Raw genomic sequence first — 1,153,433 nt, 5'->3', positions numbered from 1 at the left:
GTGGAGGGCAAGAAGCACAACCAGAGACTGCCCTCTTACATTCCCTCAGCTCACACTCCACACTGAAATTCTGTCCCTTCCAGCCCAAAGCAAGTGTGCTTTGAATTAAAGATTGACATGGAGGGTGTGGAGAGTAACTGAGATGAGGTTATTGGCAGGTCAGTTGAGCAGGGCTATGTAACTGAAACAGTTCCTGCACCTTCCTCTCCTGCCTCCCTGATCCCCGCTTCCTTCTCTTTATTGTTGCAGAGTTTTAATAGAAAGAAATGATTATCTGAAAAGAACCTGACCTTCCTCTGTTTATTCTGGCTGCTGCAGGCACTTGGGAGACAGAAGCCAAGAGCATAATCATTTACTCAGTACAGGTCCTGTGCTTTGTCCAGAGTCTTGTTCAGTGCTCAAAGTGTTAAGCAACGTAGATGGGACTATGCTTCTGGTAGGAATATACAAACTGGGACCTTGATAGGAGACGGGGAAAGTCAGAAGGCTGGAGTTTATTTCTTTTCTATTGCTTCTCCTGTGTCCTCTCCTTTTCTAGAGAGGTATAGACCCCAGCCATGGGCTGAAAGTTTGTGTTTCACTTGAAAGTGTGACCCCTCCCCCCAGTGTAATAGTATTTGGAGGTTGAGTTTGGGAATATAATGGGATTGAAGTCCTTATAAGAAGGGGAAGAGAGACCAAAATTCTATCTCAGTCTTTCTCGCTTCTTCCCATCCATACTTTATCTATGTCATCTATGTCTGTATCTGTATCGATATCATCTAGCTATATGTACGCACATTTATCTCAAAATCTATATCTATATATCTCTGTCATGTCTCTCTCCATTGTTTTAGCAAGTAGTGGAAAGGCGGCTGTTTCCAAGTCAGGAAGAGTCTTCATGTGAAACCTTATCCTACTGAACCTCGATCTTGGGCAATCAAGCTTCCAGAACTGTGAGAAAATTGCCCACCATGTTATGGAGTGAACTGAGACAGCCTGTAACTGGTTCTGCCAAGCTGCTGGCAAGCTTGTGTGCTTTCATCACTGTCGTCTCCCCGACAGAGTTGGAGGGTGGTCAGCCCGAATGGGAAGGTTTCTGGCATGTGTGACCGCAGCTAGACTTGGCCTCTTCCACTGTCCCTCTGCTCTCACTCCTCCCAGAACCACTCTCCCCGGATGCATTTGAGCGTTCTTTACCTGGTGACCAGTCCTCTGGCCTTGCAAGTTCAGCAGGATCCTGCAGGATCCACTCATCCCAGGAGAAATGTGGACATCCCAGACACACCTGGCTGTGTGACTCGTGAATGTTCACCTGTTGCCTGGTGGACTCTTCCCTAAGAAGGCAACACTTTCACCTGCAGACAGCCTAAGAAGGCTGGCCTCCCTGAGGCAGAGTCATGACCTCCCCATCCCATGGTCGGAGATGATCATGTGGTTCTCCCAAGCCATCAACTCTGATCCAAAGTGACAGGGTGTTTCTATCAAAAAAAGAGCTTTCAGAGATCCATTTTCAGCCATCCTCACTGGCATTAAGGAGCAGGGGGCTCTGTACTCATGATTCTAGAAGCAAAATCATAGAAGACCTGCCAGGTAAATTTAAAGTCATGACCAGTCCTGTAGATTATTGTCAAGAAATTAACAACTGTTACAAATTGATGAAATGTGCCTGAAAGAGGAAAGAATACAAAAGATCTAACAAGTGAGGTTTAAACTTGTATTTTAGTCCTGAAGTCTCTCCTTTAAAACATGGCTAAATTCCATTTCTTCTCTTATCTCCTCCTACCCTTGGCCCCACCCGTGATCATACCCTGGAAAGTCAATCCCCTGTAATACTATGCCTGTGCCTTCCTGCCACTGGGCACCTTCAGTCTTGTCCCTCTCACCGCCAGTGCCATAACTATAGCGCTCTTCAGCACTGGGATCCATCTTCTATCCTTCGATGTCCTTTTGCTCCTTTTCCAGCTATACCCCAATAGTCACAATAACTCCTTGTGCACACTTTTAGTGTTTTCTCTCTCTCTCTCTCTCTTTTCCTTCCATTGTAGTCATGGAAAACCCCTTATTTTGGCAAAATGCAGCTGCCAGTCACTCATCAACTGCCACACTGGGGTCTGGCAGGAGACAAATGGGTAACCACGAAGGCAAGTCTCACTGAAGTCTGTGACCACCATATGAGAACCTCAAAGCACACTGCATTTTCCCTCTTGTAGGCAGCTAAATCCACCATCTCTCTGTGCAAGTCACCAGGACCCCTCCCCACTCTGCTCTTGGTGCACTGTGTTGCCCCTACAACGCTGAGACACAGCGTTCACAGACTTGCATCCAACAGCTCCTACAGCAATTGCTTCAGCCCCTTCTGCTAACCCGTCAGCACCTGCACACATGGGCAGCTCAGAACCTGTGGTTATGCCCATTCTTTTTGCACCCTTCTCAAGTTTTTCTACCGAGAATGAGTGGTCCTTCTATAGAAAATAGAGACTCCGTTTTCTGGGTTCCCAACTCCACTGCCTTTCAAATAGGTCTGGCCAAGGGAAGACATAGACAAAGAGATTAGCAACCAGGGGATGGGGAGATACCAGGTTTGTTGAGGCCTTTCCTGTCTCCTGCGTGTTCCTGCTCTCTCACCCAGATTGCTCAGGTCTCTAATGGTAGATTATTGCCCCCCTGCCCAGGGAATAGCTCTGTTCTCTGTCCTCCTATCTGGAGGTGATGTTAGCATCTTACTGCTTCTCACCATCCCGGTCGCCTACTTCTCTTCTCATTTCTGGTTTTCTCAGAGTCACTTCTTGTCTTCTCTGTGTCAATAATTTCCTGCGTCTGTGATACAAGGTACTCTGAGATGTCCAAAACAACATGGGAAGCACTATTAGTACTACAGGTTTCAGACATGTAAAGATTTTCTAAGAGGATGGGTCCTATGTTGTATGCTTTACTCATACAAGGAAAATTAAAGCAAGCAAACAAGAACATGTCTAGGAAACTTCCAGATGACAGTTTGTGACATTGATTTTTGCCATGGTTTTACAGGTACACACTTATCTTTAAGCATATTAAATAGTGTGCCTTAAATATCTGCAGCCTTTGCTTGCCTATTACATCTTCCAAAAGTGGTTTAAAAATGCCTACTGTGGTAGATATGTAAAGTAGTCTCTCTTTCCTTAGTTAAATACTGAATGATTCAGTTCTTGGAAACAGAACTGAAGTTTATCTTCTATTCTCTGTCGTAAATGTCTTATTAAGGTATCTGATTAAGTTCATGATAATCTGAAGGCATTCTGGAAAAGGATTCTGTCTAAATCAGTTAAAGATGTGCAGAGCTATGATGTAAATCCTCTTTCCCCTGGCCTGTTCTGAATATTATTGGGATAAGACATTTACTTTGATCAGTGAAAAATAGCTGATATTATTTTGATGATAATCAGAACACATCCATCTGGAATCAAGTGGGCCCTCTCATTATTCTGTCTTACAAAATCCACTCAAGGGTCTATGTTTTACCTCTCCAGCTTGGGCTCTGTTTGTCTAAAGATCTTAATTCCCAGGAAAAGTGGCTTGTCCCAGGGGACAAAATGCCGCTGAATTTAAGTAAAAAATGGATGCAGATCGACACCTGGATGGTTAGAGCTCCTCTGGTCACTAAACTAAAGGCAAAGGTTTCACTACAGTGGATTCATGATTGTTCCTCGTTATGAAGAGGATGTCAGATGGTTGGACAATGCCAGAAAGTCACTGGGACAGGCCTTAGAACTTACAGTCAACAGTTCAACAATGAATGCAAAACTATAGCAACTTGATAATGACTTGTTAAAGAATCAGTGAATCATAAAGTATGCATCATCTTCACTGCCAGAAAAATCTGGGAATGTTGATTCAGGACAGGGTCTGTTGAAAAAGAGATCACAATCATGAGCAGCCTTGACACCAGGTACAGATACTGGAATACAAGGGCTAGTGCACATCTTTGTTAGGTACAAAATAACCAAAAGAGATTGTTTCCTTTGTCTTCTTTTATATTTCTGTTTGAGCAGATGCTAACTTTATAGCCTAGGTCCCTAACCCAGAAAAAGCCTTACTGGGTCTTGAAAGGGATGCGGTGACTGACAGGATTTTGGTGTCTTCCCTATTAGGGGGAAGGTGACAGCTTATTTGTGATAACAGAATATGCTCCGCCTTTTATGAGAGATCAATGGTATGTGATAGAAACTGATAGAAATGTGAGAAAAGCTGCTAAGCAGAAAAAGGGAGAGACTCTTCTGGTTTCAAGGCTGTTTGGCCTTGATCCCCTTTGTTGAGCCTCCCTGTCTGATAAGGATATCTTTGGCACCATTTGAAATTCTACCTGCAACTGGACCACCGCGTTGTGAGAAAGTCCAAACCAGCTACAAGGAGAATCATGCTGGAGGGAAACCAAGGGGTTCAGCAACAAGGTGAACCCAGGGAGACAACATCAGTCAAGCTCCCAGAGCACACCCATTGCGCTTAGACAACCACGAGTGACCGTTCTTGACACTGCACCTAGTGAGCTGCAGCACTAACCGCTGCTCATGGCATCTGGTTCTGCTTAATTAAACAAGGAACAGACTAGACAGCAGGATTTAGCCGCACAACATGGGTCACATCAACAGCAAGAGACCCCTGGAGTAGCCCTTCACACACTGTTCCAGCATGACTGAGCCCTTCTGGTGATGTGGCTACTGGGAGTGCCTGGAAAAGGACAGAAGGGCAGGAAGCTAGAGCTGCCACTGCTCCGTGAGTCCTGTCTCCCAGCTGAGGACTGTCTGTACTTCCAGCTGAGCTGACAACCTATCCCACTGGTGCTCTGTGATGCTGCTTCTCCCCTTCGCCCCTCCAGCCCAGGGTCAGGGGTCACATTCGTCACTGCGCAGCCTTTTCCCTCAAAGGAAACTAACTTCCCAATGTTAAATTCTGTGTATGTGGGAAAAAGAATCTCAATTGCCTCTGACAGGCCCAGGCATGGGCAGACATTTGTTAGGAATGTGTTGAAGAAAGAGCTGAATTCCTTATGCAAAGTCTCAAGACCCAAGACAGAGAAAATTAGCTTCCTTGGTCTCTGCAGAAAGTGACTGAGGCCTCTCTCCCAGATCCTACCCACTCCTCCCTTTGTGACATTAATGCAAGTTTTTCTTGTCACTGAATTTTGAGGACTGCTGCAGCTATTTGGGATTGTTATTTCTTTTTTTTCCCTCTGGGTTCTTGAAGTCAAGGACAGGAAGAATAAACCATAGGGACAAGGAGGAGCAGAAGGAAGGAAAGTTTATTAGGTGAAAAAAAATAAAACCAAGGCAAAGGCTCCCAGCAACACCAAAAGGAATCCCGTGGTTGTGGTTTTCTATCCTCTGGGCCATGAAGAAATTCATTCAGGATTTCTACAAACCTGTCAGTTACTGGTGACCTTGTGCTAACGAGTCTGTGCCTCAAGCTGCTTCTAGTTTCTCTCTTATTTTTGAGCAGTGGAAGCCATTTATTCCAGGCATGATGATCTGCAATACAGGCTTCAGTTACCTGGGCCCTTTGACCCTGAGTGCCTGCCCGGGTTACATCTTAGTTGCCCCAATCTCTATCAATGTTTACCGCAGAATCTCCTGAACACAGCTCTAAGCCTATTGCTCTGGCAGAATGAAAGTCACCAGCTTGTTTTATTTTTGTTTTCAGTTTTATTATTTGAAAGAATCACAGAGAGAGAGAGGACAGAGAGATTTTCTAGCTACTGGTTTATTCCCCAATTAGCCACAACAGTCAGGGCTGGACGGCTAAAACAGAGAATCTGAATTCAATCCTTGACACCCAGGCACGTAAGCAAGGATCTGGGTCAGAGCAGAGTAACTGGGACTTGAACTGGCACTCTGATAGAGGATGCCACCGTTGTACTCAGCAGCTTAACCAATGGCATGGCAACAATGGCCCTCCATCCCACTTCCAGATTATTTCTGCATAAATAGCTGATGAGGGGTCACCACACACGATTTGGTGCCTATGATAAAAGTTGTGTCAAAAATACTTGTGCCATGTTTTGATAGATGTCTGGGACTAGTAGCAGGCCAGACTAATGCCATTCCATGGCTCCTTGCCAACACGTACCAACTGCAGCTCCTCCCCAGGAGATGAACAGGACAGGACTGCAAGCCCCTTGTAACACATGTTTGGCAACAGACAGTGAGATTTGGGCGTCAATAAAAGCAAGTTACAAAGGGCTCCGTTAAGATTGCCCTTGTCTTCACAATCACGACATTTGCTCTATGGAGACACAGCGTTAACGACACACACATGCCCCCAAGCTGGGAGAACGCAGCAGCTTGGTCTCTCTCTCCAGAGTTTCTCTTTCTTCTGACTTACATAAAATCTCATTTCTTCTACTATTGCCGTTGTGTCCAGTGCCACAAATTGTCAATGACACAGGAACATGAAGCTAGACTCATCATCTCACCAGTTTTCCTGCAACACGGTCCCCCGGGATGGTTACTGAGTCACCACTGGGACAAATAAAAGCAAGCAGGATCTTCACTTCAGAATGTCCCAGAACCTTTATTACACTGATGCATTTCCAAGAGGGGCTGGAGAGTATGCCCCAAGTGTATTTGCCCACAAGCACTCTTTTTCTAGGGTAGGTCTGCTAAGACACACTTTAGGGACCCAAGAGCTACAGCACCAATTCATTACTATAATAATTTAATCACCATAAATATTTAACTCATAATTCTTATCTCAAGCACTGGTACAGTTAGTGACTATATCCACATCTGACCTTCATTTATGTGATCATAATTATTAATGATTTATCTTAAATAATTAACTGGAACCCACCTTTTCATTCACATTCATTAAATCTCAGTCCTGAACAAGACGTCCTGATCCTGAACACATGGAATGAGCATTCAGGTGGGATTCAAGCAGCCTGAAGCTGGTCCTGGCTTAATGATACATAAGGAAAAAAGGAAGTTATTTCCTTAACACCTTAGTGGAAATTCCCCATCCTCATCTAGAATGATTCTGCTGGCTTTTCTTGCTTTATGCCCATAGACATGTGTTGCTCAACCACTCTGGGTACTGTTTCAATAGTCCTTGTCCTAATGTGCTCAAAACCAGGGACAAATATTCCACCCATCTCAGCCTGCTGAGTTAGGGACTGGGGTACTTCAGTCTCTGGAGTTTCTATGCTCGATGTTTTCTACATAGCTATGCTCACACACATACATGGCAACATGTGTGTTAGGAGGGCACTTCACAAAGATCATGAAAAAGGAATTTAAAAATCAGGTTATTTGGGGGCCAAAAATTTGAAATTCATGTATTTTTTTTCACAATAGGCATTTTCCGTGACTTTTCGAGGAGGGCCCTTTGTGTGTTGCAAGAGCTTGACTGAATTCAAAAGAGCAGATGAGCAGGAGGAGCTTAGGAAAGGAAGGAGTCTCTTGTCTCAAGGAAGGTTGTGGGGTCAGCAGCTCGAGGGACCTTTCCTCTGCAAGAGAATTTCATGTGTAATGAGACACAGGTCTTCAAACGTCAAGTGTCAGTCAACAGCTCCAAGGCCGACTGTCAGTTGGATCTAGTTGGTGCAGAGCTCAGACTAGCAAAGAGGTGGAAGCGTTTCCTTCTCCAAATGCTGCCTAGTGTCCTTGAGAAATCAGATGCAGCTGGTTCTATCTGAGCTATGCTTCCTCCAAGGATTAGGCACAAGTGGCTAGGAATTCAACACAAACCACACTTGGCATTTCCAATTTGGACTTCTTTCCCGGCTTCCCTGTATATGGCACCATCTGCCTTAATGGCACTGAGCAGAGGCATCAAGTCCCAGACCCTGTCAGATGGGTGATCGTGACAGTGAAGGACTCTGCTCCAGGGTGCTGTGGTGCTGAACGAGGGCGTGTGATGGAGTCAGTGTATAAAATGTGCCATCCACTTGGATATTTTCAACTTGTAAATGAGCTTATTGGGATGTGATAACCCCGATGCAAGTCCTGAACATGTGTGTTCATTCTCTCCATATGGTCAGTAGCTCAGCTCATCTTTTTATATGAGAGAAATGAAGCTCTCAGACAAAGCAACTCAACCTATAATATCCTGAGTCTTGGAATCTTTCTTAATCACATAGCAGATACAACAAATCATAAGAGTCAATTATATATACTTGTACTCGTTTAAACATTATAAATGATGTCAGCAAAAATATTTAATATAAATATGTAGATAAAACAGCTTCAAGCAGAGTTGTCCAAACATCCCCAGGCTCAGACTCTACACCCATATATAGCAGATTTTCAAGTGATGACATAACATTAAAATTATAGTAGAATGACATTTTTGACCATTGGTTTGACAAAAGTATAAAACAAAGTTTTACAAAACTATGTGTACAGGTATTGTGTGTAATACCACTAAGAGTCTTCTTGCCTTTTCCTTGTTAAACTTTCTGTTTGGTGAACCTTCCAACCCCTCTGCACTAGAATGTAAATTTAAAAGATGTTATCTCAAAAACTAAAAAGAAAGGCAGAGGAAAGGGGAGGGGAGAGGGACAAGGGAAAAAGCAAGAAAAGGAGTTTCACTGTATTCTTAGAGTTGTATCTATGGATGATATTGAATCTGTTGAATACCAATTAGAAATTTAAATATGAAAGTAAAAAGAAAAATGTAAGAAGTAACGGGCCCAGCGCAATAGCCTAATGGCTAAAGTTCTTGCCTTGAATGTGTCAGGATCCCATATGTGCACCAGTTCTAATCCTGGCAGCCCTGCTTCCCACCCAGCTCCCTACTTGGGAAAGCAGTCATGGATGGCCCAAAGCCTTGGGACCCTGCACCCGTGTGGGAGACCCGGAAGAGGCTCCAAGCTGCTGGCTTTGTATCAACAGCTTCGGCTGTTGCGGCTGCTTGGGGAGTGAATCATGGGATAGAAGATCTTCCTCTCCGACTCTCCTCCTCTCTGTATATCTACCTTTCCAATAAACATAAATACATTAAAAAAAAGAGGCAGGGAGGAATATCCAAAACAATTCTTCAGATCAAGAAACGTTTTACCCTAAATTGGAAACAGGTAATTGGTCTTACAAGGGCTTTAGAACCCGAAAACAATTCTAAGCCAAAGTCTTTAATAATGTGCCATTAATCAAAGCCAAGAAACACAGTCTAAGTGTAGTTGCAAGGTCACACAAGCCAAAAATTAGCACAGACAAGTCAAGGATGGTCGTGGAGGTAAGACTGGCCCTGCGCAGCTTCCCAAGTGACACTAAGATGCCCCTTTTCAAGCACTGGGCTCCAGTGTTCCCGTCTGTGGAATCATTGAAGAGTTGGTCCAGGACAGACGTGGCAGATTCATAGTCAGCGTTCCTGCCCATGTGCTCTTGTTGCAAAGGCACAACAAGCCATTTCATCAAACCACTCCCATCTACCAAGCCCAGATGAGGCCTGGGGACCTCTCCAAGAAACTACACCAAAGATGGCCAGGGTGGGCCTGAATCAACAACACCAAAGATTCTTCCAGTGCCAGCATGCATTTTAACTCCATGAAAAACAGACTTCTTTCTGTGAAAGAATTTGGGCCATTGCATTTTCCTCTCAACTGTATTGGTACCTCCCCTTCAGGAAGCCTTGTCAACAATTATTTAAGGTTGCTCTCCTTAATGTCCTTCACGTGAGCCATTAGTCCCAAGGTCTCTGCACCTGAACGCCACCTTAAACCTGAAGATGGTAATGCTGTGGCAGATCTTCCTGATAAAAATGCATCATGAAGACAAACCCATAGTTTTTCCTGGGGATGGACTGACTGAATCCCGACTGCTTTTACAACCAAATGCAGATTTAATTGGACTTCCTTGGAGACCACCTCCTCTGTAGTATCCTGAGAAAGTTCTTGCCTGCATCCACAACTTTTGGTGCTAATTATCCTCTGGAGGAAAGAATAAAGAGACCCCCAACCAGGGGCTGCCTCCATAATCTAGGTCAACTCTCTGGAGTTGGTCTTTTCTTATTCCAATTTCCTCAAGCTCATTATCAGGAGGAACCTTTGAACTCTTGATTATCTGGGCACAGTGAAGAGAGCACTTGGATTTTAAAGAAACTTTTCAGAGCCCTCTTCTCAGTGGCAAAGAGATAAACCATGGTGAAACAAACCAGAGTGAGTGATTGAGGCAATGACAGATGCTTAGGAAAAAACAACCGTCTATAGCCTTGTGACATTTGCTGCGCTATTGTGTAATTGTCTCTCTCTTTCTTTTCTAGTTGTTTGAAGTAGCAGCTGTGTGTGTGACAAGTTTGGCCAGACTCGGAAGAGATGTTTCATCTCTGGCACATGTAGTTACAGCCCAGGCAGTTTGACTGGGATTAGAAACCCCGATTCAGCTTCACACACATGCCCCAAGTTTTCATGCTGGCTACCCTCTCCAGATGCCTCTGCCTTGCTATGTTTAGTGCTGCTAGAACGAAAAAGCTTAGGCTGAGTAACTGATCAAGAAAGACTTATTTAGTTCACAGTTTTGGAAACTCTGTCACGTGGCATCACACAGCAGGAGTCCGTGCTAGAGCAGCAAGCAGTGCGTGCAAAGCAGGGAGACACCGGTCACATGGCAAGAAGAAAACTGAGAGACCAAATTTGTTTTTGCAGCAGCTCACTCTCATAGTAACACATTCTGTCCTGAGGCCTACATCGCTGTGACATGGGCACTAATCCTTCTCAGTGCACTGCCTCCAATGACCTAATCGCACCCACCGGACTCTCAAAGGTCCTTCCTGCTTCTCAGTTTACATGGGGACCAAGTTGCCAGCTCGCAAGCCTCTGGTGAAAGAACTGCATGCAAATCAAAGCAGGTTCTCATTAAGCACGGATGTAGGTCACTCGGCAGCTGGCTTCCAGGGGGGTGCACTACTTTGAAAGCTCGCCTTGGCACTTTTCCTGTGACTCTGAGGGTTTGAGGGTGAACATCAAGAAGCTGTGGGCACTGACAACAGTGATATGAAAGGAGTCTTTGGTTATTATTTCTGCCAATGAAATCTGATAACTGCAACCTTCTGGCCTCTTCTGGTTCTGGAAAGCAAAGGATGAACAGACCGGGAAAGCACGAAACAGTCTTCATTAGATGGCTTTGTTAGGTAAAAGTGTGGGTAGAGGACTTGCTATGATTTCTCCATATTTCTCCCCAGCACACAGCATGATGGGGTGTAAACTGTATGTCCATTATCAGCTCATCTGTCAAATCCACTGCCCACCTGTAGAGCCTCTGAGTTCATCTCATTACCCACCTGGCTGCAAACTTCAGCAGCTGCTCCATTCCCCCCAAACAATGCACTGGTACTGAAGCGCTAGCAAGCAATGTGGATGTTAACTGTCAATTGCGAACGCAGAAAATTTACATAGCCCATCCTCAGCAAAATTTAAAAAAATTGTATAGGGAGAATCGCTATGACACACCTCCCTTTTCTAATTCCCACCTTCCTAGACTCCCTAGGAGATGTTTTCTCTCCTGTAACTCTCACTATACTCAAGTGTTCTTTAATCTTTTGTTTCTTCAAGGTGCCAGATCCCTTGAATATATCTTGCCTCCATCATCCACAGCAATTAACTTCCTCCCAAATTCTTGACCTTTGCAGAAGAACATTCTGTTTCAATTCTTAAGGATTCAACCCAAGAGACAGGCGTTCTGACACCACTGTACCGTGGTTGTCTTGTCGTTGGTGTCACCACTATCATCGTTACAACAGAGGCAACAAGAGAATACGGCAGGAGAAGCAAGTTCAAACACCACGTCTGATCACTCATTTACCAGACAAACTCTCACTGGGAGTCCTGATCAACGTCAGACACTGTGCTGGGCACCAGGAGAGGATAAACAGGACACATTTACAAGGCTCCTGGCGCCTGGAAACAGGTGCACACACTGACAACAAACACAGACTTCAAGAACAATCCAGAAACATTTGTGTTGTAGAAAAGAGAAGAAACCGCCCTAGGCATGTGGCTAGGAAGGCCCACAGGGACAGAGTATTGAGACTTAGATACGAAGGGTGAACTCTTTCTTTGGCAAAACTTTTTCCTTAGTCCTGTCCTCGTTTTGCTGTCGATGGAATCAGCCCAAGGAATGTTCAGAAAAAGAGAACATCATGACTGTGTGGGCAGAGAACCGGATATGTCCCAGGAAGAGTAGGATTGAACAAGCACGAGGAAAACAGCTCCCAGAGAGCCTGGAGAGGCCTGCAGAGCCCTGGCTGCGTGGGCTTCACGACCCAGCCGTGTCTGCCAGCATTCAGTCTGGAAATCCGAGAATTATTCAGAATAGTTGCTTGCACCCATACTGGAGGCACTTGGACGTGGACATCTGGAAGAGGGAAATAGAAAGAGAAGAGAAATGGTCAACAAAGCACCAGTGAGGTGGACAAGGAATAACTTACAGAGAAAAGCAAACTTGCCAATATCCCAAGGTCCGAGTTGGAAACATGAAGGGCTTAGAAGAGGTGTTTTTTTGGGGGGTCGGGGGGAGGACTGCTGTCTCTGAAGAGTAGGAGCATTTGCACAAATGCTGCCTGTGGAATCACAACCACACACTTTGATTGTGTGTATGATTTGGAAGGTGAGTTGGGCACATTTTATTTTTTCAGTCTGCGTATTCTGTGTTTGGTTATTGCTAACAGTTTCCAAGCATGCCTTTTCTTCATAGACAGCTGAAAGCATCGTACGTTGCCCTTGGGTATTTACCCTTCTCTCTGAAATTACACATTCCAGTCCATTCTGATTCCCCATCAGAGCTTTGGGGACTGGGGAATTGGAGGCAAGACACATTTTACAGTGGATTGGGACAGCCATGTGCTACCCACTAGGTGGTAATTAGGGAGCAGATTCCTTCTCTGAGCCAGAATGTTCTCACACACAGAAAGACGTGGAAATCCCACCTTGCATTATTGTCAAGGGTGTAACTTACGTATTAAAATCAGAAAGCTTTTACATAAAGTGTTTAATCCGTAGAAAGTGCTCAGTAAAGGTCGTTCCACCTTTCCCTTTCCTCTGTTGTACAAGGCTAACACTGACACCACTTAAAGGTTTGTTGTTGCCCTGTTGGCATAATTTGATGCTACTTCTCTTTGCTGTGTATCATTGATAGTGCAGCCATCGCTAAGTGTCTAAGCAGGATGAATCAGCTCTTTCGTTCATCACTCTTCCATACTACTGCAACATTATAATTAACTGTAAACAGGCACTGTGATAATATATGGCGATAACAGTACCTGACTCAAAGGCTTCACAAGAACTTAGCGAGTTCATGCATCGAGTTCAGCCTGGCATGTGCTCAGCAGTCAAGAAGTGCAAGGGCCTCAGGTGCCTTCCCTAGGGTGCAGCTGGGGGAACCTGGCGTAACACTCAACTTCAAAGCTCCCTTTCTTCTCACACCATGAGTTAGATTATGGGATAGAGGCAAAGCACCTCCGTCACCTTCCTTGGTCCACCAGTGCACATCTCTAAGAGATCATGGAGTGAACTTTGTTCTGTTCCTTGCTTGTATCTGGATCCTCATCAACAGTTCCCAGAAGCTTACATGTCTTCATGTATGAATCCCAGAAATGTTAACTGGACGGACAGATCCATTATTATACCTTTATGGGATCTTCCAACATATTTGCAATTATTTTTTCTAAATGCAATGTCTTGTTTCAACAGGAAAAATGTGATACCCAATATTTTTGAATGGTAAGTATAAAATCTTGTACTGCGGCAGCTATGATGACTAGGGAACAGTGCAGGGCCTAAACAAATGCCAAACCTGCAGTCTGGGATGGGGAGAGAGTTGGGAATGACACTGCACAAACCTGGGACCATGAAAAAAACACCAAGTTCTTAGTAAAAAACACAGTTAGAAAACAAATTTAACAACCAATACTGGGAATGTTGCAAACTTGTTTCCATCCAGGACTCTATGGAATATTAAAATCCTTCACTTTGGATGAATTTGGAAACCAAACTACACAATATAAATAGTTCATAAATCCCAACCCAGCAGATTAATATAAAAATTGATCCCTAGTTTGTCGTATTCCTGCAGCCCTTCACAGGAGCCAAAATAAAGTGCTTAGAAGCACAGTTCTACTCCCATAACACAGGAGTTTCCCATAAGACAGAAAATTAGCTCTCACTGAAGATGAATTAATAATAAATTCATATAAAATATATGAGGAAGTGACTCAGCACAAGGGAACTTTAATGATCATAGTTATTGGGAAAAAACAAGACTTCCACGTATTAAGACAACAAAAGAGTCCAAATGGGAGTTAGAAATAAGAATGTTTTAAAAGTATTAAATAAATAAACAGGAGAATAGTTACCATAATGAGAGAACAATATATCATCAGAGAATACCAGATTTTTGGAGGGCAATAAAAAAGCTGAATGCTAGACATTCAAAACTGAATTCCTGAAATTAAAAATTTAATGGATGAATCAGACTAGAAGCAGCTAAAGAAATGACTAGTGAAGTGGAACCAGGAAGATAATTTTGCAGATTAGAACACAGGGAAATGAGAGATAGAGCTTGAAGGATGAGTGAGGAAAGCTGGAAGAGAAAATCCTTCATCCAAATATCTGGGTTTTTATTATAAGTTGAGAATGTTACTGGGATGTGATATTCAAAGATGTGACTGTGAACTTTCCTGAGTGATTCAGACAGAAATCCTCAGAAAATGAGTCTTGAATAAGAAGGGTTGGATAATCTTCTTGGGATAAAATAACTAATAAGGGACAGAGATTCGGGGTCAAATAGGCTTTCCTGAATGCCGAGCTCTGTTTTAACAAGCACCTCCACACTGCAGACACAGCCTTTGGATTCTCATTGAAGACCCCAGTCATGACTAGTTCATGTAATCCTTGGAATGACAACAGCCCTCCAAGTCAACTGCCCAAACTTAGTTATAATCACAAGAGAACAGCTTAAAAGTAGCAAGTTAGGGAAAATTACTTCTGTTATACCTTTTTATAGGGAAACAGTAAATATTGGTGTATCATAATTTCCAGTAAGTCTGGAATAAAGATATCTGCTTGACCCCAGAACTCCTTTCTTCGCAAATACTAAGAAATGCTAATTCTCAGAGGGATGTCCCAGAACTAGGCAATTTGCTAGCATACTTCCACTGTGAAGCATTTGCTATTCACACAGGTGGTCCTCTCCATCTTTGGACATGGTTATTGACATACTATTCTTCTCTTTCGTTCTCTCTCTCTCTCTCTCTCTAGGAACTAGGTCATCTCCTGCGTATTGGTGCTAACTCTGCTGCGGTAACAAGTGACAGCTAAGTTTCGATGGTTAAGAGGAGCACTTGTTTCTTATCCGTGTGTATTTCCACCACAGCTCAGCTATACCCCCATGCTTTGATCCACATGTCAGAGCGATTGTTGAAGAACTCAGTCTCCAAGTTGAGGACAACCAGTGTGTGGATGGAGGAACCATACATAGTCCTTCAGGTGGTCGTTTTTACTGTCACATTTTGCTGTCACAGAAAGTCACACAGCTCAGCTGATTATCAGACATGATCCTTCCAAGAACATGGCAGCTACTGTCTGCAAACTACCCAGTAACCAGTCACACGGTCACGTTTCTGTCAAAGCATCCCACAGGCCTGTCCTCCTAAGTTTCTTCAATTCCCAGTCTTTTTTCTAGTCTTCTATGGAATGCTTTTGAGTTTTCTCACATCTCCCTTCCCTGACTCTCTTCTAATTACACCGATAATAAGGACGGCTACTTACAGGCCAGTTGACAACACCATCTCTGGGCGATGTTTATTGGTTTTTTGTTTTTGTTTTTGTTTTATTTTTTAAAGTTTTGCTTATTTTCATTGGAAAGTCAGATACACATAGAGGAGGAGAGACAGAGAGGAAGGTATTCTATCCAGTGATTCACTTCCCAAGTGACCACAGTGGCCGGTGCTGCGCCGATCTGAAGCCAGGAGCCAGGAACCTCCTCCAGGTCTCCCATGTGAGTGCAGAGTCCCAAAGCTTTGGGCCATCCTCCACTGCTTTCCCAGGCCACAAGCAGGGAGCAGGATGGGAAGTGGAGCTGCCAGAATTAGAACCGGCATCCATATGGGATCCTGGCTTGTTCAGGGCGAGGACTTTAGCTGCTAGGCCATGCCACCAGTCCCGGAGACATTTATTACATGTTGTACAGATCGCTGGTGAAGAAATAGGTGCCTTAGAAGATGACTGAAATTTGGCTCTTCACTGTTAAGGCATGCATTGCCTCCCTATGCAGCTCTGTTTCCAGATATACAAGAAGCTGCAGATGGGTCCCAACGTGTTGGCCTAGCAGCTAATGTCCTCACCTTGCACGTGCCAGGATCCCATATGGGCACTGCTTCTAATCCCAGCATCTCCACTTCCCATCCAGCTCCCTGTTTGTGGCCTGGGAAACAGCTGAGGATGGCCCAAAGCCTTGGGATCCTGCACCCGCATGGGAGACCCAGAAGTGGCTCCTGGCTCCTGGCTCCTGGCTTTGATGGGTGTAGCTCCAGTCATTGCGGTTGCTTGGGAGTGAATCAATGGGCGAAAGATCTTCCTCAATGTCTCTTCTCCTCTCTGTTATCTGCCTTTCAATAAAAATAAAATGAATCTTCAAAAAAAAAAGCTTCAGATGAATTGACACTGTTCTCCTTTTAAGAACATACGCAGTGGGACGTTAATGTCGAACAGTGAGATCAAAATCCTGAGATTCAGCGTTCAAATGAAGAGTTAGAATGTGTTGGCACATCTTTCTGAAGTGCAGTGTCTTCCGGGCCCCTGGAGGCTCAGTTATGCGTAACCACTTGCTCAGCCTGGGTGCAAGAATGAACCAACTAATGTGTGGGCATGATCTGGGACATAGGTGGAAACTGCTTTACTTCCCATGTCAATTCTGACTTTCTTAAGTGACCACAATTAGTGCAATGCTGGGAGGGATCCTGAGGAATCTGTAAGCAGCAGTGGCATAATCAACAAACTGTCAGATAAAAGGAAGGAAGAACAAAGTGATGTGCTGTGTCCTAAGAACTCACCATTTCTGTCTAAGGGACAGCCACCCGTGTGATTCAGGGGGAAAACACTGAGCTAGTATTTCAGTTTAATAAGAAGGAAAGAGAACACCAGTGTTATCTTAGCATTTACCAGTAAGCACATACCTCATTTTGCTTGCTCTGTACAACACCACACAAATGAGTATGGTGTTTCCATCAATGCCAGCTGGCTCGTCCTGACATTCATAGATAATAAGTGGTCAAAGCAATGCATTCTCGGGGCTGATAAACTAAGGCGTGCCACCTTCTACAGTCCTTATAGCTCAGCTTCCTCACTTGCTACTAGTTGTTTGTCCATGACAGGGTCCGATCCCAGGTAGCCAGGACCTTCTCTGTTTATTTGTCCTCCATTTTGCTGGCTGAAGACTCATCTCAGATCACAAATGCCTCCTGGGTAGGAATGCCTGCGACGCTCTGTGCTACACCAGATCCTGTCCCCTAAAGGTGGCAGGTTTGTAGCACGACTTTACATAAAGACTTTTGGCAACCTACAGCAGGAGGCAGAAAGGAATGCGGTTCTGTCATGCGACAAATATAGACTTGCTGTCCTTAAAACTCTAACAAGAAACTAACCCTCAAGGGAGACGCCATGCAATAAATAATTTTTGCCATAACACATTTCTTTCTTTTGCATAAACTTAACACCCGCTCTCTGTGCAATATGCAATCTTCCTGCTAAATCTTCATAGTCAGAAATAACTCTGGTAAGATGTGATGGAAGACAAGTGGCGGAAGGCAAGGGAGACACGACACACTGGAGAATTTGACTTCAGTGCTGCCTTTTTCTGCAACAGACATAGTATCTTTGCATTTCCCATGATGAACACAACGAAAAGGATGGCCACAGCAGGACAGACAGCTCATCTTTCATCATGGGATCTCCAAAGCATGACATGAGCTGTATGATTGGATGCTAACTTTGCCCTGCCCTCTGGGGCCAGGATATCAGAGCACCAGCTTCCCTCCCCTTCCCACAGAAAGGGCCACAGGACCACCTGTCTCACTGTGAACATGAAGAATAACCCAGACACCAGCCTCTGTTGAGAGCCACTCCCCCTCCAAGTGGAAGGATCCTGCGAATGTCTAGCAAAACTCAGATACTTGTTTAGTTCATCTCTGGCTTTGTAGCTAAGTTCACATTGCTTTGAAACTTTTACTGGGAAAACACAAATACATATTGAGTCCTTCCTTCTGGGGTGCAGCTCGCTAAGATGTTTCAAAATCTACCTAAGTGTTTTTCCTGTGTTTTTATATTCCTCCAAACAGGGCCTCCTAGCACCTAGGAAAGTCATAGTTTTGTGTCTATACTGTGAGTTTACTTTGTTAGACATGACTTGCACACTTATCCAGGGAGAAAGTGCATTATTGCTGGAGAATAGGTACCCTGATTTGGTAAGGGCATCTACCCAGCACTGCTTCGGTAGTATCCTTGGCATTCTAGTGATATTACTGTTTTCCCCATTTCCTGTCGTTCTGCTTAGAGCGTCCGTTACAGAAACTCATGCCTCTACATCTCCAAACTTCTATGTAAGGTCGATATATCCACCTCTGGAATCAGACAACAGGAAGTGTCTCAGGGGATGGGCACACAACTGAAATGAGAGTAATGAAATTGCATGCATTGACTTGATCAGAAGTTTTCAGGTTTCAAGTGACAGAATCTCTAATCCAAACATGTTTAAGAAGAAAGCAAAACCTTTAGGTATATGAAAACTGAGAGAAAATAGTAGCTTGAATCCAGAAGTGGTTAAATCGAAGACTACAAATGATAATCAGGTGCAGGCCTCCCTCCAGCGATTCATGACTTTCCTCCAGCCCCACCTTGAGATTCCTCCATTTCTTTGGGTAGGCATCATTGTCAAATAGCCTCTCTCGAGATGTTGCAAGGGCCCCACCAAAAGTCCAAGGCTTAGTAGGGCCCATCATATCAGCAACCTGGAGGAAGCAGTTCCCTTTCTTCCCAATTGGCCTGCTTGTGTCAAGGGCATATTAGTCCCCTGAAAAGTTTAGGCTGTTTTCAGTCAGAGGAGACAAACTAAAACAGAAGTTTCTTTATTTTTTTTTCCTTTCAGAAACAAACAGAAGGAGAGAACTCCCATGTGCTGGCTAACTCTTCATACACCTGCAGTGGCTGGACCAGGTCACAGCCAAGAAGGAAATGCAATCTCAGTCTCCCACATGGATGGCAGGAACCCCATGTCATGGCTGCCTCTAGGGCTCAGCACCCTCAGGAAGCAAGAATCAGGAGCAGCAAACAGGCATTGAAGCCTGGCCCTCTCATCCTGCGTGTGGACATCTCAACCGCCAAGCCAAACACCATCCCAAGGCTCCCTTTCTGGTGGGCTGCTGACTTGGATCTCTGACAAACAACCAAGAGAACGGAGGTAAAGCTACCAGAAACACACACAAGGGAATAAATGCAACTGAATTTGAAGGATGATAAGCAAGTTATAGTTCAATCCCAACTCATTTCTCTTATCTCTCATAACAACATCATTGGTTACCTGATATGGTATGGGGTGTATGTGTATGTGGCAGGAAGATTCTGTCAGATACTGCACCTGTGTGGTATGGTATGGCACATATCTCTAGGGACTTGTCAGATAGACCTGAGGTTTAAACATTTTCTGGAACTTCACTTTCAAGCTGAGGATAGCATTATACTGCTTCCCACTATAATGTTAGTCATGCTCAAAGGTTAGAACACTTTCATAGAAACTTCTTCCACTATTGCAGTGACCCAGGAAAAGTATAAAGTCTTGAATAACAGCACTAATCATTGGGCTTCTGCTGCAGTTATGACCCAGACCCCCACTTTTATCATTCAACCCTTATATAGGTCATATGTTTTGGACATAGTTTGCTTGCTAGATTGATTTGTACATGCCCCTAAAACTTGTTTCCCCTAGAAATTGAAGCTCTGTACATTAAACTTCCAACCACAGCTAGAGGGATGTTGTGTGTTGAGATTTTTGCAGGATAATCATAGTCTGACAGAGATGAAAGTCATCAAGCCCCAAACTCAGTTCCTGAACAGTTCCAGTAATGCCAGCTCCAGATCAGCATGTCCATCATTAACAACACACAGTCTCTTCTCTCCGATCTGCTCTGGTGAAGACAATCTCTGTTCTGGAGCAGAGTATCAGTATCTACTTCCCCGCTCAAAAAATGCAGAAGCCAGCCTTAACCTCTTGCTTTTCCTTACTCCCATATCCAGTCAACCAGTGAGTCTACTTTCTTAGACCATCTATTTCCTTCTTTGTCCGTTGTTGGCATGTTGATCCAAAATACCAGTATGTTTTTTAAAAAGATTCATTTTATTTGTTTGAAAGGCAAAGTCACAGACAGAGAAGGGATAAAGAGATCTTTCATCCTCTGGTTCACTCCCCCAATGGCTGTGACAGGTTTAACCCAGGCTGAAGCCAGAAGTCAAGAATTTCATCTAGGTCTCCCTCCTCTCAAGGATTGCAGGGGTCAAAGTATTTGCACAACCTCCTGTTATCTTTCCCAGGTGCATTAACAGGGAGCTGGATCAGAATCCATGCAGCCAGAAATCTAACTGATGTTCGAATATGGGAGACTAGCGCTGCCAGCTGCAACTTAGCTCGCTGTGCCACGACACCAACCCTGCTACCAGCATCTTCCATCCATCACTATAGGTCTCTCAGTTTCTATTCTTGCTTCAGTCCATTACGCCACGTGGTAGTCAGAGTGACCTCTTCACAACACCTGTTGAACTGTGACTTTAAATTACTTCGTTTTATCTTGGCCACCATTCATCCTCTACCTTGAACTAAATACAACTTCCATAGGTCAGTTTTTCCTGTTGATTTTCATAGAGGATGCCATGGTCTATTTGACAGACTGGGTAATTGTCACAGAATAGAAGCATATTTGTCTCACAGGCTCACATTTTGTGAGGACCTATTTGCTGCATGACATGGCCCAGGCATCACGTGGTGAGCAAAGATGCCAAACCTGCTCTATTACCAGGAACCCACTCTTGTGATCACTGAATTCATTGTCACCATGGTGGCACTAATCCACTAACAAGGGCTCCACTGTGCTGCCCTAATCACCTCTTCAGAGCTATACCACCTAACTTGGAGGTTTGAGTGTAAGTTTCTAACACAAGTCATTTGGTAGAACTTGTTCAAACCAAAGCACATTTCTATTTAATATTCATAATAGTCATCACAATGGGAATGGATGGATTGTGTTGTTTATTTCATATCTGTAACAGTAACATTCTACTGCTATACTGCTCACCTGTGCTCGCTGTTGGTCACAGCTGCAAACATGGTAGTTGTAAGAGGCAGTCTCAGCATTTATTAACCCATCAGAGGATGTTCCACTGGCTTTTGTACCATGTACATGGAGTCATTATCACTCAGTTTTAAACTCTTCCGAATACAGGAAGGAGGGACCAAAATTCTACTGACTTGACTTTTCATCCTCTATAAATCTAAACCTACCAATCCAGTAAATTTCGGGATGAATGGCTATACAGCATAACTCACCGAAGGGTTCCTTGAAACAGCAGGTTCTCTGAGGATATTTAAAATTGGATTTGATTTACAAAAATTTAATTCGCACATAACTATTCAGGAACATATTGATTGCTCTAAGTGAGGTACACTGGGACATAACTACCTTTAATCTTTTATAACAAAGGCAGCAATTAAAGTTGCTTTTGCTAAGCAATTTTTAAAATTGAGGGTTCGATCTCTGTGCTGAATTCCCCTCACCCAGAAGGCTTCTTCTCTCCCCACATGTTCCCCTCCCCTAATTAAACGAGGTAACTCTTTGGGATTCTTTGGAGAAAGCAGTTTCTGATAGAATCACACTTTCATCTTGTGGACACTGGAAAGGCTGAACTAGAGCTAAATTTCACTTGCCTTCCTCTTTGTTAGCACAATCCCTTCTTATTTTCTCTTCTTGAAAGCATTGTTAGAGAAGGATCGACTTGTCGGTTATTAAACAATGGTCAATTATCATGAGATTAGCTGGACCCATATTCCCCAACCGCAGTGTCGTTTTCATCTACCCAAACCGTTTGCCCTTTGTGTGTGTGTGTGTTTGCTTTATTTAGCTTGTGGTATTGACTGTCTAATAAGCAATTCTGATAATAGTTTGCTGCATCTGAATACTGAATTTCTTTATAGGCTAACCCCATAAGTCATTTCTCAACTGGTTCTGATCAATACAGCTTGACTCAGCTTAATGGTAAGGAAACTAATCATCACACCAATTAGAAGTTTTGGAACACCTGCTCCTAAAGGCTCACATTGATGGTGACCAAGCAAATGGATCTGGCTTTATAGTGGAGACAGGGCCTGAATTTCACCGAAGTTCTAACGCTATTGTTGCCTTTTGAGTTTTGACTTGATGAGTCTGGAGGCTGGAAGTGTGAGGGAAAAGAGCATAATGGCACATTAAGATGTGATTGCCAGTCCCAGTAGTAAGTAGGTGATGTTGAACTTTCATGAGTCTTTGTAACTGTATCATAAAATAAATTAATTAAAAATAAAAGATACAATCAAGATGGTGGAATAGGGTAAGAACACATTTAGCCAGATGGAAATTTAGCCAGTGTGAAGAACAGAGCACACATTCCAGAAAATAGGAGAGGACAGAAAAACGAGAGGTACCTGGAGACTGACAGACACAGGAGAGCAGTGGACACAACGGTGTGGTGTTGCAGTGACTGATACTCCAGTGGAATGCAGCAAACGGCAATCTGAACCCCACCAGCAGCAGGTGGAAAGGGACTTTCAGTGAGAGGTCTGGAGGGTAACCCAGACAAAGAACTGCCTGTCCTGCTGTACTGTTGGTCTGTTAGATTTGACCAGGAGCAGAGACAAAGAGGCAGATCCCAGATGGGCAATGTGGGAACAGGGTAGATTTCACAACCCAGTCTGCTCTATAGAGATGTATCGGCAGCCATTATGTTTAAGGAGGCAAGGGCTATGGACATCACTGTGCATGCACTGAGCTGGGAGTGATCTCATTTCTGGCTCAGCGGACTGCAAAACATGGCATTCTACAGGTTACACCTAAGATGGCTCCAGGTAGCACTCAGACCTGACAGCCAGCAGCTTAAGAACTCTAGTATTGGCATATCAGGTGCCATTTAGTACAGTGTAGAAACCTTTAAGACTGAAGGAATGACAGTGAACTGTGCATGCATTGAGCTCGGCTAGAACTCACTGAGCCCAGTGCATTGCACTGTAAGAAACAGGAAAATAATATTGGCTATGACATCATACGGGTCAAAATAGGTCCAGGTGGTACCCAGAAATAACAGCTAACAAGTTGCAGCAAGATTAGCACCACCAGAAACCTAACTAGATAGGACACCTCGTGTCTCCTTAATTCTGTGACCTGCTCCAAATGTAGGTGGGAGAAAGGTTGTACAGATAATGCTGCAGCCTCAGCATGGTATCACAGGAGGTGGAGAGTGGTGAGCCAGGGGCTGAGGCTACAGAGTCCTTGACAGAAATCTGACATAAGAACCCAGACTGGAACTCGCTGGAGGTTGTAGTACAAGTGACTGCAAACAAAGAACCATGTACTACCTGCAATAAGTAAAATCACATTGTAGACCTGTGGGTGACACAGCTTAGAAACCTACTCCAAGCATAAGACTCTGCTAACCAGAAGTACAATGATGAAGAGCAAACAAGAGACAGAGGCACAATGAATATTACCGAAAACTCCCCTGCAAAGGAACAAAACCCCTTGCCAAACTCAAAATTCACTGAGGAAAACATTGAGAAAATAGGTAATACAGAATTCAAAACATATGTTATAAAACTTCTTATCAACAATGAGAAGCACATAAAGCAGGCATTCACGGAATTTGAGGAATATGTCATACTGAAAATTAATCAAATGAAAGCTGATATATCAGAAAATAAGAATACAGTGGAGCAAATTAAAAGTACAATAGAGAGTCTCCAAAATAAAATGAAATGAAAGAGACAGAAGAAAATATCTCAAAATTAGAAGACATTTCCTGTCACCAGCATAAAACAAACAAAAACCTAGAAGCAGAGCTGGATCAGGCCAAAAAAGTATTCAAGAATTAAAAGATGCTATTAAAAGGCCAAATGTAAGAGTTATGAAAGTCCCAGAAGATGCAGAATGAGAAGCTGGGTTTACAAATGTATTCAATGAAATAACAAGGAAAAATTTCCCTAATCTAGAGAAAGAATTGGGAAACAGCATCCAGGAGGGACACAAAACTCCCAACAGGCTTGATCAAAACCAGTTTTCACCACAACACATGATCATCAAGCTCTCCTCAATCGAGGTGGAGAAAAAAATCAACTGACATATAAAGGAATGCCAATTAAACTCACAGGAGATCTCTCACAGGAAACTCTACAGGCAAGAAGAGAATGGAGTGACATATTCCAGACTCTAAAAGCAAAAATTGTCTGCCCAGGATAATGTATCCAGCAAATCTTGACTTTGTCTTTGAAAATAAAATAAAATTCTTCCACAATAAAGAAATTTTAAAAGAATATACCTCTTCCAAACCTGCCCTACAAATGATACTTCAAGATGTTCTCTTCACAGAGAAAAGGAATAGCACCCAACAAAACCAAAGGCAAATGTGAAGAACATTCTAGTAAAATAACAACAGAAGACTAAATCAATGAACAACCCATTGCTAAAACGACAGGACCAAATAACCACCCATTCATATTAATCCTGAATGTAAATGGCTTAAACTCATCAATCAAACATCATAGATTATTAGACTGGATTAAAACACAAAATGCATCTGTTTGTTGCCTATAAGAAACACATTTCATTAACAAAGATCAGCGGAAGCCATATCTCATGGATTTTGATTTTTTTTGTTAGTTTCATCTCTTCAAAATACTTTCTTTTGATTAAATCATTCAATGATTGATAGATCATACAGTAGCATCATTTTCTTCAAAAAGGCTCTTGATTTTCTTTTTCATTTCTTCAGTGGCACATTAGTCATTCAGTAGCATGTTATTTAACTTCATGGTGTTGTTAATTTCTTTTTTTTTTCTCCCTGTTGTTGATTACGTTTTGTGACTTTTAATTTAAGGGGATGTATAGTAACTGGGTAAAGGAGACTATAATATCCAGATGTGAGGATATAATAGAGTATGCATCTCTACTTCCAGACAAAAACGGACTCCCAATGAAACTGTACTATATCTTGATGATAGAATGCTGGACTCTCTGCCATTGTCCATGTGCTCAATGATGGACATATGACTGTGTATGAAGAACTGTAATACAGCAGTGATATCGGGGAACTTAGGAGGAAGGGATTTGGGGCGGTGGTAAGGGAAATGCCAGGAGCCTATTGAACTGTATCATAAAATGATAATAATAAAAATAAGTAAAATTAAAAAAACAAAAGATGTGGTATACATATTCAATGAAATATTATTCAGCCATGGAGCGAATGAAATCCTTAATAACAAATATGCAGCAAACTATGTGGAATGAGGGATGTTGTTACATGAAATAAAGCAGGCACATAAAGACACATTTGTGGAAGCCATAAAAGTTGGCCTCATAAAAACGGAGACTTGAAAGTGATTATTAGCGCTTAGGAAAGATAAGAAGGAGTGGGAATAGATGGAGGTTGCATAACGGTTATCAAAATAAAATTAGAAGGAAGACCTTCTCATTTGTTCAGCATAGTAATGTAACTACAGTATACAATGAAATACATATTTTATAAAAATACTAAAAATGGTGTGTGCACAGGCCATAAACACAAAGTATGAATAATGAAAAAATGGCAAAGCTAGCACCCTGATTGAATCAATACATACTGTGCATGTGTGTGAATTATCACACATTATCCCATAGATGTATGCAATTATATTTCATCTTAGAATACAATTTAAAAATAAATGAATTGAGTAGATATGACGACTCAAACATTTGAGTTTTCAGGCAAAGACTTAAAAATATTACCGTAGGATTTGGTCCTGTGGCAAACTGGCTGAACTGCTGCTTGCAATGCTAGCACCACATATCAGAATTCCAAAATATGTTCCAGCTGTGCCGCTGCTGCTCCAGTTCCTGCTTAAGGTGAAAGAAAGCAGTAGAAAATGGCTAAAGTAGTTGGAACTCTGCTACCCGCATGGAAGACGTGAATGGAATGAATCAGTGGATGAAAGTGCTTTTTATTTGTCTCTCTCCATCTCTCTCAATGGAACTCTGCCTTTCCAGTAAATTAGTGAACCTTAAAAAATAAATTTAAAATATAGACAAGGATTTAAACGAAATAATAGAAACAGTAATTCATTATAGAAGAAAAAAGGGAATCTTGGGAGCAAATTATATTGCTAAAAGTGAATTGAGAAATTCTGGAACTGGAAATTATGGCAATCGCTTGAGATTTACTGAATAAAACTGTACTAAAGATGGCAGAAGAAAGAATTATTTATCTTGAAATAAATCAACAGAATTTATTCAAACTGAAGAATATGGGGAGGAAAAGCTTGACCAAAAGGGAGCGAGCTTCAGTGGTATCAGGGATCAAATTGAGGGTCTTGCTGGCACCAGTTGATGAAGTCCCTGCAGAAGAGGACACAGAGAACATGGCAAGAAAACTATGTCAAAATGATTATTAGAATATTCAAAATTAGAATATTTCAAAATATGAAAATATTGGCATATTGGTCTCAATATCTCTGAAAACTTGAAACAAAGTAAATGCAAGAAATCTCAGAATAAGGACAGGATAGCTGTATGGATCTTAAAGAGATTAAATAGGCAATAAGGGGGTTATTTTAAACACATTTTTATCAGTAAGCTCAAAATAAAAATAAGCAAATTAATTTAAAAATTAGAGCATGTTTCGTGACATCATCAACAACTGTGATATCACAAGCCCCATGAGCTTTTTAAATCAAGTTCTCACAAACAAGCAGTATGCTCTTACTATTTGTGATAGTTCAAAAGTAATTCTGATATTATAACCAAATATTGTGATACCAGAATATTACTGCTTCAAAAAACCACCGTTGTCATAGCTGATAGATACCATTGGATGTCATCCTCCATTATAAGGCTTTAAACATTGTGTTGATATCCAATTACAAGATCCTAAGAACTCTTGTAATGTTGACATTTCTAGTGATTTCCTTAAGTACCATAGCAAAATCATACTCAGTTGTGGTGTCAAAAGTTGCTATTGTGCTGTCATGATCAACTGTGATGTCATTGCTATTGTGATGTCATAAGCAATTGCAATGTCACAAATTGTAATTGTGCTGTCATAATAATTGTGATGTCATATGTAGCTGTATGATATCATAATCATGTCATAAATTGCCATTGTGCTGCAATGATCAATTGTAATATTAAAATTTTTATTGTGATGTCATAATCAATGGTGACATATGAAATAGGCATTGTGATGTCATCAATCTCCAATGTGTTATCATAAATTTCCATTTTGACATAATAAATTTTGATATCATAAAAAGCTTAGATGAAATAGACAAATTCCTCAAAAAGCATAACTCAACAAAAGTTACAAAATATCTTCAGAAATTAAAGATTTTATTACAATTTGCCAAATGATCTTGATACAGAAATAAATTTATATGATTCAGAGGTCTGTTTTCTGGATTTACTATAAATCTGTAGTCTACACTTAGGTACAAATCAGTCACTACAGTAGACATAAACATCTGGATCCACTGAGTTTCAGAAGATTAATCACACTAGAAATTTTTAACAGGGAAAGGGAATTCTGCTCAACAAACTGGGGTGGAATTTCAACACTTGTCTCAGCAGACATAAAATTAACTTAAGATGGATCATGAGCCTTATGCTGTAGTCAAGACTATCAATCTTCTTTAACAAGAAGAATATTTTCAAATTCTAGGTAGGCTAAGATGTGCTAGAAATTGCACACAAAACCACTTACCCTAAACAAAAACTGAAAATTTGTAGATCATCAAAATTAAAGAATTGTAGTCTCAAAAAACCTCATTGTCTTCTTTCTCTGCCTTTCTCCATTCCTCTCTCTGTTTCTCTCAATAAATAACTAAATTTTCAAATTCTGTTAATGAAGTAGAAACAAATTGTACGTTTGGAGTAATTAATCCTAGCACATATATTCTATAAATGATCCTTATCTACAATACATAAAATAATCCCTACAAACCAATCATGTGAAGGAAGCAATGTCATAGAGATGGGCCTGAGAGTTGTCTATATAGGTCTTCACCAAAGAATATATATGAATGGAAATGATACTATAAAAAGTTTCACCTCCCTAGACATAGAAAGCTTGAGTAGCATCCACAGTGAGACATCACTACATGTTTACTAGCATGGCTGAAGTTTAAAGATGACAACCAAATGCCGGATTGAATATGGAACAGCTGGAGTCTTCATATACTGACGTGGGGATGTTTCTCACAAAGTTGAACCTACATCCATTTTTTGAGTTCGTGATCCCACACCTAGGTATTCACTTAGTGTAAATGAGTGCATGTATCCAAACAGAGATTTGTTGAAAGATGTTTCTCTTAGCTTAACTGAATAACCGAATCTGGAAACAACTCACATATGTACCAACAGAAGAATGCAAAAGCACACACTATATTACTCCCATGAAATGCTAATTACAAACACAAGCTCTGAAGTACTGATATACACAGAAACATGAATGAATCTTGAAGACATAAGACATTGGCATGTACACTGAGGGATTTCTTTATGTGAAATTTAGAAAAAATGAAGTGGTGGTGATTGAGATCGAATCCTAGGTGGTCTCTAAGGCAGTGGGAATTCAAAGAGAAAGGTTGGGCCCAGCATGATGACCTAACGGCAGAAGTCCTCACCTTGAAAGTGCCAGGATCCCATATGGGCACTGCTTCTAATCCCAGCATCCCCACTTCCCATCCAGCTCCCTGCTTGTGGCCTGGGAAAGCAGTTGAGGATGGCGCAAGGCCTTGGGATCCTGCACCCACAAGGGAGACCCAGAGGAAGCTCCGTGCTCCTGGCTTTGGATAGGCACAGCTCCAGCCTTTGCAGTCACTTGGGGAGTGAATCATTGGACAAAGATTTTCCTTCCTCTCTGTCTCTCCTCCTCTCTGTGTATCTGATTTTGCAATAGAAATAAATAAATTGAAAGAAAGAAAGAAAGAAAGAAAGAAAGAAAGAAAGAAAGAAAGAAAGAAAGAAAGAAAGAAAGAAAGAAAGGTATGTTATGACAGAGTTTCCTAGAATGGCAGTATTTTCCTAGAATGGCAGTAAGTACACATTTGTCAAGATTCATTTAGAGTGTTTATGTGTATACAAATTTTACTTCAGTTGGGATCATCTAGTTGGTCCATAACTCTATCAAATGAGTGTAAGTGAACAAGCTGTTTATAAACTGTAAGAATTATTATTATAATCTTCAAATAATGAGGACAAAGTATATTTGTTATTAGTCACCTACACGAGCATAACAAGGCACCACAAAACTAAGGAGTTTAAACAATAAAATCCATTCCCACATTTTCTGTGTATCAGGAACTTGGGAGAGATTTTGCTGGGCAGCTCTGGAGTTGCAGCCATCCAATTCCATTGCCACTTGTGTTCATTGGCCTGACTCCAATCCTCACTGGTTACTGGCAGAGGCATCAGCTCTTCACCCAGCCTGCCAAGTGTCCACAGGACATGGTGGCCTGCAACCCCTCCAACAAGGGACCCAGAGCAGCAGACGACCAAAATGGAATCAGCAGTGTCTTTTACAGCCTAGTCTTGGAAGCAGTGTGCATCATTTCTGTAGATGGAGGAGAGTGCTTCAAGGATAAATACCAGGAGGTCACCAAGGGCCATTTTGGAGAGTGGCCACCATGCTAACCCTCAATCTTTGCTCCACAGCTCACTGCAGGTGTGACTGAATAAGCTACTTTTTCTCTTTCAGTGCAGTTTCTGAATCTATGAAATATGAAAGAATACTTCCAAATACCTTAAAAGATTGAATTGATAATTTCAGAGAGTTCTAAAAAGGAAACCTGTATTACTTGAAGTTTTTATTAATGTTATGTTACACCGCAAGTAAATTTGTATGTCTAGGAGCACTTTCTTGTCCAGATATCCTGCTGACATATTCTCTTAATGACAGTACAACCAGAACACCACTTTAAAAATACTGTGTGATTCCTTTAATATAAAATTATTTTTCTTTTAAATTTTATTTAGGTAAAATTAATAATGTTCATGTACTTCAAATATATAGTTTTAAGAATGCAATGATATTGCCACTGTACCCTTTCTCCCAGCACCCTATCCTCTCTTCTCCCTCCTTTTTTATTTTTCTTTTACCTTTAGAACTTTTGTCATCCAGAAACAACAAAATAACAAATGTTGGTGAGGATATGTAGAAAAAGGAACCCTAAGGCACTGTCGGGGAGCACAAGCTGATAAAACAGTTATGCAAGAGTATGAAGATTTATTTTAAACCTGAAAGGAGATCAACCTTTGGCTCAGCCTAAAAGCAATGAGACCAGCACATGAAAATGTCATCTGTACCCCCATATGTTTAGCAGCTCAATTCACAATAACCAAGACATAGAAGTAACCCATGTGTCCATCAACTAGTGACTAAATAATGGAATACTACTCAGCCATAAAAAGAATGAAATCCTGTCTTTTGCAACAAAATGGTTGCTACTGGGAACCATTATGCTTACTGAAATAAATTAGTCCTGAATACACAAATGTTTTCTGTGATTTATGCTAACTAAGAGAGCACAAAAAAGAAATGTAGTGTGAAGGAGTGACATTGACATTTTGAGATTTGATTATCGCTGAAAGTCCTTGTCCTTACTCCTAACCAACAGTGGTTTCTCTGTTTTCTCCTTGTTGACTTTCTTGTTTAGTGGAGGGTAAGCTGTGTATTTTTTTTTTAAGATTTTTTTTTTATTGCAAAGTCAGATATACAGAAAATAGGAGAGACAGAGAGGAAGATCTTCCATGTGATGATTCACTCCCCAAGTGATCTCAACGGATGGAGTTGCGCCTATCCAAAGCCAGGAGCCAGAAACTTAAGCCAAGTCTCCCATGCGGGTGCAGGCTCCCAAGGCTTTGGGCTGTTCTCCACTGCTTTCCCTGGACAAGCAGAGAGCTGGATGGGAAGTGGGGATGCTGGGATTAGAAGCAGTGCCCATATGGGATCCCTTCATGTGCAAGGTGAGGACTTCCGTCGCTAGGTTGCCACACTGTGTTTTTAAGTAAATTGAAAATGTATGATTGCAGGTCACCTTTCCAGAATGACACATCCTTCTGGTTTAGAAACCTGAAGCTGGCACAATATCATCAAACCACTTCCAGTAGCTTCTGTCATTGACTTACTTTGCTCCTTGGATTAGTGTCTTTTGCCTTCTTCTCCTTTACTAGGGTGTGAGCTGTCTTACAGGAGTCCAATACTACGTATTCTTGGAATTTCTCACAGCTGCAGTTTGGAGATCATATTGTTATTCAAATAACCAATGCTCAGTGGTAACTGGTAAGGCAACTTACAAAGCAAAACAGCCAGAGGAAGGCAATTGTCTTAAAACCATCAATCATTTTCCTGTTGGTAGTGTAAAACAGGCTGTCACCAACCCAAAGTCATACAACAAACACCATTTAATATTGGGAATAGGCTGTTCTCAGCTGGACCTGGATAAAAGATGCGTGTTCTAGTGAGAATCAGCTGGCTTGGCTCCTGGGAGCCACCCCGGCTCATTCTGGTACCCGAGGATGAGAGGAAGTAACAAACGTGTGGAACTCTTACCGGTTAATCGTAGCAGTGTAAGTTGGCAAATAGAATCATGCACCGCATTTGAAGCCTTTTTTATAATTCTATTACTATTATTATCATTATTATGATACAGCTCCGTAGGCTCCTGACATTTCCCTTATCCCCTCCTCAATTCCCTCCCCCTTACCTACTTCCTCTGTATCATTACTAACATATAGTTCTTCATACACAGTCATATGTCCATCATTGCGGGCATGGACAATGGCAGAGTCCAGCATCCTATTTTCAAGGTATAGTAAACAGTTTCATTGTAATTCCCATCTTTGTCTGGAAGCAGAAATGCATACTACATTGTATCCTCACATCTGGATGTTAGTCTGCATTTCACAGCTACTGTACATCCCCTCAAATGAAAAGTCATAATATAAAATCAACACTAGAAAGAAAAACACAAATTTACAATGCCATGAAGTTGAATGACATGTTACTAGATATGACAGTCTCCATTACACAGCTACTATACATCCCCTTAAAGGAAAAGCCACAAAACAAAATCAACATCAGGGAGAAGAAAGAAATTAACAACATCAAGAAATTAAATAACATGCTATTAAGTGACTAATGTGTAGCTGAAGAAATGAAAATCAAGAACCTTCTTGAAGAAAATGATGCTTCTGTATGATCTATGAGTCATTGAATGATTTAATCAGAAGAAAGTGTTTTGGAGAGATGAAACTAACAGAAAACAACAAAACCCATGCAATTTAGTTTCCACTGATTTTTGTTGGTGAAATGTGTCTCTTCTAGACAATAAATAGATGGGTTTTGTTTTTAATCCTGTCTTCTAATCTATGATGTTTGACTGAGCTTAAGCCATTTACATTCAGTTTAATGTGTATGGATGGTACTTTGGTCCTGTCATTTTAGAAATGGGTTGTTCATTGGTTTAGTCTTCTGTTGTCATTTTATTGGGATGTTCTTCACATTTGCCTTTGGTTTTGTTGGGTGCTATTCCTTTTCTCTGTGAAGAGAACATCCTGCAGTATCATTTGTAGGGCAGGTTTGAAAGAGGCAAATTCTTTTAACATCTCTCTATTGTGGGAGAATTTTATTTCATTTTCAAAGACGAAAGAAAGATTTGCTGGATATGTTATCCTGGGCCGAAAATTTTTTTCTTTTAGAATCTGGAATATGTCACTCTATTCTCTTCTTGACTGTAGAGTTTCCTGTGAGAGATCTCCTGTGAGCTTAATTGGCATTCCTTTATATGTCAGTTGACTTTTTTCACGTGCACATTTAAGGATCTTTTCCTTATGTTCAATTGAAGAAAGCTTGATAATCATGTGTCTTGGTGAAGATTGGTTTTGATCAAGCCTCTTGGGAGTTCTGTGCCCCTCCTGGATGTTGTTTCCCAGTTCTGTCTCCAGATTAGGGAAATTTTCCTTTATTATTTCATTAAATGCATTTGCAAACTCAGCTTCTCTTTCTGCACCTTCTGGGACTCCCATAACTCTTAGATTTGGCCTCTTAATAGTGTCTTTCAATTCTTGAATACTTTTTTTGGCCTGATCCAGCTCTGCTTCCAGCTTTTTGTTTGCTTCCCCCTGATGACAGGAACTATCTTCCAATTCTGAGATTCGTTCTTCTGCTTGCTTCATTCTGTTTTGGAGACTCTCCACTGTACTTTTAATTTGCTCTACTGTGTTCTTGATTTCTGATATATCAGCCTTGATTTGCTTTATTGCTTCCTTGAATTTGTTGAACTCTTGCATGTGCTTCTCATCGTTGATCAGAAGCTTTAAAATGAGGTTTATGAATTCTGTGCATCCCATTTTCGATGTCTTCCTCAGTCAACTCTGAGGTTGGCACAGGGTTTTGCTCCCTTGCAGGGGAGTTTTCGGTAATATTCATTGTGCCTTTGCTCTTCTTTATCTCTGGTCATTGTACTTCTGGTTAGCAGAGTCTTCTCCTTGGGGCAGGTTTCTAAGCTGTGTCACCCACAGGTCTACAGTTCGATTTTACTTATTGCAGTTGGTACACAAGTTTTGCTTGCAGTCACTTGTGCCACAACCTCCAGCGAGTTCCAGTCTGGGTTCTTATGTCAGATTTCTGTCATGGCTTCTCCACAGCCCCAGCTCTTGGTCCACTACTCTCCACCTTCTGTGATACTGTGTTGAGGCTGTACCGTTGTCTCTGCAACCTTTCTCCCACTTCCGGTTGGAGCAGGTCCCAGGATTAGAGAGACACCAGGTGTCCTATCTAGTTAGGTTGTTGGTGGTGCTGATCTTGTCAGAACCTGTTGGACGTTAGGTCTGGGTGCCACACGGACCTATTTTGACCAGTACGATGCCACATTCAGTATTAGTTTCCTGCGGGACCAGTGCAATCCACTGAACTCAGTGAGTTCTCACGAGCTCAGCACATGCGCAGTTCACTGTTGTTCCCTACAGACCTATAACTTTTGCACAGTGTGCAAAATGAACCTAATGTACCTCTACTAGAATTGTTGATCTGCTGGCCATCAGGTCTGAGGGCTACCCGGACCTGTCTTGGTGGAATCTGTAGAATGCCACATTGATGCAGTTCAGTGAGTCAGAAATGAGTTCACTCCCAGCTCAGCAAATGCTCAGTCCTTTCCCTTGCCTTTGCTTCCTTACGCAAAATAGCACCCAATTCGTCTCTAGGGGGCTGAGTGGGCTGTGAAATCCACCCTGTTCTCGCACTGCCCATCTGGGATCTGCTGCTCTGTCTCTGCTCCTGGTCAAATCAAACGGACCAGCAGGATGAACAGTTCTTTGTCTGGGTTCATCTCCCAAGCTCCCAGTGAAAGTCCGTTCCCACCTTGTTGCTCTTGGAGTTCCGGCTGCTGGTGGAGTTCAGATTGCTGTTTGCTGAAAGCCGCTGGATTATCAATCACTGCAACACCACACTGTTGTGTCCGCTGCTTTTCTGTGTCTGTCAGTCTCCAGGTACCCCTCTGCTGTTGTTCTCTCCTCTCCTATTTCATGGAATGTGTCTTCCTGCTTCATCCTGATTAAATGTTTTCTTGTTTCATGAATGTTAGCATCTCGTTGATCAGTGTAGGTCACATGATGAAGTCCAAAGTTAAGGAAAATACCTACTCTTCTACCTGTGGTAGGAATTTTAATGAATGCAGAAAAGAGCATGAGTAAAGAAACAAAACATAAGGTCAAAAAGTCTAAGTTATCAAGATATCAGAATGACTTAAAAATCAAGTGTTGCTGAGACAATTTTCCTTTGACTATTTCAGTATCTGAGTATTATTTTACTTGAAAACAAGTAACTAATCAAGAAATGAGTTAATCTAAAAATCTGCAGAAAGTAGTGTGACAGAGGATTTTAATGATGCCGCCTTGCCTTCCTCTATTTACTCCTTGTTATCCCTGTCACAGTCTTTGAGCCCATCTCCTCCAAAGTAGGGATAATAAAACTTACAAGTTACTGTGAAGAATCAACATGAATTAATACATACATCATTACTCAGCAGTAAGAGGTGCTCGATTTTTGTTTCCCCCATCTATTCTGATGGAATGGCAGAGAGGGTAGACAGAGCTTGATTTTCCAGCAGGTTTGAAAGTTCCGAACTCATCTGGGAAGGACAGCTTTCCTTACTGAAAAAAACAATGAGAAGAAAGAAATCAATGTCACATCCACCCTTCTGTTGCTCCTAGAGAAAGAAGTGGTCCACTGTCGATTATTCCCCTGCTGTGTTTTCTTCCTGTTTCCATTTGATGGAAGATAGATAGATAGATAGATAGAGAAAGATGTAAAATATACAGAGAGTGATTAACTGAGCAATTGCTTATACTAAATGTACTGACACCCTGTCCTGCTCTGAAGAGCAGTCAGACCACAAGCCATCCCATAGACCATTCTTACAGGAGACAAGAGGGACAGAACAAGACTTGACTCAACATCCTTAGGAAGCATGATTCAAAAGAGCCTCTGGTAGGAGATAATGTGGAGTGAACGTAGAAGCATGAGCAAAAGGCAAAGGAGCTGGGAAGCAGGAAGTAAAGAAAGGAAGGAAGTGAGGGAGGAAAGAATGGGAAAAGAAGGAAAACAAAACTCACCACCCCGAGAAAAATCCACTAAGGGCTTTCAGATTGCTGACTTGGGAAAATTAAAATTAATATTAACTTTATGAAACTATGTTGTCTGTAATGTTTTTATGAATGAAACAATGGGAGTGATGGTCCATGGAACAAACAAGCTGTTTCTCTTTTCCTGTGTCCTTCTTATACTTACACCCCATGTGAAGGTGTCTTGTCCATTTGGGTCTTATTTGTATGTACACCTTAACTCCTTAAGGTGAACCCCAGAAGACAGAGGTTGACTGTTTATCTCTGAAAGGATCTGACACAATTACAGTTTCAATGATTGTTGACAGCTAAGTGAATAAGTGGGTGGGTGGTCCCCAAATGGAGAGGGTTGTCCTTTAAGAAGAGGAAAAGGCACCTAGGATGAGTAGGGAAAGCTGGGATTCATCTCTGCTGGAAGTCAGTGTGCGTGCTGAAGTGGACAGAGGGGGATGTATTGTGTGAGAAGACCACCATTGAAGTATGCTTTCTCAAATGCCACAAGCTTCTCCAAGCCCCTCTGGGTGTAATGCTGACACCTCAGTCCTTTCTTTTATTTAACCTACCGCCACCTGAAATCATGCAATTAAGCAGTCGTACATAGTGGCTGTGAGAACAGGATTGCTTTCCGGGAACAAATTCTGACCCTCCCATTTTCTAGTTGTGTAACCTTGGGCAAGTCATTTAAAGCACCTAAAGCAGAGTTTGCTCCTCTGAAAAATGGAAATAGGGAAGGCTGTCTCATAACCTTTGTGGAAATCTAAATGAAAAATAAATTGACTTAAAGTGATCAGAGCAGTCATGGCCATTAGTACTTTATAAAGTTTGACTATTATTAGGTTGATAGAGGGACAGAGAGATGATAGACAATTTGTGTGATTACTAATCAAGGTATAGCTACATTGTGATATTTCAAATAAAGGGTGGGAACACTTGTTCCTATTATGGATGTAGTAGCCTAGCTCATGTCTGGAAGGAGAAAGTAGAAAATATCTGTAAGTTAAAAGGGTGAATGTTGAAGATGTGGTTAGAAAAGTAGGCAGGAGCCAGATCGCCTGGAATCTTGTATGCTGTGTGAAGCCTGGAATTTTTTCCTGGAAGGCAAGCCCCAGTACCTACAAGGGAATGAAAGGCTTTGGCTGGCAGCAGCACACAGGCTGGCCTGAGGCAATGGGCCAGGGGACTTGAGATAAGCCACCCAGATGAATGAATTATCCAGGCTCTAACGGATGAGGATCTGGACTGAAGAAAAGACACCCAGAAGGAAACGGTTTGATTGTCCCTGATTCGATGCAGCTTATGTGACATTTCTTTACTGGGAGAGCAGGAGTGGATTTACAACATGCATGATACAGAGGAGAGTTCTCCCTTCCTTCACAACACCCTTCCCAGAACCTCCACCTCTGGACACACACACTTAAATTCCAATGGCCAATAGTTAACTGATCTCCTACTCACACACTTTCTTAAGAATGGAGAATCCTTTTAAGATAAATCAATTCTGCTTACTTATTTTTATAAATGGAGAAGATCCCAAGCTGTAACTACTCCATATATATGAGGACATGAAGAATCAAAAACATAAGATGGCTTGCCCAGTGTTGCAAAGCATCTAGAGTTGGTCTGAGTTACACTCTACTGTGATTCCATAATCACATAATTTCTTCAGCTTGTCAGAAATGCACTGTGTGAGACTAGCTTATCAACATCCAGCGAGTTTGTTAGCTGTATTCACAAACTGCAATATCACCTAATCCAAGTTTAGACAGATTAATTCCAGTGATATGAAAAGCAAGGACTCAGCCACTTCCTTTGCTTGTATTGCTTCATTTTATGATCATTATTTTTAATCATTTTTACAGAGAGGTAAAAAAAAATCTTGTAAGTCATGTAATTAGGACGCAAGTCTGCTAAACCATTAAACAAATTGTGTTTAGCGGTTATTACTTCAACATTTGTTGTTTAGTCAAGTATTCTAGTAGACATAAGATGGGTGTGATTCAATACCCAGCTCCATCTTCACCCCAAATCTTGGCTCACCCATGCAATTTGTGTGAGAAAACACCACAGAGTGAACCCTTCTGCCGCTTTCTCTTTGTCATCCCAATTTTTCTGAGGAATAATTTTCCTTTATTCTAACTATATTTTTAGTGATTTATTTTCATTCCCTGTAGCCTGTCAAGTTTCAAGTCCATTTAACCCAACGGATATTTAATAGAGTTGTAACTACATAAAAGCAACATCCTAGAATATAGGGAAATGTCAGAAGTAATAAAGAAGAACCCTTGCCTAAAAAGAACGGACAGTTTTATGCTAGATGGTGAGAGGATTACATAGGGGCACGAGACTGGGAGGATGGAAATAAGAGGCAGTGACATTTAGCCAAGGTCTTGGTTGTGCCAAATGCAGCCAGATGCTGTTGACTGGTACTTTTAATGCAACATCATGTCCAAGCTTCCCATGAGCCTCTTCAGGTGGAACACTGAAGAGTTCTAAGGGCCAGAGAGTGACTGGTCTGTAAGTCAGCTTCCACTGCTAGTGTTAGGGGATTGTAGAAAAAGGATTATATCCTTAAACCTGGATCTTATTCATGACATTACCACCCAATGACAGGAAATCAATCAGATGGGGACAAACAGGGAACCACATTTCTTATTGAGAATTTTTATCTCCCTTAACTATTTGTCATCACCCTGTTGAAAAATCTGAACTATGTGAAAACTGGAGCAAAATTTAGAGATCCTTGGATATGATTATCTCCAGGACAGTGAGAATGACAACTCCAAACAATAACCAATTAATTTTTTCCTTTAATTTATGAAATCAGACTTTTGAGCCTAAAGAGATAATTATTTTTGTATGTTGCTGTCGTCCATGAAATTAATCCCAGACCTGCTGATTTGCTTCCCATCCCCCCGCTGTAGATATGGCTTGAGTTGTTGGCATAAGGATGTCCTTGCCAACATTCGGATGGCTATAAAGTGGAAAGATGGCAATGATTCAAGAGGAGGAAAATTATGGAAGAAAATAGTGAAAATAGAGTTGCATTTTCAGATCAAACAAAGAATTCAGAATGAGATACAGATGGGTAGGAAAAATGGTCATAAGGAGGCAGACAAAAGCTAGAAGCAGACAGGGTGACCAGCTATTGAGGCAGGAAATGACAGAGCACCTAGAGTACTGAAAACAGCCAAGAGTAGTAAGACAAATGTGCAAGAAGTGGTTATTTTTGTACACATTACTTCATTTAGTATTTGCAACTTCATTTCTAGAGTAGGTTTTCTAAACCATGGTGCAGAGATGAGAAACAAAGAACAACCAACAACTTGTCAAACATCTATAACTAGAACCCTGGTCTTTTGTTTCTAGTAAATTGATTATTGACTTGTCTAGTCGATGAAGGGTGGCTCTTACCAACTCAGATGCGCTTTTTTGAAATTTCTAGAGTTATTCAGTTGTCAAACTAGGAGATTGCTACTGGCTTCTTGGCACAATGCACAGGACAATTCAAAATCTTTAACTTTTAGAGAGTAGAAAAATAAATGAGGTCTGGCAATGGAGAGAAAAAGCCAGGAGATAAAAGCAAGACCGAGCGAATGTGAGTTTCCTAGAAACCCAATGAAAAGTGTATTTCAATATGAGGGGGTGATCCATTTGTTCAGACAATGTGGCCGCAGACTCCAGTTTCACCATCATCCTCCAGGGAAGTGGGTCACTAGACTTCCAAGACAGATTTGGACTCCTAGAGGCACAGGACCCCTGAAGGTGTTGTGAAAACTAGTGAGTTAACATGAAATCTCCTTGTAAACTGCTTTAAGAATGGAAGAGATACCCATTCGGGAAATTTGCTTGTCTAGACTTCTGTTTCTTCAGAATTTTTTTTTTTCAAACTGAAACCACAAAGGAAGATTCCCAATGAAAACAACGGGAAAAAATTTTGGTATGTGCATCAGAACCAATCTGATGAAGAAAGAGTGGGGGGATTTTTTTTTCAAGTTGACCAAGGTTTCCTTGGCAAAACTTTTCTATAATTTTTAAAAATAAATTCACTAAATGCACCGTTTTTTCTGCTATCAGAGCAAGACTGGTTGGTCTATAATTGTTCCACTCCAGTGTAAGGGAGAACTTGAAGGTGTTTCCTCAAAGGATATATGGAAGCTGTTGCAAAGGGAAATTAAAGAAATATGTGCTGGGTAGGCAGCCAAAAATATACAGGAAGGTGATGTCGTGCTCATAACATCTGAGATCCTAAATTAGCATCCTCAGGTTTTAAAAATGAAAAACATTTACATCCTACTTCATGCACCAGGCGCCAAAGACTTCACACACACCCATGCATCTACACCTTATGACACCACGAGGCAGGTGCCACTGTAACCCCCATTTTGAAGAGGATCAAACTAGACTATGAATCTTGTAGGGGTCACAGAGCCACTAAAGAGTAAGACAATATAACAAAGGGTCTGCCTGTAATTGCGCTCTAATTGTCTTTTTAAAGTCACGAGACGGATCTAGGTAGAGAGACGAGAGGACGTCACTTCGCAGGACGACTGGCCACTGTTGGAGCTAGGCCATGCTTTCAGTTTCTCTGACTTGTCAGTCACATCAGTCTTTCTTCTGGAAAATGCACAATGTGGGAGACGTTGGTGGTAGATGAAGACATCTGTCATGCTAGCTGGACTTTATCTACTCATCTCTACTGGCAACTTCAGATCAGTGCTCCAACAAAGCTCATTTGATGCTTCTCTTCTTACACTATCCCTCAGCCCTGAGCTGCTGCCCACGTGGGTGACACTGTGAATGGCTGGATTTTCTCAGCTTGGCTTTGCTCTTTTCCATAGGCTCACAAGAAGCACGTGTCTTTGCCTCCAGCATTTCTACAATGTTAGAATCCCTCACCTATAGCTTCTGAGGCTATCCTGGGAAATCAGTCACAAAAGCAGGCAGGCAGATAAGTATGTCTTCCCCTGTGACCCATACAGGCTACTGAAGAATTAAGAGGGCCAAATTAAATCAGAACTTGGACAGTCAAGTTATGTTTTTTATACAGGAACACTCTTTTAAGATCATAGAAATCTACACAAAAAATATTGGGAATCATATCTCAGCCAACGATTTCAGAACAGTAGGCAATACATAACACTTGCCTGGATAAGCTTTGTCTGCCTCTGTTAACTCCAACCCTATTTTTGGCAGCTCCCCATCTAGTTAATGCCACCTCTCAACAAGGCCCGACACTGCATCCTGTCTGAGGAATTAACCCCCTTTCCTTTCTCAGCTCACTCACCCCTCCTATTCAGTGCAAGAAAACTCCCTGGTGATTTCTGCAATGAGAAAAAAAATCTCATTTCTGATAAACTGTACTTCATTTTAAAAGCAGAAAGCAATGTATTGCAGTGATAATATTAATGAGAAAATACACCAGGAGTGGAAATGCGCTTGCATCTTTGAGACTGCAAGCATGTTTTGTTAATTGATCTTGGAACTGGCATTTTTCACTTATTCTGGAATTTTTAAAAGTCAATTTTCTGTTTTTATGTTACAATTGAACAAAGAGCATCAGTAGGTGCCCCTGTTCGATCTAAACAAAAAGCAAATCTTTTCCCTCCCATCGACATTTATCATATACCTTTGTGTGGGTGACGGATGCATGAAAGGCAGTAGATCGATGCAGGAATGGTGGGTGACAGGTGTAGACATTTGTGTATGAGAAGGCTTCAAATGTTCATGGAAATTCTGCATTTTCCATAAAATTTCTGACCCCCTCTCATATATTGAGGTTAAGATTTCCACAGACATTAAAAGCTTATGCAGACTTGCAGTAAGTATTATTAAAGTATCGCTACACCAAAGTGCTTTGTTAACATTTATTGAATCTTTACTATTTGCCAAGCACTGTGCCTGCATCTTTACAGGCCTCTTAATGACAACAGGAAACTCATACAGATAAAGAAGCTTTGGCTCAAGCACGTTGAAACTTGTCCAGAATTACAAAGCAAGTAATTGGCAATGCCAGAGTCCTAGCTTACTCTCTATCTTGCTCCACTCAGGCACAGCCCTTTGCCCTGAAGTTGCTCCTTTTTCCAACTGATGCGAGTGCTAACACGACGAGTCAGAGGCTGGATGAAAAACAAAAGTCAAAGTTTATTTGACTAACCCAATGAAGATTTCCACTCAGAAACAGTTGTCTGAGCTGATGGTTACACAAACCTGCATTTGACCAAACAGTTCATACTTTTTTTCCAGGGTGAGTATGTGCATCAAATCTGGTTTAAACAATACAGATTCGTATGTGATTATCCACCACCTTGAAAATAACAAAATTTGTTGGAAAATAAATTATTGGAAAATGAGTAATATTTGGCAATAGGCAACAGATTTCATTATTAAGACAGTTCATGGTGTTCCGTCACTGATTCCCATATGACATATGATCTACATGCGCAGAGAAATAAGCAGAGGGTGGCTCATTACCCTTCCTAGCATGGCATTGGATGAAAAGTTCAGCCCTTTGTAAACCGTAGTATGCTAGGACTTTTATCCACGGTTTCACTCTCCAGATGGCTGTAACAGCCAGCGCTGGGCCAGGCTGAAGCCAGGAGCTACATATGGGTCTTTCACATGGCTTGCAAGGCCTAACTGCTTGGGTCATCTGCTGCTGCTTTTCTCCAGCCATTAGCAGGGAGCTGGATGTGAAGTGGAGTAGCAAGAACACAAACCACTGCTTGTGTGGGATATTTTACCCACTACACACAATGCTAGCCCTGGCATGGACAGCTTCACTGACCTAAACATTGACAGTCACCACTGAAATCCTCGTGAGTTATCAATTTCAGTGAAAGATGATGGTTCTTACCTAGTGTATAATCAGAGCTCTTTGTTTAGTGGGAAAAATAGCTTGAAATTCAAACTCAATAATTATAGCCACATCGCTGTTGTGTTACTTATAATTCGGGGGATCTTGGGTAAGCCAGAGCCGTACAGAAATTAGCTCTTCTTTCTGTGTACTAAAGGACTTAATTAGAAGCTCCTTAAGATCCTTTCATTATTGATTCTGAGCACTGGATCAGATCTTGCGTGCTCACTGATTGCACTTGTCTGTCTGCCTCCTGGATCACATTAGGGCTCCAGGGTCAGCAACAATCCTACCCTTACTTTGGCCTTAACTTCAAAGCTAGACTGATCACTTACACTCATTGAGTTCTGTCTCCTGACTCCATTTCTGAACTGAAGGAAATGCAACTCTGCCTTGGGATTGGTAATCTGGCATTTTGAGCAGCCACTAAATGTGCCAGAGGACACAAACTCAAAAAGGCAGGACAGTGAGCATCATGGGGGGATATATTTTGACTGAATGTGAAGAGACAGGGAAGACTAAAAAATAAATTTTCCAAAGAATCAAGATGGCAGAATAGGGTAAGGACATGTTTAAACAGACAGAGAAACATTAGCCAGTGTGAAGCACAGAGGACACATTCCAGGAAATAGGAGAGGACAGAACAAGAGCAGAGGGGTACCTGCAGACTGATAGACACAGGCAAGCAGAGAAACAAAGGTATGGTGTTGCAGTGACTGATACCAAGCTACATCCAGCAAACGGCGGAAACTCCACCAGCAACAAGGTGGGAACGGACATTAACCAGGAGCTCTGAGGCTGAACCAAGACAAAGAACTGCCTGTCCTGCTGGTGGTTAGATTTGACTGGGAGCAGAGACAGAGCAGCAAGTCCCAGATGGGCGGTGCAGGAACAGGGTGGATTTTGCAACCCAACCTGCCTCCTAGAGCTGTATCAGGCACCATTTCATTTAAGGAAGCAAGGGCTATGGGGCAGGATTGTGTGTGTACTTAGCTGGGAGTGATCTAACATCTGGCTCAGCAAACTTCAGCAACATAGCATCCTATAGGTTCCACCAAAGACAGGATCGGGTAGCCCTCAGACCTGACAGCCAGCAGATCAAGAACTTTATATGTGGCACATCAGGTGCCATTTCTTACAGTGTGGCAGGGGTTTTAAGACTGCAATGACAACAGTGAGCTGTGCATGTGCTGAACTAGGAGTGAACTCACTAGGCTCAGGGCATTGCAATGGTCCCACAGGAAAATAATACTGACTATGGCATCATACAGGTCAAAATAGGTCCAGGTGGCACCCAGACCTGTCGTGCAACAGGTTCCGGCAAGATCAGCACCACCAACATAGGGGAACTAGGTGGAGGGGTTGTTAAGGGGATAAGGGAAATCCCAGGAGCCTATAGAACTGTATTAAAATGATAATAATTATAATAAATAAAAAAGTTTTAAAAACTAGTCACTGCAGATAGAACAGTGAAGACAAAATAAAAGTTCCCTTCTTTCTGGAATTTCCATTACAGAGGAACCATGCCAATGACTGTAACAGTTTGAGGAGAAATACAGCAAGGGAGTAGAGCAGGTCAGACTTGCTCATTCAATGAGTATTCGTGGACACTGATTACTCAGAGTACTGACAAGGAAATGAAATTTATCTGGACTTCATTGGATTCAGGAACTGGGAGGGAGAATAAGGGCTGCTATAGAGACTTGCGCCAGTTCATGCAAAGACAAATGATGAAGTAATCACTTCTACTGAGGGTAAAAAAATGGCATAAGAAGGCCTTTGAGAAAAAAGAGGTGCTGAGGCTTGGTCTTGACTTCATGCCCTGAGCATACAAGGAGCAGGTTTGTGATTCTGGTTGAAAGATTTTCTAATCCAGAACTTAGATTTGCAAAGTGTGGTCTGCACCCTGACCAGTTACATCAACAGCATCTGGGAACTTCCTCACAATTAAGACTCGCAAGCTGGCGCTTGGGCCCTTAGAATCAGAGTCTTCATTTTAATAGGATGCCCAGATAACCCCTATGTAAATTAAAGTTTGAGAAGCACTTTTCTTAACCAGTTGCTTTCAAACCCTCTAGCAGATTCAAATCAGCTGGGGAGACATTGGATGCCCAGGCCACACTTCTCCCAATTACAGCGGAACCTCTGAGGAGGTGCCAGACATAATTAATTTTGAAGCTCCAAGGGTGAAACCTGGTGCTTATCAAATTCCTTCTCACCTCTGATCTTCGTGTTATTATCCTTGGTAAACACACAACTGTCACACAATGGGACTAATTTGTGAAATAAGAAATTTTCACCCTAACTTTACAGATATGGTTACCTTGGTCATAAAACTCCCGGAAAGCTTAATCAGAGAAAGGACAACTTGTAACTGGTGAGGGAGGGAGGATGCGAACATTTTCACCGAATGTGAAATGGATTTCCCTGCCTGGTGACAGGCTGGCAGTTCCGGCCTCCCGCAGATGGCTGGGCTGTTGCAGACACAGTGCCGCATATCTGACACTTACGTGTCAGGCTTGGCATTCTTTCCTGAGCCAGAGCAGATTTGGGAGGAGGACAGCGGGTCTTAGAGGAAAGGAGAGCACGTTGTCCCAAGTTCTCATCGACAACAGGCTCTGTTCTTGAGGAGCAGCCAAAACACTTATTTCTCACTAAAATTGAGTCATGCTAAAAAAGCAGTAAGTGGAGCCAAGCATCAAACTTTTCCCAGGAACTTTCTTCCCAGACCTGCCATTTGCCTATATTTATCTTTTGAGCTTGATCACACACCAAGTTTTTTTCCCCCATCTCTAAGTCTTAGGAAGGAACCACAGTGAAAAGCATGAAGGCGGAGGTGGAGGAAGACCCTAGGACATCGGGAACTTAGATGTGGGCCTTGCCAATGGCATCCATTGCTGTTATGTAGATTAAAGCTACATTAATCTCTGAATCTCACCTCTTAAGGCATTATGAAAACATAATTTTCCTCTTCAATTTGTATCCTCTGTTCACTTTCCTTCACTTTTATCAAGATCGTGGACCAGAAAGCTCCTGATTTTTGCCAAGAATATGATAAGTGGATATGATGGGAAAAAAAGCCAGATAGGATATTCTGCATAGACTTGTTCAATCTATTACCATCCCACTCTAGCTCCTGGCTCTAAGGATTTCAGTGTCATGAGTCTATCTATGCCTTTATCCTAATGGCTCACGAAAGTTGTGTGTGTGTGTGTGTGTGTGGTCTGAATTTAAGTTCCTAATCCAAGTTGTCCAATCCTTGCACATTCAAGATGTCCTAGACACTGCGATGTGCTTGTTATACGTGTGTGGGCACACACACTTGCACATTCACACTCAACAGGCCTTGGGCATTCTCTCTCATGTCCCTCCAGACAAAGCTAGCACTACTCATTATTCAGTCACTCCTCAAAACCAGGTCTTTATTATGGGCCTGCCTCTTTCTGCTTGCAGTGAATTGGCTGACCGCTCCTACACACAGCACCAAGATACCTCACTTCTGAGCATATTGCCCAACATGATGCTGCCCCAGACCTGGCCCTCTGTCATCAAAAGCACAATCCCAGCCCATTTGCACTGCCCTGGGTTTGAGACCCTGTGCTCTACCCTTCTCATGGGTGCAATGATGTGTCTAGAATGAAAGTTTGATGATGCCACTCTTTTCTTTGAGACATTCCCATGACTTTCCATGTTCAGGATCAAATGCAAGTTTTTTAGCCTGCCTTCAAGAAAGATCTTTTAGGGGTTGCCTCACTGTGAAGCACCAACCCTCCTGAGCCCCTCCCACACTAATGCTCACAGCACCATGAGCTCTGGTTCTCAAACACTCCATACCCTTCCTTACCTCTCCCACTGTGGATATGCATCTTCCGTTCTGTCTTCTCCTGGATTATTTCTCCCATCTTTCCGGAACCATGGTAAACTGCTCCCTTTAGGAACCACACAGAAGGTAGTTTGACTTCCTCTGCTAGCTGTTTTCATGGTCCTGTGTGTTTTCTCTGCAAGAGGACTTAGCAGAAACCCACTATTTATTGTCTGAGGTCTGGACTGCATGGTAGGTGCCACGACCCTATCTTCCTGATCATAAATCTGCTCACAGCACTGAAGCAGACACTCATCTAACATGTGTGAAATGCTGACCACCAAACACCCAGTGAGACCAGTGGCTACTCAATACTTGTATTTTGTATTAATAGGAGGTAGAGGAAAGGGAGAGAGAGAGAGAGAGAGAGAGAGAGAGAGAGAGAGAGAGAGAGAGAGAGAGAGATTGAGTTTGGTTCACACTCTAAGTGTTATCTTCAGTGGGGTGTCCCTGGGGTTATAGGGATTCATCTGTTTGAGCCACCATTTACTGCATCCCAGAGTGTGACTTATCCAGAAGCTGGGGTTGCTAACAGACCTGCAATTTGAATCCAGTCACTCAGATCTGATATGTGTGCATCCCAAGCAAGTTCTTAACCACTGCACAAAATGACCACTCCCTGCTCACCTTAACTATTCCAAAATCCTACTGCAGATGACTTAGCTGAAACTCTGATCAACTTTTAACTAAATCCTTATTAAAACACCATCACAAAATGTTTTCTTGTTTCCAGTGTGTTTCACTTCTTCTTGAAGAAACATCCCTGTGCCTCTGCAGCACCTTCTAAAATGCAGGTTCTGTTGTTTTTCTTCCTCCTTTCAAATCCTTCTCTATATGTCATTGTCCTCAGGACACAATTGAATCACATCAACAAAGCATGCAAATGTTTTTCAACCTACTCTCCATCAGGTTTTCTCCTGAGCACCATTGTTCATAAGTTTCCACCTTCTTTATACCTAATGTTAAAATGATTTTGAACTCTCATCCACTCCCATACGTAGGGCCTCTCTTTTGCTAAGAGAATGGATTAAATTACTATATTGGATACATACTTCAAAACTGTATGTTATGGTAAGGAGCAATGAATTTGGTGGGCTTCTGATGAAGTGGCAGATATCAAGGAGTAAAAGGAAAGCAGGATTTACAATGTACTACCATTTATGTATTTAAAATGTGTACACTCAGCATGATACATAGTTGCACTAGGATGCAAAGATAATTAGGAAGCTTCAATTCAAAAACACTTGTGGAAAATGAAATTTAGCATTCAGTTTATTTTGAGGCAAAGTAATTTTGAAATCCATGGATGAGAGAGGTCTTCAAAAATTCACACAAAAAAGTAGTTTTTGGAAAAACATGGATTTTGGAAAAAGTATCTCAAAACTACCCAAGCAAAGAAACATATTTTAAAAATTTTGTTGTGCCTGGATCTCATCAATCTCACCTTAAGATGAGTGACTTTAACAGCAGGAGGAGCACGGAGACTTCAGAACAAGAGGGAATCCAAGATAAATATGAATGGGGTCTTGAACTGCCTTCTGTCATAATTTTAGGAATAGCTGCAAGCATAAGGGATTTCCATCTCTTCCCTACTTGGGGTAAGAAGCTTCGCACCTCTAGGAGTTTGCTGAGCACAGTCCTCTTCTTCTCCTTCCATACCAGGCACAGTCCCAGATTGTCGAGCTCGAATCTGGCAAAGAAAATGAATTAAATGTAAAATCTTGCAAGACTCTATTAACAGACACGGCATAGATCCTAAAGAGAAAGAAAGCCCACAATCCTAGAAGAGTCAAGGTTTTAAACTTCAGTGACTATCTTCTTGTTAACCTGGCACTCTCCTTGGTGCTGAAAAGTGACTACTTCTGCTGAGACCTTCCTGCCTGCTCCTATTTTGTGACTGTTCTTAACCACTAGGACTTACTAAAGGCAGAGGCTGCCTACCTGTCACGACTTAGCATGAAATTGGTAGTCAATTTAATTTTGGTACAAGAACTTTATTGAGCAAATATGCTAATGCTTCTCTCTCTGTCTTGTTGTGTAAGTCTTTTCATCTGAGTCAAGTCTTGTATAATAGGCCTATACCAATGTAGTAAAATATCTTGTGCTTTTGTGTTTCCTATATTTTCTTTTCTTGTGTAACTTCTGTAACTTGTATATGAAGTAATGTAACAAGGTCATATACGTATGTTTTCCCTATACTGGAATACCTGTCGCTGTCTTGCAGCGATGGACTTGGTGCACGGAGCCGATAATAACACGCTTGGACTACTGACTGATGATCAATAGCCAAAATTTATTAGGGGCAACAGACTTTATATGCTGAGGGTCATACAGGATTAGGGTAGAGATACTTAGTTCATCAACAGAACCATCAACTGTTTCTATGCCTTAGTTTGGAAGTCCTTTTGCCTTGTATATTACTTCCCACTCAACTGTTCTTATAAAAATGATATCTCATCAGGTATACAAAAGGTAGCCATACAGTTGTTCTCATGCAAAGGATATCCAATCAGTCACACACAAGACATCCATTCAGTTGTTTATCATACAAATATTGTCCCATCAACTGTAATCCTGTGCTTGTTGACTACTGTCGCTGACCTACGGTCACAATGTCCTCCTACAAATACCTGTGTATCTTGGAAAAGCAGAAGTCAGGAATTCCCAAAGGTGAAAGGAAAAAAAAAACTAGGATGAATGGTACACATTCTGTCTCTCTGTAGTTTTATCTAAGACTTTCCATCTAAAGTAATTTTCTTTTTTCTAACCTGAAGTAAATCTCCCCAAGCACTTCCATTGCACTCTATTTTGCAAGTTTCCACAAAATACCAAGATGAGCATGGAAAAGCAACCTTAAGGATAATTTTCTTGGAAAACAAAAGAGGATCCACCTAATTCAAGGCATGCTACATGAGCAAAATACTCTGGTAGAAGCATTCACATCAAATAAGAGAGCACAGTATATACATAGTATATGAGTTTTCATGAGAACAATAAAAAAGGAATTTAATCCACACTGAATTATCACATTATAGGTCTGTGCTAGTCTGCATTAAATCCATATGGTATCTTCAAAATTTTGTGTGATGTGTTACCATTTCACAGGTGAGAAAGTTGAGGTTCAGTGGATTCAGTATGTTTCCCACACTAAAATAGACCTACTAAATAGAATAAGGATTTGATTGTCAAGTCCCTGAGATGCTATCTATGATATTTAAATGATTTTTATGTATTACAGACTGATTACCATGGCAGTACATTGAATGTTATATGCCAGCCCTCACTCAATCCTACTAATGTCACTAGAATGTAGACATTGTTCACATGACACTCTCAAAGTGTCTGAGCAGCAAACTATAAAGTCTGAATTTGCATAATCAGTGAGTAGTGCTGTTTGGATTTAAAAAATACAGGTTTCATTCTTGCTCTTTTTTAATCTTTATTTTTCATGATACAGATGCATAGGTTCAGGGATTTCCTCTCTACTCTCCCATTTCCCGTCCCACCTCCTGTTTCCCCCCTGTTATCACAATAGAATAGTCCTTGCTCTTAACATTCCTCAGTACCTGCATAACCAACCTGAAAGGAAATGATTCAGGCTTTCTCCCACATGTTCAAAATGTCTTGATTCTTGTGCCATGGATTAGGTTCCAGGACTGACTGCGCTCCATGGCTGACATTTTCGGTTACATATTGGTGTTTTGCCATAAGAGTCTCTGTGCCTTTTGGCACTCCCATATCTTTCATGCTTCAGAATTAAAGTAGGGACACAATTGAAGCTTGTAGTTTAAACTCTTTTCCTATAAACAGGCCTGCAGGTGGGCATAAGAGAAACCAGTAGAAAAAACTGGGGACCCCAATTTGCACAGATGTGGACAATGAAGGCAGGGGGTGTCAAATTGCAACATCTTATTGATGCAACCTTCAAGCTTCAATTAACAGTGTCCAAAAAGCACCTGGTAATCTCTTAGATAAGTTCTTACATTATGGGAATTTGGAAGGCTGTGTGAGGAATGTGGCCAGTAGAGTGGATACCGTAAGAACTATCACTATGTTCTAAAATCTGTAGTGTGATACACATGAAATCTGTTCACCTCACATAAATAAGCTATTTTTAAAATGAAAAATGACTCCTCAGAGCATCATTTCTGTGGGAGCAATTATTACCCATGAAAATGGCATGACTGAGCTAACATCTAGATGAGACTTGAATAACTTATTTATGTGGCTGAGGCTTGATCCAAGACTTCCTGTATCCTTTCCCTAATCTCCTTTAGGGACACCTTTAGGATTATCCAGGGATGACTTGAAATGAATGCAAAGAAAATAGTTTTCTGATTGATGTGAATGACCTCCTGTTTTCCCCATAGTTCATCTATGAGACTTAAAATATAATGAGATACACAACTGGTATTGACAGCATCGTGATGTAAAAGATCATTCTATCTCATTAAACATTCTTTGTAAATATGACATTTAATGAATATGCAAATTCCATTGAATAATCTTATTATTAGAAATTAAAGTTGTGCCCATAGTTCACTACTTTAATGTGGTACCACTTCAATATTTTTATATATGCATATATCTGTCAGAGTATCTTCTAATTTACCTGGAAGATTATTCCAGAAGTTGGAAAGGTAGGTAAAAAGATCATGAAGCTGATCAAAACTCATATTGATGAAATTTTGAAAAATATTTTTTCAATGTATATGATCTTTGAAAGTTTTCAATTAATTTGCATGTGGGTTGCTATTAAATTGCCCTTGTGCCATTAATTATTTTGTGTGTGCCTGGGTTCATTTAGGACATTGGGTTAACCTTATTTACATTACTAAATACAGTTCTACTAAGGTGAGTTCATGACCAAAATGCTGCATTGTTCTTTAAATTTTTGTGATGCTTTGTCCAAACATTTGTGAGATAGATCTACCTTCTCAGCCCTGAGCCAGATACTATTTCAGACACACTCTAAGCACCCTTTTCTAGGCTGAAATGGATCTATTCGTACTCCTGTGCAACAAATGTTCCTCTAGCTCTGAATTTATGTCAGTACATTGTGAATCTTGGATTTTCCTTGAAAATGCCTTGTGACCACCCTCCATACACCGTTTTCAATGACTGTCAGTATGGAGAATTAGCTGACATAGAGGGATTGCCTTGGCTCTGGTAATAAACACTTATATGTGCATCCTCTCCTCCACCTCCAACACATGCACACATATGCACACTTCCATACATGTCTGTAGAAAAAAAATGTCAGATGATATTTCTGGGGAGAAATGGTATCCACTCAGATGGAATGATATCTAAACTTGAGATGTGGATGAAAAGGGAAGAGAGATACCAAGTATGTGCAGTTTCCCAGGCCCAGAGCTTCAAGACGGAATTCTTTTGTAAAGAATTTCTAACAGAGCCTTGGAGCTGTGGCAGGTGGAGCTGAAAGAGATACCAGCTGGCCGAAGCTGACAAGCAAGAAGGCTGCACGCAGCAAGCTGTGGGCGGATGCTGCTTTTATGGCATTTTCTTCAAGTGGTTTTGCTTTCTGTTCTAAGATTTTGTTTTTCTTCAATCCAAATCAGAATTTGTTTTTTCCATTATTACTGAGGCTATATGTCATATGTTTGTTTATTCCTTTTTAGCTTAAGCCTAAAAGATTCTTGCCTACTGCAAACATGGGGGAGTGTTTGTGTATACCTGGGAATGGTCTTGAAAAGCGTGTGTTTTCCCAAGGCTGGGTGAGAGATGAACCATGTGTCAGTTGCAGAGCACAAGGAGGAGAACTAGGCTGCCCAGCAGGCCTGCGTGTGATGGAGAGATACAGAATCGCGTGGGACTTTGCTATGTTTGCTTCTCTCATTACTAATGATCAAGGACTGGGAGTCTGCAAACGGGGTTCAAGTCTGCGCACAACCACAGACTGTGGCCAACTTCCGTCACTTTTACAGATTCTCGTCTCCTCATCCATCATACTCTGTAAGAGACACCAACAACTTCACTTTTATTCCCATCCTGGCACTATGAGGTAACCATTCTAAAACATCCTCTATAGCTACCATACTTCTATTCTCATCCTGATAGGAATCCCCTTGAGTTCTGCTTCCTGGCTCAGGGTCTTGAGCTTTCTTTACCCTGCCCTGGGTGATGCTCTGCCCAGACCCCGGCTCTCACCATGTTCTTGAGTCTTCCAGGCAGTTATACCAGTTCTTTGCAGCTGGGGTGTTGGCACCTCCGTGGCAGCATGTAGCTATGTCAGGAGCAGAAGTGAAGGCTGCACTCCAGAAATTTGTTGCATATCTCTCAATTTTTTTGGTTCCTTTCCTTCATGCTTAACATATTCCTTGTTAGAGGATTTTGGAGCAATCCATTGTGGTTGGGTGGGGTTCTAAATAGAGCTGGAGTTCTTCACAGGCACAGAGCTCTGAAAACAGAACAGCAGTGCTCTGAGATGGTTGAACAAACACTCAGTCCCATTCCAGCAGCTTCTATGTGCAGCATTTTTCTGACTGACCCTCAGGTAGAAGCTCCTTCTCAAAGTAATTCAGAAGGGAAGGGGAAGCCAGGCGTCTGACAGGTGAGAAGGGGAGAAGTCACCGAGCCTCCTGACAGTCTCCGAAAGTGCAAATTTTCCACTTGCCCATGGAGTGAACAGAGAGAAACAGGAAACTGCTTGGCCTTACAGTGCAGAGACCTGAAGACTGAGCTAGCAGAGTCCAGCCCGTGGAGTAGACGGGATGCAAGCCAAGGCACCTTCTCAGGAGCTTTGATTCAGCTCAGTTTATGCAATTGAGATTGTTTGGCAAAGATCTATCCCTCTATCTATCTATCTATCTATCTATCTATCTATCTATCTATCTAAGATTCAGGGAATTACAGAGAGAGGGAGAGACTGAGGGCTCTATCTGCTGGTTCTTTTCCCAGATGTCGTCAATGGCCAACACTGGGCCAGAAAAAAGCCAGGAGCCAGAATTTTCTTCCGAATCTCCCACACGAGTGTCAGAGGTCCAAGTATTTGAGCCATCTTCCACCACTTTTGCCAGGCAATCAGCAGGAAGTGGAGTGGCCCGAACATTAACTGGTGCCTATATGGGATACCACCATTGCAGGTGGCAGTGCTGCGTATATGCCACAGTGCCGAAGGCTTGTGTTTCTGTTTCATTTTCTCTGACTCCTGTTTGCCATTTTTCTATTTATCGCAAACACCAAGGACATCTGGGTGTTACTTATTATCTCCTTGATACCCCCTGTGAAAGGGCTGACTTAAAACCTTTGGAGATGATTAGCAACAATTACTGGAGTTTTCAAGTTGGGCAGTTTGGCACTGCTTCCAGCATTACCAGGACGGAAGGGATACGTGCTTTGAAAGCCTCAGGCCCGACAGGACCTTCACCGGTGCTGTGCAGTACTTTCTGCTGTTACTGTACAAATCACCATACACAATAATGACTGCAGCTTGGTACTGAATTCTTCCTTGGAGTTTTGTAGCTGATTCCGACCTGAGCAAGCCCCCACTGAGACGTGCACAAGCTTATACCAGGAAGAAGATCTTTCAGGACCAATTAAGACCTATACCAAGACAAGCAAAGCTGAAGTTTCTGGGTGTTTTAGTCAACAGTAGGACAATTTTTTTTTTACTCCATTGCTACTGTGTTTCTCAGCAAAGACTCTAAACCAGAAGTTAAAATTGGAAAAACTGCAAGATTATATGTGGACGACAGAGGCACTGGTGTTTGAGTTAGACTTTAAAATGGAAATGCTGAGGATGAGTTGTTTGGCTGCCCCACCTCCTTGGCATCAGTCATTCCTTCAGACTGAAACAAGGGTATCTCAAAAGGCTCCTGGGTAGAGGGAATCAGTGTTGTCTGCATGGTGAAGCTGCTGCTTGGGACAACCTCATTCCATATCCAAGTGCCTGGGTTCATGTCCAGGCTGGCTTCCCATCCAGCTTTTTGCTAGTACACTTCTGGCAGGTACAGAGGATGGTAGAAATGGTTGGATCTCTGCCACCCATGTAAGAAACCTTTGTTGAGTTCTGGGTGTCTGTTCAAACCAGCTATTGCAGGTACTTGGGTGGTAACCAGCAAGCGAAATTCTCTCCCCAACCCTAACAACCTCTGTTCTATGATTTTCAAATAAACACGAATGTAAAGAAATAATTTTAAAAAGGTTTATTTACTTCTACTGGAAAGGCAGGACAGATTTACAGAGAGAAGGGCAGACAGAGAAAAAGATCTTCCATCCTCTGTGCTGGGCCCCAGCAATGATCTTATACGTTTATGTTAAGTATAGTCAGGCTCAGAAAGGCAAATATAGCATCAAATATAACACAGAAGTGAAAAAAATACTCAATTTGAATACAAACCAGTGATTGCTAGAAGCTGGGGAGATTGAGAGAGAGAGTGTTGGGAAGTCAAGGCAGAGGAAGTTTGGATAACACTCACCAAGTAAGATATAAAGAAGAATTTCCTGGTTCTTTTTGTTGTGGCCACTTGCAATATCAGCATTTCTGTAGGAATACTTTCAAATATCAGCTGTTCCTTTTCTGATCCACAGTCCTGCTAATAAGCATGGCAAGGAAGTGGATAATGCATTAAGTGCTTGGGCCCTTGTACCCACATGGAAGACGGAAGACTCTACTGTAGTTCTTGGCTGTTGTGGACATTTGGCTGACTGAACCAGCAGATAGAAGATTGTCTAGCTCTGCCCTCGCTCTGTGTGTGTGTGTGTGTGTGTGTGCCCCTTCCCTCTGCTTTTCAAATAATTTTTAAAACTCTTTAAAATGAGGGAATACATTCCTAGTGTTACATAACCATAGCCTAGTGTGCATTAACAGCAAACAAAAAAGGGAGCTCTAAATCTCCAATTATAAAATAATGTCAAAAAAAGGATATGTGGATTACCATGATTTCATCAGCATACATTGTGTATATATATATATATATATATATATATTAAAATGGTCCATTATATTCCTTAAATGTACAGAATCATTGTTAATAAAATTCTGAATTTAACAGCATAAGTTTGCTATAGTGTAAAATATCTTTGAGATCTATGTGATTTCTTCATAATATTCATTTCCATGTGCTTTCTTTAGACTCCTCAGGATCTCAGCCAAGATTTGCATTTTAGAGGCACCAAACGGTTGCTCCACCCACTAATTAGTGAGTCACAAAATGCACAAGGCCTTCCCTGATGTAAGGTTAATGTCAACTTCTCAGGATCCGTCAGAAAACAACGTGATAACAGTGATGCAAATCTAATGGATTTGCTGATATTTAAAGGTTCTAATATGGAAGACAAGTCAAATTATTAATGATAAATGTCATATTTATTATCAAAGCAAGAAAGAACAGCAAGGTAGAGCAGGGGGATGAGCAGACATATGCTAGCTGTTAAAAGCAGAGCAGAGCAAGGGTTGAAATCTAGAACTAGTCTTAGACAGCCAAGGCAATGAGTTTCAGAGGCAGGCTGCACAGGTGTGCAAAGGGGACAGATATACACCTGTGCTCCACATTCTAAAAGTGGAGCCAATGGAAAATAAAGGTTTCTGAGTCACAGGAATTAATAAGGGCTAAATAATCTAACACAGGAAGAGCTGAAACCGGAGAGAGCAGATGTGAGTGACTCGCCGAAAATGACTCCAGGTCAAGGAAACACTGCATGACTATTCTCAAAACTGTATGTAGAAACTATTGTTGGAGCAACTTGAAAATGCCCTCAAGTCCCCAGGAGAGCCACATCAAATGAGTACCAGACTCCAGAGGAGTAAACCAAGGAGTTTGTAGTATTGACTAAGCTCAGAGGAAGACAGCATAGAAAAGCGTGCTCTGAAGATGTAAAGCAAAATAACCTGCGGACGAGGACCCAGGGAAGATATGGTTACTGCAGGGGAACTGTAAACCAATGAAAGATCACGTCAAAGCTTGACCTAGGTGTGGGATGTGGTGCCAATGGAGGAACCACTCCTGGCAGCAAGCAATTTCCAGTTGACAAGGACACACATGGCCAGGGGTTGAAGAATGCATGCCTAGGGTGCCCAGTTTTTCTCAGCTTCATCTGTTTTGCCATGCTTTTCTCTCAAGATATAATAAATATAAATGTTTGGAAACTAAATTCCCTCAACAACAATATACAAATGAGAAGAAAATGAAAACAGAGCTCAGTCAAAGGAGTACAAAATGGAAGGAAGACACCAAGAAGCAAATTAAAATGATAGAAATCCAGCTAAATGCTTCTGCTATGAATTTAGAAACAAGTAGGAAGTGAACCACCAGAGGCATAAGCTGTGACCACAGAGAAACACATGATGGACAGCACACTGAGAGGCTCCTAAAGTCCAGGCAGTTTCCTAGGCCCAGACACTTGCAAAGCTGTGCAGCAGCAACACTCCGGGGCTGAGGCCACAGCCAAGACTGGTGACCTCCTGGGTCTTGTGGGTCCTTACCCACATCCGCAGTTTAGGACTCTGCTAAGGATGCTTCTCCAGTCACATCACAGGCCAAAGCAAGCTCACTGCTTGGAGGCCAAGGCAGCAGCTGCTGCGGACTGTAACTGAGATACTGACCAGACCTCGCATTCATTGTGGAGGGCTCTGGGGTCACCGAGAACTCACAGGGAGCATGGCCATTAAGAGCATCTGAAAACAGCATGGGGAAGAGGAGAGTCTCAGATGGCGGCCTGCAAAAGGAAGATTACAACTCGGGGTCACCGTTACAGTAGCTCAACTTCACAAGCAAAAGGAAATACTTCACTTTCCACTTTGTAACAGGGGAGTCAGTGAGCATGGCCTCAAAATTAACCTCCCACATAAGAGTTCTTCCCTCGCAGCTGAGGAATCTGGACAGCTGGCTTTGACTAGCTGGCACCCAGAAGCCAATTTTTCCTTACCTTTTATAGGCTGTCCCTTGTATTTGGCTCAAGTGTTTGATGACAGTGACTGTGTGGTCTGTGTTAGGGATTGATCCCTGTGAACACTGTTTTTCCAAAGGTGATAAGGTTAGGGTTTAAGGTCTTCTAAAGTGATCATGATGTTGGGAAGGAGGAGATTGGCACTGTGATAGTGCTAATCTATGATTTAGCCTCTTTAAATGAAAAGCCACATATAAGAAGAGAGTTGAGTTTCAGTTAATCCGCAACTCTGCAAGGCTCTGTACCCATGCCAACCCAGCAGGCCACAGCCAGTGGTACTTATGCCCACGTCTCTTCCTTGAGGGATGTGTGGGTGACCGACTAATCTCAATGAAGAAGCTCTCAGTGTTTTTAGTGGACACTTTGCTAGGCATACTTGGAGGTCTAGACAGAAATGACGTTTTTAGTCATTTAGAGTGTAGGGAATCTCTTTTTAGGTTCTTCTGTGACAAAGGCCTAATCACTACTAGCAGTTTCAGAAAGAATAGAGGATGATTTGGGGGGACCCTTAAGGAAGGGATGATGCAACTCAGGACTTTCGCTCCAACAAGGCAGAGTGTCATCCTATTGGAACCTGGAGAAAAGTGTGAACCTGAACCCCCAGTTTATGGTGAGAGCTTTGCATGCTCTGCTCAAATATCCACTTCCAACAACTCAGTGTCTTTCCCTGAGGGAGGAAGAACTGTGATTTTAACGAGGGAGATAGGTAGAGGCCCTAGGCATACTGCTCTTCTGTGAGTTGCTGCCAGGGTGAGCATTGCCCCTGTGGTTTGAGAAGGGGTATGAGGAAAACCAGGTGTGTTCACACAACTGCTGTCCATTCCCCAATCCTGCCTTTTTTGTAAGGAAATTGATATCACTTCTTAAATTTCTCAGTTTGCAAAGAGCTGTAACTGGCAGGATGTTATGAATCATGCTGCCTCAGACAGACCCCAGTGCAATGCAGTGTCAGGGAATATATTAGAAACCATAACGGATGTTTTGAATGTTATAGGTTGTGTATAAACTAAAATTGAAATGTCAATGAGGTGGTCACAGAAGGTGGCTGGGAACTCGCATTTACTTTTAACATATTGGTTACTCATTACTATGTCAATTAATTCCATGGTGATGTAAATTTTTGCTGATGGTATGTTGGAGCTTTTAATTGATCGGGATGATAGTCTGCTGGCTCTGTCTTCAGACCAGAGAGGGTATACCTAAGAAGCCGTTGAACTTGACTGGACAATAAGATGCTGGACTCTATGTTTGGTATATGCTTGCAATGGGGGAATCTCAACTGAACTTGAACTGTGGTTATGCAACAAGGTGGAGGAATCCACCATGGTGGGAGGGTTTGGGGTGGGGTGGGGAGAATCCCAGTACCTATGAAACTGTGTCACATAATACAATGTAATTAATGAATTTAAAATAAAATTAAAAAAAAAAAAAGAAACCATAACGGGACCAGAGGGGAGTAAACTCCGTGGAAGCATCTGATGCCGCGGTGCCACCTGCTTCCGTGCCAAGACACCGCTGTTCTAACACCTCAGACAATTTCATCAGACAAATTGGAAGGCTTCATCTATATATACAGGAATATTCTGCCACAATTCGTCTGTGAAGGAGTTTCTGTTTTGCATACTTAGTTGAGAGCCAGAGCAACATACAGGGAAATAGCTGAAGATAATCAGAAGGACAGAGAGATCATTCTAGTCTTCTAATTCAATCCCTAAATATAGCAGCCAGGGCTTGGCCAGGCCTGAACAGAAGGACACGAAACTTAGGTTTCCTACAATACACATTTTGTGGATAAGGAAATCTATGTTGAAAAGTCAAACAGCATGTCCAAGGTTACAAGAACAACAAGTAACAGATTTAAGATTGAATCCTTGTACAGTCAGGCAAGGGCTTGTACCTCCAACCATCGTACTCGAGAACTCTTCCTAGTATGGATTTTAACACTTGATGGAGGACAGGATAAGAGCTACACTCTAGCCTTCAAAGGAACTCCTGCAGAACTCCAGCACTGATAGGGTGTCCGTGGCAGAAATGAAACACAGCAAGGAAACCTCATGTTGTCAAGGACAGGAGGAGACAGGAGTCTGCACGCATTGTAGCTGAGATTTAAAGAACTCTGTTCATTAATGTATGGGGATTTGTTTTATGAAAATAGTTATGCCAAGGCACAAAGATATGTGTACAAAGTGGTTCTCAGAAATTTTATTTGTAACAGTCAAGCTATAGGTTAAATACCTTCAATAAGAATCCTTAGATTCAGATAGATTCCCACTTAAGGAATCTGACACACTGCATCACCATGGCTTACAATGATAGAGATCTCTCTGCGTATTGACTTGTAAATATGTTAACTCACAGTGGCAAAGTACATGACACTGGGTATAAAAGCAGCCCATTTCTCTGGAAAAAAAAATACAGTGTGTGAGTACAAGTGTATGGGAATAGCCAAGAGGAACATGGACATTAAATATCATCAGAGGTAATGAATTTTGTGGAGGGAGGCAGGGCCTTGAACCAAGGGAACAAGGCCTCGGCACATGGCCTTGAACCATTCTCAGCTCCTGTCTGTGGGTGAACCCCTGTAGCTTCCATTTGTACCTGATGACATTGACAAGGATGAAATGAGATGATGAATGTCAGTTCTCATTCCAGACTGTTTACACCGAACCCTCGGGGGCATGACAGTGAGTCTCACACGCATGTGGGTACTCTCCCAGCTTCCTACAACAGGCAAGTAGTGACTTCCAGTCTCAGTGGCTTAAAGCCACAACCACTTTATCACATTTCACAGATCCAGTGGCCCCCAAATTTGGCCAGGGTTTGATTGATCTTTTTCTCTGGGATATCACCTGGGTGGATGTGCTGACAGGAGCACCTAGAACCATTTCCCTCGTATGTCTGGCACCTTGGAGGGCCCAAGTGAGAGCTTAACGAGAATAAAAATATGTGTGCTCCTCAGGTGGCAATTCCAGTGTAATTGCCTTCCAGTGAATGCCTTCCCCCTGGAGCAAGTGTGAAAGAAAGAAAGAAAGAGTGAAGGAGAGAAAGAGTGAAGGAGAGAAAGAAAGAAAGAAAGAAAGAAAGAAAGAAAGAAAGAAAGAAAGAAAGAAAGAAAGAAAGAAAGAAAGAAAGAAAGAAAGAAAGAAAGAAAGAAAGAAAGAAAGAAAGATAGATCCCTCATGGAAACTGCCAGGTCCTTTATGATTAATCCATGAGAGTCACACAGCAATAGATCAACCATGCTCCATTGTGTGAAATAGATATAAACACTTCAAGATTCAAGAGAAGTGACATAAACCCCTAGGTCAAGAAAAGCATCCAAGTGTTATGGTGGACATGCAAGTAGAGGCAAAGATGTTGTTGTGGTCACCTTTACATAATCTGCTACATATCCTATATCTGTACGTTGCAGTATTCTGCTGGTGTAAAATAAGTAAATCTCTACAGACCAAGCTATAAACACATTTTATAAGCAGACAAATAGAGACACGGAGACATGTGTAAAGTATGTGTACATTCTGTATCAGAACTGCCTTGGCTGGGAGGCAGGCCCATTGCAGGTGAAGACCGAAATGTTTGTGCAGGAAAACAACAGGGAGAGGTGGGGGATGCTGCTTGTTGTGTGTACGGCACAGGTTTGCCCTTTACAATAAGATGATGTATTTCATCTTGCTTCTCCTGTTGCTATGGTATCTGTCCCTTTATTTATAACTGTGTGTCTGCTTAGTTGCATCCATCTGCTTCAGAGGCTTTTATGTTCCAAGAAAGAACTGGAGCAGGAGAGGGGGCTCGGCAGGGTCGGGGATGGAGATGGAAGTCTTTGCTTGCTCATTCTCTTCCGCTGCATCTGCAGCTCCCCACACCCTTCAGACAGAGCTGTCGTACCTGCACCCAGTAACTCCTCATTGGTCAGGTAGGGAAGAACTGAGGTCTGCTTACAGTTCTGCGTAACTTTGCTGCCTGTGGTGGGATGTTGGGCAAGAAATACTTGGTGTTTCTGAGATTCCCTCCCTCCTTATTGCTTGCTTTCGTAAAACAAAGGTGAACCTGAACTTAAAAGGCCCCCACTCATCTGCCACCCTCTGCCATTGTTTCAGTGTTTAGAGACCTCTAGGTTCTCCCCCACCTCCCCAAGCCCTTACCCACCTGTGCCAACCACCCTCTTCTCTGCACCACTTTCCCTGAGGCTGTTGAGACAGGGGTTCATAGAGTGTTCTACTCTAGATCTCCAAATTTTCTATAATGCTTATTTACTGATTATATACTTTAAAAGTGTTCTGCCATGTCTCAAAGCTCTTTATCAGTTACAACTTCCATTTAATACCCAGCTAAAATAACCCCCCAGGCCATCATCATTCACTTGATTTTCTGAGTCTGCATGACTATGGCTTATCGGATATAATCTGGCCTTCACTTTCCTACTCCATTTCTAGATGAAATATTAAAGATGAGAGAACTAGAGTATCTTATCTGAGGTCAAGTACCAGGTAATAGTGTGACTGCGATGGGATGGGGGCCTTCCTAGACCACCCTTTAGTTAAACACTGGGGCAGTCCCAACATATCTGTAGGAAAAACTATAGCTGATACTGTCGAAGACGCATCTGTATCCCTAGGCATTTGTTTTCCCACTGGTTACTTCTGGTTCAAAGGGCTTGCAACTCTCAGCTTGGAAAACTGGGCAACCCTCTACACATGGGCTTCTATGCAAAGGAGAGGAGGAACTGAGGTTCAATCAATTCCAGTGGGAGGTGGTGGATATAGTGCTACTTCCTAGGACATGCTTGAGGCATGGTCAGCCATGTGTCACAGAAGTCCCCGTGGAGTACCTGTCAGTTGCCTGCAGTGGTAACTAGCTCATAGCAGTTTTGTGAGTGGGCTTTTTCCTTTCTCTCACTCTTCTTGGTCATGTGTGCTTCCCAGGATTAGCTTCCAAATAAACCATGAGGTATTTTTGCTTGCTTGTGTTTTGTTTATTCCATATCCTTGTGTCAAGCTCTGCTTCCGAGTGAGCTCAACCACAGACAAAACTGTGGGGCTACATGGATCTAGATGCCATGTCCTGATCCTAATCTTAACTCAGTTTCCTTTGATTGCTTGGAGGAGTGGAAGTGTTTCAGAGAGAGACTGAGAAGCTGTGTGGTAGCTTCTGTGACAGTGTTCGCTGCACAGCATTCCCAAGTGTGACAATCCCCTCCTGTCTCTTGGAAAACATCTCACTCTACACATGGTCTGGCCAACAGGCTCAGAGTTTCTGCCTTTTTGTGCCTTATACAGTTCTGACCACCCAAGAACTCACATGTGTCTGCTAAATTGGAGGCTACCCTTAGGATGAGACAAAAGCCTGCAAGTTGAGAAACCAAATCTGTGAGTCTCAAGGAGGCCCATACCACGGGAGAGATCTCCCAACACGTCTAGGGAGCATTGCCAATCTGCGGCTTTCTAGGTGTGTGCCATGGGATTAGATTCCTGAAGTACCTTGCCTCCTCCATCTGCTTCTGTACCAGGAAGTGAAACCCTGTGCAACAGAAGGACCAATGGCTCTGTCTTGAAACACAGCTGGGACAGGGCAAGGACAGGACTGAGGGACAAGAACTGCACTGGCCCCATCTCCGCTCCCACTCTTCCTTGTCTGTGAATGTCCCTGCTTTGCCAGGTCTGCTCATGAATGGTCTTCCTTTATACACATGATCAGAATGGTGCCCTGAGCCTTTCCTACGCCAAAGACTCTCAGGAACATTGTCAGAACAATGCACAAGGGTGAGACATTGTCAGATTTACAAAAACAGATTCATTTCAAACTCCACTTAATGCAAAAGAAAAGACAAAATGGGAAGTCACTTACTTTACTGGTATGTAAGGTAAGAATTACTTTACATACAACAAGAATTGGCAACAGGAATTACTGTCAGCACCAGGATGGTTCTTGTTTTTATTACTGTAGACTCCTTTTTTACTAGAGCTATGGCATAAATTTGAGGTTCAAAGAATATGAGGTTAATTCTCACCTCTGCTAATAAGTGAATTGCTGTACATGTTGGGAAATTCATTCAGGTTCTCCAAAGAGAAGATGCTGTTTATAAAAATTCAATTGTATTGATGACTAATTCACCTGGATGATGGGAGTATTATTTATACTAACAACAGATTTTAGAACTGGAGCCAGTGCTGTGGCATAGTGAGTTAAGCCTTTGTCTGCAGTGCCAACATCCCAGCTTTTCCACGTCAGATCCAACCCCCTGCCAGGGCAGCTGGGAAAGCATCAAAAGACAGTCAAAGTCCTTGGGCCCCTCTATCCATGTGAAGAACCCAGAAGAGTCCCCAGGCTCCTGGCTTCAGACTGACATAACTGTGGCTAATGCGCCTCCTGGGGAGTGCACCAGCACATGGAAGATCTCTCTGTCTCTTCTCTCTCTGTAAATCTGCCTTTCATTTAAAACTAAATAAACATTAAGATAATTTTAGAAGTACTTTTATAGTATTCCCTTCTGTGATTTTCCTCTTACACTCATTATGAAATCCCTGCTTGTCTAGAGAGTTTCATTCCCTAATGACTGAAAGTATATCTGGCTTCCAAACATCAGTCTGAAAGAATAACCGTAACACAGACAAATACTTGAGGAATGAATAGGTTTATTAGTACATCCATAAATGAACCAATTAACCTATAAAACCGAATCGTACAAGAGTAGATTTACCGAGCTTCTCTGCCTGCAGGGATGCCACATGCCTGAAACAGGAAGAGTTTAAATCAAAAACCCAGAAAGAGGAACATTCCAATCCCAAGGTTAGCTGCAAGACAAATGGTGGAGCAAACTCTGGGTGATGGAGAAAAGGAGTGAGGGAAAGAGGGGAACATTGTTGGAAAAAGAAGTCCAGGGGACTGAGGGCCAAGGTCACCCAGAAAAAGAGTCTAGAGGTGGGAACTGGGTTTGGGTCAAGCCATGTGGAAGAATCAAAGGTCCGATGAATGCCCAAGTCAATGATGACGGTCCATGCTCTGTTCTCCTCACCTGATAGCCAGTGTTGAGTAGCCATGAGGAACGAGCTGATGTCTCAAGTCCTTTTTGGAAATGTCAAAGTGAAAGCAACAAGCAAATATAGGAAATAGACTCTCTGATTCTGTAAAGTTGAGACATAGTGAGACTACCCTCATGGTCTTGGCCTCCTTATTTGCTGGACGGCCATGAGGCTGTTCAGGCAAAGCTCAGTCCAGTCTTTGTCGGCAGTGTCCAGCACCTTCAGTGCCTGCTCTAGCCTGGGCTGTCTCAGCTGTGCGCCAGTGAAAGGCCTCAGTCTGGTCCTCAGAAGAGTTTTCAGTCTAGTGTGGCACTAAACACGGTGCTCATAAAATAACCTGAAGGTGGTAGGTACAAAAACCATCAGAGGAGTCAGAGTTTCCCAAATGCACCCTCTGATTTGCTTCTCTGTGCTTTGACATAGAAACTCTACATACTGAGCCCTCACTCCTTCATCAGCAGACAATCCTACTTCTCCTTAGCATTTGGATGTCAGGGCCACCTCCTGGGGTCTCCACTAGCACTGTGTAGCCCTCTCACAATGGGGGTCGCAAATTATGTAGCTGTGACCTCAGCCCGCTTTAGAATAGCAGTTCCTTGATCAGTAACCAGAGGCCACAGTGGCCAAGATCCAACCATCATGAGCATATGGCGAGTGAATCCTCTCTCTCTCTCTCAATAGATAACTAATTTAAAAACAAAACTACAAGGTCAATAAAATTTACACTTTTTAACCCTTATCCCACCAATCACAAAATATCCAGATTTACTTTAATGATTGTCACTAAAATGAATTTCAACTTTCTAAATACACAATTACGTGATAACCTTTAACATATTTATGATCCTCACTTCTGTCATCCTTCCCCTTGAGTATCACTGGACACCTGTCACTCTGTCACCAACTCACAGATGTCCTCAATTCTCAGAGTTGATTTGCATAGATTCCCTTTTCCAACACAAGTTTATTTGGTGTCTGCTGCACGCTGCCTGTTGGGGCGGTCCAGCACCACACTGCCTCTGCTCTCATTGAGCTTGTCAGTCAACAAAGCAGGAAAGCGGCAAGCAGGTGGCAAAAGAATCACCCCCTGGCTCTAACCATAGGCAGTCGGCCTGGACTGAGAGATCAGCAGAACAATGTGTGCAAGTTCACAAAAGCCATCCAGAATCTGCGCTGCTATGACTCCTTGCTATCATTACAACTGTTCTTACCAAGACTCAAAAAGGGTCCAGCCATCAGTGTAGGAAAACAGGTGATGGGTGTGTGATTGGAACTTCAGTTGAACCTGCAAGGTCTATCTTTAAAAAAAAAAAGTGGGGGAAGGATTTATTTTATTTTATCAGAAAGGCAGATTTCTAGAGAGAAGCAGAGAGAGAGAGAGAAAGGCTTTCTATCTGCTGGCTCACTTCCCAAATGGCTGCAACAGCAGGAGCTGAGCTGATCTGAAGCCAGGAGCCACCTCTGGGTTTCCCACACTCATCTCCAAAGGACCTGGGTTATCCTTTATTGCTTTTCTGGGCCATAAGCAGGGAGCTGGATGGGAAACAGAGCCGGGACATGAATCAGCACCCTTACAGGATCCTGGCGCTTACAAGGAGAGGATTAACTAATTGAGCTGTCACTCTGGGCCCTGCAAGGTCTTTCTTAAACCTGTGTTTTTAACCTCTTGATTGGCTTGGAACCACCGGGTCAAGAAATCCCAAGGATTCATGAAAGCTAGACTAAAAGCTGTGCAATAGAGAAAAGCATATAATCAAAGGCTATCCAAGGATATTCACTATGGCAAGGGATTAAGTGTAAGAGGAAGGGAGGGTAGAGAATGGAACACAGTTCTGTGCTCCTCAGCCTGGACTTGGGGATCCTCAGACTGTGAACAGAGGCAGAACTTTTCTGGGCAGACACAGCCATATGGGCGCTGAGCCATCCTAATTGCCTAGAAGGGCTCTTTTCTTTCTACCTTCTGCTTCGTGGTCCCAAGACCTCTCTTAGTTAGCAATTTTCCTCTTTTTAATTTTTCCCCAATTTTTTATTAACCAGACCTGACAGGCACAAGGATGTAACCATCACTTGTTTTCATAATCACTTGATGAGCACATAATGAGAATCACTTATCAGATAAATATGCTGTAATTAGCCTGGAACCACAATGCCATCTGTTTTGTTTTGTTTTGTTTTGTTTTTTTAATGCTCAAATGCAGCACAAGCTGGTGGCTGGAGCTCTCCGGATGACATGCAGAGGTATTGAGGAAGACACCTGAGAGGGATCCCAGTGAGGTGCTGAGGACAAGAGGCTGCAGAGCTTGGGGCCTCTTCTAGTGGGGCTGTAGCTGGGTAACTAGCATGATGCAGCCACTGCTTAAGCGTCTGGATTCCTCCCAGGGAAAGGTAGGCAGTACACATCTGTTGCTTTCCTTAATCACTTTGCTAATTCCTCCTCAAAGGAAGCAAGTCCATAGAAAACACTGTATCTTGTTCATAACAGGCACCTGATGAACACTTTCAGGACTGACCTGCCTGGAGTTCCCTCTGAAGCCTACGTTACCCTATAGGAATACTGGACCATGTATCTGAGCTCTGAGAGTCCTTCCAAGGACCTTGGATGGACGTGAGCCCAGGAGAGGGCAAAATGTAGTTTCGTCAAATTTGGCTTTGAACAACTAAGTCTACAATTGAATTGCTAGAGTCCTTGGCATCACTGGGCAAAACTGCAAAGCCAACGAAGTTAATCTTGTGAAGCACCCACTGCTCTGTTCTTAATTCCCTCTCCCATTTTTTTTTTAAATCCCAAAGCAGGCAAGATAGCAATGGTCACAATTACTCATCTCTGTTAAGGCTGGTATTTGATTGCAGTAATAAAAATCCAGCCAGGAAGACACAGACAAATGAGGTACAAAGGAGATATGACCCACTGCAATCAGAAGAGCAAAGCTAAGGCAGCATGATTTTACCACTTGGACTCAGTAGACTAATAAAGAGCTAACATTTGTGAGACTGAGGAGAAACAGGAACTTTTGTACATCACTGGAGGCAGTGTAAGCTAGGAAAACAATAGAATGCTGTCCGATAACGCATAAAGCAAGCATTCTGTTCTCTCCTGAAACTCTAATACTGACAGTACCCTGAAGAGACACTGCAGGTGTGCCCGAGCTGTTGCGCCTAGGTTAGTCAAGCCAACACAGTTTATGACACATCACAAAGAGCTAAGGGAAGCAAAAGAGAGGGAAGGAGAGATGAAGAAATGGGAGGAGATGGAAGAATATGAAAAGCCTTCATAGGCATCAATGAGAATTGTATACATTGTGAAACTGTAAACTGTGACACTTGCCATGAAAAGTAATGGACCACACACACATTTGTCAATTAAGATATGCATTGTTTCTGGAGCATACATATACAATCAGCCGTGTCTGATTAAGTGTGCTTGATTGTTAGATCTGGGTTAGCTGCAGAGGAGACCAGCAGTGGAATGGAGGGTCTGCCACGCTATCTGCTTTATATTTCGCTTTCAACTGTATCTAAAGCAAGTATCTGGGTAGAGGGTTTATCATTGTCAGTACTTTTGTATAGTGTCATTTCTTAAAGCATTAATGAAACAAGGCAGATGCTTGCATGAGGGCTGTCAGAACCTGTGTGGCAGATCAGGTAAAACCTTTGTCCCCACTTGGCAAACAGGAGGACTCCAGACTCCGCAGGGAGCAAGGCTGGTCCCTTCTCCTGGTTCACCAACTCTCGTTGCCTTGGGTTTCCTCTTTAAAGTTTAAAATGTAACCAGTGTCTCCACACTAAACTTCAACTCTTTCTGATCTTAATGGAGCAAAGATTGGCTTTTGAAGATCCTATCTTGTGTATTTTTATGTTCTAGGAGGTCTGGATTCTCAGCCTGGACCGCAAAAAAGTTACATGACAAAATGGGGTCACAACAGAGATACTCTGTAGTAATTAAAAAAAAAAAAACAAAAGGACAAGTGGAAAGTTATCAATCAAGTGTCTGCCTCTTTCACCTAGTCTTGCTTTCTATGAAGTTGAACCTCTGACACTATGGAGGATTGGGCCAGGGATTCCCAAATGCTTCCTGAGTATCTGCCTAGCTTAATTCCTTGTGTTTGAACACTGAACTTCCTTAGAGATGATATTCTCAGGACAACTGATCTCATCTTTCAGAACAGCTGATCTGCATTAATATGAGTAACAGTGACTATTGGTCTAGTCCTTCTTTCTTGCCAGATATGCATTATACATTATACCTATGATCCCATTTAATCTCCACAACCCTACAGAAGACATGTAAGCTAATTCTTATTTTATGGATACAAAGAGGTAAAGAATGTGCCCAAGGGCACTCCACTGACAAGTGGCAGAGCAGAAACTCAGTACCATCACAGGGCCTGTGCATGTGCACTGAGGGTCACACCCAGGCACATATGCCCCGTATTGAACCCTGCTTGTTCTTATCGCCCACATTGTGACACAGACACTGCTTCTGCCCCTCACCACTCCAACCTCCACTTTCCCACTCTCTGCCCCCATAGGCACTCAATTCATATATTAAATTTGTCAACAGCTATAAGACCCCTTTCGTTCACAAACTGATTCTCCCCTAATCTTTCCTGCTAGAGTAAATAGCACCTGCGTCCATCCAGACGTCAAGACCAACACTTAGAAGGTGTCCTCAAGCTCTGTTTTCCAATCTCATTCAGCTCATCAGCAGGTCGCAAAGTTCCCAAGTGCAACTGAGGCTGTGGGTCTGCTGGCCAGCCCACTGACACGTCCCAATCCATGTTGCCATTGCCTCTTCTTCAGATGATACCAGTGCCTTCTGCTGGCCTTCCTGCTTCCATTTCTGCCTAAAGTGAGCTTCCTCAAGATGAGTGCTCCCATTCAAATATCAACTTCAAGACCAAGTCTTCCTGACCACACCATACAATAAAGCTTCTTATGCCCAGCTGTCTCTCCTCCAACTTCTCTTTGACACCCTCCATAGTAGCCTTACATGTCTGAGTTTCCTGGGCTGATTGTTTCACATATTTGTTGTCTTCTTTTACTAGGAGACAAGCTCTGTAAAGTACAAGGACATGGGATTCACTCTGCAGTGCAGAATCTGTGCTGAATAAATGCTACGAGGAGGGGAACAGGTCAGCCATGGTCTAAGCCATCCTAACTCCAAAGTCCTCACCAGGTCCCCCACTACACCAAGTCTTCTGACAAACCCTGCATGCCCTGTGTCATCTGATTCCAGTTGCTGGAAAGGCAGCATCAGAGAAACAGCTTGTGAACTTGTAAGTACAAGCCCAAAAGACTGCCCTTCCTCTCACCCCATCTGATAAACTCCCGAGCACTTAAGCCTGCTGTTCACCTGGCTGCAAAGTCCTGCCTGCAATTCTTATGCAGCAACAATTTTGCATATGGGTCCCACAAAAGTCATTACAGCATGAAGAGACACCACCCATGCAATGCTCTCTGTTAAATGAGTGTGTTAATTCTTTCTGAAAATGTGATAGCTTATGAAGGTTGCTGAAGTCCCAGGATTCAGTCTGCTACTCAGTAGCCATTCAGAGCATAGCCATGCAGGAAAATGAGTCCAGTAAATATTTGTTTGATAATGAGCTAATGAGCACTCATTGGTGAGGTTTATGAGCTTGTGTTGGACTCTTTGCGAATCGTATGAAAGTTGCCCCAGTGTTGGGCATGGTTCAAGTTATGAAGAAGAGATATACTTAATTATCATTTATTAGAGAAAAAAACACATTTGCCTCCAAACCAAACTGACTCTCATTATTCTCATTATCAAAGAAGAGACTGTGTTTATCAGGTAGCTTAGTGACCGTGATCATGACACACATCACTCCATCACACATCTCTGCATTTGATCATGTCGTTCCTTCTACTCAGCACCCATTTTCTCATCTCTGCACATAGGTTAGCTGTCTCCTCTTCCTCACTTCTTCCGTGTGACTTACAGTCACCACACAGAACCTGGGGGCAGCCCTCTTGCTGTGTAGAGGAAAGACCAAGGCAAGCTCTGAGACCTGCAGTCCGATGTCCACAAGCAGCTGCATCCGTGCAGCAATAGGCAAGTTCAGATGTCTAGCACTGCCAGAAAAGTAACGCTCATGCCAATATAAGCCACTTTGTTCAACTTCTCTTATTTGCAGTCTGATGGAATCCCAATTGACACAAGGCAGGGTGAGGCTTGACCAACTTCACAGGGTGTCTACTTCTTGACTCCCTTGTAGAGTGCACAGTCATTAAGCTGAACTCCTAAAGGGTGGCAGGGTGTCAACATTCTCCCAGAACTCCTCCCTGCTCTGATAAGCAGTGAGTGAAGTCAGAGCCATCTCAGACCCTGGGTCTCTGTGACCCTAGTACCACCTGGCTCAGCGCTTGCTGCTGAGCCCCATGGGAATCCCCCTACACCTCCCCCCCCACCCAGTGTGTTGTTGGACTCCTTCCACAAAGGTCCAGAAACCCTGACAACTCAGCTGAATCCTAAGTCTCATTCCTAACACTGTCTCCAATCTGTTTCAAGTAACCTCCCCTTGGGCTTTAACTCTCTCTTTGCAAAGGTCCTGGAATGACATCATCCTGACCACTATTTGTCTATGGTTTGTGAGACACTGGAGTTTACCAAGATGTGCTTTGCTTGATTTGTAACTTATTACGCATGACCAGCCTTAGCTTTTTGTTGGCATGATTGTTTCACAAATTGCAGGCTCCCACTTTAAATTAACGCTGATTACGACTCTCCCCAGGTGCATTATCTTACATCTATCTACATTAAATCTCACCTCATTTGCTTCCACAATCACAGCCCCCCCTTTTTTAGCTTTTCAGTACTCGTTGTTGTTTTGGAATTTGGTGGGATCTGAAATGTAATCAATTTGTTTTTCTTTATAAAGCAGAAATGATTGAAGGATAAATGTCCCTACTGTGTATAAAAGAACAGTAATTATTACCTACTGGCTTGAGATCTGAGCTGAGCTTCTCCTCCCTCCACCCCCATGCCCAAAGTCAGCTGAAGTTGAGAATTTGGTGTCTGTTGTGTCTGTGAAGGGCTGGGAGAAGGCATAGTGAGGCTGTGTGAGTGTTAGGGAATGTAGATAAGGCAATAAGAATGTGTGCAGCTGAGTGGGTCATTAAGGCTGACTCTAGTGCTCAGCCTGCTGAAGGTCTTCTGACAGATGTCACAAAGCACACCTCACTGACTTCTGCCCATCCCTGCCTACTGATCTCTTCTGGGAGAGAAAAGAAGTGCTCTATGCTTCCGATTGAGCTGGAGCCTGGCAAACTCGCAGCCAGAAAAGCTGGGCAGAGAAGCAGATGTTGAAATAGGACAGTTCTGAAAGTGGTGACAGGACCAACAGGTTCACAACCCCTCTAGATCTATTCACATGTCTCTCCCCTGGAATTCCTTTCTCCAATCATCCAGTCATGTTCCAACCAGTTAAACCATTCAGGACTGTATGTGTCCTTTCCTCAAAATATGCCCACTTACACAAAAAAAGGTAATGATTGAACCTACTTGAAGTTCTGTGTGCTGAGATGTTCCTTCAGCACTTCTTAGCTACACTTGAGTGGAGCTGGAGAGTAGAAACAGACCAGTGTCGCCACACTAACTAGCCAAGCTGGTCCACTCAGAACCAAGACAGGTGTCCCCCATCCTCTGCAGTGATTACAAGGAGCCTTGTTAGATTCCACATATGTAAGAAGAGTAGACAACAGAGGGGCACCTGTTTGTGCAACTTGCATAACCCCTCGAAGTCCCAAGTCAATGCTTATTAGGATTTTGCAATATGCAAAGAGCCACATTTCAACAGTGTTTAATTCTCTCTTTTAGAAGCACATTTTTGATGCAGAAATCTCTGCATTTGCTCTGTAACCCTCTATTGAGTTTTCCAGGTTCTTCACACAGTGTTCTTATCTAGCCTGAATGGACTTGACATCATATGACTTCATGGCAGAGTAACTTTTAGTACTGTGGGGACCTGTTGCACACACCCTTCTTTCTTTTGTCTTCATTAAGAACTATCAGAGCAGAGCCAGAACTTGGGCTGGGGGTCTGCCTGGCAAGGCTAGATCATAGTACTTGCCAGTGAGTGTCAGAACATGGGACAGTTCATGTTAGGCTGAGCCATGACATTAACAAGCATTCAAGAAAACCAGGTCTGAGGGCAGATTCTATGGGGGATATGTGGGCCCACCCCTGTGGAACTTCAGTTTCCACTGGTTTGCTTAAGAGCTGGGGTGGTGATGGGCTGAGCTATGTGTGACCTTGGAACCCACTGGCACTCATGGGTGCTGGGGTTGGGAATAGGCTGAGCTGGTCCAGGCTACAGCACCCATAGGTGCACCCAGGAATAGGGTTTGGAGCAGGCCAGGCTGTAACACCCACCAGCTCATACAAAGTCTGGGACACAGTGGACAGACTATGCCAGGTAAGGGCCTAGTATCTGCCATCACATGTGAGATCTGGGTCTGGGAGTGGGCCTAGTGAGGGAACTTAAGAAACACCCCTGGTGGGCCATAGCTCCCACTGATGAGCATGTGACAGACTTGAGTGTGGATCAGCCTGGGCAAGGTAGCTCCACCTGTCAGCAAGAATGTGGGTTGGTTCTGGAGGGGGAAGTGTTGAGCAGGGCTGGGCCGACCTTACCTTACTGGTATATGCAGGACCCAGGCTACAGTGTGGGCCATACCTAGTTAGCCTATCACGCCTACAATCTTACATGAGCCAGTGATGGGAGCAGATTGGGCATGGCTAGGCTACAGCATCCACCAGTAGGAGTCGGGACTGGGGGTGGATTGGAACAGGTCAGACTGCAGCATCAGATGGCAAAGACCAAAACAATGGATGGGCTATGCCAAGCTGGGGCATAGCAACCACTAGCAAGCACAAGATCTGTGGCTGAGAACAGGCCTGGTTGGGGCGCTATGGGCCACCCTGGCTGGGCTGCAGTTCCCACTGGCGAGCAGATAAACCAGAATGGGACAGCAATCAAGGCTGGACATTATTACAATGTCCCTCAGCATGGGTATGGACTAGGTCTGGGGTTACCAGACTGGGCTAGACTCCAGCACCTACTGATGTTCATGAGAGCCAGGGAGGGTGTAGGACAGTCTGGAATATGACTCGGTACCCACTGAACCACACAATAGCCGTGTATGAGCATGGACCAGGTGTGGCTGGTCTGTTGCATCCAACAGTAAGAATTTGAATGTGTATTAGCTGGTTGGGCAAGGACACTGTGCCTGCCAGGACAGGAAGCAGATTAAACCAGTCTGGGTGAAAGATACATCGGTGTGCACAAGATCTTACGCTGGAAGGAGACCTGATAAAAGAACCTGGCGGAAGTCCTCTGTCATGATGCAGCCCCTCAGAGGAGCACAAGAACCAAGGCTGAGAACAGACCAGGCCAGACCAGGTTGCAGTTCCTGCCAACATACATGTGGGTCAGGTCTGGGGCAGGCCAGGCTGTGCCAATTCATAACACCAAATTGCAGGTGAGAACCATGATGGGATACAGCACAAACCAGGTTGGGCCGCAACAGCAGCCAGTTCACAGTAGGGCCAGAACTGGGGTAGGCTATGCTAAAATAGGCTGCAGCACCCACCAGCATCAGCAGGAGCTAGAGGCAGACTCGGCTGGGCCAGGTTACAGTACTTGTCGGCAAATGCCAAGGTGAGGGAGGCCATGCCAGACTGGGCTGTAGCACCCATCAGCACACGTGAGACCCAAGGTGTGGGATGGGGAGAGTATGATCCTGGTGGGGAGGTTATGGAGTTTGCTCCCCTGTTGGGCCACTGCTCCCACTGGTGGGCATGAGAACTGGGACTAGAGGCTGACCATGCTGGAGAGGGCTATAACACCTATTGGCCTGCATTTGAACTGGGTTAGGGAATGAGCCAGGCTGAGTTAAATAACTGTAGTAACTGGTGCATGCATAGGCCAGATTAAAAGCAGGCTGCTTGAGCTTTGCAACAGTATTAGCTGGCAAGTACTGGGACTGGCAACAAATCCTGTGAAGCAAGACTGTAGAACCACCGGGAGAGTGAAAGATCTGGGACTGGCAGTGGGTACAGTAAGGAAACTACGGCCACCTCTCTGATGGACTGTAACTCTCCACTGGTGAGAATGAGAATCAGGGCTGGAGGGCAGGTCTGGCTGGACAAGCAACGGAAGCTGCCAGCATGAGTGTGAGCTGGATAGTGGGGTCTTTTGGATTAAGCTAGGTTTCAGTGTTCATTGATGTGTACGAGAACTGAATGAAATGTTGGACAGTCTGGACCAGTCTGCTGCACATACTGGCAAGCACAGGAATCAGGCTTGGTGGTGGGCCTAATGGGGGTTATTGGTGATCGTCCAAAAAGGCTGAAGCTTCTGCTGGTGTAGGTGAAGGGGGATGTAGTGGGATGGGTTGGTTTGCATATCAGATGGGGCTGGAGACAGAACTGACCCAGCAGTTGCAACTACCAGTGTGTACGAAGGCTGATGTAGGTAACAGACAGAGCCAGATCCCGTACTGGCAAGCATACACAAGAGTCAGGTCTGAGATGAGGATTTTTTGGAGATCCTCCCAACTGAACCACTGGACTCAGAACTCTAACTATAGGGAGAATCAAAGGATCTGTAATTTGACTGTGGAGTGTATGTGTCAGAACTCTGCCCCCTCAGTGGCTTAGAGCAGTGGACGGCAGACAAAGATGCACACGGATGATATTGTAGTCTATTGGAGCCTACAGATGATGCCATAACAGAGGAAGGAGGGCAGAATAAATTGGCCAAATACCCCAGCCAATCACTGACAGCAAATATCTGGGTGAATGGAGACTCTAAGGTGGACTATGTCACCCAACAGACTTTAGCAGGATTTCCTCATCCTTGGATCAGCAAGACTGACAGCATTTCAGAACTATCAGAACCACTTGAGCAGAACTCTCGGAGGATGCTCCACATTGGGGACCCTAGGATGACACTGCGTGACTATTTCCCATACCCGGGTACAGAGGCGGTTGGGAGGCTGGGTGTGGTTTCTCCCCTTGCTTCCCCGCTTTCCCCAGATGTAAGAGGAATAAAACAAAAATTTGGAATCAATTGTCTTACCCACTTTCCCTTAATCCTCAACCCTTCCTACACTAATCAACTATGTAAACATAAGAGTTTTATAAAAAAGAACTCACAGATTCCCATGACATCTGATGTATCATTGGAGTTATGTTTCAAAATCTGGTATGTGCTGCCATCAAAACTACCCGTGAAGTATTGTGTCCACCTTTTATTTGTAGGAAGCGAAGTGTGATAAGTTGCCCTTCAGTGTGAGGACCACATTGCAACATGTCCAGATAACCAGCTCCATGCAAGTTCACCAGGGTGACGCACACCAACATCTCTGCCTAAGTTCACTTCCCACGTTTTGGTAGTATTGGAGCTCAAAAAGTCTGGCATGCTGAGCACTGTGAACTGAAGGGGCGTCCAAGGCAAAGAATCTCTGACCTTCACCTCTCCTCCTTCCATTTTCCCTTTTCTCTCCAATGGAAATCACAGAAGCTAGAACTCTACCCCCCACACACACACTGCCAGCCATAAAATCCAAAAAGGTCCCTCTCTCATCTGCCTCCCTATGAAAATATGACAAAAGATTTTCACTACAATAAAAGTCCTAACCCTTACCCAGAGGGGAAAAATGCCAGAGAGGCCAGGAAAAACATGAAGAGGCCTTTTATTATCATTAGATTCTCCCTTTCTGTCTAATCATGTTTGTCCACAACAACTTTCATCAGATTTGGCATTAAACTACACAATTTTCCATAATAAAAATATTAGGCTTTTCTCTTGCTAATCTGTCTTCTGTTGTAGTGCCTCATTAGGCCAGGCTACAGCACTCACTGGCAAATGCCAAGGCAAGGCGGAGCATGCTAGTCCAGGCTGCAGCACCCAACCATCACATGTGAGACCCGGTGGAGGGAGGGGACAAAGCCAGTAAAGGGGTTGTGTGGAACTCTGCTGCTGCACCACCGCTTGCACTGGAGAGTGTGAGTTGGGATATGGGCAGAAAAACCGGGCAGGGGTACAACATCTGTTGGACTCATGTGAGCCAGATCACAGAAAAGCCAGGCTGGATTGACTATTCCTACTGGTGCAAGCCTAAGTTAGAGTATGTGTGGGTTGGTTGGGCTTTGCCACAGCATCAGCTGGCAGATGTTGGCATTGGGAGCTAATTCTGTCAAACTGCAAAATCACCTGGAGAATACAAGATCCAGGAATGGGAGTGGACAGCATATCCAGGTGCACACGAAGGATATGACAATGCACTAGAATCTGCAGAAGACACTTAGTACCTCAGCAGAGGACAGAACAAATTGATTAACTACTTTAACAAAGTGTTGGCAGTGAAAATCTTGGGCAAATGGAAACTCTAAGGTGAACTTTGTCAGCCAGTGGACTCTGGAGAGATTTCATCATGCTTGGATTGGCAAGATTGGCAGCAATTTAGAACTGTTGAACTATCGAAACCACTTGAGCAGTGCCTTCGGAGCATGCCCCACATTGGGGACCCTGGGATGGTTGGGAGGCTGGGTGTGGCTTCTCCCTTTATCTCTCCACTTCCCCTAGAAACAGGAAGGAAAAAAGAGAATGTGGAAACAATGGTCTTACCCATTTTCCTGTAGCCCTTGACCCATTGTGCCCTAATCAACAATGTAAAGATCATCAAAATATAATAATAATAATAATAATAATAATAAATTCGAAAGATTATCCTTTCATTCCTACAGCAATTATGTGAATTTGGGTGAACATACAGCATTGTCTAACATACACATGTATTCACATATTTATGTGTCTCTGAAATCCTGTGGTTTTGTTCAGCCACATGCTTCAAACAACGCAAAGGGAATTAGGTGGGTAGAAAAAGAGAAGACGATTGTCCAAGCACATTTCATTTTGACTTACTCGCAGTTGCACTAACACCTGAGTGTTCAAGATTGTGGAGTCCATGAAGTCAGGACCCACCGACTGAACTCCAGAGATTATGTAGAACTGAACGAACCAAGTAAGCACATAAACTACAGTTAGTCCACTTATTGGAATCATCTGAAGCTACTGTTCAAGTGTAACAAAACACTTTAAGGCAAGAAAAAAGTGAAAAATCAAGGAGGACATAGGTATTACCAGGGTGTTCAGAGGGAATTCTGTGAAGAAGACAGGAAGTCCAGAAGGGGGCATTTTGTACAGCAGTTAAGACAATCCTTGCAATGGCTGCATCTAGTACCAGCATGCCTGGTTGGAATCCTGGTTCTGCTTCTAGTCTGTCTTCCTCCTGGTGAACAAACAACAGGCAATGCTGATAGCTCAAGTACTGGGCCGCCCACAGGGAATCTCAGAGCAGTTCCAGGCTCCTGGCTTGAGCTCTTTCCAGCAATTGTAGATAATTAAGAAGTGATCCAGCCCATGGAAGATCTCTCTCTCTCTCTCTCTCTCTCTCTCTCTCTCTCTCTCTCTCTCTCTCTCCATATATATAGATATAGATATAGATATATGTTTCTATATATCTATATCTATATCTATATGTCTATATAGATATAGATATACACATATATCTTCCCTTTTACCCAATAAAATTTCAAAAGTCAAATAAACAAAACTGGGTAAGAATCCCAGAAGCCATACAGAAAGAAAAAACAGAAAGAGATCACAGAAGAATAATCGTTTGTGTGTAAGAAGAGAGTACCTGGCAAAGTCAGCAGACAGATGATAGATCAAGGAATACATTTATGGCTCTCATGATAGATAAAGGTTAATATGGAAAGCAGTCTTACAGATTCATAAGAAAAATGCCAACAGCTCAAAAAAAATAAAAAGGATAGAAGTGGTTAATTCATGGTAGAGATTATACAAAAAGCCAACAGACATAACGGTTCCTAGATAGAAAATTGATCTATTTCAATAAAAAGCCTTCTCTTCTGCACATTGGAGAACAATTTCATGCCAAATGGAATGGAAATAAAGTGGGCGCAGAAGCAAGAGTCGCAAGTACAAGCTCTGTGTGAGTTGTGCTCAGTGGAGCAAAACCAAGCTCCCAAGTGAAGGTAACTGAGAGACTTCCAGTCATGCAGAACTTGCTGGAAGAATTAGGAAGGCACAGAAAAGCCCTGCTACTCACTTCATGTGGATAAGGGAGCACTAATTTATTATACAGGCACTTGGTCCAGTGTGGAAACCACCTCTGCCACATAATGACCTTGGCAAGCGGTGTAGACTGAATTAGATTCCTCCAAAACAGACACTGAAGCCTCTAGCTCCCAGCACTTCACAGTCACCTGATGTGAAACCAAAACCACTAGAGGTGTGACTGGTTCAATTAGTATGAGGGACTATGGGGATCCAAGTTTAGGTTTAGGTCCAAGATGACTCGTGTCTTTATTAGAAATGGAGAAGAAACACAGATTCCCAGGGAAGAGACGGCCCAGGGACAGCCCAAGCAGGGTTGGAATAGCCCATAACTTCCCATGACTGCTGGCAAACACTAGAACTCCGAAGAGGCAAGGAAGATTCTGCCTCTCAGATTTCAGACTTCCTGGCAGACTATTTTTTTTTAACTGCCTTGTTTGTGGTATTTCTCCAACTTCCCTATGGAGCATACACAGCAAGTCACCTGAATGAGGCTCAACTTCCTCATCAGCCGACACCAAGATTACTCCAAACTACACAGGGCCCAGAGATTGTACAGTAAACATTGATTGAATTGAGGGGATCTTCTTGATGGCCTGCATTTCAGGGCTGTGGGAATACTCTGTACTTGGTAACCCCCCCCCTTGATGTACTACTCCTATAGCAGGTGGTCCATCCCTACCTGCTTTAGCAACAGAGAGATTCTACCCTGGGTCAAGGATCACACTCCGTTTCCAACACACAGTGCATATGACTGTGTGACATGTCACATTCTTCTCTCCATGAGTCTTGGTGAAATGGCATTTGAAGTTTTATTTTCTCAAATAGAAATTTCTGTGTGTTTATGTTTTTTCTTTCAACATTTAGGAAAAAAGTAATGCTATTTCACTCAAGTTCTCAAAACCTTTTAATATGCATCTGCCAACAGATAACCATGGCTTCAAATAACTTCACAATACCAAACCATCTTCTTTTTAATCACTTCAATTTCCCCTCTGTAATAAATCTCCATTCCCTTTATTTATTCTAAATTCACTCAGGTAGGTACACTTTCCCACCCTATCTGCTTAAATCAGAGTTGTGCTGTTAACCTGTTTTAATGAGATCCATTCTTAGGAATTTTAATTGGCACGTAAAACCACAATCTTTAAAATTTCATTTATTTTATTATTCTTGCTTCCAGCTAGGACCATAGAAAACATTATCTGCCTATCCAGGTGAACAAATTGATTTTGAGAGAAACCTTTCACCAAGAGCACATAGAAATATCAAGTGCAAAGACTTTCCAAGAGAATTTTTCAAAATTAAATCAACTTGATGGTCTGGCTAATGTGATTTGAACAGAGAAGGTAAAGGGGAAATGATGTGGATGTGGGCCTGGTGTCATCTGCCACACTTGGAAGCATCATCAGTCACAGCTGGTGAGGGAAAGCTGGAATTCTGGTCTCATCTTCGCATTCCTGAACATTGGTCTAGGTGACAGTGAATGCTCATAAACATGTGGAGAAGGAATGAGAAAGTGAATAATTGATGAGTGTATTAGCACCTCCAAGCTGTGGTGTGAGAGAAAACAGACACATAGGTCTTTGAGGCAGTCACCAGGACTGTTAGCAAGACTGACCTAAACCTTTGTTCCTTAGAGACTCTCAGGTGAGGTGGGGAGGAAAAAACATGATGAAACTAATGTCAGAACCCTGGGTTGGAACCATATCCATTAGGAGTCTTTGGAGAAAGCACTTCTCTTAGAGCCTCAGTGGCTTCTCCAATAAACCAAGAAGGTGCAGCCCTATGATCTTCAAGTGAACTCCAAGCAATCTGACCAAACAGTTGGCTACACTGTCAACTGGTGATGAGTGGTGTCCTTCCCTGTCCACAGGCAGAGAGACAAATTTGTCCATCCTTGCCCGAGGCAATCTGAGGTTTAGCAATGACAAGTTCCACATCTTGGGAAACCACCAGCTCCTAAATCCCTTCATGCTGAAGGCATGGAGAGCAAGCAATCCCCTTAAAAAAGTCTGAGAAGTTTGGAAACAGTGATGAAATACTGCAGCGCCTGACTCTGTGCAATGGGGAATGACACTGGTTGGTTCTGAACTCAGCAAAGAACACCTTGGTGCTACTCCTGGGTTGAAGGAATTTGCCAAAATGTGGTGTTAGGTACTACAAAAAGCCTGAAGTTGGAGTCAAATTGCCCCAAGGCCAGGATTAAAAATGTCCTGGTATGGTCACAAATAGACTGGCAAAACCCTTCCATGAACATAAAGAATTAATTTGACAGAGCATCTGTCTGGGAAGCTGATATGTGTGGGTCAAATACATGCATGAGAAATGTTTATCAAACTGCAAAAAAGGCTCAAGAAACAATAGTGCTAGCATATTTTGACTAGATCAAGAGGTATAGTTTCAGGTTTGTCTGACACACTATTGACTTTAGAAAATATGAAGTCAACTACGTAGGTCAACCAGAAAACAGCAGAAGCCTGATGACAAGAGACTTTCACCCCCAAGAGTAAAACTTTAAATCCAAACGAGAAACAAAGTCCAGTTAATGAAAAAGTTGAAGGTTATTTCCTCCAGCTGTCAACTTGGCTTATCTGGGAACTAGGAGCAGATAGACCTTGCAATATAGGTACGTGCATTTCTGAGACACATATCTGACAATCTTCTCACTATGTATTTACATAGCCAATAAACACACAGAAATCAATTATACTCTAGCCTGCAAAGGCTTGGTGATGTTATCTTAGAATCACAGAGTAAAATCTGAATAGGCCCATAGCCCACCAGGACAGATTTGTGCTATCTGTCACCTTCCCTGCTGCCTTAGCCACAGGACATTGTTTATCTGCCCAGTAAACAATTGTGAGCATCAGAATCCTTCTCAAAACTCCACTGAGAGAGTGTTCTCACTTTCAGTATGAGCAATTAGACCCTTGGATGTAAGGTTTAAGAAAGTAATTGTCCTTCATTCCCAAATGTTGCCTGATCTTAATAAACAAATTTAATTTAATTTTGCCTAATTGTAATCAATATGCTCCAACTTCCCACTGCCTTCACCACTCACCACAATTCAAAGCAAGAAACTATAGTCACACTAAATAAATTTTGCTTTAACAACTGATCATTAGTTCATGATCTTGCTGTACCATAATTGGCTCTGTGATCATCCTTTCCAAACTCTACTGCTGTAAAACCACAACATATAGTTTGTAAACTACTTTCCACAAATGAGTTGTTGAGTTGTCATAACAAAGTGCCCCAAACTGAATGTCTGAACCATCAGAAATGCTTTTTTTTTTAAAGATTTATTTATTTTTATTACAAAGTCAGATATACAGAGAGGAGGAGAGACAGAGAGGAAGATCTTCCATCCGATGATTCACTCCCCAAGTGAGCGCAACGGCCGGTGCTTCGCCGATCTGAAGCCAGGAACCAGGAACTTCTTCCGCATCTCCCACGCAGGTGCAGGGTCCCAAAGCTTTGGGCCGACCTTGAATGCTTTCCCAGGCCACAAGCAGGGAGCTGGATGGGAAGTGGAGCTGCCGGGATTAGAACCGGCGCCCATATGGGATCCCGGGACGGTCAAGGTGAAGACTTTTAGCCGCTAGGCCACGCCGCCGGGCCCCAGAAATACTTTTGATTGCAGTTCTGTAGACCAGAAGTTTGAGATCTAGGTTGGCTTCCTTGGAAGTCTCTTGTAGTTGATGGGTGACCACAATTTCCCTCTGTCTTTGCATGGCTTTTCTTCTGTAAATCCTTGTCCAGATGCCTGATTTTTTTTTAAGAAGCATCTCATTTGTATTGAATTAGGGCTCACCTGAATAACCTTACTCTGGCCTAATTACTGCTCTAAAGACTTTATCTTCAGATAGGGTGGTCTTCTGGGGCTGCAGAGGTTGGCACCCCAACGTACTCAATGGGAGAAGTGGAAACAGTTCTACTCAGAAGAGGCTCTTCCACACTTAAGTTTATTCTCTGGATTTGCGGACTGTGAGTACACCTCATACAACTTCCGGCTCTCAGCATCCTGCCTTTGGTCTGTTAGTGTTTTCTGTGATAGGATCTAAAAATATGAAGAAACTGTAAAGTTCATGGAAAATGGAATTAAATATAGAAACAACAAATACAGATTTTGTTTCTCAGCAAAATCTCCCTAAAGTTCAAGACATTTTGCAGGCAAAGACACTAGCCATTCAGTCCATTCATAAATAACTGAAGGAATCTAACCGTGTCACCACTGTTTCTTTACAATATTAGTTGAAGACACACAAGTGCCTTGTAAAGATTATTGGAGATGAAGAAACAAACAGAAGACAGAAGGATCCAAATCAGAGCTGTTTCTCTTGGAAATGTTAGCAAAACTGACTTTGATTAGGAGGACAAATGGAAGCATTGCCATGATGAAGGGCACTTGATGAAGGTTTTTAAAATTATTATTATTTTTTTCTGTTTAAATCTGAGTAATTATCTCAAAACTCCCTCCTAATAAGTAGTTACTATTTTTTTGTTCCCCAGAAATTTAGCGAGGAAAAGGCCCTGGGTACCTTGCAAAACTGCTAGCATGATCATTGATTTTAACTGGCGTATTCTTGTTTTTACTCAATCACTACCACCCTTGGAAGTCACTGTTTGATTGTGTTGTTTTCAGGATTGCACTGGCAGAGCAAAGGTCATCTCCTGTAACAATCCTTTGAAAAATGCTTAGGATATGTTTAAAAGGTTTATTTATTCACTGCATAGAAGAATTAGAGAGAGAGACAGAGACAGAGAGACAGAGAGAGAGAGAAAGAGAGAGATCGTTCATCTGCTGCTTCACTCCCCAAATGACCACAATGGCCAGGGATGATTGGGCTGAAGCCAGGAGCCAGGGACTTTGTCCAGGTCTCCCACATGGGTGTAGGGGCCCAAACACTTGGATCATCTTTCATTGACGTTCCAAGTGCATTAGCAGTGTAGAAACCTGGACTCTAAACACCCATCTGGGATGCTAGCAATGCAGGCTGCAGCCTAATTTGCTATACCACGACCCTGCTCTGCATCTTAAACAATCCGTGCATTTTATTTTTTTCAACATTTTAAGCATTCTATTATTATTATTATTATTATCATTTTATGATACAGTTCCATAGGCTCCTGACATTTCCCTTATCCCCTCCCCAATTCCCTCCCCCCTACCTACTTCCTCTATATCATTACTAACATATAGTTCTTCATACACAGTCATATGTCCATCATTGCGGGCATGGACAATGGCAGAGAGTCCAGCATCCTATTGTCAAGATATAGTAAACAGTTTCATTGTAAGTCCATCTTTGTCTGGAAGCAGAAATGCATACTGCATTGTATCCTCACATCTGGATGTTAGTCTGCATTTCACAGCTACTGTACATCCCCTCAAATGAAAAGTCATAATACAAAATCAACACTAGAAAGAAAAACACAAATTTACAATGCCATGAAGTTGAATGACATGTTACTAGATATGACAGTCTCCATTACACAGCTACTATACATCCCCTTAAATGAAAAGCCACAAAACAAAATCAACATCAGGGAGAAGAAAGAAATTAACAACACCATGAAGTTAAATTACATGCTATTAAGTGACTAATGTGTAGCTGCAGAAATGAAAATCAAGAACCTTCTTGAAGAAAATGATGCTTCTATATGACATAGGAGTCACTGAAGAATTTAATGAGAAGAAAGTGTTTTTGAAGAGATGAAACTAACAGAAAACAACAAAACCCATGCAATTTAGTTTCCACTGATTTTTGTTGGTGAAATGTGTCTCTTCTAGACAATAAATAGATGGGTTTTGTTTTTTAATCCTGTCTTCTAATCTATGACGTTTGACTGAGCTTAAGCCATTTACATTCATACATATTTACATAATATGTATGGATGGTACTTTGGTCCTGTCATTTTAGGAATGAGTTGCTCATTGATTTAGTCTTCTGTTGTCATTTTACTGGAATGTTCTTCACATTTGCCTTTGGTTTTGTTGGGTGCTATTCCTCTTCTCTGTCAAGAGAACATCTTGAAGTATCATTTGTAGAGCAGGTTTGGAAGAGGCAAATTCTTTTAATTTCTCTCTACTGTGGGAGAATTTTATTTCATTTTCAAAGACGAAAGAAAGATTTGCTGGATATGCTATCCTGGGCCGAAAATTTTTTTCTTTTAGAATCTGGAATATGTCATTCCATTCTCTTCTTGCCTGTAGAGTTTCCTGTGAGAGATCTCCTGTGAGCTTAATTGGCATTCCTTTATATGTCAATTGATTTTTTTTCACGTGCACATTTAAGGATCTTTTGCTATGTTCAATTGAAGAAAGCTTGATAATCATGTGTCTTGGTGAAGATTGGTTTTGATCAAGCCTCTTGGGAGTTCTGTGCCCCTCCTGGATGTTGTTTCCCAGTTCTGTCTCCAGATTAGGGAAATTTTCCTTTATTATTTCATTAAATACATTTGCAAACTCAGCTTCTCTTTCTGCACCTTCTGGGACTCCCATAACTCTTAGATTTGGCCTCTTAATAGTGTCTTTCAATTCTTGAATACTTTTTTTGGCCTGATCCAGCTCTGCTTCCAGCTTTTTGTTTGCTTCCCCCTGATGACAGGAACTATCTTCCAATTCTGAGATTCTTTCTTCTGCTTGCTTCATTCTGTTTTGGAGACTCTCCATTGTACTTTTAATTTGCTCTAGTGTGTTCTTGATTTCTGATATATCAGCCTTGATTTGCTTTATTGCTTCCTTGAATTCTTTGAACTCTTGCATGAGCTTCTCATTGTTGATCAGAAGCTTTAAAATGAAGTTTATGAATTCTGTGCATCCCATTTTCTAGATGTCTTCCTCAGTTAACTCTGAGGTTGGCACAGGGTTTTGCTCCTTTGCAGGGGAGTTTTCGGTAATATTTATTGTGACTTTGTCTCTTCTTTTACTCTTGATTATTGTACTTCTGGTTAGCAGAGTCTTCTCCTTGGGGCAGGTTTCTAAGCTGTGTCACCCACAGGTCTACAGTTCGATTTTACTTATTGCAGTTGGTACACAACTTTTGCTTGCTGCCACTTGTGCCACAACCTCTAGCAACTTCTAGGCTGGATTCTTATGTCAGATTTCATCCGTGGTCTCCACAGCCCCAGCTCCTGGCTCACTACTCTCCACCTCTTGTGATACCGTGTTGAGGCTGTACCGTTGTCTCTGCAACCTTTCTCCGACTTCCGGTTGGAGCAGGTCCCAGGATTAGAGAGACACCAGGTGTCCTATATAGTTAGGTTGTTGGTGGTGCTGATCTTGTCGGAACCTGTTGGACGTTAGGTCTGGTTACCACATGAATCTATTTTGACCAGTACGATTCCACAGTCAGTATTATTAGCCTGGTTCTGGTGGAGTTCTGGCTGCTGGTGGAGTTCAGACTGCCGTTAGCTGAATGCTGCTGGAGTATCAGTCACTGCAACACCACACCATTGTGTCTGCTGCTTTCCTGTGTCTGTCAGTCTCCAGGTATCTCTCTGCTGTTGTTCTGTCCTTTTCTGTTTCCTAGAATATGTCCTCTCTGCTTCATCCTGATCAAATGTTTCTCCATCCGTTTAAATGTGTTCTTGCCCTATTCTGCCATCTTGATTCTCCCAATCCATGCATTTTAAACAAGTGTTTCATTGTTTTGGGTGGTTGGGTCATGATGGTTGTAATAGAGATCAAAAGTGGGACAGCCAGAACTTGAACCAGGTCCCAGATGGAACGCTGGCCCCACAGGACTGACTTCATGCTTAGGACCTTGATTCCACTTGTTTAATTTAAAAATGTTGCTCTTATCTACAGCTGATTTAGGTGAAACTAACAAGCAGAAAGTGTGTTGCACTTTTTCCATCAGAATTGTGTAACCTGAATCACTTCAAATGTTTATGATACTGGCTGTGTTTCTGCTGTTCATTGTTGGTCCTCTTAAACTGGGGCACAAGCCAGGTAACTTCTTGCACACAACTTGAGTGAGAGTCAATGTCAACCTGGTCCACATTACAATGAGTTAACCGTCTTCAGCTCATTCCTTTGGAAGAATTGTTCTCACATATCTGGTGAGAACAGTGATTTCAGCAGTGATTTCAGTGTTCTTCTACTGCGTCTTCACCATAAATCTCATGTTTAGACTTGTTCCAGTTTTAGCACATTTCTTGTCTCACTAACAGACCCACTGTTTAAATCGATGTCTTCTCCTAAGTGGCTCAAACTAGATCTTGTTCAGACATGCAGAGTGAGTTTGTTTTGCTACCTTTCCTTTATTCCCCCTCCAATAAACCAGTCTAAGATGCAGTGTCTGGGGACAACACACATGACCAACAATTGAGCTGCGTTTCCTTGCAAAAACTCGATCTCAGTAATTTGTCACTTTGTGCTTTGCTTCCTTCCCTCATGTTCTGCTCCCTGATGCATTAGCCACATACTTTTATGCCTGTCTGGGGCACTGCTGACCTTGAAAGAATGTCCCTCTCAGGACTAAAATAACCACAGCTCATCTAGAAATATTCCATTGCAAACTAGTCAACCAAGAATCAGTTCACCCATATTGCCTTCTGCAGGGCTCTTACATTCAGGCAGCCACTCACCTTCCCTAATTGCACCAGCTCTAGGCAATGGAGAGTGTGGGCAGCTCCTGCACCACAGAACCTGCTGAGTTTATTCAAACTACACTATCCCAAGTCTGTTTGCTCTTCCTCACATGTCTCTTCCCACAGAAACCACAACAAAACCCTTTTGCCCTCATTCTTCCTTCTACCTATTGATGATTCTTGGTGCTTTTCTGTGTGGTTCTCCATGACACAGCATGTCTCCTCCCCTTAGCAACCAAGAGTAACAATCTCTTCAATGACATTCATTGTCTGATATATTGTTCTCACTATATCTGAGTAACAATAGCATCTACATTTTAAAACACCTACTTCTTGCTGTCCTGGTATTTTATCCACTAGGGAACATGAGATCACTGGCTATGCTTTAGGTTCCATATTTCTAGGAAAACTGGGCTAGGTTATTACCCAAAGGGCAAGACATGTAGCTTCCATGAAGACCTACTAAGTACCATGCAGTATATTCAGTTCATCACTTGTTTAATTTAATTTGAGATGATGTGAAATAGTCTATAAATTAAAGCAACCATTGAATAGGTGTAGTTATAGTATCTTTTTCCAATAAAAATGAACAAGTCATATGAAACTCAGATTCCTTTCCTTGTCTCACTTGTTCATTATTATGTATTCAACAGACACTCACTAGTCAGTTAGAGCTTATTCTTATCTACTGTTTCCTTAATCTATAATGAATCTATCATGTTTAAAAATTTATTTATTTATTTGAAAGTCAGAGGTACAGAAAGAGAGGAAGAGGCTAGAGTTTCCATCCACTGGTTCATTCATCAATTGGCCAGACAGTAACCAGGAGTTTCTTCCATGTCTCTCATGTTTGGGGGCCCATGGGCTGCTTTTTCAGGTGCATTAGCAATGGAGCAGCCAAGATCCAAACTAGTGCCCATCTGGGATATTGTCTTAATATGCTGCACCACAATCCTGCTTCAAAATCTATGTGTCTTAGAGAAGAATAGTGTTGCTGCTGGTGATGGTATTTTACTGCAAAGAAATGCATTGAATGTAATCTCCTACAAATGCAGTCTGGGGACACACAGGGCTCATGGGGAATTATTTAACTATTGTATTGGGCTCAGGTTGTATGAATTGCCCTACAAGAAATTGTCACATCCTAAACCTACAGCCTTCTTGGGAGGTTGTGTCATGTTCCATGAAGCTCTGGTCCAGGTAATACACCTCCAGATGTCACGCAGGTGATGTTGATGAGATGTTGTGACTTAGTCCTCTTGAATTTGTCCCTTATCTCATTAAACAACCCGAGCTTCTTGCACAACTGGAGTTGTGAGTTTCTTCGCACAGGGTTCTTTGAGCTTGTCTTCCTGAAAATGCTTGTTAGTAATGTGCCTCGAGATTCTTCCAAGAAAACCAGTTTCTTGGGACAAGGTGTTATTATTTAGTTGATGAGAAACAAATATCCATCTAATAACCATAATTATATTGTCAAAACTGCTTAAAATATCCACCCTGTGGAACCACAGTGATGTCAGGGAGCTCTGTGACTAGTGAATTGGAACATTATCATGAAATTAAAAAAGAAAACTTGTATTACTAAGTAATTCATCAGAATGATTTGATATTTCAATGATAACCACAGAGCAATTTTAGAAACATGTAATTATTTTTTCAGTTGTTACTTCAAGATGCAGTCCTTAGTAGCTGTGTAGTTAACTGTGATGTGTAAAGTGGAAGAATAATGAATAAAAAGTCACTAAAAGATCAAAATCTAGGTGGAAATCCAGCTTGGGTTTTTTCGATCCTCTCATGCTTCTGAAAACGGACTCCAGGCAGTGGTAGGCATGCTGCCGTCACTCCAGTCCAGGCATGTAGAGATTCATGACACTTAACAAGCGAACACCGACATGCTGGTGATCTTGCTGGCATTTGATGTTCTTGTTGGTTTTGTGACTTTGCACTTGCTGCTTCTGTGGTGAGGATCCCAATTTTTCCTCCGTGAAAGGCACAACTACGACTTAAAGGATAGTATCCTCTGGAAAGCTTTTTCTGACTTCCCTAAGTAGATTTAAAGTTTTTACATGGCATACCCTGACCCATGGACATGCTCCCATTTCAGACCTGCCACACTGAATAAAAACTGTCTGTTCCTTTGCTGTTTATTAAGTACCTTGCAGGCAGAGATTGTCTACTCGCCTGCCTGACAACCATTAACAGCATTGCTTAGGGCCTGGCACGGATCCAGCACTATGCTAGGTACTGCAGATGCAGTGAAAGATTAGCTACACCTGGCGCCTGCCCACAGAGCTACAGAACTGCTGACTTTACTTGATAATGAAGTCCTACACTAACACAAAGTCTTCTACTGAATGTTTCAAGAAGCAAGGAGCACAGGAAGATGAAACAGGAAGGTAGAGGTGAGGAGAGAAGGAGCAAGAGCTTGGCAAGCTATTCGCAGGAACATCAGTAAAATATGAACTTCAGCTCCGTATTCTGAAGAATGATGGTCATGTAGACAATGGTTTTGACTCCACTTTTTTAAGATGACACAATTAGGGCCACTTCCTGGGAAACAGAGGGGAAACGGGGCTTTGTCTGAAGAAGGATGGTCATGTAGACCATAATTTTTTTAGGTGACACAGTTAGGATCATTGCCTGGGAAACAGAGGGAAAGAGGAATCACTATCATTCAGCAGAAAGAAGCTGAGGAGTAACCTGTTTGAATCACAGTAAGTGACCGAAGATTGCAGCTCACTTCCTAAAAATAGTATATTCTCAAAGAAAGGAAACTATGGAGGAAAGAAAAGAATTGTCTACCTAGAATGAGGCCATTCTTGCAAAACTACCCAGGGTGACTAGAATAACTCAGCTCCACTACGGTGAACAAAAGTGGTTCTCTGTCCATGGACCTGGGGTCAGGGAACTGTGATCTTCCACAGAAATTTGCTATCTCCTGTTACAGACCTAGTCCTGTATCCACTGAGCTGTGTTAGAGAGATGTCTTTTGTGAGAATGTGCCTTCACAGGAGAATCCTTGTAGGTAATTTGATGGAGTAAGTGAATACCAACCTAGAGCACTCAGCTGCATTGGATGGGTGAATGATAGAAGGATGGATGCTTATACACAAAACAGACATCTATTGACATTGAGAGAAAGCTTTGAAGACGTATCTCAACCAATTTCTGAGCAGAATACTCTGATATCTAGAGAAAAAATTATTCCTCCATTGTGCTTCTTTTACCTCACTTTCATTATAACTAGTACTATATTTTTCATGTAAAATAATAAAAATTACAGTTCTGAAAAAGTATAGGATGTATTTTTCCTTGTTACTTTCCCCCAGGATTCATACAAAGTAATAAATCCCACAGTTATTCTCAGAATATCTCAGAAAATGGAGTACAAGGCTCTACAGCCCCCCGGGTTATGAACTGGACAGAGAACTTGACTTTGAGTGCTACTTTCCCATTTTCCTAGTGTTAGCCGGTAAACTCAGGCAAATTAAGCTATGAAGAGTAGCATATAAAAGTGGGAGAGAGAATCTAATTTGACCAAAATCGCAGGAGGCCAGGCCCTAGTGGACATGACAGCACTGAGAGCAGAGTGAAGATCACTTGAAATTCCAGGGTTTGTGCACAGCACGCCCCAGGAGACTACATGTTCAGACCTTTGGAGACTGGCTGTCAATTCCATAAGGTCTCTTCCTTCCTGACAGTGAACCTGCTACATTATGATGCTGACAGTGTGTAATGATGGCAGTCATTGCTATTTGTTTTTTTTTTAATTATTTATTATTTAACTTCAGTAATTACATTGTATTATGTGACACAGTTACATAGATACTTGGGTTCTCCCCACCCCTCCCCAAACCCTCCCACCATGGTGGATTCCTCCACCTTGTTGCATAACCACAGCTCAAGTTCAGTTGAGATTTCCCCATTGCAAGCGTATACCAAACATAGAGTCCAGCATCTTATTGTCCAGTCAAGTTCAACGGCTTCTTAGGTATACCCTCTCTGGTCTGATGACAGAGCCAGCAGAGTATCATCCCAGTCAATTGAAAGCTCCAACATACCATCAGCAAAAATTTACATCATTATGGAATTAATTGACATAGTAATGAGTAACCAATATGTTAAAAGTAAATACTTACCTGGCAGGGGAGATACCATGATCAAGTCATTGCTATTTGTAACATTGCTTTTAGTGCCCTCCGCAACCTTGGGACGGAAGCCTTACCTTAGCTTTTCATGTCAGAAAGCCAACTCTAAGAATATTTACATAACTTGGAGGTCAGATAGTTTGGAACTGATTTAAAAAAACAGCATTCTTGAGTCATGAGATAAACATGACAATATAAATTCAATTCAAATACAACTATCCATCTGGAACATCAACATGTAACATAAATCCTACAGGGGACACAACTTAATAAAACTACAACGGGAAAACAACTTCAGGTTCTAGTCTGCTTCTTGGTCAACCAGTAGTGAAGAGAATCCAACTGGCAAGGGCATCTATGTGTTCTCAGGCAGCCTTGCTGAATTTTCTCTATTAAGATATTGTCAATATCGAACCATGGCCGGGCTGAAACATCCAACAACAAGAACCAGAATGGGGTGAATGCCAGCCAGGAAAAGCCACTGTTCCTGCTAGGACAGGAGGCAAACTGAGTAGGGTTGGCTCAAGGACCCCCTGGTATGCGCAAAATCTGGCATTGGGAGGGGTCCTGATGGAGGAGCCTGGGCAACTCCTCTGACAGGACACAGTCCCTGCAGGTAAGCGCAAGAAGCATGATAGGAAACAGCCCAGAATAGGCCATGGAAAGTCTCCCACTGGCACACATTCAGCGTGGGTCAGGAGCAGACCAGGCTGAATCAGTTCCTGTCATCCACTGGCAAACCCGATCACCAGAACAGAGTGTGGGTTGAGCCGGGTTTGGTCGCGACAAAACAAGTACACATTATGGAATGCCAGGGCGTGGTTGCCTGTACTGGATTTGACTGCAGCACCCAACCAGCACAAGTGAGATCCAGCAAGGGAGGGGCAGAACTGGCAGGGGGATTAAGGGGTTGGTCCCCTCGCTGGACAGCTACTCCCACAGCATGGGCTGGGATAGACAGACCAGACTAAGCAAGGCTACAACACCTGTGCGCTGCATGTGGACTAGATCAGGGAAAAGCCAGGCTGGGCTGATTATTCCTGTGTGTGCAAGCATAAATTAGAGTGGGTGAGGGATGTTTGGGCATAGCCGCAGCATCAGCTGGCAGAAGCTGGCATTGGGGACTAATTCTGTCAAGTCAAATCACAGAACCACCTAAAGAGTGCATAAACCGGGACTGAGGGACCTGTGGGGGAAAAAGTAGGTTCCCCCTTCCTGGGTCACTATTCCCATGGGAGGGCATGAAAACTAGGACGGGGGCTGGGATGGCTAGATAAAGAGGCACTCAACAACATCTGTGAGGGCTGGATGGTTGAGTTGGTTAGATGGAACTAAGCTTTAATACCCAGTGACAAGTACAAGAGCCAAATGGGATGGGGAACAGACTGGTCTACTGCTACACATACTGGCAAACCAGGCTAGGGGGCGGGCCTGGTGGGAGTTATTGTGGGTCGCCCCGACTAGGCTGCAGCTCCCACTGGTTGATGTAAGGGCCGAGTATGTGCTGGGCAGAACCAGACTGGACTGCAACACCCATTGGTTCCAGTGCAACTCGGGACTGAAAACAGAACCAACCCAGCAATTGAAACCACCAGCTGATTGGGGTGATGGAGTGTGCCAGGCCCTCTGCTTGCTAGAACATACAAGAATCTGGTCTGGGAATACCTCAAAGTTTCTTTGGAGATCTCCCCAATCAAACTCCTGGACTCAGAACTCTAACCAAGAAAAGACAGAAGACAGAACAGGTCAATCATTCATCTCAGCTATATGTTGGCAGCGAAATACTGGGCAAACGGAGACTTTATGATGGACCATATCAATCAGTGGACGACCTCATCGAGCGAAACTGGCAGCGATTCATAACTGGAGAACTATTAAAACCACTTGAGCAAATATCTCAGAGCATGCCCCATATCCGGGACTTGGGGTGGGTCGGAAAACGGGTGGAGCTTCTCCCTCAATATCCCCCTTTACCTCAGATACATGATGGAAACAATATGGACATAATAGTATTACCCACTTTCCTATACCCCCTGAATCTTTTTTTTTTTATTTTAACCGTAATTAACTATGTAAAGATTGTCAACAACCATACAATAAAATAGATTAAAAGAAAAAAAATAAAGTTAAAAAATTGAAAAAATAAAATAATTAAATCTTAAAAAAAAAAGATATTGTCAATATGGACAGTGTGACTGACAACCCTAGAATCTTAGGTGTCTAATGGTATTCTGACTGACTAAAAGTATTGAGACTAAATATCATCCAAGGTCTGTGTATGGGGCATGCTGCCTCTTAAGTCCAGGCCCTCACCCATAGTTGCTACGACAGATCTCAGGTTATGGGAACCATGGAACGGAGCATGGTAGTGTTAAGTAAACCCACCGTCCAGACACCTATTTGTTGATCAAGACACTTTTAGTTGTTGTCTTTTGAAGTAAGGTGCTTTAAGTCTCAAATGCCTGCACTTACCACTGGCTGGGGCTGAAACCCAAGCCAAGAACTCCATCCAGGAACTCAATGCATTTGGTTAGCAGAAAACTGGTAACCTGGGTCATCAATGTTGCTTCTAGTGTCTGTTTTAGCAAGAAACAGGAATTGGGACTCAAAATTAGGGCTTTGATATCCCAAACTCTGATATGGGAGATAGGCATCTTAACTATTGTCTTAGCTGCTAGGCTCAAAGCCTGCCTCTACAGTTAGATATATATTACAATAAGTTACATTTTCTCAAATTCTCTGATGGCAGTTCATTCACAACAGTGATCCTCATCTTTCCTGTCTCAACTTTAGCATGTACATATGGCTCTGTTGTGGGCTCAACTATGACCCCAAAATTCAGTAGTTGGAAACCTAACCTCTAAAACGGTCACTATCTGAAAATAAGGTCTTCGAAGAGGTAATAAGGTGAAATGCAGTCATGTGGTACACACTAATCTACTGATGTCCTTATATACTGACATCCTGTCAAAAGAGGAAACTGGACACAGACACAAACTTAGGAAAGCTCATGTGCTGACACAGTAATAGCATGAGGCTCAGAGTAGAGGAGGCTCGGAAGTAACCAAAGAAAGCTACAGCTCTGCCTTCAAGCTGTGGCCTCTAGGTGAGGAAACCAATTTCTATCGTCTAAGCTACCCAGTATATATACTTTGTTACAGATGCTGTGGGAGCTCTTAATGAATGCTGACATTACTCGTATAGAATAAGTAATTCTACAATCAACTTCATTGGAAAACCTGTGATACTAGATTTTCATTAATGACTGAAGAATGTATATCAATGTTCCTGTTCATCTTTCCTATTAGCCTATCAGCAACAGCAGTGCAATTGTTCTATTGGTCAATATTGTGTGTAACACACACACCCACACACGTACAAAGGGAGAGAGGGACAGACAGAGACAGAGAGCTTACCAAACTCTTGGTTCAATCAAGTTTGGCTCAGTGGATGAAAGTCTAGAATGAAACTCCTGAGAATAATTCATTTTCCCATGGTCACCTTTCTCAGAACCACAAAGGCCAAGGAGAGCTCCCACGTACACTCTCAGTGCAGCTTCTGTTTGTCTGTGACTGATTTGTTAGTGGATATCAATCCCACTAAGGATGGATGAGCTCTGTGTAAATTTTGAGGATGGGATTCCTTCTCAGTTTAATAAGGAGCTGACCTGAGATGAGCCTTTGTGTGTTGTAGCATCTGCCCAAGTCTCCTCTCTCTGCAGAACTTTCCCGGGTTGTCTCTCCTTGTCTATGTGCTTTGTGACTGTAATTGCCATGATCTTTAGCGGCTGGACCCATAAGGTGGAAACTTCCTTCTCTTCAGAGATGGTTCTGTACCCTCTGGCTTCTAACAATAGTATTTAAGAGAGTGTCTAGGAAAACAAAATTATGCTTCACCCCCGGTTCCATTTTATTTTTGTAACAAATAATAATTTATCTTGAGAGTTTCAAGAGTATTAAAAAGAACGTACATTATTTTTTAAAACTGACATGCAGAGAGACAGCAAGGGAGTCAGGGACAAAAGACAAAGAGATCCTTCAGCTAGTTCACTATCAAAACGCTACTGATGGCCAAGGCTCAGAAGGGCCATAATCAAGAGCCATAAACTCAATCCTGGTTCCCGTGTGAGCAGCAGAAATCCAACTACGTGGACCATCACTGCTGCACTCACTGAGGCTCTGCTCTTACAGGAAGCCAGAACTAGGACCCAGAGTCAGGACTTAAATACTCTGATATAGGATACAGTGGTTTAACCAACATCTTAATGTCCAGGCCAAACACACATTTTGGTATACGCTTGCAATGGGGAAATCTCAACTGAACTTGAGCTGTGGTTATGCAACAAGGTGGAGGAATCCACCATGGTGGGAGGGTTTGGGGAGGGGTGGGGAGAACCCAAGTATCTATGTAACTGTGTCACATAATACAATGTAAAAAAAAAAAATTTTTCAAAATTATATTTGATATTGAATTCTACTATATCACCTTTTACCAAATCTCATATATTATTGATAACTTCTTTTGTTATGTTTGAGTCACAGAAATGCTAACATCAATTTTATATTTCTCTGTTCTATCATATGCATATGCATAGTACCACATGATTTTAAATATTGTAGTGTTTGGAGTATATTTGCATTTTCAGTAACTAACATTTACCCTTTTAACATTAAAAACATTCGTAATAGTTCTTTGATTTCTAAAATCATCTCATCAATCTTTTGACATGTTAGAGTTAAAATTAGACATTTATTGCTACTTTATAGCATTCTCATGTAAGAAATGTAATAAATGACATTTGTCTTCTTCTTGTGTATTAGTTGGTAAAATTTCATAATCTTCCCAGACTTATGAAATTCTTATCCAAAATATTTTATTTTTTGTAATATAAAAATAATATACAATTATTTTACATATAAATATATAAAGGTATGTAATAACTGAGATTATTACCATGAATTTATTTCCTGCTCTCCCATCCCCAAAGTATGATATATTGATGGAAATTTTCATATGTAAAAAAAAATAAATAAATAAAAATAAAAATAAACACACATTTTAATATGCCATTTGACTCTCTGCAATGCAAAAAATAAGTAAATAAATAAACCTTAAAAATCCTGTTTTGGTGAAGTCCATTCCACAGGCTTTTTCACAGGTGTGACCCACCCCTGCCTTTCTGCATGCCAGATTCATCAGCCCTGTTCCCCCACAGCTCCAACGCCCTAAACAATCCCAAACAACAGTGCACACTGTCTCCTCTCTGCAACTTCCTGTTCCTCTCAGTCAATCTTGCTCATCTTCTCAGGCACCCACGAGAAGTTTCCGTGCTTCTCTGAAGTGTCTTCATCATGATCCTGTGATAGAGTTTGACTTGATCTTTGTTTTGTCTGCTTAAGCACAGAGATGAAAGTGCTTCCAAAACTGTTCCACTGGCCTAGCACGGCATCATTCATAGGATGGGCCCTCCACACGTGGTTCATACATAAAGCAAAGAGATCTGGAGCTGTTGAACAGGCAAACTCCACTTTACATGATTTGAATCATGCTGTTCCTCTTGTTGTTAAGTTTGCTGGGATCCCTGAAGGCTCCTAACCCATGTTTCATCTTTTAAGAGATGACGTTCATGGAGTTCCTTTCTTGAGATATCAGCCCGGCTAACTTAATGAAAAGTCAGTTTCACTGGGTTTCCTCCTCTTACAGAAGCTTTGCACTTGGCATTTGTGAGCCAAATGTTTCGACAGTGTTGGGATATAATTGAGATGTACAGCTAAGATGGAATTTACAGTATTGGCACATGCATATGTAAGGTCCTAGCTAGAACCATCAGTCACGTCTGAATACTTGTCAACAAGGTAAAAAAGCCAGATATTTTATTTTTTAATTTTGAAATTCCCTTTGAAAAAGAACAACAACAAAATTCTCCATCTAGAAAATATGTTTTCCTGTAATAGGTGTCACCTCCAACTACAACTGCCAACATAACGAAGTGCTCCGGGTGCCCTCTGCAACTCTTGCTGCTCATACCTGCGTTGGACTCAAACAGTGGAACCAGGGAAAATAAAACAGGGAGATGAAATTTCTTATGGATCCAAGAATAACAAAATAATGACATCAGAACACAATTTATCCTGTGGATAAATGTGATAAATCACAATTCCATAGCTGAGCTACTAAGGAGGTGACCCGTTGCATGACTGTTCTCCAGCTCTTATTCTGACATTCTACTCTTCTCTCAATGACAGCAGCTTTTAAAAATGCAGTATAGCTGTGGAGAAGAAATATGGCTTAAAATTAGAAATTGCTTTGGTTTGGAGGCTTAAATACTTAAACTACGGTTTTATCATCTGCTAATCTTGGTCACTAATAGTACTTGTCTCTTAGAATTGCCATGGGAACTAAAACAAATTAATTTGCAGGAAACATTAACCCATATTATTTCCTGTAGCAAGCACATTGCTATTGTTACCTGCAAGCATCAAATATGGAATATGAATATAAAAGAGTGAGCAATGATGCTACATTACAGTTCGCAGGAATAACCTAACTAGTTGCTAACCAAAAATATGTATTTTCTGGGTGAAGCCTAGAAAAATGAAGGCTTATGAGCCTGTGTTTGACTCTCTACAAAATGTTCTACATTTTGGTTTTTTGAGCCTCTTTCTATCTATATACTCAGTTTTTAACATGGGTTTCATAAAACTATCCTCATGTGGCTTATGTGAAAATTAAAATTAATAATATATCAGAAACAGTACATTAGAAAGTACTAGGCTGAGAGCCCAGAACACATTCAGTGAGAGATAATTCTGGAGCTTAGCATCAACCTCTTTGTTTTTCGCAGTAGGAGGAGCTCTGTCCTAGAAAAGGAATCCTGAGTTTGAATCCTAACTCTTTTCCGAATAGGGATACAATATTGAATCTTTTGGAGGTCTCAAGTCCTCCTCAAAGTAAATAAATAAATAAATAAATAAATAAATAAATAAATAAATAAGGTCAAGTGTCTTATTTACCTTTTTGTTGCATAGTTGCTTCCAAAGGCAGTGGATTAAACCAGCTGATAGGTTTAGTGTATGTTCTGTGGGTCAGCAGTTTGGGCTGAGTTGGGTGTCTGGTGTGATCCAGGTTTAGTATGTGTTCTGCGGGTCAGCAGTTTTGACTGGACTGAATTGGGTGTCTGGTGTGACCCAGGTTTAGTGTATGTTCCACAGGTTAGCAGTTTGACTGGGCTGAGTTGGGTGTCTGGTGTGATCCAGGTTTAGTGTGTGTTCCACGGGTTAGCAGTTTGACTGGGCTGAGTTGGGTGTCTGGTGTGATCCAGGTTTAGTGTGTGTTCTGCGGGTCAGCAGTTTTGATTGGGCTGAGTTGGGTGTCTGGTGTGATCCGGCTCCTCGTTTCTTGCCAGTCGCGGTATCCCTACTCTACTGCTGTGCCTGCTGTCCTCCAGAATGCATTGCTGGGCTGCTTCGTGCAGCAGTGAGAGAAGTTCAAGTAAGCAAAAAGCAGCACACATGACCCCTAAGGATTAGACTTGGAGTGGATGATTACATTATGTTGGCCAAAACTAAGCCACCAGACCACCAAACTCCCACATTATAATAACAGACTAAGTTTTTATTATTATTTTTAATCATCTTACTTAGTTGATTAGGGTACAAAGGGTCAAGGGCTACAGGGTGAAAGTGGGTAATACCATTGTTTCCATACTAATATCATCATTTTTTCCTGTATTTGGGGTCAGGGGAGAAACAAAGGGAGACGCCCACCCAGCCTTCCAACCATCCCAGGGTCCCCAATGTGAGGCACACTCCAAGGGTCCTGCTCAAGCAATTTCGCTAGTTCAACAGTTCTGAATTGCTGCCAATCTCGCCATTCCAATTGCAATGAAACCTCTTCAGAATCCACTGGCTGACATAGTCTCTTCATGGCTGGGGTTCTGAGATGAGCAGTTCAGTTGGCGGGATCTCCAAAGAAACGTCATCTGAGGTGATTCCAGGCCTGATTCTTGTGTGAATTTGCCAGTACCGTGTCTGGCACTGTCCATCGCCCCAGTCAGCTTATGCACATGCTGGTCATTGCAATTGCATTGTCATTGTATTGCATTGCAGTTCTGCTTCCAACCCTATCTTCATTGGAAGACTTACAAACTCATATTGTAAAGTAAGAGTATGAAAATAGGAAAACCATTGATCAGAGTCTAACCATTAATTCATGAATGAAACATGTTCTTTGTTCAATTCCCTTACATTTCTGTCTTAGTTCAAGCTCTTAATATCCTTTATGTGGGTACAAACAATAACAATATATGTGGTCTCCCAGGCCCATTAAAATTTACTCTTATACCTATTGTTATTTTATAATACAAACTCAATTATTATACAGTCTTATGCCATAATGTTTGATGACTTAAATATGTATCCCATGTTCCTTCCAGTGATGTTCAAAGTCCTTGATTGTTCATTTCAAAGATGAACACAGATCTCAGGCCAGATGAATTAGAGTTGAACTCTTTCCCTTGAAATGTTCAGAATTTGGTTCATATATATCCTCAAGATGTACGTCTCTGGATTCAGTTATTCTAGAGCTTTCCTTGCTTGGTTAGTAAACCATTTAGGGGGTTCTATAAGCCCATTTTTTTCATCTTTTACATTTGTGATCATAAGGGTCCCAAGCAGCACTCTAATCATTTTATTCGATTCTCAATGCCTTTGTTCAGTTCAGATGTGCTGCCTTCTTCCCCGCTCAGTCTTCCACAACAGGGTCCAGATAGCTTCGCTTCCAAGACGACGTCCTGTCTGCTTGTGCTCAGCTGAAGCCTAGCTCCACCTGCCAGATGCTGAGGATGAGGACACTCTAGCTCTTGGGCAGTACTTCCTCCTCCTCGCCTAGAGGTAAAGATGTAGCTTTGTCTTTCTCTTTAGTCAAGTATCATTACTTTATATATCCTATTGTAAGCTCCCACAGAAAGTAGGGCCAACTGAAGAACTCCACTCAGGTCGTTTGTTCTTGATCATGAGGGAAGAAATATACCAGTGATGCAAAGGAGGAAAGTGAGACATGTGATGCATGGATGAGTGCTTCTGTGTGCCCGGCTGGATCTGTGCTGGGCCCTTGAGCAAGGCACAGCCTTCCTGCTGCAATTACATTTTTGACGTTCGTTGGGAGAAACACTTAGCCATGTGTATCGATTGTCTGTTCTCTGTATGTTTCTTCCATCAGCTATAGCCCCAGAGAGATCCCAAAATCACAAATGGAAAAAACATTGTGCAAACATTGAGGTGACAGGCCATCAGCTTGAAGCGAGCAGGTGCTAACAGCAAACTTCTACTGCCATCAAACCAGAGGCCAAAGAATGCAATTTTAGGCATGAGAAATGCTTTTCAGTACACCTCTTGCAATATTTTTATGTCCTTGAGCTGCATTAAGTCCAATCTGTCACTGAACCTACAGGACCATAGTCAGTTACAAACTCAAACACAGTCTTCCCACACAAACTGACTCGAGTCCCTGCTGTAATTGATATTATCTTCATTCCACTCCGCAATTCATTCTAAATACACTCTCAAACTCACTACTTCTATTGCGTGGTGGGTGACTAAGATTCTTGCCTACCTAAATTTCATGAATTGATAATACCCACTTCATATGGTCACTTTCATCCCGTGGCTGGTTGCTCAGTCTCTATTGGGTCATAGAAGCCCACCAGGAAGCTCTTTCCCAAATTGCAAATTATTGTCTGACACATAAGGAATGAACTTACTCAAGAACCTTAGTGATGTAAGCTGTAGTTCTTCAGTGTAGGTTTCCAAGAGACTTCAAACGTAAATGCCCTGAGATCTCTGAGTACCAATAGGTCTGGATCACATAGCCTGGCAGGGAAGCTGACTCATGATCCTAGAAGTGCTACTCTACTTGAAAATGAGCATCTCTGAGCCATGTAACAAATGAGGGGGTACGATTTTCCTAATACTACCACCCAGACACAATAAGACCTCCATGTACTGTGTTTCCTTCTTAGGGACAGGTTTTACAAGATGAAAATATTCATTTAACCTTGGACAATATGTGCTGGAGTATCTCAGACCATTTAGCCAATGAAAATGTCACTGCTGTGGCAGATCCCTGACACTTCGTAGATTTATTTTCCACTCTCTGGCAATTATGTATCTTATCAAGGGGTTCAGATGAATGGCTAATTTCAGTTCACACTGTATTGCTACTTCAATACAATGAGTCTGTATAGTTTTCTAAGGCTTGCCAGGATGATAGAAATAAAAGTGAGTGCATTATGACAAGCTGCTGCTCCTTCTATTTATTGATAAGGTATGAAATTGTATATTCCAGGCCCAGGACAATAGCTCAATTGGCTAATCCTCTACCTCCAAGCACAGGCATCCCATGGGACACTGTTTCGTGTCCCAGCTACTCCATTTCTATCTAGCTTCCTGCTTGTGTTTTGGGAATACAGCAGAGGATGACCCAAAGATTTGGACCCCTGAACCCAGGTGAGAGACCCAGAAGAAGCTCCTGGTTCCTAGCTTCAGATTGGCTCAACTCTGGCCATTGCAGCCATTTGGGGAGTGAACCAGTGGATAGAAGATCTTTGTTTCTCCTTCTCTCCATAAATTTGCCTTTCTTATAATAATAACTAAATGTTCAAAAAGGAAAATGCATATGATAGGCTAATAGTAGTCACATACTGAGTGCCAGGACTTCCTATTCCAGTAAACATTTCATATCTACAAAGTAGATTCTATTGAAGCTACCCATAAGTAACATTACTATTTCTTGACACAGACGTCATTTGCTATTTGTTCTTTTTAACTTACAACAATCTTACTGGCAAATGAAATGGCTGGGTATTTCATGAGAAAAACCATCCCTGAATATGTTGTGTCTTGATAGTGATATGAACATCGCATTTTAACCAGGATGTGATATTGCTTCCTGCATGGAAATGAGTCATGATTTCATGAGCTTCTCCTGGTATAGTTTCCTCTTCTGGCAGGGAGACCTTTGTGATGCTCATCTAACCACTGTTGTCTTTTGGCTCTCATTATGCAGATCAGGGAATGAGTGGAGAGTTTTGCCCATTACCATATTGATTACACAGAGACTAGATAGATAATCAAATTAGTGTTCTTACAGACTTACCAAATCTTTATGAAATCGACTTGGAACAGGATTCTTCCATCACTTGGTCTCTATGAGCCCAAAATTTAATTGAGGAAGGAGTTATGATGACATTTCAGGTCTCCTGACCGAAGTGTTAGCACATACTCACAGTCCTTAAGAAACTGATGTTCATGTTTTTCCTCAATGTTTAATTACAAGAGTGTTTGGGAAAAGGTCAGGGGAATATTGATTGTACATGCTAGTGATGACTTTTGCAAGTAGGTGTCCACTGCCAAATCTACAGCATGGATTACCTCTGGATATTGGTTCTACATGTTAGTAGTGACATTTGCAAATAGGTGACCACTACTGAACCTACGGTATTGCTTACATCTGGATATTGATTCTACATGTTAGTGATGACATTTGTATGTAGGTGACCACTACTGAATCTATGGTATGGTTTACATCTGGGAGCTTGGTGATGGGTTATGGTTGTTTCATTGGGTTTTCTAGGTTACATTCATTGGCTGCCACTCTCTCTGGGAACAGGGACTACCCTCATAGGTGACAGCTGCCCCATGTCCCAGCGAGTCATGGCCAAGTCATTGGACTCTGCTCTCTGTCCATGACGGTGACTATGACTACAAGACCTCTGATATTTAAGGGCTGCCCTCGGAGTCCTCTTCCATCCCACTGACACTGGAGAGGTTAATCCTATAATGGCATTGCCCATGCTGAATCTTCAAGCTTAAAGACAGACACCACTGAGATACTCAACAGAACCCGTGCCCTACTCCACAGGGTTTTTATGACTTCAGAAATGAAAGTCATGCCCTGAGGGGCTCTCCTACGGAATATCATCATGTGCTGGGTCCTCTAACAGAACAAATCTTCTAACATTACCACTCTGTGCCATTATGATGTCTCCCTTGGTGTTATTCACCCTTTTACTATAACCCGTTGTGGTGTCCAAACGCCACAGAGCCACCCCAGAAGTGTATCAAGACTAACTTCAGGTATTTTTGTCAGGGTGCTACACACTGATTCACCAAAGATTACTCCTATTCTAGCAACTTCTTACTGTTCAACCTTAAATTCTGCCTCCTCCAAGCCAATTCTGCTTCCTTGGCAAAGAGTTCTGCAAATTTGGTACATTTGGTTATATCCCCAGTTTTCTCAGATGTGTTATTTCCTCCTAGCCTAACACTATACTGAATTCCTCTAGTTATTAATCTGTGAATAATGAAGTGAGGCAGATGGATATTGAAGAGTTTGTGCATCATTCTACAAGGCAATAGCCTCAAGTGTAACATTTGCAAGGTCTCTACACAAAGAGAGATGAATTTCTTTCAACACAGAGAAAGGATGATTCTATCAGCCCAGAGCACTCATGGAAATGCAGAAGTTGGAGGTTCTAGGGATTATTTGCCACATTTAGGTACCAGGGTACTAAAATTGGTATAAGAGAACCTTTTGGGTCTGTGAATGGAACTGTCATCCTTTCAATTAAATCCTGACTCTGACTTTAAGTACAATATCCCCTTCAGTTACAAGATACACAAGTGTCTTTCAAAGGAAAGCATAATTCTCTCAGTTTTCAAGGTGAGCCTTGGGTTGAGAAGTATCTGAGCTTATCATGTCTATTCTTGAAGTCTACTAATGCAGCTAAGAGAGGCAGTTAAACCCTGGCCCTGGAAATGCTCACATAATTCAAAATCTCACCTTTCACCTATGCCTGGTTCTGGAATGTTAAGGACTATGGTATGACTGCATCCAGAAGTTGGTGCCATGTCATCCACCGCCCACATAGGCATTTGTATCCCCCTTTCACCAGCAACTTATATAGTTCCAGATTCCCGTCTTGGGCTATCAAGGACCACTTCAGTGTCAGCTATTTTAGCTTCAGTTTCCCTTCCAAAGCAGAGCCTGAGACAAGGAACAGTCAACAGACCATTTAATTGAAGGAGAATCACAAGGTGAAGGATGAAGGACCAGTGAAAGGAAAGGAGAAAAAGAATTGGAGAAGTGCTGGTGTGCCTTCTGTAGACACACAGGGCTCCATTGCCCAGACACTGCTGCAGTGTCTCTAGAATGCCTCTCAGAGTTGTTCACCCTGGAACTCTCCAGACGCATTTCATGAGAATTGCTCCAGGGAACAGTGATGTTTCTACATGTACAGGTTGCTTATAGGGGCTTCCTGAGTGGAAATTCACCAGACTTAGGTGAAGAACAAAGATGCACAAAGTAAGCTTGGTAGAGGATGACCAGTCAGAACCTTGCAAGCCTGCATTACACTGTTCACTCCACCAAAACTGTGACCACGTGGTGGACTGGAACCTGGGCATGAGGGAGTCCAGTACATTGAATACAACAAATAATCTTGGACTGATTCAAATCATTTGAACCAAATGTTTCCTTTCAGTCCAAGAAATCTGATTTATACTGCACCATGTTGATACAAAACAAAATCCAGGTGTTGAGTGAAAATGTCTTTCAATCAACTTTGTGAGAACAGATTTCTGAGAACATCTGGGCACTTGATGACATTTATATTCTGTTTGCTCTCTTATTCACATACTCACATACAGACTGAGCAGTGAAGGAGAGGAAAACATAGTTCCTCCAAGCAATATCAAGGAAAGTGGAAACATAGTCCCACCTTCTTGAGTTTCACTTCCCATGATTCCCGCTCCACCTGCCACTCTTGGGCCATGAATAGGGGAAGCCCGTTCCTGCAGAGCCTGTGATGTAGGGCCAGAGGGGAGATGCATGTGTCCATGGGATTTTGTACAAGTCATTGCCTTAAGGACTTTGGAATCTCTCACTTTACAGCTTAGAGAGATTCTGTGATAAGTGGCAGATGACTTAATTTACTTCCGGAGGATAGTGATTTTTTTGGCTGTAAGAAAATAGTCTTGCAGGTGGAAATAGAAGGAGCTTTTCCTTCCAATCCCTGTCTCCTGACAGCCCCTGTCAGAGCCATGACCCTCTTTCCACGAGGAGCTTCAAGCACTCCGGATCCTGGCAGCTAACTGAATTTCTAAGGAATTGTGCTTCTGTCATGGGCAAACCTGATTAAGTACAAGTTGCCCATTCTGGAGAAATCCTTCCTCTTTTAGAACTGAGATTTGTTGTTTGTTCGTAGGGATGCATGTGTAAGTAGGTGGGTGAGATCATTCTTTTTTTCTCACATGGCAACATAAACAGAAACACTGATGATTCAAGAATCCTGTGCAGGTCTGATCACCACTTGCAACTGTGCAGAAACCTCAATGAATCTGTATTGAGTAATTGATGTCCCTATAGAATGAAGTGGAGTCAGGTAATTCCAGCAAGGTGCCCTGAACTGTGTGGGATGACTGTATTCTGATGGGCTTTGAGAACACATACTGGAGTCTACCCATATGAGGAAGAGGGAGTGAGGTTGCCCAGAGCAAATGGGCTTGCTTGGAAAAGAACCGTTTGGAAACAGAGAAGCACGTTCAGGCAGGCCCCCATCAGGAAAGAAGAGAGACATGGTCTTGAAGAAGCACACGATTATTCTAAGTGTCTCCCAGAGCTGCTACAACAGGCAGGCCAACTTCTGATTCGTGTAGAGAGTCATGAGAGGCTTGTCCTACTGGGGAGAGTAAGGACTCTGACAATGGGATGTGAAGTGATTTTCTGATCTAACACCTCTGAATTGGAATTCCTCTTTATTATTTTCCATCCTCCAGTTGCATGGCTAACATGTCTTGAGATGGTGAGCTAAAGGAAGGAGAATCCTCCCTGCACCTCAAGAGGCGCTGGTCCCAGAACTGCGGTGACCAAGGGAGTCACCTTCAGTGAAAGTTACAGTGAGTGAGCAGTGTCCACCCTGGCAGCTCATCAGAAACCTACAGTGGGGAAGCATCCAGTACCCCCACATGCACAAAGGCAGTAAGGACCTAAGCAGCAAGGGTTACAGCCAACATAGTTGTTGCACGTCATGAGTTTTCTTCTAAATATTTAGGCATCCAACTCAACTCATTGTCAAATTGCCCCCCTGAAACAGAAAGTCAAAGTCCCTCCATAACTCTCTAGAGTGTATTGCTTGCCATCCCATAGTTGATCTAGGAATAGTTAATGAAACCCTTATCTTCTTAAACTTAAGTGATGCTGTTTGCCCTTTTCATCTCCCTTTACTTCATGTCATAGAGAAATTGGATCTGAGACGAGCTTTTAATTAAAACTCTCATAATAATATACAAAATCCAAAAGATAAGGAAATTAAATTTTAAATATGGATTTTCTTTCTCTCCCTTCAACCCATATTTCCTGTGTTCTGTCTGCATAAAGTTGGCAAGCTATGCCAGAAGATGGGTACTGCTAGGGAGAAGAGGGAGGACAAAGAAGCCAAGGCGAGTTAAGCTCTTAGCAGAGAGAATGCAAGAATCTCCAAGGGAGAGAGACTCCCCTGACAAGTACAGAATTTGTTTTCCATTCCTCTCATTTCTGACAGACATTGGACATTGTTTGATGATGAAACAGAACCTTCTCTTACGTGATAGAAGTGAGACTGCAGCTGCAGAAGAAACAGTGAAAGAAACCATAAAATGTCTGACTTTTACCAGTGAGGTTTATTACTTTGGCTCCAAAAAAAAAAAAAAAGAAAAGAAAAAGAAAGAAAGAAAGAAAGAAAGAAAGAAAGAAAGGAAGGAAGGAAGGAAGGAAGGAAGGAAGGAAGGAAGAAAGAAAGAAAGAAAGAAAGAAAGAAAGAAAGAAAGAAAGAAAGAAAGAAAGAAAGAAAGGAAGAAAAATTGCACTATGTTAATTTCAGAGGAAATTCAAATATATCATCAAATTGTTGATGAATTAAATACAGTCTCCATTCAAACAGATAATTATCAATGAGTAAAAATTTCCTAGTTTGCAGCCATAGCTGACTTATGTTATCATACTAGATATTGTAGAATCAGGGCACACAAACGTAGTGTTGACACTTTCAGATATGGCTTAAACCAATTATACTAGTCAAGTATAAGGTCACAAGACCTTAAAGGCCACGGTGGCAAATAAAGTTCTGGAATGAAACTCATCTGGAATGTCAGGTAGCTTAACTAATATCTTCGAGAGAGAGAGAGAGAGACGGGGAGGGGGGCAAAAATGGGCGCAAAACAGGTAACATACCACTGCTTATTCTTGTGCATTGAGAAGGGTGCAACTGTTGGCTGCATGTTTGTTTAAACTCAGCCTCATTCTGAAAATAATGTGAGGAAGTCCTTATACATAGCACAGCATGAAAAAATAAAAAAATTATAAAACTTTGGAAAAGAGAAAATAAGCTGTAATAATAAGATGAAAACAAAAATTTAAAAACAGGAAAGTGTGCTGTGAAGTTCTGTCTGATTGTTTGATTTGGACCACAAACTTATTTCTTAGCAGAATGCATTGGCTTTTCTGAAGGTTGAGGCATATAGACCAGCTCCAAAATTAGCATTTGGAGTCATTCCATGTAGTGGACAAAACTAAAGAAAAACTTTATTCTGTGAGTAGAGATCCATTCTTGAGAGCAAATCCATGTGCTATTTTCAAAGAAATCTTTAATGAAAATATCTATTTTGTTGACCTTAGAGGTTGTGAAACACATTTCAAAGTTGGTTTGCTGTATTGTACGTGGTATATTTATTTACCAGTCCAACAATGATGTGTTGAGCAAACCTTGCCTGCTGAGCACCACGTGAGATGCTTGGAATAAAGGAACAAATAGAAACAAGGAATCCATGAAAGCCTCCAGACTTAGCAGGGGTACATGCTGTTCATAGTCGCACTTGCAGCACAGTGTGGACCACACCACAATCGAGGGCAGGGATGGCAAGGAAAGGCCGGCCCAAGGAGGCAGAAATACACATTTTCATTTGTCTTCTGTGGGTTTCTTTCACTTGCTCACTCATTCACCAAGACAAAGACTTACAGAGTCGCATCTCTCTGAAACTGACATGTCTCCTCCACACTCATGGCTCCATAGATGTTTTGCTTCATTATTCCCATTACATCTGATACTCAGTCATAAGTGGAGAATTTTAGAGTCTTAAATTTACATTCTTTTTTAAAAAATATTTATTTATTTATTTTTTGTTGGAAAGGCAGATTTACGGAGCGGGGACACAAAGACGTCGTATGTTCGCTGGTTCACTCCCCAAATGGCCACAAAGGCTGGAGCTGAGCCAATCTGAAGCCAGGAGCCAGGAGATTCTTCCTGGTCTCTCATGCAGGCGCAGGGTCCCAAAGCTTTGGGCCATCTTTGACTGCTTCCTAGGCCAGCTAGATGGGAAGTGGAACAGCTTGGACACAAACCTGCACCCATATGGGATCCTGGCACTTGCAAGGTGAGGATTTAGTCATTAAGCCATTGCACCAGGCCCTTGCATTTACATTCTAAGGATGGCTTCTATGAGATCATTTTTACCTCAAAAAAACTAGCTCTTCTCCTACATAGAATCACAATATTGCCAGAAGTACCATAACTGGGAAAAATCCTAGATCCTCAGATCAGGGAGAGGGTCTCACTCAGCTCTTGGATAAACATTTTTCAGCTGTGTGACCTTTAGCAAGTCAGTCACCTTCTTTGAGTCTTATCACTTCAACTGGATAACAGGAATCAAATCACGGCTGCCTCACAGAACAAGAGTTAAAGGAAATAATGAATGAAAAGCACTAATTGCTTAGAGAATACATATATTTTGATGCCAATACCTCTTTGGGCCAGGAAGTGTCTCAGAGAAATGTGCATGAGATTATGTGCTCAGTTTTTCAGCAAACGTCCAGTTATAATTGTTCCAAAAAGAGGAAAAAGGCAAAGAAGAAGAAATACACAATCCTGCCCAGTGGAGGCAGCATCTTAGGACCTTCATGGTCATTGCATCTTAGGACCTATTTCCCAACTCCTACATGAAAATTGATTCCCTATAAAAGACACTAATATTTTCTTCCAAACCGAATGACCTGATACATTCAAAGCCTTGAGTCATAGCCAGTCTCTAACATGGGTCTCCTATAAACACATCCCAGAATTGATTCTGGGCTTGTATCATGTAACTCACTGAATATGGAGGACATGATTTGGTGTAGCCTCCCAGGCAGGGTATTCAGATATCTCTCATTTCCCTTTTACATGTTGGAATGGCCACATTGAAAGGAAATGTGTTTGGTTATCATTTTTTCCCTTGGATCGTCACCTCCTAGAGCATGCACACAGTTAATAAATTCACAGAAATCATTGCTTCTGGAATTACTTCCTCTTTAATCCCACAGACATTATGATTGTTTTAGAACAACTTCTATTGTGGCAGAATTACCTTTACCCAACATCGAAGGTGCTCAACACTTTCACTAGGTGGAAAAGCTAAGTAACACCCCAGGCAGGGTGAGATTTACAGGCGCATCCCTGGGGCACAACCTGGCCTGGAAGAGCCTCGGTACAGAGTACTATGTACTGAATTTTCACTGGAAAATGCTAGCTGCTCAGGGTTTCAGGATGTTTTTGGTAGCTTGTGTTATTGCTGTTTTTGTGTTTCTCAGGGGAACTCCCTTTGTTTCGCTTTAGAATGTTCCATTTAATGTTCTTAAATGGCAGCCTTGTAGAACAGTGTACATGAGTCTGCACTTAGAAGTGGGAGCAAGACTTCCGCATGTTCACAGTGGGTATCCTCGTTTTAGAAGGAAAATGTAAGAGTGAAGCGAAGGTTAAAAAAAGGCATGATGGGGGAAAGCAGTGAGAGGAAAGGAAAGGACAAGGAAAGAAAGAGGGAGAGGGGAAAAGAGAAACGAAGATCAAGGGGGAAATTAAGCCCTGAGTTTACGCCTCTGGCCACCCTGAATTTAGCTGCTTGTGACTCTTCCAGTTTCCCAGGTCTGACTGGCAGCCAGCGTCTTCAGTACTACATGTATCATTGTAGACAACAGTAACAAAAAGAACCATTTGGCAGTGCTGTTGTCAACCTCAAGGCTGCCTCCATGTAGGCACAAGCAAGCCTGTGCTATCTGACCTAGAATTGTGGAAGCAGTTCCAAACAGTAGTGTATTATGTAAAACCAGGGCAAAAAAGTCCCCTGCTGTATTAGTATCAGACCTGGCAAGGCACTGGTTGGTACCCACGTCTATGCCTTGGCACCTATTGCTTTCCTGTTATCCTCAGAGTAGCCGTTCCCTCGGGGCTCCAGAGCAGGGAGCAGCGACCAGAGCAGCCACAACAAGGTCTAACCTGACAACATGAGACGTGAACCTATTGTCGTAAGCTGTTAGAAGTTGGGAGTTGTTAGTTTGTACAGAATTACTCTAATACCAGTGCCAGTCATTTACAGGGAACCTTGGTGATAGGTTCAGACATGCAAAAGCCAGGATGCCACTGGAAGTGGCAGATTAACACTCTCCAAATGCACTACAACTGATGTCCTGCTCAGAGTGCCTGGCCTAATCTCATGTGGTCTCTGCCAGCACATTCTGGTTCAAAGAGTCTTTTTACCTCTTAAATAGGCTCACCCAGCCTGCCCTTGGTCTCTGCTCATTCTACCCCAGGGACTCCATTCTTAGCTCTAGACCTGTACAGAACACAGGAGGGGAATTACAACTTGACTGTAGGCTCCCACATATCATGGAGGACTCATGTGAACACTGTGCTAGAAGACCCCATTGAACTTTAACCGAGCTTCCACTCGCACTGAGCTCTGACCTTAAAGCATGTCCCAGCACAACCTTTGCTTCCAAAAGTTCAATGCAGTCAAGCCACAAAATGTGCATTGTCTCAACTCACTTGATTATCACTCACACCACCACCACCTCCATTTCCCTGTAGCTCTCTCTCTAGTCCCCATTTTCATTTCCCATGGATCCTTTTGATTCTCAATCCATTCTTCCTTTAAAGGTTCAGTCCCTTTACATTTAATTATCCTTTTTTATTATTATATATATTTTTTATTAATTATTTTGCATTATGTGACAGTTTCATAGGCTCTGGGAATCCCCCCACCCCTCCCCCTCCCCTCCCCCCTGGTAGATTCCTCCACCTTGATGCAGCATTACAGTTCAAATTCAATCAAGACTCTTTCCTTGCAAACATATACCAAGCATGGAGTCCAGCTACTTATTGTCCAGATGGGTTGAACAGTTTCTTGGGGAGACCATTTCTGGTCCGAAGTTAGAGCTGGTCGAATATCATCCCAGTCAATTAAGAGTCCCAATATAACATCAACAGAAATTTGCAATATTATGGAATTGACATGGTTTTGAGTAACCAATATGTAAAAAAAAAAAAAAAAAAAAAAAGCAAGTCCTAACCACAACCTATGATTAGCTCATTCACATTTCAATTTTAGTTTATATACAGGACCGGCTGCTATATACCTTAAAATGGCTATAAGGTACCATTCAGCTGTCTCGTGTCTATTTCATTTTAGTATTTAGCCATTTGTTGTGTTGAAGTATAATTTTGCTGGTCTTGGAAGATTTGGGGATAATCTAGACTGGCTTGTAACTCTAACAAGATATTTGTCAACATTTAAGGTGCAGAACATTTTTTTTGGGGGGGGTGTGCAGGAAAATCCTCAACACCATGGTGAGGAGTAACTAATTTTTGTGTCCCACCTAGCGAGGCATGAGCCAATCCACGCCAGCTCTTTCCTGTCAGATTTGTTCTTGAACTCAATTTCTAAGAAGTCTTTCTCTCCAGCAGCAGAAGTCCAAATAAAATTGGTTCGCCACCTTTAGCCCTTGCACTTCTCTTTGGCATCAGAAAACCCTTTTGGGAACGCTGTCAAATAGGATAGCCCATCTCTAGGAACCCCACATTAGGAAGGTTCCATTTTTCTCCAAATTTTCTGCTTCCCACCAAATCTCAATGTACCTGACGTATGTTGCCCATCACCAAGTAGCTGCTGCCTCCGTGCTCACCCCTCCTTTCCGGCTTTGCAAACAGTGAACTCTCCTAGAGTCCTGGCTCCCTTTCTCCGCTTGCAACCCCTTCAGATGCACAGCATTGCTTCAAATGGGCTTCCCATGGAGTGGGTGTAGATATTCCAAGCAGACCTAACAACCAAAGAAAAATCTGGAAAGCAAGGGAGTGAGGGAAGCAAGCAAACATGAAATTATTAATGTATTTTAAAGGAAACAGGTAGGAAACGTGGCTGCTGAGCTGAGCCAGGTTGGAGCCATAGGAATCAGTAAGCAGGGGATGGTCAGGCTGTATTAGAGAAAACTTCACCTTATTTACTTCTCACCACAGTTTGCACAATTCATGCCCAATTATTCCTGAACTCATTAACAAATATCTAAATGCTAATATTTACTGAAGGGTGACTCTATGCTTCTTCTTCTTCTACAACGAGCTTGATAAATATGCCCCAGTTTATCTTCAAAAGGAGCCTAGGGGAGACAGACTGTGCTTATCCTCATTCTGCTGGGGACAAAGTTAATGCTCAACTTCCCTGGATAATTCACATGGGGCTCATGGGGCTGCCAAGTGAGAAAGTGGCAAAGCTGGGCTCTGACCTGAAGGGCTGATTTTAGGCACCCACAGTTCTAACCTCTCAGGACCAGTGCTCCCTAAGTGCCCTGATAAAAGTGGCCTGAGGGGTTCATTAACCATACAGATTATCAGAAGTATCAGCCAGGCCTGCAGGCTGCCTTGCTTGTTTCTTTCTTTCTTTCTCTCTTTCTTTCTTTCTTTCTTTCTTTCCTTCTTTCTTTCTTTCATTCTTCCCTTCTTTCCTAGAATGTTAGTTAAGGCAAGAGCCCCAGGTGGTTCCTATCTTCAGGGAAGTTTGAAAAGCATCAGGAAATAATGAACACTGAACCTAGATAAGAAATGACAGTGCCGAAGAGGACTGGGGAGATGTACAATTGCTAGCAGGAATGGGCGGGAGCAGAGGAGGAACCTCCCTCCCCCCAGAGATGGTGCCTGCCTCCAAGACTCCTCCAAGAGATAGGAGACTGGTGAGTCCTACAAAAGGTGACCAAGAGCCACCCATCCCCCTGCAGTCATCACTGCAGATGCCCAGAACATCAGAGAGGCAGGTGCAGTAAGTGCGGGGCTATCACTCAGTGCAGGGAGCGCCCTGAGACCTTCCCTGGTAAGAGAACCTTGGCAGAATCAGTTCTGTTGAGAATGGACTCCTGTCTTTCCAGGCTTAATGAAGCTCACTGCCCGTGACTGTCCTCTACCTCTTCTTCTCTCCAGCCTGGTATATTCATTGGACATTAACTTCAGGTCTCCTGAAATTGCTGGGGCTTAATCAACAACCTGGCTCTCTGATCTGCTTTCTTCTTTATTCCTATTCATGCCCCACAGGCTCATGCCTCTGAATTCTATATCCATGTCTGCTCATTCATGTCCGTTCCTGTCCTCTAGCCTTGCCAACAGATACTGAAGAATCTGTAAGGATGATGGCTCCGACACAGCCCTCTGGTTTCTCCCCTTGGTGTGTACACCCTGAGCTCTGCCCACCTCACCAGTGGCCCAGACAGGGATCGTCCAGTTCCATAAAGACTGAGAATCTATTGGAAGCCAAATAATTCCATACTTTCTCTAAAGGTCTATTGTACCAACTATTTGCCATGAACATGAATGAAGGTAATTGATATATGCTTTGCCTAAATCAAGACTTTTTTCATTTTAACAAATGAAGCCATTTGAGGAGAGCGTTAAAGTACATTCTTATCTGGAAAAGGAGTAGGCAGGTGGCAGAGATTGCACAGGTATAACAAGCTCTCTGAAAGTGTTAAGATACTGGTTCCAGGCCCTCACTCTCTCACAGGAAGTCCTATGCTTGATTCACAGGCAAACTCTTTACCTTGACCTCCTATGTCCACCGGTCTAGGCTCACAGTGTACTCTGCTTAGTAATTCCATGTTCATCCTCTCTCACCAAGCAATCGCCTGTAACTCTTCGCTGAACCAGAGCTCACTGAAGGCAAGAATTGGATCTTGCAACTGTCTTGTCTGGCCCATAACACATGCCATTTTGAGATTTCTAATAGCATGTGTTGAATGAATAAATGAACAGAAACATGCTTGGGTAGAAGCTCTGTCCCATTCCTGCTAGAACAGGAGTCAACAGGCTTGTAGGTGTGACAGACTAAATAGTAAACATTTTAGGACTTGTGAGTCCTGTGGTGTCTGTTATAACTACACAACTCTCAATATGCAAGTTTCCTTGGATACACTTACTCATACATGGAAGGATGTGATTGGGTTCCAGCAACATTGGGATATGGAGTTGAATTTGATTCAAAGATAATATTTTGCCAACCTCTTGGTATAAAGAATGATTATTAATTAGACAAGCTATCAAGTTTGATTATTTGTGTTTCGTATTTTATAGTATCAACCAGTTACTTTGCTGAACTATCTATATTAGCATTAGTATTTTGTATTTATACATATATAGTGTGTGTATACATACATACACACATATACATGCATATTGTTTATGTATGCTTATATATTATATTTAATCCTTTTTCAATGGAGACAAGGGTCATCTACTTTACACTTCTTAATTCAACTTCAGACAATCCTATCTAGAAGACAGCGGTTTCCTTTTGTGGCTAACCATTCCAGAAACTTGAATTTTCTTTAAAGACCTGGACTTGACCAATTCTTGAAGTTCTTAACTTTCCTTAGCTTTGATCAGGAAGCATCTCTAACCCAGAGTTTCAGCTCAGAGAAATTAAATTTCCTTTGACTCCTTAGCTGGAGTCCAATTCAATGACTCTTACTGTGAAAGGAAAGACCAGGGACATATAATCAAGAGAGATACAGAGAGCAAAGAAAAAAGCAATGACAGGGTGCCTAGCACATAGCAGTCTCCTTGCCGACCTTCCATTATCTCCTCCTGCTCATCCTCATTGTCAGTTGGGAGAACAGTCTCCTGCAGAGGAGATGTGCTGATGGGAGAAGAGCGATGGCTGTTAGTCAAGATCTCCTGGCTTCCCTGGGAGAGTGAGAAGAAATGTAATGAGCTCACAGATCACACTTTCTTGTCTAACTGTTTCCAGCAGATTGACTTCTCACGCTGGAAGGTTCCATAGGCAGGCAGCACAGGACAAAGAGTCACCTCTGTGTCTCAGTGCAAACGGCGCCAGGCACAATCCCACATCCTCCTCTGCCACCTGACACTTCATACATGTTTTCGTGGAGTCCATTTGTCTATGGCAGCATTTCCCAGGTCTGAAGCGGTGCAGATCTGCACCAACATGCTCTGCAGCGTTTGCACAAGTTCAACGTAAAATGAGAGAAAGAGTGAGAGCCTTTTCCTTGTGTTGCCCATAAATGTCTCCCTGCTTTTCTGATTCTTGTCCTTCAGAGCACTTGTCCAAATCCAGTTGTTTGCCTAGAAGCTTGTTGGTTCCATACAGGGGGCATGGCAGGACCCAGTAATCTTCGTGGTCATTATTCTGTACAAGTGGATTCCAGCTGACTATCAGCTATCCAAGGCCATGCAGAGCATCCACCCCTTGTCTGCCAAATGGCCATAATGTTTGGGGGATTAAATAAACGAATGAAGAAAATTGTTCACCACACTTTAGTTAACTTGAACAATTAACTATCCTTCCCATGTCAGATGTCAAGACAGTATTTAAAATGATGGTGGTAGGACCGGCATGGTAGCCTAGAGGCTGAACTCCTCGCCTTGCACACGCTGAGATCCCATATGGGTGCCGGTTCTAATCCTGGTGGCCCTGTTTCCCATGCAACTCTGTACTTGTGGCCTCGGAAAGCAGTCAAAGATGGCCCAAAGCCTTGTGACCCTGCACCCACGTAGGAGACCTGGAAGAAGCTTCTGGTCCTGGCTTTGGAGTTGGAGCAGCTCTGGCCGTGGCAGCCACTTAGAGAGTGAATCAATAAACAAAAGATCTTCCTCTCTGTCTCTCCTCCTCACTGTATATCTGACTTTCCAATGAAAATTAATAATAAACCTTTTTAAAAAATGATGGTGGTGAGAGGTAGAAAGGTCTTTTCCTATTAACAAGTTACTGAACAGAAATTGTAGAAATGGTAAGCCATGTCACTCCCAAAATTATTTTGAAACATTGAAAGTTCACCAAACTGTGCTGCGGTCTAATCCGGCATGGTGCGTCCATTCCGAATCGATATTTGTGCCAAGGGATTACAACTGTGACCCGACCAGAACTCAGCCCCCTTCCAGTTCCTGCGCCCCTTAGTGGTAGGTTCCACGCAGCCAAGGCCTCCCCCACGCTCGCCAACCAAGCCTGTTGCCAGCCAGTGTTAAGTATGCCAGAGGTTGCTCTGGGTCAGCCCAGCGCGACCCATAGACTGTCATGCCTCCTGCATAGACTCCACCGGCCCTTCTAAACCGTCCAATGGGGTCAGAGTTTCCAGGGGATTGGTCCACGCATGCCTCACACATTCTAGCCCCGAGTATGGTTCTCAAATGCCAGTCAATGTCATAGTCCTGCCTTCTGTGACCCCTCTGCTGATCCCTCATCCTATCAAGTAATGGGGTAACCTGCTAGACAAGCCCGGAATTTTGCCTTTTGAGTGAACTGATGTTGGCAATCGGCACTATAAAGTGACTACAGGTTCTTCAGAAGAAGATTAAATGCCATTGAAAATCTTAAGGACTAACACATTCTCAGATTACTGTGGGTTCAGCATGGAGCGACACATGCAGCATATCAAAGAAACCAAATTCCAGAATTTCCTGGCCGGGCGGTCAGCAGGCACAGCCTGGCGCCAAATGGCGCCCGAGAGCCTCTCACCCCATGCACGCACGTACGTGGCCATATATGAGATATACGTGGGTATGGACGAGCCGTGGCTGGGCTGAAACTCTCAACAGCAGGAACCAGAATGGATTGAAGAGCGGTGCTGGCCGAGGGACCTGCTGGTATGCGTGAAGCCCGACACCAGGAAGGAGTCGGAGGGAGGAATCTGAACAGTTCCTCTGACAGGACACTGACCCTACAAATAAACGCAGGAAGCATGGAGGTAAACAACCCAGAAGAGGCTTTGGAATGTGACCCACTGGCATACACTTGGCTCGGGTTGGGGGCAGACCAGGCTGAGTCAGTTCACGTCATCCACTGGCAAGCCCAAGCGCTGGAACTGTGTGGGGGCCTGGTAGGGTTTGGTTGCGATAAAAAAAAAAATTTTTTTAAAAAAAGTACAAAACACAAAATGCCAAGGTGAAATGGCCTGTGCCAGTAGGGAGTGCAACACTCGACCAGCACACCTCCCACTGGTTTAGGTGAGGGACAAGAGTGTGATGGGCAGAGCCGGGAAGAGCTGCGATACTCATTGGTTCCAATGGAGGTCGGGGCTCAGAATAGAACCAACCCAGGGGTTAAAACCACCAGCTGATCGGAGTGATGGATGGTGGCAGGCACGGTGCTTACTAGTAGTACATGCAGGAGCCTGGACTGGGAATTGCCTCAAAGTTTCTTAGGGGATTCCCCTGAACAAAATGGAGGCATCAAAGCATTAACCAAGAAAAGATGGAAAATGGAGTAGATCAATCAACCACCTCAGCTATATGCTTCCAGCGGAAAACTGGACAAGGGGAAACTCTAAGATAGACTATGTCAATCAATGGACTCTGCACCAGCCTCATCATACCTGGACTGTTGCTGATGATATGTTGGAGCTTCTAATTGATCGAGGTGACGCCCTGCTGGCTCTGCCTTCAAACCTGAGAGGGCCTCCCTAAGAGGCCATTGAACTTGAACTGGACAAGTGGGATGCTGGACTCTGTATGGTGTGAGCTTTTAATTAGGGAATCTCAACGGAACTTGAGCTGTGGTTATGCATCAAGGTGAAGGAATTCACCATGGGGGAAGGGTTTGGGGTGAAGGGGGGGGAATCCCAGTACCTATGAAATTATGTCATGTAATACAATGTAATTAATGAATAAATGAATATTAAAAAAAAAAGAAAAAAAGAAAGTTCACCAGATCTGAAACTCAGGGAGCCTCTTTCCTATGAAATGCTACTGTCATTAGTACTAAGTTATAATTCATGTGCTGAAAGTTCTGCACTTTAAAGAGTACAAATTACTGGCATTTTGTATACTCATAGGATGGTACTACCAGTGCCACTTCCTAATTCTACAGCATTTCCACCGCTCCAATTAATACACAATGCCTTTTTATTCCAAGTCCTAATCTATCCTTCTCTGTTTTCCTGATATGCACTAATCTATTTTTTGTCTTTATAGAGATTTTCATCTTTTGGGTACTTTATACAAGTGTTATCATACGCTTACGTGTTTTGCTTCTTTCTTCCTTTTTATTGAACTGTTTGATTTACATAAAATGTCACATATTTCACAATACAGATTACAGACACAGAGCTACTCCCCAGCCTACCCATTCTCTCGCCCATATTCCTCACTCATCTTCCTCCTTCTTCATTCATTGTTGTTAGTTTTTCAACTTTTAAAATGATATGATTTCAGTTGGTTTCACATTCACAGGCTTAACACACCATTATGTATGGAATTCAACGACAGTATATCGGGAAAAAATATAATTAGCTCCTCCATACTGTACCATGTACCAAAGTTTCATTCTTCTCTATGACTGAATAATATTCCATCACATGGAGTCACCACATTTTGTTTATCCATTCATCAATTGGGCTGTTTCCACCATTTGAAATATAATGAATAATAGTCATGTTAAACTCTATGTAGAAATTTTTGTTTGAAGATTTTTTCATTCTTTTTTTTAAAGATTTATTTATTTTTATTACAAAGTCAGATATACAGAGAGGAGGAGAGACAGAGAGGAAGATCTTCCATCCGATGATTCACTCCCCAAGTGAGCCGCAATGGCCGGTGCTGCGCCAATCCAAAGCCGGGAGCCAGGAATTTCCTCCAGGTCTCCCACGCGGGTGCAGGGTCCCAAGGCTTTGGGCCATCCTCGACTGCTTTCTCAGGTCACAAGCAGGGAGCTGGAAGGGAAGTGGAGCTGCCGGGATTAGAACCGGTGCCCATATGGGATCCTGGCGTGTTTAAGGCAAGGACTTTAGCTGCTAGGCCACGCCGCTGGGCCCGATTTTTTTCACACTTTTGAATAAAATTTCAATGTCAAATGAAATGTTCTGTTTCATTAGTTCAATTGTCTAACTTGTTTCCAAAGCAGATGAATGATTTCACTTCCTTTACATTTATTAGATTCCAATTTCTTTACATCCTCATCAACACTTAATTTTGCCAATGACTTCCTTCCAAGTAGGTGTGAACTCTCACTGTGGTTTCGATTCACTTTCCCCCAATGACTAACAGTATTAAAGAATCTTTCCATAGGCTTTTTCACCATTAGCGTATCTTCTTTGCAGAAAAGTCTGTTGAAGTCCTTCATTAATTTTTCATTTGAGTTATTTGTCTTTTTTTTGAAATGTAAAAATTCTTTCTGTATTCAGAGTCCTAGTGACTCATTGGATATATATTCTGAAATATTTTCATCCTTTTTGTGTGCTCTTTTTCTTGACAGTGTCCCCTTAGTGTATGAGTGTTTAATTTTTATGAATTCCAATTAAATTTCAAGTTTTCTAATGGTACTTTTGGTGCTATATCTAAGAAAATATAGGTTTATGCAAGATCACAAATATTTATGTCTATATTTACTAAAAGTGTTATAGCTTTAGCTTTCAAATTCAGATTTTTTTATTCGTTTTCAATACATGATCCATTTTTTAGTTCATTTTTGTTCATTTGGTGTCAACTCAGAGTCAAAATTAATTCTTGTACAAATTATAATATAACAGCATCACACTTCTGCAAGACTGTTTTCCATTATTTTATTTTCATGAAATTCTTGTCAAACATCAGTTGATTTTGAACATCTGAGCTTATTTCTGCAATCTGTGCTAATTCACTGATGACTGTATTTTTCTTTTGCTGATGCCACAAAATATTAAATACCAAAGGTTTAGAATAACATTTGAGGTCATAACACAATATGGTTGTTGCTGTTATGAGGACCTTGCATTTCCTTGTGATGTTTAGGATCACCTCATCAATTTCTGCCTGAGGCTTTGCAGCAAGTCTAGGCAGAGATGATGATTTGGGCCATGACTTGCAGCAGTGTGTGAGGGAGCCAAGCAGGATCCTGAATTTTTTTTTTTAAAGATTTATTTATTTTATTACAAAGTCAGATATACAGAGAGGAGGAGAGACAGAGAGGAAGATCTTCCGTCCGATGATTCACTCCCCAAGTGAGCTGCAATGGGCCGGTGCTGTGCCGATCCGATGCCGGGAACCAGGAACCTCTTCCGGGTCTCCCACGCGGGTGCAGGGTCCCAATGCATTGGACCATCCTCAACTGCTTTCCCAGGCCACAAGCAGGGAGCTGGATGGGAAGTGGAGCTGCCGGGATTAGAACCGGCGCCCATATGGGATCCCGGGGCTTTCAAGGCGAGGACTTTAGCCACTAAGCCATGCTCCCAGGCCCAAGGACCCTGAATTTTTTCAAAGCCAGTTCTTTCTCTAGAATAACTGAAGAAGAATGAATGGATAGGCTCCCACAGTAACAATGTGTAGCTAATTGTAGAATGTTTGGACCCTAACTTTCCAGGTCATCCAAGCATTGTGGAGAAACAGTAGTGTTTGTTAAAGAGCTGAGCTAGTATGGATATACAGAGCACACTGTGGTTGCCTATCTTCATCCTCCTGTTCTCATTTACCATGAATGCTATGAGGACAGGAGCTGTATCAGGTGTCATCTGCACTGCTCCTGGACCACTAATACAGCCTGATACCTATTTGCTCCAAGTATTCACTGATCCACAAGGGTGAAACACTGTTCCTGATAATATTCTCCAAATCTCTAGTGCATTCTCAGTATTTAATTCTCATCTGTTACTACAGTCAGTCTCAGTCTGCCTCCCCAACCCACCACCCCAAAACAAAACAGTGAATCCGTCTTCCCCTCAATAGCAGACCTCATTTATCCACCATACGCCTCCAGCTCCCAGTTTTCTCCTGTCCTTAGCCATGGTAAGGAGAAGCCAAACCTATTTTCTAGCTTCTCCATCAGTGTCTGCTTGAACCAGCCACAGCCCATTCCCCTGCCACATTAGGGAATTGCAATCAATTGTTGTTATGGGGTAGCCTTGAGTGAAGGGGTCATGAGATAAAGATGAGTGATGAGTACAGGAGGAACAAAAGAGAGCTAATGAGAGCTGTTTTTCTCAGCAGAGAAAAAGTGCATTGTGGAATCTGAAAAACAAAAACAAAAGTGGAGGAATCCCAAGCACATAGAAAATGCCCTGCAATTCACAGATGTGCATTAACCAAACCATTTGGTCTATGCAGTATGTTAGAAAATGTACAAATGTGGACTCAGTCTTGCCCTCAAGGAACATTCCACAGTTAAAATATCAACACAAGTCACCTCTAGATTCTATTGCAGTCCATGCTGCAGAGCGAAAATTCAGAAGCTTTTAGAGCAGAAATGGCAGTCATTGGGTTCTTGCTACTTCAATAACTGCTTCCAGTTCAAAGCTACACTCTCCTAAGTTCTCACAATTCTAAGGAGAATGCAAGGTGGTTATAGGACTTGGAAGGGGTAAATTCACAGAACACCAGTATCCAAAGATGTTTAATCATCAGCCAGATCAAGGGTATAAACTGATGGAACCAACTGTAGGGAGCCGTTTGTCAACCTCAGAGAATATACACAAGCTATTCATAGCCACCCACTGGTAGGCATCCTCTTCAGAAAAGTGCTCCTATGAAGTATAGAGACATATATATACAAGTTTATAGCCACAGATTGTATAAAGCCATGCTCACTGGAAGCTCCATAATTCCCCTTCATTGAGGAGTTTATAAATGGTTTGTGGTCTTGTGATGAAGTAAAATGATATGTAGATGATAAAATGGATGCACTGATATGTAAGTGGACTCATAGCTATGCCTCAAAATGTGACATTGAAAGAAAAGAAAAAACCAGTTACAAAAAGATATAAAAGAAACTGGACTTTAGCCATCTGTGAGGCTGCCATAACAAAATATTCGAAATCAAAATGTATCTATTCACAATTCTGAAATCTGGAAATCTGAGACCATGGTGGAAGGTTTAGCAAGTGCCTTCATTCTGGTTTTCAGTAGGCCATTTCTCACCCTGTGATTCATGACCTCTTCCCACACCGGTTCTCAGAAAGAGAGAAGTAGGGATGAGATCCTTGGGTGTCTCTTGTAAGGACATTCATCCCCTCTGTGATTCCCCACTACCAAGACCTGGTTACCTTCCTCAGGCTCTGTCTCCAATTTCAGGTCTTCAACACCTGAATTTAGGGAGACATAACCATTCAGTATGTAACAACCAGCAATTCCAAGTCTCCAAGTGGGCAGCTGAGACCAAGTGGAACTCAGGCACAGAGAAGGTGTAAACCTTGCCTAGAGCCACCCAGCCAGTTAGACTAGAGCAAGCCTGCTTGGTCTCAGCCCTATGCTTTCTCTGCCACACTGTTTGGTCTTCAGCAGCCCGGCAGTATCATACTTACCAAGAATTTGTGTTATTACCACTATTATGATTTCCTTCCACAGTGCTGCCCTCCAGTCTTGCCCCTCCCCACCCTGTTGCCTAGCATTCAACCAGAGTTTCTCTAACTATGCTTCTCTTCTTTTGTCCCTGAGAAATCAATTTTCTTGACCTCATATGTACGTTCATGTATTAAGCTATTTTCTATTACCATAACAAAATAGCTGAGCTGGATATCTTTATAAACAAAAGAGAAAAGTGAAAGAGGCCAAAGGGTGAGGGTCAGGCTTTTTCTTTTTATTATTTCTATTGATGTTATGGTCCCACAGGCGCAGGAATTCTCCCTGTCAAACCCAACTTCCCCTCCGCTCACTGTTTTCCCCCATAAAATTGCAATAGTCTAATTGCAGCAGTCATAAGTCCAAAATTTCGCTATTTAAATGTATTATGACATTGTCTATACAGACAATGGTAAAAAGTTTAGTATTCTATTGTGAAGGTATATTTAACAGTTTCATTGGGAGTCCTCCTTATATTTAGGAATACAGATGCATGCTGTAATGTATCTTCATTTGCCAGTATGCTACTATCCATTACACAGTTCATTTATGATATTGTATGTAGACATATGTTTACATATGTTTATTGCAATTTGTAATTTGCATGAAGGTTGCCTTATATCATAAAAATATATACTATTCTTAAATATTAAATATTTAAGATCTACATCGTAAAACTGTAAAACCTACTATACCCTCAATAAGCTATGTTAACCGGTAATGGGGAGGGAGTGCAGGGAAATTAAGACCATAAAAAGAGTGAGAGAAAAAAAGTACAATATAGCCTATCAAGGTCAAATCTGGTAATTCATAGACAACAGACTCAAAGCGGCACTAAACAACAATAAAACTACTATACCAATGCATGAGGGGGGAATCGGATGCGATCCTGACAACCTCTTAACAGGAGGTCATGTGCGTGGAGCAGGGGGGCACTCCAGAGTGGAGCAGGTGGTAAGGAGGAAGCTTGGATCCCAACCACGAAGACTCCCAGACCTTCACCACAAACTACTAATACGAGCAACAAGGACTAGATCCCAACTGCCAAGGAGGCCACAGGGAATTGGATGCCCTCAGAGGCTGAGTACTCTGAGGTCACCCACCTCCAACCGGAGCTTCCGCAGGGGATGGAAGAAGTCCAAACACTACCGTGCAGAAACCAACGTCATCGGAAAGACAACCAGAAGCCCTGAGCGGTCCGCAGACACAGAAGAACAATAAATGTCCTTCGGGACCAGGGAGGAGAGCTTTCTCTGGTTCGAGCCTGGCTCCACCTCTGGACCCCCGCCCTCCCTCGCAGTGACCATCGGGATCACTTCGAAAACCCCTCACAGCAAACAAACAATCATATAAACTAAAAAAAAAAAACCCTAAAATAAATAGACAAACAACAGAAAGTAGAGCTTGAAATCTGACAGGAAAGAGCTGGCGTGGATTGGCTCATGCCTTGCTGGGTGGGACACAAAGATTAGTTACTCCTCACCATGGTGTTGAGGATTTTCCTGCACAACCCCCCCCCCCAAAAAAATGTTCTGCACCTTAAATGTTGACAAATATCTTGTTAGAGTTACAACCCAGTCTAGATTATCCCAAAATCTGCCAAGATCAACAAAATTATACTTCAACACAACAAATGGCTAAATACTAAAATGAAATAGACACGAGACAGCTGAATGGTACCCTATAGCCTTTTCAAGGTATATAGCAGCCGGTCCGGTCCTGTGTATAAACTAAAATTGAGATGTCAATGAGCTAATCATAGGTTGTGGTTAGGACTTGTTTTTTGGTTTTTTTGGTTTTTTTTTTGTTGTTGTTGTTTTGTTTGTTTGTTTTTTTAACATACTGGTTACTCAAAACCATGTCAATTCCATAATATTGCAAATTGCTGTTGATGTTATATTGGGACTCTTAATTGACTGTGATGATATTATACCAGCTCTGACTTCGGACCAGAAATGGTCTCCCCAAGAAACTGTTCAACCCATCTGGACAATAAGTAGCTGGACTCCATGCTTGGTATATGTTTGCAAGGAAAGAATCTTGATTGAATTTGAACTGTAATGCTGCATCAAGGTGGAGGAATCTACCAGGGGGGAGGGGAGGGGGAGGGGTGGGGGGATTCCCAGAGCCTATGAAACTGTCACATAATGCTAAATATTAATAAAAATATAAAAAATTTAAAAAAATATATATATATATACTATTTGTCTTTTGGGATTGGCTTATTTCATTGAGCCTGATGGTCGCTCAACGGAAACCTTCCCTTTTTTTTTTTTTTTGCAAATGTTTAAATTTAGTTCCTTTTAAAGGATGAGAAATATTCCATTGAGTAGATGTACCAATGTTTCTACATCCATTTCTCTTTCAACAGGCACCTATGCTGTTTCTATGCCTTCAATATTGTACATTGTGCTGCTGTAAATACAGGATTATAGATTTTGCTTCACTTGGATATATTCCCAGCAATGGGAAAACTGGTTCATACAGTGCATCCATTTTCAGTTGTCTGAGCACTCTCCATACTGACTTCCATAGTGGCTTCACTAGCCTACATACCCCCCAGCAGTAAAGTAGGATACCTTTCTCCACTCATCCTCGCCAGCAGTTGTTGTTAGTAGAGTTCTGAATGTAGGCCAACATCTCTGGAGTCAGGCGGAAACTTCATGTGTATGACTTGCATTTTCCTGATACCTAGGAAGCCTGAGCATAGTTTTTTTGTGTGTTGACTAGCCATTTAAATGTGTTATTCTGAAAAAAAAAAGTCTGTTCATTGCCTTCACAGGTTGTTTGCACTGCCGGCCTTGAGTTTATGAAGCTCTTTGCAAATCCTGGTAATAGGCCCTGTCTGTTACGTAGTGTGCAAAGATTTTGTCCCATTCCATTGGTTGATTATCCACTTTGTTGACTGTTTCCTTTACTGTACAGCAGTTTCTTCACTTGATGTAATCCCATTGGTTTATTTTAGCTTTGATTTCAATGCTTTTGATGACTATGTAAGAAGTTGTTACCAGTGCCTATATCTTGTAGAGTGCTTTCTATGTTTTCCTCTAATAGTTTGATTGTTCCTGGATGCAAATTAAGGTCCTTGATCCATTTAGAGCTACTTTTTGTAAAAGGTATCAGGTGGGGGTTTTATTTTTTACTTTCATCCAACACTATCCAATTGTCCCAACAGCCTTTGATGGAGAGAACAACCTTCTCCCTGTGTTAGTTTCCATTTACTTGCCAAAGGTTGGTTGATTAAACATATGTTGGCTCACTTCCAAGGTTTCTAATCTGCTCCATTGGTCTTCTCTGTTGCTGTACCAATGCCATACTGTTTAGATTACATATTTCTAACTAGCAGTCTTGGTATACTGTTGGCACACAGTGGGTCTTCAACAGGCAATGTTGGATTAAATTAGTGCAGGTATAAGCAGCTCTAGGCACAGGGACTATCACAGTATTATGCTTTGGAAGAAGTTTTGCCATCAAGGATTCATGAGTTGGATGCCTCTTCCCCAGAGCAGCAACGTCGAAAGTGGTTCAACATTTTAGTTGTGGGTCTGGTGGGAGGTCCTTTGGGCAACTGGAGTACTGCCTTCGGAAGGGATTAAGATAGTTCTCATGGGACCTAGACTTAGTACTGGTGAAAGAAAATCCTTGAGGGTAAGGATACGTTTAAACAGATGGAGACATATTAGCCAGTATGAAGAAGAGAACGCACATTTCAGGAAATAGGAGAGGAGGGGACAACAGCAGAGGAGCACCTGCAGACTAACAGACACAGGAAAGCAGAGAAAACAACCGTGTACTGTTGCAGGAACTGATACCCAACTGCGTTCAGTAAACAGCGATCTGAACTCCAACAGCAGCAGGAAATCCACCAGCAAAAAGGTGGGAAAGGATGTTTGCCGGGAGCTCCAGAGGTGAACCCAGACTAAGAACTGCCTGTCCTGCTGGTCTGTTTGATTTGACCAGGAGCAGAGACAGAGCAGCAAGTCCCAGACAGGCAGTACAGGACATGGCAGATTTCACAACATAGTCGGCTTCCTAGAGCCATATTGGGCATCATTTTGTTTAAGGAGGCAAGTGCTATGGGGCAGTACTGTGAATGCACAGAGCTGGGAAGAACTCATTTCTGAATCAGTGAAGTGCAAAAACGTGGCATCCTATAAGTTCCATTCAAGACATGTCCGGGTAGCCCTCAGACCTGACAGCCAGCAGATCAAGAACTCCAGTAGTAACATGTCAGGTGTCATTTCTTACAGTGTGGCAGGGGTTTTAACACTGCAGGGACAAGAATGCATGCACAGTGAGCAGTGCATGTACTGAGCTCAGGGAGAACTCACTGAACTCAGTGAATTGCACTAGTCGCACAGGAAAATAATACTGACTATGGCTTTGTACAGGTCAAAATAGGTCTGTGTAGCCCTCAGGTTCTGGCAAGATCAGTATCAGCAACAACTTAGCTATATAGGACACCTGGTGTCTCCGTAATTCTGGGACCTACTCCAGCTTGAAGTGGGAGAAAGACTGTCCAGACAACGGTGCAGCCTCAGCACAGTATCACAGGAGGTGGAGATTGGTGAGCCAGGATTTGGGGCTGTGGAGAGCATGAAAGAAATCTTACATAAAAACCCAGACCTGGAACTCACTGGAGGAAGTGGCACAAGTGACTGCAAACACGAAGCCATTATCAACTACAATAAGTAAAATTGAACTGTAGACCTGTGGATGACACAGCTTAGAAACCTGCTCCAAGCATAAGACTCTGCTAACCAGAAGTACAATGATGAAGAGCAAACAAGAGACAGAGGCACAATGAATATTACTGAAGACTCCCCTACAAAGGAGCAAAGCCCTTTGCCAACTTCAGAGTTAACTGAGGAGGACATTGAGAAAATGGGAGATATAGATTTCAAAACACTTGAAAACATTGAGAAACAACGAGAAACACATAAAGCAGGCATTCAAGGAATTCAAGGAATATATCACACCTGAAATGAATCAAATGAAAGCTGATATATCAGAAATGAAAAATACAGTGGAGCAATTTAGAAGTATCTCAAAATTAGAAGATACTTCCTATCACCAGAGTAAAAAAAAAAAAAAAGCTGGAAGCAGAGCTGAATCAGGACAAAAAGAAGATTCAAGTATTGAAAGGCACTATTAAAAGGCCAAATATAACAGTTATGGGAGACTCAGAAGGTGCAGAAAGAGAAGCTGGGTGTACAAATGTATTTAATGAAATAATAAGGGAAAATACCCCTAATCTAGAGAAAGAATTAGGAAACAACATCCAGGAGGTGCAGAACTCCCAAAAGACTTGACCAAAAGCAATCTTCACCAAGACACGTAATAATCAAGCTCTCTTCAATTGAACATAAGGAAAAAAATCCTTAAATGTGCACTTGAAAAAATCAACTGACATATAAAGGAATGTGAACTAAACTCACAGGAGACCTCTCACAGGAAACTCTACAGGCCAGAAGAGAATGGAGCAACATATTCCAGATTCTAATAGCAAAAAACTGTTGGCCAGGATAACATACCCAGCAAAACTTTTCTTTGTCTGGGCCCAGCGGCGTGGCCTAGTGGCTAAAGTCTTCACCTTGAATGTGTGCACTAGGATCCTATACAGGTGCCGGTTCTAATCCCGGCAGCTCCACTTCCCATCCAGCTCCCTACTTGTGGCCTGGGAAAGCAGTTGAGGACGGCCCTATACCTTGGGATCCTGCACCCACATGGGAGACCTGGAGGAAATTCCTGGCTCCTGGCTTTGGATCGGCAAAGCACTGACCGTTCAGGTCACTTGGGGAGTGAATCATAGGACGGGAGATCTTCCTCTCTGTCTCTCCTCCTCTCTGTATATCTGACCTTGCAATAAAAATAAATAATTTTTTTAAGAAAACCTTTCCTTTGTCTTTGAAAACAAAATAAAACTCTTCTACAGTCAAGAAAATACCTCTTGCAAATCTGCCCTACAAATGATGCTTTTCTTGATAGAGAAAAGGAATAGCACTCACCAAAACCAAAGACAAAAGGGAATATCATCCCAGTCAAATAACAACAGAAGACTAAATCAATGAGCAATCCATTGCTAAAATGACAGGAACAAATTACCACCCATACACATTAACCCTGAATGTAAAAGGCTTAAACTTATCAATCAAACATCATAGAATAGTAGACTGGATTTAAAAACAAAGCCTATGTATTTGTTGCCTATAGGAAACATATCTCACCAACGAAGATCAGCGGAAACTATATCTCATGGATTTTTTTTTGTTAGTTTCATCTCTTCAAAACACTTTCTTCTCATTAAATTCTTCAATGACTCATAGATCACGCAGTAGCATCATTTTCTTCAAAAAAGTTCCTGATTTTCTTTTTCATTCATTCAGCAATGCATTAGTCATTCAGGAGCATGTTATTTTACTTCATGGTGTTGCTAATTTCTTCTTTTTTTCTTCCTGTTTTTGATTTTGTTTTGTGGCTTTTCATTTAAGGGGATGTATAGTAACGGTGCAATGGAGACTATCATAGCTAGCAACATGTTATTTAACTTCATGGCATTTTAAATTTCTATTTGTCTTCCTGTTGTTGAGTTTGCATTGTGGCTTTTCATTTAAGGGGATGTACAGTAACTGTGTAATGGAGATTATTATAGCCAGATGTGAGGACACAATGCAGTATGCATCTCTACTTCCAGACAAAGATGGACTCCTAATGAAACTGTTTACTGTATCTTGACAAAAGGATGCTGGACTCTCTGCCATTGTCCATGCCTGCAATGATGGACATATGACTGTGTATGAAGAGCTATACCATAGTAATGATGAATATCCGTAACTATTCTGAAGAATAAAAATAAAGCTGGCCAACACAGTAGTTAAGCAGCTAAAGTTCTCACCTTGCACATACCGGGGTCCATATGGGCGCCAGTTCTAATCCGAGCAACCCTCTTCCAATCCTGCTCTCCCTGCTTGTGGCCTGGGAGGCAGCTGAAGGTGAGCCAAAGCCTTGGGACTCTGTACCTGTGTGGGAGACCCGGAAGAGCCTGCTGGCTCCTGGCTTCAATCAGCTCAGCTCCAGCTGTTGCAGCCACTTCAGGAGTGAATCAGCAGATGGAAGATCTTATTCTCTGTCTCTCTGTATTTCTTCCTCTCTGTATATTTGCCTTTCTAATAAAAATAAGTAAATCTTTTTTTTAAAAGAATAAAAGTAAAGCTGGAGAAATCATGATTGCAGACCTTAAGACATACTCCAGGGCAATGGTAACCATGAATTGATAATTGAAGTTTTGTGGTGAGTAGTTGTAGAACATTTACTACATGAAAAACACTTTTGTAAGTGTTTGTGGACACAAATTCATTTAATAATGCAATTTTACAAATAAGGAAAATTGGGTAAAGGCATTTAGGTAAATTTCCCAAAATCCCACAGTAAGGAGATATAGAGTCAGAATCTAAACTCAGACAATTCGGTTCCAGAGTCCACCAATCACATAGTATCTCCTAGCATGTAAGACTATACAGACAAATTAACATGGAAATAGCTGCGAAACCCAATATTTGGGAATTGGAGACATTAGAAGGGGAAAACGTTCAAAGAAGGATGCCTGGAAGGTGAACTGAGCCATGAGACTGCTTCCAATCAGTCAGTTGAATGGGACAGCTGTTCTCCAGACAACTGGTGCAGGGTGCAGGGTGTCCAGTGCTCGGTAACATGTTTGTTGACGCAGGACCAGGAAGACTTAGGGAAGGAGGCAGAAACCCAGCAAGCGAATGATCTACTTCAAACACTTTCCCTTTTTTATATGGCAGTGCAACAGCTCAGTGGTTCCCAGTCCAGGCTTCAGACCCACAAACTACAGGTCCAATCTGAGCTCCAGAGCTTGTTAGTTGTGTGAACTGGCTTTTTGTTGAGTTCCATTTCTTATCCATAAAATGAAAATAGGGTTGGAGTGAGAAGTAAATGAATTGATACATGTAAAGTGCTTAGGAAAGTACTTAGGACATAGTGTCCTCTACTTTTTCTTCTTCGTCCTGATCCTCCTCCTCTTCCTTCAATTCCATCATAATCAACATCATCCTCATCTAGTTCATTTATTTGTTTCACATACTTTGTATTCCAGAGCCACATTGGTGAAAGATGAAGCTATGAGGGGTAAGTTTTGAACTTCATGGTTTGATCTAGTCTTACCAGAATGTGAACTCAAGGCTAGTGAAGAGAAAACTACGCTTCTAGCCTGTCACTTGAAATAATGCAAAATGTCCTCACATGTCCTGTTCTGATGACAGCAAGCAAGGTCACAGCTGAAAGACAAGGACTTCTATTAACAAGCAGCACAAAGGAGCAGGGCCTATTAACATTCGACTTTGCAGAATGAGAGACAAGGGCACCAAGTCGATCTCAGAGCAGATGCCACTGCGGAGGACCCATGGAGGACCATGGAAGCAGAGGGCTCCTCTCCAGAGACTTCCAGAAGCCTCTGGAATCTACAGAAAGCACCCCAGTAGTAATGGCTACAGAATCACAATCACTGCTGTTTTGGACATCTTTCGACAGTCTCACTCACAATTCCAGGTAGTTTGACATCCAATGGACACCCTTATCCATTCGTTTATTTTCACCTCTACCCTCGCAGAGAAACAGAACCTGGTCTCACTTCTCCCTAAATCATTGATTTGTAGATTGAAGATCACAAAATGACTTGCTTTAGAGTTAGGTCTAGAGTCAGTTGAAACTCCCCACCTCTCAGACCAAAGATCCTTTTATTATAGCTATGTATCTCCTCCTCTGATCCTGAAGTTTAGATTCATTGAATCTCAACAGGACACAGGCCAATGAAGCAAGCTGGCACTGGTCCAACTGCTGCAGCCTGAACCCCTTCACTAGGAGCCCTATGAGGAAGGATGGCGTCTATAATCTGCCCATGGGAAGCAGCCTAGGGCAGAGCCCAGACTTGAAATTTGATGGGTTGATAACATTTCAAAAGATATTTTACTTATCTTTTGATATTTTATTTACTCATTAATTTCAAAGACAGAGTAATAGACAGAGATAGAAATATCCCAACTCTTCTCTCACTCTGCCAAAAAATGCCTACAACATTCAATACTGGAATAGGTAAAACCAATAGCCAAAGATTCTACCAAGGTTTCACATATGAATGACAAGCACCTACAATCTTGGTCCTTCAACCTCTGCCTGCCGGGCACAGAAGTTAGAGGTTGGATTTGAATCAGAGACAGGACTCAAACCAAGGACTCTAATATGAAATCCAGGCAACCAAGTTGTGGCTTAACCTGCTGTGACACAACATTCAACTACAAAAAAACCAATGTGAAGTCAAATATAGAACTTCTGCCTTTATGTTTTTGCAAAGTGAGAGCATAAGAAGCAACTAAGCAAAACCTCTGCCATGAAATAACACAAACAGAGGAGTTCTCAGAATTTTTCTCATACTTCCCCTAAAGTAGGAAACACTGAATGTGAGATGAAGGACAGCCCCTGCAAGATAAGCAAGATGAGGCTATAAAGACACGCAACACGTTCAGGGCTGCTTGGAAGGACTGTGTAAGACGTATCCTACACACAGCCCCTGTCCCCAACAGTGTCAGCCATGCTTTTCACAAGTTCTGTCCTGATTTTGCCCTTGCATTCTCATTTTCCCCACAGAGGAGAAGAAAATGTTTAGGTCATAAATGGGAAAATTGCATGGAATATGGCTTTCCCCTTTAGCATTTCAATTCTGTAATCCATGGGGCTCCTGGAGAATGTGGATGCCATCTGGACCAGAAATGGCAACTTGCGTTTTGACAATCCTGAGGGAATCTGCTCCATGTTCTCAAGGGCCTCGTTCTAAGCAGAGCCCTTCCTGGGTCCCTTCTTGGCTGTAGTCTGCTCTGCAATCGTTGCATCAAAAAGCCTGTTTTGTCATGTTCGTCATTAATGGAAGTCCATGTTGTATTCCTGTTCTCTCCTTTCCTCTTCCCACATGCCATGCAGGACACCCCACAGCACTTACTGCTCACATTTCCTTAGAATCCTCCTGGTTGTCAACATCTCTTAAGCTTTCCTTGTTGTTAATGACTACTGTTCTTTCGAAGAGTACATGTTAGGTATTTTTTTAAGGACTTATTTTATTTTTTATTGGAAAGTCTGCTATACAGAGAGGAAGAGAGACAGAAAGGAAGATCTGTCTGCTGATTCACTCCCCAAGTGGCTGCCATGGCTGGAGCTGGACTAATCTGAAGTTAGGAGCCAGGAGCTTCCCCCTGGTCTCCCATGCAGGTGCAGGGTCCCAAGGCTTTGGGCCATCCTTGACTGCTTTCCCAGGCCACAGGCAGGGAGCTGGATGGGAAGGGGGCCGCCAGGATTTACCAGCACCCATATGGGATCCTGGTGCATGCAAGACAAGAATTTTAGCTGCTAGATTACTGTGCCAACCCCGATGTGTAAGATATTTTTACAGAAAGTCCATTAACTGGTGTTTGTTTTTTAGGCTTTCATTCACAATTAAGCTAAAGTCTTGAGTATGATAGAGCAAGCTTATGGAGGCACAGTGTTGATGAGGTTTAGAGATAGGTAGAGCCAGCAGGACCTCGCATGCTGACATCTCCCTACCCCAATCACCTTTCTCTATTGTTTTGGGTGGCAGGTCAGTGTGTGTGGCCCACATGTATGGAGAGCAGGGTGCCATGCTCAGCTTCATTGATAGCTGAACATTTACATAAATTATTTAGAATTCTGTACTGAACATTAATCCATTTCCCCCCACTTATGCATCTACTCTATAATTTATTTACATCATCATGGATCCATAAATACTTAACACTGTAGTTTATAAACCAGTAGTATTTTATTATTTTGCTCAAATTGTTTCAACTTTGGCCACTAGCAACTCTTTCAGTTGGCTTCTGTGTGGCTTTCATGGAGTCTCACCATTGTGAGATTTTCTTTCTGATTCCCCAGCATGCCGAGTGTTTCTTCCCAGTCTCCTGTCAGCTGGGAACTCTGATTCCTTTTTCTTGAAGAATAGAATTTGTAGCGAAGACGTGGGTGCTGAGGATTCTTGTTGCCATCAGGGTGTTAGTGATTCTCAGCCCTCTCAACTGACAAAACAAGGAAATATACATGTGTGTGGGTATTAGTTCCTGTATGCACACATTTCTTTAAATATTTCTAGCGTAGCCATCTGTATCTATATAAAGATGAATTCAAGCCCATAATTGATGTGTCTAATTAATTACACCATTGTTCTAGCCTCCTCTCCTTACCAATTTATAAATTCCCACCCTAACACTAAGCGACCTGTCTTGCACCATCCCCCGTTCCTTTGCCTCACATAAATTCCCAAATTCATGGGAGTGAAATGTGCTCCCTAGAAAACAACGGTATGCATTAGAACACAGTTCCTTCCTACAGTTTGCTTTGTATTTAGTCTGATAGACTCCACTCATTTCTCAAACTGTTAGGTCAACACCTTTTCCCCTGCTGCCTTCAGTTAGTTAGCTCATGTGTCTGTAATTCAGCTAAACTGCTTTTAGAGCTCTCCAACATTCCCAAATAATGTAATTTGCCTATCTTAAATTATTTTTGTGCTGTAAACTTTTGTGAGTTTTGACAAATGTATCATGTCATGGACTCATCATTCCAATAGACTATGAAATTTTAATTCCACTACTAAAAGTTCCCTGTGCTTTGCCTAATTTTCACCTGTCCCTCCCTTCTAAAGCCCTTAGCGATCACTAATCACTTAGTTTTCCCTACAGATTTTCTTTTCCCACAAATGCCATATGGTGGAGCCAAGCAGAAAATGGCCCTTACAGACTGGCTTCTTTCACATAGCAATCTATGTTTAAAGTTCTTCCACGACTGTCTAGACCACCATATATATTTTTTCTTTTTACTACTAAAAAACATTCCATTGTATAGCTCTAACAGATTCTGCTTACTCAACTGCACATCAAATGCCTTGATTGATTCTCCACTTTGGGCAACTATGAGGAAAACTGCCATAAGCTTTACCATGCACACGTCTCTGGACACATGGCTCTTGAGCTCCAAGGCCTGTGTCTGCTGCTGGCCTTTCTGCTAGCAGAGTCCTGAGACACTGCGAGACATCACATGGTACGTAGGAGGCTGGAAAAGCATGTATGTGTCTTCTCAGGTTTGTTTCTTTCTATATAAAGCCACCTGGATACAACCATAGAAGCTCCATCATGATGATCCTAACTGCCGCCTAAAGCTCCACCTCCAAATAAAATCAGATTATATTTTCTCCTGCAATGGAATTGGGATGAAGCTCCATCCAGAGTTTCAGAGGGGAAAAACCATGTTTAAACCACAGCAGCTATGTTCTCTGTAAGTTTCACTATCTTGTACATAACAACATGACTTACTAAGGCCAGTGATCACAATAACCCATTACAGGGCAATGTGGGATGCCTTTCCCCATAATGCAATGGAATCTTAAGCAGAAGAAGTAACTGAGGGGACTGTGTTCTTCATTGTGCACATCATACTGGGCTGTCCAGCTACACACTGCCAGCATGCGCAAGAACTACTGTTTCCACCAATGCACCACAGCTTTTATGTCTGTCCACCTCATTTTGAAAGAGAAGGCAGTGGATACCCTGATCTTTTAGTGATTGTCAAGGTTCTATTGTTTATATGAAATCACTGCCTCATCAGGATGCCTGGCTGGAGGGTTGGAGCTTATTCTCTTTATTTGAACGTACCCTGTCTCTATATGGATGGATTCAGGAAATGAGGTACATGCTCTGGATTAGATTTGAAAGTTATTATGTCCTTACTTCTAGCGGAAAAAAAATCAAATATGGGTAGTGAATATTCCATAGTGGTTGCTGAACTGGACATTGCAAAATTAAGATGCCCTCAGGAAGGTGTTATCTGATTTACAGGCAAACATGAAAGAGAACAGAGTCAGAAAATGTAGAACCTTGGAGGATTAGAGCAGTTGATTGTGGACTCCACATGGCAGAAAATGAAATTTAAAAAAATTTTGTATCTAAATAAGCAAATTTTAAAAATGCAAACCAACAATTGGATGAAATACGTACAACAAATATAAGTTTAACAACATGGCCTTTCCATTGAACTCAGCCTCCATTGCACCACAGAGTCAAGAGGAAAGCACAAGAAAGTGAGAAAGCAAAAGAAATAACATAGTTTCGAAAAGCTGACCAGGAAAGTTTTTTGGGTATGATTATTGGCACACATGGACTGGAGTCAAAGGGATCTCACATTCACTAAGGTTTGGGGAAAACTGTGTTAACTAAGAAGCCACCCAAATCCAGGCTAAAAATGTCCTTGACAACTTGCAACATATAGCAGCCGTCTGTCACCCAACCTTCCATTGCAGGCTCCAAAAAATGCACACGTCTGAAGAGTTCTTCCCCAAGACCTGCTTTAGATGTGGCCATGGATGATTGTAGGCAAGCAGAGGTTCCCAGAGGCTGGAGCCACCAAGGAAAAAGACCTGGCATTTCTACACTACGGTAAACAGAGTCCAGAGATCTCTCCTACAACACACGCACCCCAGCTTGGACAGGAGCGCTCCCCTGCAAGATCCACGTAGTGTGATGGTTCAGCAAGTGTTGCAGTCCCTCCTTCCTTCCTTCTCTCCTGTTGTGGCAGGGAGACGTTACTGTGGAAGTTCTAAGTTTGCTGCACCTTTGTATGTTTGGAGAAAGACATAGTATGTGATTTTGCTTGGCAAATCCCCAACCCCTAAGTTATCCCAAGTCATCTTATACTCCGTTTCTCTCTTTTGTCTTGTAGGTTGGGGGCGATCATCGAAGATGTCCTTGAGGAGGGTGCCCTGGAGATGGCAGGACCCGTTAATCTGGGTCCCTGAATGACCAGGTGGTGAAAAGCTCTTCGATGACTCGGGCTTCTTGGTGATAGGAAAAAGAATGAAACATTTGATGAGTTGGGACACTAAAGCTATGGAGCTTTTTTATTATTATTATTACTGGTGGAGTTAATTATCCTGATTAATGCATTGAGTGACTACCTGAACCCATTACAGCAACTCGGAAGAAACAGACCTGAGCCAAGTCTCTCACTCCTACTCTACTAAGTTTTCTGCTCTTAGAATATATCTCATGCTGCATCTCAGATGGCAGGTCATCCCCCAAGGCCTGCCTTTATGCACTGGAATAATGACACAGACCTGTTGTTTTTCAGCCCACCAAATCTCGTCTAGGTCAGCAAGCATGATGGAGGCATCGTCTGCTGACCCACTTTCTCTCCCTCTGCTGCGTGGAAAGATTTTATGAAGGGCTGTAACTACACAGTCACCCTCCCCCTTTATGAGCTCAGACAACATTTCCCCCTTTTATTACAGTTACTGTCCTCGCTTGCCAAGGCGCTTTTATGACTGTGGGAACGACCGCCTCACTCCTGAGAACCTCGGGAGTATCCCTCAGTGCTTCATATAACTTGTCACAATATTTTTAACAGCAATTCTTCTTGTGTTTTTCTGTGAGAGGCTCTCGCCGGCGTCTCCCCTGGCGACACTGCGAGGGACTGGAGGACTCTGACAACTAGAAGCATCCCTCTTCCAGTAGCAGAGGCGGCTTCCCAGGGCCTGGCCCACAGCTGGCTTCTCCAACCCTTTCAACTCAAGATCTCCTGGTGAACGGAAAAGAGTTTGAAAATGTGTGCTTTTCTTTGCATTTGGAAGAGAAAAGAAACAAATTATCCCAAGCAGGCTTCAAGTTTCACAGGAGCAAGAATGAATCAATGTACAGCTCTATACACAGGTTACCTGCAACACTAACGCTAATAGCAAGCATTTCTACCTGGTACAACAGTTTGGGGGAGGAATCATTATAATTTGCCATATAGACTTAGGATTCAGGTTTTATTGGCCCACCTGGGAAAACTCTGCTGTCCCCACTATAACCCTCATTTTATTTAGATTCCTTTATCTTTCCTTTGTGCCATCAGAATATCCAAAGCCCATCGTCCTTGTGAGATTTATCTGTTTTGAGAACAAAGCAGCCATTCATCTGTGAATCCCGGATACTTCACCCAGTGCCCGGCACACAGCAATCAATCAATATTCATTAATGCAACATTGATTGTGCACCTGCTATGTACCAGGACCTGTTCTGGGTACAGCTGACACGAGCGTAAAGGATTCACACAAAGCACCCTGACGTGGACAGGTACTATTCCTGGGCAGAGATAGGCAGGAACATATTTAAATTGTTTTGAAAAAAAAGAAGATGCTCAAGACAATGTCCATAGAGACACTAACATGGTAACCACCAGAAGGGAATAGCAGTGGCGGTGACAAGGCACAATTTGTTGGAAGACCAGCCACTAAATGCAGAGGGAGAAGGAAGCAAGACAGACCTGAATGAGGGGGAAAAAGTTCAAGTCCTTGGTGCATTAGCTTTAGCAAGGAAAAGCTCACCATATCAACATACAGCGCAAAGACCAGCAGCAGAGGCCAGACTGGCAGCTCAGGTTGGGCCAGGGTGGGGACCATGGATTCATTCTGGGGATATTATGAAGTCATGGGTTGCAGCGTAAGAAGCAGGGGAGCAGCAGGATTTGTTTCTTCAATCTGGAATGATCCCTTGAGGCTGCTGAGCAGGAGTAGGTGCCAGTGCTCAACTACCTGCAGTGACACCAGGGAGACTGTGTGCTCTAGCAAGGGCCAAAACTTTGGATGAGAACACAGTGGTGGGGCTGTGATAACACTTCTAGGTGGAGCTAACCATAGCAGTTTCCCACTGAGATGAAGGTAATCCAGCCCTGAAAAACATACAGCACTCGCAAAGCAGCTACTGCACAGCCAGAACTTTGTGGTACTTTATCCCTACCTTTACACAGCTCTTAGGGACACTAGGAGGCTGCAATTAATACCTCCATTACAACCCTTGGGAAACTCCCTGTCCATGGAGGATTTGGGCAAAGTCTCAGAATGAGGAATGGGAGATAAGGTTAACTCCAATATCCATGCTACTTCTCTAAAACCAAGCCACAGTCACTCCCATCATTCTCAGTGAACAAGAAACTGCCAGGGGGGTTATATCTTTGCAAAAGTGTTAGAACTGCAAACACTAGGCATACCCTCCCTTCCCTGCACACTTCTTTGCAGCAAGTACTGAATCCTGAAAATGACAAATGCCACTTCATTTCCAATGTTGACAATTCAAGGCACAGATAAAAAACTGACCCTCAGAGAGATAATATACTTGCCCAAGGTCACCTTCAAGCAACCTTGCACAAAGCAGACATGTCGGAATACTTGCAATTCCACTAGGTGTTAGAGCCATGTTTGCAAAGCCAACTCTGTAGACTCCACCATCATAATTTTTTTTGTTTCAAGTGGTACAGCAGTAGAATCTGTGCTGTTATTCAGTGTTGCCGGTGCTCTTTCAGAAGTTACATGAATTGCTACACTGTTTGGACTGTCCAGCTCAACCCTGGACAACCCAAGGCACCCATTGAGGAGGAGGCAGGGCTCATAGGGATGCCTGTCCGCTGGGATTCCTGCTTGTTGGGCAGCCTTGTTTTTCAGAAGCAAAGCAAAAGCACAGCCCAGGGTTCACCTGTGTGAGTCACCTTCAATAAGCATATCAAAGCTCGTGGAAACATCCCAGGCAGATCTTTGCAACAGGAGAAGCTGTTGAAAAGGAGACACAGCAGAAGCTCCCCAGAACCATAGTGAAAACATTGCCAATAAAAGTGATGAACCACTTTTGCAAGTGACCCAAGACTGCAACTTTTTTTCTTCTTCGCCTGGAACGGCATCCCCTTCATCTGTCTTACATTGTAATCAGATACAACCTTGATGGAGTGAAAGCAGAGGTCACACTGAACAAACCAGCACTTTACGTGCTCAGAAAAGGGCTCCTTTGTAATAGAGAAATTATAGCGTTTCCACGGAGGGACTTTTTCTTAAAAGGACAGGCTGCTTTGTTCAAAGGGTGCTGATGTCAGCGCTCCAAGGAGATGGCCCTTTCAGACTGTCACATTGCTGAAATTTGTGGAGCTCCTTTTGTTTGTGGAACTCTGTGTATATGACAGGGAAGGTTTCCAAACAGACATGGCAAGCCAGTGCCAGACAATCTTCAGAATGTGTGCAAACATGAGGCAAAATGTACAGTGGGTCCCACTTTCCATTTTGCTTGGGTTCAAACATCACATGAATGCTCTGTGAAATAGTGCCCATTAAGAGTTTCTGGGTCCTGACTTCCTGTCCAGAACCATAGTGATTCTTTTGGGAAGAGAATTGACAGTTTCAAGCAATCCTATTGTTGGTTCCAGTCCAAGACTTGTGCTCTCAAGGAGAGCAGCAGTAACAACAATAGCAAAAGCAAACTCTTCAGTTGAAGACATGAGCAGGAGGAAAGCAACTTAGACCAAGACCTGTGGTGCTTTGCAATCATCTGGAGGAAGGTCACAATTTGTGAAATTAGATTGCAAAGCTGGGTGTGAAAGTATGAGATGTGTTTGAGCTAAAAAAGCTAGATTTTGTGTCAATCGAAATGCCAAGCCTGTCACATCTCAACATGTACTGTTATCAAAAATTAAGCAAAGTGTTTCATTTTCCTGGTGTCAAATTTAACACTTAACAGTATTTTTGGCTTTGTAATTACTGTTTTCATTCCGTTAGGCCTTCTGTGAGTAGGAATGTTTTGTCTACAATTCTAATAATCACTTATACTTTTCAGGAGCAGATGTGTTGCTTCATTAAACCTGATTGTTTATAGCTAATAATAAATGTTTTTACCAAACCTACCAAGCCTCATAATTCATGCTTCAAAAGTATTTGTTTTTTACTCCTTTAGTATGTTATGAATGAAATCAATATTGTTATTTTTCACAAAGCAGCTATGGTTGTATCTGGATACAACAGCACTTCTAATCTCTCCCACGTGTTAAAAGAAAGAATTCCACTGATATTTCAGAATTCCATTCACAATGTCAGGTGCTTAACAGTCCAAGTCTGCACAAGAAGGGGCTGTACTCCCCCACACATCATGAAGCCATTGTATTACTTTCTAAAAAGAGGGCCAAATCCTGACTCCTAGGAAATGATGAATGCCTCATGCGTGAGCTGGATACAGTAAGGAGGAAAGAACCACTTGTGTAGGCAGCAAATGGGATTGGCTTTAGGTAGGCTGAGAGACACTTAGCTGTAACCAAGATAGAGGACACCCCATACTGTATCCTTCATGCTATCCAGCCAGAATGCATGCCCAATAACCTCTCATTGTGTTAAGCTACTGAGATCTCAGAGTTTCTGCTTCCCTAGAGCCACTCCCTCAGCCAAGCTGCACCCACACACCGGCCTGGGCACCATGAACACGAGGGAGGACAGAGATACAGCTGTGGTCCTAGTGGCATCTCACTCCTGCCTCATCACCCTGAATGTTGTGACAGCCTAGACAACCTTCCAAAGCCTACATGGGCATTTGCAAATGGAATGTCACTGGCGGGTTTATAGCAAGTTGTTCATAGAGCTCTGGGGCTAGGAAAGGCAGCTCCAGCCCTAAAGGTGGGAGAGCATTTTGATGCAAATATTCCAAGAAGTGTTTGTCTCTGGCAGACAGGCCCTCTGTAGTTGAGATAATAAACACTTGAAGCAGCCTGGTCCTGTCCGAAGGCCATTAATCAGGAGCCTGGTTTAATGGAGACAGCATGGCAGGTCAGCAGGCTGTGGACCAGGGCAGCTTGCAACATGCTACCAGGACACTTGCTCTGAAGCAGAAGATAACTCCATTGCCATGGAGGAAACAATTTTTCTGGAGGGCACTCTGTTCATTTGTTCCCTTATGAACACTAACGGTAGGACACTAGGCACAAGACCACTTTCTACCTTAAACCAGCTGTGTGTTTTGGGAGGCTTCTCTGGGGCACCTTTCCATCCTTCGCACATAGGCAAAGGGAACAGAGAAACTTGCATGCTTCATGCTGCAATAGCTGAATCTATTTTTCAAGGAAACTCTTATGCGGGATTCCAACATAAAAAATGTAAAAGTAGAAATGTACAGGCTGCAGCCATCTGATCAACCCCAGGCAGCCCCACAGCCTTCCTGGCTTTGCAGGATTTGTTGTGAAAACGACAGGCATAGCCCTTCTCTCAGCCCCTGAACTCTGACGGTCTGTGACTCTGACCACGTCTTTACTAAGCGCCATCCAAACCTGTAGGTGGGGCCTTGGATGCAGTTGTTTTCTTCCAAAGGACTAGAAGGAGAGTCTATATCACTCCCTTTCCCCACTGCAGGGAAGAGGAGATAACACTGCAATCATTCTCCAAATTAGCCAAGCAGTTGTAAATCATCTACTAGGTGAAAGAATCAGAGGTGTGAGAGAGATGAAGTCTCCCTCCTCACCTGTAGGAGGGTCCACAGACAGGTGTCCTAACCGTGATGGGGTCCCTCCTCTATGCCCCCTTCTTGCCTTCCCCCCAGCTCTATTTGCGCTGTGTTGTGTCAGCTGCAAGGTCTGCCTGAGTCTTCACCTTGCTCTGGACCCTGGCTCTGCTCTGTGTGGGGTGGTACCACCCCGTACTCCCACGATAAGCAGGTCACCTCTGAGGTCCAGGCCCTTCATGAGCAGGAGGAGACTTGTCCTGGGTACTAGGTAAGCTGGCTATTCTGTACCTTTTTCCAGGCAAAGCTTACATTCCAGAACCCCAAACTCTGTTCTGTCCTGAGCTGTCCCAGCTGCTGAAGTCTGGCCCCATCCTTCCTATTCAGTCGGGTCTACCCAAAGTCTCCAGGACATCGATCCTTCTCAGTCTCTACCTCTGGTATAAAACATTGGCGATGACAGATTCCTCTGAGTTAATCTATCTCACCTACCAGTTAGCTCCTACAGGATCTCCTGTAGGAAAGAAGAGATAAAAATAGAAAAAAGCTACTCAAAAGTATACTGGAGTCTGTGAGATGCGAAACTGATATTTACTGGAGGAAAAACAAAGAGGGTGAGTTGGTGGGTGAATAAAACGGCAATAACAATTGCCAACATGCTGACACCTGTTCTGTGCCCAGCCCTGTCCCAGATGCATGTATTTGTAATCAGACACTCGGATCTGCACTGTGAGATTTTCTCTCCCAGGATGGCATACTGGAATCTAGTGGAGGCCAGTCAGGGATGCAAGATCAGTTGTGTAACCTTGTATGATTTAGGGCACAGACAAATCACATCATTTTGTTAAGCTTCATTTCTGTTACTAGTACAATGGGAATCACAGGTGTATGTATCTCATAGGATTTCTGAGAGGGTTAAAGGAAATTTTTCACATGGTGCCTATTACAGCACAGGTCATACTCAGTAAAGTGACTGTTTCTTCATAAACACATTCAATACTGGAGTGTCATAGAAATGAACAAAGCTCAGTGGCAAAAGTGAAATAGGATTTCTGTAAAATGCTTCATGTTTTCTCAAGCCATTGGATCCAAGTTCATCCATTTATTAAACAAATAGTTTATGAGCACCAACTATGTGTCGCAAACTGCCCCAGTCACTAGGAATACAGAAATGAACAAGATAGACAAACCCTTTCTCACATGGTGCTCACATTCTAATAAGATAAACGGACAGTAAACAAATAAATAAGTTGTGTTCAGTGTGCTGAAATATAGCAGGGATGGTTTTAAGTCTACATTTGTCAGTGCACATGAGTACACACACACACACACACACACACACACACACAAGCCCATGCACTCACATCCACATTTACACATACAATCTCTCACCTTTTCCATGATCTTTTCTCAACTCAGCCAGAATCCTTCATTGCCCCTATGGGGGTTTAGTGTACCTAAAGCGGAATGCTGAGAGGGACACCACATCAAGCTGGTGATTCCCAGAGTTGTTGCTGCAGTGAGAAGAGGATAGAGGATGTCAGGGAAACAAGGTCCTCAGTAGAGCAGGAGCGGAAGTGGAATACTCTCTGTGCAGTCAGGGACAAAGAGGTCAAGGTGGGGAGAATTATCTACAGTGGAGGTATACCTGGGTCTTAGAGGAGTTCTCTTCCAGCCCAATTGCCTGGAGCCTTAGCTTTAAGATGGGTTCCTGCAACACAGGCCTGCTCCACCATGCTCACTCTGCAATGGAGCCACAGGGCAAGAGGGAAACAGGTGAATACATAGCCTTGAGACACTGTTCAGCCCTTTGATTGTTAGAAGACACATGAGTTTCCATACATGCTTTTCAGGAGCTAATCACTGAGAGGGAAACGGGCAATAGGCAAGCTAGGACAGGAAGCTGGAAAAGGAGTCCACGGAGAGCTGGGATATCATGGCAAAAGTAAAACAGCATAAAACTTGCAGCAGGTACCACCATGACTTCCAGACATGTCTGGTGGTACCTCAGAGAACCTTAGCACACCACTGGCGACCCAGTATTGAACCGAGCTCCAACAACATGATGAAGACATCAGATTGCCTTCTCCCAATGCAAAGGAACACATAAGCTTACCTGAGCATCTGGACAATACTTTGAGAACAGATCAAAAAGAGAGAGAGAGAGAAGAGAAGAGAGCAAGAAAGTGGGACAAAGTACTTATGATAGAGTTTGGGCTGAGAGTGGATGAAGCATTTTCCTCCAGAGAGTCTGAATTTACTTGAAATAGACATTTTATACTTTTTAGCTAGAAAGTGCCTCTATCCCACCATCCATTACTGTCTCCAATGACTGTAGCATTAGGGCTCTCAGGCTGGAAGACATCGCCAACAGAGAAAAAATTCAGCAATCATTTTTGCATATTTGAGATGTCGATTGTGATTTTCAATACGTCTACATTAACAATAGCAAGATGTTGGAAGAGAGAATGTTGCAGAAGGAAGGTAGACATCAGCTAGTGTGATCAGGGCAGGTCTGATCGAGATGGTGACATTTAAGCTGGATCTAAAAGGTGAGCAGGAGCCAGGCACACTGAGGATCTAGAAAAATTAGATTCCAGGCAAAAAAAAAGGAACAATGGAATATGGCCATGGGGTGAGACAAAGCTTGTGGCACAACACAGCATTAAAGATGCAAGAACGAGGCAGTGCATTTAAGTCCTTGTAAGCCACTGTAATGAGTTTAGAGGCTCTCTAATTACAATGGAAAGGTACTGATGGGTCTTAGTGGGACAGTGATAGGGTCCAACTAACACACTTTTGAAGAAGCTCTTTGATGATATGCGGACAGTACTGCAGAGAATGAGAGGGGAGCCAAGCTGGGATGTGATAGGTGGACCCCATGAAGAAGATCATGGTGACTCTGAGAAGCAGCTTATGGGGTGGGCAGAAGCACAGATGCCTTTGCAAAATCTTTACAGGGAGGAGTCACTATAGGTTGGCTGATGGGTTGAATGTGGGCACGAGAAAGTGTGAGCAATTCTTTTGTGGCTTAAGCAGCTGCTGTCACTGAAAATGATACATGCAGATTTTGGAGCTCTCGAAACATGACTGCAAACTGCAACCTATTCCCAATAAAGAGATGAATTCCAAGTCCTCTCCCCTTGACTCTTGTCACTCTCTGGGCTAACAGAGTACAGCGGAAGTGACTGATTTCCAAGGCAATTTCATAGCAGAATAGAGAGTCACCTACTTTTGCCCTGGAGCACACATTCCTGGAATCCCCCTGTCCCAGTTGACACCATCCTGGTGCCCATGGACTCAAAATAAATCACACAAAAATTTTGTTTCTGTGAAAGAACCACATATGATGCACATGAATTATGAAGGTCACGGTGAAGAATCCTTGTTTCCAGACACAGTGGTGGCTCAGTCAAGACTGAATTGGTCCAAAGTCTCTTTCACCCACACATCTTGTATGTCTGGAAAGCTCAAACTACTGGGGTTAGAACAACTAGAACCCTTGGAGCAGCTGTAACTTTGTGTTTCCAGCAAGACTGCTCCAGGGTCATCAGGCATACAGCTAAGTCCCCAAAGAGTAAACCAGGTATAAGTTTCAGTGCCTTTTCTAACCTGGCCTTGGAAATTGCAAGCAAGCCACTAAAACTATCACATTGCCAAAGGCAGAACTTAGTACTCTTGTGCTGTGGTAGAAAAAAAAATCACCATCGACTGGTTGATTTATACATCACAGAAATTTATTGCTCACAGATCTTGAAGCTGGGAGGCTTGATCTCAAGCCAGTGGCAGAGTGGATGTCCAACGAGGGCGTGTCTTATTTCCAGCTTGGCGCCTCTTACTAGGCCCTCATGTAGAGCAAGAGGAGAATGACTAAGGAGGCCTAGTTCGGTGCCCCACGGCCTTTGACAAGGCACTACTCTCATCTGCCAGGGACAAGCCTGTATGGCTTGCTTGATTCCTAAAGGCCCCACCTCTGAATGGTGTATGCTGAAAAGTAAGTTTCAAAGGGAATTTTGGATGGGCCACAAATGGTCCATCCATAACAGGCAGCAAATTAGTCTTCCTCTTAATGGAACATGCGTAAGAACCCAACTATGGTCAGATTAGATTAACTTAACACCACCAGGATACACAGGCCATAGTGGATACTATTCAACAATCCTGCTGTGTCTAGCTTCAAGCTCTGCCCATCAAGCCCCCTTGCTCCAGCTGAGCCCCTCCGGAGCAGCTGGCTAGCAGTTACTGAGCTCCATCAAATCCACATGAAGGAAAAGCTGAGACCTGCTCCATTCTCCAGCCACAACATTACAATAAATGATAAATAAAATGGCGGTGATTTTTAAGGTTAATTCTGGATCTCAGAATTGCTTGTTCCATAGCAATAGAGCCTCGTAGCTCTGAGGAGAAAGTGGCTTTCTAAGATGGAATGGTTTGGAAGACAAAATCAGGAGAGCTCCCTCACAAACCTGCTAGGTTTGAAGTGAAGCTGGAGGTGGGTTCAAAGTGAGGCTGCGCAGGAGCCAGGGGCAGTATCAGCCAGCTGGATTCCGGGAGAGCAGTGACTGGCACACTCAGCAGGCAGGCTTGCATCCGGCTCACACATTCATTCCATCCTTCCAGATGTGGGCTGGGAGAGGCCTTTTACCTCCCTTTGTTCATTTAGAGGAGTTGGCGTGAACCAGCTCTGCCAGGACAAAGGCAGTCCACACACCTTGTTCCTCCAGGAGCCAAGAGCAGCATAGACTGAGGCCGACCGTGTGGCTGGGAGGGCTTTGGTCCAGTGTGTCACAGAGTCAGAGAAACTGCTCTTTATGCTAAAATGGTCTAGGGAAACACCACGAAAATGACAATGTCCTGAAACAAACTGAAACTTCAAAAATTTGCAGCAACTAGGTCTCAGGCTAATTTTCGACTTGTGACTCAGAATATATAGGGGAAAAAATCCACTTCCCTTCCGTTTTACTGCTGAGCCATACTCACATCCCTCCCTTCCCATCAGGACTTCTTTTTCAGCTATAATTTACAAAAGTGAAAAGAATCAGGACCCCATACCCCTCCCAGAGACTTTGTTTAGGAATAAGGAGGAATGAGGGCCCTGCTGTGTCCTCCTTCTGTGTCTGTCTGCTCACAGGCCAGACAGAAAGGAAAGGAACATTACACACGGAGAAAGGCTCCGAATGCAAAGCAGAAAACAGGTGTCAGCCCAAGCCGAGGGCTAGTGGCTTCTTTCCAATTCAGGCCTCTGATGGAGAGTAAAAATCGGAGGGGGCTGCTTTGGGAAAATTTGACCTGGAGCTCGGGAACCGCACACCACTCAAACCAGCCCCAATCTGCCAACACCCCGTTACAGGATTTCTTTTGTGAAAAAAAAGAAAAGACAATGGAGTCATAATTGTGGTTTTCTTCTGGTAAAGAAAGCATATTAAACGTGTGACCAGAATTAGGGTGAAAGGGAGAGGAGGCAGGAGGCCTGAAGTGGGAGGCACATGCTAATCACATTTTCTGTTGACTCTCCCCAGTTCCAGATCTCCCTCCTCCCTGCTCGGAGCGGCTGCAGGCTTTCACAGAGGCTCAGCAGCAGTCCTCTGGAGCCCAGCTCGGTGCTCACAGAGCTTTGTCCCAGCCTCACGGTCAGGCGCACCACTGATCCTTTCTTCCACAGGAGAGAAAGGTGGTGATTGCAGGCAGCGAGTGTGGACAGCACAGCGGGCCGGCCTGGAGCCCAGGGAGGCTCTGGCTAAAGCTGGGCAGACCAGATCTGACCCTCGGAGACAGCTGCTCGCAAATGAGCTCAGCCCCTGTGTGGTGCCTGTCGCCCAGCAGCAACCCACTGTCAGGGGGGTTTTGAAGTCGGACAAATTTATCTCCAAGCAGCCTGGAATGCAGGAGGAAAAGGTACAAAGGGGGGCGTGACAAAGCACAAATCAGAGGGCTGCTCCTGCTGCTTTGGGCAAAGGGAGGGTGGGGAGAACCAGCGACAGAAGCAACCCTAGGCTCTAAAAGACAGAGTCAGGAGCGTGCCCTTCCTGCAGTCATGATCCGGAAGTGCCGGGTGGAGGGGCCTTGAAGTTGCCTTGTGCAATCCTCTTGTCACCCAGGGCTGCCAGCTACCCTGCTGAGTCTCCGCCTGGCCCCTTCAGGAAGGGGACCACTGTCCCTAAGGTACACACCCCATAATGCCCAAGGTCTGGGCGCACTTAGCTGTCCTCTGCTGCCCTTCAGCCAGATCAAGGCAGTGTCTACACCTGGCTTCCTCCCCTCTGCTGTGTTCTCAGAGGCCTACATCTTGCTGCCCCATGCAGGGTTGTGAAGTGTGGCCCACGGGTGGCAGAGGACATGACCTCCACCTGCCTGGCTCAGCTGGCGTCTCATTGTGCCACTGCAGCCCAGCGTCTGCCTGCCCATCTGTAGCAGTGGGACAAGCAGGGGTCCTGGGCTGCCCTTCTTTCCAGGCCTGGGATTCCCACACTTTGGTGCTACCACCAGACACCAGATACATTGGACTCTTCTGGTGCCTGATTTGGCATGAAAGGCAAATCAGAATTATTATTCTAGAAGAACTCAGACCAAATTAAATCATGTTGTACTGAAAACAGGAAGCCATTCCCCAGAAACCGAAAGTGAGGAGCTCTGGGGACAGAGAGAGGCAGAGTTCTATAGCTTGCTGTTGCTGCCGGAACATGTGATCACAAGCTTAGGGACCTAAAACCACATGACTTGGTTATCTTACAAATCTGAAGTGGCTCTCCCACGGCCAATGTGAAGGTATCCGCAGGGCTGTATTGCTTCTGGAAGCTCTCAGAGCTCTGCCTTCTCCTTCAGACCCCGCAGACCCTCAGCTTCCAAGACTACAGTTCGCATGTCCTAATTTCTCTCTGTATCTGACCATCGTGCTTGGGTCATTGCCTCAGAGGATGTTTGTGAGTCCATGAGGCTCACCTAGACAATGTAAGAGAGCTGTTTTTGAAGGCAGATGTACAGAAAGAAGGTAAGACAGAAACAAATCTCTCATCTGCTGGTTTATTCCCCAAATGGTTACAATGGTCAGAGCTGGGCCATTCCAAAGCCAAATGCCAGGAACTTCATCTGGGTCTCCCACATGAATGCAGGTGTCCAATCACTTGGCCCATTCTCCACTCCTTTAGCAGGGAGCAGGAAAGGAATTTGGAGCATCTAGGACATGAACTGGCACCTGTATGGTATGTAGGTGTCATAACCGATGGCTTAGACAGTTACGTGATGGCTCTGGGTCCCAAGGCTGGGTTTTTTTGTTGCTGTTGTTTGTTTTCTGCTTTTTGCTTTTTGCTGTTTGTTTGTTTTTAAAGATTTTATTTTTATTGGAAAGTCAGACACACAGAGAGGAGAAGAGACAGAGGAGTGACCACAATAGCCAGAGCCAAAGCCAGGAGATTCTTCTGGGTCTCCCACCCACATGGGTGCAAGGTCCTAAGGCCTTGGGCCATCCTCAACTGCTTTCCCAGGCCACAAGCAAAGAGCTACAAGTGAAGTGGGGCCACTGGGATTAGAACCGACTTCCACATGGGATCCCAGCGCATGCAAGGCGATGACTTTAGCTGCCAGGCTACTGCACTGGGCCCCATTTTTTTGTTTTGTTTTGTTTTTAAGAACAGCTGACTATCTGACTAAAAATCTACCTGCAATTTTAATTTTCCTTGCCCTGTAACAATAAAAATTAAGACATGGGGATCTTTAAGACTCTATAACATAATATATCCACAGATTTCAGAAATCAAGACATGGACATTCTAAAGATCATATTATTCCAACATGTCTTGGGAATCCCAGCTTAGCTCTGCAATGGATCAGTGCAGAAACGGTTAATGTTCTGTGTTAAGTGGCTGGGCCATGGTGACCAGTATTTAGTCAAACGTTAGTCGTATATTCCTGTGAAGGTGCTTTGGGAATGATTTATATTTGTGTTTGTGGGCTCTGAGTAAAAGAGCAGGTTTTCCATGTATACTCTTGGAACACAAACCTGACCCTTCCCTACCCCAAGAATGGGAGAGTTCCGCAGTATGTGCTGCCAGGCTGCCTGTGGACCTGGACCACAGCTCTTTGTGGTATTCAGCCTCCCGGCCTCCCAGGTCAGTTGGTAGATCTCCAGGACTCTACAATTGCATGAACCAGTTAATATGAAGAAATCAAGGAGTCAGTGCATGAACTCAACTAGTTCATCATCCACCTTCAACTACCAGTATCCCAATGGACACTGGTTCCTGTCCCAGCTGTTCCACTTCCCATCCAGTTTCCCGCTAATGGTCTGGGAAAGCAATGGAGAATGGCCCAAAGCCTTGGGACCCGGCATTCACGTGGAAAACTGGAGAAAGCTCCTGGCTCCTGGCTTTCCATTGGCTCAACTCCGACCGTTGGAGTCATCTGGGGAGTGTACCAGTGGGTGGAAGATCTTTCTCTCTGTCTCTCCTTCTATCTGTAAATATGCCTTTCCAATGGAAATAAATAAATCTTTTAAAAAAGAAAAAGGAATAGCTGACTTGAGACAAAGCCACTCAGACCAGACCAGTTGGTACGAGTTAGCCACCAGAACTGTTGTTTCAAAAAAACAAAAACAAAAATAAAAACAAGAATCACGAAGAACTTGCAGGTTCTTTGTGACAGATGAAGGAACAGTGTGCTGGTGAAATGGAATCTGGCTCTCTGGCCCTAGAGTCCATGACTTTGCTCTGATCTTTCTTCCCTGGAGAATTATTGGAAGGGCAAGAAAGATTAAAATGTTGTCTTAAAGCATTGGAATATAGTAGACATGAACAAATTACCACGAATGGTGGGAAGCTTGACTGGTACAAATATGTACTGCAAAAACAATAAAAAGACAATGGATGAAAGTTCACAGCTCCTAGATGCCTTATTACCATAAATGATGCTTGCCAAGAGAACTAACTCAGGTTTTCCTCCATTCAGATTCTTCCCTGCTACATTGGGCCAAAGCGCCTTTCCCCATAGCAACATGAACTGGCTGACATGGAACTGAAAACTGCCTTCGCTTTTCACCAACTACGAGGATATGAGAATCAACGATCCAGTAATCCAATGGCCTGGTGCCAATTTCCTTTAAAATAATTGCTGATAAAATCAAAGAAAACCTCAGAAAATCTGAAAACAGATTTTGGAAGAAGTCAGTGGTACAATGGGCCGATAGCCAACATGATTTCAGTCCTTGGGATCAGACTTTGTATTGAATGGAGGGGGGTAACCTTGGGTCGCTGGTTTTGGGTAAAAGCCAGGGAGAGTCAGGGCTCCTATCACTCAAGTTTCTTGGACTCAGAGTTGAGCACTAATTTCCTTTTTTTTTTTTTTTTTTTTTTAAAGATTTTATTATTATTGGAAAGCCGGATATACAGAGAGGAGTAGAGACAGAGAGGAAGATCTTCCATCCGATGTTTCACTCCCCAAGTGAGCCGCAACGGGCGGGTACGCGCCAATCCGATGCTGGGACCAGGAACCTCTTCCGGGTCTCCCACGCGGCTGCAGGGTCCCAATGCATTGGGCCGTCCTCGACTGCTTTCCCAGGCCACAAGCAGGGAGCTGGATGGGAAGTGGAGCTGCCGGGATTAGAACCGGCGCCCATATGGGATCCCAGGGCTTTCAAGGCGAGGACTTTTAGCTGCTAGGCCACGCCGCCGGGCCCGAGCACTAATTTCTAAAGCAACTTACCTGTCCCCACCTCATTAAAGATTTGGGTTCAAGGGTAATATTACTTGAAATTAGAACAATGTCACTGACTGTACCATTCACACACACTTGCCATCACTCTGTCTCACGTCCTAGGAAGAGAGCATAATTTTTCTCATATATCAGGCAGAATTTGATTCTTAATGAGGTTCATAGCGATAGTAAGGGACTGAGATATGATTGAAACGTAGGTTTTCTCAAGGGACTTGACCATTGCATGAGAGCATACTGACTCTTAATTTGTTCAAAATGGTGATAGTCATATTATGTAATTGAGGCTTAAATCCCATCCTGAATAAACCTGTTTATACTTGTACATACATTAGTTTAATTATATTACTGCCACAGTCCACTTTATAAATGCTGCACAGAAAAAGCTAAATCAATTAAAATAGCCAGCAACTGAAACAGATGTGCAGCTACAAACCAAGTGCAAACAAAATTTTTAAACATCTTTTTTTCATATGCAAGAAATATCTCCATTAATTTGTTCACTCAACAAACCTTTAGTGAGTTGATGCCACTACACACCATAATGATCTTGGAAACACAGTAAAAGAATGTGACAGTGACTGTTTTGACAAACAGTGAGAGGTAACAGCCAAGGAAATCTCACATGAAGATACCCCTCCTCTTCTTAGACAATGCCTCTCCAGACCCCCAAGCAGCTGTAATACTTTTCTGCTGTGTCTACTCAGTCCTCACTGTGCTGGAACTGCTGCCTTGTGAGCATGTACATGCCCATTGCAAGCATCATTACTGGCTTCTCTACTCAAGCCACTCACCTGTCAGCTGTACTTCCTGCCCCTGAGGGGTCCTGTCACAGCAGGGTCACAGCCCTGTTGCATACCTGGGCCCTTGGAAACCCAGTGCTTGTCTGCACAATCCCTGCTAAGGCCAGGAGGGTCCCTTTCTTCTGCAGCCCTTCAGGCTCTTCTTACAGAAACTAACATGAAAGTCAATTTATTCCTCATCTCTTCACATACACACTGCTGTAGTTCGAATGTTCCTCCAGAACTCATGTGGAACTTTTAAAAAGATTTATTTAGTTGTTTGTTTATAAAGGCATCATTAGAGAGAGAGAGAGACAGAGAGTTAGAGAGATGTCTCTTTCATCCACTGGCTGACCTCCCAAACGGCTGTAATAGCCAGGGCTGGGCCAGGAAAAAGTCAGGAGCCACGAGCTGCATCACACTCTCCCACATTGACACAGAGGCACAAGCACTTGTCCCATCCACTGGTGCTTTCTTGAAAGCATTAGCAGAGAGCTGGGTCTGAATTGGAGCAGTCAGAACTCAGACCAGGCTTACACAAACCAGCACCCATGTGGGATCCTGAATCTGCGGGTGGTGCCTTAACCTGCTGTGCCACAGCATCAAGTCTCATGGCAAACTTTAACTACCACTGGAATGGTATTAAGAGATAGGACCTTCCAAAGGCCTGTGTGATAAGGCCTGATCCCCAAGGTGGGAGTGTTAGGAGGTCCTTAGGTCATTAGGAGTGTATCCACAGATGATAGTTTCCATCAACATTATTGACCTTTTCAGTACTTCTAAGAGGGTTTATGGAAAAGTTAGCTAGAGTTTGAGCTTGGCCCAACATTCCGCTTACTGGATCATCACATTGGTCCTCCCTCTGCACGCATCCTACCCTTGCTGTCTGCCACCCTCATGAGAGACCAAGCCAATGAAATCGCTCAGTCTTGGACTTGAACCTCCTCAACTGTAACCTAAATAAACCACTTCTTTTTAATAATAGTTGCCTTGAGGATTTTGTTGTGGCAATAAAAAGTTGACAAAATATCATCTGATACCCTCACTCATTTATCCATTCACTTGACTAATTCACTTGCTCTGTGCTTGTACTGTGCAAGGCTTTGCAGCACAGCAGCAAGTAATATCCCCAGGCTTTGCCCCCTCTGAAGAAGCCCACTGTTTGGAAATTGCTGAACTCACCTCTTTTAGTTGCCTACCAGGGACAGGAAATTGGGTGTTCTAGAATTTTCCATCACCACAGTTGCTTTCATCAACCTCTCACTTCCTCTGGCCACTTCTGCTTTTACACAAAGCAGTCCTTGGAGTCCTCAGAGCATGGGACAGCAGTCTGGTGGTTCACTGAATGTGTTGTAAACAGTGTCCAGAGAAAAAGGGCTGTGGACAAGAGTTGGTGCCAGAGGTTCCTGCGTAGATAAACAACACATTGGCAGGGTATCTTGGGTGAGGCAGATAGTCTTGGACACCTGTCACCAGAATGCCAGCCAAAGGCTGTGGTAGAAGTGTCAAGCAGCCCAGCCTGGTTTAGGAAGGTCCTATGAAGGGCAGGACCAAGCTGGCCCTGGCTCCCATTCAGTACACAAGGCCCATCTCGGCCTTAGGCTCACTCCTGGAACAGGGAGAACACAGAGAGCAGTTTGCTGTATCAAGGACAATGTTGAACATGGGAACAAATTACTCCTGAAGAAATCCAAATTTGGGCCTCCATGTAATGGACAGTGGAAAGAAAAGTCTACTGATTCCTTCCAAAAAGATAGGCTCTGGTATTATCGAAGACTGAAAAGCCAGACAGGAAGTAAAGTGATGACTGGGCCCGAGGAAGAGGAATCAGACCGAGGCAGTGTCCACCAGAAAAAATGTTGAAAGGCACCCATGTCCATCCTGGGAGTACAGGGCAGTGCTAAGAGCTAATAGTCACCAGCACACATGAGGGCATGGCCAAGGATCACCTGTGTGTTGAATGTCCATGAAGCAGGCCGGGGCCAGCCTTCCCCTTCTCCACTCATACTTTGTCTCTCGTCTGAGGAGTCACATGTTCAGTGTATGGACTGTCCAGTCACAAGTTCCAACTCAGTCAAGGAAATTTTCTCCAACAGTCCCAGGCCCAGGAATGACACAACACTGCCTTCCCTCAGGACAGTCAGGGAGGTAATGAAGGAGGCTCTGCGGGGGATTCCGGAGCCCCCTACACCTTGACCATAGCCTGAAGAACGGTTTGAAGACCCCAGTGGAATGTGTCCTTGGTCTCCAGGTAAGTGTGACTGGAAGAAACCTGTATTGGGCTTTTTCAGAACTTAGGGCTCAGGCTACCCTGGTCTACCATTGTCTCTTGTCACAGGAAGGTGAAGCACAGAAAGCTCAAGAAAGTCACACAAGATCGAGAATCTAAGAAGAGGCAGCCTGGTTCCCCAAAGCTTTAGCCTCTGGGACCTGCCTTGCATCTCAAGGCTCAAGGTTTCAGAGTAAGAGAGAGAGAGAGAAAGAGAGAAAGAGAGAGAGAGAGAGGAGAGAGGAGAGGATAGGTACATATTAAGGCTCAACCATGGTGTAGCGAGTGTCAGATTTTCTTTCTTGCAAAGGTTGAATAATATTAAGTACCACAGTTGGTTTATCCATTTACTCACCAATGGGACATTTCCATTATTTTACCTCTTGCCTATCGTGAATAGTGCCACCATGAATAGGGACATATAAGATTTGTTGGAATCCCTGCTTCCCATTTTCAGTTCTTTTCAGTATATATCCAGAACTGGGATTTCAGAATCATAAGTTACTCACCTGCACCTTTTATTCCAGGTTAGCAGGAACAGGAAGATAGTGTATTGGGTTAAATGCAGTCCCTCCACAGGGCTGTGAGGCCGAGTCAAGGGCACTCCTATTCTCATCAGTGAAGGCTCCTCTCCAACCAACACTAAGTCCCTCACCCCTTAGGATGGACTGCTATAGAGATATTATGTTTAGTGCTTATGTGGCCTTAATAATATAGAAAAATGCTTGTATTCACATGAAGTACAGAAAGCAATAGAAACTGTGAGCACTCGGTGTGTATTTGAGGCCTGACAGCCACAGGAATGTCCTCTGTGCATCCTGCTTTCAAGGACAATAGCTCACTGATTGGACTGATACGATTCCAGATTACTAACGCACTGTGTTCTAAAGGTCAGAACGTGAGAGTGACCCTATTTCTTCTCTCCCTTCCTTGGTCAATGTGATTCTTCCTCGTGCTTCCTTCTTGTAATCAAACCAGTAATAAGAGACTCTCTTTTCTTGCCTTTCATATCTTCATCAAGGAGCGACATGATTGGCAACCTTGTTGGATATATAATGGTAAAATAGGGTCCCTTAGACAACACTTGATACCATTTGGACTTGCCTAACTTACCAAAACCCTGTACTTGGAGTTTGGAGCCAAGGTTAGCTAATAAAAGGTTACATTAACTCTCACCTTCCTTTTGTGTGTGTGTGTGGGTCTATTTCCCTTGTAGGTCTTGCTGCAGAGTGGTCTCTATGTTCAGGATTAAGATTGGCATGTGCTTCATTTTTTGAGGTCATTGAGTAACACTGCAAGATCAGCTTTATATCGTGACTCACCACACCCAGTATGTGGCAGGCATGGAGAACACATTGGAGAACAAAGAAGCAAAGATTGCTAGACTCCTAGCATAAGAAGAAGTCACTTTGTGACAAAGTTGTAAGTATGTGGCATGCTAGACAGTGAAACTGATTAGAAGGCATGGATAAAAATCAAACAGGGGAGGGGTAGGAGTGCAATTTTAATGAAATTGATCAGGAATGTCTTCACCCAGAGACAACATTTAAGCAAAGATGTGAAAGAGGTGAGTGTAGTCCAACTGGGTTTTCAACAAAGGAACCCTGAAGACAAATGAAAGGACAGGGTGGACAGTCAGATCTGGGTCAGCAAGGGTGGTAGGTTTTGGCAATTTGGGCTAAAGCCTTGACTCAAATGGGAACTCAAGAAAGCAAGTCTTGAATCTGAAATAACATCCCCTGGCTGTGCAGTTGAGAACACACTCAAGGGCACAAAGGCAAAAGAGCAGGGTGTTTGGAAGCCCCACGGCAATTCATGAAGAATGCTGAGGGGAGTGAGGCATTCGCAGGTCTAGATTGGTTTTGAAGGCAAAGGCAACATGGTTTTGGAATGGTTGGGTGTGGAGTGGGAGAGACTGTGCAACAGACAAAAGGACTCATTGAATCGAAGCAGGAGAAAAGCACAGGAGGCAATGCCTTTTGCCTGCGTTTGGAGGGTAGTACCATTACAGCTCATCAGAACGTTGTTTCAAAATTGGGATCTGGTTCTGCCCATACTAATGACATGAAAATGATAAAATTATTGAAGCTTCCATTTCATCATCTGTGTAATGGGATTAATAGTATTATCTTACACGTGTATTGCACAAATTAGCAGTCATTTGGAAAGGCACCTTGCATGGTGCTTGACACATAGGAGAGGCCTGGATTGTCTCAGCTGTGTGAGTGCTTGGATAAAAGAATGAGGGCATACATGAATGAATGGAAATGCCTGAGAATATGATAATTGAGTGGGAAAGCCAGAATTATGTGCACTGTGTTCACACGTTCATTTTTGCCATTGTGCATTTAAAATACATGTAATTTTTAGGAGGCTATTTTTTTCCAGATTAGCTATGACTCCACACAAAAATACAGTTTGAGTGGCAGATGTTAAGCCTGGGAATACAGGGTAACAGTTGGTGAGCTTTTTGTCCTACCTTGGGCAATTGGCCATGAAGACAAGGCAGCAGTTGTTTGATTTCTTAACCAATGTTCTGGACAGAAAAGGCAGGTTGTTGGACTAAGCGGTTTAGGTTCTTCATTTCATTGGCTTCCAGGGGAGTTTGCAGCTGGCTCAGTTTGCTACCAAATAATGAGGCAGATTAAATGTTCTATTCAAACACAAAGGTTGATTCCTTAAGGACCAGAATCCTGTCTTTTTTTTTTTCAGTGCCCTGCATGGCAGCACACCTGTGTAGGTACTACGGGTTCTTAACAAATAAGCAGGTGGAATTTCACTCATCCAGCAAGCATTATCAGAGAACAATGGCTGGAGTTTAAAATCACTGCTTCACCTTGAAGCAGTGGAGGCACTAATGCTCTTGCTGATGGTAAACAGGTGTCACACTCTATCGGAGATCTGTTTATGATTGTACATCCGCACGGCTGTGCTCTTGACCTTATCTCGGGATGAAGACTCTGAGAGTCAAATAATTTGCTCAAAGTCCCTCCAATTTCATGATTCAAACTTGGAATTTTAACCTATGTTTCTCTAATGATTTTCATCTGGTCAAGAAAAGCCCCACTTTGTCTTGAATAACTATTTTCTTGGCACCCAGGTGAATATGACATGATTAAGCTCAAATTCCTTAATTTCCAGCAATTCTAGGTTTACTGCAGTTGGGTTAGCTTCCTGGTTTATCTGACTGTAGGGCACCAGGGACTGTTCCATGCACTGTACAGAAGCAGGGGAGCGGCTTCTACTCCCCTCTCTGGCTGTACTGTTGCCCAAGTCAATGTGAGTCCAAGTCGGCCTGAGCTCTGCTGGCATTTTGCCCTCCTGGATGGATAAAACAATGGCAAAGGTGGTGATGGCTCATTAGACTTCATATCCTTTTTAAAAAACATATTTATTTATGTTTTATTGCAAAGTTAGATATACAGAGAGGAGGAGAGACACAGAAGAGGATCTTCCGTCCGATGATTCACTCCCCAAGTGACTGCTACAGCCAATGCTGCGCCAATCCAAAGCCAGGATCCAGGAAACTCTTCCAGGTCTCCCACATGGATGCAGGGTCCCAAGGCTTTGGGCCATCCTTGACTGCTTTCCCAGGCCACAAGCAGGGAGCTGGATGGGAAGCGGGACTGCCAGGATTAGAACTGGTGCCCATACGGGATCCTTGCGCATTCAAGGCGAGGACTTTAGCTGTTAGGCCACCATGCCAGGCCCTTGACTTCATATTCTTTTTCCAATCAGAAACACAGATGACAAGTTTTCATGTCATGTGTTGGGGAGAGATCAGGATGGAAAAATAGTTAGATGACAGGAAGGAAGGAGAAAAGGAATGCAGAGGAGAAGAAAGGAACGGAGAGGGGTCACTCTGAGTTACTTCTGGGTATTTTCTGCTCAATTTAAAACAATGTCCTGGGGGGGCAGATTGGTATGTAACGCTCTTTTCAGAACGTTGTTTTAAATTCCTGTCTAAGCTTTCTTCTACTACGCACCTTGGGAGGCAGCAGATACTGGTTCAAATATTTGGGGCCCTGTCACCCACATGGGATACTCAGACTGAGTTCCCACCTGCTGGTTTCAGCCAAGTTCAGTCTTAGCCATTGCAAGAACTTGGGGGAATGAACCAAGAAATGGGAGGTTCTCTCTCTTCTCTGCTGCCTCCCTGGCACCCCACTCCATTTCAAGTAAATGAGTAAATCAATAAATTAAACTTAAAAACATAAAGCCCAGAAAGCCTTAGCTGCAAAGAATAAAGCTAACACATTGAAATCTCGGAGACGAGTTGGTGCAAGAAGACACTGTGGGGCACGTGGGACACACTCCTGCAATGAGCAGAACTGTATTCTAAAAACGCTGCCTATTTTAAGAACTTTTTTGCAGCCACATTCTGTAAAGGGAAAAAAGAGGGATGAGATGCATTATGGGAAAAGCACTTTGTATAGAATAATAATGTTGATATCCTTTCAATAGATATTTAAATACAATCTGTTCCTTTGCTTAATTAATTACAGATTCCAGAGAACGGATTCTTAGCAGACTTTGTTCTATTAACCATTCTGTCTAAGGCAATGTAGATGATTTTAGACTGTTGCAGAAATCTCTGCTGCATATAGAGGCTGATTGCATGCATATTAAAACAAGCATGGTCTGTATTTTTTTCTTTCCCCCAAATTTCATTCTCCTGGATGTGCAGTCAATTGTTTTGTGTCTGCACCTGTTAACAGTTTCATTTCAGGGTCAAATCACACAGTGGAAGAACATAGTTTACAAGCAAAATAAGAAATAGCACATCCACAGAGTTAAAAAAAATTACACCCAGGATAAGCTTATTTTTAAAATCTGCTTTCCATGAACTTTTGAAATGTTTTTCCCACATATATAGCACATGCGTATATGTGTATATGCAGAGCTGTTAGAAGCAGGAAGAGCTTAGCAACAAGGTTGTTTCCTCCTTGTGAAGACCAACCAAGTCAGGCAGGGAGCCGAGGCTGCGCAATGCTACTGGGTTGTAAAAGAAAGGGCTTGAATTCTTCCTCATTTCTCTTCCTGTCCTTCTTCAATGAGTCTCCTGTGACCCTAAGGACTCAATGGATCCCCTTCTAGTCTGCCTCTCTCCTTGCCCCTGATGTTAAGCGGATTGCATCATTTCTCCCTGAGGAGGAAATGAGCTGATATCACAAAGCCACATCCATTCCTTCTTGTCCTTCATTGCCCAGCACTGGGCACTCAGTGGATCAGTCAACAGATGGCTGCATTGCATTCTGAGCATAGCAGAGGTAGAGGTCAAAGTGCAGTGGTTTTCCTTACTACTCATAAGAATTTTCTTTATGAGAATAACAACAACAACAAAAAAAGATCGCATAAATTTCAACTTTACTCAAATGGATATTGTTGCCTCCCCCCCTTTTAAAAATGTGATTGGCTCCTTAAATCTGATATGTAACAAACTATTAAGAAATTGACATGCTTTTTTACAGGAATGGCTACTGAAGCCCTGAAACTTGATGCTTCTCCTGAGGGTAACAGAGCGCCTCTAATTTATAGGCCTTCCCCCCTCCACCCCTTAAAGATCCTCTAGTTAGTTGCTAAATGCTGAAACCAGTTACTTATAGTTCGCTTTCCTTTTTTACAACTACAGCTCAGAACAAACTTAAGTCGCTCACACTAAACCATACTTTAAAATCTTGGAAAGACTCCCCAGGAGTTCATGGTGACACAGCAACGGTTCACTGATGGCTTCTGGCCTCCAGGAAAGCATAACTCAGTGGGACTGCGGAAGACCAGCAGGTGGCTGTCCCAACATGAGGACGCTCCATGCTCTGGGAGTCCTGAGAAGGGGTGTTGCATACAGCAGGGACCTGCTGTCAGCATGAGTTGTTGAGGGATGGGAGGTGGGAAGGTAATGTTATGGTGCAGCAGGCTAACCTGCAGCTTAGAAGGACTGCAGCCAGGGTCAGAGTCTTTGTTTGAGTCCTATTTCTTTGTTTCCAACCCAGTTGGAGAGGCAGGGGAAGATGCCCCAGATGTTGGGCACCCCTACCGCTCATGTGGGAACTCAGCTGAAGTTCCAGGCACCTGGCTTTGGCCTGGACTCGTCTTGGATGTTGTGAGCATATCTGGGGAGTGAACCAGTGGATGGAAGATCTTCAACTCTTTTTGCCTGTCCCCTTTCTTTGACACTCTCTGCCTTTCAAAGAAATATATAAACTGATCTCTTTTTTTTCCCTTGAGGATGAGTTCTCTGAAAGTCATATATGGAATACAAAAGAAATGCTCTTGCAAAAATTTAAAAGTGAAAAATAAAGGAAACAATGAGGTGAGTTTGAGGGATGGAGGATGGGAAGCAGGTATGACTATCTTCTTAGAATTGTGTCTGTGAAATACATGAAATCTTTTCTGTTTGTATTAACAGATAGTTTAAAAATGAAATGTTAACAAGAGAGATGACTTGTCAAGTTTGAAAGAGAAGAAAGCAGGGGAAGGGATGGTGAGTAGGAGGGGACAGGAAGCATGAGCTTTCAGAATGTGGAGTGGAGTGAGGGGAGGCGTCCAAAGGACCCGGGAAGACAAGATGTGAATAGGCACAGCGACCATTCTCAGAAGGGAGAAATTCTGCCATTTAGTTTGATGCCTCATCCACTTAGAAGCTGAATAACCTTTGACCTCAATTTCTTTATCCATTATATAGGAGAGATGATTCCCTTTGGTATTGTACAGAAAGCTAATTCCAAGAACCCCCTCTTCCGCAGCCCCCAACCCACTGCTAAGAATCCTGACATATTGGCCTCTCCACATCTGAATGGCTTCCTTATCAGAAATCTGTCCTGATTTGAGTTTCAGAAAGTGTGACTTCTTCAGGAAAAGCACTGTCCTAATTCAGAGATTGTTCAGACTTCACTTGCAGCTGTGAGGCGGCTCACTCACGCTGCAATCCTACAATGACCCTTCTCCCCTTCTCCCTTGACTCCCATCTCATGTTGTCAGGATCTGTCAATTTAGTACCTCCCCAGATCTGTGCACCACGAGAGATAAAGAAAGAATAACAAAGGGGGAGGGTTGGAAGAAAGCAGGAAGAAAGAGAGGTGCACGCAATCTCGGCTCCTTATAAAAGCTGAACTTTCACAAGCTAAGAGCAGGAAATCAAAGACTAAGGACGCCCAAGATGCTGCCTCTCTGGGTCAGTTCAGATCCCAGTGACTGGGGCAACCAAGAATCTTCCTGACAGAGGTGAACGCCAATCAAGTGCAGGAGTGGACTGATGGGTACCAGGTACCTGGAAGGGCAGCAGGAAGGAAGTGCTCGCATGGGGTAGGCCTCCCAGACAGCCAAGCCTTCAGGACTGCTCTAGGAGCCCCATAACTAGACATATCACACACAGCATCTCTTGTCTCCTGTAAAATGGGGGGATGACTGGAATCTCCTGTATGAAGAGAATAAAAGAGAGAATTCATGAAAATAGACTTCTTTTGGAATGAGTGGGAATGGTGATGGATCTGGATTTGACTGAACAGTGTGTGGGAAGGGCCCAGACTTTGGGGTTAGATCAGCCAGGTTTTCAAGCCTGTTGTACAAGTCTCGGTCTGGGGGAGGCAACTGTTTGCTTTGGAAGATGCTTAGCATAAGGAGCAGATGAGGAAGTTGAGGGCAGATCAGCACTTACCACATGCGGCTCTCTGCTTGGGGACTTAGATGAGTCACTGTATGCAAGATGGACTAATATCATGATATTCTTCGTTACAATCTTTCACATTATTTTTGTAATTGACCCAGCGAGGAGCCCAGGTCTTGGAGAGGAAAAATGGCTGACCGAAGGACACAGCTGGAGAGCTACAGAGAAGGTGTAGGAACCAGAGCTGAAAGATGCAGGTCCCTTTGCTTCTGCCAATGGCTGGGGCTGCCCCCTCCGCTGCTCCGCCAGTGGCCGGGGCTGACCCCTCCGCCGATGATCCGCCAATGACCGAGCTGACCCCTCCGATGATCCGCCAGTGGCCGGGGCTGACCCCACCGATGATCCGCCAATGACCGAGCTGACCCCTCCGCCGCTCCGCCAGTGGCCGGGGCTGACCCCTCCGCCCCTCTGCTTGCCTCTTCAGAGAGGCCTTCCCTGATAGCCCTGCCTAAGAAGTCACCTGGGTCACTGCCGACACTGCTCTCTGCCCTTGAGAGAATTTAATGCTCTCTGCAAGTCTACATCCTTTCACTCATGTAATAAAAATAGGGAATGACTTTATTGAAGAGAGATCTTATCCCGGTATTCTGAAAATTTGTTTTTATCATTTCAGGTTAGATAGCACATCAATTATATACGGTTATTACTCAGCAATTGACATACATTATTTCATTCCACAATAATATTCTGAAGATAGCATTCACATTTTCCTTTTAAATCTTTATTTACTTAATATTTCCATTTTATGTGAAAGGAAAGGAGAGAGAACGAGCAAGCACAAATTATCTTACATTTGTTGCCTCACTCCCCTAGCAAGGGCTAGGACAGGCCCAGAACTTCATTCAGGGCTCCCATGCAAAAGAACATTTTCATTTTATAGACAATGGACTTGATATCCACAAAAAGTACTTTATCAAGGTCATAGAGCAAGGAGATCATGGCATGTCCGTTTCCTTCTCTGGATTCTAGGCTCCATGCAGGCAAGGACTGTGTTCCAAAGTCTGTTCAGGAAAGAACATGTGACATACCCTCAGTAACACTGCGTCAATGCGGAGCTGCCTGCTCCGAGGGAAGGACACCAGCACATGATGATAGCATTGCTGTATCTCTGACCGCACTGACTTACTGAGGGCCTTGCTCATGTCCAGACCCTAACTTGGGTAACAGGGAGCAGTGTTTGTGTGGTGTGTGACCACAAGTGCTCATGTGTGTGTCTCCATGTGCGAATGCCTGAGTGCACACAGATATGTATGGTTGGACCTGGGTGCTGAGCTCCTGGATGAGGCTGTGCAAGGTCTGTTGGATCTTAGCTCAGCACAAGTTCTGATTGGATGCCAGAACCTGAAACTCTATTGCATGTGCTCCCCCAGGCAGAGGAGACAGACCTACGAGGAACTGATCTTCTATCATAAAGGATGAATAATCTGGGGAGAAAAAATTGATGTGAAGCAGGTTAGTAGGGCCAGGAGAATGTTGGATTTTAATGTTCCTAGCAAGAAGAGCACCCATTCAATTCATTCACAACACAGACCCCCAAACAGAGATCCCTGTGGCTGAATCGATATGAGTAGGAAGAGGTAAGAGCATCAAGGTCAACTCCCACACAGCCTCATTGGCTGAATAAAAGGCTTGCTGGACCAGCCTTGGAGACCCTTGATGGGTTTGAAGTAAGGAAGAAACAGGCATATTGCCTCTCTAAAGGCCAGTCTGGTGCAGCGTGGGTAACGCTCCAAAAATGAGACCAGAGGGCACAAAACCAGTGGAGAGCCTGTGGATAAGAGGGAGAGGGGGTCCACGAGGAGGAATCTGAACATGTTCAGGGAAGCCACTGTCATGGTGATCTGAGTCACTGTGGCGACAAGGGGAGCAGTGGCCAGCTCTCTGGAATGATAAAGAAGCAATTCATTAGGAGAGAACCCTGAAGGAGAACAGGATGTGGGAGGAGGAGGAGTGGCTGCTGGGGGAAGAAGACCGCATAGGAATATGAAAAACTACTCCGTGAAAGGCAAAGAAACAAATACAAAACAATCAGGGACTGTTTGTTTTAAGGGCTCTTGGACTAATCCGAAGCAAGCGTTACAAGAGCAAGCTTGACATCTTGTAGAAACTGTTCAATGACTACAACAGCCACTCTCCACAAATGTTCCTAATGCCCGGCTAATTTTGGAGGCCTATTTTGAAGCAATTTCTCCGGTACATCTGCTTGGGCTTCACTTGAAGTAAAGTGTCCTTGTGTCATTAGAGCTTACCAGCTTCCTCGGCGGCTGTGGCTTTAGTTTCTGGAGCATAACCTTTCTACTAGAAGTCTGGAAATGACTCAGCAGTGTGGGAGTACTTTCTGTAGCTGTTTCTTCCTTTATCTGCTGTATGTGGCTTGTTGGATGGGACGAGAAACATAATCTTACTCCAACAAGGACATGAACTGAGAGTGGCAATTGTCATTTACCAAGCTCCTACTATGTGCACACAACTTATAAAGTCACATCATCTCATTTTTTCCATGTATTTACAGTAGGAGAAGCAGTCTTGGAAAATGAACTCTCTGGCTCACGGCTAGTACACATCTTGGAACGAATATGTGGGACTCCAAAGCCTTTGTATTTGCTTCTACGCAAGGCTTGTAATTGGAGTACCCCCACCCCCAGGGGTCATGTGCTGGAAGCTTGGTCTCTAGTGTGGCGATGTTAAGTCATGGCATTTAAGTAAGGGCATTTAAGAGATACGGCCTAGTGGAGAATGACTAGTCAGGTCACTGGGGGTGGGTGTCCTTAGAGGGGATTGGCATATTTCTCATGGGATGCTGGTTAGTTCCTGTGAAAGACATGTTCTAGAAGAGCAAGACCAACTCCTCTTCACTTTCTGGCTTTAGGTCTGTATGCATTCTCCTTGTTCCATGTGCTCCACTCAGACACTGGGCCCTCGGAGGGAACTTCAGCTCTGATCCAGCATCCTGGGATGGCAGCAGCAGATGGCCCAAGTGCTCACTCAGGCCTTTGTGCTCATGTGGGAAACCTGGGTGGAGATCTGGGCTCCTGGATTCTGCCTGCCCCAAACCTAGCCATTAAAGCCATTTAGGGAGTCAGTGGGTGGAAAATTCTCTCTCTCTCTCTCTCTCTCTCTCTCTCTCTCTCTCTCTCTCTCTCTCTCACACACACACACACACACACACACTTTCTGTCTTTCTCTTTCTCCAGGTAACTCTGCATTTCAAATAAACAAATAATTTTAAAACAAGGAAGAGGAAAGGTATAAGGAAACTATTTCCTTTTCTGAGAAACTGTAATGTGCACACAGGAGTATCTTACATGAGCATCATCATGCTCAACTCCAAAATGAGAGAATGGAGGTTCAGAGAATGGTGCAGTAAATTGAGGAGGTCACACACACACACACACATTGGTAAAAGATAACCAAGACTCTCATCTCCAGCCCGTACATTCTGTAGTCCATGATAAAAAAAAAAAAAAAAAAAAAACTATTGACAGGGCTTTGTTTGTTATGTGATTTAAAAAATCAAATCATTCTCAGGCCACAGAATGTTAAACAGTGGATCTGAGTGACTTGTATAAATGAACGGTTTCTGAATTTTGCTGACTCAAGCACTTTCTAACTCCTTTCTGGACAAACACAGTTCTTATTTGATCACAGGATCACAGACCAGTACCAACCACTCTCTAATTAGATCTGGCAAATTTGGTTTACTGAACCAACAATATCTATTTATAAAGACATAGCTACTTAAGAAATCTTCATAAAATGCTCACCAGGTGCATAGCTCTGCTCTAAACACTTCACAATATTAGTTTTACTATTTTATTCTCACAATAACCTTTTAGGTAGTTGCTACTGTGGCCCTTTTAGAATCAAGGGAGTTGAAGCACCGAGATCTTGAGGACATTTCTGTCGGATGGTGCAGCCCTACTGGATCTTCACCCACTCTGGGCCCATCCAGGACCATGCTTTGTGCTAGGTAGGCTCCATATGGACCCTGAGCTCATGGCTGCCTTAGAGTAACCCTGGAGGGCTTTAGTGCCTTCATTTCACTTTAGGGAAAGAGCGGCCTGAAGAGGCTCAGGGGTAGGTCTTCCTGTAGAATCTGGCACGGATCTGTTGTGTACATCCAAACATTCTTTGTACATCAGTTAACAGTAAGTATAGCTAGGAAAGTGGGAGAGAATTGACTTTTGGCTTAAGGCTTCACGGAAGCTGCTGGGATGTCCTCACATGCTGACTGTCACCTGAGGCTTGCCTGGGTGCAACAAACATCCCACCTCTCCCCCATCAGCAAGGAGCAAGTAAGGCGGGGGCACCACTTACCAGCTCCTATACACCAAGGAACAAGTGAGGCGGGGGCACCACTTACCAGCTCGTATACACCAAGGAGCAAGTGAGGCGGGGGCACCACTTACCAGCTCGTATACACCAAGGAACAAGTGAGGCGGGGGCACCACTTACCAGCTCGTATACACCAAGGAGCAAGTGAGGCGGGGGCACCACTTACCAGCTCGTATACACCAAGCTGGGGAGAAAGGGCTTTGACATCCACGACAAGGCTTGTGTCGCCTTCTAGAGAAAGAATCTAGAGATCAAGGGCTCAGAGGACAAGTGACGGTGCTAAAGATTCAGTGATGTTTCCAAGCACGCTGCCCCAGTCTTACGCCCGTTCCTTTCCCACAGCTGTTTTAGCTAAGCTTATCACTTCAGGTCTAACTCAAACAAAACAAAGTACAAGCTGGAGTTTTTCTGAGATTGGTACATGATCACTTTTGCAGCAAACTTTGAAAGCTCCATCACCCTCTCGGCAGCTGTCCAAACACCACGGGTAACTTGACACTGCTGGAAATATTTTGTTTCTGGTTATTTTGTCAAACTAAGATATGGACAGCTTTACTGTAGAAGAGGCCGCTAATGTGGATGGACTATCTCTGCGTGCATTTCCCTCCAGGCGACCTGACAAGAAAGAGTGAGTTAGGAGATGAGCATGGATATTTTTACTACAGCGGCAATAATGTTTTACATTTCAGCAGCACTTTCCAAATCACAGCTTCTTACAAAGCACTAGAGGTGGTGATAACTTGATGCATTATCGAAATCCACCAGGCACTTCTGCAGTCCGACAGCTCACCTAACCTTTCAGATCAGGAGGGGCAGGATGCCGGGCAGCTGCTCTATCAGGGAAGACAATGGAACACGTTTCTAGGATGGTTGTATCTAAGAGCTCACAAGCACTTTTCCCCCCAGGGTTTTGGCTGAAGTCTTTATTGTTCTCATCACATCTCAATACAACAGGAAGAGAACAGCTGCTGTTAGCTACCCTCCACAAGCTCAGAAAATAGGGGTAAAGAAAGATTGAAACTTGGGAAAAGATGAGCAGGTCAGGCGAGGAGACACCTGGGGGCTCCTGACCCACCTTGTGCCTGGCTTGTCTGCAGCACCTGAAGGCTGCAGGGCAGGCTGCTGTGCAGGCGAGTCTGGCTCTTTAGTGTTATTGTCTTCTACGTCAAGGCCTGCCACTGAGAAAGCTTTCCTTCCCACTCTGGATCGTTCTTCCCTTTCCTTTTGTTGCCCTTTGCCTTCTTCTGCTGTATTTCAATTTTCACTCTCTTCCACCTAAGATCATATTAAACTGTTCCCCTTTTGGGGGTGGAGCTACAGACCTCGGTGGGGGGTCCCGGTGGAGACCCTCTCAAAACCAAGGCATTCTCAACCCTAACACGGACTTTCTGGGACAACGCGCTTCCGCACTTGGCCACTAGGGGGTGCGTACGCAAAGCCTATGGCTTTTAGCTGCTGCAACAGAACCAGGATGGCTCCCTTCTCTGGTGAAGGAAGTCTCCAAGGGAAACTGGGTTTTCTTTCTGTCAAACAGTGACACTGATGGGATACCTGAACCGAGCGTCAAAGAGTAGATGTCTTCAGCTATGTGAAGGGCTGGGCTGGAGGGACTGATCCCGCCCACCCATGGAAGGGTTGGAGAGAGAGCGAGAGCGAACGAGCGAGAGAGACAGAGAGAGAGAGAGAGAACACATGCATATGCTCAGTTCTACTGACTTTGGATCACTTAAACTTTCAGACAATAGTTGCCTCATCTCTAAACGCTGGTTGCTTGTCAGCTGCCTACCATTGCTTTTAGCTACATTTCCTCGCACTGAGTGCGTGGGTCTATGGAGATTGTTGGAATATGAGGCACAGCCATGGACAGACGGATTAGTCCTCAGTGAAGCACAGGCTCTGTGAAGGCTCCCCGCTCTGACGAGCTTCTCTGTCTTCCCCACTCATGCTCCAGGTCTTGAGCTAAATTGGGGATAAGACTGAACAGTCTTGGTGTCTTTCTCCTGACATGTCGAGGACTGATTTCGAGGTGAGGGTGTGCCATCTTTTGGTGTCTGGCTCACATGACACAAACTCATTTGTCTGAGGACCTGAGGAGCGGTGCTGGCGAGGGGGGCTGCGGTTCAGATGCAGCTCCCCGGGGAACGGTGAGTGCCTGCTGCCATCTGACCGTCGGACAAAGCTTTGGGGTGGAGGTGGTGAACCGGTTCTGAGGACAGTCCCAAGGCAAGGGAGCCCACAGTAGACCAGGGTCTGACGTACTAAGAATGAACAGGAGCACACACAAGGTGGCTGTAGCAGGGCAGAGTCATTGTTTCAGCAAGCCCTCTGTTCCTCCCAGCTGCCCCGTGGAGCAGCTGACCTCCTCTGCCCGCAGCTGAGGCACCCTTTGCAAGCAGCAGAGCCCAGGGCTACACCCAGGGCCCTCGAGTCTGGGCACATTCAGGTTTGTTTTTCCCCTCTCTTGGCATACCTGGGTAGGGCTCACCTTTCTGCAAAAAGGAGCAAGCAGCAAGCAGCTTACAGTCCTGGACAGATACAGAAAGTCCCCGTGGGTGTTCTCCCTGTGCTCTGGGTCCCCTGTGGGAACATCGAGCTGCTGTGGGGCTGCCAGACTTCCTGCAGTCGGTGCACAAGGGCCAGCTAGGAAAGAGACCGTCCTTCCCTGGAGGCAGGTGGGGATTCAGAGGGCGCACACTGACGGTCAGCTGCAGCTGCTGGCGCTGTGCTGTGCTGGCTGACGATGATGCTGGGCGAGGCAGCTGTGGCGAGGGATCTCTTGAACCTGGGTCAGGGAGGCAAGTTGATAATTCAACCAGAGGAAAAAGGGGAACTGTGGGTTTCTCAGTGCAGCTTAGGAAGACAAGAATCACACAGGAGGCTCAGTGTGTCATGGCCTGCAGTGGCCTTGGAGACCTGGGGCCTGGGAGCCAGGGACAGAGGTGAGCACCTGCAGCCACAGGTGGGAAAGTCACCGTCTTTCTCAAGATCAGAATGCTTTTCTCATTTGCAGAAGGACCCGAGGGTTCGCTCCTGCAGGAAAATGCCTCACAAAGACCAGAGGGCCTGGAGGTGGCCCACAGCCTCGGCTCAGCCAGCTTGGGGGGTGGGATTGCTTCCTGAGCCCCGCCTCCCTGGAGGATCTGCACTGGGCACTCCAGGCACCGGCACCTGCTGTCTCAGAAGGTGCTGTGAGGAGGAGGGACTGGAGCAGAAGATGCAGTGCCTTCACTGTCAGCTTCCTGGTGCACAGCCCTCCTCTCCAGCTGCTGGCGGGACTTCGCTGCCAACTACTCCAAGGAGGGGACGCAGCACAGCTCTCTGGGAAGGCAGCATCAGGAAGGAGGGGAGACAGGCCTTTTCTAGAGACAAGTGGGCCTGGGTGTCCTTCCTGACCGCAGTGGGACCCCAGGTGAGCCATGGAAGAGCTCTGAGCTTTGGTGTCCAGGTTTGTAACTGTGATAAATAAGCCTTCCCTGTGGGGGTGCTGAAAGGACAGTGGCCAAGACACAGCAGGGCACCTGGTGCTTAGGAAGCAGGTAATAAACACGGGTTCTCCGCAGGTCAGGACTGTCACTGGACAGAAGGCCTGGATCAGAGGCTGCTCGTGGGTGGAGCGGCAGCCCAGCAGCTGCAGGCCCCGCCTCCCCACCTTCCCTCCCTGGACAAGCTGCTCTTAAGGGACATGCCCCAAGGTAAGTCCTGTGAACCGAGACCTAAGGCAGGAGTGTGCTCCTGCGCCCAACTGTCAATGCAGAAGAGCTTTCCCCTTGAAGCCCTGGGGCCCCGGGGGTGCTGGCAGGTGCAGGGGCTTACAAACTCAGACAGAGGTCGAATTAAGCAGGAGCATAGATGCTCATTCGCAGCCGCGCCAGCCTGAGTCCGCAGCCTGGGGTGGAAGAGGCGCGCTAGTCGCTGTCCTTCATTCTGTCCTGGGGGCTCAGTGCCCCGCGGCCTGCAGTGTGTCCAGCAGGTCCAGCAGTGAGGCTGCTGTCTGCCATGTGTTCCCCAGAGCTACAGCTGGCAGGAAGCTGAGCTTCCGACGACCCAGAGGGCAACCAGGCCAGGAAGACAATTCCAAAACAAACAAGAACTCAGCAATTGAGTTTGGGGTGCTTCCTGAGGAACTAAATGGCTCATAACACTCGAGATGTTATAAAGAAGTGGATGAGGAAACTGAGGCACGAAGTCACGAAGCCTGCCCAAACTTAGGAAGACTCTCAGGGAGGCTCTGAGGAGGAGGTGGCCGCTCACCCGGGCCAGGGTGGAGCAGGGAACAGTGTGGGGAGCGTTTGGGAGGGGGGTGGGTCACTGCGGATGGGGTTGGAGCAGCCACCTGCCCCTACATAAAACAATCTAGCTCAGCCCCCACACTCAGCGAGGATCCAAACTCCGGGTCAGTGCCAGGAGGCACAGGCAAGGACCTTGACTCTCTGGGGGATACTTAGTCCCCACGCCCCAGGGGAAGCATCTGGGCACGCGGGCGAAGGGGACAGAGGACATCGCTGTCCTGGCACGGCGGCTCACTCATCCAGGACCTGGCACGGCTGGTTTATGACCCCCGAGAAAGACACCTCCCACCCCCCACCAGCAAGTCAGGGATGGCAAAGACGCCCTGAAGGGCGCGCGCTTTTATGTAACCGACCTCGCGCCCGGGGTCTCGGGAGGCCGGTCACGCGGGGGAAGGAAGGCGCCCGCCTGGTTTCCTGACCAGTGTTGAGGGCGCAGCAACGCCGCCCAGGTTAGGCGCGTCGGGGAGCTAGGTACGGGGGAGCGCGGGCGAGCCTGGGGGCTGCCCCGCCGGCTCGAGCCCCCTGTCCCGTGGCTGGGTGACCTTGGGCGAGCCTGCCGCCCTCTCCGGGCCCGGGTCCCGGCCCGTGGGCTCCTCAGCCTCGCCGTCCCGGCGCCCGGGGGCTCCAAGGCGCCCCCCGGGGCTGCCCGAGGGGAGCGGGCGCGCGCCGGCCGCCCACGGGAGGCCCCACGAGGCGGCGCGCGCCGCGGCGGTTGGCTGAGCGCGCAGGCGCGGCGCGGGGCCGGGGCGGGGCGAGTCGGCGGGCGCGGGGCTCAGAGTGCGCGGCGCGGCGCGCGGGGCTCGGTCGCAGCCGGAGGCAGCTGGCGGGGCTCGGGCCGCACCGCTGGAGGGGCTGCGAGCGCGCCGCCGGGGCCAGCCTGAGGCCCCTCCTGAGCGCCCCGGCCCCCGCCCGGACGCAGCGGCCGCCAGCGTCGGGCACCCGGCGGCCACCGGGGACCGGGGCTGAGCGGCCGGTTCCCGCCCCTGTGGCGCCGCCGCCGCCGCTGCTGCCCGGCCGCCCGCCCGGCTTGGCCACCGCCGGCGCGGCGTCTGGCCCCGGGGTCCGGGCTGCTGGGGCCGCGGGCGGCATTGGGGGTTGCGCGGCGGCCGCCGCCCGCGCTTCTCGGGTTCGCACCCCGGGTCCCGGACGGCCGGCCAGCATGGAGGAGAAGTACCTGCCGGAGCTGATGGCGGAGAAGGACTCCCTGGACCCCTCCTTCACGCACGCTCTGCGGCTGGTGAACCAAGGTGAGGCGCCGGCCGTTAACTGCCGGCCGGCGGCTGTTGGGGGGCCGCAGCGGGGTCGGGGAGGAGACCCTTCTGCCCGGGGGTGGTGGTGCGGTGGGCACCTGAGGGGACGCGGGACGCCTGGCGGGAGACAGTTGTGAATGGGGTGCGGGATATCTGGAGAACGAGGAGAAGGCGGAGGCCCCCGGACGAGTCTTTTAAATCTTTGGGGTCTTGGGGATCCCCAGGGGGTAACTTGTGAGTTGGGACGGAGAACAATGAAGTATGGGGACAGCAAAGGGGGACCCGGTGACCTGAAATGTTTGGTTAACCTGAATGAGGAACCAGAGAGAAAGCTGTAGGGGAAATGAAAGAACTTGAGGGGACCCGGTGTTTGGAGTGTTGGTGAAGTTTGGGAAGCTCGGAGGAGGCGCGGGGTAGTGGAGAGTAGGGGAAGGGGACGCAGGGTCCCGGGGGTCCAGGTCTCTCGCCCCGTGGGCCTCGCTTGTTCCGTGGGCTTCGCTTGTTCCGTGTCCGGGCAGGCTGCCCTCCGGGGCAGGGGGACTTTGGGACTCCTTGGTAATCTGACGGGCTGGCCGCTGGGGCAGTCACGGAGGGAGAGGGCCCTCACTGCCTCGCCCGTCCTCGCCCTGGAAGCGCCAGGTGGGTGACCCTTATTGGTGGCTGGCAGGATTGAGAACATTGGCGAAGGAGTCTGTGCGCCCCTGCCTTTTGGCGCTGGTCCAGCCGGCCGCCAAGGGCGTGCATGGTCCCGCCAGTGCGGGAGGGGGGAGGAAGGGACGGGGCTGTGGAGGGGGCACACCCAGGACCACGATCCTCTGGCTGCCCTGCCTGAAGAAGCTGCTGGGATGGACGGTAAGTGGAGCCCGCCTTCCTGGGAGCGGCCCTCTCCCTCTGCTGTGTCTGCAACTACAGACAGGGGTTTGGGGCCACTGTCCCCCCCCCCATCCCCGCCTTTCTCAATCCCCTGGGAAAAGGCAGAAAGGTACTGGGTCAGCTCGGTTACCCCGCGCGTGAATGACTATGTGCCTGAGGCTCTAGCCGGTTCAACCCGGGCTGCTGCTCTTGGTGCTGGCCGTGGCTCTGTTATTGTTGAAAGTGAGAGATGAGGCAGACATATTCTGTTGGTGTGTAGGTGCGTGTTTAAGACAGGGCTGGTGGCTAGGTTTGCCAGTGGCATGCAGTTCCGGGGGCTCTGTATGCAGTGGACTGGGGAGAGTGCACTGTGTGTGGCGGAGGGACACTCTTCGTCTCCAAGATGTTGAACCCGGAATGGCTTTGCACAGCTCTGCATTTTAATTGCAAGCTTTTATTATTATTGTTGTTGTTGTTGTTGTTGTTGTTATTTCTTTAATAAAAATCGGTTTGTGAAAAAGCATGGGCATGCATTTCTAAGTTGTAAGTTCAAGTGCCATGTTCACATCAGTGTGCAGTTGGGCTTGTGCCCTTGCTGGATGGTTTGCATGTCTTTTGTTGCCTGCTAGGCTGGCATCTCTGAAGGAAATCGTGCCTACAGCGGCTGAGCCCGTGGCGTTGGTCTCATTGTGGGCCGTGCAGGAAGTGCACTTTCCTAATGAAGAAGCGGAATCCGAGTGTTGTACCGAATCAAGGGAACAGTTTAAGAGTTTAATGAGATACCACTTTTTTTTTGAGCTATCACTTTTAAAAGTTAACTTTATTTGTGCTGTGTTTCTGCAGCGTTGTGTTGCTAAAGCTCTCAAGTGTTTCTGCTTCCAGGTTTGCTAATGTTACTAACTTCCAGTACCTTAAACAAAGGTTCTGGGGAGATGTTAGCAGCTGGAGGATTTTGGATGTTAAGCTTGATTTCCTTGCTTTTCATCAAGGAGTCCTGTGGGAACACTGCTCACCTGTGAGGGCTGAGGTGCTGCTAGCGGTGTCCCTTAACCTGCTACTTCAGAAGGTTTTTCCTTTAGTTCACAGACCGACAGCTAGCATGTAAACCCTCGGCATTGAAAATACCAGTTATGCTGTTATGTAACTTCAGAATTACAGCTGGCTTTCTGAAACAACATGCATTAAGTTCAATTTGAAATTAGGAAACTTTGATTTTAAATCTAATAACTAGCTTAGTGCATTTTTATTCTTACTTTGCTGTGTTTTTGACTGTAAGAAAGCTTTGTTTTCTAGAGATTATTGTGAGTGCCAGTACTGTGATTGATATTCCGGGTTTGAATTGTACAGTGTTGATGGGCCAACAGTGCAAGCCTTTACTTTACTGTGGCGTGACATGTATTAGAGACATTGTCTGAATAACATTTCTGAGTGCTCACAGTACCTTGTGTTTGAGTAGTGGTCACTCCAGTCCTGGAGCACACCCGCTCTAGTTCCCTCCACCTGATACCTGAGTCCAGTCCTGTCCGTCCTTCCTTCCTTCCCTCTCTCTCTCCCTCTCTCTCTCTGCCTCTCTTCCTGTTGCTCTCTCGGTTCTTTCTTCCTTCCTTGTTTTGCTGGGGGGAACGCAGAGCCTCAGTTCTGTAAGCTTGCTGGCATGTCTTCTGTCTCCAAGGCCGCTTGTCACTCTTACATTTTCCACAAAAGATGGGAAGAAGCACTTGGCACACACTAACCCGAAGCCATGCAAAAACAGAATAATTAGTATAATGCTTTCCAGTTGACTTAAATGTAAAGGAAAGCAGTATGCATCTTTTATAAAGACTTATCTGGGTTATTAACAAAAGTCCTGTATTTGGGAAATGCTCCTGGCCGACTTATTTTACAAGATTTTAATGCTTATCCTAAGAGGCACTTTCAAATTAAAGCTCTCCTGTGACCAATATGTTAATCAACACATTACAGTAATAAAGCAGTTTATAAATGCGGTGTGGTTTTTTTAAACATTGTTTAACGTTGAGTTGTTTTTTTCTTTCTGCTGACCTGTGAGCGCCTGAAGGGAGAGGACGTGGCGGGCTCCGGTCTTCTGTATACGTTGGTTTATACACTTTCCCCAGACTTCTGTTTCAGGAAGGTTTCCCAGACTTAGGCTTCATTCGTTGCTATTTTCTGGGGATAACTGTGGTTCTGTTCCCCACCCCTCACACTGAATTTCTTTAACAAAAGTAGTGGGTCTTGTTCAGCTGCTGTTAAAATAGAGTAAAAAACAACACACCTTTGATGCTCTTCCCTAAGAGCAGCTGCCCCTCCCTGCACCGCCTGCTGTCTCTCCTGCAAGGTTAATGAGAAGAGAGTGGTGTGGCTTTTTTTTTTTTTTTTAAAAATCATGTTCGCTGGTGAGGGATGTGCTGACTCTTCTAGAAAACATCTTTAGAAATGTTTTAGGAATTATAATTTAATCCATTGCTCCCATATTGGCTTGGATTTCAACTCAAGTCAGATAATCATTAAATAAAATTATGTAACACTTTTCTTTAAATTATCTGATAATGATGTATGGACTTGTGGCCGGTGCACTGCCAGGTTGTGTTTAGTCATTAGTTACAAGAGGAGGTGGAGCAGAGGGTGTAAGACTCAAAGTGGCCTGTGTCAGGTTGATGAAGCTCTGTGTTATTTCAGGAAAAGTATTGTTTATATTGCATCAGTTTCTCAAGTGTTAAGATTGTCAGTGCTGGTTAGGACGTGTGCGGGGCTGCGAGGTGTGGAGGGAGGCTGCTCTTCACTTGTGCGCAGTGACTTAGGATTTGCTTCTGGAGGACTGCTTCAGGAACTGTAAGGTCAGAGCAGCGTGAAGACTGCAGAACTGTGTTTTGGTGTGCTGCTGTATCCCATGGAGTCTGCGCACTTGTTGAGCTTTTAATGCTTTCCTTTAGATGATCAGTTTTTAAATTTTGTTTTTTTCTTCTTCTTAGAGATAAGCTTTTGATCTAGTGTGTTTTGCTACACAGTGATGTAGTTTCCATGTCAGCAAGCACGTGTGCTGAGCGTCCGTGGTGCCGGCCAGGCCCAGGGGAGAGGGCCAGGCCGTGGGTGTTCCTGAGAAGTCCCTGCTTGCCTCCAGGTGGAGGATGAGTTTGAAACGTAAAAATGTCTTCTTCCGGACAAACATCATGTTAGATGACCCCTCTGGAGTGTGCTGACCGATGACGGGTCAGTATATGGGCTTCTTCCCGGTGTTCCTGTATGGGGTCCCGCTTTTTCTGGGGAGCAGGGAGAGAGGGAAGTTTTGAACCTTGTCTTTTCTGTCGTAGACATCAAGACTAGCAGCTGAGGTGACTTGCCCAAGATGACACATATAAACACATCACAGCTGAGGTTCAAAATGTGTTCTGTGTCTGTTCTTTGAAACAAGCCATTCTGACCCCTGAGTGTCTAAATGGTTCAACTACCAGTGACTCTCTTTGGTGATAGTCAGCTAATGACCAAAGGAGAATGAAAACTGCCCTGTCCTGTGTAGTTAGTTCTTCTGCAGCCTCTGCTGGCTGGGAAGATCAACGACGGAGCATCCATCTTATACTTCACTTTTCTGGTTGAACATACCTGCTCTTACTACGTCCCTTTCTCCAGAGAGTATGGAATGCCCACTTGCTAGCTTCCCGTAGCCCTCTGTACCTGACTGTGCTGGCGTGAACCCATTCACATCATTATCTGGACTGTCGGCTTCCTTGAGATGTTGGGAGTTCCTTAGGAGGCAAGAGCTTGGCTCCCATCTCTCTCTTTAGCTCTGAGTGAGTAGTCCTTGCAAACTCTTTTTTTGATGTTTTAATGATCATAAAAGTAGATGACTTACGAAGATGATGTGGAGTTGATGCTTTGCTGCGTGCCACGTTGGAGCACCTGCAGTGTTGGGGCAGGCCGCTAGGAGCTCAGCCAGTCCCCGTGGAGTGCAGCTTCCCGGCGGTCTTCCAATGTGGTAGCGCAGTAGGGGTTTCACTAGGTGAGAGAATAAGCCGCTGTTGTCACGTGTACTTTGAAACAGCTGTTTACTTTTTCTTGACGAATTCGTTGAGCCAATACATACTAATATAATTAGCCCTTTTGCCCTGTACTTCTAGTGATCTGTCTTATGACAGATAGAACCAGAATTTTGGAGGCCCTTTTCATATGCCAAATGAATTGGCACCTGAAGGAGTTAAGCTGCAGACAGCTGCCAGGGCGGGCCAGAGCCACAGTGGCAGTTGTTACTGCAAATTGAATGCCAGCCACAGCCTTGCTGTCACTGGACCCCTTTGCCTGGAATCACCACCCGCACTCATGTGTGAGTGGCTCACATTTCTTCACCAACTTGGGTTGGCAGGGCAGTCGTCAGCCTTTGGGAAATGATTTTGACGAACTCCCGCCTGTGACTGCCAGGAGCTTTCTGTGCATTCTCTTCCAGCACCACAGCATCTTGGCAAGGTAGAGTGTTTTGTCCCTGCTGGAGTTCTTTGATTGTTTTCAAATGTGGAGTCTAAGACTCAGGAATGTCAAGGGGACATGCGCAGTCGGATCCACAGCCTGTGTGGTCAGGCCGCAGTGCTCTCAGGGAGACTGGAACACAGGAGCTAGGAGGTGCAACCTCGTCGTTCCTAAAGAAAAGTTTCATCATAATAGACGTTTCATTATAATTAATCAGCAGTTTCATTGCACATGACGTGTTTTTAAAATGGGTTTCTGAAAACATGTCTTATCAAAACCAAAGCAAGCTCTTGTTTTTCCTGTGCTCTTTTTAAATCCTCAGGAGGCAAAGAAGTTGAGGTTAACATTGGGAAAACATTATTGATAATAACTGAAATTGTTAGTGATCTGTCTCAGAGAAATCTCTTAAAAGACACACAACCTCTTATGTAAATATTTTGTTTGTCAAACAATTGATATATTAGGATTTATATTCACAATTAATATTTAGAAAGTCTCCATTTAAAATAGGCACAAAGAGGAAAAGGTGTATGAAGAACACATAAAAATGTTTTTCATAGCTTATAGTTTAGGCTATCCGGAAGGTGGGATATGTTGAAATTACACTTGCATTGGAATTATAATGGAAATACTATTATGAAAAACTTTTTGTAGGTAACATACTTCTGTATATTGTTTGCTTTAATTCTTCTAACAGTGAGAAGAATTCCATGTTACATTATTTTACAGCTGAGCACACACATGAGGGAGGTCGGAGTGTGTGTCCAAGGTCACACAGGTGGCACAGTGAGCCGGGTGCAGAGGCTCCTCTGCCGTGGACCCACACATGCGCACAGAGCCCTTCATGGTGCTTGGCTCTCCTGTGGGAATTGTGATCATGTAGCTGTTGAGATGAACTGCCTGTCCCAGGTGGGGTCTGCTGAGCAGCAGACACAGCATGCCATTCAGAGTGGCAGAATGATACAGGGACCTGCTGCCCATGCCACTGTGCAGGATCTGGTGTGAACCATTTAGTGAGGAACGAGAAATAGTGTTATTTAACAAGGGACAAGCTATACAGCAAGAACTGCGTGATTGTGGGAGTGGCGGCTTCTAGTGAGTACAGCTGATGTGCAGACCCCAGCTTCCCTGTCTGTGCGCTCGGGGACCTCAGGAAGTATTGGCAAGGTTGCTGTTCGGGACATGAGTTGTGTGTAACACATGAAGGTGATGAAGAAGTGTTGTGTCTTTTTCACAGAATGACCTGAGGTAGCTGTGCACACATTGGCCTCACATTTTAAACTTCAAAATAGTGATTGTGTGAGCCCAGCACAGTAGGCTAGTGGCTAAAGTGTTCACCTTGCATGCACCAGGATCCCTTGTGGCTGCCGGTTCTAAGCCTGGCTGCTCCACTTTCCTTCCAGCTCCCTGCCTGTGGCCTGGGAAAACAGTAGAGGGTGGTCCTGCACCTGTGTGGGATACCTGGAAGACGCTCCTGGCTCCTGCCTTCGATTCAGCTCAGCCCCGGTCCTTGTAGTTGCTTGGGGGAGTAAACCAGCGGATGGAAGATCTCTGTCTCCTCTCCTCTCTGTAAATCTGACTTTTCAGTAAAAATAAGTAAATCTTTTTTTTTAAATGCTAAACTGCAATACTAATTCATTTAAAAAATAGTGATTGAGCACGTAACTCAGTCACACCTTAGGGTGATTTTACGTGATTAGGGTTAGTTTTCTGATTCTAGAAATGTTGGAAAAATTCGTTCTGTAGGAAATTTCTTTCACCAATACTGTCTACAAAGTTAGCAGCAGCTCTGATTTGTAGTATGCTATTGAAGATACAGCACCTGATGCTCAAATTAATCAAGGAAACTTCCATAAATGATTTTATTACTGCGTGTCTGAAAATGAGGCTGGACAGTCAGCAGCCTCTACAAGCACAAGCTATCTTAGTCGAAATTGGTAAGCTGTACATTTTCATAATTTTTCACTTATCTGTAATTTTTCTCCAATCAATCCCTGTTGCTATTTTAAGAATTTAAAATGTTCCGCATAAATTATTGGCGTTTACCCTCGGTAAGATGAAGAGCATAAATATGTGAAAGTAGTTTTTTGATCTGTTTTGTACAGATCCTATCTTTGAGGTCACTGTTGCTTTTGGCTTCGGTGAAGCCGTTACAGTGGTAAGAGGAAGGGTAGTTTTCATTGTCAGTATTTTCTCCCTTGTTATTTATGTCTCTTGTGCTCTGCTTTGCTACCACTAGGTGGAGCTCCGCATAGCCAGGTTACTCTTACTGGGTTCCATCCATTCCGCCCTGAAATTAGTCCTGATCTCTTTGCTTGCGTTACTTTTGGTTTTCATACATTGTCACTAATTTTTTTAATGTTTATAATACATTATAGACATATTTTGTGGCAGGCATTTTCAGAAAGCTGTAATTTGTCAGTGTAAGTTACGGAGCCACCATTTCCCCAGGGCCTCACGTGGGCCAGCACAGTGGCTGGCTTCCTTGGCACACATTCCTTCATCTGTGACTGCCACGTGGAGCTCTCCTGTGCTGCTGATTAGAGCAGTGGAGATGAACAGGACAAGGGACTTGTTCAAGGTCATGTAGCTGACTGACAGCACTGTGATCTAACGTAAAAATACTCCTAATGCACTGGTCAGGAAACAGTTTTTTCACATTTGAGGCTGCTTGCTGGTTGTGGGAAATTGTTTTCCTCTTAGTTAAATCTGTGTTAGACTAGATTAAGTCACGCTTTGATTTGTATAAGGAAACAGATATAGTAAACAAAGATTTGTCTGCTGGTGTGATTTCTGCTTGCCCGTCTTTGCTGTCAGCTGACGTGGCTTGAGCAGAACCAGGTGCAAAAGGAGAACATGTTTGCATGAAGCCATGGTTGCATTTTTAAGTGGTTTTTAGCAGGTCTAATAATGGATCAAGGGGCCACAGGACTACACAAATTTTATTTGTTTATTCAACTAATATTTGTTGAACAGGTAAATTGAATTGTGAATTTTTTAAAAAAGATTGATTTATTTATATTGGAAAGTCAGGTTTTACAGAGAGAAGGAGATACCGAGAGAAAGATCTTGCATCCCCTGGTTCACTGCCCAGGCTTCCACAATGGCCGGAGCTGAGCCAACCCAAGGCCAGGAGCTGCTGCCGTCCTGCCGGCGTGGTCAGCATCATGTAGTGCGGACAGCATCAGCAGCATCCTGTGTTAGCTGTGAAATCATAATGTAGTAGAGGAGATAAACATAAACACAGAACATTTTCAAGAGTCTGAAGTGCCGTGGCAGAAGAATGAGAGGATTTTGGAGTCGGATGACGTGGCATCTAACTTTGCAGTGTCCGGACACAAAGGATCTGTCAGCTTCCGGAACAGGACGAGGCGCCGCCGAGTTAATGTTTGTTGCCTCCTCTCAGTTATTGGTTGAGTCCTTGTTTGTTTGCATAACATCTTCCTGGTCTACCTTGTCAGAACGTATTATAGTTATTTGTCTGCTTCCCCACCCCTTCCTTCCGTTTGAAATCCTTTGTTTCTTCTTGGCATTGCCATTTTTATTCAGAAATCATTTTAAACGTACAGAAGATTTGATGGAGTAGTGCTAAGAACCCTGTGTACTCCTCACATTTACCAACTGAAATTTGCCACAGATGGTTTCTCATCTATAATTACTGTCATGATTCTTTTGAGAATATGTACATGTACTGTGCCCTTTATATTCCTAAATAGTCTTCTTTTTTTAGAGAGAGAATCTACTAGCTTTCTTTCACTGGTTCACTCCTCAAACACCTGTGACTGCTGGGCACAGCTGGTACCGATGCCAGTCTCCCGCAGGCTGCCAGGAGCTCCCGCACTCGGCCATCACTTCTGCCTCCTGGGTGTGTGAGCAGGAAGCTGCAGTCAGGAGTCAGAGGTAGTACTGGAGCTCAGTCTCCCTGGTGGGCGGCAGGGACCCTAGGTTCACAAAAGCCCCTGAGTGCTGGAGCTCAGTCCCCCTGGTGGGCGGCAGGGACCCTAGGTTCACAAAAGCCCCTGAGTGCTGGAGCTCAGGCCCCCGTGGGCGGCAGGGACCCTAGGTTCACAAAAGCCCCTGAGTGCTGGAGCTCAGGCCCCCGTGGGCGGCAGGGACCCTAGGTTCACAGCAGCCCCTGAGTGCTGGAGCTCAGGCCCCCGTGGGCGGCAGGGACCCTAGGTTCACAGCAGCCCCTGAGTGCTGGAGCTCAGGCCCCCGTGGGCGGCAGGGACCCTAGGTTCACAGCAGCCCCTGAGTGCTGGAGCTCAGGCCCCCGTGGGCGGCAGGGAGGCCAGGTTCACAGCAGCCCCTGAGTGCTGGAGCTCAGGCCCCCGTGGGCGGCAGGGAGGCCAGGTTCACAGCAGCCCGAGTGCCTTGCTGTGTGTTTCTTTCTATGCCTTGAGTACAGTGGTCACAGTTGAGAAGTTTCACAGCGATGCAGTCCGCGTGCTCATTTGCCTTGCTGAGATCCGGCTGTGATTAGTTGTCAGGTGCCTTTCATGTTTCAGCCTGAGCAGTTCTGTGATCTCCTTTGCCGTCCTGCTACGTGTTTTGGGAAGCTGCACAGGCGAGTTGTTCTGTAGAATGTCTCTCAGCCCAGGTCTGCTGTTCCTTAGAGTTCCTTCATGCACACGGAGCGGAAGGACCGTCAGGGTTGGTCCATCCTTAGTTCTCACTAAGGGGTACGTGGTCTCAGTGTGACGTCATCCCATCGTGGTCAGTGATGTGAGTTTGAGCACTTGACCAACGCGGTATCAGTTCTCTTTACGTACTGTGCAGTTACTGTTTTTCTTTTGTAATTCTACTTTTGTGGACAGATACTTTTAGACTAAATATTTGCTTGTCATTAAACTCTCCCTTACAAATTTTAGTATCTATTAATATTTTACACATTATTTAACAAATATTTGATATTATTAAATATAGTTAAGATCATTCATGTTTAATATTTCTATTACTCTAATGGTTGTAAAATGATAATTTATAACTCACTTATTCAAGTTACACTTACTGATTGGCCTTCTATTGAAAGGGAACATTTTTACTTTTCCTCCTCCCACTCTCTCTCCCCTATGTTTTCTAAATTCATGGATTGGTCCTTAATTCAATGGATTATTGTTCTTTAATGTTACTATATAAATTGATTCTTAACTTGCCCCAAATATGGTCATTAGCCCCTTGCCCCGAATCCGGGGTCTTTTTCACAAGATTATCCCATACTTTTTTTTTTGAGTACCGTAAGTTATCCTTTTCTATCTGGAGTTGAGCAATTGTGGATCCAAAACATTTAGGGGAAAAGTGCACCTGTACTGAATGTGTGCAGATTCTCACTGTTCTCCACATGCTGTAGCAGCTGGTCCTCTGCAGCGGCCTGTGGAGGCCTTACCAGGAGTCTGAGCAGTTCCAGTTGTAGGGAGGATGTGCACAGAATTACACCACTGTCCCCTCTTGCACAAGGCGCACGCATCTGTATAGATATGTAGATAGAGCGTTACCGGAAGAAGGGTGTAGAGTCTGCCTCCCAGCTACACTGAGGGAGAGACAACGTTTTTATTCTCCTAAACTTTGAGGCAGCCTTCTGTTCCACGTCCATCCTGTGCTTGTCTGCCCTCACTGCTAGAACGTGACATTTCTCTTGGGTGCTCTGCTTCTTTTTACGTGGATGCCATTTAGCCCAGATGGGCTCGTGGTGTGACTGCCTTTGCCCTTTCCCAGATGGCTGGGAGAAGGTACCACTTGCAGGCGTGTGCCTGTTGGCTTCGTGGGTACCTGGGGCAGCCATCATTTTCAGTCAAGACAGTAAATATTCTCTGGTCTCTTGTGTAAATGAAAGAATGTGTTTGTTTTCTGATAGATATTTATACAAACAGACTTGCACTGGCCTTGCTGGCGTTGGAGACACTCTCAGTGTGGGGTTTTGGTGTGGCCTTTGACCCAGCTGTACCCATGCCGCTCACAGCTCGTGCAGTGACACTGTTTGGGTAGAAGAGCTGATGACTGTGAGGCATTTACATCACGTGACATTTACTTCTTCTGCTTGGATATTAGCTTTTTTGTGATTTGTCAGTTTGTTGTTGCTCTTATTTGTGAGTCTTTTAAAAACAATCTCTTATCGTGTACAATATATAAAATAATAGAAGAAAGAATTTCAGAAACTCAGTGTTTTTCTTGTACTAAAATACTGACCTGTTTCTTAATGAGCTCTCGGAGGCAGTGCCGTTTGCGCAGGCAGTAGTGTAAAGGCCCTGGGGTTGGGCAGCTGAGAGCTGAGCCGCAGGCCCGCTCGTCAGGGTGACAGACCAGAAGGCTTCAGAACGGATTTGTTTTCACTATTTTTGCTGTGCCTTATTCAGAGAAGCTTTTTGTTTGCAGCAGTCTTGTGGAGTGAGCCCCGGCTCTCAGTGGGTGATGTCCACTGCCTGCCATCGAGGTAGTACTTGACAGAGAAAGCTGGCAAACGTTAGCCATTGTTATGGGGTGCAGCCAGTGATAGCACCCATTGACAGTGGGCAAATGAAATTTGGCTGTGACCCCCAACCTCTGTCCTGAAGGTGGGTCCTACACAATGGAATAGTAACTGCATCCTCAACCACTTCCCCCACATCCTAAATGAGCCAGGATATTGCAAGTCCAATTAGTCTAGGTGTGTTTAGCTACAAGCCCAGTTCCTGTTCCTGCCCATCCTAATGAGCATTAATCAACTCTTTAGCCCACAACACTTGGGTATTCGCTCCTGCCCACCTGTGACTCACCTATCAACTGAGAGGGGACTGCATTGTGTTGTGTGTAACCACTCCCCTCACAAGCCCCTTTAAAAGGCCCGTGAAGCAGGGGCTCTCACTCTCTTTCTGGCCAGGTGCTTCTGTTACTCTGGCACCTCGACTCTTGGCTGACCCAGGACAGGTAATCCCCTGAGCATGGTCCCTGTGTGCTACTTAGATGGGACAATGGTTATAATGATGTTGTTTCTGGTCTGTGTACTATCTGGAGTTCCAGGAGGGGTGAGGCCTAGCAGTAGTAGAATGTGGGCGGAGAAGCCAGGGAAGGGTGGGTGTCTGCAGGTTTGTAACTGTGTCCTGGTTCTTTGTGAGTGTGTCCAGGTTATTTGTTGCATGACTCTTAGGATAACATATATTGTTGGGGAGCTGGGACATAGATCTTTAGCTTAATGGATGGACTTAAGGATGATGACCATTTGTTTCTTCTGGGATTATGATTGGTTGGATTATGATTAGGTGGATTGTTGTATGGACTTGTAAGTTGCTATTGTGCTCTGTTGTCTTCAAGCTTGATTAATAAAGACTCCTTAATAAACCTTAGACATGTCTGGTGTGATCTCGCTCGTACCCTGCAACACCATCACAGTGAACATCAAGAGCTCAGAGTCAAATCCAGTCCGCTCAGAGTCTCAGTGGTTCAGGCAGGCTTCTCATTATTGATTGCTTTCTTTAAAAGTTGCAGATATTCAGAAGTCAGTTTGAAGCATGATGAGCAGTTGGTCTGTTGGTCTCCGGGGCGTCTGTTGGAAGCAGCGGGACAGTTCGCTTGCTCTGGAGAAAGAGTGCAGGTTCTGTTTGTGGACAGCGTGGCTGTGTGGCCGCTCCGGTGCAAGTGCAAGGCAGTGGGCAGGTTTCCTTCCCGCGCGTGGATATACCTTGGGGCCTTAAGGGCCTCACAGGATTGTGATTTGTTGGCCTAGATGTCACCATCTTTTGTATTGCTGTCATTTAATATGAAAGGCAGTAAAGGAATTACCTGTGTGTGTGTGTGTTTCAGATTAATGGAAGGGAGTGTGTTCTGTTTTTGACAATGGCCATCACTGAGTATGCCATCAGTCATGACCAAGTGGTGAGCCACAGCTCCCTGCCTGTGAGTTAGCAAACAGGGGACTAGAAAAAAAAGTAAAGTATAATTATGTGTCTATTTGTAGATCATACTCATGCAGATTTTTATATAGACTGTTGGCCCTGGATGGGAACATCAGCTTGTAATATTCTCCACAAATGTCTCTTTCTTCATCTAGGAGATGTGCCAGGGCCTGCATGTTTGGGGAATGGAGAGAGAGTCCTCGCTTTCTCCCACGTTCTCTAGGCTGGCAGGAACATGCTCCAGGCTCAGAGAGACATTTAGCCTGTTCCAGGAAGTCACTATTTAAACATCTGGAGGAGGGGGGAACCTGTAGCTGAAGACTGGTAGAGCTTGAATTTCTCCAGTCTTTCCCACTAGCCCTGCAAAGTGGTCAGTTCATACTTCTTTTATTCAGTAAGAATTGTGTGCTTAGTGTGAGCCAAGTGCTGGGACAAGTAGCCAAGTGCTACTTCCTCCCTGCCTTGAGAGTTGTGAGCTCAGTGGGGAAGGGTCCTTTAGCTTGCAGGGCAGTGAGTGCTGCAGTAAAGCTAAGTGCCTGGGGTAAGGTGATGCTGCATAGGAGCAGAGCATGACCCAGGGGGCTGGGGAGTGGGGGGGGGGCTCGGGGTGACTTCCGATGTTGTAGTAGAAACACCTTGGGCATAGCATGTGACATAACTGTGACGTGGATAATGAGTAAGTTAATGTTTTCGATCCTGTTTGCTTAGGGTTAATGTGGCCTCTGGAGACCTTAGACCCTTTGTCTCCCAAGTAGCATGCTGTGGAGAAGTTGCTCTTCCCCATCTCTGGGCTGCACTTCAGCAGTGCCTCATAAAATCTTTGATTCTTCTGAAAATTTGGATGTGCTGGATTTGAATTTGCCCCCTAAATACTTTCTTTTTTTAAATAATGAGTTTATTTTATTTTTGATATTTGCGTAGTTGAGAAGGATGTACACCCAGGTAGACCGCTGATTAGGGTTGGAAGGGTTAAGGAATGGGGACAAGTGGGTAAGACACTTGATTTCCCAACTTTTTTTCTCTGTATTTGGGGGAAGTGAAGAGGGAAGGGTAGAGGGCTGCTCCCAACAACCGACCCCATCAGTCCCTGGGGGTGAGGCGCGGCCGCTCCCCGTCATCCCAGGCTCTCTGATGTGGAGCCTGGTCCAAGGATGCTCTGTAAGTGGCTTCAGTAGTTATGCTATTGATTTCATTGCCCCAAGGTTGAGGAAATCCTAAGACAAACTGTAGTACACTGGCATGCATTGGAGCCAGGATGGAGTGTTTTTCCTTTCCAGGCTAGGCTGTCACACCTACTAGTTTGCATGAATGCCATTGGTGGGGCAAGCTGGGCAGGGTTAGGCTGCAGCACCAGAGAGAGTTGGGACTAGGGGTGAGGTGGGCCTGTCCTGGTTGCAGCATCTGATGGTAAAGACCAAATGGGGAATAAGCTACACCAGAGTGGGTCAGAGCAAGCACTGGCATGTGTAAGATCTGTGGCATGGAGCTGGTTTGGTCGGGGAGCTAAAGGGATGCCTGTACTGGGCTGTGGTTCCCACTGGTGAGTGCAAGAGCAGGATAGGGGCAACAAACTGGGCGGGACATGGCTACAGCATCCCTCAGCGTGGCTGTGGACTGGGTGTGGGGTGTGCCACCATGGGTTAGGCTCTAGCATTTTCTGGTGCTCATAAGAACAGAGTGAGTGTAGGACAGGCTGAGCTGTGTCTTGGCACATGGTGGACCTTATGAGAGCCAGGTCTTGGGGGAAAGGGGGTTGGGGTATGGAGGGACAGGTGGGGCTGGGCTGTAGCACCCAGTGGTAAGAGCTGGAATGGGTGTGGGCCAGGCAGGCACAGCCGCTGTACTTGCCGGTGAATGCTAGAACATGAGGTGAGCCAAGTCTGGCTGGGCAGAGCACCCACCAGTGTGTGTAAGATCTGTGACTGGAAGGTGGCCTGATAGAGGAGCTTGGGGAACTCCTGTGTCAGGACACAGTGCCTGCTGGTGAGAACCAAGAACCAAGACTGGGAGCAGCCCAGACCAGGCCAACTTACAGTACTCACTGGCATGTGTGTGGGCCAGGTCTATAGGTGGGCCAGACTGGACCAGTTCATAACACCTACTGGCAGATGTGAGAATCAGGACAGGTGCAGGACAGGCTGAGTTGGGCTGTAACACCAGCCAGTTCAAATGAGAGCCAAGGCTGGGGGCTGCCTGGGCCGGACTAGGCTGCAACCACCTCCTAGATGAACTGAAACCTCCACAGATTTGTTTGCCAGAGAGTTCAGTGGCTCCAGGTGGCTTGTTTTCATCAGTGTTTCAAACTACACATGTTTCAAACTGGTTTTGAGTTGCTTTACAATTTCCTTGTGGATTTTGAATTTAAATGACATACTTTATGGTTTCCGGTCACTAACAGCCTGTAGATGGTAACTGCTTTGTTTGCGGATGTTTCTGGTTAGTGTAGCTGCAATAGCTGATAATGATTGTACCTTCATGTTCTTGAAAATAAATTCTAGCTCCTCACCAGGGCCTGTGTCAGGTGCAAAAGATCCCTGTGCAGAGGTAACATTAAAGGAAGGGATTATATTTTGTACTATGAAAGGACTTTGGCCAGAGACTTGCATAGGAACCATAATGGATTCTGCTCCCCTCCTCACCTCCTTCCCTAAGGGCTAGGGTAAGAGGCCCTTCTCCTAGGCTACCTTGATCCTTTTTTTTTTTTTAAGTAGGTAAGAAACTAATCCAAAATGGGTGGAGCTCTCTCTCATGTATCACAACAGGCTTGTGATTAAAAAAAGTTTCTACAGAAAATCTGAAAAGCTTGAATTTGCAGACGCTGCCACTTTAATCTCTTGCCTCCTCTCACAGAATTCTCCATGTCTCTGGTGCGCTAGCCTTGTTTGGTGTCCCAGACCAGACTGGCAGAGAAGGGCGTGGTCTTTGTGCCTGTAGGGAAGGACTTTGAAAAAACAAAAGTAGGATCCTTGTTATATTCTGAAGACTTAAGTATGTCACTGGTTCTGTTGTTGCTTTGCATGGTAAAGTGTCAGTTTCTGGTCCATGGTTCCCTAGTTTATTTAGTTCGCTATTACTAAATAATGTTGCCATCGGTTTGAAAAATATCACTAGTAAAGTTTCCTTAGTACTGTTATTTGCATTATCTACATGAAGAGAGAAAATATGGTCTCAAATGGTAGCACATAAAGAAAATCAGTGAAGCCTCTCATCTTGTGTTGTTCTAACAAAGGATCAGAGACAGATGCTCACACAACACAAGGGTGTTGATTTTTAATTATGACTAAGATGCGTTTGACTCAGTTGACTCTGATAAGCTCTATGACATGGAACAAACTGGAACTTGATTTGGGAATTTGTATCACTAGATGTTTATAGTAGCCTGAAACATGCTGGGTACACTCACCCCGAAAAATGTCGCTATCCTGATCCCCATGATTTGTGAATGTTATTTTATGTGGAAGAGGAAATTTGCAGATAGTATGAAGTTAGGCGCCTTGAGATGGATAGATAATCCTGGACTATGAGTGGGTCCAGCGTTACCTCTCTTCTGTGCAGAAGCCAGTCTACAGCAGGCTAGGTGGCAGCAAAACAGATTCAGATCTGGTGGCTGTAAGCCATGGGGTGCTTTCCAAGGAAAGGGTTCTCCTTTGGAGCTTTAAAAGGAGTGCTGGGCCCGGCAGCGTGGCCTAGCGGCTAAAGTCCTCGCCTTGAACGCCCCGGGATCCCATATGGGCGCCGATTCTAATCCCGGCAGCTCCACTTCCCATCCAGCTCCCTGCTTGTGGCCTGGGAAAGCAGTCGAGGACGGCCCAATGCATTGGAACACTGCACCCGCGTGGGGGACCTGGAAGAGGTTCCTGGTTCCTGGCATCGGATTGGCGTGCACCAGCCCGTTGCGGCTCACTTGGGGAGTGAATCATCGGACGGAAGATCTTTCTCTCTGTCTCTCCTCCTCTCTGTATATCTGACTTTGTAATAGAAATAAATCTTAAAAATAAATAAATAAATAAATAAAAAATAAAAGGAGTGCTGCCTTACACAGCCAGGATAGATTTTTGATTCTGAGATCATGTATCTGTGTTGCTTTGTTAAATCACCAAGGGATAATCTATTACATTGCTGATAAGAAACTCGTGCAGTGTCCTTAAATCCTTTGAATCATTTAATGCTAACAGTTGGGTACTTTGGTACCCTACTTTGTGTAGTGGATAGCCCAGGTAAGATTCCCTTCGGGGTGGCCTCACAGGTCGACGTGGGCAGAGAGACTCCGTGCAGCCCCTCTTGTAAAAGCTGTAATCACGTCCTCATCCCACTTGTGTTACCGTCACCTGACAGGGAAGAGCTTGCACAACCTGTGAAGTACCAGTGCTGAGGCGTTTATACGGTGGAAGCTTCCGCACCCATTCTTCATTATGTTTTTAAATCATTTTTTCGCTTTTTTAACAGACTAAATATAGTTCAGATACAATTCTAGGAATGTAGAGTATTCCATCACTTCTCCTTCCTTCCTTCTCTGTTTTTTTTTTTTTTTTCAGTTTTTGAGATGATGTTTTAATTTACATTAAGTCAGGGGCTTAATGATCAACAAAAATAAAGCTTAAGTAAAAAAGTAAAAGATGCTGGTTTGGCAGGAATACAGGCAAGAGCTATAAACAATGACAGAATGGGAAGATGACCTTTTCATAAATATATATGTAGAAATATATATATAGAAAAAAGTATATATATAGAAAATTCTAGAGCAGTCACAGATCATCAAAATTACGGTGGTATAACTTAATGCTTTTAGGTTGACAATGATATGAACAAAGTTTTAATGAAACTACGTTCAGCAGTGCTGATGCATACAGGCATTCATTTATCCATTTATTTTCATTTTAGCTCCTATTATAAGAGGGATCATGTTGTGATGTCTTTTTGTGTCTGGCTTGTTTTAACGTGTCCTCCAGTTGTGTGCATCGTGTTGCAAATAGAATTTCAATTTCTAAAAGCTGAATAGTTTTCTAATGTGTGTATGTGTCGCCTGTTCTTTTTCCATTCCTCTAACGGCAGACCCCTTAGTTGATTACATGTTTTGGCTGTAGTGAACAGTGCTGCAGAAATGCAGTGGTAGGGTGCGTATGTGTGGGTGTGTACTCACTAGTGGGATTGCTACGTCATGGCGTAACTGCCTCCGTCTCTCTCCATAGCGTCTAGCATACTGACCACTCTAGTTTACATTCCCACTAGGAGTGTGTATGTGTTTCCCTATCTAAGCCACCTCCCCCACGTTCCTTACTCTCTGTCTTGGATTTTAACCGCTGTGACGGGGTGAGGTAGTGTCTCATTGTGGTTTTGATTTTCCTTTCCCTGATGGCTAGTGGTGTTGAGCATTTTTTCATAAATGTATTGGTCCTTTATATTTCTGTTGGGAACTCTTGAGGCCCTTTGACTAACTGGATTGTTCTGTTGTTGCCCTTTAAGCGGCTGACACCATCTGGATAGTCAGCCTCTGGAATGAAGCTAGATCCCCAACACTTTCTTTCCCATGCGCTTGGGTGTTTCTTCTCTCTGTTGATCAGTTTCGATGCCAGGTGCCTTTGGGTGTTTCTTCTCTCTGTTGATCAGTTTCGATGCCACATGCGTTTTGGTGTTTCTTCTCTCTGCTGATCAGTTCTGATGCCACGCAGATGCTTCTGACTTGAGTGGTTTTCCTGTGGCTGCTGTTTTGTTTTGTTTTCTGATTTTGCTTTTGTGCCTGTCTTGGGGAAGTCTCCTTGACTGAGGAAGTTATTCAGTATGCTAATGTCTTGGAGTTTTTCTTCTGCATTTTCTTTCAGCAGCTTCAATTGCATGTCTTAAATTTAGATCTTTAATCCATTTTGCCCACATGTTCTTTAAAAGCAAAACCACTATTGTCCTGGCTTTATTCTGATCCAGAAACCAGTAAAAAGATGATAAAAACTATAGGTCAATATGTAGATCTGAATATATATGCCAAATAGTTTTTACAAAATACCAACAAACTAAATCCAGTAGTGTATAAAGGATTATACGGATGGGATCCACACATGGGATTTATCCCAGGACTGATGTTTAGGATCCAACAGCATCTCTGAAGGATTAAGACTAGGTAATCATTTTAATGGATACGGGAAGAGCTTATGGCATGTCGTGACACCCTTTCGTGATGGAAACATTGCGTTAACTGGGAATAACAGAGAAATTGTAAAGCAGGTAAAGCTAAGTAAACAGTAGAGCTGCATCTTCCTTTATTGTGGTGGAGCAGGAACAAGGCAGAAATGTCTTCTCCTTTACTTGCATTCATCATTGTCTTGCAGGTGCCAGTAGGAATGCTGGGTGGGCAAAGTAAAAGGCGCCCAGAGGGAAAGGGACTACATTTCCAGAAGGCATGGCAATTTTGCTTGCCAAAAAACTCTCAAGATTTCTGTTAAAACAAATAAATTTAGGGTATGTTCCTTCCCTTTCCCTTTTGTATGGATTTTTTTAAAGATTTATTTTATTTTTATTGCAAAGTCAGATATACAGAGAGGAGGAGAGATAGAGAGGAAGATCTTTCATCTAATGATTCACTCGCTAAGTGAGCGCAATGGCCAGTGGTGTGCCGATCCGGAGCCAGGAACCAGGAGCCAGGAACCTCCTCCAGGTCTCCCATGTGGATGCAGGATCCCAAAGCATTGGGCCGTCCTCGACTGCTTTCCCGGCCACAAGCAGGGAGCTGGATGGGAAGTGGGGCTGCCGGGATTAGAACCAGTGCCCATATGGGATCCCGGCGCGTTCAAGGTGAGGACTTTAGCCGCCAGGCCATGGCGCTGGGCCCTTGTATGGATTTTTTAAGATGTATTTATTTGAAAGTCAGAGTCTCATAAAGGAGGGGAGAAATACAGAGACCTTCCATCTCCGATGGACACAGCAGCCTGAGCTGGACTAGACAGTAACCAGGAACCTGGAACCGCAGCTGCATGTCCCATGTGGGTGACAGGGGCCGTAAGTTTTTAGGCCAATTTCTGTTCTGGCCAGGGAGCAGAATCAGAATTGGAGCCACCAGTACTTGAAATGGCACCTGTATGGGATGCCAACTTTGCAGGTGGTTGCTTGACGTACTGTGTCACAACATTGGCCCAGAATGGAATTTTACAAGTAGATTGTATCTTCTAGTAATGACTGGCTTGTACTTTACCAGATTGTAAGTTTCATGAGACCAAGGTTTTTATCTTTTTTAGACTGATATAATTGGCACCTGCACAAAATTAAAACTTCAGGTATATTGGCTAAAAGAAAAAAGGCCCACACTGAGGTCCATCTTTACATGGTTGAATGAGTGTTTATTATAGAAAAATGGATAATATAAAAAGGAAAAAAACCCCTCATTTTCTGTAAACCAACCAGTTCGAGGTAAATATTAGCAATAATTTTAGACAATTGTACTTCATGTTCTATGTAACATTTTATAAATAAACAGTTTTAATATTGTCATCAGCTTCTAGGACAGTCAGAAAGCTGAGTACTGTTTTCCTGTGGCCGTGTTGTGCTCTGGCACGGGTGTTATTGTGTGTTAGCCGAGTTCTGATGAGCACGTTCTGATTTGTTCTGTCTTCTTACCTGGTCTCCACTCTCACACCTCTAGCCGTCTGTGCTTCCTTCCCAGGATGCTCGTCTCTTCCTGGCAGTGTTGGCATTTACCAAGGGGCAATACAGCGTGTAAGTCCGAGCAGAACCCTCCTCTGCACGTCGGATTGTTTAACTAGATTCCTCAGGTTGCTGTGCGTTGCCTGTCTGCCTCTCCAGGGTCATTTCTGCCAGTTGCTTCTGTGTGTTGGTTTTATTTTAGACTCAGGTACCCTTTTCCATCTGCTGTCTGTCTCTTTTCTAGTCCAGGATTACCTCTGGTTCCTCACCCAGAGGAAACTCAGGATTCCACCCTGGGTGCTTTTGTCCTCAACTCTTAGAGTGCTTTGCATATGTAACAGCATTTGTCATCCTGGGTTGTTGTTTTATTCTTGTCTGATCTGAAACGGATCAGATCCTGGGAGGCAGTGGCAGTCTGTGCTGGCTGAAAGAATTTCCTAGAGGGCCTTGCGCAGTAGCCTAGTGGTTAAAGTCCTTGCCTTTCATGACCCAGGATCCCAAAGGGATGCAGTTCTAATCCCGGCGGCCCCACTTCCCATCCAGCTTCCTGTGTGTGGCCTGGGAAAGCAGTCAAGGATGGCGCAAAGCCTTGGGCCCTGCACTCGCCTGGGAGAATCGGAAGAAGTTCCTGGCTCCTTCAGATCAGCTTAGCTCTGGCAAATGTGACCACTTGGGGCGTGAACAGTGGACAGAAGATCTTTCTCTGTGTCTTCCTCTCTTTGTAAATCTTTCTAATAAAAAAAAAGAATTATCTTTAAGAGAAAATGCTTTAAAAAGTTTCCTATAAATTCAATGGCTAGGTCAGAATTTGTCAACATTTTGAATATTCTTTCCTGCATTGTCAGTCTGATTTACAGATGAGTTGCACCAGTTAACCATTCGGCATTGTGTATGTGAATTATTAGATGTTGCTTTCTGAATTGTATTTTGCATTTGGAGTAGGTTCTGTTGTCACTGCTTAGGTCATGTTTGTTTGGAAGATGTTAAGTAGAAAACTTTTTTTTGTTTTGTTTTGTTTTGTTTTGTTTTGTTTTGTTTTGGTGGGCTTCTGTCATCTTTTATGAAGAGCATAATGTACCAAGCTAGAGAGCTGGAGTTTGGTTTTCAATTGTCATCCAATTGTGTGGTTGCCTTTCACAGGTAGCTTGTTCCTTGGGCGGAGAGCTTGTGTGGCAATCAGCAAACCAATAAAAATAGTAGTACATCCACCTCTGGAGATAGTACTTCCCAGAATTTGGAGAAAGTTCTCTAAGAAACACCTGTTTCTTTGTCTTCTTTGGGTTTGGTGAAGTTGTATTAAGAAGCGATTGGTAGTATTGAATGTTACATTGCTGTGTAAGCTTGAGCTGCTGGTGGGGCTGGTGAAGTCCGGATGACGAAGCTCCCTGGATGGAGAGCCAGGTGGCTAGCAGTGATTTCTGCAGTCTTTGCATTTGACTCTGGTAAGCAAAGTTACATCTGCATGTGCAGTCAAATTAGGAATATTCCCTAGTGCTAGCCTGAGAGACAGGAAATGGGTAGCTTTCCTTTTTTAACTCCTCTTTCCCCTTTTTTAACTCTTAAAAGTAGATTAGAGGGAGGGTAAAAAGATAGACTTTGGTTTGCCAGACTGATTTCTCTAAGAAAGCTTGTGTCGTTGGCTAAAACAATTCTTTTATCTGTTATTCGCTCCCCCCATGTGCCTGCCATCTTTTTTCCTAATCTTTGTCTGCGGTGTTGGATGTGTGTGAGTTGCAGTGGGTGGGCTGTGGCCTGAGAGCCTTGCTGTGTGAGCTGTGACTTCACTGTTTGAACAAGTGATCTGATAGACTAGCTGGCAAGTGGTCTCAGAGTGGCTGGGGATCTGGGCACGTTAACTCATTTCTGCAGCAGCATTTTCTGCATCTGTAAAGTAGGATAACACTTCCCAGCTAATAACAGTGTTGGGAAATGCAAGTGCACGTCATGGGTGGCAAATGAAGATTTTGTATAGAGTGTAATTAAATTAGTGACTGACGTATAATTGGTGCCCTGCAAATGTTAATTATTTTTTATAAGCTCCTCTCCTGTGAGCGTCGAGGAACGAGTTCTTGATGTTGATAGTGGGTGGTGCTTTGCCTCTGCTCCTGCTGGTGCTCTTGTCCTGGGAGTGAGACCATGTTTCCCATCCCTCACCCCAGCAGCATTGCTAATCCTGGTCTCTTTACTCCCTCTTCTCACTCTCTTGCTGTATCTGCTTCCTACGAAGAAGATCGATTTTTGCCTGCTGTTTCATGAAGTGTTACACTGTTAGTTGAATGCTCTTTATACCTGACCCACGTTTAAAAATGGCATGTGGTGTTCGTGCATGCTTCTTTCACATTACATATATGGTCCAGTGACCGAACCTATCTGATAATATCTTCTTCTCCAATCAGCAATTCTTAGAGTTGGCATTGCTCTACAGCACTGACCCCCATGGTGAATTGCGGCAGAAGACACACAGAGGTACCGTTAGTGTGCTACCATTGTTTGCAGCTGCCTGCACTGGCTTGCAGTTTCTGCCAGATTCTGATGTGGCCAGATGCGATTTTGGTGGTTGTGGGTAGAGTGGAGGGCACTTGTGCACTTTAGAATCTTTGAGCTAATTCATCTTCAGAACAACGCAGTGTAAAGCATATAACTTGAAGTGGTTATCTGAATTGACACCACTCTTACTTGTCATTTGGGCATGCTCCATGCTGTGATGAATCAAGTCGGGGTGCTTGGTTTCTTGCTGCGCTTTAGCTGTCACTCTAGAGTGGCACTTGGAGACCTTCGAGTGTCTGATGTTTGAGTTAGGATGTGACCTGCTGATCTCTTTTCCAGGATGGCAGAACACTGTTGTTCAGCCTGTACAGGACATTTTTAGATTGATTGTAGAGCATGCATGTACAGTTTATTTTGATACAGGATGATCTTTAATGCCCACTGTTTCTCCAAGACAGAATTGCATAGTGATTAACAAAGAGGCCTCTGGAATCAGACCACTTATATTTAAATCTGTGTCATTACATATGCTTATTAGCTGTGTGATGTAAGCCTCACTCTCTTAATATATTCAGTTGGGTAAAATGTGGAGTACAGTAAAAATAACCACTTCACAGAGTTGTTGAAAAGATGAAGTATGCTAATGCATGCAAAGCATCCATTATCTGATAGGTCAGGACATTGATTGAATGTTAGCTGTTACTGTTACGACTATTTTACAGTTTTGTTTTGCGAAGTACTAGGCTACCTGTTAGGGATGTGATGGTGAAGAATAGTGTGACATTAGAAATTGCAGTCTATCTGGATATTTGCGGTGAAACTATGAGCGGTGTGGTAAATGCTGCATACTGGCATGCACACTATCTCAATTATCCTCAGTTCAGTGCCCTTCAGAGCACTCCTGCCTGTGTGTCCTCTGCTCCATTTATTGTCTCTCTTCCTGCTGGAATACACACTCCGTGTAAGCAGTGCCCTGTCTGCTCGCGGGTGGCAGGGCACCTTAATGCGTGACATGGTGTTTCCCACCAGGTGTCAGTGAATGCCGCCAGTGGCATGGGAGCACAAGGAGAAGACAGTGAGTAAGGAAAGGTGAAGCCGATGCTTTCCAAGTTTGGTTCCAGTGGAAGACAGGGATGGAAACAGAACCAACCCAGCAATTGCATCCACCAGCCGATCAGGGCAATGGACTGTGCTGGGCCCTGTGCTAGCTAGTACATACAAGAATCTGGTCTGGGAACACCTCAGACAAAGTTTCTTTGGGGATCCCCCCAATCGAGCTTCCGGACTCAGAACCCTAACCATCAAAAGACAGAGGACAGAACAAGTCAGTCAACCACCTCAGCTATATGTTGGCAGTGAAAAAATGGGCAAACGAGACTCTCTGATGGACTATGTCAATCAGTGGATTCTCCAGTGACCTCATCATGCTTGGAGTGGTGAGAGTGGCAGCAATTCAGAACTGTTGAACTATCAAAACCACTTGAGCAAGACCCTTGGAGCATGCCCCACATCTGGGACCTGGGGTGGGAGACTGGGTGGGGCTTCTCCCTTAAAATCCCCTTTTACATCAGATATATTAAGGAAACAATACGGAACTAATTGTCTTGCCCATCTTTCTGTATCACTTGAACCTTTTTACCCTAATTATGTCAAGATTGTCAAAAAAATAAATTTTTAAAAAAAGGATGAGTGGGTTTTCCAGCAGTGTACAGGGTGAAGCAGGCATTCCACCTTGGAAAGCAGGCATTGGGAGATACATCAGTTTTCTTAAATCGGAATCACGAATGTGGGAATGAGCCTACCACATACTTTACAAGGAAATTATACAAATCCTCTTTGTTTAATGAGTTTGCTCTGCTTACTATGGGTATAGTGCTTTTAATATTTCAAATTGGTAGCAAAGTCTCTGATAGGAACTTAATGTTCTGGAAGCATCAGGTTCTCAGTGATTTAGTCAAGCACAAGTCGTGAGGGTAAGACCATCATAGCAGTGCTTGGCGTGTGTCAAGCACAGTGCTTTTCCAAAGCATCGCATTGCTGCTTTTACTTGAGGACTTTGGTGTGCAGTGTTGATTGACATCTCTAGTTTCTTTATTATTATTATTCATTATTATCATTTTATGAGACAGTTCCATAGGCCCTGGGATTTCCCTTACCCCCTCCCCAAATCCCTCCCCCTCAGTGAATTCCCCTATATCATTACTATAGTATAGCTCTTCATACAGAGTCATATGTCCATCATTGTGGGCACGGACAATGGCAGGGAGTCCAGCATCCTATTGTCAAGATATACTAAACAGTTTCATTGGGAGTCCATCTTTGTCTGGAAGTAGAGATGCATACTACATTGTATCCTCACATCTGGATATGATAGTCTCCATTACACAGTTACTATACATCCTCTTAAATGAAAAGCCACAATACAAAATCAACAACAGGAAGAAAAATAGAAATTTACAATGCCATGAAGTTAAATAACATGTTGCCAGATACGACAATCTCCATTACGTAGTTACTATACATCCCCTTGAATAAAAAGCCGCAACAAATAAATAAATAAACAAACAAACAAACAGAAAAAAGAAAAAAGAAGAAATTAACAACACCATGAAGTGAAATAATGTGCTACTGGATGACTGATGTGTCGCTGAAGAAGTGAAAAAGAACAAAGAACCTTCTTGAAGAAAATGATGCTACTGCATGATCTATGAGTCATTGAAGAATTTAATCAGAAGAAAGTGTTTTAAAGAGATGAAACTAACAAAAAAAATCTATGAGATATAGTTTCTGCTGATCTTTGTTGATGAAATCTGTCTCTTGTACGTAAGAAATAGATGGGTTTTGTTTTTTAATCCAGTCTTCTCATCTATGTTTTATTGGTTAGTTCAAGCCATTTACATTTAGATTTAATACAAATAGGTGGTAATTTGGTCCTGTCATTTTAGGAATGGGTTGTTCATTGATTTAGTCTTCTGTTGTTATTTTACTGAGATGTTCTTCGCATTTGCCTTTGGTTTTGTTAGGTGCTGTTCCTTTTCTCTGTCAAGAGAACATCTTGAAGTATCATTTGTTGGGCAGGTTTGGAAGAGGTATATTCTTTTAACTTTTCTTGACTGTGGAAGAATTTTATTTCATTTTCAAAGACAAAAGTTTTGTTGGGTACGTTATCCTGGGCCGACAATTTTTTCTTTTAGAATCTGGAATATGTCACTCCATTCTCTTCTGGCCTGTAGAGTTTCCTGTGAGAGGTCTCTTGTGAGTTTAATTGGCATTCCTCTATATGTCGATTGATTTTTTTCATGTGTACATTTAAGGAATTTTTTCCTTATGTTCGATTGAAGAAAGCTTGATTATTATGTGTCTTGGTGAAGATTGCTTTTTAGTCAAGCCTGTTTGGAGTTCTGTGCCCCTCCTGGATGTTTTTTCCCAATTCTTTCTCCAGATTAGGGAAACTTTCCCTTATTATTTCATTAAATAAATTTGTAAAACTAGTTTCTCTTTCTGCACCTTCTGGGACTCCCATAACTCTTACATTTGGCCTCTTAATAGTGTCTTTCAATTCTTAAATACTTTTTTGTCCTGCTCCAGCTCTGCTTCCAGATTTCTGTTTGTTTCCCCCTGATGACAGGAAATATCTTCCAATTTTGAGATTCTTCCGCCTCTTTCATTCTGTTTTGGAGACTCTCCACTGTACTTTTAATTTGCTCTACTGTATTCTTCATTTCTGATATATCAATTTTCATTTGATTCATTTCCAGTGTGACATATTCCTTGAATTCCTTGAATGCCTGCTTTATGTTCTTCCTGTTGATAAGAAGTTTTGTAACAGGTGTTTTGAATTCTGTCTCTCCCATTTTCTCAATGTCTTCCTCAGTGAATTCTGAAGTTGGCAAAGGATTTTGCTCCTTTGCAGGGGACTCTTCAGTAACATTCATGGTGCCTTTGTCTCTTCTTTTGCTCTTGGTCATTGTACTTCTAGTTAGCAGAGTCTTCTTCTTGGGGCAGGTTTCTAAGCTGTGTCACCCACAGGTCTACAGTTCAATTTTACTTATTGCAGTTGGTACACGGCTCTTTGTTTGCAGTCACTTCTGCCCCTCCCTCCAGCGGGTTGCAGGTCTGGGTTCTTATGTTAGATTTCCACCATGGTCTCTCTAGCTCCAGCTCCTGGTTCATTAGTCTCCAGCTCCTGTGATACTGTGCTGAGGCTGCACTGTTGTTTGGACAACCTTTCTTCCACTTCCGGTTGGAGCAGGTCCCACGATTAAGGAGACTTCAGGTGTCCTGAACAGCTAGGTAGTTGTTGGTGTTGATCTTTCCAGAAGCTGTTGGCTGTTAGGTCTGAGGTCCACATGGACCTATTTTGACCTGTACAATGTCTTCAATAGTTGGTATTATTTTCTTGTGGAACCAGTGCAATGCAGTGATAGTGATTATTTTTTGCTGAGCTCAGTGCATGTGCAGCTCACTGTTGGACCCTGCAGTCTTAAAATTTTTGTCACCCTGTAAGAAATGGCACCTGATGTGCCACTATTAGAGTTCTTGATCTGCTGGGCATCAAATCTTGGAACTACCCTGACCTGTCTTGGGTGGAACCTGTCACATGCTACGTTGTTGTAGTTCATTGAGCCAGAAATGAGGTCACTTCCAGCTCAGTGCATGCACAGTCCTGTCTCACATAGCCTTTGTCTCCTTAAAATGGCGCCTAATTTAGCTCTGGAGGCAGACTGAGCTGTGAAATCCACCCTGTTTCTGCACTGCCCGTCTGGGACCTGCCTATCTGGGACCTGCCACTCTGTCTCTGCTCCTGGTCAAAGCAAATAGACCAGTAGGACATGCAGTTCTTTTGGTTTACCTCCAGAGCTCCTGGATAACGTCCCTTCCCACTTTGTTGCTGGTGGAGTTCAAATTGCTGTTCACTGAATGCCACTGGGATATCAGTCATTGCAAACCACACTATTGTTTTCGCTGCTTTCCTGTGTCTGTTGGTCTCCAGGTACCCCTCCGCTGTTGTTCTGTCCTCTCCTATTTGCTAGAATGTGCGCTCTCTGCTTCACACTGGCTAATGTTTCTCTTTCTGTTTAAACGTGTCCTTACCCTATTCCGCCATCTTGATTCTCAACATCTGTAGTTTCTTAGGAAGTTCCACAGAAAGTTCTTATTATGAAAAAACTGTGGATTTCAAAGCATTTTTGCACCATTTTCCATGAACATTTTGAAGAACTTTGTTCCAAGTCATGGAACCTTGATAGACAATAGTAGGTTCCAGCATAGTAAAGAGTTCTGGATGGAGATTTGTTTTAAGAAGTCAGAGAATGAGAGAGAAAGTTCAATCTACCTTGTCTATGCTAATTGATAGGAATATGGGCATTGCTTTAAAAGCTAGTCAAGGAATTTTTACAGTTTTTTAATGTTAGGGTTGAAGACTAGTTTTAATAGTATTGGATGTAATCATACAGCAGTGTTACAAAACAACAGTTTTTATTTCAGTTGGAATGTATCTCACTGTTTTCTGAAATTGTGTGCATGTACATACATGCACATGTCTATCTGTATATAAAGTGTTATGTCATTCTGTAAAAAGTTGATACTTAGGGAATTTTATACATCTATATGTATATATACATAGAGACAGAGAAAGATAGGTAGATATTTGATTTTATCCTATGTACTGACTGAGATTCATCCTTTTTAAGCTTAAGGGACGAATATTACCTTACTGATCTTAGAAAACTGAAGGGGAAGTGCAACTTGTTTCTAGTTGTTTTTACCCACTTATTAAATAAGAAGCTTTGCTAAGTTTGCAGGGTGGGTTTCAGGAGGATTTGTTTCATTTTTGTTTGGAAGTTGCAGAGAGGAGTGATGAGAGCCAGGTCTGCCATGTGCTAGTTAACTCCCCAAATGGTCAAAGTGACTAGAGCTGTGCTGGGCCAATCAAGAGCCAGGAGCTTCATCCAGACTTGAGGCAACCTCTGGTCTTCTAGGCCACAAGCAGGGAGGGGGATCAGAGGTGGAGCAGCTGGACATGAATTGGTGTCCGTGTAGGATGTTGACACATGGGTGGAACTATGCCATAGTGCCAGCCACTTTCTTTTTTAATGGTCATTTATTTTAAAGGCAGAGTTACACACACACACACACACACACACACACACACACACAGATGAGGGAAGGGAGAAATTGATCTACTGTTTGCTCTCCAAAAGGCCAGAATGGCCAGGCCAAAGCCATAGACATTTGAGTGTCCCTCATGGGTGGCAGGGACCCAAACATTGAGCTCTCCTCTACTGCTTTCGCAGGGATGTTAGCAGACAGCTAGATTTGAAGTAGAGCTGTGGGGACAGCAACTCGTGTGCACACATGGGATGTTTCTGTTGCAGAAGGAAACTTAACCTACTGGGCCACATTAACAGGCTGAATCTTGTTTGTTTCAGCTATCAGTCTCTTATCATGAAAGCTCCGTCAACCTGGTAGATTTCTAAATTTGGAGACCCAGTCAAAATTCAGTTTATTAGAGAAAACACATTAAAAGACTGAATTTATGGTTTAATTTGTGTTTGGATTCAGCATCTAGAAATTGGAGAAAGTTAATGACAGCAGTCCTCAGCTTGGTTCTATACCTCCTTTTGAGAAACTACATGATCCTTGGGGCTGATGCTGTGGCATAATGGATAAAGCTGCCCTACAGATACACCATTTGGGCACCAGTCTTTGTCCCAGCTGCTCTGCTACTTATGCACCAGCTCCATTTGCCCATCTTCAAAATGGAGGTGATGGATCTTCTAACCTGTTTACCCGTAGAACTGTAGGATCAGATAAAATGGGAAAATGCAAGACTTTAACTTGTAAAATATAATACACAAAATATTGTAATTTTAGTGCAACTGTAATTACTGAAATACAGGTTTAAAACATAATATTGTATAATAACAGAATTTCTTTACCAAGTGTTGCTAGACTTTTCCAATGATACTTTGCAGGTAGGGAGATTTCATTAGTGTTTCTTTTCCCTATCAACTTGATTTTTTTCTTTAGTTTCTTAAAAATTGACATAAAAGGAAATAATCTCATGTATTTAACCATGGTATATGGTTTCATGTAAATTCTTGAATTTGCGTGTAGTTATTGCTAACATTATTTCCTTTATTATTTTATTGCCTGTAGGGTCCATTTCAGTTATTTAGTGTCTCTCTCTCCTCTCTCTCTCTCTCTCTCTCTTTCATGCACACATGCACACTCTGCCTGCTGACTGACTCTCCACAATGGCTAGGCTTAGGAACTCTATCCTGGTCTCCCTTGCAGATGGCAAGGGACTCGGTTGAACTGTCACTTGCTGTCTCCTAAGTACACTCACTAGACTGGATCCGAAGTGGGAGGGTGTGGGGCTTGATCCCAGACACTCTGCCATGGCTGTGGGCGTTCCAAGCAGCAGCTTGTGTAGGCTGGGTCACAGCACATGCTTCAGCCCTCGTCTCTTATTTCTGAGACTGGCAGTTTGTTCGCACTTCCTGCTCCTCTCCCCTCTCATGCGTCTGCCTCGACGAAGGGAAAGATTGAGGATTTATCATATTAGAATTTTATGTGCGCATGGTATTGAATCTGTTAAAACTAAAAAAAGTACTAAAAATAAAATATTAAAAGGGTAGATCTGTTAAAATTTTTTTTTCACTATTGATATCTCTTTTCCTGTTTTTTGTTTTCATTGATTTTCACTCTGCATAATGAACTTTCTTGATAGGGGATTATTTTGTTCTTTTAAGATTTTAAGGTGGCTGTAGACTGTTGATTTGCAACTTTTTTCATACATGGTTACCTTGAAAATTTTGTGAAGAATGGAATTAAATTTTTGCTTTGGTGGAAAAAATTTTTGAATCCATGTATCTTTTTCCCTAATGTGCATTTCACAGGAGCTGTTGAAGGCCCTTCATATGCTTGGATTTCAGAATTACTTTGCACCAAAATAAACTTTCAGTTCCATTTTCTGTGACGTTGCTGATGAACCCTTATATAAGTACTAAAGGCTCAAGTTTTCACTGACTTAGCTGCATCTGCCTTGTTTTCATTCTTAAATTCAAAGTATTAAAATTTTTTTTCTTGAAACTTTCTCTTTGATTCAGTTGGATTTATATATTTATGGTCCTTTAAAAAATATTTTATTGAGAGGCAGAGAGACACAAAGGGAGAAGCACAGACACACAGAGAGAAAACAAAGAAGAGAGAAAGAGATTTTGTGTCTCTCTGTAGGTTTGTGTTAGGCCTGCTGGGCAACTGTCGCTGGGCAAAGGAGCCTGCTCTGTGGGAAAACCCAGGCTGCATTGAATACTCTGTCTCTACATCTAGCTCAGAAAAAGCTACTGTAATAGGTATAGATGTGTGTTTCTGTATTTTTCTTGGTTAGAGTCTAGGTATCTGTATTCTTTGTGTTGCTGGAAATATAAATTCAACTTAGTTTGTTTCTTGTCTGTCTTTGTTAATTTTGTAATGCTGTCCAAGAGCTGTGGTGTTGTTTATCAGTATGGGTAGTATTCTCAGCCTTCTTTCTCCAAATAGTTTGAAAGACTCTTGGCGTCTGCAAGTGTGTCTGCTTCGCTGTTACCTTTGTTTAGAGATGATAGATTGAAGCAGTGTTTAAAATTATACTTTATATCCTTGTGTGGTCACTCAGTTTTCGCACTATTGTTACGTGGTTAGAGTGTACAATTCTTTAGGTTTCTGACAAAAACAGAAACCTCCTCCATCCAAGCATAAGTTTTAAGGATGAAGAAAGTGAACTGGAATTAATGTATTCAGTTGGACAAGCTTTATTCCATTTATGCAAAGCTAGTAAAGATAATAACTTCTTTGGGTATGTGTGTTAGTTTCGTTTCTAGAAGAGCCCCAAGGTGGATGGGGAAGTGTGTTTTGGGGACCCTGGGAGACTGAAGTTGCATCAGTGGGTTAATACAGTGGTTCTCGGTGTGGTCCGTGAACTCCTGAGGCTCTTGAAAGTCACAAGATCCACAGCTGTGCTGCAAAGTAAAAGCATTTTGTTCGTGTAGGATACCATTTTTTCCTCTCTCTCTTTGTTAATGCTTTTACTGATCATCCCAGAACTTTGGTAGCTGAAACACTTGGTCAGGACAGTTGCACCAAACCATACTGGCATTCCATGCCAGGTGCGTACAGGAAAAAAGTTTCAGTTAAGCATGTCCTAGATGGAACGGTAGAAATTAATGATGATGTTGATTGTTAGTCTTTGCATTTTAAACAATTACGCTTTGTAACCAAAAGAGAAATGCATACACAGTATTTTTGGGTATTATGATGATAGATACTTGTCTTAAGCAGTGTATCCAATAGAGTGCTAATTGTTTGCCCAAATCTAGAGATTCCTGTGACACAGTAATGTGAGATAGGTATACAAATGTGTCCAACACTAATCATTTTGTGTACCGGCTCACCACAATCTACCTGGGACACAAAATTATTAGCGATGTAACAGTTGGCTCCACTTTGGTTTTGTTGCATTTGAATTTTGCGTATCTTGAGTTAAACTGTGTTTTACATCTACTTAATGACCACAATCCAAATACTTGTGTATCTGTGGAACTAATCTGCTTAGCAAAAGTTTATGTCTGGACTCAAGAATCATGAAAGAAGTCAGAAAGAGTCAAGAAGCAAATAAGGAAGACTGAGGTCTGTGTTCCACTTGAAGTTAAGTTTTTGAAAGGTTTATTTACTTTTTACTTGAAAGGCCATGCTACACATGGAAAAGGAGGGAGAGATAAGGAGTACAAAGGGCTTAACTTTGTCTTCTGCGAAGGAGTTAATGTTGTGTTTCCTTTTCCATCCCTGCTGTGCTGGCTAGGGCCTCCTGATACACAGCACAGAAGATCTGGCAAACACAAGCGTTTTGTTTTTTTGTTTTTTTTTTCCATGTTCCTGACCACAGGAACCATTGATTGCGGTATTTTCTGTAACTTTCTTCTTCCACTTGATAAAGTTTATTTTTATCATTACTCTTCTGTGTTTTAAATCATAATAGATGTTTAGTGTTTTAATAAAGCTTTCGTTTGTTGGCATGGCCACATGGCTGCATTTTTCGTCTCTTATATAATACATTCCATTGGAGGATTTTCAATTGTGAAGCCAGTGTGTGTTCCTGGGATGATTCATGCTTGCAGTCCTATGGGATCCTATTAGATATTGCTAGATTTTAATTATTAATACTTTGTTACATATTTTGTCTAAGGAGTCCTGAGAAGCCATTGTCAGGTTTGGGTTATTGGATCATTAAAGTGAGTTGGAATACATTCACTCTTTCTCACCATCCTGGATCAGCCTGTGAAGGATCAGTGTTCTTCTGCTTCCAAACTTAGTGGGAATCACTGTGAAGCCACTGCAGCCTCAAATGCTGCTGGAGAAATTTCAACTATGAATAAAATGCGTAGGGCAAATAGAGGGCCATGAACGCCTTTCTCGTCTTCTCAGGGGGGCCTTGGTCATGTGTATCTTGTAAGGGATGATATGACTCAGCTGAGTGACAAGATTTATTGGTGCAAGACTGTTGCTAGTTCTTTCAATGAATGTAGGGCCTGTGATGATGCCACTCTTGTTTCTAGCATTATTATGTGTTTATCCATTTTTCCTTTTTTAAAGATTATTTGCTAGAGAAGTAGATACATACACAGAATCTTCCATTTGCTAGTTCATTCCTCAGATGCTCCCAGAACCCAGGGTTGGGTTGTCAAATTTTAGTTTTGTAGTGAGATGTAATCAAGGCTTATTACTTTAGTGAACTTTTCAAAGAGCTGGCTTCTTATTTTCTTGAATTTCATCAATTATTTGATTGTGGTTTCATTGATAGCTTGCTCCTCTGTTTACTTGTGTTTGGTTTGCTCTTCATGTGGCTGCTTTGTTCATTGGGAAGCCTACAGAGAGCTTTCCTTCAGTGCAGAATCCTGGACTTCTGCCTCCTTTCTTCCAGGAGCAGATGGGTATGTTTGCCTGGCATCTGTGCAGTGTGTGGGCAAGGGTTGGTTTTTACCTTTGTCTTCTTGATGGCCACCACTGAAACCTGCAGGTAGTGGTATGTGGCTCTGCTTCTAACCCTTTGGCTGGAGTCAGGGCAGGTGGAGGAGGGTGTTGATTGTAGAAACTGTTTTTCCTACCCCATTGGATGATCGGTTTTGTTTTGTATAAGAGGCTTCTTGGGCTCAAACAAGGTTTTTATTTTTGGAACCACCCACCTGTGCTAGAAAGGACCTCACCTAATTCTACTGACCCTCTTCTTACCAGAGCACCGTGTGCAGGATAGTTGATGAGAAAGGTGTTTTCTAAGGCATCTTGTCTCACTGTATTTACTTATTTATTTAGAAGGTAAGTGATCTCCCAGGTTCCCATCCACAGCAGGACTGAGCCATTCCAAAGTTTGGATCCCAGCCATTTATCTGGGGACTGCCACTTGGGTGGAGGGACTTATTTGAACCGTCGTTGCTGCCTTCTGGAGTCCGCATTGGCAGGACACAGGAATTGGCCTTCTAAGTTTGCTTAAACTTTGGTTCTTTCACTTTTTCCTGTGGTTACCACTTCTGTGCTCTGCTGAAGGTGAAGCAGTTCCTGGATCCTAACCCTGTGTGAGGCTAGGTTATCACTCTTCGTGATTTGGTTTTATGTCTGCCTAGTTTTATGATCTCAGCTCTCTGATTAGCTAAAAGCAAATACAGATTATCTGAGGTTTGTGGTGGTTGTTAGTGGAAAAGGACCATTCTCTTGCAGCTTTATATACGTACATATAAGATATGTATATATTACATATAAGATTTTATTATATATATTATATATGTCTTCACTTCTACATAGCATATAATATGTAAGATTTATTTATTTATTTTATTGGAAAGGCAGATTTACAGAAAGATTTACAGAGGAAGAAAGATCTTCCATCTGGTGATTCACTTCCCAGATGACCACAATGGTCAGAGCTGAGCTAATCTGTAGCCAGCAGCCAGGAGCCAGGAGCTTCTTCCAGCTTTCCCATGTGAGGGCCGGATCTCAAGGCATTAGGCCATCCTTCTCTGCTTTCCCTGGGCGTAAGTAGTGAGGTGGATGGGAAGTGGAGCAGCTAGGATATGAACGAGGTACACATGTGGGTCCTGGCACTTGCAAGGGGAGGATTAACCAAATTGAGCCATTGTGCTGAACCTGCTTTCTAGAGTTTTAACTTTTTATTTTACTTGGGAAGTCAGAGTTACAGAGAGAGAGATGCCCCACTTCTGGTTCACTCTATAAATTGCCTCATGGTCAGAGATGGGCCTAGCTGTAGCCACAAGCTTCTTCTAGGTCTCCCATGCAGGTGCAGAGGCCCAAGGACTTGCAACATCTTCCACTATTTTCCCAGGTCATAAATAGGGAACTGGAGAAGGAAGTGGAGCAGCTGGGACACAAACCAATGCTCATTTGGGATGCCAGCACCAGCAGGCAGAAGATTATTCTGTTATACAACTGCACTGGCCCCAGAGCTTTCTCTAGTCTTAGCAGAAGTTGGAGCTCAGCCTGTCAGCTTCTAAATGCACTGGGACCTTGAGGAATAAGTGAACTACAAGTAGAAGACGTCTGTGATGCCAAGACCTCAGTTGGTGCATTGTCTGTTCAGAAAGGTGAGATAGATGATATTAACTGTTTGATGAATTTGTGGCAATAAAGAGCAGTTTTGTACTGTCTTAGATTCTTTGATTTCACACTTTAGTTATCCTCTGTAAATGTATCATTGTTATTTAATAGTGTTTATTTTCCCAGTATCATTAATGCCAGGGTCTTTTTAAAAAAAATTATTTTATTTGAAAAGCAAATTTTTGCAGAGAGCAGATTTTTCCATCTGCTGGTTCACTCCCCAAATGACCATAGTGGCCGGAGCTGCTTCCCAGACTCTTCCTCCCTCTTTCTAACTCTGACATTTTTAAGAGTTTAGTGAACTCAGGAAATTTTTCAGAAACTCTATATATACAGGTATGAAAATAAAGATTTATTTGCTTATTTATTTGAAAGGCAGTATTACAGAGAGGGAAAAGTGGTGGGTGAGGAAGAGACAGAGACAGAGAGCATCCATTTGCAGGTTCAGTCTTCAATAAAGTGCTGTAGCTGCCAGGGCAGGGCCAGACCACAGCTGAAAAGCTGAAACTCTGAGGCGGCAGGGTCCCAGGCCCTTGGACCATCTTCCGCCACTTTCCCCAGCAGCTTGATTTAGCAGGAAGTAGGGTAGCGCTGATGCCTGTAAGTGTTGCCCGTTGCCTTAGTGTTCTGTGCTATGATGCTGGCCCCTAGAAGTACTTTGTTGAATAAGTACTAGTATTCAATAAGAATTAGATATCCGATAGGCTGAACCTGAGGGAGGCTCATTAATACCAAGGTAGGTGCCTACTTGATGCTTTGTTGTTGTTTATGTGTTTAACCTAAGTTAAAAAGGATTGAAACATTAATGTTAACCTGCAGCTCTTGGTTAGAGGGTTCTCGTGTGAGTGTGTGTGGTGTGTGGCAGTCATCTGCAGGGCTGCTTTGGGTGGTTGTCGATGGCTCAGCGTCCTGGCTGCCAGGGTGCTGGTCCTCTGTGGCAGCTTGGTGGTTTATTGGTCAGGGAGCTGAATCATGATCTGCCTGGAGCTTGTCGGGGCCCAGGGATCACCCGAGGGTGAGCGCTTGGAGCTGACGAGCTTTTTGTGAAGTTCTTTAGCAAGCCCCAGAGTGCTGCTTTTGCCACATGATGTGATGATAAAGTAGGAAGCAGTCCTGTCTGTTCACACTAAATCACCACGGAGTGACTGTAACGTCTTTTTCTTTATGCTGCCCTCGGCTCTGCAATGAAGCTGTATTGAAGAGGAAGTAAATTAGATGCTGTCTCTCCTTGGGCGGAGCGTGGGGGAAGTTGCTGCTATCTGTCACTTGACTGGTGATGTGCACAGACAAGGGTTGGCGTTTTCGGAGGCATGCTGGCCTTCAGGACACAGTGCAGTGGGCTTGTTCGGCATTCACACTTTACTGCCAGGCTTAGCTGAGAGTGCCTTCGGTGGCTCAGAAAGGCAGCTGTGCCGTCAGGACTGGGGACTGGGAGTATGGGGGAAGGACCCGACACCAGGGCTGCCCCTGGGCCTGGTGCCGAGACGGCAGTGTGGCCTCTTGCCTTGCAGCCTGCCTCTTGCAAATCTTTTTCTCTTGTATAAGCTTCATGTTAATGCCTGCAGGGTTTGTGAATGCTCGTTTTCAGTGTGAATTTAACCTTGTTATGTTTAGCATAGCATCTCACGTGATCCCTGCCCAATAGAAAGCAGTATCTGAAATGTCTTCTCTGACAAGAAGTAGGTATCACAAACACAGTTGGTATTGGGTCAAATAAAGGGCTAAATCAAAATAAATTGATAATATGCATGAATAACATTTATTAATGGACCCATTAGTGTGCTTGGTAGAACCTATTCATGCATTGAAGTTTTTCAGTAATCTTGGAAAGGAAAATAGTGTTTTCTCCTCTTTTACAAGTGTGGAAGGTGTTACAAATGAATTAGTTACTTATCTCAGTATATAAAACTAAAAATTGGATATTTGATATACTCCATCTGACTTCTCAAAAATGTATTGCTTGTTAATAATCGGATCACGGTCAGAGGACTTGCCTGTGGTGATAGGACACAGTGCCCTTAGTTCCCAGGCTAAGTAGATGATTCCAAGCTCCCCTGTCTTGTAAACCGGCAGTGATTTGCTGTCTCTGGCTTGTTATGCCACTGCTGTTTACAAATGATACACGGCTTTGCAAAAGGAATGAAGGAGTTTCAGGGTGTTCACAGGCTCAGAAATGAAAGATACCGAGTTATGTTGTAGCTGGATTGCATCGAAGCTTTGTCTTGTCTGGGGATGAGAGAACGTGTACTTGTGAAGGAACACGCCAGCAGCAGTTGCCTGAGAGGTTCTTCTGCCCTGTTGTTGATCCCAAGCGGCCAGAGTGATGCTTGGTTAACCAGAAGTGAACCTGTCCCATACTACTTGGTGTTGAAAGCGTCCAACAGATCTCAACTCACATGTTCCCCCTTGACCTTTGAAATGGTTGGATGGAGCCATTCTCTTGATATCGTTCAGCCTTTGCTCTAATTGTCTTCTTAATATTTGTCTTCGCTGCCCTGCTATTGAGCTGTTTGGTCACAGAATTGTATCTTTCTTTCTGGAGGAATTCTGATGTCAGTTGGTTCGTAGGTTGTTAAAGGTGTACAATATCTAGATGAATAAAAATGACTTTCAAATAATGTTTAAAATTTAGTTGTTTTCCTTTTTTAAAAAATATCATTAAATATGCCTTGAACTGGACACAGTAGCCTAATGGCTAAAGTCCTCTCCTTGCATGTGCTGAAATCCCATATGAGCGCCAGTTCGTATCCCGGCAGTCCCGCTTCCCATCCAGCTCCCTGCTTGTGGCCTGGGAAAGCAGTTGAGGATGGCCCAAAGCCTTGGGACCCTGCCCCCAGGTGGGTCACCCGGAAGAGGCTGCTGGCTCCTGACTGATAGGCGCCACTCCAGCTGTTGCGGTCACTTGGGGGATGAATCAACGGACAGAAGATTCTCCTCTATGTTTCTTCTCCTGTCTGTATATCTGACTTTCCATTAAAATAAAATCTTTTTTTTTTAATATGCCTTGGTTAATCATTCCCTTTTTAAAATACACTGAGTGTATTGTGTGCTCTGAGCTACAAAGGATATAGAGGTATGGAAGCCGTGGCTGTGTCCTCAGGTTCATAGACGGATTGCCATCTCTCCATGGTCGAGCTGGGTAGTGTCTTTTTTTTTTTTTTTTTTTTGGAAAGGCAGATGTACAGAGAGGAGGAGAGACAGAGAGGAAGATCTTCCATCTGATGATTCATTCCCCAAGTGGCCACAACGGCCAGTGCGCGCCGATCTGAAGCCAGGAGCCAGGAACTTCCTCCAGGTCTCCCACATGGATGCAGGGTCCCAAGGCTTCGGGCCATCCTTGACTGCTTTCCCAGGCCACAAGCAGGGAGCTGGATGGGAAGTGGAGCTGCCGGGATTAGAACTGGCGTCCATATGGGATCCCGGGGCTTTCAAGGCGAGGACCTTAACCACTACTCTATCACGCTGGGCCCAGGAATTTTTTTTTTTAAGATTTATTTCTTTTTATTGGAAAGGAAGTTTTAGAAACAAGGAAATACAGAGAGAAAGATCTTTGCTGATTCACTCCCCAAGTGGCCGCAATGGCTGGAGCTGAGACCATCCGCCACAAGTAGGGAGCTGGATGGGAGGTGGGGCTACCAGGAAATGAACCAGCATCTATATGGGATCCCAGCGCATTCAAGGTAAGGACTTCAGCCGTTAGGCTACCGCGCTGGGCCCAGGAAAACTTTTTTTTTATAAGATTTTTTTATTTGAAAGGTAGAGTTACAGAGAGGAGAGAGAGATCTTCCATCCCCTGACTCACTCCCCAATGGCCAGAACTGCCAGAGCTGGGAAGGATCGAAGCCTGGAGTTAGCAGCTTCTTCCAGGTTTCCCATGTGGATATCCGGGCCCAAGGACTTGGGTCATCCTCTACTGCTTTCCCAGACCTTAGACAGGTAGCCGAATGGGAAATGGAGCAGCCAGTACTGGCGGCTTCAGCATGCCAGCCACAGAGTAGGTGGAGCGTTGGTGCCAGTGCTGCATCTCACAAGGCCCTGGGGGTCCCCCTTGAAGGTGCCCCGAGTCAGGATGTCCGCCTGGCTGTGGGGCCCACTCCATTAGAGAGAAGCCGCAGAGACCCCTGGGCCAGACCCACAACTCTGCTCCTCAGGGTAGAGGGGGCTGGGAGCGAGGAGCGTCCAGATGTTCGGGGGTGGGGAGGCCGCAGGCTGAGGGCCCCACTCCCTGCTTCGCCATGGGCATGGAGCTCTGTGCGACCCTGACAACATCCCGCGGGGCCCTAAGGCCTGCCTCGGGGGCAGAAGCCGGTAGAGTCCCAGGGTGTCCCACTCGGACCCACTCCCAGCTGCAGCAGGCACTGTTCCCGCCTGGCCCCCGGTAGTGTCATTTTGAAGACCATGCATTATTGTACCTGTGATTAGACCCGTCCCATAGTGATTTTGCTCACTGTGCATACTTCTAGGATCGGTGTGCTTGTGCTACTTCTCTACCTCATAACCACAGGCAAGTGGGTAGTTGTTACAGTGGACAGGAATCTGATTGTGCAAATAAAAGAGCTGAGCTCTGCAAATGAAAGAAAACAGGAGAATTGCAGATGGGAAGGTAGGCGTTTTTAGTGACCCCACCCTTTGGTGTTAGGTTTGTACCTGAAAGGTTAAAATGGCTGATAACTGTTATCCACTGGCTGGTGTGTTGGCTTTTGGTTGATTGATTGCTGATTTAGTTCTTTGTCGCACTCCTGCAATCTAAATATTATTATAGATATTTTACTGATAAAAGAGTGCCAGAGATTAATTTGGCAAAAGTCCTGCAGCAGCTGGATAATGGAACTTTCACTGAAATGCACTCAGCTTTGTTAAATCCGGCTTTCTACTGATCTGCCTTGATGCTGTTAAAACTCCTCATAGCTGTGGCTGTATTTGGGCGCATATGTATTCTTTATCTGCACAAATGCAAATTGTAACTGTTTTTTGGAATATTCTTATTTTTTTTAAGTATAACATTTGTACGTCAGGCACAGGATACAGCCAGCAGGTATTTTCCCGATTGTGGGACACTTTGTGCACATCTCAGTTTCTTTCATTATCTTTTATGTTATTAATTTTTAGCCTAAAACTGGTGAAAATATTCTAAATCATTTAGCTCATGTACTTTCTCTTCCTGGATTTTTAAACTTTGCTAGGAGAGAATATATTTGCTCTTTTATTTAATCAGAGATGTTTTCTATTAAGTGGCTGTGTATAAACAGTCCCATTTCCCTTTTTTGGTCCATCTCTGTGTTCACCTTCCTACCCCCTTCTATTGCCATGAAATTGAAACAAAACTATTGTCATATTTGCAATTAAATTTATTATGGAGTTGAAACAATATAATGGCTATAATTTCAGAATGTTTAATAAAAAATAGCTCTCATATTTATGCGTAGTAAATTGAAGAAAATATTTCACTAATCTTGGAACATCCCTGTAGCTACCTACCATCTGTCATAGCGAGCCCTAGAAACAGGGAGGAAGAAACAAAGGGATTTCAAGGAGAGATCGGTTTAGTACAACAGCTCGTGCGAGGCTCCGTGCAGTTAGTTGGGAGGTGTTGCCAACACGGCTTCTGCTGCTTACTTGATTGTTTGGTGTTGTTTCACTAGAAGGACTGGATCAACAGTGCAGCATTTAGCAGTGTGGACTATCCTCTGCTTCTTGTTGTCTCTTAAAGTCCTTTGAGTTCAAAGAAGAGAAATCAAGTTTGGCCCAGCAAATAAAATGTGAATTTATCAGCAACATTTCAGGAGTTCACAGAACTCGTTGAAATAACTTTTTGAAATGGACAGGAGCAAAATCTGCCTGGGAGAGGAATGTCTGAAAGGAATGTGAGGTCACCTTATTGCCAGAAGACAAGTTCCCAGCCGAAGGCTTTTTATGAGCTGAGGTTGGAAAAAGTTAGGAGCTAACGAATTATTCTCCAGAAGAAAGTAAAATGAAGACCAAAAACTTTTAGTTATAATTAAAGTTACTTAACTAGATCATGAAAAGAAAACCAAAAGTGAATTCAAACATTATGGTTGCTTAAACTTATTTAATGTATTCATTCAGTATTCCACATGCAATATTCAGCATGTTATGATTTAATCAGGACTAAGTTTTAAACCATGTATGGTAGATGCTACCAAGTAGCACAGGACAGATGCTTCTGAAAGATAAGCATGTGATATAAATGTATATATAATAAAATGACCAAGTTATAATAATATAAGTGCATCTAATATTGTGATTAACTAGGAATTAGTGAAAGCTTATTTGAAGTATATTGTTCTTGAATTAAATATTCCCAATGAAGAATGTGGTAATTATAGTGAAAATCATGGACCTTTAATCAGATGCAGAGTCACACCCTCTTGGCGATTGTCTATCTCCCTCAGAGACTTAGATGTTGTATTTTACTTTTCAACCTTTTTTTAAAAAATATTTTGTTTTTCTTCTGCTTGAAAGGGAGGCCAGGGCAGGTGAAAGCCCTCTCCCATGCACTGGCCTACTCTTTGTATGCCTGCAGCAGCTAGGGCGGGAACACCATCCCTGTGCCCTGCACTGGGGGCAGGGGCCAGTTGCTTCACAAGTACCACCATCTGCTGCCTCCCAGGGGTACTAGCTTGAAGAAATGCTGGTTACCATCTCCCCGAGTCCTAAAACTCTTATCTAGCACAGCTTATGAATGAGCAGACCTTAGTTTATAAAAAAAAATCCAAAAAAAAAAAAAAAGAAACCCAAGCAAAACAAAACATTCTGGCTGAATTCTGGTTTTGTTTTGTTTGTTTTAGCATTTTCTTCTTTGGAATGTGTGTCCCGGGGCCTTTGTGCACCTGCTCTTTGTGACCACGGACATTCCTACAAGCACAGTGCTTTGCTGTCTAGAATTGTCAGAGTACCTGTCATGACAGTTTCTTGTTGTAGGCAGAGATTTTGCTTTTAGCATGTTGTTTCTTCGAGCTGTAAAAATTACTTTGTGAAGAAACAGGTGTAGCTATTGAAAAAGAAGCTTAAGTTTCAAAAAACATTTTAGAGCTCTGTGTGTATTTCAAGGAAATATTAGTGAATTAAACATTCTGGAGTATAAATAATATTTTGAGGGAAAGAAATGTAGTCATCCATTTTACTTAGCCTTCAGTAAGATTTGTATTTATTTTACCACTGTCTAAAGATGTAGTGGTCAATTCTTTTTCCTGTGTTTCAGAATGATTAGAACGTAGAGGTTTTTTGTTCTTCTTTTGTAAATATGTTTGTCTTTAATGTCTTCAATCTCAGAGTAGTTTGTTCTTGTAAAGTGAAGTTGCTGGTCCAAGAGGGCGTTTGTACCACCCAGCAAGGTAGCCTAGTGGCTATAGTCTTCTCCTTGCCCAGGATCCCCCTCCCCCATATGGTTGCTGGTTCCTGTCCTGGCAGCCCCACTTCGCATCCAGCTCCCTACCTGTGGCCTGTGAAAGCAGTCGAGGACGGCCCAAAGCCATGGGACCCTGTACCCGTGTGGGAGACCCAGAAGAAGCTTCTGGCTCCTCGCTTTGGATCAACAGCTCTGGCTGTTGCAGCCCCTTGGGACGTGACCCAGTGGATAGACGATCTGTCTCTCCTTGCCTCTGTAAAGTCTAACTTTCCAATAAAAATAAAATAAGCCTCTCCACCCCACCTTTTTTAAGAGGGCATTTGTAGTGAGTCACTTTGTACCATCTTTAGCCTTTGGGTTTACATTTTTTTGTTTTCATTGTTTGATTTTTTTCAATGAAATTATACTTGCACTTTTTTTATACCGTCCTGTTTGTGTGTGTTATTCAATCTTTCATTTTGCTTGATTCTTCTCAGATGAGCGGTTTCAGAAGCCTATGGACGGTCTCAAAACTACTTAATATATGAAGACTTACTGTGGAATGTTTATTGAATCCATGAACTTTCCCAGGTCATCTCCACTAAGTCTGCAGTTCGAGCTTCATCATCAGTGTGTCCCTCCTTTTGCCATTGGCTTTAATTGTTGTTGTTCCACATCTGGGGAACTGTTATGGACTTGTCTACAAGCTTTTGTCCATGTTATTCTCTCTGCATAGGATGCTCCCTCCAAGTTTCCAAGCCACATTTTAGGTTCAGTTAAAATATCATGCATTCTAAAATTCCCATAGAGATTTTCCATGTTTGTTGCCTTCCCTAAAGCTTGTGGTGTTTCATTTGTTCTTTGCTGGGGCTTTTGTCCTTTGCACTGTGTCACGTGTAGCTCTCTACAAAGTGCGTATGTTTTTGAGATTGGAGGAAACATCATATTATACGGTAGTGAGATTACCACTTATTGAACCCAGAGCTTCCTGTCTCCAAAGTTTGTGTTTTCTTTAGAAAAACCTACTTATTATTATTGTGTTAGGGAGCATTACTGCCCTGCTTTAAGTACTCTGCTGAGTTTCATTGAATGAAACAATAGCTGAAATTCATGACAACCTTTTCTAGAGATTATATGTGTTTTTCACCTCATTATTCTTAGCATCACAATGACATGAAACTAAAAATTCACTTGTTGAGGGGGACTAGCCACAGTCCAAGTGCTCAGTAGCCACGAGTGTCTGCTCATAGCTTCTGTATTGGATTATAGAGTCATAACATATTTCATGACAATTTTTTTTTCTGAAGGTAATTTATTTGAAAGTTAATGGGAATTAGATGGGAGAGTAGAGAGGGACAAAACTCGATCTCTCATTGGCTGGTTCATTTCCCTAAATGGCTGAAATGACGGGGTCCAGGACAGGTTGAGATAGGTGGTAAGGAGTCTTTCAGGGTCCTCCCACCTGGGCTCAGGGCCATCCCCAGTTACTGCCTTGGGCTCATTACCAGTCACCTGCATCAGGGGGTTCGCAGCTGCAGCAGGAACTGGTGCCCATGTGGGTTGTCAGCATTGTACCATACCCCACCCCCAGCCTTACAGATTAGATTTTTTTTGTTTGTTTTTTGTTTGTTTTTCTTTTTTTGCACAGTGCTAATATAAATGGAGCTTTACTTTCTATATTAGTATCCATATTCCTTTATTTAGGAAAAATAGTCTATGCCAAGATGTAAGAGAAATGACATTTAATCTTGATTTTTTAAAATGAATAATGAAAAAAAAAGAATACCGTGCCAAGAATTTACTGGCTGGCTTCATTCAAATTGACTGGGTTGTAGATCCAGCTGAGGTTTGCATACCTGTAAGATGTCAGCCTGATATACTTGAAAGAATAGGAATAGCAGAGTGGGTAGGCAGTATGATGTTTCTATGCTAGATTATTTCAGAAGCACAGTTTTCTGTAGAATTGTTGTACACACAGTTCTGTTAAGTACTTCAGGGAAACTTTGTTGTTGAGCCTACCAACTCAGAGGTCTGAGCTTAGGAGCTCTCGACGAGCGTATCGGGCAGACGGGAGGCCTAGTTATCTGGCACAAGTGACCACGCACAGGGAGAGCCGCTAGAGTTTGTTGTGTGTGTGCCATGGAGCCTTGTCCTTGGCACTCAAATGTGCAGCACTCTACAGATGGGTATCCTTGTCTCCTGTTAAGATTCAAGGTGACCCAGATCCCACTGACTCTATTGTTTTAAGCAAAGGTTTATTTTGTTTTTATTTGAAAGGCAGAATTACAGACAGGGAGGGAGGGAGGGAATATCTTTCATCCTTTGGTTTACTCCCCGAATGGCTGTGATGGCCAGAGCTCCAGTCTGAAGTCAGGAGGCAGAAACTTTGTCCAGGTTTCCACATGGGTTCCAGGGACTTGGGGCACCCTCCTCTGCTTTCCCATGGCATGAACAGTGGTATGATTTGGAAGTGGAGCAGCCTCGACATGAACTAGCACCCAAAGGGGATGCTGGCACTGCAGGCAGAGCCTTAGTCTACTACACCGTGGTGCCAGTCCCCCCTCTGAGTCTGTTAAGTACTATTTTTTTTTACTCATGTTTTTATTACTTCATCTCACTAAATTGAGGTTCTGTTTTCATGTTATCAATTTATACCTTTATTGCAGGTATAAAAAAGCTCTAGCTGTCTCGAGGCTATGAATCAATGTTATTCTGGAAGTGCCATAAGCAAAAAAGAGATGACAAAACATCTCAATTAAACATTCATTTAAGGCTATTTTTGCATTTTTCCAGGCAGCTTAATTTTGCATTCATATTATGTGATGTTTTAGCTTATTTGTTCTCAAACTTGAGATTGTAGAATTTACAGGACTTGGCTAGCTGTAGCATTTGTATGTAATACCTGTAATACAGTTTCTTTGTCAGAGACATAATTAACAATATGATTTGTACATCTACTAGCTTCTGGTATTCACAACACAGTTTGTAAACTTAATTAGTTTTTGGAGCAGCAAATGTTTTGAAGATGATAAACACTTTCCCTCTGAATAATGTGTTGAATGGTTATATATTCATAGAAATTGACTCTATGTTACGCAAATTAGAATGCTGATAGGTATGCTTCTCGAGGTGAACATCACCTGCAATTGCATCTTCTCAGTTTATATTGTCTTCCTATGCTTTTTGCAGGGGAAATCAGAAATTTAGCTAAGGTAATTTAGCCTGCAGGAATATTCATTATGACTCCATTGTACAGAGAGCATCTATGCTAATGTCATTACATGGTTGCCATTTTCCCAAACTTGGATGGTGATTATTATGATGTATGAGTATGCTGTGGGTGGAGTAGGTAACATATGAGCATGCAGTGTAGGGCTATTTCAGCTTCCCCTGCTGTCAGCTCTCCAAGAGTTAGTGGTTGAGACTAGGGATGATATCAGGAAAGCTCTCTGAGCAGCTTAGAGAAATGTTGCACAATACATTGTGTTAGAAAGGTTGTCTGAGCTTTTATTTGGGCCATAAAATGTTTACCATTTTGCTTTCTCGGTTGTGTTGAGCTAGATAAATCAAATTAGGACTTTCAGAGCCATCAGAGTAATGACTCCCAACCCCAAGAGTGGGTGGCTGGTGTCACACATGCCTGGGTTGCCCTCAGTTACTAGGCAAAAAGATACTAGAGCTCAGAGTGCCCAGGTGTCACGATCCTGTCGTCCTGTGCCCCAGGTGGGTGTCTTCCTCGTGCCTGTGTAATGCCCTCATCCTCCTGGACCCTGATCACCCACTCTGAAGACTAGCACCCCGCCTAGCCTGTTGATTTTCAGCACTTCCCAGCATACTTTTAGAAATTTACTAAGGCAGCCATCTGTCGAAACAGTCAGGGAAATGGGAAATTAAATGAATGTTCTAGTAGAGAGAATTTAGTTGAAAGAGACAGGTGATACATGACTGAAAAAGCTAATGGGGAAAAAGATAGTGGCAGAAATACAACACAGCACTGCAACAAGCTACAACTTTTCATGCTCCAGGATGGCTCGTGAAGAAGGGACTGCGGAAGCTCGGCTCAAGACTCATGTATGCCTCGGGACACAGACCTAGGAGCCTTCCTGCTGGTGGATCTGGTTGGGGGAGAGGTGAGGTACATAGTGTGGCAGGGGAGTCACCTTGGAGGGACACTTCTCCATGGCCTTTAATTGATGTGGGAACATAGTCCACATTGTCAGTAGTTGTACAGATCCGTGCTGAAATCCTGCATGCTCTCAGAAGCCGTGGCTGTTAAAAGTCATGCAAGTTGATGTTTCATCAGTAACTGAGTTAGATTTTATCATGATTAAGTCTGCATTTACAGGATGTCATATTTTGTTAGGTTTTATGCTTGTTTGGCCGTTTTTAGGTCACTTAGAAGAACAGTGGGCATGAAGGAAATATACTTTTAGATATATGTTTTTTGCTAACATTAATTTGCACTTAAACCATTTTTATTGTGCTGGCACACTTTTATGGGTTTTATTCATGTCTCTTTTCTAATCTTTCATTTAATAGCTTGAATTACTAATTTCCTTTTAAATTTTTATTTCTTGAGAGACAGAGAGAGAGACAGACAGATGAAGTTTCTATTCCCCAAGCACTCATAACAGCTGGGACCAGCTTGGCCAGCCTGGCTCAACCCAGGAGTGGACACTTAGTGTGGCCAAGCCACCGCCAGTGGGGCACTATGATCAAGAAGCTGAGATTGGAGCACAAATCCAGATGCCCAGCTCAGAGTAGGTTGTTGTTGTTGTTGTTGTTTTTAGGATTTGTTTCTTTTTATTGGTAAGTCAGATGTACACAGAGAAGGAGACAGAGAGGAAGGTCTTCCATCTGCTGGTTCACCACCCAAATGGCTGCAATGGCCAGAGCTGAGCGGATGAGTAGCCAGGAGTTTCTTCCGGGTCTCCCACATGGGTGCAGAGACCCAAGGCTTTGGACCATCCTCTACTGCTTTCCCAGGCCACAAGCAGGGAGCTGCGAGTGAAGTGGAGCAGCCAGGACACGAACTAGGGCCCATATGGGACCCTGATGCATGCAAGATGAGGAGTTTGGCCACTAGGCTACTGTGCAAGCCCAATCTTAAATGTCACTAAGTGGAAATGTTCTCTGGGGTCTAGTTGCAGTCCTTGATCATGCTATTTATAACTCTTTTTGTAAAAATGGCCATTTTTGAATGTTACAGTATTACAGGAATATCATCTAATGCTTTAAGCTGCCTTCTCCCCAATGTACTTTCACTATTTGCTGTATAAATAGAGATTGTAAGCTGATTTTAAAATGTATTGCCATGGAATGGTAAATTCGACTTTGATTTTATTTTTAGTTTCTCACTTATATTATTCTACATCTAACCAACAGAAAATATTCATTTGTAAATCTTATTAGATATGAAAGTAATAGAGAGTAAAATGCTTGTATTATATGGTTCTTATAGAATATCATTAGTACAGTCATATTTCTATCTCAAAGTGTGAAAATGCCAGCGGGATAAATGAGAAAGACATTGAATCTTCACACAAAGGAAATGGGTTTTGTAATGAGTGCAGTGTGAACAGAACTAATCTCTTTCTTGGATCATTACTTCACCTAATCATAAAACCTTTTTTAATTCAAATCCTTGCAGGGTTCTAATTGGTGACCTCTGGAGCCTGATAATTGTTTAAGATAGCTGGTCTTTTGCAGTATACTTAATGATGTTTGCAATTAAAAGTGAGAAATGTGATTTAACCCTTAGGTATATTAAAAAGTTGGTTTTCCTCCTTTCAGTCTTTGTAAATATTTTTGTCTCCTCTTTCAGATAGAAACTGACTTAATTCATTGTTCATGTGTATTAATGTAGGGCACTGCTTATCTTTTTCTCTGATTTATTTGTTAAATTTGTTCGGTTATAATAATCCCTAGTCATTGGGAATAGCTAAGGGTTTGTAGTCTTTAGAAAGGCATAGATTCTCCTTTGTTGCTCAGTACTGCATCCATCTTTTTGCCTGTCCTTCAGATGATATAAGTAGAAACTAATCCAGTCTTTTCAACAGATTTCACTGTTTATTTCAGTTCTTTCCTTAGTATCAGAGGTAAATGCCTCAGTAGAAAAGAAGTGTACTAGTATTCACCATTAAGACCAGTAAAATTGTAGGTGAGCCAGACATTTGTCATGTTTACCATATTGTGTTACAGCACCGTTACCTCATTCACTGTGGTGTTTTCTGGTGTGTACTTCAGCTAGTCGGAAATCAGTTTACACTTGTGCACATGTGTTAAATGTTTTTCTCTTTGTACCTGTAATATTTAGCAATGAATAGGAACATCAGTGCTGTCATTGGCTATCTAGAGAAGTCCTTATAGTTCTGTGAGGCAAAATTGAATCTGGTTGGCTAATTTGTTGCATCACAGGTTTCCCTTTGTGTTTTTATCCTGATTTTTGCCAAATTGTGGTATTTTGGGGAAGAAGCAAATCCTTTGAGAGACTATGACCTCTGGTGTTAAGCTGGGTTTACTAGCTTTAAGGGAAAACAGAGATTGTGAGTAACTTCTTAATATTCTGGGAACTTATGAGGGTTAAATTTATGTAAGACCTCCAATATAGTGATGACAGTACAGTAATTATTCAACTCATTACTTTACTTTTACTAATTTTAGTAAGTTCCAATCTCTCATTTCTACTCTTTGATCTTTATTATTTTAAAAATTGTGGTTAAACTTCTGCATTCATTCAAATTATTAGTTTAGCACCAAAATTGAGTAACCTCATCTCTGAAGATCTTTTTGACCTTCTTATTTAAAGTATACATTTATATCTTACTAAGATAGCGAATGACCATGACTTATTTTTTTTCTCTGCTGCTGTGCCTTTTGTTTGGTAAATAATTGCCTGTAGTTAAAGAAGAAATAAAATAACAGATCAAAATGGCAAACACTGCATGTGTTGGTGAGAAGTGAAAAAATGGAACTCTTAAGACAATCATTATGGAAAATAGTATAAAGTTTCCTGAAAATAGTAAAATAGAATTATCTACCCTTTGACCCTGTAATCATATCACTAAATGTATATACAAAAGATACATCAGCAAATCAGAGAATACTTATGCTTTCATGTTTATTGTAGTGCAGTGCACAATACAGTCAGGATTTTGAATGAACCTAAATGATAAACAGGTAGATAACAATATGACAAAGAATGTTATATACTCCGGGGGATATTACCCAGTATATACTCAGGGGGATATTACCCAGTATATACTCAGGGGGATATTACCAAGCCGTAAGTAAAGTCCTGTCATTGGTGACAGTGTAGATAAATTTGGGGGAAATTATGTTAAGTGAAATAAACTACATACAAAAAGAAAAACAACATGATTTCACTTATTATTGAGGTCTAAGAAGCTTGAATAGTGATACTAAAGGTTGGATAGGTTGAAGATGGGGAGAAGATGTTAACTGGTAGAAAGTTACACGTAGTTAGGAATTAACTCTGGTGTTTTGTAGCACAGTAGGACAAGGGTACTCGGAAGAGGTTTGCATATGTTCTGTGCACAGAGAAATGGTAAAGATACAAGGTAATGGTGTGTGGATTATCTCCATTTGATCATACAGTTGTATGCATACCTTAAAAGATTATTTTCCAATGCACAATTGTGAGTCAAATAAAATATATCTTTAAAACGTTTGACAGAATCTAAATGGTGTTTGAAATTATTTATTCTCATTTGATTCTCTTGAATCATTCTTGTCTATCATAATCTTTTTAAAATCTGTTCTGTGATGATGTATGAGTTGTTAAAAGATAAACTTAGCAGATGGTGTCACAGGATGAAATTCAGATTGCTCAGGAACAAGTGCTCAGATTCCCTAGGCATCAAGAAAATGCAAATCAAAACTGCAGTGAGATGCCACCTCACCCCAGTTAGAGTGGCTATCAACCTTAGCGCATCCACAGACAGGAAGATTTTTCCCAGTGGCTGGGGTCTGAGTCCAGCGGTATATTTTGAGCGGCCCCCCGAAACCTCATTTGGATGACCTCAGACTTGATTCTTGTGTGAGCCAGCCAATGCGGATTTTAGGTTCATTCTGTGTCTACAATGGTCAGCACACATACTGGTGAATGCAGGTACCTGGTCAGTTCTTCCCCAGTCCCATATCAACATGAGTCAGTGGGTGATATGGCCCAGCCCAGCCCAGCCCAGCCCAAACCACCACAAACCCAGTCCTCACACATACCAGCTGGTGCTGTTGCCTAGCCTGGCCTGTCCCATACCTATTCTGTCTCTCCTGTGTACCACAGGGGCTGGCGCACACCAGACTCAGTCTACATACATATCAGTGGGGTGCCACAGACTTGCCCAGCCTGGTCTGCCCACAGCCCTGACTTTCACACTCACCAGTGGGAGCTCCAGCCTAGCAGGGGAGTCCCCAGAATTCCCCTGGCAGCCCTTTTCCCAGCACCAGATCTTGTGTGTGCTTGCAGGTGCTTTGATCCAGCATGACATGGCCCACCCACAGCCTCAGCTCTTGCTGGCAGGTGTTGCAGCCTGGCACAGCCCTGTTTCTTAATGGGAGTGTTTGTTATTGATTTTCTTGAGTTTGCTTAGATATTCTGGATATTGATCTTTTATCTGCTGCCATTTTTTCAAATATTTTCCCCTATTTTGTTGGTTTCCACTCTGCTTTGATGTTTCCTTTTCTGTGTGAGCATAATTCCATTTTTCTGTTTTTGCTTTTATTGCCTGTGCTTTTGGGGATCTACCCATGAAGTGTTTGCTTAAGTCAGTGTTCCGCAAAATTGCCCCTATGTTTTCTTTTAGTAGTTTAATGGTTTCAGGTCTTAAGTAGAATACTTGATAATTTTGAGTTGATTTTTGTACAGTGTGGGACTGTGGTTCTTGTTTCAAACTTTTGCATATGGAAATTCATTTTTTCACATAGAACTTTTTGAAGAGGCTATCCTTTCTTCAGGGAATGATTTTTAACTCAGTTGTGAGAGAGTATTTGGTTGAGGAGGCATAGGTTGGTTTCTGGGGTTTCTATTCTATTTAATTTTTCTGCATGATCTGTTTTTATACCAGTACCAGGCAGTTTAGATTAAAACAGCCTTGTAATATGCCTTGAAACTGGTATTGTGATACATCCAACTCTTTTTTGTCGTTTTTACATTATTTTTTTCTGAGAAAGAGAGTGAGGTAAGAGGGGAGATATATCTTTCACCCTCTCACTCACTGCAAAGATGGCCTTAATGGACTTGGCTGGTTCAGGCGAGTCAAGGGCCAGGGGATCATCCAAGTCTCCCATATGGTGCAGAGGCTCAAAACACTTGAAATATCTTTCTTTGAATGTTGATTGGGATTTTATTGATTATGTGCATTGCCTTGGGTAGTATGGACTTTTTTTTTGTATATTTTATTTGAAAGGCAGATTTACAGAGAGAAAAGACAGTCATATAGATGGAGAATGAATAGGGACATGTGTTAGTTATCTTACACTATTTTATGCCTCTGTGTGTGCGCGCTCTGACTAAGCAGTGTAGCTGACAGAGCCTGAGGAGCTTCTTCATTTTGTTGGAAATCTTACTTGTATGTGGTTTCATTGTATCATTGCTATATACCAGCTTATTTCACTAGCGCTTTTTTGCTAGACGTTTAGAAGGTTTCTGGTGTTTTGCTGTGAAAGACAAGGCTATAGTAGATAACCGTATTTACTATTTCATATTGATTCTGATATAACTGTAGGGTAAATTCCTAGAAATGAAGTTGCCAAGACAAGAAAATACTAGTATTAGGTGTGTGTGTGATACATGTCAGACATGAAGCAGATTCAGTCACATCACCAGTATTTTTATATTGGAAATTTTGCTTATATTTAATGATTGATTGGCTTTTTCTTAGAGGATTAGTAGATTTTTATATATTGGATAGGTTACAAAAAGGAAGATACCACTGCTTAGCTTTGCGTATTGGACCAAGCCTACCACTGCATATGGGACCACGGTTGAAAGAAAAGTAGGGCTAACAAAAAAATAGATACTGGGAACAGATTTTATTGATATATATATATATAAAAATCATATATAATCGTACATATATAATGATTTTATATATGCCCTTGTTTTGAAAACAGCATTTTAATCCCCAACAGTATCTAAAACATTGATCACATGCTTGCTGATTATTTCTGAGCAGGGAGATGGAATTGGTATGTTAAACAGTGTGATACCAAATGTAATCTGGGGATTAGTTGAAGTCAAATCCCCTTTGCATTTGACTTTCAAAATCTGATGTGGATTTCTTCTGTTGGCTGGTCTTCTGTAGTTAAGAACGGGGTCACAGACGTCCTGGTGGATGTCGGATATCTTCCTTCTATCAGTGATCAGAGGAGACAGGAAGGGCTGGAAGCGGACATGTCCAGTGAGGCACAGGAAGAAGTATTAAACATTTATCTCAAGAATTCTTGTTTTTTTTCCTTAGATCATTTTGTATGATCTCCCATTTTTGTGTATTGTATTCTATTTTATGAAAACATCAAGCAATTTTTGATCACCAATCCTCAGTCTAGAAGGAAAGAAAAAATTATTCATTGAACTTTTATTCAGTTTAAGTGTTTTAGCTAGTTTGCATTTCAAATTGGAAAGAGATCAAGGCCGTGAGATAAATAAAGCATCTGTCATATAAAGCAGGTTGGTTTGGTCATAGTGAGAGGGCTCGGGCTTTTTGTGTCACTGTGTGGTGCTTTATAAAAGTGTGACATGTGAAAACCTGCGTGTGTTTACTGTAAAGGCTGGAGGACTTCATCTGGGTCTCATGTGGGCCACAGGGGTCCAATGCCTGGGCATCTTTTGATGCTTTACTGTGCCCTTGACAGGAAGCTGGATGAGAAGTTGAGCAGACAAACAGAAAGCAGTGCCCATGTGGGAGGCTGGCCTCATAGGAGCAACTTTACCTGCTGATCCACAATGCTGACCTCAGCCTACTGTTGTTAGTGTTTAAATCAACCTTAACCAGTGAAATATTAGGCCAGTCTGACTGAAGGCTGACTTAAATGCTCGTACTTCTAAGTAATTGTGTTTGTGTTGAAAGTGTTACCAAATTAGGGTTGTCCGGTGGACTGTGTATTTCTGGAAAGGAAGTTCGTTATTTTATATAGATTTTTTTATGTTCCCTTGAAATATCTCTGTTTTAAACTTTAAGGTAAAGTAATAATTGTTTTTTTTAACTTTTTAATCTTTTGTATGTGGGTTTATGTGTTACTTTAAAATGTTAAATGTCACTGGTGCAAGGAGAAGTCTTTGAAATTCTGATTTTGTGAAAATAGAATGTTACGTTTATGTGAGCTTTCTGGTAATAAAATATTTTGTAGAGCACCAGAGTGCAGGCAGCTAAGCTATTATGATATACATGTACATATACTGCAGATGAAATACACACTTTTTAGAAGTGTCACTTTTTAATTTTGTTACTCTTCCACCCACACTGAAGGTATTCCCAGTTACAGTATTTGTAAGTAAATGTGGGATTTACCAAATTATAGTTGAAGCTGTGAATTCTGATGTTAATGTCCTTTAAATTGTAACAGTTTCTTACTGATCATGTACAATCATTTAATAGACAATAGTTTGGAATAAGTTGTGGGAACAGCATCATTTGAAGGGCAGAAGTTCTCTAAGGGTATTGTAATAAAACAAAATATGATCTGAGCAACTATGGTGGCGTGCTGTGTTTACAGAAAGATGTGGGGCTTAGGATCCCACCTCGGCCATTCTGTTAGTGAAGTGATTTTTCTAAGCCTCCTCTCCTTTTTGACAAAAATGTATTTATTCTGAAAGGAAGGGATGCAGAGGGAATTAGAGACAGGTCTTCCATCTATGGTTCATTCCCTAAACAGCCATGTCAGCTGTCTCTGGGCCAGGCTGAAGCTAAGCTTCATCCAGGGCTTCTGTGTGGGTAGAGATGTGGCACATTTTTTAAATTTTCTGAGTGGCAGTAGAGTTGTGTGTAAAATGCGTTATTGATTACGAGGGTGAGAGTGATTGAGTGTTGCTATCCCTTGAGGAAACTGACAGCTCACAGGATAAAAATGTTGGCATTCAGTTCGTTTAGGTCATGTGCAAGGGTGTCTGATTTGGTTGGGAAAGTAGGATGATGGAAGAGAACCTAGGGTTTTCATGCTGTATTGGAGTAAAGTTTTGCTTGTTTGAACCTTAGCTGCTGCGTTTTTCTTCATTACTTACTCTGAGCAATGAAGGCTTCACAGGACAGTTCCTTTTCCCTTTCTTTACCCGTTTCCTTCTTTTTTGTCAGAGCAACAGAGAGGGAGACAGTCAGACAGATACCTTGCCCCCACTGTTTCTTCTCCAAATGTCCACAACAGTCACATCTGGCTGGGCTAAAGCCAGGAACTCCGCCATTGTCCTCCACATGACCAACAGGGCCAATCTCCACTGTCTTCCTAGGAAGCTGGATTGGAAGTGAAACAGCCAGGACTGGAACTGGCAGGGCACTGCAGAGGGGCAGTGTTGGGCTCCCAGCAGGGGATGCTGGGATCACAGGTGGCAGGTTAACTTGCTGTTCCAGGATACTGGTCCATTACTCCCCTCTCTAGGATAGACAGTTGAGAGTTGACTTAACAGACTGACACATGTCCATGTGTGTACGTATAGATATGGATATATAGGTATAGTAGATACATTGCTCCATTTCCAAAGCATCATTGATAAAACAGGAAGTGTGTCATTAGTTAAAAATGTATAGTCATTTAATAATCCGTGTTTCTGTGTTCGATTTCTTGTCACTTAGAGCTAAGCAGAAATGCCTGCCTTTATGATTCTGGGTCACCTACCTCATGACTGTGTTTTTGCCTCCACAGAAATAGAAAAGTTTCAAAAGGGAGAAGGCAAAGATGAAGAAAAGTACATTGATGTGGTGATTAATAAGAACATGAAGCTGGGACAGAAAGTATTAATTCCTGTGAAACAGTTCCCCAAGGTAAGCCGCTGAGGTCTGTGCTGCCAGGGTCCTGCCCTCAGTGCTCGGGGAGCAGGCTTTGGCCTTTATTCTGTTAGATATTCTCAAGAGATGCCTTCCCCTTGCTTGTCTTCTATTCACATTGCAATTTTGGTCAATTGACATTTATGCAGTGTATTTAGTGATTTTTTTTTCTGTAAGTTAGATTAAGTTCTAGGCTCCCAAAAAACACACTTCTGAATTTTGATAGCAGGTGTGACTTGATACCTATCTGAATTTTTTCTACTTCATTTGTCACACAAAATTGGATAGCTGAAAATTAAGACTGATTATTCGTGTAAAGTATTTAGCATAGTCCTTGGCACATCCATTCAATAGTATCAATTTTGTTTGTATTGGAATCTTTTCATGTTTTCTGCTTTTGATTGTCTCTATAAATGGTTCCTGTGTGCTGGTGCCTGTGTCACTATGTATTTTCATTGATGAATAATACCCTTTACCTGAATGTATCACATTTACCTAGGCAGTTTTCAGTTACTGAAAATTAAATCATTGTAAATCTTACTGTCTAAGTCACTTTGTGGCCTTATGTTTTCATTATTTTTGGATAAATTCTTAGTACTGAAATTGCTTGGTATTTAGCTTCACAGACATTATCATACCTTTTTTTCCCCCAATCTAGTACGCCTGGTAAATTTTCTAGCAACAAATGTGTGCAAGTTGTAGTTGATTTTATATATGAGTCAGCATTCGGTCTTGTAATTCCGTTTAATTTAGAATGTGAGATGGAGGGTGAAGTTCATTTCCTACCCACCCCATATGAATTTTCCTGTCTTTGTATATTGCTTCTTGAAAGCTATTTTTTCCTACTACTTGTTTTGGCATCTTTGGTACAAATTGCATGACCATGTAAATGAGTATATTTCTGAACTTCCTGTTCTGTTCCATTTTCCTTTTTGCTTCCTATGCCAGAACCACAACAGCTAGATCACTAGAACATTTTTTGGTAAGATATTAAGTAATGTAGCAACTTCTACAGAAAGGTGTTAGAATTGCGACTAGAGTTGCATTCTATCACTTCAGTAATTCTGGAGGATTCCTTCAGAAGCAGGACTGTGCTATCTCATGCATGTGTCTCTCTTCAATGAATCTAACTTGTGTCAGCAACATATTCACTTCTCAGGGTAAAGTTCTGTTTCTTTTGTGTAACTGGTTCTTATGTATTTTGTTTATTTTGACACTCCTGCAAATGGAGTGTTTAACTTTTATTTCTAATGTAAAGTTTTATATACTAACTTTGTTTTCTGACAAACTCATTTATTATTTCTTGTTATTTAATTATTTCATTTTTTAAAAGGTTTATTTTTACTGGAAAGGCAGATTCACAGAGAAGGGGAGACAGAAAGATCTTGTATCTGCTGAATCACTCCCCAAATGGCCACAACAGCTGGAACTGAGTCAATCTGAAGCCAGGAGCTTCGTCTGGGTTTCCCATGTGGGTGCAGGGTCCTAAGGCTTTGGGCCATCCTCAACTGTTTTCCCAGGCCACATGCAGGAAACTGGATGCAAAGTGGAGCAGTCTGGTCATGAACTGGTGCACACATTGAATCCCACTGCATCTGAGATGAGGATTTAGCCACTAGGCTATTGCACTGGACCCAATTCATTAGTTTGAGAAAGGGGATGTATCTTAGGCTTTGTTATATAGAGAATAATCTTACTGTCTGCAACTTTTTTTTTTAACTTTTTCTTAAGCCTTTTACGTACTTTGCTGACAATTTTATATTTGCTGTTATCTCCAGTTTAATACTAAATACAAGGATATAAGTAGCAAGAGTTGGACTCATTCCCTAGTTCCTAGTCAAGGAGGAAAAAAGTATTTTTCTCTTAAAAACATTGAGCATGGGAGGGAAGATACCTTCTATCTTAATTTCAGTTCCAGCGGGCATATGCCCTGAAGAGGAGTTGCTGGATTCTACATTAGCACTTTATATCCAAAGTGCCTTCAATGAAAGTGATATAACCAGCGTTGCAGTTTGCATTGCTGCAGCCCAGCATCAGAGATGAGCCGATTAGTACCAAATACATGTTTATTTCCCACACCTTTGGGGCTGGAAAATACAGAATTAAGAGGCCAGTGTTTAGTGTCTGCTAAGGGCTTTGCTTGCTGAGGTCACATGGGAGAATGAGGAAAGACCTGAAGAAGCTCAGTAGGTTCCCTGCAGACCTTCTAGAAGGCACTAATCCAGCAGGAACACAAAGCCCTCGGGAGAGAACTCTTCCCAGAGGCCACATGCTTAATGCCACCTTAATGGGAATTCAAAATGAACTTGAATTTTCTAGTAGACACAAAGCCACAGCAGCTGGCCAATGCGAATTTGAATCTAGCTGATGTCAGGAGAGTCTGACAGTAGTTCTCACTCAGGGTGACATTTATTTAGCGTTAGTCTGTAGCAGTGTCTAAATCCAGGAATATGTCAAAAAGTAGAAAGACCAGTGTTAATTACAGAAGTTTAGGGAAATTTATTCATAATGAGCATAGTGTTAAACATACAGGCACTCTCTGTTCAGTCCTCTTCATTCATTTTGATAGCCTTTTTTCAATTAAGTTTTTTCTTTCGTTTTTTTACATCATGATTATCATTTTATGATACAGTTCAATAGGCCCTGGGATTTCCCTTCCCCTCTGCCCAAGTTTCCTCTCCCACCACTAAGTTCTACTATATTATTACTATAGTACGTCATACACAGTCATATGTCCATCATTGTGGCCATAAACAATGGCAGAGACTCGATCACCCTTTTGTTAAGAAATAAGCAGTTTTATTGGGAGTCGATCTTTGATCTGGAAGGTAGAGATGCATACTGCATTGTATTCTTACGTTTGGATATGACAGTCTCCATTACACAGTTACTAGACATCCTCTTAAATGAAAAGCCACATTACAACATCAAGAACAGGAAGGAAAGAACAAATTGAAAAAGCCATGTGGTTAGATAACATGCTGCTGAGTGACTAATGTGTCGCTGAAGAAATAAAAAAGGAAATCAAGAACCTTCTTGAAGAAACAATGCTACTGTATGACCTATGAGTCAGTGAAGAATTTAGTAAGAGTTTTGAGAGATGAAACTTAAAAAGAAAATCAAAATCCAACAGATATACTTTCTGCTGATCTTTGTTGATGAGATATGTCTCCTGTAGGCAACAAATACACGGGTTTTGTTTTTTCAATCCACTCTACTAATTTATAACATTTGATTGATGAGTTTAAGCCATTTACATTCAGATTTAATACAAATAGGTGGTAATTTGATCCTGTCATCTTAGCAATGGGTTGTTCATTGGTTTAGTCTTCTGTTGTTATTTTACTGAGATGTTCTTCGCATTTGCCTTTGATTTTGGTGAGTGCTATTCTTCTTCTCTGTCAAGAGAACATTTTGAAGTATCATTTGTTGGGCAGATTTGGAAGAGGTATATTCTTTTAACTTTTCTTGACTGTGGAAGAATTTTATTTCATTTTCAAAGACAAAAGAAAGCTTTGCTGGATACGTTATCCTGGGCCGACAATTTTTTCTTTTAGAATCTGGAATATGTCACTCCAGTCTCTTCTGGCCTGTAGAGTTTCCTGTGAGAGATCTCCTGTGAGTTTAATTGCCATTCCTCTATATGTCAGTTGATTTTTTTCATGTGTACATTTAAGGAATTTTTTCCTTATGTTCAATTGAAGAGAGCTTGATTATTATGTGTCTTGGTGAAGATTGCTTTTTAGTCAAGCCTGTTTGGAGTTCTGTGCCCCTCCTGGATGTTGTTTCATAATTCTCCAGATTAAGGAAATTCTCTTTTAATATTTCATTAAATACCTTTTTAAACACAACTTCTCTTTCTGCACCTTCTGGGACTCCCATAACTCTTATATCTGTCCTTTCAATAGTGTCTTTCAATTCTTGAATACTTTTTTTTGCCTGATCCAGCTCTGCTTCCAGCTTTTTGTTTGTTTCCCCTTGGTGACAAGAAATATCTTCCAATTCTGAGATTCTTTCTTCTGATTCCTTCTTTCTATTTTGGAGACTCTTCTCTGTACTTCTGACTTGCTCCATTGTATTCTTCATTTTTGATATATCAACTTCCATTTGATTCATTTCCAATGTGACATATTCTTTAAATTCATTGAACTCCTGCATTACTTGCTTCTCTTTGTAAGTATTGGCAGAGTAGGGTGAGGACATGTTTAAACAGAGAGAGAAACATTAGCCAGCGTGGAGCAGAGAGAGTACATCCAGGACATAGGAGAGGACAGAACGTTAGCACAAGGTCACCTCTAGACTGACAGACACGGGAAAGCAGTAGATGCAGCAATGTGGTATTGCAGTGACCAGTACCCCAGTGGCATTCAGTGAACGGCAATCTGAACTTCACCAACAGTCAGAACTGCACCATCTACCAGCTGGGAAGGGACATTACCCAGGAGCTCCGGAGGTGAACCCAGACAAAGAACTGCCAGTCCTACTGGTCTGTTTGATTTGACCAAGAGCAGAGACAGAGCGGCAGGTCCCAGATGGGCAGTGCGGGAACAGGGTGGATTTCACAGCGCATTCCACCCCCAAAGAGCCAGTCGGGCACCATTTTGTGTAGGGAGACAAAGTCTATGGAACTGGACTGTGCATGCACTGAGCTGGGAGTGAACTCACATCTTGCTCAGTGAACTGCAACAATGTGGCATCTTACAGGTTCCACCCAAAATAGATGGCTAGCAGATCAAGAACTCTAATAGTGGCACATCAAGTGCCATTTTGTACAGTGTAGCAAACAGAAACTTTAAGAATGCAGGGGTCAATATTGAGCTGCGCATGTATTGAGCTCATTGCATTGCACTGGTCCCACAGGAAAATAATAGCAACTCCTCATTGTATGGGTTCAAAATAGGTTCATGTGTCTCACAGATGTAACAGCCAACAGTTTCTGGAAAGATCAACATCACCAACAACCTAGCTATATATGATTCCCAGTGTCTCCCTAATCCTGGAAACTGCTCAAACTGGAAGTGGGGAAACGGTTGTACAGACAGCAGTACAGCCTCAGCATGATATCTCAGGAGGAGGAGAGTGGTAAACCAGGAGCTGGGGCTATAGAGACCATGGTGAAAGTTTAATAAAATAATCCAGACCTGGAACTGACTGGATGGAGTGGCACAAGGGACTGTAAATAAAGAGCTGTGTACCAACCACAAGGTTTCTAAGCTGTGGTACAGCTTAGAAACCTGCCCCGAGGAAAAGACTGTTAAGCAAGTACAATGACCAAGAGCCAAAAAGAGAGACAAAAGCACCATGAATATTACTGAAGAGTCCTCTGCAAAGTAACAATGGCACTGCCAACGTCAGAGTTAACTGAGGAATACATGGAGAAAATTGGGAACATAGAATTCAACATATTTGTTATAAAAATGTGTTTCTCTTTAAAAAGTGTTACAATTATTAAAAGAGAAACACATCTCTCAACTATTGATTCACCTTTCAAACACCTACAGTAACCTTGGCTAAGTCAGATTGAAACTGGGAGCTGTTAATCAATCCCATGTGGATGGCAGGGACCTAAAAATTGAGTCATGACCTGTTACCTAATAGGGTATCCTTTGGAAGGAAGCTGAAGTTAGCAGCAGAGTCTGGAGTGGAGAAATTGAGGGTGCGTCTTGAATCCAGGCACTTGAGCTTCAGCATTGACTCCTAGAATCTGGACTGAAAGGAAGCTAGAGCCAGAGGCAAGATTAACTGAGGTACTTCAGTTGTTGGAGGCCGTTTCTGCTGGGCTAAATGTGCAGTGTGACAACCTCATCTCTTCTGTAGGAATTGAAGGGAAGAATACGTTAGCTCTTGGGATCCAAGACACACAGCCCATGTACCCTGTGACTGGGAAAGTCAGTTAATATCTATTAAAATGATTTTTTAAAATATTTTAGAGGGATTACATGCTTTTTTCCCACTTTTTTAAAAAGAGATTTATTTTGTTGGAAAAACAGATTTTGCAGAAAGTAGAGACAGAAAGATCTTCCATTCAGTTTTCACTAACATAATGGCCTCAATGGCCTAAGCTGAGCCTCTCTGAATCCAGGAGCCAGGAGCTTCTTCCTGGTCTCCCATATGGAGCAGGATCCTAAACACTTAGGCCCCAGGGAACTGTATGGGAAGTGGAACATCCTGGATCTGAACTTGGGCCCATATGGGTTGCCACTCTTGGAGGTGGATTAGCCAGTTGAGCCATTGTACTGGCCCTTCTGTTACTCTTTTTTTGGGGGGTGTGGTGTGACTAAGACCGTATGTCATTATATTGTTATTTTTTAATGTAAGCATGCTTTAAAAAGAAAATCTAAAACATTATCTTATATATCTAATAGACAAAAGTAACAGAAATTTTTTCCAACATGCTCTATTTTCATGTAGAAACTAGGAAAATTCTATGAACAAATAGGAGTGAAAATTGCATAAGATGAATATCAAAGCTGTTGTCATTTAGACAAAAATATGTAATTTTTAAAAATTACCTTTGATCTCATCTCTTGCAGTAGCTTTAATCCTGCATGCCAATTACATTTTTATTTTATTATTTATTTGTTTTGGATATGATAGTCTCCATTACACAGCTACTATACATCCCCTTAAAAATGAAAAGCCACAATATAAAATCAACAACAGGAAGAAAAATAAAAATTTACAATGCCAAGAAGTTAAGTGACATCTTTTCTTTCTGTTGTTGATTTTGTTTTATGGCTTTTCATGTAAGTAGATATACAGTAACAGTGTAATGGGGACTATCTCTTATTCTTCTTAAAAATGCTTAATTATGGAGTCAGACAACCTTATTTGAACTTCAATTTGTTAGGTGGAATCTGCAAACACCCAGGTGTATATTAAGAGTGTCTAGAAGAATTCATTCTTTTTTTTAATTAATTTATTTTTTTCTTAATTACATTGTATTATGTGACACAGTTTTATAGGTACTGGGATTCCTCCCACCCCTCCCCTAACCCTCACCCCTTGGTGGATTCCTCCACCTTGTTGTATAACCACAGTTCAAGTTCAGTTGAGATTCTTTCATTGCAAGCATATACCAAGCATAGAGTCCAGCATCTTATTGTCGAGATAAATTCACAACTTGTTGGGGAGACCTCTGATCTGAAGGTAGAGCCAGCAGAGTATCATCCCGATCAATTAAAAGCCCTAACATAACATCAGCAACAATTTATAACGTTATGGAATTGATTGACATAGTATTGACTAACCAATATGTTACAGAAAAATGCAAGTTCTTAACCACATCCTGTGACTACTTCATTGATATTTCTTTTTTAGTTTATATACTACAGGGTTCTATACTTCTTAAAATGGCTATAGATTACTGTTCAGCTATCTTGTGTCTATTTTCGTTATAATATTTAGCATTTTATAGCGTTGAAGCATAATTTTGCTGAACCTGGCTTTTTTTGGGTAGTCTAGACTGGCCTATAACTCTAACAAGAGATATGTCAACAGTTTAGTTGCAGAACAGTTTTAGGAGGGGTGTGCAGAGAAATCTTCGATACCCTAGTGAGGAGTAACTGATATTTCACATCTTCCTCACACCTTCTAGGGTGATGCTCTCCCGCCCCATTACGGAATAACATAGGGTATTAAAAGTATATTAGGTTGTTGGGAGGGGTTCGGGCCTTGGGTTTGGGGGCAAGTGCCGCTCCTCACAGTGTGGCGGCTGTGGGGGGTGCCCCTGCTGGGTCGGACCCAATGCTGGGGGCTCATGCCAAAGACACTGCTGCAAGACAGTGAACTAGTCCTTGGCCTCCCCCAGGACCCAAGAGAGCTCTTTCCTCAGGGTAAGTGCACCATGAGGGAACTTGGGAACTGGGTTAAAATTCCTAGCTCCGCCCAGCTGCTAATATCTTGTGGCTGGGTGAGTTTGGGAGGGGTTCGGGCCTTGGGTTTGGGGGCAAGTGCCGCTCCTCACAGTGTGGCGGCTGTGGGGGGTGCCCCTGCCGGATCAGACCCAATGCTGGGAGCTCACGCCAAAGACACTGCCTCAAGGCAGTGAACGAGTCCTTGGCCTCACCCAGGGCAGCCAGTGCACCATGTGGTGCCAGGCTTTGCCTGCTGGCCGCCCAGTGGCCTGCTCTGGGATTTTTTTAAGATATATTTGCTGCCTGGGGACACCCATGACTAAGTCCAATTTTAGTGTAGGTGAGTAGTGAATCTTGGGTGATTCCCAGTGACAGGGTCATGGAAGTTTTAGGCATGTGTGGGGACTGAGACCTGGTGGTTTGGAGGGAAGTACCCAGGAGACAATTACGGTTAGTCAGATACACCAACCCAATTCGAAATACAGAAATGGCCTGTTTGCCTAGAACATCACTGATCGTCACATACCAGCGCACACCAATACTATGGATGGGGGCCTCTTTGTAGTGATGGGTACCATTACCCAACTGTTTGGTGGAGTGGTGGAGTGGTCACATCTGGCAGGGTAAAGACTGTGTCCAGCATGCGAGAGAACTTGGTCTGGGGGTAGACTCTATGGGGTTGTGTGGGCCCAACCCTGTGGAAATACAAGTTCCCCTAGTTGGACACCCTAACAGGGTTGAGGCTCCAACCAAGGGGCGCGTGTGCTGGAATGGGGGCTGCGTTCTGTGTAGGAAACAGTTGCAGTCACCCGAGGCACTAGTGTGGGCTGGGATTGGATGCACCAGGCCAGTTCAGACCCCAACACCATCTGGTGTCATGGAGAACCAGGGTAGATGTGGGACTGACTAGGCTGGGTCTCAACCCCCTACTGAGCCATGTGTGAGCTGTATATGGGTATGGACGAACCATGGCTGGGCTGAAACATCCAACAACAAGAACCAGAATGGGGTGAAAACCAGCCAGGAAAAGCCACTGTTCCTGCTAGGACAGGAGGTGAACTGAGTAGGGTTGGTTCAAGGATCCCCTGGTTCTGATGGAGGAACCTGGGCAACTCCTCTGGCAGGACACAGTCCCTGCAGGTAAGCGCAAGAAGCATGATAGGAAACAGCCCAGAATATGCCATGGAAAGTTTCCCACTGGCACACATTCAGCATGGGTCAGGGGCAGACCAGGCTGAATCAGTTCATGTCATCCACTGGCAAATCCGAACACCAGAACAGAGTGTGGGTTGAGCCGGGTTTGGTTGCGACAAAACAAGTACACATTATGGAATGCCAGGGTGAGGTTGCCTGTACTGGATTTGACTGCAGCACCCAACCAGCACACGTGAGATCCAGGGAGGGAGGGACAAAGCTGGCAGGGGGATTAAGGGGCTGATCCCCTTCCGGACAGCTACTCCCACTGGAGAGCATGGGCTGGGATGAGGACAGACCAGACTAAGCAAGGCTGCAACACCTGTGCACTGCATGTGGACTAGATCAGGGAAAAGCCAGGCTGGGCTGATTATTCCTGTGTGTGCAAGCATAAATTAGAGTGGGTGGGGGATGTTTGGGCTTGGCCGCAGCATCAGCTGGCAGAAGCTGGCGCTGGGGACTAATTCTGTCAAGTCAAACCACAGAACCACCTAAAGAGTGCATCAACCGGGACTGAGAGAGACCTGGGAGGGAAAAAGTGGGTTCCCCCTTCCTGGGTCACTAGCCCCGTGGGAGGGCATGAAAACTAGGATGGGGGCTGGAGTGGCTAGACAGAGAGGCACTCAACAACATCCGTGAGGGCTGGATGGTTGAGTGGGTTAGATGGAACTAAGCTTTAATACCCAGTGACAAGTACAAGAGCCAAATGGGATGGGGGACAGACTGGTCTACTGCTACACATACTGGCAAACCAGGGTAGGGGGCGGGCCTGATGGGGGTTATTGTGGGTCGCCCCGACTAGGCTGCAGCTCCCACTGGTTGATGTAAGGGCCGAGTATGTGCTGGGCAGAACCAGACTGGACTGCAGCACCCGTTGGTTCCAGTGCAACTCTGGACTGAAAACAGAACCAACCCAGCAATTGCAACCACCAGCTGATCGGCGTGATGGACTGTGCCGGGCCCTGTGTTTGCTAGAACATACAAGAATCTGGTCTGGGAATGCCTCAAAGTTTCTTTGGAGATCTCCCCAATCGAACTGCTGGACTCAGAACTCTAACCAAGAAAAGACAGAAGACAGAACAGGTCAATCATTCATCTCAGCTATATGTTGGCAGTGAAATATGGGGCAAACGGAGACTTTATGATGGACCATATCAGTCAGTGGACGACCTCATCGAGTGAAACTGGCAGCGATTCATAACTGGAGAACTATTAAAACCACTTGAGCAAATATCTCAGAGCATGCCCCACATCCGGGACTTGGGGTGGGCGGGAAATCGGGTGGGGCTTCTCCCTCAATATCCCCCTTTACCTCAGATACATGATGGAAACAATATGGACATAATAGTATTACCCACTTCGCTATATCCCCTGAACCTTTTTCTTTTAACCGCAATTAACTATGTAAAGAGTGTCAACAACTATACAATAAAAAAATTTTAAAAAAAAAGTATATTAGGTTTTACAATTCTATGATGTAGATCATAAGCAGTATGACTGACATTGATTGTTGGTTCGTTGGTTACGTCACAATATCTTATTGTATGTGAGATAGGCTGTTTGAGGTTGAGATCATATTACATTTTACAGGTACTGTTTTTCATATTGACATCATTTCATCTTAAATTAAGGCAAACATGTGGTATTTAACCTTTTGGGATTGGCTCATTTCCCTTAGCATTATGGTTTCCAGTTGGACCCATTTGGCCACAAAGAACTGCATTTTGGTTTTTTTGTTTTTGGTTTTTTTTTTTTTTCTTTTTTTGATAGCTGAGTAGTATTCCATGGAGTAGATGAACCACAGCTTTCTTATCCAGTCTTCTGCTGATGGGCATTTCGGTTACTTCAATGTTTTTGCAATTACTGATTGTGCTGCTATGAACATAGGGGTGCATGTTGGCTTCTCATAAAACAAGTGTTTTGGATATATTCCTAGGAGTGCTATTGCTGGATCATATGGTATGCAGATTTTGAGTTGTTTGAGTGTTCTCCATACTGATTTCTGTAGAGGCTATACCCACCTGCAGCCCCACCAGCAGTGGAGTAAGGTTCCCTCTTCCCTGCATCCTCACCAGCAAGTGTTGTTGGTGTTTCTTTGTATGTGGGCCAATCTTACTGGCGTCAGGTGGTACCCCATTGATGTTTTAATTTGGATTTCCCTTATTGCCAGGGAACTTGAGCATTTTTTCATGTATTTGTTTGCCATTTGGGTTTGTTCCTTTGTGAAGTGTCTGCCCATTTCCCGTGCCCATTTCTTGAGTGGCTTGTTTGCTTTGGTATTTTGGTTGTTTTGGAGTTCTTTGTATATTCTGGAGATTAGCCCTCTATCACCTATGTAGTGCGCAAAGATTTTCTCCCATTCTGTGGGTTGCTTTTTATTTTGTTGTTTCCCTTGCTGTGTAGAAGCTTCTTAGTTTGATGAGGTCCCACTTGTTTATTTTAGTCTTGATTGCTATTGCCTTTGGTGTCCTTTTTAGGAAGTCGGGACCTACCCCTAGATATTGCAGGGTATTTCCAACATTTTCTTCCAAAAGTTTGAAGGTTTCTGGATGTAGGTTTAGATCTTTTATCCATTTAGATTTGATCTTAGTGTGTGGTGAGAGATGTGGGTCTTTTTGTTTCTGCAGACTATCAACCAGTTGTCCCAACAGCATTTATTGAAGAGACCTTCCCATTTGCCTGGATTGCCATTTGTCTTTTTGTCGAAGATTATTTGGCTGTATCTGTGTGGGTTCCTTTCTGTTGTTTCTATTCTTCTCCATTGATCTTCCTCTCTATCTTTGTGCCAGTACCAGGCAGTTTTGATAACCACTGCCCTATAGTATGTCCAGAGGTCCGAAACTATGATCCCCCCTTTTAACTTCCTATTCTTCAGGATGGTTCGAGCTATTCATGGTTTTTTGTGTTTCCAGATGAACCTTCGAATCATTGTTTCCAGTTCCATGAAGAATGTTTTTGGCAATTTGATTGGGATTGCGTTGAATGTATATATTGCTTTTGGTAGTATAGACATTTTAATGATATTGATCGTACCTATCCAGGAGCATGGGATGTTACTCCATCTTTTGAGGTCTTGTTCAATTTCTTTCTTAAGTAGTTTGTAGTTTTCTTCAAAAAGGTCTGCTACATTTTTGGTTAGATTTATTCCTAGATACTTCTTACTTTTCTCTGTTATTATGAATGGTATCTTGCTGGTTAGATCTTTTTCCATCTTAGGGCTGTTTGCATACATTATGACTGTTGGTCTTTGTTCATTAATTTTGTACCCTGCCACTCTACCAAACTTTCGTACAAGTTCTAGCAGTCTCTGTATTGAGTCTCTTGGGTCTTCTATGTAAAGAATCATGTCATCTGCAGATAGTGAAAGCTTGACTTCTTCATTTCCCATTTGGATTCCTTTGATTTCTTTGTCTTGTCTTATGGTGGCCTCAGCAAGTACCTCTAGGACTATGTTGAATAGCAGTGGAGAGAGCTGACATCCTTGTCTTGTTCCAGATCTCAGTGGGAAGGGTTCCAGTTTTTCTCCATTCAGTATGATGCTGGCGTTGGGTTTTTCATATATGGCTTTAATTATGTTGTGGATTTTTCCATCTATGCCTACCTTAGTTAGGGTTTTTAGCAGGAAGTGGTGTTAGATTTTGTCGAAAGCTTTTTCTGCATCTATTGATACTATCATGTGATTCTTGTTCTTCAGTTTTTGGATGTGGTGTATCACATTGATGGATTTCTGAATGTTGAACCATCTCTGCATTCCCGGGATGAATCCTACTTGATCCGGGTGAATGATCTGTCTGATGGTTTTTTGAATTCTATTGGCTAGGATTTTGTTGAGAATCTTAGCGTTGATGTTCATCAGAGAGATAGTCTCTAGTTTTCCTTCTCTGTTGGTTCTCTATCCGGTTTTGGGATTAAGGTGGTGTTGGCTTCATAGAATGAGTTTGGAAGGGTTGCTTCCTTTTCTATTGTTTTGAAGAGTTTGTAGAGGATTGTTATGTTTGTAGAGGATTAGTTCTGTTCAGAATGTTTTGTAGAATTCTGTAGTGAAACCGTCTGGGCCTGGGCTTTTCTTTGTTGGGAGATCTTAAATCACTGATTCAATCTCTGCTTCAGTTATGGGTTTGTTCAGGTCTTCTGTTGCCTCTGGGCTGTTTTGGCAGGTGGTGGGAGTCTAAGAACTTTTCCATTTCTTGGTGGTCTTCTGATTTGTTGGAGTACAGTGCTTTGTGGTAATTTCTGATTATGTTCTTAATGGTTGCAGTGTCTGTTGTTATGTTGCCTTTTTCATCCTTGATGCTGTTAATTCTCGCTTTCTTTTGTTTTATCTTTGTCAGTCGGGCCAGCGGGGTGTCTATTTTGTTTATCTTCTCAAAAAACCAACTTTTTGATTCATTGATTTTGTATATAGTTTTTTTTATTTCTATCTGATTAATTTCCTCCCTTGTTTTGATGATTTCTTGTGTCCTATTGCATGTGGGGCCCTTCTGCTGCTGTTTTTCCAATTCCTGGAGATCCGTGCTTAATTCCTGTATTTGGCGCCAATAATTCATTCTTATTTCTTGATGTTTTTGCTATGATTTTTCTCAGTCCAATAGTTTTAGCATTTGGTCATATATAGATTCTGTAAGACGCTCTTGATGTCATTGCAGTCAGGTGGAATGGCCTAGTACAAATACTTTCAACATGAAGGACTGAAATAATTCAGTTTTTATTATTATTATTATGAATAGCTGAATTACATATTTGCTTTTTGTTTGAAGACTTGTTAGAGAATAGATTAAGTGTGTTACTGAGAAAAAAGGTATAAAATGTTTTTAGTGCTTTTGCAATATATTACTGGCTTATGTATCTTGGTTTGGACTCCCTTAAAATGATCAGTTGATCAGTTGGGAGTTGGATGACTGCACTGGTATTGGAGGTAGGAAAAATGAGTAGATTTTTGTCCCTTGCATGGGTCTCTTAATTTTAAATGTTTGAATTCCAAAATTTGTGTGTTTCAATAACATGGAGGATGCACCTTTTGGAGATGGTTAGGATTCGCTGAGGTCAGAAGGGCGGGGTCCTGACGATGCATCCCGTTAGTCGACAGCGTGGTGCTCTTTGAGATGTCACAAAGCAGCAAGGCGGTACTCCCCGGATTCCTGTCCATGCTCTTGGGAAGCTCTATTCTTTATAAATTGTTGATTTTAGGTAGTTTTGTTGTAGTAACTAAACATTAAGACACCTGTCTTCAGATAATCAGTCTATTTGAGAAAGAATGGCAGAATCTCATACCATCGACCAAAATATGAACCTGTAACAAAACTAGAAGCTGTTGTTGGATAGTTCTGTGAGACAGGGAGCACACAGCAGAAACTTTGTTATAGGCTCATGTGAACTCAGGGTTAGCTGGAGTCTGGCTTCTCTTTTGTGCAGCTGTTTTTACTGGCACTGTGTGTGTCACCCTTGTTTTTACCGAGTGTCATACCAGATCCCTGCTAGACACTCCTACTTGGATTCCCAGAAACCCCTTTTGGTTTGATGTAAATAACTAAAATCTGTGCTGCCACTTCCTAGCTCTCCTGAGGTGGTTCTTGTGTTCCATATCTCAGTAAATGGCAATCAACACAGTGTGTTGAAGAGCCACTGCCAGCACTTGGGGCATTGGTTTTGTCCACTTTCCTCCTCGTTAAATTCTTCCTTCATCCTTCAAAAGCTGTTGATTTACTTCCTCATTGTTATCTGTTTTTTCTCTTTGCATTCCATCATCACACCTAAATCAAAACCATTATCATTCCTCATTCTGTCTATTATAGTAGGGTTTTATTCATATCATGTTTTTACTTGTAGAATTCAGTTTTCCAGTTAAATTTTCATATTTGTAGATGAAGTGTTACAGTCTGAGATTTTCTCGATTTATAATTTCAAACTCATTTATATGTGGTACATGATTATTCTTTTGTAATACTAACCCCTCAAAAACAGGTGTTGAACCATTGTAGAAAAAATGTGATGCTGATTATAAGGTTGTGTATTAGTTGTATGTGTTTGTACACGTGTGTGTTTATTATTTGACTGATATCCTATCCGGAAAAGTTAGTTGCATTAGTTGCTGAAGCTTCTAGTGCTGGAGGGCTGTGTCCTTTGCTGTTCACATTTGAGGACGTCCTTGTTGTGAGATTCCTGCAAAAGCAGGGCGGCACTCCGCTGCAGCATCCACGCAGAGGCCAGCCTAGGCTCAGTTCCTCCTTCCAGAGGCAGCTGATTCTGGTTCTGATTGTCTGCATGTACGTTTTACATTTTACTCGTCTTTTGCCTTCTACACTGGAATAAAAAGCTCTTAAGTACAGGGAGCTTGGCATTCTTTGTTTACTGACCACCACATAGAATGTGTTTACCAGCACCAGTGTCTTTTTTTTTTTTTTTAAGATTTGTTTGTTTTTATTGGAAAGTCAGATGTACAGAGAGGAGGAAAGAGAGAGGAAGATCTTCCGTGCACTGATTCACTCCCCAAGCGGCTACAACAGCCAGAGCTAAGCCAGTCCAGAGCCAGGAGCTTCTTCTGGGTCTGCCATGTGGGTGCAGGGTCCCAAGGCTTTGGGCCATCCTGTGCTGCTTTCCCAGGCCACCAGCAGGGAACTGGATGGAAAGCGGGGCAGACAGGACACAAACCAGTTCCCATATGGGATCCTGGTGTTTGCAAGGTGAGGACTTCAGCCACTAGGCTACTGCTCCAGGTCCAGTATTGAGCACGATCAGTTTTCTTTTCCTTCCTGTTGTAGATTTTGTTTAGGAGGTATAATGAAGGACTGGACTGAGATCTGCAGATTTCAGCAGTGGCTGCTTCTCCCTCCTGCTACTCCTTTGGGGAGTGGTTCTAATACTCCCCGTGTCCTGGCCTGCATTGTAAGCACCTGGGGGTTAGAGAGTGGCCTTGCAGAACAAGCCTTTAAAAAGATTTCCAACCCCCCTAATCAGGGCTTCCTGAGTAGTCTGCTCTAGACAAACAAATGTTTGAGTTTGTGCTCTCCCTGCTGATGCTTCTTCCTAGATGTGGGATTAGGCTTTAATTAGCTTTTGTTTTATTTTATGTATTTAAGAAGGGGGATAATGTTCTCTGCAGTTTTTTGCCTCCGAGCTGAGTGGGTAATTTTTGGAGCATAGTAACTTTGAGAAACAAATGCAGAATGGCTCAAATTAAAAGCAGAAATGGATGAGGCTTAAAGGAGATAGCAAGGGCTTATGTGTGGATCCCTTACAGCAGTGTCAGCAAATTTGGATTTAGATCCTAAATGTAGTTGAACAATAGTATTTGAATTAGATGTGGAATTAAAGCCAACTTTGTGGGTTTCTGGTTTTGTTTTTTTTTGTTTGTTTGTTTGTTTTTTTTGGTAAACCTTCTTTGCAATGGCATTATGTAGATATGCATACAGGGAAAGGATACTGGTTACACAGTGATGTCCTTGAGAGGAGAAGGTGACCAAGACAGATATGTTGGGACTTCAGGACCTTTGGATACGTGAAGACATGAGTAGAAACGTTTAAGACATAGTTAATGAATTCATTGAATACTTATTAAGAGTCGCTGTGCTTCACAGGTGCTAGAAATGAGGCAGTGAGCACATGAGGTCCCATCTCTGCTGTCTGGAGAGATGGTCAGTGTGCAGGGTGCTGTCACTGGACCGGGGGACTCCAGAAACCCAGTGTCGAAGCTGTAGCCAGGAATCAGTAAAACATCTTTATGCTAGTGTTGCATTTGGTGAGCTCTCAATTAAGGGAAACCTCTTAATGGGGGAGACCTTGTGTGTTCTTGAAGTTTAGTTGTTTATGACATGACAAGTTAACTGTAATTGTTCCCAAAGGAACAGCACTTGTCACAAATATAGTTTAGCTCAATTAAGGCTAGTTCAGAAACGCACTTACCTTTACAATGAAGAATATAATTGCAGATTATACATTATATCATAAAACTCAAATATTCCCTGCTCTGTGTAGGTTTGCTATTTTATAATCTCTTCAGAATTTTCCCATTTAAAGTTGTAAAACTTAATGTGCTTTTTAGAGTTTTGGCATCTAGAGTGGAGTCATTGGTCTAAGAAATAATAATATTGGCCTAAGAAATAAGTTATTAATCTATATCTATTCATTAGAAGATAAGTGAGTTTACTTAGGTAAATGAATTATTTATAAAAATGAATACTAGTTGTATATTTTGAAGATATGGTCATTAATGTATAAACTGGACTTAAAGTAAAGACTGTATTTGAAAACATTACTGCAAAAGCATGGAAGTGGACTTTTAGACTAGGGAGTTCCAAATGACATCTTCAAGGTCAAGCAGAAAAAGACCTTACTCTCCTGGAAGCAAATGTAGAAATACTGCTGGTTACAGGACGGCATGGTGTCAGGGAATCTTACACCCTGAGCTTGGTTTTTGTTTTTTGTTTTTGTTTTAATGTGTACTTTGTTTAAAATGTAGATTTACAAAGAAGGTGGAGAGAGGGGCCTGGCTCCATGGCTCAGTGGCTGAATCTTCAGCCCGCACTCACCGGAATCGGGTACGAGCGCCAGACTGTGTCCCGCTGCTCCGCTTCCCATGCAGCTCCATGCTTGTGGACCTGGACAGCAGTAGAGGATGGCCCAGAGCCTGTGGACACTGCAATCATGTGGGAGGCCTGGAAGAAGCTCCTGGATGCTGCTTTGGATTGGCTCAGCTCTGGCTTGTGAGGCCAGATGGCGAGTGAACCAGCAGATTAAAGATCTTTCTCCTTCTTTCTGTAAATCTGCCTTTATGATAAAAATAAATAAATCTGATGAGAGATGTTCTCTCCACTGGGTCACTCTTCAGATGACCCCAATGCTAGGCTGGGCCAGGCTGAAGTCAGGATCCTGGAGCCCAGAGCTTCATTTTTTCTCCCATGTGGATATAGGGTCCTAAACAGGCCATGTTCCACTGCTTTCCCAGATGCATCGGCTGGGAGCTGGATCTGAAGTGGAACAGACAGGGCTTGAACCAGCTCTGAAATAGGAAAACAGTGTTTCAGGCAGTGTATTTGACATGTTATACCTCAGTACTGCAATACGTCAATGCCGGCCCCCTTGGCTTTTTTTTTTTTTTTTTGTAAGGGAAGGCTTCTCTATTAGGAAGTTTGATCTATTGGGGTATGAGGGTTTTTTGTTTGCTTGTTTTCTTGAGAGAACCAGTCACCCTTATCTTTTATGAAGCAAAGTATAGGGATGTGAGGAATCTGTCATTGGCCTTTTAAGAGTCTGTTTCCTGGAACGTAAAGGAACAAGTGAATTTCTTAATCATCTCTGATTTTTCAGGAGCATAGGGCTCAGAAAAAAAAAGTAAATTTTGTCACAGAATTTAGCACTTTATGTGATGTTTTAATTGCAATGATAGCTGTGAAGTCGTACAAGGCACATTCTGGTAAATACAGTGCAATTGAGGGCTGGAAGGACTGACGTACCACCGTGATCAATGTTGTGAAGAGCTGGCGTGCCAGAGCTGCTTCTGTAAAAGTGCATGTCTTGTGTGATCCCAGCAGGTTCTGTGAGACAATGGCAAGTCAGAGAACTGTGTTCCAAAATAGCCTCTTTGAATCCCTGTTAACTCGGCTTTGTCTTGTTAGACATGCTGACTACTGCTTGCTTATTGGACTGTCCTAGTCTTTTTGTTTGTTTTTAACTACATTTATGAATATTATGGTATGAATAAAAGAATTGAACTTGTAGTCTGAAAGTCTAAGAAACAGAAAGTTGCCAGGTCTGTGTCTGTTGTGATTGACAATGCTTCTTAGCAGCTGACACTCAGCGTTTTAGACAGAATACTTCTTCATTGTGCAGGGCACAACTCCTGCTGTGTAACACACTGGGCCTTTGCCCACTAAATCCCAGTAGTGTCCTTCCTCATTGTGACAACCAAACAAACTTGTTAACGATTTCGAAACACCCCTGGAGAGGTGATGCAATCTGCATTTTGTGAACCTGACCAAGCAGCCACGTATGTTGTGTGTCAGCTCTGAGGATGTGCTGTATCTACACAGTTCGATCTCAACATCAGATATGACCAGTATCTTTTCAGTGTGGTGGCTTCCTTGACAGTTCTGTGGATTTAGCTGGGTCATTTCCAGTGAAACGTGGCTATTATTCACATAAATAATATATATTTATATATAAGCACTTACACATATGCATATATAATAATATATATAACACATGTATATAATATATATGTGTGTATACAATATATACATATATACACACAGAGTAGCTAAATTCAGTAATTTATAACTTGATAATTTGACACCAAGTATACAAAATATACTGGGTGTTCTGTTGGATGATTTTTTTTTCTTACACATTTTCTGATTTAATTTTGTAGCTTTGACAGGCATATGGCAGGGTAGTGAAGATGCCAGTTGAGGGACTTGCATATATCTAAAGGAAGTATGTACATTCAAGTCCTGGCACTACTATTGATTTCAAGTTCTCAGAAATACAACCAGCAAGGTAGGTGGATGGCATTCAAGTGGATGGCCTTCCTGGTGGTTTGTGTTGGCTTTAACTCAGCCCTGACTGTCGTGCACATCTGGGGAGTGAACAAGAACATAGAATATCAGTTAATCAATGTCTGTATTTCTCTCTCCCTCTCTCTTCCTACTTACCTAATCCTCTGCCTTCCACTCTCTCACTCTCTGCTTTTGAAATAAAATGAAGATGAAATAATTCATCAAAAATATCAGTATAGCTATCATTCCTGTAATAGCTGAAAAACCTGAGACTCATGCAAGTTAATTTAGCCAGGAGGCTGTGTGTGGTAGAGCAGAGCTCAGAAGAACAAAGAGAGAGGTGCAAGTATGAAACCGCACCATTCTGTGGGCTTCAGTGTCTTTTTTATAAAATTACACATTAGCGTTGGATTATGTCTCCAGACGCAATTTTCATCACCTGGGATGTATTTGGACATCTAGTATACAGTATAAATGTGGAAGGAGTACAGAAATTTACTCAAACTTTGACACCCACTAAAATGATTACAAGTGAAGGTGAAAGTGTGCAGATGAGCCATTATAAGCAGATGGTGTCAGGAAAATTTCACTTGCAACAGAGCAAATGGATAGATGCTAGAGACTCAGGAATAGGGAAAGCCTTCAGGGTGAAGAATTTAAGTGGAAGCGTGGTGATTAGTATGGGAACATCGGGAGAAGATTTACGAATTGTGGATATTAATGCTGTGAAGGTAGATTTATGGAGTAGAACTGAAAGGAGGGCCTTGGCTGAAGCTTACACATGAAATTTTTAGACCGTTGAGGTGTCTGTCCATGACACCCCAAGGAGAGACTCAAGATTCCCTGCAGAGATGAATAAGGCAGATTTCAGGCTTTAAAATACATACCTGCGATTGAGGACTGCAGTGAGAGGCACATTGATTAGGTGGGAATTATTTTGATTAAATTTAAGCTTGCATGCTTGGCAGTGTACAAGTTGTTAGTGAACTTTTGTTGATAACAATGCAATACATGTGGGAACTAACTTTATATAGAGACAATGCTTATTCTTAGCTCTGATTGTTCAAGTGCGAAATACGTGGCTCTGCCAGTTGGCTTCTGGTGAGGGTGGTAGTGGTGGAGTTCAGAATGTTGTCAGAGAAAAGATGACATGTTGAGCCAGGAGGCAGGTGGTTGCATCCTCTCTTGAGATCTACCTTTCAAATAGATGCCCTGTGACAGGAGTACTTCCCACTAGGCTCACTCCCGAGACACCATATTTAAGTTTCTACTGTCTTAGTCACATAAACATAGGACTTCACAGTTTAATTATTGGAATGGATTTGGGAGCCAAACCATAGCAGTGAGATTCCAAGCATTCTGGCAGCTGGACTGGTACCTCTTCTTAGAAGACTGTGGAATTTTTCTCCAGGAAAGTGCCTAGCCTCAGAGAAAAGAAGTGCAGGTTCTGGTACTTGAGTAGCTGTTAATGGATAACCTGTGCTGCCGTGTTGACAGTAAAGCCTATCAATTTCCGGTAATGGTCATAACAGTTGGAGCTGAGCCAATCCTAAGCCAAGAGCCAGGAGCTTCTTCTGAGTCTTCCATGTGGCTGTAGGGTCCCAAGGCTTTGTGGAACTTTTCGGGGCCACAAGCAGGAAGTTAGATGGGAGGAGAGCAGCTGGGGCACAGCCTGGCGCCCAGATGGGGTCCTGGCACCCTCAAGGTGAGGATTGAGCCATTTGTCCATTACACCAGGCCTGGAAAAGCAAATTTTAAATGGATCAAGCTCACCTAAAGGCCTTCTCTTCAGTTGATTTACTTTTGCATTGCTTGTTAAAAAATAAACTGTATGAATGCAGGGTATATAAATTGTCCACATTCCCATAGCTACTTACCTTGGTAAAGATAAATGGATTTTGTTGTTATGCTCTGTCAGTTAATGGTTGCTTAGAAACGCATCTAGGCTAGTCCCTGCTTTGGTCGCAGAAGCAACTGAAAATGCTGAGATGGTAGAAGAACTCAGGTGTTCCATAATGGTCTTACACATATCATGTTACCATTTTTTCTCACCTCCAGTCTGATGCAAGCATTGTTCAGAGGTGATCTTTAATGTGTGCTGAATAGTCAGGATTATCATCTAAAAATTCTGGGAAAATAGCCATGTTGAAATGATCGGTATAGAGTGTATTTTAAAAAAATGCAACTTTTAAACTCCAGTGTGTATGACTTGTGAAAAACATCGCGAGTGAGTTGTACATTAACACATGTTGTACATGTCACAAACTTAACTATTTGTCATTAACTCTGTGTAGCATACTCTAGTGTTTCAGGTTGTTCAATGATAAAGTACTTTTAGATATGAATGTTACAAATATGTTTGGTTGATTTGTTTTTTTCTAGTTCAACTTTGTGGGGAAACTTTTGGGTCCACGTGGCAATTCTCTGAAACGTTTACAAGAGGAAACTTTGACAAAGATGTCCATCCTTGGAAAAGGTTCCATGAGAGACAAAACAAAGGTAATATTTGCTATAGACAACAGCTACTTTATATTTTATACATTTAAAACATCTGTTAATAGGCAATTTATAAAAGCTAACTAGACCCTCAAGTGGAATTAAATGAAAATGTATGTAAGGATATAATTGTAATACTATTTAGAAAATTGAGTCACTCTGATGAATTTCACTATATATAGTCTCATCTGTAACAATTGTATTCATAAATAAAACACACTGCTTATATTTTTTATTCTAGAAGAAATAAATCACGATTTAACAAGTTAAAAATTATTGAGTATTTTATCGTTTTGTTACATATGCTAATTATGAAAATTTTCACATGTGTCATGTTATTCTCATTGTTCAAAGATTTACTACTGAAAATTAAATCTACCTTCAGTAATCAGTTTTCATGAAATGTTGATTCAAAGTGGTTTTAGATATGGAGGTTAAGACAGAATGAGTCTTCCTCAAAAACAATTTCATCTACATAATAATGTTTATAATACAAATAGCCACCATTTGTTTCTTGTGCACCACAGATAAATGAGGTCTATGAGATATTTTGCACATGTAATTCCGTGTCATCCTGGGAAAAGGAAATAAATTTCACATGTAAGAAAAATTGAGATTTAGAGAACATTTAGTATATTATCTGGGTTAATCAAGAAAATTAGAATCTCACACACAAACTTATTTTGGATAGAAACACAAAGTGAATTTTAGCTACGCAGTTGAAATGATTCTAATGCATAACCAGGTTGTTTATCTCTGACAGTGTCCTGTTATTTCAGATGGTGGTATCTGAATTCCTTGGCTCATTTGGTTCACTCCCAAATTCCTACATTAGCTAAGGATAGGCCAGGTTAGAGACAGGAGTTCTGTCTGGGTCTCCCATGTGGATGGCAGGAACTCTGGTTCATCATCTGCTGCCTGCAAGGCAAGTTAACAGGTTGGTGGATTGGAAGTTGAATAGCCAAACTGGCACTCCCAAATGGGATGTAAGTGTGTTAAGTGACAGCCTAACCTGCTATGCTACAATACCTTCCCCCTTAAAATCTGAAAATTTTTAAACTTTGGTGTGATGGCACAAATGTGAATTACACACTTGACCTTATGGGGCAGTCTCAATCAAAATGCAGGCATGCTGAAAATATATTAAATTACATTCGGGCTGTATCTATAAAGTACATATAAAATAAACATGAATCTCATCTTTGAAGTTGGGCTTTTCCCGAAGACATGCCATTAAGCATATGCAGATATATTAAAATGTGGATACTCTGAAATCCAAAATATTTCTGTTAACAAACATTTTGGATAAGCAATATTCAACCTGTAATTCTCAGACTGTGTTAGTATTTATTCTTCCAGATCTTTCTTGGGTAGACTAGAATCTAGTGTCACACACTAGCAGTAATAGAAATTTGGTGTGCCAGCGACCTTCTTTAGATTCTGTTTTTTCTCTTTTCTGCAACTCTGAAACAAATGGGAATGTCAGAAGTGCATCAGAGGGAAAGACGAGGATGCCTGGTTTCAAGGAACTGTCTGCCGTTCCAGCAGCACAAGGAAAAGTCTGAGCTTAGGTTTCTGCCAACATTTGTATGCCCAGAGTGATTTGAATGTAACCTAAATGTTGCCAGTGCCCCCGTCAGGTTTTCTTTGTTACCCTGCCATTATCCTAACATGTACATCAGAAAGGGTTTGAGTATTCAACCCTCTGCTTGTCTGTGGGTGAGTCTGTCACTTTGTTCTTTCAACTCTTGGTTACAGTACAAAACAGCCCCTTTCAGGCCAGCCCCGTACTTTGTGCTTTGCTGTTGCTTCTGCCACCTGGAAGCGTCTCGCTGAAGGTGACAAGTCATGAATCAAGGATCGACTTTGCTCCTTCAGCGGGTGTTACCAATGACTGTGTTGCAGTCGTTTCGTCATTGCAAGATCTTGAATACTGGTTTCATTTATCCTTTTTATTACTCTTGATTTTCATCAATTCTAGTTAATATGTATATTTTCAGTGTTTCTCATTAGTTTTAGAATCATTCTAGAGGGATCTCACTCTTAGATTCTGCACCTAAGCGTGTTTACTCTTTGATGTGAATTCAGTTCATTTCCTTGTAGCTGCTACATTGATGGAATTAATGATATAAAGACTAATGTGTGTGTCAGCTGGACAGAGAGCACTACAATCATGAAAATGTTGTGATCTACATAGCTAGCCTTAGCTGGAATGGTTGGAGCATGGAAGTGAGGAGGAGTTGAAGGAACAGGCAGCAGTGGGTAGGTGATTGGCATAGGGGCTGCTCCTTGTAGACAGTGTAGAGTGTCAGGCTTGTCCCAGTGGTGGTGGAAAGCCAATTGGGTGTTAGTAAATCCCTTGAAGTGGAAGGAACAGATTTCGCATTTATCTCCTTCTTTAGGGTGGTATTTGCCATTTAAGAAAACAGGTAAGTTTTGTGTAGTTTTAGTCTTTTTGTCTCTTTTAATGACAGTTTTTTAAATATGATTTTTGTTTCTCCAGGAAGAAGAGTTGAGAAAAAGTGGAGAAGCAAAGTACTTCCATCTCAATGATGATCTCCATGTGCTCATTGAAGTGTTTGCGCCACCAGCAGAAGCTTATGCACGGATGGGACATGCTTTGGAAGAAATAAAGAAGTTCCTCATTCCTGTTAGTACAGTACTGAACTCTAGCTCACTCAACCTTCAGAGTATTTCCTTTGAGTTAGTCCTTGATAGTTCTTGTTAATAACTGCAAGGTTCATGGATCTTTATTTGTTTAGAAGTCTCATGTGTGAAGTTGCAAGTAGACAGCACAGGTCTGTGTGAATACTGTCATGTTGCTCCTTTTGTGGATGTGAGGAAAGGCAGTTTTGGAAAGTTGAACACTTTCATGTGACACTGAAAATGCTTCACAAATTCATTGTTCTCTAACATTAACCCATCATTTCCTTCTACATGCCCGGCCCTATGCTTGGTGTTGGCCATGCAAATGTGAAAAAAAATTAATACCCAGCCTCAAGAAATAAAAAAATGTGTGGGAAAAGAGAAGTATCAGCAGGTGATTTTGTACAAGCATGATAAATACAATGAACAGAACCATAATGATCATGGGTTTTGGAGGGCACTATTCAAACTGTAGGGTACTCCTGCCAGGTTCATTATATTTTAACAGTTGATATCTGTTTTAATGCATTTAAACACTTTTTAAAATGTGCTTATTTGTTTATGTGAAAGGCAGAGTTAGAGCAAGAGAAAGATTTTCCATCTATCTGCTTTCCCCAAATAGGCATGGTGGTCAGGGGACTGACAGCAGAACCTAGAGCTTCCTCTCCAGCTCTCCCCTGGGAATGGTAGGATTCGTAGCATGTAGACTTTGTTTTGCTGCTTTCCTAAGTATGTTAACAAGGAGCTGGATTGCAAGTGGTGCAGCTGGGACCTGAACCAGTTCTCCTGTGGTGTGTTGGCATTGCAGGAGCAGCTTAGGTTGCTGTGTCACAACACTGTGTCACAATGTTGTGCCCTACCTACATTAAGCTAGGAATGTGATAATTGAAGGAGTATAGAGCTCTGTTTCTTATTACCAAAATCTGTTTTAATGTTTTGTGCGACTTAACACTTTGGCTCTGTGGTCAGTTTATTCTCTAGAAGTTAACGTGTCTGCCAAGTAGCTGTAGGTAGAACAGTGTTTTCAGTGATCCTAGGCTTGGCTGATTGACTTCCATGCAGAGCACATATATTGTGGTCAGATTGTCTCTCAGGAAGAAAATATAGGAAAAGGATATTTTCTGTCACATTTGTCTTAAAAGCTAGGATGTGGGCAAAACCCACAGAGGGAATGTGGGCTCCCTTGCTGGGCAGCCACTCCCACTGGAGAGCGTGGGTGGGGATGGGGGCAGACCAGAACAGGCAAGGATACAACACCTGTGGGCCTCATGTGAGCTACAGTAGGGAAAAGCCAGGTTGGGCTGACTGTTCCAACTAGTGCAAGCAAAAATTAGAGTGGGTGAGGGTTGGGCTTTGCCCCAGCATCAGCTAGCAGAGACTGGCACTGGGGGATATATCTGTCAAGTTAAGCTCCAGAACCACCTGGAGAGAGCATAATCAGGGAGTGGGAGTGGCCTAGTAGGGTTATCACTCCCATTGGATAGCATGAAAACCAGGACTGGGGCAGGGGTGGCTAGACAGAACGACACCTGTCACTATGTGTGTGGGCTGGATAGTAGGATTGGTTGGGTTGAACTAGGCTTCAGTGCCCATTGACATGTACAAGAGCTAAATGGGATGTGGGATATACTGAATTAGTCTGTGGTACATAGTGGTAAGCATGAGAGCCAGGGTAGGGGGCAGGCATGGTGGGGGTTATGGGGAGTCGCCCCAACTAGGCTGCAGCTCCCACTGGTTTGCGTGATGGCCAAGTATAAAGTGGACAGGATCAAGCTGGACTGCAACAGCCTTACTGGTTTGTGTGGAAGACAGGGCTAGAAACAGAACTGACCTAGCAATTGTGACAACCAACATGTGCATAAGATGATTGGGGTGACAGAGGGTGCCGGACCCTGTACTGGCAAGCACACAAAAGTATCAGGTCTGGATCACCTCAGACGAAGTTTCCTTGGAGATCCCTCCAACTGAACTGCTGATCTCAGACTGTGTCAGCCAGTGGATTCTGAATGGATTTCATCGTGCTTGGAATGGCGAGATTGGCAGCAATTCAGAACCGTTGAACTATCAAAACTGCTTCAGCAGGACCCTTGGAGTATGCCCCACATTGGGGACCTGGGATTGGTGGGAGGCTGGGTGGGGCTTCTCCCTTTATTTCTCCCCTGACCCCAGATAATAGTGTGGAAGCAATGGTCTTACCCACTTTCCTGTGGCCCTTGACCCTTTGTACCCTAATCAACTATGTAAGATTATCAAAAATAAGTAAATAACATGCAGTATGCAAAAAGCAAATCTGGGATGTGGGATTGCATTAGCAACTGAAATGGTTAATGTTTTCTTCATTTTTCAGAAGCAAATATAACAAGACATTTATTTACTTTAAAAATAGTGCCTACTGTATGATAGGTGCATATGAACAATTGTAAAACATGGTTTCTGCCCTAATTTTATTAGTTTGAATCAAACAGTGCTGAGCTAATCAAACATGAGAATTTCTGTTTTCCAAACGTGACTGTACCTGGTACCTTGTGTTCCATGACCTTGAAATGTTAGCAGTGGTTCCGCCAAAAGGTGTGTGTAATCTGATTTTCCTCACTGTCAGTCGGTGCTGCCCAAAAGAAGCCTGTTCCATCCTGTCACAAAGATTCTCTGCTGCTTTGTTCTAAATTTTATGTAATATTATTTCATCTAAATCTATAATCAGTTTGAGGTGTGTGTATGTGTATGGTCTGGATATTCATATGTACAATCTGGATTATAAACTACACATGATTTAGAGTTTTCTCTTATGGAAAAATTATATGTGCATGTGTATTGAGATTTATCAAACGCTTTTGTTGCCTACAGAGTGTTTTTTCTTTTTTATGATGTGAATGGTGTCTGCGGTAGTTGATTTCAGAGGTAGAGCCTTTGTATAGGTTGCGGGGTATTTTTATTTATTTGTGGCAAGATGTGTCACATGTGTAATCACAAGGGCTTCAGCAGGTGGAACGGTGTCCCTGTGGATCTTTTATATTGACCCATGCGTTTATTGTTTCTGGGGCCTTGTGTTGCTTCCCCGCGACAGGCCCTTGGGTGGCAGTTCTTTTCTTCCTCAAGCACTTTCCTTATGCTTTTTCGTTAACCAGATGTAGCAGCAGATGGTTTTTGTTTTTCTGGAGAGTTCTATGTCTTACTTGTATTTTAAAGGGTAGGTTATAACATTGTTAGTTGACAATTTGGGTGTTTTGGACGTTTTGAATATGCGTTCTTGCTGCTGCTTGGTCTCTGTTGTTTTAATGAAGAGTGAGTCATTACTTGCAGTGTTGCTTCCTGAGCGTCCCCTGCTTGCACTGTCGCTGTGTCTGGGTTGGATTTTCAGGTTTGTCTTGCGTATGTTCATGCAGCCTGTTGACTAAACGCCATTGATCTGTGTGTTTATGTTTTCCTGTAAGTGTGACAAGCTTTCAGCCATGGTTTCTTTGTGTTTTTCTGCCTTCTTCTCCCTTTCTCCCATCTCCATAGACAACATTGTGTGGGTGTTAACTCAAATGCTGTTGTCCCACAGATCTCCCAGGCGCATTTTTCTTCATCTTTTTCTTTTGCTTAATATTCCTCACATTGAGCCATTGAAGTTGACTTATCATCCGCTCTACTGTTTGTTCTGTCCTGTCAGCTCTGTTGTCTGTCTCCTCTAGTCAGTTTGTCATTGCAGTTACACATGTTTCATTCTCTTTTTTCCCCAAGTCCAACATCTGTACCTTTTCTAAGATAGTTTCTTATTATTGTGTTTCCTCTTGAGTATGGATTATAATTTCCTGTTTCCTTTGTGTTGCTTAATTTTTGGTTGGAAATTATATGATAGGTAACATGTAGAGGGAAACCTGGATTCCTATTTATTTTTCTTGACACAGGGCATTGTTACTTCTTTTTATCTTCTGTTTCTATTGGTTTGGTTGTACTAAATCGCTGACTTTTTCCTTCTGCTTTTACTTTTCAATGTGACCTGTTTGTGTTTTCTCTAGTACTGGAGCGTGGTGCGCCGTGCTCTGTGTGTAGGCTGGGGAGTGCTTCCGGACTCCCCCTTCACTGGGATTTCTCATGTCTCCTCTATATGTGAGCATACTCCTGCTGAGACAAGGGTGTAGGCAGAGATGTCTCCATCTTTGCTATGCATATATATATATATATATAGCCTGGCATTTGGGCAGAAATGGGTGGGCAACTCATCCAGGGCTTGTATGCTCTCATTTCCGGCATGGCTGGGAGATTTCTGATGTCATTTGTCCCATTCAAGAACTGCAATACCAGGCTTGTTGATTGACTTATCATTCCTGTTCCTTTGCTACCCAAATGGCTACAGTCATTTACGTTGCTCCTGGGTGTAGGGTTTTCCACATATCATTCCTAGTTAAGTGAGTCTCCTAGAGAAAATTGGGAACTGTCACTTTCCCAGCCAGTGACACTAATGTTCCAGCTTATGCCAGGGAGAGATGGGCTGACATCTCATGCAAAATACTCAAATCCCACTTTTCTTGCCTGAGACTTAGCAATTTTTCATTAATAGGTGCGTTCTCAGGTTAGTATGTGCTGTAAGTCAGTTTCCAGCTTCCTTAAATGATTGCTTTGAATTACTTTATCAAATTTTATTATTGTTTTTTTGTGGGATGACACTATGTGTTTCTCACATGTAACCAAATGTCTTATCCTCTTTGTGTTTACTTTTTAAAGCCTCTTTGATTTGGGGATCCTTATCTGATAATATGTGAAGCTTCATTTTATTTTTTAATGTCTGCATAAAGCTTTATTATATGCATATACTATAAGTTTTTAAAACATTTATTTTCATTTGAAACATAGTGATGGGGGTGGGGCAAGGAGAGAGATCTTCTATTGACTGATTCACTTCTGAAATTTTCACAGTACTTGTGGTTGGGCCAGGTAGTATCCAGAAGTCTGAAAGTCCATCCTGGTCTCTCCTGAGATGTCAGTGGCTCACAGGCATTTGTGCCATTGTCTGGTCCCTCCAGGACACGTTAGCAGGAAGCTGGAGTGAGAGTGAAGGAGCCAGGGCTCTGCCCTGCACTCTGGCATGGGGTGCTCGCCTCCCAGTCAGTCCTGAGCTGCTGGGCACAGCATCTAATCCTGCCTTATGTCTATTGCAGTGCAAGCACATATCCCAGGATACTCAGACACAAATTTTGAAATATTTTGGTAAACATATATGAAGAGTAAATTCCTGGGAGAGAACTGTGAATTGTAGTACGTTACTTTTAATAATTTAAATACATTTCCCATTCTCCATTCCAGCATATGAATAGATTTTAAGCTCATGGGACAGAAAAATTCTGCTATATAGATTCAATTAGAATGATAATTACCTTCCTAATCTTAATAACTAATGTTATTGATATTAATGTTGTAATAGAATAACTTTTCAGATGAGACATTAAATGATCATTTAAAATATAACGTTGTAAAAATAAAATACCATGTTTATTTCTTTTTCCCTACTGCTTTAAAACAGTATTTCTGGTGCTGGTGTTTTACATGGCAGTAAAGACACCAGTCCAGGCACCTGCATCGTATACAGGAATGCTTTGGGGTTATGGCTCCATTCCCGACTCCAGCGTTCTTGCTCATGCACACCCTGGGAAGCAGCAGGTAGCAGCTCCATTGTTAAATCCTGTGACCGGGCCCGGCACCATGGCCTAGCAGCTAAAGTCCTCACGTTGAATGCGCCAGGATCCCATATGGGCACTGGTTCTAATCCTGGCAGCTCCACTTCCCATCCAGCTCCCTGCTTGTGGCCTGGGAAAGCGGTCGAGGACGGCCCAAAGCCTTGGGACCCTGCACCCATGTTGTAGACCCGGAAGAGGTTCCAGGTTCCTGGCTTCGGATTGGCACAGCACTGGCCATTGCACTCACTTGGGGAGTGAATCATTGGAGGTCTTCCTCTCTATCTCTCCTCTCTGTATATCTGACTTTGTAATAAAAATAAATAAATCTTTAAAAAAAAATCCTATGACCCATGTGAGTTCCACATCGAGGGCTCCACTTACCCCAGTCTGTGGCAAAGCATCTGAGGAGCGAACTAGTGGATGTCGGATTTATGTCACATTTTATTCAGAATTTGTTTTAGAAATTGTTTACTAATCTTCATACATTTAAGAAAAATTTTATGGAGGCTGAAATAACAATAGATGTAAACGACGCTGAAGGTACACTTCAGAGTAAGGAATCTGTCTTGGATACAGGGCACTGCTCCTAGACTCTCCTTCTGACCCGCAGTGATGGGATGAGTCAGCATGTCTCTTCTCTTCCTCCTGTGTGCTTCGGGGGATTCTTCCTTTCTAACTCATCGCGGTCACCTTGCGTTCTTCTTTCAGAATGCTGTCTACTAAAAGTTGCAAGTCATTTTTACTCTGTTTTTGAAAAATAAGGACGGCATGATGTGTATCTTATCAGTTTACTAAATTTCTTTCACATTTCTAATTTTCAGCAACTCATAGAGGAGGTTCTCTGAATTTTGCATCTGTAGTCAGATATGCTTCTATTTCTGCCATCTGAAAACCTGCCCTTATAATCCTTCCTCTTGTCTTCTTTATAGCCATACAGCTGAAGGAAGACACCTGCCTTTTGCTCTGTCGGTGACTGAGTTCCGTTCACTCCTAATTCAGTTGTTCGACAGAATGTGGCTTTGGAGAGAGAATTCAGTCTCGTGTTAAGGTTTTGGGGAGTTATCTGTCTCCTTTTAAAAAAGTATTTTAAGGCAGAAAAACCAGTCCCCCATCTTCTGCATCATTCTCCTGGCTGCCTGTGGTCAGGATAGAGCCAGGGATTAGTCTTTGTGTGTCTCCATTGTGGGTGAAAATGACTCAACTGTTGGCCCTATTACCTACTGCATGCAGAGCACATAGCAGTAGGAAGCTGGGACTCCACCCCAGCATTCATATGGGGTGCTACTGGGGACTTGCCTTGAACTTCCCGCTCTTGGTAATGGGGTGCTACTGGGGGCTTGCATTGAACTTAAAGCTCTTGGTATTGGGGTGCTACTGGGGACTTGCCTTGAACTTCCAGCTCCTGGTAATGAGGTGCTACTGGGGACTTGCCTTGAACTTCCAGCTCCTGGTACTGGGGTGCTACTGGGGACTTGCCTTGAACTTCCAGCTCCTGGTACTGGGGTGCTACTGGGGACTTGCATTGAACTTCCAGCTCCTGGTAATGGGGTGCTACTGGGGACTTGCATGGAACTTCCAGCTCCTGGTAATGTTCCACTGACAGCCCTGTATCGTTTGAGGTGTATGGAGAATGAACCAACAGTTGGGAGTTTTCTTTGTCTTTCTGTCCGTATCTGTTAAATATATAACTAAGATAACATTTGGTAGAATTCATGAGTAAAATCATATGGGTGTGAGACTTTTGAGGAAGGATGGGACAGGAAAATGTTGAGTACTAATTTAGTCTTTGTTTAGCAAAGGAAAAGCTTTGTCCTCACACAATATTTATGACCACCAAATATTATGGTGTGGTGTTATGTTATGTTATGTTATGTTATGTTATGTTATGTTATTATTTCAACCTGCCAATTTTCAAACTCTGTAGACACCAAGTGGGTATTCTGCAGTGTTGCAATTCTGACACTCAGGGTTTGGAATTGTCATCAGCTTTCAACAGGTTAAGGCTGCTCCATTGAGATGCCGTTCTAAAGTCCCAGGTTTCCTGTACTTTTGGCCAGCTAGACCTCACAATCCGAGTGCCTTAGCCCCCTCTTACAGTTTATTAAGTTATTATAATGACTCGCATAACACAAGAAAAGCATTTACTTGCTGGTTTCGTTGGCTATTAAGATGTAGAGGAATTACCAAATGAAGAGCTACGTAGATAAGATCTTGAACAGTCCTGAGCATGGAGTTTATATACCTGCAAAACTGGAGTGCACTTCCCCACTGGCCTGTCGATACGCTCACCAACTCGAAAACTCTCCGGGTCTTTCAGAGTTTGTGTGGAGACCTCATTGTGTATGATTATTGATGAAATCATTGGCCCATGGTTACTAAGGCATTTTCCAACCCTTTCCCTCCTCAGTGGTTTTAGGCAATTTGGGGCTGAAAGTTCCAGTGCTACAATGAAAACTCAGGCACCCAGTCCTTCCAAAGTCATGTCATTAGTATATATGCCAGTTGGATGAAATGCTATGACTATGAATCTCAGAAGCTTCTGTCCCTCTGCCAGTCTTGAAACTCTGAGAGTTCTGCAGCAGAAACCAATTCTGTGTTTCCTGATATGTCACACTTACTACTGTCTGTTGAGCTTTGGTAGATACTATGTTTTCAGGAATTGATCCATGTCATCTAATTGTATCTATTTTGATGGCATGTAGTTGTTCATAATATTTCCCATATGCATTTTTTAAATCTCTCAATTCCAAATGATACTCCATTTTATTTCTGATTTAAATAATCTTGAATCTTGTTTTTTTTTTCCTCGTCAGTCTAGCTAAAGGACTATCGATTTTGTTACTTTTCTAAAGAGCACTTTTTAACATTTTTCTTTTTTTGTTCTTTGTATCTATTTCTACTTTGATTTTATCTTTTGTTCTTTTGGTATTTAGCCTTTCTCCTTTTCCATTTTTGTCTCTGAATTTATCATTTGTTTTTTAAAAGTAGGCATGAAAAATTATAACTTTTTTTTCTGACCATTGCCTTCGATTTATCCCATACGTATTTAGGTGTGTTGTTTCTGTGTTTTCCTTCATCCCAGGGTAATTTCAAATTTTTGTTGTGGTTTCAGTTTTGATATAATGGTTTTTGTGTGTGTGTGATTTCACTGTTAAATATATTTGAATGCCCAACTATATAAATTAATTTCTTATTCATTCTGCTGTAATCAGAAGAAACACTTGGTGTGACTTCAGTTAATAAGTCTTGGGTAATGAGTTAGAGTATCCTATAAATAAAGTATTTGACTTTATTTATTCCATGTCTTTGCTGATGTTTAGTAAATGTTGGGAGGAAATTATATTAATAAATTTGTGAATTTTAGCTTAGTATTTTAACCATTCTTGAGTATTCAGTAGTAGACCTGCTTTACAGTGTTATAAAACAGAACATTTTCAGTTTAGTACACTTAGAGCTTGTTTTGTGAACTCCACTATTTACTTATCCTGGAGAGAATCAATTTTGTTTATTTTATAGATTCAGTTGCCTCAAAAATTGTTTTTTGCCATAGGTACTTTGACATTTTAACATGTAGCAGATTGTGCTGTCCCGTCCCTGTGCAGGACTATAATGACGAGATCCGGCAAGCACAGCTGCAGGAGCTGACATACCTGAACGGTGCTTCTGAAAATGCAGATGTTCCTGTGGCTCGAGGGAAGCCTGCCCTGCGCACACGAGGTGTTCCAGCCCCTGCAGTCACCAGGTAGGTGTTATTTGTTGAGTTGCTGTGTTTGTTTGTTTGTTATGGTAGAGTACTAAAACAGTAAGTTTAGTGTTTCTCTAGGCTGAACTCTAACCTTTACCACTTACTAGTTTATAACTCTTGACAAGTTATTATTCGCTGTAACATGGGTTCTTTAAAATGTGGCTTGTTTTTATGTAAAAAGCTTTTGGAGAAGCAGGTTGAGGTAAGCCTTGGCCCTGTTCTACCTTTGAGCACAACTGGCCAGGTCACGACACCATCACTGCTACGCGCAGTGTTGTGCACCCAGGGCGGATCTAGATGGCTGTTAGTGACGTTACTGTAAACATGCTGTGATATGTGACAGTTCCTTCACTGTTCAGGAAGCGGAGCTTTACTGTGTCCCTGGATTGATGATTACTTTTAACAGATAAGTGATTTAAGTAAATTGTTTATCTGATGTGAATATCCACGTTTAAATCTGACATGAGTGTCTCAGAATTATTTGAGAATTATTTCTTAAATATTTATTTTAATTTTTCTCCCCACAGAAGTTAGTGTGTAAAATTAATGCAAGTTTTTCAACTAAACTGGTGTCTGTAGTGTTTTTATATAGACTTTTATATGAATTAACTTATAATAGCATTCTTCTATATCTCCAAGTTAATTTGGAGAAATGAAAAACACTTTCTCAGTTGGATGTTGCTGATCTCATCAATGGCAGAGAAGTTGCACTTGATACTGAGTGTGGTACAGGTGGGCTTTCTATAGTTGAAGCAAAACAGCCAACAGTAGATTGTTCTGATGATTTTGCATGATAATGAATATAGATTCTCAACATATGATGGTCTCTTTGATTTTTCCTCTTAAATGTATTCAAAATTATTAGAAATTGCTTTTATTATTTTCCTATATCTATAGTCACAAGTTACCACAAATTTGCTGACAGAATAAGTATAGTTTTTTGTTTGTTTGTATATGTGTGTGTTTGTGGTTATGGAGGCCAAATGCCCAGAATCGGTCATTTAGGTCCAAGTCAAGCTGTTGCTTTGAGGGGTGCCCTGCCGGTAGGCTTTAGGTCACAACCTTGCCACTCTTCCTTTCTGTTTCTCCTAATGCTGACATTACTTAGTTTGTGGCCACAGACTTGTAACACCTCCTTCGGTCTTGACACTGCATCATTCTCATATTCCATCTCTAATCACTGTCTGTTGCAATCTTCAGTACCTGGAGCTCCCTGGACCTGGTAGCTTCCAATCATCATTTTAACTAGAAATTTAGCCTGGGTTTCTTTGGTGTTAACGTATTTATTCTTGCTGACCTAACTGCCTAAGGGACTAGCTTCCTTTTGGTACAAACCTAATGCTTGTTTGCTTGAATTCTTATAGCACCATTTTTTTATTCCTTGTTTCAGAAATATGGAAAATGATTATTGTAAAATATAGTTAATTGTGAATTAAGGAATATTAGCAATGTGATCAATATGACTCATTTGATTCGCTTGTTTGCAGGGGAAGGGGAGGAGTCACAGCCCGGCCAGTTGGAGTTGGTGTCCCACGAGGAACACCAACTGCCAGAGGAGTCCTGTCCACTCGGGGGCCAGTAAGTCGAGGAAGAGGTCTTCTCACTCCCCGAGCAAGAGGTGTTCCGCCAAGTGGGTACAGGCCCCCCCCACCGCCACCCACCCAGGAGACCTACGCAGAGTATGTAAGTGAAGATGTCTCACTGCAGTTGTTTTGTTCATACTGCCTCAATGCCGGCATAAATTGATGTTGGAACTAGTCCCTCCTTCTGTTTTAGTCCTTGAATATTCTTCAGTAAGCACGTATTAAATGCCAAGTACTTGATCCAGAAAGTGAAAAAGAAGTCATGGCCTCTTTTGTTGAATAGCTTAAAGGTATGAAAGAGGAATTGTTGCAGAGAGATAGACGGTTAGGGTCATGGAGATGTATCTTCAAGCTCTTAGCAGAGTTTACCTCTGCTTGACTGTGTTGCTCCTGAATAGATCAGTTATTTAAAACTAATCACCTAATGACACCATGGTGATTTTACCTTTAATGTGCTTGCTTTTCGGATGTGCAGCTAATCATCTTTAGTAGTAATTCTCGGTTTTTCTTTTAATACCAGTATTATATAGTGATTCTTTAGTGGTAATTCTTTTCAGTGAAGAAAGCAAATGTTTCCTGTTTTTAATTAATGCAGGTTAATGTTTGATTCACCATTGAGTAATTATTTAATATGGTTCAATATGGACTTAACATAAAGTTATCCAGTTATTAAAATTGGGAGAGAGGGATTCTTTAAGAGCAAATGTTCCTTAGATTATATAAAGAAAATAAGGTACAGTAGATAAATGATTCCTGTTTTAGGTAATTGAAAGTAAGGTTATTGTCAATGAATGGAAATCAATGACAGAAATAAAATGCAAGAATCAGTAGGTTTTCATATTTTATTTTACAATTTCTTGCTAAGTGCATTTGTTAAACTCAAATCTTTACATTGGACACCCTGAGTTTGTAAAGAATGTCTGAGGTTGCTATGTCCTTTCAGGGCTTTAAGCCTTTGGCCATAGCCTGCTTGGCCTAGATCAACTTCTCATGTTTCGTTTGACACTGTCCTGTTGTCCTTAGAAACTTGGATTAGCGATTGCCTTGGAAATTCCGAAAGTGCCAGCTGACCTGGCACAATTACTCAGATCCCGTGCTCTTCTCCCGCCTAGCCTGTGACCTCCTGGAAGGGCAGGAAAAGGGAGGGTTTATTCCTTTTCTCTGAAAGAGTGCCTCCTGGGAGCACAGCGGCGTTTCATTCTGTAATTAGCAGTTCCACCATTTTGCCACTCGGTGTTTTCATTCCTTACAATTGGATGTGTTCCTATTTTCTGGTTCTTCTAAAAAACTCGTAGTAATAATCATACCTTGAGCTTTTCCACAAATGCTGAGTCTTCTGAAAGTAACCAGGACTGAAGGAAAGAAAACATGTCGAATCCTTTTTAGGTAGACCTGAAAGTCTGCTTATTTCCTCCTGCATTTGCCGTGGTCTGTCTGGTGCTTGGTTTAATGTAGATGTGCCGTGGGTAGTAGACCTGCTGTTTGCTTGTTTGCTTCTCCGTTTGCCTTGGTCTGTCTTGTGCTGGGTTTAACCTAGCTGTGGCGTGGGTAATATGCTGGGATTGTCCAGAGAAGTGATGTGTGAAATGTGGATGCTAGACTTAACTTTACAGTAAAAGTGGTAGGATTTAGGCAAGATATGTAGCTTTTTTTTTCTGGCTTCATAGCACACATGTTTCAGGCAAGAGTTATTGTCTGCTTTGAATATATTGTGTATTTTCTTTTTTAGTAGAGATTGGGTTAACCAAATAAATACTTGCCTTCTCTGACTCAGAACATATAGAGTAGAACGAAATTAATGAATAAAAATTGAAATTTCTTGAAATATTAAAGGTCAAGAGATAGAAAGCAAACTCAAATGCGACTCAAAGCACTCTGTTTTTCTCCTTGTTGCTCTGATTTTTTTAAATAATATTGAATATAAAGTATTAATAAAATAGACTAGAATGGTACTCTGTTGAACAATGCTTTCCACCCACTAATGTTGAAAATAACCCAATGGCATTGTGGAAGAATATTTGGCTTCCTCCCAGAACTGACGGAAGTTGGCCATCTCCAAGTGAGGAAGGAGCGTGGTCAGAGCCACACCCCCGCCCCGTCATTCCTGCCGCTGCAGCTGCAGTATTTCATGCAGGGTCAGTACTCAGTCTTCCACATGCTAGTGTTGCCTTCACATGATAGACAGTCATATTTGCCATCGTTGCTTTAATTTGACTGGAATGTGGCTTCACAATTTTCATCAACTTCATAAAATACCAACTCTTAACATACACAAAGCTTGGGGGAAAAAAAAGAAAAAAAAAACATACACAAAGCAATTGCGTTCTTTTCAGTTATTCTTCACATGGTAAAGTGAGACTTAAAAAGAAATATTTCTTCAAGTTGAGTTGCTTTATTATTTAGTATCTTTTTGTAAGTATTTGTTATTCCTGGGCATATCTTTAAGTAGTCCAGAGGAAGGATTTTCATCATTTAACATAGCATTTTGTAAGCCCTGTTGATACAATATAAGAAAAGTTCTGGTAACTCCATGTTGTTTATAAGTAGATAAAATCCCTTGCCTCACTGGCTGTAGGATGCCATCAGCAGCACCTCCTGCCACATATGTTGTTTTGGCCTCATCTTCCCCTGGGAGTGGGACAAGTAGGAAGTAGTTTTTATTCAAGGTTTTTTCTGTGCACAAGCACATGAGTTCTTTTTTAAAAATGTTTTCACGGGCTGGGCACCGTGGCCTAGCAGCTCAAGTCCTCGCCTTGAACGCACTGGGATCTCATATGGGCACTGGTTCTAATCCCGGCAGCTCCACTTCCCATCCAGCTTCCTGCTTGTGGCCTGGGAAAGCAGTCGAGGACGGCCCAAAGCTTTGGGACCCTGCACCCATGTTGTAGACCCGGAAGAGGTTCCAGGTTCCCGGCTTCGGATTGGCGCAGCACCAGCCGTTGCGCTCACTTGGGGAGTGAATCATCGGACGGAAGATCTTCCTCTCTGTCTCTCCTCCTCTCTGTATATCTGCCATTGTAATAAAAAAATAAATCTTTTAAAAAATGTTTTCTAAATATTGTTTTAGATGTTCAGAATAAATGTATGCCCCTGTAACTCTTACAGCCTGAGCTAAATTTACTAGCACCATGGTCTCCTCCTGCTGAAGCTTACAGTTTCATGTTAATTACTAATGAAAGGAAATTCCTGTTTCTTCTGCTCGGTTACTATTCTCATTACTTCATTTTTGCACATTATGTATGTATGTTTTCCCATATTTAACAATTTCTTCCTCAGTTTTGATCCTGTGTGGAATTAGCGTAGGCTCCCAACCCCCAGGTGAAGGGCCTCATCTCACAAAACTAGCCCATATTGCAGATGCTAATCACAGCCAGTGTTCCTGTCGTATGCAAACTGGGAGATTTCTGTTTGCTTGTTTTATCTACAAGGATGAGCTCAGAACATTTAGAAGGAAGGGACACTTGAGGCTGTCTGGGGGAACCCTGGGGCCTCCATACCCTCCCCAGGAATTCCCCTCTGGGTACCTGTGTTCTCTTGGATTCTAAGGTGCAGTTATTTGCAAACTATGTAATACACCAACACAAAGGGTTTCGTTCTTCCCCGGGTTCCTAGTATCTCATTCTTTCATTGTGTTCTTTTTTTATAATTGGTTGCTAAGTCTTTCCCTTCTCTCTATGACTATTTGAGCTGAAGCCTGTGTGTTGCAATGAGTGTAGTTATGATGCAGTTCTGAGCCCAGCGCATTAACTCACAGGTGCTTTGTTGATATCTGATTCAGTCTTACATTGAAAGTATGAAAAGTTGGAGCTTGTATCAGCTGTTGAGTATTGAGAAGGAGCAGTGACTGTGTGACCAACAGGAAAACGCACTGTCCATAAATTCTTGATGAGCTTCTTGAGCCCTCGAGTACTAAGTGATATTTTGGTCATTATGTTCTTCAGAGGCGTGGGCACAGAGGTGACCAAGCTCCCTGATCATAAACTGTTTCCTGAAGACACCCACACCTCCTGCTCTGTTTTGAAAAGCTCTTTTAATGTTACATTTGCCATTGTTTACCTTTGTTGTCTTCACATATCTTAAATGTGTTCTGCTACAGTCCATTCTCCAACATAAAGAAAGAGAATTTATAAAATTTTTATTTATTTATTTAAAGAGAGATTTACAGAGAGAAGAGACAGAAAGAGTTAAGTTCACTGCTTCACTCCCCATATGACCAAACAGCCATAGCTGAGAAGATCTGAAACCCAGAGCGGGGAGTTTGTTTCTGAGTCCCTATGTGGGTGTAGGGGCCCACGGGCTTGGGCCATCTTCCAGGCATTCGCAGGTCGTAAGCCATCGATAAGCTGAATCAGAAGTGGAGCATCTGGTACTTGAACTGGCACTCATGTGGGATACCAGTACTGCGGGGCAGAAGGATGGCCCGTTAAGCCTCCATGCTGGCCCAGGGAAGATTTTTAGAATTATGGAAAATATGGTCTTTTTATGATAAAGTTGAGTCTCCTCTGCATGTGTGACAGCTTTCCTACCAGTCCTGACTAGTTCCCTCACCATCTTGCCCTTCCCCACATGTCATTTCACACTTCATCCTCCCAGCCAGCGCTCCCTACACATGCAGGAGAATTTACGGCTGTTTCATTCCATGTGCTCGTGGTTCTTTTTTAATGAACTTCCTTACCTAGAGTCAGCTCTTTTAACCATATTTGTCAGTGCAAAACCTTTTTGGTCCTAAAAGAACATAATTACTTTTAAAAAATGAAGCTATAATCAGTAAGGTCTTAATTGGCTTTGGTTTTGATTCTAGAACATAGATTGCCAGAGATAGCAAAAATAAACCAAAAGGCTGAATGGTGATTTCAAAACTACTTTCCTTGTGCAAGGAGAAACAAGCAGACAGAATGAAAAAAAAATAGCTAGTTAATACCAAATTATTTGTGTGAGAGAGTATGTGTAAGCTTAAGGAGTTAGTGAGAATTGAGTTCAGCTGGGCTGTTGGAGAAATGTGGCGGTTATCTCTAGTCCTGCTTTCTCAGGTCACGCTTGGTGAAGTGAAACTTTGATAGAAGTGACTCCTTTCTGTGTTTTAGCCTTGTTTGATTTGAGCTGCTGCAGGAACTCGGTCCAAATGCGTGGCATGCTATAATCTTTATGTAGCTTTAGTCTGTTCTGTTTGCATGTGTCACTACCTCCGTGTTTGCTTTGCTTCGTCCTCAGGAGATTGTGGGTGCGTTGGGGTTCGCTGATTCACCCAGAGACTCGCTGGGTCTGACATTTTGGGAAGATTCAACAAATGTGAAGAAGATGGATAACTTGCTCTTTATTTATTTCAGATAATTCCTGTTGTTATATATTGTGTTGTATATACTTTTCAGCATATTTGCTCAAATAAAATTGAACATATTAAGCCAGTTTTAGCATGCATAACATGAATCATTTAATGAACTAATAAATATGAAAGACAAGGTAATCTCTTAAAGAATATTATTCTCTGTGGCAAAATACTTGGTTTTTAATCCCCTGTTAAAGCAAAATTCGTATGATGATGGGATTTCTGAAAAAAAATGCTGATTGAACCTTTACATAAACTTGCCATAAAACATCCAAATCTGAAACCTGCAACTGTAATAAGGTTACTTATCAGTTGGGAAAATCTAAGATAATCTGCAAAAGGAAAACTTGAGAAAGGGAGGACCTTTTTTGTTTCTTTGTTTGTCTGTCTTCCTATTGGGCCTGCGTTGGCTGTAGGTAATAGGGGTGTGATAATGCCAAGCAAGGAAAAGTTTTAGGATTGGACAGTCCATGAAGGAATCCACTTGTAGTTTCAGGACTACTTGCAATCAGTAATCCAGGAAATTTATACTTAAACTGGTTATAGTGGCTGTGATAATCAGAGTGTGAAAGTGTCTACTATTGATTCCTTCCTTGATTGATTTGAAAGGCAGAGAGAGAAAAAGAGGCGCACCTTCCAGCTGCTGGTTCACTCGTGGCCAGGGCTATGCCAAGGAGAAGCCAGGAGCCTGCGCATCTATTGAGATGAGGATCGGGTTTTAATTCCTCATTGCAACCAGAAGAGAATGGAGAGACATATTACAGATCCTAAAAGCAAAATAGTGTCAGTCCAGAATAACATACCCCTCACAACTCTGATTGTATTTAAAAATGAAATAAAAAATGTCCAAAGTAAGGAAAAACTGAAAGACATTGCCTGTGACAGACCTGCCCTCCAAATGTTGCTTAAAGATGTGCTATAAAAAGGAAGAAAAAAATAATACCCGCCACTCAAATTCAGAGGCAAATGTGGAAACCATGCTTGTAAATTGACAACAGAAGACTAAATCAAACAATAAGAAAGCCAGTGCTAAAATGACAGAACCAAATTATTGCCTGTGGGTATTAACCTTTCATGTAAGCTGCTTAAACTCATCATCAGTTAAAGCCACAGATTAACAGACTGGGTCAGAACACAAGACCCATCCATCTGTTGCCTACAGAAGACACATCTCACCAATTAAAATATTCAGAAACTGAGAGCAAGTGGATGAAAAAGGATATTGTAGGCTAACAGGAAGGAAAAACAACCTGGTGTAGCTGTTCTGATATTAGAAAATAGAGACTTCAATGTGAAAAGTGTTAAGAGAAATGAAAGCAGAAAACACATATTAATCAAGAGATGCATTCACCGAGAAATCACAGGGTATGCACATGCACCAAGTGCCAGGGCAGCCAGGCGTGTGGCACGAGTGTTACTACATGTAGAGGGAGAGGCAGACTGCAGTGCTCAGGAAGGAGCCGACAGAGCTCACCCGGACCACAGAGCAAACGGGCTTAACTGACCTATAGAACTCTCCTCCCGACAGACACAGAACGCATTTTTTTTTCATAAGAACCTGGAACTTTCTCTAAGACTGATCACATTAAATGCCAAAACAAGCCTCTTCAATTAAAAAAATGAAATCATAGAATGTATCTTTTCAGATCATCTTGGAGTCATACTGGAATCAAACAAATCCTTGTACCACAGGAAAAAAAAATGGGTATATTTGGAGACTGAACAGCATGCTGTTAAGTGAACAGTTAGTTATAGAAGAAATCAAAGAGGAAGTAGAATTACTTGAATGAATACATAAGCACAATATATCAAAACTCGTGGGACACAGACAGCACAGTTCTAAACACAGAGTTTATTGCAATTAGTACCTGAGTCAAGAAATTAGAAATTAACCAGGTAAATGAGCTAACTGTACATCTGAAGGAGCAAAAAAAAAATAGCAAAGTAACCTCAAGATTAGCAGAAAGACATAATAAAAATATGAAAGGAAATAAACCAAATAGATACCAGAATTATAGTGTATAAAATCAACGAATCAAAGAGTTGGTTCTTTGATAAAATCAACAAAACATATTCCTCACTAGCCCAACTGATTTAAGGAAAAGAAAGAAGATGCAAATCAATAGAATTAGAGATGAAAAGGAAATATAAAGATGGATAGATCAGACAAGTGTAGAATAATCTGGGATTACTGCAAGTAACTGTACAAACAAATCAGAAGACCTAGAAGAAATGGAAAATTCCTGGACAATTTAACAAGCTGAGTCATGAGATAATTAAAATATAATTAGTCTTATAACCAGGATAGAGATTGAGTCAGTAAATAAATTCCTCCCAACCAAGAAAAGCCCTGGAGCATATGGCTTCACTGCTAAATTCTATCAAACCTTTCAGCAACAAATGAACTCTGCTCCACAAACTACTTGAAATAATAGAAAGGGAGGTAGTCCTGCCAAAGTCTTTCTAAGAACCTAACATCACCTTAATACCAAAGCCATGGAGAGACATAACAGAAAAATAGGACACAAACCATTATCCCTGATGAACATAGATGCATAAATCCTCAACAAAATACTTGCTGATTGGGACAGTGGATTGTACTGGACCCCGTACTTCAAAGTACACACAAGCATCTGGTCTGGGTTCACCTCAGACAAAGTTTCTTTAGGGATCCCCTCAATCGAACTACCAAACTTGGATCCCTAAGCATGAAAAGACAGAGGACATAACAAATGAATCAACTACCCCAGCCATATGTTGGCAGTGGAAAACAGGGCAAACGGAGCCTCTAAGATCGACTATGTCAACCAGTGGATTCTGCAGCAATTTCTTCATGCTTGAAATGGCGAGACTGGCAGCAATTCATAACCGTTGAATTATCAAAACCACTTGAGCAAGACCCTTGGAGCATGCCCCACATCAGGGACCTGGGATGGGTGGGAGACTGGGTGGGGCTTCTCCCTTTATCTTCCCCTTTACCCCACATATAGAAAAAAAAGGTGTGGAAATAATAGTCTTACCCGCTTTCCTGTAGCCCTTGAACCTTTGTGCCCTAATCAGCGATGTAAAGATCGTCAAAAACATAAGAAAAAAATGGGAAAAATTGTCAACAGAATCCAACAGTGCAGTAGTTTATTCACCTGGACCAACTTGGATTCATCCGTGGCATACAGGGATGGTTTAACTTTTGCAAATCAATAAATGTGATATGGCGCATCAGCAAAATGAAATGGAAAAAAAAAACAGTTGTCTCAGTAGAAGCAAAGGAGAGTTTTGATAAAATTCAACACACTTCATGCTAAAAACCTTAAGGAAGATAAGCATAGAAGGAATATTTTGCATCACAATCAAAGCAATATGTGAAAAACTCAAAGTCAACAGCAGACTGAACAGGGAAAGACTGGAAGTTTTCCCACTAGGATCTGGAACTAGACACAGATGTCCATGTTCACCACTGGACTTCACCATAGTACCAGAAGTCCTTGCTAGAGCTATTAGGCAACAAGAACAAGTGAAAGGAATTGTGATAAACAAGGAGTTAGGATTATTCCTGTTTGTGGGTGACCTGTCTACACATGAGAGAACCCAAAGACTCAATAAAAAGGCTATTGGAACTCATAAGAGAATTTGGCAGGGTAGCAGGATGTAAAATCAATGAATGTAAATGTATGGTCTAGCATGCACAAATAACTCCATGGCTGAGAAAAAACAATCCCCTTTAAAGAACCTTCAATAGCTTGGAATAAACCTAACAGAAGATGTGGAAAATCTCTATGATGACAATTTTATCATCTTTCTGGATCAGTAGTATAAATATCAACAAAATGTCCATATTCCCAAAAGTAATACAGAAATTCAATGTGATCCCAATCAAACTCCTAACAACATTTTTCTTAGAGGTGAAAAACTTATACAAAACTCATTGGAAACAGAAGAGATGATGAATAGACAAAGCTATCTGGAAGAATTTAAAAAAACAATAAAATAATATTTGGAGGAATCTCAAATGCAGACCTCAAGACATACTACAAGGCAGTGGTAAGAAAAACAATCATGTGCTGACACAGAAACAAAGAAGGGCAGTAGAACTGAATAGAAATGCCAGACATGAGTCCACGAATATATAGCCAAGTATTCTCCGAAGAGTAGCAGTGAAGATGCTACAAACAGAATGAGAGAAAATCTTTACACACTACACAACAGATAGGAGTGCGATACCCAGGATTTACAAAGAGCCTCAGAAAGTCAGCATCAACTAAGTCAACATCAGGCGAAGGAAATGAGCAAATTTAAATGGATAATAGACACATGAAAAAAATGCTCAGGCTTTCTAGCTACTTAGGGAAATGCAAATAAAAATCACATTGAGGTTCCACTTAACTTCAGTGAGATTATTCTGCATTTGTAAATCTACTCACAACAGCTGCTGATGTGTATGTAGGTTAAAAGATACCTTACTCCACTGTTGGTGGGAATGTAGGCTAGTGCTGCCACTATGGAAGTCAGTATGGAGAGTTCTAAGACAACTGAAAATTGGTCTACCATATGACCATGTATCCCATCCTGGAAATATATCCAAAGTAGTGAAATCTGCATATGAGAAAGCAACCTGCAACCCTATATTTATAGCGTGATCACAAGAGTGAAGATACAGAAACAATCCAGCTGCTCATCAGAAAAGTGGTGTTAGGGAAATTGGAATACTGATCAGCCATTAAAATATAATAGAATTCTGCCATTTGCAATGAGTTGGTCCCAACTGAACCTTTTGACTTCTTAGTGTCATTGTAAGCTTTGAGACTGAGCTACTGTGCATTCTTATGAGTTCATCAGAATATAAAAATTCTTTTCTTTAGCACTGAATTTGTTTTGATTATCTCATAGTAAGATGTTCATTGAACACAATGTACAATTGTTCTACATGTGGCGTGATACTACCTCTTTGCAAGAGGGAGAAGAAAAGCCATGCCATCAATGGACCTTCAAGCCCTTGCTTTGCTGTGGTTGCTTTCAAGTTAGGAACACAGTGAAGGCACTCCAGGATAAAGCAGCATAGCAATGTCCACGTGACGGCAATACCCGTGTATTTTTGTTTCTAGACCTTGAAGGAGATAGTATGTGGTTAGGTATATGTTTGGGATATTCCGTAGGGTATTGGATCTGTGTTACAGTGTCACATCCAGCCCTCAGCAAGCCTCCCCTTCTGGAATTAGTTTTCATGGTCATTGTGTTTCAGCTACGGAGAGGTAACCAAATGACCCAAATTTTCTAACATCAGCTCTAAAATGTTTATTCCCCAAATTCGCTCTTCATAATGTCATGGGCTAGAATACATGAGGGAAGAATACCAGAATGAGAGCTGGAGTTGGGTATAAACTGATACCCATATCAAGTGCATCTTATTGACTGAGGAAGAGCCTGAGCTGCCTTGACCATTCTTTGCAAAACCATTAGGGTATAGTCTTAAGGCCCATAAAGAAATTACTGCTTTAATTTATTAAATTTGGAAGAGTAATGATGTAAGTATTAGGAAACAATTAAAAATTATTATCTAGGATACACCTTTCTCTCTCTGTTTTAAAGATTTGTTTCTTTTTTATTTAAAAGTCAGATTCGCAGAAAGAATGACCTAGAGACATCTAGACATTGTGACCTAGGAGCACAATGTGTAGAGCTGGGCCTATCCAAGGCTGGACGTTTGGAGTGTCCTCTAGCTTTCCCACATGGATATAGGGTCTGAAGGCTTTGGGTTGTCTTCTGCTGTTCCCCAGGTCATAAGCAGGGAGCTTGATTGGAAGTGGAGCAGCCAGGACTAGAACCACTGCCCAAATGGGATGCCAGCACCACAAGTTGGGGGATTAGCTGTTGAGCAGCACGCTATCCCACACCTGACTTTCTTAATTTTCCTGTTCCAGTTATCATAGAAAATCAGTATCTTTTTCAGTTTCCAGAGGAAAAAGACGTAGCTGATAGATATTAGATATTTGCTGTATGAAAATTGTTAGTGTTTATGGTACTTGTATTAGCTCAGTCAATCCTGACATCAACCCTGTGAAATGAATATTACCGTCTCGAGGACTTAGAGTGGTATTTCCCAAGTTGCACTTCCAGTAAGTAGTAAAACCATGTGGCTTTATTTCCTGGTGAGAATTTTTTTTCTATGCCTTTGATTTCACCAAAAATACCTGTTGTCATTTAGAATAGCAGTGCACATCTTTTGAATACCGCCATGATTTAGACGCCTTCCAAAGCCAAGCAGCTGACGAGGGAAGATTGGGATTGGGAGCTCAGCAGTCTTGCCTGAAAGCCAAGTGTGGTACCATGTCCATTTCACCTACATTCAAATTGTGTATTTGGTGCTGGAAAAACTGACAAATGAGAGAGAAAAATTGTTTAATCTTTTCAGGATTAAGTTGCTATTCATAATTTAGAGCCAGTGTTACATAATTATGGAGTAATTGGCCTTAACCAGTGCTTACACAAATATTGTAGACTCTCCTCAGAAAACATCTGACAGTGATTACTGTTCAAAGAGTCAGAGAGACTGTTCTGCATAGGAGCAGGTATCTTACCTTTCTTGTAGATGCATGCTTGCTGCCTGTTGTATGGCTTCATAACTCATTGTTTATGTGAGGTGAACATTGTGGCATTCTCTCTGGAACATGACAGTAGGGCATCCCTTTAAGGTGAAGACTCTTCTGAAACTTTAGTAAGATGGAAAAAAACAAATGTATTTTTAAATGTGCTTACAATTTTTAAGTTTAGAATTTTGTTTGAAGACTGAACTCATAATGCTTCTAATCCTATTCAGAAAACTAACACTTACCTAAAGCTCCATAGGGCTACTTTGGGGAGTTGTAACACGAAGATTTTACTAGTGGAAGATTTTCCCAATGTAATGAATACCAGTGAAATCTTTGACAGATGAATAATTTCTTTTTTTTTTCAACCTAGAATCTTTTGTTTTATTTATTTATTTTCTTTTTTTATTATATTTTTGACAATCTTCACATAGTTACTTAGGGTAAAAAGGTTCAAGGGCTATAGCAAAGTGGGCAAGACCACTATTTCCATATTGTTTCCTTCATGTTCAAAGGGGGCTATCAAGAGAGAAGGCCCACCCAGCTTCCCACCCACCCCAGGTCCTGGATGCAGGGCATGCTCCGAGGTTCTTGCTCAAGTGGCCTTGATGGTTCACCAGTTACAAATCGCTGCCAGTCTTGCCACTCCAAGCACGATGAGGTCTTTGCAGAATCCACTGATTGACATAGTCCATCATAGAGTCTCTGTTTTCCCAGCATTTCGCTGCCAATATATAGCTGAGATGGTTGATTGACCTGTTCTGTCTTCTGTCTTTTCTTGGTTAGGGTTCTGAGTCCACCATTTCGATTGGAGAGATCTCCAAAGAAACTTTGTCTGAGGTGTTCTCAGACCAGATTCTTGTATGTTCTAGCAAGTACAGGGCCCGGCACAGTCCCTCGCCCCAATCAGCTGGTGGTTGCAGTTGCTGGGTTGGTTCTGTTTTCAGTGCCAACAGTTGAATAATTTCTAAACTGCTTCTATTTCTTGTTTCCCACATAAGAAATTGATTAAAACAGAATACAGTTTTTGAACAAATTGTTTGTGAAAAATACATTGTAAATATGAACTGAAAAGCCTGCAGAGATAAGAGATAAAAGCCTGCAGAAATAAAAGTTCTGCAATATTTATATTTATTTTTATATTCATTTTTTATATTCATTTTCCTAGAAGGGAGGACAAGAGCAGAATGAAGCTTACTTGAACTGCTCTGGAGCCTCACAGCCAGGATTTTGCATAAATCACTTGAAAGATTGACTTATTTTAGAAACACAATACTTCCAGTTGTAATTCCAGATTTTAAATACATTAGTATGGATATCCCCACCATCATTTGTTTCAACTCCACAACAAAAAGCAAACCTCATCGATTATTTTTTTCTGCTTTTCTTGATTCTTGATTGGGATGAATTCCTATAATAAAAGAACATTAAAAAGTTTATTAACATATTCCTTTCATGTACTCTAATGCATGAAAGATGCCCAAGAAGTGAGTAAATATGAAAAAGGAGACTAACTTCAGTGTACAAAGCATCTTCAACATAGAACAATAGTACATTTTCTAGAAAAATGTCAGGACAGAGAAAAAGGAAGACTACTGTGGGAGGATGTGTGGCTGGATTCCCCTGTGTCGTCTCAGTGTGCCGAGGGTCAGAAGTTGCCTTTGAGGGCCAACTTGGGGATGAGGGGGTCAGTGTTTCCCATGCTGTATTATTCTAGTCTTCATTGCTTGAACTGAAAACCAGAGAGGAGTCTCTTTGGTAAAAACAGGTGTTTGTTTGTTTCGTTTTGTTTTGTTTTCCATTTCACAGTTTGAAAATTGTGGTTCATCGTTGAAGTGCCTTGTAGTCTGGCATTTGTGAATTTTGGTCATGGTGAGCATGAGGCATGGTCACACAATGGCCCACAAATTGGAGAAAGAGAACCTAGCCTGAACTCTGAACTCAAACTGAAAAAAGTCATTTCATTTGCTTGAAAGGAAGAATTACAGAGAGGGGAGCAAGAGAGATCTTTCATTTGCCAGTTTACTGCCCAAATGGCTGTATGTCCAGAGCTGGACCAGCCTGAAGCAAGGATCTTGGAGCTTTCTTCTGCTCTTCCACGGAAACTAGTTAATGTAGTACCTGACAAATAGTTACATATATGACTTTTATTATTGGTGACTTAGAAATGTAATTATGCTGTTTCTAGTGTGACTGTGTCTTTCAAAAAAGACTCTTAATTTGTCTCACATATTAAGAAATGAAGGCCAAATTCGCAGTACGGTTCATATTCACTGGAAATTCTAAAGTTTAAAAGTCCGTTTCCGGCGTTGATTAGGATGAGCATGATGACACTTGAGCACTGCTGTGGGATTGTAAACTAGTGCAGTATTTGGCACTACTGTTAGAGCTGAGCAGTTTTTGTTTCACAATTTATTTTTATTCAGGGAGGAGAAACACAGAACTTGCATCCTTTGGTTCACTCCAGAGCTGAGCCTATCTGAAGCCAGGAACAGAAGTTTCTTTTGGGTCTTTTCTTTCAGCTCCCTTCAGGGGCCGAAGGACTTGAGCCATTCTGTACTACACTGCTTTCCCAGGCCATAAGTAGAGAGCTAGATTAGAAGTGGAGCAGCTATGTACAAACTGGAGCCCAGATGGCATGCTGGCTTGATAGCCTGGAGGATTCTAGCCCATAGATGGGTCCAACGTTGTGCGGCAAATTAAGTTGCTGACTGGGTCCTTAATGAGTGGGTTTAGCATTGTTCTTTTTTTGTTTGGTTTGGTTTTTTTTTTAGATTTATTCATTTTTATTGGAAAGCCCGATATACAGAGAGGAGGAGAGACAGAGAGGAAGATCTTCCATCCTATGATTCACTCCCCAAGTGAGCTGCAACAGCTGGTGCTGCGCCAATCCGAATCCGGGAACCAGGAACCTCTTCCAGGTCTCCCACACGGGTGTAGGGTCCCAATGCATTGGGCCGTCCTCGACTGCTTTCCCAGGCCACAAGCACGGAGCTGGATGGGAAGTGGAGCTGCCGGGATTAGAACCAGCGCCCATGTGGGATCCCGGGGCATTCAAGGCGAGGACTTTAGCCACTAGGCTACGCCACTGGGCCCACGTTCAGCATTGTTGTTCAGCAGATTACACTGCTGTTTGCAGTGCTGGGCATCCCATGATGAAGCAGTGCTACCAGTCCAGCTCTCAGGTCACACACCTTGGAAAGCAGCAGACGAGAACACAGGTCCTTGCGATGCAGAGCTGAGTGGCAGTAGTCGTGCCTCCAAAGCAGTCGGCAGTCAGCCACCAGATTGACTTCCAGTCCCAGAGTGTGCCTGGTGTGCCTGGCCCAGCCGGGGCCACTGTGGGCACGTGAGGCAGTGAGCCTTTGGACTAGAGCCTGCTTCTTTCTCTTGCCTTAGCTCTGCTTCTGTCAGATCAATGAGATTTTTAAAACCAGAGACATAAAGACATCTGGAGTCTTTCTTCTGGCCAGTCTTCATCCAAACAGGAATCATTCTTCCTGCCGAAGCACAACTAAAAAGGAGTGTGTCTGTAAACGTATTGCTGTCTTCCATCCAGCGAGGACTTATTTATTGAATGTTTTATTTATCCATTCTGTGCCAGGCTCTGGGACCTCAGTAGTTAATAAGGCGTAAGAAGCTGCTGTTCTCGTAGAGATTGCGTTGTTAATGGCAGACGTGGACATAAACAAATATTGAGTATTAATGAGAAAGAGTTCTCAAGTCTTCCTGCCTAGAACAGTTATAAAAGATGAAATGCAAATGACAAATACCCCAGCAAAAAACAATCTTTGAAGAAGGAAAAGGTAAAGAAGTTTAACAAAAAAAAAGCTCATAGACCAAAAGCTTAGAGAAAACAAAGCCAGAAAGATAAGTTTTGAATCTGATTCTTCTCTTGGGAGTTGCTTGTTCACCAGGGAATTCTGAAAATCTGAATCATACAATCACAAAGATGATTTGTGTGACTTTCCTCAACTGTGCCAGTTGTAGTTCGTCATTGTCTTAGGATCAGTGCACAGGAAGGTGGTGTTCATGTCCTGCGGACACTTGAGGGAGTTGAGAATGGCTGCCTCAGATTGCTGCTGGTTCCTTCCTGGAAAGCTCCATTGAGTCTAAAAAGAAATTCCAATTAAAAAAAAGTTAAAAAATGAAGTATAAGGTTTACTAGTTTGGGTGAAGGAACTGATACATTCCAAACAGGGTGTACCTAAGAGAAAGATCCTGATAATCTCTCAGTTACCTCAGTTCTTTGTTGGATGAACGTTAATTTGGAGTTGCTAATATGCTACCCTATATTGAAATCAAGTGTAAATACTCTCTGAAAAAAATATCAGCTGTCTAACAGATTTTCTTATGTAATTATAAATATTCAGACATAATAGAAAATAACAAAAAGCAAAACATAGTAGATTTGTCTATCAAATGCATCTTAAACTGTGCTTCTTATAATCAGTTATAAAATAGGATTGGTGATTTAAACAGAGAACTGGAAAATAAAAAAAAATAAACATTCTGGAACTAAGGGATAGAAAAAGTGAAAAAAAACGAAATAGATAAACATAATAGCATATTAGACACAGCTTGACAAATAGTCTGCTGGAAGTTAGCTCAGTGACCCACAAAGACTAAAGACAGAGTGCCCAGGAAAGTAACACGGCCAGCTCATGCTCCAGAAGTTCTGAAGATCCAACAGGATCTGACCCCTGTATTTCTGGCTCAACCCATTTTATTCCTGCTGTACTCCATTGCTGCTACGGCAGCAAAATATCTTAAACTGCATATATATAAAATACGAATTTGTCCTGGGCCCAGCAGGATGGCTCAATTGGCCAGTTCTTCCCTTTCAAGTGCTGAGATACCATATGGCACCAGTTCATGTCCTGGCTGCTCTAATTCCCATGTGCCTTACTTCTTGTGGCCTGGGAAAGCAGTGGAGGATGGCCCAAAGCCTTGGGATCCCACACCCGCGTGGGAGATTTGGAAGAAGCTCCTGGCTCCTGGCTTCAGATTGGCTAAGCTCTGGCTGTTGTGGCCATTTCAAGAGTGAACCATTTGCCTGGATTGTCGATGGTTCACTCTTGAAATGGCCGCAACAGCCAGAGCTTAGCCAATCTGAAGCCAGGAGCCAGGAGCTTCTTCTGGTGTCTCTAGACGCTGGGGGGGGGGGGGGGGGGGAGGGGCGGGGAGACAAGCTCTGTGCATGCCCCTGGGGGGCCAACTCCCGAAGCCTCCAACCCACCACTGTCCCCACCCAACTCACTCAAACCTCAGGTTCTTCCAGAAACAAAAAAATAGTTCCACATCTCTCACCATACACTAAGATCAGATCTAAATGGATAACAGATCTAAACCTACATCCAGAAACCTTCAAACTTTTGGAAGAAAATGTTGGAAACACACTGGAACACTTAAGGGTAGGCCCTCACTTCCTAAAAAAGACTCCAAATGCAGTAGAAATCGAGACCAAAATAAACAGTTGGGACCTCATGAAACTAAGAAGCTTCTGTACAGCTAGAGAAACAATCAACAAAGTAAAAAGGCAACCCACAGAATGGGAGAAGATCTTCGCACACGACATAGGTGATAGAGGGCTGATCTCCAGAATATACAAAGAGCTACAAAACAACCAAAATGTCAAAACAAACAAGCCACTCAAGAAATGGGCACGGGAAATGGACAAACACTTCACAAAGGAACAAACCCAAATGGCAAATAAACATATGAAAAAATGCTCAAGTTCCCTGGCAATAAGGGAAATCCAAATTAAAACATCAATGAGGTACCACCTAACGCCAGTAAGACTGGCCCACATGAATAAAAGCACCAACAACACTTGTTGGCGAGGTTGCGGGGAAAAGGGATCCCTACTCCACTGCTGGTGGGGCTGCAGGCTGGTACAGCCTCTATGGAAATCAGTATGGAGAATATTCAAACAACTCAAAATCAACATACCGTATGATCCAGCAATAGCACTCCTAGGAATATATCCAGAACACTTGTTTTATGAGAAACCAACATGCACTCCTATGCTCATAGCAGCACAATCAGTAATTGCAAAAACATGGAAGCAGCCAAAATGCCCATCAGCAGAGGATTGGATAAGAAAGCTATGGTTCATCTACTCCATGGAATACTACTCAGCTATTAAAAAAAACAAAATGCAGTTCTTTGTGGCTAAATGGGCCAAACTGGAAACCATAATGCTAAGGGAAATGAGCCAATCCCAAAAGGTTAAATACCACATGTTTGCCTTAATTTAAGATGATATGATGTTATGTATAACATGCTATGTTATGAATGTTATATGTTGTGTATAAACTAAATTGAAGTATAGGTGAGGTGGTCACAGAAGGTGGCTGGGAACTCGCATTTACTTTTAACATACTGGTTACTCATTACTATGTCAATTAATTCCATAATGATGTAAATTTTTGCTGATGGTATGTTGGAGCTTTCAATTCACTGGGATGATACTCTGCTGGCTCTGTCTTCAGACCAGAGAGGGTATACCTAAGAAGCCGTTGAACTTGACTGGACAATAAGATGCTGGACTCTATGTTTGGTATATGCTTGCAATGGGGGAATCTCAACTGAACTTGAGCTGTGGTTATGCAACAGGGTGGAGGAATCCACCATGGTGGGAGGGTTTGGGGAGAATCCAAGTACCTATGAAACTGTGTCACATAATACAATGTAATTAATGAAGTTAAATAATAAATAATTTAAAAAAAAAAAAAGAGTGAACCAGCAGACCAAAGTCTTTGTTTCTCTCCTTCTCTCTGTAAATCTGCCTTTCAAATAAATAGATCTTTTAAAAAATGTCCTGTCTCTGATGACTGTTTAGTTCAAACTTAGGGCACCAGCTTGAGTTTCTTCACTTGATTTTTGATTTCAGAAATGGCACCTCCTTCTGTGTGCGTGGCAGAAGGGCAAACAGGATGCACAGGAGGGAAGGCCGAGCAGTTCTCGGAATCTTTTCTTTCATGAGAACAATGCCTCGGCTAATCACCTCTCAGAGGCTCCCAGCCTCTTGATCCGATACATGGTGATAGAAGCTCCTGTGTCAATTTTGGAAGGTTACCAGCCTTCAGACTGTAGCACCCTTCTATTTAATAACTGTTGTCCTTGCTATTTATTCTACCTGAAAGGCTCTCCATGAGCCCCTGGGAAGTATACATGGTTAGTTCTCTTGTCTGTAAGGGTTCCCTTGAACACCCTGTCTGGACACCCACATTATCTTACTTGTGATATGTTTTAGGATGAGTTTTCTCTGCTTTCCTGCTAGCATGGACCAGGGTTAACAGTTTACTGTAGCCCCCAGCTGCATCCCCAGGATCATGCCTAGCACTGTGGTAGCCATTTAACAAAAGTTCACTTCTCAGTGTCATCAGTGAAAAGCGTTTAAAAAAATCTTTATTATGATGCCAAGTTAATAGGGAATCAGTAAAATTGAGTTATTCCCGTGTCTTCCTGTCTTTGTAGAATGTTTGATTTAATTTCTTTTTAAATTAAATTTATTTATTTTATGATACAGTTCCACAGGCTCTGGGCTTTCCCTTCCCTCTTCCCTAAATCCTGCCCCACACACAGTGATTTCCCCTGTATAATTACAATAGTATAGTCTAATTTTCAATTTACAGTTTGCTTTTCCTTCTCTTGATTGTAGAATTTATGGCTTTACTTCCTGATATTCTGTTTTCATTTTAGTGTTCATTAATGAATTTGAGCAAGTATAATTCTTCTTCACTTTGATATTTGCCCATTTCTTCACAGGGTTTTTTGTTTTGCTGGCCTTGAGTTTCTGAAACTCCTTGTAAGTCCTGGATATTAATCCCCTATTGGTTGTGTTAGTGTGCAAAGATTTTCTCCCATTCCTTTTGTTGCTTCCTCACTTTGCTGATCCTTTCCTTTGCTGTACAGAAGCTTTTTAGTTTGATGTCGTCCCATTTGTTTATTTTGGTTTTGCCTGCCTGTGCTTTTGGTGACTTTTCTAAGAATTCTACCCACATTTCTATGTCTTGGAAAGTGCTCCCTGTGTTTTCCTCTAATAGTTTGATGGTTTCTGGCAGCAGATTGAGGTCCTTGATCCATTTAGAGCTGATTTTTATATAGGGTGACAGGTGGGGGTCTTGCTTCTTAGCTCTGCAGGCTGCTATGCAATTGTCCCACAGCGTTTGTTGAAGAGACCAGACTTCTCCCCTTTGTTATTTTCAGTTCTCTTGTCAAAGATTAGTTGGCTGTACGTATGTGGGCTCCCTTCTGGAGTTTATTCTGTTCCATTGATCTTCTCTATTTCTGCACTAGGACCAGGCTGCTTGATTTTCACTCTTTAGGATAGCTTTGGCTATTTAGGTCTGTTGTGTTTCCAGATGCACTTTTGTATTATCTTTTCTATTTCTGAGAATATTGTTGGGATTTTGATTGGTATCATATTGAATCTATACATTACTTTTGGTAATATGAACATTTTGATGATGTTGATCCTGCCAATCAAGAAACATGGTAGGTTACTCCATCTTTTAATGTATTCTTCTATTTTTTTTATGTTCTGTAATTTTCATCACAGACATGTTCCATATCCTTGGTTAAATTAATTCCAAGGTATCTGAGATTCTGTTTTACAGAGGACTTCTACTTACAGTTTCTTTCTCAGCCGTGAAGTTATTTGTGTATACTAGTGCCATCGATTTGTGTTCATTAATTTTGTATCCTACTGCATTGCCAAATCCGCTTATGAGTTCCGATAGTCTCTTGATTGGTTCTTTTGGTTCTCCTATTTAAAAGAATCATGTTATTTGTAACCTGGGATTATGTTAATTTCTCAATTCCAGTTTTAATTCTTTAATTAATTTTTCTTGCCTGATAGCTCTGTCAATGACTTCTGCTTTTGCTAAACTATCCCTGTATGCCAGAAACAAATCCCACCTGATCAGGGTGAATGATCTGCTTGGTGCGTTGTTGGATCCTATTGGCTAGTATTTTGCTGAGGATCTTTGTGTCTGTGTTCATCAGTGTATTGGTCTGTAGTTCTCTTTTTCTGTTAAGTCTCTATCTGGTTTAGGTATTAAAGTGATATTGGCTTAATAGCATTTGGAAGAATTTCTTTGCTTTCTGTTGTTTTGAATAGCTTGTGGAGGATTTGGGTAAGTTCTTATTGATACATTTGGTAGAATTCTGCAGTGAAGACATCTGGTCCAGGGCTTCTCTTGGTTGGAAGGGATTTAATTATTGATTCAATCTCAGGCCATGTTACAGATTTCTCTATATTATTAATTGCCTCATGACTTAGGTTTCCGTAGATTGTATGTGTCCAAAAACCTTTATATTTATTCTAGGTCTTCTAATCTGTTGGTATATATTTGCTTGTAATTGTTCCTAATAATTCTATGTATGTCCCACGTGTCTGTTGTTACATTTCCTTTCTCATCTCTGATCCTATGGATTCGTATCTTCTCCCTTAGTATTATTATTATTAGTTGGACTAATGGGGAATCAATCAAAGAGTCAGCTCTTTGATTCATTGATCTTATGTATTATTCTTTTGGTCTCTATTTGATTTATTTCCTCCCTTATTTTTGGTTATTTCTTTTTTCCTGCTAATCTTGAGATTGCTTAATTGTTTTTCTAGCTCCTTCATATGTATGGTTAACTCATTTATTGGTGCTTTTCTAATTTCTTAACATAATCACTGATAGAGATGAACTTTCTTTGTAACATGTCCCATAAATTTTCATGTATTGTGTTGATACCTTCATTCCTTTCAAGCATTTTTTTAAATTTCCCCTTTGATTTTTTTCTATAACCCATTGTTCATTTAGTAGTATATTATTCAGTTTCCAGATCTTTGCATGTCTTCTGTGGGCATTTTGAGCTATTGGTCTCAAGTTTCACTCCATAATGGTCTGAGAAGATACATGGTATAATTTCATTTTTTTTTCCTGAGGCTTGTTTTGTATCCTATAAGATGGTCAATCCTAGGGAAAATTTAAAGAGCAAAGTTTTAAAAGCTAAAATAAAAATGAATTTCTGAAGCTAGCATTTGTTTTTATCAAATCAATGTACTCACAGTAATAATAAATTGGACCTTCTAACACTGACATATATGAATTTTTTTTACATTTTAAAATGATCAGTTATCACTGGAAAAGTAAATGTTATTAGCATAACTGTCTCCTTTGAAAAGAACTGAAAACTAAAGCAGTGTTTTTAAAATCACTTTTGTGTAAAGTTTTCTGTTTAGAATGCCTCAGGTTTAAATGTTAGGCTTGGTTTTCTTTGTAACAAACTTAGAAGTGATTGGGTCATGATATTTCTTTTTCCCTCAAAAATTTCTTTGCAAAGCAAGATTTCTCTGACATTTGGCCATATGTCTGTTTGGGTTTTAATGGCCGAGAATGACCACGAAGAATCTGTACTGGTGTTAGAACCTGTTTGGCCTTGAAGCCTGCTTGGCTTCCACCAAGTGTCCTGGCCATCGCCCTCAATGCATTGCCATTTATAAGCTAAAAGTCAAGACGTATAGCTTGGTGACTGAACAAATATTTTTACTGAGGCAAGAAAGTATGCTTGGTTATATTTGTTCTTTTAGTCTTCTTCCAACTTTTAGAAATAGAATAGTTACAGAGGATTTGTTTTTTTTGGCCGAGGCAGAGAATATAAGACTTACATTTACTGTTTGGTAGAGACTAATGCAGGTGATTTTTTTCTATAAAAAATAACAGTATTTTAATATGTGCTATGGCTAATTGTACAATAGAGCCTTGCTTTTGCATTCATCTAAGTGAAAAACTTGAATTTCCTGACATTTGATTGCTAATTATTTGCTTTCTTGATTCATATATCAAACATTACAGCATGGCTGTTCAGTGCCAGACAGTGTGAACATAAGGAAACTAATGCTAGCCCTCGCCCTGAAAGCCCTGCAGACTAGTGAGGCGGGAAGGAGGCGAAGAGCAGTTGTGCATTGTGTGCCGTGTATATGGAGGCAAGTGATAAATGAGCCTTGAGTGTTCTCATGGGCAAGGAGTGGTGGCAGAGGAAGCAGTGCATGCGGAGCAATGCCCACCTGCAGCTGTGTGGCCCTTGCAGGTACCACAGCACAGTAAGGCAGCGCTGGAAGCACCGGCCTGCAGTGCTTACGAGGTGCAACTGGTTGCTCTGTAATTGAGGAATGGAAAGTCAACACAGGAAAGCACCAAGTATGGGGTTGCATTTTAACCAGATAGTGCGGAGAAATGTTTGAATGAAGAGGTATTAGAACTAGGGAGACATATGAAGATAACAGCAGACTCACCAATTTGGAAAAATCAGCAGGATTCTCATGAAACCCTGCATGGACCTGAGATTTCCGTTGGGAATGTAAGAAAAGGGTAGACGTGTGGGAAATTTAGAAGAGTAAGGAAAAAAAAATGTCAGTATGTTGGCTATTTGGACCAGTGTGTGATCGTAAAATAAAAAAGTACGTGTTGTTTCCAGATGGAAGTGTCTCCCCAGTTGTGGCATACTGATCACTTTTGACCACTGTATTAGATGACAGTGCAATTGCCTGTCTTTAAAATGACCCTACTCACAGTGCAGGATCTTTTTACAGTAAATGCCATAAAGAGGATCAAACATGTTTGTGGTGCACATTGACAGTTTGATGAAGCTGTTGTAAGTGTCCAAGGAAAGAAAGTCAGCAGGTTGTTTAAAGTTAAGTTAGTAATGCCTTTATCCTCACTTCTGCTCACACAGGTAATGGCTAGAGGTTCTGCAGGTTCACAGATCAGCTAAGAAAAACTCAGGACAGGTAAAAGGACAAGTAGAAGAAAGTTGACTGCTTTTCATGTGGAGCCATTCTGTCTAATAATCTAAGAAGACACTGTTATTACTCTGCGTGGTACAAAAGAATAAATAAGACATACCCCATGTTCAAAGCCAGTAGGGAAGGAAAGAGTGAGTCACAAACAGTACTAGAACCCAGAGAAGTATGTGTTAGGGCTGCTGTTATAGCACAGGTGTGATGGACTGTTCTTGTGGGACTGGGAAGTTGGAACTGAAGGTGCTTGTTTGAGATTCATCTTAAAAATTCTCTAGAGAGAAGGGGGCAGGCACAAAGACTTACAGAAACACACATGAACTAAAAGTACTTGAAGCCCAAGACACATAGCAGAAAATGAGGCTGATGTGTAGCCTGGGGCCATGTTGTCAGGGGGTGTTTATAAAAGAAAATAGGGAAATGTGATAAATTACACAGAGATTCTGGGTGTAATGAAAATTGTCACGTCATCGGAGCAGTGCCAGCAATGAAGTGTGGTAAATTTCCCTTCTGACAAATTATAAGCTTAAATGCATGGTGGTTTCTAATCTTTGACATCCCCTGTTGTGTTATATCTTACTCCATGCAATTATACATTAAATTGTGTCAAATAAAGTATTGTATTTTCAGAAATTCCTACCTCAGCCTCAAAAAAAAATGTCATGAGTGATTTTATAATGCAAAATTGCATAAATATGAAAGAAATAGCCAAACTGGAAGATGAAAACATTCGATAGGCAAAGAGAGAATTTCCAAACCCTCAGATCATGCCATCCTCAGAAAGCTCTGGTGTAGCCCAGAGGCTGCTGTCCAGCCCCACTACCTTCTGCTAATCCTCATGTTAGTTGCTCGATGAGCCCTTGCTTGTCCATTCCTCTGCTGCTGTCAGCCAGTGAGCCCTTCACCTACCTTGCCGTCAAAATAGTAGATGATCAACAACACTTTCCTCTCTGATACATAGACACTTACCTGCTCTCATATTCATTTTTTCTTCCTTTTTCCCGTGTAGCACTGAGTCTTTGTACTTCCCTATATTTTTTTAGAAACTTGTTATAGTAAAAAAGAAAGCAAAATATTCACCCTATGGCCAAGTCTAACTGGCCCAAATAATCATGAAAGAAATATCATGAGAATGGCAAATTTAGTTTTTTAAAATGTGAATGTAAAATTATTGAAGTTAGGGTCAGTGTCGTGGCATGGCAAATTGAGGTGATATCTGTGACACAAGCATCCATGTGGGCACCTGTTCAAGTCCTACTTGCTCCATTTTCAGTTCAGCTCCCTGCCGATGCACCTGAGAAATCAGTGGAAAGTGGCCCAAGCGCACCCACGTGGCGGACCTGGAACAAGATCCCTCTCGCCAGCTGGCCCAGCCCTGACTGTGGCAGCCATTTGGGGAATGCACCAGTGGACAGAAGATTCTCTCTCACTCACTTAATCTTGGTCTCTTCCTTTCTCTGTATCTTTGCTTAATTAAAGTAGATTTTCAAACACATTGATGTTACCACTTAATTGATCTAAACTATTTTAAATTTTAAAGCAATTGCTAGCACTCAAGTATCTGGTAGCATCATTGATCAGGAAATTAATGACATAATTGTACTATTGAAGCAGTGCAGTGCTTACTGTTTTAGTTCCTTTTATAGTTATACAATCTTGATTCTTCAAATAAGCATAGAAACATGTCTTCACATAACACCAGGTTGTGTTCCTGCTAATAGGTGTGAAAGGAAACATGTTCCTTACATTTTGCCAAAATGTATGCACGATTCTGTGACCCAGTTGCAGGTCTCCCCTTCTGCATACACCTTTCTGTTCCAGGCTCACACACCTCAGTTCATGAGTTCTGAAACATAAAGTGGCCACTGCTTGCCGTGTGAGCATCTCATATCAGAGTCGAGTTTTAAGTCCTGGCTGTTCAACTGTCTACTGATGTACCTGGAAATGCAGTAATAGATGGGCCAAGTAATTGAGTCCCTGTCGCCCATAGAGGAGACTGCAATGGAAGTCCTGATCTAGTCATGGCTGCTGCAGCTAGTTGGGAAGCGAACCATCAAATGGAAGATAGATAGATAGACAGATAGACAGACAGACAGACAGACAGATAGACAGATAGATAGATAGATAGTCAGTCTCCCCCTTTGCCATTCTCTTCTATCAATCTTTCAAATAAATAAATATTTTAAAATAAGATACATAGTGAATTATGGCCCTAAAAATCCATAGCAATTTTAACTTCATGCTTCTTGATTAAGCTACAGGTTTCTCAGTTTCCTTGTGTGTTTTCCATGAACACCTAGCCAGTGTATCCAGAGTAGGCTGTTTGCCTCTCTAAATGAGAAAGGTCCTTATATTTCTATAACACTACTCTTCTGTACCTGATGTTGATTCTGTACAATTTTAGTGTTGTGATTTTTGCTTTTCTCTACTTTGAAATACACATCTAGCACTGACACTTGTGGGAAGTGTCCTTCCCCCTTCCCCTGTGCCTGCTGGACACAGCATTTATTGTACTAAACCTTATTGTCTCTTTGGTTGTCCTTTGTCGCTGCACACACGAGGTGATCATGCACATGTGTCTTAATACTGTTGTTGCGTTATGTTAATATTTGTTTGACAATATTAAGAGCGTTTCTGTGTGGATATTTGTCTCAGCGTACCAAATGCATTGAGGTCTTACATGTATCAGAAGCTTTTCAGAACAAAGTGATGCGCCTTTGGGCTTAATTGTGTCCTACCTGAGTGCAGGACCAACTCTTGCTTAGCTTTCAGTGTTCTGCTTGTGCTGAACTCCTGGTGTGTCAGAGTTCATGGAGTGCGAACACACCCTGTGCTTCAGTGTTGCCTTCTAGACTCTTAGGAACATTTCAGTGCCTTTCAAAGCCAAAATGGACATTTCTTTCCCCGCTTTGACTTTGAAGCTTTCTTATTAACGTATCGTTTGCCCAGTTTTTCTCTGCCATTTAAGTCAGCTGAAATCTTAGGCAATTGCCTATTTTTTTTTTCCAGATATACCCAGGGCAAAGGCTTTTCACACTGTATACCATCCAAGTCAAGTCAAATAGAGTTTTCAGGGAATGGGTCTCGGAAGAGCTCCACCTTGCTCTGTCCCTCCTGGTAGCTTCCAGGCTCCTGGTGATTCTTGCTTAGTCTTAAAGGCTTCTCCAAAGTGAGGGCAGGAGGGTAAACAGGCTGTTAAAACTGCACGATACTTCCTCAAAAAAATCAGCGCTTCCTGCCGTGTTTCTGAATCCTTTGATTAATTTCCAGGATTCTGAAAAATGATTGTGAAAATCTCCTTCCAGTTTCCTTGTAGACATGTAGAGAATGTTTATAAATTCTCACTCTGCTATTTCTATTGAAGTCACACATGTCTTTTTTTTTTTTACACTAAAGACTACCTGAATTAATGAAAATTCACTTAGAGCAGGATGCTTCTTTGTAGAAACTTCTCTGATGTTTTTGTGCACCTCCTATTTTAGGACTATGATGATGGATATGGCACTGCCTATGATGAACAGAGTTACGATTCCTATGATAACAGCTATAGCACCCCAGCCCAAAGGTAAGACTTGTTCTTCACTACCAAACCCACGGCAGGCACTGCCCTTTCCTACTTGTGTCCTCTCTGGATGAAGAAATGAGGGTCTCAGTAGCTAATAAGATTCATTTTGCTTCCCCTGTTGTGTTTTCGTTGTTGTTTCCTTTGATTATAAAAGCTCTTGTCTGTAAAACAACTAGCATATGACCTCACTGAAGTTTACTGTACTGGTAAAACACTCAGGCATGGGAATCAAAATGAAATTTTTTCTTTAAACATTTGGCCTATGTGTTCAGTAAATTGCTAGAAGTAACTACAGTCTCAAAAGCTGTGATTATTTTTCTTTTGGTTTTTTTTTTTTTGTTTTTTTAAGATTTTTTATTTGTTTTATTACAAAGCCAGATATATACAGAGGAGGAGAGACAGAGAGGAAGATCTTCCGTCCGATGATCAACTCCGCAAGTGAGCCGCAATGGCCGGTGCGCACGGATCTGAAGCCAGGAACCAGGAACCTCTTCCGGGTCTCCCACGCGGGTGCAGGGTCCCAATGCACTGGGCCGTCCTCGACTGCTTTCCCAGGCCACAGGCAGGGAGCTGGATGGGAAGTGGAGCTGCTGGGACTAGAACCGGCACCCATATGGGATCCAGGTGCGCTCAAGGCAAGGACTCTAGCCGCTAGGCCATGGTGCTGGGCCCTGTGATTATTTTTCAATCCTAAGTGGAAAAATTACATCAGAAGTGAATATACCTTAGCTGGAGAAGAAATGTCAGACTTTCTAATTATTATTATTTTTTAACCTCATACAGTTTTTCAGTTTCTTGGCAGCAGCACTCCTGTTTTCTAATAACTTCGAATTCCACCTGTAAATAATGGATTCTGGTTCATCTGAATAAACATTCACTTAGAAACAACGTCATATGAGGCAAACACAGCTTTATGGTCACCTCTTTGGTAATGGACACTAATAGTCACTGGTAGATTAAAGCAATATGTATTCTGTTCAGAATCTTTTCCTCAAGGTATTGATACCAGAAACCTTTTGTTCTGTGTTTTAAATCTAAGTGGAATGCAAAGATAGACATACAAAAATACTGGCTTAGTGTGATTATAAAGTGCAAATATAGATTATTAAAACAGGGATTTACTTTTGAACTCAGTGCCTGTAAAGCTTTGAGCTCAGTCTCTGGCTTGTTAACTCTGCTAATGATTTTGTCCTTTTTACTCCTGCCAATTTCTTGTGTAAATTGTGACAATGAAGTAGTGTTCAAATTTTGACTCTGAATTGCCCTTTTGTAGTGGGAGCCTTGGTCATCATGTTTATATCTTTGATTTTTATTGGGAGTAGCACACTCCTGCTATTTATTGAGTCTGGTGACTGGTATAGCAGTGAATGCTTGGTTAGACTGTCCATATGGTTTTACTTAAGTGCCACACGTACTTTGTGAAGTATGTAGTGCTACTCCCTTTGTGTAGATAAAGAAAAAGAACATGAAATGCCTAGCCTAATTGGAAAGATGAAATTCCAATGCAGATGCCATAACTAAAAGATTAATGTTCATATTTAACAAAAAATTATGTTTCTAGATTTTGTTTGACAGCAAAAATGTACACAGATATCTTAAGTTTACACTAAATAACCCGGTAAAGCATGCCTTACACTCCACATCATTGCCAAACATGTGCTGTGTTTTGGCATCTGCCCCCTTGAATGTCATCATCCTGGAGTCTGGGCCATGTGGGGAAGAGCAGTCTCTCAGGCAGGCACCAGGGCTCTTGGAGAGGAGCCTGAATAGCCAGGATGCCTGGCCTTGCCTGGGAACACCAGGGGGAGGTGGTCACTCAGCTGGCGTGACTGCCAAGTGCTAATTCTTAACTTTGGTGCTTTTTCTACAGTCTCACTGCATTATTCTGTTAGTTTTGTCCTCATATCAGTTATAATAATATTCAGTGTTGAACCTTAAGATGCATTTTTTATTTGATGGTGACACTGCTATTTACAGTTTGATTTGTTTTGTGGAGAAGGGAAGGGACCTAATATTTATTGAGTACCTACTGTATAGTCAAATGCTGCTTAATCATTAGCTTAATCATTAACACTCTGAGTTATCCCACATACTTACTTATCACACATCAGGGAAAACAGAATATTTGGGCTTTTGAGACTGGCTGATTTCACTAAATGTAATAGTTTCCAGTTGTACCCATTTACTTGAACAAGACAGATTCCACTCCTTTTAATGGCTCAGTAGTATTCCATGGTGAATATATACCATATTTTCATTATCTAGTCATCAGTTAAGGAGCATTTAGGTTGATTCCCTATCTTATCTTACTGTGATTTTTTGCCTGCTATATATAAGCATGGAAGTAGAAGTAACTTCTCATATGCTGATTTCATTTTTTTGGATAATTTCCCACAATTAGAATGACTAGGTCATTTGGTAGATGCCTTTTTTACATATTATACCATTTTATATAATTGAAGAAGAATATAAATCCATCATTTTTGGATCTCCTTTTAACTTTGTGAGATTGAGGATATGACTTTTTCACTGCTGCTGTTCTTTTCCGTTGCACAGTTGTATAGGTGCAGGACTCCTCGCCTTTCCCCGCTCTCTTCTGCCTCCCCATTCTTTCCACTCATGATTTTCTCCCATATTATTTCAATGATACAACCTTTCAGCTAGTCACGATTCTGACAATCTAAGTATAACATGACATTGTAGTTACAGGCAATGAAAGAAAGCTAGTATCAAATTTTCAAGGAATATGTAACAGTTTCCCTGGAAATCCTTCTGTTTGATCAGGAGTTGAGATGCATACTACAGGGCTACTTCACTTCCCAGTTTGCCAGGCCCTATTATACAGTTCATTTGTGAGAATGCATATATATCCTTATTTACCTGTATATCCAATTTTTTTTTTGTATTTTGCATCATGTTTGCCTAAAATGAAAGAAAACATACAGTATTTGTTCGTTTGAGACTGGCTTATTTCACTGAGTATAATGGTCTCCAGTTGAGACCATTTTGTTGTGAATAATAGAATTATGTTCTTTTTAGTGGCTGTAGAACATTCCATGCAATAGATGTACAACAGTTCCTTACGCATTCCTCTTTGGATGGGCATCTGCGTTGTCTCTGTGTCATTGCTGCTGTGGCTCATGCTGCTATATAATAGGGATGCAGGTTGCTTTCTCAATTGCAGATTTCATTTGATTTGGATACATTCCCAGAAGTGGGATAGCTGGGTCATACGGTAGATTCAGTAATTTGAGCACTCCCCACACTGATTTTCACAGAAGCTCTTTATAAATCCTGTATATCAGTCCCCTGTATGTTGTACAGGATCTTTTAAAAAAAAATACCTGAGAAATCTCCATACTGTCTTCCATAAGGGTGGTGCTAGTTTACGTTGCCACCAGCAGTGAGTTAGATGACTCTTATCCTCACATCCTTCTCAGCATTTATGTTTTTGAATTTGGGACTTTGACATGAGAACTCAGATGGCTTTGCAGGACAGGAGGATATGATGGGCAGAAGCTCCATATTCTGGTCCCAAATCACCGAGTGACGGGCCACTGCAGAGTCACCTGTGAAGCACTGATGTGTTTAGACTTGAATTTAGGGACATTTAAGCACATTCTAAGTCGCAAGTTCTTTGAATGTCAGGAAAGACTGAATTTTTAAAAAGCAAACAAACAAGCAAGCAAACAAGTACCTCCTGCAGCACAGCCAGCCTGCCGTCTTTGAGGTGATATTTATGGTGATGCAGCATGTCTTAACTGAAGGAACAGAGAGAAGTTCACAAGTCAGAAAGAAGCCACTGTTTTTAGCTACTCTGTTTAATTAATAAAGTATGCAATAAACATGTGTTACTATTTAGTTATTTTTTAAATTTTGAATTTTATGATATAATTCCATAGGATCTGGGTTTTCCCTATGCCCTTTTCCAAATTCCCACCATCCCCTGACTGATTTTCCCCATATTATTACAAGTATATTATATACTATAAATATTATATATATTATAACAAGTATTATATATATACTTTTCAAGTATATATGTATATATATATATACTTATTATATATGTATATAACAAGTATAGTCCTTCATGTGTTACTTTTAATGAAAAAACAAAAACACTGCTTCTCCAGAATTAGGAAACCTGCCCGAGATGACCTCACCTCCAGACAGGAGCCCAGCTTTGAGACTGGAACCTCTGACCGTGAGATCTCACCTGTCCCGTGTGCTGTACTCAGGCCTCCAGAGTAAGCTCTACCAAAACTCAAATGAAGCAGGTGTACTCATATGATGAAGTAGAGGAAAAGCATGGTTTTATACACTTTGTTAGTTTGCTAGGGCTGCTATAACAAAATACTGCAATCCAAGTAGCTTGAGGCAACAGTTGCTTTTCTCATATGGAGGCTGGTGGTCCAGCATCAGTATGTCAGTGGGTTATGACCCATGTGCTGCTCACTTCCCTGGTTCACATATCACTGCCTTCACACAGTCTTTGCTGTCTCAATCAGAATTGATGGGAACCCATCCTAAGAGCTTCATTTCAGCTTAACTCCCTTATCTACACACTCCACCTTGGCCTCCAGGCATTGTCTTTTGAACTCTGCTTCATCACCTTTCTACTCATTTTTTCTTGTTCTTCCTTTCAGTTACTGGAGCTCATTCCTGTTTCTGTTTCCCATGTCCAAAATTCAAACATTCATACTTTGTGATGCTTTCAAATTTCTTTTTTTTAAAAAAAAAAAAAGATTTTATTATTATTGGAAAGCCGGATATACAGAGAGGAGGAGAGACAGAGAGGAAGATCTTCCATCCGATGTTTCACTCCCCAAGTGAACCGCAATGGACCGGTGCGCGCCGATCCAAAGCCGGGAACCAGGAACCTCTTCCGGGTCTCCCACGCGGGTGCAGTGTCCCAGTGCATTGGGCCGTCCTCGACTGCTTTCCCAGGCCACAAGCAGGGAGCTGGATGGGAAGTGGAGCTCCCGGGATTAGAACCGGCGCCCATATGGGATCCCGGGGCGTTCAAGGTGAGGACTTGAGCTGCTAGGCCACGCCACCTGGCCCGATGCTTTCAAATTTCTTAGGAATTAGATGTGAGGGTGATCTGGCTGCAACATCTGTCACCCCATTGATCACCAGGGTTGATTCAGCTGATCTGGCTGGCTAGGCGGGTGTCCCCTTCCTCCCTCACCACTCCGTGTGCATCCCTCCTGAGGCTGCACACTCGGTCGGAGAGGACGACCATCCCGGCTAGAGGAGGACCGGTCTTGGGTCAAGGGTATACTAGTAGATGCGCTCCCCTGCTAGAACCTCCAAACAAGTACTAAAAAAATCTTAGGAATTTTCCTTCAACCTTATGTAAAGCTTATTAAACTTGGACTACCTTAGTCAAACACTGAATTTGTGCTACATAGGCATTGGGTAAGCTAATACTAGAGAAATTAAGAACTTGTTTTTTCTAGTTTTATATTAGATCCTTCTGCAAATGGCAGAGACTACTACTGCTGTCACGGAGCATGTATTTGGCAGTTTTCGCCAGTAGATAATTCCATGTGACATTATGTCTGCAGTCTACGATGTCTTGTTGATGCTTCAAGTTCCGTAAACTTAATTTCTTTCTTGAAGAATCATCTCTGGTAAAGGATGCTCTTGGCACAGAATCCTTTACTTGGCCTCTCTAATGGGTCAGGTTGTTCTGAAAATATTTATTTCTCCTGGTTTTCTTTCTTCTTTACAAATGTGGCTATGGAAAACTATGAATTCTGTTTTTGAAAAACAGCATTATGTTACATTATTCTGGCTGTCTCTGTGACAAACACCATATGTAATAGTCTCCAGGTTAAGGATATGTTCTTGCAGCAGTAAATGAGAAAATCCATACAAGGAGAAAGAAAATGGGGTTCTCACATTCATTCTTGCAGAATTTTATGTTAATGTCTTACTCTAGCTGTGATAATGTAGTATCCAGACTAACAGCTTTACGTTCAAAACAGTTTGTTGTTGTTGTTTTCTGATAGAAATATATATTTTTTAAAGATTTATTTTTATTATAAAGTCAGATATACAGAGAGGAGGAGAGACAGAGAGGAAGATCTTCCGTCCGATGATTCACTCCCCAAGTGAGCCGCAACGGGCCAATGCGCGCTGATCTGATGCCGGGAACCAGGAACCTCTTCCGGGTCTCCCACACGGGTGCAGTGTCCCAGTGCATTGGGCCGTCCTCGACTGCTTTCCCAGGCCACAAGCAGGGAGCTGGATGGGAAGTGGAGCTGCCGGGATTAGAACCGGCGCCCATATGGGATCCCGGGGCGTTCAAGGCGAGGACTTTAGCTGCTAGGCCATGGTGCCGGGCCCAGAAATATATTGTTTAAACACTTGGAGAGTCTTTAGGAGTCTGACAGACCTGTGATCCAGCTCCCCCTTTCTATTTTCTATGTGATGTGGAACCAGTTATTTAATCTCTGTAAATTTTAGCTTGTGTAATGATTGGTTTCTGATTTGGAGGGTCAATCTGAAGGCTGAAGGCGAATGCAAGCATGTGGCTGAGTGAGTGAGAGTGTGGTTGAGTGAGAGGAGAGCGCCGGTGGTTGGTTCCTGTTGCTGGAATGGAGGAACAGAAGCTCCAGTCTGAGCTCTCCTCCCAAATCCTAAAGGGCACGTCTTTTCAAAGGTCATTGGTGCCTCGTGGTTATTGCGTAAGTTCCAGCTCCTGCCCTTGCTCTACAGCTCTCTTCACTCTGGGATGACTACAAAGAGCCGGGACTTATAAATCTAGAAGGACTATGTGAATAAGTGTAAAGACAACTTACAAAAGGCTTCTCCCCGTGTGAATGGTCCGTAGTAACATCACAGTCAACTGGGAGTCTGTGCCCCCTTGGAAACAAACCCCAGGACTCGGCAGCAGTGTCTTGACTGGCTGTCCCTTGGCTATTACTTCCCTGAAAGAGTTCCTTTGAGTAAAGGCTTTGAAAAAACTTCCTAAGTCCTTAACATTTTCCCTTTTGTCAGTGGACACGTTTCTCTCAAGAGGTTCTGTAAATTAGCTGTCTTTTCTCCCAATTTTCAAGTGCTTTGTAATAAAAATTATAGCACAAATGAGAATCCCTGCAGAGTGAAAGAAAATTCTGTGTGTTTTAACTCTGGTTCCCTATTGATTCTTAAAATGACCTTGATAATGCTAATATTATACTATAAAGCAAAGCATTGTTTATCTAACTTCACACATTTAATGAGTAACATGATGTCAACACGATTGTTAAGAGAAATAGAAAGTATTCTTTGCATTATTAGGATTATTCTGATACCTATTGACTCAAACATAGCCCCATTGCTTCCGTGGCTGCTCCTCTTGCTCCCAGCCAGCAGCGGATAGAGACGGAGCAGGTGATAAGTGTCCTCACCTCCTGGCTCCTGCTTCCCGTGCACAGGTGATTTGAACTTTGATGATTCTCAAAATTTTTGTTGACTCCTGGAAACCCCTTGTAAGTGTCCCATTTCATTGAAGCTAGGCAGGAGCTGTTTATCAGCAATGTACTGTAGATAATGGCAGGGTATGGAAACAGTCCACCAGGGAGGCACTGCGGTGTGTGGCGTTAGCACTCAGTGCTTGTGCCCGGCTGCTCCTGGCAGTGCGCAGAGAAGAGAGGCGCCTGCAAACAGCTGCTGAAAGTGGGTGTGTTGGAGAGGCGAGCCGAGGGCTGCGGGAGAGGACGTCTAGCTCGGATCCCGAACCCAGTCCGCCATGTGCCCATGGCTCATGGCGGGCTGGGCCCGGACATGCCTGGGTGCGGCCTGCTTCCTTCTGGGGTGAGTACGCCGAGGGGGGAGGCCTCCGTGACTGGGCATGTCCGGGACCCACCCAACACCCTCATTGGGTGGTGGGTGAACGGGATTGGGGAGGGGCGCAACCTCGGGCCTGCAGGATTTAACTTCCGGCTGCCAGAGGCGAGCCGAGGGCTGCGGGAGAGGACGTCTAGCTCGGATCCCGAACCCAGTCCGCCATGTGCCCATGGCTCATGGCGGGCTGGGCCCGGGCGGCCAGTGCGCCATTTGGCGCCAGGCTGTGCCTACTGGCCGCCCGGCTGGGGAGCTCTGGGGTATTGGACATCTGAATCGCTGCTGAGATAGCTCTAGAGTGACCCCACTGTTTCTGGGATCTGAGTCAATCCTAAAGATTCCCAATGCCAGTAACTCTTCCTTTGAAGAACTTCCAATCCCTTAATAATGCTGAGCTTTGAACACCTATCAAGTAAAAGATAAGCTCCGGCTTGTGTAGCAGGCTGGCACCTAATGGTCCTCGGAGCAACCACGTGCAGGTGCGTGATTTACAGCTAGGAACGGTCCCAATCTGGGAAGCCACAGCTGGGATGAGGTTCCCACCAAGGGGTGTATGTGCTGGAATGGGGGCTGCGTTCTATCTAGGAAACAGTTGCAGTCACCCGAGGCACTAGTGTGGGCTGGGATTGGATGCACCAGGCCGGTTCAGATCCCAGCACCATCTGGTGTTATGGAGAAACAGGGTAGATGTGGGACTGACTAGGCTGGGTCTCAATCCCCTTCTGAGCCATGTGTGAGCTGTATGTGGGTATGGACGAGCCATGGCTGGGCTGAAACATCCAACAACAAGAGTCAGAATGGGGTGAAAGCCAGCCAGGAAAAGCCACTGTTCCTGCTAGGACAGGAGGTGAACTGAGTAGGGTTGGCTCAAGAACCCCCTGGCAAGCGCAAAATCTGGCATTGGGAGGGGTTCTGATGGAGGAGCCTGGGCAACTCCTCTGGCAGGACACAGTCCCTGCAGGTAAGCGCGAGAAGCATGATTGGAAACAGCCCAGAATAGGCCATGGAAAGTTTCCCACTGGCATGCATTCGGCATGGGTCAGGAGCAGGCCAGGCTGAATCAGTTCATGTCATCCTCTGGCAAATCCGATCACCAGAACAGAGTGTGGAATGGGCCGGGTTTGGTTGCGACAAAACCAGTACACATTCTGGAACGCCAGGGCGTGGTTGCCTGTACTGGATATGAATGCAACACCCATCCAGCACACGTGAGATCCAGGAAGGGAGGGGCAGAGCTGGCGGGGGGGTTAAGGGGCTGGTCCCCTCGCTGGACAACCACTCCCACTGGAGAGTGTTGGCTGGGATAGAGACAGACACGACTAAGCAAGGCTACAACACCTGCGCGCTGCATGTGGACAAGATCAGGGCCACAGCATCAGCTGGCAGAAGCTGGTACTGGGGACTAATTCTGTCGAGTCAAATCACAGGACCACCTAAAGAGTGCATAAACCGGGACAGAGAGACCTGGGAGGGAAAAAGTGGGTTCCCCCTTCTTGGGTCACTATTCCCGTGGGAGGGCATGAAAACTAGGACGGGGGCTGGGATGGCTAGACAGAGGCACTCAACAACATCTGTGAGGGCTGGATGGTTGAGTCGATTAGATAGAACTAAGCTTTAATACCCATTGACAAGTACCAGAGCCAAATGGGATGGGGGACAGACTGGTCTTCTGCTACACAAATTGGCAAACCAGGGTAGGGGGCAGGCTTGGTGGGGGTTATTGTGGGTCGCCCCGACTAGGCTGCAGCTCCCACTGGTTGATGTAAGGGCCGAACCAGACTGGACTGCAACACCCATTGGTTCCAGTGCAACTCGGGACTGAAAACAGAACCAACACAGCAATTGCAACCACCAGCTGATCAGGGTGATGGACTGTGCCGGGCCCTGTGCTTGCTAGAACATACAAGAATCTGGTCTGGGAATACCTCAAAGTATCTTTGGAGATCTCCCCACTTGAACTGCTGGACTCAGAATTCTAACCAAGAAAAGACAGAAGACAGAATAGGACAATCATTCATCTCAGCTACATGTTGGCAGCGAAATATGGGACAAATGGAGACTTCATGATGGACCATATCAATCAGTGGACCACCTCATCGAGCGAAACTGGCAGTGACTCATAACTGGAGAACTATTAACTCCACTTGAGCACATATCTCAGAGCATGCCCCACATATGGGACTTGGGGTGGGCGGGAAACAGGGTGGGGCTTCTCCCTCAATACCCCCTTTTACCTCAGATACATGATGGAAACAATATGGACATAATAGCATTGCCCACCTCCCTATCCCCCTGAACCTTTTTTTTTTTTTTTTTTTCCTTCTCTTTCTTGATTTTCCTTCAACTATAGTTAACTATGTAAAGATTGTCAACAACAATACAATAAAATGGATTATATATAAAAAAAAAAAAAAAAAAAAAAAAAGTGGGTGTGTTGGTTACTGACCCAAGTTAAGGTCACAATTTCTCCGTACATTTGCATCTTTGCCCCTTATTTTGAACATCTTCCAGATGTGTTTCATGTTTTGGGGAATTTTCTTTGAAAATCTTACATATATCATCTCTTTAATAAGTAAGAATAGTATAAAGTGAGTAATATGTGACTCTTAAGATTAAATGAGTTGGGGCCCGGTACCATGGCCTAGCAGCTCAAGTCCTCGCCTTGAACGCCCCGGGATCCCATATGGGCGCCGGTTCTAATCCCGGCAGCTCCACTTCCCATCCAGCTCCCTGCTTGTGGCCTGGGAAAGCAGTCGAGGACGGCCCAATGCATTGGGACACTGCACCCATGTGGGAGACCTTGGAAGAGGTTCCTGGTTCCCGGCTTTGGATTGGCGTGCATCAGCCCGTTGCGGCTCACTTGGGGAGTGAATCATCGGACGAAAGATCTTCCTCTCTGTCTCTCCTCCTCTGTGTATATCTGACTTTGTAATAAAATAAATAAATCTTTAATTTAAGATGATATGATGTTATGTATAACATGCTATGTTATGAATGTTATATGTTGTGTATAAACTAAAATTGAAATGTAAGTGAGGTGGTCACTGAAGGTGGCTAGGAACTCGCAATTACTTTTAACATATTGGTTACTCATTGCTATGTCAATTAATTCCATAATGATGTAAATTTTTGCTGATGGTATGTTGGAGCTTTCAATTGACTGGGATGATACTCTGCTGGCTCTGTCTTCAGACCAGAGAGGGTATACCTAAGAAGCCATTGAACTTGACTGGACAATAAGATGCTGCACTCTATGTTTGGTATATGCTTGCAATGGGGGAATCTCAACTGAACTTGAGCTGTGGTTATGCAACAGGGTGGAGGAATCCACCATGGTGGGAGGGTTTGGGAAAGGGTGGGGAGAACCCAAGTACCTATGTAAGTGTGTCACATAATACAATGTAATTAATGAATTACAAGTAATAAATAATAAAAAAGATTAAATAATGTGATATTGCAAAAGACCATGACAGTAAGTAAATGTATTCAAACCAGGTTTGAAGCCTGACTCCAGTACTGTTTTAGCTGTGAGTTTGGCAGGTTTAATTAACTTTTTTCTGTGAGATGATAATACTAATATTTGATTTGAGTAGTAACATTTCAGTTAATTTCCGGAAGAAGACTAGAGTGGGGACCATACATGCTCTAAATGTTTCACAGCTTGATGACAATAGTCACTTTTTTTTGGATTTTTTTTTATTCATTTTATTATTATTTTATACTACAGTTTCATATTCCCTTATCCCCTCCCCAGTTCCCTCCCATCCAGTTCCTCTATATCATTACTAACATATAGTTCTTCATACTCAGTTATATGTCCATCATTGTGGGCCTGGACAATGGCAGAGAGTCCAGAATCCTATTGTCAAGAAATAGGAAACAGTTTCATTGTAAGTCCATCTTTGTGTGGAAGCAGAAATGCATACCACACTACATCCTCACATCTGAATGTTAGTCTCCATTTCATAGCTACTGTGAATCCCCTTAAATGAAAAGTCATGTTTTAAAATCAACAATAGAAAGAAAAGAGGAAATTTACAATGCCATGAAGTTAAATGACATGTTACTAGATATGATAGTCTCCATTACATAACTACTGTACATCCCCTTAAATGAAAAGTCGTGATACAAAATCAACAAATAAAAATTTACAATGCCTGAAGTTAAATGACATGTTACTAGATATAACAGTCTCCATTACACAGCTACTATACATCCCCTTAAATGAAGAGCCACAAAACAAAATCAACAACAGGAAGAAAAAAGAAATTAACCACACCAAGAAGTTAAATAACATGCTATTAAATGACTAATGTGTAGCTGAAGAAATGAAAATCAAGAACCTTCTTGAAGAAAATGATGCTATCTTATGATATACGAGTCATTGAATGATTTAATCAGAAGGAAGTGTTTTGAAGAGATGAAACTAACAGAGAATAACAAAACCCATGTGATACAGTTTCCGCTAATCTTTGTTGAAGTGTGTCTCTGATAGACAATAAATAGATGGGTTTTGTTTTATAATCCAGTCTACTACTCTATGATGTTTGATTAAGCTTAAGCCATTTACATTCAGAGTTTAATGTACATGGGTGTGACATTGGTCCTGTCATTTTACAAGTGGGTTGTTCATTGGTTTAGTCTTCTGTTGTCAATTTACTGGGATGTTCTTCCCGTTTGCCTTTGGTTTTGGTAGGTGCTATTCCTCTTCTCTGCCAAGAGAACATCTTAAAGTATCATTTGTAGGGCAGGTTTGGAAGAGGCAAATTATTTTAGCTTTTCTTTACTATGGAAGAATTTTATTTCATTTTCAAAGACGAAAGAAAGCTTTGCTGGATATGTTATCCTGGGCCGAAAATTTTTTTCTTTTAGAATCTGGAATATGTCATTCCATTCTCTTCTTGCCTGTAGAGTTTCCTGTGAGAGATCTCCTCTGAGCTTAATTGGCATTCCTTTATATGTTAATTGATTTTTTCACGTGCACATTTAAGGATCTTTTCCTTATGTTCAATTAAAGAGAGCTTGATGATCATGTGTCTTGGTGAAGATTGGTTTTGATCAAGCCTGTTGGGAGTTCTGTGCCCCTCCTGGACCTTGTTTCCCAATTCTTTCTCCAGATTAGGGAAATTTTCCTTTATTATTTCATTAAATACATTTGCAAACTCAGCTTCTCTTTCTGCACCTTCTGGGACTCCCATAACTCTTAGATTTGGCCTCTTAATAGTGTCTTTCACTTCTTGAATACTTTTTTTTGCCTGATCCAGCTCTGCTTCCAGCTATTTGTTTGCTTCCCCCTGGTGACAAGAAATACCTTCCAATTCTGAGATTCTTTCTTCTGCTTGCTTCATTCTATTTTGGAGACTCTCCACTGTAGTTTTAATTTGCTCTACTGTGTTCTTAATTTCTGATATATCAGCCTTGAATTTGCTTTATTGCTTCCTTAAATTCTTTGAACTCTTGCATGAGCTTCTCATTGTTGATCAGAATCTTTGAAATGAGTCTTATGGATTCTGTGTGCCCCATTTTCTCAATGTCTTCCTCAGTGAACTCTGAGGTTGGCATAGGGTTTTGCTCCTTTGCAGGGGAGTTTTTGGTAATATTCATTGTGACTTTGTCTCTTCTTTTGCTCTTGATTATTGTACTTCTGGTTAGCAGAGTCTTCTCCTTTTGGCAGGTTTCTAAGCTGTGTCACCCACAGGTCTACAATGCGATCTTGCTTATTGCGGTTAATACACAACTTCTCTTGCAGCCACTTGTGCCACAACCTCCAGCAAGTTCCAGGTCTGGGTTCTTATGTTAGATTTCCACTGTGGTCTCCACAGCCCCAGCTCTTGGTTCACTACTCACCACCTCCTGTGATACCGTGCTGAGGCTGCACCGTTGTCTCTGCAACCTTTCTCCCACTTTCGGTTGGAGCAGGTCCCAGCATTAGAGAGATACCAGGTGTCCTATATAATTAGGTTGGTGGTGGTGCTGATCTTGTCAGAACCTGTTGGACATTAGATCTGGGTGCCACACGGACCTATTTTGACCCGTACGATTTCACAGTCAGTATTATTTTCCTGCGGGACCAGTGCAGTCTCGGACCTCAGCAAGTTCTTGCGAGATCAGCACATGCACAGTTCACTGTTGTCCCCTGCAGTCCCAAAGCTATTGCCACAGTGTCCAAAATGGCGCCTGCCATACAACCACTAAGGTTCTTGATTTGCTGGCCGTCAGATCCAAGGGCTACCCAGACCTGCCCTGAGTGGAACCCGTAGAATGCCATGTCGTTGCAGTTCACTGAGTCAGAAATAAGTTCACCCCCAGCTCAGAGCATGCTCAGTCCTCTCCCTCGCCCTTTCCTCCTTACGCAAAATGGCGCCCAATTCAGCTCTAGGGGGCTGACTGGGCTGTGAAATCCACTCTGCTCTCACACTGCCAGTCTGAGATCTGCTGCTCTGTCTCTGCTCCTGGTCAAATCAAACGGACCAGCAGAACGGCCATTTCTTTGTCTGGGTTTACCACCCGAGCTCCCAGTGAAAGTCCCTTCCCACCTGGTTGCTGGTGGAGTTCTGGCTGCTGTGGAGTTCAGATCGCCTTGCTGGAGTATAAGTCTGCAACACCACACCGTTGTGTCCACTGCTTTCCTGTGTCTGTCAGTCTCCAGGTACCCCTCTACTGTTGTTCTGTCCTTTCCTGTTTCCTGAAATATGTCCTCTCTGCTTCATCCTGGTTAAATGTTTTTCCGTCTGTATAAACGTGTCCTTACCCTATTCTGCCATCTTGATTCTCAAAAATAGTCACTTTTATTATTTTATTTTTATGTATGAGAAAATTGATTTAAAGAGATTATGAAATTTGTTTCAGTTTATAGAGAGTAAGTGCTGGCCTTTGAACCCAGGCATTCATTCACTATGCTGTACTAACTCCCAGGTAACCGCTACTACTGTGAGTTTAGTTAGCACATCAGGAAGGTGCTTTTTGACAAAGACTGGTCAGTAATATTTCAACAATCAGCATGAAATGCCTGCTGTTTGGATGCCCAACTTGTGAAATAAAAGTTAGTAAAGGGTGAATTATGGCTGTGAATGTCAGTGTTTGAGTTTCTTAGGATTTGTCCATTTACTGGATTTACCTTTAAGCTGAAATAATTCAGAAAATATTGATTTGTGTTTTCTTTGATACTTATTATGAAGGGATATGTTCCTTTGGGAAGATAATTTACAATGTCCATCAAGACCCTTAACAATTTTTTGTAGCCTATATCCAACATTTGAAAAAGGCTTTAGAGCTCTTTAAAGAGTAAGCACTTTCTGACAGTTCAAGAGAAAAAGGAGGGTAAATGATGAATCTAATTTTCACTTAACCTAGTTTTCAATTAAATTTTCACTTAAAGTGGATAATAAGGTTTGGTTGGAGTTTGGATTGTATAGTATTCAGGGCCCAAAAATTTTGACAGTTAAATATTGATATGGGAGTATTTTATATTTGAATAACTATGCAAATAGTAGATATATTCATCATTTTACAGTTATAAAATGCTTTTTGTTACATTTTACCCAAAACTTTTTTGAAAAATTGTATTTTTTTAAAAAAATGTTCCTTATTCTTATTTGAAAGACAGATTTAGACAGAAAAGAAGAAATACAAAGGGAAAGATCTTCCAGCCACTAACTAGTTCACTCCCCAAATGGCCCAATGGCAAGAATGGAGCTAACCGAAGCCAGGAGTTAAGAGTTTCTTCCACATCTCCCATGTGGACAAAGGTGCCCAAGGACTTGAACCATCCCCTGCTGCTTTCCCAGGCCATGAACAGGGAGCTGTATTGAAGTGAAAATCTGTGACACACGTACCCCTATGGGATGCCTGCACTGGTAGGCAGAGGCTAGCTTGCTGAGCCACCAGGTTGGCCTTGTGTCTTTATTTTTTTTTTAATTCTTTTTTTTTAGTGCCTTCATGTATCTGTGCCTAATGTTTTTACATGGCATCTCCTAGGAATAGGAAGAGGTTGATCATTCTCATAGATAGAAGGGGAAATGATAAACAGCTGAGGAGAGAGACTATGATATAGCACCCAAACTTTATTTTTTAAGATTTATTTTTATTAGAAAGGCAGATTTTACAGAGTTGTAGAGAGAGGGGCGCGGCAGGAGGGAGAGAGTGGTTTTCCAGTCACTGGTTCACTGCCCTAATGGTCATAATGACAGAGTTAAGCTGACCCAAAGCCTGCAGCTTATGGCTTCCTCTGGATCTTCCATTTGAGTGCAGGAGCTAAAGGACTTGAATCCTGCTCTGTTCCTTCCTAAGCCTTAAACAGGGAGCAGGATCAGAAGTGGAGCAGCCAAGACGAGAACCAGTGCCCATTTGGGATGCTGCTACCACAGGGGGAAGCTTAGCTTACTCCACCGTGACACTGGTCCCAGCACCCAACTTCTTGTTTTTTAATTTTATTTTCTATTTTATTGCTGTATCTTTAAAGATTTTTATTTATGTATTTGAGTTTAAGAGGGAGAAAGAAGATGTGGAGGTGTATTCTGTCTATTAATTCACCCCCCAAATGATCACAGCTGTGCCAGACTGGAGCCAGGAAGCCAAGAGCCAAAAGCCAGAAGCTCTGTCTGGGTCTCCCAAGTTGGTAGCATGGGCCATCTTCTGCTTTCCCAGGCACATTAGCAGAGAGCTGGATCAAAAGTAGGGCAAATAGGCCTGGAGCCGGCATCTCATGTAGTTTAATGTGTTGTAGCATTGCAGGCATTTGGTCCTGCCCAGTGAATATACTGTGATGGTCGTGGACATTGTCAGTTTTCATTATCACAGGATAGACTACTTCCAGATCAACTCAGGTCCAACCATTCACTGTGCAATGAGACAGCAGCCAAACTTGGAGCAAGAGGCAGTCGTAAAAGAACGATTGTAGCTGGTTGGTTGTTACACTGAGGTTCTTTTCAGTGTTCTATAAAGAACTAAAAAAAGACATCTAATTTGGGAAGCAGAAATTTAATTATCAAAGCATTACGTTCCTGTGTCTGCCACTTAGAAGAGCTATTCTACATGTTATGTATCCTTTATTCACAGTGTTTGAGATCATAGCTGTTTCAAATTTCAATATTTTTCTGATTTGAGAATATTTGCATAGAAGCTTTACTAGTTGAGCACCTTTTATTTAAAATGATTGCAAGTCAAATTATTGGAGCATCGTATTTGTACTAAAAAGTTTCGTATTTCAGATTTTCAAATTTGGGATACTCAGCCTGTACCACAGGGAGATAAATTACTGTTTTTTACATATTAGAAGTAATTATTTAATGCAGTTGCAACCTGTGCAAGTGGGTTAGTGAAAAATATTGTATATAATCTTAGATGTTGCAAAATTTTAAAGACAATGAATGTAAAAAATAATATATTGACATATGATAGAGCTTCTAAAGTTTGTTGGAAAAATGAATTAAAAGATATTGCACATTTTCCAAGAACTTTTTAAAATCCCCTTGTATAGCAAGATGACCTTGTAGACAAATAAAACATATGTATCAGTGGAGATATTAGTAGAATAATATCTCAAGGCTGAATCAAAAATTGGTTAATGAAAGAAAAACTATTTTCCATATCTTATCTGAATCACAACTCACCTTTGTCTTAATTGTGTGACCATAAACAAGCAAGTTATTTAACCTCTGCTGCTAGGTCTGACCTGTAATATGGCAAAGTAACAGGGACCACTTTGTGGGGAAGCTCAACCAGTCAGTTACCTTGTGTTGTTATCATTAGCTGCCATCAAAGTTCTGTGATCTGTTATCTCGAACCTGGCAGCTGAATGTCGTAGGTTTGGAATTCTGGAAAGACAGCAGTGTGTACACAGTACGCACAGTCCGCTGCCAGTGCCCTGGGCATCTCCCGGGCAGTGAGTGGCGCATGGATTGTTTGAAGTTTACAGTCAAGGAAGATTGGATTGCAGAGGAACCAACAGCATGTGTGGCAATTTAAAAAACAAGTGTGTGGCGTTTAGCTCATTGTCTGACCTCATCTCAAGTCATCCTCTCAGACTCTAACTTTATGTCAAATTGTTCTATACCTCTAATTTATAGTTTGTTCGTATGCACAGTGAAGTCTAAAGCGAAACTTGTAAGAGTAAATTTAATGGCATGCATATATTTATAGTTCATCAGTTTTCTCTTCACTTAGACTTTATTAAGATAGTTTTTAGGATTTTATAAAAGGATACGAACATAACAATTTGGTTTTTTGTGTGTTTGGTATATTTTAACCCTTCAGTTATATATTATTTAGCCACAGTTCCTTGGATCAATAGATTATCGAACAACTTTGTCTCTTTTTTCCTAAGGTAAAGAGAAAGTAAGTACCGAGTCAATCATTTGTTGCAACAAAGGACATTGTGGTTGTCTCTGTCCGCTAGTAGTTACTTACTAGACAGTTGGTGATTTTTTTGTTTGGTACTTCAATGGCAGAAGTCATTTGTACTCAACTTTACATAATGCCAAGTACAGAACTGGTCAAAAAAGTGATCCTTGTGTTTTTTTTCAGTTAAATTGGTAACATCTAAACCAATGCCTATTGTAGGCTTCTATATTAAAATAGAATAATAAATCTGAAGCCATTGAACATGTACTGTGAAAATGGACAACTCCTCTGAACTGTGCTTGTGTGCCTGCGTGTCTTGTGCAGCCCTTTAATACCTGTATGGGATGCCAAGCAGATAACCTGTTTTCAGTCTAATGCTTGATGTTACCCAGGTGTCTTCTCTCTGGCTTATTTTGGTAAGCAGCCAAGATGGAGAGTTGTCTCTAACTACGAAGTACTGTATAAATGACATTATTTATAATATATTATATTATATAATAATTATATGTTACATACAATTATTATTTATATTATAATGAATTATATAATATGCATTATATAGTAATATATTGTGTATTATATGGCATATGTATAAGCCACTTTGCACAGTACTTTCATACATCATTGCTGAGTAAATATTTCCCTCACAAATGAAATTGTTGGTGTTTTTTGAATGTACTGTGGCAAACAACTTCTGAGTACCTACTGTCTGCCAGAACCATGCTAGAAGCTTTAGATGTTTCAGTGAACAAAACAGGATGAATGTTCCTACCCTGTAGAGGCTCACTTCTGACGTGACATTGGAAGATGTGTTAGGCATGTTCAGCTTCATTTAGGAGATAATTTAGGGCTTGAAAGCAGCATCAGAGTTTACCTATTTCGGTAACTATGGAGGCAGCACTTTACTATCTGATGGGAATGTATCTCATGGTCACAGTATCATTGGCTTCCCATCCCAGGTCCTCTGTGGAATGTCCAGGCGAGAAAGAAGGAAAAATGCATGGTAAATGGGCAGGATGCTGCATATTGAATCTTATAACGTATGAGTCTTTTTCTTTCAGATTTTTTCCCTTTCCTGTGAGATATAATGTGCATACTGCAAAGAACGTGAATTTACACATATCTGAACTAGTTCAGTGTACTGTTAACCTGTGGTACACCTGCGTAACCAGGAGGAAAATATTGCCGGCATCCCTGATGGGTATCTGGCTTTTTTAAACATTGGTTAAGAAATATCTTAATTCCAGTTATCTCATTCCCATGGTTTTCATTAAAAGAAAATGTACCCATATATATGTTATTGTTTTGAAAATACAATAATTGGTAGTTGAATTAGGTGGTAATAAAGCAGGGAGTTGGAGTGACTTGAGGTGAGCAGTTTCTCTGCTTAGCTGCTTCCCTTGATGCCAGATCAGATTGGTTATGCTCAGGTGGTTTTTTCCTCATCTTTGCTTGTGATAGTTCAAACTTTCTTTTTTTTTTTTTTTTAGATACCCTTACTATGTCCTCAGATCTTCAGAAGCCCTTCCTCTGAGTTGCAATAGACTGATTTTTCAACATCATAAGTATTCTTTTCCACAGTTGCACTTGTCTTATTTCCACATTGTATTCAGTGTGTTGTATCTCAAAGATACTCTTGTTTACTGATGCTTCCCAAGGCCTGGGACATAGTAGTACATAATAGTTCTCCTGTTAGTAGCTGATAAATAGATGTTGAAAAAGGTACCGTTTGAAATTCCTAAATGCCTATTAAGATCATTTCACAAAGATCAAAGAGTTATGTCTTCTTAATTGGCAGGATGGTGTTATTTTTTTAACCTAAATTTACAAAATATAGATAATAATTGACTTCTAAGTTTATCTTTAAGGCAAAATATAATCTATTTAGAGTACCTAGAGTAACAGGTTGCTCATGATAGGCATGTAATAAATGGTGCTTAATATTACTGTTGTATGAAAAGTTTATGTGTCTTTGTGTTGCAGATGGCTCGTAATAGCTATAGTAGGGCCTCTTCTGAATTAAGCTTGCCAAGATCTGCGAGTTTATTGCATGTAATGTGTCTTTCTGAGTTGCCTTACACTGAAGGTGGTGCTTGAAATCTCTGTGGAGAGCAGAGTGTGCAAAAAAAAGTCTTGTATTTCTTGCGAGATCAACTTGAAACATCAAAACAGGACTGTGACAGGTCTTCTGGAAGATGCCAGTCTGACAGGTTGTTCAGGCATCATTTCTGGGAAGCTTTGAAAGTAGAGAGAGAGAATCATTTTTCTCAGCTGATTAAGGCACTTCAGCCTCAAGGCACGTATGACATCTCAAGGTTGACTTCTTCCTTTTGATTCAGCAAAGTACCATAAAGTTCCTGCACTTTGTGGTGGAGGTAAAATGTAAAGACACTGAACTATGGAGAGGGGCAGCTCTTCTGTGGAATGCATATCTCTCGCTGATTATCTGAAAAATGTGTGTTGACATTTAGAACCTTTTTTATTTGACAAGATGATCATTATGTCTGAAATGAAATTTTGCAAACTCAATTAAAACTATAAGATTATCTATGTAACTGTGTCACATAATACAATGTAATTAATGAAGTTAAATAATAAATAATTAAAAAAAAAGAGTAATAGTCACTGGGCCAGCATTATGGCCTAACGTATTACACTACCGTTCATATTCCATGTGAGTACTGGCTTGTATCCCACTGCTCTGCTTCTGGTCCAGCTCCTCACTGGTGCATTTGGGAAGCAGCAGTTGGACCCCTGCCACCCTTGTGGGGAACCAGGATGAGTTCCTGAGTGTTAGCTGAGCCTGGGCCAGCTGTAGCTATTGTGGCCATTTGGGAAGTGAACCAGAGGATGGGTGTGCTTTCTGTCTTTCCTTCTCTCTCTGTAACATTAATCTTCAATAATCTTAATCAAAAATTGATGTCATTTTCTTTTTGTACTAAGTGGCAGATCAGTGAAATAATTTTGTGTGTGTGTGAACTCATTTGGTTTTTGCTTATTAATGATGATCCTGCCATATAAGGCTTGATCTCATTCCAGTTTCCTTAGGACCTGTTCTACTTGTCACTAGACAACTCTTTCCAATAGTCTTGGTGACTCTCTAAACCCAGTATATTCTCCCATCCAAGTGCTAACCAGGCCCGACCCTGCTTAGCTTACGAGATCAGACGAGATCGGGTGTGTTCAGGGTGGTATGGCCGTTGATAACCCAGTATATCCTAAACTGAATTCATCACCTGTTCTCCCCCAAAAGGTGAGATGAGAAGTTCTAAATATTTCAGTGGCTCTAAGAAAAAAATTAAATTGTTGTTTGATGAGAAAGGGTGAAATTTGATAAAAATATCTTTTTTACTGTAGTTGGTGTCTGGCAGAACAGGTCACAGTACAAACAATTTGGACAGTACAGTTGGCATTGTACCTTTTCTGGGCAGTGCAGTTGGCACCATGCCTTGTCTGGGCAGTGCAGTTGGCACCATGCCTTGTCTTGGCAGTACAGTTGGCATGCCTTGTTGCCTTGTCTGGGCAGTGTGTTTGGCACCGTGCCTTGTCTGGACAGTGCAGTTGGCATGCCTTGTTGCCTTGTCTGGGCAGTGTGTTTGGCACCGTGCCTTGTCTGGGCAATGCACTTGGCACCATGCCTTGTTTGGGCAGTGTGGTTGGCACTGTGCCTTGTCTGGGCAGTGTGTTTGGCACCATGCCTTGTTTGGGCAGTGTGGTTGGCACCATGCCTTGTCTGGGCAGTGCAGTTGGCACCATGCCTTGTCTGGGCAGTGCAGTTGGCACCATGCCTTGTTTGGGCAGTGTGGTTGGCACCGTGCCTTGTCTGCTGCTGGGCACGCTAGACTACAGCAGTGCTTCACTCTGTCCGTCTCAGTTTGTGCAGGAATAAAACCAAGTGGTTTTTAAAACAGTGAGAAGACTAAGAAATAGCTAATGGTGCTTAGATTGTAGAATTTTGAGAGCTGTAATATGATTGCCATAGTAAAATTCAGATTTTAATAGCATCAATTTTGCAAAATAAGGTTACTGTTAAATATTTAAATATAACCAGATTCATTGCTTTTTAAATTACTAATTTATTAGTAAAAGAGTAAAGATGCTGGTTTTTTTTATCATTTTACATTTCTATGTTGTTCCTTAATAATGAGTGATTACTTTCTAGTTTTAATTTTCAAGAAGACTGTTCCTATGAGACTGTGGTATCAGATTCATAGTGTCATTATGAGGGAAGTACAGAGCACTCCCGCATCCCTAGCCCTGTTGTGAGATGCAGTTTATGTTAACTGTTAATGCAGAATGTTTTATCTCTAATTTACATTTAATATTCTTGCCAAATTGTATTCCTTACCTTAAAAATTGTGGTAAAATAATTTTGTAGATTTGTGTTTATTTTTCCTCCCCTAACAGCATTGATGGATGTTCTGGAAATGGAAATCTTTCTAACAGTCAGGTTTATAATAGCCACTGGAAGATTTGTACTTTAGAAAAGCAGGCTTTCGGGCCCGGCGGCGTGGCCTAGCAGCTAAAGTCCTCGCCTTAAAAGCCCTGGGATCCCATGTGGGCGCCGGTTCTCATCCCGGCAGCTCCACTTCCCATCCAGCTCCCTGCTTGTGGCCTGGGAAAGCAGTCGAGGACGGCCCAATGCATTGGGACCCTGCACCCATGTGGGAGACCCAGAAGAGGTTCCAGGTTCCCGGCATCGGATCGGCACAGCACCGGCCATTGCGGCTCACTTGGGGAGTGAATCATCGGACGGAAGATCTTCCTCTCTGTCTCCTCCTCTGTATATCCGGCTTTCCAATAATAATAAAAAAAAATCTTAAAAAAAAAAAGAAAAGAAAAGCAGGTTTTCAGTATTTGTTAGCTCATAGGATTACGGAGCCTTTTTCATGGAGAGGTAGAGATCCACTGATTAAACCCTAGGCTTAAACTATAGATTTGAAATGACCTTTTCAATTTGAATTTATTTAAACATTCAATTATTTGCAAATGTGTGTGATTTTTAACTTCTACAAAAAAGGACATTTCAACCCTAAGTTTCCTTTTCTGGTTCCTTACATTCATGGTGCACTAGTAAATAGTGCATACCAGTTAAGGAACTAAAGCTGTTCCCAGGCTGAAACTGTTCCTGTGATTTGAGGAGAATCTGTACGTTAGCATTACTCTGTCTATGAAATCCCATTTTTTTCTGAGTTTTTCTTCCTGTCTTCCCATAACTCCAAAGCAGTTTTGTTTTGGTGTTGAGTGGTGGGGCACGCCTGCCTGAGCCGTCAGCTGCTGCCTCCCAGGTCTCCAGTGATGGGAAGCTAGAATTGGAAACGAGTTGGGAATTGAACCCAGGCAATCTGATTGGGAACATGACCATCCTAGCTGGAGCTGTAACCATGCAGTTCAATGCCTGCAGCAGGACAGTGGCTTTGAAGCACATTGTCATGGAAGGAACTCCGTCTCTGCAGCCGGGGAATTGGAGTGGGTCTCCTGCATCGCTGCTCAGGCACAGAGAAGGCTCTCCAGGTCTAAACAAACAAGCAAAAGCATTCTGTAGGTAAATGTTGGCAAAGCCTGCCTGCAGTCTCCTAAATGTGTTGTAGGGTGAGTATTTTTGCAGTTTTAGATTTTATGATCTCTGGTATACTCTAGTGAGTGCACAGAGCTTTTTAGCGTAGCGTATATGGCTTATATCTTAATGTTTCGCATGCACAAATAAACCTTTTGAATGCTTATTAATTTAAAATAGTAAGTTGTTGCTTGTTAACTTGATCTGCTTTTATGAAAAAAAATCACTATTTCTAAAAGAAATGCTAAGATTTTTAGCATATGGGTGTTGACAGCTTCTTCAGCAGTCTAACGTGATGTATTGTTTCAGTTGCAGTAGTTGAAAGAGGAAAGTGATCTTTTCAAACCGTTGTAGCTAGCCTCCTTTGGGTACCAGACACAGCTGCTAGTTTTTTAAGTTTGTTGCAGTGTGGGCAGTAAAATATCAGTAGCATTTCATGCACTGTTATGTTGAAATAGCTTTGTCTGTCTTGATACTGCATGCACTTCATGACATCATGCTTGTATTCACCGGAAAAGTACTGGCTGGCCAGCTCATGCAGGCTTTTGGATGCTGTGACTCTTCATTGTATGGTATCAAAAAGAATCATCATCGTGATCATCACTGAGCTCAGCTAAGAGGGCTTTTGGCTGAGATGTATTACATACCCAAATCTGAATAGCCATTATTTATGACTTGTGTTCTTTCAAGTGAAAAATGATCCATCAAAAGAATATCAAGGAAGACCCACAAGGTGAAGAAGGGCCAAGCACTCTCAGTGAGGTCACCGTTATTTGTGTTTGTATGCACAGTTGTTGCGAGAACAGCAGTTCAACTCACACAGAATAGAAGAAGATTCTCTACAAAGTAGTTGAGAGTTAATGAAATCATTTTACTACTTCACAGGACTATTCTTTACACAAGTCGCTTTGTTTTTAACTGGTATAGCTTGGTGCTAACACTAATTGTTCATAGAGAAACACCAGATTTTAACACAGCACATGTGGTGTAAATGTTACCACAGTGAAAATGACAAGTAACATCCTAATATTTAGTAGTGTGGAAATATTTTTACTTTGGTAAACCTTTGGGAATTCACAGGCCATACTTCTAGGCCAGTTTGGATGTGAATGTTTTGAAATCCAACAGCAACTGCGACATAAAGAATCCAAAGTATTGTAAACCTTGTGCATCTTTGTAAACAGATGAGTCGCTGTCACATGGTCAGCTCCTTCAGAGCAAAAATGTCAACCCCTGCCTATCCTCATGCACATGTTAGGTCACCACACACAACCAAACTGGCCCTCTTTAGTTTGGAACTCCCAAGAAGGACATAAGATTAATATTCTTGTGTTCAGTTCATTTCGTGAAGGGTGGGAAATAGGGATGAAACAAGGTTACTGGGTCACATTTCCCGATGGGCTGACAACAGCTCCAGGAGCAACTCCTGTTCTCAGAAGTCAAGGAAAGGCTGAAACAGCCGCAGTCAGGTAGCACAGCCTTGGTAGGCCTGTAGGCAGGCCGCTTCTCACGGTCTCTGCTCAGGATCTGCCTGAGGAAGTATCAAATTTATGAAAGGACTGTTGGTGAAATAGACTTTTATTCAAAGTAGATTAGAATGACTGTAGCCATAGACTTCAAGTCAGTGCTGGGCTGGGCTGGAGCCAGGAGCCAGGGCTTCATCCTGGTCTGCCCTGCAGCTGTCAGGAACCTATGTACTTGAGTCATTTTTCCACAGCTTTGCTACAGATATTTGCAGCGAGCTGGATTGGAACTACAGCTACTGTAGCTTGATCCATTGTACCACCATGTCAGGCCCTGTCTATAAAGTTCTTGATGCTCAGTATACCGATTCGAACTCCTAAATAGAATGGAAACTCTAGGGCAGTCAGTAGCAGTTGCCTGGGTTGAGCCCTTTACTTTTTCCTACCAAATAAGAAGCATTTCATAAATGCTAGCTACAATACTAACATTTGTCACAATGATTACAGTTCACATTTTAAAGAACTAGGATAATATTCAGAGAAATCAGTTGTTTAGTATTAATGCAAATAGTACAAACTGAAGAATTTGGCCTCTGAAGGGACTCACTGTTTTTCTTCTCCCTCCAAAAAAAGTTATAAACAAGATTTAATGTTAGACAATGCATGAACAAACTTTTCAGTGCTCATATTTACATTGGTGTTTCATTTATCTTTTTTTCTTTTTGGAATGCTACCAAATGTTAGGGTTGGGTATTATAGAGGAATATGAATATGATGTGATTCGTTCATTTTATGGTGCCTTTTTTTCTTACATGTAGAAGTAAGTAATGTCTTTTTCCAATAGGAATTTTGACAACTTAAGATTGTCTAAATGTATTGAGGACTAAAGAGAACCTTCAAAGAGAGAGAAAGATGAAATCATGCGGGTGTATCTGTTGCAGACGATCCCTCCTTAAATTCTGTGAGGCTGAAAATAAGTTTGAAAAGACATCCTGATAAAGAAGTAAATGGAATCAGAAGTTATGAAAACAAAAATGCCAAATCCCCGTGCAGGAAGAGGCTGTTAGCGCAGCTTATGGCAGGTAGAGCCCCGGGTCAGCTGAGAAGCAGGAGCACCAAGGGGCTTCGGGTGATCCCATGACACATGATCTGGTCCTCCCTGACTCAGCTGTGCTCAGCAGTGGAGAGCAGGGTGTTCAGTCCCACAGTCAAGCTGCCACACACAGGGCCAACCTCAGGGAGTATAGTCCTCTCGGGTACCAGGAGTCCCCAGATATAGGGTCTGTTCTCTCTCTTTTCTTTCCCATTACTGTCATAAGAAAGCTGTTGTAAACAAGGTGTGACATTCATAGACAACTCAATTCTTGAAAAGAAGAATTAACACACATCTGTAATATACAAAGCATGTAGGAAGCTTCAGACACACTGAGTGACCAGAATTCATCAAATAGAAGATGAAGTAATTAAATATTCAAGTGAGTAAGAAGACCAGACATCCATAAAGGCCAAACCAATTCAATTACTGAGGAGTTAATAGATGGCTAAGTAGGCTGTGATGAAGAGCCAAGTGACAGGCAAGCTGGAGAGAGGGATCTCCAGAAAGGGAATGCAGTGTGCGGAGAGAGGGAAGGGGGCAGGCATTGTGCTGCTGCAGTGGTCCAAGCTGTCATCACTCCCCTTCTGCATGCTTGCTGATGTGTCTGGGGAAGCAGTGGACAATGACACAGGTGCCTGAGTCCCTGCCACCCGTTTAAAAGACCTTGAGTATGATTCCAGGCTCCTGACTCCTGCTCGGCCCATCTCCAGCCAGGAGAGGTTAAGAGGTTGAAGAACTGCCCCATAAGTCTCTGCCTTGGGAATAATAAGTACTTTTAAAGGGGCCAGGAGAGGAAAGAATATTTTTTTTCTTAAAAAAGAAGAAACCATGAAGACATATGGGTTGTAATTCACATTGAAAGGGATGCTGTACTTTCTACCATTGTCTATACCTACGATGTCATGATACACTTTAAATAGCTGAATGATGGACTTGTAACTTACTGAAAGACTGTAGTGATCATATGGGAGAAAACAGTGGGCAGAGGAAAGGTTAAATAGGGAGAGTGGAAGGAGAAATCCCTGTGCCTGTGGAACCATATCATGAAAGAAATAATATACAAGATAAGTTGGTTCTGCAAGAAAAAAATGAGTAAACATAGTTGCACAGATTTCTTGTCAAAAGGATAAACTTGTGGCTCCTGCACTTCAGGCAGAGCTGCCATGGTGTGGGGAATTCAGCTGTACAGGAGGCAGACATGCCTTCCAGCTTTGGTCCTTACCTGAGCATCCTTGGATAGTTCAGTCACTTTTGAGAGCTTTGTCTTCTATAAAAGGAAATATCTTCTTCATGTGGAATTGTTACAAAATGTTAGATGAGATTATATGTAAATTATGTATATATAGTTTCAATTAATGATAGTGATTACAGACATATTTTGTATGTATTAAGCTAATTAGTAATTCCTCTTCTGAAATTCATACAATAGTCAAACCACATTTTCGTTCTTGCTGCTTGAAGCCCCTCAGCTGGATTTATCTACAGTTGCTTCCCAAGGGGAAAGTTCATGTTCAGCACAGTAGCTTGTGAGTCATAAATGTTCTGGATACTTGCTGAATGTATGACTACAGCCTGAACTTAGTCTTCATTTTATTTAAGTCTGTTCAGCGTGTATTTTAGTTCTTAACCTTTAGAAGTGGAGTGAAATGAGGGAGTACCTCTTGTTCATGTGTATTCACTACTAGCTCTTTGACTTTTCTAAATTGCCTAGACACATTGGTGCTCTCTCTCTCCCCGCCGCCCCGCCACCGTATGTATGTTTATATATATATAACAGTTTATTCAGTCAGTGTTTTAATGTGTATATGAGGTATTTGTGTGTGTGTGTATAAGCCATTCAGAATAGGGAGTAGAAACACATCAATCAATAAAATCTTTATTGCTGCCTCTTTTATACAGCTAACATTTGAATGAGAAGAAGTTAACTGTGAGCATATATTTAAAAGGTGAGAAGTTCTATAGAAAACACTAGAAGGTAAAGTCCGTCAGGCCTGCGGGGTAGAGAACTGCAGTTCTCATCTCCAAGGATCACCTTGATATGACATCATTTGAGCAGACTGAAAAAAGTTATCCATGGGGATGTTTATAGGTAAGGGGTTTTTTTAAGATTATTTTATTTTATTGGAAAGTCAGATATACAGAGAGGAGGAGAGACAGGAAGACCTTTTGCCATTCGATTCACTCCCCAAGCGGCCATGAGGCCAGAGCTGTGCTGATCCAAAGCCAGGAGCCTCTTTCAAGTCTCCCATCTGGGTGCAGGGTCCCAAGGCTTTGGGCCATCCTCAACTGCTTTTCCAAACCACAATCAGGGGGCTAGATGGGAAGTGGGGCCACCGGGACATGAACCAGCACCAATGTGGGATCCCGGTATATGCAAGGAGAGGACTTTAGCCACTAGGCTACCATACCGGGCCCTTGGTGAGCGTGTTTTAGGCAGATGTTATAGTTGGTGAAAAAGAATAATTCCCATTTTTTTTGTCTTAAGAAAACAAGAGGGCCCGGCGTGATAGCATAGTGGTTAAGGTCCTTGCCTTGAACGCCCGGGGATCCCATATGGGTACCAGTTCTAATCCCTGCAGCTCTACTTCCCATCCAGCTCCTGCTTGTAGCCTGGGAAGGCAGTTGAGGACGACCCAAAGCCTTGGGACCCTGCACCAATGTGGGAGACCCAAAAGAGCTTCTGGCTCCTGGCTTCGGATTGGCTCAGCTCCAGCCATAGTGCTCACTTGGGGAGTGAACCATTGGACAAAAGTTCTTCCTCTCTGTCTCTCCTCCTCTCTGTATATCCGTCTTTACAATAAAAATAAATGAATATTAAAAAAAGAGAAAAGATAAAATTACTGTCATCTGACATGTGGGAAGACAGCAGATTTAGGGACAAAATGAGAGGGTCCATTGGTGTTCTTCGATTTGACGTGACTACTACAAGTTGAAATGTGGAACACTTATTACACAGATGTAGAAATGGTCCTGTGTAGAAGGTACAGATTTGCAAGAATTGTTTTAATTATGTTTCAGGTGAAAAGGTGAGATAAATTTGTACGCCAAGGGATCTGATAAAGTTTTGAACTATAGACTGTTTCTGTTTCAGGAGGAAAGGTGAGTGGTTGCCTGACCGGTATTCAGTGAGATAGGAAGAGTATCAGGAAGCATGCTGGAAGCAGAGAAAGTCAAGGACGAGGCAGTGGTCCGGGGCCGTGAGCACTGAGCACTGATTCTTGAATTTAGTGAGGGCTGAAGAGTTCAAGGACTGCGTGTGAGGATTGCACTGGACTGGACTCAAAACTGAAAGGAAATCTTAGTCAAAATGAAACTTATCATGTGAACTTTTTGTTCAATGGCAAGATGGTAGAGTGTGGCATTGGTTGCTGTTGAAAGGAGGTAAGAGCGGCGGCCAGGATTGATTGACAGACCTCTGGTCTGATTGATCATCTGCCCATATGCGGAAGTCACCATGACTCAGGACGTTGAAGCAATGGGGAGATTCCCAGCCAGGTGTTTGTTCTGACTGCTGAAGCCTGAAGGTCTGGAAATGCAGTGATGTGTGTGTCTTGGTAAGGGTGGGGTTAGCGAAGAGAACAGCCCCCTTCTAACCCCAGCACTCCCTTAGCTGAAATCATGAAAAAATTGAAGGGAACTGTGGGAAAGATTTGCCACTAGAGTGCATCAAGTTTCTGTTGAGCAAAAGATGACTTTGAAGAAGAGTTTTAGAATATACAGAGGTTTGTGCTGGAATGGGCGCTGAATGTCAGTGCACAGCGAGTCAGAGTTGGACAGGGGCATGTTGAGGCATGAAGAGTGAGCTTGGGGTGCCAGTCCGTGGCTCAACTGGCTAATCCTGTCTGCAAGCATGGCATCCCATATGGGTGCCTGTTTGTATCCAGGCTGCTCCATCGTTCACTGCTTATCAACTGGGAAAATAGCATGGCTCAAGTCCTCGGGCCCCTGCGCCCCCAAGGCAGACCTGGACGAAACGACTGGCTCCTGGCTTCAGTTTAGCTCAGCTCTGGCCATTGAGGCCAGTTGGGGAGTGAACCAGCAGGTGAAATATCTTTCGCTCTGTATCTCCTTGTCTCTATAAATCTGCCTTTACTAAATAAATACATAAATAAATAAAGGGTCCCTTGGTGATCTGAGGCCAGGGAGCAAGTCTCGGTGTCTTTGGGAGAGGCCCACTCTGCAGCTGTCACAGGAATCCAGGCATCTCCAGCACAGTGTAGTTCTTGCTTACTTTTAATATTTTAATTTTATCTATAAATGAAGAGATTTTCATGTTTTCTCCCTATTTTTAGTTTATCCTTGGGAAATAGGACATGTCTTCAGTTAATAGACATTTGAGGTGCGTAAAATGAAGTGCTGCAAAAGCAATTCCGATGGAACTGACAGCGTGAGAACGGGGCTCAGCTGCTCGCAGCGCCTCGGCTTGGTGACAATCTTGCAATAAATAGTCAGGAACTGGGGGAAATGATAGCGAATGTCAGTTGAAAGTTTTCACTTGTCAAAACTGAGATTGTCTTGTCACCACACCGTCGCTGAACCAGGTGGTGTGGCTCTTATCCCTCTGCTCGTTGGAAAGCATGCTTTGCCTCCATTTCTCCTTCTCTATCCTTAACTGCATTAGAGTGCATCGCAGACAAGTTCCCAGCCCGCACTGATGTTCATTTAATCAGGAAGGATTGTTTTGGTCGGAAAGCAGTTGTTAGGGTCTTCTGCATATTAGTCTGTACTTGTCCTCTCTGGTTTCAGATTAAGCAATTGAGAACCATCTCAAAGGAATTTTATCTGTGTAACAGAGTTGAAATTGCAAGAACCTCAAGATTTTGTTGGTCTGAAGAGTCATTATGTTAGTGACATGTGACCTTTGAAAGAAGACTGAGGTTCATTTAATGTAGCAGAGTATTAAGGAAACATTAGTCAGTTGAACAAGATGAGATGTTTGGACTCCTTTGAGGCTGGATTCCAAGAATGAGCCAGAAGGGAACCCGGCCAGCTTGTCAAGCAGCCCTTGGTTGGGCAGGGGAACAAGCGGAGCCAACTAGAGATTGATTCTGTGGACGCTGCATTACAGCAGCGGCCCTGGTCTAGAAGATGGCTCAGCCATCGATACTAATGTGTTGGGCTTTTTTATCAGATTTGAGTCTGATGTTCCTTCTCAGTACAAGGAAACCGTTGTACTTTAGTGACATTTTCATCCTTAAAGCTACAGAGGTTAAGTATTAAACCTTAGGGTATGTTCCTAGGATTTTTTTATCTTATTTTTATGCTCTGTTTATCATTTTTTGAATTTGTATATTATGATTTGAGAGAAAATTGACCAGTGTGAGAAGTGGGGAAGGGCAGGGATGGGTGAGATGCCCACAAGAGGCCTCGGTCAGTTGCAGGTCACCGTACTTGTGAGGCCCCGAGCTTCACTGAACCCTGGCTGCTGTTTCAGGAGATGGTGTGTGGGTGCTCCTCAGGGACAAACCAGAGAGATTCTAGAAGAGCAGCAGTACATAGGAGATAAAGTGGCAGGTGGCCTACCATGTGTAGCAAAACACACCTTTGGCATACCCACTCAGAATGCAGCAATAGTAGCATCCTGAGGTGTGAGTGTAGGTGCCACCACGTCCAGGCAGGAGATGCAGCCTGTCTAAGCTTTAGTGCCTTACCTGCAAAAGTGTGACAATGCTTTTGAACTAAGTGAGGTCATGTGCATGAGACCCTGCTGGCATGGCAGATCCTCTAAGAATCCGGTTGTAAGTTTAAAGACCATTAAAAAAAAAACACTATAGCTCTGTGTGCCACTGAAAAGATGGCACATTGCCGTGTGGTATGATAGGTCAGCTGTAGAAGCCACTGTTTTATTCCTAGGCAGCATTTAATGGGGCCAGTGGGGCTCACACAGCACATTCCAGAGAGTTCTCTTTATGATCACTATGTTATACTGTGTTTCATTAACTTGTGGGGATAGGATTAAACAGGGTAACGAAGTGAAGCTGTTTTCTGCATAGAGAGGACGCAGCCTGTATGAGCAGCACTGTGGCCCAGGTATCTTATCAGTGCTTAGTAGCTCTAGCTCATAGCACTAACTGCAGACATCCAGATTTGTCCCCGTTTTCTGCCTCCATCCTTTGCATATACTGCTTCTCCTGCAGAGAAGGCCCTTGCTGCCACTGCCTCAGCCCGTCCCTCCTCATCCTTTTAACCACCTTCATCCTCATGGTCTTCTAGAACACTCCGCAGGCTTGACATGCTCCAGGTAGCCACTTGTGACATGCCTGACACACCAGAGCAGCAGAGCTGCCCCTTCTCCATATATCTGTGTACAAACAGGGTCTTTTAAGGAAGGAGGATGAGAAATAATGAAAACACACCTAACCCTGGGCAATTGCCAGCATCGTCTGTAGAAGTGGCAGGTGAAGGACGATGGGACATGGCTGGAGCAGGGGAGAAAAGGCCACCTCTGATAGCAGATGTGAAGATTCACCCCCAAACATGCAATACCAAAGGAACACGGCTCCATCGCTGTGGTTCTTCTCAGAGGAGCTGCATACTGTGCTGTAGACATTGTAGTCGATGGTTGGTCTCTGGGGTCAAGTACCGAGAAAGGAAACGGGCGAGAGCCGGGCGTGGGTGTAACCAGCACTGGTGGCCTTTGCAGTCACATGCGTCCCGCTCTCCTGTTGACAGTGAGATGTCAGGCAGACGTCACAGCTTTTCTCCTGCGCAGTGTCCCTGTCACACACTGGGGATGCTCAGCTGCTGGGTAACTCCCAGTGTCATCTCAGCAGCGAGCATGTGGTGGCCAGCTGCAACTTGGATCATACACCTCGGGTTGTCACTTCCTAAGCTGTAACTTCCAGATGAGCTGGATCATTTTCCATTCTGATTGGAACCATCTTTCCTGACTATATGGAGTTGGAATGGTGGGGATATTAGTTTCCACAACAGTCCAAAATAGCAACTTCAGAATGATTGTTTCCCTACAAAGTAAGTAGAGTATGAAAGAGGAAAGATGGAAAGGGTGTGTACGAGTTCCTCTTCAGATACTCGGGATGCTATGGTTTAATCATTTCGAGTTTTTCACGGGTCTGAGTAAATCAAAACAAAAAGTTGCCCCTCCAGACGTTGCGTATGTGTATGCTGTCTGCTGTCTGCACAGTGGCAGTACTGACAGGCTCATTTCTGCCTTGACCTCTTCTGTAGCAGGATGTTGGAACATAGATGTGCCAGTGCTTTGCAGAGCTCCTCGGTCCTCTTTGAGCACCGATGGTCCAGCAGCCCTGCTGCAGCACTCCGTCCCGGGACTGGAACTATGTGGCTGTTGTGCTGCGCTTCCTGCTGGCAGTGCAATAGTGCTGCATCTCTGCCCAGTTTCAACGCAAAGTGCTCACAGTTCGTTCACATAGCATTCACTTCTCTGGTAGGAAAAGAGTTCAAGCAGAATTGAAGTCTCTGTGGTTCACTGTCCATCTGTTGAGAAGAAGTGGGGAGACTGTTTGCTCCTCCTCCACGCCCGCAGTGCCCTGGCCAGCTCTGCCCCAGCTGCTGGCCTGCAGTTCTAGCACTGTGCACAGCCACTCAGCCTGCTTCTCTGCACATGCTCAGTCCACCCAGAACAAGTTCTGTCTTCTATTCTTATTTGCGGTTTAGAAGCTTACCATGTATTCCTTAAATTGTCCTGTTTGAGATTCGGATATACTTTTGTATCAAAATTGGAGAAAAAGAGAGGGCCTTGATAATCCTGGAGTATAGGCTTCTGTGTTAGGGCTCTGTCATCTTAGTGGGAATTCATTTGTTTTGAGCCCTGCTGTTTCCTAGTTGTCTGTTTAAGAATGCTTTCAAACTCACAGATCGTTTTGTCCTGTGTCTCCTTTTGTTCGCTGCAGTGGTGCTGGTTACTATGATTACGGACATGGGCTCAGTGAGGAGAGCTACGATTCCTACGGTGAGTGACTGGTCAGAGCAACCTAATGTGGAAATGCAACATGGCCGCAGGAAGCCCCGACAGATCTACCTGGAGGAAAAATGCATCAAGACACTCTGCCTAAGAAATAGAAGCTTTGTTTCAGTTCATTTGTGTGTATCTTGCTATTTCCAGAGGTTCCTTACTTCATAAATTTAGTATTTAGAGAGAACTGAAGATTTGCAGAAAATGAAATGGGTTCAGATGCTGAGTTAGATTTTCTGTTGGGTTGCCTGCCGTGTGCTGCTGCCCACATTCATGGACAGGGTGCCAGGCTGCTGATGCGTGATAGCATGGGTCTTTGTGGAAGGTCCTCACCTCTTGACAGGAAAAGGAAGTGAAGCCATTGAGACAGTGTCTCTAAAATGGTTCTACTTCTTTATTCATTTATTCATTCTCAAACCCAAATTCTCGAGAACAATCACAGGGGAGTCATTCCGTAAAGATTACAGAAGCACTGAGGCGGGGAAGAGATGCTGGGCTGTGTCGGGCTTCAGGGAGACCAGCCGACCCACACAACGCAGCGCAGCTGCTGAAGATGCTGAAGAGCCCATGTCTAGAGTCTGAGTAGGAGGAAGATGGCAGACTTGATTAAAAGAATTGGTGACCTTAGAATGTGACCCTTTAGTGAGTCATCGAGGCCATGGGCAAATCGGGAGAGCAGTTGGTACTTTTGCCGGCATTGTCTAAATGCACAGAAAGCTGCTCTGCGTGTGGCTTGTGAAGTACATTGTTGTATCACCTGCCTGAAGCCATGATGCCTGCCTCTTGAGTGTTTTTTTCTTTTCATTTTTTCCTTCTTTTGGTTATCTGTAACAGCGCTTAAGAGAAACTCACTAGTTTGCTGAATGCTGTCTACTAAAATTGATGCAAGTTAACTGGAGGGAGTGACATTGATTGCATGTTTATATCAAAGAAAGAGGTCATTTTAAGCATTTTTCCTTCACAGCTTTTTAAATTGGTCTCTGTGGACACATGGCTTTTAAATGGCTCTGTGTGCAGCAGGGATGTTAACTGTTTGCTGTCAGAGAGCTGTAGGCACCTCACTGGAAGTCCCGCAGTGCAGCAGTAATCTAGAGGGAAGGTCTGCCGATGTCGTTGTGTAGTGTGGGTTTAGAAACGCTGAGGGAAATTGTACATGGTGTGGTTTGGGTCATTTCCTGACTCGAGAGTGTAACTGAGATGTGATCTTTCACACAGTACACGTTTTCAGAAGGGCCTGAGGGGAGGGGGAACATCTCTCCCAATCTTCAGATTCCTCATATTGTTCTTAGTCCTTTTATCCTCACAAAGTTTTATCTGTGTTTTTTGGTTTTGCTTTTAGGAGTAATCTGGGTGATCTTGTTTCCCTTCTTGTAATGTTTACCAAAAGGCAGTGCAATTGATTGAGTGGACTTCTGAGCTTGTTAGGCTAACCAAAAGAAAGTTCTTGCAAAGTTGATTACTATTTAAGGAACAAAATCACTTTTCCTCTGTTGGTAGGGTTCTTTAGTGAGGCAGTCACTTTCCATTGTGTTTGTAATTTTTTTTGATAATTCCTTGTTGTCTCGCCTCCCCCCAGAGCATCAGGGATGCATATATATAGTTAAGTACATTTGCCATCGGTTGAGCGTTGTTAGAGTCTAACATATGAAGCTGACGGCATCCCTGGCAGTCATGTAATTATGATTCCTCTTGCTGGTTTCAGGGCAAGACGAATGGACTAACTCAAGGCACAAGGCACCTTCGGCGAGGACGACGAAGGGCGTCTACAGAGACCAGCCATACGGCAGATACTGATTGTACTGTCTGATGTTGTGAAATAGCCAATCTCCACCAGTCCTGTATACTGTTCAAAGTAATTTTTTCTATGAACAATCCCTTTTTAAATAAATCAAAATGCTTAAAAATCTGAATGGATGGAATTTAAAACTACTTTGTTGAAACACCAACCTGGGCAGAAAAAAAAAACAGACATGTAAAAATTTGTTATTTCTACTCTGTATATGAAAAAATAGGTCATCAAAAGGAAAAAAAATAACTTTGATTAATTAGTGTTAAACAAAAAATAGGTTTACTAAATATGTTAATCCATTCTTTTAATATAAGCCTCACCTTTTATTTTAAGGGTTTCCATAGAATTTAGTTATTTTATCTTTCAGCAATATGCTATTTTTTTTCTCTTGCCAACATGCGTAAAAAGGGAAACCAATTACAAGTGCAAATAATGTTGTATTCTTTTGTAACTCAAGTCTTGAAATGTTCTGTAGTGTTGAGCAAAGTCCTCTCTTGCTTGATACTAAATAAACTTTTGAAAGAAATTTCGTGTGTGTGAGCTAACAATTTCATGTTTTTTTCTTATTTAAAAAGGCTTTCATAAATAGTTGTAAACAGGGAAAGAATTCATTTAACAATGCTTGTCATAACAGGGTCACACTAAACATTGTACAACTTACTTTAAAAACGGTATAAAAATAAATGTACCATTATATACTTACCGTAGATTTAAATGCTGTATAAAGAGTCCAGATGTTATCTAGCTGCTTGAGTGGCACGTTAAAACGATGCAAAACCAAATCTTGTTTAAAAACTGGTTTTAAAATAACTACTGGATTTTCTGAAAAAAATGTGATCAGTATTCATCTTGTTGAGCATTTTTTCACTAGTGCAACTTTGGATTTTTTATGAGAATTTTGGTACCTTAATGAACACCTCGCTCCATGCTGGAAGCAATGAGCACAAAGCTTTTAAAGGCATTCTGACTTGACTAATTGAGGTCGCACTCGCCAAGGCTGAGGATGTGTAACCCTTAAACGGTCTTCATTTCCAAAGGTAAATAAATCAAATAAGATTTTAATCTCAATTAATTTCTCTTAATATAACTAATAAAGACAGGGAGATTACAACCTAGCAAATGTCATTATCCATTTTAGAAAAGTTTTAAGATCACCTAAATTCTCATTTTAAAAAGTTTAATTTGTTTTAGTAGTCTAAAAAGCCTTAGTTTAGTCAGTTTAATTGGGGCCAATTATTCCCTATTAAACAAATGTAAAACCTCATAACTAGTTATTTGTAATACATTATGTTTGGTTAGTATTTGAGGACACTTCTTAAAACTGACAAATATTTAATAAAGTTTTTTTAATCGTTTTACTTACGTTTTAAGTGTAGATGATATAAAATGTTTAATTTTTCTTCTTGAAATGTTTCCTTCTGTTTTGAGTAAAATGATCTTTTCTTTTGTTAGGAGATAGCAGCCGTCTGGGGATGGCAGAGGAGTGGTGGTGCACCTGCAGAGGACGCAGGTGAGGCCCCATGTGCCTGGGCTGCCCGCAGCGGGAAGGAGGAACTTGTTCTGGGAGTGTCTCAAGTCACGTGCCAAGTCTCCGAGGCTGGGTCCCAGGCACCAGTCCTAGCAGTTTGGGCAGAGTAACTCCTCAGGTAAAGGTTTATATCCCCCCAGTATTTAAATATGTGAATTACCTTCTTAAGTAAAAATAGTTAGCATGAAATAGTCTTCTAAATTATTGAAAATAAAAAGTAGTTTCCCCAGAAGAACAGTAAACTTCCTTCGGGAGTAGGGAGAGGAGCTTTCTCTGGTCCTTGCCTGCTTCCAACTTTGGGTCCCCACCCCCCCTCTCGTAATAACCATCAGGAGCGCTCCAGAAACCCCTCAAAACAAACAAACAAAACGAGAATAGATAGAGAACAACAAGGAAAGCTTAGAAACAGACAGGAAACGGTCAGCGGGGATGCACTTATACCTCACTGGGTGGGACACAAAGATTAGTTACTCCTCACTGGGGTATGGAAGATTTCTCTGCACACCCCTCCTAAACATGCTCACCTAAACTGTTGACATATATCCTGTTAGAATTATAGAGTTAGACCACCTGAAAAACAGCCAGGTTCAGCGAAAACGTGCTTCAATGCTATAAACTGCTAAATACTAAAATTAAAATAGGCATGAGACAGCTGAATAGCAATCTAAGCCATTTTAAGGTGTATAGAACACGGTTGAATATAAACCAAAATTGAAATGTCTATGAAGAAGTCACAGGTTGTGGTTGAGAACCTGCATTTTCCTACTAACATATTAGTTAATCAATACCATGTCAATTAATGCCATAATGTTGTAAATGGTTGGAAATATTTTGTTGGGGCTTTTAATTGATTGGGATGATACTCTGCCGGCTCTACCTTTGGACCAGAGATGGTCTCACCAAGAAACCGTTGAACTTACCAGGACAATAAGATGCTGGACTTTATGCTTGGTAAATACCTCCAATGAAAGAATGCCAACTGAATTTGAACTATGGAAATGCAACAAGGTGGAGCAATCCATCGTGGGGGGAGGGTTTTGGGAGGGGCGGGGGAAATCCCAGTGCATAAAAAAATGTATCATATAATGCAATGTAATTAGTTTTTAAAAAAAGGAAATGCAATAAAAATATATGTTAAAAAAAAGTAGTTTTCCAAACTTAATATTTTCGTATGAACATGCCCACACATCCACACATACATTGCCAAAATTACACAGATATGCACAAAGTTTTCAATTCTAATTATCTCAGTCTAGTGGAGGCATGTATTTTTTCTGGGGGGGGGGGTCTTGATTCTGTGAGGCAAACTACCACTGCTAGTAAATATATAATGTATTTTGTAAAATTATTTAATAAAATTTCTAAAAATCTAGGGATCTGTGAAAAAAAGATATTAATCTTTTTGGGTATCTTTGCCTTGCTCTACCCCAGCAAAGCCACAGTTTTGGCCAGTGAACTGGGACACACTGCTACCAGGCGCACAGCACAAGGAGGTGTGCAGTAAACGGGCAGACCCCGGTGGGCGGTGCAGGGCCAGGAGGTCAGCCTCAAGCTGCATCTCTGCCTTCTGTGTCGCTGCGTTTGCCTTTCTCCTCAGCTGCAAGACTTCAGATACTTAAGGCAACGACCCCCAAGCCTTAGCGGGTATGTGGTACATAGGTCCAGTGAGAGCTGCTGAGGAAGAGCAAGTGCAGGAATGGAGCTGGAATGTAAACACTAGCAGGGAGCGCTCCTTGGTGGTGGCTGGTCTCTGACTGTTGCAGCGGAGGTATGTGCTTCTGTAACAGCTATTTCAGCAGGAAATGTAAATCTGGGAAACAGAAAACGGCCCATTATTTCGTAGGCAGTCTGTGTGCTTGATTCAAACTCTAAAGCTTCCATAAAAGAATGCCCTGCCTCCAGATACCATAGGAAACTGTTAAGATAGTTTATCCTTAAGCCTACATACACACCTGCCAGCACTGTTTTCATGTACATGACATTACACTGTTTCCTCTTTGGTTCAGTCTAGAGTCTATCTTAGAGTTTACTTTCTCTTATTTGTAATGTAAGCCCACGTTTTGATTAGCTGAGTAATACTTGTCTGAATGAGCCGTAACAAACAACTGTGTTTCTAATGTGTTTTTCCTTCTTAAATACAGTGATAAGAAAAAGGGCTTAGATTCAGTTTTTGCACATGTATGCATACATGTATGTGTGCAATAAATTTCTAAAGTAGATTTTCCAGGTTATTATAACTTACTTCTCAGACAAGTCATGTTGTGTCTTAATATGCTTTGGGAAAAGAAGCAAACTCTGTAGCTATATGAATGCATTCCTCTATGTAACAGTTGAGACCTGTAGCCACACACATTTGAGTGTTACCTGCTCCAAAGTGGCATCTGCATAGTCTCCTTTGTGGGGCACGGGGTAGACATGTGCCTGGCTGGGTGCTGTGGGAGCTTGCACAGAGATACAGGGCATGTGGTTCTTGCACAGACACCACAGGACTTATCTCAGTCTTTACCAGGAAAAGCCAAGTCCCAATTCTTACTCTAACTTATACTGGTCCCTTCTCACTAGCAGCACCTGTGTATATGAGCAGGTGTGTTTCAGGGGCTGGCCTGTTGCAAGCCGAGTCAGTGCCCAGCGCTGCAGGTATCCCAGAGGAAGGCAAATCAGCCTTTATTTTGAGAGGCCCTTGCTTCCCCAAGGAAACAGACAAAACCCGGTAGTATTTCCTCCACAGTGCCTTTGCCCATTTTTCCTCTTCTCTGCTTATCCGTATCTTGCCAGTTCATGAGGTCTTCCCCACATTCTTCAGACAGGAGGGTCCCTCTCTTCTGAGCCTGAAGGTACTGGCTCAGAGCCCTGTGTTAGCACTTACCTAATCTCAACCTGATGCTGACATGTGGTTGTCCTATGGAGTTACGAATGAGGCTTCTGTATTTGTTAACCTTTCAAGCACTGCTCACAAGCGATTCAGAAAATATTCATTGGTTATTTAAATGTCTGTTGAGTTACTATGTTTGAGGATTGGCTTGTCTAAGTATTAGGCCATAACATTGTTTGCATCTAATTGATGCTAACTTTATGCAGAGGACAGTGGTGCTAGCTCTTCCTGACGCTCTGTCCCAATGAAAGGCTGAGTGAAGGCAGAGTTGCCGTTGGGCAAGTGTGATGGACTTGATCTGTGGGTTCTGGGAGGAGATGCGACCTGGAAGGACTCGTGAAATCCAACATCTTACAAGCAGGCCAGGGGAAGAGAAGTGTTAGGTATAGCAGACTGACAAGGTGGGGCATAGTGCTGAGCAAGTCGTGAAAGAACATTGTGTGTCGGGGAAATCAGACAAGAGAAGACAAACAGAGGGAGACGCATCAGGCCGGAAGCAGCTGACTCTAGGGAGCCGTGCTCCGTGTGCTGGGTTTCCCAGAGCTCCCCTAGGAGGAGGCACAGGCAACCAGAGGCATGAAAGGAAGAGGACCAGGCCTGCCTCTCTTCTTGGAGCGGGTTTATGTATGAGGAACTTCAATATGTATTAGAAGCTTCATGAAAAGCAAGGCATTGCCATTCTGAAACCCGGGCCATAAAGGCCACCACGCATAGTGTTGTTATTATGCTAATTATAGTCAATCCTTTATCCTGCCTTTGTGAAACACAAGTAAATATACTATATCTTTAATTTTCATCATTCTGTTTTGCATCATTTTCCATAAAATTATTTCCAGAAGTTTTCTACTTGCCTGATTGCTCTACCTAGATCCTACCATTCCCAACAGCATCCTAAAATTATTATTAGTTTGCAGATGCGTGTAAATGGCTTTTATTTCTCTCTTTCAGGAGTGTGCCCTCTGCCTGTGGACTTCTCAAAGCTGTCGCCTCACCTGCGTGCCTAGTCAGACATGAAGCTGCTTGGCAACTTGGAAATCATCTTCGTTTTTTTCCTGACAATTTGTGTTCTGTGAAATGTTTTCTAAAATGTTATGCTTTTCAATTTGGAAATCCTATTTCTGAAAAAAAAATAACTATACTTTGCTGTCTGCTAATAACAGAAAGAGAATGATTTGTGTAATTGTTAATAAAAGTTACCCACCAGTGCCCATCAGAGGTCTTCCACTCCACAAGGGAAAAAATGTCTTTTTGTATCAGCACAAAGAAGTGTCTCACAGGTGAGAGGCAGGTATAGATGCGACTCGCTGCAAAAAGTCAAGATGCCACACAGATTCCAGATGTGTCTCCTAAGAGGGCAGTTATAAAGGCTTCTCCAGGAAGCTCAGTGGCACTGCAGAGTGGAAGTCTGAGTTTCCACGCCTCTGACACTTGTTACCGCACAGAAGGCTCATAACCCCAGTGGCGAATACTGTTCTGTTGGCTCCCTTTTTATCATTTACTGGTACACTGTGGTGTTAATTCAGCCTTCCTGAGTGAGGAAGGTGTGTTTTGTTACTTTGGCCACTCACACATGGTCCACCTGCCCTTCAAATTTCAACAATGGTTTTACCCATTGTTGAATGTTACCTTTCTTTAAAAATACATTTCCCCAATGCAATGACTTTTTACAGTGCACCATGTATAAAACAGTGTTTTCCACAGAGGAACTGAGTAGTGTAACTTTTGCATATCCTCTTACGGTGCATGTTAAAAACAGAATTCTCTATTCTTGCAGTACATGTCTGTAGCTTTGCAAAATACACATACCTCCATTCCAGAAACACATGGACCTCAACCTGCATGTTCAAGAGAAAACATCTCTAAGCAGAGAGCCGTGAACAGTCAGTGCAGTGTGGGCTTAGGAAAGTTGCATGTGGTCACGTCAGGGACAGCTCAGTGAACATTCTAGTTTGGAATTAATTGAACAGAAACTTGAGAACAAAGCAAACCATGGCAAAATGAAGCAGCTTGAGCTCTGTTCACATGTTTTCCACCTATGGATAAAGCAAACTTACAAGCAAAATCCCATCCAATCTTGTTTCTGTCCCACTTTCCTTGATCTCCTTCTTACTCTTAATATATTTTTAAAGATTTATTTATTTTTATTGGACAGTCAGATATACAGAGAGGAAGATCTGTATATATGAGGAAGACAAATGAAGGGAGATGCATCAGGCCGGAAGCAGCTGACTCTAGGGAGCCGTGCTCCGTGTGCTGGGTTTCCCAGAGCTCCCCTAGGAGGAGGCACAGGCAGCCAGAGGCATGAAAGGAAGAGGACCAGGCCTGCCTCTCTTCTTGGAGCGGGTTTATGTATGAGGAACTTCAATATGTATTAGAAGCTTCATGAAAAGCAAGGCATTGCAGGTTCAAGAAAGAATGACGGGAGAGGTCAGGACCCTCAAGGAGTTCTGGAGGGCTGTGAGCGGACGTGAGAGTGTAGGAGAGCAGAGTTGGGATGTCAGTGATCCAGCGAGAGCACTGCTCACAGGGCTGACCTCAGCATCAGTGACACACAAAACGCGGGGTGTGGCTTAGTCGGAAGCCAGTGCAGTGCGCACGCGCCCAACCGGTGGCTAGAGCAGGAGCCAGTGCAGTGTGCACATCCCAGGCTTGCAGATCTCCCCCTGTCCCCGGGACCTGTCCTGACACCACCCAGCCTCCAGGCTGTTCTGCTGCCATAACTAAGTCCCAGCCATTTGTTGGGACATATCCAACCTGGGCACAGACCCTGGGTTCATCCTGCAGCACCAGCTGGGCGTGCCGATTGCTCAGCTTATCACCCACACCCTCTCACTTTGGCTCTTTCCTACCACCATGAAAATGCCCACAGAGCTGTGTCAGCCTGGCATTGCCATCCATTGCCTTCTGCAGGATGTTTCTGGTCATGATAGAGTGATTTTCAGCTGAAACGTGTACATTTGGGGTATTACAAGATTCTGGATTTTAATAATCTGCTTAAGCAGGCTTTAGTGAGAGGAGAGTGCAGCCTGCAACAGTCAGCTGCGGATACAACTAGTTCATGTTTCCCATTGCTCTTTGTTGACAAAGGCTGAAAGAAGGAGAGCCAGGGGTTCAACTCTCCTGAGGTCTCTGCTTATAAGCCCCTGACAACTGGCGTGATGTTAGTGCTGGACAAAATCCTGACCTCCAAGGAAGAGACCAGATGTCCCCACCCACTTCAAGGAGGTGTCACTGCCACCAAGGGGAACATCCTGACTGTGCCACGCCCAAATCGTTCCTCAAGGGCCAAGGGGAGCTGCCTGAAGCTCGTTCCTCAAGGACCTCCTGTTTCCCGCTTCACGTTTCTTCTTCCACAGCCCACCTCACTGGTGGGCCTCCTCTGACCCTGAGTTCCCCACACTTACAGAATGTGGTATGCAGAGTGTTTAGCCCCTGCAGAGCCACCAGGGAACACTGCCCCCAAATGCTGGGCACTGTGCTTTCAATCAAGGCCTTAGTGCTCTCGGCTGTCATGAGGGTGCCACCTAGCTTATCTGCAGCAGTGTTGGGGCCATTCCTCCATTATCCACAGACCTTCGCTCACATATACCAATATCCTGACCAGTCAGCTGGTCACGTCCTTGCTTTTCCCTCGTGAATGCATTTTCTCATTTACTGCAGAGAGGCTAAAATTATGACAGATCTTTATGTTCTGCTTTCCCTGCTAATTATAAATTCCAACTTCAGTTCTTTTATTTCTTACATCTTGTTGGAAGATTGGAAGCAGGAGAGGAACCATACTGCACCCACGATACTTGGCTTACTAGATTCCGGCTGCCAGCTATCCTCATTGGTCTACAGTCCTGCCTTCTACAGAGCACCAGGACATGAACATGTCAGTGAAGTTCTTTGCCATTTTATCACAGGAATGGTGTGTTCTCTAGTTTCTGATCATGTGTACTCACTTCCGTCCTAGCCCTCATCACAGGGGCTCTAACCCCCTCGTTTCTCTCAGCATTGCCCTTACCACCACCGAAGCCCTCTTTGCAGCCTCTCCCTCCTGGTCCCATGCCAGAACCGGCCTCCGAGCGCCTTCTAGGGCAACAGACCTCAGAACTGTGCCAACCTCTGCCCACTGTCTGGTTCCAGAGTCACTTTATGTTGTTAGACATTTGTTACAGCAGCCCCTCACTCCCTGGGTACTAATCTCTGTCGTCATCCATTTGAGCTGCTCTAACAAGACCCCTCAGACTAATTTATAAACAAGTGCATTGCTCACTGGAAAGTCCACCAGTGAAGGCACCAGCAGATTCCGTATCTAGTAACGTCACGTTCTCTGCTCCCAAGGTGGTGCCTTGTTTGTGCCTCCACAGGATAGTAATGGACAAAAAGGCCGGAGCCTTCAGGGAGTGACCAGGTGCCGTGACATCCACACCCCTCAGTGCTGTCACTCTCTAGGGTGTTGGGTTTCTTCAGAGGAATGTTGGAGGGAGGCAGTGTCCGGATGCAGCAGCCTTGCACAATGCAGACTGCTGTATGTGCGTTCCCAGCCTCAGCACACAGAGCCTGACCCATTGCGAGTGCTCCTTATCACGAGGACACAGGGTTGGGTACACATAACTCTGAGGGGAGGTGTGCCCCAGGGGTTGTTAGGCAATAGGTGGTAACCAAGCAACAAAAGCCTTCACGTGTGGCCAATGTTGGCCCATCCCAGAGAACCCTGCTGCCCATTCACATCTTCCCTGAAGTCAACAGCTCTTCGCAGAGAGGGTGGAAATAACCCTTGGAGTGTTTGACTCCAAAGACTCTGATGGCTACAATTTTATAAATAATAGCGTATGATACTGTTGGTGTATGCATATTGGTGCTTCAAGCCATCTTTTTAAGGCACTGCTGTCAAGGCAGTTGTGAAAATTACAGCTGCTACCACATCAAAAGGGCTTCTACTTGCTGATATTCTGAGAAACCTACCCTCCAGAGTGTGGACAGGGCATGCCCCATATCTGAGGATGTCTGCAGATGATGGTGGCCAGGGCAAGATCAGACACATTCAGATGAGGGAAGCAAAAAGCAGCAAAGCCTGGGCCCTGCCCAGGAGCGCTGGGCCAGTGGGTCCTGCACCAGGCCACGCTGGGGCATAATGGATATGGGGCTACAACAGAACCCAGGAGTGAGTTCATGGTGAACAGCAGCAAAGCCTGGGCCCTGCCCAGGAGTGCTGGGCCAGTGGGTCCTGCCCCAGGCCATGCTGGGGCATAAGGGATACGGGGTGACAACAGAACCCGGGAGTGGAAGGCATGTGCTGTGTGCATCAGTCTCTAGGCCACCCTGGCGATTGGGGTGAGCTCTTCTTCCTGCCCATTTTACCCCCAACAACCAGCTCAACTGGCTACCAAGGATGTATTTCCCCTCAGATGTATTGTTACACTGGCTGTTTGAAGTCAAATTGCATATTGTCATGAAATGACAGTATGGGATGAGCCTGTCTCCTTGCTTCTGTGTGGCTAGGGACCCACCTCCTTTGGCCCACACGGTGGTATGGCTCATGTCCATTCTGGCTCCCTAATTCCACACCAGCATCCAGGCTCTGATAAAGCAGCTGCTTTGCTTTCCACGACACATGCACCAGGCACAGCCCCACTCTCCATGTCGTCTAGTTGCTCCCTGGCCCACTGGGGCACTTCTAGGAACTGCTGCCGGCACTGGCATTGGGAATGTGGAGCACCGAGGAATCAAATGAGCTAACAAGGTGATAGGCCCCCAACTCCAGACCACTCAGCCGAAGCTACTGCAGGTAAGGGGCAGGAGGGAAAGAGGTGGCGCTGGGCCCCACACAGTCGGCAACTACACAGGTGGCATGGCATTCCGTGCTGGTGAGAGAGGAGGACTTAGAGGAGAAACTGTCCCCTGAGCAATAATCTAAGGCAGCCCTGCCACCTCCCCTGCCTGTCCCAGCACCACAGCCTCTGGCTGAGGCCCCTTCTATGCTCTGCTCTTTCCTTGGCCATGTCCAGTACTTCTGTGGCTGAGGACCCTCAGGGTGCTGAGGTGCCCCTCCCTGCTCATTCTGACCTTGCACTCTTGGGAAGCACCAGAGATAATTCAGTCTCTGAGCTGGCTCTTTATCCACCATCTTAGGTCTTCCAGCACCTGTGCATGACAAGAGGCCTCCCAGCAGGGGCTTGCTCGGAGCAGCTAGTGTTTGGGGTGGCTGCCATGCTTGGCGATGGGGACACGGAGACGCAGACCAGCCACCACCCACACCGTCCCACTCTGAGCTAGTGGCCTTGGTGGCCAGGTTCCCTATGGCCCCTCAAGCTGCAGGCAAGTAGGAAGAATGAAAGGGGGAAAGAGGGACACAGGCTGAGTGTGACACCACGGTGACTCCTGTGTTTAGAGGCAGCTCCAGGCTGGGGAGCCTCTTTGTAATAGGCATTACAGAAACAGTGGGGGCCAGAGCAGGTGCCTCATCCTCCTCCTGCTCCTCCAGAAGGGAAGCTGGGCTGTGTCCCTCATCCAGGTGCCCACCTCTCTTGTGGGCCATTCTCACTGCGTAAGTGTTGTCAGCTTGGTTTGATCAGGCTGACAGTAAGCACACCCAAAATGGTTAGAGGAGAGATCTCAGCTGGAAACAGTCATACCACCATGACACGAAGAGCCCCTGATCAAGATCCCTGTGGATGACAGGGGGTTCGGTTGACCATTCCCTACATGACCTCCCCCTCCATAGGCACCCCACAATGCTGTGAACCCAAACCCCGTCCCATGCCAGCTCTTGCCCTTCCCTTGAAAGCTAACATTGCCAACCCTAGATAGGGAACTTGGACCCATGAGGGCGTGAGCACCCTGAGGGAGGGAGGTGGGCAGACCAACTGACCTGCAAGCTGGCCCATCACCAAGACCTGCAGAGCAATCCTCTGCCCCATGAACTCAGTTACTGTCCTGGCCACCAGAGGCATCCCCAGGGAGATTCACTGTGATGGCAAATCCAGGCTCTGGGATTAGACAAACCCAGGCACAAACCCAGCCTCACTTCATCTAATCACATTGACTTTGGCACTATGGTCACCGTGTGGCCCTTTGTATGGTCACCCACAGGGCTGAGTGTGAACAGCAGAGAATTGATGGGGGGGTATTTCCAGAAATAACAGTGAACCTGACAAATAGAAGGGCTCTGGCACTGGTTCACTGCTACCATCATCATCATCGTCATTATCACCATCATTTTCTCTTATGGAGCTGTGGTGAAAAAAAGAGCTGAGGGGATCTTTAGGGGAGCCATAGCTTGCTTAGGACCCCCCTATATCTTTTACTGAAGTAGGACAGGCTTCCCAACACCAGTTCTTGCTGGCTTGCAGCAAAGGGGAATTATTAATGCTAGCAGGCAGAAACGTCCAGAGAATAATAAATCTAGCTTGCTTGTTGGCGCTTTCTTCACGGGGGAGGTGCCATTCCAGAACGGCCATCCTCTCAGGACCTCAAAATGACAGAGTGAACTGACCGCTAGGACTCCAAGACCATCCTTACTGGACATATTTGAGTCAGATGCCAGTCCTCTAACCAATTACTATAGGCAGAGACTTTTACCTCAGCCAGGACTCTCTATTCCACTCCTGCTGGACAGCCATGGTTTCATATCAGACCTCCAGCCAATCACTGAAGTGGGAGAATGGAGCCCCACCCCACCACCCCAACTGCCACCATGTCATCAATCCAGTGCTTGTTCCTAGCTCTGGGGCAAAGTCTGATGTGAGGGAGTGTGTGTGTGCGCAGGAGACAGAAGTGGAACCCAGACACCACTCTGGAGTTACAAAGAGCGCTTGGTTGAGGCCACAGGCTTCTGAGCAAGCAGGGTTAGAACTGGCCTGGAGGTCGGTTGCTTAGACAGAGGAGAGCAATGCAGGTGGAAGTCACAGATAAGCACCACTGCCCTTACTTTACATCACGGCGTACCTCAAAAATGCATGCAGCCCATGAAATGTCTACAAATTTGGAATTTCTGGGCTGGGGTTGCTGGGTTTCACAATCACAGTATAGAAAGCCCAATTCAATTTGGATTGCTGGTAGGCAATGGGTAAGTCCTTAAGAATGTGTACAGCCTCAGCAATATTTGCTACACATTTACAGAGGAGAAATATTCACTCAGATGTCACCAGCTGTGCCACATTTCAGCGGACAGCTCTGCAACCCAGGCTGCCCCTGGGTTTGGCTCAGAGAGAGAGAGCTGACACTGGCCCCCTGAGGATCAGGGAAGTGCTCCCACTGCAGGGAGTCATGTGGTGCCTGGGCGCTTGCAGGCTGGGAAGGTCCGTAAGCCAGGATTCCTCCTTCTAGTGGTCCTGGTGAGCTGGGCCCTGGGATGCCGTTGGAATGCCTTGTGACAGGGGCAGGAAAGGGAAGGCTCCAGTGCATGCGCTGGGGAGGAAGAGGAGGAAGGATGGGCAGGTGGTGAGAGGGAACCTCTGTGAGTGATGATCCTCCAGGCGCTGCTCCCTTAATGGAGCTACTTCCAGGAAACAGTGCAGGTAGGAATGAGAGCCCACATGGCAAGGAGTTGCTGGCCAGTCAGCAAACTGGATCACCAGGATACACAAGGTCCTACCTGCTGCCGCAGGTCTCCCTCAGGAAGGATCAACCCATGTTATTGTCACTGGATAGGGCCACTCTTCACCTGAAGATAGTTCCAGCAGGGAGTCTGTCTCTGCTTGCTCACTCGCTGATGGGGAGATGAGCACCTGCCCAGGGCAGTGCAGTTCTAAGGGGAGATCAGCAGAAGGTGTGGGCGTGTTCAAGCTGGGGTGACACAGGGGCTGGGAAGGGGACCCTGAGGAGAGGGCTCACCTGATGCTGTCTTCCTCGGCTGACCACTGGCAGCTACAGTGCAGGGACTGTGCCTCATCCACACCTATTCTTTCAGCCACTGGTACAGTGTTTGACACACAGGACATGCTCACTGCACCTTGTGAATGGAAATTAGGAGACAAGAGGTGGGCATAGGAGAAAATTAGTGCTTCTGTATGTTAACCTAGAACTTGTTTCTGCCCATTGGCTTTGCTCTGTACCACGGGCCCTGGACAGCAGCCCCAACCTCTTTTTCGAGGGTGACCGTCATTCCCCCACTACTGCTGAGTTTGCTCAGGGCCCAGTATGCGCAGGCCCTTGTCCCTCCAGCAGTGGTTCCTGGCTCCTGACACCAGAGGTGACCTGGGAACTCTTACAGAGAAGGTGAAGAACTATAGGCTGAAAGTCTAAAGTCTTTTCCAATCCCCCTAGAAAGCAACTTGGAGGCAGACTGAGACCTCCTGACTCTGGACTTAGGTCATAGAACCTCAAGGTAAGCCTCTAACTGGCACTTTCCCTTCTTCGTATTTCAGCTGGGAAAGTAGTGCAGCTTGTTCTTGGGTCCAATCTGGGTTTGGCCCAGAAGGTTCCAATCCAGTAGGTCTGGCAAGGGTCAGGCAATCTGTAGTTAGGTTGGCAATGAAGCCTGCAGTGAAGACAGCAGTTAGGAGCTAGCGGTGGTTCCAGCTCGTGTCAGAGCACACCCGGGAAAGCAGCAGGTGGGGGTGAGGGTGCTTGGGCCCCTGCCAACCACAGGAAGATGTTGGCTGCGTTTCTGGCTCCTGTCTTCAGCTGCATTACCCAAATGGGAAGACACTTGGGAAGTGAACAAGTGGATAGAAATGAACTTTCTTCCTCTATTTCCAATCAGATAAAACACTCCACTAGGTCCTAACGGAATGCGCGCACCAGTGGCTGAGGGTCTGCCACGTGGAGGCTGGAACAGTGGGCAGTCCTTGTCTTCCACGAGAAGGAAGTTACATGACAGAGAAGGATGGTAAGCAAGTCAGTGACTTTTTTAAAAAAAATTATTTATTCATTTATTTGAAAGGCAGGGTTACTGAAAGAGAGGGAGAGACAGAGGTAGTTATAGAGTGTCCATTCATCAGTTTACTTTCCAAAAAGCTATGGCAGCCTGGTCTGGGCTGTGGGCCAGCTTGAGGCCAGGAGCCAAGAGTTTCACCCAGGCATCCCACACGGGTGCAGGGACTCAAGTACTTGGGCCACCTTCCACTGATTTTGTAGATGCATTAGAAGGAAGCTGAAATGGAACTAGAGCCACTCAGACTCAAACAGGGTCTATCTAGGATGCTGGGGTCAAAAGTGGCAGCTCAGCCTGCTATACCATAATGTTGGCCACGCTGACACTAGTTCCTGCTTCTCACAGGCATGGACTCACCTCTGTCTTTCTGGCAATCTTAACAGAGCCACCTACTTAGCTACCTGGCTAGAAACCCAGACAGAGAGGGAGAGAGGGAGAGAGGGAGAGAGGGAGAGAAGGAGAGAGAGAGAGAGAGAGACAGACAGAGAGAGAGAGAGAGAGAGAGAGAGAAATAGATCTTCCGTCTGCTGGTGTACTCTCAAAATAGTCAAAATGGCCAGGGCTGGGCCAGGCTGAACCCACAAGCCAGGAATGCTATATGAATCTCCCTTGGGAGTTTTGGGGGCCCAAGTACTTAAGGCATTGTTCACTGCCTTCCTAGGTACATTATTAGGGAACTGAATCTGGAGTAGACTATCTAGGACTTGAACATGCACTCACAATGGATGATAGCATGGCAGGAGGTGGCTTAATCTGTTTAATATCATAATACAGGTGTCAGAACTTTTGTAATTTCAATAAGCCCCTTCCAATAATGTAAAAATGTATATTGCATCAAAAATCTGAAAGGTGGTATAAGTAGGTCCTGACCCTGAAGTGACACCGTAGCAGCTATTATGGTGAATCGTGACCATGAGCCTGGCCTGGACACAGTCTGGTATTCCCTCATCCAATGTCATTCCTGGAAGCTTTGTCTGAGAGTGGTACTGGCTCTCAAGGCCCTGTGAGGAATGCAAAGCCGGAAGGTACAGAGACCTGGCCCAACACCGCAGGCTCCTGAGTGGCAGAGCCAAAACCCTGCCACAGGCCCTTGGCTCCACCTCCAGAGGGCGCTCTCTGAGGCGACTACTCCATCTGTTTGGTTTTCTGCTTGGGAGTCCTCAGCAGGTGGCTTCTACACTTGAGGTGGACTTGACCTTTGTACGTGCAGCCCATGCAGGGCAAGAAGAGAGCCCCAGAATGTAGCAGAGGGTACGGTATGTGGGACAGGCCCCTGGAAAGAGTGCTGCCGGCAGCCTCACCCCTGCTTCCCCTGAGCTTTCCTCAGGCAGGTGGAGCTGCGGGTCTGCCTCTGAGTGACCCCGTGGGACATGGCTGCAGGAAGCCTGTAAGCAGAACCAGGAGGAAGGGGGTGCCACTATCCATGCATGAGAACCCGTTCCTCTCTGCGAGCTCCAAATGGCCTAAGCGACAGGCAGCTGGCCACTGAGGCAGCACCACTGCCCACACTGGGTGTGACCTGACGCTCCTGCCCCACACCTTCAGAGGATGGCTGCAGGGCTGTGAACCCCCTACTGCGATGGCAGGTGGCAGGGAGAGCTGCAGCTGACACCCTGGGACAGGAGGGCTGTGTGGAAGGCCCAGGAGCAGTGGCTGCCACCAGAAGGAGCAGAGCCATTGTGCGCCTGATGGCTGACCTGAGCTTGTTTATTCTTTGGTCTGAGAGGAACCTGAGAATTCACATTTCCTTTTAGATTTTTTTTAAAAAAGATTTATTTTGATTGGAAAATCAGATTTGCAGAGAGGAGAGACAAAGAGGAAGATCTTCAGTCCATTGGTTTACTCACCAAATGGATACAGGGCAAGAGCTGAGCAAGTCTGAAGCCAGGAGTCAGGAGCTTTTTCTGGGTCTCTCAAATGGAAACAAAGTCCCAAGGCTTTGAGCCATCCTCTACTGCTTCCCTGGGTCACAAGCAGGAGCTGTATGGGAAGTGGAGCAGTTAGGACATGAATCGGTGCCCATATGGGATCCCGGGATGTGTGCGGTGAGGATTTAACCACTGAGTTATCACGCAGGAGCTGAGAAGTTACGTTTCTATAGAGCTCCAGTGTGCTTCTGCTGGTGGTCCAGAGTCAGCCCTCTGGGATCCCCTGGGAACAGGGGAGGGAATGTGAGACAGGGTGCAGGTCTGCCAGTCTCTGCACTCAGCAAGGGGCTTACATTTTGTAGTTACAGTGGGTGAGCCTCTGTGAGTAAGAGAGGGGCCAGGGCTGACACAACCTTGTATAACTGTTAACAAAGAGGAGTGTGACCTGGCTGCAGTCTCCCTGCTCCGAGCCCTGAGCCCTGAGCTCATGTTCCCTGCCCTGTAGGATCAGGCCGGACTACACCGTGGACAGCAGCTCTTCAGGCTCTCGAACATGGCTCACCAACAGACTGGATGGCAAATCCATCTCCTGCCACGATGCCGGGGCTGGTATCTGTAAAAAGAGCTTAAAGAGTGAAAAAGAAGAAGTCAGTGGGAATTTGATCCTTGAGGGTCTTCCCGTGGCTGAGTATGCAGGTCTCCTAAGGAAGTCCACTGCTCTCTAACACAGCAGCCGGCCAGGAACCAAGAAGTCCACCCCTCAGTGCTGTTCGCACTCGAGACCGGACCCGAAGGATGGCTTCCGGCTCTCCCGGAAGAAGCTGCTCGCCGCAGCTGGACACTCGGGCGCCCTGCATGGTGGTGGAGCTGGCGCTTTGTTTGAACTTGGGTTTGGACCTTGGACCTGCATCCCACACTGCCTTGTGGTGGCAGGAGGCCCACGTGAGTCCCCAGACGCTTCCAGGCCCAGGCCCTGTCTCGGGGAGAGGCGGGAGTCGCAGGGGAAGCTCGCACTTACCGGTAAGCAGCCTTGGCTCCTCTCACAGCGCTGAGGATTTTTTTGGCAGAAGATTTACTAAAATAACACGTTGGGATTATTGTAATAATCATTATTATTTTTTTCCCTGCAGAAACATGGATTGTGATAGTTGTAGTTATCGTGGTTTATGACTGTTGGTTTTCAACCGTAAGCCCACTTAGAATTACCCGCAAATGGCCCACTTAGGTTGGCGCTGTGGCGTGGGAGGGGTCTCGCCGTGCAGCCTGGGCAGCTCACGTCGCACTGGTGGGCTGCCTGGACAGGGGGCAGCCTGGCTCCTTACGCTTATTTGTACGTGAAGGGAGAGCAAAGGGGGGACGTTCCTGTGAGGGCATGAACTGCATCCTGGAAGTGCAGGCCCAGCGGGGAAGGGGCAGGTGCGGCGGACCTGTCTGCGCTCTGCACAAACCTTCCTGCCGTGTAGATTGTTGGTTCTGTCTCAGATAAAATGTGTGAACGGCTGATGGTAGCCCAGGGACCAGCTAAGAGCTGCTCCTGAAGTAGCTCCCTCAATCTCAGTTATTTGTGGGGCTGCTACAACCTGTACCGCCTGTGAGGAAGTCAGGCCCTGAGTTGGCCTGCTCTGTCCCCAGCCCCTGTGGGTTTGCCCTGCCGGGGGTCTGCCCCAGTGCCACTCAGCGGGGGCCCAGCTGTATGCTCTGAGCCTAGCAGCAGGTCGGACTTGCCTCCCGGTGCAGCCCAGGCTGCTGTCCCAGTCTGCCACTTCTGCTGCTGCCGGGTTATGAAGACACATGGGCTGATTAGGCTGCGCCCGGGGCCCCGATTAATCATCGCCTGAAACCTTTCAGAAAACACTGTGCGTTTAAGGAGAGAGGACTTGGTGTCACAGGGCGCTGTTTTGATTAGAAAACAGGGAAGCCTGTTGAATCGACCCAGGAGTTGGAGTCCAGCTCTGTCAGAAGTGGCCAGGGCCCAGTGACAGCAGGACCAGCGTGTAATGAAGAAGGATGACTGGGCCTGCGGCAGTATGCTGGGCTGGGGGAGCTGCCAGGGCCTGGCAGTTCAGAGCTGGTGGCTGCCTAGTTTCTTCTACTCGTGGTCTGGCATGAGGGAGCAGACACTGGGTCGTGGGCACCAGGCAGAGGCCCTGGTTTCCTCTCAGAAGGCAGCCGTCCATCGCCCGCAGCCAGCAGGCCCGGATGTGGCTGTGGTGGTCGGTCACCAGTGGTTTGTTTTTGAAAGGAAAGGACTTCGGCTCCATGACTGGTCAGCAGATTTATCCGCTGAGTGGATTTAGCCTTTCCCAAAGTCTGCAGCAGAGAATCCCTCGGACCCTTTGCATAGGTGTACCACCTGCGTGGGTGCCCTACGCCTGCCCCTGCTTCTCTAGGGATTTTGAGTGCTTGCTTCTCACCTCTTGGCTCATTCGCTCTTTGGAGTGTCTTAGGAGGCAGGTTATATCATGAAACCAAAGTTCAGCTCAGAGACAGAATGCGTTAAATGCTGCTTAGCTGACTCCTGCAGGAGGCTCCACAAAGCTGTGGGGGCAGCAGTGCCAGGGTGAGTGGCACCAGGGTGAGACAGTCGGGGAGACCTGTACGCACAGCCTTCTTTGGCCCTCAGAGTAAGCCTGCATGAACAGATGAAGTGAAATGACCTCTCGGGGTCATGTTTTTTTTTATTTAAATTATTTTTAATTTATTAATTACATTGTATTATGTGACACAGTTTCATAGGTACTTGGGTTCTCCCCACCCCTCCCCAAACCCTCCCACCATGGTGGATTCCTCCACCTTGTTGCATAACCACAGCTCAAGTTCAGTTGAGATTCCCCCATTGCAAGCATACACCAAACATAGAGTCCAGCATCTTATTGTCCAGTCAAGTTCAATGGCTTCTTAGGTATACCCTCTCTGGTCTGAAGACAGAGCCAGCAGAGTATCATCCCAGTCAATTGAAAGCTCCAACATACCATCAGCAAAAATTTACATCATTATGGAATTAATTGACATAGTAATGAGTAACCAGTATGTTAAAAGTAAATGCGAGTTCCTAGCCACCTTCTGTGACCACCTCACTTACATTTCAATTTTAGTTTATACACAACATATAACATACATAACATAACATGTTATACATAACATCATATCATCTTAAATTAAGGCAAACATGTGGTATTTAACCTTTTGTGATTGGCTCATTTTCCTTAGCATTATGGTTTCCAGTTTGGCCCATTTGGCCACAAAGAACTGCATTTTGTTTTTTTTAATAGCTGAGTAGTATTCCATGGAGTAGATGAACCATAGCTTTCTTATCCAATCCTCTGTTGATGGGCATTTTGGTTGCTTCCATGTTTTTGCAATTACTGATTGTGCTGCTATGAGCATAGGAGTGCATGTTGGTTTCTCATAAAACAAGTGTTCTGGATATATTTCTAGGAGTGCTATTGCTGGATCATACGGTATGTTGATTTTGAGTTGTTTGAATGTTCTCCATACTGATTTCCATAGAGGCTGTACCAGCCTGCAGCCCCACCAGAACAAGGGTGTGGCCACTTCCGGAGGTCTTCACTGCCATGGCTCCTCCTTGGAGGCCACACTTCTCTTTTGTTCTCCACACAAATCTGCATGTGGAATTCCCATATCTGCTGACTAGTAGATCCGTGGATGCAGGGTTCCTGGAGGTCTCATCTGAGACCCATTCATGGGAGAGGCCATGCCATGGGTAAGGGTTGGAATGATCTAAAGTGCCCAGCTCAGATCCTGACTCAAGGCAGGTATAGCACCGGTGCAAGCCTTGTTAATGTGATTATTAATGTGTGCCTTGTGCCAGTCCTGCGGCTTCCTTCATGTCCTTGGGTCCCCATCACCTTATCTGGAAACTGCATGATGTTGTATAATTTACACATCCTTATAGTTCTGGTCCTATCTGTGATGGCAAAGAGCAAACATGGCAGGCAGGAATGGCAAATGAGTAATTGCAATCACATCGTTTAAAAATCATTATAGAACCATGGGATCTGATGGTAGCATTCGGGACATGATCTTCATGCAGTGTGACAAATTAGGCCCAGATCTAAAATTGGCAAAGCCCCCCAAATAGCTTAACACTTTCAGAGCAGTGGTTTGATAAACAATGATTTGCCCCCGCTCCCCCACTCCCCTGTAAAAGGCCGTTCAGAGCTTGTGTCTGTGAATGAAATTTTATTGGCCATATGGCCGTGTCCATTTTCCTATCTAGTCTCCATTTTTATGCTGTAGGTCAGTGGTTGGGCCAGAGGCCGTGTGGCATGAAAAATCTTAAATAGTTTCTGTTTTCAAGTGTCTATATATCGTAAAATACAGCCTTGAGTCTTCCTTATCTGAAATGTTTAGAACCAGAAGTGTTTTCAATTCTGACTTTTTTTCACACTTTGGACAATTGCTTATGTATGTAATGAGATGTCATGGGGATGGGACCCAGGTCTAAAAACAGAATTCACTTTTCTTTTCAGAATTCACCTTTTTACAGCTAGCCTGAAGGTACTTTTGTAGGATTTGTCATGAGCTTGAGTTTTGACTGCAACCTGTCATATGCTGTCAGGTGTGTGGTTTTCCATCTGTGAAGTTGTATCAATGCTAAAAAAAAAAATTCAGATTTTGGAGACTACCTTTAAAATTTTTAATTTGGAGGTTAGGGATGTTCAATTTATGTAACTGGAACACAGAGTTAGATAAGTGTATGTCCTACAGGCAGTTGTGTCTTCTTGGCTTGGCCTGAACCATGTCTTCAGAGGTTCCTCCTCTCAGACATCACAACCCACATGCTTGTGGTTCCCTGGCCACCAACTGCTAGGTTGCTTTGACCTTTGGTGTGCTGTCTGCCTGTCCATTGCTCCATTATTTCCCCTACTTCCTCTTCTGTTATGCTGTATTTCATTTTTCATTTTTGCACAAATCACGAGTCTCTCCAAAGAGTATCTTGTGGTTGCCCACCCATCTATGCTGGAAATTTGCTTTGGCATTGAAGTGGCCTCCATGGAGCCCCTTCTTATGTCAGCCTCATATTCATTTTCGTTGAGGTGTCTGTCCTTTGGGCAAGGAGTGGGCAGAGGGGAAGTCCATCTACTTCCGGTTGTCAGGAGATGGCAGGAAAAGACACCTCATCTGAAGCAGCCAAGCACATCTGTGGCCTTATTTGTTTCGATTTTCTCTTGTTTAGTTCTAGCTTGATTTTTTTTTCAATGCACTTCTCCAATTTCAGTTTCAACATTTGTTGTAACATACAAGACATAAATAAGTAATGGGAGAGAGAGTCGATATTCATTTGGGTTTAGAGGAGAGTTTTGCCTTTTGTTTTTTTAGTGATAAGAGTGAAAATGGTGGAAAGGAACAACAACAACAAGAAGAACAAAACCAGGAGAGGGATTTGGGTTTGAGCGTGAGGAGGAATTACTGGTCGTGCATGTGAGGATTCTCAGTGTCAGTGCATTGCTCATGCTGGGAAAGCAAGATTGGGGGCTTGGTTTCTATTTATAGCTTTTAGGTTGAAACAAATGCAAGGGCTAGCTTTGCAAGTTAGAGTGGCCTAACACTGGCATTTTCAAGGGATTCAAACTGACATCATGAATTCATGTGATGACTTCATTAATGTCTGTTCTCTGTGATGACCTGAAAATGCCATGGGGACAGGCATCATGTCTGTCTTTTGTTGGCTGAAACTAACAAAATGGCTGTTGGGTTGAAACGCCTTGCCAACTGTGTCCCGGAGAGAAGGAAAAATGATCCACAAAGGAGGAGTCACAGGTTGCAGGGGCTGACCCCATAGCGGGAGCAGCACCCCAGAATGAACGTGGTGTTAGCTTGAGATAAAGAGCATGCAAGGCAGAAGGCAAGGGGCACTTGGTTGGTGCCAGCAGCTTGGAGAGACCCCCACTGGGGATTTTTGCAGGCATTGCAGGGCAGCCCACCAGGAGCTCTGAGATTGTTGCACTAAGGACTGTACCTTGATACCTCTGTTAAGGACCAGTTGTTACATATGGGCTGACCAGAAAAGAGTGTGACGTTGAATAAGATTGTATTCCTAAACAAGGCAGTTCCTGAGGAGGGCAAACAGGTGGAGGAGTGAGACCCTTCAGGATGCTGGTGTGCATCCCGGCATCTACAAGAGGTGTGAGGAGAGGGTGAAAGTCATGTAGAATGGTTGAAGGAGAAACACCCGCAGGCCGCTGCATGAGTGGTGTGGGAGGAAGGAGTCTGGGCTCCAGCTAATGCCAGAAGCACCTGATCCTCCTTAGAGAAATAAAGCCTGGAGGCTGTTGGTAGCCAACTGGGAGAGCCAAAATCCCAGGGCTGAGCCCTATTCTGAGGAGGAAGAAATGGAGCCCCAGTAGTTCCCTAAGTGGGGAAAGAACTGGAGAAATCCTCCTTTTATGTGTTTACCTCATACAAGGTATGCATCCTAGGACACATAACAAGCTCATGATTTAATATATATTTTTCATTATGAGTTTCTGAAGCTCTTTGTAAATCCTGGATGTTAGTCCTCTATCGGTTGTGTAGTATGCACACTCCTTTGGTTACTTCTTCGTTTTTTGATCGTCTCCTTTGCTGTGCAGAAGCTTTGTGCTTTTGGTGATTTTTCTAAGAAGTCTGCACTAATGCCTGTATCTTGGAGAGTGCTTCCCATGTTTTCCTCTGATAGTTTGATGGTTTCTGGGTGCAGCTCTACGTCCTTGATTCATTTAGATCTGATTTTTGTGTAAGGTGACAGGTGGGGATCTTGCTTCTTACCTCTGCAGGCTGCTGTCCAGTTGTCCCAACAGCATTTTTTGAAGAGACCAGACTTTTCCCCCTGGGTTATTTCAGTTCCTCCCCTCTTTGATCCATGACCATTTCTCAGTGTCACGTGAACAGGCAGCTTGGGGTGGTGTCATAAAGGCCCGCGTCACTGTGTCCTTCCCCCTTTCCTAGCCACTTGCTCGAACTCATCATCACAAGGGCCTCCCCTCTGACCTTGCCTTTCTCCTGCAGCTTTCTCAGTCATGTATTCCTTCTTAGTGACATATTTCCCACACTCTCTCAAAAATAAGAATGCACCAGGCAATTGGATTCTGAGGTCACTGTCAAAATTTTGGGGTGAAGCCCATTCTGTTTGCCAGCCTGAAGGCCAGGGTCATTTCAGGAAAGCCCTGAGGGCTAAAGAAAAGAGTAAGTGAATGCTGTTGGGCAATTGTTTAGTGTAAGTTTGGTTAACCTTAACTATACATTCTGTAATCACTAGAACGTTTTTTCTTCTTCCCGGAAGCCTCTTTCTGGATTTGTGCCCTTGGGAGACTCTGGATCAGATACTCTTGGCTTGCTCTTGTCTAATCATGCGTTCATTATACCCACCCCCCTGCACTTCTTACAGACTGCTGAGTTCATAAATCCTGGTGGACATGTATTTTCTCTCAGGAGATGTGATGTGACTGTCTTGTGGCTTCCAGTGTTACCCCGGAGAAGTCAGGACTCTGTGGTCAGTCCTTCGGAGCTCACTGCCTGCTGGCTCAGGAGGCGTTGAGGCTCTTACCTTTGCCGTGGGGTTCCGTGGGCTCATCCTGCTCTGCCTTCCTGTGATGAGTCCTGACCTCTTGCCGTTCGGCGCGTTTCTGGAAGTCGTCTTCACACTGTCACTGTTCCGGACATTTGAACTGATAAGTTTTCACATCTGTGCCCATGTTTTTAATCTTATTTTCAAATTCCAGCTTGGCCTCTTTGTGCTGTGTCCTAATTTCCTTAGTTACTTTCCTGTTCATGTATTGTCTTCGTTTGTAACCAGCCTACTGCTGAACTCACTGAGCTTTAGAATTCAGTGGTTTTGTATTTTTGTCTAGGGATGCACTACATTGTAAGTCAGCTTGTTTATGCTTGTCTTCTATTCCTCCTTCATGTTCACCATTTCCTTTTTTCTTTTAAGTAACAAATGCACTGCTTTTAGATTAAATGTAATTAATTGTGTGTGCTTCTAATCCCATCTTCATAGTGACTTGATTTTTTCAGTATTTTGAGCTTTAAAAAATATTGTCAGCTCACATGCCTTTGATATTATCTTCAGAAATTCTTCATGCACCAAAATGAGATTGTTCCAGCAGAAGTGTTTCTCATTTGACTTCAAAATGAATTCTAAAGTAGCAGCCCATTATGGACTGGATATCGATTCTCAAGCTGGAGCTGTGGATCCCGGTGTGGCTGCATTTGGAGATGCAGCCTGTGGACAGCTCATTAAAATTAACTGAAAATTAAAGTCATTAGGACAGGACCTTGATCCAGTAGAGGTGGTGTTCTTATGAATAGAAGGACCTCCCTCCCTCTCTCCATCTTCCCGTGCACGCCCAAAGGAAGACCATGGGAGGGCACAGTGAAAAGTTAGCTAAATGCAAATAGAGTCCTAACCAGAAACCCGCCCTGCCAGGACCATGATCTTGAAAACCCACTCATAGAACTGTGAGAAAGCAACCTCATGTTGTGCAGCCTCATGGTCTGTGGGTTAGCTAGGACAGCCTGAGAAGATGGGCACATCATCTTTTGAACACCGAGAGGAATCATAGTTTGGGCTGCAGGTGGGTGACAGCCATGAACTCAGGGGAACACCGTTACTCCACTCAGTGCTGCCTTGGAGGACAGATTGTCCTACTGCTTTGGCAGGGTCTTTTCTCTCCTTCATACTTATGGGGTGGCTCATTTAGGATCTTCTCTCATGTTCCCCACACCTGTGTCTGCTCTTCCTCGTGTATGGCCACCAGCAATTAACTAGTGTGCCGCAAGTGTCCCGCGTGTTAGCTGACTTCAGCCCTGTTCACGTTTAGCTTCCCTTTTCACTTTCACTGTCAACTTCTGAGTATTTTTCTCATTTCCCCCCAAGCTGGCCATCTATTACAGACATGCATGTGTAGTTCCTAGCATTTGCAGTGATTTCAGGGTGTTCAGCCTAAGATAGAGCCTCTCTGTGCTCCAGGCTACGTCTAGGCAATCCCTGTTACAGCCTCAGGAAGCCCAGGGCCAGGCACTGGGGAGCTGACAGGTCTGGCATTCTGTGGGGAGGATGAGTGTGGCAAATGGGTATAGGTATCCTCAACAAATACCTTTTGGCACTTTCCTTCCATCCTACCCTGACTCTGGGTTTGGCCATGAGGCTTGCTGTGACAAATGGAATGTTAGTAATCATGTTGCAAACATAGGCTTTGGATGTGCTTAAGTATCTGGACTTTTTCTCCTGGGCTGCAGTGACCATGCTGTCAGGGATCTTAGCTGATGAAGGAGACCACGTTTGGCTGCTGTGGGGAAGGAGATGCCACGTGGAGAGTCAAGCTCCTTGGAAAAACTGAGGTTCCCTATGCAGATTCATGGCCTGGTATAGGCTTAACTGGACAAGTCACCACCTTACTAGCCCACCAATAGCAGCAGGACCAAGTGTCAGATACGGATCTGTGTGCCTGGCAGGGTGTCCTGAGGAGGACTCATGAGCACTGAGCAGGAGTGGACTGAGGCTGTCTCAGAGTACTGCATTCTGGGGTATTTTCCATGCAGTGCAAATATGTCAGGCAATCAGAATTGGCCTGTGTCTTATGTCTCCTGGCTGGGTACGCACATGTAGGGGAAGTCAATGACAGAATGTAGTAGAGGACCACTCCCTGGTCTTCTCATTTCCCATCCTTCTGTGTTATGGAGACTTCACCCTCACTCATGGGAGCCTGAGTAATTTTTCCTCCTCTTGGACATGAAATCATAGGCTAGTGTTTCTGTATCTACTTGGACCCATTGCACACCTGTTTGGATCTGGCCTTGTCCTAGGATTCTCAGAACATAAGAACAGAAATGAAAAGTATTGCCTCTTCCCCTTTGAAACTGAGACTCCTGGTGAACACGCCTCCTGTGCAGGCATCCAGATGAGTGGGGTCCAGTGATATCTCTGAGGTTCCTGTTTCCTCCCTTGGGGTTGAACCAGCAGGCAGGTGCATGAGTTGCCCAACAGATGCTCAACCCTCTTCCTCCATCTGCCAGGCTATGAGCTAGAGTCTTTAACAGGTTGTGAAGGGGACAGTCAGGGCCACATTCAGTGGGCATCCAATTGTGTAGAACTTTCCTAGAAGGTGTCTTGCAACTGAGACTTGGGTGAGATGTAAGTCACCCTCAGGCTGCCAGGATGGTGGAAGGAGTTTGGCAACTGCAAGAAGAAAGGATGGCCTACATAGGGCTGTTTAATTAGTAGCTAGAGTAGGTCAGGTCAGAGGAGCAGGCAGGGTTTGTTCAAGTCTTGGAAAAGAGTTGGGACTTTCTTGGTAGTAAAGAGAAAGCAGTGAGGGATGACCTGGTTTGTGTGGCTGTCCTGCAGTTGGCTGTGTGAAAGCAGCAGTGGGAGTGGGACTAGGGGTTCAGTGGAAGACAGGACAACCTCAGATGAGGGGCCTTGTCCCTGCTACAGCAGCTCCCAGAATTGGGTCATGAGTTCACCCCTGAATCAATCTACCCAGGCTGGGAAGTGGAACCTTAGCCTAAGCAAGCAATGTGCCAAGGGGTTTACAATGGGAATTGGGATGTCATGTAGAGTAGGTGTATGGGTAAATAGGTCTGGGAGGGGGCATCACCCTCAGGTGGGTAGATACACTGGAGCTTGTGGGAGATGCAAGATGCCAAGCCTGTCTGACTTGTGTATGACTGTGACCTTGGGTGGAGAATGGGGAGGTCACAGGAACACTTCCTGGGCAGCATCACCCTCAGACTGGCCACTGTCTCTGTGAACTCTGCCCAGTGCCTGCAAGATCTCCCTTCCAGTTAGCTAACCTCAAGCACATGACACAGTACTATTAAATGGAGTCCCAAGGCTGTTTCCTTGATTTCCAGGATGTCAGTCTTGTTACTTCAAGTAAGTGCCCTTCAACCCAAATTTTCCCATTTCCATTTGCCCCAGCTCTTGGCAGCCACTTTCCTTTCTGTGAGTTTGACTTTTGTAGGTCCAGCATAAACTGAGATTGTTTTGTATTTGTCTCTCTGTATCCATTTATTAACACAACACCCAGCCTCATCACTGTCATCTACTATGGTAGGGTCTCTCTCTCTCTCTCTCTGTCTCTCTCTCTCTCTCTCTCTCTCTCTCTCTCTCTCTCTCTCTCTGTAAAGACTGAGTATTATTCCTGTGAATCATACCAGTTTCTTTCCCTGTTTTTCCGTTGATGGATATTTAGGCTTTCTTCCAAAACTTGACTGTTGGAAATTATGCTTCAGTGGCCAAACATATATAAAGAACCTATACAACTCAGTATCAGAAATATGTAACCTGTTGTTAAAATGATTGGTGACCTGATATTTGTGTTGTCAAGCCCATTTTATAGAAAAGCAGAGCTCAGAATGGTTATCTTTTCCTGAGCTAAGCAGCAAACTAAGTATGATGATGACCATTCTTCATACTTAAAGCAGGTATGCCCATATCTGCCATGCTTTGCTGGTACCATTGCTTGGAACAACTGTCCCACCTGAGCTGCTGCCCTGTGAAATGCCCTTTCTTCTGCAAGGAGGAAACAAGTAAAAATTCGTTTTCTCCAGATGTGGCGTCTTCATGCCCCTGCTCCCTTCTCGGACTGCACTGCAGTCTGTGCCTCGTACCCTGGATTTCCTCGTTTGGACAGCCAGACTCTCACTGCTTCAGTACCACTTGCATCTCCAGCATCAGGTGTGCCTGGCTTGTCTTCGATACTCCCTGCCTTGGTTCTATTCTTTCTAGAAGAGGACAGGATCTGCAAGCCGGCATCCAGGTGCTGGGGTGTTCATTACTCAGGAAGTGCAGCCACTCCCAGGTGCTCTCCTGGGATGTCTGCATCCGTGTTTGTTTCCGTAGCTGTCTTCGTTTGTGGTAACCATGTGTGCATACTCAGTGACCCATTGCAGTTCATCACAGACAACCCTTCTCTGCATGAGAAGTTCTCTCTGGAGAGCACCTTCTTACCCATCCACCTTCTTACAGTTGTTTGACCAGCTGTCTTGTGTGGAAATCTCTGTGTCCATTGCCAGCACCAGCCCCTTCTTATACCTGCCTGGACTCTCACCCCTCCCACTGGCCACTCCCATGTACAAATGCTCTCCTCACCCTGCCTGGGCTCCCACTCTGCTGCCCTTCCAAGTCCACTAGCCTTCTGAGCAGTGAGGAAAGAGAGGGGGTATCCCAAATGATCTCTTTATTCCTCTCTCTTCCCCCTGGGCCCAGCCACTTTTGCTGAGTGTTAGGCTGTGTCTAGACCTCATCACAGTACTGTTACTGATGACTCCTGTGCAGGTATGCAGAAGGTACCCAATCAATGCTTGCTGTGTGAGTGCAGGAAAGGCAGTGCAAGAAAGCACATAGGCAGAAAGGAGTTACTCAGCAATAACCAGGGCAAAGCCCAGGAATAAATAAGGAGAAGGTTGGGGAGAGGCAGTGTCCCAGCCAGCACAGAGAGCTCCGAGTTCGGTGGATAACAGGCCTGCTGGGTCTGGAACAGGCAGAGTTGAAAGCCCTGGCTTTTTGAAGCAGCGCTCTGGCCATCCCCCCTTCACCTCCTACCCCAAGGATGCTCCATGAGGCAGGAGAAGGAAGGGAGCATGGAAGGCCATGCAGTGGCCCAGACCACAGTGGTGTCCTGCGTGCATGTGTACAAGGAGCTGGGCTGCCCTCCACAGCATCACTGCAGTCGCAACCTTTTGGCCCTGATTGTCAGCCCTGTAGTTGCTTCTGCAGCCTCCCTCAGATATGGTATTTCTGATGTTCTCATGTATAAATGCATAAAAAAGACCCTTTTCATACTTCACTTGTCAATCTCAGCTTCATTTTCAATTCCCTTCGTCAGTGTCCAAATTTCCTCCTTGATGGATTTCTTGATTCCATCCTTGTGGACTGGCTTCTGAAGGGGAACAGTGTGGGTAGAGATCTCTCTTTGTGTCTATTCTCTGTCTCTCTCTCTCTGTGTGTATGTGTGTTCTCTTTCCTCTTTTTACATCCTGTAAGCTCCAGACATGTGGCCAGTTGTGCCTAGGGTTGTATCAGATGCTATTCTCAGGCATCACACAGTGTCCTCTCTACTTTAGTAGGTCGGGTTGTGGAACCTGTAAAAGATGGTCCTGGGATGGGAGCTGATGGTCAGCCAGCCTGTGCTAGGGACTCCCATGGCCTCTAGAATAATGTCCATTTTCCCACCACTGAGAAGTGTTCATGCTTTCCTCGTTAGTGAAATGGCCCTCACTGACTTTGCTGCTGTCCCTTTTAGCCATCTGAAGTAGCAGTAGTGTTTTACACTGCTCTTGTTCTTGTAGAGAGGAAGCTAAAGCTGCGGTGTCACTTCCAATCTTCAAAAGTGCAGCTGGGAGGTCCGGGACCCCTGCTGCTTCATGAGATCCCTGCTGCCGGCTGCACTGTGCTGGGGAGCAGGATACCCTGGGTTTCAGAGTTATAAGAATCACTTCGGATTACAGAGTCTTTGTCACCATGAGTTGGAAGGGGCAAACACATTGGTTTTTTGCAAGCAGCTCTGCTGTTTGTTAGCTTGTGTGACATAGGCAGAAACATTCTGCTTGAGTCACAACTTTCTCATCTGTAATTTGGGACTAGTGCTCCTTCCTCATTAGCTGTTCTCTCTGGTCAGGGCATTCTCTGCCAAGTGTCCTTGCAGCTCCTTCTGCATCTCACCTGCTGCAAAGCTGCCTGGTCTGATAGTGCACCTGCACTGTAGCGCTGTGGATCCCTGCCCTCCACAGCCCCACTCTGCTTCTGATGTTGTAACTTGCCCCTGGTGTGTGAATTTGTTGTGCTCATCAAGCATTGTCAGCTCTGTTGGGCAGTTTTTCCTTTTTTTTTTTAAATTTTTTTGCTCCAGCAATGTGATGTGGGCACCTAGGCAATGCCTGCACATGCTGAAGAATTATAACAATTACAGTTAACATCATCTGGATGCCCTTAGTACTATTCTCACTGTGCAACATGCCTGTGGATAGGCAGTGCTTCTCACCAATCCCTCTCTCCACCTGCTTCGCCTTGGAATCTGACTCCAGCTTCTCATCTTTGATCCCACTAGACTTGTCCTGAAGTGTATGTTTAAGCCTGGTGCCTCCTGTGTCTGAAACTGTCACTGTTTTGCAAGGTGACTCCCTGCCTCTTGGTGTCTGTCTCCTCGCCCTGGGATTAGATCTGTGTTGTGAACAGCAGCATGCACTGAGGCTGTAGAGGTTCAGTTAACAGGTGTGTGATGAAGGAAAGAGATGTAGGCCCATCACAGCAGCACCAAGAAGATTCAGGGCCCCGAGGAAGGGATCAGGGAAGCAAGTAAAAGGATGGGGGTCAGGGACCCTCTGAATGAAGTTCTGGGTAGACCCTGGGTAGTCTCTCTTCAGCCACATGCAGTGGCAGTGAGCTGCACCAGCATCCTCTTTGAGCCAGCAGTGGAGCCTCTTAGAGCCCACATGCCATACCAGGACTCTTAAGGGATGAGTATCTTCTAGACAAGGCAAATATGGAGTAGATACTAAGGTAAATTTACAGTATGTTTCATTACTGGCATTAATGGAGCATTACTTTATGCCAGACTGCTCTGCTTTTTTTAAAAAAAATTATTTATATCCATGTGAGTGTTGGCTATTAGTGACTATAATGCGACTGGAGTTATAACTGATAGCCACAGGGCAGATATTGTTTAATCCTGGCCACATTGGAGTTGTGAGCATCAAACTGTCTTTTTCCATATCTCTCCCTAGTTTCTTTCATGATACCCTTTTCCTCAATCTCTCCTTTTGTTGTATGGTAGCTGTGGGAACCCATCCTTTTGAGGAAAGAGAAGGATTTCAGGTCAAAATTTCCAGTAGAAGTCTCATGTCACCTCACTGGCTTGGGTTGGTCTTGTGACCAGCTCGTGCTGGGGGGATGGTGAGTACAGTACTTGGTTTAGGCTGAGTCACATGCAGGTCACTGTCAGAAGCACACAGGCTGAGGTTGGAGGCAGAGAGGGCAGTGCCGACCCTCCGGGGGAGTTGGAAGCCGATTAGTCAGGGGCGTCTGTAGTGAGGAAGGCAGCAGACAGCGCTTAGTGCATCCCCGGAGTGACCTTCCTATCAAGAGCTGCCTTTTGAAGAAGAGAATCCTGAGGCCGAGAGTTCAGTTTTTGCTTCCTCTTGCTCTCTACCCTCACTTTGAAATGAAATAATGGGTATATCTGGCCCAGTATGTCAAGGAAAAGTGCTCATGTAAGTCTTAGAGTCTAAAGGCTCCAGTGCTCGAGGGCTGGGGTGGTTGGAAGTCCCATCCCAGGGCAGGAGTCAGGGAGAGGAGGAGAGACCTGCCTGTGCACTCTTCCGTTCTTTCAGGGACTTGAGCTAGCTGAGCGATGCCATTGGTGAGGGCAGAAGTCCATTTACTGACTCCATTGCTAATCTGTTGTGGAAATGGCCTCACAGGCACACTCAGAATAGTGTTTTCCCAGCTATCTTTATGTCCCTTAGCTTTAATTGATGCCCACGTTCAGCCACCATGTGGAAATGCTTGTGGGCTTGGGGTAGAGATATTCAGATCTCTAGAACTCAAAGCAGCAGATAATTGTTGGGTACAGCTTCAGCTGAAGGAAAGGGGGGAGCCTTTCTGCTATCCCTGGGAAACTGATCAATAGCACGGTGCACCCCAGTGTGTGAGGAAATCTGTGTCCGCCTTATGTGATATGGCAAAAGCAAGCAAACAAACAAACAAAACGAACAAACAGGCACTTAGATTAAACTCTTGCTCACACCCAGCTGTGCAAACATGGATGCGCCATTACTGTCTCTGTAGTTCACTGTCAGCAAAATGAGCTGGCAGTAGCCAAGCTCTCAGAGATGTTTCAAGTGCTTCGTCCATGGTTGATTTTCAATAAATTATTGGGGTGATGATATTGCCATTAATAATGGTGATCATTAATATTCCTTGTTCTTAGTGAGCACCTTGCAGTTAATAGGTGTCCAGTAAATTATTCTGCTGGAGTTCATTTCCTTTTGATACTCAGAAACACAGGAATGTCCTGACTACACACAAAGTCTCACTCAATTAACTCTGTGTTTTGAAGTGTCAATAAGGACAGGGGAAAGGCATTTCTTTGCTCCATGTTTTTATGATCTCATCATCTGCGATGGTTTTTAGATGGAGGAATGTGATTGTCAATTAAGACTCTGAAAAAGACTTCCTTTTATTAAAGCACACACACACAGTGTAAGCACCATATTTCATGCAGAATCGGAGCTACTGCTGGCTGCTTGGAATTTACCGCCTCGTGTCCCAGCAGAGAGAATTTGCAGCTGGATTAATGCCTCTTTCTCTGGTAGTAAATCAGTTTTATACATTTGGTCATATTTTCACCCCACTGACAGGAGCAATGGCTGCTATTTTGTCGGCACTGTGGGAAAGCCAGGGATAAGTACTAACATACTCAGAGGCGGCTCCATGAGTAACAGAGAATTGGAGCTTCCTGGGGAGGTGTGTTTTAGAGAGCTCAGTGTTGGTCGTGTAGAGGGTGAGAAGACTCCTCCATGGAGCACACTTGCCTTCTCCATTGGACTCGATTCCTTGCTTTGACCTCTGGGTCCTGCTGCCATGTGCTTCCCTAGTTTGGGCAGCTGCGGCTTCCTGTATGGGCCTCGTAGGTTGTGTTCGCTGGAGTACCCAGTGCGCTTTGCACAAGATTCTGGTTGGCTCTGCTCTCAGCTCCTAGCTTGTACTTTGTTCTCTGTCACTATCTCTTCAGATGTCTGCCTCCTGTCTAGGGCTGGTGGAGGAGCAAGACTTGGTGTGCCTGGCACCATGCTGGCAGCTTTCACAAAAGGCAAGTCCTGGAGGTCTCAGGGAGATGCTGAAGCTCCTGGCACCATTTGCTTGTTCAATGGCCTCGTGGTTCTTTGTTGTGCTCTTTCTGTGTGCTGGACACGGTCTTCAATGATGAGACAGAAGCCGACCAGACAGGCTCTCCAGTGTTGCCAAGTTGGCACTCTAGGGAAGTAAGGTAAACAACGGATAAGCTAACAAGCTTGGGAAATACAGCCATTAGTATTATCTAGACATTTGAAACAGGCTGCTGGAACAGCAAGGCAGAGAGTGTCACACAGAGACAGCTCCTGTCTGCTGGATCTCTCCTCAAATACCCACAATAATTGGGTCTTGGCCAAGCTGAACCCAGAAGTCAGGAACTCCATCTGTATCTCCAGTGTGGGCAACATGGACACCAGTACTTGAGCCTTCTGTCGTGTGCATTAGCAAGAAGCTGGAATCAGAATCAGAGGCAGAAATAGAAGCTAGGCACTCCAACATGGGATGCAGGTGTCCTTACTGCTATGCCAAATTCCTATACAACAGAATGTCTGAGTGATGGAGGAAGGAAAGATAAAAGTGTGGTTCCTTTAAGAACCTGCAAGGAGGAAAATCAGAGGTAGGAACAGGTGACCCAGGAGTCCCATGACATTGAGGTAGGCAGGTGAAACTACATGGGGCGGGGTGAGAGGCACCAGGAGCTCGGATGACTATGATTGCAAGTTTGGATTTGTTTTTAAGTGCAAGAGGGTAGCTTTTTTTCTTTTTTATAAATTATCTTAAAATAATCTTAGGTCTTCAGAAGGTTGTAAAGGCATTGCTGAGTTCCTGCCAGTACTTCCCTACCTTTCTATCATGTCAGCATCTTGCATGAACATGAACTGTCTATCAAAGCTGAAAACCAGCACCCTTCAGTGAGCTACTGACTTGATTCAATTTTGCTAGTTTGTGCAATATCATCCCTTTACTGTCCTAGTCATCCTGTCTGCTTGTGGGGGTCCTCCAACCCTTGACAGCTTCTCCTTCCTGACTGGAGGTTTTTTGAAGAGTGGTGAGCAGGCATTTTATAGGCTGTTCCTTGGGTTGGATTTATTGCCTGCTTCCTCATGGTCCACCTGAGGCTGTGGGTTTGGGGCCAAGAAGACCGCCGAGGCATACATATTGCTCTTCTTATTGTGTCACATCAGCGAGTAAGACCTGGTACCGGCAGTGCTGGCTTTGGTGCCTTTGACGAATGGAAACTACCAGGCCTGTTCCCCAGAATGTTCTTTTCCACCCTCCCCTGACTTGCTTCCGTATTTCATTGACAGAAATTCAGCTTCTTGGAGGATACAGGCTGAAAGTCCACCCTCAAGGTTTCAATAGGATCAGCATTCCTTGGAAGACTCCATACTGTGCAATCCTGGGTAACCCGATCTACTTCTCTGTCTCTGAGTCAGTTGTCTCTCTGTTTGCCTCTGTATGTCTGTGGCCCCTCTTCTTTTAGGTGTTCCAGTAACATTGGATTACAGGCCCCAGTTGCGCTCGTGTAACGTCAACTTTCTAACAAGATCACATTCACAGGAGTTAAAATGTCAACACCTCCAATTTGTGTTAGCAATGGTCATGTTGGCTGTATTGCAGAGCAGGCTCTGTTGTAGAGAGTGCAATCAGAGTGAGGCTAAGAGGCTGTCATTCTCATCCAGGTGAGGAACACTGCGGGTCTGGATAGGGTTGGATACAGGCAATGGAGAGCAGGGGCTCCTGTCAGGATATGTGCTGGAGCCAATAAGATTTGCTGGGGTGGATGTTGTAGGCCAGGGGAGAATCCCAGATGACCCCAGATGTTGGTCCTAAGCTATGATGGTGGGCTGTCACTTACTGGAATGGAGAGCAGTAGGATCCCAGACCTTATGGTGCCCCAAGTCACAGTAAGGTATCGCGTGGCATGTAAAGTGAAGCCCTACATACAGGAGTCTCCCAGCAGTGCAGTGACTGACTCAGAGTGGGGCTCAGCTCTCCTGTCCTCAGTAAAGGTTCTTCTTGTCAAGATGACAGGAAGACTTCTCTGGTTTGGTTCACTTTGATGCTGAATGAATTTCTTTGGGAGAACTAAAGGCACAGACTTCCCAACCAGCTCCAATGAAAGTTCTTAATCTCATTTTGCAGCCCTTGACACTGTGGTTACGCCTGCTGGCCTTAGTAGTGACCGCACTGCCCAGTGTGTGGAGTTTTCTTTTCTCCTTCACCTTGTGAGTTCTGTGTGGGGGCTGGGACTGCTTGTGTTGAGCACTCAGTGCCTTAATGGCTTTGCATTGATCTGTGCTATCGACCTCTTGGTTTCAAATAACTGAGATGGTTTCCAATGGATCCAGATAATTAAGACTTCTCAAATGGCAACTAATAATTTGCATTGCAGTGTGGCCATTCTCCAGGGGCTCGGGGGTCCATGCTGGGGAGAATTGAAAGGAAAATCTTGTCCTGGTGGTCATCTGATCCTTGCTAATGGAGCCTTAGAAAAATCACTTCACCCTCCTGACCTGTCTTAATGACATTATCAAGTGAGCTTAGGGAGTTATTTGTACGTACTGGGAAACAGTTGGGACTGGCTTACAGCGTTAGGGGCTTCAATGTGCTTCGCAAGTTGATCTCCTGTTCTCCCTCCCTCTGTTACTCCACAGGACTGGGCTTCTCAGCGCCCAGTGTTCTACCATGGGAAGTGGTTCTACTCCCAGCCCCTCCCTCCTCAAATCCATCTTTCTCATCATGACAGTATGATCTCCCTGCACTGTACCTGCAGTGTATGAGACTTTAGTCCAAGTTCCTGTGGGAAAGGGCTCCTCATTTTCATACCCATACAGGTTTTATCCTCAGCCCTTAGACCTGTGTGGGTAAGTGCGTGTGAACTCTAGGTCTGGTCAGGATCAGGGAGTGAATTTCTAAGGCCATTGGTATGTCAATGGCTTAGCCATGAATGGAGTCCTAAAATACAAGGTGTGTGGCTGGGCTTACTTTCTGGGTTCTGGTCATCTGCCTGTGAGAAGGACTTGCATGGGAAAGCTGCCTGTCTAGGAGGGAGACTCAGAACCAACCATCAGCCTGGAGTCCAGCCCAATCAGGTCCAGTGTAGATTTGCTACCCTTCTGCCCACCCATTGAGCTGTAGAGGATGACAGCTCACACGAAGTGGGGTAAGCCACTAGGTTTGGGCTGGCTTGTTCTGCAGCACAGATGAGAAGCAACAGTGGCCATAACTTCTACAACACACAGTGGTTATTTATCTGCTAAGGCTAACATCTCCTTTTACATGCTTGCATTACATGAATAGTGATAGCAAGTGTTTGAGCATTCACTGACAGGCACCGTTCTGACACTTCTGATTTTTTTCACTGATGGTCTTAATCCTTGTTTACAAGTAGGGAAACTGAGGCTCAGAGTTTGTTCCAAAGCACATGGCCACTGAGGAAAGCACCCTTCCTTTCATATGGTTCTTCCTTCCACCATAGACAGTAAGGCTGCCCCATCCACAGGAGGAGACTTGTCAAAGTTGACCATGGGAAGAACTGTGGATTTGAACCAATTCCTGTGATTCCCAAACATTGCCAAGATAGGGGTGGTTCACTGCTCATCCAGCACAGGATGAGGGTGAGAAAAGACTAAGTGGAACAGGTGCTGAATGTGGGGACAGTGAGCACTGGGGTTGTGCTGAGTACAGACAGAGGACTCAGAAGGGCCTGAGTATGGGCTTGTGGTAAGCAGTTTGGTTCCATTCTGTGGATGGAGAAGAGCTCAGCTCCAAATGTGCAGAGCACAGGCATGAGCACACCCACCTTGTCAGCTCATTCTCCCTGGAATCTATCTGAGCCAGAAGCCCTGGCTCCTGCTGACCTGACTTGCTGGCCTTGCCTGGGCTCTTGTGGCCACTGAAACCCATCCTTGCTGATGAAGTTCCCCCCACCCATAACTCACCAGCCCTGCCTGTATCTTATTTGTAAGCATGAGCCAGTGCCCAACACCTGTCACAGTAGTAATCAGGAGCCTCTGAATGATGCGGGGATAAACATGGTCCCTGTGGCCATCCGTGTAATCCTGACCCTGACTCAGGAAGGAGAGTTTACTTTGTCCTCAATTCACAAAGAAGGAAACTGAGTTACAGGGACTAGTAACTGCCCAGTTCGCGTAGGTAGTCATTAGGGAGGCCAGGATTTGTACCCATGGAGTCTGACCACTCTGACAAGGATGCCAACCACAGTCATGGTTGTTAAATACGAAGACTCCACTCCGTTCTCTGCCTGCTTCATTTTCCTACCAATACCACCAGGTTTCTGCTCGCCTACAGGAAGCTTTTTCTGATTTAGGAAAAGGTGTCCTTTCTGTGAGGCGGGTGCATCCCCACTCCCACTCTGCACACCTGAGTGGGAGGCTGGATGATGGTGTGTGAAGTGAGCTCAGCTTTGGCTTATAGACCCTCCCTCCTCCACCAGCTAAACCCTCCCACTCTGGGTTTGCATTTGGGAATACCTGTGCAGGCTCCAACCGAGAGTTCCTCTTGGCTTCCGATATTATCAGAGTCCTGACTAGCCCCTTTGCTGACTCAAACAGCAGCCTTGTGAGGATAAGAAAATAGTGCCCATTCTTCAAGATTACTCATTGCTATCTTTTGAGGAAATGTCCCAAACTGGATATGACAAATGTGGCAGTGCCTACGGCTGTGAAGTTGTACATGGAGGCTATGATCTTGGCAGGCCACAGCATTTTGAAATAGTGATGTTATGATCGCTAAACTGGGATAATAGTTCTAATAGAAACTAGTTGAAAATTGCTGATGGTAATAATATTATCATTGTTGTTATCAGACTTTAATCCCAACACAAATGATTCTGTACTGCAGACTCATTTAGTATGTAGAGAAGAGCTCTGCTTTTCCAGTAGGGTTTCAAGCTAACTTTCTAATTGTCTGGTGTGGTCACAAAGCAATCACTGTTATATCCATTTTACAGACTAGAAAATTGACTTATGTATTATTCAGTAGCTTGAATAAAACAAGACAGTCAAGAAAATCAAGAACAACATCTCCCTCCCTCTGTATTTCCATCAAACTCCTCTGTCCCTAGGAAGCAGCTGTGATGGTGGGTATGAGAAGTAGGGTGATGTGCAAGGTGTGTGTGTATGTGTGTATAATGGGTTTGTAGCATTTCTGTGTGTGTAGTGAAAGTGTGTGGTGTATGGCATGTCATGTACATCTGGTACCCAGTGTATGATGTGGTCTGTGTTTTGTCATACTGCTGTGCAGTGTGGTGTAGAGCCTGTGTACAGTCTTTATGCAATGTAGTATGTGATGTGTGGCATTTGGGTGGTGCATATGTATAATGTGTGGTGTGTAAAATGTACGTGTATGCATTGTGTGTGGTGTGGTATGGGGTATATGATGTGTAGCACGTGTGTGTGTATAGTGTAATGTGTATGGTGTGAACTATGTGTACATTGTAGAGTGTGTGTGATATGTGTGGTGTGTAGTGTGTGTGGAGGACTGCAGATCTTCTTCAGCAGTGTGTGTCTGTCGGGGAGTCTTGCTCACTTGCCTTGTGTCATGGATCTGGATTGATCACTTTAATTTGCTTTGGTTTCTTATGCCCAGAAACTGTGTTTTCCTTTGTTCTGCCTCAGGTTGAGCCTGCCTGTAGGGTGTAGAAACGTAGTTTTGTATTCCATCCTGTAAAGTTTTCTTCTCTGGTGACCAGCATTAAGCAAGAAAGTGATTTCCTCTGTACTTAAGAGACAGCAAACTGCTGTCATTTGTGTGGGGGAACTCACCAACTTGTGTATGAAGCTGTGGCTACCAGAGCTAGGACTAGTGGGACACAGCAGGGTGAGCTTAGGCATCCAGGGCAGTGTGGTCTCTGTGGTCTCTGCAGCAACTCACCACACTCCCATCTGTCTCAGTGTGCACTTCCTGCCCCAGGGAGATCTTCCAGCAGTGCTCTCTGAGAGGGCAACACCAGACCTGTGTGGAGACCACTTTGCTTGACGTCAGTCCCAGCCATGCACCTGCTGAGTCCCCTGTGAATTGCCCATGCACAGGCAGCGACCACAGCTCTGTTCTTCCTCACAGAGGCTGCTTGCTCATCAACCCACTTCCTGCGGAAAAGGCGGCATGGACCTGGTGCACTGTCATTCAAACATAGCGATGCTCATATTATATGTGGAGGACACAGAGAGGAGCAAAGGAAGGAGAAAAAGTCAAGGATATGAGATGATATAAGCTTTGAGAGACGGACTCTAGGATTCTAGTCTTTTTCCTGCTCCTTCCTGTAGACGTGATGGGTCCTCCTTGCCTCTCTGGGCCGTTGCCTTGCCTGCCATATTCACCAGCGCTTGGCACCCCAAACTCTGGAGGTTCATCTTGAGCCCTCATTCACCGACCCTCTGATTCATCAACAGGTGTCACTCTTTCCTTTTCCTTATGTCCATTTTCCTGCTTGGGTTACAACTTGTGTGGCTTCCCACAGGGTCCTAAAACCCATCTCAAGATAGCAGTTCCCAATATTCTGCACAGAGTTCCAAGGCCTTTGTTGCTCATAGAGCAGGATCCAGATTTTTTCCCTGATCTACCCTGCCCTGGGCAGTGTGTTGCGGCTCTTGGCTGTATAAACCACAGAATGCATTCTGCTACCATAGCAAAAGAAGTTATGCAAGGATGGCGTCCCTGGTGGACAAGGAATCAGCCTGAGGCTCCTGGGCAGCTCCCATAGCAAGGCCACCCTCTCAGGCTGAACTCATTGGCACCTGCTTCCATATCTCTCATCGCAGGGTGTGGAATTGGGGATTCTGGCATCATGGACTGCTTTCTGCTTTGAGGGGATGGGGAGGCCAGTTCCTGGTTTTCGATTATGGTAGATACAGGCTGGGACAGGTGTTCTACAAGTGTTGAGATATCAGGGTACCCCCATGCCAACTGCCTGCCCTCTGCCCAGCCATTCCACAGCCACTTCCCACCTTGTGGTATTTTCTTCTTTTACCTACTCACCTCCCATGATTCCTTCAGCTGTTCTCAGTGGCCTCTTTCCCCGGCACATGCTCCCTTTCCACAGGTGGGCCACTTCCCTCTTGCCTGCTGCCTTCTGCTTTTGCAGCACATTGCATGGCCTGGGCCACTTCTGATGTCAGCTGAGTCCTGAGTGGAGAGATGATTGAGTGTGGACATGCCTGCCGCCAACGGGGGCCAACAGTGGTACAGATCCGTTGCCTGTCTCTTATCTTGGAATCTGATCCCTGCAGAGCAGCCACCTGGAGAAGTGCCAGTGAGGTCAGCTCCCTTGGGGATGGCCCCCCAGCTGTGAGGGGGAGCCGTGGGCAGAACCAGCCTCCCACCCATGGGTTGTATTCCTGTCCACTGCTCTGAGGTTCCAGCCTCCCAGCCCTGACATCAGAAGCAACCTCACAACCTCACCTTTCTCCTGTGAGTGTCCATCTGTCTCTTCTTTTCTAGAGTCAATTCCAATTACAATTTGTACATCCAAATTCTGGTCTTGTGTTGGGGAAGCTGAGGCTAAGTCTGCCCCATTCTTGGGTTGTGATTCTAAACATTTGAACTGAGTGCAGATTGTTTTTTCCCCACAAGCCTTTGAACCCCTTGGTCTCCCTGTACCATTAAATCCTGAACCCATTTCCTGGCTCACAACATGGAAAGTTGATGAACGGATGAATACATTACTGGGTTGTGATGGCTCAATCAATGTCCATCATCTCACTTCTGCAAAGCATTTACAAGTGAAAGGCATGATACCTGTTTAGTATCAGTGTGGTCTGGCTAGATGTTACACCTGACCCTCATTTAGCTACCTAAGGATGACTGTCATTCAGCCATATGAAGCCCATAGGTACACCCTGTCCTAGAGATGCAGTCAGTGTTGGAGGTGAGGGGAGAGGTGGAGGCACACAGATGGGCCTGAGTGGTGACTGGATGGAATTACTGGATGCTGCATGTCCTACCCCATCCCAGAAAAAACAAAACTCAGGTCTGGACTTCAATCCCTTCCTGAGTAGGACTCCAAGAGGAACCTCTGGTGAATTTCCTTCAGCTATGTGCAGGGCAAGTCAGCCTGCAGGTGCTCTGTCCTGCCATCCCACTCCCCCAAACCCTCAAGTCTCCGCTCTCCAGCCTGCCACCGTAGACCTCACTGTAATCCTTAGTTCCTCTTTTTTTTTAAGATTTATTTATTTTTATTGAAAAGGTGGATATACAGAGAGGAGGAGAGACAGAGAGGAAGATCTCCATTGATTCACTCCCCAAGTGGCCGCAATGGCTGGAGGTGAGCCAATCCAAAGCCAGGAGCCAGGAGCTTCTTCCAGGTCTCCCACGCGGGTGCAGGGTCCTAAGGCTTTGGGCCATCCTTGGCTGCTTTCCCAGGCCGCAATCTGGGAACTGGATGGGAAGTGGGGCTGCCGGGATTAGAACTGGCACCCATTTGGGATCCCGGTGTGTTCAAGGCAAAGACTTTAACCGCTACGCTATCGTTCTGGGCTCTCTTCAGTTCCTCTTCTGGGTCCTGTGGTGTAGATTTCCCCAGTCGAGATAAGGTCCCCTTTGACTGAGATCCACCACATAGCATCATGGGGCTGGTCCAGAGCCAGCTCTTCCTCAGGGTTGGAGGGACATGTGCAAGAATGCCTAGGATGCTGATGAGTTCAGAACCCATTACTGTCCTGTGATTCTCCTGTTCTGAACAAAGAGTTTTCTCAGGGAATGAGTTTTCCCAGAAAAGAATTTAAAACCATGGCCTAAAAGCTCTTATCAAAAACCACACCTAAAAACAGAAGCCATGCCTGTAACTCTTTGGCCTGGGGGCAAAGAAAACATGAGACAGGCCAAGGAAAGTTGTGTAGGTCTTGGAGGAGGGGCGTGCAGGAGAGCAGAGTTGTCCTGGGGAGGGGAAGGTTTGCTATCCATCAGCCTTTTTCTTGAGCAGCTGGATTCTGTCCTTTATTTTTTAAAAAATATGTATTTATTTGAAAAGTAGAATTAAGGAGAGACAGATATATATATTTTTAAAGATTTATTATTATTGGAAAGCCGGATATTCAGAGAGGAGGAGAGACAGAGAGGAAGATCTTCCGTCCGATGATTCCGACTCCCCAAGTGAGCCGCAACGGGCCGGTGCACGCCGATCCAATGCCGGAAACCAGGAACCTCTTCCAGGTCTCCCACACGCGGGTGCAGGGTCCCAAAGCTTTGGGCTGTCCTCAATTGCTTTCCCAGGCCACAAGCAGGGAGCTGGATGGGAAGTGGAGCTCCCGGGATTAGAACCGGCGCCCATATGGGATCCCGGGGCATTCAAGGCGAGGACTTTAGCCGCTAGGCCATGGTGCCTGGCCCATATCTCCCATCTTTTAATTCACCCCCAAAATGCCTGCAATGCCCAGATTTGGGTTAGTGCAAAGCCAGGAAGTAGGAGCGTCTGGGACTCGTGCATGGGTATAGGTGCCCAAATGTTTTGGCCATCCCCCACTGCTTTCCTTGGCACATTAGCAGACAGGTGGATGGGAAGTGGAGCATCTGGAACTCAGGGCTTGAATTGGTGCCCATATGGGGTGGTGGTGCCACTTTACAAGCAGTGCTGAGTCCTGCCCTCTACTTCCTTAAAGCAGGGACATTACGCAGTTCTAGCAAGTCTGTGTACTGAGCACTTGGCAAGTTATAGTATATGTGCTAGACCTTTATCCCCTTGTTTTAACAGTAGGCCTAGGAAATCTTGCTCTGCACAATAGTCTGGATGATACATAAAACAAAGTTGGTAAAGCTGTAGGCGTGTGCCTGACCTGTCAGGAGAGCTCAGCTGAGATGAACCTCAGGCTCGCTTGATGCAGTTGGTATAATTCTTCCATAGCCTAGGGTAGCATCTCAAGTTTCGTTGCTTGTTTTAACTCGGTAGGCAGTCAGGACAGAGTGCAGATGGACCCTGGGTATTCTTGACTCTGGAGTGCCAGGTCTTGGCTTCTCATTCTGTGCTTGACTGTCCTTCAGGTTATATACCTCTTAGCTCTTTCCTATCTCCATAAATCAGTGTTTAGGATCAGGAGCATGACATGCGGGATTTGGACTCAGGAGACCAGAGTATGGTCTACACTGCCTGAAGTGAATCCTGGACCAGTGACTCCCTGTCTGGCCCTGCTGCCTGCGCTTGGCACTGGCAGCAGCACATGCCCTCATCTAAGATTGCCTGTGGTGAGATGGTGCAGGCAGGCGTGCACAGACACGACAGTTGGCCATTTGTGTCTGCTCCAGACTCGTCTGCGCAGTAAAGTACCCCATCTCATGGGGGTGCCTCTGCAGGGGAAGTGCCCTAACCCCCTTCACTCCTCACTCAAAACTGGGCTCTCCAGAGAAGATGAGCACTTGCGATGAACTCTGTTGTCTGTTTCTAATGTCCCTAAAGAGCTTCAGTCTCTGGGAGAAGATGCAGTGGACACACAGCCTGGCATTGCACATGCTGTGCCCTCTGCCTGATGCTGCCTTCTTTTTTGATCACACATGTGCCGTACCAGCCTTCCAGTGTCCAGCCTGACCATTCTGTCCTGTTCTCTGAGCCCTGCACTGGCTCGTGTTCCACTGACTCCTTCCAGTGGCCAGATAGGAGCTTTTCCTTCCTGTCTGTGGAGGACTGTGAACTTAGCCCGGGTGTGCCCTCAGCTTCCAGCTCCATTAGACTGGCTGATATCTTCACCTGTGTGTTCTTGGGCTCCACCTCAGCACAGGTGATGCAGTGAACCAAGGAGGCACGCCCACTTTCCTCTGCTCTTGGTAACACCCAGGACCAGCCCTGGAGGCTCCAAAATGCAAATCAAATGCATCTGCCTTGAATTAAGCTTGTATTCTGGCCTAGTAGGGGCAAAGCTGTTTCTTAGGCAATAAATATTAATAAGGAAAATAAACCAATCCTTTAGGTTCCTTCTCCTTGACTGCCACCCCAGGGTTATAAATTATGTACTGCCTAAGTCTGTTTTGACAGTTGTGATGAAGTGGTCTTCAGTCTCGAGGAGCCTGGCTCCAGGAAGATTGCAGCAGCATGCATTTTTTGATATAATCACCACCTGCCCAACCCCTCTTTCTTCCTAAAGGGAGATTTGACAGGACTATCTCTTGCTACGCTGAGGCCTGCTTGTTACCTTTTTGCCAGACACTATGAGTTTTTGTTTCTTTAAGTTTCAAACTCATCACAGAAAACAGATAATAACGGGGTTGGGGAGGCAGAAGCCTGCCTTCAGGGATGGCCATGGTGGGGAGAAGTCCTCACCTCCTGGCCTTCCCATCCCGCTCCTCGTTCTCTGGGATCCAGGCCATCTGAGCAGTTCTCCATAGCAGAGTCCCACCCACCCAGGAGGTCTGCATGAAGCCCCTGCTGCTTCTCCCCACTCCCAGCTGTTCCGTGGTCCCCATCTGTGGCTGCACTGCCATAATTTTCCTTCTCCTTTCCTACTTTCTGCCTGACTGATATCCAGTTACCCTCGTTCTGTCTCCTGGTAGCTGTCACTGCCCATTCCCCTCTCCCGGTGCCTGTGACACCGTGGCTCCTCTTTCACTCAGGCCATCATTGACTTTCCTGGGGAAATTATTTGCAGCAGTGTGGTACACAATTACCAGGTGTCCCTTCAAGAGTTTCTCACGTGTCTTGTGCTGTCTCCAGATCACTAAAGGAAGAGTCCCGCACTGCAGTAGCCTCCCCGACACCCTCAGTGGACAGTCACAGGTATAATGGTCCTAACCACCTCCATCGAGGTATCTTCCACCTGCTCCTGACTTTCTTATACAAGGAGGCACACAGTATGCTCTCCTGTGTCTAGCTCGTTCCATTCTCACCACTATCACCGTGAACAAATCCAAATCTAGTAAGTAGGTCTTTTCCTTACTAAAAAGTGTTTCACAGAAAAATAAGTGCCGAGGGTGTGTTTGTGTGTGCATCTGTCTTCCATCTATCTAACTGCCATCTGGCATCTATCTCACTTGATTTACCCACAAATTCTCTTGATGGATGTTTAGTCATGTCCAGCTTTGGGTTGTTACGAGTAAAGCTCTGAAACAATCTCATTTCTATCTTTTTGTAGATATTAAGTCTTCATTTTTCTTGGGGATAAAGCTAAAGCCAGCCGTGCAGTTTCCAGTTTGTGGGGGCTCTGACTTTATCTGACATTACCAGATGGATGCTGAGCTGACTTGTAGTCCTAGGAGAGTCCTAGGAGAGTCTCTATCACTCCGTGCTGTCAGTGTTGCGGGTGGTCCCATGAGGCTTGTGGGGTTCCCTTCAGGTCCATTTTTAGGTTGATATGCCAGTCTTGTATTTGCAGGAGTTGTTTCTGTGTTCTTTGTATGAGTCCTTTTTCAGATCCATGTGTCCCACATATATTTTCCCAGGCCATAACTTGCTTTATCACTTCATTAATGACATCTTTTAACGAGCATCTCAGAGTTTTAATGCAGTCCAATTTGCCAGTCTTCACTTTTACGGCCAGTGCTTTCAGTGGCATGTTGAAAGGAATCTCTCCTGCCCGGAGGTCATAGTGATGTGCTCCTGTGTTGTCTTCCAGAAGCAACATTGCTTTACCTTTCACATTCAGGTCTGTGAACCATATCAAATTAATTTTTATGTACTCTGTGGAGTTCACCTTGACTTCTGAAGTAGACCCTTCCTTGGTGTCCCAGTGCCTTCTCCTAAATTACCCCAATGTTTGCTGCCTCTGTTGTCTGTTCTGAAGCTGGATGCAGCTGTGGGACTATGCCACCTGCAACCATTGTCTGGTTCCCTGACCTGCAAGTCAAGAGTCCTCTGCAGGACTTAGAATGCCTTTTGCTGTCAGATGGCGATTTGCCTTCCTGACTTCATATTCTGTTAATTTTCACAGGAATATCATAATCTTATTACCTTGTTGTGGGTTGAAATGTGCCTACTCTTCTACCCAAAAGTTATGTTGAAATCCTGCCTCATAATCATAAAGAGGTAGCCAAGTGAACGGCCATTAGGGTGACCCCAGTCCAATAAGAATCCCAAGACACACCCATGAGATGATCATGTGAAGACAGAGATAGGGCTCTTGGTGCTACATATGACAGCTGAGGGTCTCTGGGGACTGTCAGGAAGCCAGCGGAAGTGAGGGAGGACAGGTAAGCCTATCCTCCCTCCCAGCCCTGAAAGAGAGCCAACCCTGCTGGCACCTTGACTTTGGACTTCTAACTTCTGCGCTGATGAGACAACACATACATTTTTGTTATTACAATATGGTACCTTGGCAGGGCAGTCCTATAAACCAGTGTGCCCAGGAACATGCCTCCATATGTCTGTACTTTTCTCTGTTCACTATACCCTGCTCCCCCCAACTTCTAGTAGCCTATTCAGCAAGTGTCCATCCATCTTTTTTAGTAAACACCTCCTGCCCTGCCCACACTGACGTCTGCTAGCCCACACTCTTCCTTGTGGTTTCTAACCAGGAGTTTGCATGTGTCTGTTGTAGCCAGAATCTGCTTGATCATCATTCTGTCCTGAACACCTGTCCCCACTTCCCTCTGTGTGTCTTCTGTTACTGTGGAGCTGGGAAAGTCAAGATCTATCTCTCCTGGACTCCCCCGTGGGTGAAGGGCGAATGCCATATGAGTTCTATCAGACACAGAGTGAAATTCAAGATGGAAATGAGTGGGTGATCTATTTGTCTTTTGCAGGTCACAAACATGTGAGTGTGTGGAACCTGCCAGACTCAGCTGCACAGTGTCTGGCCTCCAGCTTGCAGAGAATTTGCACTGCTATAAAAAAAGCAGGTAGCTTGTAAACAACAGGACTTTATTTCTCATGGTGCCATGGCCTGGGCAGTCCCTGCCTGCTGAGGGCCTGCTCTCAGGTTCCTGAGTCCTCACCTGGTGGGAAGAAAAAGGCAGCTTTCTGGATCTCTTTTTACAGGGCACTGACCGCTTCATGAAGACTCCACTCGTGACCTGATTGCTTCCCAAAGGGCTGTCTCTGAATGTCCTTACGCTGACATTAGAACTCAGCATGCAGGCTCTGGTGGAATGTGAGCGCTCGCTCCGTCCGTAGCAAATGGAATTCCAGTGAAAGGACTGAGCTCAGGGTCTGTGCCACTGAACCACAGTCAGCCAGAAGCGTGATCATCTAGCCAAACTTCAGTCCTCCTTTCACATGGTTTCTGTAAAGTAACTCTCTGTAACATCAGCGTGAGTCTGCTGTCAGATACTTAATACCGAGTAGCAGACCGCTCAAAGACAGTGACTTTCAGTGATGACTTTTCTCTTTTCTGCTGGTTCCAAGATTAGTATATTACCGGAGTGATTGAAGTCGGATGGCAGCTGATGCTGTATTCAGCTGGGCCGGCTATCCTAGATGGCTGTGAGTTGTATCCGGTACCTTGATTGACATGATCAGAACCTTGGAGGCTGGCCATGTGTCTCTCCCCGTGCATCTTTTTCACTTAGCTAACTTGGGCTTCCTCACATTATGGCACATCAAACTGCTTACATAAACCCTTGTTTCCTTAAGAGTGAGTGTTCTAAGAGGTGAAGGAAGAAGTTGCATTATTTCTTCCAACCTTTCCTCAGAAATGTAGTGCCACTTCCTCCGCATTCTATTTGTGAAAGTCACCAAATCGGCCTGGAGTAGAAGGGTGCACATCATGAAAGACAAAGTGTACTGGGAGGAATGACTCCTTAGCACCCACTGGGAGACTGGCTAAGATGGCTGCTCTGTGTATCCTTCTTAACTGTGAGCAGATTATCTTTTGCTCCCTAAAGGCTCTGATAGGAGTCAGGAAATGATATTAATTAGACAAGTACTTCATTATGCTATCTATTTCCTCCCATAAATGTGTGCCCAGTCCTCTCTTATCGAGGTTTTAAAAAGCCTAGAGGTTTGCCCCAAACACCTCCTCTGAATAACGTAACCTCAACAAGTAGATATACCTCACAAAGAATTATACAACACACTGCACTAATTAATTAATGGCTTGTTGGGAGTGTCAGGACTGATCAGCATGTATGTTAAAAAACATAAAATAGGAGCTGGTGTTGTGGCATGGTGGGTAAAGCTGCCATCTACAATGTTAGCATTCCATGTTGGCACCTGCTTGTGTCCCAGCTGTTCCACTTCCAATCTAGCTCCCTGATAATGTCCTGAGAAAAGCAGCAGATGATAGTTCAAGTATTTGTACCACTGATTCATATAGGAGACCTATACGTATCTCCCAGCTTTTTTCCTGGCTCAGCCCTGCCTATTGGGGCAATTTGGAGAGTAAACCAGTAGATGGAGGATCTCAATAAAAATAAAAAACAAACCAGAAACTGGACATCTTCTAGTTATTATGCAGGACCTTCAGGTTGAGGAGAAGCAGAACAGGTTGCCTCACTTTAATCTCATGGCAGCATTAGCGTTTTTCTCATATGCAGCACTGCTGATCAGAAACAACCATCCAATGGAACTAAGGCATTTTGCACACATTTCATAGAAGGCTAACTGAAGGCTCTGAGAGGAAGACTGGTTTTCCAAGGAAAGCAGCTCTTCTGTGGGTGAGCTGAGGCTCAGATCTACCCAGTGTAATCTGAACTCTGCTTTTTTTAACTGTAGAAGAGCAGGTGTGCCATGCATGAAAATGTTCATGTTTCCTTGTCACCTCAGACGTCACCAGTGAGTCAAGGGTGTCTGTTTTCTGAGACGAGATGTTGGCTCAGTATCCTTTCATGTCAGTAGTCCATCAGCCACTTGCTAACAGTCACCTCTTTTTACCATCCTCCTGAGATTTATCTGAAGACTGGACAAGGCCTTGACGGTATTGTGGACTCTGTTGTTGACAATAGAATTCTTTAGTTTAAAGATTTAAAAATATGATGGATATTCTGTGTTTGCTCACTTCTAAGATGCACACCCCTTCCATCCCCATTCCTCCTCCACCACATTTAGCATTTCTGCCATTGGAGTGGGTATCTTACTGTCAGAGTGGCAATTTATTTCAGCTCTCTTGGCTTGATGGCACATTGTTCGGTTGACAGCATGTTAGAGCTGAAGAAGTACCAATCCATTTGTTAATAAAAGCTTTGGTCATGTAACTGTGTGGCCAGTCTGTGTGAGGCTGGGCCCTGGGCAGTTACCACATATTAGTGTTTCAGGATAAGCTCTCCAATGTTGTAATGGATTGACACTTGGGGTCTGATAAGTTTTGTTTGTGTTGCAGGATGCTTAACAGGATGCCTGGTCTATGAATATTAGATGCCAGGAGAAGGCCCACCTGCCTTTTGTAATCACATTGTCTCTGGGCATTGCCAATGTCTTTAGGGGGACAGAAATGAGGCTTGGGTGAACCACTGCTCTGGAAGTTAGCTCCCTGGGCCATGATCATCTGTCTTCTGTCTCATATCACTCATCATGAACAGAGCTTGAATTGAATCACAGCATTAGGTATTGCTTATCTGCTGGACATAGGATTATGCCTTTGGATACCCTAACTCCCTGAATAGGATTTGGGGGAACTGTGGTATATAAAAATGGTTTATGGCATGGCCTCCAGCATGACCTGCGGGAGTTCCACTTGTTACTGCTTGCTGTGTGCTACATGGGTAAGGTAAGGACCCACTCTGTGCCTCAGTTTCTGCTTGGATAATATGCAGATTTGTTAAAATTAAACAGCTAAAATATTCTAAATATTTAGGATGATGCAAGTCATCTAGAAGGTACTTACAAAACATAGCTATAATTCTGAAGAATTCAAGCATTATTGGCCATTCTTCAGGTGAGGAATTGTCCAAGACCAGTACACAGCCAGCTGAGTGGCAGAGCAGAGAGCTGACACTGTTATGCCTGCTGGTAAAATTCAAAGGAGCAAGCGGCTCTCCCTGGGCAGGGCTCTGGTGGGGCACGGATGCTGGGTGTTGTGCCATTCGCAGGCAGCTGCCTTCTGCAGCTTGTTCCCACGGCCTTAGTCAGGGTCGCTGGAGGTCACGGGTTAGAACACCTGCAGCGGCTGTGCGAAGCAAGGTAATGGGAAAATACCACGGACTGTGACAAAAGTAAATGAGAAGCACACAGAGAAGAAGGTGGAAGCTAACAGCTGGAAACCAATATAGAAGACACACACCAGAGCGGAGCTGGGGCTGAGTGGGTGACTAAGGTCAGATGGCTTAGCACGAGCTTCTTTGTGCACTTGTTTGGGATTGTTCTGCTGGAGCTTGTTGGCTGTCTGGGTTTGTTCACACTGGCTGTGGCTTCCTTGCCCATGTGTGCTGTCTTGTGCAGCCGGGGGATCCAGCACCCCTTTGGCCTCCGTGGAGATGATGCGGGGCTGGTGGTGGAGGCAGTTTCAGCAGGGACCCTTCCTGGTTGCCTCTGAGACACCGTGTGCAGTGTGTGCCACATAATGCTTGATTGTTGCTGGTTGGCTGGGGACAAAGGAAGGGTTTTGCTCTTTCTGGACATCCTTCGATTGCAGATTTCACTTCAAAGTGGCAGAAAGATGAAGGAGGTTGAGACACTTGAGCCTGGGGGAGTTTGGTTAGTGGGCAGGGGCTTGGATCATGTGCAGACTCTACTGCCCTTTCTGTAACAGCTCACGCAGGCAGCTCAGGTCTCTCCTGAGCTCCTTCATTCTTCTAATCAAGTTTCTGACCCTCACTTTATGCTGACCACCTGCTGAAATGCTTGGCGCCATTTCCCGTTTCGAATGAACCACTTCCTTTGGTTCTTGAGCCATTAGCCTTCTCTTCAGGAAGCTTACTCTGCTCTGGGCACAACTAGTTTTTGGGGATTCCTGGAGATTCAGTGATTTTCCCTAACTTCAAGGAGTGCCTAGATTAGTCCCAAGACAAACTGGATAGTAGTTATTTCATCTGACTGTTGCTGAGATGGACCCGAAGTGTGGCACAGCGTCTTGGTGATCTTTTTTGGCTTGGGTATATTCTTTCTGCAAGAGGATGGTAAGGTTTAGGCATGTAGCTTCTGTATTTTTCATGTGTCTTACTACTAGTTTACAACATCTATGGCTTATAGGATTATAACTTGATCACATGGTTCTAGCTTCCCTAGTAGCACCTCATTTTTAAAAAACTGGGAGAGAAAGTGAATCATCCAGTGCTTGGTATAGTCCATGATGAGGGATGAAATTGATCATATATTCAGATCAGTTCAAGAGGTTTTGGGGATATCAGCCTCATCTAAGCTGGAGTTGGCATTTGAATGGGCCCAAGATGTCTGTGAGGTAGCTACTGATGCGTAACAAAATTTCCCAAACTTAACATCTTAATTCACTAATTGTCATTCGTGGGGGTAGAGGTCAGCTCTGCTTTGCTTTGGTCTCAGCTTGACTCTTTGACCGCATATGTAAGCAGTTATGGCTTTTGCGGACAGCTCTGCTATTCATGTATCTTCTGTCTAATAGCTGGGCTACGTTGGCCTTTGCTTCGACATGGCTCTCCTTTCCACACATTCTTTTTCCACCTGTAGGGCTGGCCTTTTGGCATCTGCCTCATAACTGGCAAGTTGCCTTTCTTGCCTTCGGTTGAACAAGACAAATCAGAAGACCAGCCCAGATTTAAGAAGTGGGAAGAAAACTATACCTCTCTGCAGGAGCAGCTGAAGTTATGAAGTAAGCGGTTTAAACATAGGGAGATTGGGATGCTTGGTGGCATTACTGCAGTCACTTGAGCACCGGACAAGTATGAAATGTGTCACTTGGGGAGTCTTATTTCTGACAGATGAATCTGGACAGAACCCTAGCTAGAGGCTGAGAGCACCATGCTTAGAGCCCATCTTTGTAAGAAGAATCCAGTGAAGACCTGCATTGCTTGGGCCTAATTGAAATAGGCTGGGTTGTAAGACACGGTTCTAAAGTTAGAGTTCATATAGAATTGAAAGCAAATACAGGAGTATATGCAAGCCACTTACCAAATGCAGCCTGCTCTGCAGAGCTGTAGCAGTTTGTGGTGTAGACCTCTACATCATGCGTGGTGGGCTGAGTGGTTTGGAAATTGACCTCCCTGCCCATGGTGGAGATGAGGTTCCTGGTGATGGTCCAAGTCCTTGGTCCCCTGCACCCATGTGGGAAACCCAGAAGAGCCTCCTGGCTCCCAGCTTCAGACCAACCCAGCTCTGGCTGCAGCCATTTGGGGAGCGAATCAGCAGATGGAAGATCTCTCTCCATCTCATTTTGTCTCTGCCTCTCTCTCTGTAACTGAATTTCTGAGTAAAATATCTAAATAAATAAAAAGTCCAAACTTCTATCAACTTTCGACATAACCTCGAGCCAGGTATCTGATTTAAATATGCTGCTCACTCTGTTTTAGTGCCTCTTTCCTCATTTGTGAAGGTGAACTCAAACTTTGAAATTCTCTACGGATGTTGCCTACTCTCTTCCTTTACCATCCTGCACCCTCATTGGAGACCTGGGGAAAAACCTCCTGGCTCCTGGAATCGAAACGACTCAGCTCTGGCCATTGAGGCAATGAACCAGTGGATGGAATATCTTTTTCTCTGTCTTTCCTTCTCTATGAAAATCTGTCTTTCAAAGAAAAATAAATCAGTGTTTTAAAACAGCTTGCACATAGTACAATCCTCATCCCTTCTTTTCAACTTACTAGCTGTGTGACTTTAGGAAGCAATCCTTGTTGTATAGAATAGAAAGTTAACTGGTGGTATAAATGAGGCAGTGGTTTATTTTCTCTCATTAAAATAACTACAGGAAACAATCCTGAGCTGTGCCACCAGATCCATGGTAACAAAAAGATAAGGTTATCATCACTCTTGGCCAGTTATTTCTGCTCTCGAGGCTGCCTTGTGTTCCAAGAAATTGCCAAAGGCTCTAATGATCACACCCACATTCCAAGAACGAAAAATAGAGAGCATGAGAGAAAAAGTATGCTTCTCTGAGCCATATTATCTACCTTTAAAGAGCTCTTTCCAGGGATCAGCGTGGCAGAGCACTAGGACACTGCTTGGGACACCCACATCCCACATCAGAGTGCCTGGGTTTAAGACCGACCTCCACTTCCAGCTTCAGCAGCATGCTCATGGACCACCTGGTGGGCATCAGGTAATGGCCCAAGAAGCTTGGTGCCTGCCACCATTTGTGAGACTGGAATTTTGTGCCCAGTGTGTGAGCCAGCCTCAGCTGTTGTGAAGTTAACAGAGAGGTAATCAGTCTCTATCTCTGTGTCTGTCTCTTTAACTCTCACTCTTTACAGAAGTAGGTAAATAAAAAGTTCTCCCAAGAAGTCTTGAGTTAACAGCTTCTCCATTCTCACACTCATGCTTGTCAGCAAAAGAGATGGAAAATGCACAATCATTGAACGCATCATCATGACCTGTAAGTCTATATAGCATTCCTGTTATTAAGGAAGAAAGGAAAGTGGATGTTGAGTAGGAACCTGGGATTATTACATAAACACTGCATTATTTCATACAAGTTAACTCAAGTCTCTGGGCACCACCTACCCCATTTATACAAAGGGAATAAGCGTTTTCAAAGGTAATTGTGAGAATTTTTTGAGAACAAGCATGCAGAGTATGAGTGTGTTCCACAAATCTGATGTTCAACACTTGGTAACAGTTCTTATGACAAGTTTTAGTGAAAACGTTCTATCTGCTATTTCTCCCACTTGACTGTCTTAGAAGGTTTGAGCCTTAATAATTAGTCACCTTTCTTTTCCTGATGCTAAGCAAAGTACCAGGAACACAAGAGATATTCAACAAATACTGCTTCAGTAAGGCCAAATGTTAAGCAAAATATTGGAAATATGCAAAAAGCAAAGGTTTGTTAAATGCTCACTTTCAGACACAGGTGTAGGTCTGCAAAACTATGTCTCTGTATTTGGCCAGAGACTTTGCAGAGAGCAAGCTTGAGCAAATGATTTAAGTACAGTCAGCTGTCAAATGGCCACTCAAGGTATGAAGGCTGGATGTGCAGCCATGGTAATGTACTGTCATCTGGTACACAGGGTCATGAGAAAATCGTCAGAATGATGAGGGAAAAGACGCGTGGAGAACAGGAGTAGGGGTAATGGCCATTGTGGTGTGCCTACATTTCTCCCCTTAGAGCTCACCCCCACCTCTGTCATCCTTCCTTTTAAAGTAGGTAGACTTAGTTTTCTCTGCTAACAGAGAAGATCTACAATAGCCAATGAGAGGGGAAGACTTTGGTAGTCTCTCCGTGATGATGAAAGAGCTCAGCTCAATAAGCATGGCTCCTTTCTGGCTGCCTCCTGGCACTAACATCTCCCAAATCCCAGGCACAGGGCTAGCTCACAAGACATGCATTTACTTTACAAATTACTGTTAGAAATAGGTGCTATTTTCTTTAATTTAGTGATGAGAACACTAAATCGCAGAGAATTATATGATATATTGTTGAGGATCACTTCATGGAATCAGAAAAGTAACCAGATTAAAGAAAAAAAATTGATATAAAATAGACCCTATAATCTGGAAGTTCAAGAATAGTACTGACTTCATGTAAAGCTATATTCATATCATGCCAAGACTATCTTTTTCTATTTCTCAACACATTTCAGCTTGGCTTGAAGTCATTGTCATATGGCTCCATCTCCACAGTGGCAAGATGGCCATGGTACCTCCAAATTTATGGTGTCTGTAGAGCATCAAATTCCACAGAAGGTTAAGGCCTCTTTCATGACTTATAAAGTCATGGGGAAAAGCTTGATGGACCAGGTTTGAATCCTGTGCATAACCCTGAACTAATCAGTATGACCAGAGAATGAGTGCAACAGACCCCTAGGAGCACCTCAGTGAATTGAATTCCCTATTGACCATGCAGTTGGCAGAGTTAGCGTGCCACTGGAATGTGGTTACTCCACATTCCCGATTAATACAAATCAGGATGCAAGTGAGATTACACCATGCATGTCTAAGGTTTGATTAAGGAATCTTTATTAACCAAGCTTGGTGATAATAGAACATACTAAAATAGCAGATCACAGCAGTTTACAGAGACCATGCTCAGGGATTACCTGTCCTGAATCAGCCAAGAGTCAAGGTGCCAGAGTAACGGGGACACCTGACCAGAAAGAGAGAGTGAGCCCCCCACTTCATGGGCCTTTTGAAGGGGCTTGTGAGGGGAGTGGTTACATGACAATGCAATACCATCCCTTCTCAGTTGATAGGTGAGTCACAGATGGGCAGGAGCAACTACCTAAGTCTTGTGAGTTAAGGAGTCAATTGGTGCTCATTGGGATGGGCAGGAACAGGAACTGGGTTTGTAGCTAAAAAGACTAGTTGGACTCATCTGCATGCAACATCCCAGCTGAATTAGGATGTGGGGGGAAGACTATACAAGGAGAGGTGAAGGAGCAATCACCGGCTGCAGAGTCTTTTACTTTGGTTTACCTTTCTCCACCATTCAGATTCTTTTTAGTGCAACATTCTGGTTTCAGAGAAACTAAAGACAAAAAAGCTACATTATCTTTGACTGAAGTTGCACTTTGAGGATGCGTGCTTCTGCTGGACACTGTGCTACCTTATCACAAGGGACAGCTTTACCCTCTGTTGGCCTGCTGCTAGATACTGTATGATCTCCACTGGTGGCCCCAGGACTTTCTTTTTTTTTTTTTAATTTATTTTATTGTATTGTTGTTGACAATGTTTACATAGTTAATTACGGTTAAAATAAAAAAAAAAGGTTCAGGGGGTATAGGGAAGTGGGTAATACTATTATGTCCATATTGTTTCCATTATGTATCTGAGGTAAAGGGGGATATTGAGGGAGAAGCTCCACCCGGTTTCCCACCCACCCCAAGTCCCGGATGTGGGGCATGCTCTGAGATATTTGCTCAAGTGGTTTTAATAGTTCTCCAGTTATGAATCGCTGCCAGTTTCTCTTGATGAGGTTGTCCACTGATTGATATGGTCCATCATAAAGTTTCCGTTCGCCCGATATTTCACTGCCAACAACATACAGCTGAGATGAATGATTGACCTGTTCTGTCTTCTGTCTTTTCTTGGTTAGAGTTCTGAGTCCAGCAGTTCGATTGGGGAGATCTCCAAAGAAACTTTGAGGCATTCCCAGACCAGATTCTTGTATGTTCTAGCAAGCACAGGGCCCGGCACAGTCCATCACGCCGATCAGCTGGTGGTTGCAATTGCTGGGTTGGTTCTGTTTTCAGTCCCGAGTTGCACTGGAACCAATGGGTGTTGCAGTCCAGTCTGGTTCTGCCTAGCACATACTCGGCCCTTACATCAACCAGTGGGAGCTGCAGCCTAGTCGGGGCGACCCACAATAACCCCCATCAGGCCCACCCCCTAGCCTGGTTTGCCAGTAACGATTGTTGCTCAGTTTGGATGGTTGTCTTAGGAGTAGATGTTTTTATGAAGGTATATACATTTTCTTGTGTGACAAATAATCCCATAATATAGCAACTTTAATTAAGAAATATTTTAGTCGGCAGTAATTATGTAGGTCAACACCTGGCCGAGCTCAGCTGGGCAGTTTTTCTAGTCTTGTTTCAGTTTATGGAGTCGTGCATCATGAGATGAGCTTGACATCACTTCGGTGTTGTGGCTTTTTACTGGTGATTTTTGTATTAGAAACATAGATTAGCACAATGTTTTCTTGTTGACCAGCTTGGAAAAGTCAGCTTGTCGTTCTGTTTTTTTCATAGACCTACAGCTAGCATTTGTTTTAACATAAAAGGTCAATGATTGCAAATTAGTTAGGAAGGAGGGAGAGTCTACATAGTGGAATGATGGGAAATGCATTTTATAATGCGTTAAAGTTTAATGGCTCAACATTTTTACTGAAAAGCCCTGTCTTCTCTGATGCTGTCCTTGGCTCTTAAATCAAGCTACTATTTTTATGCATAAGGTATTATTCCTTTGGAGTTGATGTTATTAAATGCCAAATCTGCATGGAGACTCTTGGAACACACAAGGCACAGAATGGATCCTTGTGACTCCATATATGGCTTAGGGGTGCTGGGGTGAACAAACTCTCTCCATCCTGGATGACGCTCGTAGTCCCCACTGAAGACAACCCTTTCTTGAAATCTTCAGCATTGAGTCCTCAGGATGAACAAGATCTGGGCAGTTGCTGCAGGGACGAGGATACCAAAGTGGGAGGAGAGGCTTTGGGACTTGGCAGTCATTTAGAGCAATTCTGCAAAAAGTGAATACAACTGAAATGCGACCTTTGCAGTAGAAGTCAGCTTTTTCAGTAAGTGCTTGTTTCCAAACAGGAACCAGAAATTGGTCTGGACTTGGTTGTGCTTCTTAAGGGCCTTGTGTGGGAACCTGGGTTATGGACAGTCTGAGTAGAAGTCCCAGCAGACATAGAATGAAATACTAAAGAAGACTCGTGTTTCTGGAGCACTCAGTGACTCCACATGATTGTCTTGCACACTTGCGATGTGGGTTCCCTCTCTCTTTGAAATGCTTTGTCCTTCAAAGGAACTGTGCTATCATCTTTGCATTGCTGGACCTAGTTGGTGACCCATTAGCTTTTACAAAGTTGGCTGAGACATTGCATGTGAACATGTAAGGTGGCTGTCATGGCTGCTTTCCATTTTCCCAGTGAGGAAAGATAAATGTCGAGACACCATTGATGTGGTCCAGGCGGCTCCACTGGTAAAGACTGGAACCAGATCTGAGCCCAGGGACCTCAGGAACCTTCCCACTGCCCCATCTGGGTTTTCAGGCGCATGTAAAGGAAGTACAGGTGTGTGACTCAAGGCCTGCTTAGATCTTCTCTGGATGTACAAAGATGTATTAAATGTCTAATGTGTACCCTTGGGTCCTCTGGGCAGTGGGGACCCAGGACTGAACAAGTCCTTGTCTGCCTTTCTGGAGCTGCCCTCTTTGGATGTAAGCAGTTCTCAGCGCAGTGAAGGAGGAGCAGCGGGGCGAGAGTGCTGAGCACTGGACTGGATTTCAGGAGGACGCCATTGTGCACGTGGCATCGGAACTGGCAAGGCTTTCGCCATCCTGCCCAGGATTGGTGGGGTCTGAAGGTTGTCCAACCTTGGGGTCTATCCTTAAGAAAAAATACAAGATTGCAAACAGGAAGTTAGCGAAAACAAGAACATTTATTTGGAAGAAGAAAAGAAGTGAATCGTATGCGGATACTTAAAAATATTTATGAAAGCTGATATGAAAGAGATTCATTGTGGCACAAAATTTTTGAAATTCGTGAAATTTTTTTTCCTAGTAAGAGTTTTCTGGAACTTTTTTTTTAATTATTTATTATTTAACTTCATTAATTACATTGTATTATGTGACACAGTTACATAGATACTTGGGTTCTCCCCCCGCTCCCCAAACCCTCACACCATGGTGGATTCCTCCACCTTGTTGCATAACCACAGCTCAAGTTCAGTTGAGATTCGTTTTCTGGAACTTTTGAAGGTGTGCCTCTACTGTACGCATGGATTTTAAATATTTATTTTTTGTTTTTTATTGGAAAGGTGGATATACAGAGAGGAGGAGAGACAGAAAGGAAGAGCTTCCATCACTGATTCACTCCCCAAGTGGCTGCAATGGCCAGAGCTACGCTGATCTGAAACCAGGAGCCAGATCCTTTTCTGGGTCCCCAAAAGGATGCAGGGTCCCAAGGCTTTGGGCTGTCCTTGACTGCTTTCCCAGGCCACAGGCAGGGAGCTGGATGGGAAGCGGGGCCGCCGGGATTAGTACCAGCACCCATATGGGATCGTGATGCATGCAAAGTAAGGTTTCAGTAAAAGTTTTCAATTCTGCCATGCTAAGGGACTTGCTAGGCTACCATGCCAGGCGCAGATTTTAAGTATTTTTTATACTAAAATACACATCTTTTAATTTTTTTAAAATTTTTTAGAAAAATTTATTTTATTTTTATTGGAAAGGTGGATATACACAGAGGAGGAGAGACAGAGAAAGATCTTCCTTCTGATGATTCACTCCCCAAGTCACCACAACGGCTCGAGCTGAGCTGATCCAAAGCCAGGAGCCAGGAGCTCTTCCGGGTCTCCCGTGTGGATGCAGGGTCCCAAGGCTTTGGGCTGTCCTTGACTGCCCTGCCAGGCCACAAGCAGGGAGCTGGATGGGAAGCAGGGCTGTTGGGATTAGAACCAGTGCCCATATGGGATCCTGGTGTGTGCAAGGCGAGGATTTTAACCACTACACTATCGCGCCGGGCCCCACATCTTTTAATTTCATATCCACAAAATAGTAATGTTTATTTCAACGGCAGAGAGAGAAAGGAGAGAGAAGGAAAGAGCAAGACAGTAAGAGAGAGAGAGAGAGAGAGAGAGAGAGAAACAGAGAGAGAAAGAGAGAAAGAGAAAGGGAGAGAGAATAACCATGAGCCATGGCTGGGCCTGGTAGAAGCCAGGAGCCTATAATTTCTTTTCTTTTTTGTAAAGATTTATTTATTTTTATTGCAAAGTCAGAGATATACAGAGAGGAGGAAAGACAGAGAGGAAGATCTTCCATCCGATGATTCACTCCCCAAGTGACCGCAATGGCTTGTGCTGTGCTGATCTGAAGCCAGGAGCCAGGAATTTCCTCCAGGTCTCCCATGCGGATGCGGGGTACCAAGGCTTTGGGCCATATTTGACTGCCCTCCCAGGCCAAAGCAGGGAGCTGAATGGGAAGTGGGGCCACCAGGACTAGGACCAGTGCCCATATGGGATCCTGGGGCGTGTTCAAGGTGAGGACTTCAGCTGCTAGGCCACCATACCGGGCCCAGAAGCCTAGAATTTCATCTGGATGGCAGGGACCCAAGAGCTTGAGCCATTGTCATCCTCTCATCCGCTAGAATGTAAGTTGACAGGAAGCTGGATGTGAGGTGGAGTGTCGCAGAGTATGCAGCACTTGTAGCCGTCACTGACATGTATGACTCAGGCTACCCAAGTGGTAGCTTAACTTCTCCCATTGTCCGTGAACTTTTTGAGGCACTCTTGCAAAGGTTGAAAATCTGTGCAACCTGAAAAACCTAAAAAATTCTGGAAAAGTATTCTAATTCTGGAATTGACCTGCAAGCACACCTCTGTGGAATGTTTCCCCTAAGATTTTGAATACAGAGTCTTTTTAAAAGTTATAAGAACAGAGTTCATGTATTTCATAGTTATAGTCCTACGAAGGTAATCATGCTTTTTCCCATTGTCCCTCCCTGCTGCAGTCCTACCTCTTCACGTGACATTAATTTTATGAATTTGTATGAGAGAACAAGCTTATTTAACTTCTCTCCTAGCGTGGTGGATTTGAAAGCTTTTACAGAAACCTCAGAGAAGTTATTTTCAATGTCCCAGCTATTGTTGCTTATGTCATGGAAATATTTAGGATTGTTATTGTGTTTGGGAAAACACTATCAAGTGCATTTCATACATGAGCTCTACAATTTCAGGGCATTTGAGGTTTTCTTATGGAGGGACTAAATAGTAAATCATCTTTGAGTGACTGACATCTGACAACTTGTCAATCATGTCTTTTGAGTTCTTTTTTCGCTAGAATCCTGGCTCTCTTCCCTGTTACCAGATGCTCTACTTTGCACAGGTGGGCATATCTGACCATCCGAGAGCCTCTGTGATCTCACAAGGATGCCCACTCTGCCTGTTGATGCTTTACCACATTTGGTGTGCTCTGAACATTGTTTCTGGTATAATTTGCTTCTGCAAGTCAGGAAAATTTCTGCTGTTTTTCCCCCCATGTTTTAATTTCATTTCCATTAATTTTTAATTGCATTTCCTCTCATCTCTTTAATATATAAATTTAAACATGTTAAAAGGAATTACTGTTCATAAACATCCAATTCAGGAGCCTGAAATTTATTATTTGTTTTATGGAAACACTTCAGAATGCATTTTCAAATTATAGCTTAAATGATGCATTGAAGCATTATCAGACTTTTGAATACATTCTTTGTAGACTTTGCTTCTGTTATGTTTCTATTTTCTCAAAAGCCTGAGATGCAAATGGTGAAGTGTTGATTGGCTCTTTAATCGTCAGTGCATTTCAGTCAGCCTTTAAATCTTGAAGGTCCGAATTAGTGTGTGTCTGTGAAATGACACATTTACAACCCAAGCTTGAAAAGAAAGCCTTTCTTGTGGCATTATACTGAAGTTGCCAGCAATTCCTGTGCTGTGGGGACTTTTGTACTTCAGCGGAACTGAGGGGACAGTAGGTCTACTTCACATATTGGCATGCAGTTATTTAAAATGTTGTTGGAGGATATGCAGAGTCCCTTTTTTCTCTATAGTGGTAGTGGTTTTCGTAGCATGGGCCAGGAATGACAGGCAAGGGCAGGTACCGAAGTCCACATGTAATTTCACATAGAAGGAAGTCGTACAGAGATAGTTGTCCATGGGCAAAACAACAACAACAACGAAGTGGCATTTCTCAGGATTTTCTGTTAGGCCAGTAGACACACTGTTGATCACAGATCAGTGTCTGTTTCATCCAACCCAGTCTACAGTAATGAAGCAGTGCCTGTATCTGGCTCATTTGCTGTGGCTACACTGCTTAATGTACAAGGTTGCAGCACACACATCAGCTCATCTTTGGACAGGCCAACATCATCCCAGCATTTTGGTCATTAACTTTTTTAAAGCAGCTGTTTCAGAAGCACTTTTTCTGCCCCCGGCATGTTGGATTCTTTGTTTATAATACAATGATCATGATGTGGAAAGAGATTTGTCGTGGAATGTTTAGGTGAAAATATTGTGCATTCTAACGGTCCATCACAAGTAATGGCAGAACATCTGCGAGTGAATGCTGTGAAGAGAAGTTGCTGTTGACACGTGAGCTGTTTCTGCTCAGGGCACAAAAAGTGTTTCATGTTGGTCTTGCTTTCATCTGCCTTTTCGGTTTGGGGACGGCCTGGTCCTCACAATCTTTGTTATGTCTTCAGTTGGCATCATGATTTTTACATTTTTGTCTGTTTTGTTCTCTAAAATTTTGGCCATCTGAGTTTTAGTTTCTATTGTGATTCAGTAACAAGTCTTTTTGATATCTTAGAGAGTACTCATTTAGTCCTCTGTGGCTTCTATTAAGATATTTCTTTGTACCAATTGGGATTTTGATATGATCCATAATTCTGAAAATATATGCAGTTCATCTGCAATTAAGGCACACAGCACAGAAAATGTAGATGCTTTTTAAAACTGATACTGGCTTTTAGTGTGCTGCTTAACTATATACTCTGATTATTCCTTTAAAAAAACTGTAGTTTATATATTTGGCCTGCAGAATTTCAGGGAGAGACACAGAAAAAGAGGTCTTCATGTGCTGATTACCTCTCTGATGAAGTCAGGAACAGGGGCTCTTGCCATATCTTCCATTCGGGTGCCAGGGGCCCAAGTACTTGGCCCATCTTCTGCTTTCCTACTCACATTAGCAGAGAGCTGGATGAGCCCAATTTCCCTTTTTGGAAAGGTAATTTATCTGAGAAAGTAACAGGACAGACAAGGCAGTGTCTTCATGAGCACAGTGAAAAATGATTCAGAAGTAAATTCATGGTCTTCAGTGTTTACCTCAGCAAATAAGGAAGAATAAGAATATTAAAAATTTATCATCAAAAACGGAATTAGGAGTGAGTATTATGACCTAGTGGGTTAAGCTGCTGCTTGGATAGCTGCATTGAAAATTAGAATGCGTAAGTTCTGCTGTACTGCTCCTGATGCACCCCCCACGAGTGCGTGCTTGGAGGCAGTGTATGGGGCCCACATGCTTGGGTTATCTGGATGGATGGCTGGCCTCCTCGTGTTGGCATGGCCTGTCCCGATGGCTGCAGGCACTTGAGGAGTGACCAACAGTGGCAGGAGCATCTCTTGCCCTCTTGGGTTCTTTCTCTGTTGCCCTGTCTTCCAAATAAATTTATCTGTCTATCTATCTATATTATGAATATGTAACTATATTTACATATGTTATAAATATATATACTATAAACATATAAATGCTTACTTGTATACTATAAAATATCTATTAAATAAGTGTATTTAAAGCAAAGTTAGAAAGGACTAACAACAACAGCAACTGTGACAAAAGCCAGAGGAAAGCAGAAGACAAACACTAATAAACATAGAAGCAGAAATTAATGAGCTGGCAAAGAGGAAAATTCATCAAAAATTGGAAAATTATATGACAAAAATATTTCAGAGAAAAATCGTGGTGATATTAAGTGAAAATTGCAACATATTAAATATTTATTTGAAAGGTAGAGTTACAGAGAGAGGGAGGGAGAGAGGTTCTGTCTTCCATCTGTGTTTTTTTTCAAATGTGAGGAACAACTTGGACTGGGCCGGACTGAAGCCAGGAGCCAGGAACTTCATCTGCATCTCCTAGGTGAGGAAAGGGGCCCAAGAGCTTGTGCCATCTTCCGCTGGATTGAAAGTGGAGCAGCTGGCCCATGTGGCATGCCAGCTTTGCAGGCAGAGCTTAGCCCAGTGTGTCACAATGCATACCCAACACCAGGTCAAAAGGGGTAGATGTAGCAACTGGATGAGGAGAAATTTGAGTGGTAGTTGAATATGTCACCAATTTTTGTGTTAATACACTGCAAAACCTGGTAAATATGCTCCTTTGCCAGAGAAACACACACATTCTTTTTTTTTTTTTTTTAGATTTATTTTTATTACAAAGTCAGATATACAGAGAGGAGAGACAGAGAGGAAGATCTTCCGTCCGATGTTTCACTCCCCAAGTGAGCCACAACGGGCTGATGCGCGCCAATCCAAAGCCGGGAACCAGGAACCTCTTCCAGGTCTCCCACATGGGTGCAGTGTCCCAATGCATTGGGCCGTCCTCGACTGCTTTCCCAGACCACAAGCAGGGAGCTGGATGGGAAGTGGAGCTGCCGGGATTAGAACCGGCGCCCATGTGGGATCCCGGGGCTTTCAAGGTGAGGACTTTAGCAGCTAGGCCACGCTGGGCCCCAAAACACACATTCTTGAAATTGATATGGAAAAGAAGAAACCCAAACCAGCAAAATTATGTGGAAGACATAAGGAAAGTTGTTGGAAGAGAAGCTGTTCCACAGGTTTAAAAATGTAGGAGGTCTCATAGGGGACTTTTTAAAAAATTGAAAAATCATCTGGTTGCAGTGCTATTCAGACATCTCCAGGGCGTTGGTAAGGAAGAAAGACTTCCAAATCTGTTTTTATCATGAAAACAGCATTGGCTCCAAAGCATTAAAAAAATTGCACAGAAATGAAACTATGGAAAACATCATTTATGGTGACAATATAAAATGCCAAATAAAATATTAACAAACAAGTCAATATTGTATTAAGGAAAGCTTAGCATGAGTATGTGACATTTATTTGAATAATTCAGGAGTGTTCCCTTATAATGCAATATGTCTAAATCATTGTGTTTATATATCCAAGGAAAGCAATCTTATGATAATCTTCATAGATACTGAAGAGGCATCAGGCACAACTGAATATCCATTTTTGATTAAAAAATGCTCAATAAAATATGAATTCACAAACATTTTACTAACTTGGTAAATGTCTCTTTTTCCCCAAAGCGGTTTCGGCATTTGTAAGGGAAATGCTGGGAGCCGTCCCACTAGTTCCTGCAGAAAGACGCGGACGCACACACGTCACTGCTGCAGTTTTCCACCGCGTTAAATGTGCTGTTTAGAAAGAGAGAAGACATGCAAAACTGTTGAAAGAGGTGAAATCATTAGGAGTTAAAAGTGGTAGGCAATCTACTTGAATAAAAATACAATTCTGGGGCCTGGCCGGGTGGCCTAGTGTAGCAGTTAAAGTCCTCGCCTTGCACACACCAGGATCCCATATGGGCACTGGTTCTAATCCCGGCAGCTCCACTTCCCATCCAGCTCCCTGCTTGTGGCCTGGCAGGGCAGTCGAGGGCAGCCCAAAGCCTTGGGACCCTGCATCCACATGGGAGATTTGGAGGAGCTCCTGGCTCCTGGCTTTGGATCAGCTCAGCTCGAGCTGTTGTGGTGACTTGGGGAGTGAATCATCAGAAGGAAGATCTTTCTCTGTCTCTCCTCCTCTGTGTATATCCACCTTTCCACCATGGGACAGAAGACCTTCCTCTCTGTTTCTACTCCTCTCTGTATATCCACCTTTCCAATGAAAATAAATAAATCTTTAAAAAAAATACAATTCAACAGATTGATTTAAAATAAATAAATTAGTTGCACGGGCACACACCTACATGCTGCATGGAGTGGATGATTCCCTCATGATATATGATGGAAGAAAATAACCAATGAACCATGGTCTTCTAGTGGCCCATTGCTTGGCTCGCAGCACACCCCCTGTGCTACTGTATTTCAGACTATGTCTTTATGATGAGGATCCCAGATTCCCCACAGACAACTCCGTCCTCCCTGGTTGCAGCTCTGAACATGAATGGAAGGAGAAATTCCAGATCTAGAAGAGCCGGGAGTCCCATTTGGCAGAGGAATTGTGGAAGAAGAGGTAGAAAGAAATCTCCATCTGCGGGGCTCTGAAGCGAGGTGGGGCCGCGTGGGTGGGGAGATCCGCAGGCACCTGTAGAGCTGTCCAGGTGACACTTGATGAGGCACCGAAAGAGAACAGAGGATTTAAAAATATTTGAGCAGCGAAAGCGGCCAGATGTGTGACGATAGTTTGTGTGATAGGAAGCTGAGGTCTAATTAGTACTGTGTCTTTGATAGTTGTCCAAACAGTATTGTTTATCTTTTCACTTATTTTGACAAATAAGAAAAAGACTGGTGCTGACATTTTGATAATCATAGCATGTTTCTGAATGGCTATAACTGCTCTTTCTTCACTGTTGCACTGATTGTGCTGCACCCTGAACTCTGGAGAGCATCCTCATTCTTGTTCATAAGGTGTCTCCTGTTTTAAGTCATGGACAGAATAAAAATGTTGCTAGACAGAAAAGTCAAGAGTGTGCTTTTAGGTTCAATCCGGCATGCTGTATCTGCAACGAAGCCTGGAGCAAGAGAATTTCCATGGGTCGCCCCAGGTCATGACCTGCTCAGTTTCATCGGTACCTTAATGACAGTTGTTCATGAGAATGTAACAGAAGGTTACTTTGGGAAATAACAAAAAGTAATGGTAGATGCATCCTTGTGTTTGCATCAGAGTTTACACTTTACATTTTTTTTTTTAATGACTTCTTGTAAGCAATCGCCAAATCATCAATGCCTGAGTTTGTTTTCGCTAAATGAACTGGTCAAGATGGGAACTACAAATTAGAGGAACATAGGTGGAGATAATTCTTTAAAAAGCCTTATTTAAACCAGTGCGTCAAGAGAAATGTTCATTCAGCAAAACAGTCTTTCGAAAAATCAAATGATAATAAATTTTCAAGGTCCTTATATCCCAATCTTCTACATTTTCGAGCAGACTTTGACAATCAGGTGCAGGCTAGCATTGTAGTTTATCACCACTGAACTCTGCCACCTGGCTTAATTTCCTATTCAGTTTGGCTTCGTAATAATATCTGCCTAATGGAATCCCATCTCTAAAATTTCTAGTCATCCCTTCATTGCACAACGGATGAAGGTAATCGTGTTTTCAAGAGATGCAAGGATTACAGTGACATAAAAAGGTTCATTATGTCTCTGTCAGGAATATTAAACATCTGTGACCTGGGAGAAGGAATGGGCAGAGATTGAGTCTGACGACTGAGCGGGAACTGGGTAATAAAAACAGTTAGGGCATTGATGGGGGAAGATTCTGTGCGGTTTAGTACCATTGACCTTTCAAAGCCAACTGTCTCTCTTTGCATCATCTCTTTGATTGCCAAGTCTCCTGAGAGATGAAAAGGATAATTTAAGAGAATGGAGGAAAATTTACACAATTTGTTTGGCTGAGGAGAAAGCTGCTGCTTCACTTCATTACCTGGGGGAAGGACGTCTGGTTCCCTAAGCATGGAACCACTGAAGAGTTGGCATTTATGGCAAGAGTCTATGAAAGCAGCAGCTATGTCAACCACCTCTGTGACTGTTAGCCCCCTCCCGCACACTCGCTACATAATATTGCAGACCAAGCTGCAGGGGCAGAAGAAAGCTGAGCTTCTGACTTCGCAAGGGGCCGCAGCCAGACCTCCTCTCTCACTGGCTGGTTGCCACTATGACCCTGCAATAAGTTTCTTAACCTCTTGGAGCCACATTTTCTTTCTAGAAGAAGCAAACAGTATCATAAGTTGTGAGATCAAATGGATTGGTAAACAAAGCACCCAGCACAGCCCTCAGGGCACTGGCAATTTACTCAGCTTGATCTTTGGGAAACACTCTTTCGGTGTGAGGATATTGGCTCACTTGCCATTTCCCCCATCTGCACAGCCCTGACTCTGTGCTAAGTACAGCAGTGGGTGCTGTGGATTCCAGGATCGTTGGAATACGTATTACTTAGGTTGTTAGGTTCAAGTTAAGTTAATCAAAGAGAGGAGTTAGTGGGGTTAAGTTCCTAACTTTGGTCTGTAGATGGAAGCTAATTTTGCTCTATATTTTTGCATAATTATAGCTAAAACACCATTTAATTTAATTTTGATGTTTATCTTTAGAAATATTTTTGGATTGCATACACAGGTTCATAAAGGTTATAAAATATAAACATGAAATAAAAAAATGGTGATTTACAATTTTTCCTGTAAATGCCATTGCCTAAAGATAACTGATATTATCTTTGGGGTGTTTCACTTTCCAGAAATTTCTAAGACTTTTTCTGTGTTAATATATTCATAAGTATGCAACAGAAGTTTGTATGTGTATTTATTGGAAAATATAAAATTCTGGAAACAAAAATGGAATCACATGTTACTAATTTGCCACATTTTTGCTGAATAGTATATAAAGAATTTCTGCATAATATTTTTAATTCTTGTACTCTAAGCAATCTAAAACAAATAATTTTCTAATACATTCTTGTGTACTTAGACAATGAATCCCTTAGGATTAATTCTAGTAGAATTCATGGACCAGTTTTTAAATATTTTTGCATCTTTAGGAACTCTGTGCTTCAGCTTTAACATTCGCTATTAGTTTTCTTTCATTTTATTTGAAAATAATGAGAGATGAGAGAGATATTCTTCATCCACTGGTGTGTTCTCCAAGGCTGAGCCCGGCCAAAATTAGGAGCCTAGAACTCAATCTGTCTTTCACATGGCTGGAAATAAATGAATTACCCTTTTTTAAAGGACTTATTATTTTTTTTTTTATTTGAAAGGCAGAGTGACAGGGAGAAGGACAAGCAGACAGCTCTTCCATCTGCTAGTTTACTCCCCAGATGGCTGTAGTGGTCGGACCTGAGCTGATCCAATGCCAGGAGCTAGTCATCAGGAGCTTCTGCCTCTCCCACGTGGGTGCAGGGGCCCAGGGACTTCACCCGTCCTCCACTGCTTTCCCAGGCCATAAAGTTAGTGGGTTGGAAGTGGAGCAGGAGCGACATGAGTTGGCACATACGTGGGATGCAGGCATCGCAGGAGGATGCTTAGGCTGGCATGCCATGGTGCTGGTCCCAGTGATCCAGGTATTTAAACTGTCTCCTCCTGTCTCCCAGCATGCACTTGGGTAGGATGCTGAGTTGGAAGTGTAGCTGAAACTCAGGCATTTCAAGGAGCATTGAAACTACCAAATATCCACCTCTTAGCCATCATTTTGTTATCCTTTAATTTTTGAAGATATTTAATTTTATTAATTACTATATAGTTAGATTGAATATTATTCACCATTTCTGTTAGCTTAGCCAATTCTAAAAGTAGTAGTTTGAAATCAATATTTCAGTTTTAAAATAAGAAAATTCATGGCACAGATGTTAGCATGAGTTAGAGTTATATGACTGATATGTGCCAGGAATGGAATCACAATCCAGTCTCTCTTGTTTTGGAATTTATAATTTTCCTCTACAAATTATTTTCATTTTCTACCCAGGAGACCAGTTCTCAAAACCATGGTGAGTTCCAGAGCGTATTTACATTCTGAAACTCATAGAAGATCTATGTAATTAACATATTTTCTCCTTTATTTAATTTAGCAGGCATCTCCTATCTCTTGAGTCCTGGATAAACTGAGCATGGATTCATTTTAAAAATATATTTATTTATTTACAAGACAGTGTAGTGCAATGGCAGGTGATCCAGGGTGAGATCTTCATCAGTCGACTCACTTCCTAAATGACCACAACTTATAGGGTGGGACCAAGAGAGAGCCACAAGCCTGGAAATACATCTATCGAACGTGTGACAAGGGTCCAGGTATATGGGCCCTCATCTGCTGCTCCGACAGTGCATATTAGCAGGAAACTACATTAGAACAGGCAGAACTTGATTCCAGGACTCAGACATGGAATTGGGGTGTCCCACATGGTGGCCTAACCTGCACCACAAGGCCCAGTCCCCAACTGAATGACTTTGTGCTGCTTTTTTTTCATGCTTTGTTGTGTCCTCTGGGTTCTTCAACAGGCCACCCAGGAAGTGTTGGTGAGAACTGAGTGTGAACCAGGGACCTATGATTTGTAGCTTTATTGTAAGTTTCACTTACATTGAATGATCTTGAATGTAGTTTTGTCTCTTGCAGAAAATAAAAAGAAAATGCTGTTGCAGGTGACATGAGCCCACATACTTGGGCCAAGCCATGACTTTGTTTAACTTTAATACCCTCCTTAAAGACCATGTTTCAAAATAGTCACAGTGGTGGATAGTCTCAACATACAAGTGTTGGATGAACATAATCCAGTGTATAACAATAACTTAATAGCACTGTGACCTTGGAAATGCGTTTAACTTCTTTGAATTCTGGCTTCCTTTGTGAATTGCTGTGTGGGAAAATGCATAGGAAGGCATTTTTGTGAAGTTATAACTAAAACATTTAAACAAGATGTGAAATGTTCATTCAAAGGGCAAACATAGTATATGTTTAGCATATTGGCACCGATATCTTAGAAATGAAAAGTAATGAATAAAGCTGGAGGGCTTGTACTTGACCAATTCACCTGTTAGTTTTTGCCCTATTGGCTACTTAAGAGTATGTTTAATTTCCACAACTCTGTGAATTTATAAATTTGCATGTAGGAGTTTATGTTCAAGTTCTTGTGTGTGCGTTCAATTCCCTCTGGGTTACTGCTTTCCTGGGTTGTTTGTTTCCACCTTGTTTCTTTAAGCCTGTGTCTCTTATAGGTGCCATGGGTTTGGATGATGTCTTTGAATATGTTGCTGGCTTTTGAATGAAGTGTTTTATTTCTTTACTTTTGATGTCATTGCCATCAAATTAGAATCTGGGCCTGCGATTTGAAATATATTTTATAGTGTTTTGAGTCCCTTTTGACATTTTTTGTCCATCTCTCTTTCATGTTAAATAAATACTACATGGCATGTAATTTTATTCCTGTTATTCCTTATTTTACTATATCTTCTGAGTTAGTTTTCTTCGTGGTTCCTCTGAGGGTTATAATGAAGATTTTATAGCCATCTAGCTCAGATCAACAACTTAGTCTCAGTAGTGTGTAAAAGGTTTACTTCCGTATGGGCCCATACTCTTTTTCCCTTTTGTGCCATTATTTTAATAAATGTGTCTACTATAAACTCTTCAATATGGTTTTATAATTATCATTTATATAACTATATAACTATAAGTATTAAGAATTGTGTGCTTGTATCTGGTCAATCAGGAGAAAAGAGAATCACCAACATGCCTAGGTATATACTCTCCTCTGGATTTGTTTCTGGAAACACTTTGGCCAGTGCCTTTTATTCCTGTATATTTCCGAGTTCCTGTCTAGTGTCCTTCTTTTTCAACCCAAAGTACTCTTTTAGTGCTGTTGTGCCAGGGAAGATTTCTTTGTTTTGTTAACCTGACATGTCTTCATAGTTCCGAAAGGAAAATTTTGCTGGATATAAAGCTGCTGATTGACAATGCTTTGCATTCGGCAATTTGAATATGTCGTTCCATTGATATCTGCCAGTGGTCTCCATGGTTTCTCAGCAGGGACGATCTGGTCTCCTTGAGAATCCAGCTTCAGGATTCTCTCGTTGCACTTTATTTGTGCTCGTTTCACCGTGGTGTATGTTGGTATGTACCCCTGCATTTATTTTAATTGGAGTTCATTGGAATTCCTGAATGTGTAACTTGATGTTCTTCAACACATTTTAGGAATATTCATTCAGTCACGATTTCTTGCCTATTCTTTCTGCTGCCTTTCCCCCTTACCTTACCATCATGCTTTTGCTGATATCTTGACAGTGCTCTTCCTATGATCTGTTCATTTTTGACTTATTTTCTTTCAAATTAGATGATATCAGCTTACTTATCTCTGAATTTGTAGATGCTTCTCTCCACTCAATTTTACAGTTAAGCTGTGTGATCTAAGATGTCCATTCATCGTGCTTTTCATCCCCAAGCTTTCTATTTGGTTTTGTTATTATAAATCCTGTCTCTTAGTTGATCTTTTCTATTTGATCAGACACTCGTAGTCCTTGGGTTATTGGGTTATGTTTATAAATAGCTGATTTAAAGTCTTTGTCAAGGAAGTCAGTCCAATTTCGGTGTTTTCTCAGTAACAGCTTCGATTGCCTGCCTGCTTTCCCCTGGGTAAGCCATCTTTTTTTTTTTCTTTGCAAGTGTTACAGTGTGTACTGTGAAAAGTTGTATGCTTTTATGGTAGTGTATGAATTTGTAGTTGTTTATTCTGTTGTTATTATTTATTTATGAAGTGGACAAATTCTCTTGTCTGATTTCCTTTTCACGTGACATTGTTGAAATCCAGGCCCATTTAGCTTCGTGGTTAGCTGAGGCCTGGTTAGGTTCTCTCAGTTCCTTGGTCGCACAAGCCTCTCTTCCTCTATTGAGCAGCACTTGATGTGCATGTGTTGTGGAACACCTTCAGTGCTGCATCAGTGGAACTGTGCATCAGCCTCTATTTCCAAGGTCATCCAGAAGTTAGAAATGAGGGCCCTTTCATGTATTTTTTGCTTGGGTACCCATAGATATGCATATAGTTTTCTCCATGCCCAGAAACCTGTTGAATTGCCTCAGATCTCTGCAAAAAATGCCTTATTGCCCATATTTTCTTTTCAGATCTTGTGGCTAGCCTCTAACGCTTACCCCTATCTGCTCTACAAAAACCAGTAACCAGTGTCACTGCCATAGGCTACCAGAATATTAAACAACTACCCCAAAGTGTTTAGACTTTTGTCACCATGTAGACACCAAGTTAGGCCAAGTAAGGAACAGCCATGTGAGTGGGGTTTTTTCAGGGGATTGCTGGATGGTTCAAACAGATTAATGTTGGAATTGGACTTATTAAGGAATCCCAACCCCTGATCTCTCTGGGTGTCCTAGGTTCTTGCTTTCATAGCTACTGAGGTTGTAAGGCAGCTGATTTCCACAGCTTCTGTGGGATTGTAAACACTGGGATGGAAACAGGCATAGTAAAACATTGCAAAGTTCCCTGTTCTTACAAAAATGAAGGCAAAAATTCAGTTTTTATCAAATAAATGCTTCTTGAATTAGTACAAACTTTTTGTTAATTTAGTGAATTCTGAAAACCGGCCATTTAACCTTTAAAATTTTATCATTTTTAAGGTAGGTAGAATATGAATTTTCTGTTAGAGGTGTTTAGAAATAGGGATATCCTATCAAAGCATAGGGTATACTTTTAGATGCCAGTTAACAAAAAACAAGCCCCAGACAGCATATATTCTTCATAGAGTGCTCTGAGAAGATGTTAAAGTGCTTTTGGGGTTAGCAAAAATAACACTGTGATTCCTTCTTTCCACGTATTTCTGTGTCATCCAATCTCATATATAATTCAGGGCATCATCATTGGCAAAGCTCAGTCAGCTATACGTGTTAAATCTCACCATCAGAGCTGCTTGTTGATATTTTGATTTTTCATTTTGTAGGATACGTGTTCTCTTCATTTTATAGCACAATAATAAAATGATGTTATACATTGAAAAGTGCCATATTTTTAATTTGAAATATTGTATCTTAGATTGTAATCATGTTTTCCACTGGCTTATATGCTTGCTTGAGGGGATTTTCAAAAACTTCATGGAAAGGGCATATTTTGAGCAAGTTGTGAATGGATTTCAAATTTTTTGTCTCATGGTAAACTTAATACAGTTTTCCATGAACTTTTGAAGTTCTCTCTTTTTATAAGCAGTAGTGACAATTTCTACACAGGGTCTAAGTTTGGTAATACTCCTTCTCCCAGCCACGTGACTTTGGTGAAACTTCACCCTCCAGGTGATTGCTTGATTTGATTGAGCTTTTTAGGCCGTGGCAGAGCTTCCTTGGACTTCTCCCAGCTGAAAATGAATGAGTTACAAGACCAAATGTAAGGCCAGACTACGCCAGGCACTGGCCTAAACTCAATGGCATGTATGAGAACTGGGTCTGGGAGTGGATCAAGTGGAGGTTCTTGGGAGACTCCCTTGGCGAGTCATAGCTCCCGCTGGTGAACATGTGGTCCAGACCTGGGGGTCGGACAAGCTGGGCAAAGTAGCTCCAACAGCTGGCTAATGTGTCAATTGGTAATGGAACAGGGTGGACTGGGCAAGACTGAGCAAACCTTAGCCCACAAGCGAAGCTAGAGACCAAGATGGAGCACAGGTCATGCTGAGCTAGGCTCTTGCACCTACTGGTCTGCATGAGCCAGGAACACTAAGCCACAGTGTCTAAGGCAGAGGTCGGGACAGGTGAGGGGCTGAGCCAAGCTGGGTCAGAGCAACCACTGGCAGGCGCATGATCTACGGCTGGCAACAGGCTCAGTTGGGGAGCTAAGGGGACACTCTAGCTGGATTGAGGCTCCCACCAAGGGGCGTTTGACCTGGAATGGGGGCTGCGTTCTGATCAGGAAATGGTCGTAGCCTCCCTTGGCACAAGTGTGGACTGTGATTGGATGCACCGAGCCGGGTCAGACTCCAACACCGTCTGGTGTCTTGGAGGACCAGGGTAGATGTGGGATGGACCAGGCAAGGTCTCAACCCCTACTGAGCCATGTGTGAGCTATATGTGGGTATGGACGAGCCATGGCTTGGCTGAAACATCCAACAGCAAGGACCAGTCTGGGTTGAAGGCCAGTCAGGAAAAGCCACTGTTCCTGCTAGGACCGGAGGTGAACTGAGTAGGGCTGGCTCATGGACCCACTGGTATGCGCAAAATCTTGCATTGGGAGAGGTTCTGGTGGAGGAGCCTGGGCAACTCCTCTGGCAGGATACAGACTCGGCAGGTAAGTGCAAGAAACATGATAGGAAACAGCCTAGGACAGGGCATGGAAAGTTACCCACTGGCATACATTTGGCATGGGTCGGGGGTAGATCAGGCTGAATCAGTTCATGTCATCCACTGGCAAATCCAAGCACCAGAACAGTGTGGGTTGAGCCGGGTTCGGTCGCAACAAAAACTAGTGCACAATATGGAATGCCAAGGTGAGGTTGCCTGTAACGGGTGTGACTGCAGCACCCAACCAAGAAGGGAACCAAGAAGGGACGGACAGAGCCGGCAGGGGAATAAGTGGTGGTTCCCTTGCTGGACAGCTACTTCCTCTGGAGAGCGTGAGCTGGGATGGGGATAGACCAGACTGGGCAGGGCTACAGCACCTGTGCACCGCATGTGAACCAGATCAGGGAAAAGCCAGGCTGGGAGGATTATCCCTACTGGTGCAAACAAAATTAGAGTGGATGAGGGTTGTTTGGGCTTAGCCACAGCATCAACTTGGCAACTTGGCTGGCACTGGGGTCTAATTCTGTCAAGTTAAACCACAGAACTACCTGGAGAATGCATAATCCGGGAGTGGGAGAGGCCTGGGAGGGAAATAGTGGGCTCCTCCCTCTTGGGTTACCACTTCCACAGGAGGGCACAAAAACTAGGACAGGGGCTGGGGTGGCTAGACAGATACCCAACAGCATCTGTGTGGGCTTCGTAGTGGAGCTGGTTAGATGGAACATTGACATGTACGAGAGCCGAATGGGGTGTGGGACAGACTGGACTACTTGTACACATACTGGCAAACCAGGGTAGGGGGCAGGCCTGGTGGAGGTTATTGTGGGTCACTCCAACTAGGCTGCAGCTCCCACTGGTTTATGCGAGGGCCAAGTATGTGCTGGGCAGAACCAGGCTGGACTACAACACCCATTAGTTCCAGTTGAAGTCGGGGCTGAAAACAGAACCAACCCAGCAATCGCAGCCACCAGCTGACTGGGGCAATGGACTGTGCCGGGCCCTGTGCTTGCTTGTACATACAAGAATCTGGTCTGAGAACACCTCAAACAAAGTTTCTTTGGAGATCTCCCCAATCGAAATGCTGGACTCAGAACCCTAACCAAGAAAAGACAGAAGACAGAACAGGTCAATCAACCACCTCAGCTATATGTTGGCAGCAAAATGCTGGGAAAACAGAGACTCTCTGTGGATTCTTCAAAGACCTCATCGTGCTTGGAGTGGCAAGATTGGCAGTGATTCATAATTGGTGAACCATCAAAACCACTTGAGCAAGAACCTCGGAGCATGCTCTGCATCCGGGACCTGGGGAGGGTGGGAAATTGGGTGGGCCTTCTCCCTAATACCCCCCTTTAAACATGAAGGAAACAATATGGAAATAATAGTCTTACCCACTTCCCTATAGCCCTTGAACCTTTTTTTACCCTAATTAACTATGTAAAGATTGTCAAAAATATAATAAAAAAAAATAAAAAAACACCAAATTAAAAACAACAACAAAAAAGAAAATGGATGAGTTGTTGTGTTTTCTTTTTAGTCAAGGGTTGTAAACATGTTTGCCTGGGGCTGAAAGTGACTGATTTGCCTGCCATATGAAGAAGGCCAGACTCCAAAGTGGTAGATCAAAGCCAGTTTTCCAAGAGAAGCAGAGATGAACATATTTGAACAGGAAGATGGACCGCTTTAATTTTCATCCGAGCTCTCATGTAGAGTTATGACTGAGGCCAGTTTTGTGTTATAATGTGCTGGTTGCATGATCAGTGGCTTTCCTGTATTACACATTTCGTAACTAGTTAGTATCACCTCTGAGCAAAATCCCTTTCCTAGAACTGGTTATAATCTGAAGTACATGGTAAATACTGTGCTTGGTTCTGGCTCTCTTTCTAATTCCATCCCTCTGGCTCTTATGGTATTAGAGTGCTTGCCAGGGAGTCAGGCCGACTTGGGGATGCAAACTGGTTGTCGTGGAAAGTGGATGAGAGACATCTGAGAGTCAGCGCATGAATGTGTGCTCCAAGTCACTTCAGTCTGAGAGATTTTCAGACCGTCTATGTGATGTTCTAACTTTGTGCCATCAAGAGCAGCTTCCTCCATGCAATATGGGAATTATGACCCTTCAGTCTGTGAATCACTTTGACAATAACAGAAAATTTGCTTTATGAGCTTTTCAAATAAATTTGTATTTTAAGTACTTTTTAATTTGTCTTCCTCATTAAAAATAGTCTCTTAATAAATTATTTATAAGCAGCTTTAAGCAATTTTTATTTGAAAAACAAACCAGTAGACAAAACAAAAAACGTTTACCCTCATAATCTTTCTCGGATGATTGTAGCTTGAGGAAGCAGGAGTCACAGGATGTTTTGTCTTGGACATGTATGATACCATTTCCATTTTGCACAGACAGCAGAAGGACTGAATAGTGAGTGGAAACATCCCTTGATCTGTAACTTCGTTGTTGTAAGAGGAGTTGCAGGTCGTCATTCTGAAAGTGGTCTGTGGATTGCAGGGTTTTTATTGCCTTCCCAGAAAAAAGGAAACACACTTCTACATCCCTTTCACCTCCTCCTTCTGTGGCTAATACCCGCAGTGTTACAGGCAGATCGTGATGAAAGGGAAGCTACGTTGCTGGGTCCATACTGTATGCCAGCTATTTTACATTCCCCCTTTCCAGTCAGCTGGCTCCCAGCAACCCCAGAGATGCTCCATGAGCTGCCTAAGGTGCCTGACTCCTGATCGTTCCTCTTCTGTGCCTCTGATGGCAAAGTTAGCAGTGGGGAACATCTACAGAGCTAAGATTTTTTTTTTCAGAGCTGGGATTGAAAAATTAATTCATAGCTGTGAGATAATTTGTTAATAATTTATTGTTGTCCATAAAATATCAGAAAGCCATTTATTCTTTTCAAAGAAGAAAATGTAATGTGAAGTGGTATGGAAAAGGGGTTTGCTGGATTTTTAAGTTGGAAATGTGACATCAGAGCAGTGTGAAGACAAGTGCATCTTCTGTATTAGAAAACATGAGTGATGATTAGAACCATTACTGACCTCTCCCTGCCTTAGCTCTGTTATGAAGAAGAAAATGTTATTTTTAAAAAATATTTTATTTGAAAGGTTGAGTTAAAGAGAGAGATCTTCCATATGTTGTTTCACTCCACAAATGGCCACAATGGTAGACCTGGACCAGGCTGAATCCAGGAGCCTACAGCTCCATCTGGGTGTTCCATCTGAATGACAGGGACCCAAGCACTTGGGTTCTCTTTTTCTGTTTTACTCAAGTGCATTAGCAGAGAGTTCGATTGGAAATGGAACGACTGGGACTCAAACCGGCACTCATAGGGGCTGCTGACATTTCAGGCGGTGGCTAATTCTGCTGTGCCACAATGTTGCCCCCACCTCCCCTGTCAGTAAAAGGTTTTGATATTGAAACTTTCTCAAGTTGAGGTGTGGGACTTAAAAGCATGGCAAACATAAGGTGTTTAGATCAGCATATGACATACGTTAAAGGTCCAATATATTCTAGCTACTATTTTTTTTTTAAAGATTTTTATTGTTATTGGAAAGCCGGATATACAGAGAGGAGGAGAGACAGAGAGGAAGATCTTCCATCCGACGTTTCACTCCCCAAGTGAGCCAGAATGGCCGGTGCTGCGCCGATCCGATGCTGGGAACCAGGAACCTCTTCCGGGTCTCCCACGTGGGTGCAGGGTCCCAAAGCTTTGGGCCGTCCTCGACTGCCTTCCCAGGCCACAAGCAGGGAGCTGGATGGGAAGTGGAGCTGCCGGGATTAGAACTGGCGCTCATATGGGATCCTGGGGCGTTCAAGGTGAGGACTTTAGCCGCTAGGCCATGGTGCCGGGCCCTCTAGCTACTATTTTTAATGTTGTATACATATTGGCTAAATATTTTGCTTTATAAAATCGTATGGTAATTGGGTAAATATTTGTTTTATCACTACATATACCCCTGTGGAAATTGACAATCTTTAATCTATATGCTTTAATAAGGGAACAACTGCTGTGAATCTACTCTTCCAGCTCTAATGTTCCTGTGCTACCATCCATGGAAGCTACTGTAGGACTGGGTAGGACCTGGTCTGAAAGCCTTTGTGGAAGAGACTGGGATACACCTGAGGGCTTTAGAACAGTGGCATGGGAGGCAGGTTTCAGCAGGGCCATGCCAGTGCCATGTGGGGACGGACCGTGCACCAAGACCAGAAGCTGGGAGACATGCAGCACTGTTTCCGAGTGTGTTGTGGCTAGTTTAGGACTGAGACTGACACAGGCATCCTGCAATGTGTGCCGCTTGCAGGAGGACCGACTCACGTTTTACATCTTGGAAGGGCAATAGCCCCATCACTGTTTACTAACCAATCACCATCTAGACGAAAGCTCATAGTGTGGCTTGCTCTCCGTGCTTCGGTTGAAAGGATACAGTTTTCCTATCTCTCCCTCCCTGGTTCTGGAGCGTTCCTAATGTAACAATGGACAATTTGAACTGATTCCTGGCTATAGATGTAGGCCATGGGCATAAAACAATGCCTGGGTCAGAAGGCTATGGCAATTTCAAGCTCACATGGACAGAGACTCCTGTGGTAGGAAGGTTAAACTCTATAATAAGTAAAATAAAAGCAGTAATCGCTACAATATTTACCTGAGGATAACCAGGAGATTGCTATTGCCTGTCATTCACTGAACTCCCACTATTGATGCTGTGCTTGACTTCTGTTACCTTTAACCCTTATATGCACCTGGTTGGCCTAGTTAAATCAGGCTTGTATACCACTTCCTCCAGGAAGCCCAGTTTTATTCTGAAGCCTCTGCTGTCCAGGCTTTTACTGCACACTCTGATTGCATTTAGCACTGCACCCAGGGCATGTGCGAATGTGTGCCAGTTGTTTTCTCCCTTATAGAATACATGTTGATGCAGACTGCATACTTGAGCCACCCTTTCTGCAGGTGCTTTGGCTCTCTTCAAGACACACCTCTCTTCCACCATTCTTCCAAGGTAGAGATGCCAGAAGTACAAAGGGAGTAAGCCACTATGAAGGAACAGGTAGTATTTATATTTTTAGCCAAGAGTGATTTCAAATCTTTAATCTCAGTGATGAAAATTAAGGGAATAGAAACATGTAAGATTGGGGATACTGGGGTCAAGCTTTCATTTGCATTTGAGTTGCCAGTTGGCAGTGTGGATTGTTGGAAGGTAGGGTAGAGGGTGGAGAGTGATGGGCTGTGGGTCCAGAAAGTTGGTTTGGCAGGTCTTACTTCTGCTACCTTCACCGAGTGCCTGTGACCTAAGTGGGACTCCCTGGAGGGTCGGCTGACTGTGTTTCTTTTCACCACAACATGCATTTGTTACTAAGCTCTTTGAAATCTCCTGTGTGATATTGTGGTATTTCAACTCAGAACTTTGTGAAATGTGGGGCTAGAATAAGAAAGGAATGTTTTGGATTTGATTTCCTCCCTTCTCCTGGCCTTTTCAGCTTTTGTTCTATCCCTGAAGGCCCCCTTGGAGTTGGCAGAAAGTTTAGGTTCTTGGTGGGACTTAGGTTCAGGCCCTTTATGCATTCTGTTTTTAATAGACAGGCATGGTTGAGTTTTTGTAAATGAAAAAATCAATAAAACTTTGATATGAAGAGACTGCTTTTCATATTTCTCCCTGTGCCTTTCCTTTTTTTTAAAGTCAGGAGTAAAAGTCACTCAATAAAAAAAATAATGTCCACAGATGAAATACGTTTCACTGATGTTTTCTGATCTGTTCAATGCATACCAGGTGCTTTCAGGGCCCTTGTGTCCTGCTGGCACCGGGGCAGGCATACAGAAGCTGAATTTGTGCATCTGTTGGCATTTTGGTGGACTCTGATGATTTTTAAGGTATCTGTTGGGAGTCAAAGTTTTTGTGGTTTATTGCATTTAGAAACAGAGCTCATCAGGTAAAAGGTGCCTCCCACCTGCAGGACATGCACAGTCTCCTAATCTTGGTGTTTGCCCATTATCACTAGCACACAGTGCCAACCCTGATGGGTGATTCATTATCCACTTCTGGTGACCTTTGGTAGGTAGCCATTGTCTGCAAGGCAAAGCCCCACACTGTTCAGCCTGCCCTTCCCAGTCTAGTACAAGTGGACACCAAGCACAGATTCTTGCTCTGAGCTGACAGATGGAGGTGGGAGATGCAGCACAGCTGCTCCCTGATGTGTTGACTGTGGAAGGGTTTGACTGCTCGTGTGACTGTGGGTCTCAAAGCCTGCCTGAGGATCAGAGTCTCCACTATACAGTTTTTCTGGGCAAACTCATCTCTGAGATCTCTTTTGATTGTTTTGTTGGTATTGAATGCTTTTTTGCAATTGAAAATTTCAAACTTAACTCTCAGCAATAGTCATTTGTTATCTACTATGTGCCAAGAAATTCCAACACTTTCTCTTGATTTTCATATAATAATAAAACCAACTGGTGCTAATGGAGGGGAAGCAGTGACCCACAGGCAGATAGCTGAGAAATAGCGGACCCATGGCCGGGTGAGGGCTGTGCTGATGTTTCCCTGGTGTCCACTTTGCTCTGCCTGGTGTCCACTATTCTGAGTGTTACTGAGCTGATGTGACTTAAGCAACTAGGAGGCTGAAAGGCTCATTGCCATAATTGGATGACAGTTGATGCTAATATTCACTGAAAAAGACTAGAATATTGGTCATTTTTTGGAAGAGTCATACAAATAAATATGCTAGGACAGCTTGGCATAGTGGAAATATATTGTACTGGCCACAAGGATAGAGATTTTATTCAGTGTGCTCAGTATGTGTTGAATAGATGCTTTTAAAGCTGAGATTTGGAAGCCTTGAGTGTCACTTATATTTCCCTTATAACTTACTATGATTATATATTGTCATCTTACCCAAGTGGAATTAATTTCTAGGATCATAGTTTTCTCATTAGTAAAATGAGGTCGTTAGACAGCAGATAACTCTTTCTCATTGCTAAATTCTAGCATGCAACGGGAGAATACTGTATTAGAAAAGGTTACAAATATTGAATCTGAAAGACTGGAAGGTAAGGCTTGTTTATCTAGAATAGCCTCTTTGAGGAGGCTAAGGAGTAAGGCACTGTCAGTTAGCCCAAAGCAAAGCTTATCTGACTCCCAGCTAACAGGAAGGACACTTGCATCTTCTCCGCTGCTAGGCTTTTATTCTGTCAATTATACATTGCTCTCTTTCTGCTGACTTCTTTCCTGCAGTCTATTAGTGTGTTTAAGTCTTTGCACCTTTAAATCAGATCGTTTCAACTGATGCTTCGTCTTGTTCCCTCCCTCCTCTTATCTGTTATTCTCAGCTCTTCCTTTCTGTGCCTAGTGTTCACTCTGAAACCCACATGTGTTCAGACCTGAACCTTTCATGACACAGAACAGGATCAGTCAGAATTGTCCCTGTCGGGAATCTCAGTGAAACCTTTCTGGAAGTCTGCTTGGTAAGGACTGCTGTGTCTGCAAGGTGCCTCTTTTCTGACCCCTGTCTCTCCTGGGGCATCTCCTTCCACTTCCTGAGGCTTCCAGACTGTACTTTCCATTCTTTCTCTTCTCATCTCAGTTGATAAGAGTAATTGTTATCCATTAATTCTTTTTTTTAAGTCTTTTTTCTATGCACTTTTTTATTAGACACATCTACTAATACAAACTGAGAGATCTTACTGTCAGGTCTTAGTGCGATAGCATGGCAGTCACTTTCTTGACTTGCGTACTAAGCTTTTTTTTAAAAATTAATTTTATTCATTAATTACATTGTGTTGTAATTTCGTAGGAACTGGGATTCTCCCCACACCTCCCCACACCCTCCCCACATGGTGGGTTCCTCCACCTTGTTGCTTAACCATAGTTCAAGTTCAGTTGAGATTCCCTCTTTGCAAGCATATGCCAAGCATAGAGTCCAACATCTTATTGTCCAGTCAAGTCCAACTACTTATTGGGGAGACCCTCTCTGGTCTGATGGCAGAGCCAGCAGAGTATCATCCCGATCAAGTAAAAGCACTAACATACCATCAGCAACAATTGACATCATTATGGAATTAATTGACATAGTATTGAGCAGCCAACATTTTAAAAGTAAATGCGATTTCTTAACCACATTCTGTGACCACCCCATTCACATTTCAATTTTAGTTTATATACGACATATGACATAACATCCATAACATAACATGTTATGCACAACATCATATCATCTTAAATTAAGGCAAATATGTGGTATCTAACCTTTTGGGATTGGCTCATTTCCCTTAGCATTATGGTTTCCAATTTGGCCCGTTTGGCCACAAAGAACTGCATTTTGTTTTTTTAATAGCTGAGTAGTATTCCATGGAGTAGATGAACCATAGCTTTCTTATCCAATCGTCTGCTGATGGGCATTTTGGCTGCTTCCATGTTTTTGCAATTACTGATTGTGCTGCTATGGACATAGGAGTGCATGTTGGTTTCTCATAAAACAGGCGTTTTGGATATATTCCTAGGAGTGCTATTGCTGGATCATACGGTATGTTGATTTTGAGTTCTTTGAATATTCTCCATACTGATTTCCATAGAGGCTGTACCAATCTGCAGCCCTACCTGACCAACAGTCTGTTAAACTCTGTACAAACTCCATGTGAATGTCACAACCATCTAATTATGATATTTTTCTTTTACTTTTCTGTTCTTTTGACTCTGTGGTTACCCGTCCACCAAGGTTTACTCTTAGCTAGTTAGGTCTTTGCCCAGAAAATGCAGGACTGACCTGAGCTGACTATTGCTGGCTTCTCTTAGACTAACACTTGTGATTCCAAGTGTGACATACCAGATCCTCCTCTCTGCTTGGGCAGCACCCTATTGGTTCCCTCTCCCTGTGTGCATGAGGCTTCCTTGCCATTTGTACCCCACAGGTTGTAGGAGCCTTCTCTGCTGTTGCTTGATATTATCCCAAATAGCAAGCACAGTATCTGGTATGCTCAATATTACTGCTTAAAAGAGAATTATATCTGTATTGTAACCGGATATAATATTTGTCACTGACTTTGCCTATTCAAGTTGGAAATAAATAATCCACTAGCTTATAAAACTCAACTTCGCCTACTCTGCAATTTAGCATTTGATACTCCTAGGTATACAGTGAAGAGAAGCTCTTGTACAAGTGTAGTAGGCGATAGGTTCAAGAATGTTAGCAAAGGTATTTTCCCCTTTTATAGTACCATATGATTATCAGCCACTCAAATGACCACTGAAAGAGAATAGATGAGGACATGTTGGTATGGTCACAGAATAGAATATATATACAGCAGTGAAAATCAAAGGATCATTACCCTATTAGACAATGCAAATAAACCTAAAATCAGTATTTGCTTAAAAAAAAGACTTAGAAAAATGATCTGTAGTATGATTGCTTTATGTAAAATTAAGATAAATCCAAAACTAAGTAATATTTATGCAAAAGTCTAAAAACCACAAAATTTGAAGTCATGATGATCTTGGGAAGTGGAGAAAGGTAAGTTAGATGAGGAGAGTTTGATTAGGCTGATATATGTTTGTGTTCATGGTTTTGTGTTATAGTAGATCTATTGATACTCTGACATGATTAAAATGGAATGACTGGAGCAACAGCACACAGCGACAGTTGGCGCTCATGCTTCTTGAACCAAGATTATCATTAATCTACTTTTGCAAGGTTACTGTTCATAAAATAAATAACACAAAAATGAAATTGTGACTTTATCTGCTTTCCTTTATGATGTTGTACTCAGATTTTGAGATGCCCAGAAAATCATCAGGAGTCTGAAGTTGATGGAAATGCATAAAGGTAGTTTATTCAGGTCAGCCTGGGCCCCCAGCCCTCACCCCATTCCAGCAGGATTGGGGGAGCAGCAGCAGCCAAGGAGAAGAAGCACCAAGGTTGGACAGCACAGGGCTTTTTTACATTTTAGGCCAATTCCACACAATTCCACGGTCATGATTGATCAGTCTGTTAACTTTTATAAAGAGCAAGTTGGCAGGCTTCTATTGGTGGGTTTGAAGCAAGCGACTTTCAAATAGTACAAACTAGTGGGCTATATAGGGTAGTGAGCAAGTCTTATCTAAAAAGCAGACTAGGGGCTCTTTCCTGAGGAGTGCTCTGCCTCCGTGACCTGCCAGGTGTCACTTAGACTGCCAGGCCTGGAGTTCACACAGCCTCCCAGCCAAGCAAGTAAGGCAGAATCACAAAAGCAGAAAACACAGAGGTTCCTCAATGCCACCTAACAGTGAGGTGAATCATCTAATCACCTCCCACTTTATATAATCATAGTGCTCCAATTTATAGAGAGACATGAAAAGTTATAGTAATATATGAAATATTTAATAAATAAAATATTTTAGCTAACCCATGTATCTATCCCTCTTTGCAGTTTACACCCAGACAACTGATTTGAAGCTTTTTAATAAACTACTTGAAGGCAGGGCCACTTGGCTTCCCACCACGTAAAGCAGAAAGTATATGGAGCATCTTCTAAAGGGAGACAAATGTTGTTAGCCCCAGAGGAAAATGGTTTAAAACTCCTACCTTATATTGGTACTTATATTTAGGGAAATAACAGTTTGAAAAGATAAAAAGAAGTTTGTTTGTTTGTTTGTTTGTTTGTTTATAAAGGCCCTCTGTAGAAAGGTTGAGTTGCCCTGATCCTTTTCACTGCCCTTTTACAAAAGGACAAAAAACAATTGAATCAATACTAGGTTAAGGTGATACTAATTAGTATATGATTAAACGTAAGATTTTATAAAGAATCTATGATATATGCCTTTATAAACTCTTCTCATTTATAAGCTTTCTTTTTTATTTTGTATCTTGATATTTTAAGTAATGTTAGTTTAGGTTTAGTGAGAATTGATTTTGAATAGAGGTAAACCACCTGTCACTGTGTGACTGCTTGTGCCGCCAACCCTGGGCTCCTGGTCTCAGCTGGGTGACTATAAGTTTGAATGAGTAATGGTTTACCGAAAATGTTTTCTTTGAAGTAAAATAATAATAATGCTTTTTAAAATTGTTTTTGTAATCATTCTTTTAACCATGAAGTAAAAATGAAACAATTGGATGTCGTGTATAAGCTTATGATGATTTCTGTCTAAGTAAAGAAGGCAGCTTTTTTTGAGTTGTCCATTATGAACTCATCATAGTGGTCCATGTCTCTTGTCTTCTCGCCAATTCACACATCCTTTCTGAGCTCTGAAGTCAGCCGGAGCTGGTCTCCGGCACACCACACCTTTGGACTCTGGACTGTGTTTTGCCTTTGTAGTGAATATGAATGTTTCTGTTACACAAATTATTGAAAATATGTAAATCTGTTCAAAAAGCACTTAAAACACTTGCCAAATGATGGATTCTTAACCATTTCTTAACATGATGTTACAGATAATATTGTTAATCTCACACAGATATGACAATTGAGGATCAAAGCCTGTTTTCTTATAGTGAGTTAAGGGTAGATCTGGGAAGTAGCATCCATTGTTGCTAGCCCTGTGGTTCTCTGCTCCAGCTACAAGTTTTACCCATAGGTCACTTGGATGGGTGACGATCTGCCTAGGTGGTGTAAATGCACAAGGACTCCTGCAAGCCAGTATGTTCCCCATTAATCCTCTAGTGAGCCTGATCATCCACAGACGTGGCTAGCATCCCACGTAAGATGGTGTCAGGCCTCGGTGGCGGTCTGTCAGTGTGGAATCTTTCCTACCTGAGCTCAAACATGGCAGCAGCCAGAAGCAGCAGTTACTGAGGCTGTAGGAGGAAGAGAGTGCATCTCACAGATGCACATTCTAGCATTTTGGAGAATAGAAGTGAACTCCTGACCTTTAGGGTGTGCTCTGGTTGATTTAAACAGCTGCTTTCTTCATAAACCTTCCATGCTTCAGTCAGGTGAACTTCCTAGGATCAGGAAATGCTAAGGATTGATGGTGTTTTCAAAATAAGCCATGCCTGCCTTCCTTTCTTCCGAGGCAGGTGTTGAGCGGCTACCACGTGCTGGAATGTTGTTTCTGTGATGGAATCATAAACACAGTGTGTGGAATACATAGTGTCTGTCTCAAGAAGGTCTCAGACTGGAGTGAATTGAGAAGAAACACTTCTGCTGTGTTGGCTTGCCGAGAGCACCAGGGCTGACCAAACAGCTTGGGTGTGATTTCCAAGCAGGTCTCTATCCATGTGTTCACATAGTTGTGAATTTCAGCAAAATCCACAAAATCCTTTTGTTTTAGAATATTTTTGAAGTAGTTTCCCAAATTGTATGGTTTGGCTCTGTGAACCACACCTTCTACTGCTGTGACATTTTTCCCGATTATGTTTTTCCTTCAGCATTACTGAATCTGTATTTGCTTATGCCCTCAGTGTTGGTAGCTGGTGACTTACCACAGACTGTCACACGAGGCAGGAAGCCTAGGGCTAGTGGAGGAGACAAGATGAGATGTTTGCTCAGTGTGTTCCCATCTTGAGCGTCACCACCGACACTTCAGTGTTTTCAGTGCTCTAAGAAGTTAAAGTGGGACATTCTTGCTAAAATCTACATATTTGGACTCATTTAACCCATATTCAGGATTGCGTTTTTCCCCTTTTGATATCAAACCTATTCCCGTGAGCTAGTGTTCTGAAGAACGCCTGGCAAGGAGCCCTGAGCTAGGCCGTGCGTCTGTGCTGGCTCAGCAGCAGCGGGGGCTGTTGGTGGGAGCAGATCGCAGCTTCGGCATCAGTTGTGCAGTAACTGCTGTTGAGATCCTCTGTGGGTTAGGTTTTGAACTGGATACTAAGGATTCAGTGGGGAACAGAAACAACTGTGCTTTCAAAGGGCCATAGAAGACAGAGTGGTGTCAGGGAAAAGAAAACAGCAGAGAGATCCAGGAAGACTTCTTAAAATGGGGGTGGGAAGAGGTGTCATGGAAGAACTGTGATCTGACAAACATCTGGGGATTAAGTAGCTGACAGATTGCCCTGAAGGGCAGCAGGAGAGCTCCAGGCATTGGTGTATACATCCACCCTGGGGACTGAATTCAAGGCACGGGCGAGGAAGCAAGGATGTGGGTTGAGAACCATTGCCATGGTGGAGCCTCCTCCCAGCATCATCATAAAGTGTGGAATCATTCCCTTCTGGCTGCTGGATAGTCTCTCCATGCTCCTGCCCTGAAGGCCTTTCAGAACTTCAGAGATGTGTTGTTGCCATGCCAACAGTGTTGGGTTCATGAGGTGAGGACCAGATGTGCTCCTCAGAAAGCCTGGGTGCCTGCTCTGCTCTTTACACCTGACCCTAAGGAAAGACCTCCCCTTGGTTAACTGCCTGCGTTCCACCGGAGGAGTGCAGTGTTTCTTTCCATGTAGTTTTCCTTTACTTAAAAATGTGATCTTATATTTTAAAAAAGGGAATCCTGGGATGCTCATCTGGAAGCAGTGCTTCCTGTGGCAAAGCATAGCTTGCACAGTCCTTGGCACAGAGAAGATACTCATTACATACTTATTTTTTGAGGGATACAGTGTGGAGAAGAGCTGGGGACAGTATGAGGTGGCTCAGGTAGGGGGAGTTGAGAAGACAGGACACACTTGGATCCTTTATAGCATCACGTGCCGTGTTCAGGAGCCAGGGTTTACCACCATGGGGCTAAACTTCTGCAGCTGCTCCTCTGTCTGACTCAAAGAAGGCACTTGCTGGTGAATCGTTATGGGCCCATCTGGACTCTGGCCAGACATTGCAGCTCTCATTGCAGTCTGCTGCTGTGGCTCCACCCTCCGCACCATTGGTAGCTTCCTCATTCCTATCCTTCCAGGCTGCTGAGCAGATGACATCACACAGTCACTCCTGGAAGAAGTGAACCAACGGGATCACTGATGTTTAGCACTTGAAGAACCAAGCCCATGCTGTACTTCCCGGTCCCTTCATCCACCCAGGATATACTGAAGAAGCATTCATGCTTTAATGCAGTGCCACTCTCCCTGATGCTCAGGGCTGACAGGAGTCTGCCTCTGGCAGTGAAGAAATGAAGTGCAAAGCCATGCAAAGGCCAGCACACAGTGGCAGATTTTGGATTACCAAGCTCCTCTTCCACAGTTGGGGTGAGGGCAGAGATGGGAGTGGAACTCAAGTGTCCTTTGCCTGAGCACAGACCTGCAAAACCTGTGGGCAAACCTGCTCTGCTGACTCCGAGTCCTGGCATGGTTAAACCTGTGGGCAAACCTGCTCTGCTGACTCCGAGTCCTGGCTGGCATGGTTAAACGCATCATACGGGGAGACGTCCCACAACCTGGGCTGCTCTGCCTTGAATAATGTCTAATTATCTATTTCCATGGTGACTCTGAGAGATAATATGTCCCCCAGCCCCGTAAAACACTGTGAGGACTCTAGGAAGCTTGTTGAAGGGAGAGCAAAACAAAACCACACAATTACTGCATTCGAGTAAATAAGCAGAGGCGAAATTGGCTACTGAGGCATATTATCTTCCACTAATTATCATTTTAAATGATGAAAAACTCAGAATGAATGGAACTTTCCCCACCCCTGAGCCACACAGAGCACCGCCTTCCCCAGCTCCAGGAGCCAGGGGCCCAATTATTCGCACTTAACAGTGCAGTTCCATCTCCTTGGCATAAACTCCATTTTTGCTGTAAATGCGGGCTGCGCTTCTCACTGAAAGTGCAGTTGTTAAAAATAAAATCCTTGCTTTCTCTGCCTTCTCTTCCCACTCCCAGGCATGAGGAATGACTATAATTAAGAACAGCCCAATTAGTGGCCATAGCTCAGATGGCTTCAATCCCCAAATTTGGAAGGGGTGACCCCTCTTTGCCTCAAATCGGATGCTAATCCCAGAGGATTTATTCGGTTATTCACTTTGGGCTTAATAAAACTTTATTTGTCACATGTCCTGTGAGGCATTTCCAAAGAGAATTTCCATTGAGCCTGCCAGGTGCCCTCCTCAAGGGGCTCGCAGCTGCTGTTTGCATGGAGGGAGAGCCTAGCTTGTTTTTGTCACGTCAGTGGTTTGGGTGTCTCCTTTGCTGACCATAGCCTTGGCAAGCGAGGGTCGTGGTGGAGGTGGCTTTCCTGGGATGCAGCCAATGTAATGCCTGTGTCCAGGTTGCTCACGGTCAGTAGGGAGAGGTGAATCCACAAACAGCTGCAGAGACAGGAGCAAGCAGTGCAGTAAATGCAGTCAGAGCTGGTTGCTCTTTTGAAGATTACTTATTTATTTTACAAGAAGATGTATTATTTGGTGGGTCTTTGGGTGACCTCTTAGAGCTGCCCACCGTGGCTCTGTGCCACAGCCATGGCTGATGTGAAAGATGGAAAGGAGACCAGCTGCTGTCCTGACCTCCCACTCGGGAGCACAGGCTCCATGCCAGGGGCTTGGAATGTTCTCTCTCCGGAAGTGGCGCACAGTGGCCATGTGGGTCGGGAACGTGGAGTGCGATATGTGTGCTCTCTGCAGGGTACAGGTGGCAGTGGTCTGGGGAGGAGACCATCATTCCTTTCACAACTGCTGCAGGTCCCTGTGGGTAAAGCAGAACAAACTGCTGCCCTCTGCGCCAGCCAGACTGGGTGGCCCAGAGAATTGGCAAGTGAGAGTGGCAGAGGCACTTTTTTGTTAAAAGTATTTATTCGGTTTTCATTGAAAAGGCAGATTTACAGGGAGAAGGACAGAGAGAAAGAATGATATTCCATCCTCTGGTTTGCTCCCCCTGTGACTGCAATGGCTAGAGCTGAATGGATCTGAAGCCAGGAGTATCTTCCAGGTCTCCCACACATGTGCAGGGTCCCAAGGCTTTGGGCCATCCTTCCTAGGCCACAAGCAGGTTGCTGAATGGGAAGCGGAGCAGCTGAGACATGAACAGGTGCCCATATGTAGTCCTGGTGCATGCAAGATGAGAATTTGGCTACTAGGCTGCTGCGCTGGGCCCCAGAGGCACTCTTAGTGCATTGTTTGGAGACCTGATGCAGATCAAGTGCCCAAAATGCTGTAGCACTCCCGGGGTTAACTTTTCAATTAGAGGACAATGTATATTTAACAGTTTCATTTTTAAATGTATCTTGACAATACAGTGCTGGACCTTCTACATGCAATGTCAGGAAACACTTAACTAGCAGGATGACAGATTTGTGCCTGTTTTAGAAGGACTATACTGTTATAATATAGGGGAAATAAGTTGGGGGGAGGGAGAAGAGGAGGGGAAAGGCATATACCTGAGCCTATAGACTTGTATTGTAAATTTTTTAAATGAAAAAAGTTCCAGATTATCTGGGTTAAAAAAAAACAATAACAAATAGGAGATAATGGATGATGGGCCTATAGGACTCATTCAGGGGAAGTGGGTTGGTATTGTTAGTTTTATCTTCAGGAATTATTGACAATTAAGAATATAATTTAAAGCTGGTCTTTCTTATCTATGTTGTGTGTTATTCACATTATTTGAAAGTGCTATTATAAGAGAGAACTCCAGTTGAATGACGTTGGTAACTTATTGTTGACATTCAAGAGTCAGTGGTAGCAGTTCCATTCAGTGGAGAACATTTTACATGCATTTGCTTGATCTGTTATCAAAAAGAAAATGCATTGCAACAAATAAGGTGCACTTTAAAATTAAAGATATATATATATATATATATATATATATATATATATATATATATATATATAGTTTTGAAAGGCAGAGTTATTTAGAAAGAGAATGAGTCTTCCAAGAGCTGGATCATTCTTCAAGTGGCAACGACATCTGAGGCTGGGCCCAGTTGTTAACCTGGATCTGGGAGCATCTTCTGGGTCTCCCATGTGGAGTCCAGCCGGATTAGAATTGGAACAGCCAGGACCAGTGCATTGGATTAAGTGGCTAATCCTCCACCTCCTACCGGGGCACCAGTTTATGTCCCACCTGCTCCATTTCCCATTCAGCTCCCTGCTTGTGGCCTGAGAAAGCAGCAGAGATGACCCAGAGCCTTAGGACCCTACACCCTTTGGGGAAATCCAAAAGAAGCTGGTGGTTCTTGGCTTCGTATCAGCTTAGCTCCTGCCATTGCGTCTATTGGGAGAGTGAATCAGCGGATGAAAAGTCTTTCTCCTTGTCTATGTAAATCTACCTAATAAAAATAAGTAATAAATCTTAAAGAAAAAGTGGGGCAGCTAGGACTCGAACTGGCACCCATAAGAGATACCAGTGCTTTATGCCACAATGCCAGCTGCAGTGTTTCTTTGGGAAGTTAGAGAGAAGCAGTCACATTCACGCACTCATATCATAGACCTTCCGAGCACTGGTCCACTCCCTAGATGGTTGCAGTGGTCAGTGCTGGGCATGTCCGATGTCAGGAACCAGGAGTTTCATGTAGAATGCAGCTTTGCTATGTCACAAAACCAACCCAGGGCTGGATAGTTTCTGTAGAGCAGACATGGTGTATGTGGAGTTGGATAGAATGCTATACATTACTCATACTTTCCTAAATCCACCTCTGGAAAGTTATGTTTGGCTTTGAACAGAGAAAGTAAGAATTTGCTGTTCTTGGCCACATGGCATTGGCAATGGGCAAAGGATTTCTGAGCTTTTTCTTGCTTCTTGGCTGTGCTGCTGGTTTCCCAGGTGTAACGCACGCTCATGTTTCCTCCACCAGTAACCCCCTCCTTTGTCTGTGTGTCCTGAGTTCTCAGCCATGTTCTGAAGCCCATTGCATTTGGTCTTTGAGGGATATGGACAAAGCCCTGCCTCCAATACTGGCCTTGCCAGTGACTAGCCGTGAGCAAATTTCTCGCTCTCTGTGAGCTCAGTTTTACTCACATGTAGGGAAGTGGTGACGGTGACCCCTGCTTCAAAGAGCCACGCGACAATCAGTGAGCAACGCTGGAGACTCACCAGGGCTGACCTGTGGGTGCTGCTCCGCAGTATTTTCCCCCTCTTTTATGTGGAATGAAATTGCAGTAGATTAGATTGACGAATCATACAAGGAGTGTTGGTAATGTCAATAAGATGATGTAAACAGTTTCCTGTGATCCAAGGTCCAAGTCCCAGAGCTTTCCTGAAGATGCTGAGGTCCAGGAGAACACAGAAGATCTCTCTGCCCCCAACCGGAAGCAGACATGTCCAGTCCCATGACTTGTTTTGGTGTGAACTGTCATCAGCCTGAGGAAAGGGGACCCTTGTCTTTCAGACGAGTGCAGTGCCTGCCTTTTATTGAACAAAAATATAGATGACTGAATGGAATCATTAAATTGATATGAAGGGGCTTACAAAACAGAATAGTAAATTGGCATGATTTTCAATTTTATTTTTTCCATAAATTTTTAGAAGCCCCATCATGCACAGCACTTTAGCACTTTCCATGGAAACTAAAGAATGCAACCAATGAAGGATTACTATCTGGTTTAATTAGTATATAGTATAGGGATGGCTTACATTACATGATATGGGCACTTTGTAATTTGGAGATGGGTGCAAATTATTTGGAGTCAGGTTAGTGTTTGCCATAGACTTACCACTTAGTCTCTATGTGGTCTTTGGTGAGCCCAGTGTTGGTAACACCAAAAGGCTGGACGAGGATCAGCCTGACACCCAGTTCTGTCTGTGTGAGTCAGCATGAACATCTGGTGTCACCAGCGTTACTTCTGCTTCCTTCTGTCAGCTCACCACCTGCAGATGGGTCGCTTAGGTAAAACTGGACATGATCTTCATGGAGGGGCTGTGCGTGGGTTGAGATTTGGGGAAGGAGTAACAGTTAACCAAAACTATCAAGGGAGAGGAAACCACAGTTCAGAGAGCCTTGCTCATTCACTGAGCTGATGAAATGGAACAGACGATCCTGGGGCTGAGAGACTAGGTTGACGGTACAAGGGCAGCTGGGAACAACAAGTCAGGTGCAGCACTACAGTCTCGATTAAGACTAGGGACAAATACGCTTAGCTGAGGAGGTCCTGCTCTGTTTGTGTCCATCTGTGTCCTCCTCACTGGGGAATGATGGTGGGGAAGATGCGGTCCCTGTTTGGAGTACACAGTCCTGTTGGGGACAGGCAGACAAGGAAGAGATGATTTCAGGGTGACATGATAAATGAGAAAGAGAATGAGAAAGAGAAGCGTAACAAGCCAGCAGAATTCTCACCACTGCATTGTGACATGGCTACAGCCACAATCACTGTTTCAGGTTTCAAGACAGCCAGCTTTTCTCTACTTCCAAGCTTGGGCTCCTTCTACTGCACAAGGTATGGCCGACAAATGTTGCCAGCAGTGGCTGTCATCCAGGCTCTGCTTCTGCTATGAAGTGTCTTGCTTCCAGGCCGTGGGGATACCCCAGGGTGCTCTAGGTGTGGGGTGGCAGAGTGTCTCTCTGTATGCCCTGCAGTGAGTGGCCAGGCCTTGGTACCTTCTTGCCTCTGTTTCCTTTTGTCCCTGATACACTGCCAGGCAGTTGCTTAGCAACATCTCTAGCCAGACTGCGTCCCAGCATAAATTGCTGTTATGCACGGAGAGGTTTCTCCCTCCTCTCTTTGCTGTGTTTTAAGCAAAGAGACATCCTAAAATAGGACATTTCTTTTCGATTCCTTTTTTTTTGACAGACAACTTCTGTGTAAATGTTGAAATCTGTGTTGTCTGTCAAGAGCAGTCAATTTGAAAATTGTGCAGATGAGAATGTATATTTAGAAACGGGTGACAAAAAGAGGAAGACATTGAGATGTCAATTATCCTAGTGAGTTAATACAAAAGCTAGGAATTTAAATCAAGTGGTTTAGGGAAGTGAGAAGCCAAAGAGACAGGCTCAGTGCAGATCTTTGCATTTCAGACACCACAGGGCTCCATTTGGTTTGACACCATTTGTTGCTGAGGATGTCTACAGTGTCAGCCTAACCCTGATGCTCACTCTGGAACACTGCAGGAAAAAGTGCTGGGCTCATAAGAAAATAGCCTGCGCTCGAGCCCAGCCCACTGGATGTTCCTATTTAGACCCTTGTAGATCACCATGTTAAGATGTGGACAAGTCAGTCAGATTATTTCTCAAATGCCCACAGTACCTGGAGGCAGGCTAGGCTGAAGATGGGAGGCAGGAGCTCAGGCCATCCACCAGGGCTCAGCCTCCTGAAGCCCTGCCTTCTCCTGAGGGCTTGCATCAGCAGGAAAGTGGAATGGAGAGCAGAGCTGAGATTCACGCCCAGCCACTGTTATATGCAATGAGAATGTCCCAGATAGCATTCTAACTTTACCAAGACCAAATGTTCACACTTTAATTTTTAAGGTTATTATTTGAGATAAATAATGCTCTCTCATCTTCTGAGTCACTTTCCAAATACCTGTACCAAGACAGGGCTCAGGTTTTTCACTGCCAACATATGGCTGGGGTAGTTGATTGATTTGTTCTTTACTCCGTTGTGATGCCAGGTATCCTCTGCAGGCTCCAATAGACTGCCATGTGCTCCATGTGCAGCTGGTTATGCTCTCCACTGCTCCATCTGAGCCTCTGAGGAGGCTCGGCTCTGGCACTTGCACACTATGGCAGACCATGGGTTCTGAGTCTGGCAGTTCGATTCTAGCCACTGAGTTTTACCCATCCATCCTTTCTGCTCTGTGTCCCACTGCCGCTGTCCACTTAAGGTCTTGATGGAGGCTGTTCATTGTCCCCCAGCTGCTTGATTCCACCTCAACATGTCCCCATGTCTGGCCATCCCTCCTCCATCCTCCTCTGAATGCAAAGCTGGCCGCTTTTTAAAACCCTTCGTCCAGGCCCTTGCCATAATAAGCTATTCAAAGTCTGTAACACTCTTGTCTTTCTTTTTAAAATTTTTAATTGTATTATTTATTATTTAATTTATGGTACAATTGTGTAGGGTCTGGGATTTTCCTACCTCTTCCCCAAATTCCCAACACCTGACAGATTTCCTCATTTTATTACAATAGTATAGTCTTTCGCAAACAGTCATATGTCCATCATCTGCTATTTATGTGTGTCCTGACATGGCTGTTTCAGACAATGTCAGACAGTCCAGCATCCTATGGTCAAGATACATCCAACAGTTTCACTTGGAGTCCATATTTGATTTAGAAGTAGAGATGTATCTTCACATCTAGATATGTTAGTCTCCATTATGTGATCACTATACTTTCCCTCAAACAAAAGCCATGAAACAAATTAAACAACAGGAATGAAGTTAGAAGAAAAAAAATTACAGCACCATGGAGTTAAACAATGTACTACTGAACTACTGAATAAGCAACGTATTGACAAAGATGAAAAGAAAACAAAAGCTTCTTGGGTAAAATGATGCTGCTGTGTGATGTATGAATCAGTGAAGAATTTGAGAAGAAAAACTATTTGAAAGAAATGAAAATAAAAACAAAAACATCCAAACACATGGTTTACATCAAAAATAGTATGGAAGGGGTTATTTATCTTAAAGTTTGCATGAAGGCTGCCTTAGATCAGAGAAAACATGTTATTTTTCCTTTTGGGATTGACTTATTTCACCAAGCATAATGGTTCTCCAGTTGGGATCATCTAGTTGAAAATGATATGATTTCATTCTTTGTGATGGTTGACTAGTATTCCATGGAGTAAATTTACCACAATTTCTTTAACCCCTCCTCTTTGGATGGGCATCTGGGTTGTTTCTGTGTCTTTGCTATTGTAGAATGTGCTGCTATAATTATAGAATTACAGCTCTCCGTCTTACATGCAGTTTTCATTTCCTTTGCATATATTCATAGGAGTAGGATAGCTGGATCATAATGGCAGGTCTATTTTCAGTTCTCTAAGCACCTCCATACTGATTTCCATAGAGGTTGTACCTGTCTACACTCCTGTCATCAGTGAAGGAGGGTACCTTTCTCCGTATAACCATGCCAGCAGGTGTTAGTAGAGTTCTGAATGTAGGCTAGCCTCACTGGATTTGGGTGGAACCTCAATGTGATTTTCATTTGTATCTCTCTGATGGCTAGGGAGCCTGAGCATTTTTTCATATGTCTGTTAGCCATTTGCATTTGTTCTTTTGAAAAATGTCTATTCATTTCTTTCACCCATTTCTTCATAGGTTTTTCTTTTCTTTCTTTCTTCCTTTTTAATTGTTCCTGGGTTTCTGAAGCTCTTTGTAAATCCTGGATATTATTCCTCTATCACTTGTGTAGTGTGTAGATTTTCTCTCATTCTATTGGTTGCTTCTTTACTTTGTTAATTGTTTCCTTTGCTGAACAGAAGCTTTTTAGTTTGATGTAGTCCCATTTGTTTATTTTGTCTTTGACGGCCTGTGCTTTTGGAATCTTTTCCAAGAAGTCTTTCCCCATTCCTATATCTTGGAGAGTGCTTCATGTCTTTCTTGATTGTCCTATTATTATTTTTTCTTTTTTTTAATTTATAAAAACATTTAACCAGCCACTGTAACACACCAATCCTTGTACTTGGCCCTGGAATACAATGATGCATGAATCCAGACATGGTTTCTGACTTCTTGGAGCTTATAGTCAAGGATAAAGACACAAATTATAATTTCACCTCATCAGAGCAAGCAAAAAAGGACAAGTTATTAGTGCAATGAGAGTGATAGATGTGGAGTTGGCTTCCTATGTTTTTCACATAGTCAAGGGATGGAGAAATTTCCCCTGAGGAAGCCACGCCTTAACTGACTGCTGACACATAAAGCAGTGGGAGGAAGGAAGGGAGAGAAGGGTCTGGGCCATGATCAGTGTGATGTGGAGGCAGCAGTGTACTCCTTAGAGCCAGGTGGAGGTGAGGGAGGCCACAGAGAACTGATGAGAGTTGGGGAGAGGCAGCAAGGGGCCAGCCATATCGTATCCTGGTGGTGGGGGTGGGGGAAGTCCTGGATCTCAAATGAAAGGGAAGCTGTTAAAGGATTCCATATGGCAAGTAGACCATCAGATTTGTTTTTAGATTTCTCTTGGGCTTCACTGTGGAAAAGGGCTTGGGCAAATTCCAGCTTGACCTTTGGAAACCTTATTAGAAGGCTCCAAGGTCAGGAAATGAGGCCAGCTCAACGTGGAGTTATGGTGTTGAAGTGGAAACAGCAGCACATGGTGACAGGTGGGCAGTGAGGGGAGATGAATCAGGTTTCTAGTCAAGATACACAGTGATTGACTATGGAGAAGGTGAGGGAGGCACAGCTGCAGGGTTGAGGAACCAATGCATTTGCTGTGAGCTTGTCTCTGTTTCTGCCCTTTCCTCCCAGTTCTGTGTTTTTCAGTTCTTACAACAGTTTGAGTGGTGAAACCTCAGGCCCTCTTGCTTCCAGTCTTCCTACCTTCTGCTCTTCCTGGAAAACTTTTGGTAGTGTGGTTCTCCCCATGTACCCTTGCTCTGGAAAGCTTGCCTGGTTACTCTCTCTTTCCTCTGCCTAGAACACCATGAACGCACTTGGCTCTGGTGCATGCTTCTCAGGGAGTTTCATTGTCCTCTCCCTCCAGCCCCAGGCTGACTGTGAAGTCACTTCTCAGGGATGAGTGTACCATGTGTAAATGAGTGGACAGAGCTTCCTAAGGGTCAGTTTGCCATCACCATACCAACCTGAACCCCACCTACAAACAGAAGCAAAATGATATTATCCTGCTTACAAATACCAATGGCTATGAATGTCAATGTGTGGCACAATAATGGACATGAAGTGTTTCATAAACTCAGAGCACTGGTGATTTGTATGATGTTGCATGAAACACAAAGAGCTCAGAACAGTTTTGATTGTCATTGCTGGAAATGCAGTTAATGGACATTTGAGAGAGACTCCCTTTTATCAATTTAATGTCTTGCTCAAGTTCCTAATGCAAATCATGAAACAAAAGCAGAGAAAGGCTCATAGTCATGATATTTGGAGTAAAGCTTCCCAAATAGTTTTCTATGCATTAAGACTAGTAATAAAATTTTTCTGAGTGTAGCAAAACACTCAGGGTAATGGTGCCAAATTACATGTGTTGGGAAGATTCTTTTTTTAAACAAAATTGATGATTTTTAAATGTCTGTATTAGCAAAATAGTAATTTCTTCATTTTCATTATTCAGTTGCTAGTATTACATAGAAAATCTGAAATACACAAATGTTTTGTCTATATTTTTAAGATTTTCTTCATTTTTGAGATTTTTTTAACCCATCAATTTTTGGTAAGTCCTAAAGAAACTCTAAGGGAAATAAATTGATCTGGAAGTGTTGGTCTATTTGCTGTGAAGTCTGTGGAACCTGGGAGTTGAGAGGGAAACTGTGATTTCTTAGACTTTAGCTAGAACACACTCTCTAAGTTACCAAGTTCCACATCCTTGTAAAAGATTCTTCCATGGCTTCAAAGATATCCCTGAAACAGGTGATCCACTTTGACCAAATCCCCACCAGGTTCTGAAAGGGCCACACCGTCGGAACTGCCCATGAACTGAGCCTGATGCCATCTGCAGTGCCTTCCACACACTGATCTCAGTAGCTGTGGGAGCTCAGCGGACACTTTAGGCTTTGTAGGAATTACTCCAATATTGGAACTCATTCATAATGTAGGAATGACTTGGGGCTCATATCTTCTCCATGTAGGTAACATCTTCCATCACAGTCTGTTTCCAAGTGAGGATTCTCTGTGAGGAGGCCCTGCGCTCTCCCCAGCACTCCCACGTCACAATGCTGCATTTCCTGTTGAAAGTCTTTTCCATCTGTTTCAGGTACCTTGTCTGATTTTGGCCTCATTGTCTATTCCTGTTGTCTGAGGTTCTGAAGCATTATTTATTCACTCACTTCACTGAGTCCTGAGCTTTGGACTGAATGAGTTCAATTCCTCTGAGATTTTTGAAATTAATATTTCTATGGGGGTAGTTAATGGAGGGTTTTCAGGGGACCTCAGATAAAATCAGGGCCAGAGCAGCATTGGGGTGCTGAAACTTGAAGGAATGAGCTCCGCCAGACTTTGTGGGGAGCCTTGGAGATCTTGAGGCAAGCAGCTTCCACAGCCCCCCAGCAGTCGGCTGCTGAAGGATTGCTCCAGGGGTGTAGATGTTTCAGCTCTCCGATTGCCCGTATGAGAAGGGGAGGCTTTTGAGAAATTTCAGGTGTGAGTCCTTCAGAGAGAAGCATCTCAGAAAGCTGGGATTGGGGCAAACAGGGATGGGCAGAGCACTACGATCCCCTCCTGTAGCTCAGGTTCCTACTCATCTGTGTGCCCTCCTCACCAGCTCAGTGCTGAGCCAAGGAGCCAGGTCTGCGTGTGCCTCCGGCTGCCTCTGGTCCAGCTTAGCCAGGCACTACAGTGTTTGCAGCATTCTTGGATTTGCTGATAGCTTTCCCTAAACACATTGTTAGTAAGCCTGAACTGGACTCATGTCAAATGCAGTCTGACCAGAGGAGTATGTTGGATGATAATCACACCCTTCTAATCTCCTTCCATTGGTAGAATCGTGTGTGTGTGCGCGCGAGTGCGTGCACACGTATTTATTTGTAAGGGAATTTTTGGTTGCCTTCTGTTCACCCCAAGGGTGAGAGAGGGATCACCTGACCTAAACAACATATGATGGTCGCACCCAAGAGCATGGCACAGGACACAAGAGATTGACACCAGGTTGTCACAGAGTGTACTCACAGCCTGAGGGTGGAGGACGGATGCAATGCAGTTTTCACTGGGGAAATCCTATTTGTGGGAAATAGGCTGTGTAGGACCAGGAGGACTGGGTGATGCTTGGTTCCCAGGGGAGGAGATGACTGGCTTCATTGAGTAGTTCCACAGCTGGCAGGCAGGTGAGACCTGCAACGCTGAAGACTGGATGAGGTAAAGCACACCTGGCCTGGAAAGGAAGCTTGTACCCTCCCTGGGTGGGAGTGATTCCAGGCAAGCAGGAAACTTCCAAGGCCTATGGGGCCCTGTGAGGCTCAGGGCATGAAGTCAGCACGGCCTGACATTTTCAGCCTTACAGTACAGGGGAGCAGCCATGTTTTGAATTTCTTATGGACTAAAATATCTGAGTTTCTTACCACCTACGGTGTGGCTGAACACCCACCCCCTGGTCCCCTGGAGAGACCACTGGGGTGCTCACTGAATCCTATATGGAACATGAGGCGGTAGCTAAGGGACTGGCAGAGAGGATGGAGAAGATGCAAGTGCCAGTGTCCCACTGGAATGAGCACAGCTGCCAGCCATTTCACTCCCTGCCTCCTCTTGTGGTCATTCAAGGAGGCCTGGGGCTTGCCTTTTCCATGGACTCAGAAAGAGAACAGGAAGCCCTCAAAGGCATCTAGGCCAAGGAGCCACTGCTCAGTCATTTGTGTACAAAAGTCCATTTATATCCATAAAACAGTCCTGTAAGCACAATGCAAATTTCATTACTGGTACATGAAGCTGACTGGAATGCCTGGGTGAGTCCTTAAGGAGAACACTGTTATTATGCCTGATTTGTGATTTCACATCCATGGAGGGCAGTGGAAGGGAGCCAGATTGGTTTCCTCAAAATTAGCATGATGAGAAAAAAAATTTTAGGAAGAGAACAAAACCAAAAAACCAAAAAGAAAAATACCTCACAAAACATCATTGTCTTGTGTGTGTTTGTAATATAGAATATAATATGTTTAGAAAATCTCCATCAGCAGGAGACATGAATGTGAAGTGAAATAAATTCTGCTGTACTCCAGGAGGGCGCATCCCCAGCCTGGCTAACAAGCTCTGCTGGGCAGACATGTCAGGGAACAGTGAAATGCTGACACGGAGGGAAACACGGGAGCAAACAGTGGGCTGCTTTTGCTTTTCTTACCAGTGTGGTTCTCCAAGGCTTGTTGGTTTGCTCTAAGTATCCCCTTGAAATCTCCTTAGGAAACTGTTTTGTGATGAGAAATTGACCTGTCTTTTGATCTTTAGAACCCAGAAGACCTAGTTTATTTTGTTAAAGGAAGTGATTGGACCTAAAGAGGAAGGTAAAATGCTTTGAGAATGATGAGCCTAACTTTGGGGTTGCAGCCAACATAAGGGAACTGTGAGCCCTGAAAACAATAGCTTTTGATGGAACCTATTGGAGTTAGACCCTGACTCTGTTTCCTGTGATGCTTGTGCTGTTGCACATCTTGGTTCCCTCCTGAGAGTCCCAGGCCTTCCAATTTGTAGCAGTCAATGGGATTTTGAATCTTAACCAGAAAAGGGATGAGAATATGCAAATGGAGAACCTGCTACGGAGGTCACTTGTCATTTCCATCTCTAGGTCTCAGCTCTCCCCAGGAGTCAGATGAGGTTTTTTGTCTAAGCCAGTCAGCACATCATGTGTACTGATGCCCCTGTAGCTTTGGCTCTCTGTTGTGAATTGGGCTCTCTGTCTTTATCTTAAAGAGTAACTAGGTCTGATTGTGGAGTCTGTACTTAAGGTAAGCTTATTTAAGAGTTTGGTTCTGGAATGTATTTTGTTGGCTGTAATCTGATAAGTGGGCCATTCAGGCTTGCAGTGCTGACAACATGTTCTGCCATTGTCTCCTAACTTTCTCCACCTAGCCTTCCTTCCACTTGTTAACACACTGAGCCATTCTCCCTTTAGCTGCTCCTCCCTTTGGCTGGGATTCCCTCTCTCCCCATGGAGAGGTGAGTGGCAACTGCTTTCATTACTCAGCGTGCAGCTCAGATCACAACCTTGACCCTTTTCTTTGTTCACTCCCATCTCCAGGTACTCTCTCTCCTCCTCCCTCTCTCTCTCTTTTAAAAAGATTTGTTTTTATATGAAAGGTGGAATTACAGAGAGAGGAGAGACAAAGATCTTCCAGCCACTCATTTACTCCCCAGATGACAGCATCAGCTATAGCTGAGCCAGTCCAAAGCCAGAAACCAGGAGATCCTTTTTGGTCTTCCATGTGAGTGCCAGGACTTTGGGTCTTGGGCCATTCTCCACTGCCTTCCCAGGCCATTAGGAAAGAGCTGGATTGGAAGTGGAGCAGCTGGGGCTTGAACTGGTGCCCAAATAGGCTGGTGCTACAATAGGCAAAGGCTTAACTTGATATGTCACAGCTCTGGCCCCAACTTCCAGGTACTCTTTACTGACCTCATTTTCCCCTGTAACACTCATCACTCCGTGAAATAACTCACTTGCTAATGACCCATCCTGTTCTGCGAGAATGTGTGCTCTGTAAGAGTCAGGGTCTTGTTCTTGGGGTCGTGGGCTAGCTCGGATGAGGGCAGAACCTCTCACAGGTCTTAATAAGCGTACAGAACTTTTGTATTTCTCCTGCTAGTCACAAAGGCTGTTTTTGCTGTTACCTCTCTCTCTTCGCTGTCTTCCACATCCTCTCTCCCACCTCAGTGAGAAGGATGCTGCTTGGATCTAGAACATTTTCAGACCCCCAAGGTGGCACCAGAAAGTGTTAATGATGTAGACTGTTCACCCATAGGAACAACACATCCCTTGAAAACATTTTCTTTTCCTGCTGTATTATCACTGCATTTTGATAAAAAAAAGTTCCAGACCAGAATGTTTTAGTCATGAACTATTTGTTCTGCTACATTTCCTTCCTTGAGGGGTTTATTAACTTAAAATGGAAACTCTTCCTTTGTGACAAGTATTTAAATGCAGACTACAGTGTATAGGCAGTCATGACCTGATGCTATCTCATCTCTCCATCCTTGGGCTCCTTAGTGAGGGACTCCCCTGAGCTCTGCTCCTGGACTTAACGCTTGAGGCAGGTTGGTGACAAATGAGAAAGGCACGAAAAGAAAAGGAATGGCAGGGAGTTTTCAAGCTTTAAACCTAGACAAGCCAGCAAATAATAAAGGCAGAGCCGCTGCAGTGTGGACTAGCACTCAGCAGGTGCTGAAGTGTCATCTGCGCTCCCTCACACCCTCCATTACACACAGACCAACTCCACAGTTACTTGCGTTTCTTCTTCTCACGGGACCCCCAGAAAGTCCCAGGCCTTTTGTGCCTTGGAATAAGGAGCCACCAAGATTCAGGGGGTGCAGGTGGACTGGCTGCGTGGACTGGAGCTGTGGCTTGGATCTGCACCCCTTGCAGCAGTGAGATGGGCATGTGCTTGCAGTATCTGCTGGGTGCGTGTGTGCCCATATTTGTGCAAAGCTGTGTCAAGGAGGGACTGAGGGTTGGAGCTGCAAGGTCCAGATGCCATCATGGAGCTCTCCAGCTGGGTGCACCTGCGCACATCCCTCATCTTTTTCGGGAGCACCCCTTTGGGCTGTAAAATGAAGCAGTCAGAAGTGTGGGAGCTTGAGAGCCTTTCTGTTTTCCTATTTGGTGTCTGTCTGACTCTGGCCACATTATTCTCTAGTGTCATTGTGGGATCTAATGATCGGTATTACTTTAAAGGGCAAAAGAATTTAAGATAAACTGTGACTGGTTGTTGTAAGATTCTCCCCAGATTAGGGGCTACACTTTGCTGGGACTCATGAATTATTTTTAAAATGAAAATGAGAAAGAAAGTAATGTCAGAAGCCTTGAGTGCTCTCCTTGGCTCAGTCACCATCAGCTGATAATATCCCACAACTTCTGTTTCCTCATCTGGGAGATGTTTATTAATGGTATCAATATCATCTACCCAGGGCTGTAAATTGAATAATGAGCATGTGGGTGTTAGACACAGTATATTGATAACATTGCATAAGGAAATATGCAGGAAGAGCCTGATATTGGGGGAAGATCCTCTGCTTTCCCGAATTACCATGGTAGGGATCTTTCGGATTCTGTCCAGGAACAGTGGGGATCTCTTTGCTTGGGGGATTGGCAAGATTAAGCTGGACAGCGGCAGCTCAGCCTGGATCTCATTTTTTCCCATCAGAGAGCAGTTTTCTTGCAGAGAAAATGAGACTGAGTAAACTTGTAGGATTGTGTCCCTGTGTGGGGCAGGAAGCTCCTCAGGCCGCCGTGGATGGGAACCAGGGCATAGGCTGGTCTCCTTCTGCAGTTCATTTGGTCATACGGTTAGCCATGTCCATTGATTAAAATTTCATGTAAAAAGAAAGGAAAGGTTATAATTTGCCCTCCGTGTGCCTTGTTACTCACTTGACCTCTGTTGACAAAAAGGAGAGTATCTCATTGCTCCTCTGCCCTGAGACCCCCCGACCCCAATTCCCACTCTACTAAGCCTAGAGTTGTTCCTCACTGTCTGACTTTGAGAAAGACTTTCCTTTTCCTTGCTGGTGATCTTCAGGGGGAGCAGATGATGTGGCCTCATCAGTCACTTACCCTGGAGTTTCATACCTTCCCTGACACACACTCCTTCTGGAGCTAACCTACATTCCAACACTACCATTTATTAAGCTCATTGCCTCCAGGCTCATGGCACTGGCCTCGTTCAGGGGAAGATGAATACCTTGCTCACAGTGATGCGCTTCCTTTGTACAAAGTCTCACCTTTGTCTGTTACTTAGAATGATCCCCAGTAATGCAGCTTTTGTTGGACTATCTTTGAGGCATGATTGAATCTCAGATTCACAAGCAGCTAGAATTCGAGTAACAGAGCAGTGATTGTCTCTGGATGGACATGGTGTCCATGAAGGCACTGGGCACTAAAGGATACCTTGCGTGGCATGAACAGAACCACAGACAAGCTACCCACCTAGTAGAGACACACATCAGTTAGACTGTGCCCCCTGTTATTAAATCAAGCCTTTCAGACTTAGGCATGTCAATCACATTACAGAGTCAGGTCTGGTGGTTATTGGGGAGTAAGAGTCTGAATGTGGGTTCTAGTACTATCCCAGGGATCATCAAGCTGCTCTGAGAGCTGGGACCTGCACTGAATTCGAGACAGTGACAGAACTAAATTCCATCAGTTCTTCCTGCCCCTCAGAAGCATTTGCTTTATGGTGGATCATTCTGTCTTCCTTGAATATAGCTCAATTGCAAGAAGCTTGGTTATGCTGTAGTTAACAACCTTCTCCCATCCCTGGTACATGGACACAGGTCACCAGGGAAAGGCTGAGCTTGCTATAGTCATCCAAGAGAAGGCTGATGGAGCAGCCACCACCTCAGGTATTATTTAAGGTGTCAGAAGGAGAAGGTGGGATGATTATGCCCAGGCGCTTGAGCCTTATGACTGTGACACTTTTCACATTCCATGGTCCTAAACTAGTCACGTGAGCACAGCTGACTTCATCGTGCTTGGAAACAGCCTTCCCGGGTTGGATCTGCAACCCAAGAACCAGGGTTATTTGATAGAGTTGATGATTTTGCCCTCACTCACTCTTTTTCTCTGTTCATTAAAATGTGAAAACGATCCGAGCATGTGTTTTAACGTATTCAACTTAAAGAGAAGCGAAGTTTTACCAAATGAGGGGAAAGAGCTTTTACAATCAGTCAGCGAGTCAGTGGCACATTGTTGCTACAATCCAGAGTCTTCTGGAAAGTAGTTTTACTCCATTGGAAAACAATGTCATGTAGACACACTGCTTTGTTGTATCCATTTGGGTTTCTGAATCAATAAAGTTGTCAGTAATTTTAGCACACATGGCTAGGGGGTGGTGATACTATGGCTGACTATTAGCAAGGGGACCATTTGATCTAACAACCTCCAGGGCTTGTAGAATGGAAGAAAGAGTGGCTTTCTCTGAAGGGATAGGCATCTGCTTCTCAGGATGCTGCTGAAATAGCCAGTCTCAGAACCACACAGACTGGCTGCTTGCTGACGGCCTACCTAGCACAGGGATGGGCACTTAAACTGGAAATGAAAGCAGATAACTGAATTTAGCAACAGTGTTGCTGACATTGACAGTCTTTTTAGTGCCTTGTGCTGTGCCGGTTATATTTTATCTACTCTTTTAATCTTTGTGGCAATTTAGGTAGGTTTTGGTTACCATCATTCTGAGTTGCCAATATTGATCGTTGCAAAGGTCAAATAACTAGCTTAGATGACAATACTAGTTAACATAAAGAATGGACTTTATCCTTATCGCCATTGGCAATATCACCACAAGGCTCTTGGATCCTTGAAGCTGGCATGAAAATGAATAGTAGTTAAATAACTGTTTTAAGTCATCTTCTGCGTTGGCTGTGTGTAGACTCTGCAAGTGGATGGATCTTGTCTGTCTTTTTATCCATCGCTCCTAACACTGTGCTGGAAATCTTACAGAAGTATTGCATAAGCAACTATTTATTTCTGTACATGTGGAGGACTGGGTCCCAGGCGAGAATGTGAATTTGATATTCTTGGCTTAATTACTTTGTTTCAGAAACTGGATTTGACCATTACTGTCTCTTTTCATCTATGGTCTTCACTATCTCCTCATAGATTATATTTGTATGCTAAATGTTTTAATTTGAATACTTTAAAAATTTTAATACCTCTCTGTCTTCTTTACCTCTCTTGCTCTCTGTTCCTTTCTATCCCTGCTTACTCTCACTTTTACCATTTATCTGTTTTAATGATCAAGGTATAGAAAGACCAGCTCCTCAGATTACATTCATAGAGTGGCACCTTGCTGAGTCGTTTAATTCTGAAATGAAAACATACACCTCAGCTGCAAACCAGGATGCATGCTTTGATGTGCTATCTTGCGATCTCATTTAGCATATCTGCTTATTAGTGCACTGAAATATCCTTTAAGTATTTCATTCATCCAGTTTTCATTTTGTAATTTAACTGTGGAATACAATAATTGGGCTTACTCCTTTCAAGCCTTATTGAAAATGTATGTAGCCCCATAATAGACTTTTTGCTTTGGAATGTCCAATGACTTAACAACTGAGCACACATGCCATTGATTAGTTAAATTGTCAAATGTGTGTTGATTATCTGTTGTGTGTCAGACATTGTGCTGGTGATAATAATACAATGAGAAAGAAATGATATGTTCCTGAAAAATAGTCCTTGGTAAGAGAGGAAGAGAAGTCAACAGAAAATCACCGAGTTCAGGTAAAAGGATGAATGACCAGTGTGCCAGGGAACACTGGGAGCATCCTGTATTGGCTGTGATGGATGAATTTGGGAGGACTCTCAGTTTCTCCCTCTGTACTCACACTCTCGGTCAAGTATCTTCCCAGAAGGATCTGTTCATTTTTGCTAGCAGCAAACAGCAAAGCTGACTGATGTCATTTCTGTATTTATCATATATAAGAGTGTCATGTCCTTCTTACTCCTTGAAGCAGTATGCAAGGAAACAGTTTCTGCCAGGAGCCACAAAAGCCTGGAAGCAAACCCTCCCATGATTAGCCCTGAGACTAGAACCCATGCAGGGCCAGCACTTTGACTGCAGTTGTGCAGAAATCCAGGTAAGTCCTGACCGATAGAAATTCTGCATTGGTTCAAGCTGCTGCTTGTAATATGTAGCCATACATGATAATACACTGTTTAGTGGAATATCCTGGAATGAGTGATGGCTGCATTGTGGCACAGAGAAGGGTAGGAGTTAACAGCGTTTTCAGGATGTGAAGGAGTGTGTGGGGAGGCAGGAGCAGATCCGGGTGAAGGTTTGGCAAGCAAAGCTTCAGGATGTCGGGAAGTGTGTTGAGCTGACCACGTGAGTGCTGTCTTTGACACAATAAGGCTTTCATATGTCCTGATTTCATGAAATTGACTTAAGCCCTGTAGTGCTGGAGTTTACACTTTGAGGCAAAGGAGGCCCTGTTAGCACTCACTTGTACTAATGTAAAAAAGTTAAAATGCTCTGTCTTCAGACAATCCTCCTCATTCCCATGAAATAATTTACAATGTTAAGAGTTTCTACAGGCGCACTAAGCTGCACACACCTGCATTTCACACGGTCACGGTGAAGGGGCGCCTCAAGTAGTGTGGAGTGCTCTCATATCCTGAGCCTATTTCAAGTTAGGAATGTGTGCATCATGTACATTTGCAAACGGGCTCCCCTAGGTGTCGGGCAGGGACCCCTTCCCAGGGATCCCTTGCCAGGGCCCTGCCTGTAAAGTGTTCACCCACACTTGGCACCCTGCATGCCTGCCACCTTGGAGGGCTAGTCATTTTCCTCCTGTGCAAAGGCTTTCCCTCAGCTTTGTGTGATCTGAGCCTCACTGTGTTCTCAACACCGCTCATTATCACTTCCTCCCTGATACCCTTGACCTTCTGTTGCTCTTGATTTAGTTCCCTGTAGCCTACAAAGACAGCTATAGAATTTGGGTCTTGCAGATTTCCCTTTGATTTTCCCTCTAGATTCTTGCTTATCTCACTGGTGGCTCTTGCATGAGTAGCAAGTTCTCATTGGTTCAGTTTCCCTTGCCTTCCCCTCTGGTCTGTTCCCTGGCACACAGAGGCCTGGTGGTGACTTTTGTTCTCTGTTGCTTCTAAAATTCACTATTTGCTGTTTATCTGGGTCACACCAACCCTGATGCAGGTGCTATGGTTAACCAGGCCCACTCCAGTTGCACAGCACCTGTGGTTGTCCTTGGCTCCCGCTTCAGTCTCATTCTCCTTTCCTGATTGGCTTCTCTCTCTCCTTTGTCTGTCTTTGCTTTTCTTTTCTCCATTCTGTGTCCTCTCAAATGTCACTGTTCCTTCTTAGAGTCTGTCTTTGACCCATGTGGGTCCTGACCTCTTCTTTTCTGAGTTTAGCTTCCATTTCAAACAGGTGGCCACCTGACGGGTTTCTAACCCTAACCTCTGTGCCACCCCTGCTGCAACCTCATCTCTCTCAACATGCCCCGAGTATAGCAAGTTCTATTTCTAACAAGTTGGTGTCTCCCAGACACTGGGTGCCGGGGCTCTCTCTGTTTTTGTTTTTTGCCATAACATGGGCTCTCTACCCCTCCAGCCATCCTAGCATTGCTCATTCCCTCTCATCCTTCTGGAGACTCAGATCCAGAACAGATCCCTTCTAGAAGCCTTCCTGGGCCTCTGGTGTGTGTGCAAGATAACCTTCCCTTTCCTACTCATGTTTCTACTTGGTAGTGTTTTCTGTTTGTGACTGCTTCTTGTTGTCTGCTTGTCTGGAAGCTTCTGGAAGACACAATCCTTTCTTGATTTCACCCTTATTTATCTGGAGACTACTAAACCATGTCTGGTATCCATCTGTTCCTCCATCCATCCATTCATCTGGTAATGAAGTGATCTCTTTGTTTGAGAGTCCCCTAGACATTGACAATGTGTGGTGAGTAAGGGATCCTGCTTTCACAGAGCTCACCAAGTACAAGTGACCACATCCTGGAAGCTGTGCTTGCTGTGACCAGTCATGGGACTTTGGAGAAGGATCACCTGGTTCAGATACAGTGGTCAGGGAAGGTTTCCTAAAACCAAGAAGTGGTAGAGGGAGAGAAATGATGTCTCTGAGGCCTTTAGGGTGGAGGAGGGGCTGACAGTTCCAGGGAGAAGGAACAGCTGTGCAGAAACTGAAGGTGGACACGATGAAAGTGGCTGAAAGTTGTGATGATGTTAGAAGTAGGGTCTGCGGAGAGGGAAGGCAGGGGAGGCTGTTTCAGCTCTTCCAGTGCCATAGTGAGCAAATGGAGAGGGTCAGAGTGCAGCCAAGAAAGTTCTTCTGCGCTGTGCCAGTGAGAGAAAATGGGCACAGGAGCTTATGATTAAAGCTCGTGGATCTTCACAGAGGTGCTCATCAGTGGACAAGGGGCAAAGAAAGACCTTGCATTCAGGCTTCTGATTATCCTTTTGGGTTAGGATTCTGGATGAGTGAGCACTGTTCTTCCTAGATGTTTGTAATTTGTAGATGGCTGTCTCATTTGGACTAAAGTCAGCTGAGTTTTCTTCCTTCAGAAAAAATAAATAACTAACTTGCAGTTCATTTAAGGTTTTAAAAATTTCATTTGAAAGTTGGGGGTGTGGAGAGAGAGAGAGAGAAAGAGAGAGAGAGAGAGAGAGAGAGAGAGAGAGAGAGAGAGAGAGAAAACCCCTACCCCTGTTGTGTATTCCCCCAAATGCCTGAGCACCTGGAAGTCAAAGTCAATCCAGGCCTCCCTCATATATGGCAGAGACACAACCTCTAGAACCATCTGGAATCTGGAATGCACAGCAGAATGGGGCTCAGCAGAATGGGGCTCAGAACTCAGGCTCTCCAGTATGAGATGCAAGTGTCCATGTGGTGTCTGGACATTGTGGGGAATGCTCATTTTCCAGATCCTCCACTCCACCCTAGGTCCCTGCCGCTTATGGAGGGTGGGGCAGAGTTTGAATTCATAATTTTGCTGCCATACTTCATGCATTTGTGATGTAATTCTGCATTGGTTTGGGGTGACCATGTTGATGGCATGTTTTTGCTAGCTGGAAGTGACAAAGGGAACAGATGGCCTTTCTTCGCTTTTCTCGGTTTGCCTTAATCAGAAGCAATCAAGGTGATGGGCTGCTGCTGAGGTCTGCTGGCCATGGCACTGTCTCAGCTGGGGAACCCGTGTGCTTGAAAGCAGCCTGCATCCTAGCTGGCCCAGATGCAGCTTCCCAAGGCTGGTAATAAAGGCTGACTCAGCAGGGTGAGGCAGAAGTAAATGTGTTCATTTCTGGAAGCATGGAAAAGAACCGAGAGAAATGATATTTATGTTAGAGGTTAGTATTCCCTGTGATTTCTTTCAAAAGTTCCAATAAAGTCTTTTTTTGTGCGACTGAGGATGCAATTCCAGATGATTTCTCCAGCCACCTGTGGCTTTGTGAGTTGGTACCCAACACAGTGGCCTGTGCAGGTGGGCGGCACTGGCAGGTGGATCATGACTTCTCTCCCTCTCTGAGAAGAGGATACTTTGTAGCTGTCCTCCGCTCACTTCTCTGACATGACCTCTCTTATTCTCCTTGCTTCCTGATGAGTGATGGGCTCTCAGCCTCCCCGGAGGCCTCTGCACTTTCTCTTCTTTCTCCCTGGAGTCCTGTTCTACTGGCTCTTTGTATGGAGCCTCCTGCTGCCTCTTGCATCACACCTGCTCTTCCTGCCTGAGATGTGGCTTCCCTTCTCACACCACTGCTCAGCTCAGCCATCATCTGGTTTTCAAGTCAGAAGACTTGTGTCTTCTCTTTTTCTGTGTTCTTGTTTAATGAGTTACTCCCAGGCTGAAGGTACATTTACTAAAGGCAGGGACTTGACTTCCTGTGGCTGTTTTAAGTCTGGAAACTTAATCCATAGCAGTGCTTTTGATTATCACTGTCAAGTGAGGGCAACTCAAAAGATCCCCCATATGGTGAATGGATAAGCTGAGTGAGAGCTTAGTATTATTCAACCTTTAAAAACGAGTGAGTTCCTTCTGCATGTTACAGTGAAGACACACTTCAGAAGGATGATGCTAACTCAAACAAGCAAGATGGAAAATGCTGCTTATTATAGGATTACATCTAAATGAAACTTTCAGAATAGACAATTCCAGAGACATAAAGCAGATTAGTGGTATCCCAAGCATGGAGGTATAAGAGGAAAGACTGCTAACAGGTACAGTATTTAATTTTTAATTTTCTGGAAATGATCTGGAATTAGGGCCATTGATTGTACATGCAATAAAAGCCATTGCATTTTATACTTTAACAAGGTGAGAATGGCAGATTTTGTGCTATGTGGCTATGGCCTTGTGAGTGGACCGAGCATTATTTTTGAGCCATTTCTGGCAAGAGTCGGGAGTGCAATCCTGATCTTGACCACAGCTGTTTTTGAATCAGTGAGAGTGTGGCTATGCCCTCTGTATTGCCTGATTCAATTTATTCTTCCTGTTTCTGGGAGAGTTTTGTTGTCTCCTTCCTGTCTTTTGGCTTTCATCCAGTCTTCCACCCTCTGCTATGGGGATCTTGACTAAGCAAGTGTGTTATCTCCCATGTAAAATTTCCTCTAAAACACTCTTCCTGGCTCCTCAGTGTGTCTTCCTCCCTCCCTGCTTCCTCACTTCTTTCCTAGATGCTGTTTTATTTATTTGAGAAGTAGAGCTAGAGAGAGTGGAGCGTGCGTGTGCGCACACACGCACACACACACACACACCACCCTAAGGAGGTCATTATCCATCTGTTCTCTTTTCTTCCTTCCCCCCTTCTTGCTTTTGCTTCCTTCCTTCCATCCACCCATCCATCCATCGTGTATTTCTCTAGCTATATTGTCACACTACACACACACACGGACTTTTTTTGACCACATAGCAATGTGATGGGTAGATGACTTTCTAGTACCTCAGAGTTTTCTTATTATTCAGCCATTTTTACGCTATTCAAGGGTGTGAATACTCCAACCTGTAGCCTGTATATGGGCCACATAATCATTTAACCTGGCTTCAACAAGGCAGCCATGAATAGGACAGAAAATTTGATGAGTTTATGGCAGGGTAATGTTTAAATTGATGTCTTGTAAATGAGGCTATACATATCTAATGTACCCCAGAGTGCAATGTACCTTGTTGTGTAGTTGTGAAGATTAAACCGGGTAGTTCTCTGCAACACTCAATTCAGTGTTGGAAAGAAGTCTTTATACATTGCCTTGCACTCTCATTATTTATGTGGGTGGGTGGCTGGTGCTATTGAGGGGTACACTCACTTGATGGGGAGCATAAGGAGAAAAAGGGAGGCTTCCACAGTAGGGGTGGGGAGACAGATGGGTTCTGTAATGGTTGGTGAGGGGTCCTACCTGTAAGAGGAAGACATCACCCTGACTGTAGGGGCAAACTGTGCCAGAGGGTGAGGGGACTATTGCATTAGTACTGGTGGCACTAAGATACTCATGCTGCCCCATGGACAGATTGAAGCTAGGACATGCAGGCACACGAGGCAAGGGGAGCCTGCCAGAGGTTCCTGGCTTGTTAGTCACAGAGTTCAGTGGTGCCTGATGGTAGTAGAAACTTACAGGAATGTTATGAGCTGTGATTTGGGTGTGCTGGATTGGCAGTGCCAGGGAGATACCCAGGAGAAGGTTTTGGAGGGGTAGTCAACATTTAGAGGCTTACCTTTCAGGATGGTATCAACATTTACGCAGTTCTTCCAGTGTGCATGTCAGAAGGCTGAGGCCCCCACATGGTTTGGAGACTGACTGACCAGCCTTCGAGGTAGTGAGACCATGAGGAAGCTTCCAGACTGGCGTCTCAGACGTCTTGATGGGACCCACATGGTCTTCTCGTGAGGTCTTCTCGTCTGACTGCTGTGTCTTTGCTCTCAGGCCATTGCTTGTGTGCCTTTCTCCTGAGAGAGGAGGTCCTGGCTGAGTGCTGCGGCAGAGACTGATCCATGACCTAGCCTGAAAGGTGGGTTGGAAGGTGGGCTGAGGGAATATTTCATAACCATAGCACAGTATAGAATGTCACAGTCACCAGCAAGGCTCCAGGCTGGTATGCAGGAGGGAGAGTTGATGTCTCAGAGTCTGGAAGGACAGAGCCAGCTGCGGGGAATGGGAAGCAGCAGTGTCTTTGTAGAACAAAGTGGTCACGAGCCACCTGCCGCCTGGGAGAAGCTGGAAGCAGTCCATCAGGACTCATTTTATGCATGTAGGACCTCAGTGAACCTGGCCAGCCCAGAATCCAAACCTCAGAGTTCAGCCGTTGGCAGGGAAGTGTTTATTAAACATGTTTTGTGGAATAGAAATCTGAGTGAGCAAAATGAATAGTAGGAATGGAATGAAAAAAAAAGTTTTTGTGTTGGTTGGTGTCTTTTTTGAGCCTCAAACTGAGCGGCAGTGCATCTGAGCTGTGGACATGTGGGCGTTGTGCTCCGTTGCTGCCTCTTCTCTTTTCAAAGCACGGAGCTGCTGCAGATCCCACCCTGCAGGGAGCAAGGGTAGGACTAGGGACCACCATTCTACGGCTTGTCACAGCAGTGAGGTCTGACGTCACAGGGCTGCTTTTCACAGCTGGCCTTCCACAGAGCACCCATTATTCTTGCCACTTGCAACTTAGTTCACGTGTACTTGGTATGATGAGTAGCTAGTTCTAAGTTACCAGCTAGTAATTAAGGACTTTAAACTTCCAGTGGGTTAAGGTGGCTCAGGTGTCAGTTTTTTACCATGTTCCTGTGTCGTTAAGATATGGCAAGAAGGAAGATCTTTCATAACTTCTGCATCTTTCTGATTAGTGGGAAGGACAAGGGGGACTCAGATGGTTCCTGCAGAGGCGGGGCCCGGCTGGGGTTTTGTTAACGAGGTAGGCAGCAGAAGGCCATTTAAGTCACAGTGATTCCACTTTTCTGGGCTTAGGTGGGAAGTAGTTCCCTCATCTTTTGTTGAGAAGATGAAAATAGATTTTTTAAATGAGACTTTGGTGCCTGCCTCACTAACTACTTGACACAGAAGACCAGGGACTGGGCCAGAAGGAGAGTGTGTAATTTGGGTGCATCAAAAGGAGAGGGAAGTTGGATTCAGAGAACAGAGCAGAAGTAACAGTGGGGCTCAGCCACAATGTAAGTCTGAGTTGTGATAAAAGCAGACAAAGCCCTTTCATTGCCCAAGGTGAAGGACTTAGTCCAGTACCATGACTTCCAGCACACCCTCTCCTACCTCAGGCTTCCAGCAAGTCGAAGGTGGCCAGTTATGCATTGAAGGCTTAGCCCAGTGAGCTCAGATCCTGTATGGAACCCACAGTGTTGACTGATTGAGGAAGGAATCACCATCAAGACAGGCCAGTGGCTGGCCCTGCCCATGTGCTGGGACAGGTGTCAGTTACAAAAGTAAATGGGAACCTGGCCATTGTAAAGACTCCTTTTGTTGCCACTGGAAGAACTCCAGCCACAGAAGCGAAGCAGAAGGGAGCCTTGAAGTTTTGATAGACACAAGTTGTGGGCTCCATTCAGGTGTTTGATCTGTCTGCAGTGTCTTGTCCTCCAGTCTCTTGACTCTGCCCACTTTGAAATGCAGGAAGGGATGGCCATCCATAGCTTCAAGGTGAGTTGATTGTGTGGTCAGGGTGACTCTTGCCCAGTGGCTTAGGAAAAGTCCCTAAGAGTGTTCTGATTGGTTGGATTATGTTCCATCAGACGGTGCCCTCTTAGCTAAAGGCCACATGTATGCTTCTGAGGTCAGAGGAATACAGTCCACACAAACCATGTGGACAGAGCAGTATTCCACTGGATGTGTCAGGGCGATTCTTCCTAAGGGGAGGTGCTGCCACGTTAGAAACATGATTTCATTTTAACGTGCAACATGATTTTGAGTTTAACCAGGTTAATCTGGCTTGGCAGGTATCCATGCAGCAGTGCACTGATGCTATAAGACTCTCGGAATTGGAGATCTCAACTCCGTGGGATGTTCCTGTGATTGTGAGCATCTCTGCTAGCCTTTCAGGCTGACACTGCGGACAGATTAGACGAAAGCCTCTCAGCTTTCATTTTTTTCATTTTCTTCAGACAGCAGAGGAGGCACCAGAGGTGAATGGTGAGAGAGGGACAGGAGTGTGGTCCTGGGTGCAGCATCAGAGTGACTGTTTCTATGTGAATAAATAGAAGCAGGAGGAAGAAGCTGAGATCAGTGCAGCCCTATTTGTGCAATGGATTTAAAGGTAAAAAGAGAAGTGCTGCTTATTGATCTTCTATTGAATACTTACTGCTGCTATGTTTTGTTTGGCTCACCCCTAACAGATGATCATGAACATGAGATGATATAGTAACTCGGCAGTGTTTCTTGGCGCATTGCCAAGTCTGTTTGGGATGCTGTAAAATATCCCATACCGGCTGGCTTATAAGCATCAGATTTTATTCCTTGCAGCTGTGGAGGCAGGGTGCCTCAGCTCAGGTGCCAGAAGACCCAGGGTCTTAGGAGGGCCTGCCTGCCTTCTGCTTCAGACAGCGACTTCATGCTGTGACCTCATACGTGCAAGGGGAGAACTCTGACTTCTTCAGTGCCTTCCAGGGGCGGCAGTGTCATTCATGAGGTCTCCACTTCTGTACTTAGTCGTCTGTCAAGGACTCCACCTCCTGCCACCAGCTGATGCCAAGTTTCAATGTATAAAACTTGAGAGAACATGCCAGTATCACACATGCTAAGTGTTGGAGGCAACTCTAGTTTTGTTCTTCGTGGTGTTTTCTGGGGAGAGGGGCGATCATTGCTAACGGTCTTGGCGTCTCTCCTTCCAGCCTGGTCAGCTTGGAACGAGCAGCTGCACATCTTCACTTCTCTTTCACTGTCTTTTGGGAAGAGATGTTGGGGACTGAGGGGGGCTGTGTGACTTCAGAATGGAAATTTTGTAGGAACAGGGTAGGAAATGAAGGAGGAGGATGGATGCGTTGTTCTAATTCTCCAATATCAAAATTTGTGCTTGCGTTGCAGGGGCACAGGCACTTCAAAAGTTTTTGGAAGAATTAAGTGAAAAGAAAATTATTTCATTGGAAATCCACACATAGATTTTTCATAATCCTCATTTTCCATAAACGTTTTGATGGCCTTTTGTAGCCACGTTGTTGATACTCAACATTTTTATTGTTTGTTTTTTAAGAAATCAAGGTGCATCTGTTGACTGCCATCTCTTTAAATGATTTTAGAAATTTCTTAAATTGTTCTGAAGTTGGGTGACAAATGGAAGAACTATTTATTCAATAACATATATTTCAAGCTTTAATTTTTTTCATTTTCTTCCAAATTTTATTTATTTGAGAGGAAGAGAAGCTATGAGGGAGAGATCAAATAACTAGATGAGAGAGAGGGAGAGAGGGAGAATGAATATGAATGGATGGTCGAATCTGCTGGTTTACTCCTCAAATACTTGTGCTGGAAACTCAGTGCAGGTCTCTCCATGGGTCTCAGCGTCCCACGTCTTTGAGCTACAAGCACCTGCTGCCTCCTCGGGCCTGTGTCAGCAAGAAGTTGTAACTGCAGTGGGGAACTCAGGCTCTGATGGGGGATGCTGGCATCTTGACCATCAAGTCAAATGCCAGGTCCTGCAGCTTTTATTGAAGTGCAATGCTCTAGAGTGGCCTTTTAATCTTACTGAAAGCAGCCACGTCTGTGGACCAGGTGTGTTGCTGTGATCTGTTCTCTAGAATATCTGTCCAAATTTTACCACCTTCACCCACACAAACCATTGCAAGTACTTTTAACTCCAGATCAGGCCAGAGCTCATTTAAAGGTGCTCCAGGTAAGCTGTCTGCTGGATTCATCTGATACATTCCACTGGGTTTCTACTTCTGTCCCACGATTCACCACCTCACAGTGGTCAGGATAAGACAGAGGACAGGGCTTGATTTTTTTCCCTTGATTCAGCATTTTCCCCTCAGCCTCCATTACACTTCTTTTTCTTCTTCCTCTTCAGATCCAAAAGTCACTGGCATTCTGCTCTTTAGCCCACACCCTGTGGTGTCTTCTCTGCTGTCAGCGCCACACTTAATCCAAAATTTTCTTCACTACGTGCAAGGTGGTCTTTTTCTGTTACGAAGACCTGGAGTGATTATGCCAACCTTGGACGTGATAGAGCCTGCCCATTCAGGTGGGGCCTGTGCTGACAGTGTGTTTCTCTCCATGTGAGTCTTATTATATGCCAACAGGTCGCTGAGCATCTGTCTGGTGGCCAGCAGGCCTCTGCAGGCCTCCAATGCCTGTGGTGTCAACAGCATCAGTCTGGGATTGGGGCAGTAGAGGGAAAGCGCATGGGCAGCCAGTGCCCAGCAGCTCCTGACAATCGTAGGTGCTCTCCCTGAACACTGTATCTTCACATAATTTGGCTTTATAATAAAAGTGGCAATTGCTATTATTCTTAATTATTTGAATCTGAGTAGTACACAAAGGCCTGATAATGGTATCTTGGGACACTTCCTTTGGTATCACTTGTGGGTTTGAGGGTCCTTATGTAAATGCAAATTCCTGTCCCTGGTGTTTTCCCTAGAGGTTAAGATTCCTGTTTGCCATATTGGAGTACCTGGTGTCGTGTCCCAGCTCTGCTTGCAGTTACGATGTATGTTGGGAGGCAGATCATGATCGTCAGTGGTTGGGTCCTTGCTACATGTGTGGGATACCTGGACTGAGCTGCTAACTCTTCTTGCTGTTTAGGGCTTTGGGAGACTGGGGTGCATGGGAACTTTATGTCCCTCTGTCCGTCTTTTGTCTCCCTGCCTCTCAAATAATAAAACGTGGACTCTTGCATATCTTTCTAGACCTAGCCAGAATTTTTTGAGGGTAAAAGGAATATAGATCTCAGGAGTTTACATTTCTTTTTTTTTTTAAAGATTTATTTATTTTTATTGCCAAGTCAGATCTACAGAGAGAAGCAAAGACAGAGAGGAAGATCTTCTGTCCGATGATTCACTCCCCAAGTGAGCCGCAATGACCGGTGCTGTGCCAATCCGATGCCGGGAACCAGGAACCTCTTCCGGGTCTCCCACGTGGGTGCAGTGTCCCAGATCTTTGGGCTATCCTCGACTGCTTTCCCAGGCCACAAGCAGGGAGCTGGATGGGAAGTGGAGCTGCCGGGATTAGAACTGGTACCCATATGGGATCCCGGCACATTCAAGGTGAGGACTTTAGCTGCTAGGCTATGGTGCCGGGCCCAGGAGTTTACATTTCTGACAATCGACTAATTTTAGACAAGCTAGAGCTTGAAAACTGCTGTTGTTTTCTTATTTAATTCCCTTCTGAGTTACACAAAGAATAACATTTGTTTTCTTTTAAAGGTGAGGACCTTGGCTTTTGGAAAAGTAAATTAATAGCTCACTGCTCACGGCCATGCAACTACTAAGTGGCGGAATCATGACATCTGCCTGTTTCCCCAAAGCATTTGCCCTAATCTTCTCCACTGTGAGCTCTTCTGCATCCATAACACTGTGTAAAATGCAGAGGCTCAGAAGTATAAACACAGCTTCTGAACTGACACACTGGTTATAATTGGTGGGGTTAGAGGCATAGACAGGAAGAGAGCAAAGACTTTGAGAGAGGTAGGTGTGTGAGAGAGAACGTTCGTTTGGGACATGAGTGCAGCACCGTGGGGAAGACTTCAGTAGGGTCATCATGCTGGGCACAGCAGCCACAGCAATGCAGTCTTGTGGTAGGGGAAGGAGACAACGGTCGACTCTCAACACAGCGTGGGCACATGGGAAGTGGGAACCAAACAAAGTAAGGGTCAGGGCTGGAAATTTTTTTTTCTTAAGATTTACTTATTTCACTTGGAAAAGCAGAGTTACAGAGAGGGAAAGGCAGTGAGATCTTCTCTCCACTGATTCACTCTTCAGATGGCTTTAACAGCCAGAGCTGGTCCAGTCCAATGCTGGAAGCTAGGGCCTTCTTCCAGGTCTCCCATGTGGGTACAGGTTCTCTAGGACTTGGACCATGATTGACTGATTTCCAAGGCCATAAGCAGGGAGCTGAATTGAAGTGGAACAGCTGGGACATAAACCAGCACCTTTATGGGGCGCTAGCACCACAGGTAGAAGATTAGCCTACACTAACGATCTGGCCCTAGGGATGGAAGATATTTCACACAAGAGTGAAGCTGATACTGGTGAAATCCACCTATCAGGTTAATCACTGAAGACATGCTCAGTAGACCAGATGTCCCTGGGGGGCCATGGAAGATAGGGAATTTTGCCTGGCATGAAAGGTGATCATATAGGGAACCTAGCCTGGCATCAAAGGTGATCAGATACTCAAGAGTGGAGGTTTTTGCTACAATAGCTTATCCAGGTCTCTTGCTAAAGTTGGCTTTTAGAAGGAGGTTCACAGATGGGCCTAGGAAAGGCTTCCAGAAATTTGATTGAAGTTTGGCCAAGTTCACAAATAGGGACATACACCTGCAGTCTCTGGAATTTATAAGAAGGAAGGGAAAAAAAAGAAAAGGTTATCTGGGCTAAACTGGAGAACATTTCAGGTGGATAAAATTCTAGGCAGTGAGGGACATTTGACATCAACCCTCCAGAGCAAGTCAGCTTGGTAGAGGAGAGGAGAAGTGGGGAAGAATATTCCAGATGGGAGTTGGGGAATTATCAGCAAATCTTAAAGCCTTTCAGCCTGGCCACATCGGTCACACAGCTGGCAGACTGTAGTGATTTGAGCCTGGCTTATTAAGCACATTTGAAAATTGGGTGAATTGCTTGATTTGGTAAAAAATTACATGGTACATTTAATCTGGCCTCCTTTAAGGAAAAAATGCCATTAAACACCAATTAATTAGCTGCCCCTGCAGCCTGACTGGGTGAAAATTATATCCTTGGCAAAGTACAAAACATTTTTAAGGTCAAATATGGAGAATAAAAATACTACTGAATGCCCTCCGGTAATAGACTTGTGAAAGCTCGCCTCATTCTCATTCATTGAAAAGATTCATCCCGATTGCAGTGAATCGGAACCAGATGGGTCTTCAGTGGAGTAGAATCTCCAGCCCCAAGGTCTTTATGCTAAAGGAGAGAGGAGTAAAAGAAACAGAAAGACACATGCACATTCAATAATACACTCGTTTATCAGCCTGCTGGTTGTAATGAAGGTATGCATGCTGCTTGCTCTGTTAACACAGATCTCTTATATCACAGTATATCCTAGCAGTCTGATCTCTGACTAAACCCAGGACAGAGAAGAAAAAATCCAAAAGAGACAAAATGCACATAGTTACCATTTACTGTATTTTTAAAAAACTTCTAACTGATGTGTAATAGTCACACAGAAATTAAAACCACCCTACAACCTGCCCCACCAGATTAAGAAAACATTGTAATTAATAATGGGACTGGAAGCGCCCCTAATGCTCTCGTCCTCTCATCATTCACTCTCCTTGCCTTGCAGATAATTGCTGTCCTGTATCCTCTGTGGGAATAGGGGGTTTCCATACTCCATATTACATGTGAATGACATTCTTCTTGCCATCTGTTACTGAGACCCATCCAATGCTGCCGTTTGGGGTTATAATTTCCCATTACTACTGTTATCAAGTATTCACTGGACGGACATGTACATAGTAGACCTACTGGATATTCAGGGAAGTTTTCATTTGGAATTATGGATAACGCTGTTATGAACATGCCTGTGATGAATGCCTGTTGACTTATGGGGGGTCCATCTAGGCAATTCCTGTGGTTGATTGCATATGTTTCATTATAGAATGGATTATATGATTTCTCTCCTCTATGTCTCTCTTTCACACACAGACACACACAGACACACACACACACACACACACACACACACACACAGAAGTATACAAAGGGGATTCTCCAACAAGTTCATGAAAATGTGTATTGTCCAAAAGAATACATGGTTGTCGGGTGTTTTTTTTTTGCACTGAAGTTTTAAATTCCATTTATTCACAACTTTTTGAAGTATCCATGTACATGTGTGTGTGGAAGAGCATCATGATACATGTATAATTACATGCACATAATATACACATTTATAGTGTATGTCTTTGTACAAATGTATAAAGTCTGTCTACTGTTCTACATTATTAGCTCTTGGAGTGCATAGTCTGGTTTAGTTCATACTAGGGACAGGAGAGCGTACATATCAACACCGAAGAATGCCTCCATTCAGTGGAATGAGTACAGGGCTACAGTGTTGGATTTCGTTATTTGGGCTGTTGGGGCCTGAATTTCCTCATGCGCAATTGGAAATATGTGTTGATTCAAGGCTGCTGACCAAGAGAAGTTCTCTTTCCTCTGAATGAAGTGATATATTAGTCTCACCTCTTATCTTTATGCAGTGTGAGAAGTGGTCAATTTTTGTTTTTTTATCCAAGTTATCACTAAAGGTTCTGTCTACTTAATCTAGCTTAGGATTCTGATGTGATATCCCCTAACAGAGAAAATGTACTAATTACAATTAGCAAGCCTAGCTAAGATTAGACAGCTAACAAATTGTTAGTGGAAAAAGGGTTTTCCATCTTATCTGGTCATTATTATCGCCATGTCTTTTACTTACTCCCTCACAAAATTTCTTGTTGGGCATGTGCATGTATTTCACTTCATTTTTGAATGTTGACTAAATATATTCTTCTATCTGCTTAATAAACCCTAACAAAAATGATGGAAACTAGAAAATACAGTTGGAACACCACATCTCATTTTAGAAAAGCAAGATCATTTCACATAATTTGTTTCTGAGTTTGATTTCCTTGCCTTTCGAATCCTTACCTATAAAATGAGTGTTTTGGGCAACATTATTTCCATCTCTAACTTTATACCCTAAGTTTTGGAATTCTTTAAAATGAATGGAGGATGTGGTGGATGACAGAAGAGGGGGCTGATGCTCCTGTTTCTCCTCACTTGTCACCATTTCCTGGTCCTCTCTGTAAGGTGTCGTGCTTCCACCCTTGAAAGGTAGAGCACATTGTCCCACACCACTCCTGCTAGGCAGGGCCTTGGGACCTGCCTCACCTTTGGAGATGTGGGTGGAAGTGAGGGAGCACCAGTTCCAAGCTGTGTGTTCAGATTTTCTCTTCCTGTGTGTTCATGTCTTGGCATGAGAAGAAGCGGCTCTTGGGCCTGCTACCTCGTCAGCCCTGGATCGCTGAGTGAACACATGCGTGGCAGGACATCTCCAGTCTCTGTTAAAAACCAGAACCTGGAAAAGTTGAGCTTCTTGTTACACTGCTGCACAGTGTCTTTCCTGCAGAGAAATTGTCTTGTCAACAAAAGAAACAATGGTTCAACATATTCCTACTTTCCTAAGGTGAAACAAGAGAGTGTGGTAAAAATAACATAGAATAAAAATGTCACAGGTGAGGATAAGCATTGCTAACACCTTTCATGCAACTTCCTGTGTGGCTCTATACTTATTTCCATTATTCTTTATTTTTTTTTTTTTGAGATTTATTCATTTTATTACAGCCAGATATACAGAGAGGAGGAGAGACAGAGAGGAAGATCTTCCATCCAATGATTCACTCCCCAAGTGAGCTGCAATGGGCCAGTGCTGCGCCAATCCGATGCTGGGAACCAGGAACCTCTTCCGGGTCTCCCATGCGGGTGCAGGGTCCCAATGCATTGGGCCATCCTCAACTGCTTTCCCAGGCCACAGGCAGGGAGCTGGATGGGAAGTGGAGCTGCCGGGACTAGAACCGGTGCCTGTATGGGATCCCGGGGCTTTCAAGGCGAGGACTTTAGCTGCTAGGCCATGGTGCCGGGACCTCCATTATTCTTTATAATAGCCTTAGAGGGAAGTGTCATCATGGCAATTTTATGAAAGACAAAACTGGTGCTCACATAAGTCAAGAGTCCAACCCAAGTTTATGCAATTAACCAGTGGAGGATATAAGGTATCATTAGAAGCTACCTCGTAACCATTCTGTTCTGTTCCCTTTGGAAATAGAGTTCAGGAGGGTCTGTTGTTCTCTTATTTTATTTTGTGATACAGTTCCATTGTGTGCAAGGTCATCCACAGTTGCCAGAATTCAGACTGTGATAGATGGGTTTAGATTCAGATGCGTAGATCACAAAGCTTGCAATTTTCTAGTGTTCTCTGTGTGGCTATGTGCTCCTCTCAATTTCCCAGCCATGCCTATTTTTTGTTGGAGCTAGATTATGGCTGTCGAGATATAGACAGATGTGATATAAACAGCTTGGAAGCTTTGCCCTTAAAGCATCCTGCAGGACTCTGTGGCCTTCCCCATTCCTCTCTGATCTCCTTGGAAGTCATGTGCTACAGGTGGTGCAAGTGGAAGATGAAGAAGATCTGTGATCCTGAGGTGCCACTCAGGAAAGTAAAGCCATGAGCTACCCAACTCTCACAGGGCAGTGGAATGGATAAGAGACATTTTATCACATTAACCTACCGATCACAAGATTTCCATTGCCATCCAGGGTTGATGCCAAAAGGATTTTGGCATCTTTTGATAACAATTAAAAATAAGCAAAAGCTAAAATTACATTCCTAGGACTCTGCTGTCTCCTTCTGCACATCACTTCAGTCTGTGCTGTATTAGTTTATCTGATACTCTCTGGAATAGAGAATATGTATATCAAGTGAAAACTAAAAATTTAAGATACATGGATAAATGAAAAAAAGGAAGAGTGATGGGAAAGTATTTGTGAAGACACTTTGGGTTGTGGAAGCAGATGAGGAAGAGTGCTTGTTTCCTTGCTGCGGTAAAGAGAACCTGGTGCCTTGTCCCCTCATTTCCCTGACGGTGACATCCACATAGGAGCTGTTGGCTTGAACAGCGGATGTCCACGCCTTGATGTACTTCATGTCAGAGACTCAGAAGAAGAAATTCATTTATTTTAGGGTCCCTGGCCCTACTTTATCTAATGAGGGGTGCCTGTTGAGAATTCTGCCCTTCAAGGCTTTGATTTCAAACATTGCTTTCATTCAGGACCTATGTTGGGAGAGCTCTACTGAATAAATTGCATTTGAAATGGGCCTACTGTTGCTTTTAAATCCTTTTTTTTTCACTCCCCTTTCATTCAGGAGAGATAAACTCTAAAGTGTTTATTATTAATTCCTCATATCCCTTGTTAATTGGAAATTAATTAAAAGAACTCTAAGGAGAACATTTCTGTTGTCCACTGGGAGGAAAAATAGGACTCAATATTTAAGCAAGTTTGGCAGAGACTGAGGCTGTGTGACCCACAGGTGTTCTGGCCTTGGCCAAAAGTATTTCTTTTATAATTTCCTTTACAAGTCCTTTCCTTAAAGGAATTTTGTAAATTCCTTTACAAAATCAGAGACCATATAAACAGCAAATTCTCCTTTGCAGAACTGAAGGAAGAGTATATTGGTTTCTAGATGAATATGAATGACATGAATAAGAGTAGATTCTCTGAGATCTTGCTTACAGATATGTGATGATGAGACTGTGTAGTTATATGTATAGTCTAACAGTCTTTTCCTCCTTCAGATCTTGTGATTACATGATTGTAAATGACGTGCTGAACAAACCTAGGAGATAGCGGCTTGCCAGTCTCAGTTTGTGGATGCAATTGAGGTGTGATTTCTGCTCTCACTGAATTCTTCAATTTTATTTTCTGTCCACCTTGCTCACTTCTCAATTGCATTCTGTCTTTTTGTTTTGATATGGTCTATATATTTGGGCCAAAGTATCTGTCAATGAGCAGGGAGGAAGTGCTATGTTAACAAGGTGAGTAGAAGCTGCTGTGGCCTGCATGACTAGGAAATTCTGCTGGGGGGGATTGACCTTCTGTCTCCATTAACCTTGGCCTGGAGGGTTGATTGGGATGTGCTGCCTGTTTAGGCCAGTGTGCCACTATGTTTTCCTCACTCTGTCAGGGTGGCTGAACGCGACTTGCCAGATCAGAGCACTGGTCAGTGTCTATTAGGAAGGCGATCAACTGTCTTTGTGAATCAGGAAAACTCACAGATCTGGGTGCATGCCCTGCTCCCTGGGACTGTGGGAGCCCTGTGTGCTGTAATGCCAGGAATTCTGTCACTGTGCTAAAGAATATGGTTTGTGGCTGAGCCTTTGGGCTATCACTGCGTCTAGTTTCAGAAGCACATGGCTTCCTAAGTACTAGTGTGGGTCATCATGGAGGGTTCCACACTCAACATTCTCAACAAAAACTATTTCCATTACTTTTCAAACTTTTTAAATGGATAATTTAGCTGGACCAAGTGGAATTTATCCTTAATGTGCAGGGAAAATTCAATGAGTGCAAGTCAATAAATGTGACATATAACATTAACAAAGTGAAAAGTGAATTTTATATGATGATTTCAATATAGAGGAAGACCAGACATTTAATAAAATATATCATTCTTTCATGATAAAAACTTAAGAAAATTGGGCAAATGGAACATTCTTCAACACAAGAATGTATATGAAAGACACACGGCTGATATAACATTGAATGGGAAAAAGCTGGAAGGATTTCCACTAAGACCTGGAATCAGAAAAAGATGCCCACTCAGGCCATTAGTATTTAATATAGTTCTGGAAGCTTTATCCAATAAGAAAAATAAATTAGAGAAATACAAGTGAGAAAAGTAGAAAATATATTATTCCTGTTTGATGATTATATGATTGTATGCATAAGGGAGCCAAAGAACTCCACCAAGATTGTTGGAACTTGCAAAAATTTGGCAAAGTTTCAGGATATTAGACATTCAGAATCAGTACACCAACATTCATACCTTTAGCATATAGAAACAATTCCATGGCCGAGAAAGAACCTGTGAGATCAATCCTAGTCACAATAGCTGCAAAAATGGTTTAATATCTTAGGGTGAATTTAAGCAAGTTTTCAAATTTGTCTGTAATGAAAATCACAAAACATTAAAAAGTAGAATACACCCCAAAATAGATACATCTCCAATTTTCATGGGTTTGAAGAATTAATATCTTCAAAATATCCATGCTACTCGAAGAATCAAGGTGGCAGAATGTGGTAAGGACATGTTTAAACAGACAAAGAAAAATTAGCCAGTGTGAAGCACAGAGGGCACATTCCAGGAAATAGGAGAGGACAGAATAGCAGAGGAGTACCTGGAGACTGACAGACACAGGAAAGCAGTGAAAACGATGATGTGGTGTTGTGGTGACTGATACCCCAGCGGCATTCAGCAAATGGTGATCTGAACTCCACTGGCAGCCAGAAATACACCAGCAACTATCTGGAAAGGGACTTTCACTGGGAACTCGGGTAGTGAACCCAGACAAAGAACTGCCTGTGCTGCGGGTTGGTTTGATTTGACCAGGAGCAGAGACAGAGCAGCAGATCCCAGTTGAGCAGTGTGGGAGAGGTTGCATTTTACAACCCAGTCAACCTCCTCTGGCCATATTGGGCACCATTTGGTTTAAGGAGGCAAGGGCTATGGACAGGATTGTGCACGCACTAAGCTGGGAGTGAACTGATTTCTGGCTCAGTGAACTGCAATAATGTGGCATCCTACAGGTTCCACCCAAGATAGGTACTGCTAGCCCTCAAACCTGATGACCAGCAGATCAAGAAGTCTAATAGTGACACATCAGGTGCCATTTCTTACAGTGTGGCAAAAAAAAAAAAAAAAAAAAAAAATTAAGTCTGTAGGGGACAACAGTGAGCTGCGCATGTGCTGAGATCACCAAGAACTTGCTGAGTTCAGTGCATTGCACCGGCCCAACAGGAAAATAATACTGACTGTGGCATTGTATGGGTTCAGAATAGGTCTATATGGACCCTCAGATTCTGGCAAGATCAGCCCCACCAAAAGCCTAGCTATATAGGACACCTGGTGTCTCCCTAATCCTAGAACCTAGTCTAACCAGAAGTGGGAGAAAGGTTGTAAAGACAACAGTGCAGCCTCAGCATAGTATCATAGGAGGTGAAGACTGGTGGTGAGCCAGAAGCTAGAGCTTTGGAGACCATGGTGGAAATCTAACATAAGAACCCAGACCTGGAATTCGCTGGAGGGAGTGGCACAAGTGATTGCAAACAAAGAGCCATGTACCAACTGCAAAAAGTAAAATCCAACTGTTGACCTGTGGGTGACACAGCTTAGAAACCTGCACCCAAGAAGATTCTGCTAACCAGAAGTAAAATGACCAAGAGCAAAAGAAGAGACAGAGCCACAGTGCATGTTACTGAAGACTCCCCTGCAAAGGAGCAAAGCCCTTTGTCAAATTCAGAGCTGACTAAAGAAGATATCGAGAAAATGGGGGATACAGAATTCAATTGAACATAAGAAAGAGATCCTTAAATGTGTACGTGAAAAATACCAACATATAGAAGGAATGCCAAATACACTCACAGGAATCTTTACAGGAAAGAAGAGAATGGAGCGACATATTCCAGATTCTAAAAGAAAATCTTGTTGGCCTAGGATAACGTACCCAGCAAAATGCTCCTTTGTCTTTGAAAATGAAATAAAATTCTTCCACAGTCAAAAAAGTTAAAAGAATATGCCTCTTCCAAACCTGCCCTACAAATGATACTTAAAGATGTTCTCTTCACAGAGAAAAGGAATAGCACCAACCAAAACAAAAGGCAAAAGTGAAGATCATCCCAGTCAAACATCATAGATTAGTCGACTGGATTAAAAAACAAAACCCATTATTTGTTGCCTACAGGAGACACACTTCACCAGGAAAGATCAGCAGAAACTATATCTTTTGGATTTTGATTTTTGGGGTAGTTTTACCTCTTCAAAACACTTTCTTCTCATTAAATTCTTCAATGACTCGTAATTCATACAGTGCATCATTTTCTTCAAGAAGATTCTTGATTTTCATTTCTTTAATGACACATTAGTCATTCAGTATCATATTATTTAACTTCATGGTTTTGTCAATTTCTTTTGTTTTTTTTCCTGTTGTTGATTTTGTTTTGTACCTTTTCATTCAAGGGATGTACAGTAGCTGTGTAATGGAGACTATCATATCCAGATGTGAAGATGAAATGCAGTATGCATCTCTACTTCCAGATCAGAGATGGACTCCCAATGAAACTGTTAACTATATCTTGACAATAGGATGCTGGACTCTCTGCCATTGTCCATGCCTGCAATGATGGACATATGACTGTGTATGAAGAACTATACTATAATAATGATATAGAGGAACTCCTTGACAGGGAAGGGAATTAAGGAGGGGAATGAGGGAAATCCTAGGGCCTATGGAACTGTATCATAAAATGATAATAATAAGTGCAGTTAAAAATAATCCATGCTACCCATAGCAATTACATATTCAATGCAATTCCAATCAGAATATCACAGATCTTCTCAGACCTGGAAAAAATGCTCATGAAATGCATATGGGATCCCAATATACTGAAATTACGTTATATATACACTATGGAATGCTGCATAACCCAAAAAGAATGCAGTCCTGCTTTCTGCAACAAAATTCAGGTGGAGATGATTATCTTTAGTGAAATAAGCCTGTCCTGAAAGGACAAATATGACATGATTTCTGTGATTTGGGATAACTTATAACATACATGGCACAAAAATTGTAGTGTTTGAGTGAATTTGGCATTTTGAGATTGGATTATTTTATCAGTACTTCCCTATACTCTTGAAGAAAATGTTTTGTACTACTTATTGAATTCTTTTGGTTGGAGGGTTAAACTTGTATATATAAAGTAACTTTAAATTCTGTTGTTTTAAGTATTGAAGGAAAATTAAGATGTATGAGTGGGGTAGGAGTTAGGGAATCATGGAAGGTAGGGTGAGAAAAACTATTATGTTTTTAAAACTGCATATGTGAAATCTATTTCTTATATCCAAGAGGAAGCAGAGTTGTCTTGTTGGAATTGTTTATGGAATGTCATAAAATCCATTCTGTTTATATTGATAAAAATATTCATTTGTTTGAAAGGCAAAGTGACAGAGAGGGAGTAAGGGGAGAGATATCTTCTACCTACTGGTTACCATTCCAAGTGCTCCCTACAGCCAGAACTGGGCCAAGAGTCTTCCTCTGCATCCAGTTCTTCTACTCGGGAAGCAGGAACACAAGTTCTTGAGTCATTGTCTGCAGCTCCTGGCTGCAGTAGTAGGGAACTGGATCAATCATGGAAGCAGGTCTTGACTTCTGACTCTCTAATATGAGTTGTACGCATCCCCACATCCCCTGGTGTGTGGCATGTTATTCCTCTTTATTTTTTTAACACAACTGAAAGAATTTGGTTATTTGTTGGGCAAGAGGGTGGAAAAATTGGCTTTTCATCAAAACCCCACTCAACACAGAGAGATTGTTATCCTTTCCGTATTGTTGCTATCTGTGGCACCATCCTCTTAGTAAGATGATGCTCCTAGAGGGCACCCTAGTGCAGTTATTAATAAGGTTGGGCCTTCGGGCCAGCAACTGATGCTGTTTGCTTAGTGTTAGGCTTACAAAGAAAGCATTTTCATCTTTAACCACACCCTTTTGAGATTCTTAAACATGACTTTTGAGATACGTGGTTGTAGCTACTTGATTGGTGAAAGAAAAATGATGGAAATATAACAAGAGTAAACCTGGGATTGCAAAAGTATTTGCTGTACAGATTTCAGGCTATGAGTTGGCAATCGTGTGCTTTGTATCTTAAATGGGGGTAATACCACCAAAAAAGATCGCTGAATTCTGCCGCCAGATCTCAAGTTCAGTTCATCATCATTTGCATTTCATTCCCCAGGCATGACAGGGGTTCTGTGCTCAAGAATTTACAGCTTTTCGACTGTTCTGCAGGCAGGAGACGTCACACAACACGCAGATCCTGATGCCCAAGCTATACTAGGAAGCAGAGCAGTTGTAGGGTGTTAGGAACAGAAGAATCCTCGAGCAGCATTACTCTCCTTTGTCTCCTCTATTTCACAGTGCCCTAGTTACTGCATCAGTGGCTTGAATCACTGTATCACAATATGTTATTTGATTGTTTTCTTCTTTCTCATGAGTTCTCCTACTAGAATGTGATTTTATGAGGCCATGGACATCTGGTTTTTATCTGTTTGTGGCTATGTCCTCAGCATCACCCCACAAACTCTGCCTAATAACCATTTGTAGAATAAATAAGTGCAAGAAAATTGAAGTTGTAAAAGTGAACACAATTTATTTAACATTTCTACAAATCACAGAGGCAGGAAATTGTCTTCCAGGCACAACTGAGGTACTGTGTATGTGCAGTTCCTCATGGAGGGAGTTGCTTTTCCTGTCTTCCCAAAAGTGTGACAGCCAAAGTACAGGAATAGTTAAGAATAATAGAAACACAAGATCTTTGCAGAAAGCATACTGCTGACCTTCCAAATGGCCAGTTGCAGCTGGGTCTCTTGACATTTGCATGACATTTACTTATTTTTAAATTTTTATTTACTTATTTGTTTGAGAGGCGGAGAGATAACACCCATCTTTCGCCATCTTCTGATCACTTCTCCAATGCACACAATGGCTGGACTGAGTCAAGTTGAAACCAAGAGCCAGAAACTCAATTCAGGGATTGTCACTTTTTAGATACAAAGGAGTGCAAAGAAGTCAAAGGGGAATGATGTACTCATCTATGCTGAGTATTAGCTTAAGGAAGATGGAAAGAGAGGCATTTCCTGTGTAACATCTTTGTACTCAATACCATTGCACAGAATCAGCACTATTATCTCTGTTACTGAACAGTCAGAGGGCAAAGATATCTTGTTCAAAAAATAAATGTGTTCTGAAATTGAGATTTGTTTATTGCAAATGGCATTCTTTATCATATACCCTTATTCTCATGCTTTCTTATCAAAAGAATTGGTCCCTATTATAGAATGCTCAGAAAAATTTGTTTTGGTTGAAGTGTTTCCGAAAGAAAAACAATTGAAAAGCAGAAAACTGATTTTGGGAACCCATTTTAATCATCTTTATATTTCCCCTGTGGTCTGCATCTGGTAAATCACTGGAACCCTGCCTGGCCCCTGCCCCAGGTCTTTAACCCTTAAGTGGAGATCTTCGGCAGGAGACAAGCACCACCTTGTGATGCTTTCTTCACTCCTCCAGCAGCAGAGGTTGTCTGCCAGGCTGCAGAAAGGTTTCCAGGGGGGACTGAAGTTGAATTGATTCCTGATGGTCAGTGAGTTCAGTGTCTGCTTAAAGGGAGACCATGGGGTTGAAATTCAGATGGGTATGGGCGTGAATCCAAGCTCAGTCCTGCCTTAGTTGTGGCTGCTAGAGGCATCAGGTCCTCAATGCAACTTTCAGTGTTTCCTCTGCAAAATGGTAGAAACACCTTTGCAGTACAATGTTTCAAAGTTTCATTACATATAAGTGAACTTTGCTGCTAGTTCCTTCTCCTGAGACTATGCTCATTGGACACCTGTCCTTGAAATTTCCCCAGGATTTTACTGTCTGGGGGATACAGACTAATAGTGCTGAAGTTCCTGTTGTGTTCTGAGTAGGGAGACTGCCAAGTGTATGTGGAAAGGAGCACAAATGGAGGATCTGGAGAGCAGAGGCTTTTCTCTGCTGCCTCATAACATGGAGTATGTTCGGACATAGGATATTTGAAAGAAAAGTCAGCTAGTAGTCACCACTTGTTCATTTTCTAAGAGTAAGCTTTTTCCCCCTATGCAAATAGATGAGAAAGATGGACCCCTTTTGGGTGGATAGACAGAAAATAGGATTTATCAAGTCTTTTTAATTGGCAACCATGGCATAACCCAGATAATATAATCAGTGGAGAGAGTTTACAGAGATAAGAACAAAAAAAAATAGTCGGGGAGGAACAGCTCATGTCTCAATTACATTTTCTTGGAGGGTAATTACAAAATAGGCAATTATTTACTTGACTGTAAGCTTTCAATTTAAGATGTAAAATTGTATTATTTTTGCTAAATAGATAATTTAGAGTCACCGAAAGATTACCTAAGACACAAAGAATTGTTAAGCAGAATATGTAGCAAGGAAAACTTCAAAGGTGAGGGTGAAAAGAAATATTAATTTTTTACAAAAAATTTTAGAAATTATTTATAATTTCATTTGCAAACAATCACTGTACTGAATGTGAAGCAAACATCATCTTTCCTTAAATTGGATCTAAAAAATATGGCAAGATAGTTTTGGGGTTTAATGAAAGTTAATTTTCCTTTGTTTTTAGATAATGCATGGGGATTATAATGAAGTTTTTCTATTCTACTTTCACTTTCGCCTTGTTCTTGGAAATAAGAGCAGCACATTTCCATGACTGTTGATGGGAAATTTGCCTTTTTCACTAACTTGGACCGTTTTCCCCTGGGCAGTCTCCATTAATGAAGTTTTACTCGACTTGTCGTGTAGTAGCGGATTTATTCACTGGAAAATTAACAGAGAGACAACCTGAGGCCTTTTAGGAGTAATTAATGTGTTTGGGATGGCTGTGGCACTCTAATTGCTGCTTGTAGCATGTACAATCTTGTTTCTTTCATTTCTGGACAGATGTGGCTTTGGTTTTTCGGGTGGGAGAAGGGCAGGGGGACAATGGCTGCTTAGTGATAATTTCGTTTCCCAGACAGTCTCTCTCATGCCAATCCTGCTGATTTGTCGCTTGATTCCATGCTGAAGTCTGTTCAGGATTTACAGCACATTTATTTTGACTCTGTTAATATGAACAACGTCACAGGGCTCATGATTAAGCATTTGTGGTTGGCTATAAATTGCTTCCTTTCTTTGTTCTAGATAATAATGGATTATTTCCCACCACTTCTGAATGTGAATTATGAAGGAAAAATTACTTCTTTAATCTGAAGTGCACCTCAGCATGAAAAGTTTTGCACATCTAATTGTCATGTTTCAGAAAAAGGAAGGATGATTTTGATTTTTTTAAAATTTCCTGGACTGTGGTATGAGAAATTGAATGAATTTTCTGTGCCCTATCGAGTGAGAACCCTCATCTTGACTGTTAGAAAATCTTCAAGTTTGCCAAAGTTGCTCTTTCCTGCCATCAAGGTATGGCAATGGGTAGAAATCTGATTTTGGTAGGCCCCAGTTTTTTGATTTTTCAGTCAAGAAGAACAATATATTTGCTTATACCTTAAAGTTACTGTGAGAATCAATGAGGATCTTAATCATACTTCATAATAGGAAAGTTGGGATGAGGCCCAGTCTGGGACAACAGAGCAAGATTGTGACGTGGCGGGTTGAAACTAACAGTACTAAGTCTCCCCCTGGGTTCTTGCCCCTGTGTAATTACACCTGCTTTACAGGACAGAGGCTGTGCTCACAGCTCCTTGCAAACTTCTCATACTCATGCCTATTGTGATCATTTATTGTATCATAAACTGCATAAACCAAAGATGAATCAGCACATGGAGAGTGATTCAAAGTAGAGAATCGTGTCTGTGAGGGTGCAGACACCAGGGATACACTGGTCCCAGGAGTTCATGCCCAGAGGCCCCAGGGGCACACAGAGTACTGACTGACTTGATGAGCAATTTCAGAGAATGTGGCATCTTGACATAGGTGGTTCTGGAGAGACAAACAGCATCACCAGGATGTACCTGCAGCTCCCTATTGGCCCCATATTCCTACGCATTTGAAGCATTTGGGTGACCCCCAAAAGGGAGTAATGAGTTCTCTCCTGCAATGCTGGTGTTGTCCCTGAGGACACTGACCTACTTTGCCTTGGTAACCCTCACCTTACTCTTGTCACAGGAGAGGGGAATAACTTCTTGTCATGGCAGAGGGGAGAAAGTGGACAGATTCTGGATTGGACGGCAGTCTTAGGTGACATAACAATAAAAGCAAAATCACTGACATTGTGTCGCAGCACATAAAGCTGCCAGCCACAATCCTGGCCTTCTGTATGGGCTCTGGTTTGTGTCTCTACCACTCCACTTCTGATCCAGCTCCCTGCTATTTTGCCTGAGCAAGCAATGGAAGGAGGCCCCAGTATTTGGGACCCCCACCTCTACATGAGGGGCTCAGAAGAAACTCCTGGCTTCAGTTGGGCTAAGCCCTGGTGATTGCAGTCATCTGAGGAGTGAACCAGCAGATGAAAGATCTCTGTCCGTCTCTCTCCCTCCTTCTCTCTCTTCTCTTTCTCTTGCTCTGCCTTTGAAATAAACAAATCTCAAAGACAAAACTCATTTTCTGCTAACCAAATAAAGCAAAGGATAGTTAAGAAGGAGAAAGAAATTTGGACAAGGAGAAGGTAGTTTTGGCAATTGCCAGCATGTTTAATGTCATTTGCAGCAGTGAGATGCTATTTCTGCAAGCATTGTTTGTGTTGTGGTGTTACCATCTGTGCTAACAACTGCCACTCAGCTAATGGATGGCACACACACTTGTGAAGGTTTCAGCCTTGGGAAGAAGGCATGGATCTATCATAGAATATAGTTTTCCTCATGCAAAGACACATTCTAAGTGGACGTAAGTTTATTACTCTTGACCAACAACTGGAAAATCAGTGCCAACAATGGGTGTTGCTGCATGGCCTGAGATAGTGCCAGGGTCTAAAACAAAAGTGTAGACAAGAACCAACTCTATGATGTGAAAGAACCTTGAAATTATGAGAGGTCACTTCAGTCACTGATTGGAAGAATCAACCTACTCCAAGGTGATAGGACAGCTGGTTAGGGAACTCCGACTAAAGAGCCCTGCGAGAGAGTGAGCGGCAGAGGTGGGGCTGAATCTGAATGGGCAGTCATTGGCTTGTTTCATGAGTGCAACCCACCTGAAGTTTGATTTTTGCTTTTTAAACAATGGTTAACGTTCTACATGGCTGGGAGATACTCCAGTGGAAGTATGATGGACTTGGGAAAATTCACGATGGACATACATTATGATTCTAGAGAGGAGAACAGAGGGGAGGCGAGGGAATTTGGGGAGGGGGAGGGGAGAGCCCACTGCCAAATAAATTGTATCAAAAAACAATAAAAATTATTAAGAAAAAGAGGTATGCATGTTTAAAAATGGTACCAGGCCAATTATAAGGGGTCTTAGAAATTTGTGGAAAATGTATATAATGAAAAAAAACTATGCATGGATTTCAGAATCATTTTGTAGCAATATACAGTCATCTTTTAATCCCACTTTTCTGTGAACTTGAAGCACTCTTGTGCATATGTGGGAAGGTTGGGGAGCCCACATATAATGGAAAAGGAGATCTCAAATGGATGCCTACCAAATATTAACCACCAAGTTAATGGAGCAAGAACCAAGGGGAGCAGCTGAGAAACAGATGGGGAGTACCAGTGCAGAGCAGCCTCCCACAATCCAGAGCTGGAAAGGCTATCTGGAAGGGAAAACAGTCAGCAGCTCCCAGTGCCTGGGAGGGCTCTGGAGAGTTCAGGCTGGGCCTTAGGACACAGGAGTGACAGCCTCCAAGGAAGCAGTTTCAAATGGCTGACTGCAGAATATGAAGGGCTGCATATCTCTGAGGCGATTGCAGCTTACTGAGCCCCTTTCTCTCTCTAAGGCAGGAGAGGACAAAGGAAGAGAGTTGTTAATGCAGGGGCAGAAGAAAGCATGATATAAACCTGCCCTTTCTAAAGGACTAGTCCAACCTTTAGGGGTGGAATGCTGCCTCATGATTTCCTGTGCCCATGAGCTCATCAGAAGGCCACCGTGGCTGTCAGAGGGTCACCCTCTGGTTTACTCCCTAGGTATCTGCAATGGCCAAGGCTCTGCCAGGCTTTGAAACAGGGAGTAGGGAGCTCATTCAGGGTCTCTCACACAGGTGGCACATCCCCTGTCACCTCATCTACCACCTGCTAATTCACAGAAATCTGGAAGCAGAAACAGAGTTGGAAGCAAAACCCTGAACTTGAGTTTGGGATATAGGAATCCCAAGGGATACGTCAACCACTGTGCCGAATGTGTGCTCCCAGAAACATGTTTTCAACAAATTATCTGTCTGCTCTATCATTTATGAGTTGTGGGAATTTGTGTATCACTCTTTGGCATAACATTTTTATTTGTAGAGCAGAGTGGTTAATATTTTCTGTGTATCTCAAATGGATTTATTATAATGTTCAAAATGACAAAATTTCTTATTCAAAGTCTAGTGTGAAGTTATTTACCTTTATTATTAGCTGTTAATGGCTATTATTATATGTACTTGAAAATTTTATTAATAATTAAAGTATTATTATGAAGGGTTTACTTTCTGTTATGTCTGTGTAAGCTGATGAAGGTAGAGTTTTCCCGTGTTGAGTTCTACAGTTTCTGACACCATGGAGAATGATAATGGAGAGAAAAGAGGAAATATAAACCACTCAACACAGTTACGTGTTTTAGATGCTCTGGTGAAAATCAGTAGGCAGTTTCTTCACTGATTTATTAACATAAAATAAGGCTATTGCTACTGTTACATACTTATAATAATTATACTTAGTCTTATTAGCTACAGTACCCCTGCCCTTGCTAATATTACTGATTGTGCTATTGGAGAGATACAGAGAAAGAGAAAATACGAACTTGGCATTGAGAAAGTTTCTTCTTAAGAATATACACATATCAAGGGAGAGCTGTCTCAAGTGTCCCAATTCCTTGTCATCCTGTGATTCCAAACATTGTCACCTAAAAGTGGTATAGTTTCTAACAGGGATGAATGCTAAATTTACAATTGGTTTTGAGATACTTGTAACTAAATGATAACTTTCCCTTAATACTCTTTTTTCTTCATTAATCTCAAATTCATTCAACTCTCCAAGGTTCAAATGTCATAAATTAAGGGATTATTTATCATTCTTTCTTTTTTCCTGCATCAAGTCTTTCATTTTTTTATGTTTTAAAGATAATTAAACACATATCCAGTGGGTTAAAGTCAACATAAACAGAAAAACTATTACTAACAAATAGTGATTCATTGGTGAGTCTTCTGTCATACTGTGGAGCACATACAGTTTATAAATCAGGGCTTAGAATCTTGTTTATCAGCATTTGTCAGGAAAACTTCATGGTTAAGAAGAATTTACATGAAGCAAAAAGTGAATAAAGAAAAGGAAAAACAATTGCAGGTAATAAAATGAGGTTTCAAACTCAGTGTCTTCTTGACTCTGGATTCTGGAAATATGTTATTCATCATACCATCTCCAGCTTTTTGAATTTTTCTATTGCACCGCAGGACCTTCTGGTTTAAATGTGACCTTTTCAGAGTCCAGCAATAATTCCTCACCTGTACTTGTCTCAGCTTGGTGGAGTCATTTGATGGTTTCACTCAGCATCCATCCAAGGTATTTCTTTCTGGAGGCTCTGTTTAGCCATCGTTGAAAATCCTTGGTAATGTAGGGAGTGAAAGAATCAAGGGACACACATTCTTGAAACTTAAAAAAAATTCTTGTCTGCCAACTAGAAACAGTCTCCTAATGTGCCACATCCCACGTACATTTGTATTTAATTTGTTTGCTTTTCCTCAGTGATTGCTCTTTAATTATTGCAGTGTTGAAACAACTTGTTGTGTCTATAAATATGCTACAGTAGGTGGTGAGGGGAGAAATTCAGTGAAGAGTAGGGCGCCTGGAATTCTTGGGGGACAACTGCATGAGACACGTGCTGGTGTGTGGGAAGCATTGGCTCAGGGCAGTACAACCTCACAGCATCATGTTCCCAAAGATGACTTCCGCGAGTCTATGTATAGTCTTTTGAAAAATGGCAAAGTCACTTTTTACAAAGATACAATGAAATAATTTGAGCTAAGATGGTTTGAATTTGTCTGAAGTGGCTGGAAGATGTGAATTCCTTTTTATACAAAATTAAACCAGTGAATCTCCAAGTGTGATGTCTCACACATGCTTCACTCTCCAGTTCCTGTTTTCTTTGGGATGCAATTGTGGGACCTTGAGTCTGCACCCCCTTTCAGTTTCGTTGTTCATGCTGTCAGGACGTTTCAGAGCATCCAAGCATGTTGAGAATCTCTAATCCCTAACCCCAGATCTGAGGCTTTTTGCCTGCTGATAACAAAGCTCAGAAAGCTCTAGGGTTTGCAATGTGTTGGATTTTTGAATTCAGTCTAGACATAGATTAAGAATTCTGCATTTTAAAACTGTGGGAGAACCCCAGATTTGGCAACTTGTAGTCCTGTACATTGTGCAATAGGGACAGTCCGTTTATTGGCATGCTGCTAGGGAATCTGCCTTTCAATCCTGGGCAACGATGACTAGTGCCAACAGACGTAGCCGAAAGTAAGTTTACACACTTGAAAGGATCACAGTTAGTTCTACCTTGATAATACCATGTGAGATTGTCTACATTTACCTATCTCTACAATGCCATGATATGCTTAAATAGCAGAACTGTTACTGTGAAAATATTGGGAAATGGCGGTACAAGAAAAATGGGGAGTGACGAAAGGGTGAGGGAGGGAGCAATCCCTATACCTACAAAACTGTAGCAAAGTAAACAACAACAATAACGATGAAAATGATTGTCTCAACCCTCTTCTGGGGTGGGGAAGGGAGGGACAAGTTCAGTAATTTCCCCAAGGTTACCCAATTTGGAATGAATTCAAACCTAATTCATGCCTTCTTTCATTAAAACACATAATATTGTAGGTTGGGTTTACAACCAAAATGAACTTTGTATGAGGTAGGATGATGGGAAAAAATGCTTTTGTGAACAGATGCCTAAAGGACCAAGGAAAGCAGAATTAAGGTGGATTTGTGAAGTACTTGCAACAGGTGATTTCTTAGAAAGTTTTGGAGGTAGTACTATTATTAGAGATGTCCCAGATAAAATGGACCAGTTTTTGGTAATGGATTACCCCCTTGGCAAAGATGAGACTGCTGTTTTTGGATGATGATGATGCTTGAAGAGACACTCTGCTATAACACAGAGAGAGAATGCTTCCTGCAGCTAGCAAAATGATTGTTTTCATCTTAATGGGAGGGCTGGGTGCATGAGATTTGAAAATTGCTCCATAGTATCCCCAAAAATCCATCTTATGCAGACTGATTTCTTTGCTTTTTGTGTCATATTCAGCTTATCTGGAACATATCCTTGTAGGAGTCTGTTGGTCTCTCTGACTTGGGAAACTGAAAAGGAAGATCAATGAGAAACAGCATAGTCCCTCCCCTAACTGTACCTACCCTGCCCTGATGTAGGTGGTCTTGGGATTGTAATTCATTCACTGCTATTCATTACCTTTCATACTGTTGATGATGCTAGATTCCTTGACTTTCACTTAGCACATCTTTTTGTGCACGATGCTTAAATGGCTCTAAGATCCTCTTCCAAGATTTCTTACGTTACCATGGAATTTGGAAAATGTGGATGTTATCTGTGGACATTTACTTGCAGAGTTTGACAGGATGAATGCCAAGAGGCATCACAGTGGATCACTTAGGAGCTAAACATAGTTTCCCTTGTTTGACAAGCCCAGTGTCTTCTGGGTGATCAGGACTGATTACTCTGGTAAAACAAGTTAGCTCGTTCTTGTCTGGTGGGCTCAGCATATGACACTCAAAATTACTGGGGCTGCATTTTTAGCTTAAAATTAATTGGGTGTCTTGCTTTATTCTTCATTCAAGTATTTTTCCTGTGAGAACTGGAATCTTTAGAATGACAGTGCCTGTCACCGGGAGAATACAAATACATACACAATCGACATATACGATGGACATATACCAGTGCTTTAGTTGCATTAGATTTATTTGACCTCGGGCCAGATTATCTCACACCTAGTGATCTAATTCACATGCTTTAAGAATATCTGTCTATTCAACTAAAAGATGGAGTTATAGAGAGATAAAGAGATAGAGAGAGAAAAAGAGAGAGAGAGAGACAGAGAGAGAGAGAGAGAGCGCGAGTGAGCACGGGGGGAGGGGAAGAGAGATATCTTTTATCTGCCAATTCAGATCTTAGATGGCTGTACTGACCAGGGCTTTGCCAGAGCGAAGTCAAAGAGCCAGGAGCTTCTTCAAGACACTCCAGTGAAGGTGGCAGGGGTCAAAACATTATACTATCTTCAGTTCACTTCCCAAGGTTATTAGCAGGAAGCTGAATTAGAAGTGGAGAAGCTGGGACATGAATGAGTGACTGTGTGGAAGGCTGGCTTCCTAGCAATAGCTTTACCTGCTAGACCACAGTGCTGGCCCTGGCAACATTCATTTATCTCACAGCTTCATAGGCAGGAGATCTTAGTGGACTCAACTGACTGTCTACCGTAAATCTCACATGCCTAGATCCAAGAAAAACAGCAAGCTGGGCTTTTACATGGAGGCCTAGAGAGATTCTTAGTGTTTCCAGAATTTGATTCAATATATTTATTGGGCAATCTTACTCTTTAATCATCTTTGTAACTCTCTTCAAGTGGGGATCTTCTCAATGTCATACTGGCATTGTTTATTTTCACAAAAACTGTGCTATTCTTTTTTTTTTTTTAAAGATTTATTTATTTTATTACAAAGTCAGATATACACAGAGGAGGAGAGACAGAGAGGAAGATCTTCCGTCCGATGATTCACTCCCCAAGTAAGCCGCAACGGGCCGATGCGCGCCGATCTGATGCCGGGAACCTGGAACCTCTTCCGGGTCTCCCATGTGGGTGCAGGGTCCCAAAGCTTTGGGCCGTCCTCGACTGCTTTCCCAGGCCACAAGCAGGGAGCTGGATGGGAAGTGGAGCTGCCGGGATTAGAACCAGCGCCCATATGGGATCCCGGGGCTTTCAAGGCGAGGACTTTAGCTGCTAGGCCACACCGCTGGGCCCAAAAAACTGTGCTATTCTTACTTCCTAATCATCTTGTGTCTCCGTTTGACACCAATTCATTCCAAACCCTGTCACTTGCATACCCAATATTAACCATTTTGGAATGCTGTCTCCTTCAGTCAGTGTTAGGCTATAGATGACACCCAGTCAGCAGGGTTGCTGGTAGCCCTCTCATAAGTACATTCCTTTTTGGGAAAAGATCCAATTATTTCTTTTACTGGTACAGAAACAGCGAAGAATATTAGTGGAACATAATAAAAACACCAGAACGGAGCCCACACATGTACGGCCAAGTAATCTTTGACAAGAAAACTGAAAACAATCTAGAGAAAAAGCATAGTCTTCTTAAGAAATGCTGTTGGGACAATAGCATAGCATTTGCAGAGATGTCCACCTGTCACCTTATACAAAAATCAGCTCTGAATGGATCAAGGACCTAAATCTGCACCAAGAAACCATGAAACGATCAGAGGACAGTGTTGGAAGCACTCTCCAAGATATAGGCATTGGTACAGACTTAGAAAAGTCACCAAAAGCACAATCAAAGCCAAAATAAATAAATGGAAATACATCAAACTAAAATGCTTCTGTACAGCAAATGAAGCTATCTACAAAATGAAGAGGTAACCATGTAATGGGATAAATCTTTGCACACTACACAACCGATAGGGGACTAATATCCAGGATTTACAAAGAACTTCAGAAATTCAGTGTCAGCAAAACAAACAACCCTATGAAAAAATGGGCAAAGGAAATGCACATTTTTCAAAACAACAAATTCAAATTGTTAATAGACATATGAAAAGATGCTCAGGCTCCCTTGCCATCTGGGAGATGCAAATGAAAACCACATTGAGATTCCACTTAACTCCAGTGAGGTTGGCCTACATTCAGAACTCTACTAACAACACCTATCGGTGTGGATGTGGGAAGAAAGGTTCTCTCCTTCACTGTTTGTGGGCGTGTAGCACAACCACTATTCAAATCATCATGGAGAGTGCTAAGAGAACTGAAAATTGATCTGTTGTATGACCCAGCTATCTCAATTCTGGGAATATATCCAAAGGAAATGAAATCTGCCTATGAGAAAGAGATTTGTACTGCTATATTTACAGCAGCACAATCTATAGTAGCAAGGACGTGGAAACAACCTAGATGCCTATCAAAAGAGGAATGGATAAAGAAACTGTGGTACATCTACTCCATGGAATACTAGTGAGCTAATAAAAAGAATGAAATTCTACCTTTTGCAATCAAAGGTCCCAACTAAAGACCATTATGCTCAGTGAAACAAGTCAATCCAAAAAGGCCAAATATCTTATGTGCTTTCTGATAAAGCAACCATCATACAAATTATAACATCAATATCCCTTTCAATACTGTTTTTGCTGTAACTCATGGGTTTCGATGCTCTTGTTTTGATTTTCCTTTCTTCAAAAAAAGTTGCTTTCTGCTTATTATTAAATTCATAGGTATTCAGTAGAATCATTTTCTCCAAGAAGCACTTGTGTTTTCTTTTCCATTTCTTCACCAACATATCGGTTAATCTGTAGCATGTTACTTAACTTCATGGTTTTGTTACTTTTTAAAAACTTTGTTCTTGTTCTTGTTTTATCACTTTTCATTTAAGGGAATGCATAGTAACTGTGTAATAGAGAATATCATATCCACACATGAAGATACAAAGCAGTATGCATTTCTTCTTACAGATCAATGATGGACTCCCAATGAAACTGTTTGATATATCTTGACAACAGATTGCTGGATTGTCTGCCATTGTTTGTACCTGCAACATCAGGATACACTTAAGTAGCAGAAAGATGGGTTTATCATTGCTTGTGAAGGACCATAGTATTGTAATAATATGGGAGAAATTAGTGGGGAGGGAGTGAATTTGGGGAGAGAGTTAGGGAAATCCTAGAACCTATGGAATTGTATCATAAAATTAAAAATAAAATAGAAGAAGGAGAAGGAGAAGGAAAAGAAGGAGGAGGAGAAGAAATAGAATAAAATATATAAATACTGTACAAAAAATGTGCTTATTTGAAAGGCAGATTTATACAGAGGAGGAGACAGGAGGGTCTCCCACCATTGACAAGCTCCTCACATGGCCACAGTGGCTTGGGCTGAGCCAAAGCCAGGAGCCAGGAGTTTCATATGGGTCTCTGCTATGGATACAGGGGCCAAAGTCCTGGGTCTACTTTCTGTTGCATTTCTGAGCCGTTAGCAGGGAGCTGGATCAGAAGTGGAGAAACTTCCATTTGCCATATGCCTTCCCCTCATCAGTATTTTTCATTTTGTTCAGTGCTGTATCCTCCACTGGAAGGCACAACAAGAGTTTGCTAGTGAACGTCTTGTGCAAGGTGGTATGTAAATTCTGGTTGTTGCACTCCATTGTATCTTTTGATCCCCTTCAGGTTCAAACTGCCACAGTAATTCTTCCATTAGTATTACATTTAGTTTCAACCTTTATTACCCCATTTTTATTTTTGATTTCAGTTTTTTCCTCTACAAATTAGAATAAGAAATTTTATTAGATTGAAATATTAAGATTTTTCTCTTCTGAAATAGATTAAAATGGAATTTGAATTTTATAGTTGAAGTTATGTATAAATTAGAGTAGAGGTGTAAGACATTGAAGGAGAAGTTAGCATGATATTTGCACTTGAGGTTTTATTTTAGTTTTAACTTCTAATTTTAAACAGATTTGATGTGATTTGCTAATAGAATTTTTTTTTTTAAAGATTTTATTATTGTCTGAAAGCCGGATATACAGAGAGGAGGAGAGACAGAGAGGAAGATCTTCCATCTGATGATTCACTCCCCAAGTGAGCCGCAACGGGCCTTTGCGCGCCGATCCGAAGCCGGAAACCAGGAAACCAGGAACCTCTTCCGGGTCTCCCACACGGGTGCAGGGTCCCAAAGCTTTGGGCCGTCCTCGACTGCTTTCCCAGACCACAGGCAGGGAGCTGGATGGGAAGTGGAGCTGCCAGGATTAGAACCGGCGCCCATATGGGATCCCAGGGCTTTCAAGGTGAGGACTTTAGCCGCCAGGCCATGGTGCCGGGCCCAATTTGCTGATAGAATTTTAAGAATTTGTTTCTTTCTCCCACGCTTCTTTCTTCTCCTTTGATCATTTTATTTCTTTGGTCTTTTCAGAACCAAATGTTATCACAAAGAAAGTGTCATAACATTTTAGATTTACATATAATAAAAAGGTTCCATACTTTACCAAATATGAAGTTTAACAAAAAGCAAAAACAGCCTTGGATTTGTGGGTATATAGACAACAACAACAATTTTGTTTATAGCTATAAACAAAATTCACTGTGTATGGGTTGGGTGAGTCTGGCGCCTTAGACCGCTCGGCCATCCTGACACATTGTATGGGTTGGGTGAGAAGGTCATTTCCCCCATTTAATTAAGTTGTCTTGGTGTGTTACTACTATTTTCTTGCCAGGTTGTTGATAATTTGTTTTATAATATTTAACATGTGCATGAACTTTCTTATTCAAATTTATGGTTGTCCTGCTCCCACCTTGATCAGACATCTTCAGAATCAAGTCCCAAAATTATACATCTGTGGCCTTGACAGTTCAGCAATATATACTATCTTTCCTTTCTTAACACTCTAGCTCTTCTCTAGCCAGATGATGTTAGCCTGCTGACTGAGAGAAGATGTGGGGTAGACGTTGAATGGACTTAGATTCCTAGTTATCGGAGGACTCTCCACGTCATTGAATAACAAATGATGGCAGGTCCTGAGAGGTCAACAGAATCTAGGAATTCAAGATTTTTAAGAACATTAACTGAGACTACAGTCTCAAGTGTCAGAGTCCCATTCCCTTCCCAGCTTGGACCTGACTTTGGCACAACAGACTTTCTGGTTTTGAGAATTCAACCTTTTGTGGAGCTCCTCTACCCTTATAGATAAGTTCTTGTCTTGAAGTCGTGAAAACATCATATATGCTGTCAAGATAATCTTCTAGATTCCCCAGTTTAACAAAAGGTGATTGGTCATCCTCAACATGCCATTAACTTGTTCTCGTCCAGTAGGAAATAGTCCTCAGCCACAGCTATCAGTTACCTGAATTCTTGGGATTCCTGTGCTCTCCAGGTACTCTTAACCATCTGAGCAACTGTATCAGCCAGTTTACTCTCACAATCATCCAACAAACTAACTGCACTATAGAACACAGCAACTTGAGATTATGTGCTTGGCAAAGTTTAAAAAAGGAAGGAAGGAAAAAAGGGGTATGAATGAGGGAAGGGAGTATGGTTATCTTCTTAGAATTATATCTATGAAATACATAAAATACATTCTCTATTCATAATGTTTTTATTAAAAGAAAGGAGTCCTAACAATTGCAGTGGTACAGATGAGCAGAAGTACACTCTGCCTACCACCAGTGATGGTGTATTCATTGCCAACAGCTAGTGAATGATATGCTCCAAATCCCATTTTAGAATCTGTTTCCTAGTGCCACTCCAGATAAGAACTGTTTTATATTAAACTCACTGTTAAAAGACTCTTGAGACCAATTTGGATGCAGGAAGTCTATTGAGAAAGACTCTCAAGAATAATTTTTGGAGTGGAGTGGGAGGTAGTGAGGGGAGAGGCTATTCTGTGATGCCCTTAAGGACTTGCAGCCACTCAGTCAGCAGCTACTATGTGATGGCTGCTACCATGGAGGGAACTTGGCTTTGGACAAGATGACTTCCATTAGTCCTTGCCAGGGACTCAGCCCTTAGAAAGCAGCTGTGGTGCTGAAGTTGCTGTCTGAGCAGCAGAGCATTTTAGGTGCTACATTCTGTGAGTTCAACTCCAGGCTATGCCATCGACCAAGATCTTAAGTATATCAGTGCTTTCTCTATGTATTTTAGGCTCTTCAAACTTAACATGAAGCTTAATGATTGTGAAGCTGGATTAAATAATATCTAACTCACTTTCTCTCAAATATAACTGGATGCTTTCATCCTTACAACTTAGCCTCTAGGGACAAAACTTGATATAGTGGAAAAACAAAACAAAACAAAACTGACATGTCGAACACTTTGAAAAATTTGTGTGTGTGTGTGTGTGTGTGTGTGTGTGTTATTTAATATCTTCTTAGCCTTCACAAAGTTTCACAAAATTTGCCTCATTGTTATAATGTAAAAATGTCATGAACTGACATTGAGTTCATTAGGCTATTGCCAGGTACAAATGAGATTAAGTTCTCATACCTGAAGACTGGTTTTTGGTATTCTGCTTTATTTTAACAGACATCTGTTTCATAATCATCTGATCATATAGCTAACATATGTATAAATACGCAACCATTTTTCTGCATGTGATTAGTTGCCGCTGAGAAAATCCACTTCAGTTTGTATTTTCTTTATGTAATAGGAAGAGTAGATGTTTCCAATACCTGGAGAGATTGCAATACAGGTCATATGTATGAGGCAGCTTCTCCAGCCATTGTGCCTCCCTCTTGGTGATGAATTGCCTGACACATTTGCCACAGGAACATTTCCCTAATAGTGCAGTGCTCTGTTACTCTGCTTGGGTGGTTCTGTTTGATGAAACACAGCCCAGTGGCACATCTTTAAAGGGAAGCGCTCAGGTGGGACCAGGACTTGTTTCCCGTGGAAGAGCAGGGCAGAGAAGCAAGAGAGTGGGGGATAGTCTGAAGGATGAAGCTTGTGCCCTGTGAGGGGCACAGAAAGCTCATGTTTGATGATATTTACGGACGCCATTTTTCTTAGGAAGGAAGACTGCACAGGGCCAAAGGGAAGGATGACCCAGACAAGCTGTTGACTGCTGCTCCTCTCTATGCTTGCATCCGTCCCGTTCCATATCTGAGAACACACATCTGATTCATCTGAGCTCGAAGAAATGAGGCTCTGAGTTACAGAGAACTTACCAATTCAGTGATTATCTTGATTATCATTCCTGTTTTACAGATAAGAATGAGAATAAAATGAGGACAGGGAGCTAGAAATACAGATGTGCGAGAAGGAATGTTTAAGGGTGATAGAGGAAAAAAAGTTGAAACACTCATCCCAAGGAGAGGAACCATGGCTGGCTGTGGAGCAGTAGCTTGGACCACTTCTGGGGACACCTGCATTTCCCATTGGAGAGCCTGGTTTGAGGAAAGTTTTGTTTAGGTATGCAGAACTTAAGCTTTCTCTTTGGCTTTGCTTTGGTGATTATGGATGGGTGGACAGTCAGGACTGTAGGGTTAGTAATCAGTACGAAAGATTTCACTATTCACAGTGTTTATTCTTTCTCTGTAACTAGCAGTCATGTGTAACCAGATTCCCATCCATGAACGGAAATCATTCAGACTTAAAACACAAAGAGATTGTGGTGTTGCTAGTGTCCTTTGCAAATTGCACAGTACTCTAGAAACACATTCACATTTGGGGGTGGAGCTTTATATTGGTTAAAACATATTTATATGCTCCATTTAAGGACCACAGTAATCATTATAAATGGCTATCTTTTCCCACGGTTTGTAGACAAGGAAACAGATTCAGAGAGAGAAGAGTGTGAGCAAGATATCACGGTTGAATAGATTCAGAGGTAGAACACAAATAGGAATGCTGGGAACTCAGGTTATAAATCCTGAGTTTCAAAACATAACATGTTATACATAACATCATAACATGTTATGTTTTGAATGTTATATGTTGTGTATAAACTAAAATTGAAGTCTAGGTGAGGTGGTCACAGAAGGTGGCTGGGAACCCGCATTTACTTTTAACATATTGGTTACTCATTACTATGTCAATTAATTCCATAATGATGTAAATTTTTGCTGATGGTATGTTGGAGCTTTCAATTGACTGGGATGATACTCTGCTGGCTCTGTCATCAGACCAGAGAGGGTATACCTAAGAAGCCGTTGAACTTGACTGGACAATAAGATGCTGGACTCTATGTTTGGTATACGCTTGCAATGGGGAAATCTCAACTGAACTTGAGCTGTGGTTATGCAACAAGGTGGAGGAACCCACCATGGTGGGAGGGTTTGGGGAGGGGTGGGGAGAACCCAAGTATCTATGTAACTGTGTCACATAATACAATGTAATTACTGAAGTTAAATAATAAATAATTAAAAAAAAATAATGTCATAAAAATAAATCCTGAGTTTCAAATTTTCAGCCAAAATTTTAAATCTCGTTCAAACTTGATAATTGGTCGTTTTTCATGAAAATGTGGTCCATCCTGAAAAATGATTTGGCACAATATCAGGAGAAGGAGTGGGGAACCAGCATTAGCTGGGCACCAGCCACGAGCCACAGATCGCTAGATTGAACCATCTGGCACTTGTGGGAAGCAGGAGTTATGGTACCGTGTCACAGCTGATGAAACTGACACAGCTGATCTATTTACAGTCTATGATTGGGCAGCCAGGGAGTTGCACTTTGATAGTGTGCCCCCTCTTTTCAGCCCCTGCAGGTGCTCTGGCCAGGTGTAGGTCCTAACTCTGAACCCTTTCCATAGTGCTGTGCATTTCTGATCAAACATGCCCAGTGGGAGTGTAACTGGAGGTAATTTTGCCAAATGCCCTTTTTAGCAAATGATTTATTTAATGCTGCTGGAGCAGCATTCCTCCTAATCTTTCTCTGGCCCTCTTTGTTATTTCCTGTCTTGTTCATTTCTTGCCAGGAAGTCTCTTATCTTTGGTGATTTGGGATCAGCACATCTTCCCACAGTAAATCTGAAGCTAATGGCCACCCAACTGAAAATCAAAGCTTCGGTACACTCGGAATCACAACTGCCTCATCCTGTAATACATGTTATATTCCTCTTTAAATTCCTAAGTGGGAAACTCCATAATGACCTCTCTTACTCTTGCAGGACCCACTTTTTCTCATATGTCCATCTTTCGTCTTAACACACATAATTAAAAAAACTATTTGGATCATACTAGACATCAGAAATTATTGTGATAAGCATCAGCATGTGCTCGGTCCATGCACAGTGCCCTAGCTGTAGTCAGCTCTCCATATTACCAGGTTCCATGTTCATAGATGCAACTAGCTCTGGTATAAAGTATTTGAAAAGAAAACTATGAGTATACAATACAGAATTACAAATACTACATGATGTTTACACTGTGTCAGGTGCTACTATAATCTAGAGATGACTTATAGTACATGTGAGGGTACATGCAGGTGCAGTGTAAATACTAAACACTATGTGAAGGAATTGGGCCTCTTCACATTATAATATCTGCAGGGAACTGAGACCACTTCCTGTAAGTACTGAGGGATGACTACTGATCTGAGAAAAGAGGCCATTGGAGGCTCATGAAAAAGGAAAGATCACTCAGCGGCCTTATATTTTCAGTCGAGAAATTGAATATTACACTTTATTTTTATACCTCCAAATAACTGTATGCCTAGTCAACAGGAAAAGCAGGAGAAACATGCACTGAAAGCTTTGAATATTCTTCTATCATATTGCTTATCAAGTTGCAAACACGATCTTTTTAGTTAGATTTGATAGTGATCAAGTAGTTGATCAAGATGATATATTCGTTCAATAATATCAAATTCAACAGCTCTTATTCTGTTCTTCCTAAAATGCTATTAACTCATAAATTTTCGAATTTCTTGTGGCTTCCCTCTAGAATCTATATTTTGCTTTTGTGTAGTTTCCATTTCATTGTCGAGATTCACTCTATTTCTTTTAAATTCTTCTCTTGTAAATTCTGCTATTGTTCTTCTCCCCCAAATGTATGTATTCATAGAAGATGTATGCAGAGATAATCATGCAAGTACTAAATGTACAATTGGAGATCTAGGTGGGTAGAGATTGTTCTGATTAAGTTAGGCTGTGGCTTGAAAGAAAATGATGACAGATGGGTTCCTAAAAATGACAGGAAATGATTTTTTAAATGAATGAATGGACTGAATATCTATAGCCAGATTATAAAATAATTGCCACAAATGAGTCTCTAGAATTTAGTTGCCTCCAGGTTGCCTGAAGTTTCAGAAAGTTTTATTTTAAAGAGCTGTTTCTGCTGGGTGAAGAATTACGTGACTCTGACTTGATACACCTGACTCATCTCTGAGTGTCTATCTCCACCTGGTTCTACCATCCTGAGAATTCGCATTCCAGAAGGATGCCATTTTCAGGGCTCCAACTTGAGGGAGAGTCTTTGTTATGAAGCAGAAAGAACACAAAATTTGGGATCCAATAGAGCTGAGTTTAAATCAAGACCTGCTCTGTGCTCCTGAACTTGGGCAACAGATTCTTTCACACAGAACTTTGCTTCCCTTATGTGTAGAATGTTAATATCTTTTTTAAAAAGATTTATTCATTTTATTACAGCCAGATATACACAGAGGAGAAGAGACAGAGAGGAAGATCTTCCATCCAATGATTCACTCCCCAAGTGAGCCGCAACGGGCCAATGCGCGCCGATCTGATGCCGGGAACCTGGAACCTCTTCTGGGTCTCCCATGTGGGTGCAGTGTCCCAATGCATTGGGCCGTCCTCAACTGCTTTCCCAGGCCACAGGCAGGGAGCTGGATGGGAAGTGGAGCTGCCGGGATTAGAACCGGCGCCCATGTGGGATCCCGGGGTTTTCAAGGCGAGGACTTTAGCCGCTAGGCCATGGTGCCAGGCCCAGAATGTTAATATCTTCCTAGCTATAACGAGACGGTAGTAAACGAGAACATTATATCTTAAACTGTTTGGAAAGCATTATAATGCTACCATAAGGAACTATGAACAGATCAAGTCTTTGATGACCAAATAATGCAGTCATAGCAGCATTAAGATATTCCAGGTGAATATTCCTGGGATTGCTATTTGCCAAGAAACTGAGAGAGAACAATTTTAACTTCCAAAATAACTAAGCAGAGTCCAAGTCAGAAAATGCTTAAGCATATTCTTTCTCTCTAAATTAGGTTAAGCATGCAAAGTGAAAAAAAAATAACAATAATTCTTCCTTCTGCTTTCTGGGGGGTATTTAATGATCTGGAGTTATGATTCTAAGTACTCTCAGGCTTATGAAGAATGTGGTCATTTGCATATTGGACCTCAGAGATTTCTCCTTCCAGAGCTGCTGTTTTGTGCTTCACTCATGCCCTCGGGCTTGGAAAAACTGAAATTATTCCTGGCCAAGCAAGTTTTTTTGTTGTTGTTAAAAATAAGCAAATATATAAAAAGGAAGACCAATAAGGGATACAAGGCTAAGTCTGGAAATTTGCTGATGATAGCCCAGCTCTGTCTGCAGCAGCAAGTGTGATCTTGAGTTAGGAAAGCTGGTCCAGATAGACTGGGTGTTTTATGGGCTCTCTTCCTCTTGTCTGAGAAGGCAAGGCATGGACAGCAGGGCTAGGACCACTTTTTGCTGTTCAGAGAGCTTTTCCACGCATTACTTTCTTTCTAACACATTGAAAGGGCTCTCATTTCCCAGGTGTCCTGTGTCCTACTGATGACTGGTCCTGATGCTTCTCCATCTGAAACACAACTTGGATGGACAGCGTGGCTACCTTTTTAGGTCATTTTCTGTCCCAATGCTGTTCTCATACTTTTCCTCTCTGGCTTTGGGACTTATGATCTGCTGATGTGTGGACATTCTGCCCCAAACACCCACACTACCTTTCCCATGCTAGTATTGCCTGGACCCAGCACTGCCCTTGGCAGCTTGATTTCCCCATCAGTTCTACCTGCTCCAGAATCATTCCCAGTAGCCAACAACTGTAAACAATTCTTTCTCCAAAATGTTATCACACCCTTTCTCACTTGTGGAGCTTTCATTTTCAGCCGTGTCTTATCTTACCAGTCTTCTATGAGCCAAGAAGGATTCCGCCATGATGCCTTCTGCGTATTCTCACTGCTAATCCTGGGAGGCACTTCATCAGGTACCTTTTCAACACAGCATTCTTTAATGAAATCACAGCAAAAAACTTTTTTTCTATTTTCATACTCTGAGCTCTTGTGTAGGTTTTAGAAAATTCTTCTCTTTCTGTGTTTGGTTAAATCGTCCTTTAGATTCTAACTCATTATTTACATAAAGACACTATCACTAGTACCTAAACATCCAGTCCTCATAGTTCTGTTGTATGTGTCTTTAATTAAACTGTGTTTGGCAAGACTCTTAGCTCCATGATGGAAGGGCAGGTAATTGATTTGGCTGTCACATTATCTGCAGCACTTATAGCAATACTTAGCCCATATCTATTTTCAAAATAAATGAAGCAAATGATCCATAAGTGGAAAATAAAGTTTTGTTGCATGGACAAATGGCTACTTTGGTGGATTTATTATTTCTATCAGTGACCATTGCAAGGTCTTTCCATGTTGGTCACAGAAGGGTTTTGGTTCATTTTGGAAAACACAAGCAAGAATCAGAGTTTTCCAGCTCTTAAAGACCTCCCGATGCCATGAAATTGCTTTCCCTGTAGTGGAAACAGCAGGCATCACGTCTTCAAGCCTGTGCATTAAAGGATCCATTATCCATTAAGCCAGATGTCACTGTTGGAATGACTTCCAAATGCAGCCAAAAAGAACATTATTAATAACAGTAATGATAATAATAGCGATCCTAATAGCACATATTAAATTTTAATTCCTGTGGCACCCAAGCTGCATCACTTTGGGAAAGAATGAGTCTCACAGTATAAGGGTAAAGAGAAAAGTAAAGCTCCAACTGCAAGGGAAAAGGATGCAGTCTGGGCCCAGGGCCGGGCTTAATCTGCCTTGTGGGAGAGGGAAAGTAAGGAGCCTCCCCAAGCTTTGGGTTTCAGACAAGAGGATATATATATATATATATATATATATATATATATACACGTTTTACTTATACCATATATATATATATTACACATACCATTTAGGAAATAATATTTATGTAAATGTATATATTACATTTTACATATATATCACATATATTTATATAACCATTTAGAAAATAATATATATATTTAAACTGTTTTGGTGGTTGTTATGATGCTTGAATCATTTTCACACGTAACAGAATTCAATGACTGTAATATGGTAACAGCTAGAAATAACTGCTTTAATTTACAGGGGCAACACTCTGTTTTATAGACAGGATGGGACTTCAGAGTCAGGCAGATTGGCTTTGGGTCATGCCTCCTTATAGTGGAATTTTCAGCATTTCGTAAAATCTCCTAAATTGCCTTTTCGTACTGTTCAACTGAAAGTAGTAATAGAGCGTGCTGGCAAGGGTCCTTGACATGAACAGAACCATGTGTGCACACACATGAAACGAGCATTAACTCATACGATTATACAGGTGTCTCAATCCGACATCTGAAAACTAAAGTCCTGGAACAGCTGGTACTGTAATTTAGGGTCCAAGGGCCTAAAAATCATGGACATGGTGGGGATTCGTTTGGGTACAAAGGCCTAAGAATCAGGAGTGCCAAGTGTATTAACAGGAGAACATGGGTGTCCCAACTCAAGCAGAAGCCAACTCTGACTTCTTTCACCTTTTTCGTTCTATTCTTATTCATTCTATTTAATCATCATCTATGATTAAATGATGTCCACCTGTATTTGTCAGAGTGCTCTTATTTCCTCATCCTATGGCTTCTTCAAAAAAAGAAAAACTAGTCCCACAGAACTGCCCAGAGATCATGTTGTACCGACTGGACATCTGGGCATTGCTTAATGTAGTCAAGTTGACACATAAAATTAACTATCATGTAGAGGTTGACATCCTAGGTTAAAAAGTACTCAGTGAGTGTTGGCATCTCTCATTCAGCAACAGTTTATAGAAAACTATTCAAAGTTGAAGAAAACTAAGGAAGTAATTAAACAGACTTCCCTTTGCATAGAACTAAGATTTAGTAATCAGTTGCAGAGTGGGTCTGTGTAGCTATATTTAACTGAATGTATGTGTTAGCAAGTTGACATCTGAAACTCAGAACTCAGGATTCTTACCTGTCTTGCGAGTATGCTGTGGGACTTGGGGACATATGCAGGGACAGATGATTAATTACTTACTCATTATGTAAACTAGTTCCCAGGCCACTACCTCCCCCAGGATGAATTGTAATTCAAGGTATCATTCTTAATATTCTGTTCAGTGAGCTAAACTTCAAATCTATGAACATATTCTGATGTTAGTATATAATGAATAACGAACATGTGGATTTTTCAAAAAAAGCAAACATATGCTAAAAAACTATACTGTTGAAATAACACACAATTATTTTCTCTTCCTTTTCCTGCAAAACTCGAGGCCGCCTCCTCATTAGCAGCTAATGGTTCCTCTTAATCTATCCATAATTTTCTTCTTTGAAGTTACCTTAAAATTCAATTTGGCTGACTAACTGCAGAATCACTTAAATATGTTATAATAGTGTTTGATATTATTGAATGCAGACTACTTAGTAGGCAATTTTCGAAGTGCTTATGTATTACTATGTTTAATTTTTTGCAATAAGTTCTTTGTTATAAACTCTGTTGTTTGAGCCAAATTCTTTAGCTTCTCTGCAGACTGATATCCTATGATAAATGGACGTAGCAGGGCTGATCCACGCAGACAGCCTCTTGGGGCGCTTGGCACCCACGTGGTCTCAACATCTCTGACTGTGGTCTCTTTCTTATACCTCATCTCCACCCTACAACAAATAAGATGATGTCCATCTCCAGTGGCCATTTCTTTGATACATAGACAGGAAGATTTGAACTTCTTGGTTTGTTTATTCTAGGTGAATAATCCTTGTGTGTATTGATATAACTACTTAGGTGTTTTCAGGGTATATACCTGTTTAAATTTTTCATTATTCCAAATATAGGGTTCAGAAACTAAATTTTTACTTTTAATATTTTTTTACCCTTTTAAAAACATCTCATTAATGTTATCAGACATATTGGTGCTATTTAAAAAAGACAATTTTGATTTGTTTTTCCATTGAATCTTTATTTATGGTCTGTGAGAAAACTGGTTGAATCAATCTTCACTCCAAGCCAATATACTGAATTACGAGGTCATAAACAAACTCAAATATCAAAATCAGTGTCCATGACATGTAGCTTGAAAACAAATACTACACAACTCTCTGCCTAGGTCTAGAATTCAAATAATTGTCCCATTCCTTTCAGCAAAACCTCAGACTCACCATTGACATATTGGAATCTGTCAATGGATTACTTCCTAATTTGTGCAGCTTTAGACATGAAGTGTCTTAAAAATAAATGTAAAAAGCATATCTTTTACAAACTATATTGAGTGAACATTATGCAAAAGTGCAGACACACTCAGTAGAAACTATAGATGGATGCCTGGAGTAGCTGTAGTGTATTAACACTTGCTGTGTAGTCGGATGTTTCCCAGGCAGCAGACAGGGCGGCACCTTAAGTCGAGTAAGAACCGTTGGTAACGCATGAGACATGAAGCACTGTGCCCTCCTTCAAACCTTTAGAAAATCTCAAAATTATTCTCTTTGCTCTTAGGAGCCTGCTGAGGAACCCTGATGACTCTAAGAGGCTTGGGTTTATTTGTTAATAATGTAGAATGGCTCTTAGATTTGAAAGCAGAGAAACAGTATGATTAAATTTACATTCTATTGAAATAAGTCTAGACTTATTGAATAGATTAGATAAATATTGAAATAAGTTTTGATAAAATATTAACTGAGCTAATATTATGAAAAATTTGATCCTTATTTATAAAATTAAATTGAGTTAGTGGTAGCTTGGAAGGGAGCTACCTCGAGCCCTGGAAGGGTAGTCATAAGGCTGTTGAAATAGTTGGTATGAAGAAGAATAAATAATTCATAGAGGTTAGTGGTGGTGAGGACAAGGGAACAGAGGATGAGTGAGCAAATATCTTCGATGTGAGTTCCATGACTACAAATAATTAAGTGATATTGAATAGAGTCATTTCCAGAAATGAGAAAGATAGGGCAGAGGGATCAGTCAGTGAAGAATGGTGAGGGCATAAAATACATTTCTGGTGCTTAGTAAGGGCATCTAGGGAAGGTGGCGATTGTCAGTATGCAGAGTAGCTGAAATGCATGAGAATCTTAAAACTTCCCAGAGTAGAGTATGATGAAGTGGATTGTGGAAGCCTGGAAAGCATGGCTGTCTGGGTTCATGAAGCCCAGCACCTAATAGATAATTATCATGGGTCCCCTGTGATCATGAGTGTATCACATATATCTAGTGTCTTAAGTTTCTGCAAGAAGTTTGAGAGGCAAGTACTACTGTTAAATACATTTTACACATAAGGAAGGTAGGTGTACTCTGTATTTGGTGTCATAATTAACCATGAGATTCAAGCAGTCTAGCTCCAGAGGTTATCCTCATAGTCACTTTGCTTCTTCTGAACATAAAAATGAAAGCAAGAAAAAATATATGTAGGAATGAAACAAATGTATTGAGATGTGGTTGTGATCTTTAGCCTGTGTTTACACTGCTGTGGAACCAAGATTTAATTCTTGGATATTGCAGTTAGCAGTGTATTAAACCTTCTGTTACAGAACCAGCTAGTCATACAGTAGCATCATTTTCAAGAAGGTTCTTGATTTTCTTTTTCATTTCTTCAGCGACACAGTGTTCATTCCGTAGTATGTTATTTAATCCCATGTTGTAAATGTTATTAATTTGTTCCTGTTGATGATTTTGTTTTATGACTTTTCATTTAAGGGCATGTATAGTAACTATGTAATAGGGACTGTCATATCCATATGTGAAGATATAATGTAGTATCCATCCCTAATTCCGAGTTAAAAATGGACTGCCAATGAAACTGTTAAAGGTATTTTGACAATAGGATGCTGGACTGTATACCATTGTCTTTGCCTGCAGTGTCAGGATACACTTAAATAGCAGAATGATGGGCTTATGACTGCTTACGAATGATTATACTATTGTAATAACATAGGGGAACTCAGTGGGAGAGGGGCCTTGGGAAGGGAGTAAGGGAAATCCCAGAGCCTGTGGAATTGTATCATAAACACACACACACACAAGAATGGACTGAAATGAAATTTTTGCAAAAATTGAAGGAGAGGGATTGAGTGAGAAAAAAGAGGAAAGGATGGAAACATGGCCATATTTTTAGAATGATATTAATGAAATACATGAAATCTGTTTTGTTCATATTAATAAAATTGTTTAAAAGATATACGTGAGCCCAGGATCTATATTCATCGAAAGGCTGTATGGAATAAACCAATGTTTCTTCCCAATAAGTCATGTGTTCTCAATAAGTCATTGAAGCTCATTGTTGCTCAGTTTCCCTGTTTTGTTTTTTATTTTAGTTAGTAATAGTTTATTTAGAATTTGTTCTTTAATTTCCCATTTTGTTTATTTATTGAAAGGCTGATTAACAGGGAGGGAGGGATACACCAGAGAGCCTCCATCTGTTGGTATAATTATCAAACAAAACCAAGCACCTTTAGGATAACAGACCTAAATCAAGACTCGTTTTCCTAAGGATGTGATTTGTGAGTTAGCCCTGCAGAGAGAAGGACATGTTTTAGGCTAATACAATATCTGTTTTGTTTTTAATCTGTCAGTTTACCCTTTTGTGTTGCATGTTCTTACCAGATTCTGCCCTTCTGGCTGTCAAATTGCTTTATCCTGAGACATATTGGATGCAGCAGTGTTGCTCCAGGGCCTCTGGGTTGCTCTCACCATGGAGTGGCTGTGTTCCTGGTCTGACGGTGATGTTCTCTGTGTCTGGAGAGTGCCATTCCCTCGCAAGCCGCTGGCCGTGGTGGCTGAGAAGAAACTGGCCACAGTTTGTTGATCCTGGAATTAATGTGTATGTTTTTTTTCCCTTGGTTTTCTTCCGATGCTCTGCAGTTCTTTGTATTTATGTTGCTAACAACATGCTGTTCTTCAAGCTGGAGACTCACATTTTCCTTTGTAATGAAAAGCTTCTCACTCAGGTTCCTGCACATTCGAGTTCCTGGAATGCTGTGTCCTTTTGAGCACCTCTGGCATTGACTCTGGCCTTTGCTCATCTCCAGCCTCCCTCTTACGCCACTGCTCGTTCCTCTTTGCTGTATTTATGGTGAATTCATCAGATCTTTCAAACCGACAGATCTTGCATATTCCGTTTAAACTTGAGTAACTATCACTGTCTGCTTTCTTTTAGACATCTTGAAGTTTACAGGTTTTTTTCGGATTAGATTGTTGAACCTATTTTTAGGTTTCCATTTTCGTCTTTATTTTCTATTTTATCTTGATCACTTTATGTACACTTAATACCTTCTTTAGGTATAATCTTTTTGATTATCTTATTATTTTACTTATTTTTAGTTTTCTAATGTATATATTTAATTTCTATTTTTATGTCTTTCACTGGTTATGATAGTTTCTTGTTTTTGTCGCTACTGCTATTTCCAGTTCTTGAGACAATAATTCTTATATTATTTATAACTGATAACTCCCATCATGACAACTTAGTTATGTGGTTGCACTTGCTCTTTGGACTTGAAGACACATACAGATTTCCTGTCTTCAGTTTTTCTTTTTTTGTTTCTAACCCGTAGTGGCTTTTGTGAGGACCTCTCTGAATGCTGTCTTGTCTGGGACACTAGACTAGCTTTTAATGTTTATGGTGATTTTTAGGGGCATGGATCAGAGTTTCTGTTTCTCCCTGAAGACTCTGACCCACCTCCAGTGCCCTAGCAGTTTGCAAGGGAGAGATGACTTTTCAGGAATCTGGGATTGGTGCAAGAATACCTTCCTCTACAACACACCCTGAAGTCTCATCACCTGAGGTGTACAGCTTTGCCTGAAGCCTTGAGGGTTTATTATGCCTGCTGGACTTTGATCCTTACTGGTCCCTAGCAGTCCCTTCCCTTTAGTTTACTTCTGTGTCACAGAGGTGGTTCTGTTTTCTCAGCATGCCTGTGATTTTACTAACAGGAGGGGGCATATCTCTGGTTTCGGCTTGCCCAGGTTGCTGGAATTATCTTGTATTTAGAACAGTTCCAGGGACTGCACACACTGCTTATGCAGATCTTCACATTTCTCTGAAGAACAGCAGGAGATAATTGCAGTTTGAGAATCTCCTGTGAAAAAGAATGGAAAGCACAGTTGCCAGGCAGAAGGACCTCATATTGGCTGGTCTACTGAGGCCCTCCTCTGACAACAGGGGTCTTTTATTTTCTTATTTATTTTTGGTATTAGCGAATTTTCATCTTATTGGAAACAGGCAGGGGTGTTTCTTGAAAGGATGACAGTGGATTTAGCATCCAGAGTGCAGGCAGCAGGTCTGTCCAGGGCCTGGGGCCTCAGGCAGTGTCTGGGCCCTTCAGCCCTGACTTGGACACCACTCCTCTGTGCTGGGCTCAGAAAGCCGATTCTCAGCCTCTGCCCATCCCCTGGTCTAAAATATGACAGGACGTTTGGTAGTTCTTTGTTTCCCTTGGTAAGACTGTTCACTGAAGACAAAATGGATGCAGCATTCCTTGTTTTTTGTTTTGAGAATTTACCTAGAGTTTTAAAGTTTTTACTAATGTAAAGATAACCAACCAATTTCATAGATAGAATTCTTTTTTTCCTGATGCAATTCTAGAATGGCCTTACTCTCCGCCTCCTTTTAATCCTCCCTCCTTCCTTCCTTTCTTTTGTTTTCTTTAATTTTTGCAAAAACGTAATTTCAAGCCACAGGAAGTGGGGCTGTTCTGTTGAACAGCAAGGGAGGCTCCGGTGAGCAGTCTTTGCATGGCTGCCCAGACACTGGCTGTCTGATACACTCCACCCTTGTGGCAAATGCCCAGGGGCTCCCTAGCGAAGGAACCTTCTTTAGCTTCAGACATCCCCAACCCATCACCATCATTTTGAAAGAACATCAACAGAAGTATTATGCAGGTCTGATAATCAAATCAAAATGAATTATGAAAAGAACATTCCTTCTGAAATATGAAATGTTGTGAGCTCTCTCCCATTGAGCTTGGAAAGGCCGGCGGCCACGGAGCTCCTGCACAGCTGTGCGAGCCCTTTCTGTGTGATGTGCTCTTTTACAGAGAAGGGAAGCAAGGTGCCAGGACTTGGCAGCATCTGGTGAGAGTCGCTGGTGGGCTCACAAGCACTCAGCTTTCCCCTACCCAACAAGTGCTCTAAGGACTCCGAAGTGAGAGCTCAGAAGTGGTTTCCATGTCTACAGAAAGGTTGATTTTTTATCTTAAACATTTCTTCTCATGTTATTCACTTCCAACCAGCAGTTTTTTACCCAAATGTGCACTTTCCCTGAATAAAACAATGTTACTCCCCTAGGCATCTTCTGACCCATGGCGTGTGAGCAGAAGTGTGTGTGAGAGTTGAAGGAAACTTCCCAAGAGAAGGCGGTGTTTGTACAGCATCTTCCCGCTTGCTGGAAGATGTGATGGCTGGTGTGTGAGCTGCCACTGTGGAACCTGAGGCACATATGGAGGCAAGGCAGAAGGACCCAGGGTCATGAGAAATTCAAAAGGGACCTTTGTCCTGCATGCCAATTCCCATGCTACTTCTTCAGGAAAGAATAATTCCTTTTGATGGCGCTTAAGCCTATTTTGGATATGATTAGTTTGGATAGCCATTACCATATGTATGGATGTTCTTTTAACTGCAAGTTTGTCTTGTTCCATTTCATCATTTCACACATTCAGAAGAAAACAGATAAATCTAACACAACTTTCCCAGCTGCTAAATTCAAGGAATGACTTTGTTGGTGGATCCTTCATCTGGACAGGCAGCATTCTGGTCTTTGGTGGACCGGGGTAGTTTCAGTGTGAAGGCTGTAGCTGGATTATTAAGTAGTGCACATTTTTCATCCCTTGCCTTCCTGAGTACTTCTTTTTCTGAGAATAAATGGCTAATTAAGTTAGGGTAACACAAATTTAAAATATACATTCTATTAGTGGGAAATAGGTTGCAATGCAAATTGTACAACTAATTTAGAAAGAATGCCATTTTGTGAACAATTTACTGTAATTTCTTTTCCCCCCACCACACCCTGGCCCCTTGGTTCAGACTTGGCTTCAGACTGGAGAATACTAGCACTTTAATTACAAACTAGACAAACACGGTACATAAAATCTTGCTTAGTGGGTTCAGATATAATGAGCTTTCACAAAGTGGTGAGGAAGATCATGATCATTTATTTCTGTGAAGTTTTCTTCTTCACATTTTGTATTTGCTCGTGTTTGGTATATTGGTCTATGAAGTGCTAAGTTACTATTTCAAATCCAAGGCCAAGTGTGTTTCTAGTATGGGATGCCAAGTGGTCAATGCTTGTGAAGGGCATCTGTATTCCTGGGCTGGACACAGTCAGACACCAGCAGGGCACCAGGGAGCCAGGGCAATGCACAAAGAAAGCCCAGGGCCCATTTTTTTTCTTGCCATGAAGAAAGATGATGACTTCTTATTAGTAAGAGTTGCTGTGCTGTCTCTGGGTCATTTAGCCAGATAGCACACTTGTGTGCCCTTGGTTCTGCTCGCCATCACTCGAGTTGTTCAGTGTCTTTGGTTATTTATTTGCAAGGCAGAGAGAGGGAAAGAGCGAAAGAGAGATCCATCTTCCACCTGCTTGTTCACTCCCCAGATGGCTGCAGCGGGCCATAACTAGTGCTGGACCAGATGGAGCCAGGAGCCAGAGCTCTGTCTGGGTCTCCCTGCTTTCGCAGGCACAATAGCAGGGAGTTGCAGCAGAAGCAGAGCAACCAGGACCCCAACAAGTGCCCATATGAGATGCCAGGCTTATGGCATGGCCGGTTATCAGGAGCTGAGCTCCTTAACCCATGGTGGCACAGGGAGAACTAATTCTGGCTTTGTTGTTGTTGCATCTTCAGTTCCTAGCATGATAATCAATACATAGCAGATGTTCAACAAATATTTGTCAAAAAAATTTTTTTAAAACCGTTTATCTCAGGATTAAGTGCAGGCTCTTGTGCCTGACAATCAACATACTTTGCAATCTTATTTCAAACATTTTGTTTCTTTTCCTGATCTCTCCAGACAATTGCCATACAAACACATTGAAACCATCAGTGTTCTAAGTAAGGATGAGCTTGTAAGCTCTGTGCATTTATCAACATTATTATTGCTCAAGTCATCTTATTGCAGATTCTCCAAATTTCAGCACCTGCTTTAGGGAGAAATTTAGTACGTAAAACTCCGGGGTTAGTCACTCCATCAGGAGCTGCTCATGGGCCAGAGATGATGGAACCACAATGCAAGGCCTGAACATAGTGCTTGAGCTTCTGCCAAGGCCATATCATCAACCGTGGCTGTTTCACTCCTCCAGAAAAAAGAATGAGCCTGAGGGCTAAGGAACCAGCGGGTGCAATGGCTCCTTGCTTTGTTCAGCCACATTTTCCTGACTCTTTCTAGTCCTTCTGATTTCCAGGTATTAGGCATTCATCGTGGCCCAGTCTGCTTCCATCCTCTGTGCTATTGCTCCCAGTATGTGCCCCCTTTCCATACCTGCTTCTTCACCTTTTACTTGATCGTAATAATTAGTCTCCTTTCATTAACTACTGCTGGTTCTTCCGCATGGCTGAGTTAAATGGCCTTCTCTTTGGGCATTCCTGGTTCTCACTACTTCTGATGGGCTGTTTATATGTCAATTCTTGTTCTTCCCTCTGTCTCTCTGCCACAGAGAGTTCTGTTTTGTCCTGCCCTCTTTACCCTGTGTGATTTCTTCAACTCTTTGAGCAGATCCACCTGATTGGTTCTGAATTCACTCCTCTTTTTTTTTTTTAAAGATTTATTCATTTTATTACAGCCAGATATACACAGAGGAGGAGAGACAGAGAGGAAGATCTTCCGTCCAATGATTCACTCCCCAAGTGAGCCGCAACGGGCCGATGCGCGCCGATCTGATGCCGGGAACCTGGAACCTCTTCCAGGTCTCCCACATGGGTGCAGTGTCCCAAAGCTTTAGGCCATCCTCGACTGCTTTCCCAGGCCACAAGCAGGGAGCTGGATGGGAAGTGGAGCTGCCGGGATTAGAACCGGTGCCCATATGGGATCCCGGGGCGTTCAAGGTGAGGACTTTAGCAGCTAGGCCATGGTGCCGGGCCCGAATTCACTCCTCTTAATGCTGCATCTGCATTCGAGCTCCTGGACCATCGACTGGATATTAGCTCCTCTGTCTATGTTAACATGCTGTGTAACTGATTTATTTCAAAAGACTAGAACCTATGGGGACACTGATATTCCTAGTCAGTTTTGCTCAGTGGCAAACTTCTATTTTGTTACCTTGAACCCTGACTTGTATGTCGTGGGTACTTAGTAAATTTAGCCAGTGAATGGACAAACAAATAAGTGAATTTGCTTTTTGTGCCTTTAACCTTGAACTTACAAAACAGGTCACGGTCCTCCTTATTCATTCCTTTTGACCAGAGAGTATTCCTGTAGTTTGATATACCTGAAAATTTCCTTGTTCTGTTCTTAGGCTCTGTCCATGGACCACCCTATAGATATACCCAACACTAGCTCTTTTTGAGGACTTCAAAATGATCCTGCTTCTTCTACTTCATGACTGTTCAAGGAAGTTTCCCTCGTTTTCCATGAAAGCCTAACCCTAACCCTAGCTGCTATCTTTGATTATTCTTAGGTCAGGCAAGAAAACCTCTGCTACATACTTGAAAAGCACTAAATTCCCCTGGGAAATAAACATGCCATAATTTAGATTCATAACCATAGATGGTGCCTGACACCACATCCTGCTAGCTGGGCAAGCCAATTGAGGCAGAATGGCTGGCCTCACAGACTTTCTGACTTGACAATGAGCTATTTGGCCGACTATTTTAAGCTTGAGGTCACTGATTTGAGGAAAGCCCAGATGACTAATGATAAAAGTGCTTCTGTTTGACAGATGAGTTATATCACATCACAGAAATTACATTGTTGTAGACTGAACCCTCGTGAAGAACTGATTGTCACTTGCACAGTGGGACATATTCAACCCCAAACTCAACACTTACTCTTCTGTGGACATGGTTACTGAAGCAGATGGTAGCTGCTAGCATTTTAGGTGGTCTGAAAACTTTGGTTTTGTGGATTTGAGAATATCCATATGTAACTAGAGCTCTCAGGGAAATAATAATGTCGAGAGCAACTATCAGAAGTGGAAAGTGGACCACAGGTTCACAGAATGGCACAGAGGAAAGAATATTCCAATGGTTTTCAAATATGGCTTCAATTCTGCTGCTGCTACTTACTTATGACTCATGGGATATTGGGTTAATTAAGGACACTCAATGCACTATTTCCCTAATCTGGAATGCAGACATAGTACGGTTTCTGTTTGAGGTCATTGTATGAGCCAGGGTTACACAAGTAGTATATGAATTGTGAAGTACTATAGAAATGAAACCCAGATCTTCAACTGGTTGGATGTTTATTCTTTTGTTTGATGAGTGCTAGATCCCCTTTTCCTCTTTTATTCAAACCCTACCTTCAAAGGCAAGCTAATTCCCCTTCTCCTTGGCTTACAAGTGAAGACTTTTGTCTAGAGTTCACTGGGTTTTACCAGCTGTGGATATGAAAGGATAATATAGGAAAATATCAGCTGCCTCTGGTATACAGAGTTGTCACACATACAATCTGGTCCTATTCAGTTGGAAAGTAGAAGAACTGTGGTTCTATTTAAAAAATTTGGAGCCCAAATTCTATGCTTTTTCATATATGTATGAGATGACCATTAGCGTGGGAACTCGGGGAAGGACAGTAAACAACAAAATACTCTTGGACCGAACGTTAGAGGCAAGTTAGCAGCATTCTCTTCATGAAAATGTATATTCATTTCCTTAACAACTCAAAGAATAAGAGAATTTTTTTTTTTCCGACAGAAGGCTTGATAAAATTAGTTTCATGGTTTTCGTTCATATATTCAATCATTCATTCATTCATTCATTTGACAGTATCTAGCATAGGCCAGATGATACTCAGCATTGAATCATTGAGAAAAGGTACTAAGTTTTCTGGGTATAGCTATTTTCGTGTAACAGATAACATTGCCCCTATTGAGAAAAGTGGGCTCAGTTCCAGGTTCTTCTAAAGTATAATTCTACTTTCATGAATTTATTTTAACAAAAATTGTAGGCTGTACAAGCATTTATTACTAAGAATGTTTTTCACATCATAATTTACGCTAGTAAGTAAGCAGAGAGCTATCTAGTTGTCCAGTAATAGAGTGAAATTTAAATAGATGATAGCAGATCCACTGGGCACCAGATTGTAGCTGTCATTGTCTAGGATATAGAGTATCATCTCAATTTGATTAAAACCTATGTCTCTCCATGGGCAGGATAGAGACAAGAAAATGCACTAAGATATGTAGTGTCCAGCTTATTAGTGGCTTTCTTTTCTCTTTTTGCTGCATCTTAGCGTTTTGTTGAATACTAGGGTTTGATTCCTGTTTGCAAATGTATGACCTTAGGTAAACGAAATAAATACCTCAACTCTTCTCTCTGAACTAAGACTAAAGGTTACCTTGTGCACTGCTGTGAATTTTAGATGACATAATAATGTATATTAAAGTATAAATAGCATAATGTCTTGTTCAGAATTAAATGTTTATAATGATCTATTCTAAGATGTATGCAATTAATATGTATTACTCATTAATCAGAAGAAAATTCAAACAAACTTGTATACAAAAAGGGGAGTGCAGGAAGTCTTACAGACAGGCCTGTGACAGGCAATGCACCAGTGTCTTTGCTATACATCTGCTGTGAAGTGGGAAAGACATGTTAGCATAGCAACCGCACAAAAACCATGTTATAGGAGGAATTGTGTTAAGTTTTATCTCTCATTGTAGGAGTCATCAGGAGAGAGCCAGAATGTGTTGAAAGATCTCTGGAGTCTAAGAAAGATGAGTCAGTGGGCAGAACCACAACCAGTGGATATATCTCTTCTCCAGGTAGGAAGGGGCTCTTCTGGGGAGGATGCTGCCCTGTGAGGTCGTAGAGTCTTTGGCTGGAGGTAATTTTTCCATGCATAGAAAACCTGTCTGTGCATAAGGTGGAGCATAAATTCTATGCAAATGTTGGATTGGTTGCGTCTTATTCTCCTGATGTTATAGGTCCATGATACACCAAATTTTTGTTGTTGTTGTTGTGTGTATTCCTAGAAACTACCATAACTACATTTGATTTCTACCTGAGTTAGTTTGGTATCATTCAATGGGTGCCCAGTCCTACTTACAGAGCATCCAAGACTCCTGGTGCTCCTTCTGGCTCCGAATGTAACTCTTTGTAACACACCAGGACAGTTTATTTTGCAACATTTCCATAACTACATTGCAGAGAGAGCAGCCTGGGTTCTGAAATGGGTGATGGTTCGTTCAGATGTTGGCCACTTTACTCTGCAGAGTGATGTGTTTGGGTGACTTGGTTTTCTTTATCTATAGATATTAATGAGAAGCAGGTTGCCATGACATTGCTATGAAAATTAAATAAAGAAGACCACCTGGAAATATGAGGAGAGTGTGATCTCACACTATTCCTGCCTTCCTCTTTTCTGTTTCTTCTTCCCTCCTTGCCACTTCTCCCTAGCTGTCTTTCTCTTTTTCCTTTACTTTCTCTCATAGCAGCAATGATTTCTTAAAACTGTCTATGTTTAACATGTGTAACAGTATGTTGATAAAATTTCTTGGTTGACCCTTACCAAAAAGTAAGTAAATTTGTGAAGAATAAAGGTAAAAATGCATTCACCCTGTGAAGGAAATGACATCATTTCAGTTTGACAGCTGAGTGCATTTGTTTGAAAGTGTAGACAGTAGGAGATAGAGACTGGACCAAGTTTTCTGTCTCCAGGATTAAATGACACATTTGGTACTCTCATTTTCTTGATGTTTTCACTCAACTAAAACCTGGGGAAAATAGTGATGCAGTGATCTTAATGGGCTCTATGAATAAATGACTGTTTTGGCAAATACATGTAATGATTTTTACATCAGTGGGGAAGAGGGGTAGAATAGAAGTTTGTGAATCTGAGTGGCAGGCTGAAACCTTACAGCCTTATATCACTTGTTCCTCCCCTCTGCTTGGCACATTCAGTCATGTGTGCCAGTGGGGAATGTCATACTATGAAATGAAACAGGAACTGGTTGGATGCTTTGGCAAGAGTGGCAGGGAGACTTTTCAATTAAAATAAATGTTGGAAATTGAGTCATCACAGGAATAGAGGTCTGGATGCCAACACAAAGGATCATGCTGATATGTTTTGAGAGGCTGCTACCTTACTGCATGGACCATGAGAAATAAATGACCCAACACCAGCCCCCATGGGCTGCAGAAACTGCAGGAAGTGCTCCATTGCCATCATCAAGCCAACAGAGCCAATGGATACAGTATTGTTAATTGGGTCTCAGACCAAGCAGCCAATCTAATTATGATCTGGCAGTTTGTGGGTCTCTGAAGCAATGTCAAATCTGCCCAGTCACAAATGAATATCCTATCATAAAACACAAGAGCTGCAAAAACAACTATGCCCACCTCTTCCTTTTACAGATGAAAAATGGAGGACAAACAGGGAATTGGAGTGAACAGCCTCATGTTGGGGTTTTCATCTGTCCATTTTCTGTTCTGATGGCTTGGGCATGGCTCCCTCATGCGTAAATGATTTTAACACTACCTTGTTCTCAGAGCATAGGGATCTAGAAACACTGAAAATACTACCCAGAGGGCCTGGCACAGGGACGATATTTAATCTAAGGCAGTTCAAGCAGCACACTCCGGGTCGCACAGCTTGGTAATGAAGAGCCATAGTTTGGCTTGGAGCTCATAGCTTTAAATCAGTGCTATTTCTGCGATCTCCCCACCCCTTTACCTTGACGAAATGAAATATTATGAAAATATTGTGGCTCAGCTCCATGCTTTGGATAGATGACCTAGGGAAAAAAAATAGAGCACACATATGTCTGTGGGAGGGAAGGTTATCAACAAATCATTGAATGTTGAATTGGGCAGTGGTTTCAGGAACATTTACTTCAACTCTGACCATCTGAAAAGAGCCAAAATAGTCATGTTCCTGCCAAACACGTCCATTCTTTTCCCTACAGATTCTGACCCCTTCTAAACCTGGATTTTCCTTATTGATGTTCAGATGAAGGATGGCAGCTTCAGTATAACCCTTCTCAGGGGGACTTGCTCTTTTCCTTAGATACAGCTTTATGCTCTTGGAGTCAGTTGCTAATGATGTACTTGTAGACTTTAGCCAATTAGTGAAAGAGCACTTCTCTGAAGACACTGAGCTGTGTCTATGCCCAAGAATTAGTTCTACCTTACCTCTGTGGTTCTTATAGGTCATTTAACACCCTCTTTGCTTTAGTAAACCCTAGTGGAATCATTTAACTCACTGTTTAATCAGTTACTGTATTAGGGTTCTACAAGACTCTATACATAGTTACTGATCTAAGAGAGATAAAAGTATAATGTAAATAATTCCATTTCAGGAAAGGTGTACTGATACAGTGAACTCAAACCTCTGTGGGTGGGTAGAGGCTGTGTCTGGTACCTGGGGGCATTCTCAGTGTACTTCAATGGGGGAATGGATTATAGAACTAGTGGGATAGGTGAAGTTTCAAAAAAAGTGTTTTCTAAGTGGCCTGTTACAGGTAGAGACAGTTGCATATAAAGAAGTTGTGAAGTTGGGAATAGAGTATGTTTCATAACAAAACTATGCGTTTCATAATTTGAAGTCATTTTTCTAAGATATACAATAGGTCAAAATATTGACTGATAGTAAGCAGGAACGGTGGATTAACCTGTGAGTTATTGAATGTGACAATCCAAAGGTGATGTCATTTGGAACATGGGGTTTTGCTCTGATGACGAAAGAGAAACATTGTAAGGATAGAGTTAAGGACACAAACTAAGAATTGGGCCATCAGAGCTTTGTTCTCCTGGCATTGACTCTCTGCCTTGATTCCCTTATTATCAAAAGTAATGAAAGTATCCACTTCATGGGTTATTAAAACTTAATGAGTTGGTTTGTATAAAGCAGTTAGAGTTATATTTTAATCTGATGAGACAATATTAGTGTTGCTACCATTATTATTATTTGTGAATTTTTAAGAGAGAAAAGCAAATTCTAGACAATTTTTGTAATAATGAGGAACATACATTATGAAACAGTGGATTTTGTAATAATGAGAGAGAAGCATGAAGATCATGAATAAGCAATTGCCAGAATTTTAGGGAGACAAAGCAAGTTTGGAGATGTGATGGTTTAGAATAAAGAAAGCTAGTTATTGGTTAATGGCACTTTCATTAGCTGAATGATCAAAGTCCCTCTTTAATTGCAATATTGTATTAATATGTGTTCTCCAGAGAAAGCAAATTGTCTATCTATGCATCCATGTGAAACGTATTTATTGTAAGGAGTTGGTTCATGTAGTTACAGAGGCCGTGAAGTTCAGGTTATTCAGTTAGGAAGCTGAAGATTCAAAAATAGCAATGTTGTAGTTATAGTTAAAGTCCATGCCCAATGACCTGAGAACCAGGATTGTTGATAGTGTAAGTTCCAATTTGAATCCAAATTCAAAAACAGAAAACCAATGTCCCAGCTCAAAGATTGGTAGAGAGAAATCATTTTTTCCTACTTAGTCTTCTGTTCTACTCACAATGGGAAACACTCACAGTGGGAAACAAAATCTAGTTTAAATTGGTCCACTGATTCAAATGTTAATCTCATCTGGAAATACTCAGTGAGACACATTCAGAAGTAATTTTTAAACAAATATATGATTATCACATGGTGAAATCAAGTTGACATATAATATTAATCCTAGAAGTCAAGCTATCTTAATACATGGCATTTAATGCAGTAATCATTATTTGTTTCTCCTGAGTGTGATTTGGCTAGGGTATAACTCATCTGTGATTAATGTGAATAGACTGCTTCGTATTTCTGTGATTGTGTTGGACATTGGTCTAACTTCATCTTCCTTTAGACAACTCTGTTTCAAATACTCCTCATCGTCTATCTTAAATTTAGGCCTGGTTTCACTGAAGTCCTGAAACTTGAAGGTGTACTGAAACTTTCTCACTGTCTGGGCTTAACATTAGAGCACTATTGATTTTGCTCATGTATCATGGGCAAAATCAAATTCACAGCATGGCAAAGATGAGGCTGTGTCGAGTATAGGAAAATCAAGGTTAGTTATCTAACCTATCACATTCAGTATTTAACTTTTTTTTTTAATTTGACAAGGAGAACGATGGTGAATTAGACATAGGTACTTAAAGTCTACAACAAAAAGTCTTATCTCCTTTTGAATTCTCTTTATGTTTTCTGTAGTACAGCTATAAACATATATGGTTTATGCATAAGTGGAGCCAGGGATGAATGGATGATTGAATGAATGAATGAATTAAACAGTGACATGTATTTATTTTTCAAGGGGATGGTTGAAATCAATTTTATTCCAAATATTTTTGAGACATAAACAATCTACAACTTACATTTATTTATAGCATCCAATTTACCAGGCACCTTGCTACTTGCTTTCGCTTAAACTACATGCTTTAATACTCAAAGGCCACATAGAAGTCAGATATTTTCACCATTTCATAGAAAAGAAAGTTCAAATCCAGAGTTTGTTATTTGTGCAAGTTATAAGAGCTAATAAATTACACAGTGGAGATTAAGAAAAACAAACCTCTTTGAGGGACACCAAGTTTGTGTTTCTGTTGTTCACTGCATGGTATGACCTGTGCACACATGAGCGTATGGTCAAGAATTAATGCAGGTAGCTGATGAATGGCAGTGTGCTTGCTTTATGCTGTTAGACAACTTGGGCCTGGGAGCAGACAGTCTTTTTCCTAGATGGTGCAATCATACCGAAGTCTTTTAATCTCTCTGCATCCAGTTTGTACAACCTCTGAAAATGAGGTTCGGTGCCAGACAAGTTTGCTTCTATCTATAGTCAGTCTGTGTGTCAGGTGTTTTGAAAGTGGGAATAGGACTTCAGAGCTCGTAGGGAACTGAAGTCCTTCGGAGAAACATTCATTAATTGGTAGGTTTAGTGCACTGACTGTGGAGATGAAGTATATTCTTCTATCTTTATAATGTGACTGTGAGATGCACAGAAATATATCACATCAGCTCTCTGAAGGACAATTCTGTAAGAGTCGTGACTTTCTTCACTTTGAACCATTACCAAATCCCACGAATTCTTTGGTATGTTAGTTTTTTTCAATGTGGAAGTTAGAGGATTGGGCCAAACATTATATAAGATCCTTTCAGACTTGCCTATTTTCTGAATCTAAATCTAAAAATGTTCATCACGATTTCTGTAGTTGGGCTTCATTTCCTGCATGCAGTGTCATTTACCTTCCTCTATTCTTGGCAAGAAGGTTGGAGAGGATGATGAAAAGAGCCAAGGGTAATCTGTGGGGAAGGGGTTTGGCAGCAGCGACTGTGACAGTGAGCTGGTGGATCCCTAGTCAGGAGGGAGTGAGATGAGCAGAGGTTAAAGGTTGTGGAAATGCTTGACACTGTAGCAGAAGGACTGGACCATACCTCCTCCCTGCTGGCGGGGTTCTTGGAATTTGTTCCAGATAAGTACAATGAAGGGAAGTCAGGTTTTGGGAGCCGTATCTCAGGTAGGAAAGACGGAATGAACAGTTGCTTACAGAAAACCTAACAGTGCAAAGATCTCAGCTCAGCTAGAAGAGTAGGAGGTTGTCAGAGGAAAATGATCAGAATTGGACCTGCTACCACTCTTTTTTTTAAACATTTATTTTAATTGCATTTCCTTTTTTTTAAAACTAATTACATTGCATTATGTGATACATTTTTTTATGCACTGGGATTCCCCCCGCCCCTCCCAAAACCCTCCCCCCACAGTGGATTGCTCCACTTTGTTGCATTTCCATAGTTCAAATTCAGTTGACATTCTTTCATTGGAGGTATTTACCAAGCATAAAGTCCAGCATCTTATTGTCCTGGTAAGTTCAATAGTTTCTTGGTGAGACCATCTCTGGTCCAAAGGTAGAGCTGGCAAAGTATCATCCCAATCAATTAAAAGCCCCAACATAATATTTCCAACCATTTACAACATTATGGCATTAATTGACATGGTATTGATTAACCAATATGTTAATAGGAAAATGCAGGTTCTCAACCACAACCTGTGACTTCTTCATAGACATTTCAATTTTGGTTTACATTCAACCGTATTCTATACACCTTAAAATGGCTTAGATTGCTATTCAGCTGTCTCATGCCTATTTTAATTTTAGTCTTTAGCAGTTTATAGCATTGAAGCACGATTTCGCTGAACCTGGCTGTTTTTCGGGTGGTCTAACTCTATAATTCTAACAGGATATATGTCAACAGTTTAGGTGAGCATGTTTAGGAGGGGTGTGCAGAGAAACTTCCATACCCCAGTGAGGAGTAACTAATCTTTGTGTCCCACCCAGTGAGGTATAAGTGCATCCCCGCTGACCGTATCCTGTCTGGTTCTAAGCTTTCCTTGTTGTTCTCTGTCTATTCTCATTTTGTTTGTTTGTTTGTTTGTTTGTTTGTTTTGAGGGGTTTCTGGAGCGCTCCTGATGGTTATTACGAGAGGGGGGTGGGGACCCAAAGTTGGAAGCAGGCAAGGACCAGAGAAAGCTCCTCTCCCTAGTCCCGAAGGAAGTTTACTGTTCTTCTGTTTCTGTGGACCGCTCAGGGATCCTGGTTGTTGTTCCGATAACCTTGGAACCTGCAAGGCAGGATTTGGGCTTCTTCCATCCCATGTGTGCTACCACTCTTGAAAAGACCTTATGCTAGTCTCCTCCAAGGAGTGAGCAACATATGAGTGTCAGAAATCGATGTTAAAGACAGAATGCACCACAGAACACTCAACATCTGGGATCTGTATTGAAATACTTAAATGATAGTCCTTCTGTGGCTATTTAAAAGTCTCCCATAACTCTTCTGCTCAGCATCACTATTCAGGACTAGAGGGAAATAGGTTAATTTTATTTTCTGTGGAATATATTTCCATAATAATAAGTGAATTTTTATTTCTTTTTCCAAGGGGAGAAATTAAATGAACAATTTAGGATTAAAGAAGAGATGATATGGTTGACAAATTTGAGGAAAATATATCAAGCATGTCCAACTCTGTTTCTATTCTCCCTTTATTTGAAACTGTCTGCCCAAGAAGAGAGTGAATTTTCCAGTCATCCGTGGAATGAGTTTGTCTGGATACATATAGTAGGTGGGAGGGTGGTGTTTAGACAGGGTTGGCAAAAGCACGCCTCAATGACACATGGTCCTAAAGTTTTAGGGGAGCATAGGTACTGAGATGCCTGTATGCTGGATGTCAGCTGTGTTTCTGTTCTAACAGTGCCTCCTTTTGGAACGTGACTGGATGAGTGGTGTCTCCCCAGAATTTATCCTTTGATGCTTCATCTGCCAAGGTGATGGTGTTTGGAAACGAAGCATGTGGATGATGATTAGTTTAGAATCAATAATTGATCTGGGGCTCCAGTGCTAGGACTAGGGACCCTTTAAGAAAACACTGCAGGGAACTTTCTCGCTTTGCTTGTGTCTCCATTTTCCTCTATTGATGGCTGTCTGGAGACTCACAGAAAGAGAAGGTAGAAAAGGAAGTCCTCACCAGAACCTGACCGTACTATTCTCTGATCTTGGACTTTTAGCCTCCCAACCTGTGAGGGAACACATTTATTTGCTTAATTCACACGGTTTATGGCATTTTGTTATGGCAACCTGAGCTGAGACCTTGGTCTTATGGTAAAGAGCTTAATACATAAGGCAAGCTGCATTACTGTTTTTTAGAACTTCATCTCAAATGTTTTCCTCATCATTGTACATGTGTTTTCATTACTACCCAAAGACTTGAGACCATGTCTGAAGTCAGGGGATTGGTAATTATGATCTTTTAGCAGGGCCCAAATCATACTATATACTGGAATTGGAGTAAGAGAGCTTGTAGCATATAGTCACATAGCATCAGTGCCAGATGAATCAAGTCCAAGTACAAGGAAACCCTATGCCCAAGTCATATCTTCTATCCATGTTTATAAAGAATTGGGTTGAGATTTTGCTTGCATTCATTTTATATTTCATAGTAGACTCTAAATTGGGAGAGGATGTAATAGAGATCTCAAATTCAAATATTTTAGTAGATAAGTAGATAAGTAGAAGTAGGATGAAGAGGAAACTTGTCAATAACTAACTATTTTTAAAGACTTTTTTTTAATTTGATAAAGTTAGAGAGAGAGATCTTCCATATGCTAGTTCATCCTCCAAATGGTCACAATGACCAGTAATGTGCAGTCGGGAGCCAGGGGTTTCTTTCGGGTCTTCCACGTGGGTGCAAGGGTCCAAATGCTTGGTCCGTTTGCTGCTAATTTCCCAGGTGCACTAGCAGGGAGCTGAATCTGAAAGTGAGCATGTAGGGCAAACTAACACCTATGTGAGATATGGGGACTGCAGGCTGAAGCTCAGTGTGTTATGCCACAGCACTGGCTCTTCTCTCGTTATATTTCTTTTTTTAACGCTTTTTTTACAGTTTATTATTATTATTATCATTTTATGATACAGTTCCATAGGTTCCTGGGATTTCCCTTATCCCAGCCCCAATCCCCCCCACCCCTGCCTAGTTCCTCTATGTCATTACTAAAGTATAGTTCTTCATACACAGTCATATGTCCATCATTGCGGGCATTGACAATGGCAGAAAGTCCAGAATCCTATTGTCAGGATATAGTAAACAGTTTCATTGTAAGTCCATCTTTAGTCTGGGAGTAAAAATGCATATTGCATTGTATCCTCACATCTGGATGTTAACTCCGTTTCACAGCTACTGTGCAGCCCCTTAAATGAAAAGTCATAATACAAAACCAACAATAGAAAGAAAAATAGAAACTTACAATGCCATAAAGTTAAATAACATGTTACTAGATATGACAATCTCTGTTACACAGCTGCTATACATCCCCATAAATGAAGAGCCACAAAACAAAATCAACATCAGGAAGAAAAAAGAAATTAACACCACCAAGAAGTTAAATAACGTGCTACTGAATCACTAATGTGTAGCTGAAGAAATGAAAATCAAGAACCTTCTTGAAGAAATGATGCTACTCTGTGATCTATGAGTCACTGAATGATTTACTCAGAAGGAAGTGTTTTGAAGAGATGAAACTAACCGAAAACATCAAATCCCATGGAATACAGTTTCCGCTGATTTTTGTTGGTGAAATCTGTCTCTCCTAGACAACAAATGAATGAATTTTGTTTTTTAATCTGGTCTACTAATCTGTTTGAGCTTAAGCCATTTACAGTCAGGGTTAATATGTATGGGTGGTATTTTGGTCCTGTCATTTTAGGAATGGGTTGTTCATTGGTTTAGTCTTCTGTTGTCATTTTACTGAAATGTTCTTCCCGTTTGCCTTTGGTTTTGGTAGGTGTTATTCCTCTTCTCTGTGAAGAGAACATCTTGAAGTATCATTTGTAGGGCAGGTTTGAAAGAGGCAAATTCTTTTAACTTCTCTTTACTGTGGAAGAATTTTATTTCATTTTCAAAGACAAAGGAAAGCTTTGCTGGATATGTTATCCTAGGCTAACAATTTTTTTTCTTTTAGAATCTGGAATATGTCACTCCATTCTCTTCTGGCCTGTAGAATTTCCCGTGAGAGATCTGCTGTGAGCTTAATTGGTTTAATTGACATTCCTTTATATCTCAATTGATTTTTTTCATGTGCACATTTAAGGATCATTTCCTTATGTTCAATTGAAGAGAGCTTTATGATCAATTGTCTTGGTGAAAATTACTTTTGATCAAGCCTGTTGGGAGTTCTGTGCCCCTCCTGGATCTTGTTTCCCAGTTCTTTTTCCAGATTAGGGAAATTTTCCTTTATTATTTCATTAAATACATTTGTAAAACCGGTTTCTCTTTCTGCACCTTCTGGGACTCCCATAACTCTTATATTTGGCCTCTTAATAGTGTCTTTCAATTTCTGAATACTTTTTTGGCCTGATCCAGCTCTGCTTCCAGCTTTTTGTTTGCTTCCACCTGATGACAGGAACTATCTTCCAATTCTGAGATTCTTTCTTCTGCTTGCTTCATTCTATTTTGGAGACTCTCCACTGTGCTTTTAATTTGCTGTACTGTGTTCTTAATTTCTGATATATCAGCCTTGATTTGCTTTATTGCTTCCGTACATTCTTTGAACTCTTGTATGTGCTTCTCATTGTTGATTAGGAGCTTTAAAATGAGTTTTATGGATTCTGTATCCCCATTTTCTCGATGTCTTCCTCAGTTAACTCTGAGGTTGGCATAGGGTTTTGCTCCTTTGCAGGGGAGTCTTCAGTAATATTCATTGTGGCTCTGTCTCTTCTTTTGCTCTTGATCATTGTAGTTCTGGTTAGCAGAGTCTTCTTTTTGGGCCAGGTTTCTAAGCTCTCTCACCCACAGGTCTACAGTTTGATTTTACTTATTGCAGTTGGTACATGGCTCTTTGTTTGCAGTTTCTTGTGCTACTCCCTCCAGCGAGTTCCAGGCCTGGATTCTTATGTTAGATTTCCACCAATAACTCTGTAGCCCCAACTCATGGCTCACCACTCTCCACCTCCTGTGATACTGTGCTGAGGCTGCATCGTTGTCTCTGCAACCTTTCACGCACTTCTGGTTGGAGCAGGTCCCAAGATTAGAGACACGCCAGGTGTCCTTTTTAGCTAGGTTGTTGGTGGTGCTGATCTTGCCAGAACCTGTTGGCCATTATTTCTGTATGCCACACAAACCTATTTTGACCCATACGAAGCCACAGTCAGTATTATTTTCTTGCGGGACAAGTGCAATCCACTGAACTCAGTGAGTTCTCACGAGCTCAGCACATGCGCTGTTCACTGTTTTCCCCTGCAGTCCTAAAGCTATTGCCACAGTGCGCAAAATGGCACCTGGCATACCACTACTAGAGTTCTTGATCTGCTGGCTATGAGGTCTAAGGGCTACCCAGACCTATCTTGGGTGGAACCTGTAGAATGCCACATTGATGCATTTTAGTGAGTCAGAAATGAGTTCACTCCCAGCTCAGCATATGCTCAGTCTTTTCCCTTGCCTTTGCCCCCTTACGCAAAATGGCACCCAATTCGGCTCTAGGTGGCTGACTGGGCTGTGAAATCCACCCTGTTTCCGCACTGCTCAACTGGGATCTGCTGCTGTCTCTGCTCCTGGTCAAAACTAACGGACCAGCAGGATGAGCAGTTCTGTGTCTGGGTTCACCTCCCAAGCTCCCAGTGAAAGTGCATTCCCACCTGGTTGCTGGTGGAGTTCTGGCTGCTGGTGGAGTTCAGATTGCTGTTAGCTGAATGCTGCTGGAGTATCAGTCACCGTAACGCCACACCGTTGTTTTTGCTGCTTTCCTGTGTCTGTCAGTCTCCAGGTACCCCTCTGCTGTTGTTCTGTCCTCTCCCTTTTCCTGGAATGTGTCCTCTCTTTTTCATCCTGATTAAATGTTTCTGCATCTGTTTAAATGTATCCTTACCCTATTCCGCCATCTTGATTCTCTCCTCTCGTTACATTTCAACCTGACATAATATCTAGTGTTTTCTTTATTTTCAGATACAATCTTTATAAAAATGGATATGATTATTCTCTGTTTAGAAAATGGGAAATTGAGGCATACAATTTTATATAAGCAGTTCAAGGGATTTAATTGTGCCTGCATATAGGTAACACATTAATCCAAGTCTAAAGGATAAAAACAGTGAAATGATATTATTTAGTTATACTGTAGTAGAAAACAGTCTCATAGATCTTTTTTTAAAATATATTTTTTTACAAAGTCAAATACAGAGAGAGTAGGAGAGACAGAGTGAGAGATCTTCCATCCGATGATTCACTCCCCAAGTGGCCACAATGTCAGAACTGAGGTGATCCAAAACCAGGAGCCAGGAGCTTCTTCTGGGTCTCCCATGTGGGTTCAGGGTCCCAATGCTTTCCCAGGCTACAAGCAGGGAGCTGGATGGGAAGTGACATTTCCAGGATTAGAATCACATGTGTGATTGTGGCACATGTAAGGCAAGGATTATAGCTGCTAGGCTATCATCCCAGGACTCTTATAGATCTTTTTATTGACCTGTTATTCCAACATCCATTCATCTATTTTATCAACCACTTATGAATCCTTGTACTTGTTTAATCAGCCAGTGTTTATTGAGTACTGACTTTGTGTCAAGCATAACAATATGTTCTTGGTGGATCCCTAATCCATGGCCTTAAGGATACTTAAGAACTGCAGATATTGATCAGGTAATCGCAAATGTATTAAATGTCATGAAGAGGAAGAGCAGATATTTGTAAGCGGATTTGTTATGTAAAGCTTCTGAGGAGTGGTATGGTGATGAGTCACAGTTGAATGCTGTCATGACTCCCACTTGGAGTTTTTCTTTAGCCACCTCATTTCTCTGGTAACTTGCATTTTAGGAACTTGCAGATGTAATGTCTTCCTCTGGAACTTTATAGCTATTTCCGTAGGGCCATGGCAGAGCTGTCAAGGGAATGATTTTCAGGTTGAGTGATGAGTGATTTCTATATGAAATACTCAGTTTTTATCTCATTAGGCAGAGACTCAGGGGAAAGCTGTGGTTGTGAGGGAAGCAAGAGCAATTCATCAACTTTAAACATGATTAGAAATTATTCCAAGAATTGACGTTTATCGTGAAGTACTCCTGGCCATCATTTCTATCCTCTCTGGCTTCTGTGCCTTCAGGTCTCAGTTTATCCATCACTTCCAGTAGCATTCTACCCTTTATGGTAGAGTGGAGACTGCATGATATCCTGTGCTTTCTGCTGTGACAGTGCATCTCAAACAGGGGGCACAGTAGCATCACTTGAGACCACTGGACAAGCTCTAGGTTAGATGTTGCATCCTAGGCTGCACATCCAGAGATACCAACACAAATGATCTTGAATAGTCTCTAGACATTTGATATTTCTTTGGAAATGCCACATTTGCTGTAATAGATGCTGCTCTTGACTATAGAGTCTAATTGCGGATCTGTTCTTTGAAATATAATATGACAGGAGTGATAGAATGTCATTTGAGAATAAATTATAAACATGGTCCCAAAAAGTGTGCCCAAGTGACTCCTAAGGTTCTTCCAAAATTTGAATCCTTTGCAGTGTTTCTCACTACATTTTTCAAACTCCTTTTCTACTGCTCCTCCTCTCCTTAGATATTTAACTACCAGAGTGTAAAATTCTCATGCTATATGCATCTTGAATTCATAGAAGTTGGCAAGTGTGGGTGCCCAGTAAATACCTGTTGAATGGGGTGAATCATGAAGAGTGACATATTCTTCCATGGCCACAGAGATATTGTTATATGAATTTCCTTTGTGGAAATCTTTGATATTTTTCTTGAGGTCCTCTCTTCTGCATCCAATATTTGTTCACATTTCTTGGCAACATCTGGTATTTCAGTCTAGCTTGGTCTACCTTAAGACTCCAAAAAAGGTTGAATTTGGGGTATCTGCTCTATTTAATCCTCCAGAATCCCTGTTCTCTATAGTTCATTTAATTGACTAGCTAATATATTCTATGACATAAACCTTAGAGCAGTTGCAGAGATACAGGAGAACATTGGGATTGGAGTGGAAAAACTAAGTGTGAGAATATTTTCCAGGTCTTGAAAGAAACATGGACATCCAGTTGCAAGAAGCTCAGAGAAATTCAAGCAGACTCAACCCCAAAAAGGTCTTATCCAAGATGTATTGCTATCGGATTGCCAAGAGTTAGAAGATGAGGGCAGAATCCTAAAGACAGTAAGTGAAAAGTTTCAGTTTGCATATAAAGGAAAAAACAATTAGACTAATGTCAGCAGAAACCCTACAGACCAGAAAAAAGTGGGGTGTTATACTCAAGGTATTAAACAACAACAACAGCATCAGTATTAACAACAACAACACTTCCAACCAAGACTGTAATACCCAGCAAAAGTTTCCTTTAAAAGTAAGGGAGTCTTTTGCAGATAAGCAAAAAATGAAATAAGTCAACACTGTCATACCATCTTAGGAAGAAATTCTGAAGGGTGTTGTGCAGTAGAAGTAAACATGAAGTACAGAAATTTCACTAACAGAGAAAATAGAATCATCATCTAATCAACACAGTGACAAGTCTTAGTTTTTATCAATGCCAACCTTGCATTTAAGTGGTTTAAATATACCAACCAAAAGTTAGATTGACTAATTGGTTAAAAAAACAGCACCCTATTCTGTATTGCTTAAAAGAAATTCACTTCACAAACAAAAATGCATGCAGGCTGAGAGTGAAGGGTTGGAAAAAGATATCCCAGGTTAATGGAAACTGAAAGTGAGCAGGGGCAGCCTTCTTGTTGTCTGATAAACAGACGTTAAATCAAAGAATATAAAAAGAAAAGTACAACATTTTATTTGGATAGAAGGGTCAATTCAGCAAGAAGATATAACAATCAAATATATATGTGCACAACACCAGATCGTATATATACACTGTTAGACCTGTAGGGCCAATGATAGTTGGTGACTTCAATACCCCACTCTCATCAGTGGGCACCTCATGTAGGCAGAATATCAATAAAGATGCATCAGAATTGAAACATAGTATTGTACCAGTGATATAACAGATATTTGCAGGACATTCTATGCCACAAGCACAGAATACACATTCTTCAGCAGCATACGTAAAACAATCTAGAACAGGCAGCACATTAGATCGAAACTCAAGCCTCAGCAAATTGAAAAAGACCGAAATCTCACCATCTATCTTCTCACATTATAAAGGAATAAAATTAGAAATCAAAAAGAAGAATGATGGAAGACTCATAAATCTTTGCAAATTAAGCAGCATCCTTACTCAATGATTAATGGGTCATTGGGGGAATTAAAAAAGAAAGAAAATTTTTTCTTGAAATTAGAGTGAAAATACAACATGCTGTGGAATACAGTAAAAGCATTAGTAAGGAGAAAGTTAATAGCATTAGATGCTTACATTGAAAAAAAAAGACAAATTTCTGAAAACTCCATGAAGCATCTTGAAGACTAGAAAAACAGAAAGAAGCCAAGGTCAAAATCAGCTGGAGGTGAGAAGTAATAAGGATCAGAGCAGAAATAAATAAAACTGAAACTAAAAAGCAATATAAAAGATCAACAAAACAGAAAGTTGGTTTCTTGAGACAATAAATTAGATAAACCTATAATCAGACTAACAAAAAATGGAAAAACTCAAAATTAAGAATGAAAATTGAGACATTACAATTGACATCACTGAAATGGAAAGGATCACAAATTATTATGAAGAGCCACATAACAATAAACTCTAAAACTTTGAAAAATGCTAAAATCTTGTGCTTATACAACCTACCAAGCATATATCAAGACAATATTGATAATCTATATAGACCCAAAATAAGCAGTGTGATCAAGCAGTAATAAAAAATGTTCCATCAAGGAAAAGTCTGAGACCTGACAGATTTACTGCTGAACTGTATAAAACATTCAAAGGTGAAGTAATTCCAACACTCTGCGAACTATTTCGAAATAGTGAATAGAATGGAACTCTGCTAAACTCACTTTTAAAGACCAGAGTTACTTTAATACCCAAGCCAAAGACATGATAAAGAAAATGAGAGACTTATGCTCTTAATGATCATAGATATAAAGATTCTCAACATAGATGTAAAGATTGTGCAATAAATAATTGAAAATCAAAGGCAAATCCATGTCAAGGTGATCGCAAATCATGATTAAGTGGGTTTTATTCCATAAGTGCAGGAATGACTCAACATTCACATCATGATCAAGTCAACAGAGAGAGAGAGAGAGCATTTGGACTCCCAGCTGGTCTATTTTGTATGCTGTTTCCTATTAATGTACCAAGGAAAGCACCAGAGGATTGTTCAGATGCTTGGGGTCCTGGAGCCACATGGGAGACCCAGATGAAATGCTCAGCTCCTGCCTTTGCCTGACCCAGGACTGGTTCTTGTGGCCATTGGCAGAGTGAACCAGCAGGCGGATCATCTGTATCACTTGTTTTGTCTCAAATGAATAGTCTTTAAAGTAATAAATTAATTTTAAAAAGAAAACAAGTAGATAAACAGAGCAAGATTGGATCCCTTTCTTTAACTCTGCTAATGCGTTTGATACTCAGAGCTGCTTAGGATCTCAGATAGACAGAGTGCTTCAAGGTGGTTTCTGCCTCTCAGCATGCGTTCACCCAGGGACTGTCTGCAAAGGAACTTCTGGTGGGTGGGCATGAGCTCCTAATCCGTGGAAAGGAGTGGCATGACCCTGTGAGGTTGTTAGGCAGGACCAGTGAGCAAAATAAATGGTTGGACCTTCTTTGCATGTTGAAAAGCTTTATCCCCATTCCTGTTACAGTCGTCTTGGAAGTCTACTCACTTCAAAATAATGTAATTTTTACTTGAGAGACAGACTGCATTCTCATAACTGGTTCACTCTCCACGTGGCCACAGTGGCTAGAACTGAGTCAGCCCAAAGCCAGGAACTCAAACCAGATTACGTGGGTGGCAGGGGCCCATCAACTTGAGTCATTAGTGCTTCCTTCCTTGGTGAATATGAGCGGGAGGCTGGAGCTGAGAGCAGAGCTGGGACTCATTGATACAGGCAGTGGGCATCCTCATAGCATAACCAATGCCCACCCCTAAATAATGTTTACAAACTTGTTTGTTTTCTTCCCGTTACCAACCACCAACCCATTGGCTCTCTGTCTATAACACCGCGGGGCGGGGGGACTATACCCAACATATTTATAGCAGCACTGTTCACAATAGCTGGCATTTGGAATCAATCAAAATGCTAATCATGAAATGAATACATAAAGAACACATGACATGCCACACACACAAAATGGAATATTATTTTTATTAACTGGTATATTTATTCTAGTTACCTTTCTAAAACAAATTAACGAGGTGCTAATGCAACAGAGATCTGTTTGAGTCATTGTTGAATAGTATCACAGCTGTAGTTTAAGCCTTTCACTGTGCTCCAATTGGATTTACACATGTAAAATGAAATTAGATCCATGTCTCTCCCCACCTACAAAGATCAACTCAGGACAGATCAAATGCCTGCCTCTGAGACTGTGAAGTGCCTAGAAGAAAATGTAGGTGAAACATTCCAAGACGTTGGTATAGGGGATGACTTCATGAACAAGACCCCCAAAGGGCTAACAAAAGAAAAGCTAAACAAATAGGGCTATGTCAAACTCAGAAGCCTTTGCACAGCAAAGGAAGTGATCAGTAGAATGAAGAGATATCCAACATGGAAAAAAATATTTGCAAACTACCTATCTTATGAAGGATGAATATCTGGAATATATCAGCAACTTTGAAGAACAACAAAAAAGCAACTAATCTAGTTGAGAAATGGGCAAAGGCCTTCAATAGATAATTGTCAAAATAAGAAATATCAATAAATACATGAAGAAATGTTCAACATTACTAGCCATCCGGGAAATACAAATAAAAAACACAACTAGATACCACATCACCCTTGGCTAACATCTCAAATGCAGGTGTAGGAAATGTTGGCAGGGATGTGGACAAAGAAAGATGCATACTGCTAGTGGGCATGTATGATAGTGTAGCCACTATGGAAAGCAGATAGAAATATCTTAAAATAGTTGAAATACAATTGCCATGTGATCCAGTAATCCCAGTTCTAGATGCACATCCAAGTGAGTTAAACACAATGAATCAGAGTGATATCTGACCCACCATATTTATAGCAGCACTGTTCACAATAGTTGGAATTTGGAATCAACCAAGATGCCCATCATGAGATGAATACATAAAGAACACGTGACACGCCCCCACACACAATGGAATATTATTTAGCAATTTGAAAAAGAATGGAATTCTGTCATTTCAGCAAAAAGGGCTCAAATGTAGGGCATCATATTGAATGAAACAAAGGGGATCCAGAAGCACAAATACTGCATGTTTCTTTTATATGGAAGCTAAAGTTAAAAAATCAATGTGTATCAATATTGCTGCAAATATAGTTGTCAAAACTTTATTTTATACTTTTTTCTACCAATGGTTAAGGGTGTTTTACTGCTATAATTTTAATGATCTGTGATTACTTTAGAGTTTGCTTAGGTAGAATTGTCATTTTTTCTCGATTGTATATAACCATTGTCTCTGTTCCTACTAAACTAAGGTCTTTTGTTTTTTACTTGTAAACTTCTTATTCAGTGCCTTATTAAGCCTTTCTACTGCAATTTAAACTTGAAATATTTTATTTAAATGACTGAAAAATAGAGAGATAAAGGGAGGAAGAATTTGGGTGGGAGGCAGGAAAGGGGTATTATTATGTTCTTAGAATTGTATCTATAAAGCACACGGAATCTGTTAAATAAGTAAAACTCAAAGAAAGGAAATTGAGATATTCAAAGTGAGGGAATGAACAAAATGCAAATAAACCAATGGTAACTGAACAATTACTTTGCTTTACTGTCTGTTCTTATTTGCCAAGAAAGCCCAAAAAATTGTAAATGGACATATATTCTTGGGATGATATTTGTAGAAAAGAATCCTGTCCCTACCTTGGGCCCGGCAGCGTGGCCTAGCAGCTAAAGTCCTCGCCTTGAAAGCCCCAGGATCCCTTATGGGCGCCGGTTCTAATCCTGGCAGCTCCACTTCCCATCCAGCTCCCTGCTTGTGGCCTGGGAAAGCAGTCGAGGACGGCCCAAAGCTTTGGGACCCTGCACCCATGTGGGAGACCCGGAAGAGGTTCCTGGTTTCCTGGTTTCCGGCTTCGGATCGGCGCGTACCAGCCCGTTGCAGCTCACTTGGGGAGTGAATCATCGGATGGAAGATCTTCCTCTCTGTCTTTCCTCCTCTCTGTATATCCGGCTTTCCAATAACAATAAAATCTTAAAAAAAAAAAAAAAAAGAATCCTGTCCCTACCTACATATTAGATCAGCTCATTAACAACTCAAACAATGTGTTGTTCACCAGTAAGTCCCCCTTCCCTACAAACCTGCTTTTTTCCCCATCCAGTACTATTGTTGCAATCTTGCCCCATATTCTCTGTACAGTATTAGATATACAGAGAATAGTAGATACGTAGTACAGAGATGATACATTACTTCATGTGGGAGCCCCAGTACCCTGTTCACTACCTGTGTGATCTTAGCCAGGTTATTTAACTTCTCTGTATTTAAGTTTCCTCATTGCTAAGCAGAGATAATATTGCCCCTTGTAATACTCACAGGAGTTAATGCAAAGGTGAAGTCATTAGTACATCGTCAGTAAGAATAACTCTGCTTCCATATGAATTACTGTTACTGCTATTCAGCTAAGAATAAATTGAATTATCATCATTCTTATTATTGCAATATACTTATCATCTACCCAGCACTTAGAGGGTTTCAAATTGTCTTTGTTCAGATAGGCATTAAAATCGGCTCAACATGTTTGAGAAGCCCTGAATCACTCAAGAAACACTTCTAGAAAAATTGCTGGACTGGGATAGGATGAATTGGATTCCTCCTAAACCTCCACTGCTACTCTCCTGCCACTTCCTAATTTATTGGGAGATGCTGAGCAGGCATATCCCTTCTCTTTACACAATAAGTATTACATGTGGTAGCAGAGCATGTGTTTAATAAATGCAGATTTCTTCCTTTAAGCTGAATGTGTCACAGAACCTTTCTTGTAAACCAATAAAGCACCAGATGAGAAGAATCATAAAGTCTCTTTCTCTTGTAGCATCCTTAGTGTCTCAAGAAGTCATTGTATCACATAGCAGAGGCAGCTGGGGCTTTCTGAATAGCAGGGAATGTGGCCAAGGAGACCACAGCAGGGCGGATGGGATGTAAGAGCCATGAATTAACAGAGGCATGAATAAGCTATTCAGTTATGGGAGCGTCGAGGCAGTGGATGGTCTGCACTCACTTATTAATTTTGCCCAAAGGCTGTGGTTCCTGTTAAAGTCTTTGTGGGCCAGCCGGAACATGCAGACCCCTAAGTAACAAAAAGGACATTTCAAAAATCCATTGACAAGGAAGAAAGAAAAGATATTTAGAGAGATCAGCATTTCTCAAATAGCTCAGAGTTTATCCAGTCCAAACACTCATTCTCAATGCATATAAAAAATAAACTGGACCTCAGAGGTCTGTGACTCACACAAGGTTGTTTTGTGTCTTAATTCTTTATGTATCTATCTGTAATTTACTATGCATAAATTCTGTCTAGATTTGTGCCAGTGTTGGGTGAGAACTTGAGCCAATCAGTCTTTGTTCCTTACATCTTCCAGAAATAAGCAGGGAAACAAATGATAGACAGGCCATTACAGAAATATTTCCTACCACGTACGGTCCTTGAGTTGAAGGGGGCTGTGATTTGAATGATGATCACTGTGCTTGATAATGTCTGTTGGCCTTTCGGGTTTTTTTTTTGTTTTGTTTTGTTTTGTTTTTTGCCAAGTTGCTTGCTTACCTAAGAATCTGGTGTTGATTCATTAGCTAAAATGATTCATTTTGAATTTGGTTAATGGGATGCCATTGAAACATGGAAGCTTAATAAAAGTGAGCTCAGGGTGTTTACTCTTTGGCTGTATGGCTCACCTTGGATGGGCTGCATCCTCAGACAGAAGGCTAAGGATACCATTTCCGTAAGACTTTGGGTAGCAGCAACCAGTTCTTTTCTCTGATCCCTTCAGGTTTGCTGCTGGCTTTAGCCCCACTCTTATTAATCCAGAGTGCAACACCATGTTTGTGATCTTCTGGTATCCTGCCATCATCTGCATAAACAGACTACTAAAATCTTGTGCTGTGAACATGTCCTCTATTTCTGAATGGAATCCTCAGTGCTGAAATATCTGGACTATCGTTTGATGGTGGGAAGGGGGAAGGGAGAGAAAAATGTAAGAGCCTAGAAACCCTCTAGAATATTATTCAGTTGGGAAAAAAAGATTAGTAAATTAAGAAGTAGCCAGGAAGAATTTAGTCACTGCAGCTCATCTCATAGATCAGATCATTTGCACTGCTTCCCAGAGAAAAGAAAACAGGAAAAGTTGTTTATTTATTTTTATGAAGTAAGTGATACCCTGCTTTAAAAAACTCATTGAACAACATCATTTAAAATTATAGTGATGTAGTTTCATGAAGCAAAGTGTTATCAAGTAAAATTTATTCTAAAAATGAATGAATGAATATCAGACTATGTTTCAAGTAAATGTCAATTTGAAAAATAAAGCATGCATCCATTGATATTTGATGTTTTCTACCTTTGAACACCTTCCTACTGCCCTTCAGAGAAATTTCTTATTTTAATATTATTATTAATATGATTACTGTTATTATCATGCTCTTCTTAAGCTGATACTATCCTATTATTTAGCCGTCTAATCTGTATCATTTTCTTTTCTCTGACTGTTTTAGTAATCTTTGTTTCCATTTTTTAAATCATTTTTAAACTCTTTGTTAATATCTTCTCTTAGCTGCTTATATACATTGTAGATGTTTATCCTGTTTTTACAAAGGGATAGCATGAGTAAGCCTCCATGCAATTAGTGACTTCTCACCTGCTCATGCTAGTCAGTGCTAGGCTGGACTGCAACAGGGAGGTGGAAAAGATCTCCCACATGTGTGGCAGAATCCGGAACACTTGAGCCATCACCACTGCCTCACAGCATGGCAATAGCAGGAAGGCAGGGTCAGTAGCTAGACCTGGGACCCCAACCCAGGTGCTCTGATTTGGGATTTATATTTCTTAACCATAATGCTGATGCTCACCTTAGTGTGAGTATTTTATATTCCTGTTTCATTGCCTCTTCAGCTTGAAGTGGCATGTGACTCCCAGGTTCTGGGATCATTTTTGAGGTACTTACAGAACTCTTGTCATTTTGAGCTCATCTATTTGGAGGCATTTTTCCCCCTGTGAGACAGTAGGTGTTGAGGGAGACCAGACCTTGATCCTGCTTTCTTGGTTCTAGAAAGTTGAAGGAAAAGGATTGTAAAATCATTTCCAGGAGGAAATCACACAGTTCAGACTCACCTTGAATACTTGCATTTTCTCCATGTCTGCAAACCTAGACAGATCAGGGGTTCACCTCTAAACCTGTAGGAATGGGGATAGGTACCTGGGTGGTAGCCCATCCATCCTGAGCATTAGTAAGGAATGGAAGAGTAAGTGCCAGAGGCCATGCAGACTCTTCATGAATTTGTCAGCTTTTCAGTCCAGCAGATCTAAGAGATCATGGTGCAGTTCACTGGCCTACGATATTATCTGAAGTATTCAGGGAGGGGATATTTAATCATTCTCTTTTCTGGATTTTAGAAAGACAGTGTTATGCATCTATTGGTTGTCATGTCTACATGACTGGCATGGAGGTAGCACCCCTTAATCAGACTTACTTTCTTGTCTTGAAATGTGTGGATGATCAAGTTAAATATAATAAAGGTATAAATGAGATTTGATTCAGGCAGGTGATTCAGGTTTTGAGGTTTTGTCATTGAAGAAGTTCAGATTAGGACAGACTGTTCCTCCAAGTTGTTCAGCTTCCAAGTCTTTGGATTTTGTAGTGAAGTAAGCAATGTGAGTCCTACACTAAGCCTATAGGGGGAACTGCTACAGCACCCTCATCTAAGCTCCAAAACCCAACAAGGAGTGGCTGGTTAGTTCATAGAATAAGAGAGATAAACTCTTCCTGGGCAGAGTGCTGGCTGGTTAAGTGACCTGACAGATATTTTTTTTATAAGTTCCTTTTGATACAAGTAAAGATATTCTGAATTTGTGCTTGACATTCAATAAGACTTCCTTTGGAAAATGGGTTGTGTAGCCCAAGAAGGCTTGTGTCCCTCATGCTGAGGCACACCTTGGACTAATGGGTGAGGAACTTTTTTTTTTTCAAGGACCATTTGACTATTAATAACATCATTAGTAGAGTATAACAAATTATAAACTTAAAAAAAAAGTGTGTGGCCAGGGTGGTCATATAGCTTGCCAAGCTTCTGCCTACAGTGCTGGCATTCCATACAGATGTGGATTCATGTTCTGTCTGCTCTGCTTCCAACCCAGCTCCCTCCTTATGGCCTGAGAAAGCAGAGAAGGATGGCTCAAGTTTTTGGCCCTCTGCACCTACGTGGGAAACCTGGGGAAAGCTTCTGGCTCTTAGCTTTGGATCAGCTTAACTCTATTATAGCCAAGTGAAGGATGATCCAGCAGATGGAAGATCTCTCTGTGCGTCTCCTTCTCTCTGTAACTCTTCCCTTTAAACAAAAATTTAACCTGCTTTGCAGTTGTTGAATTTTGAGTCCTACCTGCAGTTGCCTTGGCAGGGCCAGACCAAATGGTTTCATGGATTTTATGTGGCTTATAGGCAGGACATTTCCTAAAGGATCTCCTGTGAATAGTGGGTTCTCTTGGAGGTAAAAGAAAGAATCCTATACTTGGAATTTTGGGAGTTCCCTCTCCTGAGCCTTTAATTGAAGGAGCATTCACATTTCCCTGGAGAGGTGGGCCTGGGTTTTCCTCCAGCTTTTGTAACTGATTACAGAATTCTGTGCTGCATTTTTTCAGTGCCCATGATGTTCTGAGTTCCAGCTGAGAGCTCATAATCTGTAGAACTGGGGCCAGCCTGTGCTAGAGACCTAGAGGCAAAGTCACCGGTCAGACAGCAGATGAGATTTGGCCAGATGTGAACAGGATTGAAGTGGAGAGCATGGCAAATTGAAATACAGAGGTAGAACCACAAGGGAACAATGAAGGGGAGGGTCACAAAGTGCAAGTCCCCTCCTATCTGCATCCCTGCCATTGCTGTTCTGGGGCTTCCCTGGGCTTTAGGAGCTAGGTGTCAAGATGGAGCTTGGTAGTATCTATGATCATATTGCCCTGCCAACTGTGGAAGGAATTTTAGCATTCTCTAATTGGTATTCATTATTTGCTAGGAATGTAGCTTCTAAAAATATCCCTTTGAATTTCACATGTTGGAGCAATGTAGAAAGAATCCCACTGTGGAGGCGTGAAGCACCCAGCACTGGTCTGGCACACACCAGATGCTCTGGAAACTTCCATTGTCTTTCTGTCCCTTCTCTCTGGTGGCGTCCAGACTTGCTGGATTCGATTTAATTCCGTGTAAATGTTGCATCTGCCTGGAAGCCTCCTTCCTTTCTTCCTGTGAATTGCCTGCTGCCTGGCTTGTATTCACTTCCATCTGGGGTTTTAAATTCAGCCAAATCGAAGTCATTGTGGGAAACTATGCTGCTTGCAAGAAAATGCAGCAGAAAATCACAGCTGAGATTCTGTGTGTCCACCTCAGCTGTGCAAGAAGCTGCGAAAATGAAGAGCCAAAACATCTCTGTGCTTCTGAAATACATACTCAGAGGAAGAAAAATAAGACTGCGTGTGGCCTATCTATGGTAATTTTCAATTTCAGAGAGGTGGTGACCTGTATCTGGTTAATGTAATGAGAATATTTGGTTGTGCGGATCTGGAGAAACAAGAGGCTCAGAAGAACTGCCAGTGGATGGAGAAGGATGGGTAGGCTGGTCTGAGGGGCTGAGGCTGCTGTTGTGCAGCAGCTAGGGCATGTGAGTCAGTGGATGTGGAGTTAACATGCCCACGCCATGGCCACTGCAGAGCCCTGGCATCTTCAGTAGGAAGGGCTTCAGAAGGTGAATTGAAGACGTAGTCACAGCATGAATGGAATTGAACAGCAGGCAGTAGTATGTTTGGGAGGTTGGGGTTGGAGCCTAGCAGACCCAGTTTAAATTCCAGCTCTTACACTTTCTGGGGTGACCTTGAGCCAACATTCTTTCTTTTTGAACCACAATTTCCTCAGCTGGAAAATAGGATCTAAAGTCTACTCCGCAGAATTGGTTTGAGGTCAAATGTGATAACACAGGTAAAGTAGCCTATTGCCTGGTGCATTGAAAATGTTCAAGCAATCATCCATTTGAGTTTGTTCATCATAGGCATTTCCGGAACCTGGACTCCGAGGTCAAAGGAAGTGCAGACTAGGAGTCAGGTGTGCCTTGAGAACTTCCAATTGCTTGGCAACTGGGGACCAAATGAGGTTCCTAGAGGAACCCTATTCATTAAGGAGAATAATGCTTATTGTTACACTTTTGTCTGTTTTGAAATGTGTAGAGCCACGTTTTTCAAGAAAGAGTACATCACACACAATTGGTAAAGTAGCAGTAATCTTGACCTGTCTATGCTTGACCTACGTTTGTCTTCCAAACCTATCACCAACTTCACGTGAGTTCTTTTAGGAAGGTTGTATTGGGCATTGGAAAGAGGTTGGGCTTTGAGATTAGAAAGGCAGAGGCTTGCAGTGGGTTCATTGTCTTTCTTTCATTTCACACACATTCATGGAGGCTTGTCTGGTTCATGGTGTGAAGGGAGCTAAGTTGAGGTCTATGGAGCTACAGAGCCTGAGTGGAGCAGGCTGTACCCACACAGTTCTCCCAGCAAGTAAGCAATGAAAGAGCCACAGGCAAATACATAGGAAATGAGATGCAGATTCTGAGATGCAGGGATCATGGGAGCTCCTGGACATCACCAGGCCTAGCTTAGGATGTCCTATCCCAGAAGGCTTTCTGAAGAGATAATGCCTGAACACAGTCTTAAGGGATGAAGGGGATTTGGGACTGGGGGTGGAACAGCTTAAACAGACATGCTCTGTCTTCGTGGAGCCCTCTTTTCCCTGAATATGAAATAGAAGTCACGTGTATCTAACAGGGTCATGGGCAGCACTGACATTCAAGTACATCGGAGGTGACATTGCTCTGAAGGAGAGCAGCTGCACACATTGACTTAAAGACTGTGATTATTTAAATGGTGAAATTAAATTTCAGTGTTGTTATACAAATATATTTTTATCACCAGTACTGTTGGAATTTTTCATATATACAGTCGAGCCTACTTATCCAGAATAGCTACATTCATGGATTCAACCAACCAGGAATCAAAAATCTCTGAAAAAGACTTCATATTGAACGATTATAGACTTTTCTCTTGTCGTTATTCCCTGGGGAATAAATCTATAAACTCTTTGTGTACAATTACATTGCATTATTATATATTTTAAGAGATACGGAGATGATTTAAATTATATGAGAGGTTGTACTTAGATTATATGTAAATACTTTGCTGTTTTATGTAAGAAACGTGGAAATAGGATTTTTGGTATTCTCAAGGTGTCCCGCAAAACACATCTGCCAGACACCCTTGGATGACTGAAATGATTACTAATTTGTGCCTTTCCGTGGATTTTCTATGTCCACCATCAGCATGAGTTCAAGCATTAGTTAGAAGTCAATGCTGTGCCTAGCAGCAAGATACACAGTATGGAAGAAGGGAGTCAATAGTCTTGAACTCTAGAGAGGGTTATAGGGCTTAAAAACCCAGGCCAAGATGTATGGAACTGCACTTCTGTGAAATACTGTGATTTGCCTTAATTGAAATTAAACTACATTTCTGGGCTTGATTTCCTTTAATTATCACAAATTCACTCTTGAACCATCTGTCCCTGCAGCAGCTCTGGGGTGTCAGGGATGGAAAAGACCTTGCCTTGCCCTAAGGAACCATTCTGATGGTAAAGATGGCCCTGTGTGTGGATCTCATCAATGCAACATCCAAGCTGCAGAGACAGGGTTATGCCAGCAGCTTCAGGAGGACATTTAGTGCTCACGTGGGAGGTCGGGAAGGTCTCTCCAGAGAAAAGTGTCGGCATTGCCTTGTCCTCACTTTTACAGAAAGTGTTGTTGAAAATGGGCTGTTCCATGTTACTCTTCCTTGGATTTATTGTGACCAATTCTTTGTTCTCTGTGTGAGCTTCCTGATTTTAACGTTGGAGTGGGAAATTTGCAGTGAATAATCAAGGTTTGTTGGTGTAGTTTGGGTGGTCAAAGAGCAGTCGGTGATGAAACAGTGCATGACCTGTTTCCTTTCAGGAGAACATGCTGTACATCTGTGTTCTATGATAGAGGGAGTATGTGAATAATTCATCTGCATATAAAATGTCCTCTCATTATTTTTTCAGAAAATGTGGGACTTTCTCAAATAGCTGTTAAGTTTAGGGGTGGAGTGCGTTTTTCCTCTGGATAGTACAGAAGCAGCATCTGATTAGCCCTTGCGGAAGTATACCCTCTGTACCCCCTGGCACACTGTTCATTCGTCCAGGACTCTTGCTACACTTCTTGTCTGTTCCACTATTTTTGGAAATGGGCCTGAAAACAAATGAAACATCATTTGATGGAATCTTGATTTCAAACAGAAAACTGAGACTCCAGGTTTTGAATTGACTTGCTTACAACCCCATAGGTCTATTAATGGCAGATCTGGACATAAAAAGGCAGCTCTACCGGGGTGGGTGTCTAGCTCAGTGCTGAAACCACTGTTGAGGTGCCTGGAGTTTGACTGGGGAGGTTTAGTTCTGGCAACACTTGCAATTCCAGATTCTGGCTAATGCATATTCTGAGAGGCAGGGCTGATGGTTCAATTAGGTGGGTCCCTGCCACTCAAGAGAAGGATCCTGTTTGGGTTTCTGGCTCAAGACTTTAGGCTTTTGTGGAAATCTGGGAAGTGAATCAGTGGTTTGGAACTCTTTAAGTCTGTCTCTCTTCTCTGCCTCTTAAATACATAAGCATAATTTTTAAAATGCAAGTGTATGGACCCAATTACAATCAATATATCTCCACTAAAAGGTGATGACAGTGATATGCAACTAAGTCATAAATACAATTTGAGCAATTGTTTAAATGTTGCATAATTGTGTGATTTGAATAATTGTTGCATAATGAGAAACTGTCATACATCATTAGAAAATGTAGACACCATTTAATAGACACAATGAAGTTGGTATTTCCATCTAATAAAACAATAGTTGATATTTTTATGTAGGTGATTTTATATGTACAACTACTTTCATGCATTTACATATGTCTGTAAAACATATTATGTGCAAGGGGTGAGAAAATGGGACATTTATGGAGAGCATTGTGCCCTGCTCATGGCATCGTTGAAGCCGTAAGCCTCATAACACTGACTTACTAAAAGGGGCCTTGGAAAGTAATTGCCCTCAGGTGAGTTTGTGAGGAAGAGACCCTCTTGATTGGATTTGTGTTTTTTTTTTTAAGAAGAAGAAACAAATTTTCTCTCTTCATTGTTTGAGGGTACATGTCTCAGCAGCCAAATAAGTTGATACTCATGAAACCTGGACTTCCCATCCTTGAAAACTGTGAGAAGTAAATGTCTTTGGTGTAAGTGATTTCAATTTTCCAGTGAAGTGAGTGCTTAACACCATTAAGCAACCTCTTCAAAGTAAACTGGCATACAGTGAGGAAACACAGTTTCTTGGAAAAGTTATTCAAGTAGTGAATGATGATCCTTCCTCATGAGAAGCTGTTCCTGGATCTGTCAGGTTCCAGCTTGTTTGTAGGACATACCTTTTCTTCTTGTGGCATCCCAGGCTCCCTCACAGCTCACATCTCAGCATATTCCTGTACACCTACAGCAAAGAGGCTTCATTGTAACTGGTCTGAGGTGCCATGAATTCTTATTGCGCAGTAACATAGCTTTAGGACTGCACAGTTCGGTGTTGGTGTCTGCCTGATCTGCCTGATGTACTGTTGGATTCTGCTGGCTGGTGTTTTGTGGAGGATATTTGCATCTATATTCATCAGGGGTAGCGGTATGTAGTTCTCGGTTTCTTTTGTGTCTCTTTCTGGCTCTGGTGTTAAGGTGATACTGGCTTCACAGAAGGAGTTTAGAAGGTTTGCCTTCCTTTTATTACTCAGAAATGCTTGTGGGGAATTGGGCAAGTTCTTCTTGAAATATTTGGTACAGATATGTAGTGAAGCCATCTGTCCACGGCTTTTCTTTGTTGGCAGGGATTTAATTACCAATTCAATTTCAGTCCTTGTTATAAGTCTGTTTAGACTATTTGTCTCAAGATTCCATGTTGGTAGATTGTATGTATCCAAATATATATCCACTTCTTCTAGGTCTTCTGCTTTGCTAGATTGTATGTATCCAAATATATATCCACTTCTTCTAGGTCTTCTGCTTTGCTGGCATATCAGTTCATTTACTTTGTGCTTTTCTAATTCCATAACAAAAGGCATTGATTGAGATGAACTTTCCTCTTATCACTACCTTGATTGTGTCACATAAGTTTTTTTAATCTTATATATTTTTCTATGTTCTGTTGATACTTTCATTTGTTTCAAGCAGTTTTAAAATTTCTACTTTGATTTCCTCTCTAACTCACTGCTCATTTAGTAGCATAATATTCAGTCTCCAGGTATTTATATATTTTACTGGTTGTTTTGAATTATTGGTCTTTAGTTTCACTCCATGATGGTCTGAGAAGCTGCATCATATATAATTTTGATTTTTAAAAAATTTGTTGAGGCTTATTTTGTTGCCTATAACTTGGACCATCCAGAGAAGTTCCATGTACTGATGAAAAGAAGTGTATTCTCTGCCTTTAGAATAAAAGGTTCGGTAGATGTCAACTAAGTCCATTTGCTCTAATGTTTGAATGAGCTCTGTGGTTTCTTTGCTGAGTTTCCTTCCAGTTGACCTGTCCATTGATGTTAATGGGGTATTAAGGTTCCTCACTATTGCTGTATTGGAGTTGATTTCTCCCTTTAAATCCATTAATATTTGTTTCTCATAGCTAGGTGGCCTGGCATTTGGTGCGTATACATTTATTATGATGATCTCTTCTTGGTGAATGGATCCTTTGATCATTAGGTGGTGTCCTTCTTCATCTCTTTTTATGTTTTTCAGGTAAAACTCTGTATCATCTAAAATAAGAATGACCACACTAGCTAATTTTTTCCTTTCCATTAGCCTGGAATACCTTTTCCATCTTCTCATTTTGAGCTTCCACACATCTTTGTTGGTGAAATGTGTCTCCTGTTTGCAACAGAAAGATGGCTTTTGTTTTGCTTTTTTTTTTTTTTTTTTGCTTTGGTGGTGGGATAATCCAGTCTGCTAATCTGTGACATTTGATGGATGTCAGGGTTAATATGGATAGATAATATTCAGGATTAATATGGATAGATAATAATCTCATCCTGTCATTTTACCAATGGGTTGTTGGTTGTTGGTTGGTTGATTTAGTCTTCTGTTGTCATTTTACTTGGATATTCTCCACACTTGCCTTTGGTTTTGGTAGGTGCTATTCCTTTTCTCTGTGAAGAGAACATCTCTAATAAGTATTATTGCTAGGGCAGGTTTGGAATACACAAGTTGTTTGAGCTTTCTTTACTGTGGAAGAATTTTCTTTCATTTTCAAGACAAAGGAAAGCTTTCCAGGGTCAGTTATTCTGGCTGACAATTTTTTTCTTTCTAGAGTCTGGAATATGTCACTCCATTTTCTTCTGGCCTGTAGAGTTTTCTCATTAGGTCTGGGTCAACCTGGATCTATCTTTGGTGGAACCTGTAGGATGTGAAGTTGGTACAGTTTTCCCTGTGGGACTAGCACAATGTGTCAAGCCAGAAATGAGCTCACTGCTGGCTTCCTGCATGTGTAGCTCACTATTAACCCAGCCAGCCTTCCACATCCTTTTCCTCAGTACACAAAATGGTGCCTCATGTGGCACCGGTCAGGGTCTGAGCAGTGAAATGCACCCTGTTGACTCACCTGCACACATTTTTAAACCCAACTTCTCTTTACATGCTTTCTGGTACTCCCACAACTCTTTTATTAGACCTTTTAATAGTGCCCCTTCATTTTTGAATGCTTTTCTTAGCTTTATTCAGTTCTTCTGGCTTTTTAATTTTTTTCCATTGTGGAAGAAAAGGTCTTTCAATTCTGAGATTGTTTCTAAAGCTTTGCTCATTCTATTATTGAGGCTTTCCACTGGCTTTTTGATTTCTTCCATTTTGCCCTTTAATTCTAATAATTCAGCTTGATTTGTTTCAGTTTTGCTATTTCTTGTATGACATATTTCTTAAATTCCTTGAACTCTTGTATGTGCTTCTCATTGTTGATAACAAGTCATAGTAAGTGTTTTGAATTCTGTACCCCCATTTTCTCAATGTCTTCTTCTGTTAACTCTGAGGTTGGCAAAGGCTTTTGCTGCTTTGCAGGGGAACCTTCTTTAACATTCATTGTGCCTCTGCCTCTTTGATCTTGTTCATTGTACTTCTGGTTAACAGTTTCTTCTCCTTAGTATAGGTTTCTAAAATGTATCACCCATAGGTCTATGGTTCATTTTTACTAATTGCAGTTGGTACTCAGTTTTTTGTTTGCAGTCACTTGTGCCACTCCCTCCAGTGAGTTTCATTCTTTGGGCTCTTATGTTAGGCTTCCAGCATGGTCTCTATAGCCTTAGTTCCAGGCTCACAGCTCTCTACCCACTCTGACCCCATGCTGTGGCCATATCAATTGCCTGTGCAGCCTTTCTCCAACTCCTGGTTTGAGCAGTGCCTAGATTAGAGAGATACCAGTTGTCCTAAATCACTGGGTTTGGATGATGTTGGTCTTGCCAGAACCTATTGGCCATGAAATCTGAGGGTCCCTTGGACCTATTTTGTGTGGAGCCTTAGATGCCAAGTTAGTACTGTTTTCTCTGTGGGACCAGTGCAATGTGCTAAACCATAAGTGATTTTGCTCTTGTCTTTGCACACGCACAGCTCACTCTTTTATCTAGGTCTAGGGGTCACCCAGACCTATTTTGCGTAGAACCTGTAGGATGCCAAGTTGGCACTGTTTTCCCTGTGAGTCCAGCACAATGCACTGAACCATAAATGATTTCCCTCCTGACTTAGTGCATGTGCAGCTCACTTTTGTCCCTCCAGTCCCATAGCCTTTCTGTGAAATGACATCCAATGTGGCACTGTTGGGATCTAAGCTGTGAAATGCAGCCTGTAGTTGCACTGCCCACCTAGGGTCTGCTATTCTGTATCTGCTCATTGTTGTATTAAACAAATCAGCACAGGAATTTCTTTTCTTGACTTCACCTCCTGAGCTCCTGGCGAACTCCCCTTTCCCACCTAGTCACCCATGGAACTCTGGTTGGCAGTGGAGCTGCAGTCACTACTGCTGCCTGCCACTGGAGTATCTGGCCACTGCAACACTGCTCTGTTTTCTCTGTTGCTTCTCCACGTCTGTGAGTCTCCAGATGCTCCTCTGCCATTTGTCATTCCTCTCCTGTCTCCTGAAATCTGCCCTCTCTGCTACACTTTGGCTAATGATTCCCCATCAGTTTAAAGCTATCCTTACCCTTTACCACCCTGATTCTATGTATCACATAACTAATACTCAAGAGGGCAAGGAGTCTGATCATACCACTTAGAGTTCACCTACAGCTACTCTTCTTTGAAGCTTTCAATGCATTTGTTGAAGGGTGCTGGATGGAGAAAGAGTTATGAATTCTTGCTCACAGAAACATAAGATTGTCTCAGCAAAAGGATACTCACCCTGCTGAATGCAGACACTCCGTCCCCTTGGTCATGCAGTTGTTAAAACTGGCGATTGATGTTGGTGCTGTGATAAATGAGGCCAAAACTGAAAGAACAGGAAAGGAGATTGCACCTTGCTTGGTCTTTTGAAGTTAGTGTGGACCATGGCAAGGTGGTACAGTGAGAAGCTGTCAAGGTCAGGATGAGGTGAGGAAAGGAAGTAGGGATTAACTCCTGAGACCAGGAGGACAACAGAACTCTATCTGCTTTTATTTTAAAACAGATAAAATTAAGAACAACATATAGAGTTCAGAACTGGGTTTGGAAGTCACCTGTGGTTTTTGTTTGGAAGTAGTATTTCAGAGGCACTTTTGGTCTCAAGATATGCCTTGGAACAATTGTAGGGCAGGGATAAAAAAACAACTGGATTTCCAGTCTTGCCATCTGTCAACCAGGCAAGTGACTTGAAACTGTTTATTATATTCAATTATGAGTAAAGTTTGACCTCATTCTAAAATTAGTTTCTACCTCTGAAGACAGTTTAGGAACTAATTATTTTGTCTAAAAGATTCAAAGTAACTTTGCAACTTTATACATATTTTCTGAACTTGCAAAGAATGCTCATATGTGCATAAGAGGAGTACCGGGATGGGAAGATGTTTCTTAAGTTCCTTCTAGAAATGTATCCCAAGTCAAGGATCTGAGTATAAGCGATTTTCTAAGGGAAGGCCCCAAGGAACTGGAAAGAGGGGCAGGATAGTGAAGAGAAGCAGGCCAACAAGGCTGAAGCTTCAGAGAAGCCAGCCCCAGATGGAGCAGCAAAGAGCCATGGAGCTTTAGTCACCTCTCACAGTTTATTCTGAGTTACAGAAACTTTGCTTTTACATCCCAGGATCAGGTAAGCCCTGATTACAAACTATTCCAATGGGAATCAAACCAGAAGATATTGGCTTGTATTCCTGTAGATATGATGGCTACAACTGTGTAAGGATAGTCCTGCTAGGCAGGTCATGGTGGGAGACAAAATCGTAGCACAAACGTGTGGGCAAAAGCATTGGCAAGGGGATTTAAGGCGACTGGGTGGGACTGAGAGTGTTCAAAATGGGGTTCTTGGACTGAGTTCAGGAAGAAAAAATTTCCTCTCCTCAATCCAGATTACTCTGACATATGTCTTGTCTATACAAGGAAATATTTTGTTGAGTCTTAAATTCCTTTATTTTTTATCATTATTTAACTCAGCACCTATGATTTTCCCATATTTCTTACGATTGAACTCTGTTTATTTCTATATGGGAGAAGCAGACCAGTGCTGCAAGGAATTGACGTGTGCAGTTGTGGGGCTGGCCAAGCAAGTCTGCAGGTCCTGGGCCAGGCAGTCAGAAGCTGGAAGCAAGATGATGACTAGGCACAAAGCCCACAGCCAGAACTGATGCTCCTTGCACAGGAGGAGGCGTCTCTGAACTCAGGGACATCTGATCCCTCTTTAACTGACCTCATATCCAATAGCTGAGGCTTCTGATGAGAATCTCTGCTCTCTGATGAACTGAAGCAAACTGGTTAAGGGTGTTACCTCTACATAACATTGCTTTCTTACAGCATCTAGAGTAGGATTTGATGAGTCACAGGGAGAGAAGCTTCCCAAGGCCTCCTTATTCCTGACAAAAATACAGCAGAAAAGAAAATCGGGGGCCTCTACTATGATCTGATCGACCTGACACAACAGAAACTCTTATGGTTTTCTGAACTTGGAGGAATGGATTGCTTCCCAGACAGGACACATGTCCTGATTAATGGCTGGACAGTAACCTGTTGAAACAGCCCACTGTTCTCCAGTCTCAGATACTGCACCAGCCTGCTCAGGTTCCCCTTGTGTGAATAGCCCTGATCCTTCCATACAACATGTTTGTGTTAAGGCCTGAAAGATTGCAGAGGCTTCCCCTGTATTTATGTCAATTCACTCATGTAACTGAATCTATAATCCTCTCTTCTCAGGTCCTTGTGAGACCACATGAATGGAGGTTCTTGGCTACTGCACGAACTGCCCAGTCACTTGAGACAGACTTTATGAGGCAGTAAGATGCTGGATATAGCCCTGGTAGATCAGATTCTATATAGTTTTTTAATACTCCATCATGATATAGGTCCCCAGACTAATGGTATATATGATATTACTACAAAAAGTTCATGGAAAATAAAATTTATAAGCACATATTGTGTTACAAATGTTTTGAAACACATGTATATGAGGGACCTTCAAAATTCACGGGAAATGTGTGTTATTTAAAAAAAAATTGTGGGTACTAACACAAAGGCTCAGTTGACTAATCCTCCCCCTTCAAGCACTGGCTACAGTTCGTGTCCTCGCTGCTGCAATTCCAGTCCACTTCTCATGACCTGGGAAAGCAGTAGACACAGAGGAGGAGGCTCCTGGCTCCTGGCATTGGATTAGCTCATCTCGGGGCATTGCAGCCTTTAGAGAGTGAACCAGCAGATGAAAGATCTTTCTCTCTGCTTCTCATTCTCTCTGTTAATCTTCCTTTCCTAAATAAATAAATAAATAAATAATTTAAAAAATTATGAATGGGTTTTAATTTTTTACACTAAAATAAACTTGACTTTTGATTCTACATTTTTGTGAACACTGAAAACTTTTTAGCACTTTACAAATAGTCTCTGCTCTGCAAAAATTGTTCTGCATCCTGAGGCGTCTAAGGAACAGACCTTTTGATACTGTGTAAGCTTCTGTTTCATCCTTTTCTCCAGTCTGTAAAGTTCTATTTGAATACAAATCTTCACTAAAAGGATACCTTCTGTGCATTACGTGCTAGTGAAAGAGGAGATTGGAATAATTTTCGAAGTTCTGCTCTCATGTCTTCTCTTTCCACATACAATATTGATGAAGAAATTGATGCACATATTATAACTTCAGAAATTTTTGCTAACAAATGGCAGAAGCAGAATGTGACCTCAGGAGCCTCTGAAGTAAATGTCTGTTCTCTTGTAACTGAGAGCTTGTCTGGAAGAAAAATGTGTTCTAATGAAAGGATCGTGATTGAGGAAGTCATGGGTTGATTGCAGAATGAAGAATACCCACCTTAACATTTGGCAAATAAAGTTAGATGGCATTCCACACATACTGCAGAACTGCTGGCACTGAGTAGTGGGATTCCTCCACTGCTTGGTGCCCAACGTCATGGAGAAGCTGGAACTCAGCTAAATCATAAAGACTGGGTAATACTTGGCAGAAAAGAACATGCAGAAGGGAGACTATAGGTATGGTTGCATAGAGCCTTCCAAAGGATCGGACCCAGAAATACCTTATCTTCAGATAATACAGAGCTATTGTTAAAGTGGCTAAGCCAGGTCGCGTGGCTCATTTCTACTAGAGTGGAGGAACCAATAGGGTCTACCCGCTGTGTAGGATAGTCGCACATCAAGTCCTATTCAGTTCTCAGAAATCTTGCCATCATTGTTATCAATCTCCTTTGTCTCAAATGGATATAGTGTGGCTCAGGCATGCTAATTTTGATTAATATTTTCATATCCTTAAATCCATGAAGTTCACAAAAACATTTAATTTTCCCTTGACTATGTCCCTTTGTCAAAGAAGAAACTCTTTATCGTTTCTCCCACTTGAATATGGATATTTTTGGGTCACTGACAGCATGCTTCCTGCCACTGGGGAATATTTATTATCTTTGGAAAAATTACCTGAGTCTCATGGTTTACGTTATCAGGAGAGCAGACACTACCCACTGTGCTGTTGACCCGAGCATCTGGATAAGTTTGGGTATAAGCTGATGATATCTTTTTCTCCAGAATGGCCCCTTAAGAGCTCCTCCTCCTAAGTGGATTCCTGCTGGGCCTTCGGTGACCTCAGCAAGTGCCATCTAAAACAGATTCAGAATTCCAGGAAGAACTATGAAGACAACGCTTGCTGTCTGTCCCCTGTAACCAGTCTTGCTCCTGTAAGAGCAAATAAGAGTGGGGAGCCTCCTCAAGAACTGAATCCTCCAGCTTTCACTCATTCTGGATTAGAAAATGGGCCAGCTTTTCCTGGATGCAGATATGGAGTGAGAAAAGAACCTTCCTTGTGGGTACCAACATGTGGTCATCTGGTCCCAGAAGAAGAAAATTTTCATCAGTGTGGATTCTCTGTCTCCTCAACTTGGAAGCTTCCCAGCTGCAAGATAGGAACCTGAAATCAGGTCATTGTTGTTGAGTCCTTTGAAGAACCTCGGAAGCCATGTGAACTGTTCTTTGTTTTATTCTTCCCTTAAGCCTGGAACCCACTGATGTGAAGATAGTTTTGGGAGAATAATGGTGAAGACTGTGTGCAAGCTAGAATGCACTGTAGTGAGACATCATTTAAGAGAAGCTTGGGGAACACGCTGGAGGAATACAGAGCTGCTCCAGAGTGGGTGACTGGAACCTGCAGTCATCAGCCTAAGTCAGCCCCAGGGTGCATTAGTGGAACCTATAAACAACATTCGCAGGAAATTTGCAGCCAACAGAAACCCCAGGAGGAAAATCCTATGTTCTGTCAATGTAAAGACATGGGGGTGGACAGTTTTCTAATTTGACTATTCAAGGAAATATGTCTTTAATCTGTTTCCCCAAGATTGTAAAATGGAACAAACCAATAATATTTTTGAGTTAGGAATATCAGTAACAATGCTGCCTATTGTTTTTCATACATTTTGCTCTATGCTTATTAGTTCCTTTAGTCCTCATAACAGCCCTGTGAGGAAACTGAGGCATGGAGAAGTTAAATGCTAAGAGCTGTAAGTGGTGGAGACAGGAATCAAGCCTGTAACTTCTTTGTGCTTATTCGGAGATGGAGGGAGTCCTGGCTGCTGCGGTTGCTGACCTGAGGCAAGCTGGGCTGCAAGGGCTGGCTCTGCTTTCAGATCTGTGTTTCTCTCCTCCCCTTGGCATGTGGAGGATGGCGTGGAGTCAGGCTCTTCTGATTCCTATCTCATTATTTGTGAGTCTGCCACCACCTCTGCACATCCTAGGCCCTGTTACTCTCCCCTTCTATGTAACTCAGATCACAGCTATGTGCACACACAGCGTTCATGAATACACACATTGTGCACAAATGCAGCTCTTTCGAGTACTGAAGTCTCACTGCTGGAACTGTGACACGGAACATAGGCACGCTTGTGTTGTGGCTGAATGTGTTGGTTCTAGGAAAGTCTGATAGTTTGGGAAGGATGTTGTGACAAATAGACGTTTTAAAAATGTCAAAATCACTCTAAAAATGGATGCTCTTTCTTTAATAGACTTAGGCTGATGGCTTAAATGCAAGAACACCTCCCTTAGACAGGCTCCAGCTCCCACGCTGGCCATTTCGAAAGGCTGATGGGGCTGACATCTCCCCCAGGGACAACACTCTAGGGACAGGATTTTCATGTAAATTATATGGAATTATATGGCAGGCAGAGGGAGAGACTTTATTACTCAGAAATAAAACTACCTGCAAAATACATTACCAGGCTGGTGGGCACTGGGGCTGGACTTGGCCTGCAGGTTGATAGATTTGGGCCAGGACTTCTGTTCTGAACTGGATGAGTGACCTTCAAGTCCCTGAACTTGAGTTTCCTTCCCTGAAGAACACGGCACAAAATCCTTCCTTTTAGTAAGTGGTATGAGGGTATAGCAGTAGGAAGTATTTGACTCAGTTTTATGCTGAGGATATAGGTAGAGCTCAAAAAATTGTAGTTGTTAATGCCAATTCTGTTTTTAAGAATGAAATAAAAATGATAAATATACTTGTAGGAAATTATTTGACAAGTTTTTTGGGACTGTAATAAGATTCCTATTCCTGTAAAAATCCTATTGATTCCAGATTTCAGTCGTAACTAGTATTCATCAAGCACTCCTCTCTTCTGCCCATGCAAGGGCATGAAAAGCAGAATTGGAATCAAGCATTGGATGGCCCAGTGCAGTGTAACCCTGGCAGAAGCACCTGAAGACACTACAAGGGAGGTGTAGTGTGGGTGAACACGAGACTCTCACAGTGTGGGTTCAGAACTCTGCATGTAGATCAGGACCACCTTGCGAATCTCTAAACTGCTGAGGCCCAGGCTACCCCTCTGTCTGATGACCCTGGCATGGCAGGCTCCTTAGAGCTCCCTGGAGGCTCGCACAGGCAGCCACACTTGGGGACAGTGCAGTTCAGATCTCTGCAGGTTCCACATGCACACATTCAAGTGTGTCTTGGCTTCCCTTGCTTGGGAGACGATGGGAATTACTCAAGGATCTGTTAGAAACACTGAAATCGGGATCTTTTTCTGAAGACTGTGGTCCTTTCCATCTGGGATGACTATGAGACTCGGATATTTTAAGATTTATTTTTTTTGGAAAGTCATATTTACAGAGAGAAGGAGAGAGCAAGTTCTTCCATTGACTGACCACAATGGCCAGTGCAGAGCCGATCCAAAGCCAGGAGCCAGGAGCTTCTCCTAGGTCTCCCAGGCAGGTGCTTTGGGCCATCCTCTACTCTATCCCAGGCCACAAGTAGGGAGCTGGAAGGGAAATGGAGCTGCCAGGATACGAACTGGCACCCATATGGGATTCTGGTGCATGCAAGGCAAGGTCTTTAGCCATTAGGCTGTGGTGCTTGGCCTGAAATTCTGAGATGTTAACACCTGAAGCCAGATCATGCTTCCTAGAGGGCATGTTGAGAACGCAGCCTTGGAGTGAAGCCTTTGATTGTGTTGCAGCTTCAAGTTCTCCAAGAGGGGAAATCACATCACTTAGTGGCTTGAGTAATAATCATGTATTCTTTTTTAAAGAAAGGGTCTTTGGGATCATCTGGTCTTACTCTGTAACCCACGAGGAAACAGGATGTGAGAAGGAAGAGACTTCTCCAAGGTCACATCGTAAATTAGCTGCAGAACAGCCGAGGCATCGGCCTTCAGCTCCCATTCCGTGCTTGCTCCCTGGAGGCAGGGCCAGCTCTGCAAACTTGCAGTCATCAGGCAGCTGGAGCAGTCAGCGTTTCAGTGTAAGCCAAAATTGCTTTCTCCTTAATAGATCCGTGTGACAGGGTGGTTGGTGCTAAACAAGATCCCCAGAGGAACATGTTGCAGCGTTTTTCCTCAGAGTCCCCCCGGCAGACCAGGCTAATCCATTTTGGTGGACAGCTACCCTCTGCTAAAGTAGCAAAACCCTTCACCTTCATTATTAACTCATTAATCACGATAAACAGCAGTGCCATGTGAAGTCCCAAGGAAAGACAGGCGAGTAGGGTCACTCTGCACTGGCTTCCACATGTTTTAATACATACAGTTTTTGGACAATCTCACAGCTAATTATTAGGCCTGTAACTCAGAAACATTTAGCACTGGTGGCATTTGGGATTTCACCCATGTATGCTGTATGAGGAGGGCAGGGTTAGTGTCCCTGGTGCCTTGGGCTGAGGAAGAAGTCGGGAGAGGGTGGCATGGGCAGGTGACCTTGGAAAAGAAAACCCACTCCATGCAATCATCAGTGAAATGGTGAAGTGCATTGCAGACTGATCCAAGGCACAACAGCATATCACATCATCTGAAGTCAGGAGAGGGAGTGGATCTGCTGACCAGTTTCCCCTTTAGTAGTCTTAGAATGTGGAAATAGCTTAGAGACAGGTGTATTTTGTTTGAATATTGTTAGATCAGTGTATTTACCTGGTCTATTTGGGAATTAATAGTGTATATATAAGCCATTACTATGAATCTGCTGTCTTAAATTCTTTAAAAACTTAAATGTTCTTGAATTTGCATGTTCAATAAAGCTATCCTTTTTATATTTTTATGTCACTTTTATATTTATGTCCTTTTATATTTTTATGACACTTCCCATCTCGGCACGTCACTTGGTTCATTTTGAAAAACCGGTCCATTGCATGCCTGTTCTCCCGGTACTTTGTGGGATGAGTTGGGCAATGAGGAGAAGGTACTGCACATTTGTCTTATGAAGATAAAGTCTGGTGTCAGTTTGTATTGAGAGATGGACCTTGTGTCCAGGCTTACTTCATGTCACCCCTCAAGTGGATTTTCATTGAATATCTACTGAAAAATTGTGAAATAACCTCTTTTTTCATAATGGAAGAGGCTGTCTCATATTGAGTGAAGATGGAGCAGGAAGCCTAATTAGTATAAGATTCATGCTCTCTGCCAGTCCTGTCCGCACCTGTCTTACTTTTAGCAGTGAATTGAACAGGATCCAACCATATTATTTTTGAAGAGCATTTAGTGACCACAGGCTTTTGGTTCCCAAAATGTCAAACGTCTTCCTCCTGTGGTGAACAAAGCGGCATAGTGTTTAGACTGCCTCTTGCGGTGCCACATCTCGTACCAGAGTATCTGGATTCAGGTCCCTGCATAACTGCTGATTCCAGCTTCCTGCTAAGGTTCCCTACGGGCGTCTGAGGGTGATTGCTCCTCCCATTAACGTGGGAGACATGGGTTGAGTTCTGGGCTGGCGACTTCAGCCTTGCGACCTTTTGGGGATGTGAGCCCCTGGAAGAACATTCCTTCTTTCTTGTACTCTCATTATATCTGCAGAATCTCCTGCCCTCCCACTTAAATAAAGGAATTTAAATAAACATTTTTTTTTAAAAGTCCCCATTAAAGGCCCAGAATGGTGCCCTAGCGGTTAAAGTCCTCACCTTGAACACACCGGGATCCCATATGGGCGCCGGTTCTAATCCCGGTAGCTCCACTTCCCATCCAGCTCCCTGCTTGTGGCCTGGGAAAGCAGTTGAGGATGGCCCAAAGCATCGGGTTCCTGCACCCGCATGGGAGACCTGGAATAAGTTCTTGGCTCCTGGCTTGGGATCGACGAAGAATTGACCGTTGTGGTCACTTGGGGAGTGAATCATTGGACGGAAGATCTTCCCCTCTGTCTCTCTTCCTCTCTGTATATCTCTGACTTTGCAATAAAAATAAATAAATCTTTTTTTAAAAAAAGTCCCCATTAAGGCCGAGTGCAGTAGCTTAGTGGCTAAAGTCCTTGCCTTTCATGTGCTGGGATCCCATATAGGCGCCAGTTCTAATCCCAGCAGCTCCACTTGCCATCCAGCTCCATTGTTGCAGCCTGGGAAAGCTGTTGAGGACAGCCTAAAAGCCTTTGGACCCTTTACCCACATGGGAGATTTGGATGAATCTCTAGGCTCCTGGCTTCACTTTGGCATAGCACCTGCTGTTGCAGCTGCTTGGGGAGTGAATCAACAGACAGAAGATCTTCCTCTCTATCTCTCCTCCTCTCTGTATATCTGCCTTTCATTAAAAATAAATTAGCTTACAACAAAGTCAGAGAATCAAGATGGTGGAATAGGATAAGGACACGTTTAAATGGATAGAGAAACATTAGCCTGTATAATGCAGAGAGGGCACATTCCAGGAAAAGGGAGAGGACAGAACAACAGCAGAAGGGTACCTGGAGACTGACAGACACAGGAAAGCGGCAAAAACAACGGTGTGGCGTTACGGTGACTGATACCCCAGAGGCATTCAGCAAATGGTGATCTAAACTCCACTGGCAGCCGAAAGTACACCAGCAACCAGGTGGAAAGGGACTTTCACTGGAAGCTCAGGAGGAGACCCCAGATAAAGAACTGCCTATGCTGCTGGTCTGTTTGATTTGACCAGGAGCAGAGACAGAGCGGCAGATCCCAGTTGAGCAGTGTGGGAACAGGGTGGATTTCATAGCCCACTCTGGCCCTCTAGAGCCATATCAGGCGCCATTTTGTTTAAGGAAGAAAGGCAAGAGAAAGGACTGAGTATAACTAACTGGGAGTGAACTCATTTTTGACTCATGAACTGCAATAGTGTGGCATTCTACAGGTTCCACCCAAGACAGTCCCGATAATCCTCAGACCTGATGGCCAGCAGATCAAGAACTCTGGTAGTGGCATGTAAAGCACCATTCTGAACACTGTGGCAAAAGTTTTAGGATTGCAGGAACAACAGTGAGCTGTGCATGTGCTGAGCTTGCGAGAACTCAATGAGTTCAGTGGATTGCACTGGTCCCACAGAAAAATAATACCAACCATGGCATCATACAGGTCAAAATAAGTCCGTGTGGCCCTCAGACATAAGGGCCAGCAGGTTCCAGCAAGATTACCACCACCAACAACCAAGCTATATAGAACACCTGGTGTCTCCCTAATCCTGGGACCTGCTCCAACCAGAAGTGCGTGAGGGGTTGCAGAGACAACAGTGCAGCCTCGGCACAGTATCACAGGAGCTAGAGATTGATGAGCCATAGGTGGAAATCTAACATAAGATTCCAGACCTGGAACTCACTGGAGGGAGTAGCACAAGAAACTGCAAACAAAGAGCCATGTACCAACTGCAAAAAGTAAAAAGGAACTGTAGATCTGTTACTGACACAGCTTAAAAACCTGTCCCAAGGAGAAGATTCTGCTAACCAGAAGTGCAATGACCAAGAGCAAAAGAAGAGACAGAGTCACAATGAATATTACTGAAGACTCCCCTGCAAAGGAGCAAAGCCCTTTGCCAAATTCAGAGTTCACTGAGGAAGACATCGAGAAAATGGGAAATTTTTCCCTAGGGAAAGAATTGGGGAACAAGATACAAGAGGGGCACAGAACTCCCAACAGGCTTAACCAAAAGTGATCTTTGCCAAGACACATGATAATCAATGTCTTGTCAATTGAACATAAGGCAAAGATCCTTTAAAGTGCACATGAAAAAAATCAATTGACATATAAAGGAATGCCAGTTAAACTCACAGGAGATCTCTCACAGGAAACTCTACAGGCCAGAAGAGACTGGAACGAAATATTCCAGATTCTAAAGGCAAAAAAATTATCATCCCAGGATAATGTACCCAGCAAAACGCTCCTTTGTCTTTGAAAATAAAATAAAATTCTTTCATAGTAAAGAAGAGTTGAAAGAATATGCCTCTTCCAAACCTAGCCTGCACATGATGCTTAAAGATGTTCTCTTAATAGAGAAAAGGAATAGCACACACCAAAACCAAAGGCAAATCCGAAGAACATTTCAGTAATTTAACAACAGAAGACTAAGTCGGTCAACAACCTTGTCATTGCTAAAATAACAGGCCCAAATTATCACCTATTTTTTTTTTATTAACCCTGAATGTAAATGGCTTAAGCTCAATCAAATGTCATAGATTAGTAGACTGGATTAAAAAACAAAACCCATGTATTTGTTGCCTGCAGGAGACACACTTCACCAGGAAAGATCAGCAGAAACTATCTCTCATGAATTTTGATTTTTTTGTTGTTTTCGGTTAGTTTCATCTCTTCAAAACTCTTTTCTTCTTATTAAATCATTCAATGACTCATAGATCATGCAGTGGTATCATTTTCTTCAAGAAGGTTCTTGATTTTCATTTCTTCAGCTACACGTTAGTGATTCAGCAGCATGTTATTTAACTTCATGGTGTTAATTTCTTACTTCCTATTGTTAATTTTGTGTTGTGGCTTTTCATTTTAGGGGGTGTATAGTAGCTGTGTAATGGAGACTGTCATATCTAGTAACATGTTAACTTCATGGCATTGTAAATTTCTCTTTTTCTTCCTGTTGTTGATTTTGTATTGTGTTTTTTCATTTAAGAGGTTATGTAGTAACTGTGTAATGGAGACTATCATATCCAGATGTGAGGACACAATGTAGTATGCATCTCTACTTCCAGGCTAAAGATGGACTCCCCGGGATGAAACTGTTTACTGTCTGACAATAGGATGAACAACCCTCTGACATTGTCCATGTGCACAATAATGGACATCTGACTGTGTAGGAAGAACTACATGATATAGGGGAACTCTATGGGTGAGTGCAGGAATTTGGATGGGGATAAGGGAAATCCCAGGGCCTATGGAACTGTATCATAAAATGATAATAATAATAATAATGATAAATAAAATTTTTTTAAAATCTCCATTAAGGCCCAATGTGGTAGCCTAGTGGCGAAGTCCTCGCCTTGCATGAGTGAATGCCGTTTCATATCCTGCCTGCTCTACCTCCCTTCTGGCTCTCTGCTTGTGGCCTCAGAAAGCTTTGAAAGCTGGCCCAAAGCCTTCGGACCCTATGCCGGCATGAGGGACTGGGAGGAGGCTCCTACATCTTGGCCTCAGATCGGGTTGGCTCCGGCTGTTGCAGCTGCTTGGGTAGAGGACCTGCGGATGGAAGGTCTCTGTCTTTTTCTCTCTCTGTGATTCTGACTGTCTAATAAAAATGAATAAATCTTTTTAAAAATAAGTCCACATTGAGTTTTATTGTACTTTCACCGCTTGATTTTCTCTCATTTCTAGATTCATTTCATCCCCTTCTCGTTTGGTGCCAGACATTGACTGGCTAATCAGCCCTTAATATGACCTGAGGCATTCCATGAGGATTAATTTCTGGTGCTCTCCCTTCTCATGATTTATTTATTTATTTACTTATTTACTTATGTAAATTTATTGTATACATTTGAGAGGCAGAAAGCCAGAGAGAGGGTGAGGGAGGTGAAGGGAGAAGGAAAAACAGAGGAGAGAGTTAGAGGAAAAAAAAAGAGTAATTTCTTGAGTCAGCTGGTTCAGTCCTCAGATGGTCAGAAAAGTCCAGGCGTGCGCTAAATGACTTCCAGAATCCAGGAGCCTCATAGGTGTCTCTCACCTGAGAGCCAGGGTTCAAGGACTTGGGCCATCTTCCACTGCTGTTCCAGGCACATTAGTAGGGAGCTGCATTGGAAGTGGAGCAACCGACTCTTGAGCTGGGCCCATATGAGATGTTGGCATTGTAGGCAGTGGCTTGATGTGTCATGCCACAACACCACTCCCTCCTCTTCCCCTGTGTATTTGTAAATTGAGAAGATCACAGGTGCAGAGCTCCTGGTCACTCCCAAATACTGCCTTGCTTACTCTGTTTCACGTGGACGTGCCTAGCTGTTCCGCGGCTGCTGATTCTTTTCTGAGTGAAATATAATTATCCTTGAAAACCCCACTCAGGGTCTTTTCTCTCAACATTTTCCACACACTGCCCCCTCCAGCATCCCAGATCTTGCTGCCTTCGCCTCTGATTGTGCAAGGACTTTAGGATATACATCTGTGGCAGTGTGGGCCACCTTGAAAGGAGATAACCCTAAGTAATCTGTCACTTTCTTCATGTGATACATGCAAACAAAATCTGTTACTGTGGTGGTGCCCATGTGGTGTATCCTAAGTCACATATTTTAGTAATGAGTAGTTTTGTATTTGTGTGATGTTTTGAGTACAAGGGGCTGGCACTCTACATGGTTAAGATGCCATGTGGGTGCCTGCACTCGATGCTAATGTGTTTGGTTCAGCTGCGAGCTCTGTTCCTAAGTCTAGCTTCCTGCCAAGGCGCTCCACGGGCAGCAGCGGGTTATGAGTCAAGTAGCTTTGTCCCTGCCGTGCACGTGGGAGACCTGGTTCCCAGTGTCAGCTGCTGCAGTCCTGCTGCTCAGGACATTTGGGGGTGTAACCATCCGATGGGAGTTCTCGCCCACTCTTGTCCCTGTTTTCATTCCTTTCAAAGAAATCAAGCAATGCATGATTGTTACCATGGTTTTTGTCTCCAAAGTGGCGTTGTTTTATTTATTTATTTTTTTGAAGAATCATTTTTGGTATGTTGATGGCAAGGCTTCATAAGAACAAGAACAAATGGATGGTAAACAGGATGAATGATGCTCTGTTAAAATGAAGCAAGGCTTTTGGTCTTGGTTGGCCAGGGCCATGCAGACTTTCTAAAGTGCACTATTCCTCGCCTTCCCCCAGGGTCCATGCATTGTCATTCACAGAAGGAAATGCCTCTCAACTGGAGAGGAGGAAACTATATGCCAAAAAGGAAAAAGAAAAAAATGGAAGGATGATTATCATGATAAATCTTTGCACCAAAATGTAATTAGTTTCCTTGCTTTTTCATGTTTTTATAAATAAATATATGCATATGGCTATGTGGAATCCGTTTTCTTATTTAATTTTTTTCTCTATATTCTTGGTGTCTGACACACGGTGTGTCTTCAATAAACATTAATTGAATGGAAGGCATACTGCATCCCTAGGGCTTGTTTTTCTTTTTTTGATGGCTCCCACACTTTGTGCTTTCTATAATCTTCCTGAGTCAGTGAAACATCTCCTGCAATCTCATGAGAGCTGAGAGAGTTGAATGTCTTGGACATCTCCAAAAATGGCTATTTGTACATAACGAATTCCAGCAGTTGTGTATACACAGATTGAACATTTCAGCAGAATGGAGGAAAAGAAGATGTTTATCTTAGTTTACAGGCTTAGTTTATAGTTTACTGTTCACAATTGGGTGGCTCTAGTGGAAATTGGCCCCAGTGGGATAGGAGGAATGATTACGGGGTGAACCAGGAAGTAGAGAGCTAGAAGAAACTTGAACTTAAATAATGATCAATCCTCTTGCGGAAATCACCTCCAGCCGCATACCCCTTATGACCTAAATGTGTTGCACCTTACTCACCTAACAGATGCCACACTTATGTCAACACTTTATTCTAAGTCCATCAACCAGTAACAAAAAGACATCAAGTTTAAACATCTATATGAGTTTTGTGAGTACAATTCTTACTCGATCCATAACAGGTAGCATTTGTGTTAGATCAGGTGGTAGAGGTAATCTAGTGGCAACTTAAAGTATATAGAAGGATGTGTTCAGGTCTGTGCAAATGCTCCACCATTTTTATATGGGGGTAGAGTGTGGATTTTGGTATCTGTGAAATAATGAGGGACAATTGAACACATACGTAGCTGGTCACCTGTGCTGAGCTAGGTACTTCAAACTCAACATAAGTACCCATATTTGTATGAATATCTTCCATCACCTGGTTTACGCCTGAAATGGTTGCAGTGGCCAAACTGGGCGAGCTCAAAGCCAGGAGCCTGGAGCTTCTTGCAAGTCTCCCACATGGATACAGGGTCTCAAGGACTTAGACTATCTTTAACTGCTTTTTCAGGCACATTGGCAGAGAGCTACATTGGGAGTTGAGCAGCCAGGACTTGAACCAGTGCCCATATGGAATACCAGTACTGCAGGCAGAGTGTTAGTTACTATGGCCTGATGCTGCCCCATAAACATTATTTTTACATCTTAACTTCTGTTTCATAAGGCCTGCTGTCTGCCTGTCCAGCTTCTTCTGGGGTTAAAGCTTTTAAGATTCAGGCAGTACTTTTTCTACCTCAGGATTGGTGGGAGAGTGAGGAGACTTTTTTTTAAAATTATTTATTATTTAACTTCATTAATTACATTGTATTATGTGACACAGTTACATAGATACTTGGGTTCTCCCCACCCCTCCCCAAACCCTCCCGCCATGGTGGATTCCTCCACCTTGTTGCATAACCACAGCTCAAGTTCAGTTGAGATTCCCCCATTGCAAGCGTATACCAAACATAGAGTCCAGCATCTTATTGTCCAGTCAAGTTCAACGGCTTCTTAAGGTATACCCTCTCTGGTCTGAAGACAGAGCCAGCAGAGTATCATCCCGATCAATTGAAAGCTCCAACATACCATCAGCAAAAATTTACATCATTATGGAATTAATTGACATAGTAATGAGTAACCAATATGTTAAAAGTAAATGCGAGTTCCCAGCCACCTTCTGTGACCACCTCACCTACACTTCAATTTTAGTTTATACACAACATATAAGAAACCTAACATAACATGTTATACATAACATCATATCATCTTAAATTAAGGCAAACATGTGGTATTTAACCTTTTGGGATTGGCTCATTTCCCTTAGCATTATGGTTTCCAGTTTGGCCCATTTGGCCACAAAGAACTGCATTTTGTTTTTTTTAATAGCTGAGTAGTATTCCATGGAGTAGATGAACCATAGCTTTCTTATCCAATCCTCTGTTGATGGGCATTTTGGTTGCTTCCATGTTTTTGCAATTACTGATTGTGCTGCTATGAGCATAGGAGTGCATGTTGGTTTCTCATAAAACAAGTGTTCTGGATATATTCCTAGGAGTGCTATTGCTGGATCATACGGTATGTTGAATTTGAGTTGTTTGAATGTTCTCTATACTGATTTCCATAGAGGCTGTACCAGCCTGCAGCCCCACCAGCAGTGGAGTAGGGATCCCTTTTCCCTGCAACCTCGCCAACAAGTGTTGTTGGTGCTTTTATTCATGTGGGCCAGTCTTACTGGCGTTAGGTGGTACCTCATTGATGTTTTAATTTGGATTTCCCTTATTGCCAGGGAACTTGAGCATTTTTTCATATGTTTATTTGCCATTTGGGTTTGTTCCTTTGTGAAGTGTTTGCCCATTTCCCGTGCCCATTTCTTGAGTGGCTTGTTTGTTTTGACATTTTGGTTGTTTTGTAGCTCTTTGTATATTCTGGAGATCAGCCCTCTATCACCTATGTCGTGTGCGAAGATCTTCTCCCATTCTGTGGGTTGCTTTTTTACTTTGTTGATTGTTTCTCTAGCTGTACAGAAGCTTCTTAGTTTGATGAGGTCCCAATTGTTTATTTCGGTCTTGATTTCTACTGCATTTGGAGTCTTTTTTAGGAAGTGAGGGCCTACGCCTAAGTGTTGCAGAGTGTTTCCAACATTTTCTTCCAACAGTTTGAAGGTTTCTGGATGTAGGTTTAGATCTGTTATCCATTTAGATCTGATTTTAGTGTATGGTGAGAGATGTGGATCTATTTTTTTTGTTTCTGCAGGCTATTAACCAGTTGTCCCAACAGCATTTATTGAACAGACCTTCCCATTTGCCTGGATTGTCGTTTGTCTTTTTGTCAAAGATTATTTGGCTGTATCAGTGTGGGTTTCCTTCTGGTGTTTCTATTCTGCTCCATTGATCTTCCTCTCTATCTTTGTGCCAGTACCAGGCTGTTTTGATAACCACTGCCCTATAGTATGTCCAGAGGTCTGGAACTGTGATTCCCCCTGCTAACTTCCTGTTCTTCAGGATGGTTCTAGCTATCCATGGTTTTTTGTGTTTCCAGATGAACCTTTGGATCATTGTTTCCAGTTCCATGAAGAATGTTTTGGGCAATTTGATTGGGATTGCGTTGAATGTATATATTGCTTTTGGCAGTATAGACATTTTAATGATATTGATTTTACCTATCCAGGAGCATGGGATGTTACTCCATCTTTTGAGGTCTTGTTCAATTTCTTTTTTAAGTAGTTTGTAGTTTTCTTCAAATAAGTCTCCTACATTTTTGGTTAGATTTATTCCCAGATATTTCATACTTTTCTCTGTTATTTTGAATGGTATCTTGCTGGTTAAGTCTTTTTCCATCTTGGGGCTGTTCGCATACACTATGGCTGTTGATTTTTGTTCATTAATTTTGTACCCTGCCACTCTACCAAACTCTCTTACAAGTTCTAGCAGTCTCTGTATTGAGTCTCTTGGCTCTTCTACATAAAGAATCATATCATCTGCATATAGTGAGAGCTTGACTTCTTCGTTTCCCATTTGGATTCCTCTGATTTCTTTTTCTTGTCTTATGGCCTCAGCGAGTACCTCTAGGACTATGTTGAATAGCAGTGGAGAAAGTGGACATCCCTGTCTTGTTCCAGATCTCAGTGGGAAGGGTTCCAGCTTTTCTCCATTCAGTATGATGCTGGCGTTGGGTTTTTCATATATGGCTTTAATTATGTTGTGGATTTTTCCATCTATGCCCACCTTGGTTAGGGTTTTTAGTAGAAAGTGGTGTTGGATTTTGTCGAAAGCTTTTTCTGCATCTATTGATACTATCATGTGATTCTTGTTTTTCAGTTTTTGGATGTGGTGTATCACATTGATGGATTTCCGGATGTTGAACCATCCCTGCATTCCAGGGATGAATCCTACTTGATCTGGATGAACGATCTGTCTGATGTGTTTTTGAATTCTGTTGGCTAGGATTTTGTTGAGAATCTTAGCATCAATGTTCATCAAAGAGATAGGTCTGTAGTTTTCCTTCTCTGTTAGTTCTCTGTCTGGTTTTGGGATTAAGGTAATGTTGGCTTCATAGAATGAGTTTGGAAGGGTTGCCTCTTTTTCTATTGTTTTGAAGAGTTTGTAGAGGATTGGGGTCAGTTGTGTTCGGAATGTTTTGTAGAATTCTGTAGTGAAGCCGTATGGGCCTGGGCTTTTCTTTGTTGGGAGGTCTTTAATCACTGATTCAATCTCTACTTCAGTTATGGGTTTGTTCAGGTCGTTTGTTGCCTCTGGGCTAAGTTTTGGCAGGTGGTAGAAGTCTAAGAACTTTTCCATTTCTTGGTGATCTTCTGATTTGTTGGAGTACAGTGCTTTGTAGTAATTTCTGATTATGGCCTTAATGGATGCGGTGTCTGTTGTTATGTTGCCTTTTTCATCTTTGATGCTGTTAATTCTTGCCTTCTCTTGTTTTTTCTTTGTCAGTCGGGCCAGTGGGGTGTCTATCTTGTTTATCTTCTCAAAAAACCAGCTTTTTGATTCATTGATTTTGTGTATGGTTTTTTTTATTTCTATCTGGTTGATTTCCTCCCTTGTTTTGATGATTTCTTGTTTCCTATTGTGTGGGGGGGCTCTTCTGCTGTTGTTTTTCCAATTCCTGGAGATGTGTGTTTAGTTCCTGTATTTGGCGCCTCTCTTGGGCCTTGACATGAGCTCCAATTGCGATGAGTTTACCCTGTAGCACTGCTGGGGACTCGGGAGAGAGCTCCATATCGCTTAGAGATGCGTGGGACATGTTTGCTCAGACTCCTTTATACTCGAGCAAAGTGCTCCCTTTCTTCCTCCTGCTGAACGTTCAGCAGGCAGCCACAGAGGTAGGAAGATGGAAGCTTCCGCATTCTGGGTGGGGTAAGCACGGAAGCATCTGAATGACATATGAAAATCCCCGAATGTTTCACATGATTGTCCAGGTGCTGCAAAGATCCAAATGTATTATTTTTTCCCCTTTTAAACTAGATATTTGGTACTTTAAAAACTGCTTCTAGAAAACAGAAGTGAGATGATCAGAGTTTCTCATTGTTTTACTTGCCCCATAGTCCTGGCAGGTGGGTTTTTCCTTTATTCAAATTTATTCATGGGCTCCAACTGAGCACAGAAAGTATCACATTGAACTACTGCAAGCTGGGCTGGCCCACACTTCTTTTGGTTTTAAATGGAACAATTTGGAAATGAAAGGTGTGTGACTATCTACCAAACTCACAAAGTACATACATGTTCCTATATACGGATTTTCACCATCAAGCTCCAATGGAAATTCTTTGAGCTACTTGGAATTTAATTGCCATTGCTTGCCCTATTTGTAAAAATACTTATTTGACAATTCCAGCAGCCAGGCACTATGTTAGGCTTCTCTGAGCCAAGATCCCCACTGATATCCACTCTCAAAGACTTCGTAATATTGGAGGCCTACAAAAGTTGTCTTAACGTGTGGCGTAATGAAATAAGGACTTAAGAAGGATTTGGGTCGGGCCCGGCGGCATGGCCTAGCGGCTAAAGTCCTCACCTTGAAAGCCCCAGGATCCCATATGGGCGCCGGTTCTAATCCCGGCAGCTCCACTTCCCATCCAGCTCCCTGCTTGTGGCCTGGGAAAGCAGTTGAGGACGGCCCAATGCTTTGGAACACTGCACCCGCGTGGGAGACCCGGAAGAGGTTCCTGGTTCCCGGCATCGGATCGGCGCGCAAAGGCCCGTTGCGGCTCACATGGGGAGTGAATCATCGGACGGAAGATCTTCCTCTCTGTCTTTCCTCCTCTGTGTATATCTGGCTATAATAAAATGAATAAATCTTAAAAAAAAAAAAAAGGATTTGGGTCCCGGGTATGTGAGCCCAGAGGCAGAGACCTGGAAAATCAAGAAAAGCTGCTCACAGTTCATGGTTTTGTGGTGATGTCAAAGATGAGAAATGAGAAACAGTAAAGAAAACTGAGAACGCAGGGCATGTGGTGGACAAGGTTTGCAGACAGAAACTCCAAAGTTGGTTGTCAGGACAAGAGAGTGATGAACTTGAGATGTCTTGAAATTTGTGTTAGGAGAGAACAGCTTGTTGGTGCTGGTGTATATTTTTGTTTTGCATTTTGGGAGATATTTGCACACAACAAGGGAGAAACATTGCTGGATTTTCTTTTCATATGGCCAGGCTTTGTCTCTGGTCCTCAAGACCTACAACCTGCATGCACTGTGAGTGTATTCACATGTTCCCACTAAAAGTACTTCACTAGGGGTTGGCATTGTGGCATAGTGAGTTAAACTGACTGTCTGCTGCTGGTTTCCCATACAGTTGCCATTTGCTGTTCCAGTTGCTGCGCTGCCAGTCCTGCTACCTGCAGATAACGGCCTATGAAAAGCAGTAGAGGGTGGCCCCAGGGCCCTGGCTGCTTCCATCCAGGTAGGGGATTTGGATGAAGCCTCTGGCTCCTGGCTGTTTGGACTATTTAGAGCGTGAATCAACAGAAGGAAGATTTCTTTCCCCCCCCCGTACTCACTCACTTTGTTTTTCAAATAAAATAATAAAAAGTCAAAAAGTAAGCACTTAGGCTTCTCCTGTTTTCCGCTGGTCTTTTTGCTATCCAATGTTGCACATTTTTTTTCCTAATCCATTGGACGCTTCCTGTCTTGTCCAGCGACTTGGATTATACCACAATCTCACACTTGAAAATTAAATATAACAGCACCGTTTCTGGGAAGCTTGCTATTTAAATTTTAAAATCAATTTATTTTTATTTCAAAGGCAGAGAGAGAGAGAGAGAGACAGAGAGAGAAAGAAATATCTTCTGCTGGTATACTTTCCAAATTGCTGTAACAGATGGAGCTATACTGATTCAAAGCCAGAAGCCAGAGTTTTCTTCTGGGTCTCCCACCTAGATGCATGGGGTCTGAGGACTTGGGTCATCCCCCACTGCCTTTTCAGGCGACAAACAGGGAACTAGATGGAAAGTGATGCAGCAGGAACACAAACTGCTGCTCATATGGAATGCCAGCAGTTGCAGGTGGAGGATTAGCCTGTGAGCTACCATACCGGCTCCAAGGTTGCTGTTTTTCTACCAGTAACTTTGTATTTTCATCTTGAATGCTCCCATGGGCTGATCTATCTGTCTGTCTGTCTGTCTATCTATCTATCTATCTATCTATCTATCTATCTATCTATCTATCTATCTACCAATCTTTCATCTCTCATGGTCCTTCCATACCTTGAAGTGCTGATTTATGTAAGTAGGACAAAATGTACATGAATATGTAAGAATTTCACAGTCTTTTGCACTTAAGTGAGCTTTTACTTCCTGTTTCTGTTAGTTTTTTCAAGTACTCCTGTATAGAGCAAGCATCGTGATGAGGCCTTGGATATCCCTGGTAGATTTTATATTCCCAAAGTTCAATCATCTCTGCAGCCAGGGGGACAACTTCTCTTGTTTGTTTAGGTCCAATCAAATCAGCCACAATGCATTTCCCACTGTAATGGCAGCTTTCATCATCAGGGACAGGGAGAAGGTCACATTGCATAAGCAGAAACAGGAAAACACCAGTATTACCACGTGAGACACACACCAGTGTAGCAGCTGATTTGCCTCTGCCCTAGCCCTCGGTGGCAGAGGTGGATGCTAGCTTGTCCTTGTTGCACAGTGTTAGACACTTGCGAGTAGAGTCTCCATGAATTGTGGTTCAGTGAGCGAATGAGTCAGTAAATGAGGAGAGTGAACAAACATATCAATCACAGATAGGAGTCAGCAAAATATTTCCATTTTGTATTTTTCTTCTATCATCTCTAGTCTGTCTACTTCAGTAGTCTCTTAATTAATTGTTGCATTGCCAGGTTTTGCTTGCTCTAATCCATTCTTTGACACAACAGTTAAATTAATCTAGAAAAAGGCAAGCATAATCATTCGATTTCTCAGATGAAAGCCCTTCCTTTAATTTGGGATGTGGAACATTTGCACAGGGCCTCTCAGTTTGTTCATGATCTGGCATTTGTCTGTTTCTCAGCCCCAGCCCTTGCTACTTTCATCACCCCAAACACTAATGCGTGCTTCTATCCCTTGACAGTCACAAACTTATGTATTTTTTTACAGTCCAGTATTTCTTAGTTATCTTCACTTTCTTAGAGATCTGGACTTCTCTCTTGCTCCCCAATCTTTTCTGTTACCCTGGGTGCTCTTTTTCCTCTGTGCCTTTTCACCTGACATACATCCCGGGTGTGTTTCAGAGCCTAACTTAAACATCAGCTCATAAGTGAATACTCATGCCTCTGCTCTCCATTTTGTGTGGGTTCCTACACAACCCTCCTTCCTGTCACACTTGACTGATCTGCTTGTTGTCTCAGTTCTGTCACCTGATAGCTCGTCTCTTCTCAGGGATGAGCATGGGATACACCTGCTCACTGTTGTGTCCCTTCCACCTAGAGAGGCTAGGGCCTTTCCACCTAGAGAGGCTAGGGCACTGAAGGGTGAATGAACAGATTCATTGAGTCTCAACTTACTGGGATTGAATGATGAGAAAGTGAGAGGATATCTGTGATAAGATATTTGATTAAGAAATGTGTTTCAAATAGCTTGCTCACTCAATGAGAGAAATCTGTTGATATCATTTAGCTTTGGGAAATAACATTGTTATCAACATTGTATCCTCCTAGAACATGAACCTTAGTATATACCTCCGTGAGTAATGACAGTTGCCATCAAAGTCAAGCTGCTGATTGATGGGTGGTTCTTCATGATCAGGCGTGGCATGCAGGAGCTAAGGTGTTAGTCATTTCTGACAAGGGATTTGGAGATTCAAGTTTTAGTTTCATCCTGTCTGATACAGTTTTGTGTGGTTGTTATTTTGGGGAAAAGTGTCTCCTCAGGCATGTGGGCGGTGAACCTCCATTGATGTATAGCTCCTGTGGGAATCTCCTAATGTTGCCAGTGTTTGGTTTACTGTGTAAACTAATTCTACTCAGTGAGACACGAGAGAAAGCCCTGCAAGGAGTTTTCTTTCCAAATCAGAAAATACAACTTTGAGAGAGAGAGAGAGCACGCAAGCACTTGGTATATGCCCCCCCTCCTTATCTCTGAGAATAATGCCATTGGAAAGACATCAGCCTGGAGTTGTGGAAGCTCTTCTCCAACAAAAACCAATAAACACTGAAGAAAAAAGAGGACGAAGGCCCGGAGGAAGGCTGACCAGGAGGAGTCATTAGAGTTTCAGCCTTTGCTAATCCAGTTAATCTGCCAAAGAAAAGCTCTGGTTCTGTGGTTCTGGGAGATAGTTTAATGTCTCCTTTATTGCTCAGAGACACTTTAAGTTGGATTTTCAATTATCTGTAGACAAAAGCACTCCTAATGGATACATATGGAGCCAATTAGGTTATAGCTGCTATATTCTACCAAAAACACATTCAAAAAGGACTTCCTGATTGGAGAAAACAAATGATCAGACCTTGTTGCTGTTGAATTTACTTACCTGTCCAATGAGGTAAGTAGAAGTAATGCGGAAAAGTTGATGTTAAATTTTTGGACACTAAAAGTCATCATTTAAATCTGTTTTAAAAATTGTGAATGCGCCAGTGTTTATCCAGTTCCGTGTTGACACCACTTAGAATAAATATTTCTGAAAATGTTACATAGGGAAAAGCATAAGGACACTGGAATTAGAGCTGAAGTTTTATTCTGGATCTTTGTGTAACAGGTGGTACAGCTTTGCCTCTGTCCAGATTCCACAGGCTTACTTGTACAATGAAGATGAAACACTTGTCGCTAGAGGGCTATGAGATCACATTAGCCGGTAAAAAGGAAGTTTATGTAACCTAGGGGCATTATTTCTCCAGAGTTCTGTTGTGAAATATTGTGACTCTGTTACGAATCATGTGGGGAGAGCAGCTTAGAAGTGTTCTGTGAAAGGATGAAAGGCAGCAAGAGCAGAAACGCCAACACCAACCAGGAGGGCACTGCAGGTCTGCAGAGAGGAGCTGGCTCCTTGGGAAAGAGCGGTGACAGGGAAGGCAGCAAAGGCAGTTAGAAGAGGGACACGTGTTGAAGGGCGAGCCAAGAACACTCGTGAATTCACCTCATAAATTCAAAGTGCAACAAAAAAGACAAGGATGATTCCATTTTTTTTTTCTAATCTGGGTCACATAAGCCCACTTTGCCCATACACACACTTGCTTGGGCTTTCTAAAAGGATACACCTTTCTGGATTGGAGATCATAGTGTTTCTCTGTGTTTCCACTTCCTTAGCCTTAAAGCAGATATATCCATAATTCAAATTTCATGGAGTTTTGTGATGATGAAATAGTGTATATGTGAAAGGTACTTTTCAATGCATACCTCGATGTTATCCAAACATGTTAGCTATTATTTCTACTATTTTGTTTAATCTCTGTGTACAAAATTGTTAGCTGGCAAGTATGGAAAAGGTGAGCTCCTAATGGGGCTCCGGTCTGTCAAGGGAAGGAGAAGACACAGGCTTGGTTGGAACCAAGGCAAACACCCAGTAACATTGCATCAATGGGTGTGGCTTGACTCTTACATGGGCAAGAACTCATATTTCTCTCTTGTTCTTTCTCCTTCTTGTGCCCATGTGGAAGAAAGTGAACTGAGACTGGCTTGTTTGCTTAGATCATGAGCAGTCAAACTGCTCTTCTGGTTCCTTGTAACAGTGGATGAGTGATTCAGAACCCTCCCATACCTCTGCTTCTCTCTGACTCTCTGCCTTAAATGACATTGTTCCAAATAATCTTTTGGCAGACATGACTCTGGAACATCCTGTCATGAGGTTAAGCTGGGCTCCTGAAGCAAGCTCCTCCTTCATAGTCAGGAGTGTTTGCTGTTCCCTTTCTACGTGCCTTGCCCTTCTCCTGTGTAGTGTATTGCTAGTTACATGCTTATGTCCATCCAGATGATTTTAATCAGACCATGGTCTCTGATGCTCAAAAGGGGAGAGAGGGGCAACATGAAAACCAGGTCTGCCTTTGTCTACTTGGGTTGTGCTGTTTAAATGTTTATCTTCTCTATCCTGGAGAGAAAAGGCAGCACTCTCCTGAGATTCAGATGACTTGGGCATTTCTTTGCTTCTCCAATGGGAAGTTCAGGAGTCAGGAGGTTGTTAGGAAAGCTTAGTTGATTAATAGGCAAAGGAACCAAGGAAGGAGTTTAGGGGAGAAAAGGGACTCCACTTGCTGGAATAGGACAGCATTCAATTAGTACAACTCCAAACTGGTCTAGTAAAGTCGGCTGACTGGTTTACAGCTGGAAAATACTGGTTCTCCTGGTCTTCATATGCAGCATGAGCTAGTTTGGGTTGTGTGGTGACGTTTGTTTAAGAGCCAGCTATCCACAGGGCTATGAATTCATTGTGCTGAGTGCCTTCCTTGGGTAGTCCACACTCCTCACTCTCATCCGACAGTGGAGCCCTGTCCCCGTGTAGGTCTGTTCTGAATGTGTCTCTCATCTCCGTCTCACAGGATTATGGAAGCCTCAGGGGCAATGCAATGATAGCAGGGTCCTAAGGAGGAGAGCTCAGGAAAAATTCATCCAGGATCATGGCTTTCTGACCCCTAGGGATCAGTCTCCGTTGTTTATCGTTGTTTCTGTCTGAATGTCTGAATTTTTTTGTCCCAGGTTATCTTTTTTTCTAGACTGGTCCCACCACCTGGGCGTAGTGGTGCTGTGAAGGGCAAGGGGTGAGGCATTTCTTGCTGGAAGCCTGCTATGCTTTTGGCCTCCATACCTTTAGCTCAGACTCAGGGCGCCTCTGTTGTCTCAAGTGTTTCACTACCCTCTTAATAACCTAAGGGGACAGCATTGCATGTCCCTAGGCGACCAGCTACCAGCTCTGAGTCTTAGTTTTCATACAAAACAAGACAGAGGATAGACTTGAGCATCATAAACTCTGAGCACCCCTTACTTGACATCTTTTGAATGTAGTCCTCTTTCTGTCTTCATGCCTCCAGGCATATGGATGTAGGTTTTTTTTTTTTTTTTTTTTTTTTTTCACTTTCTGGTCAAAACAGACTGGGCAGAGAGATAGAGATGCCACACTCTGTCTTAGTAGCCTGTTGTAGATTTTCAGTTACCTCCCTGCCTGAGAAAATCAAGTATTGCTCCTCATGTTTAGTTAACATTTCACTGGTAGGCAATTTCCTTTTGAGGAGATTTCATGAATCTGGAGAACAATAAGTAAATGCCTTTTTTCATATGCAGCACTCATATTCTCATATATACAATTTAATTTTCTTTTACAACCCTATATTTAGTCCCATTTGGCCTCATTACCATGCATTTGCATGTTGATATTCATATTTATGTAGATACATTCCTGATTCAATAGAAAAGAATATCCTAAACAGAAGGTTGGAAATGACAATTTATTCAGAGTCTGATCTTTAGATTCAAGAGAGGCTCCTTGGACAAAATAGCCAATTTAAATACCAAGATACTTCTTCTGTACTTTGTGAGTGTGGTAATGAATTGTGCATTGTCATTTGTCTTCTGCCTGAAGAGCAGAGGTAGAAGCCACACCACAAAGATGTCCCCTGTTCAGGCAGTTCTGCATGACCCTGGGACTCTCATATGTGTTATAGACACTGGAGAGGAAGTGGCACCTGTGTGTGCCAGAAATGTCACTCCCTGAGCTTGTGGATGCCACTCCTGAAATATATGGTGCTCCAAACCTACCACTGGAGCCTAGCCGCTCCTAATGTGTAGTGTGGCTTCCTTTCCAGAACTTAAACAGAAGAAGCTATAGTGATCTGACATTAACATAGCCACAATTCTCAGTTTACATGAGTTTAGACACAAAACTATATAAGTTGACATACTTTTTGATCATGTGTTAAGAGTTGCATGGTTCCTTGTGTGTTTTGCTATTATCTTTTATAAAATGGCCTCATGAAGAGATGTGATAATTTGTTTCAAATAAAGATCTGAGATTCAGAGGAGGTAAGTGACTTAGCTAGGTAAAGTCAGTGTCAGGACCAAATGCTGGAATTATGTCTGTCTGATCTCAGATCTCATATTTATTTCTGCTCAATCAGTCCCGGTAGTTTGGAGTGAGGAATACCTTGGATGCCTTTGAAGTGGAATGTTTTCTGCTTATTCTCTTTGGGTAAGCCTTGTTCAAAATTAATGTTCACAATAAGTAGCAAAGCATCACATGGTGTTCCATAACGGCATGCATTTTTCTGCTGGTGAAAAATAATAAACAAAAGTGGAACAAAAGATTAGTGTTTGAACAGATTGTCTCAATTTGTTTTGCTAGAAAAGAAAACAGCAAGTAAAAATGCCATGTTAAACTTTATTGGGAGATGTATTTCTAGGCTGATGAGAGAGGGAAGAGGGGAAATAGGTTTGGAAGGAGGGCAAGAGACTAAGTGTTTTCTGCTTTTGTGCTTGGCTGGGGCCTGTGTGAACTCCCGGCCTGACAGTCTACGTGACACCCAGCAGGATACCTGGCAGGTTAGGCATAGCACTCCTCAGGAAGGAGGCCCTTGATGTTAGATAAGACTCGCTCACTGCCCTATAACCCACCAGTTTGTACTGTTTGAAAGTTACTTGCTTCAACCCATCAATGGAAGCTTGCCAACTTACTCTTTTTAAAAGTTAACAGATAAACTGACCAATCATAACTGTGTAATTGTGTGGAATTGCCCTGAAACGTATAAAAACCCTGTGCCTCTTTTTGGACTTTCTTCTGCCCCTTCTGCTGAAGCTTTTCCTGCTTTGGCCACTGCAACGGCTGTTGCTGCTCCCCCGTGCTGGGCTGGGAGCCTAGGTTAGTCGGAATTAACTGCCCTTATGTGTTTGCATCGACTTCAGACTCCTGATGATTTTCTGGGGATCGCAGAATCTGAGCATAACACAAGCAAACACAAACAGGCAAGTTACCCTTTAGCTGGGTTTGAAGGAAAACACAGCTGTTCAGTTGGCATAATGGCTGCACTTCATTCTGGAACTGGCAGTCCGAGAGGAGAGAGGGGGGCTTCTCCCTCAGCTCCTTCTTGTCTTCTCTCTTTGACTGATCCCTGAGGCTCTCATGCTTTGAGGTTTTGTATCCTAAGCCCTCCAGGTAGCTGCTGAAATAACTGGATCTGTCTTTCTGAGGAAGTTTTGCAGGAAGATTGAGAGCCTGTGGGCTGAGCTGGCTGTGGGAGGTACAAAGCCTAACCCTCAGACAGTGGCATTGAGGACACTGTATGGCAGGGGGTATTGTCCTCAGCCAGAGGGACAGGTGCTTCCAAGAGGATCTGAGAGTTCACCGAAACTGAGGAAGTCCCTGTAAATTCACTTCCTCTGCATGCAGGTACAATCACCATTTGGTGATAGCTGGAATTACTAAGACATGTGCTCACTTCTTTGCCTTCTTCAAGGTGATGCCGGTAGCAATCTCCTCAAAAGTTGAAATAGGATTAGTAAGGCAGATTACAGTTCCTGGTGCAGCTGCTGAGGCCGAGGCAACGATTGGTACTTACTGCCTCACTTCCCAATGGTACATTCAGCGTTTCTCATCCTTCTGAATGCAAGCATTTACATTCTTACCCTAGCCAGCACTGACTGTCTTAGGTTGCTTGCTTAGTGACCAAAATGGACATCCTGGAGGAATCTGAACCCCGAATTCCTGACCTTGACAGGAAATAACTACTCCAGTTAATTGTTTTATGTAGTGTCCAAGAATACCAAAGGATGCCACAGTGAACACTTGTTATGCAAATGACCTCTTCCAATCTTTTATTGCATCAGTCCTAAAAAATCGTCATCAATTACATTCAGAAGTGCAATGTTGACATTGGTTTCCTACTGGTTTATTGAAAGCGAGAGGCCAGAATGGTCACATTATAGTCAAGCATTTCTGTCAGGTTGTCTCCCTTGCAAAGGAATATTAAAAACACTATATCTAGGCTGAGAAAACAAAAAGAACAGATTCATCATTACGGAAGTAATGGTGGAAGGGCAAACTCTACTTTTCAATATATGACCACTGTGCCCATTTATTCTAGTGTTGGAACCCCTTAGCAGCCACCAGTTCAGACTGGCTACATGAATTTAGCAGTTGCTTTTGTGTAATGGGCCCAAAAGTAAACATTTGGGGCAGGTCATACAATCTACAGCTCAGTGACACATTGCCACTTTACTGGAAAGACAAGTCATGGATAGTATTACAGAAATGAACATAACTGTATTTAAGTATAGTTTATTTCAACATAGACTGTAGGTCATATGGGGCATGTGTACTGGTTTGCTAGCACACCTGATTTTGTTACCCATTATGGAAGCCAGTGCTTAAAGTCAGTGTTGCCAGGAATGTTATCTTAGCCAATGAATTGTCATCTAGTCATGGTTCTCTGAGGATGCCAACTTCTGGGTATATTTAGATATATGATCTTGAGTTTGTTGTCAAATTTAGTTGACTGGAATGTCACTCTTGACTTGAAGGAGTATTGAATGGGATAATATGGATCAGGGATTTTATATGACCTTGAATGATGGTGTTGGAAGAGGTATTACAGTAGACTAAGGTAGAGCTTGTCTGATGTAGCCTGTCTCCCACTGAATGACTCACTAATTGCCTTAAAGTATCACACAATTTAGGGATATTGTGCTGGTTTCTGCTGATATTTGAGCATCAAATATAGGCAGTACTATCATTATAGATTGAGAGCTCATATGTTAAATTCCTGGATAAGTTCTGTTCATGTGATCATCTGTGCTCTATGCAGGGATCTGTTGTACAAATGCCACCAAGACAGCATGACTCTTGGGCTCGGCAGCGTGGCCTAGTGGCTAAGGTCCTCGCCTTGATCCCATATGGCTGCTGGTTCTAATCCCGGCAACTCCACTTCCTCTCTGTCTCTCCTCCTCTTAGTATATCTGACTTTGTAATAAAAATAAAATAAATCTTTAAAAAAAAAAAAGACAGCATGACTCTCATCAATGGGGCAGATCACTCCATCCACTTGGGTGGTCCAGTTTCTTTGTGTAGTAAATGTACTATTGTGGGGCATTAACTTAAAGACAAATATTCGTATTCTTATGAACTTACTGGTCTATTTCCATACAGCTTATCCAGACTATTTCCCCTGACTTTCTAGTTATATGTCATCCCAGCTCCTGACCAACTGGCAACACATTCATCATAGCACAGAAGTCAATATATGTGTCCATACTTTGGTTTGTCTTTCTCCAGATTTAAGGTGGAAACGTTTCCAAAGGCCATGTATCTGCCTGTCTTATTCCTCTCTTGACTCATCAGGGCCATCCCAAGGTGAAGTTGTAATGAAACATCTAAATTCTTTCCTGTCTGTAAGTTGGTCATAGGAACTTTTCACTCCACCTATTATGCCAGTGATAGACAAAGAAGAAACACCAGCATTATCATGTAATACATAGGCTGTATGACTGTATGAACCATTGTTAATGAAGTTTTCTCATGCCCTTTGCATCTGTTTTAACTATTTCTTAATATCCAGATATACCACAAATACTCCACAAAAACCACAGCCTCATTATTCATGCAACTTTATAGATGTGACATCCAATCTATAAAAGGTAGATCAGATGCATGTGCACCTGAGGTGGTTGCTCTTGTGCATTCTGTGCTGGGAGCTCATTTTCAAATGAGTGCGGTAGAGGCAGAGGTGGTAGCATTGCTTCAGAATTCTAGGCAGTTGTAATGTGACTTTCAGCATGACCTGTAAGAAACTCCACACATTCGTTCTTGACTGAGGGTGCCTTGGCACCATGGGATCTGTCCTGGTATAACGCTCAAGGGACAGAGAAGTTTGCATTCATTTCTGCACCTGCAACATAGCTCTGTCTCTTTTTATTCTGGGCCCCAATTAGAATTAGAAGCCTTTGAATTACCTAATTAATGTGTCAGAACAAGATTCCCAAGGGGAGTATTTTCTACCTTCAAAGGGAAAATGGGAAAAACCCTGCCAAATACTGTGCTGCTTTTTAACTGAGAGAAATTGCAAGTCAGTATAAACCTGCCCTTTTCTTGGTGGGAATGTTGCCATATGTGGCACAAAACTGAGCCTCAGGAACTCCACCAGTGTTGCAGTGAGCTGAGTAGTGTTGGGTTTGACTTGCCATCTCATACTCAATCTGATCAGCAAGAATCATTAATACAATGAACCAATTTGAAATCTTACATGTCAAGATGCTCAAGTACCCTGTAGAATATTTTTGACAGACAGCTAGAGTTAAGATGGTCTTGAGGTAAGAAATATTGCTCTTATAATCTTGCATATAAAAGTAAGGTTTACATGCAGAAAACATTTTGCAGAAGTCACATGGTCCGGCTCTACTCTTTGTCAGAGAGCTTATGAATGAGTATAAATGAGGCTTGTTACTACGTCTGAATAGGAAGTGATGAAAGAAGCCATTACTGGTGTGAATCTGATTGGAATCAAAATAATAACGGGGGCCACTGTAGCTGGAGCAGTACTAGAAGCACATCTAAGTCTGACCCTCACTACAGTTGAGATTATAGAGGGAAGCTATACTGGGAAGGGAGGGGAGTGTTATGAATTTTAAATGCAAAAATAGTCAAGACCCAGACACCAAATCTTTGGAGGAACATTAACTAGATCTATTTTGCAGGGTAATAATTAAACCAGCATTTATGAGCTTGCTCTTTCTGTGAAAATTTCATGCTGGAGCAACAGAGGCGGATAGCAGGCTGCTGTGCTTCCTGCCTGGCAGGTGCCTCTCACAGCCACGGATGTGTGTCTGAGCACTAGTGCGCTTGTCCACAGGACTTGGTCTTTAAGAGCAGCACTGCTGCTACCAGCCATATCTGCTAGTGTCTCCTCACAGCTGGCCAGTTACTAGCTTTTTAGTAACTGACAGCACTCTCAGTACCTGTTGATTTAGTCCCATGGGTTTTAAATAAAAAAAGTACTTGTTTGAACAAGAGTATTTACCCTATAGATTTGTTGTGAATATCCAATCAGATGATGCGTGGGAAGAACTTAGCGGAGTGCCTAGCACATAGAAGAACTCTGTTGGCAGTTTGAGTTACTGGCATCATCATTTTAGAAGTTGCTGAAAACAGCTATTGAAAAGGATAAACTTCCCATATTGGTAAGTTATTTGCTGAAGTTTCCTGTTGGGTCTTTGAAGTGTACACAAGTTTTTTGGATAACGTCATCTTCCATGTACTGTGGGGAATTCCCTTGACTTCACTTACACCAAGCCTATCTTCTCCCATGCCTGGTGCCAGCTGCCTCTCTGCTAGCATTCAGATGTGTTCCCGTGTCTCCTCTGCAGTGATATTTTCTCTTGATTAGCAAGTTGTCACCACTCGGCTGGGTTTTGAGTTTTTAGCAATCTGCCTACTCTAAGGAAATTGGACTTTCCTTTTCCCTTTGGGCCTACTAAACCTTGTCCATCTCTTTGTTACATGTATTTCAGATCTGTCTTCTCCTTCTGTGAACTTTATAGGAGCAAGGACATATGTTAATCATCCTGAAATCCTCAGGATGTAACAGAAAACCTCACATACAGCAGGTGCATCTTAGCTGTTGAAGAAAATCAACAAAGGAATTTAGTTTGCTATGCACAAGTCTGTGGAGTACAGAGTGTTATTTTTTTCCTGGCCAACAAAAGCAGGGAGGGTACAAATCAGTGTCATAATCTGGGGCAGATGCACTCAGTCTCAGAAGAATGCTGACCAAACTGAAATGACAAACTGGGACAGGCAGGCAGGTCCGGAATGTAGTTTAACTTTGATTTCAAGAAAAATACTGGTAGATCAGTAAGTGCTGCTTGTTTCTAATATAATAGTAATTAAATAGGTAAAAATTAGCAAATTGTGTCAATTAAATAGAAAAAACTAAAATAGGACTCTAAAGTTACTTACAAATTGCCTTTGTTTTTATTGACTTTGGATGGAATCATTGCTAACCAATTTGCTTAAGTTTGGAATTTTCACTATGAAAATATAAACCATTAAGAAAAAAATAGAAAACAAAATAAACCAGAAAATGTTGATGGATTGCTAGAACTAATATCAAAGTGTATATGCCATTCAACGCATTTACACAGTCAGGTTTATCCCAATCAAAATAGCAAGGACATTCTTCTCAAGCTAGAAAAAGTTGATCCTAAAATTCATTTGGAAACACAAGAGACCAAATGACGAAAACAATCTTAAACAACAAAAACAAAGCCAGAGGCATCACAATAACAGATTTCATGCCATACTGCAGAACATTGAAAATCACAACAGCCTGGCACTGCACAAAAATAGACACAGACCAGTGGAGCATATCAGAGACCCCAGAAATTAATCCACACAAACAACTAATCTTTGACAAATGAGCTAAAATCACTCACTGGCGAAAGGACTCTCTCCCCAACAATTGGTGTTAGAAAAATAAATTGCAGCATCTACATACGAAAGTAAGAAGCAAGACCCCATTTTACACATTATATCAAAATCGACTCATAGTAGATCGAGGATTTAAACTACAACCTGGTACTAGCAAATTACCAGAGGGAATCATTGGGAAAATTCTTGAAGATGTTGGCATAGGCAAAGACTTCTTAGAGAAGACGCTAGAAGCACAGGCACTAAAAAACAAAATAGACAAATGGGGTTGTAGAAGGCTAGCAGGCTTCTTCAGAGTAAAGAAAATGTTCAACGAAGTAAAGGGACAACTGACAGAATGGGAGGAAATATTTGCAAAGTGTGTATTTAATAAAGGATCATCTCCAGAATACAAAAGGAACTCATGTGATTCAACAACAAACCAAAAATTCAGTGAAGAAATGAGCAAAAGACACAGGAGAAATTCGTCATGATCACTAACTAGCAATCAGAGAAATGGGAATAAAAATGACAGTGCGGTTTCATCTCATGAATTAGGATGGATATCTTCCAAAAATTGAGAAATGCAGTTGAGGATATAAGAAAACCGATACCTAATACACTGTTTTGGATCCTTTATGGAAGACAGTGCAGGAATTCCTCAAAATTATAGAAATAAATCTGTATCACCCAGCCATTCCACTCCTGGGAATCCACCCCAAAAAGTAAGACCAGCATATGAAATAATAACTTGTACCTCCATGTTCATAGCAGCTCAGTTCACCATGGTCAAGATATGGCAGCCACGCAGACACCCAGAAACTCATGTATCTGAAAGAAAATGTATGTAAGATTAAACTGGAGAGTACAGTGCTTAATAAGATAAGCCAGTCCCCAAAAGACAAACATAAGTTTTCTCTGACGTGATCATTAATAAAGAATGAAACTACCTATATTAATATAGAATGAAACTTTCATCTCATTATCTGATTATTGTTTATATGAGTACAGGGATATTTCTACTTTTCCCTGTTGAATCTCATGGTTAGTGGTGCATTCATTCTTTGATTATAATGTAAATTTAAAATGTGTAACTATAAGCATTAAAGTACAAAAAGGAGGGAGAGTTAAGGGTGGGAAAGGAAGACATGGTAATCTTAGAATTGCATCCATGAAATACATGAAATTTGTCCTCTTTATGTTGAGAACATTTTTAAGAGAATGAAAAAGAAAACGGTTCTGCCATTTGGAAGCTGTTGAAGCAGGCCAGGAGTTTTCCAAGATGTGGATTGTTCGTCAGTGGGCTGTGGATAGAGAATGGAGGTTGAGGCCGACTCCAGGCCTGGGCTGACTTCGCAGAGACGGACAGAAGGGTGGAGTTGGACAGGAAGTTCTGCTTGTTCTGCATGGGAGAGGTGAGATATAGGGGCAATGGTGAGAAAAATGGCAGACAGTGTCATGTGAAGGTTTTCTTTTTTCTTCCGTTACTCTAACAGTTTGAATTTTTCACAAGTTTAGGCCTTGGGTGCATGTTGAATGATTTAGTAATGTCTTGGCTATAGTAGAGATGAGGAAAGAGAGGGAACTTAATTTAGGTGGGTGCTAACCACTCCTTCCTCCTTTCTGCTGGATTCACATCATTTATGGGATGATTGAAGATTCAGATCAGTATCACATACAGCTGTTTGTTCAGGTTCCCTGCCCCAATAACTCAAGAAGGAAGCTTGAGCCCTACCTACAGTTCAAAAAAGACCCATTGATTGTGGCAAAGGTGTGGTTCACTAAGACGACCCTGCAGCCCTTAGAACTCAGGCTCTGCTTTTTTTTTTTTTAATTAATTACATTGCATTATGTGACACAGTTTTATAGGCACTGGAATTCCACCTACCCCTCCCCAAACTCTCCCCCCATGGTGGATTCCTCCACCTTGTTGCATTACCACAGTTCAAGTTCAGTTGAGATTCTTTCATTGCAAGCATATACCAAGCATAGAGTCCAGCATCTTATTGTCCAGAGAAGTTCAACGGCTTGTTGGGGAGACCATCTCTGGTCTGAAGGTAGAGCCGGCAGAGTATCATCCCGATCAATTAAAAGCCCCAACATAACATTGCCAATAATTTATAATGTTATGGGATTAATTGACATAGTATTGAGGCTCTGCTTTTGTTTGCATTCAGGGTGTGGCGTGGGTGAGGAAAGTGAGTGAGAAAGTGAGCATCAAGGCCAGCTCTGGATTGTGAGCACCAGGTACCTCAGTGGCACCAGGCTGCGAGGCATGTTATTCAGATGGATCACTTCTTTCTGAAAAGCAGAGAGCAGCAGGTGGCAGGGGCCCGGACGACATAGTGTTTAAGTATTCAGGTCAACTCTACTGCTTCCTGGGAGTGAAATAAAGGTCTCCTCATTCTTATGTCAGCTGAATTACTGGCAAAGGAAGAGAAGAGAGGGATGAGGCCTGGTAGCAGTTTCCATGTAACAATATGTGCATACCCAGGAAGGTTAACAAGAAAAATAATCCATCAGTAGCATCAGAGATGGTTCTAAGGTAGCAAACAATACTGAGGGAAGGAAAGGGCGTCAGGAAAATTAGAGCCGCACACATTCAGGAAAGCATGCGCCTGAGGATGTGCCGCCTCTCCGTGTGCAGGATGTGAGGGATGGCAGCTCAGGGCACGCCGGGACTCCAGCTCCCCACCCACACCTTGAGCACTTCAGAACTGATCCCTTCCACAGACACGTGTCAGCTTGCGGATGCTTCTTCCTTGAGCCCAAGTCTCAAATTTTCTTCTATTAAAAACTGCGCAACATTAAACTTAAATGACCAAGAACCTATTAAAAAATTAGTAGTGGCAGCCCCGAGGAAATGGAAAGTTTAACAAGAGTGCAGTCAGAACTGGTGTTTAAATGGGGAGGAAGCATTCACACAGAACCTTTAATTGGTAACTGGGCCTGCTGGAGTTAGGTAGCTAACAAGCTAAACAATTTTGATGACATAAAATTAGCACCAGGACATAGGAAAAGCCTGTTTTATTTGCTATTTTATGTGTTATGTGACAATTTAATTAAATTTTGAAGGATTCCAAGCAGTTAATTCCCCAGAGAAATAACCAAGAATGACTTTCAAGCCTGTCTCCTAAGGAGCTAGGGAGTACTTTTCCTCATTTTATAATGCTATAAATTCCACTTTTATCTTGAAATTAATAAACATCATTGAATAGCTATGGGCTGGCCTGTACCCCATCTCTTTATGGTCTGGGGGTTGATGAGGTCGGTCGAGGTCTCTGAGTGGAATATGGTGCAGGGAATCTGAATGACTCTTCATGGTTTAAGTGGGGAACCTCCAATACATGCTCCCTCCAAACTCCCTTGGCTCTGGACGCTGGGTGCCTGACAGGACAACGCTGACATTGTACTCATTGGGAAAGCTAGTTTTAGAGGAGATGTGGAAAGTTTGGGTTCCTTTGACTCTCAGTCCCAGGGAAGAAGCAGAGGAACTGGGACATTTGCGCATGAAGAGCAGAGGCTCGAGGGCAGAAGGCAGGGAAATGTTCCCCAGCTGGGAACTCCCGAGTTGTGGAACCTAAAATGGATGAGCTTATAGGAGTTTGGGGGTAAAGAGTGTATGTTTTCTTTAAAAAAAAAACAAAAAACAAAGAAAACCTAATAATTTCTTAAAACTGTTGAGATAATTCCCAGCAAGCAACAAAGAGAGCAGCAATGCAGGAAGGAGGAGAAACTGCAAGTGCCATGATTGGCATTGAGGTTGCAGTTGGAAATGGTACCAGTTACCCTTGGTGACTGTCACTACTTGGGTTTTTGTCATTCAACTGAGTATTTACAATAAGCTGCTTGTGAAAGGAAAATTTGTTTTGGCCCTCAATGTAGGAGATTCACAGTCTAAGATGGGTTAGGCCCCAGTGCCTCAGTTGTCAAGTGTGAACAGAAGATGGGGGTGACAAGGTGTGTGGAGGGAGGATCACTGGGTGAACCAGGAGCAAGGCCCAGAGCCTTGTTCTACTGAGGGATGGAAGGCACTAGAATGTTTGCCAAATAAGTAGTCTTAGACTGAAATTAGGTTAGCTTGAGAGTACCAAGATAAAAATGTCATCAATTTTTCAACTTGAATGGGGTTATAAGTACCTGATGAATATACAAAGCCTAAAGTGAATCTAAGATCTTGCGCTTTGCTAGCATTTAGCGGCAATGAAAATACACTGCTGCTAAGTATTAAATGTTCAATATTATTTGACTTTGGTTTATCTTGGTACCATCTAATTTTCTCTTTCCTAGCTCCCAACAAAAAGAAACTAAAATGAAAAATTACTGAAATTATTTCTAAAAGATCAATCTTTAATTTAAATTAAAGTTTTTATTTCCTTGAAGGGCAAATAGACAGAGATGGACCTACTGAGATCTCCAATCTTCTGGCTGATTCTTCCAAATACCTCCAACAGTTAGAACTAAGTCAGGGTGAATATAGGAGCCAGAAACTCAATCCAGGTTTCCCACATGAGTGGCAGGGACCCAAGTACTGGAAACTCTTGCCCTCTACCCTCAGCGCTGCCCAGTGGCATCATTAGGAGAAAGTTAGGCTGGGCAGCAGAGACTGGACTTGAACCCTGGCACTATAATATGGGATGTGGGCATCCCGGCAATGTCTTAACCCCTGTGCCAACACAAGTCCAATCATTTTGTTTACATTGTCTTTGATGCTGCTGAGTTTGAAGATTTTTGGAATTCTTGGACTCATGCAATTAGTAAGGAATATGTGTGTGTGTGTGTGTATAAAATTAGAATCATATATAAATATATGTAAAATTCTAATCACTCACATGTCCCCCAAAACCTGCATGTTTTCTTCAGTGTGAGGATTCACGTTGGTAATTTTAATGATTCGTGTGATGTCTTATACAGTATGTAATGAATGCTGTTTAATGATCATTGAATTTTTTTATCTGTTGCTTGCTGCTCAGTATTCCCATCCCAACTCTTAACTTTCCATGAATTTATTACTGGCATGAAGAATCATACTGTGTTAACATATGGATCTTGCTTGACTCATGATAGAAAATAGCTTTTATTTTAATGGTGAGGGAAGATTGGGATGGGAAGATGAAAATTGTGCAAAAATGTGCAGGAAGGGAATAGTTGAGAGTAGTGAAATGATCTGAGGAACAATAGCAAGGGACAGAAGGAAGACGTGGAAGGAGGGAGTGGCAGATAAGAGGGGTGTGGTCAGCAGTCTGGGACAGATGGGTCAGGGAGACAAGAACTAGCCCTTCACCTGGGTGAGGCAACTTCATCCCCATTGCTGCAATTGTTTGCTGTTTAGGAACCCCAGCAGCCCAGCTCTGTGAAGATGGGGGGCAGTCTATTGGATGTTTAATGATTTATAACAAGTGCACGGGAATGCCATTAAATGTAATTCATCATCAACAGTCTAAGTGATTTGCAAACACCTGCTCTGCAATAGGACTCTCTTAGGAGGAAAATTTCTGAGGGTTAAGAAGTTCTTGTAATGTGGATCTTGCACAGGGAGTTAAAGCACAGACACCGACATTTGGGTCACCACTTTCTGTCTGTAAATGATTAATTTGGGTGTTACTGAAATGGTGTGTGATGACCTGCCTTATTCACAAGCTGTAACTTTGTCTGCAGCTGACTCCCCTCCAGAGGGAAATGCAGATTAAGGTATTACTGTCCTGTACTGTGGAGGACTGGCTCCCTGAAACAGCCAAGGAGCTTAGAAATGGTAGGGCTCCACCTTTAAATTTGTTGGCATCACTCCCTGTTACAGAGAAAATCCCAGTGAGACTGAGTTTTCATACTAAGTGTGCTCATTTCTTCTTACCTTGGACTTGCCAGTGACTCCTGTACTTCTGGAATGAACTTTGGTTACATTATCCATTCTTGGTGAAATGTTGCTGCAGATAGTCCTTTAATTTGCTGTTCCAGGTAAAACCCGTATCTGTTGTAAACTTGCCCATGTCATGTGCACTGGCCTCTGAGTTACTCCACGGCTGTGGTAGACATCCTGCATGCTACAGTTTGAATTCTGTTCCCCAAGAGGATGATCAGATCCACTAGTATCACACAGTGTGATCTTATTTAGAATGGGGTTATTTTACAGATTAAATCAATTAAGAAGTCATACTGGAAAAAGAGGGTCCCTGATGTAAAAGCTGTTGTTAAAAGATGAGTATAGTAGGGAAAAGGGAAGGGCTGGGCCTGTGATGAGGAGGGAGAGATTGGCATGACCCCATGCACCAGCTGGGCAACACCAAGTACTTCTGGCAAATGCCATAATTTAACAGAGACAGGGAGAGACTCTCTTCTATAGGGTTTTGAGGGTGCATTAACCTAGTAATACCTACATTCTGAAATTCAAGTCTCCCGAAGGATGAGATAATATGTATCTACTGTACTCAGCCACTCATTTTGTGGTATATTCTTTCTAAGCTATAACTTAGAAAACAATATCATCTTTTTCCTTGAAAGTGTTTTTTTTTTCATAATGAGAACCTGCTTAATTAAGTACAGATACAATCCAGAAATATCAGGGATGGTGTGGAGAAATCTTCACTCACTGGGTGATATGAACCACTGGACAAGTGCTCTAACCAGCCTATCACTCGATGGAACACATTTGAAGTAGATTCCACAGTTATTACAGGGTCCCCAGAAGGGCTGAGTGGTAGTGGTGGTGGTGGTGGAAACCAATGGAGGAGCAGCTGGATTTTGGGGTGAACTGTGAAAGTGGAGCCAGTAGAATTTCTAGATGGGTTAGGTGTCAGTTGTGAGAAATAGAGCTCAATGGTAAGGGACAACAAAACTTTATCAAATGAAGCAGAGAAGGCTGCAAAGAAGTGGTTCGTGTTTGTTGATTGTGTTTGGAGTTGGTAAGCTGGTCTATTTTCTGTGTTAAGTGTCCACAAGATTATTGCCATTGTTTTCCATCAAAGGAATCTAGTCCCCTGCTGTACTGGCTCTGTACTTGGCCAATGGGACAGCAGTAAGTTTCACAGGAGCAAGGCTTTGCCAGTGTTTATGCAGTTGAAGCTTACCTCAGGATCACAATGGAAGGACGCTGGAGTAATTTCCTGGAGGATGAGGAGCCCCAGGCAACAGAAAGCTAAGGTCTGAGCTGACTGCCAGAACCAAATATTAGGTGTGAGAGTTAGCCCATCTCGTCCACTTCAAGTGGAACTGAACTCCACTGACTATAACTAGTTGAGTGAGTTCAGCAGAGGAACCACCAAGTCACCCCACAAAATTCACTGACATATTGATTTGGTGTTTGAAGTTATTAAATTTTTGCTAAACTGTTACACAGTAATAGATGAGTATACATATATTCAGCATTCCTGTAGTAACATTTCACTGAACATCAACTGTGCTTTATTAGCTATAACCTCAGTCACAGTATCCGTATTCTTGCGAGCATCTCACATCTCTAGTGAAAGTGTTGCTCTCTGATTTGGGTGGTTTCTGTATCCTATCTGAGGATTAGTTTTTACTCCATAATGTTCTGGAAAGCTTCTATAGAAAGTGCAGTCTACTGTATTTTTGTTAATTACTGAGATTTGGTGAAGGACAGTGGAAATTCAGCTGGCTTGAAACAACTAGCAACTTTTAAAAAATCACAATAACCTCAATTGTTTGGCAGATGGAGAAGCTGAATGTCAGTAAGTCACACTGATTGATGTGTTGCAGTACAAAAAAATCATTTCATGTTTAGAATTGAATTCTGGTCCTGTGCATTTGAGAATTATATATCCTTGAGCAAGTTTATTAAATTTCCTATGCTTCAATTTCTTAATTTTTGAAATGGTGAAATAATAAGTGGCAGTGTGACTGAAGGCTCACTTGTGACCCTACACTTCCATTTCTGTATTTTAAAAGTGGTCAAGGTAATACATGTGTCAGCATTTTTCTAAATTTGCAACTTGGTTCTGTAACAGTACAGGGCCTGGTGTAGAGTAAACTATCTACAAATAATAATCTTGTCATTCAATGTTTTGGCAATAGAGAAAGTATACATGAATGAGATGTATGCCAGTGGAAGAATATAAACACGAGGTTTAAAACAGGGAGGGCCCTTGGAAATAAGTAAAGAATGAAATGAAGGCCCCAGTCTAGAAGATTTGGGAAGCTAGGAACAATGACTCATATGACATTCGAGGAACATCATTTGCATTTGGGGTAATCTGTGCTGTGTGTGTGTGTTCATGTCTATAATTTCATCAGAAAATAATGATCCAATTTATAGATATGATAGAGTTAGGGTTTAAAACATGTTTTAACCTGGAATATATGATCTGGAATATATGATCTGTCATCACGTAGATCTTCCGGGCTGCATGTCACATCGCAGGACCTCGGGCTAGTCACTCTGTTCTGAGTTGTTTAGTTTGGAGTTTCTCCTTTTGGTGGAACAGTAACAACAAAACTATAGCATTTTTACCCCCAGAACATTTCAGAGAGCCAAACAAAAAGTTTAAACTATTTATAAAAGCAAAGCCCTACATAAAATAGAATTATAATGAAATGAGAGATATTGATATTTTTTTGAGGAAGTATTAAGGTGATTTTGGTAAAGACTTTTTCTCTTCCCCCAAATATATTATGTACACAGTCTTGAGACTTGCTAGAGTTGGACCTGCAGTTGCAAGAGGTTAAAGACCCATGAGCCATCACTAAATCCTTCACGAGGCTTTGAATGTGGAACATTTCTGTGTGTTTTCTTATGTGTAATTCATAACAATGTATTGAGCAATCACTTTACTCCTAAAGTGGCTGAGGACATCGGAAAGAGATAAAATGACTTGACCAAGGTTGCTGTCGGGCTTAGACACAGCTGTGTCAGCTGTGTCAACCCAGTTGCCACTTGTGTGCTGCCGATTGGCCTCTCACACGCCCAACGTGCTTCAGATGGTTTTTGGTAGTCTTTTTCTATAACTTTATTTTTTATAATGCCCAGACAAATATTCTAAATGCAGATTTGAGAAATAAGGGCTTCTTTTAATTTGTTTAACAAATATTTTGAGAATTTAAACCATGAGCCCTTTAATGGTACATTGATCTAAATACTTTGTGAATTTGCAGATTTCACTCTATGAATTGAATGTTGGAGGGTTTGGAAGTCATAACAATGCAATTAGTGATTAGCTGATAAGGCGACTCTTGGAAGTAAGGATTGGTTTCAACCCTAAGGTGAGAGTAGTGTGCTCGGCGATGCTGATGGCTGCTGTAGGTGGGATTTAGCTCATGAGAAGCACAGGCAGCCAGTGGACAGGGTGAGGGGACAGTGTAGTTGGTAGTGTGGTGCTCCTGCTTGAGGATCCTGCCCTGGGTCTCTGCCATTACACTAAGACAGTTACAGATGCCTGCACGTTCATTGTCTACCCTCGCCCTTCCTCCTATTTAGGCTAAGGTGCCATCCATCTCTGCAAGCGATATCTCCATCCCAGGGCATGTCAGCAGCTTTGGATGACTTTCCTAAACCTTGGACCATATCTTTATGATGTTCTAACACTGCTGCCATCACCGTTCGCTCTGTTGGATGTGGGCAGCTGCTTCCTGCTGGAACAACTCCTGAGAGTAGATGAGAAATGCCTTAACTATAAATGCTTTGGCCTAGAAAAGCTCTCCCCCTTCCCAATTAAAACAAATAGCAAATAGAAATCAAATTCATATCAACAAATAGCAGGAGCTCAGTCCATTCATTTGAATGCATCTGTGATGGATTGAGGTGTCTGCGTGAAGCAAAGTTTCTGTCAACAGGTTCAGTTAAAAAGACAACGGCAAGAATGTCCACAAGGGCTGCAGTACCCAGGTGGTTCATATCTGTCAGAGACTATCAATGGCCTTGGGCCCAGAGCTCTTCAATCTAGAAGTCCAGGATGTAAGAGGAAGTTATAAATGATCCCTGAAAGTAGAAAGGGCGCCTGGGAATTATGACAGGAATGATTGAAAGCAGAATAAGGGACAAAATCCATGGCTATTCCTGTTTGTCAATTTTATATTATGTACATGAGCTAAGTGTGCATTATTCTGTGCTTAATAAAATGGTTTCTATTGTGATTTAAATGAATATGGAAGAGCGAAAGGAATCCGCTCACTGCTTAGTTGCGGTGCTCTTGTAACACGCCGGCTGGCTGGGATGTGTGGCTTTGTCCTGAGAAGTCTTCCCTGTGTGTGCAGGTATGGTCGCTGGGGAAGCTTTTGTGAATATTTAGGTGCAAGATGATCATTCCTCTCAGTGCCCTCATGACTGTGAGATTTCCTGGGCATGTGACTGGTCCTGAGCAAGCAGGGACATTGGCCAGCCTCTTTGGAGGGTGTCAGAAGGGGTGAATGATAGTGGAATTGATGCAGCAGCTCACACAGGTTGTCAGTTACTTGTAGATTCTTCTTGAAGGCTCGAGGCAGCATCAGAGCCCGTGGCTGTTCCTTCTCTCTCTTCCTCTTCTTTGGCTTCTCCAAACCTGTCCACTGAACTTCCTGAATGTACACACCTGCTTCTCCTCTGAATGCTCACAGCTTCTACATCCGCACCTCACTCCTCTGGCTCTAGCATGTGCTCACTCTAGCTCACTTTTTAAACAATCTTTATTTTTTCCTGCTCAGTGGGATTCAAGCTTCTACATCAGTTAAGACAGTAGCATTATCCACACCTGCAATTGTATGAAGCCAGATTTCTACAATAAACTCAAATCCTTGCACATCTCCACGCATGAGTCTGTGGGTTTATTTCTCTGGCAGAACCTGATTGGTAATTTCACTTCCTAAATTTCTGAAAATTTATTAAGTTCTCATTGGAAAGTCTGTTGACATTTATGCCCTCATAACCATGATGTAGGGAAATTTCTCAGCTGTCTGCAATTGCTGTAACTTGCTTCTTCAGCATGTAGGACAGAAAAATGCTGGATGTTCACTGTGACATTACAGCCGGTGAACCTAGGAGGGCAAAGAGTAAGCAACTTCACTACTCAAAGTAGGTTTCCTAGATGGCTACAGGCCTAATTTTTACTGTGAATGCTGGGGCTTCTTAACATCTCATCCTTCTACGTTTGTGGCACCTTATCTCCTCTTATCCTTACTTTATTTCCCAATGACAGACTTCTCCACCATTCCTTCTGTTACTGTGAGCTGTGAGTGTCAAAAAGCATGCAAGCATATCAAACAAAAAACCTGTAGCCTCTCTTTGCAGTGCCCATTATCAGTTATAAACATCATCTGCATTACCTTTTTGTATCTCCTTCTCTTTAAATCTGGCTTTCAAATAAAACTAAATAAATCTTTATAGGAACTCTAATTTGTTCTGTCTTCACTACTAATTAGGAATAAGAGCGGTGGCAAAAGTGAAAAGAAGCTACTCAGGTACTGGCAAAGCACTTCATTTTCATCAACTCATCTAATCTTCACATCATTTTTTACAGTAGAAACATTGAGGATCAGAGAGCTGAAGCAATCAGACTAAGGCCTTAGAAGTAGTAAGTGTGTGCTTGGAAATTAATGGTCTCTTCCACCCTGGCCAACTGGTACGCATCAGGCTTTATTGTCACTGCTTGTTTTGAGGTCTGTACCTCATCTGGTTGGTCAGTTTCCAGACAGTGAGGAGGGACCAGAGTAGATGCTTGATAAAAATTGCCCAAGGTACATAGGAGTGAGAATGCCTATGGAACTGGCCTAAGTTTTCTCACCCTGTTTGCCTGAGAGAATGCAGCTGGGTAGGAGAGAGCATGACTGAAAAGCCACACCCCTGTGCTTCTTGTTCTTGGGTCTTTGATGCTGTTAACTCAGCTTTGTGTCACTCATCAAGAAAGGGGAATGGCAAGTTTGCACACAGCATCACACCCAAATACTACAAGTCATTACTTCTCCTACAGTACATTGAATATTTTATGACCCCAAACAACTCCTTATTCTAACACATAGTGCAAAAATATATGCTAATTTTGATAATGAACTGAACTGCTTTTAGCTATGTGCTGTGTAAAATAAAAGAAGAAAACCCATGCTGGGAGTTTCCATTTGCTCTGCGTTGTTGTGCCTTACATTTACTGAAACATGGGAATCAAATTATCTGCCTTTTCCATCAAACCACAAAACATTTGGCCAATTAATCTCTGCACTGAATTTTGTTTTCCTCAGTCTAAATCCATGTCATTATGCATCTTTCAAATCCTGAAAATGCAATAAAAGTGGAGACTAACATGTATTTCAGCCCTCATTGATCAGCATAATGATGCCAAATGTATTGGTTATAAAATAAAGGCACTAATTTTGCTGACTCTTCATTTTTTTCCCTCACAGAGGCAACAGTGCCTCAGGATTACTGAAATCCTGGAGCTGTCTGTACTGGAAGCTTGCAGTGAGTTTCAGATGCTGACGCCACTGATGCCAGGTTGTCTGGCCTGGTGTCTCAGCCTCAGGCTGTGCACCTGACAGTGTCAGTGCCGGAGACCAGGCAGCCAACTAGAAGCTGCAGACAAGGCTTTCCTCTCCAGATGGACTGTTTTTGGTATTTGATGTCACAACAACATTCCACTGATCAACTGCTGGGCACATTGCTGGGCAGGAGTTTGTTGGAAAAGAGCACAATACTAATCGTCATAACTGCATTCCACAATCTGCTCTGCTGCTGAGTAACTGGGCGGCGATGTGTAGTTACACATCTTCAGGGCGATGCCAGTTTTACTGGATAATAGAGTAGCATGATGGACTTGTGACTGTTGCTGGAGGACTAGACCATTGTGATAATATGGGGGGAGACTGGTGGTGAAGGGGACTGGGGAGGGTGGAATGAGAAATCCGTGAGCCTATGGAACTGTGTCATGAGAAAAAAATCAGCAGTGACGTGATTTCTCTGTAACTGGACTAGCCAAATGATTCATACCCTATGATTCATGGATTTCCGGGGATTTGAAAACTTTTTCTTGGAATGGTTGAATAACCTGTGAGAATTTTAACATTTCATGATTTTATTGAAATGAATATTTATGAAAAGCTAAAAGTAGCATCTCATAATTCTTCCTATAATTCAGTTCCAGCATCAGTATTTGCATTAACCATGTCAGATGAAAATTGTAGTTGTCAGAGTTTGGTTTTTATTGTTCTATTTCTGTTATGGGTTCATAAGAGACCATAAGCTTGAGAACCTATGGACTAGAAGACATGCCTGTTTTCTGTCATTTGTGGATTTTCTGAAATCATTCCGAGTGATTGAATTCATTTTGATATTTACTCATATATATGTTTATAACATGTTCAGTTTTACACTCATGGCAAGGCAGATTCTGTTCCAGCCACGAGGGTGGCCCGAGTCAAGGAAAACCTCTGCCGGAGTCTGGAGTCTCAGACTGGGTATGTATTCTTGGAGAGACTTTGGGTGTATGATTGTTTAATTAAAACATCCTTAGGTGTGAGCTGTTTAGCTTAGCTTAAGGTGCCCATGGAGACATTCCTATTCCATGTTGCAGTGCTGGGATATCTGCTGACATGGATCCTGGGGGGCAGCAAATGACTCCAGAAACCAGAGTCGTGTAGCTGGGAGACCTGCACTGCTTTCCAGGTAGAAGTTCAAGCCTGGCCCACCCCTTGCAGTGGGCATTTAAGGGCTGTGACACAATAGATGAGAACCTTCTTTCTCTATTTTCCTTGCCAATAAAATAAAATAAATAATTATTTTAAAAACCCTTTAAGCTACAATACAGTGAATCAATCTTTTTAATTAGTATCACTTAAACTCTGGCCAGCTTCCTGGCCCATTCATTCTGAATTCACAGAGACATATCCAGAGTGTAAGAGACAAAAATAATTCCCCATCTCCAACATGTAGAGACTTTCATGAGAATAAAATGAGTTATTCTGAATAAAATGGCCTTGAAAATAAAAAGTTTATGTTCCCTTGAAGGCAAGGACAACTTCCAATAGCTGTTAATATATACTAAGTTATATTTTTCCAAAAAAAGGGATTAGGGTAGTTTATGGCACAAACAGAAATGGTGAAGGTGGCCAGGAACAGCGGAGGAAGAGCGTTTGTTTGGTTTACAGGCCAGCCAGGCTTGGGATCATTGCAGGGTGCCGCAGCCTTGCAGTCCTGCAAGCCGGGGGTCAGCCAGACCCTCGGGCAGCTTGCAGCTTGACAACATTCTTCCCATGCTTTGTGACTTCTCTGTGTCTGTTTGCTTCCTTGTACGTTGATACAGTCACTTCTACTTCAAATGGCCTATGAGCCTACATATAACTATCTCTTCAAATGCATATACATGTGTATGTGTGTATATGTATGGGTGTCTCTGTATCTAGATGTATCCTCTTTTGCATGTAAGAATGTTGGAACTTGTCACATCATTGAGACTCCAACAATTCTTGGATATGTAAGAGAAGTGGAACGGAGAGACAGGGCTGTACAGTGAATCTAGGCTGACCATAGCTAAGCCTCTGCAGGGGCCAGAGCTGGGTCCGGGAAACCTGAAATGAATTGATGAACCACTAAGGATACAGCAGAGAAAAGTCTGAGAGTTAAATCCAGATCGTGGAGTTATAACCCCATGTTTCCGTGAGTTTTACCTTCATGTGTTCTAAAAAAATCCAGGGAAAACCCCTTTTGTAATTCTGCTATGAGAAAAGGAATAGAAGCTGTTTTGAGACATGGCAGCATCCTGTTCTTAACAAAGCCTGCCTTTAGTCCCAGAGCCTAACCTGCTGGGGTATTATCAGAGCCACACTGGTCCAGAAGAAGGAAATAGCCAACCCCAGATTACTGTGGTCATCCTATCCCAGTCAGAGGCAAGAAGAAAAACCAGACAGATGCTTACGAAGGGCACAATCCAGGGCTTTGGGCTCTGGGAAGTCTCATCATGGGAGTGGGGAAAGTTCCCTCAACATTACTGAAGGCTGATAGATAATAGTTCACTCTAATATAGTTGTTTTTTTTAAAATGAGGGTTAGATAAAAAATATCTGTAAAAAAAAATGAAAACAATGTGAATTTTCTATGAAAATGTAAGACTTTTTTTTTCTTTTAAAGTCATTAAAAATGCCAGCCTTTTTCTTGAATGGTCTTTTTGGGTGCCCTGTTTACATTTCCAGTAAGTTCCCATTGGGATTTTATTTCCTTATTCCAGAATGGGAATTCCTAAGCCTTCTCCTTTCTCAAGGTCTTTGTCCACACTTCTGCCATGAAATTCGCTTAGAATATCAAAGGACAGCTGAACTACTGTGCATTGTGGCAGGCTAATTATGAAATAATTCAGTATGTTCTTTATATAATTTTATAGGCCTAGTAAAATAAGCTGATTTAATGTCAACCACTTATAGCTGATTTGTTGACTAATGTACGTTATATAAGTGTGATGTGTATGCATACGTGCACCTCCTGAGCCAACATCCCCTGTGTGGAAGGAGAATGTCCAGCTATGTTGAAAGCCCACTCGAAGGCCAAGGAAGGGAGTTCAGCAGCCTCTTCAGCCCAGTTAGTCTTCACATGTCTGATTCAGGCAATTTTTAAGTTTTCAGATTCCACTCTGCCCTTGTTTCCAGCTTAGAGGAGATTCAGTTGTATGACGGGGTCTGTGGTCACATGACCTTGTGGTTGTTTGGAAAGTGGGTTCATACAATGTCCTCTGAATTTTGCTGCCTGTTAGAGAGAATGGTCCCAAAGGATGTGCAAGTTGGCTAAAATCCCATGGAGTAGTTGAGTATCTCTTGGGGCAGTGATTCTTGACTCTAACGTCTTGCTAATGCAAGAATCAGGAAGGTAGTTGTGATAATCTTTCTTACTGGGTTCCTGGCACCTGTTTGGAAGATCTGGATTGAGCCTTGCACTTCCAGTCTAGCCTAATTTCAGCCATTTGGTCATTTGGAGAGTGAGCTTTGCAACTTGTAAGTCTCTCTATTTGTTTCTGTCTATCAAAAAATTAGAGTATAATTACTTGAAGTATAAAAATTTCTCCCTATGAAAAATAAGAGTGACCTCTAAATATGCTTCTACCTTACTCCCTGAATCCTATTAAATATTAGATGATAAAAGGGAATTCACAGACTGAATTAAGGTTATAGATTTTTATAATAATAAAATTGTCCTGGATTATCTGCTGAACTGAATCTAATCCAACAAGTCTTGAAAAAGAGGGAACTTTTTTTTTTAAAGATTTATTTATTTTTATTACAAAGTCAGATATACACAGAGGAGGAAATATAGAGAGGAAGATCTTCCGTCCAAGTGACCACAATGGCTGGTGCTGTGCCGATCCAAAGCCAGGAGCCGGGAACTTCCTCCAGGTCTCCCACATGGGTACAGGATCCGAACACATTGGGCCGTCCTCAACTGCTTTCCCAGGCCACAAGCAGGGAGCTAGATGGGAAGTGGGGCTGCCAGGATTAGAACCGGCGCCCATATGGGATCCCAGGGCGTTCAAGGCTAGGACTTTAGCCACTAGGCCATGGTACCAAGCCCTTAAAGAGGGAACTTTCTATGGGGCCAGCTAAAGAACTGTATTGAAGGTGGGCTTGTGAATAGGATGCTAGAACATACAAGAAACTAATCTGGGAATACCTCAAAGTATCTTTGGAGATCTCCCCAATCGAACTGCTGGACTCAGAACTCTAACCAAGAAAAGACAGAAGACAGAACAGGACAATCATTCATCTTAGCTATATGTTGGCAGCAAATTATGGGGCAAACGGAGACTTTATGATGGACCATATCAATCGGTGGACGACCTCATCGAGTGAAACTGGCAGCGATTCATAACTGGAGAACTATTAACACCACTCGAGCACATATCTCAGAGCATGCCCCACATCCGGGACTTGGGGTGGGCGGGAAACCGGGTGGGGCTTCTCCCTCAATATCCCCCTTTACCTCAGATACATGATGGAAACAATATGGACATAATAGCATTACCCACTTTCCTATCCGCCTGAACCTTTTTTTTTTCTTTTTTTCTTTTCTTCTTTTCCCTTTAACTGTAATTAACTATGTAAAGATTGTCAACAACAATACAATAAAAAGAAAAAAAATTAAAAAAAAAAAAAAAAAAAAGAAAAGATACAGGCAGCCCGTGGGGGTTGAGCCTGGTTTTGCCAGTAGGGAAAGACAACATAGTCCAAAAAATTAAAAGGCCTGAAAACAGCTGAGCAGAGTTGGGAGTTGACTGCTGACCAGGTTCTGAAGACAAGAGGATGGTTCGGCCGATATCTAGATTGGATCATCTAAGACCAAGTGGTGGACTCCACAGAGCCATTGGCCCTCAAAAACTGTAAAGTAACGTGGGTGTAGTTTGAGACACCTGATTATGGCAGTCAACTAAGGAAGCAGTAGTAAACAAGTGTTGTGTCTCAGAGTAGGACAGTCAGTGTCACAGTCTGGGTCTCCCCTGATGTGCTTGGTCCCACATGACCTTTTGCTGTTGGTTCATGGCATTTACCATGGACGGCCATGATTGTAACTATTGCATTGTGGTCATGCCAATAGAACTTCCTAAAGAAATGGACTCCTCTGGAGCCATGGGTACAGAGTCAGTTTAAGAATTGCTAAGGAGCAAAAGCATGATTCATGCCTCAGGAAACAGTATGCTACTGTGCAGGCAATAGCTAGCTGTTTATTTCATACCGTGGAGAAATAGTGTGTGTGTGTGTGTGTGTGTGTGTGTGTATGCTCATGGGCGCATTTCTGGCTTTTATATTGGGGTGAGGAAATATGTACTGAAATAGAACAGAACTGACTTGCAGGATGAGACCTAAGTCCTGAGCTACAGGAAGGGAGCTGGATTGAGAAGCTGAGCCCCAGGCCTGGAATGGGAGCTGGCAGTGCTGAGGACAGGAGAGAGCTGGAGGTGGCTGCAGCCTAGCAGGCTATACAGGAACATTCCTGCTTTAGCACAAGGAAGACGGGATGGCAGTCAAGTGTTTTGTGTCTGGAGGGTGAAGTGGTCAGAGGTGTGTTTTGCTGTGATTACTCTAGATACAAAGTTTCCTGAAGGAGAGACAGAATGAAGGAGGACCATTATTTTACAGGATTGTTGTGCCTTGTTTAAGGAGGAGGGTTTGTCTCTGAAAGGCATCATTTCAGCTGGGAGAGTCTGGATTACTGTTATCATTCTGCAAGACTTACAGGAAAGGCCAGGGGGTCTGATGCCCTAAGCTAAAGCTCAGGTTGGAACTCAAGTACACAAGGGGTTCATTTTTGTTTCCTTTTTTCACAATTAAGGCAGGATAACAGTAGAAGAGCTGAAGAACAAAATAGGCCCTCAACTAGCTCTCTGGTCACACTGAAATGATATTTTTTATGTTTGTGAGTTCATTTTCTGGCTTATAAAAAGGTCTAAATAATTTTATACCATTATGGCCATACTGTATGCAATTTTCCATCTCATTTGGGGAACTTAATGGGATGACTTTTTTCATGTTACTGCAGTGAATTTGAAAAACCAGTTCTAATACCTGCCTACTGTTCCCCCAGGTAGAAGCTTGGTAGTTTCAATGAATTCTTCTGGCCCCACTAGTATTTTTTTGCTGTTATAAAGTAACCCCTCTAACACATAGTGTGTCCTATAGTGAGGATAATTTTCCTTGGAATAGATTTCTTCCTGTGTTAACAATGGTTTGAAAATTAGAAATGTGTGTAGCTTCTGGTGGCTGTTCAGTTGTCTAGAAGACATTCCCATTGTGTGGTGAATAGGGAGAATCATCATCTGATTCTGAGCAACCATCACTTAGCAGGCGTTTTGTGTTTCTAACCTCACTGAGTCTTCACCACAGGCCCATGAGTTTTGTTTATTCAAATCTTGCATTAGGTAGGAGATGCTGCTAAATGTGTCATAAGCTTTGTCCCTCACAGTGGCATTAGATGAGCCCAGAGCACATGTGTGGTATGCATTGTATAGATTAGGAAAACTGAGACATGGAGAGATCAGTAATATCTCGAATCAAATACCTACAATAAAACCAGGGCTTCTATTTGAACTCGAGCTACCAACTTGGTAGTCTAGTTTTTATCACAGTACTAAGTATTAAGGAATACACCCTCTGCCTGTTTATCACAAGGCTCACAATTGCCGAAGAGTCCAGAGAAATGAGTAGTCAGAACAGGCTAGAACTGGAAGAGCGTGACCTATCTGCCGCCCTTCACTGATGTCAGCACTGCTGTCTGGTTCTGAGCTGTCTTCTGGGGAGGTCTGACAGCGGGGCTGCAGAAGCCTGTGGCCGCATCTGTGAGAGCTTAGCGTTCTGGGAAGCCCCAGCAGACTCTGTTCTGTAGGTTAGCGCAGGCAGCAGCACAGAAGCTCCTGGTTGAGCTGGGACTCTCCAACCGCAGATGCTAGTGGGGGGGACACCAAAGCAGCGCGAACATTTTTAGTTTGGGTGGGAATGGTGTGAAATGACATGAGTGCGTAATTATATTGTGACTGGAATTTTCACTGGAGTCAGATTTGGAGACTAGAAAGGGTGCTATGTAATCCATCTGTTGCTGTTTAGCTTGCCAAAGTAAAGCATGCGTAGAAGGCAAGAGAAAGGAAAACTAGGGGATTTGGCCATTATCAACCTCCTGTTGGTGGTGGCCTGATGTCAGGACACTTTGTAAAGAGGGGCCTTTGTTGGGAAATGAGCAAATGTATTATCTTATTTGCATTTGTATCTATCTCAAGCCTTGTTGGTGTTTAAGCTTTTCTCTTGGATGCACTGGCTACATAGTCTTTCTGGCTCTAATCCAGTGTATATCACCAAATTGAGCACATATTCTGGGCGACAACTTAGATTTCATGATAGAGACGTGGACGTAAGCACAACAAAGCTGAGAGCATAGTTGGAGATTAGCAGTAGTCTGGGTGGAGGGGGGGCAGAATAAGGGTCTCTAAAGGGAGAAAGACACAAGTCAGCTCTCAGCAAGGTTAGAGTTGCCAGGGAAGGAGAGAGGCTATTACATGCCTATAGGGAGGCATGGATTGATTGAGGAGTTGCAAGCTCTTTAGGGGTATGAAAGTCTAAAATGTGCGTCAGTGATAGTAAGACACTGGAGGGGGTGAGAAGGAACTGTGAAAGAGGAAGTGGAGGAGGCAGAGGCCATGGATGACTTTTGAAGGAGTTATTTGGTCTCCACTGCCAATTACTAAGTACGTGACGTAGTACAATGATTTTGAAGATGTGTGTATTTGGAAATCAACATGAAGACCAGAGCAGTTATTGTCTGGCACTTTATTTCAGCTTTTTGAGTCTGTTTTCTCTCATCTTTTACTATGAACGTTAGCATTTGTCTTGCAAGGCTCTTCTGCCAGAGTAAAACAAAGCAATCCAGCGGCAAAAAGAAACCGGTGCTTACCTCCCTGGCATATAAATGTTAGTGCCCTTCCCAGGCATTCAGCTGGTACCCAGGAAATTTGGACCAAATATAATTTTGTTAAATGCAACAACATTCAAGATTACCCTTTTTTTACTTAATGAGAATATATCCTGTGAAGCAGAAGGGAATAGAAGTTGAGATGAGGCATGAAAGAGGAACGGAAGGAAGGAGAGAAAAAAAAATCATGACAGGTCGTGCTGATTTAAAACAAGGAAGCGTTTGCCTAACTATGCTGATGGAGTTGGTTAACAGAGACCCAAATAAGCAAGTGTCCTTTGTGAAGTGACCCGGCTGGATGAGTGAGTGCAAGTCACTCACAGGACCCCTGCACAGGTCCCTGTCTTCATTCTTTTTCTTTGTCTCCCAAGTCAGGGAGCAGTAATTCTTTTCAAGCTGGTCCCTGTGCATGCTCTTAATTTAGATCTATTGAGTTTACAGGGATTACCTTGCTTCTTTTGTAGTAAATAAAGCGATAAACAGCTGGTGAAATTGATTAATGGCTCCAGGCAAGCTGCGGCATTTAATCAATGACAGGAAGTGTTGTTTGGGTTCATCCCAGAGGAGCCTGTGAGCAACTCACAGAGGGAGGAGCTGCAGAAGCCTGTTCCAGCACCAGGCTTGGTTTACCTAATCTGGAGGATGGTCTCACACATTTCCTTTTTCTTTGTTTGACTTAAGATATTTACTTGATTTCTATTTCATAAATGTAATTACATAGGAAATATGAAGAGAAATTCAAATAGAAACAAAAGACAAATTAAATACCAAAGAAAGTGGTCAACTTTGTTATTTTTAGGGCCTGGCACTGTGTTTTAGCAAGTCAAGTAGCTGCTGCATGTGTCGCCAGAACATGATTTGGGTGCAGAGGGTGGCTCATGCATTGGGTCCCTGAACCCACATGGAAAATTTGGAGGAAGCTTCTGGCTCCTGACTGGACCAGCCTGGCTTTGGCCATTGTGGCCATGTGAGCAGTGAACTAGCAGTTGGAAAATCTCTCATTCATTCTCGCTCTTCCCTCTCTCCTCCCCTCCCTCCCTCCCTCCCTCTCTCCGTGTAACTCTGCCTTTCAAATAAGTGAATAAATCTACACCCCTTTTCACATTTGTATATTGTCACTGGTAGTGTATGAACATCAGTCTTGCATTTGCAGTGTGTTGACAGCACACTCCGCAGAGGCCATCACACAGATGAAGATAGAATGTCAGTTTGAGCCAAGGCCTGCAAGATAATTCTCAAACTGACAGACCAACAGACACTGCCTTGCATGAATGTGTCCATCTCCTTGACTTCAACTCCTAGCACTCCTCTGCTTACTTGTGAGATTCCCATCCCACTCATCTCCCTCTAGCTGCCCAAAGACCCTTTAGGGTTTCTCTCGGTGCTAGATCCTGCCATAGCCTTGGTTTATACTTTGTGCTGCCTCTTTCTCTGTATGTAGCTCGATGATTTCAGTACATCCATTAGATGTCAAAGAACTCTTCCAACCTCATGGCAGATTCTTCTAATTAAGCTACATCCGAGTGCTGTGTAGCTGTAATAGTTATAGTTTGCATGATTTTTGCTTCCCGTTTTTGTCCACAGACTGTAAGTCTCCTGAGTATTGAGATTATCTTTTGACTCATCACTTACGTGCAGTTTCTGGCTGAGTACCTGGGTCATCACTAAATCATTGTGGACAACTGAATTTGATTACAGGGACGTGATTTTGTATGCTCCCCTTTTCAGCTAGCCATGACAATGAACAGTAGACTACAGTGATGTGTTCGGTGGGTTCCTTACTATCTCATCCAATAAACAACTTGTTCTGTCATCTCCCTTGAGTTTATCCATTATTTTACACTTCAAAACAGTGCTTACCTTCTACACATCCCAGCCCGATAAATTTGAAAAGTATTTCCTGGAAAAAGGTTTAAATTGAATGGAGTCTTCTTTTTAAAGCAGCAATGTAATCATAAAATGACTTGTCAAATAGTATACTGAAAATTTATGTTAGAATAGTGAATTGGGGGAAATAAAAGATTGGGGGAAACGGTAGGAAGCAAATCACATGAACTATGTTTTGTAATCCGGATTCTGAATTGGGGAAAAACTCAAACTCTGACTAAGTGGTGAAAGCCATTGCATACAATATATAACGGAAATCTTTAGCTGTGTTCCAATAATGGTTTACTTACCAAAACAGGGGCATGCTGGGCTCAGCACTCAGCTCAGAGTCAACCAACCTTCAATCAAGATAATTAAATCTCTTGCTATTTGTAAAGTTAAATGCCTGGCACATGGAAAGCATCTAATAAAAGCATACCAATCACAGAGGTTACGATGATGATTGTCTGATTGGCATCTGTCAGTGTGCTGAGCCTGGACACCTGCCACTGTTTTGCAATTTCCTGGGTTTTGACATCTGTTATAAACGCTGGTGTTTCTTTCTGCCAACACATCTTGCAAAGCATAACACGCCCCTCAGCAGAGCTCAGTAACTCCCTCCCTTTAGGTGTATTTCATTATCCTGCAAAAATTCCAAGAGTCCTTTGCAAATTCAACCCTTCCAATTAGACACATTAGTTTAAAAGGTATAATTACTTCTAATTGGATTCACAGTCAATATGCTGCAATGCTGTTAGAGCATAATCAATAATCACCCTATGGAACAATTCTAGCTCAATACCATTCTCCTGCCCAAGCTTCTGATCAGCTGATATTTGAGCACATGTTGTGTAACACCCAGCAAACGAGGGCTGTGGCTTCACACTCAGCCAGTGCTTATGGCTGCAGTTATTCCCCCTGTTGAAACAGAGCTGTTGGGTGTGTGCACCAAGAGCAGAAATCCTCAGAAAGGTGGAGAAGTAGGTTGATCAAGTCCCACCTTCTACATTCGTAAGGCTGCAGAGGCAAAAAGAAAGGATGGGGAGCGTTGTAATGCGACAAACCAACCACGTTCATGCTTAGTTACCATGTGTGGCTCAGCAGACCTGGGGAAGGCTGTCTGGAATTCACGTGGAGTGTGACAGAGCAGTGGATTTGAACCTTTCTCTGCAGCGCCATACTGTCAAGCCAAGCCCTGTTGCAGAAACTCCATTCTAAAGGAGGGAGAATCGGGCTCATTCAGCGTGTCATGTATGCCCCAGCCTGTGGCCCCTGGGCTTTTCTGCATTTATTCCAGGTGTGCCATGCAATCGCTTTTCTCCTTCCAAGCTGCCTTAAGCTTTCTCCACAGAGGACTGGCATGAAAGACAGAGAAAAGAGATTGAGACTGGCACTAATGTTAACCAGTCTTGTGGCCTGGCCACAAGCTGTATTCTTTTACAATTCTATTTGTTATTGTATAGTTTAAGATTATAAAATAGATTGCTTTTAATATAGATATATGTAGTGAAATGATTCTCACAAACAAATTAGCAAATCCATCAGGTTCCACTATTATCAATTTTTGTGGTATTAGTAAGACATCTAAAATTTAATCTACCAAATATATACTACAATTGTAGTAACTGTAGTCCTCTTACTGTATGTTAAATCTTTAGATTTATTCATTCTACCTAATTGTGTACTTGAACATTTTAACCTAACTCTCTCCATTTCCTACCCATCTTCCTACCAATTATGCCATTGGTCATAATTCCCACCAATTATGCTATTGGTCATAATTCTTCTAGTTTTTATCCTATTTGTTCAACTGGTGTAAGTAACATTCAATTCTTAAGGCCGTTGTAATAGGGAAAATAGATTAGAAAAGACAAAAAACACCAAGATCCAGTTTTAACTCAATACCTGACATGTTATTTTTGATCCAATAAGAGAAAAATAGGGCATCTTTCAAGTACAAGTCCAAATTTGCCCAGTTTTGGAATGGAATCAAAGCAGGAAAGGCTATAATATTGTCATTTGGTACTGACCGTGTGGAAAATATCCTACTGTATGTTTAAAACACATTAACTCATAGTGTACCAGCTCAAATCATGTTTGGTTACGTTATTCTAACGTTACAAATAAGAAAAATGAGATTCAAGCAGCTTAACTAGTGTCACCAACAGAAAGAAGGGGAGTTGTTAGAGTTGTATGACCTGTGGTCTTGAGTGGTGGCATGTGCCACCCAAATGTTGTAGGCCTAGAAGCTGGTTTCCCTGGGGAAATCTGGGTGCCTTTGCTAAAACCCTGCTCTAGGGCTTGACTCCAGCCCTGCTTCCTTGACTTTCTTCTGTCCTTTACCACACCACACTTATTTGTTGTGAGTTTAGTTAGTTGCCTGGGGTGTCAAAATTGCTGCATGCATCTTGCTGGCTTTGTTTCTCACACCACCTTTTGGACAATCTCCTACCTACCCGTGCATGTGGTCAGTTCTTGAGGGGTTGGTCAAGAGGAGCTCGCCAGTTTGGGGAGTAGCCTATCTCCTTCATCTCTGCTTGTTTCATTTGCTGAGTCTGAACCGTGCTGCTTTCTGTCAGGTTACACCGCAGTTAAGCCAGAGGCCCACACACCCCACTGGACCCTCTGTAGTAAACTGTCTTCCACCCAACACAGAAGTTACCTCAAGAGAAAAGTTGATTTCCATAATTCCTAATGTATTCCCAATTTCTCCAACTCCCTTTTGGCTTAATGCATCAATTTTCAGAGTCAGAGTAAAGGTTGTTGTACTCTTGCTGAGGTAAGTATACAGTTTTAGAGTTTGTGGTTATGGAATCCTGGGCAGAACATTTATTCTCAGCTACCTTGATCATACTCTCCAGTGAGAGCGGTACCATCATGTTCTTTCATTGGTGGTGAGGATGAGAGGCAGAGGGTAGTTGCTTAATGGATGTTGAGTTTCCTGTGGTTACCCTGCTTCTATGTATTGGTTGTGTTGGGCTAGGTGGTGGTAGGGTGACCTCCTGTACTCTGTCGTTCTGAAGACTGAGTTACCCTCTCTAACTTCCATACCTCCCGCTTAGCATGTGCATAAGTTAACCAAGGAAATAGACCTGATCAGAGGACACAGAGGTAGTTAGGAAAGACTTTTTTTAAAGAATTGGGTGGGAAGTGTAGTTGTTAATTGCTTGTTCTGGATTTATGATGCCAAGAGAGTCCATCAGTCAGCATACAGAATAAAGGAATGAAATAAATTCACAGAGATACTCTGCCTTGTGTTGGTTCTCTGTAATCAGCCCAAATCCTCGTGAGTAATTAATAAGAAGAAGCTAACCTACTTGGCAATTGAAGGAGTCTTTGTAGAAATCTTTCTTAAGGATGAAGGCAGAGATCATGGAGTAAGCAGGAAACTATGTCACAGGGATGAGTCACTGTGATTAATTCCTGAGGAAGTTACACTTTAGAGTTCCCTGACGAGGAAGGTTATTATGGACTTGAGGGAAGCACAGAACAAAGGAAGTAAGGTGGGGAAGAATCTGAATGCTTCCCCCTTTGCTCACTGATTTTGGAAAGTCAATTAGTCTCTCCAAGCTCCAAAATTTTAGCTGAATTATTGCTAAATTTGGGGAGCAGCCTATCTCCTTTGTCAGTGTAGTGCGCCCCATGTAACCTGCAAAGCATTTGTGGCTACCAAAGGGGAGAATGGGCTACAACAGACCAAGAGCCTTGAGATCCTTTCAGTGTTGATGAAAATCATGATGACAAATTAACTTACAGTTGTCACAAGCTGAAGGACAATGGGGAGCCTGTGTATCTGCTCCTGGTGGTTTTCTGGGGATTCTTTGGCCCCTGAGTTTGTGCTGGGAAGAGCACAGCTGCAGTCCCTGACGGCCATGGTGCTCTCCTCCCTGCTTCTCATTCCCTGCTGTTGTGCCTCCGACTGATGAACTGTAACACAGCTCGGTTTCTTTGGGGTGTCAGGGATTAGGTAAACAAGCGGATCATGTGCAGTTGTATGCAGTGCTGGGAACTGTATCTTTCCACTTCGTACTACATCCTTTCATCAAAATCATGAGGTATCTCTTATTAACCAAATTTCCTATTTCAGGAAAGCGAGGCATGTCCAGCATAATATAAATATTAAATAAAAGAGTCCAGAGTTAGGATGTTTCTGTTTAATTCTGTTTGATAAGTAAACAGCATGCTTAACCTTGTTCTGTTCAAACAAACTGTGTTTTAAACATTTTAAAAGAAAGAAATAATGTCTTCTGTAAGGTTATATTTGAAAACTCAATGCTGTAACTTTAATCTTCAGAAGAACAAGTTTTAGATATATTCATTATAATTAAGGTTTAACCTCAACCTCTTCAATCTTCCCATCCCAAATTAATAACCAGTGACAGTAGAAAGATCCTGGACTAAGTAAATAAAATACATTGAGATTGACATGTGCTAATGGTGTATTTGCACACTTGCATGGTCTCAAAATTCTACTGCTCAGTGGCTGCGGGGAACTGTTTTCAGAGTCAGTAGCTGTGTTCAGTTGTGCTATCTGCCAGAAGAAGATGTGGTGTTTGCAAGCAGACCTGGAGATAACTTGCAAAGACTCTGCTGAGACCTTGTTATCATAAAGGCCATAATTTAAGTGTGGTGTTCAAATCTGAGCATGCCAAAAAAAGGAGATTTTTAGAGAGGAAAAGAAATAAAAAGTCTCTAATGAACAATGATGAATAGCCAATGCCAAAGCAATAATTTTGCACGCATGCAGGCATTGTGTCGGGAAATGATGGGCTTTATAAGAGCATCTGGGAGAGGTTTTATGTGCACATACATGTAATCAGATTCCTGTACAGATAGCATTAAACACATTTTTTACTTCTTTCAATTATTATCATTTTATGATAGAGTTACATAGGCTCTGAGATTTCCCTTATACACTCCCCAATTCCCTCCCCCCTCACAGTCACCCTTTATCATTACTATAGTACAATTCTTCATACACAGTCATATGTCCATCATTGTGCATATGGACAATGGCAGAGAGTCCAGCATCCTATTATCAGGAAATAGTGAACAGTTTCATTGGGAATCCATTTTTGTCTGGAAGTAGAATTGCATACTGCATTATATCCTCACATCTGGATATGTTAGACTCCGTTTCACAGTTACTACATATCCCCTTCAATGAAAAACCACAATATAAAATCAATAGTAGGAAGAAAAATAGAAATTTACAATGCCATGAGGTTAAATAACATGTTATTAGACATGACAGTCTCCATTACACAGTTACTATACACCCCCTAAAATGAAAAGCCACAACACAAAATCAACTACAGGAAGATAAAAAAAGCTAACAACACCATTAAGTTAAATAACATGTTGCTGAATGACTAATGTGTCACTGAGGAAATGAAAAACTCAAGAACCTTCTTGAAGAAAATGATGCTACTCTATGATCTATGAGTCACTGAAGAATTTGATCAGAAGAAAGAGTTTTGAAGAGATGAAACTAACCGAAAACAACAAAAAAATCAAAATTCATGAGAGATAGTTTCTGCTGATCTTTCCTGGTGAAGTGTGTCTCCTGTAGGCAACAAATACATGGGTTTTTGTTTTTTAATCCAGTCTACTAATCTATGACATTTGATTGAGCTTAAGCCATTTACATTCAGGATTAATAAAAAAAAATAGGTGATAATTTGGGCCTGTCATTTTAGCAATGACAAGGTTGTTGACCGACTTAGTCTTCTGTTGTTATTTTACTGAAATGTTCTTCGGATTTGCCTTTGGTTTTGGTGTGTGCTATTCCTCTTCTCTGTCAAGAGAACATCTTTAAGTGTCATGTGTAGGGCAGGTTTGGAAGAGGCATATTCTTTCAACTCTTCTTTACTATGAAAGAATTTTATTTTATTTTCAAAGACAAAGGAGCGTTTTGCTGGGTATATTATCCTGGGCTGATTTTTTTTTTTAATTTTCTTCATTTTTTTAAAAAGATTTATTTTATTTTATTGCAGCCAGATATACACAGAGGAGGAGAGACAGAGAGGAAGATCTTCCGTCCAATGATTCACTCCCCAAGTGAGCCGCAATGGGCCGATGCGCGCCGATCCAAAGCTGGGAACCAGGAACCTCTTCCGGGTCTCCCACATGGGTGCAGTGTCCCAATGCATTGGGCTGTCCTCGACTGCTTTCCCAGGCCACAAGCAGGGAGCTGGATGGGAAGTGGAGCTGCCGGGATTAGAACCGGCGCCCATATGGGATCCCGGGGCTTTCAAGGCGAAGACTTTAGCCACTAGGCCACGCCGCCGGGCCCGATAATTTTTTTGCTTTTAGAATCTGGAATATGTCTCTCCATTCTCTTCTGGCCTGGAGGTTTTCCTGTGAGAGATCTCCTGTGAGTTTGATTGGCATTCCTTTATATGTCAATTGATTTTTTTTCACGTGCACATTTAAGGATCTTTTCCTTATGTTCAATTGAAGAGAGCTTGATTATCATGTGTCTTGGCGAAGATCGCTTTTGGTTAAGCCTGTTGGGAGTTCTGTGCCCCTCTTGGATGTTGTTTCCCAATTCTTTCTCTAGATTAGGGAAATTTCCCTTATTATTTCATTAAGTACATTTGTAAACCCATCTTCTCTTTCTGCACCTTCTGGGACTCCCGTAACTGTTATATTTGGCCTTTTAATAGTGTTTTTCAATTCTTGAATACTTCTTTTGTCCTGATCCAGCTCTGCTTCTAGCTTTTTGTGTGTTTCCCCCTGGTGACAGGAAATATCTTCTGAGATTCTTTCTTCTGCCTCCTTCATTCTGTTTTGGAGACTCTCCACTGTACTTTCAGTTTGCTCCACTGTATTCTTCATTGCTGATATATCAATTTTCATTTGATTCATTTCCAGTGTGACGTATTCCTTGAATTTCTGAATGCCTGCTTTATGTGCTTCTCATTGTTGATAAGAAGTTTTGTTACAAGTGTTTTGAATTCTGTCTTTCCCATTTTCTCGATGTCTTCCTCAGCGAACTCTGAATTTGGCAAAGGGCTTTGTTCCTTAGCAGGGGAGTCTTCAGTAATATTCATTGTGACTCTGTCTCTTCCTTTGCTCTTGGTCGTTGTACTTCTGGTTAGCAGAATCTTCTCCTTGGGACAGGTTTTTAAGCTGTGTCAGTAATAGGTCTACAGTTTCATTTTACTTATTGCAGTTGGTACATGGCTCTTTGTTTGCAGTTTCTTGTGCTACTCCCTCCAGCGAGTTCCAGGTCTGGAATCTTTTGTTAGATTTCCACCATGGTCTCCACAGCCCCAGCTTCTGGCTCATCAGTCTCTAGCTCCTGTGATACCATGCTGAGGCTGCACCGTTGTCTTTACAACCTTTCACCCACTTCTGGTTGGAGCAGGTCCCAGGATTAGGGAGATACCATTTGTCTGATAGAGCTAGGTTGTTGGTGGTGCTGATCTTGCTGGATCCTGTTGGCCGTTATGTCTGAGATCCACACGGACCTATTTTGGCCCATATGATGCCATAGTTGGTATTATTTTTCTGTGGGACCAGTGCAATGCTGAGAACTGGCTAAGCTCAGCACATGTGCAGCTCACTGTTGTTTCTGCAGCCTGAATTTTTTTGCCACACCTTTAGAAATTGCACCTGATATGCCATTACCAGAGTTCCTGATCTCTAGTAATCAGTTCTGAGGGCTACCGGGACCTATCTTGGGTGGAACCTGTAGGATGCCACGTTATTTCAGTTCACTGAGCCAGAATTGAACTCACTTCCAGCTCAGTGCATGTGCAGTACTGTCCATAGCCTTTGCCTCCTTAAACAAAATGGTGCCTGATATGGCTCTAGGGGGCTGACTTGGTTGTGAAATGCACCCTGTTTGCACACTGCTTGTCAGGGATCTGGTGCTCTGTCTCTGCTCTGGTCAAATCAAACCAACCAGCAGCACAGGCAGTTCTTCATCTGGGGTCTCCTCCTGAGCTGCCAGTGAAAGTCCCTTCCCACCTGGTTGCTGGTGTATTTCCAGCTGCTGGTGCTATTCGGATGGCCGATCACTGAATGCCACTGGGTTATCAGTCACTGCAACACCACACCATTGTTTTTGCTGCTTTCCTGTGTCTGTCAGTGTCTAGGTACCCCTCTGCTGTTGTTCTGTCCTCTCCCTTTTCCTGGAATGTGCCCTCTTTGCTTCACACCAGCTAATGATTCTCTGTGTGTTTCAATGTGTCCTTACCCCATTCTGCCACCTTGATTGTCCTAAACTCATTTTTTCAATGCTGTGGAAATTGAGTGTTCCCACATTTAGCAGGTCTCCCTCCACTCCCCAGACTCCTCAGCCCTTTTCTCATTCTGTCTCTGCCTCAGTGTTTAGTTGACTTCATGGTGAAGTGCAGAATAGGCTTCAGTGATGGACTCAGCAGATGCAACTCATTCGTCCTCACGTAGGACAGTTAGCTGTTCTGTTTGTTCTCTAAATAAAATCTGTTAAGAAAACAAAAACATTGTATTGATGTACTTAGTTAATGTCTTTTTTGTCTCTCTTATTTAGCCATCCCTGCAATCATTCTTAGAAATTTTATCCCACAGCGCTTACTTTATAGAGGGCATGGACACACACACACACACACATACACAGAGTGAATAGTCCCTGGATATGATATTTAATTTTCTGAGAACATTCTTCAATAGTAGGGGCTTTGAGGTTGAAAGCAAAATGTAACAGTATAACTGCTTGGCTCTGATCAGTGGTTTGTGTGTTTGTGATTTGACAAGAGAGCAGCAAATGCAAGTTATGCATTTAGTACTCCAGTAGGAATCAGAGTAGGGACTCTGAAGGGATTTATAGATTACACTAGGTAAGTGTTTTCTGCAATTGAGAAACTGGCCTCATTTGGTAAATAAAATAAAAATAAAGAGCATGACACAGTTTCAAAGAGATTTCTACATGGATTCAGTCAACAGGCACTGATGGTTCCCCGTATTAGCAGTGATGCCTTTCCAGTGGAATTCTGAGGGATGTGTCCTTCCCTTCAAGCTTTGGTTTTCTTCTGATTTAGATTTTATGTATTATGCCACATAATTAAGTTACTTGTCCTTGTCTGCTGAAGTAAACCAAATTATTTGCAAATATTGATTTTCCTATAAATGTATATATTTTAATTGATATAGAAGTTGCTAATAATGTGTAGCATTGGTTTGTTAAATGATGAGCCATTGAAGAGTATGAAGACATAGTATCTACACAGAAGTCTGTTTTCTAAATATCACAGTTATCCATCAGTGTTCGTAGTCATTATGAGTTTATTGCCAAAGTTTTAGCTAATTTCACTCAGTCTCATTTCCATGTTATAGAATTAAACATATTCTTTCAATGTTTAGGATTTCTTAGTGTTCCTGTGTTTATTAGATCATTTCTCACATACCACCATCAATACACTTCTTCTTTTCGTGTCATTAATCCACTCTCAGTGTCCTTCATTGAGAAATGTGGATGAACTTTTCACTTGTGGCTGTGTTAAGGTCTGTAGGGCTAACTCTTTCTTTCAAGACTAAATTAGGACAGAACATTTGAATAGAGATAGTGCTCAGAGATGACATGAAAATGTGAGGGAATGTGAAAATTAAAATTCTCACCACATTTTACCCCTCAATCCAAAAACAATTCTCTGGAGAACAGGTAATTTGTTGGTAATATTGTTGGGAAAACAATGAAAACTCATGCCAGAGCAAGGGCAATGTAGAAGGAATTAAAATTGTACATGATAGTAGGTGCAGGCAGTTTAAGACCATGTACTATATAGCAGGCTGTCCGTAATCCATTTAGTGAATGATGCTGGGATGAATTTACATGTCTGTGGTGGTTTTAGCACCTCTTGTTTTATGCCTGCATTCCAGAGGATGCATCCTCTTACTTCCTCAATGTTTTGCAGGTTTAGACGTCATCAGGGCAGAGTTGTTGCTTTGGCAGCATCCCTGGCATGATCCACTGAACTCGCTCTGGGCATTTCTAGGCCACGGGATCATTTAATAGTTCCTGTGGATCTGTTTATGACTTATCGAGACCTGTTCCCAGACACCCTCTCCTTCCCTACTCTCTCTAGGTACCTACTTGTTGCTTATAAGGAGATCCAGCGTCATGTTCTACTTCTCCTTACTGTGTGGCTTGATTCACTGATTCAGATCTGTCATGTCTGTTCATCCAGATTGTAGATTGTTGTACTCAATATCCTAGATTTCGTCATTGCTGTTAGTGCTGCCTCTGAGCTTGGTCATATGGCCTTTGGGTCAGTGGGATAAAAACCAACATGATGGGAGAGACAAGATGGTGGAATAAGGTAAGGACGCATTTAAATAAATGATGCTACAATCCTGGGAAATAGGAGAGGACAGGCCAACAGCAGAGTTTCACCTGAAAACCTGTGCATATGGGGAGCAGCAGAGACAACTGAGTGCTGTTGAAGTAACCAGATACCCAAGTGACAACCGGAGCTCTGCCAATGGCCAGGGGGGAGTAAATGTTCACTGGGAGTTCAGGAGTTGAACTCAGTCATAGAACTGCCCATCCAGCTGATATGCTTGATTTGACCACAGGCAGATGAATGCAAACAGGCTGAATTTCACTGCTCAGACCCTGACCGGTGCCACATGAGGCACCATTTTGTGTACTGAGGAAAAGGATGTGGAAAGCTGGAGGAACAACAGTGAGCTACACATGCAGGAAGCCAGCAGTGAGCTCATTTCTGGCTTGACACATTATGCTAGTCCCACAGGGAAAACTGTACCAACTTCACATCCTACAGGTTCTACCAAAGATAGATCCAGGTCAAACCAGACCTAATGAGGAAACTCTATAGGCCAAAAGAAAATGAAGTGACATATTCCAGACTCAAGAAAGAAAAAAATTGTCAGCCAGAATAACTGACCCTGGAAAGCTTTCCTTTGTCTTGAAAATGAAAGAAAATTCTTCCACAGTAAAGAAAGCTCAAACAACTTATGTATTCCAAACCTGCCCTAGCAATAATACTTATTAGAGATGTTCTCTTCACAGAGAAAAGGAATAGCACCTACCAAAACCAAAGGCAAACGTGAAAAACATCCAAGTAAAATGACAACAGAAGACTAAAGCAAACAACCAACAACCCATTGGTAAAATGACAGGATCAGATTACTATCTATCCATGTTAATCCTGAATGGATTAACCTCATGCATCAAATGTCACAGACTGGATTTACGCCCCCTCCAAAATAAAACAAAATAAAACAAAAGCCATCTTTCTGTTGCAAACAGGTTACACATTTCTCCAACAAAGATGTGTGGAAGCTCAAAATTAGAGGATGGAAAAGGTATTCCAGGCTAATGGAAAGAAAAAAAAATGAGCTAGTGTGGTGTAGGCTTTGACGAGAAAAAACATCAAAAGAGATGAAGGACACCACCTAATGATCAAAGGATCCATTCAGCAAGAAGAGATCATCTTATTGGTTTCTTATGATTGTTTTTTTTTTCATTTTAAATTTTACTTGGTCTCTCTTGCTTTTCTTTGCTGGTTTGACTAAAAGTATGTTTTGCTCATCTTAAAAATGGCACTTTGTTATTGCATTTCATAGTTTTTTAGTTTCAATTCTGTTTATTTTTGCTGTAACGTTATCATTTCTTGCTCTCTGTTCGTTTTTTTCTCTTTTAATAAGTCCTTGAGGTGCATTATTAGGTCATTTATTTGAGATATTTCTGTTTTTTGTAAGCACCTGATGTTATAAATGGCCCTATCAATGCTGTTTTTGTTGCATCTCATGGGTTTTTTTTATTTCTTCAAAAATGTTTTTTTTTTGTTATAATATCTTCAGTGATTCATAGGCCATACATTAGCATCATTCTCTTCAAGATTTTTTTTTTAATTTTTTTCAACATCATATTGGTTATTCAGTAGCGTATCACTGAACCTCATGTTATTGCAAATTTTCTGTTTGTCTCCCTGTTGATTTTGTTTTATGACTTTTCATTTAAGGGGGTACATAGTAACTGTGTAATAGAGACTATCATATGCAGATGTGTGAATGCAATGTAGCATGCTTCTTTATGCCCAAATAAAACATGAACTTCCAATGAAACTGTTAAATATATTTTGACAATAGAATGCTGGACTCTCTGCCATTGTCCATACCTACATTGTAGGATACACTTAAACGGCAGAATGATGGACTTATGATTGTATATATAGAACTAAACTGTGGTAGCAATATAGGGGAAATCAGTAGGGGCTGGGGATTGAGGGGAATCCCATAGCCTATGCATCTACATGATAAAATAAAAATATGAAATTAAAACATGTCATAACCATAAAAATGATGGCTCCCAATTCATTTTCTACCTGTGGATCCAGACTATATTCTTTTGTTTAATTCTTTCCTTTTTTTGGATACAGTTTCATAACCTCAGGTATTTCCACTTCTACTCCTGTCAGGATTAATCGAAAAAATAAGAAGAATAAGATTAATGGAGAAATGATTTCATTATTCTACACTGTGACCATCATCCACACCTTCAGAATGACAAACTTTATTTGAGAATACAGAAATTTTTACACCCGAAAAGAATACAGATATCACACAAAGGCTTTCATTATATCTTATTTTATGTGAAGCTAACAATTCTTGGAATAATTATTCTTATGTTAACAAAACTAAAAAAGTAAAAGAGAAGACATTAACACAGCATCTTGGTATGTGTTGGTCTATTATTTACAACTCAAGAAAAGCATAAGAAAAGATAGTATTGAGGCCAGGGACACTCTTGTCAGTTATATTTAATCAGAGGGAGGCTCAAAGGAGCGATACCACTGTGGATTTTGGTCTGTCCCTGTTCCAAGGTGAGACACAAGCCCAGTGTTCCTGGCTTGTGAATCGCTCCCTTGTCCACTGATGCACCCAGCTCCTTCACCCTCCTGCCCATTATCCTCTCTCACTGATTTCCCCTGTATTGTTACAATAGTATAGTCCTTCATAGCAGTCACCAGTCCATCATTCTGTTTTCTAAGTGTATTTATTTTTGTTGGAAAGCAGATCACCCCCTCATGGCCACATTGGCCAGAGCTGAGTTAATGTGAAACTGGGAGCCAGGATCTTCTTCTGGGTCCCCAGCATGTATAGCGTCCCAAGGGTTTCGCCCATTATCTTTTGCTTTCCTTGGCCACAGGCAGGGAGCTGGATTGGGAGTGGAGCAGACAGGACACTAACTGGTGCCCATATGGCATCCTGGCAATTCCAAGGTGAAGATTTAGCCATTGACCCATTGTGCCAGGCTCCCCCTATATTCTCTTCTCATGAGTCATCAACAATATGGTTATTATTCCCTTTGTCCCTAGTTATGTTTAATTTTTGGCTTGTTCTATCCAGGCTATGTGTTGTACTAGACCTGCTTTGGTACCAACGAACTGTGGCTGTCTTTGTGAGGGGCTTTAGACCAGGTCTGACAGGAAAAACCCTTCCACATGCCACGCTGATGTATCTGGGCAGGATGAAGCTGCAGTGGCTAGAGTAGGACCTCCAAGTGAACTCCATGGAGCTCCCACACCCCAGGAGCTCAGGGGTGAAGATACAACAGGCTTAGAGGAGATGTGATCTGCTCCAGGGATGAGCAGTGTCATCAGCTTTACCAGACATGAAGATGAATTAAAAATTCCAGCAGTATAAATTGGGTCATATTGTCACAAATGATAAAATATGGTGGCACAGGCACAGGTGAAGTTTTCTGATATGAACCATTAGCTGTAGAGTTAATGCTGCTTAATATTAAACTTTTTAATATAATTCATATATGAGAGAACACATACAGCTTATATACCCTTACAAACATTCCTTAGAAGGGGAGAGTAGGAGAGATGTCAACTCAGAAAATTGTCATGAAGTTACTGTCCTGCAAACATTCAGGCAAGATGTTCAAACATGCGTGCAAGTGGTCTGGTTTTCTTCTCTTTTAAAAGATGTATTTGTTTCTTTTTGGAAAGTCAGATATACAGAGAGGAGGAGAGACAGAGAGCAAGATCTTCCATTTGCTGATTCATTCTCCAAGTAGCTGCAATGGCCAAACCTGAGCCGATCTGAAGCCAGGAACCAGAAGCTTCTGCCAGATCCCCTGTGTGGATCCAGGGTCCTGGGACTTTGGGCCGTCCTCTACTGCTTTCCCAGGCCACAAGCAGGGAGCTGGATGGGAAGCAGGATGGCAGGAAACGAACCAGCACCATATGGGATACTGGCGCATGCAAGCAAGGACCTCAGCCACTAGGTTACCAAACTGGGGCTGGGTTGGTTTACTTTTTAAAATTTGCACTTACTATGCTTAAATGCCAATGAAATATATAGAGCAAGCTGATGTAGATTTGAGTATCAAGTGGATCATTCAATAGTTTATGGCTGACTAATAGAAGGAATATTTTCCAATGTTCCTCAACCTAATTGAGTGACTGTAGTTCATGACAAATCACTATACATTTTATTAAGAACTACACGAAAGATGTTATATGACTCCAAATACATAGAGATGATGAAAAGTTGGAAAGGCTAATCACCATTATAGCAGAAGTGTCTTGGTATGCCCAATGTACCTGTAATATAATTACACAAGAATCAAGAAATGTATGACTCAAATGTAAATTAAAAATCAGCTGAATGTTGAAAACAATGTACAGCATTGACAAATGTATTGTAACATTAAAAACCTAATGTCAGGAAAATAAGGAGGCAAATTCTCTCTAGAGCGAGTAAGGACTGAAGTAGATTCACAAACTTCAGCACAGTACCCATTATATGGCAAGGGATACTCATATTGTCACCATGCTGGGGATTTTAAAGCAGCCTATTTACCCATATTTTTCAGGAGATACAGTGGAGAAAGATCAGAATTCAGACGTCTGGGGCTGCTCAGCCTGGCATCTCTCTGTGGGACTGCCCCAGGGCTGACTTCTTCCTCATGTCAGTGGAGTCACAGGAGCTGGGATGATCAACCACACTCACCTGTGACAGAGCCGAGTGGTGGCAGCTTGGGGATGCATGGCAGAGGAACAGAAAGAATGACGACATTAACATACACCTGTATGAGGAGCACTTTCCAATTGCTTTCCAGAGAAAGGAGATAGAAGTGGAGAAGTCAGATCGTTGTGGTGCAAGTTGTAAAACCTGCTGATTCCTCAGTAGCAGTGGAGTCATCCCCCTGCTGATGCTATTCATAATGAATTATAGGGTGGTGATTTATTTATATCAAGGTTTTAAGAAACCTGCCAGATTGATGAAAAATGCATAGAAATGCACTTCACCCTGACGCCAGACTTAAGGCAGGGAAGAAAAGAGCTGATTTGGAAATGAAAGGAGGTGGAGGCACTAACAGGAAGCTTAGTGCGTGCAGGAGTGAGTGGGACAAGCATTTTATAAAGGAAACATGCAAATGGTAGAAGCTACATTTCATCTGAATGTCCAGTCTCATATCACCATGAGCCAACAACCTAAGGAGAGATACAAGAAGGCTGACCTGATTAAACCTCAGTGCCAGCACTGTCTAGTGGTTTGACTAGGAAATTCCTCAGCTTCCTGATCCCTTGTTCTTATAAACTAATGATATATGAAAAAGTGGATGGTAGTCTAGTTAAAATAGTTTATAAGGGGCTAAGTTAAAAAACCTAACCATCTGAGTTAAAAGCCCAAACAGATGATTTTTGTAACCCAAGTATCCGTAAGGAAATCTGAGATCAAAATCAAGTACTAACCTGGAAGAAAGACTGATACCATCAGAAGGGTGGGTGAGGAGTTATGGGTAAGTTGGACTTCTACTTGACAATGTCACTCTCTCAAGTTCTCTCAGAAAGAGATTCATTTTTATGTGTATGGAGGGCAAAGTGATGATAGCTGGTTTACTGGGGCTTTAGAGGTACAGAATAGCTAGCAGAGCGGAGCAGTTCCCTTGACTCTTTCTTATTCCAGGTCCGTTTCCTACCTACGTCAAACACAGTTTACAATTTTATACGTGACGTACTTTCAAACCCACGTCCAAAAATAGAGGTGTAGATGTAAGTGAGATGTTGCTTCAAATATAGTTGCCGATATAGGTGTGTATATAAATGTAAACAGAAGGGTAGATACATATCTGAATACATCTGTAGGTATAGGGAGAAGTTTAGATGTAAGATGGAGTGTTGATGTAGCTCTAGGAGTATGTGCAGGTGTACATTTCAGTGAGATGTAATTGTGGATATGGCTTTGACTGTAGGTGCAGATATTGCTGTGGGTGTGGGTGTAGTATAGATGCAGATACAGAGGTAAGTGCACCTGCAGGCATCTCACCCTTAATCCTCCCCGTTTCCATATGCAATCTGTTGTATACTGCACTCTGTCATTTTTAATGTTTGGGGTGTTCTATGTCGTTCTGCAAAGATATGCTTCTATGTCCTAAGGATTCATAGTTCTCTGGATAAATGAACTCTAAGTATTTTTCAGTTTCTGTTGAAAGACAATTTTATTTATGTCTAGCTTTTGCTGTTACAAACAAGGTCACCATGATGACTTTTGCACTTGTGTTTTTGGAATACATGTCAACTAATTTAATGAAGTGAAATTGTTGATTCAAATGTTGGAAGCCTTTAAAACTTGCACAGAGATTGCCGACATGTAGAGTTTCATTCAAATCCTCAGTGAGTTATGAGTCTGTCAGAAAACACAGTACTGGCGTTCTGGTACCTGATCATATTGCAAAGATACACAGAATCTTGTCCGTGTGTGTATGTGTGTGTGTATCAAAGTTTATTTGTGTGTTTTGACAAGTTGTTGCCTAATTACTCAAGAGCTTTCTGGCCTCAACCATCATTGAGCTATATATTATTTCTTTTATTTTGGAAGATAAGGACTTTTTCCATTATTTTAAATCCTTTAAAATATCAGCTTTGTCGGGCCCGGCGTGATAGCATAGTGGTTAGAGTCTTCGCCTTGCACATGCCGGGATCCTATATGGGTGCCGGTTCTAATACCGGCGGCCCTGCTTTCCATCCAGCTTCCTTGCTTGTGGCCTGAGAAAGCAGTTGAGGACAGCCCAAAGCCTTGGGACCCTGCACCCGCATGGGAGACTTGGAAGAGCTCCTGGCTTCTGGCTTCGGATCGGCGCGGTACCGGCCTTTGCTGCCACTTGGGGAGTGAATCATCAGATGGAAGATCTTCCTCTCTGTCTCTCCTCCTCTCTGTATATCCACCTTTCCAATAAAAATAAATAAATCTTTACAAAAAAAAAGATATCAGTGAGACCATCCAGACCTGCTGAGGTCTTGGCCACACCTTGAGGTGGGCAGCACCAGCATTGCCCACCCATTTCCTAACTAATGAAGAGACCGCCAATGTGGAACATCTTGCCTGTAGGTTCCCTGCCCAACAAGGAGGGTCAGGGAATGCTGAAAACCCCAAGACCCTCCCTCAAACCTTTGGTGCCTCTCCCTCCCTCCCCTTTCCAGAGGCACCCCACCTCCCGGCTTCCTCTCCGGGATGCTTCCCCTTCCCTCCCCTTCCCTGCTCACCTGGTCCCTTGGCAAATCAACTTTTCTGTCAGCAGCAGATTCCCGGCTTTCCATTTGTATACTAAGGTGAGGAAAGAACCCACCGGGCATTTCTGGTAACAATCAGCTTTGTCCACATCACATTCTAGAACTTTATTACCAAAAAATAATTGTTTAATCTCAGATGAAACTGAATAACAAAAAATTAAATGATGTAAGTGGTAATTATATGTTACTGACTTAGTAAGAACTACTTAAGTAAAAACACATTTTTTATTAATTAAGAAGATGTGTCATCGGTATCTGGATTGAACATGGATTTCAAAACAAAATGCTTTTTTTGAATATTTGTTTGGAAAAAAATGGTCAAACTGTTTGGAGATAACTTGTGGATTTTAGACTCAAATGAATATAAAGTAATGTGACAATAAGTTCTCCAGGGAATGGTTTAGCTGTTTCTTCTGATCAAAGGAAGCTAGGCAGCCCTGAGGTTGGATGGCTCTCTCCAGCTCATGCTGTGTGACCTCAGGTTACCTCCAGTGGGATGTAAGAGATTTTGTGTATGTTTAAATTTGTATTTCAGAGACATTGCTGTTTACTCTTTGAGGGCTCTATTGAGATTGGGAATCCACAAGCCAGTGGTGCTTCCAATGTGCCTCCTCCTGCAGACAGCATCAGCAGGGCCTGGAGGCGCTCTGGAATGCAAATTCCCTGTCCTACCTGACAGAGCTCATCAGAAATTCCTAGGTAGGTCCCTGAGGTGCAGGCCTCCCTTCTGGGGGAGCTTCATGGGGGGAAGCTGGGCAAGCACTGCTCTGCGGCTTCCAGCGAAGGCTGGGCCGGTGGCTGGGGCCTCTGTCTCCATGCTCAGTGCGTCTCAGAAGCAGCTCCGGGGACTCTCAGCTTCCTGGGGATGTGTGTCTCAGTTCCGACCTTGCAAGAACATTGCTCCTTATCTAGGCTCCGTCCTCAGAATTTCTGCTCTCCGTCCTCCAAATATGAGGAGATGGAGTGCAAGAAAAAATAGCTACAGAAATATGTGACTTTATACCGTGGTTATATTTTCCATCCAATCAGGATTATCTAATTTTTCAGTCAATTATTTTAAAAAAAATCCTTTGAGAAGTGCTTTTTTTTTCTTCATGCTTTTAAATAGGGAATTTGGAGTTAGCCAAAAGTTAAATATGACTCCTTAGCAACAGCGACAACTTTGTGGCTATATTTACAAATTGCCTTTGACATGAATGTTCCAAACACTGTTTGTCAATGTTCTAAACATAGATTTAAACAAGGTATTTGGACATAGATTAGAGTTGCTTTATTCACAAATGCAAATGACACAAAAATAAATGACAGAGGATTTGACATACCAGGTGTGAAAGGACAAAAAAAAATGTCCTGAGACAGAAATTCTTTATGTGCTGTCATGTCAGCAAGTGGGAGAGTCTTGAGTCCTGACTGTTCGAAGGGCCTGATACCGTAGTGACTGCGCAGCGGCTACTCAGTGGCTTGCTTTTGAGAATGAAAGGCAACTTCCCAACACAACGCGGATGCTCTCTTAGCCTACGGCACCTTTAAATCCTCGTTCGTACTCTCTTCCTCTCTCTCTTTCTTCTGCATAGTATTAATCTTCTACAGTTTCTGTGCTTTTTGATTGACCTGTAATTTCATATATATGCATGTATGGAGTATAGTGTGATAGATTAGGACGATTATACAGCATGTACTGATGAGATCGCATGGTATCATTTCTTTATGTTTGGAGCCTGGACTCGTGTATTCTAGTTCTTCATGAAATATGGACTAGGCCCTTGTGAAGTATAGTCACCCACTGCACTGGGGTGCTCCAGAACCTGCTCGTGTGTGTCTGTGTTTTGGTCCTCAACATCTGACCTCCTGCTGAGAGAAGTGCCTGCTCCTTCCTGAATCTTGTGGAGTACTGGAGGTGACAGATGCTCTCATGGTTCCTTTGGAATTCTCTTCTCATCTTGCCATTAGAATGGACTGTCACCTCTTCCAGCAGCCAAGAATCTATCAGCTAAATGTTTGCTTCCATTCACCTTCTACCTCCTCCTCGCCCCCCACCCACGCTGTCACCAGAGCTAGGAAGGCCTAATCATCACATCAGCAGCCGTTGTGGCATTAGTATGGTCTGACATCACCTACTGTGCTCTGTGTTTCTCTTAGTTAATGGAAACACTTTGGAAAAAGGGCATTGTCTTAATTATCATCAAATCCTCAGGTTTATCAAAATATTTATCACATAGCAAAAGTCACAAAATCTGTTTATTGGATACAGTAGCTTCTTGAGAATGGGATATGAAAAATTTAATAAAAAAACAGAGTTAATGCTTAGCACTGCACTCAAGATGTTCGGTCCAACTGTCTCGTTGCTGAGGACACGCACCACATGTTTGATAGACTAGCAGGTGACGCAGGGGGGCGGTGCATGGCACAGGGGCATAGAGGCTAATCGGTTGCAGCACCAGCATCCCCTGTGGACAGTGGTGCAGATCCTGGCTGTGCTGCTTTCGACCAGGCTTGGAGCTTGGGGCCTCTGAAAACAGTGGAGGATGGCTCAAGTTCTTGGTCCCTGTTTCCACACAGGAAACCTGGGAGAAGCTCCTAATTTCTGGCTTTGCAGTGGCTCAGTTCTGGCAGTTGAAGCCATTTGAGGAGTGAACAAATGGATGGAAGATCTCTTTGTCTCTCTTACTTTCTCTGTAAGATCTGTATTTCAAATAAAAATAAATCCTTTTTTAAAAATAAAAAGATATTACCAAAAACTGTTCAATCAAAACACCTTTTTTTCCCTATTTACTGACTAGACTTATTTGCAAGCTTCCTACAGAACAAAATTAAAAGACACAATTCCCAATAGTATATCAGCTTGGTTTGCTTAGTTTGTAGCTGAATGTTTTATAAGAGAAATGGAGACTCATAAAAAATGTAAAAAGGTTTACTTTTGGGATACCTGGAAAGCAGTTTAAAAAGACTTTGGAATGAGATGGAATCAGGGAAAATTTCATTGTAGAAGTTTATAATGCAGCATTGATGAGCACACAAAGAAACTGACCCTCACCCTCAGATGTGCATTCAACACGCATTACCGAATGCTCCACAAATGAAAGTACACAAGACTCACATCAGCTAGTGGAAGTATCTTTTATGGACACCTCTTATTGGCCTAAGAACCAGACTCCGCTGCTCCATCACACATACATTTGAGTGATCGCCATTCAGATATTCACACCCCAAGTAACAAAGTGCTTTACACACAGAACATATTAGCAGATTTACTTGTACTATACCCAAACTTCCCCACGCTAGTCACATCCCATGCTCAGATACTGCTCATATGAAACACAATTCTATGGATATTTATGTACTTCAGAAGACAAGTGTTCATCTTTTTCATCACAAGCACAGATCTCTCATACATTTATATTTGGTGCCCCATAGTGAGGTGTCATAAAAATATACGTCTTTTGGTCTCGTGTATGATTCCTCAGTCATAACACACATAAGCTTTCTCATTTATGGTAATAAACATGTGTACATGTGTGCACCCACGCTGATTTTACTAAAGTAGTAACTGCGTCTTTGCCTGTGCGACAAGCCAGACTGGTGGATCTTTGGAGGTAATGGTTTTGGATGACCACCTGTTTGGCATGCGAAGCATCTGTGTGATTGCAGCTTGTCTCTCGCAGGGCACTTTGCGCAGGTCGAAGCTCTTGAAAACACACAACAGTCACCTTGCTTGCCACCATGATGCTTCCCTCCCCTTCATTTACGCGTTGCAATCCACTGAGCACGTAGAATGAATTGTTACATTCAGTCCTTGCAACCCTATTCAGGATGCAGTTGCTGAGGGTCTGATAAAGGTGGTAGCTTCTGAAGTGTGACCAAGTCAGTGCTCAAGGTGACCATCTGCTCTCGGTCCCCCTGGACTAGTGATCATCAACAGGGAAGAGAAGCAATTTGCCCTGGGGAACGTTTGGCAGTGTCTGCTGACAAGTTTTGGTTGTCATAATTTCTGGGGGAGAGATTAGCTGCTTGCTGGTGGGTAAAGTGTAGATACCAGAGACACTTTCAACCATCTAGCACTGCATACATGGAAGAGCTTCCAGAACAGTGAGTCTTCTGGCCTCACTCATCAGTAGTTTGGGGATTGAGAAACCCTGCTGTTGACTGCTGAGGCTGCCTGACTGGTGTGGATACCTGGGAAGGGGCCACTCAGCCTGGCTTCTCAGTGGGGTGCCTGAGCTCATGCCTAGGGCAAGACTGAAGGGCAAGAGTGACAGTAGACACAGAAATGACTCCTCCCCGTTGACGTTATTTCTACATATGTCCTCCCTCTCATAAATGGGGATTTGATTAGAACAGAAGGAGTGAAGCCTCCTGAAAGTGAGCTATGGGTGAGCTGGTGAATAACTGTGCTCCTCTGAAAAGTTGCACGCCTTCCATTCATTAGCAATTAAAAACAAAACCAGCAAGAGAAAAATACCAGTTTGTCCTTGTGCAGTATAAATCAGCTGGACAGGCGCTGGTGGAGCTGAAATACATCTATCAAGATCTCCATTAAATCAATTAGGAAGGGAAGAGGCTTACAAATCTCCTGGCAGTCTTCCTAGCAAATGAGGCTGCTTTTCCTGAGTCTCACCCTCTGCTTGTTCTTCTTTAATTATTATAATTTTTCTCTTGGGAACTGTGGGAGTTGGAGGATATCTGTCACTTTATAGAAGAAAAAAAGCACAAGACCCAGCTCTCCTTTGATTCACAGTGTCTCTGAATGCAGAGTTGCTCTTAGCCATAGATGAGACAGTGTCTCTGTTATGGTCTGCTGCAAAGGCCGTGAGTGCCTCTTTTCAGAACCTGAAACTGGCTCTGTGTTAACTTCCTGGCAACAGAAATGGTTTGCTTCAAACCAGGTGGTGCTTCTTTGGTGTTTTTTTTCCTGGGTGTCTTCATGACTCAAGGAGTCTCAATGCATAGGGTTTCTAAGATGCCTTACGACCATCCGTATTGCAGTAGTTCATCTGGGAGTCTTGGAAGCAGTTGTTGATGTTTTGTAAGTAATCAAATCAACCAGTCCCTCAAATGGCAGTAGAGGGATTAGAATGTTTATGACATAGAGTTGAGGTGAGAACACTTAATTCCTTATGTTAATGGTAGTGCGTCAGAGTTCGTCAGGTTCCTTACAGTTTAGAAAGAGCGCGAAGCTTTACAAAATACCAACACCACTATTATGTACCCAAAAACTCTTATAAACTCGCGGGCTATATCCTGGTATCATCAATTTAAACGCTTTCTAGATGATTTGAAGTTTCATCTGTCATTGGAATTCAATTTACCAGAAACATTTTGACTGCATTACAAACTAAGAAAATAGTACTGGGCTTCTAGTTGCCATTGCAGTGGGATAGTCAAGAATGAAGCGCAAAGGTACCTGACTAAAGGCTCTTAGTCCTCCTCATATATTCCTATCATTATTTCTAGCATCTATTGGACACCCTCTGATTGGCATAGGACTTCCACGGCTGTCATCCATGTGATGCTAAAAAACACCATGAAATAAAACCAGGGTTGAGTTCCTTGCCATTGTTCTGTTACAGATAAGAAAGCTTCAGTATTTTGATTGTTCAAAAAGAAGTGCTAGCTTTATATCCTATGCTTTCCATTGCTAGCTAACAAGCTTCCTATTCTAGGCTGTTAGCTACACAGTGCTCTGATGGATGACCACAGGTAAAATAGAATCACAGTCCATCTGATTCTCCTGTTTTGGGAAGCGAGGCATCTCTGATGCCCAAGGCGGGTTGGCTTGTATGTGCCAGCTCATAAGATTCCAATATCTCTGCCCTTTCTCTGTGGCGGGTGCTCTCTGCTAGGGTGACCAGACTAGAGTATTGATTGAGCTTGATAGGGTGGAGATTGAGGGTTCATGAGTGTTGTCCCTAAAGAGATTAGCTACCAAGGGAACACTGTGTGGAAGGAAGAAAAACAGGAAGGCTGTATATTCAATTGACCATAAGAACAGAACCAAAATGGGATGGTTTGCATGATTAAGCCGTCTTCTAGGTCAAAACTTGACTCTTCACATTGCAGTGGAAGGTCATGCAGGCTGGAAATTGCATCCCACTGAAAAAAATGCAGTGTTGTAGGCTTATGAGTTTGGCTAATTTAGTGTCTTTTTGTTCCTCAGCTTTTTTTTTCTTTGAAAGTCTGTGTATTTATTGGGGAGTTAGATTTGGTGATCATGAATCTCTGACTCATTCCTTGAGAGTGGACTTCAAGTGGCAGCCCAGTATCTTTTAAACATCCTCTCTGCAGAGAGTCTACTAAATAGGCAGCAGGAGTTGTTCTGATATCATGGACTCAGCAGAGCAGGCCAGTGCTGGCTGGCTGTCTGGACTAGCGGACATGGAAGGCAGTGACATTCCAGCCTTGGCAGGGGAAGGGACGTTGAAAACGGATTCTGTTGCAGAATTACACACTCATTGCCTAAGACCACTGGGACTGAGATACAGACTGAGAGAAGGACCCAGGGAGCTAGAAAATGGGCATAAGGATCAAGAGGGACATGACCAGGGTCGGCCCCATGGCTCCATGTGTTAATCCATGGGCTGCGATTCCAGCAGCCACTTTGGCCTTCTGCTGGAGTCACAGTGCTCCCCTTCTAATCCAGCCCCCTGCTAGTATGCCTGGGAAAGCAGCCAGAGATAGCCAGATTAGCCCCCTGCATACCCGGAAGAGACCTCAATGGAGACTTCTAGGCCTTTTGAGGAGTGAACCAGCTGATGGAAGACCTCCCTAAGTCCGTGTACCTCCGTTTCTCTCTGTAACTGCCTTTCAAATGAATAAATAAACTTCGAAATCAAAGAAGCTGGACAGGGTCTCTTCTGACTGAAACTCCTTAAGAAAAAGATTTGACCATTAAAAATACAAGTCCTTGTCTCAAGTCAAAACTGGAGGAATTTTATGATTATGATTAAAATAATCTCTTAATTTTTATAGTTTTAATAATAAGGTCATAAAAACTAAAAGCCAAAATTTAATCCAAAAGCAGCTGAATTAACACTGGCTCACACAATGCTTGGGAAACGGAAAGGAAAGAATTGTACTGCTCTTTGTTGAGTCACTCACTCTCGCATCTTACTTTTTTTTTAAACCCAGACATTGCATTCTGTCACTCTACAGTCATACAGGCCATATGTAAGATAATTTCTCAAGGCTTATTTATTTGAAAGTTGGAGTTAACAGAGAAAGAGAGAAAGAAGAGATCAAAAGCTCTTCCCCTTGCTGGTCACTCTCTCCAGATGACCACAATGAGCAGGGCTGGTCAAGGCCTAAGGGGAAGTCAGGGGTTTCATCTGGGTCTCCCGTTTGAGTGACTGGGTCCCACTTGAGTCATTTTCGTCTGCTTTTCCCAGCCATTAACAGGAAGGTGAAACCAGAAGTGGAGCAGTGACACATGGACTGTGCCTATAGGGATGCTGGCCCTCAGGTGGCAACCTCACCCGCCACGCCACGCTGGCAGCCAAAGACAGCATTTCTGTCATGTCCCTGGACATTCTGTTTCACTGCAGCATCGGACAGGAGACAATGAATCCTGGAATTCTATTTATTTCTATGTCTGTAGAGGAGCAGTGTTCTGGCAAACGCAAGCCCTTCGTGCATGTTTTCTGAAGGAATTCTGGGACAGTGTCCATGTATTATGTCCATAAAGTATGAGTTTCCTTTAATCAGCACGTGCAGTCCTGGCAGTCATTGCACGGTAGATTACTTTGTAAGACAGAAAGCACAATCCCCGGGTTACTGCAGCCGAGCCATGCATCACTGTCACGGCCACGGCCATGAGCAGCTGTGCAACACCTCTCATGAGGTTCTTCATTAAGGAGAATGTTCATCAGCAGGGCCATTTGACAAGGCAGTTCAAGGGGTCAGGAGATGTATTGCTGAAGCCCTTTTGCGTTTGAATTAAACCCAAGGAGCCTCTGTACCTAGTGAATAATAAAACAATGTGTAGGTTTGAGTGGAACGCTCACTGACCCAGCCGTGATTGATGCAGTGTTAATCCATTACTATCCATTGAATTGAAAATGATAAAAAGTTAACCTATTTCAACAAAATCTCTTATGATGTCATTGTTTAGGATCACTTAGTGCTTCCTAGGAGCTATTTGAGCGTGCTAGAGACTGCCAGGACCTCAGGACAAGCTGTTTGCTTGCTCTAACTTCAGCAGCCTCTGTCGTGGCGCCAGTTCATGGATTTCCTTGCATTGTTTATCATTACTTAACTTGTTAAACTTTTACACTTTTCAAAAGTTATACTGAAGTATAATTGACAGACCAAGATTTTGGAAATTTATTATACAGGAATAGTCTTTTAAAAAGTTCATGGAAGATGTGACAAAGATACATGCATAGGGCCCAGCACGATAGCTTAGTGGCTAATTCCTCACCTTGTATCTATCAGAATCCCATTTGGGCACCAGACCATAGCTGGATTCCTGCCACCCATCTGAGAGGTTTGTATTGAATTCCTACAGCCTTATTTCTGGCGTTGGCCCAATCTGTTGTAGGCATTTGGGGAGTGAATTGGCAGATTGGATCAATCTCTGATTTTAACAATCACAAGTTTTAATTTTGATGGACACTGACAGTTCCAGAAAAGCATATAAAGCAGCAGAAATGAGGAGAAAACAAGGATTTTCTGAAACCCGAAAGGATGTCTTTTATCATTCCAGACCTAGATTTTTATACACAGCCTGTCAAAGCAGTGAGAAGACAGAATATTTTCAGACGTTACACCAACCAGCCAGTACCCTCCACACACACACACACACACACACACACAAACACACACATACACACACACACCGTCCAAAAATGTTCTAAACTTTTTGCTACATTTTCTAGCAATACGATGAGGTAGAAACCTACATGATAGGCCATTTTTAAAAGACAAAAGCAGAGGAACCCTGGATCTGATAGTAAACGAAGATCTTGGAAGATGTTGTATGTGAAGCCAGAAGTATGTGAAATAAAATGAGTCCCTAGAATTCTAAACTAATAGTATTTCTGAAGTGTAACTGGCAAAAAGAATTTTAAGATAGTGAAATGTTTGAAGTTTAAAAAAGGATATAGAGGAGTAGGAAAGTAGCAAAGAAACAGAAATAAGAGCAACTTCAAGTAAAGCAGGAACGAAAACCTAACTACTTTCCTGTAGGTCTATGATGCGTGGTACTTGCATATTCGTAATGGTGTGAATTTTGTCTACTACCCTGATATCATTCTAACAGGATGAGCAGGAGAGGGGTGCGCACGCATGAATATGGTGGAGACGGAGGAATGAGGTGCTTGCCTTCAGTAAAGGAAATCTAAGTGAAGTGGAAGCATAAGGGTAGAGGCATGTTTTGAGAAGTTATTAAAGGCTCAAATAAGAAGCCAAAAAGGGTGACAGTAACTCAGAGAGGCAGAGAAATGGGATGTATTAACCACCACATTTCCCCTCCTGAAAAAGTGAGATTGGTGGCAAGGAAAACAATCAGAAAGCATTTGTGGCAGTGAAGAGTGAAGAGAAAGACGCAAACAAGGACGGAGGTCCTGGTGATGCGGAAGAATGGACTGCCCCGGGCCGTTAGGATCAGGCAGGCAAGAGCACAGAGAATCATCCGCGAGACAGCCCCAAGAGTCACATCTCCAGAGTGCAGTCCGAAGCTGACAGTGTCAGAGGTCCTGGCCGTCCCTCTCAGGTCTGGCACCAGAATGTTTCATCTGTTAGAAGCGTGCATTCCAGTTTGTGGAAAGTGCCTCAAGAGACGTGAAGCCGAGACCCATTTCCAAAGGCTGACTGCGTCTTCAGGGAGCCGCCACCTTGGCCTTCTGATTTCTCCATGCTGCTCTTCAATTACCCTGCCTGTCTTCCGTGAGCATTCACTGCCGTTCCTCTAGTTCTCTGATCACTCACTTGTTTGGATGAGCCCAGCTGTCTGTGTGTCTCTGTTTAGAATACACAAAGTAGTGGAGGGATGATGAATGAACTCTAACCCAACACTGCCATTGGCTTTTGGGGAACTTCAGTATTATATTATGCAGGGAGATCAAAGTGTCCTCTATCCTGGAGTGAAATGTGTTGACCGCTACCTTTCCAAGGGCATGCTCACGTTTTCCTCTGATTAGATGATGTTAGGTTGGAGGGACAGTGGAGCATGTATCACTGCATCTGCATCCCAGGCTGGAAAGGCAGGTGGGAGACAGACGGCCATGTATTATGATGTGTAATCTGTGTTCCCCTAGGTGCGTGGGGACAAGGGACAAGACACTGTGCTCATTCTTTGGCATCACTTCTCTGTCATACTCTGAACTGCTTTATCCTAGATACCTCTCCCAGTGCTTTTCAATGACACATAATGCGGGAGAACAGAGAGGGAGCAACATAAGAGAGGAATATATTGCATCTTAAGACTTGAAAATTGGGCCATCATTCTTTTGCTCTGTTATTAAAAAAAAACTCCAAGGCTAATAATATTGAACGTCAGATGTTCTTTATATGATCTGTGGGCCGTTCCAGACCACAACAAACAGTCGTAAGCAACATCGGAATCAATTATGGATCGCTCCTGTCAGATGCATTTAGGCAGTGATTTATTGCTGTCGGAAGTCTGCTCTTCTTCCTCTCCCACTCACAAAAGCAGATGCCAAAAGCCATTCTTAGTCTCCCTTCCTCATGCCAGACTTCATGCCAGAACACCACTCTTTCCTCTTTCATACCTGGAACTTGTCCTAAGAGGATTTGTGCTGACCAGCTTCCTAAAAATAACATCCCACACAACCTCAGCGTTACAACTCTGAAGAGCCAGACACTGAGCATTCCTACACACCAGAGTCTAGGATCAGTGCCTTACACACATCACCTAGTTTGTTTCTCAGGATCCCCTATAAGACAAAAACTTAGCATTGGTCCATTTCAAGTATGAAAAAACAAGGGCTCAAAGAGACATGTGAGTGGACTCAGGCTTGCTGACCTCATATTCGATCCTGTGCTGATTAACCACTCTAAATCCCTGTTCCTTCTGCCTTGGATCATGTGCTAGTACTGTGTTCGACTTTGAGGAAGTTATGTAACAATGTGACTCCAATTCTTTGCCTCCCAATAGCCTTCAGAAGCATATAGTGAGGGATAAATATGACCAAATAAACCATGATGTACTAAAATGTACAGATCTTCACTACTGATTCTACTTTCCTCTCCTCCTACTCTGTTATTTCTTCATTCCTTACTTTCAACGATGTATGTGGAACCATTGTGAACCATGCCACGTACTGACAGCATACAAGACAGATTATTCACTCTGCAAAGTTGCCTTTCATTTGCTCTTTAACCTAGCACAGAGAATTTCTTGCTGACTAAAAGTGTGAGAATTTCAGCTAGTTTTGCCTGAGAGAAAAAAGAAAATTGATTTCATCAAATGTAAGATACAGAACTGGATTTTAAAAATAGTAATAGACTAGCATGCCATTTGCCCGATCAGCCCCGGCACAGAACACTGCGGAGTCAGGTGACCTCCTGTCTGTACTTGTTGAAAACAGGCCTGTTGTGTTCCTTTGGTAATTTTAGAGTCAGAATTAACTTTGACTTTTTGGGCACATTACAAACAAGAAAAAGTAAAGAAAAAAGAGACACCAAAATTAAATTAACTCACGACACTGATGTTTTAATCTTAATATCAAGAACACAGTGTCCAAACACCCACACAGTTAGAACTTAATCAAATTTGCGATAATAAAATATGTTCAGTTTAAAATGATTACTCATTAGTAAAGAAAACTGGGTGGGAAAAATACTCAGTGTCCTAACTACATTTATACAAATAGAAAATGCCAGTTGCCGCGCTCCAGGAGCTTAGGATATGTTTCCTGGTAGGGAGCCCATTGTAAAAGTGCAAGATTCTGATGAGATTCCTTCCATTAAAGTTCACACAATGTGGGGGAATAGAGAGGTGGGACAGCAGTGGGCACAAGGCAGGCTCCCTCACTGGATCAGTTTGCAGTTTTGGCAAAGAATGCAAGCTGTCAAAGGAGGTTGAGAGAAGGAGGGTGCGTGTGTGGCCCTCAGTGAAGGAGGACAAGGAGAAATCCGTTCAGGCAGGGAGAAAGCTACCTGGGGCCAAGGGCAGGGGCCCCAAGGGTCTTTTCTGGTCGACAAGTCTGCTGGGCAGCCTTATCTTCTTCCAACAGTTAGGATAGGGACATTTTTTACTTAGCCTTATCATTGCTTAGAGGATTTTGACTAAGAAAAAACAATCTTTCTCAAATAAAAACCTGTGTTTGGTTTCTTGTGGTTCGATGTTTCTGATACCTGGGACCTATGCTTTTGGTCTTCAGCACTGATACCTCGTACACCTGAGCTTCCAGAGTGGGGTCATCCCATTTCTGGCTTATGGATTATAGATCTTTCCTTTCAAATTCATATCTCAATCAGCCTAGCCTCAGTGGTTATCTCCCTTAACTGGAAATCCATTTTGTTTTACTTTAAAAATAACAATTTAAAAAGAACATAATGTTTGTATTTCATAGGTGCACTTTTATGTGTAAGAAGGATGGCTGGGCGTTGGAGAATGAAGTTCATCTAATACCCTGAAATTCACTGACACATGAACTGCATGCGTTTGCCACCAACAACCCTAGCTCCTGAACTTCTACATCACATTGGCTTCATTTAAGTAGGAAGTTTACGCTCTCTGAGCTTAGGCAGGTATTATCTCACAGCGACTACCCTGTTTGCTCCTAGCTGGCTGTTATTTTTAAAAATGTATTTATATTTTATTGTAAATTAGGTGATCCGTGCATCCAGGAAAAAATAGAACTCCCCTCCTGCTGAATCTCAGGTAGTAGAAAAGCTTGACATTATCTGTTCTTCAGTTCTCTGAGTCCCAGATTCTTACCATTGAAGGTCAAATCCATGCTACATTTGGAGATGTGAGACAATTATTAATGCAAAAATGATTGAACAAATGGAGGGACTGAGCACACAAAAAGATGTTAGTGATTTTACAAATATCCATTAGAATATATGAAGATTGTCCTGTAACTCATCCTCTAGTTTGTGTCTCAGTTCGGTCACCAGCACATTTAGGTTAAAATACTTTTAGTTAGACATGAATACCAATTCCACTTGATCCCATCATATTCCGACATGCTCAGCTTGGTCTCTGGGAAAAGGACTACAGTCAGTGCATCCTATTCAGTAGTTTGGGAGACCATTAAGTACCTGCTGCCTTGCCATTTTAGATTTGAGAAATTTGTGTGATGACATCACACTGTCTCAGTGTTGCCATAATCTGAGTTATATAATCTTTTATTTAAAAATTGACTACCTCGGACCCAGCGCCGTGGCCTAGCAGCTAAAGGGTCACCTTGAACGTGCCGGGATTCCGTATGGCGCCAGTTCTTATCCTGGCAGTTCCACTTCCCATCCAGCTCCCTGCTTGTGGCCTGGGAAAGCAGTCAAGGATGGCCCAAAGTCTTGGGACCATGAACCCTTATGGGAGACCTGGAGGAAGTTCCTGGCTTCAGATTGGCGCAGCACCAGCCATTGCGGTCACTTGGGGAGTGAATCGTTGGAGGGAAGATCTTCTTCTCTGTCTCTCCTCCTCTTTGTATATCTGACTTTCTAATAAAAATAAACAAATCTTTTTAAAAAACTGACTACCTGTATTTATAAAAATACAGATTTAAAGTCATATATTTGTCCTCCTTGTACTTGAATATGCTTGTAAATTCTTTTTCTTTTTTTCTGATTTTTTTTTTAAATTTAAGAATGGATATGTCACGGATCACATTTATTCCCAGGAACCTGGGGTCACATTCTGCCATCATCAATCATAGTAATGTTTTTGACACCAACTTATAAATAATTGCAATAAGTAGTTTGATGCATGTGTGTGTAATCAAAATACATACGTGCAGGCCAGTTAAATTGTTCCATTAAACAGTCTTATCAAAACTTCTATTTTTTTATTTAAAGGTTTTCCTTATTTGTTTGAAACGCAGAGTTACAGAAAAGAGAGAGTAAGAATGAGAGCAAGCTAGAGAAAAAAGGAGATGATCTTCTGTCTGCGGGGTCACTAACCAAATGACCTAAGCTGAATCCAGGGGCCGGGAGCTTCACTCCAGTTTTTCACATGGATGCGGGGAATATCCTGCTGTTTTCCCAGGTACATGAGCAGGGAACTGAAAATGGAGTAGGCGTGACTGGAAGTGACACTCATATGGGATGCCATCACCCACCTGGCCATCACTCCAGCCCTCTTACTAAGACTTTTTTTTTTCAAGATTTATTTGTTTTTATTGGAATTGCAGATTCTACAGAGCGAAAGAGAGAGAGAGACAGAGATCTTCCATCTGCTGCTTCACTCCGCAGTGACTGCAATGGCCAGAGCTGAGCACATCTGAAGCCAAGAGCTTCTACTAGGTCTCTCACGCAGGTGCAGTGTCTAAGGCTTTGGGCTACCATTCACTGCTTTCCCAGGCCACAAGCAGGGAGCTGGAAGGGAAGTGGAGCATCCAAGATATGAGCCAATGCCCATATGGGATTCTGGTGCTTACAAGGTGAGGATTTTGACTCTGAGCCATTGTACCAGGCCCTCCTTAAAAAGACTTTTAAACTGCAGAAATATGACTTGAGGATTTGGGACTGTATTAAAAAAGAATGTGATTAATTAGGTCACATAATTAATTAGTGGAAGTGTTAATATTTCAACTTGGAGCTCTTGGACTTCAAAGTCAGGATTCTTACCATTTCAGCAAAATGTATAACTGATGTGTCTGCAGGCCTCAATTTAGAGTCATTCTCATTTTTAGATTTCTATTGTTCTTTTCCTCTGATGGCAAGAAAAACACTAACTTTGTGATCCTATGTCCAAGAATGTCCTATCTTTCTTTTTGACAAAGAAGTGAAGGGAACTCATCTGAAAGTTAACTGTAGAATAACATTTATAAGTATTATAGACATATCAAATTTCAACCCAAAATCTTGTCACCTAAATTGAGAACTTCATCTGTATAAGCTATGAGATCTGCCAGATTATTGTTTTACACTTAGATTTCCTTTTCTGGATGTCATTTTGTCTTTTGATTTATTCAAAAATTATTTATTGAGTGCATGATAAATACTAGGCACCATTTGAGACACTCAAGTATAGCAGTAAACAGAAAAAAAGCAAAAGTCTCTTCATTCATGGGATTTAAAATCCAGTGTAGGGGAGAGAATATAATTAAAATAATTGTGTGTATGTTTGGGTGTAATGAGGTGTTGACATGCTAGGAATAAAGTAAAGCAAGTAGGAGCATGGAGAAGTGGAAAAGAGTAATTGTAAATATTTTATTCCTAGAAATCTCATTGAGAAGCTAACATTTGAAAGAGGAAGAATCAGCCAGCACCGAAATGCTAAGGGAGCCGTTTAGAGAATTTAAGAAGAAGTGGGAAAGCCAGGGTGTGTGCACACATAGGGGAGAGAAGTACTAAGTGAACACTGAGAACTTAGAAAGCAACACAATTTCTGTTGGAGAAGGTCAAAGGTCAAAGGTCAAACCAATGGAAACTCTTAGAGGTGCTTCAGTTGAAGGATGTCTAGACTACAGATTGGGTATTTAGCCTTGAAGTGAAGTCATTGGTGAAGATCCTGGTGTCCTGTCTGTTTTGATTTTGGCTGTAGTCCTTGACTCTGGGTTCTTTTTCTGGCACACCTTACAGTGGGTGCTGGCTCAGATAACTGGGTTCCTGCCGCGCATGTGGAGGATGTAGATTGAGCCCCTAGATCTCGTCCTTGTTCATGGCCTACCTTGGACGGTTGTGGACATTTGAGGAGTAAGCCATTGAAAGGCCCTCATTCCTCTTGCCTCTCCATCTCTTTGTATGTGTGTGCTTCCACCCAATACATAAATAAGCTAATACATCCTTATTTTAAAAGAAAATACTAGAAGACAGCAAGGATAAAGTGTGGAATAAACATCTTTTGTCTAAGATTTATTTATTTATTTATTATTTTAAAGATTTAGTTATTTTTATTGGAAAGGCAGATATACAGAGAGGAGGAGAGACAGAAAGAAAGATCTTCCCTCCAATGATTCACTCCCCAAGTGACTGCAACGGCCAGAGCTGAGCTGATCCAAAGCCAGGAGCCTGGAGTTTCTTCCGGTCTCCCACAAGGGTTCATGGTCCCAAGGCTTTGGGTCATCCTATACTGTTTTCCCAGGCCACAAGCAGGGAGCTGGATAGGAAGTGGAACTGCCAGGATTAGAACTGGCGCCCATATGGTATCCTGGTGCATTCAAGGTGAGGACTTTAGCCACGAGGCCATGGTGCCGGGCCCAGATTTATTTATTTTTAAAGAAAAGTGAGATATGCAGAGAGACGAAGAGGAAAATCCTCTTTCCATTGATTTGCTCCCCAAGTGGCCACAACAGCTAGAGCTGAGCCATGCCGATCTGGAGCTGGGAACCTCCTCTGGGTCTCCCGTGCAGGTGCAGGTTCCCAAGGTTTTGGACTGTCCTCAACTGCTTTCCCAGGCCACAAGCAGGGACCTGGATGGGAAGCAGGGTCGTGGGACATGAACCAGTGCACATATGGGATCCCGGTGTGTGCAAAGCGAGGACTTTAGCCATTAAGCTACTGCATCAGTCTTGGTATGAACCTAGCTAAAAACCACATGTCTGATGATTTTCATCCAGCTGCTAGGCCATGGAGGGTCCTTGCCTGCAGTCTGGATTCAGATTAAAGTATAAAGACAAGATGAGTGAAAACAAAAGAGGACAGGTAAGACTTAAATCACAGGACAATTCAGAAACTGTTTTCTAAGTCCTACTTCATGAATAGGACCAAGCTTTCCAAAACAGTGCTCAGCATCAGATATGGATGAATCAAGATGAGTTTGGGATATGAAAGGGGGACACCCTTATAGACAAACTCAGAAGTATTATTTGTAAGTTTTTCTAGAATCTCTTACCCCATTGAGCTTAACATATTAGCTTTTGTAGAAATTTCTATTGTCTTTCTGAGTTTTAATATTTAAATATTTGGGAAAATCATTATTGTTATTTTTAATTGAACTATTATATTGTATGTCATGTAAATTCTGTAAGATACCTTGCTGCCAGTAGATGAAACTAATTGCTTTTATTAACATGAGACATTTAACATTTGTCATACACAGGAAAGAGCTTATGAATACATTCCTTTCTTTGGACAAAAATCATAAAACTTGAAGAATTCCTCCTAAATTAGTTTTTCTGGAATTTGCTGAGTTTTATCCTTGGTTTTTCATTCACCCAGAGGGCATTCCATTTGGAGATGAGCTGTTTAGCCCCTGAGGACCCGACCACAAGTTTCCTCCTTCAGCAGCTGGAGCAAAGATCCTGCTTTCTGAGCTTCTCTGGCTCCCACATCTGTCAGACTCTTAGACTCCTCAGTCCCTAGGCAGGGACATTTGCATTTCAAAGAAGTCTACAGTTTGCATTTTTAAACTTCTCTTTTCTAAACAAAACTCGGCAGCCTTACATCTGGTATTGCAGAATGAAGGTAGCTTCTGTGATGGAATCAGCAGGTTTGAAATGGTAGCTTGAAGCTGGGGTAGGTTTCAGTTCTGTTCCTGGTGTACCGGTTGATTCTTCTCAAGACGTCTCAGTTTCTTATGTATAAAACAATTACTATATATAATGAAAGGATTATTATATGGATTAAATTAGATACAAATAACATGCAAGGAGAAATGCCAGAACAAACAGAAGTATCTTTAAGTGTCTCATTTTAAATTAGCTAGGAAAATGTACTTTACTCAGTAAATAGTATTTTGAAAATTGGCTAAACATCTAGAATATGAAGTGGGTTTGTAAATCACATTATAGACGGGAATAAAATTAGGGTGAATTACATATTCAAATATAAAAATAATGAAATCACAAATATACCAGAAGGAGTTCTTGTTCACTCAATAAGTATTTTCTACACTACCATGTACCTATAGGTGTTGCAGGTATTAGTAGTTGGCAAAAGAAGCAAAACTCTGCTTTTACTTTTATGTAGTAAAATAGATAAAGTGATAACATGGAAGAAACAAAGATAAATAATTACTATGAAACTAAAGTAGAACAGGACAATTGTATTTACATGAAGAGCAAGACACATTTTTACATAAAATTGTCATCTTGCTTCTTGTAGAGCCCGCCCCATTGCACATCATAAGACAGTTTGAATTCCAATAACTCTGCTTCGGACAGCTTCCTGCTAATGCATCCTGGGAGGGAGCATAGGACGACGAGAGTGCTTGGGCCCCTGTAGTCCCTTGGGATGCACTGCTGGATTTCCTCGATTCTGCCTTAAGCCCAGCCTGGGATATTATAGAATCTGGGAAATGAACCAATGAATCCCTCTCTCTCTCTCTCATCTCACTATGTCTGTCTCTTTCTCCTGCTCTTTGACTGTCTCTATGTCACAGTGAGTTTAAAGCAGGTGAAAGTAAAGAAACATTTTTTGTTTTATAAAAAAGAAATAGTGAGACTACAGGTTTTCTTTTGAAAAAAATAGGCTTGTACCGAGTGTTTGAAAAAGGGATATTTTGGTCAACAGTTGGAACAAGTGTGGAATTAAACCAGTTGACAATCTGTGGGAAGAATGCTCCATGCAGAGAAAAAAGCAAATGGAAAAGTCTGAAGGTGGGGGTAGTACTTTATAATCTTGGAGTGTAAAAGAACTTTTCAGCTATGATTCTGAATTTATTTAAAATAACTTAATAAAATAATATAATCTTTGCATTATTTTTTAAAAATTACAAAAGAGAATCTAAGGGGAAAAATCTCCAATTCACTTTTATAGAATAAAAGAAAGAATGTTTAACACACAAAAGATGTGAATAAAGAGTTCACAGAAAAGAGTTCTGAGACTTGTGCAAAGAAGCTTAGCATCCTTTACCAGATGACATACAGACTGAGCAGTATACTCAGTTACTACTTTTACCTATTGTCAAACTTCGGTAGTTAATTCACACTTTGGTTAAAAAAATTGTTTGGGGAAATAGACACTTTAATATGTTGCTTGTAGAAATGTAGAATATTTAGCCTGGTGGCTAAAATCCTTGCTTTGCATCAACCAGGATCCCGTATGGGTGCCGATTCCTGTCCCGGCTGCTCCATTTCCCATCATCCAGTTCCCTGCTTGTGGCCTCAGAAAGCAAATGCGGCCCTCCTAAAGCCCTGGGACCCTGCACCAGTGTGGGAGATCTGGAAGAAGCTTCTGGCTACTGGCTTCAAACTGGCTTGGCTCTGGCCATTGTGGCCAATTGGGGTTGAACCAGTGGACAGAAAATCTTTCTGTCTCTCCTCTATAAATCTACATTTCCAATAAAAATAAATAAATCTTTAAAAATGCAGAATATTAAGGCTACCAATTCTTGTTTTTTTTTTTTATCTTACCATACTGCTTATAGAAATTTGTGCTGAAGTGGTAAGTGCTCATGTGAATGATGATATATGCATATGATTATACAGTAACAGTATTATTTATAGTAATGCAAATAGGAAACTACATATATGTCCATTAATATGACATAGTTAATCATGATCCATGAATATAATCACAACTTTTATTGTTGTAGTATAGAATAAGAATAATCAGCATGTGAGATTATCTTTTAACCATAATAATTTAAGAAATCAAGTTGTGTAGTATGATACTTTGTTTGCAAAATGATATATACTTGCACCTGTTTTACTATGCATAAACTCCAGAAAGGTACATAAGGCACTAATTTCCTTGTGGAGAGAGGAAGGACAGGTTGAACAGAAAGTTTTTCTATTCAACCTTTTGTACCCTTTAATTTTGAATCAAGTTAATAGGCTACTTATTCAAAATTAATTAAACCATATGATTAAATGTAAAATGGAGCACTCAATTTATATCTGCTACTGTAATTATTAATATTAAAATTGAGATTAATATTATATATCCTGAGTTCTACTCATACTCTGATACAAAGTAGCTTTTAGACTCTGGAAAATTCTAATTACTCTAAACTTTTCCAACTGAAACTGTTAATTTATGAAGGCGCATCCTCTTTAACCTCAAAATGATGAGAAAGAGCAGATAACTTGAAGAATCCTAAAACATATGCTGGCATTGCTACTTTGAAAATGAGCTCCATCGTAACACAAAGCACTTTTTTGTGGGGAGCACGGGGGTGGGGTTAAAGCTGCTCCTGGGATTGGTAGGGGCCCTTGCAAGATGGCGGCTGGCCCAGGGCCAGGAGGCGGAGTTGGTCTTGCCAGCAGGTAAACAGGAAGTCACAGGGATAGGCTAATGCCCTCGCTGTGATTATGTCATTGCTACTGGTCTATCATGTAGTGCCAAGTGGACCCACAGGGAGAAGTGATTGGTGGAGAATGATATAAAAGTAGTCGGTAAAAGGTAGGCAGGGACGACAGACGGACGACAACGAGGATGACAACGACGAGAAAGACTGTGACGAAAGACGGAGAGACCAGGACGGAGAAAGACAGGACGAGAAGAAGAAGGACGGGTGGGAATAAGGGTGGCAGAGAGAGGGCTGGAGAAGCGGGGAGGAAAGCTAAGGCCAATGGGCACAGGGGCAGCGAAGAGAAGGATTTAAACGCAGCCGCTTTTGGCAGTGAGGGGACCGGTTGCGGTTCCGGCTTTTTCCCAGACCCTCAGAGTGTTCCTCGTTATTTTAGTGTCGATGCTGCTGGGTGGCGGCACTTTTTTCTCTCCATTTCAGAGATGAGAAACTTGTAAGAGAATAAACAGGATCCGAAGTCAGCAGCCAGGAGTTTCTGGGTCTTCCATGTGTGCAAAGGGGCCCAAACACCTAGGCTGTCTCCCATTGCTTTCCTAGCTATGTTGGCAGGGTGCTGAATCAGAGGTGGAGTAACTAGGACTCAAACCGTGGGATATTGGTGATGTGGGCAGCAGCGTAACATGCTTCTCCACAAAGCCAACCCCCCAGCAATCCCTTGCTGTGTCTGCCCATGCCCACGTCCTCCCTTTTCCTACATTCTGTTTGCTCATTAATGTTGGAGGAGTCCAGCTGGGATACAGGCACTACACAGATGCTTAAAACCTTGGAGAGACTTTCAGTGACTTGAGGGTCTTATTATCTAATCCTGTACAATCATGCAGACCTTTCCCATACATGTCAATACCTTGGAAAAAATGCATGGTTCATTATAAATAAACATATGCCAATAGATACTATCACCACCATCATCATCATTATCCTCAGCATCTATATTTTCAAAATTATGTGAGCTTTGTTTTTATATCATCCATAATTTATCTTATGAAACAATAATATTTTGAATAGTTTTTTTTATTTGTTAATCTTTACATAGTTGATTAGGGCACAAAGGATCAAGAGCTACAGGAAAGTGGGTAAGAACGTTGCTTCCACATTATTTTTTTTTTCCGTATCTAGGGTAAGTTTTGATAAATTGAATTTTCTCGTGGCATTGTGTTATAGTGGGTAAAACTGCTGTCTCCAATGCCAGCATCCCTGTTGGGCACTGACTGCTTCACTTCTGATCTTGCTTCCTCTTAATGATATGGAAAAAAAGCAGAAAAATGTGGTCCAAATGTTTGGGCCTCTGTCACGTACTTGGAAGAACCGGATGAAGCTCTTGGCTTCTGCCTGGCTCATGGACGTCCACTGTGGGTGTCTAGGAAGTGAATCAATAGTTGAAAACTGTGTTCTGTCTCTAACAAATACGTATTTTAAACATTTATATTTCATTCATTTATTCTAGATTGTCCCTGAGTGATAGAGCAGTGACCCACTTCCTGATTTTGCTTCCCATGGAGAGTCACATGTCTATAGCAAAAATTACATGATGGATGGCCTTCTGTAATTCTCTTGCATGGGCCTGTTTCGCTACATCCCTGAAGCAGCCTTTCTTCTCTACATAGTTGCAGAGCCACAAGCCTTGTGTCAGTGTCAAAAGCCACTGGTTTTGTGGCCTCATTCTTCTGTCCACATGCCTGGCTCTGCATTAAGAGGTGCTCCAGGTGTTTCTTCTGCGAGGAAATTTTCTCAGATGATTACCCCTTAAGTTAGAGCAGGCCTGCCTCATAAGTATTTCTATCAATCACTTTGCAAAACTTTTTTCCATTGTCCTGGTCTAATAATTACCTGCTTATGAACCTGAGTCCGTAATACGGGCTGTGAGCTCTGTGAGGGCTAGCTACAGCCTCAGCAGGTATTCAGGGCGCAGTCTCCATGCGTACTTGCTGAATGGATGAGCAGCACCCGAGAGGGCTATGCCAGGAATTGTCTTTCCACAGGATCTGATTGAGGAGAGGGTCACGTGGAGGGGAGTAGAATGCCTAACGCTCCCATTGTATCCAGAGAGAAGCTCTTCACAGGGCTGTCCCTGTGGTTTAGTCCCACAGTGGATGATGTGCTCACCTTTTGTATCACCAGGACACGGTACAGGAATCATACTTGGTAAAGCTACTTTTAAAATTTTAATATTTTCAAGATGCTGGACTCTATGTTTGGTGTATGCTTGCAATGGGGGAATCTCAACTGAACTTGAGCTGTGGTTATGCAACAAGGTGGAGGAATCCACCATGGTGGGAGGGTTTGGGCAGGGGTGGGAGAACCCAAGTATCTATCTAACTGTGTCACATAATACAATGTAATTAATGAAGTTAAATAATAATAAAAAAAAAAATTAAAAAAAAAATCGCTTTTACCCTAACATGGTCCTTAAATAAAACACAGCTACTTCATGTGCTCAATTCAATAACATCTCTTTCAATAATTAAATAAAATGCTTTTATTTGCCTTAAAAAAAAATTTTAATATTTTCATTGTTATTTTCCATGATGCAGTTTTATAGGTATAGGGATTCCTCCTCAACCTTCTTTCCTTCCTCCCCTGTCTCCCCAACACCACCATACCCCCACCCCGATTATTACAGTAGTGTGTTATAACATAGTATGGTCTTCCAGCAACAGTCACAAGTCCAGCATTATGCTGTGTAAGTGTATCATAGACAGTTGTAGAAAATCCAATATCATATTGACACGGTATATTTAACAGTTTCATCTGGAGTCCTGCTTTTACTCAGGAGTAGAGATTTGTAGTGGAACTTCACGTCTCAATATGCCAGTCTCCATTATACAGTTCATCTATAAGAGTACATGTATGTACATGTTTACCTATGTCTATTTGCTTTGCATTTTATATGAATATTGCCTTATATCACAGAGAACATATGATACTATATTCATCCTTTTGAGATTTGTTTATTTTACTGAGCCATTTTGTTACAAATGGTAGAATTTCATTCTGTTTATTGGCTGAGTAGTATTTCATGGAGTAGATGTACCACAGTTTCTTGATCCATTCCTCTTATCAGTAAAACATAGCTGAGTAAGAATTCAAGCCCATTGTGTATTATCTTTTTGTTACAGCAAACATAATCTAATCCAACACTTGGAAATATTTGTTTCCTGTATTCTTTGAACTTTCTGGTTCCTTATCTTTTTATTATGCTGAGTTTTCCTGACATTTAGGTAGCAAAAATCTAAATCACATAGTTTTTTAGACATGAGGACACTGGAGTCCCAAATCCCAGGAAATTTGGATTATGACAGGGATTCTGGCAGACTACAGCTAAAATGTAAGGGTTTTGTTTGTTTTGAGCTTGAAGTGTCTTGGGAGAGATGTATGTGGTGGTTAAAGAGAGATGGGCATTTGAGAAGGGCCAGAGTCTGAGAGGAACTTGGCAAGAAAAGTCCTCACACTTTGAGTACATCTCTAGATGAGGCCTGTGTTTTAAGTGGCCCCCGTTCCAGAGTCAGACAAAACATTGCAGAAGCTCCAATGATGCCTTAATTGTGCTGGGCAATTTAGATGCACTTAGAAGTGACAGCACCTGTGTGTTCAGCTGTAGCTGAAAGGAAAGTATCATTTATCAAGCTGCCTTGGAAACTGCTCTATTTTGTGTAAGCACAGGCTGCAGGTACTCATCAGGGTCCCAGCTGAGTGTAAAGGAGAATGTTTGTGAGAGTGGCCACAAGGAAAAGCATTTACTTGGCTTTTTTCTGAAACCCTGAAGTATTTTTTGGTGGTGAATGGAGGCTCTTTTTTTTATTATTATTAATTATTTTGCATTATGTGACAGTTTCATAGGCTCTGGGAATCCCCCCACCATTCCCCCTTCCCTCCCCCCTGGTGGATTCCTCCACCTTGATGCAGTATTACAGTTCAAATTCAATCAAGATTCTTTCCTTGCAAACATATACCAAGCATGGAATCCAGCTACTTATTGTCCAGATGGGTTGAACAGTTTCTTGGGGAGACCATTTCTGGTCCGAAGTTAGAGCTGGTAGAATATCATCCCAGTCAATTAAGAGTCCCAATATAAGATCAACAGCAATTTGCAATATTATGGAATTGACATGGTTTTGAGTAACCAGTATGTTAAAAAAAAAAAAAAAGCAAGTCCTAACCACAACCTATGATTAGCTCATTGACATCTCAATTTTAGTTTATATACAGGACCGGACCGGCTGCTATATACCTTAAAATGGCTATGGGGTACCATTCAGAGGCTCTTATATGTTGTGATCCTTTGAGGGGGGGCTGGGGCTTTTTAATCTAGGCCTCCAGTATGTTTTGAAAACCAACAATTAATATCCTGACTACTGCAGGGTTGTTTTAGAATTTTTTTTTCATTTTCATTATATTTTAATGCTGAGGCACCGCAAGCTTCTGTAAACAATGTAATCGATCAGTGGCTATCAGCAGTTCTTGTGAGAGGGCAGAATAAATTGACGGATTCCAGAGAATTGGAAAAAAATAGAGCCAGCAAGTTGAATAAATTAGTGGACGTTGTTATGAGGGGAAATGGAGGCTCCCATAGGTTTTCTTAAAGGAGATGACACGATTTGGCTCTCAGGCTGGTTCTCTCACAGGCTGTGGGAGTGAGAATGTGTAGAATTTTCCCATTTGGGGTCTCTGGTTGCCCTTGGAATCTGCCTGCGTTTGTAGTTGTAGTTGGATTGTCCCTCTGTGTTACAGATGGCAGATTTGAAATGTATTTCTGAGTATTTTCCATTTTTGCTGAGCTCTACTTTACTGGTGTGATGTGAAGCTTCATGGATCTTCTTGACCCCATAAATGAGATTCTAAGTGGCCACAATGGCCAAAGCTGTGCTGATCCAAAGCCAGGAGCCAGGAGCCTCTTCTGGGTCTCCCACAAGGGTGCAGGGTCCCAAGGCTTTGGGCTGTCCTCTATTGCTTTCCCAGGCTACAAGCAGGGAGCTGGATGGGAAGTGGAAACACCGAGAAATGAACTAGTACCCATATGGGATCCCATGCAAGAGGCTACCATGCCAGGCCCTACCATTGACTTCTAAAATGAAGATTTATTGGAACACTGACATGTTTATTCTTATATTGCAAATGACTGTGCATGCAGTGTAATAGCAAGTCAAGTGATTGTGATAGAAGCTACAGTCCACAAAGTTGAGGTGGGTTACTATCTGACCCTTTACAGAAACTTTGATAACTGCTTCTTTGTATGTTTGTGGAAACAAAGCAAGACAGGGTAAGCAAATGTTGACGGCACTAAGAAATTTCTGCTTTATCTTTGTGTGTTTTACTCAGCATGTCTGCTAAATGAGGACAGCAGCAGGATCAGTTTCATGAAGTTTTCTGAGGACACTGTCAGTTAATACACAGCCTGTGGATAGGACAGTTCCTGTGAACCAATGAGGCGCAATAAAAAGAAGTCACTAATATGACTTTGGTGCAAAAGAATGGAAGAACCAGATAATGCAATAGCAGAGGTGCTCCAAAGCATGTGTTCACTGTACATGTGATGACTTTGGCTGCCTCCTCTATCAGGATAGGGGCTGCTGAGGTGTGGAGGGAAGGGTTGGGGGAAGGAGAGTCAATGAGCATAGCCTTACAGTGTTTGCTTCCCATCCCAAAGAGTTTGTCAGATAAACCTAATCAATTGATGTTTAAACAGATGAAATAATTCCCAGTAAGACATTCTGCCACTGTTTACAGTGTGTTTGGCACCTCTGAACTGGGAAGCTGCTCCCAAGGAGACAGTCCATGCTTCCTGACCAACACTCTGCTTGTGGCAGTTGTCCTTGGGGTGGTATTTATACATTTAATTAATAACTGTGCAAAGTATGAGTTGTAAGTACAAGGACAGAAAGAATTATTTCTATGAAAACAAATTTAAATATTTTGATAAAGCCTGTATTGTTTTTTAAAATATAATTATATCATCCAGGCTGGGGTATATAGGATTAAAAAAATTCTGAAGTCCATGTTCTTGCTGCTTTTCAACGATCTTTATGTTTTTAATTCTATTTTCAAGAAGCTAACATTGAAAATCAAGGATCATATGTTATGAGTCTGATAGGTACAAGTAAGATTGGGAGAACTCCAATTAAGTCAGAATCCATGTTCAAACCAAGGTCTTGGCTATACAAGTGAAACTTGGCAAATGAAAGCACATTTTGTATTAAAGCTAATATGAAATATTTAAGGTATACATACATATATATATATGATTCTGTTCAATCATTTTGATTAACTAACCACTATATTAGCCATTTTCCACTGACTAAAGTAGATTCTAATGACTGTCTAGACTCATTTAAGGCCCTCTTTCCCTAAGAATTCTGCCCCTGCTCCGTGCTTCCTTCGGTGCCCCTGGCTCATGTGTATTAGAGTAGCTTCAGTACCTTTAGGCAATGCAGGGCTACATCTTTGGGCTTTGTCTTACAGGAAACCAGAGCAGGACTTGGGACAGGTCAACCACACTGCTATACAATTAATTCGGTTGGTAATCTCCACATGGATGTGTAGGTAACATTTCCATCAGTGCTCTATAGTGCGCAATTTGCATCTTCTTTAGATTTACCATCTCTGTTACTGATGGCTCTTTCTAATTATTCCGAAACTAGTATTTCAATCACTGTTTGCTCTTTTTTCCCTTATCACTACATCCAGTCTTACAGCTTACCTTGGAAATTCCTCCATCCTTACAATAGATCAGGATTTGACCACTTACCTTGTACACCGCGTCAGAATGATCCAAGACTTCTTCCTCTGTTGTTTTTCTTATTGAGATAACCTCTTCCCTGGGCTCTTCTGCTTACTAACTTTTCTTATACTCTGTTCCCAAGATCCAACAAGAAACATACAATTAGAACAAATGCCCCTTTTCCTTGAAGTATGTTATAGCTCCACAGCTTTCTCAGTGTAAAACATTTTGATAATTTAAATGATTTAGTGGCTTATACTTTTACAACTGTCATAGAAACTACAAAAGTGATGAAAATAGTTTAGTTGTCTTAGTAGTGTTTTCTTATTTCTCAGAAGAGGTAGCAACAAAGATAATTTACTACATTAGAAAATAAGTTCCAAGTCCATTTGGCTGCCTCACACATAGCCATATTTGCCTCATAAAAGTTGTGACATCACTACATGGACCATGGAGAGGGAGAGACAGAACCCGGAACATTCTTGCCTGTCATAGTGAATTCTCATTCATAACCAGTGTGGTATCCCATGACTGTTGGAAGATAAAAAGGGAGATAATTTCACTCAGCAAAGGCTAAAAATGGAATTTATAAAATTGATAATTATAGGTTAAGTGGATAGGATAGAAGTGAATAAAATAATTTATGTAATCTTGTGATAAGAAAGGCACTAGAGTTTACCACCTGTGAAGTTTTAGACTCGATAGTTGATTTCATGCCACTTAAACTTTATCAGGTCATATCATCCTAATTTAATAGATATGAAATTGTATATGAAATATTGAAAGTGGTCAAAGCATGGTTCTCTTAAAGAACATGGGTTTTTGAATCAGTGTGTATCCAAATTCCAATTACATTTACCTTCTCTTGAAAAGATTAATTACTCTTGTCTCTCTGTAAGTGGATAATACGAATACTGCTGTTTCTGAGTTGCCGCAAGGACTGACTCAGTTGTAATAAAATGATACTTAAAGTGTCAGTTATTCAATGAATGCTCAACTATTTTCTAGTTTCATATGACTGGTATCATAAAACTGGGTTTGGGAATGGTTTGTCTGTTTTCAAATCTGTGTTGGGTTGTTGTTGAGTGTTTTGGGGAAGTTAACTTTTAAACTGATAAACATTTGGTAAAACAGCATGTCGTCTCATTCAGTTAGATGAAGATTTGAATAGTAGAAAGAAAATTTTCTAATCCAGAGGAAATTATCCAGGTATCTCACTTCAGATTTAATTAAAAATATATTTATTTATTTTACAGTTTTGTAGATGTAGGGGTTCTTCCTCCACTCTCTCCTTCCTGTCCTCCCACATCCCATCCTTGGTGTTATTCTCCAAGTTAGCGCAGTAGTATAATCTCTTAGTATCAGTTACAAGTTAACTTTGTGCTATTCAGGCTTATCATGACATGGTAGCTATTGGTATATAACATCATGCTGTGTGGGTGTATTTGCATGTTTCAAAATGGGAATCCTGCTTTGGTTCAGGAGTAGACATAACTACTGTAATATAACCTTACACCCCAGTGTACTGCTCTTCAATATACAGTTCATCTCTGAGAGTGTATGTATATACTGGATTATCTATATCTATTTAATTTGTAATTTGCCTAAAGGCTGTCTCATATCTCAGAAAACATAGGATATTTGTGCTTTTGGGCTGGCTATTTTGCTAAGCATGCTGATCTCCAATCAAGACCATTTTGTTGCAAATGGTAGGCTTTCATTCTTTTCTTGTGGGTGGGTAGTATTCCAGACTTCACTTGAACCCTTGGTTTCTAGATCAATAGTCTGCAGCTTCAGATTTTGTAGTCTCCAGTAAGCCAGTTGCTTATTTTATTATTTAAATATGTTATGTGTTATCCCAATATTATGAATATTTCAATTTCTCAGGAGAACTTTGTTAGGCAATATCAGCCTGTTGCCTATGCTCCAGATTAAACTTTTTCTAAACCAACCCTTTATTCTTCTCAAGGACTCAAAGAGAAAGTGGTCTCAACTATCCAAATGAGCCCATTCATTCGACACTTTCATGACCTGTTGTACTGGCAAACTCCAATGTTTGGAAACAGCCAATCCAGCATCTTCCGTTGTCTCTCAGATCCTGATAAAGCAGCATTTCCATCTCTTACCTCCTACTGTTCTCTCCTTGACAGAGAGAACCAATTATATTCTTTGTTAAGTCTTTCATCTTCTTTCAGTTAAATCTTTCATCTTTTGTACATTTCTCACCACCTTGAGTGCAAGGAAAGTATCTTACTCAGTTTTTTCCCACTTAGCTTCTTGCCAGTGACATATCAGGTGTACCAGGTAATAAATGCTGTTTAGTCGGTAACTAAAGAGAGCTTGGAGCATCAGCGTCTCCACTCACACACAGACATGCCTGGTGACTAGCCGCCATCTGTGCTAGTGTCTAATGTCTGTTCAGGCGGCCTGTTCACCACACACATTTTAAGTTGCAAATTGTATCTCTGTACCCTGAAACCTGTTTCTCCTCTCATCTCCTCTTGTTTCTCCTATCATACCATCCAAGCAACTACTCCTCCATTTTTCTCACAATCTATATTCAATCTGGCTGATGATCGTTGGACTCTACACCCAGTTCTTCCAAATTTGCACGACCCTTAACCTCCAGGTACTGGTTACTAGCATCACTGAAGTAGATGCTCTGGTGTCATGACCTTAGACTGTCTGACTCCATGTTACTTTTTTTCTCTGGACAACAGCAAGTCTGAAAATACCAGATGGAAAAATGCGCAGGGCTATTTCCAGGACAGATTCTATTGTTCACCTTAAATTTTCCATAAAAATTTCAAGTCATTACTGTGGCTTAGGGGGTATGGTGTGACCTGCCATTTGCTTTTTCTGTCTTGTTACCAGTGCTACCCCTCTTCTGCCAGTCCCCACCACAAGCGGGCAATCCCTCAGGGAGTTTAGTTCTCCCTCCTCATTTTCAATGTTCTTAGAGACTAATGTGACTTGTTTTCTGGTACTGTGAAGTTCAAACTCAAATTCCATCTATGCAGAAAAGTCTTCTTTTATCTCAGCAAGTATCTCAGCACGTATCCGTTTCCCACCAATCCTATGAGCCTTTTTAGTGTCATGAATAGCCTTAGGTATTTTCTGAAAATAATGTTTATTTGCCTATATATGATCACTCCATACCTTGATCCTATTACCATTGGAGAGCAGACACTTTGCTTAAAAACAAACAAACAAGCAAAAGCATCCAAAGGGGACTGCACCCTGGCAGCGCTATGGCACGGTGAGTGAAGCTGCCAACTGCAGCACAGGTATTACATGTGGGCACTAGTTCATATTCCAGCTGATCCACATCTGAAGCATTTCCTGCTAATTTGCCTGGGAAAGCAGTGGAAGATGGTCCAAATCCTTAGGTACCTGCATCCTCAGGGGAGACCTGGATGAATCTCCTGTCTTTGGCCTGGCTCGGCCCCCGAAAAAATTTTGATACTTTAAGGAGCAGAGTAGTGGATGGCAATCCTCTCTTTCTTTCTGTTTAAATCTGCAGCTCTTCCTTTCAAATAAATAAAATTTTTAAAACTCAAAAATAAAACCAGGCACCTGGTAGGGGCTGCACAACTATTTGCTGAATGAGTTGAAGGAATCAACTTTATTTATTAGGTTAAGATGCTTGGTTTGAGGGGCTATTTTTTCCCTCCATAAATGTATTCAACATATTCTTGGCGAGAGCACACAAGACAGTGAATGTAAGTCAGATGATATATGGTAAAAGGAAAAAATAAAATGGAAAATCTGCTGAGCTACTGAATAGTGAACCTTAAGGGGAAACTTTCTTATTTTCAACATCTTTATTTCCCAGAACAGAAATAGAATATCTTCGTTTGGTAGAAAATCCCAGTGGAACCTGCAGAACATGAAAGAGAATTGCTTTGCCTTTTTGGGTTTTGTTTTGCATTGCATCGTTTCAATGTAGGAAAAGAAGTTTCTGTGCATCTTTATTAGGTCAATGTTTGCACTAACATGATGCTCAGGGTAGCAAACAAAACACCAGGAGCACTGGAAAAGGGCACCAGGCAAGGCAAAACTACCAGCCTTTCAAAATACTCTGCTTAATGCTTTATAATAATCATAATAATTCTGAAATTAATTGAGGAATTCTTCATTGTACTGCACAGTTCTCTGAGATGGTCTTGCTAAGTTTTCAGGGTGCCAGATCTATTCATATCTTTCTCATCATCTGTAGATGAGGAAGCGGAGACTCGGGGCTCTGATTTAACTTGGAATTCTGTAGCTCTTTCTTTCAATAACCCCCTGTCTTCAGGTTTCCTTCCCCCCTTCCATGGAGAGTCATCACGTAACTTATTAAAAACAGACGTGTTCACCACTTATTCCCAAAGGCTCACCAGTGGGGCAATCATTACTGCTTGGTAGGCAAGGCTCTTCAGGGGCTTTGGAGTTTATCAGGGAGAGCTTGAGCACTTTAATTAGGATGGGAAATTGACTAGAAACAGAGAGAATCTGAGACTGGGCCTTGTTAATCTTTATATTTCCAGTGATTAACATGATATGAAGAAGAGAGAATAAATTTTTAGTTATTAATTTTCCCATTAAAGGCATAGTTTTCTTTCTTTCCCACAAATCTTTTATAGCTTAAGTAGATCTACACTGGGAATCAACTAATCATGGTACACGTGGTGACTAGCTATGGCACATTTTTCTCTACATAGCTTTCCTGACAATAGAAAAAAACGTGCTCCGTAACAGGCGAGCTTTGGGATCCAACTTAGTAAGATCAACTTGCAGTCCTTTCACTACAGAATGAAGTGTCCCTTAAACTGTCCCAGGGCTCTGACCTACAAAATAAAAATAAATGATCAGTGCTTTCATTGTGGTAGAATGCGCAAAGCTGTTGCCTGCAATGCTGAAATACCATATGGGTGCTTACTCATGCCTGGATGTTCCACTTCTGATCCAGCTAACTGCAGTTGGCCTGGGAAAAGCTGCAGAAGATGGCCCAAGTATTTGAGTCCCTTCCACTCTAGTGGGAGACTTGAACACTGCTTCCATTTGGGGAATGAACCAGTGATTGGGAGATTTTCTTCTAGCTGACATGCAAATAAAAAATTTAAAAACTAACATACACCCCATGAGGTTTCTCTGAGTGTTGCATGAGTTAATGCCTAGAAATAATTAAACAGCACATAGAATGTAATGAGCACTTAATAAATGTTAGATATAATGACTATTGCTATTAAAAACCCCTATGAGCAACTCACATGCGTAGTCTTATCTGAAAGTTGTTATCTTTGAGATATAGAAGGTTCAGCAACTTGCTTAAGGTATCATATCTTAAAAGCTGACAACTTTGAGTTTATACCATCACTACTTTGCTTCTATTTCTGTGGTCTCCAACCTGGAGCAGTTTCTTTCCCCTGGGAACAGTTTTCCATGCCTGGGCATGTTTGTGGTTGTCATAACCAGATAGTGCGACTATTAGTAGTAGGTGGAGGCTTAATATGCTGCTCAGCATCCTGCAGTGCACAGGAGAGTGCCCATCAGAAACGGTTATCAAGGGCCAGTGTTGTGGCATAGCAGGGAAAGTCACTGACTTTACGCTGGCATTCCATATGGGCATATGTTCATTTCCCTGTCGATGCTCTTTGGAAAGCAGTAAAAAATGACCCAAGTCCTTGGAACTCCAGACGGAGCCGTTGCATTCACTGTAGCTGTTAGTGACACAGAGGATGATGACCTCTCTCTCTCTCTTTCAGATAAATAAGTGAATAAGTAAGTAAATAAAGACATTATCCCACCAAAATGTTACTAGTGCTCCTTGGAGCACTAGTTTATAGCAGTGTAACTCAAAATAGCTGAGGCATGGAAACAACAGATGCCCCTCAAGAGAAGAATGGATAAAGAAACTGAGGTACTTCAGCTCTGTGGTATAATATCCAGCCATACCAAAGAATGAAATCTTAGCCATTTGTAAGAAAATGATCCCAGCTGGAAATCTTTAGGCTTAGTGAAGAAAGCCAGAGAGTCAATCAAAAATAGCAAATACCATTTGTTCATTTTAGATTTGATTATCTTTGCTTTTGGCATCTTTTCTAAGAAGTCTTTCCCTGTTCCTATATCTTGGAGTGTGCTTCCTATGTTTTCCTTTAATAGTTTGATGGTTTCTGGGTATAGATTTAGCTCCTTGATCTATTTAGAGCTAAGTTTTGTATAATGTGTTATATGTGGGTCTTACTTCTTAATTCTGCATGCTGCTATGCAGTTGTCCCAATAGCATTTGTTGAATAGACCAGGACCATATCTTCTGTCTTATGTAAGGAAGCCAACATGGAGTGTAACTCCAATAGTCTAATCCATACTGGTTTTTGATTGTTTGTTTGCTTTTTTGACTGTATCCCATGTGTTTTGATGTTTTTATTTCAGTTTGATTCCTTCTGAATAATTTCTTTTCTCTAGTCAAATTCATCACGTGCTCATGAATTACAGAATGGCATCATTTTTCCCAAGAGACTTCTGTGTTTCCTTTTAGTCACATACGTCTTGGTTACTCAGTGGCATGTTATTTTTTCAAGATGCTATAATTTGTTGTTGATGTTGTTGTTGTTGTTGTTGATGTGGCTGTTCTAACTCATACCAGTTGTTGACCTTGTTTCATGGCTTCTCATTTATGGTAATGTATAGTGATGGAGTACTGGGGTCTATCAGATGCAGACGTGGGGGTACAATGGGAAATGCATCCCTGCATCCAGATGAAAGATGGATTCCCAATGAAACTATTGGACATGTGTAGACAATGGGATGCTGGACTGACATTGTCTGTACCAACAATGACGGGGTACACTTAAATAAGAGACTGACTGAATTATGATTCCTTATGAAGGACTGCGCTATTGTAACAAAATGGGAAAAATCTGATGGGGGTGGAAGTTTGGGGGGGAATCCCAGCTTATATAAAAATGTACCACATAATTCAAAATAAAAATATTAAAAAAATAGCAAATACCATTTCTGTCTGATATAAGACAGCTATTATGCAAAGTACAATATATATATATGCACACACACATATATGTAAATACAGACATGTACATAAACTATACAAGGAAGATTAGCATACCAGGAAGTAAAATTGCTAGACAGTATGCATATCTATTCCCAAGTAAAAGTAGATACTGGGTTTTCTACATTTTTCTATGCTTTCAGTGTCAGAATGCATTTAATTATCATAAAGTTAACCATATAACTAACACTGAGGGACTATCCTATCATAATTATCATGGAAAGAGTAAGAAGGTGGGCCCGGCGGCGTGGCCTAGTGGCTAAAGTCCTCGCCTTGAAAGCCCCGGGATCCCATATGGGCGCCGGTTCTAGTCCCAGCAGCTCCACTTCCCATCCAGCTCTCTGCCTGTGGCCTGGGAAAGCAGTCGAGGACGGCCCAAAGCTTTGGGACCCTGCACCCGTGTGGGAGACCCGGAAGAGGTTCCAGGTTCCCGGCTTCGGATTGGCATAGCACCGGCCCATTGCGGCTCACTTGGGGAGTGAAACATCGGACGGAAGATCTTCCTCTCTGTCTCTCCTCCTCTCTGTATATCCGGCTTTCCAATAACAATAAATCTTTAAAAAAAAAAAAGAGTGAGAAGGGAAAATGGGGAGGGGAAGGTGTGAACTTCTATGCCAATAAAACTGTATAGTGGAAAATAATTTAAAAATCTAAGATAATTTTGAATGTTTGATATTAGCACAAGATTTTAGCTTTTTAAAAAAGATTCATTTATCCTTATTGGAAGGGCAGATTCATAGAGAGAAGAAGAGATGGAGAGAAAGATCCTCTGTCAGCCAGTTCACTTCCCAAGCAGCCACAATGGCCAGAACTGAGCTAATCTGAAGCCAACACACAGGAGCCTCCTCTGAGCACTGCATGCAGGTGCAGGGCCCCATGGCTACGGTACATTCTCCACCACTCTCCCAGGCCACAAGCAGGGAGCGGGAAGGGAAGTGGAACAGCCACCACTTAAACTGGTGCCCACATGGGATCTCTGGTTGCAAGGTGAGGATTCAGCCACTGCCACTGCACCATGCCCTACAGCACAGGGTTTTAATCCAGTGTTCCTTCACTGACCAGACATTTGTTGGGTGCGTACAATATGGAAAGAATGATGAGACTGGGAAAATAAAACTGAGAAACTGTGTAGTGATGACCCAGGCTTTGTGTTCTAGATTACCACTCCTTCGATTTGTGAAAATATCTATCCACTTGTGCCATTGACTATAAAGGAACACATGGTCTTTCCAATGAGACGGCCGAGAGTAGTAAATGACATCACAGTAGAGTTCCAGATAACATCTGGACACAGAAGGTGCTTGGTAGCCCTGTATGAGTGTGGTGGCTTTAAGTTTTGTTCTTGCACTGATTGATATGCTTTCAACAACAATTTGCATCTATGCACTGTCTTCTTTTTTATTATTTATTATTTTTAATTCATTAATTACATTGTATACACTGTCTTCTTGAACAAGGAGACTTTGGGTCTTCCTTAACTAACAGAGCATGGAAGAAGTAATACTGCTTTAAAGGCCAAGCTGGGAAAGAAACCATGTGGCTCCTGCAGCTTTGTCTGGGGGCCGTCCTAAGTCCTCTGTGGTGGAGAGATGGTAGTGACAGGCAAACCTGAGTGCTCCAGGTATTCCACCCCAGGTGTGCTAAGGCAGTTGGCTGAGAGTTCAGACACTGCTTGATGGCAGCTTTATTACTGAACCACGTGAGAACCTCTAAAAGGAACCCAGTGGATTCCAGGTTTACAATCAAAATAAATGCCTACTGTTGTGATAAGCCACTCTTTCACAGTGACATTTTTACTAGTAAAGGATGAATAAAAAAAAATCACTTCTATATATTACCACCTTCAGATGGTGCGTTAGTGCCAGGGAAGCTTGGGTATTGGAAAGAAAGCTGGGAAAACATAGTAGATGGGCATGTAAAACACTGCCTGGTGATGTGCAGGAGACTGTTCTGTGACCAACACAACCATCCTGAAGCATTTCCTGCATTGGAAATGGCAGACAGGGAAAAGTACTGTGAATATGATTCTGGACAAGTACATTGATATCAGATTTTTTTAAATTTCTGCCATGTTATATTTTAAAGGTTATTCAAGAGTAGACTTTTGACATTTTTGCCCAACATGGTACCAATACAAAGAAAACTCCTGAAGACTCAAGATACTGTGAACAATAACTTCAGTGCATTATCTTACAAAATCCAGAGTCAAAACAGGTTATAATGTGGCAATATAATCATGTGACCAATGTTGAAGACAGATGATGGGATATCAGTTAAAATGTATCTGTTGTTTTCTCAGTTATTTTAGAAATAGAATGTAATTACAGCTCTGACACTTTGCTTCGCTTCTTTCTTCTAGTGAATTCTTAATATAATCATGTAACATTTCAGATACTTTCACATTAATGATGAGAAGGCTACTCTTATCCAATATCCAGAGATAAGTTTAATAAGAATATAGGACTTATTTTCTATTTATTCTGTTATAAGATAAAAAACAGGAAAAAATGGAGTCAAGAAAGGAAGCTAATGAAATGTTTTTCTAAGGCCATGCGCTTCTCTGAAGCAGTTGAGTGCTGGGAGCACATGAGGTATCAGGGAGACCTCAGTTGTCCACAGCAGAAAAACAGGCTTTCCTCCAAGCACTTGACGTTTAACTGCACCATCTGACCTTTGGCTAAATTTACTGTGTGACTTGATGTCATCTGCCGTCAAGGGTGTTTATTTTTACTTATTTTGTAAAGGCGATAAAATGTCATTCCTTGTTTAGAATTTCTGCTTCCACCTGACAAAGAGACAGTTACCTCTACATGACCCAAGAGGGTCAAAGTACCATGAATGAAGAACAGGGTTTTTTTTTTGCTTGTTTTGTTTTGTTTTGTTTTTCTGGCCAAATAGCAGATATTCTACGGCTGCTTGAATTATTGATGACAGATTCAGCATATGGCTAGTGATGTCTGAAGCTATTTTGGTTCTTGGCTAGACAAACTGGGGTAAGTGTTCCAAGAGCCAGGGACCTGCATTATAGCAGCCTTAGGTGGAGGTGCCATAGTTTTGCTGAAAATCTTTGAAATTTAGGAGGGAAGGTTGTGTATGTGAGAAGCCATTGGAAACAGGCTGTTGCGGTGCACAGTGGTTGATCTCTGAGAAGCCGATCAATCTTGACAAGTGTCTGCTCACTCAGTAATTCATGAAATCCCTAGGAACAAAAGACAACTGGGGGCTCTAGCTGCAACTGTACTGACAGGATACATGGTTTGTCCCAGTCCTTTGGGCCCCTTTGATAAGTGAGATGATCTCGATGTTACTGAGTCACTGTTTTAGGCCTATTGTTGGGGTTGGGAGGGTAACATGCATAATGCCTCTATTTTATGTATTCTAAATTCAGTAAGGATTAAAAACATAAATCTAGATTTTGGATGTTGGCATCTAAATGCAGTCTTTACATTTATAGTGTGGACTCAGCCTGTATATTAAGCAGTCAGGCCTCTAACACAGATCCATTTTCTTGTTCACATGACTTCTGGAATGGGCAGTCTTGGGTTGATGGTATCTACTGCCAAGTTTTCTGCAAGACCAAGAGCAACTGAGGACTCCAGCTATCCTTTGGCAGTCAGACAAGGAGTGACAATGCATGTGCTAAGCAGGCCTCAGTTTCTCCCTGTACACGTGCCAGAGTTTGTTTCTAGAATTCTCCAAAAGAGCAGTGAGAAAGGCATAGTGAAAAGAAAGCTGTGAGTGATGTGCCAATAGTAGCTTTGCCTCCACCTGCAGGGACAACTCTGGTATGAGGAGCTAGCATTCTCTCCTCATTGCCAACATATTACATGGCTCACCTCCTGTCTGTTATTTAGTGGTGCTATTGGGAGGATTAAAGACAATCCTAGGACATGTAGAAAGCACTTGGTAAACTGGAAAGTGTTTCACAGCAATTATTAGATGGTATTAAGCGTTTACTTCCCAAAGGCACTGTTCACTAGCTCTGTGTAGAATCAACTAACAGAAAAATAAGTATGTTTTGCTTTTCATCAAATTATTCATCTGATTTTATGGCTTTATGAAAGGTAAGATTGCTCCAGTCGATTTTCAAATGTTAAAATCTTATCTGTACTGTCTATGGACTGTGTGACTTTGAACAAATTGTTTAATTTCTGTATGTCTCAGACAAGAGATTTTTAAGAAAGTTAACAGAATTAACACAAGCTGAAGACCATGTATGATACAGCAAAAAATGATGAAACTTAAAAATGATTACCATTAATACTAGCGGAACAGAGTCAAAAGCTAAACAGGAATTAGATGACTGTTCTCTTTTGCTTAAAAACTGTCAAGTACTTCGTGTTTCTTTTAGAATTAAATGCATCATATGGTTCCTGCAAGACTTAGTGTCTGTTGGTCTCTTCAGCTTAAATCCCTCCCCGTGTTAAGTATCAGCAGGCATGAAGTAATCAAGCATATTCCCGGATTCACCGAAAGCTCCTCCAATCTGCTGCTTGTCATTCTGTTCCTTCTGTGTGGAAGGCTTTTGCTCTGACTCCTTGCACTCCTCTCTCCCTCTACAAGCCTCAGGTCTCTCGCGGGGCTTGGAGTGGTGGGTTGCAACAAGGGCTTTGCTCTTCAGTTATCTTCTCCTTAAGTCCTCTGTATTTCCTTCATGGAATGGACCAGAATCTGAATTTTCTAATTATACTTTCATTTGTACCTCTCACCAGAATGTAAACATCAAGAAGGAAAAGACTGACCTATTTGTATTTGTAGTTTTGGAAACTGATTTCTTTTAGAATGTGTTTTTCTTTCTGGTATTAGGGAATACGTTAAGCCTCATGGCAGCTTCCTGTGTCCTTACATACTGTCTATTTGCCATACACATAAGAAGAGGTCCCAAAGTCAGCATGTCTCAGGTCTCATACATAGAAGCAGATGAATGCTTGATGTTGCCTCTAGTAGAAATAATATTAATGGTCACACCTAATTTTAATAATTTGACAACTATTTCTCACAGATTTTTAAAGAAAAAATGACATAAATACAATAAATGCTGAGTCCCACTGTGGCATTTTTTATTGTTGTGTATGGGCATATACTCAAATAAACAGACACAGAGACTTTCACGGTTCACTCCATAACATGCAGATGTCTCTGTGCTCTCTAAATGGGAACACCTTAAACCTGTTCTGTACACACATCCTGATTACTTGCAAAACTAGCAAATGTAGCTAGAGTTTGGCTGCATCGCATTGATCTCTCCCTAAGGGCTAGTGTTTCACAAGACCTCAGGGTAATAAATTGAAAAGGGGGGATAGAGATGTCATGCACAGTACACCGATGTGCCAACAGGTGGAGCTTATAGCTCTGAGGGGCTGTTTTCTGGGGAGTTGCTCCTTAGTCTCCTGTCCAGACTCTCTTCTTGTGTGTGTGCCAGCAAGGATCTTACATGGAGTTCTATGTCGTTACAAGAGAAAGGTCCTGAAGAGATGAACAGTGAAGGGATAGGACAAGACAGCAACAGCCCTCACCATGAGCAAATGAAGCAGGAGTGGGGCTTAAGATTACAGGATACAGGGCCCGGCAACATGGCCTAGCGGCTAAAGTCCTCGCCTTGAAAGCCCCGGGATCCCATATGGGCGCCGGTTCTAGTCCCAGCAGCTCCACTTCCCATCCAGCTCCCTGCTTGTGGCCTGGGAAAGCAGTCGAGGACAGCCCAATGCATTGGGACCCTGCACCCATGTGGGAGACCTGGAAGAGGTTCCAGGTTCCCGGCTTCGGATTGGCACAGCACCGGCCCGTTGCGGCTCACTTGGGGAGTGAATCATTGGACAGAAGATCTTCCTCTCTGTCTCTCCTCCTCTGTGTATACCTGGCTGTAATAAAATGAATAAATCTTAAAAAAAATTAAAAAGAAAAGATTATAGGATACAATGCATGGCCCAAGGGTTATCTTAGTGACACTTGAATTGCCAGAAGATATGACAATGCAAAGGAACAGGTATTAGGTTCTTTTACTTGGAGCTTTTTTACTTTAAGACAGTATGCAGTGTTTTGCTTTTTGAAGAAAAATAATGAGGCTAAATGAACTCTCTAGCCTATAGCATGAAGTGTTTGATACACCGCAGTTGGCTTTGTGTATGTGTAGAATGAATTACATATACCAATATATTAAAAGTCTCATTTTTGTTGTATATGTTTCTAATATAATTAAATTAAGTTTATTAAAATTAAGTTTATACATTAGAAATTAAATTAAGTTTACACATACAGTTTTTGGTAATGATCTCAATAGATCAGTTTTCATCAGAAAATCACTTTTAAGTATCATACTCCATACTTCCTTATTTCCATAGTTTAAATGTTTATGTATCCAGACTGAAAAGACCTCCAGGGCTTTTTTGATCATCTAATAATTAATTTTTTAAAAATAAGAGAGTGATATTTTCCTTTGTCCCATTTTTTTGAGATGTTATTAAAGACACATAATGTAAAAATTTACCATTTCAACCATTTCGAAGTATGTACTTCAATAAGTATTAAATGTATCCTCATTGCTGTGCAATCAATTTTCAGAAATTTAATTTGCAAAATCGAAGTTCTCTACCTATTAAACAACTTGCCATGTCCATCTCTTCGTTGCCCCTGGAAACTACCATATTGATTTTAATGGATTATTCTTTGTACCTCATTTGAGTCATGCCTCAATAAATAATATGTTTGAATTCTTTGACTTCAATTTCAGGTTTCGTCAGATAATAGGCTGTGGGCCACAAATATGCCTTGGCTTTTTCCCATTGACCTGCAGCCAGGAGCAGATGTGGGTGTGCCCATGAGGTCCACCAAGTGCCCATGTCTGTCCCAGGCCTGATGCCAGTGAGTACTGGCCTGGGCAAAGCTAGGCCATGTTTGTACTTGCACTCATTTTGTAGAAGATACACAGTGAAGATTAAAAATCCTAGAAAGGAGAAAAAAACGCTGAAACAAGAAAATCTTTTATTAAAATGACAATAAGATACCACTTTGTAACCTCCAAATACTAATTCTTAGAAAATATACAGAGAAACTAGAATTGTTCTACTCTGATATTGGAGAATAAAGTGATACAAGCTGTAAGAATACAAAGTGCTATCATGACTGGATATTTTCTTATGAGAAAACGCGAAAAAAATGCAAAAATCCATCAAATATGTGTATCCATGTACACATGCACCAACTAATACGGGCAAAAGTGGGATTTCTCTTCCTCAGTTGTCTTCCTTACATCAAATTTGCTTGGATGCTTTGTCATGACAATCATTTCCTTCCAGCAAAGCTCACTGCTTGGACCCAGGGCTGCACACCTGGGTTGTAAATAAAGCCATTGTCTAAGGCTGCTTTCATGTTACAATGGCAAATTTCAGTAGCTGCAACAGAAATGGCTTACGAAGACTAAAATATTGGCTGCGTCTCCCTTTACAGAGAATGTTTGCTTATTCCTGACACAATCTCCCTTTTTACAAACCTGAAACCAAAGCAAGCCTGGGTGAAGAGCGTTTGTCTTTTCCTCACCCCTGACGTGCAGCCCATGATGTTGGGGGAAAATGCACAGTGCATTGTCTTCCCTTTTTTTCAAGTCTTCAACCATATTTTCAACTTGGATCTTGATATCAAGTTAATGACACTATTTGGTTTCTCTGAAGATGTTTTATCTTTTCCTCTTCCATTTTCCTAGATAAATATTGTATATCTTCTCTCCTCAAAAGCCTGATAGCCCTGCTCTGTAAGAATTTGTCCTGTTTTCTATTAATATGAACAAATGGATGTAAGCAGGAAAAAAATTTCAGATTTGGGATGCATACACAATAACTTTTCTGCTCTGCCTTCATATTATGTTAGTTAATGCCACAAAACACACAGATTTCAGAACTTATAGCAGTAAGCATTTAGTATTTTACAGAAGCCCGCAAGGCAGTCACTGATGAGGTTTTGGCTTGACTTCCCTCATCTTGGCTGCTTCATGTGTTTGTGATCAGCTGATGGCAAGCGTTCGTGGCTTTCGCCTATGTGACTCAGTTCTCCGCATCTCTCAGATGTCTCCAACAGTCTAGTCCCGGCATGTTGATATCACGATGGGGAGGAAATAAAACACAGAAAGGTTTCAACCTCCTGTTTACTTCATTTTACTACAGTATGTTAGCTAATATAGTCAAATGTTGAATCTAAAGTTAGTGTTGACACATAAGTACGTCACAGTGGTACTATTTCTAGTACATACCCTGATCATTTCTGAACCTAATTCTCTTAGTCTGAACTATGATTGTCTGGGAGTGAAGGAAGGAAGAGGTTGCTCAGAGCAGGAAATTGAAGTAGAGAATTTGCTTTAGGAAGCAATTTGCTCAGGTAAAGGGAGCCAGTGAAAGCGGATAATGCAACATCTGAAAGAGCCCAGGAACTTTACAGAGGCATTAAGCATCCTCTCCTAGCCGGAGGTCTTCCGGGGACTTTGAGCAGGAGTGCCGGTGTTCTCTGTTCGCACAGGCCAGCTCCAGTTTCTGGCTTGCTGGTTAAGTGGTCTGTTGCTGTGGCAGGCAGGTGTAACTTGGCCCAGATTTAGATCCCCTGGTATAGACCTTGTTGTTATCATCCAAAGGATGCTCTTTTGTGGCTCAAGGCTGCCTTGGCTAAGATTTCAAAGGAAAGCCTGCCTTAAGTAGGTTGTGCCATAAGGTTGGAGCCCCTGAATCAAACTCCACATGGACAAGGCCAAATACGACACATATGCAATACATTTACATCCAAATCTGAGTGGCATGAATGTGGGAGGGAAAGCATCATGGAAGATTTTGAGGCTTGAAATACATGAGGTATCTATTATTGAATGTAGAGGGGATTTCTCTTTTCTTAATATTGGAAACAAGGGGAGGAGAGGTAGCATTAGAAAAAAAAAGACAAGGTTAGAGTTTATTCTTAACTCAAGCATTCATTCTGATGAGAGCTATATGAATATCCATACAGTGCTATCAGTGTAGAAAGTCAATCTGAAAATCATATGTTGAGAGTCCTTGGGACTTGGTATGTGCCTGCTTTCCTTCCCTGCTTTCCTTCTCTCTATCCTTCCTTCCTTCCTTCCTTCCTTCCTTCCTTCCTTCCTTCCTTCTTTCCCACCTTTTCTCCCTCCCTCCTTCTCTCCCCCACCCAAATACATGGCACAGAACCCTCTCATATGAATAGGACAAATAGAGATTGTAAAGCGCCTTGTGTCCATTCTGGCAGTGTTTAGCTACAACATGATTCTTTAAAACAGCTCTAAGAGAATGTTAAATTTTGAAAATGAAGGTAAAAGACAGAATTATAGGCATAGAAAAAGAAGCTTGACTGCAGAGAAAGACACTTGGCAGTGACTGAAAAAAGTAGGTTGAACATTTGGGGCAAGAAGTCCAGCCGAGGAAGCGTGAGGCTCAGATCCCACTTCCTGTAGCGCAGCTTTGTTTCCCTGTGCCTTAAATAAGCCCCCAGAATTACGAGGCCTTCTGGAGAGATCCAGACTGCCACACAGTAATTAGTAGAAATCGCAGTCCTCACATGGAGGCATGCATTATGTCTGAAAAATCATCTTTGACAGAGCACGTCTAAGCATCCTGAGAATGTAATGACAAGTAAGTGTTCTCTTTCTAATGGCTTCAATTGCCAGATATTTCACAAATAAGATCAGCAAAATACCAATTTCTCTGACAAGGGAGAAAAATGGGAGGCATGTTTTTCTAACTTTTTTTCCTTGAGATATCAAAGATTCAACGAATATCTGTGGGTCTTTGGATTATTATTAGAGTGGTTCCAAAACATGCTTTAATGCACTGAACTCTAATGTGGTTAAAAGGATTTGAGCAAAAAGCAGAATCTCATCACACTCATTTGGAGGAAAGTTTTTGATTCATGTAAAGAATAAAATTAGTCGGTTTGGGGTTGTAAATTAATGCAGTCATTTCTCTGTTAAAAAAATGGACTTGCAGAGCACTGACAGTTGCTCATTCTGAGGGTTATCCATAATGTTTGGGCTTCAAAAATTTTTGCACTAAACTTAAGACAGTAAATAGTTATTGTAGACAAGAAAAGATGGAAAAATCTCTTGAGTGAGTTTGTTTTAATATCCCGATCTCAATCATCCAATCCTACATAATCTTGTCTTTCTCCACTTGGAATAAGAGTTGAAGTGGGCTTGTTTTAGGACCTCATCATAAGAGATTGTGTTGAGAATGCCACACAGGGTGGTCAAGACCAGAAGAATCGAAAGTCAATTCCTAGCAATGTTCCTTTCAAAGAGAAAGAGAGGAATGAAGTGAGCTAAAAATGCAGAGGGTGGTGATGAGATGGTATCCTGTAGATGCAACCAGGACTGATGAGCCAAGAGGATTTGTAACATGGGAGATACAGGTTTGATTTGTGGAAGGCATTGCATTTGGAGCCAAATGAACTTGTAATGCACCCCCATATATTAGTTATGATTTAGAAAACTCACTTAAACCTTCTGAGTGAGGAGTCAGAATGTAAAGAAAAAGAAAACAGTATTAACCAGCTGTCCTGCTTGAACTGGATAAAAATGTAGCATAGAGTCTGGTATGTGGGATGTGCTTGATGCAAGCAGTTGGTTGATAGGATGCTATTGGCGTTCTGATCAAATCGATGATGGTGATGATGAGCAGGAGTAATAGTAACCAAGTGATTTTTAGTCCTGAGGAAGTCTGGGATTTGGGCTGATCATCAATTCATCTTCCAGCATTCTTGTGGCACATAGGTCTAAAATAACAGTGCTGCTGGGCATACATGGACATAGGAGCATAAATGCTGACTGGAAGCAACACTGACTTAGTTGATAACCAGACCAAATGTTTCCTTTTAGTTTGTGCTGTAAATTCTCTCCTCCACTGAAGATGTTAGAACAGTAGAATTCCCACCCATTGTATCTTCTAGGGAGGGAAAATGGCAAATATTGGGACAGGGGAATATGGAGGATAGATTCAGGAATAACAAACTCTCTTACACCAGAAATGACCTGCAAAGATCAGTGACTTTTGTTCTGTGGGGAGGAACAGACAATTCTGCTCTACTCAAATTTGTCAGAAAAAGTTTTGCTGAGAAGTGAATTTTTGAATTTAAACATGAATAATTTTTCAAAGTAAACTGTAGCTTATGAAGGATTGTCTACATCATGTTACATATTTAGGATTTTTTCCATAAGCCAAAAGAAAAGCAATTAGATAATCTCCAGCAGGGCTGACACAATCTGATTATGCTCCAGAGAGATTCTGCTGGTTGCTGAGTGTAGGGTATTAAGCTTTTAAGAAGGGGGAGGGAGCACAAGGGAAAACAAGAGAAGTAGTTAAGGTCGCTTGCAAAAATAGAAAAAAGCAAACGAAAAGCTTATTTTGGTTTAAAAATTTCAAACTCATACATATAAGAGGTCCTTAAAAATCGTGAAAAATATGCATTACAAAAAAGTTATACATGAATTTTAAAAATTGTTTCACACCAAAAAATTTTTCCTTTTAATTCTTTTTTTAATGAACATTTTGAAGGAGCCACATACTTTAATTTGCACCAATTAGTTTTTGTCTAAAATTTTTGCTCCTGGGGTTGTTTTGTTTGGAAGTGCTCTAGACATGATCCTCGTTGTCTTCACCTGCTCGCCTTGCCCTGCCTTCACATGGAAATCTAAACATCTTCTGTTAAGACTTTCTTACTGCATAAACCAGGTTTTCTACTTGTTACAACACTGCTGTGGACTTCCTCGTAGTAATAAGCAGCCTAATTAACAGGTAGTGCTTTCTGAGGGCTTATCATGTATTTGTCATTCTTCTGTGGCTTACTTGAATTATCTAAAATTAATCCTCATGGCAGCATTATAAATGTAGGTATTTATATGTATTTTGCCAAGAAGGAAACTGAGACTGTTTGGATAAAACAGATAATCTGTGTTGTGTCTGGAGACTGAGCAAGGCAGGCTGATTCCAAACTTCCATTTTGAACTACTGAGCTCCCAGATGTTGTTTTCCATGTGGATTGCAATGATTTATATCTATTTGCTTTTAGTTTTAAAGCTTCATTACATCTTGTTTTAAAGAACGTTCTTCCTGGTAGCTAAGGATCTAGCAGAGTCTGTGGTCAGCTGACGAAAGGACAAATATTTGTGCATTGATTGTGTGTTGTTTCCAACTAGTGCCATGTGGGAGCCAAGTGGAAACTACAGGCATCCGGGGTTGACTCTGGTAATATTGAGTGCACTTCATTCTGCCCACAGAACCACGGCTCACAGAATTCCTGAGTCACGCTGGGCCCTCACCCATTTTGTTGCCTGCTGAGCTCAGGTGCAACCTCTTTACTGAGCTGCATGTTCATGAGGTCGCCACCCAAGGCAACAGTCCCGTGACACCTGCCCCTGCTCTGCTTGATGGGTTGCCACAAGGCCTGGATGCTGCAGATCTGGAGGAGGGGCTGTGAGGCCTAAGGGCCAATGCAAGCTTTATGGGAAATTCCCAGTCAAGCTCCCTCTTCAATACCAGAACATCTTACACTGGAAACTCTGCTCTTGGGTTACATGTGCACTCTGGAGCCTTGCAGAATGCTTCTGATGACACAAAGAAATCACTTCTAGAAGCTTCCTTTGTGTGGCAAACACACCAATCAATGTGGACTTCACATTGAAGGCCAAATGGGGAATGTGGTCTGTCCCACTGTGCAGGTTGTGATTGTATTGGCACAGGTGACACTCTCAAATTCTTTCAAGCTCAGAATCCTCCCTGCACTTGGAGGTCGCATCACCTAGAGCTATGAGTGATGCTGTATGAGACACAGTATTCATTGTATCCATGTGTTCATTTGTCATTATCATGGCAGTTTTTCACATTCTAATTTTAGAATTCATTTAAGAAATGCTTATTTGACCTGCAGCATTTGTAGTGATAAGATAAACGTGGTGTAGTAACAGTAACAGCAGAGCAAGGGACAAAAACGTCAAGGTTCTGCATTTCCAATCACATGAGTAGAAAATCAAGAAGCATGCCAACTCACTTGCAGCAGCTCTTTGGCTCAAGTCATGCATCACTGGGCCTTTTGTTCTGCTTAGAGCAGAGGGTCTCTGACATCATCTGTCTGTAGGGGCTGTGACCAGGCACCTGAGCTTACACAGCGTCTGCACTGGCTCACCATCACAATAGATGCCCTACTCTGTGCCAGAAGCTAGGAACAGACTTTGGTAAACAAATCCTATTTTCTCTATAAGTTATATTTTTCTAATCAAAGTTTGTTTATGTATTTTATTTGTTTAAAAAGCCAGAACGACAGGGAAAGAGAGACTGGTTCATTCTACAAATGATTACAACCCTGATCCAGTTGAAAGGTAAGAACTCAGAATTCCATCCAGGTCTCCCACACGGATGACAAGAACCCAGACACTTGATCCATCACATGCCATCACTCAGGATGCATGAGCAGGAAGTCAGACCAGAGATAAACCAGTCTCAAGTTGGACATATGAGCAAAGGTTCCCCAAGTGGTGGCTTAACTTGCTGTACCATAATGCTCATCTGTTTGATCTCTTAATGTTATGAAATTAAAAGTATGGGACTTTTTCAGTGCATGAAAAGTTATTTCTGAAATTATTGCTGCATTACCACTGATGATATTGCAATCAAGGAATAACTTGAAACATGCTGTAGTGGCAGGAGCGTAAGTACACAGCATTACTTAGAGTCTTCAGCAGAGGAAACCAGGACTGGCAAGGCAGCTGGCTGAGTCTAGCAAAGGTTAGGAAGAGGCTTTCTGGGGAGCTGATTTCAGATATCAAAAGAATAAATGGTTTCCAGTGGAAAAAAGGAAGTCATATTTACAACCATGATGGCAGAAAAGGGCATGGCTCGTTTAGAGAAACTCAGTGTACCTCAACAGAGGGCAGACTTAAGAGTAGGGTGGGATAAAGAATGACACAGGGATTCCAAGTTAAGAAAGGAAGGACGTGCTGGTTATTGTTTTCATTGTGAATGTTACCCCTTTACATAATTTCAAGTTTTGTGCTAAGAGGTGCTAGAGTTTCCAGGTCACAGAGCATGTGACCAAAAATCCTGATCTGGTGGTAGGTAAGATACTATTTTTCCCCCACTGTAGAAATTTGAATAAGGATTCTAGTTGTGCTGTTGTGTTCTGAGTTTTCTGCAGCCTGGGTAGAGCATTACATAGGGTAAGGGGAGGGTGGGCTTGACAGTGAGAAATGAGGGTAGGTGACAGAGGAGAAAGAGAGGTTTGGTTTATCATAGGTCATGTCACAGGAGCCAGTTTCAGACAATGCAGCACTACAGGAAGCCAGGTTTCTGGCTCAAAGCCCTGTTATCTCTATCAGGGGAATTTGTAGGCAGTTGCAAAGAATGAGTAACCTGTGTCTTGATTGATCATGATGTGTTTGCCAATGACCTTGTCTAACACGGCCTGCACTAAGAGTGAGAATCATTCCTCTCAGGGAGAGTGCCTGCCTCATCCTCTCCTTCACCATGACCTTGTGCTCCCATCTGCTTTCCACTGTGCCCTCTTGAGTCTCCTTCGGCAAGCTCCACCTCACCTGTCTGCTTTTATAAAAACTCCAGAAACTAAAGGAATTATTCAAAGAGAGCGATCTAGCACTTACAATAGAGTGCAAGGGCTGACCCTGTGGCATGCTTGGAGCCAGGCCGGCTCACTCACATGCTGCACAGACATCACGTGGGCTCTTTCCAGTGAGAGGAAAGCTGTCATGCTAGACTCAGAGGCAGGCATTCTGCTCTGCCAGCTGTCAGATGTCACTCTCTATGCCTGTGTATCCTGGATGCCCAAACTTGCAAGGATGAAGCAATGGCTGTGACACTCAAGTGTGGTTCTCTGTGAAATGTCCTTCATGAGCCTCTTCTTATAACCATCCGAGCTAAGCATATGCTTAGGGACTTGCAGGCAGGTGCTGAGAGACAGAGAAGAAAGCATGCATTTAATTAAGTTATACTTAACTGTACATTTCAGAAAAAAATAATCTACAGACATTTTCAGTTTTATCATATGTATGTTTTCCATTCTGTTGTTTGGTGGCATGAAATTGAATGAAAATACTCATTATTTATTTAGTAAAAGTTACAATGAAGAGCATGATTGTCTATCAGAGTCTAAGGGTTCTAAGGGAAACAATTATGCTTGATCCGTCCATTGTTGTAAGTTCACACCTGTTCCACTATCTACCTTATGTCACGTAGTCCTACCTACCTTTCACACTGACATCAGCATTGTTTTTCTCCAGTGCATACCTGGTGGTTCATGCACGCCTACCAGGCCAAGGCTGGTGCTCAGACATATCTACCTGCCGTGCAGAACCACCTGTGAGCATTGGATCTCCCTGCATCCGAGTCTGCACCACTCTGACTGGGAATGTCCTGTCCTCCATCTTTCTTGGCCTCTCCAGTGAGCACTGAGACCTTAATTACCTAAGCTTCCGTGTAACATGATGAGACAACTCTTTTGTTTGGCTTACAAGGTGTGCGTCAATCTGTTTTTGCAGCACCGGTGTTCCCCAGTAGCAACCCAGGATCTCAAGACAAAAATGTATATTGTCTTTATTTCTGTTTCTAGGACCTAGCAGGGCACATAGAATAGAGCTAACATTCATTAAATAACAAGTAAAAGGCATGAAAACAAGGAAGGGGAGGAAGGAGGAAATTCAAGCAGCAGAACCACACAGCCATGTCCAGAGAAAAACAGCCATTGTTACTTCCTTTTCATTAGGAAATCTAGGAGGCTGTATTTTTGTCAAGAGACCCTGAAATAACGTGTTCAGTGCACTAACACATTCAGTATGAGCTCTGGCTGCTGCTGACACAAATGTCTGTGACCCTAGGGTGACATCCCATTCTGACACTGAGTGGAAATAAGACAGAATGCAAAAATAGAAGTGCAGTTAATGAAGCGTGAGGAAGCCAGGCCATGCCCTCACTGCATCTTATGTGATGAGAACTCTCACAGGCTGATCCTTGCCCACACTGCCAGGCTGGGCATCAAGCAGGCTGGTAAAGGCATTTTATTGCTTGTATCAAGAGCCCGTTATCGGATACTGCATTGCCAGCTGTTGAGGCAGACCTTGGGGTTGCAGAAGGAGCAGCTGATCTGCCTGAGTGCACTAAGAAAGGTGGAGGACATTCTTCAAGGCAATGAAGCGAGAAGGACTTAAGTGGTGGAACTTGTCCTGGGCACTTCTACTCCTGTGGGCTATTAAGGAAAGGGGATTATAGCCAAAGCGCAAGTGGGCCATTTTCTGCAGCTTTCCCAGGTGCCTTAGCAAGAGCTAGATCAGAAATGGAGTGCTCATATGACACAGTAATGTTCTGAGTGCTAGCTTAGCCTGTTGTACCACCACAAGAGTCCTGGAAAGTCTGAAACAGAAATGCCAGATATAAATATTAGGTACATAGGAAATGACCAATGAATTGTGGATATTATTTTATTACATATTTCTTCCCTTACTTCCCAGAGATCTGTGTGTCTCATCGTCTCTGCTTGATGCCTGACAATGGCATACTTATCTCATATAAATATATCACATGAAAGAAGCTAAGCAAATATCTGTGCAGTAGGTGAGTGCGTGTGTGTGTTTGTGTGTGTGTGTGTGTGTAATGTGGGAGGTCATCATTGGTTTGTTGTTGAATAAGAACTAAAACTTTTGTGTTGAGTTATTTACATTTCCAGATTTGAGGATGGGCAAGAGCAAATTGAGAATGATGGGCTTAGAAGCAAAACATAAAATTCCAGAAGTCCTGAGCCTGAAGGTGTTTTTATTACCAAAATTTTGGCTTAGCTTCAGATAAGATTGAGTGTTGTGGGCTAAGGAGTGGGTGAGCACTCGCTAAACTGAGCACTACAGGCAATGTGCTTGGGGCTGAAAGCACCTGGTCTAATGGAACTCAGCTGTATCCAATATTGAGAGTGTGGGCTAAAGTGTAAACAAGAACTAGGTGAGAGGTCAAGAGTGGAGGCAATAAAAGCAGGCCTCGAGAGAGGCCGGAGAGAGACATTTCCACCATCTCTGGTCTCCGTGTCGGTGTCTCATCCCCAGATCCTTCGCCGTGCTCACCTTACTGACCCAGCAGGCTGCAACAAATGGCGCCCAATGTGGGGCACAGCATGAAGGACATCTGAGGGACCCCTGGACCTACAAAAGCAAGGTTAGAATTTAGGAATTTTGCAGGGGCATAATTGATTTAATCCCCAGACCCTCTCCTTGTGCTAGGGCACGAGGGATAATCTGAGGGACCCCTGGAACTCTGGAGGGGCATAAATAATTCCATCCCCAGACCTTCTCCCCGTTCTGGGGCACAAGGGACAATCTGAGGGACCCCAGAAATCCAGAGGCAGGTTTAACTCTGGAGGGGCATAATTAATCTCATCACCAGACCTTCTCCCCGTTCTGGGGCATGAGGGACAATCTGAGGGACCCCGGAAATCCAGAGGCAGGTTTAATTCTGGAGGGGCATAATTAATCTCATCCCCAGAACTTCTCCCTGTTCAGGGGCACGAGGGACAATCTGAGGGACCCCGGAAATCTAGAGGCAGGTGTTATGGGGTGCAGCCAGTGATAGCCAGCACCCATTGACAGTGTGCAAATGAAATTTGGCTGTGTCCCCCAACCTCTGTCCTGAACGTGGATCCTAACAGCAATGGAATAGTAATTGCATCCTCAACCACTTCCCCCACATCCTAAATGAGCCAGGTTATTGGAAGTCCAATTAGTCTAGGTGTTTTTAGCTACAAGCCCAGTTCCTGTTCCTGTCCATCCTAATGAGCATTAATCAACTCTTTAGCCCACAACACTTGGGTATTCACTCCTGCCCACCTGTGACTCACCTATCAACTGAGAGGGGACGGTATTGCGTTGTGTGTAACCACTCCCCTCACAAGCCCCTTTAAAAGGCCCATGAAGCAGGGGCTCTCACTCTCTTTCTGGCCAGGTGCTTCTGTTACTCTGGCACCTCGACTCTTGGCTGACCCAGGACAGGTAATCCCCTGAGCATGGTCCCTGTGTGCTGCTTAGATGGGACAACGGTTATAATAATGTTGTTTCTGGTTTGTGTGCTATCAGGAGTTCCAGAAGAGGTGAGGCCTAATAGTAGTAGAATGTGGGCAGAGAAGCCAGGGAAAGGTGAATGTCTGCAGGTTTGTAACTGTGTCCAGGTTCTTTGTGAGTGTGTCCAGGTTATTTGTTGCATGTCTCTTAGGATAACATATATTGTTGGGGAAGCTGGGACATAGGTTTTCAGCTTAATGGATGGACTTAAGGATGATGACCATTTGTTTCTTCTGGGATTATGATTGGTTGGATTATGATTAGGTGGATTGTTGTATGGACTTGTAAGTTGCTATTGTGCTCTGTTGTCTTCAAGCTTGATTAATAAAGACTCCTTAATAAACCTTAGACATGTCTGGTATGATCTCGCTCGCACCCTGCAACACAGGTTTAGAAATTTTTACAGGGGCATAAGTAAAATTTATCATGGGGCAAGAACTCGCTAAAGTGCTCCTGTCACATGGATGATTCGTATTTTTGGTTGTTTCCATTTCAAGCCAATTTCTTCCATGGTGTGCCTCCTTGTTCTCATTTTGGAAAAAGAATTTGAAAGAAATCGGAATAAGTAAGGAACATTCACGTTTGAATTGTAAGGTATTGGCTATTTTGAGAGTCTAGCCAGACTATGGGTTCCAGTGATTCCTTGTCACCCGGAATCCATTTGAGAAGTAATTAGAGAGATTTTGAATTATGTTCTCTTCCACTTGGTCTGAGTATGCAGCACAGAATACACCTGCCTTTCTTTGTTCTGTTAACTAGTTCCACAGCCTCTTCCTTGCGGATATTTAACCTTTATGTGATCCATTCAGTTCCTGTTGCTAGAACCATTATGAGAAAGGTATTACTTCACATATCAACAAACATTAACTGTCCATCACAAATGGCACGGACTGCATCTTGAGAACTGAGAAGAAGCTTCAAAAGTAGGAAAGTGGGAAGTATGGTGTATTTGTTCCTTATGCCTAAAGAATAGCCCCAGAGCTGGCTTGGAGAAACTGCTGGTGTAATTTAAGTCCCCTGATAATCTGGACAGTGGTTACTCCATCTGAAGAGAGTAGCTATTTTGCAGAATACATTCATGTGTATGTGGGGTATGCCTCATTTTTTTTGGTGGGGGGACCCTGCTTAAGAAATGCTTGATATATGAAGAGTAGCACATGTGAGAGTAGCACATTTTTTCCAGAAAGTTCATGGAAAACTGAATTTAAAAGATAGATTTCCCATAAATTCTAAAGAGTGTTTAACCTGTGCACTGAGATAAATTTGGATATATGTAATCACAGTCCAGGTAATAGGCATTTAGTGTATTGCAGAGATCACTTTGTATGCCTTTGTTTCTTGCTCTTTTTTGTCCTTTATCCCTCTGCTTTTATTTTATTTTTATTGTGGCAAGAATATTTGGCACAAGTTGCCTTCTCTTAAAAGGCTCAAGAGCATAAGTATACCATATTGCTAATGATACTCAGTTCATATCAGATATGTAGGATTCACTAATCTAGCCTAATTGGATTGCATGCCCATTGAATAACAACTCCTTTTTTACTGTATCCTCCCCCACTTAAGAACTCCCCTTGCCTTCTCTGCTTCTGTAAGTTGGATTATCACACATATTCCATAGAAGTGCAGTCCTGAGCTGTTTGTTTGTCAGTGACTGCTCTATTTCTCTTAGTAAAATATATTCAAGTTTAATATGTATTGTTGCAAATGGAAGGATTTCCTTCTTAAAGGTTGAACAATATTTTATCATATGCATAAACAACTTTTATCAACTCAACTGTTGATAGAAATTTAATCTGCTTCCACCTCTTATATATTGTAAATCATAATTAATAAATATGGAAGTGCAAATGTCTTTCATAGAATCTGGTTTCAAACCTTTTGTATATGAAACAGAATTTGGATATTGGAATCAAACATTAGTTCTGTTTTTTAAGGATCATTGTACATTCCTACAAACAGCTTACACTGGTCTTGATTTTACCTTTTAGCTAATACTATTTTTTTGTGATATTCATCTTGCAAGTGTGAAATGACATCTCCTTGTAATTTTCACTTGCATTTTCCAAAAATTAATGATGCTGAGCATCTTTTAAAATACATACTGGCCAATTGTCTTTGGGGAAATATCTACTCTGTTTTTTTTTTTTTTTTTTGCCTGTGTTTAAATTAGACCATATGGATTGTAGAGCAGGAAAAAAGAAAAGAAATGGAGGACAGGAAAACAGTAGGAAAAATATCAATGAAACCAATAGATTTTTTTAAAAAATGTAGTTTTGAAGAGTTAAACTTGATGAGCTTCTCACTTGACTGAAAGTTCAGCGTGTCTCTTGAGCACAGAGAGGAAGAAGCAGAGAAGGGACTACAAAATGAGGGTTATTGCTTAAGCAATGCTGATGTATTTTCCAAGAGGTAAAGGAGAAAGAGCAGATATGAGGCAGAGCATCGTGACTATGAAATCCATGTTAGCCAGGGATGCTCCAGTTCCAAGAAACCAGAAACTTTTGTTTCTCTTATTCTGTGTGCTCTGGTCAGTACTTAGTGTGATCTGTTGACCCTCAGGCTGTGCTGTGGACATGGCAGATTTTACAGATATAGGTGTATATATTTATGTATTTTTATACATTTACATAAATATAAAGAAAATTAAAATAGGTAATGGTAAATGGAATAAAGAGTAAAATTATTTTGCTTCAAAGAATTTGAAACTCATGCATAGAGTATTCATTTCCGTGCTTATGTATGCTTTTACGCATATACTTACATTTGTATAAACATGAATATCTACATCTGTTCATTTTACATTTTCTTTTACATTTTTACCAGCTAAATGTAATCAAGTTAAAATACTTATCTTGTGATAATACAATGATTTTTTAAAGTGTAAGTCTCAAAAGAGAAATCTATTGCCAAAATAAAGCAAATCAGTGAACATGCATGAATTAAAATTACAAGATTGTTTGGGCTGTTTTGTGTTGCTTATTTGGCTGGTATTATATATTTAGGGATCCTCAGCTCTGTGAAAGGAGGCATGGACACAATATCACTTCTCTGAACACCGTGGCATCCCGTATTTCCTCAGCTGCCTCCTACTCCTACGTGTAGGTGTCATTGCTTTACAGCTGTTGTCTTCCTAGTGCGCTGTCATCCTTTGCAGTGTAACCAGTACCCCTTGGAAGTGTTCACCCTGTGACATCTGGCAAAAACAGATCCCTACTGCTTGTGTGGCCCCAGAGCCACTTCCCTCACTTAAAGGGCATCTGACCACATGGATGTGAGTTCTGTCTCGTGTTCTGCACACTGTTTAACATGCAAATGTGAGCAGGAGGGAGTGAGCCAATGAGTCCATCATAAACAGAGCCAGCACCCACGGGGTAATCTAGTTTTAATTTGCAAAGCCTTTAATAACACCCATATATGATTTATAATTTTCTGATCAGATCTTATGATGTTTTATTTTGATTAACCTTTTTAGCTTAATTATTAAGAAATGTTAAGTTTTTAGACAATTTAATCAACTTAATCATTTTTTAATAAAGTTTATTGGAATCTGCTGCTTGATTGATGTCTGGATGTTCCACGGCATGTTTGCAGACTTAGGTGATGCTTAGCTCACAGAAATTAGTTTCCTACCAAAAATACCCGTGATAAGGGTAAGGGTAGATGAAAACAAATACCAACTTAGAACTTGTATTGAGACTTACAATAAATGGGAGCTTGTTAATATCGTTTTGGATGGTGTATAGGTGCTCAGATTTTGATGTTAGCCATTGTATTTCAGCTGCAAATGACCAAACTTCAGTTAAATTGATCTAATCACATTTATAGGCAGTTTTGATTGGAGAGGAGGGTCTGCAACTTCACTTGGGATTTGTTTTTCAGAATGTGAGAGCTATTGGTTGGCATTTATCAGCATTAATGAATCCACAGAGTTGAATGAAAAGAATTGATTCTGAAGCCTTTAGAAGAGAAATTATTTGGGACTAAGACACCTGTCTCAAAATAGGGGATCATAAATGAATTAACAGATATCGGTGTTCTGTTCATCTCCTGTTCCTCTTTTAAAAGAAAGAAAGGGAAAAAATAGCAAGACACAGAGACCAAGATTTAGCTATTGGCATCTAACTGTAAATAAAGCTTGTGGGGTAGAAACGTGTCAGATATGGGGTCTACTCTTCAGAGACAGAATTGGTGTTGATTCGTCAGGAACACCACAGCTGAGCCTGCTGTCTTTGGTGGTGAATGGGGCCAGTCTCCTTCCAATGAACCACCAGTTGGGGTGCCACGCTCTGGAGTGGGAGGTGAAAGGAATCCTTGTTTTTCTTGGTAGCTGGAAACTAACATGACCACAGACACAATGGAAAACTGGAATTGAAAGAATTTAAGGCAGGGCAAAGGAAATATGCAAACTTCAAAATTCTTTTTTTTTTAAAATTTATTTATTTTTTTTAATTCATTAATTACACTGTATTAGGTAACAGTTTCATAGGTACTTGGGTTCTCCCCACCCCTCCCCAAACCCTCCCACCATGGTGGATTCCTCCACCTTGTTGCATAACCACAGTTCAAGTTCAGTTGAGATTCCCCCATTGCAAGCATATACCAAACATAGAGTCCAGCATCTTATTGTCCAGTCAAGTTCAGCGGCTTCTTAGGTATATCCTCTCTGGTCTGAAGACAGAGCCAGCAGAGTATCATCCCGATCAATTAAAAGCTCCAACATACCATCAGCAAAAATTTACATCATTATGGAATTAATTGACATAGTAATGAGTAACCAATATGTTAAAAGTAAATGCGAGTTCTTAACCACCTTCTGTGACCACCTCATTGACATTTCAATTTTAGTTTATACACAACATATAACATACATAACATAACATGTTATACATAACATCATATCATCTTAAATTAAGGCAAACATGTGGTATTTAACCTTTTGGGATTGGCTCATTTCCCTTAGCATTATGGTTTCCAGTTTGGACTCATTTGGCCACAAAGAACTGCATTTTGTTTTTTTTAATAGCTGAGTAGTATTCCATGGAGTAGATGAACCATAGCTTTCTTATCCAATCGTCTGCTGATGGGCATTTTGGTTGCTTCCATGTTTTTGCAATTACTGATTGTGCTGCTATGAGCATAGGAGTGCATGTTGGTTTCTCATAAAACAAGTGTTCTGAATATATAGGTTGCGGGGAAAAGGGAACCCTACTCCACTGCTGGTGGGGCTGCAGGCTGGTACAGCCTCTATGGAAATCAGTATGGAGAACATTCAAACAACTCAAATTCAACATACCGTATGATCCGGCAATGAAACTTCAAAATTCTTAAAGGGCTGTAGAAAGTAGAGGATGGTCTCTGTCACAGGGATAGCAAGTGGACAGTCCTTGTCACAGGGATGGCAAGTGAACGGTTCCTGTCACAGGGATGGCAAGTGGGCTGCTTGTTTTGGGGCTTGATGAGTTAAATTGGACAATAGTGTATGACAATAGTGTTATACTAAGGAAAGGTTGTTGCCTTAGTCATCAGTGACAATAAGGTGACTTCAGTAAATATTTGCTGAATTGAGTTGAATCTCAAGTAGCTGTGTGGAAAATAATGGCAGATTGGTGGACTAAGCATATTACACTCACAGCATTTTAGTTTTTATTTTTCCTGTTCAATGGATGAGCAAAATAAGACCATGATAATATCATTCCAAGTCTGTCTGTCTGTCTGTCTCTCTCACACACACACACAGAGGAATGACATAAAATTCAATGCAGATGGGGAAGACTGTGGGGTGTGTGTGTTGTTGCTGTTGTTGTTGCTGCTGTTGTTGTCATAAGAGGAACAGGTGCCAATGGGCATATCCACTTTGATTTCTGGAACATGACCATTAGAGTATTCAGTTTGATGTAAAAGGAAAGATGAGACATTAATCTTAGAAAGGAAAATCTATTGTCTGAAGTGTTAAGTTGGCCTCACGCCACATTTGGGTGATAGAGCCAAAATGAGGGAAATTAGCATACCTGGAAGTCATGGTATTGCATAGTATGTGGCTTAACTCCCAAATAACTGTAGGACTCCTGATAAAACTTATAAATAGGCATTCACACCACAATACTTCACACCTACCTTTTTGTATCTTTACCATGCCATGATATCTTGGATATCAGAAAGTTAAGCTTGTAACTTGTACTGGAGACTGTACTATGACAATAACATGGGGAAAATGGTAGGAGGAAAAAATAGGGAGGAAAGACGAGGATAAGGAGGAATGAACCCTTATAATGATGAAGCTGTGGAAAGTAATAAATATATAATAGAAAAGAAGCTGGGATTTGGGGTCAGAGTTGAACTCACAGCTATGCTACTCATGAAAGCCAAACACATTTAAGCATTCCATGAGATCTAGTTGTAGAATATATATAAATAGGATGATTTCTCTCCCACCTAATTATTGTGACAAATGAATTTGATGGTGTTTGCCCGTGGGCCTGATACAATGCTTGGTATATTCATGTCAAGATATACTTAATAAAATAATGAGACTCCAATTTCAGGACACTTCACACAGTGCTGAATGCAATACTTAACACACCAAACAGTAGATTGATGGGACAGTTAGAGAGATCACCTAGATCCAGCTCTGTCAAAGTCAGAAAGTGGGCAAAAATGGATTTCATGAGAACGGAATGATTTCACAGTTATTTTGTCTTCAAATCACCCGTTAGCCAAGTTGTTAACCAAATCATCAGTTACGTTGGTCTCTGCCTAAACTTTTGGGTGCAATAGCAGCTGTTTTTAGTTCTACATATCTTAAAGTTTTAGCTTTTTTGTTGAATTTAGATTGTAACTATGATTTATTTTGATAGAACAAAAGAGACAGAGAGGGAGGAAGACAGAGACAGTTACAGTAGGAAGTTCCATTTGCAGAATTACACCCCAAATGTCCTTAACAGTTTTATTGGGCCAGGCTTCAGCCAGAATCAAGAAATCACACTGAGTATTCCCTGTCGGTGGCAGGGATCCAGCGATCTGGGCTTTTTTTCCCTGACTGCTAGTCTGAGCCTCAGCAAAAGTGGAAATCAATGGCCAAGCTGTAAACATGGAAAGCAAACACTCTACCTATAGAGTGAAAACTATTTGCTCAGTGATACCTCATGGTCATATTTGTAATTGATAAATGATGGTATAATTTTATGAATAGAACATGATGCTTCTCCACTTTAAATATTTTTGAATTTGCTTTAAAGCTAGAGTTACAGAGAAATGGGAAGGCCTTCGTTTGCTGGCTGATTTCCCAAATTATTACAACAACTGGAGCTGAGTCAGGTTCAAAACAGTAGCCTGGACTTTTTGCTCTGCCTCCTGCATGAGTGGCAGGAGCACAGGGACATGAGTTATCTTCCACTGCTCTCTCGGTTAGGTTAGGACGGAAGTGAATAGAAAGTGAGGCAGCCAGAACTTGAAGTGAGGCTCATCTGTAATGCTTCACAGTTGGAGGCTGAACATATGGTACCATAATGCTGGCCCATGGAAGCATGATCCATCTTATAGAATAATTAAATCAGGCTAAGTAAAATCTCAGTCACCACCAGTATTTATTTTTTTGTGGTGAGTATATTTAGATTTCACTCTTTTAGCTATTTTGAAATCTACATTATTACAATTGTCATCACAAAGCTGTGCAATAGCACCTACTACTCTGACCTAGAAATTTGGACTCTATGACCAACATCGACTCTTGTCCTATGGACCTCTAAACCCATGCCCTCTGGTAATTATGCTTCCTAGAGTAAAAATTGTGTTGATTCATTTAATTTTTGTTGCCTGAATAAGCAGTTCCTGGCATTATCATAATCATTCTTATTTATCGCTGAAGATAGAAAGGTTCTGTTCACAGTTAAGCGTCCAAAATATCATTATTACAAACAGGCAAAATGTTATAGAGTGCCCGTATAATCACAACATCAGGGGTGCTCACTGGGCAGTACAGAATGCTAGTTCATTCCAGGCACGTGTATTTTCCTTTTGGCTACTAAGACGAGAATTGTGCAGATTATCAACAATGCTTCTGATATTGCACTCAGTAAACAGCAGGGCTCCACCTATATCAAATGAAGAGAGCATCTTCATGCTTCTTTCACAAATTGATATTGAATAATGCATGTAAGAGTACTTTGTACAATAGAATGGCCAATGACACCTATAAGGAATTATCTCTTCACAGATGGTAACTATCATTTTTCTCTTTGCCCCAGCTACAGTCTGTAGGCATTTGATAGCATCCCTGTGCATTCTTTCAAGAACAGATGGAAGTTACATATCATTGTATATCTACATAAATTTGTTATTACTTGAGTAATTAGCTATTGAACGTTGTGTTAGGAGCCTCAGTAGAGGGTTGGCATCTACAATGGGAGCTTTTTGAAACTTTTAAGAGCAAAATAACTCATTGGCAAAAGAAAATTGACTGTAAACATAATTTCTATAAAGTGGCTGCCATAAATTCAGATCTCAGAAAATCTTCCTGAGGGACAGCAAAATTTAGACTGTGTTTAAAATATTGTACAGGGCTAGGATTTGTTAAAGGTTAAATACTATTATATTCACTGTACTTTAAACTGACTTTGAAAATCTATAATAGTTTCTATGCATTCATTTGTTCACTAATTAAATAAATAAAATTGTGTTTTTATTATGACCCAGTCATTTTTTACCAATAGTCTACAGTTTTGCATAAAATCCATTTGTTTAGTTTAAACTTGATTTTCTTCTGTTGTCATTTGAGGCTCATTTTTTATAAATCAGGGTATCTTCTTTGTGGAGATGACTTATCTTCATGAAGACCACAGGTTCCAAGGCTGTCCCTAAGGGGGATCACAATACACTCAGAGTGGCTGGGTGACGGGTGCACTGTCTAAATAGAGTGTTGGAAGCACTATGTGAGAATAGGAAGAGCCAAATGGCAAAAAAAATGTTCTGAAAATAAACATTCAAATGTATGCAAATTGCTTAATTAATTAACCTCATTTGTGCTTGCAGATATCCTTAGCTTTTCCTTTGTGAATTGGTTATTTTTCATTGTGCTCCTAAACAATATTCCAAGGCTAATTAAACTCTTTCATGCTATAGGTTAATATTCAATTCATATTAAACACATTTATAAACATTAATCACATCCAAATTGCTCATTTTGTAAATACTGCTTTATTCATTTTCCATTAATGGATGTGTTCTCTGCATTTATTCAGGGCTGATCATGAGGAGTTTGCATTTGGGTTAAAAATGGTTATTTAAATGGCAGCCTAGTGTTTACTTTCCAGTTTGTTATGATTTGCCTTCTCCCCAAGTGCTTTTTCCTGTGAGTATTCAGCATAAAAGCTTAATTTGGAGTGTTGTTTGGGTCTATAAACTATTTCTTCTTAGAACATTAGTAATTAAAGGGAAGTCGAAGGGAAGACTTGCTGCCTGTTCTGCTCAGTTTAGACGCGTACCAAACAGAATATTTGTGGGCTCAACATATTCTCCGGTCCAACCTCAGCATGGCAGCTTTTGTTTCTCTTTTTTTTTTATTAAATGGCTAACTGATATGTTTAAGTCATTGTTTTTCATCTGACTTTCAAATATGAACTCACACAGTGAGTATTATCTAAACATTCCTCCTTCCTCATTAAAATTACAAAAAAAAGTTGGAGCCACTGCAAATTCCTGGACCCATCATCAATATATGTGACCCAATATATTTGCATTATTGAAAGATCTATATATCAAATTTTAATAGCTTCTATTTTCCATTCTTATAGACTCTGCAGATACATTATGGCAGGAATTAAAATAGGTATTAAGTAGTGATGATAGGGGTACAGTATATATGAATATGTACAATCAATGAAATGAATACAATGATGGGAGAACGAGATAATGTCACAGGATCTGAACCTATTCACCCCAGACACTTGCCATTACCATTGTCATTGTCCATACCATGACTTATGATGACTGCATTACCAAGGATTTTACATCAGATAGCCACCTCCTCATTAGGAAGGTCAGACGTGTTGCCAGAGAAGTTATGTGAAAATTATAGGGTGAAACAGAACCTCTGAAACTCATTCCCTTTTCAGACTGGCCTCAGTGAAATTTGTCAAGGGTTCAGGACGTAAGCCAAGTTGTCTAGGGCTCATATCAAAGATCTGTTCCCAGTATGGTATTGCAACATAAGCAAAGGGTGCAGAAAGGAGGATCTGCATAGGCCACTGTCTTTAGCTGGATAGATTGGAACTGTAGTCTTACATGTACACAGCTATCAAGGGGCTCATTTGTAAAAGGCCTTTCAGGGCCACAACCGCACATGGTCCGCCTCAGTCTGTGGTGCTGGCTTCCTATATGGGTGCTGGTTCTAATCCAGGGTTCTCCACTTCTGACCCAGCCCTCTGCTTTTATGGCCTTGGGAAGCAGCTGGGAATAGCCTAAGTCTTTGGGCCCCCGCACCCACATGGGAGATTTAGAATAAGCCCCCAGTTCCTGGCTTTAGAGCTGCTCAACTTTTGCTGCTGGGAAGCGTTTTTAGAGTAAAGCAGCAGATGGAAGACCTCATTCTCTGTCTCTCCGATTCTGTGACTCTGCCTTCCAAATAAAAATAAAGTCGATTTTTTAAAGATCTTTCTGGGATCAGATTGTGAGACTTGTGAGTGCCTGACCTACCCAAAGCCACCTTCCTCCTTCAGTTCTCTGTGGGATTCCCAGGTGAGAAGGTAGGCCTTATGTCACATAACACTTGCTCTGGGCACCTGTGACTGGACCAGGAATCAGAATGTTCGTGTAAGCTTCCCATTAGAAGCGTGCAATGTCCCCATGCTTTCTCTGGATGAATAATGACTGAATCGAGAAGACTTGAATACCAGATCCCAAGTGGTGGGAAAAGTAGAGGAGGTGGGGAGTTATAGAGAAATGATCAACAATCAACAGGAAGATGACCTCAGGCTCAGAATTTAGTCAATCATCATTTCACATCATGGGCAAGTTACCTAATGCTAGGCATCTCATATTAGTAAAATTTAGGTGGTGATGAATCATACCGGTCTGGGATTGTTGTTGAGTCTTATGTGTTAGTCTACGTGTAGCCTTTTTAAAGGTGGAAGAGTGAGTAGGAATCCACAGCTGTAGTTATTTCCCAGGACTCAGGGCAGGTAAATTAGTGCCATGGCCCCTTGCCGGCACCATTTCTCATCCATCTTCTCCACATACATGAATAACCTCTCTGGCTTTAAGGCCATGCTTAAATGTCATCTCTCCCTGATTCCCTACAGCAACACTATATTTATAATACCCTTATCAGTGTTCCCAGAATGCTTCACACATTTGTCTCTCCTATTAAATCTTTCTTCTGATTTCCATACTGTGAATGCCTCCAGGGCAGAAATTGGGTTCCTTTCTTCTTTGTAGACTTAAAGCAGTGCTAGACACCAGTAAGGAAGTTCAGAGCTTTTTGTGTTAATGCTAATGTATGTGAATTTTGTATATTGTCTTATGAAGGACTCAGGAGTATTACTGCTGAAGCAAGGAAAACAAGCATGATCTTCAGTGCATAGTTTGGTATTTTATTCCCTTTTCTTCATCTGAGTTGTTTTTTTTTTTTGTTTGTTTGTTTGTTTGCTTTAAGACCTTAACAGTTTTAAACTTTGTGTGGTATAGTAAGTCACTGAAGTAGCTTTGCTTTTGTATTCTTGTTTCCTGGTAAAGGGATAAATGACTGACTCATAGCTGTTTCCATAGATACCTTATCATCGTAGCTAATTAGAAGAGCACGCTTTCTGAAGCCCCTTGAATGACATTTTAGTAATAATGAATGTCCAGAGTTAATTCAATTAGCGTATGTTTCTTACTTCTCTCTAGAAATATTCATAATTCTACATGATGTCTTGCTTCAATAGATAAAGCATGATAGGACTTGGCTAACCTTTATTCTCTTGTGCAGAGGATATTTTTGCTCATTGCTCCACTGCGAAATCATCTTTCTACATAAAATGAACTGCCAGAACAACAGCCAACAATAATGCACACTGGAAAAGCACATTGTGCTTTCAAAAAAGTGCTTTACGTATATGCTAATGCAAGAGAATTTCAGGAAAAGCCCAGGTATTGAAGTCCTCATTTTACTGATGGGAGGATCAGAACTCTTTCAATGTGGAAGTTTTGGTGCATTTTCCTGAAATGCCAGTGCTGGTGCATGGTGGATGCTCAGGAAGTACTGATCTAAACAGAGCAACTCAATCAAGGTTTTTCCTATAGGGAGCTTTATAGAGGTTAGCTGTTGTTTATAAACTTTCTTCCTTTCATTTTGACATGTTGTATATCTGGTATTATTTCATTTCCTTTCATTTGTTACCAGTTATCAGTTTTCAAACTGAATTATCCTTACTGGTGCAGTTACAATTCATAAGACTGAAACTGGGATCTTTGTAGACCACTCACTCAAAGCACATTTATTAATCATCCAGTATTTGACAGGTGTTGTGGTTACAATATGGATCCACACGGTCTCAGCCCAACAAGAATTCACTAGCGTGTACATGCCAAAAAATGTTCTACACAGTATTGGGTCAGGTTAGAGGCTCAGCAGTTGTTTTTTGGGATGAAACTATTTCTGAATGTGTCCTCTGTAAGATCATAAAGTAACACATCAGACATTTTGTCAAATTCTTGTTATAATGAACAAACTTGCTCCTTTGTGTTAACTAATTACATTTAATTTTTTCAATTATTTTTTTTTTTAGCTCTCAGGTTAAAGTGATACAAATCTAAGGAGAACAGAATCAGAGTAGTTTACAGATACAGATGTAATTATCTCCTTCTGGTATCTTAAACACTAAACATACTTAATATCTCAAAGGATAAGTTCTTAGAATTAAGCTGATGTTTATGTGAAAGAGGAGCTGCTGGGACATTCACTCCTTACCTAGCCCTGTTGGGTTTCATTCCACATTTCTAGGAAGTTATCAAAAGGGCGTCCTTTCTGCACATGAGGAATCCAAGGTTAAAGATTTGGTTAATGCACAGTGAATGGCCTAGCTAGGCTGGCAACTGCAATGAAACCAAATACTGAATGTCTTAGGACTCTAGTTCATCTGCCTAATTCCTTTGAAACCCTTTCTGACTATCTTGAGGGTGTAAGCAAAATGGCCACAGAGACATTCTTGCTTTGAATAGGCTCCTTTGGGAACAATCTGGTCTGCAACCCACACTAAATTCCTTAAACACAAGAGAGCATGAAGGCAGGCTATCTCCCATTTATTTGTTTTTGCAGTTGCATTTCCGTCGCCTGCACTGAGAGAGGTGCATTATTGTACAGATGAATAGCATACTCAAGAGCAAAGGGTATTAGACAAATGTAAGCGGAGCATGTGGTCAACTGAGGTGGCATCCGAGACCATGGATATCAAATCTTCATTCTTTTTTTTTTTAAGATTTATTTTTATTACAAAGTCAGATATACAGAGAGTAGGAGAGACAGAGAGGAAGATCTTCCATCCGATGATTCACTCCCCAAGTGAGCCGCAACAGGCCGGTGCGTGCCGATCCAAAGCCAGGAGCCAGGAACTTCTTCCAGGTCTCCCACACGGGTGCGGGTGCAGGGTCACAATGCATTGGGCCGTCCTCGACTGCTTTCCCAGGCCACAAGCAGGGAGCTGGATGGGAAGTGGAGCTGCTGGGATTAGAACCGGTGACCATATGGGATCCCGGGACTTCCAAGGCGAGGACTTTAGCCGCTAGACCATGCCGCCAGGCCCCAAATCTTCATTCTTATGGAGCTCCCAAACCTACTTCCCCCTCTCCCTGGCTCCTTGCTCCCTTGTTCTCCCTATCTCTCTATATTTCTTTTTTTTTTTTGCATTTTTTACATTTTTTATTATTGCTATCATTTTTTGATACAGTTCCATATTCCCTTATCTCCTCCCCAATTCCCTCCCCCCAACCTAGTTCCTCTATATCATTACTAACATATATTCATACACAGTCATATGTCCATCATTGCGGGCATGGACAATGGCAGAGAGTCCAGCATCCTATTGTCAAGATATAGTAAACAGTTTCATTGTAAGTCCATCTTTGTCTGGAAATAGAGATGCATTCCACACTGCATCCTCACATCTGGATGTTAGTCTCCATTTTGCAGCTACTGTACATCCCCTTAAATGAAATGTCATGATACAAAATTGACAATAGAAAGAAAAATAGAAATGTACAATGCCCTGAAGTTAAATAACATGTTACTAGATATAACAGTCTCCATTGCACAGCTACTATACATCCCCTTAAATGAAGAGCCACAAAACAAAATCAACATCAGGGAGAAAAAAGAAATTAACAACACCATGAAGTTAAATAACATGCATTAAATGACTAATGTGTAGCTGAAGAAATGAAAATCAAGAACCTTCTTGAAGAAAATGATGCCACTGCATGATCTACAAGTCATTGAATGATTTAATCGGAAGAAAATGTTTTAAAGAGATGAAACCAACAGAAAGCAACAAAACCCATGTGATAGAGTTTCCGCTAATCTTTGTTAAAGTGTGTCTCCTCCACACAATAAACAGATGGGTTTTGTTTTTTAATCCAGTCTGCTAATCTATGACGTTGGATTGAGCTTAAGCCATTTACATTCAGGAAGTAACATTCATGGATGTTACTTTGGTCCTGTCATTTTAGGAATGGATTGTTCATTGGTTTAGTCTTCTGTTGTCATTTTACTGGGATGTTCTTCCCGTTTGCCTTTGGTTTTGGTAGGTGCTATTTCTTTTCTCTGTGAAGAGAACATCTTGAAGTATCATTTGTAGGGCAAGTTTGAAAGAGGCAAATTCTCTTAGCTTTTCTTTACTGTGGAAGAATTTTATTTCATTGTAAAAGACGAAAGAAAGCTTTGCTGGATATGTTATCCTAGGCCGACATTTTTTTTCTTTTAGAATTTGGAATATGTCACTCCATTCTCTTCTTGACTGTAGAGTTTCCCGTGAGAGATCTGCTGTGAGCTTAATTGGCATTCCTTTATATGTCAATTGATTTTTTTCACGTGCACATTTAAGGATCTTTTCCTTATGTTCAATTGAAGAGAGCTTGATGATCATATGTCGTGGTGAAGATCGCTTTTGATCAAGCCTGTTGGGAGTTCTGTGCCCATCTTGTATCTTGTTTCCCAATTCTTTCTCCAGATTAGGGAAATTCTCCCTTATTATTTCATTAAATACATTTGCAAACTCAGTTTCTCTTTCTGCACCTTCTGGGACTCCCATAACTCTTATATTTGGACTCCTAATAGTGTTTTTCAATTTCTGAATACTTTTTTGGCCTGATCCAGCTCTGCTTCTAGCTTTTTGTTTGCTTCCCCCTGATGACAGGAACTATCTTCCAATTCTGAGATTCTTTCTTCTGCTTGCTTCATTCTATTTTGGAGACTCTCCACTGTACTTTTAATTTGCTGTACTGTGTTCTTGATTTCTGATATATCAGCCTTGATTTGCTTTGTTGCTTCCTTAAATTCTTTGAACTCTTGTATGTGCTGCTCATTTTTGATCAGCAGCTTTGAAATGAGTCTTATGGATTCTGTGTGCCCCATTTTCTCAATGTCTTCCTCAGTTAACTCTGAGGTTGGCATAGGGTTTTGCTCCTTTGCAGGGGAGTTTTTGGTAATATTCATTGTGCTTTTGTCTCTTCTTTTGATCATGGTATTTCTGGTTAGCAGAGTCTTCTTTTTGGGACAGGTTTCTAAGCTATGTCACCCACAGGTCTACAGTGTGATTTTACTTATTGTAGTTGATACACAACTTTTTGCTTGCAGCCACTTGTGCCACAACCTCCAGTGAGTTCCAGGTCTGGATTCTTATGTTAGATTTCCACCGTGGTCTCCACAGCCCCAGCTCCTGGCTCACCACTCACCACCTCCTGTGATACTGTGCTGAGGCTGCACTGTTGTCTCTGCAACTTTTCTCCCACTTCCGGTTGGAGCAGGTCCTAGGATTAGAGAGACACCAGGTGTGTCCTATTTAGCTAGGTTGTTGGTGGTGCTAATCTTGTCAGAACCTGTTGGCCATTATTTCTGGGTGCCACACAGACCTATTTTGACCTGTACAATGCCACAGTCAGTATTATTTTCCTGTTGGACAAGTGCAATCCACGGACCTCAGTGAGTTCTCACGAGCTCAGCACATGCGCTGTTCACTGTTTTCCCCTGCAGTCCTAAAGCTATTGCCACAGTGCACAAAATGGCGCCTGATGCACCACCAGTGCAGTTCTTGATCTGCTGGTTGTCAGGTCTGAGGGCTACCCAGACCAGTCTTAGGTGGAACAAGTAGAATGCCACATTGATGCCGTTCAGTGAGTCAGAAATGAGTTCACTCCCAGCTCAGCATATGCTCAGTCCTTTCCCTTGCTCTTTCCTCCTTACGCAAAATGGTGCCCAGTTCAGCTCTAGGGGGCTTATTGGGCTATGAAATCTACTCTGTTCTCACACTGTGTATCTGGGATCTGCTGCTCTGTCTCAGCTCCTGGTCAAATCAAACGGACTAGCAGGATGGACAGTTCTTTGTCTGGGTTCACCTCCAGCTCTCAGTGAAAGTCCCTTCCCACCTGGTTGCTGGTGTATTTTTGGTTGCTGGTGGAGTTTAGAACACTGTTACCTGAATGTTGCTGGAGTATCAGTTACTGCAATACCACACTGTTGTGTGCACTGCTTTCCTGTGTCTGTCAATCTCCAGGTACCCCTCTGCTATTGTTCTGTCCTTTCCTATTTCCTGAAATATGTCCTTCTTTGTCCGTTTAAACATGTCCTTACCCTTTTCCACCATCTTGATTCTCCTATGTCTCGATATTTCCATCTTGCTATTGCTCACCTACAAACTTATGGAGTCATTCTGAATGTAGGATTCTGTGACCCTCCCCTCACTTCTGCTATATTGTGGCTACTTAGTACTTGTATACTTAGGATGTTCATGGAAAACATGGAGTATAAAGATTTGTGACATTCATGTATAATTTTTTATAATATGTGTGCTCCATAAATTCTTTGAAGACCACTCATATAAGGAATATTTGCTCCATTTACAAGTTTATTGTAGAAACAGGGACTAGTTTACAACGAAAGGAGAAAAAATATGAAAAATACTGAACATTAAACTTCAAATAAAAAATCAGAAGGTAGTATAAAGCTTACTGTATTTTTCTCAATATAGGTATCTTTGTGAGAGTTCGGCACCTGTGAAGACCTCTCTGTCTTAGCAAAGGAAGAGCTGCAGAGTTTCCTAGCAAAATGTCAGTAATTGGTTTAAATGATTGACCAGCCAGGAGTCTAGTATTGCTTAGTTATTTGGAACCTACAGGCACTGTCCCTTTCTTAAACCCAGCATCTTCATACCATTTTGTGCTACGTTTCATCTTATGTCTTTGTCTATGTCTATGACTATGACTATGTCTATGTCTATGTCTTTGTCTATGTCCATCTATGATATATTTAAATCCCACATTCTACCTTCTGGGGTTCTGACCACTTACGATCTGCCACATTCTAGGGAGGGGATAATACATCAAGAGAATGTGTGTGGTCAGGGTCAGTTTGCTACCATCATATTTCTGAATGATTCTAGAGTGGGGTGCTCTAGGCTGAGCTTACCTCGACTGTGGAGGCAAGTGCAAGGTGCATGAAAGGGGAACTGCAAAGTGGGTCTGTTAAAGAAGCCGCAGTAAAATAAAAAGGGCTGCAACGTTGACTTGGCGAAGATCATGACTATTCAATACCCGTGATAGATTTCTAACCTTATTGTCTGAGCAGGGAAAAGAAAGGAGAGTGCTTAGTCACTCATGTGACCAGTGCAAGCACAAACTCTGAGTTTCTGGAAACTGTTGGACAAATAGAAGGAAACCAGACCTTTAAGTCTCGAATACTATTAGTATTCCTAATAAACTATTTAGCTGATAGTATTGCATATATGCCTCTATCTCCTTCTTAATAAAAAAAAATAACTGGTGGAAAAAAATAAGATAATAATTGAACTTTGGCTAGCTGCCAGAATATTTGTTATGTTTATGAATATGTAAATGTGTATTTTTACTTTATCTAGAACTACTTAAAATAATACAAAAATTTCTAAAGAGACTGTAGTTTAACTGATGTGTTATTACTTTAAAATTAACTGTATATGGTATTTTTTTCTGTTTAGTTGTAGCTTATTGTGATTGCATTTCCAATAAACTGGAATCTTTTTGCTATTTAATTGTTGAAATATTTATTCAGTGAAGTAATTAGTTTTTTAGATTTAGTGTAAATTTAAAAATATTATTAAAAAGCTAAAAAGAGAAAACGAGACGAGGGTTAAAGAGGGTAAAAAGAGAGAGGAGGCAGGATGAAGGGAGAAAAGAGGGAATATAATTATGTTATGATTCTATCTGCAAACCATACTTATTTAGATAAAAATCAACAAAAATTAAAATAGTACTACCAAAGAAAAATAACCACACAGAAAGGAATCCAGTTAGCACATACAGATCTGATTTGCCAGTGCAGTTTGCCAGTGCAGTATTTGTTTCACATGCAAAGTTTAAGTATTTTAATATATATAATATATTTATGTATAAAATATATTATAAATACATTTAAAATATATTAATATTAAAATATATAAATAAATATCTTATATTTATTTATAAATATCTTATATTATATTTATTTATAAATTTATTTATAAATCTTATATTTTCTTTCTATATTATATATATTTTATACATAATACATATTAAAATGCTTAACTTATATATATATTTCAAGGTGGGATATATATATATATATATATATATATATATATATATATATATATGATCACATTCATCAGAAAGGTAAAATGAAGATAGCATGTTGTGTAAAGTGCATAATTCAGTCAATATCACATTTATAAATGTCTATCAAATAATGTAATCAATACTGTTGACAAACATTTAAATTAGTGTAGCCATCATGGAAAACATTATCGGAAATTGCTTAAACCATATAAAATGCTGTACTGTCCAGCAACCTAGCACTGGGTATGTGCCCAAAAGAGAGGAGCACACTGTGTGCAACCCCACACTTCTAGTAGAGCTTTTTCTAATAGCTGGACTATGAAACCAACCAAGGTGTCCATCCTGAGATGGATGGATAAAGAAAATGTGGTATAGATACACCATAGGCTACTGTCCAGCTGTGAAAAGTGAAGTTAATGCCAATTGCAGCAAAATGGTTGTAACTGGAGGACATCATGTTGAGTGAAATTAACTGGGCACCAGAAGCTAAAATTTGAAAGATGACTCAGTAAGGAAACTTTTTAAAAATACTTGTGTGTCAGTATTTCCATAAATGTGTTTTTGTACAGCTTTGTTTTATACACTGGTCAAACTATGAATAACTCAGCACCTTCTGTGATTCCTTGTATCCCTTTTTTATGATTGGCTTATTTTAAAAAATTAAGTTGCAGAATGATTCTCTACTCCTGAATAAAAGGATGAATCCCAGTGAAACTGTTAAATATGCCTTGACAGTATACTAGATTTTCTACTGTGAATACATTGCCTATACCTACAGTGCCATAATACACTTAAACAGAAGAATGTTGGACTTGTGACTGTTGTTGAAGGACTATGCTGTTGAGATAATATGAGTGAAAATAGTGTGGTGGGGAGGAGAATGAGGAGGGAAGGTGAGAGGTGTCTCTGTCTTCCTGTCTGTCTCAGTATCTGTTTGTGCTTCTGAAAGAAGGAAGGAAGGAAGGAAGGAAGGGAGGAAGGGAGGAAGGAAAGAAGGGAGAGGGAAGGAAGCGAGGAAGGAAGGAAGGAAGGGAGGAAGGAAGGAAGGAAGGAAGGAAGGAAGGGAGGAAGGAAGCGAGGAAGGAAGGAAGGAATGGGGAGGGAAGGAAGAAGGAAAATGTAATAGAAGAGAAAAAGGAAGAGGGATAGGACAAAGAGATAAAGAGGAAAAAAGGAAGTAAGGCAGGGAAGAGGAGGGAAGGAGAGAGGGAGGAAAGAGAAAATGATTAATTATAGTAATAATACAAGTCCGTGAATTGAGAACATTGAATCATGGGTACCATAGTTCTTTATTTTAGAAATGTTTAATGATATAAATAGAAGTAGCAATAACAGGAACTTTATTGTGTAAGTGCCAAGAGGCAGACACAGTTGTGCTAATTATATGGTCACAGCATAAATGTTGTTTTAGCATTCTATGAAAGGATAGATCAGCCTTGAAGGATTGAGTGAAGTGAACAAATGCAGTTGGGAGCAGTATATCACCGGAGCTGAAGTCACTTGGCCGTTGTTAGCTCTGCCAGGGCAGTCTGTCAGATTCTCCCGCCCTGCTGTCTTCTCTGATGCCTCCTGGGCAGCATGCAGAACAACCCTTGTTGCCGCTTTGATCCTTCTACTCCATCCCACAAAACACTAGGCTTGTTCACACTGTGGTGCAGGGTCATGTCTTGTCCAAGTTCCTCTGTTTCTACCTAGTAATTGGAGAGCTCTGTTGTTGGTGGGTCTTTTCTTGAGACACTCCTTTCATGCAGCTTATGCCTGCATAAACCATAGATCTCTCAAGTGCCTGCCTTTATGTACGTGGATTGTTTTCAATTTCAATATCTTCACGCAAGGACTGAGTCTAACAGGTATTTTGCCAAATATCTGTCCAACCATGTGCAGTAGGCACAGCATTAATGTCCATGCGCTGCCTTCTAAGCCTGAGTGATGTTGCGTATTTTCCAAGTAAGGTGATGATTTTTTTTTTGGGTGGGGGGATTAAAATGGTCAAACAAGGCTCAGTGGAGCATGCGAGTATTGAGATGTGCGACTCCTGCCAGCCCTGCTCTTCCATTTGGCTCTTCCAGTGTTTTGGACACTGAGGGATCCTGGAGGCTCCTGGCTTTGGGAAGAATAATTAGGAAACAAACACACTGGCTTCTTCATTTTCCTCTGACATTAAGCATGGCACTGTGGATTTGACTGAAAAATAAGCACTGACGAAAATCCAATACTTACTGAGTTCAGCTGTGCATGGTCTGGATCCTTTCCACTTAACTGTTCCCTTTTTTCTGATAATTTCATTGTTTTGGCACATTGAGTTTGAAAAGCATGAAATAGTACTGAGAAGCCATATGTTAAAATAACATATTACACATGGACCCCAAGTAGGCAAAAACACAGAGGGAGTAATATGCATGCAGCTGGGCTTTACACATTGAAGTATTCACTGATGGTGGTGTTTCACTCATTTCAGGCATTAAGACCTGGCACCATTTTGCATCTTTCCCACTAGTTAGCTCTGTGATGTGAACAAGGCTGTGTTTGCTTCTGCTTTCATATTTGCAAGCCTCGGTTTTCCAAATGCAAATTAAGAATGCAGTCATAAAGCGTCTTGCTTTGCTAACACTATGGTCACGTCCATTTGTTCCTGACAGAGCTGTCAATCATCAAGCTGTTTGCTTTCTACACCAGTGTATGGTGGGTACTTAATTCTTCAACTTGACATCACTGAAGTGTTAAAGGGAGATCACCTGATCCAAGCAAGTCCAGTAAGTGTTCCCCTGTGCTTATTCTGCAGTCCCTGGAAGACACACACTTCTTTTTAGCTTCGAGTCCTAAGGACCCTGTTGCCCCAGGGACAATGATTCTTCTTCTGGAAAGAACTTTCCAAAAGACAAAATCAACAAAAGTGATGCTGAACAGGAGTGCCGAGAGGGAAACAGAAACCAAAGCACAGCACGCTGAACAGTTGATCTCAACAAGGAGCTTGGGTGGCCACGGCACTCTCTTTTTCCTTGCACGCTTACTTTTTCCCTTCCGTCACACCTTCCTTCTTTCCTCCCTTCCTTCTTTCCTTCCTTCCTTCCTTCCTTCAGAAGCATAGGCAGTATACTTTCAGTCGACAATCTAGTGTATCGTCAAGGCATATTTAACATTTCATCGGGAATCCTCCTTTTGTTCAGGAGCAGAGAATCATGCAGGGGCCCTGTTCACCTTCCCAGAACTTGCTGTACATCACCACTCCACTGTCCTTTTGGCTCCTTTCCATATTCAGCTCGTTCCCTGTCTGTATACTCCTTCCAAGTTCATAGCTGACTAGTAGCAGAGGTTGAATTAATCATGGTTGGATGAATGGATGCTCATTCCAAATAAGAGGATGAGGAAGATAGGGAAATCATGGGCAAAATCTGAATTTGATGTTCCCTGATTTCACAGCTCTGCATTGGAATTCAGGTGGTTATCAACGAAAAGGTCACTTGGAAATCTCACACTGGAGATTCCCATTAATTGAGTTTCATTAGTTTTGAGCCACAGTACTTGAACTGTTTGTGAACTGCTTGTTTCAGGACTGTGATGGGGAAAAAAAATCCTGTCCTGGCACACAAGAAGTCTACTGCATTCTTAATTGAAAAACCTTTGCTTTGAAATGACAGTGTGCCCTGTGACAATTGATTGCTTTCAGACACAAGCCCCTTAACTCCACAGCGAGGGGAAGCATGCAGTCCCAAGGCAGCGGAAGTCCTGGGGCTCCCCTCTGAGCCAGCACAGGGAACAATTCCCTGTTACAGGAGGAGGCAGTTTTCATCCCAGTATCCTCTCCGCACGAAACAGGACCAATCATGTTATTTTGTCTCCAGGGTCAAATTAATATCTACTCGGGTTTAAAATGAGTACCAAAGGGGCCAAGACTAAAAGTAACAGGGAAGTGTAAGGGCTTCAGCCGGCCTTGCCCCTCGCTGCCTTTGTGACCTTGACCAAGTCTCATTGTCTTCTTTTTACATTAAAAGGGGGCAGGTTGATCCCTGTCCTGTGTTCTTTCCTAGCATTTGTGAAGATTAAATGTGATAATGGTTGGGAAAGTGGCTGGAGGACTGTAAATTGATGCACAAATGGAAGGGCTTAAGGGATTAGCTTCAATCCGGTAAAGATTTTCTCTGTAATAGAACAACCCTTTCAACATGGGCTCCTATAAACTGCCAGCATGCGCACCATATACCACACGCTAGAAGTCATGTCTCCATGTACTGTCATTTTTGTCTAAGTGTTTTTTCTTCTTTTCAAACCTTTACTTCCAAAATATATCAAGATCTTGAACTAATATCACACGATGAGAAATGTGTGTCACCTTGTGCCTGAGGAGAGCTTGGATGAGAAGTGTATACTCATGTGTGAGAGTATGCAGATTTTGGGTTTTTTGGTTACATATCTCGATGGAAGAACAAACAAAAAATTGGATATTTCAAAGGGAAACACACACACACAAAGTTTCTGTTTCAATTTTCGTGCAGATTTTCTGTCAACCAGAGACGGACAACAAACTCTTTTCTCCAGCCTGAGCTAAGTGTAGTGCCTTCATCTCCTTTTTTTTTTTTTGAAAGATTTATTTATTTTTATTGGAAAGGCAGATATAAAGAGAGAAGGAGTGACAGGGAGGAAGATCTTCCATCTGCTGATTCACTCCCCAAGTGGCCACAATGACTAGAGCTACGCCTATCGGAAGCCAGGAGCCAGGAGCCTCTTCCGGGTGTCCCACATGGTTGCAGGTTTCCAAAGCTTTGGGCCTGCTTCCCCAGGTCACAAGCAGGGAGCTGGATGGGAAGCAGGGCTGGTGGGATTAGAATCGGCCCCCCAACCACTAGGCTTCTGTGCTGGGCCCTCATCTCCTTTTTAAGTGATAGTTAGTGTCGGACCTCCTGGAAATTTTCCTACAATTATCTTGCAAATTTTCTGTTTTGAGCAGTGATTGTCATTCTGATTTTTCCATTTTATAACTCAGAATAGATGCCTTTTCTACTGATAGCTTGATTGACTTCTCAGCAATCACAAGAGCCAGTTTCACAGTGACTAAAGATAAGATATCATCTCTTGCTGTAAGCAGTTTCCTTGAGTTGAAGATCTGTGATCTCTTCTTCTGTATGCCTCAAAACCTGGCACCCCAGACTGGAGAAGCATTATGGTTAGTATGAATTAATGTAATGTGGATTTTGTCCCCGTTCTCTTGTTTTCCATGCATGTTTTCTCTATTATTAACGAAAAATATGCCTCTTTGTGGTAACTATTTCTATTGATATCTTTCTATGCAAGTGTACACTCAATCTCCTAAGAAATTATATCACTATTTGAAAACATACATGTATCTTTGTGGATTATATGCATTTGCTGAGAAAAATAAAGACAAAACAGTATAATTGCATTTTCATATGTTTTCAGCATAACTCACATGGAGGAGGCACAGACTGATTGAAAAGCAAACCCCTTAGAACTCACCTTGTGGCTGTGTATACCTTTATGACTTTCTGCACTATTGTAACCACTATGGTTGGGCTGGGCGGCGTGGGGAGGGTGGAGGTGAGCGATGAGGTGGCAGGAGAATAAAGGTTGAAGGCAGTAGATAGGAAATCGACAAAATGAAAAGATGCATTAGTTACCGAGTGAGCATGCGGGGTGATAGTTATCCAGGAAAATGACATTTATTTCCCCCTGAAATCCCAAGGAGGGAAATTAAACTCCTCCCACCACAGCTACCAAGCATTTCACAGAGGTTGTTGCATTGCTTTTGCATTCAGGGAGAACTACACTTGTTGAATTTCTGTCATTTTCACAGTGTTACAGGATAGCTATAAGGGACAAAATAATTAAAGGCCTAGCTAGGCTGTTTTTAAATTCTGAATAGTTAACGCATAATACCGCCAATATCTTCAGGGTAGAGTTTGAGAAAATCCACTCTCAAATGCTAGTATTTTGCTTAGTGCTAGACCTAAAGAATGTGCAACCAATAAATCTCATGTGAATGCAGGAATTCTCCTGATTTTGCCTTTACCACCAAGGACACAGCCAGTACCTCGGTGGGGAGACATGAGCAAAGACTATGAAGCTCGTGTCCAGGCTACTCCTGCATGTGATTTTAAATAGTAAAATTTAACCTCACCTTATTATGTTGTTTATGTAGATAAACAGTTACTACATAAATGTGTGGATAATATTTAAATTCAATATATTCTTGAGTTCCAGTGAAAGATGTTTAATAACTATTTTTGAATGTTTGAATAAATCACAAGGTGCCTGATATTTTATTAAGCAGCATTGACTTCCTTCTTTAGAACGAATCCAGTATTCTAAAGACATTTAATCTTTTAAATTTTCAAGTGAAACGGAACTGGATTAAAGCAAATCAGTGCTATATTTGTAATCCTGTTCTTTAGATTGTGTGGGTGAATTAAGGCCGTGTTCTGGTTTTGTGTTGCAGGTTAATCCACACAACAAGAACATATCTGAATTTGATTAAATTAGTGAGTGTCAACCTCGTCTTTGTATATCTGACTTTGTAATGAAATAAAAATAAATCTTAAAAAAAAGTAAATCCTGGACTCAAGGTATTGAGCGGGTGGGGCCTGGTAGAGGTAATGACTTCTCCAGGGTAGAGCCCCGGTGATGGGATTTGAGTCCCAAGAGTCTCCTCCCCCAAGTGAGCAGGAGCTCCTGGTGAGCTCTGCGAGCCAGGAGAGGTGGCCTGAACAAGCAATGGCTATGCTCAATCCTTCATCTTGAACTTTCCAGTCTGCAGAATTGCAAAATAAATGCACTTTGCTCAAAAGCAACCCAGTCCATTCCATGTTTGCAGCAAAATTGGTATACCTGGAAGCCATCATGCTGAGTGAAATGAAACAGTCCCCAAAAGATAAGTACTGTATGTTTTCTCTGATCTGTGTTTGTTAATATAGATTACAAAAAAGGTATAAATGAAATGGACATCAAGTGGTTTAATTATTGCTTTGCTAGCTCTTGGCTATATTCCTATGGATAAGTGCTTTTCTACTTTTGAAACTTTATTTATTTATTTATTTATTTATTTATTTATTTTTAAAGATTTCTTCACTTCATTACAGTCAGATATACAGAGAGGAGGAGAGACAGAGAGGAAGATCTTCCGTCCGATGATTCACTCCCCAAGTGAGCCGCAATAGGCCGGTGCTGTGCCGATCCGAAGCTGGGAACCAGGAACCTCTTCCAGGTCTCCCACATGGGTGCAGTGTCCGAATGCATTGGGCCGTCCTCAACTGCTTTCCCAGGCCACAAGCAGGGAGCTGGATGGGAAGTGGAGCTGCCGGGATTAGAACCGGCGCCCATATGGGATCCCGGGGTGTTCAAGGCGAGGACTTTAGCCGCTAGGCCACGGCGCTGGGCCCAAAATTTTATTTATTTTTAAAAACTTTAAAGACTTAAAAAATTTATTTGAAAGACTGATTTACAGAGAGAAGATACAGAGAGAAATCCACTGGTTTATGCCCCAGACGGCTGCAGTGGCTGCACATGAGTCAATCTGAAGCCAGGAGCCAGGATCCTCTTCTGGGTCTTCCAGATGGGTGCAGGGTTCCAAGGCATGGGGCCATTCTTCCCTACCTTCCCAGGCTACAAGCAGAGAACTAGATGGGAGTGGCGCAGCCAGGACACAAACCTGAGCCCATCTGTGATGCTGAAGCTATAGGGAGGAGGGCTATAGGCTGGGATGCTGGAGCTTTAGGGAGGAGGGCTATAGGCTGTGATGCTGGAGCTATAGGGAGGAGAGCTATAGGCTGGGATGCTGGAGCTATAGGGAGGAAGACTGTAGGCTGGGAGTCATGGTGACAGTCCTGGTTTTTCTACTTTTCATTTATTGAATGTTATGGTGAGGAGTGCAGTAAGTCTGCAACCATAAAGAAAATGGAAATTGTGCTTTTACGGAATTAAAGAGAAAGGAAGGAAGTATAGGAATTGCAGAAGGGAGTTATGGTGGGAGAAAAGCATGCTTGTCCTCCTAAAAATTATGGATCTGAAATACATGGATTTTTTCTGTTTACATTATTTTTAAAAAGCAGCAGCTGAATAAACCAAGACAGGAACATTGCCATGAGATACACATTGTCTCAGGGTCTGCATGCTGCTGAGTGTGCGGATGGTCCTCATGCCACCCTAGAGATCAGAGCGTGCTGTGTTGGTTGTGGCTGATGAGGCCCAGCACGGGTCAGCTTGGAGGGGAAGTTCTGTGTTGTCTCAGAAGGCTTGGCGTAGAAGGGGGAGAATGGCTGTGCTTATGCTTTGAAGCTTTGCAGAGAATCTTCTGCTTTTGTTAATGTCAAGATCAAGGTCAGTGCCACAACATGTGCTTTACGTGTTTGAGGTCAAAGCATGAAGAGAAACATAAATGTAGAAATCCTGAGGTTTCCAAAAAGTCCTCCAGGCAAATCCTTGATCATGAGCAAGCTACTGATTAGTACCGTCTCATAACTGAGCTGTTTAACGCATTGACAATATCAGTAAAGTCTGTCTTTAGAATTGGATTGTCATTCTCTTTTGATAACTTCCTGGTCAACAGGAAATTAGGCACAACCATAATTTATTTCAAATATAAATTAGAAGCAGAATTATGTGAGTTTATTTTTTTCCCTTGCCTCTTCTCAGTAATTAAGATGGCCAAATGTGTCACCAGAGAGCAGTTTGGAAAGGTACCGTCTGCTCTGACTGGTCTTACCTGGGGTTCGACTCTCTTGGGATTCAAGAAGGCAGATGCCAGAACAGCAAGTGGTATTACTTTGTGCTCCTTCCTTAAGTTTTTAAACATATCCTACAACTTGGATGGTAAACAGTTACAAAATAATACTTATGCGGAAGTCATTGAGATGACCTTTGAAAAGTAAACATCTACCTGACCAAAGAGCAGGCGTTTGGTTAACACTAGGAAGCCAGCCCTGACTGTCTGAGCTAGACTGCGTGCAGATGAGCATCATGCACTATTCCGAAATTATTCTGTAGCACAAATATGTGTCTCTTTGTAAGTTGCCACATGTGTGCAAACGTTGGATTTGCATTTGGGGACCTGGTCACCCATCCCTGTGGCACCCTGTGTGGCCGGAATGCCGGGCACAGGTGTCCTGTCCCCAGGGTTGTATGACTGAAGGTATATTCTCTCCCCATTGGGAGCACAGTGACCTGTGGATTGTTGGTTCAGAGTATGCACTGGGTCCTGGAGGATGGAGTGCAGTGCTTTCAAGGCATTGTCTCTGAATTGCTGTGCGCAGCTGTGCTTCAGCAAGTCAGCTGAGGATTCTGGAAGGCAGGCGCTTGGAGGTGGGATAGCAAAGCAATACCAGGGAATCCTTTGGCTGTAGTTCTTGTCTTTCAGCTCCTCTTTTGAATATGAGTTCCCTAGATTCACATGGTATTAAATGGTATCTTTCAATTGAAGATCAAATACTCTTATCATTTAGATCATGGTTCTGGTGAACACTTTTTAATTAAAAAAAATCGTCTCTGAAGTATGTGTCTATTTTGGGGAAAAATGCTCACTGGCCCCTTTGGGGCAAGCCGTCCAGTGCCGGAGACAGCACACTCTCAGGGCGCCTTCCATGCATGCATTCCTGTGAAGCGTTCTCCGTTTGCTTCCGGTTACAGTGATTTTGATGATAGGTAGGAGGAGAGGGGCAACCTTGCTGATGTCTAGTCATGAGCCCACCCAAATGCTCATCTCTGCAGCAGGACTTCCTTATGGGTCTTTGCTGCACATTAGTAGAGAGCAGAATTCAATATGAAGCAACCAGCGGTCAAACAGATGCACATTCAGACTGCCAGAGTGATAGTGGCTTTACTTGCTGTGCCGCAGCCCTATTGTATCATTATATGAACACTTACATGGAATTACTTTTTTATCTTTTAGAGATTTATTTATTTTTATTGGAAAGGCAGATTTACAGAAAGAAGGAGAGACAGAGAGAAAGATCTTTAGTCTACTGGTGTACTCCCTAAGTAACCCCAGTGCCCGGAGCTGGGTCGATCTGAAGCCAGGAGTGTGTTCTAGGTGTCCCACGTGGGTGCAGGGTCCCAAGGCTTTGGGCTGTCCTCCACTGCTTTCCCAGGCACGAGCAGGGAGCTGGATGGAAGAGTTGCAGCCTGGACACCAACTGGTGCCCATATGGGATCTCAACGCACGCAAGGTCCACTGAGCCATCGTGCCATAGCAGCATGGATATTCTTTTTTTTTTTTTTTTTTAAATTATTTATTGTTTAACTTCAGTAATTACATTGTATTATGTGACACAATTACATAGATACTTGGGTTCTCCCCACCCCTCCCCAAACCCTCCCACCATGGTGGATTCCTCCACCTTGTTGCATAACCACAGCTCAAGTTCAGTTGAGATTTCCCCATTGCAAGCGTATACCAAACATAGAGTCCAGCATCTTATTGTCCCGTCAAAGGTGGAATTATGGTCTAACCTTCCTACTACCCAGAATGCATTGTTTCTTTTCAAAATTATTGATAATTTTCATTTATTTGAGAGACAGATACATACAGGAAGAGAGAGAGAGAGAGAGAGAGAGAGAGAGCGCACTCCCATTTTCTGCTCCACTCCCACTCACAAGAAGTTTGCAATGATTCAGGTTGGGCTAGGGTGAAGCCAGGATGTGCAAATTCAATCTGTATCTCCCATGCGAATTCAAGGACACAATGACTTGAACCTGACCTACTGCTTTCTGACTTGCTCATGATCAGGAAGCTGGACTTGGAAGTAGAACGAAGACTCACACCCACACCTAGCGACGGATTTGTGGGCCTTGCAGATGCCGCCTTAACTGCTAGTCTGCATGTTCTCCATCACTGTTACTTTCGTGTCATCACTTTTGAAGTTCCTCCATTTTGATTTTGAGTTCTGATTTTGGTATCATTATAAAAGTGAATAGGATATTCTTTTCAACATCATTATACGTTTGCAGTATATATATATATATATATATATATATATATATATATATATATAGTGCTTAGTAATCCATTTGATATCCTTGTCTTAAAGTGATAATTTTCTTCAAGTGCTTGGCAACTTTTTTTAATGTACATGTTTGTTTCTTTAGCTTAAATGCAGAATTAAAGACAGTGAGGGTGACGCAGAGAAGAAAGCTACATTGAGTAGTTCACTCCCCAAATAGCTACAATGACTGGGGCTGGCCAGGTCGAAGCCAGCAATCCGTAACTTTATCTTGGTTTCTCAGGAAGGTGGCAAACAGTTCTTGGATCATCTTTCACTGTTTTCCCAGGTACATTTACAGGGAGCTGGAAAGGAAGTGGAACTGCCAGGTCTTGTGCTAAACCTCACATGTCATGCTAGCATCAGCACCAACACAAGTGACACCTTAGATGAATTATCTTCCATCAGTTTCATTTCAGACTAATTCTCTCTTTGTGGATATTTTCAGAGCTGGTCATCTACATTGTACCAGAAGCTTCCTGTACCTTCTCTGCCATGGAACTCTCACTGCCATTAAGAGGGTACATGATTCAACTCAAAAGCTTCCTGCTGGGCCCAGCGCGATAGTCTAGTGGCAGATCCTCGCCTTGCATGCCCCAGGATCCCATATGGGCATCAGTTTATATCCCAGCAGCTCCACTTCCTATTCACAGTCCTGCTTGTGGATGGGAAAGCACTAAAGGACGGCCCAAAGCCTTGGGACTGTGCACTGATGTGGGAGACCTGGAGGAAGCTCCTGACTCTGGGCTTCGGATCAGCTCAGTTCTGGTCATTGTGGCCACTTGGGGAGTGAACTAGTGGATGGAAGATCTTTGTCTCTCCTTCACCCTGTATATTTGCCTCTCCAGGGAGGCGGGGTGGGGGAGCTTTCTGCTTTCTTGGTTTAGGCTATTATCAACAAATGCTTGTTCCCTGGGGAAGATGAACTTTAAAGAATAAGGTGTTAATTAAGCATCAGACTAGGAGAGTAAAGAAGCAGGATTTGACATTGGTGGAAGTGAAGCTGAGTTGCTGGCACAGTGAGTCTTTGGTTAGTGTGTGTAGCATCTCCAGGACAGGTAGACCCTGTCAGTGTTTGGTCTGCAACCTTTTCCACCCTGCACTGCCCTGCTCGGCATCGTATCCCCCTTGCCTGCTGGAGTCTCTTTTTGAGAAGTTGTGTGTTTCTTCATACTAGGCTGAGCTTCATCTTTCCTTTTACCTTCAGAGCTGGTTTTAACTCCTTGTTCTGCTTTGACATTTGCCTGGTTATCTGATGTTCATATCCATGCTTTTAATAAATCCTCGACTTCTACCTGCTTTGTCCCATCCATTCCCTGATTATCAGGCTAATCCATTGAGGTGCTTTAAAAAGAAGCAGGATCTTGGCAGACCTAGCATTTCTGGAGTCACTAGACAGCAAATTCGGAAGTCTGGGGGTGGGCTTAACTTCTGATTTTAAGGACATTTTTGGTATGAGTACATGTGTAAAATTCTCGCGGGGGAAGCCTGATACTATTATTCTAATTGCTGAGAGCTGCTTTCCTTGTGCTGTCATTGTGCAGCAGGATTCCTGGCACTCTCTGGGGGCGTTCTGACCCCTCTTCTTTCTGCGTCTACCAACGCATGCCTTGCTTTCTGCTTTGGATGGCCCCTCACACCAGTGTAATACAGACAAGGCCAAGCTTTCATTACAATGTTTTAAAGTCTGTTGTGACAGTGGATTCTGGAAGTTTGCCAATATCACACGACTCTTGAACAAAATGTGTAAATTTGAAGCCCGGAAAGACCTTATTCCAAAAAGGGCTAGAAGAGTGAACACTAGTACTGAAATCCAAATCTGACGTCACCTAGTCTGTGATTATGAACTTAGTCATTTACCTTCTAAGTGTCAGCTTATTGTTTGCAAATGAGAAATGTGGTTGATTCCCCACTGCAGTTTTTATATATAACTCACCTTTAGGAAACCTGTAAGTAAATTCCAGTGTATTATTTAGGTATTAACTACCATAAAGATGCTATACTGGCTTACATTCTGGAAAAAAAAGAACAACCAAAAAAGCAGAAGTCATTCAAGCGTGCTATACATTGTATGTGTTCCTGTGTGTAGATGTTTTGAATAGATTTACTAATTTTCCTTTTGGGTTGCTTTTTTAGGTATATTTGTGAGCTACTTATTTCTTCCTTTATCATATTCATAAAGGAATTTATAATGAATGTTGATTTATGGGTTTTATTCCTGTAATTTATATAGTAGTTGTTATATATATGTGTGTATATATATATATATATATATATATATATAATTTATATAGCAGTTGTTTTGTATGTATGTGTGTGTGTGCACACACTCAGTACATTTTATCATTTGTTTTTGCTTATTTATATAAACTTTTCTCTCAGTGCTCAGTCTGGTGGCCTAATGGCTAAAGTCCTCACTTTGCATCCCCCAGGATCCCCTATCCCAGCATATCCCACCATATGCCAGTGCATATCCCAGCAGCTCCACTTCCCATCCAGCTCCTGCTTGTGGCCTGGGAAGGCAGTGGAGGATAGCCCAAAGCTTTGGGAACATGCACCCATGTGGGAGACCAGGAGGAAGCACCTGGCTCCTGGCTTTGGTTCACTGCAGCTCTGGCTGTTGTAGCTACCTGGAGAGTGAAGCAGTGTATGGCAGTTCTTCTTTCCTCTTTTGCTTTTCCTCTGCTTTAAAGAATCTCTGCTAACATAACATTATAATGGTAGATATTGTTGGCAACTTCTGACTTATAGGAAATCTTTTAATATTTTTAATAGGATGTCATTATTGTAATTACTCAATTTGTTTATTTTAATCTATTTTGATTCTAATATATTCTTTTTTTATCCAAATCTTTTTTTTCATTTAATCATTTGGGTTTGTCATTCTCTAACATTAATTAATCATCTAGCATATACTCTATGACAGTTGTATTAAGCATTGTTCAAAAACTCCTGTGTTTGTATTATATTGTGTTGAATTAAAGTTTCAGCAGTTTTTTTTTCATCTTTTTTCATACATAAAGAGGTGGAAATTTGTTGGTTGTTGCCAAAGCGCATACTGGGTTTGAATCATTCACAAGGCAAAAATCCTGCTCATTCTGTTTCCCCAGTAAGGCACACTCCACAAATAGCACCAAAAAGCTCAGGATTTTATCCATTGTACTTCATCTTCCAGCATCCATGTATTCACAACCCTTCTTTTTTTTTATTCATTAATTACATTGTATTATGTGACACAGTTTCATAGGTACTTGGATTCTCCCCACCCCTCCCCAAACCCTCCCACCATGGTGGATTCCTCCACCTTGTTGCATAACCACAGTTCAAGTTCAGTTGAGATTCCCCCATTGCAAGCATATACCAAACATAGAGTCCAGCATCTTATTGTCCAGTCAAGTTCAACGGCTTCTTAGGTATACCCTCTCTGGTCTGAAGACAGAGCCAGCAGAGTATCATCCCGATCAATTAAAAGCTCCAACATACCATCAGCAAAAATTTACATCATTATGGAATTAATTGACATAGTAATGAGTAACCAACATGTCAAAAATAAATGCGAGTTCTTAACCACCTTCTGTGACCACCTCACCTATACTTCAATTTTAGTTTATACACAACATATAACATTCAAAACATAACCTGTTATACATAAAATCATATCATCTTAAATTAAGGCAAACATGTGGTATTTAACCTTTTGGGATTGGCTCATTTCCCTTAGCATTATGGTTTCCAGTTTGGACCCATTTGGCCACAAAGAACTGCATTTTGTTTTTTTTAATAGCTGAGTAGTATTCCATGGAGTAGATGAAACATAGCTTTCTTATCCAATCGTCTGCTGATGGGCATTTTGGTTGCTTCCATGTTTTTGCAATTACTGATTGTGCTGCTATGAACATAGGAGTGCATGTTGGTTTCTCGTAAAACAAGTGTTCTGGATATATTCCTAGGAGTGCTATTGCTGGATCATACGGTATGTTGATTTTGAGTTGTTTAAATGTTCTCCATACTGATTTCCATAGAGGCTGTACTAGCCTGCAGCTTCACCAGCAGTGGAGCAGGGTTCCCTTTTCCCCACAACCTCGCCAACAAGTGTTGTTGGTGCTTTTATTCATGCGGGCCAGTCTTACTGGCATTAGGTGGTACCTCATTGATGTTTTAATTTGGATTTCCCTTATTGCCAGGGAACTTGAGCATTTTTTCATATGTTTATTTGCCATTTGGGTTTGTTCCTTTGTGAAGTGTCTGCCCATTTCCCGTGCCCATTTTTTGAGTGGCTTGTTTATTTTGGTGTTTTGGCTGTTTTGTAATTCTTTCTATACTCTCAAGATTAGCCCTCTATCACCAACGTACGGCGCGAAGATCTTCTCCCATTCTGTGGATTGCTTTTTTACTTTGTTGATTATTTCCCTTGCTGTATAGAAGCTTCTTAGTTTGATGAGATCCCATTTGTTTATTCTGGTCTTGATTGCTATTGCCTTTGGTGTCCTTTTTAGGAAGTCGGGACCTACCCCTAGATCTTGCAGAGTATTCCCAACATTTTCTTCCAAAAGTTTGAAGGCTTCTGGATGTAGGTTTAGATCTGTTATCCATTTAGATTTGATCTTAGTGTATGGTGAGAAATGTGGGTCTATCTTTTTATTTCTGCCGGCTATCAACCAGTTTCCCAACAGCATTTATTGAAGAGACCTTCCCATTTGCCTGGATTGTCGTTTGTCCTTTTGTCAAAGATTATTTGGTTGTATCTGTGTGGGTTCCCATCTGGTGTTTCTATTCTGCTCCATTGATCTTCCTCTCTGTCTTTGTGCCAGTACCAGGCTGTTTTGATAACCACTGCCCTATAGTATGTCCAGAGGTCCGGAACTGTGATTCCCCCTGCTAACTTCCTGTTCTTCAGGATGGTTCTAGCTATCCATGGTTTTTTGTGTTTCCAGATGAACCTTTGGATCATTGTTTCCAGTTCCATGAAGAATGTTTTGGGCAATTTGATTGGGATTGCGTTGAATGTATATATTGCTTTTGGCACTATAGACATTTTAATGATATTGATTTTACCTATCCAGGAGCATGGGATGTTACTCCATCTTTTGAGGTCTTGTTCAATTTCTTTTTTAAGTAGTTTGTAGTTTTCGTCAAATAGGTCTCCTACATTTTGGTTAGGTTAATTCCCAGATATTTCATACTTTTCTCTGTTATTTTGAATGGTATCTTGCTGGTTAAACCTTTTTCCATCTTGGGGCTGTTTGCTTACACTATGGCTGTTGATCTTTGTTCATTAATTTTGTACCCTGCCACTCTACCAAACTCACGTATAAGTTCTAGCAGTCTCTGTGTTGAGTCTCTTGGCTCTTCTTCAAAAAGAATCATGTCATCTGCGTATAGTGAGAGCTTGACTTCTTCGTTTACCATTTGGATACCTCTGATTTCTTTGTCTTGTCTTATGGCCTGTGTGAGTACCTCTAGGACTATGTTGAACAGTAGTGGAGAAAGTGGACATCCCTGTCTTGTTCCAGATTTCAGTGGGAAGGGTTCCAGTTTTTCTCCATTCAGTATGATGCTGGCGTTGGGTTTTTCATATATTGCTTTAATTATGTTGTGGATTTTTCCATCTATGCCTACCTTGGTTAGGGTTTTTAGTAGGAAGTGGTGTTGGATTTTGTCGAAAGCTTTTTCTGCGTCTATTGATACTATCATGTGATTCTTGTTTTTCAGTTTTTGGATGTGGTATATCACATTGATGGATTTCCGGATGTTGAACCACTCTTGCCTTCCAGGGATGAATCCTACTTGATCTGGATGAATGATCTGTTTGATGTGTTTTTGAATTCTATTGGCTAGGATTTTGTTGAGAATCTTTGCATCAGTGTTCATCAAAGAGATAGGTCTGTAGTTTTCCTTCTCTGTTGATTCTCTGTCTGGTTTTGGGATTAAGGTAATGTTGACTTCATAGAATGAGTTTGGAAGGGTTGCTTCCTTTTCTATTGTTTTGAAGAGTTTGTAGAGGATTGGGATTAGTTCTGTTCGGAATGTTTTGTAGAATTCTGTAGTGAAGCCGTATGGGCCTTGGCTTTTCTTTGTTGGGAGGTCTTTAATCACTGATTCAATCTCTGCTTCAGTTATGGGTTTGTTCAGGTCGTTTGTTGCCGTTGCCTGTGGGCTAAGTTTTGGGGGGTGGTAGAAGTCTAAGAACTTTTCCATTTCTTGGTGGTTTTCTGATTTGTTGGAGTACAGTGCTTTGTAGTAATTTCTAATTATGTCCTTAATGGTTGCAGTGTCTGTTGTTATGTTGCCTTTTTCATCTTTGATGCTGTTAATTCTTGCCTTCTCTTGTTTTTTCTTTGTCAGTCGGGCCAGTGGGGTGTATATCTTGTTTATTTTCTCAAAAAACCAGCTTTTTGATTCATTGATTTTGTGTATAGTTTTTTTGATTTCCATCTGATTAATTTCCTCCCTTGTTTTGATGATTTCTTGTTTCCTATTGTGTGTGGGGCTCTTCTGCTGCTGCTTTTCCAATTCTTGGAGGTGTGTGCTTAGTTCCTGTATTTGACGCCTCTCTTGGGCCTTGACATGAGCTCCAAATGCGATGAGTTTACCCCATAGCACTGCTTTGGCCGTGTCCCACAAATTTTGGAATGTTGTGTCAGAGTTTTCATCGGTTTCCATAAATTTTTTGATCTCATCTTTAATTTCTTCTCTGATCCATTGTTTGTTTAATAGCATATTGTTTAGCCTCAAAGAGTTTCTGAATTTCCTGGGGCATTTTGAATTGCTGATTTCTAGTTTCATTACATGGTGGTCTGAGAGGGTACATGGTATGATTCCTATCTTTTAAAGTTATTTGGATTTGCTTTGTGTCCTATCATGTGGTCGATCCTGGAGAAGGTGCCATGCATGCTGAAAAATATGTATAATCTGTGGGCTTAGGATAAAAAGTTCTATAAATGTCTACCAAGTCCAGTTGTTCTATTGTTTGTATGAGCTCTGTTGTTTCTTTGTTGAGTTTTTGTTTTGTTGATCTGTCTATTGTTGTTAGCGGGGTGTTAAGATCACCCACTATTATTGTGTGCATATCTATGTCTCCCCTTAAGTCCGTAAGTAATTGCTTCACGTAGCTAGGTGCGTTGGAGTTTGGTGCATATATGTTCACAATGGTAATTACTTCCTGATGTATCAGTCCCTTCACCAATATATAATGTCCTTCCCTGTCCTTTTTGATGTGTGTGAGATTGAAGTCCATATCATCTGAAATTAGGACAGCTACGCCAGCCTTTTTTTCTCCTCCATTGGCGTGACATATCTTTTTCCATCCCTTCACTTTCAGTTTCTTGAATCTTTTCTGGTTAGAAGTGTGTCTTGTAGGCAACAGATAGTTGGGTCCTGTTTGATGATCCATTCTGTTAATCTGTGCCTTTTGATTGGTGAGTTCAGGCCATTTGTGTTAAGAGTTAAAATTGAGAGGTTGTGGGCCCGGTGGTGTGGCCTAGCGGCTAAAATCCTTGCCTTGAACGTCCCGGGATCCCATATGGGCGCCAGTTCTAATCCCGGCAGCTCCACTTCCCATCCAGCTCCCTGCTTGTGGCCTGGGAAAGCAGTTGAGGACGGCCCAATGCATTGGGACACTGCACCCGCATGGGAGACCTGGAGGAGATTCCCCGTTCCCAGCATCGGATCGGCGCAGCACCGGCCCGTTGCGGCTCACTTGGGGAGTGAATCATTGGACGGAATATCTTCCTCTCTGTCTCTCCTCCTCTGTGTGTATCTGGCTGTAATAAAATGAATAAATCTTTTAAAAAAAATTGAGAGGTTGTGAATTTGCCCTGCCATACTTGTTTTTTTGGGTGTTGATATCTGTGTAATTGTCCCACCTTGTGTGGACTTTAGTGGGGAGACCTTCCTGTTTGCCATCTTTGCTTATGATTTGCCTCCTTTTTTTCAGGATTTAGTGCATTTCTAAGTAGATTTTGTAAAGCTGGTTTTGTGCTGGCATATTCTTCTAATTTCTCTTTGCTGTGGAAGTATCTGATTTCGTTCTCAAATACGAATGAGATCTTTGCTGGGTACAATATTCTTGGTTGACAGTTGTTCTGATTAAGGACTTGGAAGATCTTTGTCCATTCTCTTCTTGCTTGTAAGGTCTCTTCAGAGAAGTCAGCAGTGATTCTGATTGGTTTTCCCCTGTATGTGATATTTTCTCTGCTTCGTACTTGTCTCAGGATTCTTTCTTTGTCTTTATTGGAGTGGAACTTGAGCACCATATGTCTGGGTGAAGATCATTTTGGGTCATATCTGATGGGAGTCCTCTGACCATCCTGGATTTGGGCTGGGTTCATGTACCAAGTGTTTTGGAAGTTTTCCTGTATAATTTCGTCAAGCACCATTTGCATTCCTGACTCTCTTTCTGCTCCTTCAGGATGGCCAATAATCCTAATATTGGATTTTCTGAGGTTGTCTTTCATTTCTTGTATGGTCTTATTGGCTTTGATCAGACTTGTCTCCAGCTGTTTAATTAGCTGGGTATGTTCATTTTGTGTGTCTTCCGTTTCAGAGATCCTCTCTTCTGCTGTATTTATTCTGTTGGTTAGGCTCTCAATTTTGTGCTCTAAGTCAAGGATTTTACTTTTCATTTGTTGTATTTCTGTGACTGTGGTTCTTGAATTCTTTGAAGTCCTCCCAGTTCTTCTCATTGTCTCTGACAGATTTTAACATTATTTTTTTGAATTCCTTGTCTGGTAGATCTTCCATGTCTTCATCTCACATCTCCGAAATAGACATTGGCTTTTGATCCTTTATTGGTGGGGTGTTGGCTCTCTCGTCTGGATCTTTACCTTTTCTGGTATTTCTTCCCATTGTGTTAGTGTTTCTTTTTTGAGAGACCTAGGCACGAGCGTGCTGAGGCATCTCCAAGCGCTATCCTGCAGAGATCGGAGCCTGGAGGTGTGGAGTAGCAAGGTGCAGGAATTTTCAAGGCACTTTTGGTGTGTCTCCAGAACACTGGACCTCAGGGTGCCACTTTCTTTCTTTCTTTTTTTTTTTTTTTTAAGATTTATTCACTTAATTACAGTCAGATATACACAGAGGAGGAGAGACAGAGAGGAAGATCTCCGTCCGATGATTCACTCCCCAAGTGAGCCACAAAGGCCGGTGCGCGCCGATCCGATGCTGGGAACCAGGAACCTCTTCCAGGTCTCCCACATGGGTGCAGTGTCCCAATGCATTGGGCCTTCCTCAACTGCTTTCCCAGGCCACAAGCAGGGAGCTGGATGGGAAGTGGAGCTGCCGGGATTAGAACTGGCGCCCATATGGGATCCCGGGGCTTTCAAGGCGAGGACTTTAGCCGCTAGGCCATGCCACCAGGCCCCGTGTGCCACTTTCAAGGCCCAGCGGATTCAGAGCGCCCTCTCAGCTCGTCCCCTACACGTATGCGACCACAGGACATGGGGGAATGAAGGCACTCTCTGTGCGCACCCCCTGTGCGTGGGATCACAGGGCACGGAGGATTCTAGGTGCTTTCTCAGTGTGTCCGCAGTGCCAGGGACTGCAGGGTGTTTAGGTTCCAGGTACTCTCTGGGAACACCTCCTGCACGCGGGTCCGCAGTGCCCTCCCGGTGCGTCTCTCAAGCACAGGACTATAGGGCGTAGGGTGTTCCACGTGCTCCCTGGAAGCACCTCCTGCACAGGTCCGCCCACCCCAGCAGCCTCGGACCGCCCACCCCAGCGCTTGCAGGTGACCGCCCACCCTAGCGCTCGCAGGGGACCACCCAGCCCGGAGGCGTGCCCGGGTCTGCACACCCCAGAGGCGTGCTCAGGTTCCTGTGGGTCAGCACCGCCCAGCTGTGTGCCAGTCCGCAAGGCACAGGGGAGTATTCAGTGCGCCTTTTGCCTTTCTCCTGGGCGCACAGGACCGCTGTGCATCACCTCCAAGACACAGTTTTGGCAGTTTCAAGGCACTTGCCCTGTGTCCCCAGACGCTGGAATCTCCGGGGGGTAGGGGTGGGGAGATGAGCACCAAGGATGTTCAGGCTCTGTGCGTGCCCCTGGAGGGTTAACTCCGGGAGACCCTGACCCACTGCTGCCCCTACCCAGCTCACTCAAACCTCAGGTTCTTGCAGTCTGCCTCTGCCGCTGGTGAGGACCTTCGCCGCGGGTGCGTCTCCTGGCGACTGCGGCGGGTGCGGGTCCTGGCGGGTCCTGTCGACTGCGGCGGGTGCGGGTCCTGAGGACTGCGGGTCCTGTCGACTGTGGCTCCTGGTGGCTGTACTTAAATGTGACTCAGCAGGTCTGGAGCGGGAAGCCGTCTTCCATGCCTTTTGTTTTGTTTTGTTTTTTCCTGGTTGCTCTTCCGAGTTGTGTGGATTTTTTTTGGCTCCACACTGTCCAGGGAACTTCACGTTCCTCTCCCTGCAGCTCTATGCTGCTCCACTTACACTTTTGTCGCATTCTACCCCACTCTGTCTGTGAGCTCCCTTACATCTATCCTCCTATGTCAGCCATCTTGCGAGTCCCCCCGATTCTAATATATTCTTTCAAGGTTGTATGTCTTCATTTTCCAAGTTGTTTTTACATATTCATTAAGGTCAGATTTATGTGGAAATATTCATTATGCATTTTATATTATATTAATCTCTAATAATATAGCCTTATGGTAGAGATTACAGTTTTCTGATACTGGTTCTTATTTATATTGCTAGAGGGTTTCTTTCTAAATTATGAACAATTTTACAGATTTTCTCTCTTAGTCCAAAAACAATCTGCATACTTCGCATGCTTGGTATGGGCTGTGATGGCTAAGTGGTCCCCCTAACCTTGCTCCAATCTGCATACTTCGCATGCTTGGTATGGGCTGTGATGGCTAAGTGGTCCCCCAACCTTCTTAACTTATACATCAGACTCTGATGAAATTTCACCCACAAAGGAAATGCAGTTTGTTACTGGGATTCTTCTGTGGGGCTTGTGCATCATGACTTTAAGATTGTTAAGGGAACATTTTTATATAATATTTGAAAAGAGAGAGAGCCAGAGAGAGAGAGAGAGAGAGAGAGAGAGAGAGATGGAGAATGACTAATAATGCCTGCAAATCTTAATATATTTGCCTTTATGGTATTTTCACAGAAGATTGTTGTCAATCTCTGCTATATGTCCTTTTTGTTTTCTTTCTGCTTATTTATCATTTTCCCAAATAGATTTGTTAAAATGTTACATGGAGTATGCTTTACTTAACCAACTATTTTCTATTTTATTTTGTTTCACTGTTAGAAGCTATGTTTTTGAGTTCATTTAGGTCTGGGGTTATATCTTTCTGGTGAATTATTCATTTTTATCATTTATAAAGGTCACCTTTATCCATATTCATGCCTTCTCCACTTAATTATCATCTGTCTTGCTTATATTAAAGGGGAGCTGGTGCCCAACTATTGCTATCACAATAAATGTATTCCTCGGTGTTATTGTTATTGTGAATGTTCATAGGATAACCTCGTCAGATTTCCTTTGCCTGCATGACTTTTGGGGTGTTCCTGGTCCAAGAAAAGTTCATTTGCTAATATACAGATTTGGAGATTACTGAGCCATTCAGACAGAATAATTTGTATAAATTACTAGTCTTTCATATACACTTGGGTGTTTGAACATTTCTCCCTAGTGGTCTTATTTATTCCTTTGAATTGATCTAGCAGGCGACTGACTTCACCTACTGTTGTGGGTGGAAGGACAGTGTAACTGTGAACGCTTTCTGGTTTTCTCAGGCCCAAACGTTGTGGTGGGAACTCCTTAAAAATATCTGGTGCCTTTCTCCAATAGCAAGTCTATGTCAGCATTTCATACACCCAAAGATTTTCACTTTATGGTATCTTCTACCCTAGCACTTCAAAATGGATTCAGGTAGTGTCTGTTTCTCTAACCTTGGTATCTCTTCTTTCTGGTTTGGTTTTTGTATTCACTTGAATATTTACCTTTTAAAAGAATTTATTCATTATTTCACTGTGCTAATGCATTCCACCATATGCATTCCAACATTCAGTCCAACAGTCTGATTTATTCTATCCAGCATTCCTATTGCAGTTTTATGCATTTGTGTAACAGTGGGGTACTTGAACTTGGTCATTTTGTGTAACAGTGGGGTACTTAGACTTTTTCACGTGAACTAACTTGTCTGTGATCATATTGAGTGACAGAAATAAAAAACTGTTCTTCTCATATTCTATTGTATAATTCAGATGTGTTGCAAACATTGTATTGAGAGGATTATTGACTGCATACAATGGATAGCTAAGGTTGTATCCACTAGAATTCGGTAGCTTGCATGTGAAAAACTGTCCTACACTGTTGTAAGATGAAAATGTATTATATGTCTGAAAATCCATTATAGTGACTATCTCTTCATCTTCCAGCCTCTGTTTTTTCTCATTTTTAAACATTATTTATTTTCATTTAATTTAAAATGTAGAGATATTGATCAGATTTCCATCTTCTGTTTCGTTTTCCAAATGTGGGGTCAGACTAAGGCCAGGACCCAAGAACTTCATCCATATCTCCCACATGGGGCTACAGGGACCCAACTCCATGGGTCATAAAGAGCTGCCTCACAGGCTGTGTGCGAACAGGAATCTGGACTGTGAGGCAGAACAAGGTCTTGAAACCAGGCACTCTAATGTACCAGCAGATATCCGAAGGGATGAGCCAATTGCTGTCCCAAAGTTGTTGCAAAACCCTGGTTTCTAGTCATTAATTTCATTCTTGAGAAAGCTGGCTGGATGTCACAGAAAGATAATCATAAATTGGACTTAATCTGTGTTGTACAGTGAATGCTTTAAAAGAATGGAAATTCCTCTTTGCCAAATTTTCTGACATTATCATTCAGACTGCATGTGATGTCGCACACAGTGTTGACTTTTGTTTTCACTCTATTACTGATTCATTTAAGGGATGTACCTAGCCCCTTGAGTACTCCCAGTGAGATAATAAATCCTGACACTAGAAAGCTGAAACACACTGTAACTCTGCAGGTCCACTGGAACTGTGCTTACTCTAGAATCAGTGCAATCCAAGATGGCCATGCTCTGCAGCCAGGACCTTAAATGTATCCGTATTGTCATTACTTTGTATAGTATTTGTTTTTCCTTCCACAATTAGTCTCTATGTAACTAGAGAACCCTTGATACATTGTAGTCAGCTCCTCCTTTCTTTCAACTTAGGCCTCTATAGAAGATGGCATCTAGAATCTCAATTTTTTTTAATATTTATTTTTATTAGAAAGGCAGATATACAGAGAGAAGGAGAGACAGAGAGGACGATCTTCTGTTCATGGACTCACTCCCCAAGTGGGCACAAAGGCCGGAGCTGTGCAGATCTGAAGCCAGGATCCAGGAGCCTCTTCCGGGTCTATCACATGGGTGCAGGGTCGCAAGGCTTTGGACCATGCTCAACTGCTTTCCCAGACCACGAACAGGGAGCTGAATGGGAAGTGGGGCCAGGGCCACTGGAAATGCTGTGGTATGAACTGGTGCCCATATGGGATCCTGGCATGTGAAAGGCAAGGACTTCAGCCATTAGGCTATCGTGCAGCGCCCAGAATCTCAAAATTTTAAAATATGCAATTTTATTTTTGCTCGCATCATTTTGTTTGGTTACAGTGGTGAATGTAGCTTTTTGCAGTAATTTATTCACAGACCCAAAGCAATGGAAGTTCTATCCTATTAAAAGCTTGTTTTCCAAAATTATCTTGTTTGCTATCATGCAGCTGGCAGGTGGATGGGGACCTGGAAGGATGGAGAGGCATCGAGGAGGATTCTGAATGAGTTCAGTTGCTCCCAGAATTGTCTAGAACTCGATTATAAGTTCATCTCTGTAGCTACAGTAGCTAGGGACTGTAGTGCTTGGAAATGATGCTATGTCCCACTTCTACCCCAGTAGTGCAGAAGAGAAACACCAATCCAAGGTGAACACCTAGGGTCTTTATCAGAGTAAGATTTGCTGAGAGAATGTGTAAACTCAGCACATTTACTCTGAGTAAATTGGAGTGTATTTATGAAATGAAAAATTTATGTTTTGTTTTTCACTTTTATTTAGTTTTCCTTTTTTATTCTTGTTTCCACAAGGAAAAATTGGATAACATCCTGTTATGTAGTGGAACCTGGGAATTCCAAGAAGCAGGATTAACAGGATTAGCATGTTGGAGCCTCTTGGGATGCCTTGTGTGTTACAATAGCCGATACCTTCCTGGCAGGGCAGTGATGGACTTTTGGATGAGATGCATCTCGCCTTTTTTTATAGGCATGAATTTCTGCCTTTTAGAAGAATTATAAAGACAAAGCAGAAAATTAAATTGAAACATCTTTTACTCCATTTCCATTGTGTAGAAACTAGCCTATTGTAGTTGCAGTTGTAGGTTAGCTCACTGAGTTTTCTTAAATTGGTGAGGATATATTAGTATATACTGGCTTGCATATAAAAATAAAATGCAATGCAAACTACAACAATGATAGCATTAGCAGTTAATGAGTTCTTACTATGTAGCAGTGTACTTCAGTGGTGTTCTCTTAACTCTGTGAGTTTGAAACTTGTAAGAGTTAATGGGACAGAGTAAGATTTAAAATAGAGAACAAATAAAAATCCAGACATGTTCTGCGGGTAGCTGAAAACCAGGTTTGAGAGTAGGTCACATTCCTTCTGATCCCAACTTAGCTGGCCTCTGTGCAGCAGCCATCAGTGTTGTTACTTGCATGCCCCCAAGTGGAGGAAATCCAAAGGTCAGGTGCATGTGAGTGGAGTGAGCTGTGGCAGCCTTGGCCATGTGTGCTGCTGGCAGGGAAAGGCTGCTAACTGTGGGACAGGAACACAACACACTTCTGCTGCTGCATTGTTCAAGCTCTTGGTGACATGTCGCTGTCTGACCATCATTCTGCAATGTCGGTTGGACCTTGTTGTTGTCCTGATTGCCCAGTGATAAATGCATGCAGACAGCTCACTGGGTGGGCAGCTTCTGCATATTTAAAGAGAAAAGAGCCACAAACTCTGAAACTAGGTACCACGTTCACTCTGCAGTTAGGTGCATGGCCCTAAAAGTGCATGTGTGTATTCATGTATACACACATATAATGTATCCATATACATTCACAACACACATATGTCTATATATACCCACAAGAAGTCTGCAAATAGTTAATGGAAATGCATAAGTAAAAATTGTGCATATATTAAACTAACCTTTGTGTCAAAATAAACTAATTTTTATTCCAAGAATATTTTGAAATTCCATTATATGTACATCTAAGTTGTGTATGTCTCTCTCTACATATATTATATAAATAAGCTCCGTCCTGCTGCTTAGGGCGGCCAGTGCACCAATTGGTGCCAGGCTCTGCCTGCTGGCCGCCCAGCGGCGAGCTCTGGGGATTTTATTATTTGTAATAGCTGCTCAGGGACACTCATGAATTAGGCCAACTTTAGTATAGGTGAAACATGAATTCCTGGAGAATGCCAGTGATAGGGACATGTAACTCTTTGCGCTTGCACCTGTAGGTCTACTTTCATTGGGGATGCTGGGCCATGGTGTCTCTGGTAGAGGCCAAGACAGGAGAGGTCCTGAGACAATTGAGTCAGAACATTCACTGTCGGGTGCGTGATGTGCCGCCATGGAGCAGACCATTTTGTCAGCGGGTGGACACCCTAACTGGGTTGAGGTTCCCACCAAGGACACGAGTGCTGGAATGGGGGCTGCATTCTAGCTAGGAAACAGTCGTGGTCTCCCATGACGCTAGTATGGCAGGGATTGGATGCACCGGGCTGGGCCAGACCCCAGCACCATCTGGTGTCCTGGAGAACCAGGGTGGATGTGGGACTGACTTGGCTAGGTCTCAATCCCCTACTGAGCCATGTGTGAGCTATACATGGGTATGGACGAGCCATGGATGGGCTGAGTCATCCAGCAACAGGAACCAGAGTGGGGTGAAAGCCAGCCATGAAAAGCCACTGTTCCTGACAGAAGGTGAACTGAGAAGGGCTGGCTCATGGACCCCCTGGTATGCGCAAAATAAGCGCAAGAAGTATGATAGGAAACAGCCCCGAATGGGCCATGGAAAGATTCCCATTGGCATACATTTGGCATGGGTCAGGGGCGGACCAGGCTGAATCGGTTCATGTCATCCACTGGCAAACCCGGGCACCGGAGGAGAGTGTGGGTCAGGCCAAGTTCAGTCGTGACTAATACTAGTGCATGATACGGAATTCCAGGGAGAGATTACCTGTACTGGATTAGAATGCAGCACCCAACCAACACGCGTGAGAACCAGGAAGGGAGAGGGTAGAGCAGCGGGGGGGGGTGGAGGGGCTGGTACTCTCGCCGGACAGCTACTCTCATTGGGTAGTGTGGGATGGGATGGGGACAGACCAGACTGGGCAGGGCAGCAACACCTGAGCGCCGCATGTGGACTAGACCAGGGAAAAGCCAGCTTGGGCTGATTATTCCTGCCGGTTCTAGCATAAATTGGAGTGGGTGAACGTTGTTTGGGCTTAACCGCAGACAGCTGGCAGAAGCTGGCACTGGGAGCTAATTCTGTCAAGTCAAACCACAGAACCACCCAAAGAGATCATAAACTGGGGCTGAGAGAGACCCAAGAGGGAAGTGGTAGGGTTCCCCCTCTTGGGTCACTACTCCCACGAGAGGGCATGAAAACTAGGACAGGGGCTGGGGTGGCTAGAAGGAGAGGCACTCAGCAATATCCGTGAGGGCTGGAGAGTTGGTTGGTTGGAGGGAACTAAGCTTCAATGCCCATTGACAGGTACTGGAGCCATATGGGAAGTGGGACAGACTGGACTAGTCTGCTATGTATACTTGCAGACCAGGGTGAGAGGCGGGCCTGGTGGGGGTTATTGTGGGTCACCCCGACTGGGCTGCAGACCCCACTGGTTGATGAAAGAGTCGAGTCCATGCTGGGCAGAACCAGGCTGGACTGCAACACCCTTGGTTCCAGTGCAAGTCGGGACTGAGAACGGAGCCAGCCCAGCGATTGCAACCCCCAACTGATTGTGGCGATGGACTGTGCTGGAACCGGTGCTAGCTGGAACATGCGGGAATCTGAATACCTCTAAGTCTCTTTGGTGATCTCCCCAATCGAACTGCTGGACTCAGAGCCCTGGCTAGGAGAGGACGGAGGACGGAACAGGTCAATCAACCACCTGAGCTAAACGTTGGGCAGCGAAATACTGGGCAAATGAAGACTCCATGATGGACTGTGACAATCAGTGGCTTCTTCAATGACCTAATCGAGCTGGGAGGGATATGACTGGCAGCGATCCATAACTGGAGGACTATTAAGACCACTTGAGCAAGTATCTCAGCATGCCCCACATCTGGGACCTTGGGCGGGTGGGAGACTGGGTGGGGATTCTCCCTCAATTTCCCCTTCACCTCAGATACATAAATGATATAATAAAATATATATTAAAAAAATATATAAATGTTTATATACAATTTTACTTCTTCCTCAACCTATACTCAGCTAACAAAATATGCTTTTTTATTCAGAGTAATAGCATTCTTTGAAATGTTTGAGTGGCACTAAATTCTGACACTCTCTTACTTTTCTAATTTCTCTGTCCTTTTGAACATTAGACAGAAACATAGCAGAATAGCTCCTCTCACTGCCAGTCTTTGAGGAAAAAAATAGTAATATTCCCTCAGTCTTTATTCACTGGTAACATTACCCTTGTTACTACTAATTCATATAGTTTTTTAATAAAACTAAAATCAGTTAGGGAAAAAAATGAAATTTTGTTGAGGGCTTACTGTGTGCCAAGCACCAGACTCTTTCATTTTCTCTGTTCTTTGAAAGTGTGATGGAATCTTCCACATTGACACATTTGGGCAAGAAGGTGTGGAGAATGTCCAGAGCAGGTTTCACACCACAGTGCCAACATGAAGCGTAGGTAGGAGTGAGCCTCAGCTGTCACGGGGTCAAGTCCCTGGAGTTTCCCTTCCAGCCGTGACCTTCCACCTTTGCTGGGCTTCAGCGTCACCCTGGAGCTGTTAGCAAATGAAGAGAATGAAGCCCTGCCCTAACTCTGCTAGGTCTCAGTCTCATCATCTGGTGTCACGCTGCTTTTAGAAACTACAAACAAATGTTGGATGTTAAAAACATTGACAATACATATATTCTCGAAGATTATTTTAGTATTTAGCATTTGTATTGGCTACCCATTTTCTGAAAGATAAATTTTTCCTCAAATGTGGGCCTGATGCGGTGGCCTAGTGGCTAAAGTCCTCACCTTGAACGCACCGGGATCCCATATGGGTGCCGGTTCTAATTCATGCAGCTCCTCTTCCCATCCAGCTCCCTGCCTGTGGCCTGGGAAAGCAGTTAAGGAAGGCCCAAAGCCTTGGGACCTCGCACCCGTGTGGGAGACCTGGAAGAAGCTCCTGGCTCCTGGCTTCGAACTGCCTTAGCTCTGGCCATTATGGTCGCTTGGGGAGTGAATCATCAGATGAAAGATCTTTCTCTCTTTCTCTCCTCCTCTCTGTATATCTTTGTAATAAAAACAAATAAATCTTAAAATTTTTCCCCCAAATTCATCAAGGCCATGGTTTCATTGGAATGGCATTTACTTCCATTCCTGACCCCAGGGGCCTCTCCATAAACTCCCACATGACATGCAGCTGGCATTCCTCCAAACAGAAATGAGACACGGGGAAATTTCTAGGATGGAAACCAGAGTGCCTTTAGAAAACAATAAGTAGCATTTTGTCACATTATCTGTGTTATAATTACTCAGCCCACGGACAAGGTAGGGAAGACATTTTGGCAAGTTATGAGCAAAGAGTTCTGACATCTTTTTCTGGCTACTCAGGGCCATTTAGCTCTAACTCCCTTTTGTCAGGCAGATGAAAAAAGAATGAGAGTAGGAAGTGACTTAAACCTTCTCTCAAGATTGATGTATGCCCAAAGATATTGATAGATTGAGATGGGATGGCTTAGAAAGAGGAAAGCAGAGGGCATGTCTGGGTTAGGCCAAGGCACCTGCCCAGATGGGAGGCTAGGTCTGGGCTAGGTAGCACCATCTATTGCCTACCTGCACAAATGAAAGCTCTGCCTGGCACCTGCCTGGCTGCAGCATCTGCTTGCAAGTGCCAGGACTGGGCTCATGTCTGTCAGACTCGCTGGGAAGCACAAGTTCTGGGGCTGAGAGCATGTCTGGTAAGGAAACTGTGGAAACTCCCCTGCTAGGCTGCAGCTCCTCCTAGTGAGCATGGAAGCCAGGACTGGGGGCAGCTGTTGTTGGCATACGTGTAGATTGGATCTGGGGCATGGATCAGGTTGAGCTAAGCTGGAAGCACACAGGGTGTACGTGAGAACCAGATGGGATGTAGGATGGGTAGCAGAAGCTGCAGCACAAGCTAGCTCATGCAAAAACTGTGGCTGGGGGCCAGCCTGGTGGGGGTTTATGGGGATTGATCCAACTAGGCTTCAACACACACTGGTATGTGTGAGGGCTGGGTCTGTGGAGGGCTGGGCTGGTCTAGGCTGCAGAATTTGTCAGTTTGTGTGGGAGATGGGGCTAGGGGTGGAAATGATCATGTAGCTACATCCACTGGAATGTATAGTTCAAGAGATTGGCTGAACCTGATCTTGTGCTAGCTGGCACATACAGAGTCATATTCAAGGTCACCCAAAGAGACAAAGAGAGGTATTCTGGGGCTGGGGGGGGGGGACTCTCCAACTAAACTGATGAACTGAAATCCCAGTCACAGGGAAAATCACAAGATACGTGGTCTGAAGTTGGAGTCCATGTATAGTCACTGGGCTTCCTCAGTTGCTGATGCCAGTGTGTGGAGAGTATACCCAGATATGGAAGGAGGGCATGAAGGCCAAATTATCTAAGCTAACAGAAGAAATCAAATGGCCGGCTGGAGGATGGAAGGCAGAACATGTTAGACAAGTAATTCCCCTGGCCAAGCTTTTCAGCATGTCTCTGGGTATGTGGATGCAATAACGTGGACTTGGTTGAGCAACAGACCCTGGAAAGATTTCCTCAGCCACGGTCTAATGAAGCCAAAAATGTCTCAGAACTATTAAAACCACTCAAGTTACACCCTTGAAATATTCTTTTCCATATCGGGGTATCTCCAATATAATCAGGTGACTCTTCCCATATCCCCGGGTGCTGATGTAGTTTGACAGAAAAGAGCACAGCCCATCCTCCATACTCCATCCCCATGCAGACACAAGAGGAAAAAGAATTGGAACATTTGTCCCACCCACCTCCTCCATATCTTGGCCCACATGGGCATGCATCCATCTCAGCTATGTAAATAATATTAAAAATAAAACTGATTGATTGATGCTCTTGATTAGTATTTTCCAATAGCATAGCTACAAGAGATATAAAGTTGATAATGTTTACCAAAACACAAAAATTAAAATCCATATTTCTATTTGAAAGGCAGATGTTACACGGAGAGAAGGAGAAACAGAGACAGAGAGAGCACTCTTCTATCCACTGGTTTACTTCTCAGATGGCTGCAATGTCCAGAGCTGAGCTGATCCTAAACGGGGAGGCAGGAATGTCTTCTGGGTCGCCCATGTGGGTGTGGATTCCCAAGGATTTGGACCATCCTTCACTACTTTCCCAGTCAATAAGAAGAGAGTTGGATCAGGAGTGGAGCAGTTGGGTCTTGAACCGGTGTCTTTAAGGGATACTGGCTCCACAGGACAAGGATTTAGCCTGATGTCCGACTGAACCAGTCCTGAATATCAATATTCTGAATGTCAGACTTTTTATAGAAATATTAGAAGTATTCCCAGTTTGGGTTCACATGCTCATGGCTCTGACTCCATTATTGTCTATTATTTCTACATTTAGTAAAACAGAACACATCAAGTTTGGGCTTGAAAAATCTTAGGCTTATCTGTGATATTTTTGACTCACTGGTATATACTTCACTTTTTTGTATGTAAAATGCGGGGAAAAAATCACTTGTTCTAGTCATCTGCCAATGAAAAGGATAATGCAAAATAGAAAAATAATAGAAATTACGTCAAGTGATTTTGTAAGGAATCTTTTTCGATAGGTACATTTATGTCACAGAAGTTGTTACAATAGAAGCACATGTGCTTTGTGATCCTCAGAAGTGCTTAAGAGTCTGTGCTGGCTTCCATTTCCAGGTGCTTCCATTCTGTCACTTACTGAAAGGCTGTTTTCCTTGAAACCTTCCTGAGTAAAGAGGTCCACCCCATCATTCCCCGCCTCCCTGGATTAGACTCACTTGCTGCCACCTGGGACTTGTGGAGAAGTGCACGCTTCTCTTGCTTGGCAGACTCTATCCTCTGTATGACTTCTCTAGGACAGGAAATTGAACTTGAATCTCCAATTAAAACTTTATATAAGGTTTCATTAACATGACTTTAGATATCTTAGCGAATTTTATGTTTGGACATGCAGCCTTTGAAAATTCTCTGGTTTTGCAAATGTTAATCTTTAGTCTGAGGCGCCATCTTTCTCTCTGCCTGATATCTCTACATTCAAGTCTTAGTTCATCCGGGAAGAAGAACAAAACACAGCTTATGGATTTTTAAAAGAAAGCATGTATTTATATGTTTGAAAAGCATAGTTACGAAGCAATCTTCCATCCTCTGGTTCATTTCCTAAATCGCCTTAATGGCATGGGTTGAGCCAGGCTGCAGCCAGGAGCCTGAAACTCCATTCTAGTGTTCCCTGTATCTAATAGGACACAAATGCTTCGGGCCATCTTCTGCTGCTTTCCCAAGTGGATTAGCAAGGAAATGGGTAGGAAATGCAGGAATTTGGACCCAAACAAGAGCCTGTTTGTTTCACGGGTGTTGTAGATGATGCATTAACCCACTGTTCCACAACCCTGGCTCCAAGGTATGGATTTATAAAGATACTGCTTACCGGCTCTCCTGGACTTCCCAATCCAGCCCTGGGAGTGGGCAAAACTATTAGACTGGAATGTTTTGAATTAACTTGCACAATTAAGAAGAATCCTTTAAACTTTCCTTTAAATCTAATTCAGGCTTCTGTTTCCAGACTGATTCAATTAAGATTCCTTTTAAATGCACAACCCTGTCCTGGTAATTGTTCTTTTAAACTTCTTTAAAAGACATGCATCACATTCCCAAGTGCTGTCTGGCTTCTAGTTTTACCTCCAATTCCCTCCCTAATGAAGCTGAAAAGCGGGTGATTATTCTGTTCCTTTGTTTTTATTGGACAGGCTCAAGGGAATTGGTCCAATTCTGTCGAAATGCTACCAATTTCAAATTCTTACAAGGTTTTAGAGCATATTCTGTGTATGTATCAAACATGGAATATTTTTGTTCCAAAACATATTTACTGGGTCTTTCATGTACTGGGGACTCTTCACCATGGTGTATTTCAGTGGTGGAGAAGATGATCACAATATTTGCCTCAATCTGAGCTTATAATTCCATAATTCCATGAGTAGGACACAGTGAGAGAGTGTGAAAACAGAATATGCCACAAAGACCATCCTGGCAGAAAGCTGGGGTACTTCTATTTCTACCGGGAAAGGGGTGTCAAAAGATTTCCCAGAGAAGGTCTGTCAAAAATGAGGATATAAATACTAATTAACCAGTTGGGAATCACCCAGCTGCTAGGTTAAGGTACAAAAATAAAAATAGAACTAAATGAAAGCTGACACTCAAGTACGAATCTATTTTGTTCTGTAAGTGAGGAGTTGAAGGGACTGTGCTGGCCGCTGTGGGTCCAGATTTTATAACTACCTTTGCAACTCTTGCTGTTACAGATCCCTTTCACTTTCTGGTTTTCTTTTATTGAATTCCTTTCCTATTTAGGCAAATGACAGACTGAAGAACTCAAGACTTACACCATCCTTGTACAAGTAATAAGTCTGTAGTTCCCATAAGTGGACTCTGTTAGTCATGCTCAGACCATATTTCCATTCATTCATTTATCCTCTCATTTGATGCTGTTTTTGAGTCAATCTCTGGACTCTGAAATTTGTGCATGCAATCCAGATTTGAGTCACGTGACTTCCATGCAGTGGAAGCAACAGGTTATAAAATGAGCGTTGTTAACATGTCAAAGTGGAGAGTTTCTTTAAAGAAATTTATATACAAATTGAAAAAAAATAAACGATGCCATGTTGTACAATTTATGAAAGTAAGACAGCTACATTCTGCAGTAGGATCATGAGGACAGTACTTCTCAGATGTCTGCATCCACAGAGGATCCCTGAGGACTTGGGTTGAATCTAGTTCTGGAATGGAACATGACACTGCCTTTCAAAGCTGTCTTGTAGTTTAGATGCATCTGGTATACATATCACACTTTGAATAGGAAGGCATTAATGGTCCCACAAGACATGCAAATTGCCTCGAGAGTTGGATGCAAGGATGGGTCCATGAGGTAGGAAAATGAGGAAAGCTGTGCGGTAAAGAGAAAGGACTGAGCCCTAAAAGGCCTGTGATCCTTGGAATGACTCACATCTGTTTCTTTACTCTTTCTTGCCTTCTACCCTGCAGTGCAGTGATGGGAGCTGTAGGGTTCCCAACAGAGGGTAGTTGTGTTCACGGATGGACATAACTTTGAAAGCATTTGCTTCAAGAGGCTGGCTCTAGTTTTGACCAACTTCATGGCCTTAGTCACATTACATAAGCATTTCAAAACCTATGTTTGGTTATTCCCCATGTACCCACCGGATCCAAGATCATTTCTCTCTCTGATTGGTGTTCTGAAAGGCTTCTCTTTGTGGCACCTGTCACTGGTCCTTTCTTTCTAATTTCAAGACTGGTGGGAGGAACCAGAACAAGTTAGGGAGCAGTGACACCCAGTATTGATTCTTACTTATCCACTGCTAAGGGCCAGAGTCGGGTAACATTCATCCTCTTCCATCCAAGGTGCCTTGGTGTAATAAGGATGTATGGGGTGGCAGTAGATTCTATCATCACTTGATGATTCTTTCAACTCTGTTGAAACGTGGCACCTGTACCCCATCCTTCACTGTTAAGATGACGTGATGATACCTATGTTGAATGTTTTATGAGAGAAATACTCAGAAATTTTAATTGAATGTCCTTTTCAGGATTCCTGTGCCTAGTGTGTTTCTATAATTAGATACTTAAAGTCCTCACTGCGTCTTCCTAGAGACCATCATCTACCTTCTCCTGAGATCACAGTAAGGGACCTCAGACTCAGTTTAACTGACAGATCATCCCATCTGGGGCCGCTAATGATTCAAGTCCAAAGTTGGCTAACCCAAGTCTTACTAAAGGTAATTTGAAGTTGGGACTCACAGTCTTTGTTGATTGCTGTTTTTCCATTGTATGAGAATGGAGAGAAGCCAGGCATGGAGAAGCAGGTTTGGGCTGTATGCCTGCCTCCACAGCAACTGAAGAATGTGGTAAGAGTGAAGAGAGAGATAAAAGGTGGAGGGAAGACGGAAGTGGAGAAGTGAGGGTGGGGGAAGGGACAGATGCTTTGACATTTGATTGAGATTTCATTCCTGTTTCTAAGTCATTGTGGGAGCTAGTTTCCTTTATAAAACACAAGGTGTCCCTACTGTGTTCTAACCTTTGTGAGTTGGTGAGAATCAAGTGATGTAGAGAGTGTGGTGACCAAATACACACCTCAACAAGACCTCTTTTCCTCTTTCTTTCTTCTTTCTTTTTCTTTTTTTCTTTCACAGATTTATTTATTTTTGTTGGAAAGTCATTTACAGAGAGGAGACAGAGAGAAACATCTTTCATCTGCTGTTTCACTCTCCAAGTGCCTGCAATGACCAGAGCTAAGGTGATATGAAACCAGGAGGCAGGAACTTGTTTCGGGTCTCACATGCGAGTGCAGGATCCCAAGGCTTTGGGCTGTCCTGGCGCTTGTAAAATGAGTTTAGCCACTAGCCTACCATGTCAGGCCGCTAGACCTCTTTTCAATTAGGAAGGATTAAGGTTTCATATATGGCACATAGATGATTTTCAAAGCAGAATACAGTTAGAATGAGGTTAGCACTAAGTTCCGTATAGTCTCATATTATAATAAAGGATCCTTAAGAGATAAATACCTCCCCATTCAGCACCTTGCTTGGGCTCTATGTCAGAAAGGCAAGATCCTGAGAGGGCAAATTCACTGGCTCTGAGGAATCCCCATTTGTCATTCTTCAGCTAGCTCTCGTGTAGGGAGGCTGACAAAATCCATTTGCAATCATTTAGACCTCACAGTTTGTAGCAAATCTTTGATTTTCACAATTCCCAAATCTTCTTTCAGGCACAAAAATTGAGCACAAAGTTTATGGGTGTAAAATGTAGCTGTTCGGGCAGTCTTCTGCATCTACCACACTTCACTGAGAGCTGCACACTCTCCAGAGGCCCCACCTGAGCTGCTTAGAGCCTGCACTGTTCACAATTCCCAGGGACTCTTGCAGTAAGAAGGGGTACTCACTTCCCTCCCCTCACTTCCTTTCTGAAGATTCTTGCTGTCCCTGGTTTTTCTGATATTCTGTTTCCCACCTGTCTCCATGAACTACTGTCTCAGACTTCCTAGTATCACTAACCTGGACCCTTTGTGTGCACCCAGCTCTCACAGAGCACTGAGGATGCGGGGGATGCTTCTAGCTTAGAGCAGAACAGACCAAAGTGATCACATATGGACCTGAGCCTACAGGAACTGACTTGATTGGCAAGCTGCTCCTCTGCCCTGGCTGCTCCTCTGGCTCCAGGGCTGGTCCTCTTTTCTGAGCCTTTACCCATTTGTCCAACTCTTCTGGGAATCCTCAGACTTTTCCTGTATGACAGCTAGACAGAGAACTCATTATTTTGTTATGCAGAAAATGTTTCCTCTGATTTTTACCAGATATCAGCTTTGATTCTAACTTTTTATTTCCACAGAGATGTGGTGTAAGTTTTACTAAGCCAAAGAACATTTTTCTTCCTAAAAAAATTCTTCTGTCTTCAGCAATGAGTACAAGCAGCTACAGCAAGTTTAAAAGCTTAATGCATCCAACACACACAGACACATGAAGAGGCGCAGCACATCGGCCCCTTCCCCTCTTTCTTTTGATTCATGTAGTTCAAGTGGGTTTTTCCTCACTTTCGATCTCCCATGAATTGATTAATGTGCCCTAGCACCAACACATGGACCTGTTTGTTGTAAGGCACTGATCATGTCCCTAATCATCCATCGATTGCACCTCTACTTTAAGTACAAGTGAGCAATCTGTTGCTTGTGGGTCCTTTTAAGAGAAGAAATAAGAGCTCTCATGTTCCTGAGAACATAGCTTGCTTCCTTTTCTGATTTTTTGTGCTTTTTGGAGTGGTGTATACATTTAAATATTTCCAGGATTTGCATTAAGGTATATGCATGTGGCTGTCTTTAGTCAGTGAGAAAGTAGTAATGCGATAGGCAGGATCAGGGAAGCAAGGTATAGCCAACATTAGACCCCAAACTCTAGAAGACTGGGGAGTGAACCATTCAAGTGCACTGAAGGCTTTTCTCTGCATCCAGAGTTCTCTGTGGTGTACGTATTCAGCCTCCTCTTCCCTTTGAAGTTTTTTCTTTTCCTCTGATTACACTTGTATCTGCTTTCCTTCTAGTCTCCTGCTAAGGCTTGACTTTCATCCTCAATGGTAGATTGAGGCCCAGGTACATACTTAGTACTTTTCAGGTTCTAGCAGCAGGATCCCACAGCACTTTATACTGAACACCTGAGGCCCATTTAGGACAATGTGTAAAGTGTGTGTCCTTGGAACCAGTGTGACATCTCAGTGGCAAAATCCTTATCTGGCACATATCAGGATCCCATCCTGGCTCCCATTCATATCCCAGCTGCTACAATTCCCATCCAGCTCCCTGCTTATGGCTTGGAAAAGCAGTAGAAAATGGTCCAAAGCCTTGAAAGCATGTGGACACCTGGAAGAAGCTCCTGGATTCATTTCAGCTCTCCTCCAATCATTGTGGCCATTTGGGGAGTGAACCAGTGCACATAAGATCTTTCTCTCTGTGTCTCCTTATCTCTGTAATTCTGCCTTTCCAGGAAAAATAAATAATAAATCATTTTAAAAAGTGTGTGTGCTTTTCTCTGTTGACTTTTAATTCTAACAAGTTACCTTTGAACCAGCATCTCCATCCTCTTCTTTTTTACCTCTCAACACACTTTAGTGTACTGCAAAGGAGCTTTGATGTTCGAGTCTCCACTTGGCAGGGCACTGTGGAGCCTGACTGTGTTGGCATTCTTTCCCTAGTCGTGATCAGCACTAGGAAACCACTCCTGGAGTGATCAAAATGGGCTGAACTTCAATGGAGACATCTGCAGATAGAACGATTTTTGGGATAGCAAGTCCTCTTTCTTATGGATATCAGGTGTTATCCGTTGGCTGGTCAGCTCCCAGTCTCTTTCCTAGTTTTACTGTGCTGGAGTCAACCTTCCATTGAACCTATACTAATACCAGGTTTGTGGTGTGGTATGTTGTGGATTAGGAAGTGTAGGGCAGGCCAGGTAGCTCTGGTTTATCCCTCCTGAGAACACAAGGGAGATGCTTCCTTTCTCCCTTGGACCTTGAACGTGTGCTTATTTTATACAGCAGATTGAAGCAGAGATAATGACTGTTGCTTTATGGAGGAAATAGTATTTGTATCATGGTCATCCCCCTACTGTGGTGATAAAAATAATTTATCTTAAGGAAGGCTCTGATGGCCTGGATTCCTGGTTATGCTGGTTGGGACACATAGGATCGAAGAAAAAAAAAAAACTTTTAAAAATTAAGCACTGAAATACGGATTGGTTATTGTTGCAATCTCACCTTTCCTACCCTAATACAGTAATGGTTCACACCCTGTGGGAGCGATCATTTGCAAAAGGAGGAAGTTGGACTAGTGTATCTATCTTGTTTCTTTCACTTCTGACATTCCAGCCCTCCACATCTTGTCTAACAGCATCCAGAATGTTACTTGTTCCACTTAGACTCTTTCCATGGAGTTCAGAAATAATGAAGATATGTGTCTAGGTAATGTGTAGTAGAAATAGGATGAGACAGCTGGCTAAACAATTGGAAGCTACAATCTGGGCGTGTGCTCCTGATGTTCAGATATTGTCAAACGTCCCTATCAATGTCCTTCACAATTTGGAAGTTGAGATTTTTCTTTCTCTTCCCCTTATTTTTATTTGCTTTGAGCTCATCATGCAAGGGTCACATTGCTTTATTAGGAACAAATGAGCACTATAGGAAGGTCTGTTGGAGGTCTGTTGTGTAAAGGAGACAAATGATACACATGACATGTCAGAATTCCAAGAGCAACTTTTCAAGTGGAAGCATTTTATTACTAGAACCTGTTTGTTAATAATATTTGTACGTATGTTGGATGTGCTCATCTTACACTTAAGATCACTTTTTTTTTGTCCCAAGAAAAATATTGTAGGAAAAAATGTATTTGCACACTTCCCTAATTTGATTATTTCACAGCATTTTGCATACAGGAATTTGTGCACAGAGCATCCAAATTGAACTGTTGATTTTGCCAATAATATCAGTGTGACTTAACCTTTATAAGCCTTAATTTCTTGAATTGTCACATTGAAAATAACATTAACTAGGTTGCAAAACAGAATCAGAGTAAGATTGCAGTGTTAACATGCACAGAGCCCCAGTACCTCAGTAGTGGTCAGCAGTGCTAACATGCACAGAGCCCCAGTACCTCAGTAGTGGTCAGCAGTATTTCCACGGTCATCACCTTATTGTTCAGGTTATCAGTGGCATCTGTGTTTCCATGGGAAGCCTGTGTACTCACCTTGGCTGCCGTCATTTGGCACTGGTAATAGCCTAACGTATCAGATTCCACTGACATCAAACAGCCACAGGGTAAGATGAACTGCCCTTAATGTCGTGCTCTGTCATTTTCAGCATGATTTCACCCAACAGTATCGCAGGGGCTTTCTCATAAAATCCAGCTTAGTGAGTTAATCAACCTTCAGGAGGTATTAGAGGACAGAACGGATGTATATTTCAAAGGAGCTTTATCCCTAAATCGTTTTAAATCACATGTCTGAACAATTTTCTTCTTCACGGCAGTTAGCTTGTTGGTCAAAATTTATTGAAGACATTTTACTTATTGAGGGTTTGGAATAATCCTCACTAGCTCTCATCAGTTTAACAAGTACATCCCTCTTTTTTTGAGTTTGTGAAAGCAGAGGGCATGTGTCTCACTTGAGTTGAGAAGACTTGAGAGTTTGAATAGTGGGACCTCCCAGACTTTGAAGAGTCTCATCCTTTGAAAGAAGAATAAGTAAGCATCAGTGCTTATTATGGCAAAGTAAAAACTGGCTTTAAAACGGTTAAATAGAATAACAGTAGTATTGATCACTTAGCATCTGTAAAGTGCGACAATGTTTTATGTAGTTTAAGTCATTACACATACATTCTAACAGCTCTGTTAGGAGTATTCTAGTGCCATCTGCTAGTTAAAGCTATGGAAACAGTACAGTGGTTAAACAAGCTTCCCAAGACCCTTTGGTTTCTAAGCGGAGAATTCAGATTCAAATCTGCATTGGCTGACTCTCTAGCTTTTGCTTCAGTCTATGTGTGCACATATGTCCTGGATGAGATATTTCCTGATAAAATCAGTGATGCGCCATATCAAAATCCAAACAACTACATTACAAAATCAAATTTGAACTTCAATGCAGCATATTATTACCCTGTATTTTTTCATCATAAGGAATGAATACGAGACACTGAAATACAGGTGCATTTCTGAATTTTTTTAAGGTAGGGCAGATTCTCTCTCTCTCTTTTTTTTTTTTTTTTTTTTTTTTGGTGGAAGAAGCACATATTGTACTGATAATTCCTGAGCCATAAATGCTGTCTTGGGTGCTTATTTTGAGTATCTTGCAGGTTACCAAGCTATACGATGCAGGCTGCTGTGGCTTTTGGTCTGTTTTTGTCTGCTGATGTATTCGTCTGTGCAAAATCAGGCTTGCTATCGAGTAGATGCTCAGTTAACTGTACTTTGATTTAAAGGTTACATTTTTCCTAATTCTTAGCTGCACATTCTCCTATGTTAGCCTCCACTGACTGTCCCTCCTGCTGACTTGTAATTTTTGATTGAGAACCGATTCTTGGCGGGTGTTCAGTTTGTTGGGCACTGCCAAGAGTGTCAGGCATACAGCATTCATGGAGACAGATGCGTGATTGTCTCAACTTTAGACGGTTGTGAAAATAAGGATTCTACTGAATTTTAGTTTACTTAACATGTAGTGGCAGGGTGTATACCTCACATGCCTTTACAGATTAGGCCTTGTTTTGTCACAGCATGCACCATTATTAGCTTTCCTAATATGGTTTTGGGAAACTCAATAGAGTTACACAGAGAATGGATATGTATGCTTTTGGTCTTTAGCAGGTAGCTCTGATGTGCACAGGAGCCATGGCCTACAGTCCTTGACTTTTCCTGATATTAAAAACTCATCCCCCAAGCAGGGGATTTCATTTTGACCAAGAATGCCTGTAAGCGTTTGCTTTTGCCATCTCCTTAACAATGTACTTGACTTCATCCTTGATTAACTTCTTTGTGCATTAAAGAGCAATAAATTTGCTTGGTTTAGTTTATTTTAGTCTGGAGAATCCCGGCAGCAGCTCAGTCTGTCATGTTGCATAGAAACCATAAGCAGCACAACACACAGTAATAGTCTTGTTTAGTGAATAATAATGCTAAAATGTCCGTTTCCCTAGATGCTTCCTCCTTAACACTCATCTCATGATAACTGGAGTTTTCTTTCATTGTTCACTGATTTGTTGAACTCTGATCCTTACCTACTTTGTCGCAGTCCTAGCTCAGCCACTTCCTAGTCCTGACAGACTCAGGGATATGTCCCCAGACGCTATGTAGTCCTACACTACTTGTGTGTGTGTGTGTGTGTGTGTGTGTGTGTTTCTCCAAAACTAACTTTCAAAATCTTGCCCAACCATACTGTTCCCTGAGGGTAGTTGCCATATATTTTTTTGTTCCTTTCTAAAATGTTCCATGGTTTGAAGACATGCATTGTCTTCAGTGTTGTATCTTGGAATGTTGCTAGCAGAACTGGTATTCTTTTCTGAGATTGAGCAGGGCACAGGAAGTGCAACTTCTTTGTCTCATTGGACATGAATCTGGAAGAGCTGTGGCAACATTTAGCAAAATAAGAGCCATGTGTAGGATGGGAATTCTAAGAGTATAATATTATTTGTACTCTGAGGGCACTTTGGATTTGATGACTCAAACACAGAAGAGAGTGTAGTCTGGTGTTTTGAACTATGGTTAACACTCATATAATAGGAAGAACAGACAACTGAGGCAGCTGACATTCATTTCTGTAAGCCTGTTCGGAAGTTTTTCTGCCCGAAGAAGAGTATACGTGCATGCACACATACCTTTATCCTTACTCAGTCCTTAAGGTAAAAACAGTTCTCAGACAGATTAAAGGGATACAAACCTGGGAACCTGGTGCAGCTGACAGCCAATGGAGTCACTGGAAAATTGAGCAGTGTGAAAATGTATTTACTTCCCTTTTTACTCCCCATCAGAGATTGAGTCACTCAGAGATGACTGGAGAAGGCCCGCATTGGAAAGAAAGAATTGACTAGATGTGGATTGTAAAAAAAGAAATTTAAGGTGTTTTTATTCTCCTTTCCTTGTCCTCCTTTTGTTGGGGAAAACTTATTAGGTTGTTAACAGTCTCAGCAGATAAATCTGATAATTCATTTTTATTTATATATGTTTGCTCGGCATTTCCTGTGATAGACTTGAGTTGTAAAGAGAGTTATAAATGCCATTTCCGCAGGCTGTTTTTACTGCAGTGTGGCTGTGTTATTTCAGAAGGGCCCATTGAGACCTGATTCCAAAAGGTCTTGTTGTTGGATAGGGGTCTGCTCCTTGTTAGCTGCAGGTGAAAGAATTCTTGATTGGCATTGTGCAGCTGTCCCAATTACCCAAAGTAATCGTGGAAGGCATCATACTGTGGATGTAGGCCTACTCATATAATTGTGCACACAAAGTCTATAGTTACTCATTTATCTGATGCAGAATAGGAACCTAAGGTTAAAAAAAGTATCAATATGTTCTCTCTCTCTCCATATCTATGTATCTATTTATCTTTCATCTCTGTTAGAATAACCAACTATTACTAAGTATGTAGAATATAGCATGACAAAAAATGAGATGAAACAAAAAATGTTCTGTCATTTTGTAGGTTACATTATTGTAGTAATTGGAGTTAGATGTAAAAACTGTTAATTATATAATTGATCAATCAATAAAAGGAGTTCAGCTAGAAATGATTATAATGAGGGAAACTACAGCAGGGTAGTGCCTTCAATAGTGATAATGACAACGAGGCAGGATGGGAGACAGGAGGATGTTTTACTAATGGTGACCAGGGCAGGTTTCTCTGAGGAGGTGGAATTTCTAGAGAAACTTGTGAACTGAGAGTGCAAACCATGAAAAAGAAATTTGTAAACAGAAGGAAGCATGAACACTGAATTCTAAGGGATGCATGCTTGAAATCTGTGCATACAAAATGAGCTTGTCACCATGGTGAAAGTGCACTGACTGACGGGCAGGGCTGCAGAGAGCAGGCAGGGACAAAACTGTATAAAATGATATGACTTTGCAGCACATTTGAGAACTCTTGACTTTAATTCTGGTAAGTGTTGTGAGCAGGGAAATGAGCTGGATTCATTAATAATTTACAAATGGGATGTGACTGTCGGGGTTGAGGTCAGAGAATGAGAGCCAGGCACCGGTACCAAGACTGTGATGTAGAGGAGAAGTGATGGCAAGCTGGACTAAAGAGGAAGTGATGGGTGTGTGTGTGTGTGTGTGTGTACTGGATATTTAAAACCCAGACAGAGAGCCCTATTTGTAGGTTGTTCAAGGCGGTGTAAGTAAGTAGTGGAATGATGAGAATCCTTGTGCCTTTGCCTTGAATGCCTGGGATAAAGGTCACGGTGTGCATAGATGGAATACTGGGCAGTAGTAAATTAGAGAGCAAAGTGGACCATCAACTATGCACATGGTATTTAAAGACACATGATTCAGTCAGACAGCTAGGGAGTGAATGTCAATAAAAAGAATTAAAGGTCAGTGGCTGAGCTCTGGAGACCTCCAACGTTTAGACATTTGGAAGGGATAAAAGATCCAAACAAGACTGAGAGGAAGTGACCAGTGAGATAATCAGATGTTTGCTCTCCTGGAAAATGAACACTGAAAATATTTACAGGAACAGAGTGACAACTGGTAAAGTGCTGGTGTCCCAAGTTAAAGAAAAATGAGATTCCATCATTGGATGTGGCAGCATGGAAGTTATTTTGATAATGAAAAGGCTTTTTCAATGAAATATTGCTGATGAAAACCAGCAAGGGGAAGGTCAAGTGAGACTGGGGTGTAAGTACATATAAACAGTGAATATAATAGGCTTTCAAAAAGGTCTCATATAAATTTAAAGTAGAGGCCAGAATTGGGCCACAGTAGGATGTCAGTTTGTACTTTCAGCAACCTGTATTGGCGTGCTGCTCAGTCATTGGGCTTCAGAATCAACTCACTGAAAAAGAATCAGGAAGTAGCTCACGTGCTTGAGCCCTGGCTGTCCATATGGAAGACCGGAATGGAGTCCCAGGTTCCTAGTTCAGCTGCGAGCAGCCCCAGCTTTTGCAAGTATTTTTAGAGTGGACCAACAGATGGAAGATTTGTCTCTCTCTGTCCCTCTGAAATACATAAAACAAATCTTAAAAAAAAATCAAAGTAGAAAATAGTAAAACAGTGTGGAAACTTCTAGTGTGTGAATGCTTATATTGCTGTATGCCAAGTTAACATATTTTAGTAGACCCTCCCCACACCTCTTTCTCTTTTTCCTCTTCTTGTCCACTTCCTCTTCTTCCTGTTCATCCTCACTCTTCTCCTCCTTCGTACCTTGAGCTGAATAATTCATTGCTACAGCAAAGTGCAAAGCCACATCTATCAGATTCTATTTTGGATGAAGTACAATATCCAAGGAAACTTAAATTTTCTCGCTTATGAATAGAGACAAAAGATGATACTTTTCTCATGAATCATTTCATATTTCATTCATCCTCATATTTATTCTCATATCAAACTCACCCAAGGATTAATGGCTGGCTATAGCCTGAGTGAAATGACATATTGAAGCAAGCCAGGGTGGGTGTGTTTGGATTCCATCACTCCTTTAATAGAATTCTGTTAGTTTCCTCACATCTATTCAATCTCTCTCTTCCCCCTCCCTCCTTCTCTTCCCCTCTCTCACTCTCTCTTTCTCGTTCTTTCTTCACTCCCTAAAAAATAATGTACTGATTTCACAGGAAAACCTCTCTAACTTTATCTTTCATTTTATAGTCAGATAGGAAGGCTCAGAGTTAGCAGGCAAATGCTGGTCCTTTGAAAGCTGTGTTCCCCAAATGTTGCTCACATCAACAAGCTGTCCCTTAATGGATCCTCACAGCACACTATGCCAACAGCTCATGGCTCAAGCGCTCCCTGAACAGTAGTATTCTCTGACATGATGGATCATTAGAGTCTCATTATAGTCTTTTGAATCAATGAAGTGGGAAGAATAGGCTCTCGATTTTAGCCCCCTGAGAAAAAAGCTATTTTGCCTCCCCAATGACACCACCTGCCATTTTTATCCATGTCCGGCTTCTGAGACTTTCCCTCAGGCAGGGGCACTTGCTTTGTGCTGTAACACCAAAGAAACCACATTTTAAATTGTGCATCAGTGATACTACTATTAACTTAGCACTCTTCGGTATATTGGGGTGTGAAGTAAAATCAGTAGGTTTAAGAATCAGAATATCTGGCCAGATGGGAGCCTGGACATGAGATGCATTTGTAAGTTTAGAAGATTAACAAAAATTGAGTGATGAGTGGATGGATGGTAGATTTATACTGCACAAATGCATAGGTACACATACACAAAACAGACATATGTGCACAGGTGCACATGCAGTTAGACACACTGAGCAACATATGTGTAACTGCACATTCATACAACCTAGTTCAAAATGTTGGAGGAAAATGGAAATAAAAGATAAAATGGTCAATATTATATGTTTTATTATATGGCGTAGCTAAAAATAAAAGCCAGGAAAAAAAATAACCCAGAAAAGGAAAGTAATGCTGCAATGGATCAGTTTTGCTGCAGATACAATATTTTATCGAGCTGTATTTTAAATCTTTGTCAAAATAGTTGTTAAAAATTATATGCTACTAAAGTGTTAATGGTTTTGTGACTGTTCTAAAATGTGTGTGATTTCAGTTGAATATTTTTTCCACAGATTATTGTTTGTTGCCTTTGCTCATTTTCCTGTTGAACAGTAACCTTTACTTTATAACTGTAGAACTCTTCGTTTTTGTGCAACATTGAATCTTTGAATATAATGTGAAATGAGAATTTTTTCCCTAAAGGTACTAAAATAAGTTAAAAATTAAATGTGAAATAAACAAAATTTAACAACATGCATTTTCCACGAACTTTTTGAAGAACTCTGTTTGCATATTTTTTGAAGAATCCATATAGCTGTTTTCCATTTGTCTGTCATAGTGGCTAGAAGATGTATCCTCAAATCCTCATAGGAGTGATGCTTGCCTAGTAGCAGGAGTACATTCTAATGCTTCTTTGTCTGAAATGTTTTTTTTTTCTCTTATGCTCTGTTCCTTATCTACAGTGTTTGTGTAAGACCTGACACCTAGTTAGCGGTGTGAAGGAAAGTACAGAAACATGAACAGCGCCTATGTGAAAACCAGTGATTTGTTTTGTTAGATATAAGAGATTCAGTAGAAATTTACTATAAAAATTATTCTTCTACTCTGTTATTTGCCTGCAAATTTGAAGAGGATTTAAGATGGTGACCACACGCCTGGGCTTCTGCATGTCTGTGGTCTGTAGGTATAAGGGTTCTTTCACTAGGCATGGAACCAGCATGGATCTGTCCCCAGAGCAGAAGATTCGAAGAAAGGAGACAGAGATTCTGGTAACGAGACTTTCATTTCCCGTGAAAAGGTTATCTAGTACTTTATGATAGCCTTTAAGGTACAGTTGGGTTCATATTAGAATCTCATTGCATGAATATTTCTTTGATTTTCCACTGTTCAGGATAAAACGCAGCAGCTCTGCACAAGTATGGAGTCTTTCCTCATTTTCTCAGTGCATCTGGTAATAAGATACTCTTGAACTTTTGTCACCTTATTTCTCACAGATGAGCCAACAGCCTCGAGGAGAACAAGAACCTGGAGCGGAGGAGTTAACAGTGCAACCAGAACTTGATCACTCATGAGTTCCCGAGAAAATTGGAATGTCCAGGTAAGTTGGATGTGTGTGTGAGAAGAGATGTTTAGGGAACTTGACACATGGGCTGGTTTCACTAGACGTGATGGGATTGTTTAAATGTCTTAATGAGTATATAGCTATTTCTTGGAATACATACAATAAGCTGAAAGACTTGATTTAATTTTAAATCTTCCTAGGTCAATTTTTAAAGGTGCAGATCTCAAGACGTTGGTCTCAGGGTTTTGACGAAGTTGGTCTTGAGTGAACCAAGAAAAATAAATATGCTTCTATTTATTTTATTCCATTTTTGTTAAGTTCCTCAACCATGAACATTGTGCTGATTGTGGTTGCCAGATTGCCTGCCAAAAAAAAAAAAGAAAAAAAAAGAAAAAAAGTACCGTAGCTAAGGACAGTTGCTTAACCTTTTTATGTTTCATTTTCTTTATGAATTTGAAATAACTAGAGTGGATATTTCGCAGGGTTATTCAAAAGATCAAGGTTAACCAACCTGTGTAAAATACTAATCACAGTCTCTACTGGATCTCTGTGAGCAGGCAGTAATTGTTGGCTATAAAGATGTGATACTAACTGTGTAAGCACTTGTCCTAGAAGAGCCGTTATGCAGGTTCAAGGAATGTTTTTGAAGCTAAACCTCTCGTGTGAAGACGACTTGCTGTCTTTTCATTATTGGACTATCGTGTGCAAATTGCTCAGCAATGGTGAAAGAGAATTTAGGTCAGTACAAAAATCATTGGAGAAACTGCAGAGTTTACCAGTGTCATCTCACCCTCAAGCAAATAAGACTAGCAAATAAAACTCTTTGTACATTTTCAAAATGTTCACAAGTTCCTAAATCTTTGATGTGTTAGATCAGAAAGATGGTTCAGAAACCAAATAGTATCCACATGATTTTAAGCATGATAATTTAAAGGTTAACATTGCTGGAATAAGTGTCAGGTCAGGTTCTGTGTTCAGTAGAATAGTGGCTCCTGAAGATATCTTTACCTAGTTGTTTTGTACCTGGTTGTGAGTGAGTTAATTATGTCAGATGCGATATTGTTATAGATTGTGTGGGTGACTTCAACATCAAGTGCTCAAAATCTAAGAACCTTTTCTCTGAGTTCATAGGAAAAAGTGGAGAATTCAATGAGATGGCTTATAGCATTGGCATTATTTGTGGTCTAAAGGAATCATGAGCTAAGAAATTTGGGTACTTTAGAAAAATTAAAGCTGTGGATTTTCTCACTGATCTCAACCTGATGAAAACCGTGTCAGACATATGCTCTGTCAAACTGGAAGATAATAAATCATGTTGTGTTAAGTTGCTCAGTGAGTGCTAATTTAGTCCACAAGCATTGGAAAAATAATGTAGCTTCTCTGGAAGAGGGTGAAGATATTTGAATTAATTAAAAAGTTGTGAAGAATCAATATTCAGAGGCCGTTGTCTTAGCACTGCAAATTGTGCTGCAGTCTAATAACAGCATCCCATCGAAGTGCCAGTTCAAGTTAAGATGCTCCATTTCTGCTCCGGTTTTAGTCCAGTGAAGATGGTCTGACTACTTGCGTCTCTACTGCCCAATGGGAGAAGTGTATGAAGCCCCTAGATCCTCACTTTGTCCTGGCCCAGTGCCAGCCACTGCATCCATTAGAGGAGTGTACCAATAGATTGAAGAGTCTCTTTCTCTCTCCCTCTCTCTTTTTTTTCTTGCTGTCTCTCCCTTTCTTCAAAGGAATGGAAATGGAACCGGATTGGGATGAGGGAGGTATCAAACCATAGCAAGTCTAGCCAATAAGGTTAGCAGTGTTAAAAAAAAATAGTTTCCGTTAAAATCAGGTTGCTTTGTGTTGTAGTGATTGTGTCTTGTAACTGTCAACTCCAGGAAGGGAGTGTCCTGGTGTGTGAAGCATCGCTTGAAGGTAAGACTGACCTTGAAGTAACTGACAGCTGATTATTGCTAATGTCCAATCTGAATGTGATCTCTGTTGGAGGAGACTTGAGGGTGGGTGTGCATTTTAAGATGGCTAAATCCCTTCCTTCCCAATCCTTTAGTGGCCACTCCTCAAAGTTTCCAAGGGGTCTTAAGAGAAAGGAATGGATGGGTATGAACAATAGTCACACCATTCTCACGTCTTAGACCTCACCAGCCCTTTATGGCAGTGTCTTCTATCAGCTTCAGTTTTCTCTGTAGCTGCCACCTTTGCTGACGTGGACACACAGGGAAGTACTACCCAGACATTTGTCAGTCAGGATCTCCATGCTCTGTGTGCACTGGAGGTGCTATTCATGTTTATTCACAGTCCTAATGGGTCCAGGGATTTTAAGAAAGCTTCCATGTTGATCTCCTGGGTGCCAATCATTTTTTCCTATTCTACATTGTGTAATAGCAGCCCAATTTTTTCCCAATGAGTTCAAGCAAATATTACTGAAAATATGGTAATTCCTCCCTTGCCTACACAAACTTGAGGGAAGAGTTAAGTAACTCTGTCAGAGACCTAACTTTTGATTTCATGGGAATCGTGCTGTGACCCTGATGGAGGTATGGTCTCCTTAAAGTCCAAAATCTCTCGTTCAAAAGTTTGCATTTCCAGAGAGAATCACAACTTCCTCCACTGGTCATTGGGAAACATCATTAAGTGAGGAAACATCTGCTTCCATCATTTGGTTTGCCTGTATCTTTTCTATGGAAAGCTAAGTAGCACACACACAACTCTGATGCGTAATGGAGAATGGCTTCCATTCTGTACAGAATATTGGCTCTACTGGTATGTATGTCTTCAGAAAACTGTTGCAGGTTAGACCAGGCCAGCAGCTTCTGGCATTGGGATAACATTATGCTAGGTACCTTGTTATTGGCTTACCTCCACACCAGGGTAGCTCCAATGTGAATCCCGTACTTTGACTTCAGGAGATCTCAAGGTGGTGGATTGAACACTCAACAGGCCTTGGAACATGGGGCTTTCTTAGTTCCTATGGGTAGCAGAGACAGTCTTAAAACAGAGTAAGAATCTATTCTTCGAGAACAAAGTGCTAGCTTTTGACAGGATGACTGTCTCCGATAAAGGAAACTCAAAACTAGTGTTTGCTGAGTCTTCTTTAGCAGTGATGATGCGATTTCCAAAGCTCAACCGTGGTCTGTCTCTCATAGGATGGGCATTTTGGCAGTGAGTGACTGTCAGCCTTGGAAGTGGAAATACATTCTGCTGGGCCAATACATAATTTTCATTTATACCACTGTATATGATTAATTAATTCATCTTTTATACCATCTCTAGGATGGCTACTGTAAAAGCTGGCTGTTGCCAAATGGTTAGGAGAATTGTTTTGTTTGCTTACTAATTACCTTTCCTGTGGTGACGCGCTCTGGTGAACATCTTCATATGCCACAAAGATGTTCACACTAGTGCCCACTCCTGTATCCCATCACATCACCTCACCTGCAGCTTTTCGCCTTCACTCTTGCAATCACTTCCATCCAAGCCCTTTACTAATTGTTCCGGGTCAATGAACCTGGACTGAGTGGTTTTAAAATTTCATCTCCCAGAAGATCCGGTCCTTGTGCTGTCATCTCAGTGTGTCTGCTTCTTCTTACGTTCATGGTAGCTGTGCGTCTCCGAACTTCTGGATTGTCTTAGTGGATTTCTTTAAGAAGTTCAAAAATTTGTTGGAACTCTGAAATTTGCATTCTATCTTTCTATGTTATAATGTAGTATATCTTGAGAATTATTTCAGAAGTTTAGATGTTGATGCCTGCTTGGATTCCAGCCCTGGTTTTTCTTTGTACTTTAGGTTAGAAGATCCCTGTGACCTGTCTCTAGCTTTAGCGACACTTCCCTGTGTTATATCCGTAAATCTTTGAATGCTAGGAATGATATAGTTTTTGTTGTTATCAAATTTCTGGCTTTTTTATTAGTTTCATCTGTCTGGTGAAATTCTCCATCTGCTCACATATGCCAAGTTTTATTACAATATTTTAAACATATTTCAGTACTTATTTTAAAATCACATTGTGGTAATTACAAATTCAGATTCAACATTAGACTTTCAACTGTGGAACAATTCTCTCTTGATCATTATTAACTGTTTCCTACCATTTGAGCATGTTCTCTGTGTAAGGTAGTCTGCATAACCTGGACTTGGGGGTGAAGTAGATGTTTGTTGCACCCAGAGATGTTCATAGCTCTTCTTCCCTCTAGTCACTAGACTGATTTGAGTTGAGCTTCGCTGTAGCTGAACTGTGGCTGGTTCCTGGTTCAGAATGGAATGCAAGAGTCAGAGCATGTGGAAGACTTTGCTCTTATCTACAAAGAATGGTAGTGGAAGAGAGAAATGGTAGTGAAAGAGAGAAAAGTGGTCAGATGTGTGATTAGTTTTAGAGCTGGGTAATTGTAAGAAATGAGAGCTCGTTGTAATAAAACGCACCATCTCTGGGGAGAGACTACACATACCAGGTGTGGAAAGGATGGAGAGACTAGAATCACCACACAGTTTACCATGTGACTGTCTCTTATGAGCAGATCCTATAGCAAGTATTTACTCTACTCACACCTCCTGTAAGACCAAGCACAGAAATGGGTGTTCCTGAGTACTGGGTGCACAGTGAATGCCTGCCGAAATGCAAACCCACAGACTCATTTGAAACGTCCCTCAATGTCCAGTCTAATATTCCCTGAGCTCCCTAGAAAAGCCACTTCTGTTAGTGGACTGTTGAAAATAAATAACATAAAATTGTTTCAGGCAAAGCAGAGATGATAGAGTTACTGATTTTGATCCCCTAATCAAAGGATCTGCCTCCCAGTAAAGCTTGTGTCTGGATTTATTTCATGTATCAGCAGAAGAGAAGAAAAGAAAGGTGCCCATCCCTGACTGCTGCTTGCCTGTGGATCTGCGACACCTCAATGTTTCAGTCCTCTGCACTGGACACTCCTTCCCAGAAAGTAGCAAACAGGTCTCGGCATTGTCTTTGTTCAAACTGTGTCGTGCACTACTGGGCTAACAAATCACTACTCGGTAGTGACTGATTACCATTGTGTAATGTGCAGGGAAATTAGCACAAAAAGAACTTTTACTTGTAGAGACACACACACATATGTATAATGTTAATATGTTAATCCTCACCGTTTAGTTTCAGGTATGTTGATTTGCCCCAAGTATTGCCAACCATATTGCCCTAACCCTAACCCTAACCCTACCCTAACCCTAATCCTAACCCTAACACAAACCACAGAGTTTGACTTTATGATAAGGAGAGAGAGAGAGAGAGAGAGAAAGAGAGAGAGAGAGAGAGAGAGAGTAAGTAGAGAAAATAAAAACAGAAGAGTGAGAAGCACAGGATGAAACTGGGCTCTGAGAATCCAGGTGAGGTCAGCCCCCCACACTAGGCTGGTGCCAACTTCACTGCTCAGCTGTGCGACCCCAGAGAGCCTTTACTTTTGTCTAACAGTTTATACTGGGATTTCTCTTGTGAATGGGTGGGAAATTCTGTCAAAACAAAGGGTCTTTCATAAGATCAAAGTTAGGACTGGGACAAACTTAGGCTCGATTGAGTCCATTTGACTTTAGGGTCTGGTCTGTGCTCTCCTCTTGGCCAGAGACCTAAGGGGCCATGAGAGAGTTTCTGAAAGATCCAGGGAGAAGGAAGAAGACATGAAAGATTGGGAATTCTTTGCTAGACTTGTGAATACTTTTGACATTTGTTTTCAGAATATTGCTGTGCTCCTGATCCTCACAGCTAGTCGTGTGTGTCTTTATGACAGGAAGACCATTCCTGAGACACACAAGCAAGTTATCCAAAGCCTTGGTGACCGGCTGCATTTTTCATGCTTCTTTGCAACCTCTGGGGTTGGAAATGATGAAGTACATTCGGGGGTCATTTGTTTCAATGCTTGAGTCTGTGGAACAACGTATCCACAGACTGCAGACTAGCCGACTCTCCAGGGGGCGTGTCTAGTTTCACTCTGTGTCCCAATGTTTATCATATTGTTTGACATGTGGGGTATTTTCAATAAATGTTCAAAGATTGAATTAATCAATTCTGCCAAAGGTATAAACTGCTGACACCTGATTCTTATCTGTTTGCTATCAATTTTCTGAGAGTTCAAATAGTGCAACTCTGTTTTTTTAAATATTTATTTATTTTTATTGGAAAGGTGGATATACAGAGAGGAGGAGAGACAGAGAGGAAGATCTGCTGTCCGATGGTTCACTCCCCAAGTGACTGCAATGGCTGGAGCTGAGCTGATGTGAAGCTAGGAGCCAGGAGCTTCCTTGGGGTCTCCCATGTGAGTGCAGGGTCCCACGGCTTTGGGCCGTGCTCGACTGCTTTCCCAGGCCACAAGCGGGGAGCTGGATGGGAAACAGGGCCACCAGGACTAGAATCAGTGCTCATATGGGATCCGGCATGTTTAAGGCGAGGACTTCGAACGCTGCGCTATCGCACTGGGCCCCAAATAGTGCCACTCTGTTTACTGATAAAATATCTTGTTCCTTCTAATGCAGACCACAGGACACTTGTCCTTCAGTATGGAAAAGTTGTGTTTCCTAAATCCCTAAAGTTCCATTACACTCAGATCAAGGAGCGCTTGTTCCTCCCAAGGGCTACGGATAATATGCGCTCCCTGCATATACAAACAGGGAGGTACATTTAAACTGTAAATAATGAGCTGAAAGTGATGGAATCTGGAACCATGTCATAGCTGATGGGTCATTGTTTCTCTCTATCACCAATGCATCTAAAGCAGACTCACCTATCACCTTGTTCAACCTCCATCATAAAATTAATTACCTCTGGATAGACTCCGTCTAATAGCTCACAAAATTGATCTTTTCAGATTTTATGACAAATAGTATGTCATCAAAAAATTGCTTCAAATAACTGGGATGCTCATTATCTTCCTTGAAATAATGTAGAGTAAATCCGTTCTGAATGATTCAGACGTTGCCACCTGGACTTCCTGTGCTGTAATGGACACATCATAGAGAAACGCACAGCGTCCCTCGAGAGTTTCCCCAGGAAGCTGCTTCAGCTTCCAAAAATAATGGAAAAGGAATTCTGGTTCAATTAGAACATTAAATGCTCTTCATTTAAAACAAGGGCTACGGCCACATATTCGCTGAGTCCCTATGCAGTGCACAGGCTGTTCGGTTATGGAAAGAACATGTGATTGGGAGTTAGAAGCACCAGACTTATAATCACATTTTGTGTATGTAATAACTGCTTATGTTAGGAAATTACCTTTCTTGAACTGTGGGCTTTTATCAGTAAATAAATCATAATGGTATTTAATTCCTAGGCTGTTGTTAGGTTTAAGTGAGATGATGAATACAAACACCTAATGAATTCAGTGGTTCAACACACACAGTTAATCAGTGTAAGGTGCTGTTATGTCACTGCTGCTATGAATAAACCCATGTGCATTGAAGCAAGACAGCGTGATAGACAGATGAAGGGCTTGATAGATCAGTGTTTGGATTGTCACCATGATTTGCAGTCTACATATCCTTGGATGGATTACTTAATTTTTCTCATCCTCCACATCAATAGGTAGGAATGGGGATTTCAGCTCTCAGCGTGCAGATCAGATGAGCTTGTAGATGAGAGCCTTGCTGCACAGATTCCAGGTACTTAGGGACCTTGGCTCAACTTGCTTCTTTTCTTTCTATCTGTACTTCGAGTGTCGATGGTTATGAACCTGGCATGTGTGTTGACTTGCTGGATAGCCTAATGGAAGGAAGGAGTGTGACCTGAAGGTAGAGCTCGTTGATGCCTGCAGCTAACTGAGCTTAGGGGTTCACTGGCCTACAAAGTGAGTCTAGTGTAGTTAGTTAGCCTTAGGGCTAGGTAGAGTGATCCTCACGTCTTCCTACCCTTTCCTCTTGAGCCCTATGCCTCACCACTCAGCTTCGTAAACCACAGTTTGCATCGAAGTACTTATTTCTCTTCCTTAGTGCCAAGCCTTTTTTATTGACTTAGTTTGGATGTCAGAGTTACACATAAACAGAGACAGAAATAAAAGGAGATTTTCCAGGTGCCTGTTCATTCTGCAAATGACCACAGTGGTCAGATCTGGGTCAGGCTGCAGTAAGAATCTAGGAGCTTCTGCAAGGTCTCTCACATGGATGGCAGAGGCCAGAAAACCTGGGCTACCCTCCACTGCCTTCTGCAGGCCTTCAGAGGGAGATGGGTTGGAAATAGAGAACACTGGGTCACAAACCGGTACCCATTTTAAAATGCCAGTAGAAGTTTAAGTTACAAGTAGAAGTGTTACCTACTAACACCACAGTACTGGCCCAAACTTTAATAGCTTGTAATTCCATCTAACTAGAACATTTATTTCATGCAAATTTGTTATTTTACTTCCTCCTTGAATCTTCTTAACTCCCAAATGTGGGACAGATTCTCTTCTGCATTAATGTGGGGTTGTGAACTTACTTGTTATTCCGTTTTTCTCTATGTTCAGTGCAAGCTCTGAAAAAAAAATCAGTTGAATGACTGGAAGGGAGAGGCCAGGTTCCAAGTCCTTAAGGGAACCAGACTTTGGGCTCAAAGGGTAAAACCCAAATCAAATAATCTACAGGATTAGATGAAGAAAAACAGCTCAACTGGAGTAGCCAAGGGGAGGGCACAAAGTCAAGATAATGGCGAGATGTGTGCTTCTGGTGCTCTCCTGTGGAGCCTCTGGGTGGTTGGCGTGATGACAGGTAGGAAATGCCTTAGATGTCTCACGTGGAGAAGCTGCAGCGGAGGGTGAGGAAGGGAAGGGTAAGGGCCACGCCTCAGACTCCCACAGGACATACAGAACACAGTGTTTCATCAAGAGCATCATACAGTAGAGAGAGTTCTGTGGCTAAATGAGTTTGCAAAGTGCTGGTTAAGCCAAGCTAATTATTGTAGTACCAGGCTTCTCAGAATCCAGTACTAATGATAATATCAATTTCTACAGCTTTTGCTGTTCACAGGCCAATTTGGCCATGTAAATCTTTTTTGATGGGTTATCTCATTACACTACTATCCCATAAAGCAATGATTTTAAAAATATAGCTCTGTACTACCTTTTGTGGTTTCTTGTACATTTATATATATATATATATATATATATATATATATATATATAAAGATTAATTTATTTATTGTTGTTTAAAAGAGCTACAGAGAGAGAAGGAAAGACAGAAAGAGGAAGATATTTCATCTGCTTGCTTACTCCCCAAATGGCTGCACCAACTAGTGCCGGGCCGAAAAAAAGCTGAGAGCCAGAAGATTCTTCTGGGATTTGAATCCTGTGTGGGCGCAGGGCGCAAAGACTTGAGGCGTCCTCTGCTGCTTTCCCAGATCATAAGCAGGAGCTGGATCAAAAGTGGAGCAGCCAGGACATGATCTGGGGTTCATGTGGGATGCTGGCACACAGGAGGAGGCTTACATGCTGTATCATGGTACCGGGCAGCCCCATGTAGCACTTCTATGACTGATATTATTTGATATAGTTTTGTGTAGCTTGCCTTGTTTTAGAAAATATTCAAAACAGTCATTCCATGGATGGTCACTACAGCTGAGTTTTGCTATGAGATTTTTATATTAAATGCTTTACTTGAAATAGAATTAAAATCTGCTTTCATAAGTTCTTATTATACTTCTTGCAACCGCAGGTCTTACAAGTACTAGTAAGCTAGTCACAGTGGTGGGAAGGTGAACAAAACCTCCTAGAATCTGCTCTGTATTTTTCCTTTTAGTTTTATTTATTTTTGTTGGAAAAGCAGATCGGATTTGCAGAGAGAGTGAGAGATAGAGACAACAATCTTCCATCTGCCGGTTTACTCCCAAAATGGTCACAAAGCCTGGAGCTGAGCTGCACCGAAACCCAGAGTCAGGAGCTTCTTCTAGGTCTCCCACATGAATACAGGGTCCCAAGACTTCGTATCATCATCTACTGCTTTCCCAGGCCATGTAGGGAGACAGAGGGGAAGGAGAACCTGGGACACGAACCAGTGCCCATGTGGGATCCTGCTTCTTTCAGGGTGAGGATTGAGCAATTAAGCCGTTGTGCTGGGCCCTTCTCTGGGTGTTTTGACCTAGGATGCAGTATTAGGCCCTAGAGCCTTCCAGAGCAGGGCCAGTTGAGGGAGAAAACGGCCTAAGATGGGAGTTCAGGGGAGAAGAGTATAAGCCACACTTAACGCTTGCATGCTTTATCTAGGAAGAACTTGCTTAACATTCTGAGCTCTCCATTTGAGTCTGTGAAAGTCTGAAACAATAGAATCCATATTCAGATGTTCCTGTGATTATTAGAAGTGATGTTTTCTGCGTTACCAGGCAGCTCATTAATGAACTGGGAATGCCAGTGCTGATCCCAGCTTTTGAGCTCTCCCCAGAGTCAAGCTCTGTAGCTTCTTTTTGTTTTGCTCTATAATTCAGCCCTGAATGTTGTTTTTCTCCACGTACTAGCATATTGTTTCTCTCCTTTTCTGCAAGTTTCCGCTGGACGCTCAGGGAAGGAAGCATTTGTCCCTGGTCTGCCAAGGTAGTGTGGTCACTTCAGCGAAAAACATCTAAGGGAAGGTGGGGAGACACCGCAAAGCTGCTGAGAGGTGCTCTGCCAGTGTCCTGTTGTATCCTGGGGTTGGAGGATGGAGGTGCATGGCGGAGGATGTGTGAAGAGAAGGGAAAAGCAGCCGGAGAGGCCACAGTGTGAGCTGCCCACACCTACATGCTGTAAATCCTGGCTGTAGTGCTGGGTTTACATGGACCAGCAGGAGCTGAGCCCAGGATCTGAGCTCTCTCTGTATTGGCAGCAGGTTCCTGAGAATTTTATATTTTATATTCAGTAAATGCTTATTTTTTGAATAATGACACAGTTTTCTGTAAGTGTCTGAAAGTAACAGCAAATACTCATTCCAGTAGTGTTTGTACTAATGAGAAAGTGGAAACATCTTCCCTATTCCATCAAGGTGAAAATTTGCTTTTCTTCATGTTCTCACAAAGAACATAATATCATGAAGGGGTTTCACAGCATGTTTTAAAATTGTAAGTATCACTACTTATTTTATAGAGTTAATCAAAAACAGATAATTCCAGAAGTTTCATTCTCACATAGTCGACTATGTAAGTGAAAAAGTTCTGAAGAGTAATAAAATATAAATTCAGTCACTATTTTATTGCGTCCATCATGTTCATTTTTCTCATATGTTTTTAGTATTTTTCACATTTTCCCACAAAGAATGGATGAATATAAAGTTTCTGTAAGTGCACATACATTTGTTTTACACAAGTGTGGTGCATGAAAGCTCCTGGCTGCAAGGGATGTAATAAGAATGGGTTGAATGAGTCACTTAATGCTCTGAAAGGGATCACATCAGGCTCCGCATCACTGAGCTGGGTGCAGTGTGTGAGTTTGGAAGGGGCAGGAACAAAGAAACAAGCTGAAGGTGAAGCCTGCAACGCATCTTTGACCCAAGTTTACCACTGTTGTGTGTTCTATTGTCCCTGGATGCCTAAGTCTGCTCTGAACAGGGCTATGAATGAGCAACACATGCAAACACTATTAAATGTATATCATGAGATGCCTCTCTGGCATCTTATTCTCTCTAGACTCATGATTTAATTGATGGCTCCATCAGGCAGGGGGCAGGAGAGCTGTGCTGCAATTCGTGTATGCTTTAGGTGAGTAGAGTTTCCTCTTTGCTGGAGAATTCTCTGGGCTCCTCTGCTGGGAGCCAACCTCTGCAAATCCCTTCATGTGGTTGCCTCTGCCCATCTCCTCCCAGATCACTCTTGGTCTTCTGTCCTTCCACAATAACTCAGAGCTCGTTGCAGCAGGGTTTTATCTCCCAGGGAGCCCGCCCTTTCAGACAGACGACTGTGCAAAGGGTTGCCATCTACACCCTACGGAACCTGGTCCTGTGAGATGTACCTGTTAGATGGATTCTTGGAAGGTGTGCAGGTACTCCTCAGATGTCATTTCCTACAAATTCCTGTCATGTTCATGGTCAGCATGAATGCCTCGGTCCCTGTCTCAGCTGTAAGAACACATGACAAACATCACTCCATCGTTAAGTCTCCCTTGGGACTGTCACCTGCTCACCCTCACATTAACTCCAGTCACCTTCCCAGACACTCCCCTGGCACCTTGTAGAATCCTTCAGGGCCACCTCTGTTTCCACCCATTAATCCTCACTTTGGGAAATGCACACTACTACCTGCTTTTTTGTTTTGGAATGTAGCATCTGTTAAAATCATGCCCAAGAAGCAGGAAGTGTAGCACTTTAACATCCAGTTGTGCACCCTAACATCCAGTTAAGCACATATTATTTCATTTAAATTCCGTATGTGCCCTGTGAGCAATATGAGCTTTTATTTCATGGTGAAAAACTTGAAAATCAGGGTGCTTAACAGGGTCATATCTCTAATAGGCCAGAACAGAGGAAGCAAAAGACTTGGTGCTCTTAGTCATCTCTGCAACACTGAGCATGCAATAATGTGTGGCATAGGACATGTCTAAGATTTTTTTCCCGTATGAATTAGTGCGATCAGGGGCTAATCATTCAGTCCTGCTCACTTTATAAAAAACACTTCTCACTGCTTGGGACACGTAGCTTTGTACTGTGAGGGGTCCGTCCTGTGCATGGCAACGTCTCCCCGGAAGAGGTAGAGCAGTCGTTTCCCTGCCTGTGATGATGACAAATGGCTCTTTGCAATGTCAGATGTCGTTGGGGTGCAGGCTCACCTGGGATGAGAACCATGATGCTGCAGTGTGTTTCCCCAAGCGTGTCCACACACTATGGCTACAGGAGAGTGACTCAAGAAAGATGATGATAATGTTAAAAATGTAGTTTTTCAACTCAAGGAATAGGACTTGAGTAAGATGACTTTAAGGGAAAACAAGGAAAGGTGATTTTAAAGTTTCCCTTTGTTCCATCAAAGTGGGACTGTGACTCATCAATTTCATTTGTTCTTTATAACTTTATTTTCTGTTTAGGAAGCAGTATAGGTGACTGTTTGCATAGGGAAATATCCACTCCCAGTAGAATGTTAGCTGATCACCAAATACACACATGCTTCCTCTTGAGCTTTACTGTTTCTCATGTTCCTGAAAGTCCACATAACCATGGGACTACTCAGCACAGCTATGCACAAATGCAACAGGCCCTGCCACAAAAGCCCAGTCCATGGGGGCTTCTCAGTCACGAGCCCTCAGTTGTTAACTCTTAGATTGTCTGATAGGGGAGATGAACAATGGGGACATTGGGGAAGCTGTGTGTTGAGACACCGGGTGGGTGGAACTGTGTTCTGAACCCATGCCTGGAAGACAATTGCTCAACAGAACTTCCTGGAGAACACCTTCCTTGTGATCGTTTCACCAGAAGACATCAGCTCTGACTCTGCTCTGTCACTGAGATTGGCTGTTTGCTTCTATCAGCTTTGAAGATCCTCATAATCAACACACTCTCACAAAGATGGAAGGAAAATGCTAGCACAGCTCGAGGGGAAAATGGACCACTACCTCAGGTGGTCTGTTGATCTGGGAGAACTCCCAACAGTGATACACAACCATTGGTCGGTCTGGAAAAGGGAAGGTGTGAGGTAGAGCTCAGTGCAGCCCAGGGGTTCTTTCCTATGCATTCATTCCTGGTTGCTGCAGAAAATAGGGGAATCTGTATGTGAAACCCATCACAATATCTGAGTCCTATGTTTTAGCCAGAGAGGAGGAGGGTGGGGATCAAAGTGTGAGTGAGCCCTTAGCCTTGTGCTGGAGATGCCTGGGCTCTCCTGGGGAGTCCCTGGATTGGTCTTCAGCTCTGACTCTGGACCTCAGCTTTGGGCTACTCACATCGGAGGAAGTGATAGTGATAGGTCAGCAAGTCGGGTTTTTACCACCTGCTTGGGAGTCCTGGATTGAATCCCTGGCTCCTAGTTCTGGCACCAGCACAGCCCTGTTGAGTACAGCATTGGGGATAATCAATGGATATGCCATTTCTTTCCATTTATCTCTTGTCTCTCCGATAAATAGGAAATAGTTTTCAAACCTGAAACAAATTAGGATTGTGTTAGGCAAAACAACAGAATTATTTACCCGCTTCTGCCTTACAAATGATCACAAACTTAGCAACTTCAAAAAACATGGGGATCAACATGGGGCTCAGCAGTGCTGCCAGGGTTTGCCACCCATGACTGTGCACAGGCCTACACACCACGCAGGACCGTGCCACAGGCCTACAGGCCACCCAGGACCGTGCCACAGGCCTACACGCCACCCAGGACCGTGCCACAGGCCTACACGCCACCCAGGACCGTGCCACAGGCCTACACCGCAGCAGACCCTTTCCTTGTCTCTCCGTATCTCCTAGCTGTGGCAAGTGAACACAGACATGAAATCACCTGGAGCCGAGGGACTGCAACAGAAGCTCTTCAGAAACTTGCTGTGGAAAAAGTCATAATACTGAGAAACTGTGGCCTTCAAAGCTTGTCTTGTGAACTTAGAGTGCCTCTGTTTACTGCATGTAATCTTCACTTCAGTGTCATACCTCCCCTGGCTACCTAAACTTTGAACTCAAGTTTGAACTAAGTGATAGTAGGATCATTGGAAATCTGGACATGTTAAGAGAAAAACTTCCAAATTACCTACATCTAAATTGAGTGGAAATAAACTAAAAATTACCAGTGCCTCTTTTAAATGATGGGAATGCCAGAAAAGGCAGGAAGTGTTTCCTGTGGGCCTGGAAGAGCAATTTCCTGCTCCTGCCAAAGCTGGCCTGGGATCTCACACGACACGAAGCACCCTCATCAATGTTATCAGGTGGAAGAATGATGTGTGCACAATGGAGAACTTGAGCAAGATGAGGATGGAGTTGAGAAGGTTAGTAGGGAAGGAATAGAGAGGGGGAAAGGTGCACACAGCATCCCCCCACCGCTCTTAGGGTTATAAAATGGTGTACTCACTCTGAAAACATCTGGCAATTTCTTTTAAAATGAAATAAAATTTCCTTAAGACCAGGCAATTGCATGGTTGGGCATTTATCCCAGGCCAGACGCAATCCAGAAGCCTGAATTTTGTTGCATCTTTCGCTGTGTCTGATACTGCCAACTCAATGGCTTGATACTACAGGGCACATTGCATATAGCTTCGCGGAAGGACTTGTTATGATTGGACACTTGTCACCCCAGCCACGGTTGACATGATTATGTAGTGTAGATTGCAACTTCCTCCTTCCCTGTATCTCCACGCTGTATCCTACTTGGAAAGACAGAGAATCTACTGTCAGGCTCTGCTTTCCAGGCAACAAGGCTGAGACACTACTTTTATTGAAAGACTGAGTGTGCATATTTGACAATCTTATTTCCTACTGGAGGGGGCTGATAAGTTGTCATTTTTCTAACTTGTCAAACTCCCAGGTTTTTGAACTATCGTGTGTCTCTTTCTCCTCTTACAAAGTAATCAGTTGTTAACCAGACCATGATTTTACTTTAATCATTTCCTAAGTCAGCCATGACTTGAACATTCCTGCTCACTTCCTTTAAGATTGCACTTCTGTTAGGATTGAACATGTTTGTACATGTTCTGGCTGTTTCCAAATTAATGAAAGCAGCATTTTAATTGAAATATTTATGAAAATAGCTTTAAATTAACATACAACTTCAGGAGATACTACATAACTATCCATTGTATTCTTTTTCCGAGTTTTCTACAGGAGCAGAATTCCACAAAATTAGATGAACTATTCAGGTGAAAGGCACTGAAATTCATGCAACCTACTTATATTCAGATTTCTCCAGGAGGCGAACCAGCTCTGTTGGTGAGAGTGGCAGCCAGGATGCTCTGGACCAACACTGGGAAACCAGCATTCTCCTGGTAAACAGGATTTTGCGTTTAAAATGCTATCCACCTGGAATGAAAGAGAATGTAGCTTTTTCTGAATAGACTCCTTTTCCTCAGCACAATTCCCTGGAACCTCACGGAACTTGTTATGGAACACTACAGGAATTAAAAGGAAGAAATAACACTTGTGACCCCCAGACTTGTCCATTCCCCTGCTGAGCAACATGCCAGCTCAATAAAACACAACCTTCATTGAAAAGGCAAAACAAATAGATAGACATGGAAACAAGTATATCTGTATACTCTCCTGAAAGAGCTGTATACTGCAGGCTTAGCCTATTAGGAAGTGAACATACATCGCAGTAGGTATTTCTTCACCCAAATAAAAGGAGGACTCTGAACGAAACCTTCCTAATTTGATATTAGTTTTTATATCATGCCTATACTCATAATGCCATAATACACTTAAATAGAAAAATGTTAAACTTGTAACTGTTACTAAAAGATGATACAAGTGTAATAACATGGGGGGGTGTGAGTGGAAAATGGGGAGGGAAGAGAGAAAGGGGAGAGGAAATCCTTATACCTGTATCGTGGAAAAGAAAAATCACTATATATATATATATGAAATCCCAGCTCTTTCATTTTGGGCTTTACAAATATAGTTACTGTGAATATCCATGCACTGTTTTTCTCGCTGTAAGTATTTGTTCTTCTGGGATGAAAGCATAGGCATGCAATAGACTTGCCCTGTGGTGATTTTGCATTTAGTTTTGCAAGGAACGTCACACCATTTTCAGAGTGTGTATGCCATTTTATCCTCCTGATAGCAGTGTGGGAATGACTCATTTTCTCTGTGCCATCACCAACATTTGGTATTTTCACTAATTTTTAAAATTAATTTTATTCATTCTGATAGGTGCATACTGTTACCTCATTGTGGTTTTAGCTTGTGTTTTTATGTTGAGTAACAATGTTGAACATTTTTGTGTGATCTTTTTTTCTCTGAACATCCTTTTTACTATTTATCTCTTCATTTTTTTTAGTTATTTAATTTGGAATATTACTAATATCATCCAAAATTACCACTCCCTTGCCAATCTATGTGCTCTGAAAGCTGAAACTTAAAAAAAACCTGATAACAATGTATTAATTCTCCTTTGTTTTTTATCTTGTTTTCTCTTATGTAAGAACTCTTAGATGATCCTTACTTCCCAAATGGTTGCAAAGGCTAGGCATTAGACAGGAACCTGGGGTGCCTCCTGAGTCTCTCATGTGGGTGCAGTGGTCCAAATAATCAAACCGTGTCCCACAGTTTTTCCAAACACAGAACGGGGCTGGATCACTAGTGGAATTGTTGGGACCTGATTTGTCACCCACTTGGGTACCGACATCACAGGAAGTGACTCAACTGGTGCACTTTAGTGCCTGCCCCTTAAATCGTGTAAATTGCTGCATTGGTAGTTTGCAGTGAGAATGCAGATGTGGCCCAATGTGTGTAGTGTATTTGCAACATTAGTTTGATGTGCAGAACTTTGCATCCACTTTGTGTGGCGTTGCTGGAGCTTGCTGGTCCTTGCTGGTATATAGGTGTGTGTGGTGTGGTGGGGGAGCGAGGAGTTCTGAAGAATGTCCTATGTTTCTAATTGTTGATGGATACACTGGGATGAATCTGTTGATTCTGCGTCCTCTGGTGTCTCCGTAGGAGGAAAGAGAACCCTGGCCCTGCAGGGACAAAGAGACTCTATGGACTTGGCAGTTTGCTTCCTGAGTCACTCTTGACTTTGTGCTTGACACCATCATAATAGTGATATGAAATGGACAGTCCAGGGTCCAATATGGAGGGAGTACTCTTTTTTATTTCTTTCTTTTTTACATTTTATTATTATATTATCATTTTATGATACAGTTCTGTAGGCTCCCGGCATTTCCCTTTTCCCCTCCCCAATTCCCTCCCCCCCAACCTAGTTCCTCTATATCATTACTAACATATAGTTCTTCATACACAGTCATATGTCCATCATTGCGGGCATGGACAATGGCAGAGAGTCCAGCATCCTATTGTCAACATATAGTAAAAAGTTTCATTGTAAGTCCATCTTTGGAAGTAGAAGTGCATACTACATTGTATCCTCACATCTGGATGTTAGTCTCCATTTCACAGCTACTGTACATCCCCTTAAATGAAAAGTCATGATACAAAATTAAAAATAGAAAGAAAAATAGAAATTTACAATGACATGAAGTTAAATAACATGTTACTAGATATGACAGTCTCCATTACACAGCTACTACACATCTCCTTAAATGAAAAACCACAAAACAAAATCAACATCAGGGAGAAAAAAGAAATTAACAACACCATGAAGTTAAATAACATGCTACTGAAGAAATGAAAAACTCAAGAACCTTCTTGAAGAAAATGATGCTACTGTATGACCTATGAGTCATTGAATGGTTTACTGAGAAGAAAGTGTTTGCAGAGATGAAACTAACAGAAAACATCAAAACACATGCGATGTAGTTTCCGCTGGTTTTTGTTGGTGAAGTGTGTTTGTTCTTGACAATAAATAGATGGGTTTTGTTTTTTAATCCAGTCTACTAATCTATGGCGATTGATTGAACTTAAGCCATTTACATTCAGGGTTAATATGTATGGATGGTACTTTGGTCCTGTCCTTTTAGAAATGGGTTGTTCATTCGTTTAGTCTTCTGTTGTCCTGTTACCGGAATGTTCTTCCCATTTGTCTTTGTTTTTTTGGGTGCTATTTCTCTTCTCTGTTCAAGAGAACATCTTGAAGTATCATTTGTAGGGCAAGTTTGAAAGAGGCAAATTCTCTTAGCTTTTCTTTACTGTGGAAGAATTTTATTTCATTTTCAAAGACAAAAGAAAGCTTTGCTGGATATGTTATCCTAGGCCGAATTTTTTTTTTTCTTTTAGAATCTGGAATATGTCACTCCATTCTCTTCTTGACTGTAGAGTTTCCCGTGAGAGATCTGCTGTGAGTTTAATTGGGATTGCTTTATATGTCAGTTGAGTTTTTTATCATGTGCGCATTTAAGGATCTTTTCCTTATGTTCAATTGAAGAGAGCTTGATGATCATATGTCGTGGTGAAGATTACTTTTGATCAAGCCTGTTGGGAGTTCTGTGCCCCTCTTGTATCTTGTTTCCCAATTCTTTCTCCAGATTAGGGAAATTCTCCCTTATTATTTCATTAAATACATTTATAAAACCAGTTTCTCTTTCTGCACCTTCTGGGACTCCCATAACTCTTATATTTGGCCTCTTAATAGTGTTTTTCAATTCTTTAATACTTTTTTGGCCTGATCCAGCTCTGCTTCCAGCTTTTTGTTTGCTTCCCCCTGATGACAGGAACTATCTTCCAATTCTGAGATTCTTTCTTCTGCTTGCTTCATTCTATTTTGGAGACTCTCCACTGTGCTTTTAATTTGCTGTACTGTGTTCTTAATTTCTGATATACCAGCCTTGATTTGCTTTGTTGCTTCCTTAAATTCTTTGAACTCTTGTATGTGCTGTTCATTTTTGATCAGCAGCTTTGAAATGAGTCTTATGGATTCTGTGTGCCCCATTTTCTCAATGTCTTCCTCAGTTAACTCTGAAGTTGGCATAGGGTTTTGCTTCTTTGCAGGGGAGTTTTTGGTAATATTCATTGTGCCTTTGTCTCTTCTTTTGATCATGGTATTTCTGGTTAGCAGAGTCTTCTTTTTGGGCCAGGTTTCTAAGCTGTGTCACCCACAGGTCTACAATGCGATTTTACTTATTGCAATTGGTACACAACTTTTTGCTTGCAGCCACTTGTGCCACAACCTCCAGTGAGTTCCAGGTCTGGATTCTTATGTTAGATTTCCACCGTGGTCTCCACAGCCCCAGCTCCTGGCTCACCACTCTCCACCTCCTGTGATACTGTGCTGAAGCTGCACCGTTGTCTCTGCAACCTTTCTCTCACTTCCGGTTGGAGCAGGTCCTAGGACTAGGGTGACACCAGGTGTCCTATTTAGCTAGGTTGTTGGTGGTGCTGATCTTGTCAGAACCTGTTGGCCATTATTTCTGGGTGCCACACGGACCTATTTTGATACAGTCGGTATTATTTTCCTGCGGGACAAGTGCAATCCATGGACCTCAGTGAGTTCTCATGAGCTCAGCACATGCGCAGTTCACTGTTGTCCCCTGCAGTCCCAAAGCTATTGCCACAGTGTACAAAATGGCACCTGATGTGCCACTACTAGGGTTCTTGATCTCCTGGTTGTCAGGTCTGAGGGCTACCCAGAGCTGTCTTGGGTGGAACTTGTAGAATGCCACATTGCTGCAGTTCAGTGAGTCAGAAATGAGTTCACTCCCAGCTCAGCATATGCTCAGTCCTTTCCCTTGCCTTTGCCTCCTTATGCAAAATGGCACCCAATTCTGACTGACTGGGCTATGAAATCCACTCTGTTCTCACACTGTGTATCTGGGATCTGCTGCTCTGTCTCTGCTCCTGGTCAAATCAAACGGACTAGCAGGATGGACATTTCTTTGTCTCAGTTCATCTCCCAAGCTCCCAGTGAAAGTCCCTTCCCACCTGGTTGCTGGTGTATTTTTGGTTGCTGGTGGAGTTTAGAACACTGTTAGCTGAATGCTGCTGGGGTATCAGTCACTGCCACACTACACTGTTGTGTGCACTGCCTTCCTGTGTCTGTCAGTCTCCAGGTACCCCTCTGCTGTTGTTCTGTCCTTTTCTGTTTCCTGGAATGTGTCTTCTCTGCTTCATCCTGATTAAATGTTTCTCCATCCATTTAAACGTGTCCTTACCCTATTCCACCATCTTGATTCTCTGAGAGATTCTTAATAGATACTCGGAGAGGGAGAACTCTTTAGCCTCTAGTTAGTTGGGGTTCCCTATTAGTCCCTGTTGCCAGTAGTATCGGAATGACATGACAGCAGAAAAACTTCTATATGATCAGGGGCAAAATGAACCTACCTAGGCTGTCCTCTTTTGATGAGTTCTGTAAGAAGACACAAGGTGCCCTGCTGTATTACCAGTTCAGGGATGGAGTCCCAACCCACTAGGCCTTTTTATACCTTTCACAATTCTGCTTTGGTTGTCTCTTCCAGAAGCTCTGGGTAAGCAGATGTGCTTACTGGGCAAGATTTAAGGGAAAACCTGCCACTTAGCTCAGACCCAAAGTCCCTGAAATAATTTTACTGAATGTTTTGCTGTGATATTTGTGTGTCCTTTCTTTCTGTCCTTTTCATATACAAGAACAGAAACTTTGTGGTGAAAAAATAATCAAAAATGGATTTATTTTGATGCTATGGTATTTAAAATGAATGCACAGTTTTTCATAGCATTCATTTTCTCTGTGCTTTTTGAAGACCTCATAATAAATCATCTGGTCTAAGGTAATTTCTCCTCAAATAACAGATTTCCTTTTTCAGAGGTACCTGTCTTGCTGCACTTAACATGCAGGAAGCACGTGTAAGGTCTTTGCTTTCTTGCTGTGCTATTAACTATTCCACAGGTACACTTGCTGATTATTTCATGATTATTCCTGAGCCACTGACCTCAACCACCTCCTCCAGGTTTATTCATATTTTCCTGCCTGGGATGGCCTCTTCCCTCTGTTTCTTTAGGAATGTGTTGTATTTCACCAAGTGTGTTCAATGATTGAGAATGGAAGGAGCATGCTTATAAAAGACTGTGAGTGCCACGTTAGCCATAAAGCACTTCCTTTACTGGCCTCTGTGCTCAGAGAAACTTTACACATGGTTCCTGAAGGGTGCATTCTTCTGGGTTACCTGATTTGTAAGGAAGGAAGTGCACCTCAACTGCTTTGTTTTGCAGGTCAGTTATCATTCATCTAGTAGACTAATCCAAAGTGAGTTTCCCAATAATGTCTGAAGGGAAGGTTTCCAATTCACTTTGGCTACTTCAAACAAGTTGTCAGGAAATTTAGGACTCAGCTCTTGTTCGAGCAGTGGATGTCTCTGGAATAAGACGCGTGGGCCTTTGGTGATGAACAGAACACCCTTATCTGCAGTCTGATTGGGTCACATAGTCACAGAAAACTGCTTCTTCCATGGAGATACATGCATCCAAAACTATAGGTACATATTTTATGTGCCTATTTTATTTAACAGTATATATCCCAAGTTGTATGCAGGTTAAGACAACTCTGGTTTTCAGCAAGTGTGAAATGCTTACTCATTCATACACTAACTTACTCAGTCATCTTTGAGTATATTGGTTCAGTAACTACTCATTGCTGATTATGTGTCAGTAGTTTGCTAAATGTTGGTGTTATAATGACAAAATGACCTTATCTGGGGAGTTCATCATCAAATCTAAAGACAAACTTAAACAGATTCATACAAACCATGTGATCAGAGCAGTAGATCACTGTCATGCAATCACCAGAGGGCCCCATATAAACCTAGAGGCAATAAGTAACTCAAAATTGAGGAAAATGGAGTGACATGGAGAAGTCCCAAAGGAATTGTCAACGAATAAGAATTCAAGCAGAGAGAATAGAGCATGAGCAATCCAGAGCTGCCTAGTGGCTGTCCATTACAGTTAATATAGAACCCGAAACCTAGATGGGAGAGAACCTTGGTAGGAAGAGCAGCCGCTTCAGGTGTGCCCTGATTGTTGTGCTACTTCTTGGCCATTGCCTCTCTGGTCTTCAGGCTTTCTCTTCAGGCAGGTTCTGTCTTTAAGATGTGTCATCCGCAGGATTGTTGGCAGATGTTACTGTTCTCATTCAGGGACTGGTTCCCTATTCGTCCTTGATCATGATGGTGGGGTATATAAATATATATCTATGTAAAATTTACATCACATTTACATACATATGTAAGAAGGTATATGTATATAAAATTTATATTACATTTATATGTGTAAAATTTACAAATAATAAATTAATCTTAAAATGAATACATTAAATAAAATGCATAGTTGTAAAGGAAGTTATATCTTGTTGGGGTTATCCCAGTTTTCTCCTTCAACTCTAAATTCCTTTTAAAGGCCTTATGTCAGGTTGTAGTTGCATTCTGCAAGCTCAAAGTCAAAACTTCAGCATGAGAGTGTTGGGGAGAAACGATTCAGCACCAAGGAATCATTGCAAATGATTATGGACAGCGTAACTTACTGACATGTGAACATTCCCGAGTATTAATTACACATGGTAAGATCAAACTCTCAAACCAGAAATTCATTATCCTTTATAGAAAAAAAAATTAACCTGTCAGAAAAGCCCTGCTCCCTTCATGTCTTTGCAGGTTCAGGCCTATCTGGAGTCTGGCTCCATTTTCAGCATCTGAATTCAGAGTCAATTCTACACAAATGATGGCTCTGTCAGTGCCGCTCACTGGTGCTGAAGCCTAGCTTTCCAACCAGATCGTTTTCTGCCTCTTCAAACAGAAATGACTTAAGATGAAAGCTGAGTCCCTTTATTGCCTGCTTGCCCTGTTTCTCCAGCTTACCTATCCTACCATTTCTTATTGCTTCCTATTTTTAGGACCTTGTTTCTTACCTGGATCTTTTGCAGAAATCTAACTGACCTCCCTGTCTACAGTCACTCACTCCATTTTTCCTTTTCAAACAGACAAATAACATCCTGGGATTCTGCTTCACTTCCAGGAAAAAGGCCCAACATCTTAGCCTGGCATAGGAGGTTCTCTATTCTCTGAGTCTGTGGATGTCTGCAGCCTCATCTCCTGCCAACCCATCTTCAAAGCATATGTTTCAGCAATTTGGAGTTACTTACTTTTCCACAAATACGATGTTTCATTTCTCTCATTCTCCATTTCACTAACAATATTCCCAAGATGTTACTAAAGTAAATCATGAAAGCCATATTAAATTCTTACTTTCCTTTCTCAACTCTTACTGTTTACAAGAACTTCCTAAGCCTTCTAGATTTTATGAAAACCATATTTAAGATTCACTTTGTTCCCTATTTTTGGCCTTTTTTCTTAGTACATTATCACATTATTGACAGTTCTAGCTTATTGAAACAAGAGCAAAATCTGATTCTGTGCTTCTGTCATTTGCAATGATACCAGAGACTCTCATGTACATGTCTCTATATAGAGTTGGTCTCCGTTGTCATTGAAACCCATAGTGTTCCAACAGTCAAGCATTGGGTGAGTCTATGTAGTATTTATTAATGTCTAGGCTCTGGAGAAACTGTTGCGCTGGCCCACACATGTCCTTTTTACATGAGCCTGGAGAAAGCTCCTAAAAATTAGTTCCTGCTAGAGAAAACAACATTATGACCTTGACTAAGTGAGAGGTCTTATCCATCCAAAGGGAGACTGGCTCTGAGACCTGTCAGGTAACTGAGCTGAAATACACCAGATCCATACCTCTTCTACTTCACCTTGCTTGCCTGCTCTCAAATGAATTCTGCATCCATGCTGTGCACCGTGATGTCTTTCTGTCCCCAGTCCTAAGCAGAGCCATTCTACCACCACTGTGGCACGCAAGACAAGCTGTCTGTATGCCCTTTTGTTTTCAAATTCGTCTGTGCCACGGGGTCTCTAAGACTCAATTATGAATCTATGTAAGAATGATTGTTTCTCCCTTTTAGGGGGCCGGGAGGATGAAGGGTCAGGACAGGATGAGGAAATGTATATTGGTTTATGTAATATTTACCAAACCATGGCCTCCACAATATTGTGCTCAATTCCTGTGTGAAGTATTGTAGTGGCCACCCAGTGGTTGCAAACTCAGCATTTATTCCACGTAACCTTTGGCTGATATCCTGCTATACTCTGTTTTTGTTTCAGAACTATCCATTTTGTATAATGGTGGATCCATGCTCAGTTCTGACTGTGGATTCTAATTTGCCTAAAAATGGAAGCAAAAAGCAATAAATGTGTGATTATTGGGATTCAGGAGAATGAATTACACCAAGGGGAATAGAGGATGACCCAGCAGCCCATGTCTGAGGAAGAGGTTTCTGTTCTGTCCAATGGTAGCCATGTTGGAACTACCGAGAATGCCACACTCAGACACAGGAAGAAGCCAAAGATCAGGGTAGGCCAGGACAGTGGGAGAAAAAGAGAGGGAATACATTTTCTTCTTGTCAACAGCCACTTGAGTTAAGGTGCCCAATACTTTTTCCCTAAAAATGTTATGACCAAGATGGGTCATCATGGGTCTTTCTTTTTTGCTGCATCTACATTTCCATATAGAGTCACTTGTGTGGTGAAGGAAGACATAAGCGCTTCTTCCAGTCAGGGGGCCCATCTGATTGCTGATTTGCTACAGTTCATCTTTAGATCCCTTCACAATTCTTATTTCTTTCTGGATACAGTGATAGGACTTTCAGGTCTGTATTTTTTTACAGTATCAATCACAATCTCAACTGATTCACTGAGGAATTACTTAACTGTGTGTGTAATTGTATTATGTACTTTCTCAGGATAAGGCACAAATAGTTAAGTTCTATTGTGTTTTATAGCCTGAACATAGGCTTGGGCAGAGAAAAACTACACAATGAGTCATGGATGCATAACCAGAGGACCATAATTTAGTAAATGTGTGTTGTGAGTAGCTGCTGATATTGTGGTAGAGCAGATAAAGCTACCTCCTTCAACACCAGCATCCCAAATGGGCACAAGTTCATGTCCCTGCTTCTCTGTTTTCAAGCCAGCTGCTTACTAATGGTACCTGAAAAACAGCAGAAGATGATCCAAGTATTTAAATCCCTAGTACCCGTGTGAGAAATCTGGATGAATTTCCTGACTCCTGCCCTCAGCATAGGTCAGCCCTGGCCATTTCAGCCACTGAACCAATGGGTGGAAGATATTCTCTCTGTCTCTATCTATCTCCACCTGCCCTGTAACTCTTTCAAACAAATAAATAAATCTTTTTTTAAGTGTGCTGGGTTGCAATTAATATTCAGCACCTCTCCGTGCAGTGCATACTCAGGAGTAGCATTGGCAACTACCTCACACTAGTCACTTAGGAGTCTCCCATGAACATAAATATTGGTTTGACTCTAGTGTCTTTGATGGTAATTGCCGGAGTTCATTGGACATGCTGTATTTGCCAACTCCACTTTATTTCTCAGCCTGGATTTCAAAGGCAAGCAGCATGGCTTTTGTTTATCCAACTTACCCAGCGCCCATTCAATAAGAGAAATCAGCTCCCAGCATGTTCTACACTTTTTGCTTGTCAAAGCCTCTTATAGTCAAGAAATGCAAGTAACCAGTGCCAGTATTGGCGACACAGACTGGGAGATTGGGAATTCGCATTTTCTTTTCTTCTTCTTTTTTTTCTTCTTCTTTAATAATGCTTTATCTGGGCCAGCCATCTACATAATGAGGAGAAGCAGTGTGATTGGCTGGTGAGGGAAGCCTCCACCAGGGTTCCTTCATTCTCTTATTCTCTATTTACCACCATAGCACGTTTTACGTATTTTTATTTGTCTTTCTTTTCTGCATTCACCATGATTCACTCAAAAATGAAAACTTTGATATTGACCTGGGTCTCCAGGGCTTGGGAGAAGGACGACCGTTCAGTTCAGTTTCATGTAACAGTGATTGCTAAAGGTTCACTTTTTACCTGATTACAGGATAGGTGTGACAAAAACAAAAGTGAGATCTGTTACCTTAACAGCAGTGGTCAGTGAGTCTTCTTGAAGCTAATGATGGTAATGTTCAAGGGAATGAGTGTTTACGCAATGTGTAAGTCACAAGTCAACAAGAACTGGATGGATGCAGGGCAGAGGACTGATGAATATCAAGTTAATAATTGTGAACAAAAATCAGCCACCACTGAAGCTTCAGCATATGTTGTATTTGAAATGCCAATGTGATATCTGAAAGAGAAATGGATAGGAATGGAAAATGCTCAGTTTTATGTAATAGAAATAGAGGGTTCCCTGTGAACTTAAGTATAGCTTATTAATTTTGTCATAATCTTCCATTCAGTGTGTTCACTCCCCACACTCAGTATGTACATCCTAAATCATGCCAGTGCTGTATGCCAGTTCTCTTTTGTTCCAGATTCTTTAGGGCTTCTGTTGTTGGATTCTCGTGTGTACCTTCCTCAGTGTGTATATTCTGTACTAATCCATTTTTCCAGGGGTTACTTGCTGGTACTCTTGTTGAGTGACCTTAGTCTCTTATATGGGCTTCTAGAATCTTATATTCTTTACTTATTTCTCATATACTGTGAATTAAATGCTAATGCACCTCTTAGGAACACAGAATATGTATTAGAAAGTTCCATTGAAAGGTGGAGAAGGACAAAAGGCTTGACTATATTTCATTCCAGTTATACTGAAATAAAACTAGACATCTCTGAGATAGGATGTTTCATCTCAGGAGTTAATTGCTATGTCCCTGGGACCAACTATTTCTATGGTTCATGTGATCTCACTTTTCTCAACTACAGAACAGGATAGTGTGGGCTGCGATTGGATTTGTCTAAACTGTGTCAGAATTCTGTTTCTAACTCTTTCATTTTTCCTGCCAGGAAATAAATCAGGGACCCCACGGTATTTTTCCCCTTTAGATGTTAATTTTTATAATTAGGAGTCAGAAAAAAAATACCTTCTGCTTAGGAGGAAGTTAATGATGAAGAGTTCTAAGATGAAGCTGGAATTTAAATTTGTGAAGAGTGCTTTGACAGCATCCTACTTGACCTTGATTTGAAAAGGAATTATGGATCAGTAGTTCTCAGGTTGTTCAAACAGAGTGATGACTAGAGAACTGCCGGTTATGTGGTCCAGGAACAGCTGCAGTGACCTCATCGTGCTGGAAGGAACGGTCTTCACAGTGCAGTTTCCAGTCTGTGGAATTGTGCCTGTAGACATGGAGGCAGGGAGGAAAGACATCTCCTCTGGGTGAGACGGACCTGGTCTGACCTTATCAGCAAGTTGCTAGCCCGATGTCCTCGTGTGAATTGCTAAATGCTTCTGAGGCTGAATATTTTCTTCTGTAAAATGAGACTCATGCTGCTTGCCTTGTAATAACCTTGTAAAAATTTAACAAAGTAACTTCGACAAACATGCTGGGAAAATACCTGGCATATGAATCACTACTTAGGGCATGTCTGGGTCTGTACCAGACCAAAGCCAGGAGCCCAGGGTTTTTTTTTTTTTTTTTTTTTTTTGATTCCCTAAATTCACCTAAATTGGTACGTGGGCTCAAGGGCTTGGGCCCTCTTCCTTTGCTCCCCCAGGCACATTAGTGGGAACCTGGAACAGAAGTAGAGCAAACGGGACTTGAACTGGCATCCTGTGGGGTGTCAGCATCAGAGGTAGAGGCTTAACAAGTTATGCCACAACATTGATTCCAATCTTCAACATTCATACAGACAGAAAATGTATTGTTGTCTCCTGTGGAACAATGTGGCCTTCTGAGAGCGTTATTGTATACCTTCACTAGGATGGCTGGCTTTGATAGAGCTTGCCAGAAGGAGGAGATGGCAGAGGACCTGTGAGTGAGGAATTGATACAGAGATGCTGACTCAAGCTGTGGAGCTCCCCACGGCAGAGGTTATATAGCTACAGAATCCACAGGCACCTCCCGAGATAGAGGAGGAATCAAACCCTTACCAGCCCACAGGAGGACCCATGTTTACTGGCTAATGTTCCACACACGTACCTCCTACCCTACATCTTTCCCACCTCCTACCCCCCCCCCATTCATAACCCCTGTCTTTACAAAGACCTGAAACCATGGTGAGGAAGTTACAGTGAAGTTCAGAAGGGAACAGGAAGGTTGAGAAAAGGAAGTAGGATGTCAACTGTGAACCCCTCCTCCCAGAGCAGAGGCCACCAGGTGGGCAGTCAGATTTTGTGGAGAGAACATGACATTTTTCAGGTTATAACACTTTTATTACAACAGGCAACTTTGTTTTTATTACCTTCATGTTAATTACTCACTCGGGAATAGAAGTATACATCTAGCCCCTAAGCACAATCCAGAGGCTAAGCATAACAAGGCCCGCAGGATAAATGCAAGGCAAAATGAAATAAAAATAAAATTGCCTTATGATTCCATGTCGTATGTGATGCTTTTTCCATTGTAAGGTACTGATGATAGTATCTTCTTAACACCTAGCATTCTGATTGGTTAAAGCTAAGTAACTACATTGAACCACAACTGTTCATGTACTGAAAGAAGCACTGCTCATCCCCATTCCTCAAACATTGTTATGGATTATAAGCCAGATAATCAAGCAGCTTGTACAGTCTGAGTTTAGAGCTCTATACTAGCCTGCTTGTACCTACCCTGTGCTTAGCGTCATGGTAGCTTGTTGGCACTGCAGTATTCTGCCATCTTAGAAGCATAGCAGCCTTATTTTTGGAATAGTTTATTGGAAATACAAACTCAAGATATCTCACCATCTACTACTAAATCTTCTTAGGATCTCAGCATTGTAGAAGCTTTAAAGAGTAGTCTTACATCAAAGAACTTTAGAAAAATTAATAGAATTTTGGAAATTTAAAATTGTATGTTCAGAGAATCATGTCACGTAAAGGCTTATAGGTCTGCTCTTAGAATCATGAAGTTGTTAAAGCTTAGCATCCTAACATGTTGGGTGTGGAGCAATGGCATGTTTGGATCAGGGAACTGAATCTCACTGGGGTCTTAGATATTATCTGCATGATGTAGAGATTCTTTTATGAGTTTGTTTCTGAACCACACAGCTGTTGACTTTTTGATTAGTTGAGGTGGGAGCCATCTAACACACTTTAGGCTGTTTGTCTTAATCCCTGACCTCCTGCAGCAGTTTGCAGTAACACCCTTCTCCCCACCACACACTCAAAACCTTGAAAGCCTCCCACCATTGACAAATGTTTCAACCATTGCTTTTCTGTTTTGTTTTGTTTCCAACATCCCTGACAGTCCTTTATCATGAGAGGAAATTATCCTCCAAGAATTTCCTTTGTATTTAAAATTGAATATGTACTCACTGGCGGGCTAATCTCATTTGAACTTGGTTTTTATCCTTCCATTTTACAAGTGAGAAGGTGAATGCTCAGAGTCCATGAATTTCCAGACAGTGTTATAGAGCTGATGAGGGTTTGGAGCAGGACTGGAAGAGAAAATATTATGACTACCTTGGGCCTAAACCTGAAGTTGTTTTTGCCTTTAGTGTAGAACAGTTTTAACTGCCACATGGAACTGTTTTCTGAGGGTCAAATTCCATTTCTTCTCCTTGTCTTATTCACACAGTTATCAAATGGTTTTTGGACTTTGTACCAAAAACGTAAGTTTGCTAGGTTGGTCTTGGGCAGGTCCTCCAAAGTCCTATCCCAGTCACATAAATAATTAATTCGGCCAAATGAAAGTTCTGTACTACTTTTTCCTCAGTTTCTTCAACTGCAATATAGATTACTTACTGCTGTGTACAAACTCTGAGATCCTATTTTTGTGTATGATTTATCTATTTTTATTGGAAAGTCAAATATACAAAGACAAGAAGTGACAGAGAGAATGATCTTCTGTCCATAGATTCACTCCCCAAGTGACCACAACAGCTGGAACTGAGCCCATCCGAAGTAAGGAGCTAGGAGCTTCTTCTGGCGGCTGCAGGGTCCCAAGGCTGTGGGCTAGCTTGACTGCTTTCCCAGGCCACAAGCAGGGAGCTGAATGGGAAGTAGGGCCACTGGGACATGACTGGCACCCCTCAGGATCCCGGCACTTCTGCCACTAGACTACCGCACTGGGCCCAAAAATCCTATTATCCAAAATGGACATTTGCGTTGAAGTACCTCCTACTTCTGCAGGTAGAAATTTAGCTGAGCAGAATTAGAACTTTCTACAAGGTACTGATGGAAGACAGCTGATAGTGTGGAGCTGGCAGATTGTCTGGTCTGGAGCGTACAAGAGGGAATTGCTCCTGTCTGCTGGTGTGCCAGTGATGGCGGGGTGTCTGTGGCCCTGGAGAACTGCTGACCCAAGCCATAGCCTCTGCCTCCCGGGCTCTCAGGGCAGTAGGAACTGTCAGTGCTTCCAGCTTGCACAGTGATATTTCCAGGCATCAAGGTAGATGCTTTCTGGTCTTTTATACGCGAACTGGTGATTGTCACGGAATGTTTTTCCTGTTGTTGTCTAACACTATGGGTGAACATCATGATAGCTCTCCCCTCCCCTGCCTCGCAGGTTAAGGATAGAGGGCATAGACCTCACCTTACATCGGGAGGAGTGTGTAAGAATTTGGTCATGCATCATATTGTAAAAGCTATTGCACCTGTACAACTTTCCTGTAATAATTCTTGCCTCACCATTATGAATATTAAATGAGCTACACCTGAAGAATGCTTACAGCATTGTAATGACTGATTCAAGATGTGAATAATTTTACTTACATGTGGTCTCTGATTCTCAGCAGTAACTCTGAGTTTGTGAAAATAAGAATCCTTCTCCCTGTCCAGAGCAGTAGAAACATTGAGGCTTAGGTGTAAGCAGGGCTGCTGAGGACACAAGTTAATTTAGATACAATTCCCATGAGAAAGGCTGTGAGACTTAAAAAAATCCATTTTTGAGAATGAAAGAGCTGCTTCCATAAGTGATGAAGGCAGAAGAGCTGCCTGGATTTATTCATGTCTATATTAGAAGTGACAGCACGTGTGTGCTCCCTTCATGTAGCTACTGTGGTGGGCACACGCACCACATACACTTAGCAGGGGAAATAATAAATCATTAGCAACCTGAGTTTCTCCTTGCATGGAAACATAAGGGGGGAGGATCCCCCAAGCAGTTCAAACTCAATTACCCTGCTCACAGGGTGTTTGAAATGGAAACAAATGAAGAAGGCAATTGCGGAGGCAAGCAGCATTCAGCAGTACAGCTGGAAGCGTTCTGTCCTGGGCCACTGGTTAGAATTTGCTAAATGAAAACAGCAGCAAAAATAATAGGAATAACCTCAGACAGTTTTAGAGCACGTTAGAGTTTCGAAAGTCATTTGCTGTCTGTCAGCACCTTGTGTTGTCCTCTAAGGCCCAAATGGTAAACCACACTTCAACCTTGGGGTACCGCAAGTTCAGAAGCATAGATGGCCTTGCCCAGGGTCACAGACACCAGCTGTCAGGACTGAGGCAAAGCTTTGGGTCTTGCCTGAAGTTATTGCTGCAAAGGATTATTCCCTGTGCCCCTATTCAAGTAAGCACGCACTTATTGAATGGGTGAGTTACTGCTGCTATTAGCATTCTCTGCCTTCTCTTTCACTGAGATGCCTCTCTATTCCTCCCGGATATTAGGGGCTGAGTCTGAGTGAGGGCTATTCCCTTGCCTGGCAGTGGACCCTAGAGGTAGAGAGCTTCAGGCAGCCACCACAAGCTGTATTAGTCAAGCCAAGGTGTTAGTGGATTTGGCTTCTCCTTGGCTTGACTTTATATCTCCTCTTCTTATTTGTAAATTAATCCTGTTGTTTTAGGGTATATCCCCTGAACTCACTTTAATGCAGTTACAGGTGAAGAGACTCTTGACTCCAAAATCAAGTTAAATTCTAAGGTACTAGAGTTAGAACATCACCTAAGATTTTGAAAAAACAAACAAACAAAAACCCACAATTCAGCCCTTAACAGTCTTTTTTGGTTTTGTTTTGTTGGGCAATTAGCCCCATTACATTGTGCACTCAGGCCATGCTTCTCCAACCTCCCACCCCCGCACACCTCTCAGGACTGTGACCAGTGCTGGGTGATGCAGTTATGTTTCAGAGGACTGGCAATCTTGTCCTTGCCCACACAGCAGAGCACCTGCTCACAGAGAAGTCTGCTTGGATTGACACCAGAGTGCCCTGGGGGTCAGGGAGAAATCCCTTTCCCTTCTCATGGGGACTTCTCAGATAGCAAACATTGAGGAATGTTCCACAGGCAGTGTGGTAGATCCACCTGTGCTGGGAGGAAGAAGGGATGCCAGGGCTGCTAGAGAGCCGAGTAAAGCCAATTCAGACTGTGGACAGTGCCAACTCCCAGGAAGCTCCAAACAGTAAGAAGGTGGCAGTAGTTCCTTTCATTTCTCTCCCCATGAGTGCAAGTCCAGCAGCTTTGCCCTCATCCTCCTGGGGCGCCACAGAGACAAGCCACTGCCGAACCCTCCCTCCCTCGCCATCTTGAGCCAGCCTCCTGCTCAGAGCTCCAAGAGCTTTGTGTGTTATTGTATCAGCAGGAGATCCAGAGGAAATGGATAGCCTCACTCAGTGACCGGGGAAGCTGACCACAAGACGTAAAGGCCAACCAGATACAGGCCCCAACAGTGGAGTCACTGCTCGGAGAACATCCATTTCCTGGTGCTGCACTGGGATTGAGGAACACAGGCAGGCTGGGCTCACAGGATACGGCTGAGCAGTCTGCACAAGCTTGGTCTCCTAAACTCCATGTGTCACTCAGGGCATCCCTTTCTGGTTCCTAGCACATCTGTTCATGGCTGCACCTATAAAGCTAGATAGTTTCTGCATTAACAGGCTTGTTGTGAGTTCTGGCATTTTTTGCCCTTACAATTCTTAGAATAGTTATAACCAAGTTGTCTCAGCTTTTGTTCTTCATATTATGGAGGAAAAACTGCACTGCTGATGACAGTCGCTAAGAACATTCAGCAGGGTTCCCAGGGAGCGTCTGCTCCTTCAGGAAGGTTTCAGCAAAAGTGCCATTTGTAATTTCCTCAAGCTATGTGTAACAGAAGGACACGTGAAGAGATGATATGCAACAAGTCCAGTGTGTTGCATGGTGGCACTGTTGGTGCCACATATTAGAAGAGTTGTTCTTTATCTGATCTAAACTCAAGAAAGCTAGCAAAGTCATTTACTGCCTAGCATCCTCTTGTATTCTAGATCCATTCAAATCCTCTGTTGGCACGCCCACAAATAATGATCAGATGGAGGAAGAACCAGTGGAAAGATGAGAAGAGTATGGTTTGGGGGACTACATTCAGCCTAGAGGTTAGCATGCCTGTGTGTCAAGTAGAGCTGTCTGGTTCGATATCTGCCCCTCGCTGTTGCCCCTGGCTTCCTGCTAACACAAGCCCTGGGGACCAGCAAATGATAGTTTGAGTGACAGGGTTCTTGCCACACATGTGGGAAACCTGGACTGGGTTTCCAGATGCTAGGTTTGCTCTCGTTCAGCTTTGGGGTTTAAGAAGTAAAATAACTGATGGGAGTACTGTGCCCTCATTTTCTCTCCCTGCCTCCCTTTCTCTCCCTCTCGCTATTTATTTCCTCCCTCTCAACTAAATAAATTATCTCCCTCTTAAATAAATGAGTAAAATCTGAACAAATGAAAAGGTACTTGTTTAATATTCCAAGATCCAATTAAAATATCTTAGTGTCAATTTTTTGTGTCAGTTAAGCATAGCCAAGAACTCCGAGGGCAGCTGCCCAACAAATCACATCCTGGATGTAAAGAGGTACATTTCTCAGACAACACAGAGAGTAAGGACCAGAGAAGGTTGTTCATTAAATCTGTGTGCAGCCGGGGTGCGGCCAGGTAGAGTGCTACTTCCCATTCACACAGGTGAAATGGAGTTTTCTGTAGCTCATCAGAAATGGGTGTAAATTCATATCCAGATTTACAGGACTTCTAAGAGCTCATAGTTGTTCTAAATAATTATATGTGATTCACAGAAAATGAATATCTTATTTAAATAGTGAAGCAGTGAAAGAGACAGCTTATGCATTGACTGAAAATTTCTGCTTGTATTTCAGTCCTACCACATGATACTGTTTTCTCTGCCTGCCGCAAGGACCATGTGAGGGGCACGAATGGCTTGCATTCTCTACTAGGAACCTCAGAAGAGTTTTTTTGAGTATAAAATATTCTGTATATATCTACCAAAATTGCTAAATATGAAAAGCACTTTTGACTTAAAGAAGCTTTATATATATATATATATAAAGCTTTATATATATATACTGCTATGTTTCGTTTCTCTGAATTTAGCAGATAGGTCAGGGTTAAGTCTTCTTGACATGGCAAGGCACTGATTTTTCATGCTGTGAGAGTGAATAGTTAAGAACCATTAGTGGTTCTTCTTGATTCATTGTTAATGGTGTGAATGTGTGTGTGTGTGTGTGTGTGTGTGTGTGTGTGTGTGTGTGTATAAGAGAGAGAGAGAGAGAGAGAGAGATAGAGAGAGAGAGAGAGAGAGAGAGAGAGAGAGGTGCTCATTTCTTTAGGCCACAATATAACAATGCAGTGTTTTACATAAATTAAAAAAACCTGTGATACTAACAGTATTATTTTCAAGAAACACAGTTACAAAAGCGACTGGAGGTTATTTCGAGTCACATTTTATTCTGTATTCATGATAATAAAACTTGATTTGGATAGCCTACTCCCCTACCTCTCTCTATACAAGTATAATTGCTAAAATGTCAGGCCTGCCTGTGTGTTTGTTCTGTTCTGGTAATTTGAGCTAATGCTGAATTCTAACTGTAGACTGCAGGAGTCAAATAATTATGCACTAGTTATGTTGCTTAGTGTATGCTCAGCCTGTTAGATTATATAGTTGAGCTAAATAATTTGTTGTGAGAGGCTCAAATACCAATACTAGACTTTATTTTGACTCTTGAGTAATGGGACTGGTCATACCAAGAGCTGGGTTTTTTTGTTTGTTTGTTTTCGGTGATCTACTGAGCCCTGTGTAGTTAATCTAAAGTTAGAAGCCTTATAAAGGCAGTCTCATAGAGCACCCAGGGAATGCACACTTACCAATTTGGAGTCTGTCACTTCTGTGTCTTAACAAGTCTGAGGTGAGTGGGTTATGCCCTTTGGAGGAGCTTTCTTGTCATTAAAGCTGAAATGGTAGGATATATGCTTAATGATATTTGTGAGTGAGTCTAGCATGATTGTTCAATTGGCTGTCCTTTTACCTCCAAGTTCCAGGGTCCCACATGGGGACTAGTTCTTGTCCCTGCTGCTCCACTTCCCATCTAGCTGCATGCTTGTGACCAGAGAGGGCAGTGGAGGATGGTCCAAATTATTAGGACTCTGAAAACCAATGTGGAAGACAGAGAAGACACTCCTGGATACAGATTGGCTCAGCTCTGGCCATTGTGGTTATCCTGGGAGTGAACAAGATGGGAGATCTTTCTCTCTGTCTCTCCAATACTCTGTAAATCTATCTTCCCAATAAATATGTATAAATCTTAAAAACAAACAAACAAACAAACAAAAAGCAAGAGCTTCCTGTGAACATCAAATATGTTGCAAGTAGCAGCAGTGCCAATCAGGAGCATGTGGGACCCTTGACCAAATGCTGTGCCCTGCCTATCCTAACTTCTTGTCCCCATGTCATCCATAGTGGCAGGAATTCAATCCACTGGTTGAAGGACATGAAATGTTACATACAAAATGTAGCATCTTGCATCACAACCAGCCCTGTGGTTCCTAAGGAGTCCAGTATCATGCCTACAGGAAGCTGACAGACCCTGTTTCATTTTCCATCTCCCAGGATCACATCTACAAAATATTTTTCTCACTGATCACTTTAAGGAAGCTGCTGTCAAATAATGTCCCGAGTGCCACAGAACATGAAACTGCAAAGATAGTACTCCCACACTCAGACGCTTACAGTGTTAGTGGGTTACATTCAGAGAAGCAGCAGTCCTAACAGTCACATGACTGGAAACCATGGAAAACCATAGAGGCAAATACAATGTTCCGGCATGACAATTAAGGAGAATTTTGTCACAGGATTTTGAGATGGATTTTGGAATGACTTAATCCTCTAATAATTGAAGAGGGGACAAAAGCAGTGAGCAAAGTAGAGGTAATGTTTATTTACACACTGGCCAACAGTGTACACTGAGCATTGTGCTCTTTGAACATGGGGTTTATTTTTTTTAAACTCAGCTTGAAGATATTTTTCCTATAATTGTATACAAATGCTACCCACTTTTCAGAAACTGTGTTAGCATGCAATGCTTGCATATTTTATGGCTGAAACACAATATTTCAACACATACACAGTGGAAATCAGCCTCAGGTTTTTATACCATAACGTGTTACCGACCTATATTTTGTTCCCCACAAAATGACTTTCTCCTTGTTATGCTGCCTGGAGTTGGGGAGCAAATGGGAGCAGTCCCTGGCCACCTGTACTCCTGTACCAGATTGTACCCAGAGACCACAGCTCCAGAACCTACAGGTTGCTTGCTGCAGAAGGAGGCTTGTAGCCCGAGGCTGTGGCAGCCAACCACAGGTGACAGTGACTAGAACATCCTGTTGACTGCGGCCCAGACCTCCACGTGGACAGGGGTTAGTGCAGGAATCTCACCATACACTCCACCTGTGAGTTTTACTACGTACTACATTATGTCCACATCACTTTCAAGATACAGTCCTTTGCTCACTAGAGTTTCCTGTTCTGCAGTGGCTGAAACCTTCCAACTTCTTGTCAGTCTGAGCCTGGAGTTGGGATAATGAAGACAGTCTCTTGGCCTGTCATGCTGACCTAACTGGAGTTACATGTGAGTGGCATAGCTTCAGGGCTGTGCACTGTCTTATTAAAGCATGCCAAGGCTGAAAGAGCCTGGAAGGGTGTGATATATAAATTCTCCATCACTGGGCTTGGCGCAACAGCCCAGTGGCTGAATCCTTGCCTTTTGTGCTCCAGGATCCCATCTGGGGGCTGATTTGTGTTCTGGACATCCTGCTTCCCATCCAGCTTCCTGCCTGTGACCTGGGAAAGCAATAGAGGAAGGCCCAAAGCCTTGGGACCGTGCTCCTGCATGGGAGATGTGGAAGAAGTTACTGGCTCCTGGCTTCAGACCGGCTCAGCTCTGGCTGTTGCAGCCACTTGGGGAGTTCATCAGCGGTCGACGGATCATCCTGTCTCTTCTCCTTTCTGTGCATCTGACTTTCTGATAAAAATAAATAAATGTTCAAAAAAAATCTCCGTCACACTGAGGTGCAGGTCTCTCTGATTTGTGGGAAGATCTGTAGCCCGTGCCTCTGAGCAGTAGCCTGGGGACAGAGGTCGGTAGGATTTTTATCTGGAGCTGAGCCTCCTCCTGGAAGGCCTAGTCACAAAATTTGAGCTAATTTCTTAAGTTGGTTTTCTGTGCTACACCCCAGTGGTTACAACCATGCTCAGCTCTCTGCTGGAGGTCAAGCGATGGTTAATGGAAGCTGTCTCTTGATCATCCAGCATGAATCACAGCTGTCTCACAGTGATGGGGACCTGTGTAGTTCTAAGGAAGAATGCAGCCCTGTCTGATGCTGGTAGTGAGAGAGGCCAGAGTGAGTCTATTGTATTGGAACATCAGTCCCCGATGTTACCACTGAGCTTTATATCTCAAGTACGGTTGTCCACCCTTCCACTGTGGTGCAAATGTTGCTCCACTATCTGTTAGAAATTAGCTGAGAGATGGTTAGTGTGATACTTTTTCCAGTGGCTCACTTCATGGCACTGGCCCAAGCACAGGAAACGTAGCGTTCTGCACTGGCCTGGTACTGAGTTCCAGTGTGGGGTCTTGCGTTTCTTTCCCCTGTGTCCCTGAAGTGGGATATGGTTTTGCACACTGTGCTGTTCCTTCCTATTTTCTTCAATGCAACTTTTTGCTTTATGCCAGAATGAGGCATTGTGACCTCTTTTGTGGGTTTCTGGAATTTTGTGGAGGTGACTTTAATGCAAGAGTGTCTATTCAAATAGATGTTTCAGTTGGGAGATCACTAGAGAAACTCAGCCGCCATCTTGGTCTGTTTTGTGCTCTTCGACTCTGAATGTAAATCTAGAATAACACAAGATTGAAACTTTCTCTGAGGTATGTATTCAGAAAGTCAGTGTTTAAAGCGTTGGATAAAACAACCAGGAAAAATAAAGAAAACTTATTGGTGTCTGCAGAGCAGGGTACTTTATGTATTAGTGGTGAAGCATCAGAGCTAACCACATGGAAGAGTTGAGCCCTAGCAGTTACTAGAAGAACGTTATGTGGTGTGCTACATTTGCTCTTAAGATCCTGGATACAGGCTTGGGCCAGCACTAGGTATCTCTTTTCTTCTCTCTTTTTGAAGGAAACATAAAATTAATAGTTTGACTGTGGGCTATTTTTACCATAAGTTATATTAAGATGAGGGTATCATTGCTGGGAAGATAAACTCTACACTCTGCAATAAAGGCGGACAGTGGATAAATTTAGCAGCATGGCTGTTAAAAACTCCCTATATATCACAAATAAGATTAGCTAGTTTCAATTAGAGAATATAGAAAAATCTGTATTTTTATGTTTACAAAAGGTCAGAGTTATGAGTAGAGGTTTTTGTGAGCATTAGTTCTGTTGCATCTGGGCAAATAAAGGGATCAAGAATACGTTTCCTTTTGAAAGCAGTTGCTTAGTTGAACTCTTAGATTCTGGCTTAGTGTTACAAACAAACTCTTCAGGAGTCACCATTTATAGAATTAGGTTAAGACTAGGTCACAGGATTGTGTAAATGCTTCAAGCAGTTTCCTCTTTGGCAGGAAATCAAATATATACCAAATATGGGAAATAGCTGTGCATTCCCTAACAGAGATATGCATAGTATTAAAAAAATAAAAATCTTTTGACTTTCTTTTTTATATTTGTAGCCAATGATTCACCTCTAATCACATCTAATTAATAAAAATGAGGCTTTATGTGAAGAACGAAAGCCATTGCTACTTGAGCAAAGGCTCACAGACTCTTCTGCATTGTCCCTTACTCTATAGGTACATCAAGAATGACTCAGGATGGTGTGAGCTGCACACCATCTGATACGAAAAGCCAGCAGCACCAATCCATAGCCTACTTCATGAGCAAGTCATTCAGGAATACATCCTAAGGCCAAGTGTCTCTGGAAGTAACCTTGGGTACACCTTAATTCATTTTGTTCATAAAAAAAAAAGCCCAAGAAAAATGCCATGTGGTGTTCTAGTATCCCGCTTTACTTTCTGCATGAAACAAAGGTATAGCCGATTTGTAACATTCATAATTTATGGTGATGCTGGTGGTAGCGGCAGAGATCAGAGTAGTGAGTCAGAAAACTTTCCCCGGGAAATGATTTTATGATGAGCAGCAGGACCATTCACTTCCCTCTCATCGAGGCAGTTTGGGAAGCCCCTTAATGTCAAGCTACTCCTCAAGTTCTTATCCAGTCAGAAATGGCTTCCTTTTCTAGTCCTCTGGGAGAAAAGGGTGATTCTTCTATTATTTAGATGCAAAGAATTTCAAATATTTATGACAAGTCTGGTAGTAAATTAAGGTAAGCATCCTTCCAGCTGTAAACTGGAGACACAGTCTGAGGTGTTGTAATGGAAATGGGACTTTCTTGCCAGAGAGACTAAAAGCCAGCTGGGGCCATTGTTGTAGCAAAGAGGATCTTCTCCGTTTGTGCCCCAGTCCCAGCATTCCATATAGGCGCTGGTCTGGGTGCTAGCTTTTCCACTTTGGTTCCAGCTCCTTGCTGACGGCCTGGACAAAGCAGAGGAAGCTGGCAGGCTGACCAGATGAAGATCCTGACTCCTGTTTTCAGCCTGCCCGAGCTCTGGTCACTGTGGTTATCTGAGGAGTGAACTAGCAGATAGAAAATTCTCTCCCACTCTTCCTTCACCTCTCCATCTCTCCATCTCTCCTTCTGTAACACTGACTTTCAAACTAAATAAATGAATAATTTTTCAAAAAGCAGAAATAGTAATGATATACATCTCTGTAGGGATTTTGGTTCTCATATGTTTTTGTTTCCATTTCTCACCAGTACTGGGTAAGTAATCCTGTATTGTTGTCTCAGCTTTACAGTTATACCTCAGAGATGTTAACAGATTTCTATTAGGTCACACAGTTGATTGGCAGTACAACCAGAATATAAAAGGTGTCTGATTTTGAACCCCACGTTTTTTCACTATCACATAATAGCTGTGAAACAAGAACACTTTGTTGTAACGATTGACCTTTTTTGGAGATTGTGAATGAATAGAAGATAGTTGCTTTATTATTCAATTAGTATCACTTAGAAGCAATTTGCAAACTGGTCATGTTCTTGAGTTTTAAAATTGGAATTCTTGGATGTAGAGTAGACAGCTTGGCAAACCTGAGCCATTTGCAAATGCCATCCTCTAAGCCTCATTTGCTTGAATCATGTTATTTACCTTATTAAGATCATTGTACACTCAGTGGAATAAAAACACATATAAGATGCACTAGCATCACTACAAAATGATTGTGATGTTGACATGGACGAAGTTGTCATGGAAATAGTGGAGCAGAGATGTTGATGATTGTGATGCTGTTGATGGAGGTATTGATGGTAGTGATGGTGTTAATGGGGTTGTTTGAGGTGGTGGTGATGGTGGTGGCACAGCACTACTGGAGGAGATGCTGGTGGTAATAATGTTGGTGATGACAGTGCTGTTTGAGATGGTGGTGGTGATTGTGTGGCAATGATAGTGATGATGACAGTAAGAACAGCAAGAACAGCAAAAGCAATCAAAGCTCAAACCTAGGAAACTGATTTGTGTAAGGTACCAGTAGGAGAAATGCCCAATAACAGCTTATATTATATTTAGTGGGGCCCTTACTATACTTTCCTTATGTAAATTCTCCTGCTTTGGAAGTCAGGGTATAGAGACACATAAAACCTAGAGTTATGTAATCAGGAAAATGAACTTAAATTCTAGTTGGGCCATTTACCCTGTGGTGGGTTTTTTGTTTTATTATTTTGTTCTTAACATTAGAGGGTAGGTAAACCTTTACAGATGTGTACTCAGTCTTTCCTACTATTATTGTTCTTGACCACACAAGCAATATGATGCTTTGCAAACCAGGTATTCTCATGTTGGTCATGGATTTGAGAAGCAAGGGGCTATTTACTGGGAGGATTTGTGGTCCAACTTGACTCAATGTGGTAGATGATACTGTTAGCAAAGTACCCTTGTACATACAGGCAGATTTCCTTCTCTGTGCTTTTGCTGTTGTAATGGCATTGGTCTCTGAATTCCACAAAGAGATGTGAGCTTCAGTAATTTGCACACATATCTCTCCACTCTCTTCATGAAGAGATTAATCTTATTCACAAAAGAAGCTTCCTCACCATCTCTGCTGTATTTCAATAACTGTGAAACAAAGATGTGTCTCAACTCTGAAATACAAATAGTATGACTCAGAAGTAAAGGCTGTTTTTTTATATAAAGTTTTTTGGCATATTTAACTTAGTCTGAAAGACATATTCCTATTAGGTAGTAATAAGCTTATGGTGTAGATCATGTTTTTATTGTAGTAGAATTTGCAGAACCTACCACAGTGCCTGACATACAGTAGGCACTCAGTACAAATATGGTTGCATGACAAGTCAGCTTTTTTGTATTTCAGCTGCAATAACTGAAAGGAGCTTCTTGGTAGGGAAGTTGATTACAGCAGCTTGTACTTTGGAGACTAAAGCTCAAGACCAGGCAGCCCTGGTAGTCTTGCATCTGGCAGAGGTTGGCAGAGACAGAAAAACTATGGAGGAAAGATCATGCAGAAAGGTAACAGAAAGACACTGGAATCATGCTCTTCTGCAAATACCACATCCCGAGGGCAAGCCCCTAGTGACTCACAGGTGCCCGCCATGCCCGCCTCATGGATGTCACATTAGATCACGTCTCTACTGTTTATTATGGCCTGAATTTGGTACTATCCATAAGTTTATTGAGACAATCTGGTTCAATCCATAATAATATACTTATTAATTTCACCTTACTTTTCATATCCATAATTATGCTTGCAACCAAAAAAAATCTGAGCTTAATATTCCAGTCGCTTTAAAAATGGTTTGGCCAACACAGGGATTGTGCACTGAGCAGGCCTGCAGCTCCTGCTTGTTCTTCTTTTAGAGCCAGTTGTTTTTTTAACCTTTGTATATCAACAATCTTTGTATTCACCAAGGACAAGAACCTTGTTATTTTCATGTGAATTTTCCTAGGATCTAGATCAGTCTTAACATGAGTATATAACCTGGCACTTAAACTGTACTTGTTAAAAACTTTCAAAAAATGCATGAGTCAACAGAAATACATTTTTTTCTTGAGTATAGTTTGAGGTTAATGGTCATAGAGTTATTAAAGCAAAGTAATATTTTAATCCCAAGCGTTATCCACTCCTGTTCTTACCAATAACTAACCAGTTACCATATAATGTCCTGATAGAGCCAGTTGGATTCATGCTAGTAACTACCCGTTGGCCGTGGTTTTGCTGATCAAGTGTAACCTTATACAGTATACGAGAGTTAGATTGTATTGGCTGAAAATTTGCTGTTGTTGTTGTGTGTATGCATCTGCCTTTTTCCATATAATTGATAAGAACTCACCACAATAGGGAATTGCCATTAGTGTGATTTTGAAGATGAATCTCTACCAAATTTAATTATAAGAAATCCAAGTTGAGAGGGAATTTACTCACATTTATAAAGCTTGTGGGTTCCATATGGGTGAACAGATTGCTTTATTCACAGGTTGTCCCATGTGGGGGTTATAGCCAGAGATAAATATCCCTACCTTTCTGTCGTTGATGTCAGCAAGAGTCATCTTGCAACAGTTAGTGCTTGTGGTGATTTGGAGTTAACCATATGAACATCAGTTATCAAGACGTGCTTGGGAGTGGGTGATTGCTATTTTCTCCAGCCTGCCTTCTTGCTTGCTGCTTTTATGTCATTCTTTCTTTATTGTACTGATAGAGTCAACATCCAAAATGATCACTTTTCTTGGGTTTTTCCATCTGGCTCTGATCTCACTGTGTTTCGCGTAGCATTCAAGCACCTTGAACTGATGCTTGAAGCCTTCTGATGCACTGGCTGCTAGCACACTTTCAGGATTCTCCCCTTATCTGTACAAATTTTGCGGTTTTTCTTTGTACTTTATGCTTTTCTGCCTCCTCTTCCCTGCTGAAGTCACTACCTGTCAAGAAAACTCTTCCCATACTCTTGAAAGTCATTTTATTTGATGCACATTTATTGAGTACTGGGCTTTGGTTCAGGTCTTGTTCTATTCAGCCAAGAGATAGCAGCTGAAATGGCTTAGTTACATGCCTTTATGACATTTATAAAGATGCTTCCTCCGCTTTTAAAGTATCATAAACTATCTGTCTGAGTGTTCCCATAGCTTGCTCAACTGAAAGCATTCTCTCTTCATTATGATTTTTTTTTTTTAGTATTTACCATCTTCTACACTTTGTGTGTCTCTAATGTCTATGCTTGGACAATTCATTACTCCCTTGAAGAGCGAAGCATAAATATACTGGATATTTTCATAGTCAAGTCTGGTGCCTAAAACATGGTACATCTTAAAGAGATTTATTCAAGAATGAGTAGCGAATAAATTCTAGGAAAGATAATTTTATTTTTGCTCCATTTATTGTAATTATTCAGTGTACTTTAAATATATGATCTCTAATCTCCATGACAGGCTGGTCTGGACATGCTTTTTACTCTATCTTTTGAGTGAGATATATTAATGAAAGACTAAAGGAACAGAAAGGCATCCAAGGATACTCACTGTAGCAAATGATATTAGCACCTTTCCCACATCTGGAAAGTAGACAGCTGGATGCTCTGAAGGATGTTTAGCTTAGATAACTATGGGCATATTATCTGATCATTACGGCAATGACAAGACCCATGTGTTGGAATGTTAATACCCTCACTATCTACCAAATCACCTCCAGGCAGAGACTTGATTTATAAAACACCCTTCTGTCTTCCTGCCTTAGTTGTCATTACTTTGAGGTATGGTCTATACTATATTTACATTTCTTAGTGGAATTTTTCTCTGATATTCCCCAGGAGTAGCATACACAATTTGTATTAGAATTTTTGTATATAACTCACTTCTCAGTAATGTTAGTGGTTGTCTCCTCACCATAACCTGCCCTCTGTATTGCTAGTACACCATGTTCGTTCGTTTTATAAACCAGAGGCTGTCATCTGGAAGCTTTGTCTTACCTGTCTTCAATTTTTACTCTCAACCAGTGTATATTGTTGTAAGAGGTTCATATTCTTTGGTGTGTCTACTGGGATCAATGATTCTACACTATGTTTAGCTTCAGGGAATCCAATTGGCCCCCTTTATCCTGTGTGGTCAGCCTCACTCCTGCTTGGACCATAGCTTTCTTTTCACAATTCTGGTCTTTTTCAGGACTATTTTTAAGCTTCATTGCATAACTTATTCATAGATAAACTTAACCTTATCTCTGCTATTGCCTTTGCTGGAGAATCTGAGCAATCTTGCTTTTCAGGCATATAATAATTTTGATGTTTGACTTCCTTTAAAGAAACAAAAAAGAAAAATCAGGTTCAAATATAGCCTATAGGCTAAATGCATTCTCTTGGTGGAAGAGTTTGCCATCCTTTTGACATGGTTCCTTTGTCTTTTCTGCTTACAATTACAACCCATCCTTCTTTGGCCAGTATACTTCTGCTCACCTCCTCTCTGTCCAGGGTCATAAAGCTTATTGTGATGAACACTAATTAGCTTTCTCTGAAAGGTCTAAAGATGGAGTAGTAAAACATGTTTTATAATCAGAGTTGAATTTGATTCCTCTAAGTTTCACTTACTAATAGTCAGCTGTAACCAAGTAACTCAAATATTCTAACCCTGAATGGCCATATGTACTAATAGAGATGGCATTCAAGACCACAAGGTACTTTGTGAAAATAGGAAGTACAGTATCAATAACATTTATTGAATATACAGTGACTGGGAGTTATGAGTTGTATGTCCTGTTTTGAGACCACCAATCTTCACTTTTGGTTATCTTTAAGCATTTGTAATAACTCAGACTTAAATCTCGCTTTGGTAATGTGAACTTAACAATTTGTATTGACTCATGGCAGACCCAAGAGCCTAGCTCAGAATAGCCTTGAGATGATTTCAGAGGTCAGAGGCACAATTGGATTCACCTCTGACACAGATGAACAGTGAGTGATGACTGACTTAGTGTATCTTGCTGGGAGGCCATGACAAAAATTATGGAGTTGTCAATGGCAGTTATTGGGGTTACGTCTTTTCTTTGGTCATTGTTTACTGTGCCAACCTTGTGTGATCTTCAGTTCAACTCAGCCTGAAACATCCATCATCTGACATCATCTGACATCATCTGGGCTATGAAAGGGAGTAACCTAGTACCCTCACACCATTCCTGGACATAGACACACATCATTGCTCTTTTTCCATAAGCAAGTTGGATTTTATAGTATGTCACTGGAAACTTGAGTTTTAATTTGAACGTTTCCTAAAAGAGTAGAATCCTAGTATGATGCAGACCGCTTTGCTTAGATCTTTCCTGCCTCTCCAGCTAGGCTGCCTTAGTACAGATACTTGCCTTCTGAGTTTCAATTTCTTCAAATATGATATTTGTCTTGCATGGGAGACATGAATGATAAATGAGGTATTCACAATGAAACTGTGTGTGAACCACAGTTGCAGTAAGAGAACAAATGGAAGAGAATGGGAAGAGAATAATGACAAATATGAATAGCAGTGGTATATTTCAAATTCTTTTCTTCCTGATGATCCTTAAAGTCTAAGACCAAACTGACTTACATCAGTGAGGAAAATGATTTGAATAGTTTGGTGATTTAGGGGTCTAAGGCGCTGTTTCCAGTGCTGTTAGCTGACACTGGAGAGCTGATTTGACTTCTAGTGGCTTCATTTCTGATCCAGCTTCCTACTACTGTGTGTGAGGAGGCAGAAGAACAGGGTCTCCCCTGTGTGGGAGACCCCAACGGAAGTCCAGGCTCCTGCTTTTGGCCTGGTGCAACCCTGGCTGGTCAGCTATTTGGGAAAGGTTCTCTCTCTCTCTCATTTTCTTCTCTCTCTGTTTCTCTCTCTCTCTCTCTCTCTCTCTCTCTCTCTCTCTCTCTCTCTCTCTGTGTGTGTGTGTATAAAATTCTGCCTTATAAGTAAATGAATTAAAAAGGCATAAATGATTTATGTTTAGATATATTTTTCACTAGTTCTAAATTTATTAATTGTCATGTCTATTTCTGCTGAGATTGGATTTATGGGAAGAATTACAGATGAAAACCTTTTTGTTTTCTCATTTATTCTGCAGATTCATTATTTGTCCCTGGCTGAAAATAATTTCCCCCTTACACATTGTCTGAAAGAAACATAAAGAAAATTAATCTGTTGATCAACTGATAGTTGGTTGCACTTGGAATTGGTAACACCCTCCTCAACCGATCGTGAGGGAGCTAGTTAAATGGGTAAAAGTTCCCCTTTTGTAATTTGTGCTTGTTTGTGATTATATGATGAAGAACTGACTGAGCTAAAATGCTAGGAATAATTTTTTAAGATGCCTGTGGTTTGAGTCTAAGACCTTAAGTTCAGTATGTACTACACTTTTCACTTCTAGCAGTGACATAAAATGCTGTAAAATTATCAAAAGAAAAAGGGCAATTTTTAGAGTAAAGCAGGCAAGTTTTAAGATTACTGTCAGTGTATCCAGGGGAGTATTTCTTGAAATATATTCTTGGAGGTTTCCAATTAATTGCCAATTGCCCAAGCATTGTGTTAAAAAAAAACACAGATAATAAACTGAAATGAATTAGAATCCCAGAAGTGGGGTGTTGGGAGATGGATATTTAAAATGTTCTCTAAGCACCTAAAATGTCTGCACTGTATAGATCATGTTTTGAGGAGAACTATTTTGGAAGTTTTATTTCTAGTAAGTGCAGTCAATAGAATTAGAAGTTTATATATATATATATATATATATATATATACAACAAACATACATATATATAAATATATATATGTACAAACTTGAAGTATGAACCTACTAATATCCATGGGTTCAACTCTGTGTCTAAATCCAATTTTTGTTGTCTTCTGGTTGAGGATAGATACTTCCTCCTCTGGATTGCAACTTCCTAGTTATGACTTCTGCATATTGTTGTTTGAACAGTTTCTTTTTTCATTTTTAAATTTTTTTTGAAAGACAAGTTGGGCAGTGAAAGGTAAAGACAGAACACACACAACACAGCATTTGCTCTTACTCCCTAAATGACATAAGGACCAAGTCTGGGCCAAGTTGAAGCAAGAATGATGGGAGAACCATATTCCACTGCTTTCCCAGGCACATTAATAGAGAGCTAGATGGGTAGTGGAGAGCCAGATGTGTAACAGACACCCAAAGGAGCTGCAGGCAGGGAAAGCAGAGGCCAGGGAGTATAACAACAACAACAACAACAACACAGAACTAGTGGATGACCTAGAGACCAACTATAGTAAGATGGCTGTCAGAAAGATGGTCTTCATTTCTTCATCGCATACAATTATTCTCAATCTTGCATCATGTTGTCTCTCCCAGAGGACATTTTGCTATGATTGTAGGGCAATGACTACTGGCATCTAACGGGCAGAGCTCAGGGATGATTCTAAGATCCTTTGTTGTGCAGTGTGTCCCTACAACCTAGACTGTGCAGGTGAAACTGTTATTAATGCTGAGATATTAGAACCCTGACTTACAGTGTTTTGATTCCCTAATCACCCCAATTATTTCAAAGGATAAAATGACCAGCGTATTCTCATTTCACAAAGGAAACAAGCAGGAAACTTGTTGGTAAATTTATTCAATTCACTTGATGTTTTTCTTAAGATAGGTTTAATACCATGCAAGTTGTACATATACCTGCGAGTTATTATATGATATCTTAATATGTGTACACATTGGGTAAGATCAGATCAGAGCAAGTATGTCTATATGTCCTGGAACATTTATCTATTTATTTTTCTTTTGTGGTGAAAACATACTAAGTCCCATCTTACGGCTTGTTTTGTTGACTAGAGAAATCACTTCCCTAATGTATAATAGAGTTGCAGAACTTTTTAAAGATTTACTTGTTTTTATTGGAAAGTCAGGTATGCAGAGAGGAGAGACAGAGAGGAAGTCCACTGAATTCCTTCTTAAATGACCGCAGCAGCTAAAACTGAGCTGATCCAAAGCCAGGAGCTTCTTTTGGGTCACCTAGGGTCCCGAGGCTTTGGACCATCCCTGACTGCTTTCTCAGGCCGCATGCAGGGATGAATGGGAAATAGGGCAGCTGGGACATGAACTGGTGCCCATAAGGAATTCCAGCACATGCATGGCCTTAGCCACTAGGCTATTGTGCCGGTCCCAGAACTGCAGAACTTTGAGTCCTATGGAGCTGTAACATAGTGTTTATTAGTTACCTATTCTTTCCCCATTCCACTCTCCATTTGCTGCTCCGATTCCAGTAATGACTGTTACATCTTAAACTCTATATTGTGACTCCACTTAGGAGTGAGATCCCATGGCACCTTTATATCTGTTCTTGATTTCTTTCACTTAACATAGTAACCTCCCATTGCATTTAGGTTATTATGAATGAAACTATTTCATCCTCCCCCTACCATTTTTTTTTCTTTTTGGCTGAGTAGTAAGTAGTATATTTTCTATATGCACAACATTTTCTTTATTTATCGGATACTCAGGTTGTGTCTATTTTTAGCTGTCATGAATAGGCCTACAATAGCCATGAAGCTATTTTTCACTATCCATTATTGGTGTGTCACAGTGTCACTGATTTTTATTCATTGATTTTATATCTTTCAACTTTGTTGAATTTGTTGATCGGTCCTAATACTTTTTGGTGCAGTGTTAAGATTTCTCTATACGTGAGCTTGTTATCTGAAAAGAAGTTACAATTTTACTTCTTTCTTGATGGTTTTGTTGACCTTATTTTTTTATCTTGCTTGATTGCTCTGTGACTTCCAATACTAAGTTGAAAACATGTGGTGAACATAGACACTGTTGCATTTTGGATTTTGGAGAGAAATTCTGTAGCCTTTCCCTGTTCAGTATGATGTTAACAGTTGTCTTGCAGTATATTAGCCTCATCATTTTGGAGTATGTTCTTTCTGTACTTAATTTGTTATGAGGGAGGCTTAGTTTTATCAAATGCCTTTACTGCAATTATTGATATGATCATAACATGTCTGTGTTCCCTTCTGTTGACTTGGTGTGTCACAGTTATTGATCTGAGTGCATTGAACCATCTTTGCACACTTGGGATTGATCTCTTTCATGCATGCTGATTATTCACAATGTTGGATTCCATTTGCTCGTATCTGAATGAGGATTTTTGCATCTATGTTCATCAAAGACATTGGTTTGTAGCTTCTTGTTGCTCTGTCCTTGTGCTGGCCTCACAGGATGAGTTTGGAAGTATTCCCTCCACTTATTCTTTTCTTACATTTTTTAAAAGCATTGCTGTTAATTCTTCTTTAGCTACTTGATGTAATGCAGCAGTGATATTGTGTGTTCCTGTGTATCTCCTTCATGGTAAATGTTTCTATTATTGATTCAGCCATTGACCAAGTGTTCTACTTAGGCATTCTGCTCTACTCCAGTATTCTGTTTCTCTACCATTTAATCATAGTAGGACTATGATCTTTCACTTTTTATTTGTTGAATTCTTTATGTATTGGATCATTAAACCTTTGACTATAATATATATTAAAATATGTTAATTCAAAAATGAATTCTAAAAGTTAAAAACAGAATTACTTTATTATCCAGAAATTCCACTTCTAGATATATACCACCACCACCACCACCCCAAAAAAAGAAAACATATCCTTGAATAGATATTAGTTTACTTAGGTTAATAGCATTATTCACAGTAACATAGAAGCAACCCAAGTGTTCACTGACATATAGGTGAAAAAGCAAATGATGTATATCCAGATGAAGGACTCACATCGAGCCTTGAATGGGAAGAAAATTCTGGAGCACACTACAGCATGGATGAACTCTGAACATTGTGCTAAGGTGAACAAGCCAAGCAAAGAAGGATGAATCCTGTTATTCTACACCAGAAAAGTCAAATCACAGAGATAGAAAGGAGACTCTTGGCTATCAGGGGCTTCACGGCCCAGGGAAAAGCCATTGAGAGGAAAGTAGGGACTGCTATAAAGCATCATTGGTATATGTAATATCACCAGATTGGACATTTAAGATGGTTAAGATAGTTTTGAGTGATGTGTATTCCACCATGATGAAATTCATAATATAAAAACTACCTTAAAATATGAAGTTTCTGTTCTTAGTCAACATTAAATCTCATTGTGCTCAGTAAGACTAAGACATTTCTAAACCTCTATCAATGATCCATAGCCACCAACCAACTAATCCGACACCATATAAGAAATATTCATAAACTTTAAAACTCTGAAACACAGCCTATCTTGCAATTTCATTCTATATTTTTGTTGAACTAAATGGAAATTTGTTAGATCATAGAGAATAGGCAAGTTCCATGACATTCTACTTTCCTGTGAAAGTGTTCCTGCACTTCTCTCTAAGTCCCCTGGACTTAGTAGGGCAGTATAATGAAAGGATTAAGTGAATTTCAGGGTAACTGGTGCTAGCTCGTCTTCTGTTGATTGTCAACATAGTGGTTCTGAGAAAGTTGATTACATTTCATTAGGTTAGTCTCCCAACTTGGAACATTGGAAAAATATTCTACTTAGTCCACAGTTTCTTCTAAATTATTCTTATCAAGTGTTTAGAACAGCTTTTAAGTAAATGTGACAATCATCAAATAGATGTCTTAAAATCTGAATGACCCGTATGAATCATAAATAAGCCAGGATGGAAATGAAGAGGCTTAATAAATTGCATGTGTTTTCCCAAGCTCAGCCTTTTATCATAAATTTACTACTCAGAAGTAGTTGTTTTAAATTAAAACCTAATAGACAGCCAATTACAGTAAATTGTCTGAATTTACGTGAAAGCATGACAATTAAAAATGTAGTGATGGCCATTCAAAATTAAAGATAGAATAACTTAGGATCACTTAGTGCCAGGGTATGTAATCCTGAAGTCTGTCCGAGAGCGTATTAAAGCAACATGTTGTGACTGATGTTTGTGTGTGTGATTGTGTGCCATGAGGCAAGTCTTGACACTTTGTTCAGGAACTTCTGTTTAAGAAAAAGGCAGAACACTGTGAATTTTTAATGACTGTCATAAGCCACTTAAAATGTTTAATGGATCATGTTTGAGTTTTCTTTTTAAAAGTATATAGTTTATTTCCAATTAAAACCAGTTTTCGAAAGATACTTGAAAGATTACCGATGTTGCAATTAATGTTGTAGATCAAGAAGTGTTCATGTTGGCTGAGTGGGAGACTTGCTTATTACTTCTCTTAATAAGTTCACTTATGAATTTTCCATTAATCATGGGCGTCCATGCAGTAGCACACTGGTTCTGGCTTCTCAACATCAATGTTCACTAATTCCTAAGTAGAATGATAAGGGAATGGAACAAATTGCTTGACTAGTAATTTACAGAAAAAGGAATACTACATATCTGATTTTATCATCTTTGTGTGCTTGATTTCCCATTCATACTGCATGCTTTCAGTTAATACTAGCTATATTGTAAAGTTGGTACTAAACATCCCAAATGCACTTAATTCCATTAGCTCATGTTGATTCTGTGGTCAGAGTTGGAGAAGATATCATTTGTTAGCCATCTACAAATTAATATCTGATGAATGTTCTTAGTAAAATTAATAAAGATTCAGGGTTGGAGAACTAAAACATTATTCAAAGATATAGTATTTTGACATGATATGATTAAAATGCTTAAGACTGATTCTGCACTTTGTGACAACCATATGGGTTTTTGATATGAAGCCTTTGGGAAGGTCAGGAAAAATTTTCTCACCCAAATTGTGAAGATAATCAAGGGTATTTCCAAAAGCCAAATGAAAAGAAAAATTGGAAAATGAAGTACTGATCCACTAGAATAATGAATTTAAAGCATCATTAATATTGAAGACAATCATTTCTCTCTTTAAAGGAACACAAGTAAACAAAATATATGTGAATTTAAAGAATGGTTTGTTAGCAATGTTGATTCAATTTCCCATTGCCCTATCTCATGAAACCATGTGTTACATTCTTTGCAACTTCGCATATGACAGGCAACAAGACCAACCTGATGAGATAATGCTAAAACAAATCAAGTGGATAGTTTCAAACTAAATTATATCAACATGTGTAATAACCATACATTTCTAAATACCTTAATCTCCTAAAAATATATGTTAAGACGAAATAATTTGAAATAAGTCAACTCTATTGTCCGGGTTCTTCAGAGAGATTGAATCATCCAAAGATAGATAATGATCATAATAATAACGGTGGTGGTGAAAGGTAGATGATAGGAGGGGATTGGTTAAGGGGATCGGATCAGGTGATTAAGATGTGTTGTCTGCAAGCTGGATAACCGAGAATGAACAATGTGCTTTTGTACAACTCTGACAAGCTTAGAACAAGGAAAGTCATGGATGCAACGCTAGAACTGGAAATCAGATGTTTAGGAGGAAGAGAGGAGTATCCTAACTCCAGAAGAGAGAAAGAGCAAAGCCATCGTTCTCGGTCTTTGTCTTCTCTGCGTCTGCCACTGACAAGATGGTGTCTGCCCACCCTGATGGTGGATCTTTGTGAGCTTCTATGCTAAAACACTTCCACCTAAACCAGTAGCTGCCAAAGGAAGCAGCAGGGCTTGAGCCATCTGGTTCCTGGATGATAGTCTTCTAGGGAAACAAGACCTGAAATTGACTTTCAGATTAAGAAAAAGAGGATTGGCCTCGTCTCCTCTGGTCTCGGCTCTGCTCGGCTCGCGAATTCAGGACTCCACTGGACAGGCGTGTGTGGCTGCGGGCTGCTCTGGACAGTTGACTATTGCAGAGTGCGGACCTTCGCCCGACCCCCGGACCTTCGCCGTGCCCACGTTGCCGGCTCTGCTGCCCGCGACAGAAGCTCATGCCACCCTCATCTTGTTTGTGGGTTGCTACAACAAAACATCTTAGACTGATAACATAAAGAATGGAATTTTAAGACTCGGAGTCCCTGCGCTGGGCGGTGGTGGCGGGCGAACACCTGGCTTTCCTGGCACAAAGAGCTCCCGTGACTGACCTTGTGGCCGGCTGGGGACTCGCCAGCCTTCAGGGCCATGGGCTTGGGTGGTCCGGACTCCAGCGATTCATTTCCAGTGCCAGCTGGACATCCGCTGGTGGCCTCCACACGGACGTTGTGACTGCCAGGTTGGAGCCTGGGTCTGTGTGGGGGGCTGGGAGGGCTAGTGTGGTCCGGGACCTGACAGTTTGAGCTGGGTGATTGGGACCAGCTGCACGCGGAGGGAGTCGGGGACTCGGGGGGCTGCCTTGTGTGGAGAGGCGTAGAGCGGAGTTGACAGAACGGCACACGGGCCCCTTTCTGACTGTTTGTGCGGATCTGATCTGGGGGTGGAGGGGAGCACTGGCTCTGTTCCCTGCGGGGTCTGTGTGGTCCCTGGAGCTGAAAACTAGCAGCTGCGGTTCTCCACCTGGAGCCATATCGGGTGGCAGGATAGCAGGTGTGAACCCTGAGTGGAGATCCAGAGTGGGTGTGTTGTTGGTTGATTGCGCGGAGCTGAGCCCACAGCAATAGTCTTGCAGCCCGGGGGGTCTGTGTAGTCCCTGGAACTGACTGCGACAGCCCCCTGATCTTTCTGGCCACCAAGTTTGCCCAGGACGACCTCAGGAGGTACTTAGACGTGTTGGCTGGCAGGGGGTAATAAGCTCAGTGCTGCCTATAAAATCAGTGCCACACAAAGCAATTATTTAGGACAGTTGTGTTTCCTAAACCCAGGGTACTGATTGAGCATTAAAGTCAATTTATACACCTAAGGTAACAGACCATAGAGATGTCATCAAACAGATTGACAATTACAAAAGGAAAAAGACAAGAAAAAAACACTATGAATGTTACTAAAGTCTCTCCAACAAAGGAGCAAAAGCTTCGCCCATTCTCAGAGTTAACTGAGGAAGACATTGAGAAAATGGAGGACAAAGAACTCAGAAAACTCTTTGCAAAGCTCCTGGTCAACAATGAGAAGTACAAACAAGATTTCAAAGAAGAAATAGCAGTAATACATCAAATTAAGGCTGATATATCAGAAATGAAGAACACAGTAGAGCAAATTAAAACTACAGTGGAGAGTCTCAAAAACAGAATGAATGAGGCAGAAGAAAGAATTTCAGAATTAGAAGATATTTCCTGCCATCACGAAGAAACAAACAAAAAGCTGGAAGCAGAGCTAGGTCAAGCTAAAAATAATATCCAAAAGTTAAAAGATATGATTAAAAGGTCTAACATAAGAGTTATGGGTGTTCCAGAAGGTGCAGAAAGAGAAGCTGGGATTAGAGGTGTATTCAATGAAATAATACAGGAAAACTTCCCTAAACTGAGCAAAGAATTAGAAAATAATATACAGGAGGGCTACAGAATTCCCAACCGAGTTGATCAAAAACGAACTTCATCACGACACATGATAATCAAGCTCTCCTCAGTTGAACAAAAAGAAAAAATCCTTAAATGTGCACAAGAAAAAAATCAAATGTCATATAGGGGAACCCCAATTAAACTTACAGCTGACTTTTCAGAGGAAACGTTACAGGCCAGAAGAGACTGGAGTGACATATTCCAGATTCTAAAAGAGAAAAATTTTCAGCCCAGAATAACTTACCCTGCAAAGCTCTCTTTTGTCTTTGAAAATGAAATAAAATTCTTCCACAATAAGGAAAAACTTCAAGATTTTCTCTCATCTAAACCTGCCCTACAAATGATATTCAAGGAAGTTCCTATGAAAGAAAAAAGAAATAGTAACCATCAGAAACAAAGGCAAATGTGGAGAACATCCAACTAAAATGCTAACACAAGACCTAATTTAGAACAACACATCGCCAAAATGACAGGACCAAATTGTCCTTTATCTATAATAACGCTGAATGTAAATGGCTTAAACTAATCAATTAAACTCCATAAATTGGAGGATTGGATCAAAAAACAAAATCCATCTATCTGCTGCTTACAGGAGATGCATCTCACCAATAAAGATCAGAAAAAATTGAAAGTAAAAGGATGCAAAAAGATATTTCAAGCAAATGGTAAGGTAAGACAAGCAGGAGTAGCCATTCTTATATCAGATGACATAGACTTTGATGTGAAGAGCATCAAAAGAGATAAAGAAGGATACCATATAATGATCAAAGGATACATCCAGCAAGAAGAGATCAGCATAATAAATGTTTATGCTCCAAATACCAAAGCATCTAGTTACGTGAAACAAATATTAACGGGATTAAAGGGAGAAATAGACTCCAATACGATCATAGTGGGGGACCTTAATACCCCATTAACACAAATGGACAGATCAAAAAAACAGAAACTCAGCAAAGAAACAATAGAACTCATTCAAACTCTAGAGCAAATGGACTTAGTTGACATCTATCGAACCTTTCATCCTACTGACAGAGAATACACGTTTTTTTCATCAGCACATGGAACTTTCTCCAGAATTGATCATATTATAGGCCATAAATCAAGCCTTAGCAAATTTAAAAAAGTGGAAATCATATCATGCACGTTCTCAGACCACCAAGGAGTGAAGCTTGAAACCAAGAATTTGAAACACCAAGGAAGACCTACAAACATATGGAGGCTGAACAATATATTACTAAATGAGCAATGGGTTAGAGAGGAAATCAAAGGGGAAATTAAAAAATTGCTTGAAACAAATGAAGGCATCAGCACAACTTATCAGAACTTATGGGATACAATCAAGGCGGTGCTGAGAGGAAAGTTCATTTCAATTAATGCTTATCTCAAGAAACAAGAAAAGCACCAAGTAAATCAGCTAATCTTACAGTTGAAGGAACTAGAAAAACAACAACAAAGCAACCCTAAGACTAGTAGGAAAAAAGAAATCATCAAAATAAGGGAGGAAATAAACCAAATAGAGACCAAGAGGACTATACACAAGATTAATCAATCAAAGAGTTGGTTCTTTGAGAAAATCAACAAAATAGACTCCCCACTAGCTCGACTAATTAGAAAAAGGAGAGAGAAAATACACATTAATAGTATAAGAAATGAGAATGGAGATGTAACAACAGATACCTTAGAAATACAAAGAATATCAGGAACTACTATAAGCAACTATATGCGAACAAATTAGAAAACCTGGAGGAAATGGACAGATTTTTGAACTTATACAATCCACCAAAATTGAATCAAGAAGCAATTAACAATCTAAATAGCCCAATAACATGCACTGAGATTGAATCAACAATTAAAGCCTTCCCAACCAAGAAAAGCCCAGGACCAGATGGCTTCACTGCTGAATTCTACCAAACGTTTAAGGAAGAACTAACCCCAATCTTACACAAGCTTTTTCAAACAATAGAAAAAGAGGCAATTCTTCCAAACTCGTTCTATGAAGCTAATATCACTTTAATACCAAAGCCAGAGAGAGAAACAACAGAAAAAGAGAACTGCAGACCGATATCCTTGATGAACATAGATGCAAAGATCTTCAATAAAATATTAGCCAACAGGATCCAACAATACATTAGGCAGATTATTCACCCAGACCAGGTGGTTCAACATTCGCAAAACAATAAATGTGATACATCACATCAACAAGTTGACTCATAAAAACCATATGATCCTCTCAATAGATGCAGAGAAGGCATTTGATAAAATCCAACACCACTTCATGTTATAAACCCTAAATAAGATAGGCATAGAAGGAACATTCTACAACATAATCAAAGCAATTTATGATAAACCCAATGCCAATATCATACTAGATAGGGAAAGACTAGAAGCCTTCCTGTTAAAATCTGGAACTAGACAGGGATGTCCACTCTCACCGCTACTCTTCAATATAGTTTTGGAAGTTCTTGCCAGAGCTATTAGACAAGAAAAAGCAATTAAAGGAATACAAATTGGAAATGAGGAATTAAAATTATCGCTATTCGCAGATGACATGATTCTCTACATAGGAGAACCAAAAGACTCAGTCAAAAGACTATTGGAACTCATAAGAGACTTTGGCAAAGTAGCAGGATACAAAATTAATGAACATAAATCAATGGCATTCGTGTATACAAATAATTCCGCCACTGAGGAAGAAATTGTAAGTACAGTTCCCTTTAAAATAGAGGAAAGGAATCTTAAATACCTAGGAATTAAGTTAACTAAAGATGTGAAAGACCTCTACGATGAAAACTATAAATCATTTAAAAAAGAAATAGAAGAAGATCTTGAAAAATGGAGAACCTTACCATGTTCTTGGATTGGCAGGACCAACATTATCAAAATGGCCATATTACCGAAAGCAATATATAGATTCAACGCAATCCCAATCAAAATCCCAGCAATATTCTTCTCAGAAATAGAAAAGATGATACAGAAGTTCATCTGGAACCACAAAAGACCACGAATAGCTAAAGCTGTCTTGAAAAAATAGAAATCAAACCAGAGGAATCACAATTCCAGACCTCAAGACATACTATAGAGCAGTGGTTATCAAAACAGTCTGGTACTGGTATAGAAACAGAGAAGAAGATCAGTGGAACAGAGTAGAAACACCGGAAGGGCATCCACACATGTATAGTCAACTAATCTTTGACAAGAAAACAGAAAACAATCTAGGTAAAAAACCTGGTCTGTTCAATAAAAGCTGTTGGGACAACTGGATAGCAGCTTGCAGAATAAAGAAGCAGGACCCGTACCTGTCGCACTATACAAAAATCAGCTCTAATTGGCTCAAGGATTTAAATCTACACCCAGAAACCATTAAACTACTAAAGGAAAACATAGGAAGCACACTCCAAGATATAGGAACAGGGAAAGACTTTTTAGAAAAGACACCTAAAGTAACGGCAATCAAATCCAAAATGAACAAATGGGACTATATCAAACTAAAAAGTTTCTGTACAGCAAAAGAAACAATTAAAAAAGTGAAGAAACAACCAACAGAATGGGAAAAAATTTTTGCATTCTACACAAGTGACAGGGGACTAATATCTAGGATCTACAAAGAGCTTCAGAAACCCAAGGATAGTGAAAAAATAAACCCTGTAGCAAAATGGGCAAAGGCAATGAACAGACGTTTCTCAAAAGAACAGATACAAATAGCTAATAAACATATGAAAAGATGCTCAGGTTCTCTAGCCATCAGAGAGATACAAATGAAAACCACCTTGAGGTACCACCTAACTCCTGTGAGACTGGCCTACATTCAGAATTCGAAAAACAACACATGCTGGCGTGGATGTGGGGAAAAAGGTACCCTCCTTCACTGCTGGTGAGAGTGTAGGCTAGTACAGTCATTGTGGAAATCCATATGGAGAGTGCTTGGAAAATTGCAAATAAACCTGCCATATGACCCAGCAATCCCGCTCTTAGGAATATACCCAACAGAAGTGAAATCTGCATACGAGAAGGGGATCTGTAATCCTATATTCACAGCAGCACAATCCACAATAGCAACGTCATGGAAACAAACCAGATGTGCGTCTAAGGAAGAATGGTTAAAAAAACTGTGATACATCTATTCAATGGAATATTATTCAGCTGTCAAGAAGAACGATATTATTCTATTCAAAACCAGGTGGTCCCAACTAGAAACTATTATGCTCAGCGAAATGAGTCAATCACAAAAGAATAAATACCATATATTCTCTCTCATATAAGGAAGCCAACATGGAAAGGTGGAGTTCATCAAGTGCCCATGGAGTTCTGATCTAAATATAGATTGCTGCAAGTCAAGTCCCACGGCAAGAGAAGGTGAAAATTCTCTGTTCTAGGCATGTAGGCATTCCATGGATGAAGTAACAGCAGAGTATATTTAGCATGTTGTGAACATGAATATGGCAAATTGGCAGTTTCCGTCAGTTGCTGGCAATAGTTTAGAGTGATGACAAATATTATTTTGATTTTTTTGTGTGTTATTTAGTTATGAGGAAAGTGTATGGTAAGCAGTCCATTTGATGGTTTACTAATTTCCTCGTTGTTGAGAAGTCCGAGTTGATTATGTATTTAATATGATAACCATTTGTGTGCTGTGAATTGCATTAAGAGTTATGTAGGGCAGAGATGATGCTTACTAAATGTACAAAATGGATTGATGAGATTAGCCAGTTAAATCTTTTCACCAGTAAGGCACTCAACAGCCCATGAGATATTTATTAAAAATGTCAAGTAAATCCTCTTATTTTTGTATCATAGTGTCAAATAGCAGTAAAATAAACATGTTAAGATCCTTAATCTGCTGCTATGTTTCACTGTAAAATTTACCTTTGTTAAAATTTGCTTCTGTTCAAATTTGTTGAGATCGCACGTAAAAGTATCCTAATATTATTTTGGCTGGTATTTTCTAATTCCTGTATAATATTTTGGGAATGCACATTTTATTTGAATGTCAACTACAGTTAAGCATGTGCCGTTTGTTTTTCTTGCTCAGGTTTTGTAATTTGATGGAATGTTTTTATTACAGTTTAACAAATGTTTGCTTTATTTAAAAAAAATAAATAAATAAATAAATAAAACCCTTCCAAACTGAGTAGCAATGCTTTGTTACCGAGGTATCACTTGATCCAGTGAAATTGACTCCTGAAATTTATTATGACATCAACATGAACCATTGCTGTTAAAAATAAATACACAAGACCTGGTGTGGTAGCCTAGTGGCTAAAGTTCTCACCTTGAACACACCTCAATCCCATATGGGCGCCAGTTCTAATCCCAGCATCCCTGCTTCCCATTCAGCTCCCTGCTTGTGGCCTGGGAAAGCAGTTGAGTATGGCCCAAAGCCTTGGGACTCTGCACCCACATGGGAGACCCAGAAGAGCTCCTGGCTCCTGGGTTCAGATTGGCACAGCTCTGACCATTGCGACTGCTTGGGGAGTGATTCATTGGATGGAAGATCTTCCTCTCTGTCTCTCTTCCTCTCTCTATATATATACGTGTGACTTTGCAATAAAACTAAAAATAAATCTTAAAAAATAAATACATGGGGCTCGGCAGCGTGGCCTAGTGGCTAAGGTCCTCGCCTTGATCCCATATGGCCGCTGGTTCTAATCCCGGCAGCTCCACTTCCTCTCTATCTTTCCTCCTCTCAGTATATCTGACTTTGTAATAAAAATAAAATAAATCTTTAAAAAAATAAGTAAATAAATAAATATATGAAGACCAATATTAAAGTAAAATGCTAGAAAAAAATTATGTTTGGAAGAGTTTGATAAGAATACTGTAGGGATTGCACCAATATTAGACAAGTCAAGTTGGATACAGGTGTTTCATAATAAAAAGAGTCTGTTTATTAGAAAGATATAAAACATTAAATGAGTTTCAGTCAGAGCAGAGCCTAACACAGGTACAAATTTATGAGTGGAAAGAAAAAAACAAAGTTCACAATTATTGGAGATCATGACACTTTTCTATCAGTATGTGGTAATACCAATGGAAAGATAATCAGTTTGAACATAGAAAATTTACAGAGTGCTAAATTAAACCTGATTTAATCGACATTTTACAGCATCCCATGAAATCATAGATAAATGTACATTCTTTCCAAATAAACATGGAATATCCACTGAGATAAACACAAGAGGCACTAGTGAAGGAGCATCAAAATATCTAAAAAAGAAGTAAGGTAAACATTAATGAAAGTGCAACTTACAAGAAAAAGACACCTGGAAAATCCACAAATTTGGAATTTAAAGAAGCACACCTGTAACTAAACCAAAGAATAAACATGTATTTTTAAATTCTTGGGAAAGAGCATCTATAATCAATTACCTGAGAATGTAGGAAAAAATAATGATTATAATAAACTATAGCAGTATAAAATGATGTGGGTGCATGGAACAACCTGTCTCATACCAAATACCGGGTGTGACTTCTGACTCCTGCTCCTGGTTTCTGCTTTCTGCTTAAGCAGCCTCAGGGAAGCAGCAGCAATGGCTCAAGTAATTAGGGCCTAAGAGACTCAGGTGGATTGAGTTCTTAGCTCTCTGCTTCATGCTTGGCCTGAACGGTCATTTGGGCAGTCAACTAGAGACTGAAAGCTCTTTCTGGGTCTCTTTGCTTGTTTGTGTATGTCTTTTTCTTTCCTCATCTGTCTTTCCAGAATATGTTGGAGTATAAATAAAAGTTTAGCTGGGTATTGTGGCATTGTGAGCTCTGTTGCAGTGTGCGGTATCAGCTTTATCATATAGATATGGGTTCAAGCAATGGCTGCTCCACTTCCAATCCAGCTCTCTGCTAATGCCTGGAAAAGCAACAGAGGATGGCCAAAGTTCTTGGACTCCTGCCATCCACATGGGAGATCTGAAAGAAATTTCTGGCAGCTGGCTTCAGCGTGCCCCAAATTCAGATGGTGTGGCCGTATAGGGCATGAACCAGCAGATGGAAAACCTCTTTGTTTCCATCTCTTCATGTCTCTGTGTCGCAAATAAATAAAACAATATTTTAAAAGGGAAAGATCAACTTAGATTGTTAAAATGTCAAATATACAGAAATGAAATGTTGAAGAAAATGATTAATTAAAGTGAAAGACATAAAAAGGAATGAATGAATGAATGGAATAGCATTGCCTTGGTACCTGGGAAGATTGATTAAGGATTCACTCTGCTGATTTTGAGTTTGTGCCTAGCATTTTCATAAGTACTTGGCGTACATTATGTCATGGTGTTAATATGCAAAACGTGGCACAGAGGAAGCAACTACAAAGCAGAGAAGTCAGGTTCTTCTGGTCATCACTGTTACTCAGCAGCAGTGTTTGGCCTTACCTGAATGAGCGCACGCATCTGCATCGTTTTCTGTCTCTGATTGATTGATTTTCAAACAGACGTCTCTGCACGCAGATGAGTGACGTGACATGGCGAGTGGCAGGAGCTTTGAGATCAGACAACATTCTGTGTGCACATGAAACGAAATAACGCCTATGTGTTGGATACTCAGAAAATAGTTTCCTAAATTAAAATGGATAAATGCAAGAATTAGAATCCATTTTAAACCTAAAATTATAGCAATGATTGAAATAATTATTATATCTACAATAGTGATTAAGGCTTTATGAAAATGGTTTTGGAATTTTTAAAAATAATACCACTTAGGGTTAGGGTTTCATATCAAGGGAATACAAAAGAAGACTTTGAAATATGACTGCAACTTTATAAAACATTATACCAACATAATAATACATATTCAATCTATAATTCTTCCTACTTTTGTCTCAAATCTGCCTACTGGAAACCTCTCTCTTTTCTGATTGGAACGGGCTCCCATGATTATTCACAGAGCCCGTTCTCTGACTCATTGTGTAACACTGAGTCCATGTTTATAAATTAGCCTTGCCTTTGGTCTTTTGGCTCCCCTACCGCTTCTCTGAGCTCCATTCACCAACACCCTGGCTGCAGTATTGGTAACTTGTGAATATTCCCTACCGATTCACTAGTGATAAATATGGAGTGGCAAGAGGCCCATCCTCTCTTATAATTATCCCTGCTATTTTGAAATAATAGAATACAATGTAGTCCCTAGAAAGCATAAGTAGAAACAACAAAACATTCCATGGAGAGATGAGAGTGGATAATCTAATGGGCCTTTTTCATTTCTGTGCTCATGTGTGTGATAGAAGCAAGTGTAATTTTTATGAGGTTATGAGAAAGAAAATTGAAATAGGATCATATTGAAGTATCATATCCTTATGCACCTGTTCCAACTTCCCCTTGCAATTGCTGTTCACTACTCTGCTGTAATTGCATAGGTCATTTGTACAAGAGCATAATTATACCTTAAGGTAATGTTCCCTCATGCATTATTAAGTCATGAATTTTTCTTAAGTAGAGAGAAAAAGAGAGCTGGCTGACTTAGGAGTGGAGTCAAATTCATTGGATCATGAACGATTTAGAGGCAGGTTCAGTCTTCTCCTTGATGCCACAGTCCTGCCTGGGACATCTTCATTGGAATACTGACCACACTGACACGATCTATCTCTGTGTAATGGGATCTGGCTTTAGATGTAGCACCTTTTCAAGTTGGCCAAGGGATCTAATTCTGTGTTTCCTCAGTACTCAGCATGTGCCCGTAACAGAGAACAAACTTGGTGTTTTGGGAGTGGCCACTGAATTTGTCAAGGAAGGAACGTAAGATAAATTTCTTTCACCCATTTTGTTCTATTAAAAGGTATCTCAACCAGAGAAGGAGGTCTTAGAATCTGCTTGATCCTGAGTTTCTATAAACAATTCTGGAGTGGGAAAAATTAGATGTGGGGCTTATTGTTTAAACTGTGCTAATATCAGGATTCCCTAAAGTAGATCACCAGTGCAAGAAAGGCAGATTCAGTTCCAAGTGAACTCAGGAATTTGAAAATTAAAAATGCTGTGTTACGTTCACAAATGTGCTTACTAGTAACGTAAATGGTGGTGTTTGGGTGCTGCATGCAAGACCTGGTGAGGGATTACTTGAAGTATCTGCAGTTTGTTTTTTCTTTCACTGATTATATATTAGTTAGTTAAAATGCTGTGTGCTAGATTCTGGGGGCACAACTCTCAACAGGTTAGAGTCAAGAAAGAGAACAAAACAGGCTTATTGCCTCACTGCTTACCACAGCTTGCCTCAGCCAGATGTTTAAAACTGGTGAAGTTTGTCTTAAACTCACTTCCAATTTTAACAGTTGATTCCTTCAACAAGAAAAATTTCTTTGTGAATTAACCAAATTTAGGTTAATGAATCATTTACACCAGAACTTGGCACATTTTATGTGCTCAGTGATTGCTCACTGTCCTGCTAACAGAAAGATGCCTACTAACTTTGTTTTCTTAAAATTTAGTTAGCAAACTACAATCATAAATATGGAACAAAATAAAAGAGGAAAATGAAAGAGATATAGTTAGGGTCTAAAACGGAATATGTGAAATTCCAGGGAGACTTGGGGGAGTATTTCCCAACAATACTGTTTGTTTCCAAACTACCAGTTTGTTCCCAAACAAACGGGTTGGAGGCATTGCTGTAGAACACCAAACTGGGTCTACTCAGTCAAGGTACAGGAAGACACTCACTGACATTGGTGCGGGTGAAAACATTTATTGTCAAGTGAAGAGCAAGGAGCCAGGCAGTTATTTCTTAATTCCTCGGTTCCCTGAGGAGTCAGAGTTGAATATTTTCATTTTTTAATTGGAAAGGCAGATCTACAGAGAGAAGGAGATAGAGAAAGAAAATTCTTCCCTTATCTACCATCCACCGGTTCACTCCCCAACTGGCTACAATGGCCGGAGCTAAACCGATCTGAGGCCAGCCAGGAGCTTCTTCTTTGTCTCCCACAGAGGTCCAGTGTCCCAAGGTTTGGGCCATTCTCTACTGCTTTTCCAGGTCACAGGCAAGGAGCTGGATGGGAAGTAGAGCAGTCTTGATATGAACCGATGTCCACATGGGATCTCCATGGTTGCAAGGCAAGGATTCAGCCCCTAGGCCATTGTGCCAGCCCAAAGGTTCTTATACACTGAATATTGGGTGTAAGAAGTGTGTATGTGCAAGGTTCCTGATTGGTCAGCGATGCCATGATCTTTAAAGAATTTACTATGGCCTTCTGGACTCCAGCCCATCTGGGGGTTACATGAATCTAATTAGATTTTCATCAGGACAGCCCACAGATGAAGCACTCAGGACAGCCCTGGCCACCAGTGTTCATAATATATTGGAGAAGCAAATGCCTTTTGGAGTCCAGTAATTAGAAGCTTGTCAGGTCAGCTCAATTACTCCCTTAAGTCAGTGAATTCCTTTTGATAAAACGCAGACAAGGACACCTTATGCTCAAGGAAACAGGAAGCTAGATTCTGCTTTTATATTATGGGTGTTTAGTTGCAGAAGTGGGTGGAGCAAAGAACAGAATGTCCTGAAGAAGGTAGGAAAACATCCATAGGAAGTCTATTCTAGACAAAGCAAGCATCTAATGGGAAGTCACAAAGCACACAGTGTCTGGGGTGCGGAGTCATCACATAGACAACAGATCATCTGCCAGGCAGTTGTCCAAGCAAAGAAAACAAAAGACAGAAAATCAAGATTTTCATTGCTGAAATTTGCTAAATTATCTTCCGTATAGAAACCATTTCCATGGTGTTCACGTTCATCTTCATGAATATTCCAGAATATTATGGTGCAGAAGAGATGGAACGTGTTGTTCCAGGTCACATGGTGACAGAAGATTCTGAATCTGTTTGCTAACGAACCTGCTCAGTTTTTTCTCCTGTAGTAATGGAACACTTTTGCGTCCCCTCTGTTCACATTTTTTTTTTCAGTTAAAACTAGAATCTCTTCTCCCTTTCGTTGACTGAAAATATCAGCAGACAACTTGCTCATAATTTTTGTTAACTTAAATCTCCTATAGTTGCTAGTCCTTTCTCCCACTGGTGAAATATCCATGTGAGCAAACATCACCAGGGCAAGCTTGATCAAGAGACTAGACTACAGTTGTAGTTTTCTGTGAGACAGAGAGTTGTCTTTGCAGTTCTTCAAATACATTCCACCTTTGCCTCCCTTCTCCTACGATCTGCTGGGACGCTGTGTGCAAGTCCGCGGCACACTCACAGATCACAGAGGCGAGTATAGGACCCCTGGTGGCCATCTGTGGGAGTTCACGCTGGCTTTCTCTTGGCAGTGCGTGGTTTCTGCATGGCTCATTGATGGGTCTCTGAAATAACTCTGCCAGAGAAAGACACCCGTGACGGTCTCCACCAGATGCTCTTCTCACGCATAGGAAGCTCCCTGGCTAGAAGCGGGCTCCTTTGGATTTGTGCATTGGCTTTGCCAGGCTACTCCTTCCCTGAATTTCAGGGACAATGTTACTAAACATCCTTCTCATTGTTCTGTGAGCACCCAAACTTCTCAGGGGATAAATGTAAATCTAAATACAGACACAGTTCCTACCTGTGGGTTTGAACACGGTGTGTGGCTATGTTGAGCTTCGTGCCTGCCCTGAAGCAGACAAGAAACAACTGTTTTCTCTTTTTGCTATTTTTGGAAAATCCAACCTGTCTTATTTTGAAAACAACACATTTCCCCCTTTGGTTCATGCTCAGAAAGTGATGCAAATATCTCCTTCCCTCAAGAAATGAAAGGTAGGACCTAAGCCTGTGGAACACTGGAAACTTGCACTAAAGCCTACGATTTGACACTGTTTTGATATAAGATTCTAACTCTCGTACTGATTCAAAATAAAAAGAAAAAAATATAGAGAATTACCATGAACCTTTCCCTCAAACCCTTAGGGCTGCCAGGGAAATGGCTTTTGCACAATGCAGTAAAACACTCTTTCTCTCTTGGGCCCAGTGCAATAGCATAGTGGTTAAAGTCCTTGTCTTGCATGAACACCGGTTCTTGCATGAACACCATCCCATATGGACACCGGTTCTAATCCCGGCAGCTCCACTTCCCATCCAGCTCCCTGCTTGTGGCCTGGGAAAGCAGTCAAGGATGGCCCAAGGCTTTGGGACCCTGCACCCAAGTGGGAGACTTGGAAGAGCTCCTGGCTCCTGGCTTCGAATTTGCATGGTACCGGCCTTTGCGGTCACTTGGGGAGTGAATCGTTGTATGCAAGATCTTTATTTCTGTCTCTCTTCCTCTCTGTATATCCGCCTTTCCAATAAAAATAAGTAAATCTTAAACAAAAAAAAAAAAAACACTTACTTTCAGGAGTTCTATGTGACAGTCTGGGGTCCGTTTTCTACCAAACACTTTTCCTTATTGCATAATTCCAATCTGATGGAGGCTTCCTCAGGAAAATTTTTTTTAAAAAAAGGATTTTTGTCTTAACCTATGGAAGAAAAATCTGGATACAGCATGTGAGTGGCTTTCAGGTGAAGGTTCTATGGCAGAACATTGCTGGAAGCTGAGGTCAGCGTGGAACTGCCTGCTCTCTTAGACTTGCCATGCGGTCCCACTTGCAAAAGGGATGCGGCACACATGGAAATGCAGGACGAGATCTCTGCCGAGGAGCATGCGCTGCCCCCTGTCTTGTGCCGCAAAATGCATAGAACCTGCAAACAAAAGCTATGCTTTATCACAGCAGCAGTGCAAGAAAGTAAAGTTGTTGACACTCTCCAGTGATCATGCTAATCAGAAAAACTGGGGACTGGTAAACATTCTGAGTTTCAAAAATTACCTTTACTCTTTTTGTTTGTTTGTTTGTGAAATGGTTCCATAGGCACAGGATTCCCCCTTCCAACTTCCTGTTGCCCATCCCATTGCTTTCCCCCATATTACTACAATAATGCAGTCCCTCAAAAACCAGTCATAAGTCCATCATTCTGCTACGGAAGTGTGTCATGATAGTGTAGGTAGAGACAATGGTAGAAAATCCAGCATCCTGTTGCCAAGATATATTTAAGAGTTTCATTGGGACTCCTCCTTTTATTCAGTAGAGATGCATACTGCATTGTATCTTCACATCCTGCCATGCTAGTTTCTATTGTACAATTCCTCCAGGTGGATATAAGTATATATATGCTTACCTTTGTATCTGTTTATGTTGTATCTTACAAGAAAGTCGCCTCATATTGGAAAGGACATGCAATATTCACCGTTTTGGTAGTGGCTTATTTCACTGAGAGTAGTGGTCTTTAGTTGGGACTGTTTGGTTGCAAATGATAGAATTTCATTGTTTTTAGTGGATAATAGGTATTCCATGGAGTGGACATACACAGTTCATTAGACAGGCAACTAACTGGGTTGTTTCCATGCTTTCTCTCTTGCACATTGTGCTGCTGTAAATATAGGATTCTAGGTCATTTTGTTATATGCAGATTTCACTTCCTGTGGATATATTCCTAGGAGTGGTACAGCTGGGTCATATAGTAGATCAATTTTCAGTAATCTTTTCAGATAGTCCCAGCTAAGGATAGAGCTGCAGAGAGAAAGGAGTAGAGTGGGTTAAAGAAAAGATAGGGTCCATTCCATTACCTTGTTCTTGAGTTTCTGCCATGTTATGAATAAATATAATACCCTCAGCGCAATATGGTTAATATTCAGAACCATGGTGGATTTCCAATAAAAATGATTCAAATTTCCTAACTCAAGAAGTTGACTCCCAGAGAGACGAGTGGAAGACAGTGTGCCCTGTGTTACCTACCATCGTGTGAGCTCACTTGATTATCTGTGTTCAAGGGAGGAGTTGGGAATACAAGAACTGCATTACCTCCACAGTCTGAGATTCTACAGAACTGTGCAGTGTTGTGAGACAGAAACTGCTGTGAGCCACAGGTTCATCTCCCGGGAGACAGCAGTACTGATGTTGTGGCAAAGAGTGCAGAGACAGTTGCCAGGGTGTCCATGCACGTGGTTGGGTGTTTGCTAGACAAGCCCTGTTTGCATGTGGAGGGCTGTGTCCAGTTGCCCTCTGTGTAGCTGAGCCGCTTCAGTCCCACAGTATCTGGAACTCTCAGAGGTTCTGAGAGTGCTGTGGTAGAGTAAATATTTCTATTTGAGATTGTGAGATTCATTTTATTTTTCAAACCAGGACTCTGATTAATGACTGCTTCTAAGGCTGTATATTATCTCGATAATAAAATGGGCTATGTTAATGTGACAGCCAAGCATCTCCATGGCTTGGCTCCTGGGACGTCTCCGGCTTTGTGCCTTAGCCCAGCTACTACCACGCCTTTTTATCTTATACTTACTCTAGTTCCATAACAATCTTCACTGCATTTTGAGCGGATTTTGTTTGGGTAAATCTTTTACTGAGCTATCTCTCTTCGGATTTTATGCCAAGTAGTTATGTAACTACACAAGTGTGTCAGAAATCACCATTGTACACCTAAAATCCTCCAGTTTTTCTAGGTTTTTGACTTAAATGATACAATCAACTATCTCTCAAGGTTTGTGTTTTACTTATAATATGCACAACCACTTTTCAAGAAATGTGTGAATCCCACTTTACAGTTAATAAAATCAAATATCAGAGAAGGTAAGTGTTGTGCGAATGAATGCACTTTGTAAGTGGTAGAGTCAAGACAGGAACCTACTGGATTTCTGTACTCAGAGTCCAAGATTGTCCCCACATCCCATCAGGGCATAGTTGGTGTTTCCCAAGAGACTGCACCCATCACCCTCTTGTACGTGATAACCTTTACTCTTTATGTTCTTATTCGTCTGTCGAGACTCAGCTGTCACCTCTTCAAAGCTTTCCCTGAGCTGCTAGCTATTGTAGAGTGTGATTATTAAGGGAACATGCTTTTTTTTTTAATCTATTCCGTCAGCTTAAGTTTTTGACTGGGGAATTCACTCTATGTACATGTAAGGTCCATATTGATATACAAAAATTAACACCTGTCTTTTTGTTAATTGATTACTGATTATATTTGTTCTGCTGGTGGTTTTCATAGCCGTGTGCTTCAATGATTTTTATTACTACCGTAGGATTTTTGTAAGGGTGATCTGGTGACTTCTATTAATTTTTGCTTGTCTGGGAAATATTTTATTTCTCCATCCCTCATTTAAAGGGATAGCACTTCAACAGACATCATGTTCTTATTTGGAAGGTTTCCTTTAAATACCTTGACTATATCATCTTACTTTTTTCTGATCTAAAGTGTTTCTGCTGTGAAGTTTGGTGTCAGCCTAATTTATTTTTCTTTATGTATAAATTGATACTTTTATTTTCCTCTTGTTAGAATTTTCTCCTTCATCTGAACTTTTGAAAACCTTACTACAGTATACCTGGGAGAACATTTTTGTTTCCTGGTTGATGTTCTCTGAGTTCCCTGTATGTGGATGTCCATCTCTCTCTTAAGATTTCATGTTTTCAAGTAGTATTTCCTTGAGTAGGTTTTCTATGCCTTCTTATCAGTCTTCTCCTACAGGGTTCCCCCTAATATGTGTATTTAATCACTTATTGTTGTTGCATAATTTATGTACTCTTGATTCATTCTTTCTGTTTGTTTTTGTCTGATTTAGTTATTTCAAATCTTTCTCTCTGGATCAGAAATCCTTTCCTTTGTTTGATACATTCTTCTATTGAAACTGTCAAACATATTTTTATTTCATTGCTTGAAGTTTTCATTTGCAAAGTTTTTTTTTAATGATTTAGGCAGCCTCCTTTAACTAATTGTAACTGCTCTGTTGTTGTTGGATTTGGTAATATCATTTCTTTGCATGATTTTTACTTCTATTGTGGAACCCCCTTCAGACTTGGGGGACTTTTTTTGTAAGGATAGTCTAGTGATTATTGTTTTTTGCTTCTCTGGAAAATTCTTTTATTTTTTCCTCCCTAACAAGGCCAGCAATGCTGTCACTGGTACCATTTTTTTTATTTTGCTCATTTTTAAGCTTGCTGTCTTTATTCTCTTGAATCGCACTGAGTTTCTGTATAGTCATTAAATTTGAATTGTATTTATAAAATTTCATAGATGTCACTCAGATCAGGATCTAGGTCTATAGAACCTTCTTGTTATATTTGGAATTGTCATGCTACCTTTCTTCATATTGGCTGTGTCCTTTGGTTGATGTCTTTACATCTGATCTCTTCCTCTATACAATGTAGGTGTCACTTGAAAGAGAATTATTTGAATGGAGTACAGGTTATCACGTGGCTTCTTGCTTTACTATTGGCTCTTGATGAATCCAGATTACACAGCACTATAATGTCTGAGAAATTTCTTTTACTCTGTTGATGTCAGTTATACCCAGAGTTTACTTAGTGGTCTAGTCTGTGGCTAATGGTTGGAGTAGACTTTGAGGTGAATGTGGGTTTCAGTTCCAGAGTAAAGTCTCATTTGTTATAGGAATTGGTGCTGAGTTACACAATTTCCTTGTTGTACTGGCAGGTTGGAGTGATGGCGAGTGTTTGCGGCACCAGTAGCTTGACTCTAAGATTGTACAATGTGGTTTGGACCTTCCCGCAGTCCAGCTGCAACAGTGATTCTGGTGCGATAGATTTTAGCATCTAAGAATCCTGGGAATGTAGGTTGAACTGTGCTTCAGTCATGTAGGATGAATCCAAGAGATACAGGGGATTTTAAAGTGGCAGGTATGGTTCCAGAAAGGTAGAAATCAGGCAGCTTTTTCTCCACATGATGAATTTAGTAGTGACTGTTGCAGTTCTGGTGTTGCAGAATACAATGAAGTCATTTTCTAAGACTCCATGATGGCAGCCAGGTGTTTATGATGTTGGTAACCATCTACCTGAATCGAAGAGATGCAGGCAGAACACTTCAGATATTGTGAGTGGGAGTGTGTTAGTCCAAAGTTTGTAACACTGATGTCCACAGCCCAGGGTAAGCTGGCCACAGATGGAACTGCCCCCAGTTACCACACAGTGTGCAAGGGAGATGTGATTTGTGCCTGGGGTTACTAGCAAACCTTGAGGTAGAACTTTCAGAGGGAACTTTCTCAGGCTGGATTTTCATATTTTATTGGCTGCTGCTCTTTCTGGCTTCAGTAATCTAAGGGGACTTCCCTCTTTCCCCAGGTCCTACAGAGTAAGCCTATCTCTGAATCTGACTCCCAGATCTCACACAGCTACTGCCCTCCGCCCTGTAAATTGCTCTGCCTCTGGCTCTTGCTGTGTCTGGTAGTAGTGTGATTGCTTGCTGTGTGTTAAGTCAGAGCAGAGCGCAGCTAAGACTCAGACACCCGGCTGAATCAGGCACTTGAGGAGGATGGGAAAGGGAGGCACGCAGTGTTGCTCAGACACCGGTCAGATCTGCAGACTGCCTTGAAGTCAGCTGGGATTCTGGACATTTTTTCTAATTTAAACTTGCTGATACTGGGTTCAGATATGTGTGCTTCTACCACACTGTTTATCTGTAATTTGTGCAGGCCCCAGTATTTGAGTTCAGGTATGTGTGCTTCAACCACATCATAGATCTGTAATGTGTGCCAGGTACCTGGTATCATTGTGAGCATCTGGGAAGTAAACTCATGGAAGGGAGTGTTGCTTTACTCCTCAAATAAATACAAAACTTGAAATTGCTCAGAATTAAAAATAACAGGGCAGGAGAAATATTCTGATCTTGCATCAAGGGAAATTTCTGAGTAAGGAAAGTCAAAAAAGAAATAAATTGATCTGCTCCCTCCTGTCTACTTGCTTTAAATAACCTGCTAGGTTATTCTTTGCCTGTAGCCCTGCACTCCCAGTCCTCTGACCACCTGGCCCAGAGTGTGCGCTCAGTCCTCCATTGCTGTAAGCAACTCTCAGTACCATAGTTGACAAAATGCTTCCTGACTGGTTGTGACTTGGCAACACCATCTTCCTCCTTGCCTCTCCTTCAGAGAAACGGAAACCCAGATGGCTGATGTAACATTGTAAAGATCACACAAATATTTAATGATGAAGCTGTAAGCAGACCCTGGGGCTTGTGGCTCCCAGTGTAGTGATTCTGTGCTCAAAATTGCATGAAAATTACCTGACTCTGATTTCCAATGAAATAAAGAATAAATTATACAGCTGGGAGTTGTGTAGCACAGGGACCTGGGCCTAGAATAAACTCAGTGTGTGTTTGCTGAATTGAATTGAAATAGAAAGTGGGAATATTCGTAACGATTCTCTCTGGTCTTGTCGAACTCCTTGCTTTGCTCTGATATAGATAGGAGTGCAGGAGCTGGGAAATGACTTTGCCAAGGTCACTGAGTTCATCAGCCACTGTGCCGTTGGGAGGACGCCGAGCCTTTTCTCTCTTTGCCCTGAACTTCTCTCTTCAACATGCCAGTGGGGTGTGAATGAGATTCTGTAGGCTGCATCAGGGAGTAAATAGGTGTGACATTGTGTAAAGCCGTTTCATTGTAAGCCCCTTCACAAGCAACTGAGTAAGAAAAGACAGTAATTGAAGTTGTCAGGGCCTTTAGACTCCTGCTCTAGAGTGTTGTATCCATATTAGAAAGAATTGTAATGCTTGAATGTGGGCCATTCTTAAATTAAGAATGTGTATCCTCAGCAGGCTTGGTGCAGACCATATAGTTAAACCCAAGGCTTCAGTTAAGTGCAGTTGGGGACCTAGTAAATAAGTCCACATGCGTGGTCTTCTCATGCCAACATTAGGCAAGGAACAAGCAAAGAAACCTTATGCTGTTTTGTTGTTTCAGCACTATCTCCAGGAAGCCCGTAGCTTCTCAGGTACCACAGAGGACATTTTCTAATTCCCTGCCAGTGTCAAAGCAGCCTAAGCTACTCAGTGCTGTTTTGTTGTCTCCCACATACTTATGTTGGTTTCCAATGACTTTCCATGGGCAAGGGAATACCTGGAGGTCTTGGCTTGCACTGAAGCCAAGCAGGAAGTGGTAATCACTCACAGGAAGAAGCCCTATCTCCTCTCCTACTCCTGCTATCTTCACACAAGGGGGTCGAATGGGTCCTGACTACACCTCTGGGGCCTTCCTTGATGTCTATGGATGTTTATCCTTTCTAGATAAAGGAGAGAGAAGACACTGCTTCCGGAGTCCAGCTCCAGCTGAGTTCGGAACTCGAGAAGGGTGCGTGGATGAGGCGTAAAGAAAATAGAGAGAGAGAGAGAGAGAGAGAGAGAGAGAGAGAGAGAGAGAGAGAAAGAGACGAACCACTGCAATTCCATGATCATCGTGGACAATGCGAGAAAGCTGTCGCTTTATTTATACAGAACCAGTCAAACTCTGGCTCAGGCTTTTTACGTCACGGTCAAGTGGGTGTTTCTAAGGATAATTCTGCCATTTGTTTCACCTTAAAGCAGGATGTTATCCATCCTGACCCTGTGATCAGGAAGTTCTCAGTAGATGGTGCATATCGATCAGTAACACATCCCTACTACAATCCTCATTCTGCAACTTAGTCTTGAATCAGTAAAGGGAGGAAAGGCATCACAGAAGGAAGGACCTAAAGATCAAAGAAAGAGGGAAAGGATAGATTCCCACTACACCTGGGGACTTAGCACCCTTGATTAGCATATGGTCAATGGGGGCAGCAATAAAAGGCCCTTTAGCTAAAACAGTATCAGCAACTTCCAATCTCACATTGGTAGTAAACATTAACTCTGCAGAGGCAGACAATGCCTAAATAAATTATAGAAATCTCAGCAGGGCTGTCCGGTGTCCATGCAAAGGGAGGTGGAGCTGCATTCAGGTGGTTGTAGAGACATCCGCCGGGCCCTGCCGTACAGTGGGAAGTTCCTTGCGGCCCTGCCTGCAATGGAACAATTCTCTTCACACCTTCCTCTCTTCCACACCCATCACATGGACCCCAGCACACTGCCTACACAAATGTGGAATTCATGCCTTCTTAGCATTATACAAATCTCAAACTTTAATGTGAAGGGACATATGCAGTTTATGGGGAATTTTAATGTGTAATGATAAATTTGCTGCAAAAATTGAAATCTGTGTAGGTTTATCATATTATGCATTACCCATATATGATGCTTCTTATATGTTTACAAAGTACCTCTGTTTACTTTAGCTGCTCTTTTCACCTTCTAATGAAAGCTCTCGGGCCCGACTGCGTGGCCTAGCAGCTAAAGTCCTCGCCTTGAACGCCCCGGGATCCCATATGGGTGCCAGTTCTAATCCCGGCAGCTCCACTTCCCATCCAGCTCCCTGCTTGTGGCCTGGGAAAGCAGTCGAGGATGGTCCAATGCATTGGGACACTGCACCCGCGTGGGAGACCTGGAAGAGGTTCCAGGTTCCCAGCTTCGGATCGGCACGCACTGGCCTTTGTGGCTCACTTGGGGAGTGAATCATCGGATGGAAGATCTTCCTCTCTGTCTCTCCTCCTCTGTATATCTGGCTGTAATAAAAAGAATAAATCTTTAAAAAAAAAAAAGAAAACTCTCAGTTCTTCAAGAAATAAATGCTTGGTCATAGTCTTTGAGAAACCTAGTTCATGGCATTGTGAGGACTCAGCAATGGTGTATCCACCGTATTAGCTCCACGTCTAGCTGATTCTAATTCCCCAGATTATCCCAATAATATTAATAAACTCTGGGTTTTGTACGCATTGAACATCTCTCCTAGCTATGCTTTCAGAATAATTTTGCAAGACACATGAAACACTTTTTTTAAAAAAATCATTTGTGCATCTTTAAGCCCATAAACCTTGCCTCTGAGAAAGTTGCCTTTTTACTTCCCTAGAGTCAAATCCATACTCAAGATAAAAAGATGTGAATCCATGCAAAAATGTTGGTTCAAAGTCTGGAGAGCAGTGCTGACTCTCTGACTCTGCTGAAATTGGCTTGTGCTTTAGGATGAGTAAGTACTGGGGTCAGGGTTGGCCACTTCAGTTTCTTCTGGACCACAATAAGTAAACTATCAAACTGTTGTGCCTCTTAGTCTCATCATCTGTGCAGTATCCACATGCTGACAGCCCCTCAGGGGCCTCCCATCAGGATTATTAATTGTCTTTCACTGCCCCAGGTGGCCAGTCCTTTAAGGCGCGTGATTTTTATCACTCTACCAACTGGCATTAGATTATAAAAGAAGTGTACTTATGTTAGCTCCGGAGTTAGTGTTGTAAGGAAGAGAAACTGCTTTCTTTTAACTTGGACAAACTAAGGCATTTACTACAAACTTTAATTTGATTCATGCTGGGGCTGTAATTATCACTGGACTACAGGGCAAGAATTTGTCCCTTACTCCAAAGATCAAAGTATTTCTCCTTCATTGTCTTCCAATAGCTTTATTATCTCAGGGCTTAACTGTTGGTTTTTGTTTTGTTTTGTTTTCTCTTCTTTGAGTTTATTTTTGTCTATGTTGAGACGTATGAATCTAATTTCAACCAGATAGATAGATACCAAATAGATATCTTCATTTTTGCCAACATCATTTGTTGACAGATTATCCTTACTCTACTGTATGGTCTGAGCACTTTTGGCAAAAATCAATTGGTTGTATATATGAGGATTAGTCTATGAGCTGTTTATTTTGTTCCATTGATCTAGGTATCAGTGTTGTGTGTCAGTACCATGCCATTTCAATTAGAATAGCTTCAGAGAATGCTTTGATGACGAGCTGCCATGCTTTCATCCTGATTTTTTTTTCCTCAGAATTGCTTTACCCTTTCTGTGTTTTTTGTGATTGCATATGATTTCCAGACTATTCTTCTAATTCAGTAAATGATGTCATTGGTTGTTTGATAGAGATCGCATTGAATTTGAGATTACTTACAATCAAGGAAACACTGCATGTTGGTGAAGGGCATATTGAAGAAGAATCAGCTGAGTGGTTCTTGTGGGAGAACAACTCCATTTGGCTCACTAACTTCACACACCATCAGGCTTCCAAGCAGCTCTCAAGGAAACTCAGTTTTCACACTCTATGCTTAGTGCCCTTTGAGTGCATTAACTAGGAATGAACCTGGTAGAGCATCCCACACAAACGAATGCTTCATATGCGGGTTTCACATGCCACCAACTCCACATTCTCAGGCAACTTCAGCGCCACAGCAGTTTTCAGATATCCCTCAATGCAAAGGCTCTAGACGCAAATATTGGTGTGAGAGCTAATTCAATCAAGGAAACACTGCATGTTGGTGAAGGGCATATTGAAGAAGGATCAGCCGAGTGGTTCTTGTGGGAGAACAACTCCATTTGGCTCACTAACTTCACACACCATCAGGCTTCCAAGCAGCTCTCAAGGAAACTCAGTTTTCACACTCTATTAAAATACAGGTATTTTAATGATATTGATTATTTCAATCCATGAGCAAGGAATCTCTTTGCTTCTTGTGTACTTGTGTGTGTGTGTGTTTCCTGAATGTTTGATGATTTTCATTTTAGAGGTCTTTTATTTCTTTGCTTACATTTATTCCAAAATATTTGAATTTTTTTTATTTCAGAGAGGACAAAGGTTATTAAAAAGATTCTTTGTGATCAGCCTTGGATCACTTTTTGATACTTAGCATAGCTTATATTTCTGTGTGATTTCTCTTCTGTTGCAAGAAAATTGAGTCTATTGTATTCCTTTTGCTCTAGTTTTTGATCTTTGTCTAAGAAAATGACAAAATTCAGAGAAAACAATGAAGTAGAAACTAAATCTATATTGATGCAAAATTTTTTGAGATCCATTAGCTCTATAGGGAAATGGCAGCTCCTCATGGTTCTTCCACATCCTACCTTCAAGGGAATGAGTCACAAAAACTTGTGGTCAGACTCTATGACACTGAGTGATTTTTGTTGGCTCAGAGTAGAAATTTAAACGTGTTCATAATATTTGTGTTCAAGAAATGTCTTTAATAAATAAATCAGTGAATACAATTTCCTAATTACTGAAGTTTTCAATTTTCAGAACATATTGATAAGAGCTAATGAGAGAAACTAAGAGATCCAGCTATAAAGAAACCTATAATTAACTTTATTTGATATTTGTTATGGATCTCACATTCACATAAAAGAAATGAACAATACAGAAAGAATGCATGATTAATGAATTAAGTGAGAGAAACTTAAATTTATCCAACGAATATTATTGGTACTTTCTTGTTTGTTAGGATCTTCTTTCTAAATGTGTATCTCCATATTGATGGAGAAAAAAATGGAAAGTTGAACTCTCATGTTACTGATGGGAATATAAAATGGAGCATCCGCTTTGGAAGCCAGTTAAGTAATACTTCAAAATAGTGTATTTGATGATACAATATGATCCAGAAATGCTAGTCCTTGGTCCATACCCAAGTGAACTGAAGGCCTGTGTTCATACTGTAAGTTATAGCCCTAGTAGAATTGTTCTTAGTTATATCCAATAATTAGGGTTGTGTGCCTTTTGCAATTAAGTTTTTCATAGAGGGTATGAAATGATGTGTATTTTTCTAGCGATTACATACATTGGTTATATTCTTAAGTGATTCTGTCTGTTTGATGTCCTCTAGAAAGAAATATCTCCTCCTGTCCTTAGTAGAACATGCAGTGGAACATATAGCCTTAGTGGAATTCTTCACAATAATTTGTATTGGAAACCATGCAATATCAATAAACTGATGAGTGGATAGTATGTGAAGGAGAGCAGTACAATGAGGCGTTATCCAATAATAAAATCACTTTCTGGTGCATGTTACAGCATGGATGTACTTTCAAAATGCTGTGCTATGTAAAATCAGGTAAATATGACCACATGTTTTACTTGTATGAGTTCATCTAGAAATAATATTCATAACACAAAAGCCTCATATAGATCAAAATGCAAATTAGAAGACTCTTAGGATCTTAAAACTGCTGTGGTATTGGTTGAGAAGTAGATCCTGACAGCTGAAGAATACAGAGTACCTGTGTATATTGAAAAGTTTCTCAGATCTTGTTGTGTTAAACATTACACAATCCTTAATTTACCTATACTAAAACATACCTGAACTAAATAATACTTTAAATGGATGAATGTCATGCTATAGATCATTTCTTAATAAATTTAGGGGAAAAAAAGCTAGCTGAATACCTATACGGAGAGCATGTCCAGAATTTCTGAGCGGGTTTGTGTTGTCCACTGAGTGTATGGTGGGTACTGCTACTCTCTGCTGTCATCTCCTTCTGCTCTTCTGGTACTCTCTGATGAGCATTGTCCAATTATTAATTCCAGCTAAAGTGATTAATTTCATGGTGGCACCCTCCTTCAGCCCCTTCTTCTCTGTCTCCTCTGAGGAGATTGTGTGCTCCACATTGTCTAGTTGTGTTTCATGGAGATTTCTAGAACCTAGCACACTAGGTATGGAGAATGACTCAGACCCAAAGCAAAACGTGTCTTATCAAGAAATACAAGTATATATGTGATGAGCCAATGAAAATTGACAGTATTTATGATTGCAGCCTAAATTGTTGTATCTAACTAGAAATAAATATTATAATTAACTTGCCTGTTAGGAAACTCAAGCCTGTTGGTTGGAACTTGTGTACGGGCTGCCCATTGATTTTTTTTCTTTTTTTTAAATTTTATTTTTGAAATTTATCATACAATTGTGTATAGTCTGGGATTCTCCTCCCCCACGTTTCCAACCCTCCCCACTGATTTTTCCCATAATGTCACAACCCTTCATAAGGAGTTACATTTCCAACAGTCTGCTGTTTAAGTGCTCCCTGCCATTGCTAGTACAATGTCAGCCAGTCCATCATCCCATTGCCTAGTATATCCAACACTTTCTTTGGGAGTCCATCTTTTGTTTGAAAGCAGAGATGCCTGTTGCATTGTGTATTCACATCTGGATATGGTAGTTTCCATTGCTCCACTACTATACATTTCAATTTGCATGATGGATTTTTTTATATTAGAACATATGGCATTTCTTTTTGTGTGTGTGATTGACATATCATTGAATCTACTCCGTGGAATGTTATTCAGCCATCAAAAAGAATGAAATTATACAATTTGCAATTAGATGGTCCCAACTAGAGACCATTATGTTCACTGATTTTTGATCAGTGGAAAGATGGCTGCCCCTATCTCTTCCTCTTGGAATAATGGGCTTTTAGAGGAATGCTGGAGCCTCCTATAGGTTACTTGGGTGTCCATTTGAGATAATTTCAAGTTTTCTCTTTCTCCCTGTAGTCAGTATCTAAAATCTTTGTAATTGATGGAAATGAGTTTGGATAAAGGATTTTCCATGTGCTATTGTGTGTCTGGGGTGTAACACTGAGTTCTTTTCAATTTAACCCACTGTTAAAGTCACTGCACATCCTGATCAAAAGGAAGACAAATGTGATATATGGTGGGTACTTAACAAAAGCTACTCAGTAGAAGTGATGATGACTGTGCTTTTAATAGGGAAGACGTAGGCTTAAAAAAGAAAAACTGTGATAATAAAAACTGGACAGACTGTGGAACCATATGTGGTCTATATTGGAATCTCAATACATCAATGTATCATCTAGGTAATGTTGGGTAGATTTATAAATTATCCAGAGCTTTTACGTGTTATATCAGAAATGTTGAATGGTAGTAATACATAATTACATATTTATTTTCAAAATTAATAAAATTGTAAATAAATTATCTTTCTGTCACTCTCACACACCAACAACATGCATATAAAACATGACCCTGTGTGATAATACTTGAAAAAGCTCATGGAAATAGCACAGTATGAAAAAAAGTATATATTTTCAGGTTGATTTTCAGCCAATAAAAGATTACTTTTTAATTCCATGGTTTCAAAAGCTTTTTGAAGTTTCCTTTCATGTTTGTATCAGTATGTATCTGTTCATGTAATCTATTTTCAATACTATTCTTATCATCTAAACATGTAGTTATATACAAATGGTTACCAGAATATAAATTATATTTTGTAGGCATATATATGTTCAGAGTTTATTTTCTCTTTCATTTTTTTGTCTCTCATGTTCCTTTTGCTGTGATTCATGCATTTCACCCAACTATTTTGGTCACTAGACTAGGTTCCATTTAATAAATTACCACTGAAGGTACACTAAGTGACATCACAAGTTCAAGTCTGTGAAGGGACAATTTGTGAACTCAACATTGGGATGAATTAAAAACGCCCTTGCATTTCCTTGTGTTCCTGGAGCTCCGGATTCCTCCTTCTATCCATTTCATCCAATTAATCTGAAAGGTTACTGTTACCATAAAACACTTGGATAGGATGATGGCTCAGTGAGAATGAGTCAGATCCTAAGGCAAGGCGTTGTTGCTGATACGTCTTCTAGCGGGCATCCAGTGCTCGCAGTGTCTTTACTCATACACCATGCTTTGTCATGCTTGCTCTGTAAGTCTGAGACAAAGTGTAAATACAATAAAGTAACACCTGGGATTACACAGGTAGTCAGTTACCTTAGATGCTTTAGTTCTTAAAGTAGGATAACAGGATAAAAAGGAAACTGCAAGCCATGCCATATGTGATACGAAGAAGAGAGACTGATAAAATCTAGTTTAGCAAATTAGAACTAATCCTAGAAATATGAGTCCCACAGCTGCACACCACATACACATCACTCTCTTCTCACTTACACTTAATTTGAGTTGATTTTTTTAGAAATGAGAAATCTGGTTTTGAGCTTGACAGTGCCTATAAAATGGACTTCTTAGGAGCTAAGGAGGTGTTTGAGGCAAGCATTAGATGATCAAAAGATACTTATTTTTCCATTTTCCTATTAGTAACAAAATTCAAAATTTATCTTGAATCCTAACTGCCTTCCTTACCTGGTCCGGTCTCTTCCCAGGGTTGTCTCTTTTTACTGCCCCCCCACCCCACGACTCTGGACACCTTCATGTTATTGCAGGTTCTACAAAAAGACATGTATCCTCACTATGAGGTTATTTATGCTTTATTTTTCCTCTTGTGGTAAAATTCTTCATCAAAATTTTAATTCACTTCATAGTTTATTTCTTATCATTCTCAGAGTTCAGCTTATATATTTTCTTCTTGTGTATTTCACATATCAAGAAGCTCCATTTTTAAGTTTGCACAACATTCTTTTCCCTTTTTGACTTGGGACTTCAGAACAAACCTTTATATCCTGTTAATCATTTAACATCTGCTTCCCTCCTCTATGCCCTTATCCCAAGAGAACAGGTGGATTGCCCATTTTATTCACAGCTATACCTGTTGTATCTAAAAATAATCCCTGGTGTATAGTAGATGTCAAATAAATATCTACTAAGTGAAGGAAAGAACATATTGGCTTTGCAGGAAAGAAGGACAAAAAAAAAATGTTATCTTTGTGAATACAGGACAACTAATAAACTTGTTAGCCTCAGGGGTCAGAAATGAGCTCAGTCAATGATGTTCTGCAGAAATTACATCATTTACCCTTCTGAAAATAAAGACTTTTATAAAATTTCACATCTCTGTGTATGGAACACCGGCAATTTGTTGGAGCCAAAGCTTACTTAACTATTGAGGAAATGCGTAAGAACAGAGATGCTTATAGTGAAGAAACCTCAGTCAAGCAAGCACATGTCTGTCCGAGAACAGCCTCCACTCCCATCACATCTGGAGGCTGAGACTGTATGACAGTAGCCTCCATTGTTATCACATCTGGAGGCTGAGACTGTATGACAGTAGCCTCCATTGCTGTCACATCTGAAACCTGTGACTCTACTTTAAAAAATTGTTTTATTTTTATTGCAAAGTCAGATATACAGAGAGGAGGAGAAGCAGAGAGGAAGATCTTCAGATATGCAGAGAGGAGGAGAGATAGAGAGGGAGAGCTTCCGTTTGATAATTCACTTTCCAAGTGGCTGCAACCAGCTGGAGCTGAGCCTATTTGAAGCCAGGAGCCAGGAGCTTCTTCTAGGTCTCCCACATGGTTGCAGGATCCCAAGGCTTTGGGCTGTCCTTGACTGCTTTCCCAGGCCACCAGCAGGGAGCTGGATGGGAAGCAGGGCTGCCGGGATTAGAACCGGCGCCCATATGGGATCCCGGTGTGTTTAAGGTGAGGACTTTAGCCATTAGGCCAGCACGCCAGTCCTGGAACCTGTGACTCTAAAGAAGTACTTTGTGTATTGCATTTTTATTGAACAAACACAAGGAAGGATTCTGCTTTTCAGTATATTCATAAAAATCTTATGATTGTACTAAGTGCATATAATTGTGTTTCTCAGCAGTCTAATACTTTAGAAAGGTCTTATGCTATCTTCTATTGCAACTTACATGGAACATGCACCTGCCCTCAGTTACTGAGAAATGGTTTAAGTTGAAAACAACCAACAATTAGACTTACGATGGGTGCTTGCAATTTGAATGTAAATAGAGACTTGGGAATGGGCAGTTGCTAGTACTGATTTAGCAAGTACATCACAGAACTTCCGAACTTTGATTTGTGCCACTTCTTTTATTTTATAGATTTGTGGTTCTGCTACTCAAATGATTTTGTAAAGAGTAGGTGATCAACTGTTCATAAGCATTGAAGTCTCACATGTGAAATTTAGAAATAATGGTGCCTCTTTTGTTGCATTGAGACTAGAGGTAAGGAGCATAAAATTTGTGGCAAGTGTTTGGCACTGACCATTGAGTTTTGGTGTCCATTATTAACCCCTCCTAATACTGTCACTCTGATTCTCTGCCATTTAATCCCTGTGACATCAAGCAGATTTCAACTTCCACTAACACTCGTTTCTTTATCTGTTGTTCCTGTCAAGATAGCTACTTGATGAAAACCAATTGTTCCACCTTTGATAATCCCCCACTCTACAGACTCAAGCTTCAATTACAATTCTGAATAATCAGTCTCGTGAAAATACTTCTACTTCTATTCTGTTAAAACCTCCAGCTTCAAGCCTGGTATAGTAGCCTAGCGGCTGAAGTCCTCACCTTGCATGCATTGGGATCAAATATGGGCACCGATTCACATCCCGGTGGCCCCACTTCCCATTCATCTCCCTGCTTGTGGCCTGGAAAAGCAGTCAAGGATGACCCAAAGCCTTGGGACCCTGCACCCAATTGGGAGATTGGGAAGAGGCTGCTGGATCTTGCCTTTTGATCAGTGCAGCTCCGACCATTGGGGACACTTGGGGAGTGAACCAATGAAGAGAAGATCTTCCTCTCTGTATATCTGACTTTCCAATAAAAATGAAATAAATCCTAAAAAAACACACTCCCACTTCAGGAAGTTGTTTGGAGTTGCAGTTCAGATATTGGGTTGCCAGCATCTCCTATCCCTGTGCCTGGGTTCTCAGCTTTGCCCCAGACTCTAGATCACTTCTAATGTGGAGCCTGCGAGGTAGCAGGGAGTCCGTTGCTCCGGGCAGGAGACAAGGTTAAATTCTTGACTTGAAGCGCTGCCACTGTTGCTTGGAGCGTTCGCAGAATGAGCTAGTACATAAGGTATTTCTCTCTCTCTCTCTCTCTCTCTCTCTCTCTCTCTCTCTCTCTCTCTCTCCTTCAAATAATCAAACCTCAGGTTGACTGAAATGCTCACCAGTCAACATCATGCCATAAAGAGCCAGAAGGACCTGCTCTTTATATGCGTACGCTCCCAAATCCTCAGCGGGCTCCCTAGAGCAGCCCAGCAGAGACAAGCTTCTCCGTGGAGTCCACATCCGCAGTCGGCTGCTTCCACAGTTTCTGCAGGTGCGAACAAAACCATTTCCTGAATGGATATCTGAATGGTATTTCTTTGTGTCTACCATGGTCTGTATCTTGAGATGCTGAGTTCCTGTTCTCCATAAATACTCAGGTTATGATTCTTCCAGGAACCTAATGGACTTCCTTTATTTTTCCCTCTTTTTCACTCATATAAATTGAACAAATCAACACGTATTTCACAATCCAGATTTAGCATCACACTGATACTCCCTATGCTTCCGTCCCTCCTGCCTGCACTTCTCACACACTCTCCTGCTGCCTTCTTTCCTTTTTTTTTTTAAGATTTATTTATTTTTATTGGAAAGGCATTATACAGAGAGGAGGAGAAATGGAGACAAGGACTTTTGTCCAATGGTTCACTCCCAAAGTGACCGCAACAGTTGGTGCTGCGCCAATCCGAAGCCAGGAGCCAGGAGCTCTTCCGGGTCTCCCATGCGGGTGCAGGGTCCCAAGCCTTTGGGCCGTCCTCAACTGCTTTCCCAGGCCACAAGCAGGGAGCTGGATGAGAAGTGGGGCCACCGGGATTAGAACCGGCGCCCATATGGGATCCCGGCGTGTTCAAGGTGAGAACTTTTACCACTATGCTATTGCATCAGGCCCCTTATTTCCTTTTTTAAAACTTTTAGAATGATATACATTTAGTTTACTTTGAAATCATGGGCTTAACACTCCATTAAGTAAAGAATTCAGAAACTAGCAAGTAGGGGGGAATGATTATTTCTCAAGAGTATTAGCCAAGTCTGTACACAAAAATCAAATCTCAAACTGTCCATCTCCCTTGGATTACATTTCGCACTGAGTTAGTTATCACAGATAGGGTACATGTGCTGTATTTGTCGTTTGGGGATTGGCTCATTTTACTAATGATGATTTCCAAGTGCATACATCTTATTTCAAAATACAGGATTTCATTTTCATCTCTTAGTATTCTGTAGTTTTTATACAAAATACTTTCCTTATCCAGCCATCCATCGATGGATATCTGAAACTTAGAATGTCTGATGCCATGGCCCTTGGTACTACAAGTAGTTTCAATTTTGCACCAGTCATTATTGTCTTTGTCCACTAACTAGGCTGTTCTCCCTTCCACTTCTGTTATCATCAAGGTTTTTCGGGAACCATAGTCTGGATCTAATCAACAAGTGATCTTAGCTTTTGGACACAGTACCTTCCCAGGCCAGCATTTCTATTATCCTCCACTTAAAATCACAATGGGCAATGGAAAGGCAACTAGGAGCATTTAAGGGAATCACATGAGTTCCACAAATATTCCTCTTTGCTCAAGTGCTACAATATCAGCCCAGCCTCTGCCTTCTAATGAGGGTCATTTACTGCTACAAGGATGAAAACTCCTCTGGCCTATTGGAAAGTGACACAATGGATTCTAACAGTGGGGTAGCAGATCTCTTACAGTGTCCCCTGACAAAACTACACCCCTTTGCAGAACCAAATGTCCAGTTCTGTATATTGCTGGTAGTGGATATGGGGAATAGAATTCTGAAGAGAGTTTTTGCGGAGGTGGTAGCTGAAACCACTTAATGCGTGTGTGCATTGTGCCCAAACCCACAGTGTTCCTGCTGGGATGCAACATGACCCAACATTTTTTGTATGTAATACCTACAAAGAGTCCCATTGCAGTGATTTACAAAGACTGTTGCCCTCACAGTGCTGTTCCAGTTTTGCCTGGAGCAGATATTTCATTGCTTTTAGACTGGTATCCTCTGGACCAGGCAGAACGAGTGGGGTTCTTTTATCTGTCACCCTTTTGCCATAAAAAGGGTTTCCTAGCCATGTTGTGTGATACATAGTGGGCTAAGAATTCTGAGGGTGAGTGCTACAAGCCATCCTACAGGAAGGAAAGCGAAAATTCTGAAGGTATCTGGAATACGTGTTTATCTAATATGAATAGAATGCTGTCCCTTCCGAGAGAGATGATTTAATGTAGTCAATTTTCTTCTGTGAGGCTGGGTATCTTGGAGGTGTTCTGTAATGTAGGGGCTGGGATCTTGCTTTTTTTCTGAAATGTTGGAAAATCAATGGAGTTGGCAGATAGATAAGTCTTGGTAAGAAAAGAAGTCTTTGATTTTGAGCCAGTGGATAGCTTCTACCACTTCAGCTAAGGTCAGATCAAGCTTGTCCACCATGACCCCATGCAGGGTCACTGGAGCTAAAAACTGAAGAACATCACCCAGCGGGAATGATTTTCTACTTACCTATGCCATGTGTTACAGTGGTGGATGTAACACATGATAAGGTAAGTCATGCTTCATGTTCACCACAGCCACATGGACTTTCCATAGGAGACATTGCCTCTGATTGTCTGGGGCATTCGTGCCCAGATTCATCACTGTTCATATAAAGAATTATGAAGCAATCAGATGTGTATGTATGTGTGCAGTGTAAAAATCAAAACTTTCCTCATTGGAAGGTTTGTTTTTCACCACCCGCTCAATGGGAAATTGACTGAAGTTGAGCTTCCCACTTGCTTCAACCTGAACCCCTGTTCTGTCCCAGCACATCTATAGGCGACGTGTGTCCTTTCTGTTCCTTCTCATCTGGTTAACACAGATGGAGAAGTTCTCTTTTTAGGAGAAGTAATTTTCCCAGATAGCTAAGTTCATCTGTGTCAGATGTCCCAGCTAGACTTAATTCAGGGTATTGCAAGTGGTTACTCACCTTTCTTGACTGTATTTTCTAGTGTGTCTGGAAGAGCCTACTTCATAATGAGTAGTTTTAGCCACGTTTTCAGTCAAAGTTCCATATCAGATCATTTCTCACCAAATCATCTCATTCTTTTCTGCAAGTGGTTTGGATTTGTTCCTCAACTTCAGTAGTTGCATTGTATTTTTTTCTCATTAAATTTTGCTAAAAAAAATATAGCATTTCCATTTCTAAAACTTAAGGGCATGCCAGACAGTGCAGGCAAAATAGCAGGTCTAGATATGTAGCAGTTTTCCGTTTTCAAGGCCTCACTTAAACCTGGAAGAAACTGTGCAACGCAGAGCATGGGTCAGAGTATAACTGTCATATGTAGACATATTATTTTTCTAAAATACGGTATGATTGCCTGATTTTGTAGCTATTACACTCCAAAACTTAGCTGTTTTTGCAGGCTTCAAAGCTTTCTCAGATTTTTTTTCCATTCTCTAAAAGATTTTATATATATTCCACAGCTTGTCAACCACATTTTGCCCATCTAATTGAGTCACCCCCAGCATGATCAGTGTAGTTTGCTAGTGTCAGGTCTGGCAAAATATTCAAGAAGTTTATGTCACTTTGAACTTGACATGACAAAGCGTAGAAACTTTGACATTGTCTCCGGTGCAAAACTTTATGTATGTGTGTGCTTGCTTTATTTTGTGTATTGTGTGTGTTTATTTTATTTTGTGCAAAGGAAAATTGTCTTGATCGTCTTTTCTGAGAATGATAGAAAATAAAAGAATGTCAAAATTCACACATTGTATATCTAAGAATTCATTGATTTGCTAAAGATAAATAGTTTGATACAGTGGATACCACTGGGGAGAAAGATAATTGTATCGATTCCGTCAAGTGGTTCACTTTCTAAATGCCTGAGACAATCAGAGCTTGCCAGTCCAAAGCTGGATTCAATCAGATTTTCCCATGTGGGTGTCAGGGATTCAGTGCCTGAGCCATTCTAACTGCTTCTAGGGTGCATATTGGTAGAAAAATGGAGCGGGAAGGGAGCAGCTGGGACTCAAACCAGGCACTTCAGCATGAGGTATGGGCACCTCCAGCAGTTTCTGAGTTACTGTGCCAAATAATCACCCCAGTAGTAAAATTTCCAGGGAATTGATTCCAGATCTATGTTGGTTAATGGCCCATACCCCCCTTCTATTGTGTGTGCCCTTACTGTTAGGCAGGCAGGGATTGATTCTTTCTCAAAATTATATTCTCAGTTGCCTTCTTGGTTCTTTCCTGATGTCAGTAGTTGAAGTTGTAAACTGTCCACCTGCCAAGAGTTAGGACTGTAGGTGTATGTGGGAAGTAGGGCTGAGACGTGAGCATCCCTTGCTGGAGTTGCTACTGCTGCTGGAGCTGTTGTCGCCATCACTGTTATCAGTGCTCTTGTTATTCTCCTTTTCTTTCCTATATAATTCCAGCTACATGATATTCTGGAAAATTAAAAACTATGTAAGCAGACCACACCAAAGAGTACAAAAGATGCAAGTTTGAAAATTCATTAGACAACAAATAAACCATGTAAGGGCATTATCAGGCAAGAATTAACTGTACTGTTTCTTGTTAATCTGTATAACATTTGCAAGTGGCTGAAAATTATCAGCCCCTTTAGAATAAGAAGAAACACCATCTCTCCAGTTTCAGTTTAAGACCATGTCAGTAATGGAGATTCACTTCAAATAAAAATGGAACACATTTCAACATTCATTTCCCAAAGGTAACGAAAAGGTGGCTCCCAGAACAGACAAATTGGTCCTCGGGTTAATTATGATGGGTTCCCTGCTATTCCATCAGGCTCTTTTTTCCCCGTAACTTAGTGTCTTTCCTTTTTGTCTCTTTCCTTGTCTTTTTGCCGGAAGCCTGTGGTCTGGGCATTATGCCCAGTTTTATTTAATTTTGGTTTCCTATTTATGAGGCTTCCTAGCTGTGGTTTGGAGATGACATTTTGCAAATTGTGTTTAGGCATTTTTGTTTATTTATTGTGGAACAAGTACGGAAAGCTTGTGCCCAGCCTGTTTGGATAATGACGTTTAGAATAGCAGGAACAGAGCTAAGAGCAAATGATAAAACGTACTAACGTGTGATTCTGCAGAACATTGGTGCCTGTTCACATGCCTTCACATGGAGCCTGGGACAGAACAACGGGACCGTGCCATCACATCGCCTTTCATTTTTTTTTTTTTTTTATGTTTTCCCACAGTAATCTGGAAAGTAAGAGAGAAGGCTGAATTGAGGCACGTGGCCATTGTATACCACCTGAAAGGACTGGGGAAGCTTGTGGTAGGACTGGCACTGCTTCTTTCAAGTTCTTCTGAAACTTGTTTAGTAGATGGTATCTGGGCTGGGTTCTGTGGGTTACACTTTGAGGTACAAAAATGTACAGTGCCACCAGTGGAACCTCTTACACATTTCAAAGCATCTCTCTTCCCTTCTTCTTGTTTATGTTGTAAGGAAGAAGCTGGTATGAGCTCTGTCACCTGCTCAGCTTTATTCATTTCCCAGCCTCTTCTCTGCAGGTTTGCCTCCTGCAGTGGAGGAGCTGAGAGAAAAGAAGAGAGATTCAGTAATGCTGCTTCATGCAACCCTTTTGTGCCTCGCAGATGTCACATGCTGAATCATGCTTGCCCGAAGTGTGTTGGAGGGCTCCTTGGAGCCTCCTTGGGCATGCCCCTTCAGAGGTATGCACATTGCTCAGAGGCTGTTCTCCTGGGGGGCAACTTGCAAGGCAGGCACCTCCTCAGGCAGAACCCTGGGATCACCGAGGTTAGCAACTCCCTGTGCCTGCTCAGTGCGCGCCTATCTTACTTCTTCTCTTTTAGGTGCTTTTTCATTTGTTGGCAACGCCCGCGTCGCCACGTAATCCGAGCTGAGCGGAGGGACTAGGGTTGCAACGCAGACAACGCAGAGAGACAAGACAAGGCAACACGCAGTACACCGAATGCCGATCGATGACAGAATGAACTTTATTGCAACTCCAGACTTTCTTTTATACTCTGCTTAGCTCCTCCCAGTAGTGGCCACCCTAAATCCCTTCAGTTCCTCCCAGTAGTGGCAACCCTAAATCCCTTCAGTTCCTCCCAGTGTTTATCCAATCCTCTAGTGGCCACCCTAAATCCCTTGAGTTTTATCCAATCCCTTGGCAGATAACTTGACAATAGGAAGCAGGAACTTGCGGTTAAGCCAGTGGCTATATGTATCAGGCCAAAATTACCAATCCTGTTATGCTCTGAGAAACAAGCTAAGCTGTGGAGTTAATCCTTGGGAGACCGGGGCCTGCATTCATTCATTTCCAACAAGTCTTGAAGCACAAAGTAATCCATAAGGCTCACAAATTCCATGGATCTGACATCCAACTTGCCGAAGTTTCATACCTATAAGTTGAAAGGCCAGAGATCCATTCTAACTTTGTAGTGATTCAGAATTTAATGCATAACAAAAACACTTATCAAAACAGTCCCAGTCCCCAGCCTTTGCCCTCTTACACTTGGTGGCTAGTTCAAAGAGCACCATCACCATGACCTGTGGACCTTTTCATTTGCAAAAGCAATGTTATAGTTGCATTTTTAAGCAATTAATTTGTTATTCTTTCTGACTTCTGTATAAGTACCGCGTGCTAACCGATTGCGCCACTGGAGCTCCTCTTTCTGACTTCGGAAGTGCCTCTTAGTCCAGAGAAATAGAGCCACAGTGAAGGGTTAAAGGAGCACATGTTGGAGGCTCCATCCGTATGTTGGCTTCCTTCCCGCTGTTCCATCTGTGCAGCTCTTCCCTTGACCCATCACCGAGCACCTTGAGCCTACTGTAGAATTCTGAGATATGTGGCCTAAAATTCTGTAGAGTACAAATCTATAGTACCATGGCCAACGAAACGAGAAAACTTCAGTTCTCTAATTGAGAGGCAGTGAGTAACAGAAATTGAAGTACAAGATGGTTGAGTCCTGTCTTCATTGTCTCTTGTCTCTGTAGGCTGATAGGTATGAATCCTATTAGTCTATCTTTCTTTCCTTATACAATGAAAATAATAACAAGGACCACCTTGTACATATTTATAAATTAACTTATACATATGTATATATATATATATATATATATATAATAGGTATGCATAAAATGGCGTAAATAACAAACATTACATGTTAACCATTATGGCCTTAAGTTTGGATATGCGTGCACCTACTTACTGGAAGAGGAACGCTGGTGGCCATTTGGTTACTCATTTTAGTCGGTCAGCACAGCATGCATGTCTGAGTGGCTCTGTGTCCAAGGACCGCAGTAAGCACTGCGATTGGGTTAGTGGGAGAGTGGATCAAGAAGATAAGCGACTCACATATGCAGCTTTCATGATGGCCCTTCAATATATTTAAGGTCTAGGGTGGTTTATGTTTAAATGATGCAAACGCAAACCAAAATAGGCCAGCAGGATTCATCACAGATTTGGGAAAGATGCTAGCATTTCAGGATATCTATCTGGGTATGGTATGAGGAAAGTAAATATTCTATCTATATGGAATTTAATGAGGTAGTCTTAACTTCTCTACTGTGCACATGCCATATTTTTATTTCTTAACTGTTTTAGTTCGAGTGGTAAGATGAGATGGACTTGTTCTTCATTATGTATAACATTCTGAATTGCTCATCCTATGTGAAATGCTCAATGTGCCTTCAAATATTAATATACTTATCTGTGTTAACCCACAGCCATGCTCATGTCCTGAGCATTGTTGCAACTCTCAACAGTGGCTTTAAGTCAACTACCTTTTTTCTAAGTTTTCATGGTATTTGCACATCTCTGGTTACTACTAACGACCCTTTTATGTGAGCTGACCCTAAAATACAAAGGTACCAGTCCCAGACAGCAAAAGCTTCTGTTTTAGAACTCTATTTTACCAATTCTGTCTCTCTAAAATTACCTGTCAGTTGCCCATCAATGGGTGTGCCCTGTAACTATCTTTATCCACTGTTGGGAAACTATTTTTATTTTACAGTTTGTGTGTTCAGTTACACAGTTGTTCTAGTGTCTTCCCTTCCTGAATTTTGCCATTAAAGTGGTATTTTAAAAAGTGAATGTATTATGTATCACCTAGGGATCTTGTTAAAATGCAGATATAGAGTGAACAGGTCTGGGGTAGGGCTCCAGACTGTAAACTTTAACAAGCTCCCTACTGATGTGGATTCTGGATGCTCCATGGCTCACACTGGGAAGCAAAGCATTCACGCTGTGGACGGCTAGCCTCTGGTTTCCACTTTGTCATCCTTCTTCAGAATCATAACTGACCCCATTTCCTTTTTGACCAGAGCATGCAAGTGTGCCATGGCATTCAGTGAATTGCCTATATGGATTACCCCAGGATGGCCTGAACTTGGGTATTTTCATTAAGAATAAACATGCATTTCAGTCTTTGAAGAGCCCTAACTCTTGTTTGGCAAGTATCGCTATGCTGAACCAGTGCCTTGGAACACGGTGTTTTCCATTTGTGACTGCTTAAGAGCTTCGCCGCAGTCTCATGAAGTGGACCCTTCTACAAGGTTACTTCATGAAGCTTGTGAAAAAGGGAATTTTAAAAATCAAGTTTAGTTTTGTTTAAAAATTTTGAAACTCGTGCAGAGAAGCTGATTTACAATTTTTTTCATCAATGCATTTGAGTAATCTTCCAAAAGTTCATGGAAAATACATGCACAGACAAGGCCTAGAGTTCAAACTACTTTGTACCAAAATAAACATCCTTTAATTTTTCTTTGTAAGGCGTGCTTGTTTGTAACTGAAAGGTAGAGTTACACAGAGAAGAGAGAGGGAAAGAGATCTTCCTTCTGCTAGTCACTCCCTAATCACGCAGTGGCAAGAACTGGGCCATTCTGAAGCCAGGATCCAGGCGCTCTTCCAGGTCTGCCTGTGGTTCAGGGGCCCAGGCACTTGGACCATCTTCCACTGTGTTCCAGGCCATTAAAGGGGAGCTAAATCAGAAATAGAGCAGCAAGAACTTGAACCAGTGCCCATGTGGCATGTTAACACCACAGGCGGAGGCTTAGCATGCTGTGCACTGGTGCTGGCCACTTAATTCCACTTTTCTATGATCTTTGGGGGCCGGACCTCTTGTACCTCAGCTCGGTAATTGAGAGTGCTGAAGTTAACTGACTCGCATGAGGTTTTAAAGGAAGCGATCTGGTTAAATTCTCTCAAATAACCCTTCTCAACTCTTAGTTTCATTTTGTGCTCATTGTGCAGAGCCAAGTCAGTAGCCACAGCCAGTCTATAACCCAGTTAACTTGATCGTATCTGAGGTGCCTCACCTCTGCTCTGCCTCGTGACACAGAAACAGCTTTAAAAATGAGCGTTTGAAGAAAAACTGTAGTAGCACACTAGCCCGAGCCTCCTAATCTTTTGTGCCATTTGTTTTCTGTCTTAGGTTTCCAGAAAGCTGGAGTTCTAATTATCCACTTACTGAGATGTGTGTCAGCTTCCTTGTTTATTACAGAGACACACATTGTGTTCATCAAATGGCTTTCGAAAACAGGGTTTCGTATACTAGAACTTTAGAAATCTACTCTGTGCTGAGCCTGTCACATTCCGCACATTCCAATTCAGGTGAAAGGTGGGGTCCAGGAAAAAACCAATTCTAACGTATACTCGGCTGTGAACGCTTTGATTGCTCTCTGCGCTATTTATTTTCACACTCCCAACTAGTGACAACACTGATCCCTGAGAAATTGTGGGCTTGCTTTCAGCGTGAAGCTGATTTGCTTTCCTGTGGGAGCAGACAGTGCTCCTCTGAAATCTTCTCCCACTGGAGATGAATGATGAGTGTGACTGTTCCTCTCCTGCAGCAAATCCCAACTTGGAGCGAATGCACTGTGGGTCAGGTGATGGGGGTTCAATTAGCACGAGTCACTCCACAGCTGCTTGCAGTCTGGGGCTCCGAAAGGCTGTGGAGCATCTGCTGTGACTTTAGAAAAGCTGCCGGGCAGGAAACCGTGGGGAGTAGTCTATTTCTATGGCATGTATTTCTGCTGATGAAATTGTCTGCATGCAGAATGAGCCCATTGATCTTTATTCAGCAAGTCTTGAGCGCCGTCTTTGTGGAGAGCATGTGGCAGGGTGTCAGTGTGTATCAGCAAGCAGACACTGTGCTGGCAGTATCGAGGGCACATGGGACTGTTATCTTGGGGCAACAATGAAACTGCATATAATTTTATTTCTTATTCAAAGATCATTCGCTCTTTTTCTTTTCCCCCTCTCACTTATAACCAACAAATATTAGACTGTCAGTGCTGCAAGGAAATTTGCCAGTATAGTGATCTCTGATCAAGAGATAATTATTTTCTTTATCATTTTGACCTTTAAATATACGTAATTTTGTCACATCAGGACATTATGGTAACATCTACATCTAAATATCTGCATCGTGATTCTTGCAAATTGTCAATTTATGTATTCCACATGTTACTAATGGAGAAATCAAGAACAGAGAAATAAAAAAGAAGTAGTTCATGGGCCTGGTACAGTAGCCTAGCAGCTAAAGTCCTCTCCTTGCGTGCGGCAGGATCCCATATGGGCAACGGTTTTAATCCTGGCAGCCCCACTTTCCATCCATCTCTCTGCTTGTGGCCTGGGAAAGTAGCCAAGGATGGCCCAAAGCTTTGAACCCTGCACCCGCATGGGAGACTGGGAAGAAGCTCCTAACTCCTGTCTTCGGATTGGTGCAGCTCCACCTGTTGCGGCCACTTGGGGAGTGAATCAGTGAATGGAAGATCTTCCTCTCTGTCTCTCCACCTCTCTGTATATCTGACTTTCAAAAGATAGGTGTTCATATGCAGAAAGTGATAGTTTATCAAATCTAAAGCTTACCCTCTCTGCTCAGACCCTGAATTGTTTCCAATTCTCATCATTCACCAATTACTACGTTAAGACATTTCTGTAATAAAAGTCATCTTTCTTAGATAACTGTATCGTAATTGTTGAATGGCAGCCAATCATAGGAGCTCATCTTCTGGCCTGAACTGTCGCTGATCTTTGCTCTTGTCTCAATGTGTCATGCAGAACTATGCCTACCATTCAGCTTGCCCAATAGAGCTCTTTCTCCAGATTATTCAGTTTTTAGGTGGAAAAATCATTGTAAGCTAAGTTATAAAGTTGGATGGCTGCACACTGCATGAGAGGGGGTTGGACAGAGTGTAGCTGTGAATCTGCATTGGAATAAACTTAAAACCTGGTGGCAGTTGGACAAAATGAACCCATCAATACATCCAGGTGGTGCTGAATAGCAAACAGGAGACAGCAAGTGTTTTCTCTTAAGCTTCTTAATGCCTGAATTCAGTTATTTCTAAAATAAGTTCTCTACTGATTATATAAATGCCTTCACTAAGTCTCATCATTTGCTGTGTTGAAGACTGAATGTGTCCATTACACGGCTAACGTGTGTAAATATAACATTGCCTGTACCTACAATGCCATGATGCATTTAAACAGCAGAATGTTGGACTTGTGACTGTTGCTAAAGGACTATGTTATTGTAATAATGTGGGGGTGGGGGATGGTGGGAGAGGAGTGTGAAACCCCTACACCTTTAAAACCGTATCATGAAGAATAATAATAGCAAAATAAAAAAGACTGAATGTGTCTGAATAACAATGCCCTTCTACCCTAAGCCCTGATGGGATTGTATTTGGAGATGGAGCCTTTGGGCGGCAATTAGGTCATCGTGGGTGGGCATTCATGATGGCATCAATGCTTTTATACAGAGAGCAAGGCACAGCTGTGTGTGAACTTGTGCACAGAAGTCATCGGACCACAGAGCAGAACAGTGGTCATTGGTCTGTAAGTCAGAAGCGTGCTCTTACTTGACCCAGACTGCTGGCCTCGTGAACTCAGCCTTCCATCCGAAAGAACAGTGAGAAACAAATGTTTTTTGTAAGTTTCCACATCTATGGTACATTTGTATAGAGGACCAAGGTGACTGACATATAATCTAAATAACTAACCCTGCGTTCTTGAGACTAGTGTCCCAATATGAAGTTGCTGGCTGATTCTCCTACCTTTCCTTAGTGTCTTTTATCCCGGCGTTTTAATTTTAATGCTATAATTTTACGAACTAGAGCAAAACCCCTGTTAACTCCTAGGTTCCTCACTTGCCAAGATTCTTGGCTCTGATTAGAAATCACTGATGGAAAAAAGGGCACAGGCCTTGAATTTGGTCATTTCTAATTACATCTGCCTGGAAGACAGTGAGAGCTGTAGGAGCTGTTGATTGTAGTACCTGTCTGTCTTCCTTTGGGAACACAGTTCCTCATACTGACCTGAGGATCATATTAATGTAACTAAAACATCTACCACAGCATTTTTATGGTGAGAGCATAGGAAAATTAATTCTTTTAGCAATTTTGAAATCCAGGGTATTTTTAACTATGATCATGTTGGTTATCGTTACGTAATTGTTTCACGTTGTGTAGCCATGACAAAACATCACTGTCAACATCCGAAAAACATGAAGTACTATACAGTAACTGTGACTAACTGATTAATGCTCATCTCTATGATTATTTTTAGCATAGCTATCTTATTCATGTACTCTTACCCTACGACAAGCCAGATGCACACCTTTCCACTTACATGACTTTGACCAAGGTATTACAACCCCTATCATCAAGACTCCATTTGTAAAACAACATGATGAAACTTGGTCAGCAAGTCATGCAAGGATTTTGAAAGAGGAAAAATATCTTATGCCTGAGGATATTTTTCAAAGCTAGAGCGTTTGTGGCCAAGTATCTAAACCTGTCACCTCTCTCTGCCTTCCATCAAGATCCAACACTGAAACAGGGAAGTGGCCTCTGAGAAGTCCATGATAAGAATCAGAAAATAAACCCCATGATATAGAATTCACAATCTATTTATAAGCCCTAGAAACGGCCAAACAAAGGGAAGCAACCAGACAAGGTAAATACATCCTCAGCTATGTGACAGTCTTAAAAGCAAACAAACCAAAAAACAGAACCATTCAAAACTTCCTTCAAAACAAAACTGTTCTATAGTGGACCCACTAAAACACAATATTTACATTGCAACTACAGAATGGGGATATGGCTTCACCTGCTACATTCTACAGCTGTGACTGATGAATGATATTAGAATGAAAAAGCATGGCTAAAGGTGTGTATCACATGTTAGTGGGCCAGGTGACATGTGTTTGCCTTTGAATGCATGAATTTGTTTAGTGTGTGCATTTGAGAGGACTCAGAAAAGGCAGGCCAAGGGACAAGACAGTATTCCCGTTGCCTGGTGAGGGGAAAGTAGTTGCCTGCCTTTGGGTCATACCACTTTGCCTTAAAACCACGCAAAGATTCGATTGTTCTGTTTCCCTTATGTCTCAAAGCAATTGGTCATTTACTTGTGATTATTTTCTTCTTTTGTGAGTGTGTTTAGTTACATCATATTATGTAATAATATAATCATCTAAGTCAGTTCCTTAGCAGTTCTGAGTTCTATGAGTACCCATAGAGCAGTGTCAGAAATTTGTGCTATTTTTCTCTAAGACCTGTGAAAAATCATTTGTTTGTATATAGTGGCAGATCGGCTCATTCACAAAAAATTGCCAGTTTTTGTAACAACAGAAGGAATCAACATGTGCCGGAATGAAAATGCGAGAAGGGAAGAAACATCTGAACATCGTGTGCAGTTTTATAAGATGGCTATGTGGTGTTCTAAAAGTTCGTGGAAAATAAGCATTATGAAAATAGATTTCTAAATCTTTTTTACACCCAAATAAACTGAATATTTTAATTTCATTTTCGAACAGACTTTTAGAAGTACCCTTTTTGTAGTTTACTTTTATTTTTAGAATGAAGCTTCTAATGTGGACACACTGTGCACATTGTTCTAACTTCTAGGCATACAGAGCTGAAGAGACTCAAACATTTAGCAAAGTAGCAAATATAAATAAATACATGCAAAATATCGGGTAAAGACATTTGTATGTAGAAAGGGTGTCAGAGGAAGCATTCTGAATATAGCAAATAATGAATTCCCACCCATCTCTCACCCACTGGATCCCAAGTTTCAACAACTTAAGGGCCATCTAACGCCATCTTTCTGAGCCAAGGTCATTGTGTGTGTGTGTATATATGTGTATATATATAGATATATAGATATATAGATATTGCAGACATTTAATCAATAGGTTCTGATTCATTCCTGGAATTTTCCTTTATGCACCAGTTCTGGTAATTGAACACACACACATTACAGATTGATCTAGGTGAAAGAAAAGAATCTACTTTCATCCATTAAAACCAAGGACAAACACCTTTCCGTCTCCTCTTAGTTGCAAGATTATTTCTTGAGAATAATTGTTGGTGTGTGCATTGCTTCAGGAGATGATCTAAAGGCGGTAAGATTCTGTTAAACCTGTGTTCAGAGGTGTTACACAACCCTAGTGGTAACCGAAGGGTCTGGGAACCTGTGATACCTGCCAGTAACTTCCACAAGACACTCATGGGCATGAGTTTAAGCCTGGACACAACTACTCAGGTCACTCAGATATTTATTTAGTAGCATTTTAGAGAGTTTTGCTTCTGTAGAACTAACGACGTGTACTAATGTAACTCCAGAAAAGTCAGTTCCTATTAACTACTGAATTTTGCTTCTTCTCTGTGCCCATTTTATTTCAAATAAATCTGCTGACCTTTCAGTGATAAATGGAATTCACCCTGAAACCCAGGGGTCAAATAAAAAGGGAGAAATGTGACATTTGATGTCATCATTCATCAGGCTCAACAAGGCCAGAGATCACCTTAAAAGGCAACATATGTCACCTAATTGCCTGGTCAATCTACAAAAAGGTATTTCATCTCAACTACTTCCAAGTTGCTATTTTTGAGGTTGTTCTTTCTATAATATCCAAGTGAGGCAGAATTTGAACGTTGGTACCTAAAGCATATCAACGTGACTATGCTTAACAGATAGTTGCTCTTAATTTTGTCTCTTTATTAGTTTTCCTTAGATATATGAAGAAGAATTAGATTCTAGTAAGCTTTTACCATTTAGTTTCTCTGTGACTTACAGTTATTCTTCAAATTCTCTTTCCTCTAAAAGTATTTTTGAACTTTAAAGTGAAAACTCAACAATTATTTTTTGATCATCTATTATTTTTAATATATCAAGCTTGATACTGAGAAGAATTAAAATAGACAAGAGCTAACTGAGGAGAGGACTGTGAAATAAGATATCAGATGGCATGGTGCTGAGACTGAACTGTGAATGTGAGGACTACAGCTCCTGGTACTAAAGTAGAAATCTTCCAGAGCCACGATTCTTTCGTTTGCAAGTTGCATGATGGGAGAGAAAGATTTCATGTTGTCTAGAAAAGGGGAAATAAGATATCAATTCAAGAAATATATGGGGCAAGCACTGTATTTGACACTTGTGTAGGTAGTTTGTTATAGCATTAAATAAAACAGGCAGGACACCATCTTCACTGGGATTTGATTGTTAGTTATCTCACTGTTTATTTGCAGACTAAGTAAGAAAAATCAAGTGAAAGGCAATTTAAAATTATAAATTCATATCCTTATTGACTGTTCAAGACATAGGATGCTGCTTATTAGAGCCTTATAATGTCCCTTTCATTATAGTTTGCTTTATGTTCCTCTTAAATTCGAGCTTTTGCCTCCATGTGAGGTAGCAGCTGATGCTTCATATTGCAAGATATTTTCTGAATATGCTGGTGACATTGAGGAGCCCAGTTAAACGAGACTTTTAACCATTCTCAGAGTACAAAAGATAGCAGCTTTCAGTGAGTGCAGAATGTCTTATTTTATATTTGGGAGTTATAAAGCAATATCATTTTATAATTATATTAGCTATCATGGAATAAGTTATGTTGAAAGGAGTTTTTTACCTACAACAAGGATGGCGTAGACCATTGACATCACCAAACAGTAATGGGATTTTTCCACTGCAAGCCTGAACATACACTAACATTCTCAGAAGGCTGCTCTAGGCATGCATCCTAAAATGGATTTATGAGGCTGTATCTCTCACGGTACTAAGTTTGAAACTGAAGAGAGGTGTCTGTGCTCACCTGTCAGCTGATGATAAGGAAAGCACGTGAAACCAAACTAGCACAATTTTTTGCCAATTTTCTGTTTTTGAACTCTTTTACTAAAATACCTTGAGCCTCAGTTAAAACAGACCACAGATCTTATTGTATATCCAAATTATGTTATACATTGCATTGTAATGTGTGTTACATGAAAGGTCTGGAAGCTCCTGCTTTTATTCACCCACCATCATTTCCAGGCTTCCAAACCTCCTGTTTATGTGGAAGAGAGAAGGAACTGCTGGTCAGTACTGGTCTCTGGGAGGTGCATGGTTCCTCAGCAGCTTTTCCCCAGGAAAAACCCTATGGAAACTAATTCAAGACAAAACGGATCCTTAGAGAAAACTTACGAAAGTTAACTCCTTTTCTCTATGAGTAAAGAAAACCAAATGAAATTCTTGCTTTCATGAGCTAAATAAATGTTTATGCTCAACAGTGGTCTGGATTGCTGGAAGTAAAGAAAGAAAAGAAGTGATTTAGTTTCAGATCCCTGTCAAATAAAGGGAAAATATGCATCAAATTATAGTGCATAATGAAAGTTTCTGTTGTTAAAGATATGTAAATTATATCAAAGACATCTCTTATAATACAGAAAAAAAAATCAGAAACCCCTTAAGATAAGTTTGGGTTACTTCCATTGTTATCATGTAACAGATGGGGGCACTGACAGAGATTTGATTAATCAGATGAATTATTCAGGTAAGTACTGGAGCAAAGGCTCTGAAATCGGCTACAACTTCTACACCTCCAGATCCATTCCCCTATGACAAGAATGTGAAAACAGATCTGTGTGCGAAATGACCATTTCCAGTAACCCGGGCTTGCTACCGGATTACTTCCCTCACCTTGCTTTGTGACAGGCACATTAGGTCACTGCTGGGAAAAACTGCCTCCATGGCCCATTGATCTGCTTTCATTGGACATTTCTTTTCCTGGTAGAAGAGTTTGTCAATGGTATTCGGTTGATGTAACTTATCATGCATTACAAAAGTTTAGAACTCTAGGGAGGTGAACATTAAAGGGAGAGAAAAGCTGTTTTAAAGTAAGAATCACAAATGCCTTTGTACTGTGAAAAGGGAAGAAGTTACCATGGATATTGAGGCTTCGCTGCGCTTTTGTGTGATTCAGCTTCATGAGTCTTGGGGCATTATAGTTTGCACATACTGACAACTGTAGTTACCAGTGTGCCAACCCATGCACTCTGATGCTCCCTGAGTTCATGGCAGTTTATGGGTAAAGTTTAACCTGATTGGAAGATTCCCAGCAGCTCAGCCCCATGATCTGGTATCAAATGACAGTAAATGTTACTGATAACATTCTTTATCACTTTCAGTCCAAGAATGATGAAAATAACAAGAATAGCAACCTCACCAATCCCATTCTCTATGTAAGATGTTAGGCTATAAAACATACATTTATATTGGATTTGTAAAGCTGCGTGCTGAAATGCATCTATTTACCGCTGTTTTACAGATCAGGCACCTGAGGCTTAGGGGTGGAGGCAATGTCTGCCTCATCACCCAACAACTGGAGGGAAGAATTCCACTCCCTGTCTCAGGCTTCTCTCCTGGAAGGCTTCATGCTTCTGCTTTCCCTGCTTCCCACTTTGCTGGCCGGAACTGAGGAGGTCATTTTCATCCCTGAAAATTCCTCATTAGTGGTTTGTGTTCTCCATCAAGCATCTCACATTTGTGTTAGTGCTGAGACCTTACTGCAAGACCAGGGCATTTGCCGGGGTGGATGGGTGATACACAAAACTTGATTAGTTCCCCAAATATCTGATTCTTCTTACTTTGTCCAGTATATCTTCTGTGTGCAGTCACTTGGACAGAGTACATCTCGCTCCTGCTATGATGCACTAACATTCAGAGACCTGTTATAAACTTTGTTCTCTCATTAAGAAATCTCAATCAAGCGGCCTGGCGCAGTGACCTAGCAGCTAAAGTCCTCACCTTGAATGCACCAGAATCCCATATGGGGGCCAATTCTAATCCCGGCGGCTCCACTTCCCATCCAGCTCCCTGCCTGTGGCCTGGGAAAGCAGTCGAGGATGGCTCAAAGCCTTGGGACCCTGCACTCGCATGGGAGACCTGGAAGAAACTTCTGGCTCAAGGCTTTGGATTGGTACAGCACCGGCCGTTGCAATCACTTGGGGAGTGAATCATCAGATGGAAGATCTTCTTCTCTGTCTCTCCACCTCTCTGTATATCTGACTGTAATAAAAATAAAATAAATCTTTAAAAAAAGAAATCTCAATCATTTTCTGTTTATTGGGACAAAGAATTGCTTAGGTTGATATTTTATGGGACATAATACTAGCACAGCTGGCATGCACTATATGTTTAGTACATGAAGCACATTTGCCAAAAAGAGGAAAATGTTACATTAAGCAAAATGGCAAATTATTGTGAATGAAAACCCTGGGAAATGATTGACATTTATTGGATTAGCATTTCAATATGTTGAAAGTTAGACATACTGTCCAACAGGAGAAAACCTCCTAAGCCAGCATGGAGCACAGGGCAACCTCAGGTGACAGGTTCCAATAATATGATAGAATGTGATTTTGTTACTTGACTTTCACATCCTTGCCCCTCCCTGCACAGCCAGAAAGTCCAATGGGCCAATAAACTGTAGCAGTGCAACCATGGAACTCTGACTGGTTACTTCTAGTAGCAGAATTATAACTGGTTACAGAGTGTTCTTGTTGAATGGCCTCATGCAGCCATTCAAGATGATTAATGAAATTCCTGGAGTAATAGTTAAGATGCTATATATAAAAGATTGAAATCAGCAAAGAAGAAATAACTATGAGTGAAGGCAGATGCAGAAACATATAAATTGAAAGAAACCATTAACCTTGATTTTTCTGCTCTGCCTTGGTTGGTCATGTGGCTTATCTGTTGAACTGTCAAGTTAGATGCCACCTTTGTAAAAAAAAACTCACACTCCTGTAATTATCTCTGTGTAACTTCTGGATGAGTTCAGATCAAGAGGGCTTGCTAAGATGAGCTTACATAACTCAGCTTTTCCTCTGGTAGTAGACAAAGGAGCGGAGATACACACGGAAGTTAGAATTCCTTTTGATCATGCACCATTTTTTCTCATGGGGGCTTGTTTATTTTTGTCCAGGACTGGAATGCTGTGAGAATCTGAAAGACCTTTTATGATCTCTGTGGTGACCAAACACAGAAAATATGCACTGAATTACATGTGTGCAGTATGTATTACTCAAGGTCCTAATTTGAGTACACAAATACACTTGGAAAGTGAAAAATATGGTTAAGAATTCCTGTTGTGTACTTTTGCAGAATGAGCTTGCCAGGATTCCTTTTCAGTTGACATGCCTGTGCTAGGGAATCAGATGTGGGTGTGCAGAAGGTGAGGTGGACTACCATCATCTCCAGAGCTGGTCCCAGCGGTAGCCACACCTGCTTCCAGAACTGCTGCTCTGGTCACACCCCATTAGATTTCATTTCAATAATTTTAAGTCATGCCCCTCAGGTTCCAGCGGGTAGGGATACGTGGAGTATTATACAGAGCACATTTTTATCCCCAATTGTAATAAAAATAGGACCAAAGAGATGAAAGGGCATGCCTTGTAGCTTCCTTTTCCAAGAATGGCAGGATGAACTATTCAGATTATGATTTTTGTACATAGAGGAAGCCAATAAGAACACTGCATTATGAGGAAGCTCACGTACTGAGGTTCTTCAAATATTCATTTACTTCTCCTTGTTGAAACATCAATTAGCCATAAGGCAGTTTCACAATCCCATTACACATTTGTGTCTTTGGCTACAACTACATCTCTGTCACTTGGGAGACAATCAATGGAAAACAGATTTGCCAGACTTAATTGAATCTTCCATATTCAAGATTGCCTGCTCCAGTTAATACGAAATGAGAGAAGACTCTTATCTTCTGAAAATCGAAACCTCTCAGCTGGGCCTGCATGTTTCTTCAGACCACCATGTGCGCTTCAAACCCCTGAGTCAACTGCTCTACCAGGTCATGGATCAGTGCAAATCTCTGCATTCACGAAGTTTTACCTTGCATCACAAGTTCTTATTAAGTGTGGACTTTGTGTAAAGCCCTGTTTATATGGTGAAAAGTGTTGGGAAGCAAAACAAACTGTTTCACTCATGGTATTTACATTCTATGGAGACAAATGGACTACCTGCAAAGAAAAAAAAGAGATAATGTAATGCCGGGTAATGACCGGTGTTAAGAAATCAGGAAGAAGAAAATGATGGGGGAGGCTTTTATTTTCGGCAAGTGCTGCTCATTGGACTCTGCCACGTATGTTCTACTGCTTTCCTATTTTTCTTTTATTATTGGAAAGCCGGATATACAGAGGAGAGACAGAGAGGAAGATCTTCCGTCCGATGATTCACTCCCCAAGTGAGCCACAAAGGGCGGTGCGCGCCGATCCAAAACCGGGAACCTGGAACCTCTTCCAGGTCTCCCACACGGGTGCAGGGTCCCAAAGCGTTGGGCCATCCTCGGCTGCTTTCCCAGGCCACAAGCAGGGAGCTGGATGGGAAGTGGAGCTGCCGGGATTAGAACCGGCGCCCATATGGGATCCCGGGGCTTTCAAGGCGAGGACTTTTATTTTTATTTTTATTTTTTTAATTATTAATTATTTAACTTCAGTAATTACATTGTATTATGTGACACAGTTACATAGATACTTGGGTTCTCCCCACCCCTCCCCAAACCCTCCCACCATGGTGGATTCCTCCACCTTATTGCATAACCACAGCTCAAGTTCAGTTGAGATTTCCCCATTGCAAGCGTATACCAAACATAGAGTCCAGCATCCTATTGTCCCGTCAAGTTCAACGGTTTCTTAGGTATACCCTCTCTGGTCTGATGACAGAGCCAGCAGAGTATCATCCCAGTCAATTGAAAGCTCCAACATACCATCAGCAAAAATTTACATCATTATGGAATTAATTGACATAGTAATGAGTAACCAATATGTTAAAAGTAAATGCGGGTTCCCAGCCACCTTCTGTGACCACCTCACCTATACTTCAATTTTAGTTTATACACAACATATAACATTCAAAACATAACATGTTATACATAACATCATATCATCTTAAATTAAGGCAAACATGTGGTATTTAACCTTTTGGGATTGGCTCATTTCCCTTAGCATTATGGTTTCCAGTTTGGCCCATTTGGCCACAAAGAACTGCATTTTGTTTTTTTTAATAGCTGAGTAGTATTCCATGGAGTAGATGAACCATAGCTTTCTTATCCAATCCTCTTTTGATGGGCATTTTGGTTGTTTCCATGTTTTTGCAATTACTGATTGTGCTGCTATGAACATAGGAGTACATGTTGGTTTCTCATAGAACAAGTGTTCTGGATATATTCCTAGGAGTGCTATTGCTGGATCATACGGTATGTTGAATTTGAGTTGTTTGAATATTCTCCATACTGATTTCCATAGAGGCTGTACCAGCCTGCAGCCCCACCAGCAGTGGAGTAGGGTTCCCTTTTCCCCGCAACCTCGCCAACAAGAATCAAGGCGAGGACTTTTAGCAGCTAGGCCACGCAGCCAGGCCCCACGTATGTTCTCCTAACAGCAAAGATCTGAATGATGAGAAGGTGGTAGCATGGGGGTATCAGCAGGTAAAATACTCCAGGGAGAACAGCAAGTATAACCGCTGAACACAGGGACATGCCTGGAATGCTTGACCAAAGTGAAGAAGCAAGCGTATTTGCAGAGCAGTCCCATCTCTCACCCATCCCTGAGGAGCGGAGTACTACTGAGCTCTCAGCACATATCATACGTACAAGCACCTGGAATAATACTTTCCACCGAGCAACCCTATTACCCGTGGTTATTGCAGGAACATAACAAATATGAATATTCTGTAAATAGACATGACTGTCGGCTGATTTCCTGAACCAGGAATATGAAACACATCATGTGTGAGGAAGGAAGGTAAAGCTGTGTGGGTAGGTGCCTTGAGCTGGCGGGTAGCCTCAGGCATCATGAGGTCATGTTTCTGATTTTCATTCCCATGCCAAGCAGGTGGAAGGTCACAAAAAAAAATAAAGGGCAAGTGGACATCATGATCGAAGGGGCTGTTGGAAAAGAGTGAGATGAAGAGCTGCTCTCTGAGGTGTGGGCACAGTGGCAGGCCTCACTGTGGGACAGAGAAACTCCTAGGCAGGAGGAAGCAGTGGACACTGTTATCTACCTTTGACCTGGAAGCAGCATGAATGCCCGGAATGCAGTAAGACTCCACACACACGGCAGGAACTGCCGGCGAATGAGAGCAGCCACCAGGTGTAAATGTTCGAGGGACGGTCCTAGTTTGTCCAGAGCTTTCTCATTTTAATTGAAAAGTCCCGCATCCCAAGAAACTGCTTGGTCCCCAGCAAACCCAGATCTTGAGCGAGCAGAGCTTTACAATATCACAGAGAAAAATCACAGCCAGTGCCAAGCCAGGGGTTAAAAGCTGAGAGCTCCGAGACAAAGCCCTTCATCTCCAGCCAGTGCCTTATGCTGCTCAAACTCAGAAGCCAGGGACTCTGCGTGTGCTTGTCTGCCAGCGTCAGCTGATAGGGACTTAGGGCAGGGTGCAGAAATCAGGGTGAAACTCTGGAGTCAAATGGAAAGAAGTTCCCTGAGTGGAAAACACAGGACGTTTGCTGGGTGGCTTGGGCTGCCAGGTGAGTGGTTGCCTGTGAGAGATAGCTTCACTCACTGGCATGGCTTCTGTGGCTCTCTAATGCCCAGTACTGTTGCCTTCTCTGACTCGCTCACAATCATGTTACAGTCACAAGGAATTATGTATCCTTCCTTGTTGTGGCTGCTCCTTCTGCTCCGCCACGTGTAATGTCTTGCTCACCTCTGTCTGTAAGCACTTGACTCGCTTCAAAGCCTGTAACCTAATCTCACTGACGTTTTCAACTCAAGCCTGAAGTAATATGTTACACAATGTGTGCATTCAATCAACGTCTGTCCCGTACAGAACTGAATTGAAAAACAAAATGTGACAGAGAAAATGTCCTGCAGCCTGAAGCTTCTACAAGTATCCAAAATGTTCTGAGAAATTTAATGAGAAGAAAAATGCAGGCTTCCCCTAAGGCCTCTCTACAAGCTGCTTCTTGCGGAGCAAAATGGTGAACCATCTTAACCATCTATCCACTTTTATAGGAAATAGACCGCTAAAAGGTGGTGTTTCTGGACTCTATCATGTCCAATTAAAACCCAGTGTGCAGTTCAACAACGAACACTGATTTTTTTTTTCTTTAGGATGTGTTCAGTGAGTCCTGCACAATTGCTCCACTGGCTAGTCCTCCAGCTTTAAGTGCAGGGATCCCATATGGGCGCCGGTTCATATCCCGGCTGCTAGTGGTCCAGGAAAGCAGTGGAGGATGGCCCAAAGCCTTGGGACCCTGCACCCATGTGGGAGACCCAGAATCTCCTGGCTCCTGGCTTAGCTTGGGCCATTGTGGCCATTTGGGGAGTGAAGCAGCAGAGTTTTCTCTGTCTTTCCTTCTCTGTAAATCTGCCTTTCCAAAACCAAACAAATCTTTAAAAAAACGTGTTTAGTTATTTAAACTCACAGATATAGAGAGACAGGGAAACACAGATATCTTCTTTCCACTGGTTCACTCCTCACATGGCATCAAGAGCCAGTACTGTGCCAGGCCAAACAAGAGTCAAGAAATCCATCCGCATTTTGGACACGGGTAGAGGGGCCCTAAACTTGGACCATGTACCACTGTTTCTCCCAGGCACATGAGCAGGCAAATAGATAAGAAGTGGAGCATGGAGCTGCAGGTATATGAAGCAAAGCTCATATTAGACTAGTCTTTTTTGCCGCAATGGTGATCCCCAAACATTGAATCTTTTTGGGAGGAGTTTCACAGCTTTTCCAAAGTGAGAAGTAATTCATAAACATCAATCAGTAATGTGTACATCTATGCTAGATAAAGAAAAGTGTGCTTCCTCACTTGCACAGGTCACAGCATGGTATTTGTTTTTGCATTAACTTTTTTTTAAAAGATTTATTTTTATTACAAAGTCAGATATACAGAGAGGAGGAGAGACAGAGAGGAAGATCTTCTGTCCGATGATTCACCCCCAGGTGAGCGCAACGGCCAGTGCTGCACCAATCCGAAGCTGGGAACCTGGAACCTCTTTCAGGTCTCCCACACGGGTACAGGGTCCCAAAGCTTTGGGCTGTCCTCAACTGCTTTCCCAGGCCACAAGCAGGGAGCTGGATGGGAAGTGGAGCTGCCGGGATTAGAACCGGCGCCCATATGGGATCCCGGTGCGTTCAAGGCGAGGACTTTAGCCGCTAGGCCATGCCGACAGACTCTGCATTAACTTTAGATTTATGCGATGAACATAAACACACTCCAAGTGATGCTCTAGGTAGGAGAACGAATGAAGAATCTGAAGTCAGGAAGCAAGGTGTGAGTCTGCTGTGTGAAGCTCTTAGCTTGTTTCTGATTCCATAAAGCTGGAGGAATAATGACAGTTGTACTTCTTGGGGCTATTTTGAGAATTAAATATTGTAGGTTTTATCAGTATATAAACATTGCACTTTTTATTACCAACTTCATGATTCTCGCTCTCCACATCTAGTCCATTGTAGCAAAAGAAGACAGTGATACCTGCTCTGTTGAAGCTGCAACATGGGTCATATTGTTAAAGAGTTGTTGGGCCTGACGGCGTGGCCTAGCAGCTAAAGTCCTTGCCTTGAACACACCGTGATCCCATATGGGCGCCGGTTCTAATCCCGGCAGCTCCACTTCCCATCCAGCTCCCTGCTTGTGGCCTGGGAAAGCAGTTGAGGATGGCCCAAAGCTTTGGGACCCTGCACCCATGTGGGAGACCCGGAAGAGGTTCCAGGTTCCCGGTTTTGGATCGGCGCGCACCGCCCTTTGTGGCTCACTTGGGGAGTGAATCATCGGACGGAAGATCTTCCTCTCTGTCTCTCCTCCTCTGTATATCTGGCTGTAATAGAATGAATAAATCTTTAAAAAAAAGTTGTTGCATACGATAGGCATGTTAAAGCACAGAAGAAAGACATTGTGGGAAAGTCTTGAGGCAGAAAAATGATAAAATCTTCAGAGACAGGGTCCCTGGTCTACATTTCTTCCACTCTTTTTGGTGGCCTTGCAGCCAGAGTGGATTTTTTAAGGTTCCATCTTAGAATCCTCACTGGAGAGGAGAGGGGTGCATGTGGCCCCTGTCTGGTTAGGTAAAGATAAACTAAAATTATGCATATAAGTAAAAGAGTTGAATTCTAATTGGTATTCAATCGGGTAGCTACGGTTATTCAAATTTTGTGACTCTATAAATGCCAAGTACTCTCAAATGTAACGTTTTTGCTTCATATAATTGCAGTGGACACAGTATTTGTTATGAACAATACGCAGACATTTCCTAGTGGTTATCACTTCTGCTTCGTGTGATTTGAGTACATCAAAGGCACGCTGTGATGGATTGTGGAAGAAACCTAATCTCTATTTAGGAATTTAATTCCTCAATGGCAGTTCTCCACATTATGCTAGAATTCCTATTTCATACTTCTTGATCAACAAAACTTACGAAAATCTTGTATTTATGACACAGAATAATACAGTAAATACTTCCAGCTTTGCAGATGTGTGATCTCTATCATAAGCTCTCAACTTTCTCATTAACCTGCAAAAATAGTCATGTTGTGTAAATGGAAGAGTGTGGCTGTGTGCTAATAGGGCTTTAAGACTAAAAGAAGGCAGCAGCTAGATCGGGCCTAAGGGATATCGTTCATCAACCCCTCACGTAAATGAAATGTGATTTTCTGCAGCAAGATGAGGGCAGCAGCATCATGTGGAAAGCCAGTAATTACCAAAGGGACACAAGAGACAACTGCCTTGGTCTCAAGTGTTCACTCCCAAGGTAAAAGGTTTTCCATCAGTGAGAAGAGCAGAACCACCTCATCAACAGAAAGGAATTGTGCTCAGTACTTGCCATACTTTTCTTTCTAATAATTTTTATTGTTTTTTCACACAATTTAGTCGGCAGTGGGCTCTTCTCTCCCCATCCTCAAATTCCCTCCCTTCCTCTCTGTTCTCCCCTCCAGGTTCATAATGTGTGTCCATCGTGAATTTTCCCAAGTCCATCATGCTTCCACTGGAGTGTCTCCCAGCCATGTAGGAGAATAACTTTTTATTGTAGGTGAATTCTCGTATCCTGGGGTCCTAATATATGTACAGTGAGGATTAGGCCTTCATTGTTTATGGGCAGTATCAGTAACAGTTATAAGTGAGCACTATCTCAGGTGGTTATAACCAATCCACCTCTTGTGAAAGGTTAATTAATGAATTACATCAGAAGTTCTTGTTACATTAGGTACAAATAAGTATGAAGTAACATTGATTAACACAGAGTAACATTCACATATGATATCTCTAGATTTGACATCATATTATATTATATTAGAGCAAACATTTGATATCTGACCTTTGGGATTTGGCTCATTTCCCTTAGCACTATGGTCTCTAGTTTGGCCCATTTAGCCCGAATAATGCATTTCATTTTTTTTAATCGCCAAGTAGTATTCTGTAGTGTAGATGAACCACAGTTTCTTTATCCAGTCCTCAGCTGATGGGCATTTAGGTTGCTTCAAAGTTCTTGTAATTGTTGATTGTGCTGCAATTAACATTGGGGTGCATGTTGCTTTGTCATATAACAAGCCTTTTGTATATATTCCTAGGAGTGGTATAGCTGGGTTGTATAGTAGGTGAATTTTAATTGCCTAAGTGTTCTCCATACTGACTTCCATAGTGGCTGCACTAGCCTGCATTCCCACCAGCAATGGAATAGGGTTCCCTTTTCTCCACGACCTTGTCAGCAGGTGTTGTTGGTAGTTTTCTGTATATGGGTGATTCTTTCTGGCGTTAGGTGGAACCTCAGTGTTGTTTTAATTTGAATTTCCTTTATTGCCAGAGAGCTTGAGCCTTTTTTCATGTGTTTGTTAGCCATTTGAAATTTGCTGCCTTTTAAAGTGTTTGTCCATTTCCTGTGCCCAATTCTTGACTGGTTGGTTTGGTTTGATGTTACTGTTGTTGTGAAGCTCTCTATATATTCTGGAAATTAGCCCTTTGTCTTCTGTGTATTGTGCAAAAATCTTCTTTCATTCTGTTTGTTTCTTATATATTTTGTTGAATGTTTTCTTTGCTGTGCAGAAACTGCTTAGCTTAATGTAGTCCCATTTGTTTATTTTGGCCTTAACTTTGTTAGCTTTTGGTGTTTTTTCTAAGAAGCTTGCCCACTCCTATGTCTTGCAGAGTAAGTCCAACTTTTTCTTCCAAAAGTCTGATGGTCTCTGAGTGTAGGTTTAGATCTTTAGTCCATTTAGATTTGGTCTTTGTGTATGGTTAAAGGTGTGGGTCTTGCTTCTTGTTTCTACATTCTATTAGCCAATTGTTCCAACAGCATTTATTGAAGAGACCTTCTTTTTTTCCCAGATTGTTGTCTGTTTTCCTGTCAAAGATTAGGTAGTTGTGCATGTGTGGGTTCCCTTCTGGATCTTCTATTTTATTCCATTTATCTACCACCCTGTTTCTTTGCCAGTACCAGGCTGTTTTGATCAACCCTGCCCTTTAACACGTCTGGAGATTTGGGATTGTGATACCTCCTGTGAGGTTCTTATTCTTCAGGATAGTTCTGGCTATTCATGTTTTTTGTGTTTCTAGATGAACCTTTGCATCATTTTTCCTGGTTCTGTGAAGTATGGTCTTGGTATTTTAATCGGAATCACGTTGAATGTGTGTATTGCTTTTGATAATATGGCCGTTTTGATGATGTTTACTCTGCCCATCCAGGAACAAGGTATTTTTCTCCAATTTTTGAAGTTTTGTTTCTATTTCTTGGTTTAACGTTTTGTAGTTTTCTTCATACAGGTCTTCCATATCCTTTGTTAGGTTTATTCCTAGGTATTTCTTTTTCTGTTCTGTTATTTTGAAGGGCACCATGCTGGTTAGTTCTTCTTCAGCCTTGGGGTTGTTTGCATATACTATGCTGTTGATTTGTTTTCATTTATCTTATACTCTGCCACTTTGCTGAACTCTCGTATTAGTTGTAGCAATCTCTTCATTGAATCTCCTGGTTCTCCTATGTATAGGATCATATCATCTGCAAACATAGACAATTTGATTTCCTCCTTTCCCATTTGAATTCATTTGAATTCTTTTTCTTGTCTAGTAGCATTTGCAAGTACTTCCAGTACTATATTATACAGTAGTGGTGATAGTAGACAGCCTTGTCTGGTTCCAGATCTTAATGGAAAAGCTTCAAGTCTTTCCCCATTCAATATGATGTTGGCCTTGGGTTTTTCATATGTTGCTTTAATTATGTTATAGATTGTTCCTTCTGTGCCCACTTTATTTAGTGTTTTTAACATGAGGTGGTGTTGGATTTTGTGAAAAGCTTTTTCTGTGTCTATTGAGACTATCACATGATTCTTGTTCTTGAATTTTTTTGATATGGTGTATCATGTTTATAGGTTTACATATGTTAAACCACTGCTGCATGCCCAGGATGAATCCCGCTTGTTCCAGGTGAATGATCTGTCTGATTTGTTTTTGTATTCTGTTGCCTAGTGTTTGTTGAGGATCTTAGCATCAATGTTCATCAGGAATATTGGTCTGTAGTTTTCTTTCTCTGTCAGATCTCTATCTGGTTTTGGTATTAGGGTAATGTTGGCTTCATAGAATGAATTTGGAAGAATTGCTTCCCCTTCTATTGCTTGGAAGAGTTTGTGGAGGATTAGGGTCAGTTCTGCTTGGAATGCTTTATAGAATTCTGCAGTGAAACGGTCTGGGCCTGGACTTTTCTTTGTTGGTAGGGTTTTGATTACTGATTCAATTTCTGCCTCTGTTATAGGTTTGCTTAGGCTTTCCGTTGCTTCTTGGCTAAGGTTTGGTAGTTGGTGGGAGTCCAGGAACCTCTCCATTTCTTGGATGTCTTCTGATTTGTTGGCATATATTTGTGTGTGGTAACTTCTAATTATTCTTTGAATGTCTGAGGTGTCCATTGTGATGTTCCCTTTTTCATCTTTGATGCTATTAATTCTCGTTTTCTCCAGCTTTTGTTTTATCAGTTTGGCCAGTGGGGTATTCTGTTTTGTTTATTTTCTCATAGAACCAATTTTTTGATTCATTGATTTTGTGTATGGATTTTTGGGCCTCTATTTGGTTAATTTCTTCCCTTATTTGATAATTTTAAGTTTGGGGTTATTTTGAGGGTTGTTTTTTTGTTGATTTTCTAAATCCTTCAGGAGTATACTGAGCTCATATATATGTTGTTGTTCCTGTTTCTTGACATGGGCTCAGATTGCAATAAATTTACCTCTTAAAACTGCCCTGGCAATATCGCATAAAGTTTGATATGTTGTACTTGAGTCTTCATTGGTTTCAAGGAATTTTTTTATTTCTTCTTTAATTTCTTCTCTGACCCATTGTTCATTTAGGAGCATGTTGTTTAACTTCTAAGAATTTACATATTTCCTGAGGGGTTTTGATTTGTTGATTCCCAATTTCATCCCGTGGTGGTTTGAAAAGATGCATGATATGATTTCTATTTTCTTGGATTCAGTAAGACTTGTTTTGTGCCCTATCATGTGGTCAATCCTGGAGAAGGTGCCATGCACAGCTGAAGGTTCTATATATATCAACTAGGTCTATGTGAGTTCTGTTGTTTCTTTGTTGAGTTTCTGTTTTGTTGATCTATCTAGGGGTGTTAATGGTGTGTTAAAGTCCCCTGTAATGATTGTGTTGGCATCAACATCTCCTCTTAAGTCAGTTAATAATTGTTTCATATAGCTGGGTGCTCTTGTGTTTGGCGTGTACACATTTATTATCATTATTTGTAATTGGTGGATGGATCCCTTTATTATTACAAAGTATCTGTTTTTGTCTCTCTTGATATCTCTTACGGTGAAGTCTGTGTCATCTGAGATTATAATAGCTACATCTGCTCTTTTTTCCTTTCCATTCACATGAAATGTCTTTTTCCATCTTCTCACTTGCAGCTTCTTCGCATCAACTTCTACGCATCTTTGCTGCTTAGGTGTGTCTCCTTTAGGCAGCAGATAGTTGGGTCTTGTGTTTTGATCCATTCTGTTAATCTGTGTCTTTTGATTGAGGAGTTTAGGTCATTTGTATTCAGAGTTATTAGTGATAGGTTGCGATTTATCCCTGTCATGATTATGTATGTGTGTGTTGTTGTCTGTCGAGCTTTTCCTTTTATGTGTTTTAGTGTGGAGATCTTCTCCTTTGCCATCTTTGATTCTGATCCATTTCTTTTCTTTCTGACTTCAGCATATTACTGAGGAGCATTTTTACAGCTGGTTTGGTGTGGGCAAATTCTTCCAGCTTCTCTATACTGTTGAAATATCTGCTTTCACTTTCAGATAGAAATGAGAGCTTTGCTCTTTGTTTGACAGCTATGTTGCTTTAAGGTCTGAGAGATTTACCCCATTCCTGTCTCACTTGAAGGGTCTCTTCTGAGAAGTCAGTGGTGATTCTGATTGGTTATCCTCTAAATGTTATTGTGCCTTTTTTTTCTTGCTTGTTTCAATATCTTTTCTTTGTATTCCTTTGAGGCAAGCTTGATTACAATGTGTCTGGGTGAGGGTCTTTTGAATCAAATCTGCTTGGTGTTCTCTCTCCTTCTTGGATTTGGCTTGCTTTTATGTTCCCCGAGTTTGGGAAGTTCTCCTTTTCAATTTCATTGAATACCTCCTGTAATTCTGTTTCTCTTTCCACACCCTCCGAAATTCCTATAATTCTGATATTTGACTTTTGATTGTGTCATTTACTTCTTGTATAGATTTCTTAGTTTTGATTAGATTTTCTTCAGGAATTTCCTTTGATGTGTGTTCTGGACCTGGGTGTCCTCTACATCTGAAATTCTTTCCTCTGCCATATTTATTCTATTTGTTAAGCTTTCCACTGTGTTTTTCAGTTGTGAAATTTCATGTTGGGCCTGCTTAATTTCTGCAATCATGTTATTTTTTTAATTCCTTGAGCTCCTCCCAGTGCTTCTCACTGTCTCTGATGAATTTTTCTGAATATTTGTTTATATTCCTTATCTGGTAGCTCCTCAATGTCTTCATCTCACAACTCAGAGATTGGAATTGGTTTTTGATAGTTTTGGGGGGAAGTGCTGGTTCTTTCCTCTGAACCATTACTTTTTCTGATGCTTCTCCCCATTGCGTTGTGGTTTCTTGTCATTTTGAGATTTTAGTCTCTGTCTTGCTTGTCCACAGGCTCTGATCTCAGTGCTGTAGCCTAGAGCAGGTGTGTTCCAACTATTGCCACATGGTGTGCAAACAGGAATGTAATTCTCTGCGCTCTATGGGCACGGCAAATGACACTGGAAGGCTGGGTAGCTTTGTTTACCTCTGGATTTGTACCTCCGCTACTTGGTTCCCCTGTGGTCCGTTGGCCAAGGGCTCCGTGTCTCTGCTCTGAGGGAATTTGGACGACCCTCAGCACGGCTCAGGCCCAAATACCCTTGGGAGGGAATAGTTTCGGGGTGCTCTCTACACAACCCTTGCATTCATGTTCACCATTGGCACTGGGACCTCTGGACCCTCAAGATCTTAGTTGATCATCACTGCCACCAAGGGCTCTCAGGGGGCTGCCAGGCAGTTCTAATGGTCTTTCTAGCTCTGGATCTCCTCCATGGTCTTTGTGGCCATGACCGCTGAGGCTCCCCAGAGCTGCCCTTTGGTTGTGTTTGCCACTGCTAGTTGAGGCCTCCAACACTCTAACAGTCTTTTTCACTGCCACTGCTGGGGCCCCCAAGCAAGTTTGGGGCACTCTCTGTGAGGCTCTAACCCATGCTTTTCACTTCCGCACTGCTCCTTCTCCAAAGGTGTTCCCTTCTGTGGGAGGGGTCTCCTGGGACCCACGCTCGGCTGCCACCTCTGCCCAGATCTCCCCTGCGTTCACTTTTTCCACCAACATTGGAACCTCTGATACTCCCGCAGTCTGTCACTGCCAGTGGGGGCTCTGCTGGTCGCCTGATAATTCTAAAGGTCTTTCTAACTCCCTTGTCTCCTGTGGGTCAGCTGAGGTTCCTGCTGGCTTTTTCCCTGCCTGGATTCGTGATTCACTAAGTTTTGAGTTCTCTCATGGTGTTTGCCTTCAGCAGCTCTGGGTGTGGGTTACTGCATGGAGGGGCTTTTCCTTCTCTTTTTCCAGGTTGCCCCTCCGAGTTGTGTGGATCATTTTGGTTCCATGAGGTCCAGGGAGCTTCGGACACTCTTCCCTGCAATTCTACACTTCCTGCTCTCTCCTCTGCCCAGTTCTGTCCCTCTCTCTCTCTCTGCACTCTCTCCTTCACCAACCTTGCGTGTTCCGCAATTTTAACTCCCTCCTGCCATAGTTTTTGTATCACTTGGCTTTTTCCACTTGAAAGTAGATCATGAACCAATACAGATAAGGTTTTAGAAGGCTTGCAATTAATTTGTTATTCTCTCTCTCTCATCTCTCTCCCCCTTTCTCTTTGATGGTGGTGTGAGTTGAAACCTCAGAAAACTAAGGGTTATATTCTGAGGATTAAATGAATTGAATGATAACAGGAAACATAATCCTGTGTAGGAAGTTGCTCATACTTCAGGTAACACAGATGGGCTCAGCTCTGGACATTGTGGCAATAGAGGAGTTAAGCAGAAGATGAAAGATCCTTCTTTCTCTGTCTCTCTTCCTCTCTGTAAATCTGCCTTTCAAATAAAAATAAAGCAAATTTTGAAAAAAAAAATGGGTTCAGGTCTCCTTGATTAGAATTTTGGAGAATCACAACCTTTTAGTCACACATTAAAGGCAACCATGATCTTCATTTCCACGGATAATCAATCTCATCCATTAAAGGAGATTGTATTCTCCTGTGTTTCAAAGAACATTATTAGGTTCTATTTTTAATCTTTGTCTAGCTCCTAACTCACCCTGTATGAACCACCTGCCCTATACATGGCAGGAACATGCTGTGGTAAGGTTCTTCACTCCTGCAGGCTTGTGTAGATGACAGTTTACAAACCAGTGTCACCACAGAACCCCTAGGACCTTTAGTCTTGGACTTGATCTCAGAACTCTCAGCCTCAGCTCTAAGAAATAGATTTCTCTGTTTATAAGATTTCTAATCTACAGTATCCTATTTGAGAAATCAAAGACATGGTACCTGCTAAGATTTCTATGATAATTCATTGTTGACAATTATTATTGACATTTATGACAATAATTTAGTAATTTCTCTCTTGGTTCATTTGTAGATTTACAAAGTTGAATAAACCAAAAGAAAGATACTTATTCACTTAACAAAGTGTTATATTAGTGCAACTAAAATGCCATTGGAAGGAAGGGTTTCTCTTTCTGTATGGTTAGATCATGTATTGAATTTTTCCCTTTCATCCAACAACAAAACATATGTTGAATCATTTTGGATTGTCTTCCAGGCTTGCATAGTTGAGACTCTAGAAAATAATTTTGGATTGTCTTCCAGGTTTGCTTAGTTGAGACTCTAGAAAATGCATAATATAGACTTGCAGCCCCCGGTGGATGACTTTATGTGATCTTGAAGATGCAAGTCCTTGTTCAGTGCTGTAAGATCATATTCCTGTTAGCTCAATTTCAACATGCAGAGGCAACAACTTACATGGTTCAACTTAATGTTTGCTCAGTGGAGTCAATGATATCTCATTCAGTATTGTGGCTTTTATTTGTACCAGATATCGAGTTGAAAAAATTCTTTTAGGCTCTGCTTACAAATTTCATCCTAAATCAAACTTACCTTACTTTTACAACTCACTTCTCATCTATAATATTGATTTCCATGTTCTTACTCGTATTGGCATCTGATCTTTTTTTTAAGAACATATTAAATAATGTGCATCCAGTAGCTCCTGTGTTACTAAATTACAAGCTGTACATCATGATATACAAAATAGTATTTGCGCTGGCCTCTTCCTACTTCTCTTTTCTCTGTCATGTGCTGTGGGTAACCACACAGAATGTCTAGACTGGATTGAGCTCAATTCCCATCTCAGGACCTTTTAATTTGATCTTCTGTCAATCTGGAGTAATTCTTTGTTCTCACATTTCTCTTTTTCAAGAAAAAAAATCTTTTATTGACTACTCTAAAACTTGCTCCCAACATTTATTCATACTTTATATATCAAAAATGCATGTCTTCAGTGTATCAGCATTCAAGATCATGTTTAGCAGCTCTCTAATTGGTAAAATGGAATTTTCAGGTACATCAGGACCATTTCCAGTTGGTGCAATGCTGTAATCTCCAGACTTAGAAATGGTAGGAATACTCAGTGATCAGAAGTACCATTTGTTATGTAACTGAAGATGGGACAGCTGTAAACTTGGCAGCAGCAGTAGTTAAATTATGAATAGTGCTGTGTGAGTGTGTGTGTGAAATTGATCAGTCGATGTGCTTGTCAGCTTTGTTGTTCAGCATCCTATGGGGCTAGGACTCAGAGTCTGTTAGGTTGTTGATGTAAAAGGCAGGGACCATTGTCCTTATGGATCTCCAATGTACTGGACACAGGTTTTACTACTTCTTTGTATTTTGCACAAAAGGAAGCGTGGATCTATCAAGCATAGAAATTACTCTGAATTTTTGAATTTCATTGCCATTTCCTGAGTGAATGTAGAGAATAGGTTCCCATTATTCAATCAACAAGTGAATTCACAAACCCTTATTAGATATTTACGTTCCTTTAAAAATCCCTCTTAGCAATACCGATAACAAACGGACTATCTGCTTCCCTTCTTACCAGTTTCTAGCTTCTCCATTTTAGGACCAACATTTTTACCAAATCATACATAGTTTTATTATCCCAGTGATTAATAGAAGTAGAGCAGCTCTAAACCAACAAACTATGCAGCTAAAGCAAACTTAAACAAGATAACCCAAAATCTCTTCAACTTATTGAAATTTATATATGAAGTAAATTTGGGTCTTTCGAATTATCCAATTACATAACAGTGTTCTGTTTATATATGTTTGTGTGTGTGTAATGGCTTACTGTGATGTTACAAGTCATTTTTTTCTTTCTGCATCTAAATTTGCTGTGAAATGGATTAATTTTCCTGAGGGTTATTTTATCCTAAATAGACTATGTAACAATCTTTTATAGTGCTTTATGTTAACATGCTAACGTCTCAGGATTAAATTCTCTGCAAGTACATGATTCTGTCTAAATCTATTTCTTGGCTATTTCTCCATTGTGTGGACAATGCCTGGCAACGAGTAAATGTTATACTAGATGCATTTTCCCATCCCATGAATGTCCTAAGGAGAAAGTTTTCTAGATTCCTAAGCTTATATGCTGAGGTTTCCCTGCTCTCTCTCTCCCTCACCCTGCCGCTTTCTCTCTCTCTTTCTCTGGTGACCCTATTTAATGAAACATTACTTCCATCTACCTGGTTGTCTAAGTCAGAAATGGGACTGGCCACATATTTAAACCAGCCATTCAGTGTTAATTATTATCCTCTGGTATGCTGGGCATGGGAAATGCTTTTTGCCTTTATCAGCTACATCAAATTTGTAACTCAGCAGAGAAAGAATTCTTCCTTTATAATCCTCTATCTTCTCTGTTGTGAAAGATTCCTATACTGCGAAAATGTCAAAAGTAAGACTAAAATAAAACTAATAGCAACATTACTGTCAGTTTCAACAAATCCCACATTTGCAGTTGCTGTGTGCCCAGCTTACACATATTACATTTAGTTTGTTTAGTGGCTCAGCAGGTGCAGTGAGCAACCTTGTGGGAAAGGTCTGTTATAGTCCCCAATTTGCTAATGTGGAAGCTGAGGGTTGAATGCCTTTCATGTCTTCTTCAAAGATGTAGCATAGAAAAGTATGTGAGTGGTTTAAACTCAGGTTGACTGACTCCAGTGTCTTGATCATGACAATGACATTTTGAGTCTCTTCATCCAGAGTAGGTTGGAAAATGAAATAACCTATTTGAAACTGACAATGTCAAAGTGTTTAAAGATGAAAACCTGCTCCTTACTTCTGGTAACAATTTACCTTCTTTTTCCTTCTTTCAGCTCCATGAAGAGTCACTGCTTTGTGGAGCTATTTATTTTCATTTTTGCTCTGTCTCCTTTTCACTACTTGTGTAACCAGTTGAGTGTAGTTCTCTATTCGAAACACTGAATGTGGTTTTATTTTTCCAGCTGAACTTTGATCAGGTTTATACACAGTCGTGATTTTCACATTAGTTCTACTCGCCCTGGAGAAGCCCCACTCTCTTACTTTAGAAAGCAAACTTTCAGAAAGCAAAGCACCCGTGCTGAGGAGTAGGCTGTATCCCCAGGACTCACTGCTCTGAGAATCTGCACTCACTAATGGAACGGTTGTTGGCATTTCAAATGTACACATCTGGGGGCTTACTCGTTCAAAGCTGATACGTCACATAAATTGTCCCCTCTAGAGACAATTCTTGACCATAAAATATTCTAACATTTGGCATCATTTCCTTTCAAATTTCATTAGTGGCAGCTCTCCAGTCTTTTAATCTTTGATGGAATATATGTGTTCAAGAAAGCAATGAATAGACTCCGATCTTCAGAATAAAAGGATCTAGCATACTTGAAAACATCATCAGAATTAGATCAAAGTACAAAGGGAAAAAATTGCTTCTCTTGACAAGACAATTCTTCTGAATTAGTTTTGGATCAATTTACTGAACTTCAGTTAAGTGGTCAGCTTGAGGTATAAGCGCTGGATTGTGAGGATAGTTCCTGAAGAAAGACTTGTGGCTGTGGTTGGATGTATGAAAAATACCATTAAGGAGGCAAATTGGTGAACGTGTTTTTTCCCTTAGTTTCTTTTATTTTAGTTTATGTATGTGTTTATTTTAAAATTTTATTTTTGATAATGTTTACATAGTTCATTTAGGGTGAGAAGAGTCGAGGAGTATGGGAAAGAGGGTGAGACCCTTATTTCCAAGTATTCTTTTCCTTCTTCTTACATCCTGGAGAAAAGGTACATATGGGGAGAAGCCACACCCAACCTCTCTACCGCCTCAGTACCAGGGGATAGGGAACAGCCACCTGATGATGTCCCAGCATCCTCAGTGTGGAGCATGCTCTGAGGGTTCTGCTCAAGCGCTTTCGATAGTTCTGAAATGCTGTCGATCTCGCTGATCCAATGATGAAGAAATCCTTACAAGGTCCATTGGCTGATATAGTCTACCTTAGCGTCTCCATTTGCCAAGATATTTGTTTTCAATGCTTGGATAGAGTAGTTGATCAACTTGTTCTGCCCTTATTCCTCTGCTGTGGTGCCAGATGTCCTCTGTAGGCCCAGATGGACTGCCATGTCCTCCATGTGCATTTGGGTATGCCATCCACTGCTCCAGACTTTCCACTGAGGAGACCCAGTAATGACATACACTCTGAACAGTCAAACCAGATTCTAGAATGCTCCATATGATTGGAGTTCTGAGTCCAGCGATTCATTTGGGGGGGTCCCAAAAGAAACCTCATTTAAAATGATCCCAGCCCAACCCTGCCCACCAAACACTCAGCCCTCTCGTACACCAGTAGGAGCTACATTGTAGTCAGAGCGACCTCTAATAACCACCACTGCATCTTCCCCCAGCCCTACTTCTTGTAATTACCAATATATGCAACAAACTGGCCCAGTCTGTCCCACATCGCATTCAGTTCTCACACACATAAATTGGCATTGAAGCCTAATTCAACCCAACTGACCCCACTATTTAGCCCGTACTCATGTTGGTGGGTGCTACTACCTGTTTAGCCAGGCCACCCCCAGCCCTGGTTCTCATGCTCAGCAGTGTGAGTTGCAACCCATCAGAGAGGTGCCTACATTTTCCCTACTGGGCTCACTCCAAGTTACGGATCTTACACTCTCCTGTCTAGCTTAACAGGATTTTCTCCTACTCCCAGCTTGCCAGTTGATGTCCCAGCTGCACTTACTCTGGCCTATGCATGCACCAGTGGATACAATTGGTTAGCCCAGTCTAGCTCTCCCCACAAGCCTGTTTACACGCAGGCTAATAGATGTTATAGCCCTGCCTGATCTGATCTGCTTTGCTTCCCAGTTCTGATGCTCTCTATCGGAGCAGTGACCTAGCAGGAGAGTCCACACTCTCCCAGGCCCCAAACTGGTCTCAAACACCCCCGCCCCAGGTATCACATGTGCTGGTGGGTGGTGTGGCCCAGGCTGGCATGGCCCATCTCACCTTGGCATTTGCTGGTGGGTGCTGAAGCCTGGCCTGGACTTATCTGGCCCCAGTTCCAGCTTATGCTGGTTGGTGCTGTGGCTTAGTCCAGCCCACCCAGCCAACAGTCCTAGCCCTAATGTGAGCTGGTTGCTGTTGCAGCCTGACCTGGCCTGCCCTTCACTCTCTCCTGGTTCTTGTATATATGATTGTGTGTTAGGAACTGGCCCAGCCTGGCCTGCCCCCAGACCTGACCAACACATAGGCCGGCAGATATCATAACCTGGCCTTGTCAAGCTTGCTACTAACCTTGGTTCTTGTGCTCAGCTGCAGGGACTGCATCCTGACAAAGGAGTTCCCTAAACTCCTCTATCAGGTCTCCTCGCAATGGCAGATTTTGTACACACTGGTGGGTTATTGGCATAGACTTAGTCTACTTCCTGTCCTGGCAGGACCAGTGGCTTTGCCTAACCAGCCCACACCCATTCCAGTTTTTACTGTTGAGTGCCACAGCCCAGCCACACCTGGTTCACGCCAAGACACTTCTCTCTCATGGCTCAGTGGGTACCAAGACCTAGGCCATCCTATCCTGTACCCTCCCTGGAACGCATGAGCACCAGTGGGTGCTGGAGTCTAACCCAGTCAGCATTCATGCTGAGGAACACTGCAGTCATATACAGATCAGACTGCTGCTCCATTCTGGCTCTCACACTTACCAGCGGGAACCCAAACTCAGCCAGTGCCTACCTAACCAGGCCTTTTCCCAGCCACAGATTTTTGCATACAGAAACTGTTGCTCTGACCCAGCTTGGCACCCAGGTTAGGTTTCCTAGGAGACTTTCAACTAGACACTGAACCTAAACCCTGGCTACAAGGAAAATAATAAAATATATTGGTCTGACATTGGAGTGCTTGTATTGGGCCTGGGCGTCTTCAGTTACTGTTGCCTGTGCAGTGAACAGCACGTCCAGAGCACATGGGTCACATGACATTCAGCTCATCTAGGCCAACAGACGACATGAGGTGCCTTGTCAGAGGATGGAAAGCAGAACAGTTTTGACCACTCTCCTGGCCAAGCTTTGCAACAGGTTCCTGGGACTGTGGATGTACTGAGGTGGTCTGGTCAGCCCTTTTGCAATGAAGCCACTTACATTTCAAAACCATCAAAATCATTCAAGTAACACCCTTGGAATTTCCCCACATCAGGGTCTCTAAATGATCATCAAATGACTGTCCCTGATCCCCAGGTGCTCAGGTTCCTTGACAACAAGCAGTACTCCCCTCACTACAGACAGAAGAAAACTATGAAATATTTGTTCCATCTACCTTCCTCTGTAGCTCAATCCTCCCCACACTAGGGACCCATATTGACATGCATGCCTTTCAAGTATGTAAACAATATCTTAAAAAATAAATAAAAAGAAAGCATTAAGTAGGCTAAGCTTCTGGTTATTGAGAGAGAAGTCAACTATTTTTGTGGGATGATGCAGATGGGAGCTAAGAGCACTTATATAATATTCCAGAAGGTACTAGGGAAGCAGTGTCTAATATCTCACAGTTGAAAAACAGTTCAAACTTTAGTACCCCGAACTGGGAGCATGTAAGACTGCTAGGCACACTGACTCCTCCAGCGAGACTTGAGGTTTGCTGTGGTGACTTCTTCCTGTCGTTGCTGCAGCAGCAGCTGGTATGCAGGGTCTTCATGGTATGTGTCAGCTGCTGCTGACCAAGAACCAGGCCGCCAGGCCACACAGATTTGTGTGATACTGTGTATCTCTCCTTTTTAGTGCATTTTCTACAATAACCTAACAATGTACTTATAAGGATCTGAAAGCAACTTTGAACTATTCCTGCAATTTTCCCCTGGCTTGAGAAGCTCCCCTTCCACGAGCAGTAGAACTGAATGAAGGACATGACTTTGATCATTTCTGAGACACAGCTGGGTCCCTGGCAGCCTAGCTCAGAGCAGGAGTGCAGGCGTGGCCGGATCTCCCAAGGATTTTCACAGCCTCAGGATTTCTGTTGTGCCAATGGGCTTCTCTTGATGCTGAAAGATCTGCCTTGCAATTTGCTCAAGAGCCCCGGGCCAGCTCTACAGAAGTCTTATTGCTCCCATGCAGGCCTTGTTGACTGTGTTCTGGAGCAAGGATGTGCAGTAAGCACTTCAGTGTGAATTACCTCTAGGGTTCCCTGTCCAACGATTACTGTCTGAGCAGCTCCCTGAGCCTGGATAATTGCCTATAGAAAGCATCAATGGCAATAATTAGAACTGGCCAGCAGGCAAATGTGGCCCCTGAGGATGACTTGGTACCTGCTTAAGGGAAGTTCAGCTGTGTCTCCATTTCTGCTGCATGGTTTTCTTGCCTGGCTCTGTGAGACTGCTGCAGGGCTCCTGCTTTCTCCTTTCTCATCCCTTACCTCTGTATTAGGCATCGATCCGAGAGCTGTCCTCTCGCACAAGTATTCCCTAAAAGAATCCCTTTACTCTCTCATCCACATTTCCTAAAATTACAAGAATATCTTAGTGGGGAGTCAATGTGGGCTTTGGCTAAGACTGGAGTGTGCAGCTCATTTTTGCCACGTAGGGGCTACACGATGCGGGGAGTGTCACATTTTCTCACTGTGCTTGAATTTTCCCATTTGTAAAATGGTGTAAGCCTAGCCCCACCTAACCGTAGGGTGCTGTGAGGAGTCACTGAGTTATAGCTTATAGCAATGCTTTGCAAGCCGTCTGCAGATTCCAGAAACTATTTCTTCTGGCGGGAGCAAATCTTGGCAGGAGACAACTGTCACAGCACAGAGTTTATCATACTCATCGTCTTCCCAAAGGAGGAAGCATGCCATGTCGCACAAGGGAACACCCACATGGGCCAAGAGGCAGAGGGAGCAAGGAGATCACTCGGGGAGAGCCTTTGTTGGGGAATCCATGGGAAGAATCAGGGAGGCATGATTAGGATCCACTGTTCTAGGTCATCCTAGTGTATTTTTGTCTACCTCTAGTTGTCTCACCTCTGGTCCTTGGATGATGATAATGATAATATAACCCAGATAATGTACATCCAGAGTGTAACGGATGGATGAAGGGGTGTTGGCAGATTAGTGTCACATGAAAAGTGCTCTTTGCATTGAATCATTTGCTTTCATTAAGAACTGACTGGGGAGGGGGCGGGCAATTTCTCCACTGTCAGCATGACCAAAGATGTGGAAGAACAAGAAATACAGAAACTGTAAAAAATGATTAATGTATGCCTTCTCTCCATGTATATAAAAATCAAGAAAACCCTTCAGTTGCGAACCTACTTCTAACAGCCTTGGGAATTTGCTTCACTTCTCGTGGTACCAAGTTCGCATCTCTCCGTTTGGGATACCAGTTTATGGATCACACTTCCTTCTTCCCTGTCAGTGAATCTTGAGTATCCAAGTCATTGTTTTTCTTTTGATGATTACACTGATAATAGAATAGGTCTTTCACATGAGGTACTGAGTACATGGCTGGCTTCAAATGCATTTCCTCCATAGAAAGAGTCTGTTATTATGTCCCTGCTCTCTGACTTGTTGTCTTAATTTAATTTTTGTTCCTTTCCTATCTGTTTCTGAGCTACAGCAAGAGTAAGCTACTAGACAATACAAGCCTAATAATGTAATTCCCCTGTATGCAACGGTCTCCTAGTGCCCCAGATCCGAAAGTGGGCTGCTGAACGGCTGGACCTTTGTCCGCCTCCTTCAGCATGGCTTCCTCGAGTCTTTCTGTCATTCCCTGTCCTGCGGCCACACCAGCTCCATTTTGTTCCTTCTCTGTGTGTCTCTCTGTGCCCTGGAGATCTCTTCTTATTCCCCAACTCTGAAAATTACAGATTTCTTTCAAAAGTCAGTACTTTTTTGAAATTTCTCTTGATTATCTAAGACTAGAGAATATCCTTAAAATTCACTTCCATGACACCCTGGATTTCTATTTTATTGTGATTGTAATTAAATGCTTAAGATCATAAACCTTAAATATAGGCTTTAAAGGTACATACCCTTTGCCTAGCAAGTTTCTTGAAGTTAAGGTTTGTGCCTATCTTTTTTACTTCCTAACACCCAGTGCACAATGCTGAACTTGCAGATAGAAAGTAGCTCAAACATTATGCCAAATTATTTGGGAAAGTTATAATTAAATTTCTATTTAGGTAATCCCATAATTGGTATTTTTAATTTGTCCTGTTGCTCAGAAGGCTTTGTTATTAATATTAATATTAAAGATTTATTTTGATTTATTTCCTCCACTGGCTGACTCTCACTGGCTGTGAGCCCTTCTGAAGCAGGAGCCAGCAGCTTCTCCTGGACCCCCATGTGGGTGGCATTTGGGCCATCCTCCACTGCTTTTACAGGTGTACCAGCAGGCACTGGATCAGAGGTAGAGCAGCTGGTACTTGAATTAGAGCCCATATAAAACGTTGGCACTACAGATGACAACTTTACTCTCTGACAGGATGCCAGCTCCTGAAGGCTCTTTCATTAGTAAAATGGCATATTAGAAATTTTTACTCCATATGATTATTATGATAATTAGTAAAGACATGCATGCAGAAATAGTATAAATGATAGTGTTATAAAAATATGATGCATGTTATTACAAAGAATTCATCAGTGATACTTTTTACTTATGTTTTTATTTATGTAATGGGAATACATTTCTTTTTTTTCATAAATGCAGTTTTAATAGCAAAGATACTTTTGACAGTACTCTACTTTAATCTCCCTTTCTTTCTTATTTCTCTTTTGCCTTTTGCAATTGCATAGTTTCAGTATATTTTATATTCAGTAGCTTAATCCTCCACTAAATAAAATTTCAACATATAACAAGTAGAAAAACCACTGCTTCTCAGTGATGTAGTTAGGATTTATGCTATGTGCGAGTGAAATGGACATTTTGAGATTTGATTATTGTTTATAGTCAATGATTTTTTAATTCAGCATTTGTGCTTTTTAAAAAGTGCATTTATTTTATTTGAAAGATGTATTTTTTATTTGAAAGGCAGGGTTTATTTGAAGAGCAGAGAGAGAGAGAGAACTCTTTCATCCACTGATTCATTTCCCAAATGGCTGCAATGGCTGCAGCTAACTCAGTCAGAAGCCAGGTGCCAGGTGCTTCTTCTAGGTCTCTCAGGTAAATTCAGGGACTCAAACACTTGAGCCATCCCCCACTGCTTTCCCATTCCATAGGCAGGGAGTTACGTGTGAAGTGTATGTGTGTGAACTCTTTCTACTTAGTATGAGCAATGACCATTGACATTGCAGGCCTGCTCTAGGCAAACATAGCACTGTGTGTTTCAGCAGTCGTTCTCATCACTGATGCTCCCCTTATATTGGTGATATCGTGTGTGGTGCCCTGGTTGAAGAAATCATCTCATATGCACTTCAAACGATTGAAAATAGCTTCACAATCCCTCTGTTATTTTCTGACCATGAAACCTTGCTTTGAGAATGAGTGAAATATGTCTTCACACATGATTGAGATTTTTCATTCAGTAAGTGTGTTTGAAATACAGGGACCAGAATACAATAACATGTATCATGGCATATATTTTAAAGACTAACACAATAAAGCTTAAAAGTGCTGAAATTCTCATGCAGGTTTATAGTGGTTCAGGTCAGTCACTCGGTGTCTACTCTGCTCAACATCCCAAGTTTCTTCCATAACCTCCACTGCCTTCACTAGAGCCACATTACGCCGAAGAGTGATGTGTCATATAATGACGTGTGCAAAGCCTCTGCCCATGAGTCATTGGCATGAAGTGGGGTTGTCTTTTTTAAACTCTGCCTATGGAATATATAACATCTAATCTTCATATAATAGTAAGAAAAAGGAAAATAATCAGAAAAAAAAATCACATGGACCTAAAAAGTCCGGTTGTGACACCTGAGAGCCAAGAAGAGGCTAAGCAGTCTTTTCTGTCTTCCTGAACAAAGCTCCTTGCCTTTTATATGAATTAAGTGGAAGAGCCTACAGCCTTTATAGATACACTCTGTCAAGCTGCCAGAAATTCTCTTCTGTTCTACCCTGCTTTTTTTGTTTGATTAAACAAACAAGCACGTATCCTAAGTGAATAGTGTTCCTGAATTGTCTTTTGTATTTTGCATGGATTGACATGATCATGTGATTTTTTTTCTCTTTAGACTGTCAGTGTGTTACTCTTTGATTGAACTTTGGACTAGCCTTTCAATTCAGGAACACACTCCACTTGGCCATGTTGCATTTAAAACAAACAAACAAACAAACAAAACCCACCAAACAAAATACCAGCTCTTTTCTCTTCTGACAGTGGTTCACGAATTTTACCAACAATGTCTGGAAGGGAGCAGTGGGATTTTCCTTTCTGAGTCCCACTAGCTTCCTATCAGACATGGTAAATGCATCCATCTGGTCCACCCTTGGCTTCATCTTGACAAAACAATAATTCAAATTTACATAACAGTTGTGTGTTTCCTATCAACATCTTATTTTATACATTTAGATTTAGAGGATATTCTAATTTAGAACATGATGTCATAATCCTGTCTGTTACAGGAAACAGAAATCCAATTCTAGGTGATAGTGGTTTGCCCACCTTTTGTTCATCGCAGTGGCCCCCTGATCCACGCTCTGTCCACCATTTATCCCTCTTCCTCCATGTATAATGGAAACATATTGATAAGATCGCATAGTTTAGTTCAGAGTAAGGAATCTGTAACTATTTCTAAAAAAGACTGGATACTTATCTTCAAAGTGAAAATATTTTTACTTAATAAAATCCTATAATATTCAAGTGGATGACATATGATACTTACAATTTGGAGAGCCAGAACAGAAATCTTGATTATTGCTCCTCCTGAGATGTCTTCGCACTTGTGAATGAAAGCCCCATAGGGATGCATATATTTTTGTGTTCCATTGTAGCATCGTTTTTTTAAAAGATTCATTTGTTTTTATTGGAAAGACAAATTTACAGAGAGAAGGAGAGACAGAAAAATCATAAAGATCTTCCATCTGCTGGTTCACTCCTTAGGAAGCTGCCAGCGGCTGGAGCTGAGCCAGGCTAAAGCCAGGAGCCAGTAGTTCTTCCCACAAGGGTGCAGGATCCAAGGGCTTTGGGCCATCTTCCACTGCTCCCAGACCACAAGCATGGAGCTGGGCAGCAAGTGGAGCAGCTGGCACAGGAACCGATGCCCACATGAGATCCTGGCATGTGCAACAGAAGGATTAAGCCACTGAGCCATTATGTGAGGCCTGGAGTCATTTATTTTTTAAAAAGGCCGGTTTTTTTCACTTTGTGTCACCGTAAGGAACACCCAGAGTAAGGCTAAACACTTTCTTCATGAATTCTTGAGAAATAAAAGAATGACTAAAATGAACACATAAATGAGGAGGGCTTTTTTTTATGTCCCTGAATGTGACTCTCAGTGAAAATTAGCAATTGAAAAATGTGATATTCTCTCCAAAGTAAATTAAACAGAAAAACAATGCCAATGTGCCATACTGATTGTGTCCTGTATCAATTAAAGCATAATGGGTGAGGTGACCTCTAATTTTAAAATCATACTGTAAAAATGCAAAATGATGTACTTAAAATGTGCAGCTTAACAATGCAAGCATAACCGCTATGTATGCTCACAGGTTACTGAGCTAGGTTAAGTCTGACATTAGCAAGAATCCTAACAAGACATTACCTAGTGGAATCACGGATAAGACCCAAGAACTTCAGTTTCTAAAATGCCAACGAGATAACACAGTTCCTAATGAGAGAAGAGGAACCCAGAGATATTGTTTAATTGTGTTGAGCCATACTGTTTGAAGAGAAAATCAAAGTAGGAAGAAAAAGAACCCAGAAGAGAAATTTTGAATTGTGAGAGATGAAAGGCAATGGAGTCTAGTGCTTAATTGACTATTTGCCACTGATTTGAAAAGAAAACTACCCTTATGACAAATATTGTTATCTTATTATTGTTGTTATTATATAAACCAGCATTTATAAGGCATCGATCAAATGTTGATAATTTGGCATTTGGCATACACAGGTTTCCAGCGCACTGTGTTGTTAAGTTTCCTTTATGGACGGAGAGTAGGAGATTCCAACATGCTAAGACACTCGCACAGGAGGCCAGAGCTCCTGCAAGGAACCACACCATCCTTGTTGGATCCAGTGTAGACCTGAATCACAAATGAATCAACCCAGCAATCCTTACTTTCAGTAACAACCTAATTGTTAATATGCTAAAAACAGTGGGGCAACCTCGAATTTCCTCACAGATTCTCTGTTGACTGTAAGCAGTTTGCCCATTTTTGGAGTCAGGCATGTGAGTGTATCAAGGTTGAAGAGAGTCCTCAGAAGCACACCTGTGAAGCAGTGCGGCTTCAGGGCACCTCCCCTTTGCCAACTATCTCCTCTCCCTTTTTGCATGAACGAAATGTTAGTCACAAAATAATCAAGGGGAAATGCCTCAGGTTGCCTCCCCTCGTGAGGATGATTTATCCTCTAGTGTCATTCTATATAAGCACTTTCGTAGATTTTAACTTTGTCCTCCCAAGCGAGGAGACAGTATGGAAGAGCTTGAAGTGGTCATAGGCTGAACTCCAGAGGGCTGTGCTTGTACAACCATTCTGTCTGTACACTGACCTCCGTACACTGACCTCATGCATCTGATTTTTTTTTCTTGGTGCTACGTTTGATGTTTTGAAAATGCATGGGCCCGGCGTGGTGGCCTAGTGGCTAAAGTCCTTGCCTTGAACACTCCAGGATCCCAGAGCCCCCACTTCCCATTCAGTTCCCTGCTTGTGTCCTGGGAAAACAATCGAGGGTGACCCAAAGCCTTGGGACCCTACATCTTCATGGGAAACCCAGAAGAAGCTCCTGGCTCTTGGTTTCAGATAGGCTCAGCTCCAACTGTTGCAGCCACTGGGGAATAAATTGTCAAATTGAAGATCTTCCTGTCTGTCTCTCATCCTCTCTGTGTACCTGATTTTGCAATAAAAATGAAATAAACTCTTTTGAAAAAATAAAACACTAGTAATTTTTGCAATAAGAATGAAGTGTTGTTGCTTTGCACTGAGCTCTGTAACCAGAGAGCTGAGGCTTGTCTGTGGGCAGCGGAAAGGCATTATGCACAGTGCAACAGCATGGTCTAGCCTGTGACTGCTCCAGAGCTCCTTGACCCCTCCAAGGCCAGATGGAGATGCCCAGTATGGCAGAACCCAGCGTAATTTTTGTATCTCACATGTTATACAGATACATGCAAGCATTCCCTGGTGATTTAGCTTGATTTTGCAAAATCAACTGTCGTGATTGTTGCAAAAACTTTCAAATAGAAAAAAAATTGAGCTATATAATGCGTGTGAATGAAAATTTGGGATCTTATTGATATTGAAGTTTACACATAATCACATACTCATGTTTTAGGGAACCATGTAAAAATGTTTCAAGTGATATGAAATTCTAACATTAGGAATTTAATCAGACCTTTTCAATAAGTGAGAACAATGACAGGTTACCTCATTGTTCCTGAAAATCTTAAGATCAGTTACTAAATTCATTAATATCCTTTGCTGCCCCATGCATATACAGATCTCTGATTTTTCCCCAAATGGCTTTTCTTTTCAGTAAGATTCACAGAATCCACATGCTGAGTGGGTTTTCTTCCCCCAGAATTTTATTTACTTATTGAGAGACAAACAGACTGACAGAGAAAACTCCATCTGCTTGTTTACTATAAATGGCTGCAAGCATGCGGAGGGACACACCAGACAGTGAGTCTAGCTCTGCGATGCAATGGGCAGGAGCCCAGCTGTTAGGACCCCCGGGCTCTGTAGTGGAAAGAAGCTGACGCAGAAGCCCTGGCTTGTCTGAACCCAGGTACTCTAACAGGGCATGTATCCCCATCACGTTTAAATGCCACCTCTTGCACCAGATTCTAAATTCCATCAATTTTCTTTTAATCCATGAAGAATTAAAATTGCACTTAAAAGTTAATCTGAGAAAAGAGATAGCAAAATCACCACTCCTGTCAAATACATCATTTTTCCATCAAAATAATGTTAAGCAAATGGAAAAAAATAACACATTCTCTGTCTTTTCCTAGAGGACTTGTAATACATTTCTAGTTGATGACAATACATACAGAAAGTTAGACAATACATACAGAAAGATTAAGAACTGTAAGGTTAAAGGTTATAAACTTTAGAGTTATATATTACATGTTTGTATTTTCTCAGTTCTAAAAGTAAGTATATGTGCATGTACAAGTATTTGTGTATCTGTGTATATACGTATGTGTGTATGTGTCTATACATGTACACAAGAGGTCTTCGAGAGATTCATGGATATCATGTATTTGCGAAGACTGAGTCTGGGCTTATATTGTCATAATACAGCTTCAATTCCATTTTCTCCATTTGAAGAACCATCATTCATATTATACACTCATCTATATGCATATATTTACATACTGTTAAAATCCACTAGATATTATCTAAAAAGGGTCTAGATTGTTGTTATACTTACAAAAAGACAACTTTACAATACAAGCATGAAATAATTTGGGTAAAAATAATCTATGTTTCTATAATTCTATAGGGCAAAAAGCACTGGGCAAAGAATTTTCACTCTGTCAAAAATCACCTTGTGGATTATTTGCTAATTGCAAAAGGGAAAATGTGTCTTCTCAAATAATCTACCTGGTCATATTCATGTAACAAATCCATCAAACACAATTGTTCTTGTTGCCACTAGTTGATACTCTGTTCCAAGAGTGTCACCTGCTAGGATTTTCACTCTTAAGATATGTTTATGTTACATGTAATCTGACACTTGTCCTGATTTATGGCTTATAGAAAATGCAGGAGAAAGCAAAGTAAAATGACACCATACTAAAATAATCAACCTGGTAGATAGGAAAGGCCATGAAGAAACCTGGCTGGTTACTTGAAAATGTCAGTCATGGAAAAATGAAATGGTGTCGTAGTTGAAGAAAATCTAGGACATTGTATACATTGTCATCATCTTATTAGTAAATACTATTTTTATAAATGTTTTGTGTGTACGTATGTTGATTTGCTTTGATTATCATATGGGTGGGTAAGTAAGGTTTGTGGTCTAATAGTCTCGATCACTGAGGCCATGAAGAGGGCCTCTGGGAGTTCAGGTAGGATGCCCTCTGCTGCTCGACACTTAGATTAAGTTGCATCTGAAGCCTTGTACCAACATTTAAATTCACCAAGACTTAAAAAGATGAAAGTGTAATAGTTAAACAGACCTCTCCAGGGGCACAGTTCAGTGCTCGTGAAGCCAAGTCCCTGGAATTCCACCTACGTCTCCCTGGTTGGTGGCAGGAAACCAGGTGCTTGACCTGGAGCTTGCTATCTTCCAGGATGCACGTTAGCAGGAAACTGAATTCAGGAGTGGTTTCAGGATTCAAATTAGGCACTCTGATATGAGATGCAGGTGTTTAGACAAGTGCCTTAGTGCCTGACCAAATTATACATCAGTGATCTTATTTTGAAAGCAGAAAGTATGGTGTCTGTCTATAGGTTTGGTTGATTTATCTTCTCAACATAGTCAGATGGTCAGTCAATCAATAACCAACCCATCAACTTGTTGTTTTGTTGATCCTTTGTGATTTTGCTTTTGTTGCTGTTTTAGGTTTAATTTCATTTTTCTGCTTTAATATTTATCATTGCTTACCTTCTGCTAATTTTGAGTTTGGAGTTTTCTTATTTTTACAAATATTTGAAATGCAAGATTATATCATTTAACTGGGATATTCCCACTTTTAAAATGTGAGTAGTTAATGCTATAAACTCTCAATACTGATTTTGCAGTATTCCACAGGCTTTTTGATATGTTGCATTTTCATTTTCATTTATTTCCTTTTTAATTTCCTCAGATACCCTTTGGTTATTCAGTAACATGCTGTTTCATTTCCATGTATTTGTAAATGTTCTGTTGTTCTTCCTGTTGGAAGCTTCTAGTTTTGTTTCCTTGTGATCTGAAATGAAACATGGTATGATTTCAATCTTTTTGAATTACTGAGACTTGGCTTGTTGCCCAATATAGTCTATCCTAGAAAATGTTGCAGGAGAGAAGAATGTGCTTTTGGGTGAAATGTTCTGTAAATGTGTGTTAGCTCCATTTGATTAATAGTATGTTTTAACTCTATCAAATTTCATTCTGCATTGATGGACATGGGTGTTGAAATCCCCCACTGTTACTATTTGAAATGTCTATTTCCCTTTATGTCTAATAATAGTTGCTGTATATATCTAGGTAGTATTGGTAGGTTCATATCTATTAACAGTAATCCTTTTTCAACATATAATGTCCCTCTATTTTTGTTTTCAGTTTTTGATTTAAATCTCTTTTAGTTGTCACAAGTAAAGTGATTTGTAATCATTTTTGGTTTACCTGCTATATCTTTTTCCTCATTGCTTTTTCTTGATGTGTAACTTGACACTCTTCTTATTAGCTTTAGGATTCTTTCTTATTTTTAATTCAACTATAGTATGCCTTGGAGAAGATCTTTCATGGTTGAGTCAGCTTGGAGACCTTTGAGCTGCCAACACCTGGATATCTATGTCTCTCACATATTCATTTATTTAGTATTTTCTCAATGCATTTTTGCTTGTATTCTTTTTTCAGAATCACAATAGTATGAATATCTGATTGCTTCATAGTTTGCCATATTTCCCATAGGCTTTCTTCATTCTTTCTTTAATTCTGTCTATTTTTGTCAGCTGTGTTATTTGAAATTTTTTGTCCTCCAGATTAGAACTTTATTTCTCTACTTGGTTGGTTTTGCTTTTGAAGCTCTTCATTATATTTTGTATTTCATTGTTTTAAGTTTTTGCATCAATCTTATGGTTCCATTCTTTCAAGTTATTTCCATTTCTTTAGGGAGTGACCCACTCAGGTCACCTACTGTTCTCCTCATTAACCCTTCTGTCTCTACCATCTTGCATCGCATTTTCATTATGATCATTTATCTGCATTCTAGGTACTTCAAGGCTATGCTTTTCTTTACCAGAATTCTATTGTCTACCATCAAATCTTGTGATTTCATCTTAGAATTGTTTGTGTAAAATTGCCATTTGGATTCAAATGGAGAAAGTATTAAATTTGAAGATTCATTTGAATAGTATGAATGTTTTAAAAGGATGTATTTATTTATTTTTTGAAAGTCAGATTTACAGAAAAAAGGAGAGATGGAAAGATCTTCCATCCACTGGTTCACTCAGCAAGTGGCCACCAGTGGCTGGAGTTGAGCTGGTCTGAAGCCAGGAGCCAAGAGCTGCTTCTCGGTCTTTCATGCAAGCATAGGTTCTGAGGTCTTTGGGCCATCCTCTACTGCTCCCCTAGGCCACACACGGGGAGCTGGATGGGAAGTGGGGCAGCCGGGACACAAACTGGCCCCCAGATGGGATCCTGGCACATGCAAGGAAAAGACGTTGACCACTAGGCTACCAAGCCAGGCCCTAGTATGGATATTCTTTAAGAATTTAATGTTCCAGTCCATAAAGTCAAGAGTTTAAATTATCTTTTAATTTCTTATACCAGTGTTATATTGCTTTTAATGGGTAAGTTTCACACCTCCTTCTGTAAGTATTTTATGATATCTTTGATTTTGTAAATAAGGATTTTTTTTCTTAATTTCTTTGTAAAGTGTTTTGTTGTACATTTATATTATAGACTATAGCTCTATTGAATTTATTTGTTATATTCATGAGGTTTTTCTAAATGAAATTTTAGCATTTCTTATGTCTCAGATAAGAAAAGCCCATTTTACTCTTTCTATGATTTGAAAGCCTTGTGCTAAGGACAGAGAAAATACTGTAAGTGTTTGTGTGTGCTATCTTATTCCTCCCTTTTACTGTAAGCTATGTCATCATGTTTAAAATGAAATTGTTTTAGTCTGGATATAATTTGTTTTTTTTTTCCTCTATCTTCATACCAATTAAAAATATTTTAGCTAAAATCTTTTTTCATACTTTTTTTTTTTTAGTTTGGCCTATCTTGCCTTAATTCTTGTTTTTATTCCAATAGTGGTAGAATTTCTGTATTATATGTCACTGTTTCTCCTTGCATTTTTCATCCTAAAAAATTAAAACTCCTGTATCTTGAAAACATTAAATGTGTTTACTTGGCTCTTCAGAATACATGGGCAAATAAAGTATACTTCCCATACAGGATGAAGCCTCAAAAGGTGCTCCTTTCATATGTTTCCTTATTGTTAGATCATTTGTATATGTATGACAGCTGTGAAGAGCACCAGGATTTTTATTTCTGTCAATTAAGCATTACACATGAGTGAAGTATTTTATATTATACCACTGCCTGCAACTTATGATATTAGATATCCGCAACTTACAATGTGGATGTGAGTTCCAGTTGATAGCATTTTCATTTTGCTCAAAAAATTCCGTTTCTATTTTTATAGCTCGTGTCATCTGTCAGTAAATTCTGTTTTTACCTGAAAATTATTTTGTAGTAACTTTTGTAATGGCTGGTTTCAGTGTGATCTGTACTCTTTTACTATTAATGAAGCCATCCTGGGGAACTGTTGTGGGTTACCTGGTGTGTGTGATTAGTCGCCTTGTTTCAGATGGACAGGCAGTAGCAATATTGCTGTCCCTTTCTGCACAATGTTAATGTTTACAGGTGTGTTTCCCCCAGTGTTTCTGGCTTGCATTAATTTTATTGTGATGTAGTTTAGTGATTCTTTGAGAGTTTTATTGTGTGGGGATTATTGAGACTATTGGATCTTTGGATTTAACTTATTTATCAATTTAAACTTTTTTTTCCGTTAATTCTTTGCTGCTTTACCTCTATTTTGTCTTCTCTCTACTTTGAGAATCCAAATATTGCACAATATATCCTCCAATGTCTAGAAAAATAGAATTTTCAACAATCTCTATCTTACAACTATTTTTAATGTTGCTGTGTAAGTCTGCATTCACACCTGTTTAGCTGTGTTATTATTAGCATTTTTGTAAGTGTGTTTCATTTGTCACATGAAAGACATCCTAACTTTCAAAGTCTGTGATTTCAGCATGCTTTTATTGAAACAATGGAACTATCACTCTAAAATTTACATTATATTAAGCAAATTAATGGAAATCTGTGATATGAAAATAGTGCTTTGATGAATCCCTCAAGAACTTAACCTAGTTCTTGCATTTCTCTGTAGTTTCAGAGTATACGCTTGCCTAGTGTTACAAGATACTACCTTCTAGAATCTGGCAATGACTACAAGCCCTGCAACTGTCACCTGAGGAATGGTAGCGACTGTTTAGATTATCTGTCGATATTTCTCCACTTGCTACCAAAATCTAACTGTGTGCCACTCCTAAACCCACTGCAAGATCATCTAATGATATCTCTAATCCCTGGCAACTAGAAATTCTAGGTTCAAAAAAAATTTATTATATTTGGTCTCATGTAATAGAATAAAGATATCATAGATTTGCATATTATGAGTAATTATGTGAAGGAAAGAAATATAAATATGATAGTTGAGTCTGAGGCTAACCTATTGGGGACATTTAATTTACTTCTAGAAAAAATTTAATCCACTCCATAAAATCAGAAAAACAAAAAAATGTATTTCCTAATTTTTTTATCATAACTTTGAAAATGTGCTAAATAAGTTCTAAGAAATATGAAGGTTGCGGGCGAATGACTCCTTAGAAGTTATGTCTTACTACACATATGTACAAGTAGTGTGGTATGCTATCAAAAGCAATTATTTTTCCCAATAAAGAATAAATATCTTCTCAGGATTTGCCAAAGCAGGCCATATAGTCTGTGATTTATAAAGTGTCCTTTTTCCTAATATTGGGATTATTCAAACAAACCTAAAATTAACTTGAGAACGTTGAAGATATTCCTAAGAGGAAATTGGATCACATCGTCCTCACATCATTTAGCATAATTTGGGAGTAATGGGAGCTGGTTGATTACCGACAGAGCCTGGCAGTCAGTAAGTAGTGCTGTGAAAGACAGGGACCTACATTAAAAATGCATAGGCATTTTGGAAGTAAAACTGAAAAAGAAAATTGTGGGTAGGATGAAACCAATGTGATACTTTTTCATGCAAGGCTTACCTGAGCTCTGATAGTACTCAGCTCCTCACAGCAACTGGAATCAGAGCAGAAAGGACAAAGGAAGAGCAAGGAGGGTTTGGGTACATGGATATGTTCTCTAAGCAGGGATGGGTTGAGGTACAAAGGACCCCTCCTCAGTAGAACCAGGAGGTTGGGTTGCATGTGTCTGGTGGAAGCTCAACTGAGACGAAACTGCAAAGTCAGCAGACACCACTTCACCCTGAGCACGAGAGGGAAATAGAGGGCGAGAGGCCAAAGGGCAGTGTCATCAATGTAACAGGGAACACAAATGGACAACGCATTGGCAAGTGTTGAACAAAATAGCATTGCCTTTTTGGGTCAGAGAGACTTATAAGTGAGTCGTTCTAGTTTGAAAATAAACGAAAATGTGGAATTCAAATTTAACTTGCTTGATTGCTGACTGCCTTTACTGTTCTCCAGTCTTGTCTTGCAAGTTAGGTCCCCTTGTTCCAATCTCATTAAAATGATCACATCCTCTCTTAATAAGACATATAATTCTGTGCCTTTGCTTTTTTAAAATTTTCTTTCTCAAAAAAAATTATCTTTCTTTTCTTTGTGAAATTTCTTCTTTTCCCATTTTCTTGTTTGCGAAACTTGTATGTATGATTCAGGCATTGGCTAAACATAGTCCACACTGTGACTGTGCCTTTTTCAGAATAAATTGATTTGTTGTGTTTTTTTGTTCTTGCTACAAGTCAGGTAGTGTGATGGTACCAGGAAGCTCAACTTTCCCTTGCAGATTCTCACCCAGAAAACCAAGAGTTGATTGGAATGAAATGGCAAGACAGAGGGAGAGGGAAGGGGAAAGAGAGAACAGGAGAAAGAAAGCAGCAGACAGAGATTCTCTAGTCATTGATTCATTTCTCAGAGGGCTGTGGCAGCCATTACTGGAACAAGCTCTGATTACAGAAACTAGGAACTCCATCTGGGTCTCCCACATAAATAGTGGGGTCTCAAGTACTTCGGCCATTTCCAAGCACATAAACAGAGAGCTGGATCAGAGAAGAGTAGCCAGGACTTGAACTATCACAGTGATGTGCAAGTCTCAAACAAGGTTTAACTAATATTGTGACATTGTGCTGGTCTCCAAAAATTATTTATAGCCTTTCTTGATCACCAAGTTCCTGCCCCTCAGCCAAAGACAGACAATTGCTATAATATTTCTAAAATACATCCTTTATATTGTTGCATTTTCACACATATGCTCTCAATATTTTTGTGAAAATAACACCCACAGAGTTTTTATGGTATAACCAAGGCTTTTATGAAGGTAGAGTTGAAAAAGTTATGTAGAACTTGACCAAGGTTAGAGAGCCAATAGATGGCAGAAATATTTGAACCTATACCCGATGGAGTCTCTAAGTGCTGACCCAATTCGGCCCCCCCAAGTGGATTGTAAAAGGTAGGAGCTGCTTTCTCTGTTGCTTCCCTCTGGGTTGACAATGCGAGAGATAATTCTGGAAATGGGTTATGTAAGCACCATAACATATTTCAGTTGCACAATATGTCTTTGCAGCTCGAGTTTATTTTGAATCAGCCATAAGAATGTGTATTGGTGCATAGTTATCTAAGCTAACAGATGGACGTGGGCACCTTTGTCACTCATAAATAGAGCAATTTGGCCAATTGTGGGGCAAACTCAAGTGCTGAAAACTACAACTCAAACTTCTTTCCTATCCCTCTGCTGGCAACCTTCCATGAATCCCCCAAAGTTTGTCTCTGTCTCTCTTTTTCTTTTACACACACACAGAGGCACACACACACACACACACACACACACACACACACACACAGGCATACACATAGACACATATGCATATACAGACACACACAAACACAGAGACACACACAGAGACGTACATATACACACAGACTCGCACAGACACACAGACGGATACATACATATACATAGACACACATACACACAGAGACACATACAGAGGGACATACATATACACACAGACACGCACACACAGACGCATACATACATATACATAGACACACATACACACACAGACTCAAAATTAACAAGTTTACTTGTTCATAGGATAAGGATATATAAAAAAGTGCTTTTTTAATTTAGAGATAAGCATACTTCCTGGAACGAATAAGGTGCTAATTTCAATTTTTAAATGTTTAATTGACATATAGTAACTATACATATTTATGGGCTATAGTGTCATATTTCAGTATGCATATACAATGTATGATAATAAAAGATAATTAGCATTTTCATATCTTCAAACCTTTACCATTTCACTATCCTTAGGAATTTCAGTATCCTCTCTTTTTAAAGTTTTTATTAATACTTCGCATTCTTCATAGGCACAATTCTAAGAATATAGCCACAATTCCCTCTCCTCTATTCTACCTCCCTCAGTTTCCCTCCGTGCTTCCTTTTTGTCTTCTTGAAGTTTTGTATGTACATGCCTCATCCAGACTATAATCACAGGCCTGGCTCACCACTAAGCATAATATTCAAGTAAAAAGTGCAACGACCACAGTTCCATAGGAGTATACACGAGATCTAGAAAAAACAATCATAACATAAGATGTCCATTTCATTCCTATATCTTTTTTTGTAACCTGTATTAACCCCCACATGTCAGAGAGAACACATGAAGATCTTTGGGGGGCTGATTTATTTCACCAAGCATAGTGGTTCCCAGCTACATCCATTTTGTTGTGAAAGAATGAAAAGGTTTCATTGCTTTTTAGAGCTGAGTGGTATTTCATAGTAAATCCCCTTTTTAGCCACTTTCAAATTCACAGTAATGGAGAGATAAGCATTGTGGCGTAACAGGGTAATCTACCACTTGACATCTCCAATACCATGTGGAAATGCCAGTTGATATTCTAGGTATTCCCCTTAGAGCCAGATCCCTTCAAACATTCCCTAGGAAGCCAGGGAAGATGCCGGAAGTTAGTGGATCTCTGCTACTCATGTGGAGACATCTGTAGACGTCTGTAGAATGAATCAGTGCTGGAAGGAGTTCTCTCTCTCTCTCTTTCCCTCTCTTTCTTCCTTCTTATTCTCTCTTTCACAGAAATGAAAAAGTTATAAAAATATAAAACTGTACACATAGAATTGATAGACTCATATATACTATCTACTATTATTACATTATTAAAATTAGTATAAATACTGTCATATTTTATTTTGTAATAAGTACCATGTCAGGGCTTGGATGTATTTTTAAAAAAATTCTTGTGGTGCCCAGTTTTAGCGTGTCTTCAGTTATGCGTTCAGTCTTTGTGAAATATCTATCTTTTTTCCATTAGCAGAAATATAGTAGCTTCCAGACTCAAATTATATCTCACTTAACTTTTTAATTTTAATTAATTTTAATTAATTTTAAAAATTTTTTCATGATATGATTCCTTAGGCATGGAAATGTCCCCTTCTGCCTACTCCATACCCCCAAATGAATTCAGGTCCTGCTGTTATATGACACAAAACATTTCAGTGGAGTTTTAAAAATCTATTATAATTCTCGTTCCAGATTTATTTAAACAATTATTTCTTTGTAATATTTTAATTTATTATTTTTTATTTACTCAGTGAACAGACACAGAGAGATATTGTCCACCCACTCTTTCATTACCCTAGGTACTTGCGCTAGCCAGGCTGGGACATGGCGTGAGCCAGGAACTCAGCCCACGTCTGCTAAGAGGGTGCCTAGCGGTCATCACCTACAGCCCAAAGACACATCAGCAAGAAGATGCAGCAAAAGCAGCTATGCAAGCCCAGGCCTGGGATGTGAGTGCAGACATCCCTGGGGGTTTTCTAACCACTGTGCCAAATGCTCACTGTGCTGCGTTTGTTCCAGATGTCTGTTTCCACTGGACACACATTCCACACTTTTGGGGAGAGATGAGCATTCAGGATTGAAGAATGCTGAGGCAGTGAGATACCCAACTTCAAAGACACTTTTGTTTTTCAGATACAGGCATTATTGTTATTTGAATGTTTTCACATCATATTTTCTTCTCTTTTTTAGCTTTTTTTCTTTGCTTTTATTGGAATGTCAGATATACAGAGAGGAAGAGAGAGAGGAAGATCTTCTGTCCACTGATTCACTCCCCAAGTGACCCCAACAGCTGGAGCTGAGCCAGTCCAAAGTCAGGGACCAAGCTTCTTCAGGGTCTCCCACATGGGTACAGGGTTCCAAGACTTTGAGCGATTCCCAACTGCTTTCCCAGGGCACAAGCAGGGAGCTGGATGGGAAGTGTGACTGCTGGGACATGAACCGGCCCCCATAGGGAAGACTTTGGCTGCTAGACTACTGTGCTGGGCCCTGTTTTGTGCATTTCCTGCCAATAAATTTCACGTATTCCATCATAAAGAACATCCCAGAAACTTGTTGGTAAATAATACATTTTTTATAGTGTCCAGGGAGCTTGCTGCATTTTGGGGGAAGATGCTGTAATTCTCAATGGCTCAATCTGTGGGGAAAGGAAAGTTCAATGCATGTGTGACATTGAAGAAGCAGTTGGTGCTGAATGGCTCACAGTAATTCCTCACCAGGATACAGTGGGCTCTGCTGCTTCTCAGATACTGTATCTTAGTGAACTCAAAGTAGACCTCTGGCTACCAGCCTGTGACAGTCCTGTGCAGTCTGCAAGGAGCAAAGATTATTACTTGAAGTTCCCCTTGGGTATACATTTCTTTATTTATCTCCCTTGGTTTTTGCATTTCTCCCTTTTGTGCATATGCCAGTTCTCATTTTTAGAGTGAGAAAAAAGTAACTTTTTAAAAAAATCATCCCTTCTCCTTGATGGGTGATTTCACTGCCATCAGAAAAGTAGGGTGGTTCAAAGAAGGTTGCATATCTAAGCAGAGCAGCTTCTGAAATTCTAACAGTGCAGCAGAAATACACTGGGCCTTCCCCAAGGACCACCTTGAAGTGTGCCTTAGCAAGTAGAAGAAAGTATAACACTACTGGGCTGTCTTTGGTTGTTAAAAGAAGGTGAGCTTGAGCCCCTGTCTACCCTGTGTGATGCAGCTCAGATAGTGCTCGGGCTGCTGCGAACCAGAGCAGCACATTTTTGCTAAAGGGAGCAGCCAACTCAGGTTTGGGTTTTATGGGCCAAGTGAAGCCTGTGTCTCCAAAGCTTAGCTTACTTGCAGCAGAAGGAAACCAGCCACGGTGTTTGCAATAACAAAACAAAGCATAGAGCAGTTGTGTGCCCATAGGAAAGTATGCACAAAGGCAAAATTCCACTTCCGGCCAAATATGCTGACTTCTGTTTAGCAGGGATCAAAGCAAACCAACAGGCACCTCATGAACAGGCAGCACCTCAGCCTTCCAATGTGGAATACTTTCCGTGACAAACTGATGAAATATAACACAGGGCTACTTACACCTCAATAGCATCTTTAGTGTAGCTTTGGGAGATTGTGGTGATCCTGCTGTGGATGTGGACCGCTAGAGAGGATGAGAGACTGCTCAGTAATGCAGGGACAAACCTGGAAATCAAGTCACATTTCTCTACTAACCTAATGTTAAAATATGTGAGTCTGCCTGCTGCGATGATCAAATGAGAAGCCTTGTTTCCAATGTTTTGTAAGTTTCTTTGAAATTCTTTACCCATATTTTCTCTTATATATACCTTCTGTACATTCTCTTTCCTTCTTATGAAACAGTATATATGTGCGTGTGTGTGTGTGTGTTTGGGTAGATATGTATGTATATATAAATAAATGAAGATGAGTACTTCAAAAAGTTCATGGGAAACGGAATTAAAAGACATGCTTATTTTGCTGTATATTATTGAAGTATATGCCACCTTTTTATAATGGCATTATCCACACATTTTTGAATCTTCCTCATTTGTGTGTACCTATATAAGTGTAAATATGCATGAATAAAAACATTTGCAGGGATGTATATGCAGATTGTACTTTGCATGGTGTGAAACACTTGGGATGGTGAGTCAGCACTTGCACTTGTATCCTTACTAGAAAGTGGACTCAACAAATGCTGACTCCACGTAGACAACAAGAAGCAGGGCACAGAATTGAGTTGGTGAACCTTCCAGAAGGTGACAGATGGGAAAGTGGGGTTAGAACAGTAAACAGGAATGTGGAGGCGGATGCTGTGCCTCTGGAAGATCATATATGTAAGGATGGATAGCCAGGCAGGCTCGAGTGTGCTGCTGCTGGTGGCGATCAGTGTGGCATTGAGATGTGAACAAAAAAATCTCCAAGGAAGAGATGAAAACCCAAGGCAAGAAAAGGGAATAACCACCACTCTAGGAGACGTCGGCTTCTTTTTCAGGAAGGGAAAAGGTCACCCTTAGGAGTAAATCGGTAGGGTCTTGGAACTGTTGGAGTTCCCTATAATGTGGGGTGAAAATCCTCACAGAATACCAAATAGTACAGGATAACGAGCTGGGTAGTGTGATATAATCATATGCGTGAAATAGTATACAGTTCAATGCAAATATGTATCAAGCTTCAAAGCCTCATATTTCCCTTCTGTTAAAAAGAGAAAAGAATGGTTTTCTAATAATGTTTTGTTGTTCCACAAACATTTGTTATCAATGAGCCCCATGGATGTAGGTAATAGTGAATGCCTTGGAAAATTTGACTATAAGATGCACAGAAACTTGGGTCCAGCGTGGTGGCCTAGCGGCTAAAGGTCCTCACCTTGAACGCGCCAGGATCCCATATGGGCACCGGTTCTAATCCTGGCGGCCCCACTTCCCATCCAGCTCCCTGCTTGTGGCCTGGGAAAGCAGACCAGGATGGCCCAAAGCCTTGGGACCCTGCACCTGTGTAGGAGACCTGGAGGAAGTTCCTGGCCCCTGGTTCCGGATTGGCACCGCACCAGCCGTTGCACTCACTTGTGGAGTGAATCAGTGGACGGAAGATCTTCCTCTCTGTCTCTCGTCCTCTCTGTATATCTGACTTTGTAATAAAAAAAAATAAATCTTTTTTAAAAAATTAAAAAAAGATTCACAGAAACTTGATCACACAGGGTATTGCCTGTGCTGCACTACTGCAGGATGGACCTGCAGGCCAGCTGCCCAAATGTTCCTTGTTCAAAGGAGAGGGACTGCTTAAAGTTGATGGCTCCCTTGTGGGCCCTCAGAGGAAGGGAGAAACAGCCTCCTGACCGAGTGACCATCTGAGATGGCATTGGGAAGAGGCGCAGGGCCTGTCAGCTCATCAACACACCTGAATGCTCAACAGAAATGTCACATTGCTCGTCTGTGAACAAAACTCTGTGTGGGAAGAGATTTGTGTTAGTATGTCGACGGCGAGTCAAGCCTTTTCAGTGCTACCACCTCACTAACCTGCATTGGCAATCCTAAAGCAGGGAGACATACTGACTTGGTTAGATTCCAGAATATCAGTGTGAGCATCTGAATTCGTGCTGACACTAAAATGCCTTCTTTCCCTCAAAACCTTCTTAATGATCATATTTTGCATTTTTTGTAGTTCACATGTTTGTATGGGTGGCCATGCTTAGATTGCTTGAACTTAGATTTCTTAGCTCTGCAGCAGTGGGAAATCCGCGCACTCAGTGAAAGTGTGTTTTGTGTTTTGAGTTGAGTTATTTGCCTGAGACAGCAACAGACTGCGAGGAAGCTGTCTTTTAGTGCTCAGTAGTGGCAGTGAGCCACACGACCATGTCAGTAAACAGACACATGTGCTACTGTTAAACCACGGGGGTTTAACGGGTGTGGGCCCCAGGAGTCGCCGCCCGAAAGCTGCCAATAACCAGGTCAGAGGCTGCAATAGCAAGAGGAATTTTATTGATGTTCGCAGACGGGCCCCACTCCTATGACAGAGTGAGAGCCCCGATGTCCAGGGGTACAGACATTTTATACTGCGAGCTCAGCACACCTGCTGGGTTTGGTACAAATTTTATGATCTTATTCTGGCGCCAGCTCAGGGCCCTCCAGCCTCATTTCCTCGGACTAAGGAATTTATTTATCAGGAGATAGAAACTTAGGCCTTCTTCCCATTGTCAGGCCCAGCATGGCCATTCCCCTACCCCTTATCTGATCTCGCCAAGCAGGATACAGAAGCAGAAAAAGCATTAACCCTACTTTTCTCTTTCATTCCCCCATTTTCTTCTTGTGAATTTTAATCTTAAAATTTACTAAGGCATTGGGTATGGCTCTTTCTGTTGCTTTAAAGCTTGATAATGTTGAGTTAATACTAAAGCTTGGGTGACTGAAAGTCGGTCCCGAACAAACTGCCGTAGCCGATTAAAAATACAGGGGCCAACTGATATCACTATTAATAGTCCGGTGAGGGGGCCTAGAAGAGGTAACAGGTATGGTAAAAGACCATTCCATGCTGTCCATAAGGGGTTTGGAGACATCCATAAAATTTGCACAAAATGTGATAACTCACTTCCAAAAGACCCTTTCCATTCTCCAGTAATGGCCACATAAAACAGCTGTCTGGGCCCTAGTTTACAAGTGCTGCAACTAGAGTAGCATGCAGAATGTACAGAGCTATAAACAGTTTGGTTGCATTCTCGAGGGCATTCCTCATTGGGCCCCAGGGAACTCGGCCTAGGTTTTGGAACACAAATCCACTGGCCGTTCTCCACACCATTCCTGTGAATGGGAAGGTAGGCTATCTCACTCCCACAGTCTTGTTTATATGTTGGTGATAACCCATCAGGAACTATCCTACTCCTACTCCTCCTGCACACCCACAAGGTTGGTATTTCTGAAGAAGAATGTGTGCCGTCTGGGGATTATCAAGCCCTGCCTGAGGCCAATCATTTAAAATCACTAAAAGTATCACAGGATAAAAAACTGTTTGTACAATAATAACAGGCATCATATTAAAACAAAGTCTAAACTTTTAAAAGTCTTAGCTTAAGTGGATTTGGGGAGCGTTGCACTTTCTAGGCTCCAAGCGGTGGTTCTGCAGCGGAGGGGGAGTCAGTTGGATCCCTGGGCGGTGCCCTCTTTGCATGCGACGCATGAATCCAGGCAGAAATGCTGTCCACTTTCAAGGCGGTGGGAGTGGTGAGAAGGACGGTCTTTGACTGATGTCTCCTCACATACACAAGGTCACCTTCCTTGAAGGGATGTAGGCAGGACGGCACTTCCTTGTCTCGATAGACTTCCGCAAGGGGCTTCCAGATATGATCTCGCACCACACGGAGCGCCTGGAGATGAGTCTGTAAAGCGGGAGGATTAGGATACAAAACCTGGTCAAGGTACACAAAGAAGCCGCAGGAGGCGGGCTCCCATACAACATTTCAAAGGGAGTGAGTCCATGATGGGCCGGCGTGTTTCTGGCCCTAAAAAGCGCCATAGGTAGGAGCTGCACCCAGTCCTTAGCACCAGTCTCCAAAGCTAATTTGGTCAAGGTCTCTTTTAAGCTTCTATTCATTCTTTCTACCTGTCCTGAACTCTGGGGTCTATAGGCACAATGCAATTTTTAATCAATCCCCCAAACCCTGGCCATCATCTGACTTACCTGGGAGACAAAGGCCGGCCCATTGTCAGACCCAAGTACCTGTGGCAGTCCAAACCGAGGGAATATTTCTTCCAAGATCTTCTTTACCACCACCTGTGCCGTTTCTTTCTTGGTGGGGTACGCTTCCATCCTCCCAGAGAAGGTGTCCACAAAAACGAGAAGATACTTAGAACCGTACATACCTGGACTGACTTCAGTGAAGTCTACTTCCCAACACGTTCCTGGACGATGACCCTGTGTTCTCACCGGGGGGGGGGGGGGGGGGGGGTTGCGGGGAGCTTGAGTCTCCCTGCATTTACCTGTGTGCACGGTTTGCAAAGATCTACAGTCTCTTGGACTAAACCAGGCAGATGGAGAATGTGGAAGGGACACTCTCCTTTAGTTAGTAAGGCAAGCTCTTTTCTGCGACTCAAATGTGTAAGTTGATGTAGATGCTTTACTATTTCCTTTGAATTTTTAAGAGGCAGAGCGACCTTATCTCTGCACTTCCAAGTCCTTGTGAACAATGGTCTCTACCACGACTAAAGTCTGAGTCTCTTCAGCTGCCTGTTTAGCAGCCTCGTCTGCCAATTGGTTCCCCTCTGCTATTGGATCTTGGGGCAAAACAATGCTTGTAAGAGTACTTTAATCTCATCTTTGTTCTTTATCTCTTCCCCCCGCCCCCACGTCAGTAGTCCTCTCCTCCAGTATTTTTTCTCTATGTACATGCGCAGTAGCAAAGGCATAGCAGCTACCAGTGTATTAGCCTTTTTCCCTTCTGCGAGCTTCAGGTCCTGGGTTAGGGCTATCAGTTCTGCCTGCTGAGCCAAAGTGCCCAGTGCCAGGGCACTTGACCAAATAGTCTTTTCATTGTCCACCACTGCAGCCCCTGCCTGTCGCTTTCCATCCACCACATAACTACCCCCATCGATGAACCACGTTACCTCAGCATCTGGCATGGGTTGATTGGAGAGGTCCTCTCATGTTAGTCAACACGGAGTGCTGTGCTTCCGTATCTATCAGGAAAGTGACTGACTGTCCCCCCATGGTTAAAGTTCCAAGGGCCAGCACGGAGGTCATCTTCTTGGGGTTCTGTGAGTTCTTGGGACATTCTCGGGCCCAATGTCCTTTTTCTTTGCAGTAAGCACACTGATCTTGGCTCAACTGGGTCGCCTTTCATCTCCCTGGTTGCTGATCTGCCTCCCTGTTTCTGGTCTACCATGCACTATGGTGGCCAGGATTCAACTTAACTCCTGATTATGCCTTTTCTCTCTCTCGTCCTCCCTCTCCTCTTGCAACTTCCTTAACCTTTCTATTACACCTTTTCTCTCTCTTGTCCTCCCTCTCCTCTTGCAACTTTCTTAATCTTTCTATTACACCTCTATTAGCCTTTCTAAAAATCCTGCAGGGGTCTCCTCTGCCCCCTGTACTACTGCCCTTACCTTGGCCAAATTGGTGGGTCGCCTTTCTGTGCCCTTGAGACCCGCTAACAGAGTCTGGCAGTAAAGACGGAGACGCTCCCTACCGGCAGGCGTGTTGTGGTCCCAGTCCGACGGATTGAGGGGAAACACAGCATCTATTTCATTAGGGAGTTGAGTCGGGTTCCCATCAGCTCCAAGAATGTTCTTCTGGGCCTCCAAAAGTACTTGGTGCCGCTCCTCTGTAGTGAGTAGTGTCCACAGGAGCTGCTGGCAATCATCCTACGTGGGCTGATGGGTTGGCAAAATAGACTCAATTAATCCTGTTAAAGCCTGGGGATCCTGAGAAAGGGGGTTATGGGTTTTTCCTTTGCATCTTATGATAGCCTTACTCCTGTAGGACAAAATATTTTAACAGCAATGTTCTTTTTAATAATTCTCCTTTTATAACCTTCTCACCAAAAACACATTCTCAGGCTTGCAACCATCCTTCATCTGCCAATTCTCTGGATCTACATTCTGAAACATTTAAAACTTCAAACCAAAACATTTTCTAAATAAAAACAGGTTAAATTTTAAACACAATTGGTTTAGGCAATCTTCAATCATCTTTCATATATAGCCAATCTACGAAAACATTTTAAAATGCAAACCCTCTTGGAAACCAGAAGCAGTTACCTCCTTTCAGCTAATTTGGGAACTTTCCCCTTTTAAGAATCCCAATGGCAAGGACAAAGTCCAAACTTTTCAAAGCTCTGGCTCCAAGCATGTCCCTTGCTTTTCCAAGCCCTGGAGCATCTTCTTATCTTCTGTTTTGTTGAAGTGGAGGGAATGGAAGAACTCCAGTTTGGCTGTTGTCTTAGGAGGCTGCCTAAGTATCTATTGAACCTAGTCAGCAGGTTACTCATTAATAAGATGAAAAATAGCTTAGGAGATGTTAAAACGCTGTTTTTTTTTTTTTTTTTTTTGACAAGAGATCAAAGCTCAATTTTAATTCTATTGCTTTAAAGGTTAAATACTCAGGAAATGTACACAGTATAAGCAATTTTACCACACATCCTTTAAGAAGTCATTCTATTCCTGTATGGCAAAGTTTCAGAAACAATACTTCTTTGTAAATAAGAATACAGATAATTTTAACAAGGATCAATTTTATCATTAGAAGACTATTTTAACCAATAACCATAAACATTACTATACACTCTTTGAAACCTTACAAATACTCATTTACTTTAATAGAATATATGAAGCAACAAACTTGGCATAATTGTATAATACTGTCACATTATAATTAAATTATCCAAATTTTTCCTCTGTCTTTGAGAGGTCCAGGGATCCTGCTGGACATCCCAAAGTCAGAAGGCTTAGTTTAAAGTTTTGAAGAACTTAAAGGTTCAATTGAGTTTAACAAACAAGCCTTAATTCAACGGAGGGAAAGAAAGAAAAAATTTCTCAGGCTAGAAAGGGTTAACAAAGTCAAACCTCTCTCCAGTAGGGAGCGGTGGAGGAGTCTGGTCCAGTCAGGTTCTGCTAGATATTCTTTCAGGAGAGAGATTTGTCACACATACATTCGGTTTAAAAACAGAATTTACTCAAGACGAGGACAGGGCTATTAGAAAAAGTGGACTTTAATCAATTTCATCATTAAAAGAATATTTATACACACATCACTACCAACACAGTCCACAAAGCACTCTTAACAATAGTCACACAAACTGCTAAGCAATCACCAAGCAATCCAGACAAACCAGCTCTCACTCGGACCCGTCCTTCTCACACACCTTTTTAACTGCTTGGATAATATCAGGATTATAAGAGCCTTCTTTTGGCCAGCCCACAGTTGAAAGTGGGCCATCCTGCAGAGCAGAAAGTCTGCCAAGATCTTCTTTTAACCTGGAGGGAGAGATTGTGAGCCCTATCCTTAACTTTTAGTCCAATGGTGAGGAGTCAAACTAAAGGGGTGTCGTAAGGCACCTGCTTACCTCCACAGATAGACTTCGGGCTTGTCCCCGGACTTCTGGCCAATGATCAATTGAGAGGTTCAAGGGAGTAACCAAAGCTTGTCCCATTATCAAACTTAAAACACTGAACACAATGGGTAGCAACACAAAAACACACAACAAACTAACGAAAGACAAGACAATCGCGCGATCAAATTCTCCTTCCAAATACAAATTCCAAATACAAATGGTTGGAGGGGCGCCCTGCCTCCACACGACCTCTGGGGACGAGATAAACTAGCTCTTCCCCCGGTTTCCAAACTAGTCCTGGAGCGTCCTCCAGGCACAAACAAAATTCAAATTCACCGGTGTACCAAATAATTACAAATATCAACACAACATATAACAAACACACACACTACATGAACCGGCCAGACTTACCTCCCTCTGTCTGGTCAGAGCATCAGAAGACGACCCCCGGATCCCGGGCGAGCCCCCAAATGTTAAACCACGGGGGGTTAATGGGTGTGGGCCCCAGGAGTCGCCGCCCAAAAGCTGCCAATAACCAGGTCAGAGGCTGCAATAGCAAGAGGAATTTTATTGACGTTCGCAGACGGGCCCCACTCCTATGACAGAGTGAGAGCCCCGATGTCCAGGGGTACAGACATTTTATACTGCAAGCTCAGCACACCTGCTGGGTTTGGTACAAATTTTATGATCTTATTCTGGCGCCAGCTCAGGGCCCTCCAGCCTCATTTCCTCGGACTAAGGAATTTATTTATCAGGAGATAGAAACTTAGGCCTTCTTCCCATTGTCAGGCCCAGCATGGCCATTCCCCTACCCCTTATCTGATCTCGCCAAGCAGGATACAGAAGCAGAAAAAGCATTAACCCTACTTTTCTCTTTCACTACATAGTGCGGTTACGCTATGGTGTTTGCTATACTATGTCCGCTAAGTATATTCCATTTCATGATATTTCCCACTTACGATGGATTTATCGGGATGTAAACACACCCTACATCAAGAAACATCCCTGTAATTTCTTTTCCGTGAAGACCCAGTATTGAGGAGAAGACCTCGTTGACCATTGGTACTCTACAAATACTGGCTAGGCAAAAAAATGCACACTGCACAGATTTACAGGTGTGGTTTCAGAAAGCCACAGTAAAGCAGATAATGCAGTAAAGTGAGTCACAAAGAATGTTGGCTTCTCAGTGCATATAAAAGTTATGTTTATACCATACATATAAGCAAGGACATTGTATCTGAAAGTAGTAAATATATCTTTTTAAAAAGATTTTTATTGGAAATATATAATTACAGACAGAGAAGGAGAGACATGGAGAGAAAGATGTTCTACCTACTGATTTCCTGCTCAAATGGTTATAGAGGCCAGATCTGGAGCAATCTGAAGCCAAGAGCCAGGAGCTTCCTCCTTGTCTCCCAGGTGGGTGCCTGGCCAGAAGGACTTGGGTCTTCCTTCACTGTTTTCATCTTGTTTTAATTGTATGTTCATTGGTGTAGCATTTTTAATTCCTTTCAATTACTTGTTTGCATGCACAATTTGGCTGTTTGCCATAAGAGGCCCAGCTTTCAGCTCCCAGCATGACTTCCTCATTAAACGTAATCATTTTAAGCTTCGGATTTCAAGTGAGAGACTTATAGTTCTTCCTTTCACTGAATGTTTAGAGGCCATTGGAGGATTATTAATTGGCCTGCCTTCAGTATTTGTGAGTCCTAGGCAATAGGGAGGCCCTAAAGGAGGGAGAGGCACCATTGTGTGTTTCACTGATCATTGAAGTTCGCTGTAGTATGTAGGCATCCCTCACTGTACCTATCAACAATTACAATAGTAATACCAAAGGTCACAGATCATTCCAACAGATTCAGTAACAATGAAAATAATTTGGAATATTGCATGGATTACTGAAATGAGACATAAAGATAAAAATCTAGAACACTGCCTTGAAAAACTTGGTGTCTATAGTATTGCTCAACACAGGGCATCAAAAATCATCAATACAGAAACCACACAGTACGTGAAAAGTATAATGCAATCCAACACTGTCAGTGGAGATAGGGCAGGCAAATATGCAGGTCATTGAATCACAGCTCCTTTGAAGAGAGTCGGGACTGGCAGTCCACTCCTTCGTATTTAGTTTCATTAAACCCTCCATTCCGTAGGAGACTCTTAATTTAAAAATGAGGCAACTGAGCCTTCCAGAGCAGAGTAATTTCCCTAGGCAAATAGAGCCCATAACTGGAGTTGCTGGTATTCGCTATTGGCTCACAACTCTTCTAACTCAATTTATATGTCATTATCTTCGTCATAAAGGGCCCCTGCAGCTGCAGTCTTGTTTCTATTCCCAGGAGGATCACAAGCACCTCAGTACCCACTTCCTGAGCAGGTGAAGTTGGAGGAGGGCAGCAGGCCCTTTCTGATGTCTGCCATACAGCTTTATGCATTCAGAATTTATCTACTGCTGGATCCTGCGGCTCATTTCCTCTCGGATATCTTTCCTTTAAGTGAGAACAAGGACTGCCGGATATGTTTCTATTGATGGAAAGATTCTGGCACAAGCATTGAGCGCTAATGGCTTTGGGTCATCTGAGCCCTGAGGGCAGTGTCTGTCAGCTCCTGAGAGAATGACACCTTTGCACAACACACTGAACATCTCCTTGCTAAGAACATAGCAGCCTCAGATACCTGCCCCAGGGAACACAAATTCAGAAAGCTGTTCGTGGTTCAGAAAATATCCAGAGGCATTGTTCTACCTTCTTTGTGTCAGGGACACATGGTTGTAACCCTGCACATGGAGCCTGCCGCCGACCCAGCAGGAGTAAGCCAGGAGCTAGGGTGTATTTGGAGATTTCAGTGAGTATCCATTCAGTGTCTCCATAGAAGTTGCACTCTGTATTTACCAGCCAATGCAGAGGCGAGAATTCTTTACCTCTATGCACTATTTTATTTTTTCGAAAATATTTATTTGAAAGTTTGAGAATCACAGAGTGAGGAAAGGATGGAGAGAAGGAGAACAGGAGAGAGGGAGAAACTCCTTTAAGTCAGTCCCAGAAGGCAGCAATGGACAGGGCTGGGCAGGGCAAAACCAGATGTCTGGAGTTTCCTTCAGGTCTCTGACATGGATGGCCATGGTCCAAACACTTGGGCCATCTTCTGCTGCTTCTTCCAGGCCATGAGCACAGAGCAAGAGCAGAGGTAGACAGTGGCCACATCGGTGCTCATGTGGGTGGCTGGCATCTCTTTTTCATATGGCGCCACAGTGGCAGCTCTCTTTGCTGAGAAGATGGAGTAAGTGCTGGGTGAGTCAAAACTGGAGGATGCAGGATGCAGGGCGGGTTCTGTAGCTGCTGAAAGTCCCCCTTCCTTGCCACTTTTAGCAATAGAAACTTGGACATTTTCCATGGCCTCTCTGAACTTGCCTTATTTCCCTCCTATGTAAAATGAGAATTTAAAAATATATGTGAGGATTGAACGAGTAGACCCTTGCTAAGGATTTCTATTATTTGGTGAATCTTAGTATGACTCTGCTAATAACGGAGCCAGCTGCTGGAAGGCATGGGGAGCTTTGGCACATAAGGCAACAGAAAGTGCTCTTTCATCCAAATAGATAAATAAATAAAATAATAAAATGAAAACCACTGCCCTTGTCACAGGAGCCCGAAAGTGTCTGTGGGCCAGTGCAGAAATGGCCCAGGGTACCCCAGTCATACCATCATTTACTGTTGCATGACCTTGGAAGGCTGTTGAATATACGCTCTGATGTGTTTTCTCCAATGAAAATTAGAGGACTGTATAGTTTCACGTCACTTTTTTTCTTGTGGATTCCAGATCGAAAGATACATAGAAGTAAATTAATTATGGCCCTTCCTACATGACAGTCTATTCTTTGGTCAATTGCAGGTTTTTCTTCATTCTTTGATCATCGTAAACACTGTTAGGGCCAGCTTTGTAGCCTATCAGCTAAAACTCCCATAAGCAATGGTGGTATCCTGTAGGGTGCTGCTTTGTCTCAATGCTACTCCACTTCCGATCCAGTTCCTTGGAAAATGACCTGGGAACTGTGGCAGAAGATGACTCCCATTCTTAAGTCCCTGTTGCTTTCCTGGCTCATGACTGTGACCTGGTTGAGCCTCTCTTTTTGTGGCAATCTGGGGAGTGGACCCGGAGATGTAAGTCTCTCTCTCCTTCTCTCTCTATATATATATCTCTCCCTTTTTCTGTGTAACTGTTTCAAACAAGGGATAGATCCAAACCTAAATGATAAATACAAGATAGCAGCCTATCTACAAATGTGGGCCTCTGTTGCATCGCTCGTCATCAAAGTAACTTTAAATTTTGAGTTCGTTCTCTGATATGCATTTTAATTTTTGTCACATTCATATATATTCAACAAACGAATATTCAGATATTTTTGTTGCTTTCCTACATTATTTTAAAAAGTATTATAATTTCTGCAATCTTCCAAGAAGTATCTTTCTTAAAGAAATTCAGTTATATTCATTTTACTTGTATTGAATCGGAACAGTAAAAACCAGTGCCAAACTCCAGGTAAAATGGTTTGATCAGATTTGGGCATATAATTCTGTATGTGTAACATTCTATATTAGTATTTAGGCTCACCTTTAAAATACTTCCTTATGCCTTTAGACACATGTTTCTGAAAGTCAGAATATATAGGGATAGAGAGATGATTCACTCTTCAAACGTGTCAAATTGCTGAAACAGGGCCAGGCAGAAACTTGGCGTGAGGAAGTCCATCTGGTTCCTGCAAAAGGCGGGGGCGGGGGCGCCCAACTGCTTGAGCTGTCATTGGCTGCCTCCCGGGGTGTGCATTAACAGGAAACTGAAATCAGAAGCAGAGGCACATCAAAAAGGAATGCAGGTGTCACAAGCAACTTGCCATTTCATTGAAAAATTTACAGCTAAACTTTATCCACATTATTGAATGTAGGAGTCAGACCTTCAGGGGTTAACAGTGACTGTTCAATGCTCATTAGTGTTTCTTCGTTCAGTTGGAACCTGAACTGTTTCCAGGTTTTTGATTTATTCCATTTTGTATTTTTAAACACTCTATCGAAGCAGACTTCTTTAATCACTAGAATTATTCTTCATTTTTCCTGCATGAGTGGCTAAGGGATAGTGTCCGGGGTGTTTGTTTTTCCATGGAGCTGATATTTACGACCAAATCAGTCAGATTTTCAAAGCAAACCATTTTCTTCAGTATGCTGCAATGATAATAACATTGGAAATAGAAGACATTAGTGTTGGTGCGGGCTCTGAAAGTTCTTTGAACGTCTTGTAAATTTTTCAATGTCCAAATTTAGAGCTCATTTCATTGACAGGAGCTCTGTACCATCATGATGAGATATTTATAAATAGTCCTCCAAACTAGCCTCTTTGCTAAGGGAAAAGTGAAAACATTCTGAACATGTGAAAGGAAAGAAAAACGAGGGAAAAAATCCAACTTGTTTCTGCATAATCATAGACTTTTAGAATTGGTGGAAAACTAGAAACAAATTTCTCTCAGCATTTTGTCCTGCTGTTTATTTTACAGAATAAGCAAAACAAAGCAAAAAATTCTAGAACATATGCCATGAAATGATTCTCTCAAGTTCACTGTATGCTGGGAAAGTTTTGATCAATACCAAGCACGGAGTATGTCAGCTACCAAAGAGGGGACTTTGAAATGTTCCAGAAAATGAAATTTTAAAAAAGTAATGACTGTCCATAACTTTTGAAAGCCTCCCCATATCGCTGTGTCAAGCCACCCAAAATTGTAATGGATCCTAACCACATTCACTTTATTTTGCAATTGTGTAAGACCCAGTGTAGCCCAGGTTCAACAGGAGTTTTCCTGCTGTGGTCACTTGGAATAGCCAAGTAAGTGCAAGAGTCCTGAGATCAAGTGGCTCGTCTCCATTCCAGTGGGCTCCCTTTTCCATGGGCTACACAGGGCATCTTCTCGTGGCAGCAGAGGAGTTTCCTGTGCTGCAAAAGAAGTTCCTCAGTCAACAATACACATCAAACCTCTGCTGTTTTCATTTACTAACATACATTTTGACGAGTCATATCACGTGGTCAAAGTCCAGTTTTGGTGATGGACAGATGGACTTCACCCCTTGATAAAAAGAGACAGTCATTATATACATATTCACACAGATACACATATAACATGAAGATTGATTTATATGTTTGAAATGCAGATTTACAGAAAGAGGAAGGAAAGGAGGGAGCTCTACCTATGGCTTCACTCCCCAAATGGTCTTGGTGACTGGACTGGGCCAGTCCACAACCATCAGTGTGGAACTCCATCCTGGTGTCACATGAGGGGCATGAGCCTAAGTGCCCAGGCCAGCTTCTGCTGCCTTCCCAGGCACCTACATGGCAAGCTGGTTCAGCAGCAGAGCTGTCACGACTAGAACCAGGGCTGGCAGGGCATGCCGGAGTCGCAGGTGGCAGCTTATCCTGCTCCTGACTTTATTTCTAACAATCTTTTTAGGTCTATAGAGAATTAAACAGAAAAAATTTGAGTGTTCCCACATATTCACTGTCCCCTATCTGTTGCAACGTTTTGTCTGCATTAATGTAATATCTTACTCATATATATTGGTACATTTTTTACAGTTGCTACTGACATTATCAGAGTCCGCAGTTAGCATTATAGCTGTCCTTTGTATTATTGGCTGTCTGTGTCTTGTCGGATGACTAGTGTCATGTCTCTACTGTTATTTTGTCATACACTCTGCTGTCATGACTGTCTGTATCCTCTGTGCTGACCCAAACCCTGTGTCCATAGTTTTTACATCTTTTCTCTTCCAGTTGTCACATACCTGGGAATCGTGTAGTGTGCAGGCTCTGAAGACTGGTTGCTTTGGTTTGACAAAAAGCTTTTGAGCTTCATGCTTGTCTGTTCATGGATAGATTTTTTTTTCCTTGCTAAAAAATTGCCATCAAATAGTTGGACTGTGGTGTATTTAACCATCCTTGCTTTTGCAAAACAGCATAGTAATTTCTAATTTTTGGCAAATATGAATAAAACATTTTAAGCATTTATATCCATGGTTTTGTACAAACATAGATTTTCAATTCATTAGAACCTATTCAGGAGTATGGTTGCAGGATTATTTGAGAAGACTATAGTTATTCTGTAAGAAGCTGACAAGCCGCATTGCTTTAGATTTTATTTTTAGAGAAAAGGAGAGTGGAGGGACTGTATGTTGGGGGCTCGGGGAGAGAACGGGAGAAGAGAGGGAAGGAGAGAGAGAATGCTACCATTCTCCTGCTCTCTGGTTCCTTCCTACTAAGCAACTGGGACATTGCTAGACTAAAGCAGGAACTGGTAGTAATACAGCCCTGGGCTTGTGTGCATGATCAGAACCAACCACTCAAGTCATCACCAGGATCCAGCCAAGGACCAAGCCCAGCACTCTGATGTTGGAATCAGATATCTCGCTAACAGGTCGCGTACAGACACCGTTTTGGATTTTTAAAATTTCAGCATGCCCATAATGCTATGCCTTAACTTGTAATTACCTAGTAACACAGGGTGTTGAATGTTTTTCATGTTTGTTCGCCAACTGCATTCCTCAGCTTATTGATTATAGGTATTATAATTTCACTTTCTGATAATTATAGAATCCTTATTGTGATCAGAACCATTTTCCACTTTAAATTCTGATTTTTTTTAATTTTATCGAGGCTTGTGTATTTCTGTTGAATATCAAACATGCTATACTGCATAAAGTGAACTGAACCGGTTAGGCTGCTGACATGAGTTTTTCTGTGTATCTAGCTTGGAGTCATGCTTTTCTTATTGTTGGCTGTAGTTGTGTTATCAGAGGCTAAAACTTCTCTTATGCACTTGTCTCTCTCGCTGTCTTGGGTTTTCCTGAGTATTCCTTAAGTAGGAATTCTACTATCTGTGTGTACTGCTGTCCAGGAAGGAGATTGACATGGTGGTAAGGGAGGGCTGTGTGTGGAGTGGGGTGTAGCAGAAATAATATTCAACAATCATGGGATGAAATCTTGGTCTTTTGTAATATTTCTCCATATTTTATAGGGCAAATGCTGTTAGAACTGGATGTTCCTATTCATCCAGACTGAATACCTAAGTGCAATTGAGTTGAGTACTTTATTTTTTCAGGTTAATCGGGCTTGGGTAGGACCCCAGTGAAGCTTTATTAAAGCCATTTCTCTTGAAGTCAAGATTTATTAAGGAAAACATCAAGTTCTGGGCATTTTTCCTTTTTTCTTTCTTTCTTTTTTTTTTTTTTGCAATGGCTCACTCCCTTGCCAGTGCAAGAAGCACAATGGTATCTTTCTCCAGTCTTCGTAACTGGTATCCAATATGACTCCTGGAAGTAAACCTGAGGGGTTTAGGAATCATCTGTATCCGGGCTACTTCTGAGCTTTCACTTCCCATTGCCAATCAATGATGAATTGTCAATAACTCTAAGTTACAGCTTAAGGTATCCTTAACAATATCAACTCCAGTTTCTCCTGGCCTTTCCCTGTGATGTTCCTTGCCGTCTGGCTACCTTTCCCTAGTACTGTGTCACCTCTCTCCCATAAGATTCTGCCAATAAAAGGGCCTAGAGATATGTTGAAGGGCAGCAGAAACACAAGTGATAATGCTTTTCCCTTTCCGTTTCTGGGCAGGCCATGTGCCCAGCAGGTGTTGGATCCTTTCTGAGCCAGTTGCAGGATCCTTGGTGAGGCTGCTTCTGTCAGCAGTAGTTGGTCTGCCAGTCTGTTTTCCGCTTATTTCATAGGATATAATAACAGTATCCCTGGTCTTTGTGCAACCAAGTGGGAGAAGAGGCAACCTTCCCTGCTAATACATGTGCTGTGTCTCTCTTCATAGCTTGAGTTTCCAGCCTTTTTTCACAACCAACAAATACATTCCACTGAATAAAACTCGGCTGCCTTTTGTATATGACTGCTATTTTATTTTCTTTGATTTTTCTCTGAAGCTTCCCCAAATTTCCATAACTTTTTTGAGAAGTAAAGCTAAAATATAGTCCTAGATCAAATTCCTGAGCCTCCATTCCAGGTTGCCATTCATATGAAATACTTATGCATAATACAGACTACAACTTCTAGAAATAATTGTCCCCGAAAATATTAGTGCAGACACTTCCTCTAAAAATGAAAAAAAATAGAATGAATATTATATCAATACAAGAGCTTGGAGAGAAACTCAAAGAAAGTACCCATGAAATAAATCTAAAAGGAAAAAGATTTTGATACATAGAGAGGGAAATATTTGCAGACTAACTGAAAAGAATGTTTTTTTTTTTTTTTTTTTTTTTTTTTAAAGATTTATTCATTTTATTACAGCCAGATATATACAGAGGAGAGACAGAGAGGAAGATCTTCCGTCCGATGATTCACTCCCCAAGTGAGCCGCAACGGGCCGATGCGCGCCGATCCGAAGCCGGGAACCTGGAACCTCTTCCGGGTCTCCCACGCGGGTGCAGTGTCCCAATGCATTGGGCCGTCCTCAACTGCTTTCCCAGGCCACAAGCAGGGAGCTGGATGGGAAGTGGAGCTGCCGGGATTAGAACCGGCGCCCATGTGGGATCCCGGGGCTTTCAAGGCGAGGACTTTAGCCGCTAGGCCACGCCGCCGGGCCCAAAGAATGTTTTTAAAATAAAGAATGCACTTCTAACAACTAGCAAATGCGAACTTCTTAGTTTAAATTACCTTGCCAATAACACAATTTTAAAATACAAAGAGAATATTAACAACAATAGACATTTACATTTGAAGTGACTGAGAGAAAACTACAGAAAGATATCTACTGTACCAAGAGATAAGTTGATGTTGTATTGCTTAGTGTTTTTAGTTTGTTTTCATGAGATTAGTCTTTGGTTTGTACATGTAGTTTGGAATGATAGCAAGTTACGGTCTTGCTGATTTGAGGTAAATAAAGGAGTGAGAATATGGAAGAAGGCATGATATGGAATTAAAACATTTATTAAATATGACACTTATTAAATAAAAAATAAAAGCCACAGTTATACATGATCCATATGAAACATCAATTGTAGCAAAGAGACTAAGAATCTTATTAAGTTTTGGAGGAATTATATTTAAAACTTAATGAATTGATGGGAAATTAAATATATCTAACAACGTAGACATTCGAATTAAAATTAAAATTAAAATTGAAATGCTAGAGCTAAAATGTAAAAACAATGAAATGAAAACTCCAATGAACAGGTAGATTAATGGCAGAAATGTCAGTGACTCACAAATATTCAATTGAAATTATTTAGCCACACGAATCGAGAAGAAAAATGAGGACGGAAAACAGCAAAGCCCCAGAGGCAATACCAATCACTGAAATATAATAGGAATTTAACTGACAAAGGGAGGAGCTGCAAGTAAAAGGAAGTAAGGAAAGAAAATACAGAATGATTGGAAGGTTCCAAAGTTACAGAGAAACATTCCCTTTCCATAAGACACAGCAAATGCCGTGGATAAAAGTACAAAATACTGTAGCTAGCCACCTGAGGTGTTGGCTCAAAAACCAGGAAATAATGATGAGACATAGACTTGGCAAATGTAGGGAAATAGAAGACTTCATATCTCTATGATATTTTCTTGTTAGCTAAATATTGTGATACTGTACTATCAAAGCCAACATTAATTGAGATATAATATATGTGATTGTAATAACAGAATGGACCCAAACATGATGAGACACAGCTAGACTGCCTGGAGTTTCAAAATTTTGCATATTATAATATAATAATGGCCTTTAAATGGATTCTCTTACATTTCAAAGATGGAGCTCTAAAATGGATGAGAACATTCACAACTTATAGACAACAGAAGCCTTTTACAGAAGATACTGAAAACATTTCATTAATGCAACAGAAAGCATAAATAGGTTGGAGAAATATAGAGCAGATGAGGCAAACAGAAAAAGAGACAGGAAAAATGTAGTTCTAAACCCATTTGTATTGCACTGCACTTAATCTTAACCAAAAATCCAGGAAGTGTTTTATGAGCACTTTAACTGAAAACATGATACTCTGCCTGCACTGAAAATATCCAGTTTTACTCTTTCTTCTGAGATGCACTTTAAAAGAAAATTATAAGTAGATTGAGAAAGAAAGAATTAAAATGCTTACATGGAAATAGTTAAAAGCAGAGTGGTATAAGAAAAAATACATTTCCCAAAAAACTGCATTTCTACTTGAAAAGGACAATTTGTAATGGAAAGTTCTGCAGCAGTGATGTGAAAGTTGTAAATGTGCACATCACTAAAATCAAAATCAACTCAACAGATGAAGCTAGAAAACTTGCTCAATTCCATACCGTTCACTGTGAAGCTCTCCATAGGCTAAAACAAGCAGGAAGCTCTCTAAGGTAATGAAGGCCACCCCAAATGATCAAGAGGTTCAATCATTATTTATACATCAAAATGTAAATTATTTCCTTAAAACTGGGGGGAAATGAAAGGTGCTCATATCTACATGTTTCAATCATTTTTGTATCAGAAATTTACAAGATATCATAAGGTTAAAAAAGTCAGTTACATGGATTTTAAAAATAAAACCATCATTCACAGGTGGCATGCTTATGAATGTAGAAATACTAAACAGAGAATATGCGGGAGGCTCAGTAGGCATAACTGACCAGGTTACAGGTAAGGTCAATATGTTGTAACCAATGGTAGATTCACACATACCAGGAGTACACATATGAAAACTAAATGGTTAAATCCTGTTTATACTATCGTAAGAAAATGTGAAATGTTCAGTAATAAAATTAAGAAACTTATAGCACATCAACATGAAAACACTATAAAATCTTTCTGGAATCAAATACCTAGATGAAAGGATTCATGGATTGAATAACAGCCCTTCAAGGTTTTAAATGTCCTTGAACTTCAGGATTCTTTGAAAAGACAATCATCATCCTAAAAACAACTTTTCGCAGAAAATGCCAAGTTTATTGTAGATTTTAAAGAAAAGTCTCAGTACCTTAAGTAGTCAATAAATCCAAAATAAAGGCCAAAAATGAAAGACTTTTTCCGACTTTCAAGACTTTATTTATGATGTCATCAAAAAAGTATGATGTTACTACAATCATAATTCCACTCCAATGACTAAAATAAACACATAACAAAAAAAATCAAATACTTAACAGCATCAAATGCTTATATATTACTTCTGGGGATATTTAAGTTCAAATTTGGAGACTGAGAAATGTCTTGCATTGCTATATAGTCACATACTAATTTCTACTCTTGTTTATGTAGTAAATATATAAATCCAGATCTAAACATGGTTGAACAAGAATATTCCCTTAATAATATGTGTCCTAGCTCAAACCAAGATATAATGCTATCAGCCATTAACAAAAGAGCAAATCTATAATTTTCATTATTTTCAAGAAATCTGTAATTTTTTATTGTTTTCATAAGTGCAAATAACAATGAGTAATGAAACATACCAAACCTTTGGACTTGCAACAATGTAGGTAAAAGTTACAAGCATTTTTGCTGAATATAATAATATGCCCAACAAAATAGAATCCATTCTGTGTGAACCTATTAATGTGAATTTCCAAAACAGGTGAAACTAATTCATGTTGAAATACTCGGAAAATCAATTGCTGTTCAGGGAGTAGAGGTTGTCCGGGAGAAGCTACAATACTTTTTTTTTTAGCTTACAAGTTGAAGATAGGCTCCAGCAAGTGACACAGCACAGTAAGCTGATGCCAGCATCCCATATGAGTCCCGGTCCATATTTTGGCTACCTCATTTTTAATCCAGCTGCCGGCTCTAGCGTCTGGGAAAGCAATAGAAGATAGACCAATGTTTCGGGCCCCTGTCACTCATGTGGGAGACATAGCTGAGGTGCCAGCCTGGCTGCTGGATTTGTCTTGACCCAACCCTGGCCCTTGAATCCGTGTAGGGAGTGAAACATCAAGTGGAAGAGCTGCTGCTCTTGCTCTCGCTCTTGCTACCTCTCAGTTTCTCACTGTGTGTGTGTGTGAATTTACTTTTCACCTCAATAAATAAATATATTAAATAAAAGATAAGGATTAGTTATAATTGCACATCCTTGTTCAGATCAACTACTTAAGGATTGTACATTTCAGTGTACAGCCAATTTATTACATAGATCTTTTATTATTTATTTTAATAATATATCCCCATTTTATGAATTAGAGTGCAATATCTCAGTTTATGTTTACAGTATAAATTCATGAAATAAGTGATTTGATTTTACATTTCCTTATCTTTTCTTTCTTCTTGAATCCAGCCATCTCCTCTCCTGCATTTCTTTATAAAATGTCATTCATTAATAGCAGGCACCAAATCACAGTCTGATAGAATTCATAGGTACTGGTGTTCCCCGATTGGGAGACTACAGTTCATAAAAAACCCTATGTTTTAAATAATACTGATAAACACATCACATTTTAACAACCAACAAAATAAACAATGTGCTATGAAAACATTATGAAAATTACTCATTTCAAACGAGTACTTTGTAATAAGAAGATAAATATTTTTAAAAGTTAATTCATTATTAACGACTAAACAGGGGCAGAACCAAAGAGGTTTGCCATGATGTCTAACCATTGGGAAAAATATTTTGTAAGCTATATTACATAAACTTTCCCAGAACAATGAAAAAGATAAAAAATCCTAGAATACATTTTACAATAGCTATAAAACTTCAGTGCTCAAGCTGGAACAAAACAGCAGGAGAAATATAAGACACAATGACTTGTAAATCAAATATATTCATGATATAAATGGTATAAGGAAATAAATGTTATTATTTTGCAATATATCCACAACAAAATGACCAGCAATTCACAGAAAATCATGAAGAAAGATTTTTGTATGTAGTTCTTACTTTGACAAAATGTAGCTAAACATACAAATATCTTTGAATGTTATATCTAATAATATTTTTTGTTCTGATTGCTATGGTAGATTTGTTTTAGAAATAGTGAATACTATAATGTCTCTTTTTAAAATTGTTTGTTGAGGATTTCAACATTCTATTCAAGATCCTTCTTTTTATATTTACATATGCATCTTAGCTTCATTACTTTTGGCTTTGATATTTCTTTTTTTTTTAAGGATTTATTTATTTTTATTACAAAGTCAGATATACAGAGAGGAGGAGACAGAGAGGAAGATCTTCACTCCCCAAGTGAGCTGCTACGGCTGGTGCTGCGCCGATCCAAAACCGGGAACCAGGAACCTCTTCCAGGTCTCCCACGCGGGTGCAGGGTCCCAAAGCTTTGGGCCGTCCTCGACTGCTTTCCCAGGCCATAAGCAGGGAGCTGGATGGGAAGTGGAGCTGCCAGGATTAGAACCGGCACCCATATGGGATCCCGGGGCGTTCAAGGTGAGGACTTTAGCCGCTAGGCCACGGCGCTGGGCCCAAATTTGATATTTCTTTTTTTTTTTTTAATTATTTATTATTTAACTTCAGTAATTACATTGTATTATGTGACACAGTTATATAGATACTTGGGTTCTCCCCACCCCTCCCCAAACCCTCCCACCATGGTGGATTCCTCCACCTTGTTGCATAACCACAGCTCAAGTTCAGTTGAGATTCCCCCATTGCAAGCGTATACCAAACATAGAGTCCAGCATCTTATTGTCCAGTCAAGTTCAACGGCTTCTTAGGTATACCCTCTCTGGTCTGAAGACAGAGTATCAATCCAGTCAATTGAAAGCTCCAACATACCATCAGCAAAAATTTACATCATTATGGAATTAATTGACATAGTAATGAGTAACCAACATGTCAAAAATAAATGCGAGTTCTTAACCACATTCTGTGACCACATCACCTATACTTCAATTTTAGTTTATACACAACATATAACATTCAAAACATAACCTGTTATACATAACATCATATCATCTTAAATTAAGGCAAACATGTGGTATTTAACCTTTTGGGATTGGCTCATTTCCCTTAGCATTATGGTTTCCAGTTTGGCCCATTTGGCCACAAAGAACTGCATTTTGTTTTTTTTAATAGCTGAGTAGTATTCCATGGAGTAGATGAACCATAGCTTTCTTATCCAATCCTCTGTTGATGGGCATTTTGGTTGCTTCCATGTTTTTGCAATTACTGATTGTGCTGCTATGAACATAGGAGTGCATGTTGGTTTCTCATAAAACAATTGTTCTGGATATATTCCTAGGAGTGCTATTGCTGGATCATACGGTATGTTGAATTTGAGTTGTTTGAATATTCTCCATACTGATTTCCATAGAGGCTGTACCAGCCTGCAGCCCCACCAGCAGTGGAGTAGGGATCCCTTTTCCCCGCAACCTCGCCAACAAGTGTTGTTGGTGATTTTATTCATGTGGGCCAGTCTTACTGGCATTAGGTGGTACCTCATTGATGTTTTAATTTGGATTTCCCTTATTGCCAGGGAACTTGAGCATTTTTTCATATGTTTGTTTGCCATTTGGGTTTGTTCCTTTGTGAAGTGTTTGCCCATTTCCCGTGCACATTTCTTGAGTGGCTTGTTTGTTTTGACATTTTGGTTGTTTTATAGCTCTTTGTATATTCTGGAGATCAGCCCTCTATCACCTATGTCGTGTGCGAAGATCTTCTCCCATTCTGTGGGTTGCCTTTTTACTTTGTTAATTGTTTCTCTAGCTGTACAGAAGCTTCTTAGTTTGATGAGGTCCCAATTGTTTATTTTGGTCTCGATTTCCACTGCATTTGGAGTCTTTTTTAGGAAGTGAGGGCCTACCCCTAAGTGTTCCAGTGTGTTTCCAACATTTTCTTCCAAAAGTTTGAAGGTTTCTGGATGTAGGTTTAGATCTGTTATCCATTTAGATCTGATCTTAGTGTACGGTGAGAGATGTGGATCTATTTTTTTGTTTCTGCAGGCTATTAACCAGTTGTCCCAACAGCATTTATTGAACAGACCTTCCCATTTGCCTGGATTGTCGTTTGTCTTTTTGTCAAAGATTAGTTGGCTGTATCTGTGTGGGTTTCCTTCTGGTGTTTCTATTCTGCTCCATTGATCTTCCTCTCTATCTTTGTGCTACTACGAGGCTGTTTTGATAACCACTGCCCTATAGTATGTCCAGAGGTCCGGAACTGTGATTCCCCCTGCTAACTTCCTGTTCTTCAGGATGGTTCTAGCTATCCGTGGTTTTTTGTGCTTCTAGATGAACCTTTGGATCATTGTTTCCAGTTCCATGAAGAATGTTTTGGGCAATTTGATTGGGATTGCGTTGAATGTATATATTGCTTTTGGCAGTATAGACATTTTAATGATATTGATTTTACCTATCCAGGAGCATGGGATGTTACTCCATCTTTTGAGGTCTTGTTCAATTTCTTTTTTAAGTAGTTTGTAGTTTTCTTCAAATAAGTCTCCTACATTTTTGGTTAGATTTATTCCCAGATATTTCATACTTTTCTCTGTTATTTTGAATGGTATCTTGCTGGTTAAGTCTTTTTCCATCTTGGGGCTGTTTGCATACACTATGGCTGTTGATTTTTGTTCATTAATTTTGTACCCTGCCACTCTACCAAACTCTCTTACAAGTTCTAGCAGTCTCTGTATTGAGTCTCTTGGCGCTTCTACATAAAGAATCATGTCATCTGCGTATAGTGAGAGCTTGACTTCTTCGTTTCCCATTTGGATTCCTCTGATTTCTTTTTCTTGTCTTATGGCCTCAGCGAGTACCTCTAGGACTATGTTGAATAGCAGTGGAGAAAGTGGACATCCCTGTCTTGTTCCAGATCTCAGTGGGAAGGGTTCCAGCTTTTCTCCATTCAGTATGATGCTGGCGTTGGGTTTTTCATATATGGCTTTAATTATGTTGTGGATTTTTCCATCTATGCCTACCCTGGTTAGGGTTTTTAGTAGGAAGTGGTGTTGGATTTTGTCGAAAGCTTTTTCTGCATCTATTGATACTATCATGTGATTCTTGTTTTTCAGTTTTTGGATGTGGTGTATCACATTGATGGATTTCCGAATGTTGAACCATCCCTGCATTCCAGGGATGAATCCTACTTGATCTGGATGAACGATCTGTCTGATGTGTTTTTGAATTCTGTTGGCTAGGATTTTGTTGAGAATCTTAGCATCAATGTTCATCAAAGAGATAGGTCTGTAGTTTTCCTTCTCTGTTAGTTCTCTGTCTGGTTTTGGGATTAAGGTAATATTGGCTTCATAGAATGAGTTTGGAAGGGTTGCCTCTTTTTCTATTGTTTTGAAGAGTTTGTAGAGGATTGGGGTCAGTTCTGTTCGGAATGTTTTGTAGAATTCTGTAGTGAAGCTGTATGGGCCTGGGCTTTTCTTTGTTGGGAGGTCTTTAATCACTGATTCAATCTCTACTTCAGTTATGGGTTAGTTTAGTTCATTTGTTGCCTCTGGGCTAAGTTTTGGCAGGTGGTAGAAGTCTAAGAACTTTTCCATTTCTTGGTGATCTTCTGATTTGTTGGAGTACAGTGCTTTGTAGTAATTTCTAATTATGTCCTTAATGGTTGCGGTGTCTGTTGTTATGTTGCCTTTTTTGTCTTTGATGCTGTTAATTCTTGCCTTCTCTTGTTTTTTCTTTGTCAGTCGGGCCAGTAGGGTGTCTATCTTGTTTATCTTCTCGAAAAACCAGCTTTTTGATTCATTGATTTTGTGTATGGTTTTTTTTATTTCTATCTGGTTGATTTCCTCCCTTGTTTTGATGATTTCTTGTTTCCTATTGTGTGTGGGGCTCTTCTGCTGTTGTTTTTCCAATTCTTGGAGGTGTGTGTTTAGTTCCTGTATTTGGCGCCTCTCTTGGGCCTTGACATGAGCTCCAATTGCGATGAGTTTACCCCGTAGCACTGCTTTGGCAGTGTCCCACAAATTTTGGAATGTTGTGTCAGAGTTTTCATTGGTTTCCATAAATTTTTTGATCTCATCTTTAATTTCTTCTCTGATCCATTGTTCGTTTAATAGCATATTGTTCAGCCTCCAAGAGTTTCTGTATTTCCTGGGGCATTTTGAATTGCTGATTTGCAGTTTCATTCCGTGGTGGTCTGAGAGGGTACATGGTATGATTCCTATCTTTTTGAAGTTATTTAGGTTTGCTTTGTGTCCTATCATGTGGTCGATCCTGGAGAAGGTGCCATGCACTGCTGAAAAAAATGTATAATCTGTGGCCCTAGGGTAAAAAATTCTATAAATATCTATCATGTCCAGTTGTTCTATTGTTTGTATGAGCTCTGTTGTTTCTTTGTTGAGTTTTTGTTTTGTTGATCTGTCTATTGTTGTTAGTGGGGTGTTAAGATCACCCACTATTATTGTGTGTATATCTATGTCTCCCCTTAAGTCCATGAGTAATTGCTTCACGTAGCTAGGTGTGTTTGAATTTGGTGCATATATGTTCACAATGGTAATTACTTCCTGATGGATCAGTCCCTTCACCAATATATAATGTCCTTCCCTGTCCTTTTTAATGTGTGTCAGATTGAAGTCCACATCATCTGAAATTAAGACAGCTACCCCAGCCTTTTTTTCTCGTCCATTGGCATGAAATATCTGTTTCCAACCTTTCACTTTCAGCTTCTTAGAATCTCTTCTGGTTAGATGTGTCTCTTGTAGGCAATAGATAGTTGGGTGCTGTTTGATAATCCATTCTGTTAATGTGTGCCTTTTGATTGGTGAGTTCAGGCCATTTGTGTTAAGAGTTAAAATTGAGAGGTTGTGATTTTGCCCTGCCATACTTGTTTTTGTGGGTGTTGATATCTGTGTAATTGCCCTTCCTTGTTTGGACTTTAGTGGGGAGATCTTCCTGTTTGCCATCTTTGCTTATGATTCACCTCCTTTTTTTCTGGATTTAGTGCATTTCTAAGGAGATTTTGTAGAGCTGGTTTTGTGCTGGTATATTCTTCTAATTTCTCTTTGCTGTGAAAGTATTTGATTTCATTCTCACATATGAATGAGATCTTTGCTGGGTACAATATTCTTGGTTGACAGTTGTTCTGATTCAGGATTTGGAAGATCTTTGTCCATTCTCTTCTTGCTTGTAAAGTCTCTTCAGAGAAGTCAGCAGTGATCCTGATTGGTTTTCCCCGGTATGTGATCTTTTCTCTGCTTCGTACTTGTCTTAGGATTCTTTCTTTGTCTTCGTTGGAGTGGAACTTGAGCACCATATGTCTGGGCCAACTTTGATATTTCAATCTGATTAAAATAGAAGTACATTTTTGATGTTATTTGTGATGCCCCTGACCATCTTCCGCACATCAAACGCTCCTCCTAGTTTTCCCCAGGCCTTCATTCTTCTTTATATCTGTTATCCTAGCTCCTTTAAATGTTCATCACAAATTGCAACTGTGTTTTTTTTTAAATTTGTTACTCATTTCACTTTACTGTTGTATTCCCAACAAGTGAAATCAGTCTTGACTTACAGAATTGAAGAACTAATGCTCATTGAAAGAATTAAAAGATTTGAGTCTTCTACCAATACACTTATTAACTCAAAATTTCTGTGTCCTCTGCCATAATTATATCTGTATCCTATTAAACAAAAATAAATATCAACTGTACTTTTTTCTAGAACTATTTTATATTTGCCAAGTGACTGGAGTGTCTGATAATGAGAGAATGGAGATGAGGGCAATGGCAGGCTGCTGGGTGACAGAGAGGCACAGTTGAGTAGGAATCAGTGTAGTTAGTCAAAGCCCTAGTTTTTTTTTTATCCTTTCCAGGAAAACTCGTATTCTGATTCACAGTATGAACACTTAGATAATAAGGATCTTTGCATTAACACGATAATCTAGGAATACATTCAATAAGTAAACAGAGGTAGGCAATTGGCCAAAAATTAAAATGCAAACAAGGGGCCAGCCTGTAAGTTCATGGATCAGCTGTTGATCGGAACACCAGCATCCCATATCAGAGCCTTGCTTGGAGTCCAGCTGCTCCGCCTATGATCCGGCTTCCTGCCAGTCTGCCTGGGGAGCTAGTAGGAGATGGCCCAAGTGCCTGCCACTCCCCTCTCATGGTCAAGTCAAAGACGAAGGTCTTGTCTCTGTAACCCAGTCCTAACTGTTAAGGACATTTGAAGAGTGAATCGGGGCATATAAAATATCCCCCTCTCCCTTTATCTGGATCTTTCTGTACATACACACTCTCTCTCTTTCAAGTAAATAAATGTGACTAAAAGTAAAAAGTTTGTTGGACTATCTGAGTCCCATATTGGATACCTGAATTTCACATCCACCGTGTATGCCAGCTGCAGTTTGGTGCTAACGCATACCGAGGATAGCAATGGCGGTAGTTAAACTGATAGGTGTCTTGCTATCCACGTGGGAGAAGACTGAATCTCTGGTTCCTGGCTTCATTTGTCCCTGTCAAGATCCAGAATTCATTGGCAACTGGGGACTGTATCAGAGGATGAGAGTTCTCTTTCTCTCGGCCTTTAAAAAAATACATTTTTATTTTAGAAAGTCAGCCATAAAAAGTGCAAAAATGCAAGAATGATTCGATTTTAGAAATTGTGTCAAGGTATTTTATATTCTTAAAGCATGATTGAAGGAACATGAAATATTCTCATCTATCTGAACTCTTGAAAATGCGTATCAGAAGAGAAGTCATCTACTTAGTTTATGGATGACAAGAATCAATATTATAATTACCTTCTTCCTCCCTGAATTGATTTATATATCCAAAGCAATCTCAGTCAAATCCAAACAAGATGTTTCTAAAATTCCTAAGAAGTAGAAAAAGTTAAGGAATATAACAGGCAAACTACTTTTTTTTAAAACAGGAAAGGCAGGTTAGTTTGTTCAAATATGTAATTAATACTTTGACATTTTAGTAATCGAAGAAAATAGTACGGGTGTAAATTATGTACAAACTGTATCTTAGAAACAAAAATACAGTACATAACTGAATTCATGCACATTTGGAAATTTAGCTAATGACCCAGTTGGCAGAGAAGAACATGTGTTAGCTGCTCTCAGGCATGCAGTACAAACTGAGGTCCAGGTAAAATGCCTTCCCTGTACCGGGGGAGGTTGTGGGCACGCATGTTCTTCAGGTTGATACAAGGAGGCCATGCTGCTCCTTAGGTAGAGAACTAATCAGACAGTAGGCAGAGAGAGAGAGCGCAGTTAGCCATACTTTTAGCAAATGAAACCAATTGTGATTTTGTACATTTACACAAATGATAACAAATGCTTCACATAAATCAGGCTTTAAAAAGAGCTCCAAAACTTTTTAAAAAAGGTTTATTTATTTTTATTACAAAGTTAGATATACAGAGAGGAGGAGAGATGGGAAGGAAGATCTTCCGTCCGATAATTCACTCCCCAAATGATTGCAACGGCCGGTGCTGCACCAATCAGAAGCCAGGAGCCAGGAGCCAGGAGCTAGGAGCCAGGAAACTCCTCCGGGTCTCCCACGCAGGTGCAGGGTGCCAAAGCCTTGGGCCATCCTCAACTTCCTTCCCAGGCCACAAGCAGGGAGCTGGATGGGAAGCAGGGCGGCCGGGATTAGAACCGACGCCCATATGGGATCCTGGTGCATTCAAGGCGAGGACTTTAGCCGCTAGGCCATACCGCTGGGCCCTAGCTCCAAAACTTTTAAAAAATTGCATGAGAATATAGTTGTGACATTTCCCGTTATTATTATAGCATGAAGTGTTAGAATGAGAAGTTGTCCACAAACAAGCTATATCATTTAAAATGTACAAAGCTCTTAAATTTATAATCATTGTGAAGCATCTTTGATATTCCTCTCATTTCCTTCGTGTATTTAAGGTTCAGTTCTTTTAGTTTTGCTTTCTGCAGTTAATTCCACGTGAAGTCGATTCAGTCGATGGCCAAGACTACCTTTGCATAGGTAAGATCTGCTAAGATGCAGGCAGGCTACCAGCACATGGTGCTTCTCCCTGGAGAACACAGTTCCCTTGCAGCCTGTGTCATGTGTGCATGTGCCCTTCGGGTGCTGCAAGAAAAGCTGCAGAATTAAGTATTTGTAAAAGAAACAATGCCTGGAATTGCTTTGAAACAGTACCACTGTAAATTTGTGTACAACTCAAATTTCTTGTGTATGTTTGGGTTCAAAAGAAATCCAGGATCCCACATGCCATCATCTTTAAGAAGCTCTGCATGCCATGTGGTTCCCAACATGAAATACAACATTAACATCTTACTTTTTATGCTGTGAATAAGTGAGGCTGTTGTCCCTCACATGTTAAATGAGGCACACCTCAACTTGAGACGTCTTGTATATCAAGCCTTGTCTGTGGTCCTCCTTGCATTCGTGAAGAATTCAAAGGAAATGAAAACAAAAGAAAGGACATGAGGAGAGCCGGGTGTTTACCTGCATATTAATGTCCTGCTGCAGATGGATGGGAACTGGCTATGGGGTTGCTGAGATCCCATGCTGGCTGCTGAGCCATGTCTAAACACCACAGCCATCTGACACCAGGCTTTCTTGCTGGAGCCTCTGTCCTAAGGCACAGAATTTCAAGACCAAACACAACCTGTCTTCCAGGAGGAAGACCCAGGTAGAACCCCCTTTTCTTCCTGGTGTTCTAGATACAATCTGTCAGCAGTGCCTTATTTTGCTCGGTTGCACACATTTACTATTTGGCTTGTGGTTTGGGGAGCTACAAATACCAGCAAGAGGGAAAATTTGAATTAAACCTCAGCCATTATGAAAAATCTTTTTTGAGGTTTTTAGACAGTTTTTCAATAATTTTTTTAAAAAAATTCAAATGATAAGATAGATAACTCTACCCTGAATACCCTTATCTTTCTGCCCAGAATGACACACACACGCAGACATCAGCTAGCACTGACACACCTATCCACACTGAAATATACTTATTCACATCTAAAGACACATGAACTCCCATGGACATTATGCTGTGTCCCCCAAGCATCACTGACGCCTGTAAACCTATTCTCCCTAAATGATAACCAGGGAGTCCCCCGAGCCGTTTCTGTTAACTTCAGAGCTTTGACCTGGCCAGGCAGACCAATTATTGGTGCGTTCCAGGCTCGTGAACTTTAAATTCATGCAAATGAGGGATCTTCAACATGCTTATTTAAAAACTACATCATATGCAAATTATGCAGATTTCAGAAAAATTTTACACTGAAATAAACATCTTTATTTCCATTTTTCCATGAACTTGCTTAAGTCTCCTCATGTGGGACATTTAGTGAGATATTCAAATGTCATCATTCCCATCTATTGAACATTCAGTACTTTTACTTTAGTCCTCTTCTGTGTAATGAACAGATTACATTTCTTAGTCATTGAAGCATTTCCTGTTTTTATTATTTTGTATCTATCTATCATCTATCTATCTTTACTTGGGAGTAGAGGGTTAAAAAGGAAGGCTAGACTTAATTTTTAAAACAAATTAAAATTAATGATGAGCTTTAAATTCGTAGAACACTGCCATGGTCTTACTCCAGTAAGAGTTTTTACAACTTCCTTTAATCACCAAGCTGACAGTTAAACAGTCTTTTGAAAAAAAAAAAAGTCATCCTTGTTTTCTGTTAATGAGATGATGTATGTAAGTGTTGGAGGGGAGAAGGGTCCAGCCATCCATTTGTTTCTATAAACTATGCACATAACTCACCTGTGTGTGTGTGTGTGTGTGTGTGTGTGATTTCACTCAAAAACACCAGACGACCCAAACCCTTTGTTTTACAGTGGAGAGGGATGAGCAAAGAATGCTGTCAGCGCAGAAGCTTAGGGCCTTTATTCCTTCAGCTTCTCCTGAAGTCCCAAGGGAAAAGAAGTGCATTCAGATTAGCTGGGGGCTCTCTGGCATCTCAGAACCAACTTGTCTGGCCAAGAAGGGGGTCCAAGCTCTGGGGGTGGGGGCGCAAATAGATGCGGCCAACCAGGATCCTCCTCAAGGGAGCCTGAGCAGACACTTCTCTATACGTTTCAGGTCTAAATAAAGTGTAACTCTGTAGTTCAAATTTGGACATGCTTTAGAGTGAATATCTGATCTGATTTAGATCCAATCAGGATTTCCTCATCCACGGTGCTCAAGTCCAGAACTGGGAATGCTGCAGTGTGGAACTTCATGTGGTTCATGAGAGATGGATGTTAGCGCATCACCTTAGCTGGGAAACAAAACAAAATCACCTTTCTGCCTCTGTGACCGTATATATCACTGAGCAAGCTTTTGGCTATAGGTAAAATAATGTCGGAATAAGTTTGGCTTAAAGTAACACTGATGATTGTTACTATTGTTTTATCAGATAATGGGAAGGCCAGAGATGTGGTTCACACCTTAAAGATGCTTGGTTCTCTCCCCATTCTCGATCTCTGATTGTATGGTGGTTTTGTTGTGCCCCAGACTCCTTTACCCACAACCAGGCGAACTGGACTCTTTCCTAATCTTTTCCATGCTTATTGTCTCCACTTCTCTCACTCAATGTGTGAGATTTAGTTTTGATGTAAACAACTATTCTCACAATATGTATACTGTCTCCACTTTCCTAATCAAAACTTAACTAACCACAGATTTTTAAATCTGCTTTATATCCGATTCTGCACACTATTAGCAAATGCAGGAACATCATGCTTATGATTGCAAAGTAACATTAGAAGACAGTTCCCACAAAAGGGAGGGCATGTCTGTTGCTTCCTTGTCTGGTCATAGGCCTTCCGTATTTGTTTCTCATTTAAGACTGTATGAATGAAGACTTTGTATTGCAATGCAAATGTAATGTGAGTTGCTATTAAGCTTCTTGCAGAAGGGGTAACACACTCCTCTATAGGTCACTTAATTTGGATAGTTTATCCAGACACATGTTTTACATAATAAATAGGCAGCAACTTACTCCTCTGCTTGATAAGTGACTCCACATTGTATATTTTATGCAAATAGGCCACATCTAATCCAGACTGCTTTTAATAGCTTACATATTTTTTCCAACAGCTGCTGCGTGCTGTAGAGATAACTAAACTAGACCACAAGTGTTTACATTAAAACCCTGGCACAGGGTATGTTATCTGACATAATTACACCATTGAAAGATGCAAATGTGCAACCTAAAATCCTTAACATCCTGTGGAATTTGTTCTAATGAACTAATTCCTGTGTAGCTTGGCCATTGTTAGAGATACCATTTTATAGTTAATCAGCTTGATGCGAGTGTGTGCTAATATATGTGTTTGTATATATGCATGTTCACGTTGTTTTTTTTTAAAGATTTTATTTTATTTTATTACAAAGTCAGATATACAGAGAGAAGGAGAGACAGAGAGGAAGATCTTCCATCTGATGATTCACTCCCCAAGTGAGCCGCAATAGGCCGATGCTGTGCCGATCCAAAGCCAGGAACCAAGAACCTCTTCCAGGTCTCCCACGCGGGTGCAGGGTCCCAGTGCACTGGGCTGTCCTCGGCTGCTTTCCCAGGCCACAAGCAGGGAGCTGGATGGGAAGTGGAGCTGCCAGGATTAGAACCGGCGCCCATATGGGATCCTGGGGTGTTCAAGGTGAGGACTTTAGCAGCTAGGCCATGGCGCCGGGCCCGCATGTTCACATTGTTTCAGCTTTTGAACTATTTATGCCAGCTGCCCCAATAGGAAGACAGGCAAAATTAAAATTCTGATTTCATCCTGTCCTGTGCATTCAAATGAGGAACTTGGAGTCACTTTGAGAGCAATTAACAACCAATTATCCAGCCATGTTTGTATAGTTGTGTGATGTAATAGGATCCTGAGAACAACGTACAAGAATCCTCACAGCCACCCCAGCCTGCTCTCCTGCTCCATCTTTGCTGGGTCCTTTCCTCGTATCTGGTGTTTCATGGCTTCCCACTCAGTTGTTGGGCCTCTCATTCTACCATGATTTGCTCAACCCTAAGCCTTGATTGTTGTGATTTTATGCCACTGATACAATTTCCTGATTTTGTTGTTGTTGTTGTTCACATGGTGAGTTTCTAGTTATCACCAAAGATCCTCACCGGGGGACTATTGAGGACTTGCACATTTAAGTGGTGCTCACCCATGGCTGTATTGACACATGCGTTGGATATTCCATTTAGTGCTAATTCAAATCTTAATTTTTGCTCATAGTATCTCTCCATCTCCCATTCGTCTCCATGTGAATGTGACCTTGGCAACCATGTAAAAACAGACCTTTTTAGCACATTTCAGATTCTTTTTGAACAGGAGTCCATTGTCATTCACAATGAGGTGTTCTGTCTCTCTCCACTGTTGGTACATCTGATTCCCTGGAAGTAACCAAGCCCCGTCTTCATTTCTTCCAAAACTCTTACTTTCATGCCAGGCAGAAAAATAAAACAAATCATCAAGAGAAATGACGCATTGGAGCATCATAAGCATCAACTAATTCCTTGGCTTTTTCTCATCCGTCTGAAAACATGCAGAATGTTATCAAGACCACATTCTCTTGTGGAAATATGGTCAATGTGTAAAATACATATGGTGATTTTTTAACTGATATATATATATCAATAGCAGTGCCTAGAATTTATTCAATCCTTAAAATAATCTCAGTGCATTCTATGTGCTTGGTAAATACAATGGGGCTCCAAATGCTCATGGGTAATTGTCCATGAGCTCTATTGATTGATAATACTCACTACAAATTTAAGAACCAGTTACTATGATTATTTCCATTTGCAAAATAAGGATGTAAGTGATGAAGAGTCAGCATTTGCTTTGTTCTAAAATGAATAACAAAACTTAAGTTATGCAACTTAAGGTTGCATAACTGAATTCACATAGTTTATGGCTCCCAACATAAAATCATCCTGTGACTGACCCCACAAAGCTGTCCCATATGTAACTAGCAAATTTGCATGGCTTTCTCAAGTCTTAACTTTTAAAAATTTAAAAATTTAAAAATTTCCTCATAGAAATTCTCTAGTCATTCTCTATTCTTTTGTGTATTAAACTTTGTTATCTACATCTACTACTTCTATCTTAGACTTAAGCAAAATGTATGTTGTTATTTGTTTTTATAACTCATTTAAAACTTTATGCCTCTATTCATGGACTAGAAAATCCTTAAGAATGAAGAGCACAGTGGGCATTTGGCATCTCCTTTAAGATGTTGCTTGACAGCTGTATTTCCTGCTGGCTTGCCCAAGGACGAGCCATAGCTCCGCTCCATGTTCTTCCTGGACAGGTACCTGTTGAGAATCAGCTGTGATGGCCTAGGTAGTTGGGTTCCTGTAACTCATGTGGGAAAGCCCAGACTGCATGCTAGGCTCCCGATCCAATCCTGGAGATTACAAGAATTTGGGGATGAAATAGTGGATCCAGGAGTTCTCCCTGTATCTCTCTGTATTGAAAAACAAATAAAAACCCTGCTGGCTAGGATGGCTGGCTCACAGATTGGAGTTCCTGGAGTCCCAGCCTTCTTCCAAGCCAGCTTTTTTTGTAAAGCACACAGTAGGAGACACCGCATAATGACTCAAGTAGTGGATCTCTGCTTCCACACTGGGTGCTCAGCTGGAGGTTCTGGCTTTGGACTTCCTCCTGTGAAAACCTTGGCTCTTGAGGAGATTCCAATTCTACTTGAAATATTTCAATGAAGTTTTAAGTGTGCCTTAGGTAAAACTTGGAGGATTTGGTGTTGGTAATTGATATGGAGGACTGCTTTAATTAAGAGTTTTAAATTGAAAGCTCCTTTATTAGAGGAAACTACTTAGAATTTTACCATCAAGTCAATGAAGGACTTATCTAGGGTGAAAAATTATGCTAATTAAATTCTCATTAATATGTTTGTTCATTACGGAACTATAATAGACTATTTATTAAATCCAAGGGTCCAAATATAGTAATGTAAAGTCTGTATCTCAGTGGAGTTTACAGCACAATAAGGGAAAAATGAAAACTGTGAAAAATGATCCAAGTTACTAAAAGAGGTGAAATTGAAACATACCTCTCGCATTGTCTTGCCTCACAATTAAAATCAGAATGGGGAGATCAGTGTGTTTCCTGAGAAGGGGTTGCCGAAATAACAGTGAAGATTGAAATCTTGCTAAAACCAAATCTGAATGTTACTGTCGAGTTCTTGAAATTTTTGTGTTTTAAGCTTCTCATAGAGGCAATAGCTAATGATACAAACGATTTAACACTACAGTGAAATGTGCTCTGGTGGCATGTTCAGGGTAATGGCAGGGTTTGTAGTATAGTGAGACTTCTTACACAGGCGTGTAGGAAGGCTGCAAATGCATTTTTAGCCAGCCCTATTTTTAAACCCTTCAGAAATCTCACTCCACTGTACACTCTGCAGATATGAGCACAGCCACCTAGTCATGCGTAAAAGTCCTTCTGGGTGACTCTGCCTGCTTCCGGTTGTCTGCCTGTCTTCTAGCCCTTACTAGCTGCCGCACACTGTCTTTTATGTTTGGATAGCTTCCCTGTCACAGTCACCACCAGATAATGAGAGTTCCAAATGGTAGGGACCTCTTGATGTGAATTATACTCTGTTAAAGTTCCAAAGCTTACATCAGGGGTCACAAAAATGCAACCAAATCTGACTCATTGTTTTTTTAAAGATTTATTGATTTTTTTTATTGGAAAGTCAGATATACAGAAAGGAGGAGAGACAGAGAAAATCTTCTGTCCGTTGATTCATTCCCAAGCGGCTGCAACGGCTGGGGCTAAGCCGATCTGAAGCCAAGAACCTGGAGCTTCTTCTGATTTTCCCATGCAGGTGCAGGGTCCCAAGATTTTGGGCTGCCCTTGATCGCTTTCTCAGACCACAAGCAGAAAGTTGGGCCACCAGACATGAACCAGCACTCATATGGGATCCCTGTGCATGCAAGGTCAGGACTTTAGCCACTAGCCTACTGGACCAGTTCCGTTTTTTTGTTGTTGTTGTTTTTGTTTTTTTTTTTTTAACCTATGAGCTATTAGTTGCCTTTATATTTTAAATGGCTGGAAAAAATAATTCAAAAAAGTACTGTTTTGTGGCATACACAAAATGCAAGACGTGAAGCATCTCAATATTCATTAATCAGTTGACTTGTTTGCTTGCAGGTTTCTGAATTGTTTGTGATTGCCTTTGTGTTAGGTGATTGGAACAAAGACCGTGTTTAACATTTGACCCTTTGCAGAAAACGTCATCCAACTACAGGAGTAAAAGATTGCCTGTCATACAGTTGTAAAGAGTATATTCTGGATAGTAAATCTAAATCAGCTTAGCTGATTATTTTACCCTTATTTAACAATCACTTAAGATTCACTGAATTGACTAAAACCAGAAAACAAAATTTATTTTCCTATCAAAGTCAAGAAGCTGTGAGACTGAAATGAAATATGAATAGAATTCATTAAATCCTGAGACATTTTAAAAAATTATGTGATAATTGTTTGTAGTGGGAAACAGTTAGCCAAAATACTAGAGAACGTTAGTTCTGTGTATTTTCAGTTACGTGTATAACACAGTGAAAATGACCACAGAACTGATCCATGCAATTCAAACTCTCTCTGTTCTCTTTTTTATAATGATCATATAATTATATTAATAATACACTTAATAATTGTTAGATAATAGTTACACAGCTAAAAATAGATGGAAACATCCAAACTTCTAGGCAACAATACATTGTGTGAATGAGGAGAGTGAAAGAGGAAGAAAGAAAAAACTTTTCAGTTCACTTGAACTGGTCAGTATACATTCGGTGTGCTCAGGTATTAACCAGAAACATTAAATCTCTCCTTTCACAAATGGAATAATTTTGAGACTTACAAGAAAAGCTGTGAGCCATCAAGTGCTACATGTTTCTCCAGTACGACCACGTGGCAGGTACCTACTGAGGAAATGCACCTTCATGGGCCTGAAAGGAGTTTTTAAATTAAAACAAAAACCATGTGTTGTTGGAATATAATTCCATGGATTCCCAACTCTTTTTTTAGAAGTCAAACTTTAAAAACTATATTATTAAATTCTAAAAAACAAACAAAACAAAACTTTAAAACCTTGCAAACAAATGAAAGTGTCATTGTGATTAACCAACAGAACACATTTTAATGCTTTTATAATAAACCACAGTGACTACATTGCATTTCCATCTGCAAAGTGAGCTGCTGGGATATTGCACATTAGTGTGAATTACAGTGTCTGAGAGCCCTTATTTCCAGAACGTTATTAATAATACCCATTCTGTCTCTAGGGATATTTCCATGGAGCTGCTCCACGGTGCTCATTTCAGACAGCTGAATTCAAGCTCATGACTATTTGAGCAAGGCAAACAATGAGGAAGACAGACTTCCCTAGAGTAAGTCATTTGTCAGCCTTTTGGAGCAGGCCTACGTCAGTTAGTGCCCATGGTTGTTTGAGGGACCTTAGGAATAATAATAGTGCAAGTAGATTGCTGAGGAGAGAAACTACCTCATGCCACTTGCCTGAAATCTCCCCAGTCCTCCTAACTGCCTTACCTTGTCGTTGAATTGTCTTTTGCCTGTTTTTATTAGTGAATCATTTTTCCCATTGCTTTTTTGATTCAGAAACATCAATTTCCATGGCTTATGCTAGATTTAAAATACCCACACCCCTTTTATTGGGGAATGGTTTAGATCCCCCGAGTGTACCACAAACCACAGACATTCAGCTCACTCATGGTGCAAAGCATGACGTTTGCATGTAATTGATGCATATCCATCCATGTACTTGAATCAGCTGCGGATTGTTTATAAGGCCTACTACAGTGCATTGCTATGTAAATAATAATAGTATTATTTAAGGAATAATGACAAGAAGAAAAGTGTTCGTATTGAGTACAGACATAAATTTATTGCCAATTTAATGCTTTCAGCTTGTGGTTAGTTGAATTTGAAAGTACAGAACCTAGGTATATGAAGAGACAACTAATTTGTAAGCTGAATCAATACTACCACTGTCCTTGTGCTGTTTGCAACACACAGAGTCAAATTCTTCATGAAAGTATCCTTTATTTGATTACCACTTATGGCTTTCTAAAGTTTGAACTTCTGTATACACACTAACAGATTAATAAAGAGGGTTAATACATTCCTTGGGGGTAAAGTTCACAATACTTTTATTTGTATTTCTATGAATTTTTTAATTGAATAGTCCCCGACTATTCATTACAAACTGTTATACACTTGCACAATTCTAGATATGTACAAAAGATAATATACTCCAGGAATTTAAATTTCAATGAGAAATATTAAAAATGAACACTATACACATATGTGGTAAATTTATGTATTAAAAAGCACATAATTTAGGTGGGCCTCAGGACGGGGCGTCTTGCTCAGATCCCAACTCCAGCTACCACGTGCATGTGGTGAGCTGTCCCCAGGCCTGCCTGGGCTCCAGTGACTGCTCCCTTTGGGGTAAGTACACCAAGGGAGAGGTCTCCAGGGCTGGGTTGGGCCAGCCCGGGGTCCAGGGCCCACCCGCCACTCTCACTGAGTGGTGGACGGGATTGGAGAAGGGCGCAACCTTGGGCCTGGGGGTTTAAACTTCCAGCAGCCTCCTGGCTGCTGGTGGGCCTCAGGATGGCGCGTCTTGCTTGGATCCTGACTCCAGCCACCATGTGTACGAGTTGAGCTGTCCCTGGGCCTGCCAGTGTGCCATTTGGCACCAGGCAGAGCCTACTGGCCGCCTGGCCAGGGAGCTCTGGGGTTTTGGTTCTTTGAATTGCTGCTTAGGTACCTCCAGGTTGAACCCACAGTGCTTTTGGGATGTGAATCAATCCTAAAGATTCCCAATGATAGTAACTCTTCTTCTGAAGAACTTGTAATTATTTAACAATGCTGAGTACCGAACACCAGTTCATGCAAAAGCTAAGGCTCGGGACTTGTCCAGCAGGATATCCTATTACCTGACATGATGATGGATCAGCAGAGGGGTCACATGAGTCAAGGCCATGATATTAACTAGCGTTCGAGAACCATACCCGGGAGTAGATTCTGTGGGGGATGTGTGGACCAAACTGTGGAAATTCTAACCCCACTGGTTAGCTTAAGAGTTGGGGTGGTGATGGACTAAGCTAGGTGTGACCGGGGAGCCTGCCATCAGTCACAGGTAAAGGAACCCACAACAGTCTGGACTGCTCAAGGCAGCAGCACCTGAATGTGCATCTTGAATAGGGTGTGGGGTGGGCCGGGCTGCAACATTCACCAGCTCATACAAGGCCAAATGGAAGGCCAGACTGCACCGGGCACTGGCCTAAAACCCAAGGGCATGTATGGGAGCTGGGTCTGGGAGTGGATCAAGCAGAGGAACTTGGGAAACACCCCTGGTGAGTCATAGCTCCCACTGGTGAACATTTGGTCCAGACCTGGGGGTCAGACAAGCTAGGCAAAGTAGCTCCAACAGCTGGCTAATGTGTGAATTGGTAATGGAACAGGATGTACTACTGGGCAGGACTGGGCAAACCTTAGCCTACAAGTGAAACTAGAAGCCAGGCTGGAGCACAGGTCATGCCGAGCTAGGCTGTTGCACCTGCTGGTCTGCATAAGCCAGGGACGGTAAGCCACAGTGCCTAAGGCAGAGGCCGGAACAGGTGAGGGGTTGAATCAAGCTGAGTCAGAGCAACCACTGGCATGTGCATGATCTATGCCTGGAGACAGGCCCGGTTTGGGAGCTAAGGGTACACACTAACTGGGATGAGGTTCCCACCAGGGGGCTCGTGGGCTGGAATGGGTGCTGCGTTCTGATCAGGAAACAGTTGCAGTCTCCCTGGGCACAGGTGTGGACTGGGACTGGATGCACTGAGCCAGGCCAGACCCCAGCACCGTCTGGCGTCGTGGAGGACCAGGGTGGATGTGGGACAGACTAGGCTAGGTCTCAGCCACTACTGAACCATGCGTGAGCCATATGTGGGTATGGAGGAGCTGTGGCTGGGCTGAACCATGCAACAGCGAGAACCAGAATGGGTTTAAGGCCAGTTGGGAAGGGCCACTGTTCCTACTAGGACAGTAGGGCTGGCTCATGGACCCCCTGGTTTGCACGAAATCTGGCGTTGGGAGGGGTTCTGTTGGAGGAGCCTGGGCAACTCCTCTGGCAGGACACAGATCCTGCGGGTGGGTGCAGGAGGCATGATAGGAAACAGCCCAGAATAGGCCATGGAAAGTTTCCCACTGGCATGCATTTGGCATGGGTTGGGGGTGGGCTAGGCTGAATCAGTTCACGTCATCCTCTGGCGAATCTGAGCACCAGAACAGAGTGTGGGTCGGGCCAGGTTCGGTTGCGACAAAAACCAGTCCACGATACGGAATGCCAGGGTGATGTTGCCTGTAATGGATGTGACTGCAGCACCCATCCAGCACGTGTGAGGAAGGGAGGGGGCAGAGCCAGCAGGGGAATAAGGGGTGGTTCCCTTACTGGATAGCTACTCCCACTAGAGAGTGTGAGCTGGGATGGGAGCAGACCAGACTAAGCAGGGCTACATCACCTGTGTGCCTCATGTGGACCAGATCAGGGAAAAACCAGGCTGGGTGGATTATTCCTACTGGTGCAAACAAAATTAGAGTGGGTGAGGGTTGTTGGAGTTTAGCTGCAGCATCAGGTGGCAGAAGCTGGCACTGGGGGCTAATTCAGAACCACCTGGAGAGTGCATAATCTGGGAGTGAGAGAGACCTGGGAGGGAAATAGTGGGCTCCTCCCTCTTGGGTTACCACTCCCATGGAAGGGCATGAAAACTAGAACAGGGGCTGGGGTGGCTAGACAGAGAGGCACTCAATAACATCCGTGAGGGCTGGCTAGTTGAGCTGGTTAGATGGAACTAAGCTTCAATACCCATTGACATGTACAAAATCCAAATGGGATGTGGGACAGACTGGACTAGTCTGCTACACATACTGGCAAACCAGGGTAGGGAGCAGCCTGGTGGGGTTATTGTGGGTTGCTCTGACTGGGTTGCAGCTCCCACTGGTTTAATGTGCTGGGCAGAACCAGGCTGGATTACAACACCCATTGGTTCCAGTGGAAATCAGGACTGAAAACAGAACCAACCAAGCAACTGCAACCACCAGCTGATCAGGGCAATGGACTGTGGCGGGCCCTGTGCTTGCTAGTACATACAAGAATCTGGTCTGGGAACACCTCAGACAAAGTTTCTTTGGGGATCTCCCCAATCGAACTGCCAGACTTAGAACCCTAACCAAGAAAAGACAGAAGACAGAACAAGTCAATCAACCACCTCAGCTATATGTTGGCAGAAAATAGTGGGCAAATAGAGACTCTGTGATGGAGTATGTCAATCAGTGGATTCTTCAACGACCTCATCGTGCTTGGAGTGGCGAGATTGGCAGCGATTCATAACTAGTGAACTATTGAAACCACTTGAGCAAGTATCTCAGAGCATGCCCTCCATTGGGGACTTGGGGTGGGTGGGAGACTGGGTGGGGCTTCTCCCTCAATATCCCCTTTACCTCAGATAGATGAAGGAAACAATATGGAAATAATAGTCTTACCCACTTTCCTATAGCCCTTGTACGTTTTTACCCTAATTAACTATGTAAAGATTGTCAAAAATATAATAAAAAATGAAAAATGCACATAATCTAATGCTTATTAATTGAGAGAGCTTATGTGAGAGCGTGACTGACAAATATTGACATGTGTTAACATGTATTGACATGGAACTGCTGTTCCTTCTCTCATAGGAATGGAGTGCAACAAGCTTTATTATGTCATCTCAAAACTCACATATTCAGATTGAAGCCTTTAGGCCTCGAAATGTGACTATATCTGAAACTACGTGATTTTAACACATAATTTAGCTAAAATTAGGTCAGAAATGTCAGCTCTAACACCATCTAACAGGTGTCCCTTTAGAAAATGAGATTAGGGGCTAGTGCAGTAGTTAAACAAACTAATTCTCCATCTGCCAGAGCTGGCATCCTGAATGGATGCCACTTAGAGTTCCTGCATCTCCATGTCCTACAGAGCTTCCTGCTTATGGCTTGGGAAAGCAGCGGAGGGTGGCTCAAGTCTGTGGGCACCTGTACGTGGCAGACTGAGAAGTCCCTGGATCCTGGCTTTAGATTGGTTCAGCTCGAACTGTCGTGGCCCCTTTTGGGGAATGAACCAGTGGTTAGAAGATTCTCTTTCTCTGTCTGTCTCATTATCTCTGAACATCTGCCTTTCCAATAAAAATACATCACAAAAAAATTAGGACACAGACTTACACAGAGCGAAGACCATGTAAAGAAGGTAAATAGATAGGCCCCCGCGCCGTGGCCTAGCGGCTAAAGTCCTCGCCTTGAACATGCCAGGATCCCATATGGACACCGGTTCTAGTTCCGGCAGCCCCACTTCCCATCCAGCTCCCTGCTTGTGGCCTGGGACAGCAGTCGAGGATGGCCCAAAGCCTTGTGACCCTGTACCTGCATGGGAGACCTGGAAGAAGTTCTAGGCTCCTGGCTTCAGACTGGCATAGCATCGGCACTGCAGTCACTTAGGGAGTGAGTCACTGGACGGAAGATATTTAACTCTCCTTCTCTCTGTATATCTGACTTTGCAATAAAGATAAATAAACCTATTTTTTAAAAAGTAAACATCTGTGTACGTCCAACGAGAGAGGCCTATGAGGAAGTCAGTCCTCCTGCCACCTTGGTTTCAGACTCTCACCCTCCAGTGTGGGAAAATACAATTCCAATGTGGAACCTTTGTCGTGCGGGGGATCTGTTATGGCTCTGCTGGAAAACCAACACAGGGTAGGCAGAAAGTGCTTGATTTCCGCTGCCATGCAGTGGTTCCCTGTCACTCTAGGACACACTGACTATGATTTCATTTGTCCTTACTTCTAGTTTGCTGTAATTTACGGAAGGGACTCACTGACGTGGCAGAAATTTGTGCTGTTTCAGCTGTCTGGCAGAGTGGCTAGGCCCAGCTCAGCTTTTGCCATCAACTCTCTTTAGTAATTGCCTCTATTATTTATATTTTACTTTTCTTAGATCTCATAGTTTGGTGATTATACATTGTAATCTTTTCATACATTATTGTATAAAATTAGACCCTTCCACTCACCAAACTAGTGGGTTAGAAGGATTTTACAAATTAAATAAGAAAAGGAAAATATGCAGATTAAGAATGAATGAAGGAAGAAGGAAGAGAGGGAGGGAAGCAAGAAATTAAAAAAAAAAAGAGAAGCAGTGTGACAGGGTGAAGGGGAACTGGTGAGAAGGGAGAGGCAAAGATAAGAGGAGGGGGGAGAGGAGAGGAGGGGAGGTGAGAGGAGAGGAGGGGAGGGGAGGGGAGGTGAGAGGAGAGGAGAGGAGGGGAGGGGAGAGGAAGGGAGAGGGGAGAGGAAAGGAGAGGAGGGGAGGGGAGAGGAGAGGAGAGGAGGGGAGGGGAGAGGAGAGGAGAGGAGGGGAGGGGAGGGGAGGTGAGAGGAGAGGAGGGGAGGTGAGAGGAGAGGAGAGGAGAGGAGGGGAGGGGAGGGGAGAGGAGAGGAGAGGAGAGGAGAGGTGAGAGAAGAGGAGAGGAGGGGAGGGGAGGGGAGAGGAGAGGAGAGGAGAGGAGAGGAGAGGAGAGAGAAGAGGAGAGGAGAGGAGGGGAGGGGAGAGGAGAGGAGAGGAGAGGAGAGGAGAGGAGAGGAGAGGAGAGGAGAGGTGAGAGAAGAGGAGAGGAGGGGAGGGGAGAGGAGAGGAGAGGAGAGGAGAGGAGAGGAGAGGTGAGAGAAGAGGAGAGGAGGGGAGGGGAGAGGAGAGGAGAGGAGAGGAGAGGAGGAGAGGAGAGGTGAGAGAAGAGGAGAGGAGAGGAGGGGAGGGGAGAGGAAAGGAGAGGAGGGGAAGGGAGAGGAGAGGAGAGGAGGGGAGGGGAGGGGAGGTGAGAGGAGAGGAGAGGAGGTGAGAGGAGAGGAGAGGAGAGGAGGGGAGGGGAGAGGAGAGGAGAGGAGGGGAGGGGAGGGGAGGGGAGAGGAGAGGAGGGGAGGTGAGAGGAGAGGAGGGGAGGGGAGGGGAGAGGAGAGGAGAGGAGGGGAGGGGAGAGGAGGGGAGGTGAGAGGAGAGGAGAGGAGAGGAGGGGAGGGGAGGGGAGGGGAGAGGAGAGGAGAGGAGAGGAGAGGAGAGGTGAGAGAAGAGGAGAGGAGGGGAGGGGAGAGGAGAGGAGAGGAGAGGAGAGGAGAGGAGAGGTGAGAGAAGAGGAGAGGAGGGGAGGGGAGAGGAGAGGAGAGGAGAGGAGAGGAGGAGAGGAGAGGTGAGAGAAGAGGAGAGGAGAGGAGGGGAGGGGAGAGGAAAGGAGAGGAGGGGAAGGGAGAGGAGAGGAGAGGAGGGGAGGGGAGGGGAGGTGAGAGGAGAGGAGAGGAGGTGAGAGGAGAGGAGAGGAGGGGAGGGGAGAGGAGGGGAGAGGAGAGGAGAGGAGGGGAGGGGAGAGGAAGGGAGAGGGGAGAGGAAAGGAGAGGAGGGGAGGGGAGAGGAGAGGAGAGGAGAGGAGAGGTGAGAGAAGAGGAGAGGAGAGGAGGGGAGGGGAGAGGAAAGGAGAGGAGGGGAGGGGAGAGGAGAGGAGAGGAGGGGAGGGGAGGGGAGGGGAGAGGAGAGGAGGGGAGGTGAGAGGAGAGGAGGGGAGGGGAGGGGAGAGGAGAGGAGAGGAGGGGAGGGGAGAGGAGGGGAGAGGAGAGGAGAGGAGAGGAGGGGAGGGGAGAGGAAGGGAGAGGGGAGAGGAAAGGAGAGGAGGGGAGGGGAGAGGAGAGGAGAGGAGAGGTGAGAGAAGAGGAGAGGAGAGGAGGGGAGGGGAGAGGAAAGGAGAGGAGGGGAAGGGAGAGGAGAGGAGAGGAGGGGAGGGGAGGGGAGGTGAGAGGAGAGGAGAGGAGGTGAGAGGAGAGGAGAGGAGAGGAGGGGAGGGGAGGGGAGGTGAGAGGAGAGGAGAGGAGGGGAGGGGAGAGGAGAGGAGAGGAGAGGAGAGGAGAGGAGAGGTGAGAGAAGAGGAGAGGAGGGGAGGGGAGAGGAGAGGAGAGGAGAGGAGAGGTGAGAGAAGAGGAGAGGAGAGGAGGGGAGGGGAGAGGAGAGGAGAGGAGAGGAGAGGAGAGGAGAGGAGAGGAGAGGAGAGGAGAGAGAAGAGGAGAGAAGAGGAGGGGAGGGGAGAGGAAGGGAGAGGGGAGAGGAAAGGGAAGAATGAGGAAGGAAGAAAAGAAAATCTAACAAGGAATAAATTCCAGTGTGTTCAGATCAACTTTATTTTGAAGGTTGCAGATCAGATTGGGAAATCCAGAGAACGTTCATGAAATTAAAGAATAGTTGCAATCCTGTTTCTTCCTGGAACTCAGTATGCACTTGAATGGCTTGACTAACCTTTGAATTCGTTAAATGGGTTCATTGAATTGTGTGGTTTCAACCAATGGTGTATCTAATTCATTTGTCTCTGGAGGCATTTGAATATATTGAGTCCTTTAAGCAGAGGTCAAATGGTGATAGCTTCTGGGATCAATTAGTGAGCAACCTAATTATAGTTGATTAATTGGCTCTGAACCATGACTTGTTCTGTGCAAGTGATGTCCCTTTAGCCCATGAACGTTGCTGATTAACCTGGATACTTCTGATGGGCTGTAAATAAGAAAGTTTTGGCCCTGTAGCAACCTTATGTCTCACAAAGTAGATGGGACTGAAATGTGTATCCTAGAAGTGCGATGTAAAATTAATAGCTTTAACTTTTCTTCAACACGCCTAAAGCTTTTTGAAATTCATTTGAGCACTCTTACATTGCACAAAATGATAATAGTAGTGTCAAAAAAGTAACATAGAACAGATTATGAATCTCTTTTAGTCCATAAAAAGTGAAAGTGAAATAATTGTGAATATTAGAATCTGAGCAGCCATGCATCACTCCTGACTCTGCCTTTACCCCCTCCCTGGGCAGCTGTCTCACTGCTTCCCTGAGCCTACCACCTGTGCATAAGTTATAGACATTACAGCACACCTTCTCTTATTCACATTTTCGGAGGCAAGCTTAAGATTGCCAAGAATATCAAGCTCGAGAAGCAACACCGTTGTCCACAGGCAGTTTGGTATCCTAAGTCTTTCAGTATAATCTCTATCCTCTGTGAGCTAAGGACACCAAGTTGCTCAGCTTCCAGAATTCACAGACAATTGTTCTTCAGGGGCCCAACTCATTTCCAACACACAACCTTCTCTGACGACTTCCATAACTTTACATTTTCTTTCTTTTTTTTTTTAAAGATTTATTTTCATTTTTATTGGAGCGTCAGATCTACAGAGATGAGGAGAGACAGAGAGGAAGATCTTCTGTCTGATGACTCACTTGCCAAGAGGTCATTATGGCTGGTGCTGCGCTGATCCTAAGCCAGGAGCTTCTTCTGGGTTCCCCACACGGGTGCAGGGTCCCAGGGCTTTGGGCCGTCCTCGGCTGTTTTCCCAGGCCAAAAGCAGGGAGCTGGATGAGAAGCGGGGCCACCGGGATTAGAACCAGTGCCCAGATGGGATCCTGGCATGTTCAAGGTGAGGACGTTTAGGCTACTGCTCCATGCCCAACGAAATATTTTCTAAGCACATAATCTGTCGTCCACTGCTGTTCATCCTTGACCTGACTGCCTTTCTCACTTTCCATATACAGTCAGGTGCCAGGTACTACTGAGCCAATCTTTGGAAACCTCTGTGTTCTGTTTGCTTCTCTCATGCTCCTTAGTACCCATAATTTGGCATTATCACTATGCTCATATTATTGCAACAGTCTATTTTTGTGCCCTGATTTTTTGAATGCTTGTACTCTTTACATCCACTTTAAAAAGTTTATTTTTATTGGAAAGGCAGATATACAGAGTGGAGGAGAAACAGAGAGCAAGATCCACCTGTTTATTTACTTGCCAAGCGACCCAATGGCCCGAGCTACTCCAATCCGAAGCCAGGAGCCAGGAGCTTCTTCTGGGTCTCCCATGAAGAGCTAGGGTCCCAAGGCTTTGGACCATCCTCAACTGTTTTCCCAGGCCACTAGCAGGGAGCTGGATGGGAAATGTGGCTGCCGAGATTAGAACTGGTACCCATATGGGATCCCAGCGCATGCAAGATGAGGACTTTAGCCACTAGGCTACTGCTCCGGGCCCTAAACATCCACTTTTATCTCTACCAATTAAAGAGTTGTTTTTTTTTTTAAAGAACAAAATGATCTTTCTGTCCCTAAAGTTATTTATGAGTTTCCTATTTTGCAAGCACACAATCAAACCCCAACAACCTGTCACTGCTTCAGACTTTTAATGTGGTTCAAGGAACTTAACTTTTCCTATAGTTTTTTTTTTTCAAGATTTTACTTGTTTTTACCTGAAAGGCCAATTCGCAGAGAAGGAGAGACAAAGATCTTTCATCTGTTAGTTTATTCCTCAGATGGCCACAATGGCTAGAGCTGGGCCAATCCAAGACCAGGAGCCAGGAGCCAGGCCTTTCTCTTGGGCCTCCCACACAGATGAAGTGTCCTAAGAACTTGGGCCATAATCAGCTGATTTCACAGACCACAGTCGTGGAGCTGGATGGAAAGTGGAGAAGCTGGGTCCCAGCGCTGGCATCCATATCAGATGCTGGTGCTTGGAGGTGGAGGATTAGCTTGTTGAGCTATTAAGTCAGCCCTGACTTTTCCTGTAGTTCTACCTTTATGTGTCATCACATGCAAATCCACATGCCTGGCAGACATTCGCTTTGATTCTGTCCTCTTGGATGTCCTTGCAGGAGGCTCTCGCAGCTGCTACAGGTCTAATGAGAGTGAATTCATTTCCCAGTTTTGGTCCATGGGCATATGAATTAATCAATCGCTGCAATTTTCTTTTACTATCTTCTGCCTCTCAATTGTCTTTGACTTACTATTGCCTCAAGTTGGGATCATGTTTACAATGCTATTCTAAACACATGGGTAATGGCCCCCATAAAAATGTATTATATTAAAGAAAACAATCATGTCTGTGTGAGCCTCGGGGCAAAGAGGTCACTAAGTCAATAAGATGGCAACTAACACTGGTGGGCAAGATGGCAGCGAAGGACAGAGCCCTGGGTGTGAACCAGGGAAGGAGTCACATAGCTCCAAGGAAATACTGCTTGACCAGGGCCATCTCCCTCACCTACCCCTGACCTATGGGAGGTGGCTTCTGCAGTCATTCTGCTAGTAATTGGCTCCTAGTTTCTCCCCTCCTGGAATTCCCGAAATTCCTAGCCTGAGGCTGTCCCTTATCCTATATAAGAAACTGAATTTCCCCAATGAATTGGAACTGCTTAGACAGAACCCCTGTCTGTTTGTCTCTGTGGGCCAGGAAACTATGTGGCAGGCAGCAGGCTCATCCCCTCCGGCAAGGGGTACTAGAGGGATCTGTCGGGGAAACCCCGCATGTCTGAATTACTTTTTGTTGTTTGTAACACTGTCAATGTATGTCAGTGAGAACTTAGTAAAGAATGATTGAGTGATCCATAGATGCGTAGAATAACGTGAAGGCTCACCTTTTAGCAGAGGATTTGCAGGCACCTATATCCTTAACTACCATGGCTTATTCCTGAGCACCTCATTGTATCTAAAGGATCTTAAAAAGTCTGGGAAACATTTTTTGGAAAAAAAACAGACAAACTTGCATACATTTTAAAATATATATGTGCCCCCAAGTAAACTTATCTTTTTATTGCATGTAAAATAGTTTTTAGGAATCTTCGTATCTAATAGCATGTTGTATGTATATAACATCATTCTGTATGTATATAGCATGTGTGTAAGTGTATGTGTCATACATGTATGTATTTATGTGCACATGTATTTCTCCCCAGAAGACATATAGGAAATACTAGTGGCTATGTATTTAAATGTTACATCAAACAGAATATGAAAATAATGTTAGTGCAGTCCAAATTTCTTGAGACAGAAGCACTTAACAGAGATTCTGGATTTAATATATTGACTCAGATAACAATAAGGGGCACCAAAGCTTTCTTGTGTGGTTAGCTTGAATCATATCGAATGAGACTAAGAGGCAAAGCTTCCTTGGTATGATAAGGGAGAAGTAAGCCAGCATCTTAGGGAGACAGGAGTTTTTTCTGTCACAAAAGCATGCAGTATTCCTTAATGGGATGCATTAAATAGTTGCCCTATGGGAATTGGAGCTAGCATGTCCCAGCAGGGGTCTGCCGACACCATGATGCTGGCCTCCAAACTCCAGAACTTTGAGAAATAAAGTACTGTTCTTTAGAAATCACCCAATCGCAAATGTGTCTTCAGTAACACCATAAACGGTTGAAACCAGATTTCTCTAAAGGTCACATTGACCAGAGGACATGATTCCATTTACATTGATTAGCTACTTTCCATTGAGATGATAAAATCCCAGCTTACAAAATACTACATAGCATAGTTAACAATAAACAAGCAAGAACACAGTGTCAATCAGAATCAGATACATTTTCCTATGTTTAATTGATTCTTGCTTTCCTAAAATTGAAATAGAACCTACTAAGATTACACTGGATTCCTATAGTTCAAAACATTTTTGGTCTGAGGGTTAGAACCAGGCCCAGTTTGTAATAATATACATTTAGTCCTTCACAAGTTTCTGAAGTAAGACAGCTTACAGACTTAGTCTAGTAAGGAAGTGCCCTATCATGCTTGCACAGTATGTGATACAGAGTTTTAACCCATGTCCTCCCTCATTGTCTGAAGCTATGTGTCAACTGACTGCAGTGAGGGAAAGAATGGATTAACCACTAATTGTGAGTTCATTGTAAGTGCAAGGGATACAAAATGCCCCTCTGGCTGATCAAAATAGAAGTATGTTACAGTCAAATAATGGGAAATTTTTAGCCTGTGTTTAGGTAGCATAGGTCTCACTTACTATGAGTGATCAACTTATATTTATTTCTGTAATTCCTAAAGTAATAGCTGGGGTTGATATCCATAGAAACTCATAGAATCCTCAGTTCATTTTTCTCACCTATGGGAGGGCCATTACAGCTGGAAGGACGGAGAAGAGAATGTTTCTTTCTCTGTGTACTGTCATATTAATTCAGGAGAAATATGTTATCCTTAGAAAAGCAGGAGAGATTAGTGTCATCATCAAATACTTGAATGATGCAAGGTTGCAAACACATATAGCATTCTCATTTAGTTTGGCTGGCCTGTGAAGAAGTCAGATGTGTCTTGAAAAAGAGTATAAATTAGTATAAACAAATGCAAGCAATGATCCAGTTGCAGCTGATGCTCCATATGTAAAACCATTACTGAGTAAATCAACACAATGTCTTCCACCTGACAGACAGCTGTTGTTCAGTCTGATGGTTTTTATCATTTGTATCATTTGAAATGACTATCAGAAGTAGTTTGATCCTACTTTCCTGGTCAGGTAGAATCCATACAGATTCTGGGTAATGAACTAACAGCTTTTTTTTTCTCTATGCCTAAAATAATCAGCAGGTTTTTGATCATCTGAGTATTTCAAAAGTTTTTTGTTTTTGTTTTTGTTTTCGTTGCATTTTTTTATTCCGTTTCATTTTATAACATCATTTCATAGGCTCTGATGTTCCCCCAACCCCTTCCCATACCCTCCCCACATGGTGGATTACTCCACCTTATTGCAGCATTACAGTTCAAATCCAGTCCTGCTTCCTTCATTGCAAGCATGTACCTTGCATAGAGTCCAGCATCTTATTGTCCAGATAAATTCAACAGTTTCTTGAGGGGACCATCTCTGACCTAAAAGCAGAGCTGGAAAATATCATCCTGACCAATTAAAAGCCATAACATCACATCAACAACAGTTCACAACATTGTGGAGTTAACGACATGGTATTGAGTGACTGATATGTTAGAAAATGCAAGTTCTTAACCACATCCTGTGACTACTTCACTGACATTTTAATTTTAGTTTATATACAACAGGCTTCTATCCACCTCAAAATGGCTATAGGATACTATTCAGCTGTCTCATGTCTATTTTCATTTTTGTATTTAGCAGTTTATTGTATTGAAGCATAATTTTTACTGAACTTGGCAGATTTTAGTATATTCCAAACTGTCTTATAACTTTAACAAGGCATATGTCTACAGTTGAGGTACAGAACAGTTTTAGGAGGTGTGTGCAGAGAAATTTTCAATACCCCAGTGAGGAGTAGCTTATTTTTGTGTCCTACCTAGTAAGGTATATGTGAGTCCCCGCTGACCGTTTCCTATCTGGTTCTAAGCTTTCCTTGTTGTTCTCTGTCTATTCTGATTTTGTTTGTTTGTTTGTTTGTTAGTTTTTTTTTGGGGGGGGGGCCTCCGGAGCGACCCTGATGGTCATTACAAGAGAAGATGGGGATCCAAAGTTGGGACTAGGTAAGGACCAGAGAAAGCTCCTCTCGCTAGTCCCAAAGGGAGTTTACTGTTCTGTTTCTGCAGACCGTTCAGGGCTCCTACTTGTTGTTTCGATGACATTGGATCCTGTGAGGAAGGATTTAGGTTTCTTCCATCCCATGTGGGAGATTCAAATGGGAATGGATGACCTCAGAGTTCTCGGCTTCCGAAGGCACTCCGATTCCCCTTGGTGTCCTTGGCAGTTGGGATTTAGTCCTTGGTGGTGCCCATACTGATAGTCCTTGGTGAGGATTCGGGAGTCTCCAGGGTTGGGATAAAAGCCTCCTCCTGTTCTCCTGCTCCACTCTGGGAACACCCCCCCCCCCACCCCGCTCTGTGCATATGACCTCCTGTTAAGAGGTTGTCAGGATCGCTCTTGATTCCCCCTATATGTCTTTGTAGTTTTACTGTTGTCTAATGCTGATTTGAATCTGTTGTCTGTAAGTTACCAGTTATGATCCTGATAAGTTATACTTCATGTCTTCCTCACACATTCTAGGGTGATGGAAGATTTCTCTGCTCTCCCGCCCTATTACGGAATAACATAGGGTATTAAAAGTGCATTAGGTTTTACAATTCTTTGATGTAGATCATGAGCAATCTGACTCACATTGATTGTTGGTTCATTGATTACATCACAATATGTTATTGCATGTGATACAGGATGTTAGAGGTTGAAATAATATTATAATTTACAGGTACTATTTTTCAGATTAACATCATTTCATCTTAAATTAAGGCAAATGTGGTATCTAACCTTTTGGGATTGGCTCATTTCCCTTAGGATAATGGTTTCCAGTTGGGCCCATTTGGCCACAAAGAACTGCATTTTTTTTTAATAGCTGAGTAATATTCCATGGAGTAAATTAACCATAGCTTTCTTATCCAGTCTTCTGTTAATGGGCATTTTGGCTGCTTCCAAGTTTTTGCAGTTACTGATTGTGCTGATATGGACGTAGGGGTGCATGTAGGTTTCTCGTGTAGCAAGTGTTCTGGATGTATTCCTAGGAGTGCTATTGCTGGATCATATGTATGCAGATTTTGAGTTGTTTGAGTGTTCTTCATACTGATTTCCATAGAGGGTGTACCAATCTGCAGCCCCACCAGCAGTGGAGAAGGGCTCCCTTTTCCCCACATTCTCGCCAGCAAGCGTTGTTGGTGGTTTTTTTGTATGTGAGGCATTCTCACTGGTGTTAGGTGGTATCTCATTGATGTCTTAATTTGGCTTTTCCTTATTGCCATGGAACTTGAGCATTTTTTCATATGTTTGTTTTTACCAGTTGGGTTTGTTCCTTTGTGAAATGTCTGCCCATTTCCCGTGCCCATTTCTTGAGTGGCTTATTTGTTTGTTTTGGTGTTTTGGTTGTTCTGGAGTTCTTTGTATATTCTGGAGATTAGCCCCCTGTCACCTACATAGTGTGCAAAGATCTTCTCCCATTCTGTGTGTTCTTTTTTACTTTGTTGATTGTTTCCGAGGCTTCTTAGTTTGATGCAGTCCCATTTGTTTATTTTGGAGTTGATTGCTATTGCTTTTGGTGTTCTTTTTAGGAAGTCAGGGCCTACACCTGAGTCTTGCAGGGTGTTTCCAATGTTTTCTTCCAAAAGGTTGAAGGTTTCTGAATGTAGGTTTAGGTCTTTTATCCATTTAGATTTGATCTTAGTGTATGGTGAGAGATGTGGGTCTATCTTTTTGTTTCTGCAGGCTGTTAACCAGTTATCCCAACAGCATTTATTGAACAGACCTTCCCATTTGCATGGATTGTCATCTGTTTTTTTGTCAAAGATTATTTGGCTACATCTGCGTTGGTTCCCTTCTGTTGTTTCTATTCTGCTCCATTGATCTTCCTCTCTATCTTTGTGCTACTACGAGGCTGTTTTGATAACCACTGCCCTATAGTATGAGGCCTGGAACTGTTATTCCCCCTGTTAACTTCCTATTCTTCAGGATGGTTCTAGCTATCCGTGGTTTTTTGTGTGTTTCCAGATGAACCTTTGTATCATTTTTCGAGTTCTATGAAGAATGTTTTGGGCACTTTGGGATTTTGTTTTGTGTATATATTGCTTTTGGTAGTATGGACATTTTGATGATATTGATTTTACCTATCCAGGAGCATGGGACCTTTCTCCATCTTTTGAAGTCTTCCTCAATTTCTTTTTTAAGCTTATTGTAGTTTTCTTCAAAGAGTTCTCCTACGTTTTTGGTTAGGTTTATTCCTAGGTACTTCATACTCATCTCTGTTATTTTGAATGGTATCTTGCTGGTTAGATCTTTTTCCATCTTGGGGCTGTTTACATACACTATGGCTGTTGATCTTTGTTCATTAATTTTGTACCCTGCCACTCTACCAAACTCTCGTATAAGTTCTAGCAGTCTCTGTATTGAGTCTCTTGGTTCTTCTAATGTAAAGGATCATGTCATCTGCGAATAGTGAAAGCTTGACTTCTGCATTTCCCATTTGAATTCCTTTAATTTCTTTGTCTTATCTTATGGCCTCAGCGAGTACCTCTAGGACTATGTTGAATAGCAGCGGAGAAAGCTGACATCCTTGTGTTGTTCCAGATCTCAATGGAAAGGGTTCCAGTTTTTCTCCATTCAGTATGATGCTGGCATTGGGTTTTTCATATATTGCTTTGATTATGTTGTGGATTGTTCCTTCTATGCCTACCCTGGTTAGGGTTTTTAGCAGGAAGTGGTGTTGGATTTTATCCATCAATTGATACTATTATGTGATTTTTGTTCTTTAGTTTTTGGATGTGGTGTATTACATTTATGGATTTCCAGATGTTGAACCATCCCTGCATTCCCGGGATAAATCCTACTTGGTCCGGATGAATGATCTGTCTGATGTTTTTTTTGAATTCTACTGGAGAGGATTTTGTTGAGAATCTTTGCATCAATGTTCATCAAAGAGATAGGTCTGTAGTTTTCCTTCTCTGTTGATTCTCTGACTGGTTTTGGGATTAAGGTGATGTTGGCTTCATAGAATGAGTTTGGAAGGGTTGCTTCTTTTTCTATTGTTTTGAAGAGTTTGTAGAGGATTGGGGTTAGCTCAGCTTGGAATGTTTTGTAGAAATCTGCAGTGAAACTGTCTGGGCCTGGGCTTTTCTTTGTTGGGAGATATTTAATCACTGATTCGATCTCTGCCTCAGTTATAGGTTTGTTCAGGTCTTCTGTTGCCTCTGGGCTAAGTTTTGGTAAGTGGTGGGAGTCTAAGAACCTTTCCATTTCCTGGTGATCTTCTGATTTGTTGGAGTACAGTTGCTCATAGTAATTTCTAATTATTTTCTTAATGTTGGGGTATCAGTTGTTATGTTGCCTTTTTCATCCTTGATGCTATTAATTATTGTTTTTTCCTGTATTTCTTTCTTTGTCAGTAGGGCCAGCGGGGTGTCTATTTTGTTTATCTTCTCAAAGAACCAGCTTTTTGATTTGTTGATTTTGTGTATAGTTTTTTTATTTCAATCTGGTTTGTCTCCTTCCTTATTTTGTTGATTTCTTGTTTCCTTTTGCTTCTTGTCTTTCCTCTGCGTAGATTTAATGAGTGCAGTTCAACTCTCCTCTATTCTCTCAAAGGTGCTCCTCTGTTGGGAAGTGGGCTGCTGGAGCCCCAGCTTGGCCCGCCGCCTCTGCCTGGATCGGTAGCCTCTCTGTTCTGTCATGTCACCACCTCTGGGACCTGTGCTGAGCAGCAGGGAATTCCACATGAGCCACCAGCCGCCAGCCTCCTCAAGCAGGGTCAGGGCGCTCTCTCTGTGGCCCCAGTGAGTGTGCTTCCACTCCCACTACACTCTCTCAAAGGTGCTCTCCTGTTGGGAAGTGCGTTGCTTTGTCTCCTGCTTGTCTGCTGCCTCTGCCTGGGTTGGTAGTCTCTCTGTTCAGTTGCACCACCACCTCTGGGGCCTGTGCTGAGCAGCAGGGAATTCCACCTGAGCCACCAGCCGCTAGCCACCCCGAGCAGGGTCAGGGCGCTCTGCGGCCCCAGTGAGTGAGGTTCCACTCCCCACTACACTCTCACAAAGGTGCTCTCCTGTTGGGAAATGGGCTGCTGGAGCCCCAGCTTGGCCCGCCGTCTCTGCAGTAGTCTCTCTGTTCAATCATGTCACTGCGTCTGGGGCCTGTGCTGAGTAGCAGGGAACTCTGCCAGAGCCACCGGCCACTGGCCTCCTCAAGCAGGGTCAGGATGCTCTGTCTGTGGCTCCAGTGAGTGTGGTTCCACTCCCACTACACTCTCACAAAGGTGTTCCCCTGTTGGGAGTGGTCTGCTGGGATTCCCCCCGCCCCACCTCTTGGTTTCCGCCTCTGCCTGGGTTGGTGGCCTCTATGTTCAATCACACAGCCACCTCAGGGGTCTCCAGCTCTCCAGTGGTCTGTGGCCCCCACTGGTGTGGGTACTTATAAAAGGTTCTTCTAGCTGCTTTTGTCTTCTCTTGATAGGCTGAGACTCCCGCCGGCTTCCCCCGCCTGGGATCATAGCTCACCAAGTTTCGCATGGTGTGCTGCTTTTCCTTTCTTTCTTTTTCTGGCTGTCCCTCCAAGCTGTATGGATCTTCTTACTTCAGCGATGTCCAGGGACCTTCCCATTCCACTCTTCTCCCTGCAATTCTATGCCTCCTGGTTTGTTCTTCTGCTGGATTCGGCCTCTCACTCTCTGTACTCCACCCTATACCAGCTCTCCTCGGTCGGCCATTTTTTCTTCTCTATCTCCATTGCATTATTTAAAAACTGATTTTCTGAGTGCAAGCTCACTCATGTGCAAGAGTAACGTAAGTATTTAGTTGGCAGCATGGCTCAGTGACCCACCCATCCACCTGCTTGCACAACAGTCCTCCAAACGCTTTTATATGCAGCCTTTACATCTTTGATACCCTGTTACTTGGATCTGATGATTAGAATGATCAGAATGTTTTTAAAAAAAAAACAGAAGGAAAAAAAATACAAATCCAATAAAAATTCAGGGCTACAAAAACAGTAAAATTTCTGAGTCCAGTGATTAAGAGCGTGTTAGTGTATCTTTAAAGGCAACTAGACAATTACTGTGCTTGATCTAGTTTTACCTCAAAAAAGTAAAATAAGCAGGTTATACAGAATTTAATGTTGACCTGATTCTAGATTTTAGAGAAAACACAAAACATATTCAGGTGTGTTGCTCTGGTGGGCTTGTTGAATTGGTCATTAGCTATCAAAACTCAGTTTTGCACAACCTTAGTTTCCCCACCTCCAACCCGCTAATCCACATACCTTCCGACCAATGGAGCAGCTCTGCCCAACCTGCCCAACACCCAAATCAGAATCACATGTTTACCAGTGAGAGCTATGGCCCATCAGGTAGTTCCTGAAGTCTCTCACCAGGGCCCCTCTAAGGCCTATATTTTATTCATGCCAGTGGGTACTAGACCCTTATCCAGCACAGTCTGCTCCCTCCATGTTGGCCTTGGCATTTATTGGTGGTTTTTGTGGCCTGGCCTAACTCACATCCAATTCTTGGGTACACCTGTGTGTGCTGCAACCAGGAGAAGTATACCCTGTTGAGAATTCCAGTACTCATGGATGTAGGTACATTCCATCGTCATGCCCAGCTCAGCCTCTTACCACCCCAGCCCTTGAGCAAACCAGCAGATACTGCAGTCCCACAGGGGTTAGCCCACATATTCCCCACCGAATCTGCCCCTAGCCCCGTTCTCTGATATGCTAGTTAGTATTATGGCCCAGCCTATCATGACCTTTTCCCTATCCTGACACTCACTGGAGGGTACTGTGCTATAACCCTGCCATGTAGTCCCCCAAACCCTAGCTTTTGTGCACACTGGTGAGTGATGGTCAGTGGTAACTAGTCCAGCTCAGGTCTCACACATGAGCATTTCCATTTGTCTGATCTAGAAAGGTCCTCCAATTTCCCTCACTGCAAACACTCAGTCTCAGCTCCCCCTGCCTACCTGCAAGTGTAGTGGCCTGGTCAGTGCAATTCCTCAGAAGTCATTGGTCAGAGTATACTGCGGTGTATTCCCCAGTGGTCTCCCCTCCTCTATATCCCACATCCCCTTCCCAAGCAATCCACAGCTTCCATGTCCATAAGTGCATGGGGGTGGCATGTTTTCTGAGCCTTGCCTACACGCCAAGAATCCCAACACATACGCTTATCTTCAGACTGGTCCCTTGCCATATTTGTTGGGTTAGGACCAAGCCCCGTCCATCCAGTACCCAAGAGCTTATATGTATGGGTCCCCAGGCCCATGCTACCATGCTGGCCTGGGGTCCCAGCACATGCACGAGTCTCCAAGCCTGGTCCAACAGCACACCATGTAAGCATGCCAGTCAGACTCTACACCACCCCTTCTTCACCCCGTGCCTCCCTTCCTGTTGGGAACTGAAGGACATGCGTGAGTCTGCAGGCCCGCTCTGCTGGTCCTGGCCCAGTGCAAGTTCCACGGCTCCTAGATAAAAACTCCCAGTCAGGCAGCAGAAGGAACAAGGACCAGACTAATTTCTAACAGGTATTGTAGGACTAAAAAAGCGGATATACATGTAATGAAATAAGTCCTCAAATTAGGCATCATTGCTTGACTTTAAGCAGGACAAAAAGATACGTTATGTTTTACCCAATTTCATAAGGCTATAGACCTTATAGGAATGTAAGGTTAGATTCCACAGCAATAAAAAGCTTCAGAAAAGGGAGCATACATATGTCTATATTAATTTAGCAACATAAGAATAGGAGCCAGAAGTTGGAATTCTTAACAAAAATCCCTGTCAATAATAGATACAACAAAATCCTATTGATAGGTCATACACAGTGTTGGGATGCTGACCAAAAAAAATTATTAACCTTGTACTCAAGAAAATTATAGAAGAATATGTGAATCAAAATAAAGTGTGATTCAATAGCATGAAAAGTGATACAATGTTATCCTCTTCTGTTTCCTCTTCATGATCACTTGCATTGACTACACTTCCCCAAACTCAGGGAGGCCCTGTGACCAGGTAGCCAGTGGGTGGACATCGCAAGAGCTTCCTGAGCTCCAGAGAAACACGTTCTTTCTCAGCACACCCTCTCCCTCTCCTTTACCTGTTGCTGAAATGAACAAAGCTCTAGGGACTATGGAAACTGCTGATAGCCAGCGCTACTATCATATAGAATCTACTCATAGTTCATGGATTCCATAGCAGAAATTAGTCATGGGTAGTTAGGAAAAAGAGACATTTTGAAATCTCTAGCTCTAAGTATCTCTATGGCTTTATTCAGCTTGAAATTTTTGGTATGTGAGCTGGCACTTTCAGGTTTGCTCACGTTATGCTTGGTTTATTACGTTTTAATAAGGAGAACTGTCATCAGTACATGCTCAAAGAGTATAAGCATTGCATTTATTTCTAGCTCTGAGCAAAAGCAAGCTAGAAAAGAAGACAATGCTAATGTGAATAGAAGACACAGATCTGTGTCTTATCCTTGCAGGCTGATTCTCTGGCTCCAATGTAGTATAATGTCAGTGTCTTTCGGTTCTGATACTGAATTTCAGTAGGCCTCATGCACGTCCTTCTCCACTGTTCTTCTACATTCACCATAAGTATCCGTGCAGGAGAGAAAATAGGTCTGGAACAGAGTTGAGTCAGGCTGGTGTGTTCCAGATGAAACTCCAAGCATTTTAGAACACCTCCTCAGACTTATAGGAGTTCCTGGCTGTTGTACAGCTCGCCAAGGATGGATGACTAAGCATAGTCTATCCCAGTTTTAGTCTGTAGAGGTATCCTGCTGACTCACTGATTTATCAGACATAATAAATAGCTATTATTTTAAGGTTGGGGTATTTTGTTACATGGCAACTACTGATTGATAGACCCACAAGTATGTCTGCTATGCAAATAAAGAATCTATCTAGAACATATTCTGGTTTTCTGATGCAAGACCCATTGTTTCAATTTTGTCTTGCAGCTTTGCTGAACCCTTTACTCTTGTATTGAAAAAATAAATGGTAACACTTCCGTGGAATATAGAATCTGGCTGCTTACTCTCCTTTTCCGGGAGATTACTTGATTCCCTTTCAAGTTATTTCTCTAACCTCCTCAGCACATGTCACCTGTGCTTAGCATATCAAGTGTTTCTGAGTCATTTGTGTGATGTAACTATGCTGACCACAAATAATCCTCTCTGAATTAAATGCACTGCCAGGAGAGTTCACCTGTCGGGAGAAGTTTACTGCACGTTTGTGAAACAGAAGGCAACATCCCTATTCAGAAAGCCACAGACAGGCCACAAGTGCATCCCTGGGACTTGGGTTTGATTCAGAGAGCTCTCTTGGCACTCAAGGAGTCCTCATGACTGTGATTTAGAAGGGAAAAAAGGAGGAAAGATAGATAAGTGTAAGTTTTGGAACTCTTCTTTTGTGCCAATATTATCTACATGATTTACTTTATTCTCAAAAACTCTTTGAAATTATGTATTACTTACCCACACTAATAATAAACAAACTAGCATATAATTTGATAGAAACCAAATATTATATTAGCCAGGCTTTTCCAAGGAAACTTTGGTTCCTAGCTCCAAAAAAGATAACAAAAAGAAATAGATGAAATCACTAGGAGATAGATGCTAGGTGGTAGGCTGATAGGAATATATGTATGTAGGTGGGTAGTGGTGTGAAAGAGAGAGAGAGAGAACGAACAAAAAACAATAATAAAAAAAGGCCAGTCACTTCAGGAGACACCTTCCCAGTCATGCTCAGAATTAATGTTCCACAACCTCTGTGGACAACCTTTAATCCAGTCACCATGAAGCCCAAGGTTAACCATCACAACTTTAACATGAAATGCACAGCTGGAACATGAGTGAACAAAGAATTTGAGCCACAGTTCTTAGTATCTCACAATAGTACAAAATCCAAATTTCCCATAATGAAAGTGAATGGAATAAGTAACCCACACTTAGGAGAGATTTATAGTTCTTTTTATCCCACTGTCTAACCAGTTTTATATCCTTGGAACAGCCTGTTGATGTCATTTGCTCATCTATTAATTGAAGCTGGAACTGTCTGTAATTTTTAGTGTTTTCAAGCATATTATTTAACAGTTTCAACAATAAGATTATGAGACTTAACATTCCCCAGGAATGCACATTTAAATTCTAAATAATTTATTGTTTTAATTTTATATTTTATGTTTACATAGTTGATCACGGTGGGAAGGGTTGAGCATCAGGTGACAGTGGGTGATACCATTGTTTACACATTTTCTTTTTCCACTTCCTGTGTATGGGAGGGAGGGGAACACAAGAGGAGTAGCCATGCCGGGGCTTTGAACCACTGTACTACCTACAGGATGGGGAACTGCCACCTGATGTCATCCCAGGGTCCCTAGTGTGGAGTATTTTCTGAGGGTTCTGCTCATGTGGTTTTGATAGTTCTGAGATGCTACTGATATTGCACTCCCAGGATAGAGATCCTTCCAAGGTTGATTTGCTGACATAGTCCACCTGCAAGCCTCCATTGGTGCAGGAACCTGCTGCCAAGCTTTACTGGAATAGTTGATCAATTTGCTCTGCCCACCATCCTCAGCAAATCAATGGGTGCTGCAGCCCAGCCAAGCCCTTCCCAACACATGTTTAGCCTTCAAGTACCACTTGGGGACTGCAATCCAGTAGAGCAACCCCTAGTGGACCACCACCCCCTGCCAGCTCTGGTTCCTATGCCTGCCAGGATGTTCAGTGGACTGGTCCTGTCTGCCCCACATCCCATTGAGATCTCATATACATCATTGGGCATTGAAGCCTAACTCAACCCAACTAGCTCCACCCTCAAGCCCACACTCATGCCAGTGAGTGCCACCACCTGTACAGCCAAGACTGGCCCCAATCCTGATTCTCATGCTTACCAGTGGGAGTTGTAGCTCATCAGAGAGAAGCCCACAACCTCCCACTGGACCCACTCCCTATCCCAGATATTGCAGTATCCAGGTGGTTCTGCGGTCTAACCCAACACTACTTGCCCCTAGTCTCAGCACTTGCTGGCTGATGCTGTTGCAAAGCCCAACTGCCCTTCCTCCAGCTCATGCCTGTGCCAGTGGATACAATCAGTTAGCTCAACCTGGCTCTCCCCTTTCGAGGTTCACATGTCGGCCAACAAGTGTTGTAGTCCTGCCCAGTCTGGTCTGTCCCCAGTTCCAGTTCTCACACACTCCAACATGAGCAGTGGGCCAGCAGTGGAATCCTCTGTATTCATCTACCAGGCCCATACCCCCTGCCCCACCGCCCCAGTCTTGAATGTGCTGGTGGGTGCTATAGTCCAGTCTGGTGTGGCCTATCTTACCTCAGCATTTGCCAGCAAGTGCTGTAGCCTGAACTGGCCTGGTCTGCACCGATTCCAGCTTTCGTTGGCTGAAGCTCCAGCTCAGCCAGGGTTGGCACATTCAGTCCCCAGTCCCAGCACTAATGTGAACTGGCTGGTGATGCAACCAGAGACTCAGCCTGCCATATACTCCATCCTGGATCTCAGATCTAACAGTGGGTGTTATGAACTGGCCCAACCTGGCCTGCCCCCATACCTGAGCCACATATATACTGGCAGTGACTGTAACCTGGTCTGATCTGGGCTGCTCCTTACCCTGGATCTTGTGTTCACCTGAGGGACTGATAAAGGAGCTCCCCAAGCTCCTCCATCTGTGGTCTCGTTTCAGTGGCAGATCTTGCACACACTGGGATGGGTCCCTGGCCTGGGCTGACTTAGTCCACCTCCTGTCCTAAGATTAGCCATTCCCAACTGGCACATACACTACCCGTTTCTTACTGTTGGGTGTTACAGCCCAGGCACACCTAGTCCACACTCTGACACAGCTCTCCTGTGGCCCAGTGGGAGCTGAGAACTAGCCTAGCCCATTGCACATCCACTCTGACTCTCACAAACACCAGAGGATGCTCGCGTCTAGCCCAGTCTGGAGTGCCCCAGACCCTGTCCATGCCCATGCCAAGGAACACTGCAGCCATGTCCAGCCCAAACTACCACCCCCATTCTGGTTCTTGTGCTCACCAATGTGAACCCCAACCTAGTTGGGCATCCCATTAGCTCAGATCCCCAACCAGGCCTGTTCCCAGTCCCCGATCTTGCACATGCCAATGGTTTTTCTTTCCCAATTATAAATATCAGTATTTTTAAAACTAAGTATATTTCATGGCTACTTTTTAAAGATGTATTCATTTTTATTGCAAAGTCAGATATATAGAGAGGAAGATCTTCTGCCCGATGATTCACTCCCTAAGTTACCACAATGGCCGGTACTGCGAGGATCCGAAGCCAGCAGCCAGGAACTCTTCTGGGTATCCCACGCAGGCGCAGAGTCCCAATGCTTTGGGTCATCCTCGACTGCTTTCCCAGGCCACAAGCGGGGAGCTGGATGGGAAGCGGGGCTGCCAGGATTAGAACCGGCAACCATATGGGATCCTGGTGCGTGTTCAAGGCGAGGACTTTAGCTGCTAGGCCACCACCTAGGCCCCATGACTATTTTTAAAATAAAGCTGGATGGTGTTTCAGTGTGATTGGAAGGAAAAGGTCATCACTGAGGCAGGCCATCTCCTTTATCAAACTCACCTAGCACGTGGACCGTGGTGCGTGTCCCTGAAGGGAAAGGTCATTTAGCACGTGGACCGTGGTCCGTGTCTTTGAACGGAAAGGTCACTTAGCATGTGGACCGTGATGTGTGTCTTTGAACGGAAAGGTCACTTAGCACGTGGACCCTGATGCGTGTCCTTGAAGGGAAAGGTCACTTAGCACGTGGACCGTGATGCGTGTCCTTGAAGGGAAAGGTCACTTAGCACGTGGACCGTGATGCGTGTCCTTGAAGGGAAAGGTCACTTAGCACGTGGACCGTGATGCGTGTCCTTGAAGGGAAAGGTCACTTAGCACGTGGACCGTGATGCGTGTCCTTGAAGGGAAAGGTCACTTAGCACGTGGACCGTGATGCGTGTCCTTGAAGGGAAAGGTCACTTAGCACGTGGACCCTGATGCGTGTCCTTGAAGGGAAAGGTCACTTAGCACGTGGACCCTGATGCGTGTCCTTGAAGGGAAAGGTCACTTAGCACGTGGACCCTGATGCGTGTCCTTGAAGGGAAAGGTCACTTAGCACGTGGACCCTGATGCGTGTCCTTGAAGGGAAAGGTCACTTAGCACGTGGACCGTGATGCGTGTCCTTGAAGGGAAAGGTCACTTAGCACGTGGACCGTGATGCGTGTCCTTGAAGGGAAAGGTCACTTAGCACGTGGACCGTGATGCGTGTCCTTGAAGGGAAAGGTCACTTAGCACGTGGACCGTGATGCACGTCCTTGAACGGAAAGGTGTGCCGCAGCTCCTCAGCATGATTTCAGGACCTTTTGTTGTGTAATATCCTAACAAAATATTTTATCAGGCTTCATTATTTATTGATTGCAAAACGTTGATATGAAAAAAACCTGCAAATACTTTTTATTCCTACTTATTTAAAAGCCTCTAGCCAGCTTTTGGTTTTGTTAACAGCATTTCTCTTCTTCTCTGCTGTTGATGCTTAGCATTGCATTCAGAACCTGGGTTTAGGACTCCGACACTGTTGTTTGAATCCAGTCTCCCTCACTTTTTCTCTTCCTATTTTATTTTACTGAAAATTTATTCTATGTATTTGAGAGGCAGAGTTACAAAAGCAGGGAGCTGTGCTTGTGGACTGGGAAAGCAGTTGAGGATGGCCCAAAACCTTGGGACCCTGCACCAATGTGGGAGACCCGGAAGGCTCCTGGCTCCTGGCTTCAGAATGGTTTAGCTCCAGCCATTGTGGCTGCTTGGAGAGTGAACCATTGGACGGAAGATCTTCCTCTTTGTCTCTCTTCCTCTCTGTATATCTGCCTTTCCAATAAAAATAAATAAACCTTTAAAAAAAAGAAAAGCAGGGAGATGGATCAGAAGTAGAGCAAGTGGGAAATTAACTGGCTCTCAAATACTATTCCAATGTTTCAGACATCAGCTTAATAGACTGTACCATAATGTTAGCCCTATAATGTCTTCTGTAGGGCTGTGACCCTGGGGAAATTTTTTTCTTATGCAGTACACTAGGACAGATAGAAGCCACTGAAATCCTCTATGGTCAAGGAGAATGAAGTAAGTAAATATAAAAGATTTGGCATCAAGCAGATAGTACACGCTCAGTGAAGTTTGCATCTTGCTCTTTTGGGGGAGCAGAAGGGAAGTCAAACAGGAATGAGTTTGAATCTAAATTCTACCACTTTCTACACATGGCATTCTGCAGCTCATTTTTCTGCTTTGATAGAATGCTTTCATTGGACCATTGACTTTAAAGTGCTCTCTCTAGCAGATCTGAGAAATACCTGTTCATACTGACTTTTAGCACTTGGCTGGCACAAAGTATGTTGAAAGATGGTAGCTCCTATAATCGGGTCTCCTAGGGTGGCAATTCCTTCATTTCTGTTTTCAGGCTGTAACAAACCTAGAGGTTTTACTGTAGAGAAACTTGACCTGGCAAAGCAATGCAACCTTGCCTTGTATATAACAACCACACAGCATGCAGGGCTCACTGCATTGCATTATTCTTTAATACAATTAAGCATAATGCTAAATCAGGGTAAACTACATTTCTAGATTTATCTGCAGTGTAACGAATAACGTCTGCCTCTGTAGGGGAACAATTTATGCTCTTTGAAAAGTACAACACGCTGGTGATTGGATTCCTTCCCTTCCCTTATGTGGTATTTCGTGATTATTTGGCAAATCTTTCTTGCTTAGACTCATGCTAGCGCTGGCAGGAATCTTCATTGCTCTACCACTAAGTACTACAGCTCATGACAAAGGCTGTGGAGAAGAGACCAAGCTGTAGCCCTTTGGTTTCTAGGGTAAAACCCTGCAGAACTGGGCACAGAAGGTGGAGAATGCCCCTCTGACTGTGGCTCAGCATGGAGGTGGCCCAGAAAGGAGCTGATGTTTTCTTCTCTTGAATCAGAAGTTTTTGTTCCAACTATTAAGAAAGAACTTCAACCTTTTCTCACCTCTCTCCAGTGACCTGACATGCATTACCCAGATTTTCATTAAGAGAAATGAATGTGTTACAAACTGGTCTTTACCTGGGAAGGGAATAAATAAATTAGGATTCCTAAGAACCCAGAATCCGTATTAGATATCCAAATTTCTTGTGGTGAATCTAAACTCCTACCCCTAAGGTTTTTGATGTAGCTTCTTCAGGCCCAAATTTCTTTCCTTCATCTTGTGATTCCTCTCTCTTACAGCTTGATAATTGCAAACCAACTCTGCATTAACAATTAAGTCATAGAATTAATGAAGTGCCACAGGAGCAAGGCTTTTTGTATAAGAAAACATGATGACCCAGAACTCAACGCTCACCTGTGTGTAACAGCTGAATTCTAGTCTCTTCTCTGAGATGCTACACAGGAATTCTAGGATATAATCAAGAAAGCATATCCAATATCCCCAGAGATTCCATGCAGGCTGGGATCTACTTTTCTATCACAAAAAGAAGACTATGGCCTCCAAGCACTGAGCAAAGGAAAACCTCTTGGATGCACCAACACCACACTTGCACTGACCACAAATGCTTAACCCCCCCATTCCCCCAATCCCCCCGCCACATAGGTTCCCTGGGGAGTGAAGAATTGAAGAAGAGTTGTCTAACTCCTTGCTCTGCACATTACAAAACAATACCATGTTCTTACATGATGAGTCGGAGATTGCCTTGCTGGTGAGTGACTCCAGATTTTTTGAGGTTCTGTAACAATTACTATTACGTATTATTAATTCACTAAGGAATTACATAGACTAAAGAGTTTTAGTGATAAAATATTGCCAAATTATATAACCATGATAACTTTTATCTCCAAATGGAGAATAAAAATAAACAAAGTCATTATAAATTCAAACTAACTTTTTTTTTCATGTTAACAATATTAAAATACTTTAGCGGAGCTGGGTTTGCTATTTGAATGATTAGAGTCATCGTATTTCAATTAGCATCTTTGGGAATCTAATATACCTGGCACTCTACGATGGGCTAAAATAAATGGTACCTCATTTTCATTATTTGTCTTTCCAAAAGGTAGAAGAAAAATGGCTTTTAATTGTCCTAATACCCAGGAAGATATAATAATTCAGAAGTTTCAAGCTTGAGCTTACAGTAGAATTACTTGGAAGAGCCCTAAACCAGATTGTAGCGTCCCCTCCCAGGGTTTCTGACTCAGTGGGACATGAAAGGGGGCAGGGAATTAGCATCTCTCATAAACTTTCAGATGGTGCTGGATTTCTGATTCTGAATTCATGTCATAACCCACGAGCTCTTCACACTTAAAAAGGAATAAGAAATTCATCTAATTTGAAAGCTGGGTGATGTTCAGCAACTTAAGCTCTCATAGATTTACTTGCTTCATCTGTAAAATGAAAATAGTATTTCACTTTGAATTTGTTCTAGATGATTACTGCAAGGAGTTGTCATTTCTCAGACAATTATTAAATATATTTATCTTCCCATCACCTCTTCTGAAATCAGAAAAATACACATTTTATGCCACTAAAAATACGTTGTGAACCTTTCTTCGTTCAATATCTTTGCAGCTTGAAGTTCATAGCAGAGTTCATGCATTTCTAGATCCAGACTGACAATAAATCAAGTATACAGGGCTAGCTCCTTGGACTTCCCCTTTCCCCTGGCATGCATTAGGGTCTATTTTTAAGTTGTAGCATCTTCCACTTACGAAGTGGAGATAGTAGGTAACTTGTACAAACTTCTGACATGGGGCCTTTTCACCAGAATGGCTTAGAGGCACCATGATTCCATTAAGCATTTGATTCCAGTAGGACACAGCAGCAACAGCAAAAAAATCCAGTTACTTAACCATGTTGTGGCAACTGGTTCTTCTCCCTTGTCTATGTGTGCAACTTGTCCCTTACAATGTCCTCCTAAGTGCTTCTCAATTGATTCACATCCTTAAGCCATGGTTTCGCTTTTCATCTCACTGAATTCAAGGCAAGAGCCATTGGATTAGAGATTGTTCATGGTTTTGGATTGCCCAATATTTGAATTCCATTTGTGTATTCACAGAATGCTTCTGCTCTTAAAGGCTTCAGGTACACACTTCCTGTCTTCCCATACAGGTCCGAGGTGCACTAACTTGTATACCCACTTGATAAGGAGGTAGCGACTCCAGGCAGCAGGAACCCACCTGACTAATCCTAGCAATGACAAAAGCAGAAATAGCCATAACCTTACATGGATGCCAAGAGCAAGTTACTTTAGTAGCAGATTCTGTGCTATCAGAGATGGTACAAACTGCCAGTTTTGTGTTTCACTACCTAGGCAGTGGTGTCTACGTGAGCGCCATTCTCCCTGAAAAAATAGAAAAACATGTTGTTTGTTTTGCTGTGATTATGGAAATTCCCAGGCCCCAAGATTCTCATTTCTAAAACCAAATGTAGCCTGGAACCACTGGGATAACAGCAGGGTAGGAAGACGGGTGTGGCAGAAGGTTAACCTTCATTTCTGACTTTACAGAGTCAAGCCTAAGTGTCTGAACATTGTACAAATGGGTCAAGTACTTTGCAACTCCTTCTTAAGTTCATTTTCTGCTTGCATTTTCTAGGCAGCTTGTATTGCTTTGCAAATGGTCCAAATCCCTTGCTGCTTGATCTGCCTGCCTCTAAACTCACCCCAGTGCTATCCTCTACACATGCCGCTGTGAAAATGGCCTCCATGGCACACATTCCCTCAAATCCATCAGGTGGCCTCAAACACAGACTCCCATCTGTGGGTCACAGCATTATCCAGCTGGAGATGCATAGATGTACCTTTTCATTCTAGTCTCATCTCTATTTATGAGGATTTCTTAGTTGATTTGAGAGGCAGAGCTAGTAACAGAAAAAGAAAGAGGCAGGAGGGAGAGAGGAAGGAAAGGAGGAAGAGGCAGAGAAAATCTTGCGTCTACTGATTTACTCCCCAAATACTTGCCATGACCAGTACTGGGACAGACCAAATCAGGTGTATTGGAGCTCCATACAGGTCTCACGTGTGGGTTCAGGGGCCCAAGCACTTGGGTCACTTTGTTGTGCTCTCTCTGATACACTTTAGGCAGGAGATGGAATGGATGTGGAGCATACAGGACTAGAACTTGAGACCATTTGGAATTCTGTCTTTGCAGATGTCAAGTTTAACACACTACACCACCATTCCAGCCTCTGCAGCCTTGTTAGTAAAAATACAACATCCTGCTTGATTAGATTTTCTATTAACGGTTGGAACTTGCTGCGATCAGATTTTTTTAAAACTCAAGCTACCTGTTTTTCCTCCTTTAAATTTTCCTAGTTATGCTTACATGCATATTAAACTTTGAAAATGTCCATTCAGCAATTTTACAATTAGACTTCCTTATTTTTATGTGTGAGCTTCTTGCAACACCACAAGAATTTTCAGTATCTTAGCAATAAATGAAGAAATATGAGATGAAACAGTGGTTACCTGGACTCTGCAGTGTTAACAGCAGTGTCACGTAGCAGCTTATTCCTTGTGGGCTGTATTCCACTGCTTCAGACACACATGCAACAAAGCAGAGATTAGAGCTTATTTGAAACTGAGAAGATACTGGGCTTCTAAATGAGGGATAACAAGAGGACCAGCAGGCCCTAGAAGGCAAGTGATTTTCAGTTGCAAAACTGGCTGCCAGCATTCCTCTCTACAGCCAGGGGTTATCAATGTCACAGCACCCCCCCCCCCCCAGGGCCTTGCGTGGTTTGAGAGCACTATCATTTGAAACTAGTGACTCGGTATTTGCACACACACAGTTCATACATCTCTAAATCCAGGCTGACAGTACTCCAGTCAATAACATCATTTCTAGAAAGACCCCCTCTTTGGGAATTTGATTTGTAGGTTAATGAGTTCACTAGGTAGCTACTTGATTATCCGTGTCTTAATTTACACATTTTTGGCACAACAAATGGTCAAGTTACGTCTCTGTTGGACCTTCTTAGAGTATTCATAGAGGCTTTCAGACCTCAAATATCACCTTTCTTTGAGGGAGCGTTATGAATCTTTTTTAGAGTAAGAGAACTGAGACATGTAGACTCTAGTTGGTGACCCATAGATTGTTCATCCTTAGACAATTTTCACAGTTTTTATGAGTTTCATTTTGTCATATGCAGTTTATGTGTTTTAGTGAAACTTCAATTAAATTCTGTAATTTGGCTGAGGTGTACATAGTGCTGGAGAGTCAGTATGTCCTGGTATTTCTCTGTCACCCAACCCTAAGAGGCAGAGAGTGGGTCAGCTCAAGGGATTTTGATTGAGCAAACACTATTCAATCCAACAGTTAACTCATTTGTTTAACTACTTTAGGTGGTCAAACTTTTGGAAGGTACAGAAAAATTTAGAGGCAAAGCTTAGTGGACAACTCCAGTAACTGCAACTATTTGGGATGAAAGTATGCAACTGGTAGAAGAACCTGGGGTGTGCTGCTTTGTCTACCAAGGAAGCCACAGAGAACCTGATGTGGCCACTGAATAGGAAGGGATAAGGGGTCTTACAGATGGAAAGTTGTGAGAATAGCATTATTAGAAAGAGGGGGGACTTATTCCCAGACCATTTCAGTGGCCTGAGCATGTCATGAGGTCAGAATCTAGAGAATGGGAAGAAATGAACTTTAAGGCCTTGTAGTATACTTCAGCATCAGAATCCTATAATGATAGCTTCTGATTTGGGCCCAGGAGCTTTGTTTTCTTCAGCAAAATTTCTTCCCTTTAGGTAAAGTTTCATCATAATCGCTCCATATGTGGCCTAAATGATAGCTGATTTCCTCTTAATAACTTTGTACTGTTATACCTGTGATAGGCTTAGGGTGCAGGATTGCTTATAATGTACACTGAGGAATAATATGCATTGCAATGGTTAGCTACAAGGAGTCATAGTTAGCAATACAAGGGCCGTTTTCCTATCATCTTAAGCAATTACTTAATATCTATATGCCTTACTTTATTAGTAAAATGGAGAAAATAATATGTTTTTGACAGAGGTGATAAATATTCAGTGATATATATGTACACACATAATATGTATATATATTCTATATGATATAATATACACAATGCACATACTTAATACAGGATTATACAGTTGTTATATATATGTATATATGGAGAGATATGCCCATATTTAGTAATACACACACAATGTTTGACACTGCTAAGCACTCACATGGTGTTGTAGGGTTGATAATATTATTTACTAAACTTGTAAGTTCAATTGAAGAGTGAAGGTGAAAGGTCTTTTTGCTGCTTCTCTGGCTGTAGTCTAACTGCTTCTTGGGTTCAGAATCACTTGACCTGTGAAAGAAGTGGGTCTGCTGTAGAGCAAGCTGCAGAATCAACCGAGAACACCTTAGAGCTATCCAATAAGTACAAGCTGACTTAAGGGCCATGTGACCTCCTTTTCCAAACCCAGAGATTTTGGGCTACAGTGTTTTCAATCTTTTGACTCGTAGTTATTTGTAGTTATTTGGATCATTGAACTATTCAATAATTCTTTCAGTAAATACTTTTTTTCCTTTTGGGGAGCCAAAAGGGGAAGTTATCACCTAGACTCTTCCTCATAGAGTTACTGTTACACTAATATTGAGAAAGAATTGGGAAACAACATCCACAAGGGGAATAGAATTCCCAACAGTATTGAGCAAAGATATCTTTACCACGACACATGACAATCAAGCTCTCTTCAATCGAATATAAGGATAAGATCCTTAAATGTGCACTTGGAAAAATCAATTGACCTATAGCAGAATGGCCATGAGAATCACAGGAGACCTCTCACAGGAAACTACAGGTCAGAACAGAATGGAGCAACATATTCCAGATCTGAAAAGGAAAAAAAATCAGCTTTGAATAATGTACCCAGCAAAGCTTTGCTTCATCTTTGAAAATGAAATGAAATTCTTCCACAGTAAAGAAAGGCTCAAACAATATGCCTTTTCCAGACCCAACCTGCAAAGGATACCTAAAGATGTTCTCTTTACAGAGAAAAAGTAATAGCACCTACCCAATACAAAGGCAAATGTGAAGAACATCCCAGTAAAATAACAACAGAAGACTAAATCAAACAATGAACTACCCATGGCTAAAATGATAGGACTGAATTATCACTTTTTCATTTTAACCCTGAATGAAAATGCCTTCCAATCCATCCTCAACCAACCTTAAACTCATTCTGGAACCCTCCCCAGTGAAGAACTCACTGCCTACATCACTTCTAGATTTAGTCTCTGCTTTCAGCAGTTGATGAAACTCGGTGCATGCCATTGATCTCTGGACAGAAAAACAAATCAGCTCAGTGATTCCTTAGCTCTTTGTTTCTTTTGTTAGCAAAACAAAAATTGTAGAAGTCAATATTTTAACATTTAATACTCACTGAAATCATGTAGGACTATTTTTCCCCTAGAATAATGAAAAAATTTAATTTCTCTGAAATCTCACAGTCATTGTTATCAGACAAGGCAAAATTGAGAATCACAATAAACATCATAACAGTCTGTCGGCAGTTAAAAAAGTATTCTTTTTACTCAAAATCCTCTGGGCGTTTAATGAAACGCAGAGTGCTGGTTTGGTCCGGAAGGGTTAATACAGTGTCTAGATTTGAGTTTTAGAGCCCATGTGAGCCAGCACTTCTCCATCCAGTGGCTCACATGGGCTCTAAAACATCTAAAGCAAGCCTTTAGCTAATCTGTGTCTGACATAATTTCTAGGATTTTTGATTTTCTGATCGTCCATAGAACTTAAATCCTTCATTTTATTCTTTGGACAAACTATTGTGATTTTAAACCCTAGTATTTGAAATTCTCTTAGACATCAAACTACAAACACTGGTGCAGGAGATCATTAGTAGGGAAGGAGGTGATATTTCTGACGGGCTCCGATGGTAGGACACAGAGATGTGCTCATCAGAAGCTCTTCAATGAAGGACCCAGCGGAAAGCCTGAAGTGAGGAAACTCACTAGCAGTTTTCAGGATTAACTCCTTTACTCCACTTCAATCGTCAACACGAACCAATGGCACTACCACAATGGTTTTTCCAATATCTGTCCATTTCCATCCATGAAGGACATGCTGGACATAGAGGAGAATCCTTGAGTCTGGACTCCCATTGGGCTGCATTCTACCCTGGAGGCTTCCAAGCTCCTCATGCCCTCGCTTTTTTATTTCACAGGCATTGCACATTTGCACCCTAAACTCCACATCAACCCTTATCTTTGGGAACACTGAAATGGCACATCTGTAATCCAAACTTTGAGTAGCTCACAATCAAACTTTATTCTCAAGCTCTGAAGCAGTTAAAGGCAGTTGTTTTAACTCTAGCACATGCTACTTTGGCCTGATCTCCGAACTCAGGTATAGACTCTGAGGAGACCAGAAGGAGCCACAAGCTCTCCCTCCTCTCAGCTTTTGGCATGTGTTTGATTCCTTTTCTGATTTAGATCTGTTCCCTGATTCCCAGGACACATTCTTCTTATTCATGAGCAGCAATTCATCAGTAATGAAATATTTTTTTTAATTTCATAATGAACCACAATGGACACACACATTCATACAAACCAGGTTGGGCTAAAGAGGGGAGGACCGCAGGACTTAGTCAGCTTGTCTGTCCCCAAGCATGTTTATCCTGAGGGCCACAGGTGCTGTAGGCACCATCGGAGAAACAATTATTTTCCCCTACTGGTTTGAGGATAACAGGCTGGAACAATTTGTCACATTTTTTGATGCATTCCTTGCTTGAAACTACTGTTTGAGTCAAAACCACCAGTTTCCTTTCAATGAATTGGAAGATAATCCAGTTTTAATTTTAGGTCCAATTATATCTTGAGAGATGAATGGTATAGGGCAAATCTTTGCTCTGGGCCTAAAGGGTGTGATGAATCATTTACTTACATGATCAGATTGCTTCCAAGTCCCTGTGGGCTTCTCAGAAAGCAAGAAAGAATATTTTAAACAGCCTGGGTGTTAAAAAATAAATACAATTGTAGAAAAGTAAAGGAAGATGTTGCTTGTATCAGAAAAGATCTTTAAGTTAAATGTGCTTAAATAAAACTTTAATGGCTTATCGCAACCAAAGCTCTGTTCTTGTTCAGACCTCACATCAATGCACTGTGGCTATTTCAGCAGCCACTGTCAGAGACTCTGGTTTGGTATGCATGCTGAGGAAGGAGATGTGGTGGAACGGGGCATAAAGCTCACACTTTCATTTACAAGTTCCCACAAGACCCAAAGGCAGGATAGACTTGACAAAGAAAAGGCAGTCTTTAACATGTGTCCAGGAAGAAAACTGGAAATCAAAGGTTAGAGAAATGTTACCAATGTTTCCAATGAATGCTGCACCACCTCTTGGTCTGTGCCCATGACACAAATAAAAATGAGGTGGAGAAAAGGAGTAATACCCATCAGCTACCAAATTTGAGTAGTCATTTGGGGATTAAAACTCCTAGTCATGTTGTATGATAGGTTTGATTTTCTGTTTTACATTTTTTATGACCCAAAGAAGGTTTTTCCAAGGAACAAACAGCTGGTGAATAAAATCAAGATGTTTGCTAAGAAGCATCCACAAATCCACGTCTCTGTCACAGTTCAGTACTGTCCACCCTCTACTGGGAGATGTCCACCTACACTGGATAAACCACAGTTCTTGAGGCTGGAGGTGTCATGAGGTGGGCCCATGAGAAAAAAGACAGAAGAATATACAAGCAGGCTGGCTGAGCCAACTATTTCATAAGAATGGAATAAAATAGAATGTGTGGAATTAGTGAAAATATCTGTTAAGAGTAATAAATGGGCTATTCTTAATCTCCTATAATGCATCTAAGCTAATACATGTTTTTACAAGAGTTACCGCCAGTAATTCCTCATGAATACCATGAAACGAATTCAGATTTGAGTGCTGCCCCTTGAGGCTGGTGAAGGACACACCTTTTTTCTTGGCTCTTAAGTAAATGACTTAACTCCCTTGGTTGAAGACTATTGTAAAACAAGCACTGTGATACCACGCAGTGATATGTTGAATATGAAATGTTCTAAAGGAAAATAGGACTCAACCAATAAATGTCAATGCTTTAATTCCCACGGTGGTTATAGAGTCAGTATGTAAACTTTGGATACATACTTCCAAGTCCAACAGTGTTGGGAGTCAAGCTGGATGGTGGCACTTCCATGCACGGTTTAAGGATTTAAGGGACTAAGTTCTCTTCTGCTCTTCAGTTACTTGCAGACAGTGTTCACGCTTTTCTCTGCTGTAGAACAAAGACGGCAGCCCTGCACAGCAAATTCATCTTTGACTGTGTGGCCTCCAGAACAGTGAGAAGTAGATAGTCTTTGGTTACAGCAAACAGTTATCCTTATGATGGCAGTCAGTATCTGACGCAGGCCAGGAAGAGTCCCACAGAACTGTGTGATCTGGCCCTGACAAGAAATCACAGGCAGGACACAGAACAAAATAAATCTATGCGAGGCTTATGATATTGTATTGCCCACAGATGGTGCTTATAAATATCCAAACGGCAGTTGACTGAAAAAAAAAAAAGATCCCACACTATGGAATGAATTACTTCTATGAGGGTCAACTCTTTGTTGGTTCTTCACCTTGCATTGGCTGCTTCACCATTCACCATCTAGACTGTGTACCAGGACTTGCTTACTGTACTTATCTTGCACAATTAGTGAAATGAACAAATTTAAGAGCCCATGTATTTCTTCCTTCTAATGGGTACCCCTGCTGTATTCCAAATGATAAGTGTATCACATTTCTTACAGTCTTTAAAGCTTTTTTAAAATCTTTTTCTTACTGCCATAATTGGGATGTAGTTTGTGTCCTTGAGTGTTCAGTGATGAGTATCTGTCAGCCGGGTGAAGGTACTGGGAAATGGTGTGGAACCTGTAAGAACATGGCCTTGATGGGAAGTCCTGGGGACATTAATGTCCAATTTCAAAAGGAATTAAGGCATGTCTCATGCAACACCTGGGTAGCTCTTTCAGAAGTGTTATAAAAACCTGTGTCTTCTGTCACCTCCGCATGTTCTTCTCATGTGTGTTCCCACCACTGTCATTGGGCATGACGCAATGTGCCCAGGAGGGTCCTTTCCAGAACTGGAGCCATGTCATCAGCATACCTGTGAACTTACTTGTTTTTTTCTAGAAGTAGATTTAGGTATGTTGTCATAGTGATGGAGAGCTGAAGCACTTACCTATGGCTTCCTCAGCAAGCACACACCAAATTCTTACATAGTATATTAATCAAGGGAAGAATGGAGTCTGGCACTTTATCCTCAGATTTCCAGACCAACTGGCACTGTAAAGACCAATTATTTTGCTGTTGATGATGATGACTAACTGGTCAACCAACTGATACAACAACCAACTAAATGAATGTTTATAGGAACGTTTGAAGAGAATTGGTCCAGGAGAAAGGAATATCTAGCAATGTTCAGTTTCTGAAACTCAGGATAGTGGCAACCCATTGCTCGTGATTAAAGATCTTTAAGGCAAAATCTGATACAGCCCTAGAGAATAAAATTCAAAGCCACTTCCAACTCTGGGCTCCTGGAATCAACATAGGTGCCTCCTCCACGGTTAGCAGTGACCTGTCATCACTCCACCACCCCTCAGATTTTATTTGCCTCTCCTGCCCTGGTAGGGTATGGTCACCCAGTACAGGCTCTGACTGCTGCAAGGAAAAGATAGTGTCAGAATCAGAGGATGGATTGTGGGCACCTTGATGAGAGTTTGTAATCAAACTTCCAGAAGTTCTCTGATTTCTTCTAGATCCTGACTCACTTTGACTCTATGAAATGAAACAACTCAGTGACCATCTGACCCCAGGTGACTTGGGACCCCCAGTGAAGGTGTCTCTCCCAGTGCCTTGGCAGCTTTCTGGAGCTGGGCTGAGTTGCATCTAAGTGAGTCTGATAGACATGAGGTATGATTTATGAAGAGATGGAGTCATTGGTAGGGATTTAAAATTTGATGGGGAATTGATGAAATTCAATAAAAAAGTAGGTCTCTAAAGGGAAATTTTACAGTGTGTGAATGTTTTCATAAACACATCTGAAGAGATAATACTATACAGGTGAGCTTAATAAAAAAGGATTTTCCTTTTCATTCCTGACAATCTGGCCCTTTCACAAAGTCTGTGATGAGAGAAATACGGGCTTAGTGGGACTGTTCTTCCTTAGTTATCTAGTTTCATTTTTCAACCTTTCTAATCCTGCTCTCCCACCTTCAGCTTTTATTGAATTTCTGCAGAAGCAAAGAATTTTGCTAGAAAGAATTTTACTGGAAAGAGTAAGTGAAACTGAATTGCTGACAAATGCCTAGCTCACAGATGCCTCACAAGTCACCTGCAGCTAAAAGGGAAGATCCCAATGAACCCAGATACTCTGGGGAAGTGAGGGAACAAGACGAAGGAAGTGAGACACTTGCATATATTAGAAGGAAAATGTTCTCAGAACACTGGCTTTGGAGCTTGGTGTACGTGGCTTTAAATCTTAATTCAGCCTCTCACTCTCTTTATGGCCTCTAGAAAATTGCTTAATCCCTACGAGTCTAGATGTCTGCCTTCTAGAACAGGGGTTAATGTCTTTTTCTTCCCAAGATAACCAGAGGAATAAATATGATGTGTGCAAACGACTCTACCTACAGCCTTGGTGCCACAATCCCCTATAAACTTGAGTTTTCGCTGATTTTCAGACAGAAACATTGCCAGAAAGGAATGGGGGTTTCTGTAGCTTTGCTCTTGAACAAGAAGGAAATGGTGAATATGTAACCAAGTTCAACTCCTGCTGGAATTATTAATTATTGTATTTCTTTTTGATCCATATGTTGCTTATCCCAAGCACAATTGCTTTGGATCACGCAGAGGCAATGATAGAGAATGAGGGAGTCCTGATGAGGGAGCAGAGGCAGAGGAAAATTCAGCTGTGTGAGAATTCTGTTGGGGGAGCTGGGTGGATCATGATGCCCTCTGGAGGCCTGGGGACCAGGGTGGGAGCAGAGATGGCTGGAAATGTGATGAGCTTCAGTTCACTCTGGCTGAGCACCTGCGTGGCTTATTCACTTTGTTGTTGTCTGAACTCCATCAGGGACATTTTCTCCACTGTCAAGGCCAATCCCTCCTTCAGCAAAATTAGCAACATGCCCTGTTTATAAATTAGTGTCTTAGGGCCACAGGCCAGGCCTCTGCTTGTGTTGCCAGAGTCCCAAATGCTGGTTCTAGTACCCACTGCTTCATTTCCAGGTCAGCTCGCTATCAATGTTCCTGAGAAAGCAGTGGAAAACGGTCCTAGTTCTTGGGTTCAGTACACACATCAGAGACCTACATAAGCTACGGCATGGACCAGCCTCTGCTGACATTTGGCCAGTGAACCAATGGATGGAAGAATCTCTTTGTCTCTCCTTCCTCTGTAGCTTTGGCTTTCAAGTCAATAAATGACCAATCTTTTTTTTTTTTAATTATCTTCTCAGCTGATAGGTACTGAACCCACTCGTCCCTATCAGTGAGTGTGTCCCTCATTCCCACTCCCTTATTTTTTCATATGATCACCAAGTATTCCTCCAGAGATATAGTAACTCAAAGGTATTGCTCTCATCATTGCATTTACTTCATCTTTTTCATTCCAGAGATAGGTCCTTGACTTTGTTTCAAGTGAATGAAACAGTGCTAGAGGTGGTCAGTACTGGGCACTGATTAGGCCTTCTGCTTGTCACTTGGTGCTTCTCAGGGTTAGATACAAGGAGAGAGAGAGGGAGAGGGAGAGAGAGAGAGGAAGAGAGAGAGAGAGAGAGAGAGAGAGGAAGAGAGAGAGAGGAAGAGAGAGAGAGAGGAAGAGAGAGAGAGAGAGAGAGGGAGAGAGAGAGAGAGAGAGAGGGAGAGAGAGAGAGGAAGAGAGAGAGAGGAAGAGAGAGAGAGAGGAAGAGAGAGAGAGAGAGAGGGAGAGAGAGAGAGAGAGAGAGGGAGAGAGAGAGAGGAAGAGAGAGAGAGGAAGAGAGAGAGAGAGGAAGAGAGAGAGAGAGAGAGAGAGGGAGGAGAGAGAGAGAGAGAGGGAGAGAGAGAGAGGAAGAGAGAGAGAGGAAGAGAGAGAGAGGAAGAGAGAGAGAGAGAGAGAGGGAGAGAGAGAGAGAGGAAGAGAGAGAGAGAGAGAGAGGGAGAGAGAGAGAGAGAGAGAGAGAGAGAGAGAGAGAGAGAGAGATTATCTCCTTCCATGCTCACATTTCAGAACAGTGACAATGGTCAGTGTTGTCCTGGAGAAGGATGTTACTAAGATCATGAAGCTGGCAATAAACTGGGAAGATGCATTCGTCTCAAAGAGGGTTGAGAATACAGCTGAAGTTTATAAGAACAAATAAGAAATGTGAAATCAAGAGCCTGGAGTCAGAAGAATTCGGTGTGATTTCTAGGCAAGTTGGTAGAACATGAAGAGGCATTTTAATCGGCCTCTCAAGACCTGGGCCATGCTCACACAACTGACCTGCTAGTCCCATCAGGGACTTGTGCATCTTGATAACTCAGCACAGAGGAAAAGAGGACAGCTGACTTGAACTGAAAGGTCAAACAAACATGCTAGAACTACACTTTTTCCTGAGTCTTTGGCTGCTCTTTCTTTCTAATATGCTGTTTTCTTATTACTATTGTTAAGGTATCTCATAGTTTCTACTTGGCAGCATTGCTGCTGCTTCTCTCTCCCTCATACACACACACATACACTACACACACGATGCTATTCATGAAAATGCATATTATAACTGTGTGTGAATTTCAAAACTCTTATGAACCAATCAAAATTATTTTAGCTTTTCAGTCTATTTTCAATAACTTTATGAAGTCCCCTCATTTATGATACCCTGCAATTTGTTGGCCACCAGGCATACAGATGAGGATCTTCCAAGTACAATTCTCAGGCCGCAGTTTGGTAGACTAAGCAGAATGTAGCATAAAATCATAACAGAAAACATTATGAAAGGTTAGGTTTAATTTCATCAAAATGGTTGAAGTTTGTGTAGTACACTCTACTTGGTCACTTTGTGCAGGTTGTTTTGTTGTAGTTAACATCATAGTATACTTGGAGCTGGCGAAATCTGGTGGCTGTTCTGCTCCTTGCTCCGTTGCTGTTCTCTTCCTTAGTTATCTTCCCTGCATCCAACCTGTGTACTCACAGATCTGAATCATCTTGTCAGTACTTACTGACTCTTGGGGAGTATTTTGGTTCCTCTGTAGAAAAAAAAATCATGCCTTATGCAAACAAGATAATTTGATTTCCTCCTTTCTAATTTGTATCCCCTCGGTTTCATTCTCTTTCTTAATAGCTCTGGAGAAATCTTCCAGAGGTATATGGCATAAAAAAGTGGTGGGAAGGGTTTGGGGTGAAGGGGGGGGAATCCCAGTCATGTAATGCAATGTAATTAATGAATAAATGAATATTAAAGAAAAAAAAAAGTGGTGGGTGTGGACATTATTGTCTGATTCCAGATCTTGATAGAAATGTTTTCAACTTCTCCCATTCAATGTAATAATGGATATATTGCCTTTGTTTGATTGAGATATATTCCTTCTATATCCAGTTAATTTAAGAGTCCATTTTATTTTTACATGAAGGGATATGCTATTTTATATAACTTTCCTGCTTTTATGGAGATAGCCATAATGCTTTTATCTTTGATTTTGTTGCCACAATATGCTATGTTTATTAAGTTACAAATGTCAAACCATCTAGGCATCACAAGTATAAATCCCACTTGGTAAGGGTGGATGATCTTCTGATGTATTCTTGGATTCAGTTTTCTATTATTTTTCTGAAGATTTTTGCATCTTTTTTTCATTATGGGTTTTGGTCTACAGTTCTCTTTTATTGTATTTTTTCTGACTTTTGAATTAAAGTACTGCTGGCCTCATAGAGTGAGTCAGAAGGGTCTCACCATTACCCTTTTCTGTGTTTTGAGTATCTTGAGAAGTCATGTTAATATTGTTTTTGAACATACTGTGGAATTCGGTAGAGAAACTATCTGGTCCTCAGATCTGTTTCGAGAGACTCTTTGCCATGATCCAATCTCAGCTTTGGTTTTGAATTTATTAAATTTTTCATGACTTTGTGCTACAGTTTTGATAAATTATATGTGTCCAGACATCTACATATTTCTTCTGCATTTTCCAATTTGCTGATATATATAGTTATTTATACTAGTTCATCATGATACTTTGTATTTCTATGGCATTAATCATGATATCATTTTTTTATCTCTTATTTTGTTGAATTGAGTCTTTGCTCTCATTTTTATTGCATGAACATTTTGTTTCCAGATAACCAGAAATGTGTTCCACTGATCCTTTGTATTTTTAAATTGCTATTTTGTTTGTTTCTTCTCTAGCTGTTATTATATCTTCTCTTCTACTAATTTAGTATTTGGTTTCTTATTTTTTTTATTTTTTGTCTTTGTGATGCATTGTTACTTTTCTTGGTATCTCTCCTTTTTTGTTGTTGCCGTAAGCACTTAGTGCTATAAATTTTCCTCATTATTTTTATTTTATCCTCCTTTACTTTAATTGTATTTAATTCCTATTACTAGTTTCAGAATTTCTTTTTTGATTTTCATTTGATTTCTATTACCCACTGTTCTCTATGGAAGATGTTGTTCAGTCCACATGGATTTCTATAAATTCTAGAATTTGTTTTGTTATTAATATTCAGCTTCATTCATTTGTGATCAGAAAAAATACATGATATAATGTCACTTGTTGTTAAGACTGTTTTATTATCTAGTATATTTTCTATGCCAAGGGAGGTTCCATGTGCTGATGAAAAGAAAGTTCATTCCGGAGCTATAGGATAAAAGTTCTGTAGAAGTGTATTTGGCTCATTTAACCTATAATGCAGATTATCTTTCTTCTTTCTTTTTGATTTTCTTTTTTTTTCGTCTGGTTGATAAGTGCTTGATGAAAGAGTTAAGGTGCAGCACTGTTGTTTGGAACTTTTGTCTCCCCTTAGACCCAGTAACATCTGTTGAATACCATGGGGTGACCTGGCTTTAGGTTCACGCGCATTTGCTATGGTCATATCTTCTCTTGATGAATTGATCTATTGATCATCTATTGATCATAAAAGTGACCTTCTTTGTCTCTTCTAGTAGTTTTTATTTTAAAGCCTATTTTTGTTTGATGTAAGTGTAACTATCTCTGTTAGCTCCTAATAAGTTTATGTAGAGTATCTTTCTCCATTCTGTCACTATCTGCATGTGTCTTTAGCTAAAATTCCTCTCGGGCTTTGAAGAGAAGTCTCCCTGTGTCTTTCTGTGCTGTAGTTGGTGGTAGCCAGAGTATGGATGTGGGCTTTTCTTATAGTGTGCTCCTTGAGATCCTGCTGTACATGTGCCCAGCCATATCTTGAGGGAAGGTCTGAGATGACGAGCTTCTAAGGTGTTGGGAGCAGACCTTGCAGGTGTTGTAGGTAGGTGTGGTACATAGACTCCCAGCTGATATTCAAGTCAGGTGCTGGAGTCGCCACCTATGGGATTACAATGTCCTAGCTGATGCCCCGACCCACACTTTAAAGGGTTCTGCTACCACGAGGCTGATGGTGTCTAAGAGGGTGAGATTGCCTAGCTCTGTGATAGTGAGAAAATTGGTTTTGGAGTTGCTGGTACGGGTTGAATACAGAAACTAAGGCCTGAGCAACAAGTGTTCAGCAGCGTCTAAAATCTAGCATCTTCCGTCCAAGGTGCCAGATCTCTTAGTCCCACACTGGGCCTTGGACATCATAGACGCTCTGAGTCAAAGATTCCAGCCAACAGTAGTATTATGTTGTGTCAGGTGTGGCTCAGAAAATGTGGTTCTAAATCCCAATGAGCAAGGTGTTGCTAGGGCACACAAGGCATAAGAACAGCCCCGTGTAGATGAGTGCTAGGAGAAGCCAGAGAACTCTGGTTACTGTGTATGGGAGGGTCAGAATACAGGGCGTCACCCAACATGGCACCTCTGCCTCCTGACGGTTGTGGCTGGGCTAATAGAACTTACTGACGTGAGGTTTAGTGCTCTAGTCCTCTGTGTACATTGGGAATAGGTTGATTCACTGGTCAGAGGAAGTACGCAGTCTCACTTTACTGCATCAACCCAGACAGATGCATGCTCTGGAACACTAACATCATCCATGTCACACACTCAGACCCTATGGCAAGATCTGCCTGTAATGTGCAGGGAGTTCTGAGGTTCTGAAGGCAGACTGAGCAGATGCACAGGAACCCCATCAGTCCTTGTGTACACAAGTTCTAGCTGCAGCCTGACACAAGGCCTTGTTGGAAGAGGAGCAGTTGGGTGGAGCATGATCCCTGATTCTGATAGGGCGTGCCTGTCTATGTCCAGAGTCCTGGGGTACTACTAGGCCAGCTACCCTGCTTCCACTGTTTACTGAGGGCTTAGGGCTGTATGGGCTAGAGCAGTGGGTTCACTGTTGCTCTGTTGGGCATATCTGGGTCTGGGGGAATCACTCTGCCTTGTTCCAATGCAGGAATGTCCTGGGGTTCCCAGAAAGAAGAAAGGGAAGGACTTCTCTCTCTAAGCACACTATGGAGTATCACAGTGACTCCTATATCCAGATAGCCCCACGAAGATGCAGCCCTTACTCTGAGGGGTAGGGGAAGGGACAAAGGGAGTTCCTTCCCAGAAGTTTTCCAGAGAATTCCCATTACAAAATTGTTTGAATTTGGCAGGGAAGAGATTGCACAGATGTATTCCATTAAAGTTCCTTTTTTCAGAGTTTTTGAAGCAAAAGGAAATCCCCAGGGCCATGAGTGTTTAGGGTGCTATGTGTTTGTCTTTGTTTCTTTCTTTCAGTTCTCCATGTCCATGCCCTGTGCCTGCTTTCATTATCCTAGTGTGTTCCAATGATTCTTTACTGTGTTCATCTGCACTTCCACTGCAAGCACCTACCTCCACATGCAGATGCCTTAGGCTCTCTTGGTAGAGCTTGAGGTGGGGGTAAAGGTGGAGATGGAGGGATGTGGAGGTGAAGAGAGTGGGAGGTGGGGTGGGGTGGGGTGGGGTGGAGGGAAGTAGGAGTATGTTTGGGGGTGGAGGAGGAGGGAGGTGAAAGTTGGGTTGAGGGTGGAGGTAGGGGTGGAAATGGAGGGAGGTAGAGGAGGTGGAGGGAATTGGAGGAAGGTGGAGGTGGAGTAGAGATGGAGGTAAAGGGAGGTGCGAGTAGAGGGAGGTGGAGATAGGGCTAGTGGTAGAGGTGAAGAGAGGCGAAGATGGGGTTGGGGGTTGGGAGTGGAGGGAGGTGGAGGGAGGTGGAAGGTGGATCCTTAAATGGAGGTGGAGATGGAGGTGAAGGTCGAGGGGGTGGAGATGGAGATGGAGTTGGATGTGGAGGTGGAGATGAAGTGGAGGTGGAGATGGAGTTGGAGGTGGAGGTGAAGGTGGAGGGAGGTGTAGGTGGACCTGGAGGTGGAGGTGGACCTGGAGGTGGAGGTGGAGCTGGAGGTGGAGGTGATCTTAGGCTTCTCTGTATGGTGCTCGTGAATCTCTTCTGTTTTTCCTGGTAAAGAATCCGCATGGTCCATCAACACCAAGACTGTGGTCAGTAAAGGAAATCCTACTATAAACAAAGAAGATGCTACAATTAAATCTCCTTTAATAGTTTCCAGGTTCTTTGCCAACAAATCAAAAGCAGCCCAATTTTCTTCTGAAGTTTCCATTTGATAGTATGTAATGAACTTCTGATTATCTTGCTGATGTATTATTCAGTTCCCTTCTTATACTAGTTACTCACCAGAGGTTTTTCTTTATTTTATTACCAGTTAGCACCTGTGTCAGCTGGAAAAAATGCACTTCAATTTTATTCCATAATGTTAGTCATTAACTACTTAAAAAGAGCTGCTAAGGAAAAACTGAAACTCTTTTGAAAATTAGTTTCTAATGTTTTTCAATATATATGAATATGTAAGACACTACACGGACAGAAGTGAAGGCTAGTTTCTGCCGTTAGTGAAATTCTAACTAAGAGGTAATCAAGATTTTACTGTAGTTTTGTCAACCCTACCGCTCTTACAACAGGATGAGAATGACCAGGGCTTGCATTTCTAGGGTGCCTAATCTTAAATCATGTATGGCTTAGGTGCTATTTAGGTGTGTCCACATCTTAGAAAGTAGTTTAAGAGTCCAACATAGTAACCTATCCTCAAGTTCTGGTTTCAGCGGTAAATGACAGCTGTTACCAAGATTTAATGCCCAGCCAGGAGAGAAATGACCAATTCCTTAGTTGTAGGTCAGAGTAACAGGGTGGCGGAAATGTCCAGCTCAGCCGCTCACGCCAGAAGTTCCTGAGCTGATGCAGTACTTGCATAACTAGTGAGTCACAAGTACCTGCAGCACTGAGGGTTTTTTCACAGCAAACAATGGATTGTGACCTAGGAACCTTACTGAGACAATAAAAGAAATGCCCTAAGGCAGTAAAGGGCAGTTCATATTGATCAAGTGTCTGAAAGAGAGTACGTACAAAAATAAAATAAGAATAATAAGAAAATGTCACTATGGGGGAGACAAATGATGTAAAGACTTATGTTTTTCTCTGTGAATGAGCTTTTTTTAAAAAGTTACAGAAATTAGGATAGACAATGAGACAGATCTCCCATCTCCTGGTTCACTTTCCAGAGCCAGGCTAAATCCAGGAGTCAAAAGCTGCTTCTAGGTCTTCCACATGGGTGGAAAGGGCCCAAGCACATGGGCCATTTTCCGTTGATTTCCCAGGCCATTATCAGTAAACTGGATCAAAAGTGGAGAAGCTGGAACTTAAACCTGTGCTCGTAGGGAATGCCACTGTCATAGTTGATGATTATTCACTGTTCCAGAACATCTGTTACTCGAGTTTGAGTTTTATCTTCACAATACTGCTATCAGGTTATTTTGCAGCACCAATGCAGGCTCCTCTGAGTCATTTAAGTCTTTCACTGATGTGTTCAGATCGATGATGGCTGATGGATACTCAGTAAATGTGAACAGAATATGAATGGGAGGAGTACATGCCAATTTAGCCATCAGTGGAAGGGTTACGTCCTGGAACACAGATGAAATCCTAAGTAAAGGTACCTGGGAACTGAATGAGAGTTGACTCTGTGTTCTGTTGAGAGAAGATGGGTGAAAAACAGATATCAACACCATGGATGCTCAAAAGGAAAACAGTGATACAATAATCTTTGTCCTAGAATTTGGCACAGAACTGTTCTTGCCTACAGTTGCCAGGTAAGGTGGTATAGTGGTCAGTGACAGGGTCTGGCATCCTGTGACCTGACTTCAAATCCTCCAGCATGGACTGCCATGCTTGGTGTGTCAAGTTGCTTACTCTAGGATAAACTAAGGAAATCTACTTTTTTGCACACCTAAGCACACTTCTCATGCCATGTTTATAAGTAATAAAGATACGTTTGGTTCTTCATAGTCTTCCCTCAACTAGCCAGGATTTTGGAAAAAGTGATCAGTGTTAGTTACTAACCCAGTCGTCACGTCTTCAACAAAAGAATACTCTCTCTTTACTGTTACTTCATAGTAAGTGCATAATTCTTTGCTATGTTCTGACATCAAAGAAATATGTGAATGTGAGCTGCATTTTTTGTGATTTTACTATTATTTTGATATTATAGCAAATTCTTTCTGTTCACATCTTCAGCTACATAAGTCATTCACCTGAAATTTTAATTTTGGAGTGAACAATCCACCAGAAGTCACTGTCTTGGATGTGAGGCTTGTACATTCTCAGGGCAGTTGAGAAGTGGCCAGCCTGTAGGGTTAGGAAAATTTACATTTGTCCTAAATCCAGACATTTACCATCTCTGAAACTTGGTCAGATTCCCTTCAGTACTGGTGGCTTGTGCTAGGAAGTTTTGATTGCCAGTAAAATTTCAAAAGAACAAATAAGTAAATTTCACAAGCCTTTTAGATAATTGCGTTATTTACCTCCATTTATTTTTCTTTAAAAGTTATTTATGTGTTGGCTGATTGGCTGTTTGTAGAGAAAGAGACCTCCTGTCCTCTGGTTTGCTCTTGAATGCCTGGAAGAAATCAGGGTGCTCAGTCCGGATTTTCCATGATAGGCAGGGACCCTAGCACTGCAGCCTTTACTGCATTGTTAGGAAGCTGAAATAGGTAGCATAGCCAGAATTCAAACACAATATGAGAATCAGGCTTCCCACAGACTGTCTTAGCCCCTGCATTCAATGGCAGCCCCTTTATCTCCATTTTTTAGGAAAAGAAAACTAAACCACTTGGAGGTCTTTGGTGTAGCAATCCCTGTCTGTCAAATCTTTGACTCTGAAGAGACAGCCATGCCAACTTTAGTTTCTGATAGTTGCACGAGGCACAAGTGAAGCTACCCTCCGCTGAGCTCTGTTCTCTCGATAGTGCTCATGGAAGTCAGGGCTCAAAGCCTACTGTGCACCCTTTCTCAGTCAGGGGAGCAGTCAAGTTGGTGTTAATGAATATCATGTTTAATCTGCTGAACAGACCTTGGATTCCATGACCTCTGATTACAAAAGTGTCCCAAATTGGCTGGCTTCTAGGGTGACTAGTAGCTATATACATGTTCACAGTAGTAATAATAAGTAGTTAAACATAGATATGAGCATCTCCGTAGTGGCTAAAGTCCTCACCTTGCATGGACCAGGATCCCCTGTGTGTGTCTGTTCTAATTCCGGCGGCCCCGCTTCTGATCCAGCTCCCAGCTTGTGGCCTGGGAAAGCAGTTGCAGATGGCCCAAAGCCTTGACACAGTGCACCTGCATAGGAGACCTAGAAGAGGCTCCTGGCTTCGGATTTGCTCAGCTCCAGCTGTTGAGGCTGCTTCGGGAGTGAATCATCAGATGGAAGATCTTCTTCTCTGTCTCTCCTCTCTGTATAGCTAACTTTCAAATACAAATAAAAAGGTTTTTTTAAAGGTGTTGATCTGAATTCTGTATATCTATCTACACCTACTTCTATAGATATATAGACATATAAAATATTTTTCTATCAGTAGATTTAGATTGTTACCTCTGTCCATCTGCATCTCTCTATACACAGCTTTGTCAGTCAATATATTTCACCGTTGACTTTATATCCATTTGACTGGGCTATTGTACCCAGTTTGTTCACAATGGCCTGTTACTATGAATATATTATGTAAATGTGATTGACATTAGTAAATAAACTGGTACAATGTGGGAAGATTAAACTCCCTGATGTGTGCAGGACCTATCCACTGAGCTGGGGGAGTTTGGAGCCAAAAGGTTAGAGCCTCCTGTGGAAGAGAATTTCTTCCTTAAGATTGTATCATAGAAATATTGCTGAATTTCCAGTTTGTTCATCTCCCCTGTGGTTTTCGGATTTGTTAGTTTTAGCAGTCGTATGAGGCAGTTACTAAAGTCAATCTCTCCGGTCTAGTCAAGAAACACTCACCGGGGCCGACGTTGTGGAGTGCTGGGTGAAGCCTCTCCCTGTGACACTGGGATCCCGCATGTGCACTGGTGAGTCCTGGCTGCTCCATTTCTAATCCAGCTCCTTGGCCATACACTTAGGAATGCAGTGGAACATGACCCAAGTTCGTGGGAAACCTCACCCATGTGGTAGACCTGGAAAAAAATAATAACCTGGCTCCTGGCTGTCATGGGGTCCAACCCTGGCTTTTATGTCTATGTGGGGAGTGACTAATGCCTCTCTCTCTCTCTCTCTCTCTCTGCCGTTATCTCTCTGTTACGCTGCCTTTCAAGTAAGTAAGTAACTGTAAGTAAATAAAAAATAAACTCCCTGTGTTTGATGACTGGCTCTAGCCCTGGACTCGAGATGTCTATAAATGGAGTCCCTTGGAGGCAGCAATGATGAGTACTTGAGTTCCTGTCACCTACATGGAAGACATAGATTGAGTTTCCACCACCTACATGGGAGATGTGGATGACTTTCTCTCTTTTGGCACTGGCCAGAGATTAGCTCTGGTACTTAGTAACTTTACACCTCTATTTGTTCTCCTCTAAGCATTTTATGTCTTCATCTAGTGTTTCTTGAGCAATCTCCTTCTTAGCATCCAGCTCAGCCTTTCATCAGGACCATACCACATTTTCTGAGTTTTGGCTCAGTCAGAGTTACTGCTGCTGGGAGGGACAGCCTTTGTCTGACCTAAGCTCTCACAGAGGTTCTGACAGACACCTGCTCCAATATGGGAGGTGGAGCTACAGGAGCCAATTGCTCTGGACAGAGGAGCATGGTAAGTATTCTTAAGTCTTCTCAGGTGTATATGGTTGGGGGCGTTCCAGACATCCTCTTCTTCCCATCATGCAGCCCTGTATGACCTGACATTGAGCTGACGGTACTGATTAATTTTGCATATTTGCCAGACTTTCATATTTGTGTCTGTGTGAGTTCCTACGTGTCATTTCCATTTAAGCAGGGCAGCAATGTCAAAAATTTGTGCTATGTTATTCAATTTTTATCGACTAACCAACATCAATTCTGTGGTAAGGAGTATTGTGACTGTCAGCATTATCATAATAATCCAATGGAAACAGTGAAGGCTCCATTGCTTCTGGGCCACATCACATCATGTGCCTGCCTGTCTCTTCAATGTCATTTTGGAGTGGATGACTCAGTGTGTGCTATCCAGGTGCCAAACTAATGATTTCAATGAAAGAAAGGGACTGACGTCAGAAGAAGCAACTTCTCGGTGTTGTCAGGGAGATTTAATTCCCTGTGGTACATAGCAGGTATCTGGCTTTCCCTAAGCCGGAATCGTTCTCATGCTTAAGAACATGGTCTCTGGTTTGCTAGCAATACTGATCGCCATGGCAACTCCTTAGAGAAAAATTTCATTGAATTGTTTTCTCTACAAACCTGCATGGAGCTCATCATATTTCTTGCTTCTATGTGCATAGGTAAAATTTCTGTATAATTTCTGTAGGGAATTCTAGAACCATAATTCTCAGAGACATTCATCAAAGTTAGGCTCTGGCAAGGAAGTTTATAAAAGATTGGTGAAAAAAATGAAATAATTATATATATATATAATATGCACAATACTGATCAATAAACTCGTATGTATAGTATTTTTAATATTAATGAGATTGGCAACATTAGAGTTTATGAGCTACCCTATGTATTATACTCCTAAGGAACATTATTTTAATGAGGTAAATTACTGTATCAGAAATTACATGCTTCTGTGGATAGTTGATAATAAATAATGGTTCATATATACCGCAAATATCTTCCAGTGGAGGGATGTTGGATTTGGTGTAGATGAGTCCGAAAATGAACATTTGCTTAAACATGAAAAGCCCTGTGTTAGTGGAGGACTTGAGCTGTAGTAAGCCAACAAGTAACCATTTTTCTTCTAAAAATAGCAAAAAATGATTTCTGTTTATTTTGGGGATGTTGATTAAAGCGTTTATTATTCTGTCTTCCCATAATATTTATTTAACACCCAAGAAAATACCAGGCATTGTGGTGGGATTGCACTATTCACAAACATTGACAGTAAATTAGCTTACATCTGGTGTAGCAGATAAAAGCCAGAATGGTAAATAAACAAGTGTTTATGAATGTTGACAAGAACTATGCAAACTAAGGAGTTGTGGTGTATCTAGTGCAGGGGACAGTGTCACACTGACTGCAGTGCTTAGGGCTGGTTTCACCAGAATTTCAGAGTTACTACAACTTCAGAAGTTTAGAAAATCCTACTAGAAGCTGAAGAGTAACTGGGGAAATATCTTGGCACAAACCCAGAACATTTTCAGGAACAAGAAACAGAATTATATAAAATATTCATGGTGGGGTTCTACTGTAATATTTCATCAGTCACTTCTTGAGCATTGTTCTCTGGACTCCCTGATCTCCTGGAATCTTTGCTTGCCTGCCTCTGAAATGGAGCTACTGCTGCTGCTGCAACAAGATTGCAGACTTCAGCAGAAAGATAAATGGTTTGGTTTAAGTCTGTGGTTTAGCATCTCTGGCTGCTGTAACAAAAATATCATATATTGGTCAGCTTAAACAGCAGAAATGTTATTTACTGTTATTCTGTAGGCTGGCAATTCTAAGATCAAATAAGAACCACTGAAGTTCCCTGTAAGGATTGTCTGTGGTTTGTGGACTGCTGCCTTTTACTCTTAGATGGGGTCAGGAGAGGGCGAGGAAGAAGGAGAGGGGCAAAGAGGGAGAGACCAACAGTATGCTCTTGAGTTTTCTTCATCTTCTTAAAGGCCACTAATCACATCTTGAAGGCTCCGTTACCTAAATCTAATTACCTTTCAAGGACCCGACTCACTATGCCATCACGTTGAGCAGTAGTGCTTCAGTGCAGCAAATATGGGGACACACAGACATTCATTCCCCAGCAGCTAGGCATGTTGGAGTTCTACTTGGCGTGTATCACCATTCTATTAAAAAAAAAATCGGTAATGGTCAACTGGCACAACAGTTAAACTACTGTCAACTAATCTACAAACCATGGCACAATAGTTATTTAAGAATTTTGTTCACTTGAATTGATAAGAATTTTTTTTCACTTGAATTGATAAACTCAGAAATGATTGCATGGCAAGTTACTGTTAAAGTTGATGTTGTATACAATGTGGAGGAATCCAACATGGGGGAGGGCATGGGAAGGGATTGGGGGAATCCCAGAGCCTCTGAAACTGTTTTATTTCATAAGATGAAATAAAAAAGAAAAAAAGTTGATGTTGTGTAGAGATCAGTGTCTTGGGGTATAAATGAGGCATGATTTGAAGGAGAACGGAAAGAATGAACATGTCGTCTGGAGATGTAGACTGTATAACCCCCCAAAGTCATCGAATATTATTTTGGAGGATAAGGATTTTTCTCTCTGTTCTCCTGTCTTGAGCCCTTTCACCAATAGCTGTTGTTGCATTTTTTATTATAACCTATATATTAAAAATAATCAATTCAGTGTTCCATATTGAACAGGACTTATGGGATGATGTAGCATAGTTGTCTATGGAATTAATGGAGGAAGTAAACCTTGCAGGAAAGAGTCTTATTAGTTCCTGAATATGATATTTCATTAAGCTTTAATTACCCTGTATGATTTGTGGTTGAAGATGGAATCCATTTTATCAATGGAGATTTATCTACTGTGCTTCTCCCTTTGCTGAAAGCTTAGATGCAGGATTGTGATGTACTCTATACATTCAGTGTGAAAAAAAAATGACATAATGATAGTGCCAATAAAATGGCCTAGCCAAGAATCAGAAGGAAGCCTAATGCAAGGGGAAGTGCCTCTGTATGAGAAAGGAAAAGGGCAGTCGTGAGGAAATCAGTTCTGCTAAAGAAGACTTTGAATACCAATTTGGGGTTTTTGATCTAATCTGTCTGAGTCTCAATGTTCCCTTCTCTGTTGGGTTGCATTTCAGATGGTGTTGTGAGGCTTAAATGGAATAATGTGTGTAGTATGCTTTTGTCAGAATAGCATGCTTTTTGTTTACTCTCCCGTGTCAGCAAAAAGTTGTCCGAGAAAATGAGGCAATCTATCTTTTTGACAAGTACGTATCATGCCACCATGCTTTATGAAAACATTCCCATTTCCATTATCTCATTACAGTCCCGTAATTTATGGGAACTCTAGTATGGTGCTCATTTTTTAAGACTACACATTTGAAGTATAGAGAGGAATGGGAACTTGATGATCAAAGTTGTTGAGCTAGGTAGGTTGCTCGTAAATCCAACTCTACAATTTAAATATGGCAAAAATTCAGTGAAAATTAACTATCATTTGTATTAATATGGTTTGGAAAAGTAATACCTATCAAAAACATGTTTTCTATGAATCTGTAATTACCACTTACCAGTCAAAAATGCAATAACCAGCACATTTATATTCAGACAGCCACACAAAGGAAAACAAAGTACTTCAATAGGACAAAATATTATAAAAACACTTCAATTTAAACAGTTCTGAAGGACACTGCCATCTCTCCTAAGTTGATGTGAGAAGACTGAATGTCAAATGGATTGTGAAAAATGATAGGATTAGAAGGTTAGGTCTGATGAACTCAATTAAGTTGAAACAGAAAAATTTTCAAAAGCTTGAATAATGCCTTTGTTAATCACTCATTTTCTATTGGCGTGAATTAATTTAGATATATGTTGAAAAAATGTGTGCTCTGGTAAATTTCAAATCTTCCCTGTGAAGACTTCTGATGCAATTCATTCTTATTGGAATATGCTAAAGTTTTGCCATATTTTCAAAGGTTTGGGGAAGCATTTTAGCTAGAATGATATTCAATAAAATTAATTTCTCATGTACTTATGGCAGTAGGAAACAAATGAAACTTCTCATTGCCATTTTAGTAAATATGTTTTGTTAGCTTAGTATTTTTCTTTCATTCAATTTAAAAGATAAAATTCAAATGGCATAATAAGGTGCTCTAGAGAAATTAGAGATAAATCTACAAAATTTCTAAGAAAATTATACAATGTGTACTGACACCAAGAGGGAGTAAAATCAAGTTACTACAAGAGTAATATGACTCTCCACCATTTAACACTATTCATAGGGGGAAAAAGCACTGTGGTAGAAGCTTGTCATGATGATTGTGGAAGAAATTCTAAAATTTTATCTGGCATTTCCATGAGGATTATGGATGCGGCTTACAAGTAGAGCATAAAATACTGATTTAGAATAAACCATTTCAAGAGAATGGAAAATAGAGGACATACATTTTTCTTAGACTTGATGATAATCTCAGTTTTATTGATTGAATGCTTTGAAATCTGATGTCCTCAGCCATACTGATGTCAGTGCCGTGGTGATATTCAGCTGGTCCCACCAAAACTCCCCCTTCTCTGTCTGACTCCTACATGAAAAAAGAAACACACGCTTCTCACATCCGTCTTATCTTTTCATAATTATATTTTAAATTATACCTATTTGTCAAAAACTCTCAGACTTGCAGTTGTGGATCTATAAGTTCCATGACCTGTCTCCTCTGAAAAGAACTGATTTGATTATAAAGGCTCCATTATCCATCATTCAACTAACGTGCTCTCCTCTCTCTCCATTCCTCCCTCCCTCCCTCTCATCAATTACTCTGAATATCTTAGACAAAAGATCAGACCAATTTTACCACCTTTCAGCTACAAGGCTGTCATTGCTACTAATGGAATTTTAAATCTTCCCATAGAAGGAAGTTTCCTGGGGAGACTTCTTTGCAACAGCCAATTAAGGGGAAACTAATTCTTGCACTCCCCATGGAATTAGCAATAGATTGTAACAAATGTAGTTAAAGCCAACCTATTTGGAACAAAGCAATTTTCTCTGACATTTGATGGGGTCTGCAGTTGGTTTTTATTCCTCAATGCGGGAGGACTACTAGGTCTCAAAGTGTTACTTACATGTTAAAGTAGTCTTAATGGGGCTGTTCCAGACTCTGCTAACAACAGCAGGTGATTTCTGCAGAAAATGGAAGGATTATCCAGTGGGATTTTTTTCTGTTTATTTCCTTTGTTTTATCACAGGTAAAAATGTCATTTTGAACATGACTTCATCTTCCTCATCTCCTCTTGCCTAAACTCTGAGGAGTTCCCATTCCCAGAGACTATCAGAGGAGAGAATTCCAGGACCACTCAGCACACCTGCCTATGTGGACATTCACAACTAGATAATGTCCCATTCAACTCTCACATGCACCTGCCCATTGACAAACCTTGTCTTACTTTAATCGGCGATAACTGAGTAGGTTCATATGTGCTTCTCCCCAAGAGTAACAGCTAAACATATTTGTGACCCAGAAAGCTTTCTTACTTTTTACTGAGGAGACAGTAACTTGTATTATAATGTTTCAATCCAGAGAAATTCATTCGATCTTAAATTAAATCCAACCTCCCACTGTGCCCAACTTACGGAAGTCAGTGGGTAAATCCTTGTGGCATGTTTTCCAGGACACTTGACTTTCTCCTGTCCCAAGTAGACAGCCCCACCATGGGAAAGTTGCTTTATGCTGTCACTGCCAGGCTCCATCCTAACCTGTGCCTCTTCCACCATGGTGCACTGTGGCTGTTTTCTTTGAGTCTCAGAATTCTGGCACAGATTCCCTTTTCCAGGCTCTCAGAGCACCTGGTCTTGCATCAAGTCTTGTTTACACCTTGGACCTGTCACAGCACAGTGCCGCAACAGGCAAGCAAAGACACGGATGTCTCCATTTCCTAAACCTCCAACTTTCCAGGCTCTGCAAACGTCACCTTGTGCCCTCAGACAGCACTCCTCTCCACGAGGTTCTAGCCTGGCTTCTTGGTGAGCCTTCCTCTTCCAAACACGCCTCTGTGTTGTATTTTGGCTGTTTTAAAGCCTCCGATTACAAGCTGTCTTCAGAGAGATGCTCTTGTGCTTTCCTTTCATACCACATGGATTAGGCAGACGTCTATATTCACAGCATATGAGAGCAGGAGAGTTGAGATGACATGAGCTCTCTATTACAACTGAGAACAAATCGAACATCCATCTGTTGCTGATTTCCTTCACTATACAGGCTGACCAAATGCCCTGACTTGTGCAGGGCATTGCATTTATAGGGTTACTATGAAGCAATGCCATGGAAGGTGAGACAGACCGTTTTGCACCACAGACATTACAGTCCTTTCCCAGGAAGAAGAACCCAGGGGTTGTGTCGTATTATAAGATCACATTGCTGTTTCTACTCTTCTCTCATTTTCTTTGACCTTCTCCTATTTGTTTTTTTCTAAGTGGATTTATACTTTTGTTCATCTTGTACCCAACAGAAAGATTACAGTTTTCTTCTGCAGGAACTTGTAAGGAGACTTCAGGAAGCACACTTCAGCAAGAACATTGAGGTTCTGGTAATATCATGTCTGAATTTTGCTTTCTTGAGGAAGTCAGTTGAACTCCATGTTTTGTTTTCTTCATGTAGATCCATCTCATATAGCTGTTCTGAGTTTAACTTTGGTGATTCAGTTAAAAGTGATTCAGCACATTAAAGTGACTGTGTCTGTTATGGAGTCATACTTTTTTGCCTAAAGACAGTATTTTTTTCTTTATTTTGGTGGGATTTTGCTGAGAGAAATTATCACGTCTGAAAAACATGAATTAGGATTTAAACGGGAAGGATTTCTTTATTTACTGAATTTTGAAGGAGAGAGAAAGAGAGAGAGAGAGAAAGAGAGAGAGAGAGAATGTACAAACATTATCCTTTTGCTGTTCCATTTGCCAGTTCACACTTTAGCTGGGGCTGGTCCAGGCTAAAGCCAGGATCTCAGATCTCAATATCTGCATCTTCTATGCAGATGGCTGGTAACCACACACTTACACTATAGTTGGCCACCTCGCAGGGTGTGCATTTGCAAGAAGCTGGAACTGGAAGCAGGGTTGGGTCTGGAATCCATGTAGTGTCATCTCAATCACCGTGCCAAATGTGTGGTCTAAATTTGGATTATTTGGATGAAACAAGTGCTGATGAAAACTATAAATGATCACCTTCACTGAAAATGTTCTTGGAGATTTCCTCATGTAAGAATTTGGATCTTGGTCTATCTACTATGAAATTCCTATGCAGTTACTGTTGAATCACTGACAGCTCAATGGGAAGACTATGCTAGGCCATGGCCACCCTGCTGATCGGGCAAGTGGCCGGCTTCCGCCAGGGTGCTGTTCAGTGATAAATTGCCCGCAATCTCTACCATCATGGAATGATTTCTGTACAGGAAGCTAGCTAGAAGACAGGAAGGAGCCCCTACCTGATTTCTCAGCATGTGAAAGCTGTTCTAGAGCCCACAGTAAGATCATTTCATAAGGTTTATAACAATGCCACTCACTGACATGAGAAGAAGGCCCAGGTACCTGATCTCAGAAAGCCCTAGGATGTCAAGTGTGAAAGAGACCATGAGATAGAAGAGAGAAGACAATAGAGCCCAGGCATTTCTGGAAAGTACAGCTGCCTGTAGAGGTGGCCTATGGGGAAACGGTGCAAAAAGGGTCACAGAAGTGGAAAGGACTAAGATTTTGCCTGAAGAATAAAAAGGCAACACGTAGCAAAAATGTGTAGTGGGAGGAAAGGGGATCCATACGCTCCCGTTACCAGTGCCCTCCACCTTCTCCTGTAGGCTGCTGAGCAGGTACCTGCTTCCCTGGAACCGGCAGGTTTACTGCGGCTGTGCTTTGCAGGTGGTGGTAGACCAAGCCTGCTCTTGTTATCTGCATGTTTCCATACACAAGGTTAGTAAAATATTGCTGTTCCAGTGCACTACAGCCACTTACTCTAGCAGTCGACGTGCCGAGCACACAGGAGGTGTCACTATGGCAGGGGGATGTGCCCCGAAGTTCAGCACTGTCAGGTAATCAATCAGGTCCACACGTCATTCCACACCAATACATCTTTGTTCCAAAAATTATTTGGCTAATGTATTTAGAAAGGTTTTTTTATGTAAGGTTCTCAACCGGCAATTGTTCATCCACATTTAGCGCCCTCAGAAACACAAGCACAAGAGAGATTTCAGGGATACTGTGGAAGAGACACGTCAGGCATTTCTACAGCTCACACCCAGCTCCTCCACCTCCCTCCCTCCAGGCCAGGCGCACCTCACCCACCGAGGCACACTGTCCTATTGCGAGCAGTCTTTCAGTAGTCTCTTCTGAGTAGAATGCACTTTCCTTACATCTCTGTAGGCCTGCTCAAGCAGAGCCTTTATTCACCAGGAAACCAGAACCCTCTGCTCCAGAAATGTGCTCAATGAAAACTAAGATAATGCTCGTCTTGTGCCATGTGACAAAATTTAGTCTTTTACAGATATTTATACACCTATTTCTATTAACAACACAACAAGACAGGGAAAACTATTTCTTAGTATGAGCCATGTCTACCATGAGGTCTTATAAATTTTTATTTGATTCAAAGCCAGTGCACAGCAAAGGTAAACATTAAACCATAATGGGCTTACTCTAGATTCACTTGTCTGAACCTCTGTGTTATATGGCACCTTTGAAATATTTTTTGATTAAATGAGTTAATTATATAATATGACCCCCTGGGCCATTATATAAACTATAATAAACCTCACACTTAACATTAATTAGTCAATACTCCTTGACTACATTTACATGCCAGGCACTTCAAGGTACTCTGGAAAATTATTTACAAAAATGGTCATGAAGATTCCCCTCTCGTGCTGGCTTCGCAGGTGTTTTCCTGAGATAGGATCTTCCTGTTCCTGGAATATGTGTCAGCCACACCAATAGAATGTGATAGTACAAATGGCAAAGCTGCCCTGGTTCTCATCACCAAGATGCAGGAAAAAAAAAAATGTGGTGAAGCCTAGGCCCAAAATATTAGTTTTGGCAACATCATTTAATTTCATCACTGATCTATGTACAGCTAGAAATCACCTAAAATTTGACTGGGTTTTAAGGGTATGTATTTTCAGTGAATCTTAACTCTGGTGCCTTTCAACATTGTAAGCCCAAGGTAAGAAACAAATGGTTTACTCCTTTTACTTTTACTCGCAGTAGAGGAAACATCCGTGACCAGAGGTTATGAGATTTATTTGCTTATTTATTTAAATGCAGAGGAAAGTGGAAGGATGTGTATAGTGGAGAGAATGGGATGGAAGAAAGAAAGAAGGGAGAGAAGGACAGTGAGACAGAAAGAGAGGTTGTTCCATTGTTTATTCTGCTGGTTAACTCTCCGAATGGCCACAAACACCGCAATACAGGGTATCAACATTTTAAGCTGTATCTTAACCCATTGGGCTATAATTCTGTCTCAAAGCATAGGATTTATTTTTTTCTCAACATAATAAATAATTCTCCAATATTTATCAATTCAATTCATTATATCATTCAGCCCAATTCCAATGTCACCTTACCTGGAGTTAGTATTAGATTTCACAGGTTGAGGAATCTGTTTTATAATGCCAACCTACTTCATACTCCAGCCATGAGTAGTAGGTTGAAACCAGAGCAGTTATAAGCTAGAATCCTTACCACTTTTCCTTGCGTTTGAATAATTTGTTAAGGTAGCTCACAATGGTCAGGGAAAAAATGTCACTAGGTTCTTGCAATGGATATCAGTGAATAGCCATGGCGTTGGTAAGGTGAGCTTGGATCCAAGATTAGTGTAAAAACTTCACAGGCATTCTTACATTTACATGTATTGGACATTGTGTGTTAGCAAACATATGAATATTACTCACATAATGGCCAAAAAAGGGAAAAGCAAATACTGTATAGTTAGTGTAAATATGGAAATGGGCTTTCAAGGAGGCAAATGATTTTGTTCGGTTTCAAAAATAAAAGTGAAACAGACTGGAAGCCTGATCAGTTCTATTCTGTAGACCAGGGATTTTGAGATTAGGGTGGTGATATATCCCATGCTTGGGATATCCCAGTCTCCTTCCACGGCGGTGTTTTGTGGCTGTGTCATCATGAGTATGTTCACTGTGTCCTCACAGAAGGAGCAATGGCACGTACCTTCCAGACCTTTTATAGGACAGTGATGCCCTGTGTGAACGTGGAGCCTTTTTAGCCTAGGCACATCCTGAAGGCCCCACCACCTTCAGTATTCCATAGGGGGTTAATTTTCAGCATGATTTTTTTTTGAATCCAAAATTTCAATTAAAACATGAAGGAAACTAATTTTTTATCTATTCAATTAATAGTATTAATTTTTTTAATTTTTTAACATTTTATTTTTATTACAAAGTCAGATATACAGAGAGGAGGAGAGACAGAAAGGAAGATCTTCCATCCGATGATTCACTCCCCAAGTGAGCCACAACGGGCCGATGCACGCCGATCCAAAACCGGGAACCAGGAACCTCTTCCGGGTCTCCCACATGGGTGCAGGGTCCCAAGGCATTGGGCCGTCCTCGACTGCTTTCCCAGGCCACAAGCAGGGAGCTGGATGGGAAGTGGAGCTGCCGGGATTAGAACCGGCGCCCATATGGGATCCCGGGGCTTTCAAGGCGAGGACTTTAGCCGCTAGGCCACGCCGCCAGGCCCAATAGTATTAATTTTTAAAACCTTGTAGATTCATATCATTTCACTGGAGAATTCTACCAAATATTTGTGGAAAAATTAACAGTAATTTCACATAGCCTTTTTCAGAAATGAATCAGAATGATTTTTCTTGCAATTTTCGTGATAAAGATAGTATTAATCTGGAAAACCAAGCAAATATGTTATAAAATTATAAATCAATATTCCTCTTATAGATGCAAAAGTTCTTAAATATTAGGAAATATTCTTTGCACAAAACATATAATGATGTAATAATAGATGATTGAATTCACAGTAATATATAAAAGATGATTTGCACTATAATCAAATTGGGTTTGTTTCAGTGATGTAGTGTTCCTTCAATATTTAAATTTAATCAGCATGATCCACCATATTAACAGGCCAAAGAACATTTATATGCTCATGCCAAATTAATATTTTTTTTGTCCCTTGACAAAAATATGAAATGAGATTCAGAGAAAAAAATAAAATATTGTTTTGAAGCTTGGGAACAAATTGTGAAAATAATAGAATTCAACTATTCTCATAGATGAATGACTTTTGAAATAGGTTAGCATTAAAAAACGTTTTGGTAATTTATTTTAGTGTAACTCCATTGCCTCAAATTTTATTGTTGTGAAGCAGTTTCATTCTCCCTCATACTTTCTCTAGACCAGGAATTTAGTCAGGGTACAACAAGAATGGTTTTTATTTACTCCACAATGTCTACAATTTAGTATGGGATTTGTTTTATCTGAGGATATCCTCAGTCGTGTCCTGGTGGGTGGCTCTGCATATCAGCCCGGTTGGCAGGTGGTGACATCCATTGCATAGAACTCCCATGTTGGGCTTCTCCATGTGATCATCAACAGGCACCAGTTTGATCTTGCTTCACAACATGAAGGTTGGATTCTTAGAGTGAGCACTTTCAGAGACCTGAACCTCAAACCTGGAAAAATATCAGGTCTGTTCTATTGATGCTGCAGCTACAAAGCCTGGATGCAGGGACACAGGAACAAAACCCACCTGTGTAGAAGATGACATTAAGCAATTTTGAGGTTACAATTTGAAATGGCTGAATCTTCCTTCAGGTCACAAATTATTTACATTCTGCCTATGTGCAAAATGAATCCTGATCCCACAAAGAACCTCAAATGCATCATCTCACTATAGCATCAGGCTTAATTTATTTTTTTTTGTTTTTTATTATATGTTGACAATCTTTACATAGTTAATTAGGGTAAAAACGTACAAGGGCTATAGGAAAGTGGGTAAGACTATTATTTCCATATTGTTTCCTTCATCTATCTGAGGTAAAGGGGATATTGAGGGAGAAGCCCCACCTAGTTTCCCTCCCACCCCAGGTCCCCGATGTGGGGCATGCTCTGAGATACTTGCTCAAGTGGTTTCAATAGTTCACTAGTTATGAATCGCTGCCAATCTCGCCACTCCAAGCACGATGAGGTCGTTGAAGAATCCACTGATTGACATACTCCATCACAGAGTCTCCATTTGCCCACTATTTTCTGCCAACATATAGCTGAGGTGGTTGATTGACTTGTTCTGTCTTCTGTCTTTTCTTGGTTAGGATTCTGAGTCTGGCAGTTCGATTGGGGAGATCCCCAAAGAAACTTTGTCTGAGGTGTTCTCAGACCAGATTCTTGTATGTACTAGCAAGTACAGGGCCCACCACAGTCCATTGCCCCGATCAGCTGGTGGTTGCAATTGCTGGGTTGGTTCTGTTTTCAGTCCTGATTTCCACTGGAACCAATGGGTGTTGCAGTGCATCCTGGTTCTGCCCAGCACATATTCGGCCCTCACTTAAACCAGTGGGAGCTGCAACCCATTCACAGCAACCCGCAATAACCCCACCAGGCTGCTCCCTACCCTGGTTTGCCAGTATGTGTAGCAGACTAGTCCAGTCTGTCCCACATCCCATTTGGCTCTCGTACATGTCAATGGATATTGAAGCTTAGTTCCATCTAACCAGCTCAACTAGCCAGCCCTCATGGATGTTATTGAGTGCCTCTCTGTCTAGCCACCCTAGCCTCTGCCCTAGTATTCGTGCCCTCCCATGGGAGTGGTAACCCAAGAGGGAGGAGCCCACTATTTCCCTCCCAGGTCTCTCTCATTCCCAAATTATGCACTCTCCAGGTGGTTCTGTGGTTTGTCTTGACTGAATTAGCCCCCAGTGCCAGCTTCTGCCACCTGATGCTGCAGCTAAACTCCAACAACCCTCACCCACTCTAATTTATGCTTGCACCAGTAGGAATAATCCACCCAGCCTGGTTTTTCCTGATCTAATCCACATGAGGCACACAGGTGTTGTAGCCCTGCTTAGTCTGGTCTGCTCCCATCCCAGCTCACGCTCTCTAGTGGGAGTAGCTATCCAGTAAGGGAACCACCCCTTATTCCCCTGCTGGCTCTGCCCCCTCCCTTCCTCATATGTGCTGGATGGGTGCTGCAGTCACATCTGTTACAGGTAACATCACCCTGGCATTCCGTATTGTGGACTGGTTTTTGTCGCAACCGAACCTGGCCCGACCCACACTCTGTTCTGGTGCTCGGATTCACCAGAGGATGATGTGAACTGATTCAGCCTAGCCCACCCCCAACCCATGCCAAATGCATACCAGTGGGAAACTTTCCATAGCCTACTCTGGGCTGTTTCCCATCATGCCTCCTGCGCCCACCCGCTGGGTCTGTGTCCTGTCAGAAGGGTTGCCCAGGCTCCTCCATCAGAACCCCTCCCAACGCCAGATTTCGTGCAAACCAGGGGGTCCATGAGCCAGCCCTGCTCAGTTCACCTCCTGTCCTAGTAGGAACAGTGGCCCTTCCCAACTGGCCTTCAACCCATTCTGGTTCTCACTGTAGGATGGTTCAGCCCAGCCACAGCTCCTCCATACCCACATATGGCTCACATAATGCTCAGCTTTGGTAAGTAATTACAAGTCTTTCAGAGGAAGAGTTACTGTCATTGGGAAACTTTAGGATTGATTCACATCCCAAAAGCACTGTGGGTTGAACCTGGTGGTACCTAAGCAGCGATTCAAAGAACCAAAACCCCAGAGTTCCCCAGCCAGGCGGCCAGCAGGCGCTGCCTGGTGCCAAATGGCACACTGGCAGGCCCAGGGACGGCTCACCACGTGCATGTGGTGGCTGGAGTTGGGATCCAAGCAAGACGCCCCATCCTGAGGCCCACCAGCAGCCAGGAGGCTGCTGGAAGTTTAAACCCCCAGCCCCAAGGTCACGCCCCTCCCCAATCCCGTCCACCATTCAGTGAGAGTGGCGGGTGGGCCCTGGACCCTGGGCCGGCCTAACCCAGCCCCGGAAGCTTACCCAGAAGGGAGCAGCCTCCAGTGCCCAGACAGGCCCAAGGACAGCTCACCACATGCACGTGGTGGCTGGACTTGGGATCCGAGCAAGACGCCTCATCCTGAGACCCACCCATCAGGCTTAAATTTAAGATGGGATCTTATCTTGCAAGTCAAATCTGAAGTCAGAGGAAGTGCGTCTTGTACTAATTGTCAAAGCCAAGTTGTGAAGTAGAGTCATCACATTAGGGTGACAATCTTCATGTTTGAGGATGAGAATATAATATAATATAATATAATATAATATAATATAATATAATATAATATAATATAATATAATATAATATATCTGGATGCTGTACTGAAGATAACTCAACCTATAATTTTGATTTCCATTGCTGGCAAACCATGTCTCTCCTATAGAGCAATTAAGCTTTGAAACTGCCAAATAATAGTGAAAACCAAGGTTGGATTTAGACCATGCAAAAATGACCTTTGATCCATCACTTAGGAATTTTAGAGTGAATTGGGGAAGGCAAACAGGAGTTGTCATTAAAATATAGCTTTAGTAATGGGAATGATGCAGCTTAACATGAGACAGCATTCATTGAAACCAGTATTTATAGACCCTGTAGAACCCTGCAGCCCTCATGGCTGAAACATTTTCATCTTTGAAATAGGTTAAAACAAAGAGATTATTAGAGTTTTAAAGGAGTTGTTAAATATTTATTTATAGCCCAGGAACAGAATTTGTTGTTCTTCAAGAATAAGTTTCCTTAATGGCAGAATTAATAAGTTTTATTAAAATGTTGGTTGAACCAGTGGTTCTTGACCCATGGAATGATTGAGTCTACTTCACTCTCTTAAAAATAGCCATGTCATTAAAAGTTTATGTGAGCTTCTCACCATTGCAATACACAACAGGGTTAACTTGATTTCAATGAAACAAAACTGTATTTGAGCTTTAAGGACATGGATCATTGGTCTTACAAGACCTGACCTTCACACAGTTAATGCCTTCTTTAGCTGTGGACTAAGATTGCTTTGACTGAAAAATGTGACAGTTACAACTGAAAACAAGCTGTATTTTCCTACTGTTATTGTGTCCTTGGTAATAGAAACAGCATAATAATCACAATATTATTGTGGGAAATTAGATCAGGCATAATTTGGAGGGGGCCTAGAAATGTGGAATGTGTGGAATATGTTTACAAAATATTTTAGTGGAACCTTAAATGAAACATACACAGTGAATTTACATCTGGGTTCAGCACAGAAACTTGTTGGTGATGTTTCTGAATGAGAACACCAAACATATTGAGAGACAGTCTTTGATTCAGTGAGGGCTGTCGATCTAGTAGGAGACTAATGCAAACAGCCACTGGGATCTCTTGCTTACATCCTGTGAAGTCAGAAGTAGATGGGTAAGGATTTTAACTTGGGGAAGGGGAAAGTACTCAGCTCTTATCTGACGCCAACTAGAGGGTGAGTGGGAAATTAAGACACAGGATATTTGTATTGTATATTTGTCAAGTAAAGGTAAACTGTACTGAATTCTTAGAGCATGGTCATCTTTCGTGTTGATTCTCATGACTTAGAGGGGATCATGGCACAGCTACTCTTTCTGGACAGTGCCAATATATGCCTGCTGTCTTAATGTTATAACTAATAACAGGAATTATATGTTAGCATGAGTTTAATGTCTTGGTTATTATTGCAAAGTTTAGATGATGTGAGAGAAGCCGAGCATTTTTCATTGGGTTATTTTCTATAGTCATTACTGTTTTCCTGCTGGACTATGCGCTGTATTTAGTAGAGAGCCATGAAGTCTTTGACTATAATGTATATTAAAGCCAAGTTAGATAAATAAATAAAGGATATAAGCCATATATAACCTCTCCTTAATTGTCTCAAATTAACTTTCTTATATTAAATATATTATTTACTAAATTCAAGAAGTAGGTTCAATGTCCACTTGGTTATAAAGCCCTTGAGACCAGGAGTTGCTCCTTAATCCCTGCCATCTTATAGCCCTGCTACTGGTCTCAGCTGTGTGAAAAACAACCGGTAGTTGTGTAGTGACTAGATTTTCTTCATCTCTCTGTTTGGGAATATAATTAAGTCTCAGGAAGCAAATGGTTGAGCTGTGTGTAGCCACTTGATCAGGAACTAAATGTGCTTTTCGGACTAGAACATTCATAGCAGGGACAAATCCTCTTTCAGGAAAGGACAGAAACTCCCTGAGAAATGTGAATCCAGCCTGTTATCCCTTCATGGCCAAGCCAATCCTTGCTCAAACGCTTCCTCTCAAGGGCTTGCTAATGCAGTTGGGTCTGACACTGCTCTTACTATAACGTGGCTTGATGTGAATGCAATTTCTGACACTCTGATTATAACATCCTTCCAGATCCCTTCGCATATTGTAGCTGGATGGACTGTGAGCGTGTTTCCCTCGTGTCTGCTCACCTTTCTCCGCGAAGGGGCTCTCTGTTGCCCCCGACCCTGACACACACAAGCTGCTCTGTAACTGCCCGAATCCATGCTTCTTTTAATGTCCCCAGACCACCCTGCCATTCTCTAATAGAAAAACTAGTTGCTAGTGGAGGACACCCCAGAACAAGGCTCAGGAATAAACTCTGCAAGGAAATGTCCTTTGTTGGTTTTACCTCAATGTGGAAATGTCCATGAAGCCATGATAGCAATTAAATTGACTTCACGCTTTGAAATCTTAACACCCTTTTCCTATTCTCCCCCCCTGCCCCCACTGAATTCTACTCGCAAGTTATAAAAATTAGTTAGACATACCTACTTCCTGTGCTACATTATAAATTCCTGTTGAAGTCCAAAGTTCCTAATTTGTTAGCTTTGCATTTCCTTATAGCCTGAGTTATAAAATTTGTGATCCATGGGCAAAAGGATGATATTAATAATTATTCAAGGATAAGGACAATTTCAGAATTTCCATAACCAAGCCAAAATGATCACTTTACATATTAAATCCTTGAATAAAAGATTTCTATAGGAAATACTTAATATATTACTAAAAGAATTTATCACAAAACTGAAATAACGTGTCTGAATTGAGATTTGTAGACAACTGTGCCATTTCTAACCTCTGACATAAAAGTTATATCACCAAAATAAATTCATTACTTTGTCTCCGGGCTGCTTCCTGCCTCAGAGTCTGTGTTTCTGGGGCTGCAAGATTTGCTCGGCCCTCTTTTAAGACCCTTAAAGTCAGTTTCCTTTCTGTCTTCTTCACAGATGTAGTTTTAGCTCAGTACTAGTTATGGAGATCATGGAAGCTTCCAATTGACATTCCTCCTTCATTTTGCCCTTGCTCAAAACAAGTGCACTACTCTTATTTAATTGTAATTAATTAACTGAAGGTATTAAGATAATAAATCTAAACTAATCTAGATAATAGCTTTTGAAAATGTTTTATATTTCTCTGTTGACTTTTATTATGCAGGCCCTGGTCTCCCAAGGGTTAACTCCACAGCTTAGCTTGTTTCTAAGGGGTAACAGAATGGGCAATCTTGGCCTAATGCATTTTAGCCCCTGGCTTGACTGCAAGTTACTCTTCCCTGCTTCTTCTTTGTTAAGATGCCCCCAGGAGAGCTTAGGAGTTGATTGAGCATTGGGATAATACTGGGAGGGACTAGGAAGACTATAAAAGATGCAGGCCGACCCCAAATAAATGGCATTCTGTTTACAAGAGTGACCCACTGCATGTTGTCTTGTGTTGTCTTGTGTGTTGTCTTTGTAACCTGCGGCGACGCGGGTGTTGCCGGCATTATTATACAATTCAATCACAAAACTATTCGAGTTGCCCTTCTTACCTCACCCTCACAATAGAATCCCACACCCTGTAGCCCTCTCCTTATACGCTACTATAGATCCTTTAACACTCCATGTCTCCCTAAAATTTTTAAGTCATTCAAATATTTTCCCATGTCCCAGAAACAGCTGTCTGTCTTTAATTGGAGAATTGATAGTTTTTAAATTCCATCTGCATTTCATTTGGGGTTTACTCTGTGAAAAAGTCTGCCCCCTTTACGAAGAATTGGGAATTGTTTTCTTCAATGTGCCCAATTATGTTCTGCTTCTTTAAAACAGCAGGCTGACTGGAAATCATAATGCTAAGGGAAATGAGCCAATCCCAAAAGGTTAAATACCACATGTTTGCCTTAATTTAAGATGATATGATGTTGGGCCCGGCGGTGAGGCCTAGCGGCTAAAGTCCTCACCTTGAAAGCCCCGGGATCCCATATGGGCACCGGTTCTAATCCCAGCAGCTCCACTTCCCATCCAGCTCCCTGCTTGTGGCCTGGGAAAGCAGTTGAGGACGGCCCAATGCATTGGGACTCTGCACCCGTGTGGGAGACCTGGAAGAGGTTCCTGGTTCCCGGTTTTGGATCGGCGTGCATCGGCCCGTTGTGGCTCACTTGGGGAGTGAATCATCGGACGGAAGATCTTCCTCTCTGTCTCTCCTCCTCTCTGTGTATATCTGGCTGTAATAAAATGAACAAATCTTAAAAAAAAAGATGATATGATGTTATGTATAACATGTTATGTTATGTATGTTATATGGTGTGTATAAACTAAAATTGAAATGCCAATGAGGTGGTCACAGAAGGTGGTTAAGAACTCGCATTTACTTTTAACATATTGGTTACTCATTACTATGTCAATTAATTCCATAATGATGTAAATTTTTGCTGATGGTATGTTGGAGCTTTTAATTGATCGGGATGATACTCTGCTGGCTCTGTCTTCAGACCAGAGAGGGTATACCTAAGAAGCCGTTGAACTTGACTGGACAATAAGATGCTGGACTCTATGTTTGGTATATGCTTGCAATGGGGGAATCTCAACAGAAGTTGAACTGTGGTTATGCAACAAGGTGGAGGAATCCACCATGGTGGGAGGGTTTGGGGAGGGGTGGGGAGAATCCAAGTACCTATGAAACTGTGTCACATAATACAATGTAATTAATGAATTAAAAATAATAAATAAATAAATAAATAACTTCAAAAAAAAAAAAAAAACCAGCAGGCTGGTAGGGGAGGGTGGAAAGGGAAGTCCCTGAGACTGAAAAGCTGTATCATGAGGAATAAAGAATTACACACACACGCACACACACTCAAAAAGGCCATATGTGTGTAATGTTTCTATCAGGGCTGGAGTGCAATCTTAGTGCTACTTCCCAATACTACATTTTCTAATCTTTGTCTCATCATCTTGAAAACATCTTGCAAGTATTGACTATTTGTGTATGGGGAAAAATCAAATAAGAAAAATCAAATGAGATGATATAACTTTAAATATTCTCTGCATCCCTTTTACCATGTTGACAACCCATCCGTTTTTGCTGCTGCTGGTGTTGATGAGCAAACATATAATTATTATTGCTATCATTATTGATAGAAACATGAGTAGACTAATTTTGGATGCTAATTGTGATTCAAGTACTAGGTTGGTGCCTATTGTTGAATGTCTTCTGTGTGCCTATCGCTCATATAGCTGGGGGGAGGTGACAGTTATAATTATGATGGAATAATTTATGGAGAATTTACTGTGTTCTAGGTGCTATTCTAAATTAAGCACTTTATAATTAATTGATTTTTTTAGAAATGAAAAAGAGTGTACAAAAATTACTCAGAGCCACACAACTCTTACGGGTGAAATCGGGACTTTGTCCTGAGGAAACTACTCCAGTGTCTCAAGTTGTAAGCAATTGTGTTAATGCAGAACATGGCGGAAAAGGGCCATGATGCCAACATGTGGAGGAGAGAAAAGCGGACAGAAGATCTTCCTCTCTGTCTCTCCTCCTCTCTGTATATCTGATTTTGCAATTAAAAAAAAAATAAATCCTAAAAAAAAGAAGTCAAAGATGAACAAGTCATTAACAGAATACACCTGGCTAAAGAGTTAGCAGTTTTGAAAGTGAAATTATTCTCAACAGATGACACAGGAGACAGAACAGAGAATGAGAGTGAATGAAGCTAATGCAACATTGCTAACAGAGGAAGAGATATGCAGAAAATAAAGTAAAAAACCATCAACCGAAATTCTGCGGGCCATCTTCCTGCTTGCAGAAACAGCAAGCACCCACACCTCTGGGACTCTGGTGGGTCTCACTGCTTCAAAATCCAGGAGGAGAACCTGTGTGTGTGCAGTAGCGAGCGTGGTGCGGATGAGGACCCCGAGAAACCAGCTAGAGCACAGGTCTGTGAGTCACCCTGCATTCCCTGATGGTGAGAATGAGCTCTGAGAAGTGTGTAGTTAAACAGAAACATCACAAAGATCGCACTGTAGTAACATGAAGTAGCCAGCTACAGCATCACAAGGTCATGGAACTTAGGAGATCACTGTCATGTACACAGCCACGTAATGAAAGAGGACCAGAGGGAGTCGCACAATAACCTACTGACCGTTGGTTTAAAAGATTTGTTTAATGGCAGAGTAACAGAGAGGTGAGAGAGATGGAGAGAGGGAGGAAGGGAGAAAGAAAATCTTCCATTCTTATTTTAATTCCCACGTGTTGCACTTCCTAGACTAGATTTTTAAAACTGCAAGCAACTCCGTGCAGCCAAAATCCAGAGAAGCAAAGATTAGTCCCAAAGAAGCAACACTGAGTTCCTGGTGGTTTTTTGTGCACCTAAGAACTGTACCTCTTCTCATGTAAAGTTTTGAATCAGGCAGTTCTGTGATCATATTTTCCTTGGTTTTCATTTCCAAGCTTCCTTAAAGATTGATTTGGGGAATGAAAGGACACGTGGAGAAGGCTGTGGAAGTACCTTATGGTTTACTGAAGGCTTCTTTGATTTCTCGCTGACTCTGGATTGATAGGTAAAATTTCAGCAAATGTTGGCCTGGTGGTTCCATGATTCTTGTTCACTGGAGCTACAGACAAAGAACATATTTTTCTCTTTGAGCTTTAACTCAATCATCTGCAAAATAAAGCTGAAGGAGCACAGATGGCTAATTTCCCTTTTAAATCATGGATTCTGTTCCATTACAAAGCAAAAAAATAACTAATTTAAAACCCAATGATTTCATGAGAAGTAAAGAATAGAGAGATTTGCTTTTAAAATCAGATGTGACTATAATTAATCACATGCAACATCTCTTCAGTTACGGTGTTTAATCTTACCTCAGTGATCCAAAGCTACTCTATTGTATTTCACAGCAGTAGAACCATCCACCTAAGTGCCTAATTCCTGGTCTTGCCACACACCACCATGTGTGACCACTGTTCAAACCACACGGAGCGTATTTTCATAAGTTTTTGATCCCTCTATCAAACCCCCCACCCATGTTGCACGTGAGTGACCGTAGTAATCCTCTCCATGGAGTCTCTGGCTCACACTACATCTCCACATTTCTCCTTCCATACATTTGACAAACTAACATCTCAAGAAAATATCCCAAACTACCTCAGTTCTGTTGAAAACCATTACACACACCTTCAGAACTTTCTGAGAAAGAATTCTAACACCCCGTTTTCATCATAATGTAGGTGATTTGGTCTGCACCACACTGAGTCATCCCTTCTGCAACTCTCAAATTCACACATATGGTTATAGTTAGAAGTGACTTAAAGTTCCCTGTAACATATTGATACAAGTAGGCTTTCCAAATTACTTTTCCTTTTATTTAAAGTACACTTTATTTATTCCCCTTATCTTCCTAGGATCAACCCTGTGATTTCTACTGGTTTATTGAGATTCGGCCCAGATATCTCTCTTCTTTCTAAAATCTTTATCAATCTACTTCCAGATCTGTGTGCTCTATTTGCATTTTGATAATATCTCAATCTTCTTATTATTGTATCTTTGATTTATTACTTTATCATATTCTTACTTTCTACCTGTATACACAGATCACCACATATTACTATAATTAATTTATCTGTTAGACAAAGAGTAAACTTTTTGGTTGTTATCTTAAAATGATTGATTCTGTGTTTGGGTAGAGAGTACATACCTAAAAATGTTTGGGATAAGTGAGATACTGATTCTATGCCTTTCCTTAGTAAATAAGCTACTTAAAATGTGTATAAGAAATTAGTAATTGAATCTCTGGTGGCTGGGTGAGTTTGGCAGGGGTTCGGCCCTTGGGTTTGGGGGCAAGTGCCACTCCTCACAGTGTGGCAGCTGTGGGGGGTGCCCCTGCCGGGTCGGACCCAATGCTGGGGGCTCACGCCAAAGACACTGCCACAAGGCAGTGAACGAGTCCTCAGCCTCCCCCAGGGTGGCCAGTGCACCATGTGGTGCCAGGCTCTGCCTGCTGGCTGCCCGGCCAGGGAGCTCTGGGGTATTGGTTGTCTGAATCACTGCTTAGGTAGTTCCAGGTTGATCCCACTGTGCTTCTGGGATCTCAGTCAATCCTTAACATTCCCAATGGCGGTAACTCCTCCTTTGAAGAAATTGGTAACGGAACAGAATGTACTGGGCAGGACTGAGCAAACCTTAGCCTACAGCAAAACTATAAACCAGCCTGGAGCACAGGTCATGCCGAGACATGCTCTTGCACCTACTGGTCTACTTGAGTCAAGGACACTAAGTCACACTGTCTAAGGCAGAGGCCAGGACAAGTAAGGGACTGAGACAAGCTGAGTCAGAGCAACCACTGGCAGGCGCATGATCTATGGCTAGGAACAGGCCCAGTTGGGGAGGTAAGGGGACACCTTAACTGGGTTGAGGTTTCCACCAAGGGGCGCGTATGCTGGAATGGGGTTGCGTTCTATCTAGGAAACAGTTGCAATCTCCCGAGGCACTAGTGTGGACTGGGATTGGATGCACCAGGCCAGGCCAGACCCCAACATCATTTGGTGTCCTGGAGAACCAGGGTGGATGTGGGACTGACTAGGCTGGGTCTCAACCCCATACTGAGCCATGTGTGAGCTGTATGTGGGTATGGACGAGCCATGGCTGGGCTGAAACATCCAACAACAAGAACGAGAACGGGGTGAAAGCAAGCCAGGAAAAGCCACTGTTCCTGCTAGGACAGGAGGTGAACTGAGTAGGGCTGGCTCAAGGACCCCCTGGTATGTGCAAAATCTGGCATTGGGAGAGGTTCTGATGGAGGAGCCTGGGCAACTCCTCTGGCAGGACACAGTCCCTGCAGGTAAGCGCAAGAAGCATGATAGGAAACAGCCCAGAATAGGCCATGGAAAATGGCATACATTTGGCATGGGTCAAGGGCAGACCAGGCTGAATCAGTTCATGTCATACACTGGTAAATCCGAACACCAGAACAGAGTGTGGGTCGAGCCAGGACTGGTCGCGACAAAACCAGTGCACACTATGGAACGCTAGGGTGAGGTTGCCTGTACTGGATTTAACTGCAGCACCCAACCAGCACGCGAGAGATCCAGGGAGGAAGGGGCAGAGCCGGCGGGGGGATTAAGGGACTGGTCCCCTCGCCAGACAGCTACTCCCACTAGAGAGCTTGGGCTGGGATGGGGACAGACCAGACTAAGCAAGGCTGCAACACCTGTGCGCTGCATGTGGACTAGATCAGGGAAAAGCCAGGCTAGGCGGATTATTCCTGCTGGTGCAAGCATAAATTAGAGTGGGTGAGGGATGTTTGGGCTTAGCCGCAACATCAACTGGCAGAAGCTGGCACTGGGGACTAATTCTGTCAAGTCAAATCACAGAACCACCTGAAGAGTGCATAAACCGGGACTGAGAGAGACCTGGGAGGGAAATAGTGGGTTCCCCCCTCTTGGGTCACTACTCCCGTGGGAGGGCATGAAAACTTAGATGGGGGCTGGGGTGGCTAGACAGAGAGGCACTCAATAACATCCGTGAGGGCTGGAGAGTTGAGTTGGTTAGAAGGAACTAAGCTTTAATACCCACTGACAAGTACAAGAGCCAAATAGGATGTGGGACAGACTGGACTAGTCTGCTACACATACTGGCAAATCAGGGTAGGGGGCGGGCCTGGTAGGGGTTATTGTGGGTCGCCCCGACTAGGCTGCAGCTCTCACTGGTTGATGCAAGGGCCGAGTGTGTGCTGTGCAGAGCCAGGCTGGACTGCAACACCCATTGGTTCCAGTGGAAGTCGGGGCTGAAAACAGAACCAACCCAGCAATTGAAACCACCAGCTGATTGGGTGACGGACTGTGCCGGGCCCTGTGCTTGCTAGAGCATAGAAGAATCTGGTCTGGGAATACCTCAGAGTTTCTTTGGAGATCTCCCCAATCAAACTGCTGGACTCAGAATCCTAACCAAGAAAAGACAGAGGACAGAACAAGTCAATCAACCACCTCAGCTATATGTTGGCAGCGAAATACTGGGCAAATGAAGACTCTATGATGGACTGTGTCAATCAGTGGACAACCTCATTGAGTGAAACTGGCAGCGATTCATAACTGGAGAACTATTAAAACTATTTGAGCAAGTATCTCAGAGCATGCCCCACATCCGGGACTTGGGGTGGGTGGGAAACTGGGTGGGGCTTCTCCGTCAATATCCCCCTTTACCTCAGATACATGATGGAAACAATATGGAAATAATACTATTACTCACTTCCCTATACCCCCTGAACCTTTTTTTTTTACCCTAATTAACTATGTAAAGATTGTCAACAAAAATACAATTAAAGATGCCAAAAAAAAAAGAAATTAGTAATTTGCTCAGACTGCACTCAAATATGAACATTGTTGTGTTAAATGATCTTTTGCTAAGCCCTCACTCTTTGAACAATTGCAATAGATGTTGTCTCTTGTTCTTCGTGTGAAGCTGTGCTGTGTTCTCTCTAGTTTTCCCAGCAAAAGACACTGTGAAAATGAAGAAAAGAATGCCAGGGCGAACAAATGATGGTGACATTGTTGCAAGGAGAAACAAAGAAATTATATCTTGATAAGTTGTAAAGAAAAAAGGGAGGGAATCATAAGCCACAAATATATTATATATAAGAATATATATATTATACTACATAAGAGTATATATTATATAATACATATTACATAATATATTTTAAATATAAGAAGATATATAAATGTATATATGAATTGCATGTAAGCATATATTAAAATATATACATATATTGATTGCATGCGATATCTTTTCAGTTGCAGTTATATAGTATATATATTTATATATATACTTATAAGTATATATATACTTATATGTATGTCAGTTGCTATTATATATACAATATATTATATAATAAAATATAGATATCTCCTATCCTATATATAATATATATTATATATATTACATATAATATATATATATATATATATATATATATATATATAATAGCAAAGGAAGTTTAACATAATGAAAGCCCTTTTACCCTAATTCTTACTTTCTTCCCTCTTACCGTGTGTGAAGATTTGGCTACGAGAGTTATTGCCTAGAATTTATTCTTGTCATATTTGCATTTGATATTCTAAGTCATCAAACCAATCAATGCCAAACTATTGAAAAGAATGTTGTCTAATTTCGTAAACAATCACATTTTAACTATGCGAAGTAAGATGATAAACATAATTAGGTCTTCTGCCTGAAGGCTCAAAGCAATTCTCTTTGAGTGGCAGCAGGAGTGTTCTCTCTTCCCGCATAGCCACCTATCTGGACAGTACATTGTGCACTTATCTCAGTATTTCAAACAAAAAGGAAATTTAAATCACATTCCATTGTACAATGCACATATGGTCGTCAATGGATAAAAGCTATTCTTGCTTGTAACATATTTTAAATCTCATTGTAAGATATCCTATTTACATTCCAGTTTTAGGAGAAGGAGTGCAACTTAACATACGTTTATTAAGTATTTTGTGTTAACTCACACTACTTCATCCGGCTGCCACTAATATGTGTTACCTAGTTGTAGAAAAGTTGCTGGGAAAAATGACCCAAACCTCCCTCCCTCTCTTTAATGAAAAGTGTAAACAACCCTTCCCGTGGAAGTGTTTGCTCTGTGTTGCAGGTCTCTCCTAGCAAGCAAATAAGAACTTATTCCCTTGAACCCAAATGACCCACATGGTTCTTTTTGGTCATGAAGTTGGCATATAGCAATTTAATATTTGATTCCTTTAACATTTGTTTAGCAATCATGCAGTACATACAGTACTGGGCAGACATGGTAAAAGCTTTCTTTACTGTCAATAGGAAACTAGCACATGGGGCACTCTTTAGTGAGCCTGCTGGGGCAGTGTGAAGTGGCATTGCTAGGGAAACACATGTAGGACCTTGAAGATGAACTTCCTGGGGCAGTGTGAAGTGGCATTGCTAGGGAAACACATGTAAGACCTTGAAGATGAACTGAGGGAGGCAGTGTGAAGTGGCAGGTACAACCTCAAAGGAGATCTTAGAGGAAAGGCAATACCAAGATGGCAAGTCCCGCAGATCAAAAGGTTTGATACTAACTGGGTTAAGATGAAATATTGTGTAGGAAGGAGGAGTAGGAAGACAAATGGTGGATGAAGGGATGAATATAAACAGAAAATTCAGAATAACCAAGGGGAGACTACTTTGGGAGATGTGACCCGGGATCCTGAGCTCTTCTGTTTTGTGTGGACATTTTGTATGTTGTCTTACTCATTCCTTGGGATGAAAATGATATATACAACAAAGCAAAAATGGGGAAATAGCATGTAAAGGAACTAGGGAATATAATATAGCCTGGCTCGGGAAATAGCCTATAAGCATGAAAGTTTCTGAAAGTGATGATGAAAATGCCTTGTAAGTTTAGTTTATCTTACGGTTTGCCTCAGTTGTAGTATAACTATGACGATGTCATTCAGTGTGCGCTTCTGTGTCTCTGTCTCTCTTCACTGGGAGTCAAGGTCATTTCACAGAGGGTCTGTAATCCAAATAAGCAACTTTTAATCTTAAATACAATGGATCTGTGTCACTCATTTTAAGCAGAGGAATACCATGGTATATATATTAAGAAAATCTCACTGTTGTGGGGAGAAAGTGGGCTATCATGACCATAATGAAGATGTTGCATGAAAACTAGGGAAAGATTTCAATAGATTTGACCTTGAAAGGACCAAGATGTGTATTGGGAGTAGAATTCCAGTACTTAATGGGTTTTTGTCTTCCAGGATGGAGGGACATGAGGTCTGTACAAGGACTCTGAACCTGCCCCTTCTGTAAATTACATAGCCTGACTAGTACCCAAGTCTTAAAGGCCTAGTGATTGTTTCCTGAAGAGACTGACTAAACGAGACTAATGTGTACTGAAGTCAATAGTCTTAGATCAGCTGGGCACAACAGAGAAGGACCTCTGTCCTGCTGAGGCTGTGGCCAACCAGCTCCCAGGAAGATGAACACTTGGAGAGCATGCTCCCATGCAGGCTCTGCGGTTCCCTCAGAAGGATGCTGATCTGAGTCTGAACTGTCAATGTGCTTCACTAACTATGAGACAGTTGAGTTTTTAAGATGTCTTCATTAAGATAAGTCAAGGTGCTAATGCAGTACAATGTAGATTGCAAGGATTTTTGGTAGATAACATAACGTTTGCCCGGGGTAGCAGTAGGCAGAGGGCCAGTCCTGCTACAGCAAAGGCTCTGCTAGCATTTCTTCTGGAAACCATATTTTCTGCGTTGACTATCTGGCGGTTTTGGATTGCCTCGGGCTGATAATTGGCAATGGAGCTGCTAGACCAGATGGCGTTTAATTATTTATTTTATAGAAGAAAGGGAGGAGAAATGCATGATGCAAATTGGAAAGTCCATTTTTAGTTATAGAACAGAAAAATAAAAGAGAAAAGAAATTGATTTTAAGCAGTTCCAGATGTTACGTGCTTGTTATTTGCAAAGCCACATCTGAAAGGAGAGTGCCATTAAAAACAGAAAAAAAGGAGAGAAGAAAATTTTTTTAATGCCACAGAATAATACTCAGAGTTTGTCTCCACAGTGAAGACTGTGTTTTTTTTTTTTAAGGCTAGAGAGAAAAAGCACACCATTTACATATGAATAATTACTTTCATACTGTGAATACAAGAGGTAAAGGGAACAGGTTCAGCTGCTAACAGTTCTGAGGTATGGAGTGTTAATCATTCAGCCCTCTCCTACCCACCTTGTTTGTTCAGGGAGCCATCTGTGGGGTTCTGGTGTGTTCTGCCTTCTTCAGCTGTTTTCTTTTATCCAAAGCAGGACTTCAATTAGCATCCATTAACATAGTGCCCAGAGCATCTACCATCAGCCTTTTATCTCACTGTAGAGGGGAATGAAATTGGCTCTTCACATGAAACTGTATGCCAGCATTATCCAAACCTTTAATTCTAAAGTACTGAGTCTTCACCAATGGTTCTGATTCCAGTGTTCTAAGGAATTAGCACCACTTGCTCTGGGGATTGCACAGTTAAGTTGGGATTCATGCTGCACATGAGCCCATCAGGCTGTTGTCTTTTATTGGATCCACACCATCCACATACTCTCTGTTTTTGAGAGGGACAGGTTAGTAGGTAGGTTAGCAGTATTCCTAGTCCATGTGTGAGAGTGAGAACTCAGAGGAGGCATTTCCATTTAGCTGCCAAAGAAGCTGGTAGTGATGATTTGCCACAAATTCTTGAAATAATTATTCATTATTTTAAGGGTCGAATAACAATGAGAGGGGGAGAAAGACAGAGAGAGAGAGAGAGAGAGAGAGAGAGAGAGAGAGGAGAGAAGGAACTTCTATCTGCTGCTTTGTTCCTTAAATGACCATCACAGCCAGATCTGGGAAGGCCCAAACCTTGGAGTCAGGGACTCTCTGGTCTCCCACTGAGTGGCAAAGTTCAGGTATTTGGGTCATTTTCTGTGGCTTTCCCAGTCTGACTGGGCGTAGAGCAGACAGGAATGAAACCAGTGTTCCCTTATGTGATGTTGGGTCTCATGCAGCTGCTTAATCAACTTACCACAATGCCAGGCCTGATTTGTCACACTTTGAGGAACAAAACAGTAGCTTATCATGAAAGACCTTCATTTGGAGTCTGTTTCAGACGCTATGTATGTATTATGAAAATTAATACATAAATATCAAGTTAAAACAGAGCAAACTAAGTAAAGCCACTGTGTGGTCTTCCGAAAGTTAAGAATCAAGACTGAGCCACATCCAACATGTTGTTGATGCGAACACAAAGATAAATTGACAAAATGTCAATCAATGAGAAGGAAAAGGAAGGTAAGGACGCAGGGATCAGATTGCCAGGTCTTAGATCCTGGATCCGAACATTTCTTAATGTGTGATGCTAAGAAATTTCTGGAAAATGAGGAAAACAGAATCTACACTGGTATCACTGTGATGGTTATATATGTAAGAACGAATGAGGCCCTTGAGCCTGAGAGGTCTCTGCATGTCCTTGTCCATCAGTCACTCTTGGCAGACTGCGTTTCTAGTCAGGAGCTGAGTAGGGTGGGCATACACCCCACCCTCCGAGGGTTGATAACCCAAGTGGGAAAGCCCTTCCACCACTGCGGAGAGCACTAAAGTGGGCAAATGATAGCTTCCTCCTTCCGCTATTCCCAAGCAAGAGTACTCTACCCATCCCACGCTGCTGAGAACTCGGCTCGTGCAATTCCTAGGCTCACAACAGAAACGCCTCTTTCTGTTACAGCACCTGGTAGGAGGAAAGGAGGGTGAATGAGGGAAGACAAACAACTGGGATGAGGCCAGCAGGAAGGAGGACGCTGCCTGAAGCTTTCCTCAGCAATAATTTTGGTCAGTCTGCTGTTTAGTTCTATGTCACTGCCAGATGCCTGCGCTGTGTCCCTAACATCCAACGGACGTGAGGGTGTTGGGAGATGCTGATGAGGTCTTGATGCAGGACTCTCATGAATTGGTTTGGGTTTCCTGTGAAAAGAGATCTCAGAGGGTTTCTATTGGCATTTAGCCGTGTGAGGACACAAGAAGAAACTATCAATGAGCTAGAAAATGAACCCCCATCTGACCCAAAATCTGTTGGAACTTCAATCTAGAAATCTTCTAGAACTCTGAAAATAACCATCCAGTTACTTGGTTTATGGTATTTTTACATTAAAATCTCTTAAGATGATATGGGCTCAAGTTGTCTGCAAAAATCTTTAATGGAAGGAAACAAAAGCTGATGGAATGGACAGAATAATTAGCTGATGCAATGCACAGTTGTGACCCTGTTATCATTACAGGTTGGGTCCATTTGCTTGTGCATATCAGAAGGGCAGATTCCATGGCCTGTGGTCTGGCATAGCCAGCTGAGTTGCTACTTGCGACTTTGGATACCATGTTGGTGCTGATTTGAATCCCCATTGCTCCACTTTGTATCCAGCTTCCAGCAATGGAAGGTGACCCACATGCTTGGGTCCCTGCAATCAATGTGGGAGACACGGGTGAAGCTCTGGACTCCTGGTTTCAGGCCAGTGCTGCCCAGTAATTGTGGCTATTTGAAGAGTGAGGCAGATGGTGGAAAACATCTCTGTCTGTGTCACTCTGTCTCTCTTTCCCCTTCGCGCGCTCTCTCTCTCTCTCTCTCTCTGCTTTCCCTAACTCTCCGTAACTCTTTCAAACAAATAAATATGTGTTTTAATAAGAAGACTAAGTATCAAAGCCACAGTCTTTCTCCAAGAGAAAGTTTATTACAAGATGGCCAAGTGGGCATTTGGGAGTGATGTTGAAGTCTTACTCTCCAAACAGGTCCAGGGCAAGTTTACACAGATCATATAGGAGCTGCTGTGTAGGAATACTGGGAGGCAGATGCTCCGGGAAAGGCTTAGTCAGTGTGGCTCTCTCATGTTCCAGACTCACCTACTAAGGATTCAGGGATCTACAAAATGAATACTAGACCTATTGGGAAAGCATAAGATGGGAGAACATGCAGGAAAGAAATGGAGCAACAGTGAGGTATCAGGGTGTCTGGTAGAGGGAGCCGTCCAGCCTGGTGTTAATCCTGAGAGATCACGGGAAGGCTACAAAATGCTCAGTGAGTGCATTTTCTCCCAGAATGGTCAAAACTAATTGACATACTTCTAACATGCTTACATTGAAAATGTCTGAAATGAGAAAAATCTGTCTTAACAAAGAATGGACTTTTAGTAAAATCATAGCTAAAAGCAGTATCTGGTCTATGATTTGATGCTTTCGTTGTTGTTGTTGGAAGTGTAACAGTCTTCTGAAATGAGACATTTTTACTTCCTCTCTGCACAGAGACATTGAAAACTGAAATATCTTGCGGGGAAGGAAGAGGAAATGAGAAAGAACTTTAACCTTTAGTAGTGCCGCTGGCCCCATTGTGTTCAGTTTCTGGTTATACTCATCTGAGTCTATTTTTCAGGTAGTTGGATATATAATGGGAAATATTCTGCCTAAAATAAAAGTATAATATTTGAAAAAAGTTTTAATTATGGGTAATAAAGTTTCTAGCCACAACTATATATTTTTATGAAAACATCCTAGTGCAATAATGAGATCACAAAAAAAAAACGTAATTTGTTAGACTTTACTTACTTTGGGGATAGTCAAGATTATCTATATTTGGGAAAATTTATACTGAAAATAAAGTAATGAGAATGTAAATGAAATACATTATGTGTCCATAGAGATGAGTAGCAAGTACTTGATCAGTTGAGGTTCTTAAGCTCTTCACCTGAAAGAAGATGAACTAAAGCAAACGTGGTAAAATGGCCAATTAGAAAACTGCTTTACATGAGGGGAAAGGCATTGAACTGCTTATAAAATGTGCTTTTAGTGAAAATAAAGCAATATGATTAATCAGGGGGCACTAAAGATGTAACAAAAAAGCAAAAGAGCTAAGTCCAAAGTTGGTTTAAGAGGACAAGGTTCTTGAACGATAACACATACAATTGATGAACAAATGAAAAGCATTTTATGATGCAATTATGGACAACAGTAAGTACCACTGTAAGTTACATTTAAAGAATCACCACAGAATCAGAGTGAGATAAAGAAAATAGAATACAGTTAAGTTTTCACTCAAATGATGATTGCATAAAGCTCAAATAGGTCGGATTTGTTCTATTTATTTTTAAGTCAGATTCTGACTTTTACATGCTGCGTGAGGTTGAAAACGCCATTGAACCTTACTGGACCTGTTTCAACATAAAGAAAATGGATTTGACACTTTGTCTTAGACATAATAATCTGTTATTCTACAGAAAAGCTTCCTGGAACCAGTGGTTTATCTGCTGAAAATCACACACTGATTAGACTGCGGTATTGTGGCCTTCAAGAGGCTGTGAGCAGGCGTGGGGTACTACTTTAAGGAAATCGCATACCTTTCCATGGGTGGTTCTACTGCACTGACTCAGGCTGCTCAGAAAGTGTTGCCTTTCCTTTTCAGGAATGTTACTCATGCAGCAAGGGACTCCTGGAGGGGTCATCCACACACATGCTAAAGGACATACACAGTTCACAGAACTGCAAGTTAAGCTTATTAAACAACAACAAAAGACAAACCTTTGAAATCCATGCAGTTATCTTTTTCATAATACTTTCCATAAACTTTCTGTAGATTCTATTATTTATGGCATTTAAATCATTTTACACCAAAATCAGGCTATGTTGTAGTTCCCTGTTTCATAAACTTTGTTGAAGCCACTTACAAATCAGGAAAAGGTGGTCTTTTAACATAGCACTACCACTGAGCAGGTGAAGTTGTTCTTTGAATACTCTATTTTTTGCATTCACAGCACTTTCATTAAGATTTTGAAAAATCAAAGGAATATCTTATCAGCTTACCTCTCTTCTGTCAAGAAAAATTAAAGGGCAAATAAACTGTGATTGGTCACAGTGGATCACCCCTCTATCTTATGTGCCCTTCTTCGGGGGGAATCCTGGAAAGGGCATAGCTCACCCCCAAAAGCAAAGGGAGAAAATACCAGGTGCACAAAGGCAGTCATGCTAAGTTGTTTTGAAGCATTTCTACCTGAAATCCAAATTCTTCAATAAAGTAGATACGGGCTCCCATCAAAGTCGTTTAACTCTCAGTGAGAAGCACAGCTCTGTCTTTTGGATAAATGTAAACAAGATTTCAAAATAAGTTCAGATTATGCACAGATAAATGTGTCATCTTAAATGCCTAAAATCACAAGAGCTGGAACTTATATCCAAGGATATGAGCTGTAAGTCTCCATTTGCAGGAAATGGCTTGACCAAGATTTTCCAGGATCCTGCATGTAAAAAATGTTGAGAAAAATATTAGCCCTACTCTTTGAATCTGTGCTTCCTGTGTCCCCATTATGACTGTAACTTTATAGGTAACCCCAATTGGCTCGCTGAGGAGATAGTCACAAGTATACCTGGCGCAGATACCTTTTCTCTCCTATTCTGTCTAATACAACATGTTACCTCCATGTGATTCCTTATTCAGATTCTAGACTTCACATACCTGCACCTGAATTCCCTCCTATCCTCTTACCTCTGTTTCATTGTGCAGGTGAGGCAGGCCAACCACTTTCCACCAATGGTTGGGAAATGCACAACTTTTTGTTTGGATCTCCTTTTCAATCTATCTGGGATCTGATGGCATTCTCTCCTGCTGTGGCATTTGAACTGCTGGTCCAAAGCACCATTGCTACTCACCTGATGACTGGAGGGTCTTCTGTTGGTCTCTCAGTTCTGCTTCTGAATTCTCTGCCCCTTCCATGCAATGTCAGCCAGCATTACAGCCAGAGACAACTTGCTAAAAACGGTATCACATCATGCTGCCCCAGGTTGCTCTGTGATTCCCTTCTTTTTTTTTTTTTTTTTTTTTTAATTATTTATTATTTAACTTCAGTAATTACATTGTATTATGTGACACAGTTACATAGATACTTGGGTTCTCCCCACCCTTCCCCAAACCCTCCCACCATGGTGGATTCCTCCACCTTATTGCATAACCACAGCTCAAGTTCAGTTGAGATTTCCCCATTGCAAGCGTATACCAAACATAGAGTCCAGCATCTTATTGTCCCGTCAAGTTCAACGGTTTCTTAGGTATACCCTCTCTGGTCTGATGACAGAGCCAGCAGAGTATGTGATTCCCTTCTTATTCAGAGTCAATGGCCAGGAGGACCCCTCTTCCCCCCAGCTCCTCACATTCCCCATCTAGAAATCTTTCCCTCTCTTATCTCCTCTCTTTATGTCTTGCACCCCCGCCCCTGTTCATACCATACTGGCTATATGCTAATTCCTCTGACACAAATCCTGTATTCCTTCAGCTGCTTCCAGGATTGTCACATTTCCTGAGTGTTATTCAAAAGTGTCATCCTGATGACCTGGAACCCTATCCTGTGTCCCTTCTCAATGGGACACTCTTTCCCACATATGTCATGATTGTGGTAGCTACACTTGCATTGCGTGTAGTTGGGATCTTTACCTTTGGGCTACTGTTTTTGGTCTAGGACCTTAGATAATGTCTAGCACACAGTAAGTTGTGCAGGTTGTTTGACAGAATCGATGCATGAGTGAGTATTTTAAATACAGGAAATTGTAGACTTCATTTTGAATACAATGATGTGACATGTAACACATCATGGTGGTATTTTGTGTTGGCTGAGGAAGCACCTAAGGCTTAGGTGATATTTTGATCACTTATAACTTAGAAAATTTTGGATTATTGAATATAATCTGAGGTCCTAGAATATATTACAGATGAATTGATTCTAACTTCCACTGTAGAATTGAAAACTTCATTTTTGTTTGTCATTCAATGATTAAATGGTCTACGTTTTACTAGATCTATGAAATGCATTGTAACATATTTATAATTTTACTTTGTTTTATAGAAGTCAAGTAAATATTGGGGAAGTTTTCTTTATCAGAAAATGGAAAGACCTAGAAATGAGCACATTACATGAATAAAGTTTGAAGTACATTAGTATCTCATTTAGTTATTTAAAGAAAAAAGTTTAGATTGAATCCGAGAATGTGAAGTCCTTACAGTATGTTTTACAACTGTTAACTTGCAGCAGAAGAGAGCAGTTGATGGGTTTTCCATCCAGAAAGGGCATGTAGTACTTCACAGTTCTGATCCTATCTTCAAAACCTGGCATACACGATTCAGCAGAAATGTTTCAAATATGTGACATAATCTGTCCAAGGTCAAAGAACTAAGGCTCAAGTACCCTGCCCTTCTTGTGTCTGAGCACAATCTCCCTTGCTGATTCTGCTTCAGCCGCCTTGGCTTCCTTTCTGGATAAGCACCGCACACTCTGCTGTCAGTACTCTTACAGACAGGTGCTTCGGATGCTCTTAGGTCAGCTGCGGCATGCTTTTGTCTCACACTCCATTTATGCCGTTTTCTTCACTGGCGTATCTGGGCACGGTGTGTGCTCCATCTGAATAGACAGAATAATTCACATAGATATTTAGTTATATGGATGTGCCATGAGCTTCGAGTTCTTTTTCTATTTTGTACAGTGCATTAGCAGAACATAAAAGAGGCTGTAATACTAAAATACATGACTGCTTATGTCTTAATTTTTTTTCTGTGGCTAGTGACATAATGCCATAGTTAGAGAAAGTTATTAAAATATAAAAAGATTTATTTTCTTTTTTCTTTTTCTTAAAGATTTATTTATTTTTATTGCAAAGTCAGATACACAGAGATGAGGAGAGACAGAGAGAAAGATCTTCTGTCTGATGATTTGCCCCCCAAGTGACCGCAACGGCCGTTGCTGTGCTGATTCAAAACCAGGAGTCAGGAACCTCATCCAGGTCTCCCACGTGGGTGGCAGGGTTCCAAGGCTTTGGGCCGTCCTCGACTGCTTTCCCAGGCTACAAAGCAGGGAGCTGGAAGGAAAGTGGGGCTGCTGGGATTAAAACTGGCGCCCATATGGGACCCTGGCGCATTCAAGGTGAAGACATTAGCCTCTAGGCCTGTATACCAGGCCCAAAAGGTTTATTTTCAAGGGCCATGACTCCTGATGGCCTTCTTGCTGGGAGAGTCTTAGGGCAGTAGATAGCATCCATGGCAATAGGTGGAGAACATGAGAGAAGACCAATTAAAATGACTTTGTGGCATATCCATTCTAAAGATAACCCATTAAGCCATTAATCCATCATTCATAAAAACAGAGCCCTAATCACCTCCTGGTTAGCCCAACACCCACTTCATACCTTCCAAGAGCAGTGCATTTCAGAGAAGATAAACTGTTTTCCAACCTTGGGCTCATGAATTGCTCCTCTAAGCTCTGGAATTCTACAATGGATCCACAAATCACACAATTTGCATATGCAAAATTTTTGTGTCAGTTAAAGATAAATGAATTATAAATCCATAAAAACTCTGGACATGGGTCGGCCAACACTAACTCTGGAGTTCTGTTCAGGTCCTGTTCTGTTAGCTGCTCCCTTTGTCCACACCCCACCCTTCTCCTAGGCCTCACCCTCAGCAGATCAATTATTTATTTATTTATTTAAACTTAGGAGGTTTATTCCAGCAGGGCAGGAATGGGACGGGGTGGTGGGGAGGCAAGGAGAAGGAAGGGGTGGCAGGCCTGAAGGAGAAGGGAGAGACAGAGCCGCACCTGGGGGCCCTTTTGTCACTCAAGTGAGTCTGCAAGGTGTGGGGACAGGGATTGGGAGGGATTGAGGGCAGTCTCCAGGGGATTGGTGCCTGAGACTGTCACAGGTGATTGCCTAAGAATGATTGGTAAATGGGCTGGGATGAGTCTGGGGGGTTGGGGGGTGGGATTCTCAGGCGAAATGGCTGATTGGTGGACAGCTGGAGTGGCACGAATTTTGTGAGCTGTGAGGAAGAGGAAATGGCGCCGGGTCCAGGCTGGGATATTGGAATAACTCCTTACATTCCTCCCTTTTGTTATATATAAAGGAAGAATTCTTTTAACTTCAGAAGAGCTGTTTGTTTTGTCCCCTTTTCACAACACGCTTGCAAGTCGAGCGCCCCTGTTAACACGCATTAGTAGCTTTTCCCGTCCAAGTCCAGAGGCTAAGTGCTTTGGCCGGGTAACCGGGGTGATGAGTGTGGACTCGGGTCAGCAGTCTCCACTGATGCCTTGAGTGGAAACTGCTGTGTTTCTGCCTAGGGAATGCTAATGCATTTAAACAAGAATGCTGGGCAAGTATGCCTCCCACTGGTGTCCTTGTAGCACTGTATAGGTGGCAGGATCACTGAGGTCCGGTGTCACCACATTCCTTCCTAAGCAGTGACCACCTGGGAGTGTCAGTGTTTGATAAATGCAAACGAGAGAGTCTGAGATACTCTGGACAGGTGGGATCGTTACTCACCATGAGTCTGTTGGTACAAGTCACAAAGTGTGTCAGAACAGGATTTCCTTTCTCCATTCCTCCATAGAGCCTGAGAGGATGTTGGCCTGAAAAGGATGATGTGCAGCCTAAAGATGATGAAATGCAGCTGACAGTTACAGACGGGGGTGTATAGACAGATGTAACTATAGAAAGGCATTCCTCACCTTGGGCTGCCACGCTAAAACATTGCAGATGAGGCTGATGCAGAGCTCTCCTCTCACAGGCTAGGAGGGTGGGAAGTCCAAGATGCCGCGTGTTTGCTGGAGGGGGCTCTCTTTTTGGCTTGTAGACAGCTCCGTTCTTTGTGTTTTCATGTTATAGAATGAGGGATATCACACTACTGCTCAAGAAGACTAATCCAATCATAAGGGTCCTGTACTCCTGATCTAACCCCAAACCTAATTAAGTTCCAGAGATGGCATCTCCAAATATCACATTTTTGGGTGAGACATACCATTACACATTTGGAAGGTGAGGCACAATTTAGTTCACAGAGTAAGGCTGTGTGCAACAGTTAATGATTCCACTTTTCATGCTTTCTTCTTAGATATTTAAGTAAGGTTTTCTTAAATATTAGGTGAGGTCCCAGTCCCAGAGACAAGTCATGCTCTGCTACACCTGCTAGTCATGCAAGGCATGTTATGCAATGTAATTCTTACTCATTTGATGTTTGGTGTTGCGTTTCAGACTGAATCTTGCTACACATACAAGGATTTAGTTGCAAACTATTTACAGAACTGTGACGGGGTACAGCTGGCTGATAGTACCCCGAAGTAGTGGACCAATGTAACTCTATTTTGGTGACTTGACAAAGTTTTGAGCATAGCTAACTACAACTATCAGCCTCCACAAACACACTCATCAGCTGCTTGGCTTGAGGTGTGGTGTGAACTGAAGTTGCTCGGATCCTTTGGTGTTATGCATAACCTAAGTTGATTTGGATGATTTGTAATGCATACCATCGATGTTGATCAGAATGTGGTCCACTGACTGAATGGTCTAAAAAAAATCCCTGGTTGTTGTGCACCAGTGGGAACTTAAAATCTCTGACTTTAGCCATGTGGGATGGTGGTTCCTGGAGTGTAGCAGGAGCTGACAACACCAAGCTTGGCTAAAACGGATTCTTCCTCTCATCCTATACTTGGTCCAGTGTGATCTCTCTCACTCCGGAAGAGAAGCTACCTTCACTGCTTGATCATAAGCATTTCGAACCTTCTTCTTTCTCTCTCTCTTTAAAAACTTGGTGTTTGGGGAATCTTCCACTACCTCCCACCCTCAGACACACATGCTCAGGGAGCTGGACCAGAAGACGAACATCAGCTCAGATGGCAGTTCTGATATGTCACTTGCTCAGAACAATGAGATTAGAACACAAATGGAGTAAACCACTTCCGAAACATCCTAAAACTTTGAAAACTGTTATGTGATTTGACAGAATACATGCCCCTGATGCAGTGATGATGCAATGATTGAGGCTCAGCCTCATGCCCACCCAACCTGCCCACCAAGTTCTTTTAAGAGTAGAGCATGATGAGAAGTAAGGATGAGTCATAATAACACTGAAGTGTAGGCTGGTGTGAACCCACAGAGAACCACTGAACTAAGTGAGGCATAAGGGGACTGATACTGTGGACACCAGTGCAGAGGAAGACACTCTGCATATGAAAATCTAACATGTAAAGAGGAGGTAGGGGGTTGAAGAAATGTCTGAGGTCACAGGAAGAGTTTACACCCCCTCCCATATATTTCCATTAGGATTCAGAAGCTTCTACTTCATTTTTCCCACACAGTGAAAAGTCTGCAGACAGATGGGTTGGTAACCATTGGTTACCACAGGTGGAGGGTTGACTCCACTTGACATTGGCTCTGGGGTCATGGAGTTTAGCTGCATGTCACAGAAAAACTGAAAATATATAATAAGAGAGTTGACATTAGAGCTCTATCTTCCTTGACTTGTTCCTTATTTGGTTTCCTTTTAAGAAAGTAAAAACTAGGTGCCTCTCTGGCCCACCCTGCTCAGTGAATGAGAGGATATTCAAGCTCAAGGTCTGGGCATGAAGCAGAATGAGTCTAGGTTGCATTTGGAAACTGGCAATACTAGAAAAAAAAAAACTGTTCCCTGAAGTCAAGTAAGTTTGAATAAAAGACATTTCTCCCAATCATGGCAGTATCATCATGCTGCTGTAACTCCTGTTATTAATAATAATGATCACTGTAGCCATAACACAATGTCACATTTTCACATCGTGAAACACTGGTATGCATTTTCCAGTTGTGGAGCACAGACTGGTCGGTGGTACAGGGACAGTTACCAGAACATAGATAGTATGATTTAGCACATTATTACAGCCTTCGAAGAGACTATAGCTGGCTTAGAAATCTCGGTGAGACCTATTAATAAAGCCCAAGCCCTGTGGCTGGAGACCCCACAGGAGGGGAAGGGCAGCCAGGGCTGACAGTTACAGATAATCTTTGCTTTTTTAATTTGTTCCATTGGCTAGTCATCAATTTTCCTTAATTGCTGTGTCCTTAGATATAGGATTCAGAGACAATCATGTTAGATATATTAATGACTTTTAAACCCAGGTTTTCATTAACTTTTGAACAGAATATAGTCTCTAACGTTTTGACATAAATTTATAATAATGCTCACCTGGTTATTAAAGTGAGATAAAAATTTAATTCCTAACATAAGAAGAGTCTTAAAATGTCATAATTTTATTTATTGAAAAAAAATCCTAAATAAGAGTTTTAGATTATGACCACTCTATCACTTTGTAATGAAAATCATTGCAAACCCGTAAAGCTGCGGCAGGCACACAGAGCACAGAGTATTTGAAAGGTGAGTAAGTTGATCAAAGATGGATGATGTATAAAATACATATTCAGACTCCAGATGTTCAAAAGAATTAGATCTAGTCCATGGACAATTGTATGTTGGTTACTTGTGCAAATGACATTACTTAGATATGTAGACTTAAACAAAATATACTAGCAAAATAGTAACTATCTCAATACAGTTTTGTAAATATAGCTGTTGCAAAGTTTTAAGTTACTTCTGTATTTATAGGAGAGACAATTAATGATTTTTTTCCTCATTCATTACAAAGTTTGCAGCTTAAACTCCTATAACTAAATGTATTAACAAGAGAAAAAACATAACATTTATTTAACCAAGGTTTTAGGTAACATAGCAGCATCAGAAATGGAGATAAAATACCAAAGGCCAACTTCATTTTCTAATTTATATTTCATGAGCAATGGGAAGCTGTGTAAATGCACAATTAGACCAAAAGCTGGTATCAAATCCTTGATCATGTAGTGCCATCAGTCTTTTCCTTCAGGGCTTGTCACATCAGGGTCCTAGGACAAGTTTTGAGGGACGTCTGTCATGGGATTCTTTTTTATCTTTGATTTTTTTTAGATTTATTTATTTTTATTGGAAAGCCAGATATATAGAGAGGAGAAGAGTCAGAGAGGAAAATCTTCCATCCAGTGTCTCACTCCACAAGCTGCCTCAATGGCTGGAGCTGAGCAGATCCATAGCCAGGAGCCTCTTATGGGTCTCCCAACTGGATGCAGGGTCTCAAGGCTTTGGGCGGTCCTCGACTGCTTTCCCAGGCCACAGGCAGGGAGCTGGATGGGAAGCAGGGCCGGCTGGCACCCATATGAGATCCTAGCATGTTTAAGGCGAAGACTTTAGCCGCTATGCCACCATGCCCGGCCCTGTCATGGGATTCTAACACAATAAGCTCTCACACACGGACGCTGAGAGGAGGTCAGAGGATGACCCCACAGACTTGTTTCAATTTTGGTTAGTATTTCTCAGCCCGATCACAGTTCATATGACTATTCCCATTACTGTTGAATAGAAATGTTCTATGGGGGAAATGTCTAATTCTAAGAAATCATCACATATATATTTATACTGTTTGCCAGAATTCTGGAGTACCATTTGCGAATAATTCACTGGCAACATTACTACCAATGGTCGCAGCAGCAGTAATATGCTGCTCTGTCCAGGAGTCAAAGGTGGACTAAAACTACTGCCAATTCGTATGAGGGTCCCCACAAGTCTTCCCAAAACATCGTCATCTAGAGGCAGCCTCTGTCAGGGAACACTGGCGCCTCCGAATCCACAGGCTTCAGCTCTGTTTCTATCAAATCCGTGAGAAGTGGCAATCTTCCAGGTCCTCTCTCACCACCCAGTATTCACGCCTCAGCTGCTCCGAATATTCCCCAGCCGGACGCTCCCTCCTTTCCATGCTGCGTGGAGATCACACTCATGGTTAGCAAAGCCTGTTGTTTCCTAGGGGAGCTGCCTCTTCCAGGAGGTGGCTATCTCGCCAGTGATTCTTTTCTCCCCTATTCCTTACCACCGAATCAGGAATTTATAGCAATTAAATCCCTTGTTATGTTACCCTGAGACCAGCCTTTCTCTTCCCTCAGAATCCCGCATGTGCTTGTATCCTCGGACTCTGTTCCTCACCCACCTGGAAACTTTTGGTTGCATGGAGGAAGATGAGGAAGATGTGAAGGGTAGGATACACCTCCATATACTGAAAGTATTGGGGTTAGAGGGCCATGTCTGAACGATTTTAGCACACAGTTCTTCACCCATCACTGACGGTGCTGTTGCAACAACTGCACAGGGCATCTCTCTCTTCTTAGAGCTTCCATCTTGTTACTTCCAGTAAGGCAGTGTGATAATCACTTCAGAGCCCTAGCATTAGGGAATGTAACCTTGACCAAGTATCCCATCATGACTCTCACTCTAATACCCAAGGCTAGAAATACTTGGTCTCACTAGATTCCAAAATCTCAACATATTACTTTTTATATTATTCTTCTTCATCTCGTGTCCTTACTCTCCTTTATAATTTCTTTGTCTCTCTGTGATGCTGTCTGTACTCATTGCACACAAAACCCAATTACTTCTATGAGTCAGCAGCCTTGTTTTGATAGACTAATGACATAATCTCATGAGTCATCCTTCTTCTTTCAAATCCATTTATTTATTGCATGTGACAGGGACAGACAGGCAGAGTCATTTGCTGTTTGATTGTTCTGGAATTGCCAGGGCTGAGCAGCCATAGTGAACCAGGAGATCTGGAACCCAAGTACTTCAGCCACAATCTGTGGTTCTTTTCAGATCTGTGATCTGCTTATTCACAAAGAACTGGAATGGAGAATGGAGCCAGGCAACAATATCTAGGTACTCCAGTATCGAATGTGAGTGTCCCAAATAGCAGCTTGACTTCTGAACCAAATACCCAACCCTATATGTCCTTCTGATACTATCGTGATATTTACTTTTTACAGAAACCTGAAGCTAATTGGAGGTAGGTTTGTTGCTGTTTTTGGTGCTTCCGTAGTGATCTGAAATTCTGTGTTCTTCCTCGCTGCCCTCTGGTTTTCCTCTGCATTATCACTCTTAGCTGCATGAAGCCACGGGAGGCAGTGACAAGGCCTTTCATTTCCAGCATCCAGGAGCCAGCTGATGCCTTGCAGCATGTTTGATGCTTGGTGAACTTTTCCTCAGAATATCCTGAATGCCAAAAGTACCAGGAAAAGTTTCTAGGGGTTTAATAAACAAACAAAATAACTTCAAAAATTTCCTACAAACCTTCCCTATATCATAGAATTCTGGTACTTAACAGAGATGCTGAAATCATCTAAGAAAATAAGTTATTTTTACAAATCAGGTCATGTGATATTAAAAAATGTCATCTTTACATATTTATTGGGTTAGTCTGATGAATTATGTGATTTTACTATTAGAAAACTGATAAAACAAGGACTTATTTTGTTAATACCATGTTGATAATGTAGATTCAAATTATCGTATTTGATTTCCACATTTATTATAACTAATTCTGTATGTGATGATTCATATCTCTGAAATTATTTACGTGTAAAATGAGAATAATATTTGGAGCATTAGTATTTTTTGAGCTATACTGTCATACTTTGTAAGCTGCACCGGAAGCCCATGTGTCTGACACTGAATGCAAGTCAGAGTGGGTGGAGCTCTTAAGTAATACTCAATGGTAATTAATGTCATGAACACCTGAGTAGGTTTGTTATGGCGGGAGTGGGTTCCTGGCCCAAGGATGTCTTGTCATTTTCTCTTTCAGGCGCAGATGCCCTTCAGCTTTCGGCCACAGGCTAATCCGGCAAGAAGCCTCACCTGATGTTTGGATGCCTTGACCCTGGACTTCTCGGCCTCCAGAACTGTGAGTAACAACTCTCTGCTCTTTGTAAATGACCCAATCACAGGCATTCTGCTGTAGCAGCACAGAACAAACTAAGACAGCTGCATGTTGCAAAATGATAAATAACTGTGCATGTTTGGCTGGACTCACGAGGTCATGATACAGGGGGATTCAGACAGTTCATGCAGAGCTCACCTGAGCTTTTAACTCCATTTTACCATGAATTTTTCAAAACCAGTTCCTATGGTAGATCCTGTAATACAATTATCCTCTCTTGTGCTCACTACCCTCCTGCATGGCTTGCTGTCCCCTTCCATCACACCTGCAGGCCTTACCGTGCTACAAAAAGTCATCTTAGATGATGTGTAGACGTCATTAAATGAAAACAAAATCTCTAATAACGATGACTTATGAAACTTGTGGAATTCTAGCTCAGAAAAATATTCCAGAAATATTGAGATCAACATATTCTGCTTGAAACAGAAAAAGGCAACCTCAAAATCTCTATTATCAGAAAAGTTTTTTAAAGGATTAAAATAATGTAAAACAATAAACGAAAGCATGTTGGTTATAATTTTGATACAAAAGTAAAAAGGAATAAGAAACCGAGTATTATGAAGGGTACTGGCTGTGTTCCTGAGATGGTCATCGGGTGTTTGCAGCCTAACACGGAACGAAGTACAGCTGCGCCTTCCAAATGTACATGAATTGGCAGAACTCGTTGTCTTAAAAGAGAACCAAGGGCAAATTGTGGAGTCATTCTTTCTTTTTTGTTCATTTTTTTTCCATTGCCAAGTTCGCCTATGAATTTTTCAGTAATTTCCAACTAACTTCAATTGACTCTATAATTCCATTAACCAGTTCTCTTAATTACTCTACTGAGGACTTCTTATCTGGCCACACTCATCTAGATACGCTCTTATTTCTAAAGGACACTTTACTTAATCAAATTTTTTGACATGGCTATTTTTTCTTAACATTTTCATTTCCCTCTAATTAACTGTATTTATCTTCCCATTGCTTCATCTCCCGTCTCCTGCTCTTAATGACTCCATGACTTAATATGAAACTTTGAAGTTGATGCAAACTGAGGTTCTGTAAGCCAGTGTCCCACGGGAGAATTTCTTTCTTCTTTTTTGTTCCTTTGGCCTCATCCTCTAAGGTCGTTTTCAAGTTTCTTCCTCACGTACCTGTTTCACAGTCTCCAAATTGCTTATGTCCTTCATTTGGTTTACCGATGGATATTTCCTTTAACATCTTCTCAGTTTTGGGCACAGAACTTACACAATCAACACAACTATTGTGTTGATTGTCCTTGAATCATCAAGATTTAGATGTGTATAAATTACAGCGATGTTTCCTTAAAGTCTTACAGACACGCTCAGCTTTATTATGCTTCCCTTTCTTTGTGAGCCTTAACACATCAATAGTGTGTAACTTACACTACTGTTTACATTCTAGCATGTACTAAGTGCAATTTGAACATCTGCTTTTCATTAAACTTCAAGTTTTCTGATGGTGGGCCAAATCTTATGGACAATACGTTAGAGTTGAAGAGGAAATAGAATCAAGAGTTACTTGTGAGGGGCAGGCATTGGGCATGATGGGCAAGAAGCCACTTGAAATGTCTGGATCTAATTTAAAAATTCCAGCTTACTACTAATGAATACCAGGGGAAGCCAGGAGTGATAGCATAGGAAAATGTTGGCCTGTGTCTGTCATGCAAGAAACTTCAGATTTGGGTCACAGCTCATGGTCCAGCCCGGCCCGGCCCAGTCCCAGCTCCTCTGCCATTTGGGTCCAGCACGTGGCCCAGCCCGGCCCGGCCCAGTCCCAGCTCCTCTGCTATTTGGGTCCCAGCCTGTGGCACAGCCCGACCCAGCCCAGTCCAAGCTCCTCTGCCATTTGGCTTGTGAACCAGCAGAAGAAAGATCCTGGGTAACAAGGAAAGAGGAAAAGAAGCTGCTTTTGATTTGAAAGTAATAAAATCTACTGGAAATATGTTGGTTATAAAAATTAACAGGTGTTGGGAAAATAGGACTCTAGGATTTACATAACTGTATCAATGTATTTATGATTCCAAAATGTGGAGAGATGACATTGTCTGATCTACTGTGAAGAGATTTCTGAGTGGAGGGAAATCTTTTGCATAGATTGTGAAGTTGGAATCGATGTAATGTAGAGAATGATTACATCTTTGCATTTAAGATTTCTTAATGTATTTGCAAGGCAAAAAAGATAGATGCACAAACATCTTTTTGAATGTCATGACTGTGATGCTTGAGGTTAAAGTGTCCAAGAAATGTGAATGGTTTTTAGCGTAGTTGTATACCAGGTAAGCACTAATGAAATGGCATGACATCACAGTCATTTACCCAGGGCAAGTTTCCCAGACTGAGCTGTAACTATTCTACATTGCACTCACATTGTTGGTCTTAAATGTTAGCCATTCTTAGACATATTTAGAGGCATCTCATTACATTTTTGTTTGTATTTCCCTGTTAACCTGTATTGCTGAATTTTTTTAAGTTCTTCCTTTTTAAAGTTAGTATTTTAAAGAAATACTAACATATTCTTTTTGTTGAATAGGTGGATTGAACAGTTTTCTTACATTTTTCAGAATGCCTTTGATTCCTTAAACATTATTTTTGTGGCACTCTAGTTTGAATCTGGATGAAATGAGATATTTTATTTTGTATAATTTGTGCTTGGGCTGTATCACTTAAAAAACTGTAGCTTACCACAGGGTGACAAACCTTTTTCTCTAATATTTGCATTTACCAATTTTACAACTTCAGCTTTTGTCCCTGGGTCTAAAAACTACAGAACTTTCAACTGTAAATTTAGTTATGAGTTGAAATGTTTGCCATGCTTATGATCTTACAGAAAAGAAGCTCAGACTGGGGAATGGCATTGTGGTGTAACAGGTAAAGCTGTTGACTGGAATGCTGGCATCCCATTTGGGGAACAGTTTGTGTCAAAACAACTGCCTGTAAACACTCTGAGGAAGGAGCAGAGGATAGCCCCAGTGGATGGCCTGGAGGATGGTGTCTGCACCCCACTGACTTCGGTCTAGTTGACACCTGGCCATTGTGGCCATTTAGGGAGCGAAGCAGCGGAAAGATCTATTTGTGTCTCCCTCATTCCCTGTAACTCTTTCAGATAAATGCATTAATCTCCATAAAGCCATTTACTATCTTACCAGAAGTTATGCTAGCTGTAGTGTTCCATAAACATTCCTTAGGAAACCTTAGGACAAAGCTTTCTGGAGTTGGCACTTGGCACTGTGGTGAAGACACCACTTGGGACATGCACTCGACTTGGATTTGAGTACTGTGCATGCTTTGAATTCTGGCTTCTTGCTAATGTGTGCTCTGGAAGGCAGGGATGCTGGTTTAAGCAGCTGTAACCCACGCAGAAGAGCTTGAATGAGGCTTGGCTTTTGGCTTCTGCCTGACCAATCCTGTCTTTGTATGTTGGAAGTAAGTGGACAGAAAGTATGTCACACCACATTCCAAATAAATTTTCAAATAAATAAATAAAAATTGAAAATCAAGGAATTTTTGTTTTTACTTCAGAGGAATATGTATAATGTATCTCTTAATCCTTTTTTTGTTAAAAGTGTAAATTACACTATTTATTCTGAAAAGTTAAGCTAACCTTGCTTATCTGTGAGAAATGCAATTTAAACTGATTGGTTAATTTTAAGATACATTGTTAAACTCAGCATAAGAATGTTTTGTTAATAAGTTTTGCATGTGTATTCCTAGCAAAGAGTTTAGCTAGAAATAGCTAAACATACAAGTAAACATAGTTTAGTTATAAAGTTGATTTCTAACTGAAGACAGTTTAGTTAGAAATCAACTCTGTTTTAGGATTGTCCGTATTTTCTGTTTCTTCTTTAGTCTATTAGGTAATTTATGTCTGATGCTTTTTATGCCTGCAATCCATTTAGTAAGAACCTGTAGAGGCATCTTAGAATATACAGAGAAGAGCTATGAAATACATCCAAATGGTATATACATATGAATTCTGGTTTAAAATATGAGCATTTTGCAAATAAGAAAGAAGCATATGTAGTGTCAAAACCAGAGACTAGAAAATGATGAGCATGGTTCTGTAAGCCAACTTCTAGAGTTTAGATTGATAAGAGGAGGTAACAGCACAATGAAATCAAACAGGCCCAGCACGACAGCTCGACTGAATGATCCTCCACCTTGTAAGCGCTGGATCCCATATAGATGCCTGTTTGTGTTCTGGCCACCCTGCTTCCAATCCAGCTCTCTGCTTCTAGCCTGGGAAAGGTCCGGAGGATGGCCCAAAGTCTTGGGACCTTGCACCAGATTGGGAGACCTGGAAGAGGCTGCTGGCTTTCATCTTTGGATAGTTTTAGTTCTGGCCATTACAGCCATTTGAGGAGTGAACCAGCAGATGAAAGATATTTCTTTCTGTCCCTCCTTCTTTCTGTAAAACTGCCCTTCCCAATAAAAGCAAAAAATATTTTTAAAAAGCAAAATCAAAAAATTCAGTGGTAGACTTGGAAATGGGACAAAGTTGTGCATTCAATTTTTTTAATATAGTAAAACGTAGGATTGGCTAGAATCTTTTCACATACTGGACTAAGATATGCCTTATGCAGAACTTTGGGGAAGAAAGTAATTTTACCACAAAGGTTGGGCCGCTGATCCAAAGTAATGAAAAAGAAGGAGTTTAAAGAAAAAGTTTCACTGATGCAGAAGAGCTTGAAGGAATAGCATTATAATTTCTTGAGTTTGTATAAAGCCAAGGAATTTTGAAATAGAAAGAGAACCAAATGAGTTTAATTGAATAGAAAAAGTCTTTATCATGGAAGAGAGGTCAGAATGGTTTACTGGAGAGCTTCAGTGTAGCGAAACTCCTAACAAAAGGTATCATTGCTTCAGCATGAACACCTACAGAACCTGGAAAGTTCAAAAGCCAGTTTTATGGTCTGCACACTTCCTAAGGTCAACTCATGAGGCTTCACTTGGCTGAGTTCCACTGGGAATAGTTGATCTGAGCTGTGTATTTCACCAACTTATTGGCACCAGGATGTCTGGATGTATTGTTCTGAAAGCATGCAAACACATGCTTATTAACATATCAGGGTTCCAAGTAAGCCGCATGTTCAACCCCGGTATCAGTAGATGGGGAAATGCACTATGTTTCTTTTGTGGAAGAAAATATGAAGTCAAAAGTCAAGAGCTATATAACAGAAAAGTAAAGAATTAGGGCCAATTAAATGGGTGTCACAATATGTTTTGTCACAGAAGAAAACAAATAGAATTTGTCCTCCCAAGAGCTTTGACAGCAATATTGAACACATACGTTGCAAAACAGCTCCAGCTTTTCAATGGTTGTAGTAAATCCTTTGTACCTACTTAGAAGTCTGGAAGAAGGGTGGGATAGGTTGCTGTGGAGAGGTGAACGTCTGTGTAGAGGTAGCTAGCAAGGACACTTTTAGTGTCAGAGGATGGGAGATGCCCTGTTGAAACCAAAACTGATAATTACTCAGGGCACTAAGGAGAGCAGAGGTGGTCTGAGAACAGTATCCTGGGGATTTAACATCACTGCTGCCCTTTTGGTTCCACGATTTCTACTTCCTGAGAATGTGATAAGGAAAGGAATGGCCTTCCTAAGCACGGGAAGTAATTTGAGAAATATTACATCAGTAAATGGCAGTGCTGTACTATGTGCTGCCCAGATGACATTTCTATGTTTCGTTACAGTCATAATTTTACGTTTACTTTTCAAAGTGATTAATGTATTACACATCCTAGTTTATGTTCTTAATTAACAAGTATGATGTATCTTTTGAAGTCTTACTTAACTCATTCAACCAGTGGAAAGTCCATATAAGAAATTGTTTTCTCATGTTACAAAAGGGCATAAGAATTATTATTATGTATAATCTAATACTCCTAAGAGACTCATATTTAATCAAAGAAGTAATGACATAATAATCATTTTTATAATAAAATAATAAAACTGGCACATGTAGACAATAATGGGTATGTATGCAGACAGATGAAAGATAATAGAGATAGATGAAATAACTCTTAATTTTCATTCTGTTGGGAATACATGCTTGTGATTATTAGAATTAACTAGAAGTTTTGCAAATACACAACATTTTGAGACATCTTTATGCCTGATATGAAATTTTAAAAGCTACTAAATATTCTGAGATGATGGCTTTCACAGGACTAGAGTACCAATTTATAACCTTGAAGGGTAAAGTAAGCTCTGTATAAAATTCTAGAGGTTTCCAAGAAGGAGTCCACCCCACATGGAGTCTGAGAAACAAGAACAATATGTGTGCCTACAGAGTGTACTCTAACAATTCCTAAAATAATTGGCAGGGAAAAACTTTGGGTTGACGTAAGAGTCATTCGGGGAACTGTGTGCAGTTGCAGGAGAATCAGAATTTCCTCTGTGATGACGCCGGAGACTCAGGTCGCCGGGCACTGCAGACATGCTGTTTCCCCAAGTGCCATTCTGGGAAATGCAACACACGCTTCCCCAAGAGAAGGAAATACTGACTCTTCCTTGGCGTGTGCTGCCATCTTCACCTGGTTAGTGGTAGAGGAGGGCAGGGGTTAGTCAAGATCAGGAGGAAACCTGAGGCAGCTTGCTTCATGACTTGGGACATGCTTGTTTCTTTGTCTGTTTCATATTGCTTCCCAGTGTGTGGCATAAATATTTACATTATGTGCTTGTTCATTTTCTGAAATACCCTTGAGGTCAATAACATGCCTTATGCCTGTACCAGGTACTGACGCTCCTGGTTGGTCCTTTATTTGAGTTCTTGGGAACGCAGCCTTCCAAAATGCCAGGGCTGAGTACACTTTCAGGGACCTGTGACCACAAAATCACAATCTCACAAAATCATAGTATTCCATTGCGTAAGTCAGGAAAATGAACAGTAGAAGGTGTTACGGACAGTTCAAGGTTGCACAGTTAGTGAGCACAAAGAAAGGGCACGAGCACACTGTGCTGGGCACTTGTTCAGTGCTCTTGACATCCGTTCATGCGTGGGGCTCTTCCAACGTTGAGGGGTGCAGTGCTGTCATCAGTGTGATGGGAGAGCACTGAGCAGGTGACTGGTGTAGAACAATCTCTCAGTACGCGTGAAATTCATTTTAAAGCTAGGTATGCTGTTTGTTACTATCAGAGCCAGTTTAATGATTTGTAAAAGTTTGTTAGCAGTGATGTGCTGAAAGATCTTTCATTGCGTTCTCTTAGCTCTCTAGGGCTTTCAAAATGAATTTACTCACACTGGGCAAAACAGACAATAGAGATTTATTTTGTTTTAATTCTGGGGTCTGGAAGGCCCAGGTCAAGTGTCAGCAGTGTTGGTTTCTTCTGTTTTCCCCTTGACTTTGAGAAGACTATCTGCTCAGTGAGTCTTCATGTGGCCTTGCCTCCCTGTGTTTGTGACCTGATTGTCTCTTCTTATAGGTAGACTAGTTAGCATTAGGTCCCATATGGTAACCTCATTTTAACTTTATTATGTCTCTAAAGTGACTACTGCAAGTACGGTAGCATTCTGTGGCTTTGGCGTTAATACTTTAGTAGATAAATTAGAACAAGTCACAATTCAGGCCATAATCTTTACAGAAAACTACATATTTTTTTTTTACAAAAATCCTTACAAAAATTACATAATCATAATCTTTATAAAACAAAACAAAAACATTACAGGAAGGAATAAACTGAGGTTTGTCCCATCGACTGATTTCTGTGGAGGTAAATGCTGTCTATGGTTGAATTTCCAACTGTCATGGTCATGCATGACTCATGTTTGATCCCTTTGAACTACCATGAACCATCCTTCAATCCTTTTGCTCTCAAACTAAACCTTATCCTTTGATGCAGGTCCCTTTGCATCACGTTTAATGAAATGAGCCAGTCCTCAAAGAACAAATATTGTATGTTCTCTCTGATATAAATGCAGCTATTAGGCAAACGACGAGATAAATAGGTGTAGGCAATCAAGCATATATACACATTCTCACAAATGAGCGGTGAGACTGGCATACTGGGAAGCAAAGTCACAATTACAGAGCACGTCTCCACTCCTCAAGAAAGTAGGATGCCTGTTTTGAACCATGTAACAATAGACCCCAGCTGCACGACACTTGACACGCTACCTGAATCTGTACCTGGCACGCATTGATCCAGCTAAATGGCACAAAGTCAAGCTTGAACTGTAACTAAGGGACTGTGATCATCAGGGAAATAGAGCAGCAGGGAGCAAATGAGGGGGTAGGAAGCAAGGAGAGGAGGAGGAAAAAACCCCTTTGCCTGTAAAACTGCATCGTGGTGAATAATAAAAATAATTTAAAAACTAAATTAAAAGCACCATTTTGGCTGAATCTCGTTAACATCTGCCAGCTCCTGAAACTGCATCACACAGGAATCCCTGTGAAGACCAAGGATACTGGAAAGGGGCCTGGATGACTTGTGGCATTGTTGATTTGGCAGACACAGGGAAACAGGTCATAGCACGATGAGAATTGTGATTCTGTGGGAAGATTCCGTTGAGCAAGGAAACATCAAGAGAGCAAGCTACCTGGTGTAAAGGACAAGGTTATGTGTCCGTGTGAACCTTGTCCTCATTGTGGGAATATTCTCCTTTCTTGATTTTGATATCATTCTCTGTTGCTCTTTAACCCCTAAACTCTGATTACAAGTTCTGAGAATGATATTGTCCATGATTAAATGTCTAAAGCTTAGGGCTAGGGTTTTTATTACAATTACTCTCTCCCCTTGGCGTTTTATCACCATCTCTGTGCAATCAGTTTTGTCTCTGGTTCCAAACTCTCTTCTGTAAGTCAGACAGTATCTAACTTTAAACCTTGCAGTCATATTTACCTGCATTTTTTCAAGATTATGTACAATTTTTTTGTCTAATTTCCCACTCGTGAGCTTTTCCCCCAAAACAAATTTGCTAATATCTTAAGTGACCTATTGAAGAAGGAACAAGTAAAATGACCAAAGTAGGAAATGGAAGGCAGGTGAGAACCGTGCACACGTGCGTACACACACACACACACACACACAGTAAGAATTTAAGGAAAAAGTCTTCTCTGTGGAGAAATACCAAATATCTAGCTCTGTCCAGGATGAGGAGAGATCATAGTCTCGAAATTTTCTGGTTGGATTTTTCAATGCATGTATGAGAAAATTATGATCCAAGCATACTGAGAAAAGCCTATGTGCAGAAAACATTTCCGTTTGGAATAATTGAATATTAATTAGCAGCAGGCCTTGAAAGATTCAATCCATAATGTAACCGCTAGAATCACCACTAAAAATTTAGATGATTAAGGTGGGACACTAATAACTACTGAAACCCAGATATTCACATCCCATGGAACATTTGCCCATGTCCAACACAACCCAAGTCATAAAACAATGTGTCGCAGCATTGCAACAGTTGCAGGCATAAATGTAGTTTTCCTCACCGTAGTAAAATTGCAGTCGAAATCAATACTACAAATGTAATTATAAAATCTCTAAAACTCGAACATTCAATAGTGCCTTCTTAAATAATTCACAATTTATGAAAGAAAATATTGATAAATTGAATTTTCTCAAAATTAAGTCTTCATGTTCTGAGATATGTTACCAAGGCAATGAAAGTGCAATCTACTGCCCAAAGCAAAATATTGAAAAATCACATTTTAAACAAAAAATTTGTATTTGGAATCTGGAAGGAGCCTTTGAAATTCACTAATAAAGAAAACAGCATTCAATACAATAACATAGCAGAATATTTAAACTAACATTTCAAATTCACTAATAAAGAAATAAACCTTGCAATAATAACAAACAAAAAAATATTTACGCAGGCATTTCACCCAAGACGGCCTATGAATGGTGAATCAGCACTGGAAAGCATGCTTAGCTGCATCATTCATGAGAAAAATGCCTTTGGTACAACAAGAGAATGCGTCACAAACAATGAAAAATGAAGTTATAATGAAGATATTGAAATCACAATATAAACTACCATCAAGGATAGAAGCAACTGGAATTTCCTTATTATCATTTTGGAAAACTATTTTACAGTTTTTAATAAGTTTTAGCACAAATTTATACACACAAATCGTGTGCCACAGAACTTCATAGCGGCATTATACCTACTACCCAGTCATAAAAATGCAAAATCTCTTTTCTTGGGTGAATGGGCAGATAAAATGTGTTACATTTCTTCAACTTCACTCTGAACAACAACCAAAAGGAAGGTGCTCTGGATCCATGAATTTCAACTCTATATTACAGAAGCAAATACATATATTTAAAATGCTATTTAATACTGGCAAGGATGTGCTGAGAAAGTTATCCTAGTAACACTATTGTTGGTGATATAAATTGGTGCTTCCACTATGAAAGACAGTATGGTGATTCCTCAAAAATCTGAAAATATCTCCACCACATGAGCAAGTATATGATTCCTGGGAATTAACCAAAAGGAAATGTGTGACAGAGTTCTCTGTACCCCCGGGTGTAATGGCTCCTTAACTCGCAGTATGGAATCACCACAGATATGCCTGGAGTAAGAAGTTGTGCATCTAGCCGATCCTGATGGGATACCACTCAGCTGTAAATAAAAGATGAAATTGGAGACCATCAACCTAAGTAAAATCAGCCAGTCCCAAGTAGGGAAATGTAAGTTTTCCAGAATTTGTGATACCTGATATACTGAGTACAAAAATACATTCTAACAAACACAATTGACATTTTGAGATTTATTCATTTATAGTGATCACTGGTTAATCTTGTGATTAAATAAGTTGAAAGCATTTATTATAAAAATAAGAGAAATATATTAAAGGAAGGAGAACAGAATGAGTGTGAGGCAGGGTAGAGTACTGTGTGTTAAAATGTGTACATGAAGGGCCCTGCACCGTGGCCCAGCAGCTGAAGTCCTCGCCTTGAACTCACCGGGATCCCATATGGGCACTGGTTTTAATCCTGGCAGCTCCACTTCCCATCTAGCTCCCTGCTTGCAGCCTGGGAAAGCAATTGAGGACCACACAAAGTCTTGGAACCCTGTACCTGCACGGGAGACCAGAAGTTCCTGACTCCTGGCTTCCAATCAGCTCAGCTTCAGCCATTGTGTTCACATGGGGAGTGAATCATCAGACAGATCTTCCTTGATACACCAGTGGCATTCAGCTAACAGCGATCTGAACTTAACCAGCAGCCAGAACTCCACCAGCAACAGGGTGGGAAGGGCCTTCCACTGGGAGCTCAGGAGGTGAACCCAAAGAACTGTCCATCCTCCTGTTTGGTTTGATTTGACCAGGAGCAGAGACAGAGCAGCACATCCCAGGTGGGCAGTGTGGGAACAGGGTGGATTTCACAACCCAGTCCACCCCCTAGAGCCGAACAGGGTCCCATTTAGTTAAAGGAGGCATGGCAAGGGAGAAAACTGAGCATATGCAGAGCTGGGAGTGAACTTGTTTCTGACTCAGTGAACTACAACAATGTGACATCCTACAGCCACCTAAGACAGGTACGTGTGGCCCTCAGACCTGACGGCCAGCAGATCAAGAACTCTGCTAGTGACAAATCAGGCACCATTTCTTACACTGTGGCAAATGTTTTAGGATTGCAGGAAAACAGTGAGCTGTGCATGTGCTGAGCTTGTGAGAACTCCCTGAGCTCAGTGCATTGCACTGGTCCCACAGGAAAATAACACCGACTATGGCATCATACAGGTCAAAATAGGTCTGTGTGGCCCTCACACCTAACGGCCAACAGGTTCCTGCAAGATCAGCACCAACAACAACCTAGCTATATAGGACACCTGGTGTCTCCCTAATCCTGGGACCTGCTCCAACTGGAAGTGGGAGAAAGACTGTACAGGCAATGGTGCAGCCTCAGCACAGTGTCAAAAGAGGTGGAGAGCGGTGAGCCAGGAGTGGGGCTACAGAGACCATTGTGGAAATCTAATGTAAGAACTCAGACCTGGAACTCGTTGGAGGGAGTGGCGTAAGTGACTGCAAGCAAAGAGCCATGTACCAACTACAATAAATAAAGTCAAACTGTAGACCTGTGGATGACACAGCATATAAACCTGCCCAAGGAGAAGACTCTGCTAACCAGAAGTACAATGACCAAGAGCAAAAGAAGAGACAGAGGCACAATGAATATTATTGAAGACTCCCCTGCAAAGGAGCAAAACCCTTTGCCAACCTCAGAGTTAACTGAGGAAGACATCAAGAAAATGGGGGATACAGAATGCAGAACTCTTGTTATAAAACTTCTTATCAACAACTAGAAGCAAGTAAAGCAGGCATTCTGGAATTTAAGGAATTTATCTCAGGAAATGAATCAACTGAAAGCTGATGTATCAGAAATGAAAAATATAGTGGAGCAAAATAAAAGTACAGTGGAGAGTCTCCAAAATAGAATGAAGCAAGCAGAAGAAAGAATCTCAGAATTGGAAGAGTTTTTTTTTTTTCTGTCACCAGTGGGAAACAAACAAAAAGCTGGAAGCAGAGCTGGATCAGACCAAAAAAAAGTATTCAAGAATTGAAAGACACTATTAAAAGGCCAAATACAAGAGTTATGGGAATCCCAGAAGGTGCAGAAAGAGAAGCTTGCTTTAAAAATGTATTTATTGGGCCCAGTGGTGTGGTCTAGAGGCTAAAGTCCTCACCTTAAACGCGCTGGGATCCCATATGGGCGCCGGTTCTAATCCTGGCAGCCCCACTTCCCATCTAGCTCCCTGCTTTGTGGCCTGGGAAAGCAGTCGAAGACAGCCCAATGTTTTGGGATCCTGTATCCTTGTGGGAGACCTGGAGGATGGTCCTGGTTCCTGGCTCCTGGCTTCGGATCGGCACAGCACCAGCCATTGCAATCACTTGGGGATTGAATCATTGGATGGAAGATCTTCCTCTCTGTCTCTCCTCCTCTGTATATCCACCCTTCCAATAAAAATAAATAAATAAATTAGTGAACAAATACCAAATGACTTAAGCCCATCAATCAAACTTTATAGATTAGTATACTGGATTAAAAACAAAACCCTTCTATTTGTTGCCTTTAGGAGATAAATCACACCAACAAAGGTCAGTGGAAACTGTATCTCATGGATTTTGATGTTTTTGTTTTTAGTTTGATTTTTTAAAACTTTTTTCTCATTAAATTCTTCACTGACTCATAGATCATATAATAGCATCGTTTTCTTCAAGAAGGTTCTTGAGTTTCTTTTCCATTTCCTCAGGGACACATTAGTCATTCATTGTCATTCCTTTTTATTTAGTTTCCTTCTGTCCTCACACATTAATGTGGATGGGATCACAATGCATGTGTCATCTTCAATGTTTTTCCATTTCTTCTTAAACTGAACTGTTGTAAATTCTTATTTTCTTTCGGGCATTGACACTGTAAACTTTTTATAAAACATGAATTGTTTCGTTATAAATTTGATGTTCTTGCTTCAATTTCAGGAGCTTTTGTAACACTCTGATAGAGCTGCTCCTGCTGCTGCTTTTTGTTTTTCTTCTGCTACTGTTCTTCCTGCCCTTCTTCTTTTCTTCCTCTGTCTCATCCTGATCCCCCTCCCCTGCCATTCCTCCTCCTCTCTTTCCTTTACACCATCTCCTCTTTTTCCTCTTCTTCTTCTTCATTTGCTTGAAAGGCAGAGTTCTAAAGAGAGAAAAGCAGAGATATTTTCCATCCACTGGGTCACATTCCAAATGGCCAAAACAGCCAGATCTTGACTGGTCAAAACGCAGAAGCCTGGAGCTTCTTCCAGGTCTCCTACAAGGGTGCAGGGGCATAAGGACTAGGGCCATCTGCCTCTGCTTTCCGAGGCACCATAGCAGGGAGTTCTCAAACTGGCATCCATGTAAGATGAGGGTTCCACAGGTAGCAGGTTTACTGATTTTGTCACAGCACTGATTCCATGACAAAGTTTATTTTCAAATTAGTATCATTTTTGACTCTGCTTCAGACTCTATCCTATTTATGCTTGTCATATCTGGCTACTATGAGATTATGCAACTGTATGGTATTATGAATTCACTTATTTTTTTTCTCTTTTCAAAACATGTCTTGCCTCTGAACTTGAAACCTTCATGCCATATGAGTACATTTAATTGATATTTTGGAAAAACGTAAACTCCATGTATGACAAAAATATCAATGTTTTCTGAGATATACGAACTAGTTGGGTGGGTAGATATGGAGAAGTAACAAGAAGTGTAGCATGAGAACATTTATTGAGCAGTTAAACTATTTTTGTTCTCCTGGTTGCTGAAGTTAGACAAATATATAAATATTTAAAAATTGATGCAGCTGCACATTAAAATGCTAATTTTAGTATATGTGAATTTTGATATAACTATAGATTCAACTAAAGGGAGATTTTAAGAAGCATAAAGATGAAGGTTTTGCATTGAATTTTGTCAGTGGAAAGGATGATTGGTGTACTTACTAGAAATGAGCTAAAGGAAGAACCACAGAGATCCCAAGAATGTATTATGTTAAATATGTGGCCTTTTCAGTGTTTCTTAGGTAACTGGTAAAGGCTCGTGAGCTGAGAGTGAAGGCAGTCACTGAAATCATGGGTCTGAAGAAGTCCTTCTGAGTTGTGGTGAGTGACAAAGATTCAAAGACAAATCCTAGTATCTAAGAATTGTGCGGGATTTGTGTTACTAGGAAGAGAGAAAATCCACACCAGCTTGTGTGTGGGTTCTTGGGATTTTGCTCAGCAGCAGCACTGGCTAGTGGATCCTAGGCATTGGGTGAACTTTGAAAGATGCAGCTCTGGAGTTGGTTATTGGACCAGATGTGAGCTCTTTGTGTTACTTTAAAATGGAGTAACTAAAGGGGCAGACGTAGTGCCACCAGCGTAGAGAGACGTCTCTAGAGAACACCTGCTCACTGATGCTGATGAGGAGGCATCAGGAATGAGCTGAGCAGCACACAGCAGCATAAGGGGTCATGTCTGACTCTTCAGGCTCCAGTGCAGTTCTGTTGTTACAGTGATTTTGAGTTGTACCCCAGAACTTGCCATCCCTCACACTGTGTTGGCTTTGGTGCTGGTTTGTTTCAATATCCATAAGTCATGAAAATGTTCTTCGTGCCTCTGGTTACAAGCTCTGTCTGTCCATGAGCACGTGCTCACTCAGTCATTGGATATACAACCTACTCTCTTCACATTAGCATCATTCTCATTTTCTGGGATTCCTTTGGAATTTTTCTGAATCTTTGGAGTTGAGACTTTTCTGATGAAAAATGATGGCACCATGCAACTTCAAGAACTCTGATTTTAAAATGTTATCTATTTAATAAACTGTGATTTTAGTAAAAATAATCTTGACATTCTTATATGAGGAAAAAAAGAAACAATAATTAGTTTTCCTGAATGCTGATTGAAGTAAAATAAAAAATATCTAGATCAACTCCTAAAACAACATAACCTCAAAAATATTTGAATAATTTCCAGCAAAACTTAACTAATCATAATTTACTTAGGCCTGAATGAGAATATTAATTGTAATTCATCAATGGTTATGATAATTTAATGAAAAATATACACCATCAGAATTATTAAATGATAATAGATATTGGACTTCATTGCTAAGTCACACAACTTGTTTTTAGATGATTATTGATTTTATCACTATGCTTGTTATTTTGTTTTTGTTTTGTTATATTGGAAAGGCAGACATACAGACAGAAGGAAAGACAGAAAGATCTTCTCTCTGTTGGTTCACTTCCCAAGTGGCTGCAACAGCCAGAGCTGAAGCCAGTGTCTTCTTCCAGGTCTCCCATGTGGGTGCAGGGTCTGAAGGCTTTGGGCCATCCTCTACTGCTTTCCCAGGCCACAAGCAAGGAGCTGGATGGGAAGTGGAGCAGCTGGGACATGAATTGGCACGCACATGGGATTCAGGCACATGCAAGGAGAGGGCTTTAGCCATTTGGCTAGCATGCCGGGCCCAGATTTCACCACTATGTTTTATATTGACACTGGTACACATCCACTCATTTGATTTGATTATATGGGTTTTCAAGTTTTATTAATGGATTGAGAAAGAGGAACAGAGACAGAGGTAAATTACAGAAGGAACTGTGAAATGTTCAAGAATTTGGTCTTTATCTCTCGGCACCTATGTTGTGTCAGAATCCCAGACTGTGCAACAGTTTGAATATGTTCCCTGCCACATCCCCTCTAAAGTCCCACATGCTGGAAAATTAGTTTAAAAATTTACATGTTACTGCTGTTTGGAAGTGTGTGTTGGAAGTAATTAAAGGTAAATGAGACTGTGATTAGGTGTGTGGCATTGTGAGAACACTATGTAAGATCTAAACTGGTGCAACTTTGCTTTTTCACTATGTTGTGATGGACAGGATTAGTAAAAAAAAAAAAAAAATCACTAAACTTTATTTTGTACTTGCACTTCCCGGCTTCCAGCACTGTGAATCAGTACCACTCAGTCTCATATATTTTGGTACAGCTACAGAGTATCTGCATTGTCAACGTTTGGAGCAGTGGTTAAGGTATCCCTGGGCATGCCTGCAACCCCTTCCAGAGTGTCTGGTTTGAATACTATCTGCTCCAATTATGGTCCATCTTTCCATTAATCTACATCCTGTGAGACAAGAGATGGTGGGTCCAGTGCTTGGGTTGCTGCCACCCTCATGGGAGACATGGATTAGGTATTGGGTCCCTGGTGTCAGCCTAGCACAGCAGCAGCTGGTGCAGGCCTTTGAGGAGGGAACCAATGAACTGAAGATTTGTCTTTTTTTTTCTCCATCTCTTTCTTTCTCTGCTTTTTAGACAAAATGACAAATGTGTGTTATAAAACCTAAAAGATAGTTGTGCTCGAGGGATGCAAATATCTACAACATAGCGAATTGTCTTCAAACCAATGTCAGCAGGTACAAGAAATGACTCTTTGAAAGAACCACTCTATGGTATCGTCGTCTCATTAAGACATTGACCTGGTTTACTTCCTTTCCTGATCGTTGCTCCTGCTTGTTTCGTTGTACTTCCACGTGAAGCACTTACGTTAGTGTGTGAGTCCCTTCCTCTCCCCACAGTCCTTTCTTCAATGATATAACTGATATTCATTATCTTAAATGTCTCCAGTTAGTGACTGCTAAACTCACACCATCAGAATGGACTGTTCTCACTAAGTCCTGGCTCATTGGCTAAGCATAATATCTCTACTTGAACTGACAGTAACTTCCACATAACACGTCCAACACTGCTTTCTTGGTATTTTGGTTCCAAACTTCACTTTCTTCACCATTTCCACTTTTATGTAGTGTAAATTTTCATTTCTGTTGATTGCTCAGAATAAATGTTGTGAGTGTCTGTTGATTCCTCTTTCTCTCAAATCTGTCCATTAATCTGAGAGCAGATTAGATATGCTATATTCAGAAGATATATAGAACTTGACCAATCTTCACTACTTTGTAGTGCGACCACTATCTCTGAAATGTTCTGATTGGAGATAAGGCTAGTGAGAGACGCTGATCCAGCAGGTCTGCCAGTTCTTTCTGCTGCAGCACGGTAGCCAGTTCAGCCTTCCCTATAACAAAGCTGCTGGATTCAGTAGAATAAGCAGGCCTTGCAATCTCTTCCTTCCAGATATATGACTAACTGTCTCTTTTATTCATAAAGCAAGAAGAGAAGACGCCTATTGATAATACGACAGACTGTATTTCTTTGGGGAAAGAAGGTATGATTGAGATCTGCAAAACTTCCTTGCAATTATGCTGCAAGTCGCAAACTGCTTAGAAATGAAGTTCATTGAAAAAGAAAAAGATAAAATCCTTGCAAAAGCCAATAATGTGATTTGCTATCTCATCACTGATAACTTCTTTCCCTCTAAGGCGGCGATGCTGCTTCCTCCTATCTTTGCAAGCATACTCGGCATGACCCCACGATTTGCCTTTTCAGTGGTGTTCAGTACTTTCTGCAAATGTCTGGTTTCATATAGTCACATGGGTCAGTCCTTTTGTAGGTCTTTATTCCAATGACTTTCTTCTATGGACGTGCTCACACACTGCCAAGCTCTCAACCGAGACCAAGACACCACTACATTCCATCCTTTGTCTTACTTGTATTTTTTATTTTTTAACAGTTGGATTTGGATTAGTTCTAATTTATGCAACAAAAAATTGTTAGGTAGTACTATGAAATGTTTCCACATGCCTCTCATCCATTTACCCCATTAACATATCAAATTTGGATATCTGTCACAGTTAATGAAACACATCCAGTTTTTCCTATTTTTTTTAAAAAATTTCACTAGCTATCATGAAAATGAAAATCAAACCCCAAAAATATTATCACCTGACACAAAGACTATTCTCAAAAAGATAGAGAACAACGAAGTTGGTGAGGATGTAAAGAATGCAGTACTGCATGTGTGATTTCCTGTTTGTTTTTGCCTTTCTCAGAGCTATATGAGGGCAAAGATGATCAGGATGAAACCTCACAAAAGAAGTGCATGAAACAGAGAAAAAAACACATTTTAGTGAAGAACTGAGTATGCAGAGGAATGGAGCCCGTACATGGATTTGGCCTGAGATATTGAAATCATGTATACAATGAGAAAAACAGACAAATTGAACTCAGATCATGGATGGAGTGGATCATAGATTGGTAAATTCGTGTTATTGACTTGGCTTTAATCTGAGCAAACCAGGGAGGCTTTGGAAGTAGCACTAGTTCAGGAATGTGGCAGAGAGACAGAGAAATGTTTCATCCACTGGTTCACTTCTCAAAAGGCCAAAATTGTCAGGATTGGGTAAAGCTGACTTCTGAAGACAGGGACTCCGTTCATGTCTCCCATGTGGGTGGCCAGAACTCAAGCACTTGGACCATTGTCTGTGGCTTCCCATTTGCATTAGCAAGGCGCTAGATCAGGAAGAGAAGGGATGTGGCTCACACTAGTACTCTGTTACGGGATGTAGGCATCCCAAGAAATGGTTTAAGCAGCATGAGGTCTGCCCATTTCTGTGCCTGCTCCTGAGCTCTTTCTTAGGATTTCTTTATTGTCTTCCACTTAGAGGAAATACGTGGCTTCAGTGTCCAGTTTCTGGTCTTACTCTATTCTGAAGTGAGTGTATCATACAGGATTCAGGGGGAAAAGTTCTATAGAATGCACCTAGAGAGAAATTCGGACGGATGACATACTTAATACACAATTTTTTACTTTTTTTAAAATTTAGTTTGAATTTTATGGTACAATTCCATAGTGCTGTGGATTTCTCTACTCCCTCCCCAAATTCCCATCCCCCAACTAATTTTGCCCATAGTTTTACAATAGTATAGTCCTTCATAAGCAGTCATAATTCCATCAGTCTTGCTGTTTAAGTCTGTCCTGACATTGCTGGTACAGGCAATGGCAGACAGCCCAGCATCTTATTGTCAAGATATGTTGAACAGTTTCAGTGTGAGTTCATCTTTGATTTGGAAATAGAGATGCATACTGCATTGTATCTTCACATCTGCTTATGATAGTCTCTATTACTCCACCACTATATATTTCCTTAAATGAGAAGCCATGAAACAAAGTCAACAATAGGAATGAAGTTAAAACCAGAAGTTTAGAGCACCATGGCATGGGCATGGGGAGAATGGTACCCTACTTCATCGCTGGTGGTAGTGTAGGCTAGTACAACCACTATGGAAATCAGTATGGAGTGTGCTTAGAGAACTGCAAATAAACCTGACATACGACCTAGCTATCGCATTTCTAGGAATATATCCAAAGGAAATGAAAGCTGCATATGAGAAAGGGACATATAATCCTATATTTAATGCTATTCTAATAACACTATTAGTTCCTACACCATGTATCTTTTGCAGAATAGAACTATATTGAAAAATGATCACATGTCTGGTGCAGGAATATCTCAATTAAGAGGAAATGAGGTTTGAAAGCCAATGAACAAAGCTATCATATTAAGGGGTCAGTAGGCAAAACCTCCACGTACAGCTCTGCCAACCCTATTATCAGTTCTGTTTGAGTTCTGGCTGTTCAGTTCCTAACAACCTCCCTGATAATGTACTGAATAAAACAGCGAAGAACAGTTTAAATGTTTGTGTCCCCGAACTGACATAACAGATCCTGGCAGAATTCTTAGCTCCTGACAAACCAAGGGATTCAAGATCTTTCTTATTCTCTTTCTCTCTCTTTCACTCTGTAATGACCTTTAAAGTAAATAAATCTATATTTCAAAACAAAAACATATTAAATGTTTTCAACAATAATGGAAATAAAGATGAAAAAAGTTGGGAATACTGTCACATTCATATGGCAAAACATGTAGGGGAATCATTTTATTTCCTTATTAATATGTATCCTTTACGTTTTAGATAGCAAAAATAAAGAAAGAGCCTGAAGTGTTTAACTTTAGGTGAATAAGGTACTTTATGTGTTACAGGCAAGGTGCATGTTCTACAGTTATGCTGGACTGCTGTGAGATAAAAAAGCAGAATTCCTCCCTTTACTGACAAGACATTTTTCAGATCTCTCCCTTGCATTTAGTCATGTTCCAAATCCAGAAAGCTGCCATTGTTGCTGGACAAACACTCGTGAATCCTGGAAGCAGCTAGAGTCGGGAACACAAGACAATGGCTGTGGGCACTAATGAGCACTTAGGAAATCCAAGAACCATTCCAAAATCTTGGGTGAAAAATCTCATGAAGATCTCATCAGACAGAAAGTACCTTGGTAGGAGTCATGAGGATGGCTCATTAAACCGCCCAGTAAGGACTGCCCGTTTCTTCACCTCCATGACAATCCTTCTTCAGTCCTGCAAGCACTCACTAGTCCTTTCATGTGTTTCCCAAGCACGTCCCATTTTGGGGATTAATCTCCAAATAGCACATGACCTCTCTGCTAAGCTAGGTCGCAATCCATTTGGAAGGAGGAAAATGCCATGCCTATTTCATAATCCCGTTGTGGGAGTTGAGTTAATATGTTCAACCATCTCTGTGGATTGTAAACACTCAATAATCAGGAGGCATTACTGATTTGAGTGAAGTTCCTTGCCATTAATTGAGATTTGCATTTTTGCCACTGGTAGTACTATGTCTTTGCTGAAGTCCAAAGGAGCTAAAAACTTTCAGGATAAAAGGGAAAGAACAGTCTGTTCATTAGCTTCTCTTACATCAATTCAGTTTGTGGTGGTTTTAATTTTATTTTTTATGATATGGTCCCATAGGCACAGGGATTCCATCTTCCAATGCTCATTGTCCCCCACTGTTTCCCCCATATTATTACAACATTGCAGTCATTCAGCAATAATTACAACTCCATCATTCTGCTGTGTAAGTGTATTATGACATTGTAGGTACAGACAATGGGCAGAAAGTCCAGCATCCTAGTGTCAACGTATATTTAGTAATTTCAATGGGAGCTGTTCTTTTATTTAAGAGTAGAGACACATACTGCAATGTATCTTCATTTCTTGGTGTGCTAGTCTCCATTGTATAATTCCTCTAGGTGCATCTTGGTCTATGTTCCTGACAAGTACCTGGTTTGGAGCCCAGGAAGAGAAGCATTTTCTCTCTCAAGAGCAAAACACAGGTTGAAATCTTTCAGGCTGAATGAAGAGGAGATGGATCAGAAGCTGAGAGAGAAATTATAAAGGATGGACATATAGATACACAAGGATCTGTAATCATATATTTACAGAAGTACAACTGCAATACCAAAGACATGGAAACAACCCAGATGCTCATCAAAGAAGGAGTGGATAAAGAAACTGTGGTACATCTACTCAAAGGAACACTACTCAGTCTTAAAAAGGGTGAGATTCTACCATTTACAACCAAATGGTCCCAAAAAGAGACCATAATACTCAGTGAAACAAGTCAGTCCCAAAAGGACAAATACCATACGTTCTACCTGATACAAGGCAAACTTCATGCAAAATACAAGATCAATAGCCCTTTCAATACTGTTTTTGCTACATCTCATGGGTTCTGATTTTTTTGTTTTTATTTTAATTTGTTGAAAAAAATTGTGTTTCTTATTAATTTCCTGACTGACTCATGTGTCACACAGTAACATCATTTGCTTCAAGAAGGTTTTTTTATTTTATTTTTTATTTCTTTAGAACACATTGGTCATTCTGTAGCATGTTATTTAACTTCATGTTGTTGTAAATTTTCTATTTTTTCTTCCTGTTGTTGATTTTGTTTCATGGCTTTTCATTTAAGGGAATGTAAAGCAACTGTGAAATAGAGACTATCCTATGTAGATGTGAGGATACAAAGCAGTATGCATCTCTGCTTCCAAACCAAAGATGGACTCCCAATGAAGCGGTTAACTATATCTTGACAATAGGATGCTAACGCTCTGCCATTGTCTTCACCAGCAATATCAGGACACAGTTAAACAGCAGAATGATGGATTTATAAATGTTTGTGAAGGACTATACTGTTATAATGATATAGGGGAAATCAGTGTAGAGTGAGGATGCTGGGAGGCAGGAAAGGAAATTCCAGAGCGTATGTAATGGTATCATGAAAAAATAAAATAGATAAATCTTAAAGAAATAAAATAATAAATAAATAAAATAAACAAAATGGAGAAATCATACAGGGAAGAAGAGGAAGATCTAAACACACAGGAAACACACATGGCTCCTTAGATTAAATTCGTATTCATGAGAAAAAAGATTTCATTGTAACCCCTTGGCTTTCTGATTAGGAAACAAATAAGAGAATTATTGTATCTATCTTAAGTTTGTGTTAGAAAATGATGAAATGAATTTCACTTGTAATGATCCTGGCTGCCTAACTCATACCTTCAGTATGTTAATGACATCACAGAACAGTCAGAAGAATTGTGTTTATTCTTTGTTAGAGGAGACCTGGATAAACCCAAATGAATGCAGTCACAGTAGAGACTCCAAGATTCCCTTTGGTGCTGATGGTCTGGCATTCAGCTGCAGCCTGCGCTAGATCCATCTCGACGAGGAAGGTCATGTTGTTATCCTCATCTTTGCCACGATGGCCACTCTATGCACGGATCAAGTGCAACAATGGCCTAAAGGAGGAGCGAGTTGACATTCTTCCCGCTCACTTAATTGGTGCCTCTGCATCTGCATCTGATCTCAAATATTTTTCAGTTGTGACCCGTATATCTGCAGTCCATGCTACCTCCCATTGGCCCGTACAGTCTTTCTTCTCTTACCTCCCAGATGCTTTTCCAGATGTCTAAAAACCCATCAGGCTCCTGCAACTTCCCACAAGTAAGTTTATGAGTCCAAACATTCTTGGGAAAAATGTATTTTATTTTTGTGTGATTTTTAAAAATTCCATGCATGATTTATGAGAAGCATTTTGCATGAACTTTTGGAATGCCTCTTGTACTAAATATCTCTGAGCATCACGTATCCCACGTGTAGCAAAGAACATAAAAGCTTATTCTAGAATCCTCTGCACCTGTGTGTGATCTCCGTATTACAACTTACAAGAAATTCCGTTCAGCAGCATCCTGGGGAGTTGTAGCTGTCTCAGATCTTTTTTTCACTTTGTACATTTGTCAGACAAGTTTGTGTGAGGACAAGAATATGCAGCAGAACACATCCACTATGTTCTTAACCCATAATTCAACTTCCAGACCACACCATATTTAACATAACTATTATTAGATCTAATTCATAAACAGGCTATTCCATGTTGCTGTGCCTTTTTATTGTTAACAGAAGTGGAGTACAACATATTTTCTTTGCTTCCAAGGCTGTACTTGCCTTTAAATTGCTGTGTTTCACCCTTTGGCCAGTGTGCCTTAGTGAAGGATTTGGGATCCTGACTTTTCTGTGATTGGTCTGCTCAGTAGTTGTGTTGCCTTCCACATAGTGCCTGAGAGCAGTGTTAAACCCAACGTAACTTCTTTGAGAACTGCAGCATGATTGCCTTATGACACAGAACAGAGTCTTTCAGCAAGAATATTAAGAAACTTCTGTCCTTGTCATGTAAAAGTAGCCTGCTTTGTCACACCAAATTAGAGGAATTGAGGTGATGCGCTGTAAGCACAAACAGCACACAGGCTAGCATGACACCATGTTCTGCCATGAAACTGTACTGATGCTACTCTGGCGAGTTTATGAATAGCTCAGAATCACTCATTTAAACTACCTGATTCTTTTTTTATGCACAGGTCAGATGACTAAATTAAATGTGAAAATCTCATTGCTTCCTTGTCTCTGAATCTTCTGATGAGAATGGAACCCTTTAGACTTCTTGTGTGATGAAATTCATGCTTCTGGTTTGCAATCTAGTGTGTAGGAGAGTCATTTCATGGGTTTCCTCTTTCCCTACTCTGCTATAATCATATGTACACTGATGATAAGGAATTGACAGGAGTCTTTCATCAGCTGCTGAGAACTTATATTCCAATATGTACTGTAATGCTGCATATATGGCCTAGTACTAACATACGTATTAAAAAATTTGACTCACTGTACAAAAATTGGATAATGAGTCTCTTCAAATTGTTCAGCTACCACTGCGAAGGCTATCTTTTTGTGCCATAGTCACTACTTACCTCAGACAGATCTCTGAGCTTCTGGATTCTGTCACCTTCAACAGCTCTTGAGAAAGCTATATAAAATGCCTCATGTGTTTTATGTTCTGAACATGAGCTAACAAGAGGACTTAGGGATCCCAATGGTAGCTATAATCAGCAAGGTGATTTGAGATGTCCACTGTAGGTGGCTGGGAGATATCACCTTTATGTTAATTTATATGGAAGCTAGGACAAGCAAGCAACCATCCCACTGGACATGGCTGTGAAAAAGTTGTCTGGGGCCAGACATAGTCTGAATTTGATTCTCTTGTTCTTCCATCATCAAATAATATCGCTTAGCTGGCTCTACACAAGAATCAAATATACTCTGGTGACTTCAGGGAAGGGGAATAGCACTAAGTCTATCCATTGGCTTTTAAAAGTTCGTGACTGCTGTTGAGCAGTGAAAAATTATTTCCCTCCCTGTTGTTTCATTTGTCCCTAGACTCAGACCATTCAATAATGAAAGACAGAGTCTTGGGAAATGTTGCAGAAAACATTCATAATGATGACTTGTTCCACTTCTTGATGCAGTCCATTAAGCCTGGCCAATAGAAAGGTAACATAATTTATTCCAAACTCACTCTCATTCATACTAAAGAAAAAAATCTGTTAATAAATGTGCATGGACGAAGAGTGCACGTCAGGATCATACTCTATTACATTACAAAATGGAGTATACATTCACCTTACAATGAAAGAAGTAAACTCAAACAGTGCCCCAGTATATGAAGTGCTGCAGTACTAAGAGGTAAGCTATGTATTTGCATCCTGAAATCAAACTTCATAGAGTTCTGGATCATTGAATAGTTTAACTATAATAAGTCAAGGTCAGTGTAGTGGTTCAACATGCTAATCCTCCACCTGCTAGTGCCAGGATCCCATCTGTGCAGCAGATTGTGTCCCTGCTGCTCTGTTTAGGATGTGTCTCCAGCTTAATGAATGGCCTGAGGAAGCAGTTGAGGATGGCATAAAACCTTGGCATCCTGTACCTGTGGGGGAGACCTGCAAGAGGCTCCTGGCTCCAGATGGACTCAGCTTTGGCCATTGAGGCCATTAGCAGAGTGAAGAAACAGATACAGTATCTTTCTCTCTGCCCTTTTCTTTGTAAATCTGCCTTTCCAATAAAATAAATTTTCTTTTAAAAAATAAAAAATAATCAATGAGGGTTTTTTTGCAAAATACTTAAATAATTATAAGACATTTAATTACAAAACAACAGCTATAGTGAAAGTTAAGAATTTTCTAAAAAATCTTAAAAAAGTAAAGTGTTACCTGAAAATTTGGGGAGTAACTGCATTAAGTAAGTAGATTTTCCTTCTGTATATATTTTCCATTAAACTATCAAAGCAAGACAGAAGAACTGTTTCACCAAGCAGAGAGATTCATGCTTAACAGGTAAGAAAATTAGCACATATAAAGCAAATGATATGATATTTTTTCTATGGTTATTTACAGATAAAAGTTAAACATTTTTGTGTATTTGATCGTTTGGATTTCTGCTTTTGTAAGTGTATGTTGTAGTTCTTTGTGCAGTTCCCAACTACATGAATGTTTTCTCATGTCTGATTATTTGCTGTATTAATCCTCATGGATAATTTACTCACAGTAAGTGTTTCCCATTCTATCTGATATCTCTTCACTTTGTTGCGCGTTTCCTTTACTGTGCAGCTGTGCAAAATCTTCTGAATTTGACACAGTCACTTTTGTTTAGTTGAACATTTTTGTTTGGACTTTGGGTTTTTTTTTTTTCTGAGCAATCATCCCCTACACCAATGTCTCGGTGTTTCTTACAGCAAGTTCATATTCTCAGGTCTTAAATGAATATCTTTGATCCATCTGGGGTCAGTTTTGGAATATGCAGATGGGCAAGTACGTAAGGATCTGATTTCACTCTGGCCTTGCCAAATGCCAACACCACTTGTTGAAAATTACCTTTATTTCACTATATAGCCTAGGAACTTTTGTAAAAAATGAGTTAACTGTATGTATGTTGATTAATTTCTGCTTTGTAAAATACTTTTTACTTCTTCTTCTTAATATTATTATTATTATCATTTTATGATCTATCCATTGATCTATGTATTGTTTTTTTAGGCAGTATCAGGCTGTTTTAATTACTATAGCTTTGTAGTATGCTTAGCATCCAGGTATTCTGATACCTCCAGCTTGATTTTTGTCGTTCAGGATCTTGTGGGTCTTTTTTGAATCCATATAAATGTTAAGGTAGATTTTTCTAATTCTTAAAGAATGTCATTGGTGTTTCAATAAGGGTTGTATTCAATTTGATGATTACTTTGTGTATTTTAGACTTTTTGTTGATATTGATTGCTCTGATCCATAACTAAGAAGCAGCTTTCAATTTGTGTGTGTGTGTGTATGTGTGTGTGTGTGTGTGTGTGTGTTTCTTAGCAGTTTTTTTAAAACAGTGCTTGAGCATTTTCATTGTAGAAGCTTTTCACTGCCTTGCTTGGCTTTATTCCTAAACAGGTGATTTTTGTGTGTGGCTACTGTGAATGAGATTTCTATTTCTGTGAGTTTATCCTTATCATATAAAAATCTGCTGATGTATTTTTTTAAAATCTAAAACATTACCGAATTGGTTTATAAAGTCTCATAGATTTTTGGTGTAGTGTGTAAGTTTTTTCTGTGCAGTGTCATAGAAACATAGCTCGATTCTCTCTTTTCCGATTTTGAGACCCTTTGCCCCTTTCTCCTCTATAATTGTTCTAGTTGAAACTTTCATTACTGTATTGAGTAAAAGTGTTGAAAATGGACATACGACTCTTGTTCTAGATCTGAGAGGATTTGCCTTCACTTTTCCCCAATCAGAATGTTCTCTGTCCTTTAATGTGTTCATGTGCTCACAAGCAAAATGTATGTTCTGAGCTGTTTTGTTACATGTTACAGGAGACATGTCCTGTAAATATCTGTTAGCTAAGACTTGGTATCAACTGCAGTGTCCATCAGCAGACAAATGCATGAAGAAATTGTAATCACATTTGAATATTATGCAACCATATGAAAATGAAATACTACCATTTTTGGAAAAATGGATGCAAATGCAGGACATCATATTGAATGAAAGAGTTAGACCTAGAAAGACGAATATTATGTACTTTCTTTTTTATGTGGAGGATGATACTATTAAAAAATGCAAAGAAAGAAAATAATGTCTGCATCAGCATTGATGCAAATATAGTTGGTAAAGCAGCTTAATTCATTTAGTTTATAAACATTGTTTTCAAATGTGTTTTTATATGAAAGGCTGAGTTGCAAAGAGGGGAGGAAAGAGGACTAGAGCAAGAGACAGGGACAACGAATTTTCCACTGTTGCTGTGCTGTGCCAGGCTGAAGCCAGGAACCGGAGGATTCCTCCTGGTCTCCCGGGTGGCAGCAGGGGGTCATCTTCCATTTCTTTCCCAAGAGCACTAGCAGGGAGCTGCACGGAGTCAGCAGTTCTGCCCCAGCGCTAACACAGTCCCCACTAGCTGCTCGATACCTTAGTCAAATCAGTGATGAAGGATGTTGTACTACTATAGTTGATACGTTGTTACTTTAAATTTTATTGTGTGTGAGTGAAATGTTTATTTTCCACACTCAATTATTTTTACCCATATTCCCACTAAATGAGAGTCTTTTGCTTTCTTGTTTTTTCCTAGTCAACTTTATTTGATGAGCTATTAAGGTTTTTTGCTGTGATGTAAAATTAAAATGTGCAATTTCAAAAGCTAAAAGACAAAAAAAAGAATGAAGGTGGAAGGGAGAAAGAAAATATCATTATGTTTTTTTTCTTTTTTTTATTGCATTTCATTTTATAACATCGTTTCATAGGCTCTGAGGTTCCCCCATCCCCTCCCTGTGCCCTCCCTCCATGGTGGATTGCTCCACCTTATTGCAGTATTACAGTTCAAATCCAGTCTTGTTTCTTTCATTGCAAGCATGTGTCTTGCATAGAGTCCAGCATCTTATTGTCCAGCTCAATTCAACAGTTTCTTGGGGAGACCAACTCTGGTCTGAGGGCATAGCTGGCAGAATATCGTTCAGACCAATTAAAAGCCATAACATAACATCAACAACAGTTTACAGCATTATGAAGTTAAATAACATGATATTGAGTGACTGATATGTTAGAAAATACAAGTTCTTAACCACATCCTGTGGCTACTTCATTAACATTTTGATTTTAGTTTATATACAACCGGCTTCTATCCACCTTAAAATGGCTATAGGATAGTATTCAGGTGTTGTGTGTCTATTTTCATTTTTATATTTAGCAGTTTATTGTATTGAATCATAATTTTTACTGAACTTGGCAGATTTTCATATAGTCCAAACTGGCTTATAACTTTTAACAAGGCATATGTCTACAGTTGAGGTACAGAACAGTTTTAGTAGGTCTGTGCAGAGAAATTTTCAATACCCCAGTGAGGAGTAACTAAGCAAATTGAATCTTTTACCTGAAGGCATACTGCTAAGTACAGAATTTTTTTTTTAAATTATTTATTATTTAACTTCAGTAATTACATTGTATTATGTGACACAGTTACATAGATACTTGGGTTCTCCCCACCCCTCCCCAAACCCTCCCACCATGGTGGATTCCTCCACCTTGTTGCATAACCACAGTTCAAGTTCAGTTGAGATTCCCCCATTGCAAGCGTATACCAAACATAGAGTCCAGTATCTTATTGTCCCGTCAAGTTCAACGGCTTCTTAGGTATACCCTCTCTGGTCTGAAGACAGAGCCAGCAGAGTATCATCCCAGTCAATTGAAAGCTCCAACATACCATCAGCAAAAATTTACATCATTATGGAATTAATTGACATAGTAATGAGTAACCAATATGTTAAAAGTAAATGCGAGTTCCCAGCCACCTTCTGTGACCACCTCACCTATACTTCAATTTTAGTTTATACACAACATATAACATTCAAAACATAACATGTTATACATAACATCATATCATCTTAAATTAAGGCAAACATGTGGTATTTAACCTTTTGGGATTGGCTCATTTCCCTTAGCATGATGGTTTCCAGTTTGGCCCATTTGGCCACAAAGAACTGCATTTTGTTTTTTTTAATAGCTGAGTAGTATTCCATGGAGTAGATGAACCATAGCTTTCTTATCCAATCCTCTGTTGATGGGCATTTTGGTTGCTTCCATGTTTTTGCAATTACTGATTGTGCTGCTATGAACATAGGAGTGCATGTTGGTTTCTCATAAAACAAGTGTTCTGGATATATTCCTAGGAGTGCTATTGCTGGATCATACGGTATGTTGAATTTGAGTTGTTTGAATATTCTCCATACTGATTTCCATAGAGGCTGTACCAGTCTGCAGCCCCACCAGCAGTGGAGTAGGGTTCCCTTTTCCCCGCAACCTCGCCAACAAGCGTGGCCTAGTGGCTAAGGTCCTCGCCTTGATCCCATATGGCCACTGGTTCTAATCCCGGGGGCTCCACTTCCTCTCTATCTTTCCTCCTCTCAGTATATCTGACTTTGTAATAAAAATAAAAATAAATCTTAAAAAAAAAAAAAAACTCTCACCATACACTAAGATCAGATCTAAATGGATAACAGATCTAAACCTACATCCAGAAACCTTCAAACTTTTGGAAGAAAATGTTGGAAACACACTGGAACACTTAGGGGTAGGCCCTCACTTCCTAAAAAAGACTCCAGATGCAGTAGAAATCAAGACCAAAATAAACAATTGGGACCTCATCAAACTAAGAAGCTTCTGTACAGCTAGAGAAACAATCAACAAAGTAAAAAGGCAACCCACAGAATGGGAGAAGATCTTCGCACACGACATAGGTGATAGAGGGCTGATCTCCAGAATATACAAAGAGCTACAAAACAACCAAAATGTCAAAACAAACAAGCCACTCAAGAAATGGGCACGGGAAATGGGCAAACACTTCACAAAGGAACAAACCCAAATGGCAAATAAGCATATGAAAAAATGCTCAAGTTCCCTGGCAATAAGGGAAATCCAAATTAAAACATCAATGAGGTACCACCTAATGCCAGTAAGACTGGCCCACATGAATAAAAGCACCAACGACACTTGTTGGCGAGGTTGCGGGGAAAAGTACAGAATTTTTAGTGAATCTTTGAGAATTTGGCAAAGATCCACAAAATGTCCACACGTTTTGGAATTTGAATTGGATAAAGTGACTTAGAGATGTTCTAGTTTGTAGTTTAGTCGAAATATGCTACCTTGCTTAACCAATTGCTGTTGTATTTTTTGTCACAGGTATCTTAAACTGAATTTTTTTAGACCCCTGGCTAGGTGGATTTTCTAGAAAATTCGACAGTCCTAACCTTATCCTTTGTAAGTGGCAGCCTTCTGATTTATACAGTGATTATCTCATGATATATGTATTCATAGTTCTCCCAGGTTTTGAAGTGTTCTTGGTATTCCAGCTCTGTTACAGGTATTGAAGCTCAGTCTCCACAGACAATTTCCTTGCCAGATTTTAGTGAAGTGTATATTCTTGACAGTAGAATCAGATTTTGTTTTGTTTTGTTTTGTTTTTTTAAAAAAGCTAATACACAAATGACCTCATTTGAAAATTTTAATTGCTGTAAATTAAAATGAATATAACATTGGGCTTATCTATAATACGTTGCTGGAATGTAACAATCAGGGCTTCATGTTGGTTGGAATATTAACTAAAACACAAGTGATGAGGGCTCCAACATGGGAAAATCAATAGGGGAAGAGCATTCCAGGAAGAGAGGGCGGAATGTGCAAAGTCCTTTTAGCATGAACACATACTGGTAGGACTTAGTGTCTGACCCAGGAAAGGTGAGAAGTGGGGTGAACTTGGTGGCTCAATAAGCTAATCTTCTGCCTGCAGTGCCAGTGTCACATATTGGCACTGGTTTGTGTCTTGTCCACATAATTTCTGGTTGAGTTCTGCACTTAAGGCCTGGGAAAGCAGCAGAGGGTGGGTCAATTCCGTGGGCCCCTGCACCTACTTGGCAAACCCAGAAGAAGCTCCTGGCTCCTGACATTTGATTGGTTCATGTCCAGTGCTGTGGAGTGGCCCAGCAGGTGAAAGAACTATTTCTCTGTCCACGCTTCCCTCTGTAAACCTGCCTTTCAAGTAAAAAAAAAAATAATAATAAAAAAATAGACCTTTTAAAAAAATAGACAGGTGAGAAGTTTACCTCCTAAATACAATCTGTATTTTCTTTTGATTTTTTTTTCATCTTTTTTGGGTTGCATTTCAGTCTCTAAAGAAGCTCCCATGTGGGAGCCAAAGTTTTCACTGTATTGGAGAAGTAGGACAGGTAAAAACAAGTTTCTCAATAAAATCCCAGATTTAAATTTTGCTTTGAGTTGCAAAATCTCTGTTAACAAATTAATGTCTACAATGTTTGTAATAATAATTCCATTATCCTTTTTTATGTCTAATTATGCTTTGAGGGACAGCATTTTTAAATAGAGTTATGCTCACGAAAGATGTTTAACACTAAGAATTTAAAGGGGAGATGTGTCATAGAAACAATTCCTTAATTTTTCCTTTGTTATAACCTCTTGAGGCTAATCCATTTTTACAATACAATCGATGCAGTCACCACTTATCACATTTAAATATAAATCACAAAGGAAACCAAAACTTTCCTTCTTTTGAAGTGGTTTCGAAGAAGTGTATTGTTCTTAGAAAAGATTAAGATCAATAATTCATACACATGTCTTATAAATTAAACATTGTTTTCTTAAAATCATTCCAGATGTACTCAGAATTGTAAGAAATAGTATAGAAAACTTCCCGAGTATCTTTTACTCACATTGCTTCCAAGCTAATTTCTCATAAATCTACAAAGCCATATCACAGGCAAGAAACTGAAAATCATACACTTAAGAGGCATTTCTTAGGGTACGAACATTGATCATTCCTGCAGCCACAACTATACCAGCCACAGCTATACCAGCCACAGCTATACCAGCCACAGCTATACCAGCCACAACTATACCAGCCACAACTATACCAGCCACAAGAATTTCCTCTGCATTTCTGTGATCAGCTGCTCTGAAGTTTGGTTTATCAATTAAAGCCTTCAGTAATCCTTTGGAGCTGTTGTTTTTTTTTTTTTTTTTTTTAAGATTTATTTGTTTTATTGGAAAGTCAGATCTACAGAGAGGAGAGACAGACTCAGATCTTCTGTCTGCTGACAGGTAGCTGCAGTGGGTGGAGCTGCGCTGATCTGAAGCCAGGACCAGGATCCTCTTCCAGGCTTCCCACGTTGGTGCAGGGTCGCAAGGCTTTCAGCTGTCTTCAGCCACTTTCGCAGGCCACAAGCAGGAAGCAGGATGGGAAGCAGGGCTGCTTGGACATGAACTGGCACCCATATGGGATCCTAGCATGTGCAAGATGAGGCCTTTAGCTGCTAGGCTACCGCGCCGGGCCCAGAGCTTATTTTTTCAAAAAAAATTTATTTATTTTTTACTTATTTTATTGGAAAACCAGATATACAGAGAGAAGGAGAGACAGAGAGGAAGATCTTCTATCGATGATTCATTCCCCAAGTGGCTAGACATGATCCAATCTGAAGCCAGGAGCCCAGAGCATCTTCCAGATCTCCCATGCAGGTGCAGGGTCCCAAGACTTTCCTCAACTGCTTTCCTAGGCCACAAGCAGGAAGCTGGATGGGAAGCAGGGCTGCTGGGATTGGAATCTATGCCCATAAAGGATCCCGGCACATGCAAAGCAAGGACTTCAGCTGCTAGGCTACCCGGCTGGGTCCCCAGAGCTGATTTTTTTTAGCATTGTTCTGTGAAAATAGTTGTAAGAGTTGCAGTTTCTCAAAACTGTTGCTTCTTGTTGCTGAGAAAATTCCGTGGTATTAATGCGCCATGATTGTTGCTTCTAGGAGTTTTGGCTAAGATCAAATGTGACATGGTATTTAATGATATTTAATCATTTACTCAATGGAAGGCATAGAGACAGAGACATTCAAATAAGGATCTTCTGTCTGCTGATTGACTCCTCAAAAAACCCCAGCAACCAGAAACCTCGAACTTGATTCATAATCATAAATACAGGTATATATCTGTATAAATAGACAGAGGTAGACAAAGACAGATGTGTGTCTATCTTGTTATAGCCACCAACATATCTCTATATATCTGTGCACAAATGTTTTAAGAAGTTTTAATATTTTAATTTATGTGAAAAAGAGCAGAGAACGAGGGAGACAGAGAGTTCTCTATCCAGTGCTTCGTTTCTCAAATGCCCGTATCTTGGGCCAGCCATGACAAAGGCAGAAGTTCACGTCCGTCCTCCCACTGGGGATGCCAGACCCAACTGCATGAGTCATCACGTGCTCAGGGTGTGGTCATTATGAAGCTGAAGGCTTAAGGGGAGTCAGGACTTAGACCAGGCACTGCTCCTGTTGACTCTGGGTATCTCAAATAGCATTTTATCCATTGTGTCAAACGCTCAGCCCTATGAGCCAACCGAACATCTAGAGATGGGCATGTTTTCCAAAGCAAACACACTGTATTACTATACCTAGAATTAATGTTGTATTTCTATAAGATTAATTGATGCTGCTAAGTACTGCAGCTGTGTCTTTACTTGCACAAGCCTGCAGGATTGTATTCCATAAAAATCTATATACCCACACCATTGCAATCGATAGACATTCTGTTGTATTCATTCTTTTGTCTTTGTCTTTATTTATATCTAAACTTGTTTTGGAAACCTTTCTTTAAATGTGTGGTGTAGGACCCAAATTTCTATTTTTCTCAATGCAAATATCATTGAGAAAAATATAGCTGATATAGCTTCACTAAGAGAATATTTTTTCTACAGTTAGATGTATTATACTTTAAAATTTTCAAATGTTACACAAACTAGGTTTATTTCTGAACTCTTATTTGTTTCACAAAGCTTCATGCATATTTCCCAAAGCCAGTGTCAAAAGCATTTAATTTTATTCACAATTTCTTCATTTGCTCGTTTTGATAGATTAGGAAAAACTGAGCATGTAATATACTGAGTACTCTAATTCATAAATTTGTAAGAAAACCCTTTATTTTGGTAGAATTAAGTTTTCTGAATAATGATGTGTAGTTATTTTTTAATATAGAAGACCTATGAAAGGAATGCATTACTAAAATTAAGATAATCAAATGGAATCAATAAAAGAACACAGACTTCCTTGACTATGTTCTGAGTTTTCCTTCTATTTTATTTGGCTTTCTTTAGTGTTTTAAATATTTCTAATTTTGCATGTTGGTATATATTTTGAGAGCTTTCTTCTCTTATTTCTGCTCTCTTCCTTAAGTAGGAACACCAATAATGTGTGTGTGTGTGTGTGTGTGTGTTTGTGTATCAGGCCATTTACTCTTTCACGTATTTCCTATGATGTGTGTGTGTGTGTGTGTGTGTGTGTGTGTGTTTGTGTATCAGGCCATTTACTGTTTCACGTATTTCCTATAAGGTGTGTGTGTGTGTGTGTGTGTTTGTGCATCAGGCCATTTACTGTCTCATGTATTTCCTATGAGCTGTGTGTGTGTGTGTGTGTGTTTGTGTATCAGGCCATTTACTGTCTCATGTATTTCCTATGAGCTGTGTGTGTGTGTGTGTTTGTGCATCAGGTCATTTACTGTCTCATGTATTTTCTATGATGTGTGTGTGTGTGTGTGTGTGTTTGTGTATCAGGCCATTTACTCTTTCACATATTTCCTATAAGGTGTGTGTGTGTGTGTGTGTGTGTGTGTTTGTGTATCAGGCCATTTACTGTCTCATGTATTTCCTATGAGATGTGTGTGTGTGTGTGTGTGTGTGTGTGTGTGTATCAGGCCGTTTACTGTTTCACGTATTTCCTGTGAGGGGTGTGTGTGTGTGTGTGTGTGTGTGTGTGTGTGTGTGTGTGTTGGCATCCTTGTGAATGTTGTTCTGTTAAATGTGATCCTTTATAACTGGATGAATAAATGGTCACCTCTCTGGTTGTAACTCTTGTGACTGAAGCTAACTTAACATTATCATGCGTCATTGCTTAAACTTGCTGATGACAAGTTTGTGTCTGTCACCAGTGCCGGGTAACGGGTCCCAGGAATCAGAAATGCATTTTCCAGGTTTATGAAAAGTCTAGTCGTGCTTCTGTCCCTCCAGAAAGGCAAAGAGAGATGCGTCCTTCTGATCACATCTCAAATCAGCCTGCGTCACAGCTGCATTGTTTCGGAATTAGTAGTTATGTTTTGTGCTTTGATGTTGCTTTTCTACATTATGGAATAACTTTGGTTTTAAAACTCCTAGTTCTAATATAATCTCAATTTTTTTTTCAGTATACTGCATCTTTTATTTCTTTAAGAGACCATGTCATCTTAATAACCATATTCTATGGAAATAGTTGCTCTACAGAGCAACCAGTTTATTTACTGAACACAATAGCAATCATGAAATTGCATAGGTAACATTTGTATTTGAAGGGACTGCTAGTAAGGCCAGAAATATTATTTCCAAACTGTAGTAAGTTTACAGGAAATCTTGGTTATCTTCTCTGGACAAATTTCGCTGTAATTTTTCTGTATTTTTTCCTATCCTTGTGACTTTTGTTACTATATAAGAGAGCAGAATTTATGTAACTCGTAGAAGTAATTACAAGATTTTGTCATAATTCTCCAAATGTGTTTCTGACATCTCTCATCTACTACAGTGATCATTTCATTTATTTGGGGTAAAAATTACCTTAAAGGTTTTTAAAATATTGATGAAATATAATAAAAGTAATAAAATGAATAAGAAGAAAATATGCTTACCACATAAAACTCAATTGTAAATTGTCACTTTTTAAAAAAACACAGATAGTAAAGGAGAAATTATATGTTAAACAAAATATAAGGAAGTTTCAAAAATTCATAGAAAATGTAGACAATGAAAGAATAAACAGGGATTCCAAAACTGTTTTTGCAGTATAGTGTGAATGTTCTTCTTTAAGATTGATTTATTTTATTTGAAAGGCAGTTAGAGAGAGAGATTCTTCTATATGCTGATTTAATCTGCAAATGGACCCCAGTGACTAGGCCTGGGCCAGGCTTAAGCCAGAAGCCAGGAACTTCATCGGAATCTTCCACATGTGTGCAGTGGCTCAGGAACTAAGGGCATCTTCTGTGGCTCCCCCAAACACAGTATCAAGGAGCTGGACCAAAAAAGGAATAGCTGGAAAATGAACTGTGTATATATATCACAGTACCAGGCCAAATTAACTTACATTTCAATTCTATTTATACAAACATTGAAGTAGTCACGTAATTACTAGATAATAAAATGTGTTCATTTTGTTTTCTGTAGAGTAACTGTGAGACTTTTGCAACTAGGTGTCTGATACACATTTGATCTGACATAAAATAATATCAGATTATTCAATATAAAAATAATATTGGATTATCTGATATTTACTTAGTTATAATACAGACATATTTTGTGACCTCAAAGGGAAAATAACAAAACTAAATTTTCAGCTGCTTTGGAACAAGAGACAAGGCATCATTTAGTAGAACATACAGCCAGCATCGCATCTTCTGCAAATGGTGCTGTGTTAATCGGATCTCCATGTGCAGAAATACGAGACAAGATCCCTTCCCTATACCAAAATCAACTTAGAATGGATCAAGAATCTAAATATACAACAAATGCCTTCACACTTCTTGAGGAAAGCTTTGGGAAATTCAGCCAAATGTTGACGTGCAGACTTCTTGGAAAGGATTCCAGCAGCACAGGTGGTAAAGGCAGAATTAGGTTAACATCATGATGTGAAGGTTAAAAGTGCCCGCACTACATAGGAAGCATCTGAGAAAGTGACATTGTTTTGCCAAAGAGGTTTTCAGTGGAGAGAAAGCTATTTTCATCTCTAAGTTTCCCTCAAGTTCAATGATTCAGTGATACTTTTCATGAAGTCTGTGATAATCGACATGCCGTCATTTAGCACACGCTTGATATTTCCAGTTTTGTAATCTGACCTGTGTGTGAGGTGATGGCTGTGATTCTATTGTCAAGAGTGGAAACTGGCTTCTGGAAACCACATAAGTTCCAACCATGTGTATAATCATGTACATAATACCATGTCCTTATGGAGTGAAGAAGCACATGCTCCCACTGAACTAACACAATGATAACATCTCTTGGCCCCAGTACTGGTTCTTGGTCTTCAACATGGAATGTTGCTTTTGGCCATTCCTCATGCCTTTGTCAATTCAAATTTCTAGAATTTCTACCATTGCAGCTTTTGTATCTCTTTTAGGACTGGTGTGTTTCCCTTGGCCCCGGTACTCCGTGCATGCAGATGGAATTCGCTGACACATTCCAGATCCTCTCAGGTGAATTCTTATTTGCAACCCAGTACCTTAGCAATTATACAGTACTCTGCTACTCCTGGGCCTTAATATTTGTCACAAATCCCACTTTTCTGCATGATCAGCTTTCTTGCTGCAACATTGTAAGAGTCTGATGAGATTATTTGTATGTCTTCATTCTCAATTCATCCTTTCCCCTTCCCTTCAAACAAAACGAAACAAAAAGCAACTGGAACACATCCTTGGGAGAAGCCAAAAGCACCACTGGCTCCATCTTCCTTAGTTGCTGATTCTCCTCTGTGTCTCCCTACTTTGCATCAGAAAGAACTTCCTAGAAGTGAGAAATCTGTTTGCACTTTATCCTTCATTTGGACTTATCAAGGTGGAGCTTCAAGTGTAATTTCCTGTAAACCATTTTTCATTGTTCCTGGTATCACAGGGAATGTGATCTCCTCCCCAGCCCAGACATCTTAGTAAGTGGTCAGTATATGGCTCTTCATGGTTCTTTCACCACTTGCTACAGCTGACGAGTGGGCTGAGACTTGTGTGGGGATGTGGAAAGGAACATGGACTGTGTGCAAGTAATTCTGAAAACTTCCTTGAGATGAAGACATTAAACTCTACTTTGGGCTATATATAATGACAAATTCAAAATGCTATAATTTCACCATAAAAAGTTAAAATTAAAAAAATTGGAAGAAGTATGGCTCAAAATTCACAGCTAAAACCAAAAAAAAAAAAAAACAAAACCTCTATGTGACAACACTATATAATATCTTACATTTAAGATACTATATGTAAATCTTACATATGTATGTGTAATCTTACATTTATGTATATATAAATGTATATCTTACACTTAAGATACTATATGTTACTGGTTACTCAAAACCATGTCAATTCCATAATGTTGCAAATTGCTGTTGATGTTATATTGGGACTCTTAATTGACTGGGATAATATTCTACCAGCTCTAACTTTGGACCAGAAATGGTCTCCCCAAGAAACTGTTCAACCCATCTGGACAATAAGTAGCTGGACTCTATGCTTGGTATACGTTTGCAAGGAAAGAATCTTGATTGAATTTGAACTGTAATACTGCAACAAGGTGGGGGAATCCACCGGGGTGGAGGGGAGGGGAGGGGTGGGGGGATTCCCAGAGCCTATGAAACTGTCACATAATGCAAAATAATTAATAAAAAAAGATACTATATGTAAGATATAAGACTTGGCTATGTAATGTGATCTTAAGATATGGAAAACTCTAGTCATTTGGAGTGAGTGTTTGATCCTGCAATTAGTGTGTTGTGAGGTGTGAGAGAGATCATGTCAGTCAAGTCTAGAAAATTAAGGAGTCTTTATTAACCAAGCTTGGTGATGGCAGTGTCCACGAGAAGTAGCAAATGAAAAGTCACCATGGCAATCCCGTCTGAATTGAGATCCTGGGAGGAACAAATGGTCATTTCTGTGAAGTCCATGAATTAAATGAAGACCTGTGTTCATGCTCCCCCAGCAATATAAATTATCCAAAAAAAGACATGCAGCTGATAACATGGGCGCATTATAAAACTGCAAACTTTCACCTTTCCCTGGCTGCTCTGTCCACATTCCATTACTGCTAGGCCTCATCTCTCCTGGAACTCTTGTGAGTACACAAATTAGAAATACGAAGCATCTTAATATTGGCTTCACTGACTCACCCAAGCAGTGAAAGGAGGGTGAAGAATACAGGCATACAGGGGCCGTGTTCAGGGGCTACCTGTCCTTGGAGTCTGGTCACGGGAAGCTGGAGATCAAACAGGCACTCAGGAGGCCTAGAATCAGAGCAGGAGAGTGATGGAAGCACCTGACCGGGGCACCAAGTCCCTCCTACCATGAGCCTTTATGGGAGTCTTAGCAGGCAGTGGTTACACAGCAATGCAATACAACCTCCCCATCTCACCGCAGCCTCAGGTGACGGTAAGTTGTGCATCATTTGACACACAGGTGGGCAGAAAGGATTGCACGGTGCAGGAGGTGTGGCTTCCAAAATCATAAGCCTGAATTAGTTGCTTAAGACTGACAAATAAACATGTGTCTCACAGCTGATTACTGGGGGCAGTACCCAGTTCTAGCCCCTGACTTCACTTCCTGCTGATGGGAGTATTGGGAGGCAGCAGTGACAGCCTGGAATTAGATTCCTGCCACCGCTATGGGACATCTGGATTGATGGTTGCTCCAGTTCTGACTGTATTCACTTAGGAAATAATCCACAGGTTAGGAACTCTCTTTATCTGTGTGTGTCTCACACAGACAAATGCTTAAAAGACATCCTTAAAATACATCTGTTAAAATGTATGCACTGAACTTCCAGCAACACCAAAGTTTAATTTATCACAAATCACTGTTAGAAAAACAAGTAAAAAATTACCTAAGGGATGTATCTATGGCACATGAAGAACTTCTATTTTATAAACTTATAAAATGCTAATAAAAATGGGCAAATGCTTTAAAGAGAAACAGGAAATGAATGCCAGTGACAATAAGAGGAGCTGGTCCTCATCAGCGACCAGCAACCTGCCCATGGATGTTAACAGTGAGATCCTAAAATGACAAGCGCCATCAATGTCAAATGCAAGTAAACTGTGGGACATTCATAAATGTGTCTTGGGGACATTGATTGGCAACCAGGAGTTAACCCTACATAACCCTTGTGCCAGCAACTTTACTCAAGCACTTCTTAAAAGTAATGACCTATTTATTGAGCATTTCCTAAATGTAGAAAAGAAGCAAATCAAATCATTTCATGGTATTGTTCCATTTCATCCTTTTTGTGATAGAGACAACTCATTGGAAACTCATATTTTATGTTTAGGTGATTACCTGGGTGGGGGCAATTGAATCGCACAGAAGGTTAAAGCCTGGTACTTGTCAGAGCTGGGATTATGTGAAGGCCACGACTTCACTGGCTGTGATGAACCCATTGAACAATTGAACCAGTGAAGAGGAAAGTGCACAGGATTTAGTAACTGCCCTTAGTTTGAGACATTTATTTAGTTTCCCTCTTATTAAACAGATGTGTCACCTCTCATAGGCCTAGTTTCCCACCAGGAATGTTGACAGGTTCATGAGTGTTTCATTGGAAGAATCGAATGCAAACTAGGAAGAAATGAGTTAAATAGTGTGATTAAAGATTCAGAAGTCAAAGTTTATTTTTCCCCATTTCCTTAAACATCTTGCACTTGGGTACATTCAGTGACATTAGATTCAAGTGCCTGTGCTTTAGAGAACATGCTACTGTTGAGTGCACTGTATCAAAATTAACATCTATTTTTTAAAAGGAGTGCTAGTTTGAGAATATACAGCATCTTAGTTGTATGCCTTATCCAAAATCCCACTGCACCTTTCAGCTTCTGTTTCAGATTTGATGCTTTCTCTTCTATTGTAGGCTTGGAGGAGAGACCCATGGGTTGATTGGCTTCAAAAGCCTACAACAGCTTTAAAACTGCCATGTTTCCCCAAAAAGGGGGATTTGGCCACACTTGCTTCTGTGATGATAAGGACAAACATTCAGGCTCAAGACAGTCTTTAGGTTGAAGCACTCAACTTCCTCTCACTTGGCATTCATGTTCCCCAAGCTCCTGAGCAGAAGGCTGTGGAGGAGGGAGACTGCTTTCTTACCTAGCTGTGAACAGCTCTTACTCTCCTTCACTCTGAATTTCAAGGTGTGTTTCATTGGAATTGGGAATTGAGATCCGCTTGAGCATAGAGCGCAAACTGAAAGAGGAAGAGGATATGTCATTCATACATTTACCCCTTACTAATTTTCAATCTTGTACCATGCACTTTTATTGCATTCTGACCTAATCATTTTACATACCTTTGGGATTGCCATTATTTTGCCTCCTTTACAGTTAAGCAGATTGTCAGGAACTGTGCAACTAATATTCTATCTTATTACAATGAGGCTGCTTTGGTGTTGGTGATGGGTGATGGTGACAACTGTTATAGAGCTAGAGACTGTAAGTGAATGAACAGTAACCTATCCATGCGGTCAGGTTGTACTTTAGGACAGAAACTTCCTCAGCATCAAGCAGTTTCACGTACCTGTTCACTATGGAGATTAGCTGGAATGGTCCTCTTGTCCTACCATTAATTACTTTACAGTTTGATGAAAAAATAGGTGAATACACACACCGAAATGTACTAGGGCTTGAGGCTATAGGAATATTGTAAGTGTATTTCCTGGACATGGTCTTGGGCAGGAAGCTGAGGTAACACATGCAAGCTGTTCCTGATACAGGAAGAGAAAAGACTGGAATGAAAAGATCGAAGTACTGGGATAGGATCCTAAGGTAGGTTCCTGTGGTTAATTTGCCAGGTGAAACAGCAACAAAATGTGTCAAAGTATCCCTGCTCAAACTGTAAGTGGAAGCTACAAGATAAGAAAGAGCATGTTGCAGCTGCAGTTAAGGTCTCAGGGCTTCAGCCCCAGGAGAAGGGAAAAGTGGAGCCTGTTAAGGCCTGGGGACCCAGGTGTACATGCTATAGGGCTTTGTCTGCCATGTTTCAGAGATTGAACACGATATACAGTGCACTGCAACAATTCATTATTGGATATTCAGAACAAAAAACACATGAAAATCAGGTAGTATGCTGCTCCCATATGCTTTGGTAGCTAAGGTGGCTAGAATTTCTCTTCCTCATACCCTTACTTGGACAGAGGGACTCTGTGGGTGCCAGCGTCTCTGGGGCCTAATCAGTCTGGCATGAAATATTCATTAAGTCATTCAGATAGGCATTATATGTTTACTATTGAACACATTATTGTGCCTTTATTTTTTTCTGAATGTTTGCTCCAAGGTAAGAGACAAAACACAAAAAAATGCAAAGCCGTTTTGAAAGTCCCGAAATTGTACCCATGGATTTATGTCATTGTTTTAGCATCCCTATTTATCTAGAATCTTACAAATATGAATCAGTACATCATGACGTCTGAGAACTCAGATATCAATGTGAAGCATACTGGTTTGAATTATAGACTGAGCACTGCCTTGATGGATGTATGACCTGAAGCCTCAGCAAAGCCTCTTCAAGTCTTAGTTTACCTTCAAAAATGGATTAAAGCAGCATCTGGTTGTAATCACAGTTAGGCACATAGCAAAGGCTCATAATGTTAGACTTTATTCTTTTTTTAATGGCTCATTTACTTTTATTGGAAAGTCAGATATACAGAGAGGAAGATCTTCCATCCAATGATTCACTCCCCAAGTGACCTGAATGGCCAAGGCTGAGTCAATCCAAAGCCAGGAGCCAGCAACTTCTTCCAGGTCTCCCATGTGGGTGCAGGGTCCCAAGGCTTTGGACCATCTTCGACTGTTTTCCCAGACCAGAAGCAGGGAGCTGGATGGTCAGGATTAGAACCAGCGCTCAAATGGAAGCCTGGCACATTCACGGTGAGGACTTTAGCCACTAGGCTGCCATGCCAGGCCCATCTGAGGGGCAAATCAACAAATGAAAGATTTTTCTCTCTCCTTCCCTCTCCGACTCTCTTTTTCTGTCTAACTTTTACATAAATAAATACTTACAAATGGTACAATTCTAAAAACATCAGAATATTTCACCCTTTTTTGCTTTGTCCTTTTTACCTTTTTTTCATTTTTGTGATAACAGATTCCAATTTACGTACATCTTTTATGAGCTCCTATTATTTGAATTACTTACAGTGATAATGTCTGTAATTTTGGAGTGTCTACAATATGCAACACATTTTGTAAAATGCATAACTCACAATATTTCTAACCTATTGTAAGCTCTATTCTCCTTGCATGACGGCGAGAAACAGGGGCTTCTGAGCATGTTTCCGTTCCAGTTACTAAGCTGCAAAAGAAAACTTCAAGCCCATATCTGACTTAAAAGTTCATTCCATAGTATCAGTTTAGTTTTAAATGTACTTTTCTGGCTTGCTCAATTACATATCTTTGTGTCAGGAAATGTATATTGCTCGACTGCATATTCTGCAAATGCTCGCCATGACTTTCCAATTCAAAGCTGGACCCTGTGCCACGCATTCTCACACATCGGTCAGACAACGCCGGCAGAAGTCCTCGGCGCCAGTGTGGCCATCAGGGGTGTTTGCACTCAGACCTGGAAGAAAGAGAGGCAAAGCAGTTAGGTCACTGGTTCTAGTTCACACGAAGACCTTTCCAAAAGTTCATGAAAATGCGTTTTGGTAGAAACTGTGTGTACATTCCACTTTTGACATGAGAATAGACTTTAATCTTCATTGCTCCCACTGCCCCATACGGGGGACATGAGTGACTGAGGATTAGTCTGAAACATGATGTCAAGTTGTGTGTCAGGCTCTCCTTCAGGCCCCGTGGCCACCAGGATTGACGTAATACTTGACTTTCCAGCACTTGGGACTTGGATCAGCAGAGGACCGTAAGAGCAGCACTGTGGCAGGGTGCTGATATTCAGGCCGAAGGCAGATGTGTGAACTCCACCTAGCAAGGTGCTGCTCTAGGGACACCTGCAGAACAAGGGTCCAACCATCTTGACTGCTCCACAACATGTTATCCAGTTTTCTTCCAAAGTTTGAAAGATACAAAATGATTTAGAGAATGTTATGAATGATTTCTATTTTTACCAATCATTTTCACTTACTGAGATGAGAAATTTTAAGAGCCTTAAATTTGCCTTATGGAAAATCCTCTTTAAGTCATTTTAGGCCTTTTTTTCTTAGGAACCATCTGCTGAGAAGCCTGGGTTCTTTAGTTTGAAACTTTTACTTTCTCCTGTTGCTGTTTCTTTTCTATTTCATCATCCTCTTTCTTAGATTCCTTCCACTCTTTTCTTTTGGTTCTAAATACAGACCTACTTTTTCCCCCCAGTTCCCTCATCCACCTTGTGACTTCTTTTCCATCTTGACTGTCAGAAAAGGCTATGCTATCATACTACTAGATCATACATGCCCATGTGTGCATATACATGTGTATACTGTGGTATTATCAGGTAACACATCAGTATTAAAAAGACATGATACTGAGATCAGCATGGTGGCTCAACAGAATAATCTTCCACCTGTAAGAACCAATATCCCACATGGGTGCCATTTCCGATTTAGGTACCTGCTTATGACCTAGGAAAGCAGTGGAGGACAGCCCAAAACCTTGGGACCCTGTTACCCATGTGGGAGACCCGCAAGAAGTTCCTGATGCTTTTTCTTTAGGGAGTGCATGCCTGGATTTTATCTGTCTCATCCCTATAGTGCTGGGTTTTTTTGTCTTTTGGCCTTCACACTCCAGGTATACTTTGTCTTGCACTTGGCAGGGTAGCCACACATGCCACCAGTCAACTTCTGGAGGTGGTAGGCCTTCGAGTTGCAGGGAGCACAAGGGCAGCTTGTCGTGATGCCTTCCAATGACAGTCTCTTTATCGTCATTCTTCTACGGCCAAGACCCGAAAGAGAAGTGTTTGTCTTTCAGAGCTCTTGTGGTGTGATGGGAGAAGAAAAAGCAAAATCAAGTGTTCTGTGTCTTGGATTATAATCACTACCCAAATCTTGTTTCCTGCTCTTAATTCATTATGTGGCACTTATCAGATCAGAACTCTTCCTGGCCACTCTCCTGTTTGTCATTACCAGTCCAAAGGCAGTGCAAGACTTGAGTAGTTTTCGTTTGAGTAACTCAAACTCTTCCTAAGCTGCACTGCTTTCCTGAATGCAGGCATTGGCGTGCAGACTCCTGTCTGAGTTCCTTCCTCCCTCCTCTTCCATCCTGTGGGATCCTGGAAGCAGCATCTCCTGCTCGTCTCTGCCACATGTTGGACAACTGTATTTAACCTCTGCATAGGCCTTGCCTATTCTTCTCAGACTTTGGGGGGAAACTTCTGCTTAAGTGTTTTCTTTTCCGACCTCTCTGATTTTATGATGACTCAGCATTTGTCTGCAATAGTATATCCATTTTCCTCCTAAATTATGGAGGGAAATAACAACTTTCCACAATTGTCATTATTTCAATTTTAGTAGAAACAATTTATGTGCTCTTTGCAAGATTTCATATAAAGTATATGGAAGGTTCAGAGCCACCCTATAAAATTGACTCTGACCTTGTTTCTTATAAAATATATGATGAATGGTGTGTTTCCACCTGCTCTCAGTCATCCTGTGTTAACCTGCTATGTGGAAATGGCTTGCTTCAGGCTCCCACAGAGCAGAAGCCCCTGATCATGGATGGGACGGTTTTAGCTCATCTTTTTTTTTAATATTCATTTATTCATTAATTACATTGTATTACATGACACAATTTCATAGGTACTGGTATTCCTCCCCTTCACCCCAAACCCTTCCCCCATGGTGAATTCCTTCACCTTGATGCATAACCACAGCTCAAGTTCCGTTGAGATTCCCTAATTAAAAGCTCACACCATACAGAGTCCAGCATCCCACTTGTCCAGTTCAAGTTCAACGGCCTCTTAGGGAGGCCCTCTCAGGTTTGAAGGCAGAGCCAGCAGAGCGTAACCTTGATCAATTAGAAGCTCCAACATATCATCAGCAACAGTCTAGGTATGATGAGGCTGGTGCAGAGTCCACTGATTGACATAGTCCATCTTAGAGTTTCCCCTTGTCCAGTTTTCCGCTGGAAGCATATAGCTGAGGTGGTTGATTGAGCTACTCCATTTTCCATCTTTTCTTGGTTAATGTTTTGATTCCTCCATTTTGTTCAGGGGAATCCCCTAAGAAACTTTGAGGCATTTCCAGTCCAGGCTCCTACATGTACTACTAGTAAGCACAGTGCCCACCACCATCCATCACTCCGATCAGCTGGTGGTTTTAACCCCTGGCCGCCTGGCCAGGAAGTTCTGGAATTTGGTTTCTTTGATATGCTGCATGAGTCGCTCCATGCTGAACCCACAGTAATCTGAGAATGTGTTAGTCCTTAAGATTTTCAATGACATTTAATCTTCTTCTGAAGAACCTGTAGTCACTTTATAGTGCCGATTGCCAACATCAGTTCACTCAAAAGGCAAAATTCCGGGCTTGTCTAGCAGGATACCCCATTACCTGATAGGATGAGGGATCAGCAGAGGGGTCACAGAAGGCAGGACTATGACATTGGCTGGCATTCGAGAACCATACTCGGGGCTAGAATGTGTGAGGCATGCGTGGACCAATCCCCTGGAAACTCTGACCCCATTGGACGGTTTAGTAGGGCCAGTGGAGTCTATGCAGGAGGCATGACAGTCTATGGGGCGTGCTGGGCTGACCCAGAGCAACCTTTGGCATACTTAACACTGGCTAGCTCATCTTTTTCTAAAGACTTGTTTTATTTTTATTGGAAAGTCAGATATACATAGCAGAGGAGAGGCAGAAAGGAAGATCTTCCATCCATTGATTCACTGCCCAAGCAGCTGTAATGGCCAGAGCTGCGCCGATCTGAAGGCAGCAGCCCGGAGCCTCTTCCAGGTCTCCCACACGAGTGTAGCATCCTAAGGCTGTCCTCGACTGCTTTCCCAGGTCACAAGCAGGGAGCTGGATGGGAAATGGGGCTGCCAGGATTGGAACCAGCACCCATATGAGATTAGGGCACATGCAAGGTGAGGACTTCAGCTATGAGGCAACCGTGGTGAGCCAGGTTTTAGCTCATCTTGCTCCAGGGAATATTCATTCAACATTCACTACCTGTCAGATTGCAGGTGCTCAGGATAAATAAGCACCGGGTTCACCTTCAGACTCCTAAAGTACTTAGTACCAGCAAGACTCTAACCTGTCTTGCTGGCTAAGTGTTTTAAAAGCAGAAGCTAAGGTTTGGGGTGGTCCTAGTAAAGAAGCAATCAATTCATGGAACAGGGTCTCCCAGGGCTTCACATAAAGTTGACAAAATTGAGGCTCAGAGACCAAGAACAGCTTCTCTGAGGAAGGCATTCAGGAAGCACACTATTGACCGTAGAACAGACTCAACAAAGGAGAGATAGAGAGACAAAATGCTCATTCACATTCTGATTGGTCATAAACTTCACGCTCTAAAGGAGAGAAGGCTGGCAATGAGGGCAGGGAAAGGAAGACAGTCCTCACTTGGCCCTGGGTGGGGATTGGTCCAGTCTCCCTACTAACCAGCCATACCCCAACTCCAAAATACATAGATACTTGAGTACCCCCTACAAAATGAGAGTACTTCTGTATATGTTTTAAATGGGTTTAAAATTTCAACTTGACTATTTATGGCATGCAATGTGACACATAAACATGTGTGTACAACATGTAATGAGTAAGTCAGGGTAATTGGTACATGTGTCACCTCATCTGTTTTCCATTTGTACAGCAACCATTTAAAACTATCTCCACTTTCATTCATCTGCAGTTCACTCCTAATAGCTTATAACGCACCAGCACTAAGGGAGTAGCAGTGATTCTGTGTTCTTTTGGGCATGAGGAAAAGAAATGCAACACTGTGCATGTTTATAATTTTCTGTTGTTTGTACACCTATAATGTATGTAGAACTAACTGAATATACATTAAGCAAATAACTTATTTGATCAAAGCAGGGTGTTTCATTCTTTGTTTTGTTAAGAAGCCTGCTCATAAAAGGAGTTGAACCTGGGCCAGAGCATATTCTGCTCTTTGAGAAAATGCATAGGATACTGCAGCTGGGACTGCACTGGGAGTTTGCAGTGTGCAGTATAATTTCTCCAGTTGGAAAAATACTTGGTGTAGCAGTGTTCTCCTAGAAGAGTAAGGTTAGAACAATTGTTTGACAATGAAACTGAACTATGTGTGGAGAGCGGGACTTTGCCCCAAGATGGCGCTTGTTATTGTCTTCTCAAGGCACAAAGGCAGTAAACAAGTTTTAGGAAGTTGTAGAGGATTGGTTCAAGGTCTCATGCAGTCTGCATGGTGTGCGCGTGATCAGCGTTGTGATTGGTGTGTTTGATGCGTGGCCAAGCAGCCCTGTTGCAATTGGCTGTTGATAGGGTTTTAACCTAAGTTTGAGAGAGAACAAAGAAGAAGAAGAACAAAGAGGAGTAGTGGTAGAGTAGTAGTAGTAGTAGTAGAAGAGGAAGCCTGTAAATATGCTGTAGTTACTGCCCTTCTGTATTATACTTGGATTTCTTGTTATGTTATGTTATGTAATTAGTTTGTCCTTCAATAAATCCTCATAAGAGCAAGCACCTGTGTCGGAGCTTCACTCGCTGGACGAGGGACCCCGTTATCTGGTGCCGTGGCTCGGATGATAAAAGTCAGCAGGTGAGTACCAAGAAGTTAATTAGCTGAGCAAATTGCTCAGGGAGTTGCTTACAGCTGCAATTAGTTTTCAACTGAGCCTTTGCTCAGGGAGTTTGCAACTGAGCAGATAGCTCAGGAAGCCGCTAAAGGGAAAAAATAATAATAATAAAATAAGTAACTGAGCGAAAAGCTCAGGGAGCTGCCTATCGGCAGGGGTGTGCACACCAATGATCGCGGTGAAAGCGACAATTTTTTTGAAATTTGCGGCAAAAACAAAAATTCTTTTGAAGCTCGCGGTGAAGCGACGATCCTTTCAAGGTCCTTTCAAGGTCGCAATAAGCGACGGAATGGGGAACTTGCAGTCTTCTGTAAAAATGCAGAATCTTTTGCAGAGGTTGTTGAAGAAAAACGGCACGCCGGTAAAGGCAAAAACAGTGCTTTCATTTTTACAAACAGTGCAGCAGCATGCCCCTTGGTTTTTAGAAGAGGGTATGCTAAATGTGCCACAGTGGGAACAGCTCGGAAGGGATTTATCTAAAGCTGATCAACTTAAACCTCTCCCTCCGGGTACTGTGGGATTCTGGTCTCTGATTAAGTCTTGTCTAGTAGATAAGACAGATAAATTCAAGGAATTGTTACAAGAAGGTGAAGCAGCTCTCCGCGAGCTTCAGGAAGAAGCTTCTCAGCCAAGTAGTGTTGGTGAGAGAGCAGAACCTGGAAGTAGTCAGGATAGTGAGGAAGAACATTCGGGTGAGGAGCTGGATGCTGTGACCAAGGGCACCGAGAAGCTAGCCTTAAAGCCGCCTAGAAAGGCCCGATGGACTCCTGTGCCACCCCCTCGGGAGCCTCTGGTGGCACCCAGTGCACCGCCTTGGCCACACTCCGATCCCCCTGGGTGGGCTGCGCCCAGTGAGGCAGTGAGGCCGCAGCCCAGGGAGGTTCAGTCATGGCATGATATTGTTGGAGCCAAGCAAGTTTTTCCTGTTAGAGAGGACAGGACCCAGAACCCTGCAGTTCGTTTGCATGACCCCTTAAATTTCAAGTTAATAAAAGATTTGAAGATTGCTGTGGATTCTTATGGGGTTCATGCGCCTTACACTATGGCTGTTTTGGATCAGTTGGCTGCTGATGTTTTGACTCCTGAGGACTGGAGGAATGTAGCCAAGGCCACTCTCTCCCCAGGCCAATACTTGCTTTGGAGAGCTGCTTGCCGAGAGCTAGCAATAGATATTGCCCGCCGTAATGCTCAGGCTGGGAACCCCACATGGAATGAGGAGGCATTATTAGGGGAAGGTGCTCATGCTGGCCAACAACAGCAGATTCAGTACCCTGAGCCATTGTATTTACAGGTTGCTAACGTAGCCACTGGAGCTTGGAAGGCAATACAGAGTAAGGGTGATGTGCGTTATTCCATTGCAAAGGTGACTCAGGGACCTAATGAGCCTTATGCAGACTTTGTGAGCCGTCTCATGGAAGTGGCAGGGAAATTATTCCCGGATGTAGAACAAGCCATGCCTCTGGTAAAGCAACTTGCCTATGAGAATGCAAATAGATGGTGCCGTGAGGCTATACGCCCATGGAAGCATAAGCCACTAGATACTTGGATAAAACTCTGTAGGGATGTGCATGACCAAGTTACTGCAGGAGTAATTCAGGCTAAAGAGCAGGCTAAAGTCATCATGAATGCTATGCGACAGGAAAGACAGGCTGAAAGTCGTACTCACATTTGTTTTAAATGTGGGAAGTTGGGACATTTTAGAAGGGATTGTCGCCAGAGAGGGCCGGCTCGACCGACTTCGCGACCTAGGCTTTGCCAACGTTGTAGCAAGGGAAATCATTGGGCACATGAATGTAGGTCAATGTCCGATATGATTGGCCGCCCCCTGGTCAGAAGTTACAGGCCAAAAAACGGGCATTGGGGCCCAGCATCCCGGGGCCCCTACAGAACTTACGGGGTGCATCAGGACCCACAGGCACAGAAGGAGGAGTCATTCGCCGAGCCACACCTGGCAGCGCGGGACTGGACCTCTGTGCCACCTCCCACTTGGTACTGACTCCAGAGATGGGCCCACAAGCCCTGGAGACAGATTTCCAAGGGCCTCTCCCTGATGGTACAGTAGGAATAGTGTTTGGACGGAGCTCAAAAATTATGCAAGGTCTAGTTGTTCACCCAGGAGTAATAGATTCAGACTTCACAGGCATTGTCAAAGTTATGCTTTCTTCACCTAGAGGTATTACAGTTATTACTCCAGGGGAGCGCATTGCCCAATTGTTAGTTCTTCCTAGTTGCCATGCACGTTGGAGAAGTCGCGGTGCAAGTCGAGGTGATGGAGGTTTTGGGTCTTCAGGTGACGCTTTAGTCAACCTGTCTGTCTCCCTTAAGGATCGACCTTTGGCAACACTCATGCTGCGGGGGATCCCCTTTGAAGGGTTGCTGGACACTGGAGCCGATGTCAGCATTATCCGGCAGGCTGATTGGCCTAAAGATTGGCCCTTACGGCAATCTAGTCAGACCCTCCGTGGGCTGGGAATAGCTGACCAGCCACAGCAGAGTGCTTCCATCATTCCTTGGACTGACCGTGAAGGTCATAAGGGCTCTTTTCAGCCTTATGTCTGCACCATTCCCGTGACCCTATGGGGTCGAGAGGTCTTAAGTGCTATGGGCCTTCGCCTTAGCAATGAGTTCTATCAAGCCGGGAGCCAGCAGGCATGGAATATCATGGAGAATATGGGCTATTCAGGAAAAGGTCTAGGCAAAAGTGAACAAGGGAGAATAGAGCCAATTCCAATTAAACAACATCCAGAAAGGACAGGATTGGGTTTTCAGCCGGGGCCACTGCGCAACGACAACGACAGCCACTAAAAATCACATGGGTATCAGATGATCCCGTATGGGTGTCGCAGTGGCCCCTGACCTCTGAAAAGTTAATGGCTGCCCAATCATTAGTGTCAGAGCAATTGTCACTAGGACATATAGTGCCTTCAGTATCCCCTTGGAATACACCTATTTTTGTCATTAGAAAGAAGTCAGGGAAGTGGCGATTTTTACATGATCTTCGTGCTATAAATGCAACTATGCAGCCTATGGGTGCAGTACAGCCTGGAGTGCCTCTTGCCACCGCAGTGCCTAGAGATTGGTATCTTGTTGTGATTGATATTAAAGATTGTTTTTTCTCTATACCTTTACACCCCCAGGATTCTGAACGCTTTGCTTTCACTTTGCCCTCTATTAATCATCAGGGTCCTGATCAGAGGTATCAATGGGTTGTGCTTCCGCAAGGTATGATGAATAGTCCTACTATGTGCCAGTTGTATGTAGCTCAAGCACTGTGCCCAGTACGAAAGAAGTTCTCGCAGCTCTGCATATACCATTATATGGATGATATCCTTGTGGCAGGAAAGCAGAGCAGTGAAGTACAAGCCGCTCTAGTGTGTTTGAAACAAGAACTGGCGCAGTGGGGACTATATATTGCTCCTGAAAAGATTCAGGAGGGCACTAGTGTGAAATATCTGGGGCTGCAAATGACAGCCCGACAGGTTGCCCCATTACAGGTTAATATCAGAGTGGATGGTTTGAAGACTCTTAATGATTTTCAGCAGGTATTGGGACATATTAACTGGATACGTCCCTATCTGCGTTTGACTCCCAAAGACTTGGAGCCTCTGTTTCAGATTCTTCATGGGGATCCTGCTTTAACTTCCCCTCGCACGTTAACTCCTGAAGGGCGTGCTGCTCTTGATTTGGTTCAGCGGCGGCTTCAGGAAGCTCAGGTGGAGCGTTGCGATCCTTCACAACCTCTTTCAGTTTTAGTGATTCCAGAGAGCATCCCAGCTGCTTTGTTATGGCAAGGAGGACCATTGGTGTGGATTTATCTCCCTATACAACCCACTAAGGTCCTTGCTATTTTTCCAGAGCTTATGGGTCAAGTAATTCTTAAAGCTGTAGAGAAAGCTCGAGAAGCTTTTGGTATGTATCCTACTTTGTGTGTCACTCCTTATTCCAAAGAAATTATTGCCAATTTATCTCAAACAATAGATGTTTGGGCTATTCTGATGTCCTGTTTTTCCTTATATTTTGATACACATTATCCAGCCCATCCTTGGGTACAATTTTGTAAAGAAGTTCCTTTATGTTCTCCTAGAGTGGTAAGAAAGAGGCCTATTGAGAAAGCACGACTCGTCTTTACAGATGGGGCTAAAGGTGGTACTGGAGCAGTTCTTTTAGATACCCAAGTTTTCCCTGTTGCGGTTGCTTCTTCTTCTCCTCAAGCAGCGGAGTTGGCTGCTGTTGCCCTAGCCCTTCGGCTGGTGCCCGAGCCCCTAAATCTTCTTTCCGATAGCTTATATGTGGTGAATGCTGTTAGAAGTCTTGAGATGGTGGAGTATATTTTGCCTCGATCCACAGTGCATGAAGCTCTGTTTTTAGTCCGTCAACTATTGTTGTCCCGGACTAATCCCCTCTATGTGGGCTTCATTCGGGCACATTCCAATTTGCCCGGGCCCCTGGCTGATGGCAATGCCAGAGCTGATTTTGCTTCTAGATTTCTTCTGGCATTCTCCGTGGAGGAAGAGGCAGAGCGTTTTCACCAGCGGTGGCATGTCAGTGCCAAGACCCTGGTGAAACGTTTTCCCATTTCTCGAGATGCAGCCCGCAATATTATTAAACATTGCCAACATTGTGTCCCCTTTCTTTCTCAGCCTCATTCTGGGGTTAATCCCCGTGGTCTTATGCCCAATCATGTATGGCAGATGGATGTTACCCATGTTCCTAGTTTTGGTCGTCTTTCTTTTGTCCATGTTTCTATTGATACTTGCTCTGGGGTTCTTTTTGCCTCAGCTCATACAGGAGAGAAAGTTCAAGATGTTATTTCTCATTGTCTCCAGGCCTTTGCAGCCTGGGGCGTTCCACGGTGTTATAAAACTGATAATGGTCCTGCCTACACAGCTAAAGCATTTAGCACGTTTTGCTCTGAATTTGGAATTAAGCATTCTACTGGCATCCCATATAATCCTACAGGTCAAGCCGTGGTGGAACGAGCTCATGCGGTAATTAAGGCCCTGTTAATAAAACAAAAGGGGGGGTTGGAGCCTCCTTATACCCAAAAAGCCCTAAACATCAATTGGCTCTAGTAACATACATTTTTAATTTTTTGAATTTGGATTTGGATGGTCGTTCTGCTGCTGAGCGTCATGCAGCAGGCCCAGGTTTTAGTAAGGATTGGGTGATGTGGAAGGATGTATTAACAAAACAATGGAAGGGCCCGCATCCTGTCCTACGACGGATGCGAGGTGCAGTTTGTGTTTTTCCGCAGGACTCGGACGGACCAGTGTGGGTGCCAGAACGTTTAACGCGAACAATAAGAAAATCAGAGCAAGATGAACCTGTGGATGTGGTGGATGCTGACCGGACTGATGTTTCTTCAGACAATGGAGGCATGGACCCCAGGATTCCCGCTGACTAATTCTACCATTGCCAAGCACCTAACCTGGAGATGGGGATGGGTGAATTCCACTCGTGTTCGAACCCAAGATACCTTCACCTGTCCTGCAAACCAGCTTTGTCATATCGTTCAGGTTGATGCTTTTTCTAAGGATAATATTACCACATGGAAAGGAAGAAAGAATTATCGGAAAATACTTTCTAGTTCTACTAATATTATTATATCTATACGTCCCCTAGTTAATATTAGTATTAATTGTTGTAGAGTGAATTTGTCAATACATTATCGTTATGTGGAGAGCCTATGGCAGGCAGTTTTGAATTGTAATCAATCTAAGTTGAATTTTAATGTTTCTTCTTCTCAATTTATACTATGTACTAATAGCACTCCCATTTATAGACGAATACACTGGGCCGATCATATCTGGGTCAGTATTGGGTTGCATAAGACCAAATATTCTAATGATACTCAAATTGTACGTATTCCCCGCACTTGTGTCAACGTTTCGATTGCTGCCCCTAAAACTATTGTCTATTTCAATATGACTTTTCCAGAATTGAGTCCTTGTCTACGGCGTAAACGAGCATGGTATGATACTCTATTAGGTGGTACAGGTGCTGGATTTGGAATAGCAAATTCCATAGACTTGGAGACTTTGAGGTATAAAATTAAGCGAGTTGGACATGATGTGGGAGAAGCTATCAACATTAATGCTCGCTGGTTACCTTCTACTGTGATTCCTCATCAGCAAACCCTTGGATATGAAAAGCATCTATTGCAGATTTTTAATGAGACTATGGTTCAACAAAGTCTTGGTGATCAGAACATTAATAAATTTTTTAATTGGACTAAGTGCTCTATGCAAAATATGTTTATGCTGATTCAGAAGGAGAATGCTCAACGGCTGTTAATGCAAGGACATGTGACCATGTGGCGTTCGATGCTACCAATACCTAAAGACGCCTGGATATCTACTGTACAATCTCCTACTAACTGTACCCCGACGTGGTGTTATGGAATGGCAGTTTATTATTTTCCTCAAGTTACCGAAGTGCTATGTTCCTTTCATGTATTACCTGTGTTGGTTGATTCCACTTTTCTAAGGCCTCAAATTGATGGAACTCATATTGATGAACATAATGTTACATTTCAATTGCAAGATTGTGTTCCTACAGATGGAGGTCCAGTGTGTAATGGTCTTGTTCGATCTGTAGAGCCTTGTTTGTTAACACATGCTATTAATGTATGTCATTTTACTGTGTTTCCGGCAGCTAATTATTCTGTGTTGTATGAAGTTAAGCCTCAGTATATTTGCTTAGCTAATGCTAGGTCTGATGAATTGGCATTTATGGGATTACCCTCTCCATTTGTTGGGTGCACTGAGCACCTTGAGGTTCTTTATTGGTTTGGTGATATTTTTTATCTGTTGCCTGATCTGGTGGAGGATGTTCAAGTTTCTTGGACGCCTCGTGTGTTGCCTCTGCCATCAATTACTGTTTCTTTGCCCATCGCACAAATCCTTCAAAATTCTGAACAGTTGAAAAATTATTTGAAGCATAATGAAAAACAGTTGGAAGAGTATCAAGTAGCCACCACTATAACTAGTGGCAAGTTACTCCAAGTGCAGACCGCTATAGAGCATGATTCCAATAGTAGATGGTGGGATTTTCTCTTCTCTAGCCCTACCGCCACGCATCATTTTTCTGGAGTGTTTATTTTTCTGAGCTGTGTGTTTGGTGGTTTAGTGTTTTTGTGTGTTTGCAACTGTGGAATGTATGTGTATACCAAGAATCAATCGCGTAAGAACCTCCTGCAACAGCAGATCCTGGCTCAAGCCGTTCTCGCTCTCCAAAAGAATGATTCCCCTAAAGTATGGCTTAACATGCTGGATCGGTAGTCAATGACGGGTAAGTATCCAATAAGGCTTTACCAACCTAAGACAGGCGCCACGAGCCAGGTGGTTAGCCGATGACGGGTAAGGGAAGCTGAATTTGGAACACCTAAGACAGGCACGATCCCTTAGTTAATAAAACAAAAAGGGGGAATTGTGGAGAGCGGGACTTTGCCCCAAGATGGCGCTTGTTATTGTCTTCTCAAGGCACAAAGGCAGTAAACAAGTTTTAGGAAGTTGTAGAGGATTGGTTCAAGGTCTCATGCAGTCTGCATGGTGTGCGCGTGATCAGCGTTGTGATTGGTGTGTTTGATGCGTGGCCAAGCAGCCCTGTTGCAATTGGCTGTTGATAGGGTTTTAACCTAAGTTTGAGAGAGAACAAAGAAGAAGAAGAACAAAGAGGAGTAGTGGTAGAGTAGTAGTAGTAGTAGTAGAAGAGGAAGCCTGTAAATATGCTGTAGTTACTGCCCTTCTGTATTATACTTGGATTTCTTGTTATGTTATGTTATGTAATTAGTTTGTCCTTCAATAAATCCTCATAAGAGCAAGCACCTGTGTCGGAGCTTCACTCGCTGGACGAGGGACCCCGTTACTATGGATGGCCAAACACAAGTCTCTCTCTTCTCTTTTTTCTCTCGGTGTCATTTTGTTTGTTTTTTTATCATTGTAGAACCCATGAACTTAGGGATAAAGTTGCATTTTGAAGAAAATCAAATATATTGATATTTTCTAATTCTAGGCTAAAGAAAGCCTATGAGCTTTTCGTGGTCAACCTCTGTAGCAGGTGTTTTGCCAATAAATAAACAAATATACCACTCTGACCGTTTTGGGTGCCTCTGTTTGGCACACAGTAGCACTAAGATAAATAATATGACCATGATGCCAAAATTTTCTCTTCCTTGACTCAATTTTCCTCAAGTTCTTGTAAATCTTCAAACTTAGTCTTTGTCTTTAGCATGGGATTTTGTGGCACCTGCTATTCAGTTGCAGCAAGAATGTTACAAAATTAGAGAACTTATGGCCTGTTATATATGATTGTTCTTTTGCTTTGTTTTTAAAGGTTTTATCTATTTTTATTGAAAAGACAAATTTACAGAGAGAAGGATAAACAGAGAGAAAAATCTTCCATCCTCTGATTCACTCTCCAAATGTCTGCAATGGTCAGAGTTGAGCTGACACAAAGCAAGGAGCCAGGAGCTTCTTCCAGGTCTCCCACACAAGTGCAAGCTTCTAAGGCATTGGGCCATCCTCTGCTGCTTTCCCTGCCTATAAGCAGGGAGCTGAATTGGAAGTGAAGCAACCAGGACACAAACTCATGCGCACATGGGATATAGGGCTTGGAGGTAGAGGTTTAGCCAGTTAGCCAATACTGCCTGATCATTCTTAATGCCTAGGCAAAGTCTCCATTTCCTGGGGTCACTGTCTGACCTTCCTTCCCTGATGTCAGTAAGAATCCTTTAGTTTTTTTTTTTTAACCAGAATCTTTTCCATCCTTCCCATTTTCCTGTTAATAGTTGTCCTCTCAATTGGCCTCTTTTCCCTGTGCTTTGAGATGAAGCCCTGAATTGCATACTCATGTCTGAGCCTAGCTCTATACAGAGGTCTCCAATAGTAATGATTTCTGCAAACTCTTTACATAAGTATCCTCTAATGTACATTGGAGTGGAGGCCAAGAGCCTCCACTAAACTTAGTGAGTTACTTTGTCACCCAGTTGTTCAGAAAAAGACAACGCAAACCAAGAATCTTTATTAGGTTTCCAAAAGGCAAGAAGGCAATTTTTCCACGTATTTCAGTCACTGATGGAATGCTTTCCTTAGCACATTTACCTTACATATTGTTGCCACTCTGTAAATATCATTTCCTATTAAGGACATCACAGTCTAATGACAGTCCTGCTTCTTGAGACAGACTCTCAGACATTTGAGAGGGAAATCAAGCAGGAATAGAAGATGATAGATAGTCAGGAGAGGTGCATGGATGTGAGGGCTTGGCAGTTGGAACAGCAGCTATTAAAGCAAAAAGTATGGGAAATATTTAGAAGAAACAAAATGATGGACCCTTTCATGGAATCATGTATATACACACATATATACCTTATATGTGTGTATTTTATATATTATATAGTATGTATTAAAATGTTAATATATGGTTTCTATTAATCAGCATAGCCATCTGAGAAGAAATAAATGACAACCCATCACTCCATGCAAATCACTTCATAGGCTTCCTGCACCGATTTGTGCACATTCTATTTTTTCAGTCATCTTGAGAGATTCAGTTTTGCCCGAGTCCACATTGCTAGCCACTCGTAGCCCCAGTCAGAATCTAGATCTTTAGAATGTAAAAATCTTCCTGGTGTCCAACATCTGTCAGCTGAAGATTCCTCTCTGGCCATTTCTCCTAAAGATCCAAGATATCTCCAAGTTCTCAACTACAGGTGCTTCAAGTAAATTCAGAAGTGACTGGATTTTCTATCGTCTGACTTTTTCTATCCATTTTAAACTTGTTCACCCACTATCATTGTGTCCTCGGCCTATTTAGATTTATATTCCTCCAGTTCTCATCTGGCTATTGTTTGGATGTGTTAACCTGCCTTCATAATGAGCTACACCAGAGGAAACATGCCTGACCCTGTCGCTTCTCCCTGCTAGTGACCGATGAACACAACTAGCAAGTATGGGGTGCCCTGGAACCCACTTGTTTTGGGAAGAGATGTCCCAAATCCTGAGCCACCCTACGTGTCAAACGTATGTTCTGCCATGACATGTATGTTTGTATGGTGAGTCTCCCATCTTTCAGACTTGTTTGACCTAAGCTCTGGCACTGCTTCAGACTCTGGTATGATGTTACTGCCTTCCTCAGCTGCCTTCATACGTATTAATTATCTTGAATGTCACAAATACCAGCTAAATATGTAGACACAGGAATTTTAGAAAATAACAAGAGAAAAGGGTAATTATACTAGCTATTGTAATCCAATAGTGATTGTAACACAAAATTCCATGTTTTATTCATGTGCATATATTCTGTTGATTTACTTTTATTTAGCATTAGGTAATGGAATTCCTTCTCGGTATATAAAAAGTTAACTTTCATTACACTTCTGATTATAATAAAGGTTATTATTTCCAGTGCACTATGTGCTTATACACGTTATCAACTCCTTTTATTTTTTAAGAAACCTATTAAGCAGGTAAAATTTTTCTTGTTTTACAAATCAGGAAATTAGAACTCAGGGAGCTCAAGTAACTTGCTCAAGATAATTGAGAATTCTGTGTTATAAAAAAACCTGTTTTTCTGCTGCTAATTTTTGTCTTCATGTTTTCTATTGTGTATAACACTCAAATAATTTTCACAAATTATTTTTCCCTTCTTTTATATGATTTCCTTAGGTTATTTTACAAAAACCAATACTACCAGATCAATATAAATATGAATATACTTTTTAAGTCTATTGATGTTTCGCTGAAAAATAGCATGCTGAAAAGAAACTGGCCAAAATTCTTATTTATCCCAGCTATTCATTTGACAGAACAATTGCTAGATTAGGTTGAAGCATTGTATTTCATTATTGTTTTAATTTTTATTCCTTCGAACACATTTTTTGCATGTGCAACTAATCCTTCTTTGTTTTGTTTTTTTTCCATATAAATGTTTTGTCCCATAATGATTAAAAAATTATCGTTTTTTTTCAAGCATATTAAAGAATTTGTAATCATAGAGTCTAAGGCACCTGTGCATAGCACTCACCCATGCGAGTGCAGGATTGACTAAAGTTGGATGATAGCCTCAGAAGATGCATTTACCTGATCAGTAATCATCCTTCCCTATGCTGGTAACAGCACTTGATTTCTCTTGAGGAATCATGATTGCTCCAGGATAAATACACATGGCATTGGTTCCATCAATTTAGAGCAGTTTATATGTCTGGCTGTACCCCTGGATTAAGATCTGAAACCTTAATTCATCGTTGGGCCAATGGACGTCTTGTCCAGAAGGTTTCTAAAGTTCTTCAGACAGCTGTCCTCCACTTAGTCTTAAAAATTAGGGTGACCATTTTTTTTTTACCCTCTGGATGATTTTCAGCAAAGCAAGTCAAAAAACAAAGAAGGAGACCTGAGCTTCTTGTTTCTGTTAAGAATGTGACTAGCTCTGGAGGTGATCTCTCAGGCCTGAGAGACTGTTTCAAGTCTGCTGAACTGGCTTTTGTTGCTGCTAGACACGACCTGGTACAATTGAGTCCATCCGCCAGTTTTGCACTTCCAGATGCTCACCTGCCTTCCCACGGTAAAAACCCCTTACTTGCCGCTCTGTGTTTTTCAAAGCCCTGTGTCTCTTTAGAAACTCCCACAGGTGACACTACAATGTCAGTGGCTAACAGGATTACTGCTCACTCTCCCTGAACCGTACCTGTGCGCAGCCCTTGGGCACAGACTTAAAAGCAGCATTCAGTAGCAGTGATCAAGATAGGTGTTGAAAGTGTCCCCGTTAACTTTAACCTCCAAGTATATAGAAGGTGCTTCAAAATGGTTATTGTCTAAATGACTACATAGATAAATTTTCTGCATATTCTGGCTGACTACGACTATCCTGCAAGGAGAAAACATTTGACACATGAATGTGATATAGCACAGTGATTCCAGGTGTTCCTGGTGCTAAACTTCATCTTTGTGAATTTTATTAAAATGTATTATGCACTGTCTATGTTTACAGTGTTCACAGCTAAAACTACTGCTTAATTTATACTTCTTAATAAAAGAGTCTTATATCAAAGTTACAAGCAATTATGACAACCCGAAACTTGAAGAAGAACAGATGATTCTGTCCAACTATGATCCCAAGCATGTGAAAGATGAGTTAACAGGAAGGTGAAGAAGCAAGCTTTCTCCCAGGAGCCTCCTTTGCATTGAACAGATGCCAACTCTGTGATAGAAATGTCTCCTTGACCAAATCCTACCAGGAACTAAACCAGGCCTGGAAGTAACCTAATATCGTCTCTGTCTTAATCATATTACCCTCTTCTGATGTCCTTGTCTGGCTTTTTTAGAGAAGCCAGGCTATATCCCGGCACACGTAATTCATTCTTAACTCTTTTTATCTGCAGACTTTGATATATCAGATTTTGTTAATTGACAGCAGGATGTCTCTTTTATGAAATGAGAAAAAATGTTTTTTTCTGTATTTCCTTCATTAGTGTTTCCGGTAAAAAAAAAAAAAAATGGGATAGACACAACGATTCTGCATCCACGCCTCCACCTCCTGGAGGTCCGTGCCCTGCATCCGGGGCTTGAGAGATAAGGTGTTAACCTCTGTGGGCCTGGAGCAGTGTCTGCTAAGACTTTCCTTTCCTGACACATTGATTAGTATTTGAATGCGGTGATGTCACAAGAATTTGTGATTTGAATCTGGAAGGTCTGAGTTCTAATTCAAACCCACTTACTAGTGAGTCCATTTATGAATTATTAAAACACACTTGTATCTGGAAAATGATTTTGGCAATAATGTAACGATATTAATTTCTGCTCTTCAAATTGGATTGGATTGTTTGAACACCAGAAGCCACATCCTCTATGCATAGCTGGCACGCACAATCCTCTTTTTCAATCACAATCAATGTTATATATATTCAGCAACACCATTTTCAAGTCTAACTGTTCCTGCTTATGACATGAGGCCAAGTGCCACGAATAGATTTTATCTAACTTCACTTTAATACACTAAAATTAGTTTTCACATGAAAGCCACACAGTTCCCTCTTTTTTTAATCTAAAGAGTTGTTTTACTTCAAGCTGCTGAAATTCTCTCCTACATATATTCGTACTTGCATATACCTTGCCTGAAAACATATTATAATTACAGATTACAGACTAATTAGAGTGTTATTTATGCCTGGAGATTGCATCCTAATTATATGTGAAGTTATTATGTGAAACCTGGCAAAGGAAATATGAGCAATTTCTATAAAATTATCACGTGTGTGCTACATAATTTTATGATTATTTGTGCCATATGAAATATCAAGTTGCCAAAAATCAAACCAGAAGTGTGTTCTGAATCTGTTCTCTATGTCCTTTTAATGATATTGAGTCTAATCCAGGCCAGAAATACAGCTTGCTTTGATTTCAAAGACGGAGACTTTGTGGTATAGCTAAATTTACAACCTGCACCCACAATATATGTTATAGTGGTTTAGTCTGGAATTTAGAAGCAAACAAGGAACATGGGATTAAGGAGTAAATACAAGTTATTTAATAACATTTTTAGTTTTTCTATAACGGTGTTTGATATATAGACAAATGGGTAAACCATGAAGAATTAATAGCTATAACATCCGAAGCCCCAGTCCGTTGAAATCCATTTGTGCAGAAGACTTCAGCCCAGGCACACAGGAGCTCTGTGAGATGTGTCCTGCCTGCTGTGTTCCTTCTATTTCAGCTATGAGAAAGGAAGATGCAGAGACACAAATTATGAACTCCTGGTCACGTGCCAGTTAGCGGACAGAGGAAGAATTCAAGTCTGAAAAGTTGGCCTCCATGACTCAGGGCTTTTAATTTTCTAACCATTTCCATAGGATTGCAATTGCTCACATGCCCTCCAAGTCTTCCCCTAGGGCTTCAGATGAGAGGAAATTTTAGTCATTTTCCTGGATCCAACTTCAAGAGCAGGAAGGTCTTTGTTCAGATACTGGTCACTGTTCCTAGGGCCTTCCCCACCCAGCTTGCTTTCTGTTCGCTTTCCATCTGACTACATCCTTCCTCAGACACACTCCTGTCTGATAGACATAGGATTGTAACCACAGAAAAAATCGTCCCTATTACTGCCTCTCTAACATGCATTAATCTATCCTTCTCTCTTCTTGTGCATTTGAATGGGACCTTGTACTGAGGTATAGTTAAATACTAAAAGCTGCACTTTTTTTCATGTAGATGTGGATGTATAACCATGAAACAACCCTGAAAATAAAGTTACTAGGCCAAGATATTATATCTGAAAGTTCCCTTGTACTTTTTTGCATTGTTTTTTGTTTGTCTGTTTTTGCTGTTTAGGGAACTTTAATATATTTTGATTTTCTTGAATTCATTTGTATTCCATGAGCAGAGACTGAGCCACTCAGATAACACACACAAAAACCTTCCTCGTGCTAACTCATTCCCTAATGCCTCTAATGGCTGCCTGGACCAGGATTAAAGCTGAAAGCTAAGGGTCCATCCCAGGTCTCCCCGCTGCTTGCCAGGGAATCAGCTGCACGAGTCACCTCCTTGTGCTTCCTGGGGTCTACAGTAACAGGAAGCTGGAGTCAGGACACAGCTGAGGGTTGAGCACAAGTTATCCGAGGAGGATACTGCACGCCCTGAAGCATGCCGTATTCCTCCCAGTTCGTTCTGATCTGTCCTTTAACGCCCACGGACTAACTGCCCTGGCCTCAACTCCCTTGTTAGACACTCTTAATTATGCACTCACTTCATGTCTTGCACACAAGGGCAACCCTGTGGACATACGTGTCCTGGGGCCCTTCCTCCTTCAAACACAATTCACATCTCCTGGATCCTTCAAGACCCCTTTAGTAGCACAGGAAAATCTTGCCCTAATCTGTCTGCCAGCATTTGTTAGAAGTAGATGTGCTTTGTGATGTCTTTCATTATTCCATTTAAGCATTTTGCATCTTAGCATTGACCACTCTTTATACTTAATGTGAAAAAAAAAAGGTTTACAAGAGAATTTTGGGAGGCTCCAACAACCTGGGGAAGCATTATAAACACACAGATGCCATGCCAGTGTTTGACTCTTGCATGACAGATCACAGGTGCCCAAAGAATACTTTCAAAGAAGCACAGGTAAATCCAAAATGGTGCCTTCTCTCTCACTCTTTCTGTTTCATCGTACTATATCTTGCTTTTGTTTCTCTTCTTGACCATTTCACTTGTGAGCGAAGCTGGAAGTTTCCCATGGGACTGTCATGGCCTTGTACAGCCTTTGGCGATTCCTGTGCAACCCCGCCAGGCTGACTGAGCCACCACATTCTTTTCAAAGTCCCAATCCCACTCACTGCTTCAGCACAATGGCTGAAGAACTGGCAACTTTGGATTGTAGAGGAGGCGTGGCTGTTCTACATTAGTTTCTTCCCATGTGTTAGGTCGATCTCAGGGATTCATTCATGCATCACCCGCTGTTCGTTTGCCTTGACCACTGTGTAACCTTTGTTTTCAGGAGCTTACTCAGATGAAGGATCTGGCATGACAGCTGGTTTTTACTGCCTGCTACCTCATTACAATTGCTGTAGAATTTATCTGAAGTCATGTTTAGTTTTTTTCCCCATTTCAAAACACCTTCTGCATCAATCAGACTGAATGACCGGGGGTGACGGAGGGCTGGCATGATTCACAGTGAGGAATGCCTGAGAAGCTTCCTCCATCAGCTCTTTCCCATCAACCGTGACCCTTCAGCCCGACTCACGACGAAGAGGAAGCAATCAGCTATTTCCTCAATACATTCAGTACTTGTCTACTTCATGATGATGATGGACACACAGTCCTAGAACAACCACAATTTCAATACACATGCCAAGGACAAGAAAAAAGTTCTCTTTAATCAAAGGGGCAATGTTGGGCAGGGCTATGTAGCATTGACAATCTTGTTCCACCCCCACCACCTGCCTTAATCTCCAAGTACAGCACATGGTGTGGCAAAGCAGAACTGAGGGAGGTTAAACAGCTGTGACCTAACTCTGTTTATGTCAGGATATGGTGGAAGGAGCCATTCAAGGTGGGAGAAAAATCACCCTAGTGGCCCACTCTTCCTCATCTCTGCCTCTGAAGAATTGTAACAGACAATCATTTTGTACTACTCTCTCAGAAATATTGTTTGAGGTCCAAAGCGGTTAAGTGGTTTGCGTAAAACCACACAAGAAGATCAGCCAGTGAAACAGTGTTCTATCATAAAAGCAAAGCAGGGCTTTGATGTTAGTCCAGCAAAACGTCTGATCCAGCTTTGTGCCTTGTGATGGAAGTGATCATACAGAAATGTTGCAACCTCCCTGAGCTTTAACTCCTTTCTTCTTAAAATTTGAGAGTAACTGCCACACTGTGTAATTCTGAGAAGAAAAAAATTAAAGAATAAAAACGTGGGTACAGCCATGGTAGTTGCTGGCAGGAAGTAACTCTATGACAACTGTCAATTACTCCCGTTCCTTGCTCACTTTGCTCAGGCAATGGTGGCTTACAGACTATGAGCCATCAGCTCTAAACGACTCCTGCTTTGCCTGCACTGCCCCAGCTCCAAGTGTTCCTGTTTGTCCAGGACAATCCTGAGTTATGGAAAAATGACTGATGCTTCCCCTCTTACGCAGAGGTGCAGGGATCTGCTTTCATTTTTATGGCAATCCTTATCATCAAGCAAGCTGTAAGAATGTGGCTAGAGGAGAGCAGGAATTGTGTGGTACCTGTTAGACTTCAACCTCCTGAACTGACTGGTTGATGGTTGTGAAGCTCCTGATGGTATCAGCTCATAGTTTATTGCTGTTGTGAATTTCTCTACCAGTGGAAATGTAGTCAATTTGCACTGAGCTGGCCTCACCTGAACAGAAAGCTCTCATCCACATGGATGCAGCCAAGCCACCACAGCTCCAGGGACCTGAGTGATGTTTTCAGTTGGGTCTTCTACAACCCACCACAGAGCACCTGCCATCCAGCATTCCTGCCCTTCTGGAGCAAATCCAGTATAAGACTTCTGGCACCTGCATATTCATGCAGTCCTCCTCTTAGTAATTCTCAAACATTAGAACAAAACTTTCTCCTTTTAGCAGGGAAACTCTCCTTCATCCCCCAGTTGTCTTTTTCTATATTATTTCCTTTCATAGTTCTGGTTCTTGATTGGAATATTCCTATTTACATTGAGAAGATAAAGCCCAAACAATTTCAGAGAAAAAAAAGCTAATTCTCCTCATTGTTTTACAAATGCATACAGGATTTATTTTTCTCAAAAATGCAGTGGTCTGGTGTCCACTCCCAAGAATGGAGGCTGGTTCAAGTAGTACAGAAAATATTCTGATATTTTCCAGAAAGAAGAAAGAAAATGTTTAGGTTTTACTGTTGGAAATCATTGAGATTCTGTTTTCTCTTAAAAGTCTGAATTGTTTCCAAAGAACAGAAAGTGGCAAATACTTGCGTGATAAGAAGTATTGGAAACGGAAGGGTTAGCTACTTTAAGGGTGACCAGTAGGCTGTGGGGTGTTGAGCTTTGCAGAGGCACAGCAAAGACTGCTCACCCAGCCTCACTTGCTTCCTGCCTAGCGGCTAGTTTAAAGTTGAAAGAGACAGTTTAAAAACCAGAATCTCCTACACTTCTGAGTCTTAGTGATACACAGGCAGTCTTTCAGTGATAGTGTCAGGTTAGCTAGCAAATATCTTCATCTTTTGGCAAGAGTCCTGTGAGACACAAAAGAAAGCAGCTGACTGTATTTCAAGTGTACGCAGGCTTAACTTCTGTCCTAATGTCTTCCTGAGAAGGAGGCTTCGAACTTTCTGCCTTAGCTTACCTCCCCATAATTTGGAGGGAATATTGAACACCTCAACATTTGTGTCTGTGTTTGTATGCAAACAGCACATCTAAAGTGCTTTTAGAGTAATGTTGCACACACACACACACACACACACACACACACCACAGAATCATAAAATTGACCACAAATGGCAAATGCCAAGACATGAACTCTGTCAGGACAACATTTGTTTTAATCTTATTTGGGCACTGCCTCATTTTTCATTTGTTTAAGAGTGGGCTTATTAACATTTTCCTCATTTTACTGTTACTGTTGAATTTCTTCACCTGAAGTGTATTTTCTGAAAAATGAACTCAAGTTCCTTTTCCTAAATGTTTCTCTTCTGACATGTTTTACAGTCATAGTTCATTAAGTACAGAGTTCTAGAGGCCTCAGTAAAGTGCTTAAGAAAATAAGTCTAGGACACTGTTAAATCCCATTCCTAACACTTAGCCATTGCGTCAGTTCCAATGTGCATAATTTCTGTTCGCCCTAACTTATACCTAATTTGAAGGTTAAATAATATCTATTGCAGTTCATTGATAATCAAGCAAATAAACGTATAGATATATGTATGCTAAGTATGTGTATATATACATACACGAGTGCAACTTACATGGTAATTGAGCACTGGCATTCTAAAGCATTTTCATCCATAGAGCTACATCAACTTGCAGAGAAAGATACTAAAACATTATAAATAAAGGGATTTTACCATGACCAACATAGTAACTGTGAACTTGAGCTGCTCAGTCATTGTGCAGTAATGCAGATTTTTTGTTTAGCTTGTCGCTGTCCTCTTTTGGAGTGCTGGACTCTGTTTCCCGGTCATAGTTTCCCACCCCTGGAGACCCTGAAACTAACAGGTGATGACTCAGGCAAGCACTTTTCTCCTTGACACGCATGTGGAAGGCCTGGGTTGAATGCCCCTGCTCCTGGCCAGGTTTCCTGCCCAGACCCAAGCACTGTAGGAATGGGAGGGTGGACTAGCATGTGAGAGTACACTTTATGGTTCTGTCTTTATCTCTCTGCCTCTTGAATTAATCAATCAAAACATTTTAAAAACCAAAATCACAGAACAGCAAACAACATGGTGATATGCTATATGAATCAAGATTTCATGTTTTTTCCCATCCCTCAAAATATCCCAAATTATCATCTGCTTCCTACCATATCCCCTCCCTCCTTAGAGCAGCTGTCATATGCACTCTCATGTCTGAAGAATTGGCAGAGGAAAAGCTCTCTGTGTTCTCAGAGCCATCCAATTCCCCAACCTGATCCACAAGCGCAATTGAAAGGACAGTGACAAATCTTTGAGATAATAGCAGCGGACGGGATCAGAGGGGTGAGGAATCTGTTATCTGATGTAAACTGCTCATCCATGTGAGGTGAATGAACTCTTACAGGGGTGTCATTTACTTCATTGGAAAAGATAATTTGCTGAACACTACTCAGCGGCCAAGGCTACAGAGCACGTTCCTTTCCACCGAGCAGATGGCTGCAATGTGCCTGCCTGTTCCTCCTTCAGCAGTCAGGGCTGGATCGAACTCATGATGAAGAAATGACAGCAAACTCACAATGCTCATAGTGACCACTTCTTACTGCCCAGGCACATGCTTCTGGTCAAAGTTTTTGCTTGGTTTTGCTTTGTTTTCAGATGGGACTGGTGTATAGCTGAACGGAAGGAAAGGCGCTGTCTTTTAAATGCCTTCATCTCTGATTTGCTTATCCATTCGGTGTCAGTGTGACATCAGTAAAACACCTTTCTGACCACTGAAAAGGCTTCTTTACATAACATACAGAATTACTATAATCCACAGAACGAATCATTGATAACCATTCCTCATTAAATGAAGAAACTCAGTGTATCTCAGTTTAGAAGGCTGGCACAGTGGAACAACTCACTGGCTATGCCCAGCCTGCAAGCACCAGCATTCCATATGGGTTCTGGTTTGTGTCCTGGCTTCCCCATTTCCAATCCACCTCCCTGTTTATAACCTGGGAAAGCAGCAGAGGATGGCCCAGTGCCTTGGGACCCTGCATCCACATGGGAGGCCCAGAAGAGGCACCTGCCTTCTGGATGCTGTGATCATTTGGGGAGTGAACTAGTGAATGATAGGTCTTTCTCTCTGTCTCTACTTCTCTCTGTAAAATCTGTTTTTCCAATGAATATAAATAAATCTTTCTTTTTAAATTACATTAGAATCACAGCAGTTCTTACAGAGAGTAAAATATTGACTGGTATGGAAAAACAATGGACAGCCCAATAGAAAATAAAGGAGCACAACATATAGTGGAAAATACAGATAACAGATAAACTTTCATGAACCAGGGCAGCTTTATTAGCAAGCAGGGAAATGCATTAGACAGTGCCACATCGTGCACTAACTATCTAAAATGGAGGAAAGCAGGCCTGAGTGAATAAATAGTAAACTCATTAATACTAACAGTTTGAGATATGAAACAATAGCACACTGCTGAGGCATTGCTGCTGGGAGGTAAATTTTGCGTAAACATTTTAGAAAAATAGCTCATCTACTAAATCTAAAGATAACGGAGATTGAGTGAAAGAGCCATTTAGTACTTTGTATAGTCACTTGGAGGGAGTGGACATGCCTTTTATAAAATAAGTGTAAAAACTCTTCGTATTAGCATACAGCTCGCGAGAGCGTAGCAGCCTGCTGATTTTGAGACGGCAGCAATGAATGTATCAAACAATGCTTTAGAATATGAAAAGCAGCCATTCACAATTCCACAACATGGTGTGGGACTTGAACGCTAACATTGGCGTGTTGGTTCCGGGGCAGTCATGAGGCACGCGCGTGGCGCACTGGCAGTGTTATGTGTCTGGCTTGGACTGTGGGACTGTAGCTCTCAAGACAGAGGGATCTGTTAAATTGCATATTTTTATCCTTGTATATGCACCTTGTGAAGTTGTGCTATTTTTAACAAGGACTAAATTTAAGAATACAAGCATAATTTTCATGGTGCTTACCATTTTTCATCTATGCAATTACTGAATATAAATGTTTAAGATGAAGATGAGCCTTGAAGAGATGAGCTGGCTCTGGTTACGACAGGAGTATGTTCTTGAGGTGTGTGCTGACTGCCTTTGCATTTGTATCTACACCCATGAAACATGTCCAGAGATTAGCAACCTCCCTATTGCTGCTTACCTCTGAGATAACAAAAGCTAATCTCCTTTAGTTTGTCTTGCCTGTTTCCATGCATCATTAAAATATACTAAAAATAAAAAGTCTGAAAAGCAAAATAATTGTTAATAAAATTGAATCATTGATTAAAAAAAACAGCGCCTAATAGTTTCAGTGCTATTCTACCAAATATTTAAATTCCACCAAAAATTCTACCAAGTATTTAAGGAAGATATAATACTGAATCTTCTTAAATTATTATTTGAATATATATTTAAATTACATATCATTATTTCAATATATTTGAAAGGCAGATTTACAGAGAAAGAGAGAGAGAGCAATCATCCATCCAGTGATTCCCTCTCCAAATGGCTACAACTGCCAGAGCTGAGCAGATCTGAAGCCAGGTGTCAGGAGCTTCCTCCAGGTCCCCAACATGGTACAGGGGCCCAGGACTTGAGCCATCCACCACTGCTTTCCCAGGTCATAAGCATGGAACTATATTAGAAATGGACCATACAGGACACCAATTGGGGCCCATATGGGATGACAGCATTGCAGGTGGAGGATCAGCCCAATACACCATGATGCATGCCCCATCAAGTTTTTCTTACAAAATGAATTTTTGATTCTTTGAGACAAATATTATCCTGACACCAAAAACAGATGGAGTAACTATCACAAAATCTTATAGAGCAATATCCCTGATGAACATAAATGCATAACTCTTTAGCAAAGCATGTTGAAACCAAATGCAACAGCACATTGAAAGCAGCATCTACCGTGATCAGGTAGGATTCATGGCAGGAATGCAAAATCTGCTCGACACATGCAAATCAGCCTATGTGAAACGTCACATTAACAGACTCAATGATGGAAAGCAAGATTTGTTTTCCTGATGAACATAAACTTTTAATAAAATTCCACATGAATTTATTACAAAAACTCTCAGTGTGGTTGTTTATTACAGAGATGAAGATGTTACTTGCATTGCCAATATGCCATGCAAGTTCTGGTTCTGCTGGGAATTCCAGCTTCTCCTAATGTACGCCTTATTAGGCACCAAGTGTTGTGACCCTCCCATCCAGGTAAGGAACCTGGATTGAATTCCTGGCTCCTGTCTTTGGTCCTGTCAAGCCCTGGATGGTATAGGTTTTTGGGGAGTGATCCAATGAATGGAAAATCTCTCTTTTATTGGTCTCTCATTCTGTGTGTCTCATTTCCTCTCTCTGTTTCTCAAATAAATAAAATAGACTTTAAGAATGAAATTTGAAAAATTCTGATAAACTAGATATCACAGGTTTATATATGTGATATAGATAATTGGGAAAAGTTGAAATATTCCGCTAAGATTTGGAACAAGGAAGGAATGCCCACTTTCATCAATTTTATTCAACATGGTACTGAAAGTTCTAGGCAAAAAACAATTGGGCAAGAGAAAGAAATGCAGGCAGCAAAATTGCAAAGAAGAAAATCATATGGTTACAATTTACAGATCATAAAGATGCTAATGAAGAATAAATGAATCTACTAAATTATAGGATATAACATCTGCATGAAAAAGCCAATAGTTCTTCAATATGTCATTAGCAAATCACCTGAACAAGAAAGAAATTCTGATAATGAGAGCATCAAAAACCGTGAAATAAATTTAAGGAACTGAAAGATCTGACAGTGAGAACTGCAGTATACTGCTGAAAGAACAGATTAGCAAATGGAAAATTATCCTGTGAGATATCTAAGCAGTTTTCTTAAGGGTCACTCAATTATTAGAGGTGGAGTTCACAAATACTTTGCCTGTCTGCCTCTCAGTTGTATGGTAAGCACTTGCCATTGGGTGTGTTCTTCAAAGCCCATTCAGTGCACCGGTGCCTCTGGTGAGCTTTCCCTCTGCTCCTGGGCAGTGTCAGAGCAGGGGAGACAGCAGAGCCTTCTCAGGTCTTCCCTGAGCAGGTGTGCATCCGTTCACATGTGCTTGCTAATCTAGATTCAGTGACATGCTAAAGCTTGCCCATGCCCCTGGGGTGCCTCACTATTCAGCTTTTGTTTTTATGTTTTTATTCACTTTCTTCTTTTACCTCAGAACGTTTCGGTATCTCAGGAAACACGGATGCTAAGAAATTCCTCTAGTTTCTTTTGACAAAAATCCCGAGGAGGTTTCCACCAAATAATGTCTGATTCACATTAAATAAGTAAACTTCTGAATAAGAGGGGATTTATAGCTCAACCCAGCAGTGCTGACTCTGTGGGAGGGGAGCGCCTGGGGGCACTGCTGACTCCCTCCCCCAACTGGTAATCCACTAGATGCCTCTTTTCAATTGCACCCGCCTAATAAGGTTACCAGTTTTCAATGCCATTCTGGAGTTGGGGCACAGCAGGTGCTCACAGGGGCAGGTTAAATGGCACACAGTTCATTTTTTCTTACAAAGATTTGGCTAATTTCCTTAAGTAAAGACTTTTCAGTTTGTTCCAAAATATTGAATAATTTCCAAAATATTTAAAAGTGGATTTTGTCAAATTTTGCCAGGATTCATTCTCTTTCTCTTCCTCTGTTCTAATATTGAAGAGATAAAGATATTGGAAAACACACACACACACACACACACACGAACAAACAGGCAGACAAATACACAGACATTTCACATTTGGTGGTTTACCCCAACAAATGCTCACATGACTGGCCCTGCTACCAGGAGGCAGTAATGCGGTGCCTGTTTCCCACATAGGCCGCAGGGACCCCAAGCTGGAGTCTTTGCCTGGAACTCCAGGGAGCTGTGTTAGCAGGAAGCTGGAATTCCCCAGAGCTGGCGACAGAACCTGGTATTAGAACAAAGGCATCAGTAACCCTACGCTAGGCCAACCACAACTCTGGCATTTTGCAAAAGCACAGTAATATCTATAAAATTGGGAACTAAATTTGATAAAATGATTTTTATATTTATCAAGAAATTTGTAAAAAACATCATTAAAAATACTGAAGAAGCAACTGAGAAATAAAAATATACTTGTATTGCAAAAAGCAGCTTAAGAAAAATATTTTTCACAAAGCGAATATAAAAAATTTGTCAGCCAAAGTCATTAGAATCATTTTGGTAGTTGATAAAATTACTACAAAATATTCACAGGAACGCAAAGGACCAAGAAGGATAAAATGCTGATTATGGTGAAAATTTGCCTTACCAGACAAAAAGCATTATAAACGTACTTCAGTTCATGTTGTCCTGGACATATAATGAAGATACAATTTCATAGGACAGAATAAAAGTAAGGGATGAAAGTTGCTGAATATCTGCAAAGCTAATTTATAAAGTGAATATCATTATCATGTTTGTGAGACAAAGAGCATTTGTATTGAAGATTCTAGAGCGGTTGTTATCTCACATTATTAAAAAGAAATAAAGTTGGAACCCTACTTCACAAGGTGCAAAATAATTTATTCCAGGTGAATTAATAGCCTCAAGGTGAATAGCAAAAATTTTTCAACTTGTAGAAAGTAATATGGAAGCTTTTCTTTCAATTTATGAACTATGTTTTCACCTTAGGCCAGGCAGAGACTTCTCAATCAAGGCTCAAAATATTATAAAGGAAAAGGAACATATCACCAATTTCCTTGGCAATAAATTAAATACGTAGCTCATAAACAGATATGAGACAGAAAACATCCACGTAAACCGTGAGATGATATTTTTCTTTTTTTCCTAAATTTTAATTTATTTTTTTTACAATCTTGACATAATTAGAGTAAAAGGGTTCAAGCACTACAGGAAGATGGGCAAGATAATTAGTTCTGTATTGTTTCCTTAATATATCTGATGTAAAAGGGGATTTTAAGGGAGAAGCCCCACCCAGTCTCCCACCCCAGGTCCCAGATGCGGGGCATGCTCCGAGGGTCTTGCTCAAGTGGTTCTGATAGTTCAACAGTTCTGAATTGCTGCCACTCTCACCACTCCAAGCATAATGAGGTCATTGGAGAATCCACTGATTGACAGTCCATCAGAGAGTCTCGTTTGCCCAGTATTTTCATTGCCAACATATAGCTGAGGTGGTTGATTGACTTGCTCTTCCTCTGTCTTTTGATGGTTAGGGTTCTGCATCCAGAAGCTCGATTGGGGGTATCCCCAAAGAAACTTTGTCTGAGGTGTTCCCAGACCAGATTCTTGTATGTACTAGCAAGCACAGGGCCCAGCACAGTCCATTGCCCCAATCAGCGGGTGGTTGCGTTTGCTGGGTTGGTTCTGTTTCCATCCCTGTCTTCCACTGGAACCAATGGTTGTTTGCAGTCCAGTCTGGTTCTGCCCAGCACATACTCGGCCCTCACACAAACCAATGTGGGCTTCAGCCTAGTTGGAGCGACCCACAATAATCCCCACCAGGCCCGCCCCCTACCCTGGTTTGCCAGTATGTGTAGCAGACTAGTCCAGTCTGTCCCACATCCCCTTCTGCTCTCATTCATGTCAATGGGTATTAAAACCTTGTTCCATCTAACCAGCTCAACTATCCAGCCTTCACAGATGTTGTTGGATGTCTCTCAGGCCACCCCAGCCCCTGTCCTAGTTTTTGTGCCCTTCTGTGAGGGGTGGTAACCCAATAGGGAGGAGCCCACTATTTCCCTCCCAGACCACTCCCACTCCCGGATTATGCACTCTCCAGGTGGTTCTGTGGTTTGACTTGACAGAATAGCCCCCAGTGCCAGCTTCTGCCAGCTAATGCTGTGGCTAAGCCCCAAGAACCCTCACCCACTCTAACTGTAGATTGCACCAGTAGGAATAATCCACCCAGCCTGGTGTGTCCCTGATCTGGTCCACAAAACATATGTGCCTTAAGTTTATCAAAAATGAGTTCAATTTCATTAGCAAGAGTATATCAAGCAGACAAAAGAACACTTAAAATGAACTTATCACACAGGAAGTAGCCTAAATCACCACCAAATATGGAGAAAGCAAATCAACCATAGGTGTGCAAAAGGACATGACTGATGAATGACTGAGGTATCAAGTCACTGCTGACAGATTAGTCAAATAAAAGGCACAGTGTCTGACAATACTGTTTTACTAGAATGGCACATGCTGAACATTGCTGGGAGGAGTATGACTTGCTTCAGTAACTTCCGGAAAAAGTTTGCCTTTACATGGTAAAGTCTAAGTTATGCATACCTAATTGTGGTTTAGCTCAGGAAAAAGACATTTACACAGAGAAGTACCCTGAGTGTCCTGTGCGGGCTCCAGCAGGGGCCTCACCTGGAAATGTAGAAACAGAAGGTAAGAAAGGCACAGTCGCTCAGGATGAGATGCTGCCAGCATGAAGCAGGTCAACTTGCAGGAGTCCTGCTGGAGATGGTGTGGCAGTGTGAAATGCATGCAAGTTGCCTAATACCCAGGTCACTGCATTCCAAGGTTTCAACAGAGAAACCCTTGCACAAACATGTAATCACATTGCATTTTTAGCTGTATTATACTCAGTAATACAAAGTGATGGGTAAAAAGTTGTTGTGAGCTAGGTTGAGCCTAATAATTATTTTCTGGGATCTGGCCTCATGCTTTAAAAAGTGTTTTAAGCACTAACACCAATGCAACTTACGATGTGACTGGGTTTATTTTAAAGACGAGGAATTCACAGACTCACCTGGGCCAAGTTCAAAGATACAGACAGGAAGGGAAATGTGGGAGTGAGAGGTTTCTCTCTTCCACTCTCTGCTTTTGCAAGGGCTGGTGGAGCCCTGCCACTTTACCTGGCATCCTGTAAGCTAGAAATGACGAATGGTTACAGGCAATCCCAGGTCCCAAGTGAGGGGAAGTATATCACGGAAAAACAGTCTTAGATTGACAGGTGGTACACTGGACTACATAGAACATGGGTGTGGTGGCTTCCAACTCATTAGACAATGTCTAACTACAAATCCCACACCGCAGTCATGGATATGATGATTTAAAAGATGAATGTATTACAGGCACATCAGGGAATATCTGGACCATCAGTTCCAGTACACAAAGGATGCTGAGAGTAGCACATGGAGTATGATATCACTTAAGAAATATTGCTGATTAGAAAGCAGGGAAATGCTAAACACAAGTTTGGGGCAGCTTTTGGTTCTGAAGATTAGGATAATTGAATTTAATAAGACCCAAAGAGAGCTTTATTCTTATATTTTAATTTAATTTATTTATATTTTTTAAGTTTTTTTTTAATGTTTATTGGAAAGGCAGATTTGTAGAGAGAAAGCGAGACAGAAAGAAAGATTTTCTGTCCACTAGTTCAGTTTTCAAGTGGCCGCAGTGGCCAGAGCTGAGCTGATCTGAATCCAGGAACCAGGAGCCTCTTTTGGGTCTCCCATGCCGGAGTAGGGTTCCAAGGTTTTAAGCAAATGTCCACTGCTTTCCGAGGTCAGCAGACAGCTGGATGGAAAGCGGAGCAGCCAGGACAAAATCTGGCACCCATATAGGACCCTGGTGAGTGGAAGGTTAGGATTTAGCCACTGAACCATGATGCTGGTTTTATTTGTTTATTTTATGTATTTGAAAGGCATGAGGACGTGTGTGTGTGTGTGTGTGTGTGTGTGTGTGTGTTTAGAGAGCCCCCTTCCTTTGGCTCAGTCCCCACATGCCCTCAGGACTGAGAGGTTCACTGTGAAAACCAAGCATTCGATCTTACTGAGTTGGATATCAAGCTCCCAACCCCATGAGTCAGGAATGATGCTTCCAGCATGTGTGTTAACAGGAAGCTGAGATCAGGAGAGGAGCCAGGACCAAACCCAGGGACCTAACTACAGAATAGGAGTGTTACAGGAGATGTCTTAAAAAATCACTTATTCACCATGTATTCATAGAATTTTAAATTCTGTGTTCGTCTTTAAAGCTAACAGTTCATTTTCAGAATAATTCTCTATGCCTTAAATGCATTTTATATGTTTATTGTGATATCCTCTTGATTGGTAATAAAAATATATAATTAACAACCAAAAAACAAATATTACAAAATTTACCCTATACATATTCATGATCTTTCTCAGCTTATTTTCCTTTGTTGAATCATGGTGAATTAAATTATTTCATTTATATGAACCCATCTTTAACTTATCTTTGTCATTTTATATAATTATCATATAATTTATTTTATTTCTGATTTTACAATTTGTGGAACAATTTAAGTAGAACAACCAGCTTTTATAAAATAATGATCTGAGGCATTCACTTGATCATTAATATGCTTGCACTGGTCAGACTGTTGTTGAAGAATCGAGTGAGTGTTCCGTTAGAATAAAAGCCTCAATTCCAGGTCGCTGAGAACTTACACTCACCCCGTTGAATCCTCTCTGTTTACTCCACTGGTGTTTCAATGCATCTATGACTGTGGTCCTATTTCATGCAGACACAAAACTTGGAAAGGAGATTGGTGAAAATAGTTCAGTGTTTTGAAAAGAGAACAAGACTTATCTCAGTGTGTCTATCTTGAGAACATATTGGGCCTATTTGTTTTCAAGATTTATTTATTTCATTGGGAGCTAGAGTTACAGAGAAGAGAGAGAGAGAGCAAAAGCAATAGAGAGACAATGAGAGTGTTCTGCATGGAATGCCAGAATTATAAGCAGCAGTAACACAGGCCCCTAAGTCTCATTCTTAATAAGTCTTTCCTATATCTATGAAAATACTTAATTAGTGATTTGAAGGGCAGAAAGAAAGAGACACAGACAAACAGAGAAGGGGTGTGGCAGAGACCGGGTAAGACACTTTTTCTGAGCCTTCATTCCCCAAATGGCCTCAGTTGCTAGGACTGGGCCATGTATAAGCCAAAGGATTGGAAATCCTTCTAAACCTCTGATTCTGTCTACTCTGATATATTGGCAGGGAGGTGGTTCAGAGGTGGACCACTCAAGATTCTTCCAACGTAAGATGCTGCCATGGCAAATGATTAACTTGTTCCATCACTATGTTAGCAGCCCGTTTCACTGAAGAGCAGGATTCCAAGGAGTACGTGCTTTTTGTTTGTTTTTTCTACCTGAGGCCAGGGACATATTGCATGGGATTTTTAAAGGAAAGTAGGCACTAGTAAAGCAGAGGCAACAGGCATAAGGAAAAAACATTAATAGATTCAGAAAATGTGAAGACAGGCTTTTGTCTACCTCCCTGGAATTAGCAATGAGCACGAGCTTATGCGCTTTGTATGCTGCCGCATATTCTGGCATTGGCAGGTCCACCTACAAATGCCTTATAGAATTCGTAATGGAAGCCAGGGCAAAGCCTGCTTGTGAGCAATTTGTTGAATATTATCCAGATTTGGACAATGTTCTCTGAGGAAATCACACATTGGTCTGATTCTTGTCAATGAAGAGGAGAAGTGACAGCTACCTGTAACTCCACATTACCATAGCTCATAGACTTTTATTAAAGAGGCATGGGAGAAACGTCAGATCAGTATTCAGTTCCTGCTAGTTGGCCATGACCTGAGAATCTGCTATCAATCAGCATGCTCTAGAGTTCTATTAGGAATAAACAAGACACAGCACCGGTCCTCAAAGAGCACATGCTGAAATGAGAATGACAAATGCCTGCTCACAGAGGTGCTTACGGGAGAAAATTACAGACATTGGGGAAGCGCTGCATAGGAACTGAAAAGAACTCAACCATTTGGGTCTGGATGCTACTGAAATCCTCTCTGGAATTTGTCAGTGGAGAGAGGAAGGAAATAGAAGAGGGGAGGGGAGGAAAGGAGAAGGTAGGAGGCAGGGGGAACGGAGACAGGGAATTGGAGAGGTCTTTAAAAGGTGGTGCAAGAGCGAAGAGCAGAAATAACGTGGAAATTGGCAGCATGCGGGAGCAAAAAGACCCTTGCTAGCAAAACAGTGCTTGCAGGAATTGTGATTGGTCAACTTTTGGAGCTAGAGACGTTTCCCCATGTTTGAGTGTGTGAATGAGTAACGCAAGAGGAAAAGAAGAAGATTACATGTTAAAATCTGATGGAGGAGACACATCGTTACACATTTGCAAGGTATGTGTAGGGATCTCATGTGCTTTTTAGAGGAAGATTAAAATGTGTTTACTAAATTGAACTTTTTTGAAGTTTTAATTTAAAAATGCATACTGTGAGTTTATGAAGACACAATTTCCTCAGATTTAAGATGTTTTAAGTTGAAAACATTTGAGCAAAACCTAATGAATGGATCTTTGAACCTCAGACTGTGGATGACTTACTGAATTACTGACACAGAAGGATCACGTGAGGGACCAGGTGGATAATTCCATGGATTGGTAATGTGTCCATCTTCTGCTTGTCAATGATCTCTAAAAACCACTCCACAAACTTCCTTTCCACGTCAGGTGTCAGTGTACATTCTTCCCTTCCCCAACTCACCCAAGAGCTTCCGCTCACAATTTTCCCTACAATTGCAAATAACTTGTGGTCAAACTAAATTTACACTCTGAATCCAGGACAGCTTAGAGACCAAGAAAAGTAACTTAATTGGATTGACAAGCATTTCTGGTATCACTAACCTGCCATTTGTAATTTATAGGCATTCAGGTTAAGGTCTATGTTGGAGCTATTGACAGAAAAAAAACATTAATTTATGTGGAGAGATTTGTGTTAGGATCACTTTGGCAAAAGTGTGTGTTACTCTCTCTCTGCCTTAGTGACATGGTTAAGAAATGGCTAAGTATAACAAAGGCATGATCAGATAAATCGCTAGTTTTAGCTAATGACTAGGTTGGAGAGGATAGCACCCAGGGGGTAGAGACCAGTTGTGATGCTATTGTATCCACCCAGGGGAAGAAGTGTAAGGAGTGATTTAAAGGTCGTCATGGAGACGGAGATCCTGCCACTCTGGACCTGGCGCCATTTTCTCTTCTTCACAGCCCATGAAACTTGCACCAGTCCACCTGTTTACCAATCAGACAATCCGGCATCATTTGAGAATTTCACCCCCCATCTCCCAGCTCCTTCCCCAACCCTGCCCACTTACCAATCATCCTCAGGCATTCATTTGCAGGCACCAATCCCCTAGGGCCTGCCCTCAATGCCTCCCCCCACCCCCGCGTGCTCACCTGAACATAAGTGGCCCCAGGTGCCTATATCTGGCCTTCCCCTCGTTGCCCTTCTCCCACCTCAGTCCTGTTCCTGCCCCGCTTGAGGTGCTTCCATGTTCCCTTTTCCTCGCTGCTCTTCCCACCACCTCTGTCCTGTTCCTGCCCCACTGGAATAAACCTCCTAAAGTGCCTCATTGAGTCTGCTGTTTTCGGAAAGTGTCTCGTTGCATCTGGTGTTTTTGGCTCACAGTTAAAAAAAAAAAAAAACAGGCTGCAGGAATTAGCTGTGCATAATAGCGTAAGAACTAGAACTTTAAATAATAACTAACATTTGGTGCTGTGACTCGGTCAGTTTCCCCCAGCACTTGGCTGCTTGGCCTTAGGGCCTTCTGCCACTACCAGGACCCAATTCATCCATGAGAATTTGTGCCTATTCGGCTATTACTGACTTCATTTGTGGCACCGGGACTCTATCAGCCATTGGAATCCATCCCCATCCGCCCACTGGTTTCAGACTCCATCTTAAACAGCCTGTAGCTGACTTTGCCTTCGTCTACTGGCCCCAGAATTCTCCACCTCCATGTGGCTTTTCCTGAATCCATCCACACCTGGCTGTACTAGCATCTATGTTCATCCAGCAGCTACCTAACCCAGACGTGTGCTCCTGGTATTCCATCTCTGCGTGGAACACACGAGGTACTCCCCATCTTTCAGAATGCTAAATTGTTGCATGTATACACTGTTACAGGTAGGGTTCCCTTCCTCAGCCCTTGGAGTTTTGAGTGCTGCTTGAAACATTTGCACTCCCGCAACCAGGTCTGATTTTCCACTCCTAGGAGACTGGTTCTGTAAACCTGTAAACCCCAGCTGGGTACTGTCTCCTCTCAGGGCCACTGGGCCAGATAGCCACCCTCCTCTGCCCACCATCATGTCATTACCAGAGATCCTGTATTCAGGCAAGTTACGACTTCGGATACAGGCAGCATTTGGGGATCTGGCTCATCCGTTATGTAGGGGATGACAACCTTTTACCACAGCCATTTTTCCTGACTGCCGGCTGGACTGCTGGATCATTTCCCAGGAACCAATGGGTCCTCTGGCACAATCAGTCCTGAGTCATAATCACGGGAGCTATTTTTTCATTGCCAGTTCCTCCCAACACCTCCTTGGGCTTTTTTCTAGCAAGTTTAGAAACCCTTGATTTGGCTCGTTGCCTAAAATGTAAAACTCTAATATGCCTCTTTAATGTGGATTGGCCCCAGTATTCCCTACTTAACTCCTCCAAGCAGCCAGCTAATGGCACTTTGTCCTCTGAAATCTAGCTGACTACTGTGTGCATTCGGAAACGTGCACGCTCTCCCCACTCTCTGTGCACAGCCCCAACTCTGCAGTTCATGTTCTCCTTTCCATATCTTTTTAGCCATAAAGAAGGCTACCTGCCTTCTTTACCATAAAGAAAGCCCTGCTCCAGGGCTCTGGTGCCACCTACCAGCTCCTCTGTGGCACTGGCCTCCTCTTTTGACTTCCATCATGCCAATGAGTCCTCGCCCTATCCTTTCCCAACTGCAGCCTGGGTCTCAGCCCCCACCCCAGGAACTGTAACCATAGACACATGTCCTACCCCTCCATCCGCCATTTCCTCTGCCCTACCTGCCCCTCCACCCTCCAAGGCTGCATCCACTCCCCTGCCCTCCTTTCCTAACCCTCCCACCATGTGATCCAAAACCTCAGCTCTCTTACCCACTTCCTCTTTCTCAGTCCCTCCTCCAACCTCTTCCCTCCTGCTCTGGTCCTTTCCTCCAGGAGGTTGTGGGAGTTACTGGGATTGCTTGAGTCCATGTCCCTTTAGCTTTGGAGATCTCTCCCAGATAGAAAAACGGCTGGGGTCGTTCACATCTGACCCCACAGCCTTTATTAAGGAGTTCCAGTTCCTTAAACAATCGTATAACCTCACTTATCATGATATACACACTATTATTGCTGTCCCGCTCTCTAGAGGAGCAAAAGTGAGTCTGGGATCAGATGTGGGTGCGTGCAGGCGAGACACCCAGACTGACCTGACACAGCCCCTGGGAGCAACCGCGGACCCCGCGGAGAAACCCGATTGGGATTGTAAAACCCACAGGGGAATTTAACGATGTAATCGTTTTGTCACGTGTGGTGTGGCTGGCTTGAAGAAGGTGGCATTCTCTCACAAGGCTATAAATTATAATAAACTTTTGGAGGTTTTCCAGGAGAAACAGGAAAGCCCATAGCCTTCCTGGACCGCCTTTTTGCGAGCCCTTTCTCAGTATACCAACTTAGATCCTGAAACCCGAGGGACGGCAACTCCTAATGTCTCATTTCTTTCCACAGAGTTTGCCGGACATCCAAAATAAACTTAGGAAGCTGAAGAGGGGTCCTTGTACCCCCTACACCGAGATCTTACAGCTGGCTTTTAAGGTCTATAATGAGAGATGGATGATGGATAAGAAGAGAAGTGGTTTGAAGATGCAGCACCAGTGAATTAACGGATTCCACTTGAATGTTGGGTGGGAGGTGTTGTACTCACAGCAATGTAATTTCCCTGTCACCACTTGTCTTCTGATATTCTTCTCTTCATACTCCTTCTAACACTTCACAGAAGCTGAGAGTGGCTTGTAGAGTAACAGAGCCTTGTCAAGCATCTGGCTCTTACCACTAGGTAGAAGACCCGGACTGAGTTCGGGTCTACCTGCTTTGGTCTTAGACAGGTACTGGCCAACACAAGCATTTGAGGACTGCCCCGGAGGTGTTGAACACTACTTCTTTCTGTCTGTGTGTCTGTAAGTAAGCAAAGGCAATAAGCATTACAAAGCAAACTGAGCGTGTGTATATAGGACTGCCACAGAAATGACACCTCTATTCCTCACATTCTGACTCTAGGCAGAATCAATTCTAATTTCAGAGCAAAATGCAAAGTTGAGGTCTGGTGAACTTGTATCTATGTTTAAAAATATCTATCTTTAGTCCTTTTGCTTGCTCTGTGTCTCTATTTCTCCAGCTCTAAGCTAGTTCTTGCTGCCTGGAAGGGGTACTGGGATAATGAATGCATTTTCTTGGGGATGGCTTTGAATTCACAGCTGAAAGGTGCTGCGTCACTGGAAATTATAATTCTAATCAAAGCAGTCAACCTTTCATCCCTGTAGGACTTGGAGGTTTAGAGCCCTTGTGTGGATTCCAAATAAAGCAAGAAAAAACCTCTAAGATCTTAGCCACTGAAGGCAAAACATGGGAACAACACTCTAGCCTTTGTATAAATAATAGAATTTTCTAAAAATCTCAAAAACAACATCTTTCCTACTATATTTCAGTTGAAAGAATGGATCTGTTTAAACTACATAGAAAAAATAATAGGAAAAGGCAAATCTTTAATTAAATGAAAATTATATTAAGATGTCCTCTGTGAATAGGAGTATAGTTAATAAGCCTCATCTTTATGTGAAGAATTAGGTACTCTGCAGCTGTCCATTGTTACAGACTGACAGACTTGAATTTGGTTTAACCACTTTATGGCTTTGGGAAAGAGGCAGACACATTTCCTCTCTCAGACTCAGCATTTCTTGGTGATTTATTTCGGTCATGCCTCTGTAATATTAAAACAGAGAACATATTAAATATAGTTAGTAGATATGACTCCCCATCTGCCTCCATATTCTTTATTTCCTCCCTCCCTCTTTCTCTTTCTTCTATTTTTTTTTTTTTTACTCCTTTAAATGTTTTATTATATCCCTGGGAAAACTGGTACAATTTCAAATTTAAGACACTCAACTTCTGTGGAGCAGCACAAGGTATATGTTGGGTTGCTGGGATACATAGCTGGGTTAGTAGTTATTTTAATAAAGAAGCCACCGGCATATACTCATTAGAAGCAAGTGATGTTGTCAATGGGTAGGGCCCTCAAATTCTCACAGACTGTTGCTTGTTGTTGCATGTTCTGCAAGCTTTGGCTTCTAGCAAGCTTCGTAACCGCCTTATCTGGGTACAAGGGTCAAATGGAAGATGCCAAAGAGGAAGTGATAGCATAATTCTGATTCTGTCTTGCCCTCTTCAGTCAGAGGGGCTCCAATCCTGTATCCATTGACTGTTGAAGTTTTCTTGTTTTATGTTATTGTTGTCTGGAATCAGTGGCATGGAAGGCAAAGTCATCACAAAATAAGATCCTTCAATTTGCTGTACTAAATAGCTTCCTGGTTTTCTTAATATTGTTCATCTTTTCTGTATTTCACTTTTTAGAAAAAATTTATTTATTTTTATTTGAGTGCCATTTTTAAAAAAGATATCTTTTATGGGTCCCACACAAATGTTCAGGGGCTTAATCTGAACTTTGCATGTGCCAGGATCCCAAGTGGGTGCCCTGGTTACTCCACTTCGCATCCATCTTCCTGCTTGTGGCCTGGGAGGGCAGTAAAGGATGGCCCAAAGCCATGGGACAAAAACAGGGAATGCCCAGAGAAACTTCCTGTCTTCTGGCTTCGGACTGGCTCAGCTTCGGCCATTGCGGCTACTTGGGTGTGACCCAGCAGATGGAGATCTTCCTCTCTGTCTCTCCTTTTCTCTGTAAATCTGCCTTTTGGATAAAAATGTTAAAAAAAAATATTTTGTTTACTTGAAGGTTAGAACAAAAAATGCAGAACCCCACACCAAGTCATGGTCAGAACTCTCAGGAAATTAGCAATAAACAGTAATCTCCTTCACTCAGTGAAAAATGTCCGCAGTAAACTTGTGGTTAACATCATTTTTTAAAAGAAGCTGGATACCCTTCCTATAAATATATGAGAAAAGAGTGCTTTCTCTCATCGATTCTATTTCTCATCATATGGAAAGTTCTAGTTAGCTGATTTAGACTTTAAAGGAAATAAAATGCTTATATTTTGGAAATGGCAGTATAAAAACCATCTATTTGTAGGTGACTTCATTTGTGATTCCAAAAAAACCCAGACAAACAAAAAGCAGGAAAACAATTAAAAAAACCTCAAAGAATCAAGAATCTTCACAACAAAACTTTGAGAAGTTGTACGCATATACAGGAAGGCCACAAGCTTGACAGTCAACATGACTAAAACAGATGGCAAGCTTACATATTGTAAACTACCAGGTGGTTGTCAAACTTATTTTTAAAAAAACCAGCATTTTATAAAAGAATCAAAACGTTTTAATAGAGTTAAGTAGGCAGGTAGAGATCTATAACCATCATCTATCGTCTCTAATTTCATCTATTATCTGTATTTTAAATACAAAACTGGAACCTCAGAATTGTTGGATACCAGAAATCTTAAGTCTTCCAAAGAGAGCAGAGTTGATTCCTCTTCTATCCTATATGAAATTGGTCTTGCATATAATACACCGCATGCAAGTGGCACGTTTTGAAAGTCGTAATACGGAAATGACGGTGATTTGCCTGTAGAGAGAAAAGTCATCTTAGAGGTTGCGCTGGGTTCCTAGAGCAGAGTATTGAAATGTGGATGGCATTCAGAAAACCTGTCTCTGGGGGTGTAAATAAGACAAGAATCTACATAATAATATCTATGCCCAGCCAGTAACTGTCCAACTGATTAAAAAAAATTCATCTATATGTTTATGTCTGTATATCATAGTTACTCTAACATTTTACTGTCAATGGATAATTAAGTTATCTGTGGTTGGAGTTAGTGCAAACAAAAAGAGTAAAGGAAAATGAACTAAATGTGACAAATCATAAAATTGGAGGTAATAATTTCACATCTAACCCTACAAATGCATCAAATTCCAGTTCTAACTTTACATAACTGTGATTGAGAACCAAATCAGCGTCTCATCTTACCTTGAGATCTCGATCATTTTCAATCGACTTAATCAGCAAAGAAAGAAAATAACCTCTCCTTTGCATTTTTATTGAACTATTCCACCCACACTATCAAATTATCACATGAGAATGCTATGAATAAAAATAAAACAGTTTTTTGATGAAGTACAATGAGTGTGGAAATTCTCACTTAAATTCAGATGGGAACTATTAGGGCAGATGGGATGTGATAAGGTTAATAGAGAGTCAGGTTGAATCATTCGAGTACATTTCCTGAAGCATTGTTCTTGACCTTCAGTGCATCCAGTGGAATTGGTGAATCTTTCATTATTATGCTACTTTTGTTTCTTTTTGCTTAGTGACTTTGTTTTATTTGTATTTTTATTCAAATTGGTCATTTCAAAATTGTAATAAAAATTGGACTTTCTCTTTGCAGCAGGCTTTTCATCACAAGTAATCAGTATTCTTTTTTAAATATCATTTTTTCACCAATTTTATCAGTCTTATTGAATGTCATTTTATTTCTTCTCAGATTCCAAAGTTTTGGAGACTTGCTTAAAATCTATAGACTTAGGCCATTTGAATTGGGTGAATTATGATTTTTTATTTTTGTTTTACATATTTACTGATAAAGTTCAATAAATATGTCCTCCTCTATCCCTACTTGTTTTGATTTGATTCCAGAATACATCAGAGGTTAAAGTAGTTGTGTGGTAGTTACATGACTTTTGTAGAATTCAATTAGCCATACCGGTCAATGTTGGAAGATATTTACTCTTGACGCAAATTTACACAATATCTAAAAAAAAAAATCTGAGACTAATCAGTGCATGATAATGACAAAGATAAAGAATTGATGAGATTATAATAACATTATTTCACAAGTTATTAACTTGGACAGCTGAAAAAAATGTACTTCTCATTGTAAGTTCAAATCAGATTTTAGCATTTCTTATAATATGTGTATTTCTGATGAAATTTATTAAAAGTTACCAAAAAATATTGTTTTAATGAGGGATCCAGTCTAGTACCTTGGTTTTTCTGAATTTCTAATTCCTAAATGTAAAATTAACATATGGATTACAATTTTTCTGTCTGCTAGCTATTCTCTGTTCATCACATTTCATCTACAGTCTATTGTGTGTCTATCTAATCTCTGTGTATGCACATGCTTTCAGCAACAGGGGAGGTTCTCACAGTAATGAAGCTCTCCATTATTTATCCATAGGTTAGTTCATTGTGCTTCAGGTGAGATGCTTAGAAATTCAAATTTAAATTTATTAACATCTGGCTTACTAGACATGCTAGCTTGAGAAATAATACTTCAAATGCTTTTTCTCTGCTTATATATTCCTCGCTTATTATCTCCTGCATTCATCCTGTTAGTGTGGAATGTTTCATGTATTAAAGGATTCTGAACCTTCGTTTGTGTCCTGGGGCTCCCAAAGATGCACACATCTGTAGCAACATTTTGTTTTTGTACCTCCCACTTTAGTTGCAGCCTGAGTACTTCAAAAAATCCAGTTAACCATATTCAGAGAGCAAATGTTTAGATTTAAAATATGCACATTTGGTTTCTTAAGGCCTTGGCAGGCCATTAGAGGAATTGCCCAGTCATTCTATGCATCTGCTTTGATCTGCTTTGGAATGTGCTGTAAATGTAATTGTTCTGATTTTTAAAAATGTTTTTATTCTGATTTTATTTGAAACACACACACACCCCGAATAGCCCCAACAGCTAGGCTTTGATTAAGCTAAATCCAAAAGCCTCAAGCTCTAAGTAGGTCTCACATATGGGTGGCAGTACTCAAGTGCTCAGGCTGTCATGTGCTGTCCCCAAAGCAAATGAATATGGAGTTCGTACTTCAATGAGCGAGAATATATAATCTTCCTTTGTGTGGGATGTTCAACATGGTTCATTTCAATACAGTGAGCTCTATGGGCATTCGATGAAAAGTGAAAAAACTGGGTTTCTGTGAGAACTGCTTGTAAGCCTGATGCTATGTGAAAACTGGATTGGAATATCTGATTTTGGGGCCAGTGCCGTGGCTCATCAGCCTAATCCTCCACCTTCAAGCATCCATCTCCTATGAGTGCTGGTCCATGTCCCAGTTGCTCCACTTCTGAGCCAGCTGTTTGCTTATAGCCTGGGAAAAAAGCAGATGGTGGCCCAATTCCTTGGGACCCTGTACATACATGGATAGCCGGAAGAAGCATCTGTCTCCTGGCTTCAGATTGGCTCAACTCGGCCCACTACCGCTATTTGGGGAGATAACTAGTGAATGGAAATTCTTTTCTTTCTGCCTATACCTCATTCTGTTCATCTGCTGCTAAAAAATAGAAGAATATCTGAGTTATTGGTGTCTAGGGACTCTTCTTGCTGTCTCTTTCTCGCTCTCTCTATATACATACATATACATATTCATGTGTGTGTGTGTGTGTGTGTGTGTGTGTGTGTGTGTGTGCACATAGATGTTTTCTTCGTATCAGGGCCTTGGGACCCTGCACCCATGTGGGAGACCTGGAGGAAGTTCCTAGCTTGAGGCTTCGGATCGGCTCAGCTCCAGCCGTTGTGGCCGCTTGGGGAGTGAATCAGAGGACGGAAGATCTTCCTCTCTGTCTCTCCTCCTCTGTGTATTTCCGCCTTTCCAATAAAAATAAATAAATCTTAAAAAAAGTTCAGAGAAAACATGTATTATCAAAGAATTTTTGTACCAAAATAAATTTTTCTTAAAATTCAATTATAAAAAAAAGTTACATGAAAAATAAGATAGGAAAGAGAGTGGAGGGTGGGAGTAGGGATGGAGGGTAGGAAATACTGCTGTGTTCTAAAAACTGCATGTTAAACAACAACAACAACAAAAAAAACAAACAACAACAACAACAAAACAGAAGCTGAATCGAAAGTGGAGTAACCTGGACTTGAAGAAGCAACCATTCGGGATTCCAACACCATAGGTGGAGGCTGAGCTTGCTAAGCCAATGCAAGGACCCCTCAGTATAGTTTTAACAATGCTTTGGAACCATGAAGCCTTGCTTAAGCTTTACTGCTCTCCCTTTAGTGTTTCACAGAGTACTTTCAAAGTTGCAGCAATACTTATTCCCGCTTTCCTCAATTATACATGGAACTTCAATGTTTAGTGTGGCCCAATAATTCTAATTCAAAGGAAAAATTATCCTCAACCCAGAATTATTATCCTCAACCCAAACTTTTGTTTTCTTTGCAGAATTATTTTTGGTAACACTTTAATTCTAACATAATAAATGAAATGATAAATTTTATGTTACCTGCGTGGTTTGGTGTGTTCATGTGGATGTCTGGGGGTAATTTTTTCTTCTTTAATGGAATAGCCAGTACATTAAGCCACTCTCTTTTTTAATCATAGCAATTCAGTAAGACCAACCACAGTAACCAGCAACTTGTTCTAGGTTTTCAAGATTCAATGCACACTCTATTTTCAATAATTCATTTTCCCAGGTGTGCTCAACATTTATCACAACTTAATCATTTTCCTTCTTGTATGAAATTAATGTTCTAATACATTTATTGCGTAAATTAGGCTGTGAGAAAGAAGTAGCCGCCATTCCCTGTCAGAGTGAAATATTTTTAAAGATGCCTGATCACAAAGGAATTGGAATCAAGCTGCTACTTCTGCATTTTATTTCAGTAAGTACTTCTCTTAGGAGGGAAGTAATTACAGTAAAATTTACAGAAATCTTTTAGCATTTATTTTTTATAAGATTTATTTATTTTTATTGGAAAGTCAGATATACAGAGAGGAGGAGAGACAGAAATGAAGATCTTTCCATTAATTCACTCCCCAGGTGGTCACTATGGCCAGAGCTGTGCTGATCCAAAGCCAGGAGCCAGTATCCTCTTCTGAGCCCCCCACGCGGGTGCTGGGTCCTTCCCTGAACTTTTTGAAGACCCTTTTTGTTACCAAAGGGAAGATCAATGCGAAAAAATCATCCCTGCCTTCTACTACCAATTTTAATTTCTCACAGTTATGTCTCTATATACTCTCTACATGAGCATATGATAAACACATTTTTAAATTCAACTTTAATTTTAGCAGCTATATTAAAGATTGTCATAAACTGTCCATACTTAGTGTATTCTTTGATAGACTAGTAAATCATTATGATCTGATAAACTGTATCACATGCCAGATTTCATCAAATCCTTAAATTCCTTTAAATGTACTTGATCTTGTAACACACTTAAATTTTATGACTCATAATCATGTGTATTTATGAAGTACAGTGTGATCCTGTCACCTTAACAATTATTCTATTCTGTATCAATTTTGATACACAACTTTTATATCTATAATTATACTTACAAAGGAGGATGAATCTTTTTCTCTTGTTGCAAGCAGCAGATCTTAAACTACATCATTTCAAGTCCGAAGAACAAAACAAAGACCTGAGAATGTGAAGCACCTGTAGTTTCCGCAAGGCCACACTCTTCCTAGAAATGCACGGCTGTCCGTGTATTTCACACTTTTTTTTAGTTTACAAGTTTGAATTCTCACAGTAGCTGTACAGACTATGAGTTACAGTGCAAAACTTCAGTAAACGTAATACATACACATTTCCGTTGAGTGTTGTTGGTGACTTGCTATGATATTAGTCTCCCATATCCATGTGAGTGTGTTCTTATGGTATCCAACAGATTTTTTGACATCTTTTGAAATTCTTGCCTTTTGATTTGCTTTTCTTCTTTGGCTAGGCATTTGGGCTTATTTACGCAGCACAACTCTGTCAACAGTGCCTTAATAACTCACAAATGAGCTTATTCACCCATGTTAATATTAGTCATAATGAAACAGAAAATGAACAGACTGTACACATATATCCCCAGAGAAACTTGGATGTGTAGCCCACCCACAGCTCCATAGACCTTTGGCTTCTTTGACATAAAGATTTTTCTTGTCAGCTTAAATTGTGTGCTAGAAGAGAGCTACGCTTCAGTTTTAACAATGAATACTGGGAAGTCACCTGTTCATGGGAGAAGCTAAGCCAATTCAAGCTAATACAGCAGTAGCACAGGTAACAATTCCTGAATACTTCCTTCTGTGTCAGACTGCCATGATACACTGCTGAGCCCTGAGCTTGACATATCATTTAACCCTTGGTAAAGCCTTGGAACTATGGGAAAATCATCACTTATTTCAACTGCATTAAAAGAAACCCAAATTCTAAGGAATGGGTATTTGAGGCAGTATTTAAGTCTCCACTTGGGATGCCTGTATGCAATATTTGAGTGGCTAGATTCAAATTATAGTTCAGCCTTTGATCCAAGTTCCTGTCCATGCACACCCCAGGAGAAAGCAGGTGATGACTCCCATTCATGTGGGAGACCTGAGCTGAGCCTCATGTCAGCCAGTTTAGCTGCCTCTCCACATTTCAAATAATAGCATCAGAGCTGATAATAAAGATCGTTGAATTTGACTTGTGCAGAGCCATGATGCACACAATCACTGAACTGCGTTAAAACCTTCGTTCTTCTTTCGCAGAGTCGAGAACCTATATACCCTTCCTGAGAATCTGAATGGGTTCTGCAAGTTTTGATAATAAAATGAAAATTAAGTGGTACTGTCAGCATCAGTACCAACATGTTTCCAACACCAGATGCTTCGATTTCTTGCCCTTTGGAAAATAGCTATTTCTTGCTATTGGAAAAAGCTATTACACTTTCTTGTGGTTGACACCCTGGCAATAAGCCAAAATTATGTTAAAGATTTGTATATCCTGAGATCACAATACTGTAGAAAAGTCATGTACGGTGAGAAATTGTGGAGGATGAACCTTTAGTAGAAAGAGGGATGACAAGATAGCTAAAGAATAAAGCCCAAGAGGCAAGAAGGCATTGGCCACAGATGCAGGCTGAGCCCTGGTCTGTTAAAGAGAATACCGCCTTCTGATCTTGTTTGGAACCCAGAAAGTATAACTTCCTGAAGGAAATTAAAGTTCATTTGAAGCCACCAAGTTTTGAGATTTTAAAAATGATAAGGTGGAGAATCAAGATGTCACAGTGGGGTAAGGACACATTTAAATAGATGGAGAAACATGAGCCAGTATGAAGCAGAGAGGGCACATGCCAGGAAATAGCAGAGGACAAACACAGGAAAGCAGCTGACACAATGTTTTGGTGTTGCAGTGACTAATATGCCAGTGATATTCAGCAAGTGGTCATCTGAACTACACTAGCAGCTGGAACTCCACCAGCAGCAAGATGGGAAGAGGCGTTCACTGGGAGGTGAACCCAGACAAAGAACTGCACATCCTGCTGGATTGTTTGATTTCACCAGGAGCAGAGACAGAGCAACAGGTCCCTGATGGTTCCAGGACAGGGTGGATTTCACAGCCCAGACTGTGTCTAGAGCCAAATTGTGCGCCATTTGTATAGGGAGGCAAAGGCTATAAGATAGAATTGCAAATGCACTGAGCTGGGAGTGAACTCACTTCTGACTTAGTGAACTGCAACAACGTGGCATCCTACAGGTTAAATCCAAGACAGTTCTGAGTAGCCCTCAGATCTGACCAGCCAACAGATCAAGAACTCCAGTAGAAGCACATCAAGCACCATTTTGTGCTTGGAAAGACTTTAAGACTTTAAGACTTTAAGACTGCAGGGACAAGAGTGAACTGTACATGTGCTAAGCTGAGCTCTGCATTACACCGATGCCACAGTGTAAATAATACTGACTTTGGCATGGTATGGGTCAAAATAGGTCCATGTGGACCCCAAACCTAACAACCAACAGGGTCTGGAAACAGCACCACCAACAATCTAGTTTTATGGGATACATGGTATCTCCCTACTCCTGGGAACTGCTCAAAGCAGAAGTGGGAGAAAGTTTGTACAGACAACTGTGCAGCCTCAGCACAATATCACAGAAAGTAGAGAGCGGTGATCCAAGCTGGGGCTATGAAGACCATGGTGGAAGCCTAACATAAGAACCCAGACCTGGGACGTAGGAAGGAAGTGACACAAGTGACTAAACACAGTGCTGTATGCCAAACACAATAAATAAAATCGAGTTGTAAACTTGCGGGTGACAAACTCATAAACCTGCCCCAAGGAGAAGAATCTGCTAACCAGAAGTACAATGACCAACATCAAAAGAGGAGACAGAAGCACAGTCAATATTACTGAAGTCTCTCCTGCAAATGAGCACAACCCATTGCCAACCTCAGAGTTAACTGAGGAATACATAAAGAAAATGGGGGATACAAAATTCAAAACACTTGTTATAAAATTTCTTATCAACAACTAGAAGCACGTAATACAGGAGTTCAGAGAATTTAAGAAACATGTCTCACAGGAAATGAATCAAAAGAAAACTCTGCTGGCTCTGTCTTCAGACCAGAGAGGGTGTACCTAAGAAGCCGTTGAACTTGACGGGACAATAAGATGCTGGACTCTATGTTTGGTATACGCTTGCAATGGGGGAATCTCAACTGAACTTGAGCTGTGGTTATGCAACAAGGTGGAGGAATCCACCATGGTGGGAGGGTTTGGGGAGGGGTGGGAGAACCCAAGTATCTATGTAACTGTGTCACATAATACAATGTAATTAATGAAGTTAAATAATAAATAATTAAAAAAAAACAAACAAAAAAACCAAAAAAAGTAAATATTTCTCCTGTATTATCTTTGCCAAGTAAGAAATCCCACAACTGTAAATGTTTTCAAACACTGTTTTATCACTAATATGTTTTCCTTTTTGTTGTTCAATTTGTTTCTCAAGTATATTACCAATTTGGCAATATATACAATACATATTGGACAGTATGATATTTGGAAATAAAAAATAGATGATATCTTAAAAAAAAAAAAAGAAAGCTGATATATCTTCAGAAATTAAGAATGCAGTGGAGCAAATTAAAAGTACAGTGGAGAGTCTCCAAAATAGAATGAAGCAAGCAGAAGAAAGAATCTCAGAATTGGAAGATATTTTCTGTCACCAAGGGGAAGCAGACAAAAAGCTGGAAGCAGAGCTGGGTCAAGCTAAAAAAGTATTCAAGAATTGAAAGACACTATTAAGAGTCCAAATATAAGAGTTATGGGAGTCCCAGAAGGTGCAGAGAGAGAAACTGAGTTTGCAAATGTATTTAAAGAAATAATAAAGGAAAATTTCCCTAATCTAAAGAAAGAAATGGGAAACAAGATCCAGGAGGGGCACAGAACTCCCAACAGGCTTGACCAAAAGTGATCTTCACCACAACACATGATAATCAAGTTCTCTTCAATGGAACATAAGGAAAAGATCCTTAAATGTGCACGTGAAAAAAATCAATTGACAAATAAAGGAATGCCAATTAAATTTACAGGAGACCTCTCACAGAAAACTCTCCAGGCAAGAAGAGAATGAAGTGACATATTCCAGATTCTAAAAGCAAAAAATTGTTAGGTCAGGATAATATACCCAGAAAAAATTTCCTTTGTCTTTGAGGATGAAACAAAATTCTTCCACAGTAAAGAAAAGTTAAAAGAATTTGCCTCATCAGATCACCAAGAAATGGAAAAGTTCTTAGACTTCTACCACTTGCCAAAACTTAGCGCAGAGGCAACAAACGACCTGAACAAACCCATAACTGAAGTAGAGATTGAATCAGTGATTAAAGACCTCCCAACAAGGAAAAGCCCAGGCCCAGACGGCTTCACTACAGAATTCTACAAAACATTCCGAACAGAGCTGACCCCAATCCTCTACAAACGCTTCAAAACAATAGAAAAAGAGGCAACCCTTCCAAACTCATTCTATGAAGCCAACATTACCTTAATCCCAAAACCAGACAGAGAACTAACATAGAAGGAAAACTACAGACCTATCTCTTTGATGAACATTGATGCTAAGATTCTCAACAAAATCCTAGCCAACAGAATTCAAAAACACATCAGACAGATCATTCATCCAGATCAAGTAGGATTCATCCCTGGAATGCAGGGATGGTTCAACATTCGAAAATCTATAAATGTGATACACCACATCCAAAAACTGAAAAACAAGAATCACATGATAGTATCAATAGATGCAGAAAAAGCTTTCGACAAAATCCAACATCACTTCCTACTAAAAACCCTAACCAAGGTAGGCATAGATGGAAAAATCCACAACATAATTAAAGCCATATATGAAAAACCCAACGCCAGCATCATACTGAATGGAGAAAAGCTGGAACCCTTCCCACTGAGATCTGGAACAAGACAGGGATGTCCACTTTCTCCACTACTATTCAACATAGTCCTAGAGGTACTCGCTGAGGCCATAAGACAAGAAAAAGAAATCAGAGGAATCCAAATGGGAAACGAAGAAGTCAAGCTCTCACTATACGCAGATGATATGATTCTTTATGTAGAAGAGCCAAGAGACTCAATACAGAGACTGCTAGAACTTGTACGAGAGTTTGGTAGAGTGGCAGGGTACAAAATTAATGAACAAAAATCAACAGCCATAGTGTATGCGAACAGCCCCAAGATGGAAAAAGACTTAACCAGCAAGATACCATTCAAAATAACAGAGAAAAGTATGAAATATCTGGGAATAAATCTAACCAGAAATGTAGAAGACTTATTTGAAGAAAACTACAAACTGCTTAAAAAAGAAATTGAACAAGACCTCAAAAGATGGAGTAACATCCCATGCTCCTGGATAGGTAAAATCAATATCATTAAAATGTCTATACTGCCAAAAGCAATATATACATTCAACGCAATCCCAATCAAATTGCCCAAAACATTCTTCATGGAACTGGAAACAATGATCCAAAGGTTCATCTGGAAGCACAAAAAACCACGGATAGCTAGAACTATCCTGAAGAACAGGAAGTTAGCAGGGGGAATCACAGTTCCGGACCTCTGGACATACTACAGGGCAGTGGTTATCAAAACAGCGTGGTATTGGCACAAAGATAGAGAGGAAGATCAATGGAGCAGAATAGAAACACCAGAAGGAAACCCACACAGATACAGCCAAATAATCTTTGACAAAAAGACAAACGACAACCCAGGCAAATGGGAAGGTCTGTTCAATAAATGCTGTTGGGACAACTGGTTGATAGCCTGCAGAAACAAAAAAATAGATCCACATCTCTCACCATACACTAAGATCAGATCTAAATGGATAACAGATCTAAACCTACATCCAGAAACCTTCAAACTTTTGGAAGAAAATGTTGGAAACACACTGGAACACTTAGGGGTAGGCCCTCACTTCCTAAAAAAGACTCCAGATGCAGTAGAAATCAAGACCAAAATAAACAGTTGGGACCTCATCAAACTAAGAAGCTTCTGTACAGCTAGAGAAACAATCAACAAAGTAAAAAGGCAACCCACAGAATGGGAGAAGATCTTCGCACACGACATAGGTGATAGAGGGTTAATATCCAGAATATACAAAGAGCTACAAAACAACCAAAATGTCAAAACAAGCAACCCACTCAAGAAATGGGCACGGGAAATGGGCAGACACTTCACAAAGGAACAAACCCAAATGGCAAATAAACATATGAAAAAATGCTCAAGTTCCCTGGCAATAAGGGAAATCCAAATTAAAACATCAACGAGGTACCACCTAACGCCAGTAAGACTGGCCCACATGAATAAAAGCACCAACGACACTTGTTGGCGAGGTTGCGGGGAAAAGGGAACCCTACTCCACTGCTGGTGGGGCTGCAGGCTGGTACAGCCTCTATGGAAATCAGTATAGAGAATATTCAAACAACTCAAATTCACCATACCGTATGATCCAGCAATAGCACTCCTAGGAATATATCCAGAACACTTGTTCTATGAGAAGCCAACATGCACTCCTATGTTCATAGCAGCACAATCAGTAATTGCAAAAACATGGAAACAACCAAAATGCCCATCAACAGAGGATTGGATAAGAAAGCTATGGTTCATCTACTCCATGGAATACTACTCAGCTATTAAAAAAAACAAAATGCAGTTCTTTGTGGCCAAATGGGCCAAACTGGAAACCATAATGCTAAGGGAAATGAGCCAATCCCAAAAGGTTAAATACCACATGTTTGCCTTAATTTAAGATGATATGATGTTATGTATAACATGTTATGTTTTGAATGTTATATGTTGTGTATAAACTAAAATTGAAGTATAGGTGAGGTGGTCACAGAAGGTGGCTGGGAACCCGCATTTACTTTTAACATATTGGTTACTCATTACTATGTCAATTAATTCCATAATGATGTAAATTTTTGCTGATGGTATGTTGGAGCTTTCAATTGACTGGGATGATACTCTGCTGGCTCTGTCATCAGACCAGAGAGGGTATACCTAAGAAGCCGTTGAACTTGACGGGACAATAAGATGCTGGACTCTATGTTTGGTATACGCTTGCAATGGGGAAATCTCAACTGAACTTGAGCTGTGGTTATGCAACAAGGTGGAGGAATCCACCATGGTGGGAGGGTTTGGGGAGGGGTGGGGAGAACCCAAGTATCTATGTAACTGTGTCACATAATACAATGTAATTACTGAAGTTAAATAATAAATAATTAAAAAAAAAAAAAAAAGAATTTGCCTCTTTCAAACCTACCCTACAATTGATACTTTAAGATGTTCTCTTGACAGAGAAGAGGAATAGCACCGACCAAGACCAAAGGCAAATGTGAAGAACATCCCAGAAAAATAACAACACAAGAGTGAATCAATGAGTAACCCATTGTTAAAATGACAGGGCCAAATTATCACCCATACATATTAATCCTGAATGTAAATGGCTTAAACTCATCAATCAGATGTCGTAGATTAGCAAATCAAATTAAAAAAAAACCTTACATTTATTTCCTACAGATAACATATCTCACCAACAAAGATCAGCAGAAACTATATCTCATGGAGTTTGACTTTTTTTTTAAAATTTAGTTTCATCTTTTCAAAACTCTTTCTTTCTCATTAAATTCTTTACTGATTCATAGATCATACAGTAGCATCATTTTCTTCAAGGAGGTTCTTGATTTTCATTTCTTCAATGGCACATTAGTCATTCTGTAGCATGTTATTAACTTTGTGACATTTTTAATTTCTTCTTTTCTTCCTGTTGTTGAGTTTCTTTTTTGGCTTTCCATTTATGGGGATGTACAATGACTGTGTAATGGAAACTGTCATATCCAGTAGCATGTTATTTAGTTTCATGGCATTGTAAATTTCTATTTTTCTCCCTGTTGTTGATTTTGTATTGTGGCATTTCATTTAAGGGGATGTACAGTAATTATGTAATGGAACCTATCACAGTCAGATGTGAGGATACAATGCAGTACGCATTTCTACTTCCAGACAAAGATGGACTCCCAGTGAAATTGTTAACTATACCTTGACAATAGGATGCTGGACTTTTTGTCATTGCTATGCTTGCAATCATCAACTTATGACAGTTCATGAAGAACTATACTATAGTAATAATATAGAGGAACTCTGTGGAAATGTGAAGGGAAATTGGGGAGGGAGTATGGATAATCCCAGGGCCTATTTAAATATATCATAACAATAGTTAAAAATTTTAAAAGTGATAAGGCATTATTTAACAAGAACATGGTTTAGCCTCAAGACCTAGGGTGCTACGTTAGCACAACTCTAGAACAAGTGTCTCTGGCTTCAGGAGTGATCAATATATTGAAGTATATTGGGTTTGCAGCACTGCAAGGGAAAAAACTATTAGAGGGATGTGAATCTACGTTTTATAGTTGTGGATATTCAGTGAAATTGTTTTCTGTAGTGATTTATAAAATGTAACGTTCCAAAGGCAGTTATGCATCTGGGTGATTTTCAGGCAGAACCTCCTTATTGGTCCTTTCACATTGGAAAAGCAAATACATGTCTAGATTCTAGCCTTGGTGGTCGGGACCAGTTTTTATCAGCTCTGTAGCTATCATAATCTAGGAAGTGTGTATTGATTGCAAACAGTGAGAGCAAACTTTCATCCCATGGCTCTAGAAGGTGTCCTTAGCTTAATTACTGAATGTTGTGAGTACATTAATTTCGAGGCAAACAATATTTTTTTGGATGTGATTATATTTGAACCCTAAAATGTGAGTTTCTTTTTATATTACCGAATGAGCCCAATATTATCACTGAAGTCCTTGTGGGTGGTGGAGAAGCACACTAGGGTTTGGACGTAATGGTATGTGCAACTGATTTGAAAGAGAATACAGTCAAGTACTATGGAGGGCTTCTAGCAGTGGGAGAGGGCCAGGGACTTTCCCTCCTGCTTCAGAAAGGACTCCTCCCTATTGGGTGCCTAACACCTTAATTTTGACAGAGGATACCCATTTTAAACATCTAATTTCCATAATATAAGATAATAATATAAACTGCCTTAATCCAGTACGCCTGTGTTACCCTCTTGCAAGAGTCTTGGCAATGGTGGAACTCTACTGTATGGCAGGCACCATAAATATCATAAATCCCCAGTTCTTGTAGAGCTCACAGCTTTTTATTTGCTATAGGGGATATTTCAGAGAAAATCTATCTAAAATAGAAACAGGAAATAGTATCTTGGGATATATTGTAGTTTTATTTCTTTCTGAATATTTAAACCTTTTGACCGTTTAAAATGTGTTGCACATATATTATGTGTAATAGATAAGCAATGAAATGTCATCACCAACATTTAATTTGTATCCATGATTTCAGCTTAATCAATTGAAAAAAGGCAAATTACTCTTGAGTTTATTGCTAATATTATACAGCCAGAGTAATACCGAGCAATAAATTTCTTAAAAGGAGGCAACTGTCGACAAGCCACTAAGTTGTGATAAACATGCTACAAATTAGAATGTGGTTATACATTAAATAACCACTTTTGCTACCAAAATGAATTGCTAATGCCTACATTTTTCTTTAAACTAATAGGTAGTCAAGTCTGAACAGTGACTATAAACCTCAATATTGATATCTTCCTGTTTACTAAAACACTTCATTGTGTTTTTTTCTCAGGCTCTGGCTGAAAGGAAATATTAATGACTTAGAAAAAATCTGCTGCCAGCCTCTGTGATTAAGAATAAGCTAGGTTTGTCACTGAAGACAGAAACGTGTTAGGTGATTTATAAGGGAGTTCCCCTTAGGTAAGTTAAACATGTTCCCCAGTATTATTCACTTTGTGGACGGCAAATGTGCATTTTGAAATGTTATTTTTATTGCAGTTATGAAGTTAATCTTAATGCAGAATATTTCTGTAACTTCAATCACTTATCACTTCTGGAATGTTTGGTCTGCCTGCACTTGTTTCTGATTTTATAACAATTTCAATTATTTTGAGTTAAATAAATGATTTTAAAAAGAATATCATATACACTAGAGGATCTTTATAACTAGCTATGTTAAAGTTTAAAAACAATATTAATGTTAATATACTTTTCTTAAATTTATTTTTTCATCTGTTAGACAATAGATTTTGAATAGAGAGATTTTTAAGGTGATTAGAACAGATCATTACTGAGTTTAGACTTTCATTTAAATTTATCACTCATTTTATTTGATGGGAAGTTTCCTACCAAAATTCATCTCATGAATTGAAAGTAATTCTTATTCCCTCTTTTGTTAGAATTACTGTGAGCTGTGGCACACTGCCCATTATCACTGGTTGATGGTTAGTCATTCTAGAATTTATATGTGACACATACTTGATAAAGCCAGTTTTGACTATTTCTGTCATGTATTCCCTTTCTCAATCATCCAATCTTTTTCTTTCATATTATTCAAATGAAGAATACAGATCTCTACTGTGAAGGTTGACAAATCATGATCCAAGTGTCAAATCTGGCCTGGAGTTTATTACTAACATTTTGTATGGATGCAAAGCTATAACCAAGCATGGATTTACTGCCTTGAACTGATACATATCACCTTGGTAGGAAGTTATCGCCACAGCAGAAATTATTGGACCATAAATCTTTAATATCACTTTCTGGCTCTTCATATAAAATGTTAATTCCTGCTACAAATGATACCCCAATAATACCATGCTTCTATATATACTAAACTGATATGCAAATTAATGTATATACTTGTGAAACATTCACAAGTTCAATATGTAGCAAAACATGGCAAGAAAGGGCAGAGAGAGATTTATGTCAAGTTAAACATAAAGAAATACTTGACAAAATAAATTGTGTTAAACTAGATCTTCAGTGAGCCAAAGGTTGCATTATAGGTTGAAGGGAGGGGATCTGAACCCCAATTGGAAGATATGCACTCTCAGGATTGATGGAATGATTGTGTAAGCGACCAAATTACGGGTAAAACAGAGACGGGTTTTCATTTGTCAGAATAAGAAAACCAGGGAGAAGCAGATATTGACTTATTTTCTATGATTGTGTGATGATTATTTTGAGTCCCTAAATTCGTTTTTTTAAAAGGATTTATTTATTTTTTTATTGGAAACGCAGATTTACAGAGAGAGGGAGATACAGAGAGAAAAACCTTCTGTCTGCTGGTTCACTCCAATGGCTGGAGCTGAGCTGATCTGAAGCCAGGAGCCATAAACTTCCTCCATATCTGCCACGCGGGTGCAGAAACCCAAGGCTTTGGGCCATCCTCCCATCCAGCTCCCAGGCCACAAGCCGGGAGCTGGATGGGAAGTGGAGCTGCTGGGAAGTGTCTGAGTATAATTTGGAACCTTTAATAACTCAACAACGGTGACTGAAAAACTCAAAAGAGGCAAGAGTTTTTATTTTCACTCAGTTGAATGGAGCCCAGAAGCTTAGAAAACCTTGATGCCCTTTGAGGAGATGTCTTGGTATGATTAAGACCTGTTTAGAGAGATGGATTTTTGTTGTATTTTGGATGAGGATTGAAACTACTTTGTTCTGTAGAATTTCTTTCCCAACTCAACAAAGCTAGGCTGGGTAAAAACTTCTTAGGTAGTTTTTTAACCCAAGTTTCTGGGTAAACACTTCTTAGAACTTGTTCTTTTCATTTCACCCTATACTTTTTCTTTGGTTCTTAAGATTAATTGGGACAACTCAACATGCAGATTAATTTCCAGAATGTAAAAGATCCCTAATTCCATTTTCGTTCTTTGTTGTCTTTGGTTCCCACGGCAAATGCTTATGGAGCAGGAGCCGTGAGGTAGCCCTTCCTGTGCATGCTGGATTTGTAATGATGGATGTCACAAAAGAGCTGGCCTAAAGAGATTCTTGGTGAACTCATTCAGAAGAAAGAAGGAGAGAACTAGGAATAACTCCAGTGCTTGTCCAGTGGACTGTGGAAGTCTCAGTGTTTCATTATTAGGGACAGATACAATACTCACCTGTGTCCAAATTCAGTCTGTTGTGGTTACTGTTATCTACTTACCCCACTCTCTTTCCACACCAAACTGAGGAGGTGGGCAGAGGTTCTGTTTCTTCTTTGAATTTTTTGGCTTCCTTAGAAATTCCATCTCAAATGCTGCTAACATATTTCACTTCTACTGCCTCTGAAATAATGGTATATATGTATATATATAACCTTTGGAAATAATGAGGATCTAGAAATACTGTCTGTTGTTAAAATCCTATTTTCTAGCTCACATCATTTATGCATTAATACTGTTCTCATGCCACACTACATGGACATTTCTAGAACACATGAAATTTAACAAAATGAACTCATAAATCCCCCTCTTTCTTTTAGGTGACTTTCTCAGTAAGTTGCTTTCTAAGCTCCCCCTTCTTCACTCGATTTTCTAATTGAATGTGGGAAATTTAGGAGGAAAGAGAATTCTACTTGCTAAGTAACCTGCCACTCACCTTTTGGTTGACCACCCTGCCACAGAGCTGGAATGCTGCGACTGTCTCAGGCTGTGCTCTCTTCCTCCTGTTGGGCGTCCTGTAACTCATCCCCATTCTAATGCAGAGACACTTTAAGACACTTTAAGTCTTTCTGCACTCTCAGCCCTGCATTCACTACACTAAGCTGCTGTGCAAATGGTTGCTTTAGCGAGACTCTGCCTATTGTCCTGCCTGGAGTTGGTACTGTACGTTTTTACCAGGGGTGAAAAAGTCAGCCATTGTAGGGTGGAAGATTTTCTGACATTCTACTCTCTTCCTAATTTATGCTTTCTGGTACTCTCACAGTTGACTAATAGAGTGGTCACCTATGTAGGCTCTCAGGCAATTTCAAGGTAACTGGTCAGTTAACACTTTTTACTCTTCTCTTAGAAGTGAAGTCACATGATCATCTTAGTCACAGATTTTTACTTTGCTTTATTGTGATGTATTTTTCATTTTAAATTTTGTTTCTGACTAAATATTAAGCCCTAGCATTGAAATAATGCCCCCATATCCTCTATTTTATTACCAGAAACTAGAAAATTACAGGGATACAATGTTGTTTACTTATTTATGTATATGGCATGGTCACTTCAATACACTCCTGCCCTCCAGGGAAGACCATTCTCATCACATCTACATGAATGGTACCCGCTGTAGTGTAGTTCATAAGCTTTACAGCTGGATCTGACTGCTCAGTCTTCTGAAAGGAGTAAGAGTTTTGGAGTAGTTGAATGTCCCCATCTCATCAAGGACTGCTTGAGTCAGATACGGCCTCTGTTTCTTGCCCAAATCCCTGGTGAGGTGCACAGTGGAAGGCGGAAGATGATGGCTCTATGATTTAGACCTCTGCTGTATGTGGAAGACTTGGTGGGGTTTCTAATATTTGACACTGGCCTGATTCAGCTCCAGCCATTGCAAGCATTGGGTAGGTAACCAGAAGACGAAAGACACACATTCTCTCTCTCTCTCTTTTCAATTAAATAGAAATAAAATAGTTTTTAAAGTACAATGTAAAGGAATCCTGATCCATCCTAACTCAAGATAATATCTGGGATGACTACAATGTCCCTGACATTCTCAGTCACATTCCTGTTCTAACATCACTCAGTTTGATTCCGGTCATGTGTATTGATCTATCCACCCTTGCGTCCAAAGCATTTGCAGTCAGGGACCATGGCTTCTTTGCTCACTGTATTTCACTGCCTACCACATATAAGGATACTGCAAAAATTCACAGGAAATATTCACATTACTATATAAATATATGTTGTAAAATATTTGGAAAGCATGAACAGTTTTAATAACACTCATTTTTGATGAAATTTTTGAAGACTCTTCATACAGTTTAGTTGATAGATGGATCTTGAATTAAGTTTCTCAGTTAATGTTGAGCGGGGTGAATGCTAATCAGAGAACAAATGGAGCAGATAAGTTTCCCAGGTAGATTGAAAAGAGAGGAAAGAGCAAGAGAAGTCATTGTAAGCAGAGGACACAGAATGCATGCTTTCCAACTTTTCCCTTTCCTTTCCTTTTTCCTTTAGTTATTATTTCAGAGATAGGAGGAGGAAGGGCGAGGGTCTGCTCCTGTCAGCGAGTTTATTTTGCAACTCTTCAGATTCCTGCAGATTCCTGCAGAAGCCAGACCAGACCAGTGCTGGGAGTCAGGGATGCAACCCCGACTGCGTGGTGTGTGTCAACACTCGAGCCATCTTTATAGCACCATTCTCCATGCGCAAGAGGTGTACTGGCAGCAGGCTGGAGTCAGAGAACACAGGCAGACATTCCACTCTGCGGATATCTTAACTGGCCTCAGCTTTCCAAATCCTTCAAAAATGCTCTTACATATTCTTTATAGTTTATCAATTTAGGAATCATATGTACCTTTTGGTCTATTTACCCTTGTTATTGTAGTCACTCTGCAGTGGAATAGACACATAGTATTTTGATATGTGCTAAGGAATGCTAACTGCTCCACACCTGATTAGTAGTTTAGTGGCTATCTGGAGGACAGAGTTTGGAGTAAAAATAAAACTGGTACAGTGGAATGTGAGGTCCCAATGCAAAGGAAGGAAATCAAATGAACAACTGGTTTCCTGGCTTGGTGACTTTATGCTCTGCATATGTATTAAAATGGTGCATTATGCCATGAAAAATGCAAAAGCTTTGTAAGCTCATCAAAAGTATTTTAAACTATATATATATATTATATGTTGTCTAATATATATTATATATTAAGTTATATTTCATACAATATATTCTACTATAAATAAATATTTAATATATTTAATAATATCACTCATTAACATTAATGTTTAATTATTTAGCAATTATTAATGATCATGTTTACATCATTTATCAATAATAATAACGTACTATTTATTAATTAAACATCATCAATAAATAAGTATACTATGGTTTAATCAAATATAATATAAACTATGTATAAATAAAATAAAGCAAACATGTATGTCTTACCAAAGGTGAGCATTTGTATGTTTTTCCCTCCTGAGAGTTGATCTGATGCCTAGGAGAGGTGTCAACCTTTTGCCTGGGATGGCTGGGTAGCAGCTTGTGGGTCCTCACACGGAGTCACCCACGGAGCACAGCTACAGCTGCTTTCCATACGGAGAACAGGGAGAGATGGGGTTTTGCAGAGCAGCAGGGTCAACTCATGAGAAGAGGTAGAAAGATCTAGCTCCTCTTGCAATAAGGTCAGATTTGGACATTTTTTCTGTGGGACACTTAAGAACAGTGAAAAAATGCCATGTCAGAGCATGCTTGTGTGGTGAAAATAATGAGAGTCAGGTTCTTTAGCAAATCATAACCAGGACTATTTTTCCAAATCAACTCTAGTCCTCAGAAACAGAAAAAGCAGAGAGAGAGTATTAAAGAAGCAACTATTATGTGTGGGATTACGTTTTTCACAGCTTGCTATTTTACATAATTTTTCTAACAAATCTTCCCACACAAAAATTATATTACCTGCAAAATAAAATTACAGCACAAGAGAATAAAGCTAGTTTGCCCGTTGTATGTGTGGGTGCCATGGGGTAACATAATCACAGCCCTGTTCACCTGGTTTCTTCTCAGAGATCGTTGAGGCTGGAAAGTCTTCTCATGAGGAGGCACCAGGAATGTCCTGCCTGATTCTAGCAATGCAGACAAAGCCCCAGATCATACAGCTGGTCCTCCTGATTGTCGGATGTTCTGGAATGCTCCCCCACTGCTGAGGGATGGTGCGTCCTGGTGTGTGACTCTTGGGTACTGCTGAACTCTGCAAAGCTTGGACTCAGCCAAGGCCTAGAGAAAGCACACTTGAGCCTCATGCAGATTCATACGCCACCAGGCCCGCTCCTCTGGTGAGAACAGGTCATCTGATGAGATCAGTATTTAGAACAGGAGTGCAGGTAGCTGAAGGAGAACCTCTCTGTGTCTATTAGACAGACACGGCCAGCTTTCTGCATTTCTACCGTGTTCTATGGGGTCAGCAGAATACACATTTAGAATTGGCGTAGTAAAAACCGGGTGACTAATTGCATGGATTTTTATCTCAGTTAAAGCTGGAATGTAGACAGGCTGGATTTCAGAAAGGCTACAAGCTTTAATCGGGGGGTATAAAAGTCTGTCCCTCACCCCCATTCCATGTTTGGCATAGACTGATAGTGATCTGTACTCTGTTCTATTGTTGTGCTCCTTATGGGACTCACATCATGTTCTGAGAGTAGCAACCAAGAGAAAATGATCATGGCCAATTCCTCACTGTATGATCAAGTGTCTAGCTGTCACGAATGCCCATGTTTCCTTTGCCAGAGCAATGGCCTGGTCAACGCTCAGGGAAGAGGGAAACAAACACATCTTAATGGAAGAGACAGGTGACTTGGCCATGAGTTGTGCCATTTACAAGCCATTTAAATAAGTCTATTTCTTAAACCTCTTCAGTCTATTTCCTCTACTACAAAGTGAAAATAGCACAATTAGTAGACGCCCCTTGAGGTTTTCATGGTGATAACATGAAGAATGCAGAGTATCAGGTATCTGGAAAGTGAGGTCTGGCTGTGACCACAGGAACTAGCTTGAGGAGCACAGACGGCGAAGAGTGATGGTACTCAGCTGGCATGCACCACGCTGGATTCATGGACTCGGGAGGCACCAGGCATTTCAGGCACAGCATCCTTGTGTGCATGTGAAAGATTTCTGACTCACAGTGGTTCTTGTTTAGAACATTAAGAAAGAGTAAATATTTAAGCATTATTATGGTACCTGAAACAAAGTCACTACCTAACCCACTTTGAAACAGCCCCAAGTGCTTGGATCCTGCAGCCACATGGAAGAGCTGGAAGAAGATCCTGGCTCCTGGCTTTAGAAGCAACTTTGCCTTCTGTCTCAACTCCTTACTGATTTTTTGACATTTCAAAAATTATTTTTTCTCTCTGCTCATCATCCCACTTTATGTAAATAAGCATAATAATGGTGAACATGAAAACAAATCATTTCTCTGGATCATTCTGAAATACCATCTTCCTGTCAACTGAGAATCCTTTTTGCTCTTTCACTACTTTGCACAACTTCCATTTGCGGAATAACTCTATTAAATGCCCCCCACAGAGCCAGGTAGGTGGTACACAACACAGAGCCTGATTCTGGATAGCTGGACATTTAGAGCAGGAGCTGCGTGAATGCAGGGTTACAGAGGAGGGCATGCACTCAGCAGCTCAGCATGCCCTGCCTCGGTGCCTTCATTTGAAGATGAAGCTCCGGTACTCCAAATGGCTGTGTGGGTGGGCACAGTCCCCAGGTGCTTTCCCTAACAGTGGCCTGAGAAGTCTTCCAGTCTACAACAGCACAGTCTGAGCTTCCGGATATCAGTTGATCTCATGTTTTCTTTTGTGTACTTATGTGTGTGTGTAGTGGGGGAGAGGGGCACGTGTATTATTGCACCTCACGTAGGTTATCACACATTCTGCCCTCGCCTGCCACAGGTGCCCTTGTTTGCCTGATATTCACAAGAAAGTGAAACAAAGGCATGGCAACAGCCTAAAGTGGTCCAGGCGGTAAACTGGGGAGGAAGATGTCTACATAATGTCTGAATCACCAAAGTGCTTGACTCTTGTTGTTGCTTCTGCTTGGCAGCTAGGATTCTTGTGCCAATTCTTTAACAGGAGGTTTTGATTTTACCTGCATGCTCCAGTGTAGGAATGCATTTCTTAATCTATGAAAAAGGCAGACAGCATAACAAGATGAGATGCAGTTACAAGAGAAACAATAACAGCAAAATAACGCCCAAACAGTGGTCTCTGATTTGAAGTGTGTTATAAAACAAACATTATGCAGCAGAAAGTTTTCCCAGAAGTAAGAGTAGATGGAAATCTGATTACTGACTGGGTCTGAAACTACGCACTGACAAATTTTGGCTTATTGTGGTCAAATGAATGTAAGTGCTACAGATGAATAATATGCTCTCTAAAAAGTGGGGGAGGAAGGAGGGTAGAATGGAGGAAGGTGGAAGGAGGGAGGAAGAAGTCTTAATGATCTTAAAATTGTATCTACAAATCACATTCAATTTGTAAAAAAATCAATTTAAAATTAAAACCAGATCAGTAGGTGCAGGGACCAACTTGGCATGACCTGTGCTCCAACCTGATTTCTGTTGTTTCTTGTGAGTTAAGGTTTGTTTGGCCCTGCCCATTCTGCCCCCTTCCAGTGGCAGCCAGGCCCACCCCACATCCTGTTTTAGGATGCACATTCAGGTACTGTTGCCTTGACCTGCCCTGACTGTTGTGGGTTCCTATACCCGTGAGTGATGGCAGTTGGGATGGTCACACCTAGCTTAGTCCATCGCAACCCCAGCTTGCGAGCTAATCAGGGGGACTTGTATTTCCACAGGGTTGGGCTGACACAACCCCACAGAGTCTACCCCCAAACCAAGTTTTCTCGCGTGTTGGATAGTGTCTTGACCCTGCCAAATGTGAACACTCCACCACTCCACCACCCAGTCAGGTAATGGTACCCAACACTGCCAAAGAGGCCCCCATTCATAGCTTTGGTGTGGGCTGGTGTGTGGCGATCAGTGATGCTCTATGCTAACAGCCCATCTCTGGATTCCTAATTGGGCTGGTGAATCTGTCTAACCCAAATTATCTTCTGGATACTTCCCTCCAAACCACCAGCCTCAGTAACCATGCATGCCTGAAACTTTCATGTCCCTGTCACTGGGTATCACCCGCAATTCACTTCTCACCTATACTAAAACTAGTCTTATTCATGAGTGTCCCCAGGCAGCAACTACATATCATAAAAACCCCAGAGTTCACTGCTGGGTGGCCAGTAGGCAAAGCCTGGCACCACTTAGTGCATTGGCCACCCTGGGGGAAGCTGAGGACTCATTTACTGCCTTCTGGCAGTGTCTTTGGCTTGAGTCCCCAGCATTGGGTCTGACCCGGCAGGGGCACCCCCCACAGTCACCACAATGCAGGGAGCTGCAGTTGCCCCCGACCCCAAGGCCCGAACCCCTATGCTACATATTTTTTAAATTAGCTCTGTTAAGAAGTTTCAATGATGAAAATATGTACAGATATATCCATTGAAATGCAGAGACCAGGCCTGAAGTTTCTGCATTATCTTGAGCTCCCACTACAGATGGGTTGTCTTGTCTCAACAACATTTTTTACACATTTCCTACTAAAAAGCATCACGAAATCTTGAATTTCTAAAGAGAAAAGTTTAAGCACCATGGCAAGGAAACCAACAACCATGTGAGGTTGACAACTTGGCTTCTGGTTTGCTTACCTGACATGTGTTGCATCATAGAATTTTCTGGGTGGCTCTCTTTCTTGCACCAAGACTTATTGGTCTCTTTCTGCTCTTTACTCTTCCCTGGCTGTCAGACCAGTTGAACAGTAGATTGTTACAGCTCCCTTGCCTGGTTCAAGGAAGCAGTCAAGTTCTTCAAAGACATTTCTATTGTAATCTCCTGCACTGGGGACTGGTGAAACATGCTGGCAATGCCAGTCTCTCTCCTTGTTACCTGTTGATGTTACAGCTTCAATAAGGTGCCAAGTCTCCTGATTGAAACACAAATATTAGGAGACACAAATAAATAGTAAATTTTTATTCATTGAAGATACAACAGACTTCTATTAAATATAACCATGTATTTGGTTTGGGGCTTGTATAGTTGAGCAAGTGCTTGGTTTCCCCACCTACCACCACTTTTGGCTGCCAACTTGGGTCATACTGAAAAACTCTGAAGACCCTGGCTCATTGATATTATTCATGAGAGGGAAGAATTGAGATACTGAACTTTAAAATTAATTTATTTTTTTATTAGATGGCTTTTTATATGGAAAGGATGATGATGGGTTTTATGTGATGCTTTCTTTACTGGCAATATATTTTGGCCAAGAAAAATGTGATTGATAAAGGACTACTTTGCACTTCACTGGGGAGCAGCTGTTAGCATGGGATCTATCCATGGAGTGTTGAGGGAACAAATGCCATTTTGAGCCTTTCTGTGGCTCAATATTGGTCCCTCAGGCATTTGCCCCTCTTTGATTCAGGCAGTTGCCATTTCATCATCTATGGAGCCTTTGAAAAAGTTACTAAAATGTCTGCTAACAAGACTGGTTTTTACTGTATGTCTGTAAGGTGATAAATCTTGTGCTGGCCAATATTATATAGATCAAAGAATAAAAGAACCCAAGCTCACATCCTTAAGAAACTATTGTTCAATACAGGAGATAAAACACAATGCCAAATAATGGAAAACTACTAAAACATTGAGCTAATATTTTTAAGCAACTCTGAGAGATATTGGGGTTGCATTAAAAATACACAGACTGAATCAATTGTTTTAGAATAATTTATCTGATATTTTACTGGTCATCTGTACATTAGCGATACTGGCAAAATTCCAAATTTTCAACACCAAAGACAGGTTCATTGTATTGTTCAGTGGTGTTAGAGTGCTTTTGGTTACCATATCAGGAAATTAGATTGGGAGAGCTGTGGCACAGTGAATTAAGCCATTGTCTGTTACACCAGGATCCAATTTGAGTGCTAGTTCAAGTCTAGGAGGCTCCACTTCTGCTCCAGCTCCCTGCTAATCCATTTTGGAAATCACTGAAAGATGGCCCAAGAACTTGGGCCCTGTCATACAAGCAGGAGTTCTAGATGACATTCCAGGATTCTGACTTTCTCCTGGCCCAACCTTGGTTCCTGTGGTCATTTGAGGAGTAAACCTGGGGTTGAAAACTGATCTCTCTCTGTCTCCCTCTCTATATCTCTAATGTGTGTCTCTTCTTTTTTCTCCCTCTCTCTGTAATTGTGTTTAAAATTAATAAAGAAAAATAAATATGCCTTGTCCAATAAAAATAAATTTTAAAAAAGGATTATTCAAAAAAGGGGAAAAAAGAAAGTCAGTTTTTTAGGCCTGGAACAGATAACAGACTTAGCTCATGTCGCTGAAATAGGAATCAGAAATAGCTTCAAGTGCAACTTAGCCGAGGTGTGGGTGAAATGTAATTTGAACGCTGGGTTCTTGTCCCTAGTAAGATATTTCCAAACTAGTAGCAAAGGAGGTCAAAAGAATCCTATGACCAATATATTTTTGAAATAAAATTCATAGATGAATTCCTTGAAAAATTATTATAGTACCAACAAAATTTAACAGAACTATGTATAACTGGCCCAGCTAAGGACACACAGCCAAGAGACTTTCACATTCTAACTAAAATTTAAAAAAATTTTTTTTCCTGATCCAAGTGCACAAGAAAGGTTATTCAAGCTCAGCACATCTGATTGACCACCCGGTCAGCATGCTGGCCAGGACCAACAACCTGTACTGGAATGTGGCCCCGAACAGCACACTCATATGGTTTTTATAGGGGCAGTCCACAATAGTTTGGCGTGCTTAATAATAGGATGGTATTGAGGAGCCAGTCAATTGAAAGTCTTAATAAATGTGGTTAGGACAATTCTTAGAATAAAGGTTTCTTTTTAAGATTTATTTATTTTTATTGCAAAGTCAGATATTTACAGAGAGGAGGAGAGACAGAGAGAAATATCTTCCATCCATTGATTCACTCCCCAAGTGACTACAACGGCCGGTGCTGCACCAATCCGAAGCCAGGAGCCAAGATCCTCTTCTGGGTCTCCCATGTGGGTGCAGGTTCCCAAGGCTTTGGGCCATCCTTGACTGCTTTCCCAGGACACAAGCGGGGAGCTGGATGGGAAGAGGAACTGCTGGGATTAGAACTGACGTCCATATGGGATCCCAGCGTGTTCGAGGCAACGACTTCAGCCGCTAGGCCATGGCACCAGGCCCAAAAGGGGATCTTAACAGACTACAACACACCACTGCAAAATAAGCAACTTGGCTTCTCACATAACAACATAACATCTCGCATAAGCAACAAAGAGGCATCTCACAAACAAATGTTGGCATTCTGAGTCCTGGCCAGAAAAGACAACTGTCATCTGCCTTGCAGAAGAAGTTGCTGGCAGACCAGGGGCAATAGCCTAGTGCCTAAATTCTGGCCTTGCATGCACCAGGATCCCATATGGGCACCAGTTTGTGTCCTGGCTGATCCACTTCCTATATAGCCCCCTGTTTGAGGCCTGGGAAAACAGCTGAGGATGGCCCAAAGCTTCGGAATCCTGCACCCATTTGGGTACAGCAAGAATCTAGAAGTTTCTGACTCTTGGCTTTGGATCAGTTTAGCTCTGGCTGTTGCAGCCACTTGGGCAGTTAACCAGCAGATGAAAGATCTTTCTCTCTGTCCCTCCTTCTTTCTGGGGATCTGCCTGTGTAATTAACAAACAAACAGACAAAAAAACAGACAAACAAAGAACAGATGAAGTTGCAGGTGCCCATAGAGGCAGAGTGACTTGTCCAAACTTTTATTTCTGGTCAGTGACTGAGCTTGCATCAAGATTTAGAATTTCAAAATTATTTCATCATCTTTCTCCATATCTCTGGGTATCAATGTCTTCATTTATCCAAGGAATATCAAGGGAGATGGAGCTTTATGACAATTCCCACGGTTTAGCAAGCTGAATCCATTTGGCCTCCTTAATATACTCATTTGCTTTCCATGTGAGGGTTCTACATTCCAAATGGTCAAGTTAACAGATGAGGGAAATTGTACGATTTCCCTTAACATTAATCTGTTCCATATTTTAATCTCGACATGGTCTCATTTCTGCCAATTCTGGGGACTGAAACTAAATTATGTAAATGCATTTTTGCAGCCACCAGAATCAAAAAAGAAAATGGGCTACTAACCTTGGAAAAATTCTTCCAGTGAGAGGCAATTATCGTTTTTATTTGTTTGATTTCACTGAATAGGAATGTGATGACTCTTGCAAACTATTGGAGTCAGAGGGAAGTTTTCTGTCCTGGAGTGAAGCTGTGAACAGATTCATTTCTTACTGGCTTCTATCAGGATTATTCTTTGCCTTGTGGTTCCTGATTATTTCTCCACTCTGTTAAAAAAGGAATATAATCTTCACCTGTTTTGCCTCTGAACAGCAAGATTCAAACACAAATGCATTAAATTGTGATCTCACATGAATGAAATACAGAATGTTTGTTGCATTTAAAATGTACTGTTATCAGTCTTTATAATGAGAAATTTAGATGTATGAAGTAGATTCCTTTACTGTATTTTGTCTGTTATAAATCTTGACATTTGGGCACATGGAATGAAATAACTTGTCTAAACTCACACAGTCAGTGGCAAATACAGAATTTAAGCCGAGGTAGTGGTATGAACATCACTAATCATGTGAGAAGATTCCATCCTCAATGATCAAGCAATTGCATCTTACAAATATACTTATGAGTAAGAATACTTGCTATTAGAACCAGAATGGGTTGAAGGCCAGTTAGGAAAAGCCACTGTTCCTGCTAGGACAGGAGGTGAACTGAGTAGTGCTGGCCATGGACCCACTGGTATGCGTGGAATCTGGCACCAGGAGGGATTCTGATGTAGGAACCTGAGTAACTCCTCTGACAGGACACAGACCCTGAAGGTAAGCGCAAGAAGCATGGAGGGAAACAGCCATGAAAAGTGTCCCACTGGCATACATTTGGCATGGGTCAGGGGCAGACCAGGCTGAATCAGTTCATGTCATCCACTGGCAAATCCGAAGACCAAAACAGAGTGTGGGTCGAGCCAGGTTCAGACGCGAGAAAAGCAGTGCACAACACGGAATGCCAAGGTGAGGTTGCCTGTGCCAGATGTGACTGCAGCACCCAACCAGCACACGTAAGAACCAGGAAGGGAGGGGGCAGAACCGGCAGGGGAATAAGGGGTGGTTCCCTTGCTGGACAGCTACTCTCACTGGAGAGAGTGAGCTAGGATGGGGACAGACCAGACTAGGCAGGGCTACAACACCTGTGTGCCTAATGTGGACCAGATCAGGAAAAACCAGGCTGGGTGGATTAATCCTACTGCTGGTGCAAGCATAAATTAGAGTGGATGAGGGTTGTTGGGACTTAGCCACAGCATCAGCTGGCAGAAGCTGGCACTGGGGCTAGTTCAGTCAAGTTGAACCACAGAACCACCTGGAGAGTGCTTAATCTGGGAGTGGGAATGGCCTGGGAGGAAATTGTGGGTTCCTCCCTCTTGGGTTACCACCCCTCACGGAAGGGCACAAAAACTAGGACAGGGGCTGGGGTGGCCTGAGAGACATCCAACAACATTCGTGAAGGCTGGATAGTTGAGCTGGTTAGATGGAACAAGGTTTTAATACCCATTGACACGTATGAGAGCAGAAGGGGATGTGGGACAGACTGGACTAGTCTGCCACACATACTGGCAAACCAGGGCAGGGGTGGGCCTGTTGGGGGTTATTGTGGGTCGCTCCAACTAGGCTGCAGCTCCCACTGGTTTATGTGAGGGCCGAGTATGTGCTGGGCAGAACCAGACTGGACTGCAAACAACCATTGGTTCCAGTGGAAGACAGGGATGGAAACAGAACCAACCCAGCAATTGCAACCACCCGCTGATTGGGGCAATGGACTGTGCCGGGCCCTGTACTTGCTAGTACATACAAGAATCTGGTCTGGGAACACCTCAGACAAAGTTTCTTTGGGGATACCCCCAATCGAGCTTCCGGACTCAGAACCCTAACCATCAAAAGACAGAGGACAGAACAAGTCAATCAACCACCTCAGCTATATGTTGACAGTGAAAAACTGGGCAAATGGAGATTCTATGATGGACTATGTCAATCAGTGGAATCTCAATGACCTCATTATGCTTGGAGTGGTGAGAGTGGCAGCAATTCAGAACTGTTGAACTATCAAAACCACTTGAACAAGACCCTCAAAGCATGCCCCACATCTGGGACCTGGGATGGGTGGGAGACTGGGTGGGGCTTCTCCCTTAAAATCCCCTTTTACATCAGATATATTAAGGAAACAATATGGAACTAATTGTCTTGCCCATCTTCCTGTAGTGCTTGAACCTTTTTACCCTAATTATGTCACGATTGTCAAAATTAATTAATTAATTAATTAATTAATTTTTAAAAAAGAATCCTTGCTATTTGGACTGTGTTTCTCACTGAAGAAAGATTCCACTGCTTGCTGTCCCTGTCAAAGAAAATATTGCTTAAAGGAGAGAAAAGCAAAGTGGTTAACACTACTGGCTCTTTAGTCTGTAATATTTCTATTGGGGACCCACCCTCGTGATTTATTAGAATATTTGTCATAAATAGGTCTCCACTTCTGATTAATTCTGAGAATCACAAACAGTAATCTTTCTTATTAATATGTCCAGGTTACATGTTCTGTATGTGATTTCCCTTCCTACATGGAGGAGCTTCCTAAGGTATCATATTGTTGGAAAGAAATTCTACTCCTATCCCTATGAAATTATGACCAGGAAATGTCCACCAGAGCTAGTGAGTTCAGATGCATCTTCCTGCTTTAAATTCTTCTTGGGTGAGTACAATGTTATAGCAAGCTCAACTGTTGAGTACCATGTATACTTCCCATCTTAGAGATCTGGTTTGCGTCCCAGCACCTTAGTTCTGATCTACCATCCTGTGCATATATCCTGGGAGATAGCTCATGGTGACCTAACTATTTGGAACCACAGGGAAGACCTATGCGGAGTTCCTGACTCCTAGATTTTGCAAACATGTGGGGGAGTGAATCAGCCTCCTCAACCCACATTTGCTCTCTCTATATAACTCTTTCAAGTACTTGAAAACTATTCAAAAATATATATTTATCATGAATAATGAAACAAAGCAAATGCTTTTTCTGTGGCAGGAGGCTATGCACTCAAGGAGTGACACCCAGTCCTGTAATCTCACCTTGGTCAGATGGGTAGCATATTTCCTGACCTGGTCCGCAAGAGCCCTGGCAACTATGGGACACTGTGATACTATTTCAATACATTGTTTTTACTTTACATAGTCATTTTCTGATGCTTACCTCAAAATTCATGACACAATAGATCTTAATCAACTATTATGGCTGCATGTAGTCGGGGAGCAAATAATACATTTTAAATACTGTTACCATGATCATGATCATCAACAGTATTATTCCCTGGCAATTGTTCAAAGTCCTAGAATAAATTGGATTTATATGGTTGGCCATAAACAAGAATAATTAACACCATCTGGATGTAAAGAACAAGGCTTCATGTTTGTGAAGTTTCTGAAACTAGCTCAGTTACTATAAATACAAAATCAAAGAAATGATGAAATATTCACGCTTTTCCAACTGATGCTTGCTTGCTTAGTGATGATGTAAGATACATAATATGTACATGAATGTAAAATCTTTTTTTGATTGTGACATCCAAAGAAAAGAAAGTGCAATGAGATCCTTGGTTACGGAAAGTTCGAGTCTCAGTGCCCAAGCAGCTTAGACTCTAAGTGCTGGAACTGCCAGTCTCTGTACTCCCTTGCCATGGGAATCTGTCTGGCTCCTAAGGATCAACCTTGTTTTCCAAGACAATGCCAATTTTTCATTTTCTTTGTCCTATTGGTATTTGGAATGTTGCTATAAATGTATTACAGTAGCAACTTATCAGAGAGAATGAAAACAACAGTTGAGTCAGTTTTACATGTTTGTATACAGGTCTGTATATGTTTGGCTTGTACAAGAAACAGGTTTTACTTCATAATGTCCAGGAAAGATAATCTTGAAATGTATTTAAGTAGCTCATCTGTGTATCCATGACCCCAGGCCAATTGTTCCTACATGACTTGGTCGTTAGAGGAACTATTTGTTGACTGGTAGCTCATTTCTGTTGCATTTCCCTGAACTATCAGAGTTTTTGAATTATTCATATCAGCTCTATGCATATGTCAAAAATTCTGATTGAATTGAACAAACTTTTTGGATGAGCATCCACTCAAAAATGTGAAACATTCTTTTTAAGTACCCATTGAATATGTACCAGTATTCATGTCTTCAATGATAAAACATCAAACATAGAAGTAATTTAGACTAGATGAATTCCTTCCTTCAACTAGAATGGATTCAAATCAGGGATAAGCAACAGAAAAATAATGAGGATGATACCTCCATGTACATATGATCATACCAGTAATGCTAAAGATAACCCAACATGACAATTCTTGCACTTTTCCTAAATATCTCCTCACATTGACTTTTGAGACAATGGGTTGATGTAATGCAGCAATATTTTTTAGTTGGCTGCCTCTAGCAATCTCTCTAAAGCCAAGCACCGACTGAACTGTATTATTAGTACCGGACTTAGGAACTTCTGAACAAAGTCCCATGATAAGAGGTGGCATGAGAAGTCCCAGTAACTTGTACTGCATTATTGATGCCTGTCCAAATCGAAACTTGTTTCCAGGGGACTAGCACATCTCCTGGGTTTTCCTTGTGGATGTGTCTCCTGCTTAACATTATACTGTCCCATTCCTAAAAGACATCAGACCAGAGAGATCTTGTACCTATATTGATATCATGAAGCAGCTTAATAAGAGCCATACAAAGACCTAAAAAATGAGACACATGACTTATAAAGTAGCCCAGATATGCTATGCAAAACCTTTTCCTGAATTAGTAACTGCTGAAAGTCAGGGTTAGGTTCTGTCTTTCAGGAAGGCCTGATGGTCCTCCTGGAGTAATCATGATCAAGGGTTTGATTCACTGTACCTCACTCAGTTTAATCTCCTGGTTACTGCCATGATTCCTCCAAATATCCATTCTAGTCCTTGTAAGGGTAAATCCCAGTTGGTTTTGCTTGGACATTGAAAAGCAAGGGGTAAGATTGATAATTGCAGTAGCTAGTTAAAGCCACATCTGCATTTTTTTTCAATTCATCTGTAATCACTGACCTAAGCTTCATCTATCAAGTCTCCTGAGAGGCCTCCCTCGCCACGATGGACATGCACCATGACCCAGTGTATAACGGTTTCCCACAGAAGCCGTAATCAGTGCCACAAACCTCCTGTCATCATATGGTGTTCGCCTATTTGCATTCGCATTGAACATTTATCCTTTGGTCTCTATTTGGGGCTTTAGGCCAGATCTTGCTTTGAACATCTTAAGGATGTTCAGTATCCAGTAAGTTTCCACTCCTCGTCCCTCTGTCACCTCATCACCCTGTCACCTCATCACCCTGTCACCTCAAGGTCTCTAACATTTCTGAGCCCACTGTGTCTCCCTCAACATTCCTAGAGATCCACCTTGCCCATGACTGTCTCATTGCACAAGAAAATCAGCTGATTCAGCTCTTGGATTTGTTTTGAACTCCTGTTTTTAGATCAAGACAGCACCCGAATGTGCATCCTGAATAGGGTGTGGGGTGGGCTGGGCTGCAACGTTCACCAGCTCATGCAAGGCCAAAATGAAGGCCAGACTACACCAGGCCCTAGTCTAAAACCCAATGGCATGTGTGAGAACTAGGACTGGGAGGGGATTAAGGAGAGAAACTTGGGAAACTCCCCTGGCGAGTCATAGCTCCCACTGGTGAACATGTGGTCCAGACCTGCGGGTTGGACAAGCTGGGCAAAGTAGCTCCAACGGCTCATCAATGTATGAAATGGCAATGGAACTAGGTGTACTGGGCAGGAATGAGCAAGCCTTAACCCACAAGCAAAACGAGAAACCAGGATGGAGTACAAGACATTCCCAGCTAGGTTCTTGCACCAAATGGTCTTCATGAGCCACGGACACTGAGCCACAGTGTCTAAGGCAGGGGTCACCACAGGTGAGGGACTGAATCAAGCTGAGTCAGAGCAACCACTGGCATGTGCGTGATCTCTTGCTGAAGACAGGCCCAGTTGAGGAGCTAAGGGGACACCCTAACTGGGTTGAGGTTCCCACCAAGGGGCACGTGGGCTGGAATGGGGCTGCGTTCTGATCAGGATAGTTGTAGTCTCCCTGGGCACAGGTGTGGACTGGGACTGGATGCACCGAGCCGGGCCAGACTGCAATACCTTCTGATGTCCTGGCGGACCAGGGTAGATATGGGATGGACTAGGTTAGATCTCAACCCAACTGATGCATGTATGAGCTGTATGTGGGTATGGAACAGCCGTGGCTGGGCTGAAACATCCAATAGCAAGAATCAGAATGGGTTGAAGGCCAGTTAGGAAATGCCACTGTTCCTGCTAGGACAGGAGGTGAACTGAGTAGTGTTGGCCCATGGACCCACTGGTATGAGCACCAGGAGGGGTTCTGATGGAGGTGAGGTTGCCTGTGCCAGATGTGACTGCAGCACCCAACCAGCACATGTGGTCACTCCGACTAGGCTGAAGCCCACATTGGTTTGTGTGAGGGCCGAGTATGTGCTGGGCAGAACCAGACTGGACTGCAAACAACCATTGGTTCCAGTGGAAGACAGGGATGGAAACAGAACCAACCCAGCAATTGCAACCACCCGCTGATTGGGGCAATGGACTGTGCTGGGCCCTGTGCTTGCTAGTACATACAAGAATCTGGTCTGGGAACACCTCAGACAAAGTTTCTTTGGGGATACCCCCAATCGAGCTTCTGGATGCAGAACCCTAACCATCAAAAGACAGAGGAAGAGCAAGTCAATCAACCACCTCAGCTATATGTTGGCAATGAAAATACTGGGCAAACGAGACTGTCAATCAGTGGATTCTCCAATGACCTCATTATGCTTGGAGTGGTGAGAGTGGCAGCAATTCAGAACTGTTGAACTATCAAAACCACTTGAGCAAGACCCTCAGAGCATGCCCCGCATCTGGGACCTGGGTGGGAGTCTGGGTGGGCTTCTCCCTTAAAATCCCCTTTTACATCAGATATATTAAGGAAACAATACGGAACTAATTGTCTTGCCCATCTTCCTGTAGTGCTTGAACCTTTTTACCCTAATTATGTCATGATTGTCAAAATAATATAAAAAAATTGAAAAAAAAGAATTCTAACAGCTGAGACTGACATTTGCAAAATAATAAACAAATTGATCAATGGAACAGATTGGGAGCCCCTGAGTAGAAATAAACAAATATGCTGAACTGACTTTCGGTTTAAAATCAACTCATAAAGACAAGACAGTCATTTCAATAAGGAGTCTTGGAGCCAGTTACCCTGAGTAGGCAAGGACTTGAATCGTACTTGGCATAGCCTCATTCTACATACAAACATCAACTCCAAATGAGTCATAGGTATAAATGCAAAACCATAAAACAGAAGTCATCATAACAAGCCATCTTCAGAATCTAGAGCTTAGCAAAGAATTCTTAAACTTCAAATAAAGTAATATGACCAAAAAAAGTAAAAATTTGTAAGTGCAACTTTATAAGAACTGAAATTTTATTTCTGCAAAAGATTAGTTAATGAAATAAAAATTCATGCCATAGAACAAATACAAAACATTTGCATCTTAAATATCTGAAAAAGGTCAAGTAGCAATCTTACCTCATCACCTTTCTAAATTAATTATAAAATAACAAAGCAAAAGCATCAACTGGAAAAATGGAAAATGGGTAAAGAAGCATTTCACTGAGGATATATACTGTAGAGAATACGTGAGACTATTTAATGTCATTCATCAGGGACATACAGCCACCATGACATACCGCTTTACAGCTGTCATAGAAGCTAAGCTACAAATGTAATGGTAGAGCCAATGGTTGGTTAGGGTAAAGAGAACCTAAATCACTCAAACATGGGTTGGGAATGATGCAATATGAAATAGCCATACTGAAGAAACAATTTGACAGCACTTTAATAAACTAAACATCTAAATATCATATGATGTAGCAATTGTTGCTAGGCTTTTCCACAACCGATGAATTAAAGGCAACATGCACACAAAACCTAGTCCTCAAATACATTGTTCATAATGTCCATTGGAAAGAACTCATATGCAAACTGTTATAACCCTGTGCTAGGAGTAATTCTCAGCATTACAAAGTAGCAAACCATTGACAGACCTAGCATCCTGAATCATCTCTAAAGAATTAGTAACAAACAACAATACCCAAATTGAAATTTCTAAGATTGTCTTTGAACAATAATGACATTGTAAAAACATGTAACAGTTTTCTGGCCTAAGGGGTAGGTAGAGGACAGGAGGACACTGAAGGGACTGTGCATTGAGGATCTTTGGGATGACAGAGATGTTTTGTTTTTGCTGCATCGGCATAAACATCCTGGCCATGGTATTGCGGAGTATCTGTGCAAGATGTGATCATCTGGTGACACAGTCAAATGTGAATGTTAAGAAGAGGGAAAGAAAACTCACTGTATTAGAACACAGCATAAACAACTGGATAAGAATTGTGCTCTAGTTTCTGCCTAGCTGATTCACTTCCTAGCCAAATCTATGCTAATGGCTTGGGAAGGAAGTGGGGAATGACCAAAACTTGGTCCCCTGTACCCATGTGAGAGACCTGTAAAAACTTCCTAACTCCTAGCTTTAGCCTAGTCCATCCTTAGCAAGGTGCCCATTTGGTGAATAAAACAGCAGGTTGAAGATTGTCTGTGTAATTCTCCCTTTCAAATAAATAAATAAACTTTAAAAAAAGATAACCAAGAGAGCCTATTTTACCAGGTGCAACATAGTTGGATCAGTGTTCCTAGATGTGACATTAGAACCCAAACAGGTCAGTAAGATGTCATGATTCCTTTTTAAATGCCCCCATTTAGTTAATATTGGGAAGGTCTGATCTGGCAGTTTCTGGCACTTGAACCCTCAAGATTTCACTTATGTCCCTAGTCCATAAATGTTTCCAGGGTCCATCTCCCACATTCTGGAGCATCTTCAATTTGTTATCTAATACGCATTCTTCCTGTCTAGGCAGCAAGATGAAATCACCTGGATGGCTCAACATGAGACTGTGACATCCTGTTATTCCAGATTTCATTTGAATATTGAGTGGTTAAGTGATTTTGCAGAATCCCGAGGAAACAAGCTAAATTCTTGCTGTCAACTTTCTCACATGAACCCTGTAGCTGATACTCTCTTCCAGTCTCAGTGGAATTAAGCCATTCACTCAGACAACGGTCAAGTACCATGCAGTGAGGGTATGTTTGTCTTCCCCTCACTGGCACAAAACAACAGCATAGCACCTATGCTGTGGTTCTACAGCCGTGACTGCTTGGTCAGGGTTTGTGTGATTCATTGTCGTTGTGTAGGACCGAGTAGATTCTGCCTTAACCAGATTGGCAAGTTAAGCATCCAGGAACCTACCCTGTGAGACCCAAATTTACAAGAAATCTTAAACATTTTGAGTTCTCTTCTCTCCCTCGCTTTCTGAAGGAGTGGCTGGAGCTGGAGGAAGCGCTTTTCTGACAAATCGCTATGGGCTCACCTGGGCTAATTTTCTCGAAGAGATATCACTTCACAATGTGGTTGTTGGCTTCCTTCTGAGTATACAGTGCAAGAAAGAAAAGCAGGTGCAAGGAAGAAGTCACCAGCTCAGGGACAGTCTTGGAAGTCAGCCTGTCACTTTTGTCACATTCAGCCAGCATACAGAACGGCACAAAGAAATGAAAGTGTATGGAGTGTTAGCAACTAATATCAAACAGCTCTTTTCCTGGCTTTCCCTTGATGCCAGGAACAAAAATCTCACTGTGTTGTCTCATTCTTTCCTAAAAGTTTTGTTTCATTGTCTGATGATTTAACAATGGATCTGATCATAATTTTAAGCCATTGCTTTTCAGGACATAGCCCTGCAGGTGCAGAAGGATCTCAGAGCACAGAACCGCATGCTGTACAACACAGGGAATCAAAGACGTCAGAACTTCCCCAGAACACAGACTGGAACTCTGAAGCCCTTCAGGAAGAGATAAGCCAATTAAGCACAGAATTCTTGAGAAACTCTCTTTTGCCATGCTTGTCTGATTCCAAGCCACCTCACTCAAAATGTGCTGTGCCAAGTGATTCTGTGTGCCACTTCTCTCCTACCTAACTCCTGAGGGTTACGCTAACCTTTGAATCAGAGGGCCAAAGTGGGAGCCACACCCTCCTTCCTGGTGAACATTATTACTGTGTTTCTTCTCTCAAAAGACAAGTTCCACAGAATCTACAGGGGAGCGACAGACAAAAATTCAAATGCCTTCCTGTGTCCAGGAAATGAAGGTAATTGGCTAGATACCAGAATAATTTGGCCATAAAGCACCAGCAAGTTTACCACCAGCACCAGTAAATTTCAAGAACCAAGGCAAATTGTGACTAACTAAATCAGTGACATCAGAGAGACCACCTTTGACTCTGTAAATAAGTCAGTGGACGGTGTGTAACACTTGCTCATCTGGTGTGTGTTGGTGTGGCAGCTCAGAGGTCACTGCCGTGGGACTGATGAAGCCATCGGGCTGGTGTCTTTGCCTCCAAGGGTGTTGCTGCAGACTCTAAAACAGCCCAAGTGCTCATGCTGTATTTTCTTCCTGGTAATATTACAACTGTACAAGACCTCAGAGTTCCCTAATACACACTCTTCTAAGAAATAGGAGTGGCAGGCAGACTTACCTTGGATTGTTTCTTCACCATAGTAATGATCTCGACGTGTCCTGTGAAGTCTGAGCAACAGATCTCTTGTCAGCGTTATGCAGGGGTGTAAATAAGATGACAAGAAAGAGAGGCTTATTAAAGGAGGAAAAATCAGTAAAAATCAGAAAAATCAGTAACGCCTAAGGAAATTTCTGCCTTTTTCTTCTCTGCAGGACATTTTCCAACTCTTAGAAAATTCAGACGCGTATCGATCCAGTCTGTGTATGGAATCTCCACATAGACTTGAGGTTGAGATCAGCTTACCTGCTGGGGAACACGGTGATACTGTTTACTCTGTTAGGAACTCAGTCATCCCACATACGAATTACAGCTAATTAAGCATATTCTAGACTTGTTCTGTGGATGATCTGAAGTGCTCTACGTGAAGCGGTTATAAAATGAATGGTTTATATAGCACCTGCTGAGGATATGCGTTTGGCTTTCTTACCCCCTGCTCTGTTTCACAGTCGTTGGTTTATGTCTGACCACCAACCTTCACAAACACCTTCTGGCATTTGAATCCAGGCATTTCAATATGGGAGGTTGGTGTGAACGGTAGCATTGGAATGACTGTGGCTAATGTGTACATCAATATGTACTTACACATGTATAAATACTCGATTATTTAAAATTTTGGAAAATAGTCAAGAGATTAAATTTATGCAAGACTTGACAAAGGTATTTATGATATTTAAATACACTGACATTCTCATTTTCTGAAGAAATACCTATTAATTATCATTTCTCAATATATTTTATCACCTAAATATCTTTTTTGAGAGTATTTTACATCACTCAGCTATACTGAAAACACCTTGGGAAATGCTGGGTGGCAGACTCCAAAGAATGACTTTAACAGTAATTGTGATAAAGTGAGAAAGAGCCTGTGTCATGAATTATTGTTTAGACTTCAATATAACTAACACTATTTCTCTTTTTCTTTAGCAATTGGTCATCAATTCATTCAAATGAGTTGGTGATGTTAGGCATCTGTAGTGATGACTTGAGCTGCTATCACGACTCAAAGCTGAGGGGAGTAGTTTAACAATTGCAGAGCTACTGTGCAAGTCTTGGTGTCACTTGTGGGTTCTCATTGGGAACCAATCCCGTGTCTTGGAACCCTCATCACAATTGGTTTTCCCTATTAGTGATTCACAAAGATGTGGTAGTTATCTGAACCGGTCCATTCACTTTGAGATTATTTTTTATTGCTCCTTTAATTGAGTCAGCACACACTTCTCCGGGTCCTTCCTGGATTTGTAAGTCAGCTGGGAATGACATCATATGTATATTGACCCACTGCCAGAGTCGATTTCCATCTGCATCTTACAATGTGGTCATAGGAATTAAAAAGTACACAGCTAGTTATGCTAGGATAGGCTGCGCTACACTTAACAACTCAGAAATCAGGTTTTCCACCCTCTCTATTCATGAGTTCTGCATTTGCAGACTTGCCCACTGAGAAAAATAGATCTATAAACTAAAACCAATATGGCACTTTAGTGATCACCTGAGTCAACATTCTTAGAAGAGAAAAATAGAGTTGGATCTCTCTCTGTGTGCTTGTTTACAGCCTAAGTCAAGTATGTCTATGCTCTACTTACAGTTCCAGGTCTCAGATAGTCAGACATACCACCAGGACTGTCCAATTAGTGCCATGCCATGATTACTTATTTTATTTTGGTCATTTCCTTTTGCAAAATAGTCTCCAGGCAGGATACTGGAGGCCTATCCAGTCTTTCTAAATGGAAGATGATGTGTCATCTTGAGTAAATGTCTGCTTTGGTTAAGTTTGCTCAGGCACTCATTATGGTGCCGTTGTTTCAGAGCTCACAGTTTGTGAACCAATCATATAAAATTACCGCAAAAATGCCAAGAGACTATATATTAAATGCAGAGAACTGGAGTCACAATTGTAGCATGATGGATTAAGAGAACATCTCCCTATGGGCACTAGTTCCTATTCCCAAAGCTGCACTTCCAATCCAACTCCAAGCTATCATGCCTGGGAAAGTAGAGGAATATGGCCCAGGCCGTGGGTTCCTGTACCCACAGGGAAGAACTGGATGAAGCTCCTGACTCCTGGCTTTAGTCTGATGTAGCCATGGCAATTGGTAACATTTGGCGAGTAAGCCTGTGGCTGCAAGACCTCTCTCTTTTTCTGTGTGTGTGTCTCTCTCTCTGTAACTTCAAAAAGTAGAATACAGATGCTTCAGCAGACATCCTTTGGATGTTCACTAAGCTTGTAGCTTTGATTTCTACAGAAGTGACTTATTCTGTCATTCAGTGTGAATCCATCCATTATATTGTTACATGATTTATAGGGCTAGGTAAATGGATATAAACTGCTTAGATTGGAACATAACAAGCAATAATCCCTGACAATATTTTCTGTAATCACTGCTTAGTTTGACTAGATAGAGAGGGAAAAGGATCATCAAAGAGGAACTGTAACCAGTCTGAGGTGACAGAGTTAGTAAGTGGATGGGCCAAGATTCAGAGTTACATGTGACAAGCTGCTGGTCACTACCACATTAAAAAGAAGGAAATATACAAACAAAAACAAAACCAGCTGCTTTTCTGCTCCTGGTAGCTAAATTAGGATTTGAAATGATGTCAACAGTAAAATGCTGAGGTTCACTAAACACACATCCAATTTAAACATTAGCACCTTTAGCCGCCTATTACTTCAATAGAAAGTGATTATTAAACTCATAATTGTTGAGACAGACCTTCTATTTGTAATCTAAAAACATCTATAATACCCAAAGTTCTAGAAGCAGCTGGTTGCCTTCTGGGAACGGACAACTCTTCAGCCTCATTAAAAATTCAGTTATTGTAAGCAAGTATTAACCTACAAAAAGAGCGACCAAGGAATGTAGACCGTCTGGGTTGTGCTTGGTCCTCGCCTTGGTCAGCCTCCCCACTTCTGGTTTTCAGTAAAAAAGTGATCCTGGAAACAAGGAGATAATAAGATTTACCTATGAATCTTATCACAACTTAACCTTTATTGGACAACTAAGTGCTGTTTTTGTACTGTAACATTTACTCAATATGACAGTCCATTAGGGATAGTACTTTTTTTTTAAGTATTCCAACTTTTATGAGAAGTGATTCATAGGATGTGGCCTCTCTTCACTGTCCCCTAGTCACTGCCTCTAAGAACCAAGCTGTCTGACTTCATAGTATATCAAACCGCTGAGGCCCAAAACCAAGGAGTGGTTTATCAGTTAATTAATCATTAATCAGCAATTTCTTTTTGAGCATTAAATTCATGGCAGATGCTAATCCAGGTGATGTTCATAAAACATTGAAACAGTCTTAGCTCTCAGAGAATTCGTCTAGTCCCAGTTCTGAAGAAAGGGGGACAGATGCTGAACCACTGTATGAAAGAGAAAAAAATCAGTACTGACATAGGTTTTTAAGACAAATTTGATATTACTTCATAGTTTCGATGCCAAGTGACCTTGGTTCAGGTACCCAAAAACAGGTGACACTGAGACTGCAGGGACTGAAGGACAAGAAGGAACTAGTAGAAGTCAGAGAAGATATTCAGAGAGAGAGGAGTGAGCTAGCACGTGGACATCAACTGCAGATAAAAGGCTGTGTCCAGATCAGAACCCTGGGGCGCGTGATGGGAAGCTGCTCCCCATGGGAGAGGGGCGGACTGAGCCTCCTATTCTGACACTACAGATTTCAATCACACATGCGGAGGCTGCGAACTGTGTAATACAAAATTTGACAAGTGCATGCTCCATTACTTCAAACCACCTGATGAATCCACAGAAGGCAATATGTAAGACCAGGGCCTTGGAAACAGGTGTATTTACCACTGAGCAGAGTGAGGGTCCAGAAAGGAGCAGACACACACCTTTCCAACTAGCTCTTGACAACAACACAAAGAATACACTGTGGGAAACGGTATTGGGAAAACTGAGTTTCCACATTCAAAATGAAGACACAGCATGCTTTTCTAGGTTACTGCAGAAATTAACTCAGAATACATTAGCCGTAACTCACCCTGAAACCAGGAAGGTGTTACAGAAAATAAGAAAGAAAGAAATAGGTGGATTGCAAATGGATTATATTTTCCTCATCAGAGTTATAAAATCACATTTATCCTATCTTAGTGTCATGTGCCTATGTGTGCACATAGGGAGTGAAGGCAGCCAACCTTGGCAATTCAATTTCTAGAGCATGAAGAACCACTTTCGGATTTCATCAACGGAACTGCTCTTTACTCAAAACACTAAAGTTGGATTCCATAACCAGGTGGGATACTGGGCAACTTCTGTTAAAGTAATTGATCAAGCATTTTATGTTGAGCAAGATGCAAATGGGCATTTCGTGGTCATTTCTAGGCTTTAACAGAGATCAGCAATTTCAGATAACCAATGGAGCATTTATTCATCTTGGTGTAGGACTACACCACTTTGCCCATCTTCCCTGCCTTCAGATAGGTATTCATGACCAAATTTTAGCTTTCAGTTGAGTTGGTTATTACAGAGACCACACTTGGGGTGACCTCAGAAGCCACGAGAAGAAATCCCCAATAGCTGTGTTCCAGCACGGCTGCAGACCTGCTCCCACACAGGTACCTTGGTTTGAACAAAAATGGTGTTCTATTGTTTGGGCCCTGTACACATTTTTTTTTGGTGTGGGTATTATTTATGAAATGCCAACGTAGCAAAAAAAAATAGTGATGAAGACTAAGAATGTCTCTTCCTTGAACAGTTTCTGAACAATAGAAATTGAGTGCAGAGCTGTCCGGGCTGTGGGTGCAACAGTGTTCTTCATATTTCGTTCCAGAAGAACATAATCAGGTCACAGCATCTATGGAGGGTGTGAAAAGCTATCAGCGCCGTAAGTACTGGCGTAGAGTGTAAAACCGGCACCATGTAGGGGCATCAGTTCAGGTACTGACTTCTCCACTTCTGATCCAGTTCCCTGCTAATGGTCTGGGAAAAAAAGAGGAATATGGCCTGAATGTCTGGGCTCCCACTATGCATGTGGGAGTCCTGGAAGGAGTTTTTCTGCTTTGTGAGTTAAGCCTGGTCCAATCCCAGTCTCTTTCTCTCTCTCTCTCTCTCTCTCTTCCTCTTTCTCTATGCCTCTTATAACTTTGCCTTCCAAAATACATAATACATCTTTTTTTTTTAAGAAAAGAAATCAATTACAGATGAAGAACCACAATAGCAAGAGAAAAACCCTATGGGAAAGATCAAGGTGCGATTCCGTAGGAAGGAAGGCATCAGAAATGTACCTTTCATAGCTGAAAATTGGTGCCTGGCTTGAAGTGAAAGAAAGGCTTGATCGTTTTAAGGAGTGACTTGACAATCAATACATCCAGCAGACAGAGGTAAATTTATGGAACCCTGATCAGGGTCACAGGAGAAGTGTTAAGAATGAGTGACTGACGAAGAAATAAACGGATCCATGCATGTCCTGGGGATCAAACCTGAGAAGAATGCCACTCTAATACCCATTCACAAAACTGTCTTCCTATAAAGTGCCAACAACTGGGCAGAGGTGCCTGACGATTATGGACAAAGGAAGATAAAACAGGAAAAAGTAATCTACAATATAATAATACACAGTGAATACAACCAAAGCTAAAGCAATTTGGAGATGGATTAATCTTGCTGAGATTCAATCAAATTTCACAAAAATGCTGTCAGAATTATGAAAGTGAGAATGGATGTCTTTTCTTTTCTTTTTTTTTTTTAATTTTTTTTTCTTTTTATTGTATTGTTGTTGACAATCTTTACATAATTAATTACAGTTAAAGGAAAAAGAAGGAAAAAAAAAGGTTTAGGGGGATAGGAAAGTGGGTAATGCTATTATGTCCGTATTGTTTCCATCATGTATCTGAGGTAAAGGGGGATATTGAGGGAGAAGCCCCACCCAGTTTCCCTCCCACCCTAAGTCCCGGATGTGGGGCATGCTCTGAGATATGTGCTCGAGTGGTGTTAATAGTTCTGCAGTTATGAATCGCTGCCAGTTTCGCTCGATGAGGTCGTCCACCGATTGATATGGTCCATCATAAAGTCTCCGTTTGCCCCATATTTCACTGCCAACATATAGCTGAGATGAATGATTGTCCTGTTCTGTCTTCTGTCTTTTCTTGGTTAGGGTTCTGAGTCCAGCAGTTCGATTGGGGAGATCTCCAAAGATACTTTGAGGTATTCCCAGACTAGATTCTTATATGTTCTAGCAAGCACAGGGCCCGGCACAGTCCATCACCCCGATCAGCTGGTGGTTGCAATTGCTGGGTTGGTTCTGTTTTCAGTCCCGAGTTGCACTGGAACCAATGGGTGTTGCAGTCCAGTCTGGTTCGGCCCTTACATCAACCAGTGGGAGCTGCAGCCTAGTAGGGGCGACCCACAATAACCCCCACCAAGCCCGCCCCCTACCCTGGTTTGCCAGTATGTGTAGCAGAAGACCAGTCTGTCTAGGACAGGAGGTGAACTGAGTAGGGTTGACTCAAGAACCCCCTGGCAAGCGCAAAATCTGGATGTCTTTTCATTAAGTAAGCTACGCCTGTGCTCCTGCTGCCACTCTGCGTGTCCCATGCGGAGGGCACTGAGTCTTGGAAGCTGACAGTGAGAGCAGGGGTGGGCTCACTGCTGTGTGCTCACTGCCTCATCCTCGCTCAACTTCCAAGCTCATGAGCATGCCTCAGCCTACTTCACTTAGGAGTGTCTCCTTAGATGGAACTGGCTATCAAGTGCTTTGCCATTGTGGAGCTCTGTGTAGTGCTGCTTCTGCTTCCTGGATGCTCTAAACAACAGTAACACTGGAGTCACTTCTGCCAGAAGTCGCTTAGCTAGTGCACCTTGCAGCACATACACTAAAACTGAAATGAAATGGAAGATTAGCATGGCCCCTGCACAAGGATGAAACACAAATTTGTGAAATATTCCATATTGTTTTTGCAAAAACTAAGTAATAAAAAAGTTCACAAAGAGAAGTGATTTTGGTGGGAAGCATGTTTAAATCAATGCATAGTGCTTTCATAATTAACATTTTCTGGCCTGCCACAGTAGCCTAGTGACTAAAGTCCTCACCTTGCAAGTGCCAGGATCCCATATGGGTGCCTGTTATAATCCTGGCCACCCTGCTTCTCATCCAGCTCTCTGCTTATAGCCTGGGAAAGCAGTTGAGAATGGCACAAAGCCTTGGAATGCTGCACCTGCATGGGAGAGCTGAAAGACGTTCCTGGCTCTTGACTTCATAATGGCTCAGCTCCAGCCATTGCGGCCACTTGGGCAGTGAATCAACAGACAGAAGATCTTTCTCTCTATCTCTTCTCTCTGTACATCCAACTTTTCAATAAAAATGAATAAACCTTTTAAAAATTTTTTAAAAATTAAAAACAAACATTTTCCATGAATTTTCACAAAAGAAAGGCACCTGTTAGGATACCCATTTCCCACATTAGAGTGCTATGGTTTGGTTCTCAGATATGAGACCCTTCAGAACCGCTGCCAGGCTGGATCCCAGGCTTGGCTCTCCTGTGCACTGGTGGAAACAGTGGCCTGATTTGGCCCACCCCCAGCCTGGCTCTCTTGCTCACCAGCAAGTGCAGCATCTTGGCCTGAGGAAACCCCTAGCAACCATTCTACACACATAAACTACTGCCTCAGTGGTTTCCACTCTGTCCTGTCTCCATCCTGCTACCTCGCACCCACAGTGAAGAGCAGGTATCCACAATATGATCACACACCATGATATTTTTTTGTCCACGCTGATGAGCTTTTATTCTGATGATATTAAAACAACTTCATGGTATTTATATTGATGAACTTTAAGAAGAATGACTGGCTTTGGACTCCCTGTTGCTTCTGCTGGTCCTGCCTTGGTGGAGGAAGGAGTTCCACTAGACTGTGTGGCTCTGACTGCGAGGAAGAAGATGCAGTGTGGCCAGGCCTCTGTCCATCTCCACTGGGCCATTGTGCTTTTTCCAGATCAATCGCCAAACTTAGCATATCTTTGTATGAAAGGGGAATTGTCTTTGCATGTATTTTGTGGATATTATTTTCCAAATTAAATTCAATATTTCCACAAAATGATTATCTGAAGGGTAAATGTCAGACTGCTTTTCAGAGACAAATAATTCCAATTTAGCATGGGAATGAGTACAGCAGTGGCGCGCATCATCTTAATCATACAGTGAAATTAAACTTGTATGGACATTGGCTACTTGATGAATAAATTTACTTTTGATTCAAATGATCTCACTGGAATCCAAGTCTGTCTACAAGTTGATAAGATAGATCCTACATTTCTTTGTCATCTTAAAAGTAGTTTAGTGCCAGGCAAGGTATATAGGATGGTCATTATTTATTTGTACTGTTATATACTACTTTTGGCATTTTGTATTATATGCAGAAAAGGAGAACCCAACTTCAGAAAATGAAGGCAACATGGTTAGGTCCTAGCAAATATTTTTTGGCAAATTACTGTGCAAGTAAGACATTTTTCTTAGTTTTCTCAGAATTACTCCTTCATGTCATGACACAGAGAAATAACTTACCAAAAGTTTTAGAAAACCAGCATTTTCCTGGGTTATCATTCTTTGTTTGATTCTAAAGCAAATTGCAGCGTTTTTCTTGCTTTGTATGTGTTTGTGTTAGTTATTTGAAGATGTTTTCATTTTACTTGGAAATCAGAGTTACAGAGAGACAGACCTAACCCCCCCCCCCACCACATACACAGGAGAGAGAGAGAGGGAGAGAGAGAGGAGAGAGAGAGATTGTCCATTGGATTATATTAGTATAGTGAGACTCTCAAAAATCCTTCAACAAAGTTTATCTTTTTGTTCCAATCTTCATTCTCTAAACATTTTTATTATTAAATATATATTTTTTTGCTTTCAGTGTATTTGGAAAAAGTATGACTTTGAGTAATTGGAAAGAAAAACAGAACAGACAAGAAAGCAAGCAAAAACACTTGGTCAAGAATAGCCAATCCTGCTTTCTGTCTTCTATTGACAAAGCTGCTTTAATATTTTCTTAACCAGAGTCAACTATGAGTAGGCTCCCTCCCCACTCAAGGCATTATTCTTCATTTTGATAAAAAAAATTATCTTTAGAAAGTTGTAATTGGAACTGCCTTCAGACCAGAGATGGACTCCCCAAGCAACCGTTGAATTTATCTGGACAATAAGATGCTGGACTCTATGCTTGGTATACACTTGCAATGAAAGAAACTTGACTGAATTTGAAATGTAATACAGCAACAAGGTGGAGGAATCCACCAAGGGGGGGTGCACCGGGAGGGGTTGGGGGAATCTCAGAGCCTATGAAACTGTGTCACATGATGCAATGCAATTAATAAAAGACAATAAATATATATAAAAAAGAAAATTGTAATTGAAAATTATTGTCCTGCCCTTTTTGACATATAGATCAAGCTTTTTAAAAGGCTTTTGCCAGTTTTACAACCAAGGAATTATTTCCTCAAAAGCCTGGAGCTATTCCTCTGAAATTATATTATCAACGATGATGGTCTCCCTTCCCCTTAAATTCTGTTGAAGAGTAGGGCACACTTAATCTTTGTGGGCTCCAGATTTAAGAATTTGTTTTATATTAGTTATAGATATTCCTCAATTACTTTTCCCACCCACCTTGATCTTAAGTCCTGCTGAGTAATCATGAAGGAACATATTGGAGTAATCAGGCAGGTTATGGGTGGTTGGTATTCTTAAAGCTGAAGATCAAAGCAGACAGGAAATATGTGAGAATTCTACCGGTAGAATAATAATAGAAGCATTGGTATTTACTCTGCTTTGTGGTATCACTGATTTGACTTTTCCTCACTCCTTTTTGTCATCAAAGAATGGCTGCATGAAGAATTGAATTCCAAGCTGAGTCTGGATTTTATGGCCAATGCAAAAAGGTTAGTATGGTTCCACTATTACTCCCTTAAATTTTGCTCAAGTTCTATGAAATTAAGAAAAAAAAATGATGTTAGTCATTATTGCTTTCTTTTCCATGCAAGACTACAGTGTGTTTTTCTACGTTGATAAATATATAGTAGATGGAAAGATAATACATAGGTAGAAGAGAAAGAAAAGAAGAGAGAGAAATAATAGATTTGGTGGGTTTGGGTGCCACAGAGAAGAAACGGCTCTAGATTTCTTTAGAGAGTTGTAAGGACTGTATCCTACGATGGATTTTTGGGGTTTGAATCTATTCTCTACTCTAGTCTCCTGCTCATAAGCACCCAGTGAAATAGAATGTGATGATTAAGCAGCTGGTTCTTGCCCCATGAGAGTTCCTGATGGATTCAAAGCTCCAGACTGTGGCTTGGTTAGGCAGGGCTGTTGCACACATGTGGGGACAAAAGCTGGGAGATCTGTGTTTGTGTCTCTCTCAGTGTGTGTCTCTGTCTGCCTTTCATACATACACACACTCACAACTCATACATACGCACACAAAATTTTCGTGAAAATGATGAACCCCAGCAGTGTGTATGTGTGCGCATTTGTACTCTTTTGTTTGTTTTCTCTGTGTGTGTCTCTTTCTCCTCCTTACATACCTTTATTATTTCTTTCTTCTCTATATCTTTAGCCCCCGCTACCCACCTCTGACAAGTTTCAATCACTGTATTAGATACTTTCAATACAGCAATGAAAAAAACTGACTCCAAAGCTGCACACTTTGTATCGTAAGAAGTGGTTAACTTTTCCACACATCTATACCCAGATATGTCAACATATACATTTAATATACATCAATGGTGGTAATATAGTGGTGATGCTCTCTGACTCCTTCGTATCCTATATCTGACACATATGAAACACTTATTTCTCATTATTTCTGTGCTTGTCCAAATTTTTTCACTGCAGCATGCATTTATGGGCACATTGTCCAAGGCATTGAACTGGACTATTTTTTTTTTCTGATCACCCTTGTTGGTTTTATGCTGCTTGAAATCTAGTTCAATAATTTCCTAAAATGTTAAGCCTTAAGATACTCCTTCATACCCTGAATGAAAAGGGATCTGTGAATCATTAGTTCAAGGACAGTTGGTTTGGTAGAATAGCTATGCAGAACAGAGTGCTTCAAGAGGACAGAGAATGAGGTCCATGAACAAAGCTTAGTGCTAGATGTGGAGAAGGCTTTTAGTGAGAGTTTACAACTGCCTAACTAGGAGAAAGACAAAAAATCAGGAAAGGATTCTCAAAGGCATTCAGCATCACATATGCAGAGCCGAAAAACTTCTATTGAATCAGAACGTAAGACAAGAAAGATGGTGAGTGATACGCAGCGAAGGAAAGTGCAGATGATGCGTGAGGTAGCCCACTTGTTAGATACACTGGGAACAATGGGGATGTTTAAGGGTGGCATGCAAATCAGTTTTCTAGTCTTATACAGCAAGGACATTGAAGGATGTGAGAACAGACCATAGTTAGGTGTGCTGCTTCTGGCAGGAGCCCAACACTCGTGAGATAACCTGAGCCAGAAGTGCCCATTTGTAACATTAAAAGAATTCTAAAGGCAACCCTTTTCTTGCATGAACACCAGGTTCACTGTGGTTCCTACCCACCCCTCTTACAATGTATAGTCAGGCTGTGTGAGTTTACTGAAGGAGTGAGGTTTGTGTGGCAGACACACACTCAAACATATTTGAATGGTACCGGTAACTTAATCTTCTTGCCCAAACACAAAGTAATTCAAGACTAGAAATTGTTTTCTCCAACCTTTCATTGTGTTAGGTTGCCATGTGATTAAACATGTATTTCTAAAATGACAAGCCTCTTCCCAGGTGAAAACAAACTAAGAATAAAGATTAAGGAAAGCAGTTTTCTGAAAATTAAGTCCTGAAGGATCAAATTGTCCTTTTCTCATGCAAATAGCGCCCTGTCTGTGCAGCAGAGCATTGCTCCATAAATCATTCTGCACTCTTGAGCAGACTTGATGCAGTTCCCAACGTGACGCCACAGGCGTGGTTAATTGAGCACTCAGGAAGTAGTGCAGCCGGGCAGGTGGAGGGCACCCTTCAACAATGAACTTCTCTCAGAGTGTGGATGCTGTGCTGTCACAGAGATTTGCTTTGTTATTAAATAGAAATTGCTTCCATTGGATTCTAAACTACTTAGGGCAGGGATTAAGGATGGCATAATAATAATTAGTGTGAAGTAATTGGGAGAGAATTGCATGGTGGTAGAGTAATGTAAGCCTTGGCCTGCATTGTCAGCATCCCCATTAGGGAACTCATTGGAGTTCTGACGGCTCAACTTCCAAGGCACCTCATCTAGGAAAACAGAGGGCGACCCAAGTCCTCGAGCCACTGTTTCTGCACCCAGTGGAAAGCCTCAGAAGAATCTGCCTGCTGCAGCTGTTGTGGCCATTTGAGGAATGAGCCAGTCAATAGAAGATCTTTCTTTTTGTTTCTCCTTTCTCTAACTTGCCTTTCCAATAACAATAAATAAATGTTAAAAAATAATTGATAGTTATTGATTGATGGCATACCATGTCAGATAATTTTGAATTTTAGTTTCTTATTCGTAATGTTCACAGCACCAATTGGCTGCTAATAGAATTATCTACCTGATACCAAATAATATATTGAAGCTTGAAGAATTGTATGTCTTACTTTCAGTTCCAAGAGTGTTAAAAAAAAAAAGTAAGGTTTGAGTTTAGGTAGGTTAACAATAAAACAGTTCATTATACAAAGTAATTTCCTTTTTTTTTAGTAGGTAAAGCCACATGGTGCTGGTTCATGCCCTGGCCACTCCACTTCTGACCCAGCTCCCCACTAATGCACCTGGGAAAGCAGCAGAAGATGGCCCAAGTGCCTGGGCCCCTGCACCCATGTGGGAGACCTGGAAAAAGCTGAAGTCTCCTGGCTTTGGTCTGGCCCAGCCCTGACCTGAGCAGCCATTTGGGGAAGGAACAAGTGGATGAAAAATCTTTCTAAACCTCTATAAAAAGCTGAATTCTTTGTTCAGAATCAAACATCATGTTTAGCGCCAATAGTAACCTTTATCACCTCCACAAATGGTCAAGCTGCTTAATTAATGTTTCCATTTGACAAACTGGGCTCAGAGAAGTGCCTAGATATCATACCTGGAGATCTGAAATTCATTTCCAAATACTGTGAGTGATGTCATTCCACCACATCAGGTGGGATGTGCTAAGCACAACGACGGAATTCTCCCTTTAGTCCTCTCAGACTTTATCGCGATTTCACAAACCCTTCAGAGTTCACCTACTTCTGAATCTGTTTGATCCCTCCTATCATAAATCTAAGAAACTAATTAGTATTTGTTGAGTATATTATATACTAAGGATGACAGTTATCATAATTTTTTTATCTTGACTTGCCCCAAATGCAAGGAACTTTATCAAGCATTTGTGATTCAATGATCATGAATTATAACATGTAAGTATAACATAATAACTTTGCTTCAGGATGACTGGACTGAACTACTGACAATACTCGGGCAATGGAGACCACATGCGAGGATGCAGTTTAACACAGAGATCCACACTGGGCTAAGTTGTTCTATTTATTTTCCTGCGTAATCTTCACAGCAACTGTGAAAGCTATTATTATCTCCACCTGAAGAATTAATTTAGTGAGGCTTCATTGATTTCAGCATTGAATCAATATCTTAAATCCAAGTGAAAGCAAAATCAAAACTTTATATTTGAAACTGTTTTAATTATCACGAAGTATTGTCACTTCATTCAGGACAGTAATTTGATATTACCTGTTCAGTTCTCAACCATCCAAAGGAATAACTCTCCTTTGCTTCAAAGATGTTTCTGTATCTACATGCAACTGTTCTATTTTCTCTTTATTTATCTGTCTGTCATCATCATCATCATTACCTATCTGTTTCCGTAGACCGCATAGAGACAGCATTGATTCAGCATCCTCAAAAAATCACGATGAATTATTTCCACTTGAAATGTTAATTACGATCCTTCAGTCATTAACTACCTGTCTTATAAATAAAAGAAAACTAGAGTTTGATGGGAGCTAGTTTGGGAACTGAAAATCTCCATTTTCTGGTTATTTTACATTGAGCAAATCAAGTTTTGTGTATTAACATTGCTTCCTCATTTTAAAGAGAAATGAGGAGAAAATACTCACTATGTGCAGTAGATTTGCAGTGCCTGACATATAGGGCATATCCAGTAATAATTTTCTTCTTATTTTAAAATACAAATCTTTTTTTTAAGAAATTCTAATGAGCAAAACATACATTTTACTCGACTACATTCAACTTGAAATTTGTTTTAAGCGCAAAAATTAATAGATGTACAAATGAGTAAAAACAATTTTGAAGATACCAAGCATATTTTATTTAACGTGTGGATATCAGGCATCCTCTGCATTACCTGAACTCTAGTAACAAATGTGTGTCTCGTAGCAACTGCTAGCCTAGTCCACTTTGCTGGACAGAAAGCATGGTGCTGGTGACCAAAACCTATAGTGCATACAGATGGTAACAGAAGATGTTTCAGTATCCAGAGTACTGAATATTAACAAAAACATGTAGTTTAAAGAAAGTTTTAAGTGAAACTTGAGAAACATTTATGATCTGATCTCTGCCAGCATCTTGCTTTGTGGCCTTAGAACTTGTTGAAAATGCCATTATTTGAGAGACAGATAAAGACAGATAAAGGGGAGTGTGTGGTTCCTGCCGGGGGGCTCACTCCCCAAATGTGCGCATTCCTCAATGCTGAGAGGAAAGAAACCAAAAACTTGGAGCTCTAAACTCTATTTTCATGGACCACGTGGGTGTCAGGGCCCGAGGACTCGGGCCATCTTCGCCTGCTCTCCAAGGAATCTTGGTTAGAAGCAGCATTGGAAGCAGAGCCACTGGGATGCCAACTCACACCCAAGCAGCGGTATAGCTGCTTAACCTGCCATACCACATGTCGGTCCAAAATGCAACTTAAAATGCGTGTGCACTTGGCTTCTTCAAAAGGCTTAGAAAAAAAGAAATTCTTAGATCTTAAGAAAGCTGCTAGTGTCACCAGGCTATGTTTTAATAAAGTGCTATCAATGTGATGTTTAACACCTTAGCAACTTACCAGCTAAGAATAAACTGGGAATGACAAATGCAAAACTGTGAGAGACCTACAGAAGAGAGTGAAATATACAAGTCTGTTTTTATTGCTGTGTCTCTAATGGAGGTAATTTACACAGTGAGTCATGTACATGGGCTTGCTTGGAAGTCTATTTTGCTTTGCTCTACAAACTTGCAAATTCTATAGAATTGAAGGATAACTAAATACTTCCACCATTGTTGTTATAAATCCATAATAGACTGATCCTCTAACATCCACTGACGTTGTCAGAGTGACATGCAATGATGCTGTTCTGGAACCCTATCTCTCTTTCCTATCATTCTATTCTTTGGTGTGTTTTCCTAGACTCTGCCACCAGAAACTCCGCACTGCTGTGCTTATTGTGTCGCCCCAAATAGTTGAAACAGAGTGCTTGGCAAGGAGACTAAGAGCCAAGTTTAAGATGTGAAGAGATGGCTCCCAGGAACTCAGAGGAAAAGTTGTATCTTTCACCGAAATAGATTGGAACATCATTGTCAGACTCCCAAGGATGTTTAAGATAATGTGTCCACTGTATTCAGCCTGCAGGATAAATGACAAGGTCACTCGATTATGCTTGGCATCCTGACTATGCTCTGCCTCCATCCTGGTTGCCTCAGAGCAGCCCTGCTTAGCTGCCAGAGAGAGGTTCTGAGATGTGAGTCTGAATCGCCCCCAGGGCTGAACTCCATTCCTCACCGCTCCCACCACCGCCAGATCCAATGGTGTAAGATCGCCACCTCCGAACAAAATCACTCTCCTGTGTTAAGTGACAAAAGGAGGCAATGGAGCCAGTTAAATTAATGACTGAATTAATATTCAGTTACATCTTGGGTGTGCCTACTGTCATTTAAGAATACCCTTTCTTTGTTTACATCTAATGCGACATAAGGGATTTGGGAGATGGATTAATTCAGGTGTCTACAGTACTATCTGATGAAAAAATAAAGCGACACTAGCAACATTAGGTCATATTCATTTTACATCTTTCATTAAATCAAGTGGTTTGTCAGTTAAGTTGTTAACAAGAGCTCCTAGATTATCGTTCTTACAAACCCAGAATCTTGGGCAGTATTGGCTATAGGGGATGTGCTGAGTAAGTAACTGAATTAATGATGGATGAATGAGTTGAAAACTAATGTATCTGAGAGACAGATATTAAACTTCTAGCCAAAGTAGACTATGATTTATTGTAGAGGAAAATATGGTGTAACGGATATCAAGGTTTTCCTAGGTTTACCTTTCCCTGTGTGACCTTGGCTGTTTTCAGAAGTCTCTGCCCTAATTTACCAGACACTAGCCTCAATCTTGTTCTGTTACTTAATCATTTTCCTTCTTATCTTATCCAATCTCTTTATGAGGTTCTTATTACTGAGCTTGGATTTTCAATATGGATCCTGTGGCCAAAAACCACTAAATATATATTTTCTTTATTTGTCCGTGCTCAGAATTGTCTTCTAAATATATCAGAGATTTGCCGGGTTCAAAATTGAAGAAGTGTCTTACCCCGAGGAACTCCTGGTTTCTCTTGCATCTGTTCTGTATTCCAGATGCAACCCAGTTGTCCAAGTGGGAAATCTTCAGTCTTTGTCAATTTCCCTCTTTCTCCTCTGACATTCTATACTTGATTCTAAAAAATGTTCCTCTTTCAACATTATACAAAGGCACTTTTTCCGATATCTGGATTCAGCTGCTGACTTAACCTATGGGACTTGTAACCGCTCTGACTTTATTGTATTCATTCAAAATCCACTTTCCCTGTATGTGCTATGGTGTTCTAACACACACACATGCACACACACACACACACACACACACACACCTTATTGTGCCAGCTTCTTTAAGATCTATAAGTATCTCTGGCCTGGCGCAGTAGCCTAGCGGTTTAAGTCCTCGCCTTGCATGCCCGGGATGGGGCGCCGATTCGTACCCCGGCAGCCCACTTCCCATCCAGCTTCCTGCCTGTAGCCTGGTGAAGCAGTTGAGGACAGCCCAAAGCCTTGGGACCCTATACCCGCATGGGAAACCTGGAAAAGGCTTCTGGCTTAGGATCAGCTCAGCTCCAGCCTTTGCAGCCACTTGGGGAGTGAACCATTGGACAGAAGATCTTCCTCTCTGTCGCTCCTCCTTTCTGTATATCTGCCTTTCCAATAAAAATAAATAAATATTTAAAAAAGATTCATAAGTATCTTCCCACTGTTTGCAGGACAAGAACAGCACATCATGCTCTGCAGGGACCTACTTTGAACACTTTTCACTCTGCAGTTGACCGGCAGCTGCAACCCCCACAGGTTCCAGGGCAAAGTGTTACCCCTTGTGCCTGCACATGTGCAGGGTTGCCTACCTGTGATTTGGTGGTTATTCTTGGCTAATTCTGGGATGTTTGATGTCCAAGGTTATAAAAGAGAATGACACATTTATGGAATGTGGCACGATACAGTGAATAAAGCACTATATGAATGATTTATATTATTTCTTCTATGCCTAATTTATTAAGAAATTTTTACCATAAATGAATCATTAGTCATCTCAAATTTCTCATGAAGTGTGATGATCTCATAAATTTTATTCTGCATTCTATTAATGTAGTGTATGACTTTTTGATTTACATTTTAATCCATCATTTCATCCCAGAAAATAAACTCTTCAGCAAGGTTTATGGCCCATTTGAGACACTGTTGAACGTGTTTGCTACTTTTTGCTGGATGTTTGTATGTGTGTTCTTGAGGAATATTGTTCTGCAAGTCTTTCTTTAGTATTCCTACTGGACTTTTACTTGAGGAGAATACTAACCTCAATAGACTAGTTTAGAAATGTTCTCTCCTGTTTCTTGGTGAGGAATGAGAGTTGTCAGCAATTCTTGAGTATTTGGAGAACTCACCTGTGAATCCACCTGCTTCTGGAATTTCCATTGATGGCACGATACCATTTACTGATTCATCCTCCACTCCTGTTACTGCTCAGTTCATGTTTTTTATTGCTTAATGTTTTGTTAGCTCTATTTTTCTAGCCCAGAAATTTCAAAAATTTCCAATTTATCTACTTGTAACTGTTTATGCTAGTTTCTTATGATTCTATTTTTTAATAAAAGATTTATTTCTTTTCATTGAAAGGCAGATATACAGAGAAGAGGAGAGACAGAGAGGTATATCTTCCGTCCATTGATTCACTCCCTAAGCTGCTGCAACAGCTGGTACTGAGCTGATCCGAACCCAGGAGCCCAGAGGTTCATCCACGTCTCCCATGCGGGGGCAGAGATCCAAGATTTTGGGCCATCCTCAACTGCTTTCTCAGGCTGCAAGCAGGGAGCTGGATGGGAAATGAGGCTGCCGGGATTAGATCCAGCGTCCACATGGGATGGGGCACATGCAAGGTAAGGACTTCAGCCACTAGGCTACTGCTCTAGGCCCTCTTATGATTTTTAGCATTCTTTCCACAGCAGTTGAAACATCTGCTCTTTCATTTGTATCCCTATTTTTTGAATCTTTTTTGTTTTTTGATAGTTTAGTCAAATGCACATCAATTTTGCTGATCTTAAAAAAACAACACATTTTTATTTTTAATACCCATTTTATTCATTTTTTTCTTATTTTTGCCCCTTATTATTTTATACTTGTGTTTCATGTGGATTTAGGTTCATTTCGTAGTTCTTAAACATATAAAGTCATTTTATTTATTTGATGTCTTTGTGTAAATTAGGCATCTTAGATATGAATCTAAACATGACAAAGAGTTTATTGAAAATCCCATAGCTAACATACTCAGCCATGAAATGTCCACTCCACGGCACAGAAAGTTACGGTGTAGGCCATTCTACTTCCAATACAACTGTCTGCTGATTCACAAAACAGTAGTTCATGATCCACATACTTTGAACCATGTCACCCAAGTTCAAGGCCAGTATAAAACTCCAGGGTTCTGACTTTGCCTTGACCCAAATTTGGCTATGGAGGCCATTTGGAAAGTTAATCACGCAGATGGAAGATCTCTCTCTCTCTTTCTCTTTCCCTACCTGCTTTCTGTTACTATACCTACAGATAAACAAACCTTAAAATTAAAAGTGAAATTGAAAGCTTTTAGTTTCAGAACAAGAACAAGACAAGGAAATACATTCTCATTGCTTTTTTTGCAATGTAATCCTGGAAGTCATAGGACCAAATATCTAGACAATGAAATGTTTAAAATATAAATCAAAAGCTAAGTTAAGGTTTATGTGCTTTCAGATAGCATTACCTTGGACTTTCCCAGGAAAAGATTGTAGATAAACTCCCACAATGGCAGTCGTTGTGCAAGTGTTGTTAATTTGCTGCTCAAAATGTTCACATCCTACATCAAGAGTACTTGGTTCAAGTTCCGGCTTTTTTGCTTCTGATTTAGTTTCTCAATGATGTGACTCTTGGGAAGAAGTACTTGACAATTCAAATACTTAGATAAATGTCAGCCACATGGGAGATCCGGGCTGAGAAAGGCTCTTCACGGAGATCTGATCCAGTCTTTACTGTGTGGGGCGTTTCGGGTGTAGGCAAGCGTATGAGAGATTTTGTGTTAACTTTGTCTTGCATTCTCCCTATCAAATTAATAAACTAATATATTTTACATATATGTGCTAAACAAAGATACTAATAATTTGTAATGGGTAATGGCAAATATCTTCAATAAATATTGGGAAAATTGGATCCCCACCTTTAAAACAGTGAAGTTAAATTTTGGTTTCATAACACGTTAAAGACTAACTTGAGATCCATGAAGAATTTAAATATCAGATTTGAAATCATGAAATGTCTGGAAGAAAACACAGGCAAAGAGCTCCTTACTGCTGATGCTGCTGATGCGTTTTTGGTTACGGCACAAATGCAAGCAACAAATAAAAGCAAGTTTTACAAACAGAAGTTTCTGCACATCAGCAGAAATAGACAATAATAAGAAAAAAACAGCTAGGAATGGAACAGTGACACGTAAACCATGTATCTGATCAGAGATTAGTACATCAAAATACAACTAATTCAAACAATCGGCAAAAAAAGTCAGTTAGTCCAAGCAAAATAGACAAAGCATCTGGATTAGACATTCCTCTAAAGTGGATCAGGAAAGCCAACAGGTATATGAAAAAAATGTTCTTCACCACTAATCCTCCAAGAATCACCATGAGATACCACCTGTCTGAGAGATTATAACGAACAAAAGAAAAGCTATAACAACTATTGGTTAGAGTGTGGACGAAAGGAGTACTTGTATGTATTGACAGAATTGCAAATTGATGCAGTCACAATGTAAAAATACCATGGAACTTCTTCAAAGTACAGCTACCAAATAATTAAGCAATGCCACTTCCGGGTATATGGCTAACAGATGTGATCACGGTCCGTGTTTCAAAGACTTATCCATATCCCATCCATTTTAACATCATTCATAATATCCAAGATATAACAATGATCTAAATGCTCACTGACAATATTTAGAAGTGTGTCTGTTAATAAAGTGTATGTGCATAATGATGCATGCTCATGCGCTAAGAGGAAAAATATTCGCCCTTCAAGAGGAAGGAGATCCTGCCATTTGAGGCAACCTGGATGAACCTCAAGGCTGATAGATGAAACGCATTACTCCATTGTTATAGAATGTTGCTTACGTAGAATATAGAGTCTAGAGAGTGAGGCACAAACAGAGCACAACAGCATTTAGGGTGAGAGGGATGCGGAGGCAATCATCTACAGGCAGAAAAATTTCACTGCTACGATGAGCAAGTTTGAAGATCACAAGACAAAGTGGGGAGATGGACGCATTCATAAATTTAACCGTGGCAATCATGATTTAATACGGGAGATGTGCATACCAACTCGTAACCCTGTACATCTTAAACATACTCAATCTCAGTGAATCAAGTATTTTAAAGTAAAAAAAAAAACAAGTAAACAAGAAATTATTGTAAGATAGAAGTTTCATATGCAAGTTACTGCTCTTCTGTGATAATGAGAGACTAAAAAGCTTCTTTAATCTTTCTCTGCTTCAGTATTTTCTGTAGAAAGCAGCGTGATCAGTGAGGAGTATGGCTATTCCTTTTCGTCACAAAAATTCTAAGCTTCAATGAGAGCTGAATAGTTGCATTGGTTTCATCCCCTGCTCAACAAATAAGACCTCAATGTATTTATGAATCACAGGACATTTTTAAAAAATAAATACATAAGACCCAAGATTGTATTTCAGGTTTTCTTAATTGGCATTTTTAAAGATTTATTTATTTGTTATTGGAAAAGCAGATCATATTTAGGGAGAGAAAAGAGAGACAGAAAAACATCTTCCACGTGGTGATTCACTCTCCAAATGGCTGTGATGACGTCAAGCAGGAAGCTGGATGGGACCTGGAGCAGCTGGGACATGAGCTGGAGCCCATATGGGATCCTGGCAGGTTGATGATTAGCTATTGAGCCGTCACACAGGACCCAACATTGTGCTATGTATAAATATATACATATTTTATATATATATATATACACACATATATAAAGCATGCCAGTCAGGGGAAAAATGAAAAAGAGGCACCCATTTACTGACAAGATTTCACTGCTACATTGTTTCAAGACGAATTTCTAAGGGCTAGTGCCATGGTGTAGTAACATTAGCCTCTGCCTGTGGTGCTAACATCCCACGTTGCTCTCAGTTTGAGTCCTGACCCAGCTCTCTGGTAATGACCTGGGAAAGCAGCAGAAGATGGCCCAAGTCCTTGGAAATGCAGCCACATGGGAGACATGGTACAGTCTTCGGGATCCCAGCTTTAGATTGGCTCAGCTCCCAGCAGGGTAAGAGCTCTCTTTCTTTCTCCCTCTGTCTCTCTTTCTACTCTGTAACTCTGCCTTTCAAAAAAAAAACTTTAAAATATATACGAAAAAAAGGTGTTTTTTTACTTTAATAATTTGCCTTCTGTAGTTTCAAAGCATGTGATTATCAACAGTCTTACATTGCACACCATTGGGAAAATATTTCAGTACAGACAGAGCATATAATGGAAGAGCAACATTTTTAGCACTGTCTTCCTACAAGGGCACTGGGCCCCCTTTTCTGCTACTTAGGGCAGAGTGGATACAGCTCTTCTGTTTCCCAGTCCCTATTGACAGAAGATAAAGAACTCCAGTTGCGATGAAAAATGGCCCAGCAAATGGCAGTCTCCAGACAAATGCACTGCCTTTTATGCGGAAAGCCCACGAATAGATGAACTGCTGTTATTATGTAAAATACTTCAATTACAAAGAGCCTTCCATAACTGTTCCTCTGGTTAAGTGAAATTTGACTTTGAAAATTAACTGATCTTACTCTTTCAACAGATGCTAGGGAAGTTAAGTTTTAATGACCCTTCTAGGGATGTGGAAAAACCATGAAATTTAATACATTTGACTTTTGGGCTATGTATCAGGAAACAATAAAGCAAAACGAAAAACAAAAAAAAATTCACATTCACTGCACTCTAATTCATTTATTTATACTTCCATTTCTCTCAAGAGAATTTTAAAAATGCTCTAAAATGAAATCTGTTGAAACTGTTCCAAAATGAAACCGGTTGCTAAAGATGCCACGCAGATTGTGAAAATCACATAGCTCTAAATGTATTGGTTTCTTTGTATCCCAAGGAAGAAGCATAAAGGGATTCATGGAAAATGTCAGGTTTTACAGGAAAATTGTAGTCCTCTTTACTTGAAAGAGAAGACAAAGAAATAAGATTCAAGAAAAACGATAACAACCATGGACTCCCTCAGTTAGAAATGATTGGTTTAGAAGGCAGAATTTAATGAATTAACTGTGGTCTTAAATGCACTCTCTTTAATGCATGCTTTATCTAATATCACTAATGCAGTGACACAAGCCCCAAGCCTCATTCTCTTAAAAAAGCTATCCTCTCAGACATTTGAAAGACAGTCAAGTGCAAGTTAGCCCATGAGTATTAAAAGAAAATTCACAATTCAAGGGGCTAAAAATTCCTGGAAAAAGCTGTTCCATTTCCTATCCCTGCCTGACTTAGCCTTGGAAAAGCAACGAGGATGGATCGCCCAGGGACTTGGGCTGCACATTTACATGGGAGACTCAGAAGCAGCTACTGGCTCCAAAATTCAGACCAACCCTGCTCCAGCTGCTTTGGTCATTTAGGAAGTGAGCCAGAATGTGGGATATTTCTCTGTCTTCCTCTTTCTCTGTAACTCTAACTTTCAAGTAAACTAAAAAAGTCTTTTAAAAAAAGCAAGATAAAAGCATCCGATAAAACAACCAACCGACCAACCAACCCTAGGAGAGACAAGATGGCAGAACACATTTAAATAAATGAAGGATGATTAGCCAGGGTGAAGCAGACAGAGCTGGATCCTGGCAAACAAGAGAGGCCGGGCTGATGGTCGAGGACACCTGGAGATCTGTGGACACAGGTAAGAGCAGGGAAAGCAAAGCAGTGCTGCAGTGACCAGATACCAGAGCAGTGGTTTGCAGCTGGAGCCCCACCAGGGGCTAGTGGGAAGGGAAGTTCAGCAGGAGCTCAGGAGGGCAATCCAGGCATGGAACTGCCAGTCCTGCTACTTCGTTTGACTCGACCACGACCAAAAGTAGAGTGGCAGCTCCCAAGCAGGTGGGTACATGAACAGGGTGGGTTTCAGGGCTCAGACCCCCACCAGTGTCACACCAGTTGTGGGAGACTGAAAGAAAAGCAGCGAGCTGCACAGGCACTAAACCAGGTGAGAACTCACTTCCAGAACAACTCATTATACTGGTCCCCCAGAGGAAACAATACCAACTTGGCCCTTATAGATTCCACCCAAAGTAGGTCCAGGTAGACCGAAGACCTAATGATCAGCAGGTTCTGGTAAGACGAGCATCAGTGACAACCCTGATATTTTGGGTACCTGGTGTCTCCCTAATCCCAGGCACAACTTCAGCCTGGAGTGGGAGAAAGGCTGGCAGGCAAAGGTGCAGCCACAGCAGAGGGGCACAGAGGAAGGAGAGTGGTTAAACAGGAGCTGGGGCTAAGGAGACCGTGGTGGTAACTTAGCTTTTCTCTCTTTTCATTTTGTTTAATACAACTGTAGCTCCATACCATATAAAAATCTGTGTTTTGATTTTACGAACACAATCAACATTTCTGTTGACTGTTTTCATGTGCAAAATGCAGCAAGGCTGAACCAGCTTCGTCATGGGATAATGTATGGATCGGCATTGTTTGGTATAGGCACACTCACTGAGAAATGAACAGTGATGATCAAATTAAGAGGATGAGCTGTTTTTCTTCAGTTTTTAAAATCAGGTCTAGAATAGATAATAAACTTTGTTTTGTCTCATATCAGTTCTCTTCCAGAGCTTTTGAATTTCAGAGTACAGTAAATAATTAACCTTGGCTTGATTCATTGTTACAGTGGGGTCTGCTAAAAAGAATAATGTACATTAATTACCAGCTCATTAGAAATCATCAGAGATCCAAATATTAAGACGAATCTGAGATTTTAAGTCTTTAATATTATCTACTGGAAAGAATGTCTCAGAAACAAAGAAGAAAGCTTTCAATCACCCTTTTCAGGGGATTTATTTGCCTCCCAAATTGTTTTTTCACTGTGAAAGCAAAAACAACTGTAGTAATGCTAATCTTCTTTAATCCCACAAACATGTAGCCGAATTAACATTATTATATGATAATCTAATTAGAAATCACCTATAAATTAGCTTAAGCAAAAATGGTATGGAAAGCAAACAGCAGTTTTTGAGGCTCTACGTGAACAGGAGGAATGTTACTGTAAATTCTAGTTAACACAAATGGCTACAAACTGTTTAGGAAAAGAGTTCATAGTTTACATTGTATTTTATTGTTTCTCATTGAATCAGAACTCTAGTGCTTGCGTATTTTTAAATATTTTAATAATGTTAATTGTAATAAATTGCATTTGTTACTGTATCAGGTGGAATACATGTGCAAAATAATCCATATTTTCATTGTTCACATTGAAATATTCGATGTGTGTAACATAAATAAGTCTTTTTAAAAATTTCAGAAAATGTGAATTGAAAAATGTGAATAAAAGACAAATCATACATAAAAATCCCTAAAAATACTTTGGAGATACTCAATACTCCATTACCTTCAATGTACTGCTAGGCATGTTTTCAAAACTTTTAGTGCTTTTCATAATATTGCTAAAACAATTTACATCTTATAATAATAAATACTTTGGATACTTAATTATCTAATTAACAGCATTTGTACAAATAATTTTCTATAAGAGTTTTTCATATTCATATTCAGAACAGAATCAAATCTGACTTGAAGCAGTATCTTGAAATAAAAATATTACCTGTGAACAGATAACAGAAAAGAAAGTTGATAAGTGCTCACCATTATTTGCCGTGTAAAATTAAAAGTAATGTTACGTGCTTCCACACGTGATATTCAAGATATCCCTTCGGAAGCTGTAGGATTAGACAGTGAGGGGGAATTGTTGTACAGCTGCTCAAATGGCTGCCTGAAACGTCTACATCCTGTGTCAAAATGCTTGTGTGAATTTTGCCTGTTCCACATCTAATCTAGCGTTTTCTTAATATGTCTGGGCAGGCAGCTGGGAATGACAAGGTTTGGGTTGCTGCCCCCTATGTGGGAAACCCGGATGGAGACTTGAGATTCTGGCTTCAGCCAGAGCTGACCTTTGCTGCCATGGGCACTTGTGGGACTAACTGGAAGGTAAAAAATCCCTCTTTGCCACTCTACCTCTCAAAGAAATCATCAAAAGAAAATTCTACCCGGGAGTTGAAAATTATTAAAAGAAACTAAAGAATAGAAGGAGATATTCTCTCACATTACATTTGGAGAAGAGGTAGAGCTTGCCTTTATAGTTGAAATTCTCGAGTTTAGTTAACTATTCTGGAAGGAATATATGACTTTAGTAAATTACTTTTGAAGGTTTTCTGTGACTAAATAACAGAAATCTTTGAAGCTCAGGAAGAACAAATGTTAATGACATTAAGCAAGTGTGAATATTCCCTCCAACAAGAGTTAGGGAACAAAGCAGGTAGTAAAGTTAAGGAAAATGAAGCACATAGAATTTGTCAAAGTTGCATTGCAGAGAAGGAAGCTTGTTGTTTTTAAGCATGACATGATTACAGAATATTGAACAGATCAGAGACATTTTAGTATTACTGAGATATTTAAACACAGACACACACACCGGCCTCTAACAGTAGCCTTCAGAACTATTTCTTAATGTATGTTTTAGGCTGGATTTCGCAAAGAAGTCAGATTTCTCTATGATCCAAGGAAGTGCCAAATTCAGAAACTACCCCTTTATCAGTGTGTTCCTGCCCATGCTGTGAAGTGACATCCTGGAGTTGGCTGCCCTGCCACTTTTGGCAGGACTGGAACTGCGCTGCACCTGCTGTGGCCGCCTCAATAGATTGGAGGCTTGGTGCTCACAACTCAGAATTACAGGAGGCAGTGCTGCTTCAGGGTTTGTAACTGGTTAATGACAGCCAGGTGACCAGGTTGCCCAGCATCCACGCTAGGGCAGAGACCAGATGGAGAGCTGGTCGTTGGTCCACTGTCCCTAATCTCCATGACTTAAGAGTAAGAAGCAGAATAATAACTGAAGCAGTGATGTTTATTAAGAAGGTTTAGGAAGCACATAGAACCAGTAGCAGGATACCCTCCCAAAATATAATAAAGCAGAGTGGGAGATAAAGAAGTTATGCAGAAAAAAAATGACATCATTGAAAACTGACACATTAAAAAAAATTAACATGAGGATTCCTTGAGCAGAATGAGATCGAAAAACATAGGAGAGAAAACATGTTCAATAACCTGGCAGACCCAATGATAATGTTCAGTTCATTGTGGCTGGTGCCAGAGCAGCAGACTAGGGCTCCATCTGAGGCACCAGCATCCCATATGGGTGCCAGTTTGAATCTTGGCTGCTCCACGATCCAGCTTCATGCTAATGGCCTGGAAATGCAGCAGAATGTGGCCCAAATCCTTGGGACACTTTACCATGTGAGCCTCAGGGGTAGCTTCTGGATCCTGACTTCAAATGAGCCCACCTCCAGTAGTCATTTAGGGTGTGAATCAATGGAGGCTGTAAGTAATGATTATATGGGACTCTTTTCTTTTTTTTTTAATGTGCTTCGTATTCTCATCCATTACTCTCTGAAAGCTTTCAATTTCAGGTTGCTGTGGCACTGTCTCTGGAGTTACTTCGATAGATCAAGATTTATTTGTTTTTATTAGAAAGGCAGATATACAGAGAAACAGAGAAAAGGAGATATATAGAGAAAGGCCTATCTGTTGGTTCACACCCCCCCCCCCCCGAGTGGCTGAAATGACCAGAGCTAAGCCAAACTGAAGCCAGGAGCCAGGAGCTTCTTCGAGGTCTCCCACATGGGAGCAGACTCTTAAAGCTTTGGGTCATCCTCTACTGCTTTTCAAGGCCACAAGCAGGGATCTGAAAGGCAAGTGGAGCATTCAGGACATGAGCAAGCGCCCATATGGGATCTCTTTGTATGCAGGGTGAGGACTTGAATCACTAGGCTACAGGACTGGGCCCCTATATATCTTTTCTTTAGGAAGAGATAATCCTATTGATAGTTTGGACTTTCAAAGAAAGACCAATGAAAGTTATGTAACATTCATCAGCATTGTCTTTAAACACCATTCCAAGACATATCAAACCTAAGCGTCCTTTTTCTAAAATGTTTTAGACTTTTTGTCATAGAGGATATCAGTATCAACAAATACCAATCAATATCCATATAAATCTAGAAATGTTTCTTATGAATTTCTACCATGAAATGACTTTAAAATCATATCACATTTACTTTCAATATTTCCTGAAAACATTAAAAACACATTTGCCTTCACTAAACTCTACATGAATTTCCTTATAATCATTTACAAATAACTTTTTAAAAAATGCTTATTTATTTTTATTGGAGATGTTGATTTACAGAGAGAAGCAGAGACAAAGAGCTTCCGTCCACTGGATCACTCCCCAAGTAGCCACAATGGACAGAGCTGAGGCAATCTGAAGCCAGGAGCCCAGAGCCTCTTCCAGATCTCCCACACAGGTGTCTAGGGCTCCAAGGCTTTGGAACTTTCTCTACTGCTTTCCCAGGCCACAAGCAGGGTACCAGATGAGAAGTGGAGCAGCCAGGACACGAACTGGTACCCATGTGGGATCCTGCTGCATGCAAAACAAAGATTTAGCCACCAGCTACTGCACTAGGTACACAAAAAGTTTTTAAATTAAAACATTCTTAACCTTCTCACCACCTGCTTTCAGTTAAATTTTTTCTCTTCAGTTTTCTTTTTTCTTTTCATTTTCTTTGTAAAAAAATCATTATTTTTCTTTAGTATTTTGGAGTAACTAGAAAGATTGTTTTGAAAAGGGAAAATAACGCATGGTGATCAAATGGTAAAGATCATAGTATTGAAGGAATGATTGGAACAAGACTACCCAATTAAAACTTCACCTGCCATTATTAAAATTCAGAAACTGTCATCCCAGCAGAGATCTATCTTGTTGGTAGAGAAATAAATGTCTGTAATCATTTGAGAGGGAGAAATTGTTCTCAGATAGCCTAAAAGGAAATCAAACTCTCAGAGAATCCCTTCAATTTTATAAAAATCTTGGAAGGCCTCATCTTAATCATTCATATTTTCATAAATGTGCTAGAATAAGAGAGTAACAGAACTCAGTAAACTCAAGGACCTGGTGTTTTAAGAGGATGGGAGCCTTGTATGACTACAAGAAACCCTTTGACCTAGCATATCTGCTTCTACCTTATCCAGAAAAAAACAATCTTTTCCGAGTTAGCATCCTGAATATTGTTTTAGACCAAATACTATTTGCTGCTTTACTAAAGGAAGATTGAAATTAGTATAAATGAATATCAAAGTCAGACTTAGGAGAAGATCTTCATTTTGCTGCTTCACCGCACAGTTGCTGCTAACAGCCAGGCGGGGCCAAGCCTCAAATTCAGAAGCCAGGGGATTCTTCCAGGTTTTCCGAATAGAAGGCAAGAACCCAAGCACTTAAACCATCATCTGCTGCTTTCCCAGACAGCTAATTGAAAGCAGGGCTTTCTACCTCTGTCTGCACCTACAATGTCATGATGCATTAAATGTAAGAGTGATGAACTTGTGACCGTTGTTGAAGGACTACCCTATTGTATGATATAGGGGAAAACAGTGGCGGGAGAGAGGAGGAGAAATAGGGAAGTTAGATGGGGAAATCCCCGAAGCTATAAAGAACCATGTCATGAAAAATAAAGATTAAAAAAAAGAAAGTAGAACGATAGGTCTTACATCGATGTCCATATGCCGGTACAGGTGACACCTTTGCAGGTTACATTGATGTCCATATGCCGGTACAGGTGACACCTTTGCAGGTTACACCCCAATGCCATCCCTTCTTCCAACCACCTTTGTATTCCAAAACACCTAGAATAGTGCCTGGAGAAGAGGAAGCGCACAGCACATATAGTATTGGTTCAGTGAATGAGAACAGCCAGTGAACATGGGTCCTTTCTCTGTTACTCACCTGTCATTTTAGAATTATGAGTTGACTCACAGCTGTTCCTCTTGGAGTGTTCCTCTCTCTATTTGTCTCAATGAATCTGTTACTCAAACTGGTGTCTGTATGCCCATGGCGATGAGCCGAATCTTAGATAAAAGGATCCAGTAGATTATTTATATTGTGTAAAGTGGCTTGAGAAGAACCAAAGGTGTAGCTTGTCCTACCAAAGTCCAGGGGATCTAGAAGATACCTGTTGTAGAATAGAAATTTAGAAACCAGCAAGTACATACATTTAACAGACATTAAAAATAGATATCAAAAGAAATATTGGTCACATAAAATTGACAGGATTCAAATACAGCAGCACTTCCTAAGTTTATGGAAACTATAATTAGAAAATGATTTTTCAGTGTGAAATGCATTTCAATGAAGTTTGAATATCCCTCATAGGTATAAATTTCAAAAACATTTGTACTAAAATATACTTTCGTTTTAATTACTTGTTTTCAGTTTTAGATGCAGCCTCATCTATTGGGGGAAAAAAAAGAGTACTACTAATTTACTAACAAAGTGGTGTCTCCCAAAGAGACAGTATTTTGAATAAAGAAGAGCGAAGTTGCTTCAGGTTTAGACCCGGGGGAATCAGGGACAGAGCCAAGGAGGGTTATCAGCAGCCATGGAGATCATGCTTTCTGAGACTTCAGATGCAGCAAAAGAATCAAATCATAGGAAAAGAAACATTTTCTGAGTTGCCAAGGAACAACAGAACAGGAAAAATTTTTAGAAATATATTCCCAGATGCCAGGTGGATTACAGCCCCTATCAATGACTTAAAAATTACCCTGCACGAGTGGGAAGGCTGTATAGTTTCTGTGGAGTAGTGTATGCCAGTTTCTCACAGTTCCCTTGCCACTGGGAAACATGCATGGTCAGCATTCACCTCGTGTTGTTTCATCTTATATGAGATCTCCTGGTAGAGATAGCTTGTCCCTTTAGTTCACAAATCACTAAACTCTAAAGAATCACAGAAAGTCCTGAAATTGAGACTGACTTCTGATAGAGAAACATGGCACTGGAAGTTGGATATCATGTGTGGTTACTTTTCATTGGTGAGTGGAACGTGAGCCCTGAATTTTGTGATTGGAACAGAAACTATACCTGATTTATTATCAGATCAATTGAATCATAGCGAATGATTAAATCTTTTTTAGAGCTGTCACCTTTTAGTATACACTGTATACTAGAAGTCTTTTTGGCTTTTCCATTTGGCCCAATCTCTCTGCTCTCGCCCTATGGCTGCTTGATTCAAATGCTTGGGTCAAAAGAAGACAAATAAGAAAAATTTCATTGTAAAGGATCAATGATAGCTTTCCATCTCAGCAGACCGTGGCACAGTGGTCCAAGACAGAGCACCATGGACGACCTGGACATCAGTATTGACCTATTGGTTACTGCTGTGCTCCTTGCGATGAAGAGAACTTGAGCTCCACCTAGAGACTGGAGGTGGGAACTTACATTGTAAGAGATGGGGGAAACGTTGGGATAACTATCAGAAAGAGAAAGCTGTGACATCGGAATCCAGGTTTCTTTTAAGAAAATAATTGCTTCTGCAACTAATCATCATCATCATAAAATCAATAACAAATTTGGAATACTTCCAGCATTTAATAAGGTTCTAAATATTAGGTTGTTGCTGATGTCCATGAAATTATGTGGTTAATACCTGTAGCCAAATAATTGACTATAGGTGACATAGTAATGCTGGCTTGGTGTTAGAAACCGCCAAGTTATGGCAAGATAGTGAAATAAGAACTTAGTGTTACCCAGATCAACATCAGCTTCATCAAGGTCAAGGGCTCAAAGAGCTTGCTGATTGTAAGCAGGTTGTAAGATTGCTTAAGAGACATATAAGCAAGTGTTAATTATCATGTAATCACCTTGAATTTGTATTGTAAACACTTATATCTATCTATTTTAAAGAGTTTACTTGTAAAGCTTTTAAATCATATCTGCATAATTTCTTCACTGCAGTTAGAGAATTTTAATGAAACACTCTTAGAATTTTTAGAACTGCACTCCAGGCTGATTCTGTTCCTATTTAAGGGCTATGCCTGAAATGGGCGTACTTTTAGACATAACCGCACAAGGAGGTTTTCAGTGACCTTACATCCTTATTTTGCTACCAGGAGTTCATTTTTAGGCTAGTATAATCAGAAATAAAAAATAATGGCACTTCAGAAATGGACCTCACTCCTCTGACGGTCAAGCCGACATTTATAAGAGATTCATACACAAGATCAAAATATCTGTCAGAGGAAACTTCCACAGTGTTGATGAGTTAAGGAGAGGCTATGGGTGAATAACAAATGAACAATCTGTGTTATAAAACCCATTTCCATTTCTGCACTTTCTTTTAGTTAAGGTCTGTTGGGCTCCTCATCTTTCCTGGAGTTTGTATTAGACTGCAGTTTTTCATCCCGTTGCCTGATGTTTCCATTCAGGCACTTTTTTGTTTCTTTTCATTTTTTTTTCTCTGCCTAGCTCAGTAGGCTCCTAATGTCTGACTCCATTTTGGCTCCTCATGCCTTTCATAATTTTTCAGATTAACTGCTCTGAGATGAAAATGTGCTAGTGTTACTATCTCTATATGCTAGGACGTAAGGAAGTAAGACACGCATGAGCTTCAAAGACGGGGGGACACCACAGACTCTCTGCTTTGCCATTGTCCACTGCATACATTCAGGACCTAACCTGCTAGGGAGTCATCTTCTTCAATCTGTGTAATGTTAGGGTGACCTTGTATTTCCAATGTCAAGAATTATCTGGATTTGGGGAGGCAAGGTCCCAACAGATTTAATAGTAGGTAATACTTACGACTTACAGAAAAGAAAGAGGTGCTTTTACTTTATATCTGTATTTAAAACCAATTTGGGAGTGAAGTAGTATGTCCTATAATTTCCTTTGGTCAGTTTTCTTCCTTGTAAAATTTTTCTTATGGTGTAAAGTCTTTTGCTCTTTCACCAATTGAGCTTTATCAGACTCTGTTGGCAAATCTGGCCATTCTTTTCTTCATGTTGCATTACCTTGCATCCATCCATTCAGGGTCACTTGTACTTACCCATCACATTATGAATTTTGAAGAAAGTGATTCATGTTTTGATTTTCTATTCATTAAACCTAGACTCTGATCCTTGGAAAGCGCTTAATACTGGTTATATTATGTTTTGAAGAAAAAAGCAAGGAGAGAATTTCATCATCTGAGACATAGGAAAACCTCTCAGTGGGCTTTCCCTAGGGAGGTCCCCAGAGGCAAAACCTGAGAGCAAGTGGTTTATTTGGTAACCTCAAAAGGATTAGGATGGCAATAGGGAAGTGATGCAGGGACCGGAATGAAGCCACTGGAAGGCAAGTTAATGAGTGTCTTATCTCTTTGTACAATGGGATGTCACTGTAGGTGGGAGTAGAATGTTCCTTGGAATTAGTTCTTGAGTAGCTGGTGGGGTGGGCATAGGGAGTTAATAATCTGGAGTACATGTTTGTCACATTCCCTTCATAACCTAATCATTTTGGATCCAGTGAAAGTCTTTGGGACAAGGTGCACATCCTTGCTGTGTGTTGCTTGGGGAATGGGGCTGGTCCACTGTCAGTGCAAACGTGGCTGAAAATGGACCATGGAGCAAGGAGCCCTGGAGAGATTGCCTAATGGGAGCACCTTTGTTACAGTCCCACTTTTATTTTACTGATATTGATGCCATGGTAATTGGCCTCACCACTGTGACCTCTGAACATGCCTGTGATTCTTGAGTGTTATGGAGTCATTCTAATCTTGTCCTCACCACACTCATCATGACATCTGTTTCTAGATCCCTTAGCATTACCTGTGGAAAAGTTAACTTGATTTGTTTAGTCAATTCAGAGTGAGTTATTAGAAAGTAAGTATCAGTAAAGAATTTGCCTCAAAATGTGAGGATGTAGATACTTGTTGTTCAGTAACATGAAACCATGGAAGTCAGAACACTTCTACAACTTTGAGCTTTTCTGTCCACCACAAGGCTAATTTTTACTTAATACTGTAGTTTGAGATAACAAATAAAAGATAATATACGTTAGAGCAAAGGGCCAAGGTAGCAAGGGCCAAGGTAGTTACTCAATATATTAATTACCCTTTATTGAGAAAATAATTCTCAAATCGTTAATATGCAGAGAATCTCACACAAACATTAGAAAGAATCAAGATTCTTAATAAAATCTGAGTATTCAAAGATAAGAATATGTAAATCTGGTCAAATCTGAACTTTTTGAATGTTTTTTAAAACTGTGTTTGCAAGGCACAGTTAGAGAGGGAGAGAGAGAGAAAGAAAGGGGGAGATACAAAGAGTTTTTCTTCCTTTCACGGTTCACTCCACAAATGGCTGCAGTGACATTTATAAAGACAACATTGAGATCTCACACACTGCACCACAAACTTCTGATCAATCTATCAATAGAGAGCCAGAGACCAGAACTGTGAATAACCACAGGTGAGGTTTCACCAGGTGTGTGACGGTTCCATTAATGAAATCATAAAGCAAAGAAGGTGGGTCAGCTGTGGGTGCCTTCTAAAGTTTGTCAACACTGCTAATGAAAACCTCAAGAGGTCATTGGCTTTTTGAAAGAGAGGTGGACCCTTGTAAATTGAACAAGATCTGGAATCAAAGCCTTCTGCCCTCACCTAGCACATGCAGGAAACTGCCGTTTAGACAGAAGTGCCGAGTTATCCAGCTGTTGCCTATATCCAGTACCTTTAATTCCTGTTTTGGTTTTCAGTGTTTATTAGTATCTAGTGGATTGTTGGTAGGCAAAAGCTATCCATCACTGCAGATGTTATTTCCTGAAGCCAAAAAGAAGCATCACACGTTGTGTGAATTGTGCGGACATGAAGACTAGTGCGACAGGATCCCTGCTGTGGAAACCTTCCAGAATGGAGGCGGGGAAGCATTTCATAGTACCTTATTTTTGTATTATTTTACTTTTGTGTTCACTCAGACTATCCCTAAATGTTTATAACCTCCTGCAGTAAAGTTACACAGTTTCTAAATTAAAATTGCACTGGAACCGTTAGAACTAAAAACAGTCAGAAATCCCTCTACTTCCTAACCAAATGATGTTTCATGAAAGAAAGACTTTTCATCTTTTGGACTAACTTCAGTATTTCTTATTATATTTTAAGTTAATGAATTTCTCAAATTTTTAAAATTTCATCTACCATTATGATTGCATAATTATGCCAATATAGGCAGGTAATGAACAATACTTGTGTTTTCTGCTTTTGGTTTTATTAAAGTTGGTGGTTGCCTTTTTTATCTTTTGCAATCTTTCTTCAGTCCGCTGTAAGATTTCCATTTGCTTCTATTTTTGCCTTGAAACTCTCACTGGGTGCCACGTCTGATAAATCTCTCGTCTAGGTAGAAGATGCCCAACATGAAATCAATAGGCTATGCATTTTGGGAAGCCTGCTTTTTTTTTTTTTTTGTCTTCATATGAATTGATTGTTCTTCCTTGTTGGATTGTACAGAAATGCCTGTATCTCATCTGTGTGTTTATTTTTAATTTTCTTAGGTTATACAGCTGGGTAGTTTTTTTTTTCTCTCTCAATTTAGATTATGATGTTTCACAATGTTTGTTTTGGGAGAAAAGGCTGATAAACACATTTGTTCCGTTTGTAAGTTGAACGAACCAAATTGCTGGTTTGCATCATTTCTGCTTTTCTTCTGTCTTCCCTCATGTCTCCCTGTTCTTCAGCATCCTGGACAGGCAGGCACGGTGTGAGATCTCTGGAGGTCTCCATTCTTTCTCTTATGTCTTATTGGCAGGATGGAGCCATTCTTGGTCTCATGTCAACATGCAAACTTGGAAAAAAATCTCAACAAGGAAACCCCTTTCCTATACCCCCTTAAATTTAGAATGCAGAATGAATCTTTGCAATCCACAGATGACCTGGACATCTCACTTTGTGGCTTTCTGTATGAACAGCTTTTGAGCATAATTTTGCAATATAGAATGCATTTCTGCTATAAAATTCTGTGATATTTGGCAACAACATGTAATAATATGATTGCCTGATCAAGGTCATGGAAAGAACAAGGTCTTTCCATTACCGCATCATGGTTTGAATTCCCATAGTACCCTTTGAAGTCAACCATTTTGTGAATCATCCCCTCAACCCTCAATTTAGCTTAACAGCAAGGGTGTGTGTGTGTGTGTGTGTGTGTGTGTGATGTATTCTACTATATGTGCTTTTGTTCCATTGTTACAGGTTTAGGAAAATTGACATACTTTCATTTATTTAATCAA

At 41.9% G+C, this 1,153,433-nt stretch overlaps 3 protein-coding genes, 3 long non-coding RNA genes and 1 other non-coding gene across 8 annotated transcripts; 6 read left to right on the top strand and 1 right to left on the bottom strand.

Moving 5' to 3' along the window:
• Positions 1–172,276: 172,276 nt before the first annotated feature.
• On the top strand, positions 172,277–333,564 carry KHDRBS3 (KH RNA binding domain containing, signal transduction associated 3). 2 transcript variants are annotated; one of them, XM_058668454.1, is made up of 11 exons: positions 172,277–172,714; positions 228,881–228,999; positions 250,925–251,041; positions 253,542–253,688; positions 262,944–263,083; positions 264,574–264,769; positions 291,856–291,938; positions 326,106–326,164; positions 327,870–328,019; positions 329,409–329,466; positions 333,305–333,564. In XM_058668454.1, exons 1-9 carry the CDS (start codon positions 172,627–172,629, stop codon positions 327,959–327,961), a joined length of 1,041 nt encoding a protein of 346 aa, XP_058524437.1. In that variant the 5' UTR covers positions 172,277–172,626; the 3' UTR covers positions 327,962–328,019; positions 329,409–329,466; positions 333,305–333,564. The 2 variants fall into 2 exon arrangements, with proteins under 2 accessions (XP_058524437.1, XP_058524436.1); XM_058668453.1 differs by having other exon boundaries at positions 327,870–328,993.
• Positions 333,565–417,286: 83,722 nt separating this feature from the next.
• Positions 417,287–417,582, top strand: LOC101526300 (RING-box protein 2). Its single transcript, XM_012925672.3, is given in 3 exon segments — positions 417,287–417,319; positions 417,321–417,527; positions 417,529–417,582. Coding segments are annotated over 3 exon segments (294 nt in total).
• A 75,834-nt stretch (positions 417,583–493,416) lies between these two features.
• Positions 493,417–958,621, top strand: LOC131481079 (uncharacterized). The gene is made up of 3 exons (XR_009246013.1): positions 493,417–493,519; positions 717,171–717,274; positions 958,548–958,621. It is a non-coding gene; the product is annotated as an uncharacterized LOC131481079 (long non-coding RNA).
• A 22,449-nt stretch (positions 958,622–981,070) lies between these two features.
• Positions 981,071–984,589, bottom strand: LOC131481078 (uncharacterized). The gene is made up of 3 exons (XR_009246012.1): positions 984,495–984,589; positions 983,756–984,019; positions 981,071–981,683 (listed from the first exon to the last, which is right to left on the bottom strand). It is a non-coding gene; the product is annotated as an uncharacterized LOC131481078 (long non-coding RNA).
• A 58,556-nt stretch (positions 984,590–1,043,145) lies between these two features.
• LOC131481185 (endogenous retrovirus group K member 24 Gag polyprotein-like) lies at positions 1,043,146–1,044,972 on the top strand. The gene has a single exon (XM_058668887.1). It carries the CDS (start codon positions 1,043,146–1,043,148, stop codon positions 1,044,970–1,044,972), a length of 1,827 nt encoding a protein of 608 aa, XP_058524870.1.
• Positions 1,044,973–1,101,693: 56,721 nt separating this feature from the next.
• LOC131481077 (uncharacterized) lies at positions 1,101,694–1,116,329 on the top strand. Its single transcript, XR_009246011.1, has 3 exons — positions 1,101,694–1,101,733; positions 1,109,330–1,109,493; positions 1,116,278–1,116,329. It is a non-coding gene; the product is annotated as an uncharacterized LOC131481077 (long non-coding RNA).
• An 8,007-nt stretch (positions 1,116,330–1,124,336) lies between these two features.
• Positions 1,124,337–1,124,438, top strand: LOC118757537 (U6 spliceosomal RNA). The gene has a single exon (XR_004995249.2). It is a non-coding gene; the product is annotated as a U6 spliceosomal RNA (small nuclear RNA).
• The last annotated feature ends 28,995 nt before the right edge of the window (positions 1,124,439–1,153,433 follow it).

The sequence above is a fragment of the Ochotona princeps genome, chromosome 9 (assembly GCF_030435755.1).
Source record: "Ochotona princeps isolate mOchPri1 chromosome 9, mOchPri1.hap1, whole genome shotgun sequence".
Lineage (NCBI taxonomy): Eukaryota > Metazoa > Chordata > Mammalia > Lagomorpha > Ochotonidae > Ochotona > Ochotona princeps.
This window is presented reverse-complemented; position numbering and strand designations above follow the sequence as displayed.

What these genes read in the sequence shown, in the direction of transcription:
- KHDRBS3 (XM_058668454.1), top strand. Translation starts at nt 172,627, where the DNA reads ATGGAGGAGAAGTACCTGCCGGAGCTGATGGCGGAGAAGGACTCCCTG. An exon ending in CTGTGAAACAGTTCCCCAAG is followed by an intron (nt 229,000 to 250,924) that starts GTAAGCCGCTGA and finishes GTTTTTTTCTAG; the next exon opens with TTCAACTTTGTGGGGAAACT. An exon ending in TATAGCACCCCAGCCCAAAG is followed by an intron (nt 291,939 to 326,105) that starts GTAAGACTTGTT and finishes TGTTCGCTGCAG; the next exon opens with TGGTGCTGGTTACTATGATT.
- LOC131481185 (XM_058668887.1), top strand. Translation starts at nt 1,043,146, where the DNA reads ATGATCGCGGTGAAAGCGACAATTTTTTTGAAATTTGCGGCAAAAACA.